The sequence below is a fragment of the Canis lupus genome, chromosome 24 (assembly GCF_011100685.1).
Source record: "Canis lupus familiaris isolate Mischka breed German Shepherd chromosome 24, alternate assembly UU_Cfam_GSD_1.0, whole genome shotgun sequence".
In the NCBI taxonomy this organism is placed as follows: domain Eukaryota; kingdom Metazoa; phylum Chordata; class Mammalia; order Carnivora; family Canidae; genus Canis; species Canis lupus.
The window spans coordinates 46,140,901-47,260,293 of NC_049245.1; the positions used below are offsets into that span (position 1 = coordinate 46,140,901).

General features: G+C 58.2%; 14 protein-coding genes and 12 long non-coding RNA genes across 44 annotated transcripts; 11 read left to right on the plus strand and 15 right to left on the minus strand.

Moving 5' to 3' along the window:
• Positions 1–41,903: 41,903 nt before the first annotated feature.
• LOC102154319 lies at positions 41,904–67,532 on the minus strand. The gene is made up of 3 exons (XR_005377434.1): positions 67,398–67,532; positions 43,383–43,518; positions 41,904–42,454 (listed from the first exon to the last, which is right to left on the minus strand). It is a non-coding gene; the product is annotated as an uncharacterized LOC102154319 (long non-coding RNA).
• Positions 67,533–119,084: 51,552 nt separating this feature from the next.
• Positions 119,085–123,188, minus strand: LOC111092174. The gene is made up of 2 exons (XR_005378098.1): positions 122,759–123,188; positions 119,085–119,582 (listed from the first exon to the last, which is right to left on the minus strand). It is a non-coding gene; the product is annotated as an uncharacterized LOC111092174 (long non-coding RNA).
• A 4,741-nt stretch (positions 123,189–127,929) lies between these two features.
• On the minus strand, positions 127,930–147,544 carry LOC119865712. 4 transcript variants are annotated; one of them, XR_005378095.1, is made up of 3 exons: positions 145,707–147,544; positions 130,507–130,594; positions 127,930–129,640 (listed from the first exon to the last, which is right to left on the minus strand). It is a non-coding gene; the product is annotated as an uncharacterized LOC119865712 (long non-coding RNA). The 4 variants fall into 4 exon arrangements; XR_005378097.1 differs by lacking the exon at positions 145,707–147,544 and adding an exon at positions 131,210–132,737; XR_005378094.1 differs by lacking the exon at positions 145,707–147,544 and adding an exon at positions 130,927–131,190.
• Positions 147,545–258,546: 111,002 nt separating this feature from the next.
• CDH4 (cadherin 4) lies at positions 258,547–758,945 on the plus strand. The gene is made up of 16 exons (XM_038572777.1): positions 258,547–258,678; positions 446,428–446,556; positions 626,632–626,858; positions 648,216–648,389; positions 705,940–706,095; positions 714,948–715,092; positions 724,720–724,892; positions 735,725–735,862; positions 744,626–744,811; positions 751,038–751,291; positions 751,637–751,779; positions 755,555–755,788; positions 756,635–756,868; positions 757,254–757,393; positions 757,853–758,017; positions 758,435–758,945. Exons 3-16 carry the CDS (start codon positions 626,808–626,810, stop codon positions 758,639–758,641), a joined length of 2,400 nt encoding a protein of 799 aa, XP_038428705.1. The 5' UTR covers positions 258,547–258,678; positions 446,428–446,556; positions 626,632–626,807; the 3' UTR covers positions 758,642–758,945.
• On the minus strand, positions 381,900–391,984 carry LOC111092053. Its single transcript, XR_005378099.1, has 4 exons — positions 391,844–391,984; positions 384,646–384,724; positions 384,167–384,267; positions 381,900–383,322 (listed from the first exon to the last, which is right to left on the minus strand). It is a non-coding gene; the product is annotated as an uncharacterized LOC111092053 (long non-coding RNA).
• Positions 463,522–465,901, minus strand: LOC106557721. Its single transcript, XR_005378100.1, has 3 exons — positions 465,647–465,901; positions 465,025–465,073; positions 463,522–464,162 (listed from the first exon to the last, which is right to left on the minus strand). It is a non-coding gene; the product is annotated as an uncharacterized LOC106557721 (long non-coding RNA).
• A 12,535-nt stretch (positions 758,946–771,480) lies between the features above and the next one.
• Positions 771,481–838,678, minus strand: TAF4 (TATA-box binding protein associated factor 4). The gene is given in 19 exon segments (XM_038572780.1): positions 771,481–772,637; positions 787,498–787,617; positions 788,033–788,089; positions 788,467–788,592; positions 789,339–789,469; positions 789,779–789,948; positions 791,792–791,906; positions 792,262–792,409; positions 794,420–794,665; positions 795,226–795,315; positions 797,145–797,267; positions 797,793–797,912; positions 800,577–800,696; positions 801,922–802,088; positions 837,215–837,697; positions 837,794–837,949; positions 837,981–838,223; positions 838,226–838,303; positions 838,306–838,678. Coding segments are annotated over 19 exon segments (3,234 nt in total). The 3' UTR covers positions 771,481–772,469.
• Positions 838,679–839,409: 731 nt separating this feature from the next.
• On the plus strand, positions 839,410–840,620 carry LOC119865575. Its single transcript, XR_005378105.1, has 2 exons — positions 839,410–839,564; positions 839,740–840,620. It is a non-coding gene; the product is annotated as an uncharacterized LOC119865575 (long non-coding RNA).
• Positions 840,621–854,022: 13,402 nt separating this feature from the next.
• Positions 854,023–856,387, minus strand: LOC111092152. The gene is made up of 3 exons (XR_005378107.1): positions 855,657–856,387; positions 855,212–855,413; positions 854,023–854,387 (listed from the first exon to the last, which is right to left on the minus strand). It is a non-coding gene; the product is annotated as an uncharacterized LOC111092152 (long non-coding RNA).
• A 2,962-nt stretch (positions 856,388–859,349) lies between these two features.
• LOC111092159 lies at positions 859,350–863,800 on the minus strand. 3 transcript variants are annotated; one of them, XR_005378104.1, is made up of 3 exons: positions 863,677–863,800; positions 861,267–861,458; positions 859,350–860,239 (listed from the first exon to the last, which is right to left on the minus strand). It is a non-coding gene; the product is annotated as an uncharacterized LOC111092159 (long non-coding RNA). The 3 variants fall into 3 exon arrangements; XR_005378103.1 differs by adding an exon at positions 861,689–861,927 and having other exon boundaries at positions 859,350–861,458; positions 863,677–863,772; XR_005378102.1 differs by having other exon boundaries at positions 859,350–861,458.
• On the plus strand, positions 863,615–875,033 carry LSM14B (LSM family member 14B). 7 transcript variants are annotated; one of them, XM_038572781.1, is made up of 11 exons: positions 863,616–863,776; positions 865,311–865,474; positions 866,776–866,911; positions 867,685–867,801; positions 870,022–870,189; positions 870,460–870,537; positions 870,741–870,902; positions 871,266–871,416; positions 872,007–872,161; positions 873,170–873,355; positions 873,829–875,033. In XM_038572781.1, exons 1-11 carry the CDS (start codon positions 863,650–863,652, stop codon positions 874,023–874,025), a joined length of 1,641 nt encoding a protein of 546 aa, XP_038428709.1. In that variant the 5' UTR covers positions 863,616–863,649; the 3' UTR covers positions 874,026–875,033. The 7 variants fall into 7 exon arrangements, with proteins under 7 accessions (XP_038428710.1, XP_038428709.1, XP_038428713.1 ...); XM_038572784.1 differs by lacking the exon at positions 863,616–863,776 and adding an exon at positions 864,785–864,936; XM_038572782.1 differs by lacking the exon at positions 870,460–870,537 and having other exon boundaries at positions 863,615–863,776.
• Positions 875,034–876,969: 1,936 nt separating this feature from the next.
• PSMA7 (proteasome 20S subunit alpha 7) lies at positions 876,970–882,295 on the minus strand. The gene is made up of 7 exons (XM_038572799.1): positions 882,106–882,295; positions 880,416–880,542; positions 879,739–879,863; positions 878,997–879,119; positions 878,214–878,333; positions 877,497–877,559; positions 876,970–877,189 (listed from the first exon to the last, which is right to left on the minus strand). Exons 1-7 carry the CDS (start codon positions 882,199–882,201, stop codon positions 877,097–877,099), a joined length of 747 nt encoding a protein of 248 aa, XP_038428727.1. The 5' UTR covers positions 882,202–882,295; the 3' UTR covers positions 876,970–877,096.
• A 330-nt stretch (positions 882,296–882,625) lies between these two features.
• On the plus strand, positions 882,626–909,236 carry SS18L1 (SS18L1 subunit of BAF chromatin remodeling complex). The gene is made up of 11 exons (XM_038572798.1): positions 882,626–882,771; positions 890,145–890,221; positions 890,896–890,980; positions 892,327–892,471; positions 893,032–893,226; positions 894,075–894,239; positions 894,614–894,718; positions 895,330–895,422; positions 903,259–903,378; positions 905,774–905,901; positions 906,404–909,236. Exons 1-11 carry the CDS (start codon positions 882,703–882,705, stop codon positions 906,428–906,430), a joined length of 1,209 nt encoding a protein of 402 aa, XP_038428726.1. The 5' UTR covers positions 882,626–882,702; the 3' UTR covers positions 906,431–909,236.
• On the plus strand, positions 883,341–885,351 carry LOC119865714. Its single transcript, XR_005378110.1, has 2 exons — positions 883,341–884,719; positions 885,050–885,351. It is a non-coding gene; the product is annotated as an uncharacterized LOC119865714 (long non-coding RNA).
• A 950-nt stretch (positions 909,237–910,186) lies between the features above and the next one.
• MTG2 (mitochondrial ribosome associated GTPase 2) lies at positions 910,187–923,524 on the plus strand. The gene is made up of 7 exons (XM_038572800.1): positions 910,187–910,331; positions 917,531–917,689; positions 919,207–919,354; positions 919,948–920,063; positions 920,777–920,995; positions 921,244–921,382; positions 922,092–923,524. Exons 2-7 carry the CDS (start codon positions 917,537–917,539, stop codon positions 922,466–922,468), a joined length of 1,152 nt encoding a protein of 383 aa, XP_038428728.1. The 5' UTR covers positions 910,187–910,331; positions 917,531–917,536; the 3' UTR covers positions 922,469–923,524.
• A 10,483-nt stretch (positions 923,525–934,007) lies between these two features.
• HRH3 (histamine receptor H3) lies at positions 934,008–938,448 on the minus strand. 2 transcript variants are annotated; one of them, XM_038572795.1, is made up of 4 exons: positions 938,199–938,448; positions 937,081–937,247; positions 935,619–936,016; positions 934,008–935,516 (listed from the first exon to the last, which is right to left on the minus strand). In XM_038572795.1, the coding sequence occupies exons 1-4, from the start codon at positions 938,446–938,448 to the stop codon at positions 935,096–935,098; spliced, it is 1,236 nt and encodes a 411-aa protein (XP_038428723.1). In that variant the 3' UTR covers positions 934,008–935,095. The 2 variants fall into 2 exon arrangements, with proteins under 2 accessions (XP_038428723.1, XP_038428722.1); XM_038572794.1 differs by having other exon boundaries at positions 934,008–936,016.
• Positions 938,449–939,422: 974 nt separating this feature from the next.
• LOC111092213 lies at positions 939,423–945,021 on the plus strand. Its single transcript, XR_005378108.1, has 3 exons — positions 939,423–942,843; positions 943,287–943,351; positions 944,826–945,021. It is a non-coding gene; the product is annotated as an uncharacterized LOC111092213 (long non-coding RNA).
• A 9,357-nt stretch (positions 945,022–954,378) lies between these two features.
• OSBPL2 (oxysterol binding protein like 2) lies at positions 954,379–996,429 on the plus strand. Of its 5 annotated transcripts, none has more exons than XM_038572789.1 (15): positions 954,379–954,500; positions 970,273–970,373; positions 972,416–972,499; positions 973,937–974,081; positions 975,449–975,524; positions 980,306–980,440; positions 980,980–981,077; positions 984,156–984,338; positions 986,000–986,107; positions 986,712–986,801; positions 988,831–988,954; positions 990,600–990,728; positions 991,744–991,867; positions 992,953–993,043; positions 995,143–996,429. In XM_038572789.1, exons 2-15 carry the CDS (start codon positions 970,337–970,339, stop codon positions 995,243–995,245), a joined length of 1,527 nt encoding a protein of 508 aa, XP_038428717.1. In that variant the 5' UTR covers positions 954,379–954,500; positions 970,273–970,336; the 3' UTR covers positions 995,246–996,429. The 5 variants fall into 5 exon arrangements, with proteins under 5 accessions (XP_038428717.1, XP_038428718.1, XP_038428719.1 ...); XM_038572790.1 differs by having other exon boundaries at positions 973,973–974,081; XM_038572791.1 differs by lacking the exon at positions 972,416–972,499.
• Positions 996,430–1,000,805: 4,376 nt separating this feature from the next.
• On the minus strand, positions 1,000,806–1,002,471 carry LOC119865576. Its single transcript, XR_005378106.1, has 3 exons — positions 1,002,172–1,002,471; positions 1,001,424–1,001,779; positions 1,000,806–1,001,259 (listed from the first exon to the last, which is right to left on the minus strand). It is a non-coding gene; the product is annotated as an uncharacterized LOC119865576 (long non-coding RNA).
• Positions 1,002,472–1,003,519: 1,048 nt separating this feature from the next.
• ADRM1 (adhesion regulating molecule 1) lies at positions 1,003,520–1,009,435 on the plus strand. 2 transcript variants are annotated; one of them, XM_038572796.1, is made up of 10 exons: positions 1,003,520–1,003,622; positions 1,004,055–1,004,268; positions 1,004,781–1,004,897; positions 1,006,603–1,006,726; positions 1,007,257–1,007,343; positions 1,007,821–1,007,902; positions 1,008,140–1,008,372; positions 1,008,617–1,008,774; positions 1,008,903–1,009,005; positions 1,009,208–1,009,435. In XM_038572796.1, the coding sequence occupies exons 2-10, from the start codon at positions 1,004,056–1,004,058 to the stop codon at positions 1,009,309–1,009,311; spliced, it is 1,221 nt and encodes a 406-aa protein (XP_038428724.1). In that variant the 5' UTR covers positions 1,003,520–1,003,622; position 1,004,055; the 3' UTR covers positions 1,009,312–1,009,435. The 2 variants fall into 2 exon arrangements, with proteins under 2 accessions (XP_038428724.1, XP_038428725.1); XM_038572797.1 differs by having other exon boundaries at positions 1,008,140–1,008,261.
• A 115-nt stretch (positions 1,009,436–1,009,550) lies between these two features.
• On the minus strand, positions 1,009,551–1,055,324 carry LAMA5 (laminin subunit alpha 5). Of its 2 annotated transcripts, XM_038572779.1 has the most exons (80): positions 1,054,993–1,055,324; positions 1,050,679–1,050,831; positions 1,042,192–1,042,309; positions 1,041,391–1,041,509; positions 1,041,122–1,041,292; positions 1,040,948–1,041,045; positions 1,039,300–1,039,415; positions 1,039,035–1,039,153; positions 1,038,856–1,038,946; positions 1,038,555–1,038,689; positions 1,038,409–1,038,471; positions 1,033,725–1,033,865; positions 1,033,506–1,033,643; positions 1,033,275–1,033,409; positions 1,033,056–1,033,190; positions 1,032,836–1,032,973; positions 1,032,367–1,032,419; positions 1,032,030–1,032,135; positions 1,031,866–1,031,918; positions 1,031,654–1,031,759; positions 1,031,277–1,031,376; positions 1,031,030–1,031,186; positions 1,030,774–1,030,912; positions 1,030,388–1,030,530; positions 1,030,204–1,030,310; positions 1,029,964–1,030,117; positions 1,029,287–1,029,447; positions 1,029,071–1,029,179; positions 1,027,685–1,027,782; positions 1,027,408–1,027,609; positions 1,027,192–1,027,318; positions 1,026,557–1,026,696; positions 1,025,896–1,026,011; positions 1,025,288–1,025,499; positions 1,024,812–1,025,016; positions 1,024,467–1,024,611; positions 1,024,139–1,024,279; positions 1,023,851–1,024,012; positions 1,023,533–1,023,634; positions 1,023,350–1,023,433; positions 1,022,600–1,022,830; positions 1,021,973–1,022,086; positions 1,021,599–1,021,726; positions 1,021,322–1,021,402; positions 1,020,974–1,021,188; positions 1,020,703–1,020,803; positions 1,019,973–1,020,153; positions 1,019,736–1,019,885; positions 1,019,085–1,019,236; positions 1,018,902–1,019,012; positions 1,018,611–1,018,722; positions 1,017,932–1,018,102; positions 1,017,627–1,017,823; positions 1,017,401–1,017,517; positions 1,017,080–1,017,234; positions 1,016,697–1,016,838; positions 1,016,490–1,016,592; positions 1,015,835–1,015,945; positions 1,014,891–1,015,070; positions 1,014,657–1,014,805; positions 1,014,417–1,014,587; positions 1,014,193–1,014,329; positions 1,013,965–1,014,118; positions 1,013,702–1,013,835; positions 1,013,466–1,013,628; positions 1,013,088–1,013,231; positions 1,012,840–1,012,997; positions 1,012,634–1,012,766; positions 1,012,420–1,012,563; positions 1,012,187–1,012,317; positions 1,011,937–1,012,101; positions 1,011,708–1,011,840; positions 1,011,474–1,011,619; positions 1,011,214–1,011,406; positions 1,010,976–1,011,140; positions 1,010,726–1,010,882; positions 1,010,520–1,010,647; positions 1,010,340–1,010,433; positions 1,010,102–1,010,221; positions 1,009,551–1,009,977 (listed from the first exon to the last, which is right to left on the minus strand). In XM_038572779.1, the coding sequence occupies exons 1-80, from the start codon at positions 1,055,302–1,055,304 to the stop codon at positions 1,009,739–1,009,741; spliced, it is 11,214 nt and encodes a 3,737-aa protein (XP_038428707.1). In that variant the 5' UTR covers positions 1,055,305–1,055,324; the 3' UTR covers positions 1,009,551–1,009,738. The 2 variants fall into 2 exon arrangements, with proteins under 2 accessions (XP_038428707.1, XP_038428706.1); XM_038572778.1 differs by having other exon boundaries at positions 1,012,840–1,013,231.
• Positions 1,055,325–1,070,199: 14,875 nt separating this feature from the next.
• RPS21 (ribosomal protein S21) lies at positions 1,070,200–1,071,231 on the plus strand. The gene is made up of 6 exons (XM_038572801.1): positions 1,070,200–1,070,289; positions 1,070,511–1,070,573; positions 1,070,659–1,070,722; positions 1,070,808–1,070,879; positions 1,071,036–1,071,091; positions 1,071,169–1,071,231. The coding sequence occupies exons 2-6, from the start codon at positions 1,070,524–1,070,526 to the stop codon at positions 1,071,176–1,071,178; spliced, it is 252 nt and encodes an 83-aa protein (XP_038428729.1). The 5' UTR covers positions 1,070,200–1,070,289; positions 1,070,511–1,070,523; the 3' UTR covers positions 1,071,179–1,071,231.
• Positions 1,071,232–1,071,291: 60 nt separating this feature from the next.
• Positions 1,071,292–1,084,830, minus strand: CABLES2 (Cdk5 and Abl enzyme substrate 2). Its single transcript, XM_038573005.1, has 11 exons — positions 1,084,696–1,084,830; positions 1,084,279–1,084,493; positions 1,077,690–1,077,761; positions 1,077,500–1,077,592; positions 1,076,457–1,076,534; positions 1,075,953–1,076,061; positions 1,075,353–1,075,518; positions 1,074,888–1,074,991; positions 1,074,464–1,074,570; positions 1,073,545–1,073,749; positions 1,071,292–1,073,302 (listed from the first exon to the last, which is right to left on the minus strand). Exons 1-11 carry the CDS (start codon positions 1,084,828–1,084,830, stop codon positions 1,073,162–1,073,164), a joined length of 1,425 nt encoding a protein of 474 aa, XP_038428933.1. The 3' UTR covers positions 1,071,292–1,073,161.
• On the minus strand, positions 1,079,530–1,083,882 carry LOC111092071. The gene is made up of 3 exons (XR_005378109.1): positions 1,080,895–1,083,882; positions 1,079,965–1,080,049; positions 1,079,530–1,079,652 (listed from the first exon to the last, which is right to left on the minus strand). It is a non-coding gene; the product is annotated as an uncharacterized LOC111092071 (long non-coding RNA).
• A 2,058-nt stretch (positions 1,084,831–1,086,888) lies between the features above and the next one.
• On the minus strand, positions 1,086,889–1,102,454 carry RBBP8NL (RBBP8 N-terminal like). The gene is made up of 14 exons (XM_038572803.1): positions 1,102,259–1,102,454; positions 1,096,181–1,096,326; positions 1,095,132–1,095,174; positions 1,094,457–1,094,552; positions 1,093,847–1,093,959; positions 1,093,279–1,093,351; positions 1,092,746–1,092,876; positions 1,092,517–1,092,599; positions 1,092,104–1,092,270; positions 1,090,978–1,091,692; positions 1,090,575–1,090,701; positions 1,090,037–1,090,107; positions 1,089,819–1,089,940; positions 1,086,889–1,088,282 (listed from the first exon to the last, which is right to left on the minus strand). The coding sequence occupies exons 2-14, from the start codon at positions 1,096,239–1,096,241 to the stop codon at positions 1,088,198–1,088,200; spliced, it is 1,887 nt and encodes a 628-aa protein (XP_038428731.1). The 5' UTR covers positions 1,096,242–1,096,326; positions 1,102,259–1,102,454; the 3' UTR covers positions 1,086,889–1,088,197.
• Positions 1,096,858–1,104,303, plus strand: LOC119877505 (collagen alpha-1(I) chain-like). The gene is made up of 7 exons (XM_038573006.1): positions 1,096,858–1,097,076; positions 1,099,655–1,099,712; positions 1,100,009–1,100,233; positions 1,101,032–1,101,133; positions 1,101,999–1,102,291; positions 1,102,688–1,103,707; positions 1,104,079–1,104,303. The coding sequence occupies exons 1-7, from the start codon at positions 1,096,858–1,096,860 to the stop codon at positions 1,104,085–1,104,087; spliced, it is 1,926 nt and encodes a 641-aa protein (XP_038428934.1). The 3' UTR covers positions 1,104,088–1,104,303.
• The last annotated feature ends 15,090 nt before the right edge of the window (positions 1,104,304–1,119,393 follow it).

Genomic DNA, 1,119,393 nt, shown 5'->3' on the forward strand with positions numbered 1-1,119,393 from the left:
ATTCCCGAGGTGTCACCGCATCTAGGACCCTCAGGTGACAGCGCAAGGACATTTTGTGCGAATACCACATTGACGACGTATATTCACGCCCCCTCAAGTACTTCTCCAGGCGTGCGTCTACATCGACAGGAACTCAACACGAGCTCACACGGCGTCTGTCCTGTAACTCACCACCACAAGGATTGTTCCAGCCTCCTCCCCTCGCTTACCTGTAATCTCCCACCCCAACAGGGAGCCACCCGGCGTCACCACCTGCCATGCACGTGGGTACAGACACAATTCCAGAGAACACGCACAGCGGTCTCAGAATTGCAAGACAGTGTATCTGGGGGCTTGGGATAGTTTCTAGGGCACCTCTCATTCCTAAAGATGACCTGGAGTCCTCGGTCTGGATCCTGGCTCTAACCTGTCCCTTCAGGCTTCTCTGCCCTCTCCGGGGGCTGGTTGGGGCAGAGCCTCTGGAGGGGAGCTGGGTTTCCTCGGTGCGGTTGGCTCTTTGGCTGTCACTTGGTTATGCTGCAGGTTCACAGCCACATTCCTCATTTCTTCCCCTGGACATAAGTCCTCCAGAGCACCATGCCATCAGCCCCTTAGTTGCCTGGAAGCAGCTCCTGACTTCCTCACCGTGTCTTGATTCTCCTGCTGAGCTCCCAGGTTTTCCCTCATCAGCTCCAACTGCACACACTACCCCCCTGAACTGCACAATCCGTGACACATCTGGACCTCTCTCTGCTCCCCAAGCCCTTTCTCCCACCCTCAGCGGCTGCTCACCCCTACGGAAAACCCTGCCCTCCCTGCCACCCAAGTGCACCTGCTGTCTCTCCAGGCTCAGCGGCAGCCTTCTCTAACCAACACTCTTCCCCACAGTAATTCTTGTCCTCCAAAGGTCTACAGAACCGATTGGGCACCAAAAGTCTTGGCGCTCGATGACCCTCTACTTCATGAATGTGATGCTGAACGAGTGCAGATAAGTATGTTGACAATTCTGAGGTTGCCCTGGGCTTCCCGGCATCAGTTAGAGGACCGCTAGAGGGTGAGCAGTAGGATCCGTGGCGGGCATTCCTGGCCTCTCTGGTCCACTTGTTCATGTGCCCCTCAGTCTTGACCTCTTGTGAGCCAGACAGTTTGGTCATTCTACCCTACACCTTGTCCTCCTCCTTTGTGTCTATGTGACTCATCAATCTAAACGTAGGCTCACTAATCTGAACCTAAAACTGAATGATGGGGTTCAAATTCATGCCTATTTCGGGAGCTCGTGGACCAACACTGCTATACACATTATACACATTTGATCAGCTGAAAATGGGCCTGTGTCGGGTGGAAGCGTGTGGATGGTGATGCATGTGACCCGATATGCAGGACGTTAAGCCATTTCCCATTCTGGTCTTCGCACACTCTGCTACATAAACCTTCCTCTTGTGCCATATCACATTTTATTATCCACCTTCTACCCAATTTTCTTTAAAATCACGAAATAAATCAAGAGGGAATGGGCATGTGCACTTGATTCTTTGGGGACAAGACCTGAGTTGTCCTGGTAATATATGAATGGAAGTTGTCCTTTGTACACTGGACTAAACCCAGCAGCAGCAGTGGTCAATGACATTTGATTTTATATATATATAAATATATATTCGAATAAAATGCAACTGATTGCATGCTTTACTTGAAGGAAGATTTCAGTGAAGGAAAAAAAAATCCAACATGTTCTTAAAGCCTTTACTAAACTTGTATTGTGGTTTGTGAAAATGTGATCTATGATGATGTATTAAGTATTAAAACCAATATATGATTTAATCCAAACTTATAGGATAGCTTTGCTTAATCTACTGCCTATCATACAATTTCTTTTCTTTTTTTTTTAAGATTTTATCTATTCATTCATGAGAGACACAGAGAGAAGCAGAGACACAGGGAGAGGGAGAAGCAGGCTCCCCTTGGGGAGCCCGATGTGAGACTCCATCCCGGGTCTCCAGGATCATGCCCTGGGCTGAAGGCGGCGCTAAACCGCTGAGCTACATGGGCTGCCCTACAATTTCCTTTCTAGATAGCTCTTAGCATGCTGCAGAAATAACACAGTGGTGCCCCCAGACTTCCACCGTCTTGCCCAGTCTGCTGTCAAAGATGAACTGGCCAACACTGTATTCCCCGTAGTTTGGGTCCCTCTCTCTTTCTTTCATCTTCCCTTCACCTGGGCTACCTTCAATTCCATCATGACTCCATGGGTTCAAGCATGGCAGCCGGAGGCATTTTTGAGAGTCAGGATCTGGGTTTGACGTGACCTTGAGCACTTTCTGGGTGGCGAAAGGGTAAGTTCTTGTCAAGGGCACGTTCCGAGGACCATTCAGGGCAACAGCATCAGGGAAAGGAGAAGCTAGCGCCCTTCCTCTTGCCTCTTCAAGACTCTCACCTTCAGTAGTCAACAGTGGGGCTACTAAATTCAGTTTCTTTTCAGATTCCCCTGAAGCAGATCCACCCATCATGTTCCTGGGTGTGTGGAGGACAGAGGCGCAACTCGAGGGTTCTGTCCATCGGGGAATTTACTGACGGTGTTGACTTGAAATTTTCCTCGTAGCAGAAAGGCACTAAAACATTGGAAGCCCAAAGTCTCCCTGGCCAAGGAGACATTCTTATCCACTTGGACAACTTGGTAGAAGCTGCTGGGAGGAGGAGACAGGCCCCTAGGCCAGTCCTGGAGGAGCAGGTCTTTGGTAACCTGCTGCATGAGAGGGGACATTTCTGGACAGCCAGGAAGGGGCTGCCTCCTTCTTCCTTGCCCACTCAGTGCTCAGAGGACCTGGCAATGTGAACCAGAGGGGAGAGAGAGGGGCAATCCCCATCCCTTTCACAGGTGCCGGAGGGAGTGGACACACGGCAGGGAGGAGAGGCGGAGGTGGCGAAATCAGCAGGTGTTCTCTGCCTGGGGACTTAAGGAGATACCTTCTGGGTCCACCGCAGACCAGCTAAGTCAGAATCCTTGGGAAGGTGAGAGAAACAAAGGTAGAAGGTAGAACCAGGCCCATCTCAAGGCCAAGGGATGTGGGGATGACGAGGAGGCAGGGAGAGCTTCATGCAGCATCTGGAAGAGGCCGCCCGCAGTAGAGTGAGCCTCCACCTTCCCAGGTCCTTTAACTGAGGCTCCGCAGGAGAATCTCCACCCCGAGCTCTCCAGAACGGGGAGAAGACGCGTGGTCCGGGCTGACCTCTGTCCCCGGGCCCTCTCCTTGCAAATTCATCCTCTCACACAGAGTCCACAGCATTTCCTGAGCACCCACTGCATGCGATGCCAGCACTGAGATGACCCTGCAGGTTTGGGCCAGCACCTGCCCTGCGCTCTTGCTGTTGACAAGCCTACAGGGAAACAGAGTCAAATGGGTAAGGGCCCCCTTGATGAGCGTTCCCAGAGAGGGTAGTAAGTATGATGGCACTGAGGCTCCAGGCACACTGAGCCTGACCCCCAAGGGAGAGAGGGCACAGGACCAGTAGGAGGGTCCTCAAGAGGTGGACAGGGCCCGGGGACTGCCCTGAGTGCGCTGTGGCCTGGAGGAACGAAAGGAGCCAGCGTGACTGGGGCCCTGCCCAGAGGGTGCCACGGCCTCCAGAGGGCACGTCCCCCCACCTGAGGACCATGGGAGAGGCCAGTCGAGGCGCCCCTGGTGCAGCAAGGAAATGAGCACAAGGAGAGTTGGGGAGGCTGCAGGGAGGAAGAGAGGAGCGGAGCCGGCTGGTGCAGGCCGAGCCCCTCCTGGAGCCTGAGGACCGGACCTCAGCCCGTCCCTGCAGCAGCCCCTCCTCAAGTCTGTCCGTGCAGCCGGCGGTCAGCTTCCTGATGCCCTCTTCACTCCGACCCCTCCTCCGTCCGCCGGTGCTACCCACCTACCCTGACTGCGTCTCCGTTGCTGTTTCCTCCAAAAGCAGAAGGGACTTGCCAGGCTCAGGACGCTAAATACAGGATCGGAGGCAGATGAGTAACTGGCTCCCTTCCAGGAGCCTGAAAATGCCACTTGTTTTTGTTTTGGTTTGGTCTGGTTCCTGTTTTCCTTCCCGTTCGGGAAGCAGTGCTGTTCTAGGAACCTTCTCTTGCTTTTTCCGGCTGAGTGTAGCTCCGCGATCGCAGGCACGGCCTGTGGGCCCGATGGTCCGGCCCTGGTTCGGCTCGCCACTCGCTGGCCGTGACGTCGGCTGAGGGATTCAAGCTTCGGTGTCTGCACCCATGCAGTTTGGGCGTCACGGTGACTCCTCCCTTCACAAAGACTATAGGGGAGTCAGGAGCCTGAACCCAAACACCGCTTACAGTACCGCCCGGCGCACAATCTGTGCCCGCAATCCCTGCTTTCACGCGCGCGAGGAACCCAGTGCTGAGGTCTCCGCATCCTCCACGCCAAGTAGGGCACGTGAGGCACCCGGGGTCCACCTGCCGCATGGGACGAAGCAGAGTTGAGCGGACCCCCGGCCCCGCCAGCCCCAGAGCACACTCTCGTCGAGGAGACGATGCCTGGGGCATCTGGGGTGAGGTCCAGGTCCTGCCACCCGGCGCCCCTTCCGACAGAGGACCCCGGAAACGGGTCAGGGGCACATGTTGTAAAGCAAATCATGGTTAGACTTCTTACTTTTCTCCTCCCCAGAGCTGGTTCTCCCCCAAACCCCCTTTTTCTTCCTCTTTGGACTCATTGATATCGTCGAAGACGTAAGACAGGCCAGGACGCAGGGAGCGCGCTGGGCGGGCTCTTCTCTGTGACCTGCACATGTTGGGGACCACCCGCAGGCCAGCTGTTGGGCCAAGGTGCTGCTTTGGCTTCTGTCTTTCCTCAGACTGTATTTCCCGCCCATATTCCCGAAAGGACTGTGAATCATGAGCTTCCTGATGGAACAGGACGCTCCTCCAGCGCTGATGTGAAGCAGGAAAACAGAGAATGAAGGCGTCAGAGAAGTCAAAGGAGGGAGGAAGTCGTAGGTGCCAGGAGGACGTCATCGCGGCCGGCGAGCGCTCCATGCACCCCGCACGAGGCTCAAGTGTCATTAACCTTCCACGGGCAACTCAGGAGTAACAGTTTAGTTCATCCTGGAACCCCGTCCTCACCACGGAAGGGCCTAGGACACGCTTTCCATGCACGGCTGACCCGCAGCGGTTCACAGTCCCGACCCCGGCCGCCCTCGGAGGCTTCCACCCACAGGTGTGCGGGGACCCGGCGAAGCACCGCCCACGCGGCTCTGCTGCTTGACTCTCCAGTGGAGTTTGGAGCGAGAAACGCGTGGGAAGGTGCTTTGCTGGCCCGGACTGCACCTCTTCCTGCCGCCCCAGGTGCGCGGCCTCGAAGGAGAGGAGTGCGCATTGCCCCGTGCCGAGGAGTGCGTAGGGTGAGAGGTCAGCGAGCCTCGGGCCTCACTACTTCCTTTCTGTTTTTTTAAGGCTCATTTATTCCTGAGAGACACAGAGAGAGGCAGAGACCCAGGCAGAGGGAGAAGCAGGCTCCCTGCAGGAGCCCAGTGCAGGACTCGATCCCAGGACCCCGGGGTCACGCCCTGAGCCAAAGGCCGACTCTCATCCACGGAGCCACCCGGGCACCCAGTCCTCACTATTTTTTTTTTTTTAATTTTTATTTATTTATGATAGTCACAGAGAGAGAGAGAGAGAGGCAGAGACACAGGCAGAGGGAGAAGCAGGCTCCATGCACCGGGAGCCCGACGTGGGATTCGATCCCGGGTCTCCAGGATCGCGCCCTGGGCCAAAGGCAGGCGCCAAACCGCTGCGCCACCCAGGGATCCCCCTCACTATTTTCTAGTTACCTTCTGTGGGTCCCCGAGACCTCAGGCACCGGCTGGACGGTTGGCATCTGGAGACGCAGAGGAAGAAAGCAGATCCCTGCCTCAGGATTGCTGTGGCCTCTGAAGAGGAGCCCCCACCCAGTGATGATGTCGTGGGGCTGAAGGGAAAGGATGTGGCTCCCATCCGGGGACGAGGAGCGAGACGAGGCCGAGTGACAGCCCCGAGCCTGGGGCAGGAATAAGACAGGCCGGGGATGGGGAGCGGGTTCACGGGCCGTAGGTGGCTTGTGCCAAGGCACAGTCAGGATGAGGATGAGAGACGTGTAGGGGTCTGGACTCCATGTGCGTGGCTGAGACACAGGGTGCAGTTGGGGGTGTTCAGAGGGGAAGAGGGCGGCATTTGGAGGACCAGGCAGGGAGCGGACGCTGAAGATGTTGCAGTGGGGCCGGTGGGATCAGACTTTATCCCCAGAGCTTCCCCGCATGAGGCATCTACACCGGATTGTCTTCTCCAATGATGTCCCCAAATGTCCTTTGTTGCAGCCCCAACCTCCCACGTGGCTGGAGGTCATTAGAGTCACATGAGGTCACAGGGGTGGGACCCTCATCGGAGCACTGGAGACCATGAAACAAGAGGAGACACAGGGATGTGTGTGCAGAGGGACAACCACGTGAGGACCAGCGAGAAGACGTCTGTCTGAGACCCGGAGAGAGGCCTCGGGAGCCACTGGCCCCGCCGGGACCCTGACCTTGGACTTCCAGCCTCCAGGACAATGAGAAGTATCTGCGCCGCCACCGCCCCCCCCAGACTGGCTCCTAAGAAGACCCTTGAAGACTTTATGTGCAGAAGTGATGTGAGATGCACACTAGAATCCATCTGGTGACCTTAAGGAGAGGGGGGTTATGGGGAAAAAGAGGCAGGGGGCTCTCCACGGAGCTTATTAATGGATTTCGATCAAGGAGGGGATGAGCACGCAGGGAAATGGCCTGGGGTCCGGACCCGTTTCCAGAGCTCGGGGTCCCCACACTGTCTGCAAGGATCCCGGCTCCCTGACGGTCACCCCAACCCTGCGGGGCAGGCAAGCGGGGACCCAGCCTGCAGATACGGAGGCCACGTGAGCGCCGGCCAGCCGTCTGCAGAGCCAGGGATCGACCCCCTGACTGCGGGGTGGCTGGGAGTGTCACCGAGGAGCTTGATACATGAAATCCCATGACCATCAGCGACGTTGGTCCTGTGTTTTGAATACATGCTAACAAGAGCAGAGGCAAAAATGCAAACCGTGACAACCATGCCTTCAAGAAACCTTCTGGGGTAAAGAGGACGGGAAGCCAGGCTGCATGCTCTGCATTCCCCTTCCCGGGGTGCCTGCCTCCCCGCCTGAGCAGTCCCCTCCACACGCTCTCGCAGGGGAGTGCTGAAAATCGTAAAGGATCAGCTTTGCAGTGACAGAAATGTCTATGGCACCTGCTTCTCTCCTGAGCTTCCTGGAAAAAAATACCTTACAGCAAAGAGATCCAAATTTGGGTAATTATCCAAGAAGCCAAAGGGTGTCCTCTGGCACATCCAGCTCTGACTTGTAAAAGAGGCCGTGGCGGAGACAGTCAGGACTCCTCCGTCCCTTGGTCCCTTGTAGTTTGAGTGAACGAAACCGGCCAGGAGGTGGCCCCTCCCTCCCCACATTCCCTCCGGCCCCGACAGCGACCCCGGCACCGCCATCCTGAGCCACTACCATGTTTTCACTAAAGGCCCTGCACGTCGTGCCGATCACCCGCGTCGTGGATTCAGCCACAGGTACGGGGAAGGTGCTCTTAGGTCACATGCCTACACGGCCGACCAGCCGAAATTCTAACCAGGTTCCCAAACCTACCCAGAGGCGTGATTTTGCGACTGCTGGAATCCACCCACCGTGACAGAGAGAGAGGGTGGCCCTGGCTTGGCCTGAGGGAGGGGACGCTCCGCACGACGCAGCTGGGCTGCAGAAAGGCTGGCGACCCTCACGGGCAGGCCAGCGAACGGTCGGCTCCCAGCACCTCGGCAAAGGCCTGGCCAAGGGCGCCGAGTGTCCCGTCCTGCCGTGAACATCCCAGCCTGGGCTTCGAGATCCAGAGACCCGGCTCGCGCCTTGTCCCGGGCCGTCCACGATGCTGATCCTCGCGAGGTCCTTGACCCAGCCTGCCCCTTGTGAGGACTTCATCCTGGATCCCGTCCACTGGGGAGGGGGGTCCCCGCAGCATCATCATGGCAGCAGGACATGAGAAACGAGAAACGGGGCCGATTGCAAGACGAGGGCTGGCGAGGGCATGGCGTGCGGGGTGGCCACGAAGCGAGGTGTTGACACGGGTGGCTCTCCGGGCAGGGTCTGACCTGTGGAAGTGGTTTAAAGAGAGGCAGAGACTACCATGCATTTCTAGAAGGAATTGCAAAAACAAAGGAAAGCTCCTGATGGGCTTTAAATAAAGGCCAAGAGGAAGAGGATAAAGGGAAGAGGATTTGGGCCTGGTGGGGCGGGGCGGGGCAGGGCGGGGCGGCCCCAGGGACTCGCTCTTTCTGCACACGTGTGCTTCTTGGAAGCGTCTGCCGTTGTGACTCGTGGGGCCGTGACCTGTTCATCGCGTGTCTTCCTCTGTCGTCATGAAACAACGGTGCAGTAGCCCAATGAGGCGACTCTCATCATTTTGACTTGTGCCCCACGTGCATCCTCACACGTGGGCAGCCCTCATCGGCCTGGGGGTGCGGGACCAGCGGGCTCCATCCCACACCCGCCGCTCTCGCTCCTGCTGCTCCCATGCTCCAATCTCTTCCTCGGATCCTGCCCTGGGATGCTCTTCCCCGCTGGCTTGTGTCAAGCCCTAGATACCTGGTCAGCAGCCATGTCCCCTGCCCGGGCGAGGACACCTGCTCAGAGCAGGAGGGGGAGCTCAGGAGGAAACATCGGATCACCTTCCCTCCACTTTGATGTTAAATTCTATGCCTGACCGTCTAGAAGGGTCACCTGACATTTCCAGTGCTCCCCATCCTGACCCACAGCACGCCCGCTATGGGGACATGAGAGCGAGCCCCTGGGCTTTAAAGCCAAGACGCTCCCCTTGTCACTTTGCAAAGCTCTCATCTCCAGACGATTTACTTTTCAACCATGTCCAGCAGTTCAATATGAACCCAGTTTTATACTTGCCTTGATGGTCAAGATCACTTTTTCAAACACTCTGTGCCAATTGCAGAATGGAGGCCTCTGCAAAAGTGAAAAAAAAAAAAAAAAAAAACAACTTTGATGGAAAAGCAGCATCCAGAGAAGAGCAAAGGAAGGCACGTCCCTGAGTTAGAGAAGGCTCCCTGACACCGCATCCACCACGCCCAGTGTGCCTTCCACGGGGCGTCCCTGCAGGACCCGCAGATCCGTACCTCCCGTGAGCCCCAGGGAGGCTCGGGTGACATATCAGCTCCACCTTTGCACAAGCCGTCCTGTCTGAGGGCCCTGTTCGTTCCTCTGACATGGCGGTGCTGCCAGCAGTCAGGAGAAGGGGGGCAGGCAAACGAGAGAAGCGCAGGAAGGATGTCAGCTGGTGTTACCCTCTGCTTGTGGACAAACTGGACGTTCCCCAAACCTGCCAAGGGTTCCCAGAAATGCAAAAGAAAAAAATGCACCCCTTCCCAACATGCGTCTCCTCCATTCACCTCGACGGGACAGCGGAAGGGAAGTGGTCAGAGGGAAGGAAAATGAGAACTGCTTTTGGAGTAGAAATGAGTTGCTCGAAACCTTCTCTTTATTTCCCAGGTAAGCGGCCGGATGTGGAAGCTGCCGGATCACCCGGCGCTGGAGGGAGCTGAGAGGGAGCAGAAGCCCGCTGCCCGGCCAATCGCTGCCTTCACCTCGCTGATCGTGTTCCCTCCAGCTCTAGCTGGCTTAACTGCAAAAATCATTAAATTCAAAACCGCCGTATATACATACTCGGTACCTGCCGATAGCCGCGGGCAGAGCTAATCAAATGCGCTGCACATTTCATGCAATTTCACACAATTATGAATCTCACAAGGATGCAAATAAAGAGAAAGCCAGGAGCCTAGGGGGTGAGTTGGGGGGAGGGCCTCAGAGGGCCGGGAGGTCTCTGGCTCTGCCTAAGCTCCTTGAAACCACAGGAAACGTGCCAACGGCCCCCCAGCGTCCCCTTCACGAGCGAGCGTGTGCAACGGGAGAAATCCCTGAGGTGCGTTCAGAAGCAAGTGACCCGGCGTCAAGAGGCATCTGGAGGTGACAGCGGGACCCTGCCTGATTCTTGGAGCCCCTGCAACGTGCCCCCTACCGCCCTTTCCCCGCCCCGTGGCATTTACTGAGCACCAAAGGTGGTCCTGAAGGCGGAGCTGCTGAACGCCTCTCGCTGTGACGTGCTCGCTGCCGTATTTCTGCAAAGGGCCAGACAGTCGGGACTTTAGGCGCTGCTGGCCAGGTGTCCCCACCGGGAGCACTCACTTCTGCTGTCGCCGCCATAGATAATGCGTGTCCAAGTGGGTGCGGCTCTTTCAATAAAACCCTGTTTACCAAAACGGGTCTAAGGAGCATCATTTGCCAAGCCCTGGCCTAGGGAGGCATTGGGAGAGTGTTTTAGAAACACTGGACCATTGTGCTTTTGAGTTGTGTTTCCCACAATGAGATCCCACCTCACACCAGTGAGAATGGTGAACATTAAGAAGACAGGAAACAACAAATGTTGGAGACGATGTGGAGAAAGGGGAACCCTCCTGCACTGTTGGTGGGAATGTGAGCTGGTGCAGCCACTCTGGAAAACTGGGTGGAGCTTCCTCAAAGAGTTCAAAATAGAGCTGCCGTGCGACCCAGCAATTCCACTGCTGGGGATTTACCCCAAAGATATGGATGCAGTGAAACGCCGGGACACCTGCACCCCGATGATTATAGCGGCAACGTCCACAATAGCCACACTGTGGAAGGAGCCTCGGTGTCCATCGAAAGATGAATGGATGAAGAAGATGTGGTCTACCTATGCAATGGAGTATTACTCAGCCAATAGAAACGACAAATACCCACTATTTGCTTCGACGTGGAGGGACCTAGAGGGTATTATGTTGAGTGAAATAAGTCAATGGGAGGAGGACAAACATTATATGGTCTCATTCATTTGGGGAATATAAAAATTAATGAAAAGGAATAAAGGGAAAGGAAAGAAAATGAGTGAAAATATCGGTGAGGGTGACAAAACATGAGAGACACCTAACTCTGGGAAATGAACAAGGGGTAGTGGAAGGGGAAGTGAGTGGGGGGTTTGGGTGACTGGGTGATTGGAACTGAGGGGAGCACTTGGTGGGATGAGCACTGGGTGTTATGCTATATGACAGCAAACTGAACTCCAATAAAAAATATCTTAAAAAAAAAAAAAGGAAGAAACACTTGACCACATTGACTGGGGGGAGGCGGAGTCAAATTGCAAAAAACACAACATCCCAATGGCGACATCAATGGACCAGTGGGGTAGTTAAGGGGTCTGGAACGAAAGGCCATCTTGTGAGGACTGCTCATGGGGTTGGCCAGCCAGCTCTGGCGCAACCGCCACCCACATCCAGGGGCCCGCGATGGGTAGGGGGGGACGCATCAGTTAGTGGGAGAGACTCATGGAAGCATGAATGTCAGGTGCTCCCCTGGACGGTGAGCTTCAGGGGATCCCTGGCAACGGCGCTGTGCGGTTCTGCTGTGCTCTGAGCCTCCCGTATGTCTGCGGGGTTTTTTTGTTTTTGTTTTTCTGGAACATAAAGTGATTATTCCACCGCAAGACCATCATTGTGAGCCAGCGTCACCAAAGCCACAAGGTCTGTGTCTTCCTTCCTTCAGCAAGCAGAGCTTTCATGAGCTCACAAGAGCAATTGAGTCAGAAGGCAAATATTGCTGTGAGCGCGGAGTGAGAGCCCCGAGGGACTGCACGACCTGCGGGGCCAGGAAATGAGGTTCAGCCATTACCAGGGGCGCTTAGAGCAAGACCCAGCACTCAGCTTCATTTGCCCTGGAGGGATAAACGCCCAGCCGCGGACGCGTCCACTCCATCCCACACAGGGGCATTCACTCCTGGGAGCCCTGGTCATCGTCTAGACCATGGACTTAGTCTTGGCAAATAGATTTTGCTTCCATGACCAGCTGAAAGAAGCACTGTTTCTGTTGCCGTCTAATCAATGCACATATGGATCGCTTGTTCGATAAAAGAAACCAAGTAGGAGATATTTAAGGAGCTAAGAAGTGGCCAGAACTATAAAGCAAAAATGATTTCACTGCAACCCACTGGCATATAGTTCTTGAGGCAGGCAGTTAAGGGAAAATTCTACAGTAATTATGTCGATGGATGGGAGTTCCATGTTGAGCCGCTTCACTGGCGAAGCCTAAGGATTTTTCCACTGTTCTTGCCCAACATCACACAATTCTTGGTTGGAGCTGATTTATATGATGAAGTGTCAGACATTTCTTGTTGGACTGATGTCTCCTTACTGGTAGAAATCCGACAGATTGTTTCGTTCAGCAGGTGTGTTTCCCAGCTGACTTCAGTGACCACAGCCAGTCTGTGGCTGAAATGGGGTGGGGGGGGAGGGCTTGGACAGTGCAGGTCCTGGTCAAACTCAGACCAGTTTCCTGCTTCACAAGGTGGGGATCACCATCGTTTGACCTGTAGCTTCAGTTTCCACACTCCTACTCCACAATCACAGGCTACTTTTGGTGTGAGCCTTCTGCTCTGACTGGCCTGGTTTCCCCATCCCAACACCCCAGTGCTTCAACACTCCCTTCCCCCACCCCCCATTGCCTCATCACCCCATTGCCCCATCACCCCATCTCTATCACTTGGCTCCTAGCCCAGAGCACCCCCATCACCCAACCCTAGCCCCCATCACCCCATCATCACATCACCGCAATGCCCCATCTCCATCCCCCATTGCCCCATCACCACATTGCCCAGATCCTAGCCCCCATCACCCCCATCACCCCCATCATTCATCCCCCATCACCCCAATGCCTCATCTCTATCCCCCATTGCCCCATCACCCCATTGCCCTATCACTCCATTGCCCGGCTCCTAGCCCCCATCACCCCCATCACACATCATGCCCTGCTCACACCTGCCCTTCTCAGGTGGACCCACTTTCACCATCTTCTCTCCCAGTCTCCCTTCCATACCCAGTGCAAGCCCCACCTCTCCCAAGTGGACCCTCCTAACCACATAAAACTCCATCTCCTTTTTATTGGTGCCCATTTTCAACAAATTATGTCTTTAATTCTCTCTCTGAATACATTGGTGTTGGCTTTTCAAAACAAACACAGGACCCCTGGGCAGGGACGGGATTCTATATGTCTTCCACAAGTACTTACTAAGTAACCAACAGGAGTTGTTCATTATCTGGTAGTGTAAATAGTATGAGATCTATTGGTGTAATTAAATCTCCATCATTGTGCCTGTGCACCAATAGCAATGATCAGACAGGAATTATTTACGCTAAACATAACGTGGAGGACAGAGTTGGAAGTGGCCACCACCAGGGTCTTCGTTTGGGGAGGTGCCTGCCACACCATTGCTATTATCCTAAACTAAACTGGATGTGGCTCTTCATCTGGAATTTTGGGAAAGTGTTAGCTGCAGCATCGGAAGTCCCCATTTCTACCAATACTCCCAACTGTGTTTATCAGGCTGTGCAATTCCTCCTGTACCCTCTCTTTCTCTCCACGTCAATACATAAGACAAATAAGAGCAGCAAAATAAAAATGTAAGTGGACACTTCACCCCAAAAGATGTGCAAATGGGAGGCAAGGGCATGAAAGGTGCCCGACATCCATAGTCTCTAGGGAAATGCAAAGGAAAACCGCACGGAGATGCGACTACCTCCCATGAGAATGGTCAAGCGAAACACTAGCCAGCAGACAGTACCAAGTGCTGACAAGAGCGTGGCACACGGGGACTCTCACTGGCCCAGGGAGATGGAGAGTGGCCCAGCCACTCTGGACAGCATTTGGGAGTTTCCAATAAAGTTAAACTTGCCTAACAACCCACAGTACCAGCCCTAGGAACTTAGCAGAGTAAAATGAAACTCTCTGTCGCAGAGCAACTGTATTCAAGTATCGGTGGCTGCTTTGATTTAAAAATCACCAAACCTCTCCTCCCACAAGAACCAGGTGCTTGGGTGGCTCAGCCCATGCAGCATCTGCCTTGGGCTTGGGTCATGATCTCAGGGTCCTGGGATCGAGTCTCTGTGTTGGGCTCCCTGCTCAGTGAGGTGACTGCTTCTCCCTCTCCCTCCACTCCAGCCCCTGGTCATGCTCTCCTTCTCTCCCTTTCTTTTAAATGAATAAACAAAATCTTAAAAAAAAAAAAAGAAATCCCACAAAACCCAAATGTCCCTTAGCTGGGGAATGGGTAGGCAAATTGATGGAAAACCAATCAGCAATAAAAGGAAGGAACTCTTGACACGCTCAACAATATGGATGAATCGCAAATGCTCCTTGAAAGAAGCCAGTTTCAAAACACTGGATACTATATGATTCAATCTATAGGACATTCCAAAAAGCAAAACTACAAGGACAGGGAATAGATCAGTGGTTGCCAACAGCTGGGGGTTGGGGAAGGAATGTTCTATCATTTGATGTTTGTTGTCGTTACGTGATGGTATGCATTTGCCCAAACTCACAGAACTGCGGGCTAAAAAGGTAGAATTTTACTGTATCTAAATTATATCTTTAAAAAAAAATTAAGCCAGCAGTTCTGATTTCAGTTGGGTTTGGAATCTATCCCTCCCTGGTGTCCCTGAGCGGCTCCAGGCAGGTTTTGAGTCGCCCTGGGGAAGCTCAGATCCCTCAGCACAGCTTGGAGTCTGCAAGCCGGACCCTCACTGGGCTCCTCCGTGCTCCCCCTTGTCGGTCATCCCTGGGACACTCACAGCGGGTGCATGGCGCAGACTCTCTGAAAACCTGCCTGCAAGTGCTGTGACTTTCAGCAGCAAAACCATTTTCTAACTACATCTATGTCCAACAGCCAACTCCCCATCCGGGACCAGGCGCTCGGCAGGATGAGTCCCAGCTCCACTGCCCTGCAGGACCAGTCTGAAGGGAAGGACATGCATGAGCTTGTCCTGCTTCTTGTCCAGGAGAGCACAGCTCCCTATTGGAGGTAGGGGCAGAATTTCCCAAAATGTCACCCCGATAGTGCACATTTGTGGAAGTCAGAGCTCAGACATCTTCCTCCACAATAGTACTGCCTTAAAATAAAAATGAATCCTGAGCACAAAACACAAAGCCAATGATTATGGTCCCTCAGAATTTGTTTTTTCCTTTTTTTTTTCCCCTTCTCTCTAGCACAGGGCAGCATTGTCTTTAAAGTCATCAGCTGGTATAGCTGAGTTTCTATTTTCCAGGCAACACACAGAAATATTCCTACCTGGAAGGAGGGCAGTATCTATGGCAACAGTGTGCAAAGGCCCCAGCACCTCATACTCTGCCCGCCAGATGAGGAGCTATGTCTGTGGCTTGTTCTTCAGGGCTGGCTAATTGGAGAGCTTGCAACAGACTCTGGGGGGTGGGGGTAGGGTCCCTGAAACACTGTGAGCTAGGACCGTATCCATTCCTGGAGGGAAGAGAATGGAGTGGAGGTGATCCAGCAACGCCAGGCCTCAGAGGCAGACTGCATTGATCTGACTCCAGACGCCCTCATTCACAGTTGTAGGACGCTGGGCAGACACTTAACTCCTTTAGGCTCATCTCAGTAAAGTGTGGATTGTAGCACTTGCCCTTAACTGTGTCAAAATGATTCCACATGATGTGAGTATAGCGCTCAATGCCCTGCCAGCCCCATGATGAGGACTCAGTCGAGGGTCGTTCTGTAATAACACATCGATGCCCACCGGGGTCATCTGAATGGCTGCCGCCACTGGCTGAGGTGGGCTGCACACTTCTCCTGCCTTCCCCACATACAGAGCACCTTGGATACCTGGATGAGTGGGGGAAGGGACCCTGGAAAAGGCACTTTAGGAAGGTGGCAAGGAGACAAAGTGAACGAAGGAAACCTGGTAGGTACGCATGTGTGGATGGATGGACAGATGGATGGATGGATGAGGATGGATGGATGATGGATAGGTGGATGGATAGATGAATGGATAATGGATGGATGGACAGATGCATGGATGGATGATGAATGGATAGACAATGAATAGGTAGATGGATGGACGGATGGGTGGATGGATGGATGGATGGATGGATAACGGATGGGTGGATGGTGGATCAGTGGGTGGATGGATGGGTGGATTGGATAGAAAGGTGGGCCTAGATGGAGTTGGAGGGTGAATGGATTAATAGATGAATGGGTGGGTAGGCTGACGGAGAGGCTATGGTTATGCTGATGGCTTAGTCAGAAGGAGGAGACGCTGCTCACCTAAAGCTTTCATCTTCCTGCTAAAATGCCTCAAAGTTGTTGTGCTGCCAGTCATCACAACAAATGCAAATTCATTTTATTGCCTGTACAGGACTTCATCTTTATGGGGAAAAGAGGCCATCCTTGGCTTCACTCACAAAGATCCTCAAGACAGGCTGCCCAGCAGCTGTTCCACACCTCCAGTTCAATCAGGCCCTTGGAGCCGAGCAGTGGGAGCAGCCCCTGAGCAATGTGGTTATTTCTAATGCCTGCTCTCCCTGCCTGTGCTCACTGAGCTTTTATCTTTGTAATTACACTGGGACACATTTCTCATTACAGGCACCGGGAGAAACCATGAGCGAGCAAGCGGCTGGTTAAGCAAGAAAGAGAAAAGCAAAGATTGACCTAGTTTGGATAAAATGGGATCTTACCTGAACCTTTCCCAGACGGAAATCTCACTAAACGTGAGTTCTCTGTGGCTCAGCATAGGCATATTGTTTTCCTTCACTCTTTTTTTTTATTATTATTATTACAATGATTTTATGAGTTTCGTTCTTTTTTTGAATTGAGTCGAACTACAAAGGATGAAAATAACTGTGAAAATCTTAATGTTCAGCATGAACAAAGCCTGAGGCATTCTTGGAGCCTCTACTCATAGGTGCGGGCAACACATGAACATCTCCGGAGCGGACGGAGCCCAGAGCTGGGCACGGGGAGGCTGAGCATGTCCACACAGCTCCTGTCGCCCTGTGACCGCCGCTGTGGTGTCGGCTGTGGGCAGGGTCCCCAGCTGGAAGTGAGCCGTTAGGGAAGGAGAAGCTCAAAACACAGGCAGGAGATATTGAAAGGATGAGTAAAAAGGCTCATTTGACAGGAACAGGTGTTTATCTACTTGAAGAGCAGTAAGGTGAGGGAGACTGGCTCTGCGTGACGTCAGAGCCCAGAACTCAGACTAATTGATAAAAATGTCATTGAGGGACAGGTGCAAGGTCCAAGCTAAAATCCGAAGTTATCACAGCCTGTGTAGACATGCCCTTTCCCTTACTATGTTGGATCCAGTATAAATATTGTTGACTTGGGGGAGACTTCCCTGACCAACCTGGCTGAGGACAACTCCCAGAATCACTCTTTGACGTAATAATCACCAGGTTTTATTTAGTTTGGGTTCTTGCCATTCTCTAAAAGTAACTTTTGCATTTGTCTGAGGACAGGGCTGTATCTCTCATACAGGCCACGGCAGAGCGCCTGGCTCACAGAAGGCGCTCAGCCAGCACATTTTAAGTGAACGCATGAACGTGCAAAGGGATGAGACCCTCTGTGGGGTCAGAGCAGTTCTCTCCCACAATCTAGAAATCGAAGGGCCTTCATGCACAAGGAGCGCATCTCTCCCACAAAGGAGACGGGGATTCTCCGGCACACTTCCAAGCTCGAGCCGGTTCTCCAGCCTGGAGGGCCACAGAAGCCCAATGCTGTTCATTTCAATCATTCCTTTGTTTTTGAAAATCCTGAGATTTCTGGCAATTTTGTTATTATTTGATGCATCAAACAATAGTCAATATCTCTCTTTAGGGCAGTTTTAGACATGACTGTATCTTAACCTATTTTCTCTAAACATGCATTTTCTCTGGACTGAAAATCCATAGTGTTTCTAAATTCAGACCTCTCGGGTTCCATGCTTACAAAACCCTACAAAGTCTAATTAACCATGAGTTGATAAAGTGATAAGCATCTGGCCATCTTGGGTGGGCCCAAGTAAGCACTTCTCCCACGGGGTCTGGGTTGTGCCCTGCTGCGCTCGAGGCCACCAAGTGGACAAGGCCTGTCCTCAATTTTACTCCAGTGTTGGAAGGAGAGGAAGAAAGAGCTTATTTAGTGGGTAAGTACTTAAAATATTATTTTTGTATTAAGACAAATACAAACCCGTAGAGTAAATTCACTAGATATTTGAAGCTAAAACTTCCATTTTCAAGGAATTCCACAACGAGGTGGGTCACTTTCATGCTCTATTTAACCTTCCACAAATCCATGGAGCTCAGCACAACCATATGACATAACTCTTGCCAGGGAGCTTTGCCCGGAGGTCCATAAAAAGGATGTCACTTCTTGAATGAAACATCAAAGCCGTATCGTCCCCGGAAGGCGGAATGTGCCCACAAGAACAACAGCCGTCTTTCCCCCAGGAAGATGGAAATCACATATGAGGAGAGAGAAGCAGGAAGACTGAAGGGCCCTGGGTCCCATATGTCATTGGCCTCACACCACCAGCCCAAGACCTTCCATCCTTGACCTTCTACAACATGAGAAAAGCAAACCGTTACTTGATTAAGGCATGAGAATAGAGTTTTCCATTACTGAGAATTGAATGCAATTCTAAATACAAGCTTCTGATTTGGCCTCCTGAACAGAAGATATGGCAACGAGCAGTCGGTCATCTTTATCCTGTAAACCAGCACCAGCCACCAACTCTTCCAGGAATCTTCCATGCTCGGGGCAGTTGGAGCATCACGCACATGACAGAGGCCAGGACAGATTTGGCTTTGAGGAGAAAATGTTCCATTTTACCTGAGCCTTGAGCTTTGGGAAAACAACAGCAGTAAAAGAAACTCCCAGCTTCTGTGTTCCAGGAAACAGCTCACGACTTAGTCAAGGCTCCTGGGTGCCCCCCGTATGCCTATGATGGATCAGACACGGACCTTCCAAAGTCCCATTCTTGGTCCTATAAAAGATTAGCCAGACTGGTCTAAGCAGGCCTCCTCCCCACATTACAGTGATCTTTTCAAATAAAAGCTCCTGAGTCCGAGATTTGTTTTTCTTTAGCAGAAGAAACAAACACACAGCGAGGAAGCCTGGCTCTTGACACCTCTGAGCTGGAAGCGTGATCAGAAGTTATCAGAAGTTAGAGGTCCAACCTCTTTCATCGGTTGCAAGTAAATGCAGTCCAGAGGAGACGAAGTGATTTTTCCCAAAGCTACATAGTCATAGAGGTGGGTTCCAGGCCAGATCTGACCCCCACTTCTCTGACCTTTGCAGAGCATCCCCACCTCTGAGGGCGGTCTCAGGTGAGTCCTGTGCTCACCTGCTGATGCAGACACACCCCACATACACACAGCACCGCACGTGTGCATACACATGAATGAGAAAGTGCACATACCCGTATCCCCCTCTCCCGGTCAATCTGAGAAAGAGTAAGTTTTGCTTTCTTGACACCCTCTTATAGCTAGGTTGACAGATCAAAATGAAAATTAATCAGGAGCCTGCAGCCACGAACGTGCCCAGCCATGCACAAAATCACCAGGCCCTGCAGAGCGTTCCTGGTCTTGTGCCCCTCGTTCCTGGAGAGTCCTGCTCCTTCCGCATGGCCACGGCCGCCCCTGGCCGCCCTGGTCCTGCTCTGTTCCGCCAGCAAGGACGGTAATGGCAGTGGCCACCGAGAGGGCGGTGGAAGCACCAGCTGTCCCTGTAGGAAGGGACAAAGGGACTTGTTCCAAGGACATTTTAGTGTTCCTAATGCAACTCTTCTCCTCCTGCAACTCAAGTTAACAAACAGTGACTGAAGACTCACTTTGGGCCAGACCCTGTGCCAGACATCGGAGACGTAGCTCCACCTCCCAGAACCTCGCAGAAATCACAACAGCAATGGCATAAATGAAAATGCGTAATTTGCGTACGTGCACACACAATAGACACACGGGTATGCACACATAAACACACAGATATAGGTAACAGTTGTGCAAGTGGTTGTATATGTCCATACACGTCACACACGTATATTTTCACATGTGTGATTGACATAGAGAGAAATGCGTGTGATATTTACAGGCCTGATGGCGCAGAAGCCGCGGGCAGCCCCGCCAGCCCCCTTTTACAAGCGAGGAGACTGAGGCATAAAGACGCCAAGCGGAGTGACTCGAGCGGCAAATGGAGCCCACAACCGAACGCCTCAGAATCGAGCTGTAGCTGTCTTATTCCAGACCCAGAAGTACCAATCAGCTCCCTGCACGGAAGACAGGTGCCTAAATTACCAATTCCGGGAGAAGGAAAATGGCTTTGAAGATGCATACAGACCCTAAGTCCATCCCGAAAGGTTTGCTTTGAAACCCAGTGGCTCCCGAATGTGGGCTCGTCTGAGGCATCGCAGTAGGAACAGTGCGAGTTTTGCAATCTCAGCTGTGAACTGGACGGGAGATGTCATGCGTGCTCAGTCCATTTTGCACTTGGGAAATCTGATGGTATCACTTGTAAACAATGAAGCCGGAGGTGACTTTGCACAAAGGATCACGTGCTGCAAAGCCTCCACTGCTGTTCCTGGATTTTATTTTTATTTTTTATTTTTTTTATTTTTTTTATAATAAATTTATTTTTTATTGGTGTTCAATAGCAGCAATGTCCACAATAGCCAAACTGTGGAAGGAGCCTCGGTGTCCATCGAAAGATGAATGGATAAAGAAGATGTTCCTGGATTTTAAAGAGCTCTTCCTAGAAGGAGGCAAGCCGGAGCCACGTCAGCCTGACTCGAAGGCCAGGGCGAGGGGATTAGAGCTTTATGAGGCAGGAAACCCGAGTTCTCCCTTTACGTCTGCATTCAGTGTGTTGTGAGATGTTACTTCCTGGGAAATGTATGAAAAAAATGTAGCTTCACGTAGACATTCGTTTGGAAAAGGGAGCTGTATTTTAATGGTCTTTTCAGAAAATCGCGGGCCTTCTTTTGATACTGAAAACAACAGGTAGTTTCATGCAGCGTAGACGCAGTTCTCAGCCGAAGGTCCATCCACGGGCCCCCCATACTCCGGGAAAAGCCACCCGTCTACCTCGACCTTTAGGTGAATCTCTCACCCGTGCGTGATTTGGTTACATCCCACTGGTGTGAATTGGGAAACAATGATTCCAAATGTCATGCATAATTTTCACGATAAAACATTTCGAAAAATCGCATTTGTGAATATCATCGGCTTTCATCAGAAGTTAAGCTTCTGGGAGGCTTCCAGGCTCAGGAGTGTCAAGACGAGTTTTCCAAAATTCTAATTTGAATCTGGAAGCTCAAATCTTGTCACTGGCAACAAATACCATCAGTTATTCTCCTTGAAGTGACAGGCTCACTGGTTCATACACTTAAATAAACTTTTCTATTTTATGAAAGTTTTAGATTTACAGAAAAAATTGTCAAGAGAGTGCCGAGGCCCCCTGTACTCCGCGCCCAGTCTCCCCAGTAACATTTGACGTTCTCCATGGTCCTTTTGGTACAACTGACGGGCGAGTATTGATACATTATTATTAACAGAAGTCCCCATACTTTTTTGAATGTTCTTAATTTTTACCAAATGCCCTTTTTCTGTACCAGGACAGCACACTGCATTTAGTTGTCCTGTCTCCTTAGGGTTATCAGAAACTTGCAAGAAGCTCCCAACTTGTCGTCCAGCATGGCCGGGCCACCCTCTGTCTCACTGGGAATGAGCGAGAGTCCCCGGGTGCCGCCTTCTTGTCCACATTGCATACTATCTGCGCGTTTCTCAGACTTTCCTCGTTTTGCGTGACCTTGACAGTTTGGATGACCTTGACAGTTTGGATGACCTTGACAGTTTCGACGAGGACGGGTCAGGTGTTCTGTAGAATGTCCTTCAACTGGGACTTGTCTGACACTTTTTTTTTCTCACGATTAGACTGGGATTATGGGTTTTTGGAACGAAGACCAGAGAGGTTAATTAGCGACTCCATCACATCGCACCCACGTACTAGACCTGTGGATGCTGACTTGGATCCCCTGATTGAAGGAGCTTCCTCACCGGATAGCTGCCGCCTTCTGTCCCCTGCCACACTGTGCCTTTGGGAAGGAGCGGCCTCCCCACAGCCCGCGCGTCGTGCGGGGTTCGCTCTGCCTCCCCGAGGCTGAGGCATCTGCCTTCAATGTTTCGAGTTCTTCTGCACAGGAGATCCGACTCAGTTCACTCGGGGGAAGATCTCTGCAAAACACCCAGGTCTGAGTAACCCTCGTTTACCCGGCCGACACCCCTCCTTTCACGTAAGCCTGCTGCTTGGAAACCGAGGATAAGTCATCCCAGCCATCCAAACCCCACTGAGCTTCTCCCTGAGACGACCCTCCTACTTTGGTAGGTAGGAGTGCTCCACGCCTCTTTCCCGTGTCATCACACAAGATATTTGCTAAAGAGCACTCAAAGGTCAGGATTTAATAAAAATTAACTCATTTGACCACCGCAGCAAGGAAACTCTTAAGTGCACTCTGTGCACTTCCACTTCGGCGAAGTACGTGGATGTGAAGACTACGGTAGCCGCCAGCGCCACGCAGCCCTTGAAGGAGCCAGGGGGTCCCCGAGAGAGCTGCGGGTGCAAGATGACCGGGTAGCTGCCCCCCGACAGCGGCCTGCTGTTCCCCACATCCCTACTGAGCCTCCCCGCCCGGCTCCGGCCCAGCTGCTCCCCCCGGGGGAGCCTTCCCGTCCCGGGCCGCGAGTCCACAGGGGCCGGGCCCAGTCCACCTCCGCGTTCCCAACTCAGGAAGTCCCACTGTCCTCCTCTCGATCCTTTTGTATAAATTGCTCCCATATTTCGAAAATGTGTCTGCCTCATTATTTATTAATCCCTGAAACATGTATTAAGCACCCGGATGAGCCAGGCCCTGGGCTACTTAGCTGCGGTGGGTGCCCTCTTCTTTAGCACGGAGACGATGCATCCAGCCATCCGGGGCAAGCAAAAAAAAAACCTTTTTTTTAAATTAACCCTTTGCCGTGAGTCTCAAAATTTTTATTTGAAGCCAGAGTTTATTTATTAGCCAACATAAGCCTAGTCATTAATCATGTTATTTCTAATTAAGGAAATAGTTTTCCAAGGTCAAGTTTCCAACTGAAGCTTCCAGGCAGTTGGCCCAAGTAAGTGCTTCATTAAGAACCAAGGCAAAAATCAAAAGAATGCAGGGAGCTCAATGGGGAGAAGGAGTTGCCTGGGGAGGGTGGAGTAGCCGAGCTCCCCTGAGCTCAGGCTCCCAGCCTTGACTCACTCTTTCGTGCTCCCAGACGCCGAACGCCATCACTGTGGATGCAGAGGGGCCCGCTCCGAAGGAATCTCCATCGTGCTTCTCTCCAGCTGTGAGCACAGAAGTGATTCTGGGAGAGAGGCTGCCTGGCTAGAGAAGAAAGGTTGGCTTGTGTGATTTTACACGCGATCATCCCCTGCAACGAGGAGTCTGGAAGGCGAGCCCCAGGAGCCATGCAGAGGTCCACCAAGGACCCAGCCTCTTCCTCTGCTGTCTCTGCATCTTTGGCAGGTTGGCAGCTGGTCCTGCCTGGGTTTGCTGCTCTGTGTTTTCACAGCTTCGAGTGACCCATCCCCCCACAACCATGTTTACACAGGGTCGGCATCCTTGTTGAGGGCACTGGGGTCTCGCTCCTCGTTGTACACTGTGGGCTGCAAGTCAGTTTGTAGCCTCCGCCAGGCCCAGCTGTAGCAAAGGGGAATGATGATGCCAGGATGGGAACGCTTGGCTCACCGAGGGCCCATCTTCCTGGATGCATCGTTGCTGGAACAAGAGTGGGGGTGTCTGAACTGGGAAGGGGCGTTACAGTGACCACGGGAAGGCAGGCGGCGGCGCACAGCTCCATTGCACCAGGTGGTGGCTTGTGTGGCAGCATCAGGCTCCCCGGGTGCTGCTGTCGGGAGCTGCGCCCTGGGGTCCACAGTCCTCGTGTCTCCTGCCCGTGACGGGCTGCTTGCCGCTCCCCCCAGCAGGTGAAGAGGTTCCAGAGCAGCAAAGAGACTTTCCTCCATCACAAGCCAAGGTTCAAAGCCTGGTCCTCCTGGAACCAACACCCACGCTCGTAGCCCTTCCTCTTCCTCTGACGATGTCATGGAGACGACAGAATGGGGGCCATAGGCTGCCCATCCCTTAAACGGGTTGGTCCCAGCCCTGAAATTTGGTGACTACCCAAGCTCCGTGACACAAAATTACAAAATACAAAAATTCACTGGTCTTGTTGGGTCGCTCAGCTGGGTCTGCGGACGCAGATGGCACCAGCCAGGCACGGGCTCACGGGCCTGAACGGCAAGAGTAGCGTTCAGGGGGAAGGCCCGGTGCCAGCTCCCCGGGAGGGGGTTCCTCAGGTCAGCTCATTAGGAAGGTTCTAGGTCACTTCCAACAGCTGCCAACGCGGTTTGAAAAGCCAAGAATACGGAGACGCATGTGAGTGAAGGTTGTGATGGGCAAAACCCCGCTGGAGGAGCCCCAGCTGCGGGAGCCCCACCAGCCTGAGGCCAGACACCCGCACGTTTGCAGACGGAGCTGCCCCCAGAGGGGCCGCCGCCAGGACATGGCCCTCTCGTCCAGGCTCTGCTGGCGCGGGAGGAACCGACTCCAAGCTCTTTAGCAAATCGCTGCTCGAGAAGGGCAGGAAAAAAGACAGTGAAATCAGAAGTGTTAGCTCCTGTGGCTTCAGAAGCCACTCAGGAGACAGCAAACGTTCCCGGCTGGTGGCACAATTAATGATTTCTGGGGTGTTGCTTGCGTAGAAATGGAAGGGTAGCGAGAGAGGCGGAGGACCCCACAGGAATCTTATATTCCCACCTCATGTATTTTTATTCTCCAGCATTCACACTTCGCCCCAAGTGAGAAATTCTTGGAAATATTGGCCTTTTGTTTTGCTTCCCTTGAAGCACGGTCCTCACCCCACTAGGAGCCCGGGCGCCCCGCCTCTGCCCCGACCCCCTGGCGGCGCCCCTGCTCTGCATCCGGGGACACCAGGCTCCTCGAAGGATGTTCGGTTAAACGTTATTCCCTTATTCCCAGGGGTGTCTGGGGGGAGCTTTAGAAAGAGATTAGCATTTGCGTTGGGGCCTCATCCAACCCACCAGAGGCCCCAGAAGAACCAAAGGCTGGAGGAAGGAGGTTTGCTTCTGCTGCCTGACGTGAGCAGGGGTGCCGCTCACCTCGTGCCCTCGGGCTGGGACCGATGCCACCCGCCCCTGCGGTGCTCAGGGCTCCAGGCTCAGACTGAGCTCCCCCTCCCCCCTGGGTCTCTGTCTTGTAGAACGGAGGGTGTGCAACTTCTTGGCTTCCCTAATTGCGTGAGCCGGGTCCTTATGACAAATCTCTTTATATATAAACCTCATATGTATATATCTTGTCCATAAATCCCATAGGTAGAAATATATTTGTGAATAACAGACACCTGCATGTGGTAGGGTTCTGTGTCTGGGGAACCTCCCTGCTGGGCTCCACCGCCGCACCTGCGAGAAGGTGGGGCCGCCCTGCAGGCTTTCTGGGATGGCCCCCCTTCCTGGACAGCAAAGCCTTAGAATGACCATATCACCAACCTCATCACTGCAAGTGGCACCTGTCACCCGCTGGTGTTGTCAGCGGACCCAGAGCACAGCAAGGGCATCGGCTCCCTGCAGCAGGATTCAAAGGTGACCTCAGGGCATCAGGCCCTTCCCTCCAGTGTGGTGGATAACCGACACCGCCACCGGGTCCCCCGCAGCCACATGGGATCGGCCGGGTGGATGCAGTGGTTCTCAGAGCGTGGTGCTCAGACCAGCAGCAGCCGCACCCGCCCCCGGGCCTGCTGAACCGGGGCCCCTGGGTGCGGGGCCTGCAATCTGTATTTAAGCAACCCCTCCAGGTGACCCTGAGGCAGGCTTACGTGTGAGAACCACTCTTCAAAGTCGCAGGCGGGGATCCCTGTGGGAGTCAGCGGTTTGGCACCTGCCTTTGGCCCAGGGCATGATCCTGGGGTCCTGGGATCGAGTCCTGCGTTGGGCTCCCTGCAGGGAGCCTGCTTCTCCCTCTGCCTGTGTCTCTGCCTCTGTCTCTCTCTGTGCCTCTCATGAATAAATAAATAAAACCTTAAAAAAAAAGAAAGAAAGAAAGAAGAAAGAAAGAAAGAAAGAAAGAAAGAAAGAAAGAAAGAAAGAAAGAAAAAGAAAGAAAGAAAGAAAGAAAGAAAGCCGCAGGCGATGAGAACCTGGGCCAGACCCACTTAGGCACCCAATAGGGAGTTGACCAGTTTGACTAATAGAAAAATGCAGAGAGATGCTGGCTTCAGGCTCAAGGAGATCCAGGTGCTCAGTGCCGTTCACTCACTGACGGACTGGCCAGGGTAAGGACAGATGCTCACCAGGACCTGTGAGCAGGTCATTTGTCATTCCTGCCCCGCAGCAGGTGCATGTAAGCAGGGGCTCGAGCCAGCTCAGTCAGTTCCTCTGGAATTACAGGTGAGTGTGGGGAGGAGGGGCTTCCACAGGCTGTGCTTGCCACCTGCACTGAGGGCCCCAGGTCAAGGCCAGCGGCCAGGCTCCCAATCCTCACCTAATGAGGAGACTTCGGGACAAGCATCCGTCCTCTTCAGCCAACCCTGTGCAGCTTTGGGGGCCCCACGACCTATTTCCTCGCTGGACGTCTATGCCTGCATGTGGCTGTTGGCTTCCCAAGGGGAGCAGAGGAGCTCCTTGCACCAGCACCCGGGACCTGGGAGTAGCCTCCCCACGGCGCTCCCTCAGGGCCAGGACCAGGGCTGGGGGGCCTTTTTCGGGAGCAGCCCCGAAATCAGCATTTCCAGGCGAATCCATCATATCCAAGCTTTCATCCATCTCAGGAGAGGAAGGGAGGATCCTTAATGAAGGTGGCGATTTTCATAATAAAGAGGTTCTCGGGAGCAGGTGTAGGGGGGCTCTCCAAAGGCAGGGCGGAGATGAGATTTGGGCAAAGTAACTCACTTGCAACGTGAGGACCGAAGCCAATTAATGCCACGGCAGCTCAGGGGCTACCACACGGCCCCAAACCGAAGCATCAGCAAATTCCGTGTAACTTGTTAAGATAAAGGATCTACATTTAAGGCTGGAGAAGACTTTTTCCTCTCCTGGTCTCAGATTCTCTACAGATACGATCATTTTCTAAAAGCCAGTAATAAGAAGAAAAAAAAGAAAGTTTTTCCTAGGCTCTCCTCCCCGCAATGCACCCAGTGACTCAGTATAAAAAAAAGACATATTCAAAGACAGATACAATAAGGAGCCTCAAATATTTTTAGACACTATGCCATGCCGGGAAGTGGGAGTGTTGAGAGAAGAAACTGTTTCACGATAAACCCCAAGAAACATCCCCCTTCAAACAAGAAGTCAAGCCGGAGTTCTGCTGAGGTCTGGAAATATCTGGAAAACACGCCGAATGAAACCAATCTGTGCGGGGCGCGCCCAAAATGTCCATTAGGAAGTGATGAAGCATCTGATTCAAAGCCTCATGTTTCAACTTTTCGGGGGGAAAACTGGGATCTGTTTTATCGGTTTGCTCTTCCCGGTGAATTTGGGGAGCAGGTGAAATGCAGCCCGGGTGGCTCAGTGCTTTAGCGCTGCCTTCGGCCCAGGGCGTGATCCTGGGGTCCCGGGATCGAGTCCCGCGTCGGGCTCCCTGCATGGAGCCTGCTTCTCCCTCTGCCTGTGTCCCTGACTCTCTTTCTCTCTCTCAGTCTCTCATGAATAAATAAATAAAATCTTAAAAAAAAAAAAAAAAAAGAAAATTCTCCACCTCGTTCTGCTGTTATGTTTGGATTCTGGCCCTCAGAAGAGAGAGACAATTACTCTTTATTGGGAAATCATCTCTTGCGAAGACGTTTATTACAGAAACAAGACAGACCCACTGTATTTCTATTGCTAAGCAGAGCACACAGATCCTTAAGTAGTGTTTACACGGCGGGAAGCAGGCCGGGTGCTCCCGGGCATGTTGCGGTCTGCCCGTGTCTGTAGGAGGTTTGCGGTTATGATTTTTCCAAATGTTAGAAAACTTCATAAGGAGCGGCCGCCCTTCTCCATCCAGGTGCGAGATGCACGTGTACACACACACTCGAGCCGTGCGGTTGTGTTCTCCTTTCACAATTTGATTTCATGTGCAAAGTGATGTGTAAACACTAACACCTCCGATTTCTTCTTTCTTTCTTTTTTCTTTTCTTTTTTTCTTTCTTTCCGATTTCTTGTGAGTCGTCTTGAACGCTGCACTTCACTTCAAAAACCAAAATTACAGAACACTCGCTCGGTTCCAGCTTTCTGCACTTTCTGCACTTCATTATCAGCAGGGGCCAACCTCCCCCTCTCCGCCCCTGGTTCTTGTGGAAGGATTAGAGAATGGAGTGAATGGAGCGTCCCCCCAAGCCCTGCAGCCTCCAGCAGCTCCCCGGCGCCACCCCCACCGCACCCTGTCTGCAAGGCCTTCTTCAGGGAGGCACGGGGGTGGCTTCTGCACACACATCACGCTGGCAGGTGAAGTCGATAATGCTGGTTTTCCTCCAACATGCACTTACTTTTCCCGATGCAGAGATGCACCTGGATGTTGGGGTGTAGAATGATCTTCCCAAGAAACAAACAGGTGCTGCAGACGGAGGCGGCGACACCAGCGCCCGGCAGACCTGCCTGGAGCGCCCACCGCCGCCTCTTCGGCCTGCGAACAGCTTCCACCCCAAGGCAGAGACCGCAGACCTCGTGCCTTCGCTCTGCACTTAAATATTAATGCACGTTCTCTGAAGGAATGGTCGATGAAGTATAGATGCTGGAATGAAATGGGAATTCCTCGCCGCTTCAAAAATGACGGGCCGATCCCAGATCGGACCGACCGCTTGATTTATTCGTTCAGCTTTTGAGAAAATAACCGTCAAGGCTGATTGATATCTGGGATGAAAATACGGCCCAAGGAGGGCATGACAACGAATCGCTAACTGAGATCAAAATGGGGGTGTTCAGTGTGGCCAGGTAGTTGTATTGGAAGTGTGTGTGTGTGTGTGTGTGTGTGTGAGAGAGAGAGAGAGAAGGAAGCTTTTGTGCAAAGGTGGAAATCTGTACATCTTAATATTCTTTATTTTTGGTAGAAGTCTCACGGTAACGATGCTCCTGGTTAACTCTGTGGTTGCAGGGACAGAAACAGAAGGAGTCATTGGCTCATAAACCTTGAAGATGGAGGGATGGACCCACCTTCAGGTATAGCTGGATCCAGGGGCTGCACCACTGGCATGCTCTCCCCTCTGCATATCTCAGCTCAAGTCTTGCTTCCTGCAGGCTCTCAGGCTTCTGACGTAGGGGACACAGTAAAAACAGCAGCCCAAGTCGGCAACCTCCCCGGATCGGCCCCGGCAGGAAATGCAGCCTCCACTCCCAGCTGAGGGAAGGTGCCCCGTCCGTGGTCTTCAGCAGGGTGGCAAGGCCCTCAGAGGCATCTTGCATCACAATAGTTGGAGGGGGCTTCCGGCATTGGCAGGGGCAGGGGGATGTGAGGATGCCCGATGTGTTCAGGGAGCACCCTTAACCACAGAGACCTGTGCCCGTCACCTCATTTAACCTCCCACCAGACAATCATGTAGAAAGAAGTTTGCTAATAGCCATCTGAGCCTAGAGTCCTAGTGTGTTTTCAGATAACACACAACATGTGTGATACATGCATAACCTTCCAGGGACATCCCCTCCATTTGAACGTCGGGGAAGATGCAACGGGGGCCAAGGCTGCACCAGGAGCCATCGCTAGCTTGCAGGGTCCCATCCTTGATAGCAGCACACGGCCTGTGGCTTTGAGTTGCCAGAAACGAGTCTGCACCTGTTTCTGCCTTTTTTTTAAAGATTTTATTTATTTATTCATGAGATACACAGAGAGAGAGAGAGAGAGAGAGAGAGAGGCAGAGACACAGGCAGAGGGAGAAGCAGGCTCCATGCAGGGAACCTGATGTGGGACTCGATCCCAGGTCTCCAGGATCAGGCCCGGGGCTAAAGGCAGTGCTAAGCCGCTGAGCCAACAGGGCTGCCCCGTATCTGCCTTTTTTTAGGGGCTGTCTTCCACCCTGGGAAGAACCTTAACTATTCGCTCCTCCCCAACATTTACATTTTAGCATACGTACTTTGTTATAAATAGCTTTCTCTTCCATTGACCTTTATAGTACAGCTAGGGCATCAAATTGATTGTTTATTAAATTATGTGTGTAGGTAGGTTCTATTATTTCATGTTGGGAGTAACATATCCTTGACTAATCGCCATGGCATGATGCTGATGGGACATGATGGAAGCCCCGCCCCCAAACCACAGTGAGTGGAAGGTGGTTCGGTCTCCCACAGAAGGAATCCTGCCTGGCAAAAACAACAATTAAAATAAAAAGGCCACCCTGTCTACTACACACGGTCAGATAAAATATGATAAAATACGGAAGCATATCCTGATATCAGTGTGGGTCTAAAAAATTAATACATGTGTATTAGCCAGAGTTCTCCAGAGAAACAGAACCTACAGGACGTGACCATATAGCGAAAGAGATTTATTATAAGGAGTTGGCTCTCACGGTTTTGGAGGCTGGAAGTCTCATGATTGCAGTTGATGAGCTCGGGACCCAGGGGGACAAACAGTGTGGTTCCAGCCTGAGAGCCGGCTGGCCAGACCCCCCCAAGAAGAACTGATCCGTCTGCTTGAGACCAAAGGCCAGAAGAATGATGTCCTAGTTTGAAAGCAGTCAGACAAGGGGAGCTCCCTCTGTTTAGATGCAAGTTCAGCTGTTCTGCTCCTCCCAACCTTCAACTGATTGGACGAGGCCCACCCACACGGGGAGGGCAACCTGCTTCACTCAGCTCTGCATCACTCTGCTTCCACCACTCCAAAGCTTGATCTTATCTGAAATCCCCTCACAGACACACCGGGGACGTGTTCGACGACTATCTGGGTGCCCTGTGACCTGGGCAAATGGACACGTAAGATCAACCCTCCCAACGTGTAAAAGTCATGGAGTGTGTCGATGGGGGAGAAAAACTTCCCTTTATGAAAGTCTGTGCAATTGAACAGCAAGACCCACTGCGGCGTCATCGGGGAATGTGGTTCTCCAACTCGGCTTTGCACAAGATCTTCTCGGGGGTTAGTGTTGAGGAATAAAATGTGCCAGGAGAACCTCTGCTCAGTAAAGTGGCTGGAGATCGATTTTGTCTAACGGGATGGGGACGTTCCCACAATCACGTCTGTCACGCTGTAAATCCGTGAGCTCCCAGCGGTCAGCACTCCTAGTGACACTTTGCAGCAGATGATGCCTGGCCGTGGGAGCTGTCCTGTGGTCCGGAGGGGCTTTAGCAGCATCCCTGGTCGCCCCTCTATGTGCCGGTCACCCCCGTTGTAACAAACAAAGTCTGCAGACACCGACACGTGTCCTCTGGGAGACAAACAGCTCCCTGACGGGCTGAGGCCAAGTGCCAATAAGGGAGCACAAGAACCCACACAGCGCTGCCTTCTGACTTTGCGTTTAATTGAACGGGGACGATGGGCGGTTGTGCGGCTAGAGACGGGAAGGCTTTCCAGCTCCTCCGTGCAGAGACCCATGTGCATGCTGTCACCCCATTCATCATCCTGCGGGGAGAGGGGGGCACGCCTCGGCTGGGGGGTAAGAGCAGCACCTGGTCCCACACTGCTTGGCACCAGCTGAAGGGTGAGGGTGGGAGGTGGTTGACGAGGTCGCTTCTCAGGGCAAAGAGACACGCACCCCTTTAAGCCCACCTGACGATGGTGCAGAGCAGGAATGACAGAGTGAGAGATTTAAGACTCATGAGCAAATTGGATCCCATTAAAGATTAATATAAAATTAGATTCAAAAATAGCTTTAAAGGACCTTTACATTCAAAAGAGTTAAGCAGGGATTCAAAAGCGGACTTTGCTCCAAGGCACAGAGAGAGCACTCCTTTTGTTCCTTCTGGGCCAGGAAGTGCCCAGCTCGGCCGCGAGAGCCTCTGATCAAGAATGAGCACTTCCAACTGCTGCAGCCACCCTGGAAAACAGTGCGGAGGGTCCTCTAGAAGTTAAAAATCCGTCCCAGCAACTGCACTGCTGGGAATCTACCCCAAAGATACCGACGTAGTGAAACGACAGGACACCTGCACCCCAATGTTCACAGCGGCAATGTCCACAACAGCCACACTGTGGGAGGAGCCTCGGTGTCCATCGACGGATGATGGACAGAGAAGATGTGGCCCATATATACAGCGGAATATCCCTCAGCCATCAGGAAGGACGAACACCCACCATTTACATCAACGTGGATGGAACTGGAGGGTAGGATGCTGAGTGAAGTAAGTCAATCGGAGAAGGACAATCATCACATGATCTCACTCATACGGGGAATATAAGAAATAGTGAAAGGGATTATAGGGGAAAGGAGGGGAACTGAATGGGGAAAATTAGAGAGGGAGACAAACCATGAGAGACTCCTGACTCTGAGAAACGAACAAAGGGTTGCAGAAGGAGAGGTGGGGGGGTTGGGGTGACTGGCTGACGGGCACTGAGGGAGACTCCTGATGGGATGAGCACTGGGTCTTATACTATATGTTGGCAAATGGAAGTTAAATTTAAAAATGTAATAAACAAAACAAAACAAAAATGGTGCTTCCTCTGAGCCGTGCGTGGAGAGTAAAGAGAAGATGCCAAAGGACAAAACAGGACAAAGCATCTTTCCCAAGGTGTGGCTGGGAGCTCCTCATGAAAGGCGTTTCTCTGTGAGGCCCGGGCACCGAGGGCTCGGGGGTCCAGCTCTTCCTCTGCTTCCCCCCACTCGTCATGCTCAAGCGCAGAGCCGTCTTACATGGGAAGCCCTTCGTGTTAGCGACGCTGCTCACGGGAACCCTGTTGGCCAGGGACTTGGCTCACCGCCTTCTTTAGGTGGTTGCATTTAAATCTCAGAAGACCCGCCCAAGGGTTGGGTCCTTTGCCCCTTCTGCAGGGGAGGACACAGCAAGGGGACATGCATTGCGCCCAGGTGACATGACCCAGGGAGGAGCAGAGATGCACGGAGACCAGAGCCACCGGACACCTGGCTCAGGAGAGCACACCTTCACCAGCTTACCTGGGGGGCCCTGTCCGTTGCTCACCCCCGACACTTGCTGTCCGGAGGTGTCCCCAAGACGAGGAGGCTCACTTTTCCTTCCCAAATCTATACTGGACAGGACTGCCCCCCAAAGCCTAGACTGAGGGTCTTACAGCAGGGAACTCTGACATCTTCACAAACACATCCTGAGCACCATGCCTTCTTTCCCTCCTCGTTTTCCAAAATATAAACCAGTTTGCACAGCGCCGCTGCTCAGAACCCTCCAGGGACTAAAAGTAAAACACCGACCTGGGATGGAACCCACGATCTTAGCTTCCACCCTGAGAAGCTAGAAAACAGAAAAAAAAAAAAAAAAAAGGAACCCAAAGCAATCAGAGAAAGGAAATAACAGAGATGAGAGCAAAACCCAGGAAGACAAAACAAGTTTTTAAAACTGTTCATGAAATGAATATAGTTCTGGCTATGAGGAAGACAATAAAGAAAATTAAAATTACCTGTAAGATCATCAGTAGGACTCTGCGGTCATGAAATGAGAAGGAGACGTTATGAACGAATGAAGGCCAATTGTAAGCAGAGACAAAACGACAAATTCTTGAAGCAAGTGACTCATCAGGACTTAATCCAAGAACACATGGAAACTGACTTCAGCAGAAATATATAAATCCCAAAGTCTTGTGTCTTTTGAAGAAGCTGAATCTGTTATTCAGAAAGGTTCCCACGAAGGAAAGTCCAGGCTGGGGTGTCACGTCCCGGTCCCCCGCCACCCGCTATGGTCTCCCCTCTGCTCAGCGGTGATGTGTGCCCATTAGCGTAACGCATCCCAGGGCCACCGAGGCTCCACCTGTCATCTGCGACGTCCCTCTCCTGACCACCAGCCAGCCCGTGACCGGGCTTACAATCCTTTAGTCTGTTTGCTGGGGGGGGGGGAGGTCATTCCTGGTATCAGTTGTCACAGGTAAGCGTCCCTCAATGGGAGACAGGCATCTCCCTAGATGGGAGGGAGAAATCGCTGCTGTGGGAGAGCCAGGAGGTGGGAGTGACGAGGGCAGAGGCGAGCTGGGGTGCAGCCACCCCCCGGGCAACAGCCAGGCTCTGCAAAGCCCTCCCACACTCAGGCCGAGATCCCAGCGCTGGGCCCCCGAGTGCCCGAGGGCGGAGGGGAAGGCCAGCTGCCCGGCTGAGAGCCGCCGCCACCAGGGCTCCCAGCACCCCGGGAGCCAGTGCTGCCTTCCCTCAGGGGAAGATCGGGAGGTGTGTCTCGCCGTCCGCGGCTGCCCATACGCACAAATCCACAGCGCGTTCATGCCTGAGCGGCAAACCGTGCGTGACAAAATACTTTTAAAATACCGTTTATATCATAGCTTCAGAAAACATAAAAAGCGAAGGCACAGATTTGATTAAGGTGCAAGAACTCTACCCCCCAAGTGGAAAACATCGCAGAGAGGCAACAGCAGACTTACATAAACGGGACGTTGAGCCAAGGGCACGGGGAGGACTCAGTACGTGCATCCCTCCGGGTTGACTGCAGCCCATGCGATTCTTGCGGAAACCCTCGCCTGCCGTTTTGGAGAAACTGAGGCTGATCGGGAAATGCATACGGAGGTGCAAGAACCCGGAAGAGCCAAGACGGCTAAGAAGGAACAACGCTGGAAGTCTCAGTGTGTCTGTCCCCTTCACGTTTAGTATCCTGGAGTAACCATGACGGCGTGGAATGTGCGAAAAGGGGAAAACCATATCTGGGGGCATCACAATGCCAGATTTCAGGTCGTGCTACGAAGCTGTGATCATCAAGACAGTGTGGTCCTGGCACAAAAACAGACACATAGATCAATGGAACAGAATAGAGAACCCAGAAGTGGACCCTGAACTTTATGGTCAACTAATATTCGACAAAGGAGGAAAGACTATCCACTGGAAGAAAGACAGTCTCTTCAATAAACGGTGCTGGGAAAATTGGACATCCACATGCAGAAGAATGAAACTAGACCATTCTCTTGCACCAGACACAAAGATAAACTCAAAATGGATGAAAGATCTAAATGTGAGACAAGATTCCATCAAAATCCTAGAGCAGAACACAGGCAACACCCTTTTTGAACTCGGCCATAGTAACTTCTTGCAAGATACATCCACGAAGGCAAAAGAAACAAAAGCAAAAATGAACTATTGGGACTTCATCAAGATAAGAAGCTTTTGCACAGCAAAGGATACAGTCAACAAAACTCAAAGACAACCTTCAGAATGGGAGAAGATATTTGCAAATGACGTATCAGATAAAGGGTTAGTTTCCAAGATCTATAAAGAACTTCTTAAACTCAACACCAAAGAAACAAACAATCCAATCATGAAATGGGCAAAAGACATGAACAGAAATCTCACAGAGGAAGACATAGACATGGCCAACACGCACATGAGAAGATGCTCCGCATCACTTGCCATCAGGGAAACACAAATCAAAACCACCATGAGATACCACCTCACACCAGTGAGAATGGGGAAAATTAACAAGGCAGGAAACCACAAATGTTCGCGAGGATGCGGAGAAAGGGGAACCCTCTTACACTGTTGGTGGGAATGTGAACTGGTGCAGCCACTCTGGAAAACTGTGTGGAGGTTCCTCAAACAGTTAAAAATAGACCTACCCTACGACCCAGCAATTGCACTGCAGGGGATTTACCCCAAAGATGCAGATGCAATGAAACGCCGGGACACCTGCACCCCGATGTTTCTAGCAGCAATGTCCACAATAGCCAAACTGTGGAAGGAGCCTCGGTGTCCATCGAAAGATGAATGGATAAAGAAGATGTGGTTTATGGATACAATGGGATGTTCCTCAGCCATTAGAAATAACAAATACCCACCATTTGCTTCGACGTGGACAGAACTGGAGGGTATTATGCTGAGTGAAGTGAGTCAATCGGAGAAGGACAAACATTATATGGTCTCATTCATTTGGGGAATATAAAAAATAGTGAAAGGGAATAAAGGGGAAAGGAGAGAAAAATGAGTGGGAAATATCAGAAAAGGAGACAGAACATGGAAAACTCCTAACTCTGGGAAACAAACTAGGGGTGGTGGAAGGGGAGGAGGGCAGGGAGTGGGGGTGACTGGGTGACAGGCACTGAGGAGGGCACTTGACGGGATGAGCACTGGGTGTTATGCTATATGTTGGCAAATTGAACTCCAATAAAAAAATAGAATAACAATTTTTTTACAAAGGGGGGTGGGGAGAATAGATTAATGGGAGAGAATAGAGACCGGAAATAGGCCCACCCGTGTGGACAGAATAGAATGGATTCTTTTTTTTTTTTTTTTTTTTTAACAAAAGTGTCAAGATAATTCCTTTGGGAAAAACTCCTTTCTGCTGCCGGTACCAGAATAACTGGATATAAAGGCTCATCCTCATCCTCATCATCACGCTACCCTCATCTCAACCCCTGCCTCACACCATACACAAAAATCCCCAGGAGACAGACCACACACTAATCACAGATGCTAAATCTATGAAATTTCTAGAGGAACACAGCAGAGATGAACTGTGTGAACCCGGGAAAAAGGGCCGATTTCCTCAACAACCAGGGAGCATCACGATAATGAATAAAGAAGCACTTCTGCTCTTTAAAAGAAATCATAGCAAAAGCGAAAAAGATGAGCTAAAGACCGGTTCAGAAATATTCATAGCACGCAGCTCTGAGAAAAAGCCTGTACAGATAAAAACAAAACAAAACGAAAAAAACCCTCTAAATCAATAATAAATAGACAAACAGCTCAAGTCTTATAAACAGGTAAAGACTTGAATAAGCATTTCTTTTTTTTAATCTTTTTTTTTAAGATGTTATTTATTCATGAGAGACACAGAGAGAGGGGGGCAGAGACACAGGCAGAGGGAGACGCAGGCTCCATGCAGGGAGCCCGACGCAGGATTCGATCCCGGGACTCCAGGGTCACGCCCTGCACCGAAGGCAGATGCTCAACCCCTGAGCCACCCCGGCGTCCCTTGAATAAGTGTTTCACGAAAAGAGACACACAACTGTCCTGCTGCACAGGAAAGGGGGCTCCGAGTAGTGAGTGGTCAGGGAGAAACACATTAGGTCCACACCGAAGGCCGGTTCCCACACCCAGGACCGGGGGCTCTTCGGTGTTGGGCACGTGTGGTGCGGCCCCAAGTGCCCCGCTGTGGGTGGAAACACACAACGGCAACAGCAGCCCTTGAAACACACTCTGGCAGCTTTTGCAAGTTCAGAAAGAGGATCCCGTCACCCAACTCTTCGATGTCACCGCAGAGAACTGCAGACATATGTCCACAGGACTTGCTCTCTCCATCGCTAGGCTCTGGAGGCGACCCAGGTGTCGGCAGGTGAAGGGACCACACAGGGAAGCCGCTGCGCCCACAGAACGGGCCGCCGTCTGGCACCCGCGGCGAACGGAAGCAACCAGGAACCAGCGTGTGCAAGCTGCCCGGCCCGGTGACACCTGCTGTCCCACGTGCGTGAGATCCCGAACCACGGAGCCCTCCGCCGTGACAATAGGAAGCAGGCCTGGGTCCTCACGCGGTGGGGGCCGCGGACGGTTGTGGAGGCGCGCGAGGCAAATTCTGCAGAGATGGAGACCTTCTGGGTCTCGCCGAGAGTGTCCGTGTTTTGCCGAAGCGCGTGCGACTGCTCCCTTGAAATCTGTGCCTTTTGCGGTGTGTAAACCATACCTCAACCACGGTGATGAAACTATGAGCATTCGATGGGGAGCATTAGTGGCAACCAAGACGCGGGATTGCCTAGTGGGTAAAGATGCTCCCTTGGGGCCCGGCTTCTTGCCCTGGCTTCCCATTCCTCAGCCTGGCCCTCCGCGGCTGCACGGTCTCTCTGCCGGTGGCTCCTCTGGGACGTGGGTGAGACGGCGGTGCTACCTGGTGGCGGGAGGCTTGTAGGAGTCGGGCGCTACACGTAAAGCACGTCCAGCAGCAACCACGCGCGTCCCTGTGTCCAGGGGCCACTCGATGTTGGCCTTGCCGAGGCTGTGGTCCTAACAGCACATCAGCAGGATTCGAGGTGATGACGGTGAAGTCGGGGCGAGGTGACTACGGCCCTTCGGGCAGCCTCAGGAACGCTTGCGTCCGTGCCCTGGCCCTTCTCCGCACCTGTCGAGTGAGGTCGAGCTGCAACCTTCACGCACCACTTTCTCCGCCCTTTGCCTTTGCCCGTGGAACACATTATTTTATTATTCGCGGAATATTTTCCTTTAAGCCAACTTGCTCTCTTAAACTTGAGTATATCTAGCCTCGTCCTAAGTTATAATATGAATCAAATTAAGGGTCTGATTTATTAATTGACTTTTTTTTCTAAGATGTTTTAAGAAGTCATTTTTTTTAAGAAGCCATTATTTGACCCCTGGGGGATGGGAACACACAAATATCTGTGTGTGGGCTCCTTAAAATCCTTCTGGGTGCCTCCAGCTGTATGCACATTGATACAGACAGGCTGAGTGGTGCATGGACCCTCCCCTGCTTGAGCTCCCGGACCCACAGCCTGGCTGTGCTGGGAAGGAACAGCCACCCACGCAGCCCCACGAGGCAGCTGTGGGTCAGGACGCCCAACCTCTGGGTGGTGATGAGGATGGGGTCTCCATGGGAGATGCTAGGGAGACGTAGAGGGAGCAAGAAAGATAGTCTGCGTGGATTTCCTGTTCAGGACACCGTGTCCTCTCCATCAAGGTGTTGCCTGCGATTGCTCAGTATTTCCACTGGGGAAAAACTATGGGAATCGCAACTCGGGGCCCGACTTTTCCCATGAGTGGTCATCACAATGCACGGCTATTAAGCTAAATCCAATTTGGCAGACAGACCACAAACGGAGGCTCCCTGAAATAGGTATGGCACAGCCGTGGCCTTGCCTCCTGAGCCAAAAGCGCGGCCCGATCACCTTTACCCCAGTAGGCAAAGTGCTCCTCCCAGGTGGAACACCCTCGCCCCAAAACTGCACACCTCGTTCCAAGACGTTGGCGTCTCTGTGCGGGTTACTGAGCTCTCAGCTAAGCTTGAGGGTAACGTGGTGTGAGGTCGGAGGGAGGGGTGAGCGCGGGCTCATCTAGAATGGAAGTCGGCAACCTTTTTTCTGTAAAGAGCCAGGAAGGGGATATTTCCATCTTTGGGTGCCACGGGGCCTCTGTCACGACCGCTCACTCCGAAAGCAGCCACAGACAACGTGGGAAGGGGGGCATATCTGGCTCCCAGTTAGCCTGGAGCGGGGCCGTGGGAGCCCATCCTGTGATCCCGCAGCACAGCATGCGAGGCCACTGCCTGCGGACAGACCCAGGCCTCGGGGGCTGGGGGACCTGGTCCTCGATGAATGGAATGGGCCCCAAAATGAGGGAGCAAAATGCTGCCTAAGCTGCCGTCGACTTTGCTTTTCTGGCCCTTGCACCCGGACCTGTTCCACACTCAAAACCTAGAGCTCCGGGGCACACGGGCCCCGTCCCGCTTCGTCCCTGTATCTCCCACCCGCCCCTGCTCCCCCATTTGTAGCCCGGTGCTCTGTGAAATTTCACGACTTCTCGGTGAGACGTGACATCGTTTTCAATCCTTGCGGATACACAGTCAAGGAACAATGTCTTCTTGCTCCTCTGTGACCCCGGATGTAACGCTGGTCGCGGCCTCCGTGAACACTGCTGCTCGCACACGGCAGTGCCGCCCGGCAAGGGACACCCCCCCCTCCAGCTTTAAGTCGGATTTGCTCAGCTAGCAACAGGGCCCGTGCCGCAGACGCAGCCCCAGACCCTGCTCGCTCTTAAAACACGACGGCGATGATGATGCGTAACGAGGGCGCAGATGCCAAGCGGGTGTAGGGCCCCAGGGCCCGTGGTGGCTCGTCTGAGCGAAAGCCCTTCAGCGCGTCATTGTGTGCATCTCCGATTTGCAGCTTTTCAAAAGGTAACTGAAGTCTAGACCAGCTGTTTGGGCTGCAAGTACAGGCGGAAACAGAAAGGCGTTGGGGTTTCCAAACGTTTCCGAATGTCCGCGGCCCCCTCTGGAATCACATCGCGGCGTCACCAGACCTTTTAAAGTAAAAACCAAAACCAAAAAAGTCGAAACACCCCCCTACACACACGTAAGGAGCTGGCTGTCGAAGACGCTTCTCCGCATCCGTTTCTTGTGGAAAGAGACGCCCCGAAATCCGTCCGTCCTCCAGGTCAGACTCGGGGCTCAGCCTCTGCCGTTCTTTGTGTCACCTCAGCCTGAGTTTCCATTTGCCTTCTGCGTCGTGATTGAAATGTGGGTCCGTCTGTTCGGGGCGGGGGGCGTCCTTCGTCTGGAGAGAGCATCAGCGGGACACCAGCCGAGAGCTGAGGCCGGGCACCGGGTCCCAGGACCGTGGGGAGTCCCCCCTCTGTGTGCCCGCGCCCAGGACTGGTTGGACTCCGGGTCACACTGAACACCTGCTGGGACTCAGAACAGCCTTGAATTGGGCATAAGCGTTGTGGCTCAGGTGGCGGGGCCCAGGGGGAAGGGTAGCGGCGGGGGTGGGGGGGGTCCGGCCCCTACGAGGGATGTAGAGCCAGGACTGGGCGCGACGGTGCAGGGCCAGGGCCAAGGATACAGCCACAGGCCTCTGTCGTGCAGTCGCATGCCTTCAGGGTCACGGGAGCCCACTGCTGGCTTGATGCCCTCGTCACGGGCAGGTCCACACGCGCCCGGCTCACCCCAGGTGCTTTGCTTTCAGAGGACAAACGCTTTCCCCCCCTGGAAGCTCCTCTCCCCGACCAACAGGTCCTGGCCCTCAGGCCACAGCGAATGCCCAGGACGGCCGGGGACCCGCGCTGGGCCGAAGGGAGCCCTGCCAAGACCTGTGCGCGGTGCCGGGGAGCCAAGGCCACCTTTCTCCATAGGGCGCTCCGTGCACACGCCCCACGTGAAGCTCCTGCCCATCCCGTCTGGGGACATTGGCCGCATGTGGCCTTAGTGGCATTTCACTGCCACCCGGTGTCCCTCCTACTTTCTCTCCAGAAGGTCCCAGCTGGAGCCGCACTTCTCGCTCCCATGGCCTCCGGTGATTCAGGCGGGGGCTGAGCAGTCCCCTCTGCTGGGCCTGGCCCTCGGGAGCACTGCAGCCCCCGGGTTCAGAGAGGGGCCCCCAGACTTCCACCAGACGTCGGCTCAGAGAGGGGACCACCCGACGTCACGGCTACGGAGGCCTGTGGCCCCGGGGAGAGTGTGACTGAGGATGGAGCCCACCCGTGGGACACAGCTGCGTGCGGTGGGGCATCCTGTGGCCCGAGCTGCTTTCCCCGTGTGGACATGCCAGTCGTAGGCGCCTACACATGCCTGCGGTTCCGACCCAAGCAGCACTGGAAGGGCCCTGTCTGGTCTCCGGCTGGGCTGTCCTGCAGCTTTGAGTCACATGGTGTCCCCGTAGGGACCTGCCAGCCGTCTGCCTCAGAGAAGAGGGGACGTGGCTGCCCACGGTCTGGACACTTGCGACGAGGGACAGGGCCAAGCCCACAGAGCATCAGCCTCCGCCCCCACCCTGCAGGCGAGGCCGAGGGGCCCCATCTCCCCCAGGCCAGGGGGGCAGGGGCAGGGGTCAGGGGCAGCTGCTGACTCACGCCGGCCAAGCGTGACTGGACGGTGCCCCCGGCCTTTCAGGTGGCCGCCTGCCCAGCCGGCGACAATCGGGTGGGCTTTAGCCACCTCTGCTAGAAAACCAGGGACCTGCCTCCGTCGCTTCTGAAACAGGCTGAGGTTCAACCTAGAAAACACGACCTCAGACGCCTGCGCGTCCCCTGTGGGGCCGACTCCCTGCAGCTGGAGACGCGGAGCCGGTCGGGGTGAGGACGGGCGGGCGCGGGGCGGGCGGGGGCGGCCTGTCAGCCTGCCTTGTCGCGTGGGGCCTGGCGCACTGCCTCCCAGGAAATGTCAAGAGACAACACCACACGAGAAGAACGCTATGTTTTATTCATTTTCTGGAACCTTCTCAGGAACGTCAGTGAACTGCCAGTAGCCGCCACACCTCAGCTTGGAATGAGGAGTGAGATCCTGCAGGGCCGCTAATAGGGCCTCACCCAGTGGGATGGAGCCCCATGTCACCTGTCATCACCCCCGGTTCAGGCCTATGTCTCCATGATCCCCAGTGACCCCACCGGGGGTGGGGGCATCACCATACATCAGTGTCAGGCGTCCCCAGGCCCCAGAAGATCCCCGGGCCCCCTCCAGGCCGCCGCCACTGTGCTTCGTGTCTCTGTAGACGGGCTGTCGCTGCACATCCCAAACGACGGACTCGTGCCACACGTGGTCCTGGCGTGGCCTCCCTCACCTTCCATAACTGGTTCGAGCTCATCCGGGCATCGGAACTTCATTCCTGTTTACGAAAGAATCATCTTCCCTTGCAGGGATGCGAGACATTTTGTCCGCACATTCAGCCCTGGGAGCTGTTTGGGTTGTTTCCCGTGGGGCTTGTTGTAAGTCTGTAAGCACGGCTACGTGTAGACAGGTTCCTGTTGCTCTGGAACAGAAACCAAAGACTGGGGTCGCCAAATGGGTCACAAAAACAAGGGGCCAGGTCTTCCTACTAAGAGTCCCTGTGGTGTGCACGGGGCCAGGGTCTCCCTGCTAGGAGTCCCCATGGTGTGCACGAGGCCGGGGTCTCCCTGCTAGCAGTCCCCGCAGTGTGCACGGGGCCGGGTCTCCCTGCTAGCAGTCCCCGTGGTGTGCACGGGGCTGGGTCTTCCTACTAGATGTCCCCGTGGTGTGCACAGGGCTGGGGTCTCCCTGCTAGATGTCCCCGTGGTGTGCACAGGGCTGGGGTCTCCCTGCTAGATGTCCCCTTAGCGTGCATGGGGCCAGGGTCTCCCTGCTAGATGTCCCTGTGGTGTGCACAGGGCCAGGGTCTCCCTGCTAGGAGTCCCCACGGTGTGCACAGTTCTGAGCCGACATTCTCGGTCTGAGGCCTGGCTCAGCCACTTTCAAGCAGGTCTCAGCTCAAGCAAGTCCTCTACACCCTCTGCACCCCAGCGGCCTTATCTGTCAGGTGGGGTGATAGCAGGGCCCTTAGTTGAGGTTCCTCGTGCACAGAACAGGGGATGAGCACACCTCAGCGCCCAGCACCTGTCCCCACGGCAAGCACCCAGAGCCAGAGCCCATCACGATGACCAGCCACTCCAGGGAGGGGAGGTATGGACGGCAGGGGACTGTGTCCACACCTCCATCTTCAGCCTTTGGAACCTTCCATGGAGTTCCACTAAACCCACAGCCGTAACGGAAGCGAGCTGCCCAGCGGGTCAGGGGAGGTGGGCGTCCACCCTGGGCTCGGCTTTACCCTCTGAGTGAGAGCTCACGGTCCTGGTGTGCTCATCATGGACGGGTTCCTGCCTCTCTCTGGGACGTGTGTCTCGGGGAACCCCGGCCGCACTCATCCCTCGCCACCCTCTCACCTGGCTCTGCCTGTGGTTCCTTGGGCTCCAGGTTCATCCTCGGTTTCTCCAGCAGGAGCCCCTTTGTCTGCTGTCACTTGTCTCTTTGCATGATTTCCTCCCTCTGCTAACACCCAGCTTGTGTTCCGAGCGACTCCTGGAAAAGAACCCTGTTTCTGTTTGCAGCCGTTTCCCCTGCTGTTTTGTCTTCTGCCGAAGAACGCCTGGCTTTCTTTTTTGTTTGTTTGTTTGTTTGTTTGTTTTAATTCTAAGTAACTGAATCTCAACCTCTATCTGGTGTCAAAATTAACACTTCTTAAAAAGCCAATATACTTAGATCTTAAAATTTAACATTCCAAATCCACTTGATGGAGCTGACCCCCGGACAGTAGAAGGGAAGAGCCGATAAATGGGAACATTGAGTCGAGAAGCTTTCCTTGAGTCTAAACTCTGAATTCTTAGACTCACAACAATGTGTTTTCAGTCCCAGGTAAACCAGAAGCCTCTTCTTATTTTTCAGCAACAACAGGAAAAAAAGCTGGCGTGCCACGCGCGGTTCTAAGCCCTGACTTCATCTGCACAGTCATCCTCCAGCACATTATCACGTCCGTGGTACAGATGGAGACCCCAAGGCCATGGAGGATGAAGAGTCTGCCCAAAGTCACACAGCTCACGGCCCAGCGTCCTGACCCGCGGCCCACAGGCCTCACCCCTCGGGCTCCTACCCCCGAGGTCTGCAAACACAGAAGCCTATGGACCTTTCTATCAACTGGAATCCTGCAAACACTCCAAACACCCACAGGCTGGTAGTCTCACTCCTGCCAAACAGGAAATGTTAGCTTTACCAGAGAGCCATTTATTCTATAAGTTTTTCACTTAGACTATTTTCTCGTCTTGATTGAAAGCACCCGTATAAAATAAGTACCACATTGGACAGACCAAACGTCACTGCACAATACATGCGTATTCAATCAGAAACTGTCATTTCACGCTGAGATTAATTGCAGAACACTCAAAGCGGAACCAGGAACTCGGCTCCGAGGGAACCACCACTTGTCCCGTCTGTCCTCCTGCTGACGGATGCTTCCGGGAACGTTCTTTGTGCCGGAGCTGTGTTATTCCTGGGTCAGCTCTGAAGTCAATGCCAATATCAGGATCCCTTTCAGAAAGAAGATGTCGAAACCCAGTGGGGAGCTTGGGTTTGCGTCGGACACTTGGGATCAGGGGCTATAGGCTCAAGGTCACCCCGTCACACAGCCGAGCCCCTGCACGGGGGCGGGCACCTCCTCTGCCAACATCTGCTCCCTCGGCACAGCTTTCCCCACTTCCCACAGGAGCTGGCGTGTTGCTGGGGGTGCATCGTGGACGGCCGACACCACCCGGGCCCCCGTGGGCTCTGCACGGTGCCGGGGGAGCGCGCGTGTCCCACTGGTGCCTGTGTGGGCCGAGGCTGGATGGATGACAGTGTTGGTGGCTGGCAGGCCTGAGGGAGGAAGGGAGGGTGAGCTGGGAAGCAGATGGGGGGAACTGGGGTTTGGGTGAGTAAGGAGGGTGGGGTGGGGTGAAACGGGCTGGAAAGATTTGGAGCCTTGCCAGAAACCACCACCAACGCCTCCACTCCACCTCCAGTTACCCTGATCTTGAATCCTGGATTCAAGGCTGTTCTTCCAAACCCTGCACACGTCGCAACCCCGGCCCAGAGTCCTGGGACGACGCCCCACTGACCCTTAGAGTCCTCACTGCTCACGCAATGCCCAGTCCCCCGCCCCCTTGCTCCCCACCCAGCTGTCCCCCATCCCCTAAATGTATACTCTGTATTTCCCACATTTTGCAAGTGCTGGGCATGGTGACCGGCGCAAGCAGACGGCCCCTTCCCGTCACCACACAAACTGACGCCCGATGTCACAGAGACAGGAGCTGAGAGAGAAGGTGCCAGCGCCCTGGCAGGGGCACAGCAGAGGCAGGACTGACCCGGCCAAACACCATCGCCTCCCACCTCACACCCTGCCCCAGAGAAGCGGGGCTGCATCCCCCACACGCCTTCTGCTTTTCTCCTCCATGTTCCGCCCGCGATCACAGGCCTGCTCAGGGCTGCCCGCAGCTCCCATTAGGTGGTAGTTCTTTACTCTCCTGAAAACCCATCATGATTGATAGTATCCATCTGGGAGCCCTAGGGATGTCACAATCACATGTCTGAGATGGGTGACCTTGGGCTAGGAGCAGCATCCCTCTGAAACTCCATTTCCTTATCTATAAAATGGAAAAAGCAGTAGAAACCATCCCTCTGAATTGCTGTGATAAAAATTAAAAGGGTAACACATATCAGTTGTTTGGCACAGAGCGGGCGCTCAAAGGACGTTCCCTCTTATTGTTTATTATCATCCCGTCCCTTGTGCAGAGCATACTCAGGGCTGACCCCTTCAGAGGTGTGTTTATTTTGTGAGGGGGGAGACTCGGGGGCAGGTGCCCTGATGGAATCCAGCCTGTAAGGGAAGCCGTTGGGCCCAGAGCCGGGGTCCTGGGCTGTGGAAGCTGTGGACGGGCCGCTTTCCCGTGGGAGGTGGGCCATCTGGACCTCAGGTGCCGGCCGACCCGGTGTGACCCAGTTCACCGAGTCTCGCCCTCACACAGGCTCCCACTGACGGAAGTAGAATTAGCTACCCCCGACTTACAGAGGGAAAGCGGCCCCGCATTAGTTAGGTCTTCTTCAGCAGATCGTGACGCTTCCTGCAGGGACAGAGAGCTTGGGGAAAAGCGCATTGCAGTTCCCTTCCGTATCTGTCCGCCAGCCAGAACAGGTGTTGCCTCCCTCCTTGGGGGGAACCCAACGAAGCTGGACTCCCTCATAAGCCCCCGAAGCTTGTAGTCAGAGGGGCGTCTGTGGCCTGATTAGAGGGCAAGGCACATGGGGGGCAAGGACTGAGCAGAAACGACAGAGTCCCATCCACCACCTCCTGGGGTACGTGTGCCCACAGTTAACACATGCTCCATGCTGGCAGTCAGCGCTCAGGTCAGCGTAAACACATCTGATATCATTCACGCTCAGGACCTCACGGACGGGCAGAGCACTTTGCAATCCATCACTTGGACAGTTGATCTCATTCGGTATCTGACTGGCTACGTGGTGCCCAGATTGAACATTGTACTGGGTGTCGGTGAGGATGGCTCCCAGAGAGATTAGAATTGGAACTGGGGGACTCAGGAGAGGAGATGGCCCTATCAGTGTGAGTGGGCCCCATCCCTTCCGCAGAGGGCCCGGGCGGGACAGGAGGTGGAGAGGGGAGCTCCCGCTTGCAGCCTACAGGACTCCCCAGCTTCCACAATCATGTGAACCAATTCCTTGCCATAAATCTCTTAGATGATAGATAGATAGATAGATAGATAGATAGATAGATAGATAGAAGGTCAATTGATCCTATTGGCTCTGTTTCTCTGGAGAACCATGACTAATATAGTCCTCACCTTACATTCAGCTTTTCCTCCATAATTCCATCCATCTATCCACCCATTCGTTCATCCATCCATCCATCCATCCATCCATCCATCCATCCATCCAACCATCCTTCCAACCAGCCAGCCAACTAGCCATCTATCCATCCATCCATCCATCCATCCATCCATCCATCCATCCAACCATCCAACCAACCATCCATCTATCCATCTGATCTTCCATCCAACCATCCATCCAACCATCAATCCACCATCTATCCATCCAACCTTCCCATCCATCCATCCATCCATCCATCCAACCATCCAACCATCCATCCAACCATCCACCCATCCACTCATCCATCCAAAAATAGTCAGAGTTGCCTGTTATGTGTTCAATTCTGCAAAAAGATGGAGATAAAATGTGAAGAAACATCAGACTCAAATTCTTCCCTCACACAGCAGACAACTTAGACGGGGAAGAAAAACATGAGTGCAACAAGCAAAAGACACAATGACTATGACTAGAGATACCAGGGAGAGGGACATGGAGCCTTAAGGACATGATATGGGGACTTGACCTAGTCAAGGAGGTTAGGGAAGGCTTTTTGGAGGAAATGGCATTTGATTTGAGATTTGAAGAATCAGAAGGCTTGAGCAGGTGAAAAGAAGAAGGAACAGTCCCTGAGGGAACACTTATTCAAAGACCCTGCAGCAGGAGTAAAGGAGGGGCTGACCAAATCCGTGGCTAGAGGGGGGGCCTCCTTCTGGAGACATGGTCTAGCGACCTAGGCACTACACATAGTTTTTGCTCCTTTAATTCTCTCCCTTTGGCCTAGATCATCCCTGCAAATTCCCCAAATCATTCTTGTCTGTGGTCTTGCAATGGCACGTGCAGAATAATTCCAAAAGCGAGAATCATTAGGTATCCCCCACCAATGTACATGGGGATGAGTGAGTGTGAAGCGGGGGTCACAGTGAGAGCCTTAAACGTGACCTTTGCAGCTTCATGTGGCTTCTGGAGCTTTAAGGGAGAAGTAATACCTTCTCTAAGGTACGGGAGTCCAGCTCCAGCTTCAGCCTTCCTGGATCACAGTGGTCAGGCTGCCCAGAGAACCAGGTCCAGGGCTGACCCATCCCGTCACACAGACACTCATGCCTTCAGCAAAACCTTTCCTGTGCCCCTACCATGTGTTAGGCCCTGTTCAAGGCACCAGAATTACAGAAGTCAACAAACCTAATAGGAAGTCCTGTCCTGTTGGGACTCATGGTTTCAGAGGAGGCGCCCACAAGAAACCCAGTGAGTAGGTTGAATACATGATGCACAGGACAGTAGGAAGCCCCAGGCAGGAGCTCGGGCAGGCGGGCTGGGGCAGGCACGGAGGGCCTCACTGCGAGGATGAGCGTGTGTCCAACGGGATTGTTTCCCCACATACCACAATTTCCAGCAAGAATCACATGTGGGCAATGGGAGAGGACAGTGTATGAAAAATGCTAACTTCGGGGGGGAGGAGCAAGATGGCGGAAGAGCAGGGTCTCCAAATCACCTGTCTCCACCAAACTACCTAGAAAACCTTCAAATTATCCTGAAAATCTATGAATTCGGCGTGAGATTTAAAGAGAGACCAGCTGGAATGCAACAGTGAGAAGAGTTCACGCATCTATCAAGGTAGGAAGACGGGGGAAAAAGAAATAAAGAAACAAAGGCCTCCAAGGGGAGGGGCCCGCGAGGAGCCGGGCTGAGGCCGGGGCGAGTGTCCCCAGGACAGGAGAGCCCCGTCCCGGAGGAGCAGGAGCTGCACCGACCTTCCCGGGGGGAAAGGGGCTCGCAGGGAGGTGGAGCAGGACCCAGGAGGGCGGGGATGCCCTCGGGCTCCCGGGGACACTAACAGGCACCTGCGCCCCGGGAGATGCGCCGAGCTCCCTAAGGGCTGCAGCGCACGGCGGGACCCGGCGGGACCCGGAGCAGCTGAAGGGGCTCGGGCGGCGGCTCCGCGGAGGGGGCTGCGCGGCCCCGGGAGCAGCTCGGAGGGGCTCGGGCAGAGGAGGAGGCTCCGTGCGGAGGGGGCTGCGCGGTTCCAGGAGCAGCTCGGAGGGGCTCGGGCGGCGGCTCCGCGGAGGGGGCTGCGCGGCCCGGGAGCGCGAATCCAACAGCGCAGGCCCCGGAGCACAGGGCGCCGGGACACAGCCCAGGATCCCGCCTCCCCCGGGACAGGCAGAGGCCGGGAGGGCCCAGGACAGCAAGGATGCTCCTGCCCCAGCTGAGCAGATCAGCGGCCCCGCCCCGGAGCCTCCAGGCCCTGCAGACGGAGTTCCTGCCGGAGCTGAATCCAGGGCTCCAGAGCTGCCCCGCCACTGGGGCTGTTCCTCCTGCGGCCTCACGGGGTAAACAGCCCCCACTGAGCCCTGCACCAGGCAGGGGCACAGCAGCTCCCCCAACTGCTAACACCTGAAAATCAGCACAACAGGCCCCTCCCCCAGAACACCAGCTAGACGGACAACTTCCAGGAGAAGCCAAGGGACTTAAAGTACACAGAATCAGAAGATACTCCCCGGTGGTTCTTTTTTTTTTTTTTTTTTGCTTTTGCTTTTTGATTTGTTTCCTTCCCCACCCCCTTTTTTTCTTTCTTTTTCTTTCTCTTTTTCTTCTTCTTTTTTTTTTCTTCCCTTTTTTTTCCTCTTTCTCTTTTCTTTCCTTCTTTCTCTCCTCTCTTTTTCTCTTTTTCCCAATACAACTTGCTTTTGGCCACTCTGCACTGAGCAAAATGACTAGAAGGAAAACCTCACCTCAAAAGAAAGAATCAGAAACAGTCCTCTCTCCCACAGAGTTACAAAATCTGGATTACAATTCAATGTCAGAAAGCCAATTCAGAAGCACTATTATACAGCTACTGGTGGCTCTAGAAAAAAGTATAAAGGACTCAAGAGACTTCATGACTGCAGAATTTAGAGCTAATCAGGCAGAAATTAAAAATCAATTGAATGAGATGCAATCCAAACTAGAAGTCCTAACGACGAGGGTTAACGAGGTGGAAGAACGAGTGAGTGACCTAGAAGACAAGTTGATAGCAAAGAGGGAAACTGAGGAAAAAAGAGACAAACAATTAAAAGACCATGAAGATAGATTAAGGGAAATAAACGACAGCCTGAGGAAGAAAAACCTACGTTTAATTGGGGTTCCCGAGGGCGCCGAAAGGGACAGAGGGCCAGAATATGTATTTGAACAAATTCTAGCTGAAAACTTTCCTAATCTGGAAAGGGAAACAGGCATTCAGATCCAGTAAATAGAGAGATCCCCCCCTAAAATCAATAAAAACCGTTCAACACCTCGACATTTAATTGTGAAGCTTGCAAATTCCAAAGATAAGGAGAAGATCCTTAAAGCAGCAAGAGACAAGAAATCCCTGACTTTTATGGGGAGGAGTATTAGGGTAACAGCAGACCTCTCCACAGAGACCTGGCAGGCCAGAAAGGGCTGGCAGGATATATTCAGGGTCCTAAATGAGAAGAACATGCAACCAAGAATACTTTATCCAGCAAGGCTCTCATTCAAAATGGAAGGAGAGATAAAGAGCTTCCAAGACAGGCAGCAACTAAAAGAATATGTGACCTCCAAACCAGCTCTGCAAGAAATTTTAAGGGGGCCTCTTAAAATTCCACTTTAAGAAGAAGTTCAGTGGAACAGTCCACAAAAACAAAGACTGAATAGATATCATGATGACACTAAACTCATATCTCTCAATAGTAACTCTGAATGTGAACGGGCTTAATGACCCCATCAAAAGGCGCAGGGTTTCAGACTGGATAAAAAAGCAGGACCCATCTATTTGCTGTCTACAAGAGACTCATTTTAGACAGAAGGACACCTACAGCCTGAAAATAAAAGGTTGGAGAACCATTTACCATTCGAATGGTCCTCAAAAGAAAGCAGGGGTAGCCATCCTTATATCAGATAAACTAAAATTTACCCCAAAGACTGTAGTGAGAGATGAAGAGGGACACTATATCATACTTAAAGGATCTATTCAACAAGAGGACTTAACAATCCTCAATATATATGCTCCGAATGTGGGAGCTGCCAAATATATAAATCAATTATTAACCAAAGTGAAGAAATACTTAGATAATAATACACTTATACTTGGTGACTTCAATCTAGCTCTTTCTATACTCGATAGGTCTTCTAAGCACAACATCTCCAAAGAAACGAGAGCTTTAAATGATACACTGGACCAGATGGATTTCACAGATATCTACAGAACTTTACATCCAAACTCAACTGAATACACATTCTTCTCAAGCGCACATGGAACTTTCTCCAGAATAGACCACATATTGGGTCACAAATCGGGTCTGAACCGATACCAAAAGATTGGGATTGTCCCCTGCATATTCTCGGACCATAATGCCTTGAAATTAGAACTAAATCACAACAAGAAGTTTGGAAGGACCTCAAACACATGGAGGTTAAGGACCATCCTGCTAAAAGATAAAAGGGTCAACCAGGAAATTAAGGAAGAATTAAAAAGATTCATGGAAACTAATGAGAATGAAGATACAACCGTTCAAAATCTTTGGGATGCAGCAAAAGCAGTCCTAAGGGGGAAATACATCGCAATACAAGCATCCATTCAAAAACTGGAAAGAACTCAAATACAAAAGCTAACCTTACACATAAAGGAGCTAGAGAAAAAACAGCAAATAGATCCTACACCCAAGAGAAGAAGGGAGTTAATAAAGATTCGAGCAGAACTCAACGAAATCGAGACCAGAAGAACTGTGGAACAGATCAACAGAACCAGGAGTTGGTTCTTTGAAAGAATTAATAAGATAGATAAACCATTAGCCAGCCTTATTAAAAAGAAGAGAGAGAAGACTCAAATTAATAAAATCATGAATGAGAAAGGAGAGATCGGGATCCCTGGGTGGCGCAGCGGTTTAGCGCCTGCCTTTGGCCCAGGGCGCGATCCTGGAGACCCCGGATCGAATCCCACATCGGGCTCCCGGTGCATGGAGCCTGCTTCTCCCTCTGCCTATGTCTCTGCCTCTCTCTCTTTCTCTCTCTGTGTGACTATCATAAATAAATAAAAATTTAAAAAAAAAAAAAAAAAGAGAAAGGAGAGATCACTACCAACACCAAGGAAATACAAACGATTTTAAAAACATATTATGAACAGCTATACACCAATAAATTAGGCAATCTAGAAGAAATGGACGCATTCCTGGAAAGCCACAAACTACCAAAATTGGAACAGGAAGAAATAGAAAACCTGAACAGGCCAATAACCAGGGAAGAAATTGAAGCAGTCATCAAAAACCTCCCAAGACACAAGAGTCCAGGGCCAGATGGCTTCCCAGGAGAATTTTATCAAACGTTTAAAGAAGAAATCATACCTATTCTCCTAAAGCTGTTTGGAAAGATAGAAAGAGATGGAGTACTTCCAAATTCGTTCTATGAAGCCAGCATCACCTTAATTCCAAAGCCAGACAAAGACCCCGCCAAAAAGGAGAATTACAGACCAATATCCCTGATGAACATGGATGCAAAAATTCTCAACAAGATACTGGCCAATAGGATCCAACAGTACATTAAGAAAATTATTCACCATGACCAAGTAGGATTTATCCCTGGGACACAAGGCTGGTTCAACACCCGTAAAACAATCAATGTGATTCATCATATCAGCAAGAGAAAAACCAAGAACCATATGATCCTCTCATTGGATGCAGAGAAAGCATTTGACAAAATACAGCATCCATTCCTGATCAAAACTCTTCAGAGTGTAGGGATAGAGGGAACATTCCTCGACATCTTAAAAGCCATCTATGAAAAGCCCACAGCAAATATCATTCTCAATGGGGAAGCACTGGGAGCCTTTCCCCTAAGATCAGGAACAAGACAGGGATGTCCACTCTCACCACTGCTGTTCAACATAGTACTGGAAGTCCTAGCCTCAGCAATCAGACAACAAAAAGACATTAAAGGCATTCAAATTGGCAAAGAAGAAGTCAAACTCTCCCTCTTCGCCGATGACATGATACTCTACATAGAAAACCCAAAAGTCTCCACCCCAAGATTGCTAGAACTCATACAGCAATTCGGTAGCGTGGCAGGATACAAAATCAATGCCCAGAAGTCAGTGGCATTTCTATACACTAACAATGAGACTGAAGAAAGAGAAATTAAGGAGTCAATCCCATTTACAATTGCACCCAAAAGCATAAGATACCTAGGAATAAGCCTCACCAAAGATGTAAAGGATCTATACCCTCAAAACTATAGAACACTTCTGAAAGAAATTGAGGAAGACACAAAGAGATGGAAAAATATTCCATGCTCATGGATTGGCAGAATTAATATTGTGAAAATATCAATGTTACCCAGGGCAATATACACGTTTAATGCAATCCCTATCAAAATACCATGGACTTTCTTCAGAGAGTTAGAACAAATTATTTTAAGATTTGTGTGGAATCAGAAAAGACCCCGAATAGCCAGGGGAATTTTAAAAAAGAAAACCATATCTGGGGGCATCACAATGCCAGATTTCAGGTTGTACTACAAAGCTGTGGTCATCAAGACAGTGTGGTACTGGCACAAAAACAGACACATAGATCAGTGGAACAGAATAGAGAATCCAGAAGTGGACCCTGAACTTTATGGGCAACTAATATTCGATAAAGGAGGAAAGACTATCCATTGGAAGAAAGACAGTCTCTTCAATAAATGGTGCTGGGAAAATTGGACATCCACATGCAGAAGAATGAAACTAGACCACTCTCTTTCACCATACACAAAGATAAACTCAAAATGGATGAAAGATCTAAATGTGAGACAAGATTCCATCAAAATCCTAGAGAAGAACACAGGCAACACCCTTTTTGAACTCGGCCATAGTAACTTCTTGCAAGATACATCCACAAAGGCAAAAGAAACAAAAGCAAAAATGAACTATTGGGACTTCATCAAGATAAGAAGCTTTTGCACAGCAAAGGATACAGTCAACAAAACTCAAAGACAACCTACAGAATGGGAGAAGATATTTGCAAATGACATATCAGATAAAGGGCTAGTTTCCAAGATCTATAAAGAACTTATTAAACTCAACACCAAAGAAACAAACAATCCAATCATGAAATGGGCAAAAGACATGAACAGAAATCTCACAGAGGAAGACATAGACATGGCCAACATGCATATGAGAAAATGCTCTGCATCACTTGCCATCAGGGAAATACAAATCAAAACTACAATGAGATACCACCTCACACCAGTGAGAATGGGGAAAATTAACAAGGCAGGAAACAACAAATGTTGGAGAGGATGCGGAGAAAAGGGAACCCTCCTACACTGTTGGTGGGAATGTGAACTGGTGCAGCCACTCTGGAAAACTGTGTGGAGGTTCCTCAAACAGTTAAAAATAGACCTGCCCTACGACCCAGCAATTGCACTGTTGGGGATTTACCCCAAAGATACAAATGCAATGAAACGCCGGGACACCTGCACCCCGATGTTTCTAGCAGCAATGGCCACTATAGCCAAACTGTGGAAGGAGCCTCGGTGTCCAACGAAAGATGAATGGATAAAGAAGATGTGGTTTATGTATACGATGGAATATTACTCAGCTATTAGAAATGACAAATACCCACCATTTGCTTTAACGTGGATGGAACTGGAGGGTATTATGCTGAGTGAAGTAAGTCAGTCGGAGAAGGACAAACATTATATGTTCTCATTCATTTGGGGAATATAAATAATAGTGAAAGGGAAAATAAGGGAAGGGAGAAGAAATGTGTGGGAAATATCAGAAAGGGAGACAGAACGTAAAGACTGCTAACTCTGGGAAACGAACTAGGGGTGGTAGAAGGGGAGGAGGGCGGGGGGTGGGAGTGAATGGGTGACGGGCACTGGGTGTTATTCTGTATGTTAGTAAATTGAACACCAATAAAAAAAAAATGCTAACTTCATCCGTTCTAACACTTCTGAAGCACCTCTTTGTTCTAGGTACTTAAGATCCATCAGTGGTCAAAGCAAAGACCTCTGAGTCTCACATCTTCTGTTCAGACAGACAGACAGGAAGCCATAGGCATAGTCAGCAACGTCCCCAGGAAGCAAGGTGATGCATGGCATAGATGAAGAGCAGGGACAGGTACACGGAGGGTCCAGGGTGGGCAGGGGCTGGGCGAGGAGGCCTCTTTCCAAGATGGTAGTTGAGCAAAATTCTGGAGGAGAGGGAGATAGGCACGTGGGCATCTGGGGAGGGAGGTTCTGGGCAGAGGACACAGCTGGTGGATGGGCTGCTGGTGTCCCGCGTGCTGTGGATTAACCACAGAGCCGGAGAGATGGGGCAAAGCGGGAAGGTCCTGGCGGCAGACAGGAGGTGTGGCCACCTGCAGTCCTCAGACGCCAAGCTCAGGGCGCTGAAACGGTGACCTCTGAGCTTCAGTGACCCCTTCCCATCAGGATCCCAGGCTGGAGTGGACTGTCTTTCAACCCTCTTTTTTTTTTTTTTTTTTCTTTCAACCCTCTTAAAAGTAGATTAATGCACCGGACAGTGACTGAAGTTTACAGGGCAGGCTTGTGTATTTGAAAGTTGCTTAGAGATTAGGTCCTAAAACTTCTCATCTCAAGAGGAAAAGATGTTACCTGTGGGGCGCCCGGGTAGTGCAGTCAGTTAAGCATCTTGGTTTCGGCTCAGGCTCAGGTCATGATCTCAGGGTCGTGAGATCGAGCCCGTCTGGCTCGGCACTCAGCAGGGAGTCTGCTTACAATTCTCTCTCTCTCTCTGTCTCTGTCTGTATGTCTCTCTCTAAAATAAATAAATCTTTAAAAATAAAAGATATAACTATGTATGAGGTGATAGATTTTTTTCTATTATTCTTTTATTAATATAGGATTTTTTTAAAAGATTTTATTTATTCACGAGAGACACAGAGAGAGGCAGAGACCCAGGCAGAGGGAGAAGGAGGCTCCATGCAGGGAGCCTGATGTGGGACTCGATCCCAGGACCCCGGGGGCCTGACCTGAGCCGAAGGCAGATGCTCGACCACTGAGCCACCCAGGTGTTCCTAGTGTCCTAAGATTAAGGTGTACATTCTTGAGCTATTATAGTCTAACCTTTTCTTTAGTTCAGTATTTTACAAAATGAAGGAGTCTCACATGTGTATACATCCTCCTGTAGCTACTCCCTTTCCACACCTTGTGGGGTCCCTGCCATATGGATACACGCCATCACGAAACGCATTACGGCACCATCCTGAAATCCATGCACGTCCCCACCACCACGCGTACACCTGAAACACTCACCCTGTTATATGTCAGTCACAGCACAAAAGTAGGGGGAAGGAAGATGAATCTTTGGACTCCCTTTACGGATGAGGAAACTGAGACTCGGGTTACGTGTCCCAGTTGGGTTTTCACAGACGGCGGGAGCGTAGCCGACTCTGGGCACGTGGGGAAGTCCCCGTCACAGCCTGGGTGCCAGTCCCCAGGCGGCCTGGCCTCCGTGGTTGCACGGCCTGTTCCTTGGGCCCCAGAGAGCTGGAGCGACACCAGTCTAAGCACATAACGCAGCCTGGCAGGGTGGCTTGGCTCCCGTCGGGAAGGTGATCCCATTGACCCCGGGCCCCCCTGGCAGGAGGCAGGCAGGGAGGGCAGGCGACGCCCGGGCCTCCGACGGGAGAGGCCTGTCTATCAGCCCACTGCCTGCTGGAGGATTTTATCTCTAAAATATAGTGTTCCTGTGAGAAGGTACACATTTTCACATCTATTAAATTGCTTTGCATGAAAGTGTACTTTCCCGGTACCATAGCAACCGTGCTTCCTAATCTGATTTAAATTTTTTACCTTGTGCTGCAGAAGCTAACGCCACGCTTTCTGAAGTCGGCGGCTCTGACACGCACATGATGTACAATTTTTAGAAAAGAAAAATAATCTTAGGCTCAAACCCCCCCCACCCCCCACACCCCGCTGGCGGGCGTCCCACACTAATGGTTACAGATGGGACACCGGCGCCCCCTCCCCGCCCCGGGCCGGGTGCCCTGAGCCGGTCACCGGAGCTTCCTCACCGCCGGCTTCTTCCTCTGGAAATCGGGACTGTAACGTGCTACCCCACAGGGTGTTGGGGGGATTAAATGACACAAAGTGTGTAGGACCCGAGCTCCGCGTCTGGCACTGACTAGCGCTCGCCTCACTCCAGGCTCTTCCCTCGTTGGTGGTGACGAGTGAGCCCCAGGGTGCTCCCCGTGGCTGCTGCCAGGTGCTCTTGCACCCACAGCCTGTCCCCTTCACTGTGAGCGTCCACGTGGGGGCTCGGCTGCTCCTGGGAGAGACGCCAGGGCAAGACCACCTCCCCCGGCCCCCCGGGACCCCCGGCCCCCCGGGGACCCCCAGCCCCCCGCGGCTCCTCCTGGAGTCAGCCCCGCGGCTTCAACGGCACCGCCCAGCTGCGGTCCTCCCTCCCGGGAGAGCAGCCCCAGGTCAGGGAAATGCTCGGGACACGGTCCCCCGGGACCTCATAACTCCATCCCTCAGGCTCACAAGCAGCTTAGAGCCACAGGCCTCTGCGGCTGTAGGGACGGGGCCTGGAGCTGTGGGCCCCTCCCACGGGGACCCAGAGCAAGGGCTCCCGGGTTCTTGACCCACAGGGTGCACCAGATTCCCGGGGAGGCGTGTTAAATGCAATCCCAGGACTCAGGCCGCAAATTCCCACGTGGTGGGGTCAGCGTGGGGCCTCGGGGGCAGCGCTTCTGTCCATCGCCCCGCCGTCCCCCACCGTCCCCCGCCGTCCCCCGGAGAGCCGCGCTGCCCTAGGGAATTACGCTTACTTTAGAAAGTGTCCTGGAGGGATCCCTGGGGGGTTCGGCGGTTCAGCGCCTGCCTTTGGCCCAGGGTGTGACCCCGGGGTCCTGGGATCCAGTCCCACGTCGGGCTCCCTGCAGGGAGCCTGCCTCTCCCACTGCTTGTGTCTCTGCCTCTCTCTGTGTGTCTCTCATGAATAAATAAATAAAATCTTAAAAAAAAAAAAAAAAGTGTCCTGGATTTGGAAGCCCTTAAGGAGGACGTGTGGTGGTGTCCGTGGCACACCTCCTCTACCGCAGGGGGAGGCGAAGCGAGCGTGGGACGGCAGAGGATCGTTTGGGGACCTCTGGGTGGTAGTTCGTGATACTATTTACTCTTCTGTGTGTTTGAAATTTTTCATCATAAAAATGCTATTATAAGCTCGAGATCTGAGAGACTTGGAAATCCCTCCGGCTCTTCCCGTCTTCAGCTCCAGCCAGAGACTCCAAGTGTTAAAATATCAGTGTTCACCTTCTTTTATACATAAAGAAAATTCTGTTTCTAGGAAGTCTCACTTCCTCAATCCTGAGCAGTCATGGGGGTCTTGCTCTTCCTTCTCCTTCCCGCGGACCCACTGGGGCGACGCCCCCCCCCCCCCCCGGGGTGAGGCCTGGTCAAGAGACGTGGCAGGTGCGGCCCAAGGTCACCTGCGATTTAGCAGCTGGGGATTCTGAGGGTCTCTCCCCGCTTCTCTCTCTAAGCTGTGGTTTCCGGCCCCTCAGGGAGGATCTGAAGGAGGAAACTGGCCTTTCCCAAGGGATATGTGCAATGAAACTGCAACTTCACACAGCACAGTCGGGGCCTTCGTCCCACCTACACCGGCGGCCGGGTGACCCCCTTGACCTGAGGCCTCCCCGTCGCGTGGGGCGCAGACGGCACCTCCCCCCAGAGTCGAGCAGCAGGTACAGGCGACAGATCTCCTCGTGTCCCTGCTGACCCGAGAGCTGCCCTCCACGTGACGACAAAGCCCCTCCGAAAAGTCCTCCAGGAGGGAAAAGAAGCACAGATCCGAGTCCAGCGGACTTAAATATTTTAATGCCTGAAGATTTAAGGCCCGAATCGGGAGTCACGGTAAGGAGATGGGGGGACTGCCACCAGCCTGGCCCCCCGCTCCACCACTCACTGTGCACAGCCTGGAAGGGGCTTCCTTCTGTGTGTGAATCTCAGTTTCCCCTTTTGTAAACTGGGGTGTGTGTGTGATAATTTTAGGGATACTTTTGGGGGTTCAAATGAGAAAAGCCACGTGAAGCATTGACCTGGCACGTAACTAGCATTCGGTAAACGTAATAATTAATTTCTGCATATTCATGCACATGCACATGCAGATGCATCAACAATGAGGCGCCTCCCGCGGACCCCGAGCCCAGGGACCAGACAAATGCACTCACAGAAACAGAAACCATAGAATTTTAAGCTGAGAGGGGCCCCAGGGGCACTAGGTGTCGACACACACACACTGGCACATGGGCACACTCTCGCACAAGCACACACATGTGTTCTCACACGTGCACACACGTATGCACATGCACACAAATGCAATACTCACACACGCACACGAATGCACATACTCACAAACATGCACACACACGCACACACTCACACACGCACACGAATGCACATACTCACACACATGCACACACTCTCGCACATGCACACACACATTCACACATGCACACATATGCACATGTACACAAATACATATATTCACACACATGCACACTCGCACATGAACACATATGCACACTCTCACACATGTGCACACCCACATTTCCTTCCTTACCAGTTTCCAGAGGCTTCCCGTGGCACCTTGCTGGGTCTGGCCCCACCCACCTCCTGCCCTCAGGTAGACTTCAATCCCACCTGCTCATGGCCTTCCAGCCACCCTGGGTCCCGGATCCCCCCGCACCCAGTGAGGGCCTGAGCCTCTGCCACAATGCCGCTGCCCCAGCCCGGCCCTGCCCTGCCCCCCAGCCGGGAGGACCACACACCGGAGGACCCCCCACACCTCATGTGACCTCCTCTGTAGGCTCTTCCAGCCCCACATTCTAGCCCCACCCCACTGCACCTGCCCCTCTACTGTCATGCCCGCACTGATTTCCTGCTCCCTTGCCCCAAGGCTCTGAGCTTCTCGGGAGCCACGAGAAAGGTGGCTCACCTGTCTGGGCCTGGGACTTGTCATCCTTTGGCAAATAAGGAGGGTTCCCAGAGGCCCTGCTTACCTGTAATAGTCTCATCTTTCTGATTCTGAGTTTCTTTATCTTTAGAACCTTAATCCATGTGTGTTATGAAGATGTTTGGGTTACTCATAGGAAGAAGCAGAGCTCACAGCCTCCGGGACCCACTACCTGGCGTTAATGCCCTGCCTAGAAACACAGACGTGAATCGGAGCTCGGTATCTGCTGGCAGTGGCTTGTTTCGGCCTGGACCACACGTCTCCATCTCCGCAGCCTGCCCAGCAGGTCCCTCACAGGGGGTCTCAGCAAACTCACCCCACCCTCCAGGTGCTTCCCGGCTTCAGTGGCTTTGGGCTCACCCTCTGGCCGGCAAGTCCCAGGATCTGAGACTGGGCTGGGACCTGCAAAGTGACCCGTCCAAGATGGGCAGTCAGGCCACAGCAGGGATTTGGGGGTCACTCTGTCCTCCATCCTGGCGTGCACTGAGCACTCAGTAAAACCTGGATTGACTTCGAATCTAAATCTTGGGTGATAAGACCCACGTACGCTTTGCTTTTTGGAAAACCGCAGGGAATTTAGTCCTGGGACATCGTTCCTCATTCCTTGTTGTGAACTACGACTCAAACACCTGCCTTCCACTCAAGAGCTAAGTCCTGGAGGATGCAAACAGTGCCTACCCTGTTCATGCTCCTTCCTGAGGAAAGGAGAAGAGAGAGAGAAAACAACTACCGACTGGCGGGAGAGTGGGTGGCCACCGTGCCCAGAGCACCTGCAGTGTTCCAGGCCCACACTAGGGGCTTTGGGACAGAACCCTGGTAAACATTCACGGTGAAAATTTTAGCAAACACCACAGAAGAGAGGATAGCATGATAAATCTCCGCAGACCACTTCGATTTAACGATTATTACTATTTAGCCATATTTGCTCAACTGCTTTCTGTTCAAGCATCTTAAAAATGAATTACAGGCAGCATGACATTTTGTCTGTACTTCAATCCTTCTGTGCACATCCCTTAAAGACACAGGCGTTTGCTTATCACAACGCCATTATTAGCCTTAACAAAATAAGCATCCTTCCTTCATCTCATCTAAATCACAACTGATCTTGTTCATATGTCCCCAAACCTCCCCCCGTCCACCAAAAAAAATCTTCCTACCGTTGGCCTGTTCAAATCGAACTCAGACAACATGCACCACAGATATACTTGGCTGCTATGTCGCTTGGGCATCTTCTACTCCAGAAAAGCCCGTCCCTTTCTATCTGTGTCACTGGCTGGGAGGACAGGTCTCATTGTCATCTGTAACCTACCGTAATTACAACCCTACCGTAATTACAGCCCTCTCCAATGAGAGAACCAACCAAGGAGAAAATCAAGTCTCCAGTTGCTCACAGGGCTCTCGAAGCACCTGCTGATGATACAGAGTCATTGGCTTTAAACACGAGATATGTTTTCATCCCAAAACCATGCTCTTTCTGCCACTGTGTCCGTGTGAAAGGAGGAGCAGATACTAAAAGTTTTCCTTTAAATGTTAAAAGCACCTTTAATATTGACTTTCAACACATTTTTGACAGAGCTTGGCTATTTCTGTGAAAGAAAGAAGACTGGCAAAGGGAACTGTGAGGATCCTACCCCAAGGGATAGGGAGTGATATTTTCTGCGGCTGGCAGAAACTATCTAGTAGATAAGTAAATAAAACTCCAAGGTTTTATCTCAAAAGTGTGGGGGTTTTCAGCCTCCTCGAACAACCAAAGACTGGACCAGCTTCACTATTTACAAACGGAACATCTAATAAGTGATTTGCAAAAATGACCTCGCTCCCTCGGGTTCCTTTAATATGCAAAGGCATGTTTCTGCTTCTCTACCTCTTTGCTCCTTCCAAAGGGCATGTGCTGGAGAACTCTTTAATAACACAGGGAAATCAGGGAAATTGCCACCAGGTGAATTAGGGTTTACAAGGGCTCTTCCTTCCTGCAATTTCTTTCAGGCAAGGCTGCTTTGCAGAGAGAGATTTGTAGAGCAGTTGCTCTAGAAGCCCGTACTGGCTGATAAAAGCTCAGTAGCTCTGAGGTTTACAGGCCCCCTTTGTAAGCATGTGCCAAGGGGGCAACTGAGCTTCCAAATTGTATTTCTTCCACATTGCCAGAACTCAGGAGTTCATGTCGGAAACCCTGATGCCTGATGAATGCATTTTTAAAATATATGTTCCCAGAATATCTCCTGGGTATTAAATAGCAGATAGGCAAACTCCAGATGTCTGAATGCTTCCTTTTAAGACCTAGCGGGCTCTGACAGTGCACTGGGGGAGATCACCCATAAAGGGGGTCTTCCAGGAGGACGTCTGGACAGAAGAAGCAGGACCCCAGACGTGGGTACCAACGAGGAGCACATACGTGCTCAGGAACCTCAGAAATCTGAAGCACATTGTGTGGATCCTGTGAACACGGAGTCGAAGGCTACCTCAGAAACGAGGCACAAAATTCCAAAATCTCCCTGCTCAAAGGATTGTGTAAAAAGCAATCCTTCAATCTTTAGTTCACATTTTCAAAGTTCTCCCAACGAACATTTGCTTTTATAAGTAGACACTAGGAAATGGCATGAGAATCTGTTTAATAAAAATATAGGAGACAGAAAAAAAATGTGTTGGAAGCAGGTGCAAGTCTAATAACCACCAATGACTGGGCGTGGAAGGGCTTGCAGACCAAAGCCCGCGAGAATCTGCAGGTTGGTTTTCCCCTGTAAAGGGAGAGATGCACTTTGCCTGGTGATGCTGCACCCATGCACCTGCTAGCGGGAGGGCGAGTCTCTGTTACAGCGGGCAGACCTGTTTCGTTCTCCTCCAATTTTACAACACAACCCATTTCCAAACAGGACCCAAAGACTAATATTCCCTGACAACAGTCTAAGAAGTCCAACCAGAGCAGTTCTCAGGGTCAGAATCCCAGAAAAGCTGAATCGACCCTTTCAACACCCTGAGGCTCTTCCAGTTTTTCCCAGCACTCAGTCCACGTGGTACGGAATGCTCACATGTTAGAATTTTTCACTCACGGGTCTTTGGTATGCAATGGGATAATTTTGAGCGAAATCAATGAACAATCATAATACAGAAAATGCTTTATGGATGCCGTCTTTCCAGAGAGCCCTAACGTCATGGTCAAGCATGACCTCGCCCTTGCCCACCCTGTCCCCGCCGTCCTTCCCTCCGCGGCAGTCAGTCGCACCAACAACGATTGGTCAGCCCTGATAGTGAGCCGCTGTCACAGAGAGTGACCCCGCGGGTCTCCAATATTGGCAAAGTGGTTCCTTTGCACCGCATCCCCAGCCTGAAGACCTATCGCTGAAAATGCAGCCTCAGATTCGTCCGTGGGGAAATCAATAACAAATCAAGCAGCCATTCACTCAGATTTATTGGCATAACCAGGTGAGGCAGCCCAAAATCTCCAAGAGTGGGTTGTTGATTACAAGTCAGGCGGTGGGAAACAAGCTAGTGCTGGGTTTCATGCTGGTGTGATAAATTCACCCACTGCCATGGATCGGACAAGTGGTAAGTCAAACGGATGGTTCCTGAAGATGCAAAGGCATATTTCATTTCACTTACAGCTTGATGCAGCTAATCAGTCTTAACCTCGGCATAACTCACGAGTCCAGGAGAGCCTTCTGGAAGGCACAGGTATGATGCTCCTTTTGAATGGGCTCATAATTTCTGTGCACTAACATCCTGTGGAGAGTTTGAAAAGTGGTTCATTTCCAGGATATTTTTATGGACTCTCGTAACGATACTCCAGCAATTAGCATCCAGGTTGCTGCCACTGGCACTTTGGGTGCTTATCGGAGCTGAATGAAGGCACAGAACGGCTCTGAGGTTTAGATGCTCAGAAATCCGGGAATTGGAGAAAGTGGTCTGATGAGAGCTAACAATATGCTGCCTTTACAGATGCTAACATTTATTTTCATCTCAAACATTCCGATTTCGAAAAAGAATACACAGAAATAATGACAATTAAATTCTTTTCTTTTCTTTCCTCAAGATTCTATATTCTCCTTCTACAGAATCACCAGGGCACTTTGGGTCACATCATCACTTTAGGACAAATGCCATCTGCTCGATGGACATTACTTTTGTTTTTGTTTTTTGTTTGTTACTTTTTTTTAAAGATTTTTTATTTATTTATTCATAGAAATGCAGAGAGAGAGAGAGGGCAGAGACACAGGCAGAGGGAGAAGCAGGCTCCATGCAGAGAGCCTGACGTGGGACTCGATCCAGGGTCTCCAGGATCACGCCCCGGGCTGCAGGCAGCGCTAAACCGCTGCGCCACCGGGGCTGCCCTGGACATCCTTTTGAACGGAGAAAAGAACCATCTCCTTCTCCCAGGTTTTACGTTTCCCTAACCACTTTTACAGGTGCACTCGTGTATTGACAATTATCTGAAAGTGGCGAAAGCCAGTCAAACTTGACGCCGCTGTGGCTCTGCGGGCCCTGCCGCCAACTGTGTGAATGGGGAACGTCCGAGAGCGCATCGCTGGGGAATGCTCAAATTCTCTCAACACAAAGCGCGTTTCAGAGAGCAATCCAAGGAACCTGAATTGTCCTTGATTCCGAGAAAAATAGGAAATAATTCCAAACAGCTGCTTCTTAACAAGTAGCACCACTTTAACGAGAAGTACAGAGTTCACGCTCTGAGGATGAAATCTGATGTTTGCCTCAAGCAAGTGCCCCGCACAGAAAACACCCACGGTGAGGGGGATCGCCGGACGGCGCCTCTTGGGAGGTCGGGGTTGAGGTCGGCGTGAACAGCAGAGGGGCCCGTGTGACAGTGGCTCGCAGTGAAGCCTAGTGGCGGACAGTTCGCAAAGATGGCCCCACTCGGTGCGGCAAGGATGCTCTTTGCCTGGTGACTTTGCAGCCCCGCCGTGCCAGGTGGGACCTACATCCTTGGCCAGCGACAGTGGACGGGACTGGTGGCTGGCGGGGGCCAACCGAAGGTCTGCTCCGAAGGCTTACAAGCCCTAGGGCCTCTGCTCTCCTGGAACCCTGCCCTGGCCCCGGGAGCAAGCTTGCTGGCCTGCTGGAGGAGGGAGCCCAGGTGTGTCCCCCTGGACCCCTGCGGGAGGACAGCCCAGCTGACACCACCCAAGCCGCCCAGCTGAGCAGCCCAACCACTAAGCCTCAGAATCCAGAACCGGCTAAATGGTTTTAAGCCTCTGAGCCAATCGGGGATTTTTCTTTAAGAAAAAAAAAAAATTTTCACCCAACCCTTTCCCTCCTCCCCCTCTGGCAACCACCAATTTGTTCTCTGTATAGAAGAGTCTGGGATTTTTGTTTTGTGTTGTTTGTCTTTTTTATTTGTTCATTTGTTTTGTTTCTTATAACTACACGTGTGTGAAATCATATGGTATTTGTCTTTGATTTATTTCACTTAGCATTATACCCTCTAGATCCATCCGTGTTGTAAATGGCAAGACTTCGTTCTTTTTATTGCTGAGTAATATTCCAATATAATATAATATTCAAATATATATGTGTATATATATAATATTCATATATTAAATTCTCATATATTTACCACATATATATACCAAATATATATGTGTATATGTATAATATTCATATATTAAATTCAAATAAATATATAATATTCATATATTAAATTCTCATATATATGAGAGCTAGAGATACAGGGATATATATATATATATATATATATATATACCACATCCTCTTTATCCATAAATCACTCGATGGATACCTGAGGTCTTTCTGTAATTTGGTTATTGTTGATAATTATGCCATAAATATCAAGGTGCATTTATCTTTTTGAATTAGTGCTTTCATTTTCTTTGAGTAAATACCTAGTAGTGGAACTACTGGATCACATGGTAATTCTATTTATTTTTATAGTCAGAGTATTTTTTATTTATTTTATTCATTTTACATTTTTTAACTTAAATTCAATTTGCCAACATATAGTATAACACCCAGGGTTCCTCCCATCAAGTGCCCTCCTCATTGCCCATCACCCAGTAATTCTATTTTTAATTTTTTGAGGCCCCTCCACACTGTTTTCCTGAGCAGCTGCTCCAGGGTGTATTCCCACGAGCAGTGCATGAGGGTTCCTTCTTCTCTGCCAGCACTTGTTTCTTATTTTGTTGATGTTAGCCATTCTTACAGGTGTGCAGTGGTATTGCTGTGGTTTTGATTTGTATCTCCCTGATGATGAGCAATGTTAACCATGTGTTCATGTGTCTCTTGGCATTTCTTTGGGGAAATGGCTATTCGGGATTTCAGCCCCACTTTTCAATCATCTGAGACAGTTGTTTTAAACCATTAAGTAAGTGTCAGAATGGTTTATTGCATGGGAAGGGTTAACTAGGGCAGACCCCGTAACAGCTCCCAGATCTCTCTGCCTCATCTCTGTCTCTCTCTCACTGCCTCTGTCTCCACGGTTCTCATCCTCATCTATATCTCTCTCTATCCCTGTATCTCTAGCTCTCCACACAGCATCCTAGAGCCAGCGAGCCCCTGGTCTGCTCCTGCACCTCTAGGGAGAGAGCACATGATATCTGGACACTTTAGGTCACATTTGCAAACCTTATAGTCCGAGTCTTTTTCACTCTTAAAATTGGCAAGAACTCCAAAGAGCTTCTGCTTGTGTCGATCAGTATTTACCATATTAGATGTTAAAACTGAGAAAAGTAAAACATGAGAAAATGCAAGCACACATGCCCTTAACCGTCAGGGTGACGATGTCATCTGAGCTGACGAGTCCCCCAGAAAACTTCACCATACACTCAAAAAAAAAAAAAAAATGCGAGACAGGCAGATGACCTTTGGTGTCGTCATGAAGGTAAGTTTGTCCTCACCGATCCTGAGCATCTGTGATCTAGACCGTTGACACAGATGTCCCCAAGATCCCACATTGCTCTACAACTCAGTCCGCATGATTTTGCTTATGAGCATAATAATCGGAATACAAACACTAGAAGCCTAGCTCACTGGAAGGCTTAGGGCTCTATCACACAATGGTGAGTGCATATGGTTACAAAGCGTTCATATAGAGTAAACAGTCTAAAATTATTATAATCATTGCATCTCCATGGTAATATTTATTTATAATGAATTATAGGCTTATAGGAGAGTTTATTGAGCTACATGGAGAACTAATTATGGGAAGCATATTCAGATCTCAAATAAAGTAGCTTCTGCTCTTTCTAAGTGATTCTTGTCTGAAGAGCTTCCATTCGTTCTTCCTTCTGGCCAAGCTACATGGCCAGTTATCTTTCCCAGGAGGTCCCACGGGGTGGGGAGGGTGTCTCTTTCATGTTCATCTAGCACTTTGAACCTCTTCCTCCACTGCCCCCCGTACCATCTCCTTCAGTTCAGACCACACCCAATGAATCCATGCTCTGTTCCACCTGCCTTTCCATAGGTCGTGGCACTGATGCTTCACCAAACCTGTGATTTGGACATTGTCATCGCCCTTGACAAATCAAAGCTGTTGAACAACCTGCTCGAAATCGGGCAATTAGAACAAAAGACCAAGAAGATGTCATTTTTTTTCATGTAGTCACTCCCTGATGAGGACTGTGTTGCTTACCTGTCTGTCCTGCCAGGCAGCAGCTTGCAGGTGGGGGCAGGAGCCGGCCAGGGGGGAGAAGCTGACCTATGAGGAGGATCTCGTCGGTGTGTGGTGGGTGTCCTACAGAGACGAGCGCCGGGTCTCCCGGGAGCCCCGAGAAGGCGCAGTCATCTGGCTGTGGAGGAGGGTGAGGCTTCGTGGAGGAGTGCGGCAGATGGTACTTTCCAAAACTGGCTGCGATGATATCTCCACATGCTCCTCTCATAAGGTGACTTGGAGGCTCTTACCAGCGAGTAGGAGGGTCTGTGTTTCCTCCCTCTGAATCTGGGTGGATTGGTGACAACCGGGGAAGGGATGCTTTGTGACTCTCGAGGCCAGGCCACAGAAAGCGAGGCCGTTTCCACCCCCTCTTGGAAGCTGGCCGCCATGCTGGGAGGGGGCCCAAGTCACCCTGCGGAGACCCAGGGGCAGGAGGCAGCACCCAGTGCAGCTCGCCCGTGACGAGATCAGCCGTCTTAGAAGTGAGTCCCCTTGCCTGGGTCACGCCACCTCCGCCGATGCCGTGTGCAGCAGGGATGAGCTGTCCTCTCTGGGTGCTTCCCAAATCGAAAGTTCATGAACGAAATAAACAAGTGGCATCATCCAGAGGCCCTCAGATCCAGGCTGGGGGTGGGGGGGTGCTGTACAGAAGTGGGTAACTGGCAGGAACTCAACCAGGCCTTGGAGGATGAGGAGTTAGCCGGGCGTGGGACGGGTCAGGAGGCCCCTGGGGCAGGGGGAGCCACGCGCACAAAGGCAGGCCGGCAGCCGGGGCAGCGCTGGCGGGACGTGTTGGGGCGCAGCCACAGGCCCGGGGTACCATGAGCGCCGCTGGGTAGCTTAGACGGTACCGTTCTGGGTCAGCAGTCCCCAAATATTGTTCTCAGGGTGTGAAACCTGGACCCCAAAGTCAGGGCTATTTGCAGTTACAACATTATTTATTTGCCTTTGCAGATAGCAGCGGTGTTTGCACTGGCGATGCGGAAGCTGCCGGTTTGCTCGCGCGTCTTTGTAAGCACACACCTGTGCCGCTTAGGAAGAAATGTCAATTGTACTTTTAAAAGTCCTGGATGAAGCAGGAAAAAATATTAGTTTTATTAAACCTGAGCCCCTGAGTACATGTCTTCATTTTTTTTTTTTTTGTCTTAGAAATTAGGCTTGTTTCTTCATGGAAACAACAACAAACATTATATTAAACTGTACTGAGCTTTTTACTTTATTTTTAAATAAATATTCTTAGGGTGTCTGAGTGGCTCAATCGGTGAAGCATCTGCCTCGGCTTAGATCATGATCTCAGGGTCCTGGGATCGAGTCCCGCATCTCGCTCCCTGCTCAGCGGGGAGTCTGCTTCTCCCTGTGCCTGAGGCTCCCCTCACTCATGTGCTCTCTCTTTCTCTCTCTCTCTCTCTCTCTCTCATAAATAAAATCTTTAAAAAAATATTTTTAAATGCCACTACTTTAACTTATAATATGATAAACATCAAAAAATATAATCCATATAAACTGAGAAAAACATAGAACCCACATAAACAAAGTCTCTCTGGGTCTTAAATAATTCCTGCGAGTGTACGTGGGTCCTGAGACGGAAGTGTCGAAACCAGTGCTCTGTGCTACCTGGAGAGTCAGAAGGTTGTAAACACAGAGCCCAGATGTTCTGGGATTTGGAGGAAATCATGTCAGTGTCCAGTGTCCATCCTGGGTGGTTTCCCGGGGGGATGGTTTTGTGCAGGATGTAACTGGAGACAGAACTGAGCTTTTTAAGAGACTCGAGCAATCCAGCAGGTGGGTTAAGAATTAGGGATGTCGGGCAGCCCCAGTGGCTCAGCGGCTTGGTGCCGCCTTTGGCTCAGGGCCTGCTCCTGGAGTCCCGGGATCGAGTCCCACATCGGGCTCCCTGCATGGAGCCTGCTTCTCCCTGTGCCTGTGTCTCTGCCTCTGTCTCTCTCTGTGTCTCTCATGAATAAATAATAAAATCTTAAAAAAAAAGAATTAGGGATATTGAGGGGCACCTGGGTGGCTCATTAGTTGGGCTCCTGACTCTTGATTTCAGCTCAGGTCATGGTCTCAGGGTCATGGGATCGAGCCCCACATCAGACTCCGTGCTGGGCATGAAGCCTACTTGGGATTCTCTCTCTCTCTGTCTCTCCCTCTGACCCTCCCCATACCCTGCTCTCTCTCTCTCTCTCCCCCTCTCTCTCTAAAAATAAGGAAAAAAGAATTAGTGATGTTGAACCAGCTTTAATGCCTAGCCACACACATGCACACACAAACACCTGAACATGCATGTACACACAGGAACATATGAACACTCACACCCAAGGGTGTACACACACATTCACACGCACACCCAAGCATGCACACACACACGTGAGCATGCACACACACATGCACACACACACACACCTGAGCATGCACACACACACCCGAGTATGCACACACACACACCCCTGAGCATGCACACACACAGGCACATACACACCTGACCATGCACACTCACACACATGAACATATGCACACACATACCTGGGCATGCACACACAGGAACATAGCTTCTGGCTGAGAGAGAGGGAGGGTGACCCTGGTCCTGGAGGGGGAGCTGACCCTGCCCAGGAAGACCCGTGTGAATCCTGTAGAGCAGAGCAAGAGGACAGGAGGGCGGGAGCAGATGACCATAGATTTGGGAGCTCGAGAGGTTGAATCAGGTTTCCTCGGAGGGCCTACAAGTTTTTCTGAATTTCACTGAAAAGTAACAGTGGGAGGAGCCCTCTGCCACGACCGTCCCACCTGAGTGCCCCATAAGCACCTGCTCCTGGACACTGGCAGGTAAAGTGGTGCTAACTTCCACCACCCTCTCTGGTTGGACTTTCTCCTCCTGAGTGACAAGGGCCTGACGATACTGATGACCTTGGTCAAACAACACCATCCACCTGCTTCACCTGCTTTTCTGAGCTGCTATCTGGGGTCTGTTTAAACCCCTTACACCCAGCAGGTGTGGGCATCCTCTCCACCATGGACAACTGAGCTTGCCTCGGGGAAACCAACTCTCGAAAGCCACCGGGCAGTGCCATCAGGTGGAAAGAAAGAGTGTCTGGACTCCTCTCCAGAATAAGCGGGAGCCAAGCTACACGCCTGAGTGGGAAGGTGGCGGCACCAGTGGGGCATCCTCCAGGGTCCTGGAGGTGACGTGGAGTAGAACCCAGAGCAGATGAGAGGGGGAGCCCCGAGGGAGGGCTGGGAAGGAGGAGTCCCAGAGAGGGAAGGGGAGAGTCCAGTGCCCTGGCGGGAGCATCGTGCTTGCATGAGGAACAGCCCGGAGGCCAGGGGTGCTGGTGGAGGAGGGAGGGGGAGCCGGGGACGTGCAGAGGGAGCAGGATCAGCCCCTCAGGGCCTTGTACTCTCTATCCTGGACTTGGAACAGGGTAGGCCCACCGGGGCCTGTGCAGAGCAGAGACGTGGCCAAAGCAGCCAGCTCTGTAGTCATCACAGTATATTTATGAGCTAAAAATCAGTGTGAGAGAAAGAACACCTCTAGGTCTCTATTTTTCCTGGGGAAGTTTTATTCAGGCAAATGAACTTACCCACCTTCAGATTTAGGATCTTATCTTAACACCAGTTAGCCATGTGGTCAATGATCAAACAGTCTCAGAATTAATTTGTATACTAATTACATTCACAGAATAGAGCCAAATGCCGTATTAATTAAAAACTAGGACCCAAGTGTTCAGGGGACTTGGGTTTAAAACATGACACGGCCTCTTCCCAACCTCATCGACCCGGGTTTCCTTCTTCGTAAGGTTGTTCTGATCTTATAGGAGGTTCCTTACGTGAGCACTCAAGGCACAGTGGGTGCCCCAAAGAGGGAAAGACAGACAATCATCCTCATCAACATCTCTGCTGAAATTTTACTCCTGAGAAAATATCGTCGATTTAGGATTATGTCCCCAGAGAAAAAATACTGTTCTTGAAATAATAGGAACTGAATGGCCCCTTTGCTCCCTCACCGCCGACCCCCGAGACATTGATGACATTAATGGCTTTGCTAAAACACCGAATCTGGGGCACTGATCCTCACTGGAGGGGGGTCCAATTTCCTGCTGGTTCTGTAAACAGGACAGAAAGTTCATAGTTCCAGAGTTCATTTAATTACAGCTGTAAATAATTTGAACGTTAGAAATCCATTTATACCATTGGCTTTTATGGTGGATTTTTATACTCCCCCCCCGTCCCCTTTTCAATTAAGAAATTTCAAGTTTTACAATAGATCGATGGGTGGGTAGCACACCATTAATTTAATGGGAGAGTTTATATGAGCTGGAAATCTCTTTGTCAAGCCCTCTCCTTTAATTTGTAAAACTATTAGGAAAAAGGTAAAATTCAAATAGAGATAGAACACTTAAAAATATGAAGAATAAAACCGTATAGATTGAATACACACACATACAAACAAGTGAGCGAGACAGGCAAGCGCGGGAAAGATGTGGAAAGATGGGTGGATCGTATCCACCGGGTATCTTGGCTGTGATCTCGTACTGTGGTCGTGCAAAGTGGTACCATGGGGGAGACGAGCGAGGGGAGTGTGGGATCTCTTGGTGTTACTTCTTAGCCTGCACATGAATGCATTTAAAAAAAATACAAAGCAGGGCACATTCTTTTTTGCAAAATATCAAATCTTTGATAAGATAGAACTAATAATAATTTTTAAAATTGGGGGGAAATGCAGACTTTCTTTTTTCTTTTTTTTTTTTTTTTTTTTCCCAAATTAAGTCAATTAGATGGCCACGCGTTCTAAACACTCCCCTTTACCCTCCCGCTATCCTGGACTGGATGGATTCAGTTCTCGTATGCCTCCCGAATCAGGACCCTGGGTTGGCTTCCTCTTTCAGGAAGCTCAGCATCCTCCTCTCTAGGAGCCAGAAGCCCAAGGCTGTCCGCCTGTCTCCCTCCCCCAGGCCCCGTGACAAATCCCGAGTCAGTCTTCCGCACCTTCGCCCGTGTGGGTGCCCTGCAGGTGCCCACTTCTGGCTCACACCCACCCACCCACCCACCAGGCTGAGACCACCTCCTCCCCAGAGGCGTCTCCTGCTTCCACTCGGTGCTCCCTTAGCTCTCAGGAGCCAGGACCATCGTTTTTTAAAAGTAAAAATCTGGCCACATCCCCTCCGCGCCAGAAGCATGCATTCCCGTGCTGTTTATTTATTATGATTTTTAATGTACATTCGGTTAGTTAACATACACAGTAGCTTTAGTTTCAGGGGCAGAGTTCCAGCGATGCATCGGGTGCAAGTACAGGCTCTTCACCAGAGCCCTGGAGGGTCAAAGTCGGCCCCGCTGGCTCCGTTCCCTCCAGCAGACATGCCAACCTTCCCTGTGCAGGCCGCTAGACGCTTCCCCTCCCCGGGCGCCTGGCCCTGTCACTGCCCAGCCCTTCCTCCCGCGCTCGGGGACGGCAGGCCGGATGCCCTGCTGCACACTCCAGGGGCACACTCCTTTCCCCCCGAAACGCCACCACTGTACGTTCGTCTATGTGCCTCTCCTTTTAATCGAGTACATCGCACGCATTAAAATGTGTCCCACTCGCTAAGTTTTGATCATTGTGTGCACCCATAAAGCCACCACCCCGAACAAGCCCTGGGAGGACTTTGTCACCCGGAAAGCTTCCTATTTCCAGACTAGGCCCCGCCCCCGACAGCAGCTGGCACCCTGACTCCTCTCCCCACCGATCCCTTTACCGATTCCCAAATTCCGTGTAAATGGGGCCACGCGGGGCGCAGCGTGATTTGCCCGCCTGCCCCGGTGCTGCTGGAGGTGCTGGTGGCTTCTGCTCGTGAGTGGCGGGGCCGCTCCGTGGGCGCACAGCGGGATCCATTCTCCAGCTGCCGCGTCAGGTTGTCCCTCGCTCCTGGCTGCCAGGAACGCTGCTCTGGAAATTGCTGCACAAGTTATTCTGGGGACGCATGTTTTCATTCCTCCTGGGTAAATATCTAAAAGTGAAATTGCTGGGTCACAGGGTTGACATACATTTTAACTCTACAAGAAACTGCCAAACTGTCCTCCGAGGGGCCATAGGAGTCTGCACTCCTACCAGCAGCGCGTGAGACTTCCCATTTGCTCCACGCCGTCACCGGATCAGGGTCTTCTGTTTCTTTCACTCGAAGCTTCGGACACATGTGCCATTGCAGCTCATTGTGGTTTTAATCTGCATTTTCCTGATGACTAACGATATTGAACACCTATTCTGTGCTTATTAGCTATTTATACAGCTCTTTCCATGAAGTTACTATTAAAATGTTTTGCCCATTTTTATTAGGTTGTTTTCCTTGTGATTGTTGATTTACAAAAGTTCTATATATAGTGTGGATATTAGTCCTTTGTCAAGTGGAGATACTGCAAATGTTTTTCTCTGTTAGTGACCTACCTAATTTTTACCTTAACAGTATCTTTTGATAGGCATCTTTTTTCACTTTGATGAAATCCTTAAAAATCAAGTCTTTCTTTCATGGTCGATGCTTTTTCAGTGTCCTGCTTAAAGAATCTTTGCCTACCCACTTTCTGAGGATTTTCTCCCGTGTTTTCTCTAAAACCGTGCTATCCAATGTGCTGGCCACTAGCCACATGTCACTGTTCAGCACTAGTGTCCCAAAGTTAGTTGCTTAACACAACCATTACATTTTTTTAAAAGATTTAATTTTATTTATTTATGATAGACTCACACAGAGAGAGAGAGAGAGAGAGAGAGAGGCAGAGACACGGGCAGAGGGAGGAGCAGGCTCCATGCAGGGAGCCCGATGCAGGACTCGATCCCGGGACTCCAGGATCGCACCCTGGGCCAAAGGCAAGCGCAAAACCACTGAGCCACCCAGGGATCCCCCAACCATTACATTTTACTCGTGGTTTTGTATACCACAAATTGAAGAAGGGTTTAACTGGATGATTTTATCTCTGATCTACATGGTAGCAGCTTGAGAGTCTCACACATTTGGCATTTGGGGACTCCTTCGCATCCCTTCTCTCTTTCTCTGGCTCCATAGCATGACGTCCTCTGGTGCCTTCTATATATGGTATGGTCTTCTCACAACATGGGTCTCAGAGTGCCCGGCCTTTTGATGGTGGTTGGACACCCCAGTCCCCCCAGAGAGAGCACTCTTCTTATGATCTAGCCCCAGGATATCATTTCCATTTTATTTTATTGGCCAAGCAAACCACTAAGGCCAAGCTAGATTCAAGGATGGGGAGCAATAGACTTTACCTCTTAGCAGGGTCAGTTAGGAGGAAAGACATTGGTAGTGGCCACATCTCAGAACAAGAACAAGGCCCCACATTGACCTTGTATCCTGGGCTGCATTAACCCACATACCAGCATTAGTAGTAACTCTTTTTTTTTATTTTTTATTTTTTTAGTTGTAACTCTTGCAGTCATATTGTTTTGGATGTACACAATCGTGTCAACTGCAAATAGCAACACCTTCTTCATTTTCATTCTGTGTACCTTGCATTTCTTTTTCTTGCCTTATTACACTGGCTAGGACTTCCAGTAGAATATTCAATAGAAGTGGCAAGGAGGACACACCTTGTTCCTGATCATAAAGGGAAAGTATTTGATGTTCATTTGTATGACTGTCTGATTAATAATTGACTCCACTAGGCTGAAAAGCCTTAGAACTATAAGAACCGTGCTAATTTTGGCTCCTCTTTGTATCTCCAGAGCCTAGATCAAAGTCTATCCACAGTAAACACTCAAAATACGTGTGCTGAATAAAAGAACTGAATGTTATCTTGGTCTAATACTAAAATGCTAGTCAAGTTATTTAACTCTCAGTTAATACCCTCAGAGGTTTTAGTGTTTTTTATCTATAGATTAGGACTTTGGATAGCTTGTGTTTCTATAGCACAAAAATGAAAAAGAAATATTGCATATACTCCAAATGGTTTATGTTTTTCCACTTGAGAGGAGACATCTACGACTTTTTCCCATGCTCTGACCTCCTGCTGAGGAGTATAAATGGTACGTCCCACTTCTACTATGTCTAAATACCAGCCACGGTGGAGTCCCTTCTACTGTGAAGATAGATGTCTTTCTGCCTGCCACCATGTGGAGACAGGCACTCATCTTCCTAGGTAGGCATTACAGGCAATGAGACTTCCCAATTCATCAGCTGGAAGTATAGCTCACACCAGGTTCACTCCAGCCCAGAAGCCAAACCAAATGAGCTTTGAAGGATGATTGAGGACTCTGCTTTTTCCTGATCGTTTTTTTTGTGTGCGTGTGATGAATTTATAGTTGACAATATGAGAATAAGTCAGACCATAGACTATGAGACTCCTGCAAAGTGGGCACAAGACACTCTTACCCTGGCAGCCTTGGGTCTCTGGGCCTGGGCGATCTCCTCATGAAGCACATCTGGAGAGTGGCAGTGAAGTATGTGGGTAGGAGTATGAGCTAGGACTTCCTGAAGTTCGGAGTTTGAAGCCCACGTTCAGCACTTGGTAACGTGAATTACCTGATTTACGTAACTAATTCACTTGCGTGAATTTAGGGACCTCTCTGAGCCTCCATTTCTTTAAATTAAAATGAGGACAATTACTGCGAATTGAGTGGATTTTTGAGGGATGAAATGCTGTTGCCTTTTTTTTTTTTAAGATTTTATTTATTTATTCACATAGAGAAAGGCAGAGACATAGCCTGATGCGAGACTCAATCCCAGGACCCCAGGATCATGCCCTGAGCCAAAGGCAGATGCTCAACTACTAAGCCATCCAAGCATCCCTTCTGTTGCCTTCTTTAAAAAAAAAATTATCATGTTCCACACATAGCAGGTACTTGAAAAAGGGCAGTTTGTGCTCTTACTGTCATTACTGTTGTGAATTACTACGAGGCAGATACTGATGTCCCTTACTAGGATTGTGTTTTGTTCCTTCTCCTTCCAAAATCTCTCTGATTAGGAGAGATGGGTGGTCTGCTCTGGACCCTGAATGCACTATTACCGCCCCCTCGTGTTTATGTACCTCCTTGAATTGTTCATGATGGTTCACGTCCCTTCTCTGATTTGCCCTGATCCGCAGCACAGGTGGCCCACGGGTTCACTGGGGGAGGAGTCGTTCAAGCCTGCTGAGCTAAGAGCCAGGGAGCTGCCCCCAAGTCCTGACCTTGGATTCGGCTTCTCCCCCATCAGCCCAACAGGAAAGCCAACTTCCCAAAGGGTGTTAGCAAACACTCTTCCCCTTTTCACCTGGGTTTCCTTTTTATTACTATTTGCAGGAAATTTCCTGTCCTCTCCAGAGAGCCTGCCTCTCAATTGTGAAAATATGGGCTCAACAAATGGAAAATAGACATCATAAACACAAACACATTCTAACTAACTGGCTGCCTGTGGTCAGGGCTACAGCTTTTGCTTAGAGGCTTTGCTGGGGCCAGTGGCAGGTCAGCAAAACCACAGAGTGTGTGGTCTCTGCCCTCTGAGCTCTGCAGGGGAGGCCTTGTGGGCATTTGGGGGGGTAATCCTCCCTTAGGCACAGAGCAGAATGCTGAGCACCCGTGCTGTCAAAGGTAGCACCTGCCCAAGCCACCACGAGGACATTTGCAAACACCCTCGAGTGAGTGAGGGCCACCCCCTGGGGGGTCCCTGCTGAGGGCAAATGTGTTTTCCTTTTTGACATATTCCTCACCTTTACTATGTCCTTTTTTCCCCTCAATCTTGTCTTTTGTCTTTTAAGGAGATAACTGACTAATTATTCTATGTATGCTCTGGAAGTATGATAAGCCAGCTTTCAAGTCACGCAGTGAATCCACTCGCTCGCCCCTGAAGTGCGCTTGAGCGCCAGCTGCGTTCTCCGGGAAGGACACTCAGCCTCACAGGCCTCCTGGCCAGCCTTGGAAAACAATGCAAACGCCAGTCCCGGTCACCCAGCAGCCAAGGTTAATCACCTTCTGTGCAAAATCAGGTAACAACGTAGGGCAGGCAACAAGGAGGAAGGTCCCGCAAATACTGCCGAGGAACGTGCTTCCCTTTCCAAGTGATGCACACCAACGCCTCCCGCGTGGGAACGTTTGCCAACCAGCTGGCACAGCCTCTGAAGCTGATCCCCAGAGTCCCCAGGAGCTCCCTGTCATGAGCACCTTCCTGAGTCTTCCAAAAAGGGATGCCCAGGAGAGCACTGTGCATGGCCCCAGGGGGACCCCGCCCTGCCCTGGGTTTCTCCCCACTTGGTAAGCAGCCCAGAGCTCCCTGTAGCCCCAGTGAGGACTTCCCAGCTCTCCACAGTCCGGCCCTGCTCGCCGGCGGTGCCTTCAGGATGCCAGGTGCCCCGTGCTCCCCGCCGGGTCAGCGAGGCAGGGATGCCAAGATGCCCCACCGGCTGAGGCATTTTTATGAGGGTTTAGCGATGTGTGTCTTCTGAGAGCTCTGCTCCTTATCAGAGAGATAACCTTGAATCGCATCTGCCTTTTAAATATTTTACAGTCCTGCCAGCCGCCCCGTCAGATCCCCAGAGACCTCTCTGCCGGCCCCCTGTGCCCACACTTCGCTGGCAGACGCTGCCCCTAAAAGATTTGTTGTACGATATAACTCAGTCAGAGGACATTGCTTATCGGCCACCGGACAGCTACAAAGTTGGCCCAAATCGTCACACGTCAGCCCGATTTTCTCTGAGGTTATAACCTGTTTATATCTAGATCTTTCACCTTGACGGCTGGCTGCTGCACTCGGTGGGACTGCAGGGTAGGGGGCACTCTGTGGGCTGGGGTACAGGGCACGTCCTTCTTTCGGAGAAGGCAGTGAAGGTGCCTCCGCACCCTGACAGCTGCTGGTTGGGAGCACCTCTAAACCACCCTGGAGCTAAGCCTGCCAGATGAGCACATTACATACAAGACACCTGGTTAAATCTCAAGTTCAAGTGGATGACACAGACTTTTTCAGGGATAATATGTTCCAGACGCAACCCTTCCAGAGCCAAGGCCCAAGGATCCCCGTGCAAATTTAGAGCATCCGTTAGAGCCATACCTGCCTTACCCCCTCCCCATGCTGCTGCCAGAGACAGGGAAAGCTTTCTTTCTTCGGAATGTTCCAGGCTGGTGCAATAACTAATAGTAATAACACCCATAAAACACCCATGGGCACCCGCCCATCTTAGCTCTGCTCACAGCGTCTCCTCTGAGAAGAAGCTAGCAGTCGAATCTTCGTGTTTTTCATTCTCTTCTTCCGCTTCTTAACTTTACTACCTCTACGTGGACCTGTCAGTGTTAACTTAGTCTGTGTGTCATTGAACTTGCTATTGAGAAGACATGTTGTCATTTCTTGGGCCACTTGCTGTCCCCAACAGCGTCTTTCCGGTGGTCAGCCGTGTGGCTGGGACAGCCGTGGGTCACCCGTCTGCACTGGAAGCCTCCCCATGGTGCTGGCGGACGTTGGGGCCATCCTCAGGTTTCTGCTATTACCAGGAACGTGGCTCTCCAGGGGATGGTACCTCTCCTGCTCCATGTAAGCAAGTGTTTCTCCAGGTGTTCGCATAGGAATGGAGATTCAGAGTCACAGGTAGGTGTTTGACTTTACCAGGTGGCACTAAACTGTTTCCAAAGGGGTCATTCCCGCTTACATTCCAGCCAGCTGTATGTGAGGACACCGGTTGTGACACAGCCTGGCCAAAATGATCTGTCACTGCCATGGGTAGTCGGGAAAGGGGATGTGAAATTAGATTTCATGGTCGTCTTACTCTGCATTTCTTTTTGATCTATTTTTTTTTAGGACTAGATCCTTTTCCAGGCGTTCTTCCAATTTTTAAAATTTCAAAAAGATTAAAAAATCTGCTCTATGAAAGACAGTAAGATCGATGAAGAAAAAAGGAGCACAATGAGATTGTTAACAATATTAACATTAAATTAATTAAACAGGAGACAGAGCTAGAAGTACAATATAAGTTGGAAAGATAATAAGAAAGTAGTGCAGTGGCCCCATCCTGATGCATCTGAGCCCCAAAATCACCTGGGATGGAGTATGGCCAGGATTCTCCGTGGTCCTCTCCTTGCATTCCCTCTATGCAGAGCCGAGCCCAGGACACGCATCTCCCTGGATGAAGCGAGTTCTTGTTTGGTCTCCTGTGTGAGGACGTTATTTTCCAGTGTCTGACGTTAGGCTGAGTCCCCCAGCTGACATGGCTATTCTGGGGGTGTGAAATGGGTGCATGTCCCCTTTGCCGGGGTCCTCCCCTCAGGACTCTGGGCTGCAGGGGCAGGTGTAGTCCGAGGGGAAAGCGGGCTCAGGATTCACTTACCTCTCAGGATTGCTCTGTTGTTGTGCTTTCTGGCATCCACAGGTTTCCCTAATTTCCCCACTAATACCAGGACACTGAAGAGGTTTTTTGGATATAAACTATTTCCTTTGATTTACTCTGTAACACCTTTTTCATGCTAGCAAAAGCTTTTCATCATTTAAAAAACATGAAATGCAGAATCCAGAAGAGCTAAAAACAATCTTGCAAAACCAGCATAAAGTGGGAGGATTCACTACTCACTATTAAGACTCACTACAAAGCTGTAGTAATCCAGACTCTATGGTTTTGGCAGCAGAACAGACACACCCAGATCAATGGAATGGAAAAGGGAGCCCCGTAGAAGACCCATTTAAATGTTCCCAAATGGGGTTTCGAAAAAGGTACAAATACAATTCAATGGAGGAAGGATGATCTTTCCAGCAAGTGATGCCACAGCAACTGGACACCTCAGGCAAACACAGAGGCTTGACCTGAGCCCACACCATGTGCACAGATCAACTCCGGTGAATCGCAGACGTCAGTGCAGAACATCAAAGTAGGAAGATTAGAAAAAACAACGTGTAGGGAGCCTTCAGGACCTAAGGTTAGGTGAAGTGTTTTTAGACTTGACACCAAAGCACATTCCACAAAAGCATAAATGGATAACTTGGATCTCAACAAAATTAAAATTTGCTCTAGGAAAGTCCTCATGAAGGTGACGGAGTGACAGGCTATGGAGTAGAAGAGGACTTCTATCCAGAAAGTACAAATAAGTCAAAATTCAAGAGTAAAACACACACACGCGTGCACGCACGCACACACATACACACAAACCGTGTTCGGCATCACTGACCATCAAGGAGATGCTGATTACAGCCACAGTGAGATATGACTACCTATCTATCAGAAGGGCTACTATAAAAAAATAATGATGCTAATATCAAAAGCTGGTGAGGACGTGGAGAAGCTGGATCTCCCATCCATTGCTGGTGGAAGTGTAAAATGGGTTAGCCTCTCTGGAAAACACTTTGGGTTTTGTTTTTTTACAGAACTAACCATGTTCTCTATCGTAGGACCCCACAATTGCATCCTTAGACATTTATCCCAGAAAAATGAAAATTTAAGCTCACACAAAAATGCATACATCAATTTTCAAAGGAGCTTTAGACACGATACCCCCGAATTGAAACAACCTCCAGGTCGTTCACGAGTGAATGGTTGAGCAGACTGAGAATACATAGATCCATGGAATACTACTCAGCAATTAAAAGGAGTGGAAGGTTGACGCAGTCAACAACTTGGATGAATCTCAAGGGAATTTGGTAAGTGAAAAAATGTCAGTCCCAAAAGTTTACCTATTGCCTGATTCTATCTATAAAGCTTTCTTGAAATGACAAAATTATAGGGATGGACAACAGAGTAGTGGTTGCTAGAGATTCTAGAAGAGGAGGGAGGGATTTTCGACTATAAAAAACTAGCACTGGGAATCCCCATGATGGACTGCTCTGTTCTTGACTGTGATAAAACTGCAAAAATATAAACATGCGCATGCACACTTATATCTGTGCATCAAAACTAGTGAAATCTGAATAAGGATCTATCAACACCAATATTCTGACATGACCTAGTTTTGCAAGATGGTCTCATTGGGAAAACTGGGTGAAGGGCACGTGGGATCCCTTACGACGACATCTGAATCTATAATTACTTCAAAATTAAGTTAAATGAAAACATGAGCTATCACCCAGAAGATTATCGTTGTTAGCATCTTGACTGTTTCCTTCCCCTCTTCCAGACAGAAGGATGAATTTTTTTTTTTAATGAAATGAAACATTTCACACACTATTTTGAAATCATGGAGTCAGAGCATCCTTCCTCTACCCTACCCACATCATTTCCTGTTTGTCTCCATTACAAAAGGTGCCTGTGATTCCAGCGCATCCATGATGCCTCCCTTCAGATGAAGCCACTGGTTTATTCCTGACACGTGCTTGTTGTCAATGGGTACCATGTCCTCAAGAAGTTTAAAATATTAAAAAAAAAAGGAAGTTTAAAATAAAAAGCTTGACAAATAGGTGGAAGTTTGAGGATGGACTGCTCTGTGGGATGTCTGGGCTGCTTCCTTTTAGATGGGAGACAAGCGTTCTGTGTGTGTCGCAAATACTCACAGAGACAGTCTTATTGATACGCTCTTTGGCAGGTGACTGCGCTGATGGATAGGCCTCAAGTGGGCGCCATCTTTGTTCAATTTCCAATATCTTCTTGGAGGCTCTGGAGAGGTGGATATGGGAAAAAACACAACATAGAATTAGCACAGAATTTATAGTTCATAAAGAATGAAATGTTGGAGCACTTGGCTGCACATCCAGACCAAGGGAACAGGGAAATGGTTAGATGCCTTTTCTCACTCTGGCGCAAGAGCACAGACAGACTAGCTAAAGAGAGACGGTCGCCAGAGGCCAACGCGTCCTTCCCTGTTCTCCTTGAGGGACCAAGTGACCAAGGGAGAGGATAGAAGGGAAAGACAGGCAAGAGAGTTGGAAGGACAAAAGGATACGACCCTTGTGTGGAATCCTGAAGTTGTCTAGCAATGGTTCCCGTACAAAATATGAAATGTTTAATAATTTAAAACATGCTTTGCTCATTCACACAATCTTTATTTCAGGCTTTATTATAGTGAACTGATTTTTTTAATGAAATTAAAATTAAAATAAGATGTTTTTGCAAGCAACTGACTGCCTAATTCTAGGATCTGTCTGGAGCATAATAAACAAGGAGGAATCTAGGTCCAGATGGTTGGGAATACATGCACGCTCGAATGCAGACTATCTCCTCTACCATCAAACTTGCTAGACCCGTACCTTACCCTTAACTTTGACTTCATTCCATTTAATTCTCAAACAGGGGCTCTCAGGTTCCATCACCACCCCCCATTTACAGACAGAAACAGAAAAATGATTCAGAGGAAAGATTAGTGACAGTTCACTTGGAGGAGAGTGGAGAGCCTGGGTCATTGACCTTCTTGGGAGCAGCTTTTCTGGATCTGACGTGCACCTGCAGGTGCTGTAGAATCAGCCCAACCAGGGGGAAATAAAGGAGAGGATGTGAGGCAACAAAATCAGGAGCTCTCCCAGCAGAGAGAGGAGGAGCCTGGGTTTTAACCGAGTAAGGGGTTGAATGAGAATTTCCTCCGTTCTCATGGCAGGCCCAATTTGCAGGAGCCAGTGTCCTAAGCCGACATGACACTCCCACTTGGTGTGATTCTCTGAGACCAGCCAAGATGCCATCTGGGACTCAGACACAGGCTCCGGGGTATGCAGCAAGCATACAACAGAACCAGCAAGCAAGGCCCATGGGAGCACAGGCTCAAACGCAGAGCTTGGAAACTCATCTTAGGGCTCTCTTGGTGGATGTTGAGCCACGTGGCTGGTAGGGGACAGATATCGAGGTGAAGTTGATCATCTACTAACAAGGAGCAAGATTCCATTTCCACTCAGCATCTCTCGCTGGGTACTCACGCACCAGTGCCGACATCCTCACCGGCAGGCACTCACTCCTGGGTATCACTCTGACGGTGCACACTCTCGAGGGGGGAGCTTTGGGAGGAATCCCATGGAATTTCATACCCTCGGCTGATGGAGAAATTGAATCCCCTATGCTGACCCTGAATGTTGTTCCTGGCTTTGTTTTAAAAACCAGGAAAATAGCACATCCCATGACAATGCCTATTCTCAGAGGCTGCAGTTTTATTTATTGGTGAATGCCACACCATCTATTTCTTTTTCTCTCTTTTTCCTTTTTTAAAAGGAATTTAACCTTGTGCTCTTAGTCTCTCTGTAAAATCCCGTAACAAAGAATTGCAGCTGTATTTCGTTCTTTTATCTGCACTTAAGTGCTTTTGATCTGTTACCTTGGAGGGGTTATTTATCCGCCACCGTAGGCTCCTCGAAGGGAGAACAGTCCAAGGAGGATGCCCTGGAACTTCCTGTACCTTCTGGAGGAGCCCGGCTCCCATCCCACCCCCCTGAACAATTTGCATTTTCTTTATCTTTCATGCTGTGGCTAAATGGTATTTCATAAAACTGTTAGCTTTTCACATTTTATCTCCAGAGAGATTACTCATCTTCTGGGCTTCTGGTACCTTCTGTCCTCCAACTTTGGAATGAACAGGATGTAATTTCTTTCCTAGCGGCAAGCAGGGCCAGCCCCTACCTCCAGAAGATGAAGAAGATGAGGCAGCGGTCTTAGTGTCCTGGGACCTTGGTAAATGGCAGTTCCTGGGTTCCGTCCCCAGTTGGGGCACGTTGCTCCAGCGAGTGCTTCTGGGGTGGGGCCAGAAGCAGCCTTATTAGCAGCTCCCGGGGCGTCTGGTGGAGCTGATGCAGGTGGTGAGTGCATCAGTGAATCCCTTCTAGTGGCTCTGGTCTACACCCCTCTGATGGGAACATGCCCGCTCTGTGTGTATCACCAAGAATTCTTTCTTCACCTGCTATTACTGAACTATCACCGGTAAATAACCCCTGAACGCCTGTCTGGAATCAAGCCCTGGAGCAAGTCACGTGGGTCTGACGTATATAAATCTCACACGCATTGACACTAACTTTGGGAGGCCTCTGCCTGTGGAGTTAGACCGTGGGCTCAGGGGTTGGCCAGTGTAAGTTTGTATCTTGAGGCCTGCACTTGCCAGCTGCAAAATTCTTCAAGAGGTGACTTCATCTCCCTGGGCCTCAGTTTTGGCATCTGTGAAGTGGGTGATAGGACAGCACCTGTCTCGTGGGGCTGCTGTAGTGCGACGAACAGGAGACAGGAATCACTGGGCACTTGACACGGCACAGCTGTTGGCATTGGCCCGGTGCTGCTTCCACGGCTTTGCAGCACAGGGAAGTTCAAAGTCGTGGAGTCCGGGCAACCCCCCTGAGTGCTTTGCAGTGTGCGGCCGTGTCCACCCACGGAAGGAGGCCCCTCGCCGGGCATAGAGAAGATTGGGGCGCCTCTGCAGGCTCCAGGCTGGAAGCCCGTGATGGCCCCAGGGCGCAGGCAGGCTTTGAGAAGGGACATGCTCTGAGCTTCCTCCGCCCCCTCCCGGGGCGCAGCAGCCTCGGCTGGGCCTGCCAGATAAGGCGTGGAGTTGGCAAGACGTCTCTTTTGTACTTTTCCCCATTTCCACCTATCTGATCTCCCAGATGATTCAAACCCAAGGGGCGTCACCTTTTAGCACGAAGACAGCAAGACCGCAGCAATCCTGCCAGGAGGGCAGAGACAACCGCCCCTCGCCGCTCCCCGCCCAGACACAGGTTCACCAGACACCCGGGGCCCGGGGTGACCAGGTGGGCCCCACCTACACGGGAAGGAAGGCGGGACCCAGGACATCATTTGCTAACCTGGCACCTCTGGGGGTATGTTCATCTCCAAGAGCTTCCAAACCAAAAATGCCACAAACCGGGTGGCTTAAAGGAATAGAAATGAGTTCTGGGGAGCAGCAGTCTGGGGAGCAGAAGTCTGAAGTCAGGGTGGCACAGAGCTGTTTCCCTCCAGTGGCTCCAGGGGAGGGTCCTTCCCATCTCTTCCAGCTTCCAGTGGCTGGCAGTGTTCATTGGCCTGGGGTTCATCCCTCCCACCGCTGCCTCTACCCCCACATGGCTTCCCTCCATGTGTCTCTCCTCTTCTGTCCTCCATAAGGACACTAGTTATTGGATTTAGGGTTCACCTGGTTAATCCAGAATGACCTTATCCTGAGATCTTTCATGTAATCACATCTGCTCGCATCTTTTTGGGCGACGGGCACCGTCCCCCCAACAGAGGGCTGCCTCACCTCTAGGAGCCTCAGTTTCTGTATTCCATGAGCGGAAGCAATCACGATGCTCTCCTCACCGAGTCTGCCAAAGTCTCTAAGAGATCTTGTTTGTAAAGCCCTAGAACATCATTCTCCAAAGTATGGAAGACAAGGAGGTTCTGCATCACCTGAGAGCTCGTTAGGAGGACAAACCTTCAACCAGCCCCAGACGTGCCCAATCACAACCTCCATCCTAATGAGGTGCCGGGAGGCTCTCGTGAACCCTGAGCAGTGTGCGGGCACCTGGTGAGCCCTCACATCGGTGGCTTCTGTGCTACGACAGTTCCATAAGGGATTCTAGTCATCGTGGAGATTCTCCACTTAATAGAAGCCAACTGACGTGTCCACCCTCCCAACACGAAGCTACCAGAATGGATTCTTCTACAGCTGTCCTGTATTTTTGTGGAAACAAACTCAACTACTTGTAAAAGTTCTCCAAAAGAAGAACTTCTTCTGAGTTACCTCATTTGTAAGGGCTAAAAAGATGTATTTATTTTCTTTTATTTCTTATCAAATACTTTCTGCCTTGAAAGTATCCCTTCAGCAGTGGATGAGTTGTCTGGCACGAGCATCCCTTCCCATAGGGGTGACCTTCTCCGTGAAGAAAATCACATTCTCCCTAGTGGGTGTGTTCTGGGCTTGGGCGACCTGTAGGCAGGTGAGACCCACCCTGTACCTGGGAGAGATGCATCTGAGGGCTTCTCCTAAAGGCCTGGAGCGAAATAGGCCAACGCATCTTTAGACTCAGAGCCAGCCATCTGGTCAACCTGATTAAGTAAGAAAGTTTTAAAAGAATTGGCATATTATCCCTAACCCCCCAATTACTTCCATCATTAAATGTGTTATACTCAGACCTGAAGTTATTTAAGTATTTTGGTTGCTGTTGGAACGCTTTATACTGTCAACAATAAAAAGCTGAGATTTTTTCACTACCTACATCATTTGTCTCTTGATAAAAATTTCCAGCCTTTATCTCCTTCTCAAAGGAACATAATTTAAATATGAATAATGAAAAATACTTCCAGACACATAAACCCAATAATGCTTTCTGAGGTGCAAAGTTGGATACAACACAAAAGAACTGAATGTTAGCAAATTGTGCTTTCTAACTTGGCAAGTGATAAAATCCTCAATGGGCCTGGCGTGCAGCCGCGGGAGGGACGGTGCAGATGAAGGGAAGCGTGCTTTTTAGGCTACCGGTGAGGGCGAGCACGGGCAAGATGTTCTGGCAAGGCTTTGGAATCAAAATGGCAATGCTAAATACCTTTTAATGGCATGTTTAATATTATACACATGCTTACTCTTTTTATGGAGATGAATTTTCAGAGAGAACCAAGAAGCCGAAGTGTAAATTTATTCCTTTGCTATAAAAAAAAAAAATTTAACTTGCATATAAGTTATTTATGGGGAAATAAGGAAATTCTAATCTAACTTAGGCATTTGGGTCTCAGATGACACTTTGTATGTCTCTCTCTCTCCCTCTCCCTCCCTTCTAAAATAATAAACATGCGTGTGCTTTCCAGGCATGGGATTTAATTCTGCATAAAACTGAATAGTGCAGTGATTTATAAAGTCTTTTGTTGGTTTGTTTTGCTGGGGTTACAAAGCAGCTGTGATAGAAACCTTCTGGGTCGGGGCGCCTGGGGGGCTCAGTGGTTGAGCGTCTGCCTTTGGCTTAGATCGTGATCCCGGGGTCCTGGGATCGGGTCCCGCATCGGGCTCCCTGCATGGAGCCTGCTTCTCCCTCTGCCTGTGTCTCTGCCTCTCTCTCTCTCTGTGTCTCTCATGAATAAATAAATAAGATCTTTAAAAACAAAAAAAAAGGAAGAAGGGTTCTGGGTCATTTGCCCCCGGGGTCTTGGACGGCTCGCCCTCGCCATGCTGGGGTTCTGCTGTCCTTCCTCCCACTCACACTGAAGGCAAATAAGCCTGGACTGGAGCCTTCGAAATCCACTCATCAAAATATGTTTGCCATCTCTGCTTTCTGAATTCAAGCAAAGAGGAGAAAATGCACACTCGACCTAAGAAGGTGATTGTCGTGGACACAAGTGGCGGAGCAGAAGCCCTAAGAGCTTTGCTGTTAACAAACCCGCGTTCCCCCCTGCACGGTCTCCGGGGGCCCGCGTTCCTCCCCACGCGGTTTCCCAGGGCTTCGTGTATCCCGCCTTAGAGTTAATCCCATTGTTTATGCAATGGGAGCGAGGATTCGCTTAGTGCTAAGTGTTTCACACCTTGGGTAAGGCGGTTCATGTTCAAATTCTATTTGGGGCTTTATTTATGAATTTGCAGCTTTCAAAGGGTTTGGGGGTATGAGAGACAGCTGTGTGCCTCTTTTTAACAAGGCAAGTCTCCGTCGCCGGGGATGCTCGTTGAGCAGCCCGTGATGGACTGTGTGCCTTCTGAAGAGGAGCGGTGCAGCTAACCGCGCCGCAGACGCCCGGTTCTTGCTCCCAGCAACACGCAGACATTTGCAGCTGGTACAGAACGTTGGCTCAGAAGATGGATTCAACGTGAGATGTAATGACGGAGTCGAAACTGCATCGACAAGTTAGGAAGAGTCCAACCCTCCTCGCGCCGCGGAAGGAAGCCAGGGTCTCTGCTCCGCAGGATGGCAGCCGCCTGGGTGATGGGGTGCATCCCCCTGCAGGAGCTGCTCTGCGAGCCCCCAGCTCCTGCAGACTCGGAGGTGCACGGGATCTAATCAAACGAAAGCTCAGCCATTTCCAGGCCTGTCTCCAATCCCCAGGATCCTGCAAAGAACACAGGGGTTTTAGGAGGAGCAAAGGGGTTGGAGAGACCCCTCCCTGGGCTTCAGACTCTGCTGGCCATGGCTGTCGAAGAGAGTGAATGAAAGCCTGGGCACCCCTGCCTCTGAGCCACATGGATGACAGGTACGATGACCCAAGATGGGAGCCACCAAACCAGGGACCTCCCTCCACCACCAAGCCTCAGCCGCCACTACCGTCCTCGAGCTATGGCCCAGGACGCCCAGGCCTGCGGCCCTTCCTCCCTCCCTCTGTGTCTCTCTACCATCTCCCTGCCCTTCCCTCTCCGACCTCCTCCCCCCACCCTCTGGTGACAGCTCTGTCCCCTCCTCTCTGGGCCACTCCTTGCAGAACCTTAGAAGCTGCTCAGGCTTTCATGCTGAGTCCGAAACAAAATGGTCTTCAGACTCTTTGTGCTTGCAGGCCTGCAGGTGCGGCTGGAGAAGGAGACACACGGGCCTGACCCCGTCCTCGGGCCTGTCAATGCGATGTCCACGTGAAGTCAATGTCCGACGAGCCGAGGACCACCAGGCACACCTGTCGGGAGCATCTTCCAAGGGACACCGGACCCTGGGGAGCCAGGACACTGCCGTGAGAAGGTGACCAGAAGACCCTGCCACGGGGCTGGGAGCCCGTGGGGGTCTAAGGAAGGGGTCTTGCTCGGGACTGGGTGCAGTCAGAAAGGGGGCGAGTCTCCGGCTGGCAACCCGGAGCAACAGCGTCCGCGGGTAGGAAGATCAGGATGAGGATGAAGCTCGGCCTGCAGGGTGGCTGCCGGGTGCGTGCGGGCACAGGGCACGTGGGCAGGGACCGCCGGGGCTGTTTGCGCTCCGTGGGGCAGGAGAGCACGGCGGTTCCATGTTCCCAGCGCGTCAACCTGCCGTGACACTGAGGTCAGGTCGGTCCCAGCACCTCGGCAGCTGCCGCTTCTGCAGATGCAAGAAGGGAAATTTTAAAGACCGGAAGCACCGCTTAACGTCCCCCTACAGTCTCCTGCGGCATCTACTCTGTTAGCCACTTTGTAGGTTGAGGAGAGTGACTGTCCCCCCAAGTCCCATCCTTGTTTTTACGCCACAGAACGTTCAAGAGCAGGAAGACCAAGTGGCTCCTTGGCTGTCAGGGGCAGAGCTCCAGGGAGCCTGGCAGCAGGCACACACAGGTCTGCCTGGGCCCCACGGCCTCGGACCGTCCCCCCATCCCATGGGTGATTGGGAGCCCGAGCTGACCCCCACACCCTCATCAGCACCTTCGGTCTGGGATGTCAGGGACCCATGCCGCAACCTCTGCCTGACTCTTTCCGGACTTTTCTGTTGAGAACACCAACAAGGGCTGAAAAGGACAGAGACAAGGACATATACTGACCTACAGGCGCATCATGGGGAGGAAGTGACATGGGAAAGGATCCGGAGGGGCAGGGGAAGGAAAGAAGGCAGACAGACACAGAGATCCCGTTGGCCAACAAGGGCATCTCCATTGCGTGGGGGGTTGGAAGCTCCCTGTGACTTGGGATCGGAGGCCAAGGAGATCTACCACCAGAATCAACGAGGCGCCCGCCGCCCCCCTGGCAGGTCCGACTGCAGAGACAGGTGCAACCAGGCGAGCGTGGGCTTCTACGGGGATCTTCCACGGCTCCCTTTCTAACCTGGGGGGAAACAGAGTCAAGGCTGTTCGGGGCACTTCCAAACCAGGCTGTGCGTGTCTATCTAATCAGGTCCGTGTCCCGTCTGCTTCCACCGCAGGGGACGGCCGGTCATAACTGCAGCAATCCATGGGGTCGTACAGAGTTACTACGGCAACACCGTAGCCCATCCAGGCCGGCACCCTCATCCTCGTCCCTGCTTACAGTGGACCCCGTGGGCGCCTCCGGCCTTCGAGGGACGTTCACGGAGGGGAAGGATCAGGACCACACTTGGTGGAAACGATTTCGGGTTTTAGGACAGTATATTCACCTCTGGGGTTACTCTGTTGCTTTGTCCACGTGACAGTTAAAATGCAAATGTGTCCCAGGGAGGCAGGGGGGACGGTGAGAAGCTGCTTTTAATTTTGATTTTCTGTCTCACATCGACAGACCTTTATTTCCCTGCCTCCTTGCGTCTTCATTCCCAACCAGAAGTGTTTCTGTTCCGGACTGAATTCCCTCCGTGTCCTTGTGCTTCCCAAGTGGACTGATCATGAGACGTGCCCGTGCCCGGAGCTAAATGCACTCACTCCCAGGGGCGCCCTAGACCCCCTTGTCGGGGCCCATGGGGAGGGGGTCCCGGAGTGCACATCCTGACGGCTCCCCTCCGCCCGCTGGAGGGGCAGCAAGCGCTGCGACGCAGGGAGAAGCCGTCTACTCATCACCCAGTGGAATTTTTAGCCAGAGGAAATATTAACTGGGTGGATTCTCCACGGAATTAAGGGTAGAGGGTCGTGTATTTGCCACTTGAAGCCACAGCCTTAAATGGTAATTGGGTGAGAACTCCGGGCCAGCTCTGGTCACAGGGGTGGCTGCGGGATTTTGTCAAGCACTTTTCCCGCATTTTTTGTTCTTCAGCCCTTTGATACGATGGGTTCCGTTAATTGGTTTTGAACTGCGTCCCTGAGCTCCATGTCCCTCCGTCATGTGCATAATTCTTTTTATACCTTGTTGGATTCAACTGGCTCACACTTGGTCGAGAATTGTCGCGTCTGTGATCATGACAGATGTCGACCGTCGGTTTTCCTGGGCCGTAACGCCTTTATTTGGTTTTGGAATTAGGGTAATGCTGGCCACACAGCGTGAGTTGGGATGCGTTCCCTCTGCTTCTACAAGAGATCGTGGAGAATTGGTACCATTTCTTCCTTAAGTATTTGGCAGCGTTCGTGCATGGACCCACGTCCGCCTGGGGCGCTTTTTTTTTTTTTTTTTTTTGAAAAGTCAAGTATGGATTCAGTTCCTTTTATACGTAGAAGCCTATTCACATCATCTCTTCCCCCTCGCGTGAGTTTTGGTTAGTTGTGGGTCTCGAGCAAGCGGCCAGTGTCCTCTGAACTATCAAATCTGTGGGCAGCGTCGTTCATAGCATCCTTTCAGTGTCCGCGGGACCAGTGACGGGGCCCCTCCCTTCTTCCTGACGTGCGTCCCTTGTGACTGCATCTGCAGCATGGCAGCCTGGCTACAGATTGATCTGTTCTGGTCACCTTTTCAAAGAAACAGCTTTGGGTTTTATGGATTTTCTCCATCAGTGTTCTGCTTTGAATTTTACTCAGATCTGCTCTAGAACTTATTATTCACCTTCTGCTGCTTGCTTGAAGCTGATGGTGCTCTTTTGATCTCCCTTCTTAGGATGGAAGCCTCGATGACCGATTTCCAAACTCCCTTCTTTCCCGGCACACGCTGGCACCTGCACGAACTGCCCCGAGGGAGGCACCTGCACTTCCCCGGGCACTGTGGGCCCGCCTCCCCTCGCAGCGGCGACAGCCCAGGTCCGCCCTTGGGGGTCGGTCCGCTGCCCAGGGGGGACCTGGGCTCTCCGGGACGGCATGAAGCCCTGTGAGCCAGTGTCCACCCCCTGCCCCAGCTTCTGTTTGGAGTCTCCTGTCAAAAACACTGGGGTTGAACTGCAAGGTTGTTTGTTTAAACCTGGTTGGGAAAAAGGCCAAATCAGAGTTGATTTATTCCTCAACAATAAGAGAACTGCATCGAGCCAGCGCATTGATATGTGCATATTCCTCCCGGCTGGGCGAGCTCCAGGTCAATAAAGCAAACCTGGAGTCTGAAAAGACAAAATGTCTACACACAGGCTCATATGAGGAGGGGACGCATCCGCTTCTGCTCGGTGCAGTCCAGCCCCCCCACCCCCATCCCGCGCCGGGCACAATGTCTCGGCATTCAGACGCCCTTTCAAGTCCAAGGCCCGCCGGGAGCCCAGACCCACAGTTTGGCAGCAGGCCCAGGGGGCTGGAGTCTGGGGAGAGGCGGCCACCCTCCCGAGGGGCACGGCCCACCCCTGGCTCAACACACCACCATCCTGAAGGTCAGGACGCAGGGACACAGAGGGAGGAGGGGGAGTGGTCCTGCTGCGGGCAAGCGGGCTGGTCCACTGGACACGCGTTCACTGCACATCTCAGGCCCACTGAACTCTGCACCTGTGAGTCTGAGCCTCGCTCTGACGCCGAGACATCCCCACCCCAGGTGCACAGCACACATTCGCTCCGTGAGCCATAGCAGGACCTGCTGCAGACGGTAGTGGTGGGAGCATCGGATGCGATGGTTCACATAGAGCACAGCTGTGAGCTCCTTAGTGCCCCCAAATCCCTGCACGGGAATCCCAGCTCCCAGCACCCCACGAATCGGCTGTATATGAGGTGGGGCCAGGTGATGAGGTCCGACAAGGTCACTAGCATGGGCCCTAATGCAGTAGGACTGGTGTCCTCACAAGCAGGGGAGACAGGACATAGACACACGCAGAGGGAAGACCATGCGGGGGAAGCACACGGTGGTCTATGCGCCCAGCAGAGAGGCGGCAGGAGAAGCACCCCGGCCGACACCCTGCTCGTGGCCCTCCAGCCTCCAGACCGTGAGACAGGGTCGGTTGCTGAGGCTGCCCGTCTGCGCTCTGTGTCTCCGCATCCCCCGCCGACCGGGCCCGGGCGCCCCCGAGCACCCAGCACGGTGCCTGGTGCAGAACAGCTCCAGGGCCGGCTGGGGACGCGGCCCCTACCCATCCCGAGCAGGATCCGTCCGTCCTCCCGGCCGCCCAGCCACGCCTGTTAGTGTCCTTCCGTACTTCCGCACGGTCCCCTGTGGACAAAGGCCCATGGCCCGTTCTCCGAGGCAGGGCTGGTGCTCTGCTGTGATGGATGCCTTCCATCCTTCATTCCAGAGATGTTTGCCGAGCACCCAGCAAGCACCACACCTGCTCCAGGCCCCGGGACACCTGCTGCAAACCGAGACTGCTCACAGGAGGGACAAGTGACATGAACAAGCCCTGCCGGCCGTGCTCGGAGCAGAAAGGGTTATTCCTGACACCTGCCAGGGCACTGGCTCTGCCCCTGGGCCCTAACCCCACATGAACAGAAGGGGCCCCTCTTGTTTGAATCTAGTCCTGGGAATACTTTGTGTCCTTGGATGCTTTCTCTCATCTAAAAACAAGAACTCGGTACCGTAGCTGCTGGAAACCCAGCGGCCTGGGTTCTCCCGTGGTCGTCTGCTTGCCTCAGGGCCCAGCCTGCAGCCCTACGGCCTCCCTGCCTCCATCCTGACCAGTCTCCTCTCTTCTGGCGCTGGGTGAAGCCATCATGCACCCAGGGCCTCCAGGGGCTGACGGATGTGTCAGCTGCATGGGAATCACACCCGCGGCCCTTGGGGCTACGTCTGGGCTGAGATGAGCATCCGTCCTGCAGAGTGACCACGACACGACGCCCTGCCTGGGAGGCCGAGCGTGTGGGGAGGAGGTGCCAGCCCCAGCTCTGTGGACACGTTGGTTGTGTTCACTACTCTTGTGTGGCTCACGTTCCTCCAATGGGCCAGACCTGAAGGAGGACACGCTGTGTCGTGGGGACAGACTCCGGGCACCCTCCTGGAGCTCAGAGCAGACAGAGGACGGAGGGAGTGACAACAGGGCAGGGCGAGGGCTATGCAGGGGGAGCCAGCAGCAGGGGCCCCCCCACACAGCTTTGGTGGATCAGGAAACACCAGGGCCCCACCAGGACCCCAGGGAGGGAGGACACGGGCAGGTTTGAACCCAGCTATAAAACTGGGATAAGAAGCTGATTGTGCACAAGAGGCTCTGCAGATGTTTGCTGGGGAGACAGCGGACTAGGTGCCCCCATCCTGGTGGGGTGCCCAGGAAGCTGCATTTCCCTCTATCTTGGGCTTCGCTGCAGGGTCGCAAGAGACCAACAGGGATTCAAAGTCCTTCTCCCTGGCTGAGGCTCATAGAGGTCACACCAAAGTGGGTTTCCTGCTCTATCCCTGGCACCAACGCCAAGGTCTGGGGGCCCAGCCAGGCTCCTGCTCGCTTCCACGTGAAGCTTGCACAAGATCCGATCACAAACTTGCTCCTGAAAGGCTTGTGAAGGGGGGTGGGGGGCAAGACGGGGGCCGGGAGGGTGGCAGGGAGCCCAGGGCCGTGGAGGCCTGGGGCGCCGGGAGGAAGGGCAGGCCGCCCACGGGCAAGGGCTGTCCCCCAGCCTCCCGCTGCTGCTGTGTGCCCCGAATAGCACTTCTCTGCTCCTTCACATCACAGGGCAAGATTGGAAAGACCCCTGCCTGCCTGAGGGGCCCCATTGCTCAGCCCTGGACGCGCGGGCATCTCGAAGGAAGTGGAAGGCTTCCCTGACTGCTGACAGGTGATCGCGGCAGGTGGCAGCGACCCACGGACGGCCCCTGTGCCCCCGGCAGTGCAGTCAGCGCCCCCGTCACACAAGGGGTTAAAGCCACTGTCTGAGCCCCCAGGCCCCCCGGCAGCCCAGCCTCCCTGGGGTGCCGCCTCCCGGTCCCCGCAGGCCCTCCCCACCACCCTGCCCCAGCTCCCTGCTGTCCAGCTGCCGAGCAACTCCTGGGCGTCCAGGGTATCGGGATGTCAGCCCCCCGCCCCCAGGGCCATGCAGCAGGCTCTCCTCCCCTCGACATTGCTGGCCTTTGGGGGAGGGCAGCTCCCCGTGTGGGGCTGTCCTGTGTGCTGCATAGACTGTGGCAGGATCCCCGGCCTCTGTGACACTCCGCAGCCGGGATGCTAAGAATGACCCCAGACATTTCCAGATGTCCCCTGGGGGCCCCGTTCCCCGAGTGAGATCCACTCCACTGTGTGATCGGGGTGCCTCTTCCAGAGCATGTGTAATTAGGTGCTGGGGACAGAGCCCTGCAGACACCCCTGGGAGCCATCCGCACGCGCATTTCCAAAAGGCTCCACAGGGGAGCACACGGGGGGGCTGCGATGCTTCAGGAGGTGGAGGTGGAGGGTGGAGGAAAGAGCCATGGCCCTGAAGCTGGGCTCTGTGGGGCGCAGGGGTGGGGCCAGCCTGGGTGGAGCAGAGGGGACCTGGCGGGGGCAGGGTCCCCTAACTCGCCTTGCCCCTCCTGCTGCATGTGCCCGTCGGCACTGAGCTGGCCCAGGGCTGTCCCTCCCCAGGCGGTGGCCCCCCACGCGGTCCCGTGAGCCCCAGCTGACCACTGAGGGTTACCGTAGGTGTACGTTAGGTGCCACACTAAGACCGCTCTGTGCAGGAATCTCAGAATAACCCGTTCCCACCCCTGCTTCAGTGACGGGTCTTGCCAAGGACGGCATTCCCTAACAAACTGGAACTATCCACATGGCGCTCTGAGGATGCGCGACACAGCAGACGGCATCCCGTGCCCCAGCTGCCCCCCGCCCCAGCTGCCCCCCGCCCCACCTGCCCCACCTCACGGGGCGGCAGGAAGCCGGCTGGTTCTGAGCATTGCTCAGCAATGGGCTCCTGTGCGCCTTCGACCCCACGGGGACAGCCCGAAGACCGGGCAGGACAATCCAGGAGGGGGGCATCCGGTGTGCCCCGTCTGCCCGCAGCTGTCCACGTACCCATCACAGGGAATGGCTGCTCGGCCCAGCCTAGAAAGCGGATGGGGCCCATACGTCCCGGGCAGCGGGACCCATCTGGGGGCAGGTGTGCCCGGGAGCCCTGAGGAGGATCAGGGCAGACCTGCCAGCTGGGCGGCTGGGAGCTGCGGCCTCCTGGGCCATTGCACCCAAACTGAGGGGAGAATCCAGCCATGCTGGGGAGGCCCAGACGGGAGAGCTGGAGCCGGGGCTGACTGGCAAGGACACCTGAATGCATGGGTCCTACTGCACCCAGGTACCTGAGCGACCAGGTACTGACCCCACGTACAGCTCCCAGGTACCTGAGCAACCAGGTACTGATCCCAGGTACCTAAATGACTAGGTACTGACCCCAGGTACAGATCCCAGGTACCTGAGCAACCAGGTACTGATCCCAGGTATCTGAGTGACCAGGTACTGACCCCAGGTACAGATCCCAGGTACCTGAGCAATCAGGTACTGATCTCAGGTACCTGAGTGACCAGGTACAGATACCAGGTACCTGAGCAACCAGGTGGAGATCCCAAGTACCTGAGCAACCAGGTACAGACCCCAGATACCTGAGTAACCAGGTAGAGATCCCAAGTACCTGAGCAACCAGGTACAGACCCCAGGTTCAGATCCCAGGTACCTAAGTGACCAGGTTCAGACCCCAGGTTCAGATCCCAGGTATCTGAGTGACGAGGTACAGATCCCAGGTACCTGAGTGGCCAGGTACAGACCCCAGGTTCAGATCCCAGGTATCTGAGCAAAGAAGTACAGACCCCAGGTACAGACCCCAGGTACCTGAGTGACCAGGTATAGACCACAGGTTCAGATCCCAGGTACAGACCCCAGGTACCTGAGCAACCAGGTACAGACCCCAGGTTCAGATCCCAGGTACCTGAGTGACGAGGTATAGACCCCAAGTACCTGAGCGACCAAGTACAGACCCCAGATACCTGAGTAACTAGTTACAGACCCCAGGTACCTGAGCGACCAGGTACAGACCCCAGGTATGTGATCAACACAATGCACTTCAGACACAGAGCTCATGATTTGGGTTTTTTCCTTCTACACATGAGCACCCATTTTTGTGGCAAAAGGCAGATCTCTTCTCAAAATCTCTCATCCTCTGTGCTACCAGCCAGGACAAGCCCCACGTCGTGTTTCCCACTAGTCAGTGCAGCAGGGAGGTCTACAGGGAGGGCCCTGGGACCAGCGAGCTGGGTGCTGGGAGGACGCCGAGCACCTGGCAGACGTGGAGTGAACAAAGGGAGGAACGAACGAGGCACCCTCCCCCGTTCATGGAGCGCCTCCCTCCGCGGCCCTGCCACTCCCCGCAGCCCCACATCCAAGAGCCTGTTCGGAGACACAGGTTTGCTCGGCAGAGTCCTTCCGCGTGTCCACGGCCACACGTGTCCTAGGCAACAGAGACCGCTAGAGACCCTGAGGCCCCCTTGGACCGTGCGCATCACCAAGCTCCCAGCACTGTGCTTGGCCCAGAGGAGCCCTCAGGAAATCTCTCTCCGTGTGGGACCCAGCTTCCCCCTGGGACTGTGGAGACGCCCCCGGCAGCCCCGTTGGAAGGTGAGGACCACAGATGGTGTCAGGCGCAGGTCCTGGGGCGGCGGCTTTCTGGCACGTTCTCCCAGAAGCCGTGTTTGGCAGGTCGGGATGGGGCCGGGGCCTACATGCACCCGAATATTCCCTGTGTGACAGCAGCTGCATCCGGGGTGGGGGGCAGAGCTAGAAAAATGGAGGTGCCCTAAGGGGCTTGGCGGCCGTCCTGCTTACTGAAGGCTGTCCCTAGAGCACACCTCGAGGCGCCACCCGCCCTGTCCCCGTCCCCTGCCGCTTGCCTGGGTGCGGACTCCGAAGGAGTGCTCGTCGCATTCGTGAGCAAAGCAAATGTGAGAGGGGTGGTGACTCAGCACCACACAAGCAAACACATCGTCCGACAGGCCGATGGCGAACAGAAACGGTGGGAGGGTCTGAGTGTAAGCCTGAAAACTCCCAGGCAGCCAGGAGCAAAAAAAAAGAATTTGTGGCCAAGGATCAATGTTGGAGAAGCATCTTCAGAGCCTCATTCAAGTCACCAATACGATGCGGCTGCCAGAAAATTAATTAATGGGTGCTGGGCTGCCATCAACAGACGCATGAGCTTGGGGAAGCTGGAGATCAGGGGGACGGAGCGCTCGCTGAAACCCCTGAGAACGCTCCACAAATATCCAAGCAAGACGATCCTCATGATGCCACCGACTGGCCAGTGGCCTACCTGGCATGCCCGGGGCAGCAAGGGGACTGGGGTCGTGTTATAAGGAGCAGTAGGAGGGAGTGGGGGTTGCCTGCAGGAAAGTCTCTATGGGAGAAGTAGGGGACTCTTCAGGAGGCAGGTAAGGGGGCTGGCGCATGTCGCTCGAGGGAACAGCGTTGAGGTCAACGTGGGGGAAAGAACGTCAGAACGTATTCGGCCCCGGGTGCTCCCGGCAGACGGTGCCCTCCCCTCGCTAGAGCTGTTCGTGTAGAGCTGGGGGCTGCCAGGCAGCGTCAGCGTCAGAAAAGGGGCATCTGGGACATCCCGCAGATTGACCGTCACAGAGCGTGTCTGCAAGCGGGCGTGAGAAATGGATTTCTTGGTGAATGACCTCCCTTGGGACACGCGGCCTCCTGTGCCCTCCCTGGAAGATTCGAGCTGCACCTGTCAGCTTGAGAGAGGCTCTGGGAAGTCCTGCCACCATCGCCTCTGCCTTCCTCCGCTTGCACTCCCAAATACATCTGACCAAAACACTTTTTATTTTTATTATTTTATTATTTCTATTATTTATTTTTTTATATTTATTTATTTATTTATTTATTTATTTATTGTGTGTGTGTGTGTGTGTGAGAGACAGAAAAAGAGAGAGAGAGGGAGGATGCAAACAGGGGGCGGAGCAGAGGGAGAGAGACAAAGACTCCACACTGGGTGTGGGTCCATCACGGGGCTCGATCCCACAACCCTGAGATCCTTGTCTCAGCCAAAATCAAGAGTCGGGCATTTAACCAACGGGGACCCACCAGGGACCCCTGAGCAAAACACTGTTTAAGAAAAGACGTATGCGTCCTATGCAACTCGAAACCCTGGTGACTGCAGCATCCTCTTGGACCGCGGCGTTTGCAGGGAGCGACCAGGCGTTGGGGCCATGAAGGGACGCAGGATGCCATCCTCAGGCCCAGCGCGACCCCATGCACAGGCCCACCTGCTGCAACCGGGGCACTTCAGCCCATCTCCAGACACGCACACCCAGGGAGGGCACACCTGCCCCCCAACCATAAACCGCACAAGGCTGGCCAGCACAGCTCACCCTCCAGCACCAAGCTGAGCGTAAAATTTAAAAATCTATATATTTGCTTAAAGAAGAACGGGGAGACCAGGGGGCAGGCGAGTCAGCGCTGCACCTGGTCCTTGAGAGCCTGCACAGCCTCGTTCCGGGGACGCTTCTTATCACCAGCGACATGGTGGGGGGGAGTTTCATGCCAGGTTTCCGGAGCCCCTTTTGCACAGCGCGGAATATCCTAGAGGAGCGCCTCCAGCCGCGGAGGGGGCTGGCTATCCGTGAATGTTTTTCAGCAGAGCCGTGGCTCGTGCCTTCGGTCCCAGGAGACCCTGGCAATTTAAAGAGGCAATTGCTTCTTGGGCTCACCCTGTGAAATTGGAACTAATAGAGCCACGGTCTCCATCGAGAGAGCTCCGGGGACCTGGATATGATCCAAGAAAGACTTATTCCGGACAACATCAATATTTGTCCCATTAAAAAGTGTAGTGTAAAAATCAGTTACGTTGTTGACAATGCTCTTCAGGTCCTCCCTGGGCTAATCCGGTTATGAGACCTGGTTCTTCTCTCTGGCCCAACGGCTCGGCAAAGGAGCCTCACAAAGGAGCCCCGGCCCCTGGCCCGGGATCCCCTTCTGGGGTTCCGCTTAGAGGCCCCAAAATGACAGCGTGTGCGTCCCACCCTGCTTCATCCTTTTCTCCCCCAGGACCCCGCCTTCCTGACACTCTCACCAAATGCAAATTACCCACTTAAGTTCTCACACAAAGTCCAATTGCCAATTTGTCTTTTTATTTCTTACACTTAAAAGTAATTTGCCCTCAAATAATCCACGATGAATTGTTCGTTTTACTACCACAGCGAGCCATCCACCCGTCCAGGGAGCCACTCGTTCCGCGACGCCTGGCCAAGAACCTGCTCTGGGCCGAGAGAGTCCTCAGGGGGCTGGTGGCCAGGGCCGTGCAGCAGTGACCCGGAGCCCCGTGCCTGGAGTCGTCAGCTGGCCTTAATAGGGTCGCTGGCACGCCGACCCAGGTGGGTTTGGGCTTTGGAATCCCTCGTGGCCGACGTGCATGAGTTTCGGGGGAAGGCGGTGGCCCGGTGGAGAAGCAGCGCCCCGTCCTGATCCACGTGACTCCCCACCCGTCCCTGTCCTGCCCGTCTGCATGTGGATCCTGCAGGAGGGTGGCAGGCCCAGCTCCCAGCGAGCCCTCTGCAGGCCGCAGGAACCTCGACCTCGCCCTTCACGAGGGGTCCACGCCTGGCTTTCCTGCACCGCAGCAATGGGAGAAATGCAAGGCCTCAGAATCCCAGCCTCTGCCTGGAGGTGGGGCTGCCCGGCTCGGCAGGCTGGAAAAGCAGCCCCCCTGGGCTCCAGGACACGGTGCCTCACGGGGACACCTGTCTGGCCCCTGCTTTGTCTCCGGGAAGCTCAGGGGGCATGACCTGCCCCACCAGCCACCGAAGCCCTCAGCTGGGAGGACGCTGGGGAGGGCAGACGCTGGGCGAGGGGGTCCTGGGCTGGAAAGCACCTGGAAACTTCTGGGCAAGGCGCTCCGCCCCGCCCCCGCCCACAGAGTCCAGCCGGCCATCTCGCCACCGTCTTCCAGGGACAGAAACCTGGCTGGAGTTCTGGAAGCAGGTGACGTGGGGCAGCGGGGCCGCCGGGAGCCACAAGGATGGAGCCGGCGGGGACCTCACATGAACACGGGGACGCTCAGAAGCACCATGCATTATTTATTGTCATAAAAGGCAAGACTGAAGTTTTATCATAAAATGTATGTCTGCATAAAAGAATCTGACAGGGCAAATCAATAAGCAGGGCGATGGCTTGTCTGGAATGGCCTTTTCGATTGTTTTTGTTTATCAGAATAAAGCTGAAGAAAGAATGATGAGCCCCGAGCTGGCAGGTCAGGGGAGGCTCGGACGTGGGTCTGGCTCGCTCAAACTACAATATACAGTAGGAGCCTGGCCACCCGGCCGGCCGGCAACGAGGAAGCAGGAGCGGGAGGGGGTGTCTGGTTCCGCGCGGGTGTCGGCAGCGCTGGGGGTAAGAAGGGGGGTGCATGTCAGCCTGTGGACCTGCTGCGGCCTGGGAGCCCGTATCCCCACACGTCCCCCCCAAACCAGAAAGGCACACGCTTCCCTGCGACCATCTGGGCCCTGTCCTTGGCTCAGTTTCCGGAGGCTTCACGTCAGCGTCGCTTCACCAAATCTTCATAGAGGTTCCTTGGGGTGAGAGCATGACACCCACCCCACTGAGACCACACGGCCCCTGGGGACACCTCCTCACCCTTGCTATGGGCACCAGAGGGGACACGGTCTCTTCGCCCGGGACATCGTGGGATGGGGCAGTTTCGATGGAGAAACTAGGCCGAGCCCTGCGGCCACCCCGACGTGACCAGCAGAACGAGACCGCCTTGCTCGGGTGTTCGCCTCCCCCAGCACCGGCCGCCTGCGTGCTGCAGCCTTAGCCCTGTTCCCTGATTTGCAGAAAGGCCAGGGGTGCTCCCTGGGATGCAGGAGGCGGGGGCAGAACCTCACGCTCAGCAGGGCCAGGCACGTGGTGGGCGCCCCGCGGGCTCTCGGCAGCCCGGCCTGGTCCACTGCCCACACAGGCCTCTGCTGGCCGCCCTGCTGAAGGAGCCAGGCCCCACCCCTCAGCATCACCCACACCGGGACCCCGTCCTTCCCTTTCCTGGGGCTTTCCACAAATACCTTTATTTCCCAGTGTTCCTTGACCTCCCCCCACGCGGTTTCACCGCCAACGAGTGAAGGAAGCTGCAGATGAGCAGCAGGTGTGTTACCAGCACTCATTGAATGAGTGAATGGATGAATGAATGAATGCATGCACGCAAGCCCTGTGTCAGACCATGCGCTGGGGACAGGGCCGGGAGGAGACGCCCGAGTCCCGTAAGGACCGCATGCATGACGAAGGGGACCGTCGGGGTCTGATGGAGAACGTGGGCGCAGGCGCAGGAGGAAGGCGGCCTGCGGGCACGGCGATGCCCGAGCGGGTGCGGACGAGCAGCGGGCGAGGCTGGGGTGGCGGGAGCTTCACGTCAGGCTGCAGAGCTAGGTCGCGGGGGCTCCGCCATCTGTGGCCAGGCCGGGTCGTGTCGCCGGGGCGGGGCCCCCTCTGCCAGCCCCCCACCCCGGCTCGCGGCCCGCGGGGGCGTCGGCGCTGCCGTGGGGATCCAGGCCCCGCGCCCCAGCCGGGAAGCGGCGCCAGGGATTTTGACAGTTGGGCGGCATCTTCAGCCTGAGGAGGCCGCAGCCGGAAAGCCTCAGCGGTCTGTCACTAATGATCATTTAATACTGTTTGGTACCCGTGTGTGTACACACTCGCGGGCAGAGTCAACGGCATGTGGGTGTTTACACTGAAGGAGCGTTTCTAGGTTCTAATTGATAGAACTTTAATTTCCATGTGGTCTCAACAGTAAACATGCAAATGGCTCTTCTCGGCGCTACCGAGCCTTCGTTATTTTTAGGGAAGCAAAATGTTTTACTTTGGCCCCCGGACTGAAATAGAATGAAAAGCAAATGCAGATCGGACGAGAACTGCAGACACGGGGCTCGCGTCTCCCTCTGCTCCTGCCCGGCCCCCCGGAAGCCTGACCCGCGGCCGCGGCCGATGCGGGGACACCTGTGCTGATCCTCCGTCACATCAGTTAGAGTGAACTCGGCTCCCTGTCGGGGAGAGAGGAGCTTTGTCTCCTGCAGGGGGATCCAGGACATGGGCCTGAGGGCCCACGAGGCGCCAGAGGTCTCTCCTAACCCCTCCGAGTTCACCCAGGAGGGAGGCAGGGGGTGGAGTGAGGCCACAGCTCCGCACCTGCGGCCTGAGCTCAGGGTCCCTGGCTGCTTTGCTTGCACCCAGTTAGTAGAGGGAGTGGGACCCCCCAGCCCTGCTGTTGGCTGTCACAAGAGTGAGAAAGGGTGATGCCTTCGAACCAGCCAGACCGGCGCTTCTCCTTGGGGTGGGGTTTGCCCCCCGAGGACACGTAGCACCATCCAGAGACCTCTTCGGGGTCACTGCAGGGCACAGGCCAGGGGTGCTGCTGCTTGTCCTACCATGCACGGGCAGGACAGCCCCCAGCAGCAAATGTATGTACCGTGGCAGGAAACTGCCCTGGAGAGCACAGCGGTGAGCCGGGCCCCCATCGGGTGCCCCGTGGAGACACACAGAGCTCCTGGCCCCCAGGCGGAGGCTGGAGCTCCCTGCAGACTCAGCCTCTCAATCTACTGAGCCAAACATGTTCTGCTGGTCTATCCACACCATGACATGGAAAAGTTGGGGCGCATGGCTCCCCAACACAGGAGGCAATCAAGAAATTAGTTAACTGTTCTCAAGACCTCACTGCCCCCAGGTGTCACGGGGGCATGACACTATCCGAGAGCTCGACCGTAAGGACAGCAGAGATGTCTGCACCCACTGAGGGCCTGGTGCGGACTCTTCTCCACATCCCTCGGGGAGAGGACAGTCGCCACCGCATCCCACGGTGGAAACTGAGGCCTAGAGAGACCCCACGGCTTGTCCAGGGTCAGGCAGGCCCGCACAGACCTGAAAATAACTGGTCCCTCCAAGGTCTCAACTGAAGAAACAAGGGCATGGCTAGCCCGGTGTCCCAACCAAAGGCCAGCGTCCCCTACCCCGGCTTCTCTTGCTCTCAGATGCACACTGGGAGCCGAATCCAAGGACGCCCCTGGTGTGGCTGGGGCTGAGTATTACTCACGGGCCAGCACGCTGAGCAGTCTTAGAGCTGGGGACGGGGCAGCGGGGACAGGCTCGCATCTGGGGCAGCCCGCCTGCAGGACAGGCCCGGGGCCCCACAGAGCCTGGGGGAAATGCTTCTCAGTCCCCCGTGCAAGCCTGCCTGCTGGCCACATTGCTGGGACGGGAAGGGGCCCGAGGCAGACCGTGTTCCTGGGGTTCTCAAGCAAGGACCACTCCTCAGGGGCCCCAGGGAACGGGCTGCCCCCGACGCAACAGCTTCAGCGCCAGGAGGATTAGTAACGACACATCCAGGCCTTGACTCTGCAGAGCGGGAACTAGGAACCCCACCAGAATGTGTTGGCACAAGGCCCCGGTGGCCGCACTGGGAAGGTCGCTGGATCAGCCAAGGGCCCCGTGGGACCTCGACCTGCCAGGAGGATTCGCCGCCACCTGGCCATGAGGACGGCCACCGAGGGAGCCGGCTATTGGGAAAGAGCCACAGAGGTTCTCTGCTTGGCGCCTTGGGCCAGCAGGTGCGAGGGGCTGCGGCAGGGACCCGGCCCCCCCTCTGACGGAGCACCGCGGCCCTGAGCCTGCTCTCTGAATAGGGCTGGAGAGGGAGACACGAACCCCTGAAGGACCGGGGCCGCTGACGCGGTGGCCCTCACTTGCCATCTTGGGAAAGGCAGAAAAGGAAAGAAGGGGTGGAGGCCGGGGCAGGACACCAGCGCGCAGCTGTCATCATTTACCCGCGGGGCACAGCGCTCGGAGGGGGCAGCCTGGCGTGGGCCCCATCTCAGGGGAGCTGGAATCCGCGGGGAATGCAAGGAAAACACACATAAACTGGGATCATCGATGAGGCGGCCTCCAATATCATCTTCCTAAAAATCGGGAGAGCAGACCGTGAGAGCTCGGCCCCCGGTCTCATCTGTGCGGTGGAGCTAATGATGGTGAACGTCGTGGGACAGCGCTGACCCTTCCCTTCTTGGGAGGACCTTCTCCTCCCCCCTCTCATGAGGCTAAGGGTGCCGTGATGGGGAGACAGAGTGGCCGGGGGACCTGGGTCTCCTTATCTCCCCAAGTCCCTGCGTAGGGGCAAAGGAATCCCAGGGAAGCATCCTCGAGGGGAGCAGACCTCCTGCCCGCTCCAACCAGGAGAGTCCTGGGCTGGAGGGGGCCAGGGGGCAGGGAACGTGCAAGAAGCTGAGAGCCCGCTCCCCCGCAGAACCGCAGTGCAACGTGAGATGGACTTTGCAGTGGCCGCGCTAAAATAGTAACAAAAACAGACAATATTAATTTTAATACTGGGTTGTATCTAACCCGGTGTATCCGAAATGCTATGGCTTCAACATAGAATCAATGCAAAAATAGTAATGAGATGCCTTACACGTTCTTTTCTGCACTGAGTCTTCAATGTCTGGCGTGTGCTTTACACTCAGAGCATCTCTCAATGCGGACGAGCCACGTCCCAAGTGTCGCCCAGTTGCCCGTGAGTGAGCATTGGCCACCGTAGAGGTGGCTCAGGCGTGTGCCGCACCCAGGATCCCACCTGCCGGCCAAGTACACAGCTGAGGCGCCAGGGGCCCCCGGGGGCCTGGGTCTCCCGTAGGAATCACCACCTCCTGGGAGTCCGTGGGATCCTGCCACCAGACTCTCTCCGCTCCAGGTTCCATTTGGAGTCACGGGAAGACGTTCCAACGTCCTTGTTCCACGGGCAAAAGTCACACAGAGTGGTTTAAAACTTTCTGTGGAACCGTTAACGTTTTTAACATATCTGCAGTGAACTTTAATGGGATTCCATAAAAACGGAACAGACCTCGGAACTAAGCTGGAAGAGTCCATGAGTGACCTTGGTGTTTTTAATTAAATCCAAAGTGAGATTCAAGATTGTGGGGGTTTTATGTGGCCAGCTAGTCAGAAGCAGTCAGGACCACGTCAGATGGGACAAGGTGAAGGACTGGGCCCTTCCTCCTGCCAGCTGACTCCGGGCTGATCTGGACCGGTTCGTTCCCAAGTGTGGGGTCAAGTAATATTTCAGTGTGTGATGCCCTAAGAGCTAAAGAATTTTCCAGAAAAGCTGAAAGTACTTCTTCTGGATGACACCCCCTTGACCTTCATGCTAGTCCTCAGAGATCTTTTCTTGTTCATGACAGCAGAGCCCACACATGCCGTCATCATCATCTGTTAGGACACCCGTAACCCCTGTGGAACTGCGGGCCCAGGTGAGCTAGGTGTGTTTGTGGGGGGCGGTGGGGGCAGAAGGCTCTCCGCGAGGAACCGCTGGTCCCCGGGTGGCAATCACGTACGTGAATGGCCTATTTCATGGTAGGACCCAGCCTGAGTTATAAAAAGTCACAAACGGTTCGCGGATTCCTTCTTTTTATTTTTTTATTTTATTTTATTTTATTTATTTATTTATTTTATTATTATTATTATTATTTTTTTTTTTTGCTGATTCCTTCTTGTTAGTAAATCAGACTCTGCAATCCCTCCACCCAGGAAACATCCAGAAACCCTCACCCATCAGCCACGGGGCATCAGTCGGAACAACTGTGTGCACCAGATGCAGCCCCCGTGTGGCCCCCCAGGGCTCCCGGCCCCAGCAGGGATGTGCGCTCGGCTCTTTGAACCTGCTGGTTGTGTTTTCCCAACCTTTTCAGCCACGTGTTACAAATATGGGGCGTGATGATGCCGCGTGTGCTTGTATCCTCCCTCCTGCCGGGTTAGACGTTGAACCCGTGTCTATCCAGTTCCTTGCCTTTCTATCTCCCAAAGTCCCCGGTGCACAGCCTTAAGCGAAGGAGAAATTCAAAACCACTTGTTGAAAGGATGAGCGGGTGCCCTTGAGCACCTGTCCCCACAGCGTGGCCCCGACCCCGTCACCTGTTCCGTTGGAGTCCCTTGGGCTGGGTGGTCCCCCTCCTTCCCATCCCCTCTTACATTTTCTTTACTGGTTTTGCAAGAACCACAACGGAAAGTCTCAAATAACTGCTTGGCTTGGGCAAGATGTTCCAGTTAAGTAAGTGAACAAATGATTAAAGTTAACTGGAGAGTAATCAGCAAACATTTTTCCGGTTGCTTCTGAAAATCCCCATTGTCGATCATATTTCTAAATATAGAAGGGCCCATCTGTCTACGGAACAGTCACGGAAGGAACATAGCTGAACTGCCGCGTGTTGGTTAAAGATCGTTCTCTGATCTTTATTTCCGGTGACAGGTGGTTCTCCGGGCTGTCCCACCTGCCCGCCCCGTGTCATCGGTGCCCACCTCCTTGCAAACGTCTTCTCCTAAAGACTGCATGGCTGTCGGGCACTTCTCATCCTAAATGTAAGTCAACAGGACCTTTCCCACTTTAATCCGAAGCTCTCTGACAATGTGCCAAATGAAGGACCAAAAAAAAAAAAAAAAGTCTATAAAATTTACTTTGTAAAAACCCCCAAAGAAATGGACAGGTCCTGGGGCACCGGGATGGCTCAGTGGGTGAGCATCTGCCTCCGGCTCAGGTCGTGATCCCGGGGTCCTGGGATCAGGTCCCACCTCGGGCTTCTCTGCATGGAGCCTGCTTCTCCCTCTGACTGTGTCTCTGCCTCTCTCTCTCTCTGTCTCTCATGAATAAATAAATAAAATCTTTTTTTTAAAAAAAAGAAAAAAAACAGGTACTACAGGACCCTGGATACACCCCCCATCTCTTCCAAACCTATTTTGTTCATGGATCAAGTGACCACACAGTTTAGACGAGCGGGGGGCCACTCGCCAGCCCCAGGGAGGCAATAAATCTTGATCGGTTAAACCAGTCCTCTTGGCCGTGATCAGTTTGGGTGATCCTAAAACGATTGCCATGCGACGACCACACAAATCAGGATTGAGGCATGAAGGGCAGTCGTCAGCTGAGGGGCTCCTGGAGAAGGTTTCCTACCTCTTAAGAGGAGGCACAAGACTATTCTTCCTTTCTGCCCTGGGGTGATGTCAAAGGATGAGAAGGTTGGTGCTGTAGCAACCAGGGTGCAACCGTCGGGGGCAGATCCGGGAACTGAAGCCAACAGCGCGGTGGAAGAGAAGGATGAGAGAGAGTCTTGTCCCTAAGTACACCACTGGTCGCTAGATCCGCCGTCCTGAAATCTCTAGAATGTTCCATTTTGATTTAGGTTACTAAGTCAGTCCTCCTATGACTTAGGACTCAAATCTTCGATGATTTGCAAGACCCTTCCCCCTTTCTGGTCTCCAAGTGAAGGGTAGCAGAAAATAAAGAGAAAAACACAGTCTGGTTAATTAGACACGCTACATGGCCTGGCTCTGGGTAATCACAATTTCATTTTATAGTTTTAACCTTTTTTTTTTTTTTTTAATCTTGTAGGGGAATTTTGCAACTCTGGTTTCTAACCTGCAGGAACCCACCCACACTGCCTTAAGGGGGCTTCTGTCTCAGCCTGTTTTCCTCACCCCAAGAGCCTCCACGCGGAAAGGTCGATCTTAGAACCTCACACCTACACCCTGCACAAGCACATGCGTCCGCCCCGACCTCTGCTTTCATCACGAGGGGTAATTCCGTGCCAAGTGTAAACATCTGAACAATCTCAGGGCCCGCTAGACAACCTAGCGGGTTGGCGATACCCGAGCAACCAGGAGGCTCCTACCCAAGCATGGAAGTCAGTACTGGTCACTCTGCTTAAGCAGAAGGGGTTGGAAATCTAACGAACCGTTAGAAACATTTTTTTTCCTCTATCTTCCTCTAGTTTAAAATTTTCATTTGAATTTATATACCGTAAAATTCACGTCTTTAGGTGTACAATTCAACGGGCCTCCCCACATGCACGGCTTCTGCAGCCGCCCTGACAGTCAGTACGGGCCGTCCACACCCGCGTGCCTGGATCTACATTTCGTTCCTATAGCTTTGCCTTTCTAAGAATGCCACACGAGGGGTACCCTATGCATGGAGCGTCTTGTGTCTGGCTTCTTCCACTCACCGCGACGCAGTGAGACTCCCCCTGGCTGCTGCTGCACCAGGAGTTCGAGCCTTCCTGCCGCCGAGCCGCGCTCCCCTGCGTGGCTGAGTCACGGTGGGTTCATCCAGTCGGTGCTCCCGGAAGAGTGTTCAGGCTGTTTCTAGTTTGGGGTGATCGTGAAGAACCCAGCTGTAAACCCCCATGTGCAGGTTTTACGCAAACATTAGCTTTTATTTGTGCTGGGCGGTGCCAAGAAATAGAGGAGTCCAGCAAACCAGCGTCTCTGGCCCGCCACGTCCTCGCCAACACTTGCTACTGTCAGTATTTTTTCATCCTGCCCGTTCGAATAGATTTTTTTTTTGAATAGATATTTTGAATGATGTTGTATGATGGCTTTGATTTGCTTTTCCCTCCCGGCTCTTGCCGTGTGCTTTTACCTTCCACAGATGTCCGTGACGCGTCTGTTCAAGCGGCCTGCAGGAACTTCTACCCTCTTGTCATCCTCCAAGGTCATCCTTCGTGACCTCGCCTGGACCAGAAGCGCCTGCCTGTGATCTGAGCTCTCCTTGATCCCGGAGCGGAGCCTCGGGGCTCCCCAAACGCCCCTGGAGGACTTCTGTAAGCGTCCTGTCCATCTGTTCGATGGCTGGGCGCCCCTGGGGGACACAGGGAGACCTTAACGGCAAACTCCGGTGCAGTGGGAAAGGCGCAGGAAATTCCTACACTGCCGTGTTAGGTGCTGTAAATGGGAAGGTAGCAGGAGAAGGTGAACACCCCCACCTTTGGGGGGAAGGTTCCAGGGCAGCCTCACCCTCCCGACGATGTGCCCACCCCTGGTCATGGCACATGGGACTGAGGTTGTCGTAGCAACAGGAAGACCTGCCCCGTGAGGCCACTGTGAAGAGGTTGCCATGGGAGAAGGTTTTTTTCAACCTTTTTTTCAACCTTCATAGGTTTTTGCCAAATCTCTTTGGCTTGAGGAAAGCTCATTCCCTGCACGATGGGGGAAAATGCAATTTCAAAAAAAAAATAATGATAATAAAACTGATTACATCTGCTTATTCATTTTAAAAGTGGATGAATTAATCTCCACTGTGGATGTTTTTAATTTAGGAAATGTTGTAAATGGACCTGTTCGCTGTGAAAGGAAAGGCCCAGGACTGTCTCAGTGGAGAGGCTGAGACAAACGGGCATCCCGTTGTTCCTAAAAGGCTGTCAAGGGTCAGGGCCTCTTGGCCACTGACAAGGAGTGTGTGTGTCCTGGAACCCAAGAGGAAGGGAAGGTGGGAGGAGGGTCCTGATGGGCAGAGGCCCAACAACGCGGGCCTGGAGGCTGGAGGGAGAGGCGGGCGGGAGGCCGGGTGGGAGTCAAGGCCCAGGCAGCCTGGTGGCAGGAACGAAGAGCACGGACTCCACTCGCCGGGCCTGGGCTGCAGCTCCCAAGCTACCATGATGACTTGGCTCTGGTTATGGTGTTTCAGGAATGGGTGTGCATGAGCTGGGGTAAGTGTGGCAGTGACGGAGGTGGAGGTGGGTGCAGGAGTGCAAGGGAGGAGACTGGCCTCGGCAGGGGTCTCGCAGAGGTGGGGAGCACTGCCGTACCCAGCCTAAGTTAGAATTTTCCACAATGCTGGACTCACTGATGAGGAAGGGGCAGGGAAGGGGCAGAGGAGGGGGCAGGGAGGGGGCAGGAGAGGGGAGGGAGGACACAGGCTGCTGGTGTGTGCCCCGGTCATCAACCAGAGGGCAGGGTCCGGGACACATCACCCTGGCTGTGAGCACCACCCCCAAGGAGTCCCCCCGACTCGAAGCCTGAACCAGCCTGTGGTCCCCACCCCCCGCTACCACCCCCACCCCCCACCAGGCCCCTCCAGGAGACACTGGCTTTTCTGGAACAGGACTCTGATGGGAACAAGTCACAACCCACCCCCAGGTCCACTCCAGAAAGCACATCCTTCCAGGGCTACGTGGCCGCCGGGGTGTCACTGCAGACGCTGGCCCCCGGCCCCACCTGAGGCCTCTGCAGGCCCCTGGGCTCCGCGTCACACGTGACAACCCAGGGCCGGGGGGTTAGGCCCTCGTCCACCTCACAGACCCGCGGGGCCACACCGGGATGCCAGGTCAGGGGCCCGGGCCATGTCCTCGGCCCTTTCCATTGAGCCAGGACACTGGCTGGGACACAGAGGGGACCAGGGGAAGGATACAGGGGCCGAGAGCTCTTGGATCTGTCCTGGAGCCCAGATGCACGTGCGCTGACCACACTGCCACCCAACACCCACAGGGCTCGCGGGCGCACACGGGGACAGGCACACACGTTGGCACACGTGCACACGCCTCCTGTCCCCCGGGCCCAAGCAGGGCAGACCTCTCAGAGCCCAGCAAGCCTGCCACGAGCAGAGAAGGGCAGCGTGTCACCCGAGTCTATCACTGGCCGCCCTGCCCTGTTCCGGGATGTGTGGCATCCAGGCTCCGGGGCCCCCGAGGTTGGCTGAGGCCAGGGCCTGGGGTCCTGGGTACAGCTCTCTTCACTGCTGGTGGTTGTCCCCCGGCTCCCCGACCCCGGGAGGTCACCAACCTGCAAGGACACGCATACTTCACCAAACAGAGAGCCTGTACCCCTGGCCTCAGAACATGCCCCTGCCTCTACCAGCCGCCACCGAAGAGCCAGGGGCACCTGCGGCAATGGTGAGGCCATGACAGGCACAGGAGACATCATGCCCTCACGGCACAAGGGGCTCAGAAAAGGCGCACACAGTGGTATTCCTGAGGAATGATGGTGCCAGGTTGCCAAAGCGTGTGCCCCACACTCCAAATCCCGCGGTCCAGGAAGCAGTGATGCCCGCTCACGGATCCGGCGAGGCCCTGAGTGTGGGCCGCAGACGCTCCCTGGAACCCGGGGCCCAGCTCCACTGGCCTCAGGAGGGCAAGTCTGGTCCCGACACCAGGCTCCACGGGCCTCCAACCCCACGGGCCTCGCCTGAAACATCGGGGCCGACTCTCGCTCGTGCACGTGACAATCCAGACCTCCGGGCCTGGGGCAGCCCCCCAGTCTCTCTGCGGCTCAGAGCCCGGCGACTCGGCCGCATCAGGAACGGGCCCACTGCCGGCCGAGAGGAAATAACGCCACGTGGCTTACGTGAAAGACAAGAGGGCAGGTGTGTGTGGGGGGGGGGGGCGCTGAGGGACCGCTTGCCAGCTGGGCTCCAGGCTGGGCTCAGAGACGCCAGCGGACCTGGCTGTCCCACCTGCTCACGTCCCTTCCTCCTCGGGCGCACCTGCGGGCCGGGCAGCTCCAGGCTCACCTGCCCCAGGTAAACCCCCCTGTGAAAACAAACACGAGAGCAAGAGCATCTCGTTCTGGGATCCAAGCAAAACCTCGTGTGGCTGGCTCCGGTGAGGTCACGTCATCACCCTGATGAGCCACCATGTCCGGGGACTGTTTCCTCAGAGGTGTGGCAGCCAGTGCCCGAGATCTAGTCCCAGAAGGGGAAGGCGGTAAAGGGAGGAGAGGCCCCAGGGGAGCCCCTGTCCCCCGTCTCTCCGGCAGCCCGAGCGGGTGTAAGCCCCAGCTCGGGGCAGGTGTCCCCCGGGCAGCCTCTCCACTCTGGGTCAGCTCAGCAGCGCACCACCCTCGCGGTGGGGACCACGACCAGGAGCTGCTGTCCCGCCCCCGGGCGCTCACTGCGGGCGGCCAGGCCCCTCTGCACCCCGAGATGCGCCCCGAGGTGAGCCCGGCCCTCCCGCCCACGTCCTACCTGGAGCCCCCGGCTGCCCTGGATCTCCGCGAGGGCCCGTTTCTCGTGCTCAGAGGAAGGCGGCGCCCTGGACCCCGCAGACCCCCGGGCGTCAAAAATAGAAGATGTGTGGTCCATGAGGAGCTGTTTGCAGCGGGAGAGCGCTGGCTCCGCCCCGCCGGCTCTCGCGGCTTCATTGCTGTCATCAGAGTGTGGTTCACAAGGGACGTGGCAGGCCTCGGGGCGCGTCGACCTGCCCTCGTGTCGCAGGCGTTCAGAGAGGACTGCCCGCCTCCCCCTCCCAGGCCGTATCGGGGACCGTCAGCCCATCGCTCGCAGCCCCCCAGCATGGATGCACCCGGGCCGCGTGGTTGATCATCACACGCTAACCAGGCGCCCAGAGGGGGAAAGTCGGGGCCCCGGGGGGGGGGGGAGCCTCCTGCAGCCTGCAGGGCAACCATCTGTCTTCACATCCACGTCCCTTGTGCTTCTGCTTTCTCAGGGCCCGTTTTTTGTCCTCAATTAATTACAGTCGATGAGACGATGCACAAAATGACTTTGCCGGGTACCGAGTGGACCTCCTCGCGGCGGGGCAGTTTCCGCAGGTCAGCGGCCCGCTTTCGCCTCCGCCGCGGAGACCCCGGGTGCAGGGGGGACGCGGGGGCCGCGACGCCTTCGCCCTCGGCCTCCGGTTTCTAGACGGGGCGTCCTGAGCCCAAGCAGGAAAGCTCTTGCAGCGGGCGGACGGTCCACAGACGGGGGTTCCCAGGCCCCGGCGGGAGGACCGGAGCCAAACTCCGAATGGCCGGGAAGACGGAGGAAGAGGGAGGATCCGAGTCTCAAGGAACCAGCTCTGCCCGCATCGTTTTTGCCTCAGTTACATGTCCTGTGTTATGTCTCTAGGAATACTCCCTTGAAACAAAACGGGGAAATCCACTGAAACCTCATTAGGATTCATCCTTCCAGTGAGCACTTAGTGAGCACCTGCTGTATGCACAGAGCTGCAGGAGGGGCCCCAGGGGCTGGGGATGGGGAAGGACTGGAGGACCCGTTCGGTTGACAGGACAGTGGGTACGGAACAGTCTGGAGTGGAACTCATGGTCCTTGCATCTGGGCAGGGCAGCCATGCCTCAGTTTCCTCATCTGTGCCTCACATGGTTGTGAGGACTCCATGGGATCATCTTGCACCTGAGAATCCAGGACGGTGGTGCGAAGAGAGGTTCCGATAACACGGTTCTCAAGGGCGACCGGCAGCTAGAAATGCAGATTCCCGGGCCCCGTTCCAGGCCGGCAGGTTGAGGAACCCCGCAGCAGGCCCAGAGCCAGTGTTTCCGCAGCCTTCAGGGGCTGGGCGGCCTGCTACACCCTCGCACTTGGCACCCCCGTGACCGCGGGCCGCCGGGGGTGGAAGCAGGGTGCCTGCGGAAGGCGGAGCCAGCAGGGGAGCCGCGGGAAAGGGGGCCTGGAGGCTCCGAGACAGAGATACGCCAGGTTTGTGTCCGAGTGTGTGACATTCCGGGCGGGAGCCCCGAGGGGAAGGTGGTGTGATGCTCCCGCGCTCCTGACGCTCCGCGGCGGGGTCCCGTCCGTCTGTCTTGCCTGCAGGGCGCGAGCCCGCTGGGGACAGCCTCAGAGACTGCGTCCGTTCCCGTGGTTGTCGTGACAGCTTAGCACGGGCAGCAGGCTCCAGCCACGCACATTCACTGTCCCCTGGGCGGAAGTCAGGGGTGGGCAGGGCTGTCCTGCTGGAGGCTCGGGGCTGGGCTCGGGGGTCCGTTCCCTTTTCAGTTTAGGGCTCTCTTCCTCATCAGAGCCCCAGCGTTGGTGGGTCTCGGGGGTCTTTATCTCCCTGACTTCCTCCTGCGGCCCCTCCTGCCCCCTCCTCCCTTTTCAGGGCGCTCAGGATTCCCCTAGGCCCACCCGGGAAATCCAGGACCACCTCTCCATCTCCAGCTCAGAGGACCAGCAGCCTTGCCCATTGCTGTGTGATGGAGCATGTTCGCGGGGTCTGGCCCTGGGACGTGGGCATCCTTGGGGAGCCATCATTGTGACAGCCGCAGGACAGCCTGTGTCTCTCCGTCTGTCCCCCTGAGACCCCACAGCATAGCCAGCAGTTAAGAGCAACAGGAAGACCTGGGTTCAGTTCCTGGCTCTCCTGCTCTCTCTGCCGTGTGACCAGGGACAAGTTCCTAAATCTCTGTGGGATTCCATATGGGCTCCTCTGGAACCAGCAATGGTAACAGCACCCCGAGCACAGAGACGTCGGTGCCGAAAGGGCTCTCACACCTATTCCTGCCCCTGAACCACGGTCACGTCTTCACCGATATGACCGCTGCGGTCACTGTACCGTTGGCAGGACAAGGAGAGCTCTGAGCCTGCTCACTGTGCCATCACGGCCTCGTCTCCGGTGGACACGGATGGGCTGTGGCCCTCTCGCTACACCACCCACGCTCCCCTGGGAAATGTGTGGCGGCTGAGCTCTGAGGTGAGCCGATCAGCAGACCCCAGACCTCTGTCCACAGGGACCGTCCCAGGTGGGATCACAAATATGCCCTGGGGCCCGGGGAGCAGAGGAGGTATTACGGAGGCCCTGCTGCAAGGGGACACCAACCTTGGGCTTCCAGCCTCCAGAGTGTGAGAAGGAAATACCTGTTGCTTACAAGGTCCCTGCCTGCAGTCCAGAAGGATGGACTACTCTGCTCTCCCACAGGTGTGGAGTCCTCCACAGGTGGTTCTGGGGTGTGAGCCCCCACATGGAGCCTCACAGAGCTGAACACAGCACATCCTGTGGCTTGAGCGGCAAGTCCGGCCGACACCCAGCTACGTCCAGGTGTGAAGCCACGGCCCTGAGGTCGATGGATGCTGGGCTGGTGGTGGGGGTGGGGACTCTAGTAAAGAGGGCTCTGTTCTTGCAACTATATGACACTATTCCCTACTGAAGACTCTGGGACCACAGGTGAGCCACAGATGAAGCACAGGTGAGCCACTGTGGGTGAAGCACAGGTGAGCCACAGGTGAAGCACAGGTGAGCTACAGGTGAAGCACAGGTGAAGCACAGGTGAAGCACAGGTGAGCCACAGGAGCCACTGTGGGTGAACCACAAGTGAGCCACAGATAAACCACAGGTGAAAGCACAAATAAACCATGGGTGAGCCACAAGTGAAGCACAACCGAGCCACTGATGAGACACTATGGGTGAATCATAGGTGAGCCACAGGTGAAGCACAGGTGAATCACAAGTGAGCCACAGGTGAGCCACAGGTGAAGCACAGGTGAGCCACAGATGACCCACCAGTGACGCACAAGTGAGCCACAGGTGAACCACTGTGGGTGAACCACAGATGAACCATAGGTGAGCCATAGGTGAAGCACAGGTGAGCTATAGATAAACCACAGGTGAACCACAGATGAACCACAGATGAGCCACAGGTGAACCACAGATGGACCACAGGTGAGCTACAGGTGAGCCACAGGTGAGCCACTGTGGGTGAACCACAGATGAACCACGGATGAACCATAGATGAAACACAGGTGAGCCACAGGTGAGCCACAGATGAGCCACTACCAGGGGCAGGCAGGCGCCATGTAATCACATTCTTTCTGGTCAGCACTCCTGGGTGACCTATGGCAGTGACCAGGCTGCTGAGTTGACAAAGTGCTTGGTCAGCGAGGTATCAGCTTGCATTTCTCAAAGTGAGGCCCCCTCACCACCTGCCCCTGGCCCTAGGGGCCCAGTGCCACCTGCTGAGTGTCTCTTGGGCCCACCTCACACCGTGCAGACCAGAGCTTACACCTGCCTGGAGAGGCCAGGGTGGTCTCCAAGCAATACCTTGTGTCCAGGTGCCGAGCCTCTTGGAGCCTCCATCCTGGCGCCAGAACACACAGGTGAGACGCGCCATCTCACGGCCCGCTGCGGTCAGAGCGAAGTGGGACTTCACCTGTCTATGTGTCACCTGGCCCAAGGTCAAGCAAGGTTACTCTCAACCTGGCCCCTTCTTTCTTGAAGTAGCGAGGGGAAACTTCTGGCAAAATGGGGCAGGGGGGTTCTTTTTGTTGTTTTTATCCGAACCAGTAATGCACACGTGTGGTGAAGCATGACAATTCCCGAGCCCATCTGGGTGGGTCCCCAGGCCGTGTTCCTGACCAACCACCTCGGCTGCTTCTGGACTGAGGTCTCGGCCTGCCCGGGGGCCCCGGGGCCGACACGAGGCGGACACAGAGCTTAAATTGCATGACTTCCCTTCCAGACTCTTCTGAGCGGCTGCCTCCTGAGGGGCCCAGAGCAGCTGGAGCAACCGTGGGGACCAGATGGCCCCGAACAGGTTGCAGGTCTGCAAACATTCCCCCTCCCCTCGGGGCCCGCAGGGTGCCCGGCCCCGCTACGGCGGGGCTTGTGCGCGCCACTTGTTTAGGCTGAAGGGGCGTAAGCAGAGACAGTGAGGCCCCCGGGCGAGCCGTGGAGGCGGCTGGCACGTCCTCGTGGTCTGTTGCCCGATGACCCCTCGTTCAAGGGGGACAGGAAAGCAGAACTCAAGCAAGCTGCAGCCTGCCTCCCCCGCCAGGGAGCCACACTACTCACCTGTTGACTCAGGTGAGAAGGGAACCCTTCCTGCTCCCAGCCTCTGGGGTGGGGGAGGTTGTTACTCAGCACTAGTACAGCAGCTGCTGACGGACACAGGCCGGTCTCAGCCTTTTTATCCCGTAGTGTTTTTCCAGGGTAACCCTTTACATTAAAAGCAATTTATATTATTTAAAAAAAAAAAAAGCAATTTAATATTTTCCTGCTACGTTTCAACTTTTGTAACTCTCTCCGCCCTCTGTCACGTTTCTCAACAGATTTCCCCTTTGTGTGCTTTTGTCGTAAGGGCTTACTTCCTCCCCCCCTCAGCACACGCTTTGAACTTAAAAACCCGAAAACCGTGTTATTCGGAACAAAAGAATCTGGAGTGTCACACATTTGTCGGCGCATGGGTTGCTCCTCGTGTTTTGCTTTCATTTCTCAGAACGACTGTTTATGAACGGGGCCCCCGTGTCTTCGAGCGCGGGCTGGTCTCTGGATCCACTCTCCGCGTGAGGTGGGAACCGCCTGACAGCACAGGCGGCACACGGCAGGCGGAGACGACGTCACGGACTGGAGCGTGACTGCCGCGACCCAGACTTTGGCATCCTTCATCCGCTCCTGGAGCCCGGGAGCCCCCGGGAGCCCCCGGGAGCCTTACTGCGGAGCACATGAGGGGCGCCGGAGGGCTGCGGGGTGGGCTCCCGGGCCGAGGCCGCGGGGTCAGACACAGCGTGTGAAATCCAAACCTGACGCCGCTCTGCAGCGCCACACACGTGCACGAAGCCGAACGGATTGCTTTTTGGTTTTATTCAGTGGTGTCTTGTGTTGTCCTGCCCCCTCTGTCACCGCACGGGAGGAACAGTATTTCAAAACACAGGTTGGGGGCCCCCGGGTGGCTCAGCGGTTGAGCATCTCCCTTCGGCTCAGAGCGTGACCCTGGGGTCCCGGGATCGAGTCCCGGGTCGGGCTCCCTGCGTGGAGCCTGCTTCTCTCTCTGCCTGTGTCTCTGCCTCTCTCTCTCTCTCTGTCTCTCGTGAATAAATAAAATATTTTAAAATAAAATAAAGTAAAGTAAAACAAAAGCACAGGTTAGCATTTCTCAGGGGACTGGCAGGCTGGGTTGGGGATCTGCGAAAAGCTGGGGAGCAGCTGGCAGACCAACCAGCGGGAATCAGCGCTGCCCAGCCAGCCTCAGCGGACCGCGGTGTGGGATCCAAGTCTGCTCGAGAGCCCCAGCTCTGGCCTTTGACCGACTGCCTCTCCACTTCTCCTTTTGACCTTTGATAAGTCACTTAACTGACTAGAGCCTCAACTTAAGCCAAGAAACAAAAGAGTGCATGTTATGGTTTTTTATTCCAATTGAACCACTCAGCTCATCCAGGAGGCCAGCAAAGGGGGCCCCAGGGAGGGGAGTGGGTGCAGGCTGACGCCCGGGCATGAGTGCTCATGAAGTCCACAGACACCCTCATATTCTCAGGGTCACTACATGGTCTTCCAGGCCTCCCCAGGGGGCGCAGGGGGGGCAACCGCCCATTTCACAGAAACCAAAACCAAGGCGTAAGGAGTTTCCAAGAAGCTCCAGGTCACCCAGCTGGAAGCACCAAGGTAATGGTTCAGACCCAGGTCTCCAGACTCAGGCCCTGGGCCCTGCACCCTGGGCCCTGACCAGAGCATCAGCTGACCCTGGAGGACGGTGCGGTGGGGCGAGGGCGGGATGTGACCCCTCCTGGGAGGCTCATTGGCCAAAGAGGGAGGGAACCAGGGAGGCAGTTGTCCTCTTCCCACCCCCCTGGTTGCACTGGGGATCCCCTTCTGCCCCTGGCATCCTTCTTTACCATTTCTAGGGCCCGCGGTGGCTGAGACTGTGGGCCGCCCGCACGGGAGGCCTTGCACTGCCACCCACTCACAGCCACCGTGAGGGAATAATCCTCCCGGCTGTACGCAGAATTCAAGGATGATAATTGGGTCTGCTTCAAAACAGTAATCCCCACAGCCTTAAAACATGCAAAATAAAAATAAATTAATCACCCCCATCAGCATTTCACGGTACGTTTATAATTTTTTATTTAAATGCTTAATATCATAAAACAAGCTTGGCACGCAAGGGAAACTGTTGATTGCATCAGAAGAAATTTCTCTCTTTTAAGTGAAAGTAAATACTAATTAGGGCATCCCCAGAGAGGAAATTAAGATGAAGGAAGCAGGTCCCAAGTTGGCCAAACTGGGCAATTATTCCCTCAAAGGTGGCAACGCGTCATGATAAAGCCTAACGATTCCCGAAGTGATCCGTGGGACTGATTTATGGGCCAAAGCAAACACGTCGTCCCCCAGGAGGCCTGCAGGTTAGAGACGCCTGGGAGTGCGGAGGAGAGAGCAGATGGAGGGAGGCTCCGGGGTCCTCAGGAGCCCAGGAGCCCTTCCTCGGATGCGCCTCCTCCTAACGATGGATTTTCACCTACAGCCCTTCCTCGGACCCCTCCTCGGCCACGCGCTCCACGGGAGGGACGGGCTGCCCACGAAGACCCATTGTTCCGACTCTGAAACGAGAGAAAGGGAAGCAATTAACATCTTGGCAGTGGGCAGACTCAACCACGCGTGACCACTTTTATTTAACTTCTCCCCCAAATGCAAGACTGAAAGACATTTATTAGTTCACACAAAGGGCATCTCTGAACAGCAAACATTCAATTATTTCAATGTTTACTGTTGCGAAAACTGCAAGAGAAAATGTACGTTCAGCAGACACACTCTGAAAGGTCTTCTGAAAATGAGGTTTTTCCACCATTTCGAAGGCACATCCTATAATTTTGTTTGTTAATCACTGCAACTCACTGGATGCAATATTAGATTTTTTTGTTTCTGTTCCTGCAGGCTCCCCCTCCACCCACGCGCCCCCCACCCCATAGGTCCTGGCCGTCTGGTCTGGGCTGGTGTCTCACAGTCTACGTTGCAATGCCTCACCACCACTGTCCCCAAATTAGATATCAAAGCACCTCTGGGCAGGATGATGCTCAATGACAAATGGAGTTTGTGGAATATCTTCCAATTCGGAGGCCCTTTTCTCCAAGAACACATGATAAAGCAGTTGCCTTAACAGCCGGCTTGGTGGCCTCCTTGTGCTCTCTGCGTCCTCTGCCCCACAACCCGGTGTTCCCACCAACTCACTCAGGGCTGGGCCAGGTGACTCGCTTTGGCCACTGAGATGCCAACAACTGTGATTCAAGCCAAAACTTGAGAAATTTCAAGCATTTCCCTTCACTCTTTGACCCTGGCCACCACCTTGAGCAAATATCCGAGGGTTTCCTACCAGGAAAAAACACGAAAGACTCCTAGGGAGACACTCCTGTCTAGCAGCACTGCCCCCCGCCCCCAAGCATCCCACAGGCTGACTACAGACAGGACCCCCCCCCCCCCGACAGCTGAGCCTGCCTTGGATCAGCATCACAGCCCAACAACTCACACACTCATAATGCACATTAGTTCCCTCCAGTTCTCAGGAGTTGGGACGGTTTGTTACACGGTGTCAAGGCTGCAGGTAGCTGAGACAAACATAACACACTGACCGATCATCAGGCACATGTGTCAGCTGTGGTGCCTGGTGCTTTACTGGCTTGGCCCTGGTCTGCCCAGTGACGCCAAGATGCAGTTGTCATGACTCATATTTTCATAGACAAGGTACCTTACATGGTAGAGCTCATGAACAGGAAAAACTGAGTTTGAACCCAGAGCAGCCTGTCCCCCAAGTCCCTCCCCACAAGCCACCAGCCTCCACACAGCCAGGCACTCCCCCTAAGCATAAACGGGTTGGCCAGTCTCCATCCATTCAGCTCCGCAGGCTCTGAACCATGCCTCTGAATCACTGCCACGTCATGCCCTGGAAATGTTCCCTGGAAATGCTCTAGGAACAAAACCACCTTGAGCGTCTAAAAGCAGACATGCGAGCTCGGCTATCGGTAGCGGCCCACCCGTGCTTCATCGTGTCGGCTCATCCTCCCATTATGTCGTGTAATAGGATCTCTCCAAACAGCCCCACGCACCAGATACCAAATCCCCCCACTCATCCTTTGGGATTACAGGATCCCCGACTGTGGGGGAGTGGCTGTCACCCTCCATTGCTAGTCTCCAAGCTGCAGTCACCCGCCTTGGGGCATACACAGAACGTGCCTGGGACGGATCGGATTCATCCAGTTGCTTTTGTTCTGAGTCGCTTCCCAGGCGGAGGCCGGCTACTTTGAGCTGAGCATGAACGTGGCTGCACTTGCTATGTTTCCCGACGGGGGCATGAGCTGGAAGCCATGCCAGGGCCGGCAGCTGGGCAGCCGCTCGGGGACCTTATCGGGCGTGGTAATAGATATGGTAAGTAAATACCTGTTGATGAACGAATAAAAACACGTATGTACGGGGAGATTCTAAGCACACATTTGCGTTTACCAGCGCTTCTCCACGTGGGCCGCCTATTAGAGTCATCCGGGGTGTCCAGAAAAATACAAATGACCAGACTCCATCCTGGACCGATTAAGCAGAGGAGCTTTAAGCCCAGCTCTTCCCTGACACCCGTGATGTGATGATGTCATCTCCCCCGGGGAGGTCTTGTATAGAGTCTCCACCGGAGGGTTCACCAAATGTCCTGTGAGTAGAAGTGAAGCCCCAGCCCCACCTGCCAACCACCAAGCTAAGTTCTGTTTTCCCTGCAGCTGTTCACACATATAAGGACGTTAGGGTGACAAATGAGCCGGGATCACTTAGACACGGCTTGAGGAGGAGCCTTCCCAACCCCTGTCGCAGCTGGAGACTGTTCCCCTGCAGGTCACACATTGACTCGGCTTCTCGCCAGCCCCGAAGCACACCTCAAGGGCCTGGCTTGTGCACTCCCAAGCACAGGGGCCACCGACCCCGCCCAGCCGGCCTCAGCAAGCTTGTAGGACCGTTAGTCTCTGAGCAGAGCCACAGCCGGCAGGACACACCCGCCCCTGACAGCACGTAGATTGTGAACGTTGTCCCTTTCAGCCCAGTTAATGAAGCTTCCGCGTGATGCCAGCTTTCATCTGTCAGATAAACACCAGCAAGCAGGGTAGAGAGGCCAAGCCAAACTCTTGCTTTGAAGCATGAACTTCATGTAAATCAGGAAACAAGAATTGGTAGCTTTCTCTAGTGCAGACTCAATATGAAATCAGCTGACACTTGGTCCAAGCATCAGGGCCACTTTCATCAAATCAGAGATAGATGCATGGCTGTGCCCCCGACCAAGAGGCCAGAGGCTTCTACAGACATTGGGTGGCCGACCCCACCTGTGCCCAGGCAATCCGGCTGCTTGTCTCCCACACCGTGTGAACCAGCCAACAAGCAGCCATGTTAAACCACTAAAACAGCAATTTCCTGTGTTTCTGCATAAATAGGAGAAAGGCTAGTCTGTTTTACTGGAAGTATCTTCCTTGGTTGGGTGTCCAGGGACCCAGCTTCTAGGCCCACCTTTGCCATTAACTTCCTCTAGGTCTGTTTGGTCACTGAAAATCCATGTCACGTTAGCTATCTGACCCATTTCCTCTCTGGGAAAAGAGGCATTGGGCTGCCAATCGCCCACATCTCTGAGTATTTACCATTTCGTGGATATAAGCAATTATCAGCGCTGCACAACCCTAGAAGGTACGGACTATCATTACTCCATTTATCAGTTAAGGAGACTGGGGGCAGAGGAACGAACCATGCAACGTACAAGTGGAGACTCCAGGTCTGGAAGGATTGCCCAGGACACCATCATTCCGCCTCCCTCCAAAAGCAGAAGACTCCTTCCAGCCGTAGGGCGCTATGACTCTGCCGTTGACAATCTGTCGTCTTACAACCTGCTCACTGTAGATGGCTCCTCTTCAGTGGCATTTGTACAAAGTAACATCTGAGCTGCCTCCCAGCCCACAAAGGCCTGCCTGTCACCAGACATACATAGAAGGACAGGCCACTTGCTTCATTACATCCAAGGTCTTCTTTTTTTTTTTTTTTTCCCAAGGTCTTCTTTATTCCCTGCAAGTTTTTTAATCTCCTCCTGCCAGCTGGATGAGGCCAACTTGGCACTTAGCATCTATGTGCTCCTCCTTCTTGAGCCTTCTTGTCCTGCCAAGGTTGACACGCTGAAAACTATGTTTCCCAGAATCCATACTATAGGGACCTGATGCTCAGGTGGCCTCCAAGGACCCCTTGAGGGTGCAACAGGCCAGAGGAATGAATTCCAGCAATTAAGTAAGCTTGGAAGCAGGTCCTTCCCCAGGTGAGCTTGCAGATGAGACCCAGGCCCTGGCTGGAAACCAAGCCAAGCCCACCAGGATGAACCCCAGATCTACAGGAACTGTGAGCTACTTTGATAAAAGCAGCAACAGGAATGAATTCACCTCGCATCCAGAGTGGCAGATGAGATCCAGTCCTGCCGATTGGACGCTCTCATGGAGATGTGGAAGAAAGAAGGGAGGTTGTCTTCTGGCTTCCCTCGGCTGGCTTCAGCCAGCACCTGTGTCAGGTCACCAGCTTGCCATTGCAGTGATGGTGGCAGTCAGGACATAGTCTGAGTATCCTCTTGGTTACAACAGTGTCAGCAGATTCCTGAGCACCGATGCCCCAACCAAGAGATCACAGTTCCCACGTGTTGTTGGGATCACTAGCCCTGTGGTGGCCTCCCAATTTCCCACCTTCTCGAGGGTAGAAGAAGCGGCAGCTGCCCAGCAGCTCACATCTGCAGAACATGCTATGCTGTCCGTGCAGGCTGGCAGCTCTGCGAATCTCTAGTGCCCACCTCTCCCACCATCCAGAGCTTTCACAAGACCCGCTTCCCCGTGTTAGGTCACTTTATGCTTTCACCACCTTGAGAAGTTTCTGTTTCTTTCCCTGAGCCCTAACAGATCCCCCTGGCATCTGGAGTGTTTCTTGGAAAGTGAAAAGAGCCCTTCAACTTTCTTGCCATGTACCTGAATGCTTCTTCTCCATGTAAATTCAAGATACTGTGACTCTTGGCCATATACGAATTAGACGACATAATCCTACCTCAAGTACATATGGAGCCTTGTAGTTTACCAAGCTGTCCTAGAGAAATAACTTCCTTCACACCTCACAACAGCTCCCTGAGGCGGGTGGACACCCCTCACCTTGCCACATGCTAGAGACGAGGAAACCGACACTCGGAGGCAGCGCACGTGCCAGCCAGAGTCAGAAGTAGCAGAGCCAGGACTCCAGACTCGGCACCAGCATAGCCCTTTCCTCCATATGATGGCATTTCCTATTATTTATTATTCTTGTGACTTGCTGAATTAGGCCACACTTAAAGCATCCAGTTTCTACAAACACGGACTGCAAGGTGAAAATGTCCATTAGATCATTCCCTTAAATCCATTCCCACGGGGCTTGCATGCCTGCCCAGTGAGTAAAACCCTAATGTGCTCATCCATTTGCTAATTTCTGGAACGTGAGTGCCCATTATTGGCAAGTTCAGGGACCATCCAAAGACCTTGACCAGTGGAGAGAATGGGAGTTGAAAGATACCCACACTCTCTTGCTTACCTCCTCTTTGCACAAAAATGTCCGTTAGCTCAGCCTTATGCTTGTGGATCTGTGAGCACCCAGAAGTGCCTGTCCCTGTTTATCCAGATGAATGTTCTTGTCTACTTTGTACCAAGGCTACTGTATCAGTCAGTGACAGCCCTGCCCAAGCTGGGGTACAGATATGAACAGGATCTTTTGGAGGCCATAGAGGTATATTGCCGTCTTGGCAACAAGAAGGCTTCCCAACGTCATGAAAGGTCAAGGTCAAATGAAAGTAACAAACTCAAACACTGACTCTGGAAGAGAGTTTATTCATAATCCAAGTGTTGTAGAGACCAGAGCTAGGAGCAATGACTGGAAATGTCTGGGAGACTGATATGGGGCACTATTCAGTCCTCTGCAAAGTCCTTACCCTAAAATTAATAAAGCCCCTGTCTCTAGAGGTGACCAGGTCACTCGGACCACCTGATGTCAGCTATGACCTCTATAGGAAGCAGAATCTTAGCATTGATGACATGGGATCCTTCTAAGCCCCCCTTCCTTGACCCTTAGTACCACTTGCAGTCCCAGTGACCACTGATAGAGCAGACTTTCTGGATTAATTGTCCTCGTTTCCACCCATTCCACTGTGGAGGCATACAGCATGATGTACTAAAGCCGAGCTCCTAGGCCACCGACGTCCCCTTACTGCCGATCTGTGCTGGGAGGCAGGTAGGCCCAGAGACATCTTTTCCTTACAACCAGGCAAACGTGAATAGCAAAGATGGGAAAGAGATTCATTTTTAAAGCAAAAGCTACATAGGAACATATCATGAACATTTTGGAAGCCAGTAGAACGTAATTGGGTTTTCTAACCACCTCGCCATCTCATCTGCCTCAGCCTTGGAGGGACAATGCAGATGGATGTGAAATAAAAACCAGCCATGCCCCGGAGCCCAAGCCTAGTGCAAGCAAACAAGCCTAATTACCTGCCGGAGCTAATTGTTCCCATTCGAGCTGGCTTCTGGACCTCTCCACGAAGGCCTTGGGAAGGAGACGCATCAGAGACTCACAGGCCAGAGCCCAGGGAAGCGAGATGCACTCACACAAGCAGTGCACGGGCAAGAAGGCTTTTTAAGTAACTTCTCTTTGAGCTGCTCCAAACGAGGCAGCCAGAGCGAGAGGGCTGCTTCCTCTGAAGGTGCCCGGAACAGCTCAGAATCTCATTCAAAGTGGCAAGAGGAAAACAGACCTGGATAACATGATGCACACACGCACTTTGATCTCAATCAAGGCGCTCTGCGAGGAGCGCCCTGGTGTCGATGCTCCGAGAAGCTGACACCTGGAAAGACAACCCCTGCCTCAGAAGAGAGTGCCCCCGCCTCTCCTCCTCCCTGCAGATGCTGCAGAGAACTGGTGTCTAAGGGGCCACATCTACACATCGGCAGCGTCCATGGGTCACAGTCTGTATCCCCAAGGGACACCTTGAATTGTGACAGCTCCTCTTAGCAACGTGAGCCGGCCTCCCTCCTCTCGCTCCCTGCCACTCTCCCCGGTTCCGGTCTCCAGGAGATCTCACTCTGTCTGGGGAGAGCTGCGCTCAGCAGGGTTTGGAATCTCTGAGGCATAGGATGCTGGATGAAAGGAAATGGGTCCCAGCTGCACAGCAAAGCTCCCCAAGTCAGCATTGGTGATTCTCTTTCCCCACACTCACCTCCAACTTAGCAGCCAATCTGGTCAGCACTGTCTGTGAAGTATATGGAGAATTCAAGCTTTTCACCTCACTTGCACCATTACTTCCTGGGCCCAGGCACCCAACACCCTTGGCCAAGCCAACTACAGTCAGGGATTACAGAAAGTCTTTCATGGGCTCTAATCAATCATGCATGCCTTTATGAGCATTCCATTATATCTATCTATCTATCTATTGATCGATCGATCGATCTATCGATCGATCTATCCATCCATCCATGTGTATCATCTGTCTATCCATCTAGCCATTTACCATTCATCCACCATCCATCCATCTATCCATCCACCATCCATCCATCTATCCATCCACCATCCATCCATCTATCCATCCACCGTCCATCCATCTATCCATCCACTCATCCATCCATCTGTATCATCTATCTAATCTACCTACCTACCTACCTCCCCATCCAACCACTCCCCTTCCTAAGATCAGTTGATCATCTACCTCCCTAAGTATCTATCTATAAAAACAGTTGTTAAAAATTTTACATATATAGATACATATCATAACCTATATCAAATATGTAACACTCATTAAAATATTTTATATATGACATATTTTATATATCACAAAAACTCAGTCATTAAAATTGTACATATGTGTGTGTGTGTGTGTGTGTATGTGTGTGTATGTCTTGTGTTGGTATAAAGACAAAACTGTTGGCATAAAGAAAGAATAATGGGGGCACCTGGGTGGCTCAATTGGTTCAGCATCCAACTCTTGATTTCAGCTCAGGTCATGATCTCAGGGTCATGAGATCGAATCCTGAGTCAGGCTGAGCTCAGCAGGGAGTCTGCTCCTCTCCCTCTCCCTCTGCTCCTCCCCCTGCTCACACTGTCTCTGTCTCTCTCTTAAAGGAAGGAAGGAAGGAAGGAAGGAAGGAAGGAAGGAAGGAAGGAAGGAAGGAAGGAAGGAGGGAGGGAAATAAAGAGAAGCAGTCCCTCAACTCCCTGAAACTGATGCCAGGGCTGAACAGGAGGCAGATCCCAGCTCCCAGGACGTAAGTGTGCAGAGATGTTCAGGACAGAACCACGGCGCTGAGACGGGACAAGCGGGTGTGAGGAAACCTAACCAATTGATTGACTCTGCAGGGAGATTTAGCTGGGTCAAGGTTCCCAGGGGTGGGTTCTCTGCCAGCCTTGGATCGGGGTTTTAGGTCCACTCTGCACGAGTGCCTCTGGGGAGTCCCAGGGCAGGACTTCTCCTTGGCTTCTGGTGACCAGGCTGGGCCCCGCACAGCTTTCCCAGCGCACAGGCACATTGCCCTCATTCTGCAGCAAAAACGTCAGCTCCCCACTGTGCTGTGGCCGCGGGCCAGGACACCTCGTTCCCTTCCTTATGTTTAACCCAGTGGCTTCCCCGCCCCGTGCATCACACCTGCTGCTGGCCGTGGAGCAGGTGACATCACGTGGCACTTTGGGGCAGGCACGGCCGCCGCCCTGCCGGGAGGGTCTTCCCGCCAGCCACTCCTGGATGCTCGGCGCTCTGGACCGCTTGGTTGCTTGGTAACAATTTTCACGGCTGCATTATAAGGAGATTTCTGAACAGAGGATTGCTTAAGACCTGACAGCAATTACAGAGAAGCCAGACCGCGGCTTTCATTCCAGAAACCAACACGCACACGGGCCTTCCATTCAGATAGTGGTTTTATTATCATTTAAGTGGGCTTCCCGTGCCCCTCGACGTGGCTGATTCCACACCCCGTGCTTGCGAGCATCTCACAGAAGCAACGGCAGTCACCGACGAGAGGGGGTCCCTCCCAACACTTTTCTGACTTACTCTTGGCTTCAGAGCTTGTGGTGAGTGGGAAGCAGCCACCCCACCAGCAGGTCATGGCCCCAACGCAGAAGCGCCACCCCCCGAGGCCTTGCCCCAGCCCCTGCCCCTCTACTCTCAGCCACCAGCGCACCCATAACCTGCTGCCGTGGTGGGCCCACCTGGGCTGATCGTGACGCTTTAAAGGAGGCAATATTGGGGCGATCACCTCTCCAGGAAGCCCTGTGATGTCCCGGGCCCAGAAACCACTCTCAGTTCATGTCCCTCTGTTCATGCCGATTGGTTCTCATGGGCAGAGGTGGCTCATAACTTTAATTTCTCCCTGTCGGATGGGACGTCTTGATGACGAGATCGAGCTTGCAGAGACATGTGGGCGTGCCAGGCTTGAAACCAAAAAATCCCCCACCCATTTCCATGCTCCTCTGTTTGCTCAAACTGCACACGGTAAGGCTATAGAATTATGCTGCAGGGACACCTGGGTGGCTCAGGGGTTGAGGATCTGCTTTCAGCTCACGGTGTGACCCCGGGGTCCGGTGATCAAATCCTGCATCGGACTTCTTGCATGGAGCCTGCTTCTCCCTCTGCCTGTGTTTCTGCCTCTCTCTGTGTCTCTCGTGAATAAATAAATAAAATCTTAAAAAAAAAAAAAAAGAATTCTGCTGCACCCATGCCTCTTAGGGCGCCCACGAGCACACGTGCGTGCGTGCGTGCGTGTGTGTGTGTGTGTGTGTGAGATGGGATCTACAGGAACCTGCCTGTATCCTGAGTTAGTCAGTAGACTACTGAGTTTGCAGATCTGCCCACACTGCTTTGCCCACATCAACCGTGGCTGCTAGTCCAGACTCCGTTCCCTCCCCTAGTGATGAATACTTTGTTTTCCCCAGGATTTCCCTCCGCGCTGACAAAGCTGCCGGGGACAGACCCTCAGCCACCCTGCAGGTGGATGGGCACAAACTCCTCCGCAGGGTAGGTGTCAGGTGTGGAAACGCCGGGTGCACGTTCGTGTTCCTTCAGTTTTCGTAGGTGTCCTCAAGCTGCCAACTCTTCCAAGGAGTGAGAGCCCCGCCCGGCGGGACGCCCCACATCCTCGCCTTCACGTGGCCCTCTCACACTTTTTCTTTTTTGCTGTTTGCAAGTCTGATTGGTATAAAATGCTGTTCTGTTTCTGTTTCCGTGGTATTTCCCAAGATTCTAATGTAGTCGAGTGTCCTTCTGTCTGTTCGCTGATTTCCGAATACTGATGGCATCGCCCGATTCCCCTCACCCCCTCCTTCAAGCCCCCCAAAACATGCATTGACGACAGGACCAGGAGAGTCCAGGGACCGCCTCAGTTGTCCCCCACCCCCAACACAATACTAGAAGAGGATAAAATCACCGTCACTGACGTACGTGGTACATATTAATCTCTGCATTTGGTGCCGGGGTGGTTTACAAAGATACGAGGCTGAAAATGGAAGAAATCCGTCGCTGCTGGATTGGTTCCACTGGTTCCACACTGACAGTTTGGTTCCCTGCTCTTTTATGAAGCAACGAGAAAAGTAACAAACCATCGGCGTTGTTTTCCTGTGTGTTTTTTTAAGGAATAAATAAAGAAAAAAATGAACAAAAGAAAGAAAAAAAAAGGCAAGAAGCAAGCCACTGTCTCCCACTGGCGCCCGCCGCCCTGCCAGCCCCGCTTCCCCGCGTCACCTCCCGTGATGCCTGGGCCACCTCCCGGCAAAGCAGCACGGCCCCATCATTGATTGGCGAGTCATCGAACACTGGGCAGGGGCCTTTCTTCCTCTGTTTTCATTCCCTCCGTCTCCCGTGGGGCCTAACTATTCCTTATAGAACTGAAGGTTGCCTCCGAGGTGAAGACTGTCTTCATCCTCTGGTCCTCCCTCCCTCCCTGGGTCATCACGTGCCCACGACCCCCCAGGCAGCCGTTTATCAGGGGTCCCCGGGCAGAGAGGGACACAGAGCACAGGGCCCCAGCCTCAGCCAGCACCCCAGGTGCCTGGAGGGCTTCTTCAACCACAGATGCTGGTGGGCTCACCCCAGACTTTCGGATTCAGGAGGTCTCGTGTGGGGTCTGATCATTTGCATCTTCTAAGAAACCCCCTGGCCATGCTAGCCCATGCTTGAGAACCCCGGATGACCTATTAACGGCTCCTCTGCCTCCTGAAGCTGAGGGCTTCGGATCCAGGGGAGGGCGAGAGCGGCGAGGCCTCCGCTGTGTCTTCTGCCCACACGCTCCCTGGGACCACCCTGCATCCCTGCAGCCCCGGCTCCTCACACCTCCCACAGCTCCTGTGGGTTTGAGATGCAGGAAACTAATAACTAATAAAAATGGTAACATCCAACGTTGACAGCTCACTACCTGTGAAGAACTAGAAGGTTCCAGTAGCTATCATAGTAATAGCCACATAAATAACAGTAATGATCCAAACCTTGTATCCCGCCTTTGGGCCAACACCAAGCTCAGCGAGTTGGACGTGTCTTCTGATTCATTCGCACAAAGCTCTTGGTGGCTGCGCCCTGTTTATTAGAAGAGAGGAAGTAACTGGCTACGCTGCAGCTGGTCCCGAAGGTGAAAGTCTAGTCCAGGGCCCTCCGAAGGCAGGACCAGGGCACCAAGGGGCCACCTGGCCAGTGCAAGGAGCAGACCCGAGGGAGGCTGGGGGTCCTGATGCACGCTCCAAGCAGCATCAAGGCCATCCTACTTCCCCTTCACCCCAGGGACCAGCAGGTGCATGAGATCCCGGGCAGAGAAACTTCTGCTGCTCCCAGGGAGAAACAGCTCCAGCCTCCCCGTGTCCCGCCTCATTTCCCTCTTACACCTAACGCCCCACAAAATCTCGCTTACCCACCCAGTACCCAGACTTTTGAGTCAGCAGAGAAGTGGAAGAGAAAACAGAGCCCGGCTGCCACATAGCAGCGGGCAGCTGTGGGGTGTGCTGCAAGACGTGCCCAGCCCGACCAACTCCTTCCTTCCCTCTCGGCACAGAGGAGCCCATTTGTGGGGCCCTAAGGGAAGCCTTCCGGTGCTGCCCCCTCCCTTGTCTCGGTGAGAGAAAAGGAGCCCCTGATCTAAGGCAATACTCCAGCAACAGGACAAACGGACTTCCTCTTGGTCTTGCCCAAGCTACTTACTGTCAACTCCTCAGCCGGTCAGAACCGACCTGGGCAGCTCAGCAGGGCTTGTCGGCTCGCGTGTCCACAGGAGAGTCCCCAAAACTCTCCCATTGGGGCTCTCTCCTCTTCTTTGCTTATTTTGAAAGGAATATGTTTCTCCCAGGAAGTTGGCAATACTCGTTAAAGTACGATTCCTCAGCTTGGGGTCTAGTTACAAGCAGTACCTTCTAGAACTTGAGGAACAGAGATGGGCACGTGGAGTTGTCCAGGGGCTGTATAAAGGGAGACCAAGGGCCCGTAGCGTAAGGAGGCACTCCCAAGATGGTCTAAGCGCAGGCGGCCTTCAGGAGGAGCGTCTCCTGGCCCGGAGCCGGAGAGGTGGCTGGGTGACAAAGCTGGGACAGTAAAGGTGCAGGCCTCAGCATCGGCTGTGAGTTTGCAGCTACCTGGGCTGATGGACAGGAGCAGAGCCAATTTATCCAACGTAGATGCAAACCCACCTGTCCCGGGCACTGGGGAGCCGTGTAGACCCTGGCTCTGCCCTGGGCGTCTGCTCAGCCAGGGAGGGCGGGTGCAGGAGACTGAGGCCGAAGAAAACCCTGGTGAGTCCTGCAAACCTGGAGAAACGCTGAGTGCGGCTGGGATGTTCAGCATCATTTTCTCTCCAACTGTTTTTTTCACCAGCTTTATTGGGGTGTAATTTACCACATGATTCACCTTCTGAAGTGTGTGGCTCCATGACTTTTATTAAACACGCCGGGTCGCCCAACCATCATCCCAACCTAACTTTACAGCATTTCCATCACCCCCAGGAAGAGCCACTCCCACCCCAGACCCAGGCACCTCCTCAAGTCCTTGAAATGGAAAAATCACAGTTCATAGTTACAGACTTGAGGAAGAGCAGATTGCACCTGTTTTTTTTTTTTTTTTTTTTTTTAATGCCCAACCAAGAATTGCTGCCATTTCTTAGACAAGGGACAGTACTGATGTTTTTTTTCAAATCCACCTACCTCCATTCAAGAAGGGGCAACATGCTTGGCTTGGTTGAAGGCCAAGCCCACCTCCCCTTTTTCTTTCTGGCGCCATTACCATCCCTGGAGACGTGGGGTGCCCAGGAGCCTGGGGGAACTGAAAGTCTGAGGACTCTCACTTGCACGGCCACTTCCAGGGCCCCACGAGGAACCCTGGCAATATGTTCATACACTCCATCATCTTTATAGAATTTGCAAAAATGAGGCAAACCACCTCTGACCAGTGGTGGTTTAAGCTGTTCCTTCCCTCCGGTTAAGTCACCACCAGCCATTCCAGTGTAGGCTGTCTTTTGGGAATATTTGTCCTCCCCCATATCAACCCATCCAACATTTTGACCCAATGTGGCAAACCCAGGAGGGATAGCGTGATAGAAACAACCGCTCTGGGCAACTCGAGTGGCTCAGAGTTTAGCGCCGCCTTCAGCCCAGGGCCTGATCCTGGAGACTGGGATCGAGTCCCACGTCGGGCTCCCCCATGGAGCCTGCTTCTCCCTCTGCCTGTGTCTCTGCCTCTCTCTGTGTCTTTCATGAATAAATAAATAAAATCTTTAAAAAAAAAAAAAAAAGAAGAAGAAGAAGAAACAACCGCTCTGGCTCTGGACACCAGGAGCCCAGGGCCCATGGAGGAGAATGTGGAGGAGTCAGAAGCTGGTCTGTGGAAAGTTCTTCCAAATCTTACAGTTCGTATAGGAAATAAACTCGATGAAATACCTCCCAAATTTGAAAATGATCCAAAAGCAGTATGTGACATTAATAAGAACATTTTGTGATGTGAGACGAGACTTCCTAGCTATTAATAATAGAATATCAAGTTTTGATTGATGAGCATAGATTAAAGGCTGAATTCCCTTCGGCCCATCAGTCCATCGGCTCCTGTAGGATGAGCTCCTCGCTGACTGCAGTTCTGCCAAAGGACGCCGGGGGCGTGGGGCTGCTCGCGGACTCGATGGCCCCGGGTCAGCAGGGGGTTGTCATCCCCCTCATCGTCGTTATTAACCACCTGAAATCGTACTCGCTAACTTCCAGCTTCTGGAACATGATGGTCACCCAGCTGACCGTGGGAATTACCTAATTCCGCGTGAGTGAGTTGCAGGTGTCGCCGTGGGTGGGGAGGTGTTCCTAAGTGCAGGTGTGGCGACGAAGACAGGCAGGGTCTGCCTTTTCCTTTCCTTTCTGCGGGAGGTACGTCTTCCCCATTATGTTCTGTCCACCTCATTACTCCCCGGAACTGTGCTCAGAGACCACCCTGGGGTTGCTGGAGCTTCCCGGGTCCCCCGTCCCCGGCCACATGCCCTTCCGGGCCCGGGTCCTCTCCCAGGACCAGCCGCGGGCCCCGGGCACCCGTCGGTTCCTCCACCGGCTTCCCCAGGAACACGAGGGAGGGAAGGTGCACCTGCCCCGGGGCCCTTCCCCCGTCCCGGGGGACGCTCTCCCGAAGCTGAGTTAGGCGGCAACCGTTGCGCCTCCGCGGCAGCTTCTCTGCGCACCCGGCCTTCCCAGGGCACCGCTCATTTCTGTCGCAGAGAATTCATTATCTGGACTTGCCAGAAAGAGCCTTAGACCTCTCGGCGGTTACTCCCACCCATTACTGAGAAAGTGGCTGCAGCCTTCCTCTCTGGAATTATTTGTGTGACGAGGTCAAGGATGGCAAGAGGAATGAAAAGCCATTTGCGTTGGCGCCATTAGTACACTTTGTAGATAATTATACAATGTTTCAAGTATTCCTGGGGATTCACTTCAACTGCCCAATCTTATGAGTGAACTTTGACAGCGGAAAATTGTGGGTAATCTCTGTTTGTTTGAGTACCGTTTCTATAGCAATAAAAGTAATTATTAATAAAGGAAGAAAGTTGTGCTATGGATTTCAGTCAATAAATAGCCCTATTTTTTTTTCTTTTTTCTAAAAAGTGCTCACAATAGAGATCTAAAGCAGAAAGAAACAAGTAAAGGGCATCTAATAGCCTCTCTCTCTCTTTCTCTCTCTCCCTCCCTTTTTTTTTTTTCTGACTTATCTTGCAGGTGAGATATTCTCAATTTAATTAAAGTCACAAAGAACAACTGCAAGGCTATATTTCTAGCCGCAATCCCAAATGCCGAGGAGCTTGCGGATTTCTCTAGCAAAAGAAGAGGAAAGATCACCCTTGTGTGTGTTTTAAAGACAAGTGTCTACCTTTGTCCCCGTCTGTTTCCGCCGGTCTGTAAGGCCCGTGAAGGGCTCGGCACATCGCACACCGTCGTGGGGGGAAGAGACAGTCTACTGCGTCTCTGACAGCCAAACAACCAGGGGCATGAGGCCCCCCCGAGCCAGTGGCCCCCAGAGGACAACCGACATGTTTGCGTTCGCGGGCTGACTGAGCAGCCTGCCTGCCTCCACTCACTGTGCATTTACTGAAGCCTGCTGCGTGCCAGGGAGCGGGCTGCAGACGGACGATGCCACCATTAACGTAGTAGGCGAGACCCTTGACGAAGCCCTGCAGAGCCCACACACCCAGTGGGGTAGGCGTGCGAACTACAACCCTATGACAAGGGACTCTGCCTTCATTTAGGTTCCCCAGAAGCAGAGCCTGAAGCAAGGATTCAAGGGTAAAGAAGCTTATGCAGGAGGGAAGCCCAAGAAAGCCCAGCAAGGGAGTGGAGAAGTGAAACAGGGAAGGCAGACAGTGAAGACGAGTCACGAAGCCAGCTGCTGCCACATGGGACGGTGGAGCTAATCCCACAGGGGACACCCCCGCCAAGAGCCAGCAGAGAGCTTGCACCTCGGAGACATACCGCCTGAAGGAATGTTTCTGACCGGTCTCCCCAGCTGGACCGATTGAGGGCTGCTCCTGCACAGCACTACTTCTCTGGCTCTTCGGGTCTCTGGGCTGTGCAGCTAGAGGAGGCTCTGGGCACAGAGATGCCGATGCTGGTGCAGGTGGATCAGGCTACTGGCAAAGAGGAAATGCGGACATAGTGCCACCAATGTCCATTTCAGTCTCCAAAGGGGGACCGGGAGTTGGGACGCCGTGGGGACAGAGCAGGGAAGGTTTCCTAGTAAAGGGAAGGGATGTCTGTGCTGAGCCTGGAAAGGTAGGTGGGCACGCTCCAGGGAGGTGGGCTGTGTTCACAGAGGCCCGGGAGGGTGACCCCAGGAGGGTGACGACAGGGAGTGTCATCTCACCAGGGGTAAGGTTGAGAGGGAGGGAAGCAGGGAGATGATGCAGAGAGCTGCACCTGGGTCCCAATACAGGAGGGGCCTGTAACCAACAGGGTGCTGGGGAGGAATTTTAAGAAAGGGAATGACAGGGTCCAATGCAATGCTTTGAAAGAACCTCTGACCAACAGACACAGGAAATAATGCTCCACATCACTCGGCATCAGGGAAATATAAATCAAAACCACCATGAGATCCCACCTCATACCAGTCACAATGAGTAAAATTAACGAGTCAGGAAAAAACAAATATTGGAGAGGATGGGGAGAAAGGGGAACCCTCTTACACTGTTAGTGGAAATGCAAGCTGGTGCAGCCACTCTGGAAAACGGTATGGAAGTTCCTGAGAAAGTTAAAAATGGAGCTACCTTGTGACCCAGCAATTGCACTACTGAGTATTTACCCCAAAGATAGAAAGGTAGTGATCAGAAGGGGTACCTACACCCAGTGTCCATAGCAGCAATGTTGACAAGGGCCAAACTATGGGAAGAGCCCAGATGTCCATCGACAGATGAAAGGATTAGGAAGATGTGGTCTAGGGACACCCGGGTGGCTCAGCGGTTTAGCACCTGCCTTCAGCCCAGGGTGTCATCCTGGGGTCCCGGGATCGAATCCTGCATCAGGCTCCCTGCATGGAGCCTGTTTCTCCCTCTACCTGTGTCTCTGTGTCTCTCATGAATAAATAAAGAAAATCTTTAAAAAAAAAAAAGAAGAAGAAGAAGCGGTCTATATATACAATGGAATATTACTCAGCCTTCAAAAAATGAAATCTTGCCATTTGCAACCATGTGGATGGAACTAGAGGGTATTATGCTGAGTGAAATAAAGACAATTATCATGTGATCTCACTCATGTGAAATTTAAGAATCAAAACAGAGGCTCATAGGGGAAGAGAGGGAAAAATAAAACAAGGCAAAATCAGAGAGGGAAACAAACGATGAGAGACTCTTAGGAAACACACTGAGGGTTGTTAGAGAGGAGGGGTTGGGGGAGGGGGTCACCAGGTGACGGGCATGAAGGAGGGCAGGTGATGGGATGAGCACTGGGCGTTCTATGCAGCTGATGAATCACCCAACTCCACCCCTGAAAGTACTAATACTCTATATGTTAATTAACTGATTTTAAATTAAAAAGGAAGAAAAGGAAAGAACTCTCTATGTCCAGTGAAGGGCAGCCTGCAGCCGAGGAGCCACACGGGTCGCTGTGGCTGCAGCTCCGGAGACAGTGGGGCGGTGGCCGTGAGGCCCAGGGAAGGTGCTGGGTCCGCAGAGAAGATGGGTCGTCGTCAGGGTCCTTTCTCGGGGCGGGGGCGGCAGCTGAGTCAGGTCAGATGGATTCCCAGCTGCACCTGGGAGGGAGGGTTGAGGCTAGCCAGCCCCGGGGACCCGGGACCGGGGACCGGGGACTGGGGACCTGTTCGGCCGAGGTGTCGGGCCGCCGCCCTCCCAGGCCCGGGCTCTCCTGTAAGACGCGGCGGAGCCGACGCCGCAGATGAGACCGAAAAGCTCCACTTTCACGCCTCCCTTCAAAAGCAGCCATCTGACGACGAGGCTTAGCTGCTAATCCGTCTTCCCTGCATGTTCGCCGACTCTCAAAGGCAGCTGCCAGCTTGGTCTCAGCCAAACTCACCTCCCAGACACCAATTTTATTTTTAAAATGACAGTTGGAATAGGATCCGGCCTAGCGGCTTTGTTCATGTAGCTTCTTTTCCCCTCCCCGTCGGCAGAAGTTCAACCACCAAGTCCTCCCGTGAAACAAGCCCAACGTCTTCTTTCCTGTCCGTGCAACCATCGGGGAACTAGCCCAGAGCGCTTCCCCGAAGCCCTCTGACCAGACACGAGCCCAGAGCTTACGGGTGCCCGAACCGATCCCCCGGACGGCCCGTGGGAAACATCAGGTGCTCGCCTGGCCACCGCCGGCCACCAGCCCGCCTACCGCAGCGGTCACCCCGGGAGACACAATAACAGCAACACGACGCACGACATTCAGGGAGCTACGCGTTGCTCGGTCACGTGTAGGATTTTCTCCTGCTCCTGATGATGCTTATTTAACACCCGTCACTGGGGGAGGATCGGGTGAGCAAGTCTCAGGTGCGTTGGTTCAGCTCGACTGAGGGATCTATGACCCGGTCCCTCGTCCCAGGCGGAGCTCTCCGGTTGTCACGCAAACCCCGGAAGGGAGGGCGGCCCGCCCAGCCGTCTTTTCCAAAATTACGGGAAGAGGGTTGGAGTTTCTCAAGAGGCTCTGTGCTGACTCAGAGCGCGAGCGGGAGAGAAAAGCCCGTGACTGGGTCCCAGAACAGAAACGCGGGCTGAGCTGGGACCTGGAGCTGGGGCCGGTGGGTGTCTCGGTGTTTCTGCACCTCGTTTGTGGGGGACCCTCGGCATTTCCACCTGCAGAGAGACTCACCCTACGCTGGCCTCTCCGGGGTCACCAGACGGCACCTCCACCCCATCCCGGCCCCTGCTCCCTGTCCTGCTCGCTCTCTTGTCCTCCGGGCCCAGCACAGAGCCCAGCGTGCACGGGCCCCACCCGAACCCATAGTCGCTGAATAAAAGATTGAAACATCCCAGTGGATTATGTACATTAGAGGAGACGTGACCTTCGGCATCACTGATCTTGGTGTTTGTTTGGTGAGACGAGGGGAAGACGATTCAAGAAAGAATTATTTACAAGTTTCTTGTTTTCATTCAAAATGAAAAAATATATATAGAAATTTTATTGAATTGCATGGATGCAACGTATACTTCACACCGGGGTTACCTACATTTTCGTCTAGAGAAGGATTTGGCAATCCGTGGCCCGCTGGCAACATTCGGCAGCCCCGTGGTTTTTGCAAATTATGAGTTTTTGTGGGCAGATGAGCACAGGGTTTGTTGATGGTCAGGCCTGCTTTCACCCCAGGGCGGGGTGGACCTGCTGGACACGGGCCTCCGGGCCTCCAGATGGAGCGTATTTGCTACCTGGCCCTTGAAGGGGCCAAGTCAGCCACAGAAAGGAACCGATGGTGGACACGCAACTGTGACTTAGCGTCAGGACAGTGTGAGATCCAAGCACAGCCTCGGGGAGGTGGGGAGGGAGGGAGGAGCCCGAGCACCGCTGGCAAGTGCCCTTAGCCTGGAGCAGACACACGCCCCCCCCCACCCCCATGAGGAGTAGTTTCATACGTCATCACATCCCCAAAGTCCATAACATGTTGGCAATTGTTTAACAAGGAGATTTCTGGGGGATGGTGGGGGGCTAAGCTCTGATTATTGCTGTGGCGCCAATGCCCCAGGCTTGGCCATGTCGACCACGGGACGTCCCGCAGCGCCCAGAGCGGAGGAGAAGCTGGCCCTCGGATCTTCGGATCTCCTGAGTGGTTTCGGCCACTGGCAACACTTCCCTTGTAGGCGAAAACGCCCCCATTTCCTGGGGTCCCTCTCGTTCGCTGTCACCCCGCGGCCTCCATACGACGCTGCCCCAGCAGCACAGATGGCAGCTTCCGTGCCTCTTTGTGCCCCATCGCGGCCGGGACCCCATCGCCTACATCTCCGGGCTGCACTGGGCTTATTTTCTGCAGATTTGGAAGGAGACAACCTAAGAAGTGACTTATTCCATGGATATTTTACATCAGTCCAGCTCCGTAGCCTCAGCTTCAGGTTTGGGGCATTCGGTCCCCGTCTCAGATGCAGCCTGCTGGGTGCCAGCACCCTCCCTCCTGGTCGCTCCCAGGGCACCGGGCGCCCATCCCAGGCTTGTGACCCCAGGTATTTCCCACTTATTTTTTTCTCTTTTCCCCTTTATTCCCTTTCACTATTATTTATATTCCCCAAATGAATGAGACCATATAATGCTTGTGACCCCAGGTATTTTCCAGGGAGGCCGCGTACGGCATCTCTGTGGCGCTCACTCCAAACGGCCATACGCTACCTCTGAGAACCCGGCTCGGCTAATGTACAGTTGATTTTAATTTTTTTAAGGAATAAGAATAATACCTGGTAGGGTACGAGTTACACCGTTCTTCCCCCCGCCCCCCACCCTCTACAATCTGCATGTACCGCATTTTTCATCCATTCAAAGAATTCAAATAAAAATCATGCAGCATACCTGGGATAATTATGTCCATCAAAGAACACTCGCGGGTGTCCAGAGCCCGGGAGCCCTGCGCGGACTCTTTGTTTAGAAGCGCAGGGAAGGGAGGGGGTCTGTGGGGGAGCGGCGTGCGGGAACTCAAACACTCCCGTATTTCCTGGTAATGGCCCATTAGAGAAATAGCAGTTTGATTTTCAATCACGCTTAATGATACCTTTTGTGCAACCGGCACCCTCCCTCTGTCCCTAATGCCCACCAGGCCGACGTGTTGGAACAGGACCCTCACAGGTGGAGGCACGGGGTGGGGAGGGGTGAGGCGGGTGGGGCCACCTCCCAGGCGGCTCGGAGGAGCACCTCGCGGTCACAGCCGTGACAGAAAGGGCCGCTGCTGCTTCAGATCGCTCCGTGGGTCTCGAAGCCACCGTCGGGCAGTGGGGGAAGGGGAAGCGCCAGACAATGGGCGACCAAGGCCAACAGGCCAGCTTCTCGGTCACTGTCGCGCGCCGTGTGCCGGTGAGACCTCTCCCAAGATGCGGGAGCGCACGAGGGGGCCCGTGTGCGGTCCTGGCAGGGGACGTGGAAGCACAGGCCATCCCGCCTCCCAGCAGAGCCCAGCGCCCTGTCCCCCCGCAGAACTTGTCGTTGAGACGGAGGAAGAAGTCCCGCTGCCAGCGGTTTGGTCCTCCGGGGACGCCGTGTTGGTCTGGTTCCCGGGAGAAGCAAAGCATCGGAGCCAGGGGATGGGATGGAGAAGCCCGGGTCCCCGTGAGCCCCCCTCCCTGGCTGCACCCCCACGAGACGTCGCACTTCCCCTTCTCGGCTTCTGTAGTATCTTCCTGGATCCGCATCGTGGATTCCCCTTCTTCCCTGAGCCACGGGCTGCAGGGGACCCCAACCTGAGCGACCCGTCCCCATCCTGGGGAAGCAAGTCTTCAAAATGTAAGTCCCAGGAAACACACCTTCTAACCAAGATCCTCTGCCCCGAGCTTTGGGGTCACGTCCTGCCCGACTGTCTCACCCTGAACAGCTGGTGTCCCTGGGGGGCCTGGGATCCCCCTCCCTGTGTCACACGCAGTGAACCAGGTGGCGACGCTGGGCTTGCACCTGCAGCGCTGGGGGTCTTCCTCTTCGTGACGGACTGTAAGTGACTTTGCTGAGACTGTCCCAGCCTCTGTCCTCAACTCTCTCCCAGTCTAGTCGGGGAAAGACACAGCATGAAGCCAGAGGAGAAAAACCAGCATTTTGAATGATACAGGTATCACTTTGGATCATTTTTTTTTTCCCTCCCAGTTAGAAATGGATAGTGGCATGGGACGTCCGGGTGGCTCAGTGGTGGAGCACCTGCCTTTGGCTCAGGGCGTGATCCTGGTCCTGGGATCGAGTCCCGCATTGGGCTTCCTATAAGGATCCTGCTTCTCCCTCTGCCTATGTCTCTTTCTCTGTGTGCCCCTCATGAATAAGTAAATAAAATCTTTAAAAAAATAAAAGCAAGAAATGGACAGTGCCATTCCCAGCCTGTCCTGTCTGGTTTGACATCTCTAAAAATGCTTCCTTTAATTTGGAAGCTAGCGTCGCCCTCATCCTGACGGGAGGGTCTGAGACCAAAGGCAGCCACGAACTGTCCAGAAATCCCGCCTCTCCGCCCCACCTCATTTGTGGGCTACGCCCCGATGCCCCCCCGCAGCCAGGAGCGAGACCTCACCCAGAGCGGGGTGGCACCTGCCCAAGCAGGGGGTTCAGGCAGCATCCCCCGGAGCCTGGTCCCTGAGCCCAGAGGCACAGCCAACGTCCCTCCATCTAGAGCGTTGGTAGATTTACCCCAGAGGACAAGGCTGGAGACGTGCGTACAGGATGTGCCTTACAGCGCGGTTGATCACAGTTAACTAGCGCCAAAATGTCCTACAGTAAGAGACCAGGTGTAAAAAAAATTCGTGCAACAGCCACATGATGGAATGTGCCACAGTTAACAAATTCCTTCCCAACAAATATTTTGGGAGGATGGGAAATGCTCTTGCTATGTGAATACGAGAGAAAGGGCGAGACAGAAATTCGTGAGTAAAGGATTATCTCACACACACGCAGACACACATGAGCGACCGTAATATTGGTGGGAGCCGCTGAAAGGAGGCCCGCGGGAGGGCGGGGATTGCCAGACACTTTAATTTTCATCTGAAGAATTCCCTGTATTTTCCAAAATGTATAGATAAACGTGTATTTCCTTTGTAATTAGAAAAGACATTGGATGGGGATCCCTGGGTGACTCAGCGGTTTGGCGCCTGCCTTCGGCCCAGGGAGTGATCCTGGAGTTCAGGGGTCGAGTCCCACCTTAGGCTCCCTGCAGGGAACCTGCTTCTCCCTCTGCCTGTGTCTCTGCCTCTCTCTCTCTCTCTGTGTCTCTCATGAATAAATAAATAATATATTTAAAAAAAAAAAAAGAAAAAGAAAAGACATTGAGGCCCCTGGGTGGCTCAGCGGTTTGGCGCCTGCCTTCGGCCCAGGGCGTGATCCTGGAGTCCTGGGATCGAGTGCCACATCGGCTCCCTGCATGGAGCCTGCTTCTCCCTCTACTTGTGTCTCTGCCTCTCTCTGTGTCTCTCATGAATAAATAAATAAAATCTTTAAAGAAAAAAAGAAAAGACATTGGGGCCCCTGGGTGGCTCAGGGGTTTGGCGCCTGCCTTCGGCCCAGGACGTGATCTTGGGGTCTGGGATCGAGTCCCGCATCAGGCTCCCTGCAGGGAGCCTGCTTCTCCCTCTGCTTGTGTCTCTGCCTCTCTCTCTCTCTCTGTCTTTTATGAATAAGTAAAATCTTAAAGAAAAAATTTTAAAAATCATATTTTTATAACTAAATAAAAAATAGGAAGTCCAGCATGGAAGGCCAGGCCGTCAGGAGATTCGGACATGCTTCAGGGTTGCCAGGAGGGGCACCTGCCACAGCACCAAAATCACATCTTGGAAATCCACGTGCAGAGCTCACACATTTCAAGCCCAAGGGAAACCTTAAATCAGTGGTCTTTCCCCAAACATGCTTCTCACTTCCTGGCGTGGACGTCTGCCTGTCCCCCAGGATGGGGCTCGTCCATCTGGAGGGTGAGCTCCAGGTGTCCACCCCAGGGCTCCCTGAGGACGAGCCTGGGGACCTCGGGGTCCCCACCTTAAGGGGAGGTCAGGGGTAAGAGTGCCTCAGGCGCAGTGCAGGGTCTACTCGCCAAGGCCATGACCCATCGCGTGGCTCCACCCTGGGGACGGGGGCCTCCGCTGGTGGACAGAAGGGGACAGAGGGTCCGAGATATTCTAAGCTTTGGACGACACACGAAGGCTGCCTCCATCACGGCATGCGGTGCTTCCTCGTTATGCCTAACCGATGTAATAAGGAAAACCAAGAAGGGAGCAGGTTTGGGGAAAACATTTTTAAAAATGTAATATCTCCACAATTTAAAATGTTTCTCTGACTCCGACTTAAGAGACACATATATATATTTTTTCCTTACGGGTTCTGGTACTCCTTAACGGAGCCACCGTCTCACACAGAATTGGGTTCTTCTTGGATTAATATCTTTGAAAATTAAGTTGATTTATAACCAATTTTCTCCTCATTTAAACAGCGACCCCCAAGGGTTCCTCTGGGGAACCCACAGGATCCGAGAAATGATGGGTTGCCAGGAAAGCTCAGTGAAGCTTTGCAAACGTGTACATATGGCGGTGGGTGCTTAGGGGAGCAAAATAATGTATTTCCGTGTTTTGCAGTCCTGCCTTGATTTTGGAGTCACAACATGCACTTTGCTGGGGACAGGGAAGCACTAACCGAACAATTACCCAACAACCCCATCGGAGGCCCCACTCTCAACAGAAACCATTCGAGTTTCTCCCCGTCCTCGGGGTACACGTGGGTCAGCGTCCTCAGAACGTTGGGGAGACTCCCCGTCCTTCTCCGCGCAGCCCGGGACGCACCACCTCCACCCGGAGTTTGGAAGGACGCAGGGGTCCCCGCTCCATGGTCAACGTTGAAAGGTGGGATGTGCGGAGGGTGGGCGGCCGGATGCTGCCGACGGATGCAGGAAACACAAACATTGGTGGAGCGGCACCCTCCTCCCCTCTGCTGGGAAAACACCGCACTGTGTTATTTTGCTATCGTTTGGGGTAAAACGCGCTCAGTGTGTGTGCCCCACAAACGCGGCAGGGACGAAAACGGGTGGATGATAACCGGGTGCGGCGGAGTATGAGCGTGGGCCGTGTGCCAGGCCCCGGCCAATGTGTGCCATCCCGCAGACCCCCACCCCGTGTCCGCAGGCGAGGGCGCAGAGACGCGGGGTGCAGGTGCCTGAAGGGTCAGCGGAGCAGCCCCACGGTTGTCTTTGTTTTTCCATTCACGCGGCCCCCGATGGAATCTGTATTATTTACACAACTCACCGTCCCCCCCGAGTCCTGCCAAGGCAACACGAATTTCTCTGGCTGTTCACGGGGTGTCCCGGTCCCCAGGCCGGAGCCGCGCTCCACGAATCCCTGCTCTGGGAAGGAATGCACGCGAGCTCCCTCAAGCATCGTAGGCCACCTGGAGTAGGTCATTCCCGCCCCGCGGACGCTTCCCAAACCGAGAAACGACTTTCCAGAAGTATTTTAACCCAGCCGCCAAGCGTCCCGGCTCGGTTTGCTGCAGTCAGCAGCGCTGTGCTCAGATTTCCTGCCTTAAAGACTCTGCTGGATTCTGGGGCGCCCCGGCCACCGTGGCCAGAGCCACCGCGGCCGGTTGTGGAGCTGCTCTGCAAACCATCGTGAGGGCTGCTACCTTCCCGGGGCCCCCGGAGAGCAGCACATCGAGGTCCAGGAGTAGCTCCAGCGGGTGGAGCCAGACGGCTCGGACCCACAGATATCCAGGACGCGTTACGGGGACGAGCCGCGACCGCGAACTCCTCCAGGGTCCCCTCCCCAGCTCCGGGTTGATAACCAGAAGGAAAGAGCAATTTGGAAATAATTTAGGCCCGCGATAATTGCGTTGTCCTGTGGGTAAGACGCAGAGGCCTCCTCCGCCCAGAGGACGCAGCCCCGCGATGAGAGCCGGAACCTGTGCTCTTGGCAGAGAGGAGACCCCGCTCAGTCCCCGGGGCTCGGGGTGAGCCTCGACCCCACTGCCATCTGGGCCCCAAACAGCCTGTGGCAGGAGGGGCCTGTGCGCCCCGGCCTGGGCAGAGCCTGGGTGGCCCCGACACCGTCCCGCTGGGCCGAGCTGCCCTGGAACAAGGCCCGGCCCCCCCGCTGCCCCAGGCCCGACCCGCACCCCGGCTTGGACCATGAGGACGCAGGCACTGGGCCGGCAGGCAGCGCACCCGCATGTCCTCCACAGAACCCAGCACCCACAGGAGCCGCTCTCCAGCCCAAATGAGGAGAAAATTGATTATAAATCAACTTAATTTTCAAAGATATTAATCCAAGAAGAACCCAATTCTGTGTGCACCTTCTTCACTCCCCGGAGCTCGCAGCTCGCCCTGGCGTAGGGACCATCGGTGACCCAGGATGCGGGACCCGCCTTGCTATGTGCCCACCAGCGACCCGGGCTCACCAGGGACATTTCCAGGGACCCAGGTCTGAGTGCAAAGCCCTTCCAGCCTCCCCTGCACCCTCTTGCAGGGGCCTCTGGGGGGCCCCTGCCTACCTGCCTGGTTCTGCAGGACCAAGGGGCCGGGGCCGCCCCAGGGCCTCACGAGCCCATCCATGCCCCCTTTACTGGGCGGTCACAGGACAGCACTCTCTGCCCCCAGGGGGCAGGAAGCCCTCTGTGCCCAGGGCCTCATGCTCAGCAGGGCCTGCGATCCCCGAATGTGAGTGGGGCCCCACCGGGAAGCCATCCTCTGGGGCTCTGCACCCCGACAGTGCTGGCTCCGTTCTGGTCCCCACGTCACCACCGAGCCACAGGGTCCTCCCCGGGCGCACAGAGAAAGCAGCGGCCTCCCACCTGCAACCCCACAGAGCCGCCGGGAGAGGCCAGGACAGGGTGAGAGCCTCGGGGGGTGGCGCAGTCTGAGGCGCCGTGCACAGGCAGGGGCAGGACCCTGAAGCAAGCTCGGTCGACACCAGAGTTTTTCCAGAAGACCCTCCCCTGCTACTCAAGATCATGGCATTGAGTCGGACAGCCCCAAACCAGAAACATCCACCCCAAGGTAAAGGGCGCCTGCTTCCTGGTAAAGACGTTTCTCTCTCCCCTACTTGAATGCCTCGACCGACCTGGGACTCACGACTCCACGGGGCACGCTGTCCCATCTGCAGCCAGCTCTTCTTCTTGTGAAGTTGACATCCACAAATTCTGTGGTGACACGCGGGAGGAAGAGGCGTAGTTGGGGTTGAAACCTTGAAGCCTCAGCTCTGGGGTCGAACTTGGTGGAATTCGGAGAACACGTGTGACCTCCCTCCGTTCCCGTCTCCTCGCTGTAAAGTGGAGAAGCTTCGATGCTCTAAGCGTCACATCTGTTTCGATACTTTGTATTAGAAGAAATAAAGGCTAAGTCTTGGCTTACGGGGGTGGGTCTGGTTTCAGGTCCAGTTTGATCCAGGACACGAACAACGCCCAGCTCCTGCGTCCCCCAGCTCCGTGGCCACCTGGGTGCTGGCCAGGTCCTCCAGCCGCTGCTCACTTCTGGCAGCAAAGTGACCATAGGCCCCTCAGATCTCGCATCTGCGGGCCTCACGTCCTGGCACGCACATTCTCCACCTGCCCTTGTGTCCGAGGTGGGGCCAGTCGGACCCACCACTGGCTGAGCATCAGAGAGAGGCGCTCCCCAGGAAGAGTCGGGATCTGCAGAAGGAACAAGTTGCTAAGCTTGAGCGCGAGGCACTAAATGGTCGTCAGGAATGAACATTAACACACCTTCTCCCATTTCCCTAATCGTCCTATGAGATCCACACGGTTGCCTGTGGGAGTTTAGAACAGCCACCGCCACAGCCCACGCTCCCCCGGGGGAGCCCGTAGCCGTCTCTCAGATCCCCCCCCGCCCATCCTGAGGGTCGGCCCCGGTGGACCCCAAAGGCCCAGGTCTCTCCAGGCGCCTGAAATGACGTGAATGGTGCGAGGCCACGGAGACCCAGCGAGCGATCCACGGCGATCACGCCGGAGAAGCCGGCACCGCTACTGGCGGGGATAACGTGCAGCTGAGCGGATGCGCTTGACGGAAACGTTTAGGTTGTTGGGCTCGGCCCCGGGCGCCCGTAGGATAGCACATCCCGCTGTGCTGGGCCGAGGAGGGAAAACTCGGGGAGAAGGGGCGCACTGGAGCCCGGCTTCCCGGCTCAGGGGTGGGGAGAGGGCACAGACGCGCTTTATTCCCTTGGTTTTATTTCTCCTTGATGTAGGTCAAGTGACATCACCGACCCGATGTGGCCAAGAGTCTGGCTCTCCCTGGGGACTCAGCCGGACGCTGTGTGTCCATCGACAAATAGTCACGGAGCGACGGCTACGGGCTCGGCACGTGGCACTGGGCAGGGTCGGGCGGGAAAGGGGGACACTCTGCAGCAAATAGACCGAGTCTCTGCTCTCCAGGGGTCCCGGGCTTCTGGAAAGCCCAGCACACACGCCCAGCCTCTCATGTGGCCAAATGGGCAGCTGGAACCAGTAAGGCCGGGCGGGGAGGCCTGGGGACACGTGTGCCGCCCCCTCTGCTGGCCGCACGTCTCCCGGGCCTGCTGCGCCGTCAGATGGACAGGCTTCTGCTGCCCCGGCTCGGGGGGCCAGGGGCACGAGGTCGGGGTGTCAGGGGGTGAGCTGCTGAGGCTCTGGAGAAGAGTCCGGCCGTGCATCGTCCCCGTGCTCCTCAGGGGCAGTCGCCTCACCTTCAAGGCCGCCTCCCAGTGATCCCGGTGACCCGACCCTCCTGCCAGCCCCTCGTGACCGTCTGTGCCGGTGTCCGGGCCTCCGGGGCTCCGGGGACGCCTCCCGCTCCAGGGCCCTTGCTCCATCCCATCTGCAAAATCCCTGCGGCAGGCGACGGAGGCTCAGGTTCCAGGGACTGGGACGGGCCCCGGACTCAGCCGACCACACACCGGAGAGAACCCTCTCTCTCTGCTCAACGGAGATTTCACATCTGGAAATACCATGATGTGCACACACTTCCGCTCCCCCTGTGGCAGGAAGAAGCACATTATTCAGGGAGTTTGTTGTTCGCCTTGCTAAAAAGTCAAAAAAAAAAAAAAAAAAAAAAAAGCAACGGCTTAAGATTTGCTTGTTTTCACAACAGGGAGAATGGATACCTTCAAGTGGCTGCACTTAGTCTGGGTCTTTCGAAGTTGGTGAATCCTTTTGGGTTTAGAACTTTCTAGGGCCTCCTCTCCAGGAAGGTTTTCCGACACAGATTGCTTTGACAAGGGTCACCTGCTGGGGTCTGGGGGGAGGACGGATGCGAGTTTACTTTGCATGTGTCATCACTGATCAAGAGTGATCACCAGGAAAGCCCACCTTGTTTACCCCGTCTCCATGGGAACGGCCTGCACCCCCTCGGCTTCGCCTCTGGGAACTGGAGACATTTTCACAAACTGCCGTTAACCTGTTCGCAGTTTGATGTGCTGCCGAGTGGGGAAAAGCAGCAGCTGCCGAGGTGCAGGGAGAGCCAAGAGGGAGGCCGGGAGGCGGGGAGGCGGGCAGGGGGACAATCTCTCTGACGGGAACTCGGGAGCTGGCCGGAGGGGAAGGAGCAGCGCCGATGCCCCCCCCCCACCCCGTGTCCCCACTGTGCCCACAGGTCCCTCCTACGACCCTCCAGCCCAGAGGTCAGAAGTGACAAGTTGTGAAAAGAAAACCCCATACAGGCCAGATGGGCCACGGTGCCACCGTCTCTGACCAGCGCCCTTGAGAGTGGCCGTCACCGGCTGTGGCAGCGGCCTGGCTTCAGGGGATGCGGAGTGGAGCCCGTCTGGACCGCGCCAGGTGACACAGAGACCTCAGGAGCTGAGGGTCAGGTCAGGGCAGTGGAGGACACCAGGCTGACCCTCCCTAGGCCCCTGGGGGTACAGGGGACACCGGGCTGACCCTCCCTAGCCCTCTGGGGGTGCAGAGGACACGGGGCTGCCCCTCCCTACCCTGGGGGTGCAGAGGACACCGGGCTGACTCTTCCTAGCCCTGAGGTGCAGGGGACACCGGGCTGACCCTCCCTAGCCCTCTGGGGGTGCAGAGGACACCGGGCTGCCCCTCCCTAGCCCTGGGGTGCAGGGGACACCAGGCTGACTCTCCCCAGCCCCCAGGGGCAGACCCAGCGTGCAGGAGGAGCAAAGCTGAGCCTCGTGTCTAGTGGTCACCCAGGAGACTCACCAAGGTGCATCTGGCCCCAGAGGCTATGCTGCTCCGAGCTTGGACTGGAGAGAGCGCCCCACATCCTGCCCCTGCGTCCCTCCCGGGGGTGGCTGCACCTCCTCCCTGCCCTTCTTTCCCGTGGACTCTCACAAGCCCATCTGAGCTGGGGGCCAAGGGTCTGTTTCCCTTCAGGGAGCTGCTCTCTCTCCTCTCGTCCCTTGTCCTGCGGCCTCCGGAGGCAACTTCTTACTCTTCTGGCCTCTGGCCCAGACTGTCCTCTGTCGGTCATTCCCTGTGCGCAGCACAAAGAGGGGCGCTGGGGCTCCAGGGGCTGCCTCTACGGAAGTGCGTGGAGCTGGGCGGGTGCCCCCGGCCCCGGGCCTGTGCCCTTCTGTGCTGCAGAAGTCCAAGCCTCAGGGGGCCCCACAGCTCACCTCCCCCGGGAAGGAAAGAGCAATTGCCGGCAGGAACCCAGGTTGGGGCCTGGACATCTGAGGTGGAGGCCACAGCGGGGCAGGAGCCTCCCGAGGACCCGGGTGGGGAATCCGCGCCAGCCTCTCGCGCTGGAGTCTGGTGGCGGCTTCGCTGTCACTCATACATGTGCATCCTGCTCCCTCCCCCACTTCACATGGGGCTCCCCCTGCATGCCCATCTGGGGCCAAATCCCCCTTTCAACAAGGACGTGCCGGATGAGGCCCACCTAGTGACCCCCGCCTAGCTGGACCCGTCTGTAAAGACCCGGCCTCCAAATAAGGTCCCGTTCTGGTGCTGGGGCCAGGAGTCCCGCGTACGAGATGGGCTGGGGCAGGGGGGACCCAGTTGGCCTCATAACCATAATAAGCAAAATCTTACTTAATCCTCAAAACCCGACAGTATCATTGTCTTCAACTGACAAATTTTAAAGGAAGGCTTCAAAAGATTAAATAATTTGCCCAGGGCCGTGTGCCTTGTGAACGGGGGAGGCGGGACCCAGCCCCGGCCCCCTGGGAGCCCCCGTGTGCCTAAACACCCACCTCGGTCCCCTTCGCGTCAGAACACGGACTCCCACCCAACCTGGGCTCCTGGAGAGCAGCCGTGTGTCCGGGCTGGGGGAGTGGGGGAGCGCCAGGAGCTGCACCCGCCAGCCGCCTGCCCGGGGTTCCCCAGAGCATCCCCTCCAGCCCCGCATCGAGGCTGCGTGTCCGGGATTTAAGACTCAGAACATGGTTGAAAGCAGAGACTCCACTTATCGACGTCCTCAGGGAGCTCGCGGGGGATGTCGACGTGTTTCTGCCTGTGCTCCAACGACAGAAGGGGAGTAATTAGGATTTTTGTGGTTGCACGAAACAGAGAGGAACCCGGTTGGGCCTAAGCCAGAAGAGGGAGGACTCGTCCTGAGAATCCCGGGTCTCCTGGGCCCCGGTCCGAGGCTGCGGCAGGGCTCTGGCTTCGATGTGCGGCGCCGTGCCCCCTGCACGCTTCCTGCGACCCACGCCTGGGCCCCAGCTGACACCTTCTTGCATTGGAGAGACACTCACACAAGAGTCTCTGGAGTCCAGGGCCCCAGCACGCGGATTCTGATTGCCCAGCTCGGGCGAGGGTCCGTCCACGGCAGGGCTCATGCAGCCGCGGCCGCGCGTGAGGTCACGAGGACGGGCCCTGGTGGCCAGGTCCAGGCGGGCTGCGGGGGGAGGGGTGGGGGAAGGGGCCGTGTGCGGTGAGCAAAGACCCCACCACCACCCGCCCAGAGAGCCTTCCTCCCCAAGGGCCAACGCAACAGCGTCCGGGTTTGGGTTTCACCCTTTTCCGGGGATTGGGTTTAGAAATAAGGCAACCGTGATAAGAAATTGTAGACATCTTCTTTGTTTAAACAAAAAACTGGGTGTGGGGAGAAGGAGCTACGCTCTCCACAAATCAAGCACTGCAAACTCCACGGCGTGCGGCATTTCCTCGGTCGGCTCTAAATGGGGCCGCCTGCTTCTGTACTGGTTTCTTAGCAACTAAATACCTGACTAATATTCAATTTTTCCAGGGCTTTAAGAGCTGCAAGATATTAATTCCAAACAAGACATCTAAATTGTTACTCTGGAAACTTGCGTACGCAACCCTTCATGGATTAGGTGATGAAATGCCATGTTAGAAATCTCCTCGATCATTTCTCGAGCTTCCCCACTAAGTGGGATCCTAAGCCCCCATCCACCCCCCTCCCCCGGCCGCCGTGTGGCCCCCACACCGCTCCACGTGGCCACTGCAGGAAGGGAGTCCATCAGGGGTCTTGCGCTCAGGCTGCAAACTCCTGCACAGCCTGGTTGGAGCTCCAGGTGACCTTGAAGCATCCAGAAGCTTCTCCAAGGCTCCATTTGCTCCTCTGGAAACTGGGATTACAGTAGCGCATTCCCACGGCGCTGAGTCGGGGATGCCACATGGTCAGAGACTGAGGATGGTTACCCACAAGGGACAGTGAGGGACAAAGGGAACGCGGCCCCGTCAGGATGTGGCCGTTTGTCCAAGGGGTGCCTGCGGCCAGGAGCACAGCTTCACATGCATTTATTGGGGGGAAAAAATTAAACCAAAGAGCCACTGTTTTCTGATTCCACATGTAAGGAGCTTGGAGGTTGCCACACCCACCCAACAAGTGAAAAGCTGAACAGAGAAAATCAGCAATTCTTCTTGGCTTCACAAGAGACGGGTGGGGACGTCTGGGGGGCCGAGTCGGTGAAGCGTCTGCCTCTGGCTCAGGTCATGACCCTGGGGATCCTGGGGTCGAGCCCTGTGTCGGGCTCCCTGCTCAGCAGGGCGTCTGCTTCTCCCTCTCCCTCTGCCGCTCCCCCTGCTTATGCCCTCAATCTCTCCCAAATAAATAAATAAAATCTTTAAAAAAAAAAAAAAAAAGAGAGGGTCACACAGGGCAAGCCACTGACCCGGAGACTGGAGACAGACAGGCAGGCAGACGAGGGACGAGAGGAGAGAACTAGGATCTTCTTGTTATTAGAAGCCACATACTATCTGTGCAGCAGGACGGTGTCATTTCAAAGCGGACCTAAATTAGTCGACTCGTCACCGTCAGGATGGCAGCCCTCCCAGCCTGAGCTGCGGATTCCCCGCAGGCCCAGCCACGCTCCCCGCCAGTTACCTCATGGATATTGACAGATGATAACGTGCGTGGAGAGGACGGAAAAGACCCAGGGCGGCCACCGCGGTACAGAGAAGAGTTGGAGGGTGCCTGCCCGCCCTGGGGCTTCCTGCAGAGTCACAGCGATCATGACAGCGCGTCCCGGATGAAGAGACGGACAGGCCGGTGCAGCAGAACAGAGCCCCGAGATAGGCCCCGCGAATACGGTCGACTGACGTTTTGTTTTTCCGCTTTATTTATTTATTTATTTGAGAGAGAAAGAGAGTCTTCAGCAGACTCCCTGCTGAGCGCAGAGCCCGACCAGGGGCTCGATCCCATGACCCTGAGATCATGACCCGAGCGAAAACCCAGAGTCTGATGCTCAACCAACTGAGCCACCCAAGCATCCCAAGAAACATCTGAGAAAGGGCCGTCGTCCAAAATACAGAAGAACTCCTAACACGCAGCAACAAAAACACAAACAACCCGATTAAAAAAAGGGCCAAAGCCCTGACCGGCCCCTCACCACAGAGGACCCGCAGGCGAGCCCCTGAACTCACGCCCCTCGGCCTGTGTCACCAGGAAATGCCGACGACAACGAGCGAGACGCCCGCACGCCCGTCAGAAGGGCCCAAGACCACCGCGCCCACGACGCCAAGCGCAGGCGGGGACGTGGGCCAGCAGGGCTCCCTGCGGGGCCGGCGGGAAGGCGGGACGGCGCGGCCACCTGGGAGACCCTCTGGAGGGCGACGCTGACAAGCCCGAGCCCCCTCCTACCCTGCGCCCCAGCGCCCGGGCGCCCTGGGATTTGCCCGCAGGAGCTGAGAGCCCACGTCCACGATCCCGCTCACGGATGTCCACGCGGCTCTGCCCGGAACCGCCCACACTGGGAAGCGGGCAAGGCGCCCCTGGGCAGGGGGGATGAGTCCGGGGCGGTCCGTCCAGACGACGGGCTGTCACTCGGGCTGACGTGAGAAGACGCGGAGGACGCGTGTCCCCAAGCGAAGGAAGCGCACGCGGCGTGACTCCGACCCCGTGACCTTCTGGAAGAGGCGCAAGTACGGAGACGTGGATGGACCGGTGGGCGCTGGGGCGGCGGGAGGCGGGGTGCGGGCAGGGGGAGACGAGCGCGTGGCGCGGGGGGACTCAGGGCAGGGAGACGGCCCTGCGTGATGCGCTACAGCCGATGCCCGTCACTGGACGTCTGTGCAAACCCGCGGCGCGCGGCGCCCAGAGGGACCCGAGGGCCAACCGCGGACTGTGGGTAATGACGATGTGAGTGTGTGGACTCATCCTGGCAAAACCAACACGACTGTGGTGAGTGATGAGGACAACGGGGAGGCCGTGGGGGTGGGTGCAGAGAACCTCCGAGCCTCCCTCCCCGTTCCCTTGTCGACCGACAACTGCTCTAAAACATAAAGTATTTTTTAAAGCAAAGAATTACGCTTTTAGCTCAAAAAATGAGGAACACCTCAGGCCTAAACTGCTTCGAGCCCTCGCTCCTGGCCAGATGTGTCCGGCGTGGTTTCCTGCAGCCCTCGGGATGGCTGCTTGAGCTCGGGGCTCGTCACCCCCATTTCCAGCCACGGGAAGCGGGGCTCCAGGTCACTGCTGACCTACTGGGGCCCCTCGGCAGAGCGAGGGAGCAGGGGGCCCACCGGGCAGCAGGCACAGGGCCCGTCTCCACGACCTTGCCCCGGGATCCTCCCCAGACGCAACCCCAAAGGATGTGGAAGCCACCACAGCTGTAAAAGAACAGAAATAACAAAATAAAGAAGCAGAAGTCAGAGTTGACCGGTACAATCCCAGCTTATGTTGGGGCGGCGTCCACGCTCCGAGCATCCTTTCTGGCGCCCCGTTGGCCCTCACTCCCCCCACATAGCTGGACCCTCACGGCCCTGTCGCCAATGGTGTCCTTGGACCGAAAGGGCCCGGCCCCAACCCAGCAAGAAATCATGGAAAGAAACAATGAGATAGGATGGCAAAGGTCAGGCTCGTTCTCTAAAAATCACAAATGTGGTGATCCCTGGGTGGCTCAGCGGTTTGGCGCCTGCCTTTGGCCCAGGGCGTGATCCTGGGGTCCCGGGATCGAGTCCCATGACGGGCTCCCGGCATGGAGCCTGCTTCTCCCTCTGTCTGTGTCTCTGCCTCTCTCTCCCTCACTCTCTATCATAAATTAATTAATTAATCAATCTTTAAAAAATAAAAATCACAAATGTGTATTTCTTAAAAACAGAGTAAGATGCAAGCATGAGGAACAGAAAGCCGGACATAAGAAACGAAGGTCCTCAGTTCCCAGCGCAGCCAGCGTGCTCCCTGTGGCCTCTGGGGCTTCCCCAGGGGTGGGCCCGGGCGATGTCCCAGGGGTGTCGGGGTTGAGAGGCTGCCCGTGAGGGGCTGGGTCCCCCGAGCATGGAGCCAGCAGGAGGAGACACACCACTGGGCCCCCTCGGGGGCTTTGGTCTGGGCAGGCCTGGGGCTGGGACGCCGGGGAGCCGCTGGCCTCCAGCTGGAGAAACCACACAGAGGCTGGGGACCCAGAGCCCCCCACGCCCACCCGGCTGCTCGTGCTGAGCCCCCACCTCCTGAGGCCTCACAGGGGGCGAACGCGCGAGACGGGGGCCGCAGCTGGCAGCCGCTCCGGGATGCTTGTCCAATGATCCTTCGGGTAGAAATAGGGAGTCACACGCCTTTCGGGGTGGCCGGGCCCTGGGTACAGTAAAGCTGCTTACTTTGGCGTTTTGTCAACTGGAAATCCTTATTAACTAAGGATCGTACCATACGGTGATAATTGATATTCACAAGGAACTTAATTGAAATTAGGTTTAAAATAGCTCTAGTGTTAAGTGTATTTTATTCTAATTTCTTGAAAATTGGCGATGAGTGCAGTAGACGAGGTATCGAGAACTCTTGCATACTCCGACCGCTCAGCTCTGACCCTCCCCGACGCCGAGCTCTCCCGGGAGAAGAAGAGAGGCTCCGCCGAGCAGGGTCAGCCCCACCGCCCGCCCCGCACGCCGGGGAAGCTGCCCCCCTCTAGACTCCCCCCTCCACGGCGGGTCCTGGTACTGTTCCCCCGATGCACCTCATCACCGCAGCCAGCGGTCCCCACCCAGCTTAGGGGCCGAGAGTGGGCCCGAAATACGTCCAAATCCTGACCCTCAGAACCTGGCAATGGGACTTTATTTGAAAATAGGGTCTTGGCAGGTGTGATCAAATCAAGGATCTTGAAGTGGATCCTCCTGGATTTAGGGCCATCCTACATAATGAATAAGAAGAGCGGACACTGAGAGACACGCAGGTCAGTCAGGAGACACCACGTGAAGACGGAGAACAGGGCGTGGAGGGACAAGGCCACAAGCCCACGAACACATGGAGCCCCCAGAAGCTGAGAGGCAGGAAGGACCCTCCTCTTGATGCTACTGGAGGGAGGAGAGAGTCGCCCGGCCACCTCTGGGCTTCAGATCTCTGGTTCTGGAGCTGAGAGAGTCCCTTTCTAGGAGGCCACGGTCTGCAGAGCTCTGTTGCGGCAGCCGGGAGAGACCGACCCAGGGTCTACAGTCCAATGGTCTTTAGGCCTCAGGATGAGTGACCGACGTCACTACAGGTGGCCCTCTGCACGCATGACTCCCTGCACCACCACTTTCACTCCTGAATTCTTTGTTCATTCAATCATTCACAACCCCGTGGGGCTACCCTCGGTGTCACACACTGGGCCAGGCTCTGGGCACCTGTTGTGAACTCGGCAGGGCTGATTCGGGCCCCTGAGGACCACTCCCCTGGATGGAGCTCCTGATGGGGACAGACCATAAGCTGCCCCAGGTGCTGGAAGACCAAGGAGGTACATGCACGTGTCTGCTCCAGCACACCTGGGCACCCCATCGGGTGACCTCCCACAGGTGTGTGAGTGGACGGCAGGGGCCTGGGAGCTTGAAGGCTGCCTTTGTGCACACGTGAGCAAAGCCCACGGCCCTGGGCAGAGCCAGCAGCCCCCACGATCGCAGGCCGCAGGCAGGAATCCACCTCTGCTCCGTCCTTCCCCTAGACCCTGACCACGTCAGGGGACCCGAGGAATTCAAACACGGCTGTGAGTGACCAGCCCTACAGTTTTAGAAATACACGTGAAATGTGCCCACGTTCTCAGCCGCCGCACAAGTGCCAACCGAGAACGTAGCCCAGGAGAACAGCCTTCCCATGACCTTCAAAGTTTAGCAGCAGAGGTCCCGAAATGTGTTCCCGGCCCCACCCCACTCCTGCCCCCAGCACCCCGAGGTCCAGCCCTGCGGGATCAACGCGGCCCCCCTGAGGACAGGTGCAAGCACACCCCAAACCAGCCAGTCTAATTATCTGGGAAGCCCATGTGGAAACTCAGCTTGCATATTGAAAATATGGCAGGGCAGGGAGGGGGCGCGCTGGCATTTCTCTACCTGCCGGTGTCATCTTCCGACGGCATCACAAGGCACTCTCCTAATGTAGTAATAAAAACAATGTGAAATTTAAAACCACCCAAGGACATGTTTAAATGGCATCATCTCCTCTCTCTCTCTCTCTCTCTCTGCAGTGAAATTACAGGAGTGGCTCAGAAAACGCAGACCACAGAGCGCCCCCGAGGGACCCACCACCACAATCCCACCCTGCGGCTACTGCCTGGCCGCCACCCCGCCAGAACCTGGGATGCTCCCCGTCATCGTAGCAACTTCCGTGTTCTAACCACTTGGTTACCTGGTAAACTCCTACAAACTTTTAGCTGCTCAAGTCAATGTGCAGATTACTGATATAAAATCTGCTGTGCTCGTTTTATCCTCAAAAAAAAAAAAATGTTTAACTAAAATATGTGCAACTGTGAAGACAGCCAGGTGCTAGAGGGAGACTTTCCTTAAACAAAGACACATCCTCCAGCTACTGCTCTATTTACTGCATGCGTGTGTTTATATGTGGACGCCACATGGCACTCTGCAGGCAACAACGCGGCTTCTAAGGAAAGTGCACAGTCGAGGAAACCGGCTCACAGGACTCTTCAAAGCCAATGCCGTGGCTCACAGCTGTCCCTTCCGGGGGAGGGAGGTGGGAAGAGGAGGGTCCCTGTGGTTGGGCCTGGAGGAGAGCTTTCCCTGGGCCTCCCCCCGCCACCATGGGCAGTGTTCCTCATCCCCCGACCCCCCTGGGTACTCTGAGCTGCTGCCCCTGCGTCATACTCATGTGCTCTCGGCCCCAGTCTCGGGGCGCTGCTAGGGACAGCCTGGCTGATGTGAAGTCACCCCTGAGAAGCAAATGCACGCTGGGGAGGGAGGGGCTTTGAGGCGGTTTCCAACCGTGTCTACACACAAATCTTGCTTTTAGGTACAATTTATCTATTTTTTTATGGGGTGGCACAGTTTATTCTCCTTCATGATACCATGTTGAATTCTCACGGTGGGAATGAGCATCCTTGTGTGGCTCCTGACTGTCCCTAGCAGCATCCCAAGACTGGGGCCGAGAGCAGGTGAGTATGACGCAGGTGCAGGAAGGCTTCAGTTTTTACTGTTCAATATGGTGTCGGTTGTAGGCTTTTCATAAATGGCAGCTATTTCGCGGCGGCAATCTCTTCTGCCTCCATTTTAAGATGTTTCAAAGATAAAAGCGTGTTGGATTCTGTCAAATGGTTTTAATCATCAAAGGAAAGGATGCTGTACACCCAATCCTTTACTCTGTCAAAACTCGGGGTCCCGTTTACGATCTGGGCATATTGAAGGTAGCATTTAAATGCTTGTCTCAAAGGCCCTGGGGAGGGGGTCCTCCTTGCCGGGCTTGAGGACCTCCTTGGCTCCTCTTCCTTCCCATCTCCAGTGGTTTTGCACGGCTGGGCTCCACCAGCTGGAGATGCATCGCTGCAAGGTCAGTGCCCGGAGATGTGTCCCGGAGCACCCAGCCACAGCAGCCACCCATCACCGGAGTCACCCGACTCTCAGAGCCTTGGGCACCTGACTCTGCTTTGTCCACAGAACTGCTCTGCAAGACTGTCCTTTGTTGCCTGAAGCACGTATCGTCCATCTAGGCCCCTCGCCAACACCGTGATGCTAAGTCCACACGGTGAGGACCATGCAGTCCCCCTCCTGGCCTCTCCTGCTAGCACACAAGCACGCGGAGAGCTCCCTGGATCTGCACTGAACAAGCCAATGACTGTGCTCACACCGTTGGGAACCCAAGATGGGGAAAAAGGCGCTCTTGGGAACTGTGCCCCTTCCAGGGAGAGAGCCCTGGTCCTGTCTCCTGGGGCCCAACATCAGCCGTGGTCGATTCATTGCTCCAGAGCAGGCTTCAGATCCCCAAGGCCCCCCTATAAGCGTGTGCTGACCCAGAGACCAAGGCTTAGGTGGTCAAGGCCTGCTCTGTTCTCTGGTCTATCCGCTAGCCCATCAAGCTTCCTGTGATCATCATGATTTTAAAGAGAGGGTGACAGGATTCCCCCAAGTGATGGACAGCAGGCTTGGAATGCCCCATGGAGGCCAAATGGGCAGCATGGAAAATTCATACATCTTGGTAGTGAAGCCAGAACTTGGATGGTGTTGCTGAGCATCGAACTGAAGGTAGGAATGCGCAAACATTGAGCTCTCATTGTGCGCTGGGCCCTCTGGCACAGGGTCCCGCTTCATTCCTAGGATAATCCAATGAAATATGCATGGGCCTCCCAACAGTACAGCATTTTCCCAGGCTCAATTTCCAGCCTGCAAGTCAATCCTTTCTCTCCCCTCCTAAGAATCAAATCCATGAATGAAGAGGAGCTGGAAAGTCCAGTGAAAAACGCACCGGGAGGGGAAATCCACCCAACCATTCACAATGTGTGCATTCACGATACGCGCACCACGCCTAACGCTCAAAACACCCAGGATGCTGTTATTTTTCCCCATCATTGAGAAATCCCCTCAAAGGCTGCTGAAACCAGCAGCAACTGGAATTGCTACACGTTCTATTAGCAGTTAAGAGAAACGCATTTTTAGCACATAGGTAATCCACCCCATTGATACGTGTGCAAACCGATTTCAGTGAATCGAATGATGTGAGATTTCAGGAATTTAATCCTGCAGCAAATTGTGCATTCGGTGGATTGACTGACCACGAGTTAGTTCCGCCAGCCGACACCTTAGGTGTGAAGCTTATCACCTCCTGCACCGCCCCACCCCCACCCCAGCTGCAGACCCTCTGGACCATGTGGTTCTTCCGCAAGGAGCCGGCCTTCTGCTGTCTGCGGACCCGGGAAGTTCTCCTCCGACCCTCATTTCATTGCTTTGACTTTTCCAACCGTGGGCTGCCCACGTGAACGACCGCTGAGCATTGTTTCCAACACTCCGGGGTTTAGGAAGATGTGGTCAAGGAGTCAGGGCTTCCTCGCTTCCTGATGAGACATGAAATGCGCTGGTCCAAAAAAAAAAAAAAAATGCGCTGGGTCGCCCTGTCCCTCTTCTCTCCACCATGAGGGTTCGCCATCAGACGTGGTTTTTCCTACCGCGCTGTAGAAACTTGGATCCGTGTTTGGCTGCTGACAGCTGTTTTTCCGCCAGAGTTCACAGCCCGTCCACCCTCTGTGCCCATACAGATGTGATTTAGGGCATCGCAAATCAATCACCACTTTTGGAATTCTAGCTAGCAGATGTCCTCTTTAGGGATTCTAATGCTGTTAACCCACAGATTTCTTTGGCTTTTTTAATTTTTTTTTTTTTAAGATGTATCAGTTGTCTGTGAAGACGCCAAACGGCATGAACACGATTTGGACATTGGACTTATGGACAGGTCTTCCTTGAGTGAAATAAATGCATCTTAGGGAAGGACGTGGGTGAGGGCGTGCAGCAGAACCCTGAATCCAGCTTGCTCCGGGCACGGCAGGCGGCTAACAGATGCACCACAGAGCATCAGAAATTAATCACTGCTGTTGGCATTTTAATAAACAGCTGTTTTTGAGAATGTTTTGGAACGAGCACGGTCGTGACCACCAAATCTTCCTGAAAGAGGATCGGGGGTTGTAAAGCTGCCTGCCGCGTAAGCCAGGCGAGAAGAACTGGAACATCATCGTCAACCAGCCTCCTCCAGGCGTGAGCCGCTGGGACGTGGCCCTGGATGGGGCCGCAGCGGACGCCGAGCAGCAGGATCCATCCTGCGGCCGCACAGGCTTGCCCCGTGACCTTGAGGGCGCCCTGCGTGGGCTGCTTCCTCTTCCACCAAGTGGGGGTGCAGCTTGCACACTCCCCCGGGCTTCTGCACTGCTGAGGAGTTGGGGGGCGAGGCCGTCCTCCAGGTGTTGGCTCGCGTCCGTGCCCACTCACTCGTGTCTTTCCAGAACAGGAGGGAAGCGGCTCCTGAGGCAGGGTGAAGGGGAATCTAGCAAAAATAAACCCGTCTTTCTGTGGCCACGTACCTGGGATACGCTCCCAGCACACCGTGCCACATCCCCATGGTGACAATTAGAAGGTTGGAAATGACTCAGTACGACAGGAAGATCCGCTGGCTGGCTGGCCTTCCTGGGTTCCCTCCTTGCTGGGAAAGCGCTCGAGGGGACGGCGAGGACAGAGCTCTGCGGGGCCAGCACCTGCGCCCACGTTCCCTCTCCGTGCCTGCCCCACCGCCCCTGCCACAGGTTCCCCCTTTCACTGCCATCTCTGTTGCTTGAGCCTGTTTCCCGCAGACAAGGACGACAAAGACCACGCTCACCCGGCAGTGCCCCCAGTCCCCGGGACGGTCCCCTCCCAGGTCCAAACAGGAAGACCCGAGAGGGAGAATGTGGCTTCGGGTGCGGGTTCCCTGCAGGCTCGGAGGGAGGGAGGCCGCCAGGCTGTCCCGTGCCCCAGGCCCACTGTCTCTGCTGGGGCGCAAGGCCGAGGTCACTCCAACAGGCTTGGCCGCAGCAGCCGGGAAGGGAGATGCTCTGATGCACCCGGCCACCGCGGGAAACCCGCCCACCTGAACACCCCGTGTGCTCCCCGGGGCCTCACCTCCCCTCGCAGGGGCCGGACCAGGCCCGCAGCCCCTTTCCCTCTGAAGGAGCAGCCCGGGCCTCCGTCGCTTTGGCTCATCCCACGGACGGAGAGGCCGCTGTGCCCACGGCACTGGCCACTGCCTCCGGGGCTGAAAGCATCGGGCGCCGTGCTAGAGACGCGAAGACCTCTGCTGGACCCCTGCCCCAGCGTGCCCGTGTCAGGGGATGCCTGTGGGTGGGGACAGACGCACTGCTGGTCGGGGAGCGGCCCCCTGCGAGGAGGGAACGGTTGGCCGACTTGGGGGGACGGGCACTCGGTCTGACCGCGCTAACGTCCCCGACAAAACCTGCTTCCCGTGCGTGAGCCTCTTCTATTCCTACAGAGCAACCAAACAAATTGCCCAAACAGGAGAAGCCAGAACCTATTAATTAGCTTAAATATAAGTTTTAAACTGTAATGTTAGCAACATTGAATTCGAAAGTTCACAGGCCAGAAAGAAAATAATATCTCAGAGGCTAAAATGCTGATATTTATCAAAGTCCAGACAAAATCCAGCATCTGACATTTGCTTTCAGGGATCCAGGGAGGGAGGGCTGGGGCGGGGGGGGCGGCAGGAGACGGCCAGGCATCCGCGATTACGGAATCCAGGGACGCCTGTGGGGCTCGCCTGTCACCATTCTCTCCATCTGTGTGTGGTAGAAATGTTCGATAGTCTAAGGGTTTTTCCTTTGTTTTTGTTTCAATCTCTGCAGGCACCCCGCTCCAGGCCTTTTGTGCTTCTAGAAGTCAGGTGTTAAAGAACGGTTTAGGAACAGGTGCGATCAGTCAGGGGACAGTAACAGGGAACCCGGCCATGCCTTCTGGAACCATCCGCCACTGTTGCGGACGTGAGCCTCCTGCTGACCAGCTCTCACCGCCAGGGCAGGGGTCGAGGTCGGCCTCACGGTGCCCTACATGGGCTCGCACAGCCTCGCTCTCCGTCTGTCTGGCCTCCAGGGGACTCTCAGGATGGGAAGGACTTGGTCACCAATGAACCCAGGACGACTCTGCCTTTCCAGCCGGGGCAGCCCGGGATCCAGCAGCGCCCTTCCAGCCCTTCCCCGCCGGGAGCAGGCCCAAGGCCGGTGCTGTGGCAGCCGTCTTGAGTCCAGGAGGGAGGAGGGCCCCCGTAGAGGAGAGATCAGCCCGTGGACGAGCCCTGAGATGCCCTGTCCAGTCCGCCGACCCCTGAGCCCTGCGCGAGTGGCACACACCCCTCTTTGGGTAATTCTCCTCTGGGCGAGTGTTTGCTCCTCAGGGACACAGTTGAACGATTGCCCTGAACCCTCCTGTGAGTCCCCAGGCATCTGTCCCACGAGCATCAGCTTTGTCCCTCAGGCACCTGGTGGGCTCCAAGGTCGTCCCCCGTCGCCAGGGCACCCGCGTGGCCGCCCACGCCAACCCCCACATGGAGCACCCGGGGGCCGGCGACAAGATCCAGTGTTTCTCACCATTGGGACTGGGCGCCTACGCTAAGGCTTTTGTTTCCACAGACAGGCTGTTCTAGGACAGAAGAGGCCCCTCGCGGGTCCACCCCCACCAGGGAAGGCGCCAGCGGCCGCCTCTGTCGCCGGCCGGCCGCTCCCCCCGGTGGCAGCGCCTTCCCCAGGACGCAGGGTGCTGGCGCCCCATGGAACCCGGGCATTTACCCAGCCGCGCCTGCCATCAAAGGTGTAATTCAGCGCCGCCTTGGATAAAAAGGAATTTCAAAGGCAGCTTTCTGTCGCTGACTCCTTTGAATCCGCGTATTAAAAAAAAAAAAAATCAGAACTTGATTCCAAGCTTGTTCTCGGGGACAGCAAATTAATGAACTGTCCTCGTGTCTCTAAAGACTCGGCTCAGAACTCAGGTTACCAGGCGGGTTGGTTTTTATTAGTCGCCGTATTCTGGGCTCTTTGCAATTCCAGTCTTTTATTGTTGCGCCGGAGGGTGTTGTATGAGGCTGATGAGTGTTTGCTGCGCAACGCGGAAGGAGAATCAGGGATGCGTGGCTGGTTCCTCCCCGCTCCTCTCCTCTTCTTCCACAGTCAAAGGCTCCGGGAAGCAGAATTCAAGGGAAAACCAAGCGGTGCATAATTCTTAAATGCGAGAGTTAAACGCCCGTAATAAGTACAGCAGCGATTAGACCAGTGCTTTCCACAAAAGGATCAGATGCTTGTCTGCCTTTGAAAGGATCTGCTCCTTGAAACCTGACTTCAGGGATATTCAATCAGCATGAATATCTCCCCCAGTGACGCTCCCCGTAAGCTAGCTGTCAACTCTTCGGAACAAAGCGCGCCGTTTACAATATATTTACGCGGGAGTCCACGTGGAGAGCCCCTGAATACGTGCATTGTGTCCCCTTCAAAGTGGAGTGATGAGGAATCAGAAGACGTTTCATAAAGCGGGAAGAAGGCAATCTCGCCTTCATGTGACACCTTTCAGGCTCAGAGGATCCCAACAGAGAGACACTTAGGAAGAGGAGGTGCTCACGGCCGCGGGTGATGCGGTGGGAGCGAGGCTGGGGTGGGAGGGAGGGACTCACGCAGGGCAGGGCGGAGGGCCGGCCTCCACGACCTCCACGACCTCCACGGCCTCCACGGGGCCTGTTCAGACATTCGGGGCGGCCCCAGGGAAGCCCCCCTCCGGAGCGGCTCTGCTTCGCGAGAGCCCTGCGGCCCTGTGGGCTTCCTCAGACTCCCGGCCTGCCGCCTGTTTGATGAACTTGAAGGTCTGTTTCCTTTTCCTTTACTCACATTTTAACTTCATCCGTCAAACACAATTAAGACGATATTAACTTGTCCTTTGCGGTCTCGGTGGCAGTCTCACTGCTACTGTCCTTCCGGGATTCCCTTTCGATCCTGATTCGTAAGGATCCAGAATTCTGCTCCACCACGTCGCTGGCTGGGGTAGGATTCAGGTAGGATGCCGTGTTCGGGCCCTCACGTGGCCCCCGCTCCTGCCTTGGCCTGGGGAGCAGCCCAGGCATCACAATGGGGTCTTGCGGCTGCCGTGTCGACGACAGACAATGAGGCGGCTCCGAATTTTTGTTGGTCAGGCAACTTTCTCCTTGGGGGAGATTCCTGGGAGCTGTGATTTATTGTGTCTGAGGTTGTTTGTATTTTTGTGGTTATTTTTCAGAGAATACAATTATTTTCTTAAGGAGCTACACCTGTTCATACTGCCCTCGGCAATTTGTGCATGGCATCCCCGTGAAATGATTATGGGTTTCTTAACGCGTTACTTTAACAGAAAATTTTTAAGTTCTATTAATTTATTGGAGAGAGAGCACGAACGAGGAGAAGGGCAGAAGGATAGAGAGACTCTCCAGTGGACTCCCCACTGAGCACGGAGCCCGACATGGGGCTCGATCCCACAACCCGTGAGATCACGACCTGAGCAAAACCAAGAGTTGATCTCCTAACTGACTGAGCCACCCAGGCAGCCTTTAAGGTAACAGGTTTTAATCCTCATTATTTTGCTCAACCTTAGGGAGGTCGTTCCATCCTTACCCACGTGATGGTGGTGTGTGTGTGGGACTCAGCCATTCGCAATTCTTGTCCATTTCCCCAAACAACCATGAGCTCATTTCTTTAAGAGAGGGTTGTCCGAAGTAGCAGGAACCTGGCTAAATTGGAATTTCACATAAATAGCGAATAAACTTTTAGATTCGTGTGTCTTGTGCAATATTTGGCACAGTTATCCTGAAAAGTTATTGGTTGTCTTTCGGCAATTCAAATTTCACTGGGCTTTCTATATTTCATTAAGATGCCCAACCTAAAAGAGTGTCTAGGACAGATTTTCCACGTACCAGGCGCTGTCCCAGGTTCCAGGGATGCAAAAAAGTGCCACCCCCTTGACGTTCACCCTTCACGTGGTCACATGCCACCCTTCACATGGGTCTCCTCTGTCTTCCAGGACGCTGTTCCTTTACCTTCTGTTGGAGTTATTTCTTATCATATGAGAGATTTTAACTTGTGATTGATTTTTTTCCACTTAGTTTCTCTTATCTTTTATTTCTAAGTTAGGAAGACATAACACCTCCCACAAGGTGACTCTCAAACATCCGTCCGTGGGTCTGGTGACACCTGTCAGTATGTTTCCTGGACCACACACACTCGACTGTCCCTATGATTCCCAGTTCTGAGAGGCACAGCTTGTCAGACAGACTGACGTCCTTCAGACTCAGTAGGAACGTTTCCTCCGAAAACCCACCCTCATCCCCACACGTCATCCAGTTTCCAGCACAGCAACTGAGAAGGGAAAGCTTGGGCGCCTTTGTTGAGCTCATACTGAGGACCAGGGCTGTGGGCGGCGTTTCCCGTGAACCAATGACCTTCCCCACCCTACGCCTCTCAGTGGCCCCACGAGGGAGAAGTGACAGATGTGTCACAGGAGGCTCAGAGAAGTCATAAAACTCAAAGAAAAGCAAAAGTGAAGCTCTGTCCATTGTAGACCAGGCTTGGCTGCGAGGGCTCCTGAGATTGGAACTGGACTTTGTAGCTGCCATGAGATGCACTGGACGTGATCACAGTGAATGCACCACACCTAAGCTGCGACCACATTCCTAACTAAGGCACCCAGCCTCATAGGGGTTATGGGAACGAAAACGTACATGAAACCTAGGGAGCTTCATCGGTGGTACACGTGGTCACCTTGTGCTTTATCAGTGGGTACATGTGGTCACTTTGTGCTTTCTTGGCAGGTACACAAGGTCAGTTTGTGCTTTATTGGTGGGTAGACATGGTCACCTTGTGCTTTATCAGTGGGTACACGTGGTCACCTTGTGCTTTATCAGTGGGGACTTGTGGTCACCTTGTGCTTTATCAGTGGGGACTTGTGGTCACCTTGTGCTTCATCAGTGGGTACACGTGGTCACCTTGTGCTTTATCAGTGGGTACACGTGGTCACTTTGTGCTTTATCAGTGGGTACACGTGGTCACCTTGTGCTTTATCAGTGGGTACACGTGGTCACTTTGTGCTTTATCAGTGGGGACATGTGGTCACCTTGTGCTTCATCAGTAGGTACACATGGTCACCTTGTGCTTTATCAGTGGGTACACGTGGTCACCTTGTGCTTTATCAGTTGGTACACGTGGTCACCTTGTGCTTTATCAGTGGGTACATGTGATCACTTTGTGCTTTATTGGCAGGTACACAAAGCCATTTTGTACTTAGTAAAGAAACGTGTGTGGATGTACAGAGGTTTGAAACCCCTTTTTGAAAGGCCTGTGCTACAGGACCAGGTGATCTGCAATGTGTGTGTTTCACGGACTCCCTTTAGAAAACACACCACAATCACCTAAAACTTTCCTTCCTGTTCTCTGTCATCCACTGACACTACTCTTATAGAAAATGTGACCACTGTGCCATTCTTTCTTTTAATTAAAGGATGTGTGTACAAATGAGAAAGTTGGGTCTGAGGTTAACTTTCATGACAGTGCAATGCATACTCACGTCGCTGATCTCAATGAGATATATGGACTTATAGACAGGAAGAGGTCCACACTCCGTGTATTTAGTGACACAAGGGTCTGAAGCCACTGGAAACTGGATCTGGTCATTTTACTTTCTGCTGCTGATTAAATGGCTGCTTATTTGTAATGAAAATAAATATTGTGTGCCTTCAACACATGGCACAGGTAAGACTGGGTGTCCACGTGCAAAAGAGTGAAGTTGAACCCCTACCTCACAACATATATAGCAATTAACCCAAAATGGATCAAAGATCTAAACACAAGAGCTAAAAATCATAAAACTCTTAGATTAAAACATAGGGATAGATCTTGAAATCCTGGGGTTTGGTATTGATATCTTTAATATGATGCCAAAAATAAGTAACAAAAGAAAAAATAGACAAATTGGATTTAATCAAAATTTAAAATCTTGTGCATCAAAGGAGAGTATCAAGAATGTGAAATGAGGAGCACCTGGGTGGCTCAATGGTTGAGCATCTGCCTTTGGCTCAAGTCTTGATCCCGGGGTCCTGGGATCGAGTCCCACATCGGGTTCCCTGCAGGGAGCCTGCTTCTCCCTCTGCCTGTGTCTCTGCCTCTGTGTGTGTGTGTCTCTCATGAAAAAATAAATAAAATCTTAAAAAAAAAAAAGGTGAAATGACAACCCATTGAATGGAAGAGAATATTTGCAAATCATGTATCTGACATGAGTCTGGTATCCAGGATAGATAAAGAGCTATGATCCAATGGATACTCGGAGTGAAATGTTGATAGGTCTTTGATGTCTCCAATAATCGATTTGATTTCAACAAGAAGGAGATCCTTTGTGTTGCCTTGCCTGTCACATTGGCAAATATCCAACAATTGATCATATCCGTTTAGGAAGAAACAGGAGAAATGGATATTTTCCGGCATCGGACTGAAGAATGTAAATCGGTAAAGACTTCTAGAAGGAACTCATTGGCGCGGATGTAAACACTTAAAAATATTTAAGACTTCTGAAGCTCTTCCGGGAATTTATTCACAAGAAACGATCAGAGAGAGTCAAACAAAAATTTGTTTCTAAGCAAATCCATCACAGCATCACGTATAATTGCAAAATACTTTAAATAATTTAAATATTAAAATTTGGTTAAGTAAAGTATGGAGCACTGATAGGATAGAATAACATCCAGCCACCTAAAAACACAGCTTCAGAGAGCATTTCATAATAGGACGAGACTTTGATGAATGAACAGTGGGCTACGAAGCCCGGTGCCGTATAACAGCGGGATGTATTATGTATAATACCAACGCTGTAAAAACAAGGTAAAGACATTAGGACTCAGTATCAATTCCCAAAAGCACGGTTACCATCAGTCAGCATAGCCCAGCCTCTCGCTGACGCGCTCGGTTGAACAGAAAGATTCAACGGTTCCTCAGAAAGGGAGCAGAAACCCACATAAAGAGACAGGGCTGAAAAAAAAAAAAAAAAAAGAGACAGGGCTGGGGGCACCCGGGGGGCTCAGCGGTTTAGCATCTGCCTTCAGCCCAGGGCGTGATCCTGGAGGCCCGGGATCGAGTCCCACGTCGGGCTCCCCACATGGAGCCTGCTTCTCCCTCTGCCTGTGTCTCTGCCTCTCTCTCCGGGTCTCTCATGAATAAATAAATAAAATATTAAAAAAAAATAGTTTGCTTAAAAGAGCAGGTGCATTCTGTTTTGGCTGCTCGAACAAAATACTGAGGCTGGGTGGTCCCAGGAGAGCCCCACGCGGAGCCAGGCAGTGCAGGGAACCACTCACCTGGCTGCACCCCGAGAACCTGGGGCAGCAGAGGCTTGGGGCGAAGGTAATCGGGTCGCCTACATCTCTGAATGGACGACTATGTGAGCCGATGGGGGAGGCTGGTGTGTGCAGATCCCGAGGAGCTGCTGCCATCGTCCAGATGAGCAGCGACGGGTGACAGGGGAGGACACGCTCCACAAAGCGAAGAAGTCTGTGCCTCCAGGGCCCAGTGGTCGGGGTGCCAGGCACGGCCCGAGGAGGACCCCTGGAGATGACCTTCCACACATTGCGTGGCTGGAGGCACGCAGGGCTCCGGTCCTGTGGCCCCACGTTCCCAGGTGAAAGCTCTTGGACTCTATTCCAAAGGTGGTGGGAATCCATCACCAGATTATAGGAGACAGTTGACACGATCAGATTTAACGCTTAGACACTTCACCCTCTAGGCTGGGGGGCGGGCAGGGGGGTGAGCTGGCAGGTTTCTCAAGGCTTCTATAAAAATGAATGTGTCAAATCAGTTTCTTCATCTTTAAAATGATGTTAAAAATAACTCATTTGGGGCTTGGGGAGCATATAAAATAACTATCGTAATATCTATCATTCACAGCTTGCTTAGGCATCATGCCAAAGGCTTCATCTACAAAATCTCATTTAATTTAATCTTCAAAACAACCTGCAAGATAGATGTGATTGCCTGCCTTTCACGGATGAGAACATTAAGTATCAGAGTTTGAACATTTGCCTAAGACCATCCAGCTATTAGGGCCGAGCGGGGTTCCGAACCCTCTTCAACTCCTCACGCCCTAAGACACGTGAGGACGGCGACTTCGGAGCCCGAGCAGGGTCCCCTCACATGTCACAGATGAGATGCTGGGACTCAGAAATTCGGCAACCTTACCAGCCCCGGGAGAGCTGCTCCTAGCCCCAAATTTGTAGACGTACATCCGAAGGCGAGACGCAGGTGATTCTTACGGCACCATCACCTATGATGTCCCAGGTCCTGCGAGTTTCTTCCGACCCGGGTGCTGCTGAGAGGCTTCCAGTCCTCGGCGACCGGCAACGATGCTGGAGCCAGCCAGACCCTGTGCCTCCTACAAGTGCACAGACGCACGTGCAAGGGGACCCACAGCTCTGAGACATGAGTCTTCCCGGTCAGCCTCCCTCGTGGCAGCCTCCTTGCTCCTGCCACGTGGTAATGTGTGTTTCCAGAAGAAACAAAGCAATTTATTTGGGAGATGAATCCAAACCCTTGAACGGGGACGCCTGGGTGGCTCAGCGGTGGAGCATCTGCCTTTGGCTCAGGGCGTGACCCCGGGGTCCTGGGATCGAGTCCTGCGTCAGGCTCCCTGCAGGAAGCCTGCTTCTCCCTCTGCCTGTGTCTCTGCCTCTCTCTGTGTCTCTCGTGAATAAGTAAAATCTTAAAAAAAAAAAAAAAAAAAAAAAAAAAAAAACTTTGAACGCACCACCCAGAAAGCAGAAACAAGACAGCTGATGGAAGTTCCTGGAAGTCCCTACATCTGGAGCTCTGGCCTGTCCCACAGGTAAGGGGAGAGAGCCCAAGCCTTTGCCTTTGCAACCAGACACCCCACCCCACCCTACAGCTGTTCACCCACCCCTCCCTTGCAGGGTGGGGTAAGAGGAGCTCGTGGCCTGGCCAGAAACAAGGAGACCCCAGCTGGTTTCCCCCTTCCCCTGTAAGCTCTCACCAGGGAACTGCAGGCCACACTGTGTGCCGCCCCCAGCTGACCCGGGTCGCAGTGAGGACGCTTTTTCCCACTATTGCGCTAAACCACCGAGGGGACATAACTGCTCCTCAGCCCTTTGCCACTAAGAACTGCAAACAAGACGTTGTAAACTCCAAACAACCTCCAGGGGAGGGGCGCTGTATTTATTATACAGTTTTACTTTTATGGCACAGCCCAGTTTCAGGAAAACATAAAAAAGAAAAATGTGGATCTTTGAATCAAGCCTAAGGGATTTGCCCAAAAGAGCATTGCATCAACATTTTTCAATAACGCCTTGGAGAGATCCTTAAATAATCCCAAGGCCTTTTTCTTGAGTTTTCACCTTAATTTGGCTGCCCAACACTTTTCGAGGGGTGGAGCAGAAGAGGAGGCGGGTCCCGGGCAGGGCTGGGGAAGGCCGGGGTCCTGCCTGCAGACTGCGGGACCCCAGCCGGAGGCCGAGCCCCGACCCTACAAAGCTGCTCTTCTCTCTGGGTTTTCCTCCGGGGTCTCTCTTCCAGATCGTCACACCCAAACCGGCAGCAAACCTACGTGGAAGGCAGTGGAGACCATCCCTTTGTTGTTGTGCACATTCTGTTATGTTTCCCTCTGCCTGGCTGCCCGACTTACTCTGACCTACTCGGCTTTTTTGAGGATCCCATGCCATGAGCTGGAGTGTTGGGTGCGTCAGTCCCACAGATGTTAGTCAGATGCTGTATTTCAAGGTGCTGGGGGTGGATCACAACCTCGTAACCCGGCCTTGGCCCCATAGGACGTCAGCCTGGTGGGAGGACCAGGCACTCAGGGGTTGGCTAGGACCCCAGGGGGGCAGATGGCATACGAGTGGGTCAGAGAACTGCCCTGGGGCAGGAACAGCCCGGGTGGACGCGAGAGGCCAGGGGGCCACGGTGGGGAGCAGTCCGGGCCCGTCACGAACGACACGGACAGAGGGAAAGTGCCTGCGAGCAGGCGAACATGACGGGAAGGACTCGGAGATGAGAATCGGGCAGGTGTCTTCTGGCGGAGAGCAGACGCTGCGGGATGTCGCATGATTACAGAGGGTGATCTGGGCCACGTCGGGCAGGGTTGGATTTGATGCTTCTGAATCCAGCAGTGGGTGTGAGGACTCCACCCCGTAACTGGGGAAACACTCAGGGGGGATTTCAGAGAGGGAGGTGGTATGATGGTTGTTAAGCTGGCCCGGGAGGGGCGGTGGGAGCGGGGCCTTCGCAGCCCACGTGGGAGGCCGGCCTGGGGAGCCAGGGGTGCTGAGTGGGCGGCAGGGGGATGGAGAGAAAGCGCAGGTGCCCGTGCGGGAGCCCCTCCAGGAGGTGTGCAGGGGGGCTCCTGAACGAGGTGGGCTGAGGACGTCGCACGAGGACAGACGGGCCTGAGGACAGCCTTGGCCGGAGACGGGAAGATTCTTGAATCCACCGGTCACCGGCTGAGCATCCTCAGCTTCCCGGCTGATAACACGGACACACTCGAAGCGGGTGAGCCCCTGGGTGCGGGTGGGAGCACTGCACATGAGACATCAGAGCCTTTTTTGTGCAGAGTCCAGTGAACGGGCCGCATCGCTGAGGGTGCGTACCCCAACACCCCCAGGGGGGCATCAAGGAAGAGGGCTTATCTTCTAGAACCTGCATCACGGCTAACAATCTTCGCGGTTGGTGGAGCCCCAGAAAGTTGTGGAGAGATCCCATAGCATCAGATTTAAGAGTCACACCTAAAAGACGAGACCGATGGATATAAGGGGTGAAGCATCATGTGAAGTTATGTCAAGCTGCCAAAACAAAACTGAAAGACACAACGATTCTTAGGAGAAAACACAGCATAGCAAGAAAGGAGAGCTTCTAGGATTGACCAGCCCCGTGGATGGGGGGGTGCGGGGGAGGGTCCGACTCTTGATTTCAGCTCAGGTCATGATAGAGTCGTGAGATCGAGCCCCGCGTTGGGCTCTACACCGGGTGTGGAGTCTGCTTAAGATTCTCTCTCCCTAAAAAAAAAAAAAAAAAAAAAAAAAAATTCTCTTTCTCTCTCCCTCTCCTTCTGCCCCTCACTTCTCTCCCTCTCTTTCCAAATAAATAAATAAATAAATAAATAAATAAATAAATAAATGCAAAGAACTTCCAGTTAAGGTGAGCAGGAAAGGGGTTACAGTTGCTAGAACCCTTGCTCCTCAAAGAAACCCCTGTTCTGATGCCCGTAACTTATGCATGGATCACCTCACACGGTAAACGGGTGGGGTTACGTGAGGGATTTCAGATGGGAGATCATCCCGGGGAATCACCCGGCCGGGCGTTCTCACAAAGTGAGAGGGAGGGAGGAGGGAGGCCAGAGTCTGAGCAGGTGATGTGAGGACAGAAGCAGAGGTTGGGGCCAATGGATGCAGGTGACCCTAAACGGTGGAGAGGCCAGGGGGCGGACTCCCGCTAGGAGCTCCAGAAGGACCCAGCCCTGACCATGCCTTGACTTCAGCACATAAAACCCAGTTTGGACTTCCGACCTCCGGAGCTGTCAGATGACAGGTTTTATGTTACTGTAAGGCCCTGCTTATGGACACATTGCGACATTGGGGATAGCAGGATAGGAATGCAGGGTCCTGCTGAGGACGTCAGCTGGACGCTGGAGAACCAGGCTCTGGGCGCAGAAGGAAAGCAAGTGCCCCTGTCCTCATCACCAGAACCGCCACCCCAGGACCCTCATTCCAGGGGCCTCTGTCCCCCCAGCTCCTGACAACAGTCCTTAGACCCCGGACTCCCACCCTCCCGGCAGCTGCCCCAAACACCCCCCGACGGACCCCGGGCCATTGTGGTCTCTGCCAGGAGTTCACACCCTGGGCAGAAGCCTCTCACCGGCCTGGGCTTGGGGCACCTGGGGCCAGGTCAGGGGGGAAGGGGCCTCTCCCCTCCCTGCAGGGCTGAGACCCCTACTGTCCACCTGCTCCCGATTCCAAGAGTGGGAAGGTCCTCCACATGCTTACAAGACAAAAGAGCAGTTTCAAGAGCTGGGTTTCACTTCACCGTCTCCCCACGCCAAGAAGTATTTTCCTACGACGTAATTTCCCTTAAGCTCCTCGATGCAGATGAAACATTGAGGTTGACACTACTTCCTCTGTCGTTGTGTTAGTCAACACTACAAGGAACATATGTCTAGTTAAATCTTGGGGCACATCCGTGATGGTTTCTTTCAGGTAAAATATTCACAATTAAATATCCAGACCCGCCCACAGTGTTGCAAAAACCTGAAGGCTTTTTTGTTGTTGTTGTACGCATGGCAAAGCCCGCGTGGTTGACCTGCAGACGGCGTCCAAGGTTCCCGCAGCCAGGATACCTCCGCGGGAAAGGTGGACACTTAACAATTTTATGTGCAGCAGCAAACGTTAAAATAAAAGGCTTGATTTATTAAACATAGTGTTTCTTCTGGCTACATGGTGGCATCTGTGGCTCTGCATTCCGTCTTCATTTTAGAGACACAGAGTACAGGAAATTGAAATAGCAATTTCACACTCCGGTATTGGTATCAAGAAAGGTTATTATCTCAGTGATAAATACTAAATGTTCGAGCATTTCTTTGGTGTAGCACATGCATTCGCCGGCACCTTAATGGGCCTCCGAGTCCATATTGGAAGCACGTGGTCAGGGTATGAGGGGTCCCATTTCTTGTTTGCTCTCCGTGGTCCCGTGGTGGGGCCGGAGAGTCCCAGCGCTCTCCTTGACACAATGCACACGTACATAGGAACAGGTTAGAGTTTCAAGCCTGTGCATTCCCGATTAAAATATTTTCCATCCGTCGTGCAATGCGGGGCAGGTGAAAGTCCTGGGCCCACCCACCAGATGTTGGCAGTGGTCCAGTGTTTCTTGCAATTTCTTCACCGCGGATATATTCCCTTCCTTGGTCCATTTACACCATCTATTTGCTCAAAGACAGCATCTCCTTCCTTTCTGCGTGACTTTTCAACTCTTACCCAGGCGACTTTCCTAATTAATAAGAGGGTAAGGAGCCATACAGCTAATACACGGGGACCTCAAAGGGGGAGGTTTTGTAATCGATTAAAAAACTCGACCTGAATTAGTATTAGATTTTTCCTTATGTTTAATTAAGTCTAATTAAACAACGCCGACATCTTCTTGGCACCTGTGGTGCGATTATGTTAAATATTTAATGCTTGTGAAGGATTAGGCTGCTCTTCTAATCTATAGCTAACAATCTGTTCCCTCTCTGGAGTATTTTTTATTTAGTTCTGCTTTTGTATAATGAGTTACATTTCAAAGGAAGTTGCGGAACCTTCCGGCATGGCCGAGCCAGGTTGGTGCCTGGCGAAGGGGAGAGCGAGGCGCCCGGCCAGACCACCTCGGTGGCATCCCCGGGCTCGGCTGGACCACAGCGGAGCCGCCCCAAGATGACGGGAGGAAGGGAAAGGCACCCCGAGGCTCCTGGAGGGTCTTTGGACCCCGCGCCACCCCGGATTGAGGACTCGGAGCATGAGGACGCCAAGTCCACCGTGAAACACCCCAGACCCTCTCGCATGGGTCACAGCGGCGTGTTCCCCTCTTTCTCTGCCCAAAGGGCTGTCACCTGTACAGTGACAAACGGATTTGGATGTTTTTACCCCTTTTTGCTCCCCCCCACACCCTCCAGAACACACACAGCCATCCTCCTGTGGAAATACAGCCCTCTGCAGAGCTGAGCACCATTTCAAAGAACTCATTTCAAAGAAAAGGCCATGGATATTTTTGGAAGCAAAACTGTAAATGCTGAGTAAGGGTGTTTATAGAATGTCATGCTTCTCCTCCAAAGGGAAACCGGTCCCTCATTATTCATCTTGGCCTGAAATGCTTCTCGTAGAAGAAATTCAGCGTTCTTTGCCCATGAAATAATTGGTACAGAGACTCTTGAAACTTGAAGCTCCATTTCATTCCCCTAATGATTCCTGATATTTTTAACATATTTAGGAACAAAAGACAGATTTATGTAATTAGTTTTCAATTGGCTGAATCTGTGTCATCAATTTCTCGGGGTTTTTAAAGCTTCTCCCTCCCCAGCAGAGCATGGCGGCAAGTGGATACTCCTCACTTGCAAGTTGGGAAGGAGATCGAGGAACTCCATTTGTTAAAGCAAGTGGACTCAAAAAGATTAAATTAGCACAGCTGATGCAAGCTCTGGTGGCGAGGGAATGACATGCAACACTTTGGGGCAGAGATGAAAATCAACCCCGTTCCTCGCAGCTCAAGCTCCAGGGCCTCTGCACGAGGCTGGAACACGACTCCCGCAAAGGACGGCCGCCCCTCGGGGCCTGCAACCATCACTCGGCATCCCTCCTCAGGCAGATGAGAGGGAGGGGGCAGCCGGGAGCCAGGTGGCACGTGGTCCACAAGCCAGCTTTGTCCAGCGACAAGAGATGCTCGTTCGGCCGCATGTCGTGGTTGAGGCGTGGCAGCTGCTGGGATCTGCAGGTCCATCCGTAGATTGTTGACCTACCAAAGCGGCGCCATGCTCTGGAGCGGGCGGGCACAGCGGGATTTTGAGAGTTAGCGGTGTGGGGAACCTCCACTCTCATAAAATTGCCACCCAGATGAGAACGGGGCGGTACCCTGGGCAGCAGCGACAGGAATCAGGAGACTGCCCTGTGCCACCTGTTGAGAAGGCCAGATCATGTATATTCAGGAGCACAACTGGATTTTCAAAAGTAACGCTACTCTTATGTAAAATTAATAGGGTGTTCATTATAAAATCCACGCGGCATCTTATTAACGCTTCTTGTCACTGGAAGCAGAAGGTGGAGGTTCCTTAAGCTGGGGTTCTGTTGCCCTCTAGTGAAAGAGGTCAGCATTATGCATGCAAAATTATTGTGATCACTGCATAATTAATGTTTACGAGGGTAGGAAAAGGACACTCGGGCCCCAGCCGGCCCGGGAGTGCCAAGTGTGTGTGTATATGTACTTGTGCATGCGTGCGTGCGTGCGTGCGTGCATGCATGTCTGTGTGTGTGCTTCCCCACACCCCCCCCCAGACAACCCCCACCCCCAACTTGACTCAGTGAGCATATGGAACCCATTTCTCCTTTCCTGCCACTTTTATTTTTTGGCATGGAAGTTTAGTTTTATATGGCTATCAACAGGCAAAGATCCAAGCATAAAGAATAAATCAACAGAGCTGATCTGAGACACAGAGCTTTAATGCATAAGTATATATTTAATGTGTCTGCTGAAAGAATGTCTAATTACCCTGTCATTGAACAAAGCACATGTTCAACTGTGATAAATTATGCCATCCTTTACTTCTGCACAACATATTGAGATTCGGGAAAGCTGCAGCAGAACCACTCACCACCTACCCGACAGAACGAGCCGGGCCCGGCCCATCACGGCAGCAGAGGACGGAGCAGCGAGGCGAGTGGCGGCGACCCCAACGCTCGGCCTTAAACCCGGGCTTCGGTCCGAGCGGCGTCCCTCGGATGTCCGCTGCCCCTCTGTCGGGCTCCCACGTCACCAACTCGTGGTGTCTGTGACCTGCCGTGCTGAATTCCGTCCTGCATCCAGCATCCGAAGAGAAGCCAGGGTACGCTTCAACGGAAGGAAACGGGTGGCCACCTGCCGGGCACCTCGGCCTCTTTCCATATGAGGCTGGATCTAAACCGCGTCCCTAAGAATTTCGGCCCCCAAAGGGCAATCAATATTGTCAATCAATAAGACAGTGATGTGCTCCTCGGAACTGCCCAGGCCTCGTCAATTTGGGGGAGGGATGAAGCGGGGAGTTAATCGTGGGTTATAAGAGACACGGGGAGCATCTCACTGGCGTATGTAGACCCTCATAGGCGGGGATGCGGCCAAGGGGGGGACACCTGGGGAGCGCTCTGGAGCAGGTGCCGGGCAGGTGCCTGCTGCTAGCGTTCCTCTACCCTGGGCTCATCCCACTGAGCAGGTGCCCGCTTTGCACGCCCGCCTCCGTCCCCCGCACCGCCCACCGGCTCTCACCCCGCCAGTCTCGGCGCCGACGCCTGTGCCCCTCTCCCCCACAGGCTGGTCATCACCGGCCCCGGATGCTCCGGCTCCGAAAGCCCGAGAGGAGTTGCGGCTGAGAGTCCCGCGAGTCAGCACTTTATGATGCAACGGCAGAGCGGAAAGCGATTTGTGCTGCGCCCGGGCCCACGGACACAGAAGCACCGGGTTTCTATTTATGTCAGCAAGAGACATAACAAACCAGGGAGAAGAAAATATAAATGAATCCCGCGCCGGTATCTGTTCTTTCCCGAGAGAATGCCCAGGGTAGCAGTCTGTTTCCTCAATGGCGATTATATTTATTTCTTTGATTACCTCCTGTAATAGTATTCTTTTATTTACTGACATATAAGAGGAGGCTTTACCGAGATGTCTTCATCGTGTGTAAAATATGGAGCCGGTAACATCAGCCCTTTTATTTGCTTTACTGAATTGTGATCTATAGACTGAGGGGCACATGAAAAATAGAGATAAAAAATCTATTTCTGATACCATATTGGCTCTAAAATGTCAAAGTTTTCTTTACTGCTTTAGGAGATTTGTATCCTTATTTATCTTTCTTGGTTTGTTTTCAAAGGCTGCTGTCTCCGCATTGTAGGGCTGGATGCTGCGCGCGCACAATCAGGGCCCTCACTTGCTGCCTCCCCGTATTTCCTCCCGGCCTCCTGAGGCAGCTGAGGAAGACGAGCCAAGGGACGCAGGCCAGCTGGAGATGACAGGCCGGATGGCGGGCTTGTCGCGCGGCCAGCCCTGGGCCACATGCACGCGGGGTGAGCTCGCTTTAGTAAGTCGGGGGAACCTGCTGGCCACTCAGAATCTGCACGCGGAGAAAGGGGCAGACACACCGACTGCGTCCTTGGGAGGGGACGTCTGGAGTCGGGCTGATTCGCCGGAGTGAGTGGCCCGAGCTGTGCCCCCCGCGGGGACGCCGCTGAAGGAGCCAACCTCCCGGGCTCGCGGTCAGAGTGGGCACCAGCCACCACGTCACCGCCGGCAAGTTGGCTGCCACCCGGGTCCTCAGATTCCACGTGAGAAAATGTGGCTGACGGTCCCCGGCAGTAGGTCTCAGGAGCGGGGTTCAGGGCCCAGGGTGTAGCAGGTGTTTACGCCTGCCCAGCCCGCCCGGGGCCTCACTCCCACGTGCCTGGTCCGCCGCTCCCCGTCTGTTCCAGGCCCCGATTTCAGAGCTGCGACATCAGACCAACGGTTCCAAGCCTCGAAATCGCCCTTCTGGCTCCTGCCGCCCGCCGATTCGGGGAGCAGCCGGGAACAGGGCTCCGGGTGCACCCTTGCTCGCAGTGATGTGTGGTGAGTCGGCGGTAACCTGCGGACGTGACGACCCTCTGCCCCACGGGCAGCCCGGGACTTCACGGCCCACACAGGGCACTGGAGCCCTGACCTCTTTCCTTTAAAATCTTTATTCTTGTGCAAAATGCACGAACTCCGGCTGGCTTATCCAGCCAATATCACGATCACTTGCTGACAGACTAGATGCTGCTGCTGCTGCTGCTGTTGCTGCAAGAACATGCTGGAGCCTGATCCTCAACATCAGACAAAGGGAACCCCAGCCCGCGGTGGGGGGGCCTACACGCATCCGGCAATATTAGCACGACGTACGTCTCTGCACAGGTGAACCACCTGGGTGATGACTGAGCTTCGGTGAGGCGCCCAACATTTTATAGTAATCAGTGTCCGGCCCAACCATCCAGCCAAGAGACCTCTTGGTTGTTGGCAATCGATCGAGTACACAGCTGCAGCCCCTCGCCTCACCCCTGCCGGGGACAAGGAATGAGGCGTCCAGCATCTTCCCGGGAAGGATGTCACACAGATTCAAGTCCCTAGCAACCGGGTCTATTGATAGAACAACTGGATGGGATTTCAGCGTCGAATGATCACAATAAACTACCCTTGGCATTTTTCTCTCATTGAGTAATATTCATGGGATCACATTTACATTTTCTGTGTAATAAATCAAAAGCAAGATACCACGGTTCCTAATTTATCTTGTAGACTGCTCCAGTGATATCTTGCCGCTGTGAATATTGCTAATATTTCTTTAAAAATCATAAGATAAACGGGTTCTGAATGTTGAATGTGGCAGTTACCTTCGCGCCCTAAAACTTTATTTCGAGAGGGCTGCATTCTTTACTTTTCCGTTCCTAAAGCAAGTAATATACAAATGATGTCAAGCGAGCATTAACTGTCGACATTAAAATATTGACTTTGCTCAAACCCTGTCTTACAAAGAGAGAACGTTAACAATTGAGGTCATAAGTAGACCCAGCATGCCGAGCATATGAATTATGAATCAAAAGACAAAAATGTGAGATTTTTTTTTTTTTTTTTTACTTTCTGCATAGACCTAGGACAGGATATTATAAGCCTAAGGGAAAATAAATGTTTGTGCTCTTGAAGCATTTTACCTGTTTATTCAGCAAAATGAATGTCCCCTCATTTGTTCTTCCTCTGAGTATGCAGCACACAGAACAGAGCCAGCAAAGAGTGACCGATTCGTTGACCGATAATAACTCTAATTGCAGGAAATTGTCATTAATTTGGACTCTGCTACTTTAGAATTTGTGATGCCGGCAGGCTTTGGGCTTAAAAATATATATCTTTATAATCTTTATGAAAAAAAAATTCGATTTAGTAGAGAAGCCTGAGTACAAATACGATTACGAGGGACATGTGGACCATGCTTTAGAGCACATGCTATTTCTAAGCAGGTTTGGGACATTCGTTTCCCTGTGAATTCTTATTATACGCTAATTATAAACCATATTAACCTGGGTTTAATTTCTATTATGAAATAATGTAGTTTCTTATAATAAGAAACTAGTTCCAAAGTATGTGAAATAAAACATGAAATGTTCTCTCATTGTCCTTCTGAGACGGTGAGCATGGCTTTCCGCTGTCCCCGCCTGTTTTAGTAACTGGATTCCGAGAGGCACTTTCCTCTTGGCCGAACTCAATCTGAGATCAACTTGGAAGTGATACAGCTGTTTTAAAATAAGTGTTCAGAAAAAATAAATAAATAAATAAATAAATAAATAAATAAATAAAATAAATAAATAAAATAAAATAAAATATAAAATAAAATAAAATAAAATAAAATAAAATAAAATAAGTGTTCAGTAATTCAGCACCTCGGATACAATGGGAGGCTGGTCGTCTGCCTGATTATGCTCTTCTGTGGAGCCCTCCTGCGCTTTAGCCATGTCACTGGAAGCCCACACCCTTGGGAAAGGACAGGATTTGGGAGACGGCACTCTGCGTTGTCTTCTTGCTTCCTGAGAGGGCCTGTGTGGCCCTTGCCCCAAAGCCAGGCCCAAGGGAGGAGCAGCATGGGGAGTACCAGAAGCCAGGAGTGAGGAGAGCCCGCGTCACCGAGGAACCCCAGAGGGGATGAGAAAGAAGTGATGCCTTTGAAGTGGAAAAATCCAGGCAGACAAGGAGAGGGGGAGGCCCACACCTGGAAGGACGGACGCCCGCAGATTCCTGGGCCATCAGGAGGGTCTGTGTCTTGCTCTAACATGAGTCGTGGCCACAGTGATGCTCCTGGGAGGCCGGAACCCAGACAGTGGAGATCCCAGTGCAGAGATGCACATCCGTGAGCTCGGGGTGGAAGTGCAGAGAGCCTCGCTTCTGGGGACCATGGCCCCCGGACGAAGGTGCCTGCACAGGGACGTGGAGGGGCCTCCCCGGCTGAGCCCTGCAAGGCCCCCCCACTACCCGTTGCCAGTGACTTGGCGTGTAGGTGGAGCCTCTGTAATGACACCGTTGAATTTCCCACCATGAGGGCTTGTGTTCCTCGTGGTTCTCCAGAGAAATAGAACCAATATTGGGGAGAGAGAAGGAGAGAGAGATTTATTACAGGGAATCGGCTCACATGACAAGAGAGGCCAGGCAGTCCCAAGATCTACAGCTGGCAAGCTGGAGACCTAGAAGAGCTGATGCTCCAGTTCAAGTCTAGAAGCAGGAAAACCAGGGTCCCTGCTGGGCAGTCAGGCAGGAGGCCTCCAACGCGGCCTTTCTGCTCTTTCAGGCCTTCGACTGCTTGGGCGAGGCCCACCCTCACTGAGGAGACAATCTGCTCTCCGAAGTCTGCCAATTTAGATGTTTATCTCACGAGGAAACAACCTCACAGACACACCCAGAATCCTGTTTTTACCAAGCGTCTGGGCACGCCACGGCCCATCAAGTGGACACATAAAATTAACCAGCACAGAGCTCACTCCTAGTTTCCCGTGTCTCGGTACAGGATATGCTGCATTTCACCTGCCCTCGTTCAGGTGGAGGAGAATGAGCCTTTCCCAGCAGCCGTAGGTGTGCAGGTGCGCGGCCCGCTTCCTCGCCCGTCACCTGTGCCACGCCTTCCCCCCGTGTGCACCCGTCCTTCGCGCAGTCCATCCCCTGGGATCCGCTCTACTGTAGAAGGCGACAGTAACCAAACAGCCTTGCGCTTTGTGAATCACCGAGCCCGGGATGCTGCGGCGTGTTTAGCCCAGAGCTTGCTCAAATTCTGACCATAAATCATCTGCTCTTTGTAAGAATCCTAAGCATAACACAGGTCTGCTCGTGAGATGATTGGAGCTGCTGGCCGGAGGGCTAGATCACTCTCTATTGGTGACCGTTATCAGCAGGGCGCTGAGCTGGCCTGATGGAAGGCCAGAGGCTTCCCTTTCATTTCCGGACACTCTCTGCAGGGCGCAAGAGCGGATCTAGGAAGGAGGGGCCCGAGGAGCCATGTGCCACCTTGTCCACCCGCCCACTAATGAAATCGTTCGCTTACTCAGTGATTGTTCGCTAACAGAGGTGCTCCAGACGTGCCTGGCACCGGGCAGCTTGAACAAAAGCAAACACGTCTTTGCCCCTGGGAGCTAATGACCATGTCCCGGCGATCCAGCCGGGAGCTGCTCCAAGCCCAGATGTTGGGGTCCGGGCCTTCTTCCCTGTAACCTTGGGGTCCCTCTTCCATGCATCTAGAAAGCCCCAGGGCCCGGTGTGTGCTCACAGGACTCGTGTGGAGTAGGAGCAACAGGCTCCCCACAACACCCCCTGGACTGGAACTTCTCCTGAGAGGGGGCCCGGTCCCCAGTTGGACTTGTAGACGATCAGAAGTTCCCGTGGGGTCCGTTCTTGCCGCCGCACCTACGGGGACTGTAGTTCCCCCCCACCTGTCCCAACTGGGGGCCAAGGGTCCCCTGCTGGCATCTGGGATGGGGTCTTCGGAACTTCTCTCTGTGTGTCCAGCCCAGGCCCCCAACACACAGGCAGTCCATGCTCCACACCTGCCACCAGAGTGGTCTGGTGGTGACAAATTCTGACCGTCGGCCACCCCTGCCCTGTGTCTGCGCAACACACTGAGGCAGAGTGGCCGCTGGTTCTCGTCTTTCCACCCCCGGCCCCTTCTGTCTCAGGGGGCCTCCCCGTCCTTGCAGCAGACTGACCGTGGGTCACTCCACACGATCCCTTTAGGGAATGGGAACCCCGGAGATGACTGTGGGGTGGTCCTTCCCAGCGTGTGCACAGGATCAGTTTTGCAAGATGAAGGCTCTACCGAAGAGACTACAGGTGTCCCAACGGCCACTCACTGCCACACCCTAGCCTGGAAGTCCCAAAGCACGGGGACCACCAGACCTGCTCTGAGCAGTAAGCGCCTGCTGTCACACCCTCAGGTGCCATGTGCCTGGGGATGCTCCAAATGCATCCATCAGTACAAGAAAATGCCTATGTTAACGGCTGTTCTGTTAAAAGCCACCTCAGGGACACCGGGTGGCTCAGCGGTGGAGCATCTGCCTTTGGCTCAGAGCATGATCCCAGGGTCCTGGGATCAAGTCCCGCTTTGGGCTCCCTGCATGGACCCTGCTTCTCCCTCTGCCTGTGTCTCTGCCTCTCTCTGTGTCTCTCATGAATAAATAAATAAAATCTTCAAAATAAAATAAAAGCCAGCTCAGCTCATGTACAAAACTGTGAGGGGTAAAGTTTTGGGGGCAGGATGCAGTCCAAGGGAATCAGGCCCCCCAATACACACTTCTTTGCAAGCCACTGCACCCCTCGGACAAGCCCGGGGTCGGGGCCCAGGCTGCAGGTGGCTGGGGGTATGCATCTTCCCAGCTGGCCACAAGCACAGGGCAAAGAGCAGAGTGTGGACAGATCTTGCCTTTAACTGGACACATCGAAAGCACTTCACTCTCCTACAGGGAGCACCTAATTCCTGGCTTCTGCGTGGGACGCTGTTGGTCTGAGCACAGAACCCCCGCATCTACTGGGAGTGAGGAAATGAAGCTGTCTCCTTCATAAACACTGTCTCCTCCGTAATTAAAATGAAGAAGTGGCCTGGCCGCCTGTCAGGCCCTGCTGTCGGGGAGCAGGTCTAAGCACCAGGCTGAGGCAAGGCCCTGAATGCCAATAAATCACCCCAGGGACGATGATTACCATGATTAACGAAAAGGGATCCTAATTAAAGTGTGCACTTTGGCGAGAGCAGCGTCCAAAGTGTCTGAAAGTACCCTGCCCACCAACGACACAGATGTGCCGGTGCTGCCGCCCGGCAGGTGGCGGGGGATGCGCAAGTGGTTGGCGGGGAGGCCCCCACCTCCGGGCTGGGCGAGGGCAGGGGCCGAAGACACTGGCTCTCGAGTCTCAGGTGCCTGGAGAGCAGGTGCCTTTGGGAGCGAAGGCAGGGTCCGTCCCGAAGGGAGGCTGCAGGGCTGAAACAGCCCCCAGGCCGTGAGGTCACTCTCCGTGGGCATTGGCTTTGCCACCTGCCTCCCCCGTGGGATGACGGCGCCGTCTTCCTTTGGAAAACCACATTCCCCTTTCTCCATCTCTTTGGCTTAAAACAACGGGAATTTTACTCTTTCACAGTCGAGGTGCTAGAAATCTGAATCTAGGTGTTGACAGGCCATCTCCCTCCAGAGCTCTGGAAGAATCTGCTCGCTCCTCCCCGGCCTTCCCACGTGGCCCCAGAGCTGCTGGTGCTCCCGTGCGCGTCCCCGAGGCCCCTCCTCCTCTGTCCATCTGACCTCCCTGCCTCCCTCCTGCAAGGCACCTGTTGTGGGATTTAGACTCCTGCCCCCTGGTAATCCAGGATGACCCCTCACCTGCCCAGACCCTCCTCCCAATCAGGTCACGGCCACGGCTGCCGGGGGCACCAAAATCTCAACCCATCAGAATGGCTTGGTACAAAGTCCCTCTTTATCTTTTTTTTTTTAAAAAAAAGATTTTATTTATTTATTTCATCTTCTTTTTTTTAATTTTTTTATTTATTTATGATGGTCACAGAGAGAGAGAGAGAGAGAGAGAGAGGCAGAGACACAGGCAGAGGGAGAAGCAGGCTCCATGCACCGGGAGCCCGATGTGGGATTTGATCTCAGGTCTCCAGGATCGCGCCCTGGGCCAAAGGCAGGCGCCAAACCGCTGCGCCACCCAGGGATCCCTTATTTATTTATTTCAGAGAGAGACTGGGATAGAGACAGAGAGCACGAGCGCCAGGAGGGTCAGAGAGAGGGAGAAGCAGATGCCCCGCTGAGCAGGGAGCCTGACGTGGGGGCTCGACCCCAGGACCCCGGGATCAGGACCTGAGCCCAAGGCAGATGTTTCACCCACTGAGCCACCCGGGTGCCACCCCGGTATCTTTGTCCCCATTGTTGTTCTGGCTTCGCTTTAGAAAACCCAAGGACGACGGGAAAGTGCTTCTCCCGCCGGTGGGCTGCCGAGGGCTCTCCTTCGTACGTACGGATGGTGTGCTATCGGCTGCGTGTAAGTTCTACACCGTGTGCACACCCGCAGGCCTCCACACGTCTACAGCACACGGCGATAGCATCACAGGTAAGTACGTAGAACATATTACGTATAAACCATCTGGATACACATAGTGGTAAAACAGAGACAACGTAAAACGTTCCCCCGGGACGGCGCGCGAGTCAGCGGCATCAGGTGCACTCGTGACACTGTCCGATGTCACCACCACTCGTTCCCGAGATGCCCCAGCTTGTCACTCATCCTCAGCATTGACATCTTGGTGGAAATGCCCCTTTGTGAAGCCCCCTCCCCCATCCTGGGCCCTGTGTCCGTGTGTCGCATGTCAAGGACTGAACGCTCAGAGCCACCCGGAGCGCATCGCTCACCTGGGTGTTTCTGCCGCGGGGGCCGAGGCAGCGTCCGCTCCGGGCCAGGCTCCCGGGGCCCAGCACGGCGTCCCACCTCCACTTGGTGCCCGAACTTGGACTCAGGACTGCGTCTTCAGTGAGTCGAGTCCCGCCAAGGTTTCAGCCTGGCGCTCAGCCACCTGCAAGGACACAGTGTCATCCCTTTGTCACTTCTAGGCTCTTAAATTGTTCTGCTTCGGTTGAGCCTTTGGGCGGTGAGCAATGGAGATTGCACTTGAGCCCACCTGGGTGCAGGTTCTGTGCAGGGAAATTGCAAAGAAGGCCACGCACGAGGAATCCCAAGGAGATGGAGGTGCCGAGGCTGAGGGGCCTGCTCTCGCGGGGGCTCTCGGGAGCTTGGCCTTGAGTCTGGACGGCTCGCCCCCACGTGCAGCCCCAGAAACTGCTCGGCTGCAGGCCGGGCCCCAGTTCCTCCCGCAGCACTTCCGCTGGCCGACCCGATCTGTGTTCCTGGTTGAACGTGCAAGCAGGAGGCTCGCTGGCTCTGTGTGCAAGCCGGGCACATGGGGTTTGTGTCTGACTCGGCCAAGGATTGGAGGCTCCTTGGCCAAGGACCCATCGGCGTGGCTGAGAGAGGCAGGCTCACGGGGCCCCAACGTCCCTGCTGCCCCCTCGGCTCTGGGTGGCAGGCCAGGCATTGCACACTCGCCTTTAAATAGGGAAGCAGGACTGCTGCTCACGGGCGGGCTGACCTCTTCCTAAGCCGCACGCCCAGTGCTGGGCTGGTGCAGAGATGATGGATTTCCAGGAGAGGAGAGCCAGCTGCTCCCCCTTCCAGGGGCCAAAGGTCCTGGGGGGAGCGTGTTCTCCCCAACTGAGGCGAGGCAGGTGCGGCCCTGGTGGAGGCCCCGATGGAGGAGCCAGGCGTCTGCACCCGAGCCCAGCCCTGCAGGCGGTCCCGGGAGCCAGAGGAGCAGATCTTGCAGCTGCAGACCTAGAGGACAAGACTGCTTTGCTTGCAAATGTGTTGACTCTGCAAAATGGAGAGAAACAGTCGGGAAGTGTCGGGGAGTGACAACATCTGGGCCTCAGTGGTGTGTGTCGGAAACAGTGCACTGACGGGCCGCCCTCCCCTGCTCCCCAGCTGCTGGGCCGGGGCGCCGAGGAGGGTCAGCAGGACTCCTGGGAGCACCACGGCAGGCTCTGGCTCCCTGTGGGCAGGACCCCTTCAAACTCACAGGAGGCCACGTAGGACAGACCCAGGGGCAGGGCTCACCCCCGGAGGGGATGTGCTCACCCATCAGCGCTTGTGGGGGCCTCCCTGGCGCTGCCTCCCTGGAGCTGCCTCCAGGTTTACAGCACCTTGGGAAAGGTCAAAGGACTTCCACACTCAGGACCATCCACTGATTTCAACCTTCAGTGTCCCCCACCCCAGCTCCCCCAGAGGATTCGAGAGCCGGCACCGTGACGTCCACCTGAAGCTTCAGGACCACATAGACACGTGCCCATGCTGTTAACACAGCTCACCAGAACCCAGGGGAGAGGGTTCCTGCTGCAGGACCGGAGCACCTGCAGGGTGAGCCACTCGTGCAGCCACCAGAGGTGTGCAAGTGTTTGCGGCACGGTGAGGCCAGGCACCCTGGAACAACTAAGGTGATGGTGCAGGTGAATCTTTACTTCACGGACTCTATTGAGAGAAGGAAATTGAAGCAATTATCCTTAAGGTAAATCAGAGCTGGGATCCCTGGGTGGCTCAGCAGGTGAGCATCTGCCTTCGGCTCAGGGCGTTACCCTGGGGTCCTGGGATCGAGTCCCGCATCGGGCTCCCTGCAAAGAGCCTGCTTCTCCCTCTGCCTGTGTCTCTGCCTCTCTGTATCATGAATAAATTTTAAAACTCTTAAAAAAAAAAAAGATAAATCAGTGCTGTGCAGAGGGCCAGAGGGTATGTACTTAGAAACAGAAGAGTGGCCGTGGCTGCCGCGGGAGCTGCAGGGAAACCAGATGCTGCGTGGACCTTGTTACCTCGGGGGCTTGTCTATGCGGAAGGTCCAGCACGTCTGCCACATGGACAACAAGGCGGCATCACCTCCACGCCCCCACCGAAGAGGAAGCAACCCCACTAGGAGCTGAAACGCGCCTCCCCTTCCACGTAGCCGTTCCACTCGCCCGTTTCCCATTTCCGGGAGACACACGTGAGCAGGTGCACGAGGCAGCCCTCGGAGGAGTGCTCAGAGCCGAGGGTACGGAATCAGCAGTGACGTTAAAGTCCAAGTCAGGGGCCACTCCTGCGTGCACACCCCAAGCAACTGACAACAGGAACCCAGACGGTTGCGCACAAATGTTCGTGCAGCATCATTCACATCAGGCAAACCCCGGGAACGACCCGGAGGTCCATCGGCAGGTGAGCAGAGAAACTAAATGGGGTCTATCCCGGACGCTGCAACGTGACGCGGCCACTGCAAGCCGTGGAATCCTGACCCCTGCTACCTCCTGGACGAGCCTCGAGGACGTGCTGAGTGACAGGAAGCAGGCACAAAACAACAAGCGCTGCATGGCTGCACTCACGGCAGGTACCTGGCATAAGGACACTCGGAGAGAGCAACAGGGGAGAGGCTGCCAGCGGCCGGGCCGGGGCGCGGGAGGGGCTTATTGGCATTATTGGTGAGCTGAGGTCTGTGATGAGCAGGTTCTGGAAGTAGTGTGCTGGTCCCCCCACGCCGGGGGGTGCGTCATACAGAGGCCTGCGCCCTGACAACGGTGAAAACGGCAAGTTTTGCATGATGTGTTTTACCACAATTAACAAAATGAGCTCGGAACAGCCCAGAAAGTTCCCCAGGAGGGAACGTGCTGTTACGTTCTGGGACGTCTAGACCAGGAGTCGGCACGCGCTTCCTGTAAAGGCCACGTTCAGTGTTGTGGGCCATTCGGTTTGGGGCTCATATTCTTGTTTGTATTTTTTTTTTTTTTACAACCATTTAAAATGTAAGCGCCGTTCTCGGCTCTCAGGCTGCGCGAGAGTGGGCGGTTCGCCAGGTTCAGCCTTTGGGCTGCCGTTTGCCAAACTCCTGGTCTACATGATGCAACACTACACGGATCACCAAGAATTCAGTGCTTTTGTTTAAGTACTTCTATTGACACCGAGAGACTTCAAAATGTATCACAATAAAAACAATTTGCAAGTGTGACATGAGTATATTTACAGAAAAAAAGAAAATCGTGTGTTTCTATGTGTGCGGATCTGCTTGTAAGAACACGGAAGCCTGGGGAGATGCAAAGCCATGGACGGTGGTGACCTTGGAAGGGGGCATGAGTGAAGGTCAAGGGAACTTTGCATTACCTTTAGTTTTGAAAACTTTTTTTTATTAAGATTTTATTTATGTATTCATGAGAGACACAGAGAGAGAGAGGCAGAGACACAGAGACCCAGGCAGAGGGAGAAGCAGGCTCCCTGCAGGCAGCCCGACGTGGGACTCGATCCCAGGACCCCGGGGTCACGCCCTGAGCCATAGGCAGACGCTCAACTGCTGAGCCACCTAGCTGGCCCTAAAAATTTTTTAATGAGCATATATTTACTGGTGAAATTCAAAATAATATTCACAAATAACACCAAAGAGGGGATCAAGGTGTTTCCCACACCCCAAACTCACACCGTAATCATTCTTTTCTGCTTAAGAAACTCTGAAATCTCTGGTCACCCCCTAAGACGCCAACACTCCCCCAGGACAAATCTTTCCCACCCCAGGACGTGCCCAGAGAGTCGGGAGGTGACAGCAGCGAGGGCTCTAAGACCTTAGGAAAGCCCCGCAGACCCCGCTTCCGCATCCTCCGCTCAGACTCGGAAGGACGATGTGCAGGGACAGTCCGGGGTACCGCTGCCGAGCGCTGGGACACCCGAGGGTGCGGGGGCTCCACCCAGCAAAGGCCCCAGCTGACCACGTGCCCTCGTGTGCTGAGGCCGGGGTGTCCGGTGAACAGTTTCACAGCCAGTTTGAGCCACGGGCGGAAGGGCAGGTGGAGGTCTCACCGGTCTCCCAGCGGGGGACACTCCCCCTGGGAGGCCCCCCCAGGCCGAGGTGCCTCTGACCGTGTGCCCTGCGCCGACGGGCCACCTTCACCAGCCATCGGTCCCTGGAGTGGGCAGGGGAGAGTCCCCTCGCCCGCCGCCCTGGTGGACAGCCCTGTGCCCACGCTCCCGGCCTCCAGGCCTCCCGCCCATCCCGGCCGCAGCGCACACCTGAGCCCCGGAAATTCTCCGCAGAGAGCTGTGGCACACGGGACAGGACGGTGAGGGCCCGATCCCTGCTCTGAGTCGCAGACCAGTGACTGTGAGCCTGCTGGGTCCTGGGCCGGTCACCAGGAGACTCCGGAGTGGTCACCGTAGGGGCCGTGGCCTTTCGGAGTCCAGCATCTTCACACTCGACTCTCCTTGGGACCGCCCAGGGCCCTGCGACGAGAGTCACTGTCTCCATTCAACAGAGCACAAAGCAAAGGCTGGGCATTTCTGCACCTGCACGAAGCCACGGAGGGGGCGGAGGGGGCCCCGCGGTCAGCTTTTCCTTGGGCCGAGCTCCGTCTACGGCGGGCAGAGGGCACCACGGCAGGAGGGCGCAGCTCCAGGATTACCTGCCAACAGGCCGATTTCCATGAACAAGTCTGCGCTGCTCTGTTTCCTGCCTTCACTCATAAATTCCTGATAATAATATCTCCTCAAACTGTTTTACTGAAGATTTGGTGAGCACTTCCCAAACACCCATGACCATTGCTAAGGAGATGATAGTTATTATTACAGTTATTATCACAGAGTCTAAATTCCTGTCACCTTTTTGCAAACTAAAGGACACTCAGGAGCCGTGCCCAGCCTGTTCTCTGCGTCGGCTTCTATGCCGGCAGATCTTCCCGCGTGTAGCAATGTCATTGTCCAAGGGAGTCTGGCAAAACACTGCCACCTCCTTCCAGAAAGAGCCCACAGCGGTGCTCGGCGGAGCTTGGCCAGGCACACCGCGCGGGGGAACCGACGGAACGGTCACTCGCTCTCCCTCACGGGGCGTGTCGCAGACTTTGCCTCCACTCCGGGACGCCCGTGCACTTTCTGTTTCCTGGTGTTGTCGGGTCCGGTTGTTTGCATTTATTACAAAGTAATCCGTGTCACCTGTGGTAAATGCAGACCACATGGAGCACGTACCGTGAACACCCCACCTGTGTGAAAACCACCTACAGAAGTAACATCAGAAAATTGACGCATGTGTGGTCTTCGGACATATTTTGATGTGTGCATACACACTTGCACACATGGGTGCACACGGCCATACGTGTACACACATACATGTACAGAGAGATACACACACATGCACACATGAGTGCACAGCCATACGTACACACAGAGAGACACACACACATGCACACATGCACACATGAGTGCATACCCATATGTGCACAGACATACACATGTGCACACAGGAGTGCACACGACCATACATGCACACACATACACACAGAGAGACATACACACATGCACACACGAGTGCATGGCCATACGTGCACACACATACACACAAACATGCACACATACACACATATTTGCTCACAGAGAGACACACACCCTCACACGTACATAGGAAATTAGGTTTTCTTTTTTTTGTTGTTTTTTCAAAATTAGGATTCTACAACCACATCATCCAAATTTGCCTTCCACACCTAATACACTCGGGCCCTTCCCACGTCCGCACGGAGTAACGACCACGTTCTTCCCACGGCTGCTTCCTACTCCATTCCTGACCGCACCACCCGGGATCTGCACTCCCGTACACGGAGCTGCGGACTCTCAATGGTTTCCTCGTGCCAGCGACGCTGCAGTGAGCCTGCTTTTTGGTCCAACGTCGCACACTCATGCTGCTTTTCTGCAGAATGGAGCTGATCCCTGAATGTAAGGAATGAGTGCCAGGATAAGAGCAAACATCGAAAACTCATAGCATGGGAGAAACAAAGTGTTCCCTTCGCTCTGCATTAAATTCTTCTGGAGAAATGGGCACAGGGAGCCAGAGCATGCACGGACCCGCGTGGACCTGCGATGTTCCCACAGGCCGTCACCAGTCGTCAGCCTCAACGGGTAATTGTTTGACAAGCCACATGTTGCCATCATCGCCTCCATACTTTGGGAGCAGGTGACATAATATTGTGACAATGTACTGTAGCACTTATGAAATCTTAATAACCGGTGCACGGCGAAGGTCGTGAATTCCCAGCCAAGCCCAAGCCCCGCACGGGGCCGCATCTCTGCCGGAGATAGATTGCCTCCCCTCAGGTGCAGCTGCAGTTTTAAGCAAGACACTAAATCACGTTGCTTCCCACCTTGCCGCATTTGTGAACAGGATGGCATGTCTTGCCTTTGAAATATCCAATTAGAAATAGAGGGGGGGGGATTAAAGCTGGATTTCCCAAAAGCTAGATGATTCCCCCTCCTCTCTTTAAGGAATAAAATATTCCAATTAAGACTTGGCAACTAAATAACATTGCCTAAGGAACCGTGCATGAGCTTACCCTTCACGATGACAAAATGTGCTCTGACCCTTAGCGGAGAGCATCGCTCGAACTCTCAAAGACAGGGTTACACTTATTTCCTTGCAACCCCCTCGGCACCGGATCCATGCATGGGAAGCTTGATATATTTTGCAAAGTGAGTGTCATCCACAGCCTGAAGTGTTTAAAAATCACTCATTCCGTTTAATTAGATCTTCAGTAGCTCTGAAAATTAATATCACGCCGATTGTGACACTAATGAGCTCTGTGATCTTGGGAGTGATGGAGACAAGGGTCTTTGCAGGCACTTTGGGATCCGGACATTCGTGTGGTTTCGTGATACGGCTTTGTCTCGGCCTCATTTCTGTGACTTAATCCGGGAACAAGTAGCCCATTTTAACAAGACCACATGGCGTCCGTGTGTATGGTTATTGAGCCTGCTGCATGGGAGAAGGAAAAGGAAAAAATATATAACCAGCCATGATTTAACGGAACTGACATGCCATTTTTTTTCGACTTTTTTCAAAACCCCATTTTTGCAGCATCGACCTCATTAAAAAGCCTCTAAGCAGGATGAGGATCTGGGTCCTGTATATATTAATAAAATCATCGATTTTCCCCGAGCCAACTTTTCACTGGCACCGAGACACCTCGCAACACTGCGAAAACATCGCTCACGTCAATTTCCAGTGTACCGCTGTTAATATCCAATTTCAAGAGCACATCTTTTATTTGTAAAAGCAAATTGCTAGAAAAAGCAATTGCCACTGGCATCCCATGTTTCTCGTTCCAGCACGTATCTTCATGGAAAATTTATAGGAAATAGTTTCTAAATTTCTCCAATCCTATATAGTACGGGTGTTTATCATACATTTAGATACCTATGTGACCTGATTATTTTTTTTAAATGACAACCCATATGAATTTAAAATGAGGTTACTTTAGGGTGCATAAATTAGAGTAAGTCGCACTGAAGGATTAAAAATAAAAGGCAAGAAAGAGGAGAAGCTACAGACCTACTGAAAAGCCCAAGCTTAGATCATCTCTCGCATTTCGAACGAGTCCCGCTCAACCACTGTCGGAAGCGGTGAGGTTGCAACCTTACTGGATCGGGGAGTTAATACACATGACTCTGGGAATTACAGCAAGGTAATTAAGGGCATTTGTGAGAGAGCTCAGGGAAACCAATTGTTCTCTGGCATTATTGATTGAGTGATAAGTCAAGTAATGTTAGCATCAGGTAGAGAGTGCAGACCAGACCAGTAAATAAAAGGGCCATACATTTTAAATGCAATTGTTGCAAAGGGCACTTTGCTTGGTGCCGAGTGCATTCAAAGCTCTAATATGTCTCTGTGTTTGCATAAAGTAGAGCAAGACAGGAAAAAAAAAAAAAAGCCCAAGTAGAATAATAACCTGCGCTATATAAACTGAGGTAAGCGGTCCAATCAGGCTGCTGATAGGAACGTGTGGGTGACGACAGACCACGAGGCAAAGCCATAAACCGGGTGACTAGACATAGACATAAAAACACAGAGAAAATGTGGGAACGTAACAGCTGTGATGCCCCTAATAGGTGCTCAGGGTACTTAGCCTGCCGAGGACACACTTCAAGGTGGTGCGTAGACCTGGCCTGCCCTCAGGGCCGAGGCCATCCTTCGCCGGTATGCATGGGCTGCCCTTTGGTTTCACTTGGCTTTTGCAGTGCCTTTCATTTTGCCTTTGGAAAATGACCTGCCAATATTTAAGACTTGGGAAGTTCCACCCAAAAAGTCGGATTCCTGGCATCTCGTGAAAAATTAAGACCTGACAGCCTTGCGGCCACCTTTGCACATAATTGAGAATTTGTCCTAGCTGCAGGGATGAAGAAGAGGGAGTTTCTCTCCCCACTCGGCACGCGCCCTGCCCAGCCCCAGCCACGTGTGGTCCCGTCACGCATGGGTATGAGCTGAGTCTTCTCCCCTAACAGACCAGGCTGACATCCAGTGCCACGGGGTTCCGGAGGTAGAGAATACAGGCTGCCCTGGTCCTCACGGGTTTATATGCAGCTGTGGCCTTCTCCATACATCACCGTAGAGATCATATAAAGATTATAAGAGTTCGTGTGCTCCATGCTGTACGGGGAGAAAATCAATTTCTCATTCTTCCAAAAGGCTCACAATGCAACTGGAATTTTACCTGAACCAAGTAAACAGAATTGTCATCTAACATGAACGGGGGGAGAAAGGTGTTAGAAAAAGACTTTATTGTTCTATTTTCAACTCTCCTGTTATTATCAAGGTTCAACCGATTTTTTTCCCAGGAATGGGATTGTTAGGGGTCAACTTTACGATGAACCCTACAGAAACCATGCCTTGGGCTTTATAATAGAAACATTTTAACATTTAAATCATTGGTGAGAGATTGAAGCCTTGCAGCTAGGAAGATGTGATTTTTTTTTTTGTGCCATTTATTTTCCTCGAAAAGTACAGCCTGACTCAGCGTCGGCTCCTAGCCTGTCTCATTGCAGGCCAATGAAGCAATTGAAAAACAAATGAGTGACCTTGGGCTTGCAAAGGTCATGGTAACGAGCCTTCTGTCCCCCTGGGTATAGACCTAGGACAGAATACAGAAGATGCTCCCGGGAGAGAGGAGCAAGCTCCTTATACTTGAAGCTGAGGACAGCATCGCAAGGTGGCCTGGAGCCTATCTCTGCTATAATGAGACCCCTCAGAGGACTCTTCTACATCTGGGAGAAAACAGGCTTCAGAAGCCACCTCCTCAGCCATGATCACTCTAGGTCCCTGATGTGCAATGGACATGACACACTCAAGTCATCCTGAGCATTCAGGGGTGGTGACACTCCACACAGCGCGCTTAACGCAGTGTCCGGCACAGAGCAAATGATGGATGCATGCTGGCTCTCGGTGCTGAGAGTCTGGAGGATCAGTTAACAGTCAAGGGGTGAGGAGTTCAAATCCTGGTGTCCCCTCTTGTTGCTGGGAAAGTTATTTGATTGCTAATCCTCATCTATAAAAATCAGAATAATAACTCCTACTTTGTAGGAATTCCATAAAGTAACATGAAAAATATAGCCCAAGGTGAGCAGATATATTATTAATTATCGCTATAGATGACCTACGTTGTTCCTAGGACCCGTATTTCAGGAGCAGATTGGACACGGCCAAATCAATCAGACAGCGATTGGAACTCGCACCAATACCTGACAACGACATTTCTCAAACAGTGATCTGGGAAATGAGCGGCATGCAAAGTAGTGTGTATTGTGTGTGCAATGCATCACCCGGTCCTAAGTGCCCTCTTGGGTGTGCTCACAATAGGAGCATAAAGCCCAGTACTTGTCCCCGCGTGTGCCCACCATGATCTTAGGAGACCGATGGCTTATTGCACATTCTTCGCTCATGTGCTCTTTACTCCGGGCGGACGAAGCATTTCCTGATTCATGCAGTCTCGTAGACCTTCGTTTCCTTCACACAGACCTGGCTGTTATGATCATCCGTACTCTTGAGGAAGGAAACATGAATTTAACTAAGTTAATGAAGACAGCAGCACAGTAATAAGCCCGCTGTCCCCCTGGGTATAGACTAGGGCGGAAGACAGAAGATGCTCCCAGGAGGGAGGCGCGGCTCAGGCGATGTCAGGAGGATATGATGATGGCCTGTGTTTTCTTGGTATTTGCCATCAAGATCCACAGGAGCCACAGTTCGGAGTCATCATGTCCGGTTGACAATATTGTCATGAACTCGCACACCATTTCGGGCAGGCCAGCAATTAAGTGCAAGCCCTGCTGGAGCTGTTGGGGTCTCCTTTGCGACCAACTATGGGTCATTAACAAGACCACCTGGTGCACTAAATAATCAGAATGTTGGGGGAGCTGCAGGGGCACCAAGCAGTGGAGGCATGTGCATGGGGGCTCCTGGCTAACTCCGGGTGCAGGAACAAGCTCTGGCTCTCTGTTTGGGACTCAAGGCACACAGCATCCAGAGGGAAGCTGAGATCCGGCTCTTGTTAAAGGACATCCACACGCTTCTGAGCGCCCCACATGTACGTCCTAAATCCACCAAACGCAGGGAGAAGCAAGCCTTCATTTTAGAGAAAAGCTCGCCCGTGGGACTCACCACTCACATCTCCAAGCAAACAGCCGCCCACCCAAGCTTGGCACGCTCGACAGCGTGCATTTTGCCCTCACACTTCTCCTTCTCATCAACAAGTGTTGAGGACTCCTCTGGTTGTCTGGCACAATGAGGTTTTGATCCGGTTTTCCATCTGATGACTTCATCCTTGCAGAGGGAACACTAACTGCTTTGAGCTTTTCTGGAAGTTGCTTCGAGTGGAAAGCGAGAACGTATATGTTAAAGCAACAAAAGTTCATGTCGTGAGTTATTGCTTTCTCAGTGTATTTGAGAAATACTCTTTCATCTGAAGTCTAGGATTTTTCTCTTGATCAGCAAGGAGTTGGCGACCAGCTTCTGGGCAAACGGTGTCCTGCTCAGCTGGATGCTACGAGGCCGCTCCCTCCCCCCCACCCCTGCAAGCTCTTTTGTGACTTTTTCTTGTTTTTACAAAGACTCACCACCTGCTTCCAGACAGTCCAAGGGGACAGCCCGTGTCTTCTGGGTGTTTATCACATGTGTGCCACTTCTGTGAGTGCAGAAGGACTTTGAAGGTTGCCAAGTCTACCTTCTTCGTTCTCAGTGTATGAAAAATTCACTGAAGTTGCTATTTCTCAAGAGACTGTAAGGATTGCCTCTGATTTGCCTCAATTCATGCTTGCATCCCAACACCCATCTCGGAAACCTACAGTCTCTGTTGCTTCAACCCTGTGTCCAACTTCTCTTTCTTCTCAAAACTACACTGTCTACCATTTATCGTCTAAGAATAGAAAAAATGTCACTGCATTTGGCTCTCCATCTATACAAGGATCGTGTAACTAACGGGAGGGGGCATAATTTTTGCCAGCGGAACTTTATTGTAGCACTTTTGGCTGTAATCTCAGAAGGATAAAAGGCAGTCTGCTACTCAAGATGCTGTTTACATCTTCACAAAATGCATTTGGGCGTGCGATGGTCGTGAGAGCCGTGCAGAATTTGCCTGGTTCAGCCTGTCCCCGTGCAGTATCTGAACACACACATCGCTCCACGGTCGTGCGGCCGAGAGTCACTTGGTCTGAGAGCCAAACCCAAAATCCACGGGTGGTTTTGGGTTTTTTCTTCTCTTTTTAGCATTTTGGGTTTTTTAAATCATTATTCATTTTCATTTTGCTTCTCCACTGCCTGGAAAATTCTGTCTTCGAGTCCATAATAATTGTCTTAAATCCTCCCTCGTTGGTAGAAGCAATCGAGACTCTCACTACAACCAGGCAGGCGTCAGAACAGCTTCTTGCCAGAGAGCTTGAAGTCTCCTTGTCATTGAAATCTCAAACTCCATCACCGTAAAAAGGCAAAATAAAAAGGAACTGGCATATCCATTTCCATCTGTTTTACCCTTTCATTATACCTTGTTATTTAAAGAGAACATGATCAAGTCACGTGACTGGAGCCTAACAGTAAAACTGCACAAGCGAAGCCCCTACCCAGACACCTTGAATAAAGAAGATGATTCCTGGTAAGGTGTTGCGTTGTCTGCACAGACCTGCACGGTTCTAATGTCACCCACAGAGTTAAGGGAGTGATTAAGGGGTTAAGCAGGACCCACCCTGTTAGTGACATCTGTCAGCCAACACTAGGGAACCCGGGCCATGGGAGGGGCCCCTTTCCTCCCAGGTCAGGCCACCCCTGTCTGTCAGACAAATACAATAGGAATTACTTAATTTAACACCGTTTCGGTTCTAATTGAATTCCATTTTCTAAATCCTGAATAAATACATTACAACTGCCGCTTCGGTCAAACGGAGAGAAAGAGCCATCTTTTAATGACTCCCCTGTGGGTTTAATGCCTATTCTATCCTGAGAATAATGACTCCGACAGCCCTGGAATACATTGAAGGGATAATGGTTATTTAAACATGTCAAGTCTTTACAGAGCAGATAAGTATTTTAATTTGCATTTATGAAAATCAAAAAGTAAGCAGGGGAAACAGGTGCCAGTTTATCGACTTCCTAAGCCACAGAAAACACGGAGCTGCAGAATCAGGAAGTGAGAGGGGAGGACCGTCCACCCTACTTCCATCCTTTCCTGAGGGGACCTGCCGCCAGCCAGCATCCCGAGCAGGGCGTTCTCGTGAGTGCTCGTTACAACAGCACATCTGATCACACACCTGCCTGGCTTTACACCTTCAGGGCTGCCTGTTGCTCTACCATCAAGACCAACAGAGCCAAGAGGAGGGTCAGGGCCCTGCTCAGCCTGTGAGGCTCTGCACGACCACATCCTTGGCACGCTTCAATTTCCAGGCCCACCTACTCACTGCTTCCCCCAGGACCTTTGCACATGCTATACTCTGTAAACCTCACACTCACATACACCATAATTTGTAATTATCTAATTATTTATGTCATCGCCGGATTAATGTGTGTCTCCAGATAGGCAGTAAACTAGCGGCCTTATCTAATTTGTTCAAGATCATAACCCCAGGCACATTTTGCTGAGCACACAATACACTCTCCACAAGTTTCTGATTGAATAAATGGGTAAATCAATCAATTGACATCTTACTTGTGGCGCCTAAAAATAAATAAGCAACTTAGTCGAGGTATTTCTTGATTACTCCCATAATCCAGCACTTCTTAGATTCCGAGTTATTTCATGTTCATTCATTTCCATATTCTTTCCTCTAATCTCCTTTTATTCCATCCCTTAAAATTGTCAAGTGGGCTACCCCATCACAGTGTACCCAGGAGACCCTGGACTTGGTCCACTACTTGGGCCGGCGCCCCTTCATTTTCTGGGTCTGTTTCTTTTCCTGGGGCTGCTCTGAAAGCAGCGTAGCTCTGTCTCCCTCCCAGGTCCTGCCCGTCCCAGGCAAGGACGAACCAGCCTAAGACATAGCACAGATAGGCCTCTCTCTGCAGGCGTGCCTCGCTCCCTCCCTGCCTACCCTTCCCAGGACTCTCTGAGGACATGGCCATGGATGGCCCTTGCCTGCCTGAGCAGGCAATAGACTACATGGAAACTCCCCCTCCAAAGGCCGGCCTCCTCCTTCAGCCAGCAGCTCACCTGCACCTGGTGGAGGCTTCAGGGGCAGAGAGAGCTGGTGATGGGCTGGTAACTGTTCAGCAACCAACTTTAGGAGAAAAGGGTGGGAAGGTCCTGACTTGTAGCCCCTGCCAATTTCCCTGGTGCAAATACTTTCAGTGCAGCTGATTGCAAGTCACCAGGATGATGTGCAAGAATGAAGGTACAGGGAGGTGTGCTTGAAGAAGCCTGGGCTAGCTACCCAACGTTGTGAGTTTGGTTAACAGCTTTTATTTCCTCCTTTAGTGGAAGGTGGTCCCATCTCCAGCTGCCAGCACCTGCAGGAGGGACAGGAATGAGCCTCTTTCCCAAGTGCTCATGAGCCTATGTTCTTCCCGGAGGTCTTTGCCAGTACATGGAAATACCTACCTAACTGTTACAATGCCTAATGAAATGGATTTTAAAAGCCCGCACAATTACTTCAGATATTTTATAGACGACATCCCTGCAGTTTTAAAAACTTGAATTTGAAACATAAGCAAAATTCTAGAATATCTGCCTGAAAATAATTTCCTAAAATAAGAATAACGGTAAAATGTACAAATGTAAGAAGAGGGGTATAAACATGTGTGAAGCCTCAAATTTCAAGTGTTTGCCACTGTTCACCTGGGGGCCTTGTGAACCTGACTCCTCTGCCTTCAAGGGCAGGGAGCCGGCTTTGCCATTTGCCTTGGGTTTTGCCTTGAAGAGCAGAACAAAAGGGCTTGGTTGCTGGTGGAAGGGAGAGGATCCTGCATTTTGTTATGGGGATGTGTGCAAGTCAGACAGGAGAGGGGAGAGAGAGAAGTGAGAGACAGAGAGAGAGCAGAGGCAGAGAGAGAGAGAGTCCCAGTTACGGGTGGGGAAGAACAGCGTCTTTGTCTGATGAGCTATAATCCAAATGTGGGCAGCAGCAGAGCTCAGAGCACAGCTGGTTCTACAAATCTACATCTCAGACATTTGAGTCAGAGGTCAAGTGCGGCCAGCAGAATCATGCACAACAAGGACAAAACAGCTCCCTTCCCGAGATCCCTCACAGCTGAGCATCTCCGCTCACCACCATCTCTGACACTCGGCACCCCGGCACCCTCGTGTGAGGTGCTGGAGCAGATGTGGGGCCCCTGCCCGACCATGTGTGCAATAGTCTGGAAATAGAACTCTCCTTGACAGTGGTAATTCCTACTTGTCACTTTACAAATTGAGCTACTTTTTAAATGCATGATTTAACCACCCTCCCCTTCTCTGCATGGATCTCTTAGGACCTGTCCACATGGCCACTGACCCCAAACGCTGTACTCTTAAGATGATAGGTCAGAAGCAGCGGGATTGTCAGCCCTGCTATCTTTGCTTTGTTGCTGAGGGTGTGGGTAATGAGCCCTCTCGCTGACTGTTGATAGTGTACCTATGGAACACCTTCATGTTGTTTTCTGTTTGTTTAGTCTTATTTTTTTTTAATTTTGGGGGGCAGTCGGACAACACCATTTAGAAATTAAATGTGCATAACCCTTGACCTAATTTCACTTCTAAATCTATCTATAAAAATAATAGCACGAAGATGTACATATATGGATAATCATCATGAATAACAGTGAGAAATTAGAAACAACATGAACACTTACCTAGAGTGTTCTGTTAATTTGGGGACATCCATATAATGGCATGCTCTGTGAGTACCTCTAGACCTCAGTGTTCCTGTAGGCTTGGTGTGTGTGAAATTGCTGTTAGAAACAGTGCCGAGCACATGGCAGTGTTGACTACTGTAATTTGTCTCTCAAGTCTGATCCCCTTTTCCACAATGTAAAACCCCATTCATTCATTGATATGGCCAATATTCACTATGTGCCTACTATGGGCTGATGGCAAGACATCAGCTAGTTGTAGTGAACAGAGCAAGCTCGGGTCAGGGATCAGAGAGAGGTGTGATGTGGAGGTGCAGGTGCCATGGGGCAAGCCATGACTCCATTCCAGGAACAGCATTTTGGCTAAGAGTGGAGAACAGCTAGAGGTAGCAGCTCCAGGTGGCGCACAGTTTGAACAAAAGGATGATGGTAGTTTTGGAAGGAAAGGTAGTAACTCTGGATTCACTGAGGAAGATAAGTTTTAGAGATGAACTGAATTTGAGGGTGGAGGAGAAAGAAGCACCAGGAATAGTTCCTAGATTTTGAGCTTCAACATCTGGGCAGATGGTGGGATTTCAGTATAGTATGTGGGACACTGGACCAGGAATGGCTGTGTCTTGTGGGAAGGGGTGATGGAGATGTGGCCTTTCTGGGATGACAGGGGATTTGGTATCTCATGGATGCCCAGTGAAGAATTTTTCCTAAAGAAACAAATGGCCTTGAGGCTTTCATTGAGTTATTCAATACTGATTATTTAATAGAAGTAACTATACAAGATAAAGCAAAATGATGGCTACATCGTTTGTCATGTATCTGAAAGGAGTGATGCATAATTATACATCGTGATCAACCCTCTTCAAGACCTAGAGAGATCGAGAAAGTTGACTTTTTGATCCAACCAGAAGTGGTGGCACGTGAATTTGAACCCAAGTCTGCCTGATTCCAGGTGTTTTTGCCATTCTAAGGGCACCTTGCAAGATTCCAGAGAATTCTTCTGTGGAGATTAAAAGAGAGAAATTTTGAAAGTAAGGAAAACGTGAGATAACACCTTGCAGATTTCCAGTGTGAGATACAACTGGCAGGTGTTCACAAGCCTTGGCAGGCACTCAGATAGTTTCTTAGAAGATGCACCAGCCAGATAGCCAGATAAGATCAAGTTTCTATAATGGAACTTTTGTACACGGAGAGAGAATGAAATACAATTTAAGCAAAGTGGAGTCAAAGACTTCAGATTTTTTACTTCAGTGATGGAGAGTCCTGGAGAGATTATTGCTTCCACCTTTACAACAAGTAAAGAACCAGACAAACTGCAAGCCACTGACTTTTCTTGAACCCACTGAAGATCTAAGGTTGCAGAGCAAACAACAACAACAAAAAAACAAACCTGGGGAGAAACAGATGTTTACAGGGAAAAAGAAGACCCAAGCATTTGCTTACACGGGGCAGCTGTTACCTGATTGCACATGCACCGGCAGGAACTTTCATCTGTAAACTGTTGACTAGTTGATAAAGGCCACGTGAGGGCCAGCAGGAGAGTCGAGCGCACGGGGACTACCACCCAGGTAGAAGTTTGCATCCTCTCCAAACACACCAGGTGTTGTGTGTGGAGAGCAGATGTGCCCATGGGATGTATGTCAACCATGGCATGAAGGATGGGGGGGGAATTAGGAAGTTCTTGTCAGCCCTTACCCAACATGTGAGGCAGTATGATATTAACTGAGGGTGAACTTGGGTTTTTTTCATGTGTATTTTGTAAATACTAAGGAAAACACTTAAAAATTAAGAGGTATAAATAATTAATAGAAGAAATAAAGTAGGATCATAAAATGGTCACTTGTGCCTAGGAAAGGCACAGCAGAAAGAGGGGGAATTTTTAGAAAAATAAAATAGAAAACAGCTAACAGAACGATGACGTTTAATCCAATTACATCACTTATCACCTTAAATGTGAATGGTCTCAACACAACAGTTAAAAGACAGAGATTGTCAGGTTGGATTCAGAAAGAGGAAGGCTCAGCTGTATGTGGTCTAGGGAAAATCAATTTTAAATATAAAAACATACAGGCATTACAAGTAAAAGGATGGTGAATGCTATGCCATGCAGACACAAATGATAGAAAGCTGGAAGAAGTCTACCCATTTCATACAAAGCAGAATTTGGAACAAGGAATATTATCAGAGAGAAAGAGGGATATTGCAGAATGATAAATGCATCAATTCTCCAAGAAGAGGTAGTGCTCTTAAATATTTATGCAACCAACACCACAGCTTCAAAATACTTGAAGCAAAAGAACTGATTCATCCAACGGAAGACGGAAAAATATATAATTAGAGCTGGAGACTTCAACACGTCTCTCTCAGTCACTGCTATCACAAGTAGGCAGAAATCAGTTAGGATCCAGGCAACCTAAACACCACTGGCACCATGTGACCTGATTGACATTTATAGAACACCCCACGCAACAAAGGCGAGATACGAACTTTCTTCTAAGTTGTCCGTGCAATATTCACCAGGGGAGACCAGGTTCTAGACCATGAGACAACCCTTAATAAATTTAAGAGAACAGAAATCACGTATTTCGCTGGACAAAGACTGAACTAAACTAGAAAATCGATAACAAATATATCCGGAAAATCTCTACATATTCGGAAATTAAATAATATATTTCTCAATAAGACGCGAGGGAAAAAGGAATTCTCTGAGGGAATTAAAATGATTCTGAGACAAACGACAATAAAAATACAACATAACAAAATGTGTGGGATGCAGGTAAGGCAGAGGTTAGAGGACAATTTGTAATGTGACATAATTAAAAGAAGAAGAGGAAGAAGGAGGAGAAGGGGAGGAGGAGAAGGAGAAGGGGGAGGAGGAGAAAGGGAGGAGGAGGAGAAGGAAGAGGAGGAAAAGGGGGAGGAGGAGAAGGAAAAGGAGAAGGAGGAGGAGAAGGAAGAGGAGGAGGAGACTGGGGAGGAGAAGGAGGAAGAGAAGGAGGAGGAGAAGGAGGAGGAGGAAGAGAAGGAGGAGAAGGAGGAGGAGAAGGAGGAGGAGAAGGAGGAGAAGGAGGAGGAGAAGGAGAAGGAGAAGGAGGAGGAGAAGGAGGAGAAGGAGGAGGAGAAGGAGGAGGAGGAGAAGAAGATTTAGAATCAATAACCGAAGCTTCCACTCTGAGGAATTAGAGCAGGAATGCTAGTTAAGCCCGAGGCAAACAGCAGGAAAGAAACAATAAAATTTAGAAAGGAAATCAATAAACGTGAAAGCAGAAAAACAATAGACAAAACCAGAAACCAAAAGCTGGTTCTTACAGAAGATCCGTAAAATTCATAAACCTATAGCCAGGCAGACCCGGAAAAAAGAATGAATCCCATTTTATCGGCATCAACAATGACAGCGTCATCACTCCTGGTCCCCCAGATACTGAGGACAGTAAGTAAAGTTTACGGCCCAACGTCGGCAGCGCAGTGGGATGCACCAACTGCTTGAAAGACACAAACTCCAGAAACGTACTCAGGACGTAGACAGCCTGCGTGGGCTCATGTGTATTAAAGAGATTAAATTAATTAAAAATCTTCTAGAAGAGAAACCTCCAGGTCCTGGTAACTTCACTGGAAACTTCATGAAACATGTAAGAAAGAAACAATAGAACATCTGTACAAGATCTTCTAGAAAATCTGGAAAAGCGAAGACTTCTCAATTTACGTAATGAGGCCAGGTTCGTTTTCCTACCGGTGCCAGCCGAAGACATTATGAAAGAAGAGAGAGAAAGAGAGAGAGAAGGAAGGGGAAAGGAAGAAAGAGCCAGACCAGGAGGAAGAAGCAGATGTTTATTCCTCATAAACATAAATGCAGAAATTCTCAACAAAATAAAGCGGCCTGAATCCAGCAACATGTGAGAAAGTTCGTCCGTCGTGGTTAAATTAGGGTCTATCCGAGGGATGCAAGTCTGGTTCAGTAAAGTAAAATAATAGAATTGGCCGTATTAATAATGTAAATAAGAAAAAAGTAAGGACGTAGGTACAGAAAAAAGAATCAGATAAAATGTAACACTAATTCGTGATGAGGGATGTTGGCAAACTGGGAACAGAAGGCACCGTCCTTGACCGAATAAAGGGGCATCGGCAGGAAACAGCACACGGGACAGCGCGAGGCCGGGGACGCCGGGCCGTGGGCCAGGACCGGGACCCTCGGCCACCTGGGGCCACCCCACGCAGGGGCCCTGCCACCGCCCGGCCGGGCAGGTAAGCAGCTGAGAGGCGCGGGGGTAAAAGGGAGCAAGTGAAGCTGTGCCCCTCGGGTGGCGGGATTGTCCACGTGGGAAATCTTAAGGATCCCCGAGAAGGCTCCAGAACCGGGGGCTGTGGTGGATCCTTCACCTCGGGGAGGCCAAGGAGCACCAGCAGCGTCCCCCCGACACATGAACGCACACCTGTCCCTGCACGTGTGTCCCTGCACTCACCCACACTCGGGCACACAGGGCACAGGCGCTCGCGTGCACGCGCGCTCCCACACCCACGCATCCTGCTCGGGCACACAGCCAACACGGGGGCGGCGAGGATGGGAGGGAGCAGGGGCGGGCGGGGGGGATCCTGTGGCACCAGCCAGCCCGGGCCCTTCGCCCCACTCCACGGAGCACACCTGACCTCCCGCAAGCTCCCGCCGGGACCGGCCACCGAGAGGCCAGAACGTGTCTCCATGGTGACCTTCTGGTGATCAAGGCCTTTGTTGGTCACCAAGGTCGCTGCCAGCACCTCGGCCTCCACACCCCAGGGGGCCACCACCCCCAGCCTCTCCTGGGGGAAAACGAGCTACGTGTTCAGGTTGCGGGAAGGGGCGTTTGCTGCTCGCTCTCCCGGACGGATGCCAGCACGGGGCGGGCACCCTGGTCCCCGGGCTCCCCCGAGAGCCTGTCACTGCACTCGGATGGGCCCCGAGGGCCTGCGAGGACCCCGGCGGGAAGGTGAGGCCGGGCACTGTCACACCCCCAGCCGCCTCCCTCCAACCGGGAGCCAGCCCGGGGCACACTGCCCGCCGACGGCCGTCCCCTCATAGGCTCTCACGTGGGTGTCTGTTGCCAACATTTTGAAATTCGTTGTTCAGCTTCTTTATGCTCGAGGCGAAACACTTGACGGGAGACGAGGACAGCGCGTTCTTGAAACCACGCTGATAAATTCTACAGAGACGTAATCCCCCCGTGGGCTGCAAGGAACCTGCGCACACCTAATACCGGAGCTTGGCAAGTGCACGATCTCAAGGACCGTATAGTTTACCGAGTGGGGAGCCCCCAGGGATGCCCCAGCACCTAGCGCCGCACACCACGTCTTCGGGGCGGACCGGCCCCGCTGCTGATCAAACCCCAGATGTGGGGGACGCGGGGCACCTCCTGTGCAGAGCTCGCTGGGCCCACCTTGCCCCCGTTGTGGGCACCGCCAAGTGGGGTTCCGCAGGTCCCCCTGGGATCCCGCTGGGGCAGGTGTGCTCCAGGAAACAGGCCCCGCTGCAGCCCCGGGGATAAGGAAGTGCGGGCGTCGGAGGCCCTGGCACAGATTGCTTTTATCTGGAGGCAAATCCAGCACGCTGAGCGAGTTAACCGCCTTCCAGGGAGCCCCGCAGAATTTGGAGACGTGGGCGGGTGTGAGCAGACACTCACCAGCTCCGCACACCCCGGGGCAGGGGTTCACACCACCAGGGAGCCTGCGCTCCGGTGAGGTCCTCTCACTCGGCCCCTGCTCTGCTCTTAGTGACCTCCCTGAGCTCTGCTCTCCTCACCCCTGCAACACAGGTCGCTCCCTCCCTGGGGTTGAAGATGAAATGAGGTCAGCAAAATGCCCGCACGCAGCTAGGCGCCCGATGAAAATCAGCTCTGTCTCTCCGCGGGGACATTTGACGCCTAGCAGCTCAGGTCCCGTGGAGCACGCAGGCCTTTCTGGAACGAAGCAGAAGCAAAATTAACAGTTCACCTCCCACCAAAATCGTCTACGTCCAGAGGGAGTCCGCCTTCCGTGGTCGCGTGAAGAAAGGCCCCAGCAGTTCGAAGTCCCGGGGTCCCGTTCTCAACGGGAGCAGCTGAGGGAAACTGCAGGCCACGCACTGGAAAGCTCTCGGGCTTACCCTCGGACCTAAAACCCTCGGGAAAATTAGTTCTCCTGAGCCATCAGGAGGATGAAGGGGGCTCTCAGCCTGGCAGCTCCGAGTCCTGCCCTGGAGCGTGGGCCGGGGTCTAGGTCCCCGCCTCGCAGAGCATCCCAGCTCCTGCTCCTCCCGCGTCCTCTCCCGCTGCACCAGCTTATTCCAGGAGGCAGCTACGCCCTCCTCCCCTCATTAAAAGCAGCTGTTTTATTTCTGATTGACTCTCTTTTGAGCAAATCTTCCAGAATCAAGTTGCTTGAAGGGTAATTGTTTCTGACAAACATCTTGTTTCTTCCTCTCCACAGCTGTGGCTCTTCAATGGCTGGAATACCATCTATTGACTGGCGTATTTATGGCTTGACTTTTTTCTCTCCTTTTATTGTGGTTCTGTGTTGTTTAGTCCTCTTAGTTTGGGGGGATTGTGCTCTTTAGGTTTCGGGGGGAGTTATTTTTTTTTTTTTTTTGCTTTAGATTGCTCCTAACAAATAGCATAAAAATTTTTGTTTTTTATTTATTTTTATTATTATCATGTTTTTAAGTAGGCTCCATGCCTCGCATGGAGTCCAACGCAGGGCTTGAACTCATGATCCTGAGATCGAGACCTGAGTTGAGATCAAGAGTTGGATGCTTAACTGACTGAGCCCCCGAGGCACCCCTGTTTTTAAATTATTTTACATAGAAATATCTCTGGGAGGCCTGGGTGGCTCAGTGGTTGAGGGTCTGCTTTTGGCTCAGGGTGTGACCCCGGAGGTCCTGGGATCGAGTCCTGCATCGGGCTCCCTGCACGGAGCCTGCTTCTCCCTCTGCCTGGGTCTCTGCCTCTCTCTCTCTCTGTCTCTCATGAATAAATAAATAAAATCTTTAAAAATAAATAATGAAATGTCTCAATAAAACATCCTAAAACGTGAGCATGAGTCCATTAACTGACAAAAATCTGTGTTTCAAAGAGAAGCTGATCAGTCTCAAATGTTCAAAGATCACCTTTACAAACCCCGGAACCGCATGTCAACCCGTTCCATGGAACTCAGGGGATACGTTTCATACTCACCTGCATATTTAATCCCTCATCAAAACCGTCTAGGAGGAAGCTATGGTCCCCTTGAACATGTCTAGGGATAGAATTTCTGTCTTCTGACATGAGTCATGAAGACTCCCGGGGCTTCCCTCTGGATCCCCTGACCTCTAAACATCCTTGTGGCGGGGGGACAACGCCCTCTGAAGGGAGGGGTCCCCCACACGGAGCCTAACAGAACCAGGAGGCCTCCATCAGGCTGAGGCACGGATGGGGTGGGGGTGGATGGAAGGCACTGGCCATCTGCCCAGGCGCCTGTGACTGCAGACCACCATGTCTCTGGCGGGGTCATCGGCTCCTCAACCACAGTCCTGTCCTAGAGAAGCTGCCCCCATTCTGCCCTGTAGGACCCCCCACGGGCATGAGGGTGACCTCATGCTCACCATAGGTGATGGAGTCAAGGGTTCAGAAAGCAGTACCTGGGTGGGTGAGAGTGAGTGTCAGGGACACGGCTTCCCAGCTATTTCTGCTCGGAGCCAGGGTCCAGCCACGTGTCACTCAGGAGCTCCCTACTCATTGTTCGCATTTGGGGGCGTCCCCTCTCTGGATTATAAACTCTGCGAGGTCTAGCCTGTGCCTGTCCTGTTCAGCATTGGTCCTCAGGACACAGCTCCATGCCTGGAACGAAGGGCTTCTGGTAGAAACAACGAGTGCGCTTTGGGTCAAGAAAGGAGTAGACCAGGTCAACAAGGTGACCACAGCACAGTGGTCGATGGCCCGTGTAGGAATTATAATTACAGGGAACAGGTAGGCAACCATATTAAAGGCAAAAAAAAAAAATAAATAAATAAACAAACAAAAAAAAGAAACCCTTTTTAATATTAGAATATAATGTGTTTAATAGATGTGATTATTAAAACTCGTGGTGTGATCATTAAATTGTGAACTCCTGTTTTAAACAATAAGTACTCTCCTCATGCTGTCACCAAGGAGCCATTGGGATTCACGCAGGGCACCCTGACACATCCAGGTTTTGATCTTGAAAACTAGTCTTCCATGAGAGGAATCCGAGCTCCTCAGAGAGGAATTGATTTGATGTCCAGGGAAGAGCAAAGTCAAGATGATCCTGGAATATCTGATTGCCAGAAAGTGAGAATCCTTTCTAAAAATGTTTGGGAACAGTATCAAAAGGACAAAAAAAAAAAAAAAAAAAGCTAACCAAAGTGGCTCCCAGTGGACACTGTGACAATGTAACCATCGCCAGGAAAGTGATAATTAACAGGTAGTAGGAACGACCCGATTCAATGAAAAACCACTGGCCGATAACGACACTCCAAATGGGGAAAGAGGACGGGAAGTCTTCAAAACCTTCTGTGCAAGATTGATGGGGTGTTGATGACGTGTGGGTCCAGATTACAACCCCGCAGGCTGCTTGCTGGTTAATGGGAGAAAATGTAATTACACATTGGGAGGATCTACGATGCCCCTTTGCAACCCAATGACAAAACCTGTCGTCGCCAACGTCACGTGAAGTACGCGGCGTCCCTACCTGTTCCCACCAGTCAGCCCCTCGTTCAGGCCTCTCAGTTTTGAACCCTTTATTGTTTAACCCAATTTGAGTTGATTTTTTCATGAGTCAGGTAAGAAGCAGCCGGTAACTAAAGAGCCAAGTACACAGCTGGGGACTCCAGAGGAGGCTCATCCTCCCATCTTCCTGGTAGTGAGGAAACTCTGCGAGCGTCCACCTCCTGGGACTCCGATCAAAACCCGCCTAAGAGAGCTGGGTTGTCTGAACCTTTAGCAAACATGGGGTTACTTCTCGGGTTGGCTTTACCCACAGGGATGGGAAACCAGTTGGGTGCCGCCATTTTGGTCCAGGGCAGGATGGCACAGGAAGGGATGCTGTTGGCCATTGGGCCTTCCTTTTGTCTTGGCTGATTTTCCAGGCAGGTTTCCCATTCTTTGAAATTCCTCAGGGATGTGTCTGGGATCTCAGCATCTAAATCCTCAGCTCATCCCTGTGCAACTCCCCTTGACTGATTCCCAGGGTGTCACCTCACTTCTCAAACCTTAAAATGTCTGGCACAACACCATGTGTCACTCGGAATGGAATGATTTGCCGGACCAGTGGAATTTGTCATTATCTTGGTACCTTGGATGATGGATTCCCCCGGGACTCGCATTGCAACTGTTGGTGGGAATCATGGCATCACCATCTCTCAACGATAGCAACATTTTATCTGCTAAGAGGGAGTGAGGAGGTTATTTCATTAATCTCTCAATCTGCGTCCTAGATGCCAGATTGGCTGTGACCAGTGGGGCAGTTCCCTGCACCGGTTACTTGGGGCACCTCTTCCTCCTGTGCTGGACCTCCTTGCTCGACGTTCCCCAAAAAGCTCAGTTTTATCAAAGATTTCTCTCCACCACCTCCACAGTATTCAAGGGACCGAGACACGCATGTCAAATATTTCAAGCCATTTGCAAAGGTGTGGAGATTGCCTAATGCTAAACTGGCAGAGTGAGGCTGTGGATGGCAAAATTACCCGTTGCACACAGTCATTCGACGCTTGTCTATCACCCGCGTGAGACACAGTGGAGGGAGGACCGGCTGATTGAGCTACTCAATGGATGCATCCAGAAATACGGCTCAGAATTAGTATTTATTTTCCGTAGCAAAGAACAACCGCGCTGTTTCCTGCTGGGAAATTTACTATGCCTTTATTTTGTTTAACCAATAATACCTTATGGGCTCTTGAAAATTATATTCACTTAAAGATCAAGCAGCCATTTTCATCTGTCCTGACGGGAAAGGGGTCTACGAAGCTCAGGTTCAGTCCATGATTTGCTGGAGTGACTTCCGCGCAACCACAGCCACGGCTGCTCACACTTGCCTTTGTCACATCTCCCGAGGACGCGCGCTCACAAGGGAAGACACTCCTGGGAAGACTCTGCTCCTTCCTCGATCATGTCCAGTCTTGCTCGTCTTCATGCGTGTCTTCCCAGACTCACGTCTGCACTGACCCCCCCTCCCCACAGCCCTCATGGCAGATGGAGCAATTGGCCTTCCTTCCCACCTCCCCCAAAGCCGAGCTCCTGTCGCGTGGCTTTTCAGCCGCTGTCCCTAACAAAGGGGCCACTGGCATGCCACCAGGCTGCACGTGTGGGCAGGGTGGGTGTCCATTCCGGACACTGGGAAGCGGGCAGGGGGGACAACTCACTAGTTTCCAGTCAAGGACAGGAGTTTAGAACTGCCAAGCGGAGCCGACGCAGAACGCGTACACCCGCCCCGTCCACACCCAGACACGGGAGAAATAAACGCTTATTCTACACACAGCTGAGATTTTGTGGTCTGACGTAGCAACACCTGACTGTACGACCTCCTACGGCATATTTTCATGGAGCCGAGTGAGTGTGGCAGGTAGGAAACTCAGCCAGCTGATACACAGTGTTAACACGAAATTTTCTTCATTTATTTAAAACTCAAAAAAAAATAAAAAATAAAAAAATAAAACTCAGCTCAGGGCAGCCTGGGTGGCTCAGCGTTTTAGCGCCGCCTTCAGCCCAGGGCGTGATCCTGGAGACCCGGGATCGAGTCCCACATCGGGCTCCCTGCATGGAGCCTGCTTCTCCCTCTGCCTGTGTCTCTGCCTCTCTCTTTCTCTGTCTCTCATGAATGAATGAATGAATGAATGAATGAATGAATAAATAAATAAATAAATAAATAAATAAATAACTCAGCTCTTCCCCCAGCTCCATCCTCCGGGGGTGGAGAGAAACCAACCCCAGCCCATCTAGTGGTGAACACCTCCTTTCCCCATGGACGTGGCTAAGTTCTACCCGTTGGCCCAGTCGGGGGACAGAGAGGAGGCAAGGGTCCGCATGCTTCTCAACGTGGGGCCGACAGCCTGCTACATAAGTGTCCCCGTCACGGTCCCTGAGGCCCCCTGCAGACACCTCCTCACACGGCCACTCATCACGTGGGCCACTGTTCGGTTCCCGCCACGGGCTAGGATCTGGGATGCCCTGCAGGGTACCCTTGGGCCTTTTCTCAGCCCCAGAGCTCCCACATTCTTTCTAAGGCATCCCCAGAAGGAGGACATGGTTTCTCCCTATTCTGAGACCCAACCAGCTTCTCCGGGCTCGGCTTCCTTTCCTGGTGCTCGGTTCAGGAAGCCACGGTGCCCGCTGGTGACTGTCCCGTCAGACTGTTCATCTCCCCACCCGGGGATGCCCATCTCCTCTGAGGACAGCAGAGTCTGTCCTTGGTTTCCTCCCAAATTTACCAACGATTCCCAAGTCTTTTGTTTATCTAGGGACCTATGCTTTTGAATGCAAAAGCTAGGAAGAGACGCCATGGTTCCGTACGTTCTGATGTCATTTTTCTCGTTTTGGTCCAGACCCCCAGACAACCTTAGTGAGTGTTGGAGAGGGACAGAAGAATCAGTCCGTGTCTGTGTGCTGGTTTACGGAGCTTATGATCCAGTCCAGCAGCAACAAAAGACAAATAAGAAGCAATTCATTAATTAGCACAAAAAGACATTATATAGTTATTCAACTATATTTCATGTGTTAAAAAAACATTCTGTAGAGATGTAGAAACTGTAGAGGTGACCTGGAAGCTCTTGAAAATGCCACCCTGAACGCCTAAATCGGAATCTCCAGGAATGGGTCCAGCTATAAGGAGATTTTCGAAAGCTGCTCTGGGGAGTTGAGTTGAGAAATGCCGTTCTAACAAAACCCTGGCATGCCCCAAAGTCTCTCAGCTTTGCAAAGACCCCTCATCCACCTCCAAGGAATTCCTTCCAGTTTAAGAATCGGTTAGCCAAGATCCCTCTAAAGGAGAAAGGGGGACCCGTGGCCTCTGTGAACCCTCCCCACACAGAGCCCTGGCGCATCATGAGGAGAAGGGCTAGCAAAATGACAGCCCCCAACGGCAGCAAAATAGAGCAAACAACACATCCCAGATCCTGGAGAAATGTGCGCCGTGACCGTGGTCTGTCTCCGTGGTGCATGAACACGGAGTGATTTCCGTGCAACCGGATAGAGTGTGCCGGGTTTCAAAACATCCCCAAGAGCCAGCTCTCTTCATTTCTGGCTGGAAGGCGCTCACTCTCACCCTGCTGAGCACCTGGTGGGACTCGGAGCTGTTTCCAACAGACACTTAAGAAACACTTGCTGGATGGGTGTAAGATGGGTGATACATGGCAAGTTGTCTCGTAAACAGACCTGGTTCCAATCACAGGCACAGACACACACAAAATCACAGGTGCTGGCGGGTACGTAGAGGGTCTCCTCACTGTGGAGCTCTGCAAACACCCTGGTGCTTGGATGCCACCCACACCATTGAAGTCGGAATGCCTGGCAACTGCCTCAGGGCACAGGTTTTTGTTTTTGTTTTGTTTTGTTTTTTTAGAAATATTCCAAGTGGTTTTGGCAAGCAGCTGAACCATCATAGGGGGCACGGGGCTAATGTTGGTGGTGCTGTGGGTGTGGGGGTTTATATAACCACAGATTTCTTTTTCTTTTCAAGATGTATTTATTTAAGGCAGGGGAGGGAAGGACAGAAGGAAAAGGAGAAACAGAGTGTCTCCAGCAGACGCCCCACTGAGCGTGAGCCTGTCGTGGGGCTCGATCTCACGACCCGAAGATCAAGACTGGAGACAAAACTAAGAGTCGGATGCTTAACCGACTGAGTCCCCCTGCCCCAGACCCCCCGGAGTAACAAGGGATTTCATTCCATCGTTGACTCGGGGAGAAAGCTGTGGTTCAGTGTTGGTAGGACTGGGGACGTGCACCTCCGCCACGTGGGCCTCCAGCTCGAGCCTGGGAGGCTCGTGGTGTCTTCTCCACACGTAATAATGTTTTCCTGGTTCACTCAGGCTCCCAGCGGCTCCCAGACTCACAGAGTTGGAAGAGGCAAGGCTAAGACTCAGGCCTTGGTCTGTCTGGCTCCAAAGACATTATCATACACACGTCTTGACAGGAGTAAAAAGGCGGCGTAACGGTGCGACTCACAGGGAACGGGATGCGCATCGTGTGGCTTCGAGGTGTAAGGAAGGTTCCACAGAGGAGGCATATGGGAGGTGAACCTCGAGGATGGAACCGTGGGCACAAGGGACATGTCTTTCAAGCAGAAGGATCGGAAAGTAAAATGTCAGTGTTTAGATGTGGCGGGGTTGGCACGCAGAGTAGAGGGTGGTCCCAGCAAGAGGTGGGATAGATGAGTCCACCTAGTACCCGTGGTACTGATCCAGAGATGAAGTGGTGCCAAGGGAAGATTTTATTAGAAGGGATTGTTTTAGGATTCCCCGGGGGAAACACAACCAATGGGATGTATACACCCATGAAAAGAGATGTATTATAAGTGCAGGCAGGCCCGACACCCAGGAGAGGCACTGGGGCAGATGAGGCCACTTGCTGGAGAATTTTTCTGTTACATGGGAGACGGTCCATCTTTTGGTTCTCTAATGGGCCTTCAACTGATTGGATGAGGCCCACCCTCATTGGGAAGAGCAATCTACCAACCGAAATGTTACCCTTTCCGGAAACAAAAATGTCACCCTCACAGAAAACACCCAGAAAAGCGTTTGACCAAATATCTGGGTACCTGTGACCCATCAAGTTGACTCGTAAAGTTAACCTTCACAGGGGTGTTCAGATCAGACCTTCATTTTGGCTTCAAGAAGCTTCTGGATGCCACTGGAGAAGGGATTCAGAAAAGAGAGTCTATAGGTATCCACGAAAGGATATCTGGGATGTGAATGTAAAGAATCACAAAACATCAAGTGCTCCAGGTCCCAGCAACAGCTTAAGAAAAGAACAAACAGACCTATTAACGTCGGAGCCGCTGGAGACCCCCCTCATTCTCCCAACTTCCCCCACCAGTACCCTCTCCCCCGGCTCTTTCCCCCCAGAAGTAACCCCTGACTTGTGCTCTTGTTTTCTTGCATAAATATTTATGCAATCTTATGCAAACTCCAAGCAATCTTCTCCCCTTTCTCACGTTTTAAGTTTTCCACATGTTAAACGTTCCAGGAGCCAAACGCACCATGTGCATCGGTCTCTAGCTTGTTGGTTGGCCACACAGCACACCCCCCGGCTTCGTCCGGCTCATGCCCGCAGCCGTGAGTTGTCCTCTCTCACGCTGCACGATGTCCCGCTCACGAGCACACCGCGCATAGCTTCTCCATTCCACTGTGGTGGCTTCGGGCCATTGTCTCCTTCTCCCTGCATCACACATAACGCCTCTGTGAACGTGCGCGTCCACACTTCTTGCTACTGTGGGTGCAGAGCTCCTCTGGGATGAACCCCTGGGGGACGTGCTATGCCAGAGGATGTGTGTGCCTCCCCCCAAAGCTGTTCCTAATGCAGAATACTTTCCCGGAGCCTTAGTGTCAGGAACGCTGCCTCCACTTGCTGCCCGTCGTCCCACATCCTCCCATCCCCGGCCGAGCCCAAGGCTCTGTCCTTGCTGGAGCTGTTGTCGGATGGGCTGTTGCCCACAATTCCCAGCACTCTCCTTGCACCAATTGGCATTCAAAACTCCTCTCCTGTAAGGTCTTTTCAAGCTGTGGCACCCACCCTTTATTGGGTTACCTTTACTTTATCGAAAAATATATTGTGAGACTTATTTATATATTGTAAATACTTAACCTTTTTGAATGATGTGTTGTGAATACCGTCTCCCATGTGGAAGCTGGCTTGGGGGGGGAGGGTTGTTATGATTGGGTTGCCCAACGCTTTCCACATCACAGTCCATGGGAGAAATTGTATCACCCAGATGTCCATGTACCTCCCTGGGCGCACTACGTCCGATAGTCATAGACACGTGGCCTTTTCAAGGACGCATAGAACATTTATGCAGAGTGACCTAAACACTGAGACGTAAGCTCCGCTGAGGATATTTCGTATTGAAATATGTTGAGGGCACATCCTTAATGCATTCCAAAGGACGAGTACCACACGGATCAAATTTATCTCTGATGAAAATGGGAATTGGTCATTTTTAAAAGATAACTAAAAATTTCATACGTTCACACATTTCTGAAAACATATGATTCACTGATGGGATGAAGGATAAATCAGGCTAAAATTCCAAAAGCGTTTCGAACTGAATGGTGACAAGGATCCTACGTGTCAAAACCCATAAGATGCAGCACAGCAACATTTGAGAGAAAAATCTGTAGCCTTAAACTGTCACGCTAGAAGAGAAGCCAGGTTGAAAATAAATGAACTATCATGCACATTATCAGAAGATTACAGATGCAAGCAAAACTCAGTAGAAGGAAGGAAGGAAGAACAGAAAGAGGAGCAGAAATTGATGAAATAAAATAGGAAACTACCCTCGAACAGAAAGAATCAACATGGGAAGAACTAATAAATATGAAAGGTTTGAAAACAAAACTATCAATAATTGTGAGTAGAATTTCCAGATAAATTACTTGAAGTAATAAGACAGTTTATTAAAAGATCCAGGAGGAAAAAAGAAAAAAACAGAAGTACTTCCACAAAATTAATTTCGTATCACTCCACCAGCAACAAACAGAAATGAAAATTGAAAGCACGTTCGTTACACAGGCACCCGAACACTGAAACCTGGGAATAATCTAACAAGAGATCTGCGACACCTGGGGGAGGTAAAATTATTCAGTTTTACTGGTGCACGTAGAAAGTTCCAGTAACTAAGAAAGTGTACGACGTTAATTATTTTTTTTTATTTTTTAAAGATTTTATTTATTGACGTTAATTAATCCGAAGATTCACTGTTTCAAGATACATTGATTCTCTCCAAACGGATAGATCGATTCAGTACGATGGCAGCAATTCCAACCGGTTCCCCGATGGAGCAAAAGTGCAGGTGTGACGTGACAAGGTCCTCGACCACTTAAACAGTTGTGCAAAAGCTCAAGAGGCAATACATGGGGAAGAAGTGAGGAGGGAGAGCTTTTCCTACAGTAATTAAGGGGCCCGAGAACCACCCAGGAAACCTACGACCTGGGAGAGAACCAGAACCAGAGCCAGAACTAGGGTCCATGGAAGCTTCATCGGTGACCAAGGTGGCATGGCAGCGGCGGTGGGGGGGGGGGGGGGGGCGGGCTCAATGGATGGGGATGAACAGTGGGGTTTCCTGCACAAAAAAATAAATCATGCAGGGCAGCCCCAGTGGTGCAGCGGCTTAGCGCCGCCTGCAGCCTAGGGCGTGATCCTGGAGACCCGGGATTGAGGCCCACGTCAGGCTCCCAGCACGGAGCCTGCTTCTCCCTCTGCCTGTGCCTCTGCCTCTCTCTCTCTCTCACTGTGTGTCTCTCATGAATAAATAAATAAAATTTCAAAAAATAAATCATGCAGCAACCCTTTCAACGCGGATTAAAGAAGTAAATGTCAGGGGCGCCTGGGTGGCCCAGTCAGCTGAGCGTCTGACTCTTGGTTTTGGGTCAGGTCACAATCTCAGGGTCGTGAGATCGCACCTGTGTCGGGCTCCACGCTCCACAGGGAGGCTGCTTGAGATTCCCTCTCTTTTCCTCTGCCCCTCCTGCCCCTGCTCTCTCTCTAAAGTAAATAAATCTTAAAAAAAAAAAAAGAAAGAAAGAAATGTGGGAGGCAGTTCCTTTTGTAGATTGTAGGAAACTGTGGAGACTATGTATAGTCCCCGTTGATAAGCCGGTTAATTGCGTATCTAATCGTCATAAACCCGGAGCGGCCCCTCTTTTCCTTCTGGTTGCTTGAAGACGCCGTCTTATTTTTAGCTTCCTGCAGTTTCACCAAAACGTGTCTAGATGTGTGAGTTTGTTTGGGGCGGGGAGGGTATTTATTTGCCTATTTATTTACATTCTGCTTATGATTACTCGAGCTTCCCGGATCTGTGAACTGGAGTCTTTCATCAGTTCTGGAAAGTTCTAGCCTTAGTACATATGTGTCCTTGTGGGTTTACAACCGTTGAGTGAACTTCGGTTTCCTTGTCGCTTCACCTGTGGGAAGTCCCTGGGATCTCTGTTGATGGCGAGGTTATCTCCTTCTGCAGATTTCTAAGAACATTATGGACAAGGATGGCTTTAAACTCTGCGTCAGGTTTTGTAGGCTGGGTTGTAATGTAAATTCGGGACACAACAGTGAATTCTCGGGTTATCAATTTCAGGGTAGATTTTCCATGTCCAATCTGCCTCGAGGACTGAAAGGACAGTGTCCGTGCAGCCCTTGAGGCTGGATTTGCTTCCACTTCCCCTTATATTGGGGGGAGCCCTTTGGGGGGCCCAGCTTCAAGGGGGAGGAACCGCCGGCAGACTTGGCACCTTGGACAGGCCTGAGCTTTGCTTTGTCTCCCTGCACCTGCAGACCGTGAAGCTGAAGCCCGACATACCTGGCTGTCGGATGCCCTCGTCCCTGCTCTTATCACCTCTCTGGGCTCCCAGTAATAGCCAATTGCTGGACGCCAAGGTTCATTTACTTTCTTGCCAGCCCATCACGCATTTTATAGGTGTGTTTTTTGTTTTCAATCCAGCATTTTTGGTTGGTGTCCGCGGGGGAGTTTGTTGTATCTATCCCACCACTCTGCCAGAAGGCATTCTTTTTAATAGTTGCATAAAATCCCACATCATAAACATCCCACTTTTTAATCATGAATGGAGAGTCGGTTTTCTGAATGTTTTGTTTGTTTCTGATGCACAGTGTTGAAAGCGTGCATCTCTACACTTGTGCTCTCATCTCTGCAGGACGGGATCAAAGTTTCGGAGTAGCTGCGTTCCCGTGTGTGCGTTTACAGATACACAGATTGATGGATTCACAAATGTACCTCCTTTGTCTCAGAGTGGGCACATTTGCCCCTTCTTCCCCCCCCCGACTTTTTATTTTGAAAAATAAATAGTTGCAAACCTTGTACAAAGGGCACATGCATGCACACACAGGCGGAGGGTGATCCATATGCTGAAATACGCCCGGTTTTATTGCACCATTTGACTCGAGCAGCCAGCAGGACGCTTCATTACTAAATGTATCAACAGGTGTTTCCAAAAACAGCAACATTCTGCTACAATATGGTTCTCAGACGCAGGAAGTGCAACACTGATATAATTTTATTATCTAAAATAACTGTTCAGGGACACCTGGGTGGCTCAATGGCTTAGCACCTGGCTCCGGCCCGAGGTCCTGGAATCGAGTCCCGCATCAGGCACCGTGCATGGAGCCTGCTTCGCTCTCTGCCTCTCTCTCTCTGTCTCTTATGAATAAATAAAAATTTTTAAAAATACTGTTCATAGTCATATTTCTCCAATTATCCCAATAACGCCTTTTAGCATTGTTTTACTTTTTAACCCAGAAAAAAAAAAACAGAATCTAATAAGGATCACAAATTGCCTTTAGCTGCAAAATTCCCTTAATCCCTGGAAAGGGGGACCTGGAAAGGTCCCCCCGACTTTATTTTTATTTTTGTCTTTCATGGCGTGGGTCTTTTTCATGAGTCCAGGGAAGTCATTTTGCAGAGCCTCCCTGGGAGGTGTGTATCTGACCACTCCTTCATGATTGGGTTCAGCATAATCACTTCTGGAGGGAACGCTCCGCGGGAAACGTCTCCCTCCTGGGACATCACATCAGGGGGCACGTGGAGTCACTTCTTCCCGTCATCGCCGTATCAAGTCTCAGCTCTGGGTTCAGTTTGGGTGAAGTGAAGTCTGCTGGGTTCCCTCTTGTCATCATTTGCCCCTAGAGATAAACGAGCACTTCGTGATCCTAGACGTTGAGGCAACGTGGGCACCCTCTTTGCCAAGAGCTTCCATCCGGCGATCTCGTAGCCGGTGCTGATTCTCGCCCGACTCGGTCATTATTACCGTGACCGTCAAGGGATGGCTCCCTGTTCTATTCCTCTACATTTAGTTATTGATATTTCTCTGGAAAGAAGAGCTTTCTCGTGGACCCTCACTTTTAAGACAACCGTTCAGTCCCTCCTGCATATGAGTGTGGATTCGTGGGGTCTTATTTTTTTTCTCTTATGCATGTGCTGACGCCCACTCCTGTCATTTCTGTTTTGATGCTGAGGTTTCCCTGGGCCAGGCCGGTGGGAGCCCTCAGGCCACAGGGCTCTTTCGCTCCGTCTCCGGCCACAATGCCTGATGTGGGCCCGAGAGGCTGCAGCCATCTCCCCCGGCTGGCCCAGCCCTCGGGCCCACAGGGTTCCGCACGATGGGATCTGGGATCTGGACGCCAGCGGCCTGCCCTTCCACTCTGAGCCTGTGCTCCCCTGACTTCCTGCCCTATCCCCCCACCCCCACCCCCAGCACTGCTCCCGCCTCTGAGCGCACCTTGAATGCATCTCTTTGACGCTGCTCCTTCCCTTGACACCAACACAATTCTCTTCCCGTCTCTCCAGGGATGACTCCCCCACTCCCAAGGCTCCAGTGATCGGTCATGCTGTCACTTCTGTGCCACCACTTCCCGGGGAGCCATCTCCCGAGCGCCAGCCCGCCAGTTACAACTGCACACCCTGCTGAGCGTCCGTGCCCCATGGGCACCTCAACCTCGCTGCACGTTCACTCACACACGGCGGCACGGCCCGTCCCCCGGACCCAAACAAGCCGCCGTCTTTCTCAGTCACCCAGTTTCTCCAGCCACCGGATTGCGCCAGTGGACCACCGAGGCGCCGTGCACACTGCCTTCTCCCTGCCACCCCAGCGCCGTGTAGACCGCAGCTCCTGCTGACCTACCGACTCGCACTCTGCAGCTCCTCCCTCTCGCCTGACTTTTTTTTTTTTTAAGATTTTTTTATTTATTCATGAGAGACAGAGAGAGAGAGAGAAAGAGAGACGGGGGCAGAGAGAGAAGCAGAGGAGAAGCAGGCTCCCCCAACGTGGGACTCGATCCTGGGTCTCCAGGATCAGGCCCTGGCCTAAAGGCGGCGCTCAGCAGCTGAGCCACCTGCCCTTTCACCTGACTTCTTTTTTTTTTAAGCCTTTTTTAATAATAAATTTATTTTTTATTGGTGTTCAATTTGCCAACATACAGAATAACACCCAGTGCTCATCCCGTCAAGTGCCCCCCTCAGTGCCCGTCACCCATTCACCCCCACCCCCGCCCTCCTCCCCTTCCATCACCCCTAGTTCGTTTCCCAGAGTTAGGCGTCTTCATGTTCTGTCTCCCTTTCTGATATTTCCCACACATTTCTTCTCCCTTCCCTTATATCCCCTTTCACTATTATTTATATTCCCCAAATGAATGAGAACATACACTGTTTGTCCTTCTCTGATTGACTTACTTCACTCAGCATAATACCCTCCAGCTGACTTCTTGCTCCTGACTTCTTGCTCCAGATTTCCTCCCCGAGCGGTGAGGCAGCCCGGGTGGCACGCCCCCTCCAGCAGGTCCCCCTCCCTTCCTCGGGAAGCCCCGACGTCTGTCGGCACAGAGAGCCCCCGGCCGCCCGCCTGGCTAGGTTCTCTAATGGGACTAGAGAAGGTGTGCAGTGGGACTTGGATGACAGCTGGTGCCCCGACGGCCTTCCTCCCCTGCCCACCTCCAGCTCAGTCTGTGGGCAGCTGCATCAGCACCATCCGGAGCAAGAGCTGGTCTGCAAGATGAAAACCCTGTGCTGGCTTGATGGGCAGAAGGACGGGAGTCAGAATCCCAGATGACCCTGTGGGACACTCTCCTACCCCACCCAGCTCATACCTGGAAGCTTTCAACTTTGATTTTCTCTGAACCACTGCTCTGGGCCGAGGAGGTGCTTCCTCTTATCAGCAGGTGTCCCTAATCCAGCTGACAACACACTACAGCTCATCGCCTTGGGGATTAGCCTCCCATTGGCCTTAGAATCAGCTGCGAAGCCTTCATCAAGTTACCTGGCTGCCTGCAGATTCTTCTCCTCCACCAGCCATGCCCCTTTCTATTCCCTTCAGTGGCCTTTTCCATCCCGCTCCAGTCTGGGTGCTCCTCGTGTTATGCATCTGGTACAGATATGGTTGCAAGCATGTGTTCATTGGAAAAAGTTGCATCTTTAGGGTCTATATTCTCTGTTATCTGTTTATGTGCATATAGATGATGGAGATGGAGGCACAGGTGCGGGATAGGTGTGGGTGTAGGTGTAAGTAGAGAAGTAGATGTAGCTGTGGTGTAGATACAGGTGGGTGTAGGTGTCAGTGTAGATTAAGTGCAGGCGCAGGAGTACCTGCAGGTGTACATGCAGGTGTGTGTGCGGGTGTGCATGCAGGTGCAGGTATGTGCATGTGTGTACAGGTGTGCATGTGCGTGCATGTGCAGGTACAGGCATAGGTGCAGGTGTGGGTATAAGTAGAAAAGTAGAAGTAGATGTAGTATAGGTATGGGTGGATGTAGGTGTCAGTGTAGATTAGGTGCAGGTGTGGGTGCAGGTGTGCATGCACTGCAGGTGTAAGTGTAGGTACAGGTGTGGGTGTACTGCAGGTGCAGGTATATGTGCGGGTGCAGGTGGAAGTGTAGGTGCAGGCGTAGGTGCAGATGGAGGGGTATGTGCAAGTGCAGTGTAGGTGTATATACGTGTGTGGAGGTAGACAGGTGAAGAAATAGATGTGGATGTAATCACGACCCCAACCACCTCAGGCAGAATCAGCACTCGGTTCACATCCCTGGTGTTTTACACCTTCCATACCTACCTGGGACTTCCCGGCAGCCCCGCAGGCCAGTAAGCACCTGCATCCCCAGGTCCAGCCACATGGGAATACACAAGAAGCACTCAATGAGTGTTCATAGACACGCTAGTGAACTGGAATTCTCTCTGCACACACGTGTATTTTGGGCCCTTAAGAAATGACTTCCGCATGCCTAATTCCAAATGCATATGATCATACTTCCTTTATTTAGTCTAAGACAATTTTCTGAGATTGTACAAAAATACCTCCTGAATTTGGGGATTGGGATTTGGAAAACAAACTCTTCTGTCTCCTTCCTCTTCATTCCCTTCATGACTGAATACATTTAATTCACGTCCCCTTGACCTTTCCATTTGGAAAATGACTCATCCTTTGGGCCTGGATTCTGTAGCTGTCCCTCCCTCTGCTCCATCTCAGAGTAACTGCTTCATACACTCCCTGAGCCCAGCGGGTCTGCACTGCAGACAGCTTCCGGGGGTAGAGACCACCACCTTCCCAGATACCAGGAGAAGAGAGGAGGCAAAGACCCAATGTGTTTTAGAGTAAAATGTGTTGGTCTTATGTAACAATTATGGGAATGTTTTCAGGTTTAGCAAAAAAAAAAAAAAAGACAGCTAGTGATTTTGAATGTCAGATAATCAAATGATTTTTTGGTATATGGATGTCTCGTGTAATAAATAATTTTTTGGTATTAGTAAGTCACAAATATTATAGGAAACATATTAGAAAATCTTTCATTGCTCATCTGAAATTCAAAGTTAATTGATTGCTTTGTGTTTATGGGGCAACCAGAGAACACAGTGCATTTTGCCTAAATTGTCGTCTGCGGTGGAAAATGCTGTCTTGGATAATAACATTCTACTTACTCCTCACAAAAGTCCACTGAGGTAGGCAGAGCAAATGTCATTAGCTGCACTGAAATTAAGATATTTAACAAAACTCACAATGTCAGGTGGTGAAACTTTAAGATCTTAACCATCTGGCTTTTATTTTACCCATCCTAGCTTTACTGATGGGACAGGTGGCCCTTCCCACAGAAGAAGGGGACTCGTGACTCGTGCCTGCTTCCCTCAGTTTATCATCAGGGCACCACTTGTCCTTAGGGGGGGGGCACCCTGCCCAATCTGGAGTCCATGTGTTTGGGTGAGATTGATCCCAGACCCCGGCAGGGAGGATCTGCAGAGCCCATCCCTTTGGCCATATCAGCTCCTTGCACACACCCAAGACAGACCCATGAGACACAATCACAGGACTTTGGCTGGAAATTAATTACTGGCAAAGAGCACTCTCTTTTGGGTAGGCTCCAACTTGGGAGGCCATCATAAAGGAAAGAAAAAAAGAGCACGAGAAAGCAAATCCTGAAAAGTAATTTGAGCACCTGGGTCATGGTGCCCAAAGTCTAATGGCCCTAGACTCTGCACCTGCATATGAGTCAATGCATTTTCTTTTTTGTTCAACCTGGGTTTAGTTGGATCTCTGCCACTTGCCAATAAAAGGGTCTTGAGCACCTACTTTCACATTTACATTTCGGTCTTTTGAAATCTGTCCTGGACTGGAATCTGACAGTTATTTATTGAGCACTTGCTATATCTTGGCACTATGTCAAGCACAGAGACCCAGCATGGACAAAGTAAGCATGACCCCTGCTCTCACACAGCTGACTTTGATGGTCAAATCCTCAACCTGCCACGGCCATCCAGTGCTGCTCAGTCCGAGGGGACGTTCCCAAAGCTGTATCAGATGCGCTTGTACCAAACGTCTGAAACCCAAAGAGCCAATTCCTCAGGTGGCCTCGGTAATTCTCTGGTCAGAGAGCAGGGCACACCGCCTTGTGCTCTGTTAGAATCCTGCCACGTTCCCCCCTGCTCCTGTTAGCGCTCACACCGTCCTCAGGCACCACCCGCGGATCTGCCCATTCTCCAGCCGCCTACTCAATGAATAAACCATCTTGTTAAAATGCATAAATGCCAGTACTAAGACCCCAGAAGGCAGTGACTCCTACCTATTCCCAAGATTTACATTCTGAGTGTGAAAGTCAATAAAAACTAATTAGATGTTTACCTCATTTCCTTGGTAATGACCCTTACATGGCACTGATTGTTGAACTGAATCCATCTGCGGGCACTACCTCTATTGGGGTCAGGACTAATTTCTGCATACACCAAGAAACATCACTGCAGTTATTTATACCTGGGGCCGGTATGTTCTGTGCAGATGCTCATCAGCTCATTTCCATAGGAGGAGGAGCTGAAGCCAAGATTTTAGCGCACCGAGCAGGGAATTAGGTATGCAACAACCATTAACAATAATGAGAGTTATGCACCTAATTCCCCAGCATCGTTTTAAAATTTGTTTTATTAAATAATGCTGTAATGTTATGGTAAGTAATGCAATGTTAAGTAACATTGACTTCAGCCTCATTAAATCATCTCCTTAACTATCATAGTGGAAAACGAGTATCATTAAACAAATGTGGTTTGTCATCGGCCATGATGTCATTGTTGCAGAAGGTTCTCTGCAAAGGAATTCATTAATAAACAAGGCACCGCATATATAGGGCCACTAAAGGGGTGCAAAGTCGAAAGCGAACGGGTCCGGAAGATACCTTCGGAGAGAGAATTCATAACCCAAGTAAAGAAGGAAGAAGAAGAACCCGTCCCCGCCGTCCTTGGGTGGCTCCCCTCTGTGCCTGGGGGAGGGACGTGAGCTGATGCGCTGTTGGGGAAAGAAGAGGAAGAGAGGAAACGAGCCTCTGGAGGTTTACCAGTCGACCTTCCAGAGCGCAAGGGAAAATCTCAACATCTCTGCCTCCCCTTGTCGGGACTCCATTTCACAATGAAAGCCGCAGGACTGTAAAGGGAAACATTGGGATTTGTGTGCGTCTTTTGCTATGTTATTCTCAGTTGTGGTCAGTAGAGTAACTGCCCCACGTCCTGATGCCCCAAGCCCATGAATCTGTGAGATTATGCAGCACCGGGATGGACTAGAGCTGGCTAATCAGCTGACCCTAAGATAAGGAGCTTGCCCTGGATTGTCTGGTGGCCCCAGTGTCATCACAATGATCTTGGAAGTAGAGGGGGAGACAGAAGGGAGAGGTCAAAGACAGAGGAAGGGAGTTAAGGAGCAGAGGCCAACCCTCTGGGTGCAGAGTGTGCTCCGGGGCCCTTCCATCGGCCAGCTCTCTGTGCGTGCCCGGGCTTGATGTTGAAGAAGGTTTTGTTTGACTTCAGGGCTGAGAAAATGACTAGTTAGCTGGTTAGATACAGGCTCAGAGCCTTTCTTGGTGAGAACCCTCAAGAGCAGGATGTGATCCCCAAGCCACATTCTACCCACTGTCCCACAGCACCTACAGCCCTGATGCCAGTAAGCAGCTGTCGCTTAGAGGTGATCAGAAGGTCGGTCTTCTGGATGGGAAACATCTGCCTCAACTTGTGGTTTGTTTCTTACATTATCCCTGTTAATGGGTCTTTCCCAAAGAGATCTTGAATTTATATCAAAAATTTATCTCTGGGACAGAAGAATAAGCACGAGGGCACTGTATCACTTTGCCAGGCTCATGGTTGTGAAGGGTTACTAATGATGTAAAGCTGAGAGGCACTCTGGGGTTTTATTTATTTATTATTTATTTATTTATTTAGATTTTTAAAATTTATTTATTCATGAGAGACACAGAGGCAGAGACACAGGCAGAGGGAGAAGCAGGCTCCATGCAGGGAGCCTGATGTGGGATTTGATCCCAGGACTCCAGGATCACGCCCTGGGCCAAAGGCAGGCACTAAACCGCTGAGCCACCCAGGGATCCCCTGCCCTGGGGTTTTAAATCAGGCTTTGCCACCCGACAGTGTGCAACCCACTCATTACCCAATGACCCACAGCTCTCACCCCTGGGAGCCCTCGGCCAGGTCTTGTGTGCACTCTGTAACAAAAGCCAACAGTGGTATTTACATATGAGACATTCTCCCCTGCGTTGGCAATTGCCCACTTTATTACACTTGTGTAAGATAGAAGTGCAAAGATTCCAAAAGAAGATAAAAGGGCACGGCCGGGGGGTTAGCTCTCAGTGTCCAATAGGGTTTTCTGTGCTGCTGGCCATGTTCTGGAGCTATTCTGTGCAATAAGGTAGACTCTAGTGACACGCGGCCACTGAGCACTGTTAAGGTGGCTCATGCAACCGGTGAACTGACTCTTGGAGTTTAGTTCATTTTAATAAACCTAAATGTAAGCATCCACAACTGGCTGGTGGCTCTTGTCTTGGATGGTACAGAGTTGAAGGAAAATTGTTGAATGTGTCCATGACACTCCGGTAGCCATTGGCCTTGGAATGGTCAGCCATGTGGACAGGTGCGTCCCAGCCTCCAGGACCTAGAAATATAATCCCTCCGTGGAAAGTCATGCTGGCTCATCCATCATCCTGCCGTTTTTTAAAAAGACCTTTAGTCTGCACGTCTTGTATCTATTTCTTTGGTTACCGTACCTATCAATTTATGTTTCACATCGTCCCTCGACCGAAATGCATGCCCTGGAGGGGCTCACTCTTGGTGCTTTTTTATTACACATGCAGAATTAATAAGGGACTAATTATTCCCATCAATTAAAAATGGAGCTCATAATAAAAAATACCCTTGAACTTTTTGGAGTTAACAAAACCACATGTAGATGGTTGTCATGCTGGGGAGATGGCCCTGGGTGTGCTGCCCAGACCCCACGCTGGGAGGACTGGCTCCTCCAGGTCACCCGCAGAACCCACTGAGGAAAGGGCCTCACGGCCTTGCCATTTGGGCCCGAAAAAGCCCAGTGGAGACTCAGATGTTCCCACTTCCCTTCAGCACTCCGGCATCTCCTGATGCCTCAGAACACCCAGACCATGATCCAGATTGAACGGCCTTGTTAAATGAGGAAAACAAGATTTATAGATTAACTTGCCAGTTTCAGCGTTTTGATCCTCACAGTAAAAACTGGGCATCTGACAAGTGTTATTGAGGACACTGTCTGAGTGGGCTTCGCGGGAAATGACAGCCGCGGTCCCCGGCCCCAGCGCGGGGTCACCGCCGTCAGCCAGGCCCCCGGCAGCGCCCAGGGGATCTCGCCGGTTCCGTGAAGTGGCTCCATTGCCCCCTGGGGACCGGGGGTCCTGTGGCATCGTGAGCGGCAGCGCGAAATATTAGTTCGGCTCAGGCAGCCTCTGCTCTGAAGGCCAGTTAAAGGGCCCAGGGTGAGCCCATGGCCGGTCCCACAGGCTCCCGGGGCCTCGGAAGGCAACCAGGGGCTGCTGCCCGAGGCCGGGAGGCCACTCCCTGCGAGTCAGGGGCGCCAGGACGTCAGCAGTTATCACTCCCGAGGGAAAACAGAGAAACAACACGAATTCTCACTTTCCACAGGCGCGTACATTTACCTACAAACGCCGGTTCCCAATGTGGGTTCCTGGGCACGTTGCTGTGGCCCCTAGGGTTCCGTATTCACAAGTTAGCAGATGCTGAGTCCAACTATAGCAATGAAAAAAATGAGGGGGCGTGTTTTGGTTTTGTTTTGTTTCTTGAGTAGTCTCAACCCTGGCTGTATGTTAGAATCACCTTGGAAATTTCGTAAAAAAATTCCAATGCCTGGATCACACGGTTCAGTTAAATAATATTTTCTGGGTGTGGGCTGGCAGGAATCAGGCTTTTATTAAAAAAAAACAAAAAAAAAGAAAACAAAAAAAACCTCCCTGGGGGATTTGAACATGCAGCAGTGTTGGACACCATGACTGGCGATCTAGGAAGTTCCAGGTCGGAGGTGGCTGGAGGAGCAGCTCAGGCAAGGGAGCCCCTGACAGCTGTGGGGGTGGCTCCCCTCCGCGGAGACAGCTCCCCACCTGCTCTCCACTGCCGCAAACCACAGGCTCCAAGGTCAGCATGTCTACACAGCACGTTGACTGCCCCCCCCACCCCAGCAGCCCTGCTCCAGTGGAGAAATGAGGCAGCCGTCGTCCTCCGCCCAGATCCCTGACGGGGCAGGTGCCGGTGCCACCTCCCGCTGCTGCTCCCCAGCAGGAAGCCAGACAAGGACCCAGGATGGCCCCACCACCGTCTCCTCTGGGTAGCAACAGGTGTGTGCTACGGGGTGGAAACAACAGCTGTTAGTCAGTCTGCAGGTAAGAAACAAATGCAACCTCCTCGAATGCAGAAGAAGATATGCTTCATTTTTTTCCATGAAGTACTTTAGGTCACCAAAGCCACTGTCCCCATCATGTTTTTTTTTTTTTTTTTTTCTCTACTGGTTTAATCGTTTTTAAAAATACAACTCAGTAGCATTCAGTGCATCAGGCTGTTTGGCAACAGCAGCTCCATCTAATCCCGGAACGGGCCGGTCACCCAGAGGGTGATCCTGCCCCCAGGAAGCGGTCACTGCCTGTCCCCAGCCCCCAGCCCCGGCAACGACTGGTCTGCCTGGGTCTCTGTGGACTCCCCAGTCCTGTGCGCTTCCTGTCCAGGGAAGCCACAAGGCCTGGCCTTTGCGTCTGGCTTTTCTCACTTGGTGTCGTGTTTGCATGCGCATCCACCGCAAAGCCAATGTCCATGCTCCCATCCCTTGTACGTGGATAAACAAGCGCAGTATGTCCGTACGGTGGGGGATAAAACTCACCCAGGTTTTCTTTAGAGCATCTTGCAGGAGTCGTGGGCATGACACTCAGGTTTCCAAAGCTGGAGACAGGGAAACAGACCAAGCACACTTTACACGACTAGCAGCAGAGGCAGGGGCCCGAGTTCCCCTCATCCCTAAAGCCCCGAGTGTCGCTAGCAGCTCCCTGGCGGTCAGCGGCCTGGCCTGGCGTGTGCTTTCCCTGCTTCAGGGGTCCTCAGCCCCGCACTCCCAGGAAGTGAGCAAGTTTCCCAAAGGAAACCCCCGTGTGGTGCCAGGGGGAAGGGCCAGAGATGTGGGGCAGGCACAGACGGAGACGCTTTGCAGACACGAAAGTGTCCCCGCTGGGGGCTCAGAGACCTTGGGCCCTCTGTCTAGGGCTGGCGGCCTGATATTTTGGGAACCGTGACAATAACAAAGCACCTGCTTACTATGCCCCGGGTGCCAGACGCTCTTCAAAGCGCTTCCTTGGCCTCATTCAAGCCACATGGGAACAGAGAGAGACGCATGTCGAGGGGGCCCGCTTCAACGCCTGTGCAGCTCAGGAAAACAGCTCTGCCCGTCTTGCCAGAGCCCCGGGCCACACGGAGCTGGGGAGCTCCTGAAAGGCGGCTGTCGGAGTCGAGCCGAGCTGGGCCGTGAGGGTACAACACACGTCAGCTCAATGGCTTTATGTGAGAAAAGGCACAGAATGTGCCTACTTGATAGTATTTGTATCGATTATATGTTGCAATGATAATATTTTGTATATATGTCGTTAGAGTCCATTTCACCTGGTGTCGGCTTGAAAATTTCAAATTTCACACCAGGCTCTGGGCACCTGGGTGGCTTAGTGAGTTGAGCAGCTGCCTTTGGCTCAGGTCATGGTCCCAGGATCCTGGGATCGAGTCCCGACCTAGCAGGGAGTCTGCTTCTCCCTCTCCTCCTGCCCTTCCTTTCTTCCCCCCACCCGCAGCTAGCTTGTGCTTGCTCTCTGTCTCTCTCTCTCTCTCTAATAAATAAATAAAATATTTTTAAAAATCTCACATGTTGCCCTTGTTAACATTTTAATTGGACAGCGATGGTCTAAAATGTGGGCTGTGCATACAAGGTAAGCACCACGGAGCTGAGAGGTGGAGCTCGCTCTCAGCCTTGCGTCCAGCCTGGCTTTACCACGTGCGAGCTGGGCTTCCTGAGACAGATCACTTAATACCTCTGGGCCTCACCTGCCTCCCCTTTCAATGGACGACAAATCTTAGCAGACCCATGGCGTGATGGGACAGTCCGTGTCTGCAGGGACCAAGCCCAGGAACCGGCACGCAGGCAGGTGCCGGGCATCACTGCTGCTGCTTCTGTGACACCATCCTTCCCTCCAGGCGCGGGAGAAGTGGGTGGGAAAGGCAGAGAGAAATAAAGCTGCAGAAGGTCCCTTCACAGAGTCCCAAGTTGAATCTCTCCATCACCAGGAAACTACAAATCTTGTCCTTTTGATCCTTATTTACAGAATGTGTATCACAGCCAAGCCCCACACAAGACTCCAGGAGCCCGGGAGCGCCGATCTCAGGAGGGCGGACGCATCACGGAGCATCCATCCATTTCCCCAGGACACCGGCCATTCCTTCCCGGGCTCCTTTGTCTCTTGAAGTTAGTGGGTGACTTGTTTACCTTTAGAAGTCGTGGCCTCATATTTGGGTTCCGCCAAAGTCAGGGTAGATCATGAGGGGCAATGCGTGTGTTCCCTGCTGGGTGATGAGCTTGTGGGGGAGAGGAGAAGGGAGTCCGGTTGCAGTGGGTCCCGTCCCCTTCACACACCTGCTGTCTGAGCACAGACAAATCTCACGTAGGAGACGGGGATGCTTCCCACGTCACGGGCTGGTTGGGAGGCTAATTAAGTTAATGAACTCACAGGGCGCAGGCGGTGAACATATGCGTCCATCTTGATTACCAACATGTCGCGCGTCCTACCGCAAGGTCTAGCCATGGAACAAGTGCTAAGTAAATTATGGGAGAACAGTAAGCTGAATCGCTTTCATTGTTGCAAGGAATACCTTTTACCCTTTTTTATTGTTGCAAAATGTCACGCGATTAAAGCTAAAACAATTCATTAGTGACAGTTTGGGTGGCTGCATGTGTGTCTGGGTGTACGTGCATGTCTGCACGTGTCTGCACGTGCGTGCATGTGTGCGTGTGCAGGGGAGAGGGGATTCAGCACTATGTGCACGTGTGTGTGTGTGTGTGTGTGTGTGCATGAAAGAGGCTCCTTCCCCGCCTCTCCTCTGCCGCTCCCGGCAGGCCCAGCCCTTCCCGCAGCCTTCTCGCCTCCACAGCCCTCGAGCCAGCGTGCTCTGGCGTGACGGAGTGTGGGACACGGCATCGTCGCCGGCTGGCTGACGGCGCTGAGCACGGAGCTGGCGTGGGGGGAAGGCCACCGGGCCTCGGCTCAGCAGAACCACCGGGCGCCCCCAGCCGGAAGCCACGCCCAGGCGACGGGGTTACCAAGTCTCAGCTGCAGTGGGTTCGCGTCCACCTCGCCCCTCCCCTGCCCTCCGCTCACCAGGCCGCGCTGTTTACTGCTCAGAACACGCTCAGGATCCACGCGGCAGTTTCTGTTTAAAATCTATCTCACACGCTCAGAGCAAATTAAATCGGATGGAGCAGAAATCGCCTTGAAGGAAGTGAATGCGGTGACTAACTCCCCGGTTAACGTGGCTGGGTTCCTGCCACACTTCACCTGTCATCCGGGGCAGGCCCGGGGGGCAAGCCACTGGCCCCTTGGGTGTCCTCCGGGATCCGGCCCTGGGAGGTCCCACTCACCCCGTAGCTCTGGATTTCGATTCACGGTAGAGGTTGGCTGCTCGTGGAAACAAGGCGGCGGCTTGTTTCGAGTGGGTGGATGGATGAGGTTAGGATATTGCCTGTTCAGGACGGGAAAAATGCACACAGTGTTTGGGGAACATGTGAAACAGAAGCAGCCACTTCTGGGCTAGAAATCGGAAGACGCTCAGAAGCCAGTGGGAAGGGATGAGGGGGCCATTTGGGCAACGTGGAGAGGAAGTGAAGTTGCCCTAGGAAATGATGATGGGCTTGTGCGGGGACCCAGGGCCGCTACAGGCTCTTGCGGTCAGTAGGGCAAGGCCCCCCCGGAGGTCGGCCTCCTCATGGCCCAAACCTGGGAACCCGGGACCTTCCATGCCAGAAGGGACTTTGCGGCTGTGATTATGGTTATGAACCTTCAGAGGGGGGATTTCCCTGGATTATCTGGGTGAGGCCAATTTAACCACACGGGTCCTTAAAAGCAGAGGGCCTTCCCCACCTATGGTCGGAGAGAGGCACACACGTGTGGGAGACGGATCTGAGACCTGACCTGCCATCACTGGCTCCGAGGATGGAGGAAGGGGCAAGAACCAAGCACCTGCAGATGCTGGGAAAGGCACCAAGGGGATTCTCACCTGGAGTCTCCGAAGGGAGCACAGCCCTGTGGGGCCCAGGGAGACCCAGTGCAGGCTTCTAACCTCCGGAACCGTGAGGCGATGCACGCGTACTGTGTAAGCCACGAAGTCTGCGCCACTCCGCTACCGCTGCCCCACGAAGCTCGGGCTTCCCGCTCACAATCACTCCCCGAGCCCCAGGCAACTTCTGCAAAGTGGGAGCATCAGCAGACCCACCCCACGCAAGGGCTTTAGGGGTCAAATACGGTTCTGCGGGGAGAAGTACTTGCCCCTTGCCCGTACTCCACGGTCGTGAGCCTAAGTTGGAGTAAAGAAAGGAAGGGGCCGTGTGCCACGAAATGCAAAATTTAGAATTCGTAATGATGGCAAGGGATACGAGGCATGATCCTGTAGCTAGGAGGCTTCTTGCAGCATGTTTTTAACAGTTGCAGAGAGTCACTCTGCTTGTAAGTGGGTGGGATGACTTGCAGGTGCCTCCCCTTCACGCACCCACAGCTCCAGCAGCCTCGTGGGCCCTGGGTGCTGCCCCCGGGATGGGGGCCTGGGGACACACATCTTGCCGAGCTGCATACGGTCCCCCGGCAGGGTCTCGGCGGATGGGGGAGACCCTAAGTACATGGAGGAACCAGACTCGGGCCTCGGGTCCAGCTTAGCCCTCCGCAGTCTCGACGACGCTGGGAACTGTGGCCGCTGCTCTGTGACTCCAACAGCAAGGAGGCCTCGTTCCCGCACGCCTGGGCTTCCTGAAATGGGAACTGGTCTATTTTCTTCTTACTTCCCAGGGAGAAAACCAAAGGCTTTTTATTCCCGCCACACAATCTCAGTACTTTATTCTCCCTGTAAGTAAATTCCTGCCTCTTTCTAGCTTCCCAGCAGCTCCCGCCCCCCCCAACCCCCACCCCCACCCCACCCCCCGGGCCCTGCCTTGGGCACCTCCCTGCGTCTTCTTTTCCCTCCTGAGCATGTCCCCGCCTGCCCTGCCGGCTGGGCCCAGGGAAGGATCAGATCACTCACTGATCAGATCTACCTGAATTACCCCCACGGGAAACTCTCCTCCCCCAACCGCGGGGGGCCTGCCCCCCACCCCAGGCCCCTCGCCCCACAGGAGGCCCAGCCGTGCACAGCGCCACTTAGTGGCTGCGAGCCACAGGCGCACCCTGCTGGGAGCTGGCGAGACTTGGGGTGATGGGGAAAATCAGGGTTTTACGAAAATCATCTTTTCACTCTGTCCCCAGAACTCTGTGTGGATCTGAGAGCCGGGTAGGGATTTGCAGACAGTGGCAAACTATGAATGAAAGGGAATGTAAGACCGCACGCGGGTGTGAGGGTGAATTCAGCAGAACCATATGACGCGGGGAACGATCCGGCGTTCAACCTCATGTTTGTGCGTGGGGACCTGGGGACAAAAGTGAGATCTGTCATCACCTATCTATCTTCCAACCACCTACGTATCATCTGTCATCTGTCTATCTACCTTCGTCTATTTTCATACATAGACACATTTCACAGAAATACGGATCATGTGTTTCAGGAAAAGTACTAGAACTACCCTCTCCTGAGCTTCAAGAGGGAGCGCTGGACCCGGGGGCCGGGCGAGGTATTGTGCTGAGAGCCTCGCTGCGTGGATTTTCCCACTTAGGACACGTCTGCAGAGTGAGTGCTGAGAGCCCGAGCGGATGAAGACAACGCGAGGTGCCACAGGGGTGGGGCGGGGACGTCCCTTCGCTGTGGGGACTCAGCAACAGCCAAGGACGTGGTGGCCGATGGACGTGGATGCGGTTAGTCGTGAGCGTGGGGCTGATGGCGGCCACCAGCCTTCTAACGAGGCGCTCCCGGCCCTAGATTTGACCATCGGCCCTGCTCTCCTCTCCCATCGATGCCAGGCTCCTGCTCTCTCTGCTTCCCTCCCAGTCACCCCTTGTCCACACAGGACAGATGGGCTGCCCCACGCCCACTGCATGTCCTACAGGGTCCCCAGCCACCGGCCACTGGCACTGGTCTCTTCCAGACCCTGTGGGAGATCACGACGACTGCTCCGGCCAACGGGAATGTCCCCGCAGGTCACATGGCCAGGAGAGTGGGCCCCGTCCCCCAACAGGCCAGCGCAGGCCTTGGCCCTGGGCACCCCTCGTGCCCGCGGTGCTCTGAGTGTCCTCCTCGGGGGCCTCCCCGCTACGTGCCAGACGCACTGTAGGCACAAGTGGCGTCTGTCCAACCGCGGCGAGGCTCTGGGGGAGTGGGGCCCTCGCTGCCGGGTGCCTGGAGGGACAGGCGGGGAGGACGGCTTCCCTCCGGGCTGTCGCAGGAGGTGCGGAAGCTATCCCAGCTCCAAGCACTTCCACCCACCGAGGCTGGCCGCACATGTGCTGTTCGCCAGCATTGCCCACACTCCCCACTCTGGCATTTGCAGCCCAGTGAGTCTCTCTAGTGGGGCTGTGCGGGGACTGGAGGCTGTCCAGCAGCACACGATGCCGCTAGCATCCCCAGCGTGCCTACTCTCGCCCCGTGGTGACAACAGATACACCCGAGATGTTGCCGAATGTCCCCGGGGGCAAACTCACCACTGCCTCACCTGTATCGAATTCTCCATCCTCGCCATCTGCCTGCCAGGGGGCCATGATCATTTCCTTACAGAACAGGAAGTTGAGCTCTGAGATGTTGACACACTTGCTCAAGGTCACACAGCCAGTAAGTCAAGGCGTAGAAAATTGAACTCATATGCTAGCCTTTCTGGAAGTCTCCAGAATGGCATCTATTGTCCTTTACCCCTGTGGAAAACACTATCACTGAGCACTCGGTGTCTCAACCATGGGAGCTGGGATGACCCACACCCAGTCAGCAAGTACCAAGTCCAGATAGGAAGTTACCTTGATGCTGAGAGTCGCTGCCGCGCTGCAGGCCCAGATCAGCAAGCAAGCAGGGGAGCACGGGTCTCTGGTGAGTGGGGTTGGAGCCTGGCTCCTGCCTCCCTGAGAACCTCCTTCTGCCCTCATCAGAGATTCACAGTGTGCAGGGGAGGGGAGCTGCATGACCAAATGGGCTCATCATTTCTCATTAATTTGGGGGCAGGTGTTAGCAGGCCCAGGACTAGGGTGAGGTGCACCAGGCACCTAAGGGCTGACCCCTACTTGCCCAGCCTTGAGAGTGATGCTGCTGCATACCTGCACCCTGGGGGCCTCTTGTGCACCCCCTGCACACATGCCCCAGCACCTCCTGTGCCCTGACTGGTCCCAGTTCTGGCTCTTCGTCTTGCCCTCATGGCCCTTAGATTCATATTTGTCCCAGTGACCATGGTGGACCCCTCAACGTCTCCCATACCCTCTCCAAAAGCTTTCCCAGTGTGTTCAGAGGAGGGTGTGTAGCCCCCTGGCAATCCTTCCAGCAAGAAAGACTCATCCTACAAGACACTTTGTCAAGGGAGCCTAGCCTGGGGTGAGCCATCAAATGTAGGCCAAAGCAGGCCAACCCCAGGCCAGCTCAGGTCAACCCAGGTCAGTCCAGGTCAGCAGAGATCTACTGGGGCAGCCCAGGCCCAGTCCAGACCCAACCCAGGCCCAACCCAGGTCAACCCAGGCCCAACCCAGGTCAACACAGACCCAACCCAGGCCCAGCCCGGGTTAACCCAGGTCAACCCAGGTCAACCTAGGCCCAACCTAGGCCCAACTCAGGCCCAACTCAGGTCAACCCAGGCCCAATCCAGGCCCAACCCAGGCCTGACCAAAGTCAACCCAGGCCCAACCAGGTTCGCTCACCTCAGGCCAACCCAGGCCAGTCCAGGTCAGCAGAGATCTACTGGGGCAACCCAGGCCCAATCCAGGCCCAACCCAGGCCCAACCCAGGTCAACCCAAGCCCAACTCAGACCCAATCCAGGCCCAACCCAGGCCCAACCCAGGTCAACCCAGGCCCAACCCAGGTCAACCCAGGTCAACCTAGGCCCAACCTAGACCCAACTCAGGCCCAACTCAGGTCAACCCAGGCCAGTCCAGGTCAGCAGAGATCTACTGGGGCAACCCAGACCCAATCCAGGACCAACCCAGGCCCAACCCAGGTCAACCCAAGCCCAACCCAGACCCAACCCAGGTCAACCCAGGCCCAATCCAGGCCCAACCCAGGTGAACCAAAGTCAACCCAGGCCCAACCCAGGCTCAACTCAGGCCAACCCAGGCCAGTCCAGGTCAGCAGAGATCTACTGGGGCAAACCAGGCCCAATCCAGGCCCAACCCAGGCCCAATCCAGGCCAGGCCACACCTAGCTCAGTGGACTCCACTCTCAGAGAAATAGGTTGCTGATGTCCAAATGCAGAAGAAGTGGAAGTTTTGGCCCAATTCTACCCCATCCCAGGGTCTCTGAAGGCTGATAAAAGGCACAGCTTTCCTGATGAAACACTGCCTACAAAACGGTCCGACAGACATTAGCATCCAGGAGCCGCCCAAACAAAAGCCCTGCCAGGTCCAGCACCCGGAGCTCAGCTGTTTGACAGCATGTGCTGCCGCCGAGGCACAGCGCTGCTAGCTCCTTGACATCACTTTCAAACCACTGCTTTATTTCAATAATTATAAAGCTTCCTGGCCTCTGACAAATAAACGGAAAGCCTTCCCACGTGCGGGAAGAGCCGGCAAAGGGAATGGTATCAGAGCTGGGCCTCGCCCTCCCCTGTGGGGTCTGTTCTTCCTAATTTGTGTTTGCCCAGAGCAATGGGGATTCCAGAGGCTGGCAGGCTTGTTACTCACTTTCCACCCCCGTCAATCTCAGTGAGGTTTTACATTATTGGATATGAGTTTGGGGTGAATTATTCAGGTTTCAAATTTTGATGAATGGAGGGGAAAATGCCTGTAGAGAACACAGAACTCTGTCAAACAGGCACAGGTGTGTGTGTGTATGTGTGTGTGTGTGTGTGTGTGTGTGTGTTGAGAAAACAAACATCACCTTTGCCAATCCCCACTTGTCCTTCCTGTAAAGCCTTCCCTGCGCATCCCGCAGGCCTGGGAGCAGAGCGCTGGGCGGTGGGGGCCCTGTCTGCGAGCCCACTGGGGGCCGCTCGCCCATCTCCCCGGGCATCCCCTGTGTGTGTGTCAGTAATAGTAACGATCTACGTGCCGTCGGGCACTGGGCCGACCACAGTGTGCCATGCACTCGCCCAGGGAGCCGGCACCAACCGCGCGTGGCCTGGGGGACCGTCTGCAGTAACGCACGGTACCCCGAGACGGACCGGGGCCCAGGGAGTGCGCCGTCACTGTGCCCCCCACAAGCACCTCTGGGACGCTCTTGCCAGCAGCTTGGCAGCGGGTGGTGTGGCTATTTCTGTGTGAGAGCCAAGGGTCACCAAGCTGCCCCACGGCCACCTCGAATAAATTGGGAAATTTGCCTGATGGTACCGTCCCTGCGTCACCTGTCAGTAAGGGGCGCCCCCGGTTTCGTGAGAGCCTCCTCGGAAGGAAGGCGGGACGTGGAGGAGCCGCAAAGCGCTGTGACGGAGCCATGTGCTTCTGCACGGTCATGACCGTGACCCGCGGCCTCCCGGAGGCACTTGCGGGCCGATCGCCTGGGCACGGCCGCCAGGTCAGCGGGCGGGGCGCCGCAGCTGGGTGCACACCTCCCTGCTTGAAAGCTGATCTCTGGTCTCCGAGCTTAGCTGGCTTCGGTGATGTGTTATTACGACACCTCCTCCACCTCGTATTATTAATTTCATTTATAGCAGAACCAATAACTCATACATTCAAGGCAGTTTGTCATGCATACCTGTAAATAGATTGAAAGTTTACTGAAGCATGCTGGGTAAACACGAATCTGGTGTCTGCTCGTCTCCTGGCCCCACGCCAAGTTCTTTAGATTCGGGCCATATTTTTTATAATGCATATGAATCTATGCCACAAAGACAGCCTCGCCACCCCCAGCCCCTGCCACCATCACCCCTGAAATTCCATTTAGTTTCAATTTTACTGCTCAAAGCGGCTCTGTTGGAGCTGCATCCTCTGAAGGTGATATGTCGCTGCGTCATCGTCGTATTGATTTAGAGGAGCCGCCTGCAAGCGCCCGGGCTCCTATCACTGGGCAGGACCCACCTCACCCCTCACGAGGTGAGTAAATAGAGGCAGGGGTCCCCCGGAAGAGGGGCCGCCGGCAGCAGGGGCGCAGGACCGGCCCGGCAGGCTGGACCCCAAGGCGGCCTGGAGTCCCTGACAGGGGTCCCGGTGCAGGCCGTCTGAATAATTAAAGAGGCAAGCTGCTTGCATAGAGCAAACCTTCTATTTCCCCTTAAGGCTGCAGCTAAAGAACGTAAAATGGGATGTGCGAATATTACCAGTCTATGGACCTTTTGACGATCATTTCCCGAAATTTGTCCTAGAGGGCCACCGGCATATGTGCTCACGGATGACACATGTTCAAGGTAAGGAGTGCCCTGGGCTCTGGGGGCAGGACCCCAGGCCCAGGCTGCAGAGCTGGGCTCAGTTTAACCCGTTTCATGGAGCTCTGTGTTTGCTGCCTTCCGAGCACCCACCCCTCAGAGTTCTCGGCAGGAGCGGGGGGCAGGACATTCCACTCCCTCATCAGGGAGGCAGGGTGACTGACTGCTCCCCCCCATGTGGGCAGGCATGTGACCCAGGCATGGCCAATCCGAGCACCGAGTCACCCTGGCACAGAGACTAGTTCAGAGGGCTACAAGGACCAGGCTGGCCCAACGAGGCTCCTTCCAGGACTTGTACTCAGATGACTGATGAGCCAGGTCTCCTGTTGCTTGCGTTCCTGACAAGGAAGGGCATAAAAGTGCTGCCAGTGGCCGTTTTCCTAGTAGAAGGAGAACCCTGATTCATCATGAAGCTAATATGTGCGATACAGAAGGGGACAAGGGCTGGGGTCAAAAGAAATCTATTCAGCACCTGGATCCAGCCGTGCCTGAAGACAAAGTATGTCTTGCCTTTTGAGTGACCCGAGCCGATATACATTATTCTATTTTCTTTAGCAGAAACCAGCGTGAGGTGGAATTTACTCTCTTCTAACTGGCAAACAATATCCTGGTGATGCAACTTAGACCCCGCGAAGAGTAGCGCGAAGAGCCAGTGTCTCCCCATCCCTTCCTGCAATTGTTTGGCTTTCCTTGCAACCGCAAGAGTCTGATTCCAAGCGAATGGTAGTCTTTGAATTCCTTCAAGTGCTATCCTTTGTAAAAGCAATCTCTCAGGCTGTCAGAGTGCGAAGTGATCCGATTGTGTGCAGGAAATGTATCATTTTAAAATGAAAACGGAAAGGCGGGTTTTCTCTAAGGTCTTTTCTTTGAAACCGTGTGTCACCTATTCCAGCATTTTCAGTCCCCTCCCCGCTGCTTTACTGCTTTAGAGGCAACCAGATATTCCTCCAGCGTCCAGCCAGCCTTGTCCCCAGCTACGTCGAACTCCAGTCCCCGGATTCGGACTCTGCGTGCGAGCTGCCCTGAAAGCCACTGACCGAGCCCTTGGCCCAGCTGCCTGCCACCGGGTCCCCTCTCCCAGGGGCCACGAATGATGCCCGTGAATATGCTGGACTTCAGTTGAACTATTAATTTTACTGTACAAAGCCGGGGTCAACGGCATTTGGAACACAGCAGGAAAATCTACGTAAATGAACACACACAAGTATGCAGAAGGCTCTGCAAACACATGTCCCCGGAGGTGGCCGGGCTGCCACCGAACCGTGTTACACAGGTGGCCCGAGTCCTGATTTCATTCCCGACCTCAGGGAAACAGCCAAAGCTCCGACAATCCTTGGGTTTCTGATTACAACGGAAACACTGTCTGCGCTGGAGACCCCGTGTCTCCCGTTGCGTGCGAGCTTCCCCGGACTCAGATGGTGCCGGAAGGGCGGGAAAGGCCCAATGTCAGCTGCAAGGTTCGAAGCCAGGGCTTGGTTTCTGATTTTATGTAAATGTGGGTAAAACTTTCTGCCCGCCTTCTGCCTAGATGCCATGTTTTCCGTGACTTTCAGGGAGGAAAACAGAGTTTTCCAGGTTCTGTGGTGTGGTTGTGCTAGACGTGGGGCCAGTCTCTCCGGGTGTGGGGATGCTTCCGGGAGGAGGTCCCGTCTGAAAATCCACTGGGTCCCTGGCCTGAAAGTCGGGCCTGACACAGCCGTGGCTGCACACAGTCCACCGAGGGATTCTCAACTGCTTTCTGCATGTGGACTTTTTATCCTGCAACTTTTACTTTGTGTGTGTGTGTGTGTGTGTGTGTGTGTGTGTGTGATCTCTAGACTTTTCTACATATAAGATCATGTCATCTGCCAACAGATAATTTTACTCTTTTCTTCCACTTTGGGTGACTTTATCTCTTTGTTTGGCCAGTTGCTCTGGCTCGGGCTCCCCGTGCCATGTTGGGTAGGAGCGGTGGCGGGAGCGGGCGTCCTTGCCTTCTCTGTTTTCTACCACTGAGTGTGATGTGAGTTGTGGGTTTGGCATGTGCGGCCTTTGTTGTGTTCAGGGACATTTCTTTCCATTTCTGGTCTGCTGAGAGTTTTCTCTGATGAAGGGACTTGAATTTTGTCAAAATTTTTTCCCCCAAGTTTATTAGGATGATCATATGACCTCAACTGTGAATGCGATGTGTCACATCACCCGCTGTCTGTATGCCAAACCATCCCTGCATCCCAGAGACAAACCCCACTTGGTCGTGGTGTCCTGTCCGACCCTCTCAATGTGTTGTTGTATTCGGTTTGCTAATCCGCATTTGTCAGGGATACTGCCTGATGAAAATAACTTCCCTGTGTTTTTCTCTGGTTTTGCTGTCAGGGTAACGCTGGCCTCATACAGCGAGTTTGGAAGTGTTCCGATCTCTTTGGAGAGGTTTAAGAAGGATTTGGAACTGATTTTCCTTTAAACATTTAGTGGAATTCACCAGTAAAGCCGTCTGGTCGGGCGCTTTTCTTTGTCGGGAGATCTTTGATTGATCAATCTCCTTAGTCACGATCGATGTCTTCAGATTTCTTCTTTCTCCCTGATTTGGTCTTGGTGGGATGTACGTTTCTAGGAATCTAGCCATTTCTTCTAGGTCGTCCTATCTGCCGGCATAAAATTGTGTGTAGTCTCTAATGATCCTTCGTTTTCTATGGAATCAGTTGCAATAGCTCCTCTTTCTAATCTTGAGTCTTTTTGTTGCTTAATCTAACTGAAGTTTTGTCGATTTTGTTTATATTTCAGAAAACAATTCTGTTTTGTACGGGTTTTTTTTTTCAATTTTTAAAAAATTCTCTTATCTCATGTATTTCTGCTCCAATCTTTACTATTTCCTTCCTTCTGCCAACTGTGGGTTCAGTTTGTTTTTCTTTTAGTTCCTGGAGGTGTAAAGTCAGGTTGTTTATTTGAGATCTTCCTTCCTTTCTATGGTAGGCGTTTATCACTACAAACTTCTCTCTTGGCACTGCTTTTGCTGCATCTTATCATTTTATGTTCTGTTTTTGCTTTCATTTGTCTCAAGACATTTTCTAAAATCCTCTTTCATTTCTGCTGATTGTCCAAGAATGTGTTAATTTCCACGTATTTGTGAATTTTCCCGTATTTCTTCCGCTATTTTATTTGCAGTTTCATTCAGTTGTGATGAGAAACGATACCTGATATGATCTCAGTCTTCTCAAATGTATTAAGACTAGTTTGATGACCTAATAGGTGATCTATCTTGAGGAATTCTCCACGTGTGCTTGAGAAGAACGTATACACACTCCTATCTTCATTGCAGTGTTATTCACAGCAGCCAAGAGGTGGAAAAAATCCTCAGTGCCCATTGATGGGTGGATGGATAAATAAAATGTGGTGTATGCAAACCATAGAACATTATTCGGTTTTGAGCAGAAGGAAAAACTGCCATTGGCAACAACGTGGATGAACCCGGAGGATATCGTGCTGAGTGAATATGCCAGACACAGAAGGACAAAACGTGGATAATTTCAGTTATGTGAAAGGAGCTAAAATAGACTCTAAGAAACAGAGCATAGACACTTGGTGGTTTCCAAGGGCTTGGGGAGGGGAAGTGGGGAGCTGTCCTTCGATGGGAATAAAGTTTGAGTAAGTTCTAGGGATGCTGTACGACTTGGGGACCATAGTCAACAATACCTTACTGCGCACCTACGATTTTGCAAAGAGGGTAGAACTCATGTTAACTGTTCTTATCACAGTAAAAGGATAAATGAATGAATGAATGTTCACTCATAAGAAAATACGATGCTCTCAGGAGTAGGGAGACGGGGAGGATGGAGGGTGCTTTACCAGCTGCTTACTGACCAGGCACCTGGAGCTCCATGCAGAAAGTCACTTTTCAATGTTATATTTCTGCCCTACGGTTGGGTCACTTTGCTCTCCGATTACCTGAGAGATTGGTTTTACCAACGATAGGAACGGGGGTCCTCATCTACTAACTCCCACCCACCACTGGTTGCAGGGAATGACCCTGTCCTCCCTGTGTGTGTGCACATGCACATATGTACACACCCCTTGGGTTTGGCTTGTGCAGGGGTGAGGCATGCTCGAGAGGCAGAAGGAGGTACTTCCAGGGCCTCAGGTAGGCAGCCACCTGGTTGCTCAGCACACCTTAGTGATGTGATCTACCTGGAGCAACAGCTTCATTGCAGAGCCTGCCCTGGGGCCCCCAGATTACCCTGGCCTGGGCTGTAGAGGGGTCTCAGCTACTCCAGGGTCTGGGGCTGCATTTGGCAAACTGCACATCCCGAATGTCACTTGCAAGATGAGCTTGTGGAGCAGGGCCTATGTGGGAAGAACCTCTCCTGCCTGCTGCTTGTGGGACAAGCTACCTCCACCAAGTATACTTGTTCTGGCCTCAGCTGTGCATTATCCCCAGCCCCCCCTTGCTCTGTGGGCTCTTCATGTGCAGCTGGATGATCAAAGAGTGAGCCTCACAGAGGCCCCGCTCCAATACAGTGTCACTCAGCAGAGGCCCCGGGCTGGAGTCATCATGCCTGGCCTCTGATGTCAGTGGGACCAGGGAGATGTAGAATGACAGAAGCACATCACACATTTACCATCTTAGAGGCAGTTTATATCCACTTCCCCTGCCTACCCTCCTGGGGAGCTCTGTTCACACAGGCGACAAATGTCCCCCAGTGCCCTTTGCATGATCACCGAGAACCCAACGCACACACAGCTGAGCCCACCTGAAAAGAACCCTCCAGCCGCAGCCCAAACTGCTCAGCCTGAGGAAGGACAGGTAACCTGTGTTCAGCTCTGGAAATGCATTGTTTTGCTCATTTTCTTTTGTTTTCTCTCTTTCCGCTTCCCCTGCCTCTTTCTGACATTGGAGAAAATAGGACTTGAGATGCACAGTGCCTGTCTTGCCTTCCCCCTGCAAACTGGAGTGTGAGCAGAATAACGCAGTCCATGTGTGAAGGGAGGGTGTGGAAGGGGCTTGCATGCTGAGCCAGGGCCTCGTGGGGCTGCTCCTTCCTTCCAGCTGCGTGAGAGAAGCAAACCTCTTAGGACAGGGTTGGGATTTTCAGCTCCAAGTTCTGTGTGTAAGGCTGGAGTCAACTAGACATTGGGCCAAATCAACTGGCTGGGATTGGCTGTTCCCCGTGAGCTGCTGGAAGAACACCCACCTCCCCCTGACCCTACAAGACCAAAGGGCTGCCGGGACAGCTCACCAGCATCAGGGACAGGCTTCCTCCCTGTGTCTTCACCATGACTTGCTAAGCGAGCAGGCTTCGGAAACAGTTATGTGGGTCTGAGTCCACACTACCTCTTAGGCTGGGCTATGCTACAGTTCGTTATCTATTGCCGTGTAACAAATTGTTCCGTAACTTAGTGTCATAAAACATCCACTTCCAGTTGTATCTCAGTTTTATGGGTCAGGAATTTGGACAGGACTCAGCTGGGTGAGTTCTCCACAGACGTCAGTGGAGGAGACTCGGTGGTCCTCAGTGGTGGGTGGGCTGGTCTGGAGAGTCCTGGAGAGCTTCGCTCACAAGGCAGCATGAGGCAATGACAGCGCAAGGCACCCTGCACCTGGCCACTCTGGCATGGTGGCCTCAGGGTGGTCAGATAGTGCACAGGGCAGCTCAGGGGCCCAGCGAGGATGCTTCAAGAGGTGCCCTGGGGGCTGCAAGGCTTCCTATGACCTAGTCTCAGAGAGCCAAACGTCCGTTCTATCACATTTGGCCACTAAGGCCAGCCCAGATTCCAGAGAGGGCAACGCGTGTCACCTCTTGGCGGGAACAGCAGCAAAGAACCTCCTGCTGCCACTCCGATTCTACCCCAGGCCAAGCTGCTGCTTCTGACACAGGTCTTGATTCTTCCTGAGTGAATGGCAGTAGTCATGGGCCTGACTTTGGAAAATGGGCGTGAGGATAAAGTGGGGTGATGCGCAGAAGTTCTCTGTCTTTGGCCCTTGAATAGGGTCTGTGGGGAAGGTGGCTCCTCTTTCCTCGGTTCATCCCAGACAGAAGCTTCCTGACCACGTGCGCCGGGGCTGCCCACCCACGACGCCAGCCCTCTGCCTCCCAGTTGCGCCATCTCCCCGGCTCTTGTACCACATTCCTCCCCACACTGCCTCTCAAGTGCGATAAACCGGCTCCTGCGTAGCGAAGGCTGTGGCGCTCGGCGAAGATCATTATCTCTTAAGAGCAATGAGTATTTGTTGAGAATATGCCTTCCCCAGCAATAATTTATAAATGAAAGAGAGAACAATCATAATAGTCATTGAAATCCCAAAAAGAAGGAGACTATTTATAAATGCAGAGTGCTTCATCCTTGCCAATTCCCGAATCTTAAGTACCTAAGTGGGAGAGAGTGAGGGCAACTTTGTTAATTGGCATCTAAAAATCTGTGTTGTGAAAGGTGCTCACCAGGACTCAGAAGAGATGAGAGTGCTGCCAGCAGGCTCCGGGGCAGCGTGGCTCAGCCGGGGCGCGGGCGTTGTGGGCACGGAGGCGGCGGCGGTGGGAGGGAGGTGCCGGGGAGCGACACCCCTGGGCCCACCCCCAGCTCACTGCCAAGAGGCCGGGGGCCTGGGCTGGAGGCCCCGAGGTTGGGACCCTGGGTGCCAAGAACCCTGGAAGGCAGGAGAGAGACTTACTCAGGATTCATCTAGGGGACGAGCCTATAGTCTTCACTGTCTGAAAACCCAGGGATATCGGGAAGCAAATGAGATGTCCTTAAATAGGGGGCTGGATAAACAAACTGGGGTACATCTGCACAATGGAACGTTAGTCGGTGCTAAAAACACGGGGAGGGGGGGATCAGGGCACATGGCGAAGTGAGAGAAGCACCCTGAACAGGCGACACACCGTGCGGTTCCAACTATATGACCTTCTGGCAGAGGCAGAGCTGTGGAGGTTAGAAAGCGCCGTGCCTGCCAGGGGTTGGGGAGCCCAGGATGGGCAGGGGAGCACCTGGGACTTTGGGGCAGCGCAAGCCGCGTTCCTACCACAGTGAGCTGGTGGGTGCATTTGTCAGAACAGCCCATGGTTGGCCTCACCCTGGAACAACAGCCCCCGGGGCCTGGGTGCAGGGGCTCTGGAGGAGAAGGTGCCCATCTTCAAACCCCACAGCCCAAAGTGGTGGCTTTTCTCACCTGTGCATTGTGGCAGCTGCTGCCTGTCCCTCCTCCGGAGCCGGGGTATGGTCGGGATGAGCCCAACACCAGGCAGACACACATGGGACACTGCTGCCCCCCACCTTGGGGGGCCTCCCCACCCTGGTCCTGCACTGTTGTCCTAGGTCTACTCTCCCCACTGACGGTGAGACCCATGGGGGGAACACAGCACAGCGCTTGCTCAGGGTGGGAGCCCCCGAGTGGATCCTGGATCTGGGCACATGAGACCCAGCCCGCTAGGCAGGGACGCAAGCTGCTGAATCAGACTTGCCCGCCTCACCTTTGGCTCAGGAGATGGCTCTCTGGGGACCCATACGGTCTCTGACCTAGATTAGACCCCCAGTTTCTTGCCGCTTCTTCCTCAGTTTGGGAATGCTCCAGAAGAAACGGCTTTCTGTGGAGCTTTCAACTGTGGAGCTGAAATGCCCCCCAGGGAGGAGCCGGGCTGACTGACCTGCGCTCATCTCCTGGCTCTGTTTGAGGAGCTGCACCCGTCAGAGCAAGCCACGTCCCTCTCAGAGCCTCGATGAAATGCGGTTGTGGCGAGTGGGCCCGGGTCCGCGCTCGTGAGTCTAGAGTCCACGCGATCCTCCCAGCAAGCAGCTCCCAAGTGCTCCAGGCTCGCGCCTTCAGCTGGAGACCTTCCCAGGGACCCGGGGCCTGCCTTCCGCAGCACGAGGCACGAGGCCTCTGGCACCCACTGGGCTCTTCTGAGCCCTCCCCCTGCCTCCTCCATGTCCCGGCACCTGCCTCCACTCTTGCATCCGGGACTCACCTCTCCTGCAGCTGGAGACCCAGGCCTAGGCCATTTGCTACGGCAGGAACCTTGTTCCTAGGAATCAATTCTACAGGTTTTAGCTTGACAGCCAGGTCGCCTGTGGAGTAGACTGGGCGGCCACGTAGCATGCCCACTTCTGTCTTCAGGGCTCTCCTTCCCACACGCAGCGCCCAGCAGCCTTGAGGCCCCTGGCAGCTGTCCCGAGAATCCCGCTCTCGTGCCCCACCTGGACATCACTGCCACTCTGACCGCCTGCCACATGTCCCTCCATCAAATCAGACGTGTGTTTGCCCAATGCACGTTGGGAAAGATACAAAAAATGAAGTCACAATAGGACACCCAAGATGGGAGTGTTTGGAAGTGGTTTAATGCCTTAACCGCTGGTGTGCATTCTAAGTCACCTGGGGAATGCTGAGAACACAATTGCTCAGGCCCTGATATTTGCTGAATCTGAATCTACGCGGCTGGGCTGGGGTCCAAGATTCCCTATTTTTAAGATGTTTGTCAGGTGGTCCTGTTGCACAGCTAAAGTTTGAGAATCCCGGCCTTATCCCAAAGAAGGCAATCGCTAACGGGGGCGGGAGGGGGGGTGTCATATTTTTAGGCAGGTGGCTTCATCCATCTGCCTCTGAGTCTTCTTTCCCATTACAGCGTCAGCCTCAGACCCAGAAAGCAGAAGGAGGCTGGGCTCGGAGGGCACCCCGAGGGCTTGCTTCTTGAAGACAGGCGGGCGTCTCTGGCCCCCGCGCTCAGCAGAGTGCCGAGCTTCGGCCTGCACCGCACATCTGCCCCCCGCACCCCAGCAGCCTTCACGGGGCTGGAGCTCCAGCCACTCCCAGTGCCCTGGGACCCCATCCTGGAGAAGGGGATCGGCGCTAATCCTCCACTGTTTGATAGCACCACAGGCTAAGGGTAACTTGAAAGGATCCAGGCAGCCCCTCAGCAGGTGCGTCTCCCCCAGGGGCCCCCAGGGGGGCTAAAGCCCAGCGCAGTGTCCCAGCCGCAGGTAAAGCCCGCGTTCACCTGCTTTCCATTTCCCTGGTCTCTGTTGCTCTGCTTACCTTCCAACGTCCCCCCTTTCCTGCTCTCCCTCCCTTAAATCTAATATTATCTATTTTACTCTATAAACTGTTTTCATCGCCCTCCTTGCAGACCCCTGCCCCACCTTTCGAGCATCCTTGGTCCCACTGGAGCAGCCTCCTCTGGCCCCAGTGCTCCTGTTCCTGCCCTTGGAGATTAAGAGCAAAGGGAAGAGAAGCCGCCGGCGGGTGTGGGCAAGGAAGGGTTCAGGTGGGCAGAGCGTTGCAGGGCGAGGTTGAGTTTCAGAGACCCGCCTCGTGTCCTGCCCGCTTTCCTGTTCATCTGCTCGGTGCTGAGCCTGGTGCCCCGAGGGAGAGCGAGCAGTGGGTTGGTAGAGCTGTCCCTGCCCCATGCAGATGTTAGATGAGCCGAGAAGCAGAGTGACAGGTGCGAAAGGTCCTGGCTGAGTGGGAGGTGTGTGAGCAGCCTCGTGGGGGGTCTGGTGGGGCCTCTCTCATCAGGAGCCTGCATGCTGAGCCGCAGTCAGCCATGCAAAGACCTGGGGATAGAATGTTTGGAACAGCAAGTGCGGAGACCCAGACGCAGGAAGCAGCTGAGGAGCGAGGCCAATGGGAGTGGGGGGGGTTGGCGTCTCTGTGGGGGCCAGATGGCGTAGATCCTTGTGGGACATCATCGAGGTCCAAGAGGGTCCAACCTGAGGGCTTGAAGCAGAGGCATGATGTCACATTCTCTGATTCACATTTCTAATGGGCCTGGTTTGCGGGTAGAACAGAGGGGGGGAGGTGGCTGTAGGGGTCCAGGTGGGAGATGAGGAGCTTCAGACCCCAGGGGGAGGGAAGTATTTGCATATGCAATACGCTTTGCCAGAAGAACCAACAGAAAAAGAAAAAAACAAAGTAAATGGATAAAAAGATCACTTCTCTGCTCCCATCCTGATGCTACGGGGACACAGGGCACCCATGATACAGATGGACACAGCTCCAGCCCAGGTGAGGAGGTCCCAGGGAGCAGGAGCACAGGGCACCGCCACGTTCCTGGGACCGGGGCCCGTGCGCCCCCCGGAGACGCGCTAACAGGGTGCCCTGGCGCTCTCTCACTGACATTTCCTCGTCCGCCCGCGCCAGCCGAGGTCACCCTGACCTCTTTCCTCCCTCTGTCAGCTGCTTCTAAGAACCAGCCAACGACAAGTCGGACATCATGCAAGGTCGTGAGTGAGCACTCTGTTATTGGCGTCCTTGTGACATGTGTCCCTGCTCCCAACACGGGGGCTCCCCCTCCTTGTAAAGCAGACAGGAAACAAATGAGCGAAGCAGCAACGCAGAACAAGAAACCCCTGGGATCCGAGGCGGCCCATCTCCTCCTTCTGTTGCCAAAATGCGTCTTCTTTCTCCAGCGGGTCCTAGGCCCTGGGTTGTCACCCAGCTGCCCCGTACTTTTCTCGATCCTTCTGAGCTGCACCTCCTGCTTTATACAACACCTCCCCTTTATACAAAGGGCCCACCTGAACCCTTGCCCACACCCGCCGGCGGCTTCTCTTCCCTTTGCTCTTAATCTCCAAGGCCAGGAGCGGGAGCACTGGGGCCAGAGGAGGCTGCTCCAGCGGGACCAAGCCGGGGACAGGATGCTCGGAAGGCGGGGCAGGGGTCTGCAAGGAGGTCGATGAAAACAGTTTATAGAGTAAAATAGATAATATTAGATTTAAGGGAGGGAGAGCAGGAAAGGGGGGACGTTGGAAGGTAAGCAGAGCAACAGAGACCAGGGAAATGGAAAGCGTCAAAGTCCCTGCCTCCCACCCCAGTCCCGGAGGAGCAGCACCCGAGAACATAGAACCATAGCAGAGCCTTGGCTTCCTCCAAACACGTGGGCGTGGCCAGGCTCTTTGGGGTGCTGGCCCAGGTAAGGGTGTGGGCCTGGACCCAGGCAGCCCTGGATCTGGGAGGAGCATTGGAGTGCAGCCCGGAGGGCTGTAAGCTGCCCTGAGAGCCATCACTGTGGCCACAGCTCTGCCCACCCATCCCCCGGACACAGGGCTCCCGGCTCTGCGAACGGGCGCATGTGCTGTGCCTCCGCCAACAGGGCTCTCAGAGTGTCCAGGGGCAGGTGCAAGGCAGCGGGATGGTGTGAAGACAGAGGTGGGCAGGACATCCTAGGGCCGCCAGACCAGGCCGCTGCCCCTGAAGAAAGGGAGGCATGAGCACCCCGACAGAGGAGCACCCCGTCCCATGCAAAGGCAGCGTGTATCCTGGCGGGGGGTGCGGACACACAGGAGCCGGGAGGGATACGTGTGCACCTGCTGGGATCAGAGGTCAGACTCCCCGGGGGCCGGGTGTGGGGGGTAGGCCTGCCCCCTGGGTCTCTGCACTGGAGCCTGGAGGTGCCCCCCCAGGCCCCCCACAGGCTGCCTTGTGCACCGGCACTGCGCTCCCCCCCCACCCCGGGCCCGTCTTCTGTCCCCCGGAAACACCCCCTTCTTCCTACACGGCCATGACGAGATAAGGATCAGAAGAGCTTTAAGGCAGGGCCTGCCCCATAGTAATATCAGCAAATGTTAAAAAGGGAACAATGATATTGTGGAAAACAAAAGCAGTCGTTCAGCTTCATGGCTGAGCATCACTGGAACTGAAGGCAGAGAAATACTTGTGCTGGCCTCTCTCTCTCTCTCTCTCTCTTGCTTTTTCCTTCAAGATTGTTCTCTGCTCCACACAAGAAGGGTTCCTTTGAGCCTGGTGTCAGGATGATTTTTTTCACTTCTGCTTTGCCTTGAATATCTTCGACTGCCCACAAAGATTCCGTTACGTTCTGGGAAGACACCTTTTACTAACATCTCCTTGCTTTCTTTACAAAACAGCTTTTATCTAACACTGAAGTGTCTAAAACGTAATGATGAGTGGGGAAAGCAAATTAACATCAGCTGAAAAGGCAGGGAAATGGAGCCCCGACACCAGCATGTGATTTGCTTCTAGACATGAGCCCCTTCCCAGACTCACCTCTGCGAGTGGGAGAAGCCGGAAGTCGACCGCGCTCGGCAAACATCTGCGGACCACTTACAGTCAACAGTTTACAGGTGTCGAGAGGAACAGCTACTCACATGCTACCCTCCCAAAAGAGTTTTCTTAATCTCTCTTAGAAACAAAAGCACACTCTCCTCTAGTGCTCTTTATCTAGCAGGCGGAGAGCACAACTCCTCCTCCAGGTGGGCTGGGGCCCAGGGGAGGCTGGGCAGAGCAGGGCTGGCTGGGGTCCTCCCTCCAGCCCGTGCCTGCGTCGGGGTCTGACCCACGTCTCATGCTGATTCCCAGGCCCTGCCCCCCAGAGGTCCAGATTCAGTAGATCCAAGGCAGGGGCCAGGAACTAGCATTTTTATGAAGCTCTCGGGAGCTGCTTATTAGCTACAGGATAGACCAATCGTTCTCAAACACTAGCATCTACCCAAGAGGTTGTTAAGAGGCCAGGTCCCAGGCCCTAGACCCCAAAGCCCCCCGTCATCAGGTCTCAGGTGGCGCCCAGGAATCTGAATTTCTTGGGAGCCTCTCTAGGATTCTGCAGCAGAGGATGTGAGGACAGAGGTAGAGTGGAAGGAGAGGCGGTTCACACGCAGATCCCCATACTGTAGGTCTGGGGTGTGGCCCAACGTTCTGCATTTTAAACAAACTCCCAAGGGGTGTTGATGCTGTGGGTTTGGGGTCGTATATCATGCGACCTAGCTGCAGACCATCTTTTGCACTCCGCTGCTATGTATTTCAGATCATATTTCTGCTTCCTCTCCAAATGCATCCTCACTGCTTCGTTCACAGCAAGCGTGATAAACCAATGCTCCCTACTGGACTTGCCTCAGTTACTGCAGTGCTTCTGAAACCACACTCCTGAAAATGTGCATTCCCATAAGACATCAGACACTGTGTCAAAAGGCTTCCTCCAGCAAACGAGTTTGGGAAGTGCTACCTGCCAGGGTGGCCGGGGGCCTGGGTGAAAGACAGGCCGGCCCTGCAGGCCCAGCCGGGGCCTGCTGTCTGCATAGCTCCCCTCGCTGAGCTGAGCAATGTGGATGTTAACGGAGCCCACTTATGGAGTGAGGACGCCTCTGTGAGTTCATTTACCCAAAGCTCCTGCATCTGTGCCTGGCTCAAGGCTGGACGTTCTCAGAACGCATGTAGCCTGTCTGGAAGTCACGCTGCGCTTCCATAGCATCCAGACTCTGAGGCACTCAACCGTCTGAGATGGGGAGATGTGTCATCCAGCGTTTGGGCCTCAGGACCCCCACCCAACGCCACCATTTTTGTTGTTCAACTTGCCATGCGTGTTTGCAGTCCAGCGGGTTATGGAGCACAGTAGAGCAAATGCTGAGTTCTGGAACACATCCCCTAGGAACAGTTTGCATTATGCTCTGGCCTTCTGAAGACAAAGGCAGGTCCCAGCAATGGACAGTTGAGGACCGCCTGTGTGAGCTCTCCAGACAGTGCTGGAATACACTGAGTAAGGGGGCGGGAAGCAGCGGGGGTCTTTCCGCGGTGTGAGCTCAGGGCTGAGGAATGCAGTCCCCCCCCCCCCCCCCCCCCCCCCCCCCCCCCGTGTGGATTTCCGGTGGATTCGTCCCTGAAACCTCACTGGCTACGCAGGACCTCTGTGCAAGTGTGAACATGATGAGCCCGGCACATTCGGCCATGTAAACCTGTAACCTGTTACTCTCCTACCAGGTCAGGAATGTTCCGAGATGCAGGGCGAGGTGTGGCAGGCTGCTGCAGATGTGCGCTTCTGTTTACTAGTCGCACACACTTGCTTTCCGGACGAGAGGCCGCAGGAAACCTCACGGGTTTGCATATAGATCTTACCGCGCTCTTCCTGGCTTATCAGATGACCTGAGGTCCAAGGCAGCTGGGGAGCTAACCTGCAGACCGGCCCTGCTCAGGTGGGAGGGCGCTGGGGGGGGAAGCAAAGCCCTTGGGCAGGTCTTCTGCCCTCTCGCCCAACTTGACTCTGACCTTGGAGCCCAACACTCGCACTGCATCCTCTTCCCCCTCCTTTGCAGAGCGTTTCTTAAACCAGAACTAATGTATTCTGGACACAGAGCTCCTCCAAACCGAGACAAAGAAATTTCAAATATCTGAGCAAACAACATCACTTTTTCCTAAATCTCCGAGCCGAAAGGAAACGTGCAAACACATTTACTCACTTTCCAGGCTGTACATATTTTTCAGTTGATGATCCCTTAACGAAGTGCTCCCCGCCCCCCCCCCCCCCAACCCCATCCACCCACCCACCCAGTTCAGAAATCCCCCAAGCAGAGCAAATGGAGCCGGGGCCTGGGCAGCCTGCGCGCTGCTGACATTCCTGACAGCTCTTCTGTGGGGGGTGGGGTGGGGGGTGGATAATTTCTTCCTTTTCTTTCCCGGGGCCTCTAATTTCTTTCTTGGCTTCTCTCGGGCCTGAGTGTGAGTGCATTCTGATGCACGAACGAACGGGGATCAGTCGGGTCCCCAGCCCCCGGGGTGCGCCGCGGCCGGGACTGCGCGGGTGGGGGTCTGCCCGGGGACCTCCCGCGGGGCCGGCCTCTGGGGCGCTGAGTCCGGGGCGGGCGCCCACCGTGCGCGCAAGGCCTCGCTCCCGGGGCGGAGGGGGGCGGTGCGAGGACACCCCGGCGCAGGGAGCAGGAGGGGGCGCCCCCGCCGAGGGCCGCGCAGGAAGTTGGCCCGAGCAGGGGGTCCCCATCCAGAGGGGGCGCACGGGGGCGGGGCCTTCCCCCACCCCGCGCCCCGGGGTCCGGGCCGGTCCGTGCTCCGGGGTGGGGGCGCGGGGCGCGGGGCGCGGGGCGCGGGGGGCGGCGCGGCGCCTTTAAGGCCCGCGTCAGGCCGAGCGAGCGAGCGCAGGGGCCGGGCTCGGGGCGGGGCCTCGGCGGGCGGCCGCGCGGCTTCACCTGCAGCTCGGAGCGCGCGGAGACAGGCGCGGGCGGCTGCGAGGCCCGCGGACGCACCGGCCCGAGGAGCGCGCCGCGGCCCCTTGGCCTGGCTCCGGAGCCGGGCGGCGACCTCGGGGCGCGGGGGGCTGCGGGCGCGGGGCCCGGCCGGGCGGCGGCGGCCTCGGGGCGGCGCGATCCGGCGGCGGCGGCGGGCGCGGGAGCGGGAGCGGGCGCGGGATCCCGGCTGCGGGCTGCGGGCTGCCGGGCTGCGGGCTGCGGGCTGCGGGCGGCGCGGCGGGAAGATGAACGGCGGGCTCCGGCGTGCTCCTCGTGCTGCTCTCGCTCTCGCTCTCCGGCGCGCTCCGGGTAAGTTGCCGCCCGGCGTCCCCGGCCGCTCGGAAGCCCGGGGGCCGGCGGGGCGCGCGCTCTCCCCGAGGGGCTCCCGGTGCTCCCGCCGCCTCTGGAGGGACCCGGGGCCGCCCGGGGGGGGCGGGGCGGGGCGGGGCGGGGGCCGGGACCGGGACCGGGACCGCCGAGCATCCCCTGCCGCGGCTTCGCAGCCCGCCCCCCCCCCCCCCCCCGCGCCCGGCCCGGCCCGGCTGCCCGCTGGTGGAGCCGGTGCGCCCTCCGCCGCCGGGAGCCGCGACCTCCGGAGTTGGCGAGCCCAGCGCGGGCCGGGGCTGCGGGCGGGGGTCCGGCCTGGGTGCCCCGGGGTGGCCGCCGAGCCCCCTGCGCGGCCGGAGCTGGGCTGGACCGCGGCGAGGGGCGAGGGGCGAGGGGCGAGGGGCGACCCCCCCCCGGTGAGCCGGGCCCCAGGCCGGGGGCGGGCGGGGGCGCCCGGGAGGCGGCGGGGCCGCGGGACTTGCAGGAACCCCCTCTCGTGGCCGCTCGGCCTCGCTGCTGCTCCGGGCAGCGCCGCTGGAACCGCGGAGGGAACCGAGCGCGGCGCCCCGGGCCGGCTGCAGGCTGCGGGGCGCTCGGCGGCGCTGGCCGCTCCCCCGGGGCCGAAACTTTGCGGGGCGAGTCCGGCTCCGGGGCCGCGGGCGCGTGTCCTGCCCGGATCCCGAGCAGCGGCGCCGCGGCGGGGACCGTCCCGGAACGCGCCCTGCCCCGGGCCCCCCCCGCGCCCTGCCCCGCGCCCCCCCGGGACCCCCCCAGGGACCCCCCTCCCCGCGCCCTGCCCCCGCCCCCCCCGGACCCCCCGGGACCCCCCCCCGGGACCCCCCCGGCGTCGGAGAGCGGAGTCCGGGCTGCGTCCCCGCCCCGCGCGCGCCGCCGGGGAGCCCTCCCGGGATGCGCGGCCGCCGGGCTCGGCGTCTCTCCCCGCGGGCCTGCGGCGGGCGGTCCCCTGGACGTTGCCCACCCCGAGGCCGAGCCGGGGGGCCCCTTGCGCCGGGCCGCACCCCAGGGCGCCCCAGGACAGGCGCGCACCCACCCGCTCCGGTCGCCCGCGGGGCTGCAGGCCGGGCTCCCAGGGCGGACCAGCTCAGCCCAGTGGCGGAGGGAGGACGGGAGGCTGGAGCCCCATCTTCAGGAAGCCTGTGTCCTTGCCAGGCGCTGAGCCGCTGCCGCCCCTGGGAGCACCTCCCTTCTTGCCCTGGCCCCTCCTCCCTCCCTGGGGACCCACAGAGAGGACGGAAGCCCGCCCGCCCTGTGCACCCTGTGCACCCAGAGCCCAGCTCGGGGCCCCCAGGGTGCCCTGGCTGCACCTCCCTCCTGTCTGTGGCTTCCCTGGCGGCCTGGCGGCGCTCCTCACTCCTCAGGTGTGGCCCCGCCAGAGAGGCGGTCCCCACCCACTGCCAGGCCCCAGGGGCCAGGGCAGCGGTGCCCTCTTATCCCCTGGGCTTCCGTCTCCCCGGAGCCACCAGCGAGGCTGGGTCAGAAGGTCAGGTGCGCCCTGGTGCTGCGTCACCTGCCCTTGTCGCTCCTGTCACTTCATCCCATCACCCGGGCATGTCCTCACGTCCCCTTGTCACAGGAGGGTGAGCGCAGGACAGGAGGTGTTTGCAGAGCGAGAGGCCACGTTCACACAAGTTGTACGGCTGCGCATTGTGACAGCTGTCCTGGGTCACGGGGAGTTCCTGACGCTCCCCGGCTGTGCCCGGTCCATCGGTTACACTTGACTGCGGGTGTGTGTGTGTGTGTGTGTGAGGGAGAGCACCCGGGGCGTGCAGGGTGTGGCACTGCCCCCGGCTTCGGGCATCCACGGGGCCTGGGGCGCTGCTGAACCAGGTGCGGCCATGAGAGCTCAGGAGCAGCAGAGCAGCGGGTTTGGGTGGCGGCTGTGGCTCCGGTGTTTGTGTCATAGCCAGAGGCAAGACCCGGCCTGCAGCAGCCCCTAGTAAACATGGGTTTTGGATTAAATTGTGTCAACTTCACATTTGTTCCAATCTCTTTTCTTTCTGTTCTCAGGCCCATAATGGGGATCTTACAGCCAGAGAGACCTGCAAGGCCGGATTCTCTGAAGAAGACTACACGGCATTAATCTCGGAGAATATTCTGGAAGGAGAGAGGCTACTCAAAGGTAGGGGGCCGCAGGCGGGTGGGGAGAAATGGCACACCGTACTCTGGACAGGGGAGACGTTTCCAGGAACAGGCGAGGCGGGGCTTGGGGCTTGTCTTGGAGGCAGGCTCTTTGCAAAATGATGGCCGTGAGGTCAATGAGATGCGGATCTGTGGACCTCGAAGGCATGTTTGCATCACAGGTGAATGATTCAGAATGCCTGTCATTTTTGAGTGAGGTGAATCATTTCCTGGGCAACAAATTGGAATTCGGATGTAACGTCACCCAAATAATGTGCAGGGAGAGACTTTCTTGCTAAGTATTTTTATGTATGAAATTCTGGATTCTTAAATTATCCCTGCTTTGAAATGCATGATAAAGCAGACGATGTTGTTGGAAATGCGGTAAATAAGCCCACAGACGTTCTGTTCACAAATGTGGCATTCATTTTCATTACTGCCCCACTGACAACACGAAAACACACATGCAGGAGGGAACTACCAATTAGCTTTATCGTAATTGTAGGATTATATCCACATTTGTGATGGGAACGTCAGAGGCAGCCTCAAAAGTCAAGTGACAGTAGATCATTCTGCATGTTGATCTGTTTCCCTTCTGAGACAAACTAATTAAACTTTCCATTTGCTTGGGAGGGGAAATAAATCAGCTCTTCCTTCTGAGGATTCCAAATCCTACCACGAGCACGGTGGCTGTGCGCCTTCCCAGAAGTAGCAGCTTTTAGCTGATTTCGGAGTGATGGAGGGAACAAAGTTTGGATAAAGCTTCAGAGCTAAATTTCAGCACTTGCGACTAAATAGTCCTCGTACCGCTGACTTTCTCCCCAGTTTTGTGTTTTAGGGAATCTAGGATTTTCCCCTAAGAGCTGACAACAGCTTCTTTGGCAGTATGTGTGTGTGTGTGTGTGTGTGTGTGTGTGTAACACACACATATCATGATGTGATTTTCAGATCCTCTTCCTTGGGGATGGAGCTTGTTGACTTCTCTTGTTTGTTCTTGGTTCTATAAATCAGGATTTTGACTTGGTATTTAGTCCAGCTTTTCTTATTTGTTTTCTGCATTGACTGCTTAAGGGTATGACACTAGTGAATCTTTCATTGATTACCAAAAAAAGTTAAAAATAAAAAAATCCCCAGCAGTTGACCAGAAGCAGGAGGGGTGTGTTGCATGAGTCGTCATATATGGCGAGAGTTTTCAGGAGATGCTCAGTGAATTGCACCGTGCATGTCATTTTAGAGGATCTCTCAGGATGTATTAGGCTGCCTCGCATACTTGTGTGCTCAGGGAAGGCCTGGAAGATTCTTCGATTCTCAGTGTGTTGTACTGTCGCACAGAGTAGGGGACGCAGTGCGGCACCCCTGCTTGCTTGTCTGGAAGCTGGCATCCTGCGCCTCTCTGGGTACGAGCTACACTTGTGAAGACCTTGGATTACCAATTTTACTCAGAAATGTAAGAAAAAGTGTCTCTATTCCAGGAATGACAAGTGCTACCGACTGTGGAAGAGAATAGCAGGTTCTCGTACCTTTTATGATGAGATGTGGGTTTTCTAAGGGACGTCTGGTCTCCCACCTGGTGGGGGTGTGGGTCCAGGCGGCACTGGCCACTCTGCTCTTGGCCAGGGTCGTGGGGAGGTCTGGATTGCTGGCTGAACGCTGGCCTGCCCCATGAGCCCAGGCGGCATTCACCCAGTGTGGGGTGAAAAAGGTAAACTCAGACTTGGGGTTGCATGACCCATTTTCTGGGCACTTATACCTGAGATGATGCCCAGCCCAGGTTGAGGGGAGCATCGCAGGAGTCTCCCAAGCATTGGGACCCTGCTCGTCCCCTCCTCTGGGGTGGGCTAGAGCAGCATTGCTTCTCCTGCACCTGCGTGCCCACCCACCTCCCCGCACACACAGAGCTTTTGGAAACAAAGATCTTTTACATCTTAGAAGTAATTTTACACATATGAAAGCAAAAGCCAATGCTGACACACGCTGAAACCAGGGCAGGTAAAAAAAAAATCCCCCTTTTTGTGTACAAACTCTGTGAACCACAAGACCACGGTGAAGATGTGCGCGTCCACAACAAAAGCCGCGATATTTCTGTTACTCTGGTAGGAATCGACTTAAATAGATAATGACTATTTATAATTGACTTTTTCCAACAGAGAGAGCTTAACCTTAATTTGACAAGTGCGGCTCCACAGAGTCGCCGTTTTATTATAAGTGCCCCGAAAGCCATTAACGACTGCTTGGTGGCTCCTTCGCCTGAGTCCGCTTACCAGCCGCCCCAAACATCCAGATTCCAGAAGGAGTGATTTGTTACCCAGTAATTAACTTATTTATGATAAATGGATGGAAGAAATGTCGTGGCATTTTGTTTTATGTCTAAACGAAAAGCATTTGCATTCTAAAAAATTTCATGCTAATTAGGCTTAAAATAGTTCTCCCCAACAGGGTGGCACATGCGAACCTTCCGCGCAGCGATGCGGGGCGCCCGGCCGGCCGAGCCCTGGCGTTCCCAGGTCCCCTCCGCGCCGTGCCTCCCCTGTGTGCTCTTCCTGGCCGCCAGGTGAATGCGCTCACGTCCTCTTCGTCTTGTTTTCAGGATAATTCGCTTATGGCCATGATCTCTGGTGCGTGGTAATATCCAAAGGAGGATGGCTAAGCCGTTTTCCTTAGGCCAAGATGGAACGTTCTGTGAGCCATAGTTTAGCGTGGGGCAGTTGCTGAGCTGGTGTCTTTTTCTCAGCTTTGTTAATAATTAACGGTCAGCCCGGCAGCTGATGCAGTGACCTGCATTGCTCTCTTGTGGCGGGCAGAGTTCTGGAAAACCCAGACCAGCTTCGCCGCAAACCCTCCCCCTGCCAAGGATGGGAGAGCGGTAGGCTGTGCAGTGGGCACCCAGGCCGCGTGGGTCCCAGCTCCCCCCGGGGGCCCGGAGAGGAGGCGGCGTGTGAGTAGAAATGTCTGCTGGGGGCAGGACAGAGTGGGGTCTGGGCGTCACCTGAGGGAGGTGACCTCGACTGATAAGAGAGGAGCCTTGTCTCTGATGATGACGGCTTCAGAAGAGCTCCCATGCTGCGTTCGCTGCGGGCCCTCGGGTGCACCCCCAGCCACGCTGCTCCCTCCTCGGGGAACTTTTGTTCTCTGGGCGATCATCCCTCTTACCTTAAACCCTAAGGCTCATGAGGGCAGCAGCTCCCGCACGCTGCTCTACTATTTTAGATCATTTCAGGATGCACTCAGCTGACAGGATAAAACCCGATCACCAGGATCTTAAATGAAGGGGGGTCAGTTTTTCTCACCTGACAGTGAAGCGCGAGATGGTGGTGGTGGCGGGGGCGTGGCTGAGACCGCCCCTGAGCGCCAGCATCACTTGCCTGGTCTTTATTCTATCCTCTGTCTCTAACTGGTCAGCCCCGTGAATTGCCTCATCGTTGTAAACTGGCTGCCGCGGCTCCCGCCCTTGCATTTGAGTTTGGAGCAGCATAAAGGAAGCGCCGTCTGCAGCCCTTCCCTGTATGGGGAAAGCCAGCACTTCCTCAGGATGCTGGCAGTTTTCCTGGGCTAGAACTAGGTCACAGGCACTCCCTGCCTCCGAGAGGGACGGGGAGGCTGAGAGGCGGGAGCTGCGTTGTCGTATTTGGGTTAGAGCTATTATGATCCGCCACCTGGTCGATGCATATCCTGGGAGCCAGTAGGATTCCGGTCTGGGAAGGAGGGAGGGAGGCATGGGTGCAGAGGGGACCCGCCTGGCATCTGGCCCCTCAGGCTGCTGCTCCCAGCTCCCTCCCGGAATGCACGGGGGGCATGAGTGCCTCATTTGCATATAAGGCTCCGTCCCCTGGGGAGGTAGGTGCAAGTCGGGGTAAGAATGGCCCGTGGTATAGTGGATGCAACCCTCTGCGCTCGCAGTGTGGCCTGACCCTGCGCTGCATGGACGGGTCACTGTTACCGGGGCCGAAGGCGCATCCCTGGCCGCAGGGCACGGGGCTAAACCAGGCCCGCCACCCACCCGGCGCCCGTCACTGCGTCTAACTCGCTAACTCGCGGTGTGGTCGCTGCACAGTGACAATCCCACGTGAAGCCCCGAGTGTGCCTGACAGCGCTGCACGGGCTGCAGGAGCTGCTGGGAATGCTTAGGTAGGTGGCACGCTGATGATCAGTGTGGACGAGGCAGGCGCGGTCGGCGGCCCCTCCCAGGTCATCCTCCGTCCTCCCCCTCTTCCTCGCCGTCAGGTCTTCTGGGCTGGCCCATCTGGCATAGGCTGAGTCCCGTTTCAGACGCTCACACATCACATCTGGGGCAACATGGCCCCGTTGTGGTTAGTGGGATCTAATCAGGTTATTTTGTTAGATGAGGCTCCTGGGAAAGATGTTTTTTTTTCTTTCTTCCTGGTAGAGAGGAATCTATTCTGCTGGTCATGCCTTGTGCCCTTTCCCCTTACCGCTTCCTCCCGCCTGGAAGACAGACGTGATGTCTGAGGCAGAGCAGCCGTCTTGTGACGATGAGAATGGTGCAGCCGGAACTGGATCCTGCTTGAATGACATCCACATAACCTCTGGGCTCCTTGTCCCCCTAAGCGATGAGAAAAACAAAGCTAAAATGCCACAGTTGAGTTTCTTGTCTGCAGGCCATTGTGACCCCTGACTTGGGAAGCAAGCTCTGTGCACGTCAGCAAGATGTGCCTGTCCTTCCCTCTGGAAGCTCGGAGCGCATTCCAGCCTCTCACGGGAGCCCAGTTTTTCTCCCCATCCTTTGTTCCGTGGGCCTTGGCCTTTCTCTTGCTTTAGTAGCCTCTGCTCCTCGTGGACTAGAGTCCATGTCCAGCACCCGGGATGGCAGAGTGCGCGCTGTGGGTGCTCCGTATTTGCCGAGTGGAGGAGATAAACAGTCACCGCATCCGAGTCCGGGCCAGAGTGTGGATGAATCATTAACTGTATGAATCCGGGCTGCGTGTCCGCCTCGCCCGTTGTGGAGGGTGCGTGCAGGGTCTGCTGGCTCCCTCAGCCGTCCTCCTCCAGGAAGCCAGGAGAGCAGGCCCGGTTGGGACTTTGTCCGCAGGACTGACTGGCCTGGGAAGCCGTGGTCTGTCTGCGCAAGAGGTGGAGGGAGGGGCAGCCATGCAGGACGGCGTGTTCCCTGCTCTGGAAGCCGGGGGAAGGCTCCCCTTGGGGCGCCACGACCTCCACGGGCTCTCCCGGCAGCCGCCTCTGGGGTCCCCCAGGAGAAGCACCCAGAGCCTGCCATGCAGGCCTCGCTGCAGGCCGTGATGCCCCTCTGGCTGTCTTTGGGGCCACCCTTGACTTTTCAGCCTTGCCCCACGCTCATTTTGCCTGGTGGCTGAGGTAGGAGGTTTAGAAGGGAGGTTTCTAGCTAGGGACGGCGGCTTCAGGCGGAAGCAGGGTCCGCCTGGGAAGGCGCCACTGCCCGTGTTGTCCCCAGAGCCCCAGCTCAGGCAGAGACAGGGTCCCGGTGGCCAGAAGGAGGCAGACGGCTACAGCCCTGCGGCCCACATGGCCCGAGGGCGTGCTGGTGGCCACGGGGCCCCTGTGGCCGTGTGTCGGGCCCCACCCCCTGCATCTTCCCGCTTCTGCCCCATGTGTCACCTGTCACCACCCCAAAATCCTCGCTGCAGAGAGCTCCCACGCCAGTCAGACAGGAGCACGACAGACTCATCGGTGCCCTGGCTTAAAGATGAAGATTTTTGCATTTCAGAGCCGCGCCTTTTCACGGCGCCTCAGGATGCAGAAACGCGAGGCCTCGTGTGATTGTCGCGGCCGCGCTGCCTGGCCGCCCTCTGCGGACACCGCCTGTGTGGTCTCACGAGGCTTGGCTGGCGAGGTAGGACCGGTCCGGACGCACGGCTCAGAGGCTGATGTCGGACAGGGAAGTGGAGCGATTGGCCGGAATGCGTCGACTCGCTCTACCTTCCCTGTTCGTCCAGACTCGCGCTTGTAGCTCATTTACGTCTCCCACGTGCTGCGAGCGAAGATGGTTTCCGAGCACCGAGATCACGTGCACGCAGGATACCCCAGATGCTCAGGGCACCGTCATAAGATTAGCAATTAGCAAGCATTTGGACGTGCTAATTGTCTCTCGTCTTGGACGTTTGCAACCAGCAGAGGCCCGGCGTGTCAAGAGGCGCCTGATGGCCGTCAGTGATGCGTGAGGGCTCATCTGAAGTGGGTCCAAACTCTGTGGACACCTTGGGTTTGCAAAACCGGCCCTGGGATCACAAGAGCCAGCATTCTGTGATGCCAACAGGAGTTTGCAATTCTGGGCATAGAAGCGGACGGTCCAGAGTGCGTTCCTGGCTCCCAGGCTCCACCAGCGCGGGGGAGGCCTGTGCTCCGGGAGTCGGCACGCCTGTGATGCAAGCACGTGAGGCCATGAGAAGGCCCGGGATCGGGGGCCCCGAGAGGAGCCGGCGACTCTGCCTGAGGGAGGCTCCTGGCACCCTCTCGCGGCTCCGTGTGCGTGACCCCCGTCTGTCCCGGGTCTGGGGGCCTGGGTGTCTCCAGGGGCCCCTGATAGGTTTGCAGGCCTGCTCCCTCGCTCCCTCCCTCTCTCTGCATCTTTGAAGCACACGTAAGTCGATGCCAGAACTAATCACCAACTGAGAACAAGTAAACGTGCGAGCGTTCCTCTTTCCGAAGGATGGACTGATTATCCTGAATCCCACTGTGAAAAAAATACCATAATGTGCTGCGTTCCTGCGCATCGAGGGGGGTGGAGTTCTCTCCCGTGTGTTCTCGCAGAACCTCGTGGCACGCTGCTCCTTGCTTTTCGTCCTGGGGAGGGATTGAGGCGTGTTGTAAGCTGGTCCGGTCAATCGTTCGCTTTTGTCAGAAGGCTCAGAATTTGGGTGGCTCTCGGCTGCCGTCTCCTGCTGTTTCAGGCTGGCTCCCTGACTCCTACGCGGAAGCAAAAGAACAAAACAAAGCAAATCTACTTAATTATCTGTGACCAGTGTGTCCTTTCTTCCAAAGCCTGCCCCCCTTCCCGCCTCCACCAGGGCACACACTGTGTTTTGGGACCTTCCGGGTGCTCGTACGGCCGCTCCCTCCAGGCCTCCCAGGCACCTGCGGGCTCGGGGCGCTCGTGGGTGGGACTGCAGCCTCGCTGGCTCTGCACAGAGCTCTCTGACTTTCCATGGCCCGCACGCCTTCTGCAGGGAGGAGCTCGCTTGGACCATGGACCGGGTTAGTGTTTCCCTATTGTCCAGTGGCCTGCATGGTTAGGGGCTTAGAAGACCCAAATTCATCTCCTCCTCACTGCTCTGCACACCGACATCCAGTGTGGGCCGGCCCTGCAGGCTGAGTCGTCCTGGAGGCCCCAGGGCAGAGTCCAGGCCCTTGCCGGCTCAGCGTCACGCGGCGCCCTGTTTCCCCGGGCTTGCAGCCCCGGGCTCGTCCTCACCGCCACTCCAGTGCTCCTGCCCACGCCTCACCGGTGCTCACACGGCCACCGCCAACTGGCCACCTTCCCTTTCCGGTTACGAGGACCCCTGAGATGGCACTGGGCCCACCTGGCTAATCCGGCCGGCTGTAACCTCGGGCTCCTTGCCTTGGTCACTTCTGCAGAGGCCTCTGTGCCCGCCAGGTGATGCTCACAGGCATCCCTGGGGTGTGGGGTAGGGGCTCCCTCAAGCCTGTGCTGTCGGCCCCCACGTGCTGAGGACGGGCAGCATCTTGGGCCCCTTGCCGTGTTCTTCATTCAGTTCCTAGGGGTGCTCAGCAGGTCACACAGACACGCCCCTTCCCTGTGGGAGGAACAGGGGCCCGGAGCCACTGAGAACCCCGTGGAGTCAGGGTCCGGAAGCGCCAGCACTCAGGCACCGAGCAGCTCGTCCAGGCCCAGCCTTGTTCCTGGAGCCCCCGCCTGCCGTGGCCTGTGTCTGTAGTGGGGGGGGGGGGGGGGGGGGACTCTGGCCGGCAGCTCCTTCATGGGTCCTGAGATGTGATTTGCCGCTTGAGAGTCTGAGGCTGAACGGAGGCCGTAAAGCCCACGGCAGCTTCCGATCCGGCTGCTTCGAACGTAGCCTTGTTTGGCTTCACTGTTTTCCTGCTGACAGCGTGTGGGGATTTAGGAGGGATTAAGGTAAGCCTCAGCGACAGATAAATATCCACAGGCACGAGAGTGCCACCCCTGCCTCGTCTGCCGGAGGATGGTCCTCGTGGAAGGACGGGCGCTTCCCTGCCCAGCGAGAGGCCCCCGGAGAAGCCACCCTGCGGGGGGAGGGAGGCGTCCTTGGCCCGGGTGCATCTTCCATTTGGAATACAATTGAATAAAGTTCCAGCCCCAGGGTGGGGGCCACAGACCCATGTCTGTCCTGGAAGGAGCTCTCTCTCTCTCTCTCTCTTTGAACAGGACGGAGGAGGGCGGCTCACCTCCTGGGTCCTCTCTCAGGACTGTGCGCCTCTGCTTGTCCACGCGACTTGGAAAACTGTTGGATTATTGTCTTGCATTGGGTTTTGCTGCCCGAATGGAAGTTTGAACATTGTTGACGTTGATCTGCCTGGAAAGCTGCGGGGAAGTGAGGCCTCGGTGTACGTGTTTGCTAAGCACGCGGTCCCCCGGCTTCCGCTTCCAGCAGGGCTGAGGGAGAAGTGCAGGCTCAGAGCCAGGGGATTCAGGGGCTGGGGGGGCCCGACTGGCCTGTCCTCCTTCCTGCGGGCCTCCGATTCCTTATGTGAAGAGCAGAGGCATAGCACATCCAACGGGGGTGGAGGGACTGCCTGCCTGGGGGACACTTGGGAACCCTGGCAGGCCCCCGGTCCCCTCCCAGACCTACTGTCCTGGGTCGAATGGTGAGCCCCAAAAGTTACATCTACCTGGACCCTGTGACTGTGACATGGTGTGGAAAAGGGGTCTTGTAGGCATAATTCAGTGAAAACATGGAGGTGAGATGATCCTGGATTATCCAGGCGGGCTCTGAGTCTAGTGACAGGTGTCCTTAAAAGAAACAGAAGAGCAGAGACAGACACAGGGGAGAAGCCATGGGAAGGGGGACAGACGGGGAGATGGAGCCATGAGGCCAGGGTGGAACCAAACAGGCAGGAAGGCCCAGCCCTGGAGCCCCCGGGGGCAGCACAGCCCTTCCCACACCTCGACTTCAGACTCTGCCTCCTAGAACTTCAAGAGAATACATTCTTGTCATTTTAAGCCACCAAGTTCGCGGTCGTCTGTTACAGGTGCCCCGGGACACCCAGACCCAGTGCATCAGATATCCTGGGGCTGTGGCCGGGGACACTGCCTGATGGACCCGCGTCCCCGGGAGGCTGGTGCTCGTAAAGCTGAGGACCCTGGGTCTGGAGGACTTTTAGCTTCAGAGTCCTGGGGTCAGCATCCGTCCTGAGGAACCGTGTTATTCCTGATGGTGACGGCATCTGCCGGGCGGTTGCCGGCGGCGGAAAGTGCGCCTCGGGGGCGGGGGATGGGGGGGATGGGTTGGGGGGCGGTGCTGTGAGCGTCCACCTCCCCGGAACGGCGGGCCAGGCCCTTTGCTGCAGAAACACGGTGTTCTCATGTGTAAAGCGTGACACGGAACAATGTCATCGGAACTAAAACGTGCGTGGAGCATTTGCTCTCCTCCCATTATCTTCCCTTGTCAAATGCCATCTTAACAAGGATTATAGCTCAGATGATACCACGTAGACACGTTGTAAATATTGTGTTAATCCGGAGGTCTGCATTTGGGCCTGGCTCGTGGAACTGCTGCCTCCAGAGGAGGAGAGGCTCGCTCCCCCTGCTGCCCAGATGTGGAGGCACGCGGGAAGGCGCGGGGCGCGCAGGCAGGGAGGCATTTATAGAACGTGCCTCTTCTCTCCCCAAAACTGCTTTGCCGTGCAAATGCAAAAAAGGCATTATTTCTGGCTCCAAGTGTCAAGTTTCTTGTGTTTTGAGCAGCCGCGTTTTTGCTGCCTGGCTGCTCAGCTCCTCCGAAAGCAGAGGTTAGCGTGCTTGCTGCGGGGAGCAGCTGCTCAGCTGTTTCCAGGGACCCGTCCCTGTCGCTGCCACTTCTTGACCGTTGGGGGCGGCCTCATGTATCCCTGGGGACAGCCACGGCCCTGTCCGTGGGTGCACAGTTGCCGGGGAGCCCTGGGCACCCCGTGGGAATCTGTTGCCCCGGGTCCCGCAGCCCGGGCATCCTGACTTCCTGGGCGGGATGGGCAGCCCTGGGCCGGCGCTGAGGTGAGAATTCCTGTCCCTGCCAGAGGCCTGTTGCCGCTGGGCTCAGGATGCCCCAGTCCCCAGGCACCGCTCCAGCTGGGCCGCCTGCCCACTCCCCACGAGTGCCTGTGACAGCCGGGCCGGGTGGGGAGGGGCCCCTCGCGGGAGCTGCCAGGTGAGCTCTCCCTTGCTTCGTCCCGATGCTCAGGCTGGTTTGCACTCCGTGGGGATTTCAAGGAGAAAGACACCCCTCTTTCCTTCCTTTCTTTTTTTTCTTCGATGATACAGTGACAGAGGGCCTTGGCAGGCTCGTCAGAGGGGCACCTCTGATTGATTAATGAGCGCCGTGGGGAGGACGAGCTGCATGTGCAGCCACCTTTGGCGAGCACCAGAACCCCACAGGAAGCCCCGTGCCGGTCCTGGCGCCCGGCCCTAATCCAGAAGCTGGTAGGACAGTCATTCTAGTCTGTTGAGATTCTTCTGTGCTGGGCACTGTGCTGGGTGCCTCACCGGTGCCAACTGGACTCATCTGCACAAGCACCCTGTGAGGTAGGTGCATTATTAATCCCCCTTACCAAGCGGGGGGTGCTGATGTGCGACGCTCTAGGGCCCCTTGTTCATGCTCCTGCACCAGTGCTGGTAGAGCCTGGGGGTGAGGGGCAGCCTGTCATCTGAGGCCATCCCGCTTGCCCTGTTCACCGAAGCTTCGGATTTTCCCGATAGACACTGGGCACCCTGAGGGCCAGGTCCAATCAGCTTCCAGGGGTCCAGACCCAATGCCCTGTCATCTGCTGCATGATAGCAGGCGCGTGTCGTGACCTGCATGACCTTCTGTAGCACCCTCCATAGGAGGTGATGAGCATTCTGATTGCAGGGGCAGGCCTGGAGGCCCGGCAGGATGATGCATGAAGCTGTACCTGGCCTGTTGAAGGCGTGGCCACTGCTCGCTCGCCCTGGGTCACCGTTGATGCTGCCGCTCGTGAATGCAGCAGGCCCCACTCAGCCAAGTGGAGCCCGGGCCTGCAGCATCTCTTTCCTGGAAGCTTTGGGGATGTGAAGCCCATGCTGCATTCCTGATTCATGACCGGGACACCCATGGCTGCGGGCACCTCTCTTTCCACGCAGCCCTGGTTGTCGGTGGATGACCTCAGACAGTCCTCTTGAGAGTCTGGCCCTGGGGCACGGGGAGCAGGCCTTTGAGGTAGTCATTTTTCTGTTAGACGGCAGCTCAATTTAATAGGTTTTTATGGTTTTGTTTGGGAACTTTTCCCTTCTTGGCTTTTCCATTCTTATGTGTGGCCAGAGACCTTTTAGCAAAAGGAGTGTTCTTAAAATTGAGCAAATAAATTATGGAATGGCTTCTTTAAAGCTCTGTAGGCTCATGGAGAGGCACACACAAATGTAAGTTATTCACTATGGTTATTTATGAACAGGGCTCTGGTGTGGTTGGATTATGTCGCCGCGTTTTAACGCCGGGGAGGGAAGCTTCAGTGAGGTCGGAAGCTGGCTGAGCGAGGTGGCCGGGCTGCATGCTCTCCCCTATGTAAAACGGGACATTTGTTTCCTAAACTACTCTCTTTCCCACCTTCCCTCAATATGAAGAAGAAATTACACCACTCGTCTTACCTAGTCCTTAATACTTTATAATAAAAACAGGAAGGGTTTGAAGGTGATAAAATTGTGATGAAAAGTCCGTAAAATTATAGAACCTATGTATTCCTGAGAACACGGAGGCTTCGCGATGACTTTTTTTTTTCCCCTTAAAGGAGCTGGACAGCTTCAGGATTGATCTGCAGAGAAGTATAAGATATACTTCCATGTGGGAAAAAAAAAATACTTACATGCTTGAAAGGTTAATGGCTGGTAAACGTCAATTTTCTACAATCCTGGCTAATAAAAATACCTTATAAGACATAAAATGTCATGCTGCCAAAATTACAGGGGCCTTTGAAATCCATTTGAAGTCTCGGATCCTTTCAAAATGATTGGGGGTAAGGGGGGGGTGTGTGGAGTGTGAGCTTCAAGTATTTTCCTTCATGGTTGAGTGATGGCACCTTTGCAGGAAGGTATAAGCATCTCCAAAGAGGTGGAGTCTTTTTCTCGGATATTTTTGGTGGAAACACTGAACAAGTGCTCTGGATTCCTAGTCCTAGAAACCGCAGGCGGCTCTTTCCTTAGTCCTGTCCACCTCGATAAACCTGCCCTGCATTTGTGGGTCTTTGAGAGGGCCCTGCTCTGGGGATTTGCATTTGAAACACTGTAAGCGTGATATTCCCTGAAAGTCTCTGGTTTTTTAAACATGATGACAGCGACAGCCTTTTGTGGCAGCCCCTAAAATTAGAATGGGCTTGTCTGCACTCTGTGGGTAGGAATTCCAGGGCACAGAGATTCTGGAACTTTCTAGAGTCTCACAGAGATAACTTGGAGGGGGGCTGCTGGGGAATAGCCTCTCCACCTTCCCTGTCTTGAATGTGCATGGCAGATGTGTGAGTACCTAGCGAAAACCCTAAGGGCCTCGTGGTGGGTTACTGTCCCGGTGCCCTTAGGATCCACGTCTTCTGTATTAAATCGAGCCCCTGGACCAGGGTGCCCCTTCTAATGAAGTGATGGAAGACAGCCCTCACGTCCAGCCTGGATGAATCAGCATGACGGAGGGGCCAGTGGGCTCCCTTCCTGACTTCTTTGTGAGCGGGATTACATTCCCTTCAGGCTGGCGCGGGGCGTGGACTTGGCTCCAGCATCTCATGAGGCTGCAGCAAAAAAGGCTCACGTGTCTGCGTTTAGATTCTGAAAAATCTCCCGTGCTCACCTGATGCTGCACCGGTGCTTCCCCCCCTGTTCTCCTCACACGGTACGTGAGGCTGTGTGAACCCAAAATAGGGATCTGATTTCCCAGCAGGATGAGCCCAGAGGTCACGCCTCCCACCAGGGATGTGAGAGAAGGTGCCACTGATGGGACGGGTCTATCACGACATAAGAGAATCTTACTTTTGCCATTTCCCAGTCGAAACATTAAAATAGGGGGCAGCTGGGGTCTCACAGCAACGTGCCACAGTTTGAGTGGGGGCAGGCTGGGTCTCTGGGACCGGCCCGATGGGTTGGCCGGGGCTGACTGGGTGCAGGCAGAGGGAGAGCGAGAGCGCGGGGACGCGGGAGCAGGACGCCAGGCTCCTACTCGCTTGCTTCCCTTCCCTTGGAATTCTGCCCTGAGTGGTGTCTCCTCCCCTTACAGAAGGGGCACCGAGAAGACAGTTCTTTCTAAGCCAGACCTCCGTCCTCCGGGAGCCCTGGCGCGGGTGCTGGGGACTGCTGGAGACGTGCCCCATTGTTGGGCTCTAAAAGGAGGATTCTGGAAGGATACAATTCTGTGACGTGCACATAAAAGTCCCCCAGTGGCTTCCTAAGGTCGCCGCCGCAAAAAGGCACTAATTAATCACTTCCTGCAACCGCAGTGGGGCAGGGGCTGCTCCCGAGACCAGGAGGCTGCCGTCTGTGCTCTGTTTCTCGATGCGGGCGGAAAAATCACATTGTTTCCTCACTTTGAAAGGTGGTTATTTCATCAGAAGCCATCCTCTCCCTGCAGTTATCTAGGAATTGTCTTATTGCATTTCTCCCTTATCACTTTCGAAATAATATTATTTCCTTCTTGTTTAAATGCCACGGGGGTTCAAACTTTCGTTGTTGGAAATGGCACCATGGATGATGGCCTTGTTTATTGCCAGAGTTCCCGGTCACTCTGGAGGAGGGCGGCTGTGACGGGAAGGCCGCATGCGGCTCCGGACGCTCGTCTGTGTCTTCCCGCAAGAGTCCCGAGTTCTGAGTGTCAAGCAGTAGCTGTGGAGGCAAACGCTTATCTATTTATTTCCGAACATATTGTGCCGTTAATCTCCACTCACCGTCTCCCAGTGGAACTGCTCTTCATGAGACTGTAGCCTCTCTCCAGAAAGTTATTTGATTTTTGATGTAAGGAAAGGATTAATGCAGTTGGATTTTGATAAGGCTGGCCGTCTAGTGTGGCACAGACACGCTCGTCCTGCGCGTATCGCTGACAGTTGGTTCGTTACGCAGGAGCACTGCAGAGCGGCGATACAGGGCGTGCAGAGATAATTGTAGTTTTGCTATTTAAAAAAAAAAATAAGTCTAGTGCTTTACAATGTTAAAATGATAACCCGTTTAGGGGAACTCACAGTGCCTGTCTTTTGGCACAGGAAAACCTCTTCTAGCAGCTTGACTTGGATCCTATTAATCTATTTTTATTTTCCTAAGCATAAATTAAAGCCTCATTTTTACTTGAACTTTGAAGCTAGAATGTGGGGCCAGAGGTGCGTGTCTGCAGTTTTGAACTGAACATATTTCCAGGACTCTACACCAAGACGAGCCTGTGCCTTTGCTTTTAAATGATCTCCACTGTTGAGGTGAGATGTACTTGGTTACACTCGACATTAAGTAGCTTGATCTGTGGGGGATGCTCCTGACCCAGGTGCTCATCTTGATGCTGCACGTAGGGAATTGGGGGAGAGAGGGCTAAGTGGCTGCACTTGTACATTGGGTCAGTGTGATCCCATATTCCTGCCATCCCCCTCTCCCCAGAGGATGATGACAGGGCTGGTGTTCACACCCGCTCGCTCACACTGCTGTTTCCCACGTGGCCGCGTTTGATGTTTCTATGGGATGGACGTTTGTGGAGGTCCCGATGGTGGTTCAGGGATGCTGTTGTTCTGTTACGGTGGCTCTGAGAAGGCCACAGGGTCAGAGGCTGCTGGACAGAGAAAGGCATGGGGGCCCCAAGACGCCGCACATCATTGATACATCAAATTGTTCATTTTGCCATCAGTGGTGATGTCTTGCTTCAGAAACGTGTGAATCTTTGGCTCCCCAGATACCAGAGCAGCTGCACTGCTCTTTGGCCCATGAGCCACTGGTCCTGAGGGTCAGGCCCTCCAGGCCATGGTCCCCGGGCTCCATTCCCTTTTTCCCCACGCCACGCCCACTCCTTCCAGGGGCCAGCCCTTCCTTCCCGCTCTGCTCCTTTGTTTTGGCTGCACCTGCCCCACCCCCCAGCTGCCCTTTGATCCATAGGAATCTTCTAGGGCCTCCTGCCTCAAATCCCATTTCTCTGTGGAGCTCCTTCTGCCGCCTTCTCCCATCGTCCTGCCTGCATTAAGTGAGATTAATTACTTCCACCTCCATTGTCTCAGCTTTATTAAAGTATGTGATGATGTGGGTGTTTATTATGTTGTTCCTCCTGTCTGCCCAAGTCGTGGTCATACCGTGTGAGTGCGTGTGACTGTATGTGTGACTGTGTGTGTCTCTATGTATGTGTGTGTGTATGACTATGGGTGTGTGTATGTGTGACTGTGTGTGTGACTGTGTGTATCTCTATGGTTGTGTATGTGTGTGTGAGGCTGTAGGTGTGTGTGTGTCACTTGTGAGTATGTGTGAGTTGTGTGAGTGTGTGTGTGACTGCATGGCTGTGTGACTATGTCTTTGTGTGTGTGTGACTGTGAGGGTGTCTGTGTCAGCGTGTGGGACTGTGTGTGAGTGAGCATGTATGAGCGACTATATGTGTGTGACTGTGTGTGTGAGTGCATGTGTGACTGTGAGGATGTCTGTGTGACTGTGTATATGTGTAACTGAATGTATGCATGAGTGTGAGTGTGTGGACTGTGTGTGTGAGTGTGGTTTTGTGAGTATGGCAGGGTGTGTGACTGTGAGGGTGTCTGTGTGACTGTGTGTATGTGTGTAACTGAGTGTATGTGTGAGTGTGGCTATGTGTGTGAGTGTGCGACTGTGAGTGTGTGTGGCATTACTGCTTGAGTGCTGCAGGAGGATGTGTGCAAGGGAGCTGGAGGGTGAGGCCGATGCCCGGGGTCACCCGCGCAGCCTCCATCCCAGGAAGGCATCTTTGCAGGGAAAGGAGATGAGCTCGCTCCCCGCTCTTGGAGGGGCAGAGGCTGGAACTGACAAGCAGGGAGACATGAAAGCGTGATAATTAGGGAAGGATGGGCACAAAGTGGAAAAGTCACAGTAGTTTTCATTTTGCACCTCTGCATTAGGGCTTACTCAGCTTATTTATTAAGCTGTTATCAAAGCAAAGGAAGACAAGTGGGTCTTACTGTAATGAAATTGTCTCTCCGTGGGCTGTGCTGGCTTCAGGTGTCCAGAGCGTAATTGGATGACATTGGTGATTATTGCATGAGCCCTAGGGCCGGCAGCCCCTCCGTTTGTGCGCTGTCCACACCGCACAGCTCACGGCTGTCCTGGGGGAGGAGGGGCGGGGCTGATGCTCCGGGTTCCGACCAGGACCTGCAGGGTGGGTGCCGGCCAAGCCTGATAGAGTCTTCACATTTCAGCCCCCAGCGCCATTCTGCAACTCGGGGCCTATATTACAACCCAGCTGAAAAGCACATGGGCTGCCATTTGGTAAACTTTCCCTCCTGGGGTATTTGGCCGGCCCAGGCATCGGCAAGCGGGCAGTTCCTTATCGGGTGTCAGGGAGCCGAGGAGGCCTACCTGTTCATTTCTGATTTATTTGTTTAACTGTCTGACTTTTTCTCTGTCCCTGCCACCACCGCCCTTCACCACATAGCACCGTCTGCCGGTGTCACTTCCCTGCTGATCGTTAGCTCTACAGCATCCTGTTGCTCTCAGGGAGTGGAGGCCTGGAGACGCCCATGTGCCTGAATGTGCACAAGTCAAGCTGGTTGGCTGATGGGTTTATTGATTATCCTCTCCTCTCCTGACCTTGCCAAGCTGGGGGCCTCCCTGGATGAGTTGGGGACGTTTAGGTGCTGTGGACATGCTCATGCTAGATACTGAAATGTGTTCCTCGTACACCAAGGATGTGCGTGTGGTCACTGCCTGCAGTTACCGCCGGGTCAGTGGGGCAGCGCCTATCCTGGTGCTCAGCCCTCAGGGAGACGCCCGGTGCTTACTCATTGTTCCCAGAGGATGAGTTCAGAATGTGCGAGAGCCAGGCAATTTGGAGGGGAGCAGGGGTGCCATGAAGTATGTTGTCTCCTTTGGAAGCACGGAATCGAGGCTTTACTGGGTGTCTGATGATGGGCCTGTGGGGTGCCACAGACCTCCGAGGATGGCAGCGCCTGGGCCCTCACGGTCAATGATCAACGCTGAGTTGATGAACTTCACTTCCCAAGTGAAGATCCCAGAGGCAGGGATGCGTCCTTACTGGCAGAGGTTGGATATCACTGGTAGAGCCTCTGCAGCTTTCCTGTGAGCAGCAGAAACACTGTGACTCACGAGAGCCAAGGGCCTGAGGCCAGGACGGGGACCTCCCTGCCCCCCTCCCAGGGCACCTGCATTCCTTTACTCCTAGGGTGAGAAGCCATGTGGCTGTGACTGCCGTTCCCAAGAGTTGTCCCTCTAAAATAGAGACTGCAGCCAGAGGCACTTTCAGGAACATTCTAGGAGGTGGGCAAGGGCTGGCACAGGTGAGCACATCCTCCCAGCGGATGGCGTGGTCCTCACAGCATCTTGCTGCCTGCCGGCTCTCACTCTCAAATGCATCCTTTGCTGAGACACCAGATCGAGTTTCAGAGGCAGACTGGTGTGGGGCTCAGCACATTGAGGCCACCACAGGGCCTTGCACACTCCTCACCCTGCTCTGTCAGACTGCAAAACCGAGTGCCTGGTGCTTTCCGGTTTCTTGCTTCATATTGTGCTGGGGCCTCTGCTGGGGCTGCTTCCTCAGATGAGCACCCTCTGCCTCTGCTCAGAGCTGTGCTCCCTCCGTGTCCCCTGCTTGTGCTGGGGGGCCGCTGTCCAGAGCCGCCAGCCACGTCCCCTTGCCCATTACCCTTCCTCCACTGCGACGTGGCTCCCAGAGTGCACAGACTGCTTCCTGCATTGCCCCCTGGCCTGGAGCAGTCCAGGCCTCCAGGGAGGGCCAGTCAGAGCCAACCGCTGAGCAGGTGATGGGGCATGTCCTCCCCAGGGGGTCTGTGTGACTGTCACAGCTTCCCTGACTCCCTCTGGCCTGCTCGGCTGGAATTGCTTGGGCCTTCATCCCATGTCTCTGCTCTTTCTTGGCTAGTTCCCACCTCTTATTTCCTCCTCATCTTGGGGGCAAGTCTCCTCCAGAGCCCCGCCCCCCACTAGCAGCCAGGATCCCTTCCAGGCTCCCGTGGAGAGGGTGCTCCTGCTGTCGTGGGGCTGCCGTGGGGCTCAGCATGGGGCGGTCAGCAGCCGGCTCCTCTTTCTCCCCATTGAGCGCCTGCAGGGGCCGGCCACCGAGGGTGGAGGGAGACAGTGGGAGGGTCTGAGAACCGGGGAGCCTCCCCTCCTCTGAGGCTGGCACCCTTGCCTAAGCCCCGTGGGAACACAAACTTGGCCTGTACTCCCAGTGCCCGAGAAACGTGGGCAGTCAGAACCCTGATGTGAAAACCTCTAGTTTTGTGAAGTTCTGTGAGTCAAGCACACAGCAGGTCACTGGGCTGATTTCCAGGCCTCCATGCATGATTGTGGGCTTGGCTCTGTTTCAAGTAGCAAGGCGGCCGTGTGGAGGCCAGCACTAATGGGAGGCTCTGACGCTCTTCTTGAAGACAGGTAACTGGAAGGAAGGGGACATCTTAGGCAGGGCCCATGGTTGCAAGGAAGAAACCCCCCTCCAGGAGGTAAACCCCCCTCCAGGCCTGGGGTTGTAGAATAGTCCTCCATGCCGGTCGGTAGCCCCAGCAGGGCCCTGGGCCAGGAGGCAGGTCTGGGGATGTCCCCGCCCTCTGCTATCCATGAGCCTTGGCCTTGACTGCTGGGGCTGGGTGGGGTGGGGGGGCTGTTCCGGGGGCTGAGTATGAGAAGGGGGTGAGTGTGAGACGCTAAGCACAAGAAGGGGCAGGGGCTGTGGTGCAGGTGACCAGTGTGAGATGGAGCCTCACCCGACGAAGGTGGGAGTGGGTTTTAACTGCACTTTGTTCAAACACAGGCTGTCAGCGCCAGAAGACCCCCAGAGCATCAGGCCCCGCGTTGCTTCCTGCAGTGCATGTGGAGGATGGTCGGGGTTCCCATGGCACACATGGTGCTAGGGATGGGGTCCTCCAGGGACAGAGACACCCTGTCTTTCTTCCCAGCATCAGGGCCTCAGGATGGCACCCCGATGTCTTGCTTCTTGCAAATCTGGATTTTTCAGAGAAAGCAAGCACCAGGTGTGAGGCAAAGATTTAATCGCATTATTTTGCTTTTCCTGTGCTTATTTATAAGCAGAGGTTTAGGCATTGATATAAAATCCCCTGTTAAGCACATGTATTCCCATAAGTTGAAGGCGTCCGTTAAGACAGAAGCAGAGGTCTGACCTGGGAGGGGGACGTGGAGAGACCGCAGCGCCTGGCGGCCGTGTGCGAAGGCCTGGTGACCTTCACAGGAGCCCACCTTGCTTCATCTCGCTGTTCCCCGAAGCGAGGGCTGGGCGGGCAGCAGCGTCCAGACAGGCTCGTGGCACTGTCCTGTCTCCATCGCTCGCAGGTGGTCAGTATCCCTGGCTGTCTTCTCCCCGGTGGTGAACCGCTTCCCCTGCAAGTCCCGAGTTTCATAGAGAATCGGAGGGATGATGGCACCGAGGGTCTGCAGGTGGGGCGGGGCCTCAGCTGGGATCAAGGGCGCACACTGTCCTCTCCTCTCAGACACGTGGCTCGGAGCCGTCCACGTGTTCTGACCTGGTTTATGGTGGGTGGGGCTCTCCCTTGCACCCCTGCTTCCAGGCAGCGGCGGCGGGCAGGCCTGTGTGTGCCCGTCACCCCCTCCAGGATGGCACCGTAAACCACGGTGGGGTGTCCACGCAGCCAACACCAACGGGGCCACCTGCTTGTAACCCGTGCCAGGGGACGGACCCCAGGCCTGTGCATTCTTCTTGGGGGCCCCAGGCAACTCCGCTGCCCTGACTGCCAGCGTGGTAAACACGGGAGGACACCTGCACCTGCAGATTGAGTAGGCTCTGTCCACACCTCCCATGTATCTGAGTGTGTCTTCGAAAACCCCAGCTGCTCGGGAGAGAGGCAGTGGAGCAGAAGAGGCAGTTGGTGTAGACGCTAATCAGGAGCATAATTAATGAGGAAACAAAGCAAGAATTAACCTTTGGGAACACACATTACATAAGGTAGTTTCTTTTCAAAACATATCATTCATCTGTCCCTTTTGTATTAATATAACATTTTGTATTTTTACGATGCCAAAAAAATTGTTTGAAGATTTGAAATTAGAAAAATACAAAAAAAAAATTCAGTATGATTTTATCTACCTCCCCTGAAGAAACCATGGTTAATCATTTGTCGTGTTATTTGTGTCTGTGTGTGTGTATGTGCGTGTGCATGTATGTAGCGTGTACACAAACTTGGCATAGGTTGGCTGTGTTATAATGTAGGTGCACATGCGTGCTGTGTGTGCAAGCGTGCACGTGACTCTGATGTGTGTTCTCGTTTCCACATGTAGCATGTGCACGAACACATGTACAATCTAATGCAGACGTGTTCATACCCACACATATGTGCTTCATGCATGGCTGTGCATGTGTGGGTACGTGGGTTTGAATGTTAGTGTATGTGCAAGGATGTGGGTGCTGTGTGTAGTTCACACAAGCATGTGTACCTGTGGTGTGGTTGAGTGTGTGCACACACGTGGCTGTGCTCCATGGACACATGTCATGCGTGTGCTGGGACAGGATATTTCCAGTGCTTGGCGACTGACTGGCAGTGACGGCGTGATGAAGATCCTTGTAAACCCAGCTTTTGGTACTTCTCATTATTTCTTCATGATGAATCATTAGGAGCAGAATTCAGAATTTCTGGTTCAGAGGTTGTGTTTGTTACGCAGTCCTGGATCCACTTGTCCAAAGGATGTTTCAGAGGGTGGTGCTGATTGATGTTCCAGGTGAGGACATTGGGGATGTGCATGTCCCCATGCCTCACAGCCCGGAGGTACTAACGAGGCCATGACGGGGAAGGTGGCGTCATCTGACCTGCGTTTATTCATTCGGTGGAGAGGCTGGGCATTTAAAAAAAACATCTATTTTTCCCTCTTCTTTTTTCTTTTGCAAAATTGCGTGTTCGAGTGTGCTCGTGTGTCTCCTCGGGGTGATGGGCGCGGCCGACACACATGTAGAGATGCATTTGGGGAAATCTCACATCTGTCCTTAGCTGTCAAACACGCTCGCGCGTCTGTGCCCGGTTGCTGTTGAAATCCCTCAGGGAAGTTTTGTGATTATCTTTCAGGTAGTTTTGTGCATTTTTAGTACTTACCATGTGCTAACGTGTGCAGAGCGTGTACTCAGCACGGAGGTGCTGAGATGTGTGGTTGATGGGATCTGTTTTCTCCAGGGACCATTTGTTTGTGTTGATAAGTAAGCAGAAGCCTTCCAAGAAGGTCTGAGATTTCCGAGGCCTGCAGCGGGGGTTTAAACAGCCGCCAGGACCCGGGCAGCCCGTGTGCTTCGCTAGAGGGCCTGGTCATCATTATTTCAGGCTCTGCAGGCCAGATGTTGGCGGGACCTACTCGACTGCCCTCATAGCAGAAGAGTGGCCGTGGACGGTTGCTAAGGAAGGGGTGGCTCTGTGCCAGTAGGACTTTATCCACAGCCCCAGGCCACGGGCCGGATTTGCCATGACGCGGCCCCCCGCTGCCCTGCGCCTTCTTTGCCGGATTCTCCCGTTGTTGCCTTCAGCCAACCCGTGCCCTGAGTGCATCCGTCTTTGGTCTTCACAGCAGCCATCCGCAGCTTGTTCACAGTCCCATTCAACAGATGAAGAAGCGGAGACCGGCAAGCTGGGAGGACACAGCCAAGGTCACGGGGAACCCATGGCTGCCCGTGGAAAGTGCAGCTCACGGTGGGGTCCGGCTTCGGGGCCAGAGGCCACAGCGTGTGTCCCCGAGGCCGAGCGGGCTGGAGGGGCCCAGAGGACATGAGGACACGAGCCGCCGCCGCGAGCCCGGCCCTCCAGCCCTGCCTCGGAGCACTTTGTGCCGGGCAGATGATAATGACGCCCATAACGGCGGCCGTAACGAGGAGAGAGAGAGGAAATGGAACATTATTAACCGCTGATGGATAGTGTATTCAGTTTTCAATTTAATGATCTGCAACTGCAAATCTAGGGTTAAGGATGAACCAATTTCTCACTTCCTTTTTGCTCTGTTCATCCCAGATAAGGAAATGAAAGGATTACTCTGCAGACGTGCAATCCAAATGTCAATGTTCTGCCTCATTAGAGAAACTGGCACGACTCCCCCGAAAGCCGGCGCGGTTGGGGTGACGGCGCGCCGCTCACCGGCTCAGAGGGCGCCGAGGGCCCCGCGGGCCTTTCCAGGCCGTTGTTCCTGGGCCCTGGGAGCCTCTCCAGTGCCCTTGCCCCTCTGTTCGGAGCCTCCCTCCGCGGCCGCGCACCTGCCTATCACTTCCACCCCGGCCAGCGGGGTGCAGGCGGCCGTCCGGAGCCCCTGGGGGTGGGTTCCCACCTGTTCCCGCCATCCTGGCAGGGTGCTGAGGCACCAGGAGGCAAGCATCCGAGTTGACGGCTTGTCGACCAAATTGCTGCAGTTCGGTTGCCTCCTTCCCAGCGCTCCTGCGCGGAGAGCAAACGGGAGGCCGCCTGAGCTCGGTTCCACCGGGCGCCCCCTTCCAGAGCCAGGACTCCAGCGGCACCGCGGGGGGGCAGGGGCTGGGGACGCCGCGGCCCCCGGCCCCGCAGCACCACGTGCCCGTCCCACGGCTGTACTTGACAACGCCGGTGTTTTCAGTTCTGCACAGAACTTGATAGAACCTTCCAGATCAAGTGTTCTTTTCACATGACTTGAGATGGGGTGGGCGGGGGCTGCTGGTTACAGTTCAGAAGCCAAGAGTGTTTGGTAGCTAATGCTTTGACTCAAGGAGAGAAATTATGAGCAAACACTTCTGCTCGGCAACTTTGTGAAAACAAACATATGACAGCGTAAACGCTTCTTAACAGCCCTGCATATTGGTCTGGTTCACAAGACACTGAAAACCGAAAATAAAACAATGAGAAAGGATGTGTGTGCCAGCTTGCAGAGAAGAATCCCCGAATAGCTGACGGGTTCGTTTTCACTGGTTTATGGGCAGATTTCAGAGCTGCATCTGTTATTTCTTTGTGAACACTCAGACGTCCTCTGGGCTTGTTTCCTCGGATGCTTTGTGAGCGACATCTGCCCAGGAGTCGCCGTCAAGTGGCCCCGTTGGAAGGAGGAAGAGTCACCGCCAGAAAGGCTGGCCCCCATCGTTTTGAATGCGTCTGATGTCACACTCCTTGACGGTGCTTCTTGAAACGTTGGGTTTGTTGTAGAGCCGTCATTCCACATGGGACACAGAACCCCCCCCCGTGTGCGACGGATGTGGGGCACCCGCTCCCTGCTCCCTGCTCCTCGGCCCTGACACCGAGACCCTCCATGGCATGCCTTCTCGGGAGTCCCGGCAGCCTCGGCGTCCAGAAGTGAACGGCGTGTGTGCGCGCCACTGACCTGGCCACGCACCCGGCAGGCATCAGGTGGTCATCACTCAGCCCATGGCAGCTCTTCTTGAAAATGAAGACCATAAAGGGCGCTGCTGGGGGCGGTGAGCCCTGAGCCCTGCTCGTTTTCCATAGCGGCATGTGGTCCCGGGGATGCCCAGCGCACTCCTGCTCCCTTTTGGGGCATCCGGCGAGTGTCAGAGCTTAGAGTCCAGTGGACAGTCACGGGCTTAATTCCCAGGCTGCTTAGGAACCTGCCCTGCCTGCACATTCTCCCCGTGCTCACTGGGCGGCTGCTGGAACTGTGCGTCGGGTACCCGGGCATGCCTCTGGGCCTGCATGTTAGTGTCCTCGTGTCCAGCCGCCTGGCTCCGCGGTGGATGAGGCTTGTTGGGTAAACCCACGCCACGGCGGCCCATGAGGGAAGCGTGACCGTGAAGCAGGCTCCTTTGGTTTCCGGGGTGGCTCAGAAGGATGGTTCAGAAGCTGAGATGCTGAGGCCCAGGCACCCGGTTGGACAGGTGACGTGGCCTTGAGCTGTGTCCGTCGGGAAACAAGTGCGTGTTTGCTCCTCCAGCTATGGTGAAGCTCCGTTTGGGCGCCACCTGTTTTCAGTGAAATTGAGTTTCCCAGGATGAAGAGAATCACAGCCAATAGGATTTGGGAGGACAGGGATCAGCCTTTTAAAAAAAAATCTTTTTATCCAAATGCGTTTGTTGAAAGAAGCCTCCGGCATATTTTCATTCTCATGATTTTGTTTTTCCCAAGTAGAATGCAGTCCTCAGTGGAGTTCTCTGGTTACGTGTTCCCAGGAAAGTCCCCTTGCATGGAATGACCATAGTTCCTGGCCGATCCATAAAAATGGGATTTTCCGATCTTTGGTTCAGGCCCCGAAAGTTGAACTGTGTAATGTGTTTTAGTGGAAAGAATCACATTTGTCCCTCTTGATTGACAGCCTCATTCTCTTGCCCACCAGTGTCTGAGGATGTGGCCATGCACTGTGGGGCGACCGGGGTGACCTGCAGGCACTGAGACAACTCTCCCCGGGGCCTGGGCCTGGGGCTGGGGAGGTGGGCAGGCGGGGGCTTGCTTGCCGATGGCATCCTGGGCACAGAGCTGCAGTGGCAAGCCCCTGTCCCGGGGTGGGTGGGTGGACGCAAGCCAGCATCTAATTAATGATCCTGCCTGTCCAGCAGGCCCAAGGCACGGCTGGCAGGTGGAGCTGTGGTTTCCATGGGCCCCGGTGGCAGGGAGAGGTGACACCGTCCTCGGAAGCGCCGTCAGAGGCGGTGGCAGCCACGGCCGGCCGCGCCACAGGTGAGGGCGTAGAGCCCCGAGCACGCCCGCCCGGCGCTCACGGTCTCGGGGCCGCCCCACGTGGGAAGCAGGGCACCCGGCACCACCGGGATAAGCAGCTTCAGCTTCGGTCTGTGTTGCAGGTTCAAGGGTGTCCGTTGTCTCCAGGCGGTAATAAAGTCATCGTGTTCTGAGGCGAGAGTCAGAGACTCGGGCTCCTTGCAAGTACGCTGCGGCTTTGAGGGAAATGGCTTATCCAGATCCTATTAGGAGAGGACCAGAAACATTTTAAAAAGCCAGGAACCCGTTTTTTCTCTCCAGCACAAGAAACGGGCGAGTGGTGTAGGGAACATGCTCCTTTTGAAGGGGTGGCAGTTATTTTTGCTCCCAGGCCAAATGGGGACTTCACGGGAGCTCCCGTGCACAGTGCTGGGGTGATGGGGGAGCGAGGAGGGGGGTGGCTCCCTGCGCGCTGTCCTGCGTGGCCGGCCCACTCCTGTCCTAGCAGCAGCTGGTCCTAGTGGTGGCCTGAGCATACCAAGCAGCGAGCGTGCCAGTGGCCGCCCTGTCCTTGCCTCCTCACAGCCAGGGCTTGGGGCTGGCAACTCCGCTCTGGGGGGATGACTCTGGCTGAGCTCTCCATCCTCTCCAGGGCAGGCTCATTCTGAGCCTCTTTGCCTGTTTTTCTGCCCGTGTACTCCCACAGCATGGGGCACAGGAGTCTTCCCAGCCAGCAGTGCTTTGGGGTTGTGGGGGGTCGGGGTGCATTCCCTGCCTTTGCCTTCATGGGACGGCTGAGGCTTGCGTGGTGATGTCCTGTGAAACAGGAAGTGACACCAGAATGTCCCCTAGCCAGCGGGGTCCCACGTGGCCCTGTATTTCCACGGACCGCTTGGCCCATCTTTCTAAGTGCTCTGTGGGGAATCACTGCCCTTACTCCCATTAGCTGCCTGCCGCACCCCTTTTGTGAGTGGGTGATGTGGTCTGGAGAGGCTGTGGAACCTTCCCAAGGGGGTAGACCACATACTCACACTCTAGATGCTCCCTACTCCTGGGACAACTGCACACAGAAGGACGTTTCAGGCTAAGTTGAAGGATGAGTGGATGAAATGAATGGATGGTGGGTGGGTGGGTGGGTGGATGGGTGGGTATATGAAATGGATAGTAGGTAGGTAGATGGAGGGGAGAAGGGTGGGTAGATGGGATGGATGGATGGGTAAGTAGGTGGGTGGATGGGATGGATGGATAGGTAGATGGGATGGGTGGAGAGGGGGATGGATGGATGGATGGATGGATGGATGGGTAAGTAAATGGGTGGGTGGGTGAATGGGATGGATGGACAGGTAGATGGGATAGGTGGATGGAGGATGGATGGATGGGTAAGTAAGTGGGTGGGTGGGTGGATGGGATGGGTAGATGGGTGAATAGGGGAATGGATGGATAGGTAGATGGGATACATGGATGGGGGAATGGGGGGATGGATGGACAGGTGGGTCAGTATGTGGTGGGGGGATGAAGGGACGGATGGACAGGTAAATGGGGGGATGGGTAGATGAATGGGGGTAGAGGGTGGGAGGGTGGATGGAGAAAGGATGGATGAGGAGGTGGTAGAGAGAAGGAGGCAGAGAGAAGCGGGGTGGGATGGGTTAATTGGAGTTTCTTCATAATGGCTATTACTCAGCAGATTCTTCTGGAGCTGTTGGGTGTGACAGGCTGGGGCACTGAATTAAGCGAGCAGGCCCGGGAAGCCCACCTGAACTTCGGCTGGATCCTCTTTGTTTTCCACGTAGGGTACTCGGGGTTTCTAATGAGAGTCTTTCTCTTGAAAAAATCACAGAAAAGCACGGGCCTCGCATTGTGAGGAATGTCCTGTGTTGTGCGTAAAACAGCGCCGTGGACGGAGGGCTCGCTCACTGTGAAGCATCACTTGTAAGGTGGTGCTCGGCGATCAGGCTGGGGCGTTGAGCAGATGCGTGTGATCCCACGGACGGGCCAGCCCTGGGGGTGGGGGTGGGGGTTTGTCTGCCTCGGTCACGGCGTTCCCGGCGCCAAGGGCAGTGCCTGGTGCGCAGCAGACACCTGAGCCTCCTGCTCCCGCCAAGGCCAGATCCTGGAAGCCCCGCGGCACGTTTTCCGTCGGGTCTTTCTCGCGTGTGATAGAGACATTAGTGCACGTCAGACCCTTCACCGGGGCTTTCCCATTGTTTTAAGCGTGTTCCTTTAATCTAGTGCGTTCGCGCCCTCGGCTGAACTTTCATGAGTCTGCGGGGAGACCGGGAGTGCTTCGTCGTGCTGTGGTTTGAATGACAATCAGGAGGTGCTTCTCCTGGCTGTGGAGGCTCTTTGCAGCGGCTCCATCTCCTTCTGGGTCTGGGGTGTCGGGCCAGCTCCGGGGGCCCATCGTCCCACCCACGGATGCCCACCCAGGAATCCCAAGAAGGCTTTGGCTCTCGCGAGGTGGCGTGTGTGCGGTGACTCCAGGAGCCCCGGGCCTCCCTGGAGCACCCTCCGCCTGTGCGTGGAGACGTGGCAGCGGGGTGGTCTGTCCCAGCGCCGTGCTCCTGGCCCATGTCGGGCAGCTGCCTGGCCTGGGACACCCGCGCAGAAGGGTCTCGACCCTGGGCCACCGCAGGCCTCCCCGCTGCCGGCTCCGAACGGGCAGGGAGATCGATGAAGCGAACTGTGCGTGAGTGGCAAGGATTAGAAGCGAGCCCGGGGCTTTATGGATCAGCTGCCCTCGAGAGTCAGCGCTCCCCTGGGGAACCGCGGAGCCACAGCCCAGCCCAGGCCCGGGCTCGCCTCTCTCCCTCGCCCCTTCCTCGCCGACCTCCCCATTCCCCTTACCCCTGGGCTTGTTTCTGGAGCCTTCTTGTGCACCGGCTCCTCTGCAGCCCCAGGAATCCTGCACAATGCCACGCCCTGTCTGCAGTTACTACAACCTGACCGAGGATCTGGGTCCGGTGCTTACCACGTCTCCTTTGAAAAGTCACTTTTATCTATGGCAAATGCTGTGAGCCTCTGGCAACTACATTGCCCTCGAATCCTGCAGTAATCATCATCCCTTTCTGTTGCCAAAAAAAAAAAAAAACCCAATTAATTAAAAATACATTTAAAAGTACGTGTATTAAAGGAAATCATTAACAAGCCAAGCTGCAGAGGAGTCAGAAAAGTGAGAGCTGGTGAGAGTCTCCTGTGTTCATGGTAACGAGAGAGCAAGTGTGGCTGCGTGTCTGTGTGTGTGCTAAACAGAACAGTCTGCCTAAATTCTGGGGTGAAAAATGCTTTAAAAGAACCAAGTTGGTTCTGACGACAGAAATTGGAATGAGAACCTCGCCGAGTGTAGAGGGTTGAGCAGAGCCTCCCGGGAAGATATGTTACAGGCCTCACCTCCCGTGAGCGCAGCTGTGTTGGGGCGGGGTACGGGGTCTTTGCAAATTTACGTAGGCAAGAGGAGGTCATGCTGGATGCGGACGGCGGTTCTGGGAAGCCTTCCCAGTACGTCCCTGAAGGGGCTTCGTGCAGCAGACCCTGTGCCCGGGGGGAAGTGGCCCGCTCACTCCACGCCGGAGCCGGGCAGCGCCGTCCCAGATGCAGGCTCACTGTCAGGGGCCTGCGTCTCGGCGAGCGGCGCAGTATTCCCCAGAGCCCCTCGGACCCTCGCAGCACCCCGTCCTGCAGGAAGCTCATAAATCCCCGGTCTGCGAGCGAGGACTGAAGCCCACGATGGCAGCTCGGGGAAAGTGCCCAAGCCCTTTGAAATCAGCCATAAGACCCGCCGCACCGTCCTATGGGGGCTTGACCTGCAGCGAGCATCCGGGGCGGGCTGTTTGACTGTGGGAATATTTGACATATTCAGCTCTTAGGAGGACCAGCTTTGGGGCTGGTTTGTACAAAGGGACATTAGTAAAAATGATTTTTTTCTTAATGTGTGTCCGTTCGCTAAACAAGCACAGCATGCTGTCGGTCCTGACAGCGGGTGCCCAGACGGGGGCGTCGGTTCCTGCCTGCTTGGAGCGTACCCCACCCCGGTGGGGAAGGGAGGGTCGAGAAGCCATGCATCGGTGAGATCCAGGTCATGCTTGCAAGTGCAGTAAGTTACAGAACATAACATGCACTTGCCGTAATAATATCTCAATATGGAAAAAAGAAAAAAATAAAAAACTCCCAGGGAAAGGATCTGTTGCTCCAAAGGTAGACAACAGGTGACGTTGGAGTTGGAAGGCGCCTGTTGGGTGAAGTGACATTAAGGGGACACCTGCGTGATGAGGAGGAGAGAGGCCAACCATATCTAAGGGGAGAGAATCGCACGTGCAAAGGCCCTGAGGCAGGAGGCCCCCGGGGTGGAGGTGGACAGAGCCCCTAACTGCGGACCCCTGCAGGTGGGGACAGCTGAACCCCAGGCCTGCTCTGCCCAGACCCGGCCGGCCGTCGGCCTGTAGCTGGGAGCTCTCAGCAAGCTCCTGAGAGCCGGGGCACCTTGGGGCTGAATGGGCCGCGGCTGGGCTCCGGCCCCCGTGGGTTCTCTCCACGGTGATGCCTGCCTGGGAGGGGAGAATGCTCAGCTCTCAGCCTGGTCTGAGGCCCCCGCCTTCCCCCACAACCCACAGATCCCCCGCAGGGGCGAGGCCGGCTGCCTTCCAGTGCCCAGATGTCATTTCTTTTAGGTGGAAATGCCCTGCTTTCCTGGGACCTTGTCCCAGGGCATCAATTTTCCTCTTCGTGTCCTTATTCTAGAACGTTCTCTGGCTGACCGATGGCCGGGCACTCCCACCTGTGCACGTAGCTGCAGGGAAGCCCCAGACCCTTCCAGCTCCTGACTGGTTGGACCCCCCGGAAGGTTTCCACAGCGAGGGGGGGGACCTCCGTGCGGCCTCATCGTGGCCGTGGGTTGTGCCAAGGGCTGCGTGTGCAATGTTTCACGGAAGGGTCCCAGGCCCGCCGCTGCCAGCCCGCCTTCCGGACGGGGGAGCCCCGACCCCGCTGTGCCCACGAGAACGTGAAGGCGCACCATGGAGCCCATCGAGGATCATGTGTCCACGATCCGGTAACTGCTGTGGGCTCACTGTGCGCTCTGGGGATTGAGGAGGAAGCAGCGGTGCCGTTATGGGTGTTCAAGGTCACCGGCGTCCCCGCACTTGGAGCACGTCGACTGTCCCACTTGGGAGCAGAGCCGCGGCATCCGGACACGCGTGTCCGTAGAATTCAGCTGGGGCTGCTGCTGCCCCTGCCCAGGTGCGCCAGCTGCCGACGCCAGGGGTCCGACCCCGTGGCCGCGTCCGTGCCGCCCCGGCCACCCCTCGCCGTGGGCGCCCGACCCCCAGGGAGTTCTGTTGCCTCTTTGGTTCTTTCCAGGGATTATTCTCAGACAATAAACCTCATCTCTAAAAATAGGTCACATAAAAGGCTCGAGTATTTTTCTAATTAGTGTGAGAATTTATTGAATATACATCACACGTATAGATCACAATATTATTAAAATTACTATTAAGACTTTACACATCAAAATATTTCAGGCGATGGGGACACGGGAAGCCTGATGCTCCCTGAGAATCATATCTGCATTAGCAAGATAAAGGACAATTTAGGACGATTACAAAAGCAATGATTTAGCGTACAACATAAAACTCTGCTGAGAACTAACTCCTAATGCCAGCTGCTGCTAAGCTGCTTAATCTTTATCTAGTTCAATTAAAATCTGAATGTTTGGGATTTCATTAACAACGAGGGGTTTGGAAATTACATGCACTTTTACGCTGGATTCCATTGCTGATGCCCGGTATTGGAAGTTTCCCAAGGCGTCTTCAGGTAGATTTAGGTAGAATTAAAACTCGCGTAAAGGATAACACAGAGGTAAGAGAAGACTCGTTGAGTTTTTCCGTCAGATCCAGCTGACAGGAGTAGGACCGCACCCAAACCGGCGCAGAGGGCCCGGGCCGGGCGGCCGCTGGCCACGGACGGGTTGACAGAGGGGGACGGCGTGGGCCACCCCGGCTGCGCGTGCGGCTCCGGCCTGATCTCCGCTGCAGGGTCTCTCGGTTCATTACGCGTTTCCCGGCTTTGCAAGCGGGTCTTTGTAAAATTCGACCAGCGAGGGCGATGTCTGCACGATACCCGGAGATCAGAACCTGCCGGGGCGGATGCTTCATGGGCACGTCCGCCCCCCACCCCCACTGGGCGGCAGGTCTGGTGTCGCCGGCCCTATGCTTACCCCGAGGACCCGAGGACCCTTGGAGGCTCTGACGGAGCGAGGGGTGGGACCCGGAATCTGTTCGTCATGCCCCCCCCCCCGCAGTCATGCCCCACGCACCCTGACCAAGAGCTCACGGTCTGGGGGGACACGCCTGCTGCCGCACTAGCTCGGCTGCCTGTGTCGGGGGAGGCTGGATGATGGGCGCAAAGACGTCCATGCCCTGCTCCCCAGAGCCCGGATTCAGTCACCTCATGGGGCAGATGGGACTAGGTCGTGGACCCGGCGGTGGGACAGAGGGAGGAGGGCCCGAGGTGGGCGGTGTGTGCCGGCGGCTGCAGAGGCTGGATTGTGCAGGAGGGGCCGCGTGGGGTGCAGGTGCCCCCGGAAGCTGGAAGAGGCGAGGAACAGCTTCTCCCCCGGAGCCCCCGGTGGGCGAGAGTGTGCGCCACGGCGGCCCCGGGGGCCCGACGGGCTGTGTGTCCTGAGCAAAGCCGCCGTGTCCTCACCCCGCTGCGTCTCCCTGTGTCCCCGGGAGGCGCCTGGTTCCCCGGGGCAGAAACAGAGCCCAGGCCAGTTGTCCCATGATCTGGGGGTCAGGTCCCTGCTTCCTGGCACCCTGGGCAGCTGCAGGCACTGGCTACCTAATGTCCTTCCCATCTGTCCATCTGAGGTCCCCTGTCCCCTGCCCTCCTCGTCCTGGTGCGGCTCCCTAAGGGGGTGCCCAGGAGCTGAGGGGGTGGGGGCTCCCTGCGCAGCGCTGTGCACACCTGGGCACGCCCAGGCCAGGGAGGCCCCCGGAGGGCCATGACGGGTGTTGTGTTCTACTTCTGGATGGGGCCAGAGGCTTCCTAGAAGTGGGCATTTTGGATGAAGAGTAACCAGCTCCATGTCTTGGGTGAGGACGCGCCTGTGATAACTCCCCTGGGTCATCGGGGAACTGTTCAGTATTCATCACTCTACATGATTCTGAAACTGGTTTTCTGTGACATTTCCTTATCTCAGATTTGCATCTTCCTGCTTCCTTGTCTTCTCTCGAAACTATGAGTTCCTGGAGGGCAGGAGGCGCGCGTGTGTGTTGCGTGTGCAGGTGTGTGTGTGATGTGGGCGTGTTTGTATGCATCTTCTAGGACCCCTGATGTGGAGCCTGACAACCCAGTAGAGTACGTGTCATGTGTTTTGTGTGTAAACTTGTCTTTTCATTTGTGATGTTCCCCCCGCCCCCTGGGGCGAGAGAGCAGCACTGTATCTGTTACCCCTGCTGCCGTGCTGGGGCAACTGGGACATCTGCAGCCACAATCTTACTTTCTTCGGCCTTTGGGAATTTAAAGTGTCCACAGATCATATCAGAATCGGGTTAAAATGCTGGTTCTGACTCGGAGGGTCTGGGCTGGGGCGTGAGGTCTGCACCGCCTGCCGCCGCCGTTGCACTGGGGACCACGCCGTATGGAGCAGGGATCTCGAAGGCTCCACCCTCACACGTGAACCCCCTGGCGTGTTCCGAATCCCTGCGCCAATTCCTGGGACCGTAAATGCAGCCCGATGCCTCCGATTCTCCTGCCTTCTCTTTTCGGCAGCTTTCCTCTTCCCCTTGGTCTGAGGGCATTCGCACGCACCTCGAATGGCCGTCTGATGGCTCGGGACCCACCATGTGGCAGGGGGCACGACAGGTTAGAATGAGCCACCGTGATTTGGTGTCGTCACATCCACTTGTCAAGAAGAAGGCAGAAATAAATAAATGACGGGTGTGCCCACGTCCCAAGTGGGTTTGGTGCACGTTTCAGCAGGGAGGTGCATGGGAGCTCGGAGCTGAAGGGTCTTCCCTTCATTGCTTAGGTTTCATGGCGCCTGTTGATTTGCAGAGTCTTTCAGAGGTTGTTGGCAAGGATGATGATTGTGCATCGGGACGCGACAAGCCACCTTAGCGTATCTTAGGCAAAGCATCCCAGGTTCCTTGGAAACTCGCATCTGCAAGAAGTGGTCGATTTGCTGTGTGGCCGTGATGTCATTAAGGGTTTGAAACATTTGACCCATGGATCACTACACACAAAATTTAAAAAAAAAAAAAAAAAGGCCATGAGTCCTGAGTGTCCAGGTGACAAAACCTCTCTGGCTGAGCACCAAGGTGTCAAGGGGCCAAGTGGGACCCCCTCCCCGCCCCTGCCTCCAGCCTTTCTCTAGGGTTTTCCCACCTGGCAACCTCCGTGTTGCCTGTTTTGAACTTCAGGTCACTGGAGCCCATGGCCTGTACTCTCCTGTGTCCAGCTCCTTTGGTCCCGCTCCGGATCATTCAGGCGGTGGCTCTTGCATGCTCCGGGTGCCCCCTCCTCACGTGGAGCCTGCCTTCCTGCAGAGGCACCGTGCTTTGCCGGCCCCGTCTACACGAATGGTGCCGTGGCAGGTGCATCACGTGGGGCCCACAGCCTCGTGCCATGCCTCTGCAGTGGCCTTTGGGAATCCCTTCCTTGTGTTCGAGGAATGACCAGAATCTTGAAAGCACAGTGCAAGTTGCACCAGTGGAGGGTGTCAGTGTTGAGCTCAGTGCCCAGGGGAAAATGCAGACATCATTGTATGTTTCCGTTGGTGCCACGTGAGCCTCTTGGTTTTAAATGTATGTAGCATAGGACGGCACTTGATGGGATGAGCACTGGGTGTTCTACTATATGTTGGCAAATTGAATTTAAATTTTAAAAAAATGAAAAAAAAATAAATGTATGTAGCATAGTCTCCCATAGGCTTGGACCACGCCGGGGGCGTGTGGTTTTCAAGGGTTCTGCAGATGGGTTCTTTAGTGTTAAATACTATATGTGTACACGCTCAACCAAAGCTGTCACAAAAATCCTCGAGCCGCAGGGCTGGGTGGGTGGTTCTGTGGAGACTGAATTAGTGGGACCCAGTGTCCTTTGTGGGGAGGGGAGGCGGGGGACGGTGACATCAGTGGCACCCTCCTTCCCACCCCATTATGCAGGAAAGCTGCGCAATTAATCTTTGTCCACCTGCAAATCCTGGCAAAAGTCAGACACGCCAGCAGTGTCTGGGATTTTTCTGCTGCTTTTGTTCATTGGAATAATTGCGAGCCGGGGGCTGGGTGGCGGTGGGGAGAGCCAGGGCTCACCATTTGGCACGAGCCAGACAAAATGTGCAGCCCATCCCGTTAGCCGGTGCCTGGGCTTGCATTGCCTAGCGGGAACCAGTTTGGGCAGCTCCCCAAGGTCTTGCCTTAAAAGTGCATTTGATGATTGCTGGTGGAGGAGAGGCTGGTGCTCTGACTTCTGGAGGTTAGACTTTGCTGCCAGGAACCTGTCCCTGTGCCTGAAATAGCCCCTCTGCACATCTGAGGCCTCTCAGAGCCTGATCAGAGGCTGGGCCGTGCAGCGGGCTTGCAGCCCGCAGTTGGCGGGAGAACTGATCCCTGCTGGATCTGGATTCCAGCAGGTGAGCGGGTACCTGGACTGCTCCCCTCTGGCAGCCCTTGGCTGGGGCAGGATGGGCTGCACGTTGGTGGGTCCGGGGATAAATTGGGGTCCCTACTTATAAAATTGTGAAGAGTTTCAAGGTGACGGAGCCTTGAACCAAGCACAGCGCCGAGGACTGTACACCCCAAGCCCGGCCATATGCAGGCCAGCTGGGGCCCAGGAGACCCTGTGCTTCCCTTGGATCTTCTGGCTGGGTGCTGGGGTGCAGGGGAGCTCAGGGGAGCATCGCCAGCACATCTCCTGATCCCTGAGATGTGGGTGTGGGGCTCCCAGCACTGGCCACACAGTGCAGGGCCCTTGTCGCCCCTTTCCCGGTGCCGTGGGGGTGGGCACCGCCTCGCTCTCCTCTGGACCTTTATTTGAGGTGCCTTCAGGAAGGGTGGGCAGGCTGTCATGGACAAGACAGCAATTTGGAGGCAAGATAAAGCAAAACAAAGAAATGTGACAGAGAGGAAAGGAAGTGAAACCATTGTGGACACTGCAGAACATCCGGACCATTTCCCCAAATGGTCCTACCTCTCGCTCCAGCACGTGACCCCAGTGATAGTATTTGGAAGATCCCAATAGAAAGATTAATTTGTAGATTGCCTTGTTCATTCATTCCACAAGTACGTCCCGAACACGTGCCAAGTGCCAGGCCCCGAGTGTGGCAGTGAACACGACAAAGTCCGAGAAAGATCTTTAGTCACGAAGCGCACGTTATGCGGGCATCTCAGGGCTGATCGTGGCTTTTCAGAGGCCTTTGGAAAGAAGAGAAGGGGGCTGACGCGTGGAAGGGAGGTCCCGCGAAGGGCCAGGTCAGCGTGGCTGGAGCCAGCCCCGGCTCTCCGCCTCCCCGCCACCCAGGCTGCACCTGCCCTTCCGGGAAGACTGTCTGCAGGGCTTCTTGGCCACAGGGAGGACTGAACTCCCTGTCCCAGGCCTGCCCTGCAAAGATCCCGAGGCCCATGCCAGTCGGATGGCTTAGGTCACTGCCCACGTCCAACTGTCCATGGAGTACAGCCTGCAGGACAGCTCCGGCCTCCAGCCAGCAGGCCCAGAGTGTTGGGGGGTAGCGGTAGCCCTGGGGCTGCAGCCACTCGGAGCTCTTCGCTAGGGAAGCAGGTTCACGTCCTACAAGCCAGATGAGGAGTCTGCTCAGGCTGCCGGAACAGGGGAGCACAGACGACGGGCTTACACAATAGGAACGTTTCCCCCGCAGTCTGGAGGCTGCATGTCTAAAACCAAGGTGCGGGGATCCCTGGGTGGCGCAGCGGTTTGGCGCCTGCCTTTGGCCCAGGGCGCGATCCTGGAGACCCGGGATCGAATCCCACGTCGGGCTCCCGGTGCATGGAGCCTGCTTCTCCCTCTGCCTGTGTCTCTGCCTCTTTCTCTCTCTCTGTGTGACTATCATAAATAAATAAAAAAATTAAAAAAAAATAAAAATAAAACCAAGCTGCGGGCAGGGCTGGTCTCTCCCGAGGCCTCTCTCCCTGGCGTGTAGATGGCCGTCTTCTCCATGCACGTCTGTGTCCTGAGCTCTTCTTATAAGAACACTTGTCACGTTGGATTAATATCCATTGCTATGACCATTTTATCTAAATTACTTATTTTTAAAGGTCCACTTTCTAAATAGAGTCCCAGGTGCTGAGGCTTAGGACTTGAATGAGGATTTTATCGGGGGTGGGGGAAGGAGGGAACAACTCAGCCCCTAATGGTTCTCCTGCCTCCCACCAGGGGATGGGAAAGAGCCTGCCCCCTTCACAGCTGGGGCTGGGCGTGTTCTTGTCCATCCTCTTGTGTCCCTCAGACTCACCCTGTGGTGGCTCAGGGCCAGATGCGTATTTAGTGGACTTGCACGTGGGTCATCAGACACTTAAAGGTGGCCCTCTAAGAAAACAGAACCTAGGAAGTTGGAGGGAGGGATGCGTGTTTGTCTACACTCTGAATGGGGATGGCAAATAGCAAATAGCTGAATAGCAAAGCCTGGGATGAAATCAGAAAGAAAAAATGGTTGGATATGGAAAAAAATACAGATGGGGGAAAAAAGAAAAACACCCTTCGATGAAAAAAATATTTTCACATCGAAAGGCAAACAGAAAAAAAAAAAAAAAAAAAAGAAAGGCAAACAGATCCGGGAAAAGAATCGTGATAAATATGACGGGGAATTTCTCACCTTTAAATACAAAGAGGTGACGTGGGTCGGTGGGAAGAGTGCCCGTGAGAGGCGCGGCCAAGCAGGAAGAGGAAATGGACAGAAAGCAGGTATTGACTAATGGGGCGGTCCTGCTGGTAACCAAGGGAATGAAAATGGTAAGTGTCCCCTTTTGCCGTAGCAGTTGAACAAACTTTCTCTTCCCGTCGTGAGTGACGCTACTTAGAGCCGACCAAGCACCTGGTGAGTCGGCACTTTTACCCGGTCTGCAGAGATTCAAGTGAGATACAGAGGAACCCACGGAATATGTCAAGCGCCAGAGAAACGGGTGTGCGCCTTGGCTCCCGGCTTCCAGATCCAGGCCCTCCTAAAAGGAGAAATCGGGAATGCGGGCCGGGCTGGTGCGGGCGGGCCGGGCGGCGGGCTCGGCGCTGCACTGGGCGACTGCGCCCACCGGCGGCCTCTCCTGCGCCCCAGCCCGGCCGGGCCGGCAGCTGGTGGTCTTTCCCACCCACCTGGTTCCCCCGTGTTCGTGTCTCCCCTCTGACCGCGTGGACACTGGGACTGAATGAAGGCAGGGCCTGTGCGCACCGGACGCGACTCTCGTCACGTGTGGGGGAAAGCCGTGTCACAGGCTGGCCTGCTCGGGATGGCTTTCGAGTGCCGGCTCTTCGAGGCGCGGTGGTGTTTAAGGTCGGTTTACTTCACCCTGGTTAATCCCGTGTACTGCACGGGGCCTGGTGCAGCCCGAGGGGCAGATGAGGGCCCTGCTGAGGCCTCATGGTGCCTGGGGCCCCCCGGAGCGGCAGCAGGGGCCCCAGGGCCGGGCCGGGCCGGGAGCGGGTGGATGCAGATGCCTCTGCCTCCATCACGGGCCCCTTCCCTCCGACTTGCTAGCTCGCCCCTGGACTGCCCTCGGCTCACTGGTTTCAGTGTAGACAGACCCCGTGGGGCAGCCACCAGCCCCTCCTCACGGTGCCTACACCTCCATGTGATTATGTTTTGAGAGCCAGAGACAGAGGGAGCTCTTAATTTCATGCACAAATTAAGGGAGCGCTGGTGGCAGCCGCGAGATGAGCCGGGACTGTCCACCCACCAGGGCCGTGAGATGTCCGGGAGGCGGTTTCCTCTTCTTTTCTCTTTTTAAGTAGAGGAGCCTTTTTCTTCCAGACAGAAGTGATGAGTCGGCAGCCGACCACTTGTGCCGGGAGCCCCAGCATGATTCCAGGCTCTGGCCAACCTACGTCTCTGGCTTTCTCTGGCTGATTAGAAAGACCACAGGGGGAGGGAGCCAAGAGATACGGATGCTCCCGTACTCGGGCCCCCCGAAAAGCAACAAGCTTACCTCTTGGACCTCAAGGAATCTGAGTGCTGTCTGGAAAAACAGGAGTTAGTTTGTCCCTTACCCATTTGCTGACCTTTTCCTCGACTTGTGTCAGAGGAAAGTACCCCCTGCCCACAGCCCGTGTGGTCTGTGGAGGGTCCCCCCCGGCTCAGGTGCTCGTGGGGCCAATGGGACACCACCTGGTGCAGCAGCACCTGTGTTTCTGGGACCATGGGGGTTGCACGAGGCCCATGACCGGCTCCAGCTGCCCCGATGCCTGGGCAGGAAGCTCCTGCTGGAGTCTGGGGTCCAGGAGCAGGGAGGCCCCTGCAAGTGGTCCTCTCGGGGAGCTCAGAGCCGTGAAAGTAAGCTGGTCCCGGGGACAGGTGGTCACAGCAGACAGGCCAGGCCTGACTTGGGTTCGCAGAAGCTTATCCGTGTCGCTGAAGCCAGCTGGAGTCTGGTTTCCCATCTCGTCTGCAGAAACAGCGAGCAAGGAAGTATTAGCAGCAGCTGCCCCGGGCCGGGCAGCGGGAGCCGGGCCTGGAATCTAGGGCGCCGGGGTCGGCCCTTGGGGAAGGCCGAGCGTGTCTGCGGAAAGGGGCTCTTCCAGAGGCAGGCAGGCGGCGAGGGGTCCTCGCAGGTGGCGGGCGGCACACTGCTCCTCGCGCCCCCTCCCTCCTGGGTGCCAGCCAGGGCCCTGTGGGTGGGGACGGGCGCGTTGCAGGGAAGCCGTGAAACGAGAAACAGAAGCTCGGCTTCCACACGGAAGGGTGTTTTCGGATAGGTTTTTTGATGCATCTGCATTTTTTCAAAATCCATTCCATCAGGAGAGGTTAAGAAGAGGAAAATCTAATTTTCTGGAACATCGGAGATGGAGAAGACCCTGCTCCTCGCAGATGGAGGCTGTGCTTCACTAGGTCTATAATTTGAAGGCACTAAGGAGTTTGAGGAAGTCCACTTGTCCCCCTAAATCAGGTTCAGGCAGCAAAACAAATGTGTTGCTCCAGAGGGGATGGAATAGACCTTTGGCTGGAAGGGGGAGTAAGCCGTCAGCTCAGGCTTTACCAGGTTTCCGCCTCCCCCCCCCCCGTGCGTGTCCACTGTGCGCCGCGTCTTCTCAGGGGGACCGCGTGGTCTGAGAAAGGAAAAGTGGACGCTTTTCGGTGCAGTTAATTCCGTGGGCCCCAAATGCCGCGGACTGCTGGGAGCGGGTCTGATCAAACAGATGGGTCTGTCGGTGCCTCGCCAGCGCTGACCGTGTTATGGGGGCGGAGAGGGGCTGTCCCGACGGCCTGAGCTGGGCTGAGAGGAGCTGCTGCCCAGCCTGGACCCACCGTCCACCTGCTTCTTTCACGGCCGCTGCCCCGCGGGCCAGGGGGTCACGGCGGCCCTGCCGGGCCTGGACGCCGGGCCTCGGGGCCCCTGGGTGGGCACGGGCCACCTGCACCCCACAGCTGGCCTCCGGGCACCTGCACCGTGCATCCTGTCAAGTCCTGCTTCAACTGGAGTGTTTGCAAGGCCTGCCCCCAGGCCTGATGGAGGGGGGCCCAGAACCGCCCACGTGCCCAGAACCCTCCATCTTTGCTTGAGACCAGGTTTCTCAAGCTGGGGGTGCTGGACGGCTCTGGCTGGGGGTGTGTCTCTGTAGGATGCTCCGCAGCAGCTCCGCTTGCTCCATGCCAGTGGCCACCCCTTCCCCAGCCATCACAACCAAAAGTGCCTGCAGATGTCACCCAGCGTCCCCTGGGGGCAGGAGGTCCCCTGGTCAAGAACCACGGCTCTACGCAGAGGGCCCGTGTTGGTTCGGAAGCCGACCCCGTCCATGGAAAGCAAGGAAAGCGCAGGTAGGTGGCGGGTTAATAAGCACGGGGACTTCCTTGCGAGGCCCGCGTGGGCTGCAGGGAGACGAGAACCTGAGGTTTACAGAGAGGCCTCAACGAGACCCGGTCTCAGGGCCGCACGCTCTGTCCAGGTGGAGGCCCTGCAAAGGCTTCCAGGGGTGGGCAGGGTGGGCCAAGCCCCCTCCCAGGGAGGGGACGGTGAGCAGCCTCCAATGCCCCGGGCCGGGGGGCAGCGGGCGGGTGACGACCCTGGGTGAGCTCCTTGAGACGGGGAGGGGAGGGGAGGGGACTTCCCGTGTCTGCTCGTGGCTCCGTCCAGCCAGGCAGGGGTGCATTTGCTTGTTTTCTGTGAGGGGCTGTGTCTGAAAGTGCCATCAAAGTGGAATGCCCCATGGCCTTTGGGAAAAGGAACAATCCAGCCGTCCTCGCAAGGGGTGGTGTTGCAAGCACTTGGCTGGCTGGCCGGCTCCCTGCGAGCCTAAAAGGACCGGGGCTGCCCCGCGGGAGTCGCACGCTCTTAGCTGCGGACAGGTTTTTACCTAGACCTTGCGTGTGGGATGAGGGCTCCCGCGCCCTGCTCCCTGGGTCTGCACGACCTCTGCTCTTGTGGACCTGGGTGGGAGGCCGTGGCCAACGGGCGAGGCCAAGCACCCCGAGAGAGGCTACATAGAACACAGGACCCCGCAACCTGCCTTCTGAAGCTGCCTGAGGTGGAGCCAGTGATGCTTGGCTCCTGTTGACATGGTCGCGTCTCCCGGGGCCCGAACACCCCGTGCCCGGCGGCGGCAGCGATTTGCCGAAGCAGCCAGTGTGCACGTGGGTTGAGCCGCCGACTCCATTAAGCAGCCTGAGCTCGTTCTGGGTTCCTGAGCCGATACTGTGGGGTCACGTGGACTGTGGGTGCCTTTGGGTCACGGTCCCCACAGGAGGCTCCGGCACTAGGAGTGGTTCGCCCGTCGCATAAGTAACAGGACGCCGTGACCTTTGGGACGTGCAGACCATTCACAGACCTTTGGAGTGCGTCAGACAGGCTTATTGCAATCAACTCCTCCCTTTGGGCAAATAATGAACTCAGGACGTTGAGGCAGAGAGAGGAGACGATCACGTGACCTACCCCCAGACAAGGCCTGCGTTTCTGAGATTATGGGACGACGGGCGCTCTGACGTCGGCGCATCGAGGGGAGATCGCAGGGGCCGTTTCCAGCAGGCTGGAGCCTCTTGCCTGCCTCTTACTCCACTCACCTTCGTGGGAAAGTCCATCTGTCTGTCCTCGTTGGCTGCCGGGTACCTGTGAGAGTGCGAGGCTCTGGGTAGGCGTCCAGGGGTCCCAGTGTGACCCTGGCCTGCAGGCGCCGGTCCCGGGGCGGTTGTGCACTGTGGCTTGTGGGGACTGTGATGGGGGCTCTCTCTGTGCCGTAGGCCCAGGAGGCCTTCCTGGAGGAGTGTGGCATGGAGACCGATTGCCTGAGTGTCCTCAGGCTGCCGTGACCAATTACCATGAATTGGGTGGCTCTGGGGGGCAGATGTTTTCTGTCTCCGAGCTCTGGGGGCCAGACGTCAGAAATCAAGGTGTGGGCAGGGCCGCTGTCCCTCTGCTGGTTGCGGGGAAAGATCTTCCCTGCCTCTTCAGCTCTGGGTCCGCCGGAGGCCCTGGCACCCCTCGGCCTGGTGACCAGCCCTCTGCTCCCTGCCCCCCTCGTCACCCGACCTGTGTCTGAGAGGATGCTGCGTGCAGACTTCCCTCCTCTCCCGGGGGCACCGGTCACTGGAATAGGGCCACCCTAAGCCCATTGTGGCCTCGTCTCTATTCAGTTCCGTCTGCAAAGACTATTTCCAGAGGGGGGACGTCCTGAGTTTGCAGGCGGGCGGACAGGAGTTTGGGGGGGGATGTTGACCCAGCGCCCTGACCCTCAGCGCTCGTGAAAGAGGAGCAGCGGGAGAGAGGTTAGCACCCAGAGAGGGTGCTCGGTTCGTCCTTGAGGCCAGCGGCCGTGAGGCACCTGGATGAAACAGTGGCCTTGCACCTGTGGGCAGAGCCCTGGGACATGGGACCCTCCGGGGCGCCCTCAAACGAGCAGGTGCAGGACCATCACTGAGCTTTTCTCTTAAACCTAGAGCAAGCACCGTGGTGAGTCCTGGCTCCGGCCACGGTGCTCCCGGGATGCAGGGCAGGGGCAGAGCCTGCCGGGGCCGCAGGAGCACCGTCCCCCCCACCCGCCCACCCCCGCCCAGGCTTCTGCGGAAGTTGAAGGAGAAGTGCACAGCAGGTGCTTCACCCAGTGCCTGGCGGACAGTCGGCTGTCAGAAAAGGCGATAGTGGGTCTTTGGCATTTTTTTGGCTTTTGTAACATCTTTCCTCACTGTCCTGGGTGGGTCGTCAATAAGCGATCGTTGAGAATAGAGGTCTCAGCTTTCATGCTCCTTCGTGGGGCAAGTCTCCGCCATGAAGCTCTTCGGGGGAACCTGACATTCCCAGATTTTGCCTCAAAGCCCCAATGAGGAAAATCCAGTGACATCCTTCCCCGTCAAGCGTGAAGGTGCTGTGTTAAATTCTGTGACGTTCCCTTGCCTGTAGGCAGCGGGGCCTCGAGGTTTCTCACTTGTCAGAGAAGAGGTGATAGAGGAGTAAGACCCGTATCAGGCTGCGGCGGTGTCAGAACGGGAGGCGTGCATTTGGGGACCGAGAGGACGGAGAGGACGTTCAGGGGGAACGTGGAGGGAGCGAGTGTGTGCTCCTCGGAGTAAGTGCGAAGGCCCAGGAGCGGTGCTCCGGGATGGGGTGCGGAGCGTGGGCCCGGGCAGGCGGGTCGCGTGTTCTCTTCTCCGCACGGTTCTTCCCGTAAAGATTCCGTGGCCGTGGACTCTGCCTCCAAGAGCATCAACGGTCCCGGTCGGGAAATTATCAGAAACCCTGGACAAGCTCTGTGCTGCTGTGACAGCTGCCTGATCGGGCGGGTTGGATCTCTGCCACCGGGTCATCCTCGTCAGCACGGTGTCCCGTCCCCGCGTGTCCCCGTGCCGGTGCTGGTGGCACCGTCGCCCACCCGTCAGGGTATGAGACGCAGCCGTCCTGGACGTACAGACAGATCCCGGAGAGAAGCTAAGTCGAGGGGAGCTCGCTGTGACTCCGCGGTCCCCTTCTGTTTCCAGACACTGACTTTAGGGGACAGATAGAGTGAAGGGATGAGGTCACCCCTTTGCGTTCCCCTCTTCTTAGAATCTCTATTTAGGCAGGTAATTAGTACTCCTTTCCAGACTCCTCACTTAAGTGACTTGTTTTAGGAAGGGCTTCGCCCAAAGTTGAGCGCGTGGAAGGTTTCCATGAATATATATCGAAGGAAGAAATGAATGAGTGACATGTTTTGAACTATATTGGCTCACTTGTACAAAACTGCATGCATAACAGGAAGCTGGCTGCGGGGGGAAAAAAAAAGGATTATTCTTGTGAAATACACAATTATCTCTCCAACGTGCCGTGTGGTTTGAGAACCCCGAGGAAATGCAAGCACATTTGTTGTCTGGCCCGGTTGGGACGGGTGGGGGCACGACGGGCGTGTCACAATATGTCAAGGAGATGACCGTCTTCCTGAGATTCCGTATGAGGGAATATAATTAGGGTTAGAATCGCACTGTCTATGAAACATGTCTGCTGGGTCCAGAAGGCTCATATTCCGGAAGGTGCCGGGACCGCCTGTGGGGGACGGGCTGCAGACCCGGTGCGGCTGCACACGGCGCGGGGCACACGTGCTTCCCGGGAGCATTTCGGGGTGAGATTCCACAGGACAGAGGCTTTTCTGTATTAGGTCACGTGAACCTGGCAGCAAAAAAAAAAAAAAAAAAAAAAAAAAGGCAGCTTTTCATGTCGTGGGAGGAAAACTATTTGGTTTTCAGTGGCGAGAAAGCCCCGCTCCACGCATGACATGTTGCTTCTTCGGACTTTTCGTCTCGGTCATCCGGGAGCATCTGGAGGCCTGGGCCGCGGCCAGCCGTGGAGGGCCTGGGAAACACGGCAGAGCCAGTCCTGGGTCGCCTCCCTGTGTGTCATTTCCCGACAACTGGTTTGTCGGGCACAGTTTTACTGGCTGGAAGGCTTAGGATTGGCCTCCCCTGGGCGAGAATGGGCTGTCCTGCTCCTCCTCTCCCCCTGAGGGGTCCTGCGGCAGAGAGAGGAAACGGGGAGCGGGGCGGGGAAGGGGGCTGGGGCCCTGTGGGTGCCGCCTGCCGTGGTCCACTGCAAACCTCATATTTTATCTGAAAAATTCATGTGCCCAGGAGCCATGTGAGAACAGACAGTTATGTTTGATTGTGTAACAATTAAAGTTCCTGACTGTCGAGAGCGTATCGTTTAAATTTTACAGAAAAGAATGGACACCCGGGGAAAACGAGTCTTTACCATATCTGACGCTTCTTTTATTTTTTTTTATTTTTTTAAAAGATTTATTTATTTATTTATTTATTTATTTATTTATTTATTTATTTATGAGAGAGAGAGAGAGAGGCAGAGACACAGGCAGAGGGAGAAGCAGGCTCCATGCAGGGAGCCTGACGTGGGACTCGATCCCGGGACTCCAGGATCGCGTCCTGGGCCAAAAGCAGGTGCAAACCGCTGAGCCACCCAGGGATACCCTGACGGTTCTTTTAATAAGTAAAGAGCTTTTAAAAATCAATGAGAGGTGACCGGGGGCTCATACTGGTGCCGATAGGTGGAGAGGTGAAGAAGCCATGGCCAGGTTATGTGAACGCCCAGTTCGCAGGAAAGGACTTTCAGAAGGTGCTCAGGTTCACGGCCGTGCGGCACGGAAACCGTGGCCACCTCCTCACTGATTAGGTTGGCAGGGATGGAACGGTGGCGCCCGGGGCTAGCAGGGGTGGCGGCTTCGGGCCTCGTGCAGGCCGCTGCTGGGGGATTGATAGTCAGCATTTGGAGGGTTTTTTGACAGCACCCGGTACGATGGAGTGGACGCGCCCCTTGACCCAGCCGTCCCACCTGCAGAAACGGAGTCCGTAGCGTGCTCCGGGGTCTGAAGAGTCGTCTCTACTGGGAACCGGTCTACACTGGCCGCCCTTGTCGGCCTCAGCCAACACCGAGCAGGAAACCAGGCAGCCGTCGTAAGGGCTGAGGTCCGATTCCGTGAGCGGCCATGGAATTCTAATAGTTGATCTTACGTGAAAAAGCAAATTCACCAGGTAGCGTGTGTGCTGGGGACTCTGCATTCGATAACATCTGCGCTTAGGTAAATAGTCACAGAACGTTTTTAGAGGCGGGTAAGGAGAAGCTGACATTCCCACGCGGCGTGGGCGTGGGGAGCAGGGCGGGATGGGGGTTTTTACCTCTTCTTGTGGGATATTGACGGTGGCCTTCAGATGCGTTTAAATAAAATCGCTAGGGGTGGTGGACGGGGAGGTGGGCGGGGGGTGGGGGTGACTGGGTGACGGGCACGGAGCGGGGCACTTGACGGGATGAGCACTGGGTGTTATTCTATATGTTGGCAAATTGAACACCAATAAAAAATAAATTCATAAAAAATTTATTAAACAACAGGAAAGAAAATATAAATAAATAAATAAATAAATAAATAAATAAATAAATAAATAAATAAATAAAATCGCTAATTTAAGCGACAGTTTGCTGGAGGAGGAAGGTGGCCTTTTCTCTTAGGTGCCAGCGATGATGAGAGTTCCCCTTACGCTTTGTAAGTGACAGTAACAGTCGCGTGCCTGGAGCGTTCGGATTCACGCTGTGTCCGTGCGTGTCACAGCGTGTCGGTGGGTGGCCCAGAGCTCGGGGGTGGGCGGACGCCTGGTCCCTGGTGCGTGCACGGCTCCTGGGCCCTAGGACTGGGCGTAGGTGGCAGTGAGGCGGCGATGAGACGGGAGGACCCCTCTCTCTCCCGCACCCACTCTCAGTGCTGGCTCCTCCGAAGGCATCGGAAGGTGGGGGTGCGCTCACCTGCTGGACGTCGTCCACTCACATCGCACACACCCTGGACGGTCAGAGCAGCCTGAGCTTCGGCTGAATGAGCTCCGGGCTGCAGGGGCAGGTCCCGTCAGAAAAAGCACCGATGGCGCAGCCCCGCCTGCCTGCCCCTGGGCAGTGGCACCTGCTGCCGGGGGTGGGGCCCGGGGGTTGGGCTGCGGGCCTGTGGCGCTGCTTGGACAACCGCGTGTGCGTGACACAAACACGCCCCACAATCGTGGTCACCACGTGCAACGCCTTGTGAATTTGCTTTTTTTCACTTAAGATTAGTTATTGATCAGGGGGCACCTGGGTGGCTCAGGGGTTGAGCATCTCCCCTTAGCTCAGGGCGTGACCCTGGGGTCCCTGGATCGAGTCCCGCATCGGGGTCCCCGCAGGGAGCTGCTTCTCCCTCTGCCTGTGTCTCTGCCTCTCTCTCTCTCTCTCTGTGTCTCTCATGAATAAATAAGTAAAATATTAAAAAAAGATCAGGGATCAGTTATTGATCAGCGTTCCACGGCCGTTCATAGGCTTGTGCCCTGCTCTCTTCAGTAGCTCCTGCTCCATCGAGCTCTGTATCTGGCCCCAGCAGCTCCCACTGGAGCGGGGCTTGTTGTTATTAGTTTCCTGGAGGAAATGACCCTGTCAAGTCGCAGAATCGGAATGGCTGGCTCCAAGGGTGTGCTCTCCGTCTTGGTGGATGTTGCCCGTGGGCATGGAAAGCGTCACGTGGTTCACCCTCCCGACCCTCGTGGTGGGAGAGTCTCTGCCAGAGGGGCCGTGGGGAGGGCTCGGGGCTTCGTCGGGGTGCACCTGCCGTGGCTGCTTCCACACCACCTCCAGGACTGACCTCCTCTTTGTCTCCCCCTCCCCTGGGGCGGCCACATGCCCCTCAGCACATCCCTCCTGCCCCCCCCACCAGTCCATTGCCTGCAGACGTCCAGGGGGCATCACCTGCTGCTCTGCTCGGCCAACGCGGGCGCACGTTCACCGTCTGGCCTGGCCCTGGCAGGCTGCCCCCGCATCCCTGTGTGCCGGCCACCTGGTCCTGTCAATTCCTCACACTTGTCCAGCTTGTCCCCAGGAACTGGAATGTTCTCCGCGACCCTGGCCGCGGCTGGCCCTGGGCGTTCGTGTCTTAGCCCACGCCTCACCCCACATGAGACCAGGGGTTCGTCCTCTGTCCACCTGTTTTTATTTTTTTCACAGTACACGCCCCTGCGTGGAACCGTCGGGCTTAATTAATCTCTCTTGTCCCCCTGGCCCGAGAGCCCGGGCTGTCGTCCTTGGCGCCGAGCCGTGCCCGGCTCTGGGACCACGGGTGAGCATTTGTCCAGGGCATGAAAAAACTCTTCCAAGAGAGGCGAGACTGTGAGCCCCGCGTGGGGCGGTGCTGTGGTCTGTCCGCGTTCCTGCCACGGATCGGTGGCGCCAACACCAGGGCCAGGCACAGGGTGGCCCCGAGTGCTCCTGACCGGTGGGCACGGGCGGGTCCCCGATGGGAACATAGACACCCACGTTACGCCATCTGTGTAATAACAGGGGCGAGAGCCTTCCGGCCACCCACCGTCCCGCGGGGCCGTCTCCGTGACCTTCCGATCGCGGCAGAGCCTGCGGGAACGTCGGCGCGTCTTGGGGCTTCCCTGCAGCCAGGTCTGGGGCGGGCAGGCCTGACGTAGGGCGGTGCTAGAGGAAGGCCCCACAGTTCCAGGGCGGCAGGAGGTTTCCATGTGCCTGTGGGATCAGAGGCGCAGGGTCCAGCTGTGGGTTCTTCTGTAAAGAATCCAAAACCCTCCTGCGATGCTGGCCCGCCCGGCAGGGTTCCCGACCCGGGTGCTTCCGCCCCTGCCTGGGCAGGGGGAGAGTGCAGAGCACCCAGACCACCCGCGTGGGGTCAGCCGGGCCACCGTCCCCTCCCCAAGCCATGGGGCAGCCTTGCTCTTGGCTCGCTGGCCACTCGTGCATCTTGCGGCGAGACGTGTGCCGCCTTGGGGGGGGGTCGCTGCCCCTCCGCCCGGCGGCCCCACCCTCCTGGGCCCCACCCTGTGGCTCAGACACCCAGCTGTTTGGAGACAGGCCTGTGATCTCCGCGCTCCTCGCCACAGATCTGAGGCCCCTGCCGTCCCGCGACCGCCGGCCCGGCCTCACCCTGAAACAAAGCCTCAGCCTCTCTCTCCGCGCCAGGGAGTCTTTATTTTTGGAACCGGCCAGACCTGTATGTGGAAAGGGCGGTGCCGTCCTCGGGAGCCCGCCGGGGGCGGGAGGGGGGGCCTGCCTGGTGGCCTCTTCAGAGCAGGGGTTAATTTTTAGGGGCATTTCAGCAGCTCTGATAAAGAGAAGAAACAAGAGCAGCTGTGACCGCCACACAGTGTGAGCTGTGGTCCCTCGGGGGGGACGCTGCAGGCGTGTGGCTGTCGGGACCGCGTGCTCCGGGACCCGCGTCATGAACCCCCGGCCGTGGCCTGTGCACCACTCGGGCGGTGGACCAAGCAGGCCGGGCCCCCTCGCCTGGCGACGGGAGAACGGACGGGGTGCGACGCCTGAGAAGCGGCTCGTGCAGGTGGCCGCGTGTGCAGCCCCGTGCCGGTGGCGGCAGGACGGGGACGCGGGGCCGCCTTCCGTGATTCCAGACGCCTGGCACGTCTGCCAAAGCCCCAGGTCGACACTCGAGGCGAAGTGTGTAATAATGTAGAGTTTATTGCCCCAGCACCAGAGTGGCTCAGAATTAAAGTCTGTGCCGTGTGCGCGGCCTGCTGTGACAATGCCCTCCGAGCGGCTCCGGTGCCACCATTGAGCTCACACTGCCCCAAGGCCTGTGGACCCTCGGCGACGGGGGCCGTGTGAGGTGACCGGGTGGCGGGGGCATCCAGCTCGGTGAGGACAGCGGGGGTGATGGGTGAGCCTGACCCCTGCTCAGCCCTCCTGCTGCCCAACCGAATGGGGCTTGGGTTCACTCAGCCCAGCTCGGGGCGGGGGTGCCCTGCTGGGAGCTTGGGCTGTTTGGCCAATTGTTTGGGTTTTGGGGAATTCAAGGAGGCAGGCCTCCCACCCATCCCTCGCCGATAGAATGTTCTTGCCTTTGTTGTCGTCAAACCTGCTCTGTTCCTCTGTTGCCTCCTCCTGGAATGCCGCCCACAGCCATCGGCCCTCCCGCTAGCCCCTCCTGATCCCCAGACCCTTGCACCTGCAGGCAGGGCACCTGTCCTTGGCCCCAGAGCAGTTGCTATGGTTACCCTTTCCTCCCCGGGGTCCTCTTCCCCCGGATGGCCCGAGCCGGGGGCGGGCACCTTGCCTGCTCTGTCCTGCAGGTGCTCCCAGAGCCCAGAAGCTGCGGATGGACGTGGTGTTGGGTATTGAGTGGGTGGAGGCGGGCCTGCTGCTGCGGCGGATGGCAGCCTGGTCGTCACTGCCCCGGGCCCAGGGCCCACAGAGCTTCCGCGACTGGAGGACACGGGCTGCCCAGCTTGGCCAGGGGGAGGAGCAGCCTGGCTCGGGCGTGGGGCTGCGGCTCAGGGCACAGGTGGGCACAGAGGGAGGGTGGGGCAGGGGAAGCAGAGGAGTTCCAGGGACACCCCCCCCCGGGCCCCCCAGCAGGCCTGACCCCAGGATGCCCTCCAGGCTGTGCCTTCTAGGGGCCCATCTGAGCCTTTCTCCAGCCAGCCCGGCCCAGCCTCCCTCCTGCTGCTACCACTTCTTGAAACCATGTCCTGTTCATGATAAAAACTCATCTGGCTCCATAGCGGGGCTTTTCAAGTCCTGGCTGTGTCACATGTCATCTTAGGCAAGACTTGCCAACCCGAATGACAGGCACAGTGGCCGTCCCTACTCTGCGGGTGACGTCCAGGCTCCCAGGGCCCCACGGGTGAGGGAGTGGCATGTGGGCCTGGTGCAGCTCGGCGGGCAGGTGCAGGGCACACTGCACGGTGGGTGGGGAAGGCACCTGGTGCCCAGGGCTCCGTGTGAGGAGAGAGAACAGCATCCGCTAACTGCATCTGTATAGAGTACACGTGTCAGTGACACTACGTTGGCTGCATTGGGCAAAATCAGAGTAGTGACATAATCCCACCTCTTCAGCTTTAGTACCTTTTAACTTGGTGCTGAAGCATTTAGGACCGTGCACGAGGTTGGTGCTGTCTCTGCTGCTGCACCTGATGGGCCAGGCTCAAGGGGGACCTGCCTCAGATGCCTGCAGGTGCGACCCTCCCTCTGAGAGCCTTGGGGCTGGTGAGTGCTCCGTTTCCCTCTGCCTCTCAGTTCCCCCTTCTCTGCTGGGGTGCCCCTACCGTGTCTTTATGCCCTCCCTGCCTGGCAGCACCCCTGAGCTCCCCAGCCTGGCTCTGCACCTGAGGTCCAGCCATCGTGTCCTATATGCCATGGGCTGTTTAGGGCAAGGCTTGGCTGACCCGACAGCTCATTCACCTGGCCCGTCATGGACAGAAGGGGGCCTGGGGGCATGCCCTAGCCCCAGACCATCTCCTGTCACCCGCAGGATGGCACATGGCTCCCATGCTGGGTTGCACTTGACAAGCCAACAACATGGACTCCAGGACCCTTACAGACCCTCTGGGTTAGAACTCATCAAGGATGGATCTGGGTGTGTGTGGGCACATGTGTATGTGTGTGCATATCTGTGTACATGTGTGTATGATAGGCACCCGTGTGTGCATCTGTGTATGTGTATATATCTGTATTCGTGTGTGCATGTGTGTGCATATGTGTCTATGTGCATGCATGTGCACATGTGAATTCTGTGTATGCATGTACTTGTGTGTGCACGTACACACACACACACACACAGACACACACACACACACCTAATCTCCCCTAGAGTTGCTGATCTGGGCTAGGGACCCAATGGGCCCACAGCCTCCGGCTCCCACTAGCCCACATGTAAGAACCTGGTTGCCCGGGTGCTGTCCCTTTGCCTCACCCCATGACAAACTTCCAAAATGTGTTTGAGGGTCACACCATTGGCCCTTTGTTTCCAGACTGAAAGGCAGGACTCTGAGCAGGGGTCTGGCCCCATATGCACCACCCGAAGCCAGTCTCCACCCAGCAGCCAGAGCTCCAGGGCTTCCTAAGGGTAAATCAAGAGGCACCTGCGACCCCTGTATGCACCCAAGACAAGGAAGCCCCGTGAACATGGAGACTTGCACACGGTGCTCATAACATCACGGGAGGAAACCACCCAGATGCTGTCAGCGGGTGCACAGGTAGACAAAATGCTATGAATCCACACAAGGGAACACCATTTGGTCATAAAAAGGGGTGAATCCTGACACGCACCATAGCATGGGTCAAGTGTGAAAACACGCTCAGTGAAGTCAGGCCATTCATAGGCATGATGTGGGGTTCCTATGTAGCCTATGATGTAGGGTCCCATTCCCATGAAAGGTCCAAAACAGGAGAGTCTGTAGAAAAAGAAGATAGGGAAAAAAAAGAGAGAGAGAGAGAGAAAGAATATAGATCAGTGCTGACCAGCAAGGGGGTGTGGGGAGATGGGGAGCTACTGTAATGGGACAGTGGAATGTTCCAGAATTAGGTAGTGATGATGGTGGCACAGCTCTGTAAATGACCTAAAAACTACTGTAGCGTACACTTCTTCCTTAAGATTTATTTATTTATCTTAGAGAAAGAGAGAATGTGTGGCAGGGAAGGGCAGAGGGAGGAGAGAGAGTGTTAAGTAGACTCTGCGCTAAGCTCAGAGCCTGATGAGGGGTTTGAACTCACGACCCTGAGATCATGGCCGGAGCCGAAATCAAGAATCAGACGCTTAAGTGACTGCAGCACCCGGGTGCCCTGGTGGTGTGTGCTTTCAAAGGGTGAGCTTTATGGTATATAAGTTCTGTTTCGGTTCAGCTATTAGGAAGAAGGCCTGGTGGCCAGGCCCCCGGCTCCCACCACACGGCAGCGGGGCCCGCAGGCCCCCTCAAGTGCACCGTCTCACCCCTGCTCCCCCGCCCCCTTGCCCGTGCAGTGAGTTGCCATGCCCAGGGATTCTGCATGGCCCCTGCGTGCCCTTCCACTGACCTCCCCGAGCTGATGGCCTCTTGGGTCTCAGCTGAGAAGCCGCCTCTCCGGTATCGGTTGTCTGAGCCCCTGCACCTGTTCTGCTCCTGCACAGATGTTCTTCCTGAGGCTGCGGAGCACTCACCAGCCTCTGAAACCGTCCTCTTGTTGGTATGTTTGTTTGTTGTCTGTTTTCCTCCCTGAGAAGGGGTGCTCTGTAGCAGGGAGGCATCCGTGGGCCTGTGGGCTTGCTTCTCCGTGCTCAGCGCCTGGCACGTAGCAGGCCCCCAGACCTTGCTGGATGAATAGGCCTTGAGTGGCAGCATGATTCCCTGGGCTTGCCCCACCTCGTCTTGTCCGGGACTCTGGAGCTTGAAATGATCATGAAGGGGACGCCACCCACAGGGCATTTACCTTGAGGTGTGGAAAGGAGACATGCCTTCCAGGTGCACGGCGAAGGGCTGTACAGTACCCAGGAAACACTCCCAGAAGGACAATGAGGATGGACCCCCAGACCACCCTTCCTGCTTGAAGCAGGTGCTGGAGCCGCCTGAGCCTTCAATCACCATTAAGCCTCAAAGACTTCTCAGTAGACGCAAGAGGCATTGCACGTCTTATTAATAAGCGTGGTGGCGGCGATAATGCTGCTACAGGAAGCTAATGAGATAAAACGTATCTGACAATTCCCTCTCCCGTTGGGTCTGTTGTTTATCACGAGCACCTTCGCAAAGACGGTGAGCAGAGGCTGCGTGGCTGTGGACAAATGCCAACGTATTTATATTGATTCTCTCCCTAACGGCCCAACCATTTTGGGAACGTGGGTGGGGCCGCGTCAACGATCTTGTCTGTGGTCCACATAATAGATACAGTTGCCACTATCTGGTCTGAGGGAGATCGAAGGTAATTATATTCACTTTGTTCAAAAACTTAGGACTAAGCCGCCTGAAAAGCTCTTTAAGATTCCAGACAGATCGATTTGATATTTAGGAATTTTAATTGCACCTTTTCTGCCATTCACAAGGTGTGATTTCTGGAGCACACGGGGGTCTCCCCTGAGCATCGTCCTGGTCCTGGCCCAGGAGCCAGAGGTTCGCGGTGTCCTCCTGGCGGCATTTGGGAACAAGGTGTAAGGGGTTCCTGCCTCCCTGTCTGGGCTGTTGCGGGCACTTACAGGGTGACTTTGGTAGAAGCTGGTCGCCGCTGCTGTCTGTACCTGCTGGTGACTCGTCTCTATTTCTCTAATTTGATTAGCGTCGCTGAGCCAGATGCGAGTGTCTGTTGTTGACAAGCGGCCCCTACCTCGTCAGTCTGCTGATGAAACCAGAAACGCCATCCCTCTGCGCCACGGTGGCCCCTTAGCTCCTGCCTGCCCATGAGGGTCTCAGGCTTTTCCTCCTTCTCTGGCCCAGTTCTGATGCTGTCCTAGAAGAAGTTGCTGCTCTGATGTCTCCCCGGCCGGGAGCGTCTCCTTTTTGGGGTGCCTTCCCCATCCTTGCCTATCTGAATCCCATGAGACCCAAATGGACCCCCTTCCTGGCTGTGAGGTCCAGAGGACCAGTTAGCTCACTGGGCCTCGCCTCTCTTATCTGCCCAGCAGGGATCACAGCAGATCCACCCCACCCGAGGGTTAGCTTGAGGATGCAGCGTGATGATGTCTGTGTAAAGCAGGGCACTGTGCCCAGCGCATAGTAGGTGTGCTTCCTCCTCCACCGTCAGCGGTGGTGTTCTTAAATCCAAGCGTGTCACCAGTTCTCCTCAGGGGCCTGTTATCTCCTGGCACCTGTTCTCCAGCACAGCACCTGGTCTTTCTTCTATGCCTTCGCCCCCTTCCACAAAGGCCTTTTCACGGGACTCTTCTAGTCTCCCTTGGTCAGTGGCAATCCTGTGTGCACAGTAGGTCCCAGTAAGTATTTGAGGGGAGGAGGCCAGTGCCTCCCAGGATTCTGCACATGCAGAGACCAGCTTCTTTTTAACCCAAACCAAGGGAGGTCATTGGGCTAGAATCTCCAGTCCTTCCTGCAGAGGGGCAGGGGGTCCACGTCACTGACACTCAGCTGACTCTGTGGTCCTGGGGCCTGTTTGCCCTGTGTTCACTGTGGGACCTTATAGGTGAGGGGTCTCTCTTTCCTCCCCATCTCTTCTGTGGCAACAACACCCCTTAGAAGCGAATCCACTCACATGTGGAGCAGTGAGGACAGGTAGTCTGGGCGGTACTGAGATTTTGGCCTCAGTCAGGCTGATAGGAAATAGCCAGGCTCCTTCTCTCTGTGAGGCTTGAGAAAATGGGTGAGGGGTAGAATCCCGGCTCAGCTCCTCTTGCTCCGGGTGAGCCACTGTTGCTCTCTGAGTGGCGGAGCCTTCACTGTGCAGTGGGGGTAGTCCAGGCAGATACTGCCCAGGGGTGCCAGGGCCTGATGAGTTGTTCTCCTGATATGGCTGGCAGAGTGCTTTGTTAGGTGTTGATGGTGATGGTCATGATGAAGATGGCGATAATGAAGATGGTGGTGATAATGATGATGGTGGTGATAATGATGATAGTGGTGATGGCGGTGATGAAGACGAAGATGGTGATGGTGGTGATGATGGTGGTGGTGCTGGTGATGGTGGTGATGAAGATGAAAATGGTGATGAAGATGGTGGTGTTGATGATAATGATGATGGTAATGATGGTGGTGCTAGTGATTGTGGTGATGGTGATGATGTTGATGGTGGTGATGAAGATGGTGATGATGATAGTGGTGATGGTGGTGATGGCAGTGATGAAAATGAAGATGGTGAGGATGAAGATGAATATGGTGATGATGATGACACTGGTGATAATGATGGTAGTGATGATGGTGGTGATGAAGATGAAGATGGTGATAGTAATGATGATAGTGATGATGATGATGATGGTGATGGTAGTGATGCTAGTGATGAAGATGAAGATGATGGTGATGATGACAATGTACAGATACCCCCTGGGTCTAACCTTGAATTTTCTCCCATGTTTCAAGAGTCCAGAGTCTGTCCCCTAAGGGTGCCCCCCACTCCTTCACACCACATTGCCCTTGCTCCCTGTTTGGGAGGTTTGACATCCCGTTCTGTGACCTCTGTCATCTTTAATATTTCTATTTCTTTGACCTGTGATTTTTCCCTTTCTGTATGTGCTTTTTCTTATTCTCTAAACCCATGCTGCACTGATGATTTGCACTGCTGTGAAGATAGAAATGGCGCTTCCTTCCTTCCTTCCTCTGGTAATTTTGAAATGTGTGAGTTTCTGCCCTGGAGTTTTTAGTTTTCTCAAACTGCAGGGGGCTAATTAGTTTGGTTATTTCACAATGGCCTTTACTGTTTTGTTATTAACCGGGCAGATATCCAAGGACTCCTACTCCTCTTTGGGGGCTTTTGCGAGGTTTCAGTCGTAGGGCTGGGTGGGAGAGTGATAGGGCTTGCAGAGAAGCCAGGACAAGGAGAGAGTTGATTGCTGGAATCAACTCTAGCTGTCCCCAAGAAAGCCACAGGGCTAGGTTTGCCTTTTTGGTTTGACCAAGTTGAGAAACACCAGCCATTTTGTAGAGCAGTGGTTCAACCCTTGATTTTCTACACACTTTGCTTCAAAACTCTCTAAAAAGATATTTTAAGAAAGGATATTGGGGTAAGGTTGAAGATAAGAAAATCAGAGGTTTAGAACCAGAAAAAAGGATGCTTTTCCTGCATCTAGGACCTCAAAGGAGGGCGTTTTGTCTTGGCAGAATGAATGGTTGTAAATAAGACTTGAGCAAAAAGAGAAGGAGGAGAATGAGGAAGGTGTGTTTTCTCTCTGCGAAGACATGCTCTCCAGAAGAATGAGAACCAGAGGATTGGCCAGGCTCTGCTGGGCTCCCAGGCTGGGCTCTAACTGTTTGATTTGCCTTCCCTCTTGGCCTGGGTTCATCTGCTCTTCTCTCGGGAGTCATCCATGACCCTCCGCACTCACTGACCATTGCCATTAATTTTTAATAATCCTCTCAAGATTTGTTCAGTGCAAAGGTTTTAGTTGTAATTGAAGGGAGAATTTTTTTTAATTATACTAATGGTTCTCCAGAAAGTGTTTATTTTTTCATCATTTCATCATCCTTAAGGCCAAGATAACATCATCAGGAGACTGAGAATCAAAGAGAAAGTCTCATCCTTCATTTTATGTACATGGAAGTCCTAAAGTGAATTTGGTGTTTCTATGTATATTCCCTGGAGACATTCTTGAACGTGTCCCCAAGGAGAACACACACAAGGATATTTACTGCCGTATTATTCAAAATGGGGGGAAAAAACCCGAAGCAAACGAAAGAAAACCAAAATGTCCAGTAATGGGAGAATAAATATGAAAATTGTGGTATATTCCAACAGTGTGATTCTGTGATAAACCATATATCCGTATCCCCGTGGATAAACATCTAACGTAATAGTATACAAGAATTGCAGAGTGATACTTACTAAATGGTACCATTTAGATGATGTTTCAAAATATTCTCAGATACGATATTTTGTTTATGTGTCCGTGTGGAATGAAAGCAGGAGAATGAAGAGAGAAGGCACACAAACCATTTCCAAGTAGTGGTTTCTGCTATGCAGGAAAAGGCCAGGATGGAGGAGGGTGAGCCAAGGGAGTTTCCATTGCGACACGTGATGGTTCCTGAAGATCCGAAGCGGATACGGTGTGTGCCCTCATTTGTGCAATTTTGGTAATGTGTGTGTGTGTGTGTGATTATTTTTTGTAGGTTTTTTAAAATTTTTGTTTATTTATGATAGTCACACAGGGAGAGAGAGAGAGAGGCAGAGACACAGGCAGAGGGAGAAGCAGGCTCCATGCACCGGGAGCCCGACGTGGGATTTGATTCCGGGTCTCCAGGATCGTGCCCTGGGCCAAAGGCAGGCGCCAAACCGCTGCGCCACTCAGGGATCCCTGTAGGTTTTGAAATATTTCTTAGTTATATGTTACAGACTTGATGAAAAGATTTTACATAATTATTCTTAAACGAGGTCCTCTCAGCAGAGGTGGAATTTGGGGTTCTAGCTAAAATCTGGGTCATGTTGAACTCTGTACGAGAGACTGTGGGATTTTAGAAAGGATTCCCAAGAGGATGTACCCCATCTAGAGCAGCCAATTTAGGATGTTTGAAGGGAAAAGCCCTCAGAATTAGTCACAACCTTTAAAGAGTTACTTGCTTGCAGATTTTAAATGCCATCTCATTGCTTCCGAGTTCATTTTATGAATATAAAGAGTATTACTGAGTTTAAGAAGATGAGTTAATTAAGAAATCATAATTCCCAGAAAGCCTCTTTGACATAATTTAGAATCCCAGGTAAGTGTAATCCCATCATTAAAACCTGAAATTGAATGGGAGACTGGAAAATACTATGTGACTGCACAATATGAGTAATCCCAACAAGAGGGTCCAGAGGTGGGGAAGAAGGGTGAGCAGGGGTGGGAGACCAGCTGTCTGGAGGATGCAGGTGGTTGGAGGAGGAGACTCGTTCTGGCCCGGCAGTCATGGAGACCAGTGGCTGACTAATGTCCAGGAGATGGTTTTCTGTGAACACAGAGACGAGTCACTCACCCCAGAGCCTCCCAGTGTGGACCAGCTGCCAATGCCCCTGTTTACCACATAAGGGAGTCAGTCGTGGGCAAGGAGACCAAGGCTAGGTCCCGTCTGTTGGGGATATTGCCAAAGGGGTCTGCCCACGGGACGGCATTTTGGATTTTCTAGATCTGATTCTATGATGACGTAATAAAGTCGCTCATCCTAAAATCATTGTTGGGCCAAGAATAGAGTATGCCATAAAAAGCCCCATGGTTTCTCATCCTTTTTGGTTATGTTTGCTGCCTCTTCGTTCTAAAGCCATGCACAATGGGTACAGATCGTCCTGTCTAGCCTAGCATTTGGCCCAGGGAGGGCTAACCTGGCCAAAGCTCCGCGATCAAGTTTAGACTGTGAACTCCAAGATGCTTCCTTGTGTCTTCCATGGAACGGTTTCCCATTGGGCAGCAGCAGCAGGTGGCAGCGGCTCGAGGAGGTCCTGTGAGGAGGCGTAGCATCAAACCCCAGGTCGGTCCATTCCCCTCCTCCGAAAGGCAGGGTCCCGTGCTTCCGCGCTCAGGGTGATGAAGGCGAAACACCGGGCGAGAGCCCTCCGTCGAGTGGTGGGCATCGCAGGCACCTCTGTGAATCTGCCCACGGTTCCCAGGAGGAGCCCGCGCTGGTGGGGTGCTGCCATTGGCGGTGATCACGGGCGGGGGCGGCGCTCCGCGTGGAACGGGGCACATCCCTCGGCCCCCAGAAACGTCAGTTGTTGTTGTTGTTGTTACTTTTATTGACCTTCCACTTCAGCTGAGTAAACTCGGGGCAGAAATGAATGACTCCAGTGACAAAGAAAACAATCTTGTGGCTTAATATTGACCAAATCGGGGAGCTGGGAAGTAGCCCAAACGTGGCATTACCGGTGTTTGCTGAACTGCCAGGAGAAGGTTGCATGCGCTTCTGTGTGTACATATTTATTTAACATAAACTTAGGTGGAGGAAGGAGCTCGGATCATGAATGCCAGCAGTCTTGGAAACCGGCAGATGAGTGCATTGGCAGATCCATCATCCGCAGCCGAAGCTCGCTCTTCTGCGATGGTGAACCCCGTGGCTGGCTAATCCCTGTGTGCTATTAATAGGGAGCTGAGTAATTGGAAGGGACTGGCCGAGGGCTTGTAAACCCATCTGTCGGCCACATTTTCATGACTGTTTTTGGTACACGGCATCTCGGAGGCGAGAGGTGGGGGCTTGCCTGGTGACAGACCAGAGAGCCAGTGTGCAGGGCTTGGATGGGCCCGCGTCCCTCGCCGGCCCCGGGAGAAGTAGTTCCTAAGATCCGCAGCCTTCTCCTGCCCGGGGCTCTGGTGGAAAGCGGGTTGCACACCGAAGCCTGGTTGTGTAAGCCGAGGGTCTAGGGCTCATGACATTCTGTACAACGCAGAGGCCGCAGTCTGTAAGGCCCGCTGGCCGCGGTGACACCAGGGCAGGATTACGGATGACGGCCCACTCTGGGCCTCGGGCCTGGAAGACAGGGAGCGTCAGCTTCTCGGGAGGCCACGGACTGTAACGACCGGGCGTTTCATAACCGCTCGCTTGGGAGTGGGGAGGGCCCCCCACGACCGCCCCTCTGGTCAGCTCCGGCCTTGAACGTGCTTCCCTCAGAACCACCGGGCCTGGGGGTGCCTGATGAGGCATGGCGGGTGAGTTCCTGGATGGACAGTCCGGGGTTTATAATTCTGTGAAAGTTACCCAAATGTACAGTAGCCTTTTTTTTTTTTTTTTTAAGAAATTAAAGAATCCGGGGATCCCTGGATGGATCCGCGGTTTAGCACCACCTTCAGCCCACGGCATGATCCTGGAGTCTCGGGATCGAGTCCCACATCAGGCTCCCTGCATGGAGCCTGCTTCTCTCTCTGCCTCTCTCTCTCTCTCTCTTGAATAAATAAATAAATAAAAATATTTTAAAAATTTATTTTGAAAAAAGAATTAAAGAATCCTAAATATTTGAAATCATGCAGCCGTGTCCTGATGCTATCAAATTTGCATCTCCTCTGAGCCTCATGGATGACCACACGGGTCACTAAGGAAGTGATCGCACTGCCTCTGGGGTCCTGTAGGTACTGGTTTGTGCTGTCACCCCCAGCTCCGCGGGAAAGGCAGGGCGCCCTCTCGTAGGCCTTTGCTGTGGAACGTGTTGTGTTCCTGAGAGTTTTCACTCTGCAAGTGCGATGTGGAAAAGTAGATGGTATCTGGTCTAGGCCGGAACACGAGACAGAAAAACAGTTATGAATTAAGGTGAAAGAAACTTCAGGTTAGTAGTCTTTGCCAAAAAATAATTTTCATTGAGATTTCAATCAAGAGATTGGGAGCCACGTCCATAAAAGAACAGTATTTAGCTAGAACTCTTAAACAGTTACGCGGGAAAGCACGTACGCGGGCACGTGTACATGTACGTCGTGTGTCTGTGTCAGAACCCAGAGGGATCTCAACCAACAGGTGGGATGTGTTCACGGAATGGGAGTGTGTGTGGAAGATCCTGCAGCCAGAACCTGCATCATTATTCCCCAGCGCCCCTGCTTCCTGCACCCCCGTTCCAGCGTAAAACCTGCCGGCTGTTCTGATACGAGTCGGCATCAGTATCAGTCACTTCTGGTTGCAGTAACAAATGACCCCAGGCTCTCAGTGCTTATGAAAAGGTGTCCGTCTTACAAACCAGTTGCCGTGGGCCGGGCTTGTGTCTTCTCTATTCTGTTGTCTTGGCTGAACACGTTTTTTTCTGGTAGCTGTGCCTTTCAAAGGATTGATTTCTTTTTAAGATTTATTTATTTTAGAGATTGAGAGAGAGAGTGTGTGTGCATGCACACACATGCGTGAGGGAGGGAATCACTAGCAGACTCCCTGCTGAGCACGGAGCCCAATGCAGGGCTCGATCTCACGGCCCCAAGATTATGACCTGAGCTGAAACCAAGAGTCAGACGCTCAACTGATTGAGCCGCCCAGGCGCCCTGTCAAAGGATTGATTTTTGATGCACGATTTCTAGGCTTTACGCCCCAAGAAGGCATGGGCCCTTGGGTCTGCATTATGCGGCAGAGTGCCCGTCACAGCAATGACGGTCGGTCACCTCAGTGGGAAGAATCCCTGAGGCTGGACTCTGTAGGGGCAGCGGTGAAAAATACGCCAACCCCGAGAGGCTCCCTGAAACACAGACTTGACGTAGATGTCGAGTATTATATCCGTGTGAGGAGTGAGGAGAGCATAGTCCAGGCAGAAGGAGGAGAAAGAACTCTGGACGAAGCCACGGAGATGTAATAACAGACCTTAGCAGGCGCCCAGGACTGCCCGGAAGTTGTACGAGAACAGCAGGAGGGCCTGATGGAGGGTGGGGAGGCGCGCTGGCCTCGTAGGTCGGGTAGGACGGTGGCGTGCCTTGCTCTTTGCTCCAAGGCAAGGACCACTCGGAGCGAGAATCCAATCGTGCCCTCAGTTTACGTGCTGGTCCTGGGATTGCTTGGCGAGTCTGTTGGGTTTTCCATATTTGTTTATCATTCTTCTGTCTACATTCTGAAAGGATTTGAGGTAATTTGCAACAAAACAGATATACGTTAAGGTTCTTAAAATGGAAAGCCAGAGAGCGGAACTCAGTGAAATTTTTTTTTAATTTTTTTTAATTTTTATTTATTTATGATAGTCACAGAGAGAGAGAGAGAGAGAGAGGCAGAGACATAGGCAGAGGGAGAAGCAGGCTCCATGCACCGGGAGCCTGATGTGGGATTCGATCCCGGGTCTCCAGGATCGCGCCCTGGGCCAAAGGCAGGCGCCAAACCGCTGCGCCACCCAGGGATCCCAACTCAGTGAAATTTTACGTCTGTTCTTTTCTTGTGAACGTCCTCCGGTATCCTTGGTTTTGGGTTTGCCGTTTTTCCCAGTGACAAGGTAGCCAGAGGGCCACATGGCCAGTTCACGAAGAAGGAAGGGGTTGCTTTTCCCTGTTGCCCGTTAATTTGTAAAGTTCCATACTTTCTGACATTTCTTATATTAAGTTTTCACTCTGTCATTTTTGGCTGAATCTTGTTTCCTAGGGTCTGGGATTTGACATTTGTATTCTGATTTTTTTGGTGATAACTGTAATGTTAACACAAATTCACAGACACATGCTCAGAGTAAGACCTTCCTGAGTCTAGAATTGGTTAAGTCAAGGTTAACATCGCCAGCACTGCGGAACTTCATCACTGGATGTCGAGATGCGGGGTAGAGAGGGCAGCAAGGAGTCCGGGTGCCGTTCTTGGAAGGTCTCAGGCAGCAGCATGCCATCGATCGGGATTTGGACAACCCCCTGCTGCCCATGGAGGGTGGGTTATAGGAGCGGGAGTGGAGCGGGAGCCAGGCTCGCCAGCTGAGTCTCACCCAGGCGGGAAGCCACGTGCGCTGTGTCGGGATAGGATGTGAGTCCTGTTCAGTCCGTAGCCAGGTGCCTGGCCCGTCCCCCTCATCTCCATCCACATCCCAGATGGTGTCATTCAGCAGCTTTCCTTGTTCCCCGAAAGCATGGCACCTGCATCCAATAAACCGCATATCACATGGTCTCATACTTTGCTGCCAACATCAGGAGCCATGATTTTCCTCACGTTTCATCCCCAGGACTCCCTTGAGGCCCTGACCTCACAGTCAGAACCCACAGCACCCCTGACTCACTCCTGTTCCAATAAGGGACCTGACACTCAGGGGGCCAACCCTAAAACTTCATCCCCTGGGTGGCCCCGACACCCTCTTGCGGGCAAACCCCTCCTGACCTGCCAGCACCTCGGTGGGCATGCCTCATCGGTGCCGATGGAGTTTGCGTGCGACGCTTACCTGTTTTTACCAGAATACATGCCATCAGGTGAGCAGCCTTCTCTTTTAGATTGTTCTAAATGTTCTCACTTGGATTTTGCTTAAAGGCAAAAAAAAAAAAATACCCAACTATCAACACATTTTTCCCTTTTCATACTTTACCAAATGTAACAGGATATTGACTCCCACGATTTTTCCTGGGGTGACTCAGTATAAATATCTATGACAAATCGCAGAAGGGATTCTTAATGGCAGCTGTCAGTGTTTATTTAAAATGAATTAGAGCTTTCCAGTTCTCTGCAATAATCAGGTCTGTGAGAGACGCTGGAGGCCGCTCCCGTTGCTCGTGCACCTGGAGGTCCACCACCCAAGGAGGTCCGCGAGGTCGGGAATCACAGGCGCTTGCAGAGCAAACCGAGCCCACCGTGGGGGTTCGTGAAACGTCAGCTCGCCTCGCGTCATCTTCGCACAATTGTGTGTGTTGTGCAAACCCAGGCTGCGTTTTCTTGGTTTGGAACAGGCCATCGGCCTCCTAGACTGCAGCTGATGTGGCCGATCGGGACTTTGGACTGGATGTCTGGGGTGTGCAAACACGGGCGCTCACGTTGTATGGTGGCCGGACTGTCCCGTAGCCCTCCCGTCGTTAGAGATGACCGTGATCAAGGGAAGTCTGGAAACCCACGCGTGTGCTTCTCATGGAAAAAGCTCCCGTGTGCACACCAGATCCTGGAGTTTGGTGACTTCCCATGGGCCCGTTTTGCAAGGGGTGATGCTAAATATTTCTGCATTCAGAGCAAGCGAGTCAGGAGAGAGCAGAAGCCTGCTGGTGTTCTCCGCAAAGGAGTTATTGCCAGTAGTTCTCTTTGGCAAAAATGTAGGAAGATTGAATTCCGCCCAGACTTTCTCTAACCTTAAAACCGAACTTCCAGTGAGAACATCGTTTTTTTGTTCTCTTTAGTTTCCTTCTATTTCCCGTGTTTAGATAATCCAGAACCCATTTATACTTCGTGGTGTCCTTTGGCTAAATCTCTCCAAATGGCTTGGAGCCTGGCTCCCCGGGCGGGGTGGACGAGTGTGGGAAGAGACGTCAGGGAGCACGGGAGGACGTGTCATTTCAGAGGTGACTCGCGCGGGCTTGGAATAAGCCATCAGATGACGGCGAGTGACTGCTTCTCGCCTCTGGAATGAAAGAGAGAGAAAACCGTTTGGTTCTTTTGATGTAATTGACGCAGCGCCTTAAAAACGCTTCTGTTTTGCTTTTTCTTTGTGTTTTCAAGCTGCATTTTTGGAAAAAGAGCACAGGGATGCCCTGCCTGCCTCTGGCTCCCCAGGAGGGACACAGCCGCAGTCCTTTCTTGGCCGCCCGGGCCTTCCGTGGACGGGGAGGCAGGCAGGAAGCAGGGCCACACTGTATCACCGTCTTTCTATTACGTGTTTGATGCTGTGTGGCCCTGGCATCCGGGATTTTGTGTACGGAAGTCGTACTCTGGGGTGGGACCGAGTGCCTCTCTATGCTGAACATGGACCAAATCTCGAGCCGGGTGGGTCTAGAGGGACAAACCGTTGTCATCAGGAGAAGGTAGCAGGGAGCCCAGTGCCCCGCCTGTCCCCCACCAGGGGCTGCCTGCTACGGGGGGAGCTGGTGGTTCTCAGGAGAAAGGACAGAAGCCACATGCACCCCACCTGTCCTCAGAGCAGGGCTTTGTCCGGCTCCCGCGTGGGTGGGGTGTACTGTGTCTACCGTGGTAGCTAGCGGTCGTCTTGAGTGCTGGCTAATGGTTGCTGTGAATCGAATCACAGGGAAGAAACACCCACTTGAGGTGTGAGCCAGTTAATTTACACGGTAGGTGAGGAAAAATCCCTCTGGGCCACGTGGAGGCTGAGCAGAGCGATGTCCTGCTGTGTCCCACCTCTCCGTTGGCCGTGCCAGGATCCGCGGCGCTGGCTGGGTGCTGGGCTGGGGGCGCGGGTGTAGACTTGGGGCGCAGACCCCTCCGTGGGGGCTTGTGGGGTAGAGGACTGTGGCTCTCCAGAGCTCTGTCCCATTTGAGCCTCTTGTCCCGCGGTGAATGGGGAGCCCTGCTCTGAGCAATAAGTTACCTCTGTAAACAGCATCGTGGGGGAAGGCCTTGCCGGTTCCCCTGAGCAGGGAGGGAGGCCCCCCAGAATGAAGCACCTGCTAAGGTGGGCGGGGACCTCATCAGGGCACTTGCAGAGGACGCAGGATGCACGGGCCAGCAGAACCCTCAGCAGGCCCCGGGGGACCCCAGTGCTCAGAGCCCACCCGACCACCTCCCTGCCCTGCGTGGGGGCCGTCGTCTAAGAGGCGAGGAGATGCCCCACTGGGAGGAGACCTCTGACCCGGGACAGCCAGGCCCCGTCCTCCCCCAGCCAAGGTCATGGAGCCTGTCCCTGGCCACCGGCCTTGGCCTCTGCTGAGCTGCCCCCTTCACGTGGCCTCAGGAGAGCCTGTGTCTTGAGCCAGGAAACCGGGGTCCTCATAAGGGACGTGAAACTGGGGACCAACTTGTAGCTTTTCTTTATTTTCTGGAGATACTTGTGGAAGGAAACTCCGTACAAACCAGGGAGTGAGTCAGGAGGACAGCGCTCACACTCCAGGCCCAGGTGGGCCCGACACAGGCCACGTTCCCACAGGAGACACCGTGCTTGGACAGGGTCACCTCTGCCGTCGGGGCGGCTCTGATGGTGGATGGGCCCCAGGGCCCATGCGGGGAAGCCTGTCCGCCCCCTCCATCCTGGTGGATGGGCCCCAGGGCCCACATGGGGAAGCCTGTCCTCTCCCTCCATCCCGGTGGACGGGCCCCAGGGCCCACGCGGGGAAGCCTGTCCACCCCCTCTGTCCTCGGAGCAGCCCCATAGCACAGCTGGGGTCACGTCTCTTTCAGACCTGGGGGCCGGGCCTGTCTGCCCACCACCCAGGTCACCGTGCCCTGCCCATCCACACGACGGGGCCCTGGCTCTGGCCGTCCTCCGCGGCGCGGGCTGCGTAGCCGCCTCTCGACGGCTTGCTATAAAACTATGCACAGTCACTTCAGGCCCCGCGGAAGACAGATGTAGAGCGGGGCTGTCAGGAGTTTCTGGACATTCTTAGAAATGACATCTCTTCCATCTCATCTAACGCGTGACTAAAATTTCTTTAAAAAGAAAAAGAAACAGCCCACAATTTAAATGAGACCCGAAATGGGTGCCGATCAGCCATTTGTGGCCTGAGTTCAGCAACACCTCCCTGGCCGGTGTCAGGGCACAACACGTGTCCTTTCAGGGAGGCTCCATCCGGAAGGATGACCCGCGACCCCTCAAAAGGGGATGGCACACAGGACATTTCATAATTCTGTTCTCTCTCTCTCCTACCCCGTAAGTCCTATGGGAATGCATTGCCATTGTCAAAGTCCAGTCCAGCAAACCCCGAGGGTCCCCATCAGCCCCCCACTCCCCTTGGCACCTTTCTGGGTGTTTCCATGGATATGCAAATGTAGGTAAATATTTTAGCACAAATGGAATTGATTTTATATATATATTTTTGTTCAACTTGCTTCTTAAATCTCATATGCCCTGGAGTACATGCGTTATAGGAACACGCGGGTTTACTCACTTTAAAAAATTACAGAGTATCCCATAGACTGGACGTCCCACTGATTGGTTTAATTAGTATTGATGACACATAGGTCGTGGCGTGTGTTGCCGCTCATTACAGCACGTGTTTTTCTACACTGTGGTGAAGTCATCCAAACGTGGGAAAGACATTAAGTTGCCTTTAAAAATGACTTTACTCATTTAAATCCCCACCAAGAGTGTGCGCATTCTGGGCAGCCTCTCTAGTACTTGGTATTTTCAGTACCAATTGGGGGTGAAATTTCTGACCATCTGGTAATTAAAACATTATATTCTTAAAAATTTTTTTAATTTCCCTGATAACTAGTAGAGTTGAACGTATCATGTTTTATAGGGACCATTTGTATATCTGCATAGAAGACTATATTCTTTAAGGTATTTGGCTTTTTCTTATTGATTCATAGGAGCTCTTTATATATGTGGCACATTAATTCTTTTATTTGCTGCATGCACATCTTTCGGGCAGCGTGCCGCCTGGTGCTTTTTTCTGCTCTTCTGAGTTCTTCTGAACAGCTCAGCAAGTAACCTGACACCCTATGAATGTGTGAAATACTGAGAGCAAGGAATGGGGTCTGTTTCCCACTCAGGGACACGGGTCCGAGGACTCTGGAAGCCTCCAAACTTCCAAGTACAATGTGCCGAGGAGATCGGTTCGGTCCACGTGTGTCCTGCTGGGCTGCCAGGGCCCCGGGTGGGAATCAGGCCCTGGGGACCCCAACAGTGTCTTCTTGCCCTCCCACCACCTCAGGGGCAGGGCGCTGCCTTTCCTTGCCCGACTCTGACACTCTTGGCTCCTCTGCTTCTTGAACCGCCTGAGACTCTCTGTTTTACTTGCCCCACGGAGCTCCACATCTGGACTCTGCTCCGATGCCTCATGGGCTTCTGGAGCCCGTTATGATGAATTGGCTTCTTCCACCCCCAGAGGCAAAGCTTGGTGGGCAGGGCTGGGGCCTCGGGGTTGGGGATGTGGCTCCTGGCGGTGTGGTCTCGACTGTGTGGCCGCCGGGTCCTCTGAAGCTAACGTGCTTCCTCCATTTGACGTAATTCCTGCCGCCCTGGCTATGTGCCGAGTCATCACAGATTGCGTGACACCGGCCACCTTGGCCCGTAAATTCATGTCTCCACCGTGAACTCACTCATCACCTTGTAAACGGCCTTAATATACTGAGGCCCCATGGATGGGTCTTCGTGGGAAGCCAGATTTTACTCGGCAGCGGTGGGCGCGGGCCCGTTCCCGACACCCGTCCTCCTGCGGCCGGCCTCGCATCCAGGCCCCCCTCCACTCCCTTCTTATTTTCTCTCTTCTTTACTCGCTTTCTTTTCTTTATGATTTGCCCGTAGAAGGGGCTGATTAGTTCACGTTCCTGCGGACAGGCGGCACTGCACACGGGACCCTGCGAGGGGCCGCTCTGCAAACAGCTGAGAAACAAAGTTGTGTTGTAGCTCGGCGGCTTCAGTGGCGCTGACCTCCGAGCACGAGAGAGAGCAGGGATCTCTCCACCCCCTCAGCCCCGCCTCGTGTGGAGAGGCTTATTTTCAGCTTTACTCTTGGAAGACTTTGTTTTTCTGCTTTCACGTGTGGAGAGCGAAGAATTTTCGGCCACGGCGGTAGCTCGCAAGATTGTGTGATGCTGGTTTTCACCTGCGGGTGATCGTGTCCCCGAGGGACATTCAGTGACGTCCGGGGATATTCTCGGTTGTCATGACCATGGAGGGGGCTGCTAGCCGCGGCGCACAGAAGCTGCAGTGCCACCAAGCATCTTCCAGGGCTCGAGACGGCCCCCCGGCCAAGGCCCCCGGACCAGCGGACCAGGGCTGAGCAAGGCTGCCCTGCGGAGCTGGGCTGTTCTCCAGGTGGTGGTGGGGCGTGAGAGCACAGACTCTGCAGGAGGGTGCTCCCCCAGACTCGGAGTGGAGAGGGTGCTCCCCCGGACTCAGGGCAGAGAAGTTGCTCCCCCAGACTTGGGGTGGAAGGTGTGCTCCCTAGGACTCAGGGTGGAGAGGATGCTCCCCAGGACTCAGGGCAGAGATGATGCTCCCATGGACTCGGGCAGAGTATGCTCCCCAGGACTCAGGGTGGAGAGGGTACTCCCCAGGACTCGGGGCAGAGACGGTGCTCCCATGGACTCGGGGCAAAGAGTGTGCTCCCCAGGACTCGGGGTGGGGGCCACATACTTGTGCTCGAGCTCCCAGCCTGCCCTCTTATGAGTATCTTCGTCCCCCTGAGACCACCCCCGAGTGCTGCCAGGAGGTGAGTACCCCTAGGATGGATCTTCATGGGTGGTGGTCCAGTCCGGCTGTGGAGCAGGTGCCTGCACGCGGCAGGTGCCCAGAGCATGGCTGCTGCTGCCGCTGTTGGTAGAAACCAGAGAGCAGAGTCCAGAGAAGAGATGAGGGAGCTTTCAGACCCACCCTGCCCCAGGCCCCAGATGTGACGCACCGTCTGCTGCATCCTAGTGCTCATCTGCCTCTGGCCAGCCTCCACCTTCCCTCCTGGCCTGGCCGCAAGTGGCCAGTGGCCCTGGGTGGGCTCCCCACGGTGGCCTCGTCCCATGCCCGTGCAGGCCTTCCTGGCCATGTCAGCCCCCACCCCATGTTTGCCCCCCACACTCCTGGTCTCAGGGGAGCTTGCCACAGGTGCGCAGGCTGGGGGTGAGGACGGCTGGGGGGCCTGGGCCACAGCCCCTCACTGGCCATCAGGCCTGGCTCCCACACCTACGCGGGCCCTGTTAATTAGGCGCTGTTGGCCACACTGGGAGTGACGCGTTAACATTTTATAGGCCATTTTCTCATAAAGAAAAGCAAAGCCGATGTAATTCTTGCTGGCTTTGAGGTTTTGGCTTCACAGTCAGCACATCTGATGCAGCCACTGTGGGAATAAAACCCCTCCAATCATCGTCCGCGTCGTTGAGGAGCGAGGAAAACACTCCATTTTAGTTCTTTGAGCAAAGACCCTGAAATCCTTTAATGTCCAGGCAATAAACAGTGAGCACATCTTCCCTGCAGCCTGCAGACCCTGAACTGAGGTCTGAGTCAGGAGATCACCAGCAAAACAGAAGTTTGGAAAGGCTGGAGCGGGGACTATGCTCGGTCTGCCTCTGCCAACCTAAGGAGCGTGTGTTTGGAGGGAAGCACGCTCCCGTCAGCCCTCGTGCAGGCTTTCCATACCCTCAGGGCTCAAAGGGACCTCTGTGGGACCAAGGGGGTTGGGGTGGGGTGCACATACATCTTCCTCTTGCAGAGATGTCTGGATCTGAGACAAACACCAAAAAATGCAGAACACATGCATCCAGAATGGAGATGACAGTCTGTCCTGAGCTCTTGCACGGGCCTCACCACCACCACACCATTGCACATACTCCAGCTCTCTGGTCTGATTTAAGAGAAGAAACATGGAGACTGATCAAGATGTGACTATGGAGAACACTGAGGAATAGTAGCTGATAGCTAAGACAGGGGGAAAGCATGTAGACGTGTACACGTGTGTGTGAGCACACCTATGTTCTGCACATGTGTCTTCTATCTACGCATCTACCTGTACGTTATATGTGTATGTATGTATCTGTCTTCCACCTCTGTCTACCTATCCAGCCAGCCAGCCAGCCATCCAGTCATCCATCCATCCATCCATCCATCCATCCATCCATCCATATCTGCATCTGTCGATCCACCCAATCATCCATCCATCCACCCATCTATGCATCTATTGATCCATCCAGTCATGCATACATCCAACTATCCATCTATGCATCTGTCGATCCACCCAATCATCCATCCAGCCATCCATCTACGCATCTATCAATCCATCCAGTCATCCATCCATCTAATCATCCATCCATCCATCCATCCATCCATACATCCATCCATCCATACATCCATCCATCTGTCAATCCATCCAATCATCCATCCATCCAGCCAGCCAGCCATCCATCTATGCATTTATCAATCCATCCAATCAGCCAGCCAGCCATCTATCTATGCATCTACCATTCCATCCAATCATCCATCCATCTGTCCATATGTGCATCCGTCCAACCATCCATCTATGCATCTGTCATTCCATCCATCCATCCATCCATCCATCCATCCATCCATCCATCCATCTATCCATCTATGCATCTGTCGATCAATCCAATCATCTGTCCATCCATCCGTCCATCCATCCATCCATCCATCCATGTATGTGTCAGTAAATACACATACATGCACATACATAGAGCAGTCATAAGAACTGAAAACCATCAGGAAGTTTGGAAAATCCCCTGCATTCCTCACAGCCCATAAGGACATTGACATCTATGGAATTAGACACCAATGGGTTATTCTGGAAATGACCAGGTGTCAGAAGAGCATCCTGGTGTTTTGGAAGGGATAAAGTTTATCATGCACTTGCTAAAAGTTCGTTTCCAGAATGGTCATACTTTTTTCCACAATGCTTTTCCTTCAAGAATTTGTCTTTGCCTAGGTGCGCTGCTGAGGGAGATTGATAAAATACAGCAATGACATTTATAGAGCATCCGTTGTGTGCCCAGTGGTGAGCTAAGACTTGTGCGTGCATTCTCACACTGGGATTTATCACTATTCCTACCAGACTGATGGGGAGCTCGTCTAGGTAGAGGGTTTAGCACTTTGCCTGAAGTCCTGCAGCTGGAAGGTGACACATCTGGGGCCTCACGTGTTGTTTTGTTAGGGCGCCTACCCGCTCCCACCTGCTGGCACAGCCATTCCCTGAGCTGAGAGCCACTGTTTCCCGGGAGACCTGGGGAAATGAGGTCTTTGGCATTAACCCCAGCCCCGCTCAGCCAAGAGCCCCAAGAGTCTTTACGCCCAATTGTTTATGAGTTCAGCCAAGCAGAGAAACACCATGCCCCCTACCTGCTTTAATCCCCTCACCATTAATTGTCTGGCTGCATTTTCTTCAAGAGGTAACAAAGAGTAAAATCCATGCAGTTGCTTTTCTGTTTAGTTGGTTGTAAATATTCAGCCAGAATTTGAGTGACAGTGCAATCTTATGTTTCCCCAAAGCTTGTGCCGTATGTGAATATTTTAATTAGGATTGTAACAAGCTATTGAGAAAGTTTGAGCTAAATTGGTTCAGCTGTTTTTGCATTAGTGAAGCATGAAAAGAAATTTTTTTCATCTATTAGAAAAATATCCCTTAAAAAAAAAAAAAAAAAAACAAGCCAAACCAACTGAAAATCAGCCAGTTCAGGATACTTCAAAGTCAGCAGATTGGATCTCGGTTGGGATTAACTGTACACTTTCAAAAAATGTGAAATTTAGTTCAAAAAGGTTGTCCGTGTTTCGCCTCTTCCCCTCGGCAGCTGCTTGGGAGGGAGAGATGGTTCTGATGAGGACCACGTGTTTCTAAGAAAGGAGGAAATTGCTGGCAGGTCCAGATTCCTCAAGCTGTCTCAGCTTAGGGTGCACCATGAGGGTGATGTGCTCCCCCCTCGGCGAGGTGCTGGGGTGCCCCTTCAGCACGTGACCCTACCTCCACCAAACAGCTGGCTGTGCACGTGGGGGAGCTGGAGGCACGGCCCAGGCTCCCCTCTTGGGCTGCTCTGTTAGAAACTCCGCCCGTGTTGAGCGGTGACCTGCCTGCTTGGCGCTTTCTCTCATGCCCTGCGTCTCCTTGGACGTGGAGCATCTCTCTCGGCTCCATCAGAGAGCTGGAGGGGGACGGGAAGGCGGGGGTGGCTGGCTAAGGTCTGGCGACATCTTGCCCGCTGCCACCCCTGCTGCGGGCCCCATGTGCGCGTAGGTGTCCACCCTGCTGGCGAGGGCCTCTCTGGGTCTTACCCATTCGCTGTGGTCCTGTGTTCCCGTTCCTACAGTTCAAATGTGTGCTGACACACAGCGCAGACCACACACGGCAGCTCCGTCCCCAGCAGGACTGTAAGCCCACCCGTCATTCCTGACCTTGAGTTCATGATCCCCAAGGGCGGGAACTGGGGCTTCCTGTTGGTTTGGGTTTTGTTTTGTTTTTTGTTTTTAACCCCCCGGGACCCCCTACAGCACCTACGTAACTGACCACTTGGTAGTTGTTTTTAAATAATTCTTTGTGAGAAAAAAAAAAGTCTGATTTTGTAGGTTCAAAATCCAGAACAGCTTTACCGGGTGCTTGGTTTCTCCCAAATGTATGTGCTTTAATTGCCAGTTGCAATAAGACGCGTTAATAAATGTGACTTGTCCTCACTGTCTTCCGCGTGGATGAGAGAAGTGTGAGCCCAGCTAGGAGGAGTGTTTCCCACGTGGAGGCCTCGAAACTACTGGAAGGGTCTCCTCGGCCGGCGCGCTGGGATGATGAGCCGTGTCTGCTGCCCTCCGCACAGCCCGCCGTGCACCGAGGCGAGCTCAGCAGGGTCCGAGCCCTTCGTCCCGGGGCAGCGGGCCTGCAGCTGGCTCCCAGGGACACCGGTCCGGCGGTCCCCACGGCCTGAGGCTGTTTCCGGTTCGCTGCGGGCTCCGGGCGCGCAGCCCCAGCCCCACGGTTTCCCTGCCCCGCTGCCTCCCGAGGGGCCGGAGCAAACAGTCCATAAATCCTGGCGAACAAAGGCGGAATGAGCGGTGGCTTTCTCGCCAGCTCCCTTCCAGTTTCCTTGCCACTAAGCAAAAGCATTTTTAATCAGCCTCATTATGCTGTTAATGAGGAGAACCTGAAGCCCAGCCCCTTGCGAACAGGCGCCCCTGTGTTCCTGCAGGAGACAGGGGGACCCACGGCCCTTCCCAGCTCTCTGCGCAGACCTGTCCCCCGGGGGTTTGCAGGCCGGGGTGCCAGAGGCTACGGCGACGGGGGGCCTGGCCTGGGACCGAGACAGTCCTTCTCACCGGAGGGAACCATCCCATTAACGCGGGAGCTGAAGGAGAGGAAGACACATAAAACCATACAAAACCGTTTGCCTGGCAGGGAGTCGTCCTGCCAAATGCTCTTGTAGATCTCTGCGCGGGGTGGCGGGAGGGAGACGGCTTCCTCCGCGGTGCACCGAGCCCCGGACGGCAGGGCGCCCCGCCTTCGGACGTGGGGCAGGGGGTGTTTCTAATCCGAACGTTCCACACGGATGTCCCTAAACCTGTCAAGGTCAGGAGGGGAAGCCAGGACGTGGAGGCAGCGAGGCAGAGGTGCCGGGCATCAGCCGGCAAGGAAGCACGCCCGTATTTTACTTGCTGGCAGCCCGAGTTCATTAATTCCAAGGGAAGTTTCTGGGTCAGTGAGTTCTCATCTTGGCTTTCTTTTCCTAAAGAAACAATGGACTCACACATCGCTACCAGGGGACGGGCCCTCCTGAGCCTGCCGAGTGACGGACTCTGAGTCTCGCAGGCACTTCCCAGGGGGGAGGGGGGTGCTCGTTGCCAGGGTCACTCCAGCACGTGGCCCCAAACTGCGTGCCCACGCGTGTGCACCCGAGGGTCCGCGTACATGTGCTTCTCCCCCCCTTTCCTGGGAAAACCAGCAGTAAGATGAGCACAGGCCCCAGTGCCAGGGTCATTCTAGAAACACTGGCCTGGAGAAGCCCTAGTTCCCAGCACGCAGATGGCCCGTCAGCTGAGGCTGCTGTGTTTTGGCCGCCCCGGCGCTAGGTTCCAAGGGCTCCGGGGCCTGGGCTGGGGTCTTGGTTCTGTCCCACAAAGCGGTAAATGAGGTGTGCAGCCCGTGTCCCCGGCGGAGCAGAGCCCCGGTGCCTTCCTGGGGGGGGGGGGGGGCGGGCGGCGGGGGATCCAGAGCCACCACGGCCTTTCCCCACATGCTTCATCTCTGGGCTTTGGAGAGAAAGGCGAAAGGGAAGGAGGAATCCAGAGGCTTCGATTTGCACTAACTGCTCCCGTCAGAGTCTGCGGCGCGTCCTGATGAAAGCTGGGCTCTGATGGAGCGGAATCAAAAGAGGCAGACAGCGACTTCGCCCCCACGAGATGACACTTTAAAGGGAAAGGCCCAGGAAGGAAGTTCTTTATTGAGTAATTAGCCATAATAAGCTCAGATAAGACAACAGATCAAACAAATCCTCGGAAGGAAAGTGAACAGAGACGATGCCTTTCTGGAAGGAATAACAAATAATATCCCCACCCCGAAATCTGGGACTCTTGGCAAGATGCTGGTTCCAAATGGAAGTAGCCGCCACACGCGGCTCTCTCTTCTCACTGAACCCAAGTCATAACCAGAGTCGTCAGAGCCCGAGCCAGGCCGCCCGTGGGGCCGGCTCTCTGCGCGCCGCTACCTTGCAGAGGCGATCTCAGCCAGACCTTCGTCAGGAAGGGTGGCGGAGGCTCACGTGCACCCCGAGTGTGCAGAGCCTGTGCCGGGCACCCCCGGGGCTGTGCCATGGGGAACAGAGGAGTTCCTTATTTCTGAGGGGCTTTCGGAGAGGAGAGCGCTGGGTGGGAATGAGGACGCAGAGTGGGGGGCCGGCGGGTGGCAGGGACGGGGCTGGCGAGAGCTGCGGCCAGCGTCTCGGGGCTGCTTCTCAGCTGGGACTCCGCTCCTTCCGTCAGCCGCTCGTTCCCAGGGGTTGCCGTTTGTTCGTGTCCCCCAGGAGCCAGGCAGAGGGCCCTGCCCAGGAGCTCACAGTCAAAGCCACCAGGATTCAGAGCAGCGTGTTGGTGAACACGGTGACAAAGGTCCAGGCGGGATGTTCCTGGGGTGGAGAGAGGCCACTGGGGAGGGTTTCCAGGAGGAGGGAAGTCAAGGCACAGAGATGCTCTTAGGGCCCAGTTGTGGACCAGGTACCGGAGCCTGCAAATCATGAAAGTTTCTGAACTTAACACAAAATAGAAAAAAAAAAAAAAAGCAACTTTATAGAATCTGTTGACAAATAGCCAGAATGATCAAAGGCGTAGAAACCCAACTTTGAGACAGTGATCCCGATGCGTACGGGCTGTGTACACGTGAGCTGATGCTCCAAGCCTCAGGAGTGTCGGCTGGCCGCTCCCATCTCCGCGGAGGTCCCAGCGGAGGGCGCGGCATCACAGTGCCCCAGGAGGAGTTTGGGGAAAGACTTGGGGGACCTCGGATCCCAGGAACGGGAGCCCCGCTCTAACGACTTAGGTCGGATACTTGGGGAACACGGGCTGGAGAAGCAGCGGGCGTCGGAGAGTTCGGGAGGCGCAGCGTTGAGACCGCAGCTCTGCCTGGGGGCCCGGGGGTGCTGGTCCCGCTGCTGAGTTAGAGCCAGGAGGCCGCGGAGCACTTACATCTCCGTCCGCGTGGAGCGTGGGGCTGCGCTCTGGAAGCCCTTCTAGAGCCTTCTAGGCTCCTCCGGCCACGAGTGTGGATGCGTCCGTTTGCCAGGACATGTGCGCTCCCGTGATCTTCTGGGCAGGGTGCGGCGGGGGAGAAAAATCATTCCTTAGCTCTTGTGATGACGTGTGTTGGAAAGAGAAAAGCAAACCTGGGGAAACGGGTACACGAGCGAGGCAGCTGCCTCCTCGGCGAGGACGTGTGCCCCGCGGCCAGGTGTGGTCTCCCGGGGCAGGTGCACGAGCCGTGGCGAGCCCGGCCCATGAGGCAGACGCGCGTCTCGGGCCTCGTCCTTCTAATCTGCTCAGTGCCTGTCGTTTCCAGAAGGAAGATGCTCCCACTAGGATTTGGCTTGTGACAATCGTGTGTGCAGGAGCCCAGCGCGGATTCCTTCCAGGGGTGCACATGTGCTGAAGAGCAGGCGACGGAGCCAACACTCCGAGGGTGGAGCAAGGAGTCGGAGCCAGCGGCCAGGACAGGGAGATGGTGCAGGTGTGAGGTCGGGATGGGGACGTCCCTGTGCCGAGGCAGCCGGCTCCCAGCGCCCCAGGCCAGTGCTCAGGGTGGGCAGAGGGGGCACCGTGATGTCAGGCCGGCCGGCCCGGCTCCTGACTACCCCTCACGGCCCCAGCCCTGGTCCCGGGGCGGGGAGGGGTTTGTTTTTCCCACGTGGCGGGGGAGCCGAGCTCCGACTTTCATGGAGGCCACAGTCTTCAGGGCACACAGGTGACCAGCAGTCCGTGTCTCACCAGCAGGAGTGGCTCGGGATGGGTCCGGACGGTGGAGCCCAGGGACTGAGGTTGGCAGGCGCCCCGTGGGATGCCCAGGGCCACGCGGCGGGGAGGATGGGTGGGATCACGAGGTCGTGTTGGCCCAAGGACACGACCCAGCAGCTGGCCGCAGGACGAAGTTCCAGAGAACGCGCACGGTAGCCCATGGAGCAGATTCCAGCTCGTTGAAGAGCCGCCAGGAAGGAAGACGTTTTACGTGCCTCCCGCGTGTCCCTTTGCCGGTCACGCAGCGGATGGACGGCCTCAGTGAGTGGAGGCGAGCCCGGGGGCGCTGCCGCTCTCACCTGTGAAGTGGGGCAGCGGCGGCCCCCCCTCCCCGCCCTCCAGCCCCAACGCTCGGGTCACGTGTACACTCCTGTGCCGCGAGTCCTGCCTGGGGCCGTGTGACCTGCGCGTGCGAGCTGACCGTCTCCTCCTCCCCCACCGCCCACCCGCACGTCCATTCATTAGCTCGCTCATTCATTGCTTCATCACACAGATCTAGCTGGGCGTCTGGTGTTTGCCGAGTGCTGGGCTGGGTGATGGGGATGCACCGGCCAAACAGACAGATGGGCCCCGCCTGCCGGGTTTCCATCGCTCGAGAAGCATCGGAGATCTCCCTCCCTCGCACACATGCACGCACGCAGACACGCACACGCGGGCGCAGATAACATTCTGACACACGTGATGAAGAGGTCCCGGGCCCGCCGGCGGTAAGCGGGGGTTTCGGGCCCAGCCTGGCCGGTCACGGGGGCCCCCGGGTGGGGAGAGCCGGGGATGGAGGCCAGGCCGGGCCCAGGGCCCAGGAGCTCCGTGCTGGTGCCCGAGGCGGCTCAGAGAGGGAGGCGGCGCGGAGGGAGGCGTGAGCAGACGCGCCGTGCCAGGGTGTGGGGAGAGGGAGCCACAGTGCCCAGATCTAGAAAATCTACCGTGGCTTCCGAGTTGCCCGTGGCAGGCATTTCCACCCGTCATCGTACCCTCACCGGGAACAATCCAGCAGGTCCCGCCTGGAGCAGGGCTGGGACAGGGGCCCTGACTCCGCCGCCGCCCCTCTGCCTGGTTCGCAGGGGTCTCCTGACCAGCTCCCCACCCCCACCCCCCAAGTGCCTTGTCCCAGGAAGGCCTGTGGCAGCAGGCGAGGTGGCAGGTCCCCGGAGCTGCTCCCGCCGGCCCTTCTGATGCCTCTGAGCCGCCTCCCTGAGCACCTGGCCACCTTCCGTGAGGCTCGGGACTGTTCACGGTGCCCCTGGCACTCCGGGCACCTTGCGGCCTGGCCTCCTGGGAGGCTGGCGTGGCCCCTTCTGCCTCGGGGTGCGCTCAGGGGCTCAGCTGGATGGGGTACAACCCTGTGTGCGGGCGGAAGGGCTCCCGGGGAGCTCGGGGCCCGCAGGCTTGTGTGGTCATCCCCGTGGCACATGTGCCAGCCGTGAACATGTGCACGGACAGGAGAAAAGGTGTTGCTTTTTAATTATTTATTTTTTTAAAGGATTTTATTATTTATTATGAGAGACACAGAGAGAATGAGAGGCAGAGACACAGGCAGAGGGAGAAGCAGGCTCCCTGCACGGAGCCTGACGTGGGACTCGATCCCGGGATCCCGGAGTCACGCCCTGGGCCGAGGGCAGATGCTCCACTGCTGGGATTTTCACCTGGCCTATGTCTTGCTTCTAGCTGAGTGGACTTGGAATGAGGGACTCTGGTTCAAGGCCAGGCCACGGTGAGGCTGATGATGAGATGGTGAGAGGCAGGGAGGGTCCTAGGGGCCCCGTGCTTCTGAGCGTGGCCCCAGACCACTGTCGCCAGCACCCCCTGTTGGGAGCTCAGATTCCTGGGGGGACTCCACTGAGGCAGGTACTCGTGGAGCGGGGACCAGGAGTGGGGTGTTAGCAAGCCGTCGGGGGATTCTGAGGCCCACTGATGGGTGGGGGGCCACCGCCCTTGCCCCTGCAGGGCTGCTGCCCATGTAGCTCAGGGGACAGGCTGGCAGCCTTCTCTCTTCGATGGGGTCGTGTTCTGTGTTTTTACTTTACGTATTTATATGTTTTACTTTTTTTTCCCCTGAGATAGTTTCTAAACCTATGAAATATCAACACAAGCACGTATGTTTTAAGAGATGGAACAGTAAGCTCCCAACGTTAAGACAGAACCTTCCGGTCGTGGAAGGGGCATGGATGCCCCTGTGCACCCCGCCCCGTCACACACCCACCCGCCCCTCACCGGTCATCGCTCCCCTGAATTTTTGTGCTTAGCGTTTCCTGTAACACATGGTTTTGTTTCGCTCGTTGATTGAGCTTTGTAGAAATGGGAGACCGTACCCTGTGCCCCCCGAAGTGGCTCCTTTCACTGAGTTGAGAACCAGCCTAGACAAAGGGTTAACGACGTCGACCCCGACCCAGCTCTGCCACCGCGGCCTGGAGCCAACCCGTCAAGATCTCTGTGCCCGAGCCTCTGAGCCTGGAAAACGTAGACTTTCTCGGTGTCTCTCCAAAGCGTCGAGCCCGGTAACGTGCATCTGGTTGTGCACACGGATTTTTAACGTTAAAAAATAAGATGTGCGTCTGCGACGCATTCACGTTGCTGCTCGCGGCTGCGGCGTCTCGCTGGTCCCCGACGCAGATGGTTCTGTTGTATGACTAGAGCGTCAGGTATGCACCTGCTGTGCACGGGCCTCGATTGGTTCCCAGGTTCCTCCTTCCGTGACTGGTACCCCTGTGAACTTGCTTATTTAACTGTTTCTGGTGTCGATGAGCATGAGCTTCCGGAGTGTTCAGGTCCACGTGAACTTGCTGGCGTGGGGAGGAGGACCCCTCGTGTCACCCTTCCTGGAAAATGTCACTAGTTGACATTCCCACCAGTGATGTCTAAGAATTCCTATGGCTTCAAATAGTTGCCAGGGGTTCAGGTCAGATTTTTTAAAAAAAAAGTCTTTTACCTTGCCGTTGTGATTTTTATGTCCGTTTCGAAATTTCTCGACGACGTTGAGCATCATTTCACGTGTTTGCTTGACGTTCTTTTATTTCTATGGTTAAGGGGTCATTTGGATCTTTTACCTGTTTTGCTGTGAAGTTGCTATCTTCTCACCGAGCTGTAAGGATCACCTATATGCTCTAGACACTTGTTCTTTCTTAGATTTGAATGTGGCAAATAGTTCCTCCCAATTAACGTCTTGTCCAACTTTCCTCGTGACGTCTTTTGGCAAACACAGGCTCCTAACTGCCTGCCGGGAGGTGATCAATTTTTTTCTATGTATATTGATTTTTCATGTGTCTCACAAAAAGAAACACTTCCTTAACCGAAGATCGTGCAAGGACTCTGCTACGTTTGCTGCTAAAATTCTTCTAAAGTCCCCGTTGAAGCCCTTCGACCTTTGGGGCCTGCTTGCGTAACTGATGTGAGATCGAAATACAATTTCACTTCATTTATTCTCCGCAGAAGTAAATGTGATTCTTCAGATGGTTCAGCGGGTAACTAACTGTTCGACTCCCTGCTGGTTTCCAACGCCGGTTCTTCGTATGGAAATTTCTCACGCGTGTGGTGGGTGTGTTTTGGGATTTTCCATTTCTCAAAACCCGCAGCACTGCCCTGCGTTGATGTGGGCTTGGTTCTGAGTCTGGGGCGTCCGTCGGGCAGTTTGCCACCGTGTTCTCATCAAGACACTCTTGCCTGTTCGTGATCCTTTCTTCTCCCGTATACACTTGGAAGGCGTTTGCCTTCCACAAAAATATTCTGAAATTTTGATCGGAATTCTTTTGAACCCAGTGCCCAACTAGGTGAGAACGGATATATTTGCCCTAAAGATGTATTTCTCCGTTATGCAAGTATTTAATGTCTTCCTATAATATAAAATTTTCTCCAGAAACTCTTTGCACATTTGTTAGAGTTACTTATAGGTACTTCATATTTTTTGTGTGATCAGAAATGTCATCTCCTGGGACACCTGGGGAGCTCAGCAGTTGAGCATCTGCCTTTGGCTCAGGTCGTGATCCCGGGGTCCCGGGATCGAGTCCTGCATCGGGCTCCCCGCAGGGAGCCTGCTTCTCCCTTTGCCTGTGTCTCTGCCTCTCTGTGTCTCTCATGAATAAATAAATAAAATATTTTTAAAAAGGAAATGTCATCTCTTAGTAAACTCCATGGTCTTTACAGTCTAGAGTATTGAAATGCAGTGGACATTTGTAAATTTATCTGGTATCTAGCAATCTGTTCAGTTTCTAATTTCTAATAAATTACAGATTCTTTGAGGCTCTTCCATGTGGATAATCATGTCATCTATGAATAATGTTATTTTATGTCATTTCTTTGTACCTTGGATTCTTCTTTCTTGTTAATCAGTCATTGTTAAATAGAGATGCTAATAGCAGATAACTCTGTTCCTCATTTACAAGGCAGTGGCTCTAATGATTCGCCACTAAGAACGAGGTTTGCTGTAGATTTAAAAGATACTCTTTATGAGGTCTAGAAAGTTCTCTTTCATTGCTAGTTTGCTGTGACTTCGCGTTGCAGTTTTTTCTTCTGCTGAGACAGTCTTATCATCTTCCTCTTTAATCTGTTCTCATAGGAAATTGTGTCAGTAAACAAACTTGCGTGGCGAATAAACTTTGCTGGGTCGTGAGAGACAACCTCATTACACCTTGCTGGATTTATTTGACCAATGTTTATCATCAGTAATTTTTAGCTCTTCAGAAGTGAGATCACCTGTAATTTTTCCTTGTGCTTTTCTGGCTCTTGATTTTGGAATTAAGGTCATGCTAGTTTCATAAACCAAATTGGGGAGCGGTGGTCCTTGTTTTTCTGTCCTCTGGGAGAAAATACACAAAATTAAAACCATCTCTTGACTGGTTGATAGAACTTACCTGTACGTGTCCCAGGCCGTGTGTGTGCACGCGGGCATGTGGGCACTCGCGTGTGTAAATGTGTGTGCGTGTGTGCACACACGTGTGTACAGGCATGTACGAACGTCGTAGGCGACTCTGCTGTTTACTTAGGGGATTAGAGAACCTGTAGGGTGTCCTACTTATTATCAAGTTGATTTTGATAGTTCATGTACTTTTTATTTTTTTAATTAATTAATTTTTTAATAAATTTATTTTTTATTGGTGTTCAATTTGTCAACATACAGAATGACACCCAGTGCTCATCCCGTCAAGTGCCCCCGCCCAGTGCCCGTCACCCATTCACCCCCACACCCCGCCCTCCTCCCCTTCCACCACCCCTAGTTCGTTTCCCAGAGTTAGGAGTCTTCATGTTCTGTCTCCCTTTCTGGTATGTACATTTTAAAGGAGAAATCTTTGCTTTTCACACGGTCAGCCAAACCACAGGCTGAGCTTCAGTTTCTTTCCCCAGACATCCCGCTTCCTGGGTGACGTGTGCGATCTCCGCACCACAGTAACGCCCCTCCGCCCCGTGACGGCAGGCCCCGGCCCCACGTGGACGCAGTCTGCATTCGTGAGGTGCTCACCGTGTCTGGACACGTGTGTGGCAAGGCAAGGAGCTGTGGCCCAGGAACTACCTGAAGCCACATCCTTCAGGAGGAATGAGAGTGCAGCTGCTGGTCCACTAGGACCTGTAACTCACTTACCGGTCATGAGCAATTGTGGGTTTCTTTCTTTTTCTTTTTCTTTTTTTTTTTCTTTTTCTTTTTTTTTTTTTTTTTTTTTTTTGGCCATTTTCATAACTGTTAAACCCTGTCATGATCCAGGATGATCTTCTCATGCACCATATTTGACCTAAAGTCTCCATAATTATTACTTTCTTCCAGCACCTTAGGTAAATCCACTATGCTGAGACCCAGATACCAAGCAATTAGACCTTGGCAATTGCAGTCACCCCATAACTGTCCCCAGGTTCTCCTTGCTCACTTGGCAGCCTGGGGGATGTGAGAAAATATGAACCGGGTCGTGACGGCTTGAAGTCTTTCCTCTGAACCCCAGGCTGGAGGAGGGCATGGCCTCTGCTGGGCACAGTGTCCACTAAGTCTCAGCTTCACAGTCTTTTAAACTTGTAAATCCACGGGCCACTTTCCTGCCCCAGGACCTTTGCACATACAGTTTTGGCCGCCCAGGACGTTCTCCTCTCTTTAAACGCCAGCACCATCTCATCCCTCAGCTGTGGTAAAAACGTCACTTCTTCGGACAGACCTGCACTGACCACTTGCTTGTGGTCGGTCCCCCCGCCCCTCCCACTAAGGTCTCCACTTCTTGTTTCCATCTGAGCACTGCCACGGTTGATAAGGATTTCGATCCTTTGTCTTCTCCACCGAGTGTAGCTGTGCAGTAATGGGACCCACTGGCCTTGCTCACCCTGGCATCCCTCCCCAGCTCAGCATAGAGTAGGTGCTTAGTGAATACCGAGGAATGCCGTGGAGCCACTTACTGTGCTGCACGTCCTCCTTCAGACCTGCCAGCAGCCTCAGAAGCTTGAGGTCCCCAGCCCGGCCCTGCCCTGGATGTGGCTTGTGAGGCGGTGCCCCTGGTCCTATTGTCCTCCCATTGGGCACCTTATCCGCCCCTCCTGCTGGCAAGTCCCTTCCCTTCCTCTGAGTTCCAGCAGCGTCCGGACAGGCAACCGTGTACTGGGGCTCCAGTCCTGGCCCGGCCGCGAGGGTCTCCCAAGCTTCCTATCTGCAGAGGGGGCTTAATGCCATCCTCCACCTCTGGGTGGGGGAGCTGCCAGGATAACGGGTCAGTGAGAGCCAGCGCATGCTCAATCCTGGGCATCCAGGCTCCCCGGGGACACTCTGTCCTCCTCCTCCTCCACACTCACTCCCTCTGCACTGCAGTGTCCTCCAGCCTGAGGATGGCTTCTTCGTCTCTGGGCCCTTTGGGCAGGATTCGCAATTTTTCTGTGGATGATCTCAATAATCCTCATCCCATCTGGGTCCTTGGCAGGGCTTGGCACCTGCTTGTGATTGTGTGCAACTGTTGGGAAGCGTTCAAGGGCAGGATGGTGGTGGGTCCGGCCGGGAAGTAGACAGTCCCTGCCCACAGGTCCCTCCCGAGGGTGATGAGGGAGGACTGGAGTTGGGGGAGCAAGAAGGAGCCATGGGGAGGGAAGCAGCCCTGGACCCCACGTGGCCCCATATGTCTGGGAAGATGAGCCCCACCCAATGCAGTGATGTCCAGAGTGTCTGCGAGGCCGAGGCTCCCAGACGCTGCTGCGCTCTGGGTGTGCCTGCACCACTTTGTAGAGGACGGTTGTCAGGCTCCTGCATGTGACTTTTGAGACCCATCAGATCAGAACTCAGCCCTCAGGATCTGCAGGCATCATATCCCTGCTTATTGGCTGCATCCTTGCATCCAGAGAGATGTGAGCCTTTCTCTCCCTGCTGCAACGCACCCCCATGGCGGTTCCCCTTGCATAAAGCCTTTCTTACCACCTTTAACGGGCATCAGAATACTTTTTTATTTAGCAGATCCAAGACAGACCCCAAATAAGTAAGCAGGACAGGAATGCTACTGAGCTGGAGGGATTAGGATGCTGTTTCCTGTGACTGTGCACGCATGAGCTGGAATAAGGCTGGAACCGGCAAGCTGCCCTAATGCAGAACTCGTGTAGGCACGTAGGCATGAGCCCGGGTGTCAGAGATCCAGATAAGAGGGTTTCTCATGGTTCCCAGCTTCCCTGACATTGCAGCATGGGGTGGGGGGTGGGGGGGACGGGAAGCATTGACTCCCTGTGGGGCAAGATCGTCTGAATTGGAGCACCAGCTTTGCTGGGGAAATGCTTGTCTCTGCACTTTGCAATCCTCCAGGTTTGAAAGCTGAACCTCCAAAGAGATGTTACTGAGCTCCTGCATTTAGTTGGCTTCTAGCTGGTCTCTGCAGCACTGGGAGGTTGTCTTAGCTTAGGATGCCCTGAAAGTAGATCCTGCCGGGGTGGGGTGCCAGCAGCTTATTTGGGGAATGATGCCGGGAGACCTGTGGAGAGAGAACAAGGTAAAGAGGAAAACCAAAAAGAGGGGCTTGTTAAGGGGGATACGGCCTCAGGCTACCACAGCTCAGCCCCTCAGGGGATCCCCCTGCGGGACCACGTAGGACCCACTGTGAGGAAGGAGGAGGCGTGTGTGCTCCAATCAGCGCCCCCCCACACACACTGGCTGGGGTCCACGGCACCGTGCACGTCGCCAGGGAGAGCTGCATACGCAGGAACTGCTCATCAAGGCCACCAGCCACCCCCGTGGCCCAGGAGCTGTGGGCAGGGCAGCAAAGTGTCGACCAGGGTCCTCGGAACACCTGCTCCCTTGGGCTCACCATATCCCAGTACATCTGATACTTGTCTCTGGCTAAGTGCTTGCTCTGTACCAGACGCTTGGAGCTGAGGACACAGCAGTATTGAAGCCGACAGTGAGACACGGTGTAGGAAGTAAGGAGAGACCCATGAGGAAGCCTCAGAATTCAAGTTCTCAGTGACAAGAACAGCAGCATAGACAGGGGGAGCCCTGCCATGATGGGGACATGGCAGAGAGACACAGGACCCAGCCTGACGGGCCCCTACCCGCCTAATCCAGGGAAATGCCAGAATTGGAAATAAAGACGATGGTAGTGATAGTAGCCTATGGAATAAAGTAAGAATTTTGAAGTCCACGCTGGCACAAACAATAGGACTGGGAAGGGCGGGGCCTCCTTCCAGCAGAACGGCCCCTGACATGTGAGGCATCTGCAGTGGAGCCAGAGAAGCACCGTTCCTCAGGCAGCGCTGATGAGGGTTGGTCCAGGCGAGAAGCACTGTAGGTACCGCAGCTAGTGGGGAAGAGTTAAGGCGCGATGCGATAGATAGCCTCGGAATATCCTCCTAAGGAGTCTTAATAATTGCCAAGGTGGAAGTAAAGCTGATTTTATGCACAGAGATTATGGCGGACACATCCTTGTGAAGCCTCCATAGCCACTCCACCTCCGGTCATGGGGCGCGTGGATGCCGCGTGCCTGCTGATGGACACTCGGCCCTGAGAGGACGCAGCATCGGCTCTGATTGCCCGAGTACCCGGGGTCTGTTGGCGGGGAAACATCAGAGAGACCCAGACTGCAGAGCTGCCTACAGTACCAGCCTGGCCTCCAAAAATGCCGCAAGTCACACAACACGGGAAGCAATTCAAGACAACTTGAGAGCGGATGACAGGTTCCTGCAGACGACCTGGGGACTACTTCTGCACAAGACATTCTAGGGACAGGTGGCGAAATCTGGGAAGTCCCTAGGTTAGGTCGGGGGCATCGTGCAGCGTTATCATCCTGATCTTGAATTCAAACTGGGATTCGTAGGAGGAGGTCTTTGGCTTTGGAAAATGCGTATTAGGGTATTTATCAGCAATCGAGAAAATGGGGTCAAGGGAACGTACACGAAGGGAACGCAGGCATGATGTGTCATGTTCTTGCAACTTTTCTGCGAGTCTGGGATCATATTAAAATAAGAGTAGCAAGACAAACAAGCAGCATAAGACCAAGAGAAGGGACGGTCCAGGGGGCACATGTGGAGGCGGAGCAGGTGGGAAGCTCAGAGGTGACCCTGCTCTTCCATGGGGAGCACCGGGGTCGCTGTGGGCAGGGGGAGGGCCATGCTGGACACCTCTCTGCGCCCTCAGGGAGCTCGTGGCTCCGAGATGAAATACAGATGGTGGCGCATGTGGCGTAACCCACCCCGCCTTGGCCAACACCCCGGCTGCTATCTCCTCCCTCTGACTGCCGGGCCCCTGGCCTCATGGGGTCATCGTGTCCCCCACAACGGGGGATCTTCCCCCTCAGAGGACAGACCGCCGCTCGGTTCTAAGTCCTGGAAAGGGCTGCGCGGCCGCTGCCAGCCAGGGCTTGGGGCTGTCTGCCAAAGACCGATCCTTCCAGTGGGAGTGTAAGTACTGATTACATCTCCTGCTTTGTAAATAACTCAATGGTAAATTTTTACAATTTTGTTTTTACAGAGGCCCGTAATGAGAAGGCTGTTTTTCCCCCTGTCACTTGGATATTAAGCTCTTTAATGGAAGTACACAAAATGACTCCATAAAACTTGGTACGGAGCAGGCTGCCGTGGGCTCGGCGCGGTGGAGAGTGGAGGGGCTCCGGCCCCCGACGGGTGAGCCCCCTGGCAGTGCGGGAAGCCGGCGGTGCCCACAGGACGGGTCCTCGCTCCCTCTCTGGGGTCCGGTCCCTCCCTGCTGCGTGGGCGGCGGTCACCCCGCGGCCTTCTCGGAGTGGGCGGGAAGGCGCAGCCTGGGGATTTTTGTGATCTGGGAGCCTGCCTACTTTTTAATTGGCCTCGGTGTTAATGAATGGCTCCGCTGTGTGTGGAGCGAGCAGGGCTGGGCGCTGGAGCGTGGAATCTGATTGCAGCCTGTGCTCTGAGCCCCGCGGAAGCCTCTGGAGCCGCCCGGATTGGTTTGGCTCCGGGCTGCACAGTGCTTGGCAGCAATGGGGCGGGAGAGGGTGGAGGGGGAGAGAAGGCGGGCGCCCCCGCGCTGGCGGGCCTCCGCGCTGGGTCTCAGGTCGTGGGAGCCAGTTGTCATCGTCGCCCAGGCAGGCCAGCTCCGGGGCCCTGCCCGCAGTCCCCAGGGGCAGACGGGGACGTGGGGACTCTCCCCGGGAGGCGGCCTCCCTCCCGCTCGGGACCCGGGAGAGGACGTGTGCTCATCCTGCCATCCTGCTAGCTCTCGCCCGGCGGGAAAGGCCGACAAGCTGGTGGTCCCGTAGCCGCCCACCTGCCTGTTCTCCAGCCGCGGTTGTCTTGCTGTGGCTCCCGGCGCGCCGGCTCCCGTGCCCCCCAGCACCGGAGGGCCGGCCAGGGCTTTGCCGTCCTTCGCCGCCACCGTGTCACTGGATGCAGGCCCGGAGAGGGACCGCCAGCTCCCCTGAGACCCCGGGGTCCGGCCCAGAGCCGCATGGAGCCGAGCCGGGCTGAAGACGCAGCAGAGCGGGAAGCGGGTTCACCTGAGGTGCTGGGCGCACCCTGGAGGCAGGTCTCGAATCCGGACGCGCTCCCACGGGGCCGAGGCCGTCCCTCCTGCTCGTACCCCTGCCCCTCGCCCCGGCCGGGCACGTGTTGCTGTGGCTCGGGGAGCTCGTCCCAAGCCCAGGCTCGTGAGGACGACGCGGAGGTGGTGTTTGGTGGAGCCGCAGGCAGTGGCCCGTGTCTGCAAACGCGGCGCCCGTTCCAGGTTCAGGAAATGCTGGTCTAAGTGAATCCGCGTTTTCAGGATTCGGCTTTCGTGGTTGAACTCGATACGTTTGTTCCGCGTCCGTGACCCCGTCTCTCCCTCTGCCCCTTCTTGCCGGGCGGGCAGCTGAGCACCAGAGTAAGCACGTGGGTGCCCAGCCAACCCGGAGGGCCAAGAGCCACATCCTTCCCTGGCCCGTCGCTCATGGGTGACTCAGCCACTGGTCCTGATGTCACGTGTTGGCCTGGGCCCCACACAGATGCAGACCCGGCGGCGGCAGCATAAGTACTGGGGGCCCCAGGCCTTCCCACCCCGCGTGACATCTAGAGGAAACCAGGGCACGCATCTCCAAGCGTGCACTCTGCCCATCATGCTCATGCAGCGCGTCCCCGTGGGGCTGCAGGGCTCCATCCTGTGGTCTCTAGTCCACGACGTCTGCTCGTGGGTGCACCATGCTGGCTTCCTGGGACCAAAGGTTAGGGGTTCCTCGTCCATAAAGGAGCAGCCCCCAAGCTGGCCGGGCCTCTGGCACCCCCGGGGGCACTCATGGGTCCCTCCACACGGGAGGTGGCAGTGAGAGGCTGCAGAGGGGACCTCGGGGGACCCACGCCAGCTGCCCCATCCCACCCACTGACCAGCCAGGGGCTGGTTTTGCCTCAGGTGAAGAGGAGTAGCTGTGTCTCCCCCGCTTACGCTCACCCAGGTAGAGGCGTGGCCACGTCAGTAGCAGTAGAACACGCTCACCTGGGGCACCTGGGGGCTCAGCGGTTCAGCGTCCACCTTACGCCCAGGGCGTGACCCCAGGGTCCCGGGATCGAGTCCCACATCGGGCTCCCTGCAGGAAGCCTGCTTCTCCCTCTGCCTGTGTCTCTGCCTCTCTCTGTGTCTCTCATGAATAAATAAATAAAATCTCTAAAAAAAAGGACACACTCCCCAGCTTAGAGGTTCAGTCCCCACTATAGGAGGCCAGAGCGTGCGTGGTCACGCTGGGGACTGAGGCTAACGGGGTTGAGCCTGCAGCACAGGGACGGTCATAAACGAGCCCAAGGCCTGATCCTACCACGCACGACGCTCCAGACCTCTGTTTTTACACTGAGCTGTCACTGCTTAATCTTATTTTTCATAAATAGCATGACTTCTGCCTTGTTTCCTAACAAACTGGAGGCTTTGGCTGCCCGGGGCCCATGCTGCAGGCACGTGCTCTGAGTCACCCGCGTTCCCGCCGGGGCCCCCCAGCCTGTCTTTCCCGCCGGCCCTGGAGCCCGAGGGTTCAGCAGAACCCACAGCCCCGTGTGGGGCCCAGGACGCTTCCCAGCTCCCAGCCCACGGCCGCACGGATCCGCCGCGGGGGCAGGTGCCATCCCGCACGGGACATGCGAGATGGGCTGTGCCTTCTCGCTGCTCACTTGGAGTTGCTGGCGACTCACTCAAGGCTCCCTTCATCGCTCTGGAAACAGCGACGGTGTTCTCCGGTCACCGCAGATACCGTGGGGGGGGATGGGGTTGGGGTTCTCCTGCTTCATCCCTTGTAATGAAGGCCGTCCTGGGCCTCTCAGGACCACTGGGCCCTAACGGAGGAAGAGCAGCAGACACAACTAGAGAAATCTCTCGCTGTCGCTGACCTCCCCGTAAAGCAGGAGCAGGAACCGGGGCCGTAAGCTCCACCACTCACACCTCAACTGTCGCGTGGCCCGGGCCGGTTGTGTGGGGTCGCTGGGGCTGTTTTGTCAGTTGTGCAATCATAGTGATGATTCCTCATTTCTGGGCACCGTTGGGTGTGCTGGTGGACACGCTGTACAGTGACCTGAAAACGCCGAGGGTCACATAAATGCCAAGCGACTTGAAGAAACAAAGGTGTGTATCCGCGTGAACTCTGGACTGGCTCACACCCAACGTCTGGGGCACTCTGTTCCCTTCGGAGACGATGGAGAGGGCACGGAAGCTGCTAGGCACAGAGCAGGAGGGGTCCCTGGGCGCGGGGGTGCCGGCGTGTGTGGGCCGGGTGCACGTGTGGCTGGGAGAGTTTGCACGGAGCTCCATGATGGTAGTGAGTCAACAAGCTTTGACAGATCAGCCACTCTGAGTTTTAAAATATTCGTCAAACACCCATCAGGGATCAGTCACGGAGCTCGGGTCTGGTGGGGAAACAGCAGTAAAATATGGTCGCTCCTGAGGGGCTCATGTCTCAACAGGGAGGAAGGTGTAGGAAGGTGAGCACAGCGCATGTGACGCGGAGGACACGGATCATCCCCTGTGCAGGGAATCTGGGAAGGCTGCACAGCGGAGGTGATGGCCAGGGTAGGGAGGGGATGAGACAGGAGATTGACCAAGGCATCCCTTCATGTCTGGCGTGTACGTGTGGCATACCTAGGGGGTTCCCAGGAGGCCTGCGAAGCATGTGGGGGCAGTCTGGGATGTGTTTAAGAGAGTTGACGCAAGTCAGACCGCCTGGGCTTAGGTCCTGGCTCCTCTATGTGGGTCCCTGTGGCCTTGGGCAAATTGCTTAAGTTTTCTGGGCCTTAGTTTTCTCAGCTATAAAATGGGATAACAACACTATCTACTTCAGAGGGGCTTTATAAGGCTGGGAAGAGTGCTTAGAAGAGTGTTAGGTACCTACTAAGTGCTCGGTAAAGTTAGATGATGATGGTGGTGGTGGTGATGGCAGTAGTGGTAGTGTTGGTGGTGACGGTACTGGTTGTGGGGTGATGGTCACCATCGTGTTGGTGGCGGTGGTGATCATGATAGTGGCGGTGATGGTGATGATGGTAGTTGTGATGATAATGCTGGTGGTGATGGCAGGGATTATAGTGATAAGGATGATGCAGGTGATAACAGTAATGATGATGGTTGAGATGTGATGGTGGTGGTGGTGGTTGTGGTGATGATGATGGTTGAGATGTGATGCTGGCGGTGGTGGTGGCGGTGGTGGCGGTAGTAGGGTGGTGGCGGTGGGAAATGTGGAAGCAATGGTAGTAGTGCCGGCGGCATCAGCAGTGACATCTATAGCGCGGACAGTACAGAGGGTGGTGATGCCTGCCGTCTGTTCCCCCTTAGTGTCGGTGAGATGAGCACGGATCGTGTGACGTGAGGAAGTGGCCGAGGAGTGGATCACCCGGGAATGCTGTGCTGAGGATTGCGGTTGCTACTGGAAGGGAGCACAGGGGAGGGAGCGCAGGGGCAGCTGGGCTTCTGTCGGCCGAAGCCAGGCTTGGAGCAGCTTCCCAGCTTAGAGAAATGGCAGCGGCACAGCCGTGGAAGCGGGAGAAGCCCGGGGCAGGTTCCTCCCAGAGTCGCTGGAGGGCCCTGGAAGGGGTGCTCCTGTTTCCATCTCACAGGTGAAGCACGTGAGCTCGGGGATGTGGCAGGACCACTCAGGGTCACCCGGGCGGAGGCAGCGAAGCCAGGTTCGCAGGTGGCACGTGGCCCCACTCACACCCGCTCTGCCCCGGCAGGTCACCGGGCAGGTAGCCTGTCCACAGTCTGCTGGTCATCCTGGCACAAGGGGCCTGTCTCTTGGGGCAAAAGCCTAATCGCGTGCCTTTAGGGCCACCTCTCTCGTCCCCACAGCGGGCCCTCGCAGGGCAAGCTTGGAACTACGGGGTGGTGGGATACCAATGCGCTCCCACCACTGATACGTGATGGGAGGCTGTCGTTCACGTCTGCGTTGCCAAGGTAACAGGGGATTTGGAAGGGACGGCCCAGCGACACATTTTGCAAGCAGTACTCTGGGTTATTGAAGACTTGGTGGCTCGGGCTAGCACTGCGGAGGTCGGGAGCGCGGAGGCCCCAGGAGCACGGCCATCTTCCGTGATGGGCGAGGAGCTCCAACCCCTTGGAAAAAGCTGCTCTGGGGGCTCCTGGCTGGTGGCAGATTGGGGTCCCCTGCCGTGTCGGGGCATCCGCTATGGCTGAGGTGCCTGTGGTTGCACGGCCGGGGGTTTGTGCCAGGTGTCCCTCCCGGTCTGCGCCCTCCATCCTCTCTCCCACTTCCGTCCCCGGTCCGAGTGCAAAACCCTCTATCACCAAGACAGCCCCGCATGGCCCGAGTGACAAGTGTCACCAGGACTCAGGAGTTTTGGGATCCGCTGACGGCACTCGGCCCAGGGACCCCTCCCACCTCCACCCCAGCCCGCCCGGCCACCCTGCAGGCAGGCGCTGCGTCACCTGCATGGGGACCTTGCTTCGCTCCTTTGTGCATGTGGAGAGTGACTGCAACCCCGTCTGCGTTCCCCGGCCCCGTGAGGGTTTGGGAAAACCTGACGTTGTGCAGAATCTGAACACGAGTGTCTGGAACGAAGAGAAGCTGGTCTGGCTTCTCGACTCAGACACGAGCCCAAACCCCCCGCCGGACGGTCCCTGCAGTCCCCCGATCGTGTTGGCTTGGAAGCAACCTCCGCGTCTTTCATACGGTCCAAAGGCGCGCCCGGGATGCCCAGGGAGGCCGTGGGCGTCGGGCTCAGGGCTGGTCCCTTTCAGAGCCAGGCGCAGCCCAGGCCGCTACCGCATCAGAATCGCGTTCAGAGCAACCCTTTGGCGTGACGTGAATGGGCTCCGCGGCCGCCCCCTGTTTTTTACTTCATAAGGTTTCTGGACCTTGCGAGGGCAGCTCCTGTGATTGACTGAGCAGTAGATGGATGGGCCCTCGTGACGCGTTCCAGGCAGTTCCAACATCCTTCGGCGTCCCCCAGAGAGAGGGAGTAACGTGACCTCCGGAGCCTTTTAGGTTTCTTAGCGTTGTGTTGGTGTTGCTTGACCTAAATAAACATATTCAGGAAGAGGCGTTTTAAAGGCTTCGTTGGGATATGGATTTGGTTCCTTTAAAAGTTGGAGAGTAGTGTTTTGGGGTCATGTGGCTACTTGAACAAACGGGTCTGAAATCGAAATGTCGGGCAGGGCTGTGTCCGCGCTGGAGGCGTCGGGGGCGGTGGGGGGAGCCTTCCTGCCTCCTCCAGCTCCTGGCAGCCGTGGCCGCCCCTTGGCCTGTGGCTGTGTCTCTCCAGCCTCCTCCCCCACCTTCACGTCCCTGCCTCTCCCCGCGCTCGCTCTCCCCTCTTCTTCTAAGGACACTGGTCACTGGATTTAGGGCCCAACCGGATAATCCGGGATGATCTCTTTATCTCAAGATTCCTAATTACTTCTGCAAATATTCTTTCTCCAAACAGGCTGACATACACAAGTTCTAGGGATTTGGCATGGACTTATCTTTTTTGGGGTCACCATTCCAGCTTCTTTGTATAGCTCTGTATGGTTTAGCATGATTTACAAACTTTTTGCTTTGAAACATAGGTTGATAAGGAGTTGGCGGAGATGGTACACACAGGTCCCTTGGCCCCGTCCCCTCCTGGTGTCACACCTAGCGAAGTGATGTTGATACAATCCACAGATTTTAGACATCATTTTCTTTTTTTTTAAGGTATTTATTTATTTATTTATTATTCATTCATTCATTCATTCATTCACTCATGAGAGATGCAGGCAGAGGGAGAAGCAGGCTCCATGCAGGGAACGCGACATGGGACTTGATCCCGGGTCTCCAGGATCACGCCCTGGGCCGAAGGCGGTGCTAAACCGCTGAGCCACCCGGGCTGCCCTAGGCATCATTTTCTTTTGAGGGTCTAATTTCAAGTCAGAGAGAGGTGTGTGTATACCGCAGACCCCCTTCCTTTTTTTTTTTAAATTTATTTTTTATTTATTTATCATAGTCACAGAGAGAGAGAGAGAGAGGGGCAGAGACACAGGCAGAGGGAGAAGCAGGCTCCATGCACCGGGAGCCCGATGTGGGACTTGATCCCGGGTCTCCAGGATCGCGCCCTGGGCCAAAGGCAGGCGCCAAACTGCTGTGCCACCCAGGGATCCCGCGTAGACCCCCTTCCTAGCTGGGGGACTTCGTGCAAGCTTCTCACCATCCCCAGCCCAGGGCTCTTCCTTCCACCAGGGAAAGGGGCGCTTGAGAGCCACAGACGTGGGGGTCCAGAAGGTGGGTGGCCTGCACCCGCATGGTGAGTGCTGCTCCCTTCAGTAGACTAAAGCTGCAGCTCGGACATGGGATGCGCTTCCAGGTCTGCTCCTTGGAAGGGTCTGGAGAGCAGACTTGGAACATGCACGGGTCTTAAAAAAAAAAGAAAAAAAAGGAACATGCACAGGGCTTGGAGTGAGCTCCCCGGCAGGGTCTGCGCGCCCGAGCACCGACAGCCGAGCCCGCGGCCCAGAGCAGCTGTCACTGACCGGCAGCCACGCAAGGTAACCCGGTACTTCTCGCCGTGAATGCCAAGCGGACGGGATAGTTAGCGCCGTGGTTTTTATCGTTCTGGGAGCTAACCCAGCGTTCGAATCCGAGTAGGAAAATCATGCACGAGTCGTTAAGAAATGCGGAGCCTCGTCTTCCTGACGGAGAAGGCGGTGGTCGTGGTGCGTCGAGTGTCGGCGCTGCAGTCTCCAGCCTGCTGCTCCCCTGTGACGGGACGGCCATCAGGTTCCGTGACCTAAAAGGGAGGGGAGGGCTGTCCCTCCTCACACACACACACACCCCACCGGTGAGGTTTCCAGAATGCATCATTTAAATGCACTGAGTCGATTAAGAATCCTTCGAGGAGCAGCAGAAAAATCACGGCAACACCCCGTCCTGTCCCCAGCGCTTGACCAACCCCACTCACCGCCCCTGTGCTTGATCATTAAGTTCCGACTGCAAGTTTGGGGAGTGAAATGTCAACTTCAGGAGTGTGGAGCAGAAAGGAGAGTCCGTGGGCATCGTTGTTTGAACCGGGGACAAATCATTCAACGAATATCAGATGGTAATTGGCCTTTGTTTAAAGTGGAGCGTCATGCAGGTAAGGACTGTAGATAATTTTGTTGCAGATCTCTTTTTTTTTTTAAATTATTATTACGCAGACTAATTTGATATTGTCCTGGGAAGCCGTCCCTTTGAATATTCAACAAAAGCAACAATGCGCCGGAGAGATGATAATTTATGCTCGGTGACAGCTATCACCTGCTACCCTTCATCACACGTTTACGGGGAGACGCTCGACGCTTCCAATCTCATTAAGCTATTTATTCATTGTAATGAATGATTTTAATGTACTGCATTAAGGTTATGCCACACTGAACTGTTAAGAAAATCCATCTTACTGTACACATGTTAATGTTTGCAGTTAAATTAATGCCTTTATCGCCGCCTCGCCGGTCGAACGGACACCACGTGCGGAGTGATCACACCCGTCTTCCCCCCGCCATCCCGTCCCGGGTCACTTCTCCATACAGCTGCGGCCACCTCGCCGGCGCGGTGTCCGTGGACAGACGCGCCACCTGTCTCGCATGAGCTCATGCATCGCGGGGGCTGCTCGCCGCAGCACCCCCTTCTGCACCAGCCACCACGGGGCTGCCGGCACAGCCTCCCGGGCTGCATGCCACCCGTCTGTGCCCCTCCCTGGATCCTTCAAGATGCTGTTGGCACGTTGCAAAGACAGGAAGATAATATCTTTCCTGACGATGGAAGGCAGCTCTAATAAAAAGCTGTCATTCACAAATCCAGATCCACTGTCACACGATATGCATTTTAAAGACCATATGAACTGTTAAGTGGCTCAATATGGACAGCCCGCATGGTTATTACAACTCGGAGATTTTTAGTGGTGAGAGAAGGGGGTGTGGGGCCCGCTACAGCTTTTGGCAAAGGAAAAGTTTGGGGTTCTGCAAAGAAACACGGCACCTGCGCTCTGTGACATCCCAGTTGTCTATCCTACACCTGCTTGAGGGGGCCTCGCTGAGGAGGGTGGGACGTGGGCAGGGGGTGCATGCAGCCACAGCCCCGGACGGTCGTCCTCAACCATCTAGCAAATACTTGAAAGCTGCAAGCTGCACCGGGTGACAAAGTCCCCATCTGAAGGCAGCAGATGGGAATTCAGAATGGCACTTTGCAAGGGGAAGGTTAGGTGGGGCTTGGCATGTAGCATCGTAGATTCGGAGAGGAGGAGGAGGAGGAGAGACCCGCTCACACCAGGGCCAGGGTGAGGTCTGGGACGCCAGCACCCTCCCCAGTCCGTCTGTCCGAGAAGCTGCCAGCGTTCTGCCCCGTAAGATCGCTGGGACGTTTGTGATTGACATTTGCTTCGAGCGCCTGCTTATTTTACAGATGATATCACCAGGGCCCAATCAGGGACGCGGGCTTTGAAATTTAAGGAAGAAAAATACGTTCTTTGGGAGAAAGCAAATGCAGAAAATTGTAGACAATTATTCTGGGCTTCTTTTAGACCGTGCGGAAATAATTAGCCCATCGCACTCAACCCAGCAGTTTACGATAAACGAAAACATCCACTTAGCGAGAATTTTTAGTTTTAGAAGAGAAGGAATAATGTGGGGAGAGAGTGTGCCACCCTGTCCCCACCCACCCCCCAGGCGTGTTTGGTTTCCCGAGAAAGAAAATAGCCAGAGATCATTCTCGAGGAGGGTGCAAGTGGACATGCCGTGACCCCCCGTGCATGCACGCATGGCGGGCGGCACACGAGGGTGGCGTCCGCCAGGAGGCTGGAGGCGGCGAGCCTCCCTTCCCTCTGCCTCGTCCTCGGGGCGCAGTGCTTGGCGTCTCCGGTCGGTCGGGGTCGTCTATCCCTCACACTCGTCCGCACGTGGCCCCATCTGTGTCCCGGTGAGCGCTTAGGGCTCTGCACAAGTTGTAAGCGGCTGTTTGTCCCCTTGAGGGAGCAGGCTCGTCTCTACCTTGCCTGAGTCCAGTGCCTGGCACGTAGCAGGCGGTTCACAAATGTTCATGGAATGAATATCTGACCTGGTTTGAGGAACACGTGGAGGGCACTTTGGCAGAGTCTCTGGCAGCGTGCGAGCGACTGTGGTTGCAAACATCGACCTGGGTGCGGGGGACACGGAGCCCACGGGTTGGGGGGTGCTGCTGAACATCCTGCAGCGCCAGGGCGGCCCCCACGGCAGAAGACAGTCCGGCCCAAGATGTGGGGCGTGCCACGTTTGAGAAACCCCAGTCGAGATCGTGAGATCTCAGGTCATCTCTCTTCCTTTCCATTGTAACGATTTCCCAAATTCTCTGAAGTCGTTTTGTAATTAAAAATTACTTATTAAAGAGGTATTTTTAATTAGGACCAACGGGGGAATTAAAGAAGCCGTGGCTGTCAGGACTGGCGTGGTCACAGCACGCTGTTGCCACCTGCTAGTTTTCATCCCTGAGGAAATTTCTGGGGCCAGTTTGCATACCTGCACATGCCCTCAGGCCTCAGAATCCCTGGAAGCTCAGAGAATATTCTAGAGAACACCCTTGAGATATGCCCACTCTGCGATCTGCCAGGTAAGTGAGCCCACGGAAGCAGCAATTTACCCAAATGGACGGAGTCAGCACCATTTAGGGGCAGAGGGGCCGAGCCGCTGTGCTGCTGCGTTGCAAGGCATGGACGGCGTCGGCTGCACCGGTCGGGGCCTGGTGTGCGGCCAGGACGCACTGAACATGATGCTGGCAGTGGACGGAGGTCTGGGCTGGCCGGTTCCCACTGGTGCCCCGTCACCCCAGGCATTCTTGTCGTGCACCATCGGCCTGGCTGACACGCTGCACGGGCTGAGGGATGTGCACGGAGCAGCATGTGCAGCCCCGTCTCCATAAATGCTGTTCCTACAGCCTTTTGGGGAACCCCCACTTGGCGTACAGGGCTCTGGGATTGCCTGAGCCAAGGCTCTGCGACGGTAAGAGGTGTGAGTACTGCCCATCGGGGTACGTCCTGGGACGCTCCCTGGCCCTGGCATGTTTGTGCGTGGGGAGCAAGACTAGCTGACCCAACTTCCTTCCTCTCTCCCTTAGGTAATAGAAGCAGAATGATCCTTAGGTTAAAAAAAAAATTGGGAAACCATATTTCTGCATTGGCACGTTGTCCTCTGAGGACACCGTCTGTCCCTAATTACCAGTCCTGCTTCCAATTTGCCCTGGCTGGGCAGCCTTCCCGAGGCGTGCCCTTGGGTGCACCGCGCTGGCAGCAGGGGAAGGCCGTCGGCTGCCGCCCTCGGGGAGTTCTTTCCTGCCGGGCTCCTCTCCCTCTCCGGGCGCTGAGCAGAAGGTGACGATGAGCCAGGGGAGGGAAACCGCTCTCGGTGACCAGTGCGGAGGCAGCGACGGTCAACGGGGACCTGGGGAGGGCTGGTGGGGTCGCCTTTCCCAGGCCTGGCAGGTGAGGAAGCCGCTGTGAGAACGTCTCATGTGCACTGGGGCCCAGCGCGAGGTCCCAGCTCAGCACGGCTTTCAGCGTCACCCTGGGCTTTTGTAAAATGTCCCATTTCCTCTGGGGGGTGAGCACCTCATGCTGCAGGAGGTGGACGGGGGGACTTTATGCCGCATAAAACCGGCCTTGTGTTCCCGAGGGCGCTCCCTTTGTCTGGTGTGGAGTCAGCGGCCTGGCGTGTTCCCCGTGGGCTGGGGGCTGAGGGCGCCGGAGCTGGTGCTCCCAGGTCCACCCTGCGTGCTGGTGCGCAGGTGCTCCCTGGCCCCCTGGCCTGCGAGGCACAGGGGCGGGGACGGTCCGTGCCCCCCTGACGTTCTTTCCAGGGAAGTGAGTTCCTTGGGAACGAAAATTAGCCTCCTTTAATGACAAAAATGATATAGTCCATTGAAGTAGGGCTGGATTTATCTCATGACGGCGCCTGCCACGGCCTGGAGTATTTATTGAGCAGTTTCAAAGTTCATTAAGTGCCAGAGATTAGAGGCTGCCCCGCGCGGTGCCCCGTACAGGGGACGTAAGGCCCTATTACTTGGTAAAATGTTTGCTCTGTTGTTAATTCAACTCCCCTGACTTCTCATCTTCGGACTCAAAAGACATTTTCCTGTGCTGTTAAATTTGACATTTTCAAAGGACCCGGGACTGTTGTTCACAGCACTCACCAGAAGCCCGCGACGGCACATTTATTTCATGGGGGAGGAATGCTCGCCCCCCACCGCTCTCTCAAATGTCAAACGCATTAGCCCTGCCTTTTCCCCACGCGCTCTCCTGGGTCCCCTGACTCAGCCCGAGCCGCTGACCGCCAGCACGGCTCCCCGGCAGGAGGGAAGTGCAGGTGGACCCTGCTCCCCGCAGCGGCTGGGCTGGGCCCCGCCCCTCTGACCCACCGTGCCCTCGGCACCCACCCGACGACGGCAGGGCAGGACGCGTGGGGACCGGGCCCCGTCCACGTTTCATGCTGTGTGTTTCACTTCCGACTTCCTTCCGAGCCTGTTCCCGCTGAATCTCCACAGGAAAAGACGTTTTAAGAGCTCATGTGACCGAGGGCCTCTGTTTGCTGGATTGTGCAGTGAGGTCCTGCTGGCACCGACCACACTGGGCAATGGGTCCTCCCGTGAGCTGGCCCGGGACGCGGACGTGAAGACGGCGGATGGTGGAGCCCGTCTGCGGTCCTGGAGAGAAGAGCAGGACAGGCCTTTGGTCTCCCCCCAAGAAGGAGGGGGCCGTGGGTGGGCCGTTTGATGCGCGGATAGACAGCCGCCGCCGTCTGATTTGGGGCCCCCGGCCCTGGCACGTCTAAACCTGGAAGCTTTCATTGGCAGCATGAAGGAACTTCCTTCATGTTCTCGAGACGAGATGAGATGTTCTCACGAAAGTAATTCTGAATTACCGCCCGGCCCGGGAGTGTCTACGGAGCACACCCGTCACGCAGAGGACACTTCGAGCGCAGCTACTGCAGCCGCGCAGCGCGGATCGCTGAGGGCCTCCCGGCGGCGTGGCCGGTCACTCCAGGCCTCAGACTCCCTCCGTCCGATCAGGGGAGTAAGAGTGTGTGGCTTGCTTGCCGCCTTCTCCTGAGGATTAAATAAGATCACGCCGGGGATAAGAGCTCAATGATTAATAATAATAATCAACACCACCCACGGAAAATGCCAATATTTATTAAATCCTTGCATGTCCCGGGCACGGATCCAAGCAGCACGTGTCTGGTACCCGCACATACAGTGTTCAGAGCAGTGGAACTACTCCCACCGGGTGCACAACAGGAGAACGGTGGGCCCAGAGAGGTGCTGTGACTTGCCCAAGGATACACAGCTGAGAGGCAGCCAAGCTCGGATTCAAAACTAGCCTGTCTAAACCTGGGGATTGCACGGATGACCGTCACAGCACGGTGTTAGTGGCTTCCCACGGGATGTGGGTGTGTAATGCACCTGGCGGACTCAGCCAGCCACCGTCACACGCGTGGTCGTCACCGCGGGAAGAGTGATTGCCTGTGTCTCACTGCATCGGTATCGTCTCTAGCGTTGGTCCTCGTGGGTGTATCACGTACAGAACAGAAAATACCGAAGTCACCGCATGGTCATCACGCTCAATAGCCTAGGACGGTGCTGGGCGTTGGACACCCGTGAGGCAGGAGGGGGCCGTCCCACCCGGAGGTACTCAGAGGTCATGTGGGTGTGTGTCTCGAGGGAGCCAGCGCCTCCTCGGACCCCCCACCCCACCCCGAGTGTTCCGCCTGATTCCCCTCCACCGTCGGAGGTGCCTGGCTCCCCTGACGGCCTCTTTGTCCGCGTCAAGGCCCAGCTCCAGCATTTACTCCCCGCCGCAGAGGGTGTCCCGCCCCCACCTGCCGTCTCCGGAGAGGGAGGGACGAGCCCAGGTCTGGGGGTGTAAGGGAGGACTTTGCCCCGAGCCCTGGAGTGACTTGCCCTGGTCCATGCTGGGACCTGGATGGAGACAGATGCAGAGGACAGGATGTTCCTGTGCTCTAAACGCTGCAGAAGGAGCCGGGTGCCTGGAAGCAGTCCTGGGGAGATAGGGGGTGGTGGCTGTGCACCCCATCTCAGCGGCCAGGCCCTGCCCCCCAGCGGGCCATTGAGCCAGACCTACCACGCCTGCCAGCTTCTCAGGAGCCCGATACAGATTTTCATGTGAGAGCTTCCCATTTTTAAATGTTGGAAGCTTCATATTAAAATACAGAGAAAGCTCCGAGCTGCCATGTAGGCCAAATCAGACGCTTACGTGGTTGGACATCTCTGTGGCCGCTGCACGATGAACACCCGCACCCCCACCTCGGGCCTTCCTGCGCGCTCACCATGTTCTAGAGCCTCTCCTGGGCCCGTCACGAGATCTGCCCGGTAGGCCCCAGCCACCTGCCTGGTTGTCAGCCACCGACCCCAAGCTCGGGGGGCAGGATCTCCCGAGAGCTCTAGATCGGATGCTGGCTCTCCTCTTTGGCGACTGGGCCTTTTGGGGGATCCCTGGGGGGGTCCTCCTCCTGCTTCTCAGGCCCTCGCCCCTTCCGAGGCCAGAAATCTCCAGGCTTTGTAATAGTTTCTGGGGAACTCATCACTGGATCAGTGGTTCCAAACCCCCGAGAAAAAGATTTGGCCACTTAATCCCAGAAGATCGACATTTGTCATCCAATGAATCATATATGAGAGCCACCGTGTTACTTAGTGTGTTTTACTGAGTGAAAACACACAATGAGTATGTTAAAAGGTGAGAAAAAAATAAACGTTGACTTATTAGCAGCACAGGAACGTCTGTGCTCGTGTATATGGCATTTTTGTACGTGTGTGGTGTTATTCGTGATGTTACTAATTCTAAACACTGAATTTTAAAAGCTAACTGTGCTGTCAAGGCACAGCAACCACTTAGACTGAGCTCCATCCCTCATGAGAGTGTGCGTAGATATTTCATAGTCTTACTAATTTCAGAAATTTTGGGTGATTTCATCAGATCTACCTACGTCCTCTGTGGCCTTTGACCTCATAGGGTGACTGACAGCTTGGATTAGGGCTAGAAGTACTGCCTCCACCTCTGGCCCTTTGCTTGTTTTTGTAAATAAAGTTTTATAAGAACACAGCTACACCTACGTGTCCTTCGCAGAGCTGACTGGTTGAGCCAGAAACCATACATGGCCCCCAAAGCCGGAGATATCTGCTAGCTGGGCCTTCCCAGAAACGGCAGTGATTCCCAAACACAAGAGGCGCCGTCCCTGAACCGCCAGGGGCCTTTGTCGGAGATCCAGATCCTCGAAGATCCACATCCTCAGCTCCTCCTCCGGAGATCCAGCAGGCAGGGATCCAGAGCCTGTATTTTCATGAGCCCCTCGGGTCATTGTCATGGGCAAGAGCAGGCTGAGGAAGAATCTAGAAAACAGCTCTGCTCTCTCGATGACATACGCCCAACGGTAATAATGGCCAGTGAGCTCTCAGACCTGTGAGGCCGCGGGCTGAGAGACCGTGTCTCAGGCCCACCGGGCCGGCGTTCCTCTGGGTTCCTCGTAGACCATCTGTGTGGGGCCGTCCACTCACCCGCGGCGCTCGCAGGAGGGGCACATTCCGCCCCTCACCCCACACCCATCCTGTTGTGGGATCTGAGCCATGGACAGGCCGTGGGCAAGTGTCCACACCACCCGCAGAGTTGGAACCACCTGCTTTCTTGCTGGCTCCCTCCGCAGCCTCAGTGCTTCCACGTTTCCCAGGCTCAGAGCCCTGAGGTCTCGGCAGAGGCACCTGTGCCCCCACGTCGGCCCTGGGACGGGACTGGATGCCCCCAACGGCTCAGAAACAGGTGTCAGATATTTGGCGGTTTTTGTCATACACTTTTTAGAACTACTTAAATCCTTATGGGAAAATTATTTCAATAAAAACATTTATATAAATATGAAATAAGTATAAAGTCTATAAAAATGAGGCCTCTTCTGGGGGTGTTTCCTCTGGGAGGAGGGGTGGTCCTAGGAGGCTGTCGGGATCCTTCTCTCTAGCCAAGTGGTGGTTTTGATGGTGGGCTCGCTTTGTGAGAATCCATCAAACTGTACGCTAGTGACTTCTGGGCTTTTCTGCGAGATGCTATGGATTGTATGCTTTCCTAAACACGTATATTTTTCTTTTTTTAATATGTTTTTCAAGATTTTATTTATTCATGAGAGACACACAGAGAGAGAGAGAGGCAGAGACACAGGCAGAGGGAGAAGCAGGCTCCCTCGTGGGAGACTGATGTGGGACTCGATCCCCAGACTGGGATCACGCCCTGAGCCGAAGGCAGATGCTCAACCGCTGAGCCACCCAGGGGGCCCAACACACTTATTTCTAAGTACGGGCCTTCGCGGACTGGCCCGAGGTGACCCACAGTCACCTGAAGGGCTGACGAGGTGGACCTCGAAGTGTGTGTGTCCCGTGCCTGGGGGAGGCCACTGGGCTGCAAACCACTGCTCCTCATAAATCCTGCCACTTTCTTCAGAATGATGTCGCCACGTGGCTTTGTATTGGTTACCTGTTTGCTGAAAGTGTCGGCATGAGATAGAACCAGTTAAGTTACATTAGAGTTTTCGTTAGAAAACTAAACAACATTCTGCCTGGGTAGGGACCCCATGGCTTTCCTGGCGTCTGTGTCGTCCTCGCCGGGCATGGCACCTGCACGCGCCCCGGGAACGGAAGGAGCCGTGAGCAGGGGCTCACCTGTGCACTGGAGAAGGCGGGGCCGAGTGTGGGGCACGGGAACCGTGTGGCAAGCTGTGCACACCGCGCACCCACGCCGAAGGCAGGTCATCGGGGGCGCGAGCTCCCGGCGTCTCTGCGGGACCCACTTGCTGCTCTCATTCACAGAGACTCCCGTGCTCACGGTGGCACCAGAGGAGCGCTGCGGTGTATCGGTCTTGGCTCCGTCTTGGAGCTGATGATGTACCTTGAAAGATGTGGAGCTTTAAGTATTTACGGGGGCCTGATGCTACAGGAGGGTGGATTTGCGCTCTGGGCGTTTCCGACCTCAGAAGAGAAGAGATGATGTTCTTACAGGGGGCCATTTGTACATACAGAAGAAGGAGAGGACCCAGAAGAGAATAACGTTGGGACTTACCACCTCCTAGGGGCTCGGGAGCGGGCTGGACCTTGCGTAGTCGTGGTTGGCGGGCGGCGAGCAGAACCGGTAGGTCGTGTGTGTTCTGGGGGAGACGTGCTTTCGGGAAACGGCTCACAGGCTCGCGGGGCTGGCAAGTCTGAAACCCTGAAACCTGCGGAGCGGGCGACAGGCTGGAGACCCAGGGCCAAGCTGGAAGGCAGTCTGCGGGCACAGGCCTCTCTTCTCCGGGGCCCCTCAGTCTTTCCCTTAGGATTTCAAGTGATGAGATGCGGCCCACCCAGATGATGGAGCGCGATCTCCTTTGCTCAGAGTCTGCAGGCTTCAATGTTAACAGCATCCCCAGAGGAAATACCTCCAGCCACCCGCAGGTTGGCCTTGGACCTTCTGGGCCGCAGGGGCTACGTGAGTTGACACATAACATTGACCTTCACACACCCGGCGACCTCTCAGGCCTCGCTGATGGGCCCCCTTCCCCAGCAGGCTTCTCTGGAGAGAGGCAGGCGGTGCTGCTGTCCAGGAGCCGCGGCGACTCGAGGTAGCGGAGCACGTGTTACCCGCTGGGTCGGGAGGCAGCTGAACTTGCCCCTCAGGACCGTCTGTTTCTCCGTGGAGAGTAAGCGACGGCAGCCAGAGGGGTGCAGAGGCCCTTCCTCCCCTGGCCCCGCGTCCTCTGGCGACTGATGCGCTTTGAGCCTCCCGCAGGAGGCCCGGCACCGAGGAGTGCCCGCATGCCCCCGGCGGCCTTGCACTGAGAAACATGCCCCCGCCGCGGCCGGAAGCCCCCCTGCCTCAGGCCAGCAGAAGCAGCCGAGGGGAGATTTATTCTGACATATTTCTGGGGCATCGTACATTCTGTCCCGATGTACTCAGACACAGGTTCCAGGAACACAGAGGATTTGGACGTGTTCCCGATTCGCGTTCCTGCCAGATGACGTCCCGCGCTTGGACAGGTTTGGAAGCTGTCCATCTTCTGGTTTGGTTTTCTCGTCATGAACTTGTTGCACATACTTTTCTCTGCAAGGGAGCCGCGGGGCTGTGGCCGCCGTTCCTGAGCGTGATGGCTCTGGGTTGGTGGAGCCAAGTGCTCTGAGTCTCACGGTGAGGCTGTTCTTGACGGTCTCTCGCTCCCTCTGGGCCCTAACTGGACCACCTCAGCGCAGCTGTCAGCCTCCCAAGAGAGCCGCAGGAGAACAGGGGTCCCCTGTGGGACTCTGACCCTGTCCCTTCCCCTTGCCTCCAACCACTGACTCCTTTCTGAACAGGGGACAGCGGCCACACGTGTGTCCAGTCATGGTAGCCTTGTGCACAAAGGGAGAAACCTCTCCCCTCTCCACAGCTCCCTTGTTTCTGGGAAGAATATTTTATGGGCATCAGCTGTGGGTGTCCCTCCAGGCTCTCCAACAGTTGTGAGCAGCGTGTCTGGGATGGAGCACAAACCCGTGGACCCATAGCCAAGTGCACACCCGCAGACACACAGCTGAGCGAGTTCCCCGCAGACCCAGAACTTAGGGTGCACCCGTGGACCCACAGTGGAGCGTGCACTTGGGGACCCACAGCGGAGAAGGCAGCGTGTATGTCCCTTCTGGCTTCCCTGGCCTACCCGGCCTCTGCTTCTGGGGGCGTCACACTGTGCTCTACTGCCTTGACTTTGTTGCCCACTGACCCCGAAATCCTCACTCACAGTAACTCCTTCGAAGACCAGACTCTTCAAACAGTATCTTCAATGATTTTTTTTTATAAATTTTTATTTATTTATGATAGTCTCACAGAGAGAGAGAGAGAGAGAGAGAGAGGCAGAGACACAGGCAGAGGGAGAAGCAGGCTCCATGCACCGGGAGCCCGACGTGGGACTCGATCCCGGGTCTCCAGGATCGCGCCCTGGGCCAAAGGCAGGCGCCAAACCGCTGTGCCACCCAGGGATCCCAGTATCTTCAATGATTTTAAAGAAAGAACCTGTCGTTTCATAAAAGATTACTCATGGAGAATTCCAAGCACAGGGAACAGCGTCCCCAAGCCCCGGGCCCCTCTTCTACTGTCTCTCCACCCACGTGGGTTCTTCTGCGTCCCAGGCAGCCTGTCATCCTTCACAAGAGGAAGGGGCGTCCCTGTGGGAATGGGGAGGGCCAGCGTGCCCGTCACCCACATCTGACATCCAGCACTAAGTGTCGCCAGCTTGTAAGCACGTTTTTTAATTGCCCTTTTGTGTAGGACGTGCTTACCCGTGTGCCGTTGTGTTGGGGAGACTGAACCTGCCCTCCGGGCGCCTGGACGGGGAGGGGGTGGCCTTCCAGGCAGGGGTGGAGGGCTGGGCTCACAGGTCACCTGTGCCGCTCAGGGTGTAGGAGCCACAAGCACGCGGGGCATCCCCCGAGCTCAGCGGGTGTCATGCAGCTCATTCTCTGGGGACCTCCCTGGATGGCTGCTTTTAGAGATGAAGGGTGGGGCGGGGGTTTGCAGGCCCATCTCACCTACGCGGCCAGAAGTCGCCCTGAATGTCTGCCCTGGTTACTTGGCTCTTGCCTGCAGGATGGATGTTTAGCGTGGTGAGCATTTGCAGAGAGCTTCAGTTGTCATACCTGGAGGGTTGGACCAGTTAACGCACGAAGACGGAAGGCCCAGCGAGGTTCCCAGTGCTCACCACGGTGGAATCTGTGGTAGAAAATCCTTTTTTTCCCCTTTCTCCCTTAATTACCGAGCTACCAATTTACTCAGGACAAAGTCTCCTGAACAAAAGCTCATTTGTCAGACTCCCTTGCAGCTAGGTGTCACCCCGCAACTAAGTTCTGACCCAGTGCATTTACGTGGGATTATTTGAGGGACTTCTAGATTTTTTTTTTTTTTTTTTGGTGCAAACTTTCCCTTCTGCCTCCCCGTCAACCTTCTTCCCTCCTCCTTTTTCCTGTGTGGAACATAGAAGTGATGACTGGAGGTCCAGCAGCTACCTTGGACCACGAGGTGACCTTGAAGGTAGAAGCCACAGATGCACAGACCAGAGAAGTAGAAACGGGCCGGGTCTGTGCCCCTCTGCCCACCACCGTGGCCCTTCTGGACTGCCACCCTGGGCTTCGTGACGTGAGCAAATATCTTTATGAGTTCGAGGGAGGCTCTGCATGAATGGTTGATCCTAAGCCTAATGCAGCTTTTCACGATGCATGACTTTTCTTCTCTTTGGATGTACTGGGAGTGTGTGTAGGGGCGTGGGTCCTGGCTCCCAGTCGTGGCCTCACGCATCAGGCTGCTGTCTTACTCTGAGGTGTGTGGCCACCTCCCCAGAAGTCAGGACACTCAGGAAGGTGACCACCTGCTGCCCCCACCTCCCTGTGGGTACAGAGCCTCCTAACTCATCATCTCATGGAAAACATGTAAGGTGCAGTCAGGAGGGCGGGAAGGGCCCCTTGCACCCCGCTTAGCTGGGCCCGTACCCCAGAGTGTGTCCTTCTCTGAGTTAGTCTCCTGGCAGCCGTGTGCCCACGTGGGCTGTGTTCACGACGCACGTTCCCGCGTCCACATCTTCGTGCCGTCAACCCACGCCCACGCTCCTGCTACCTCACGGGACGCTTCTCTACGTACACAGACCCTACTTTGTCTTTATTCCTAAAGCCAAAGGGCAAACGGGAAAGCACCATCTCTGGCTTTGGAAAGCTTCCCGCTTTGTCCAGATATAGCAACAGGGAGTCTGGCTGGACACGGATTATCAGGAAAAATCTAGAAACCGCAGTGTGTGATTTCCGGCTCATGTAAATATCTCCACATGTTATTCTTAATTAATTATGTTTTATTGAAGCAATTAGGTGACTGACAACCTCAGTTAAGTGGTAACAAGAAGACCATGTCTTTTCACAGCTGCTGATCAGACGCTGCGGCTGGGCAGCCCTGGGGCTGGCGGTGGGTGAGGCCACAGGCGGGGCTCTGGGCCGTGTCCCCCCCACCCCCGCCTCCGCCCCTCGCCGAGGAGAAGAGGCCCCTGCACCCCGTCCCTCCACTTCCCTTCTCTTTCTTTTAGTTTCCAGAAACCGTGAGGACAGCTGCTCCAATCCCAACCGTGGGGCTTCTCCGGGAAGTTGGGTTAATCTGTCTAATTTTACACCTTTCACGCCGCTCCGCGTGGTCAGAGCATCAGATAAATCTCATGCTTCTTGCCTTTTCGGAAACGGCCAGTGGCGTTCCAAGCAGCCAGCGCACCTGGCTCAGACCCAGGGCTTCGGGACGTACCGGGGATTGTGCCAGCAGGTGGGGTGGGTGTTCCCGCCGTGGCTCATGCAGAGAAGCAGAGACCACCCGGGCAGGGGCTCCGGTGGACACGGCACTGGCTTTATTTCAATCAGATTTCCCCTTAATTGGAGCCATGTCTTCGGGAAAATGCCAAACGTCCGGGGGCTTTAGAGATTAGGAGGCAGGTGGCCGTTTCGTGCTTCAGAGGAAGCACATTGTACGGGATGTGGTCAGTACACCCTCAGGGCCGGGTTTGTATGTGGGGCCTGGAGATGATGCTGAGAGCGGTCAGGTCAGCCACGCTGTCTCCTCGCCCCTGCCGTCCTAGGTCTCAGAGGCCAAGGCCAGCCTCCTGGTCCTTCTGCCCCCCGCCGCCAGGCCACCATGTCCCTTGCTGTGTCCCATGAGCTACGGCCCATGTGCTGGGACCCGCTCCAGAAACCACTTGACTCCCCTGCACTGATGCTTCACAGCTCCTCATCCATGAGCTGGACCCCAAGGCCGCTTACAGTCTTGGGGCCGGGCTCCCTCGTGTTCATCTTAAGAAGAAACCAGGGACGCCCAGGTGGCTCAGTGGTTGAGCATCTGCCTTCAGCTCAGGGCATGACCCCGGGGTCCTGGGATCGAGTCCCACATCCCCGCAGGGAGTCTGCTTCTCCCTCTGCCTGTGTCTCTCATGAATAAATAAATAAAATCTTTAAAGAAGAAGAAGGAGGAGGAGGAAGAGGGGGTGGGGGGAGGGGAAGGAGGAGGAGGAGGACCACCGCTCACGGAGTCAGTGTAGTAGAACCACGCACGGTCCAGCCTCAGCCCTGATCCCCCGCATTCACGTTCATGTAGTCGGTGTCCTCACATCGGCAACAAAGAGGAAAATAAAGCCACGGCTGCAAGAGGAGTTTAATCCAAGGGTCTCAGCAACAGATCCTTTCCCTGATACGTATTTAGACGAGACGCCGCAGCAAGTAAAGTTGCGCCCTTGACCACTTGTCAACTTGCTGCTTAAATCCCGCCCTGGGTTCACAGCAAATCTTGCCATTCTTCATCTGGAGAAGAGACCTTGCACTTTTGCCTCTAGGGCTTCAAGTTCTCAGGAAGGGTTTTAGGAGTTTCCAGACACTGGGATGTGGTTCCCTTGGCCGTGGGGAGCGCACAGAGGAAGTGGGTTGGTTCCTGGACTCGTGCAGGTGCTGCACTGGGGACCCTGCGGTGCCGTGGCCGAGGGGGGCCTGCCTCGGGCTGGAGCCGGCGACCTGGGGACACACACGCCAACAAACGTGCTGCATGGGACACAGCCCTGAGAACGTTGACACAGGGTGGTGGGGTCACTGTGCATTATGGGGGCCACAGCCAGCCTCCCTGCTCAGGAGAAATTTGGGCTGAGACTGGACGATGCGCAGGACCCAGGCTGCAGGAGACAGCGGAGGAACATTCCAGCAAAGGGATAGGAAGGAGTGCTGCAGGCACAGTGTCAGCCCCAGCTGCTCTAAGACAGACCAGGCTGGAAGCCGCGATCAGGGCGCCAGCCTGTGTGGTTCCTGGGGAGGACCTGCTCCCGGCCTGTGGCTGTGTCCTTGCATGGTGGTGGGGGGTGGCGTCTTCCTCTGCTTGGAAGGGCACTCATCCCATCACGGGATCCCATCCCCATGACCTCATGTCACCCTAATTATCTCCCCCAGACCCTACCCCTTTACCATCGCTGGACCCTCAGCAGGAGATGTGTTGGGGACACACACATTCAGTCCTCGGCCGCCAGGCTCAGACACCCGCCTGGTCTGCCGATAATATCCTGTTTGATCCCAGCCCCCGGCCCCTCTACCTGGACTCAGCACCCATGAGACAGACACAGCCCACTGCGCTCACTCCCAAAGGGGTGCCCCTCCCAGGCGTCCGTGAGGTCCCGTGCAGACGCCCAGGCCAAAAGGTAGTCACCATCACCAACTACTTCTCCCTCTTTCCAGAAGGTTCTACCCCCAGTGCCTCACAGGGCTGGCTCAGCCCCACTCTGTGAGGACGCCCCTGGAACTCCAGCTCCGTGAGAGGCCATCCCCGTGTGTCCGCCTGGTGTGAGGGCACCTGGCCTCCCCATGGGCTCCGCCTCGCGCCCAGCTCCCGCGCTCTCCACACCCTGCCCCTTCACGCGGCGGCCGGCGGCCCCTCAAGAGCGGACGCCCAGCTGCCCCGGCTCGGCACGGGGAGGGCGTGCGAGGATCGCTGTTGCTCACGGCTCGGGAACAGCGGTAGGACTGTGCACAACCGCTCCGGACAACGGTGTGCTCTCTTTTCATAAAGCTAGACATGAACTTGCTTATGAGGTCTCCAGAAGCTCGACCCCTGGAGATGTTCGCAAGAGAAATGAGTGCTTATGTCACAACAACAACAAAAATAATAAAAAACGTGCAGGAATGTTCATAGGAGCTCTGCGCTTTCTGGCTCCAAATCGGAAGCTGCCTGAGTGTGTAGACGTAGGAAAATGGGTGAAGAGGCCACACACGCTCCTGCGGGGTGACGGGCACGGTGATGGTGGGAAGGAGCCGGCGCCGTGTAGACGACTGTCACAGACGTTAGGTTGTGCACAAGGAGCCAGATGCACAAGGGTGCACGCCGTGCCCGTCCGCCTCTGGGAGGCTTGTGAATGGGCCAGGCTAACCGTCGGCTTCTTACAGCTGCTGTAACAAATTAACCCGCACCGAGGGGCTTAAACGACACACACGTACTCTGGCAGTCCTGGAGGTGCAGTGTCCGCACAGGCCAGCAGGGTCGTGTCCCTCTGGGCACCACGGGGAGCCTCCGTTTCCCGGCCGTTCGCAGCTTCCGGAGGCGCCCACACTCCCTGCCGTGGCCCCACATCACGCTGTCCTCTGCTGCCACCAGCCCGTGTCCTCCTCTGATGCTGACCCTCCGGCCTCCCTCTTACAAGGGCCCTGAGACAACCCGGGCCCCCCAGAACCCTGGATACCTTCCCCCCTCCACGCCCTAATGGCCTCTGCAAAGCCCCTTGGTCAGGAAGCCTTGTCTGTACAGAATCAGGGGATTGGGACGCAGTGGACGTCTTGGGGGATCGTTGCTCTGCCCACCGCACTGATGACGGGAGAATGTGGGCTCCCCTGGGGGTATCGGCTGTGAATGGACGTGGGGAGTATTGCGGGGTGCCGACGGTGCTGTCGACCTGCACGTCCGTGGCGTTCACACGGGCGTGCACCTACTGAAGAGCTCCTCGGGCTGCAGCCGGAGGGTCCACCTCGGCACCAATTCCGAAAAGAAGACAGAAGTTAAGTCAGCCCTGGGCCTGGGGGGCGAACAAGGAGCCAACACGTCTGGTGATCGTTCCCAGCACGGCCGCATCTTAGCACCTCGAGGGGGCCTGGGGACGGGGCACAGGGCGGGTGGCAAGACCATGCAGAATGGCCCCCGGGCTCCATGCGTGTGGTGCGCGTGGAAGGAGCCCGCGCCAGGAGACACGTGTAACTCAGTCAACAGGCCCCTGACAGTCTACACAGCGAGCAGGCCTCCTACGCGGGTCTGGAACCGAAGCTCTCGGCCTGCGATCCTCGGTGCCCCAGGCCCTTGCCGGTCTTCATGAAGCCCAGCCAGTGGTCGCCAGGGCGATGGGCCCGTGGGACCAGGGTTCCACACACAGGCCCGAGTTCTTCTGGAGACGTGGACTCTCATAGGCTTTTGCACTCGAAGGCTCTGGAAATTGAATAGTTTAGAAAACTGCCAATAATTTTGCCAAAAGGAAAGCACCGGCATTTTCAAGATGCTTTTTCCGTCCGTGGCCCAGCGTGGAGGACTGCCCAGCCCCATCCGTGGCTTGGACGGCGCCGCGGCCCCTGCCGCCATGGGGGGTGCGGTCGGGGGGCCTCGTCCCGGACCTTGGGCTGCTCCCTCATTTGGTCCCAGAATCAGAACTACCCAAGAAACGTCGAAACAGCTGGGACTCGCAGAGAGACGCGCTACGCCCCCGTAACGCTCTTTAAATAACTACAACGTTAAAAGGGGTTCCCTCCCTCTCCAGAAGGAACTAAAATGTGTTCTTCACAGATAAATACTTCAGACTAGACCAACTCATCTGGAGCAAATGTTACCTTTTTAAAGATGCAAATTGAAAATTAAACATCAAAACCCGCGGGTTCACTGGGGCCACCAGGAAGGGGCTGGGGTGCTCTCAGAGCTGGTACACGTTGGAAATCGGGCTCACAGCCCCTACCGACCTGCAGGATCTGACTTTGTACCGTTGTTTCACTTTGTGTGTTTTTGGATTATTTTAAAGAGGAAATAGGATAAGAACTATCAGGCATATCATCAGCAGGTGGAAGCTGCTGTGCATGAGAGAAGTGAGTCCCCAAGATCATTCTAGAAAGATTTTGGCACTGTTGTTCCCTGCAACTTCACTGTGGCCCTAAAATGTCATTTATTTTTTAATGTTCCCAATTTGGAAACTCTGAAAGGGGATCAGTCACAGCTGCCAAAGAGATAGCATTCGGTGGCTAAGAATACCCAGTGTTTCAGAAAACTGATAATCATCATTAATGTTCAGGGGCTCACAGCACCACACGCCGTCCCTTATCCCAACCGATGGACGCAGTGGGTGCAATTTCATCTCCTTTCTCGGATGAGAACTAGGGAGCTCAGGGGAGGGAAGTGACTTGCTCGAAGGTGCACAGCTCAGGGCTCAGCGGGGATCTGAACCAGTCTGGCCAAGTCCTGAGAACGGCCAGCTGTACCTCAGGAGTGTTGGCTTTTTACGTGGAGGCTGGAGTTGTGGGAAAGCCCAGTGGCGCTTTAGGGCCTTTCCTGTAAGTTATTAGGGAAAAGAAGAATATCTTGTGATCATCCATCCATCCATCCACTCATCCAAGCATCCACACATCCATCCATCATATATCCATCCATCCATCTGTCCATCCATCCACTCATCCACCCATCCTCCCATCCACCCACCCATCCATGCACCCATGCACCATCTGCTCACCCACTCCTCCATCTGTCCATCTATCCATCTACCTACCCGTGCATGCACCCATCCGTCCTTCCTAGGTTTGAGGATTCTGGGACCAGCAAAGCTGATGAGAGCCCTGCTGTCATGGATCCGATGTTCTTCTTCACCATCCTATACTGTCATCAAGATAAGGAGCCACATCATGCCCTCATCAGGCCCCCGGAGCTCCCACCTCTGGGCTCGTGTAGCGAGACTGATTTCAGAACTGCATCAGTCACGCCCATGCAAGGAAAGGCTGCATTTATAGATGTGAAGACCTCAACAGAGACTGTGCCCGGGTAATTGCCTGGCACAACCTCGAGTGAGACCCTCTTTATTTTAGTTTTCAAATGGGCAGCGTTCCCACGGGGCCAGACGGCCCAGCTTCCACAGGGAGGTTCAGCCGCCGCCGGGCTGCACGGTGTCACCCGCCTCAGAGATGCCTCCGCAGCCATGTCTTAGGCATGGCCCGCCATCTGCTCTGCAGCTACACTGAGCAGCTCATTTCATTGAGCTCTGCCTCATACGGAGCAAGTTTTGAGCTCAAAGAAATAAAAATACAAATGAGCAATGAGTGCCAGAAGGGAAGGCGTGTGTGCATGTTGGGGGACGTGTGGGGAAGGGATGTGTCAGCACCGTGGGCAGACCACAGCAGGCAGCCCGCCGGTGTGGACAGGCTGGACAGCAGCCTCAGTCCCGCAGGATATGTGGCCGTCGGCATGCTCGCTGTCGGCTCGCTGGGCCCCCTGCCCCATCCTGGCACACAGTAGGTCCTCGGCGCGGTCCTGCAGGGGGACCACGGTCTGCCACTTCACCCCCTGAGCCTCCCGCCTCATCCAGAAACAGGTGACTGCGGTGTCCCTGCCCTTCCGGCAGAGGAGCCTGGCTCTGGTGGACCTTGGCTGGCCTCTCCTTCCCTTTCACTCCACCCCACAGAGCAGATGAAGGGTGCCTTTCGGTCACTGATATAATTCACTGTCCCCTGCAGAAAGCAGCCCCTTTCTCTCCTGGGGCTGCCCCAGGTCTGGTCCTTCATCCCCGAAAGTAGATGAATGTCTCTGTCTTCAGCAGAGTCTACACCGACACAAACCAAGGGGAATCTCAGTGAGTGTCGATAAGAAATCCGGGCTCCCGGGCATGACCCAGGCCGGCTGGAGCTGGCTCCTAACCGCTCCCCAGCGCCAACTGTGCCGTCCTGCCCCCGACGGTGTGGGCACTAATGGGCGTCCTCCACGGATGCTCCCAATGGCCTGTGGGGGCTTGAGAGTGGCCGTAGAAACTGGGAAATGCTGCAGGTTGGCCTCCGTCCCGGAGAGCTGGTGTTTAACGTTCACCAGCACCCCACGGACTTGCACTCCTGAAGTCTAGATTCCTAGCACGGCGTTCAAGGCCCTCCTTTTCTCTAACTCAGCTCAGAGTGCCTTGAGAACAGGAAAGAGGGGGACGCCTGGGTGGCTCAGGGGTTGAGCACCTGCCTTGGGCCCAGCGCGTGATCCTGGAGACCCGGGGTCGAGTCCCACGTCGGGCTCCCTGCGTAGAGCCTGCTTCTCTCTATGCCTATGTCTCTGCCTCTCTCTCTCTCTCTCTCTCTGTCTCTTGTGAATAAATAAAATCTTTAAAAAAAAAAAAAAACAGGAAAGAGGGGCAGGGGAGGGGATTTGTTCACTGGCATGCCCGGCGTTCCCATGGCACATCGTGGCAGAGATACATCCAAGGACTCCGACTGTGCCCTCGGACTAGGCCGGCCCCTCCCCGCCTGCCTTCTCAACTCTGACCTTGCCCACGGCGTAGCCCACGGCAAACTTGGAGAAATGGCTTTTCCTGGCTCGGAACTTGAGCAAGAGCTTGGGGGCTGCATCTCGTTGGCTTGCTCTACCTCTTTGTTTCCCCTCGAACCAGCCCATCTAAATGGAATGTTCTGGTTGAAGGAAGGCAGGGAGGGAGGGATGCAGGCGGGGGGGAGGGGCAGAGGGATGGGGGACAGGGCAGGGGGCTCAGGTGCAGAGGACAGAGAGGGAAGGCGGGGTGCTGTGGTCCCCTTTGAGCTGGAGGGGCGACGCAGCCCCGTCAAACCTCAGGGGCAGAAGGAGACTGGGGCCTGACCCTGAGGACCCGGAGTGGGTGCTGGGCAGGCCAGGCGTGGGCTCTGTGACGTTTCTCCCCCACCCCCCAGCCCCGCGGCCCCCGCGGCCCCGCAGCTGCGTGGAACCCACCCCTTCTCATTCCTGTGCTCCTGGCTGCTGGTCTCTCCGGGACTTCTGTGCAGCATGCGCTCCGGTGTTGGCCGTGGTCTGAAAGCACCATTCCCAAGCGCCTTCCCCATCTGTCCTCTGCACCTGAGCCCCCTGCCCCGTCCCCCTGCCCTGCAGCACCCCCCCCCACCTGCATCCCTTCCTCCCTGCCTTCCTTCTGCCAGACTGTGAGCACCTGTGGAGTTGTTGGACTTGCCCCGTGCCCCCTGGCCCAGCTGCCCCCCAGCCCAGCTGCCAGCACAGGCCGTCGTCCCGGGTGGGAGCGGGAGCGGGAACCAGGCACCTGCTCTTCGTGCGCCGAGGCAGCCCCGTGCTGGCGGGAGGCGGCCTCTCCTCACTCTCCTGGCCGGCAGCCTGGGGCTGTGGGGCCCGCGTCCTCGCAGATACCAGCACCACAGCAGCGCTTGGAGGGATGCACGCCTGCGCAGTAGCAGGGCCCGGACCATGGCTGTCACCACCGAGAGGATGTGAGTCATGTGGGATCACGGCCTGGCACACAGTAGGTGCTCAGACCGTGTGCCTCCCCGCCCCAGGGACTGCCCCCCACAGGTTCTCCCCTAGGTCACTCGTTGGTGAAAGGTGACGGGGTGTCTCCCCGTTGGCACCCCAGGCAGTGCTCGCTCCCAAGCAGCTCTCGGCGGGTCATCCCGGTGCCCGTCCTGTGCTGTGCGGCTCCGGCCGGGGTGACATGGAGCATGGAGGGGGCAGCATCAGCGACACCCATGCATGCGTCTCTCACGGCCTGGACGCTGGAGGTCCGAGAGCACGGCGTGGGCAGGTTGGTTCTCCTGCAGGCCTCGCTCCTTGGCTCGCACATGGTCCCCTCCTCCCTGTGTCCACATGGTCGTCCCCGCATATGTCTGTCCTGGTCTCTTCTTATAAAGACACCTGTCAGACTGGATGGGGGCCCACACGGGTGGCCTCATTTTAGCTTGATCACCTCTTTAAAGACCCTGTCTCCAAATCCAGTCCCATTCCGAGGTCCTGGGGGTGAGAAGTCCAACCTAGGAAATGTGAGCAGACCCAGGTCAGCCTGTCACACTTCCCATCGGCCTGTGGGTGCAGACGTGTCCCCAGGCGTGAAGGCACCATGCTGCCGGAGTGCGCGGGCCTGACGCCAGCAGGTGGGGAGCACCCCCGAGTGCTCCCCCACCCCCCCGGCCTCGGTCAGCTCACGCTGCCGGCTGCTTCGGCTGCGCCGTCCCAGGAGGGGCGGGAAGCTGTGGCCACCGCGGAGGCCCGACCTGCCGCTGCTCAGCGCACTCTCGGCGAAGGAGCCTTGCACCATCCTTGAGCAATTTGATGGCACTGACGGTGCCCTTGCAAGCGCAAGAGTAAGGGGCAGAAGGTAGGGCCCGTTCCCAGAACTGGGATTCCCATTAGAGCCACAGTCGGGCATCGCCCTGGCGGGGAGGGGTGGCGACGCCCTTCAGACAGCCGGGGACCGTCCTCTTGCTGGAGGCAGCTCGTCTCCTGTGGACCCGCACCGCCCATGCGCCCTGGTGCTCAGGCGTCTTCCGGCGGCCCCGGGGCAGGTGGCGGTTCCCGTGTCCCTCACTGCGGCTCCGCAGGCTCAACCGGACACAGGCTGGGCCCTCTGCCGCGCCCCCTCGGCAGTGGCTCTCAAGGCGGGGTCTCCAGACCAGTGGCATCAGCATCTCCCCGGAAAATGGGGGAGGCACGTCATCAGCCCCACCCCAGACCTGGGGACACACACACGTGCGTTTAGAGCTGCAGAGCTGGCTGGCCAGCCGAAAATGCTGCCGGCAGCAGGGAGTGGGTTTTTTTGTTTTGTTTTTTAATTTTTTTTTATTTTTGCAGGGAGTGTTAAGTAGTCTCGTAGCCACGTTGAAAAGTACAAAGAGGGATCCCTGGGTGGCGCAGCGGTTTGGCGCCTGCCTTTGGTCCAGGGCGCGATTCTGGAGATCCGGGATCGAATCCCACGTCGGGCTCCCGGTGCATGGAGCCTGCTTCTCCCTCTGCCTGTGTCTCTGCCTCTCTCTCTCTCTGTGTGACTATCATAAATAAATTTAAAAAAAATTTAAAAAAAAAAAGTACAAAGAGGGACGCCCAGGGGGGCTCAGCCAGTTAAGCGCCCGACTCTTGGTTTTGGCTCCGGTCCTGATCTCAGGGTTGTGGGATCGAGCCCCACGTCGGGCTCCACACTGAGCGAGGAGTCTGCCTTGGGGACTCTCTCCCTCTGCCCCTGCTCGTGCACGCTCTTGCTCTCTCGTAAATAAATCTTTTTGTTGTTGTTGTTTAAGTGCAAAGGAAAAGCTAAGGTTGATTCTTTAACGTGGTAAATATACGTGACATAAAATAAAATAAATAAAATAAAATAAAATAAAATAAAATAAAATAAAATAAAATAAAATAATATATATATACGTGACATAAAATTTATCGGCCTAAACCGTTTTTATGTGTACGGTTCTGCGGCATCCAGAACACTCCCATCGTTGTGCACTGTCCACCTCCAGAATTGCCTCACTTTCCCGCAATGAGATGATGTCATGAATCCCTCCTTCCCTTCCCCAGCCGGATAGCCACCATTCAACTCTCTGTCCCTGGAAGGCGACGGCTCGGGGTCCCTCGTGTGAGTGGACTCGTGCACGATGTCTTCCAGTGCCTGGCTCGTTCCACTCAGCAAGGTGCCCTCCAGGTCCACCTGTGCGGTATCAGGTGTCACGTGTCCTTCCTTTTTAAGGCTGCGTCTCATTCTGTCGTGCGGCTGGACGATTTCCTTGACCCATTCATGTGGTGATGCACACCCAGGTTCTCTGCGCGTCTTGGCTGTTGAGAATAACGCCGCAGTGAACACGGAGTGCAGATGTCTCTTGGAGACCCTGTTTTTGTGCTTTTGGATATATACCAAGAAGTGGGATTGCTGGATCGTGTGGTAGTTCTGTTTTTAATTTTTTGAGGAAGCTCCTTCTGCCTTTCCACGGTGGCTGCACCGGTGTGCGTCCCCACCCACGGGGCACGGGATTCCCTTCTCTGCAAATCCTCACCAGCATTTGTTCTGTTCTGTCTTCTTGATGATGGTCATTCTGACGGGTGTGAGCCGACATCTTCTTGTGGTTTTGATTTGCGTTTCCCTGATGATGAGTGATGTTGAGCATCTTTGCATGCACCTGTCGGCCATCTGCATATCTTCCTTCCTTAGAAAAATGTCTATTCAGAGACACCTGTGTGGCTCAGCGGTTGAGTGCCTGCCTTCAGCTCAGGGCGTGATCCTGGGTACCCGGGATCGAGTCCCACATTGGGCTCCCTGCATGGAGCCTGCTTCTCCCTCTGCTTGTGTCTCTCTGCCTCTCTCTGTGTGTCTCTCATGAATAAATAAATAAAATCTTTAAAAAAAAAAAGTCTATTCAGATCCTCTGCCCGTTTTTTAATTGGATTGTTCAAGGGGATTTTTTTGCTTTTGAGTTGTATGAGTTCCTTATATATTTTGGACATCACCCCCTCAGCAGATCGATGGTGTGCACATATTTTCTCTTATCCTGTAGGATGTCTTTTCATTTTGTTGATGGTGTCCTTTGCTGTGCAGAAACTTTTTAGTTTGATGTGGTCTCGCTTGTTTACTTTTGCTTTTGGTGACAAAAAAAAAAAATCATTGCAAAGGCTGATGTCAGGATGCTTACCATCTGTGTTTCCTTCTAGGACTTTCATGTTTTCAGGTCTTATGTTCGAGTCTTTAATCTCTTCTGAGATGATTTTTGTGGATGGCGTAAGATAGAGAACCAATTTCATTCTTCTGCATGAGGCTGTCCAGATTTCTCAACGCCAAAGAGACTGTTCTTTCCTCATTGAATATTCTTGGCTCCTTTGTCATAAATAACTGGCCATATAAGTGTGGGTGTATTTCTGGGGTCTCTAATTCTGTCCTCCTCTAATGTCTGCCTATTTTTATGATGCCGGGACCACACCGCTTTGATAGCTGTAGCATTGTAATGTAGTTGGAAATCAGGACATCTGATCCCTTCAACTTTGTTCTTCTTTCTCAAGACTGCTTTGGCCATTTGGTGTACTTTTGGGTTTCATATAAATTTTAGGGTGTTTTTTTTTCTATTTCTGTGAAAAATGCCTTTGGGGTTTGATAGGGATTATTACACTGATCCATAGATTGCTTTGGGTAGTATGGATGTTTTAACAGTATGAATTCTCTGGAGATCCCCGGGTGGCTCAGCAGTTTGGCACCTGCCTTTGGCCCATGGCAAGATCCTGGAGACCCGGGATCGAGTCCCACGTCGGGCTTCCTTCATGGAGCCTGCTTCTCCCTCTGCCTGTGTCTCTGCCTCTCTCTCTCTCTCTCTCTCATGAATGAATTTTTATTTTTTTATTCTTTTCATGAATAAATTTTTTAAAAATCATATGAATTCTCCCAATCCATGAATGTGGAACGTCTTTCCATATGTTTGTGTCATCTTCAGTTTCTTTCACGGATGAATCGTGATTTTCAGTGTGCAGGTCTTCACCTCCTTGGTTAAATGTATTATAGACATTTTATTGACTTTGTTGCAGTTTTAAATGGGATCGTTGTCTTAATTTGTCTTTCTGATAGTTTAACAGTGTATAAAATCATAACAGATACTTTTTGTGTATTGATTTTGTGACCTACAACTTTACTTGAATTCATTTATCCTAAGTTTTTTCATGAAATCTTCAGGGTTCTCTATGTGTAATTTCGTGTCATCTGCTAATAGAGACAGTCTTACACACCTTCTTTTCCAATTTGGGCGCCTTTTAGTTCTTTTTCTTGCCTCCTTGCTTTGGCCAGAACTTCAGGTACTGTGTGGAGTAGGAGTAGGGAGAGTGGGCATCTTGCTCCTGATCTTAGGGGAAGCTCTCTGTCTTCCACCACCGAGCATGATGGCAGCTGTGGCCTATATTGTGCTCTGGTGTGTTCTCTCCATGCCCAGTTTGTTGAGAGTTTTTTTTTTTTTTTTAATTTTATTTTATTTTTTATTTATTTATGATAGTCACACAGAATGAGAGAGAGAGAGAGTCAGAGACACAGGCAGAGGCAGAAGCAGGCTCCATGCACCAGGAGCCTGACGTGGGATTCGATCCCGGGTCTCCAGGATCGCGCCCTGGGCCAAAGGCAGGCGCTAAACCGCTGCGCCACCCAGGGATCCCTGTTGAGAGTTTTTATCATGAATGGATGTTAGACACAAACTTCGCGGAGTGTGATTTTAGGGACTGTGGGCTTATCCATTTTAATAAAAGGCAGTTTTTCTGAGACGGGAATGTCTCTCGACAATTTTTTCCTGACTCACTGCCCTTGGGGAGCATTGGACGTCTGTACACAGACATGGGGTACGTGTCTTCGGGCCTGGCCCAGGTGTTGGTTGGATGGGTGTTTAGACCCCAGGAGGGGCTGAATAGGGGAGAATGAAGCAGGACTGGCCCGGCCTTAGTTCTTAATAGAATAACATCGCCGGCGGAGCTGACCAGGAGTGCTCCAGATGAGACCCAGACTCTGCGGCCTATGTCCTTCTCCGGAAAAGGCCTGTGTTGGGGGCCACGCAGTTCGGGTGCCCAGAGACTTTCTCTCTGTTTCTTAGTCTCATGTGTTCTCCTCCCTCTCCCCTTCCCCCATCTCTTCCCCTCCCCCTCCCTCATCCTTCCTCCCTCTCCCATCCCCTCCCTTCCCTCCCTCTCTACCTGCACACCTGCTGCGGTTGCCTCTTCTACCTTGAGCCAGCTGTGGGATGTGGGACACACACACACCAAAGTGCCAGCTGTTACCTCTAAAAATATCACCAGCATGCGCCAGCACCTTCAGGTGCCAGGAGTCAGGCCATCAGAACATTTCCCCCTCTGAGTTGATTATTATCAACACCTGTCAGCACACCCCAGGCCCGTTTCAGGCCAGAGTGCCTGTATATATTGATTGCTCACTGCGCTATAGATTAGCACCGGGGTTGGGGAGGAAGCTTCCAGCAGTGCGCGTCTCAGAATGTTCACTTTGCATTTAATGGATGCATCACCTGCATCCTCCAGGGCAGCAGGACAGAGGGTACCCACAGTGACCCGACTTGGTCCCGGAGTCCAGACTCGGGTCAGACGCAGAGAACCTCGGTTCTGAGGATGCAGCGGGGTGTTACCTTCCTGCGTGCCCGAGACAGCCAGGCCCTTTCTGTCCCAGCGCATGTGGGGAAGGAACACCGTGGACCCGTTAGGTTTCCTGCCTGGACACAACGGCCGCAGGTGGCACTGGGTCCCCAGGAGGCCTCAGAAGTGGGAGAGCCGCGTCTGCTCACAGCGCGTGGAGGACTCCTCTTACTGCGGTTTTGCTGTTAAATAATAAATGCTGATCGGGAAAATGAAGATGCCATTGGCTTCGGGCGGGCCCTTTGGTGACGCACATCTGAAGGTGTCGGATAAGAGTGACGTGGTTCAAGCTTAAACTCCTGCTTTTTTTCTTACTAAGTGAAGTTGTTAGATAACCCTATTCGGTTCCCTGATCCTCTGATTTCCAGTCTGTAAAGTGGGCCCAGAACAGCACGTGTGTTACCGCCACGTGAAGTCACGAGTGGACGGGGCCGTCTCCCCATGTTGCCATCGGCAAGTGCCACACGCTGGGGGTGTTAGCATCACTGGATATGGTTCCTCGCAGTCTGGGAGCCTGGACGCCCCGTCGGGGTATCCACAGGGCCGGCTCCTTCCGCAGGGGTGAGGGAAGCCGTGCCTGGGCTGCCGACGACCTTGGGGGACCTCTGCTCGAGGACATGTGATGCCCGTCCCTGCTCAGCCGTCACGTGGACCTGTGGGCGCCTCTCCCCTTCACTTCTCCTGTCACCGTGTTTAGGGCCCCACCTAATCAGGGGCCCACATCCTTAATCACATCTGCAAAGACCCCTTTTCCAAATAAGGTCACCTTCACAGCCCCGTGGACCTGCCTTTGGGGGGGACGCCATCCCGACCTCTCCAGCGGGCCCACACTCTGTCAGTGCAGAAGGGCCTCGTGTGCAGCCTGGGGGGCTGCTGGTCACCACGAGGGCTCAGTACCGGGTGCCTCGAGCTCGCACCCCCATCCCATGTGGCAGGATGTCTGATACCACCTTTTTCCCTGAGGGTAGCGCCTTGATGGGCTGGTTCTTTTTTCTTTAAGATTTATTTATTTATTTTAGAGAAAGGGGGGCAGGAGCACATGCATGCACGCAGGGCTGAGGGAGAGAGACTGTCTAGCAGACTCCATGCTGAGTGCGGAGCCCCATGCGAAGCCGTCTCACCACCCAGGATCACGACCTGATCTGACACCGAGAGGTGGACGCTCAGCCGACTGCACCTCCCAGGCGCCCACGGGCTGGTTCTTATCTTTACCTGCTCATTTCTGGTTTCTCCTGTGCCGAGTGAGCGCTCCCCTGTGTCTGGCTGATTGCCGCTGACGCGTCATCCTGTGGAGGTCTTCCCTTCACCTGGTGCCCGATAAATGCCCTACTGTGTGTTCTGCACATACTGTGCATGATCAGGCTCTGAACTACACAGCCATGGTGTCACCCACCCCGTGGTGAGGGTGTCATTGTCCGCAGCTTCATGACAAGCACCCAGCAGGCAGGAGGCTCATGCTGAGGATGCTGTATGCAAAGCCTGAGTTGCATATTCTCAGATTCTAACCATAACCCTCTGAGGGGGTGTCCATGAGCCCCATTTTACCAAAAGAATGTGGACAGGTGAAGGGTTGTCTGGACCCGCTGTTGGGGAGAAGGTGTCAGGCTCTCACCCAGGAGCGTCTGATGCTGAATCCAGGAGCACCAGCCTCGGCCTGCGTGGGTCACAGGAGTACAGGAGGCCACAGGAATCCTAGCTCCTCTTGCAGCACAGGGACCTGTGGGACCCAAGGCCTAGTGGTGGCTACAGGGGCTGGAGCTGAAAGTGATGGGAGCCAGAGGAGGGACAGTGACTGTTGGCAGGTGCCCCTCACCCGGGAGGCATGACGTCACCAAGCACCATGGAATGAGAAGTCTCAGCAGAGAGAGAGGTCATCTCTGTCCTGACAGAGATGTACCAGACTGTAGGGCACCAGACTGTAGGGTAGCCGACCCTGCATGGGATGCGAGAAGGCAGGAGGAGCTCAATGCTATTCCTATTTACAATTTCTTTTTGCCATGGAAAAGAAAATAAATGGCCCAAATCATTTCGGAAGATTCTGCAGCAGGTCTTTTAAAGCTGGACATAAAAAAATAAAAATAAAAAAAATAAAGCTGGACATAATGCATTCCCTGTGGCCCAGCTGCTCCGCTCATAAGATGATGCCCAATGTTAATGCACAATGTGTATCTAGAAGGTTCTAGAAGGTTCATGGCAGTCCAAAGTTGGGAACGACCCAGATGTCCATCCACAGCGGGATAGGTAAATGAATTGGGGTGTATTCACACAGTGAAGTGTACACAGGAGAGTGAAGAATGTGCTGCCCCAGCCTGGAGTCTGGATGAGCATCAACACGACGCTCCCGAGCGCCGCCAGCTGCAAGAGCAGGTCCTCGTCCTCCCATCATCGGGAGCTCAGAATGGGAGAATGGGACAAACCCCAAGTCCACTGTGAGGGGACTCGCTACACTCCTATTTTGGGAATGGCTGCCTGGAAGGGACGCGGGGGCTCCTCGCATACCAGAAATCCTCCCCCCTGGACTGGCTGGTGGTTACATGGGTTGTGGTTGAGAAAGGCCGTCAGCCTGTTCTTCACTCTGAATATGTTCCACTCAATTTTGGGAAATTACCATGGAAATCACCAGGAAGACTTTATTTGATGCAATAACAGGAAAGACTTCACAATCCTGGACAAAATAGGAGCCGAGAGGGACCCAAAAGGGATGTAGATGAAGCGTGGAGATGTTCTTTTGATGAACGCAGCCAGATACCTGAGGGAACATTCTGGATGCTTCCACTGATACGAAACACTGAGTGAGGTGGAACTCGTCTACACTGCCAGAAGCCAAGGCAGTGGTTCACTCTGGGGTGAATGGTGTTTCAGGATGAAAGGGAATCAAGCAGGGGTTTTGGGGTGCTGGTCACACGCAAGTCAGTGGTGCAAACCCAGGAGGCTTGTACACTCATGATGCACAAGCATCCTCTGGAGAAGGAGCCAGAAAGAAGACACTGGGTGTGACTGGTGTTTATGGCGGGGACTGGGGAGGACCGTCTCCCTGTGCCTGGGTCCGCAGGAGGTGAGAGGTGGTGGCAGGGAGAAGAGACGGGGCTCATTGGGGTGGCATGAGGTTAAGTGGGCTTATGCATTATTAACTAATTTTAACTCCACTCGCCTTCACAAGATAGACAGATGGCAGGGAGGCCCCGGGCTGGAGACGGTCCTCACCCCTCAAGCATTAAGCCAACAAGAAGACTGCCAACTGCCCCCTCCCGCCCGTGGGCCGGGCCTTTTGCCAACCCACATCAGAGGCTCGAAGGCCAAAACAAACAATCTGATGATCTAATGACATCCGGGAGAGGCCGAACAGTCCCGCGGGGTGACCAGAGGACGTTTTGGGTGTAAATCCGCACGCACTGTCGTGGGAGATGAGATGGCTCCCCGCGCCCGCCGTGCCTCGGGGCTCCCCCGACGGCGGGGGCACATTTACAGACGCGCGTATCTCTGCGGTGGGGCCGCGGGCCGCGCGGTCCCCCTGCTGTAGGGGCGCCCACTCCGAGGTCCGAGACCTCTCAGCTGCGAGGGCTTCCCCGGCTGCAAGTTCCAAATTCGGACGGCAGCTGCGGCGGGTGCCAGCGGGAGCTGCTGCCCGGGGCCCCTCACATCCTGCACGAGCCCCTCCTGCTGCCGCGGGCCCTGCATCCGCGCCGCGCTTCACGCCGCCTTGCTTCCCGAGTGCAGAGCGCACAGTGAAGGTGACAGGGACCCGGCCTCTCCTTCTCTGGTTTGGAAATGACTCCGTGGCCTTAGCATCTCTCTCCCTCTCTGCATTTGTGAAGCAGTAGCTTCTCTGCCCATAACGTGTGGTGTCCCTTCTGTTACTCGGCAGGTACATTTGTCATCTGCTTTTTTCCCCCCATTTTGAGATAAACACCCTCAGACCCTCTGATTTCAGCACCATTATGGTGCTTTCCTTGCTCCTAATGAGATGTGTCCTTACCTGTCTCTGCATCCCAGCCGTCGCTAAGGGATGGGCCTCTCGTAACTGGGTTCAGGCTTCCTGCATATCTTCTCACACCTCCACCTCCTGGCCTCTGCCTGCGTCCTCAGCTTCATCACTCCCTGCACACACGTACACACGCGTGCACAGATGAACATATGGGTGCATACACCACGCATCTCCATATGCACACATCACAGGTGCTCGTGTGCATACCTCTATGTGTGAGCACACAAACGCACGTACAAACCACGGTGTGTGTGCACAGGCACAAGGATGCACATGTCAGCCTCATACATACGTGCACGTGTGTGCCCAGATTACCCTGTGGCTCTCAGCTGCAGCCGCCCCCTGTGGCCCCCATGGGCTCCTCCTCCCCCAGCCTCCCACAGCTGCTCCTGGGCCAGGCAGGCCCTCGGTCCACAGCTCTCCCTTCTGCACTTGGGGCCTGATCGGCCCCCTGGGCCTCAGTGGCAGGCCACCTCTCAGACCCTTCCCTGACCCCTGTTCTCCAGGGCGCAGGCCTGGCCACGTCCTGACTCAGGCCCCAGGCATCTGTGTGCTATGGGTGCTCCCCCCCGCCCAGGGAGAGCCCCATGTCTGCCCTTGCTGGGTCCTGGCACAGGACCCCAGGCATCTTGCGAGTGTGCAGGGTTGGCAGGGCCACTGCAATCTGTCCACCTGAGGCCAAGCTGGAACCTGACCCACCACCTGAAGCCCAGGGAGCCCACTGCGGGAGAGGAGGCTGCAGCCTCGGAGTCTCACCTGGGCCGGCTCATCCGAGGCAGAGTTGCAGAGGGGTGGCCCTGTGCCAGGCCCTGGGCACCAGAATCAGACACCCCTGCGAGAGATGGATGCTCAAAGAGATCCCCACAATAGGATAAGGCCCCGCAGGGCTGGAGAACCAGGCTGGCTCCTGGGGGCCCAGCACAGCAGGCTGGAGACGGGGAGGGTCTGGAAGAGGGCCCTGCCCGCTGCGCCCCGAGTTGAGATCTGCCGGCGGGAGGTGCGGGATGGGAGACAGGGTCACAGGTGGGCGGACACAGCAGAGGTTGGGGGCAGGGAACGCCAAGGGTGGACCTGGGCTGCTCTCCCTCCTTGGGGCGCTCATTGCTGCGACTGCTCCCCCCGCCATGCAGGCGAGCGCCCTGGCGCACCCAGCACAGCCTGGCACAGCCCCCCGCTGTGGTCCTGCAGGCGTCCCTGCTTAGCCCTGAGGTCTGGGCAGCCAGCGTGCACAGCGCGGCACCCCCTGCAGGCGGGTAGAGGCCCGGGAGGGGCGTCTGGGAGCCGGGGTCAGGGGGCCTGGGCAGAGCACCCAGGGCGGGGCAGGGAGCAGCTCAGGGTGCCTGAGGGCAGGGGTGGGGGTCCCCTGTGAATGCGGGGCAGGTAGCAGAACCCGCCCTGCAGCTGGCACCTGAGTGTGATGCGGTCACTGAGGTCAGGCCAGGGGCGGGCCCGGCGACCTGGACGACACTGGACGACACTGCCGCGGTTGCCTGGGCGGTGACGGAGGCCTCGCTGCCAGAGGCGCCTTTGGGGAGAGCGGGAGAGCCGAGGAAGCAGGTGACACCGGGAAACCTCTCGGGCAGGGCCCTTAGCACAGGGGCCCACCCAGGGCGGGACTGAGACGTGGTGGCCTCGGGCCATCCCTAAGGAGGCAGGTGCACATCCTCCATCTGCTAATGCAGGGAAATGACCCCACGGATAATTAGCCGCGGGTCCCTCTGGAGAGAGAGCGCAGGGGGATTTCACTCTGCTGTTAAACAGGTGATGAAGAGGTATTCATTTTATGGGGGAAAAGCAATAAAATAAATAGGACAGAGGAATGCATAATATATTTAGTGGAGGTGGCTCACGTTGGGTCTTTTTTAATCTGACATTTGAAGCAATGATCCCATTTTTTTGACAGAGCAGGGTGTTGTAATCAAGCTGTGATCATGGTTTTGCTCGGAAAATACTCCAGCTCCAGGTACGAAGATGAGAAAGACAGGAAAACTATCACAAGCCGTGTCCTGTGACGTGTTATCTGTGACTCACGCGCACTGTCATCATGTGACCGAAGCTCGGTGTGTGTACATTTGCACGGCGCTGGCGGGATCGTGGGCGGCGTGGAATCTGCTGTTCTATGCAGAGGCCGGCGGACCCGGTGTCGTCCTCAGTTCTGGGCGCCGGAGGCTGCAGGGCGTGTTTGCCTGTTGGCCAGCCCTGTCCCTGTCCCTGTCCCTGTCCCTGTCCCTGTCCCCTGCGTCTGTGGTCTGTGTGTGAGGGACCGTAGCCCCTGCAGTGATTGCCATGGCGTGTGGGGCAGGTGGAGCCTCCCACGGCATCCGAGGCCACGCGGTGCCTCACTGTCCGGGTGACCTGGGTCTTTGGCCCCAGTGCACGTGATGGAGGGCGATTCCCCAGGAGGACTGAGGCCGGAGCCTGCCTCCCTCCGCGTTATCTTTCCGGATGGTCTCAGGGTACAGGATGTGTGTGCAGGGCTCTGTTTTGGGCGGTCAGGATTTCAAAATAAAGATTCTTCTGAACAAAGACCTTGCTTGTGACCTTTTATGTGAAGCCAGCACAGAGTCCGGGCTAATTGTTAGTAATTTTTCTCGGATCTGTTACTGTGTTCCTGACGGATGGTGTTTTCTTTCACAATGTTTGTGTCACTCACTTATAACTAAAGTGAGCAGCGTATGTACCACGGCAGCTTCCCGGTCTAATTAGGGAGGAGAAAAGTCAGAAAGTGATTCACGGGCTGGCGTCTTTGGAACAAGCAATTAAAAGCCACCTCGAAGCCTAGTGCGTGGCTTCCCACTGCATGTTTCATACTGAGGCTGCAACACACGTGTTTGCTGAGCTCTTCTTCATGGCTCTGTGTCCCCAGTGCCAAGCGTGTAAGGGGCGCTGGTTGTGCACGGTGGCGGCCGACCGTGCTCCGTGGGGCTCTGTCTGTCGCAGGCTGATGGGGCCTGGCAGCCACTTTCTCAGCAGGCCAGGATGGAGGATGGGTTTTCTTCCAGTACAAACAGATCCAAGGCCAAAGGCATGAACAGTTTTCCTGCGGGGATTTTAAGGTCTGTTGCATGGAACTGGAAGGCTGTCTTCTCTGATCCCGATTTCCGGGCCCTGGGTTCGTGAGAGCGGTCCCTCTCCACCACAACGGAGCAGCTCCTTCTGCTTTCCCAAGCAGGGTCCCGTATGTGGAGCCTCTGGGGTGTGCAGCCTGTGCTCTGCCTTCTGCCTGGAATGCCACCTGCAGATGCCAAATTTTCACGAGAGTCATTGTTCACGTCTCTGCTAGCAGCTCTCCCCACCCACCCCCACGCCAGGCTGTCATTCCACACACTCGGACCGGGACTCTGGTTCCCTTAAAGCAAATGGCTGGGATCAGACCAACTCTGGAATGGAAGCTGCCTTAGGTCGGAAGCAGGGAGGGAGGAGGGACAGGAAAAAACAGAGAAGGAAGGAAGGAAGGAAGGAAGGAAGGAAGGTAGGTTAGTCTTGAAACATCAGGAAACAACCAAAGCAGCTAGGCCTTGAGGGCCAAACCTCAGAGAAAAGAGACCTGCTGACAACGGAGGCCAGTGTCCCCTGCGGTGGGGTCGCTGGAGTGGGTGCTGACCTCTGGGCTGCAGGTTCTCAGGCAGGACAAGACAAGAGTCTGCTCAGGGGCTGAGAAGTGGGGCAGAGCGGGGATTCTCACCACTGGGGACTCTGGCTATTTAAGGCTTGTCTGAAGGGGAACCTCTGATGCTGCCCCATTGGCAGAGATGAGCAGCCCCTGGGACCCTGACTCGCTGCTGGTGGGGATGTAAACTGGCCTGGACGTTAGGAAAACTGTGAGCAGCTGCTGCCAAAGCTGAATGTGTGCACGTCCAAGTCCCAGGAATTCCGCCCTGAGATGGATCCCCGACGGAGACACAGACAGGTGGGCACCAGGAGACAACATCGCTGGTCACATACCCCGAACTAGAAGCCATCCAAATACCCAGCGATAGTAGCACGGACAAGTAAATCATGGGCTACCCATAAAGAACGCGCTGCTACCTTCACAACAAGCATGACCGCCATAGATAGGATGTCAGAAGATGGAGTACCTTTGGGGGTGGGCCCTGGGTTGGCGCATGAGGGAAGCTTCTCTGGTCCTGGTGATGGTCTCATCCCAGTCTGGATACTGGTCACGCGGTGGGGATGTTCACTGGAAATCCATCAAGCTGTACACTTAGGATTTGTACATTTTGTCATAGGTATACTTTGTTTTTAAAGATTTATTTATTTGAGAGAGAGTGTGTGCATGTGCATGAGCAGAGGCAGGGTCGGAGGGAAAGGGAGAGAGAGAATCTCAAGGAGACTCCCCACTGAGCGCAGAGCACAAAGCGGGGCTCAATCTCATGGAATCCAAGATCATAACCTAAGCTGAAACCAGGAGTCAGATGCTCAGCTAACTGAGCCACCGAGGCGCCTCGACCGTATGCATATTTTAACATAAATCTTAGCTAAGTAGATGGAGGATGGACGGGCAGGTAGGTAGGTGGGGACAGAGAGAGAATATGAATGAATAAAAATGGTGACTTACGATGTGTGTGTTCTGGGGACAGTCTTACACAGATCCGTTTCTCCCATGTTCTCAGCCTGTTTATATTCTTCTGTCCCTTCTAAAAAATTATTTTATATTGTACTTGTTTGCATTTTCCAGACTATGGGTTTCTTGTTCTCAGGGGTGACAATAAAATGATGATAATGATGGCCGCTTATATTTGACTGCTCACTGTTTTCAGATACTGGTCTCCATTTATTAACTCATTTAATCTTTACAAACAACCCTCGAGGTAGAGACCATTACTATCGCTGTCTCACAGATCCAACAAAATTGAGCCTCAGAGAGCCGATTCAGCTTCCCACAGTCGCATAGCTAGTCAGTGGCAGGAGCGGCATTCCCAGCCTCCAGCACCCACGCGTGCTCCAGCTGTCAGGCTCTCTTGCCTCTCCTAGTGATGAAGGTGTCCGTTTGTGTAACATGACTATGCGCTAGAGACATACGGAGCTCAGCACCCAGTACAGCCTCTCATCTTTGTGTGTCCAATATGAGGCAGTGTCTAGTATTTGTCTGTTGGGTGGATGGACGGATGGATGGATGGATGGATGGATGGATGAATGGATGGGTGGACAGATGGATAGATGAATGGACAGATGGATGGACAAATGGATGGATGGATGGATGGATGGATGGATGGATGGATGGATGGATGAATGGATGGGTGGGTGGACAGATGGATAGATGAATGGACAGATGGATGGACAAATGGATGGATGGATGGATGGATGGATGGATGGATGGATGGATAGATGGTTGGGTGGATGGGTGGACAGATGGATGGATGGGATAAATGGATATGTGGATGAATGGATGGATGGATGGATGGATGGATGAGTGGTTGGATGGATGAGTGGATAGATGGATGTAACAGATGTGTAGATGGATGGGTGATTAGATGAATGGACAGATGTGTCGATGGATGGGGTAGATGGATGAATGACAGATGTGTGGGTAGATGGGTGGGTGAGTGGGTGGATGGATGGGTGGGTAGATGAATGGGATTTTCAAAAAGTATGCCCTCAGAAAATTCCCTCTGAGTCTTTGTGGTGTCTGGTCTGTAGGTAAGCGATTCCCAAGATAAGCACGAGAGGCACAAGCAAGCTTGGAACTAGGCTTCTACCTGGAGGTGCCCCATTAATACAGATTCCTGGCCCCACCCGCATAGATTATGAGTCAGTAGGTCCCCCAGTCGGTCTCGGGACCCTGAATTTCCAGCAGACTCCCAGGACGTGCTGCTCTGCTGGGCTGCGGGCCCCACAGGCGAGGCCGGGCTGTGAAGTGTCTCCGGTGGCCTGGTGCCGTGTTTCTTGCAATGACGCTGAAGACTATTTCCCTAAGCCCTCTGTTAATTGGACTAAGCAGAGATAACGAGAGAATGATTTCTAGGGCATGTCTTCAGGGCTCTGCAGACTGGGTGTGTGCATGCGGGGAAGGGGGCAATAGGGTTTTCCGCAGCTTCCCCCGAACGTGAGTCTGCACTCAGCTTTGAAGCCCGCTCATCAGTGTGCCAGGCGGCCTTCTGCCTCGAGGCCATTTATAGTGCCGAAGCTTGTGAAGCTAAAACAGTTTGATGTGTAATTGCAGGAGGAAATGGGAAACCTGCTGAGCATGGCAGGATATAGTGCCTTATCACCCTTTATGTGCAGCGGCTGCTTGCCGGAATTGCCAGCAGATCCGCACCATCGACAGAACGGTGACATTTTTCATGGGCCGCCGTGTTCTGAATCAACACTGCAATGGTGTGATTAGAGCAGGACGGGAAGGGAACAATCGCCGTGGCCCTGGTGACAGATCAGTCGCAAGCCCTGCCTCCTCCTTATTACCTGCTGTCTGGTGTGATATGCAAAGCAGCTTCTCCAGACGCATTACACCTTCACATTACCTGAAAATTGAATTTTATTTGGTGGCCTGCATATAATTTATAGCACTCCTGCAATACACTTCAGTTCTCATTTAGCTGAAAGTGTATTCTTTATTTCCTACTGGCCGAGAGACCGAGAAAGGAGCCTGGGTGCCCGGGTGCCCGGGTACCTACAGCCCCCCGGCCGCCCGCGGAACGGGGGTTTCAAGCTGCGTTGGCAGCTCATGGACGAGGGTTGCCCACGCTCCGCGGTGCCTGAGACACCCTCCTCCTGAAGACGTGCTGCTGTCAGCGTGGCTCGAGGGGTGCTCTGCAGCCGTGGGTCCCTGCCTGGCCGGAGGCCGCCCCCGTGTCCTGAGGCCGTGCCGGACACGCGCCGGGAACCCCCGTGCCAGGGGAAGCGTGTCAGTAACGGATGGACTGGATTTTAGCTCCGAGGGGTCGCCGGAACTCCCCTTACCCCCCATTTCAAGTCATAAACATTCTGTGGGGAAGATCTATGTGACAAACCTTGGCTTCTGGGGTTCCCGTGCAGGACAACATCTCACATGGTCACAATTGCTTTTTTTTTTTTTTGATTGAGTTTATCAGGGCTCAGATTTACATACAGTAAAGCGTACCCCCTTTAACGTGTACATTCCCATGAGTTTTTTTTTTAATTTTTTTTTAATTTTTATTTATTTATGATAGTCACAGAGAGAGAAAGAGAGAGAGGCAGAGACATAGGCAGAGGGAGAAGCAGGCTCCATGCACCGGGAGCCTGATGTGGGATTCGATCCCGGGTCTCCAGGATCGCGCCCTGGGCCAAAGGCAGGCGCCAAACCACTGCGCCACCCAGGGATCCCCATTCCCATGAGTTTTGACAGATAACTACACTCACGAGACCACCATCATCGCAAGATTCAGAGCGTCTGCCTCCCCTAAAAAGCGTTCTCTGCCTCTGTGCAGTCAACCCTTGTCACCCCAACCTCTGGCAGTGGTCCCTGCATGTCAGCGTCCCATCCCTGGGGGCGACGTGGCATTCTCCACAGCTCTCCAGAAATGGGATCATGGGCCACATGGTCTCCTGGCTTCTTTGCCCACGTTACCGTGCACACGTGTGGCCCCTTGCTCTTGCTCTGTAGCATTCCACTGAACGGGACACACGTTTTGCATATCATTCACCTGTTGATGGGCATTTCGGATCATTTCTAGGTTGCTGGGACAAAGCTGCCATAACCACTTGTGCCTACGTCCTTGCACGTCTCACCTGCCCGGGGTGAGCGCCTAGGAGAGGAATGGCAGTGTGCGAGGCAGCTGTTGAACGTGCTAAGACATTGCCTGGTGGTTTTCCAAACCAGCCGCATGAGCATTCCACCCCGGCCCACAGGCGGGGTGTCCAGCCCTTGGGGTCGTGGCCACCGGGGTGAGTGCGCAGCGGGGCCTCGCTGTGGCTTACTCCCCCTTTCCCTACAGACCGATGGCGTTGGGCGGCTTTACACATTCTCATTGCTTGTTCACGTGTCTTCTGTGAAGTGTCTGTTGAAATCCTTTATCTGTTCTTAGATAGTATTGTTTATCCCATTACTGCATCTTCATATACCCTGCACGTAGGGTACCCTACACGTAGGTGACCTTCATATACCCTCCACGTAAGGCTTCCCCAGACAGATAGATTGAAAATCTCCTCTGCCAGCCAGTGACCTGCTGCTTTGCTTGGGTCTTTCAAAGAGCAAAAGTTGTAATTGTGATAGAATCCAGTTTGCCAACGTTTCCCCTTACGGGCCACACCTTCTATTTCTATCTAAGACCATCTTTCCTCATCCAGAGTCTCGGCCGTGTTTCCCCTGTGTCTTTGGCACGTTGTAGAGCTTTCGCCCCCGCGTTCAGATCTGGGATCTGTTCTGAGTTAACCTCTGTGAACGGAGCGAGTTAAGGGTCAGGGTCTGTTGGCCACGCGGATGCCCAGTTACGCCAGCACCACTTGTTGGAGAGACTTTTCTTTTCCTGTTAAATTATCCTGGCAGTTTTGTCAGATTCCAGTTGACCCTCTCTCTGTGTGTGGTTCTCGGTTTTCCATTCCATGCGTGGCTCTGGATGCTATTCGTCTACCAGCAGCAGCGATTCCTGTCCCTTCATAGTAAATCTTGAAATCCAGTCGCTACGTCACTGACTTACTCCTTTCAGAATTACGTCGCCTCTTCAGAGATGTTGCATTTTCATGTACGTTTTTTAAAAACCCTGCTGGATTTTTTTTTAAAGATGTTATTTGTTTATTCATGAGAGACACAGAGACATAGGCAGAGGGAGAGGGAGAAGCAGGGTCCATGCAGGGAGCCCGATGTGGGACTCGATCCAGGGACCCCAGGATCACGCCCTGGGCTGAAGGCAGATGCTCAACCGCTGAGCCACCTGGGCGTTCCCCAATCCTGCTGGAATTTTGATTGGGATTGCCAAAATCCCTCTGGAAGATCACTTAAATGGGCTCTCAAATGCAAGAGTTTGGGTGCGTGGCCCTGGGCATGTGTGGTTCTCATGCCTATAGAAGCACTTGGGCCGGGGAGGTGGGAAGGAGAAGGCTGTGGTGCCCTCGTGCAAACCCCTGTGCACCCCGAGGAGTGAGCAGCAGAGGGAGTGGGCTCTGGGGCGTCCTGCGGGGCACGCAGCACCACCTCCCTGGTGATCCTCGTCAACTTTGATATGTGCAGAAAGAGCTGTTTGCTGTTGAGAGGATTGAATGAAACCTGGCGGCTCGTGCATGAGCTGCGCGTGTGTGGACTTCAGTCTCCACCCAGCTCTGTCCACCCAGCCACCCAGCCACCTGTCCCAGTTGGTATTTCCAGCAGCGGCTTTCTTGTGTCCTGGCCGTCACTGCCGTGACCCGCGGGGCGGGGGTGGTTGTACCCTGTGCAACATGCCGCTCCGGCGACTTCCATGTAGAGGCCAACGCTACAGAGCTACTCTTTGGAGACTTCTGCCTCCAAAGATCAGGGGGCAGGGCGGCCAGGAGCTCACGGGACTGACACGCCAGTGACATTTGATCCCTGGGTAACTGCCCAATTAAGAGTTGGCTGGCGGTTCGTAGCTGCCCTGGTTCCATCGTTTTTGTGAATGATCCTCGTTAGGCTTTGCATGATCTGATTTAGCCCGGCTCTGTGAAAGCGCCGTGCAAGCCCAGCCCCTCTCTCTCCCTCTCTGCTATTTGAGAGAATAATAGATCCATAGGAGAATTCATTTGTAACTCTAAGCCCCCAGTTAAAGACGTCTCGGGGGATAAACGTGGGTGATTTGTAGAACATTGCGATGCATTTATGAGATAGATTGCACGTTCGCTGCACACAGCGGGGCCAGATGCATGGGAGGCGTCAGGCTCTTCCCTACCTCATGTGGCTCTCCTTTGGGGAGAGAACGCAAGCTTTACTGAGTGCTAAGTGTGAAAAGCCGCCGTGGAAGTGGCTTCTGTGGCAGTGGTCCTGGGAGCAAGTACCCGCTTGCTGCTCTTCCAAGCGCATCGGGGAACCCTGAGGAGTGAAGTGCTTCCCGCTGAGCTGAGTTCCGGGCCCTGCCCCACCGCCTCCGCTGTCACGGGGAGGTGGTGAGTGTGACACGGGCGGGAGGGCGGTGCTGCACCGAGGCAGCGTGTCGACAGCCCGTGCCCTGGGTGCTGGTGCCCCCCCGCCCCTGCTGCCCATCGCCCATCACACCCCGGGGTCCTGTTTTCCGCTCCTCCCACCCCTCTCTCCCTAACGCTTGATCCTTAGGGACTCTGCTACTTTATCCCCGCCGCCGCCGCCGCCACCGTGGCAGAAAGTAGACGACAGCCCTAGCTCTCTCTTCTCTTCTCTTGTTCTCTGTGCTCGCATCTCGGGCAGCCTCACCCCCGCGTACAAAACCCAATTAACTGGCTCTCTGCTCAAGCCAGGCTGTGTAGACAAACTTGGTTTTCCTTCTAAGACTGTAAGCCACGGGACTCATGTCGATCGGCTTTGCGGTTACTGGGACCTACTGTGTCTGCAGGAATCTGTGACTCTGCAGCACACCCAGGGGCTTGGATTCTATCTTGTGCCATTTACCGGGGGCAGAGGCCCTAAGGGGCAGTGTGACCTGCCCCCATGACAGGTGTCAGACGGGGAGGAGGGAGGAGAGCTATCTCCTGCCCGAGCTGTTGCAGGGAATTCATTTGCGAGGCTGCTGCAGGGTGGAGATGGCCAGTAGGCTGCGCTGGGCCCCCTGGCTCTCCCAGGATGGGCAGCCTCTTGGGTAGCCCTGCCCGCGGGCAGAGGGGTGCAGAGGTGCAGGCCAGAAAGTGGGTTTTCAAGCCAGAGTGGAGGGGACGTGAGAACAAGGAGCCCGGGAGGGAGCCGGTGCCGGGAGTTGCCTGCAGCTGACCGTGCGCCAAGTCCTCACCACACGTGCCCGCCGAGCCCTGCCACCTGGGCTGCCCTTCCCTCCGGTGGTCAGGTGTGAGGCCTGCTCCTTCACCCCCAGTCTCACCACAGGACCTTTGCACGAGCTGTTCCTTGGCCTCTTTAGCCTTGAGACCTGGAGGAAGCCACCCCCAGCCTCCTTGGCCACATCAGGCCCTCCGAGCCTCAGCTCTGTCCCACCCGTTCCTGTCTTAGAGTCACTCTGAGATTCACACAGGTCCGTGTGGATTCCACTTCAACTCAGCCCCGTCCCACGCCCGCCAGGGCTTCTGTAATTCAACCCTGACATTGGCTACACGGTGCAAGCTCAGACCTCACGAGCTAACGGCACATTCCTCACAACACTGCCCCCACTTCAGACCCCAGCCACAGGTCTCGGGGTCCCCAGACCCCCGTGCTTCTGACCAATAGGTTACAGATTCCAGGTTTCCTGTGATGCTCCTGCCCCTCCCCTTCCCATCCCCAATTCGGTATTTTGGGAGAAAGGCCACACTTGTGATTATAGTGTTACTATAGGCGTCAGGGCCCCGGGGTGGGACGCTCCGGGCACACCCGTGTGTCACCAACCAGGAAGCTCTGATATCTTTCTGCGTGCAGAGCTTTTCCTGGGGGTTGGTCACGAGGCACGGTGGGTTACGGCTTGGCTGTGTGACGGCCCTCCTGTCCCTGTCCCCAGCGGAGCAGGCTGGCTCGCTCCCCGCCGGCGTCTGCACCCGCTGCATCTTCACGCCCGGCACCCAGCCTAGGACACGGGGTAGGGGCTCCCCAAAGAGCAGAGATTGAGGGAGGGGTCGGCCTGATGCGGGTGTGCTTGGGAGGAGGCTGGAGCAGCCCGCCGCAGCCTCACCGGGCGCGAGGACAGAGCACAGGCCCGTGCCCCCGCGCCTTCCCCGCCTCCGGCTCCGCGTACCTGGTCCTGCAGGAGCCGCGGCTCTCGTGGCACATCCCAGACTCACGGGAGGACGCTGTTTATTGACCTTGGGTCCTCTCGGCTCTCGCAGGGTGGTGCGCGACACAGGCGCTCAGCTGCTGCAGGGCAGCTTGCTTCGGGCTGGGAGAGCCGAGACCCTGCTCCCTGGCTGCATGCGGGGGCGGGGGGCACTGGCTCAGCCTGCAGAGCCGCTGGCGTCAGAGCTTCCGCTGCGGGGACCACACCGGGTCGTCCGTGCGCTCGGGGAACAGGGAAGCGAGGGCTTTCCTTTTGCTCCCAGCATCACTGCCTGGGGGCTTCCGCCCTGCGACAGAAGACCAATTAAGTGACCAGGATCCCCGATGGCTGCTGTCCTATCACAGGTCATGGTGCTGACACCCCCCCCCAAGACTGGCAGGAGAGCCCACCAGGCCCACACTCGTCCCCCCAGACAGCGGACGCCATCGGCGAGCAAGGCTCCGGGTCCTGCAAGGGTCCTGCTACCTGGACTGAGAATGGAATTGACAGGAGCAGAGAAACAGCAGAGGAGCAAACTTAATTTCCTACAGAGGGGAATCACACAGACAGAAATTTCCAAGATGGTCGGTGAAAATGAGGCGACTGGGACATCCCGAACGACGGGGACGGCGTCGGGGACGAGGTCTGGGCCCGAGAGCGGAGGAACGCAGTTCACAGGGCGCCACGGAGAGCGGGGCTCCGTAACTAGACGTCTGTCCCCCACGGAGGGGCCGCTCGGATCAAGTCTGTCTCTGCGAGTAACCCCCGTCCTGGGAAAGGCTCCCAGTTTAGGTGCTTGTGTGGAGGTGCGGGAGGGGCCGGAGTTTCTCTGGAGCCTGCAGCTCCGAGTCACCTTCATGCCAAGTGGCCATCTCGGGGTGACCTGCCCTCGGCCCCTACGGAGCCACACAGACAATCCCAAAGGGACCGGCCATGGTCAGCCACTCGGATGTTACGTGTGTTGTCGAGGGCCAGGCACGGAGGGTCCTCGGCGTGGTGCTCCGCCCTTCACGGAACCCACTCCGCTCTGCCCTCAGAGCAGGAAAGCCTCCACGATGAGCGGTCTGGACCCCAGCAGCATTTCCTCTTCCCAGACAGGAGGGCCCCCCCTGGCCTGGGGCCGTAGGGCACCACCACCCAAGCCCAGCCAGACAGGATGTACCCCACATCTCTCTAATCGATGGATCAAATGTGACCAATTATGCCTCGAACGAACGAAAGGTCCAGCATGCGAGGAGTTTTACTGTTTTTAAACATTTATGTTATCTTAAAAATAACATACCCATCAGTAGGAAATGCAGCTTCCATGAAGAATTTACATTAGGAAATATGAAAATCCATACCCCGTACCATTTGAGTGTTTTTTTTTTTTTTTTAGAGAAACCAAGGAACCTTTCTGACTTCAGTTTTGTAGTGTGTGTTTTGTTCTCCTTGAGAGGACCTCATAAATCAATTGGACACATTTTGCTCTAAAAGAAATATTTTATGTGTGAAGTACTTTCTTCAAGATTTTCTCTTTTATCAGGGGTTTGTAAAAGTGCAAAATGACACGTGGGTATAATTGGTTGGCCGTAGTCCTTAACTGTGGGCATCGTATATCTCTGCTTATGCAAAATTTATTTGAGTGTCAGAACTTTATTTAAGTGTATAAAGTGGGGAAACGCTTCCCTGAAGACATTGCATATGAAAAAGAAGATTCCGTGCTTCAAAAAACTTCTGGCAAAACTCCGCAACCCCATACTGATAGGTCTCTACCCACAGCGTCCTAAAGCGTGTCCTTGGCAGAAACCAAATCTTAAACATTTTATTTAATCAGTACTATTCCCCAGGAATCCTTGGGAAGAAGCCCAGTTCATTTTCAGTGTCCTACACAGTAAAAATTAGTACAAAGATTTAACTCACTTTGAAAACATCCAAAAAACCTCCCAAAATTTCCATTGTTATGTTTGCCGTGAAAACACTGGGCGCCTTGTGTCAACGCTTCTTTTATTTTTCCTCTCAGTGACGCACATGTCTTCTGTGTTGACTGCTCTGACTGAATATATTTTTAACTTTTAAAAGACTTGTCTCTTCCCTGAAAAATAGTTTGACTTTTTGTCAAAATGGTCAAAACAATCTGGGTGTTTGAAGTCGTGTTATTTGAAGACGCGGGCCTGTCTTTGAGAAGCCAGCCCCCGAGGAGAGTGTTGACATGCATGCTTCAGTTGTCTGTCACTGCGTGACCACCCCCCACACTCAGAGGTGGAGGACACCAGTGCATTAGCATCTCCTCGGTTCTGCAGACATGTGGATGGGCTCAGCTGGGCGGTTCATTCAGGGGTCTCCCATGCACCTGTGCTCAGGTGGTAGTTGGGGTTGGAGTCATCCCAGGCCACGAGTCGCCTGGATATCCAAGATGGCGCACTCACGTGGTGGCTGGCAGTGGATGCTGGCCATCAGCTGGGAGGTTGGCATGGATGGCAGGTAGGACATGATTCAGGCTTGTCATAGGTTCTGAGGTTCACTAGGTTCACTAGGTTCTGAGGCCTATGTCCCAAAAGAGAGCATTCTCAGGACCCACGTGAAAGCCAGAGGGTTGGTGACCCACCAGTGGACGTCCCAGAATGTCTGTCCCGCTGCGATCTGTTAGTCAGTATGGTCAGTAGCTGGTCCACATTCGAGGAGAGGGGATTGGCATCTCCTGTAGTGGGAAGCAGAGCCTCTAAGGAATATTCCTCAGCCATTAGAAACGACAAATACCCACATTTGCTTCGACGTGGATGGAACTGGAGGGTGTTATGCTGAGTGAAATGAGTCAATTGGAGAAGGACAAACATTATATGGTCTCATTCACTTGGGGAATATAAATAATAGTGAAAGGGAATAGAAGGGAAGGGAGAAGAAATGTGTGGGGAAATATCAGAAAGGGAGACAGAACATGAAAGACTCCTAATTCTGGGAAACGAACTAGGGGTGGTGGAAAGGGAGGTGGGTGGGGGGTGGAGGTGACTGGGTGATGGGCACTGGGTGTTATTCTATATGTTGGCAAATTGAACACCAATAAAAAATAAATTTATAAAAAAAATAAGTACAGAGAAAGAAGGAATCAATGAGACCATCGTTGGAGACCACCCAGTGCAGCCGTCCTGCTGTAGCTCTCTGAGTCACCCCTACTGTGCGCCTGTGCACAGACCATGCATGCGGTGAGTTTCCAGTAAAACCTGCCTCTCTGCTCATCGCTCATCGCTCAGCCCTCTCATCTCTGCTGGACACACCACGGCTTTTTAGATCGCTCTTCGCTGATCGTCCAGTGTTGCAAATGGCCCATAGTAAACCCCAAATGCGGTGTAAAATGATCGCCGAGTGGGAGTGCAGATAATGCAAAAATACAGCATTTCATGAAGATGATGAGCATCTTTCTGGAAAACCGCAGAAGTTGCACTCACGGTTGTTGACGAGTGAGGAGGTGGCGCTCCTGCAGGTAACCATCAAAGAGGCAAAACTCAGCTTTTCGCCAGTGATAATATATGTTCACCTAAGAGAGTTATTAAAACATTAAGTAATTAAGAGAGCATCTCCTGGGAATTCATGGAACCCTAGACTTTTTTTTTTTTTTTTTTATAAAAATCACTCTCTGCGAAAGGGGCTCTGAAAGTGTGAGCTGCCACGGATTTTGTTAGCGAGCAGCGCTGCAGGTGCCAATTTCCGACATCAGTCTTCCACTGAAAAGCCAGGCGTATAGTTGCAATTAGAACTGATATTTTATTCAGTGTTAGATAAAATAGATGTATTTTCAATTGGTTTTAGTTTTGTTCTTCTATATAAAGTGTTAATCAAATAATTTGATGTGCGTTGTTCACTGTAAAATGTTGACCTCGGTGTTCAGTGGATTTACTTTGTCTCTTGGAGAGTTTGGACTGCCTGGTGTGACAGAGGTCTCCTGGGGTTTGGATCCAGGTGATCAGGGCTGGGATTCCAGGTTTCCGCTCACCAGTGTCGGCACCCTCCGACAGGTGTCCTAGTGTCCCCGTGGCCATGGTGCGTTGCTGACATGGGGTGAAGAGCGGAGAGGTCTGGTGTCCGTGTGGGGAGGCTAAGCACCGCTCTTAACAAGGGTGGAGTGACCAGGAAGGGCCTAGGTGCTCAGACCTGCTGGCAGGTCGTCCGCGTGCTGGCGTTGGAGCCATCCGCACCGAGACCTGGCTCTGAGACAGAAGTTTCCATTGAGTTCAAATAGAACTTCAAAGACATCTCATTTCTCTAGCTTCATTCTTAGGGCGACAGAGATACAGTTCTTCTTCCCACGTTTCTGAATCAGGAGCGACTTCTTTGAGCCTGCGAGCCTGTGCTCTGCGCGACTCAGACTTGCAATGCCGCATCAAAGCTGCCGCCCGCGGTGGTCCTGCCCGCCGCAGGGGCCATTCTCTGGGCAGAGTCAAAAGAGATAGGACTAAGTTTTAGAAAGGGGAGTTTTAGAAGGAAAGGAGGACCAAGGGACCGCCCCCCCCCCCCCGCCATGCACACACCTGCCGCACCAGCCTCCTACTCTAGGGTGGGCGTGGTGACCCAGTGGGCCGGGCCACGCCGCCAGCCAGGCCGAAGGCGGTGAGGCCCTGGGCCCGTGACCGCAGCCCCTGGCACCAGCCGTGCCCACTGGAGCTGTTTGCCCCCATTTGGTCCACGAGAAAGAAGAGTCATGCAGAACCGTTCACTTTGCAAGGTGTAGTCACTCAAACCTGGCGTCCTTCTTAACAAAGCTCAAGCTCCATGCGGTAGAAATTCCTGCAAGAATTTTCAAAACCCACGTTTGTGAATCTGCGCATCCTCCTGGATGACGCAGCGAGCGTGAATGTGACATGAAGACCGCCGAGACGCAAGGGCAGCAGCCCGGGCTTCCAGGACCAGTTACTCTCGCCTTCACTGCTGACGGCTAGCAGGAGGGGGGCCATCGGGCTCGCCAGACGCAGCAAGTACTCGAGGTTGCTCCCAGCTGTAACCTGTAGTTTCGCAGGAAAAGCCCGCGTGCGGGCCGCCAAAGCTCCGTCACTGCGAGCGAGCTGGGGCCAGGCCTCCCCGATGCAGAGACCCTCAGACATGCCATGTTTAGAGCATATTTTTAAACAAACATCATCATTGTCAGGTCGATGAAACAGCTCTGTCCTTTATGCTTATCACCCTGCTGTGAAAATGTTTATGGCAAAAAAAATAATAATAACAGATTTTGAGGGACGCCTGGGTGGCTCAGCAGTTGAGCATCTGCCTTCGGCTCAGGTGGTGATCCTGGAGACCCGGGATCGAGTCCCGCATCAGGCTCCCTGCCTGGAGCCTGCTTCTCCCTCTGCCTGTGTCTCTGCCTCTCTCTCGGTGTGTGTCTCTCATGAATAAATAAATAAATCTTTAAAAAAAATTTAAAAAAAATAACAGATTTTGAGAACTCCGATAAAATTACTGCCTAACTAGACACCATTTTAAGTAAAAGTGGTATTTCTAACCGGCCCACTGGGGTGTGTCAGGGCTTCATGTGGGAGCTAAACTCCACTCCAGGTACCCACAGCCTGCGGTCGAGAGCAGGTGTTTGCTTTCTGGGGAATGAGATATAAAATGTTAGACACTGACCCGCGTTCACAGGAGCCCCAGCGACCGTGGTGACTTCCAGACCGAAGTCAGGGTGTCCAGAGGCTCCCAAGAATCTGCAGATGGAGCTGCTTTGATTAAATAAGTAACAAAGATGATTTTTAACCCTCTTTTTGCTGACTGGGGAAAAAAATGTACATTCGTAAGTATACATTTCTTTGGCTTGAGCCCTGGTCCCCAGAAACAGTGCAGTTTCTAAACGTTGGCGCCGCTGACATCGGAGCCAGATGGTCTTCTGTGGTGAGGACATCCTGGGCACGAGGATGTCTGGCAGCAGCCCTGACCACACCCACGGGCACCCTCCTTCCCCCACCTGTCCAGTTAGCACAATCAAAAGTGTCTCCAGACTTTGCCAACTGTCTCCTGAAGACCCAACGGCCCCTGAGTAGGAACCACTGCCTTAGTAATACGCTTTAAAAAAAAAAAAAAAGTGCTAGATGCCGTGAGCCATGTCCAAAGCACCTGTGTGCAGAGCCTCACGGTTTGCCTGGAAAGCTCTTTGCATTTAAACATCGGTGCCCGGGACTCTTGCTTGCCCCAGGAGCTGTTAATGCTGCTTAATTGGTGCAGTAAATATTCCAGAGTCTTCCTTATTCCGCCAGAGTCATTTGGAAACCGGCTTTGGAACGCGGCTGCTATTTTAGGGATCGTCACACATCATCTGCTGTTTGGTGTCAAACCCGGAGTCGCTGTTATTTAACACTGATTAATAAATGGCAGGTTGTCAGTACCGGATGTGAAGAGACTTCAAGGCGCCATTGTTCTTTTAAATTAAAACATTTAAACATTTAAATCCAGGGCTGGTTCTGGTGGCTCATTTTAATTATTCCTTTTGTCTTAGCATACCTTTCTTCTGATCACGCAGCTGTCACGCCAGCAGTACCTGGCGTCGGAGCACATGACACCCTCTCCCTATTAACTGCCATTATTTTTATAAGGAAAGCTGGAAGCCACTGGAGCAGATATTAATTTCGAGAGAAGACCGCTGGCTAAGTTATTAAAATGGATGTATCTGAAAGCTACAACTCATTTCATTTATATCATGGGCGGGCCGCAGGGCTGGGCCGTGCGTGCACGTGTGTGGCGGGGGGGGGGGGGCATTTGGCACCGGGAGTGCTCCCCCCGCTGTGGTCCTGCCGTCCCTTCTCTGCTCCCGACTGCAACAATCACAGCCCAGCTCCGCCCATCCCTAGCAAGCAGGAGTGTGCGCAAAGACCGTCGATCCCCGCATTGACGGGCAGTCGGACAATCAGGTGGGGAGCAAGGGGGGGCCCTGTCTGGAGCCTTACGTTGTGCCCCCAACCCTCCCACACAGGCACCAGCATCCGTGGGCAAGACTCCGTCTCTGGAGGAAGGGTCCGGTTGGCCGACCCCAAGTTGAGCCCTGCCTTCCCAAGTCAGCGGGCTCAGGGACCATGGCGATGGTGCTCTTCACTCTATAGAGATGCGGTTTTCTCACCAACTTTCAATCCACCTGGTTGGTGTTATATTTAGCTGTAAAGGGTGGGGAGCCATTGCAGAAATCAAACTCCTGCAAAACACAGGACAGTTTCCCTCCCTCGCAGGATGGATATTCCCCGGGTCCTGGGTTAAAGCCACAGGTTCTCAATTTGGCGTGCGGGTGGGATGCCTGGCCCTGCCCCTCATCCCCCGCGGAGGGCATCTGGGCAATGCGGGCGTCTTTCTCCTCCAGAACCCTGACCCCACACATATGGTTCCCTCTGGTTCCCACTGGCTCCGGTGACTGTTCATGGTACCACGGACGGGCGGGCAGTAAAAACCCAGAGGGAACCTTCTGGCAGCTCATTTAGACGTGCTGGGTCCTGCCTCGGGGTCGACTCCCCGACAGACCGTTAACTCTTTACATATCTGCAAGTATATGTGTCAGTTATTCCCAGTTGCTTCTCAGATCTTTTTCTTTTTTTTTTTAATTTTTTAAATTTATTTATGATAGTCACAAAGAGAGAGAGAGAGAGAGAGAGGCAGAGACACAGGCAGAGGGAGAAGCAGGCTCCATGCACCGGGAGCCCGACGTGGGACTTCGATCCCGGGTCTCCAGGATCGCGCCCTGGGCCAAAGGCAGGTGCCAAACCGCTGTGCCACCCAGGGATCCCCTCAGATCTTTTTCAATAAAAGGTAACAAATACTAAAACCAGTAAAACCCACGTGTCTAAATAAAATATATTTAAAAAAGACAGTGGGACAGATACAGATACTGCAGTTCTCTGGGTTGCATTCTGGGTCCTAAGGAGGAAAGACCAGGAGCGAAATGAAAGCTGACAAACTCTCAGACTTTTTTAACGATGCAGTCCATCTTCCCCACGTAAAGATGATCACCGTGTAAAGTCTTTTTAGATCGGGAAAGTAATTTTCATAGGCAAAGCAATTAATCAGACGCTGACGTTCAGGACACACACGCTTTCCATAGTAAGTACACCCAAAAAGACCAGAAGGAGTGGGTGATCCTTGTGAAGGACGAGTTTTTACTGAGATTATCTTTTTTTTAAAAAAAAAAAGAGATTTATTTATTCATAAGAGATGCAGAGAGAGAGAGAGGGGGGGCAGAGACATAGGCAGAGAGAGAAGCAGGCTCCTCGCAGGGAGCCTGATGCGGGACTTGATCCCGGATCCCGGGGTCACGCCCTGAGCCGAAGGCAGGCGCCCAACCCTGAGCCACCCGGGCGGCCCTACAGAGAGCATCTTGAAGCCCAGACTCCTACAACCTGGTGGGAAGGAGAAGAGGGGTTGCCCCATGCCAGGCACCAGCGGCCAAAGATGGTCATTTAAAATCCACTTTCCAGACTGCAAGTGTTCTACAAACCTCGTTTCCATGAATCTACCCTGGAGTCAACTCCATGCTTGGAAGGAAGTAGGAGCCCAAACCTTAACGCTACGCAAGTGAACGTTTGATTAATTGTTCTGCCTCTGAAAGTTCCCTTCCAGTACAAATCGACGCCTCAGCTGTAGCCCTACCTGCAGGGACAACAGTTATGCACCGAATCGGCGGTCACGCTTCTAAGCACTTCCACGCCGCTCGCCTCACGCACACGCCTCCCCGCCGCCAGGCGTTCGTGGCTACGGAAATATCCATCGTTGGGATGATTATTGTTCAACCAGGACGCCTCATGTGGACACGTGCGCTCGATTGCCTTTTTCTCGTTCCCGACAGTGGCACGGACAGGGGCACCCGAGCGCGTGTGTCCCTCCTGCGCTTCTGATCATCACCTTCGGGGTGAGTCAGAATTAAAGATTTAGAACATTCTGGAAAAGGCTTTTGGACACACTGCTAAGGTGCCCTAGGAAGCTCCCCGCCCCCCCGCTGCCCCACATGCCGCGTTGCACATTCCATCGTAGCAGGAATCCACAGGCGAGGCGGCCGCCCCGTAGGCCAGCACCAGGTGAGGGCGGGCGGGTGGACGTTGACACGTGTGCACTGGCAGGTGTCATTTATTGAGCATTTGCTTTTCCTTTGTAAGTCCATTATCTGTGGGGGGTTACTTGCTGGTTTGCTTACTTTTATCCACCGAAATGCTTGCCTTTTCCTGTTTGCTGCGTAAGAAGGCCTCGCGTGCGTGGGGACCTCTGTGCGGCCACACTCTCTGCAGACACGTTCCCCCCGCCCCGTCTGTCTTTTGCCTTCGGCCTTATCCGTGGTGTTTCCCGACTTGAGGATTCGCGCTCAGTGTTGTGACAACGTCTGTCTCGCCCCCAGTGTGCATGTTTTCCCCTCGCGATCTGCTGCCTTCCTCTCTGACCCACTCACCTCACTTCCTCCCGCGTGTTTCCCCTATTAGGCCTCTTCCTTCCTGCGTCTTCCTCCCTCGTCATGGTGACACGGGCACGGTGAACTCACAGATGTCCCCAGCTGCCTGCGCGTCCGTGGCCCGCACTCCCCTCCCGCCTGGGACCCCCAGTCCCCTCCCGGAGCAGTTTAGGGACAGACATGAGGATCTAACGTGGGCTGGTGGCGGGGTGAGCTGGCTGGGCCTCCAGGAGCCGCCACCCCGGGAAGCTGGCGACCGATGCCTCTGTGTCCCCGGTGCCGTGGGTGCCCAGCGACTCGTCTTACCTTCTGCTGACTATAAAAAAGATGCTTTTATAGTTTCCATTAGAGATTTTTTTATTAAGCAAACTTGCACCCTGCCAGACCGGAAAGGTATTATGTGAACGTTTTATGAGCAGAATGTAGAAATTAATGGAGAAAAAAATATTAGAAATTGGGATTGTTTAGCGTTGCTTGCTGCCCGCACCTGATGGAATATGGTTAATCGTACATCACATTGCAGGTTCCTCTAATCTCCTCCGTAATGTGTTTTTTATTTCCATTTGTGTTGGGGGTTTTTGTAAAATAAACACATATTGTGTTCTCTGGAGAGATAATGGACGCCTTTAAACGGACAAAGACGGGCCCGATTCCGTGGGCTCTGAGCTGTGCGAGGCGGGGAGGGGGGCTTCGTGTCCTGTCTTATCACACTCTGCCGTAGGAAACGGCTTACACGGACCCGGCCTCGGAAGCTGCAATTGTGTCGAAAGGCGTTGCGGTGAACCTCGTGCGTGGACGCGCGGTTCCATATAATGAATCTACAAATAGGCACCCCCGCGCATCCGAGGGTTTCTTTCTGATACTCTGAAAAAGCTATTCTTTTTTTTTTTTTTTTTTTTTTAGGCCAATCTTCGAGTTCAGTGATGGAGAAATAGCAGTAATAACAGCACACACACAAAAACAAAATCAAAATGCCCTGAAAATATTTAAATTTGCATCAGGAGACAGCACGGTGATGTGATTCTATGCAGCAGGTCGTCGGGTGAAGGGGCCACTCGGTGGTCACTGTGCCGTGGTTTTCTCTGCCATCTTTAAAACCTGGATTCTCGTTAATGCTGTCACATCATGCACAGTCCCTGGGACATGCTTGGGGATGGGGATGGGGATTGGGGTGCAGCTGCCTCCTGTGGGCTGCGTGGTGGGGGGTGGCCAGGGGACCCCAGCTGTCCTGGGAGGCCCGCAGCATGGTGCCCGCATCTCCTCGGCAGCAGGGGTCAGTGTAGACGACTGGGCAGGGGGACATTCAAGCCAGTCTTCCCATATCTCCCAGTTTTCTCACCTGCTCTGCGCAGGACTGGTCCTCACTCTCTGTCATGAGATTGGGGACATCATTTCATTGACCCTATAGCCCATCTTGCTGAAACGATCCTTTTGCACAGCCCCCCGATAGGGGCAAAGGAAAGGATTTCAACAAGTTTTACTGCTTTCTAAAATGTATTTTAAGTGTTTGTTGATGGCGGAAGATTTTCATGGGAATGGGTAAAAATTAACATAAAATTACCCCTGTTACTATTTTGATCTATAAATATCCCTTCTAGTCTTTTTTTTTATTATTATTAAGCCTGCAAAAGTGAAATTATGCCGAATAATTTTGGTTTGCCCTCAACTTCCCCATCTCCGGTGGCTACTTCCCGTGTTCCGCGTGGCTTCCTGTACCGTTCCCAGAGTTGTGCTGGTTCTGTGGTGCTCCGGAGTAGTTCGCACAGCTTTTTCACAGGCAGTTCCGAGTGTGCTTGGTCTCCATTTTCCTGTCACTTAAGGGAAAGCAGTTCCAGCAGGAGATGCTTACGTTCTATTTGCGGGGACGGGCTGGTCTCTGCCCCCGTGACTGACCCCAACTCTGACCCAGAAGGGGAAATGAGTGTGTGTTAGTTTCTACAGTGTTGACAGTGATCGCGGGATGGTCAGAGCTGTCTTGGGGGATTCCTGGATGATCCTCCGAGTGCCCGGTTAGTGGACGTTAAACCCCATCTGTGGCTCAGGGCTGCGTCTGGATGAGCCCCTTCACAGGGACATCTTCTTCTAGGACGGGCCTGGGTGGGACCCTGAGCTGCAGGCTTCGGGACCAGCTGGGGACAGGGAATGATGCCTCCCAGGGGGCTGATGACCCGGAGGCAGGAGGCTCACACACGTGCAGTACCCATGGAACCTAGACACCCCGGGCGGAGGACCGAGGGCTGGGTCTTCTCCCAAACTGCCCTCGAAGCTCTTTCACAGCGGTCTCCCCTGCACCGAGGGCAGGATGCCACGTGGGTTACATGGGCTTCTGACCTCTGGAAGCTCGATTTGTGTCAGCCAAGCCAGCCAGCTTCCAATCAGGAAGCTGATTCTTCACTTGGCAGAGGATGGGCCGGGAGGGCTTCAGACACACAGTCTGCTTTTATACCAAAATATGGTTTCAAATGTGAAAGTGTGTCTAGGAGCCCGAACACGTCCATTACTGTTAACACCTCAGCACCTTCACTCTTGTCCCACACTGCCGTGGTGTCTCAGGCACCTGGCTGGAAGCACCCAGGCCCCGCTGTCCAGAGCAGCGGCCCTTGGCTACACCAACAACCCCCTCCATCTGAAGGACTGCGGGCATGCATGGCTCCTCCCCTAGACCCGGAGTGGGCGCCCTGCAGTGGGGTCCTCCCCGCATTGCCCCGGTGTCTTCACTGCCACCCAGCCCTGGGAAGGAATCGTGGCTCTGTGAGCCCAGCCCCCAAGGGGTGCTGGACAGCCCTGCACCTGTATTAAATCCCACATGGCCAACTCAGGAGAGATTCTACGTGTTAGGGCCACAAGCTCCCGTAGAGAGGGGACTACAGTGGTCAGGAGAGACTTGGCATGTCCTTGGCGGTGCTTCCCTCCCTCCTCCCCTCACCCCACCCTGCTTGTCTTTTGCTGTGTCCTTGCCCACTCCACGTGGAGGGAGCGTGTGCTCCGTGCTAGGTGGGTATCACACATGATCCTGCCTTTGAAGGCTGCAGATTCAGGACGACAGCCGTAGAGAGGGTGCCTCTGAGCCACATCAGAGCATCTCAACTGTCTGTGCCCCAGGACATGACTAAGATCCCAATATGACCACTTAGCTGAGGCCAAGCCACACAATCCTTACCAAGCCCTGGTTTTCTGATCTGCACAAAAGGTGTAATAACAGTTCCTGGGATGCAGGGGAGCTAACAGGTGCAGTGAGCACACGCACCTGCAGTCCAGCCTGAAGCCACGGCGCTTCTCTCGCCCATCTTCCCTGGTTTGTGGGGAGGGAGAAGCCAGGGCCCCGTGGCCCCAGCTGGATGTGGAGGCAGGAGGGTCACCCTGAGCATTGAGAGGCTGAGAGGACTTCTTCGAGGAAGGTATCTGGAAGGTGGGAGGGGCAGGGCAAAGGGAGAAGAGGGCCCTGGGAGGTGGTGTCTGGGCAGAAAGGCCTGCCTGAGCCTGAGCCTGGCTCCTGAAGCTTGATGGGATGCCATGCTGAGACCATGTCACCTGGAGGACAGCTAGGTGGGGACAGGGCCCGGGCAGACGCGTCAGCTGGCTCCTGGCCACAAGATTGTTGTCATCGCTGCTCTCTGTTGTTGGACGTAAACCAGCACCAGAACAGTGTTGCTTCCTCAGCAGACAGAGTCACAGAGTTCACTCAGGTCCCGTACCCGTGAGGTGTGAGGCCGGGATTGGCCCCTGACCCCGTCCCCATGCAAGGGGCCGTGGAAGGAGTCTCCTGAGGTTGGTCAGGGCCTGGACGTCTGTGGACATGGAGACAGATGGCCTGGACCTGGGGGACGGTTATACATTGTAGACCTGGACCCATCTACCTGGACAGGGAGGTGACAAGTATAGGTAGGCGAGGAACCCAGAGCTTCCATCAGGTTTGTTTTGTGTGGTTCCTGCAGCATCTGTAGAGACAAAGTGACTGCCCACCTTCAACCATCATGAGACTTCACGTCAAAATCGAGGTATTCCCCACTGTCCAGAAGTCAGGGGGGTCTGGGCTCTGGCATAGCAGAGAAGTGAGTCCACCCCTTGGAGGGAGGACAGCAGCACAGTGGCCACTGGGTTCTCACAGCTCCCCGATGCCCGCCAACCTGAGGCCCAGCATCCCGGCCATCTGTCCCGCCTGCAGCCCTGGGGTTCTGAGATGTGCACCCTTGTAGCTCCTCACCCTTCCCTCTGTCCCCTGCCAGGCTCCTGCTCCAGGCCTAGGGTGCAGAGGCCTGTGGGAGGTGGGCAGGGGGTCAGGACAGAATGACCCAGAGGGCATGCAGGGAGAAGGCAGGCTCCTGCAGGAGGGAAGGCCCCTCAGCCCCCGGGCCTACCTGAGGTGAGGCCTCCACACGAGGTTGCTCTGGTCCATCAATAAAACTAGCAAGGGCCCGGAATGAGTGTTTTCCATGTAAACACCACCCCTGTGTGGGCCTTGGAGGTGGTGGTGTTCCCACCTGCCATTTGCAGGCTGATAATGAGAGGGTCACAGAGACGGACGGGACCCTTGCCCAAGACCTCACAGCAAGGCTAGGACCCTCCACAAGCCAGATCTGGCCTGGGCCCACCCTTCCCCTCGAGAGCGCGTTCTCCCCATCGGCACTCAGCTGTGACATGAGTGTCCCCCACCCAGGCCCATCCGCCTAAGCCACCTGCGCTCATCTGCCCAAACAGAAGGCAGTTCACGCGTTGGCGTGTGCAGGGTTTCTCGGCCACGTGCGTCTGCGGATGGGGCTCACCCGTAGTAAATGATCGCACGCTACGGTGTGTTTCCGGACCAGCTCAGCCCAGATTCACAGGGAGGTCAGACTTCTCCCCCAGCTTCTCCCTCATTTGTGGGCATTTAGATGATTTAGGCAGAAACCATTTGAAAATTAACTATCCAGATAATTGCCAGCCACTTAGGTTCACTTTAGAAAATGCCAGCCTGACGGTAAGTCAGCCCCACTCATCTCGTGTCCTCCGTCGGGGACGCGGCTCTGGTCCTGGCCTCGGACCCGGGCGCTCCGGCCTCTCCTGCGGTCGGTTTGTGGATCGCGAGCTCTGTGGCTTCACGTGTCGTGCGGCTGCCATCAAATCCAGGTTGGGCCCTGCAGAAACAGGTGGCAGGTTTACAGGTGGAGCTCCAGGCCACTTCAGAGTTACTCTTAGGTGTCAAAACATTATTTGAGACGATGCCCGTCTCCACTGGCCCGTAATGGATCTTAGTCCTTCACTTAAAGATTTCCCTGCCCCGCCTGGTGGGGAAGAAAAGCCCACGTGAAGTAGCTCTATACACGTCGCTTGATTTCTGAAAAGATTGCTAATCCCGGTGGGAATTTATGTAAAAGCATTCAGACCCCGCAGAACAGCCAAGGCTTCCATATTTATCAAGCTTCGCTCTTCTCGTGTGAATAATGCATCCTGGGCCAGGCGCAGCCAATTGCCTTCGTTAATGAATTTCAAAGGTAGAGACGGTTGTTGAAGCGTCTTATCTGGTGGGCTTGCTGGTGGAGTTTTGCGATTTATTCAGTTTTTAAATTTCCGTTGATTGTTGAAGAGTTTTCCAACATTTTGTAAGAAGGAAGACAGGGAAAGCAAGAGATATGTTATTTGATTTTTTTTTTTTTCAGTTAATCCTCTGGATGCATTCGCTGGTACAAGCCAAGGCCTCATCATGCACAAGTCCTGGTGGGGGAGGGGGACACGGAAAGAGAAGACCCATGACAGTTACCCTGTTCCTCACCTTTCTTCCCCCCCCCCACCTGACCACCCCCCGGCCCCGGGTCCACCTGGCACACCTGCTGAGACGACACCCTTTGGGCAGCGTAGCTGGCATTTCGTTTAGCCTTACAGTTTCTTCCACGGCAGACTCATGGCGGGTCTCCTCCCAAGCTCACCGCGTAGTAAAAGGTTTTCATAAGAAGCAGATGAGGAGATGAAAATCAAACATCCAGGAACTAATTACACTAGTTTAGGATAAAGCCAGAAGAACTCTGAAAGGAAGGGCGAGAAAGCCAGTGAGGGCGCATATGGAGGGTATTAAATTGATTTTAATGTCGTCGTTTGATATCTGGGAACACGAACAATTTATGGTTCTCAGAGCTGTCAAATGGAAGCATTTGTCTTCCCGTGGTGGGGCGGCGGTGCTCATGAGGATCAGGACCCAGTGCCCCAGGAAAGAGCTCGAATTTCATTCTGGAAATGCAGGTGCCCGAGGTGTCCGGGCTCACACGTCCCCTCCTGGCTCTCCGCAAGGCCCTGGGCACACGGCTGGTCCTCTGCAGGTGGGTCCGCGTGCTGTCCCCACTCACAGGAGCATGCGAGCAGCACTGACTCCCGGCTCGTCGGGCACGTGTGGAGCATGCTCCGTGCACGTGGGCCAGATCTCGCGAGGTGCTCAGCAGCATGGAGAAAAGGAGGTGTGGGCGGCAGATTTGTTTGTTTTTGTTTAAAACCCAAACCTTTTGCGTGTCTTCCTTAATGGGATTACAGTACAGGTCTGGAACGCCTAGCGAGCCTCAATGCCGCACATGCGGTCCCATGACCTTCATGAAGACCCCTTGAGGTAGAGCAGGGCCTGTGGGGCCTCAGGTCTACCACGTGGGGCCCTTGAAGCCAAGGGCCTGCTTCCCTGCCCCACACAGGCCAGTGGCCTTTGCAGAAACACACTCGTCTTCAGGACCCCACATCCCCTTGGTTGGCCTGGCCCGGGGCGACCGTGCGCTCAAAGCCTCAGCTCCCCGGGGACCCCCATCCCCCTGGGGGTCAGGCACCCGTTCAGGATCTCCACCAAATGTGAATCAGCAGCCACCTCCTCCCAGCGACGCTGGGATTTTATCCAGACCTTGGGCTTCACCAGCACGTGAGCACATATGTGCTGTCCCGGAGCCGGGGCCACAGCGTCACCATGGTCCACAAATGGTCCTCAGGTGAGAGGGCGTGTCTGCTGTGGGGCCACCCGGCCGTGACACCCAGGCGGGGAGGGGGAGCAGAAGGTGGAGGGCACCTCGGAGGCCCGTGTTCAGCCCTGGAGGCAGCTGCTCTCTCAAGCCTGGTCATACTTAGAGACGTGTCTTTTCTGTAACTGGAGGTGGCAGATGTGCTCAATATGCATTGCAGGCCTTCCCGTCACTCCCCCAAGGAAACTCTGTGTCCAGCAGGGAGGCCTCTTCTAGGGAGCGGCGGCCTGCGTGCAGCCCCTGACCCTGCCCAGGCAGCCCACACCTCACTGCCTGCCAGGCCCTCTCCCGAGCTGGGCGCCTGCCTGATGGTCTTCCTTGCCCTCTTTGTCTGCAGATGTCATGTTGTCAGGCCCCGGGGTCGCAGGCCTTCTCTAAGCTTCGGTAACGCGTTGCCTGTGGCCATGGAGAGCGCTCATCCCTCCTTCAGATGTTTGCAAAAGAGCATCCACTGGCGGAAAACGTGGTGCCGGCTGCTTGGGAGGCGGAGGAGGCAGCGGCCTGTTCGCCCGGAGCTCACGGTCTTGGGGGGTAGTGTTCCCTTCTAGCGTGATGAGTGCTCGAAGGAACCAAGTGGGGTGGGGGGCTGCAGGGCAGAGGAGGGTGCCCGCCGCTCCCTCTGGGGGGATGGGCGCTCTGTTCTGGATGGCACCCCTCACTCTGCACAATCACAGTTATCACATCCCTTATCCTGTGTGATGCTTTGTACACGTCTAGACAGCGAGCACCATGCAGGCCGGGGCACACCCGTGGGACATCCTCACAAGGCTTTTGTCAAATGCAGAGAGAATGAGAGAAGCGGCTCACTGTGATCTGTTTTCTGCCCCGCACGGCACCTCTGACATGGTTTGGACTGGTGGGGGTGAGAGCCGACGGCCAAGGAAGAAATCTTGGGCTGTTTTTTGGTGCAATAAAGGTGTTTTTATTAAAGCATGCAGACAGGACCCTGGGCAGAAAGAGCTGCTCTGGGGTTGTGAGGAGCAAATGATGAGACACTTTGGTGTCAGGGAGTGAAAGACAAAGGGAAGTTTCCAAAAAGGACTTTCAGATTCTAAAGGAGGCTCACAGGATCCTGGAGGCCTGGCTCTTGTCAAGCTAAGGCTGTTTTCCCCTCTAGCAAAGCATTAACACAAAGACAGTTGGGAGTTTCTGGAGGAATGTCAAACTCTGCCTATCTCAAGTATTTGCCGGTGGGCTACGGGGTTATAAGGAAATTTTATTTTATCTACATTTCCTTCTTGCCTTTCTTCGGCACGTCACCTCCAGCCAATGAGAAAATGCCTCTCTTTGCAGGAAACATTGGTAACACCCCTGCTGCGTCCTGAAATGGAACCAGAGATAATAGAAGGACCTAGACAGACGCTCGTTTGACTCTATCTTGCAGGTGTCACGAGTCCCAGAGAGTTGCAGAAAGCCATGTACAGAGAGGTCCTGTCCACCCTCACCTACTTCCTCCGGTGGTGACATCGTAGGACAGTGTCACGGCCCACAATGTGGCCTTGGTACAGCGCACAAGCCCCACTCCCACGTCGGCAGTTGGCCCTGCCTGTGTGCGCACACGCGTGTGGCTCCATGCAGTTCTCTAAGTGTTTGAGCATTTACGTACCACAAGCTGTCGCAACCAATCTGTTCTTCACTTAATTCCTAATAGCTCCTCCTCATCAGCCTGTAGGGAGGTGCCGTGCCCTCTGCTGCTGATCAGAAATACCTTCCTCCAGCCACCCAACAGGGAGGCCACTGAGGTCTCAACAGGTGGTCACTGAGGACTCCCCTTTCTTCCAGCCTCTGGGCTGGCTGCTGTGGACATAAAGGTGACCAAGGTGGAGACAGTTCCTGTTCTCATGGAGTTTATGGCCCAGAGCGGGAGTGGGCAAGGGAAACAGGCTGTTCAAACCAATGGCGGAGGCTGTGATGGGAGCGTGCTGCCGGCCTGTGCACAGGGAGGGTGCAGGTCGGGGCAGAGCAGGGGCTCGCTGGGCATGGGTGGAGGGAGGGGCGTTCAGGCCACTCAGGGGTCCACGGCATGGTCAAGGCTGCTTGGGTGACCCCCCACCCCGTGACTGGGGGCAGTTGCTCAGGAGTGTGCAGGGGCAGGTTCCACTTCAGGAAGCCTATGTGCAAGGCAGGAAGCTTGGACTTCACTGGAATTGTAGCTGGGACCCATTTGCGCACTGAACAGCTTTATTGAGGTAAAATTCACACACCATACAGTTCAGTCTTCTAATGCAGTTCAGCGGTGTTTGGTTGACTCAGACTTACGCAACCGTCGCCACCGCCCAAAAAAGTTCTTTGTAATTTTATCTCATGTAGATTCGTTTTACCCCCACAATCCAAGTCGCAGACTGTTCAACCTTGATAAGCATATGCCTAAAAAATCCCTACATGGTGTCACCATAACATCAAGGAAGATGAGAAGGATGGCCCCCACAAAGCATAGGATTTTCGCACCCAGGCAGGACTCTGCTAGAAAACCCGGCCAGGGCTTGTGGCTTGTTGGTGGGGCCTCTGGGAGGGTGGCAGCTGCGGCGTTGGACACAGCTTAGATTACTGACTCGAGTGCCTCAGGCCAGTGTCGCAGCTGGGGATATAATTCCCCAAAATGGTGAAGAGCTCTTGGAAGGTGCTGAGCAACATGAAGGACAACACTCTTTCTCTTTATGTGATAATTTCACTCCTGGAAAAATTCATTGTGGATTAAAATCCTGCAATAAGGTGATATTTCTACATAAAGCAAAATTAAGATCTGGGCTAAAATAATTCTAAACCTATAGGATGAGCTGGTGGGCCGTGTCAGCTGGACGCACACGGAACTTCTAATGCTTTGCAGGATGACTTGGCATCCCTGGCCCTTGTCCACAAGATGCTAATGGCACTGGGGCATTGTGATAATAAAAATGTACTTTGCCTTATTTTCAAAACTGCCCCTTGGGGTAGTACCACCCCCACGAAAGCCACTATGCTTGACTATGAGTTTCTCATGGACCCAATAGCTAGTCCTTATATTTCGCCTGTTTTACGGGGCCTAGCAGATATGAAGTAGCCAAATAAACATGGATGCATGGAGAGAGAAATGGATGGGGTGGATGAAGAGATGAATGGATAGGTGGATGGATGAATAGATGGAGAGAGATGGATGGGTGGATGGATGGATGGATGGATGGAGAGGGATGGGTGGATGGATGGATGGATGGATGGATGGATGGAGAGGGATGGATGGATGGATGGATGGATGGATGGATGGATGGAGAGAAATGGATGGGTGGATGGATGGATGGATGGATGGAGACATGGGTGGATGGATGGCTCTGGAATATCACTATACTTGAAAAACCCTCAGGAGCCTGCTGTCCAGCATATGTGCTAAGTTCACCATCTCTGTCCTTGGACATGATTGGGCCTCTACTCTGAAGTAGCATATGGTGGTAACTCAGTGCGTGAGAATCATATTTGGCTGCTCTAAGAACACTCAGTTATGTAAGAATCTGAGATTTTACGGTAAGTCCATGATTCTCAACAGCTGAATTTGATTTTGCCCCAGGAATCATTTAGTAATACCTGGGAACGTCTTTGGTTGTCACAACTTCAGACAGTATGGTGGCATTTCGTGGGTAGAGGCCAGGGATGCTGCTCAGCCTCCTAATGCGCAGGACAGCCCCTGTGACAGAGAAGGACTCAGGCAGATTGTCAGAAGTGCTAGGGCTGAGAAACTCTGCCACAGGGGATCAGCTATACTATTTTTAAGGCACCGTAATGTGAGTCCATTGAATTTGGGAATACTAAAGATGGCCTTGAACAAAATGGATGCAGAAAGAGCTCATGCACGTATGGAAGACAGGAGGCAGGGGGGAGGCAGCTCCAGAGATGAGCTCTGCCAGGGCTTTCCTCCAGGTGTCTTTAGAGCAAGGAGTGTGCCCTGTATGTTGGACGTATCATTAGTGTGATTATATATACTTATGTGAAGACACAGTTGTTCTATAAACGCAGCGATGCTTCTGAGAATAATAGGAAAACTTCTCCTGGGGGTGAGCAAGTTAACAGACGGAGAACGAGAAGCCTGGATTCACAATGGGGTGATAAATGGAAACTTGCTGCACAAAGGAAACTCGGTGTTTTAATTTGTCAGAAAATTACTGACTGGCAAGAGGTGCTTTGTACCAGAGCTCTCCCTTCAGAGTGTGAATTTTCCTTAAAAGAGAGCAAACCTCTGTTTACTGTCTCTGTTGAACAGAGTCATTTGGAAACAATGAGGACCTACATGGGGTTCACGGACCAGCCGCCGTGTTGCGGTAACCACACGGGCCATTCTGGAGACAATTAGTTGTTGCCGACATCTGCTGCTGTGGCTGCTACAGCCGGTTTCTCTACGTACCTTGGAGGTTGGCAAAAGCTCCAATTAGTTTCCTTGTTCACTGGAGCTTCACATCTCCCTGGGCCATCTCTGGAGTGAAGGAGTGACTTGCTTTATCCTCCTTCAAGGAAGTCTGTTAAGGGTAACCCCAGTGTAAAGAGAGCCAGAGACATTAGGATACGGAGCTATCCTGGGAAAGTTGACCAGCAAAGCAGCCAAAATTTGGTGATGTAATGGTGTTGACGACTGTTATCTGATGATGAAAGTGGCTGTGATGGTAATGGTGGTGGTGACGGCGGTGATGGTGATGGTGGTGACAGGCGGTGATGGTGATGGTGATGGTGGTGACGGTGGTGATGGTGGTGACGGTGGTGCTGATGATGGTGGTGACAGCGGTGATGGTGATGGTGGTGACGGTGGTGATGGTGATGGTGGAGATGGTGGTGATGGAGATGGTGGAGACGGTGGTGATGGAGATGGTGGTGGCAGTGGTGATGGAGATGGTGGCGATGATGGTGATGATGGCAGTCATGACAGTGGCAGTGACATACGGTGGTAATAGTGATGGCCCAACCCTGGCAGGGTTAGCAGAACTGGCCTCTGGCCCTGCTTGCCCCATCCGTGATCTGCACACACCCCTTGGCCTCAGCTCCTGCCGCTCCTCCCCTATTCCTCCTGCCTCTGAGCTCTGGCCATTCCCATAGTTCATCCATCCTAGGGTCCAGCAAGCTTGGCCCAGCACCTGGGACTTTCCAGTTTCTGTTCCCTCTGGAAGTTTTCTCCTTTGAGTGTGCAGCTCAAACCATCCCCTGGAGCCCTGGAGGGGCCTTCCCTGATGTCCCGTTGCCATCTCAGTGTCCTCCTGGGCTTCTGTCGTCTGATGGACAGGTTTCACTTCTCTCTCTGGCCAGGTCAGCTGTCACCTTCTCTAGAAGGTCGGTCTCATGAGATCAGGTGCTGGCACTGGGCATCACTGTACCCCAGTTCCTGGCCTATGGGGGTCCAACAGGAAGTCACCATGGAGAATCCCTGATGCAGAGCTTTCTGTGCACCTGTGGGATGGGGTCAAGGTTTGGGGGGCTGTTAGGTCTCTAGCTGGGAACGGGCACCATAAAACAACAGTCCGAGGACACCACCCTGGAAGTCCATAACAGAGACCGTGTTGTGCACGTGCCAGAAATCACGTCTTTGAACTTCACACCACCAAGGTGGGGAAAGGGGCACAGAGGACCCCAGGGGCCTCCCAAAGATTTCAGCATCGTCACAGCCCATACTGACCCCAGGGCCCAGTGGGGGAGGGGTCTCCAGGCCAGCAACCACCTGCAATGGCTGGAAGCACCGGGCAAGTGGAGGCCAGGAAGTTACCCCTGTGTCAAGCCGGTGGCTGGCGCCAGAGTCTGGGACCACACTTTGCCAATCAGTCAATATTCTCTGTTAGTAGAAAGTCAATCAATGTTTGCTAAATGAATGTGCACAGGTGTAAAACTCAAGGAGAAAAGGTGTGAGGAGCGTGTCACCCAAGCTGGCACGTAATAAGCCCCGAGCAACCACGTGCCCTGCTACTAGCGCCGTCATTGCTTCCCGGCACCCAGCTCTGTTACCGACAAAGGGAAGCCTGTGATCAGTGTGACGCCTCCTCCTGCCGTCATTGTCGTTCTGTAGCAGAGAGCGGGTGACTCTTCCCCTTCAGGGAGCAGAGGTGTGCAGGTGATTGGATGTGAGACCTGCTGCCCTCACCTGGGCCTGAGAACCGGCTATTCCATTCTTTTGATGCCTGGCCTTAGAAGCGTGGCTAGGAGACTCGGGCCCCAGTTTCGCTCTGAAAGGGACTGTCGGAGGTCCCAGAACCCTGGACTCACCTGCTCTTGGGGGGACCTGGCTTCCCAGGGACCTGCACATACGGTTTGGGACTATAGTGGCAGCAGGGCACCTACCTGCATCCAGGTTTGAATGGAACAGGTGGTGAGGCAGCACCCGTAGGTGGGAAGGGTGTTGAGTGGGTGTCCCTAGGGGCCCTTGAGGGGCGGCACAGCTGGCTGGCTATCCTGAGGGGGTGGATCTTGCCGTGGGGAAGGGGCAGTGGGTGCTGGACTTGGCTTCCAGGGTCTGGGGGTACCGATGAGGCCCTTAGAGGCATTGCCCAGCCCCACGAATGGCACTGACCACTGTTTACTGTTACCATGAATAACAGCACCGTTATCCGTGCCGGCCTGCTTGGCAGCGGGGGGCATCGGCTCCAGCTCTCCCAAGGCCCCCAGGGGACCCCTGCACCTAGGTGGCCCCCTGGCAGCAGTGGCCTGCACCAATCTGTTTGCACCTTTTCCAAGAGGCATTACTAGTGCAAATTGCAGGGGACCGGGTTCCTAATGCAGAACTGGGCCGTGTTTATAGATCCTGAACTTTAAAAAGTTGTGGGTGCCTGGGTGGCTTGGTCGGTTGGTTGGGCTTCTGACTCTCGATTTCAGCTCAGGTCATGATCTCAGGGTCGTGGGATCGAGCCCCGCATCGGGCTCCACACTCAGCACCGAGTCTGCTTGAGTTTCCCTCTCCCTGTTCCTCTGCCCCTCTCCCCGCCCCCACGCGAGCTCTCTCTCTCTCTCTCTCTCTCTCTCGCTCTCTTTCTTTCAAATAAGTAAATCTTTTTTAAAAAGTGAATGTTGTATCACCCCCTCTTTCCTCCAATTTCATGCCAATTATTGTAAAGGGAGTATTGGCAATCTCAGAAACAAATTGGATTAAAAACTGCAAAATCCCTAAGCTGGAGCTTCCGCAGGGAGGCCAGCCGTGCCTCCAGCCCCTTCCACGTTTCCTGCAATTAAGAAGGGCATTAAGGAGGGCGGCACTTCTCGAGCACTCTCTTAATTGTCAGCTGTGCGGGGTTAATGAACTACATTAGTTCACCGAAAAGTAACGTACGGCTGGGCTGTCAGCACCTGACGCATCGGCAGTGGGAAGGAAGCCTTCGGAGACTATCTTTGGAGAAACTGCAAGTGACTTGCCTCCCTCGGAAGGATGAGGAGACCGGAGGCCGTGCGGCGAGGCAGGTCCACACCGGCTTCCTGGATGCAGCCGGCTCCGGGAGGGAAGGTGCTCACTCTTGCGGCCGCGGGCACCGGGAGGGGGCGGGGGGGGGGGGGGGGGGGTGCAGAGGTGTCTGGGCGGGGGTGGGGGAGGCACCTGCCGTGGGGGCGGGGGTTTGGTGACCTTTTTCCCAAACTGCCGCTCCCTGGAAGTGGTGTCTCGTCCTCCTGTGTCATTTCTGCATTTGCGAGGTGGTTCACTTAACCTGTGCGCCGACCTGGAATCGTCCCCGCCGGGGGCGCGTGCTGTTTGCAGAAGAATCTTATTGAACAAACACAGACTCTTTACACTTGACTAGCAGGTGCCTCAGGAGGGGTTAGGCGGCGCTCGGCTGACCAGGGCCCTGGAAGGCCCGTGGGTTCCCAGGGCCGAGGAGTCAGGCGTGAAACCCGGGGGCAAATCCATGAAAAATTAAGACGCCCATTAAAAATTGAGTTGACAAAAGATTGTCGCGCTCGGCACTCCCGGCTCGGGCCCAGCGTGGCCTTGCACGCACGAGAGATCCTTACGTGCCAGTTAGACTCTTTGACCAGGAAATTGTCGGGGGCACCGTGTGCACCGGATTCCTGATCAAATGCCAGGATTAACCCAGGACTTGGGGTGCTGTGGCCTCGCGAGGCTGCAGATGGGGTCCGTGGTGGGAAGGATGTGCGAGGCTCCTGCTGGCGGGAATGCTGCCGGGGCTCTGTGGGAGCTACTCATTAGCCGAGGCCAGGCTCGCCCCTGATGAGGGGACGGCGATGGAGCGCTGGAGGGGAGTCTTCAGAGGAGGAGAATCAGGGGGTGAGCACTTCCTGGGGGGCAGGGGGCACCAAAGTCAGAACCGAGGTCGGTGAGAATCCCTGTGCCCAGGCCCCCGCCCCTGGACTGTGCTCAGGATCCCGGGAAGCCGGGGGTGCTGACCGAGCTCCTCCAGAGCCCTGGGCTCACCGGTGGCTCCGGCCAATCAGTCAGGAGCAAAGACAGGCGTCCAGGGTGCACACCTGGGCTCCCAGGTGACAAGTCTGAGGGCCCAGCCAGGAGTCCTGTCTGAGTCACGGCCCCAGGATTGTAAAAGAAACACCACGGGTGGCAAGGGGGACTCCCGCACACTGTAGGGGGATGAGAGTGAACCTAATTCTGCTGAAGCCAAAGGTGGGGGGCTCTAGTCGGGTGAGCACGAGGAAGGGGGGGGCTCTAGTCCTGGTGAGCTCAAGGAGAGGGATGGGGGGGAGGGGGCTCTAGCTCAGCTGGGGTGAGCAGGAGGAGAGGGGCTGGAATTGAGCTGCCTGGCGGGAAGCCACGGCAGGTGGGCCTCTCCTCGGCCGTGGATTTCCACCCGTAAGGCCGCCGCTGCCCACAAGCTTTATGACGGCTGCTTCTCATAAAACTTGCTGGCTCAGGACACATCAGTTTTTGGGAAACTTGGTGTGTGGGGGCCTTGGTTGGAAAGAAAGTGCCAGAAGGGCAGGGTAAGCCCTGCTGCAGTCAGAGACCAGTAGGAAATTAATACTACGCCAGAATATCGAATTGTTCAACAGTCCCGCAGGTGTGTTACCAAGTGTCATTATCATAGATGTGATCGTCCGAACCCCCACTCGGAACCCAGAACGAATGCGAGGAGTGAGCGTTTGGCGTATGTTCGGGGCTGTTTTCGGGCTGTAGGAGGAGAGACGGTAAAGCCACCCCTGGAATCTAGTTGAGAAATGACAGTGCGGCGCTGGGCTGTTGACCAGAACATCCTCGTGTGTTATTACCTCTGAGGGCCCAGCCCGATGACGGGCCAAGACATCGTTTTGCTTTCGCACGCAGAATTGTCCCGAGTGGTGGATAATACCGGAGAAGGTTAATTGATTTGGGCAAATTTGGACACAAACGGCCTCCCTGGATCTTGGAGTGGAGGTTGGAGCCGCCAGCTGGACCAAGAGGACTCTCGGATGGGCTTTATTAACAGTCCAATAACGAACTTGGACATGTCTGTTGTCCTCGGGGTGAGAAGCAAATCAATCTTCACGCGCGCCGAGCCCGGGTCCCCTCCCGCGCACGCGGGCGCTCGTGCCAGCACCCACGGCTCGCTGTGGACTCAGAGCTGCTACCAAACTCATTTCCACTAGAACAAAGAAGCCGCTTCAAACCCAGGGGCTCCGCGCGAAGGACGGCTCTTTTATCCAGGTCACGCATCTTACGTTTTCCCTGTTCAACAAGCTAAAAGTCTGAAAATGTCGCATTTGGATCCTTTACGACGCGGGTCCTGCGAGCGCGCACAGGCCGTCACAGGCATGTGTGAGTGTTACGTGCCTACAAATTGGAAAGGTGTGTTTGAACATCCCAGGTGACCGTCGGCGGGGACTTGGAACAGGCGTGCCGAATGCTAAAAGGGGCAGCATATCGTGTGTTTTTCTCTGTCCCTCTGGGAACGGGAAAGGGGTTTGTCGGAGAATTTGCTGGAGATTCTGGGTTTTGATTATGTGAGAATAGCTAATCTGCTGCTTTCCTATTTTTATCAGAGCAGCCAGGAAGACTGGGACTTCTGTCGGAATTACGTACTAGAAAAAACTCGTCCAGGGAGATATGATAATGGGGAGGGACAGGTGGGGAGCAAACCGGGGATTTTTTTTTTTTTAAGATTTTATTTTTTTATTCATGAGAAACAGAGAGAGAGAGAGAGAGAGGCAGAGACACAGGCCGAGGGAGAAGCAGGCTCCATGCAGGGAGCCCGACGCGGGACTCGATCCCGGGACTCCAGGATCAGGCCCTGGGCTGAAGGCAGGTGCTAAACCACTGAGCCACCCGGGCTGCCCATTTTTTTAAAAAAACCTCTCCTATTCCCTCTCAATACAAACACAGTAAATATATCCTAGCAGCACGTACTCAAGATAACGAAGTTACGCTTTCATCATCTTAAAAATGACAATTCTTGGCATGGCGAGGCCCTGACGGTTGACCTCCGGCACCTCTCGCCAGAGGGTGTGCATGTGCCGATTGTGCAGAGACACCTGGATGCGTCTGAAGCGCGTTGCATCTTGGTGGATGTGTTTTTTTTTTTTTTCTTTCTTTTTTGAGCTGTTGCCGGTAATGAAGTAAAATGGCTAAACGTTAATTTTGAATATTTATCTCCTGGCTTTTGTTTTTGTCCATCCTTGCCGTTTTTAAATTTCATTTTCATGTGTGTTTGTAAAGATTGCATTCAATTCTGACCCTAGGGAATGATTAAAAACTATAAACCGGAGAAACAGATTCTCGAATCCGGTATATCTGTTTACAGGGCTATAAAATACAGCCTTCCTTTTTTTTTTTTTTGCTTTTTTTTGTTTTTGTTTTTGGACAAATTTTGACTTTGCCTTGTTCCCCAGAGATTACTTTCCAAATTACTTTGCCGGCGTGAGCTCACGGACGAGGGAAGCATTTCGGGGGCCGTCTGAGAAAGAAGATCCAATCTCCCCTGGTAACGGGCTTCAATTATGAGAGTGCATCCAATTGAGCTCGGTGTGCGGGTCGCGTGCCGCGCGTCCCATCCACCAAAGGAGACCTGAACTTGCGTGTCTCTCTCTGTCGCTCTCCTGGCTGCCCTCCCGAAAAGGAAAGAGGTAGACATTGGCTCAGGAGAGGCGGCCTCTATGCATGTAGGCCCCAACGTCAGGCGGCTTGAGTCAAGTGGGGTTTTTTGTATGCTTCTCTCCAGATGTTTGACAATATGTGAACACAGCTGTATTATCTTTACCAAAATAGTAGATTTTGCTGCAGTCCTGTTAGATGACGTTCCCTCTCCATCTTCTGTTTTGTTTCGTTCTAAAATACAGCTAAGACGGAGGACGCGGGGTTGTAGGGAGGGACCCCGGCGGGAGCGTGCCGCGGGGCTGGAAGACGCTTGCCCGAGGGAGGACTCGGGATGGCCCAGGATCACCGCGGGGACCGGGGACCCCGACCGGCACAGAGGACATGTTGCAGGGCCCGGCTGTGGGGTGAGGGCCTGAGGGTTAGCCCTAGTCCAGTTGGCGTGGCCCCGGGGGGCTCACGGGTCACCCTGTCCTTCCTTAGTAGTGGCTGCAAACATGCATGCGAGCCTGAGTCCCATCCCGCCCCCTTGTCTCCCCCTAAGCAGTGATGTTCGCGGTGATTTCAATAACCTGTGCCGCTCGGAAGGTGCACGACGCGCCAGGCTCATCTGTAAGTCGCTCGAGCTGCTTCCCGCAGCCGGCCTCCTGCCCAAGGGCACACTCACTCCATCAGGGATTCCCCAAGCCCCCGCCCCGCCCCCCGTTTTACCTCAGTTGGGCCCAACCCAGACCACAGAGTGCGTCTCCTCCGCTTTACCTCGCCGAGCTGACATCTGTGAAACCCTAGGACCGGCCTCCCGTCTCAGCGGATTCTTTTTGAGAGCTTGCGTTTGTGAGCTCTTGGTTCTCCACACTCGCCGACCTCGTGGGGACTCAGCGGCTGAGTCTCCGGGCCTCGGAGCAGCCCCGGCTCTGCCCTGACCACGTGCGGCCCCCGAGCGCCACGTGGCATCCCCGCCAGCCGGGCCGACCACACACATGACCACAAGGTGGACAGGCCTCTAGAGTACCCACCCTCCCCAGGCCCCCCCCCCCCGGGTTTGCTCACTTGCTAGGACGCACAGGACTGAAGCCCATCAGAGTGATGCTCAAGGCTCCTTATGGCGAAAGGACACAGGTTAGGATCAATGAAGGGAGGGGACGCATGGGGGTGTCCAGGTGAGACCGTGTGGGTGGTGTCTGCTGTCCTCTCCCTGTGGGGCTTGTGTGACACACGTGGAGTGCCACCAACCAGGGAGCCTCCCTCGAACCCTTCCCGAGTCTTGGTGAGGCCTCCGCCACCAAGGCACCGCCCCCGCCCCTCGGGTGGCCGACTGCCAGCAGGGCCCCAGCCCCCCCGCCCTCCCCCCACGGGGCTCCTGGTCCACCCCAGACCCCAGCAGAGAGGGACGCTCCCATCAGGCAGGACGTCCCATGGGCCTCAAGGTCACCCCTGGAGCCGAGGGCCAAGGCCACGCTCTGGACGAGGCAAACTTGTGACCACACAGCTCGGCTGCCGGAACTGACCGGGGGCTTCCCAGGCTGACGCTGGCCACTCCAGGGGCAGTGGTCAGTGCCGAGTCGTTCTGTGAAGCGTCCGGCATCGACTCTGGAGTCTGTTCTGCAGATGCATCCCCCCACCCCTGGGTGGTACTTTCCCAGGAAGCAGAACTGAACACGTGGGTGGGTGCGTGACGCTCCCCCGTGGATCCCCTTTGGCGTGTGCTGGAGAAGAGGCTTGGCTGGTTCCCGCCACGTTAGGTCACGTGGAAAAAGTTTTCACTTAACGTCCTTCCGGGGAGAGAGTACGATGCGCTGCCACACGGGCGAGCTGAGTGCACCTGACGCCGGGTCCTGACGTCGTGGGACGGGGGTGGGGGGCACAGAGTCCCCGCCCGGCGTTCGCCGGTTACTGGGGTGCATCCCGGGGTCTGTTTCAGGCTCTGGACATGGAGCTGGAAGGGATGCGTGTTTGTGCTCCTGGATCCGAGAGACCTCGTAACCCGCGGGTTCGTGTGAGCAGGATGCAGCGAGATCATCAGGAAGTGAGAAATTTTGAGGATTCGGTGCCCACGTGCTCATCATGACTTTATGCCTCCTGGTTTTTAACCGTGGCTGTGTTTACCAGCAGGCTGACACCGGTGTCCTGGATATTTAGCAGCGGGCTCCATCGGGTGGGTAGGCCCTGCGCCTCCCTGTCTCATCTCTGCCGGCACGTTTTTTCCATTCCAGGGTCTTTATTTCCAGAAATAACCTATTTTAGGAGCTCATGTTTGGACCAGTGGGCCCTGTAACTTGATTCATAAGCAGAAAGTTGAGCTGGTGACCAGCTCTGAGCACGTGGCCGCACCCCGTGTCCCGTTGTTGGCCCCTGGTCCCCTGTAGGCCGGTGGTGTTTTCACGCTGCACCCATGGATTCTGCTGCCAGAAGCGCCGCCGAGTATTGGACGCTGGGGATCCCGGTCGAGATCCAGGCTGCTCTGCAGAGGGTCCTGGGCAGGAGGGGGGGGCGTGTTTCCAGCTTCCTCCACCACCTGGATCTTCAGGAAACATCCTCCCGGCGAGGTGCTCCTGTGTCGCGGAGCAGTACGTTATCGTGGGTGTTCCTGGACACGGAAAAAGTGCAGCGCCTTAGGGCTGCGAGGTATCCTCGGGTCCCGCAGTGGGAGAGATGCCGCAAGATTTTCTAGATTATTCAGAAGCCTCCGGTACCTAAGATGCAGAGGGAGAGGAGTTTCATAACCACTGTGCCCCGGGTGATGTGGGTGAAGCAATCAAATCCTCTCTTTAAGACATAATTATGATTACTTCCAACGTTCTTTTTTCTGGAAATATCCTCTCTTTCTTCTTTTTTGCTTTTTTTTTTTCTTTTGATACTGCCTGGGGCATTTTTATATGTTCTATTAAGAAAATTCCTGCTGTGGCGGAAGCTTCCAGCAAATACTCTAGAGCCTCTGTTGTTTCTGCCTCAGACGAGGTTTTACGGCATCACTGAGCCCTGCAGAGCATCCCGCCAGGAGTGCAGGCCGCGGGGTCCGGGTGTCAGCGCAGGGGCCCTCGTTGCCAGCCTAGGACCCTGGTTCCAAGCGTGACTTGTTGCCTGAATCTCTGAAATATCAGACACCCAAGGCCCGTGCTGCACGAGCAGGTCTCTGGTCACCTTTCCTGGGCGATGCCTTCGGGTGAGGGGAAGCCCGCGTCATCACCGAGGGGCTTTAGTTGCGGAGCCTGCGGTGGACGAAGCAGCTGGAGGCTCGCAGAGCCGGGCACGTGCGTGCGTGATCGGGCCGTGCGAGTGAGAACGCGGGGCCTGCCGACTGGCGACCTGCAGAGAAGGCCAGCTGCACCCCAGGGTGGCATGAGACCTGCCCCGGCTCCCCCGACTCCCACGCCTCCCATGCCCTCAGGCATCCATGCACCTCCCCCGGCTCCCCCAACTCCCACACCCAGGCACCCATGTGCCTGCCCCGACTCCCCCGACTCCCACACCCAGGCACCCACACCCACCCCAGCTCCCCCAACTCCCACACCCAGGCACCCATGCACCTGCCCCGGCTCCCCTGACTCCCACGCCCTGGGGCACCCAGGGACCTACCCCAGCTCCCCTGACTCCCATGCACCTGCCCCAGCTGCCCCCCGACTCCCACACCCCCAGGCGCCCACGTCGGAAAGCTGAAATCCCGCTCCACCTAAATGACTGTGCAGAAACATGGCTTCCAATCTGTGCCCTCAGGGGTCTGCCCCCGGCCCTCCCTCCTCCTCCCTCTCCTCCCCACCGCTTCCTTTCTCTCCCCTGAAGCCCCCTGCCTCACCGTAAACCTCACTCACCCCTGCTTTCCTGACCGGCTAGACGTGTTTGCGCACTGGCTATCGTACGGCAGACGACCATCAAACACCACGAGATAGAATTGCAATGTGTTAGTTTGGTGACTTTGCAAGAAGCCTTCGTTCCCCGGCAGCACGGTTCGCCTTTGCCCCTGAGTGTCGTGGCCCAGGACAGGCTCGCAGGTATCAGGAGCATCGGCGCAGGCACAGCACGCGTCCTCCGGGCGGGAGCGGTCCTGGTGGTGTCGCCACGAGAACAAGGACTCCGGCGACGGCTAGGTTTTACCATTTTGTTGGGGTTTCCTTGAGTTCTCCTGTTCCACACATTTCACAGATTTCAGCCCCGTGTCGAGTCCTGGGCTATGAAAGTCCCGGGGGAGCGGGGAGCTGAGCACTGGCCCCCACCCTGGGGAGGACAGAGACGGAGACGGAGCGACCGTGTGTGCGTCCCAACAAGCATCCTAAGCATGCACATGCGTCCGGGTGTTCCTGGGCATAGACACACTACACATGTGTGTACACGTGTGCGTCTTACCCCCGCAGCAGGGCCGCAGGGCGGGTTCCGTGCCGTCCCCATGCACAGCGGGCAGAGCGGAGGCTCGGGTCATGTCCTCTGCCAGGGAGACACGGACACTGGTGGCCACTCTCACCCCACCCAGCGGCCACCAGCCCTGCCCAAACCCCACCCTGCGGGGCTCCGCGCGGTGAGGGCTCCAATGAGGCGCTGGGCTGGGGAGGCCGACCGGGGAATTTCAACTGCTGTGTGTATTTGGAAGCTTTTCCAAAGCAAAACAAGATTTCAGGACGTGGTTGAGGAGATGCAGCTGGGGACAGATCAGGTCTGTGCACTGGCACGGACGGGACCTGGCTCTGCCCCCTGGCACGGACGGGACCTCAGGCCACTGAGATGAGGTCATGGGCTCAGCTCAGCTGAGGTCATAGTACCGCGGGGCCCTCCTTGCAGGTGGTTAGTGAGGAACTTGGGCTCAGGTGTTGGGAGACCTGAGCGGCACCAAGGAAGCCGAGGTCCAGCCAGAGATGCATGAAGGTGGAAGACGCACCTGTTCTCAGCAGGAGGATAGGGCCCAGGGCCGGGCAGCCTGGGGACCCGAGGAAGGGGAGAGGTGTCCTGGCTGCTGCCCCCACGCCTCCTCCCACTGGCCGAGGCAGGTAGGCCAGCAGTCTGACCAGTGCTCGCAGGGGCAGGTCCTTGCACAACTGTCCAGGGCAAGGGGGTGGGTGAGGCCACAGGGCAGACGGGCAGATGCAGCACGGAGGAACAGTAAGAATCTGGCTTCACTTTGATGATGGGGACATGGGCCAGGCTCCACGGGGTTGAGTAGAGGGAGGGAGAGGAGACAAGAGGACGGTGGTCTGGGGGAGCAGTGCCAGGGACATGAGGGCTGTGCTTGGCGCTGGGAGGGGGTGAGTGTGGGTCAGAGGGCCAGAGGCCAGAGCAGGGGTTGGAGGGATGGAGGCCAAAGCAAGGGTTGGGGGGATGGAGGCCAGAGCATGGGTCAGGGGGATGGAGGATAGAGCGAAGGTCGGGGGACAGAGGCCAGAGCAGGGGTCGGGGGATGGAGGCCAGAGTGGAGGTCAGGGGGATGGAGGCCAGAGCACGGGTGAGAGACACAGGACACAGGGACAGAGGACAGAGGGGCGAGGAGCGTGTTCGGAGGGTGGAGGAACCCGCTCTGTCCTGAGGCCGATGGCAAGGAGGCCCCTGTGACAGCCAAAGTGCTCAGGAGCGGGAGTCTCCGGAGACAGATCCACACCTGATGCCAGGTGACCCCCAGCACTCCTGACCTCCCCTGTGTCCGAGACACAACCAGTAGCCACGTGGAGATGTGGGAATTTAAGTGAACTAAACTCAAACACAAGGAAACTGTCGGTGCCTTAGTCACGTTTCCGGTGCTCCGTGCGCATGCGTGGCTGGGGCTGCGGGACCGCTCGGGGCACGTGCATAACGCCCCTGTCCCCGCAGAAGGCTCTGGTGGACGGGACGCCACCGAGGTCCCTCGTTCTCCCTGCTGGCTCGGGAGGAGTGGCGCGGTGCAGACGTCTTTGGTCAATAGTTACGTTCGATGCTCTTCTGCTGGGAGGACGTTTCTACTATAGAAACAGGATTTCCGGCAATCTCGCTTCCTGGTATTTACCCAGAGGAGGTTGAAAACTTAGTGTCCGCCGCACAAAGCCTGCGCACAGATGTTTGCAGCAGCTTTATCCATAATCGTCAAAACTTGGAAGCAAGCAGGGTGTCCCCCCGGTAGGGGGTGGATAAACAAGCCGGCCCATCCAGTCCGTGCAGCACCGTTCAGCGGCAACAAGAAATGAGCTATCAAGCCATAAAAAGGCGTGGGGGAAACTTAAATTCAAATCACTAAGTGAAAGAAGCCAGTCTGGAAAGGCTACACACTGTGCGATTCCAACCATATGACTTTCTGGAAAAGGCAAAATGACAGAGCCCGGGAACAGATCAGTGGCTGCCCGGGGGGTGGCACGGAGGACTTCTAGGGCTGGGAATCTAGCGGGGTGGCGCTCTCTGGGTGGATCGCATCGCTGTCCGTTTGTCCAGCCCCGTAGGATGCACAGCACCGAGAGTGAACTGAAGGTAGACTGTGGATTTGGGGCGGTGAGGACGTGTCCACGTAGCTTCATGGATTGTGGCGAATGCTCGGCTCGGGCAGGGTGTTCGCAGCAGGGAGGTGTGTGTGCGTGTAGGGCGGCGGGTGTGCAGGAATCTCTGTACCTTCCCCTCAATTTTACTGTGAACCTACAGCTGCTTAAAAAAAAAAAAAAAAAGCCCTATTAGGACACCTGGGTGGCTCAGCAGTTGAGCACCTGCTCAGGGCGTGATCCTAGAGTCCCGGGATCGAGTCCCACATCGGGCTCCCCGCATGGAGCCTGCTTCTCCCTCTGCCTGTGTCTCTGCCTCTCTCTGTGTCTCTCATGAATAAATAAGTAAAATCTTTTTTTAAAAAATGCCCTATTAAAAAGAAAAAAAAAAGGATTTCAAGTTTAGCCCTTCTCCAGGTTGGCCCTCACCTAGTCTTCTGTAAGCAGTTTACCACTTTTGGGGGGAACGTGGAGAGAGACCTGCAGATACTGGTGCTCACGCTGCGACTCTGCCCTTGGACCCCGCGTGGTTTCCCGGTGGGTCCCGAGTGACCCTGCGGTTCACACACAACGAACCACGGACCTGAACAGGCCGGAGGGAGGCTCGGCTCTCCCCAGGCCCACCCTGCCAGGAGCAGCCCTACCCACCCTGTCCAGCCCACTGCTCCCCACGAAGACTATGTGTCCCCCGCACCCCGCAAGGAAGGGTGACCCCCTCCTGGAGCCTGCTGCTGGGCGGAGGCTTTAAAGGGTCGTCCTCTCCAACAGAACCCTTCCACCCTGTAGAAGGTTCCGTGGACTGGGAAATAATTCCTCTCTCCCACCTTACACACAGACACAGAGCTTTCGTTGTTTAAAATAAAACACCAACATCGTTTATGGGATGTAAATAGAACTTCTGTAAGATGAGGAGCCGAAGCTGTCTGTAATTGTGCGAGCAGTGACATTTCCTTCCGTCTATTGGCAGGGATCGTGGCTGTTCTGAGTACAAAAATATGCCTCTAAATCGGGAACTGTAACTGGCGCCCCAGACAACAGGGAGGCTCGCCCAGAGCTCCGGGGTCCCAGATGCTGCCCACCCTGCTGGACCGTGAGCACCCAGGTGCCCAGAGGTGCAGCCGGGAGGGGACGGGGCGCCAGCAGCTGCCGTCTATGCTGGGACGGGAAAGTCCAGGCGGCCAAGCCAGGCCAGGCCTGAGTGTCCCATCTGCAAAACCAGTGCCCGAGTGGCCCCTGGTTTGGGGACAGCTGCAGGCAGGCACACGGGAGCAGTGAGGACTCTGCTGTGTTTCAAGTGTGACCTAATTTGCATTCCCAAGAGCAGACCTCCCTTTCCGCGTGTCAGAGTGTGTTTGAGCTGCTAGCACAGCCTGGGGCTCCGATAACAGTCACGCCTCACAGTTCTGGGGGTGGGGAGCCCAAGACCACGGCTGGCGAGGGCTGTCCTCCCGGCTTGCAGGTGGCCACCTTCTGGCTGCGTCCTCACTCGGCGGACATGAGAAGCTCAAGTGTCTCTTCCTGTTCCGGCGTCTCTTCCCGTTCTGCTGAGGACACTAACCCCATCATGGGGCCTCCACCCTCGTGACTCCTCTACCCCTCATCACCTCCCAAAGGCCCAGATCACAGGGGTGGTTAGGGCTTCAGCATGCGTGGGGGACACACGCATTGGACCCATAGCAATATGATGAGTACCCAGGGCTGCATCTGGTTGCCATCCAGCAGATGACCCAGGTGTGACACAACTTACCGTGGTGCCGCAGGAGGCACACGTAGCCCTATAACAAGCGTACATTAATGCATCCAGCGTGTATTAAGTGCTTGTTGCATGCTAGGTATCCTGTGTGTCCTGAGGGGACAAAATGAATACACATTACTTTCCTCTGTCGGGGGGTCAAAGACCAGAACGTAGCAGGCAGGGAGGCAAACGACCTCTGAGATGCGATGCACGTGTGACGGAGATTACCTGCGATTCCTTTACCGCTTCACAGAGCTGAGCCGAGCAGAGCGTTCTCTGCTGGCAGCCGTCTCTGGAGCTTGCGATTCCCTTGCGTAGGACCCGACTTCCACCTGCTGGCATTCTCCTGCCTGGAAGATCTCTCACAGGCCTGATGCGGCAGCTCTGCTGGTGATGAATTCTCTCAGCTTTTGTATTTTTGAGAAAGATTTTATTTTGCTGGACATTTTTTTTTTTTTTCCTCTTAAGGGATAGTTTTGCTGGGTATAGAATTCTGGGTTTGAGGGCTTGGGGGTTTTAGTTTGTTTTGTCTTTCACTTATTTTAAATATACGTTGCAAGGGTTTTCTGGCTTGTATCATTTCTCAGACGAAATCCACTGCCCCCCTTATCTTTGTTCATCCGTAGGTCGTGGAAACCCCCACCCCTCCCAGCTCTGGCTGCTTTTAAGATTTTCTTTGTATCACTGGTTTTAACCAGTTTGATCATAAACTGTGTTGGCCTGGCTTTCTTGAAGTGTCTCTTGTTTGGGGTTCTTTTGTCGAGTCTTCGGATTTATAGTTTTCGTCAGACTTGGAAAATTCCAGTCATTATTTCTTCAAATACTTTTGCTCCCCTGCCCCCATCTCCTGTGGAAGTTCTAATGATGTATCTAACGAGCTGCTACAAGGCATCCAACAAGTCACTGATGCTTTGTTCTTTTAAATTATTTCTTCTGTGTATTTTCGTCTGGATGCTTCCTGTCAGTGTGTCTGCAAGTTTGATGGTTTCCTTCCCCCTGCGATGTCTGGTCTGCTACCAGGCCCCGTGCACTCCCCATCTCAGACTCTGTGGCTTTCACCTGTGGAAGTGTGATGCAGGACACGCTGCTGCTTCCCCACCCCTGTGAATGTGTGGAATAGAGCTGTAATACCTCCCTACTGTCCTTGCCAGCTAATTATCTCCTTCTGATCTTTTTTTTAATCAATCACTATTTTTCATTATGGGTCACATTTCTCTGCAACTTTGTGTGCCTGGTATTTTTTATGAGATGCCAGATGCTGCGGATTTTGTTTCCGTGTGTGTAGGCATGTTTGCATCAAGATATTCTTGATCTTTGTTCTAGGACCCAGGTAAGTGAGTTGGCAACAGTTTGATCCATTTGGATCTCACTCTTCAGTTTCAGTGAAGGAGGACCAGGGCAGTGTTCAGCCTGGGGGCTAAGTGTGTAAGTGTGTCCCACTACTGAGGCAGTTTTCATTTGATTGTTTTGAGCTATCTGGTCAGTGCACCATGAATGATGAAACCTGCCCCCCCCCCCGGTGCAGACACAAACATTTCCAGCCCTAGGTGAGTTCCCCTGAGGCCTTCAGGGGGTCCTGCTAGATGAGGGTGGTTTCTCACATGCATTCTCTGATCATGTTCAGCCCATGACTGAAGGAAGCCCCTCCACACACCTCTATGTCTCTCTCTTGTGTGTATATTGCACCTTATTACTTTAAGCTCCTTCCCTGCTGACACCCTCACCCCATCTCAGCCCAGGGCACCCTTGGGCTCAGCCTGGTTCCCACAATGGAGCCGCACCCATCCTCGGTCTAGAACCCCAGTCGCTTGATGGCAGCCTGAGTCCCTTATGCCCTGGCCTCCCTGCACGGAAATGTGCCCTGGTAGCACTGGGCATAGTCAGGAGGCATTCACCATCACCGCTCAGGCAGGAGGCAGCATGCTGCAGGATCCCCGGGGTGAGGGAAGCTGCTAACACCCTGCAGTACCCACGGCGGCCCCACATGTCAGGGCTTGTACATGAGTGCAAAGCCCTTACTCAGCATTCCACAGGTCTGGAAACACTAGAGGGTGCAACCCGGTGCTTGTCGTCACAACCCCCTTCCCCACCTTTGTCCCACATGTCTACGGAGAATGCATCTCTTCAACCCCCCTCTGTCATCTGCACACTCACAGAGGCGAATTCGAGCACAGACCTCTCCAGGGGTCCTGCAGGGCCTGGGGGAAAACAGGAACTTCCCTCCAGAGGCATGTCTCCCTCCCTGCAAGCCCAGACCCTGCATGGAGCACTAGTTTGGTGTTAAAATGCAGAAACAACGTAAAAGAGGGCTCTCTCTGTCTCCCATTCCAGCTCTTTGTCCTTCTCTGTGTATCAAAGCATCAGAATATGTGAAGTTTTTTTTCCCCAGGAACCAAACCACTTCAGCAAATGGTTTTCAAATACAGTAAAATTCTTCCAAATGTTTACTTATGAGACATCCCATATGATATTTTTTCTCAGTTCCATACATATCCATGGACTTTCTGTTTCTCCTCTATGAGGGCTTTGTTTCTCTCCCCTCTTCCTCTCGAGGTTCAGCTAAGCTGGGCCCGAACAAGAGGCCTGCAGCTTCACCTTCCTAGAAAATGTGCCTGCTGCTCCTGAGAGCCAGCACGTGGGGGTTCTGCTCTCCTTCGGCCCCAGCGCTGCTGCTCGTTCCGGTGGCGTGAGTTCTCTGCAAGGTGCAGATTAACCAAGCAGTGGTTCTGCAGGGCCCCGGACGTGCCAGGTGTCATCAGAGATCTGGCAACGGGATGATGCCGACGTGCATGCGAACCAACATTTTCCGAAATATGTGTATCTGTCTGTCCCCAGTTTGTGTTTCTTTTATTCATACGGAGCTGCTTATGAAAACAATCGCCCCATTTCATCAGCACAGATTGCAGTCAGAGCTGCTTCTGTGCGTTCTGGCGGCGGGAGGGGTGTCGTGGCTGATTTCTCCGCCAGGCCCAAGCTCTGCTCCCTGGGGGCCTCTCAGGTTCAACCCGCCCTTCTGCTGGCAGGGCCTAGACGTTGCTCAGCTGCCTCCCACCTTGGGGGGGGTGGTGCATGTCGTGTGACCTGGAGCCGGCCAATCAGTGTGTTCATTGCCCTGACACCTCTCCCTGTAGGGAAGGACCGTTGCCCACATGCTTGATGCAAGAATGCCAACGGCAGTAGCACCAATGCAGCACTTATCCCATGCCAGACACTGTCCCCATGTCCACCCATGAGACAAGTCATGCCATGTCTGGCATTCTACAGATAAAGAAACTGAGGCACAGAGCTTCAACCGCTAGGGAATGGTGGGGCTGGGATCTGAACCCGTGTCCATCAGCCCGGACATGGAGCTGGTCCAAAGCACTCCTTCCTGCTGCCATAAACTTGTAGGAGAGAGAGGCCTTCTTTCTTCTGGGTCTCTTCAGCCCACTGCTGGGGGTCAGCCAGGTAGCAAGGTAACAGGGCTCCAAGCTTAGGCCGAGGAAGGCAGAGCTGAGAGCCGAAGAGTGAGACCTTGATCTTGGATTAGTTCCGTGCCTGGACCCAGCTGTACCTGAAGGGGGACGCCCAGACATGACATTGTAGCTGAAGCCAGGCCCACTGCATTTGTGACTTTTCCACCAGACTCCTCTAATCTAATCTGATCTGCTCTAACCATACAACCTCAAGGCCATGGGCATTGTCCACGCCTGTCCTTACCTCTGCCCCCAGGAGTCCTCACACTCTGCACACGCTCCTGGGTGTGACAGTGATGGTGCTCCTTCCAGGGGCCGGCCTTGGCCAGGTGACCTGCTTTAGCTCACGAGATGTTGGTGCATGTGCCAGGAACAGAGGTGTGGGCCGCGCCTGGGAGCCGGGTCTCTTTGGCTGGGGTCAGGACCTAAGCTCAGGATGTGAGCCCGTGCTGGGTGGAGGCCTGGGGAAGGAGAACCTGGGCAGCCCACCAATGGGTATGTGCCGCCCAGCAGCCAGGTGCATGGTGGCTTCTCAGCTGACCCCAGGCGAAACTTGCCCAAGGCCCGTCCAGATTGCTGGCCCACAGGTATCCTGTGGAGCAAACCAAGCCGATCAAAACGTCTGCATCCTGGCCTTGTCCCACCACGTCCTGTTTCTACCCACTTGGCCTTTCCAGTCTTTCTGGTGCCCTGCTCACCCCATGGCTGACCACACTCAGGTACGTCCCTCCCCTGGCCTCCTCCTTGTTCCAGACCTGCTTCCGATGCTTCTCCTTCTGTGCTGCAGACACATTTTTCCTAAATCACGACCTTCACCTTGCCCTTCCCTGTGGGTCCTCCCGGCCTCTGGGACGCGGGGCCAGGTGCCTGACCACACTCGGGGTCCCAGAGCCCAGGCTTGCATGGCCTCTCCAGACTTGCCACCCACCGGGCCCCCATTTGCATCCTCCCCTAGAGGAAAAAGGTGCCATCGTGCCATGTTCATTCCCACAGTTTTCTCTTTTGCCCCAATACTCCTCAAAATTGTACACTTTTGTCTTTCCTGAGCCTACCAATTCTTGAAGATCCTGCTTCCACTCCCAGCTCCTCCACGAGGCCTTCGAAGAGCACAGGGCACCTCCCACGTTCTGAGTGTGCCCCGGCCGGGAGCGCGTCCTCATTTCTCCATCCTGCCCACCTCGGCATCCGTACCCCTGGTCTCCTCTCATTTGCCACCTCAGACACGTAGCAACGTCTGGCTCTTGTTCCTTTTATCACCACGACCGGGTGATAAGCGGCCCGAGAGCCAGAGCAGCTTTGCCCATAACAGGACCGAGCTTTGGAAGGCTGCGTGTGCAGAGCGAGCCGGCCCTGGCAGGCGTCCTGGGCCCGTGTGCGTCCCTTCTGGTCAGTTCCCTGAGGCTCCACGGTGCGGGAGGAGCTGGAATGGTCCCCTTCCCCTGAAGCACAGAGAGGGGCAAAGTGACTCGCCGAGTCACACGGTGGGGTTTGAACCCGTGGCCTAGGTGTGTGGAGCCCGCCCTGAGCACTCGCCCACCTGCCTCCCCATGAGTGTTTTTATCCTGTTTTCAGAGCAGGTGTGATAAGATGGGAGCGTGAAGCTGTCCGAGCCTCCCCCTGGGCTGAGAAGAAAGCCCTGCTGCGGAGCACGTGTGCTTTGGGGACGGGTGGCCGTGCAGCAGGTCCTGCTGAGAAGCAGGAAGGCCGACCCCTCCCGCCGGCGGACTCCGTTCTCCAAATGAACTGGCACACGGGCTTCGTTTTGATGATGTTGGCAGAGGAGCCGGGCTCTTCAGAACGGAAGTCAGCACCCCTGTTCCGCGGTGGGATGTGGTTGGCAGCCCCGGGCTTCCACGCATCTCCCTGGTAGACGATTGTATTCAATTTACTTTTTTTAATGTCACGATAGGGTGGCAGGGAGGCCTGCCCGACTGGTGCGCTACTCTCCACGCTCCGACACGTCCCTCCAGGCTGGATTCCGGGGGGTGCTCTGCTGGGTCCCAGCACCACATTGTCTCCCAGAATATTGCACGTCCTGCAAGGGGGTTGCAGGTGATGTAGATTTAGGGATCCGGGCGGCAAACGGGCACTGAGCCCGGCCACCTGGCCAGGGTGGTGTTAGATCCTGGGGACGTGCAGCTGCTGGAGACAGACCCCAGGCTTCGCAGAGCGGCCGCCCTGAGGGAGATCTCCACGGCGGGCTGCCAGACACGGGCCAGGTGAGCACCTGGGGACATCCAGGGTGCCGGTGGCAGGGCCGTGGGCCTCCCCGTGGCCTCCGTCAAGCGTCCTCGCGACGATAATCAGGGATGCTCCTGCCCCTGCGAAGGGCAGAGGGACTGGCATGAACTAGCACCAGCTGCGTACCCCTGCCCCGCTGGCGGCCAGACAGCTGTCCGGGCCTCGGTGCCCGGGACGCGTTTCAGCCGACACCCAGCCTCCTGCCAGCTGGGCCGCTGGGAGCGGACGCTGCATCACGTCACTCGAGTCCCGGTCCCCACGCTCCTCCCGGTTCTCCCCGACACAGGCAGCCAGCACGCGTTTCCCCTCCTACACCTCCCTCCCTCTGAGCCGAGACCAACAAACCAACGTGTGCACCACTCACACGCTTAAATAATGATCTTCACGGGTTTGGAGTGCCAGGGAGCCAGGATAGGCCATCCGACAAATAAGGACAGAGTGGGCAGCGTTCGCCTCCACGGGTGAGCAATACTTTTCTTTTTCCTTCATGTCTGAGATATGGTGGACTGGAGAAATCCATAAACACACAAAGAAACTCCACTAAAGGCAGAATGCCTGATTCTGCTGGGGTTTTAAAAATATTTTATTTATTTATTCCTGAGAGACACAGAGAGAGGCAGAGACACAGGCAGAGGGAGAAGCAGGCTCCATGCAGGGAGGACTCGATCCCAGGACCCCGGGGTCACGCCCTGAGCCAGAGGCAGATGCTCAACCGCTGAGCCCCCCAGGTCCCCCCTGCGGGGTTTTGCCCCATGGGGCCACCCGGATCCTGCCGTGAACCTCAGGCGCCCCGGAAGTGTGGGCCGTGACACGGGCAGGTGCTCGGGCCCCGCAGCGCGACGGCCGTGGTCGGGCTTGTGAGCGCCAAGGGGCTGAGGGGTCAGTGCCCACCGGGCGGGAGGACGTCACCGTCCCAGGGTCTCAGGCAAGAACACGCGCTGCCTGACGAGTGTGTGGCTCTGGCGTCACGTGCCGGCGTCGCGGCTCCGGCCGTCGCTGGAAGTCGGTACCGGACGGGGCTCCCTCTCTGTAGAGATCTGCTTTCTGAGATAAACGTTTATTCCCCGGAGCATCACAGTGCTTGGATCGGGCAGGATCAGACTAACGGGGAGCGGGGGGGGGGGGGGGGGGGTGCTTGAGGCGCATTTGGAGACAGTCACCCCCTCCTGTGGTGGATCCGGGGAGACGCCCCGACCGGTGCTGCTTGCTGGGCAGCAGTGTGTGCAAGGGCGGGGAATCGGGCAGGATGGACAGTGCGTCATGGGGCCGGGGACATCGAGGTCCCTGCGGGGTCCCCGGGGGGTCACATACATGCTGGAGCTGGGAGAGAGGCCGGGTGCAGAGGAGCGTGGGCTGCATCGCCCATGGGGCGCTGGGTGTCGGGGCACCGGCATCCGGCATCGGGAAGGGCTGGCTGCAGCGGAGGCATGGGGTCGGGCAGGACACCTCCGTACCCCGAGGGCCGCTGCCCATCCGTCCCCCTCCCGCCCCGACGCTCAGTAGCCCGGGGACAGGGAAGGGTACAGGAAGGGGCGCCGTCACCGGGCTGCGCAGGCTGTGGCCGCCCGTCCTCACCCCGCCTTTGCAAGAACGATCCGGCCCCTCCGAGCCGTGGACGGACTCAGTCCTTCCCTCCTCCCCGTAGTCGCCCCACTGCGCCCTGCACGGAGCCCGGCACACGCGCAACACCGGCCGCCGTCACGGGGGCTCATGCTTTTGTAATGGAGCAGAGCCACTTTCAATTTCATAAGAGAACATTCTAGATTAACTCGTTTGTTGAGAGCCTCCATAAACAAACGCCTGGAGTTCACGCGGAGCCCCGTGGAATGATCCTTCTAGTGGCTTCGGCTAAAAGACGTCCCGCGGTGCTGATTGCTCCACGATTGTTTCCGTTGGAGTGAATTATACTTGTGGTAGGGTTTGTACCGGGCTGATTTATTTTAAATTGTAGGATAAGTTCTAAAGCACAAGAAGTACCTACTCTATAAAAAAGTGTCGTGGGGCCCGACTGGCAGCCAGAGAACTGAGTGATAAGAGGCAAAAGCAGGAGTCGGGCTCGGGCGCCGTCGATATTTGGTGACCCTGACTCCTTGCTTTCCCGAGTCTGAAGGTGGAAAGGGTTTTTTATGACATCTTTAGAAATCAGCGGCCGTTCTCCTGCCGGCTGTCCTCTGTTCCTGGCGCATCCTCTAAAAGACCGTGCGGACTCGCAGGGGCACACAGAACCCTAAGCGTGGCCCTCGCCTTCCACGCACGCCGTGTCCTCGGAGCAGCTTGACCTAGAAGCGTCTCTCGTGTTCAAAGATGCAAAGACAGGGAATCGGGACGTCCAGCGGTTCTGTGTCAGGCAAGTGTGTGTTTTTTGTTCGTCAGTTTGGAAAGAGAGCCTCTGCTCACGTTGTGCTTTTGTGCGTTGCCTCGCGATCATCCCTCGGTGTCTGTACCATGCGGGATCGGGACTTCCCATTTCCTCGTCTGGAGGCTTCTTCTGGGTGTCCATGTCCTGTCCTCCCCTTCCAGCCTCACGAACGTGTCACCTCTCGTCAGGAGATGGAGAAGGGTGTCCTGCGTGCTCTAGACCTGCCCTTCTCTGCATCTCCGGCAGCTTGACAGCCACACTGTGCAGCGCCCGACATCTCCTGTGTACGTAGCGGGACCCGGGGCAAAACCCAGGCCCGGCCAACGGACCACTGGTCTCATAAACAAAGTCGTGACAGAGTGGCGTCAAACTAGAAGCGAATTGACTTGTCCCTCGCCGCTCCCCCAGGGCCGAGCTCTCCACCGGGGGTCCACGCAACAGGCCGGTTGGTCCTGATCCCAGTAGCCAAGCCGGGTCCGTGCTTCCTGCCCTCCACGCTACGTGCTGCACGCATACAAAGCTGTTTCATCTTCTCCGCAACCCCGGGCACAATCGCTGCCGTGACTTCCATTACGGGTTGACGCACTGTGCAGGGTGGTTGAGCAACTGGCTTTTGGGACCGGACCCGTCTGGTCTCGGAGTCAAAACCCAGTGATCTCCAAATGTAGCCCCCGAGCAGCACTATTGGGGGAAATTCCTGGAAAATGCAGCTCCCTCGGCCCCCTCATGGAGGTTCTGAGTCGGTAGTTGAAGGGTCCAGGAATGTGCATTTTAAAAGTTCTCCTCAGATTGTAATGATGGACCACATTTGGGGATCTGCTATTTTAGATCACGGATTTCTCAGTGGCGACAGTCACATTATTTGATTTCAAGAAAGAAAATCAGGGACCCCTGGGTGGCTCAGTTAAGCATCTGCCTTCGGCTCTGGTCATGATCCCAGGGTCCTGAGATCGAGTCCCCACATCAGGCTCCCCGCTCAGCGGGGAGTCTGCTTCTCCTCTCCTCCTGCCCCTCCTCCCTGCTCATGCACTCATACAGCTCATGCTCAGTCTCTCTCTCTCTCTCTCTCTCTCTCTGTCAACTAAATAAAATCTTTTAAAAATTTGTTTTTAAACTTAAAAAAAAAATAAAGTCAAACCCATGCTCACCCTACAGCTCAGTTCTCCCCTCCCAGATGTTATCTAAGGGAAATGAGAGACTTGTACTGAGTGTTCAAAGCAGCTTTGTTCACAACAGAAACCAAGGCAGCCCAGGCGACCGACAGCCGACAGGTGCATCGTGCAGTGGGATTCTGTTCAGCAACGGGAAGGAGCACCCCGCTAACACCTATGGCAATGGGTGAATCCAGAAAGCGTGTGCAGTGAGAAAAGACTCACGCAGCGGAATACTTACTGTACCATTCTGTTTATGTGACATTCTAGAACGAAGCTAATCGATGGTTTGAAAATATTGTCACGGCGTCTGCTTCTGGCAGTGGTGGAGGAGTCAGGGTGAGAGTGGGGGTGAGGGGACAACACCCACGATCTCGATAAGGGCCGTCCTGCAGAGTATGCCTGTGTCACAGCTGAGATCTTTGCATTTCATGCCACGTACATCTCACATGAAAGGAAAAAAAAGAAAACCTAAGTGAGTTTTGCCCTCTGCTAATGACATGCACGGTGACATGTTTGTGGGTGAGTTATTCTCACGTCTGTAGCTTGCTTTGGCGTGTTGCAGAATGACATGGCCTGGTGGAGGAACGAGGGACGGGTAGATATGTGGCACAACAGACACAGGCTGTGATTCAGGAGCTTTCAGGCTGTCCTGTGATGCGGGGATGAAGGGCCTTCCCTCCCGTGGAGCGGCCCTGAGATGCAAGATGGTCACTATGGTTACCTGCCTGCTGAAAGTCTGACAGATGCTCTCAGACCAGGAGCCATCTTCCGTAGCTTCTGGCATCGCTAAGATACAGGAGCTCGGTGGGGATCAGAGGGACCACTTCATCCCCCGTGAGGCTGGCCTGGAAAGTGGGGCCATCTGCCTTCCCCTTGTAGCCCGGACGTGGGTGCAGGCAGGATGCTGCAAGATGGTGGGGTGGCTCTAGAGTTTTCCCAGATCCACGTGGCAGGTGCCAGAGAGATAGGAGGCCCCGGGACACTTTGGCCTACAGCATGTGGTTGGTTCAGGACAGTGAACTGGCCCCAGCAACACGGCCCAGGGAGCAGCCCACTTTTCCTCCAGTCCCAGTCGAGTCCTCCCATTGAGGGAAGCACGTCAGCACCGTCCTTGCAACAGGAACACCTCCAAAATGGCTTATTCCCAGGGCGGGGGCGTGGAGGGAAGTCCTCACTGACCCTCCCACGAAGACTGGCTGTAACGTGGACTTACTTCACTTGAGGTCCATGTCCAAGGTGTGAATACAACCGTTTAGCAACAACAAAAGAAGATGGTGGGAGGCGGGAGTGGGGGTGGGCGGTGGGCACAGGACTCAAGCTCACCGGCTCCACGTGGCCACTCTCATGCGTGCTCACTGGGCCCATCCAGCTCCCGTGTGCTGCTGCCCCGGGGAGAGCTGCTGCCACTTTGTAATCATAGCAATTTCAACCAACAGGGATGACTGGTTTTATCTGAGTAGGTCGCTGTGGCGTGGAAATTACCTGCTAGCAGACTCCCCTGTGCTTATCCTAGAAGTGTTTCTTGGTGGCTCCTTAGTGCCCACACTTGCACAGCACACCTTGCAGCCACGTGGAGCAGGCGCCAATGCCCACTGTGTCCGGGCTCAGGAGACACTCGTGTGCCCACTTCTCACAAGGAGCGCCGGACTTGCCGTGCCCCCCTCAAAGAGTGAGGTGTATCTGATGTAGGTTCACTTACTGATGACACTCGAGGAGAGCCGCTGGGTGACATCAGGGGGATTATGGTTTGGGAGACGAGTCTTTGGGAGAACGTTCTTTACTTGTCAGATAAGAACTCAGGGCTGTCAGTGACTGAAGCCGTCTGGTCTAGAAGGAGCCCTTTGGGCTGGATGTTGTCATCACCCGGGGATAAGCACAATGAAAATCCTGGTACACTTTCTTCCAACGCTGTGGACTGTGTCTACACTCGTTACATGAATCATGAATCTATGCTTGTTCTTGTTTACATTGGCAATAGTGAGCTCACGCTCTCGGGCGTTTCTTGACCAAGGGGCCCTTTCCATGCCTACTGCACGTAATTGTCACGTAACATCCAACATGAGGATCTTAAAATACCCCCTGGATTGTTAAAGAAATATAAAATGATATTCAGGATATCGAAGTGCTAACAAGGATGGTTGACTGTACTTTAATGGTCCGACGATGGGCAATTCATGTAAGATCTGTATGGTTGCACTCGAGATATGTTTCAGTAGTCAGAAATCTTTCCCTGTGCTGCATGACTGTTTACCAAACTCCTACTGTCTCAAATCATGGGGAACGAAGTGCCTTGTAGAAGAATAACATAATTTTATTGGCGGCTCCTTTGAAGTACAACATATGGCGCATGAGATGACCAACTGCATGTTAACCTCACAGCATTTTTACGCAGGGTTTCCCAACCACGGTGTGTGCATCCTGTGAATAAGCCCAGAGCTAGCATGTCAGTTTTTAGGAGTTTGCTGTGTGACCAAGTAGACCATGGTGGCTCAGCCCCAGCACAGCCGGTCCTATATGGGGCACTGTAGTGCCCTAAACTTGGTCCTTAGGGTTCTCACTTGCACAGCAAGGGGAACCATCTAGATCTCCTGCCTCCAAACCTCTTGTAGGACAGGTGGCTCTGAGTAGCATGTGTGTGACTCTCGTGATGCTGGCAAACTTCACCACCAAACACTGATGAAAAGCAGAAGACACAAAAAAGAGGGACAACACAGAATGACTTAGGTGACTGTGTGTCATGTGGGGCTTAGGTAGTGGATAGAATCTTGAAGGTCCATAAAAACTGTGATTTGGTTGTAAAGAACAGAGAAAGAATTTCCTTTAGGGCAATTTTAAGACAAGTGCACATTTTTTTAATTTTGACCCCACGTGTATGTATTTTTTTCCGTTGTGTTGGCAGTGTTGATGTTGATGGTGGTGGCATTAGCGTGTTGGTGATGGTGGTATTGATACTGGTTGCTGTGGTGTTGCTGGCAGTAGTGGCTTTGGTGGTGTCATATTGGCAGTGTTGATATCAATGGTGGTGGTGGTGGTGGTGGTGGTGGTGGTGGTGGTGGTACTGTTGGTATTGGTAGTGGTTAGTGTTAACAGTAGTGTGGGTGTTGGTGGTAGTGATGGTGTTGATTGGGTTGATGCTAGTCTTGGTGGTGGTGTTGGTGGTGGTAATATTGGTATTGGTGGTTAGTGTTGCTGACAATGGTGTTGGTGTGGATGGTGGTGGTGGTGATGGTATTGATTGTGATGTTGGTGTTGGTGGTGATGGCATTGGTGGTGGGTGTCAATGTGGTGGCGGTGGTGGTATTAGTATTGGTGGTAGTGTTGCCAACAGTGGTGTTGGTAGTAGTGGTGTTGATGGTATTTGTGTCAATGGTAGTGTTAGTGGTGGGTAGTGGTGGTGGTGGTGGTGCTGATTGGGTTGATGGTAGTGGTGGTTGTGGTATCGGTGGTGGTGGTATTAATGGTGGTGATGGTATTGATTGCGATGTTGGTGTTGGTGGTAATGTTGGTGGTGGTGGTGATGGTGTTGATGGTAATTAGCGTTGCTGACAGTGGTGTTGATAGTGGTGGTATTGATGGTGTTGATGGTGTTGAGGATGGTGTTGGTATTGGTGGTTAGTGTTGGTGTTGATGGGCCTCTTTGTGAGTTCTTGCCTTCCCAGTGGAAGGCTCTGTAGAGAGATGGCTACCTACCGAAGCATCACTGGGACTGGAGATGCCGGGGCAAAGAGGTGAGACAAGATGCCTGTCCTCGTGCAGCTCACCCGCCATCTGAGCAGCGCAGGCGCATGATGACCAAGTCAACACCCAGTGATGATATCAGAAAGCAAGTAGTGCTGTGGACACAGTAAAAATAGTAAACATAGATCAGCGGAGAGCTGGGCTCCTTTAAACTGAGTGACAGGACAGGTGACTGAGGCACAGGGACAAGCGAAGCAGCTGGAGGCTGCATCGGGACCACGTCCGTGCTGAGTGCAGGGGCAGGAAGGCACGGGGCTCTGGTGGACGGGTGTGGAGCGTCATGTCTGGCGTGGAGCGGCCACAGTCACCCGCCAGGGGGTCATCCAGTGGCTTGGATTCAGCCCTGTGTGGGGGGCCCTGCAGGAGGAATGAAGTATGTGAATTCACCTCGGGACTCAAGCAAATCACTCAAACCCACGTGCTTTTAGCTCAGACGCTTTCCTGGAAATCCAGCAGAGCAGATCTTTCCCTCTCTGGACCTCTTTCTGGAAGAAGCTGAAGGTGAATCCGCTCCGGACCAGCCGCACACCTTCAGCGTGGACCTTCCAGCGCCCACGGTCCACAAGACGGGCCGCGCTCAGTTTAGGGTCTGTCTTCCCCACTCCCGCCTGATACTCAGAAGTAACCCCGTGGTTCTCCGCATTTTTCTGCCTCTCACAGAGCAATCTTCCCTTCTGTGGCTCGTTGCCTCTGTTGCCCATAAAAATATATTTTGGAAAAACAAGCTGCATATTGAGTGCTGCTGAGCTGCCGTAGGAAAGGCCTTGGTGGCCACAGCCCTGCGCGCCACGTCACCGGTTCTCCTTCATGACGGCAGAGGTGTGGCCGGAGCAGATGGCACGGAGCACCTTTGTGCCTCCCTGCGAGCGGTGCTCCCACAGGTGGCATCACCCCGTCCACGGAGAGGCTGGTGGTCTAGCAGGTTCTGCTGGTCCTCCCTTCCCCCATAAGCCCAGTCCTCACCCAGTCTCGTTGGGTGTCAACTCTCTGGCCAGAGTCATGGCCCCTCCCACCCCACCCCCTCCAGGGAGAGAGCGGATCCTGCATGTGTCCTGCAAGGAGGGAAAGCAGAGAAGCCCAGCGGGTGGGCTCTGGAGGCAGAGGCGGCCCCGCCAACCCTGCTCTGGGGCCTCTGTGGTGCCCGGGCTCTCCCCCGAAACAAGACCTAAAAACCAGCAAAGTGAGACCCCAGGTTCTTGTTGCTGAGAATGTGCACCCGCTAAATTCCCCGCGTGAAACACAGGGTGGGAGGGAAGCGTGCATCTGGCTGAGCTCATCGCCCACAGCCACGGAGGAGCCTGTCAGAGGTGTCAGTGCCCCGGGGGCCCGCCGTGGCGGGAAAGTCCCCACGGACTCTGCGCACCAGCCCCCGGGGGGCCCCAGAGCCGCCCTCCCAGCTCCCGATTGTTTAAAACATTATTACTTATGTTCATCCTGAAAGTTTAGAGATTTGCATAAAATGCTGCCTTCATCTTCCTTGTTTTTTTTTCTAAACTTGATAACGAAATCTCCGTCTCTGCCCTCACATGCTGTGTGCAAATCACTAAAATCTATAAACCTTGAATAGATTTAGAAAATCATACGCTGCTATGAAAGAAACCCATAAATGAGTCTTTGTATTTGAAGTTCTGTCATTTAACAAATGCATTGTTATCCATTATCCCTTCAATACTTAATAAACAGCTCGTAATGAAATACAGAGGGGCACGATGGGAAGGGCTTTCTTCCCTTCCTTTTTTTCAAAAACAGCTATTTCCTTGCAGGTAGTAATTTTGTTTTAAGAAGAGCGATGTTTAGCACCAGGCCTTTTAATAAAGTATGTGTGAGAGAATAATTCTCCTAAAACATTCTGTATCTACAGAAATCTATATGTGGGAGAACTTGAATTATTCTCTAATAGATTTTATTACATAGCAGTTAAGAATTTGTCTAAGAGACATCTAGTCAGAGGCATCTATCTTGGCTAACGAGGCGCGGGAGAGAAAGGAACTTACTGGAAACTGGTGTCATTCCCTACTCGGGAGAATTCTTTGCCTGCTCCGGGCTGCCCTTTCCTTCTGGAGGATCGAGCGCTCCAGGCCGCCGATTGCTGGAGCATGGGGCGCGTGCGCACACCGAACACGATAAGCCGCAAATAAGGGAATCAGCACGTGTTGGCTGAATCCACACTTTCTGGGGGTGTGCTGGCTGCCAGTGCGGAGTCTGCCCCGGGGAGACCGAGGCACCCAGAGGCCTGTCCTCAGGGAGCCCACCTGAACGGCAGGACCAGCAGGCAGAGCCTCGGTCTCAGGAGCCAAGGGTGGAGGCCCAGGTAGGGGCACACCTGCTATGTTAATAAATTAACACCCGCGTGGAGCGTCTGTTAGGAAACTGATGGAAGGTGAGAGGGGACGCGAGGGAGCCAGAGGCGGAGAGCGGGAGAGGGAGGGACACCCCCAGACCCCTGCGGCGTGGGCGAGAGCCACGGCAGGATTCTCGCCCAGTATTCATCGAGAAATCTTTCGGACTTACAAAAGAGCTGGGCGTGGAACACCTGGACACCCCCGTGTAAATCCTGCCCTTCATGTGCTGCCGCGCGTGCTCCGTCCCATGCCCACCCCTACATCACCGTCCTTGTCCCGGTTCCAGAACAGCAGTGGGGGTGCCAGCCGGCTGCACCCGGACACCCCAGCAGGATTTGCTGACATTTTTGAGGCAGACGGTCACAGAGAGAAAAACACACACGTTCTAAGTTCAACAAACACATACACGTGCGCAACCAAAACGCTTATCAAGGCACAGAACATTCCAGAAAGTCCTCTTGTGCCCTGGTCAGCGCTCCCCACACACCTGGCCCCAGAGGCAGGTGCTGCTCTGACGTCTCTGAGTTGCCCGCCTGTGTGCATCCGCCCGCAGCGCACCTGTCCGGGCTGTACCGCGGCTTCGGTTTGGGTTTGGGTTTGGGTTTTGCCGCCCACCAGACGGCGGCGCTGCCCGCATGCGGCTGTTACGAACGAAGCCATCGCGACCACCTGTAAACGCTCCGCCGGGGCAGGTGTTCCCGCTTCTCCTTGGTGACCGCTCTCGGCCGCGGTCCCTTCATCTGGCAGAGCGGCGGCCCCGGCGCCTACCGTCCTCGTGGTGCCCCCGCCCGTGTCAGGTGTCTCCGTGGACCGCGTGTTCGGGTCCCGCCTGATGTTCGTCTGTGTTTTCTGTTCCTGCCCTGGAAGGGGAACGTGTGTGGTCCCTCCAGGTTTATTATTGACGTGGTTGGAGTCGGATCTCCCCCTTGATGTTTGTGGTTTTGTCTCCCTTTGTGACCTCTCTCTCTCTCTCTCTCTCTCTCTCTCTCATCTTTCTTTTTATTTCAATTGATGCCTTTTTTTTCTTTTAGAATTTTGAGTTATTTATTGGAGTCTTACTTCTGCCCTTTAAGTTAGTTTAGGGTTGTTGTAGGGATTGCGGTGGACACCACAGCCCACTTGAGGCTTCATTCGGGGAGAAGCCGAGGCAGAGCCGTGGGAGGGCGGGCGGCGGGGGCCAGCCCGTCTGCAGTGCAGCGAAGGAGGATGTTCAGAGTGTCTGGTGCGGGCGACCACAAACGTACGCTCATGCTCTCCTTACCGTGTAAATATCGATGCTTTAATAATTGATTGTAAGCAAACTCAGGGGATGGCATGGCTCGTTTTTATTACCTCTTTGAAGATAATTCAATTTAATAACTGCTGGATTTCTAAATCCCCTTACTATTTATAGTAAGCATTGGGTGTTAAGATCAACTCCCGAGAACCAAACAGCCACGGCGGGTCTCGTCACCTGCCCCCCTCTGCAGGTGAGTCGAGGACGGTCACAGGAGGACCATCCCAAAAATGGACATGGTTTTTTGACCCAGGATCAGTGGAAACTCTGTCCTACTGGCTCTGTCTCCCCTGTGAGGAGGAATTAAGCTGAGTGAGGGCCCCAGGGCTGTCTGGTCCTCTGGAGGAGCCTCCTCCAGGGTGTGCATGGAATCCTGTGGGCCGGGAGCCTGGGGCAGAAGAGGTGGACGTATGGTTGAGCGAGGATCCGACTCGGAGCCAAGTGTCGGGCTGTGCAGGGAAGGTTTCTCAGCCCACCCTGTGTGGCTGGAGGGTGCCTGGCTGGAGGGCAGCCTGCCATCCCACAGGCCTGCATGTGCAGGGACCCCATGGGGGCAGTGGTTTGGAGTGAGGCCCCAGGGCCAGACGCCTCTGATTGATCCTGGTTCCCCCAACACCTCCAAGCCTCATGTGCTCATCCCCAGATTGGGCAGGGGGGACAGATCTGTGTCTGGGAGGGTCAGTGGGGTCATGCACCCAAAGCTCTTAGAAGAGCACCAGCCCATCCCAAGTGTCACGGAGTCATCACTGGGCCATTATAACTATTATTATTAATTTTATGATGGCTCTTGTTGCCGTGACAATGGCCCTCAGTGTGAGGACCACCGCTTTCCTGTTGGGAGCCACCGGGGTGTCCTCCTCGGATGTGGGGTCGCCCGGCTGTGCACGGCCTCCTCTGGCCTCAGCATGGGGGGAGCGGTCAGTCGTTCATCTATATTACCGCCGGGTTTGTCAGGTAATGAAGACAGCACGGGCTGCACTGGGAAATGGAAATGAAATTTTTAATAGCATCTCCAGCAGTGACGAAGAAAGGAGGGCACAGGAAGCCCCAGCTCAGCGGCCACAGATTACAGAGTTGTTACTCACACTTGCCTTTGGAGGCACGAAGTGCATTAAGATGCTGCCTTGGGAGTGAGCTCACACTCAGGACTCGCTTGTGAAAACCGCACATTGTCCGAGCCGAGGGCAGTGCACACACGCTGCCTGACAGGGTCAGGGCCCGCCCCGCCCGAGCATCAGGTGCCGCCTCAGACCACGACCCAGCTCACCCCCAAGGGATGTGCGGCCTGTGTGAGCTTGTGAAGGAGAGAAAGTTAGAATGAGAGGAGACCAGTGGCTGCAGCTGTATTTGTGTTCTTGCCCCTGGAGGTGTTCGGAGGCCCAGATGGCGGGAGCTCCTGCAGCCGCCTGCCGTGGGCAGGTGTTGTGATGAGATGTGACCCTGGTCGCCAGGGGTGACCGCTGGATGGGTCGCCATAGGGTGAGTGGGAGCAGTTCCTACAAATTTTCGTGGTTCGTCTCTGTGAGCTGTGTTGAGTCTGTTGGCCAGTCGAGCGCCTGTCCTTCGGCCCCGTGACCCGGGATCCCCAGAGAGCCTGGGTGCAGGAGGCTCACTGGGAGTTTCAGGCTCCTCGTGGGCACAGGCAGGTGTTCCTATGATCCCTCTTGCCACAGAGTCAGGAAATGCAAACTCATTATGTTTGAAGATCTGGAACGGTTACCGCTCTGCAGCAATCCACCGAGCGTGTCTCTCCAGGAAACTAATGAACTCAGGGAAGAAAGAACTTTCTTCTCCCGTAGATAGCAGATGATCTCCATTTTTTGTAGAGCCCTAGACTGGTCATACCTGGTCACGCTTGGAGCAAGAGGAAAGCCCGAGTGGGGAGGCGGCACCACGTTCCAGCATCCTCACTCGAGCTGCTTCTCCGTATTGGATGCTAAAGCTCCAAAGTTTCAGGGTCAATGACTCCTTCCCCCAAAAAATAAATAAATAAATAAATAAATAAATAAATAAATAAATAAATAACTCCATCCTTCCCGTGAGCAGCTGAGCGTAATTTGGATACTGTTTGGCCTCTCTGCAGAAGAGCTGATGCAGCTGGATGGAGGAGGAGGACCCAGGGAAACTGAGAGAAACAGAGTGTGGCCCCTAGGAAATGCCCCTGGTTATTGCTACTTACCTGGCTCCCTGTTCAGGGCGTTGAGACTCAAGAATGATTTTATTAGGCAAGCGGTGCAGTCGGGAAGAGCCGTGGTCCAGATGTCAGGAGCCTCCTTCAGCCTGCTGACCCCACTACTTCTGAGGGCACCTGTCTCCACGACCTGGAGACGCCACTCTGGTTGCCCGACTCGGGAGGGGCTCAGTAGTGGGTGGAGGAGCGTGTTCCAGAAAGCGTGCCGCGCCGTGTGGACTAACGGGGTTCCAGGGTACTTGTGGGGATAACCAGAGTCCACCTGTCGCTGTCACCACCATCGTTAGGGAGCCAGAGGGGAACGCAGCTAGACCCCACTAATGAAGCTTCTCTGTTCTCTTCTTCCTAGGTAAGTGATCCCGCCGCCGAGCTGGACGCGCATGCCCGTGACACACCCGCCTGCCTGCGAGAACGTGTCTCCGCTCCCCTGGTTTCCCCGGGGTGCTGAGCAGAGGGCCCGTGTGAGCTGGGAGGATTGGTGAGCGCATCCGCCGCTCCAGCTGCGTGCGAGCGACACTGGTCACACCTCGGGGTCTGTGATGCGCCGCTAACGTGCACGTGAGGAAGGGGCGGAGATGAGGTGGCCAAGCAGCGAACCAATTTCTCTCTAATTTGAGAAACCAGCATAGAAAACAGTTAACCTCGGGGGCGCCTGGGTGGCTCGGGCGGTTGAGCCTCTGGCTCTTGGTTTCCACTCAGGTCGTGATCTCAGGGTCGTGGGATCGAGCCCCACGTCGGGCTCGGCGCTCAGAGGAGAGTCTGCTTGGGATTCTCTCCCCCTCTCCCCCTGCACCCTGCACTCATGTGCTCTCTCTCTCTCTCAAATACATAAATCTTAAAAAGGAAGAAGGTGGTTAGACTCCACGGGGATGCGATCCGCAAGGCCCAGGTGATGCAGAGCGCAGGATTCCCGCGTGAGCTTCAGGCCTAGCAGCCTGGTGGTGGTCGGTCTGTCCATCTTGTTGCGGTGACCTGAGAGCACGGACACTTGCCGGGAGTCCGTTTCCTGCTTCTCCGGAGTGTCCGCAGGTTGGCTCTTTTGAGGCTAAGGTGGTTCTTTTGGTTTGTGGCAACTAGTTCAGAGGTGTTTTCAGGTTTTTTTAAAAAAATTAACAATAAGTCGCTAATGGTCTGTCCTGCTCACTGGGAGGCAGCGTTAGGTACACGTACATTGGCGTGGTCAGGAGATGCAGTGGCTGACCTGAGCTGTGCAGGGAAGTCCTGCCCCGGCCCTGAGTGGCGGACCTGTCCCTCCCCTGAGCTCATCTGGAACCGTACCCGTGCTGCTCTTCCACAAAGAGAACAGCAACGCCGAGCCGTGAGCTCTCCCAGGCCGGCCGTGCCGTGTGTTCGTACACTCCCACCTCGTGTCGCGTGGGGTCGGACGTGGGGGGAGCTCAGGAAACCAAGGGATGCCGGGAGCCAGGGTGATGGTCGTCCCTGCCTGAGCGCGCCCGGCCCGCCTGCTGGGGGGGCTCCCCGAGCGCTACAGGGAGCCCCTCCCCCTTGGCGTGAGCTTCCCGGTGTCCGGGGAGTGGAGGGAAGTGGGACATCAGGAGAGAGAAGCCGTCCTCCTCCTGTGTCGTCCCTGGTGGCAGCTACTGTGGTCAGGAGACCAGCAATACCCCCGTCCGTACCGGCGGGTCCTAGCGGACGACAGTCCCAATGTGCTGAGACAAAACACCCGGAAGGTTCTGTGTGGTTGTTTGGCCAATTTACTTACTAAGACAGTGGGGTGACGTTGAAGTTAAACTCACGGACTTCCTCTAGGCCGCAGATGATTTGGCCTCGGGAAAATTCTCAGTGGCCGGGCGGGACCCAGGGAGAAGGCAGCCGGGAACAGCGTGGGCGGTACGTGCCCCGGGGAGCGCGGGGGAGGACGGGGCAGTCGTGTTGCATGAGCCCGGGCAGCCAGACCCCCGGGGTGTTCGCTCTGCGTGGAGGAACCGGGTCAGGAAACGGGGCGCGCCGTGGGGCGGAGGCCCTCTGGGGAGAAGCAGCGGCTCGCCGCGGCCCGGGGGGAGGGCATCGCTCTGCGCGGTCTCGGAGCGTGTCGAGGCGGCCCCGGTGCACACACCCGATTGTGAACGTGAGGGACTGTCTTTTAAAACGACCAAGGAAATAGGGGAAAAGGTCACAAGATAAAGACTGGTTTCCCTAAAAGGGAACCCAAACCCTCCTTTGGAAACGCAGCCGGGTTGTCTTTGTGGGTTCGAGGGAGCGTGAAGGGGGGCGTGTTCTGCAGGTTCTGGGTCGGGCGGGGGGAGCCGGCCTCGCCCTGACTCCGGCGTCTGCAGGAGGACTTGGGTCACAGGCCATGTGAGGACGCAGGTCAGAGTCCCCTTGAGTCCCAGGCCCGCCTCTGGCCAGAGGATGCCGATCCAGGGGTGGAAGTAACCACGTTGTGAGCGAATTGGCCGACCTTCCGTGTCATCGGCCTCATGGTGCCCAGCCCGGCAGGTGAGTCTGTGGGTAAAATGCGCAGGCGCTCCCCGTTCGCTGTGAGGAGGGCCACTTAGTCCCACACGGAACTGTGTGTCTTTGGCGAGAGACTTTCCCTGGACGTGCCCCTTCCTTGCTCGCTGCTCCGCTCCGGGCCGGGTCCTCTGGCTCAGTGTGGCCGCAGCGAGGGCCGCTCCTTTTGTCCTCCTTCGGATCAGGGCACCGCCGCCTCTGGGACGGGGACCTCACTACTGACAGGTGTCCTCAGGGCTCTCGAGTCCCCGGGCTCGGCATTCGATGCCCCAGGCGGCGCCCCGCACGCGGCGCTGCAGAACGCCCACTGCTCCGTGGGGTCACTCCGTGGCTGGACACCGGTGGGGCCAGGACACGTGACCCTCCTGGGACACCCAGGCCTTCATTCGTCCCGAGCCCGGCTCGGTCTGGGGTTCAGGAGGCCAGGTCGGCCTTTCGGAATCCAGTTGTAGAGCCGTGTTTCCAGCTTCACCTCTAGAGACGTGTTTGCTGCTGAAATGAGGCTCAGCATCGGTGAGTCCGCGGGAGGACTTCCGCCCCCGGGCTGTTTGGCAGCACCCGTAGCTCAGGGGCTCCCGGCCGGGGTGGCCCGCGCCCAGGAGGTGTTGGGCAGTGTCTGGAGGCATTTTGGTTGTCGCCACGCCCCGGGGTGAGGCATCCACTGGCGTCTGCAGGGGACAGTCAGGGGCGCGGCTAGACGTCGCATGGGATGGCCCCCAACGCAGATGCGTCCTGCCCCAGGCGTCACCGGGGCCAAGGTTGAGAGACCCTGACGTCACCAGTGACCAGAACGTCAAAAGAATTAACGTTAACACCACAGGAACGTTAATTTAAGGCATATTAACGCGACAGTTGAAACAGATGGTGTGCAAAGGGGATGCGCCATGTCATTCTCGAGCCTGTGAGGTCCGCGGGGTGCTTACGCCCCCCTTGTAGATGGGGACAGAGCCCCGAGGAGCCGGGCAGCGGCCAGGCCTACAGCGCGTCGCCGACAAAGCCGCCTGGAGCCGCCCCTGCAGCAGCGCCGCGTCCTCGGCCATGCTGTCCACTCAGCAGGGGTCGGGCCGTGGGGCCTCCCCGCCGCGAACACTCATGGGGCCAAACCCCAGGCCCCAGGCCCCCGCCCGGTACCTGGCCTCCCTGCGTGCCTGCCGCATTCTTGCCACGTGCCAGTCTGACCGATGACCTAATTGGTGCCAGAAACACGGTCACAGCGATTCTTTCCCGGCAGCTCTGCGTGGCGACGTTCACCTCGATCTGGGCCCCGAGTCCGGGGGAAGGAGGCGCACGCCCCCCTCGTCCCCACACACCTGCTCATCGCTTTCCCGGCTCCACCCCGAGGGCTTGACTTAGAAGAAGTGTCTGGTTTGATGGGGGGAAGAAAAGACGAAACCACAAAGTGGGCGTACGAAGCACCGCGCGCGGGGAAGGTGTTCCTCTTCCAGGCACAGCTCAGCACCCCCGCCTTCACTGTTGAACATTTGGCTGAAGATACAGGGCTTGAGGCTATTTTTCTTGCAGAAATTGTTTTTGATTCCACTTCTGCTTTCATTCACGGCTTGGAAGGAAGGCCTGGGATGTGAGGTGTGCGGGGCGTGCCAGCGGCTGCCGCAGGTGGGGGTGAAATGCGAGGGGAAGGCAGCCAGGGCTGGGCAGGGCCAGGGGCAGGGGGAGGGCAGGGCCAGGGCCAGGGCCAGGGCTAGGGCCAGGGCAGGGGCAAGGCCAGGGGCAGGGCAGGGGCAGGAGCAGGGCAGGAGCAGGGCAGGGCCAGGGGCAGGGCAGGGGCAGGGCAGGGGCAAGGGCAAGATCAGGGGCAGGGCAGGGCCAGGGGCAGGGCAGGGGCAGGGCAGGGGCAAGGGCAAGATCAGGGGCAGGGCCAGGGCCAGGGGCACGGCAGGGGCAAGGGCAGGGGCAGGGCCAGGAGCAGGGGCAGGGCAGGGGCAGGAGCAGGGCAGGGGCAGGGGCAGGAGCAGGACAGGGGCAGGAGCAGGGCCAGGGGCAGTGGCAGGAGCAGGGGTAGGGCCAGGGGCAGGGCAGGGCCAGGGGCAGGGCAGAGGCAGGGGCAGGGCCAGGGGCAGGAGCAGGGCCAAGGGCAGGGCAGTGCCAGGGGCAGGGGCAGGGGCAGGAGCAGGGCAGGGGTAAGGGCAGGGGCGGGGCAGGGCCAGGGCCAAGGCCAGGGCCGCCGTCGGGACTGTTACCGGGCTGCCTGGGGCAGGGAGGCTCTAAGTCGGTCCCCCCGGCTCGCCGGGGGTGCGTTGTCCCCGCACACAGGGTAGCGGCTCTGGGATCCCGTCCGCCATCCGGGAGGCAAGTGTATTGAAGAAGTAATTCGGTATTTGTGTGCCTTGCGGCCCGAGCACGTGCGCTCGCCCACAGGTTTGGGGCAGGGAGGGCAGCCTCGCATGTGGCCAGGCCTGTGGTCTGCAGAAGGCCCCGGGGGGTCCAGGTGAGGATGCCCGTCCGCCAGCCCCTCAGCCCGCGGGGAGCTGCTCTTCTCAGTGGGGGGACCTGCTGCAGGGCAGCTGTGCGTCCCGGGGCCTTCGGGTCACCCAGAGAGCGACGAGGCCCAGCCACGCGGACGCAAGGCCACGGCCCGACTCGGTGGCCCGCCACCACCCGGTTCCCCCACACTGCGGCTTTAGTGACCCGCACCCCGCTTTCAGGGCGTTGGCTTTTCTCGTTTGGCCGGGTGAGTTCGCAACATGTTGTGTGAGTTTTTCAGTAGAATATAGTTTCTTAAGTCAGATGCAACAACTAAAAATAAATATATGTACACACACATACACAGACATTTATAAATACAGGCATTTTCTCCAAAGGTAATTTTTCTAAAAGCCAGAATAGCTTTTGGGACCACATCTAATTAGGAGATTGTAGAACAACGCAGAGCCATCTTGATTATAATAACCGTCTTCAGATAATGCGGTGTTAAATTAGCTCACTCAACATCTATTTTGTAAGTAGATTTGGTTTATTTTTAGTTCTTATTTGAAGCCAGGAATCCAAATGGAGGCGAAGGGTTTCAGCGAGCGAGCGTGTGAGACCAAGGGGAAGGCGCCCGCGGGGCCGGGCCTGGCGGCTCCTCCACCAAGCTCCGTGCTTCTCGGGAGGAAGTTTGAAGAAGAGGTGCCGTCGGTGCGGGCAGGGCTCGCTCGGCCTCAGAGACGAGCTTCCACGCGAAGGAAAGCAAGTGGCGGACGCTCAACACCGGCGGCGCGCCCTGCACGCGTGCGAGCGCGGCCCTCAAGTTGCCAAGGTCGACGACAACAAGGGGAAACCGGAGGCCCGCCCTCACCTGTTGGAAGCTGGTCCGACGGGCCTCGCGCTGGCGGGTGGCTGAGGACGGGTGGCACAGTAGTTACTGCTGATTAAGGAGCCACTGCGTCTTGAAGACGCGGCTCCGGCGTTCAGTTAATCTTCCAAAGCCGACACCGGAGCGTTCTCTAAAGTGATTGCTCCTAAAATGCTTTTCGGCCCCCCTCACCCTCTGCATCTCCTTCTGATGACCTACTAGGGGCCTCCGCTCCCCGCCCTTGCGGAACTGGGTCACGCGGGGAGGCGGGCGTCGTGATGTATGTTCCCGTAGCCTCAGCCACTTAACCTGCCGCTCCGCCGGGCCGGAGACGACAGGAAGCTGATTATTCACAGCGCAAGCAGGCGGCGGCTGGGGCAGAGGATGGTCAATTTAAACGATCGGGGCTCGTTTCTCCCTGTGTTTGAGAATCTCTGTGGCAGGCCTGGCGGAAAAAACCCACCCACCGGGTCTTCGGAGTTCACACACTCACTCATGCACGCACGCACAGCCCAGCTGCCACCGAGGGGACGTGCGACAGCAGAGATCTGACGATCGTAGATCGGCGACAGCCTCGGACACCCAGCTACCCGGGTGCGGCGCCGAGCCAGGCCCTGATTAGGACTGTGCCATCGCTCGGGGACCGCGGGGCCTGATGACAAACCCAGGGTCGGCGGAAACGAGACTTTTTTTTTTTTTTTTCCGATGCAAACACACGAGGGAACGAGTCTATTTCAATGCAGACGAAGGGTGCCTTGGTGAACGTGCAGCTTCCCAGCGCGCCCGCGTGGCAGCTCTCAAGGGCAGAAGAAGAGAACTCACTCTCCGTAGGCATCCTATCAGGAATGGGGAAATTTTGCAGGTACTTACCCTGCAGTATATCCGTGAGGGGGGGAAAAATAAAATTGAGTTGCACAGCTAGCGTGTTGGAGGGCTTCACAGTCAAGGCATGGAAGTAGAGGGTAGCGGAGGAACAGAAGGAAGGGTGAGGTGTCCTGTAGGCTGGGTCCCCGGATGTGGATTTGTAGGCTCTGCCTCGGAAAACGGCAGCGTGTGGTGTAGACCCGGGCTGGGTATGGGGTCTCTGCACCCCGAGGCGATTCCAGCACCTGCCCACCCGCCAGCCGCAGCCCAGCTCCACAATAACCCTGGAGGCGGAAACTTCCAGCTCAGTCGCTGACACCTGCCGGTGCCTCCCGCCTCGCCCTCCCGAGCACACACGTTGCGCACACTGTGGTTCGTAATCCCCCGGACGGTCCAGTGACCACGACAGATATCCAATCCCATGGCGGAGATGGGGCCGGCCACCCCCTGCGCCCCCGCACCAGGCAGCAGGACGCCCCCCGTCCCTGCGAGGGGAAGTCACCGGCCCACCTGGCAGTCCAGCGCATTCAGATAATAAACGTGCACCGTCGCCCGCCTTGGACGGCAGTGACGCCCCACGTCCGTGCCAACCCCCTGAACCAGGCCTCGTGCCTTCACTCACAGTCCCCCAGGGGCGATCGGGGCCCCGCGGAACGCACGGCCGCGGCCCATCCAGGAGCACACCCTGCACGCCAAGCACCCCGCGCCCGGAGATGTCCTTCTGCTAAACACCCCTCAAAAGAAGCACCCGAGAGTATAGACGCCGGCAGATTCCAAATCACTAAATTTCTGGGTTGAAGATCTTTCTGATCAGATTTTCAAACAACTTTAAATGAATAACACTCCACTGAAAAACACACACAAAGCTATACAGGCTTCAATAAGGAAATTTCAAACGCTGAATATAGATGCAGCTGATATTTACAATGATTTCCAAATGATGTTAACCCAGCCATTAGCGCAGTTTACAATTGATTTTAATGAGAACCTTCACCATATGGAAAAATCCCCCCGCCCCCTCTCTCTCTCTCTCCCTCCTTTCTTACCCCTAAAATATGACGCTCGCTCCGTTAACATCCTGAGATACCAGCTGCGTGTGAAAATCTCGCTATCAGCATCTGGGAAGGGTAACATGATGTCCTTACCTCTGAAGTGCGAGATGTGACGCTGCGGTGGGGGGCGGGGCCCGGCCCTTCCCCTTCCCCATCCCTTCCCCATCTCCTTCCCCATCTCCTTCCCCATCTCCTTCCCCATCTCCTTCCCCTTCCCCATCCTCTTCCCCTTCCCCCATCCCCTTCCCCTTCCCCATCTCCTTCCACATCCCCTTCCCCTTCCCCATCTCCTTCCACATCCCCTTCCCCTTCCCCATCTCCTTCCCCATCTCTTTCCCCTTCCTCATCCTCTTCCCCTTCCCCATCCCCATCTCCTTCCCCATCTCCTTCCCCTTCCCCTTCCCCATCCCCTTCCCCAACCCATTCCCCTTCCCCATCTCCTTCCCCTTCCCCATCCCCATCTCCTTCACCTTCCCCTTCCCCATCCCCATATCCTTCCCCTTCCTCATCTCCTTCCCCATCTCCTTCCCCATCTCCTTCCCCATCCCCATCCCCATCCGCATCCCCATCTCCTTCCCCATCCCCATCCCCTTCCCCATCTCCTTCGCCATCCGCATCCCCATCTCCTTCCCCATCCCCATCCCCATCCCCATCTCCTTCCCCATCCCCATCCCCATCTCCTTCCCCATCCCCATCCCCATCCCCTTCCCCTTCCCCTTCCCCATCCCCTTCCCCATCTCCTTCCCCATCTCCTTCCCCATCCCCTTCCCCTTCCCCTTCCCCATCCCCATCTCCTTCCCCATCTCCTTCCCCATCTCCTTCCCCATCTCCTTCCCCATCCCCATCTCCTTCCCCATCTCCTTCCCCATCCCCATCCCCTTCCCCATCTCCTTCACCATCCGCATCCCCATCTCCTTCCCCATCCCCATCCCCATCCCCATCTCCTTCCCCATCCCCATCCCCATCTCCTTCCCCATCCCCATCCCCTTCCCCTTCCCCTTCCCCATCCCCTTCCCCATCTCCTTCCCCATCTCCTTCCCCATCCCCTTCTCCTTCCCCATCTCCTTCCCCATCTCCTTCCCCATCTCCTTCCCCATCCCCATCTCCTTCCCCATCTCCTTCCCCTTCCCCATCTCCTTCCCCATCCCCATCTCCTTCCCCTTCCCCTTCCCCATCCCCTTCCCCATCCCCTTCCCCAACCCATTCCCCTTCCCCATCCTCTTCCCCTTCCCCATCCCCTTCCCCATCCCCATCTCCTTCCTCATCTCCTTCCCCATCTCCTTCCCCATCCCCATCCCCTTCCCCTTCCCCATCCCACAACCCCCTCCTTCCTGGCCCCGGTACCCCCTGCACCCTGCTGTCCCCCCTCCTGCCTTCCTGGCCCCTGGCGCCTGTCACTCACATCTCCCCTTAAAGCCAACCTCAATAGCCACCTCCTCCAGGAAGCCACAGGTGATTATAGTTCCCTTCCCCGCACATATAGCTGAATCTCAGGTCAGCCTCCGTGCCTCCCTCATGTGTCACTTGAATCACAGCAACTGCCGTGCGGCCCCCTGCACGAATCTTCCCTCCGTGCGGCTTCCTCCAGGCAGGAGGCAGAGCCTGGGAGCTGGTCTGCGGCCGGGGGGCAGCACTGGTGGGCGTCTGTGAGGACGGCTGCCCCACCCCGCTCACCCCTCTGCCCCCCGGCTCCACCCGCCTCCATCCGAGCAGGGGCAAGGGCATTAACTGAGTGACCAGATTTTTACTGAGGCCGCGTCTTCACGGGGCCTGGAGTTGGCTGGTGATGTATCGACACGGTCCTCAGCAGGGGAGCCGCGTTAGGAGCGGCAGGTTGATTTAGCCTCGGAAAACACAGATGGAAGCTTGGCTCAAATATTCATCATCTCAAGAGCAGCTCTGGAATCGTGGTCCAGAGGATTTAGGGGGTCGTAAAGAGGACATCAGGAAGGGCTGGCCTCACGGAGGCCTCCAGACAGCTGGCCTCGAGCCCGGGGCGAGGGGCTGGTTCACAGCCCGGGCGACCCTTCACCTGGAGACCAGGTGCCGTCGTCCCTGCGCCTCCCTCCACGGCGCAGCACAGGTTCAGAATCGTGTGTTGAGATGAGAGAGCTTTTGTTCAATGTGGAATTTTCTTACTTTTACATCCGGCAGCCCACAGGAAGGTTTAAAACCTCAGGTGGCCCAGCGCCCCATCCCCCTCGGCTTGTACCCCGCTATTAGACGGGAACGGGGTTTCCTGGCTCCCTGTCCGGAGTCCCTCTTGACGACGTGATTGAGCCATGGGCTCCGTCACAGGGACTGTCACCCTGCGTGGAAATTCGAGGAGCAAATGCGCGGCGAGTGCCCGGCTTCCGTGCCCCAGTGCAGTCCGCCCACCGTAGGGCACGATCCCTCTCTTAACTACAGCCAGGAGCGGAGAGCACTGTGCACGGTTACAGGCAAAGACAAAACAACTGCATCTGACTTTTTTTGTCTTCTCAGAAGGCTCATCTCAGTGCCTCCCCCCTCTCCTCCCTCTCCCTGGGGCTGGTCCAGTTTTCACACAGACTGCCTCCCCTGCACCTGCTCCCGGGCAAGCCCCAGAGCCCCTGTGCCTGTCAGCCAGGCCCTGACCCTCCATCTGCAAGCCGCCCCCTTGCTCGGATGCTCCCCATCATGGGACCATGCACTGGTGTCGGGAGGAATGGGGGCCCCCACTCTGGCAGCCAGCCTCTGGGCCACGGGCTGGAGAGTGGACACGGGCCCCCTCTTCCCACAGCCCTGGGGCCTCAGTCCGGCAGGGACAGACCCACAGACCTGCACATCCCGCCCTAATGGAGTGGCCTGTTCAGCCCCTCCCCTGCCCTGCCCTGCCCTGCAGTTGCTCCCCAGGACGACTGTCATTTATGGAACCTGCATCGGACACTATGTGACCGTCCCATCCCTCATCTCTTGGACCCCTCGAAACTATAACCTTGAGGTCGATACGATAACACCTTCTGATTTACAGAAGGGGAAACCAAGGCACGGTGCCTGAGCTGCATCACACGCGGGAGGCAGGATCTGTGCTCTCGCCACCCCGGATACGAGCCACAGCACCACGGAACATAGTTCACAAGCTCATCCAGCAGACGGCTCGGCAGCTGGGCTGTTTCAAAGCACAGTGTCAGCTGGTGGAGAGCCCGGCTGGTGGTAACAGCACAGAGCCCGTGCTGGCTTGGGAGGAAATGTCAGGCCACCGTCTTGCCAAGAGAGGTCACCACAAATAACCGCGCACTGTTCCCAGGTCAGGAAGAGTGAGGTCGGCGCTCACGCCCAGCTCCTTTGCAGAAACTTGCCTTCAGCGTGCCTGCCTCCCCGTCCAGAGCACCTCGTCCTGGTCAGGACACCAGGCAGGGCTCCTTTCAAAACCTACAACCACTCCTGTTTTTATAACTCAGGCCTTCCTCCCTTTATTGGGATATACCACCCCGAAGATGCACAGGTGACAGCACCCAGCCGGGTGACTGTTCACAGACAAGACCCCAGTGTAGCCAGCACCCAGGTCAGGTCACCCCGAGCTCTGATCCCACTATCCCGAAGGGTGGCCAAATTCCCAAACTCAACCTTTTTGACTAGTTTGCCGGACTCTGAATGTGAGGTACACACAGTCTCTTGTGGCTCGAACCTTGAGTGGGGCAAGAGGCTTGGAGTCCGTCCGCGGTGTCATGTGCAGCCCAGCGGGTCCATCGTGCATTTGCTTTTCCTCTGCAGACGGAGACCAGGATTGTTGACCCATCGCCGGCTGACAGCGCTGGGGAGATGTCCAGGATCAGGAGACAGGGCTGTGGGGACTCCCGGGCTCGGGCATTCCCGGGGCCTGGCCCAGGTGTGTGCCCCGCCTCAGTGGAGCCCTGCAAATGGCCTTCCAGGGGCGCCGGCCCACAGCCCTGGGGCCGCCTAGGAGCCCCCAGTGTGACTTGCTCCTCGGCCACTCCTGACCCCGGAGCTTGTTGAGTGGCTAAGCCCCTCGGGCTACAGGGGGAGGGTGACGCCCGTGCCACCCTCACAGGATTGTGGAAGGAATTGAACGAGCGGGTAATGACGCCAGAGTGCTGGGAACGGGACCGCCGGAATTGGGTTCCCTCTTACTCCCCTCACCCCGTGTTTCATCCCAAGCAGCCCGCTCGCTGCCAGCCCGGGATCCCCCCTCAGAGCCCGCAGGCCGCTCCCGTTTCACCCGCTGTCGCTTCAGGTATCTGCACATGGAGTCCAAATCCTGTGTGCCTTTCAAGGTCTCTTCTCCCTAAATGCACAGGTGTGGCTGCACAGCTTCAGGGGGACTTCCCGTGGTCGGGACCCCCGGTCACCAGGAGGGTGTGGCGTGCGTCACCTGTTCACTCTCAGGGACCATGTCCTTTTACTCATCAGATACAGCCCTTGGGTTCCAAAAGAACTTTTAAGAAGTAATGATTGTGGGGATCCCTGGGTAGCTCAGCGGTTTAATGCCGCCTTCAGCCCAAGGCGTGATCCTGGAGTCCCGGGATCGAGTCCCACATCGGGCTCCCTGCATGGAGCCTGCTTCTCCCTCTGCCCGTGTCTCTGCCCGCCCCCCGACCCCCGTCTCTCATGAATAAGTAAATAAAATCTTAAAAAACAAAGAAAGTAATGATTGTTACTGCAGGGGTCTAGCCCTCCCTCCCTCATGTGTCCCAGGCACTGGGCAGGTACTCATGCCACCATCATCCCTGTATTGACTATCCCTAGTTCCCAAACCCAGGAAGCCCGTGTGGCCTCCACAGCCAGCCTGGAGGGCTGCTGTTGTTCCCATTTTAAGAGCAACCCAAGGTGCAGGGGAGGGTCCCTAACCACAGCCTATGCTAACTCTGCCCCCCACCTCCCGAATAGGAAGAGTACTCTTGAAGGACAGACTGGAATCTGGACAGAACTAGATTCCCTAAAATGGTGGGGCTACATCCATCCGCTTCTCTACTTATCCACCCACCCATCCATCCATCCATCCATCCACCTGTCCATCTATCCATCCGTCCACCTGTCTACTTATGTATCCATCCATCCGTCCGTCCATCCACTCCTCTACCTATCCATCCATCCATCCATCCATCCATCCATCCATCATTCATTCACTCACTATCATGGGGCCATCCATTCATCCATCCATCCATCCGCTCATATGATGCAAGCTCCTGGGACTCCATCATTGGGATGATGCCACCTCTTGCTGGACTTTCTAGAAGCTGAGTGTGAGCATCACCCGTCATGTGACTTAACCGGTGAAGGTGTCCTGTTGCACTGGAGGCACCACCGCAAGATTCTGGGCTCTTGGACCTTCTTTCACTTTCCTTAGTGGAAAGGGCTTCGTGTTTAGTGACATTCGGCACTGTCATAGGTTGGCATGCTCCTCTGTCTTTGAAAGGTGACTTCAGCTCACTCTTATCAACACTTGGTGACTCTTTGGAAAACGCGATGCTTCCATTCTGGACACAGAGCCGATGTCTCTAAGCGATCGCCACTGTTTCTCGCCTCCGGGGCTTTGATTCCATTCCCCGGGATAATGGTCCAGTGGCTGGTGCTGGGAGATGGGCAACCGCAGGGAGGCCTGTTGGTCATTCTTGGCAAGAGCCTTTGTGACCAAGGGGCGGGTGCAGGGCGGTCGCAGCTGCTCTCACGCTCCCCGAGCAGGTCTTCACGAGGGCATCTCCGAAAGGCTTCTCGGCTCCCATTGAGAGGACACACCATCCTGCTGCGCTGCCCGCCGCCCCTCCCTGGGAGACCCAGGCCCATTTGTGAGATCCCTCGAGACCCTGACAACGTGAAGGCGCAGGGGCACAGTTTCTATACTGTGGAGCATCAAGACAAGCGTGCACACGGCCCACAGATGCATCCACACACTTCTGCCGAGCATCTTCTTCAGTTATTCCGCTGGAGGCTTGCGAGTGGAAATAGTGGAGACACTGACGTGACCCCTGCCCCCGCCCCCTCCTGCTGCAGAAAGGGGTGATGATGGGGCCTGACCCCCTGGGCGGTCCGGTGGGATCCGCCCCAGTGAGCGTTAGGAGCCTGACCCTGAGCCCGTGGCCAACCCCTGATGTCTGTGTGGCCTCAGGAAGTCGCTCTACCTCTCTGGGCTCCGTGTCCTCAGCTGCGCATGGCTTTGTCCACGTCCACGTAGACTTGTCTACGCAGAGCGCTCAGGACGACGCACAGCACAGAACGGGCACCGCGCACATGCCGCCCGTCACCGCGATTCCCTGCGGAGTTGGCGGGTCGGCCGGGCCCTTCTCACGGGTCAGGCCCCGAGATCAGCGTTCAGCCTTCGCTTTCTTCTTTAATCCTCCGCCCAGCCCTGTGAAGGGGTCGCCGACGTTTGCCACCTTCCCCGGTTCAGAGCTGAGCGGCGAAGCAGAGCGCACACCCAGGCCTCCCCGGCCCCGGAGGGGCTTCTGGACTCCTCCGTTGTGCGGGTTAGAAGTCATTAACTTGAAGGAGCTTTCAGCCTCGTTGGGAAAATAGGATTATAATCACCCAAACCGTGGCACGAAAATGAAGAGGATAATTAAGTGTTCAGATGGGCGGTGGACACGCTCACCTGTGCCGGAGGTCGACGAGACTCCGTGGACAGCTTCCACGGGGCCTTGCGGGGAGCGTGGAACAGACGCCGCGCTGGGGACGCAGGAGGATCCTTCAGGCCAGGAAGGGCGTGTGCCCTCGTCAGGAATTAGACGTGGCTCTTACACGTTTACAGGATGGTTCCTTTGCCGTCGTTGATGTGAGGAAGGACTTCCGATCCACCAAAGCCAGGCTCGGCCCTCCGCTCCCTGCGGTTCCCCTGGCCCCGGCACCATGGGCAGCCCGCGCACGTCTGCACATCCCGCCCGACTCTGGGCTCCTGCGGGACGAGGACAGCCGGGCCCATCTGTGTCCGTGGGTGCCACGTACAGTGTGATGCTAAACAGCCTCCGAAATGAGGGCACTCAGGGCAGCATGACCAGGTCAGACACCTCTCTTGGGAAATGTGCTGGGGGAGGAGGCGACAGGCGGAGGGGCAGGAACAAGGCAGGAGAGGCATCGGCCCCACTCCCGTGCCCTCGACACCGTCCGAGCTGAGTGTCAGGCAGGCGCATCCCCGAGACGGGTGTCGGCACACACGCCACACACACTCGCTCGCTGGTCTCAGGCGGACCTCTGGCTGCGAGCACCGTCCCCACATCGCAGAGAGAGAGACCCAGGCACAGAAGAGCAAACCCGCCAGGTCTTGGAGGGACCAGGGCTCAGACCAGGGGTACCTAGTTGCTCAGCTCAGCCCCTGACCCCCTCTCTACCCGGTTGAGCCAGGTTCCCCGGGTTGACCTGACTCAGTTCCCCGAGAGCAACTCCAGGCCCAGACCCTTGCCGTGCGGGAGCACAGCAGCACCCTGGCCCCTTGGAGCATCCTGGGAGTTCACCTTCCTAGGAATGGGGAGCGCAGATCTTGGTACGACCGGCTTAAGGCCAGTCCCTTAGCTTTTATCCTTTCCCCGAGACGGAGCAAAGCCACGTGTTCTGGGTGCGTGTTGGGCTTCTTGAGTCTGTGTGTGAATTTGACCCGAGTCCCAGGAGCGGGGGCGGGGGGTGCTGAGGAGTTCCGGGCCTTTCCTGCCCAGCCTAGGTCTCGTCCCGGCAGAGGCCATCCTGCTTCTCAGCATGTGTGCTCCCTGCCTGCCCGTTCACCTCCCTCCCTGCACCCCTGGACCAGGGGGGCCCACGCTGCCACCCCTGCCCCACCCGAGCCCCCATGCAGGGAGTGGGCGTCTTCCCACCCAGTGATGAGGGAGCAGGAGCTGGTCAGGCCTGGGGCGGTGCTCCCAGGCTGCAGGGGGAGGAGCCAGGCGAGCTGGGCTGCAGGACCAGGCTCCCCCCACCAACACCCCTCCCCGCCGCCTCCGGAAAGTTGATGCAGGTGGGACCACAGTCTGCGAACTCCGTGAAAACGTGAGAGAGGGGCCCCGCCGCTCCTGACACCAAATGTTGCGCACATTAAAGTTTAATTCGATCTTTTTTAATATCACATTAAAACGTTTCCATCCAGGAATGGAATGGTTATAGCGCGTATAAATCTGCCATACACACAGTGTTTCATTTATATTAGCTTTTATTTAACTTGGTAAAAGGTAATTTGCTTTTATTAATTGATTCCTTCTCCTCCTCCAGTCCGGCAGGCTGTGGGGACCCTGGGTGGGGATGCATGCGGGGCAGCTCCCCCCGGCCCCCAGGGCTGCCCCTCACCTGGTGCCAGTGCTCGTCTTGCAAGGACGCTGCGGGACGGCCAGGGCGCCTGCTTCCCCCACAAGGCCTCACCTCAGGGCGCCCTGGCCAGTACTGACCGCTCAGGGGTGTTGGAGCCCTTGTCAGCCTCCTGCCTTAGGGGGGCACGTAGAAAACGACCCCCATGCAACTGCTGACTCATGGGCACGCCTGGGCAGCGGTGCTGGCATCTGGGATGCGTGGCCTGCGTCAGGCTGGCCGCCTCCGTTGGCCGCTGGTGCCCCGAAGAGACTCGGTGTAACGAGCCCCTGCCTGAGCTGTGTCCTGATGGTCCCTCGGCCCACCTGCCTGTGTCCGTGACCCAGCTCCCCTGCGCTGGCTGGCACCGTGCATTCACCCACCTTCCTCCGCCCATCTCTCTACCCTCAGAAGTGTGGGTCCCGCTCTGTGCTGGGACCGTGCCTCAGTTTCCTCATTTGTGCTGGGACCTTTGAGCCGCTGTCGGGTCACAGTCTGGTGCATCCCCAGGTGAATTTCTGGGTAGGTCGACACGCGGGGCAGTACGGAGGCCGCCAGGTTCATCTAGAGCCCATCCTCTGCACCGCGTCCCCGTCCTGACGCAGAGCGCCCCGGCACGGATGGAAGGCTGCCTCCAGGCCGAGAGCTGTCATCGTCAGCAGACTCCGCTCTAGAAACGCCTCGGCATGTCGCAGGTGCCACGGGCGGCGGGCCGCAGACCGGGTGCCAGGCGGCTTCAGGACGGGCGGCTGGGGTGGGATCGGCAAGCGAGGGTCCGCCTTCCATCCCGGGAAGAGACAGCATCCGCGTGGCCCCTGGGTCACCGGCACCCGCGCTGCCCCCATCACCTGCAAGCAGTGGGCTGCTCGCAGGACTGGGAAGAGCCATAGTCCCTTCCCCCACGGAACCTTCGTGCCAACTTCACTTTGCTACAAAAGTAATATTGAAAATGGCTGGTGTTGGGGAAAAGGTATTTATGACAAGAGCCAAGAGCTACTGGCGGACGCGTGCCTGGTGTTTTCCCACAGGAAAGGCGACACTAGGCCTACCTGCCCAAGGAAGAGCAAGGAGCTCTCGGCTCACGGTTTGAGACACGCCGTCTCCGTGGGGCCGGGGGGCGCGGGTCGCTCTGCAGACAGACGCGGGCTTTGTAATGACTTAGCCGCGCAAAGACCGCATAATTGCAATTGGGACAAATTGTTTTCCGTGGTTTGGATGATGACGCTTCGTATGTGTGCAGTGCTTTAAACCCTTCTCCAAGCTGTTTCATACCCACTCTGCCATGTCCTCCGCCTAACTGAGCTTGAATCGGAACAAAGAAACACACTGATAAATTAACTAAATCCTGCCCTTTTATGGGGGGCAGGAGGGGCGAGAAACACAGCTGCGTCACAGTTGGTTTGTGGGTGCCCATGAAGAAACGTGGAAAAAAATAAGGGGGAAACGTTATGCTCTGCACCCCTCCCTGGCTCAGAAATAGGGGAAAAAAAAAAACCACCAGGAAATCAATCGGATTCATTTTTTTAATATGAAATATTTGCAATGAGATACTTGTTCCTTGTTCTCCTGTTCTTTTCTCTGACCCTCCCATCACCGCTGCTCAGAACACGTGTATTTCTGAAAGTTTCACAATTGGAATTTTTGGTAAGAAGCCGTGACGGGAAGAAACCGTTCAGTAGGAGGGTCAGAGACACAAAGCGTCGGGGGGTCTCCCCCTGGGAGAGACGGACGGCGGAGCCAGAGCGGCTCTGCCGCAGGCTGTGCCGCACATCGTGGGATGCAGCGTCCCTGGCTTCGCCCACTCGATGTCACATCCAGAAATGTCACCCGGCATGGACTGCCCAGGGCCCCTGGGGTGGGCGTGGGCTGAACAAACTGCCCCCGGGTTGAGAACGGCTCGTAAAGAAGCCCCATTGCTGTGAAGCAACAGACCTGTCTGCAGGAAAGCCTCGCGCGGAGGACTCATCCGGGAATCAGGCACCGTGTCCGCAGGGCCGGCTTGGGCCGGAGTGACGGGCCGTCCCCTGGATCTTCGTGTCCCCTCGTGACCACTGAGGGCCACCTCTGTTGTCAGCAGGGAAATGGAGCTGGTGCTCCCAAGGGCAGGGACGATGCTTCGCTTCAGGCAGGCCTTCATCTTCCCCAAGTTCTCAGCATCTGAAGAAGAAAACCAGGATATTGGAGGAATGACAACTAAGGAAACATCTAGAAATTGCTTCTCAGTTTGCACTGTGAGGTTTGTCTGCCAGACCTCCTCCCCGCCTGCCCCGCCTCCTCCACTGGAGACACTGTGTGGCCCCCAAACAAGGAGCTGTCGGGCGGTGAGCCAGCCTCCTCCTCTGCTGCGTGTCCCTGGGGGGCAGGAGGGGAAGGACTTTCAACCATTTTCAAGAGATGGCTCCGAGGGGCCAGAGGTCCGCTCCAGGGACACGGAGACCAGGGCTCTCCTTTCAGGGGAGGCCGGGGCAGAAAGAGCCCTCCCTCCCGGCTGTGGCCCAGAGCTGGGACACCTGGGGAGGTGTGTCCCATGCATGGTCTCAGGGAAGCTGCAGAGAAGCCAGCGCCGCAGCTGGGACGCAGACTGGGCGCATGAGGACAGCTGATGGGCGCTCTGCCTGCCGTCTGCGCGTGGAGCAACTGCAGAGGCACCGAGCATCCGCGCTTCGGGCCCTGGACCAGAGGGAGGGGTGCCCTCGGTCTGTCTGTACCTGCGGAGCCCCGTTACGAAGCGAGTCCACTGAGCATCCCCACGGCTCCAGGGAAGGGTTTAGGCATGCACGTGAACAGGAACACGCCCATGCCCACACACACGGTGCACTCATATGCTGGTGTGCATGCATGCATGCACACACCTGCACACACCTGCATGCAGGAGTGCATGCGGTGTACTCACGCAACTGCCCTCTAGTCTGCATAAATGCATTGTGCATGCACGCACACAGACATGTGCATACAGTGTGCACACATACGTGCACCACACATATGTGCCTTCACACACAGATGCACACTGTGTACTCACATGAGCTCACACACACGAGTTTTCTTTCACATGGACTCTTCGGCAGATCCTGCAAGGTATAGAATCATTTCGTTTCCGATGGTGGCAGGTGTTACAATGCCGAGGGACCAGGGGAGTTCGGGGATGGGCCTCTGCTTTATCAAGAGCCCAGGAAGCCCCCTGAGGACCCCCCGCAGCTGGTGGAGCTGCCGAGTCCTGGAGGCAGAGGGAAGCAGGCGAAGGCACAGGCCAGGGGACCCCGGTTACCGTGTGGATTGTGTGGTCCTACTTGTTTTCCGGAACTCGCACCAAAGTTTCTGGAGAGCTCTTCTCCCCAGCAAACGCAGCACTCCCAGAAGGCAGCCCCCTGCCTCCCAGGGCAAAGCTCTGAGAAGCTGGTGGGGAAGCAGGAAGGGCCGGGGACCCGTGCAGCTCAGTGGTGCTGGGGAGAAGGTGCCGTCCGCTTCCTCCCCCGAGGGGGGCCGGGCCCTGCCGGGGGACCCTCCCTGGAGGCTGGTGCTGGGGGCGTTCCCGGGCGGTGTGTCCCTCCTGGTGCCGGCATGGGGCACCGTGTGCTCTCGGGGTGAACGAGGGGCTTCCCCAAGCCCGGCAACTGTGCGTCAGTCCGAATCTCAGCACCCACCTCCACCGTTCTTAGCGCCGTCGATCACAGCTGTGGGAGGAAACAAGCCAAACTCCGATAGCTCGTTTCTCAATGCGCTACCCCCTGTTTACGCTGCTGGGGTTAGGATCTCGCTGGGCGAGAGCCGCGTTCCCTCCCGCCTGCCTGGGAAGGAACACGTTCACCCTGGAGTCTAAAACGAGGGTGTGGGGAATGGCGTTATCCAAATGCGGCCTGTGCCCGGGGCCCCAGCGTCGTGCCGACGTCACGTTCCCGCTCTTGATCGCGGACTTGGGTTATGTAAGCCATTGTCGTCGGGGAGCCTGGGGGAGGAATCCTCGGGAACTCTGCCTAATTTTGCAACTGCTGTGAGTCGCAAACTCTTTCAAACTTAAAATTAAAAAACCCCATCTCCATAGCATTCAGTTCTCAGCCATCAGCGGATACCTCCGTTATCAGATCTCTTGAGTTGAACAACAAACACATTCTCCAACCCATGCTTTAACAATAAAGAAGGCAGACTCTTGAGCACAAAGTGGCTCCTCTTCGCCTCTCCTCATCCTCTCCACCCCCAACACCCTTCGTTAAAAAAAAAAAAAAAAATCCTCCTTTCTAATGTGAACACTGAAATGTGCATTAAGATCACAAGGCTGGTCTCAGCGCTGGCTTCTTGTTCCCAGATCAGAACCGCCTTAGGGCGGTCACTCTCTGAAAGATAGTTCTGTCCTTGCAAAGCTCCAATGGCACCTTGCGCAGACCTCAAGGGGGTGAATCCCTGGTCTCAGCCTGTGCCCATTTGCTCGGCCGTCCCCCATGGACTGTAACGCGATCGGAAGCTGGAAGAGCAGACGTTTGGCTGGGGGTGTGGAGCAGCCACAGCTGTGTTTCAGCTGAGCTTTCCCCGGGAGATGGAGTGAGTTTTGTGGGAGTGAGAAGGCTGGAGGGCTCGCTTCCTTCACCCCAGTCTGGGGCTTGCATGGTGCACCCCGGATGCTTCCCATTGCTCGGGGCCCGCACACCTGCCCCGGATGCGAGGCTGTGGCCATCCCCGGGAGGCTCCTCGGGAGATACTGAGGATGCATCGTGAGGTGTCTGCAGGCTGCCCAGAAATGGCTGTGCCCCCCAGAGGAATGTCCTCTGCACCCAAGATCTGCTTCTGCAAAAACCCCTCCACATGCAGGAGCTAGCAACGTGCTTAGAAGGAAGAGGGAGGGAGGGAAGGAGGGAGGGAGGGAGACAAACACCTGTGGCATCTCTGCTCTGTGCCTGGCGCCACGTGATGGCCAGCCCTGCATCTCACCTTCTCCGCACGGTGGCTGCTGTGGCTCCCAAGGTCTCCACGTGTCCCTTCCTTGCTCAGGTCACGGACCACGGCAGGTGTCCCCCACCGACTCTCATTCAGAGACGAAGGCCGTCTGCCTTCAGCTTCCAGTTCCTCTGAGTCCTCAGGCCCTCTCCACCCAACCGTGGGCCTGTGAGAGACGAGGAAAGACTCATCCGTCTGCCTACACGCAGAGGGGAGGTTCCAAGGCCCGCCCAGGGGAAGCCGTCCCCGTGGGCGTCTGCTCCCCGGCAGCCACCTGTTCCCGTGGACAGGCGCGCGTGTTCGGTGTTAGCTTTCAGGTTTTGCCACGACGTTAGTGCTTTTATTACCCCCTTTACACAGATGAGGGACCAGAAGGTTCAAGGACTGAGCTGAATTGCTCACGAGCATGTGGCTCATCGACGGGAGCGGGGACTGGGCCCCGGCCACCACTCCCAAGGTCTCCTTGCGTCCCTCCACCCGCCCCCCCTTTCTGGCAGTCGCTGCCCGGGTGCTTCTGCTCTGGCTTTTCGGGCGTCCCCAATGAACACGACACGGGCAGAAGGAGGAAAATCTTCCTTTTCTAAGCTTCCGTGTCAGGGAGGGCCTAGCAGGGCTGTGTTGTGACGTAGGAAGCAAAGACCTTTCTAGAACCCGTGTCCTGTGGTCTGGATTCCCTGGCACTCCTCTCAGAGCAGGCTCCTCCTTGGCACCTTAAATGACTCCCCGGAGTTGGGAGCGCTCCTTGCATGATGGACGCATCTTTTAAAAGTCTAGATAAAGCCTGCAGCCCGGTGTTATGGGAAAAGATGGTTTGCTTTGTGATTCTCAGATGTGAACGATGGAGAGAGTGCTCTCAATCTCATTATTGCAGTTGTCATATTTCAGAACTCCCTAAATTTAGCTGTATTTAAAAAAAATGCCTACAGTCTTACATCAAGATAAAAAGGTTTCTGTCAAAATCAAATGACATGTCAATTTTAATGAGCAACTGAAAAATTAACAAATGTAATGTTCTAATCTAATTATGTTCTTCCGGAAAGCTCCTTGAAAGTTGACTCCAGTCTGATTGGCAAGTGCTCTGCCGCCGGGGCAGCAGCAACCATGTGTGGGAACCCCCTGGCGTGTGCAGAGGGGTTTGCCCCTCACGGCATTTCCAAAGCTTCGGGGTCGTTGGCTCACATGCTCACGCTTGTCGTGGACTACGACGTACACACAGAAAAGCAAACAAAGTGTACGCGTGTCTCTCTCAATTTTCCCAAGAGAGTCACAACCACATAGCCAGCACTGCAGATGCTCCCCTAGGGCCCCTCCCAAGTCACTGTCTCCCCACGATTTTTAATAAACAGCAGCTGTTTTTAGAAGGAGGGGATCTGGCCTCTCGGCTCCCGAAGCCTCACCGTATAATTGGTGCACAGAATGCTGCTCAGAGTTAACGTGCGCGGTTTGCTCAGTTTGGACCTATGTGTAGAGTCATGTGACCGTCATCATCATTCAGGTAGTAAACCTTCCATGGCCTCCAAAAGCTTCCCCTCCGTCCCTTTATTGTTTTGTGGGGTGGGGAGAAGGTAACAACACTAATATGAGCTCTACCCTTGCAAAGATTTTCAAAGTCCATGAGACCTTACTGTTAACTCTGGGCACCAGGCTGCAAGCGGAGCTCGAGAATACAGTAACCCTGTGCCCATTAAACATCCCCGTCCCCTCCGCCGGCCTCTCGTGACCGCCTTCTGCTTCTACATCCTCGATGTCCTTCGGTCCTCACGGAAGAATCCGAGCTTTTCAAGCAGGGATCTGTGCTTCCCTTCCCAGAGGACAGGTGGCTGTGTGCAGTGAGGGAGGAGAAACGGTGACATCTGTGCATCCCCTCTCCTGCCCAGCGTCCCTCGTGGTTTGAGAATCCCACATGCTGCTCTGTGTGTTTCTGGGGAAGGACGCGGAAAGACCTCTGCCCTGTTGTCTCCAGTGAGTGAGAGCTTTGACGAGATGTGGCTGTGCTTTCCAGCTCCCACCCTTACAGAAGGGATTTTATTTCACTGCCCAGAGCGTCGGGTGCTGCGTCAGTAGGACGTGACCTTTTAACACAGGCGTGGACCTGGGCGGAAGAGCATCATGGCTAGTAACTAGAACTGGCTCAGCAAATGCCTCCCTTCCCTTGTCTTGCTTTTGTTTGGTAGCACCTTGGGTGTGGGAGAGAGTGATGGCGTCTCTTCATGCCGTCCAGCTGGACACTCCCCAGAGCGTCATTCTGGGAGCTGGAGACAGTGGAGACCGGAGTCGGCCCTTTCTCAAGGACGTATTGATTAGCTGGGAACAGGGCACACCCAAAAACAAGCAGTGGGGAGGGCAGCAGGTGCTAAGTACCAATGTGGGAAGGAAGAGGAGGCCAGAGACGGGAGATCAAGAGATGGGAGGCAGGTTATCTGGACAATGTAGAAGTCACCTGACGCAAAGCCAGGATACAGGCAGGACAGGTGATGCGGGCAACACAAGGCTGGTCTACCTTCATCTCCTCTTTTTTAAAAAGGAAATTAAGGGGGATCCCCGGGTGGCTCAGCGGTTTAGCACCTGCCTTTGGCCCAGGGCACAATCCTGGAGTCCTGGGATCGAGTCCCGCGTTGGGCTCCCGGCGTGGAGCCTGCTTCTCCCTCCTCCTGTGTCTCTGCCTCTCTCTCTCTCTCTCTCTGTGTCTATCATAAATAAATAAATAAATAAATAAATAAATAAATAAATAAATAAATCTTTTTTTAAAAAAAAGGAAATTAGGTTGGCCTTGTTTTTTTATTTGTTTTCTTTGCATTTTTTTTTACAAATGCATGATCTCGATCCTTGGTTATTAACGATTGTGTATGTCCACATAGTGTACTTAGTAAAGCAGAAAATTAGACGTTTTAGAAAGATTTCCACCAGAGGCCAAAGTAAAAGTAGTTTTCTAGTTTTCAGTTTCAGTTAGATAGAGTATCCTATCCCTAATGAAGATTTAATCCTGTAGACTTTGGATTTCATATCCCAAGAATGGAATGGCCATTTCCATGGTGAGACATTCATATTTGATTCCTGAGACCCAAAGCCACATTTTTAACCTTTTATTGAGATCCTTTCTGACCGTATAATCTTAGGAGATCTGGAGATCTTAGATATCAGGAAGATAAATTTACATAGACCTATACCATAATTCTTGTTCTTCATATATTTTATATTGCATCATTTACATATGCTTTAAATATCCAATGAATTGTAATAAATGGGAACTCATAATAAAACTGGTAATAAAATGGATTATTCAGGTAATGCTGTTTTATTACAGTCTCATTATGATTATATAATCCTTATTAAAATCTGGATCAAAGATGAATTTCTCACTGGAGGCATTTCACAAGTACTTTAATAAATTCTATTTATTGCACAATCCCGGGGTGAATATTGGTTTTTATAATCTCATACAAATGTGTTGTAACATGACATGGAATCCATCTACAGGAAATCTGCAGCATGATTCCTTGATAATTTGTAGCTTAGTTTCAGAACTTCTTGTTCTTACTCTAGATTCTTTCATTAGAAGCAATGTTTGCTGGGTGGAATGTATTCATAGCATTATTTTTCATCTTTAGCTGCTATGGAAGTTGCCCCCAAGTGGCCCTTTTCTTAGAATCTTATTCTGACAGCATCTGGGGTCGTCTGGTGCTGATTAAAGCTGCACATGGCAGACGGAATCAGGCTGAGCGAGCGCCATCCGTGTGGTGAGCCCTATCCTTGTGGTGGGGGGTGCAGCCATTTACTAACAGGAGCCTACACATCTGGGAACTGGCAAAGCAGCCCCTTGCCCCGGCATCTCCAGAAAGATCTTTGAAGGCTGGACGAGAGCCAAAACAAGACAGCAAGAATGATCAAGGGAAAGGCATGGAGCCTCTCCGAAAAGACTGGCAGCGAGAATGCTTTGGCTGGGAAGAGACAACACTGGGAGTATTTAATGTCATGAAATAGTCAGATCTGGGGGATCCCTGGGTGGCGCAGCGGTTTAGCGCCTGCCTTTGGCCCAGGGCGCGATCCTGGAAACCCGGGATCGAATCCCACGTCGGGCTCCCGGTGCATGGAGCCTGCTTCTCCCTCTGCCTATGTCTCTGCCTCTCTCTCTCTCTCTCTCTCTCACTGTGTGCCTATCATAAATAAATAAAATAAAAATTAAAAAAAAAAAAAAAAAAAAAAAGAAATAGTCAGATCTGTTCCACCAGACTCGGAAGGCAGGGCCCAGGAGCATATGCGCCCGGTCTAAGAACCAGTGAAGGGAGTCCAGCTTTCAGCCTGATCTAACAGGTAGAGACAAATACTGGAAGCATCCTGTGACTTTGTCATCTTTGGTATCTACAGGTGGGGCCTGGTGCTGTCCACCTGGGGGTGCTGAACGTGTGCCTGAAGATGAAGCTGCTCTGACATCCTTCAGACGCAGATGCAGCACCCCCTTGGTGGACAGCACGGGGCGGACACATGCGCTTAAGGGTTCGTTTCCAGAACCCCACATGCGTGGGTCAAGGAAGAAATAGGACTGACCTATCTTAACATCACTGGAATTCACTACCCACAGCTGCTGCCTCGGAAGACCCTGGGCCAGACCTCTGTGTCCACTCTGGTCTCCTTCCTCTGGAGTCTGCTTCCCCATCTGTACAACGGGCAGCGCAAGGATCTACCATGATGTTGTTACAGGGATAAAAGAACCCATGTTAAAATCATAGCGTATCTGGTACATGAAGATGTGTATTGTAAAAATGTTTGCTAAATTAAATAGATTTTTTTTCTGAATGGGTCTCATAGGCCATCCTGGAGGGTGAGGTCATGGGTCATGGGTCATGGGTGGGGGGCGGGTAGGGAGTGAATCCTATGCATAAGAAACCGAGACACCTCCTCATTCTTCTAGGCGTGCCGGGTGTGGACAGTGGAGGCAGCACTCGCCGAGTCCCAGGTTGTGGGGACCAAGGATCTGTTTGAGATGAGGCAGTGCAACGGGCCTTCAGGCCTGGGTGCAGAGCCCAGGGGTTAACACCCTCTGAATGCAGACTGGAAATTGGATGTGGAAACTCGATTTTACCAGCATCAGTTGGGGAAGCACAATTTTAAAAGCAGGATTTAGATAAAACTGCTTATTAGTAAAGTGAGGATTATCCAGGATTTAAAAGTTTGGTCTTATCTTCCGCACCGCTCAAGTGTGGGAACTTGAGGGGATTTTGGCCCCTGGCCGGGGATCTTCAGCTGTAAAAGTGTCAGACAGTCTTGAAAAAGTGACACCTGCTGCTGGTCCTGAGGTTTCCTGCCATCCCGGGGGGTGGGGGGTGATGCTGATAAATACGTGTGTGAGCAAAACCCAAGCACGTGGCCGACCGACTCCGGGTCCTTGATGGCAGAAAGCCCTTGACACCATAAGCATCTGGGACCATCCACGGAGCACAGACCCCACGGAAGGTTCCACTTGAGAGACGATCCGGTGCCACCAGCACCACAGCGTGGTGGGCCTTTCTCTCCGCCTGCCACCTGCAGGCAGGACGGCACCCAGACAACCATGGGCCGGCTTCCCTGTTCTTTCCAGACCTTAACACGTTAAGGACGTTCCATAAGTTGTTCTGATGGGCCCTGGCAGCCTGACAAACAAGGGCTATCACCAAAAAAGACGCACGTAGTCTGGGCCAGGAATTACGATGGATCCCTAAACCTCAGAGCTCCCCCAGCCTCTGCCAAATGCAGCTCATCTTTCGAAGGACCTGCTTCACGTACAGATCAGTAAGGGAAAAACCACTCAAGAGAAACAAAATGGGAAAGTGGGCAAAGACATAAATGGGAAGAGACAGAGACGGTGGTAAACAGACATACAGAAATATTGCACCTGCTAGTGGTCAATTTAAGACAAACCAAAGGGCAAATCAAAGGGCCACCCTTGCTCGTCTGATTAGCAGAATCTGAAAGTTGGCGGTTGAGGCCCTGGGGACGTGGGGTCCTGCAACATGTGCATGTGGGAATGGCGCACGGTTGGCTCCTGTGTTAGTTTTCTGTTGGTTTAGCCAGGTGTCCGCTGGGGCTGCACCCTGTCCTCACCTAGGGCCTCGCCCGGGCTCCCCAGGTGCAGCAGAATGAGTTCCTTCTGCTTCCCACGCAGCTTCCTCCACAAGGAAGGCCGCCCGGCAGGTGGGGTGAAGGAGAGACAGTCCCCGGGGCGAGGACCCTGGAGATCGTGGAGGGTGGGCTGCCAGGAGGTGCGGTCTGGGGGCACTGTCACTGAGCTCAAGGGAAGAGAGTTTAAGGAGGTGGAGGCTCTGCAGCAGCAAACTCCGCAAAGCAGCCAAAGAACATGAGGGCAGGGGTGACATAGGGCAGGTTGGGGCCCACAGGGCAAGAGGCTGCTGTGGGAGGAGGAGGGAGCCACCCCGGGGCTGCCCGCTGCTTCCGGCAGTGGTGAGAACACGGTCACCAAGAGTGCCAGCACCCTGCGGCAGGGACAGTTCAGCAGGCTGTGCCCTGGTGAGGATGCTGTTGTCCCCCGGGTGTGGGAAGACCCAGGGACCTGCAGGGCCGGCTCCAGGTGGGGGGCCCTGGCCGCTCCCTCGTTTCCGCCGCCTTTCTCTGCAATTAGAGATGCCTCGTGTGCAGGGACCATTAACGCTGCGTCTCCTGCTGCATTATTGAGCAGGCGTCCCGAGGGGCCGGAGCCGGTTCCCACTCTTCAAAGGGAATAAATAGGGTGAGGACGTGACTGTGGGTGTTAACTGTGGGGAGCGTGGGCTCTGCAGACCTGGAATGTGCCAGGCCTAATTACCCTCTGCACTTGTGGAGAGGCAAGGAGCCTCACCAGGCCTTCGGACCTGCAGGGATGAAACCGAGGATGCTTCCGGAAAATTAACCCCAAGTCTCCTTGACGGGGGAGGACAAGCCACAGCCGGCCTCCCAACACCCAAATAAGCCTCTGGCTGGGCAGTATTTCTTCCAGAATGTACCCTGGGAGGTGTTTCTCACCATCCTTTTGCTTTTCAGACAGGAATCCCCACCTCTTTCTGTTTAGGGAGATAAATTGACTGAATGCTAACAAATTTGTTCCATTAACATATTCAGCGGTAGGCAGGCATGAGATAATATAACTCAATTTCTATCTTAAATCATTGTTTTAATCTTGCACTTGAATATCATCATTTAATTTGTACATCCAGCTGGAAATATTGATTTTCAGAGGCATTTATTCTGTGCATTATGTAAAATTCTATTTGCACTCTGCTATAGAAATATTACTTTGTGGCTTAAAATATTATTGAGATTGTTCCTTTTTTTTTTCTCATTTCCCACCTGCATCATATGCAGACAGGGCATTTGAGGGCCTAACCGGGGCGTCGGGAGGGGAAAGGAGCTCATTGAACCACGTGGGACTGACTGACTGTGGCCTAGGGGAGAGACGGGGGAAAATTGTGTGTGTTCCCTTGGTTTCTAGGACTGTGCGTGTGCCTCGGTGTATGTATCCTATGTTAGTACAATTGTTTAAAAGCTGGTGGATAGCAAACGGCAGGCTCCCAGACTTAACCCAAGGCCAGGCACCCAGCCAAGCTCCAGGCCAGCTGCCTGTGGGTCAGCGAGGGGAGCCCCCAAGGCTGTTGTTGGGTTGGGCTCCGGGGCTGGAGCTGCAGAAGCAGCCCCTCTGCTTGCACACTGATCAGGTTCTGCTGCTTTTGAGATCTCTCCCTAAACTTGTGCTTGCTCTCGTGTCCCAAGGCCTCTCTCACTGAGACACCCTAGAGAAAACATTGGTAGCCTCCAGCGTGGCTGTGGCAGGAAGGGAATGTTCATCCCAGATGCATCCAGAAGTCGGCCAGTCGAAGGCATGAATCCCATCCACCCTCGTGATGCAAACAGCCACAGCCTTATGCATTCAGAGCTTCTGACCTTTAGAACTGAGCATCCGCGGCTCACGTTGTGGAAACCCACACCATAGCTGATCTCCCGGATACCCGCTGACCCGGGCCGGGCGGTTATAATTATTCCCATTTCACAGATGAGGACGCCGAGGCTCAGAAGTGTGATCTCACAATTCACTGACTTCAGTGGCAAAATAGTGGCAGGTAGACAAGAAAGATCCCAGGCGGCTCACCGGGATCTCCGGCAGCCCGCAGAGGGGGGCGCGGGTCAGACCGGGACTCTGGCCATGGGGACGCCCCTGCCCGTAGGGCTCAACCGTGTGTGTTTAGGATCCATCCACGAGCCCGTGAAACAGGACCACAGGTGCATTTGCTGATCTCTGCTAACTCAGAGAAGACAGAAGTAGATTTAAACTAATGGTCGTTATATCAGGCTTAGGGAAAAAAATCAATACGTAGTTGTCCAAAAAAACCTTTTAAGGAAAATGTTTTAGGAATAGATTCTATGTAGGGGAAGTCTAGAACGGGCGACATAATTTGTGGGGCTCAGTGCAGAACAAGAACACAGGGCCCCTTGTTCAGAAAGTATGAAGAATTTCAGGACCATGACAGAGAGCAGTGCCCGCGGGATGGGGCCCCTCTGAGCGGCGAGCAAGGTTGCGGCTGAGCGGGCCCAGGCGGAGTGCGTGGGGCAGCTGGGGAAGAGCTCCTGGAAGTCCTGCCCTTGGCCTTGCACCTGCCACTGGTCAGACGACCCTGAGAGTTCAGTGCTGGGAGGCAGGCCGATCCCTGCCAGGAGGCTGAGTCACTCCTGAAGGACTGGAGTATCTCCACCTCGAAGGACCCCCATGAATGCTTCCACTTTCTCCTTATTCCCTGGAGAGACGGTGCAGCAGACCCGCCCTCCCACGGGAGCCTGGAAATCACAGCAGCTTCCCAGTGAGTGGCCTGGGCTCCCCATGGGTGCAGACCGCCAGACCGGCCAGAGCCAGAACTGGACCAGGAGGGGAGTCCTGCTTAGAGCATCCTTCATGCCAGTCTTCATTCATTCATTCATTCATTCATTCATTCATTCATGGGATGTAGGCTCCCCTGGGGGGACCCCCGCACAGAGCCCTCCTCCATCGTGGGGGCGCCTGGGCTGGCACAGGGCCTGCAGCCAGGGCACAGCTTCCCTGAGACGGTGGCTCCTGCAGGAGAGAGGAGGGCGAGCAGGCTGGCAGGGAGGAAGGGCTCTGCACGGGCGGCCCACAAAGATCACCCCTCAAATACCCTCTCCTCCTCCTCCCTGAGGTCTGTGCCTAAATTCAGTAGGGAAACAGCAAACCTCCTTGGTGAACTCCATTAAAAAAATAAATAAGGTAAATTGAAATATCTAACCGCTAACACCCGTAAGGATGCCCGTTGTCATAGGCATGCACACGGGCGCGGGTGTACACACACGTACATACACATACAGGGGACGCTTGGTGCACCCAGGAGGGTCCCGCCAGCACCAAGTGGGTGGGCGTCAGGGGCACTGCCAGGCGCAGCCCGCACGCCCGTGAAGGGGAGAATTTGCCAGAATTGCATAGGGCAGAGGCTGATGGGCTTTGCTGAGCTATGGGCCTCCCCCCAGCCCCCCCACCCTGCCCCCCCTCCCTGAAGGCTTCTCCTGTACCTGCACAGAGGTGAGCTCGAGCCCCTCCCCTGACAGGAACTCCAAGCCAGAGCCTCGTGGGGAGCAATGAGCCGGGCCCTTGACAGCACAGGATGAAAGACGGCCTCCCGGAGGGCGAGGCCAGGGCAGCTCTGGACTTGGATTCGGAGGGAGTGTCCCCCGTGAGTGACCGCGACGTCCCCGCGCCATGAAGGGGACAGTGCCCGCCAGGCCAGACCTGCCAGTTCGCCCCAGTCCTCCGGAGCCGCCGTCGGCCCCCAACTGGCCTGCCCCCGGCCCTTCCCGGGGCGCCCACCTCACCACGTGGCTCCGAAGGCCGAGCCCGCCCCCCAGCCGGGGTCACACACAGAGGGGCCCTGGCGCCCAGCTGACAGCTGAGGGTGAAGGGGCCGCGTGCAGGTGGCGTCGAGCGGTGTGGCCGGGTGTCGCGTAAACCCAGGAAGGCCAGCTCGTGCACATATCAGGCACCACGTGGGCTCCCCACTTTCCCGCGAGGAACCTCTCCTCGCTCCGGCAGCCTTCTCGAGGGCAGGTGGCTTTAGCCTAGTTCCCTTCACCCCTGCCCCCCTCAGCCCTACCTGTGCACCTGAGAGAAGGACACGCGCCACGTGCACCCCGCCCCCCCCCCAGGGAGGCCAGCGGGCAACGGGGCTCGGGCATTTGTCCACAGACACACCGGGCTTTGTTCTGCGCTGGTGTGAATTATTACGTCTGAGCCCCAGCCTAGAGGCCGCAGCCCATGAGAGGCCCTGAATTTGCCCAGTGGGCGTGGGGTGGGCGCCGTGACGCCGCGGCTTCCTGCCAGGGGTGGGGTGCCTGGCCCTCGCCGTCATGAAGTCCACACCTGTGCAAATGCTGTTGGGGCGGGAGGAAGACCCGAGAAGGTCCGGGGCTCAGGTGGGTTGCCGTCCGGGCTCCTGGTCCACATGGCCTGGGCCGTGCACCCCCGGCCCGGGGCGTACCCCCCCTCCCTGGGTCTTCAGTTCACCTTTCTCCCCAGACCCAGGCCTCACCTGCCAGCGCTCACTTCCCACATGGGCTGCGGCGGCTGCAAGAGCCAGGTATCTGCACCCTGGGGCGGCTTGAACAGCAGACCCTTACCCCTCGGGGTCGGGAGGCTGCGAGTCCAAGAGGAGGTGTTGGCAGGTTGGTTCCTCCTGGGGCCTCCCTCCTGGGCACATGGCTGCCGTCCTGTCCCGTGTCCTCACCTGGTCATCCCTCTGTGTGCGAGGACACAGTCCTATGGGATCGGGGCCACCCTACAACCCTTGTAAAGAGCCTGTTTCCAAATACAGTCAGATTCTGTGGAACTGGGGGTCAGGACTTCAACATACGAATTTGGGGGGACACAGTTCAGCCCATAACTGTGGGGCGTATCCCGGGTCTGGAGCTGCCTCCTGGTTCCTGGGGGTTTCCGTCCTGCTCCTCGTCCCACAGCGGGTACCTGTGGCTGTCCTGCTTTTAACCACCATCCCCTCTGCACACATCTCATGGGCTGCGGCCCCTCCAGGTCCCACCTGGTTCCAGGGGCTGGAGGTGGGAGGGGGACGGTCATATTCGCCTGGAGACCAAGGGAACAGCGCCCGGAGAGCAGCCCCAGGGCTCAGCACCAGGCCCGCCCTTTCATCTGCTGCCCCTCCTGCCCTCGCCCCGAAGTCCCCAGCAGCCCTGGCCGAGGAGGGAGGCTAGTGGGGTTGTGGTCAGATGTGAACGTGAGGATAGACACAGGGCAGGTAACAGGCCGGGCAGGACCTCAGAGGCCCGCTCACCACGCGCTGCGCAGGTCAGGTCGCCCCCAACGTGCGGGCACCTCCCAGGGGCCTCCCAGGGCAGGTGCGCAGGAAGTGGGTGGGACACGCGTGAACAGCAGCATATTGCTTCTCAGGTTTTAGAAACTGCGGTTAGAAAGATCTTGCATGTGGCAGCACATTTAAGAAATTGACTTTATTGAAAGGCAAAGAGTTCTATGAAAAGATGTAGGAAACCCAGCAAACACACACACACACACACATCCGTTAATAGGGTGCTTGTGCTCTGGAAATTGGGAAGCATCGAGAAATATTCATGAAGCCACCAAGGGCCGTGTTTGAAACAGCTTACAGGGGAGTGAATATCCCAGATTTTGACGTCTGACTCGCGGAAGATTCCCCCCACCCCCACCCCGCCACTGCGATCGGTGACACAAGCCAATGTGCCTCCCGGCACGTAACCTGCAGCATCTGGTCTTGGGGCTCCGGTCTTCCTAAACCCTTACTGGGGGGTGTTCAGCGCACCTGCTAAAATGCTGGGTGCCGTGGGTGCCAGCAGGGATGCTGGGCGGGAAGGTCTTACAAGCCACCAGTAGTGAGAGATGACGATGCAGAGGGACCGTGGCTCTCCATAGGCCTTTCCATTCATGAATCTGACTCTGGCATGAAGTTTGTTTTTTTTAATTTTTATTTATTTATGATAGTCACGCAGAGAGAGAGAGAGAGAGAGAGAGAGGCAGACATAGGCAGAGGGAGAAGCAGGCTCCATGCAGGGAGCCCGATGTGGGATTCGATCCCGGGTCTCCAGGATCGCGCCCTGGGCCAAAGGCAGGCGCCAAACCGCTGCGCCACCCAGGGATCCCCTGGCATGAAGTTTCCCAGGACTTTGATGGAATCCACGTGGTACAGATGGGTGCCGGCGTGTCCCAGGTACCTTCAGGGCCAGGGGCAGCGTTAGGAACCTTGGTTCCTTTGGCAGCATCTGATGAGCCAGAAGCTGGTGGTTTCCGACGATGCCGCGGCCCCGAGCCGTTCCACTAAGGCGGTCATCCCGCAAACGGGCACGCAGGTGGAAGCCCCCGCCGCACACTCTGCAGGCGCCCAAGCTCAGCACACCCTGGGATTTCTCTCTCAACGTGTTGGGCACAGACTGTCTAAGACGGGAGGACGGGTGGGAGGACGAGTTTGGCGATTCCCCGTCGCTGCCTAAAATATGCGTGTTCGCTGCCCTCTTACCCATGTGCCCAGAAGGTGTCTCAAGGGAAGCAGAATGTCTTTTCCGTCTTCCCCCAGAAAATAATTAAATACCGCGGTCATCGTTCATTCTGTATGTATTTGCTCAGGTTATTCATCAAAATGCGGAATTCTCGATCATCTGCCGTCGTCGTCATACCAGTGGAGTGGATACGTCACGCGGGTGAGCTAACGTGTCCCGAGTGTGTGTCAAGTGATGTACATGGGGAGGTCACCCCTGGAATCAGCGGCAAGGCTCTGGGGTTCGCGGGCGTCACAGGAGCCCGGCCACCGTCGCCCTCTGCTGCTGCTTTGTGCGTCGCCACGTGGGATGCGTCTCCCTGTTTTCAATACGCATATTCCTTAGTTTCGTATCTTTAAAAAAAAAAAAAAATCTACAAAGCACTGAGAAGTACAGACGACCTAGTGAACACTGAGGTGTCCGCCACGCAGGATTGACAGACGTTACTAGACTCTTACAGAAATGAGAGCGTTGGGATCCCTGGGTGGCCCAGCGGTTTGGCGCCTGCCTTTGGCCCAGGGCGTGATCCTGGAGACCCGGGATCGAGTCTCACGTCGGGCTCCCGGTGCATGGAGCCTGCTTCTCCCTCTGCCTGTGTCTCTGCCTCTCTCTCTCTCTCTCTGTGACTATCATAAATAAATAAAAATTAAAAAAAAATAAATGAGAGTGTTATATAAAAGGTGACCTCCCCTTCCGTACCCAGAAGCAATGCTATCGAGGGCGGCGTCTCTGCATCTGTGTGTTGTGCCTTTTCTGTACGGTGTGTAGAATGGTACAGAAATCATGCTAAATTTTGCACAGACTTATCTTTCTTTTTTTATTATTTTTTTATTTTTTTATAATAAATTTATTTTTTATTGGTGTTCAATTTGCCAACATACAGAATAACACCCAGTGCTCATCCCGTCAAGTGCCCCCCTCAGTGCCCATCACCCAGTCACCCCCACCCCCCGCCCTCCTCCCCTCCCACCACCCCTAGTTCGTGTCCCAGAGTTAGGAATCTTCATGTTCTGCACAGACTTATCTAAAACGTGTGCAAACGGGATCGTGCTGTGTTGTCCCGGAACTGGCCTTGTTTTACTTAATACCATTTTGCGGTCTCTCTTCACTGGCACGTATTAATCTAGTGCGTTTTAGCCGCTGCCCGCCCACGAATGCGCCACAAGATGTTCCCTGTGCTCGTAAGGAGGTCGGGTGTGGGGTCATTGCTACGTCCCCCCCGCCCCCCGCGTCTCACCCCTGCTCCCTGCAGGGCACCTGGGAGGGTTGCTCCTCAGATGAGGTATGGCCACGCTGCTTGCTTTGGGCAATGAGATGTGAGTGGGAGCGGCGTGAGCCACCAAAGGTCAAAACATGTGACCGCCCAGGGGAGGTGACTCAGGACCCTCTTTCTCATCTGGAAATCCATCCAATCAAAGCGGCTTGGGGCACTGAGCCAACACCGCAGGGCAGCGGGCAGCGGCCTGGAGGGTTACCTGGGCGGGGAATAGAGTGATACTGGGTTAAGCGACTGAGGTTTGGGGCCTGGCTGTTACTGCAGCAGAACAACATCCCATCCTGACTAAAGAGGCCGGATCTGGTGTTGTGCCATCATGAGCAGTGCAGCAACGTACAGCATCATGTGCATCTCCTCAACTGCCTGGATCCGCTGGGTCCGGGGGCAGCTGTGCTTTTAACTTGGTGTTGCCGACTTATTCTCCAAAAAGGCTGCTCCAGCTCACAGCCCCGCCCGTGGCGAGAGAGTCCTTCCCTCCACCCCCAGCGCTTTTGAGACGTTGCACATTTGCCAGGCTGAGGAGTGTGAAATTAATTATTTCACTGCTTTAATCTGCGGCAGGTGCTCTCTTTATAGATGTAGTGTTAGTTATGGGGCTCTAAAGTATTATATTCCATGATAATCAACGTAACAACCCTTTTAATGAAAAATTCATATTTTGCACAATATTGGGGCATTTTCCATGTGGGCATCAGTGAAAAAACAGTCGTCACCAACGGAGTGGACTCTTGGAACCACATAGGGAGTATTTTATGAGCAGAAAGGGTTTTTCTGTTCCTTTTAATAAACAGCTCTGGCACTAGGAAGGGTGTGTGCTGGTGGTGACGAACATCAGAAGGTGGCCCGGCCCCCCTGGAACTGTTTGCAGGAACCTGTGAACCATCTTTCAGGTTCCTGTGACGTGGAAAGGCGACAGTTTCTTTTGTTAGTGAAAGTTTGGCTGGCAGTGTTTGGTTGAGCAATAAAAACGTTGCTAAATCCGCGAATGTCACTTAGCTCTGCTAATTTCTCAACCATGATAGGTTTCGTTTGTCACTTACGACATTGCCAAGCGGAGCGATTTTTTTTTTTTTCTTTCTTTCTAACTTTGGTTACAAAAATTTGTGAAAAGCAGAAAGTCGACGGCACATCTGGGACGTGTGGGTGCTGAGACGTGAGACGTGTGCCCAGGTGACCGCACACCACGCGGCGGAAGCGCCCTCCTAAACCTTGCGTTGATTACAAGTGATTTTGCGAGTGTAAATGGGCCTTTGTGATGTTTGTTTGACAGAGTTGGTACCTTCCTTGCCCTAACACCACCACCGCCGCCACCCAGGGATGGCAAATAGAAATCCGTTTATCCGGGCCGGAGCTGCTAACAGAACAGCTCTCCAGTAACTTCCCCGGCCCTGGGGAGCGGAGCATCTCACTCCAAGCCCCACTGCTGGCCTGTGTCTCTGCAGACAGGGGGATCCCCCAGGGGACTCTGCTCATTGCCCCCCCCCCCAAGGGACATGGATGACATTTGGGGACTGCTTTTGTCCTGCTCGCCCAGACGGTGGGCACATGCCTTCTGCTGTTGGCTCCGTGAACATTCTGCCATGTTCTGGGAGACAGGACACCAGATCTTGGAAGGAAAGCATGTGGGATGCACGTCCATCCAGATGGATGGGTCACGGGGTCTCTGTGCTGACAGCGGGGTGACCCACATCAATGACGGGACTCCGCGGGGACAGGCCGCCCGCTGACCCCCGGCTCCCACTGCCAGCACCTGACCGAACTCTCACCTTCTCCCACCGGGGAGATGCCAGCTTGGGAGCGTGTTGGAGGAGGACGCTGGAGAACAACGTGCGTGACTGAGCCGTGGCCGTGGGCTGCCATCCCTGCTCCCGGGAGCGTGCTTGTGAGATGGGCCAGCCTCTCTGCTCCTGAGGAAGGAGGGCTTTATGAATTATGGAACTCGAGTCTTACATTTAGGGAAAGGACGTAACTGCTGGGATCTTGGGATTTGGCAAATACAGTCTCTGGGTAAAGTCAAGTCAATGTGAGGAAGAAATCAAACGTGCTGATGCGTCATTTGGGCCCGTTAGGGAAGGATTCGTGGGCAGGCCCGAGGTGGGTGCCGGCGGACACGCAGCCTGCGCCCCTGACCTCGGCTGTCCCAGAAGAGGGGGGTGCGGCCACACAGCCCGTCTCGGGGGGTCTGTCCCGGTGGGCGGCGCCTGGGGCCACCTCCGGAGCTGGCGGGGTGAGCCAGGTAGGAGACCCCGCTGCAGGGAGCAGCACACTTTGGGGACAGCGTGGCACCTACTGTTCCCACGGGAGCCGACGCAGCTCTTCTGAAAGGCCAAACAGCTCTGTGCCTTGAAAAATTACCTTTAAGAGGCTAACGTTGTGGCCGTGTCCAACGAGCATACGTTAGGGAAGTGGCAGTAAGTTATGGGACATTTCAAAACGCTGCCCGAAGCACCCAAAACCTGACGGCGAGGCACGACGATTAGGTGTCCTCTTGCTTTGGGGTCACGGTGTCAGGCTGTCACGAGCACATGCTCATGGACTTCCCACGTGGGCTCCACGCCCCGGCATCTAGTGTGAGAACATCCATGTGGCACCCCCGGCCCCCTCCCTGGCCTCCCACTGTCTCATAAAACCCAGCTGGTGACCAGGTTTGCTTTGCACAATCACGGCACAAATTCTCTTCTCATCATCCTCCACCGTCCAGCTGTGGGAGCCCCCGGCAGCGCCCTCGGAGACCATGGGCCTAAAGGCAGGCGTTCACATGTGTATGTGTGTAGTCTGGTGTGTATGTGTGTGGCCTGATGCATGTGCATGTGTGTGTGGTGTGTGGTATGCACGTGGCCTGGTTCGTGTGCACATGTATATGGTGTGGTGTGTGTGTGGCCTGGTGCATGTGCACATGTGTGATGCGTGTGTGTGTGATGCATGTGTGTGGCCTGGCATGTGTGTTACACACGGGATGTCTGTATTACGTATGAACCCAGGAGGCACGCACGCCGTGTTGTCCGCGTGCCAGGGACTCCCAGCGCCTGCACCCCCTATGACCTGCAGTGTCGGCCACGTTCTTAGGCGTCCCCCGTCCAGTGCTGGGTCAGCAGCTAACTAACGGGCTGCAGGTGTGTATTTCTCGGGGGGTTCACCCCAGAGTCTAGGTAGGCGGGGTGTGTCTCCGGCTCTGCTGCAACAGCAAAGGAACACACTGCACGTGTGATCGCCGAGCTGCTGGCCTGATTTGCCTGGAGGCCCGTCCTGAGCGGGCTAAGTCAGCCTGTCCAGGAGATGAGAGATGCGGAGTTGGGCAGCAGGCCCCCCGGCACCTGTCCTGCAGGAGGGGTGCAGCTGGAGCGTGTGGCCTGGCCCCGCCAGGGAGCGCACGGCCCGGAGACGCGCCCCAAAGCTTGGAGTCCGGGCAGCCGTCCGAAGGCTTAGAGCGGGAGGCACGGGGCTCGGAGGTGGCAGCCGGGCACCTGCTAGGACGCCGCTGCTCCCCGCGCCCCCCAAACACACAGCCGTCCTAGGTTAGCAGAGTTCTCATCTGCTCGTGGAATTATTGCCACAGGCGGCGTCTCCGAGGCTCCCAGCCAGGCCACAGCAGGGCGACACGCTCGCCACCCGGGAGCACCTGTTGTCCCTGCCAGGTCGGGTGAGGGACGTCCCAGCGCTCGAGCCCCCAGTGCTAATGGCCCGTCACTCGCACGCTGGATGCGCCCGGTGGACACAGTGTAGTGTGTGTCGCTTTGGGGTGGGCAGGGACAGCCCCTCTGTGTCTGCGTCCCAGGGCTGGCATCTCAGAGGCTGGGGACAGTTGCAGGCGCCCCCCCCCCCCCCCCCCCCGCCGACAGCCAGGCAGCCAGGCAGCCAGCCAGCCGCTCACCGAGTCTGCGGACGGGCCCCCGTGGCCCTCGGTTCTCACGTGAGCAGCTGGAACCTTCTCACGGGCTGGTGGCCTGGAGGGGAGCCTCTGCAGGGTGGCTGGGGGGGTGCTGTGTCAGCGCTCGCAGGGTGGTGGCTCTGGACGGCTCCAGGGAAAATGCCGGACGCAGGACGAAAGCCATGAACCTGTTACATCTGCAAACACGACCAGCAGGAGAGAAGCCCGACTGTGGGTAAACGGCCGGACCACAGGCGGGGTGAGGGGCGGACGGCGGCACCCAGTGCCCCCAGCCTGGCTCTGGCTTCTGAAGCCCACGGCCCCTCGAAGATCCCGCTCTGCCTTCTCGGGGTGAGCTGTTGCTGCAGAGACCCGGTGGCGGGATCCCAGCGCCAGGGAGGCCAGCACGAGGGGCAGGGGCCCCGCTCCCCACCCACCAGAGGGCTCCGCGGGACAGAAGGGCACCCAGTTGGCGCCTCTCCCGTCTCAGCCCCTCTCAGCCCGCAGGCACTTGCAGGCTGGTCTCCTGCTGTCGGGCCAGAGGATGTTCACTCTGAACCTGGGGTTCGAGCTCAGGGTCCTGCCACGGGGGCTCCGTCAGGGAGAAGGTGATCTTCCCCTGCGCCCCCTCCCACAGGCCCGCCGGTCGGGGACATCTGGCCCCACTCCTCATTGGGATCTTCTCCTTGACAGCCGGGGGTGCCCTGGGGGGAGCTCCCTCCTCCACCCGCTGTGGATCCCGAGCTGTTGGGGGGGGGGGGGAATGCACCTGCCAGGGAGTCTTGGTGACTCATGGGGACGAGGCAGCTGCAGCAGGCCTGGCCCCGTGAATCCGGCATCAGTCCTCAGGCTGTTCTCCTGTCGAATGAGAGAAGACCACGATTCCGCTTCTCCATGCCGGTCTGCGTGCAGAACCTAAGAAGAAGGCACCCCCTTCCTGTGTCCACTCTTCAATCCCCCTGCCAGCCCACCTCGCAGCGCTTGGGTCCCAGGAGGGCCCGGGCGCCAGTGCAGGACCACGACCAGGAGGCTGGCGGCGTCTGGGGCCCGGCGCAGGCACTCTGGGGGGGCGGCCCTGGGGCGTCCTCGTGGTCCTGGGGCTCGAGCCACCTCCCTCACACACGGGCCCGCACGCAGTTGTTCAAGGCCTATGTGCATGTCTGTGCGTGTGCACGTACCTAAGCTCCATGGGTTCACAGATGTGAATGTGTGCACATACGTGTGTGTGTATGTGCACCTGGACACGTGTGCACAGGTGAACGACTCGATCTGTGTGCGCATGTGTGCATTGCGTACGTGTTTCTACATACAGGTATTTACCAGACGTGTACCTGAACGCAAACACATGCATATACTTATGTGTGCACACGTCTGTGCACATGCACGTGTGTACATGGATGCACACACATAGGCATGGAGACGTGTTTGTGTTTTGTTACACATGCACTCGTGTGCACACAGTAACATATGTGTGTTTGTGCATGCACAGGGATGCATATGCGTGTGTGCACATGTGTGCACGCTTACACAGATGGACTTGTACCTTGTATTTGTGCAGAGAAGAGGAGCACAGGCGCCCGACAGGGAGGGAGGGCTTGGGAGGGATCCGCTGACGTCTGCTGTGCTGCCAAGCCGGGGCCCTGCACCAGGCAGAGGCGAGGCTCCGGGGATGCCAATTTAAAGCCGTCCCCTTAGCTTACGTGATACGCCCCGAGGTGGGTGCTCTGGGGTGGACCGTCCTGTCAGGTACACGGACAGAGGGGGTGGACCAGAAGCAGCAGTGATGAAGTGTGAGGGGCCCCAGGGCAGGGGTGCCCCCGGGCAGGGGTCCAGCGATAAGCTGGCCTTTCCAGCACAGACAACCTCAGAGTCTGCAGAGTGACCCTGGTGCTGACACACTTACTAAATAGGCTCCTATTTGAAAAGCTTTCCCAATAGTGCCCTGGCTCGCGGTAAGCTCTGTATACACACAATTGGTAAAGTAAATAAAAAATAAAATACGGTCTGCCATTCGTGTTCGGGGGGCGGGAGGGAGGCCTCGCTTCCTGGGTCGCCACCCGCGGGCGGGCTTCCTGGTCTGCGTGAGGCCCTCGGGCGGGAGCCGATCATGTGGGGGGTTATGACCCCACGAGCCCCGCGGGCTCCCAGAGCTGGGGTGGTCCGTCCACACCTGCCGGCCTCACGTCGGTCTGCTTCCCGGCATTTCCACGAGCGCGTGCAGCTGACCTCCGGGGAGCCGGTGGGCTGTGTCGGCGGTGGGCCGCCGGGGGCCAGCAGGTAGCCGGCCAGCTGCAGGCAGCCTGGGGTCGGGAGCCTGGGCTTGTGGGGCGTCCTAAGCTCGGATCCCTGTCCGGCAGCAGCGGGGCCCACGGGACGTGGTTCTCTCTTACTGGAAGGACCGGGTGATGCGCCTGCAAGCTCTGGAGGTGGCGAAGCAGAAGCATGAGCGTGCAGAGTGGGGTGGGACCCCCTCCAGCCCCAAAATGTGCCACCTTTTGCTCAGAAGGAGATTGAGCACCGCCGGTTAGGACTGCGGGCCCCAGATCCCTTTGGACCGGTTATTGCAGAGGACCGAGGGGCGGCTGGACGTCATAATCAGACCCCTTTCCTGGGAGGTAAGCGGAGAGTTTAGGCAGACGGCACCGCCTCCAGCGCTTGGTCTTTCCCGTGTGGCCCTGGCCGGGGCTGTGCCCAGGGCCGTGCTGCATCCCACGCTGCTCTCTGCTCACAGAGGGCACATGCTGTGGAGACATGTGGGAAAGTCGATTTTTAAAGTCGTCGTGATGGTTAACCGGGCATCGGGTAGGAGCACGGTACCTGCTGATTCCCACAGGGCTGCTCAGAGGCGTGCGACCTGCTTCCTCACTGGCTCCGGGTCGTCCGGCGAGAGCTGCAGGCGTCGGGAACTGGGCGTGGGCCTGGGAGTCCGGGACCCTGCCCAGCCTGGCTGAGCCATCAGCGGGGCCGTCTGAAGAGGCCGGGTGCCCTCGCTGAACGTTCCTTCTGGCCAGGCTCACGGCCAGCTCCAGGGCACCGCGGTCAGCACGGCCAGCTCGCGTGGCCAAGCACAGTTTGTGGGGAGGGCGGTCCCCAAACGGCACCGGCTAGAGGTCACTGGTTCTGCTCGGGGCCGCTGCAGGTGTGGGCTCGGGGGCCCTCACCCTGGCTTCCCTGGCCCCCGCCTGGGCCCCACACGGAGGGCCCGCCGGGAGCCTGCCTTGAGGAGGAGCGTTGCACACGGGAAGGAACCATGCAGCTTCCGTGCACACCCGTCTTGAGCCCTCGGTGGTGCTCTCCCCCCGCACCCCTGCACCTCGCAGCTTCGGGCCCTGCCTGACCCGGGGCCTGGGCCAGCGGCTCTCGGGGCTCGACCTGTGTCCGGGTCAGACCCTCTGCACTGTTTCCCTCCTGGCTCCCCCGCCATTCCGGGGACACGGCTGAGCCGGTGCAGGCACGCTGACCCAGCCTGTGGCCGTGTGCCCTGCCGTGGGTGCCGGGTCGGTCCCCTCGTGAGGTGGGAGGCCATGGGCTGGGAGTTGCGGGCGACTTCCCTGCTCCTCCCGACAGTGACCGCGCGTGACTTCGGGGCAGTGAGTCCAGAGGGGCAGACCTGAGGCCCCCCGCCAGTGCCTGGCCTGACCTCTACCCCCTTTTATCGTGGAAACTAGCAGCCACGTGCAGGAGGACGGAGGGGCGTGGGAGCAGGAGCTGTCGCCGCAAGGGCCAGCCCGGTTTCTCCCGCCGCCTCGGTCTGGATAACCAACCACACTGCCGTCCGCCTGGAGGACTCGCAGTTGTTCCCTGATGTCTGCAACTGGCAGGGAGCGTCCAGGTGCCCCGGGGTCTCAGATGACGGCATCTTTAAAATTGGTTGGTTTGAGAGGCACCCAGGTGGCTCAGCAGGTGAGCATCTGCCTTCAGCCCAGGTCATGACCCTGGGGTCCCGGGATCAAGTCCTGCACCAGGCTCCCTGCATGGAGCCTGCTTCTCCCTCTGCCTGTGTCTCTGCCTCTCTTTCTTTGTGTCTCTCATGAATAAAAAAATAAAATCTTTTAAGAAAAAAATGTTTGAGTTAGGATCCGGATGGAGCCACAGTTTGCAATCAGCTGATGTGCTGAGTGTCTTCTGACCTGTGGGTTCCCCTCGTCTTCCCCGTCTGCTGGTGAGGAAGCAGTGGTCAGGCCTCAAGGGCCTCTACCTGGATTTGCATCTGGTACCGGGTGGGGTGTAACAGGGCCGCAGAGATCGGACCCACACAGATTCATGGGCCACTTGGTTTTGGTTTTTTTGGGGGGGGGGGGAGGGGAGGGTTGTTTTGTAGAGAAGTCACACTTTCTGAGGAGGCCGGGTCTAGTCCCTCACGCACTCTGAAGGTGAGAAGATGGGCCGAGCGTGCTGGGCCGTGGGGGCGATTCAGGTGCACGGCCAGAGGCTGGGCTTCACTGCTTCCAGAGCTCAGGCCCAGGCGCGGCGGGTCCCGGGAGGCACAGGCAGAGGCTCTGGCCGGAGGTGGAGGAAGTGGGTACATCACCAGGAGGCCCAGCAGACGGGGGACGTGTTTGCCAAGATGTTGACATCAGTCTGGCCCCATTTTATTTATTTTTTTATTTTTATTTTTTTTTAATTTTTTTTATTTATTGATGATAGTCACACAGAGACAGAGAGAGAGAGAGAGAGAGAGAGAGAGGCAGAGACACAGGCAGAGGGAGAAGCAGGCTCCATGCACCGGGAGCCTGACGTGGGATTCGATTCCGGGTCTCCAGGATCGCGCCCTGGGCCAAAGGCAGGTGCCAAACCACTGCGCCACCCAGGGATCCCAGTCCGGCCCCATTTTAAAATTCAATTTTTTTGAGCGATTTGGCCATGTTCTTGGGGCAACAGTTTATTCAGATTGGTTGCATTTTAGTGACTTGAAACCTCTATTAAAAAATCAAAGCATGTTTATAGAAATTCAAGTTCTTAGGGTGCCGCAAATAAATTGCCTCTAGGAGTGCCCGTTTTTTGGCAATTCAAAGAGAAATGTTGGAAAGTAGCCCCTTCTGATGGCACAGCCCCACCCTGCAAGGTCTGCCCCACGACGCCCGTCCTGAAGAGGAGTATCCGAGGAAGGAGCGACCGGCAGGTGATTGGGTATCGTCCTCGACCCGCTGGGAAGAGGGGGCGCATCCGGAGGGCTGGGGAGCACGGCGGGTCTCGTTCCGGGACGTCCCACGCGGCCTCGGCTCCTGGGCGCGGGATGGAGATCCAGGGCTAGGTGGACACACGGGCAGGGGGACAGGGACGAGCAGTGAGCTCCTCACTGTCCCACTGCTCAGACCCCAAGGTAGAGCCGCCGGGAGCCGCGGGTGTGAGCAGCAGGCGTCCGTGGGCACGGGGTGGGTGACGCAGGGGGCCCCGTCGCCCCGCCACCCGCTCAACCGCAGACGCCCCCAGGGGTGGGGGACTTCAAGCCCTCGCCATCCCCAAACAGGAGCGTCAGGAAGGCTCTCGGGAACCACAGGCTTCTTCCAGCGTCTGTCGGGGACACCCTCCAAGCTCGAGGACCGCTCTCTGAAAACCTTTGGAAATGCACACGGGGGCAATCCCTTAAAAAAAAAAAAAACTGGGTGATGGACACTGAGGGGGCACTTGGAGGGATGAGCACTGGGTGTTATTCTATATGTTGGCAAATTGAACTCCCAATTAAAAAAAAAAAAAAAAAAACAACGCTCCAGTGCTCTGAAGGACGGCGGCGCGGGCTCTACGGGACGTGCCCGACTACAGTTTGCCGTCGTCCTGGACAACCTCGTAAATGCAGAACTCCGGTCACGTGTGTAAAGGATACGCGGCCCTCCGACCCCACCCCGCGTCGCCGCGAGGACGTCATCCGCATCCCGAGCCCCTGGACGATGCGGAGAGGATGTGGGGGGCGGGCGCCGGCCCCTCGTGACTCACCCAGGACGTGGGAAGGTGACGGCTGGGACCACAGCCTTTGGCAGCAGGCTGACGTGGGTTCAAATCACGGCCTTGGTGCTCCGGTGCTGTGTGGTCTGGGCTGGTGGCTCTGCCTCCCTGAGCCCAGCCCCTCGTCGGTCACGAGAGCCCCTGCCTCCTTCGTGAGCGCGCTCAGGTTCTGGAAAGATGTTCCGCGGTGCGTCAGCCTCCCGCTTGCCCCGCGGCGCTTTCTCCCTCACTGTGGTGCCCCTCCTGGGGGAGACTGTCCCGCTCCTCACCCTGGCTGCGATGCTGCACCGCTGCCGCCCCATCGCATCCAGTGGGGACAGCGGGGGCCCCCAGACATGGTCCCTCCAGGGTGAGTCCCGGAGCCGTGGTCTCTGAGCTGACGCTGGGCCACGGCGGCGATGCTCCGCACGGTAGGAGCCCCCGTCCACCCCTGTGGGAGCTGGGGGGCCCTGAGGGGTGCTCAGTTGTTTCAGGTCCCTGAAGGAGCCCCGTGCACGCCCCTCCCCGGCACAGGGGCCACCCCCCCCAACCTCATCCATTGCTCGGAACAGCCCGGCCCATCTCCGTCTCAGTCTCTGGAATCCTCTGTGTGCGTGGCTGCCCCTCGGGAGAGACGCCCCCTCCTTTCCAGTGCCCCAGTGGTTTGCTCGGGCCCCCATCTCCTTCGGATGCGCATCTTCGCTGGACGCCTGCCCCCAGGGTGATCGGCTCTGAGACCCGGGCGTGGCCGGCAGCCGGGAGCCACGCAGCAGCATGTCCACGCCGGCGGCACCCAGGGACCTGCGGTGTGTGCGTGTGTGCACGTGAGGACGTGTGCACGCGGCAGTGCATGTGGAGAGCTCTTCCTGTAGGAGCTGTGTGTGCAAACACGTGTAGGTGGGTTCGTGTGCAGGTGTGTGTTCCTGTGTGTGACCCACACATGTGCAGGTGCCCTTTCAGTACGAGCTGTGAGTATGGGTGTGTGCACCTCGCACCTGCGTGCGCTCAGGGCACCCTGATCTAAGCGGCTCCTTCGTTGGCTCCTTCCCGAGCCCCAGGCAGCCTCAGGGTGAGCGACCCCCGTGAGCGTGCACGGAGGTCAGTCCGCGAAGCTGTGTGGATCCTTCACGGGGTGAGGAATGCGGGCCCGTGAGTCCCCGTCCACGCGTGTGGGCGCCAGAGCCGTGGGGCACGTGGACGGGGTCCGGCCCTCCTCATGGCGGGTCCTGGGGCGGGTATCTGGGCGCGCCCCTGCCCGGGGACCTCGGGCGCTGGAGCCGCTGACCTGCTGCGCCCCGCGGCTGGGCTCGGCCTCCCGTCCCCTCCTGGTCCCCGCCCGGCCCACCCCGGACGGCCAGCAGCCCAGCGCTCTCCCTGATGACATTCACCCCTGCAGCCATTTGTGCAGAAACTAAAGCGGATTTGATGTGATGAATCACAAAATCGCACCCTTTATTCAGAAACCCCGCATAAATGGCCGTTCTGTTTGGGATGAATGGGGCCCGTGCGGTGAGTTATGGGCTCATTAGAGGAGCAGAGCACATTCCTTTATCATATTAGGTTTATTTAAATCACACAGAACGTTCGTTTTTAGAAACAATTCCCTCCCACCTCAAGGAGCCATCAGCATTGCTCCAGGAAATATGACACCATCCCCTTCCGCACGGGACGCACACGGCTCGCGATTGTGCGGAACTTGATTCCATTACGCCTTCCCCGTGGGGACAGCCCATGAAGATGGATTATACGTTACAAATGCTATTAGAGAGCGACACAGCCTGAGTCTCCTCCTGCCTGTGGCTCAGAGGTCCCCACCGCGGCGGGCTCGCCCTCAGCACCCCAGCCCCAGGGAGCCGCACGGTCCTCCCGTCTCGGGAAGAGCGCGTGTGACCCCAGCAGCCCAGCCGGGAAGGCTTGGGCTTTGGTGGCGAGAGTGTGTATTTGGGTTTCACGGAGTCTAAAAAGTTTGAGTAGGTCCAGAATGACCCGGGCAGAAGGCAGCGGTGCCCTCGTACAGGACCACCGGGATCCAGAAAGCGGAGAAGAGCCCCTCACACGTCCTTATGACGGACAAGAAGGGACTCGTGGAGAGAGGGTCTCCGGGGGACGGGCTGTGTCCAGTCCTCCATGCAGAGAGACGGTCGTTGTCACCACCAGGCCCCCGGGCGCCCCCCGTCCCCACCCCTACCCCCGCCCCCACCGTGGACTTTTTTTTTAATTAAACACGAGGAGAGCCCTGACGGTGACGCGGCCAGAGTCCAGCCTGAACCTGAATGTCTTCTTCACCGAGCCCCAGTGGTGAGCACAAGGACCCCAGCACACAGCACGGCGGCCGTCGTGGGGGGGGTAGCGCCCTGGCTACGAACGTGCAGTCTGCGGCTTGCCCACCGCGCCACGGTTCCCGGCCTCCGGGTGTCTGCGCTGGGGCGAGCGGGTGGCGGCTCGGCTCTGCTCCCGGGGCGGGGTGGAGGGGGGAGTCACAGACCCGCAGAGGCAGCGCGCGCCGGGGCCGCGGCCGGCCCGTCTGGGCGGCGACATCCTCCTCGTGCTCTTCTGCCTCAATCTGGGGCCTGATGAATAGAAATGTCACTGGAAATTGATTTTCCATTTAATCAAAAGAGGAATTTATTTCTGGGTCTCTCCCGATGTAAGGTCATCCTTTGAGGAGTCACTGAGCATTTTATTAAGTTTTAACCTTCCTGTTGCGCGTCTCTGGGTGCTGTGTCCACGGGTCAGCGGGCGCCCTGCGAGCCGTAAGCTAATACCTGCAAAGGTCACAGCTGCCCTGCGAGGGCACCGGGCCGGCGGGCTCGCTGGCAGAGGCGGCGCGTGCCCCTTCCGATTGCCGGGCAGCCGGCTCCGGGTGAGGGGGGGCCCTGCGGTCTGAGACGGGGCAGAGATGCTTTCCGTAAAAGGGCCAGACGGGTGGGGGGAGCACGTTGGGCTCTGTGGCCGCGGAGGCCCCAGGGCAGCATCACCTTGTGAGCAGTGAGTGACCGCCTCCCCCAGAACCACCGGCGGGACTGGGGACAGGTCTCCAGGGCCGCAGCTCCACGACCTCTGCCCTGACACACCCCTAGGCCGGCGGGACCTCATGGAGTCAGCCCCGGGGCATGCAAAGCGGGCTCCCCCTGCCGGGCTGAGTTCGGGTGCTGGGACCCCACGGCCCGCTGACCACAGACGTGCATTAGGTGCTGGAGCTTCCGGACGTCGCGGCTGCAGGTCCTGCGGCTCAGAAGGCGCGAGACCGGAGGGAACTCGTGGAAATCCATGGTCTTCCACGTCGGGCGTCTGCCTCCACGGGATGCCCACGCGTTGGGGTATTGGGGCGCACCCGGAGCCCCGGGTCGCGGGGGGCCCCGTGGGCTCCGCGGGGGCCGCACTTGCTGGATGGACGGCCCTGCTGGAATCCGCAAAGTCTTGTTAACGACATTAATGTGCAGCTACCTGCGTTTTAATCACGGAGACACAAACCCGGGCCGTTCCTTTCTGGTGGAGCATCACTAATTCCAGCCACACGGTAACTGTGCGGCGCCGGGTTCTAGAAATTAGGCCTCCGGGATCCATTAGCTGTGTGGTGCGCCGTGGCTAAGTGAAGGGCTGTATTATTATCAAGGTAATTCAAAACAAATTTCAAGCTGTGACAACAAAACGGTTCTTGTAGTAGGTTGGGGTTTGTACAGCAATTGCCGGCTAGACAAGGACGGTTATGTTGCCGAGTTGGGATTTTGGCGGGCCCATCTTACTTGCTCGTTTGCAAACAGAATTTTCCCGATGCGGTGCGGGCGGGCCCGTGGTGAACTGGCACCTCTCTCGCTCCGTGTAGCTGGCGAGGGGTGGGGGGTTTGGCGTGAGATTGCTCCGTGCCCACGAGAGACAGGAATTCGCAGCAGGAATCCTGGCCCCGGGAAGGGTTGCCCCGAAATTGGGACGGTCTTTTGGGGAGAGTCACGCGGGCTGAGCCTTGCTCCCAAAGCCCTCTTTCCGTTCCTCTGGCCCATTTTCAATGCAAACAGTGCCCTGGAGAAGTTAACTTCGGGGGCCGAGTGGGGGCACTTAGGTTCCCTCCTAGATCCTCTCTCTGCTCTAAGGCTAAAGGGGCAGGAGCAGGCGTGTTACAGGCCATGGCCCTAGGACCGTCCCCTGGCCCCCCCACGGGCTGTAACCCTGGGGTCTGCTGGCTGTTCCTCCCTCCGCGCTGTGCACCGTGTAGTAGATGCTCAGTAAATCTGTGCCGTGGGGATGAGGGTCCCACAGTGCTTGTGAGGGCGCGCCGTGGCGACAGAACGCCCCAACAACATGGGGAGAGCGGAGGCACCGTTGGCTGTAATGGTGCTCAGAGAAATCCACCCTGACCTGCGAGCCGTGCAGGTTCCCTGCCACGTGCACCGCTGTGTCCCTCCCACCCCAGGCTTGGCTGAGGGCGAGGGATCCCCAGGGAGAGAGTGGGGCCTCCGGAGAGAGGGGGGTCCCTAGGGAGATGGTGGGAGATCCCCAGGGAGAAGATGAGGTCCCCAGGGAGAGGGCAGGGGTCCTGGGGAGTGCGACAGTGCCATGGCAGGGTGACCGCAGCCTGGTGGCCCTTGGCTGCCAGCTGGCCCGGCCTCACGGTCCCCTCACTGGTGAGTCACCAGCTGTGCCAAGTGGCTTTAGAGATTCGCTCCTTCTCCCGTCGGGTGGCTGGGAGCTCAGGGGGACCAAGCGTGGCTGCTCCTGGGACACTGACCGTCTGACCTGTGCGGGGCGAGGACCCTGCGTGTCACCAGCAAGAACCAGATGCAGTGGGGGGTGGGGGGGCGTCACCGCCGTCGCTCTGGCAGCTGAGGGCCGCCCGTAGTCGCCCGTGCACACGGCGCGTAGCCGGCTGCCGGTCCTCCCCGGCCACGGCGCCGCTGGGAGAGCCGAGACCCCCACACACGCGCGTCTGAACCACGGCACCTTCGCCCGGTGGCGCCAGCTGATCCGCTTCCCGGAGAGCGGCTCGTGGACCGGCTGCCTTCGCTGTTCCCCCGGGGCCTCCGGGAGGAGCTGCCCAGGCCTCACGCCGCGGACACATCCCTTCTCCCGTGGCTTCTGGTTACCTTTACAGGTTTTTTTTTTTTTTAAATTTTTATTTATTTATGATAGTCACACAGAGAGAGAGAGAGAGAGAGGCAGAGACACAGGCAGAGGGAGAAGCAGGCTCCATGCAAGGAGCCCGATGCGGGACTCGATTCCGGGTCTCCAGGATGGTGCCCTGAGCTGAAGGCGGTGCTAAACCACTGCGCCACCCAGGGATCCCACCTTTACAGGTTTAAAGGGCAGGTGCCTTTTTAAAAAATACGTTTCGGGAGCAACTCTTAATGGATGCGGCACTTTTGAAAGTTGGTGAGCGCACCTGACGGCGGTAGCAGTCGCTCCGTAGGTGTTTCCAGATGTCCTATGTCCGAGCGGTCGAGAGCGGCGGCCCCACCGTCTGGGTCCGGGCTGCTGCCCACCGCTGTCCCTTCCGTGCGTCGGAGGAAGGCGGCAAGGTCGCCGCCCTGTGGGGCTGGAGGGCCCGCGGCCTTTGTCCTTCCCCGCCTCAGGTCCCCGTCCAGGGGAATCGCTCCAGCACCTGAGCATTTCAAGAACAAACAACACTTCCCTTCGCTTGAGGACTCGGCTGCGCCTCCGCCTGGGACCCTGGGTGCAGACAGACCCACAGACGAGGGAGACTATCTCTCTGGCGTGAAATAGGACAGTAAATGAGAGTCTCGTCCTCGGGACCTGGCGGCCGGCACAGACCACACCTGTGCCGCGGGGATGGAGACGAAACCTAAGTGCTCGGCCAGGCTTAGGCCCCCGCAGCCCCACGAGGAGCCGCGTGTCATCCCCACGTTACAGATGAGGCGCCAAAGCACAGGGCAGGTGTGCAGCGGCCCCAGGGCCACACAGCTGGCGGGATGCAAACCCGGGGGAGCCGTGGCCGCGTCCTCCCGGACTCTCCGGCCTGCCGACCCCGCTCCGACAACGTGGACAGAGCGCGGAGCAAACAGCGACGGGTGCCGTCTCCGGAGTCAGCCGGCCGCGCTCCCCCTGCCGAGCCTCCTCCCTCCGGGAAGCGGCCGTGCCACCTCCTCGGGGTGGGGCCTGCGGAGCCGAGAGCCGCCGCGCAGGCCTCGTGTGCAGGAACGCACCTCCCCGAGCTACTCCCACCTTGCCGTGGGAACGGTCCTGTGATTTATTATTTTAATTAAGGGCTTTTAAGCTTTAATTTAAAAAGTTAAATAAGCTGTCTTTTTATGTAAATTGCGGCTGAGCGAATGATCACCCAGGAGCCCTGTGGGCTCTCACCTGCAGAGATAACCGTCTCCTGGCAGGATCCCAGGCGCCCACGGAGTAAGTCTGCACACGGGGATCTCGGCTCCGGGCGGGGGTGCCTTCCCTGGGGGCAGCCGGGCCGTCTGCTTGGTGACAGCCGTGTCCCCCTGCCCCGGGCACAGCCTTTATTGCTGCCCTGTGACATCTGGCCGAGAACCCATGGGATCCCACGCCTGGCATCGCCTCGTGCCAGCTCTTTACTACCAACACCCTCTTGCTGCCCCAGGAAGGCGACATGCAAGCCGCTGTTTTCAAAAGGCAGACACATGTGGAGCCACAAGTTCGCTTCCCACCAGGAAGGAGGTCCCCGTGGGTGCAGCTGCCACAGCAGGGGCGAGGCTGCCCGGTGCAGCCTCCCGCTCTCCTGCCTCCCCCCTGATGTGCCCCAGAGCTGTCAGCATGGAGGAAACATTTGCTCCCGTGGTTCTCTGCCCTTTGGGTAGAGGGGTGCAGGCTTGGGGGAGGGGGCTGTGCCCTGGGGCTCAGCGGTGCCCCCACGCAATCCCCACAGCCAGGCCGCCCTGCCCTGTGTGCAAGCAGTGCTCCCCACATCCAGGGGGCAGTGGCAGTGCAGCCGCCCACACAGGGCCACGTTCCAGGCCCGTGATGACCTGCATCTAAAGCGCTTTGCATCCGCGGCCTGGGCAGGTGGGAAGCAGGCCGGGCAGGTTCAGCACCTGTGGACAGTCTGCTGGCAGCCCAGCCGGTTGTGCACTGAGCTCCAGCACCTTCAGCAGTGCCCCCACCTGCCCTCATCCCCTTCCCCCTCCGTGTGTGGCCACCTGTGCCCGCGGCCTCGGAGAGCCCCCGTGTCCATCTCCAGGTCTCCCCTTCCCGGACACTGGGTTTAGGGCTGCTCTGATCCAGGCAACCTCATCCTGGGACCCTTGACTCGAGCCCCTCTGTGAAGACCCTGACCCCAAACAGGGTCACGTTCTAAGGCTTCCAGATGTGCCTGCAGTCGGGGGACAGTTTTCACCCCTTACACCTACTTGTAACGATGCCTCAGAGAGCCTCGGAGCTGCACTCAGGAAGGCAGGTCCGGGGCAGACACAGCATCACTGGAAGTGCACCTGGGAGTGGGCACCTGGCTCACTGCTGGTATGCACCTGGGGGTGGACACCTGGGAGTGGGCACCTGGGAGGGGACACCTGGCTCACTGCTGGTATGTACCTGGGGGTGGACACCTGGGAGTGGGCACCTGGGAGCGGAAACCTGGGAGTGGGCACCTGGGAGGGGACACCTGGCTCACAGTTGAGGTGCACCTGGGAGTGGGCACTTGGGGGCAGGCACCTGAGTCACAGTGAGGCACACCTGATGGTGGACTCCTGGGAGTAGGCACCTGGGAATGGGCATCTGGCTCACTCCTGGTGCACACCTGGGAGTGGACACCTGGGGGCAGGCACCTAGCTCACAGCAAGGCACACCTGGGAGCGGGCATCTGGGGGCAGGCACCTGGCTCATGGTGAGGCACAACTGGGAGCGGGCGCCTGGGAGCAGGCACCTGGCCCACAGTGGGTCTTGCCACACCTCTGCTGGGCCCGCCGCCACTCCTGCTCTCATTCCCACGTTGTCCCACGTTGACATGCCGTTGCTCTTGCACCAAGCAGACCCGCGTAACAGCCTTGGGGAGGATGAAGCTCTTCGGCACGTGCTCAGTGCCCCCGAGGGCTGGCATCTCCTGAGACCGCTGGGCGCCCGTCTGACCGGCCCACAGCCCTGGCTGCCTGGGGGGGGACCTGCCCATGACCCCCGGCCAAGGTGAGGGAGGGCCACACGCAACAGACCCGCTGCCCTGTTGTTCCCACCGTATTTGACCTAGACTCTCCTCTCTAGGGAAGAATTTCACCTCTTAGTTATTTTTGGTTCTTCCAAAGATCTTGAAAGAAGTCGAAAAATAGCCTTATTTCCTTACGATTCATTCTGCGCCGATGCTGAAGAATAGGATTAAAAATTGACTATAAACCGACAGAGTCAATACCCACCTGTTTACCCAGCGGGCAAACCGTGGCAGTTGCCAGCGCGCGATGCTGTATCGCATTTAACCGCGTCGCCCTGCGTGGAGACGGGTGGGCGCCGGGCGTGCGTGTGCGCCGCGGGAGGGCTCTGTCCCTGCAGGGTGAGGTCTGCAGTGCCCACGCATGCTGTCCGGAGGGCCTGGCCCGTGGGGAGCCGTGCGCACCCCTGTACCCTGCGGGGTTGAGGTTGGGGCCCACCGGTTCCATGAGTCCGGCCTCATGTGGCGTATTTCCAACACCCAGAAAAAGCACGGAAGCCAACAGCAGGCGGTGTGTGGGCGCTGTCTTCAAGGACACCCCCGCGGCCCCCGGCGGTGGGGAGGGAGGAAGGCAGAGGGAAAGCAGGCTGCAGGCACGTGAGGCTGTGCACAAATCTGCATTTTTCATGGAAGTCACTGGAGAGATGAAGTAACACAATGAACGGTACCTTGTAAATAAATACTCGACGTAGGAATAGAAAAAGTCCACGAGCGGCCGTCAGAGTCTCCTCGGAAACGGAATGAGCCCTTCCTGCCGAGATACAGTGCTGTGGGTCCGAGCGGACACAAGGATCATCTTCCTTCTCACGTCTCCTGGAGGAGACCGTGACGGACTCTCGCTGGTTTACAGACATCCCCGCTGAGCTCCTGCCTCAGGGCCTTTGCACCTGCTGCTCCTGCTGCCAGGAGCGCTCTTCTCCACACGGCTTGCTCCCGCACTTCTTCAGGTCTTGGCCCAGACCTCACCCGCCTCATGGTGAGTGAGGCCTCCCTGCCCCCTTACTTGGACTTGAACCCCATCGTCTGCCAAGATAAGTTCACACTTAGGAGTTACAAGAGTAGTGCAGAGCCGGATTTTCCTATTTTCGACACCCAGTTTTGCCGCCGCGTGTGTAGGGGTGGAGGGGGGGTTGCTCTGCTTCAATCTACCTATAGATCTATTACTTATTACCAGTCTATCACCTATGCGTTATCTGTCGATCATCTGTCTACCTGTCTGTCACCTATCTTTTGTGTGTTTGATCTGTCATCTGTACATCGATCTGTCATCCATTTAGATACACACACGCCGAGTTTTTCCTGAACCCTTTGGGTTTTTTGTTGTTTGTTTGTTTGTCTTAAAGATTTTATTTATTCATGAGAGACACAGAGCGAGAGAGAAACAGAGACACAGGCAGAGGAAGAAGCAGGCTCCATGCAGGGAGCCCGACGTGGGACTCGATCCCAGGACTCCAGGATCGTGCCCTGGGCTGAAGGCAGATGCTCAACTGCTAAGCCACCCAAGTGCCCCTTTGCTGAACCCTTTGAAAACCAGTTGTTGACATCACACCCTCTTACCCCGAAATACTTGGGTGTGTGCGTCCCAGGAAGGAGGATGCTCTCTTAGCTAACGTGGTTATAAACGCAGACGCTTACCAGCAATCCTGCAGGTTCTACAGAGCATGTTCCAGGTCTGCCAACAGTCCCGACGGTGTTCTCTGGCCCCCGGCCTGGCCACAGCTGGCCGTCGTCCCTGCAGGGATCGTTCCCTGCGTGTGGTTTTCGTGTCCCCTGAGTCTGCCACAGCTCCGGGCCTGCTTCACCCCTCCCGACACAGGCTGCCTGGCTTATAGGATGCCCTGGATGTGGACTCATCCGATGTCCCTTGATGAAGCTGGTACCATTTGCTGCTGCTGCGAGAGCAGCATCACAAAGTCGGGGGTCTCCTTACAGCAGAAGGTGAAGATCAGTTTTTCGGGTAGAAGAGGAGCAGCTGAGCTGAGCATCTTAGCTCCATGCCCTTGTGCGTCCTATTGCTCTCAAGCAGCGGATGCAGGGCCTGTGTTGCTGAAATGCATGGGGCATTGCTGGAGGGATAGGCTGCTCGCCTGAGACGAGTGCAGCAAAACATGGAGAAATGTCTGGGGCCTGCCACGGGGGGGCCTCGTAAGGGCTCGGGGGAGGCATCGTGGGACCGCGACTCTTCTCTGACCAGCTGGGCTCCATGCAATCCGTGGGGCAGCACCAGAGGACGCTCACAGACACAGGTGTGTCTTACATAAAACTCAGGAAGAGAGTCTGCAGGTGCCAGGATCACCCGTGAGGGGCGAGCGATGCCCAGCCAGGCCCCATCCCAGGCCCGACGGGAGGGACCGCTCCCATCGCAGTCCGATCGCAGTCCGAACGCGTAGACGGCAAGAGGCCATGCATTTGGGGTCTGGGCGTCGAGTCTCGCCAGCACGGATGCCTCGCCCCCTCGGGGGGTGTGGTGTGCCCGGGAACGTGACGATTTTGCTTCTAACGACGGTGGCGGGCAGCTGCTCCGGACCTCACGTCGCCGAGGAAAGCAGTGCTGGCATAGAATGGGAATGCTTAATTGAAGTGGAAAACATGCGGGAGTAGAGTCTCTTGAACTGCGGTTTGTGGAGATGCTGCTGTAATAATGCTAATTACCTTCCCTGCCGCCCGTGGGGCCGCGGGCGCTCCCCTCCTCCTCCGAGTGCCTGGCGTTGGGATGTGTAGTGGCTGTTAAGAAGTTTAAAAAAAAAAAAAAAAGAAGTTTGACAAGCTTCTCCTAGGAAAACATCAGGCCTGGGTACTTAAGTGGGTCCGTGCGCTGGTGCGGGTGCAGGGAGACGTGCGCCGTGTGGCCGGAGGCTCGGCCGCTTTGTGTGCGAGGGTGCAGGGCGAGGGCGGCGTCCCCGGGGGGAACCCCCTGCCCGGTGCCGTCCCTCCGGGGTAAAGGCTCGAGGGGTGCGTTTGCCGGCAGGTTCCTACTGCGTAAGCTTCGCGTGTGGACCCCAGTCCCTCAGCGGGACCCCAGGCCGCAGGGGCTGCGACCGCTGTTGGCTCGGGGATATTTGTCGTGAGCCGAGGGATGGATGGTGCTGGCATTCCTTTGCCTTTTGCGCTCACCTCCCAGATGGTCAGGAAAGCTGTCGGGCTTGTCCGGGGCAGAAAGGCTGGCGGCCGGCGGGGGCTCCTGGGCTGGGGGGTGAGCGCAGGCCCGGGGGTTCGCTCATGTTCCTGCAGGAGCCGGGACATGCAGGCCGGGGGTCCGCCCTTGACAGGCCGGCACCCGCACCCTCTCCCAGGGGCTCCTAAGGGATGGCACGGTGGTCTTTACCCAGGCACGGGGCTCGGCTGACATGTAGGGTCCGGGCTGAGCCCCAGTGGGGTGTGGATGCCCCCTGTCCCTGCGGTAGCTGAGGACTAGGCTTTAGGAGCTGGAATGAGACCCAGAGACGCGGGCTCAGGGGAGATAGTGCCTAAAACACGTGCGAAGGGGGGGGGGTGTCTGGTGAAAAGATCCCTCGTAAAAAGTATACACGTGTTGCTCCATTTACAGCTGAACAGATAAAGCGCCGTGTGGTATGACTCCGCCTTAAGGAGGAAGGACATCCTGACACCTGCTGCCACACGCGTGAACCGTGAGGACGTGCTCAGTGAGCTGAGCCCGACGATGAAGGACGCATACTGTGACTGCCCTCACAGAGCAGCCAGGAGTCGACGGGGGCCAGGCCTGGCGGGGGAGGGCTCAGTGGGTACAGACGTCCAGTTTTGCAGGATGAGAAGGTTCTAGAGACCAGTCCCACCGCACTCAGGATGGTAAACCGTGTGTTACGTGTTCCGCGATGGTTTTTAAAGCCCCGTGGTAGACAGATGGTTGGCAGGCGGGGCAGCCGGCGTGGCGGGAACGCCCTTTGCAGGTCTGCGCCTTTGCACATAGTCAGGGGCAGCGAGCTGGTCCAGGGGAGGGTTTCCGGTTTCGGCTGAGCACCGGGCCCCAGGGAGCCAGAAGCCACCAGAGGGGAGCCCAGGGGGACGCCACCCGGCCACCAGCAAGGAGGAGGTGAAAGTCCCCATCGCTGCAAAATCCCGGACTCGTCAGTGCTCATGACTCATTTTGGCGTTTGCCTTGAGATTTGTTCATTCCAGAAGCAAACAAACAAAAAGTTGAGCATTTGGAGGTTCTTGTGGAAATGTCACCTGCTGTGGGGCCTCTTGGGAGGGAGAGAGCATCCCTGTTCTCAGACCCGACACCACGGATGAGAGCTGGGGCTTAGGTCTGGAGGTGCCTCGGCATGCTCGAGGGGCTCCCGGAGTGTGACCTCAACCCTGTGGGGTGGCGGGGGTGTGGTCCTGTCCTGCCACAGACGGGGAGCAGGTGGGTGCAGCCCCCGCGTGCTGGGGGCAGTGGTGAGCACCTCCAGGAGCAGGGAGGGAGCCCGAGCACGCACCGTTCAGGGCCGCGGGTGTTCCCCAAGCTGGGAGCTGGAGCGGGAGGCAGCCCACGGCACGCCCCACGTCCGTTCACTCGTTCACGCGATCCTTCCATTAGCAGCAGAGAGGCAGCGGCAGAGGCCGCGCGTCCCGGGGTGTCACATGGAGAAGCAGCCGAGGCCGGACACGCAAACTGCACAGAGACACGGCCTCGATAAACTCAGATCCCGCGCACGTGGGAGGGAAGGCGGTACGCGGGCAGCACCCCGAGCGCCGACGGCACCCCAAGGCCGCCAGCAGCCCCGCCTCCCCGCGGCGTCCTCGCTCTGGAAAAGCAGCAGGTGCAGGTTTAACGGCTGCAGCCGCGGGGGGCTCAGGGCACATGGGGAGCCGGCGGCGGCAGCTGGACGTCACAGCCCGTTACTACCACCGCCCGGGCCGTGCTCCAGGATCCGGTTCTCGGCAGCCCGCTCCGCAGGCCCCCATGGCCTGGCACCCCTCGCCAGCTGCCCGTGGGCTCCGAGCTCTCCTGGCGGCGGCCGCGGAGGTGGTGGGAGCCCAGCCCATGCGTTAGATTCCAGAGAGCATCTCGTGGCTTGTAACCGCGCCAAGGTCGATATTTTCACTGGGGATCTCGCGCGGGCGGCGAGCACGTGAGCCGGCAAGCGCCGCGTCTTCCCCACGCAAGGCCGTGCCGGGGAGGAGGCACGTGAGCCCCGAGTCGCGGATAGACCGAAGGTGGATGCAGGCGTTTCAGTGCGGTGGGGGGACCACGGGGCACGCGGGAGGGGCGGGAGGGGCGGCCGCTGGATCGCTGCCCGGAGCTTCGCGCACACGCGCTTCACGTGTCCGGGTTCAGCCCGGCCCGCCGCCCCCCCCTTCCCTTCCCCTGCCCTTCTTCCCCATTGTGAATACCACTGAAATCGTGCATCCTCTTCCATCGTAGAGAAAAAAATAATTTTCAGTTGATGTAAACATGCACATCTATTTCAGAGCTCCAGCCACTGAACCGCACCAGAGGAACAGTGAATTCCGCTCAGGTGAGGCACGGGGCGAGGTAGGCGTGAATGACGCCCGGCTCCTCGCTGAGGGGCGTGTTCAGAGCTAGATCGTGTGCTCCTCTCGGCGGGCTCTGGCCTCACCCAGACAGGGGGGCCGCGTCCAGGACGCTTAGACATGTGCCAACCGCCATGCGCTCTGGGCGGCCTTCCAGAGAGGGGTGCGCTCACGTGGCGGAGCCTCAGCTGGGGGAAGATCTTCCCGGGATCGGGGAGGGGGCAACCTTAGCAGCTCGTACACTTAGCGCTGAACTCCCGGGGAGTTCTGCACGTTACAAAATGGGGCCCTGGAAAAGCATTGCAATGGGGTCAGGGCTTTGGTTTTTTTATTAAGCAAGTTCTTCATTTAGGACTCTTTCGGTTGCAAGGGGCCACACGGACCCCCAAAGGCTATCACACACACACACACACACACACACACACACACACACACACACACACAAATGTTAAGTAACAGAGAAATCCAGGTGACAGCTTCAGGTATGGCTTGATCCAGGGGCTAAAGCTGTGATCGTATGATCCCCTCCACCTCCAGGAAGGCTCCCTTCATCAGGGCTCTCCCCTCACGGGAAGCAAGCTGGCAGCAGTCGGTACAGGCCTGCATGTTTGCAAGTTTGAGTACAGGGCGAAGGAGAGAGGATTTTCCTGGTGGTGTTAACCAGGATGCACACTTCCAGGCTGCCGGGCCCAGGGCCACATTACAGACGCGTTTATCAGGGGGGGGGGGGGGGGGGGGCTGTGACGGTGGTAGAAGGACGCAAATGTGTACCCCTGGAGTTTAAATCTGTTAGTGAGAGACAGACAGTCATAGAATCTTGGAATGAGGGAAGGCGAGCGAGGAGAGAGGAACGTGAGTTTGTAGGGCGGGGGTCTGCACACCGTGGTCCTCTGCCTGTTTTGTCAAGTCTCCTCGGAACTCAGCCAGGCCCGTCCATTTGCACACCGTCCGTGCTGCCCTCACGGGCCAGCAGCTGAGGGATGGCCGTCGCGACCGTGCGCCCTGCAGACCTCAAGGACTTACTCTCTGGCCCTTTACAGGGAGGGTTTGCTGATCCCCGTGGAGCCTGTGATAAAGGAAGTGCCCCTGGTGGGCAGGGGGTGGAGGATGCTGCGGGCTCCCCGGGGCTTTTGCCCTGGGACCTCAGGCATGAGGGGGATCTAACCCCGAGAAGGGCTGGGGCAGGGGCGAGGCGCAGAGGTGGGACAGGGCTCGGAGGGGAGTAGGGGTGAGGGGTTTGGGCTGTGAGACTCAGTGTCCCTCTCAGGACTGGGGGGTGGGGGGCAGAAGAGGAAAGAGGGAGGGAGAAGGGCCGGAGGAGGAGGTGGCCCACTCCGGGGAGCCCGGCCTCTCCCCGCGGCTTTTCTCTCTTTGTTGTTCATGCGTGTGGCCAGGAAGCAGCTTCTTCCTGCGGCAAGGCGGCACCTCAGGCTCGTCCTCACCGGTCCTGGGCCGGTGGTGTTCTCCGTGGCCGCTCGGGGTCCTGAGACAGCACAGAACACCTTGGTGCAGGGGTGCTGAGCCCAGGTCGCCCCGGCCAACTCCTGGCCAGCGCTGCGCGGGGATGGGGACCCAGCTGGGGCGTGTGCACGTCCAGGCCGCCGGCTGCACTCGAGGAGGCTCAGAGCCCCAGAGCCCGTCCGTCCCCGCGGGCGGCGTGTGGCCAGCGTCAGCACCGGGAGCGCCCGGGCCACCCCAGCCCGGAGCGCAGGGCTCATGGGCGCGCCCCGACGTGGCCCCGCAGCCGGCGCGCCCCTGAGCCTCCGCGGGAAGGCTGGAAACGCAAATGCACAATTAGCTTCATTGAGCCCCGGGGGCCCGGGGGTCTCGGGAGGTGCATTTATTTTTAATGCAGACGAGGATGTCGTTGCGAGGGCCGTACAGCGGGCTCGGGTATTAAAAATCACCACGGGAAAGGCTGCGTCCGCTGCGAGAAGCAGGTGAGCGCGGTCGCCTGCGCCGTCCACGCCGGTGTCTCGCGTGTGGACGGATCTGGGCCCTGAAGGTACTTTATCATCATCCGCAGGGGCTGAGCTGAGTCTCCTCACCTCCTTGGATGTGGCCCCGGGCCTGGGGTCGGGGTCTGGGTCTGGGTCCCGGGGAGTCGGTGGTCTTGGCCCTTTGAAAAGCAGCCTATTGTTCTAGCACATTCTGCCCACGAGGATGGTGGTTGGAGGCACCTGCGGTGTTGATGAAACCTTCCTGGTGGTGGCCCTGGGCGCCCCGCGGGGGCGGGGGGGGGGGGGCGGACAAGAAGATGCTCAGGAGAGGGTGTGTCTCGACATAATTAACATTTTTGATCACTGTCTTCCCTCCCAGCGAGCTAGCCTGAGGGGAAGCTGCAGGAAGGCAAAGCAGGGCCTCCTCCCTCTCCCCACTCCCCCCTCCTAACCTCCTCCCTCCCTCCAGCGCCTCTCCCCACCCACCGGGTGCTGCACGGCCTCCCCCTGCGCCGGGGCCCCTGGACGGGGGTCCTCCCTCCGCCTCCCGCCCCCGACTCTGCTCAGACCAAGACACTGCCCCCTCCACTGTGTCGCCCAGGTGGGGGGTGACACATGCCATGTGCCCGACACCCGCACAGGGGACCCGCCCGCAGCCAGACGCTGTCCCGGGGTGTGTGGGGCACCGGGCGGGCGGGGGAAGACCTTCACTGCTGTGCAGCGGCGCCGAGCAGACCCCGGTTCTCGGGAGGGATGTCATTCGTGGCTTTGTCAGGAGTTCCCTGTGCTCGGCTCGTGGGATTTCACGGGCGGCGGCCGGGCTGCTCCAAATTAACGCTAAATAACTGGGATGTTCTCCTTCCCATTGGTTGAACTAGGAGCGCGATGAACGGCACCCAGGGGCCCTTTGCAGCCATCAAGGGAGGAAATTCCTGCGGCTGAGAACCTGCCGCGGTGCCAGGACCTCGGGAGGCGGCGTGCGTGCTCAGGACGGCCTCCCGGGACCCTCCCGGGGCGCCCCCCCCGCCCCCCCAGGCAGGCCGCTCCCCTGCCCCAGCCTGTGCTCATCTTGTGGTGCAGCTGGAAGTCTGGGGTGGGAGGGACCCAAAGCCAAACTCCAAGTCGGTTCACGATCGAGGACGTCACCAAAAATAGACTTTCTCTCCTTCTCCCCGTTACAGCGTATTTCCAGCCATCCCTTTGGGGTTCCACATGCTTGTCCCTGGGGGAATCTGCAGGACGACGGTGGCCGTCCCTCCCAGCCAGGGGGAGACAGGACAGCGCCTCCCGCAGGCGCTTCTCTTTCCCCGGATCCCTTGACCAGGCCTAGTCCGGGCCCAGAACCACTGGGCGGCTGCAGGGCGGGCGGTGCCCCAGCCCCGACATTGGGGTGGGTGCGTCCCCGGCCGGGGGGGGTCAGCCCCACTCTAACCCCAGCCCCCACACAGTGGGGTGGGCACTTCCCAGGGGGGACACAAGTCCTCACAAATACGCACTCCCCCTGGGACTCTTCAGACTCGGGTTTATAGGACCCCCGTCCTGGGTCCCCGGGTCCCCTGGAGCCACCAGGAGGGTGCACGTTGGCTAGCAGCTCCGGGCGTCGTGTCCCGATCTCTCCAGACGACGCGGGCGGTAACGTCCATCCTTCCCGGGGCGCGAGGTCTCAGCCGGGTCCCAGCAGAGCAGAGCCTGCACGTGGCCCAGTCCCCACGAGCCTGACGCGGACACGGGGAGCCCCGGGGAGGCACCTCGCCAGTGCAGGCCGAGCCGAGCCGAGCCACAGACCTCCACGCCCACCAGGGACCTTTGCCGACCTGTGGCAACGTCGGGGAAATCAGAGAGCGGGCCCGGGGCGGCGCGTCACGAATGCAAATGGCCCTGCGTATTAGGAGTTATTCAGAAGCTCTTAGAGCCAAAATGTACCTTTTTTTTTTTTTTTTTTTTTTTGGTGAAATAAAATGGCTGATTAAATTGCATGCACTTTCTGAATATAAAGAAAACTATAAAATAAACATCTGTGCACTTGAGGTTCATGGAGCGCCTTCCGTGCGCGTGGCGTCTCCGTCAGCCAGCAAACAGCTAATTGGCGGCAGCACAGCCTTTCGGGTCGTAACGCAGCCCAGGGTAAAGGCCTTGATTTACAGACTCTTATGTTGGTATCAAAAGGAAAAAGGAATCCGTGTGAAGTCAAGGCAAGCTCTATTAAAAAAAAAAAAAAAGAAAGAAAGAAAGAAAACAAAATTTGCCTGCATTTTCTGGAGCACTCCACGAGCACGTGCCCCCCAGACCTGGTGCCCCCCAAACGGCGCGTGCGCGGCCCGCTGCAGCTGCTTCAGGGGCCCTGAAGGAGACGTGGACTGGGAGCTCGGCAGTTGGGAGCGGAGATCGGTCCCCGTGTCTTCGCCAAGATGCCTCGTGGGGAGGAGACTCCGCGCCTTCGTTTGCAGACCTTCGTCTGCGGAAGGTGGGGGGCATGCAAGAGCAGGGAAGACCCCTAGCAGGCAATCATGGGCTGAGCCCTGGCCCTCCCGACCCCCCACTTTTGTTCATGCCTCACTGAGCCCCGAACCTCCGTATGTGACCCGAGGGCCCAGGGCACGGGTCCCAGGCCTGGCGTCTCTCGGGAGCCATCCTCACGCCTGTGGCCAGTGAACGTGCCCAGAAGCAAGCTGAGCCCGGGTTCCTGCTGCCCTGGGCTGGAATTCGGGGGCAGAGGGGCAGGGGGGCCGTCTGGCCGTCCTACTGGCCTGGTTTGCAGAAGAGACAGGACAGTCAGAGCGCAGGGGGGCCGTGGAGGCTGTCGCGGGGCCCGGCCCCACACCCCCCGAGCAGATGCGTCGTGTGCATGTCCGTTTCCTGTTGCCGCTGTGACAAACGACACCTGGGAGGCTAACGTGGCAGACGTAAGCTCGGAGTCGGGAGGTCAGAATCGCACGTCGGCAGGGCCGGTTCCCGCTGGGGGCTCCAAGGAAGAGCCCCTTCCTTCCTCTTTCGGCTGCTGGAGGCCACACGCCCTCCTGAGCTTGTGGCCTGTCCCCATCTTCCAGCCGCAGCGTGTTCAGACCTCCTGCTGCCCCCGCTGGCACGTCTCCTCCAGCCTCCCGCCTCCCTCTTACGGGGACCTCCGTGGTGACGCAGCCTGCCTGGGTGACCCAGGGCCCTCGCCCATCGAGTGTCCGGTCCGTCACATAAGGTCACATATTCACACTCCAGGACTCGAACGTGGACAGCTTTGGGGCTGCTGTCAGCCTCGTGCATCGTGACCTCCCGTGATGCCGGAGTTGCTGGGAGGATCGTCAGGAAGGCGGGAGGTCGGGGGGTCAGGTAGCCCTTCATGGTGGATGGTTTGCCTGAGTTCCTACGGTGTCAGCAGTGTGGTGAGCCCAGGGCAGGGACCCTGGTGGCCTCCCTGGCCTCCACCCCTCATCTGTATGTGTGTAAATCAGCACACGCACACGCACACATTGCCAGGCCCCGTCTGCAGGCAGGCCTTCCCCAGCCATCGTTTGGGGAGAACCAGTGTCCCCACCTCCCGCCAGCCTGCCGCAGGGAAGCCCACTCCCCCGTTTGGTTTGCTCACGGCATTTATCTCTGGCTGCACGTCCTGTTCGCCGACCTGGTGCATTCGCCCAGTTGTCCCTACTCACCTGTTCCCCCTGGGCCGGGAGCCAAGCAGGCAGGACCTGTCACCTCTGGTGTCAGGCTCCTCGATCGGTGCTCCGTGAACTTGGCTGGAGGGGGGCCCGGAGGCTGGTCCCCTGTCGGAGGGACAACCTTCCAAGTCACTCCTTGGGACCCCAGAGAGCTGCTGTGTGAGCGGCGACCCATCGCGGACACGACCTTCACCCGGGACGTGAGAGTCTGGGCTGTTGGGTGACGCCAGGCTCCCCTGCTGTATGTTGGGAAGTCGTCCGAGAATCAGCTCCAACGTCAAAGCCCACACCGGCCCAGCCTGGCTAAGTTAAGCTTGGAATCCGAGAGGAAAGAGCACCCTCCACGTGACCCTTGGTACCCCTCCCCTGGATAGTTAGCACCAGGGACGTCAGCTTTCCCGGGGCGGTGGCCAGCAGGTGCCACATCCCGGCCACGTGTCCACCCTGCCCTGCAGAGCTTGTGCCCGGCGTCCAGTGGTAACGCAGACACCTTCCAGGAGGCTGGGCCTAGGAGCACCCTGGCAGGAGGGGGGACAAGCGAGGGGGCCGGGGACACGGGGCCTCCGTGACTCCTTACTCCTAGAGCCACGCTGGGCTCATCGCGATACCGCCGCTACCTTCCCGTGCACCTTCACTGTCTCACACAGAAAGCTGAGATCGGCACTTTGGGGACGATGTGTGCGTGGGGGAGCTCACCTGGGGGGCGGACCTTCCCCCGTGACGTGGGTGCTAATTGAACAGCGTCCACCCTGCTCACCTGAGGGCTCTGGTCTCTGAGGACGTCGGGCAGGCTGCTGGAAACATCTCACAGAGAACAAAACGTATGTCCCCGTTCCTGGCCACCCCACCTGGCCAGCGAGGTGTTCTAGAATCTTCCTGGAGCGTTGTCAGCATCGCCCTTGCTGCCTCTAAACCTCCGCGTGCCTCTAGGCTGTGCTGTGCGTGCTCTGCGGTTCGGTTCCTCAGAGATGCCCGAGGGGAGCGTGGGGGGCGCACACACCCCGGGTGCCCCCGGGGCCTGGCGTCTCAGTGTCCACATCAGGACGGTTCACCTGACGGAGAGCCGCGTCCCCTCCCGCCGGGCCTAACCCTACAGCCTCGTGCCCCTGTCACTTTCCCAAACCGGCGCCTGCACCCAGAGCCTCAGCCCAAACACAAGCAAGCGAGGTTCTGTTTTTCAGAAGTTCTGCCCCGGTCGTGGTCCGACCCCACTGTGGGTGCCCCTCTGCTCCCTCCTCCTTTCCCAGCCTCACATGTGACACAAAATGACCGTATAGCCGCACAGGCCTCGGAAATAATGGAGTGGCCTTTTAAATATGCATCAGGTCTCGATGCGCCTCTGCTTACACCCTTCCAGCAGCTTCCTTGGTGCTCCCGGAATAAAACCCTCACTCTTCGTCGGGACTCTACATGGGTGGCCCCGGCCAGGCCTTGAGCCAGCCTTCCTGGGCCTGGAACATTCTGTCCTGGGCTCTGGGCACCCACAGGTGCACCTGCCCCTGCAGGTCTCCGCTGAGCAGCTCTCAGAGCGGCCTCGCTGTCCACCCCCCGGGCTGCATTGCCCGCCCCATCACCCCGCGTGTTCATTTATTTGCTCCCGCGCTCTGCTCACGCTCCGTAATTGTCTACTCTATTAGCGGATTGATTTAGAGACTGTTTCTCCTGCTCGGGTGCCCACTCGGGGAGTGACAGCTCCTGTCTCACCCTGGGTTCTGTCTCCAGTGATAGCACGTGGCCTGCCCACTGCAGTGGGAAGGTGCTAGGCTAACACCTCTGGATAGATGCACTGATGGATTTTCACTAAAGACGATAGCGAAATGCGGGATAAGCCAGAGATGCCTGTGGGAATGTGTGTGGGTGTAGGGGTGGGGCCCTCAGACTTCGGGGGGCTGCGGGAATGCATTTGGGAACACAACCCCAAGACAGTGGAGGCCGTGACCCAGAGCCTGCACAGCCACCACCTCCAGACAGCCGCACCCCAGGAGCCAGTGCCCTGAGGCAGAGAGCACAGCGCAGCTCTGCCCCCACCTCCAGCTCTGGCACTTGCCTGCCACCGGGTCACCAGGTCACTGTGAGACTTGATGAGAAGAGCACGGAGGAGCAAGACTGGCACTTCCCCATAAGGAGTGACGGCGCTTCCCTGGGAGGTGGCCTCGGAGCTCCCCCTGTCCCCTCCACTCACCTGCGGGCGGGATCCCAGCACTGCGAGCTCCCACAGGCCGGCACTGGGCGCCCTCGCTCCTCCGCCTGCACAGCGCAGATAAGAAAAATGGCCTGGAGCTCAGGAATCTTGGCTTAGGGTGGCCAGCGTGGTAAGCGGCGGGGCTGGAGCCCAGCCACAGGTCTGCTCTGAAACATTCCAACAAAACGATTCTGCTGGAAAACACCATCTGCCTGAGCCAGTGCTGTGGGAGCAGCAAAGGCCCACGACCCGGGCCTGAGTCCCGAGTTCCCGTTAGCCAGCTCCCCTTTGACCTTGCAGAAGTGCCCCTGCCCTGGGTCTCCCCGCCCACCCACGCCGCACCCCCCCTCCACCTCCTTCTCTTTCCACCCTGGCCCTTGTGAACCACCATCAAAATCACTTCTGGATTTTAGGCTCTTGTTTTGGTGCAGGCTTCTTTTTTATTGCAAGGGCGTTTATGTTTTACAAGATCTATGTTACTTAGGTATCATTTCCCCCTTAATTTTCAAGCTTTATATTCGGGGCATCTTTTACCTTTCTGATTATTTGGTCAAATTCAATTCAATAGTAGTTTATCAAAGATCAAGTACAGGATCCTCCTGGAAATTGGTGGAACATTTGAGATGTTGGTAATGATGGTGATAATGATGTTGCTGATAGTGATGGTGACGGTGATGTAATGGTGGTGGTGATGGTGGTGGTGATGGTGATGTGGTGGTGGTGATGGTGGTGGTGATGGTGATGTGATGGTGGCAGTGGCAGTGATGATGGTGATGTGATGGTGACAATAATAGTAATGGTGACGATGGTGATGGTGGTGACGATGCTGATGGTGGTGACGATGCAGTAGATGATGAAGACTGCGGCTAACCCCCTTCAGCACTGATGGATTCCATGGCCCACTCCGAAGCCCTTCACACACATTAATTCATCTGATGCTCACGGGAGCCTTATGAAACGTCTTCCTTCTGAGACACGGAACCAGAGACATGGGAAGCTGGAGTGACTTTCCAGAGATGCCCAGCCAGTGCTTGGCAGCCCTGGAATCAGAACCCAGGCTGCCTGGGACCACAGGTCATGCTCTATACCGCCGTCATCCCCACTACTGCACAACTCACCAGGTGGTGAGAGATAAGACACACATAAAACAATGAATTAAGAGTTCTAAAATTATCTGCTCTGCTGCATTAATTCACTTATTTGTCGAGCAAACCTCAGAGTGCCTACTGTGTGGTAATGACCCTGGGGATGACAGTGGACAAAGCAGGCATCCCCCGTGGAACTTGATCGCAGGAGGGACCACCCAGTCTCTCTCTCTCTCTCTCTCTCTCTCTGTCCTGGGTGCCCCACGACCAAGGAGGGAGGTGTGGGGAGGGGGGAAGGTGGACATGGCTTCTGGGCATCAGGGTCTTCATCTGATTGCTGAAGGAAGACTGATAATCAAAGATGGTGGAGGGGGGACAGGGAGGGGAGGCACCCCTGGGGAGACCTGGATACTTGGCTCCTGGGAGGGCGGAATGAGACATCCCTGAGGAAGGTGAAGGAGGCCAGGCAGCCTGAAAGGGGCACCAGACACCTGGCGGCACTAGGCAGGTGCACCTCACGCTGCCCCTTTTATTGCTGCCCTCGTCTCCTCTGCAGAGCCCCACGGATGCCTGTCCCAGCGGGCGCAGTGCCTCCTCTGCTGGACTTTTACATTGATCTCCAAATCGGTTCAGTCAAGATGACATCGACCCCGAGGCCTGGGCCGAAGACTCCCATCGTGTGACCAGAGTGAGCGCTGGCAGGGAGTGAGGGAGCCGAGGGCCGCCCGCGGGCGCTTCTGCTTCCGTCCATCTCCTTTCCCTACCCCCAGACAGTGGCCCTGAGCCGGTGCCTGGTGTGGGAGACACAGCCCCGGGGGGCCCCGAAGGTGGACGGCCTCACAGCCCCCCACCCCCGGTTCTTACCACCTTTTCTGAAGGAAGATTAAGCAGCAGAAAGCAGCTGCTTTCATTGATATTTATTGTTTTAAATTCATTTTTAATTGCACAGGTAACACATGAGTGATCTCCCATTGCTGAGCAGTGGAACTGTGCCGTTCAGCCCGCAGCCCCCGCCACCCACCCAGGCGCGAGCGATGCTCCCCCGGAGCCCGCCAGCCTTTGCAGCTTTGTGTGCCCGCTTCCCTGTGCAGTTAAAAATACACGTAAGGGTGTACAGATTTGTTTTTCATTTTAGGACCCTAAGTGATGTAGCAGCGCTGTTAATGCAAAACTGGCTTTTCTCACTTGGCAGTACGCATTGGGCGTCCTCCCGGGATGCGGTGCGCGAGAAGCGCCGAGCCACGCGCCCGCCGAGCTGCGGCCATCCTGCAAGCGTGACGTTTTGTTCTATTAATTGCAGCCAAAATCGGGAGGGAGGCCGAACCAGGAAACGGGGGAAGGTCCAGGCTTTTAGATGGGTTTCCGAGATGGTCTAGCCTGGTTCACGGTGACTCGCTGGGAGGAGGACAGAGCTCTTCGTGCGGCCGCCGTGGTCTCAGGCCCACGGTCAGGAATTCCAGAAGCAGGGCCTGGGCAGAAAGCAGGGGGCAGTGGCCGGGCAGCAGGTGACTCTGGCCCTGGTGCTTGGCGTCCACGCAGAGGACCAGCCGGCGGTACTCAGGGCGGGGGACACAAACAGCAGACGGCATGAACTCCGGGAGGAGCGGCCCATTCCGGATGCGAGTGGCTCAGTGTATAAACCTGCGCGGCGCGCGTTCTCTGCAGGGGAAACTGAGTCATCTGGCCTGCACCCAGCGCCAGCGCCCTCTCTCCCTCCCGGCTCCGGGCACTGGCGTCTCTCATCCCGCTCTCCCCTTCATCACCCTGGTCCACGGCGGCTTCAGTCACTTGGCCCCCCCCTTGCCTTCGCCGGTTCTGCGTTTCCCCGGAAAAGCCAACAAAACCTTGCACCTCATAAATTTTAACAGGCCTTTCAGCTGATGTATTTCATGTCTGGATTGTTTTATCTGTCTCACTTTGATTGTGCGCCCCGAGGGCTGAGACCTCGTCCCGTTTCATCTTTTGTGCGGCTCCGAGCACACTCTTGGCATCCGGCTCTAAAATCACACGAGAAGATAAATATATGCAAACATCTATAATTGTTTTATTTAGCGCGTTTGACAATAGATCAGAGGTGAGCGCGCGCCCGCACGTCTGAGACTTGCACGTAATTTCATCGCTCGCCTTAATCTGTTCCTTGGGTATTAGTAATTTGTAAAACATGATTTATTCGCTTAGAATTTTTCTTCATAACTTTAAGTGTGTGCGTAACATAAAGGAAAACGTAATCTCCGATTTCTGATTAACTTTTGCCGCACAGGCTTCCTAGAGTTACCTGTGCTTACGAGGAGACATAAATAAGACTCAGAGCGTGTCGCAAAGACACACGTCTTCCTTCTGCCCAAGCGGTAAGTGATGTTAAAACAAAGAGGTTCAAATTGGATTTAAGACAGATTCAAGTCCATCGGGAATGATTTCTCCGTCTGAGTTTTCAAACGTTTGCGGAAGGGAGGTGCTCTCGCTGGCTTGTGTTATCCCATTCGTTTCACCCTGTTTCTAACGCGTAAGCTCTCAGGTTCTTTCTTCTGCCGGGAAAGTGCTCTTCGTGAAAATAATACACCTGTGGCGGATGTAACTCGGTACGTGACGTACAGAAACGAAGGGGAGCCCGCTGGAATAATCGGGAACTCACTTCGTTCTTTCAGAGCTATCCGTGGGATGCCAAGTAAGGTGCTGGAATACGAGAATTTGGGAAAGACAGGGTTTCCAGCCGCAGGGGCTCCCGGCCTTTAGCAGGGAGGTGGAGCACAGGCCAGGCAACTCCGTGCAGAGAAACCGCGGCCCCCCGAGCTGAGACGGCCGTGGGGGGCGCAGGAGGCGGGAGAGCTGGCCTGCGAGCTGGGACTGCGGGCCTCGGGCAGGGGGGAGGCAGGTGCAGAGGGGCGGGCTGGAGCTCGCCGGGCTCCTGGAGGACACCGGGGTGAGGCACAGGCCCGAGGGGCGATGAGCAGCGGAGGCTTCTGTGCCGGGAGCAGTTACCTCAGTGATTTGATGATTGTGAGGATTGTGGTCGCTCTGGCTGCTGCAGGAGACAGGTGTGGAGAGAGCGCAGGGAAGTGGGGAGGCCGCCCCGTTCCAGGAGAGCCGCAGATGTGAGGATGGGTTGGGAGTCCTGAGCGGGGTGCCCCGAAGGCTTGCGTGTGATCACAGGAGCAGTGTCGCCCGTGGGCAGGAGGGTGAGGGGCCTCCACTCACACCCTGAGGAGAGGCTCTTCAACCCCATCGTCCACGGTCGCTCGGGGATCCAGCTGCAGGGACTCAGGGCAGCCCCTCCACCCTCTGGACTCGGTTCACCTTATTCCTTGGGGGGCAGGGGAGAGTGCTCCACCTTCTGCTCAGGGCAGAAGCTCTGGTTAACATGCCACCCGCCACCCTGCCGAGGTCGGGTCAGGATGTTGGGATACTGTTCAAATACTTAATCTTTAAAAATGCAGCATTTTCAATAAATCGGTGTGTCCTGAGCCCTGTCTGAGGCCTGACAGCCAGGGGTCTCGGGGTCTCCAGGCCCCAGTCTGGGGACCAGGGCTGGTCATGGAGGACCATCGAGGTCTGCCCTGCCCGTGCTGAACACAGAAGTGCTCCAGGACAGCATCCTCCAGAGTCCCAAGGATGTGGCTCCTTTGTTCGGAGGGGGACATGGCACAGAGAAGGCCTGTCCCTCCTTTCCCGTCTATGCTCGCTTGCTCAGCAAACTGTGCCTGCTGCCCTTCCGGGACCCCTCCCTCTCTCCCTTCCCGCCCAGCCGTGTCTGTGACCTTGCTTGCACTGGACACCTGCTCACACTTGTCCCCTGCTTGCACTGGACGCTTGCTCACACTGTCCCCTGCTTGCACCTGATGCCTGCTCACATCTGTGCCCTGCTTGCTCCTGATGCCTGCTCACACCTGTCCCCTACTTGCACCTGATTCCTGCTCACATCTGTGCCCTGCTTGCACCTGATGCCTGCTCACACCTGTCCCCTGCTTGCACTGGATGCCTGCTCACACCTGTCCCCTGCTTGCATCTGATGCCTGCTCACATCTGTGCCCTGCTTACACCTCACACCTGCTCACACCTGTCCCCTGCTTGCACCTGACACCTACTCACACCTGTGTGCCTCCAAGCAGCCGGGGCAGGGTGGCCGCTAGTAAAGCTCAGCCCAGGCCTGGCCCCTGCTCTTATCAGGCTTCCACTGCTTCTCCCTCTGCTGAGGACAAAAGCTGGAGTCCTCCCAGAGGCCTCAAGCTGTGTCCCACAGGCACCCCCTCACCTGCCCACTGGCTGCCCTACTGCTCCAGCCTGGTGTCTCTCGTGTGGCTCATCAGCATCTGAAGGTCTAAATGGCCCCTGTTTGTTCACTTTCTGCCCTCCTCCTGCAAGAGCCTGTGCTGGGCCCTATGTACTCGTGTTCCCCGGGGGCGCCCGGCACAGCCCTTGCTCACCAAAGGATCATTCAGATCCAGTGGCTGCACAGGGGTCTTCCGTGCTCCTGTGCTGGTGCTGGGGTGGGGAGCTGGGTGTCAGCAGAGTCCCTCACTCCCTGCCTTCCCGGAGCCTGCAGTTTGAGAGGGATATTAAGCAAATGGCCCCACTCTGCAAACTGCAGGGAGAATGAGCACAAGGAGGCCGCCACAGGTGCCGGGAGGGCTCACTGTCCTGGGGAGACGCCCATGGGAAGCAGCATGAGATCTGAGGGAAGGGAAGGCTTTAGCAAAGCAAAGAGCTTCCATGTCAAGGAAAACAGCCTGTAGGGAAGACTGAGATGAGCAAGGGGGTGTGTTCCAGGAGCAGAAAGAACCAGAAAGGTTCTAGGAGAGCCCATGAGTGCCAGTAGGGAGCTGGCTGGAAACCCAAGTGAGAGCCCTCTCCAGGGCAGGCGGGAGTCAGAGAGCAGGGCTATAGGGGCAGGGGGAGAGGGAGGGGACAGGGGCAGGGAAGAGGGGGGATGAGGCAGGAGCAGGGAGCAACACACGTAGACTCACTGGAGCCCTGCGGGGAGCTGAGTCTGAGCTGCCCTTATAACTCAGGGGCCCTGAGTCCCAAGAGGCCGGGAGGGAGCAGCAAGGATCCCGAGCTGGCTGGGATCCAGGAGCAGGGTGGAGGAGGGGGGACAGCTTTGGCATCATTGTCGTGGCAGCAGGTGGCCCTCGTGTGCAGGAAAGTGACACAATCGAGGAATGTTCTGGAAAGATGGTTCTGGCAGCCCAGAGACAAGTGCCTGAGAGGAACACACTGAACTCGATCCCTCACCACCTTGTATGTGTCCAACAGCACAGAGCCACAGGGAACAGCTGGCTCCTGGAGGAAGGTGGTCCTGCAGGATGCTTTCTGACCACGCATAGGCCTGTCGCCCCACAGCCCTTCTCTGGGACGTGAGGGATTGGCTCACCTGTCAGAGCAATGGCTCCAGGAAGGTGCTAGAGTGGGACCTGCGGGCAGGCTCTCAGCACCATCTCGCTCCTGAGCATACTTTCTACTCACTAGATGTAGGTCCCTTCATGTCATTCTAAGGTCTGTTCATGATCCAGCTTCAGGAGGTTGGCTGTTTCCAGGAACATGCCCATTTCCTCCAGGTAATCCCCTTTGTCGGTCATCGTGTTCTCTTTCTCCCCTTTTTATTCCTGTGACACCAATGCTAACACCCCCTTCCCACGTCTAAGTCTAGGTATGGGTGTCTTTTCTCTTGTTATTCTTGGCCCAGCTCAGGAGAGGTCACTACAGAAAAAAAAACAAACAAAAAAACAAAAAAACAGGAAAACACAAAAGAAAGAAGCAAGAGAGGGGAGGAGAGCCCAAAAGCTCTACGACATCCAGAAAACAGTGAACAAAATGGCACCTGTAAGTCCTTCCCCATCAGTAGTTATCTCAGTGTAAACGGATCAAACTCCCCAGTTAGAAGCCATGGGTTGGCTGAGTGAGTAAAACCAAAGGAGACACCAGAATCCAGCTGCGTGACGTCTCTAGAGGACTCACGTAGATCTGAGACGCCTGGTTTTTGTACCAACCTGTTTAGATCCTAGTTTGCTCCAGAGACCTTTCCCTTGTAGTTACTATCTCAGTTGCATAAAACCTCACAAAGTCTTAACAACGTAATTTAAACTGATAAGAACTGAACCTCAGGCACATTAAAAACTCCTTTACATCTCCATCCCCCACTTTATGCGGCCATGGCACAAATTACCTCTTTGTATATTGCATGCCCGTTAGCATAGATGTGTAATCACCATGTAGGCTTTTATTGTTTTTTTTTTTTAATACTATGCTAGAATTGAAAGGGACCTGTGTGCCTGCATTACAGTATTACGGGTTTCTTCGTTTGTCTATATGTGTACCCCTCCCAGGTAGTTCTGTATCTCCATGTGGTTTTGTATTACCGTTGAGCCTCTTTTTGTTTCAACTTGAAGGACTCCCTCCAGTGCTTCTTGCCAGACAGGTCTAGTGGTGATGAACTCCCTCAGCTTTTGTTTATCTGATAAAGTCTTCATTTTTCCTTCATTTTTAAAGGGCGGTGTAGCCAGATAATAGTTTTCTTGGTTAAACAGGCAGGTTTTTTTCCTCTGTCACTTAGAATATGTCACACCCCTCCTTTCCCGTCTGCAGTGATAATCTTATGGGGCCTCCTTATGGGCAACAAATCACTTTTCTCTTCTTACCTTTAAGATTGTGGCATTTGAGTGTGATTACGACATGCTTCAGTATAGGGCTCTTCAGGACTCATCCTAGTTGGAGTTCGTGAAGCTTCTTGAATGTGCCTGTCCATCACCTCCTCAGATTTGGGAGGTTTTCAGCCCTCGTCTCTTCAGATCGACTCTCTGCCCATTTCCCTCTCATTTCTCATCCTGGGGCTCCCATAACACATCCATTGTTCCACTTAATGATGTCCTATAAGTCCCTTAGGCTCCTTCACTTTTCTGCATTCTATTTTATTTCCATTCTCCTGGTTGATAATTTTGAATATCCTGTCTTTAAGTTCACAGATTCTTTCTCCTGTCCTTCTGAAGATTAATGCTGAACTGCTCCACTGAAATTTTCAGTTCAGTTATTGTATTTGTCAGCTCCAGAATCTCTGTTTCTTCTTTGGTATTTCTGTCTCTGTTGATATTTCATTTTTCTCATGCATCATTTTCCTGCTTCCATTTAGTTGTCCTTTCATGCTGTCTTTAGTATTAAGTAATTAACATTAATTACTTAATATTACTGATTATTTAGTAATTAAGTATTATTAATGATACTTAATGATGGTGTTATTTTGCATTCTTTGTCTGGTAGTTTATATATTTCCAGTTCTTAAAGGGTAATTTTCAGAGATTTAATTTATTCCTTCTATTGAGCCATTTTTCTCTCTGTTTCTGTCTCTCTTTCTCTCTCTCTCTCTGTTTGTTTTGTTATCGTCTTTGAGACTTGAGCATTTGGGGGAGAAGCTACCTTTCCCAGTCTTTACAGTCTAGCTAAGTACACAAAGACCTTCACCAATGTAGGTTGGTAGAGAGATTCTGGAGACCTCTCAAACTTATTCTGAAACAGCATCTTCTCTGGACTTGCACATGCAATTTCCTAGTTGAATTTTGCTTGTTCCTACTTAGGATCTCCCCAAAATTTCTGTCTGTGGCACTTGAGCCTTTCTGGTACTAGACTGACATGGGATCTGTTTCCATCTCAGTGGCTTCCAGCCTGGTTCCCATACCTGTCAGGATTTAGAGTCAGGTGAGACAGAAACCAGTCTCTCAGTCCATGCACCCCAAAGTCAGAACATTGGACTATGTCCCATTCTTCTTTTTCCCTCCCAGGGAGAACCAAGAGTTGACAGTTTTCCTCCCATCACATTGCTCTGTGCCATGGGTAGTAAGTGTCATGAATTTTCCTACCACTTTTGATGTGGTTCTTCTTGAGTCATCTGGGATGCAGGAACTTATCTTTACTGGTTTCTGGATTTTCCTCAAAGGCAGTTTATCTATGTACTGTCTGCAAAGTCATTGTCACCAAGAGGAAAGTAGTATCTGGGGTATCCTATTATACCACCTTGCTACACTCACTCCCAAAAATAGGAGTTTTGAACACACTATGCATGAGGGATGAAATCACCTTCTGACAGATCTCCCAGCCTTCACACTCATCCCCATGCACAATACCAGGGATCCACAGACTTGTCTCATCAAAGGCTAGATAATAAATATATTCACCTTCGGTGCCCATACCATTCTGTTGTAGCTACTCAGAAGCATCATTGTAATGTGAAGCGCCCATAGACAATAATGTAAATGAATGAGTGTGGCTGTATTCCATTAAAACTTTATAAAATCAGATGGTGAGCAGGCCAGAGTTTGCAGTCCTTGCCCCATGTGGCAGACTGAAGGATCCTACCAAAGCCCAAGCCAGGTTACATTACTGGTCAGCCCCAGTACTGCAGAGTGTCCACATTTCACTCGAAGCAGAGTGTGGTCTTTGTAGCAGCCTCCACTCACTGCATATCCTGCCCCCTGTTCTTGCCATCACTCTGTCCTAGCCACCTTTCTGGATCTGTGGCTTAGTCACATGAGCTGTTCCCACGTTAGAGTCTTTGCCTTCAGTATTCCTACTGCCTGAAATACTTTTCCTCATATCTACCTGCTTAACTTCTTCACTCCCTTTGAACACTCTGTGACTCTCCCTGTATCACTCTGCTCAGGTCCCCTTAACAGACTAGGGGCCTAAATGACAGAGGTGAGTTCTCTTACCAGCAGGAGGCTGGAAGTCCAAGATCAAGGTGTGGGCAGGTTTGTTCCTCCAGGCATGTAGATGGCCATCTCCCTCCTATGTCCTCATGTGGTTGTCTCTCTGTGTATACCCATGTCCTAATCTCTACCTTTTTTTAAGATTTTATTTATTTATTCATGAGAAACACAGAGAAAAGGCAGAGGCAGAGGCAGAGAGAGAAGCAGACTCCTTGCAGGGACCCCGATGTGGGACTCGATTCCAGGACCCCGGGATCACACTCTGAGCCAAAGGCAGATATTTAGCTGCTAAGCCACCCAGGTGTCCCCTAATCTCCACTTCTTATAAGGATACCAGTCATTTGTATTAGGGCTGACCCATATGACTTCATTTAACCTTAATCACCTCTGTAGAAGCCCTGTTTCCAAACACAATCACATGTTATGATCCTGGAGGTCAGGGCTCTAACATATGGACTTAAAGGGACACGCTTCAGCCCACAGCACTCCCTCTGAGCCCGTGCTAACTGTCCTGTTTAAATGACAGCCCATCTCCTCACCCCAGTGCCCTGGATGCTCTCGTTCTGCTCTTTTCCCACTTAGCACCATCTCTACTAATATCCCACAAGACAAACCAACACTTGCACAACATTCTCTTCTCTGGGATCCTTTATATTCTTAAAAATCATGGAAGATCCAAAGAGCTTTTGTGTAGAAGGGTGAAATTTTTATATTTCCCATAGTAGACATTAAAACTAAGACATTTGAGAACTAGTTATTAATTCATTTAAAAATAATAATAAACCATTTACATGCTAACTAACATACATAGTGTATTTTATGAAAACTAACCACATTTTTCAAAAAACAAAACCATTTTAATGAGAAGAGTGGCAGTATTTTACATTTTTACAAATCTCTTTATTGTCAGGTTTCTGCATCTACTCTGTTGTGATATGTTGTTCAGGATGAAACATAAAAAAAAAAAAAAAATCAGCCTCACCCAGATGTGTAAGTGGAAAAGGAGAGGCATTCTAATACACTTTTCAAATAATGATGGATCCTTTTCTTTGATATTATACCAAAAGTTAACAGGTGTTAGTTTCCTAAAGGTCAGTTACAATGTGGAAGCTAAAACCATTTCATTATACTTTTCATACTTTGTTCAATTAAAATCCATTGATTTATCTTGTACTTTGAATGGATCTTTAAGGCATGCATAATTTTGTAACATCATGGATTAGTCTTCTGAAATTATTGATTTTATGTGTTATATATGTCTTCCATTTTATATTTTAAAAATCCTACTTGTTAAATATCACCACCAGTCTCATAAGAAAAACATGTAATTGTTGGGAAGCTGTCAAGCTCACAATGGCACACATGAGTTTCCAAAACTCTAATTTTTACTTGAAAGCTCTAATTTTATCATTGGCAATAAATATTGTCAGTTGTTTTCCTTGAAGTGACAGACTCACTTTGTTAATTTTCAAGCAAATGTCTGCCAAACATTCAAATGTGACTAACTATGGTATGTCTGTCAGTTGTTCTTTTAAGTAAAAATAATTTTCCATGAAAAAAAGTGGCTAGTTCAGCTTGCAACTCACAGTCTCACAAGTGCCTTGCATCTAGACCCACCTTACTCAGGTATGTGCTTTATCTCTGCTTCCCCTTTCCTCATACCAAATAATGAAAAGAAATGTGTTTGAGTCAAAATTTAATAAGATAATTTCTGCTGGTTGTTTCATTAAGGGCATTCTTTAGAGAAATGATTTTCCTCCATAATAAAGGCTTGGTGATAAAGAAGTACTGAGTGCTAATTACTGTTTGGGGCCCCTGCCTGGGTTATGCCACAGCACCCACCATTCTGCCACTAGTGCAAAGACATCATGGTGAAAACAGCAAATAACATCTTTTTATCAGCTTATTGCAGTAAAATTCACATACCAGAAAATTTGCCTTTTCAAAATGTAAAATTCATAGTTTTTAGTATATTCAGAGTTGTGCAACCATCATCAATACAACTTTAGAACCTTTCATCACTCCAAAATAAGACCAATTCCCATTGGCAGCTGCTCCCCATTCCCCTTCTAACCACCCCCTCACCACATGTGCACACACGTACACATATGCACCCTACACGACCACCAGCGTGTTTTCTGCCTCTGTATATTTGCCTATTCCAGAATCATAAAATAGTGGTCTTCTGTGCCTGGCGTCTTTCAGTTAGCATACTGCCTTCAAGGTTCATACATGTTGAAGCACGTGTCAGTGCTTCCTTCTGTTTTACTGATGACATGTAGCAGCAGAATAATGGCCTCCCAAGGAGGTCCACATTCTAACGCCCAGAACCTGTGTGTGTGTCACCTCACATGGTGAAAGGGATTTTGCAGATGTGATTAAGCTGAGGACCCGGAGATGGGGAGATGATCCTGGATTATCCTCATATAAGAAGGAGCCTGAAGGTCAGAGTCAGAGAGTCAGAGAGAGAGAGGACAGTGCAAGCAGCAGTCAGGAGGGTATGAGCACACAGACACAGGTGACCTCTACAAGCTGGAAAGGCAAGGACAGATTGTCCCCTGGAGCCTCCAGAAGGAACCAGCCCTGCTGACCTATTTCAGACTTCTGACCTACAGAACTAGACTCAGTTTGTGGTCACTTGTTACGGCAGCCATACAAAACTAACGCATGTGGCCATCTCCCGTCTTGCTTATCCACTCACCCCTGGATGGACATCCAGGTTGCTTCCAGTGTTTGGCTACTACGAGGAGTGCTGCTAGGAATGTACAATGGGTTTGTGTGGACATATGTTTCCAATTCTTTGGGGCAGACACCTAGGAGCAAAACTGCTGAGTCATATGGTAACTCCATGTTTAACATTTTGAAGAACTGCCAAATTATCTTCCAAAGCAGCTGCACCGTTTTACAGTCCACTAGAAATATATTAGGGTTCTAATTCATCTGCATAGTCACCAACACTTGTCATTTTCTGGGTCTTTTATTATTATTATTATTATTACTATATCCATTCCTCACAGGTGTGAAGTAGTATCTCGTGGTTTTGATTTGCTTTGGTTTTAATTAGTCCATAATGACTGAGGACAATGAGCATCTCTCCATGTGTTTATTGGCCATTCGGATATCTTCTTCGCAGAAATATCTATCCAAGTCCTTGGCCCTTTTTAAATTGGGTTATTTATCTTTTATTGCTGGAATGTAAGAACTCTTTATACATTCTAGACACAAGTCCCTTATCAGATATGTCATCTGCAGATATCTTCTGATATCTTCTCCCTGTGGCCTGCGTGGTGGTGAGGAGGGAGCCCAGCCCTCCAGCCACACTGGCCACGAACAGCACTTCTGCGGCACAGAGTATGGGGGTGGGGAGTGAGAAATGCTGGGGCCCCACCCGCCTGCCCCCCAAACCAGGAGCTGAAGCAAGGGAGCCCCACCTCCTTGGCCTTACCCAAAGCAGAATCTTCCTCACACTGACCTGGGGGTTGGGGAGGGTGGAGCGGGTCTTGGCTCAAATGCCCGGACTCATCTTGCTGATATTTAGTACGTTTCCCTGAACGAGCATTTCTCCACTTGTTTTGTGTTCTTGGGACAGTTTCCAGAGATGTTAAAGGGTTGTTTTTAAAATAATCCTTATCCACTGTGTTTGTCTCGCTGGGAAGGGATCCATGGCTCGTCTGGAGCCTCCATTCCAGAAGTCCCTCGGTGCAACGTCTTGGTATGATTGTATAAATCGTTGGCCGAGCAGAGCCCCTGAGCCATCTTGGGGGCCCCCAGGGCCTGTGGCCCCGCTGAGCCCCAGTGTTGAAGACATTGCAAATGGCATGCAGATGCTCATGGGTCTCCCGTCTGGATACATCCCCAGCACGCAGCAGACACTCGGGCTTTACTGAAGGAAGGCGCTAAATGTGCAGATGGCACTTGGAAATGCAAGGTCAGGGGTCAGAAGCATGGGCTGAGCTGTGCATGCCACGCAGGGCCTCGTGCTGGCTCCACGTGACCTCCCACCCCATCCTCTCCAGCTTCAGGGACCCAAAGCCATGGTCAGCCTGAACGCATTCCCGCCTTATCCCAGGTCCAGGTGTGCCCCCACCTAGCTGTGCCTGCCACACTGTGCACGTGGGGAGGGTGAGACTCTGGGCAGCATTCACAGACGGCCTCGGCCTGGACCCCAGTGTGGAGGCTCCCAAAAGCCACGGGAAGCTCCCTGAGCAGGGTTTGCTCACCCCGAGTGTGCACTGAGTGTGCACAGGGCTGTCTTTCTCAAGGCTTCCAGAGCTGCCTGCATGTGTCCTTCACCTTCGGTGCCCATACTGAGAACTACACGAGAGTTAGTCCTCCTTTATCAGGAAGATCTTTTTATCAATCTTCTGTAGTGTTTAAGAAACGCTGGATGAGGCACGCGTAGAAAGGGAGAAGCAGAGCCTCATTGGGATTCCAACGGCGTCCCGTCTGTCTGACCTGCGTGGTGTATTATACACAACAGAGCTGTACCATGTGGATTAATTCTGCGGACTGCATTTGAGGAGCGTGTTGGTGGGAAAGATTGAACATTCGAGGACCCGGCTCAGCCTCTGACTTGAGAAGTCGACCGTGGGCTGGTTTGTTATGAATGTCCCCATAACGGCTTCCCATAAAACCCTCCCCCGTATAACGTCTGCTCATAAAAATCCAATCTCCATTGGCCCAGGGCAAGGAGAGGCCAGGCGTTCCCGACCCGAATGCGTGAGCTGGCGGGGAATGGTCCCTGGGGAACACGCGCCTCTCCATCACAAAGGACAGCCGCCGAGCAGACACATCCCGCCGGTGGGGTTGGGCTGAGAAATCTGCGGGAACAGAATGGCTCTAAGCACCGGGACAAAGTAGTTTTGACCTCAGCCCCTAAATTGCTCTTTCCGTTCCCCCAGACTACTTACTTCCCACCACCACAAGCAGGGGAATAGAAGGAGTGTGCATGGACTCGGGAGTGTGTGCTTCGCAGGAGGGGGGCCGGAGCGTGCTCGGGGCCTGTCCAGGACGTGTGCTGTGCTCCTGGGGCCCCGGAGACCGATGCCCCCACTCCGGGCTTGCTGAGATGGGGGTGGGGGGCAGCTGGGTGTGCGAGAGGTTCAAGGCTCGTGTGCAGGTGGAAGGCGACCAGTCTCGGGAGCTGCACACAGGGTCTCACAAGGGAAGCTGGTCTGACCGATCGTCTCTGAGCCTGAGTGTCAGTAAGGAAGGGGTGGTTGGACGGGGGGTGGGGGGGACATAACAGTGCTGGCTGTAATAAAACCAGTGGCTAACGTTTAATTAAAGTCATTTAACATTTAACTTGAGAATTAAAGTCATAAACATTTCTTGGGTCTTGAGCACCACCAGCTCTGGTGTGGGTTGGGGGACACAGTCGTGAGCTCCATGGAACAGGTGCCAGGAACTCCCACGCTTAGTAATAATGATGCAGAACAACACTGGGTGGGGATGTGACTCCCCGCGGGGCCCGCCGGGCTCCCCGCACACTGCGTCCTCGGCACTCCACACCCCGGCTTCTGCGCCTCTGGTTCTGAGGCTGCCCTGTGCCCCTGACCCTGTGGGGCAGGCGATACAGCCTGAGCCGGTGACAGAGCAGGGCCTTCAAATGCATAAAATCAGATACATTGAGTCACAAGGGTCCCTAATCATATTGGAATGTAGTCACCAAAACGTTGCAAAATCCATGACGAAGTGTGTTTTTGTTAATGTGCTAAGTAACAAGGTCCGGGGTGGCCTAAGCAATGCTGAATTCCCAGGGGCGCTGACTCAGTGGTCTCTCAGGCTCTCCTCAACCACCCTGAGGGGTGAGGGGTCGCGGGCCGTGCCACGTGGCTCCCCCAGCACCCACCCCGTGACGGGTGCACCCCTGTCACCTCGGGCGCTCCTGCGGAGGTCATGCACCCCAAAACTCTCCTGCCACAAGACCTCATTTCTCCCATCCTGGGGCGGCCTCCTGCCTGAGGCCTCGACATCTCCCGCTTAGAGGGCAGGGGGTGGGCCGGGTGGCCACAAGGGCTGGACGGCTCCTGCAGCCGCTGGGCAGTGAGGCGGGAGGTCCCACGGAGACTCGGGTCAGCAGGTGTGCCTCCACCCGGCACCCACGTTGGGTGTCACAGAGCATGGGGTGGGGTCAGCCCCCGAGTGACTCAGGCGTGTGTGAGCTGTGCCGAGCATGCGGCGGGATAGCCCAGGCGTGTGAGCAAACTCCTGCACTCCTTCCCCGTTTGCCCAAGATCCGCTGTGCCGACAGGCTGGAGCTGAAAGACTTGGTTTTCTGAGAGTCCTGCATCGGGCGCTGACCTCTGGTGCCAGATGGCCTGTGCGGGTGACCCGTGGCCAGCGTCCTCCCGGGGAAGGGGGGGTTGCAGGGTGGCCCTGCCTATCCTGGCCCCTGGCACTGGCTGTTCTTGGGGACCTGCACCTCTGGTGTCACTGTGAAGGTTAGGACACACCGTGGGGCCCCCGCAGCACACATGTGGAGCCCGCTGGGGACGGGGAGAAGCTTAGGGACATGTGAGTGTGCCCGTGTGCACTGCAGCTGCTGTGACCGTGCTGTCCTCTTTCCTCTTGTTCCCATCTGCCCCTCCTCGTCAGCGTGACCCGCCCGCGGTGCCCTCAGAGCTGCTGCATAAGAACCAGCTCCCCTCCTGCCTCCTCCTTGGCTTTTCCAGGGAGGGGGGACCCTTAAGGACGATGCCATTCATCCCGGGGCCTCGCAGGAGAGTAGAACATGGTTGCATCCTGAGCTCAGTGGCAGTGGCTGGGGAACCCGATGCACCAGGTGAGGGGACAGCTGTGCTGGGTGTGCAGCTGTGGTTCCCCTTCTCTTGGGGGCATGGGGTGGCCCGTGGGCGGCAGGGGGGTAGTGGGCAGGTGCATCGCCGGGCGGGCAGGTGTCTGTGCAGGGATGCTGGGCCCTGGGCCCTCCCCTTCCCTCTGGTGCTGTGCAAATCACTGTTTGAATTAATCCATCAGTGCCCTGCGCTGTGCACCCAGCAGGTGCATGATTAGTGCTTTTTAAAGCCCCCCGTCCTGATTCTTCTGTGCCGAGCAGCAATGTGTTAAATAGAAACTCAACCGGAGCCTGCAGCCCCCTCTCATCCCCGCCCGGGCAGGGGAGAGGCACAGCTCTGCTGGGGGGCGGGGGGGCCGCTCTCAGAAACCGCGGAGCACAGCCTCACCAGGGCACCCACCCATGGGACACCTGCTGACCCCGTGTCCCTAAGACAAGAGACTCCTGTGAACACGACAGCCCCGTGACAAATACCAGGAGAAGCATCTAGAATCTTTTCCCTACCTCCCTTCCCCCTAAAGGCTCCCAGTCTCCCCCCTTGCCCCCACCGCCTCCTCCTTTTCTCCCGATGACACTCTGCCCCTGATCCTGGCTGAAGCGGAGACAGGCCTGTGTTCACCACGCATAACCCCGGAGCCGTCTCGCACCGCTGTGCTCGTTGCTTAAAAAATAAAGGCAGAGCCTTCGCCACGGGATCGAGGAGCAGCCTCTCCCAAGAGATGCTACTGGTTCCTGAGTCGAAGTGACAGGTACACCGTTTTAATGACGGGGAAAGTGTGAAGGGTTTATTATAAGTTGAGAAGGCTTGTCACGCGCACAGACTGGCGACGCGGCGGCGCTGCTCGGGAGCGGCCGGCACCCGGATGCCAGGGCCGGTGCGACGGGTCAGGCTGTGGAATGAGCCCGGGCCCGGGCGCCCACCCATCAGCGCGGCCGAGAGCAGGGCGCCGAGCGGCAGTGGCGTGAATCCACGGGGGCTACGTCATTGAATTTCTGGAAGGGACGTTCCGGTGAAAGAAGGTGACAGGCTCGGCCATGGGTCCTGGATTCCAGCTCTCGAACTGCAGAGGCTCCCGTGGCTCAGGGCGGGAGGACGGGACTTCGGGGTGCACACGTGTAGTGATGGGGGCGCAGGCCCCGGTGCCTCCACCTGGCTCGTGAGCCGAGCCTCAGTTTCCCTGTCGCCGGCATGGGAAGCCCAGAGCTCCATGCCCCCGGGCTGCTGTGAGAGTCCAGTGCAGGAATGCCCCGGAGCACCCAGCGTGGGCCCCGCACGGAGAGGCTCGCAGCCCCCACGTGTACCTTCCTGCACCTGCTCTTAACCCTGCTTGAGGCTCACCCGGCCACACCCGCCTCCCCGAGCGCCCGCTGCCCCCACACGCCCCTGATGTGACCCTGACATCTCTCCTGTCCCCCGAGGCACCTCCAGGGCCTGGGCCGAGCTCACGGCCGGTGCTTTTGGTGCAGACCACGGGAGGTGACCGGGTCGTGCTCTTGCCCGGCCTGTGCAGAGGCAGCCCCCCTGCCGCCCGCCCCCCTGCACTTCCCCAGGGACCCTCACCCCTGCCCCACCACAGACGCAGCCGCGGGGGGCGGGGTGAGGGCAGAGACCCACCTCTTAGGGGCATCTCCCTGGTGGGAGTGGATTTCCACCAGTTTGTGGGCTGTGTTCCACTTACCGCAGGGAACTTATCCGCGTTCACCTGCCTAGTCCCGGGGCCTGCTGTGCCCACGGCAGCCAGGAACCCGCTCCTCAGGCTCGGGGAGGGGACTGAGCCGGTGACTTGGAAACACTTTTGCAGAAAGCTCAGACTTCAATATTAGATACGAGAGCCGATCCTGCCCCCAGCCTCTCCCCCCAGGAGGTCCCTGTGCCCCCAAAACCCTCCCTCCAGGAGGTCCCACCCCAACCCCCCAGGAGGTCCCAGGCCCTCCCTCCAGGAGGTCCCACCCCCAACCCCCCAGGAGATCCTTGTCCCCCCCAAACCCCTCCCCAAAGAGTTCCCTGTCCCCTCCAGCCCCTCCCCACAAGAGGTGCTGTCACACAGCCCCTCCCCCCAGGAGGTCCCTGTCCCCCCCAAGCCCCTCCTCCAGGAAGGTCCCGCCCCCCAACACCCATCAGGGGGTCTGTACTCCCCCAAACCCTCCGTGTCCCCATGCCCCCAAGGCAGAGCTCTGAGTGTGTCAGGTACATAGGGCACCATGAGACCTCCCAGGAGAGAGGACAGTGGAGCGGGGCCAGGAAGCCCACCGAGGAACTCTCCAGCCGGAGGAGTGAAGAACTCAGGTCCCATAACCACCTGGAGACTTGAATCAGGCGACGACACAAGAAAAGCGCTGAGTCCATCGTAAGCCGCAGGGCATGTTTGCATATACGTGTGGTTATGCAGCACCTGCACGTTCGCACGTGGGCACAGGCATCCACACGTGTGTGCCGGAGCCTTCCCTGAACACCAGCCCCCCGTGCCCGCCCGAGGCCTCCGCTCCCCCACCTGCTAGTGGAGCCTGTTCCCCCTCCACGTGCTGTCGTTCCTTTCTTCCCAACGACCTCTGTGTCTGAAGCCAAGGGTACAGGACGTGTAAGCCGGGGCTGGATGGGGGGAGCACCCCGAGACGGCCGGCCCGTGTGGAGGATGAGATGTGGAGTTCACGCCTGCTGCCCTGGCGGCCTAGTGAGCCCTCCTGGACCTTCACGCTGATCTCCAGGAGTTACTGAACGGGACCCGCGAGGGGGAACATTTGGCCGCTGAAGATGTGCTTTTCTGGCCTCCCCCGCGGACGTGTTCCCGGGCAGAAGGCCACTGGACAGCGATAGGGGTTCTCATGGGGCGTTTCCAGCTTTGGGTCCAATAGCAAGTCTTCCCTGCCCGGGGCAGGGGGCAGAGGGAGGAGCCTAGGCCGTCCAGTTTGCACCCCCTCCCTGCATGTCCTTGAGAGCGCACGTGCGCGTGCACCCCCAGCACACATGTGTGTATTTTTATTACCGTTTTCTGGATGAGGCATTTCACAAATGTGCTGCTTCTCAATCCAGCAGCTTGCAGTAATGGCCTAATTACGAAGCTCCTGGTGAGCGTTGCTATGGGCATCACTTGGGGAGAAATGGAAGTAAACAAGGGGTCCTCGTGTGATCTGGGGGGATTGGGCAGTGGGAGAGAGAGGTCTGGCCCTGGAAGGGCAGACCCCACCGCCACCCCCACCTCCGCCAGCCGGGCCTGGGTGCAGGCTCGTGGGTTCTGGTGAGGTTCAGAGCGCTCTGTGCCGGAGAATTCTGGCGTGAACCATGTGGAAGGCTGCGGCGGGCCTGCTGCCTATTTTCACTTCTCCATGAAATGCAATTCCACACGGTTGGGAAGATGTCAGCCTTCGGGTCAGGTGATGAGCTTGAGTTACTGTTATTGGAAGTAATGAGTCCTGCCTGCCACTGGGCATGGGTAGGCAGCGAGGCGCCTGCCACTGAGCAAAGTCGGCTTTTGATGGAGGCCCCCGGGGCGCAGGCAACCAAGGCCCCTCCACGAAGGAGGCACGAGGCTCTGCTGCCACCTGGATGGCATGAGCTGGTGTTAGTCTCTGCCCCTGCCCTGCCTCCCGCCGTCCTCCTGCTGTGCCTCTCCCTCCCTCCACCCCACACACATGCACACAGGTGTGCGTGCATGCACACGGCCATACTTGCACACATGCACATGCCCATGTGTGCACTCATGCACACACCCATGTATGCACGTGTGCACACAAAAATACACACATGCACACACTCCTAGGTGCACTCATGCCATGCACACATACATACATACATGCACACGTGCATGCACACATGTGTACACCCATGCATGCACCCATGTGTGCATCCATACACACGTGCACACATACATGCACATACACATGCATGCACGTATGCATGCACACATAGTACACACATACACACATGCACACACCCATTGTGCACACATACGTGCACACATAATACACACATGCACACATCCACTGTACACATACATACACACAGGCATGCACACATCCACACACACGCACACACTCATGCACACGTTTCTCCCATCTGTCTTCTCCCTATTCCTAGTAGAACTATCACACAGGATACAGCTTTTGTGCACAAATAAAGCATCATTGCACCATCTTGACGATCCCTATTCAGAAGGAATCAGCATGTGAGGTGAAAACAAATGCCCGAGCAGGGGCAACACCATGGAGATAAAGCAGCAAGTGGGGCAGAGGGCAGGGGGGCTGGTGACGCCCAGGACTTGGGCCTGACCTGCCATCCAGAACGAAAAGGCCCTGGCACCCCGGGCCCTGGGACCAGACCTACCTCTTGTTAGGGGAGAGGAGTCTGGCTATGGCAGTGCCACTGGCGCCAGGACAGGAGGGCCGTTTGGAACCCACTGAGGCCAGTGCTGCCGGGTGCAAGGTAGAAACGGACGCACCCCCACCAGCCAGCGGCAGGACCCCAGTGGCTTGAGCCAGCCTCACACCCAGTGCAGTGCCGAAGCTGCGCGTGGCCCTCTGTGGCTCAGAGCCCATCTGCTCTGTGTGTCACCCGCCACCCCGATCCCTGGTGCGCCGGCAGGAGGGTCCCGCACAGGACACTTGTAAGATGCGGAAACCAGCCCGGGGGGATACGGCCACAGGGCAGCAGAGCACAGCGCCTTGGCCTGTGTGCTGCCTCCCAGCCTGTGAGGGGCACGAGCCAGCGAGTCCCCGGTTGCGGACGGGCGGCCTGTGGCACAGATCCCGGAGCAGCTCCGCCAGAGTCACACGGCGGCAAAGGTCTGGGGCAGGATCCGAGCCTGTGCCCCGAGCTCAGCTCCTCTTACAAAGCTGGCTGCTGCCCCCGTGGCTCGTGGGCTCCCACGCGTCCGGGCCTGGCTGCATTCGGAGGGCTCTCTGCCGCCGTGAGGCTCCCGTGTGTACTGAGGAAGAGACGTGATGCATCGGGGAGTGGGTGCACCCGCTGCGTCCCGGGCCCTCTCGGTGGGGACAGCCTGGCCGCGCTCCTCCTCGCCCGTCCCCCACGCACACGTCCAGTGTCCTATCTGTGCCCCCCGTGTCGGGAATGGAGAGAAATGAATTTCCAACCGAGTGCAGCTGGGTGACCCCGGTGACCTTCCCTGAGGAGCCGTGCGGGGAAGGGGATGCGCCCGGATGCCGGCCGGCCCCGCCTCAGCGGCCTGAGGGCCCCTGTGATTGTGGGGGGCCCGCTGCCAGGGTCTATCCTCTGCTGGCCGCCAGAACCGGGCCCAGAGCGGGCTGAGACCGGAGGCAGGACGGGGACGGGGACGGGGACGGCGCGGCGGTGATTCGCCCGTTTCCTGGTCCGTTAGCCTTTACGATCTCGTCCTACCACGGTTGCCTTCCACTCTGCCTTCGCCGCCGACCTGAAGCCCAGACGCGCAGCCAAGTGGGCAGGCGCCACGGAAGACAAACGCGCCCCTCGGCCGAGGCCCGAGTGGGCCTTTACACGTCCGTCCGTCCGTCCGTATCCGAAGGTGGGATTTTCGTCCGGGCCGACAACGCACTAACCGAGATCGTTTCCTTGTGAATGTTTGTTTGCTTTTTTCCCTTTCATCAAAGCGCTAAGTAATACCATGACCTTCTGGGACGCCGGAAGATTTTTTTAAAAATCCAAAAAGCTTTTTGATTCCATTTAAGAAGAAAAGGCACTACTTTGAAAACACGTTTGATGGCCTACACCCATTATTTATGATTTTCTCATAAATTATTTTTGTCATAGACTTTTTAAAAATGGACTGGGTGACGGGCACCGAGGGGGGCACTTGATGGGATGAGCACTGGGTGTTATGCTATATGTTGGCAAACTGAGCTCCAATAAAAAATAAAAATAAATAAAAAATAAAAATGGACATAAAACCTAACACAGCAGTGCAACAGGGGGAAGTAACACACACAAGATGGTTGGCAGCCCTGAGATCAGTGCGGATGTAATAAGATGGGCCAGAAACATGTGGCTTGTTTAAAGGGGTTTGGGGGCACGTGGACCCTGGTCAGCCCCTGCGAGGCCCGAGCTGCAGGGCATCAGCCTTTGGGCCGTGTCTGCGGCCGGAGCTCTCTCACCTGGGCCGGCAGCCGTCGAGCCGCGCCAGCTCCTGGCCAGCTCTGGCCTGCTTTTCACTCTGGCCACAAACAGGTCAGTTTGGGGGGATTTTTGTTAAGAGTCAGGAAGGGTTCTCTCTGGCAGGTAGCTGGTGTGGTGTGTTCCTCTCACGGCCAGCTTGGGGCCCCCAGACGGGCTGGTTCTGTCCCGGTCTGACGTGCTGGGTCTCTCCGCCTCTCCCAACCCCAGCCCCGGAGCTACCCCTGCTCCATCCTCCTTCCCTCCTACTGCTGTTCCTCATTCAAGGACCTCTTCTTCCCTTGCAAGGCTTCAGACTCCCCCTTGAAGATGAATTTCTTAAAAATGAGCCTTCCCCTCCTGGGTCCCTCCGTCCCCCTCCTCCCCAAGGATGCTGGGGGTGTGAAGGTCCCGGGCCACAGCACAGGGATCCAGCCCAGATGCGCGTGCAGCTTGCTAGAATGCCAGATGTTCAGTCCAACCAGCGTGCATAATTTGGGTGAGGACGGGTTTCTTTTTAAGCCACATGGGTGACAGGTCGTTGTCTTGATCACATCTGGGAAGTGCTAACAGGAAATTTGCCCAGTGGCTTTGGTCAAATGGGAAGTTGTTGCTGTCATCCTGAGAACAAGGAGAAGCCTGTCAGTGGACATGACCCCTGGAGACCCTCCCTGGCCAACACGCGGGCCCTGTGACCGTCCAGATGGGGCGCCCTGGCCCCCAGTCGGTGGTCGCCGGCACCTAATGCTGCAGCTTGGAGCCAGCAGCACCGTGAACAGAGTCCCTGGACCCCGCAGCCTGGAACTGCGGGCTGACTCTGGGGCACATTGTCCTTTGCTCCGTATTCTCACAGTTTTGATCTGTGGTCTAGGAACGTTGGACACAGCCCCAGACATGGCCTGTGGCAGCTTCCCTCACTTCCTCTTATTTTATTCAGAGAATTGATTCTGCAGACCTGGGTGCCAGATGGGCCACTCTCCCAGCCACAGATCCAACACCTGCACTTACTCGTTGTTCTGTGGCAGCTGGTTGTGGTTGGCAGGTCCCAGGATGACCACTGAGGGCATCTGGAAGGACCAGCCAGTGAAGCCATCACACACCCAGCCAAACTGGGGTACAGGCGTGACCCCTAGTTCGGAGAGCAGATGTCCATGTTCCGCACAGGCCAAGGCTGTAGCATTCGCTCTGCGGCACCTCTGGGACGGTGTGCCCGTGGGGGGCAGGCCATGCACACCGCACTTCTCAGGGCAGCGCCGATTTCCAGAGCCATGTCCAGCTCCTTTCATCAACATCCAAATCCCCAGCCAGCCCCCACTCTCAGGGCTTCAGGGCACGCGTCCAGGGCATGCAGCTATGGCTTACCATTAGTCCCGTCAGGCCTCTACAGGGAGGACGTGTCGTTCTGTCTTCCTTAATTATTACTATTAAAGCAGGGCGTGAAATAAGCAACCCAATGGCCAGATGTGGTTATGTCTTGGTCTCCTTTTGTTTTTGAGTATTTTCCTGAATTCACGTCGTTTCACATGCCTTAGTTACTGTTGGAATTACCTTAACTGGATTCTCTCCACTCATATCCTTTGCAATCTTTAAAAAAAAAAAAAAAATTATCTTCTTGCCTTTTTCTTGTGGTTTTGCAAAAAAAAAAAAAAAAAAGGTTTTTTTTGTTGTTGTTGCTTTGTTTTTCATTTTTTTGGCTATCATACACATTGCTGATTTTGCTAGATGGACTGTCTCCACCCCGGCACTTTTAGGGTGACTTTGCAAATTAGGGACTTGATGCAGTGGAAATCCTTTGCTCCAGGGCCATGGTTTAGAGTCTTGGGTCCTATTTAAAGAATCTGGCACTACCCCCTTTACTAACAGCCCCCTACGTCGTCCATCAGCGCTGTGGCTTTACACATGGCCCTGAGGGCTACAACCTGTGAGGACCCTGCTTTTGTGTGTGGTGTGAGGTAGGGATTGCACACTCATGGGTCTGTTTCCGGAGACTCACTTGCCCCCACGGGTCTCTGGCCCTTGGCCAGTCTCTTCTGCCTAATTTCTACTGCAGAGAACTCAGTGCTCAAGGACCTCCACCGCCACGTCTGTGCTGCGTGCAGAGCAGAAGATGACGTGGAAACAGCCCACACACCTCTAGGAGGGCGGGAGAAGGTGCAGCCCAGAGAGAGCAGGTGCTCGCCACTTCTCCTTCATCTCATCTCACCTCCCAGCGCTTCCTTGACAAAAACCAAATGGGTTTTTCTTCTCTCTCTCTCTCCCCACCATGCTCTGTCTCCCCGTCCCCGCCTCTGCTGCTTCAGAAAGCACACGCGCCTGTGGAGGGAGCCGGCGTAGACACAGGGCTGCCCTCCAGGCAGAGCGAGCCCGAGGCTCTATTCCGACTACCAGAGCAGCTCCCCTAGAAGCGGTGCGGACCTTCTCCCCTCGTGACGGATCCGACCAGACAGCGTTTGCGTGTGTCAGTCAGTGGGAGAACCTCCAGGGCAATGTAGCAGTGTTCTCACCCCTTAATATTTCCCTAGAAACGTGCTGCCTCCGTGCTGAACACACATTTCTTTTCATCACCTCCACACTGCTGTGAGTAATAGTCATTTATAAACTGTCCTTCTCTGAGCAGAATCCAGGATGTGATACTTAAAAAAAAGAAATCTGAAAGGAAGGGCTTCAAAAGAAAATAAATCTAGTGAACTGGATACCTAAACCACCAGGGAAATAATTAATTCCGAGAGATTAAACGAAGGAGAGGAAAGCTTGTACGGGGGTGTCTTTAGCCGGGGCTGCCTTCATCCCCCGCTCGCTGCACATCTTGGGCCTCATCCACAGGCTGGCGGTCAGCATGCTCCTGGGAGCAGCGGGCTCCGTGGCCTTGTGCCCTCTGCACGAAGATGTTTGTTCCCGGCATCCTTGAAGCTCAGATTAGTGGCTTCGGGAGCTTGTTTGTTTCCCCGAGGCGGTTGCTGGTGCTTTTCCAGATGTGCTGCGGCTTCGGCGAGGGCTTGTTTTCGGGTCCCCTTGATGGCTGAGGTGACCGAGCCTCCTGTGCATCTGCTCCTCCTGCAGGGCCGGGGTGCGCGGGGAGGTGGGCGGAGGCAGCTGAGAGGGGCGGCATTGCAAGAAGGACCGTATTCCTCTTTGTCTCCTACGGCTCCTGCAGTTTCCTGGGTGACAGGAGGTGTGCGTTGCTCAGCGCGAGCCTTTTCCACCACCACCCAGCTAGCGGGTGTGACTCGTAGGGTCCCTCGACAGCCTCCGGAGGGGGCTGGTCCCCAGGAAGAGGCAGGGACCCCAGGGTGGAACCTGCAGCCCCACCAGGCCAGCCTCCGGGAAGGGGACAGGATGAGGCTCGAGAGCAAACTCTGTGAAGACTCCCGGACAGTGAGACTTGGGGGCTGCCGGGCTGTGCGCGCAGGAGGTGCCGGGAGGAAGGGGTGCGCCCACCCCGTCACCCCGTGCGGCTCCCATATGACTGCTCCCGAGTCGTAGCCGTTATAATAAACCATCAACGTAAGGGAGCTAAGCGTTCTCCTGACTCCTGTGAGCCATTCTGGCAAAGTATTGAACCTGAGGAGGGGGCCGTGGGATCCCCTGATCTGCAGCCAGGAGATGAGGAGTACGGGGGACACCCTGGGGTTGGTGACTGGAGGCTGAAGGGGGCGCAGGCTCGCAGGGACGGAGCCCTTCCCCCGTGGGGCCTGCGTGAACGCCGGCTGCTTAGCGCCCCCCGACTGATTGGCTAGGGATCCGGATCCAGTGTCGGAGATTTGGAGAACCAGCCGGTGCCAGACAAAACGCCCAGAGGATGTCAGCAAAAAGCAGCAGAAAAACCAAGACCTCTTGTTTTTGTGGGTGACCAGAGCTAAACACTGGGTCCTGACATTTCAGTGAGGGAGCTCGTGGCACCTTCCTGCCCCCAGCCCCCCTCACCGCAAGAGCTGCTGCACCCCTGCTGCACCGCGCTATACCCTGCTGTATCCTGCTGCACCCACTGCACCTGCTGCACCCCCACTGCACCCCGCTGCACCTCCTGCACCTCGCTGTACCTCGCTACACCCACACTGCACCCCTGCTGCACCCCACTGTACCCTGCTGCATGCCCGCTGCACCCCGCTGCACCCACACTGCACCTGCTGCACCCCCTGTACCCTGCTGCACCTCCTGCACCCTGCTGTACCTTGCTATACCCACACTGCAACCCTGCTGCACACCACTGCACCCTGCTGCACCTTTTGCACTCGCACTGCACCCCTGCTGCACCCCACTGTACCCCACTGCACCTGCTGCACCCTGCTGCACCCACACTGTACCTGCTACACCCCCACTGCACCTCGCTCCACCTGCTCCACCCCCACTGCACCCCGCTCCACCTCGATGCACCCACTGCACCCCACTGTATCCTGCTGCACCTCCCTGTACCGCGCTGCAACCCCACTGCACCTACTGCACCCGCTGCACCCTGATGCACCCCACTGTGCCCTGCTGCATCTGCTGCACCCCCACTGCACCTTACTGCACCCCGCTACACCTTCTGCACCACCGCTGCACCCCTGCTGCCTATGCAGGGATGGGCCTGGGGGAACCCGGGCGAATCCTGCCCGCCCCGAGGGTGCCAGAAGCTGGAAGCACCTGGCCCCAAGGTTGCATTTCTGGCTCTGCTGGAACTTATACCCTTGAAATGTGGACACATCGTGCACATGGGTTTTTCTGAGTGAGCGGCTTCAATTTCCCATGATGAAAAACATTTATATTCACTTAAACCTCAAAGTGATTGTGTGTAGGTTATTTAGGAACTTTTAAGTCTGGCATTAATGACACTTAGAGAAAAATAAATCCACGGATAGCGGGTGGTTGGAAACTTTGTGTTAAGCACACTGCTGTTGACTCCGATGATTCACGATTTGGCATTTGCTCTCTGCCATTCATCTCTCTGTAGCGTCTTCAGGACAACGCATGTATCTGGACCCAGCTCGCTCCGTGTCGACCCACAGACCTCGTAATTATTAATGCAGGGATTTGAGAGTGAGCAGAATTAAGGATTTCTGTAAAAACCAGCATATACGAAGCGAGGGCACCCAAATCCTGCATTTCTAGGCCTAGGCCGACGGTGAGGCAGGCGCGGACAGTTCATCCGCGGGAGCCTGCTTCTCCCTCTCCTCCCCGCCCGTGCTGTCTCGTTGCCATCTCAGGCGCTCTCTCTCTCTCAAATAAATAAATACAAGTCTTTACAAAGGAGGGGCGGTTTCCATCCTGAGGTTCACACGCAGCAAGGCTACGGCTCCGGCTCCTTCCACTCAGCTCTTCCGCCGCAGGAAGTTTGCCCCCGAGCGGCGCTAACCCTGCGGCGCTAACCCTGCAGCGCTAACCCTGCGGCCGTAACCCTGCGGCCCTCGCCTGTATCCCAGAGCGCACTCCGCTGGCGGGGCTGCCCCGTCAGGGCCTCTGCACAAAGACCCAGGCCCCAGACGCATCTCTGTGGCGGCCTTAGCCAGGCGTCCAGGGGCAGCAGGGGCCCCGCTGCGTGTCCGTGGCCTCTTCCCATCTCCCTGGAGGACTGGGGCCCGGGCAGCTGCCGGAGGGCAGCGAAGAAACCCGGTCAAGTAGCTGAGTGGGGAGAAGGCACAAGGTGAAGGCATTTCGGTGGGAGGCGCAGGTGTGCCTCTGCCCTGGGTCCGTGGGCTGGATAAACACCACCTGTGACTCAGAAGAACTAGCACACTGATACGTCTCTTAAGAGCAGAAAAGGTGAACTTCAGGACGTAACACCTGTTTCTTCATTTTCTTCCAACCAAGCCCTCCAGCTGCGCTGAGATGAGGCTTCAGGACTTGGCTGATGTCACCGAGCCCCATCACTTCCCCGACGGAGACCGGGGTGTCCCAAGTCTGTGACCCGGGGTGGACATCTCTGTCCTCAGGCACAGAGTGACCCTTAGTCCTCAGGAAGGGGCAGCCTCTGCGCATGTTGGGTGACCCACCGTGGTCCTGGACTCCTGTGCATCACTTGCTGTGCAACAGAACGTCCACCTGGGAGGGATTGGACTTTGGGGTGGTGGGTGGGAGGGAGGCATGTCAAGGGCTTTGGCTGGAGCGGACGACCCAGGCACAGGACAGCTGAGAACATCATGGGTGTGCAGGGGCGGAGGGTGGTGTTTCCTCAGTTAAGTAGACCAGCCATGCTGGGCGTCTGGGGCACATGGTCCTTTGTCTCCTGAGGACTGAGCCTTCTGTGTGCACGGTGAACTGCAGGGAGGGAACAGACACCAGGGGACCAGCCGAGCCCCCCAGCCTTCCTCCATCCCCGGGAATCTGGGCCAGGAGCGTGTGCACTGGCTCCAGACGCACACTCCTCGGGTGGCAGGGGTGCAGGTAACTCTACGGAGAGAGTGTAGGTTGGGGTGGGGCCTGGGCTCACACGCCCTCTTCAGTATGAGCAGTAAATGCACACCGTGGCCCCTCATTAGCTCATCATGGGCTTAAACCAGCCGGCCTGGCCCGGTGTGTGTGAGGCGCTGCCACTGTCACCTTTTCCTGCACAGACAGGAAGGGAAGTGTGTGCTGGTTTACCCCCATCACCAGACACTCGCGGCAAGAACTGACACCCCGTAGTGCCCGTTCCTCTCCCACCCCCACGTCCCCCCCTCCCAGCACCTCCCAGGCTGCCATGTTTCCTGCTTTAGCTTTGGCCTCTCCAGAAGTCAGACGGTATCTGTCAAGTAAACGCTTTCTTGAAGTCGTGTCCAGCTCATAGAGTCTACTTTTGTAAAAACCCAAATGTTTATTTTTCATTACCAAAACTGTCTCTAAAAACAAAATGATGATTATAACTCTCTGGGTTCACCCCACAGTGGAAGCTTTACCAAATACTGACAACTCACTGTGGGTCCCAGGCCGTGCTTCACACGTACTCAGTGCTCTACCTTGGTTTTGAGAACATAGCAACATCCGTGTGGACCCAGGCCAGCCTGCGGAGACTCTTTGAATCTCAAGGGGCACAGGGTCCCACACCAGGTTCTAGTGCTTTATTGTGAATGTGTCCTATTTGTGATCTGTGCCACAACTATGGCCTTACTGCACAGGGTGGCATCTTGCATTTGAGGTTACAGGGGTGCACTGGACAGGAGGGCTTTCAGGGACTCAGGGGGGCATTCATCCCACACAGCCAAGGGAGGACTGTGCCCAGGGAGGACACTGCCATAGGTGCTGGATGACAGCATGCAGTGAGGTGCTGGAGTGTGGCTGCGGCAGAACATGCTGGCAGCACCCAAGTGGGGTGTATTGGCCCCTGGGCTCCTGGGAGACACCTGGTAGAAGGGGGACTGCAGCTGGTGGTGTCTCTAGCCCAGAATTCAGGAGGAGCTAGACAGGGGTTCACAACTGCCCTCAGTGCATGTCTTCCCAAGCTTCCTCGTGGCTGAGTCAACTCAGAAAGGCAGGGTCAAGAGGGCATCCTCATGGGCATGGGTGTATAGTGCTTTGTGCCATGATTACATTAGGATGGATGGATGGATGGATGGATGGATGGATGGATGACAGGTTGAAGGGTGGATGGTAAGTGGGTGGGTGAGTGGTTGGATGGATGGATGGATGGATGGATGGATGGTGGATGGATGGTGGATGGATGGGTAGATGGTAGATGGATAATGGTGAGTGGATGGATGGTGGGTAGGTGGTTGGTTGGATGCTGGGTGGATGGATGGTGGATGGATGGATGGATGGATGGTAGACGGATAGATTGAAGGGCGGATGGTAAGTGGGTGGGTGGGTGGATGGATAGATGAGTGGATAGTTGATGGATAGATGGTGGATGGATGGTGGATGGGGGATGAATGAATGGTAGCTAGATAGATGAATGGATGAGTGGATGGATGGATGGACAGATGTACAAATCTTCAACAATATACAGTATCTATCACAGATCTAGCCTGTTGAAGATTTGTACACATAGAAAGTATAGCTGGAAGACTACAGGTGAGATTGCTATTTAACAATGCGTTCCATAATTCACTAACAGAAATGTTTATTTTTAAGTTTAGTTCACTTAATTGATACAACTTCTTTCCTTTCCCATTAGGCCCCCTGGAGAGAGGTGTTTGTTTTATCTGTTTGCAGAGAGTGGCTTTCAGTGTCATAATAAGGATCAGATACAAAATTAGTGGGGATCCCTGGGTGGCGCAGCGGTTTGGCGCCTGCCTTTGGCCCAGGGCGGGATCCTGGAGACCCGGGATCGAGTCCTGCGTCGGGCTCCCTGCATGGAGCCTGCTTCTCCCTCCTCCTATATCTATGCCTCTCTGCCTCTCTCTCTCTCTCTCTCTCTTTCTGTCTATCATAAATAAATAAATATCTTTTAGAAAAAAGATACAAAATTAGAGCATCTTCCTGGACATGCGATCCCGGTTTATCAAACAGGAATGTCAAGCCTATTTCCCCAACTGTGTCCTCCTGGGGACAGAGCCCTTCCCCCACAGCGGAGGGTTCAGCTTCCCTGCGTCTCCGGGTTCATCCCGGCCCCGTGCGGTCACTGCATCACATCTGTGGGTTTGTGGAGATCGCTCGGTAAGTGTAATTGTTTGCAAGAGTTCAAGGGATCCTCAGCATCTGTTTCTGTTTCCAACCGCCCTGTTCATATTTGCTTTTGTGAGTTTCCTAAAATGGCACCACCCAGGTTCTTTAGTGAGAGGTCAGGGTTGGGAACTGGGGTTGGTGTAGAAAGCCCACCATCAAGTGGAGTTTGACCCCAAGAAGGGAACTCTGGAAAGGACCACATCCCGGGCTGGGGAGCTGGGTTCCGGGGTGGCCTCGGGTCCTCCTGCGCGGCCCCGCCTGCCCCACTGCGCGGAACAGGCCGCCGGGCCCTGCTGACATTCTGCAGCTCTTCCTCAGACAACAGCCTGTCTCCTCTGCTGACAGGGAACATGCCTCAAATGAAAGTTCATTAGTCTATTGAAACATTTCAGTTAATTGCAAAGCTGGTACCCAGAATTGTCAAGTTCATATTTCCATCTGTGCATGAGCACAGTAATAAAGAATTGTTTTGGACAGGTTAATTTGCCTAAAATACCGTGCAGTCAATCAGAGTAACAAAGTTGTTGATGCCCGCATCTGTCAAACGGGGCTTCATCACGGCCGTCCTCCGGCTTGCACGAGCCGGCGGGAGGACAGTGAGCCGGCGTGGCAGCTGGACGGGGGGAGCGTCATTCAGCGTGTGACACCCAACAGCTGGGCGCGGCACGGGGAAGGGTGGCTGATGGTTCAGGGTCTTTTTTGAAAGTAATTCATAGTCATCGGGGTACAAGATGGCTCTGATACTTAATTCGGATCCTTGATGGTATCTACATTCACTAATTGTGTATTTTACTTAATCTGCCACAGATGAAAACCCACTTTGAAATGGAACATGTGTGCTTCTGTCTAAGGACCCCTCACACACGAAGGTGTTTAATTTAAAAACAGGGCAAGTGTTTGAACTGTCATTCTTGAAATAGGCTTCCCATCAAAGCCCGCCTTGCTTCCGCGAAGGAAGGGTGCTGTCGGTTACCAGCCGGCTGTTAACTGGCGACCGTGGGCCTCACACGCGGGGCTCCCGCTCCCGTGCCTCAGTCGGTCCTCACGCACACAGCACCACGCGGTGAAAGCCAGGATTGCACCAGGTATCGAACAGGAAGAGGAAAAACTCAGTGGTGCTGCTCCAAAGCCGGAAAGCTGGGAAGCAGGTCCTGACGGCGTTTCTGGGTCAGCGTGGCCGCTCCCACAGATGCCACAGCTCCGGAGGCCGGACGTCCAAGAGGTGAGCTGCAGGCGTGCGGGGCCGGTCGGCCGGGGTTCATGAGCCGCCCGGCGCACGGGAGGAACCTGCCCGACGAAGCACATTACCTGGTCATCAGACCGGAGAGGCACACCCGTGACGGTCACGCAGGGTGACCGTGCGGGACACCTGGAGCGCCGAGGTCAGAGCTTGGACTCGGCTGCAGGAGCCGCGGGTTCCAACTCTGATGCTGCTGTGCACCTGCTGGGTGGCGGCGAGGAGGTTATCCAATGGCCTTCTGAGACTCGGTTTCTCCGTCTGCAAAATGGAGCTGAGGGCGGCTCCTCCTTGGTTGAGGTGAGGGTCGCGGGTCCTGCACACAGCGGAGCGTTCGGGATGTCCCGTCGGCGGCAGCCAGCAGCTGTGCTCTGCCCCCACCTCCAGGGAGAGGCCCGGCCACTTCCTGCCCCCGTCGCCTTTCTCTGTCCCACGTGGAGCCCCCTCCCCTGCAGGGCAGAGAGCGACCGTGCCTATTTCACTTACATCTGCTTCGTACAGACTATACCTTCGTGAACACTTTCAGAAGTACCTGACCAGAGGAGCAAGCAATTTCTAGAACAAACTGGACACCTAAAACAGCACAACGGCACAGCTAATTAAACCATTCGAGGGGAGCCCGGAGGACCGATCGGAGCACAGCCGGCGGCCACACTGTCTTTTGTGTACAGCAGGGTCATTTGTTGAAAGCACGTCATTCCCGGTCTTTAGGGAGATGCTGACGTGTCACCGTGCATCCCTGGGGACCAGCCATCAACGGTAAACGCCCTCGTAGCAAGTCACCGGGCACAGAGTATATTTGCAAACAGAAAGCAAGGTTCGCTCTGCATCTGAGCAGAGAGAGGCCTGAAGACCACCCCCTGGGAGAAATCCGAGCCTGGCGGGGCCAGCACTGAGGTGCCATCCCCGCCCCAGCTCAGATGGCCAGAGTTCACGCCTGGACTCCACACGCCTCACTCCGGGCCTGCGGACGAGCAGCTTATTCTTCCTGGGGCTGCATCCCGTCATCTGTAAAACGAGGGTGGCCGCAGTTCCCTCCCGGGGAGGGTTGTTGGAAGATCAGCCAGATGCCCCGCGCGTCCAGCAGGTGTTCCGCGAAGCCAACCTGCTAGGCAGGTGGACCGATAGCCGTGCTCGCGGCGGTGACCTCACCCCCGGAAGAGCCCTGCAGCGTGCAGGGCGCACACAGAGCACGGGGCGTATCGCACGGGCGCCTGGAGGAGCCTGCCCGCACCCCTCCAGCGCCAGCCTGCCTGTGAGCCTGCGGGGCCTGCAGCGGCTGAGGCCAGGAGGCCGGCCAGGTGCCCAGCGCCATGCAGCTAACGACTAGAGAGTCGAGTCTAACTACCTGTCGCTGCAGATCAGCTGTGAGGCTCAGAATCCGGGTGGAGGGAACCTTTGTGTCCGAGTCATGGAGACCTTCCTGGGACCCTCACAATGAGGTGACGTATCATGGCCGAGAAGCCTACAAATGCCCATAACGAGACCCACGGGAGCAGGGCCGGGGGAAGTGTCCCTGGGGGGTGGCGCCGGGAGCCTCCGCCAGGATTCTCCTGATGGCTCCAGGAGGCCGGGGGGCATCCAAACCCCGCGTGGAAACATTCTGTTCACCCGACGGGGAAGGGAGGGCCATTTTGAGCAAGTGTGTGTTGCTCTGAGTATTTAATTAATATATTTATTCCAAATTCAAATATTTAATGAGAACTCTTCCCTCCCCCCCATGACATCAGAAATCTCTGACATTTGCTGAACCAACTTGGCATCTTTATTAAGGATTTGCGTGTGAGGCATCCACGGTTTTGAGCAGCCTGTGTGGTGGTTTGTTACAAAACGACGGCGTGGGAGGACGAAGCATGAGAAACACGGGGCTATATTAGGGTCAGGAATAATGATCATCTACTCATTGTGAGAACCAAATATCAGCAGATCAAGGAAAACAAATCTGAAAGCAGTGAAAACAACATTTTTAAAGAGAAAAAAAAAACAAGGATTTTGTTTGTTTTTCGGGGATTTTTTTAGACTTGGCTGTATAGGCAGACACTGTTGAGACGCTCGGGACCTTTGTACCTCAAAACGGATGATGTAACAGGCTGCGGCGCGCATCCTGGCTGCTCCCCTCCTAGCCCCGGGCTCACCCTGGAGCAGGGAAGCTTTAGGATCATCACCCCCACCTTTCAGATAAGGAAATCAAGACTCCAGGAGATTGTGAGCTATGTGGTCCTGGGCAGAGCTGCGGCTCGGCCCGGGTCTTCCGATCACAAGTCCCGCGGCCCTGACGTCTGTTCCCACCTCGTAGGGAGGATCCAACAGCACCGTGTGCGTGGAAGCCACTCGGTGGGTCAGAAAGCATCATGCAAACGGCGCACCTGCGATGCACGGCCCCACCTTCAGTGCTCGGCGGCCCGCTCTCTGGGGGCAGGATGGTCCTGCAGCCCCCGCACCCCGAGGGCCATCCCTCCCTTCAGCAGGTGTTTGGGGCGCTTACAGGGTTCCAGGTGCAGGCGGTGGAGTGGGGGGCGGGAGGGGCGCTGATCCTTGCCCTTGGGAAGTGGCCGCGGGAGAGCTGGACACAGTGGGTCTCCTCAGGGTGGCAGGGAATCAGGGCTGAGGGAAATCGTAGGGTGGCCGGGGAGGGGTTCCCGGTAAGCAGAGTGGTCGGAGCAGAGGACACGGGTGCAGGGAACGTCCACTCCCTTGGGAGCCATCCGGATTGAAGATGCCAGCTCCCTTCGTTTGATGGACTCTTCATATATTTTTTGTTTTGCTTTGACGTGCGATGTGGGCTCATGAGCCGAGCATGCGTGCAGGTGTGTGCACATGCGTGTGCGTTACACGCTCTGGGGTGCTGGAAACGCGGGACGGATGGACACCCAGCTGGCTTGCAGGGGTCCAGCCACGCTGGTCCCTTCCGACTGGCCGAGAGCCCCACCATGCAGCTCTCCGCTGTTGGAACATCGCCTTCGTGGGCAGGAAGGACCCGCAGCCCCCCCCCCCGCCCCCGCCCCCGGGCTCTGTTGGCCGCAGACGCTGCCGTGGCTCCTATTAAGGGAACAGGAAAGAATATGTGACCCATTGCCCTTACCCTATGTATAAAACTATAGGAAGGCCAGCATTTTTAGAGTGTTCTGGATTTTTTTTTTTTAAATTGCACTTGAAGAAAAATTAAATTCCGGGCAGGAAATGAGTATGTATCCTAGAAAGACACGCTGTTTGCAAACCTCTCCGCCTAGACGGGTGAGACCCCTGAAGTCGGGGTTCTGAATCCTCCTCACGCCTCCAGGGGAGGAGAGGCTGCACCCCTACACTGGTCCACGGGGTGGGGGGTGCTCAGCACCGATTAGCAAAACTAGGCACGCCTTCGGGGGAACCGGTGGGAACAGGCAGGCGCCTGGCGGCTTTGGGAGGAGGGCGGGCGGGCCCGCAGCAGCACCGAACCAGGGGTGGCCTCCCACCCGGGCCGGGGGCTCCGCACCACCGCGCCGGGACAGGGCTGTGCCATCTCGGGGAGCGGCCCACCCGGGGTGGTGCGAACCTCAGGGGTGCTCTGGGCTGGGACACCCCGTGCCCCTCCCCCGGCTCCCCGCCCCGCCCCTCCTGCCAGTGCCCCTGTTCAAAGCTGCGTCATTTGCTGGAGAGAATTTCAAGGAGACAAACCAGTTTCTCTACACGATAAGGAAATTCAGTCCACCTTCGACGCTGGATACGGGAGGTGTCCAGGTGCCCCCCGCCCCCCGCAGGTGTCACTTCTCCTGTGGGAGCTGCCTTCACATCCGTCCCCGGGGCAGGGGTCACAGGCTTGTTACTTGACTCTGTTTTTCGAGATATGCCCGGGCCCTGGGCCCTGCTTGTTCATCAGCCCCTCCTGCCTTCCCCTGCCCGCTTCCCTCCTCCTCCTTCCCCCATACACGGGTCCAGGCGTGTCTGGGCCCTGCGAGCCCTGCGAGCCCAGCATTTGGCAGTGTCCTGGGGCAGCTGGGGGTTCCTGGGGGCAGCACCGCCGGCCATGGGGGGACATGCTGTCCCGGGGCACCTGGGGGAGGCCTGGGGGTGCAGTACCACCAGCCGTGGGGGGAGATGCTCTACTGGGGCAGCTGGGGGGGCCTGGGGGCAACACCGCCGACTATGGGGTGAGATGCTGTCCTGGGGCAGCTGGGGCAGCCTGGGGGCAACACCACCGGCCATGGGGGAGATGCTGTCCTGGGGTAGCTGGGGGAGGCCTGGGGGCGGCAGTACCACCAGCCGTCGGTGGAGATGCTCTACTGGGGCAGCTGGGGGGGCCTAGGGGCAGCACCACCAGCCATGGGAGAGATGCTGTCCTGGGGCAGCTGGGGCAGCCTGGGGGCAACACCACCGGCCATGGGGGAGATGCTGTCCTGGGGTAGCTAGGGGGAGGCCTGGGGGCGGCAGTACCACCAGCCATCGGTGGAGATGCTCTACTGGGGCAGCTGGGGGGGCCTGGGGGCAACACCGCCGACCATGGGGTGAGATGCTGTCCTGGGGCAGCTGGGGCAGCCTGGGGGCAACACCACCGGCCATGGGGGAGATGCTGTCCTGGGGCAGCTGGGGGAAGCCTGGGGGTCAGTACCGACAGCTATGGAGGGACCTGCTGTCCTGGAGCACCTGGGGGGCCTGGGGGCAGCACCGCCAGCCATGGGGGGAGATGCTGTCCTAGGGCAGCTGGGGGAGGTCATGGGGGCAGCACCGCTGGCCATGGGGGAGATGCTGTCCCGGGGCATCTGGGGGAGGCCTGGGGGGCAGCACCCTCGGCCGTGGCTGTTTGCAGGGTTCTCCCCAGTGCTCTCCCTCTCGTCAGTGCCCCCCAGAGACCTGCCTCTTCCCTCACGGCCCTTGAGGCCCATGGCCTCCGAGGCTCTCCTCACCCCCCACCCCAGGGTCTCTGTACCCCCTCCCTACCCCCTACCCCCTCCCCCTGCTGCACAAAGTGGGAATTCTCAGCCCACTTCTGTGGCCCTGGGGTGCCGAGCTTCCCCGAGGCCCTTCCCAGGGACCCCGACCCCTCACATGCCCCACGCGTCCCTGTCACACGCACTGCACCCTCTGCCGGGACCTCTGACCACCCTGGCAGATTGCCGGTGCCCACAGGCTCCGCGCCCCTGTCACCCTTCACACGCCCCCCCTACCCCCAGCACCCATGGAATTGGGCACCACCCCTGGGAACCCTGGGGGCTTGCTCAGCTGCGTCTGCCTCCGCCTCAGACTTCAGGCCCCATCGCATGCCCCCTTGCCCCCCGGCCCCGACTCAGGCTTCAGGATTCCGCGTCCCACCGCATTCACTACGGGCGGGGAGCTCCCCCGAGTGCTCCTGCCCGGGGCCGGGGGGTCCTCAGGGACAGAGTGCTTCCAGCCCCCTGCCCGCCAGGCTGGCCTGGCCCCGGGGGGCCCGCCGCCCCGCCAGCTGGTCTGCAGGGCTGGCACCGGGCGTTCACACCGAGCACACTCGTGCCCAAGAAGCAGAGCTGAGACAAGGGGGATCCCCTGGGGAGGCGTCCGTGAGCCTCGCCGTGCTGGGCCCATAGCGGGCCCCGTGGACAGGTGTGCGGTGCAGTCGGGAGCGGGAGGGATCGGGACTTCGCCCATCCCTCCAGCATTGTCTCGGGTGATGCACTGCATACAGTGGGGCTCCATAAATGCTTGATGAGCGTGCACCTGCGTGTGCCTCTCAGCCGCGGCACCTCACAGACAAGCCCGGGCTGTGTCTGGGGCGCCTCTGCTCCCGAGCCAGCGGGTGGAGTCCCTTCTCTGCAGATGCCGGGGCAGAGGGCGCCCCCCACAGTACCAGGCCGCGGGCGGGAGGGGCGCTGCTCAGTGCGGGAAGGGGGCCGGCGGCGGCCACGGGGACGGCAGGAGCGCCCTGGCTGCCGGCCACCCAGCCTGCCCGAGGCTCTGACCTCTGGCCGACGTCCCTCGGAGCCGCCCCGGCCAGGGGGAGCAGACGGGAGGCCCTGGGCACCCAGCGATGCCGGACATGAAATTAAAACAAATAATTCAGAGCTTGGCCTCCAGGGTCTGGGGATTGAGTCCCCCGAGGCGGGGGGGGGGGGGGGGCTTATCTGTCCTCCGCACCCGCTGCCACGGCACATGCGGTTCGATTAAAGCGTTCATCATTGATGTTTCTTTTTAAGTTAAGGATGAATTTGAGACAGCTCCGAACTTGGAAGGTTTATCTTCCAATTACAGGGAGTCCTGGTCATAACGACCACTGGCGATGGCCGCGGAAGCCGAGGGGGAGAAGCGGGGGTGCCGAGGCCCTGCCGCAGCCGGCCACACCGTCCACCCGGGTCCTGCCCTGCGAGGGTGCTGGTCCCCGAGTCCCCTTCCTCCTCACAGCCACGTGGGCCCTCCGGGCTTCTCCGTTACGAGGTCTCCGGTCTCTGGACGGGACGCTGCTCCTCTAGTTGGGCAGACGAGGGCAGGGGTTAGGGTCATGGGCACCGGTGGTTGCCCCAGCGTGGAATCAGGGACATGCAGACCCGTGGGGTAGGGGCTCCGAGGCGGGCAAGAGGCTCTGGTGAAGTTCCTGGCGCCCACGGAGGCCTAGGAGGGGCGGCCCGGCCCCGGGTTCTCCCCAGACCCTGGGGAAGCCTGGCCACCGTCCCCGACCCAGAACTTTCTGTGCCCCCACCAGGCGCCCGCTGTTGCACCTCGGCGTTTGCACGGCGAGCCCTGGCTTCTCCCAACGTGCCGGGGCCTCACGCCGTGCCCGGGACACGAGCCCGCCGGAACTGGGAGAGGTGGCCCAGGCGCCCCGCTGCCCCCGCCGCTTTGCTCCAGACTGCGGGCCGAGCCGCGGCGGAGGGAGCGCCTGGAGCAAAGACCAGGAAGCCCTTGGGGTCGGGGCCGGTGCTGCCTCGTGGTGGCCCTCCAGGGGGCCTGGCTCCCCAAGACGCCCCAGTGCACCTCATGGCCTGCCTGGGGGCTCCAGGGCCCTCCACTGGGTGGCACCCGCCCCGGGGCCTCAGGGCCCTGTCGTCTCCGCGTTTGGCTGAACCTAAGTGTATATCATGATTTAAAATTCCTCGAGACCCCATGACTTTCCAGGATCCAGGTCGGCACGGGCCAGACCCAGCTTAGGCATCCCAGTCCTGCGGCCGGCACCTGTACTCCGCAAAGCCCGCTCGAAACGCTACGGCTGCAAACCACGTCCAGTTCAGTTATCCTCTTAGACAAACGCTTGTGCTCCCAGCCTGCCGGCGTCGAGCCAGGCGTCGGGGGTAGAGCACGGAGCCGGTCCCTGTGCTTCGTGTCCGTGGGGAGGCTGGCGGATGAGGCCCCCACACACAATGAGGCCAGCGGGGCTAAGCAGGAAACGGGCAGGGGCTCAGGAAAGCCTGGAGGCCCTCCCTGAGGAGGTGGCAGCTGAGCCGCACCAGGTAATGAGGACGCGGCCGTCGTCCTATCTGTGGACACCTACTGTGCGCCCCACACTCCGCCAGGGCCTGGGGACAAACACACACGTAAGGTAGCCCCTCAGCGCCGGGAGCCTCTGGTTCTCCTTCGGCCCTCTATGCGGATGTGCGCAGAAGCCAAGTGTTTGGGCACATGGGACCCTCCCTGCTGAGCGGAGAAACCGAGGGCAGGAGCCTCGGTTCCAAGTTCCTGGCGCCCGATGCCTGCCCGGGGGGGGGGCGTGTGCGCCTGGGGGCACCCGGGGCTCTGATGCTCAGCAGCCCCCTGGGCCCTGGGCCGGCTCGTCGCTCTGCTGCCCGGCACCTGCTCCCGGCGCACAGCCCGGCGGCGCCCACACGCCCGCGAGTCTCCCCCGCTGCCCCGGCTGCTCAGCGCGGCCTGTCGCCCACGGCCCTGGGGTCCTGATCGCCGTCTCGTGTCATCCCCAGCCTGAGGACCTCGGCCTGCGCCCTCTCCTTGAAGCTCAGGCCTCGCCTCGCCGAGGCCCCGGGTCGCCCCGGACTGAGACGCGGCGAAATCCAAACCTTAGTGTGAAAAGGCAAGAAGCAGGTTTCTAGTTACTCTTGGAGGATGTGACGCGAACCATTAAAAATAAGAAAGTTTCTGTTTTAGGGAGAGACCTGCTAGGGCCTTTATCACACTGATAAGCCTCGTGCGGTGTTTTAAACGAGGATCTTTGCTTGAATAATTAATTTTCTCATCTGCCGCCTGACACGGAAGCTCAGTGGGGATGCCCCCGCTCCCCACACCGTCCACGGCGCATCCTGGGCCCTCAGACCAGGGACCCCTGGTCTCCCTGTGGCTCCGGGGCCTCGTGTGCTTGTCTTGACTTGTTTTGCTTGTGTTGCTTTTTTTTTTCTTCTTGTTCCAAGTTTGTATTTCAAAATAAATTCGTGGGAAGTGGCAAGGATGGCACGGAGGGGTCCCATGGGCCCTGGCCCCCCCCCACCCCCGTGGTTACGTCCTCCAGGACTGTGAGCAGAGTCACGGCCCGGACGTTGGCCCAGTTCCCTGCCACGTGGGGATCCCACCAGCCGCCCCCCCCCCGCCGTGGAGCCACAGAGCCCAGCAAGGCCACTACAACCTGACCCTTGGTGCCCCCGGTAGCCACCCGCCCTCTGTCCCGAGGCTGCCGTGGGCCATGCAGGGTGCACAGGGGCCACTGGTCCCGCTTGGATCCCCTGGGGCAGCGTCCACTGAGTGCTGTCCCCATGTCCCATGCTCTCCTGGGAGCTCCTGTCCCCCCACCTTGACCATGCCCCCACCCTGACCGTCCCCCTACCCTGACCATCTCCCCATCCTGACCGTCCCCCACCCTAACCCTCTCCCCCATCCTGACCATCCTCTGCCCTGACCATCCCCCTACCCTGACCGTCCCCCCCGACCATCCCCCCATCCTGACCGTCTCCCTCCCTGATCATCCCCCACCTTGCCGTCCCCCCCATCCTGACTGTGCCCCTTATCCTGACCATCCCCCCATTCTGACCATCCCCCTCCCTGACCATCTCCCCATCTTGACCAGCCCCCCGCCCTGACCATCCCCCCATCCTGACCGTCCCCCTGCCCCGACTGCCCCCACCCAACCAGCCCCCAGTCCTGACCATCCCCCTCCCTGACCATCCCCTGCACCCCGACCAGCCCCCCATCCTGCCCGTCCCCCCATCCTGACCGTCCCCCCGCCCCCGCCGACTGTTAGCGGGAATCAGAAGCTGCCCGGCTGTGCAGCTCGGTGCTGACTGGCCTGCTCCTCCTCCCACGTCTGTCCTCCCACTCACCTCCCTGTGTCCCAGCCCTCGAGGAACCTTGTCATCGGCCAGCTTTGTCCTCCCTCCCTCGGCTGAAGGCTTCCGTGGCACCGGAAGAAAGCGACACAATAAGAAGGAGCCCACTGGGTGGGTTTGCGCCCCGTGCAGGGAGGAGCTGGGCGGACCCTGCGGGGGGGCAGCCCCCCCACGGCACAGCCGTCAACCCGGCGGTGCCCCCACCACGTCCCCCGCCGCCCAGGCCCCTGAAGCACGTGTCTGGGGAGACACAGCATGAGGTCGCTGTCAGGGCAGACGCTAACTTAGGGTTGTTTTTTCCCAGTTTGGATTGTGGGCACGTGTGTTGCTTTTTTTCACTGAAAGCTGATTTCGGGGAGTCTGGACGGTGCTCCCTTCCCGTCCCCGAGCTTGGGGCCCTCCTGAGAACCGAGACTCCACCCGAGCCCTTCCCTGGTCTCTGCCCCCCCTCCCCCCCGCCCCAGACTCCAGGGCTCGCTCGGTCCTTGCTTTGCTGGCTTCCTGGGGCCTCCGTCGGGACGCAGCCCGGGTCGAGCTGCAGCTGCAAGAGCTCACACGATGCGTTCTCCGGTGTAGCCCCGCGGGGTCCTGGGGGCCACGGGCCATGTGAACACTCGGGGGCCCACCGAGTGGATCATCTCTCCCGGCGCCGTCAGCCCGCCCCCCCCAGGCCAGCCTGGCGCCCCTGCTCACGGGCCAGCTTGGCCACGAGGGGAGCGTCGTTGCTGCAGACGCGGCGCCCAAGGAACGGTGCCGTCCACGCGCTCGGCTCGCCGCACGCTGGGCTTGTGAAGAGAGGGTTCTGGAACGTGTCCATCCGCAGCTCTTGCTCCGTCCCGTGGGGCCAGCCTCCCCCCACCCCCCCGCCAGCGGCAGCCCTGCTGGCCTTTGTCGCTAACCTCCTCATCCCCTTGGGCTGCCTCACTAGCGAACCTCTGAGTAGGATCTTCAAGGCGCCTGTCAAGTGCGGCACACGGACCCCAAGGCGGCTTCACTCAGGAGGTTGGCAAGGGGAGGACAGCGCCAAGGTCCCAGAAGCTTCCAGAAGAGGGCTCCCTGCGTCCCGGCTGGGGGCGGGGTGTGTGTGACTCCTTGGGAGGTGGACTGGGAGTCCAGCGGCAGGCAGAGGTGCCTGGGGGCTGCGCCTGGTGGGCCCGGAGCCTTCCCAGGGACACAGTTACAGACGAGGCCACGGAGGTGGCCGGAGACCTAATCACTGAGGGCCTCCGAGACCGTGGAGGGTGGAGAAGGACCCTGCACCTAAGGATGGCGCAGGGATGGCTGGGTGGATGGGCAGGTGGGTGGGACAAGGTAAGGGGTCCCACTGGAGGCTGGAGGCTGGGGGACAGAAGGCTGCAGGACAGAAGCACGTCCCCCAGGGGTGAATGGAAGGGGCGAGCCCCCTCCGGGGAGGTGTTGACCGCAGGCCCCCGGCCCCCACCTGACCCTGCTCCTGGCCTCGTGCTGCCCAGCTCCGCGCCCACCAATCTCCGGAAGAGAACGAGCCACACAGGGGAAAGGAGGGCTGAGGCTCTCCTGGAGACCGTGTGCGCGTACGCAGGGAGCCTCGTGCTCTGCGGGGCCTCCGGGGCTCTGCAGGTGGCAAGCAGGCCTGGTGTGGACGCGGAGGAGATCCGCGGGGGAGGAGGTGATGGGGACGCAGGATCTAGGACGGGGGCGTCAAGGTGGGGGACATGGGCTGTCCGGAGACTACGTGCAGCCCGGGGGGGTATCGGCCGAGGGATCTGGGGAAGCCCAGAGGGGCCTCACGATCGTGAAACAGGAAGCGTCCCCTGGCAGCGTGGTGGACACGGACGGGACGTGCAGCCACCTGGCCCGAGACCCACCGCGCACGGTTCCTGCGGGCCGGACGGACGCCGCAAGTACCACCGCCGGTGAGAAGGGACAGGGGTAAATCAAGGCCGTGCTTGTCCACCAATGTCCCACCACCCTGCGAAGTTCTAGAGGGAAGGGTTGTTTTCTGGAAAGATCCATCTCTGTCTCCTCGGGCCATTTATATTCTGAACGCAGAAGCTGAAGGCGTGAGCGGCATCTCTATTTCTTGGTGGACCCCAGGTCAGCTGGCCAATTATTTTATTTTTTTTTTTTTCATATTAAGGATACCGTGGTGCCCAGAGAACAGTCTGGTTATCTGGCGATGAAAATGCCCATCTTTGTCATCTCAGAGCCTCTTTGTCAGATGCCGAATGAACCCGAACGCAGTTCTGTTTTGTCATAAATTGCCTTCTGTTGGGTTTTGGAGTAATTACTTTCTTGCAGGAGCTTTTGTTGTGTTATCTTAGCGGATAGTCCACTCGGGAGAGCTGATGGGAGAAAGAGGGCCATAGATCACGCTTCCCCCGTGAAACTTAGTCGCTTTGATGTTTAGCGGTAGATTTGGGTAGAAAATCCCAGAGAAAATAACAAGATCTCCCTGTAGTGGAAGGAAGGCACACGGTCAAAATCGTTCACTTTCCTGGGTCTCTGGGACATCCCAACGGGACAGCCGGGTCCGCCTCCCTGCACCGAGGAGCCTGCACCAGCTCCTCCGGGGCACGAATGATGAGCTCACGGGTGTCTCTGTGGCCGAGCTCACCGCGACCCAGATGGCCCCACTCCCGTCCAGGGGGTGCGGGGTCCTGCCCCGGGCGGTGCGTGGGAGCGCGCTGCAGACGGGTGCAGAGACAACTCAGAAGACACGCGTGCAGCAAGCCAGGTACTGCGGGTCGGCCAGCGCCCGGCCCCGGGCCGCCACCGTCCAGGGGACCACCAGTGAGTTTAGACGAGTGTGCCGGCCGCCATACGATGCAAACAAGCCTCTAGGTGTGAGCCCCGGTCACGCCCCGTGGGGAGGAGGCAAGAGAGGCATCAAGACTCGGGGGGATGGGAGATGGATCTTCAAGGGTCGGCAGGAATTCGCCAGCAGAGAATTATAGAAGAGCCTTGAACCTATACATGTTTTTCCTACTGATAGAAAATTCCGCTTTCATCACCCAGCAAGCTCAGCAAAGATTAATTAAACATGAGGCATTGATTAATGTTTGAAGAGAACTGGGAGTCCGGGCTACGCTGTTGGCCTGTCTCTGGACGACCCTCGGGCCCTTTCTGCCAACGGCTCCTCACGCCGCAAGTTCCAGCCCCGACTCAGCAGACGCACGTGGCCGCCCAGGTTGGGTGCTGGGCACGCTCAGGGCACGCCCAGGGCACGCCGGGTCTGTGTTTCTGTGTACACGGGAAGGCCGGGGGGTGGCCTTGGGTTTGCCAGCCGACCCGTGGCTTGCAGGCTGAACCATCAGGCCCCGGTCCGCGCCGTGGGATAACCAGTGCTCTGCTGTCCCTGCTGCTCTCTGGGCCCGCGCGGGCTGTCAGGACCAGAGATGGGCCCCTGGCAGTGGCCGTGGCAGGAGGCGTGGCTCTCCTCTGTGTCCGAGGCCCTGCGTGGGGTCCAGGAGTTCTGCAGGATCAGAGGGATGCCCTAGAAGGAGGGGCAGGGAAGACAATGACAAGAGGGTCTGGGGGAAGAGCAGGGCCTCCTGTGGTTTGGGGGAGAGTTCTGGCTTTTTCCCATTTCGTGCCTGGTGTTCCCTGGTTGTCACTGATGGCAGCAGAGGCTCTTTCTCCTTTTTCAGTGCTGCCATGTCTGGGTGGCTGTCCAGGCAAAGCTGGGGAAGCCCTAGCAGAGGGAGAAAGGAGCTCGGTTCAACCACAGGCCTTCCATGTGGTGGGACTCTTCCTGCAGCCATGTCATCACCATCACCCCCAGGAGGGCCGTCACCCCCAGGAGGACCGTCACCCCCAGGAGGGCCATCACCCCCAGGAGGACCGTCACCCCCAGGAGGGCCATCACTTCCAGGAGGACCATCACCCCCAGGAGGACCATCACCCCCAGTAGGGCCATCACCCCCAGGAAGACCGTCACCCCCAGGAGGGCCATTACCCCCAGGAGGACCATCACCCCTAATTGGGTTAGATTATACCTTCTTCCTTTTCAGAACCCCAGCAGGCTGAGCACACTTTGTGGTATTTGCCCTGAGAAGTTGGCTTGGTGTTACACTATATGTTGGCAAATTTAAATTTTTTTAAAAATGTAAAAGAAATAGAGAGAGAGAGAATTTGGCTCATTAGAGAAACAGTCACCTAAAGGAGAGCCATCCTCACCCTGCTGCACACCATCTGTCCCCAGACGGGACTTAACTCCCCAATAAACGGGTGTCCTGCCGCTGACACACAGGACCATTTGGGCACGTGTGTTCGTTCCACCGCAGGGGCTCAGCATGGAGTTGGGAGCCCGGGCGAGCATCTTCATGCCATGGCCCAGCCATCCTGTGAGGCCGCCACAAGGAGGACCAGGGTGTGGTGACAGCAGTGTGGGCGTCGGCATCGGACCCACCTGGGCTCACCTGTCCAAGTTTCAGAGACACGGGCTCGCCGTGGACGCGTGAGGAATGTAGTGACGCAGGTGTCTGAGCCGGGTGGCTCACTACCTGGCAGACGCGGCCCAGGGCTCAGCGTCCCGACTATGCAGAGCCCTCCCCCCCCCCCGCCCCCCCCGCCCCCCCGCCACCCAGCCAAGGTCAGGAAGCAGCCACCGCCTGTTCCTGGGCAGGTCATCATCGATTCATTAAGGCCGACAGCACTATAAAAATCTGCAAAAGCATTTCAGCCAAGGGCCATGAATTAAATTAGGGAAGAAAAGCATTTCTACAGATTTAGAGGCACATCCAGCCTTAAACACTATGCTGGAACATTCTCCGATTCTGAATTGCTGGAAGAGTTATTAACTCCCGTTGGCTCAGAACTGCAGATGGGGTTACAGAGGCGTCTGTTACTGGGAAGGTGAAGTCTCCGTGCGGTGAGATCTCCTTGGTGGCCCCAGCAGACGCTGTTGTTCTTGGCAATTATGCGACACTGAATACGGGGGGCTCTGGGGTGGGGGGTGGGTGACACCGCCTGCAGCTGCCACCCAGCCTGTCCTTGCTGTCCACGGGGATGTGGAGCAAGGGAGGGGCCTCATCAGTGCCAGCATAGCCCTGGGACATGTCCCTGAGCAGGCGTCTCCCCGGGTGTAGGGGCCCCCTGATAAACTCCCTGCAGGTCCAGCTCAGCTTTGGGGTGCCGGCCAGGGTCTGACTCCACCTGTCATTACAACCTGAGCCACCAGAGCGCCCTAGGTCATGCCCTTGGCTTCACGTGGCACCTTGATCATCCGCCCGGACACGTGTCCTCATGCTGAGCCCTAACACAGCCTCCTTTCTCTGGCACAAAATATTCATTCCAAATCTGCTGTGTCAGCAAAGCGGGAGTTCTGGAAACATGACTCCCACGAAACGGTAGAAAGTCAAGTCAAAGGGCTGATTTGCAAAGTAAAATGAAAACTGTCAAATGCCAGGAGTGCAGGCTCTGTGTTTTTTACCTCAAAGTGACAGAGTAAAGGCATTTAACAGGAAAAAAGCATGTGCGCCCATGCACATACACATGCCTGTGCACACACATGCACACACACGCACACGTCGGTGCATACCCATGCACATAACACATGCACATGTCTGCGTGCACACATGCCTATGCACACACACACCCATGCACACATCTGTGCATGCACACACGCATACACAGCACTGCGTTGCTTGGGGCATCACGGGGAATCAACCACTTCCCCCCACAGCTGTCGTTCCAGGACAGGCGTTGGCCCAGGACACCTCACCATCTGGCCAGAACCGTGGACCGCGCCCCAGTGCACAATTAAGCGGGAGACCAGGCATATCCCACCACTGTCGTGGCCACACCACTGACTGGGCTGCACTAGCACCCGCCCGCAGAGCATGTATGGGTGGGGCCACGCCACCAGTTAACTAGCGGCTCAGGTAACACAGAAGGGAAATGACCTGTCCCGTGCTCGTCCACCCTCCGGGTCCTTCTGACCATGTGGGAGCAGGAGTGGACTTTCAGAAGGGGGACGATGTCCCCCTCCACGGGCTCTGGGGGAAGGAGCAGGGTCAGCGGGCGTTGTCACAGCCTGCTCTGGGGGCACTGTGCTGGAAGCACCCTCCTCCGCCGCCCGATTTGGCGCCGACCTTAGGCCCAGTCTGGCAGGGGGACTGGCAGGGCTGCGTTCGAATCCTAGCACTCTCGCTCTGCATCCTGGTCTGTAAAGTAGGGGCGGGGCTGACGCCACCGGGCGGGTTGCTGTGGGGCAAGAATGCTAGAAACTCCTGTTTCTCGTTCCTTCTTAGTCTCCATTTAGGCGAGTATCTCGTTTTGCCTTTACAACTAGGGAGCGGGGGACGGGGATGAGGGCCGGGGGGGTAGCCCCCGTAGAAGGGTAGCTACAGACCCACTCCCAGGGTTCGGGTCCAACCACCTGCCGGTGTCTCAGCGCCTGCGGATGGGTCGTAAGAGTGACCTCTCCCAGGGTTGTGGCCAAGAGCAGGCGAGTTACCACGTGAAGTGCTTGGGATCGGTGTTTGCCGTTCTCGGTGTTTCCAGGGAAAGGCCCTTCGGGAAGGAGCTCGCCCTGAGCGTGGGGCCTCTCTCCCCTCTAGGGCCACCCGAGTATAACCTGAGCCATAGCGTGGCTGCCTCTGCGACCAGACCTTGGCCTCCTGCGTTCCACCTCCGTCCCCCCAGTAGGGCCCAGGGTCCAGGAGAGAGGAGGGCGGGGAGGCCGAGTCGCGCGGTCCAGCGGGCGAGGGGCGCCGCCTGGAGTCCATTCTATATCCTTTAGCTTCCTTTCGAGCTTCTTGTTTAAAAATCCTCCTCTGCGTGCTACTTCGTTGAACTGATGTTTGACAGTCTGGAAGCTGAACATCCAGGTCACAGTGCAGAAGCTGTCATAAAACTTCACTTCGGGAGTGCAGGGCTGACACTCCTGCCTGCAGTGGGGCGAGGAACCGAGGAGCTGTGCACCCATCACCCGCACTGCTTCCCGCTGGGAGAGGCGGGCGGCTTGCACCTGCCAGGAAGGGCTCAGGCCTCAGCTCCTGCAGGTGCAGCTGGACAGGGGACCCTGGGTGTTTGGGAACCGTGGGGTAACTTGGAGGGGGCGTCTGGGCTTGCGATTAGTTTACAAGGACGGCACAGGGGCCGTAAGCAGCCGCTGTGACCCCTTGTCCCCAGGACGCTCCGGTTAGTGACGCCCGGGAGAGGAATGGCCGAGGGCCTGGGCTGGCCGAGGACGGCCGGGCGGAGGGAGGGCACACGGCGTCACGGGCGTGTCCCGGCCGCGAAAGTCACGGCGGAGGGCGCCTCCTCCTGCCCGAGCTGCCCCAGCTGACCGTCCTCAGTTTATCTCCAGACTCAACGCTGATATGGATCCCAGGTCTCCAGGGCCGCAGCTCACACGCCCACAGCACCCTCTGGGTGCTTGCTCCGTCCTGCCACCCCCGCCTCACCTCACCGGCCCGCTCTCCTCTCTCCTTCCGGTCGGTCCTGCTCCTGCAGCTGCCAGACCGGGCAGTATCATTAGATGGTGGCACTGCCTCGCCCAGGGCCCATCGCGGGCTGTGCCGCGCGGAAGGTGCAGGTGGGAACTCCTCCGTGAGGACGCTGCTCCTGGGGCTGCCCTCCCCTGGGCCCTGCATTTGGGCCTCAGGAGACCTGGGCACGCCGCGTGCTCGCCCGCCCGAGTCCAGGGCTCGCTGCCACTCGAATGCGCCTGTCCCTGCGCTGCCCCCGGCGGGCAGCTCTCCCACCTTCTGGAAGGTCGCCGGTGTGAATGCGAGCCCCCCGCCCCCCCACCATCCGATCTTCTCTCGCTGCCTGGGCCTTTCCCCTACGTGTTCTGTTCAAGATGAATGTCCCCAGCAGACTATGGGCCGCATGAGGACAGGGACTGTGTTGGTTTGCAGCTGAATTCCTAATGCTTGCAGGGGACACCGAGGCACAGTCGGCGACCAAGAGCTACGATACATACCGGGGTGAATGCTGTGTCTCTGTGATTAAATGTCAGCCTTTTTCTCCCCCCGAAACACTTAAACTGAGCGTCTCCTGCATGTCAGGCACTGTACGAAGCCGCAGGCTATAGTCTCGAATAAGACCAGTTCTCATCTTTAGAAAAACTCTTTCAGCCTCAGCGTACGAGCACCTATATAGGCTTTACTTACGCTGCATCTTAAATGATTTATTTCCGTACTCAAAGGTAATAATAATTACAGGTTTTTGGGTGCTGCTAATTCAGAAATAAGCAGTACTTTGTTAGTTTTTCCAAGAGCTAACAATTAGCTCAGCCTCTCTGACTGGTGTGAAATGTATTTCAGTTAGGCCGTAGCAAGGGTTTTAATCAACACATCCACACACGGGCTGTCCATGTAATTATGTTCCTAAATGGTCCTCACATGGATTTCTGCCCACGGCTACCACGATACCCTCACTGGAGGAGGTTTTAAGACCAGTAACGCACAGCACAGGGGACGTTTGGTCCTCCCCTGCCGTGGCGGTCACTTCTGACTGTAGAGTCTTCGCCTCTAGGGGGGCAGCAGGCACCTCCCAAACTTACCGGTTTGCGTCTTGCATGGGCGTCCCAAGGGCAAGCGTCCCAGACCCGTGTGGAGAATGCTCGGCCTCCCAAGAACAGGTGGGTGTGTCCAGAGCCCGTTCGTTCCTTCATGGGGCTCCCCCGACACATCCCTAATGACCAGCAACTTATGGATCAGGAGCCCCGCGAGCAGCCAGCCCCTCACCTGGAGGGCAGGGGCACCCTGGTCGGCGCGTGGGCTTGGGTTCACACCTGCGCCAGAGCCCTGTGACCTGGGCCCAGGCTGCCCCACCCCTCAGGTGAGCTAAAGGCCATCCCGTCAACCCTCTGTAGGGAAATCCCACCAACCACTTTTTCTCCAAATTAAAGCACCCTCAAGGGACGCCTGGGTGCCTCAGCGGTTGAGCATCTGCCTTTGGCCCGGGGCATGATTCGGGGATCCGGGATCGAGTCCCGCATCTGGCTCCCTGCATGGAGCCTGCTTCTCCCTCTGCCTATGTCTCTGCCTCTCTCTGTATGTCTCTCATTTGTAAATAAATAAAATCTTTAAAAAAAAATATTAAGCTTAAAAAAATAAATAAAGCACCCTCAATTTTATTTTTAATCTATGCTCATTGATTTTCCAATGATTTTAGTGATTCGAGTACCTTCCTCAGGCTCCTCATGCTTCCTTGGTCTTAAACACTAAACACAATTGTAAAAAATAAACGGTGTTAGAGCTGAGCATATGGGTAGTCCGGTTGCTGTTTCTCACCTAAACAAGTCACTAAATTAAACTAATCCATTAAGAGTCTACTGAATGTAATTCCGGAATTCTTCTAATTATAAAAACATCTGAGTATTTTTATTTTGGTAAATGAAAAAAGAAATAAAATAAAAAAATAAATGGTGTTTTTCTTCTCAGATTCACTCGACTCTGAGGTTGCCGGTGGTAGGCGTCCAGAGCATTGGGTGCCCAGGGCAGAGACCTCGGCTCCGGGGTGAGAAACAGGCCCCTGTTACTGTCCTGCTACCAAGCCGATGCTCTGCGCAGAGAGGAGCCCCCCCAGGAGGAAGGAGCCGTGGGGGCCGGGGGGCAAACACGACAGTTGTCTTCCAGTGTGTACTTCGCGGGTGTCCCTGGTTAGGACCGCAGCTGTAGTCTGAGAGCGGGCTGGATAGCATGGGGCTCGAATCAGTGTCAGCATCCCTTCAGCCTTTCCAGAGTAGCTAATAGGGACGCCTGCGGGGCTCAGCGGTTGGGCACCCGCCTTCAGGCCAGGATGTGATCCTGGGGTCCCGGGATCGAGTCCCACATCGGGCTCCCTGCGTGGGGCCTGCTTCTCCCTCTGCCTGTGTCTCTGCCTCTCTCTCTGTGTCTCTCATGAATAAATAAATAAAAACTTAAAAAAAAAAACCCCACCAAAGTAGCTAATACACATTCATGGCAGAAAAAAGAAAGTGCAAAAAGGAAAGAAAGGGTTGCAGAGCCCATTATCCATGCAGAATTACTGTGCCGCTTCACCCACTTCCTTCCACGCGGCTTCCCGCTGGTAGATGCGGGTAAGCGGGACTGTGCTCGCCTCAAGGGCAGGGTGCGTGGCTACTTAGGAACCTGCACACGTGTCCGTGTTATAAATTACACCATGTAAAGTGACTGAAGTCACCATTACGGGGAACCTCTAACCTAACCAGTGCTCTGGGACTGATGTTTGTGTCCCTTCTAATTTCCAATATTATAAATAATATTGATGATGATGATTCTCTTAATTATTTTTGCATTTGCCTGTGACATCCTTAGGATAAATGCTATAAAAAAAAAATAGGTCGTGATGGGTGGTCACCTCTATGCCTTTACTAAATAGTGCCATGTTGTACTTCAGAAAAAAATTGATTATATGCATCCCCACCATTAGTGCTGGGGAAAAGTCTATTCAGATCCGTGGAATCTTGAAATTTAATTTTACCTGATTATTATCCCCAGGGTAATGCTTGGGACGTTAACTCATGAAGAGATTTTTTTTTTAATTGGGGGCAAAAAACACCCCACTTCCTATAATCATGCCAAATAAAGTTCAACAATTCTAAAGAAATTTTGTTAATTATTTGTGTATTTATGTTGTATGGGAAGCCACGTATATTTTCTTAAAAACGGTCATATGCAGAATCATTTGATACTCTTACTTTGGTTTTTATAATTTATTTGGTTTTATTCATTGGAGGCGTCTTAATCCATTTCTGAGATTCATTTGGCATCGATGACACTAAAAATATTTGCAAAAACAGTTCAATGACCTGAAGCGGTATAAAATGAGGTTTAAGCAATAAAAGCTGTATATGAAATTTGTGGGGGCGGAGGTGTGATCTCAGCATTCGGTAAACCTTGAGGAGGGTGCCCGGCAAACAGGAGGACGGAACTCTAGATGTTTGCACAGGGAGGTTGTGCAAAGAGGCGCTCACCCTGGGGGTGCAGACCATGCACGGTCCACGCAGAGACACGCACCCACCACCCGGGGGGGAGGGGAAGGCTACGTGTTGGCGGGGGCGGAGGGCTAGGTGGGGAACCAGGACACCAGGGTGGACTATCATGTTCATTCCATATATTTCTGTTGTGCTCGTTTCCTTAGCAAGAAAGAATATTACACTTGTGGTTATATTCAAAGTGTGTGTGTGTGTGCAGAGGTGCTGCCTATTTGCACAGAGGGTGTGTGTGTGCGGAGGTGTGTGCATATTTGTGCAATGTGTGTGTGCGCACGCGTGGGGGTACATGCATACTCGCGCAGAGAAAAGGCCAGCAGCAAACGTGAAAACACAGCGGAGTCTCCTTGGGGTTGGTGCGCCTCACGGTGGATGTGCCCTTTATCTCTTAGTAGCTACGTCGGTTCCTTAACAGAAGACACGTATACGTGGGACCAGTCCCATAAGTACGCGCACGCACCACTCTTTCATTTGGGCTTTTTGGAGAGGGAGCTGGCTGCTGGTCCAGGCACCGCCTGGCCTCCTTGACCCAGGGACGCGTCCCCTGACTCGGGAGGAGCGGCCACATCCCGCTGGCCCAGCTTCAGCAGGAGGGAAGCCCCTGGCCAAGCAGATCACGGCCCTTTGTCATCAGGTCCCCGGTCCGTTCCTTTAGCGTGTCCCCTCTGATGGCAGGTCCCATCTGCTGGCTCACGCCCTCCCTCCTTCGGGCGCCCAGCTCTGTCCTGGACACAGGAGCGCCTGGACCAACAGGCAGTAGGGCCCTGGGGCCTGGGCAGCCAGCTCGGTCCCTGGCGCATGCTGGGTGCATGCACGGCCCGGGAGAACGCAGTGTGGCTGACGGAGAGCCACCAGGACGGCAAGACGCAGCTGGCAATGACCGTGCCGTGGACGCCTGGAGGCACGAGGACGAAGCTTCGGGGTCGTGGACCAGCGCCGAAGACAGGGAAGCTGCCACCAAGCCAGGGCACCCGGAGGAGCTGCGCTCGGAGCTCAGCCCTGCCGTGGTGGAGGCCTCGCCCAGGGGTGAAGGACGGGCTCGCTGGCGTGGCCCCAAGCGCCCCCTGACCTGCTCCCAGGACGGGGCTCCCACAGCAGGCCTGGAACGGGGCCGGTCCGGGTAGACGGTGCCGGTGGGCGGGGGGCAGGTGCCCTGATGGTGGCTGGGTCCGGGTGCCGCCGGGTGTCTCCAGCCTCCACCTCCAAGGTCTTGGGGCGCCCGCAGCCCCGCTCCTGGGTGCACGCCGAGGTCACTGGAGAGACGGCCCCAGCCCTGGAACGTTCTCGGGCCAGAGCAGGGCCGGCCTCAGGTCGCGGCGTCCTGCAGGATCCTCCACGCGAGGCCGAGGGAGAGCGGCAGGTGCCTGGGTGTCCAGCCCTGCGGGGGTCTTGGCAGAGGTAAATCCCCGCCATTGGTGGCGAGAGTCGGCGCGGGCGGCTCTGAGCCGTGGAGGGGGAGGTGCTGCTGCCCACACAGGCCGCCCAGCGGCCTCGGCCCGGGCGCTTTTTGTGGGTCCGATCCTGAGTGATTTCCAGGGCCCAGGGTTGTAGGCTAGATCCACGGGACGCCTGAGCGCCTGTCTCACACTATCGGTTTCACGACCTTTTATTCTTGCTTATCCAGAAGCTTCCCCAGTGCTTCTGGTGAGGCAGATAGGATGATTTCCAGTTCCCCAGGTTAGGAGAACGCGGGGCCCGGGTTCCCCAGACGCGTGCAAGGTCTCCGACAAGGGAAAACAGAGCCGCTCTCGGGAAGGCCTGTACTGACCGAGTCCCAGGGTCAGCCAGCTGTCCACGGAACCCTGGTTCAGCTCTGCCGGGAGCCCGGCTCTTTGGCCGACACCACGCGGTGGACGCCCCTTATCCTCATTCCCAGTTACAGGGTCTGATTTGTTTGCGACTGACCTGCTGTGGCCTAAGCTCAACTATCGTAGGAAATTGGGCGAACGGTACCCGGAACGTCTCTTACTGTCCTTGGCAACTTCTCGTGAATCTATAAATAATCTCGAAGTCAAAACCTTTCAAAAATAAGATGGACGGCAGCCCGGGGGGGGCGGGGGGCTCAGCGGTTTAGCACCTGCTTTCGGCCCAGGGCGTGATCCTGGAGACCCGGGATCGAGTCCTGCTCGGGCTCCCTGCATGGAGCCTGCTTCTCCCTCTGCCTGTGTCTCTGCCTCTCTCTCTCTCTCTCTCTCTCTCTTTAAAAAATTAAAATAAAATAAAATCTTTAAAAAATTAAAAAAATAAAATAAAATCTTTAAAAAATTAAAAAAAAATAAGATGGAGCCGGTGCACCCCCAGGTGTGTTGGAACATCACATCCTGTGAGCCTTACCCAGCTGGGTGCCCCCGGGACTCACCTCCAAGAAATGCTCCTCCCCGAATGGCCCCCAACACACATGCACGGACACGTACGCGTGGGTACAAGCACACGTACACGTCCCCGCTCCCCAGAGCTCCCTGTCTTCCCCTGTGCAGAGCCGTGTCCGTCTGTCCTGTCCTGGGTCTCCTCTACCAGGAGCTCCCAGGAGGACACCGGCCACTTCCCGCCATTATCCTGGAGTCCCCTGTGGGCCTCTGCTCTGTGGTCCGTGCTGGCACACGGTGGGTGAGTGACTCTGCCGACATGCCGGCTGGGGACAGATGCCCGGGGGGGAGGAGGGCCGCCCCACGGATCCACGTGGAGATGTGTGAGTCCTCACCGCACGAAGCCCGGGGGGTGCACCCTGGAGGAGCTCCAGACCCTGAGCCACACCCAGCGGTGAACGGGGTCCTACCGGCCGGCCGACCACCTGCGCACCTCGGGTGCCGGAGCGCTCCCCAGAGGCGTGCAGGGCACATCCCCCTTGACTCACCCTGGGGCCACGTCCTGAAAAAGTTGAGAAGTTGAGAATGTGGTAAGTCGAAAATGCATCAAGGCGCCTAACCTACCACGCGTCAGAGCTCGGCCCGGCCTGCCATGAACGTGCGAGAACTTAGCCTCAGCTCCGCAGAAGCCTCGCGCACCGAGCCTGTGCTGTGATCGAGTGTGGACTGTGCCGGGTCGTGTACTGCGTCCTGGACACCGAAAGTGAGAGACAGAAGGGACGTCTGGGTACAGGGTGACCGTGCGTACCCTCGTGGTTTCACCAGCCTGGTCACCTGCTGGCTGGGAGCTGCCACCGCCCAGCATCATGAGAAAGGGTCAGACCGCGTAGCGCCAACCTGAGAAACCATCTAAACTCAAAATTCAAAGCAGTTTCTACTGAGCACGTATGGCTTTTGCACCGTCGTTAAGTCAAAAATCGTGTTGACTGTCTGTATTTAGCACTTTGGGGTACCTGGGTCCTTAGCAGACGTGCTTGGTTCTTAGTACTTAGGGTGCCTAACTACTGGCATAGGTGCTCCGTACTTAGTACTTAAGGGGTGCCTGCGTGGTTGGCTAGGGTGCTTGGTGCTCAATACCTAGGATGCTGAGTACTTGGTGCTTCAAGTACCCGGTGCTCAGTACTTCACCCTTCGGGTGCCTGAGAACCTAGCAGAGGTGCTCAGCATTCCCGTCACACCCCTTCCTCCCCGCTCTGCCCCTCCTGTGACTGCCGGTCCACGGGGGCTTTTGCAGGTCCGGGGAGGGGAGCCTGCACCGTCCCCACTGCCGGCGTGGGAACCGCAGAGGGCTCGGCGCAGGGCACGGCGGGTGCACAGGCAGAGGAGCCGCCCACGGCCTGCAGGAAGTCCTCAGAGCCTGTAAATGGGGCCTCGCCATAAATAAAACAGCACCCGCCTCCCAGCCGGGGCTGGTTTTGATGTTTCATTCAGGAGCCGGCCGCTCGGTTCGGGGCGTGGTAACGCGCTTCACTCTGCACACTCTTGCTGCGAGCTCCCTGCACACAGGCCTGAGAGGCAGCCGTAACAGAGCTGGAAAAACAGCCACAAAAAAAAAAAAAAAAAAACAACCTTAAGTCTTGAGCTCCGTGTTTCCTGGCCAGGCAGCCTTTGTCGCCAGGCTCAGGCAAGGCCGGGCCCTCGGGGTCAGGGGTGCGGAGCCGCCCACTCAGCACCCAGGCTCCCTGGGAACGACGCCCGGATCACTGCAGGTGGTGGAGTGTGTACCTGCCACAGCCACCCTGTTGGGCGTTTGATGTTCTGGGACGTGATGCGGGGGCTCCCGAATCTGGAGCCTCCAGCCCCTCAGAGAAGCGCCATCAGGAGACCAAATGCCTCTTCCCACTCCCAGATCTGCCCCTGGGCCACGGTGAGATTAGGGGCTGCAGGCAGCGGGGGTCCCAGCTTGCCCCCACCCCGCCCCCACCCCAGCACAGGTGTTTGCAGAGCGTCCCAGGAGGGTTAACTGCGAGCAGCTCAGGAACCCAGAAGTTCCAGAACCACCGTGACCCCCAGGGCACACACGGCCCTCCGGGTCCAGGCAGGTGGCCCTTGGACAAGGACATGGGCGGGGCGAGGGGCACGTACAGGGAGGGGGATGCAGGGGCACAGGGACTGCATTAAAAAGCCACATCACACGGGAGGAAGACGTTTTCTGTTTAAGGCTCTTGCATCTGTTCCGACAACATCGGGAGAAAATGCCAGTTCCCAGCCCGCGTCCGGGGCGCCCCCGTGGCTCTCGTGCAGCAAGAACAGACCTCAGGGCGGATCGGCAGCCAGGGGAGGTCTCGGTAGAGGGACTCTCTCTGCCAGACACTCCTCTAAGCCCTTTAGGGACAAACCCACATACCCACCTGACCCGATGACCCGGGTTTTTTATTACTTGCATTTCATAGACAGAGAGACGGAGGCACAGATGGGCGTCACTTGCCCAAGATCACACAGCAGAAAATCCCCAGAGTGGACTCCAGTGTGAACCCGTCGGGCCTGCCTCCGAGCACTCTGCCCAGCGCACTGGAACATGCCTTTACCGTGCGCACATGCCTGCAAACGTGCATACGTGTATGGACACATACGTGTGCGCACGCGTACATGGGGGGCGCACGTGTAAATGTGCATGGACGGTGATATACTGAGTCGGTTTAAAGAAAAATAATATGCAGGTGGTGTTGGCTGATTTAACATGGTGAAGTGCTGAGCCATCCGAGGGGTTAAGAAATCTTTCCAGAAATTTCCACGGCCGCCCCTGTTCCCGTGGGCCCCCGGGGAAAGTACAGAGACGGGGTTTCTGGTGGGTCAGGGGCACCACGTCGGAGTGCGTCCCTCTCGGGCCTGGGCGGGTGGAGAGCGGAGCGTGGGCCCAGCCCCTGAGCCAGCCCCGAGCAGCCCCAGGAGGCTGGCGGACATGCCCCGACCCCGACCCCGGCCCGTGCCCCCGCTGTCCGTGAGAGCAGGTCCGTCAGGCGGGCTTCAGGGTGTGCACCCACGGAGCCGACGGGGTGCCTTCCACCCTAGAATTCTCGGCACTTGTCTTCAGGGAAGTTGTGAAAACAAGGCTTCTTCCAAATCAGACCTGATGCAAATTGCCTGTTTCGCTGGCGTGGAAATGACTGGTGGTTAAGGCGTGCGCTGGGCACCTTCCAGAGCTCGCCGCCGGCGTCCCCCGCCACACAAGGTAACGCCTGTCAGCAGGTGATTGAAAATGTCCAGGCTGTGCTCCTCAATTAATTATGAAGCAATCTGTTGTCAGCATTCCCAGCACCGCGTGCAGCCCGCCACTCGGGGAGGAGGCGGCGGTGCGGCTGCAGGAGGACCGGGAGGGAGGAGCCCGCGCCGTGGCAGGTGCACACGCAGGGGCCTGGCGCGGGCTCAGCGGGGAGGGACCGCGGTCAGGCCTGGGGCTGGCCTTGCAGGGCACAAGGAGGGGACCGGGAACCTCTCCCCTCTCCCCTCGGAACGTCCCCTCAGCCACCACATTAACTCTGCAGAGGGAGGGGGACAGTGTCGCGATCCAGGGGCCATCCCGGAGCACACCTGCACCCCGAGGAGCCGACTTGGGGTCACGTGCTCGGGCAGCCCCTGGGGCCTCGTCTCCGTGGCCGTGTTCAGACGGGAACGCGCACCTGTCTAGGGATCCGCCGCCTCCTCCAGGAAGCCCGCCGCCAGCCAGCGTGCAGTAGAGCCCTGTCCCCGACTCACCCCCACGCGACGCAGACTGCCACACGCCCGCACAGGCAGCGTAGACACGCGGGGCTGCTCCCCCAAGATGTGAACTCATGAGAGACCTGAATGCCGCCCCCTGACGCGCGGGGCCGGTGTTGGGTGGCGGCCCCCAGACGATGGTGCGCCCGGCGAGTCCACGTGGAGGAAACGAGCTTCCCCGCCCAGGGCCGCCTGTGGGGTGGGAGGCGGCCTCCCAGGGTCGTGACCGTGCTCGGGAAGCTGACTGGGCCGCGTGGGAGTGAAAACCCCGAGAGGCGGGAGGCAGCGGCCGAGGCTCAGGCATGGGGACGCTGTTGCTGTGAGCGCGGGGAAGCCACTGGCGCCACCGGCCCCGGCCTCTGTCCGCAGCTGTCTGGCCACCCGGGAGGCCGGCGGGGAGACTGGCTGTCCTCCAGGTGGCACCGACGGGGGCCTGGACGCACCGCTGTTTCTGGAGATGGTGAGGCGGGGAGGGCCTAGCAGACCCGCCAGCCGTGCAGAGGAGGCCGCCCAGCCCCGGACCGCCCCGGACTCCCGGCTGAGCTGCTGGGCGCTGTGGGCACCGCTGGACACGGGCGCTGTCGGCACCGCTGGACACGGGCGGAACTAGCCACTGTCCCCCGGGTCCTCCCCCTCCCACCCTGGGCCCTCCCCGCTGCTCCCACCCTGGGTCCTCCCCCATCCCACCCTGGGTCTTCCCCCCCACCCTGGGTCCTCCCCGCCCACCCTGGGCCCTCCCCCCTGCTCCGACCCTGGGTCCTCCCCCCCGCCGTCCTCACCCCCGCCCTGGGTCCCCCACCCCCCTCCCACCTAGGGTCCTCCCCCACCCTGGGTCCTCACACCCGCCCTGGGCCCTCCCCCACCCCCCTCCCACCTAGGGTCCTCCCCAACCCTGGGTCCTCACCCCCGCCCTGGGTCCCCCACCCCCCTCCCACCCTGGGTCCTCCCACTGCACTGCTGACCACGCCCTGAGCCTGTCCCATGTTCACGGTCTAGGTCCAGAGGCGTCCAAGCCCCTCCCCCCAGGCTCCCCTGCAGGGCTCACCAGACCAGGGGGACACTGGTCAGGGAAATGGGGACTCTGATGCGGGGGAGGTCCCACACCCCAGCCACGGGCCCTGACCCGTCTGCCTCTCCCTTTACTGAGAGACCAGCCCTCGCTCACCCAGAGCCTCCTCAGCGATCTAGCACCCACGACGCCCACAGCTCCAGGGGGCTCCTCCTACCCAGTGGTCAGATCAGGGCCCTGCAGGGTGACTGCTGACCCAGGAAGCCCCGGCCCCCACAACCCTCAACCGGGAACTGGGCCCGTCAGAGCACAGACCTCACGGGTGCACCTGGCATGAGCCGGAGCAGGACGCGGGCGTGGAGCACTGGCGCGGGGGTGAGGGGTGCTGCCCAGGGGCCAGCAGGGTCCTGTCTGGAGCAGAGCGGCCGTCCTGAGCATGTGGTTCCTCCCGACCCAGCACCACGGGGCCTCTGCCCAGGGGACGGATGCTCGTTAACTGCCCCCCCACCCGCCACCGAGGACGGCCCCTGGTGGGAGAGCAGGGCCCAGGGGGGACCCACATCTGTCCACCCTTCCCTCCCGGAGCTGTGCCCCCTCTTCCTCTTGACGTCCAGCGGTATTTCAGCCAGAGGTCTCTCGGGGGCGGGGGGTCTCCTGCACGCCCCGGCCCCTGTTCCTTTATTCCAGAGGACGCTGCCTGCTGGGAAACCCAGCAGACACTCATAAATCCAGCATCTTTTTGTTGCAGCACCACCGAGGGCTGCATCCCACAATTAAGACTCCTTTTTTTGAAGCGCTTGGTCTGAAGACAAAAGCAGCGTGAACTAAATGAAGTTTCTTGAAATTAACAGTCGTCATCACATCTGAACAAAAATGCTACCCAGAAAATAAGCTCAATAATTGAAATTATTTCTGCCAGCCCGTCAGTCTGGGGTTGAGTAAATAAAAACCTCTGGTTGCTAAGAAATGGAGACGGCCGGGGAGAGACACCGCGGGCGCTGGGGGTGGCTGTTCGCCAGCGTGGCGGCGGCGGGGGCGACGTGTGTTCCGGGTAGTCCTGGCCGGGGCCAAGCGCATGAGGGCCTGAAGGCTCACGCTCAGGTGAGCCGATAGGGACGTCTCGGTGCCCCGTGAAGGGACGGGCAGGAGCTGCCCCCTGGCTTCCAAGCCGACCGCGGCCCACACAGCAGCACGTGCCCTAACCCGGGCAGGTGCTCCTGCCACTCGCCGGCCTGGCCGGGACGGGAATGCTCACCCCCAAACGGCACCACAACTGTTTGATCGGGGATCCGTTAAATGAGACTAAAAGAAAAAAAAACAAACCCAAAAAAACGGCCTGGATTTTCAGCTGTGGGAGAAAAACCTGATTGCAAGGAGACGGGGTGACTTCGCCTCGGGTGTTCACCTGTGTGCGTTCAGTGGGTCCCCGCCCCCGGGTTCTGTGTCCACCTCCTCCTAGACGCAGGATCCCCGCCAGACCCGCTTACTGAGTGACAAATGCCCCCACAGAGGGTGCATCCCCAGGGCTCGGGGGTCCGGAGAGATCCGAGGCCATCCCTCAGCATCACAGGGTGGTGACCCCAGGTGGGTCGTGCTCAGTCCCCTTTGATGGGGTGTGTGCTGAGCCAGGGGCGGCCGCGCTGTCTGATGGCCCCGCCGGGGCATGTGACACCCAAGTTACCTCCGAACCCTGCGTGTGATGTGCGGGCCGTGGCCCGGCTGCCCTGCCCGTCGGCACATCTGGGCATCTGGGCTGCCGATGGGGGACAGGCAACGGCGGCGGGAGCGAGGGGGTCCCCGGCGGCCGCACACGGAGGAAGCAGAGAGGCGGGGAGCCTTGTCGTGCGGGAGACAGGCCTGCCCAGCCCAGGGCCCCCCAGCGTGGGCAGCGAGAAGCCCCGTCCTAACCGTCCTACCGCGGCTGCCGGCTTCCAGGCAGGGTGGCCGTCTCCACCCTCCGGGGCACGCTGTTCTCGGTCCCCTCTCCAGAACGGGGGTGGTCCCCAGGACATGTTGTCCCCAGGGCTCGGTGTCCCAGCGAGGTCCGCGGCATGGGAGCCAGGGGCCGCCTCGTGCACCGACCCGAAACCCATCCTGAGGAGACCAGCCCCCTGCACGCGCCCCGCGGCCTCACCCCACGGGCCCCGAGAAACTCGGTTCTGTCCTCGGACGCAGGACCGACCGTGTCTGCAGGTGCACGAGCCCTGGTGCTGTGACATCCCCCCAAATGCCTGTCAGCTCTGGTGAGCGCACCACAGGGGACAGGGCACGGGCGGGCCGCCACGGCGCCTGCTGTGCACAGCTCGGGGTTACATGGTCGGGGTGACACATGGAACTTGGAGCTGGCTTGACGTCTCTGCACCCCTGCTCCCGGCCCTCCGGCCTCACCCCCAGGTCCTGAGCAGACACGTCAGAGCAGGAGCAGGAGTGTGTGAGGGGGCGCGGGAGGGGGTGCACGTCTCAGGAGGGAGCTGGGGACCGGGGAGCAGGGCGGGAGGACGCCACATCCCAGTGTGCCGTCAGGAGTCTGCACAGGCCTCTCCGTCACAGGGCTAGGCTCACAGCCAGGCACACGCGTGTACTGGGGCGTGCGGTCGTGTCAGGGCACCTGGGCCTCCGTGTTCAGGGGAGGCTGCCACAGTCTGCGGGGGAAGAAGAAGAGCCAGAGGTCGGAGAGGCCGGGTCCAGCAGGTCCCCCCAGGACGTGTAGTTGGAGACCGGGGAGTTGGCCGGTCCCGTGGATCACAGCTGGGCCGGCGGCTCATGAGGAAGGCACAGCGAGTGCAAAGACCCAGGTGCAGGACAAGTCTTGGCATGTGCCAGCGCCGAGAGGTCCGCTGGCCCCGCGACAGGAGGGGTTCTGCAAGAATCCCACTTGAGCCACGGACACAGCAGACCTTGGAGGCCGTGATGCGAACCGTGGGTTCCCTCTACGACCACCGGTGGCCACTGAGGGTTCCGGCAGAGGATGGAGTGTAGAGTCCACCGAGCTACCGTGTCCTATGCTCAGGCCCAGAGGAAGTGAGGAGCAGTGAGAGAGCCCGGAGCAGGTGGCCCAGATCCCCACCGCAAAGCTGCCCCACGCGTTCTGTTCCCAGAGGGAAGCTCTTTCCCAGAATCTGAATCTCCTGCTAGCCAAAGTGATCATTTTCCCATTAAATGCCCTTCCTTTTGCATTGCAACGAGTGCCCTCCCTCTTTCTCCTTCCCCCCTCAGCCACAAAAGGCTTTAATGAAAATAACTTCTGGCAGCTGTGTTTATAAGAGCCTGCTGTAGGATGGATGTGACATTTTAGTATAAATAAAATGTACAAATCCGTGCAGGACATGGCTCTAGCTACAGAATAGGGGTGCCCGGTCCCACTCCGGCAAGGCCACTGGTACACCTTGGCCGTGGGAGCGGAGTGGCCTGAGCTGGTCACCGGGAGAGGCCAGCGCCACTCAGCTTGGGACGGCTCGGGGAGACCCTGCGCACCCCACTGCAGCGTCAAAGCCCTTCCTAGGAGGAACTGACCTAATGATACTGAGGATCATCCCAACTTAAGCTGTGGTCCTTGCCCTTGGAGAATTACAGATACCTATCGAATCCTGACATACAGTCGTACTCAAATTGCATTCAGTATAGGAAAGGGTGGGTGGGTGGGTGGGTGGATGGATGGATGGACAGGTGGATGGATGGATGGATGGATGGATGGATGGATGGATGGATGGAGTGAATGGTTGACTGGGTGGGTCAGTGAATGAATGAGTGAATAATAGATGGATGGATGGGTGGACAGATAAGTGGATGGACGGATCAGTGAGTGGGTGGATGGGTAGGTGGATGGGTGAATAGGTGGATGGGTGAACAGGTGGATGGGTGAGTGAATGGTTGGGTGCATGATTGGGTGGGTGGGTGGATGGATGATGGATGGATGGATGGATGGATGGATGGATGGATGGAAGGAATATCCATCCTAGAGCTTCCTGATGGCTCTGTATGTGGGTGTGTACCCTGGTCAGTGTCTGCACTGGGATTCCAAGATGAATTAAACAGGGCCCACTCCTTTATGGCACCCTTCCCAAAGTCAGCCACATAGCCCCCAGGCAGGTGCCTATACTTCGCACGAGAGGACATCTGCCTCCATAATGTCTTCACAGGTGTCACTTCAGCATCCAGCACTGTGTCCACCACAGTAGGGGCTCCTTAAAAAAACGAGTCAGGCTCAGTGAATCAATGGGAAAACAGCCACAGGGAAGGCAACGCATGAGACCAGGGAGGGGTGAGAGCTCAGAGCCAGTGGTCCCTGCAGGTGCACAGCAAGGCCACCTGCCAAGGAGGAGGGTCAGAAGGTGGTAGGGCCTGCTGAGAATCCAGGCCGAGAGACTGTGCCCCGTGACCCTGTGAGCCGGCTGGCTTCTCCAGCCATGCACAGCAGCCTTGAGGGCGAGCCGAGAACGGAAGTAAGGTGGCTCAGGTGTGGCAGGTGAGGGGGCCCAAGGAAGTGAGCGTGCAGCCAGCCATCGGCCCTGGCAGAGGACGGAGGACCTGAGAAACACAGGGGACTCTGAAGGAACGGGAAGGTCACCCACTTTGCAGAGAGAATGGGCTTCCCTGTCGGGGCATCCGCCTGAAACTGGGCGTGACCCAAATGCCACCCCAGTGTGGCATCCAGACTCTTCAAGCCTAAGGAGGCACGTGTGGTGGACAGAACAGCGGCCCTCGCAGGCGTCCAGTCCTGCTCCCCAGCGCTCGTGAACATGTCGCCTTACGTGCAAAAAGGACTTTGCAGATGTGAGCCAGTCAAGGACCTGGGGGGCGGGGGGCGACGGTGATGATCTGGGCGGGCCCTAAACACAACCAGGGGCGTCCGGGTACAGGAGGAGGGGGGCAGGGGGCCTGGATGGGAGAAGAAGGCAGCAGAGGCCGGAGAGGCAGGTGTGAGCTGCCGGCCTCGAACGTGGAGGGCGGGGCCGGAGCAGAGGAAGGCCAGGCCGGCGGCCTCGGGGACGCAGCCCACCCACACCTTGCCTGGGGCCCAGGGAGGCCAGCGAGGCCTCCACCCTGCAGAACCGTGAGGTGATGCGTCTGCGTCCCTGTGGGCCGCCAGGGCGCAGTCCTGTGTCTGGGGCCCTCGGCACCTGTTGGTCCCCGGCCCAGCCCTCCGGGGGGGGGGGGGGTCTCTAACCTTGAAGAAACGACGACAAACAGCTCCAAACCAGCCTCCCCTTCTCCAGCCCTTTCCACTGTATCCTTTGCAACTTTCCAAGGGAAGGGTGGGCGGGGAGGCCCCGGTCGCCCCCGCCGTGCAGGCCGGAGCTTCTGCATTTGGGTCTCGACCCCGTGCGCCTGGAGAGAGGCGGCTTGAAGAAGCTTGACGAATCCACCCGGCGTGACGCGTCTGCTCCGATACTCCACGTGGACGGACACCTGCATCTTCCTTAAGGTCTCATTATCCCAAGAACACGCGGCCGGGCCCAGAAGAACCCTGCTTTGTAATATCTGCCCGTCTTCCCCGGCCTCTCGCGGGAGGGGGAGTCTGGGCCAGCGCGGAGCTCGTCCTCTGGATTCAGCGCGTCCCGGGTCCTCGGTGCTTTCAAGAGACATCGTGAAATAAAGTCAGGACGGGTTACAGAGATGCCCACAGAGCAAAGAACACGCGCACATTACGTTGCTGCTAAGGGGGAGCTAAGTCACGTGTCTGTTCCAGACAAGGTGACGGGTCGGCAGGAGTCCTTCAGAAGTCGGGGCGCTCGCCTTCGGCCTCACGTGAAGCCCCCTTCAGACGGGCCCGGTTCCAGGAGCCTGGTTCTCAGACCTCACGTCTTAGTAGAAGCGGGAGGAAGAGCTCCGAGGGCTGGACAAAGGCACAGACTCGTTTCTCATGCCCCTGGAAGGACCGTCGCGCGGCTGGGCCTGTGAGCATTGCCGACTCCATCGCCTCGCCTGCAGCCTCCGGATCGTTCCGCGAACACCCCCCGAGCTTTCCAGGCGCGGTGCAGGGAACGAAGAGGTCCCCACCCTCGGGGTGTGAGCGCGGGCACCCGGCCGAAGCAGGGAGGGTGCGGAAGGTTGAGGTTGCACCCCAGGAGGTTGGGGTGCAACCTCCTGCAAGGGCAGGAGCGGCGGGCGTCTGCCGGGTTAGGGGGGCAGGGGGGAGCCTGTGACAGCCATGGGGAGCGGGAGCTGCAGGCCACCGCCCGGGTCTCAGGGGCAGCATCCTCAGGGCAGAGCTGACCCCGGGGCTTGGGGGGCGGGGGGCCTAGGTCAGAGCCGTCCCGTGGAAACAGAAGGGCAGCCGACAGGCAGGTCGCCTCTGCCGTTTTAAACTTTCGAGTGACTACATTTGTTTTTTTTTAATAAATTTATTTTTTATTGGTGTTCAATTTGCCAACGTGACTACGTTTGAAAAGTAAAAATAAGCAGGTGAAATCAATTATGATCTACATCTCATTGAACCCGACACACCCGAAATAGCATCTCAAATGTGGGCAATACAAAAGTTTGTTAATGAGAAACCTCTCATTCTTTTTTGGTGCTAATTCCTCGAAGTCCAGCGTGGGTTTTACGTTGATTGCTCAGCTCAGTTCCCACCGGCCATGTTTCCAGTGCTCCGTGGCCACACGTGGCCAGTGGCTGTCGCACCGGGCAGCGCGGCCCCAGGCCCCGGGCCAGGTCAGCCCACGGGGGTCCTTGAGCCAAACCTGGCCCCCCTGCCCGTTTTTGTAAATAAAGTATTATTGGCACACACGCCCGTCATTTCCACCCGGCCTGTGTCTGTCCCCCACTCTGATGACCTGGGTGAGTAGTCGCGAAAGGGACCCCGCGACCCACCAAGCCCAAAATATTTACTCACCAACCCTTTATAGAAACACCGCTGAGCGGCTGCAGAGGGAGCCCGGTGTCGCCCATTTGCTGGCCACCAGGCAGCCCCCGTAAAGCTCCGGGAAGGAAACGAAGCGCCGTGGGATAGCGTGGCCCCCGAGGGGGGTGGAGCGCATTCGGAGCCGGGTCTTCTGAGGCATGTGCCTTTACCCAAGAAGGAACTGCTACAGAGGCTTGGAAGGTGGCGGGAGGGGACCACGGATGGTGGGGGCCCGCGGGTGCCTCCTCCCGGGACGGACCCCCTTCCAGACAGTGTGGGGGGCAGAGGAGCAACTGCTTGGGGGAGGCCTGAGCCGCGTCGTCTGCTCCAAGGCCCGGGGCTAGGCTGTCCCGCTGCCCCAGACTGGCTGTTGGTGTAACGGGGCCCAGGGGGTGTGCCCGGCACTGTTCTAGATCCTTCCACGTGCCCTGAAGCAGCAAGCAAACGTGTCCCTGTGCCCCCGGGGTCCTGCGTGTCCGGGAGCCGAGTGGAGCCGTGTGCCAAGCCCCACTGTCGGAGGAGGACAGCAGGAGGCCCCGGGACAGGAGCGGCGGAGGACAGAGTGAGCAGTCTGGGGGGCACCGGGGGACACATCACACTGGAGGCCCTGCCACCAGGGCAAGGACTGCGACGGTCTGGGTGTGGACGCGCCCGGAGGAGGCCCTGCTGGTGTAGAACCACTGGATCGGAGCCGGCTGCGGCGGAGGACAGACTCGGGGGGCCTCGGTTACGGGGAATGGACCTCAGCCCGCCTCAGCTGACAGCCGTTCCAGGCACGGCGGCCACGGTGCCGGCAGCGGAGGTGCCCGGTGCCCAGCACCAGCGCAGGGGGCGGCGCGGAGCCCGGGGCCTCCTCGTGGGGACGCTCCCGGCCGGACTCCTCCTTGACGTCCGGTCCACCTGGAGGCCCCGTCGATGCTCAGACTCGGACGTCACGAAACTGCCTGACTTTAAGGAGAAGCTCAACAGGGCTTCACACTCAGGCTTGCTCACTAGTTGAGACCCTCCTTTCCCAACGGACCCCGCCCCCGCCAGATCTGAGGTAAGCGGGGTGAGCACGATCAACCCTAGGACAAAGGGGACGGGACGATGGACGGACAGGCAGGCAGGCATAATTTTCTGAAGATGTTGATTGTGTAAAGATGCTGATGCCAGAGCCATAAGCAACACAGATGGGCATCCAAGGGCGCGGACCCGTGGCGGGCGCCTTGGCGTCCAGGAGCTAGAGGAGCCCGCCACTCCACCCGCCAGGTGCCCCTTGGGGTCTGCAGGAGTTTCTGGGCTGCCGTGCAAATTACTACAAATTCAATGACTTCCACACCAGAAGTTTCTTCTCTCTTTGCTCTGGAGGCCAAAAGAGTCTGGAATCGAGGTGTCTCTGGGCAGGTTCCTCCGGGGGCCCAGCCTCTCCCCCTGGCTCCCGATCACCCCCAGTCTTCGTGTCCCTGACTTGGGGGCACCACCCGACTCCTGCCTCCACCCCAGGTGGCCTGTTCTCTGTCTCATGCGAGGACATGTCCTGGGATGCAGGGCCCATCTACTCCCCAACCGGCTCATCTCCAGCCTCACCCTAGTTATTCTCCTCCAAGTCCCATTTCCAAATAAGGTCACATTCTGGGGCTCCGGATGGACGTGAATGTGGGGCACACCGTTCAACCCACTTTGCTGCCCAAGGGAGCAAGCAACTTCACTATTTGTCCTGTGGATTGGCCAGGCGTTCTCGAAGCTTCCCAAGGAGACGTCGCTGTGCGCCATGTTCCCGCCACACCCTGTCCCGGAACGGCGGCCCCGATGGGCTGGACTCGTGGGCATGACCTGGCCCGGGGCCTCAGTGGACGATCAGTGTTCTCCTCCTGCCTCTTCTCGGGGTCCCCTGTGCCCACGTCTCAGCTGATGCTCCGAGGCCACACACCGTTCTCCTCCAGGCTGAGGGACCTTGGCACCAAACGGGGTCTGGAGGCCTCCTTCTGCAGGTGACGCCGGGCCTAGTGCGGTCAAGGCCGGTGTCCGGTCCTGCATCGAGTCCAGGCCTCCCCTGGCACAGCAAGGGATGGGACAGAGACGCGTCCCAGACGCAGGAGCCGCGGGCCCATGGCTCCAGGCTGTCGTACAGAGCAGCCAGGGGGAAGCGCCTCCCTGCAGGCAGAAGCCGTAAAACCAGGAGGAAAGAGGCAGAGACAGTGGGGGACAGGCGGGTGGCTGGGGGGGGGCGTGGACAGGTGATCGTCCACACCGTGTCTGCTCACGCCGGCGGTCATCAGGGCGCCACAAGGGGTGTCAGACACGATCTGAAAGCCCCGTGATCTCAGTCTGGAGGTATCCCTGGTGCCGGCAGCAGAATGTGGATGCCCAGGTGATGCCGTCCTCCCGCGACACACAGCGTGTGGGACGGTGCCAGCGAGAGCCCTGGACCCCTGCCTTGTGGGTGAGTCCTCTCGTGGCCCCTTCCCGTCCCGTGTCCTCCGAGGGCCAGCTGCGGGGAGGCCACCTCTCTCCCGGAGGGACAGTCCCTGCCAGGGAGACTCAGCGGTTACTTCTGCAGGGCCAGGACCCTCTGTGTCCGACCCACTCCTTGGGGGAACACAAGTGGGTCATTTTCCAGAAAGAAAAACGGGTTCGAAGTGAAGTGGCTTCCCTGATGCCCGTTCAGTCTGCGCAGCTACTAGCACATGATGTGACCAAAGCGAGGGAATGCGGGTCCTCTGATATCATTCGGGACTTTGCAGCGAGGGGGAGACACCCACCCGCACACCCGCACTCCTTTCTTCCCTCTTTCAACCACACGCAGGTAAATTTGAGACATAATTTGATGTGAATTATCTACAAATTGTATACAGTACTTCACAACGAAGTGGCTTTTTGCAGGGCTCGGTATGAATTTTCTCTTTTGTCCAAATCATACAAAATACCGTCTGTGAATTGTTACGATTTTCTGTCGTGCATAAAAATAGGGCTTAAGTCACCCAAAAGGTAACAAAAAAAAAATGCGTCAGACAATTCTTGGGACTTTATAACTGCGTACACACTTGAAGGAGTCTGTTATTTCCCAGGGCCTTGTTCCCAGAGAGCAGTGAGAAAATGGGGCATTCGCCAGGGTCGGGAGGAAAATCCAAGTCCTCCTCGGGAGCCCAGGACCCTTTCGCAGGGCTCTGGTTTTGCAGACCCCCCCCAAAAAAAAAGAGCTTCCCAGGCATTAGGAAAGTCGGGGTGCTCTCTGCAGCTGCCGGTGGGGTGCATTTGGAGCTCCGGCCATAGGAAGCTCTGTGTCTGCATTTGCTCGTGATCTCGTAGTCACTGTACCTTTGGTTTCCTGGTTAGGGAGCGGGCTGCCGGCTGCGCCGTGTGTCTGGAGGGTGTGTGAGCTTGCGTCCGGGCAGGGAGACTGAGTAGAAAATAATGGGATGCCCCAGCCTGGGACTGCGGCCCTGTGTCCCCGCTGTAAGGGGCTGCACGTCCCAGGATCTGCTCGGCATGGGCGTGAGCCGTTGGCAGTGACCTGCACAGAGGGGCTGAGGACCGGGCCTGCAAATCCCCACCGGCACCCGCCCCCAAGGCCCCAAAACACAGGTAAACACGAGAGAAGGGCAGCGTTCCTGCCTAAAACCATCGGGCCAGCCACACCTCCGTGGGACTATGGGACACAGAAAGGGCACCAAGAACACCTTGTCTCAGAGGCATTAGGACTGGGGCCCCATACCGGGCATCAGGCTCCCCTGGGGCTTGGTTAGAACCCAGATTTGGGGGCACCATCCCTAGGTTCTGGGTTAGTGGGTCTGCAAGTTTCCCCCGTGAGTCCCGAGTGTGTCAGCCTGCTGTGGCTGCTGTGATTTAGGGCCCAAAGACTCGGCCACCTGGCGGTGCTGGAGGTCGGGAGTCCGCAGCGGGGCTCCGGGGGCTGAGATCGCCGTGTTCCTCCTGGAGGCTCTCGCAGCTCCCAGGGGCACCCATGGCCCTGGGCTCCTGGCCCTTCCTACACCCTGAAGCCGCCAGTGCGGCGTCTGCCCATCTCTCTCACTCTGACCTCCTACCCCTTCGAAGAACCCTGTGATGGCATCAGGCCCCTCCGATAGTCCAGGACCATCCTCAGTCTCAAGACCCTTAACCAATCACATCCCCAAAGTCCCTCTGGCCACGGGTAGGGACTTATTCACGGGTTTGGGGAATCAGAATATTGACATTTTCGTGGGGCTTTTTAGATTCTGCTGCTCACACCAACTGCTGCTGCTGCTGCTGGTGGTCAGGGACCCCACTGAGCCCAGAAGGACCCCAAGGGTGTGATGCTGTCCCATCCTCGTTTTGTTTCTGGCCATCTGCCCAGCTCACTGGTCAGGCCACCGTGCACGTGGAGCGTCCAGACCCATCCCTGCACCCCCCGCCCCCACCGTCTGCAGTAGCTTGACTCCACAGCTGCCGCTCCCCGCACACACGTGCTCTCCACGGGCTACCTTCATTCACTTTAGACACAGATCTGCGGCCTTAAGGTGTGGGGTGGCGCGGTCTGGTCTGGCACGTCACGGCTGCCTCTGGACACGGCTCTGCTGTGGTGAGTTTCCCTAACAGAAGCAGCGTGGGATCACCCGGATTACAAGGCCGGCCACCGCAAGTCCACCCCCAAGTCTGAGCCACAGCCCCCATGAGGCGGGAAAGCTAGATGCCTGAGCCCCCCGCAAGACAAAGGCGGGTCAAGGGGTGTGGGATGGAAAAGTGTCAGTCATCCAACCCCGTGCTCCGATGGCACCACTCAGTGCCCGTCCCAGTTTGAGCAAGTCCCCGAGCCAACCCGATCCTCCTGGTTTCTGTCACTTCAGGGTGCCCTCGGGGGCAGTTCACCTCCTCAGCAAACCCCACATCTGTCCGGCTTCCTTGCTGACTCCTGGAGGACTGAGGAAATGAGGAATCAGAGCAGTTTGGAAGCAGAGTGTGAAAGGCACGCAGGCACAGGGAGGCGGGAAATGGGCCAGTGGGTTCCAGCTGCTGGCGGAGCCCTGGTGGTTTTGGTTCTGCCGGCAACACGCAACTGCTGAGCACCTGCCTCCATTCTGACATCTGGGCGGGTCCCTATCTTCACAGCACTTACCTTCAGTGGGTGTAAGAAGGTGGATGAATGGACGGATAGATGGACAGACAGATGGGTGGGTGGGTAGATGGATGGACAGATGGATGGATGAATGGATGGATGGGTGGGTAGATGGATGGACGGATGAATAGAGGGAAGGGTGGATAGATGGTTGGTTTGATGAATAGATGGATGGATGGATGGATGGATGGATGGATGGATGGATGGATGGACAGAAGGAAAGGTGGATAGATGGATTGATGAATAGATGGATGGATGGATGGATGGATGGATGGATGGATGGATGGACAGATGGACAGAAGGAAGGGTGGATAGGTGGTTGGATGGATGGATGGATGGATGGATGGATGGATGGATGGATGCATGGATGGATGGATGGATGAATGGATGGACAGATGGATGGACAGATGGATGGGTGGATGAACAAATGAATAGATAGGTGGATGGATTGACAGACAAATGGATGAGTGAGTGGGTGGATGCATGGATGAATGAATAGATGGATAGGCAGGTAGATAGATGGACAGATGGAAGGAAAAGAAGGAGAGAATCAGACATTAAAGTTTCATTAAGAATAAAACCATGAGGGCAGCCCGGTGGCTCACGCTTTAGCGCCGCCTTCAGCCCAGGGCATGATCCTGGAGTCCCGGGATCGAGTCCCACGTCGGGCTCCCTGCATGGAGCCTGCTTCTCCCTCCTCCTGTGTCTCTGCCTCTCTCTCTCTCTCTCTCTCTCTCTCTCCTCTCTGTGTATTCCCATAAATAAATAAAATCTTTAAAAAGAAAAAGAATAAAACCATGGCTGGTTGAAGTGTGGATTTTAGCCCCCCAGCGAGTGCCTGATGTTTCTGGTGTTGTGAAGAGGAACCTCGCAAAATTTCCGATGATTCTAATCTGTGTAACACCGTATTCAAGTTTGTAGGTTTATGGCATTTGTCAAGAGAACTTATTTTACTCGTAGGTCAATATGCCCATAAGCAAATATCCTGAAAGTAGGTATTCGCTGCTCACGTGTCCAGGTCTACGCTTTCTTTAGGAAAATGCGTTGAGTGAAAGAAAAAAAAAATGCATTGAGAACGAATTGTGAATGGTGCTCTCCTGGCTGCTTTTCTAAAAATTTAGCGTCTTTTTATGAGGATGGAAATGACAGACCAGAGTCTATTAAAACAAACGTAAAGTCACCGCGCCATTCAGGGCTGGCAACTGGACTTCGCGCGCACGATTTTGTTAGACTGTTTTCTCCCTGGAATGTGTTTGTGTGAATTTATATTCTGAGTATAAACGTGCAGAATATGAACAAGTACACACAGCTGCATTTCCCACGTCTGTGTGGTATGAGGCATATGATAAATCTTGAGATCCATATGTTTGTCTTGTGCAGTCCTGATCCTTGAAAGTAGTGAGCAGGAGACATCAGGGCGGCAGAGGGGAACACGGTCGCGGGAGGCAGCTCTCCACCCCGGAGGCTGTTTCTGCTCCACAAAAGAAGTATCTGGCGAGATTTCTCTCCCGCCCGGCGCTGCGCAGCCTGTGCTGGCTTTCTTGGAGCTGTCCCCGCGCATCCTGGCGCCCCCAGCCCGGGGCCCCTGGGGGCCGGGGGGCAGCTGGACGAGCCAACACCTGCCCGCACGGAGAGCGTGGTCAGCTTCCTCCGCGGACGGGCGCCACTTCTGAACCCTGCTTGTGGCGTGTCGGGTGCCGGTGTCGTGAACCCACACTGTAGGTCAGGAAGTCTAATGTGCCGATCAAATATTTGAATGCGTTTGCTCGCGCACAGTGGGTCTGTCTATGGGAGACCGACCGCGGGGGACCAGCTCCCACTCTGGGCCTCTCGCTCTGGGCAGGGGCCCTGCGCCGATAAACCATCCGGATTTAAAGCCCTGTTGTCACGAGAGGCTTTTCCGGACGTGGGATTACCCCCTGCCCACAGTGGGAGTCACACGCACACACCTGGCTCCGTCGGCTGTGGAGCGAGTCAGGTGGGGCAGCTCTTCCTGGCGTGGGCACCTGGGAGGCGGGGCGCCTGGGGACGTTGGCCGCGGCGGGAAATGTTCACAGCTCACGCCCTGTCCGAGGATATAACAAGGGTGACTGACCCCCAGCGTGGGGCAGGGATGTAGCCCATCCAGAGCAGGCCCTGCTCTGAAGGCTCAGAACATTCCAGAAACCACCAAACAAATGAACCAATGTACTGACTTTTTTTTTTTTAATTTTTTTTTTCAATTTTTTTTTTTATTTATTTATGATAGTCACAGAGAGAGAGAGAGAGAGAGAGAGAGGCAGAGACACAGACCGAGGGAGAAGCAGGCTCCATGCACCGGGAGCCCTATGTGGGATTCGATCCCGGGTCTCCAGGATCGCGCCCTGACTTTAGAAAAAGGAATTGCATCAGGTGGGGACTGCCCAGGAGGGGACGGGGGCAGGGGCCAGCACCCCCTGGAGATGTCTCTGCCTGATGGAACTTTCCAGTTAGGGGAAGAGCAAGCCTGCACCCCGTGTGGCTCAGTCCAGCGGATCAGGTGGGTCAGATACGATGTGTGTGGGCTGCGGGGGGGGGGGGGGGGTCTCAGACCCTGTCGGACAAGATGTTTTATACAAGACACTTCATCACCCCAAAGGGGGCTCTGACAGGCGCTGGTGTGCCCCCTGCCCCTCCGTCCCGGCGGTCGGCCTCCTCTGGACCCTTCCCGTGGCTGGGTCACCACTGCCTTCCTCCACTTGGCCACTAAAACGCTGCATTTTAGCGTCTTCTTTAGCTTCTACCGTTTCGTTGAGAGCCGTTCGTGTATTGTCCCGGCGTCAAAACCTGCCTCCACTCGCTCATCTCTGCGGGCTCTGCCATCCGCCCCGTGTAGGAACCCGCACCGCGTGGGATGGAGCGAGTAGCCTGTGCGCCCTCCCCCCCCCCGCCCCGGGCTGCCTCGTGACGAACATGCCGCGCAGGACCCGTGGGTCCCAGAAGCCTCCTGGAGGCGGCCGAGGCCTGGCCCTCGCCCCTGGGCTGAGGCGGCCCTCCCCATCACCAGCGCGGGCACTGAGCAGCTGGCCCCGGCCCCGGCGCCCTTCCACCGTCCTGACGTGGGGCACCTCTTGGAGCACCAGGGTCCCAGCCCTTATCCCCCCTGCCCCCACCACCTTCAGAAGCCCGGAAAGTGCCGGCCGCCTGAACCTACCCATTACCGCGGGCGGCACAGAGCAGCCCCCCGATCCCCACGGATGGCGCCCACCTGCCTTTGACACTCGGGTCAAGAGGGAAAAGCGTTTCCTTCCCGACCCCTTCCCCCCTTTATCAGAGGACATTTTTGCAATTCTGGAAGATTCCAATAAATACAGAAGGCAAAAATAAGATCCATTCTAGCACTAGCCGACGTGGTGATATTTTTTTTTCCCCAGTGAAAATAGACCAGTGGCATCTGTACCGATCATTTTACATATTTTTCTGCCAAGAGAATGGGGTCTTGCCAGCTTTTCCTAAAAGAATCAGAATTTCCGTGAAAGTCCTGGAGCTGCACAAACTGTTCACGCATTTGGCGGCAGGTGGTGCACCGCAGAGCCGGGTCCCCAGCTACGTGCTCGCCTGTCCCACGCCTCCGGGGACCTGTGAGCTTGCTCTAGACAGAGGTCTCCGTCCCCAGGAATGCAGTGCTATGTCCTAACCACGGGGTGATGGTGTTAGGATGGGGGTCCCTAGGAGGCGATGGGGTCCTGAGAGCGGGGACCCCACGGAAGAGACCCCAGAGAGCTCGCCCCCACCCCCCGCCCTGTGAGGGCCCAGGGGGAAGACGCCGTGGATGAGCCAGGGGGCAGGTCTCACCGAATCCTTGGTGCTGGGCTTGCAGCCTCCTGAGCTGTGAGAAACAGGCCCGAGGTAGGGCCAAGGTAGGGTATGGCTGCCCGAGCGGACCAACAGCCCAGGTTCCCGCGGTCCCTGGAGACGCAGGAGCCCCGTGAGCATGAGGGTGTGCACGTGTGTGTGTGTGCGCGCACGTGCACCACAGGGGTGATTCACTTCTCCCCGAACCCCCCGCCTCGAGCCAGCCTGCAGCCTACCTCGGGGCCCCCGGACCCTCTTCCCCCCGACAAGGGGTCCCTTGGTCCTAGCACGCTATCACCCCAAGCGCACAGCGGGCAGCGCCCTCCCCAGGATCCCCTGTCAGGGGTCCCCCTGCCACCTGCCCCAGCCAGCCCTGTCCCCCTCAGCGGGCGAACCCGAAGGGAGGCTGCTCTTCTGCAGGCTCCTGTCCTCGGCTTCCCTGACCCCAGACCGGCCCCGCTGGACAGGACTGCTCAGTGTCTTGGCCCCTGTGCGGGGGATTCGTTACAAACAGGGTCCCCCGGTCGGTAATGTCTGCACGTGGAGCACCTGCAGACATGCAGAATGTGGGCGTGGCCGCCAGGTGCACAGGTGCAGGCGAGCATCCCCGGGGCGCCTCCATCCTTGCCCGGCACAGGGGACGTGGTACAGGGGACACGCTGGCTCCGGCCACCCTGCAGTCAGTGAGTTTGCTCCAATTCTGCACAACGGGCCAGGAGACAGTTCTAGAACTCTATTCAAAAATGGATTTGACTATGGAGCAGGCAGGGACTTCGGGGCAGCAAGCTCACTGGAGCCCTGGGAGTCCCCTCTCCCTCAACGCCCGGGCAGAGGGGGCAGCGCTAACCCGGGCACCTGCCCTTCAGCAAGCACCTGCTGAGGCCGCATTGATCTGGAAACATGGAAATGCTCCTGTGGTGCCGAGCGTCTGTGTCTGTCCGAGCATGAGTGTGTCCCCGAGAGAACGGGGCGGGGGGGCAGGGGGGCTCGTGTTTCCAGTAGCTACGACTTAGCTCTATATTGTCAAAGGATCACTGAGAGGATATGTAAGTTCAAGATCCCAGTTCCCTCCACCCGCCCTGCACCCGCCCTGCACCCTCCCTGCACCCACTCTGCACCTGCCCTACACCCACCCTGCACCCACCCTGCACCCACCCTTCACCCTCCTTGCACCCGCCTACACCCTCCCTGCACCCACCCTGCACCTGCCCTTCACCCTCCCTGCACCCACCCTGCACCCTCCCTGCACCCACACTGCACCTGCCCTTCACCCTCCCTGCACCCGCCCTGCACCCTCCCTGCACCCTGCCCTGCACCCTCCCTGCACCTGCCCTGCACCCGCCCTGCACCCACCCTCACCCTCCCTGCACCTGCCCTGCACCCTCCCTGCACCCACCCTGCACCCTCCCTGAACATTCCCTGCACTCTCCCTGCACCCTCCATGCACCCACCCTGCACCCACCCTCACCCTCCCTGCACCTGCCCTGCACCTGCCCTGCACCCACCCTACACCCTCCCTGCACCCACCTTGCACCCGCCCTGCACCCTCCCTGCATCCTCCCTGCACCCGCCCTGCATCCTCCCTGCACCTGCCCTGCACCCTCCCTAACATTCCCTGCACTCTCCCTGCACCTACCCTGCACCTGCCCTGCACCCCACCCTGCACCCTCCCTGAACATTCCTTGCACTCTCCCTGCACCCTCCCAGCACCCACCCTGCACCCACCCTGCACCCTCCCTGCACCTGCCCTGCATCCACCCTCACCCTCCCTGCACCTGTCCTGCACCTGCCCTGCACCCACCCTGTACCCTCCCTGAACATTCCCTGCACTCTCCCTGCACCCTCCATGCACATGCCCTCCACCCTCCTTGAGCCCACCCTGCACCTGCCCTCCACCCGCCCTCCACTGCCCTGTAGCCCCTGGGAGCTGTGTTGCGTCTCCAAGGCTGCACTATTGCCTTAGCCTGTTGACATGACCCAGCGCAGTCTTATTCCACCGGCCGTCGCCCCACCAGCGCCAGATGAAGCCTTGTTGTACTCGTAGTTGCCAAACCAGGTCAAAGGGACCTCTCTCGCCAGCCCTCCCTCCCCTCCACCAAGGGCCCCTGAGGAATCACTTAGTGCTTTTACTTATGTCTGCCTGTACCTGCATTTTCTGACACACAGGAGGTCAGACCTGGGTTTTGGTGGCATCGTGGGGAAGGGCCCCCGTGACCTTAGCCACTTAGGAGAGCCCCTGGGAGTTACCTGGTGCTCCTCCGAGACCTTATCTCTTGCATGGAGTAAAAACATACATGAATATGATGTGTTCATCTTTCAAGGTTAAAATCTGGGGCATCTGGGTGGCTCAGTGGTTGAGCATCTGCCTTGGGCTCAGGGCATGACCCCGGGGTCCTGGGATCGAGTCCCACATCGGGCTCCCCGCAGGGAGCCTGCTCCTCCCTCTGCCTGTGTCTCTGCCTCTCTCTGTGTGTCTCTCATGAATAAATAAAATCTTTAAAAAAAAAACTAAAATCCCACTGGATGTACCCTGCCACCCCAGAGGGACTGGGGCAGACTGACACTGTGTCTGCGGAGTCTCACGGGGGCTGTGACTGACTCACACAGCCTGGTCAAGGGCACCAGGGTATCACACGAACCCCGCTGGACGAGGATGGTGGCTGGTGGCTGGGTGAGCAGCGTGGGAGCAGATGGTCCGTGCGGGGCCCAGGCATCACCTGTGCCTGATTCCTGGAAGGCTTCCCAGAGGCGGTGCCGCTGTGTGTGACCAGCCTGGCCAGGGGTGGTGCGCTCCAGACCAGCGCCTGGCATGTGGCCTTAGCCCCAGGGGCAGAAGGGGGCACAGGCGAGGGTCAAGGAGGGACCATTATGTCCACTCAGGGGCTCGTGTCCACCTGCCCGGGCCGTTTCTCTGCGTGGATCGCTGTATTTCATTGTCAAGCGGGTCTGCTGCATCTCCGGGCACTTGTTCCAAGCCGTGGCGCTGAGCCTGGCCGGGGAGCACAGAGAGAAGAGCCCCGATACCGCCACCGACCACCCATCCCTCGGGGCCTGCTCCTGCAATGGACGGCGACGACCTGAGCGCTGGAGTTTGGTGTCAGCAGGTCTGGCCCTGCAGAAGAGTCAGGCAAGTGGCTGCAGGTGTCCCGGGGTCTGTGGGGGTTTAGGGAAAGCCCGGGCCCAGGGGTGGGGTTCACTCGGATTCTGGGAGTGGATGCCGTCCCGAGGCCTCGCGCACAGGCTCGCGGGGTGCCATGGGCCCAGCCTGTCGGGCTTTCCAGAACCCAGCCCTTCCTCCCAGAGATGGACCTCCTGAGCGACGTTTAGCCTTGGTGACCATCTCCCCCCGGCCCCTGACAACAGCTGCGGAGAGTGGAAGGACCTGTCCTGATGGACCCCGGGCTTTCCCTCCCCTACAGCCTCCCCGCTGCTGCCCTCTGCCCTCTGCTCTGTGACCTCACCTGCACCTGCCCGGACTCCAGTCTGGGTCGGAGAGGGGAAGGAAGACGTGCGTGCGCGCGGATGCAAATATATAAATTCTCGAACCATACAGCCTTCCTAGCGTTTCTATCTAAGTATTATGAGAATCGGCAAGGACCTAAACCCCTTTGTTTCTGCCAAGGAAAATGCTTCACCTTGTCTTGGTGCAAAGAAATCTCTGGGCACGTGGGGAAACGAGGTGCACAGGGGGGTGCAGATGTGTGTGTGTGACTTCTCTGGTTTTCACAGCCTGTATCCTCACATTTCATCAAGGAATTCATCAGAGGAATATTTATTTATTTCCAGAACCATCAAAGGCATTTTATTTTCCTTCTGGTCCACATATTCCTAAAAGGATCTGTTTTAAATAGATAGGATGACCTCACGCTAATCTCCCCTTCGGCTTAAAAGAGAAAGAATAAGGAGAGGAAAAGACTCAGCATCTATGTAACATCACACACATTGCTCTGCGTGGGTATGTTTTATGCCACGTTTCCTAATAAACATTTATTGATTGAACCAGGAAATTTTCTCAGATGTGCACCCGCGCCAACAAATCCCCGAGCGCTGGAGTGTGATGGGGCAGGGGGCAAATTTATAACAACTTTACACCATCGCAAAAACCCATCTGTGCTCCGTATGACTCAATTTGCTGCCACTTATACACATTTCTGCAGCAATTGATCAGAAAAATTGATTTAGATTCTATTTTAATGCTCTATTTTCTACCAGCAAGGTAGTCATTTGCTTTTTTTTTTTTATTCTTATTGGTTTTTTTTTTTTTTTTTTTTTTGCAAATGCTGGATAGGGCCTCAGAAATGCCCATGTGGATATTGGTCAAAAGCTATCACATATTCCTGAAAGCCTTTAAGCTAACACTGTCAGGAGGATATGAAAGAAGTTGTTTCTTTCTTTTTGTTGTTTTTTTTTTTTAGTTATCCAATTAAAATGATCCATGGAGACAGCCAGCCCAGGATGGAGACTAGGACAAATGGCATTTGGGGTTTTGAATGGCTAGTTTGGGATCTAGAAGAACTCTATTAACCCTTCACCAGATCGGCCTCAACTTGACCTGATAACTGCCCGGCGGACAGTCACATGCTGGCCCAGCGAGCACCGGGGGATGCTTCCCCGCAGGGCCTGTACCCCGGTCATTCTTTTGTTCCCATATTTTGTTGATTGCTTGCCATGCACCATGTTGGAAACTCGCTGGAGGCCCAGAGGGTGAGCAGGATGGGAAGCCAGAGAGGTGGCTCATCCCGTACCCAGGGGAAGCTCTTCAGGTGTCCTGATGGCACTGCTTGTTGGCCCTCGGAGTGGGGGCAGCTTCACTGGGGTGGCGGGCGGCCACGTGCACACTCGCCAGGTCCCCTGCGTGTGAAGGTGTCTGGCAATTTCCTTCTCGGCCACTCGGAGCACCTGCCCCGAGGCAGCCCTGGCCCAGCCACCTGCTGCGTCCGTCCACTCCTCTGCTTCCTTTTCCCACACGTCACTCTCTGGAGCTGCGTGCGTTCATTTATGTGGGATCTTCGGCCTCTCCATCTAGAATGTTCAAGAGTGATGGCTTTGCCCTGTGTGTGTCGGTGCCCCACACCTAGAACCGAACCGACGTGCGGGAGGCGACCCCGACCAAGTGACGGGTGTCCCCTAAGTGCACGTGGATGGCAGAAACTGATCCTGACCCTAGATGCCCCCTGCCCACCCCCCGGCCTGAAAACACCTCTCGGGCACTCACGAGGGCATTCTTTTGTCAACCTGCAAAGGGGTGGAAAGACACGCAGAGGGGAGGACGGACTGCCTCATTCCTGGTGCGGTTTTTAGGGGCGGTCATGAGGGCCGTGCTGTCTCCCCTTTTGTTTTTTTTAAGATTTTTTTTTTATTGGAGTTTAATTTGCCAACATATAGCATAACACCCAGTGATCCCTTGGCGAGGAGCTCGGCGTGCTCGTGTCAGTCCCGGGGGCCTGTCGCCTCCCAGCCTCCCTTCTCATTCAGGGCGACGTGAAAATATAGCCACACGCCTTCCAGGGAAATGAGGTTCGCGCGTGTCGACGGTCCTTCCTGGATGATTTGTGAATTGTGATTTCAAAGCGGAGAATGAGAATGTTCTCCGCGGGCTGTGCTCCCGGGGGGCGCCCAGGCACCCCCCCCCCCAAGATAAGGAGCGCACGGGGCCGGGGCTCAGCCGGGATGCAGGCCGGGGCTCTCTGAGGGGGCACCCCTGCGAGATCAGTGTGCAGGAGCCGCCGTCAGAAGTCCCCACCGTGCCGGGCACCGCGGAGACTGCTGACAGAAGCTAAAGTGAAATGTCATACTTTGAGATCCGCCGCAGGCAGAGGAGCGGGAATGCGGCCTGTTGTGCCTTCAGAGACTAGACAGCTAAATCTTTCATTCTTTCAGCTCCCAACATATGGCATGAAGTAGGGTGTGAAAGATAGATTTCTTTGGATAGGTGCAGAAAATATGTGCCGCGTTTTTCCTGCTTGGCTGCATAGAAAGATCAAAACAGCCGTGTTTTCGGAGAGCAGAATGTTAATGCTCCGAAGCCATGCGTCCAGGGTGGTAACGTTGGAACAGACCTAACACCTGCTCGCGGTCATCAGCAGTGCGTGCGGCAGGCCCGGGACAGCGGCCGTGGGGCTTGGCTCTAGACATGCACCCTGGCCCACGGGGCCGCCCTCCCCGGGGGCTTGGCCATCGGGGTTTTGTTCTGCGGTTCGTGGACCTGATGTACCGATGGTGCGGGCGGAGGGGGGACCCCGCAAGCATGCCCAAGCCCCGGCTGCTGCACTCGCCCCGGGCTCCAGTGGTGTGGGAGCCGTGGATGGTGGGGGGCCGCCCGGCCCTCCCGCCTGGCACTCCTGGTGGCCGGGAGGAGGGCACCCGAGACCGTGGTGGTCACGGAGCCACCGCGGGAGGCGCGGGAGCAGGCCTGGAGCCGCAGCCCCAGAGGGCAGAGCTTGGGAAACACTAACCCCCGCCGCTCAGCCCCGGGGAGCTACGTGCCTCACACCCCACGCCGACCTCATCCACGCTTCCACCAGGGGACGGAGGGTGCCTCCCCTCCCTGCCGGGCCCCAGGCTCAGGCTGGCCCCCAGACCCTCGACCCTGGGCTCCGGGCCAGCCCAGCTTTCAGCGGGAAGGAAGGCAGTTCAGCCTGAGACAAGGCTTCCCCGAGCTCTTCAGCCTGCTTGACGCACACAGAGGGAAAGCCGGGGCCCGAAGGTAAGGCAGGCGCAGGCACAGGAGGGTCGCTCGGAAGCATGCACGGTGTGCGGTGGTGGATGGACGTGCCCCGGAGACGCGGGGACCGAAAGGGGCCGTGCAGTGCGGGGTGGACGCCAGCGCATCCCGTGGCTGTCTCCTCCACGCTGCCCTGCAGGGAGGACTGTCACCGGCTCCCCTCCCGGTGGGAGCTCAGCCGAGAGGCGGGGATGCCAGGAGCCCAGTTACAGAGAGGTTGAGTGAGGTTTGAGCCTGGGCACAGCAGTCTGAGTCCGTCCCCTGACCCACTGCCCTCCCCGGGCCATAGACCTGGCCCCCAGGACCTCCTAGCAGGCACGGCCTCAGGGATGGGGTGGATTGCGGTGGCTGAATGCAGGCCCCAATGTATGTCCAAGGCCCTGACCCCCCTGCACCTTCCCTGGAAAAGGAGTCTTGACCTGAGGATCTGTAGGTGAGGTCATCCTGGAGTATCCGTGTGGGCCCTGAACGCCGAGACAAGTGTCCTGCACAGACGCGCAGAGGAGAGGGTGGCGTGGCCCTGGGGGCAGGGGTGGACGCAGCCATAAGCCCAGGAGCGCCGGGAGCCTCCTCCCCTGGAGCCTCCCAGGGAGCGCACCCCCTCCTGCCCCCCCGCCCCCCAGATTCTGGTCTCCAGAACAGCCAGAGAATGGATTTCTGTTGTAAACCACAGGCTGGAGTCCTTTATTCCGGGAACCGCAGCAAAGGAACACGGGGCGACACCTGATTCCAGAAACGCTGGCGTGTGGTGAAGGCTTCCAGGGTGCCGGAGGGCTCAGTCCTCTGAGTCGGGCCCCACGGGGGCTGGGACCCCCACACCAGGAGCGCCGTGGCCCCGACGCTGGGGGCAGTTTCCCATCACCGGAGCCGGATGCCCCAGAGCCCGTGCCCCCCGCACAGCTCCCTGCTGCCAGCCTCTGAGACCGAACACCCTTCCCTGCCCCGTCCTTGCTGGGCCTTGAGTCCGACGGTGCATCCCTGCCCCACACCTGCTGGCAGGCCCCTGCCCTCGCTCGCGCGTGTCTCCCCAAGGCCCAAGGCATGTGCTGCTGTTTGGCTGAATGAGCACCTTCCCTGGGGAGCCGGCGACGGGCAGTGCAGTGCCAGCCCCCCCAGGACACCCACGTGTGCACTGGCCTCGTTGCCTTGCGCGTGTCAGCGACCTTCCAGCCGTGTGAACTGACCCGGGTTGTGTGGGGCCACACCGCCCAAGACGTGGCCTCAGCCGCGTGTGGCTCCATGCCTCCCGTGGCCCTGGGCTGCCTGCTGGACGTGGGTCTGCGTGTCCCCACCCTCGCACATGGTTCCCCTGGGCAGGTTCCTCGGGCCTCACTCCTGCCCCTCGAGCCCAGCAGAAGGCCGCAGGGCGCCCGCCGATGCCCCGGCCAGGCCGGCTTCTGCCACCGGTCCCGGCGGGTACAGCTGGGGACACGGAGTTGAGACTCCCAGTATTTATTCTAAGGTGGTTCAATTTCTTTAAATGTTTTTTTTTTTCCTTTTGGTTTTCCTGGTGTTTTGGAGAACCCGCCCACAGAACGGTGCTGGGCACCCGGAGAACCGTAGCCCCGAAGCAGAGCCTGGCGCCGCCTCCTCAGGGCGTCCCGGGAGTGGGAGTGGACGGCGTCAGCGAGCCCAGAGCAGAGAGGACGGGGGTCCTGTGTCCTCAGAGCTGGTCCCCTGACCGCAGGGACCTTGGCGCTGGGACTGGACCGTGGGGTCCCGAGGCTGCGTTTCCAGAACACACAGGGCACGTTTCTCAGCCTGGGGCCGCGGACCCTGGGCATGGGGGCCGGGCGGGGGGTGCAGCACATCCAGCAGCACCATGGGGTCTGCACCCGTTAGGTGTGACCAGCTCTGCCCCCGATCGTGACAGAAACGCCTGTAGACCCCGAGCTGGGGCCTGAGCAGGGGAGGAGGGGGCGGGCCCTCCGCGCGCCAAGCCTCTGTGTCCGCGACGCTGGTCCGTGTTGGTGCCGAGCGCTCGGTCACCAGCTGTCCAGCCCGGGCTGTGCTCCACCAGAACACACCTCGGCGGCGTGGAGGCTTCCAGGGCCGCGGCCCGCCAGGCGGGAATGGCCACCGTGTCCCGCCGTGGAACGTGTTTACCGGGCTGGTCCTCACCTGGAGAAAGAGGACTTTCCATCCTCGCTGTGGCGGTGGCTCCGCCCTCCCCGTCTGGCTGGTCATGCAGCCCTTGCGTAAAGGTCAGGGTGGCTGAGGATGCCCGCTGGGCACGGGTTTGGGGCAGAGGCCTGCCACCGCGGCCAACACCCGCGTGCCCGAGCCACGGCAAACCCCGCGCAGGGCTTGTCCTCGGGCTTCTCTCCGGCTCCGGGATCAGGTCTTCCTTGACACAAGGACAGCAGGTGCCAGGAACCTGCTTTACTCCCACCTGCGAGCCGAGTTCCCCGCTGAAGGCGAGCTCCCGAGGGCCCAGGGCGGCCAGCCAGTGCACACCTGCCCCCGCCAGTCCTGCTGCACGCTTGCTGAATGAGAGAACACCGCAGCCCGGGCCAGCCCCTCTCGGCTGGGGTCTCGGCTGGGTCCCGTCTGTCGCCTTCCCGGCTGCATGGCCCGGACCCAGCGCAGCACCGCCCGCACGCCGCACGGGCCCGGGGCATGTGAGCTCGTCCTTAAAGCCGCGGCTCTTCATCTGGACAGAGAACCAGCGCCCTCCGCTCCCTCGTTTGTAAAACACTTCCAAAGGCCGAGTTCGTTTCCCAGCGCAGCTGCAACAAAGGACCACAAACGGGTGGTTTAAACACGGGAAGTGAGCCGTCGGGGTTCCGGAGGCTGGAAGTCCGAGGTCCCCGTGTGGCCGGGGTCGGTTCCCTCCGAGGGCGTGAGGAGCCTGCAGACCCCGTCTTCTCCCCGGGGCTCGCTCTGTGCACGTCTGTCTCTGTACCCACGTGTCCCCTGGTGATCAGGACACCAGTGGTGTGGTGAGCTCCCGCGTGCCATGCTCAGCTGAGCAAAAACAGAACAAGAGCAGGATGCGTCAACACACAGGCCAGGCCTCCCGCACACGGATCCTGGGTCCCGCCCAGCCCAAGGAGCGGCCTTCTCGGAGCTGGCCCTGTCCTGGCCCATGCAGACAAGCCAGCCGCTGGCAAGGCTTTTCCAGACGCGGAATATCCCAGAGACCCTGGAACAGGGTTGTCCTCAGCCAGAGGAACCCGCCTTCCCGGGGTGCAAGCTTGGTGTTATCACAAGGGAATGGGTGTCGCTCAAGCAAAATAGAAGCTCATCCAAGCCAAGAAGCCTTGTCCTCCTCGTCCAGGCCCGCTGGTCCGCGGGCAGCGGCAGGGGAGGCCCAGGCCACGGCGAGGCCCGGAGAAGTCCTGAGGCGAATTCTGCGAGACAGCAGTGGGACCGTGGGAAGGAAGGGTCCTTGTCATTGTCGTCTCCACCGTCCCGCCAGCTCCGTCAGCGTCGTTGGTCGGAGAGTGTGCCGAGGAGCAGGTGGTGATGCTCGGCTGCCCCCCATAAAACCCCACGGCCCTCTCGTGGGACCCTCTCGTGGGAACATAGGTGTTCTTGGGAACCATGCAACGATGGCCTGTTATCACCATTCTCTGCGGAATCGCCGCCCAGGGTGGGAGCTGTTTGCAAGGCGGGTGCGGGCGGGGTTCAGCAGGGCAGGAACGGTGCACGTGGGTCGCTCTGCCCACCGGGAATGTTCCAGACAAAACCCACAGGCACTTGTTTTGTGGAAGGAAAGCGAGGACCACCCTCCCCTGCGCAGCCAAAGTAGCTAATTCTGGTGAGAGTGCCTTGTTTGCATTTTGTGCGTTGTTGCAAATCCTTGCAGCACTTCAGTGTGCAGCTAATTGCTCCAGTGTCCACAGAATTGATCGTGACCTTGATTCAGGGCCGTCGGAGTCAAAGCAAAGCAGAATGGCTGTTAGGAATACACGCTTTTTGGCTTTTTGTTTCTCTGAATATGCATCTTCAAATCACAACGACCTTGTGTTTGAGCTTTGGGTTCCCTGGTGCCCTGGAAACCCCGTGGTGGGCGGTGCCGCCCACGGAAGAAGAGGCACAGCGTGTGTAGGGCTAGTTTACCAGGTTGGGTTCTGCAAAGCGATTTGCAGGACTTTGCAGCTAATCTCCTGTTTTCATTTGATAGAAATGCAGATCTCTTCATCTACACCTGTCACTTTACTACAAAGCACACAGGGCCTGGGTGCCCGACAGCCTGCGTGCCGCGTGAGGAGGGTCCCACGGGTGTGCGCTGGCCGGGAAAGTGGGTGCACGTGTCTCACGTGGAGGATGTTCAGCATTTTCCTCGGCCAACGTGTATTTGTCACGGTCCTGGTCCCGTGGGCCGAGCCGTGTTTGAGGGTGGAGCGTGAACACTCAGAGGTCATGCCCTCTGCTGGATTTGCAGTCAAGTGGTGCAAGGGCTCGCCGAACTCCCGGGCCCCTTGGGTGCCATAAATACCGCAGAGGCCGAGTCGATCATCAAAGCTGGGCCCCCTGAGCAGGCTTGGCACGTGAGCCCTTGGCCATCCGTCTTCACCTTCTCTGAGTGGGTGTGAGCCCCTCCTTCATGCAGGCGCTGCTCTCTGCATGGGGCGGGGGGACCCTGACACCTGGTTCCTTCCTGGTTTGAGGAGTCAGTCAACAGAAGAGCGTCGGCCGCGTGGGAGGTGACTGCAGTGTTGCAGAGCAGTGGGCACGACGACGTGCACGGATGGGGTTGCTATCTGAGGGGTCCGTGGTGGGGAATTCCAGAGGGAGGAGCTGAGGGCCCAGGGGGCCGGCTATGACCTTGCAGACGTCCAGCCTAGTCCTGAAACGGTGTCATCTGTCCACACCCACGAGTTGGTGGGGTAGGAGCGAGGTGAGGGCGTGGGAATCAAAGCCCCTGCGCCCTCTCTGTGGGTCCCTTCCCCGGGCCACCTCCTCCCTGTGTCTCCATGAACCTGCGAAGGGCCCAGCAGGCATCTGCATGCAGCCACCTGGTCTACCTCGAGAGTGTGCATGTGTCCCCTGTGGGCCCTACATGGCGCTCCTCTAGGCCCCGGGGTGGGGGGACCGTCTTCGCTCGTGCCAGGCTGTGTCCCAGTTGGCCTCCCTTCCCCTGATCTTGTCCTCTTTGTTTTCATTTTAAGCACACTGGGTCGGCTCTGGGCTTAAACAGTATTTACTCAGAGCTCTTTACCTTGTATTTTTCATTTGGAAATATTAATTGTGACCTTTCAGAACTCCCAATTAAACTTTTCCAATAAAGTGAAAAGGTTGAAGAGCAGGAGCGGGGCGGGGCGGGGCGGGAGTGGGGACAGGAGGACGGACTCACTGCTTCTGCGAGTGGCCAGGCAAGCAGCCAAGCCCGTGAGCTGGGGAGGCCCGGTCTCCGGCACAAGTGGGGAGACAGGCTGTGTCCGGGCCCGACCTCCAGGCTCCTGCAAAACCAAGCGGTGAGGCCTCTTAGCTCCCCCCTCGGAAGCCGCTGGGATCAGGAGTCAGTGGGTGGAAATAATTTCTGTGGCGTCAGAAGTGTGTCCCGGAGCCCCTGGTTCTCCCTGTGTGGGCACCTTGCTGCCCGGGTCTCCACAGGCACCGGGAAGGATATTAACTCGACGGGGTCCCCGTCTCCTTTCCAACAGGAACCTCTGCGGGGCACGGTCCTCACTCCGGGAGGGGTTTGGAATAAAGGGACCCCGAGTCCACCAGCAATGTGGGGACGCCTGCCTGCCTTCCTTCCAGGGCAGGGCCAGCTTTCCCGGATGCCTCGCCCGTGCACCCTCCGAGAGGACAGCAGCTTGCTCTCAGGCACAGCCACCTGGATGCCGGCCAGCGGCACGTGGCGCCCAGCAGCCTCCGTGTCAGGGCACGTGAGGTCAAGCCAAGAGGCAGGCAGGAGGGGCAGCCCCACGGCCATGAGTGGAGGGAACGCGACCCTCCGAGTGGAGGTGATCACATCTCACGGCTGACGGCGCCGTACAGAGGGCTGCATGTCACCGGGTCTTCTGAATTTTCCTGATAAGCTGAAAATCTGCATTTTTGTAAATGTGAAATTTCCCAGTAGCTAATATCTGCAGCCTAGACTGGGGTCTCTCTGCGTCTCGGCACGTTGCCAGGGCGGGCCAGTCGGCTGTTGGTGGTGAGGGCCGGGCCTGGGCATTGACGGACGGTCAGCACCCTGGCCTCTGCCCGCCAGATGCCGGTGAGGAGCTCTTCTCCCCCGTTGTGGCACCTGAAGACGTCTCTCGACGGTGCCACCTTTCCCCGGGGGGCCAACGTCACCCCCGGGGGAGAACTCGGATCCAGACTGAGCCTCTGTAGCAAATTCTGCAAAAGACTGACCCGGAAGACCGTCGAGCAAACAGCTGAGCCCACACGTGCCCGGAGTCTCACAGCCTCCCTTACGCACCTGCGGCTCCTGCGCTCAGGTCGCCGCCCCAGCATCCCCTTCGCCTTGCCTGCAGCCGGGCCACCTGGAGTGCATGGGCCCCTGCAGCAGCCGACCAGCTCCCCCAAACTGCACTTGCTGGTGAGCTTTGGGAAGGGCCTCAGGGAAATGTGTGCTCCCATCCTCGGGAAGGCGCCCGCGCCCCTCGCAGATCCTCGAGTTGTGCTGTTGTTACGAATTACCTGGGAGGAGCAGAATGTCACTCAGGGCCCCGGGAGGCCAGCGGGGACACGGTGGGTCACGGCCAGCAGGGACACGGTGGGTCACGGCCAGTGTGGGGGGACCCGCGGTGTGAACGCTCAGCCCTTGAGCTCCGGCTTTTGCGGGTTGGTTCCCGGGTGCCCCTGGGCTGCCCCCGCGGCATGGCAGGGAGCATGGCACTCAGGACATCCCGGCACCATCTCTCCCGGTCGCGGTGCCCATGGCCGGTGGCCACTCACGGAAGCCACGGCCGTGACCTCTTCCTGCCGCTTCAGAGAGACCCTCCATCGGGACATACCTCCTGGGCTTGCTCCGAGCCCGCGGGTCAGGAGGATGAAGAGTGTCGCCTGGCCGTCCGCCCCGACCAGGCTCGCCCTGGCATCTGCTCCTCTCTGGTGGCAGACGCTTCGCTGGAGTTCTAAATTAGGCAGAAGCCTGCAGAATGGCCCCAAGGCTCCGTTTGCGAGGGGTTTGCTGGGCTCTTCTGCACACATATGTGTCAACAATGAAAAATCGCATCACTGACGGCCAAATCAAATACCCCCATTGTGTCAAGTGTCCCCAGACGTGATGTGCAGAGCTCAGAGCTCCCTGTAAACCTGTCACTTCCTCCCCTTAAAGGCGCCGCCACCCCCACCGACATCTGAGAGTCAGTCCCTCTCCACTCAGGCAGAGAGCGAGTGCCCCACACCGGCTCGCACGGGGGCGATGGGGACGGAAGGAGGCCCACCCCCTGCCCCCCAGCTCCTCGTGGGGGCCCCGGGCCCCGTCTCAGGGAGCTGGACAGGCCGCTCTTGAAGGAGGCAGGCAGGCAGGCCAACGCCACGGGGGCCCACGGGGGGATCGCGGCCCAGGGGGATCACGAGGGGCCCAGACACCCTACCCAGCCGCCCGGGCACTGCGCTGGGAGCCCTGACAGTTGGCAGAGAGTGGAGAGATCCACTTCCCTTAACGCATGTGGAGAGTTTTTATAGATACGACAAAGGGGAAGGTTTCAGGAGCCACGTGCGGCCGCAAACAGAGTCCAGGGGAGGAGGGACGGACAGAAAGACAGGCCCGGCCGGAAGTGTCACTCACAGCAGCCTGTGCGGAAAGGTAGCCCGTGAAAGGGCGAACATGAAGCAAGGGCCAGTGGCATCTTCTGGGTTCCCGGAGCTGGGCGCTGGGAGGGGCTGCGACCCCCGAAGCAGACAGGACGGGGTGGGTCCAGCTGCGGGGCTGCTGCGCTGGGGCTTTGCAGAAGGCAGCCCCGTCTCTGAGCGGCCGCCTGGAGGGACTGCGGGGACCCGCGGGGCCAGGCGGAGCGTCCGTGCTCCCTGGGACGCGCCTGCCCGTGGAGGCAGCCAGGCTGTGAGCTCCCGCCCCCACCCCAGGAGGCAGAGGGATCCAGAAATAAGGGCCCACATTCCGGTCGCGTCTACGGAGCCTTCTTCGCACCCACTGCCGCCCACAGCCTCCCCTTGCTCCACAGCAACCTCAGCTCAGGCGGCTCCCGCCAGGCACAAAAGTGCCCCCAGAAGGTGCCGAAGCCCAGGCCGAGCCCGCACCCTCCGTGTCCAGCTCTGCGGCCGTGTTTCTCCTGCCCCCACGGGTGCACATCCCGGCGCCGAGGGGCCTCTGCCGCAGGAAAGGACCACAAGCGTCACCTGCCTCTACTTTGAAGGCCGTGGGCTCGGACTGCAGATAAGGCTCGGAGGAGGCAGCCCGAGCTGCTCAGAGCCCCCGACGCCCAGAGACCCCGCTGCCCTCAGGGACCCTTGTGGCCTCCCAGCTCCCAGACCGCCGGGACCCCCAGCCCGCTCCCGCCCCCTTGACTCCCTCCCAGAACACGAGGACCTTCTCCCTCTCCGGCAGCTCCCTTGGAAAAGCCGAGGTCTTCCCTGACGGCACCTGCTCCCGCTGCTCCATCTGCGGGCACCCTGGAGGGTCTGGGGCTCAGCCCCTCAGTTCCTGAGAGCTGGAGGAGTTGCAGGGCGCGGGGTGCCGCAGGGGCTGGATCCCTCTGTGGTGACGGGTGTGGCTCCCGGGACACGGGTCTGGGCTGTCCTCAGCGGCACCCAGCCCCAGCCCCAGCCCCGAGGCCCCAGCCTCTGCCCTATGCACACCCTCCCCTCCACTGCTCTGAGCCCCCTGTGCACTGCTCTCCTCCGCCAACTCCTCTTTCCCAGAATGTCCTCACCGCCTTCAGGTCCGCCAGCCGCCCCGAGGAAACCACAGGGACACACCAGCCGTGCCCAGTGCACTCCTCCGTGGCTCCATGCTTCCGTCCACGTCTGCAGAGACGCCCCTGACGGCCAGGCCCACACCAGGAACGGAGGAGCCCGTGTGCTCCCTGCCCTAGTCCTTTAGCACGGGAGAGCCAGGAGTTATTCATGGAATTCTAAGTCCACAGAAAGCTGGAGAAAAAAAGGCAGATCTTTATTTCAGTTAAAATGAGATGTGTGTGTAATAGAAGGTCCTAACCTTGTCTGGAACGCCGTGCTTGTACCCAGGAGGGACACATCGCGATGACGATTTCATTTATCAGCAGAACTGATTCTCACTAGGACGCTAGTGGTTGATAGGGGGATTGTGTTATCCCCCCGGGAGAAGGTGTTTTCAGAGGATTACACCTGAAATCATGTCATTACTTTAAATCACAGGGTCTGGTCCCCACCGTAAGCTTCCAGACAGTTCAGTAGGACAGTGGCTACGCTGGTGTTCAGAGATGGGAACACGGGGCCCTCGGTGAGTGAGACGGGGCACTGCGTTATGGAATGCCCAGAGGCCTGCCTGCAGGAGGCGGTCCATGAAGGAGCCCCGTGGGCGTCCAGAACGGAGCCAGGCTGCAGGAGACCCTAACGTCAGGCCAGGCGTTGGCCTCGGTCGTAGGGGTCCTGGGACAGGGGGAGGCCAGGGAAAGGGATGAGCCTGCCTGGCGTGCATGGATGGACTTGTCTTTGGCTGGTCCTTGGGGACACCCTCCGTTTTCCCCTGAGGGTCAGAGTAGCTAGGTCTGTCACCGGGGCCCCAGCCAGCTCTCACAGTGGCACCCACAACACCCCCTGCACCCCGCCGACCCAGCTCTGGCAACTTTCCCAAAACATGGATGGAAAACTATTTAAACAGAAGTGCTTTCAAGGGAGAAGCCCGGAAGGTACCGCGTGGCCATGGCTCTGGGACGGCCGGGAACCATGTGGGAGGCTGGTTGCCCCCCGGCCTCGACTGGCAGGTGCTGCCTTTCTTGGACGAGACCCCCCGGCGCTCTCAGGCCATCTCATCGTGCGGTTCTGTGGACGCGTCTCAGCCTGCTGCGTGCCGTGGGGATGGTGACCAGAGGCAAGAGGCGTGCTGTCTGGGAGAGGGGGAGGGGAGGTCCCCGCACCGAGTGTTTCCATCATCTCAGAGGAGAGCGGAAGCTTCGTTCTCAGGCACGTGGAGGGGCCGGCTCTTACCCTTTCCTACTCAGAGCCCGACACAGCCCCTTCTCAGCCAGCCGGCCTTCCTTCTCATGAGAAGTGCCCACGACGTAGTGCGGTGCCGCCCTAACCAAAGTAACAAATCCCCCCCAAACGTGGTGGCTCCCCGAACAGGGAACGGATCCCTGCACGACTCCACGGCTCTTGAGAGCAGCTTAGTGAGGTGGTTCTGGCTCAGGGCCCCTCGTGTGGCTGCAGCCAGGCCGGTCCCCAGGGGCTTGGGGGAGCTCAGGGATCTGCTTCGGCATGGCTGGCTGGCACGCCGCTGGCACGAGCCCTCAGCATCCTACCAGGTAGACTCTCTACAGGGCTGCTAAGGTGACCCCACAGCATGGTAGCCGTTCCCCAGACCGAGCCACCAGAGAGAAAGCAAGGTGGAAGCCCCACGTGCTTATGGCCCAGCCTTGGAGATCACATGTGTTCGTTTCTGCTATATCTCTCGTGGCTAAGAGGTCAGCCCTATTCCATGTGGGAGGAGTGTCCACAAGGACTGCCGTCGTCTCAGGGTTGGCTGCCCCGGTGGGTCGGTGGGATTGGACGAGCACCACCAGAGATGTGTCTGCCATCATGGTCCTGGGGACCAGCAGGTAGGAGATTCTCTTTCACTCTCGTGCCTCCTCTGAGGGTCCCATCCGTGCCCTCACCCTAACGCCTCAGCCCCAACGCCGGAAGGCCCTGTGCACACCCTGATCTGAGCTCAGGGACACGCTTGCTGTGTTTACCCCCACTGTGGTGATCCCGGACATTAGGCAAGAGGACACCCAGGCAGGATTTGTGAAGGGCCCAGGTTCTGGATGAAGGGACCTGGCCTGGGGGGCGGACAGTGGGGTTTGCACTCTGTGCTGCCAGGGGAGCCAGTCTGCTCCATCTAGATCACGGTAGCTGTCTAGCAAGTCTAAAATCAGGTAGTGCCAGTCCGCTGACGGTTCTTCATCACCCTGGTGGCTACGCCGGCTCTTTTGCCTCCTCTCCACGTAAACATTAGAATCAGGTTGTGTGTCCCCACAGAATAGCTTCCTGGGATTTTTACAGGGACTGTGGTGAATCTGTAGATCAAGTTGGGAAGAGCTGATATCTTGACAAGATCGAGTCTTCCTATCCATGAACATGGACTATCCCTCCCTTTATTCCGTTCTTCTGTGACTTAGTTCATCAGAGTTTGGGGGTTTTCCTCATACAGATCTCATGTACATTTTGCTGGATTTATACTTAAGTGTTTCGTTTTGGGGAGGTGCTAAAGGGAATGGTACCGTTTCTCATTTAAATTCCGCTCATCCCCTGCTGGCGTACAGGAAAGCAATAAGCTCTTTGTGTATTAACCTTGTTTCCTGCAACGTTGCTGTAATCACTTGTCCCAGTTTTGCGAAGACAATCTTACTTCTTCCGTCCCGAGCAGCACATCTTTGGCTTCATTTTCTTGCCTTATCACATCAGCGAGGACTTTGCCTGTGTTGTTGAAAAGCAGCGCGGAGAGGGGACATCCCTGCCTTGCTCCTGATCTTAGTGAGAATGTTCAAGTTTCTCACCAGGAAGTGTGATGTGGACTGTGGGGTTTCCGTGGGTCGCCTTGATCGGGTTGAGGCTATAACCCCTATTCCCAGCTTACTGAGAGTTTTCTTATCGTGAATGGGCGTCGGATTTTGCCAACTGCTCCTTCTGCGTCAGTCGATGGGACCCTGTGACTTCCCTTTCCAGCCCGTTGATGGAATTACTGTAATTGATTTTCAGATGTGGAACCAGCCACTGCAGCTGGATGAAACCCACTTAGTCATCATGGCCTACGTTTTTTTGTACGTTGTCCGATTTTATTGCTGATATGTTGTTGAAGATTTTTGTATCACTGTTCAAGGGTGTCAATCTTCATCCCAAACCAGACATGCCAAACACTCCGCTGACCCAGGCATCCCTTTCCCGCTCCCAGGCTGCTGTAAGCTCAGCCCTCTCGGCCTCCTCAGCACGTTGGAATGCCACTGCCCTGTCCCCTGTGCCCCGGCCTGGGCTGAAGCCACCATCATCCCCCACCAGGGTGACAGCAGTGCCCAGAGCCCTGCAACAGTCAGGGGGCCAGTCTCCCTACCTGGCACCCTGGGCACTCACAGCCTCACAGCTCCTCACCTGGGTACCCCTGCCTTGCACAACATTTGCAGACTCTCGTCTGCCTGGAGCTACTGCCTTGGGTGTTTGCAGCCCACCCTTTCCCATCCTTTGGGTCTCGTTGAAATGTTGCCTCCTTCAGGAAGCCACCCCCTAGGATCCCCTGGCCGAGGGCACCCTGTTCTTGCCCCCGGCGGCGTGACTCTGTCCTCCCGGCCCTCACATGGGGCATGCTGCCTTTGCTGTGGGCTCTTCTCAGAGCGGGATCACGGTCGGACCCTGACTGGACCGTTTGTTACAGACCAGGGCCAGGTACACGCAGACATCGAGCATGAGCGTTTGGAAACTTGCACCAACGTCTTGCCTGCAATCTTTTCCTGGTAACTCTTTATATTTTATGAAAGCATCAGTGTGTGATGGAGAGTTGATTAAAAAGCAGAATGCTGGTCTTCCAGCAGATGGACTGGATGCTCAGGTGGGTCCCTCGCCCAGGGCCTGCCCTCTGGCTGAACGCAGGCTCCGTGGGACAGGCCACCCGGGCTGACCCCACTACCAGGACTGCACCTGCCTGGCGGTCAGGGAGCGCGTGGAGCTAACAGAGAACCCCAGGGCCCCGGTCCCCACCTCCCCCCACCTGCACCAGATCACGCGGCCGGCCGGCGGCCCGAGTCATGCGGCCAGAGAGCACCTGCCCCTGTGTCCAGGAGGGCGTGAGCAAATGTGTGACGCTGGCCAGGCCAGCAGGGCCTCTTCCGGAAGGTGGCAGGGTGGCCGTGCATCTCTTGGGTAAACGAGAGCACAGGGCGCCGCAGACTGAGACGACACGGGCGGTGCTCCTCCCGGGACCCACGAGACAGCGCTCCCTCTCCCCGGAGCCAGAAATAGCGGGCGCAGCGGGCGGGGAGGGCGCTTCTGCTTTTTCCTCCCTTCACAGATGGCGCAAGCTAATCATTCTCATTTGTGTAGCACCTTACACCTCTGTAGATTTTTTCCAAAATGTTGGAAAACAGATGATCACGTCTGTTTTTGTAGCCGTGTGAGAGATTTTCATGAACGGGATCGGGGAGGACCATCTGGGTATTTAGTGGAAAGTTTGCCACCAGCAGCGAGTTCAGAACCCGAGACGGTGGCGGAGGGGGCAGGTCTCACCCGTCTGCAGGCTGCCTGGGGGGCCTGGGGGACGCGGCGTCCGGGAGGCCGGGCTGCAGCCCCCAGAGCCGCTCGGCCAGCTCCCCCGCCTCCCCGATTTCCCCCAGCCCCGACTGACGGTAACCGAGCAGAGAACTTTCCAGAGAAACTGGGAGCCAGAACTGTCTCTCTGCTGCCAGCTGGCTGTGCATCTCAGACGCGTCAGCTCACCTCTCGGAGCCCCGGCATGCTGCAGGCGTCGGGGCTGCTGGGCTGTCAGGGCGCCCGGTCCTACGAGGGCACTCGGCTCCCACGGAAGGTCCCGGGGGATGCGCCGCAGCACAGTCTGCAGCGGGACAGACCCTCTGGCTTCACACTGCTTGTGAGTCATCTCTCCTGCGGCGGAGCCCCCTCCTGGCAAGCCTCTGGTGTGTATTTATGCAATTTGTAATTAAAGCAATGCAAATCGATGAGCGGGAGGGACGTTGCCAACTGCGCTGCACCACCCCCGCCTCTGGGGCTCTCGGGCTGCTAAGGTGGCAGCCAGAGGAGGGGCTGGCGGGCCCGGCGAGGACGGGCAGGGCTCCGTGCGGAGCCAGCGCGGGTGCAGAGCCTCGTTCATGGACGGACGCGGACGCAGCGCCGTCGGCGAGGTCAGCTCCTGTGGGTCACGCTCATTCGCTCACTCAGCAAACACTCACTGCGTGCCACCTCCACACCCGGCTCTGTTCTAGGGTCTGGGACGCAGGGGACTGGGGTGGCAGGCCCGCCTGCCAGGGAGGGGGCGTCCCAGGGCCGCTGTAACAAAGAACCACAAACTCAGTGGCTTAAAAAATGGAAATGTGTCACCTTACAGTCCACCTGCCCACCTGCGTCTGACCTGCCCCCACCCCCCCGCCCTGGCCAAGCTCCAGCTCTGACCTCCTGCCTCTGTCTTGTAGGACCCTTTGATTGCAGCTGCGGCCACCCAGCCAGTCCAGAACCCCATCTCCAGACCCCTCTCTGAATCGCGTCTGCAAAGCCCCTTTTGCCAGGGAAGGTGGGGGTGGGCCTGGGCCTCTGTGAGGGGCTGTCACCCTGCCCACGCAGAGGGAGACAAGCCACCCTCCTGCACGCTTGTGTAGGCCAGTGCGTGCTGGACCCGGACATTCAGGGAGGTGCGGCAGGGAGGGTGGGGACAGGGTGTCAGGAGAGGAGTCTCTGCAGAAGCAACACCCAGGGAGGCAGGCAGAGGGGCAGCCAGCCATGGCACCTGGGGCCCAGTCTGTGCCAACGTCCTGGACGCCCAGGAAGGATAGTTACACCCCAAGATGAGCAACGGGGAGGCTGGGGCCACACAGACTTACCCATCTGTGAGGGGCTGCACAGGAGGATGGGGGGCCAATGGCCAGATGCAGGCTGACGCTGCAGAGCTGTGGAAGGGGTGCAGGGGGCAGGGACGGGGGGCTTCAAGTGTATGGCGGCCGGGGAGGCTGGGAGAGGCTGATGAGGCTGCTGATGAGGCCAGGTGGGGTGCAAAGCCTCGGTCCTAGTGAGGGAGCCCTCCAGGGCAGTGGGCAGCGGGGTCCAGCCTTGGGGTTGGAGAAGGACCCTGGGCCCTGGGGAGTGAGGGTCAGCCTGGAGCCCGGGAGGCAGCAGGAGGGGGAAGGGTGCCTGCCTGGCCACGGAGGGAGGGCAGCGAGCGGCTCAGAGGTGCAGCGGGTGCCGGGAGAGGGTGCTGGGAGCCCATGCAGGCCGGGCAGGGCGGCAGCGTCCAGAGCGGGCCTGGCGGCGGGCAGGCTGGCGGCCCAGGTAGTAGGTGGGGTGTCTGTTCTCGTCCGCTTTAGGAAGCTACCCCACCCCTACTCCTCATCCCTTCTCCCCGCGCCCCTCCTCACCTGCAGCCTGCGTCAGCACCCGCGTGTGCAGAGAACAGTCCCGTGGCCTCTCGCGGGGACAGCCCATGAGCACGGCGCGGGTCTGGGCAGCCAGAGGGGCAGCAGCGGGGGGAAGTGAGACGGGACGTGAAGGAGGAGGTGGCCCCATGACCGAAGGGCTCCTCGCGTCCAGGCTGTGCTGGGCCCAGGCCGCCGGCCACGGGAGCCTCTGCAGTGGCCGGAGCTCCTCCTTGAGTGGGCAGGAATCACATTTTTTCATGTTCCTGAACTAATGGAAACAAATCACAGAACCGTTCCTGACCCACCAGGGATGCCCTGCGGCGTGAGACTGGGCGATTAAGGCCAAGGGAGGCTCCAGAAGCTTCCGTGCCGCCAGGGGCAGTGGAACAGGGTTGTTTTCCTCCAAGCCAGCCCTGGACCCCTTTACTCACCCCGACGTTTCGGAGGAACCCAGTCTTTACGCTCTCTGGGCAAATGCACAAAATATGCACACGCACAGGAAAGATGCTTTGAATGAGCTCAGCGCAGGCCTGTGTCTCTGCCTCCAGACGTTTGCGGGTTTGATGAGCTGGGGCCACCCTGCTGCCAAGGAGCAGGAGGGTGTTCCTGCCCTGAGCCAAGTGTTGGTGAAGAATCACCAAGTCCTGCTGGGGGCTCAGGGGAGAAGGACTGTGCGCCAGGCTCTGTGGAGGCGCCGGCCTGCACCTTCCCCAAACCCTATGTATGTCCCCTTCTCTGGGGCCACGCTCCTGTCCTGGTCTTTCCTACAAGGCAGAGCCACAGAAACAGCCCCTGCCCTCTGGGTGCCAGAGGTCACGACTGGGGTCACCCCAGGGGTAACCAGAGGAGCATCTCCACCCCACCCAGACCCCACATTGAGGGCGGCACCCCGGCTGCCTCACCCCGGATCCTGGTCTGTGTGCTGGGACTCCCCACCCCAGCCGCCACACCTCGAGGGGCACAGCCAGCGCCCCGGGGACCCTTGCAGAACGTTCACATTCATGTGAAGAGTGGCGGTGCCAAGCAGTCCGTCCACGTGCCACCCCTGCTGCCCCTCCCTGCACGCTGACATGCACCCTGGCCCTGGCGGACGTCGCCCCGTGAATGCTGGGGCTCCTGGCAGCCACTCGCTCTCAGACTCGGTGATCCACAGTGCAAGGTCGAAGACAGACTCCGTCTCTATCCCCAAGGCGGTGGTTAGTGGGTGCAGCCACAGCCGCCCCGGGGATGGGGGCCCCCGGCTGCCCTGAAGCACATAAACCGTGCACGCAGCGGCCATGCGGAACGCCCAGCATGGAGGGGGCCCTCCTGCCTCGGTGGGCCGGGCAGAGCACAGGCAGAGGCAGGGGATCAAAACTGCATCCAACTTCTTCACGTTACCTGCAGCCAAAGGGCTTTGCCTCTGAGAGCAGCGCATTGCCGTGAGCTTCCGCAGCTCTATTCAGAGACTTCTGCGTGGGCAGTTTTTGTTCGTGGCCAACACGGGGCAAGACCCAGCGCACCGAGCCATGCCTACACGTACGGGAGCACGTCCGAGCCGGGTAGCCGGGTAGCCCAGCCTCGGGGTCGGACAAGGTAGCAGCAGCCACGGAGGCCCGGGAGGTTTTCATTCCCTGCTTTCAAAAACACAAGCTGTTCCCCCCCCCCCCCCGCCCCCGGAAGAGCACGTAATGTGCGAAAACATTAGGGATATTGCAAAATGGTTGCGTGACATAACTGTGGAAATATTTCACCAAAGCATTAACCTTCCCTCGCTTCCTTCCCTCCCGACCCCAAAGAGATAATTTCTCCCAGTCTTTATCTTGTTCCTCCGTGTAATTGCTGCTTTAAATCACAAAGCCTTGAGAGTTACGAGTGCAGGATGCAGAGCTGTGTCGAGGGCGCGCGCACCCTCAGAGCCGCCCCCTCCATCCCGCCCAGAAGAGGGGCGGCGGGCAGGTGCCGGGGAGTCAGGACTCGCGTCCCCCAAGTGTGCGCGAACACGGAGCTGATGCTGTGAGACGAGAAGGGCCTGTGGCTTTCCGTGGACGCCTTTGTTCTTTCCTTCTGAAGAACGGGTGATTCCTGGGAGCGCGTGTTTCACTCGTAATTGTTTTTTAAATTAAGTTACACTTTGCAGCCCTGACTGCTGAGATAAAGTCGCGGCTGGCCGGCTGGCGGGGAAGCACCTTGCTTTCGTTAAAGGAACGAGGGTGATAAGACGTTGCCCTGTGCTCACTTGCAGAGCTTAAACCTCCCCACGGCCACTCTGCATCTTCTTATTGGGAGAGTCGTGTGTTCTGTGGGCTCCGGCCAGGGCAGTCCGAGGGGGCGGGAAGGTGCGCCCCTCTGCTCCCCGCTGCCTGCAGGCCGGGCAGGGGGTTCGCCTCTCGGCCTCTGAATGCCAGGCCTCGTGCAGGGCTTGTGCTCCTGCGGTGTCTCATTTAATTGTGGCAAACACCCTTGCAGGCAGAGCTTGATCTCCGAGAGCGGCCGTTAGCTTGGCAACTCCCTCACTGCGGCGGGCCCGGGAATCTGACTGTGGGCCGCGGGCTCGGGCCGCGTGGGTCGGATAAGGTGCTCAGAGACGTTTGCAGGCTCTCCAAGGCCACACAGCTCACCCCGCCGGCTCCCAGACTTTAGCTCTTGGCAAGGCGGCACACGGCGTGCTTTGGCACCTTGGTGCACATTGTAGGTGCTCGTCACCATTGTAGGGACTCAGCGAGACGGACGGACTCGGCACGGATCTCCCAGCAGCCAAAGGAGTCTGGTCCGAAGGCTGCCTTCTCTGGCGGATGTCTCTTCTCTCCAGGGAACATGCGGGAACCCTCTTTCACCATCTTGGAATGTGCACCCAGCAGGAGCGAGGCCCCCTGGGCACGGACCAGGTGAGGTTGGCCAGGTGGGCAGGCCAGGCCTCTGCAGGGCAAAAGCTGGAGCGGGCGTGGGTGATCCTGGGGCTCACCCCCTGCCTCCAGCATCCTCAGTTCTCATGTCTAAATTATCTGAAAAAAAAAAAAAAATCATTCCTGCTTCATTGACCTTTCTGCAAATTTTAATTTACACCCAGGAGTAAAATGTCACATGACTTTTATGCATCTGCCGGAGCTTCTTCACCGGTATATTAAAAAAGAAAAAAAAAAGATTCTTTATCAAGATTTTGTGTCGAACTTGTAATTGCCTTGGGATAAACAGCTCACGTGCACGGGGCTCCGCGCGGGGCTCCCTTCAGGGGCGAGGTCTTGGACTGCTGCGTTTCTCCGTGAGGGGACGCGGATGAGGCCGGGGCATCGGGTCGAGGACCGAGGGAGGCCAGGATCCGCTGCCTCCACGTTGGCTTCGTCCGCTGGCTGTCTCTCCTGCCGGGGCAGAGTCACCAAAGCGTGGCCGAGACGGGCAGGAGCCTGCAGCACGCTCTCCCCCGGCGAGGGGCGGTCACGGCGGGGAAGCGGGGCGTGTGGCGGCGTGGGTGACCCTGCAAGAGCATCGCTCCGCCGCTCGGGGTAGGAAGTGGGAACCCACGCAGCCCGTGCCTTCGGGAGCCTGGAGAGCCTTCGCAGGGCCCCCCGCGGCCCCGTGTGCCCCCCACCCAGGATGCACCAGCAGCGGGTCTTGGAGGCAATTGTTTCCACAGACGCAGGACTTGCTTTGGGTGTTAAGGTCTCCAAGCGCCGTCGTACTTACGCTAGCGAGGAAAGTAAGTGCCCTAGTTCCGGGGGCGCAGCGATGCTTCTCCGGGTCGTGGCGGGAACAACAAGCAGAGCCGACGGTCACACGAGCAGCCCTCGTGCACCTTGCTGGGCCCACAGTACATACTGGTGGCACGGGGTCACCCTCCGTCCTCGGGACACATGGCAGGGGCTCGCTTCCTCACGACTTTGCGGTGAGGGCTGACGGCGGGACGTGCCGTGGCAGCGTGGCGGGGGCAGAGGAAGTCTGTCCGTCCCTCCCAAGAGGGGCCAAACGGCCAGTGAGGGCTCCCTCGGCCCCGTGTCGTGGGATTCGGGAACCATCTGTCACTTCAGCGAACCCGAGCCTCGTGCTGAGGACCTGCCCCGAATCACCAACATGCATGAGGTACACGGGTCCCCGGGCCTTCCAGGACTCCCCGGGCCCGGCCCTGCTCTCACCGCCCTGGGAATGCCCCAGACGGACACAGAGTGACCACGGTCGCGACCTGAAACCACATCCCCCCGCCGCCCCCCGCTCGGCTTGGGCCCACGTTCCTCAGACGTTCCTCGGACAGTGACGCGACGCATGACGACTGCGTGGCCAGGACGCCCGCCCGGCTCGGTCGGTAGAACACGACACTCTCGATCCCGAGGTTGTGGGTTCCAGCCCCACAGTGGGGGCGGTGGATCGCATTAAGGAAAAATTTTTTTTAAATAAAAGGAGCCCACGTCCTTCAGGCTCTTGGGGAACAGGGTGTAGACGGGGACCCGCCCAGCAGATGTGCGAGGCCTTGGCGTCCCTGGGGGTGGGGGGAAGGGGGGAGGATGCTGCCAAAGGACCGCTTCTGTCTGTGCTGGAAGAGAAGGCACTGCTCAGCACGGAGCCTTCCCCGTCGTGAGTCTGGGAAGTGTGTCCCCAAGTCCCCGTCACTCCCGAAGCCCGAAGTGCGGTCAGAGGCCCTTCCTGGAAGGAGCTCAGAGACACGCAGTGACACCCCGGGGCAGAGCTCCATGTGGGCCGGGGCAAGGGGACACGGTCTCTAGGGGACTGTCCCAGCGCGGTTGGACTGGCTGCGGCTCCCCGGCCAGGCTCCTGCTCCATCGGGCCCTTCCCGCCCCCCCAAGCTCTGCTAGCACCTTGCGCCACGAAGCCCCCAACAGGCCGCACGCGACCTGCACATACCTGCCCGGCTGCTGAGCGTGTCGGCCCCTTCCCTGCCCTGCCCGCGGGCTCCTGCGAGCACCTCCGCACCTGGCCGGCGCCCGGCCCAGCCCCGGGGAGCAGGGGCGTTGAGGGCAGACCCCAGACACCAGCAGCTTCTACCCTTGGTGCACACAAGGGCCTGCTCACCTCGGGGCGGGGAGGGGGATCCCCAGACACCCACGGGCCCGGTGACGTGAGACCCAGAGACCGGGTCCGGGCTGTCGGTGTGATGGAGAGAGGGGGCGTGCTTGCCTTTCCCAGGTCCTTCTTGTTTACTGTAGAGGCACGGCTGGCAGGCGGCCCGGGTGTATTTACGGCTCAGGTTCGGGGCCAGGTGTAGGTTCAGCCCCAGCAGACCAAAGCTGAGGAGGTGCCAGGTGAGGGGGCCGCCGGCGCCAGGCGGGTGGGCCCATCCCAGCGCCACCAGGTGTGCACCTCATGCGTCCGAGCCACACAGCCCCACAGACGCCCAGACACCCTCGTCCTGCCCAGGCCCCGCCAAGGCTCCCTCCGAACCCGGGAGACAGGACTTGTGAGCTCACAGGCCCTGGCAGCCGTCCTCAGGCTCCTGGCCCCGGGGTGCCCACCGGAGGCACTCGTCCACCTGCAGCCCCGCACCGTCTTCCTGAGCCGCAGCGGTGGCCCTGACGCAGTCCTGGGCGTCCCTCCCGTCACGGAGCAGGTGGGCTCGACCCACGCCGCGGGGCCTGGTAGCCAGTGCATGCTGGAACCCCCCTGAGGGTTCTGGGTCGAGGCTCCCCCCTCGTGTGTCCGTCTGCAGTCAAGGGCGGAGGGTAAAGCTTGTTTTTGTTTATTTGTGTGTCTTTAACTTAAACGGTTGCTGGTTCAGTGTTAGGAGGCCCCGAAGGAAACATTTGTTAGCACCTCTGGGGCGCCGACGACCCAGGGAGGGGTGCTGCTCCCGTCTGTGCCATCCGCCCCTGCAGACGCCCGGCTCAGGAGGGGCCCCGTCTGTGCAGGCCGTGGGGGCTGGCGGGGAGCTCGTGCGTGCACATGTGAACACGCCGCTCCCTAGGGGTGTGCCCGCGCGAGCGACCCCTGCCACCGCCCCGTGCTCACAGCCAGGAGCCCGCTCCTGATCACGGAGTCCCAGAGCCCCCCTGACCGTCCCTGCCCCACCAAGCCCCATCGGCCTTGCTCTTCTCCGTAGCTCCGAGAGGCCCCCACGCCGTCCCGCAACGTCCCCGTCTCCTGTCCCCTCCACTGGGACGCGGCACCGTGACTGCCGGCCCTTGGCGTTGCCCACTCTGGGGAACAGAGGCTCCCCAAGGAGGTAGCAGGGGAGGGCAAGCCAGGCCAGTCAGTAGGTGGAGGGACATGGTGGATGGACGGGCGGACGCGTCCATGGCTTTGCTCCTTCCCCCGCGGGATGCTGAGCCCATGAGGGGCCTTGGTGGTCACAGGCCTCCGCAGGCTCCAGGACGACGGGGTCGCAGCAGGCCGCGGATCCCACCGTCAGAGCAGGGCTCCCTCTGGGCCGGTCGGCGGGGACCGCCTTCCCAGACCTCCCCGGGGCCCCAAAACCCATGTGGTCCTCAGTGTCTGCAACAGCTCACTGGGAACTGGGAAGGAACTAGAGCGGGTGAGTGTCCCCAGCAGGGACGCTGCCAAACAGCCCCACCCTGTCCTTGGGGCGACATGGAGTAAAGTCATGAGCAGGTGTGGAGGCCAGGTCCTCTGTGGGGGCGAGAACTGCCCCCTCTGGTGGCTCCCCCCACAAAGGACCTGGTGGGGGGGACGGGGGCGCAGGGTGGAGAGGTGACCCTGGGGACAGGCAAGAGCCATGTCTCTCCTGGGCCTTAATCACGAGCGACCTCATTAGCTTGGTCCTGACAAGAAGACGCTGATGAGAGGGAGGCAGGCGGCTCTAAAAATAGCCAGTCCTGCTTCCTGGGCTGCGGGGGGCACCCCCGGGCCTGGCTCCCCTGAGCCCTCGCTGCAGCTGCTGCACCCACCACAGGCTCTGCCCAAGGGACGCCATGACACAGACACCCACCGAGGCCCCCAGCCGCAGGCCGTGTGGGCCCGGCCACCCGCTCCCTGTGTCCCAGGCGAGCCGTCCATGGGTGGGGAGGAGATGAGCCGTCTGTCCTGGGGGGTGAGCCATTCATTGTCGGGGAGCAAGCCGTCCATCCTGGGGGGAGAGTCGTCTGTTGTAGGAGGATGAGCTGTCCATTGTGGGGGCAGTGGGTCGTCCATCGTGGGGGCTGAGTGGTCCATTATCCGGAGAGAGTTGTCCATCGTGGAGGGACAAGCTGTCCACCATCAGGGGGCAAGCTGTCCACCGTGGGGGCGAGCCATCCGTCATCAGGGAGAGCCTTCCATCGTCCGGGGGGAGCCGTCCATCATCAGGGGACGAGCTGTCCGTCATCGGGGGGAGCCGTCCATCATCAGGAGATGAGCTGTCCATTGTCAGGGGGGAGCCTTCCAGCATCAGGGCAAGCCGCCCATCGTCAGGGGATGAGGTGTCCATTGTCGGGGGGAGCCGTCCATCATCAGGGCGAGCCGTCTGGCAAGCCCTGCCTGGGCTGTGTCACCTGCACCGCAAAGCCCTGGGAACGGGTGTCGGAGACGCTGCTCAGCTGACCGTCCTGAAGGCAGATACCGACCGGAGTCCGTCTCCCCGTGGGCCCCTCTGTGTGCGGGGTGACAGCCGTGGCTGCGTAGCCACTGGGCGAGGGGGATGGTCTGGGCGCTGAGCCTGGCACGTTTCCTGGCAGGTGTACGAACTCTGTATGCAGAAGCTGCCGCTATGGTCACAATGACGTCCTCTGGTCCGTCACAGGCTGGCCAGGGACGTGTGAGCTCGCACGGCCCCAAATACAAACGGTCACTCTTCCCGACGGCCTCCGTGCTGGGCCTGCACCATGGGGCATGCAGGGGGCCTCTGGATGCTGCTTCCAGGAGAAGGGGGTGTGCTCTGAGCTCACGCCCCCCTCCTCCCCTTGGCCTGCCGGGAAGGACCCCGAGCTGGTCCTTTGTCTCTTCCTCAGCAGCATCACGGGAGAGCCGGGGAGCTTTGCGCCCACAAGTGTGCTGCGTGGTGGCCGTGACCGTCTGCTGTGGATGGACGCCCGGGGTGGTTTTCACGCGGGAGCTCGTCACAGCAAGACACAGGAAGAGGGCAGGATAGAATGAGCTACAGCCTGGAACCCCGGCAGCCCCCCCCCCCCCCCGGCCCGCTCTGTCCCCAGGGACAACCACACTTGTGTAGGGAGTGGCAGGGAAGGGGGTGCTCCTGGTGGCACAGGCCTGGGGGTCCGGGAGGCAGCAAGGCCGGGAGCCCCGTCAGCACCCGCCCTGCCCCTCGCGGGCCGTGGACCTCGGGGCTCAGTGAACCTCTCCGTTTCTTCAGCTTCCCGGGGAAGCACGTCCCTCCGCGGCCGCCTTTCCAGCGTGGGGACAGCCGCAGTCAAGGCCGCGGAGGACAGCGTCCTCGGGGAGCTGCCTGGGGCGTCCCCAGCAGGCGGGACGTGCCCGTCGGGTCCTCCTCGCGCCCCTGCCAGCGTGCGAGGGCGGGTTTCACCCGGTTTGTCACCCGGTTCCGAGTCTGCGCGCTCCGTGCCGAGGGGCATCCACGCGGTTCGCTACCGAGGCGGGTAGGACTGCCGCTCGGGAAAGAACGTGCCCTCAGCAGCCCTCCTTGGACCCCGAGTCCTTCCCCGCCGCCCCATCGCTGCGTCTCCAACACACCTGCACGTTTGTCTTCTCGAGCGAAGCACCGTTAATTAGCACCAGAGCCCAGAGACTTCGCGGTCCGTGCGTGAGCCCGGGGCCGTTCCCAGACTGGTCTCACGCTCGGGGCCCCAGGTGGGGGCCACACACGCGCCTCCCGGCAGGTGCCTCCACCTGCCACGCGGCCCCGTAAATACTGAGTAAGGTCAGCAAGAGTCTCCGGGGGCCGTGGGGGGGAGGGGAGGGCACGTGCCGGAAGGAAGACACAGGCCACTCAGACGAGGGCACACGTGAGTCGCCACTTTGGCTGATTGTTCTTGGACGCGAAGGATGTCCTGGGAGAGACGAAGCCGGTGACGGCTGGAGCGTGGCGTCGGTTCATTAGGAAGACACCCAGAGGGAGAAGCGGGTTTTACGCTCCCTGCCATAAATGAAATGGCACAAGAGAGGTTTCAATGTTTTGCTTTCAAATGGGATTTTTAACATTTCTGAAACTGCGTGTTTTTCTCTGGAGAAGGAATGTCTGACGGATAACGAATATCCGTTTTTTAATAGATTTTTTTTTTAAGCAATTTTAGGTTTATGGGGAAAGAGAGCAGAAAGTGCAGGGAGTTCCCACCCCCGCCCCACGACTCCCCCACTGTTGGCACCGACGAGCTGGTGTTGAGAGACGATTATTAACGGAAGCCCCTAGTGTGTGTTGGAGTCGCTCCTGATGCTGTTAATTTCTGTGGGTTTGGACAAATGCATCATGACGTGAACCCTCTGTGGTAGCGTCACCGGAGCATCTTCGCCTCCCAGGCACCGGCCCCGCTGCCCCCGCTGCCCCCGCTCCCCAGCCCCCGGCAACCGCCGGTCGTCTGCGTCTCCACGGCCGCACCTTTTCCAGAACACCGCAGGGTGGGAGTCCCCCGGGGAGCGGCCTGTTCAGGTGTGCTTCCTCCACCTAGCCACCTGCATCTCGGTTCCCCCCGCATCTTCTCGGGGCTCCTCAGTTCACCCACTACTCACATTTTTTTTTAAGATTTTTATTTATTTATTCCTGAGAGACACAGAGAGAGAGAGAGAGGCAGAGACACAGGCAGAGGGAGAAGCAGGCTCCATGCAGGGAGCCCGACACGAGACTCGATCCCAGGACCCTGGGGTCACACCCTGAGCCCAAGGCAGACGCTCACCCGCTGAGCCCCCCAGGCGCCCCCAACACTAAGGGAAATGGAACGTGTGCATCTCCCCCCACCCGCGGCCCTCAAGCACCTGCTGGTAGGAGCCAGAGTCCCAGTGAGGCGTGGAGGCCCAGACTGGAGGCCGTGGTCAGAGCCACGATGAAGCAGGCAGGGCGCCAGCCTCGGGGAGCACTAACGACCGCCCCCAACAAGCTGCAGGGGCCGGGCAGGAGCGAACAGCCCCGTGCACAACGTGGAGCCAAGCACGTGGTATATACACGTCGTGGGGAGAAACGGGTGTGGGCGGCTGAGCCGAGGGCCGCGGGGAAGGGGGGACAAGTGGGGCAGCCTGTGTGGAGCCCTGAGAGTGCGCCCCCACCTTCCCCCGCGAGGTGCTGGGAGGCAGGTGCACGTGCACACCCTGCACGGGAGAGACTGGGCGGTGGTGGCCAGGCTCAGACACGAAGAAGCACTGAGCCGATGTAGAATGAATTAGGGCAGCTCCGTGTCACGGCCACCGCTGGTTTGGAGACAAGGGACGGGGAGGGGCCCGTGCGTGTGGTCTGAGGTTTGCAGAGGAGGCGGCACCGAAGGGGTGGGGCGGTGCAGGCAGCAGACGAGGGGTGGAAGGGTCGCCAGTGCCCAAGCGGGGGCTCGGAACCCCTGAGCGCGGGGCCGGGGCACCTCGAGGCCGCGCTGGAAGGGTCACCTTTGGATTGGAGGCACATGCGGTCACAGTGTTGGTGTGTGACATACCGTCCAGGCGCGGGCTCTCCTGGTCCCTGCGAGCACAGCCGCGGACCCTGCCCGGCCCCCGACCCCGGCGGCACGAGGAGCGTGCCCTGGTCCGTGCTTCGGGAACCTGTGCCGAGCACAAGGATGGCAGAGGACACTGGAGGCGGCACCGGGTCCCCAGGTCTCGTCCTGGCCCCAGAGGCACCGTCGCGCGGCCCCGCTCGGGCTAACCGCTCCCGGGCACCAGCCCCACGGGGCAGCCCCTCCCCAGTGTGTGAGCAGGGGACGTGCGCAGTCTCCACGGCCCGGCCTCCTGCGCCCCGCAAGCAGGACTGCTGGTTCTGGTGTGGCTGTGGCCGTGGGCAGACGTCCGGCCGTAGGACCACGTGGAGGAGACACACGCAGGGCAGCGTGTTTGTGTTCAAATCACAGGCCGGGAAACAGCGCTGGGGGACGTGCAAGGGTCCGGGCGGCCTGAGGTTCCAGGCAGGGGGGCAGCGGGCGTGAGGCCTGTGACCCAGCCCCCCGAGGGGCCGCACGAGCACCGCCAGCACGCCTGGCCACGTAATGAAACCCGCCGGACAGCCGTCCGCTTTTCATGATCACCGCCTCCTGGCATCTCTGAAGATGCCCGAGACGAGGGGGCCGCTGCTGCCCAGCACTGTGCCCCCGGCCCCCGGGAAGCCACTGGACGAATGAGCTGGGGGGTGGGGGTTCTCAGCTGAGATGAATGCTGGAAGGCTCCTCGGAGGAGGTGCACGTGCTCCTGAAGGGTGAAGGGTGTTACAGGCAACGGGAGCCACGTGTGTGGACGCCGAGCGCTCGACCAACAGGGAAGGGATAGGCCGTCGGGGGTGAGAGCAGCCCTGGGCACCCAGCTGCTGACCTTCTGGCTGCCCCGGGGGCAGGGCCCTAAGCGGGAAGACGTGGTGAAAGCCGTCCCAGCAGGACCAGTGGTGGCCACCTGGCCGGCCTCACTGACCCTTCAGCTCCAGCCTCGGGCTCTCGTCCCTGAGACTTGGGCCCTTGCGGGGGGTCTCACTGTGGAGAATCAGGGAGAAGAGGCATCGCTGAGGTCACTCAGCACAGGGTGTGCCCCCAGGGCCCCTGCTCATCACCTCCCTCCAACCTGATCTTCACTCCAAGTTCCTGCTGCCCGGGGCTGCCCCGACCCCCTCCGGCTCCCCAGCACCTGGACGGTGCCTGGGAGATGCAGGGAGTGTAGGATGGATGGGTAAGGGGCTGTGGAGGGAGGGAGGGAGTGGGGGGAGGAGGGTGTGGAGGGAGGGAGGGAGGGAGGGAGGGAGGGAGGGAGGGAGGGAGGACGGATGCAAGGAGGGAGGGAGGCTGGACGGAGGGATGGACAGTGGACAGGGGGAAGGATGGACGGGTGGAGGGATGGATGGGTGGACAGAGGGATGGACCGATGGAGGGATGGACAGGTAGATGGAGGGAGGGAGGGACAGTGGATGGAGGGAGGAATGGATGGGTGGATGGAGGGACGGATGAAGGAAGGATGGAGATGAACAGGAAGAAGGATGGACGGATGAAAGGAAGGAGGAGGGATGGCTGGAAGGAGGAGGAAGGAGGAAGTCCGGCCGACTCCTTGCCGAACTCACCCTGGGCACGGCCCCAGCTACGAGCTCACCTCGGGCTCGTTTGTCCTTCTCAGTTCACCCAAAAAGAAAAATAACAAAAAGGCATGTTTCATAACCACGGCGCAACTCCCAGGAGGAGACACAGCCGGCGCCCCGTCACTGTCAGGCAGGTGCTGCCGTGAGGACGCGGATCCGCGCCCCTGGCCCTCCGCTCCCCGCGCCGGCGCCCACCTCGCTCCTCCCACTGGGGAGCACGGCCGGCGAGGGGGCTGCCGTGTGTCCCCTCCCGGGACGTGGATGTGGCCCCGCACGCCGCGGACGGGCATGGCTGCACAGGCCTGTCGCCAGCCCGCAGCGAGCCAGCAAGGCCCGGGCCAAGGCGGGGACAAGGTTTTAAGCGAGTTTTTTGTTCGTTTTCCATCCTGGAGAAATGAAAGAAGCCGCACACGGCGAGTATCAAATCGTTACGATCTCCGGATTTCAGAACTGACCGGAGGCCGGAGCCCGACCCCCACATTCCAGCGCTTGGAACAGGACAGTTTCCACACGTGAAATTGGCACCAGCTACAAACGTTGTGCGTGCGCGAAATTCTAAGAAAAATGTGATAGTCTGGCTCGCTGCGCGCTTTGCATTTGGGGCATCAATTAACTAAATATTAAAAGTGCCCGGGGCCCGTATGGAGAAGGTTGGCTTCCGTCACGACGCTGGGCCCCGCGGGTTTCGGAGGCTCAGGGAGGGCTTGTGGAATCACCCGAATAAATGAACGTGCTCCCGAACGTGATTAATGGTCTCCCTGCGAGTTCAGTTCGCTTCTCTGTACGGCGAGGGGCTGAAGTAGCTCGTTTCTGTGGTGCCTCCGGGCCCGACATTCTGGGGTTTTGTGACCTTCCTGGGAAATTCTGGAGACTCCTGGAGCCATGAGGCCGTCTGGGTGCCGGGCAGGTGTCCCGCCCACGGACCACGGATGTTTGCGGAATGATGACCTGCGGGACCTTGGCCGAGAGCCGTGGCTCCCCGGGGCCTGTCCCCGTATGCGCCAGGCCGGGCAAGGCTGGTCCTGGCCACAGCGGGGACGCGCAGGACGCTCAGAGAGGCAGCAGCTTGTCAAGCACAGACCTGGGTGCAAGCCGTACCCCAGAGGGCCCTGGGCCACGTGGCATGGCCGCAGTGCCCCCCCCATGCACACACACGCAGGCAGGGACGGACGGTGCAGTGGCGTCGGCCGTCACTGGCGATGCGGTCGGGGTCCCGGGGCCCCGGGGCCGGTGCTCGGGCGCGCAGACGGCATGAGGCCTGCCCACGGAGCGGCTCCCCGGCCCCCACGCTGGCTGCGCCGCCGCGCCCAGGGAACAGAGGCAGCGGGGCCGCTGCTGTGTGTACTTAAATGATTGGATTTCGTATCTCTCAGGACTCCTGTCTCTTGTCAAGTTTGTTTAAAACTAATGGAAGTAATTAGCAAGCCCCGGAGCCGCGTGCAGCAGGAGCGCCGCCACCCCGCGTCGCGGCCCCGGACCCGGAGGCAGCTCGGCCGGCCTCCTTCGGGGGAGCCCAGCTGGGGGGCGCCCCCCGCCGGCACCTACCCCACCGAGCGACTTCCACTCCCGGGGCTGCTGACGGCCTGCCGCCTCACCGGGGCCTGGGGCGCCGAGCCTCAGACCGGGCGCGGGTTCCACCGGGGCTGCTTTCTCCAAACAGCAGCACAAGGTTCCCTCTCGAGACGGAGATGCACACAGAGCTGACGTAGGAGAGTCTCCCTGGGGCGCCGGGGCGCAGTCGGTTAAGCATCCAAACTTGGTTTGGGCTCAGGTCATGATCTCAGGGTCGTGGGATCGAGCCCCACGTGGGGCTCCGTGCTGGGTGTGGCGTCAGCTTAGGGTTCTCTCCCTCTCCCTCTGCCCCTTCCGCTCACACTCTCTCTTTCTAAAATAAATAAATTGGGGCCCCTGAGGGGCTCAGGGGTGGAGTGTCTGCCCTCTACTCAGGCAGTGACCCCAGGGGTCCTGGGATCAAGTCCCGCATCGGGCTCCCTGCACGGAGCCTGCTTCTCCCTCTGCCTGTGTCTCTGCCTCTCTCTCTGTGTCTCTCAGGAATAAATAAGTAAAATCTTTAAAAATAAAATAAATTCATAAAATCTTTTTTAAAAAAAGGAGAGTCCCCCTGGCAGCTCGGCGTGGCATCAGGGGCCTGCAGCACCCCACCTCCAGCACCCCACCTCCAGCTCTCACCAGCTTCATGAAGGTGCTAAGAGTTTCTGGGACTCAATTTCCTCACCTGCAGACCAAAGAGGCCGCTGCCCACCAGCTGCGCCTAGTGGGGCGCCCGGGGCCTGGGAGGGGGGTCGCTTCCCCGGGAGCCAGGCTTGGAGGCAGGAGAGATGCACAACCTGAATTTAATCAGGGCAGGAGCTTCTCCGCATTTGCTGGTTTCATGTGAAACATTGAGGGAAGCGTTTCTTCTAGAATCTCATGGGACTTTAATTTTTTCTGAAAACTAAGGGAGAAACGAGATCAAAAACGAGCACATCAAGGGAAGTATTGACTGAACATGTTAATACTGGGCTGCTGGCCTTCGCAGCCTGGGATGCTCTGTCCCGCCCTGCCCGGCTCCTGCAGACCCCGCGGCCCCCCCAGGGCTGGGGGAGATGGTGCGCCCGGGGTGGGCCACATCCCGCCTTCCCCTCATGGCCCGGAGCTCCAGGTGGGGGCATCGTGGGGAGGCCTCGCCTCCTTCCGTAGTGACTGTTTGCCGGCGCCATCCTCGGCCCTGGGGGCCACGGTGGGACGCAGGACAGCGGCCGTGCACTCACGCGCGGCGGTGCAGGCGGACACAGGCAGGGAGCAGAGGATGCCAGACAGGTGCAGGGATGCAGTGCGAGAGGCGGCGCACAGGGCCGGCGGGGCCTTGGGGTCCCACTGCTTCCCAGGAAGCTGACCACAGCTGCCATCGCGCGGCCCCGGGTCCTGTCCCACGCGGGGTGGAGGCCGTTCTCAGGCCCCGGGCCAGCCTGGCCTGCGCAGGAGCTCGTGGGTGCTCGGTGCCCACAGCACCCTGGCCTAGGCCGGGCAGGAGAAGCAGGTGCTCTGGGCCGCTCGGAGCCGGCTTCCCAGAACCCTGAGACCTGCATGGCCCCACGCGCCCTGTTGGTTGGCCGACCCCTTCCTCAGAACACACCAGGTGACAAATGGCCATGGGGCTTCTCATGTGTCTGAACGGGTCCCCAGGGGGAGAGGCGGCCTCCCCAGGGCCTACCCCGTTGGGTCTGGCCAGGTCCCTGCCTTTCAGAATGGAAAGACGCCGACTTTTTTTTTTTTTTTTAAGATTTTCTTTATTTATTCATGAGAGACACAGAGAGAGAGAGAAAGAGAGAGAGAGAGGCAGAGACACAGGCAGAGAGAGAAGCAGGTTCCGTGCAGGGAGCCCGATGCAGGACTCGATCCCGGGTCTCCAGGATCAGGCCCCGGGCTGAAGGCGGCGCTAAACCGCGGAGCCACCCGGGCTGCCCGGACGCCGACTTTTAAAGCCCGCGAAGGTCTTGTGGACACCCGTGTGGGGAAGCGCTCGCTTTACCCCAAGGGCGTGATTGGTGACAGGTTGGGCGTCATCGCACGTTCGATGGCACCATCCCCGCTGTCCTGGCAGGTGTCCCCCGCCCCCCTGGGACGTGCGTCATCTGAGGGTCCCTGTGGACGGCGCCGCACCTTCCCTGCCGGGGCCACACCACCGCCTCCTCAGACGTCACCAAACCCTGTGACTACGGCGGCGTCTACGTTTAATCTTCATGGGACGCAAGCCCTCCCGCCGCTGTCCAAGGCCGTTAGTGTTACTAGAAATTTGCGGTTAGACAACAAAGGAGCTTATTTATGTATTTTGTGCTCATCTCCCAACATCCCCCAAACCGTCGTGTTTATCTTTCTCCGTGACAGTTAGGTGTCAGGAATGATTGATCTGCTCAGTTTGTTGCTGATTTTAATTCGCTTGCCGTCGGGGCGAGTCGTACAGTGAGAGCAGCGTGGGATTTTCTTGTCACTTGAAAGGAAATGCAATTATTCCCTCGTCGGCGGGGGGTGTATTTCCAGGGAACCTCGACCCGCCCGAGCCCCGGGTGCCCTCAGTGTCCGAGGACCGGGTCTGTGCACGCGGTGGGGGCGGGGGGCAGGGAGTGGCGCTCCCTCCTCTCAGGCCGGACAGGGCGGAAACGCCGGGCGTCCTCACGTTTGAAAACATTTCTACACCAAACCCTCGAGTGGGAGGCGCTGGTAACCGGGAGACGCCTGCAGTGAAGTATGTGAGATGCGGGACGTACGCGTCGTTTATTATTTCAAGGCAAGCAACAATAAAAGGTGAACACAGGGGAAAAAAACACTTCATCAAATGTAACAGTGAAGCACTTTTTTTAGTTTCTGGAATAAATAGTAATTAAATCATGTAAGCTGTGACAGTGAAATTGCTTAAAAAAGCAATCCTCCCACCGTAATTGCTGAGATACCCACACTTTTATAAATACTAGGTAACTTTATCTATCGTTTCTATCAGCGGAATGTGACACCGGCTGCTGGCGCCTTCTCATTTTACCGTGGCGTTGGCGACAGCTGCAAAAGCACTTGTGTCAAAAACACACTGATGTGGTCCCGGTGAGCTCGCGGCTCCTGAGGTGTCTTTCCCAGCCCAGGGGTTGCAAGTGGCCGGACGGTAGAGTCATTAGGAGGGGCTGGCGATGCGGTGCCTAATTCATGCACGGGGGGCAAAGCTCTGCACGCACCAGAGGGTCGGGAACCCCGCTGCCTGACCCACCCCGTGTCCGGTCCCCGGGAAGGCCCTCGATGACCCCGGGTCCCGCCCAGCCTGCCCCGACAGAGCCTGCGGGCATCAGGTTGGGTCCTTGAGTAATAAAATGCACCAGAGAGCACAGCAGATTCCCACTCGGAACACCGAACGCTGCCTTCCCGGCTCCTTCCACGCACTTAACCTTCTTGGGGTGGAAACAGATCCGTGGGGGCGTTGGGGCATGAGGCCTGCAGGGGCTCGGGGGCTCGGGGGCTCGGGCCAGGGTCGTTTGCAGGCAGAGCAGAGTGCACCCGCCGTGCAACCCACAGACTCGGGTTGGATTCGGGGATATGGGGACAGGGAGGAGGGCGTGCGGAGACGCCGAGCAGCCAGCCGCGGGGTTTTTTATGTCCTTCTGCGAAGGCCAATAACTAATTCCCTGAACGTGGGAGATAAAACACAATACCTGAAGGTCAAAAAATCAGTTAAATCGTTATTTTCCCCATGTTGCTCCTTCGGAGATCAAGAACCCGCAGCTAAAATCAACCACGCGAGCACCTGCGCCACCCTTCGCCCACAGGCCGGTCCTGACCCTGTCTCCTTTTCCACTTGCAGTCACGTTCAGCAGCTGTCTGGGGACCAAGGGGACACAGTATGAGACCAACAGCGTGGACTTCAAAGTAGAGGCAGATGGGACGGTCTTTGCCACTCGTGAGTTGCGGATCCCCTCGAAGCAGGTGGCGTTCACCGTGACCGCGTGGGACCGCCAGACAGCCAGGCGATGGGATGCCATGGTGCGGCTGCTGGTGGCCCAGCCCTCGTCAGCCCGCTCCGCACACAAGGTAAGATGTGACCACATGCAGGGGTTTGGGGAGGATCCTTCCTCCCTTAGGTCCATGACCCTCAACGGGCTGTGCTGGCCCCAGAGGACCTCTGACCTGCCAGCTTCCTGAGGCCCCATCCCCGGTTTAATGCACAATCTTGACTGTCTTAATTGTTCTTACCCGTTTCTCCCTGGGCACCCCAAATTCTGTAACCTCTCCTGCCTGAGGCTTTGGCCTCGGGTGTGGGGCTGGCAGGTTAGCAGGAAATTGCAGCCCTGTTTGTCCTCATGACCAGTCCCAGCTGCTCACTGCCCCCTGCCTGGGGGTCAGCCCGTGGGGAAGCAGAAAACCTTGCAGCGAACAGGGGGCCTCGGGACCCTCAGAATTACTGTGATGTGAGGTGCATCAGGTCAGCAAAGAGAATGCACCGCGAGAAGCAATGCCTTCTACAGCATTCCCGGGCATTCCTCCGAAAAGACCCTGGGAAGCAAAGGGTTAGACCAGGTTGGTCAGATTCCTTCCTGCACATTTACCCAGCGCCTCACACAATTACGGTGCCTCATGAACCGCAGGGGCAGACAGTCTGCAAGTTTCCCAAGCCGGCGGATCAGGGAACCCTCTTCGGGGCTTCCAAGGAATCCCCTTTGGGAGAACAGGGACCTGTATTTTGTGTTATCTTGTTTTTAAACAAAACAGAGGTGGTTTAGGTTAGAGAAGAGAAAGTGGTGACTCTGGTGGGTAGCTTTCCCCTCTGGCAATGAGTTGATCCACCCAGGAAGGACGTCAAGTGCCCTCATGGCTATGTTGACCCAGGCCTCAAAGCCCATTTCCCTTAGCAGAGCCGCAGTATGTTGCGAGTCTCTCCATGTGGGTGCTGAGACCCTAGGACAGATGGAGGGTCCCATGGTGGTTTCCATTCTTTCCTGGGTGATGATGACGGGCCACGAGCTGGTGAGAAGGCAATGAGCAAGGTGGGCCCTGGGGTGGCTGGGACATGGGCCATGGGGGGACCCCTTCCCTCAGGTGCAGGGCCAGGGGCTGACAGGCTGGCCCCCAGTGTTAAGGCTTATATCCCTGATTGCAGTGGAGAAAATACGTGTCTCAGAGCAGAGGGTAGAGGTCCTTAAAGCCTGTGGAAGTCCTCAGATAAAAGGTACTAATTGAAAACATAATGACACCTTTTGTTAGGCATGTTAATGAAGCGATTTCTGATGCAGTTAATCCCCTGATCCTCTTGGAAGGTGATTGCAATTAGTCCTCAGTACAAGTGCCTCTCCAGCCCCACGTCAGGCTGGCCCAACAAGCACCCAAGGGGCAAAAGGAGAGGCGAGGAATCTGCATCCCAGACTCAGGCCATCCTGGCAAGTCTAGATGCGGGGTACTGTGGGGCCACATGCCTGCGTGCATGAAAGGTGGCGGGCAGAGTCTCTGCAGCCCGCCCAACCCAGCCCTTCTCTATTCATTTCAGGTCACCTGATGACTCCCTGTGTCTTCTTACTTTCAAACTCAGAATTCCTTGTCCTGACTTTTTAGGACCCTGCCTAGGCCTTGTCCTAGGAGGTATCCACCCCTCTGGCTCTCAAAACATCTGTAAGTGGCTCCTCTCATTGTCCCCACTTTACAGTTAGGGACACTGAGTCACGGGACCACAGCCCCTATGCTGAATGGAAGAATCAGTGTTCTAGAGAGGAGTGAAAACTGGCTTTCTAGGTATGACTGAGCCCAGCACCATAAAGCAGCCTGGCTGCCCTGGGTTACAGTTTAAATTAAATCTTCTTTAATTTACTGTCTGATGCTTTGGGACATGTCACTTGACCACACCAAGATTTACTGATATGGAAAATAGGATAACAGTGGGGTTGTCACAGGTATTATATGAGGTTATGTGTCATACAGATTGTAGACTCACAAGAGCCCTGCTGCAAGGATGCAGCTCTTACTACTGCCATCAGCATGGTCCCTACCCTCAGTCTTGTGCCCATCACAGCCACTGGACCCTCCCCAGGGTTGTTCCTGGGGACAGGAAGGAGGGTCTGTGTGAGACAGAGTCACTTAGTTGGTCTGTCCTTACAAAGACCAATGCCAACCTTTGAATAATGTCGCTCTCTATAAAAGGTTTAATGTAATACCATACTGTTGACATCCCCGACCACCTGCCAGAATCAAATGTCAATCTTCTCCAGTGGAAAGTACCTCACTAGGCCTTGAATTATACCCGTCTTCTCTTATAAACAATGCCTAGCACTCAGCAGAAAATAACTGGGCACACAGTAGCTACAGGTAGTGGAGTTATCAGACATAGGAAATTATAATATCTATGCTTACAGTGTTTAAGCTTACTGAATACAAGATTTTTAAAGAAGAGTAGAAAGGAATTGCACAATTTTAAGATGGAAAAATGCAACGAACAAAAGAGCTCAATGGGTAGATATATGTGCAGATTAGATGCAGTTGAAGAGAGATTTAGTGAAGCAGAAAATGTCAGAAGAAATATTCAGGCTAAATGACAAGGAGAAGGAAAATACAGAAGGAAGAGTAAGCTGGAGAAGTAGCAAGAGGTCCCCAAAAATGTATGTTTGGAATATGAGGGGGGGATAAAATGGAGCCAAAGTAATAATTGAAAAGATAATGACAGAAGACTCCAGGCATCATTTCAACGTGCCCCGTGGATTCTACGTGGGATAATATGAAGAAAGTTGCACTTAGGCTCAGTCTTCACACATTCAGGCTGCTGGAAGGAAACACTGTAGGCTGGGCAGCTTGTAAACAACAGGCATGGATTCCTTGAATTCTGGAGGCGGGAAGTCTGTGACCAGAGTGGCAATGTGGTCAGGTCCCCGAGAGGGCCTCCTGCCGACTGCTGCCTTTGATGTCTTAAATCCTCACCTGGCAGCAAGCAGACACTCGAGTGTCACTCATGGGCACCAATCCCATCTGGCATGACCTCCTCTGATCCTAATCACCCTGCAAGGCTGCACCTCCTGACACCATCACCCTGAGGCACAAGTTCCAGCATACGAATTTGAGGCCACATGCATTCAGTCCACAACAGGCATTTTATGGTAAAATGTCTGAACACCAAAGTCACACAGAAGATCTGAAATCCAACAGAAGCCAGCTCCAGGGAAGGTACAACGATGATAGGGGAGCTGGCTTCTCGAAGGGGCGAAGGGACGATGGGCACCAGAAGGTGGTGGGTGGTGACAGACACAGGATTTTGTTACCCAGTGAAAGTCTCCTTCAGGAACCACCACAAGAGACTCTGCTATAGGTTATGTTCTTCAGGCAGAAATAGGATGCTTTGAGATGAAAGCTTAGAGTGAAAAGCCATGAAAAGAATAAGTAGATACAAATAATTGTGAGCAAGGCGGGTGAGATGCTACGTGAGGTGTAAGCTACAGGACAGACGAGAAAGCATGCATGGAGCCAGAGGATCATGGAGCCAGAGAATCCAGGATGCTCACATGCCCTGGAAGATGATGGAAATGGAATTAATACACTACTCAGATAAGACAAAGACCCCTGTACAAGGTCTTGGAAAATCACCATCAGGTCACAGTGGTAGACACGATCAATTTGAGATGCACAAGGAGCCCTGGCCAAGGTAGATGGCATTTCAAGTCATAAGTAAATCTGAACTTGAGGAGTGACCTAAAGGCCTTGTACTAACGTGATAAAAAGATATCTATCATAATACCGTCTTTATTTTCCCATGGGATTCTCACAGGACTCTAACGTGATTGCAAAGGAAGCATTATGCTCTCACCGGGTAACTTAATAATGACCCAGCACCGTGCAAAGGAGAGCTAAGCCCTCCTGCCTCCTGGGTGCACGTCCTGTTCAAATGTTTTCACCTCTTCTAGTCTGCAGATTTAGGCAATATTTTTTTAAAGTGCCTTTAAAAATATGCTTTGTGTAAAGATGGAGAAAAGTTGAGAGTAAAAAGACGCGGGGAAAACACCATGCAATTCTCATCAGAGGGGAGCTGGGCATTCTGTTAATGTACGAGTCCTAAATTTGTGTGCACCTGATAATCCAGCTTCAAAATACTTAGGCAAAAACTGGTAGGACTAAAAGGAGAAATAAACAAATATTCCATGAAAGGTTAAAATTAGCACACACACCTCTGAGTCCCCGATAGAGCCGGCAGACGGACAGCCAGCAAGGAAATCGAAGTCTCGGCCCACAGATTTAATGAGTCTGGCCTCCCCTCCGAAACCCAGAACCAAGCACGGCTGCGAACACGTGACCTTCAGGGATGCCCAGCACCTTTGCGACACGTGGCTGCAGGCTCAATCTCCAGCCTCAGGCTTAGAATCAGAGCAAGGAAGGAGGAAGGTAACCGAAAAGCCCCCGTAGATTTGGAAGTCGAGTGAAGAGCCTCCTGCCCGGGCCTCGCAGGAAGGAAACCGCATGCAGGGTGCACAGTGTTCTGAGCAGAGCGCGCGGGAGGAGCCAAGGTCACGCCCAGGGGAGCGGCCCACCTTACCTTCGTGAGAACAGAAGGGGGGTGGGAGCCCTCGGTCTAAACATTTAAAAAATTAGGGAAAGAAACGAAGCAGAACAAAGTGGAAAGAAAGAAATGGTCAACGCAAGAGGAGAAGGTAATGGAATCAAAATCATAGGATTCCCAAGGACAGCAGCTGAGCCTCTGAACTCCCGAGCCGATCAGAGGGAGCAAGGAACCGCCGTGATCCGAATCGGAAGGGACAACAGGGCGTGATGAGCAGCCTCGCGGTCGGTTGCCGTGCGTGGCGGACGGTCAATGCCGACGCACTTGGGAACATACCCGAAGTGACAAGGTTCTGGGAATATGCCGCTCACCAAGACCAACAGGAGCAGAAAACCTCAACTGTTCCGTTATCACGAACACCTTTCAATTCAGACCCGCGCCCCACGGCCACGGCCACGCGTGAAGCGCTACCCCAACTGTAGGGAGGACTTAAAGCTCATCCCGAGAAACTTGTCCAGAGAGGCGAACAGGTGCCCAGCCAGAACCGGCGAGAACTCCGAAGGGGCAGGAGGGGAGCGGGTTGCCGTGCACCAGGCTGCTCTTAAATCGATGAAAACAACACCCGAGCAAAATACTAACAAGCTCAAGTGCACCCGTGTCTGCAAAGGACAAACCGTGGCTGCACGGGTCCGTTCCGAGAGCAGAAGACTGCTCTAACTCCTGGAATCGGATACCTGTGATTCAACACAAAATAAGGGGCAGACACCACGTGACCACCTGAATATCGGTTGTTAAATGTAACTTCATTCAGGATGAAATATTCAGCAAATTAGGAAAAGAAGGGACCACCCCTACCCTCGTCAAGGGCGTGCAGCACACCGCCAGGGTGCGATGGGGATACTCGGAGCCTCCCTTGACATCCGAAATAGCACGAGACTGCTCTTCCGTCACATGCCAGAGCTTCAAGCCGCTGAGGTCAGGCGAGAAAAGGAGTCAGAATAAACAGACCCGGCGGTGTGCGTAGTTTATAGGATTGTGAATGTCAAGAACCCGAAATAATCTGCCGAGAACCTGTTGGGCTGGGTGAGTGAGGTTAGTTAGCAAGAGTGCTCGGTGCAAAAGCAATTGCACCTCCACGCACCAGGAATAAATAGCTAGAAAATGAAATTTGAGCCGGATGCCAATGACAATCGCATTTAAAATGATCATACAGCCAGGAATAAATCTGGCGAAACCTTTATAAGACCCTTACGTGTTGTTGAGAACAATTAAAGACCCTGAAAACCAGAACTTCTGCTCATAGCTCAGAAAGCTTGGTGCCGTGGTGACGTCAGTTCCACCCAGAGGTCCCTGGAGACTCAACGGTCCAACACGAATGACAATCACAGCATGTTTTGCTTGTCTACTAGTTTATAGAAGGGCAGAGAGATGACTTTAACCTTTTTTAAAGATTTATTTATTTATTTGAGAGAGAGAGAGAAGGGGGGGAGGTCAGAGAGAGAGAGTGAGAGAGAGAATCTCCAGCAGATCCCCCGCTGAGCATGACGCAGAGCTCGATCCTACAACCCCAAGATCATGACCTGAGCCAAAATCAAGAGTTGGATGCTTAACCAGCTGGGCCACCCAGCTGCCCCTAGATGACTTTAAATGTTTAAATGAAAATGCAAAGGCCCAAGAATAGCCCATAACAGCACGAAGATTGGTATTTGGGACGTGGTGAGGTCTATGTGCAAACCAGAGCAGTTTCTTGACCTCAGCACTGCTGGCATTCAGGCCAGACCATCCTCCATGGTGGGGTGGTCCTGCACGCTGTAGGACGTCCACCCAGCAGCATCCCCGGCCCCTACCCCTAGACCCCCATTGCCACCAGAGCTCTCTCCAGTCTTTGCAAAATGTTTCCAGGGACTAAAGTCTCCCCCATTTGAGAACCATTAACTGCAGTAATTAAAATGGGTGGTTTAGGGGCGCCTGGGTGACTCAGTGGTTGAGCATCTGCTTTCCGCCCAGGGCATGATCCTGGGGTCCTGGGATCAAGTCCTACATCGGGCTTCCTGCATGGAGCCTGCTTCTCCCTCTGCCTATGTCTCTGCCTCTCTCTCCATGTCACTCATGAAAAAATAAAATAAAATAAAATAAAATAAAATAAAATAAAATAAATAAAATAAAATAGGGTGGCTAAGGAGCAAAGGTGATCAGATAGACAAATGGAGCAGAATGGCAAGCAAAGAAAAAAACATTTCATGTTTTTTAAAAATCATCCTCAGGGAGGAGTAGCTTTTACACAGTAGAATTCACTCGCTTCACGTATACGGCCTGATAAACCCCGTCAGTGCACATGGTGCAGGCGCTTGATTTTTATAAGAGCAGCGCTCTGTGGCCAAGGTCAGTACACTAGAGCCCGCGGCCAGATCTGACCTGCCACCTGCCACCCGCCTTTTGATGGCCTGCAAGCTAAGCATGGTTTCTATATTTTTAAACGGTTGTATAAGTATCTATATTAATACCTTTGATTTCACTTCTTGGCCTGCGATGCCTAAAATATTGAACTATCTGACCCCCTTAACAAAAAGTTTGCCGGGCCCTACCTAGGATAACGGAGGAAGGACGATCTTTTCAGTAGATGATGCTTAAGGAATAAAGGTGGAATGACCCCTAGCCCACCCCACCGCCCAAAATCAATTCTGGGCAGAATTTTTTTCTATAATGCATGCTGAGGGCTTCCCGGCTGAGTTTGGGGACGGTGGGGAGTTCAGATGGGGACACAGTGAGCAGAGGTGCAGCTGGCAAAAGGTTCTGGACACAGAAAGCACCCTTTCCAAGGGAGCAGTGTGCAGGATGGAAAGTCCCGGGAAGCTCTTGCCAAAAGGAGCTTTGAAGTACATCCCCCAAGGACCAGCGTGCGGGGTCCCCCTAATTTCCCGGTTCCGTGAATCCTCTTTCTCCAAGTGCAGCCTCCCTGCCCGGTGTTTTGGGCGACTCGGTGGAGCTGGACAAAACTGACAGCTCCCTGGTGAGACGAGCCATAAAAATCTGGCAAGTTTTCCCCTTCCCGTTTCCTCTCTTAGCAACTATTCAAAGGCAGCCTTTCTGTGGGTAATACCAGCCATGCTGGAATCTGGAATAACATTTTTTTGTGCAGTCTTGCAGGAAAGCTGATAGCAATTCAATTAGAAAATGCAAATGAGGTCACATATTTCCCACAGGAGTGCTGGATCGCCCCCGAGGAATCGGAGCAATATTCTGGCCTAACAGTAAATACTGAAGATAAAGGTTCGCGCATGGTTGTCAGCTGACGGGCTGCGCTCGCACTCGAACGTGGCAATGGGACCTGTGGGTATAGTTTGCAAAAAAGAAACTGTTGTTTATGAAACTAATCCTGGCTCTTAACGCACACGTCAGCATTTATGAAAGATACACTCAGGCGAGCGGCACCCACGCCCGGCCGGCCCCGGGGCGGACATGGTCTCCCCACGCGTTCCTGCGTCCCCGCCTTGGACGGGCCGAAAGCGTCCCCCGGGGAGCATCTGCGGGGTGCTAACCTGCGCTCACTCGGAATGGGGGAGTTTGTCGGAAGGCCTCGCAGACACGCAGGTCAGGCTGGTGTGCTGACGCCGCGGGGAAATCTGGACACAGACACGCATGCAGGGGGGACTCCGCAGGTGAAGTCGGGGAGCAGGGCGACGCTTCCACAGCCAAGGACGGTGGAGACGGCCAGCCGGCCGCCGGAGTGGAGGACAGAGGCCCCGAGTGGATTCTCCCCACGGCCCCAGAGGGAACTGCCCCCGCCCCCCCCCGCCCCGACACCTTGACCTCAGACTTCCGCTGTCACCACGCCCCGGGCTCTGGTGCTTTGGCTCGGCGGCCCCAGGACGCTGTCTCACCAGGCATGTGGCCTCCCCGCCTGTGGCTGAGCGGACTGCAGACAGACCTCGTGTAGGCCCCCAAACGTGGGCTGTGGGTCCCAAGCCGGGGTCCCGCCCAGGCCTCCAGACGCCCCCAGGTCTCCGCATGCTGCCGCGCAGTCCCCAGGACAGCAAGAACAGGTCTGGCCAAGACCCCTATGGCGAGGCCCTGCCGTCCGTCTGCACCCGCCCACAGTTCGTCACCCCTCCATCCCGAGAGCAGGCAGGAGCCCGTCGCCTCCATCACCAAGGACCCCCAGGGGGGTCACGACACGGTGCGCTGGAGACGGCCCGCTAAGGACCCGTTCCTGCCGTCCACCTGCCCACCCGAGAGGTGAGACCCCTCAGGCAAGGCCGGCCGAGGCAGGAAGGCCCCCAAGTGAGCACCGGAGGGCCGGCGCGCCTGGGCCTGCACCCAGACACCGCAGATTCAGAGGTTTTGACTGAAAGGGGCCCCGTGGGGCTTTCCGCGCAAGGTGGTGCCTTGGGAAGGCACCCAGGTCAGAGGTGCTGCCCGAGGGATGGAGTGTGTGACTTCAGACAGTGGCAAGACGGCTCTTTCATCTCTTCCCAGAAGACGGATGGCCTCGTGCGAGCGATCAGCCATCGTGGGCGAGGTGTAGACGTGTCCGCGCCCATGCCCCGTGGGGGCGGCCTCCTGCAGCCCTAATGCGTGTTCGCCCCCCCCCCCACCACAGGGCTGCTCCAGGCACACGCCGGACTGCCCACACCCCACAAGCCCTATATCCCTGCACGTCAGGGCCCCGCAGCCCCGCACCCCCACACCGCTGGGTCCCCAGGGATGAGCGGAACTCCTCAAACTCACGGCGGCTGTTAACTGTTGGCGCGCAGGGTGTGAGTGGTGGTTGTACCTGGTCGGAGGGGCCTCTTGGCTTCCTTGTCTGCGGTTTCGGAGAACGGCCCTCGGGCGACGCGTCCACCCGACTGTCCTCTCCTGGCCCCGGGTGAGCAGGACGTGCCCGGCGGGAAAGCTAAACGCTGACACTATTTCAGGCTGCAAAGGGCCCCGCACACCCGGGTGCCGGGGTTGACCCGCCCGCCCTCTTGCGGGGCGGAGGTGACGGGTCACCGGCACAGCCCGGGGGGCCTCACGACTCTGGCCGGCACTGTCCCAGTGAGACCGGCCGGGCGGGAGCCGAGTCAGGCAGGAGCGGCAGCTCGCTGATGCTTGGCAGCCGGGCGGAGACCAAAGGGACGAGGACGAGCGTCGCTGCCAGGCAAGGAAGCTTCCGGCATGTCAGCCGGGGCAGACAGGCCACACGGGTCCCTGCAGTCTCCAGGAGCACAATCTCGAGGTGGACATGACGGGCAGGGCACCCTCAGAGGATTCTGGGGTCCCCTGGGTCAGAAAGCTCCCAAGTCCCTCTCTTGGTTCCCTGGGGGAGTGACGACCGAGCACGGCTGTGTCCCTGCCCGACGCGCCCTGCGGCAGCCTCTGTGTCCCCATACCCCGGGAACTGGGAGCCGGCCCTGAGCAGGGGGCAGAGGCTGCCGCCGTGTCCAGGGTCAGAAAGGCGACATTAGGAGCCAAGGCCTAAAGCATAAGAGAAGACAGAGGCCGCCTCCAGCCCCGGCCTCTCCCGTCCTTGGGCGAGATCCCGTCTCAGCCCATCCGAGTCTAGGCCTGGGGGGCCGGGCGGCCAGCGCCAGGGGACACTTCTCTGCACGCAGCCTCCTGGGCGTGTAGTGAGCGGAGACGGCACGGGTGCGTGTGTGCACAAGAGCTGTGAGCACTGCAGACGTGCTTGTGCCCTTGGGCTGTTGCTCACCCACCCCCGGGGCCTGTAGCCTCTGATAGGGGCTGGCGTGTGCGTGTGCATGCACGCGAGTGAGGCAGCGTGGGTGCAGGCTGCCCTCCGGTAGGTGTTTCTGGTGAAAATCAAGCAGGTGTGTCCAGACGCACGCAGGTTGGTGGTTCTCTCCAGGCCGTGGCTCCCACCGGATGTTTGGTGAAGTATAAAATCCTTCTTGTTCCTGAAGATGTTTCTGGAAACAACAGAGAGGCGGTCGTGGGCGCTTCTGCTTTGAGAAGAAGCCCCAGCGAGGTCACCTGTGAGCCTGAGCCCCGCCACCTGGCGTACACGCGGCCTGGAGCCCATCCTGCGGGCCCCACGTCCTCGGTGGACAGCAGAACCGACTACGGGGCTGAACATCCCCGGGGCGCCTTCCGGAAGGAAATGAGACTGGAAGTCTGGTTGAGTTAAGGCTCTCAGGCCGACCCTGATCACGTCCTCTTTGAAGCCTTCCAGAGCCATCAACGCTGACAAAACTGACGATATTTCTCACTAATTGACACCAATGTGAAAGATTCATTTGGTTCCACCGCTAACAACTCCGGGAAAAAAGTAACACAGTGTGGCTTAACTTGCTAATTTAATTTAATTTAAATTTTTTTTTTTTTTTTTGCTGCGATTGTCCCCCCCCCCCCCCCCGTAAAATGAAGAGTAGTTTCGTTTAAAATGTTTCTAGACAAGTATGATTTTCTTGATTCTCTCAAGGCGTGCAGAGGAGCCTAGAGACACTTTGGGTTGTCACAACTGGGGGTGGGGGCGGCAGGTAGGGGAGTTTCTGGCATCAAGTAGGTGGGGTCCACGGACCCCCGGCAAATGCCCAGGAGGCCACACCCCGGAGAGCAGTCTAGTTCCTAATGTTGGCAGTGCCGAGGCGCAGAGGCCCTGGGCTGGAGACAGGTGTTCAACCGCCGGGGCACTGGGGGTCCTGGGTGAGCTGGGGAGGCCTGGACGGCTGAGCAACCCGGCTGGACGCGTGGTGTGAGCCTCGTGCACGCACACCCACACGGGGGGGCTCGTCGGGATGGGGTGGGGTCTCCCGTCCTGCCCTCTGTGCTTGGATCCTAGGCCTCACCGCGGCCCCTGAGCCTGCCGTCTGCACACGCATGCTGCCCTGCAGGGTGCACCCTGTCCTGCCTGCACTGGGTGCTGTGCCGACCGCATCCTCATTTTTGGGGAGAGAGAAGGCGAAGGAGGACAGGGGGTGACCTTTGAGGTATTCAAGAGAAAGGTGGTTCTGACGCCAATAGGAACAGCATGACACCTTCCCAACCAGGAGCCCCCGGCTGGTAAAAGTGCCTGAGCAGCCCCGACTGAAGTCTTTCCACGGGGGCGGCTCAGTTTCCGGACCTGGGTCCCCCTGCTTGGCCCGGGTGGGACAGGGTGTCAGGAGAGCTCACGCTAACCAGCCGCAGGGCAGAGAGGAGCCGTGCGCCAGCTCGGGGGACGTGACCGGTCACTGCACCTGCCAGGGCCTCACCTGCCCAGGTGTGTGCGGGGACGACAGCAGCCCCTCCCTCCCCGATGCCCTGGGTGTGAGTGAGCAACGAAGACGCTCTCCCACGGGGATACAGGAGGGAATAACCAAGCCAGGAATGATTTCCATGGGAATTTGCAAACCCGCCTGCCCTTCCTAGAAGAGATCAGGAGTCAGAAATAGCGTAGTGCTGTGGGGGGAAGATCACACCTGCGTCCATCTGCTCAGGGGCCATGCGCACGTCGGAAAATCCGCTCGGCGCCTCTCAGAACCAAACTCATGCAAATGTTTATTTAGAACGGCTCGCATGTTCTATTTGCTGAGGAACAGAGATGTTTCCCCGTTGTTTTATTTTGTGTTTGTTAAATACCATTTTACTCTGTCCGTCCTTAGCTGCCATGGAAACCAGCCAGAAGGCTGCAGATAGCAGCCTAGTTAAATATTTTAAATATACATGCTTGCAGGCAAACAAAATGTACCATTTTTCAAATGCATATTGAAAGGGGAGTAGGAGGCAGAGAAATGAACTATCAGGACAGACTTTAGTGCTTCTTTTGTTTTTAAGATTCTGATTATCTTCAGTGAAAATCAGCACCAGGTTTGACATGGGGGGTGGGGGAGGCGGTATTTCCTTTATGGAAGCACGTGTCACCCAAAGCCGTAAGGAAGCAGTGGAAACAGGAGGAGACAGAGGAGAGGCATAAGTGACACCCGTGTTCGGGGAATAAAGCACGACCGACCACCTCGGTCAGGTCACAGTGCACGAGGGCCGTGGCCTCCCGCACATCCCCCTGACCACAGACCCCTATGCCATCAGTGATCTTGGAGCACCAGGCCCTTCGTCGTGTTTTTGCGTCTGAGATGGGCCACTTACTTCCCCAGCTGTTAGGGCCGTTCAGGAACGGGCAGGTGGGACGATGGACACAGGTCAGTGGTCACTGTGCGCGTGTGAATCACAGGTGCCTCCGAGCCCGGGCGGGACCCGGCAGGGAGGCTAAAGGAACGAGGTACCGGCTGCATTCACTGGCACCTGCTCGGTGTCACGAAGGACGGGGAGCGGGGGAGAAGGGCTGCTTTATTCGTGGGAGTGGAGAAAACGAAGCTTGTGGCCTCCCAGGGCCCCCAGAACCTTCCGTCCTCCAAGCGCAGATCCCCCCGTGCGGGGAGGCCGGCGCTCAGCCGCGCACTGACCGCACAGAGAAGGGTGTGCACCGCCCGGCCCGGAAGGCGGGAGAACAGGTCCCAGGGAGGTTAGAGCCCAGCGTCGCCCTCTCCCGCCCCCAGCCCTTCCTCATCGTCTGCCCGGCGCCCGCCCGAGGAAGCCGTGTCCGGGCATCGGGGTCCGCAGGCCTGCAGTGCCGGTCGCGGGAGTCGGCCCCCCAGGGACGCCGAGGGGAGGGGCCTGGGTGCACATGAGAAGCCCACCCGGAGCCCCGTGGTGAAGGAGAAGCCTTGAGCATCAGCAGACACGGTGCCCGCGTGGCATGTCCCACCGGGAACAAAGTGGAGATTTTTCCATAGATTCTTTTATCAAATCAGATGGATTCGGGTCCAGGCCACTTTCTCAAAAGTGGAAGGAATTTGAGAGGCTAAGGAAGGAAGCGTCCAGCAGGTCAACCCCGGACCTGAGGATGGCGGGGAGGGCCTGTCGGGGCGTCAGGCTGTCATCTGTGACATCTTTGGGGGGTCAGGGCTGCTGGGCACACCTTAGAAATGCACCCCTTGGGGTCTGGCACGTGGGCATCTTGAGGCAGTTTCCATATTAGTTGCGTCTGCTGAGAGGGCGACTCTGAGCATCCCACCCCATCCCCACTCCCCGGAGGATAGCCGACTCCTTTTACCCACCACGCTTTGCAGAAGCGCCAAGTGTCCCTGGTCTAATGACTGTGCTGGGAGCCCGGTGCCGCTCCCGCCCCCCTTCTTGCTCCCGCCCCCTCTGCACCCCCCTCCCTCTGCCCCCCTCTGCCCCCCTTCTGCCCTCCCTCTGCTCCCCCTCTGCTCCCACCCCTGGGTTTCCACGGGGCTGCCCCTACCTTGGCCCGTGACACTCTTCACTTGGCCTTGCCCAGGCTCTGCCCTTCCTCTCGTGTCCCTTTGCACCTGGGAGGCATTTCTAGAGCAGGTGCTTGGCTCCAAACCCCGGGAGCCTGTCCACCATGCGGGTGGACTGGGGCTGGGCCTCCCCCCTCCCTGCTCCACAGCACCTGATACGTTGGGTCAGGAAGGGGTGCAGTGGGACCTGTCGCCTGCATCCCTATCACGAGGAAATAGGGACATAGTCACCCAGGAAGCAGCAGATGCCCACCCCCGACCAAGATGGCAGGAAGGGCCCGAGGGAAGCCACCTGAGCTCCGTGGCCTCTGATTATTTATGCTTCCTATTTACCTTCACCTCTGATGCTTGACAAGTCAGCCCATTTAACAGCCAGTGCTCACACTTGGCTCTTAATAACTCTGTGTCCCTTACAGGTGAACAGTTAGATAATAGAAAATATGATGAATTAGAACTTTTTGCATGTAGATGGGAGGAGGTGCGTATGATCGTAGCCTTCCCCTGACACTATTTTTCTTCCACCACCACCCCCCCCCCCGCTTTTTTCCAAAAAAAAAAAAAAGGCGATAATTTAAATCCTGCCTCGGGTCAGTTTTGCATTATTCATCTTTCCCTGGTGAATTGATGATGGAGGGAAATGACCCGGCTTCTTCCTCATCTGTGGCGTCCCTGAAGACCTCACCTGGAAGTCACACTCAATTACACTCATAATCAGACACACAGAACAATCCTCTGGTACAGGGAGAGCAAGACCGGGCGGCACAGAGCTGCCGGGAGCCGACGAAAATAATGTGCCGAGCGGGGGCCGCGGGGGCAGCGCCCGCAGATGGCTGTGGGGTGCAGGTTCGGACCGGCAGGGGCCGGCGGTGGACTCGCGGCTTCTTCCACAGCTTGCCCGTGAACCGCGGCCTCGGTCTCGGTGAGCCGGAGGGCTGTCGTCATTGCTGCGCCGTCGTCCTGTCCTCGGGCCCCTCACCTCCCAACTCTTTCCCTAAAATAACAACCTGCGAGCCGAGTGCGGGGGCTTCACCACGTTATCCCTGGAAGAGGGGACGCTTGCCCTTGAGCCCGGCCCAGAGAGCCTGCCGGGGGACAGCTGCCAGGGCCAGACGAGAAGTCCGGAAGGACCTTAAGGCCACCTGTCCTGGGCCCCGCAGGCGCCCAGGTGCCACAGACGGTCTGTCTGCAGAGGGACCAGCCGTCAGCCCGGGGAGGCCCCAGATGCCGTTTTGTCTTTGCGAAGTCGACGTCCTTCGATGCGGTGACTCCAGACTCCCACCCGGCAGTGAGATTACCCTCCCCAATTGTGGGGGGAAGCTGACCCTTGGGCTGGTGCCCCAGCCCACTGCTCACACCCCAGCTGTCCAGGTCGCCCAATGCCCAGAGCTCACGCAGCCCCTTGAGCGGGGAGACCGAGGCCCAGAGACAGTTAGAGGCACACCTGAGGTCCTGCTCCTGGCTCTGGGACCCTGGCTCTGGGACCCCTACTCTGGGATCCCCTCTCTGGAACCCCCGCTCTGGGACCCCCACTCTGGGACCACCCTCTGGGACCCCGGCTCTGGGACCTCTGCTCTGGGACCCACTCTGGGGACCCCCACTCTGGGGACCCCCACTCTGGGATCCCCTCTCTGGGGACCCCAGCTCTGTGAACCCGGCTCTGGGACCTCCCACTCTGGGACCCTCACTCTGGGATCCCCTCTCTGGAACCCCCACTCTGGGACCCCAGCTCTGTGAACCCGGCTCTGGGATCCCCTGCTCTGGGACCCCCACTCTGGGATCCCCTCTCTAGGACCCCCGGCTCTGGGGACCCCCGCTCCGGGCCCCTGGCCTCACGAGGTCCCCTGGCTATTCGCTGTCCCAGAGCACCGTCGGCAGAGTGACTCCGGCCCGGAGAGCCGCGGAGGGAGAGGCAGCTGAAACGAGAAACGCTTTGCAAATAAAAGCTGCTGAAGAAGCAGATCTAGGACTTTGCAAGTGAGAGTGGCCCGTGTGGTCTGCACCGGGGGCCGCTCCACACCCTCATCTGCCCCTTTGGGGAAGTGCCCCCCGTCAGTGCACTGGGCAGTGCGGGCTGCGTCTGGGGCACCTGGGCACCCAGGTGTGTCCAGGTAGGACCGGCTCACCGGCAGCCCTGACCCAGGGCACGACTGGGGTGTGTGGAGGGGACGAGAGGGGTGGGGTGGGGTGGGGTGGGGGCAGGTGTCCCTTGTGGCCCAAGACACCTGAGCCCGAGGTTGTGGGGGGACTGGTGGGGACCCCTCCCACCCCATTGCTCCCTAGTCCAGGGCAGCGAGCCCATCCTTCCTGCAGCCCCAGGTAGTGCCCTGCCCTCCTTGCGGGGAGGCCACCACGGCCGGGGGGGATGCCCGGTGCAGCCGCCAGGGTGGAATCCCTGCCGCCTGCCCATGGCCGGAGGGGGGCCCATCCCAGGGGACAGCTAACCCTGCCTCGAGCATCCAGGAGGGAACCCATGTCTCCTCCCAGGGGGCACCTCCCCCTGCACCACCCCTGGCTCAGCCCCTCCCCCACCAGCCAGGCAAATTCCTTCCTCCTTGTGCCTCAGTTCCCTCACCTGAGCTATGAGGCTGTAGGACACCCCGAAGCCCCTCGTCCCTCTGAACACCTGGGGCTCATTCTAGGCCAGGCCACCACCCCCTGGTGTCCCGGCAAAAGGCCCCGACCCCTCCCCTCTGCGCCCCTGGTTGTTCAGCCTGCAGGACCCCCTCCAGCGTGACTCTTCTCGAGTTTCTCCCCACTGTGAACCGGAAATGGGGCTGAAACCCCCGACCGTCTGCCCAGTGCCCCAACATCACCCCCGCTACCTCCCCATAAGTGTCTCCTCGCTCCACACAGAGGAGCCACGGCTTGGGGGTGCAGGGGGCAAAACAAGCCTCACCAGGCCAGTAAAGAGCAGCCTGTGTCAGACCAGCTCTGCCCACCGGGGAGCCTGGGATGCTCCCCCCCTACTTCTAAGCCCCAAACATCCCTTTAGTTTAATACGGTTCTGGAGGCACCCATGCTGTCCTGCTTCCACGTCGCCCCTTCCTGGCCACTCCTTCCCAGCCTCGTCCCCCAACCCACCCCCGACAAGCTCCTCTTCACCCCTCAGTACCCTGCCCAGGTGTAAATACCCCATGAAGCGTGTCGCCCGCCCCAGACGGATTGAATGGCATGTAACTGGCTGCTGGTTTGAACCCTGCCTGGTCCTGGCTCGGTGCTGGTCACTGCCCCACAGAACAGCAGCCGTCCTGAGGAGTAAAGCAGAGGATACCCCGGGCCGCTGGCTGCCCTGTGCCCCCGTCTTCTCTGCCCTCGGGCTCCTGGCCGGCCACTCCACACGAGCACTTTTGAGGGCAGAGCCTGAGGGTCCCTTGATTTCTGGTGCTCAGGAAATGTGTGCAACCCCGCATTTAAGTCTGCCCACTGTGCGTGCCCTGTGCCGAGTGGGCGGCCAGAAGGAGGCCTCGGCCCCCAGGGCAGGGCGGGAGGTGCCCTCCCTGGGCAGGGACAGGGGGACGTGAAGGTCCTCAGGCCTGGTGCCCGAGCCGACCCATCCCAGGACCTGAGGGCACAGGCCACGCTCTGGGAGGCTTGTTCCAGCTGCCGTGTGCCCAGGGCTTCCCAGGGGACGTGCGTGGGCCAGGGAGTCCAGTGGGGAGGCTGGTGGAAGATGGGAAACGGGACCTGAGCCCCGGCAGGCCATAAGGGCACCGACGAGGAGTGCATCCAGCAGCAAGCAGGCGGGGGTCAGGAGCAGGGCACAGCCCGGGTGGCAGCCCGGCCTCCGTGTGGACGGCATGGCCAGTCCTTGACCCCGAAGCACAGGACGAGGGGTGGTTATGGGCGCAGAGCCCAGATCTGGCCGTGCTCAGGCTGGGGGCTCCATGCAGCATCCTCGTGTCCACAGCTCCAGGAGGGTGACCTCTTAACCACATCTTCCCGGATGTCCAGGAAGAGGATGGCGGGACCAGGTGCCCGCCTCAGGGCTCCCTGCCCTGTAGTTCTGCAGCTGTGAGCTCGCTTGGCCCCAAAGGCCAGTCCAGCAGCCAGGAGCCCCCCGACTCCCACCAAGAATGAGGCCTCTAGCCTGGATGAAGCCATCTAGGGTGAGCCAGTGATGGGCTTTGGCTAGCCCGTCACGGTGCCGGGCTTTCGGTTTTGAGAAAAGTGTGGCATGTTATGAACATGCACAGAGATGTGCAGACACTACACTCCTGCACACATGCATGCGTGTGTGCCCACCTGTACATCCCTGTGTGCACACACGTACGTGTTAGCAACGGGGCACAGAGGTCAGGTTCGTATCATTAGCCAACACTCAGCCACCCTCAACTCTGCAACATTCAGGGACGCCTGGGGAATTCAGCAGGTGTCGTCCCTCAGGAAGTCCGGAGCACCTGCAAGTAACGCACGCAGGGCTGAGAACTCGTGTCATCGCGCATCCGTGTCGGGCGCCGCGCGCAGAGTGGGCCTGGCGCTGCTGCGTGTCCAGAGCGACGTGCTCGCTCCATCGCCGTAACCGATGACCCGCACGGACATTTCTCCACCAGAGAAGCGGGTGCCTCTTGCAGGCCGAGGCTGCACGGCTCTGGCACTGATTTTCACCAGATTTTGTTATTACATGTGTCTCACAGCTTTAAAATAGTGGCAAATATGTGCAATTTATTTAAGCAACACTAGGGAAATTAACGCCGCGCAGGCTCATCCGAAGCAAATGAAGATAAAGCAAAAAACAAAAATGGCTTAATGAGAACGCTTTAGGGTCCTGAGCCTGGAATGCTGGGAGCGCAGGTGAGCGTCTGCTGGCGCCGGAGCATTACCGGGTCAGGGTCAGGGTTGGGGGCAGACCTGTGTGTCCGCACCCCCTCTGGGGGGGCATCGGGGAAGCCACAGGTGACCAGTACCCCCTCCCTGAGGCTGTGCTTGTGGCGGGGGCTCCTGGCGTCTCGTGCAAGGTCCCCAAGTCCGGCTGGCTGCCCTCAGGCACACACTACCCCAGCCCTTCTCCTGGGCCGGGTACCTGGGGACAGGTGAACTACCTACCTGTGGGTGGGGAGCCCCGGGCCGGGATAGCAGCCCACATCCGTCTCCTGGAGGCTCCCTCACCCAGCCTGCAGGCCGCACTCTCACCTCCCAACGGTAATGCTCGTTGTGCCCAGCCCTCCCCACGCCTAACTTGAGGACAGGTAAAGGGGGGTGTGATGTCACAGGCAAAGACCCAGCAGTGAGGGGTGGTGCTCAGCCAGGTGCTCCGGCCCTGAGGTCTGACTCCCGGCGTTCAGATCCCTGCCTCTGCCCCCGGAGCTGCGTGACCTTCGGAAGCCTCCTGAGGCATCAGCGAGAGGGGTGTAGGCGGAGGCCGTGTGGAGCGCCCAGTGCCCCGGGGCGGGGAAGGCGGTCATCCCCTCGCTGGCAGTGGGGGGACAGCGTGCGGCCAGGACTGTCCTAAATGTAGTTCCATGAAGCCCATCGAGGAACCTAGAGATGTGACCCCATTGCTGTGTCACCATTAGACCCTGAAGAGGAGTCCCGGTACCTGCAGCCTGACTTGAACAGGAGTGGGTGTCATGTCCCCTTCCGTAGACGTCGGGGCGACGGGCTGGCTCCCCTCGCGTGGCTGCTTTCTCACGCAGGCTGGGGCTGCCTGTGAGAGGCGTTGGGGTTTAGATGCCACAGATGCTTTTTACTGCAGAGACTCGAGGCCGCGCCAGCTGGGACCCTGGTGCAGAAAGTCCCCGTGGGGGTCCCTCCTTCCAGGAGCTTGTCTGGGTGGGTTTTCCCATTGATTCGAGCACTGGGGAGCAGATAGGAGGTCTTATTTTTTTTCATCAACTAGGCGGTTTTCTCTGTATTTAACGTGCTTCTATTCAGCTTTTTTGCCAGAAGGAGTGGGCAAGGTTCTGTGCCCACGGAGGGCAATAGTAAGCCCACCTGGGGCCACCTTGCTGGAGGGACCCTGAGCTCAGGCCAAGGAGGGAGCCGCTGTGGTTGGCGTGGAGTAGACTGTGGCCAAGTGCCATGGGCTGTCCCCATCCAGGCCTCTTGTTGTCGTGTGAGCCCTGATGGGCCGCATGTCCGTGAGGTCAGTGCAGGTGCCGTAGTGTCCCTGGGATCCATGCAGGTGCCGTACGTGGCCGTGGGGTCAGTGCACGGTGCCTTGCGTGTCTATGGGGTCCATGCAGGTGCCTTGCATGGCCATGGAAGTCTGCTGGTTCCCTTAATTATAGAAAGTCATGTATGTTGTAACATTCAGAAACACAGGATGGTAAAAGAAGTAAAGTAAAATAAAACAGCATAAAGCTCACTGGTGATCATTGACATTTTCATGTATTTCCTTTCAATCTTTTTTCTGTCCTTACAAAGGGGGGGGTGGATATGGCTATGTGTACACTTTGGTGCCATTCTCCACTTACCATTATTTTCGAGGCATTTCTCCAGATCCTGGTCTTCAAACAGGAGTTTTCCGTGACTGTACTATCCCAAAATATGAACACACATAATGCATTTAGCTCATATTTACTGCTGTCAGCTCTCCGGAGGTTTTTTTCCTGGTGTTTTTATTATTTTATATGTGCATCATATTATTATAGGAACACCTGTAATGACCATGTGTATAGGAAGAGCTTCCCTTACATAAAGTTTCTGTGGGACAGCTGTGGAGCTATTGGGTCCAAAGCCAGGACCTTTTAAAAAAAAATTTTTTTTTCAGTTGACAGCAAGGATGATTTTTGAGGCTCTGGATGGTCACTGTCACACGCAGCTGGCCAAGGGCTGTGGTCAGCACCCAGAAGTGGTGAGTGCCATCGCCGTCCAGTCCCAGCAGCTGCCCGATAGGCAGGGGCTCTCATCAGTTTAATTGCCATCGCAACCCTGTGAATTCAGGGCTATTATTACCAGCCCCGTTTTATAACAGAAGCAGCTGGAGTTCAGAGAGATGAAGCCACTTGCCCGGAGTCAGTGAACCTTCGGATGCACATAAATACAAGACACCAGGTCTGCTCAACCCCAGGCCCCCACATCCTCTACCATCACTTCTGCTGGCTACCCCGACACACTCCACCATCCCGAGGATCCATTTGTTTAGTCCTGTCGGTTTGACAGCTGAAGAGGATTTATTACTTCAATTTGCATTATTTGATTACAGGAAGATGTGTACATTTTTAATAAGCCTACTGAGTTTTATTTTTCTGTTGATTTCTATTCATGGCCTTTTCCTGTTATCAAAAAGATCTCGTGTTTCTATTGATTTGTAAGAACTCTTTGTATAGTGAGGCTGTTAACCCTTTGGCAGATTGGTTGTAAATCATGTTTGCCAAAGTCGTCAACGGTCTTTAGCCTATGTTTTCATGCACAAGAGCCTTAAATTAAAATGTGTTTTCCTTTATGATCTTTTTACCCCATCCTTCAGGGATTTAAAAGCTGTAGTTCACTCTGCGACGTATTCTTCTGTTTTTACGGTTTCTTTCCCTCACCGTGTAATTACGTAATCCATTTTGTTACATGGGTATCTTGCTTGATTCTTTTTTTTCTCCAAGCACTTAGCCACTTCCCCAGGCATCATCCAGTCTTTCTCTGTTGGTGGAGGACAGAACAGATTCTCTGAACAGATGCCTTTTCCTCTGTGCAGAACTTAACCAGACTTCTTTGGCTCTTCTCTCCCCCTTCCGGCTAATACCACAGAAAGGAAAGCAGAATGGCGCTCTGGACGCCTCGCAGCCTCCCAACGACATGCTATTGCCGTGGCCCCAGCACCAGAACACCAACGGGCTGAGGAGACAGAAACGGGACTGGGTCATCCCACCCATCAACGTGCCAGAGAACTCCCGTGGGCCCTTCCCACAGCAGCTCGTGCGGGTAAGTGGAGCCCCTCCTGCCGGCTGGGAAGGGTCTGGGCCCAGCGCCCCTCTCCTCCCTCTCCTCGGGGATCTGGCAAGTCAGTGGCGGGCTTGTCGGGAAGCGGGAGCGAGGGACACTCTGCACTTGGCGCCTGGACCTATTCAGTCACGAGGTGGCACAAGACAGAGAAAGATCAGGAGGGCCGTCGCGTCCTCGGGAAGGCGGTCCTGCTGGACGTGGGTCATCTGGCCCCTGCCGATGGAGGGGGGCAGGGCGGCGACTTGGGGCCTTTGAGCTCTGACACCTTTCTGTGCTCGCGCTCTTTTCCAACAACGACTGAGACGGCGGGTCTGTGATGGTGGCCGTGATACTGGCGAGAAGCCAGAAGCCTTGGGATGAGGCTGTGACCCCAAATCCGGCACGTTGGTGTCTGGCCTGTGGGCTCCTCCCGTGCACCTGCTCCCAGCCCCCGCCACGAGGGTGCTATCCCAGGGAGAAGGGGAGGATTGGTTTTACAGATCTGTATTTCAAAAATCCAGACCATCAACTAGCATTTCCTTCTTCCCTTTGAAGAAAATTGCAACCCAATCTGGGCAATAATTTGATAAAATGATGGTAAAGATCCCATCCGGTAATCTCCCGTGCATCGTGGACGCCTCGCCCCACTCGGTGAAAGTGAGGGTCGCTGGGGCAGCGCGAAGGGCTTGCTTTCCTTCCTCGGGCTGATTAGCCTGTTTTGTTCCCCACTCGGCTCCACGGGAAGCTGGGGTGTGATTCAAAATGCAGAGATGGGGCGGCAGCTGGGGGGCTCCGGGGGGCTCAGTGGGTTGAGCTTCTGCCTTCAGCTCAGGTCCTGATCTCGGGGTCCTGGGTCGAGCCCCGCGTCAGGCTCCCTGCTCAGCAGGGAACCTGCTTCTCCTCCCTGGGCCGGCAGCTCCCCGTGCTCCAGCGGTCCTGCGCACTCGCTCATTCTCAAATAAATAAATAAAATCTTTAAAAAATAAAATGCAAAGACGGAGCAGAACAAAGCAGTGGGGTCCGTGTCAGACGCCCCACCGCACCCACCACACCCACGGTGACCGGCCACAAACCTGCAACTGCGGGCACTGCCTGTGACAAGGTGAAGGGCCACAGGAAGCCCCAGTGGGTGGCCCTCCCCAAGCCCCAGGGAGCCCTGAAAACCTTTGGAATTTCCCCAGAGTGGAAAGCTCTGGAGCTGTCTTGTGTTATGTTAATGAAGTGGCTTTTGGAAAGTCCCCTGAGGAGGGGGGCTGGCTGCCTGTTGCCGGGGGAACCAACCCGAGGATTAGGGGCTTGCAGCCCCGCCCCCCAACACTGGGTGGAGATTGAGTCCGACCCCAGTGGCCGATGGCCAGCAATCTGATCAATGGAGCCTCCTGTCTCCACGGGGAAGCTTCCAGGAGACCAAGGTTTGGGGAGCTTCAGGCTGGGGCGCTGGAGGGGGCGCGGGAGCTCGGCGCCCTTCCCGCTCCTCGTCCTGCTGTTGCGTCGTGTGTTCTTTGTAACAAACTGAGAATCTGTGGAGTAAACGTGTCCTGTGTCCTGTGGCTGCTCCAGCGGATGAGCGGAGTTCTAAGGAGGGTCATGGGAACCTCAGACTTGCAGCCCGACGGTGGGAGGCACAGGCGACAGCTGGACTTTGGGTGGGCGCCTGAGTGGTGGCTGCCTTGTGGGTCTGAGCCCTTCCCTGGAGGGACGGGGTCTCCCGCAGCTGGTGTCCGAATATAGTGCGACCGTAGGCTCCCGGCAGGTGTCCCAGAATTGCTTGCTAGGGGAACCCCTCTACTCTGGTGTCAGAAACCATCGGCTGCCGTAGTCCCATGGGAGCATAAGAGAGTCTCAGACTCGCCAGAGGGAGGCCGGCCTCTGACCTCATTCCCCCTGAGAGGGGCAGCTCCCCAGGGTACCCCCTGCCTGGCCTGACTGCTTAGAGGTTCGCTGTGACGTGGACACAGACTGGAGCAAAGCACTCAAGGCGTGAACCCCGACCTCGGAGTAGATCCCCAGGAATCCCGTGTTGGGGGCCCGCCTGCCAGCCCCACGCCACCGACAGGATGAGTGTTCTGCGGCCCCCACTGCGCGCACCCACCGCCCTGGGGGCGCTCCCCTATCTGAACGGCATTTGTCATTTGCCTGATGTGTCTCACTAGTGATTCACTGTTAATATAGATAAATGTGTCTTAAGAGGAGGCTTGTACTAGCTCACAGTGGCTGCCTAGGCAGAGGAGCTAAGGCCGAGAAAGCAGTGCTGCTGCCTGGCTGTGTGATTGTCCACACCCAGAGCCTGAGGGCTGCCGGGGACCTGTTACAGGGGGAGCGAGGACCAAGTGTCAGAGTGTCCCAAAGACGCCCTGGGACCAGAGGCTCCCTCTTGAATGTCATTAGGATCAAAAGCAAATTGGAAAGGGAGCGAGTTTTTCATTGTGTGAGTCGGTCTTATTCAAAGGCTCGTGCTCGTACTAGTCAAAAATCAGCTTTGGTAGAAAATTGTTGCTCTAGCTCGGGAAGCGGCTGGGCGGCTGGCTTTTTCTGTAAAGGGCCAGACAGTATTTTAGACTCTGCAGCCGACCGGCCTCCGTGGCAAATCCTCAACTCCTTATAGTGCGAACGCTGCTGCTAGCAATCCATAAACTACTGCTGTGTCCGTGTTCCAATAAAACTTTATTTGCAAAAACGGGCAGTGGGCCACATGTAGCCCGTGGGCCCTAGCGTGACACGTGCAGATCCAGCGCATTTCCCAACCTCGGGAGGGTCTGCCCCAGTCAGCCTTGCCGGCACTTGGCAGGAGCGTTGAATTGAGTGCGTGAGCTTGAAAGGAATACCCGAGGGTTCTCGCGTGCGCACACACCGCCGGGGACACATGGGACCTCGGGCGGGCACCCTCGCATCACTAGAATATTCTGCTGTCCTGGCTTTCGGACTTTCTTAGCTTAGCGATCCTAGTACAGACACAGGAAACTTTCCCCATCCGTGTCCATCCGCACACGGGCCCGTAAAGTGCCAGGAGGGGACGCCGTGGTGGCGCAGCCCCCGACCCTCGAGGACTCTGAGTCCGTCTCCTTCCTGCCGATGATGGAGCATAGGAGGCTTCTGTACCTTCTGCCCGAGGGACCTGCCGAGGTCTCAGGGCTGATAGGTGGAAGCTGGAGGCGAATCCGACCGAGCACAGAGCCTCCCCGACCAGCCCCAGGGACACGTTGATGGGGGTGTCACGGGGGCATCTGCGTGCTCTCGTGGGGACTGTGCTGCGTTTCCAGCTGAATGGCTGCGAAGCGGGAAAATCTGTCCCCTCCCTTGGCGACCCTGGCTGCGGAGAGCAGCAGAAGGCATGTCTGGAGGCCCTGCCAATACGGGTCCCGAAGACCCCCCCTTGCCGCTGACGTGGGTAGCCGGGACCCCGGGGATCGGGAACCTCGGCCGTCGGGTGAGAAAGTGGCAGCACCAGCAGCAGCCCAGCCTGGCAGCGGCGCGGCCCTCGGGTTTTCCGCTCTGCCCCGAGGCTGCGTCGGGAGCACATCCGACCTCCCTCCGCTCCTCAGCCCACTGGCGTGTCCAGCCCGCCCTGCGGGGACGCCCCTCCTCGCCGCGGGCAGGGCGCGTGGGCCCAGTTGGCCGGCTGCTGTGAACGACGGCCGGGAACCTCACACCCGGCCACAACAGAGGCTGCCGCCGGCTCCCGTGAAGGTCGTTTGTGGGAGGGAGGGCTCCGTACGTGGCGGTCACTCGGGGTCCTGGCACGAGGGCTGCAGGACTGGCTAGGCTGAACGGGGCGGCCGTGGCCGTGCCTGGTGCAGAGGGACGCCGGGCAGCGCGGTCCAGCTCCGCCAGGAGGGGGGAGGGTGTGTGTGCGGACAGGGGCTGGTCTCTGCCCCAGCAGGTTCCCCGAGATGAGAACAGGCGTGTCCCTTCGTCTCTGATGGCCCAGAAGCGCCAGGGCCTGGGGTGGCCGTGCGGGGTGGCAGGTAGCCCTGATGGCCAGCCGCCCCCAAGCCTGGCCTTCCTCCGCCCGCTGCCCGGCTTCGCTTCCCGCGCAGCACTTAGTACCTCTGACTCGGTGCTTATGACTCGCGCATCTGAGAACAGGCCTCCTGTCTCTAGTGCCGTAAACAGTAGGCACTACGTTTGTTGAATGAGAGATTGAGGCGAGCCCCAGGCGGGTGCTACCTGGGTGCCCGACGGCCCGCACGCCCGAGTGACCCGGGCCGCTGAGCCCCGCTTGCTTGGCTCTCAGAGTTTCTCCAATGGGAGATGGAGCGCGTTCCGGGAGCCTCCCCGTCCGCTTCCCCCCCACGCGGGGCTTCCGAGCCGAGCCGGATGCTTAGGGGGAGATGTATCTTCAGATTTATCTTTTCCAAACAGACTCCCACTGATCGCGTAAGGACTCAGCACAGAAACACGGATGCACACGCATGTGCACACGGGCACACGCCATCCCACTTCATAGGCACGCACATGTACCCACGTTCTCCCGGGTTTCGGGGGGCTTTTCTGCCAAGCATCTGTCTGCAGGATGTTCCTGCCAGTTGGGGTGGGGGGGTTCTCCTGGAAGGAGCCCGACCCTCAGCGAATGTGAATATAACTTGATGGGGATGGGGAGCTGAGTGGGGAGCACTTAGAGGTTCAGCTGGGATCAGCTGCAATTCTGTGCTCATTAAAGCATTTCATTCTGATAAAATATGTTAAATGAAAAAAATGGGCGGGAGAGAACATTCTTCCCAAAAAGCCTCCGTTAATTACAGGCTTTTTCCTTGGAAGGAATATCACGTCCCTCCGTAGGCATCAGGTGAGTTCCACGGTGCGGGGAGAACGGGCCACCGCCTCAGGTGGACCACCGCAAACAAAGGCTGACCGTGTGGCTGGGCTGCGGGAGCCCCGTGTGTCCGTGACGCGGCAGGGAAGCTCTCCCACGGGTGTGCCCAGCGGAGTCAGGCCACGGCCTAAGTAACGTGGGGAGCATGGAGATGCAGCCCCTCGCAGAGGCAGCCCTCAGAAGCTCCAGGTGGTGCCTCCTTCCAAACAGAGGGGCCGATCCCCCGGGAAGCTGGAAGGAGGCCCTTTGTCATGGGAGGTGGCAGGGCAGGACCCCCCCTGCTCCTGAATCAGCTCTGGGCTCTGGTGTGGGGGCATCCAAGGGTGCCAAGCACTGTGCTGGCGCCAGAGGTTCGGAGTGGGGAGGACTGGCATCCTTCTACAGCCTCGAGGCCTCCAGGCAGCCGGCCTGCTGCTTGTCATTCAGAATTTGGTCCCTCCGCTACCGAGGTCAGGATTCCTTCACGTGTACATTAGTGGAAGGTTTTGAAAAAGCCACTTGCTTTTTCTAGCACGTGTGTTAGGTTTGACTTCCGGCAAGATTCAGAGTGAGGATAAAATCAAACTTTTAAAAAGGTCTAATAAAAATTCAGAATTTGTTAACTCGAGAGGTTGTCCAGGGCAACTGTAGGAATCGGCTCAAGATGATGAGGAAGAGTGTCGTGCCACTGGGAGACAAGCCCTTTAATTTTGGAAGTTGGTATTTTAACAGACAGGAACTCATGCAAACCTGTCCTCAGAGCGAGGCCTGGAAAAGGAGCTCTGAATGTCAGGCTCTGGAAGGAGATGGTTACATAATCGCTTAGCATCAAGGGTGGCCACGTGGCCCAGATGAGCAGGAGGCCCTTTCTAGAGGAGGGAGCTCACGAGAGCACAGCTGCAGGGGGCTCGGGAGGACTGCGAAAATCAGCTTCTCACCTCACAAGGCCAAGTGAGCTCAAAATGACTGAAATCAGAGCCTTTTTTCACATTTCCTTGATAAGTTTGGCTCCCATTTTGTGCACATGTGCTACGTCGCATCCTATCCAGCCACAAATATTTGCCGACCTTCTGTGTGGACACGGAGCGGTGGGGTCTTTGGGGCACGGGCTCCGGAGCTCGGCGAGCAATGAGATGTGTCCCGGGTCAGGGTCTGCACAGTGACATGTGTGACGGTGAGTCATCCTGCATCTGGCCCAGGGTAGACTCTCCACAGATATCAATCAGGTGTTTGAATACATTTGATGGACCCAGCTGAGTTGGAGCTCACTGTTATCCTATGGAATGTTTTCTGGGTGACCTCGTGGTACGAGCATCCTAGCGTCCACCTAGGAACCTGGTCTCTGGCTCTCTGAAGGCATCCACTCATGTGTGAATGACCAAGCAGTCCTCATTCACCATCTCGGGGAAGCCAGGTGACCTTTTGAAGTGTAATATTCGTGTTTTTCCCCTTCTTTGTTTCCTCGCCATCTCCAGGGCAGGGTCTCACTCCTTAGCACATCACAGAGGCCCTCGGGATCTGACACTGCCCCTTGGCACAACAAACTCCAGCCATGCCGGGCTACTGCAGCTGCTGGCTGATCACACCCTCAAGTGCCTGGAGTCCTGCGTACTAGTTCTTCCCTCAGCCTGGACTGTTATCTCACAGCCCCAGCCTGGCCACTCCCCACCTCCTCTGAAAAGGCCCCTGCCTCTCCGAAGAGGTGGAGGCCCTCCCGCCCTCCCGTGGGGAGCGTGGCACCCCATTGCCTGCCACTGTGACAGTTTTTGGTACTGTTTTGTCAGTGATTATTGATCTGTCTTCCCCAGTAAATATAAAGGTCCTTGAGAGACAGTCCACCTGTCAAGCAAAACAACACCAGGGATAAAGTGGAGCCATTAAGTACTTACCAAATGAACGAATGGCACGGCACTTGTGACATATCTGCTGGGTCAGCCTTTCATGATTATTTCGAAGATTGTTAAGTCAATTACATAATACTTGAAAGTAATTACATTGTAAGTTCTATTTCTGATAAATAGAGTCATTTCTATCAGACTACCATTTCTGAAATAACAATTATAAACAATGCAAGAAAATTTCTTTAACTATTTGAAGCTGCTGGAGAGTGGCCAGTAGTAGACAGGAACTGCTGTGGACTCAACCCTTGAGAGAAGGAAACAGCACTGGATGCAGTGTGTTTATATGGCTTTCCCTGTGAGAACACTCATCCTGCCATCAGCAGGTAGCCAGATCTCATGCAGAAAACCACAGTCTCACTCGTTAAAGGACTTGGAAGACAGATTTTAGAACCGACAAAGCGGCAGAATGTGAGGGAATAAATCCAATAAAATACGGAGCCCCAGGTGGAGACTTCCACATCTGCTTCCAGCCTCTGCCCAGTCAGGGAGCTATGCATATACAAGGGAGACTCCAGAGAACCCAGTGAAAAGCAACTGTAAGAAGATTGAAAGAACTGAGCAGACATTTCAGCTGCTGCCTACTGCAAGGGAAACAGATTTAGATTTGGGTGTAGCCAACTTAACTCCCTGCCTTAACAAAAATCCACACCCTTCAGGGAAAGATAACAGAACCCGTGCCTGCAATATAGCATTCACAATGATCGATACACAACAAAAATTACTAGACATGCCCCCAGGATAAAAGGAAAAAAAAACAAAATGTGAGCCACAACTAAGAGGGACAAACCACCCACAGAACCTAACTCTGAGATTAGCTTAGATGGCAAAATTACCAGCAAGACCTTTGAAATATCCCTTTTAAATATGTTCAGGGACTCAAAGGAAAACATGGTCAGAAAGAATGAATACACGTGGAATCACAGCCGACAAGGGAAGCTAGTAATATGACCAATTGGAAGAGGTAAAACTGAAACGTACAGCATCTCTAATAAAGAACTCCCTAGGCGGGCTTCCAAGTCGATTGCAGAAGGTGGAAGAGTCACTGCACTTAGAGATAGGCTGGTATAAATCGTCTAACTGAAGAATGGCAGAGGAGAACTGAAACACGAAATTTCAGCTGGATGAGAGAAACAAGCTTACAGACCCAAGAAATTTATTGAGCCACAAGTGGGATAAATACAAAGAAAACCAAACCTTGATTATCATCAAAATGATGAAATTCAAAAAAAAAAGAGAAATCTTGAATGCAGAAGAAAAGATACAGTACATCACGGGACAACATTGACGAGGGCCAGCTTCTCTTTAGGAGGCCCCGGGCAGGGGATCCCTGGGTGGCACAGTGGTTTGGCACCTGCCTTTGGCCCAGGGCGTGATCCTGGAGACCCGGGATCAAATCCCACATCGGGCTCCTGGTGCATGGAGCCTGCTTCTCCCTCTGCCTGTGTCTCTGCCTCTCTCTCTCTGTGTGACTATCATAAATAAATAAAGAAAAAAATATTTTAAAAAGGAGGCCCTGGGCAATGGAATGTCATTTTCAAATTGCTGAATGGGAAAAAAAAAACTATCAATTCAGAATTCTATATCCAGAAAAAATGTCCTTCAAAATTGAAGGTGAAATAAAGACCTTTCTAAGCAAACTGAGGGAAACCATAGCCAGCAGACCCACAAGAAGTGATAAAGGATGTTCTTTAGACTGAAAAGGAAGGATTCCGGTTGGAAGTTTAGATCTACAGAAAGGGATGAAGAGCACAAGAAAAGATGAATTTGAGGATTAATGTAAAAGATTATATTTTCTCGGGATCCCTGGGTGGTGCAGCAGTTTGGCGCCTGCCTTTGGCCCAGGGCGCGATCCTGGAGACCCAGGATCGAATCCCACGTCGGGCTCCAGGTGCATGGAGCCTGCTTCTCCCTCTGCCTGTGTCTCTGCCTCTCTCTCTCTCTCTCTGTGACTATCATAAATAAATAAAAATTTAAAAAAAAAGATTATATTTTCTCAACTTACTGAAAAGATAGCTTACTATTTAAAGAAAGATAAAATGTTGTATTGCAGGGTTTATCATTCATAAGGTCTAAAGAGATCATGGAGATGCCACCTCCATGTGGCCCGCTGCTTTAATGGTCACCGGAATGGAAGGAACCACTCCAGGACCGATTGAAGACGTTCTGAGTGTCCTCAGCTCATCCCCAATGGAAACACACCTCCTTAGGGAAAAAGTTCTTAATTATAGAGTAACATTTTCATAGAAACTACAGGACTTCCTCCCCAGTGAGTCCGGGTGGCACGGCTACTTGCCCACCACCTGCAAGGTGGACTCTGCCTCTTTCTGTGGGGATGGGGTCAGGTACTACCCACCCCAGCGTGGGTCCCGAAAGTGCGGCCCCAACATAAATGCACCATTCAAGATCTTCCGCAGCATCTGCCAGGCCTCCCTGTAATTAGACGTTGTGTGGAGACCTGGAGGGAATTTATATCGTCCTTGCTAAAGCCAGAGGGACATGAAGAGAGCAGTCATTCGCCGATTCAGCTGCCTTGGCTTCTGCGATTTCATCAATCATGTGAAAGAAATGTGCAGATCCTTTGTGTTTACCGTTCCCTCATCGGAGCAGAAAATGTTCCCTTTCTTGAATTGCTTTAATGGCTATATTTATGCAGCTGAAAGTTCCTTAAGAAATGAAAGTTGAATCAAATTGCTGCAAATGCTCAGATAATTTATCGGAGAATATTCAATTAGAATATATTAATATTTTAGATTTCCATCATTAATTTAATATTCAGAGATTTAATGTAGCCATTGAATCGGTGTAGTGCCGTGTGGGTGGGTGTTCAGGACGGGTGCTCCGTGCACCTGCCACGAATGGCCAGCTCACAGCGGTGCTCCCACCCACAACTCCCCCCCCCCCCCCGCCGTATAATTTCTGCAGTGGCCACCAGGCCTCGGGTCTGCAGATCAGATGGGCATGGGCTGGGAGTTCCGCTGGGCCTCACTGTGGAGGCCAGGGGGGACAGAGGTCAGGCTGGTCAGGGCTGGAATATTCTGGAGCTTGAAGAGCACTGGCCAGCAATCATGAGAGGAGATGGCAGTGAGGAGATGGCTGGCAGTCCTAGTTCATCGTTCTTCTCATCCTAACTCACCTCTGGGATAATGTGGGTGTTACCAGGGAAACCGACCTCCTGCCCCTGTGGTTCCCCTGGGTCTACTGTAGGGTTAGGCTGGCCTGTGGACAAGTTGCAAGAAGATGGAGAGTCCTCAGGGTCGGTTGGGGTGAGGTTGCCAGTGGCCCCCTCCTGGAAAGGGGTGTCCTCCTTTCTGTAATGTGGCCTCCTTTCTTGTAGGAAGTGATGGTAACAGGAGGTCGAGGTGAAGGTTATGTGTTCAGTCATCACTCACTCCTCAAGCCTTTACGAACAGTCAGAGCGCCCACCCTGTGCTGTTCCAGGTACAGAAGATACACAGAGAGCAGATGACCCAGAGTCCAGCTCTCCCAGAGTTTGGGTTTGGGGGAGGGAGATAAGTAAACCACTAAATACCTGTTAGGGGTCAGAGCGTGTGGGGTGCCGTGAAGGTCCCTGCCACATGAGGTGGCTCCGGAGGTCACCTCTGGGGCGAGAGCACATGCAGTAGCAGAAAAACTATAGTGATGTAGACGAGAAGAGCATTTGGGCAAAGGGAATGGCACGGTTTTGGAGGAAGAACCTAGAGGCCACAGTGGCTGCCTGGAGACAGAGAGAGAGACAGAGAGAGGGGAGGGTGGTGAGCCGGTTGGGAGACCACAAGGCCAGGTCATGCGTGAGGGGACGTGTGGCCATGGAGAGGACTGGCTTCACTCTGAGATCCAGGGGGTGATGACACGAGGCTTAGACCCACCTAGTGCAGAGGCTTCTGCTGTGACGAGCGTCGGGGGCGTTGTGTTAATGCCCTTGCTCGGCACAGTAACAACGTTGAAAACCTCGACAAATCCCTGCTTCCTTTGTTAGGTTTCCTTCTCAGCAAAATCCATGATTTGGGTTCTGCTGCTGCTTCGGGACTTGCAAGGCCCTTGGGTTCTCCCCTCTCTGAACCTGGGGAGGGTCCTTGGGCTCTGAAGCCACCCCGTGCCACCCTGCACCCTGCACCCATCCCTCCCTGACCGCCAAGAGCAGCAAAGGGCACCCCGGGCCCAGCCTGCAGCATGTAGACCAGCGGTTGAAACCTGGTCGGCCTGCAGATGCGTTTGCCGTGACCGACGCAGAGTTCCACAGGTGTGGACACATTCCTGACACTTAAATCAAGAAATGTCCACCTCCCTAGGGAAAAGCCACGTGCACAAGTATGTCCTAGAGTGGTGCAGGCCGCTGATGTCAAGGGGCCAGTCCCGGGTGCGGGCTGCAGACGGGCGTGAGCTGTGCGGGGCCACGGTTGCCACCAGCCGCCGGCATCACTTGGAGCCCGGGGAGCACGTGGTCGTATCCCTGGGAGTGTCAGGAGGGGGCTGCTGAGGCCAACCGGCAGGGGTGAGGCACCAGGCTTTAGGTTTGGAATGGGGGGGCTGTGGGGAAACTGCTCTGGAGGGCCCCACGCGGGCCTCTGCTTCCGGGCGGGGTGTGCAATGTAGGCCAGTGGCCGCGCTGCCGGACTCTTCGTGGCGTGCGGCCAACCCTGCAGGGCAGCTCGGCGGGGGCAGCTCCGGGCCAACCCCCAGCTCCTTGCAAGTCAAGTTGGGGTCGGCACCCGGCGGTGGGGAGATGGACAAGAGGCAAGTCTGCTCCTTGTGTGGCTCAATTTCGGGGGCGTGACAGGGAAGGGAGAGGGCTCGACCGGGATGCTTGTGACCCTCAGGGTTGTGAGAGGCTCCCGTGGCCTCGGGGTCATGGAGCTTCGGACTCCTGCATGTGTGCGTGTGACGTGAGAAGCTGCAGAGCACCCACCAGAGAGGCAGGGCCCTCCGGGGTGGCCCCTGCTGGCCTGAGGCAGGGAGGCCGTGCCCGCAGCTTGCTCCCTCCAGGATGTCCCTGTGCTTGGAAGGGAGTGGACAGCAGACGCACCGGCTGCAGGTAAAAACCCGTTTTCCCGGGCCCACCTCTCTGGTCCCAGCTGGCACCCAGACACGGGGTCGGGAGGTGCCTGGGTGCCTGGAGCAGGTGCTGCCTGGAGCCAGGGAGGAGACGGGCTGCAGGCCATGTGCCTTCCTGGGCGGCGACGGCAAGTCCCGGCCGGCGGTTCCCCCCGACAGCTACAGTCCTGCGGGAGACCCGATGATATTGGGTGTTTCTGGTAATTTCTTCCAAACCACTGTCTTCCATGTTGAAGCCTCCTTCTTCCGAACTGTAGAGAGCCGGGGTGGGGAGTGAGGGACACCCGCCTTCTCAAAGCTCTCAGCTTAGAAACGAGCGTCCCCCTCCCTGACACCGGAGCACAGAGACACGGGCTCAGATGCAAAGCCAAGGAGGGCGGACGGCGTCCAAGGAGGGGTCGTGTTCAGGGAACCAGACTGTCTCCAGGCCTCAGAAGACAGAGGTAACAGTGCGCTGCTTCCCGCCCCCCTAGTGGTGCTGGGACAGCCTGACTTCTGTCCTCGAGTGACTCTGGGGGAAGGGGCCGTGCGGGACCAAACTGTTCTGTGCTTGCGGTGCCTCTGGCTGCCGGCCCCTCGTGACAGTGCCGGCTCTCAGGCCACACGGCCCAGGGCTCAGGGACATCGCTGTCCGGGCCGTCGGGGAGCGGCCTCATGTCCTGAAGGCCCAGAGACGCACCTGCACCAAGGGGTTCGGCCTTCCAGCTGCCGTTCGATTGAGCTACGTGTGAGGTTTGGGCCTTGAGGCCTCATGAGCTGTCATGCTTTGGTTGAGAAGCTCATTTCATTTTCCCAAAATGTGGAGTAATGAAAACAAGAAAAGCCCTGGGTCCTTTGCGTCTGTTAAAAGCAAAACTAAGCAGACAACTAAGCATCCTGTCTGAAGAGGCCAGAGCCCTGCAGGCCCTCCAGGCCGGGGAGGCGGGGTCCTGCGGCCGCACCCCACGCGCTGCTCGTCTCCCCCACAGCCCATCACCAGGACGAAGGTGATGGCACCAGGACCATCACCGGGGTGTTTACAGGCATCAAGTCCAGTCGGAACTGAGGTACAGCGGCGGCTTCGTGGTCACAGGTCGTGGCCTGTCCTTCCGCACGGACGCACTGGTGGTGCAGACCGACAAGAGGAAAGTGTCACAATAAGGAAGGAACGATGGAAAAAATCCAAGGCCGAGATGAGATGGGCAGGGCCGGCAGGTCAGGGAGGCAGCAGGTGCTCCAGGTGGGGCTTGCTGGTGAAAGCCTCTCCGCGAAGCCACCGTTGAACTCCCGCAGGATTAGGAGCCGTGTGTGCCAAGACCAGGCAGAGAAAAACTGCAAGTGCCCCGATCCTGGGGTGGGAACAAGCCCAACACATCCAAGGAATGGAGAAGTCTTTGCAGCAAGAATATGGGGAACAAAGAGAGATGGGAGGGCAGGCCAGGGGGAGGCAGGCCAGGGGGGAGCGCAGGGACTGAGCCCCTCAGGGCCTCTGGACCGAGCAGGAGATCCAGCTCTCGCCCCCCACCCACGTTGAGAAGCCTTGAAAAACACCTTGTGTCATGGTCTGCGAGGTGCCTTGGGCTGCGTGGGGCGGGTTGGAGGGTGGACGGTGAGGGGCCAGAGCTGCCCCAGAGTCCCAGGCTGCAGGAGGCGGCCCAGGGCAGCAGCGGCGTGGGCAGGACGGCACGGGAGGGGCGCCTGGTGGGGGCTGCAGTGCCCGGAGCCCAGAGAGGCTGCTGTGGATGCGGCCCAGGCTCTGCTCCTAACTGTGCGAGGCAGAGCGGGAGGTGCTGAGGCCTCTGCATCCCCAGCCGTGTCGTGCAGGCTTCGTGCCTCCGAGGAGCAGCACAGTGCACAGCTGCGGCGCCCGGGAGGCCCAGATGGGTGACGGATTCCCTGTCACGTCATAAGTCGTCCGAGCTCTGGCCCTGGAGCGCTGGGCCGCTGGCCGCTGCCTGGTTCTAGTAGCTTGCTGTCTCCCGCTCCTGGGGAGTCACGAAGCAGTGCCCGGGGCCATCAGCCTGACGGGACTGGACATCGGGGCCCCCCCGTCCCCTCCCTCCCTAGGTGGACCCGGCCAGCTGCTCCCCAGGTGGGAGGCCAGCAGCTCACCACCAGCTCTGCTGAGCCTGGCTCCCGCCGGACCCCAAGCACAGCCTCCCCAAGACCAGCAAAGCCCCGCTGCACACGCGCGTGCACACAGCCTGGATTTCCTCCTTGTCCCCAACACGCTGCTATGCCAGCCCGTGACAAGGAGCATACCATTTGGCCACCACGGGAGGCTCAGAGAGGATGAGTGACTCACCCACGGCCACACGGCCGGGAAACAACAGAGCACCCCGTGCACGTGACCCGACAGCCCCGGGCTGCCCCTCCTGGCCTGTGGAGGAGGCCCCGTTGTGGCCCGGCCCACTGTCACCTGATGCTCGCAGCCTGGGGCTGCCCGGGGGGTGGGGGGCCAGCTTGGGGGTCAGCACTCCGCTCCCCATGAGCCCACCCCAGGCTCTTGCCTCCTGTTTCCCGGGAGGGAGATCCTGCAGGAACCGACGAGGTCCCGCTGCCGTCTTCCTGGGCCCTGCTTGCGAGGGAGGACCGGGGGCGCTGGGACACCTCAGGGCTCCTTGGTGGCCAGACGGGCCGGGGTCAGCCTGAGCACCTGAGCGGTGGGCTGGGTCTCGGGCTGCGGGGGTGCGGGAGCCTGTGCGCCGCTGAACGCGGAGACAAGTGCTCGAGACCCAGAGGAGGACGGGAAAAAATAGCACCGCCAAGCACAAGCCGCTCGCAGGGGCCGTGCTAAAGTGGAAAATGTTCCTCTTCACCGAGAAATTGAGTTTCACACACTCTCCCAACGGTGACAAGCCGCACGCCTGTTCCGACTTGCCGCGCGAGCACCATATGGTACCAGCTTTAGCAACTCGACGTGACGTCCCCGACGGGAGGGCCGCCTCCCCCGGCTGCAGGGAGAACGGGGCCCAGCCAAGGGCTCGAGGGGCCGCCAGTGCGTCCTCTGCAGGACTGACCCCAGGCCCGCGGCCAGAAGGCCAGTCGGACAAGAGCCACACGAGTCCCTCCGCTGGGAGCTGCAAGGACGCCGAGTGCACGTCAGCCCAGTTCCTCCTGGACGGTGGCAGCGCCCGGGCAGGAGCGGCGAGAAGGAGGCCTGCCCTCCACCACCTTCGACCTTCGCGGCAGGCAGGTGCACGCAGCAGGGCTGGGGTGGCTCCTGGGGGCTGGACACAAGTGATGTGGCCTCACAGAGCCCAGGTTGTGCAGCGGGAAGGTCGGGTGGGGCCCCAGAAGCCACTGTGTCCACAGGCCCCCTGGTGGGTGAGCCACGATGCAGGCCCCTCACGCTTGGACCAGGCCGCTTATCTTAGGCCCAGTGACTGTGGACGACCCTCTGGCTCGCTGTCTGCCAGGGCAGCCCCGGGACGCACCCCTTAATCACTGTCCCCCCCCCAGGCCAGGGTCCTCAGGGCAGCCCCGGATGCGCCCCCTTATCACTGCCCCCCCAGGTCAGGATCCTCAGGGCAGCCCCAGGATGCACCCCTTTATCACTGTCCCCCCCAGGCCAGGATCCTCAGGGCAGCCCCAGGATGCACCCCTTTATCACTGCCCCCCCAGGTCAGGATCCTCAGGGCAGCCCCAGGATGCACCCCTTTATCACTACCCCCTCCAGGCCAGGATCCTCAGGGCAGCCCCAGGATGCACCCCTTTATCACTGCCCCCCCAGGTCAGGGTCCTCAGGGCAGCCCTGGGATGCACCCCTTTATCACTGCCCCCCCAGGTCAGGATCCTCAGGGCAGCCCCGGGATGCACCCCTTTATCACTGCCCCCCCCAGGTCAGGATCCTCAGGGCAGCCCCGGGATGCACCCCTTTATCACTGCCCCCCCCAGGCCAGGATCCTCAGGGCAGCCCCGGGATGCACCCCTTTATCACTGCCCCCCCAGGTCAGGGTCCTCAGGGCAGTCCTGGGATGCACCCCTTTATCACTGCCCCCCCAGGTCAGGGTCCTCAGGGCAGCCCCGGGATGCACCCCTTTATCACTCTGCACACCCCGAGGCACATGGTTCATAAGTGTCCTGTGGGATCTCAGCCCGAACGGTGCCACGCCCAAGCCTGCAGCTGGGCCCATCTGGGCCGTGGGTACCTGCGGCCGAGGGTGTGGGCCCTGCAGAGACACCTGTGCATGGTCCCCCCCCGCCCGGGACCTCCCCCTGGGGGATCAGGGAGCGGGTGAGGACAGTGCGCCGTGGGTCCTGCCTCGCCCTCACCCTCTGCTCCCCGCTGTGGGGTGAGTTCCTCGCTGGCCTCCATCCCCACTGAACACGCAGGTCCCCACACCTGTCACCACAGACAACCAGGAATGGGGACGGGCCAAGGTCCTCATCCTGTCCAGGCCCCACTGCTCCTTCTCCCTGTGATTCCGCAGCAACAGGCCACAGAGCTCCAGGCGCCCCGTACCCACTGCACTGAGTCCCTCCAGCGGCCGTGGGTTCCCCAGGAAAAAAAATGGCTCGTCGGAAGGCGGTGGTGCTGGGGGGAACCTTCTGGAATCAGGCTGGATGGCACCACACACACCAAAGCCCTTCATTCACTCAGGCTCCTTGCTCCGGAGCGTGGGGATTCATGGACACAGGCAGGCTGGACTGCGGGCCGGGAGGCTGCCGGGGCCCCAGGGGCCCTGGACCACCTGCTTCCTCCCCCTTGCAGAGGACAGGCCTGGCCGGACGGGGACGGCGCGGGCTCCTGAGGCCAGGGGTGCGGGCGGCAGTCTCCCAGGGTCGTGGCCGTGATTCCGGGTCTGTCACCACACGGGGCCGGGACCCGCCGCCTCCGCTTGCCGTTGACGACTGCGCGTGCTTCCTCTCGAAGCCTCTCAAGGGCAGTTAGCCCTGTGACCCTGGCTGAGGCCAAGGCTGATAACCGCTCCGTCCCAGGCAAGGGTCCCCGAGACGGCTCCAGGTTCCGGGCCGTCCCCAGAGACCGCGCCCCCCTCTAGGACCTCCTGATGCAAATTCGTAAAGCTTTTCACGCGTGTGCGATGTTTACCAGCTTCCGGCCAGAGCTGTGCTGTTGAGGATGAATTTTATAGTTGCTACATTTCTGATCAACTGTTACTTATAATTAGCTCCTATAAATATTTCTAAATGATCAGATACTGTTTAAATAGCTTCAATAAACTACGTAACTGCCTTCTTGCTCCTACCCAGGAATTACATGTAAATTGCTCTAAACCCGGAGCTTCACAGGAGCAGGGCCGCGTCTGGCTGGTTTAAGTGTGGTTTGGTTGACACCCGGCTGGTGCCTGGGGGCGGGGGGGCAGGGGGGCTAAATGTGCTTCGGAATCCAAAAGGATTATTGTACCTACTCCCATGAACCTCAGGAGGATTCGAGTGGGCTACGGCGTTCTGGGTGGGAATTCCCGGGAGGATCCTGCGCCCCGCACCCCGTCCTGCGTCTCCTGTTGCTGCGCGGCCCCGTGTGGTTTCTGGAGGGCGGGCGGCCAGCTCGCGTCCTCGGGAGGCCTCCGGGCTGCGGAGTAAGCGGAGGCTGGGGCGCAGGGCTCAGAAGGTTCTGGCCCAGCCCTGGGCTTGGCGGCTGAGGGTACGCGTGGTCTCACGACGCCGAGGGACAGGTCTGCTGGAATCTCCTGCCTCGTCTTGCCCGATCGCTGAGCCGGTGGAGGACCCTAGGCCTCAGAACCTTCTGGTGCATGGAGGCCTCACTGCTCACAGGTGTCCCCTCTGTGGCATCTGTGCCCCAGGCCCTGCTCTGGCCCGCACACATCCCTCCCGGGGCAGCCAGGTACTGATTGCCTCGTGTCACTCGGGCGCTCTAGGTGCTGGGGTGTTGGGCTTCATCATCACCCGGGGCTGGAAACCCCAAGTTGTGATGTGAGGTCGGGCCTTGGGGCCGCTGCACCAGCGGACGTGGTGGACGCTGAAGCCTTGCTTCCCGGGGCTCAGATGCTGCAGCCTCAAAGCTCAGCAGACAGCCGAGAGAACCCCAATACCTGGAGATGGGGGGCGGGAGGCGGGCAGCCCTGGGCCAGGGTTGGGAATGTCTGCTCCAAGCCACAGCAGGTGCAGTCTGAGCCCTCGGAGCCCTCGGAGGCCTGACAACTGAACCCCGCTGTACATCCCTGAAACCCAGAGCAGGGCTCCCCTGGGGCTGCTTTAGTTTGCTGAGGCTGCGGCAAGAGACCACCGCAAACCCAGTGGCTTTAAACAGCCCCCGTCGCTGGTGTGCAGAGGCACCTCTGGCTCCCGGCACTGACTTCACATCCTGCCGCTTTGCTGAATTCCTCTATCAGTTCCAGCAATTTCTGGTGGAGCCTTTTGGGTTTTCTACCCAGAGAATCCTGTCGTGTGCAGAGTGAGAGGCCGACTTCTTTGCCGATCCAGAAGCTTTTATTCCCTTTTGTCGTCTGATGGCGAGGACTTGCAGGGCCGTGGTGAACGGCAGCGGTGAGAGTGGACGCCCCTGTCGGGTCCATGACCTGAGGGGGGACGCTCTCAGGTTTCTCCTCCGTCGAGAATGATATTCCCTGTGGGTCTTTCATAAATGGCTTTGATGGTATTGGGGTGTGTTTCCTGTGTCCCGATGAGCTCACTCCTATGTGAAGTTAAGGAACGAAACAGAAGGTCATGGGGGAAGGGAGGTCAGAATAAAGGAAGAGGGAGACAAAGCATGAGAGACGCTGAGCTCCAGGGAACAAGCTGAGGGTCGCTGCAGGTGGGGGTGACGTGACGGGGTGAGCCCTGGGTGTCACGTGCAACTGATGAGTCGCCGACCTCTACCTCTGAAACTAATTTTAAAAAAATTAAGAACAGATTTAAAAAAAAAAAAAAACCCGCATTTCCTCTCTGACAGCTCTGGAGGCCAGAAGCCTGAACTCTTGTTTCTATGGGTCAAAATCCGGGTGTCGGCAGGGCGGTGGTGTCCCCACGGGTTTGCCCGGCTCCTCTGGCTTCTGAAGGCACCTGAGGCCTCGACTCGCGGCGTCGGACGCCAGGTAGAGGCGTCTCCCGGTCACTGCAGGGTGTCCACGGCCCCCGCCACTGGAGCCAGAGCCCCTCCTGCCGTGTCGCAGGGTGTGATGGCATCCAGGGCCGCGGTCAGCCGGGCGTCCTCTCCCGTCTCATCTTGCTCAGCCTTCGCTGGTCTCCGCCTCGTAAGGCGACGTGCACGGGTTGTAGAGGCTGCTGGAGGCGGAGCGAGATGGAGGTTCAGGTCTGTCCCCGCCCCGTCCCCACCGATGCCGTCCTTCACCTTCTCTCCTGAAGGAGGGATGCTAACGACCCCAACATTTATCAGCCCTTGAAGGAGCCAGAGCCCTACAGGTACACCCCCGGCCCCGCGCAGTCCCCCGCAGCCCTGCAGGAGGGGAGCGTACTCCTGCCTGCCTCTGGCCGATGAGGGGACCAGGCTTAGAGAGTCTGGGGAGTGCTGGGCTTTGAACCCTAAAGAGCCCGCCCTACAGGCCCCTGCCGCATGTGACCGAGGAGCTCCCTGAGTCGACATGCCCAGCAAACTGTGCAGGGGAACCAGCCCCCTGAGGTCACAGGTGCGGCCCCCTCATCCCTGCTTCCATGGCTCCGAGTTACTTGTAAAGAATTGGATTTCCTGTGCGGGAAACTGCTTTGAAGGAGAACTTACTTGGCGGAAGAAGACCAGCCTCTCTGCAGAGGGGACTGGAGCCTGGGGATCCGCGCTGGCGTTTGCCACTGGCTGTCCCCGGTCATCAGCTCCAGGACGGCTGCAAACTGCCAGCGATGAAGGAGAAGCAGTGAGTCTGCGGAGGCGTCTGCGCCCGAGGGCGGCACAGGAGGTGAGAACCCCCGCAGGACCCGGACGCCACATGGGCGTGGAGGGGGTGCAAGGGGCCGGCCCTCGGAGCACCAGCATGGCTCTGGGGGCGGCGGGGGCCACCGCGCGCCCTGCTCACCCCGGGGGGTTTGGGCCTTGCAGCGCGGGGCTCCTGCTGATGCACTCCTGCTATTTCTTCCCCACCCCGTGTCCATCCGGGTCTGGCGCCCTCGCGTGTGGCAACTGGGGCAGGGGGGTCACTACCAGGGTCCGCCTCTCTGGACGGCACGGACCCTCCTCCCGTCTCCACTGCCTGCATCCCACAGGCACCTCCGGCGCCCATCCACTGAGCCGCCACCCATAGGGGAGCCGTCGGTCTCTCCGGTGAGGCGTCTACCGGCGCCAGCCTCACCTGGTGCCCACGGAGGGCTTCGGGGTCCCCGCGAGGTGGCTCCACACAGGCCCCGCCTCCATCCCGATGCTCCAGGGCCAGTGAGTGAGGCGCTGGCTGGTCCTTGGCACGCTCACGGCGACCCATCCAAGCGAGCGATTAGCGGTGCCACACGGAGACGCAGGCAGCCAGTCTGTCCAAACCAATTTCCCTGGGCTGGTTATTGCAAAGTCTAAAAATCCCTAATTCCTGGAGGCAGGCGGGATTTAAATTTAAGTTTGGATCCCAAATGAGATCTTTCCATCCGACTGTTCATCTGTCCTTGGAAACGCGAGGCGGTACCTCGATTACCCGTCAGGGCTCTGGCTGGGCTGGTAGCTGCGCCTGTGGCTCGGAGCTTGTCCGCTGCTGATGGAATCCACCCAGATCGGGAATTGGGCTCCGCTGCTGCCTGGCCCGGGCGTCCTGGGCGCTGGCTCCGCGGGTTCCCCGAGGGGTGACACCCTCAGGCCACGACGTGGCTCCGCAGCTGCGTCCGCCAAGGTCCTGACGGGGCCACCTGCCGGCTCCTTGCTTTGCCCCCAAAGAGGATCCATCCCGAATCTCGCAGCTTCCATCCAATCCTTTGCTTATTAAACCATCAGAACAGATATCCATCCTGAGAAAAGCCTCCGTTTCCAGCGGCTCTGCAGCTCAGGGAGGGACTGCTCAAAACCCCGAGGAGGGGCCTCGTCCACGAGGGAGGGTCCGCTCTGCCCGCGTCTCCAGGAGGCATCACGGAGGCGGACAGATCCAAGGAATTGCAAACGACGGAAACCTTTTGTTTTTAACACAAATCCCTTAGCAGAGAAGTGGCCAAAGTGGTGAATTGTCGTGTGAAGCAGAAGCACACACTCTCCAAACAGGTTTGTTACTCGTGGGGTCGGCGGGGGCGAGAGCGGATATGGGGGGGCTTGTTCGTGCCACAGCCAGCAAACCCCGCAGCCCGCCCCAGGGGCTCCGCTCAGGCCCCGGTGAGCCCTGGACCCACCGAAGGCCAGGCCCCGCGAAGATGCCTCCTCGCGTTGCCCCGTCTTGTCCCCGCCGGCCGCCCAGCGCAGGTGAGAGGACAGCACCCAGGATGGCACCCAGGACGGCACCCAGGACGGCCGCGTGGGCGAGAGGCAGGTGCTGCCCCTGCAGGGTCACGGCTCGCACTCTGGACCGCCCAGCCCCGCCTCCCGTGTTCTGGCCTCTGCCCTGGCCTCCAGCCTCACGCCTGCCTACCGACTCCGTGGAGGGACCGGAGACCCAGGGGCTAGTTGCACCGGTGGCCGGCTCTGCCCTTCCCTCCCAGACGCCCCCGGCGCCCCTTCCTTTTTGAAGTCCCCAGACCCCATCTCTCCTGACGCGCGTTCCTAGCTCAACACCCCTCGCGTCTCCTTCTCCGACCTGCCCGCCTCTCACTGGAGGCAGGTTCAGCTTCAGGTGTGTTGGGTTTGAGTCACAGGGGGCCCAGAGCGGGGACCCAGTGGGTGAGCCACAGCCTCAGAAGTGCAGGGAAAGTCCTGAGGGGAGCGTGCCCCCTGTGAAACATGCCGCCATCTAAGAAACCACAAGGACAGCCCACGGGGGATGTCGCCGTAGAAGAGTCAGGGCTCTGCCGCTGCCCGGGGAGGCGTCAGCTCTCAAAGGCAGGTTTACAGTGCGTGTGACACAGACACAGGTGTGTCGGTTTCAGGCACAGCAGGATCCAGGAGCTCAGATAGCATCTGTGTTATCAGACGGCTTTGTCCCCGTCCTGGAGACCGCGGTCTTGCATGTCAGCCCTTCCCGGCCGAGCCCCCAGCATCAGGCCCTGCGCAGCACGGAGCTTACACCCCAGCCCAGCTCTGGAGAGAGCGGTCCTCTCCTCTGAGGAGTTCCAGCAGAGCTCATACGGCTGCCTGGAGGCCGCGCCGGGCGAAGATGTACCGCACGGGCCCGGGGCACGTGACCGCTGTGAGCTCCATCCCTCCCTGCAGACAGGAACAGCGGAGGGGCAGCTCCCCGCGGGCACTGGGGGTCCTCCCTACGGCAGCACAGTCAGAAATAGGTCTTCGCCGCAGTTCCTGACTCAGGGCTCCTAAGACCTTTGTGTTCCCCGAGGGGTAGGGACCCAGAGGGGCTCCTCGACAGCCTGGGGGATGGGGCACCAGAGGCACCTTCAGGGTTAGGACTTTGACGTCAAGGTCTCCAAGGGCCGATGAGGTGATGACCGTGGCCACGAAGGCCCCTACATGACGGGGGCTCACGGACCTTTCAGGGTGATGCGTGTGTCCACCTGCTGAGAGGGTCGCACCCCAGCTCCGTGAGGACAGAAGCTCCCGCAGTCGGGACCTTGCCCGACCTCGCCCTGTGCACCTGTTCCCCTGGCTGTGCCCCCATGGGTGTCGCTTATCATAAACTGGTCGTCGTGGGTACAGCGTTTCTCCAAGTCCTGTGCGCCCTTACGGCGAGGGATTCAACGTGAGGAGGGGTCGTGGAAGCCCCGGAGCTCATGTGACACCCGAAGTGGGGGCAGACTGGGGGACGGGGCCCTCGCCCGTGGGCCTGTGCTGACGCCGGGAACTCACTGTCAGAATTGCACCCACTTGGTGTCCAGAGAGCTGGGGAACTGGTTGGTGTGGAAAGAGATGAGACGCTTCCCCGACGGAAGGACACAGTCAGCAGACAGACAGACGTCCATTCAGGCTGAGAGGATGAGCAGTGTGGGCACAGGGTGGCTGGACACAGGCCACGTCCCCTCGGCGAGGCAGGCTCAGGGTGGGGGAAGGGGGTCAGCCAGGACCGGACCACCCGTGGAGGCGTCCCCGAAAGTGCGGTCATCGTGGGTCCAGGCCAGCGCACCCTCTGCCTGGCCCAAACGCCGTCCTGTGAGGAACAGGAGAACCCGCCCCGTGGGTGCAGACCCAGCTCCCCCCCACCCGAACCACTGGGGATGTTTCCGCGCCCGGTGCCACTGCCCTACCAGGTCGCAGTGTGTTTAAACTCCTCCAGGGACGGCTGGGCGCGTGAACGGATGTCCTGAGAGAGGCTCGAGCTCGGGGGTCATCTGGGAACACGCGCAGGGGGCCGGTGCCGCCCGGGCCAGGAGGGGGACCGTCCAGCCCGCCAGCGCGCAGACTCATTGGCACCTGGAGGCAACTTGGTGGCACCTGGGAAAGTGCGCGTGTACTCCTACTGCTCAGCAGAGGCTGGTCGGGGGACCTGCGCCCACCGACACCCGGGGCTCTGCTGCAGGTCGCGGGGAGCTTCCAGGTGCAGGCGGTGGTCCTGGGCTGCGCTGCAGGGGCCGCTGGGGCACCTGTCGTGCGGCTGGGACGCCATGGCCTAGGGGAAGGCCCCCACACGCGGGTCTGCGTTCTGCGCAACAAGCTGGTGGGTGGGACAGGGGAGCCCTGACCTCCGGAGCTCGAGAGCCCTTGCGCCTTCCAGACCTCGGAGCCTAGACCTGGCGCCAGCCCGTGACCAGCAGTGTCACCACGGCCCACCCCGGGGTCTGGCCAGGCAGCCGCGCCCCCCACACCGTGCGCACAGGACAGAGGGAACCAGGGCGGCCGGGGAGCCTGTTGGCACAGCTGCCTTTGGCGCTTTGCATCTGAAGTTGAAGGTACCGCGGGCACGGCCAGGCGTAGACGGGATTCCTTCCAGGACACGGGATGTGGGGGCTTGTTCGGCTCATCTTGTGCTCCTTTGTGTCTTTAAAATCTTTCCCCCAAAAGAATTGTCATGGAAAACAAGCAGGCAGGCAGAGCGGAGCGGGAGCAGCTGGTGGGGCTTGACGAGGAGGGGCAGGTGGCAGGTGAGGAGGCGGGAGCGCAGGAGGAAGCCTCCAGGCCCAGGGAGCAGCGCTGGGCCCGAGGGGGTGGGCAGAGGGCGCTGGGCCTGGGGTCAGGAGCCCGCAGGTCAGGGAGCTGCCAGCTGACCCCGGGAGCAGCAGGAGGACACTAGCCTCTCAGGGGGACCGTGGGGACCCCCCTGCCCTGACCCCCCGAGGCCGTGCTGTAGTAGGGGTTCGGCCTCGCTGCCCAGAGGGCTGAGTTTGGGAGGATAAAGCCTGCAGCTGGGCCCGTCTGAGACCACCTGCCGGGACCCACCCCACGGACAAGGGACGAGAAGTCGTTCCTGCAGGAGACCAGCAGGCGCCCACGCGTGGAACCGGAGCCCTGTGCGTGGTTATTCATACCGGAGAAGAAAGCCTGGATATCTTTGACAGTATTTTTCTAGGAAGCGGCCAGATGAGCTGCAGCTCCTTGAGGTTCAATAAATAAAGGGGAGCTCCTGCCGGCCGCTGCTCATGCACCTGCCTCCGCCGCTCTCGGCACGTGGTTCATTGAGGGGACGGGCGGGCTTGGTGTCCCGAGGGGGCCCCTCTGCAGGAGTGACCCCCTTTGTTCTTTCAGAGACCCCATGCGTGCCTGTTCCCTTTGCAGAGACGAGGACGGTGGCTTGAGCCGCCAAAGAAACGTGCCCCAGATCTCACGCCCAGGACCCACAGGCCAGGCTCCTGCAGAGTTAGCAAAGTGGGGGGAGGATGCTGCCGTGAAGTAGGGCAGCACGGGGCTGGGGGGTGCAGGGGGAGATGAGAGCCGGGGGGAGTCGCAGACCCCCGCCCCGGAGAAGCCCACCCCCCCCCCCAGCACCGTGAGAGCCGCGGGGCGCTCCTGTGGCAGGTTCGAGGCCACTGCAGCGTCTCGATGCAAATCAGACTTGAGAGCTGCGGGAGGAACCGTCGGGGGCGGGAGTGTGGGAATGCGGGTGGAAACCTCTAGGCCAGTGGAGGCCGCTGGGAGGCGACACTGCGTCCCCCGCCTCTGAGTCCTTGCTCCTCGGGCCGGGCTGGGCGGGCAGGGCCGCAGCCCTCGGCGCCTGCTCCTGTCCCTGGGAGGCATGTGGCCGCTGCGCCGGCCCCGGGGACGTGGGCAAGCGCCGCATGTTCGCCCAGGTGACACCCGACGCCCGGCTGACACATTTGGTCTCCTCTAAACCACAACCCCACTTTGAAGAGAAGATCTTTTTTTAACTACCAAGAGGCCCTCTAATAATGGGTTGCTAAGAAACCGCCACAGTAGATGATTTTGAAAACGTCTCGCTCGTCCCTGGTGTAAGAGTTCCCGGGGCCATGCAAACAACCCACCTCCCACCCCCGAACCCCCGCCCCCAGCTGGAGTGCAGCCTGGGAGGGCTCAGGGGGGGCGCAGGGGAGGGGGGCTGGTGGGACCGGCCGGATCGTGGGGCGAGCCGCCCTGGGGACGTGCCAGTCATGTTGGACGAGGGAGCAGCTGCTGCCAAAGCCACGGTCACTGTGGCAGGAGGCCCGGCAGGTGCCTTCAGGGGGCCTGGGGCCGTCTGGGCCGTGGACCGCGCTGTAGCATCTGATAACAGGGTGTCTGGATACCTAGGGTGACACCTACGGCGTCTGCGTTTGAGGCAGTTGGAGCTAGATCCCCCCAGGCCCTGTCTGTCCCCTTCCTCCCCTCGGGGAATCGGCGGTCCCGCCCCCTGTGCCGGTTGAGGTTCAGCCGTTGAGGGAAGGCAGCCACAGGCAGGTCTCGCAGGCTGTGATAATTTGCGTGAAGCAGCTACCTAGTAACGCCCAAGAAGCATTCGGGAAAACAAATGGATGCAAGAGGACAAGTGAGAAGGTCCTGGGGCCTTCAGGCTCCAAGGACACCATGGGACAAAGCCCCCGGGGGAGGGCCCTGTGTCGGGAGGATGGCCAGATATCCCCTGGGGATCGGGAGCCCCAGAGAGGGGGGCGGTGGGGAGTTTGGTCTGCATGTAGTGTTGATCAGCCCTCGGGACGTCTCGAGCGGCGCAGCCACAGAGCTCTCAGCCACTAATGTCATCTGTCATCCTGGTAAATAACATCCACCCCGCGGTGGGCTCACAAGCATGACCAGGGCGCAGGCACCGCGGCTCCAGACCTCGCTGGGCAGGCTGGGCTGGGCACCCGCCCCAGGAGCAGCGAGCCTGGCCTGGACAGGTGTCCAGTGTGAAAATGGCCAGCACACCCCAGCCCCGAACTGCAGTGAGGTCGAGCCTGGCACATGCCATGGGGTGTGCTCCTGCCGAGCTCGCATGGAATCCGTCTCACTGGACATTGGGTCCACACGTGGGTTGTGAGCTGCAGTGGTTAGAAACCAGGCCTGAGGGGATCCCTGGGTGGCTCAGCGGTTTAGAGCCTGCCTTCAGCCCAGGGTGTGATCCTGGAGACCCGGGATCGAGTCCCACGTCGGGCTCCCTGCATGGAGCCTGCTTCTCCCTCTGCCTGTGTCTCTGCCTCTCTCTCTATGTCTCTCATAAATAAATAAAATCTTTAATAAAAAAAAGAAAAGAAAAGAAACCAGGCCCGAGCAAGGAGACAGGTGCCAACGTGGGGGGACACACAGATGCAAGGGCTCCCATCCCCGCAAAGCTCTGGGTTCGAGAACACAGTCTCCACCGGGACCCCAGGAATCTGTATTTTCAGGATCTGGACTTTGATTTGGAACCTAATAGACACATCGCCTGTTGTTCTGGTCTTGTTTCAAATGTAGCAACGCCAGCTGCAAAAAAAAATATATAGCTAAGGCTCGGTGCAAAGACACATTTATAACCACTATACCCTATAGTTAGGAAAAAAAAAAAAAGCCTCCATTTAGACCTCATTTCGAAGCTATGGACACATTAAGGACCAACCCTAGATCTTAATGATGTGTAGGGTTTTCTGCAGTCCCGGCTCGGCCCCTCCTAGCTCTCACTGCGTCTCAGAACATTAAGGAGAATATATGCAAAATTCATTCCTAATGTGATTTGCAACAGAAGAGCAATCCCGCACTGCACCTCCAAGCAGCTCCGGCGTTATCACGTCCCCCTCCTGTCTGCCTCTCAAACGTGGAAGGCGTTGCCGACACACTTCCCTGCTTATGGCCAGCGCCCTGACGGGGTCAAGCTGGCCCCGGGCGAGTCCTTTGTGACCCCCACCTTTGCACTCCCTGCATTTGGTTGGACACTGTTCATGCTGTTGTTTAAATCAATTCCCTTTTTTTAATTTTTTTTTATTTATTTATGATAGTCACATAGAGAGAGAGAGAGAGAGGCAGAGACACAGGCAGAGGGAGAAGCAGGCTCCATGCACCAGGAGCCCGACGTGGGATTCGATCCCGGGTCTCCAGGGTCATGCCCTGGGCCAAAGGCAGGCGCCAAACTGCTGCGCCACCCAGGGGTCCCTCAATTCCCATTTTAAATTAAATATGTTTACTGTAGGAACATTTCACGTGGCCATTGTTTAATGGGAAAGCCCCCATCGCTAAGCCTAAAGAGAATGGGGCTCCCCAAAGGGGCAGCAAAATGACGTGCTTGTGTAAAGTAAACCTGTGTCCATCCCCCATCAAAAACCATCTCGGGCCCCAGCGAGGAGGCACCCGTCACAGATTGGAAAAAGCCGGGGAGACCGACTTACCTGCCATCTTTCCAGTTCACGTAATGAAAACCAATCCCCCATTTGGAGAAACCAGAAAACAAGTGACACCTCGTTAGAAATTGAAGCCCCAGCAACCTACGATTAGGTGTCATCATATCCGTACAGGCGTGACACCAGGACTAATTAGCGTTCGCACTCGGGGGAGGGCGTGTGCGGAGGTGTCACGGCTCCCATTGGGGATGATGGATGAGGAAACCAAAGCCGGGACTCGCGTTCGCTAACCTGGGGGCGCTGCTCGTCGCTGGCTGGCTGGTCCACTCGGGCAGAGCCGGGAACGCTCGCCAGCATCACAACCAACACACACCCAACTCGGGACAGGCGTCTGGGGGCGAGGGCAGCAGGGTGGCGGTGGGGAGCTCCCGGGCAGGGCCACGGAGGAGGCTGTGGATGCTGTTCTGAGTCTGACGGGGCTGCTGGAGGTTCCATCAGGGGCGCGACTGACCCGGGTCTCCTTTGGAAAGGTCACCGGGTCCCCCCTACACCAGACCTGGAGCACGGGCACCAGTGTGATGCAGGATGTCATTGCTCCTGCGCGGGGGCATCGATCACACCGATGTCCCCCGCTCCCCGGCCAAGCAAGGCAGTGGCCGGCCCCGAGGAAGTGGGGAGAGCAGTGGACACGTGGATACGGGGACACACTCAGGGGGTCCTTGGGATCTCGCAGTTGTCAGGGGCGGAAGGGAGCATCATGGCCAATACTACGGATGCCGGCCTGCTGCAGGGGCTGGAGTGGTTTCCCCGCACGCAGGCCACCGCTCCCTTTCCGGCCCATCCTGACCCCGCACCCTTTCTGGCCCATCCTGAACCCAGCCAAGGAGGGGGGACAGAGGGGCTCATTAGTGCTCAGGGGACGCCACATTTCAGTTTTGCAAGATGGAAAAGTTCTAGAGCTCTGTTGCACAAAATGTAAATCCACTCGCCACTGAACTGTATTCGTAAAAATGGTAAAGATGGTAAATTTAACACTATGTGTTTTTTAGCACCATCAAAAAGAATTACTATGCAAAGCTGGCTGGGCTCAAAATAAAATCTAAAACCCTTTATTTAAAAAAAAAAAAAAAAGAGAGAATTTTGTCTTTTAAATAGGAAATACTGAGCCAGACATGAAGCTTTCTCTATAACTTGCATGTTTATCTAGAACATAATTCACCATAATTCTGAATTATAGCGACTTAGACTTTAGACCTAAACCTCTTCCTTACGTGAAAGTAATGAAGGGGCACACCACAGTCCTAATTGAGGTTGTAATTAAATATAAATTTCGGGGCTCCTGGGTGGCTCAGTGGTTGAGCATCTGCCTTTGGCTCAGGGTATGACCCCGGGATCCTGGGATCGAGTCCTGCATCGGGGTCCCCACAGGGAGCCTGCTTCTCCCTCTGCCTGTGTCTCTGCCTCTCTCTGTGTGTCTCATGAATAAATAAAATGTATAAAAATAAAAGAAAAAATACAAATTTAATACGTAATTTTTTATCATGTTCCCCCAAAAACACCTGACCTGGGGCATGTTCCTGGCTGTTTCTCAAGACCCTCTGTTCACTGCATGTGGGATTTATCAGAGATCATGAAAAGTGGGCCACAGCCGCTCGAGGTCAGAGTCTGGGTGCCCCACCCCGGTTCCCCCCACCCCATTCTCCTTCGTCTCCGCCAAGCCCCCCACGAGCCCCCGACAAGCTCGGAGCAACACCGAAAACTATAAGCGTATCCGAAGTAATGGGTTCTCTGCCGTCAGGGCAGAACCAAGTGGGGCCTCCTGGAGACCGCCCCGACCCCAGGGGGCCTGCATCACCCCCGGGGTCTCGGAGCTTCTGGGCCGGAACCCGGGCGCCTGTGCGGCCCTTGCAGTGTCTGGGCCGAGCAGCCGGGGCTGGAGAGCCTGACGTTATCCTGCAAACCAGGCCGCGTTTGTCGCGGGAGCGGGACGGAGTCCATCACGTGAGCTCAGCGCCTCACCCCTGCGCAAGTAGCGGGACGTGCTGACAGCTGCTTCATCAGCAGCCTCGTCGCCGCCTGTCAGACGTGCTGTTCTAGAAGAACACAACAGAAATCGCATAAACACACACACAAACATCCCCAAACTCTTAGGGAAAAAAACAACCAACCCACCACAGTGTCTGCTACGGACGTGATGCAGGTGGACCAGGGTGAGATCCCGCGGACTCAGGCTGAAGGGCGGGGTGGTCGTGAGCCTCGTGAGCCACGAGACCCGGCCGGCGTCCCAGGACGGCCTCGGGTGACGCGCCCGGAAGGGACAGCGCTGACCCTTATCCACCCGCGATAGAGATCGAGCTTCTGACCATCTGGAGCGAGGACAAACCAAGGAACAGCTTTCGTGCCTTCGCCATGAGAACGGGACGCTCGCTCACAGCCACGAGCAAAGCGAGTGAAAGCAACTAGTTGGAATGGGAGAAGCCGCTGAGGCATGGGCGCTGCTGGCCCGGCCATGGGGTCCTGGGGTCCCCGGTGCCCCAGCTCCCCCGCGTGGCTGGCGCCCATGCCACGCAGCTGCCCACACAGGCCGTTCCCCGCAGCCTGCGGCCCGGCCACCCCTCCTGAGGGCCTGTCCCTGAAGCCCCGGGGGGTTTGCATCCACCCCACCTTCGCATTTTCAGGGGACCCCCCTCCCGACTAGGGAAGTTAGGTGCTCCCCACAGCCGGCGACCACAGCCTGCGGCCCAGCTCCCCCACCGCGGCTCCAGGGGCCGGCCGAGAGCCCGTCCTGGCTCGTTCCCTTCGCTGCCCGGCTGGCGGGGCTCCTGTTGGCCGAGGGCAGCTCCGAAGCAGGGGGCAGCTGCGAGCCCCGCGGACTGTCCTCCCGGTGTGGTACGTGGTGGCCGCCACTGACCCCCGCCGCAGCCCGTGCCGCACCCTGCACAGGGATGGCCGCGGGGCGTCTCCCCAGCCCCAGGACCCAAGCCCACGTGGAGCCGGGGCCCGGGGCGTGTTTGGTGAAGGACGGCTCCGCATCTGTCCCCACTCCCGGGGCTGCAGACCACAGCCCAGGCTCAAACAGGAACCCGTGGGACCCAGCACCGCCCACCCCCCCGCCTGACCCCACAAGCGCGATCCAGGGGCTCTTTGCTCTTCAGTACACAAGGCTTTCGAGTGCCCGGGCGTGCAAGCACCAGCGTGGACACGGAGGCAGCTTCTGCGATGGCGTTTCTTCCCGTCTGTGAACTGAGGACGCCCTGCCTGGTTTTGCAGCAGCCTGGGGCCTCCGAACGTGCTGAAGACGGCCCGCAAAATCAGAAAACTGCACCCTGAGTGCACTCCAGTTCCCTCCGATTATTATTACGGCGCAAGGTGTGCCGGGGGCACGGGTGCACAGGGTGAATCAGCCCTGCCCCACCTGCCACCCCGGACAGGCTGCAGTGACTCCAGGTCACGGCCCCCGAGGTAACGGGGCTGGGGTCATGCACATGTGGCCGTGAAGTGTTTGTCCAGGCCCAGTAATGGCCCCTGGGTAACTCCAGCAAGTTCTGTACTCGTGAGCCGTGAGCCGTGAGAGAGGGTGGCCCTCGGCTGTTCGCCCAACAATAGGAGCTCCCGGCCTGGCCTTAACCCCTGGCCACCTGTGTCCAGGGAGTCTCCAAGGTACAGCAGGAAGTCCAACCTCACACTCAGACCTCGATCGGGGGGAGTTAAGCCCCTTGGCCCTCAGGAGCCCAGGAGACCCCCGGTGGGCCCCCCAAAGTGGGAGCCTGCTTCGCTGCAATCCATCCTTCGGCAGAGGCGGCGGGGGTGCGGGGGAGCCTCGTAAAGGCTTTGGGATTCCGCGCTCAGGGCTCCAGAGGCCACAGCCGGGAAATTCTGAGCTCGAATGGAAATAAACCCAAGGAACACTGCTCTTCTGATTTTAAATCTTTGAAATTTAATCCTAGATTATCAAATGCAAAGTACACCCGAGCCAGAAGTGCAAAGCTCAGGACAGCTGAGGTTTGGGGCAGGGAACCGGGTTCTCTGTCCTCAGCTGTCCACGCTGCTTCTGATGCCCGTTCTGTATTAGCCCCTGCACTTCCCTCCACTCACAAAAGAGGGTTTAAGGAGACGCAATCTCACGTGGCCTTGGCACAGAGGGGCTTAAAGTCCCCCTAAAACCCAGGGGGACTCGGGCACTTGCATCCCGGGAGCAAACTGGGGGCTTTGCAAGGCGACTCCCTTGTGTGGGGACCCCTCCGCCAAAGATGCTCACGCAGCTGGATGGGCTCCAGAGCAAACGTCCCACGAAAGAAAGGGCTGCCGGGATCCCCGAGCTGTGAGCGGGAAGCTTGTCCCCGCAGCCGCCTTGGAAGGAAGGAAAACGGGGGAGAGGGGAGGTGACGCGGGAGGGCACGTCTCTCCCAACCTAAAACCCCACTGAACACCGTTGTTTGTTTTCCCCATCATCTACCCCATAACGTATTTCCCTAATGTTCACGGGGATAAAATGCACGCAACATTGAGCAGCTTTCTCAATTGCTCCCTGATATTCTAAATACAGAGGTAACAATTCCGATGGCAGAGTTCAGCCCAGATTCTTATGGAAAATTCCATTTTCCACTTCTTTAAACACCAAATTTATTTCCTCTTATCTTACGAGATGTTAATTTTTGTAATAACAGAGGCCATGGTTTTGCCAACCGGAGACATAAACCGGCCGTGAAAAGTAGGGATTCTAGATTCAAATGGCTGCTTGAGCCCGAACACCACCTCTTGGCTTTCTGCAGTCGGGGAGCCACTGGTGAAAGCCAGAAATCTGTCCCCAGCGGGTAGGGATCAGGATGGGGTGGGGGAGTCTGGAAGGATCGCAGGCATGACCGGGGCTGCCTCCACTTTGCCAACAGGACAGAAGTTGCCCTAACAGACCACACGGGGTCACCTGGCGGAGCAGCAGGTGCACTGCGATCCCCCGGGATGCCCCCGCTCCCCTGCCCCCCTGTTCCCACGCGGAGTCCGGGCTCTCAGGGGTCACATGCTCCTTCCTGGCCCCGCGTCTGCCGCCCACACTCATTCCCACACTGACCGGAGCCTTGGAGCCGCGGCTTGTCCCCAAGAGGTGCCAGCGAAGGCCACACGGCAGGCTGGGCTCGGGCGAAAGGCTGGCCTGCACCAGAAGAGCGTCTGTTCCAGTTCCAACGCGAGGACGGCTGCCTGGGTGACTCACACCGATGCTTCTGCACTTGGTCTGACCTTTGTCCGACCAGCCCCCCCGCGGGCTTTTGCAGAATTCCCCCAGGGGCCCCCTCCCCTGCTGGGCGCCCAGGAGACCCTTAAAATGGAGAGGCTTACCTGTGCCCTGGGAGCTGGTGGTTCCGTGGGGGCGAGGAGGAGAGACTGTGCAGGGGCCCTAGTTGTTAGGAAGCGGAGAGCTTTGTCAAGCAGAGGGGGCTTCTTGGAGGAGGACGGCTCCAGAGGCAGTTTGAAAACAAAAACCAGAGAAGTGGACGGTCCTTGCTCTCGCCCTGCACTGAGTGTGTTTCCTAAGTCGTGTCCTGCGCTCCGCACGAGGAGCCCCAGCGGTTAGGACCGTCCTCCTCCTAATCTTGCGGGGAGAGAGGAGGTTGGCCCAAAAAGGTCATAAAGCAGATGGCGGGGGACCAGGCAGCCTGATTCTTGAGTCTGAGCCCCAAATTCCTCATTTGTATGAGCTCCTGGGGGAGCAAGATTGGGGCCCCAGAGCAGGGGAGCATCCCCGACACGTCAGCAGGAAGGTCGCTGTGTCGGGAATTCGAGGAACGTGTGGGTGAAGCAGATACCAGGGCCTTTAATGAGTCCCCTGGAGACGGCCTGTCCTCCGCGGAGGCTGCGTAAGGGGCAGGACAGTCCCAGCCCACCCCGCCCAGAATCAGGCCTAACGCGTCGGCTGACATGACCTGCTCTCCCGCGCCCAGGCCCGCAGCTGCACCCGCATCGTGGTCGGCGGCTTCTCCCTCTGCCCGGGATGCCCCGTCCACTGTGCTCACCAGACGGCCTTGCTTGAGCGGCCAGCAGGGCTGGGCAGCGTCCAGGGAGTCTCCCAGGCCCCTGCCTGTGCCCACGGGACCTCTGGGGCTGTCTGCCTGTCCCCGGCCTGCCTGTAGCCAGCAGGTATGGCCACCTGCTAACCCCGTCTCTCTCTCCGTCTCCTGCGCTGGCCGGTGAGCTCTCAAGGTCACAGATGAGCCCCCGAGGTCATCAGGCCCCAGCGCACGGCCACAGGCAGAGGCTGCCCGGCTGGACAGTCCGTTCTCAGCCGCAGAGAACAGGCCGGGCCACCTAGAGCTAGGGCTTGACCTGCAAGTCAGATCGGAGAGTGGGTGAGGGACGCCCGTGGATGTCTGGACGATCCCCCCGGAGGCGCAGAGAGCCAGCGAGGGCTCTTGAGCTGCGGAAGAGCTCCTGTGAGCTCCCTGTCGGGACTCGTGACCTTCAGGGACCCACAGGTTTCAGCCACAGCCTTAAACCATCAGAGGCCCCCTCCCCCCGACATATACACACACGGATGGCGGGAAGGCCTGCCTGAGCCCAGGCTCCAGCCTCAGGCCTCCCCGAGGGCCAGGGTCCTGTCTTCCCCAGCCGGCCCCATCTCCAGGCGTTAGTCTGTGAGGACCACCCTCAGGGCCCAGGGCCCAGTGACCAGCTCTGGGAAGTCGCCTTCGGGTCCTGTGTGGGGACCAGGAACCTGCAGGTGCGCGGCCCCACCCCTGGCTCTCCGGGCAGCCTCCCTGCACGTCTGCATCCCCCGAAAACCCAAGCAGAAGCCTTCTGTGCCATCCTAATCAATGACAGCCAATTAGCAGTGGGCTCTCGGAAACTTCTACTGGTCACTCTTTGTGACCCTGGCCCGTGGGGCTGCCCACAAGCAGCAGAGAGCTGCTGGAGGGGGTCTGCTGGATCTTTCTGAGGTTGGCATCGTTGCAGGAACCCCATGGCTGTGCCCTTGGACATCCTTCTCAGAAAGGGCCCTCTCCAGCTGGCCTCTGGGTCCCCTCCTCCATTCTCAGCCCCACCCCCACGGTCCGGGGACTTTGGCCCCTGACGGCCTGGTCCCCCCACTCCAGGGAGGCCGGCCCGGGGTGGGGAGGGGGGCCGCGGAGCAAGATAAGCAGGCATGAGGGAGCGTCAGAGGCGTCCGCTGGGCAACAGGGTTGGCCTTGACACTGTCCCTGGCCAGAAGAGGGGACCCAGGGACGGAACAGGAGCCTATCGATATTTGCATCCGCGGATTGTTTTCAGATTCACTTACAGCACATCGTTCATTTCTCCGGAGGAAACTTCCAGATGCGTTTGTGTTCTGCAGCCCCCTTAACCCTGTGACTTATGGCGTCTCCTCCACATACATCATCAGGACGATCATAGGTGCTTATGAAGGCGGCTGAGCTGGGACCCGCCCTCACCTTACGATGACGCCCACACACACCGTTTGGCCGGGATCGGCCGCGTGTGTACGTCCGTCAGGAGAAAGCATCGCTTCTGATATCCTCGTGGGTTCTTTCCCCTGTGCCGCTGATTGGGATAATTTATAGGAAGGCTCTAGGGCCGGGCCGAGCTGGGACCACTTGCGGAGCCCGTATAGTTACCAACCCTCCTTCCCAGCTCTGTGCGCTGTGTGGAGGAAAGACGCCTCTGAAGGATCTAGTCTAGTCGTAGGGATGAAATGCATGTTCATTTGGGGAGGGGGGCTCAGTTATTTACAGGTGAGCGCAAGGCCCGCCGGGCTCTGGGGGACTCAACGAGCGGGGGCAGACTCGACGAGCAGGGGCAGACAGCAGGGGCAGGGGTGGAGGGTCCTCGTGACCCGCTTCACCCTGTGACCTCGAGCTGGTTGCTTTCAGAGGCCTTGGGCCGAACTCTGCGGGCACAGACTCCCGGGATCTGGGGTTGCGTCTCCTTCCTCCCACGGGACTGTTTCTCTCTGGGGACGGTCTCTGGCCTCCCTCCTCCTGCCACCGTCTCCCGGGCCGCCCCCTGGATGGTAGCACCAGGTGCTGCTGGGCATTCACCACCGCGGCCACGGTGCCTTGGTCCCAAGCCCAGTGTCCTCGGGCCAGGCTGACGACGTGGCCCGGGCAGGTCTGGGCTCCCGTCCCACCCACGAGTGTTCCCGTCAGAATCCGGCCAGACCGACGTGGCCCCGGGGGCCTTGGCAGCCGCGTGTCCGCAGCCACTTATGTGCGTTAATGCTCACTCACGCCTCCCACGGTGGGGACGCTGCCTGGAGCGCGGCTGCCCTGCTCACCACCAAGCGTGGGGCGGGTGGCCCTGGCCACAGTCACCCCGGGGGCCCAACAGGGACAGCGGGAGTCGAGGCGTAAAGGTGGCTGCGCTCCGGCTCCTGGTCCAGGGCGAGCGGTCGGCAAAGGCCGGGCTGGGGTCCGTCCCGGCGGCAGCTCAGTGGGAAGGGAAGCCCCGCGCCTGAACCCACTGCGAGCCGCGCTCAGTCCAGCCCCGCGAAGGAGCCCGAACCCGACTCGAGGGGCCCGGGTCAGCGATCACACTGGAGCCTCCGAGCGCCTCCGGGTGCCTGACCTGCCCACGGACGGGGAGAAGCGCCTGGAGCGCTCGAGGCCCCCGATGCCCCTCGGTGAGGGACGGCGACCCGCTGGCAAGGTTCCGGCGAGGCGGTGCTTTTGCTAAACACACACATTCCGTGGGCTTTTTTAAATACAGAAAAACAAGGTAAGAAAAGAAACACGGTTGTTGCCCTCAGTCTCGTCGCCGTCACCCACCTTTGTCTCGGGTAGAGCGCGTGAACTCGCTTAGAGCCCCCCTTGCTTTCCTGTGGCCTAGAGCCTCCCCCTCCACGTGCCCGTAGCCTGCTCTGACGTTTCTCGCAGCAGAATTAGCTGTCGGGGCTGCGCACGCCCGGCTGCCACGAGGGAGAGCCGGGGTCTGTGGGCACCGCCCTGTGCAGCCCCCCCTCCCTCCAGCCTCCACCACCCTGAGTGCGTCGCTCCCCGGGGGCCTGGGGAGAGGCCCGGCGGAAGCCCTACGTGGTAGCCAGAGCTGCAGGCTGGCACAGCTGCGCCCCCCAGGTGACAGGGCTCCCCGCAGCGCCCCCAGGTCCCAGCGCCCAGGACCCCCTGCCCCAAGGCGTCGCCCCCAGACCTGCACCCAGGACAGAAGCAGGTGTTCCCTTCCCTCCTCCTGTTCAGCCATTCCCCTTCTCCCATTCCAAGGGGACCCACAGGGGGCTCGGCACACTGTGTCCACCGTGGACGCGGGCCCTGTGGCTGGTCTCCCTCAGGGAGCCCCCTGCCTCGTGGCAAGAAGACCCTGCACCTCTGCATCCCTGAGGCCACTCCCCGTGCAAGGAACAGAGCACCAGCCTGTAGCGGCCTGAGCACTGGGGTCTTTTTTTTTTCTTTTTTTTTTTATGATAGTCACACAGAGAGAGAGAGAGAGAGGCAGAGACACAGGCAGAGGGAGAAGCAGGCTCCATGCACCGGGAGCCCGACGTGGGATTCGATCCCGGGTTTCCAGGATCGCGCCCTGGGCCAAAGGCAGGGGCTAAACCGCTGCGCCACCAGGGATCCCGCACTGGGGTCTTTATTTCATGTTCTGAGAAGGAGAGAAAGTGGGTGATGGGTCACGGGCTGGGCAATGCTCGAGGACCCAAACCCTCTATTGCTGACTCCACCCCCCTTAGCTGTTGGCTCTGTGTCCTCCTGGTTGCAAGAAGGCTGCCAAGTGCCCCTGCCATCTCGTCCGCCTCGAGTAGTGACAGCGATGACTCTTTCCCTGCTTGTCATCAGGAAAGCGAAAATACGCCGGGATCCCTTCCCGGCCGCAGACCTTGGCTTCCGCCTCGCCCCTCGGGGATTGTTCGCAGACCGCCCCGAGCTGCAAGGGAGGCGTGACTCTAGCCTCCTTGGTGGGCGACGGGAGCAGGAGGGAGCTCGGCTCACCGCGGCATCCATCACGCCAGGCAGGGAAGCTCCCCGGTGGGTCCCTTCCCAGCTCCTTGGGCTTCCGTAGTCACTAGATATTTTTCCTTCTTTAGGGAGGAAGGTGGGGCTCTGTGATTATATTTTTAGATATCATCTCATTAATAATTCACTTATTTACCGTGACTGTGCCTTTAGACTCCGAGGTCGGCGCTCTAATACGTTGGTGAATTATGTGTTCATTACTTGAGTACCGCATAAAAAGCATCTTGATGCCTAGAAAAATCACTCGTGTGATAAAACCCTTTGTCATTTATTCATTTTAATACAATAACTATCCCGTCTGGTGTTGTGAGTGTTGTGGAGTCTCCGATGACAGCAATAACCCGAGGAGGCAGTCGTTTTTATAGAGCAGAGTTATTGCCGTGTTTAGATTTCAGCACTTTTATTAGGGCGCTAAAATGAGGACTGATAAGAGGGGGATGCCGGCCGACGCACCTGTAACCCACGGGGCCCGTGAGACCCGGGGCTGGTCCCGCCGTCCCTCGCCGCGGCGTTGGGTGGCGCCTCCTTCACGGCCAACGGAAGGAGCCGGTGGCCGAAGGGTCGCCGCAGAAGCACTAGAGGGTATGTCCCCTCCCCCCCCGCCCCCGGCCGAGGTCCCCACGGAGGGTGTTGCCCGTCGCCAGTGGGAAGAGAACAGGTGCTTTCCTTGGGCTTCTCCGGAGAAACAGGACCGGGAGGCTTGGGAGGAGCTGCGGGCTGGGGACTCGGGAAGGCTGATGTGCAGACCCCCCACACTGGTTTGGAGGGGCCCATCTCTCTGTTGTACGTGGGGCTCGGCTGCTGTGAGGAGGCTTCCCACTTTAGGGAGGACCATCGGCTTTGCCCAGAGTCCCCTGATTCAAGTGCCCTTTTTCTCCCAGAAACACCCAGAAGGATGTTGGACCAAACACCTGGGCGCCTCGGGGCTCAGACGAGCTGACAAAGAAAATTGACCATTAAACGTGGGGGTCACAATCCCAGGCTTCTGGCAAGCGGGTCCAGTGGCCTGCCCTGGGCCCCTCATCCCTGCCGCGTCCCAGAAGCCTGCATCATGCCGACTGTCTCACAGGGTGGCAGCACCCAAGTAAAACACACTCGGGGTTTTGACACGGCTCTGCCGTGTGCCAGGGAAACTGGACATCACCAGAGACTGCGTTAACAAAGGCATGAGGTCCAGAATGAAGGAGGTGAGAGTCCCGACAGCTCACACCTGGCACATCCTGCTGAGGTCTGCACAAACGTGGTGCACGTCAGAGAATTCCAGTAAGCTGAGGGGGTTTGGAAGGGCTTGCACAGGATGGAGGGGGAATGAAAACAAAGCCATAAAAGGTCAGTGGTGGAAGTGGAAGGGAGACGGGGTCACCAGACACCATCTGCACCATCTGACGGGCCGTTGGCAGGGAGGGAGTGGAGGACGACGCTCTGACAGTTGGGCCGTCTGTGGAAGCAAAAGGCTGACCTTAGGGACCGGGTGGGGTACACAGGCCCCCCGTAGCAGAGACGCCGTCCAGGGTGTGCGCGCAGGGCAGGAGTCGAGTGCACCCACCAAGGCCCCGCAGCCCGGCCGTCCCCGGTGCTCTGCACACACGCTCTCCGCCTCCCTGTCTGAGGCTCGAACCATCACAGCTGACGGCCCTGGAGGGGACAACCTCCCGTGGATCCTCCAAACTTGAGCCACAGCAGAGCTAGAGCATCGGTGGTTCTGTTCGCACGCGACCTGTGATGGCTCGAAGCTGCCCCCGGGGGTCCCGGTCCCGGCCGGCGAGCTCCCACAAGGCCAGCCTCCCTCACACAAACAGCCACCCATCTGGGGTTCCACCGGGGGCACCGAGACACGGAGTGGGGGTCCTGGGGGAGCCGGGGCGGCCGCGGGCTTCCTGCCGCAGGGTCAGGTGCCTGGAGCCGGTCCAGGTGTGAGACAACTGGGTGTCGTGGGGACCACAGCGGACAAGGCAGCAAGCGCCCCCCTGAAAGAGGAGACGGTCTCAGGCTCCCCGAAGGCCGCCACGTGCCCAGTGTGAACAGATGTCCCAGGTTTTCAAAGAGCAGCCAAAAACCCGCCAGTGGGGCAGACGAGCCGCGGAACTGCCCGTGGCCCGGGGCCGCCGGGCCTCTGCCTCCGCAGCAGGGAAACGGGTGCTTCCCACCGGAGCGCGGGCTTCGCTGGAACCAAGTGCCGTGCGTCAGCATCGTCTTGCTCGGCGCCGACCTTCCCGAGCCCACGGCTGTGTCTCCCTCGTCCCCTGTCCCCGCATCTCACGCTCCCGGCACGGTACCCGCCACGTACCACAGAGTCTCTGTGCCCACCTGGCTCCTGGCGCAGACCCCGGGGACAAAGGCAGCTGTGCCCTGAGGCCGAGTTCAGGCCTTCGCAGCGCTGCCCTCCTCGAGGTGGGGGACAGACGGGCCGCCGCCATCCCCCTCAGACACGCCTTGACTCACAGGCCAGTGTCTGCCCAACTTGCCGTTGGGTGTCAGGAGTCCAGCACGGTCACACGGCCGTTCTCTGTCCTTGTTTCCTCACTGCCCCCCCAGAGGGGGAGTGGAGCCCTTTCTCCGTGACATGGGTGGAATTACGGCCGGCCGTCTGAGTTAAAGCCAGTGAAGGTCACTCCCGATTACACTGTCACTTGGATAGCGGGAGAAATAAAGCAGGTCTTAAAACTTTCTGCGTCGGAAACATGCACTTGCCACTGAGACGCATCAATTTCTGTTTTCCCCAAATTTGCATTTTGTGTCATCATAAAGGCAGACTTCAGAGGCAGGAGAGGCGTTTCAGAAATTGTTTGGTCCAAACCCTCACTTTACACGCAAGGAAATGAAGGGCCCCCAAGGTGAGCAGACTTGCCTTGGACACATGTTAGCGGGTGAGCATCGTGCCCTTGGACCCTGGCCCATAGGGCCTCCTGCGGGGTCCCAGGCACATTCTGAGCCCCTTGCCACTTGTATGAGGTCCTGTTGACATGAGCAAGAGCTGCCGGGCACCCAGACCGGGGCTGAGCTCAGCACTGAGCCCCTGGGGAATCCCTCCGCTGGACCACCCGGCACCCTCCTAGAGGCAAACATGCTGGCCTCCAGGTACTAAGTAAAGAAAATTCTAATTCATCGCAGGAGGGCTACACACCCACCACTTGTGATAGCAGACGCTGTCTGGAATCTTTGAGAACTGCAAAATCTGAAGCTCTGAAAATATTCAGATGCTCTGAGCTGCCCCACACGACCTCTTGGATTCGTCTATTTCTGAGTTTCATTTGTTTTATTCGGCGTGGTTAGGTGACGCATTTATTGTGTCTGTTACTGTCCCTCCTTTCAGGCAAGTGAGCTCCTCGTACTATGATGCTGGTAGTGGTGATGGTGACGATGGTGGTGGTAGTGAGAGTGGTGCTGGTGGTGATGATGATGATGGTAGTAGTGATGGTGATGGTGATGGTGGCGATGATGGTGGCCGTGATAATAGCGATGGTGAGGATGGTGAGGATGGTGGTGAAGTCGATGATGGTGGTGACAGTGATGACGGTCACAGAAGAGGAAGAAGTTGCAACTGCCATATCTTGAGCACTTTCTGAGTCTTCTAAGTTATAAGCATCTTTGTTTTGATCCTCTTGACAATTTTTATGCAGTAGGTCTCACCATCCCTGTATAGATGAGGAGGCTAAGTTACGAAGGTCAGACTTATCCACGGGGGCACCAGCAAGTGGCAGGGTGAGGGTTTGAACCCAAAACTATTTGCTTCCCGAACTCATGCTTATCATCGTTGATACAATGTCCTCAACATGAGTTTGTGGATTCTGTACTCAGTTGAATTGCTAAATCCCTTGACGTCTGCTGAAATATTTGGCAGCAAAGAGTAAATGCCCATAACACATTTATGTCGCCAGTTCATGTAAACTCTTCAAAAAATAAGGCATGCTTTTCTCCACTGAGTAAATTCTACACCGAAACATGCTCAGTCAATAAATACTCCGCAGTAAAGCCATGTTGTGGGCCAGCTTTCATAGGTGTAGAAACTGTGTTTTATTGAGAAGTTTGCAAGAGATGATGTCTGTAGGGCAGGGAAGAAATTGCTGGAGGAAAGCAAGTCTCTAAGGACCATTATTCCATTTGCCATAGTTAAACACATCAGCTTCTTTTCTTTTTTCATTATAATTTTCCTCCAGATATCTGGAGCAATAGCTCCCCCAGGGAGAGAATCCCATTGTCCTCCAGAGCTCCGAGATTAGGGCTCTACTCCATGCCAGCTTTCCTTTGCACCTCGGGGTGGCCCCATCAAGCATAGCTCTGCAAAGGCGTCTCCACTGCTGCCTTGCTAAATACGGGCTGCTGGGGGGTAGCTGGATTCATGGGTAACGGATATGACTTGAAATGAGTAGTGGCCATTGAATCTTACAGAGATGGATAAGAATACAGAAAAGATGGTCTCCCTCTCCGTGTCCCCACAGCAGGCACTAAGTGAGTTGATGATGGTAGAGAGGCAGGACAGAACCAAAACAGAGAGACCCCTGGAGACGATCATTATAGGTCTCACCTAAGGAGGCAAAAGTCCTATCATTTTCTTCCCTACGCGGAGCTCTCTGCCTGTTATGAGAACCCGTGTGGGCACGTGTTCATCTTTCTAATAGTGACCTCATTATTTTAGTTGGAATTAACCAGCATGAAAACTTGGGAGAAAAGAGGTCTTGATAAGAAATAGTAAGCCAGTGCCAAACAAGAGATCCAGGTCAGATTTAACTCAATTGTAGGGATATTTAGAAGGGGAAAAGAGTCCTTTTTCCTTTTATTTGAAGGCTCTTTGATCTACGGTCTTCTTCCCACTTATGCTTATAAAGGAACCATTACGTTGTGGGATGACACTGGGGCCATGTACATTATAAGAAAAGGCCGAACCCTCCTTAGATCACAAGTGGAGTTAGGCAGCTTAACTTCTGAGCGTAGGCAGCTTAACCACAACGCTTCTTCATGCAGGATGTTTAAAGGTTGGGTCTCTCCAAGCCCTACCTTCTGCTAGAACACTGTGGCCATTTTCATATCCAACAGCCACAGTCACAGTGTTTGAATTTATGGCATAACAGCTGGTTTTTCTCACTTGACTTGCAGATCCTATAGTCGGTGAATCCTTTTTCCTTTCCTCCCTCATCTATTCCTTTACCCCATGACTTGCCCCAAAACTCTATAAAATGACACTAACATTAGAAGTTATAGATCCGCACTTGATGGGATGAGCACTGGGTGTTATGCTATATGTTGGCAAATTGAACTCCAATAAAAAGAAATTTAAAAAAAAAGAAGTTATAGATCCATGCTCTGAGTCTCACCTCAACACCAGGCTCACGCATAAGAATTTTATTGAGCAAAAAAATAAAAATAAAATAAAATAAATAATAATAATAATAAAAAGAATTTTATTGAGCACTTACTGTGGACAAGGCGCCATTTAAGCGCTTCACATACAAGACCTATTTGAAATTCACCCAAACTTTGGAGGTCGGTACTATATGTATCTCTGTTTTACCAATGGGGAAACGGAGGCTGAGAAGTTAAGTAACCTGCCCAAGATCAGAAGGTAGAAAATAGCATTTAAATCCAATTGATTTGAGCTTAGAGTTGACTCTTATGCAACTTGCTCTGTGGCATCTCCTTTATATTGTCAGCTGCTCACTTGGTTCTCTAACATATTTCTACTATTATCATGATTATCAGTATCACCATCACCATCACCACCATCGTCACCATCACCATCACCACCATCACCATCACCACCATCAGCAACAGCACCATCACCATCATCACTACCATCACCACCATCACCATCATCACCACCATCACCATCATCATCACCATCACCACCACCACCACCATCATAAGTAATAAACAGGGTAAGTAAAGCACCATTTCTATGGCTCTTCTTCTGTCTGGAGGAAAAGGAATTGGTCTACCTTCCCATTGTTATGCACAGCTGCCAGCACAAAGATTTGATTTTTTAAAATAGCTTATGAAAAGCAGCACTACAAGCAATTCTCAGCTATTTGAAAGAATCAGATAACCTGAAAACATGAATAAGGAAAAACACATATACATTTGATTTAGGATTCCACTGTGCTGATTTTTAATAGACCATTTTTTATGAAAGCTTATTTCACAAGTGCTTATCCCAAAGACTGCCCCATGAAGCAACCATGGTATGATAATGGCTGTTTTGGTGGGGCCAGCGGGATGTTGACAGGTCAGATTGCTTTGGCAGATGCTGGGTTGACCGAAGTGAAGCAGGTGCCCCTCCTGTGGGACTTCTCAGGGCTGTAGCACGCTAACACGCTCCCACCTAGTGTGCAGCTCTGAGATGTCTGGGAGGAGTGAAGGAAGGGGAGCGTGGTAAAAGCCTGGGGGAGAAGGCCTGGTAGGGCATCCACAGAGGCTGGGGAACAGAGCTCCTCGCTGTAGGCTGGGCAGCAAGTCCGGGAAGCAGACCTGGCGTCGGGTCCAGGGCAAGAAGGCCTTCGCTGAGAGTCTCAGGTCTGCCTACCTCCTCCCAGCCAGCACGGACTCTCACAGCCAACAAGGCCCAAGAGCCCTGGAGCAGGGAGCAAGTTCCCATGGGCCAGGGCCAAGGGCCAGCCCCAGAACCAGAGCTGGCCTGAGGCAGCCAGCGGGAGACAGCCCCTCTCTGCCTGACTGCAGAGGCTGGGGCGCCTTGGGGCCGCCCGGAAATGCAGCCTGGCTGATTCCTGGCAGAGGCCCGGGTTCTTCCTCTCTCATGTCCATGACCTAGCAAACCATGTGAAACCATCCAGAAATAGGACCGTTATTTCTAGAAGTCAGTCTCCTTCTCCCAATTCAGGTCAAGGCCATCATTGCTAATGATCCTCTGTTAATCACTCACCGTATGTTGTTTCTGAGCTTAGAATAAACTCGGATTAAAGGGGAAACACCCAAGAGGGCTCCACAGTGCCAGTCCTTGCAGGCACTTCTGATGTCACCCCTCTGACCCCGACTCCAAGCTGCAGTGGCCCCTTCCCCACCAGGACCTCTCCTTGTAGCAAACAACCCGTCAAGTACTCCAGGAATCCCTCCTTCTCATCTGGTGGAACTTTTTTTAAAAGACATGAAAGAAGAGCGTACTTAAAAGTTCTCTCTGCCTGGCTACATAAATTATAGTGTAATCAAGCAATGAAATGCTGTGTGCTTCTTGAAAGAATAAGGCCCTAGGAATTTATGCAGAAAGAGCCTCAATAAGCTGCAGAATGACACAAAGAGTGTGGCCTCGTCTGTTTAAAATAACTACAAAGGCTCTGTACCTACCTTTGTACTGGTATCTATGCCTCTACCTACCTGACCTGAATCTACACCTACACCTGGACCTATAACCACCTGTACCTACACCTGTGCCTCTGTCTGTACCTGTACCTACACCTGTACCTGTGTCTATACCTATACCTACACCTATACCTCTATCTCAACCTGTATCTACACCTGTACTTCTGTCTGCACCTGTATCTACACTTGTACCTGTGCCTATACCTACACCTGTACCTACACCTATACCTGTGCCTGCACCTATACCTACACCTATACCTCTATCTCAACCTGTATCTACACCTGTACTTCTGTCTGCACCTGTATCTACACTTGTATCTGCACCTATACCTACACCTGTACCTACACCTGTACCTGTGTCTGAACCTATACCTACACCTGTAACTCTGTCTGCACCTGTATCTATACCTATACCTATGTCTACACCTGTACCTACACCTATACCTCTATCTCAACCTGTATCTACACCTATACTTCTATCTGCACCAGTATCTACACTTGTATCTACACCTATACCTACAGTTGTACCTATACCTGTGTCTGCACCTATACCTACACCTGTACCTCTGTCTGCACCTGTACCTACACCTGTACCTCTGTCTGCACCTGTACCTACAGCTCTACCCATAATTCCACCTGTACTTACACTGTACCTATAACCACCTGTACCTATACCTATACTTACCCTGTACCTGTTCTTACACCTGTGCCTGTCCCTATCTAGGCCTGGCTTGGGCTGAGGTCCGCAGTAGAGACTTCACTGCCCAGAGCCCCCTGCAGCCCTTGAGGAAGCAGCCCACAGGAGGTTCTGCACAGGAGGGTCCTCCGGGTGGGGTGCTGAGCAGTGGGCCCCACCAGCTCCGCCCAGAACGAATCTTCGAGTGCCAAGGCCAGCCCCCACTCCCCAGGGAGGCTTGGAGCCTGGCATCAGCCAGACGCGTGTGTTTTCTTGATCTGAGCAAATTAAATCCTCCCTGAACTGCAAAATTGCCTCCCCTGGAATAAAGACCATGGACGGGTAAGTAGGGAGAAGCATAAAAGGATGCGTTCTGTTTGCAGGAAGATGGGCTGCTGGCATCCCCGCATGCCGGCGGTGAGTTGGGGCAGGAAGGGAGGGGGAGCTGTTAGAATGGTGGGGGCCCCCTTTAATTGGCTGGGGCCAAGGTGAGGAACCTGCTCACTTGTGGTTTTCTAAGGAGCAGGAGCTGGTCTGCACGTGTGGGCTGTACCTGCTGCTTCCTCTGTCTTTGGGGGGACCAAGAAAGACAGTTCAGCAACCCCTGGCCGTTGAGCCCATGGGCTTCCAGAAGCAGCTTTGGGATAGCCCCCTTCCTCCCCTCCAGCTCCTCGGGGGCCCCGAGTAAGACAAGAAAGGAGGTGCTTCTGGGCCCTTCCTTCCTCCCCTCCAGGTAGAGCCAGGTGAGCTTGTACAAAATGAGCTAAACCGGGAGTTCTCAACAAGGCATAATATCTGCCCCAGGGACACGCGGCCTTGTCCAGAGCCACATTTAGTTGTCACTCCTCGGGGTGGGGGTGCCACCAGCACCTAGTGGGCAGAAGCCAGGGATGCTGCTCAGCACCCTAAATGCCCAGGACGGTACCCCATCACGGAGAACGATCCAGTGCCAAGGTTGGTAAGTTCTGGTCTAAAAGGGAGGTCGTACAAGCTCCCTGGGGGCATTCGTGGTCTCGGTCACGCAGCCCCTTGTTGCCTTGAATCAAGAGACATTGAACCAGAATCTGGGTCCTTGTCACCATCCCATCAGGTCCCCACGGCCTGTGGCGTGGCAGGTGACACGGGGCCAGGCTGCCCCCTGGTCCTTAGTAAGCAAACAATGGGGATGCCCAGGTTCGCAGCAGCCGGTCGGCCTGTGCCAGGACCTCAGGCCGCCTCCCCCGTCCTGCTCACGGGCCTCCTGTGTCCAGCGGTTTGGAGACTTGTACATGGATCAGGATGCTGTGCTGGAACTTTCACTGGCTTCTGTGGCCAAACCCCCCTCTTCTATTGGGGTAAAACACACAGCGTAAAATCTACCCTTTGTGGCATTTAGTACGTGCACAATGCCATGCACCATCACGTCCACCTGGTTCCAGAACGTTCCATCATCCTGTAAGCACCCAGCCTCCACTCCCCTCCCCCAGCCCCTGGCATCCACAAACACTCTTTCTTCTCTACGGATTTGCCCATTCGGGTCATTTTGTACAAGTGGCAGGACAGGATATGTGGGCTCCTGTGTCCAGCACCACGGTTGGGAGATCCGTCCACGTTACAGCACGAATCAAAGCTTCATTCCTCTGACAGGCAAAGAATATTCCGTCGTGTGGAGGGGCCGCATCTTGTTCATCCTTTCGTCCGGGTCTGGACAACGGGGCTGTGACCGCCTTCGGCCCTGGGCACAGTGCTGCTGCGAGCACTGTCTTCGGGTCTCTGGGCCGTACGCCCAGTGGAACTGCGGGGTCGCGTGGTGACCCTTTCACTTTTGAGGAGATGCCAGGCTGGCTTCCAGGTAGCCTGTGGGCCTCCCGCTGAGGTGGCCAGCGGGCGAGGGCTTCCCCGCCAAGCATGTCCCGTGAACGAGCCACTGGGGTGGGCCTGGGCTCCAGGAGCCCCAAGGAAGCACCCCCGGTGCCGACAGCCATTGGCAGGACACACTGCTGGGGGAGAGGGGCGCCTTGCTCCTGCTGCGAGGGTGGCCAGGCGCTCGGGTTTGGGGGTTGACGGCCCTGCGTCCCAGTGGCCCCGCACGACCCTCCCCCTGCATCCAGTCCTGTGGGACCAGGGGCAGAGCCCACTTTCTCTGCAGGCCTCAGCTGGGGTGGGGGAGACACGGTCCCCGGGCTGCATGGCGGGTGCAGGGGCCCTGGGGCAGTTCAGTGTGTTCAGCAAAAACCAAAGGCCCCGTGAGATGCTTGCGGGAACCTTGAGTCCTTAAGCTCATGCAGAGCAGGAGCTGCCGGCACCCTGAGCCACTCCCGTGTGTTGGCGGGATCGGCGGGCTTAGGGCACCCGCTACAGGGAGGGGGTATAAGGGTGCCTAAGGCATGAGCCCTCTCGGAATATGAATATGAATCAGGGACTCAGGCACAGGGACCCCCACTCCTAAGCGACCAGCATGTTGACCACCTGCTCCCCGAGAACATGCTTGGACGCTGGGCACCTTTGCTCTTGGATGGAGATGTCAGGGCTCCTGGGGGCCCTTCGAGCAGGAAGGACGGGGCCGCGGGGAAGTCTTGGCTACATGTTCCTCCGGGCACAGGAGGGTTTGCGTCACTCACTCTGGCCATCCCGCCCCGGGGGCCCTCAGGCTCCTCGCCGACGCTCCTGCCGAGCGCAGGTCCAGGGAACCCGTGTCTGCCAACAGGCGTGTCACCAGGGACCCTCAGTGTCTTCATCTAGGGCGGGGCTGGCACCGTCTCTCCTGGGGCTGCCGCAGGGGTCAGTGAGGTGGGGCGCGCTGAAGCGCCCAGGGCGGTCACCCGAGTGCCGCAGAGACAAGAGAAGCAGCAGCAGGTGTGGACGGCAGCGGCGCCGGGGGACGGCACCTGCTTCTCTGTCGCAGGGACTGGGGCTCTGGGGGCCAGTGGAGGGGGAAGGGGGCCTCCGCGGCTCTCTTCACCACCCACTCCTGTGCCCTTCGGAGCACTTACGGCCTCGGGAGCTCTCCCAGGCTGGGGACACACATTAGGCACCCGCGGGGCGGGCGGGCGGGCGCACGCTCCAGGTGGTAATGAGCGTTCAGAGAGGATCCTAAAGGAGGCACCTGAGTCCAGCGACTCTCCTCCGGGCGGGGCAGTCAGGGAGGGCTGCCTGGGGCGGTGGTGGTGGTGCCGCTGGGGACCAGAAGGCTTTGAGGGGTAGGAAGGGGAGGAGCGCTTGGAAGAAGGTGGAGTCCTCAGCTTTCTGGAGCCGCTGCTGTCCCCATCACGGGGACCCTCCCTCCCCGGCCCCTGCCAGGCCTCCGGGTGCAGCGCCCTTGAGTCACCCCACAGACGTGGCCACGGCCGCTGCTTTCCTCACCGTGCTGCCCAGCACCGCCCCCCGAGGACTGTGCAGCCCTCCTGCAATTGAGGATAAAGAGAAAGTGGGGTTTCAATGAAAAGGCTGAATCTTGGTGATGGATTTCTCCTAGTGACGGTAGGAGACACGGCCTCAGTTTCAGGCCCACTCCCGAGTCACAGCCGTGTCTTTTAAAGGCTGGCAGTTCTCGGGGGCAGTAAAAACTCAGGGGGAGAGTCCCAGGGAAGCTGCTTCCAGCACCTCTGCTCAAATCCCTGGGTGTAGGAGGCTCCCCCTTTCTGGAAATGCCTGCCCCGTCCCAGAGCAGAGTAAGGCGCTGTGCCTGCAGCCAGGCCTGCCGCCCGCGCGTGGGCTGTGACGGCCGAGCACCGCGGGGCTGCCAGCGTGGCACAGGGGCTCTGAGTCCCCGTGCTCGTCACACGGGGGCACCCGCCAGCAGTGCGCTGCCCTCCCCGGGGCCCCGGCCCACCTGGTAACCCCCGCCACTGCCCAGCGTGGCCCCTCTCTGGGTCCCTGGAGCAAAGCAAGAGCTCAGTACTGTGTGACCATGGAAGTGGGAGGGACCAGGAACAGAGAGGGCCTGGGAGTCCCAGTACGTGCTGGGAGCATCGCTTGAGCTGCGACAAAGCACAATACTTAGCCCTCGTTAGTGGCTCAGCACAGTACTGAGGAATCGTAGTACCCACTCAGTACTGACCAAACATGGTACTTAGTACTGGACAAGCACAGTACTCTACTTGGTACTGACTAAGCACCATGTAAGAAGCTGAATAATCATAGCACTCAGCCCTCAGTACTGAGGAAGCACAGTACTTAATCGTCATCAGAGTCCCGTTTCCAGGTGAGGACAAGAAAACAGAGGACTCGCGACTTGACTTGACCGAGGTGGGGAGCTGGGGGGCCTCTCCGGTGTCCCGGGGAGCCGGGCCGGAGGAACAGGGTACGCAGAATAGGGAGGACATGTTGGTGCCAGCAGGGTCACTCCCGTGAGTGTGTGGGCAGGGCCCCCCAGCCGCAGGCAGGGAACACGCGCTAACCCGGACCCGGGCTCCTCGCCTGGAACACCAGACTGACCACCAGCGAGGTGTGATGACAAGTGTGGGGAAGCGCTCAGCCCGCAGGTTCTCGTGTCCTGTCATCCGTCCCGCTGACCCCCGACTTGATGGGACTGAGGCGGTGGCCCCGAGAAGAGCTTGGCTCCTCCGTGGCCGTGGGCTCCAGACAGACCAGGGTATTCCTTGCGGGAGTCATGGGAAGGGGCGGCCTCCCGGCTCTGGCTCCGTGCACACGACGGTGCTCGTAGTGAGGTGGGAGCAGCCCCCAAAGCCCCGGATCTGCCCCCACCTGCTCTGCTTGGAGCCGCTTCCTCTTCCAGGAGGCCCTCCAGGCACCTGCGCTTGCCCCAACGCCCCTCCCCTCCGGCCAGCTGCTGGGAGTCCCCGAGTGACCCTCTCTCCTGCGCGGATGGCCGAGCGGCGCACAGAAGGCCGTCAACCACAAGAAAAGAAAAAGCTGGTGACGGCGAGGGCGGTGTAGACAGCTGAGCAGGTGTGGCCAGCAGCGCTGGTGATGCTCAGACCCCCGCGGGCCCCCGCCCTCGCCTCCTGCGCTGGGTCTCGCCAACGGTGCACAGACGCCCCCACGGAGGTCAGACCAGGCCACAGGGGAGACACCCACCCCCCGCCCTGGACCGGCCCACTAAAAGCAGCCCCCTTGTCCCGAGGCTGGGCTCCCTCCGCTGCAGGTCACACGCCACGACCACGCCCCCCCGCCCCCCTGTGGGATGAGGTGAGCCAGACCCCGCTGACACCAGGTCTCTCTTTGCTCTTGCCCCTTCTCCTTTTCCCAGTCATCGCTACATAAGCATCCTTGTCTCGGTCTCCGCCATAGGGAACCCCGCGCGGACACCAGGATCAAGAGGTCAGGCTCAAGGAGGAGGTACCGTAGGCTAAGGCCCGAGCCCCCCGGGGACCTCACCTCTGCTTAGCACTTACCTGCCCGGGGCTAAGGGGTCAGATGGAGTCTTGACCCTAAGGCCTCGGGGAACCATCCAGCTTCTAAAGCAGGAAGAGCAGGCCGGGAGGCTCCCGGGCGGCCAAGGGCTGGAGGGAAGGCAGGCCAACCGGTGGCCCTCAGCGGCCTGACAGGGAGATGGCACAGTAGTGGAGGGGCCCCCATCACATCTCCCACCCCGACTCATTCTTGATTCCGATCCACGTTGGAGGGGGCGCCTGGGTGGCTCACTGGGTTGGCGTCCGACTCTCCGACTCTTGGTTTCGGCTCGAGTCATGATCTCAGGGCTGTGGGATGGAGCCCCAGGTCGGGTCGGGCCCTGTGCTCGGTGGGGAGTCTGCAGGAGACCCTCTGCCTCTGCCTCTGCCCTCCCCCTGACTCGTGCTCATGCTCTCTCCACCTCTCTCTTTCTCTCTAAAATAAGTAAGTTTTTAAAAATTCTTAAAAAAAAAAAAAAAAAGATCCACGTTTAGGAAAGAGAAGCTGATTGTCCCACCTGGCCGGTGGGCCTGCCTGTTGGCTGGGGGGAGGGCAGGGCGTGTTGACCGTCCCCCTGAGACCGCACACGCACGATGGGGAACGATGACCCCCCAGAGGACGCCAGGCCTCTGTTACCAGAAGAGGCAGGAGGGGACCCCGCGTCGCCCCATTGCTAGCAGTACTATCTTCTCTAACGCGAATTAAGTAGCTACCTGTCTTTATTAATTTGGTGCAACCTGGAGGGCATTTTTGAGAAGCATCTAATTCACTCTTCCCCACCAGGCGAATTTTGTAAGAACATATTCATGGCTTTCATTAGCATTCGTATGGCTTTGAGGATTCTTTTCGTGATTTGTAAAACTCAAAGTAATTGTGAATGGTAACGTGTAATAGTGTCGATGCCACACAACAAATGCCTTTTCCTATCACAGTCTGGGTTTTTCTGTTCATTACAAGAACCTAATTGAAAATAATTGAAGGCTGGATTTTATCACACATGAAAATACTCGATAAAATGCAAGAAAGGCAAACAGCTTCGAGCCTCGTGATGTTGGGGAGTCAAGGAAGAGTCGAGGGAAGGGAGGAACCCTTACTTGCCCGCGCCCCAAGTTGGTCCTGTTAATCTGATGAGAAGAGTTTGATCATGGCCAGGCCCCGCGTCCTCCCCAGCGCGGCGGCCGAGGGCTCTGGTTAGACGCGGCGGGAGCTGCTTGCAAGAGCAGCCCAAGGGAAGCTCTCCGCCCAGATTCCCCCGCCCAGACTCCCCCGCGGCCTTCCAGAGTCCCCGCACCCCGAGGCGGCAGCCAGGAGCGTGGCACCGGTGTCCCGGAGATGTCCGGGCGGGCCCCGCGTCCTCGGCGTCCCCAGCTGCGTTCAGAGGCTCCTCAGGAAGGCCCGTGACTCCATCTCCGTCCCCAGTTCCTCGTGGAGCTTTGTCCAACCCCTTGGCCCCTCGGGTCCTCGGTGCCCGGTAGGGAGAACGGACGGACAAGGTGGTCTGGTGGGCCCGACATTGTGGGATCCCCCTTTGGTGACTCCCGGGAAGCTCTGGGATGGGGAGGAAGTTCCTTCAGAGCTGACGGGGAGGCTTCGGGGGCAGAAGGAGGGTAGGAGGAAGCCCTCGTCTGGGCAGAGGCCCAAGAGGAACACAGTCGGGATGGGGTTGAGGACGGGCCATCCCACTGCCAGCCCCATCCTGCCACCCCAATGGGGCACGGGGGGAGCATGCCCTGCCGTGTGCCAGCCCCTGCAAGGGCAGGACAGGGGCCAGCAGGGCTTCCTGGGGAAAGGGGCACCCCCCTTCTCTCTGGGCTCCACTCTGGGGGAGGTGGGGGGTGACCAGACCTCGCTGCTCTGCCTGGCTCCCCTCCCTCTCTCATTTCTCTGCTCTTTTTCCTTCCTCTCTCATCCAGCTGTGAAGCCTCCAGGTGGACCTCTCTCTCTCCCTCTCCCTCTCTCCCTCCCTCCCCCTCTCTCCCTCCCTCCTCCTCTCCCCCCCCCCCAGCAACCTTGCACTGCCCCCGCACCCCTCCCTGATGCCCCCTCAGGCCTCACTCCCCACACCTCTCTGCACGCTTCCTTCCTCATCCTCTGGGCTCAGAAAAGCCGGTTCCTCTAGGAAGCCCTTCCTGCCACCGCCCACCTGCCACGGCCTTGGTCTTCCTTACGGCCCCTGGCGGTGACCCTGGCCACCTGTGTGCCCATCCCTCTGCCCCCTGCCTCCAGGCAGTATGCCCTGGTGTCCTGTGCTCATGCAGGGTTCAGTGAGCATCACTGTGTGCGTGGTGCCAGGTGCGCACGCTGTCCCGGGAGACAGAGCCTGTCCTGCTTGTGTTCCTCAGGCCAGGCCGGGGAAGAGTGCTGACCGCCCTTAGTGCTCACCTGGGCAGGGGGGCAGGGAGGGGAGGAGGAGGGGGGAGGAGGGAGAGAGAGGAGGGAGGGGGAGCATTCACAGGAAGCAGACAGGACAGTAGACACATAAAGCCTGAGGTGACCCTGATTCTCTGTCGCCTGAAAATCAAGAAGCCCCAGCAGTCAGAGCTGGGGCCCCGCTGCGGCCACATGGGGGCTACAGATGCATCTAGTGAAACAGTTCTCCTACCCCTGGACTCTACTCTGGTGGGAGTCAAGTTTTTAAAAGACAGTGGCCTCTCCTGGCTGCCTGCAGCCGAGGCCGAGTGCAGATCCGCCTGCGTCCCGCGTGGTCCGGGGCCGGGGGGCGGGTGCGCAGCTGCTGTCATGACTCAAGCATCTGAGGCGGGGAGGAGTGAGGACCACTGCAGTCAGAAGTCCCAACAGGTAACGAAAACGAGGGTGTGCAATCTGTTTCCCTGGGAAAGTCTCCAGGTTTAATCCCAATTGAGGAGAAAGAGCTGGAACACTTCACTGAAGATTTACATCCTCACGGAAGAGCTTCATCCTAAGGACTTGGAAGCAGCTTCGAAATGTTAGGGCAGGAGCGCCGGGGAGGCCACGTAACGGCCCAGCGAAGCCCGGCCCGAGGGCATGGAACCGGCACCTTCCAGGACGCCGGGTGCCAGAGGGGAGAGGAGATCCAGCCGTGTGTGTGTGTGTGTGTGTGTGTGTGTGTGAGTGTGTGTGTGTGCAGGTGTGTCCATGTGTGCATGCATGTCTGTGTGTGCATGCTTGCAAGTGTGCGTGCGTGTGTCCAAGGTGTGTGTCTTCGTGTGTAGGTGGTGGGTGCATGCATGTGTGCAAGGTGTGCAAGGTGTGCGTGCCCCTAACCGTACGAGGCAGCGGACGAGACCAAACATTCCATGTGAAACTTGCCCCACGTCATCCCCCTGGAGCCTCTTTTCCCTACTCCTGCTCCAACAATCTTTATCACAATTTTTCTCTGTGGACTTAAGAGGGCATCGCTTCTCTCGGTGCCCGGGGTCCCGCAGGCACGCGCCGAGGGAGGGCAGGGCAGCGTCCCTGGCGCAGTGAGGGTGATGTTGGGGGGCCTCGGGCCAGCCGGGGGGCAGGGGCCAGGGCCGCAGCCGGGAAGCCCCGAGTCCTCCCCGCAGCGGGCGCCCTCATCTCCTGGCGTGGGGCCTTCCCTGCTGGGGTCTGGCCGTGATTCTCTCCCCTTCGATGCTCTGGGAATAAACCTCCAAGGTGTTTGCGATTCACAACCACACGCAGCGACTTTTCTCGGTTTCAAGTTCATTTGCGATTAGGCAAATACCTCGTCCTTGGGGAAGCCTCTGCCAGAAGCCTTGTCTCGTCCGGCCTTTCCTAAGGACACGGGCCGGCCTTCCGGGCACGAGCCCCCGGGTGAACACCAGCGCCCGGCGCCGTAAGTTACTTTAATGCAGACGTCACTTTAAACTAACCTTTTACCATCTGTTCTGTCCTTTAATAACAAATGCAAAAGAGCATAACTCTCTGTGGTGTCGTAAAAGTGAGGTGGGTGATGGAGATGCCTGTCTGTGTTCTTTATTCATGGCCCTATCATATGCTGCTGTGATGTTTTTCTCATTTTCCAGACACAAATCACGGGGAAACTGCTCTCCCCCGATCTGGTGAATTCATTTGTACAGTATTTCTTCTTAATGTGGGAACCCGTGGGGGAGCTCAGAGCATCCCGAGCCGGCGCGAGCTCCGGACGCGCCCGCAGAGTGGCACGTGGGGGATTCGGCAGAGGCACCCAGTGGTCAAAATGTAATGAGATTTCTTTGCAAAAAAAATAAAACCTCTTTAAATATGAGGCGGGTTCTTTTCAGTGGTTTTATAATTAAATTTCCCCGTGAAGGGTGGGCTGTGCCCCCGGCTGCTGCAGCCCCCGCCTCGACTGCTGCCCCCCACCGGGGACCTGCTCAGTCCAGCGCAGCCCAGCCCCTCTGCCGGGGCCTGGTGCGTCCTCGAGTGCCGAGCTCACCGCCCTCTCTAGAACCTTCCTCGCTCCCAGAGGCAGCCGGTGCTTCAAGGGCAGCTAGCCTCGAGTTTTTGACAGTAATCGGGCAGCTCCCGTCTCCGCCACCGGGTCTTACCTGCTGCACTGGGTTCCCCACACCCCGAGCAGGAGCGCAGGCGCAGGCGGCAGGAGGGGGCTCCCTCTCGGGGACCCAGATTGGTCGCCGCTGCCCCACCTACCCAGCGGCCACAAACTCCCGTGGGGAAAAGAGGCGGTGCTCAGCCACGGGCCATGAAGGGCTGCCCTCCTGTGAACCGCAGGGATGGAGCCAGGTGGCCGGAAGGAACACCTGCCCTCAGATGCTCAGATGGGGCTATTGTGCCTGAAGGATGCCACCTGATGGGCAGGCGAGGGACAGCTGATGAGGACCGGGTGGACTCCGGCCCTGGGGTGCCCGACCTGGGGCCCAGCGTGTCATCGCCTGCAGGAGGCCGGGGTGGCCAGCTTGGCGGGACGTGTGCCCTCAGCCCCAGCCCCTGCCATTCTTTCAGTGGCCTTGCGGGCGACCCTGCTGGGGGTGTGCTGCTCAGGGCAGAGCCAGGGAGAGCCGGGAGGTGGGAGATGGGAGCAGAGGTGGTCCTCGCCACCTGGGGGAGGAGCAGGTGGGGAGGGGGAGGGGGATGGCATGCGGTGGGGGTGGGGGAGGGGGTGCATCTCCAAAGCATCACCCAAGACGTCCACTCAACATGTGTCACCTACGTGGGTACAAAAAAACACTTGTTGTGATGAGAACTTCGGGGACGTGCGGTCAGCAGGTTGCAGAGAGCAGTGGGGGGGGGGAGCTGCCGTCACTGTGCTGTCCGGCTCGTCCCGTGACCCACTTAATGCAGACTGGGATGTGTGCCCCGTGGGCCGCCCCCACTCGGGGTGCCCGCCCCGCACCTCCAGTCCTCCATGCCATGAGCTCGGGGTGGGGGGCGGCAGGGGGAGGGGGTCTTCATTCAGTTTTCACTGCGGTCTCGTAATAAAACGTCCCGGCCAGCCCTGCTCTGTAGAACTGGAGCCTTTCACCGCCGTCCTCTGCCTTATAAAACGTGGTCATGGCTCCGGGGCTTGATTGACAAAAAAAAGCTGTTGACCCCTGAAGGATGCAGGGTCGTCCGAGCCCGACCCGGGCACAGCCAGAAATCCGCATACTGACTTCTGACTCCCCAAAAACCTAAGTGCCAGCCGCCCAGTCGAGCAGAAGCCTTACCGGCAAGGTAAACAGGCGGCGAGCACTTAGCGCGTGTGCTACGTGTTTCACGTACCGTTTGTACGCTCGCCGCAAGGTCAGCTGGAGAAGGGACGGTGGCGTCACGGACGCCACAAGGCAGCGGAAACGCGCTGCGGGCCCGGGCCGTCCTCATCGAGCCATCCTCGTAGAAGTGGACCAGCGCGGCCCAGAGCCGCGACCGAGAGTCAGCCGTGTTCAACGCCGAGTTCCAGTCTGTTCGCTTGGCCTTCCCAACCGCCCTCTGCAGTTCATTATCCCACGGCCCAGAGAAGCCGGTTACCTTCCGCTCCCGTCGGGCGCCCCTCATCGCTAGAGCTCTCGCTTCCTCCAGGCGGAAGGGGCGCATCCTATTTTTATTTTCTGCATTTTCCGTTGAAGTCGAGTTCACGTGCAGAATTACACTAACCGCAGGCGTGCGCCGCACACCTGGACGCCGGGTGACTCGGCAACTATCTGCCTTACAGAGTGATGCCCACAAGGAGTGCCGTCGCCAACTGTCGCCACGCCGTACGCCTTAGTTTTAGTTCTGCCAGTGTCCCTTCTGGCCCCCGGCCCCCTGGGCCCTGCAGCGCGCGGGGCTGTGCGCCACCCCTGCCCTCCCACAGTCCGACCTCGCTCACGGACTCGACGCGGGAGCCACGGAAACGTTATGTCTTTTCAGCGACGCCCAGCTTCTCTGTGAAAACACCTCTGCCATCCCGACGACAGGCTTCAGGGTGAAACCCGGGCCTCTCTGCCCCAGCCCCGCCTGGACGTCCTCCCCTCAGGGACCGGATCCTGTCCTCTGGTGCCTCCATCGAAGGAGCGAGAAGACAGGGACACAGATGAAGACTCGGGGTGTCAGCGTGCTGCGTCCCCACCTTTCTTCCCTCTGGACTCCGCAGCGGCCGCTCCGCGTCCCTCCTTCCTCGTTCCCCACGCGATGGTGGACGCGAGGAGCGTCTGCGTCAGGGCCCGGGCCACCTCGCACCGCGTTCCCTGCCTTCCTCTGCGGTGCTGTCGGTCTCCGCCCCGTGTCCCTCGCTCCTGGCACAGATTTGAACTTGGAATACCGTGTCTCGTCTTTCCCCGTGACCTCGCGGGCCCCGGGACGTGTGGTTGGTGGCATCCGTAACTCCTGCCCACCGACTGCCCTGCCGGTTCCCAAAGCAGACAAGGCATTAGCTGTGCTCCCAGAGCGCCTCGGGCGGGCCCGGGGCCAGGACATCAGGGGCTGGATGAGGGTACGTTTAAGACGCGTGGCCCCTGCTCCCCGCTGCAGGCTGACGCTCCTCTCCTTTCGCTCCTCCTTCCAGATCCGCTCCGACAAAGACAACGACATCCCCATCCGCTACAGCATCACGGGCGTGGGCGCCGACCAGCCCCCCATGGAGGTCTTCAGCATCGACTCCATGTCCGGCCGGATGTACGTCACTCGGCCCATGGACCGGGAGGAGCGAGCCTCCTACCACGTGAGTACCTCGGGCCCTGGGCTCCTACCTTGGGGGGAACGCGGGCGCCAGCCTGTACCGGAATTACCCACGCGGCTGGCACCTCCTGGGGCTTCTCACTCGGTGCACTCAGGGCGGGCGCAAGAGTTCGCACCTCTCACACGGTCCCGGGCCAGCACGGTCTGGGGCCACGCTGGAAGGACGCCTGGTCTAGAAGAAGCCCTGGTCCACGTGTGCTCCGAGAGCTGGTTAGTCCTGTGGGGGAGATTCCCGTGGCCGCCGGGCACACTCGGGCCCTATCAGCACCCCCATCCTCCCCAGCCCTGGGGTAACGCTCCTACAGCAGCTCCATCTCAGAGCTGGGCCTGCAGAGAGAAACTCAGGTAAAAATCTAGGGGCACCTCGACGGCTCAGTGGCTGAGCATCTGCCTTCAGCCCAGGGCATGACCCCAGGGTCCCGGGATCAAGTCCCGCATCAGGCTCCCTGCATGGAGCCTACATCTCCCTCTGCCTGTGTCTCTGTCTCTCTCTCTCTGTCTCTCATGAATAAATACAATCTTTAAAAAAAAAAAAAAAAAACAAAGTAAAAATCCAGGTTGCAGATCGGCACCTGGAGGCTCCTGGCTGCTCCCCTGCCGGGGCTCCCTGATGTGGCGGCTCAGGGGGAGAGGGATCCCGGAGCTCAGGTGGAGGCGGCAGGTGTCTTCCACCCTCACGGCCAGTCCCTCGTCCAGACCCTGCCTCCTCGTCTGCTGGATGCAGGTTTGCACCAGCTGGAGGCAGCACGAGCCCAAGGCAGAGGTGAGGACCACAGCCTCCTCACCAGGCGGGGGGACTCGGGGATTAACCTGCGTGAAGCGTGGAGAACAGGGCCCAGCGCACAGTGGGGCCAGAGTGCATGTTTGTAGTTGTCATCGTGATACCCGAACACCCAGGCATCAGCTGTAGTCTGGAAGTGAACCATCATCTGAGAGGATCAGATTCTCAGCTTCTTGCCCCGATGCGACTGCCATCAGCCAAATCTCACTTGGCTTCAGCCCACCGCGCTGACTGGCCCAACACGGCTGCTGCTGTCTGGTCATCTGCGCGGGGCCCATTATGTACAGGTCCTGGCAGGAGGGCTCCGCGTGGTATCCGCGTGGCCATACCACCTCCCAGGGCCAAGAACAGAGCCTGGGCCTCAGGGTGTGTGCACCAACCAACTACAGAGGGAGGGAGCTGGTGGGAGAGGATGACTCAGTCGTTGACAACTGGTGACCTCCCCTGAGGGACCCCTGACACCCCACCAGAGGCTGGGTGCTAGGCTGACTGGACCTGGGGAACTCTGGGTTAGGAGGCTGGTCCACCCTCTCTTAGTCACAAGGGTTTCCTGTCTCAGACTGGTTGCCCGAGTCCCGAGTGGGTTCAGCTGCACAGAGGCTAATTGACATGGATGAGGAGCTCCAGCCCTATGGTTTTCTCCAAGGAGTAGCGACACGGGTGTGGAATCAAAGTCAGGCTCACAGCTCCAGAAATCCCCAGTTCACTAGTCCCAGACATCCCTCTACACAGCAGCTTCTAGGAGAAACTATGACTCATTCACCCAGACTCTTACCTCTTGTGTATCCCACTTCATCCCTCATCCATCCATCCATCCATCCATCCATTCTTCCATCCATGCCTTCCTTCATCCTTGCATTCTTCCATCTATCTATGCCTCCATCCATCTACTTATCCATATGTTCATCCATCATCCATCCATCCATCCATCCATCCCATCCATACATCTGCCCATCCATCCATTGATCCATCCATCCATCCATCTATGCATCCATCCATCTACTCATCCCTCCGTCCATCCCTCCCTCCATCCATCCCTCATCCATCTGCTCATCATCCATCCATCCCTCCATCCCTCCATCCATCCCTCTATCCCTCCATTCATCCATTCTGTCTACACATCTACCCATCCATCCATCTACCCACCCACTCATTCATCCATCCATCCATTCTTCCACCCATGCCTTCCTTCATCCATCCACTCCTCCATCCATCCATCCATCCATTCTTCCGTCTATCTACTCATCCATCCATCCACCCATCCATTTCTCCATCCATCCATCCCTTCCTTCATCCATGCGTTCCTCCATCTATGCCTCCATCCATCTACTCATCCATTTGTCCATCCATCATCCATCCATCCATCCATCCATCCATCCATCCATCCATCCATTACATCCACACATCTGCCCATCCATCCATTGATCCATCCATTCAACCCTTCCTTCATCTATCCATTCCTCCATCCATCTATGCATCCATCCATCTACTCATCTCTCTGCCCATCCCTCCCTCCATCCATTCCTCATCCATCTGCTCATCATCCATCCATCCCTCCATCCATCCCTCCATCCATCCATTGCGTCCACACATCTGCCCATCCATCCATCTACCCATCCACTCATCCATCCATCCACTGATCCAGGGAACATTTCCCAAGCACCCAGTATGTGTCAGGCCCTGTGCTCGGCAGGAGGCCTGCAATGACAACATGAGTAAACACAGCCCCACTCAGGGAGAGCTTACCCTGTGGTGGGATTAAGAGGCATCAAAGCCTTTTGTCCTGAAGCCCCTAAGAAAGGCTGTGTCCCCAGATTCTTCAGACCACAGGCCTTGAGAACAGTGGATGTGGGCACTGACGTGCGTCTGCATCCTGCCCCAGAGACGCCGCTGGAAATGGGCATGTGGGTGCTGTCCTGGCTGCCCCTCAAACGGTGGGGGCCAGGGTCAGAGAGAAGGGATATAAGGGAAGTGGATGGTCTTGTTAGCTGGTTGGAAAAAGAGCTTCCTCCCTTGGATGCCTGAGTATCTGAAAGAAAATCATCGTATCTTTTCTGAGCCAGACTGATGATTTTGTTCACGGCCCAGGGAATGTGGAGGAAAACACGCAGACATAGGCCCCAGAAGCGGGCGGCACTGACACTCAGGCACACTTGGCCGCTGGCTTCTGGGCAGGCAATTTCAGGGGTGCCTTCCCCCCTTGGAAGGGGCTCCCAGGCCTCCTCTGAGGCACTGGGGAAATGAGGTGTGGTTGTTCCCAGAGCAAACCCTTGCTCGGGGCCAGACACTGGGGATGCACCGTCCCTCCCCCTGCCCCTCCTCCCCTGTCCTGCCTCCTTGCCCCTCTGCCTCCTCCCTGCCCCTCCTCCCCTGTCCTGCCTCCTTGCCCCTCTGCCTCCTCCCTGCCCCTCCTCCTCCTCCCTCCCTCTCCTCCTCCCCCCTCCTCCTCCCATCCTCCTCCCCCTTTTCCCCTACCCCTACTCCCTGTTCCTCCCCCTCCTCCTCCCCTCCCCCTCCCCCTCCTCCCCTCCCCCCCTCCCCCTCTCTGCCTCTCCCCCTCCTCCCTGCCTCTCCTCCTCTTCCTCCTCCCTTTCCTCCTCCTCCCTGCTGTCTGTCTACCCTGCATTTGTGTCCTGGAGTCTAAAGGGAGCAAATGTTTCCAGAAGAGAAGGAAGGGGTGCTGCTCCCTGGCCGCGCAGCCCACCTGCTCGGGTGCCCCTGTGCCGTTTGTCCCTGGTTAGCCCGTGACCTGCAGAGCCTCCTCCACCGTGGAGAGCTTTGTGTCCAGACGGCCCCACAGGGAGGCCACTTGCTGATGATCATGTTCACCTCGTTTGAGATTAGACAGATTTGTCGTTAATTACCGCGGCCGCTTAGAGCCGTCCTCCTGGGCCGAGGAGCGCAGCCTCTGCCTCTCCGGGGCCCTGACAGCGGGGCTGGCCCGGCTCCTGTCGGGCGTGCGCTGGAGTGCCAGGCCGGGCTTGGCGGCTTGGGACGGGGCGCTCTCGGGCCGGCACCGCTCCCGCCTTCCCTGGGGCTCCAGCGACCCCTGCCGTCCCTGCAGGTGTCTTCTCTGGCTTCCAGACTGGGAGGCTGCCCCGCGGGCCGGTGAGCCTGGCGGGGAGAGGCCGCCCCGGGGAGGCCCCGCTCAGCCGGACGTCCAGGCCGCCTACGGCTTCCGGCTGTGGGTGCAAGGTGAAGTGGGGGCCCCCATCTGGGCCAAGGATTGCGGGGCCGTCCAGGCCCCGGTGCACACAGCCCCAGAGCCACTGCACGCCAACGGCCACTCCTGGAGGCCCCCGGCTCCTGGGCCCCCCGAGACGGCGGCTCGGTGTTGGCGGCACCTCACCCCCCGCCCACCTTCGTGCTGACACCCCAGGCCCAGCGCTGGGACGGCAGGATCCCGGCTTTGGGGAGTGGAGGTGGAGCGCCTCCCACATGAGCCACACAGCAGGTCGCTGAACCAACAAGCCAGCGGCACGGTGCTCCGGCAGCCAGAGACGCGCCCTCCCCCCCGGCGGCGGGCTCCCACCCGGCGGCACAGGCCGTCCACTCACGTCTGCGGCGCCGCTGGGGACGGAGAGGCAGCTCCCGGGTCGGCCCCCACTGCGGCAAGACTCTGAGACGGACAAAGGGACAGAGACAGCGCCAGAGAGAGAATCACAGGGAGATGAGACGGAGCAGAGACACGGCAGAGAGCGCGGCGGCCGTGGGGGCGGGGAGGCACGGCCCCGGGGGGGCAGACGGGGGTGCGTGTCCCTCGGGTTCTCACGGTGGCCAAGCTGGCGGGGAAGCGGCCCCTCCTGGGCACCGCAGTGTGCGGCCTGGGCAGCCGTGCCCGCGGGTGCGTGAGGCGGGGCGTCGGGCCTGCGCGCTGGGCTCTCGGCCAAGCCGGCCTCGGAGGACACGGCCCCTGCACCTGCGGACCGCAGCCCACCCGACGGCGCCCACGCAGGGGGGGGGGGCGGGCAGGCTCTCCTTGCATCCGCTTTCGTTGCTTTGGAAACCCTGAGCTCACAGGCAGACCTGCCTTTGGTGTTTCCGGCTAACAGTCCCTCCTCGGCATTTCTCACCGGACTCGGCGCTGGAGGTGCCAGCTCCCCGGGAACCCTGTGGCCCGGCCTCCTGCCGCACCCCAGCCGCTGGTGCCACCGCCCGGCAGAGACTCAGGGCCCCGGGGTGACCTGCCGCCCACTCACGGCTCGGCCCAGGAGGACACGAAGGAGCGTCTGACAGCCGAGGCCACGCCAGGGAGCGAGTGTCGCCTGCCGCCTTGCTCAAGGCGGGATGTCGACCCACCAAGTGCCAAGGCGGCGGCTGACGTCGTGCAGAGGAGCCCAGGCCGTGCACCGCGCACACGCACCCCCCCCCCTCCGTCCATTCCGTGTGTCTGACGTGGTTCCGAAGCCTCGCCCCGCCCGGCTCTGCCCAGGAGACGCGCGGCATCTGCAGCCGGATGGCTCTGCAACAGGCCCCCTCGGAAAAGCCAGGGCTCGGGCCGCAGTCCCCGGGGATCCGGGGTCACATGCTGCCCCAGAGGGGAGGCCCCGGTCCTCCCCAACCACCTCTGTCCCCTGCAGGCGCCGGCCCCTCCTCACCCAAGCCGGCCAGGGAGGAAGCAGAGAACATCAAGGGGACACTGTCCACCTGTCCCTGCACACTCGGCTCACGTCTGGGCCTCGGGGTGATGTGCTCATCTTGACACTTGGCCCACGTTCTCTTGTTCTCCCACCACGTCCTGAGGTTCCCTCCTGGGAGATGGGAAATCCAGCCACGTATTGCATGTCTCCTGCTCGTCATGAACCAGCAAATGAGCTCTGCAGGGCTGCCCCCTCCACCTCCTCGGGCACACCTCAGAGTGAGGCATGTCTCCCGGAGCCACCGCCGGCTGCGGCCTGCAGAGCATCACCCCTAGCCCCTCCCCACCCCCCTGGAGTGACAAGTCAGCAGGAAACCATGGGACCCAGATCAGAGGAGCCACCAGTGCCATTTGCCGAATTCTGGATTGAAAGCTCATGTTCGGTTCTCCAGCTCGGGACCCCCAGGGCTGGGAAGCCCCTCCAGGCGGGCCTCACCCTCCTCGTAAGACTCCAGCGCGACCCCGTCTCAGGATGTGCACCTCACAGGACGCCCACCAGAGCCTTTGGGGTGGCAGTGCCAGCCCCCAGGCATGCAAGCTGTCTACACTGCAGAACAAGCCAGCACAAACCTACTGGCTTAAAATAACACCCATTTCCTGGCTCGCGTTCTGGAGGTCAGAAGCCAGTGGGCTCTGCCTCAGGGTCTCACAAGGTGGAAGTCGAGGTGATGCCTACCTGGGGTCGTCGGTCCTGCTCGTCGAGGTTGTGGCAGGTCAGATCCCCACCTCCTCACTGTGTGGACCGGGGCCCCGCTCACCCCTAAGGACGCCTGCAGGCCTCGGCACGTGGCCCCCTCCGCTTTCAAGCCAGCAGCCGAGCACTGAACTTGCCTTCGCTTCGAGGCTCTGACGCCCGCCGGCCGCCGGCTCCTACCCAGACGTTCCCCCGTCTACAGGTCAGCCCTGCCACGGGACGCGGCCTGCTCTCAGAGCGACCCCCCATTGCACCCACATCTGGGGATCCACCCCCCGCAGCCTCAGGCGCCTCAGACCCATCTCCCTGCTGAGAGCAAACTGATGAGCTGTGGACACCGTCACCCTGGGACAAATGCACAAAATGAAGACTGGCCCTGTTTGCTTTGCAGGATGATTCTCTAGAAGGTTCTTTTGAGGGTTCCATAAACAAGACCTGCTACTGAGTCCTGCCACTACTCTCATCTCGGGCAAACCTCCTCATCTCCCTGAGTCTCGCTCCCCATCCGTCAAACAGAGGTCAGGACAGGACTGGTCTCTCGGGTCCTAGTGAAAGCTGAGGCGGGTCACACAGGCGGGCTTGGGGCCCTTGCCCAGCCCTGAGCAGCCGCTTGCTCAGTGCCGGCGACGACAGGAAGGCTCTGGCGCCCGCAGGTGCGTCCAGGGCCCTCGTGGAGTGTTCCACGGCCCGTGCTCCAGGAGGAGGCCAGCGGCCTGCAGTTAAAACACGGAGCACAGCGAGCCCCCGCGAGGCGGCAGGTGCACCCCGGTTCCTCCCCCTCCGGCTCCCACAGGGACCCGACCCCCGGCCCCCAGCCCATGCGTTCGTGCTCCACCGTCTCCGTCCCGTGGTGAGAAGGGACAACTGTCCTGCTCACGGCATCACAGGGCAGGAACTTCCCTTCGCATGAGCTGCTCAGGTTGGCAGGTAGCAGAAGGCGCCATCGGATGACGGGACCCCCCAGGCCCACAGCGCAGGCCCAGCCCAAGGCAGATGGCAGGGGCGGGCCTTACAGACTCCCCACAGAAGCCACAAATGTCACAAAAAGTGTGGGGGTGCAGTGGGGTGAGGCAGGAGGACCCCCGGCCCTCACCCCCTCACCGCCAGGCTGCCGCTGCTGCTACGGACCACGCCAAAGCCAGTTGTGCCTTAGAAGACTCTACCTGTCATCGCAGCTCAAGGACCTGGATTCAGCGGCTCCTCGACCTCGACTCGGCACGCGGCCACCTGGCTGCATTTGACACAGTGAGGGGTCACCTGGCTGCCGCCGGAGGAGCGTCCCTGCAGGACGGGGCACAGGGCTCGGCCTAAACCACAAGCGGCGCCTCACGACCCTTCCATGCAGTGCTCGGAGCCGAGGCACCAAGTGCGCCGTCACGTGTGGCCCCACGGGCTGCGGCCCCAGGACTCGGGCCTGACCTGCGTCTGTGCAACAATACAGGCCACCTCCCGGCAGACACCAGCCTCCAGCTGCTCCTTACACCCCCCATGTTAAGGGTACGATTCCGCTGTCAGGACCAAACCCAAGCCGCGGGGCTGGAGAGGACCGCGTGGCTGCCCAGCCTGGAGACACGTCGCACCCACAGGCCTCAAGCGCTTGGCATGGCGCCGTCCTGTCGCAGAGACATGGAGCTGCCGTGTGAACGGCTCACAGGGACGGGTGTCGGCAGACAGCGGCGCAGCAGTCCCAGCCCTGGTGGGGGACCTCGCAGAGCGCCTCACCCCGTTCTCCCCGCACGGCCTCCCCACCCCCACCTCAGCCGCTCCATGTCCCCTGTGGAGCCCTCCATGCCTGCTCTTCTCCCCGTTCCCTTCATCCAGCCCCAGCTCAAACGTCACCTCCTCCAAGAGGCCTGCCTGGCCTCCCCCCAGCCCCAGCCGGTCGCTGCCAGTTCCTGGGGTACCTGTGTCTGTCCCCTCCTGGTGTCCGTCTCCCTCCTCGGTGAGCAGCCCCAGGGCTGGGCCACGGCTGGGCCACTGAGCAACGGCTAGGGCCCGACCGGTGCCTGCTACACGGAAGCCCTTGACAGGTATTGGTTCAGTGAATGAATGAATGAATGGTGAATGAATGAATGAATGAATGAATGAATGAATGAAAAATTTAAAAAATGAGGTGCCCGGTGGTTCATTCAATTGAGCATCTGACTCCGGGTTTCAGTTCAGGTCATGACCTCAGGGTCCTGGGTTTGAGCCCCGAGTCAGGGTCCACGCTCAACGAGGAGTCTGTTTCTCCCTCTCCCTCTGCTTCACCCCTGCTCACATTCTCCATTCTCTCTCTCTCTTTCTCAGATAGATAAATAAAATCTTTTTTAAAAAATTCTAAAAATTGTGCATCCCTGGGGTGCTCAGCAGTTTGGCACCTGCCTTCAGCTCAGGGCGTGATCCTGGAATCCCAGGATCGAGTTCTACATCGGGCTCCCTGCATGGAGCCTGCTTCTCCCTCTGCCTGTGTCTCTGCCTCTCTTTCTGCGTCTTTCATGAATAAATAGATAAAATCTTTAAAAAAAAAAAATCCAAAACCTGAGGTTCCTCTAAGAGGCCTTCCCCATTTCTGCAGCAGAGAGCACCGAGGCTCAGAGGAGTTTGTGACGTGCCCCGGGCTGACCCCCGCCCAGACCGTCCCCGAGGGGCCCAGGCCCTCTGTCACCCCCAGCCCAGAGCAGTGGGCCAGCCATGCCGGCGGCCGTCCCCAAGGCTGACGGTGTCTGTGCTGCTTTCCAGCTCAGAGCCCACGCAGTGGACATGAACGGCAACAAGGTGGAGAACCCCATCGACCTGTACATCTATGTCATCGACATGAACGACAACCGTCCCGAGTTCATCAACCAGGTCTACAACGGCTCCGTGGACGAGGGCTCCAAGCCAGGTGAGCCAGTGGACGAGGAGGCCCCAGGATCTGGGAGCCCCGATGGCCCTCAGGCCTCCCCCACTGATGCATTTTTTAGCAGGCGTGTGACCTGGGAGCAGGGCCCCTCCTTCACGGGCTCCATGGTGCAGAGGGGGCGTTGCAGATAAGAGACGGGCTAAGACCAGCGTGTAATGCCACTGTGCTGAGGGTCAGGCTCAGAAGGAACCCAAGGGACACAGAGCACTGTGAAGGAGCCTGTCAATCAGGGAGGGCCCCTCTGTGGAGGTGACCTGTAGGCAGAGGGCTGAGGTGTGCCACGAAGCCACTCGGAGATAAGGGCTGTTGGGGTGTGTTGGAAGGGAGCCTGAGGAAGGAAAAGGCATAGGCAAAGGTCCTGGGGCAGGAGATGAGGTCAGAGAGAAGACCCGCCCTCCCAGGTCTCCGCACCACACTCTCCCTTTATTCCGAGCCCCCGGGGAAGCCCATGAAGAGGCCAGACTCCCGCAGCCCCAAGACACGAGCCGTGTGCCCGCCGTCCCCTGGAGGGCTGACCCAAGGGCCGATCTGCCCAGACTTCCATTTGGCATTCGTGGTGTTGACCACGGGGGATCATGTGCCACGGCCTTGCCAAGCACGTGTCAGAACCCCTGAGTCCCAAGACGTGGGCACCCTCCCTCTCCCCGCAGCAAAGACAAGGCGCAAGGTCGGAGGAGGTGAAGCAAGCGGCCCAGCCCCCTGGGTGCGGATGGGCCAGGATCCCCGCCGACGCTAGCCCTTGCCCAGGGACCAGCAGGGCACCTGGCGTGGGTTGGAAGTGCCCACCGCACCCCCCAGTCAGTCTCCGTGGGGGGGCCCGGGCTGTGGGCAGACAAGCCCCCGGGGTGGGTTCCGTGCACTGCAGCCTGCGCTGGGGTCTCCTGCGGGGCCGGGCAGGGGCTCATCCTGGGGACAACCGTGTGGCCGGGGTTGGGCCGGCGGAGCTGAGCCAGGCACCCCGGGGCCGCCGGGAGTAGCCACGGAGAAGCACGACGCCAGCTGCACTGGAAGGCAGGGGACAGCTATTCCTACGCGCACCCGTGCGGCCGGCAGCACCCGGCGTGGCTGGGGGACAGCGCGCCTGCGGATGCGAACCCCGTGTACCGGGCGTCGGTGCTCAAGCGGGCGATCTGCCCCGGCGGGCGGGCGGGTCCCTGGGCCCGGGAGGGGGGCCTCTGGGCTCCCGGGGAGGCCGGTGGCTCTGGGCAAACGAGAGCCCCAGCACCAGGAGCTGGGAGCGGCGCCCAGGGGTCAGCGCACGGCCCGCACAGCGCGAGGCCAAGCATTTATCATCGCGTCTCCGCCCGGAGGAGGTTGTCAGAGCCCCATCTCCAGGGGCTGCTTCTTCAACAAGGTGAATTGTGTTTCCGATTGATTGTCTCAGAATCACAGACGCAGGCCAGCCCGGTGCCGGTGAGGGGCCGGGATGTGACATTATTTCTGGCGGGCCTCCCTGCCCGCGACCCACACCACCCTGCAGAGGCGCCTGGATGTCAGGAATCAAACCTCCCGCGTCTCATTTTAAAACAAATCGATGGAGAAAGTCTTCCCAAACGTGCTTTGCTCATTAGCATGACAAAAGCAGCAAATTGCTGTGTCTCCTCCTCAAAATCCTGATGAGCCTTTAAGCCTGGAGATTGGAGCCCCCACCCCCACCCCATGGCCCCAGCTCCACCGTTGCTTGGGATGCGTGGCCTGGAAGCCCCGACGGCTGCGCCCCAGGACTGAGCCCCTCTCCCCCTCACTCCTGTGCCTTTCATGGACAGTTTGCACTACGTGTGGACTGACTTTCAGGGTCCCTGGGGGACCCCACGTCTGACTGTGATCCCGGAACAGCCCTCAGAGGGGAACGGGGACCCCACGGCTTTGTGCCAAGCCCAGGACGAGCCGTACCAGGCTGCCATTGGACGCCCTGACCCCGCATGGGGCTGGTCGAGGCCGAGTAGACGCCAAAGCATCGCCCTGCATCCCGGGGGCCGGCGGGCAGCTCCAGGCCCCGAAATAGTCTCCGTGGGGTCCTCCCGTGCGCCGGCGAGTCCCCACAACAAAGGGCATCACATGGCACCCTTGCGGGGTGAGGAGACCCCGCCCCAGAAGTTAGTGGTTATTCTCTGGCGTGAGGGGCGAGGGAAGGGTCACACGTGCACGTTCTAAGGGGGAAACACGGAAAGATGTATCAAATACTGACTCACACAGACAAGTCTCTTAAGGTTTGGGTAGTTCGTTTTGGGGCCACCAGCAGAGTGACTCTTGACTGGGGTCCCAGGCGGAGCCCACGTGCACCCCACGATCTGGCCCCGGTGCCCCTCCACGGCGTGAAATCCCCGGTGGCGCTGGACCGGACAGGCTCGGAGGGTGTGGTAGTCCCGGGGTGGCCTGTCCTGCTTGGTGTGGCAGCGGTCATTGTGGTTTGGGGCCAAGAGTGTCCTCCACTCCCACCTCAGCTGTGAGACGTCCGGGTCTTCGACAGCCCCCCTGGAAAAGGGAGCGCACTGGCCCACGTAACTGCGGGGTGCAGAGGCGGGCGGCAGCCTCAGGGGCCGTGGCCAGAGTGGGACCAGCCAGGGCCTTGCCAGCCGCAGCCACCCTCCCGTCCCGGTGCTGGCTCCTTCTCAGGGAGGCCTCTCTGCCTGCGGACAAGACGCTCCAGCAGCCGCAGACTCAGCTGCGCCCCGAGAGGGACCACCTCCTGCTGGCGGCCGCGGATCTCTGGGATCTGGCTTGGGTGCGGGGGGAGACGTGCCCAGCCTGAGGGCGTCCCCTCGGCCGGGCGAGGACTGTGAGCACCCTTCAGGCACCCACAGAGTCCGGGTCTAGCCCCTCCCAGTCCTACAGCCTGAGCATGCGGCCCGCGTGGATTCACCAAAGGAAACCGGATCGTTGCTCCAGAAGAGGGAGCCGGATGCCAGCTAGGCGCCAACACACGCAGGTGTAAGACATGAGACGCCCCGCAAACCTTCACCGCTTCCCCCAGTGGCAACGGTATGCAGAACCGTCATGTGTGATCATGCCGGGACGCTGACCCCAGGGCCGTCCCCGGGCCTCAGGACACCGACCCCAGGGCCATCTGTCCCTGGGCCTCAGGGCCATGACCCTGGGGCAATCCTCGGACCTCGCTCAGGTGTCGGCAGGTTCACCTGCGTGTGCACAGGCACGTGTGTGCGTACGTGCACACACTTCCATGCAGCTTCACCACGTGTGTCGATTCCTGTGACCACAGCCAGGTGGCTGAACAGCTGCATCGTGAGGTCACCCGTCCTGGATTTTGGAATGGCCACTGCCCGCCGTCCCTTCCCACTGCTTGGCTCTGCTCGGAGCCCTCATTCCACCCCGCGGTGGCCCTACGGGGTAGGCACGTCCATTTTCCCCACTCTGGAGATGAGGGAACGAAGGCGTGGAAAGGTAAGCAGGGACGTGCAGCTGGTAGCAGGTGGAGGCAGGACGGGAGCCCCGGCGTCCAACTCCCGAGTCACGGTGCCAACCAACCGTTGTACAAACTGCTTCCCCGCCCCCGTCTGTGTGGAGTGCTCATGACCTCAAGCCACTGAAAACCCGGCTCGTACCCATAAGGGCTTGGGGGACGGCTTGACACGGTCCATGCGTCCCCTGCTCGTTGCTCAGCTCGTGGTCGCAGAGGCCGCTGCTCCTCCAAGCATCGCATCCACTATCGGGCAGAAGGAAGAAAGGGGAGAAGGAGCACACCCGTGGTGGAATCCAAACAGATCCCGGCCTTACAAGTGGAACATTTCCAGAACTTAATCCATGAGCATTGGATATTGAAAAGAAAACCGAAACAAAACGAGACCCAACCCTACACTTTGGTTTGTCATGGTGTCAGCGCAGCAGCCTACAACTAAGTTCCTAAAATCCCACTTTGGACTAATTTTAAAAAGAATCCCAGTTTTTACTTTTACTCGATGGTGAAATTGGTTGCTCTTGTATTTTATGAAAAAAAAATGATTTTTTTAATCTTCATACATAGAATCAAAAATACTTTAACTGCTGTAAACCTTCAAAAGTTAATAGAAATGAGATCATACTGGTTTGTTTCTTATTTTGATTGGAGAAAAATTAAATTGCTGCATTTCGCAGTGACCCATTTAAAAAAAAAAAAAAAAAAACAAAACTCTCCCGCCCTGGGAGAGCACATGTGATGTGAGAGCGCCTTCTCCAGGATAGGGAAATATCAACCCCACCCTCAAGGAGCCCATCGTTCAGCTGAGGAAGCCAGAAATCCGTGTGCTGCACACCTGCTAACGCCTGGTACAGACGCACACCTGGGCAAAGGCAGAGGAGAAAACATCCACGGCCTTCGGGAGAGGAAAGCCTTTTCCTGCCTCAGGACCTTTGCACATGCGGTGCCCTTGGCCTGGATGTCCCCCCCGCCCCACTGGCCCCTGGGACGCCGGCCCCTCTTCCTCCCTCGGCTCTCCTATGGCTCCTCCTCGGCGCTGCATTAACACTGCGCTACTCGCTGACTTAGTTTCCCAGCTTGTAGCCGCTTGCACCAAGGCTGTTCTCTGCACCCGGACGAGGGCGAGACTCAGCGAACCCAGTCCTAGCCTGACCCCCTGGAGGCCACTTGGTGCTGCGTCCTGGAGCTCGGGGCTGCTCGGCCCTCGGTCCTACGCGGCAGGCTCCTCCAGCCTCGCAAGGAAAGAGTAATAATCCACAGTGATTATCTTTTAACTAACAAAAAAAAAAAAAAAAAGACTTTAATTGGAACTCCTGATCTCCCCAACCCCCTTGTAACCGTGTGAGGGCCTGTATTATAAATTTTGAAATTAATGTCGCCTTAAAATATTAAATAGCAAAGAAATCTATATGCTGAAAATGAAGTCAAAGAAACCTTCATCTAGATAACGCCGAGTTTTTTTGCTTAAATAGATTATTCTATTAGTGGCCCGTTTATTTATTTATTTTATTTCTGTGCCGGCGGAGGTCTCCCCGAGATGAGTGCCACGGACTGATGCACAGATGGTGCCAGATACTTGAAAGTCATCTGAATATTAAGAATTTAAATCTTTAGCCTCAGTGATTTGAGCAGAAAGCCAATTATGGGGCTGAATTAGTTTTCAAATTAAACTGCAGTTTAAGGCTTGTGAAATTAATCCTTTAAGGCGGAGGCAGAGCTGGTACACGGATTCCGCGCGAGAGCCGACCCCCCGGCTTCCTCCCGTTTCCTGCGGGTGCGATGATGATCGGCAGACACGGCCGCGCCCTGGGGCGGCAGGCAGCGTCCCCCCTGAGATGAAAACACGAGCCGGATGTTCTGTTTCGTTTGCCAAGGAGAACGGAAGCCTGGCTCCTGGCGAGAGCGGCCGGAGGAGGCGCGCAGAGAAAGCCCTGGAAGGATGAAAGCTCTGCTCCCCGTCACCCGGACGCGCCCTCATGCCCTGTCGCTGCAGATGTGGGCGGCCGGCGGGAGCGCTGCCTCCCCGGGGCCCGGGACCGCGGCCACGTGGCTTCCACGGACACGCCGGGTGGCACCTGTGGACGCTTCCGTGTGACTGGGGCCGCTGGGGCGCGGAGGGGGCAGGAGGGCCAGGGACACAGCCCGCAGGCCGGGCCACATCGCCCAGACACCGGCCCCAGGCACCAGCTCGCGGGCAGCTCCTGGGCACCCCCCACCCTGGGGACCCCCAGGGTACCCCCCAGGGCACATCCGGCTTCCAGAAGAGGACCCACAGTTTCCAGGAGCTCAGGGACGCTGCAGGACCAGGCCCGGGAGCGGCAGCGGGGTCTGATCCGGGCTGCACACACACTGCCAGTCCCACCCTGAGCCCGGCGGGGCCGCAGACGTGACCCCAGGCCCCAGGAAGGCGTCCGGTTGGAGGGATCTCTCTTCCCGTGCCTCGTTAGCGGGGGTCAGCCGGGACCGCAGTGAGCCGCCCAGCTCAGCCCCAGCTTAGCCCTGTACCGGGTGGAGCGGTGCCCGCCGCCCCGACGGGGCTCCACCCAGACCCTCGGGATGCGGCCTTGCCGGGAAACGGGACCGTCAACGTGATTGGTCTAGACGAGCTCCCGGCCACTAGGACTGGTGTCCCTTCTAGGAAGAGGCGATCGGGAGCGGGGCACGGGGGAGGCCGGTGACAGCGGCCGCAGAGGCGGGAAGGGCCCCTCCGCTCCCGGCGCCGCCAGAGAGCGCGTGGCCCGCTGACGCCGTGGTGCTGGGCTTCTAGCCTCCAGACCCCGGAGCTCATGACGCTGCCCCGCTTCAAGCCGTCCCCGTCGCCTGGCGCAGCTTCCCTGCACCTGCCCCTTCCCTGTGCCCCAGGGAGACCGTCCACCGGCCCCGCCCGAGCCCTGTGGGAGGGCGTGAGGTCAAGGCCGTCTGCCGCCGCCTGTGGGGGGCCACCTCTAGGGCCAGGCCTGGGGTCTGTCCACCCAGACCCCGGGACAGAAGGACACGGAGGAGGCCACAGTGTCCACTGCAGGCCGTGAGGACCGCCAGGCCTCAGAGGGAGGAGCCATGACCAGGGTCAGAGCAGGGGTCAGAACAGGAAGCAGACGGCGGCACAGGGGCCCGCGGCTCAGGGCCCAGGTTAGAGCCCGGCCCCGGGTCAGCGGGTCAGCACACGTGGGGTCTCGGCCATGCGCAGGCAGGACAGAGGCCGCCTCCCCTGGGGGGCCCTCCGGGCTCTCAGGAGCTCCTCCTGCCTCTTCCCACCTCCCTGGCCCCGGCTCATGTCCGCTGTCCCGCGGCGCCCCCGTCACGCTGGGGCCGAGCGCTCAGGCCGCCTGACCGTGGAGGGGCGACCCCGCTGGGCTTGCCGAGTCTGCTTCCTGGGAGACACCGAGGCTCTAGGCTCTAAACACGAAGTCACAGCTTCTGTTGCTCAGTTGCCTTATTTCTTTTTCTATTTTCTTTTTTTTTTTAATTAACATTTTACTTTCTGACAATCGAGTGATAGACTTTGAAGGAACCGTGGACGATCCAGAGAAACCACAAAGGAGAAACCAAAATCGCAGGGGGCGCCACGCTCCGAGACGGCTGTCGAGGTGTCCGCCCCACGCCCCCTGGCCTCCCCTCCTTTGCACAAACACGTGGTCATTTCAGAGGCTGGGGTCACACTGAGCAGTCCGGGAACCTCATTCCTTCCCAGCGAGGCGCTCGGATGTCATGGAAATCTCAAATGTCATTAAGTGTCCTTCTGCGACGTTCTAGTGGCCTCACGCTGCTCCATCATCGCGAAGTTCGAGTAACATCACCATTTGTTCGAGTAACCAGCGCCCTGCCGTCCTGCGGTTAATAGCATTTATTATGGGTGATGCTTGTGGCTTGTCTGCACCCCCAGACGGGAGCCTCACGGGTCAGGGGTCTCTCCCACTTGGACTTTGTGTCCAGGATCCACACGCAGTGTGCCGCCGAGACGGGGTCCCCACGTCCTCCACCCGGTTCCCCCGACGGCAACGTGGAAATACGCGAAGCCCACCCCACGGGAGCAGCACAGGCTGTTTGTCCAGAGCCGGCCGGCACCGGGGCGTCGGGCAGAGACCCCGAGGGGGCGGCAGCACGGAGAGCTTCGCAGTGGGAAGGGGCCGCTCAGGGCGGGGGTCCCTGATGGGGCCGTGGGCCCGGGGAATGGGAGGTGGGCATCGCGTGTCGTTGGCTGGGGGCTGGCCTCTCCGGCTGGCCCTGGGCCAGAAGCCAGGACAAAAGCTGGGGGAGCCGTCATCCTAGATCAAGTGCCCCCCGTTCTGGGCCCATTGGTACCAGGGTGGCTGTTGGGCTCCCTGGACGGTTACAAGACAGGGTCTTGTTCCGCCCAAGTCTGAGCTGCAGCGAGTGCTGCCTCCTGCGCTGGTTCCCAAGGACAGCGGGTCACCTCCCCTGCTAGTTCCCTCGGGCTCTGGGTGCCCCCCCAGGGCTGGTTCCCTCGGGCTCTGGGTGCCCCCCCAGGGCTGATTCCCTCAGGCTCTGGGTGCCCCCACAGGGCTGGTTCCCTCGGGCTCTGGGTGCCCCCCCGGGGGGGCTGGTTCCCTCAGGCTCTGGGTGCCCCCCCGGGGGGGCTGGTTCCCTCGGGCTCTGGGTGCCCCCCCAGGGCTGGTTCCCTCAGGCTCTGGGTGCCCCCCCCGGGGGGGCTGGTTCCCTCGGGCTCTGGGTACCCCCCTGGGGCTGGTTCCCAAGGATGGTGGGTGCCCCCCAAGGCTGGTTCCCGGAGGCGGTGAAGGGCCCCCCCACTGTGTCACCGTGTCGGGGTGGCTGTCCTTCCCCATGTGTTCCGTCTGTCAGTCGTGTCTTGGCAGAACCACAGCACGATACCACAGCCAGGGTATTGGGGCTGACACAGAAGTTACAGAACATTCCATCCCTAGGAGGATCCTCGTGTTGGGGATTTAACAGCCGCAGCCCCTCCTGTGCACCAGGGATTTTGTGGATCTGTTTTCTCACGGACCCGCAAGGCCGAACGTGGTGCTTGGCACCCAGTGGGTGTTTAGTCATATTCGTTGAGGGTTTCGTGCTTCCTATCGGGAGCGGCGTGAGCACGGGCCGCGGGGCACGGATCAATCAGCTGTGATGTTTTTTCCTGAAGACAAATTCCTAGAAGTGGATTTGTGAACTGGACACATTTTAAAGGCATTTTGGGTACAGATGGCCAAACTGCCTCCAGAAGCTGAGGCCGTCAGCGCCCGGACCCCGGGGAGGGGGGGGGCGGAGTGCCCGTCCCTGTATCTTTGTAAAGACTGTTTGCCTTTTGGGCACGAGAAACATGCCTCCCTTTCATTTCTTTGATCAGTAATAAAGGTGATTTTTTTTTTCCAAAAAGGAGGAGCCGAAAGCATCTCAGCGATAAAGATTTGAAATTCAGGCTCCTTGACTGGAGACGAAGCCAAGGGGCCACGGCGGGTGTGTCGGGCGGCGGGGTCACGGGCCGGCTTATCCCACGTTGTACCTTCTGGTATTTTCCCGTGAAAAGGCTCTGGTTTCCGTGGGCGGGTTTTATCTTTGCCCACGGCAGGGACACCGAGGGAGCTGCGGGTGCCGCCCTCAGAAGGCGGCTCAGCCCTGCACGCGGTCGGGGAGGCGGGCACCGAGAAGGGGCAGCGGGGGCAGCTCCCCAGCCCCTCGGGCCTGGGAGGCCCGCACCCCAGCACGTCCACCGCCCGCGCGGGCTCCTCTCAGCCCATTTCCCGTGTGACCCCCAGCGCTGGCTCCTTGCCTCCTGCAGAACCGGGCCTGGCCCTTCTCCGTGCGCCTCCAAGTGCCCCCGCGGCACCTGCCACACTCGGCGTGAGACACGGGGAGCCGAGGCCTGGACCGTCTGGCCCGGGGGGGTGGGGGGAGCGCTGGGTGGGAGCTGGGTCTGCAGCCCCCCTGCTGCTCCTCCTCTCTGGGCCCCAGTCCCCCCACTGCCCGCCACCACGAGGGGAGGTCAGAGCCCATGGGTCGCAGGACACTTGCGGTCCCAAAGGAATCCTTCAGAGGTTCCTGGCAGGGACGTGGGGCAGCAGTTTGCTTTCTGGCACCGCCTCTGACGACGGGCAGGCCTCTGGCACGCGGCATGGGGGAGGATGTGCGGCTGCCCCCGTGTCCACAGGGATCCGCCTGGTGTGGCCGCAGACGCCGCGCATCATTTCCACCGAGATGCTTTCTCTGTCTCCCAGGCACCTACGTGATGACAGTCACGGCCAATGACGCGGACGACGGCACCACGGCCAACGGGATGGTGCGGTACCGGATCGTGACGCAGACGCCGCAGAGCCCGTCCCAGAACATGTTCACCATCAACAGCGAGACGGGGGACATCGTGACCGTGGCCGCCGGCCTGGACCGGGAGGTGAGGCGGGCATCGTGGGGCGGGGGGAGCGTGGCCCCCAGGGGGCCCGTGTCCTGTCGCGCCCGGCTGGGAGCAAAGGTCCCAACGAGGCGGTGCCTCGGAGTTGGCCGCCGCCCTTGGAGCGCATCCGGGAGCCCGTCCCGCATGAGGTTTCCGGGCAGGCCCGAGGGGAGAGCTGCTCTGGCTGCAGCCACGGCCGGGCTGCGGGGGCGGGGGCGCCTGACCACCGTCTCGAGCGTCTGCACCCACACCCGCCTGGAGCACCCGTCCTGTGCCCGACCCTGGCGTCCCCTCCCTGACGCAGAGGGGCACACAGGAGGGGCGGCACCCCCCGCTCAGCCCAGGAAGGATCGGAGCCAAACTGGCTTATTCTCACCTTCCCGACCCTGTGTGACCCCAGGAAGCCCGCACCCCTGCTGGACCCCATAGTCCACCCGCCGCCCAGGGCCAGACCCCAGAAGGAGGCTGCGTCCAGAGAGGGTGGGACAAGGCGGCTTTGCTGCAGCCGCCACTGGAGAGGCTTTTTCCCAGTGAGTACAGGGCGTCTCCAGGCACTGGGCCACGTGTCCCCATCTGGGTAGATGACACTGTCCCGGTCACCTACCTCCGGGTTCCCTGGAGGAGTCATTAGCCGCTCCCAGCTGAAAGCCCCGGCTGGCGGCACCGAGTACTCTCAGCTCCCTGCCTGAGCGTCATCGTCTCCTGCCTCGGGGCCTCCACCACTGCCTCCTGCTTGCTCTGTGACCAGAGGCCAGCATTTCCTCTAGAGGATACGTGACTCGGTTTACCCTCGAAAGCATGTGGCTCCCGGGACAGGGAGGAGACCCTGACTGAGCTCAGAGTAAACAGGATGAGCTTCTCACTCCTTGCTGGGGGCTTGTTTGCAGAGCCTGGACCAGCTGCGTCCTCGCTGGGGGCTTGTTTGCAGAGCCTGGACCAGCTGCGTCCTCGCTGGGGGCTTGTTTGCAGAGCCTGTAGCCACACTTGTCCTGATGGCCTCTGGCTCCCCCTCCCAGAAAGCCTGTGGGCTCACCGTCCGGGTCCAGGGCTCACCTTGGTCTGGGGGCACTGAGCCAGGGGCCGTGCTGGGTGTGGATTTTCGGGGCTACGTTGCAGCAGGTTCTATCCCCCCCAGGCTGATTCCCGTGCCTGGTGGTCCCGGCAGGTTTGAGGGGGGCGCCAAACTCCCCGAGTGTAGCCCTCACCCCTGGCAATGCTGCCGGAACACGTCCAGCCACTCTGCCCGACCTGCGCCTTCCAAATCAATAAATGCCCGGTGGCAGCTTGGGAAGTGTCCCCCACCCACCCCGAGAAGGGCACGTGGAGCTCCCCTTGGCATTCCTCCATGGTACCCGGGTGGTGGGCTGGGGCGGAGGGGCATGCGAGAAGTAGCCTACGTGACCTCGTGGTGGCGCAGCCATGAGCACGTTAGGGGACACGTCTGAGCCCCACGGCGATGCCAGCCTGGCAGGCCAGCAGGGAGGCTGGGCCCGGGTGGGGGGCGAGGACTGGTGGGGAGGCTTCAGATGCAGGGGTTCAGACGTCCTCTGGGCCCCATGTTGGGGGGCACGTGTGGCAGGAGAGGTGGACAGGCCCTCAGGACTCCGTGGGCGCACTGCGGGGGGATCTGTTGGGGCCCCACCGCCCTCGCAGGGACCAGGGAAGGCGCCCCATCCATGCGGACCAGGCCCTGGAGTCAGGGATCAGGACAAGGGGCTGCTCCTCCTGGCTCCGGAGAGCTGCTGCCGTTCTCTGGGGAGGTGGACAGCAGGCCGTGACAGTGACCCCTGGGGAAGGCCACCAGACAGGTCCACACAGGGACAAACATTTGTTTTTTCCTTCCTTGTTTAGAAAATTCAGACAAAGGTGCTGTGGGTGAGGCACAGGGCATGGAGCGCTTGTTAGATGGATGGCTGCCCCCCCGAGGTCCCAGGGGGGCTGTAGGGGGTGGGGAGCAGAACCTGAATGAATGTGCTGCAGGGGGTGCAGGGGGGCACACAAAGGGTCATGTACCGACGAGATGCGCTCACGATGGAGAAATCAGGGGAGGCTTCTCTGAGGAGGTGGCCTTGCTCTGAACCTTGGGGGCTGGTAGGCTCCGTCGTACACTCTGCTCTTTGGGACGGACGACCAGCACCCACTTTTCCAACCGCTGCGCATCACACATCTGACGTGTCGCGAGCACCCACAGAGCCACTCCGCGGGGTCCTTCGTTCACTCAGAGGCGTGAGCTAAGCAGCGGGGCGCCCGCGGCCTGAGCTGCACCCTGGACCCACCCTCGATCGCCCGGCGTCCGCGGGCAGGTGGTGGGGGCCCCAGAGACGCAGGTGCCCGTCGGTTGCCCCAACCCGGGGTGCAGAGTTAGGCGCAGGGGTGCAGGGAGGGCACCAGAGGCCGCACCCCAGATCTCACTGGAACCGAGAGCAGGCAAGGCGGACAGAGCACATCCAGGGGCCACGTCCAGCCCCGGGCCGCGCTGGGCACCCCCAAAGCCTGCCGGGGCGGCCAGCACTGTCGGCCTTGAGCAAGCGGGCTTTCCTCCCCGGGGGTGGGGACCCGAGGGCTCCCCGGGGGAGGCGTGCGCTGCCCTGACACGGGCTCCCCAGCCGCTTTCCAGGGGGAGACGCTCCTGAGCCGAGTGGAGGGGCCGCGCTCCACCCTGCAGACACCACACAGGTCGGGGGGGATTTGAGCTCCAGGCAAGCCACGGCTAGCGTAAGTACGTCCCCAGTGTCGCGTGGGGCATACTTACACTAAAAATTATTTGGCGTTTGTCTGAAGTTCAAAACTAAGTGGGTGGCACGTCCCTGTTTATATTTGCTCCATCTGGCACGCCTCCCCGGAGGTCCCCGGCCACCCACCCAGAACCCCGGTCCGGGCCCAGGGCCGGGGGCAGAGCCGGCTGGTGTTGAGATCCGTTGGGCAGGTCTCTGAGGAGCCCGTGCCTGCACCCGCTCCCCGACGGCGTCACGGGACACCCGGCAGATGGAACTGGGGTGGCCGTGGCGGGCGGCAGGGTGCTCGAGAGGGGGGCTTTGCCGATAGGAGGGCGGGACAGGTAGGGGACGAGACACCCAAGGGCACGACCCCAACCCGAGGCCATGGGGTCTGAGCAGCAGACCACCCCCGACACGTCCCGCGCCCTCGCGTGGGGGCCTTCCCTGGGCCGCAGGGGGGTCCTGGCACCTGCCTCTGAGGACCCCCACCTCCTGGAAGACGTGAAGGACCCCGTCCATGGGCTGATGGTGGTCTATGCACCCACACCTAAGGGGACAGCAGCCAAACCAACCGGTGTCGGGTGCTGAAAAGTCTGTCCTCAGAGACGCCTCCTCCAGGCCGTCCACCAGCACTGCACGCCCCATCAGCCAGCCCCCACCCGCTGCCCCACTGCGCGCCCCCGTGCACCTAGTGCTTGCTTTTCCTGTTACAGGACGTAGTGGCCACTGGAGGCTTTGGGAGGATTTGGGCTCATCGTGGGGGGCTCAAGTCATTAACTGCCACAGAAGCATCTGACCAGGACACCCCGGGGGTGACCCCTTGTACCCAGGGGGCCGAGGCCCAGGGGGCTTCATGGGGGTGGGCGCCCTTCCCCGGACACAGGCGGGGGGCTGCAGGGCAGGGGCCGGCAAGAGAGGCCCCCAGGGGTACCTCCGCTGGGCAGCACAATGAGCCCTGATGCCCCGAGTCTCTGGTCCCTCCTCGCCCACACCGAGGCCCTCCTGGCCTCTTTCTCACTTGGGACAAAATGCAGAGCCGTCCCCACGGCCCCAGAGCCCGCTCCGTCCCCGTTCGCTCAGCCGGGCTCTGCCCACGTGTGTCCCTGACCACTGGCCGCCTCGCCTGGGCCGCGCCAGCCTGTGAGCCACGTCCTCACGTCCCCTGGCCCATCCTCAGCCCCGGAGCCCACTCCGTCGGGGTTGATGGCAACAGAATCCCCTCCGGGGGCGAATCCACGCACCTGAGTGGAGACCGCCCGCCCAGGGACCCTCCCGGCCCGGCCCGGCCCCTGCGTCACCACGTGCCCCGCACCCCGCGCCCCTGGCGTAGGAGGGGCCGCCACGGGCCCCGCAGTCCGGCCTCTGCCCCCGTTCTCAGAACCCCGGGATGCACCAGGCGGCAGCTCGCGCAGCCTGGAGGGCGCCGGCCTCCGCCCCCCGGCTCTGTCCCCGCTGGGGGCCCTGGCCTCTGCGTCGGGGCCGCGGCCTCGGGGGCTGCTCGGCGGCCAAGGCCCCTCCTCCCCTCCGCCCAGAGCGGGCGGTCTCGGGCTCTTGAGCGCGCCGAGTGGAATCATCACACACGGGCCGTCAGGCACGTCCGGACCACGCGCCGCGAGGGCCCTGAGCAGCTGGCGGACACTCCTGCCACCCCCCGCGTCTCGTGCCGGGCCTGCGGGGAGCCCCGCGGGGTGGCCAGGTCCCGGGACAGAAGGGGTGTCGGGGAGTCTGCAGGCGGGAGCCGGTGCCTGAGATGCACCACGTGCCCCGGCGCTTCGGGGCCCACGCCGCCCACGGTCCCGCGGGCTCCCCGCTCCTCCGGGGCTGAGGCCGGCCCTCACCCTCCACGCCTCTCCGGGCCCGGGTCTTCCCGGCTCAGCAGGAATGTGGGGAAAGGCCGGAGGGGTGGACGGACGCGCGAGGGCCCCAGAGCTGTGACCTCTGCCCCCGAGGCCGGGCAGCGTGTCCCACAGCCCTCAGAGCCCCGCCCCGCCCATCCTGCTCTGGGACTGACCAGGCTTTGGGTGTGTGTGACCCCGCCTGGTTCTTACCAAGGAGAACTACTGTGCCCTCCCGCTGCAACTCCAGGGGATCAGCGTCTGCTGCGATTACTTGTTTTGTTGTGTTTCTCAGCCTCCGAGCGCCCCCCCCAGGTGTCCTGGCTCTTGGGGCCTTTCTTACTAGATTGCTGCAGTCCCTGCCAGGTGATGCCCTAAATCTTATACTACAGTGTGAGTAGTTGATAGAGGCGGGACAAGGTGGCATTTGCACCGTATCAGAGAGTAGAGCCTGGAGCTGCAAGACGGACGCTCCAAGGATCTCAGGATTTGGGGGGGGGGGGCGGCGGGTCTCTTCCCCTGGGAGCTGATTCGGCACAAGCAGAGAGTGCTCACCCCTGACGGGAGATTGCTACTGTCCCTCACGGCGTTCAGGGGGCCCTGCACAGAGCGAGGCAGCGCCCTGCCAGGTGCCCGGGGAAGGGGGGCTGAGGGCCCGCCATGGACCCCGCACCGGGTCCCCTTCCCACGTTGCTCACAGGCACCCCCACCGTGTCCGCCTTTGAACTTCGGGGAGAGGAAACGAGAGAGCGGTGGGGGCGGATGTGAGCGAGGGAGCACCCCCGCTGGCTCACTCCGAGTTACCCAGACACCCCTGGGTGAGGCCACTCAGCGCAAACATGACAGCAAGGGCGCCCCCACCCCGTAAAACCTGCGGGGCGGCCACTGGCAGGGGGTGGAGGCCCCAGGAGACATGCCAGTCCTGCCCAGCCGGGTGCCCATCACTGCCCAGCCAGGTGCCCAGTCGCAGCCCAGCTGGGTGCCCACTCGCTGCCCAGCTGGATGCCCACTCAATGCCCCAGCCAGGTGCCCACTGACTGCCCAGCCGGGTGCCCCGTTGCTGCCCATCCAGGTGCCTACTCGATGCTGCAGCCGGATGCCCAGTCACTGCCCAGCCGGATGCCCAGTCACTGCCCAGCCGGGTGCCCAGTCACTGCCCATCTGGGTGCCCAGTCACTGCCCATCTGGGTGCCCAGTTGCTGCCCAGCTGGGTGCCCAGTTGCTGCCCAGCTGGATGCCCACCCACTGCCCAGCTGGGTGCCCACATGCTGCCCAGCCGGGTGGCCACTCACTGCCTATCCAGGTGCCCACTTGCTGCCCAGCCAGGTGCCCACTCGATGCCCAGTAGGGTGTCCACACTGCCCAGCTGGGTGCCCACTCCCTGACACCACCCCAGAGACAGGCGGGCACTCAGGCCCACCCGACCCAGGTGCCAGAGCTTCGCCCCCGCAGGAAGGTCACGTGAGCTGGTTTCTCCACGAGGCTCCTCCCCAAATCTGCCTTCCCCCTCCTCTCCCTGTGGGAATATTGATCCTCGCCCCGGGAAGCGCAGCATCTTTGGGGGAGAAACACCGCAGACCCTCCTCGAGCCAGCTTCCCGTTCGGCAGAGCAAGAGCCGTCTTTATGAGGGGAAAATCCACGGACGTCACTGCCACCGTGTCTAATTAGGCAGAGCTGTGTAAATTGAGCGTTTTTACATGATTAAAATGTCAGGAGGGGCCTCATAAGATGTGAGAGGCTCGCGTGTCTCCTGCGTGCCCGGCCGGGGCGCCCCTGCTGCTGACGTGGGTGGCCGGCCGCTCGGGGCCCAGGTAAACGTGCCCCTGGCCCAGGTGAACGTGCCCCCGGCCTGTTCTGCAGGTGCGGGTGGCAGCTGCCCCAGGGCTGTGCTGGGCCACCGACGTCCTCAGACCCACTCTGCCCACGCCGGGGCGAGGTGGCTGCGTCAAGGGCCCCACCCAGGCTCCCCGTCCCTGGGGACGCCGACCATCACCTGTCACCCTCATCAGGCTGCAGTGTCCCCCACACGTGGCTGGGCCACGGCCCCTCGCAGTCTTACGGGATCTTTAGGGACCCAAAACCCGCACCTTCCTATAGTTCCAAGCCCGCAGCCCCGTCCCCTGGCGGCTCAGGTACTGACCCAGAGAGCGGGAGCACCCCAGCCTCGGCCAGGGAGGAGGGGCGCTGGGAGGGCCTGAGTTGCAGTGTGGACTCCGGGCTCTCAGCTTCAATCTCCACCGCATCCTGGCCGCCGGCCCACGACAGACGGCTCGTATGGGAGGGGAGACTCGAGCCCCGGAGCTTCGGACACCATTCTCAGGCTGGGGGGTGCGGCTCTAGCAGCCTGTGGGGGGCCACGCCGCGGGCCCGACGCAGGCCGGGATGCAGGCCTGGCGGCCGGTGTGGGGACGGGGACGCGGGGCCTGCAGGAGGCTTTGATGCTCTTCTAGGGCGGGTCAGCGACTGCATTATTGATGGATGTTCTGCAAAATTTAAACGCTGAGCTTTGGGGAGGTAGGCAAAGACCCCGGGGACCACCCCCTTGTGGCTTTCTTCCTTCTCTTCAACTTGGAAATGGCCAGATCACATTTTAATGAGTTCATCCCCGCACCGCTGCTGATGCGGCCGAGTGGGAGGAGACGCTGGGCAGCAGGGGGCGGGGGGCGCGGGGGCACCTGCGTCCGGGTGGGAGCAGCCGTGGCCAGCTGGCCTCCAGCGGACGAGCCCCCAGAGGCACCTGCAGGCCCACTCCCCACCCAGCCACCTCCCTCCAGCTGCACTGGAGACCCCGTGGGTCCAGAGCTGGGTCCGGGGTCATCTCTGTGTCCCCGTAGAGCCGGGCCCCAGGCACACGGCCCATCACAAAGTAGGAGGGTGGCACCCCTGCACCCCAGGGCCGCGGGGAGGTAGGAGTGCCACAGCGGGTCTGCTCCGTGGGGTCGCCAGCGGGAGGTGCTACAACGGCCAACAGCTCATCAGGCCAGAGCCCCCCCAGGTGACGGCGGGACAGTCGCACCAGGGGATCTGTGTCCAGGGACGCCAGGTAACGGCCACCCCCTCAGCCTCCAGTGCCGTTCCAGAAGGGGATTTGGCAGAAGAGCAAAGGGTGACAGCTCCTGGGTCTGAAGAGCCTACTTTGTAAAGCAGAAGCGACAGCCCAGGAGCCCGGGGGCTCCACCAGGATGCAAATCCCTGATCAGGGCCGCGAAGCCGGATCTCAGAGGCCCCCCCTACGGGAGGCACAGCCTCTGGGACCCCACCCACCCTTCCTGTGGCTGGGAGATCGCCCCCCACAGGGGCCCGGGAAGCCCCCACCCGGCCTCCAAAAGCAAGACAGGCACACCTTCCAGTGGTGGTGGGCTGTGCACACGTGTGTACATGCAGGCGTGGGCGTGCACACAGGTACAGACACGCACACACGGGTGTCCACATGCGTACACTCACGGATGTACACAAGGACCCGTACACATGCACGCGTGTACACATTACACACACGAACACACCTGCACGCACGTACACACTCACACACCCACACACACGCATGAGCCTGCACGCAGGGCACCTGCACATACACCCGTGTGTCCCTGTGTCTCCAAGGGCAGTAGCCACGGGGTCCCGGGGAGAGGCTGTGCGTCGGTGATAAGGGGGAAGGAAGGTTTGTGACTCCACCTTCCAGCCACACGTTCCTTCTCTGGCTAAATCCGTCTCCCCGGGTCGGCCTGTGCCCTCTCCTGCCTTCTGCTCCGGCCCTGGGCGTGGGGGCTGGTCCTGGGAGGCCAGGTGGGGCGTGAGGTTGGGTGGCTCCCTCCGCCCCGGTCCCCGTCCTTCCCACCCAGTGATCAGACAGGCTGAGCCCCAACGGCAGGGCCCCCCGGGTCCCGGTGAAGCCTCCCCGAATGGGGCCCTGCCATGGGCCTGGAGCAAGGTGGGCACAGGGGCAGGGGCGTCGCGACACCCGGGTTCCCTCCAGCCGCACCAGGAAGGGGCCCCACCAAGGCCCTTAGGAGGCTCCTGGGGCAGCCCCCACCACTGTCATCACAGCACGGAAATGCAGTCTCACGGTCTGGGGCCTCCACCTCGGGGCTGCAGCCATGGAGGCTGAGCCGTGTGGGCGCCCGGCCGTGGGCCCCTCAGGCCTGCAGAGCCAACGCCGACCCATCCCAGACACCCGCTCCCCCTTGTGCCTGCTGTGCTGTCCTCTGGCGGCTCCAGAGACGCCTCCGTGGCTGGGCCTGTGGGTGGGTCAGCCTGAGGGGCGTCCCCAGTGTCCACCCCCGTCCTGTGCCCAGCTCCTGCAGGATGGAGCCGTCCACACCGCGCCCCATCCCCGCCACTGTCCTCAACCCGGGCCAATGCTCGGCACATCTGGAAAGAGAGTGCAAGTGCCTGTGGCTCAGAGCTGTGCCCATGGACAGTCACCCCCTGTGCCCGAGGAGGGTGACGCTGCCCCTGAGTCACGTTCTGGACGGCAGAGAGAGGGGCGAGCGTGACTCCCTGGGCTCTGGGGGCCCTGCCTGTGGGGCATCAGCAGGCAGCGAGCAGGCAGGCCACGCGGACGCTGAGAAGAAAAGCAGAGTCCAGGGAATAGCAGGTGTGGGAGGGAGAGCCAGGGGCGGGGGGGGGGCGGGGGGACTGGCATTCCACTGTGGAAGGGGTCGGCCTGCCCGTGAGGGGACAGACAGAATGGCCCTCAGCTGCCCTGCGTGGGAATGTGCTTGAGGAGCAGCCACGTAGGGGAGGGGAGGAGAGAGGGAGGCCAGATAGGTGGGTGGGTGGAGGAATGGGTGGGGGGATGCAGGGATGGATAGGGGGACAGAGGGACAGAGGGATAGGCAGGGGGACGGAAGGATGGATGAGGGGACAGAGGGACAGAGGGATAGGCAGGGGGACGGAAGGATGGATGAGGGGACAGAGGGATGGGAAGGGAACGGAGGGATGGAGGGATGGGCGGGGGACAGAGAGATGGGTGGGGGGATGGAGGGATGGATGGGGGGACAGAGGGATGGGCGGGGTGTTAGAGGGGCGGATGGAGGGATGGAGGGGGGCGGGGGAGGCGGAGGATGGGGCGGGGAGGGACAGAGGGCCGGATGAGGGGAGGGGTGAGGAGAGGGATGGGTGGGTGCGTGGGCAGAGGGATGACAGAGGAAGAAGGGAAGAAGGTAAAGGCTAATCTTCTGAGAGAAAACCTGAAACCCGACGCTGCACCCAAGCAGACAGACGCAAGCTCTTTCCATTATTTTTTCCATGTCTCCTGGGTCCTCCCCACTTTCACAGCTGTTTTACTCAGTTCCCTTAAGCTGCGGGAGCAACCGGCGCACAAGCCCTCGGCTGGAGCCCAGCACACGGCCTGTCACAGCGGGGACCGGGTGACCCCCGCCCACCCTCGACCACCGCCCCGCACGGGTGGGACAGAACGAGTGGAGGCGGGAGGCCCCCGAGCCCTAGTCCCCCCCACCCCCCGGCCGGGCCCAGGCAGGCTGCCCGCGCTCTGGTCCCACCCCCGGCCGCCGGGCCGCACCCCCACTCCCGCAGAAGGCTCCCCGGCTCCCCCCGCCCCGGCTCCCCGAGGAGCTTGCAGCATCCCCCCTCCCCCCCCAGCCTGCCTGGAGCCACCTGCCCAGCGTCGGGCCCAGGGCCGGTGACGGGCCACACGGAACAGGTTTCGGGCTTTAGGGCCGCGGGAGCTCTGCCGCAGGCGGACACGGCTCCAGACGTCAGCTTGGCCCGCGGCCCGGGGTTGACCGGCCGACCGCCGTCCGCACGCGCGGGATCCGGGGACTCCACAGCCCCTCAGAGACCCTGAGCCGCCTGCAGGTGTCCGGGCGCCGCACGGGGCACCGGGGGCCTCGGTGGACAAGCTCGCCGTGCGTCGGCCTGTCTGAGTCAGCGACGTCACTCCACGGGAGCGGAGAACGTCTGGGGCAGCGCAGGGGGCTGGCCCGTCCGTGGGGTCGTCCCTGTCTCAAGGGGTTCATCCTGGTTTGCCAAACCCCCGCAGCACGGTGCCCTCCCTTCAGGCTCGGCCCCACACAGCCCTGCAGCCCCGAGGCCGGGCCCTGACGTGGACGCAGCCAGGCGTGTGCGGGAAGCACGGGAAGGGACCGTCCTTCCAGCCCGGGGGACGGGGATGCCGAGAGCTCCTGGGGGCCCCGCAGCCCCTCCCACCCGCGGGGACCGGACCACAGCCGCTAACGCCGCCTCGGGGAGCGCATGTGGGTGAAGAAGCCCGTAATCCCAGCCCCAGACTGACGTGTGTCCTTCCCACCCCGTCCCTCCCAGAAAGTCCAGCAGTACACGGTCATCGTTCAGGCCACAGACATGGAGGGGAATCTCAACTACGGCCTGTCCAACACGGCCACGGCCATCATCACGGTGACCGACGTGAACGACAACCCGCCGGAGTTCACCGCCAGCACCGTGAGTGTCGCGCCCCGGCAGCGGGCTGCCCTCGGAGGGAGCTGGGCAGAGGGCGGTGCCGCCGCGGTCCAGGCAGCAGGAGGCTGGGGGGCCCCCAGGTGTCTGCAGCAGGGGGAGGCCGGAGGGGGTGGCCTCGGGGTGGGGGCGGCGGCAGCAGGTGCCCCTATCCGGCTCGAGGAGGCGCCACACAGAGGGACGGGGACGCCTCAGAGGCGCCCAGGACAGGGTGGGCTGCACACTCCCTGAATGCGGTGCTACTGGGGCTCAGTCACTGTTGGAGGGATGCATGGTCGTGTGCGCGGGGGGGGGGGGGGGGGCCTGCTTGGGGATGCCCAGGTGGGGCCCCGCCCGGGGCAGGCCGTCCCTGCAGGCGCAGCTGAGCTCCCCTCCACAGCAGAGCGCAGCCTGGAGGCCGGGAACACGCTGCGAGCCCTTCCCCCAGGCTTGGCTGCTGGCTGCCAGCCCCCCAGGCTGCTCCCCACCGAGGGCCCGAGTCCCTTTGGGGACGAGTCTAGAACCCGAGGCATGGGTGCCCCCCCCACAGGGAACGTCCTAGCGGCAGAGCCCTGGGGCCACAGATTGCAGCAGAGCGTCACCGCCACGAGGTCCCTCCGCATTCAGCGTCCACATGCTCGATGGCCCCTCGGGGCCGCCCCACGGTCTGCAGGGCCGGCCTCTGCTCTCTCCGCTCTCAGCACCGGGCACCCTCCCGTGATGCCTCCCCCAGGCCTCGGGGGTGCCGACAGCTGGGGGCACGGCCCTCCCTGCAGGTGCCCACCCTCTAGTGCAGCGGGTGAAAGGGCTAGGGCAGGAGAAGGGGGGGGTCAGCGAGGGCTCCCAGGGCGCCGCTGGCAGGTTGCAGCTGCCCCGTGGATCTCCCGACGGCCTCTCGGAGCCGCCCCCCGAGGTCCAGGCCACTGCGGGGCCAAGGGGACGAGGATGTGACAGCAATAGGCACATCACAGGGCACGCTGGGGAGCGCCCCTGCCAGGCCGTAAGCCCCCCGCCCCCTGTGAGGGTCAGGGCCCGCGATGTGGCAAAGGCTGAGGCTCAGAGAGGCCAAGTCCCAGCCCAAACCCACTGGGCCAGCCCCTAAGTGGGAGCAGCTGGATTGAACCCCAGAAGCCTGGCTGATTCTGCAGCAAGCAGGGGTCGGGGAGGAGGGAGGTGGGGAGAGGGAGAGGAGCCCCCCTCCTCCTCCCCAGAGCCGTCAGCCCAGGCAGGCACCTCACAGGCCAGAGTCCTGGGGTCGCCCCACCCCGGCGTCCGAGCATGCCCCCGTCCTGCACCCCCGTGCCTCCACGCCCCGAGTGCTCCTGTCCCAGAATCAGAGACCCCAGATCCCACCCCCTGCACCCCTGCGCCCTGCAGCCCGCCCCCCCACGGCCCCCAGCCCGACCTCGCCCGTGAGGACAGGGCGCCATCTAGCGGGCAGACGGCGGATGGCGTGCAGGGGCCCCACCTGGTGAGGGGCGCGGGGCGGCCGCTCCCACTTGCACTCCTGGGCCAAGGAGCCCAGGTGGTTGGACGCGGTGAGGCAGCCCCCTAGGGAGCTGGGAGGAGAGTGGTGCCCAGGCCCCGGGCCCCAGCAGGGCCTCACCCACACTGGCCCAGCAGCCCCGGCCGCCCTTCCTGCTTCCCCCTGCGCCTCTCCCTATGATGACAGATGTCCCTAGGACACGCCGGCCTGTGCTGGTGCAGGAGGGCCGCGCTCCCGGGTGAGCACCAGCGCAGGACACGTCCCGTGGGCAACGTGAGGACTGGAGCCGGGACCAGGCCAGCACCTGGCGGTTGTGGGGCAGGGCGGGGGGCACCTGAGGATCCTCAGAACCCACCGGCTGAGTGAGGGTCTCGGATGGCCCACGGCAGGTGCCCGGGCGAGAGGTCACCCAGGCTCACGTTCTGGTCCTGGTTCCAGCCTGTAAATGCTAGTTGTCTGGGGAGGTGTGGCAGCGGCCGCGGCCCTCCGGACCCCAGGACCCCCAGGACCCCCGGGAAACAGCCTCGGGACCCCCGCTGTCACCATGGAGACCAAGCCGATCGTCCCTGGTGGGACTAAAGGATGTGCTTCCTGGTGCGAGGCACCGTGGTGACCTGACAAGGTGGAGGACTGAGCCCGGCCCTGCCGGTCACCTCTGCCCCACCGGGCGCTGACGCTCTATACCCTGAGTGTCAGGGAGACTTGCCACATCCGCACATCCTGAGCGGCCCTGGGATCGTCTTCAGCGCCTGTTGGAGTAACGTCAAGCCCACGGGGACGTTGCCAGAGCGAGAATGAGACCAGTCCCCGTTCTGTGGGCCGCGGCGCCTGCGGAACGCCGCTCACCGTGGCAGGGAGCTGTGTGCGGCGTGGCCCTCGCGTCTAGAGGCTTCTGTGCATTTCCTAAGAGGTCTTCCCTGACGTGGCCACTGCCCCTTTGTCCACCAGAGACAATGGAGGCCCAGGAGGCGAGTTCCGGGGGCCCCAGGCCACATAGAGTCTAACCCAGACGGCCTGCTCGGACCCCACCATTGTGCCTCACGGCTGACCTTGCAGACCCTGAGGGTGTCTTCTCTCCCCTTCTGGGGGGGGGCACCTTCCCTTCTGCAGCCCCAGCAAGGGGCCCGGGCTGCCCGACCCCTGCTCCCACAGGGGGGGCCTGCAGGGGGCCTCTCCCGCCCCCCGTCCCAGCCCCCGTCCAGCGGTGACACTTGCGCTCTGAGTCTGAACGCCGTCTTCCCTTCTGCATGGCAGCCACCCCAAAAACACCCGTGGGTCCCCCAGAAACGCCCATCCTGGGAGGGCCCACGACGGAGCGAGGACCGGAGGGCTGTGTGAAGCATGAGGGGGTGGGCAACCCCGATGCACACACACCCCTGAGACGTGGGCGCCGCGGGAGCCACACGGGGATCCTGGGGAGGAGCATCGGACCCCGAAGGTGGCTGGGAGGGCGCCCTGGGGCGGATTCCTGCCCCGCAGCCGGTGGCGGGCACAGCCTGGCCCCCGGGACGTGCCGCTGCCCCTCTGCCTGGGGCGGCCTCCCGGCCTGGAGCGGCCCAGGTCAGAAGAGCCCGCGGGCGAAGGCTGGGGGCGGCTGTGGCCCCGCGGATGGATCCTGACGTCGGACCCATGGCCGCTGGGGTGGGACCGGTCTCCGTCTCGCCCCCGGGTGACTGGGCCACGGTCATGGGTTCCCCCCGGGGGGCAGGGGGCACGCTGGCCACATCCCTGCTCACAGCCCGGCTATTTTTACCAAAGCCTAATCAGGAACAATCAGCAGAAGCTGAGGAGATGAGGGGATTTGCATGATCCGGTTCCTATTCTTACACGTTAATTAAAAGTTGTTTTCCCCTTGCCTGGGCCGCTCGCGGGGTCCTCCGCAGCCACCGAGGGGCCGCCCACTTGCACTCTCGGGCTGGGGGCGCGGGCCCGGGACGCGACGTGCACTCTGCCCCCGGGGCCTCCGGTGGGCCTTGTCCTGGGACCCCGGGCCCTCACACGCCCACGCGAGCGTCTCCTGGAGTCAGGAAGCCCCTCACGGACCCCGCCTTGGTCCCTCCTCGCTGTGTGCCCGTGGGCCGATGGCTGGACCCCCCTCAAGTGTCATTCGGTCCCAGGGTGACGTCAGGAGCATCCTCTGCTCTCCGTGAGCATCGGTGCCCGTACGATGCCGTGCTGTGTTCCGCGGGCCTCGACGGTAGCCAGCCCTCCACCCCGGGCGCGCAGGGGCCTGTGCTCAGGCCTCCGCACCCCTGGGGTCCTGCCCCCGCTCGGACTTCGGGCGAGGGGCGCACAGCCAAATTGCCAAATGGTCCGATCTGAGCGCAGCCTCCTCATCTGGGGGGGAGGGCAGGAGCCATCAGGTCCAGCGTCTTCGCTGAGGCTGTAGCGATGCGACGCGCTCCCCTCCACCGCCCACTTTGACGGCTCGGCCCGCGCCCCATCCCGAGGAGGCATGGATAAAATTACCTGTTAAGAAATTTGTTTTAGTTAAATTAACATTCAAGTAAATGTCCCAAACCGAAGGAGAACGACCGTGGGCTCCCTGGGGTGGACGGGAGGACCACGAGTGGGCGCGGAGGCTGCGCTGACCCACGGCAAGCTCAGCCCCCGCGGCGAACCCGTCACCCTCGGAGGCGCTGAACCGATTTGCCGGAGGCGGGGCTGTGACCCGGGAGCCCTGGGCCTGTGGGGCTGGCACCCCCACGGTTTTATGGTTTTTCTTGGGGTAACACTTGAAGTTGCGTCCTTGGGGCTGCCTGTCTGGCCGGGTGGAGAGGCGGCCGCGGCTCTGGGCCTGGCTGGTGGCGGCCCCGGGCGGCTCCTACCCTGGCTGCTGGCGCCTCTGGCCCAGGCCCGGGCAGTCCCACTTGCTCGGCTCTTCCACTGACACCCACGGACCCGGGGGGAGATTTTGACTCAGCCTGAGTTCCGGAGACGAAGTAACCGGCATCTCAAAACTGGAACGAACGCCTCGCCCTTAACTGTGCTCGGGCCCCCGGCGCCACCCTCTGCAGTAACGCATCGAAACAGCTCTGAGCAGCGAGGAGGTGCAGGCCAGAGCGCCTGGCCCGCCTCACGTCACATCCCGTCACGTGGACCCTGAGCCCTTCCTGCCAGCCCGGTGTCCACGTCCCACAGATGACCGTCCCCCGACCCTCTGGCCCCCCGCCGGCCAAGCTGCACGCAGAGGCGGGCCCCGGCTCCTCCCCGGCCAGGTGCCGACCTCAGGCGAGTCCCTGTGCCTCGGCCTCGTCCCCTGGAGCTGGGGGCACCTGCCGACGGGTGCACACCTGCAGGCAGGCTGGGAGCCGGGGGCCGGAGCACAGGAGGCTTGGCAAGGAGACAAGGAGCGTGGCTGTCGCTGTGCCGCTGGGAGCGGTTAGGTCCGCAGCATGTTCGTCCTCGGGCGGAGGCCGGCTGCTTGAACCCGCGGCCCGACCGTGCTAGGACCGGCCAGCAAACCCCGTCTGCAAACCGAAACGCTGAGGGGTGGGGGGAGTCCGAGATCTATCTTCAGCTGATTGCTGGGTCCTTCCCCCGGGCTGTCCCTGGAAGGAGCCCTTCCCCGTGTGTCCTCTCCCCTCTCTGGTGACAGCTCCGCGGGCTGGCTGGCTCCAGAGGGGCCCCCAGACCTCAGTCCCTCCCCCGTGACATGCAGGGTCAAGGAAGACCCCTCCTAGACATGGCTCCTGGTTCGACGCGGACCCTCCAATCCGATTCTGACCCTGAACTCAGAACCCAGAAGAAATCGTCATTGGTTCACTGGACAGGAAAGTTCAATTTCAAGAAGCAAAACCCCTCAATGTGCAGAGGCGCATCCACGCACTTTCCCACAGCAGCCACGGACGCTCGAAGGCACGGCGCTGGCGTGTCCCCAGTGAGGTTCTGTGGGGACCCCTCCCCAGGCGCCCCTGCAGCCCCCGGAAGCCCCTCTGGCTCCGGGCCCCACGGAGGCACAGCCAACACCCCGGCCAGACGGACCCCGGGCCGACTCCCCCTCTGCTAAGGACAGCGATGAGCCCTGGGCTCCCGGTCAGGGAGGGCGCCCCCTCCCAGTGAGATGCCCCCACCCGCGCAGGGGCCACGGGCCAAGGGGAGGGGCTGCCCACCCGGAGGGCGGCTAGGGAGGCTCAGGTCCTCCGGCCCAAGCATGGGTAGGCTCGCTCAGAACAGAAACAGAAGCACAGCCTCGGAGGTGACGGCGTCGCTCGAGGTGCATGGCGAGGGCGCCCGGAGGACCCGCGGTCCCACGCGTGGACAGGCTGTCATTCTTGTCCTCCTGGATCCTGCTTGGGCTTCGCTGTTCTCACCCTAATCCTCCTCTATGCTAATGTGACCTTCCCCCGGGAGCCCTGGATTTGGGCCTCGGAGCTGGGTTTGTGCTGGATGAAATCCCTGTCCCTCGGGACGGGGCGACATTTGAATTCGGGACCTCCATCTAGGCGAGGCACTCCGTTCCAATGACCTTAAAATTCCATCTTCTGCCAATATCTGCCTTTGCCTCCCGGGAGGCATGAGCGAGGCTCACCCTGTGCCTGAAGGTCTGAAAAAATTAAATTAAAAACTCATTATGGCCAAGGGAAAGTTAATAAGAAAATCCTAAGCCAGATTTATCAGCTTAAGACCCTTCTTTGTGAACCTTTATTAAACTCGCATGAATTAAAACAGACGCTTGGAATAACTTCACCCGGAGCCTGCAAAGGTTGGGCTCCGGGACCCACAGGTCTCCCCTGCGCCGTGAAGCTCCGGGGCGGCCAGACTGGGTGGAGGCACCCAGCAGCCCGGGCCGGAGCCCCTCGGAGGCCCACCCGAGGCTCAGCGCTCACGCAGCAACCCTGGGACCCACCCCGTCGTCTAATCCAAGGGTGACGCTGCCAGAGGATGTGAGTGGTCACGAAGCCTGAGGCCACGTGTGTCGGCACGGAGGCTCATGGGGCACCCCTCCTGTTGCCGGGACCCGGTGTAAGGACCAGAGCCCCTTGTCCCGCGCCGGGCAGGGCGCGGCCACCTGCAGGCGCCAATGCACAAGGCCTCTGCCTCACTGCTGACCAGCAGGCCCGAGGTCACCTGACCAGCTTGTGGCTATACAGGAGGCTGAGAAAGCAAGTTCTGGAAAATAAAGGGAATTCAGGCAGGCAGCCTAACAGATATGCACAAACTGACCATGGCAACTTAGAAAGAAAACTCTTCATGTCTCAGGAGCTGGAAACTAAACACGGACTTCAGGCACAGCTGGATCCAGGCACCAGTGGCCACCAGGAGCCTCCCTAAGCCGTGCTTCCCCTGGGCTGGCTGCAGTCCTGAGCTCAGGCACAGCTGGATCCAGGCGCCAGCAGCCACCAGGAGCCTCCCTGAGCCGTGCTTCCCCTGGGCTGGCTGCAGTCCTGAGCTCAGGCACAGCTGGATCCAGGCGCCAGCAGCCACCAGGAGCCTCCCTGAGCTGTGCTTCCTCTGGGCTGGCTGCAGTCTCAGGTGTGCACGGCACCCCCACCCCACCCAACACCTTCAAGCAGGTGTGGGCACACCTAGGCCGGGACAGCGGGCACCAGGACTAAGCCACAGGTCCGTTTCTGAATTCCTGCAGGGGGCGAGTACAGGGGTCTGGAGCAGGGATCCAGGCTTGCCTGTAAAGGGCGTGTAGGAATTATTTTCACGTCTGGCACCATCCGCTCCCTGTCACACTCACTCAACCCCGCCACAGATAAGATGTAAATGAGGACATGGCTGTGTGCCAATCAGTTTATTAACAAAACAGGCGACGCCCTGAACTTGGCCCTGGAGGGGGCCAGCGCCTGTGCTGGCCTGCGTTCCCCCCAAGCCGCTGAGAGTCGGGGGTGCTGCAGCCCCAGGACCAAGGATAGTGATCCTGGTCACACACACCCCGAATTCCCAAGGAGTCTGGAGCGAAGCTCACGCACTGCTGGCCGCCTCCTCCTGCCGTCCGGGGAGGTGGACGCAGGCGCCCCTGGCCCGGGCCTTCAGCTGAGGAAACAGGCCCAGAGAGGCTTAGGAACCCCCAAAGGTCGCACAGCTGCTTGAGGCCAGGCCAGACCTGAGGCCGCCTGGACAGGATCACCTGCCGGGGGACGTGGCTTTGTCACTCATGGCGAGCTGGGCCCTGGCCGGGCTTGTCCCTCCCTCTGCGGCCAGGAAGCTGTGCTCTGGGGCCGGGAGCCTGGCCAGGCCCTGTGTGTCCCTCACAGAAGCCCTGACACGTGCCGGGAGCTTTGTGTGCATTGTGCTCCATCCCCAGGCCCTTGGGGACATGCTGTGCCCATTTTGTGGATGACAAAACCAATTCTCATTCAGCACAGGTCGCACAGCCCCTGAGTGGCACCGGCCTCCTGCTATGGGGATATGTGATGCCCCAGCAGAGGGAATGGCCCTGGTGCGGCAGGCGGGGAGGGCCCGGGCAGGTGGGCCCCAGCAGGAGGCGGGTCTCCAGGAGGGCTCAAGGGACAGCAGGGCAGCGGGGAGCCTGCCTCTCCCGTCCCTCTGCCTGCCGCTCCCCCTGCTTGTGCGCTCTCTCTCCTTCACTGTCTGTCAAATAAATTAAATCCTAAAAAAAAAAAAAAAAACAAGTTTCAAGACAGTGAGAGCAGAGCATTGACCAAGTCCGGGCCTTCTGTGCAGGCCACACACGGGGGGGGGGGGGGGGGGGGGGGGGGGGGGGGGGGGGCGGCGGCCCTGGGCGGGATTCTCACCCGGAGGGGTGCTCGGGTTTCTGGCAGCGCCGCACACGGACACGCACACGGCGTCTCAGCCACGAGGACCACACTCTGACGGGAGGGGCTCGCAGTAGCAAAGGCTCGGTGTTGGGTCACCCCCTGTCTGCAGCCGCTGACCCCAGCGCGTGGCGGGACCTCAGGGTGGCGGGACCGCAGACAGGACTCTCCATGCACCACCGCCTAGCTCCCGCCCTGCGAGTGTAGCCTACGGTCTCTCGTGCGTCCCGGCTGTTGCTCTGGCCTCCAGGGCCAGGGAGGGAGAGGCGTGAGGGGGTTTAGGAGGGGGGCCGGGTGCATGCACGTGTGTGTGTGTCCACACGTGCAGGGGAGGTCGGTCTGGAGGCGGTGGGTGGGTGCAGCGTGCAGCCGCAGGGCCTGCTGGGGGAGCACAGCCCTCTGCAGGTGCCCGCATGCCCAGGGAATGGGCCCCGTGGGAACCCGGGGTGCAGGGGCGGCGGGAGGCGGGGCCCCCCGGGGGCAGGTAGAGAGCCCCTCCCGACCTCCCCGGGCTTCCTCGCACGTTCTGAGCACTGTCTGTCCTTATGTCCGCAGTACTCGGGGGAGGTGCCCGAAAACCAGGTGGAGGTGGTGGTCGCGAACCTCACGGTGATGGACCGGGACCAGCCCCACTCGCCCAACTGGAATGCCTTCTACAGGATCATCAGCGGGGACCCCTCAGGACACTTCAGCATCCGCACGGACCCCGTCACCAACGAGGGCATGGTCACCGTGGTGAAGGTGGGTACGCCCCCGCTCCCCGCCGGCCGCCGTGACTTCGCCCCCATCACAGAGCAGAAGCGATGCCCGGGTAAGCGCGAGCCACCCCGACGCTCAGGGCCAAAGGGCGGCTCCCACCCGCTCGTGCCAGGGGCAGGCGCCGCAGGGACCTGGTCGCGGGGCCCCCAGGGACTCGGCGGCCTGAGCTGCGCCCTCCCGCCACCCGGAGGGCCGATGCCGTGCTCGAGCAGGGGTAGACCACCTGCATTCCCGGGTAAGGCCACCCAGCCGGGAAGGGCCACGGCCCCTAACGCCGCGCACCTTGCCTCTAACACCTGAGGAGTCGGCCTGTTTCCCGGAGCAGCAGGAAGGCCTGTGCCTCCGCCTCCCCGTGCGGTCCTGCCCTGGACGCGGTGTCGCGATTACGGATGCGGCTCAAGATGCGTGCGGGGGATGCAGGGCGCGATGACAAGGGGCTGCTGAGGGGCTTGGGGGACCCCGACCTCCCCGGCGTGGCGGTGGAGACAGGGCTCTGTGAACCTGTCATGAATCACAGGTGAATCCCACTCTCTGTGAATTTAAAACTGGGTTTTACAACCTCCGGGCTGAGAGCAGAGGCAGCGGCGCCGTCCCCCCGAGCCTGGACCGCGTGCCCTGGCACGATCCTCAGCTGGCGCCACACGTTCCCCATTTTTCCTTTTTTTTTCTTATTATTTGCACACGGCGACTTTCTCCAAACTCTCCACTTAAAGTCTGTTTAAGGCAGAGGCCTCATCTTAGCATTTCCAGGTTAATTTTGCATCGTCCGGTGGAGACGCGGTGCTTTCCGGCATTCTCTGCAGGGGGGCGGCCGGGACGGGCGTGGGAGGCGCGATCCGCCGCGCGGGGTTCGGGGGGCCGTTCTGGATTCCCGCTGGCTCCTGGCTCACTCACGGCCGGCGCGGGCCAGCCCCCTCTCCAGGCCGCGCCCGGGGCCCGACGCCCAGGTCTGTGGCTCCCGGGGCAGCGGGCCCTGCAGGTGGAGGGTCCGGACCGCGCCCGGCAATGCGAGGACCATTCCGGCCCCGTGGAGGAGAGGCGCGTGGTCAGCCGGCGTCCGGCCATCGCGCAGGCCCCCACTGTGGCGTGTGGCCCAGGCAGGGCCCAGTGGCCTGGGGGGCCTTCCCGCCCCTGCGCTGCCCCCCGCAGCCCCCGCCCCCCTGGCTCATCCTGCCTCCTCCCGGGCTGCAGCCGAGCTGGGCCACAGCACCTCTGCCCACAGACCCCCAGCCCCACTGGGCACCTGTCACCGTCGCCAGCGTCCTCGGGAGCCCCCTCTGCCTCTTCCCACAATCTCCTCCAATGAGGAAACCGCAGGCTCAGACCAATCAGCCCTGTTCTCCTGCCTACACCCAGACCTCCCCTTTTGAAGCGGAAAAGCCAAGAACTGGCCCCTTCTGCTCTCCCCTCCCCAACCCGCCCAGCTGTAAGGCTTGCAGAGGCAGTGGGCGAGCTCTGCCCAGACGCTGAAGCAGGGCCGGGGGGGCAGGAGGGCCGGGGGGCAGGGGCCCAGGGTGCAGCCCCCACGGGCCCTCCCTCCACCAGCCCCCGGGCCTGCAGGCAACAGCTCCCCGAGCAGCAGGGCACGGAAGCGCCTGCCCCCCGCCCCTCCCCCTGTGCCCCCCGCGCGCCCCACGCCGGGCAGCTTCCCCTCAGGCCACAGGCCCAGCTCCCGGCCTCTCAGGAGAGGGTCCTTGCCGGTCTGGGGAGGCAGCCAGGCCGAGCCCCAGCAGTACATCCAGCCAGTCTAATTGAAACTGGTGGGCCAAATTACCTATCGATTTCTCCATTACAAATATGTTTTATTTCACCCTCCTATGGACGTTTATCGGCCATAATAGTCTTTCTGGAAGGCATTCGCACTCAGGCTGGTGACACGATCTTAATGCATGACACGCGATGCTCTTCATGTCCCCCAGGGACGTGAACCAGTAAACAGGGAGAGAGATTTCTTCCTTTGGGTGGTTTGTTCAGAGACAAAACCACCACAGTTTTATGAAACCACTGAAATGGCGCAGCCCCTCCCAGACTGTCCGAGGGTCCTGGCGGAGGGGCTGGAGCCATTGGCAGCTGCTGGACTCCGCGTGGGTGCGGGGGGTGCACCCTGTGGGTCTGGAACCGTCCAGAGCCTGGGACGGAGGAAGCAGTCCGCACCGGGGGGCAGAAGCCCTGGGCCGTATCTCTCAGGTGAGGGCTTCCAGGTTATTCTGCACTGGGAGCCTCATCCGACCCCTGCCCGCAAGGCCATTGAGGGTCCTGCCGGGGCGGAATCTGGGCGCGTGGCCCCCCACAGATGCTCCTGAGCTGCACCCGGCATCAGGCTAGGTGACGGGCCTCGGGGGTGGACAAGGGAGGTGTCGCGTCCCCCTGCCTGCCCCAGGCTGACCCACAATGGCACCAACGCCTCCTCAAGGGGCCGGCGGGGCAGCGGAAGGCATCAGAGCGACAGGGCGTGTGCCACCGAAGGACATGGTATCTCATGGCAGGGCTCCAAGGGCCTGCGGGGACCACCCTGCCCCCCGGCAGACAAGGACATCCCGCCTGGAGAGGACGATGGGGCTCAGCCCAGAGCCGCCCTCTCTGGAGGGTATTGGCCTCCAGACCCTCTCGAAGGGCCAGCTTCGGGCTTCCAGAACCCCCGGGCCCCGCCTCTGCTCTGATTTAGCTTTCAAAGCCCTTTTCGGATCTACTGCTCACCTGCAGCGGGAGCTGAGAAGGCAAGGGTTTGATGCACCAGGCGTAAGATACTTTTTTTTTTTTTAAGATTTTTCTTTATTTGAGAGAGAATATGAGAGCATGCACAAGCAGGGGGAGCAGCAGACGGAGAGGGAGAAGCAGGCTTCCCGCCGAGCAGGGGCCCCGATGTGGGACTCGATCCCAGGACCCCAGGATTGTCACCGGAACCCTGGGGGGCCCCCCGGGCACCCCCAGGTGTAGGATTTCTAATGCTCCCTGAGTCAAAGGCTGAGCCGCTGGGGGACCCGGGGGGGCTGGCTTGGGTCGGGTCAGCAGAGGCGCCGCCAGCCGCGAGCACAGGCTCCTGACCCTGGCGCTCTTCTGTTCACGGCGAAGATCTCCGGGCGCCCCGACATGCCGGGACTGGTCTCTCCTGGCCCCGCAGTCGGGCCCTCGCTTGCCCCCCACCGCCTCATCGCCGATCTCGCTCAGAGAGGTTTGTAACTCCCGAGGTCGGGATGCGTCACCCTCAGAAGTAGGCTTTGCGTCCACGCCCACGCCCGTCACACCTGCACACGCCTGACAAGGCAGCCGGCTTCCCTTCGCGTTCTCCAGTTCGAGTCTGTCTTCACTTTCCCTTAATTTTCCCAAAAGTGACTCTGCTGTGGCTTTTCAGATCTGGATCTGAACAGGGTCCCCCCACCCCCACCCCCCGCCATGCATTTGGTTATAACATGTCTTGAATCTCTCATGGCCTAGAACATTCCACCCACCATTGGCCTGCATGGACGCCGGGCCAGCTGGCCGATGCAAGGCCCCACGTGCCGCGCCGTCCGACCACTTCCTCGCGGGTTCTTGTTCCTCGTTCTCCCTCCCGCGCTGCCGGCAACCTGGGATTTAGATCTGCGGGGGCCCGTCCGTGGGGAGGAGCTCGCGGCTGAGGCTGGGTCACGTCGCAAAGCCCATGGTGCCCGGTGGTCCCGCTCCGGTCACCTGCACCCGACGGGTGGGCTCCGGGGTGCAGCCTGTTCCCGTCGTCCCCCCGCAGTCGGCCTTTCCCGGCCGCAGCGTGATGCTTGTAGCTGCACCTGCGCGGCCCCCCAGCCTCCACCTGCTGGTTCCTCGTCTAACCGTGATCCTTGGCCACGCAACGTCCTTTGTGAGTGAGCACGAGGTGGTGCTCCTCAGATTGTCATTCCTGGGCTAGACTTAGCACAAAAGGGCGTCCCCTCGTCGACAGGAGCCCCCCGGCGTGCCTGTGAGCGGGGCGTGGAGGTCATAGAGGGACCGCAGGGCGCTGCGCTGCTGCTCCGGGGGGGGCGGGGGGGCCGAGAGTGCAGGTTGCCTCGAGGAGCTGCGAGAGGCCAGCCCTGCCCTGGGGACCTCAGCCTAGGGACGCTGACTTATGACCTCCAACCTCCGGAGCCGTAAGACAGCGAGGTTGTGTGGCTCCAAGCCACCTCGTCGGAACAGGGACCTCGCACAGAGTCCAGCAGCAAAGGCGGACGGAGGCTTCGGGACGGCCACGCTGCCTGCTGCCACCCCGAAGGTCCCCCCGTGATATTTTGGGCCACCTGGGTCATCCCGGGCCATCTCCCGCTGCAAGACCCCGACCATCAGGCTCACAAAGCCCCCGTGCCCCGGAGGGCGACACGGTCACAAATGCCAGATGTTTGGACCCGATGTCTTTGGAGGCCATCGATCGTTCCCACCAGAGCAATAAGCAAACTCATGAGCGTGTGTGGGTGTGTGGGTGTGTTTCCACGTCCTCGGTACCGTTAAGACTGCACGGATTTGTACGTATCCGTATCGGGTGTGCTTAGTCAGCCGCTGTCGTTGCCGACCTTGCCCCCGGCGAGTGGGAGCCCACCCACCCCCCCGACCCCGCCCCGGCCGGTCCCGGGGTCCTTCCTGGGTCCTTCCGCCACCAGCCTGTTCCCGAGCGCTTCCGTGCACTGTGGCCCAACCGGGGGAGGCGCCTGCCTCACATCGGAGCCCCCATGGGCACCGCCGCCCTCCATGTGGCCGGCCCCTCGGCCCCCTAGGGAAGCAGGGAGGCTTCCCCCCCCCAGCACTGCCCATCCTCACTGTCTCCCCGTGTCTTCCACTGATTCAAACGGCCGTTTCATTCTAACCTAACAGCGGAGGATTTTTACTTAAATTCAGTGACTCCATACTTCTGTCTCCTTCCTCTTACACTGAAAAATCTGACTTCGGAACCACGTTGTCACAAGCGCTGATTCACTTTTCCCTGCAACATGCATAAAAGGGCGCTCAGAATAACGAGCCCAAGTCATGACCAACCGTGCGAAGACCAAGGGAGCTTAAGGCTTCTGTGCAACGACCGTTGTCCTTAAAATCGATCCCATCAGGAACTGCCATCTAGACGCTGCGCTGGGCACCTGAAATCGCTCTGCTCCGGGGAGTCATGCTGCCAGCTGGTACATAGTCTCCCTTTACTCCAGTTTGCCTGCGGTTTTCAGAGGTCACGTTGCATATATATAATTTTATTTGTGACGTGAGTCACAGCTCCGTGCCGCAGCCCTGCCCCCCACCCCGTGCCGCCCCTCTGCAGGCAGGGGACCATCCTCACGCGTTTTCTGGTTCGCTCGTGTGGTCTTGGTCTTCCTCTCTGCAAATAGGAACAAATACAAATTCCGGTTCCTGTCCCTCTACACTGAAGGCCGCACGCTGTGTATCTACCGCTCATCGGCAGATCCTGGAGGTCTGTGCACCTCGCTCAGTGGGTCTTCCCCGCCCTTTCTGTCCTCACAGCTGCAAACTTCCAGCCGCCCTGGGCTTCGGGGCTGCCTCCTGTGCGCGTCCTCCAGGAGGACACAGCGATCCCGCCGGGAACCTTCCTGCGCAGAAGTTCCCTTGCGTGTGTGGCAGCCTGGTCTTTGAGTCGCTACGTGTGGCTCCGCATCTCAGGGCCCCAAGTGCCTCCGTGCAACTTCCCTCCCTCCCCAGAGTGTGGGGAGCACCGCAGACCATAGAACTGTTGTAGCGTTTGTCATTCGGGGTCCTGGCACCCCAAGAGGGTGTAGCAGGGGATCACGTTAGTGCAGGAGCCACGTGCAGGGGAAGAGCGCCCACAGGCCGGTGTCTGAGTGTCCTGGGGCCGCCGTGACAAATTACCAGAAACAGGGGCTGGGGGTTAACACAACAGGAGAGAAGGCCCGCTGCACCCAGGAGGGCACCCTCGACAAACAGCCCTGGAGGCCTCGACCTGCTGAGAGCTCGGGCCGTGAACGGCTGCCCCCCGGGAGCTGGGGCCCCCAGGAGCCCGGCTACGGCCAGGCCCTGGCATGATGGGAAGGCACGTTGGGGGGGGCCTTTACCCCACAGGAAGCCAGAGACGAAGCAGTCTGCACACGGCTTCCCTTGGGACCGGTGTCCTGGGCACGGAGCCGGGTGGCAGGAGCAGGAGGGGACCGGGGAGGCAGGTGCACACCAGGCAGCCACGGCCACCGCCCCCGAGCCAGCCCCCAGGCACCTGCGCCAGCTCACCCCCTTGGGCCTCTCGTTGCAGGCGGTCGACTACGAGCTGAACCGAGCGTTCATGCTGACTGTGATGGTGTCCAACCAGGCGCCCCTGGCCAGTGGGATCCAGATGTCCTTCCAGTCCACGGCAGGGGTGACCATCTCAGTCGTGGACGTCAACGAGGCGCCCTACTTCCCCTCGAACCACAAGCTGATCCGCCTGGAGGAGGGCGTGCCCAGCGGCACCGTGCTGACCACGTTCTCGGCCGTGGACCCTGACCGCTTCATGCAGCAGGCCGTGAGGTGGGTCCGCAGAGCACGACCTCCCCCCACGCCCCGCCCTCGGGCCTCGGAAGGGGCCTCCCCCCACCGGGCTCCCTCGCTGCCCATACGGAGGAGCCGCCTAGCGCCCAGTGAACCCTGCAACCCGGAGGGTCTCTGGTGAGCTCTCAGCGGTGTCCCCGACCCATGTCGTCTCTCCAGCGTTGCCAGGGGCTCCACCCCAGAAGGTGGAGAAAGCTTTCGGGACCCAGGACCCCATACTGGGCTGGGGGGAAGCTCCCCGGCGTCCATGCAGGCTGGGGGACCAGGGGCGGGGCTGGGGCTCGGGCCACCCTCCCTTCACCTCCTCACCTCCTCCCTCCTCAGATACTCGAAGCTGTCGGACCCAGCCAACTGGCTGCACATTAACGCCACCAACGGTCAGATCACCACGGCAGCCGTCCTGGACCGCGAGTCCCTCTACATCAAGAACAACGTCTATGAGGCCACCTTCCTGGCAGCTGACAACGGTGCGCCCCGCTCCAGGGGGTGACTGTGGGTGGGGGGCCCGCCCAGCACTGGAGAAGGTGGAGGGGCGAGGCTGGAAGGCCCCTGCGGTGCCAGGTGCCCTGTGCAGTGCCGCGAGCTGCCCCTCGTCCCCCAGTGCCCCCAGGCCGCCCCCTCTCTGCATCCGGGGCTCAGCTCATCGCCGCCTCCAGGCAGATACACGCCCCTCAGCTCTCCCGCGGGGCGCCCTCGTGGGCACCGGGGGAGCCGGGCCAGCAGCAGGGGGCCAAGCTGCGTCCAGCCTGGTCTCAGTGGAACATGACCTGAGCAGTTTCTGAGTTCCCATGGGGTAGACTGAGGGCAGCTGAATGACACTCACGCTTTGGCAGAACGGCCCGGTCGTGCCGACTACAGGCCAGGATAGGTGGGGGCGGGCCTCCCCCAAGCAGCCCCTGGGGTGCCGGCCCCGGGGCTCCGAGCACCCACTGTCCAGGCCCTCGCAGCCCTCAGGGAGCAGGGGCCCCGTGGGGCTCAGAGTCGGGCAGGCACCGTGCGAAGCCACACACGGCAGCCGGAGCCCTGGGGCTGGCAGACGGTGATGGTGAGACCCCCCGCCCGAGCCAGGATGAGGAGCCCCAGGAGCTGGGGTCGCAGGGTGAAGGTGACCCCGGCAGGGGTGAGGCGGGCTGGGCAGAGGCACTGGGGCCTTCAAGGGAGGCAGACAGTGCCTCACGGCCGGGCACTGGACTCCCAGCCCCGAGGCCACCGCTCCCTGGACCCAGGGACCCAGGAGGCGGCGAGGCCCCCAGCCCCGTACCCAGCCCACTCTGCACAGGAGGGGAGAGGCAGTGAGGGAGAAGGAGGATTCTAGAGCCAGGGATCAGTGCCAGCACCACTGAGGGGTGGGAAGAGACCTGACCGCTCCGTGCCTCGGTTTCCTCCTCTGTAGAATGGGGATGAGCCCCCCTCTCTCCTGCAGCTGCGAGGATTAGGTGCGCCGGTGTCCTCAGAGCCCTGGGAGCCGTCGGCCAGGAGCCACATTTCACTGCAAGGGAGGTTGGGAAATGCGGCCCAACAGCTGGGCAGGGTGACCTCAGATAAAATCTCGGGGCTCCGGTTCTTCTATCAACGTCAAAAGGGGGGAATGGATATTGGGGGACAGCTCAGCAATCTCTTGCCCCAGTGAGATGAATGAGAAACAAGTCCACCAGACACTTTCAGGGAGTAGGTTCTGGAAGAAAACAAAGCAGGGCGAGGGAGGGAGGGGCCGGCATTTGCAGCTGTGCTCCTGGGGAGCTGACTGCGGACCAGAGGGAACAAGCCAGGGGGAAACAGCGCAGAGGGGAGACCCAGAGTTTGGAAGCAGCCCGCGCAAAGGCCCTGAGGCCGACCTGTGGAGGTCCGCTCGGGCAGGTTCTAGGTCAGGGGTGCAGCCCAGGCCCCGGAGCAAGCAGAGCCCTTGCACAAAGGCTCGTTCCGCGGCAATGAAAGCCGGGGCCCGGTAACCACCCGCCAGCCTCCTCCCTGCCTTCCCTGACCTACGGGACCCAGAAAAGCCGAGGCCTGGCTGTGGCCGTGAGGTGCACCGGCCCTGGTTGCGGGGAGCAGCGTCTCCTCCAGAGGCTCAAGAGGCTGCATTAGGAGGTGGTTTTGAACAAACCCGGGGCCGACGCAGCAGAAAGCCGAGAGGACGGCGAGACTGTGAGCAGGGTGCATGCAGGCTGTGGGGTCCCTGGTCCCCCCCACCGTGCTGGCCGGCACCCACGCCATAGCGGCCTCCATGGCCAGGCCCAGCTGCGCCCTGGCCCGGTGCTCTCATGGGTTCCTGAGACCGTGAAGACACGTGCTGGGCCATATGTCATAGGTGCCTGCCTCGGCTTTGCCACCAAGGGGTACTGCAGCCGGAAGATCTCTGACCCCAAGCCTGGGGCATCTGTGTCGCACGCACCCACGTGCACGCGGCCCTGGGCCAGACCTGGGGGCTCAGGGAACCGACGGGGCCCTGGGGTGCTCTGGGTGTGCAGAGCAGGTCCGCACCGAGGCCTGCAGGCCGGGAGCCCCGGAGGCCCGCTCGCTGGGCTGGGGAGGCACCCAGGGTCCGCATGTGGCTCAGGGCTCCTGGCCTCAGGCGCCTGCAGGGTGGGGCCAGGGAGACACGGGGGCGTGGACAGGGTCGCGGGCTATGGAGAGACGGGGAAGTGGGTGCCGGCCCCACAGGGCAGGGGTGTGGGTGCCTAGTGCTGGGCATGGTGGGCACCATCTTCTGTAGCTGTGCACCAGTACAGCTCCATGTGAGTGCTCTATGTGGGGGCGGCTGTGTGTGTATGTGCATGTGTGCATTGTGGGGGTGTATGCACATGGGTGCTGTATATGTACATGTGTGTGCGTCTGTGCATGCCTGTGTAGGGGTGTGTATGTGCACATGGGTGCTATGTGGGTGTGCATGGGTGTGCATGTCTGTGTATATGTGTGTGCCTGTGTATGCGGGCATGTGTGTGCACGTGTGTGTACGTGTCTGCGCCTATGTACATGGGTGTGTGCACATGCATGCATGTGTGTATGTGTGTGTACACCTGTGTGCCTGTGTGTGCATGTGTGTGCCCATGTGTATTGTGTGTGCATGTGTGTACATGTATGCATGCCCATGTGTGCATGTGTCTGTGTGTCTGCATGTGTGTGTGCACCTATGTGCATGTGCATGGTTATGTTGCATGTGCGTGTGTGTCTATGCCTGTGTGTATGCCTCTTTATGTGCATGTGCGTGCATGTCCACCTCTGTGCATGTGCATATGTGTCTATGCCTGTGTGTACATGCATGTGTGTGTCTGTGTGCATGTCCCCATGTGTGTGCATGTATGTGTGTGTCTGCACCTGTGTGTGTGCCTGTGCGTGCATGTGCATGTGTCTATGCCTGTGTGTGCATGCATATGTGTGCGTGTGCATGTGTGTATGCCCCCCATGTGTGTGCATATCTCTGTCTGTGTGCATGTGCATCCATCCATGTGCACCTGTGTGTGCATGCCTGTGCATTCATGTTCGTGTGTCTATGCCTCTGTGTGTGTGTGCGTGTGCGCCTTGGTGCATGTTTGTGTGTCTATGCCTGTGTGCGCATATATGTGCATGTGCATGTGTGCATGCCTCCATGTGTGCATGTGTCTTGTACACATGCATGTGTGTGCACCTGTGTGTGCATGCCTGTGCGTGCGTGTGCATCTGCCTGTGTGCCTGTGTGCATGCATGTGTGCGTGTGTCTATGCCTGTGCGTGTGTGTCTGTGTGTGTGTGTGTGCATGTGCATGCATGTGTATGTGTGTCTATTCCTGTGTGTATGCCCCCGTGTGCATGCGTGTCTGTGTATGTGTATGTGCGTGTGTATGCCTATTCCTGTGTGTACGTGCATGTGTGTGCAAGTGTCTATGCCTGTGCATGTGTGTGCATGTGTCTATGCCTGTGTGTGTGCGTGCATGTGTGTGCATGTGTGTCTATGCCTGTGCGTGCATGTGCATGTACCTATGCCTGTGTATATGTGCATGCGTGTGCCCACTCACAGCTGTGGGTCTGGTGGCGGCTGCACATCTGAGGCCGTGTCCTGTGTGCAGCTGAGTGGCCATGTGTCTGACGGTGGGTGTTGGTGCAGGTCCGGGACTCTTGGGGGCCATGGCCGTGGTGTGTCCCGTGCAGACCTGTCATCTGTCCCCGGGGCCCTGGGGCTGGCGTTGGCCTGCTGCGTGTCATCGTGTGCCCGTGGCCGTGGGGCACACAGAGCAGCCCTGTAGGGTCACCTGCATCTGTCCCACAGGGATCCCCCCGGCCAGTGGCACCGGGACGCTGCAGATCTACCTAATCGACATCAACGACAACGCCCCTGAGCTGCTGCCCAAGGAGGCGCAGATCTGCGAGAGGCCCGGCCTGAATGCCATCAACATCACCGCGGCCGACGCCGACGTCGACCCCAACATCGGCCCCTACGTCTTCGAGCTGCCCTTCGTGCCCGCCGCCGTGCGGAAGAACTGGACCATCACCCGCTTAAACGGTGAGCCCGCCCCGGGCACCGGGACAACTGGACACGTCTGGGGTGTGGACACATCTGGGGCGCAGCCCACAAGCCGGGACCCGTGGGAGAGCGAGCAGTGGAGACGGGCCGTCCCCCCACCGGAGCCCCTGGGGACTGTCCCCTGAGGGGCCTTGAGGACAGTCCCGGTCCCGCCGCTGTAACGAGCTCACCTGTAGTCCCCGCGCCCTGCGCCCGGCCCCATGGGTGGGGCCCCGGCCCATCTCTCTCCTCTAGGTGCGGGCCTGTTGTATGAAAGGGCCTCCAGGTCCTACAGTTTCCTAGCACTGTGAGGATGCACCTAGAAAGGTCACGCCAGTGCCTCACGTGTCTGGGGGTACAGGAGCACACCTGTGACCCAAGCCCTCACCAACACTGAATGTCATTTTTAAAAAAAGCATTTTTCCAGTGTTTTAGCCAAAATCATGGTTTCCATTCACATCTCTCAACCATGCGCGTTTTTTTCCCCATTTATTTATTGGCCGTTTGCGGTTCTTCTGTGAATTGCCTGTGCCATGCCCTTGCCTGTTTATCTTTGAGAAGGTCTTTTTCTAATTGATTTGGTAGAACTCTTTATATATTAAGGAAACAATTTCTTCAACATGTTGCAATTGCTCCTTCTGGAATCACCAGTGTCTCCTCACTTTATGGAGTGGTCTGGCGTGCATGTGCGCGTGCGTGTGCCTGAGCGCGTGTGCACGTGTATATGAACCAAACAGGTACTTTAGATTGTCATGCTGTCAGACTCCGTCGTCCCCTTCGGACGTCCCGCTCTAACGGGGTGCTGGCTGCAGACTGAAGGCAGCCTGTCCTGTCACCCCGCACCAGGTGACTACGCCCAGCTGAGCTTGCGCATCCTGTACTTGGAGGCTGGGATGTACGATGTCCCCATCACCGTCACCGACTCTGGGAATCCCCCGCTGTCCAACACGTCCATCATCAAGGTCAAGGTGTGCCCGTGCGATGAGAACGGGGACTGCACCACCATCGGTGCCGTGGCGGCGGCCGGCCTGGGCACCAGCGCCATCGTGGCGATCCTCATCTGCATCGTCATCCTGCTCAGTGAGTACAGCTGAGCCACGCGTGCAGACCCGTGCCCCCACGCAAAGACCCGTGCCCATGCGCATACACCCATGCCCACATGCGCACACCCGTGCCCACGCACACAGACCCATGCCGGCACATGCAGACCCATGCCCATGCACACAGACCCATGCCGGCACACGCAGACCCGTGCCCACGCACACACACCCGTGCCCTTCCATGCAGAACTGTGCCCACATATGCACAGACCCATGCCCATGCGTACACACCCGTGCCCATGCACACAGACCTGTGCCGACATACACAGACCCGTGCCCATGCACATAGAACCATGCCCACACACTCGCAGACCCGTGCCCACGCGCACCCACACCCCGCTCACGGTGCGGCCCCGCCCCCGCAGCCATGGTCCTGCTGTTCGTCGTGTGGATGAAGCGCAGGGAGAAGGAGCGCCACACCAAGCAGCTGCTCATCGACCCCGAGGACGACGTTCGTGACAACATCCTCAAGTACGACGAGGAGGGCGGCGGTGAGGAGGACCAGGTGAGGCTCTGCTCCAGCGTCCGCCAGCGTCAGGGCCGCTCTCTGCCCTCAGCCCAGGACCCAGCCCGCAGCCTCGCACCCCCCGGGGGCCGCTAGGTGACCAGACGGCCGTGCACGGGGCGCCCTGGGGGAGCTCCAGGGAGCTGCCTGGCTGCACCTGGGTCGCGTCGCCATCAGGGGCCTCGGGCAGCTCCTTCCACCACGTGCTCGTGCCCCCCCGGAGCACGGCGACAGTGACCCCAGCCCCAGGCTCTCCCAGGGAAACCAAGGCATGTGCACAGGAGCTGCCGGGGTCCCAGGTGCGGAGCCCCAGACCATGAGGGCAGCCCGGGGGGCAGGACTGGGAGGACCTGGGGAGCGGGGGGCAGAGTGGGGGGGGCAGAGCAGTGCGGCAACAGCTGGGACCTCAGGCGTCTGGGCCCCCGGTGACGGCCCCCACGGCCCGCCTCTCGCGCCCAGGACTACGACCTGAGCCAGCTGCAGCAGCCCGAGGCCATGGAGCACGTGCTGAGCAAAGCCCCGGGAGTGCGGCGGGTGGATGAGCGGCCCGTGGGCGCCGAGCCCCAGTACCCGGTCAGGCCCGTGGTGCCCCACCCGGGGGACATCGGGGACTTCATCAGCGAGGTGCGTGCTCCAGGGGCGCAAGGCCGGGTGGGGGCAGGAGGGTCAGCGCCGGTGCGAGCAGAAGCAGGGGGCCAGGGCGCGGGGGCCTCCGGGCACACAGCAGGTGTCGTGGGGTCAGTGGACACGATGACGTCAGACGTCCAGGTCCTGGTCCTCGGGCTCACCCCCCATTGCAGGGACACGGGCTGTGGACCGTCCTGTGCACCTGCTGCGGCCCCGCTCTGCTGTTGGGCCACATGGGCACCTCAGCCCCTGGTCATAGACCCCGACCCCCCCTCCCCCGGTTCCCTGACGGCCCCTCAGTCAACCGCAGGGAGCGCTTGCGGAGCACCTACTGTGTGCAGGGCCCAGCGACGTCCCCTCCCGGCCGCTTCCCCAGCTCCCCTCCTGGGCCTAACCCTGCGCCTCTGACCCCAGGGCCTGCGCGCTGCGGACAACGACCCCACGGCGCCCCCCTACGACTCCCTGCTGGTCTTCGACTACGAGGGCAGCGGCTCCACCGCAGGCTCCGTCAGCTCCCTGAACTCGTCCAGCTCCGGGGACCAGGACTACGACTACCTGAACGACTGGGGGCCCAGGTTCAAGAAGCTGGCGGATATGTACGGCGGCGGCGAGGAGGACTGAGCGGCCTGGCCCCGGGCGCCGGCGGAGCGGGACTGCGGGAGGCGCCGGGCTCCCCGACTCCCCGCGGCCGTGTCACTTAGTGGTGTGTTAGGGGGTCCCTCCCCGCCCCAGCCCCCCCAACAGTGAGCTGTCTGGCATGAGCCCTTCTCGCCCCGCGGCGCGCCACCCGCCGCAGTAGCTGGCTAGCACGGAGAGCAGCGAGAGGCACTCTGTCTTAACTTGAATTTCTTAGAACAGAAGCACTGTTTTTAAAAAAAAAAAAAAAAAAAAATGAAAGTGCCTTTTGGTACATGTATCAGATTCCCTCAAACTCAGGAGTGACGAAAAGCAAGCAGACAGACCACGTACGTCCCCCCAACCCCAGTCCTGAGCGCCCCCGACCCCAGCTAGCCCCAGCTCTGAAGGCGCCAATTAAGGAATCGGGGAGAACCTGTCTCTCTCTCTCTCTCTCTCTCTCTCTCTCTCTCTCTCCCTCTCTCTTTCTTTTTTGGGTCTTTTATTAAGAAAAACAGTGGGTGATTTGCTTAACAAAATTGACAAAGAAATCGTTGGGGTTCAAACCCCAAAAGCCCATCTGAGTCCTCAAGCTTTGCTGGACACGGTCAGGGTTTCCTGGGCCTTTGGCGCCCCCCCCCCCCCGATCCCCCCCCCCCCCCCGAGGTAGGGGGCAGGCCGGGGGCCGGCAGGGGGCAGGCCTGGGGCAGGTCGGGGGCAGGTCGGGGGCAGGTCGGGGGCAGGCAGGGGGCAGGCAGGGGGCAGGCCGGGGGCAGGTCGGGGGCAGGCAGGGGGCAGGTCGGGCGCAGGTCAGGGGCAGGCAGGGGGCAGGCAGGGGGCAGGCAGGGGGCAGTGGGGGGACAGGCCAGGAGAGCCCCCGGGGCGGGCCCAGCCCATCTACCAAAGGCACGTGTGCACCCTCGGCTCGCACCGAGTTTCTGGCTGCCCCGGCTCCCGACACCGTGCACAGGTGGCAGTGGGGCTCCAGGGGGCTTCCCCGACACTCACCATCTCTGCCCTTTGGCCCCCCAACCACGAGGCCTGCCCGAGAGACAGCTGTCCCCCCCGGAAATGCCACGCAGGCCCCCGATGCCTTCGGTCCAGAAGGCTGCACCTCCCAAGAAGCCGCAGCCCAATCGAGCGAGCATCCCTGAACACCTGACACGAGCCCCCCGCCCCCGCCAGCGGGTTCCTGGAGGCCCCCGTGCAAGGCTCCGCTGGCGACACCCGGACGCCCTCAGCCCCTCGGAGGCCCGTGCGGACGGCAGAGAGCGCGGACACCTGCACGTGCCTCAGGCAGCCTCTCCCCCAGGACTCGCAACCTGACGTGGACAGTGAGGCTCTGCTCCGAGTGGCCGGGACAGCCCGCCGTTGCCCTGCCGTCGGCCTCAGATGCATCTGGACGGCACCCACCTGACGCAGTGACCCAAGTCCTCTCCTGGGGACCCAGGGCAGCACCGAGCAGCCGCTCAGACTCCCGGGGATGCCGCTGCCCTTTGCACGGGGACTGTCTGATGCGCCAGCCTGCCAAAGGACAGCAAGAGACGCTCTGTGCGTCCCAGGGACCCGCCAGGGAGACCCGCTGCGTTGGTTTCCCTGGGTGATAAAAGGCCACGCAGGCCCTGGTGGGACACGACCCCTCCTGGGAGCACCCTGGAAAGGGGGTGAGGGGTGCCCTGGCCCTGGGCGGGCCTTGGCGTTGGGGGGGCCCGTGGCGAGCAGGCAGGCCTCGCGCCCATCCTGGAGCCCTGGGTCGGGGGAGAGCTCAGCCTGGTCCCCATGCTCCCGGCCTGAGGCCTTGGATGCTCCCCCCGTGGCGACGGTCACCCTCTTTTCCAAACAGCTTTGGCCTCAGAGGCGTGTGTGTAGCAGGCAGGGTGGTGTCCCCGCGGGGTGTCAGGGCTCCTCCCCAGGCCACACTCACCACCTCCGCCACTGTCCCCGGGCCGGGCTGGGGCCCTGGCCTGCGGCCTGATGGCTGTAGGGCTCCGTCCCCGACCCCGTCCCCGCTGCCTGGCGGGGGGACGAAGGAGGTGCCCGTGCCCCCCGCTGGATGCGCCTCCGCAGACGCCTCTCTCTCTGCGTCAGGGGTGGGTGGCCCGCCTGGGGGGAGGGACCGGGATCGCTCAGGGCCAGACGAAGACTGTCCGGCGTCTGGGGGCGCGGCCATCTGGGGACTGCTGGTGGGGTCAGGGCTGGCAGGACGTGAGCTGGCATCTTCTGTGTTTTGTTTGTTTTTGGAACGTTTATCCTCCTGTCGAACTTCTCGGCACGAACATGTTCTGGGAGCCGAGGCAGCTGTGGACGCTTCTCTGAAATCTCGAGCCCCCCGGGTGGCCAGGGCCCTGGGCTGTGCTCGGGGACGGCTGTGCGGGGCTCAGCCCGGGACGCACCCACCCCGTGGCGCCCGGCGCCCCACCGCCCCGCCCCACCGCCCCACCCCACCGCCAGGGCCCCGACGCACCTCGCCTGGATCACGCAGGCTGAGGCTGGGCCACGCCGGGGGCCACGCGTGCCCTCCACACAGTCCCCGGGGGCTGGGGGGGCTCGCCGTGCCCCCACACCCACTTCACTGCGCACTCGGTTCTGAGGTCGAGCTGGGCGTGCCAGCAGCGTCACGCCTCCCGCAGCCTGTAGACCCACCGTGCCCGAGACCCGGGGCCCGGCCGCGGGGGCCCAGACTCCGCGCTGGCAAAGCCCTAGGGCGCACCTTCATTTCTGTAGGGGATTTTGTTCTGTGAACAGGAGAAACCCGCGGGGGTGGCGCGGCGAGGACGCGGCCGTGGTCGGGGGCGCCCAGCCGAGGACCCCCGTGTCCGTCTGTCCTCACACCCCGCGCCTTTGCTTTCCCGTGTCTCTCAGCACAAGTGCTGGGCCTCCGGCCACCACAGGCGTCAGAGGTAACGGCCACACGTCAGTTCCCCGAGATGCCTCAGTTTCCCTAGCGTGAGCACCGGCCGACACACACACACACACACACACACACACACACACACACACACGGTCCTTTGAGAGGTAAAAGGTTAGGGGAGGGGAGTCTCAATTTTTGTCAATGCTGAAAAGAGCACCAAAAACCCCGCACAAACTCTCCCATGCACAGAGCGTGCCGTGAAGCAGCTCGCGCAGCGCGGTGCACGTGACAGGTCCTGCTCGGCGCGGCCCGCGGGGAGCCGCCTCTGTGTATAATTGGAACGCGTTTCTTCTTTTCCTTTCCTCTCCTTTTTCCATTCTGATCTTTTTTTTTTTTTTCCTTTTCTGCATGTTTCTTTTTTGAAAATGGACAAAATGTGTAGCAGCCCGCATGACTGTGGTTGTTTTGGGGAAAGACACTGGAGTATGATGTGTTCACACTGCAACTCCGAGCATTGTGCAGTTAGGCAAAAGTCCCAACTTTTTTTGTAATCGTCAACAGCACAACTATTTTGTATTGTTGTTTGTATCATTTTGTACCAAAAAAGAAAAAAAAAAAGGAAAAAAAAAACGGGAAGAGCGTCGATGTTTTCTCAATGTGTTTTTAGTGCCAGGAGGTCTTGGTTCCAAACTGAGTAGCAGCTTTGCCGAGTTGTCGTGTACCGGGGCGGCGTCGGGGCACCGGCGCGCTGCTCCAGAGGAGTTAATAAAGCCCCCCTTTTAAATAGTCAGGCCTCCACCTGCTTGTGTTTCTCCGGACCTTCGAGAAGCCGACGGGGCTCACGGACGGCACCGGACAGACGCGGGGTTCGGTGTTGAGATGGGAGCGGCGCCCCCGATGGGCATTTCCCGAGCCCCCGCCTTGTCCCAGACGCAGCCCTGGGCCCCCGCAGCACGGACGGCGCACAAAAGCAGGCCCGCCCCTGCCCCCCGACGGGGGCCCGCGTGCCAGAGGCCTGACCGGGCCCAGGTGCTCACACGTCGCACGTCAGGCCGGCAGGTTCCCCTCCTGCCCTCACGCTGCCATGGAAGGATTCTCACTCGCCACCCCCCCCACTTATCTCAGGGGCCCAGCAGCTCTTCGTGTGGTGGGAGGGCAGCACCAGCAGGCCGCGGCCCCAGAGACACGGGGTCCACCCAGCCAGGCCCCGCAGCCCCAGAAGCTCCCTCAGGCCCGGCCTGGTCACCTGACCCAGCGCCCCCTGGCCCCGGGCCTGAGCCTGAGCAGGACGGGCCTCTGCGCGGTGCTGGCGGGGAGACCACAGGCCCAGGCCCACCCCGCTGGACCGCAGAGGCCCTGCCCCCGCCCCGAGTGGACCACGTTCACTGAGGCTGAGGGGCTGCCCTCTGGCCCGGCGACTAAGGACCTGAGCCCCAAGCAGGCGGTCCCTGCACCCCAGCCAGAGCCGGGTCCTTCAACCTCTGCCCCCCACCGACCGACCCCCCAGCCAAGCCTTTGCTAGCGCAGATCTGCATCCACAATACCACGCATAACAAAAAGTCACTCACTCGGTTAATTACGGGTGCAGCTGATAATTACAGGCACAATTAGCCGCTCGCTAATTTTGAGGGTGCCGAGCAGCTAATTACGTGCATAATTAGGCGACTGCTCGGGCCTGAGACAGGCAGTGGGGGGCGGGGGGAGCAGGAAGTCCTGTAATCAGCCCCCCGGGGTGAGGCTCTGCTTCAGGACACCCTCCCACACCCAGACCCGCAGCGGCTTGTCCCACCGGGAGGGAAACCACGAAGTCCAGCTGGGGCCTCGGAGCAGCCAGGACGCCCCCTCGAGGGTGATCCACCCGGCGGGGCCTGCGCTCTGTGCGTTCCACGAGGGACCGCAGGCCCAGGAGGGGCATTCAGCCCGTCAGGCCACGGGGCCTCGGCTCCTCCTCCTTGAGGTGACGACCCACCCTAAGGGCCCAGGAGGCCTGGTCCTGCCCCCGGACCCCTCCCGTGTCACAACCACAGGGTCAGATCCCCCAGGAATCCAAAGCCCACCCTCCTGGCCACCTGGTCAAGGCCAGGCTCACCGGGGCCACATGGGGGGGCGGGCAGCCGCCCTGAGAAAGACCCTTTGGTCGTCAAGGTAGAAAGAGCCAGGGCTTGCAAAGGGACAGAGGCAGGACGGGGGGCAGGTAGCACTGAGCAGGGAGGGCAGACCCGGGGCAGGGCGGGGGGCAGACTGCAGGGGGCAGGGCTGGGAGGACCTGACCCTGCCACTGGCCGTGCTGTGACGCAGCCACACGTGGGTGACCAGGGGACACCAGCCACGGCCTGGAGCCCTAGATGAGGCCCGGAGGGGCGGGTCTGGCCGGGAGTGGGCGCTGCGGGAGGGCGTTTTAAGGGAGGACGGAGAGCACGTGAGATGCAGGATCCAGCGAGAAACTGCCGCGTCCCGGGTCAAGCTGCTACGAGCCATCGCCCTTCAGGGACCGTCCTGCTGCTGGACAGGCGCGTGGCGGGGGGCACCGTGACCTCAGTCCTGGAACGTCCCCCTTGGAGAGAAGGAACCTCCACTCTGAACCTGGCTTATCAGGTGGACGCAGACGGCGGTGCCTCGTGGGAGCCAGGCGGGGTCCTCGCCTCCTCCCCCCTCTGGGCCCAGGTCCCTGAGCGTCCTGAGAGGGGCCCCCACCCCCCACCCCACCCGGCCGCTGATCAGGCTGCGGGGACACAGGACTCCCGCCTCCCTGGAGGACAAGGACGACTTCCCGAGACCTAAGGACATGCCAAGCTCCGCCTCCCCCCACCTGTGCCCCCCGGTGTCCAGGGGCGTGAGGGGAGCCCGGCCCTCACAGGCAGCCCTTTCCTGGGAGCGGGGGCGCCAGCCAGCCAGTGTCTGCGCCTCGAGCCCGGGCAGGTGCGTGGACACCGACGGCCGTCCCTCGAGACCCTCTGGGCTGGGGGGGGCCGGGGCCACGGCGGGCGGCAGGGTGAGCCCACCCCCTGCACACGTGGGACCCGGGCCAGAGGCCACACGGAGGGAGGCCCGTGCCCACACCGCACGCCTGCTGCCCTGTCCCCGGGGACGCCTGAGGCCTGGGTGGCCGTGACCGTGTCCCAACACAGGCCCTCGGGGGGCGTCTCTGGGCACTGATGGCCGCATAAGCATGACGTTCAGGTCCCCCCGACTGACAGGGTGACAGGGAGCTCGGCCCCGGATGCCCAGCCGAGGGCAGAGGGACTGGAACTGGCCGGGTCTGCGTCACTGGCTCCCCCCAACACACATGCCCCGTCGTCCACCCTGAAACGCCCACCCGCTCCCCACTGCACCCCGGGCCCCCCGACGACGCCGACCCCCAGCAGCCGTGCTGCCCCCTGTGGCTGCAGGAAATGCCCGCGGGAACGGTTTACCGCAGAGAGCACCGTGGGGCGGCAGGAGGTCCCTGCGGAGCCGGGCAGCGGCTCGGGAAGGCCCGCGTGGTCCTGAATCTCGGGGCCCTCTGTCCAGGAGCCTCCTGAGGCCTCGCGGTCTCTCCTCTGGGTCTGCACCTGGCAGCGCGCTGGGAGCGGCCACCAGCCAGGTCCCCGGCCTCCGGGCAGCAGCGGGTGTGGCCCCAGCTGGCTCCTCAAGACCGGGCTCCGGTCCAGCTCAGTCGCTCTCGAGGCTCGTGACCTTGGGCGACCCGAAGGTCTCGGGGCAGCACCTGCTGCGCTGAGGGCGCTGGGAAGGCGAAGTGAGCTGAGCCGGAGGCCGCGTGCCCCAGAGCTGTGGGCGGCCCAGGGGCGGGTGGGCCTCGGGGGCCCCGGGTGCAGGCCAGGCCTCCGGGCCGTGTGCTGCGGTTCCCAAACACGCAGCGCGCCAAGCAGGGTGAGGTGTGTGCACGGAGCGTGCCCCGTGCCCCGTCCCCCTCCACCCAGGGACCAGGGGCAGGCGGCTCCGGGCAGGGAGGCTGCTGCCAGGGGGGCGCCCTCGTTGGCTGAGGCCTCCGCCCACCGCCCACCGCCAGGAAGGAGGCCCCGGCACCGCTCTCCAGATGCAGAAGCCGTCCCAGCATTTTCAGGGAAGTCACAGCAACGGGCTCGGGTGGTGACGGCACCTGTTAGCTCAGCGGGTGCAGGCTGGCGCTGACTTCTCACCAGCACCCACCCAAACTGTCCCCCCCTTCATATGGCCACCGAGGCACCCACAGTGGCCCCCAGACCTGCACCCCACAGTGACCTCGTCTCCCCACCTGCGGCACGAGGCCACAGACACCTCACGGGGCTGCCAGGGTCCCGGGTCCACCTGGAGGCAGGGGTGGGGAAGGGCTCTGGTGGGGGGCACCGGGCAGGGAGGGGCCAAGGCCTGTGCCTGCGCCGGCGCCGACTTGCCTTTTCCTCCCTTTTAAATTTCTGGAACGGTTGTCATGGAGACTACGAGGCCGGTGGCCAGGGCACAGGTCAGCGGGGCCTGCGGGAGGGCCAGGCAGGGACTGTCACTGACCGCTGGACATCCTTTCTGCCCCCGCCATCCGGCCTGCGCCCTGACCAGCCACACAAAGCCCTGATCCTCGGGGGCCTACGACGCCCGCGTGGCCGAGGTCACAGTGAGAAAGGGGTCATGTCAGAGACGGAGCCGATGACGGAAGCGCCAGCTGGGGCGGAGGGGCCCCGGCAGCGCTCAGGACCCCGAGCCACCCTTGGGAGGGTCAGCGCCCGGCAGCCGGGTCGACCTGCCGTAACACGCGGAGCCAACTTGGCGCTGGGGTCCCGTGGCTGCCGTAACAAAGGACATCGGATTTTTGCTCTCGGACCTGGGGCCAGCACGCAGGATGGTATCCGCCGGCTGAAATCCCGCTGCGGGCAGGGCCCGGCCCCCTCCGAGGCCCCGGGGAGCGTCCTTCTTGCCCTTCCCGCTCCCTCCGGCCCAGGCGTCCTGGGCTTGAGGCCACGTCGCTCCACCTGGGCCTCGCCCTCACGTGGCTTCTCTAACTCCCTCTAACAAGGACGCCCTCTTGTAAGGATGCGTCACTAGACTGAGGGCCACCCGGGTAAGCCAGGATGGCCTCATCTCTGTAGAGGTCCTTGGTGACCTCTACAAACACCCTTCCTCCAAATAAGGTCACATTTACAGGCTCTGCGGATTGGGACCTGGTTTTGTTTTTTTGATATTTTATTTATTTCAGAGAGAGCAAAGAGGGAGAGGGAGAAGCAGACGCCCCGCTGGGCAGGGAGCCCGACGTGGGGCTCGATCCCAGGACCCCCAGGTCGTGGCCTAAGCAGAAGGCAGATGCCTCACCACTGAGCGTCCCCAGCGACCCCTGCCAGCCTCCAGGCTGCGAGGGACGCTGTGCTTCCGGACACTCCCGTGGCAGCTCACACTCGCACTCACGCGGAGACTCCGCAGGGAGGACTGAGCGTGCCCACGGCCCACTCCTCGCTGCTGCGGGCGGCGCTGGGCAAACCCACCAGGTCAGCCGCTCACCTGTACACGGACAACAGGGGGGGCTTTCCCAGGTCCTCGCTGTTTCCCACAAAGCTGCCGTGAGCACCTGTGTACACACCCCTGCGTGGCCGAATCTTGCACTTGTGGGACCATGTCCGGGAACATGTGGACGGGGTGGACAGGGTGACGCGCGCCCCACGTCTGTAGGGACCGCCGCGGGCTGCACAGCCTCCACCCCGCGGCCTCTGCTGGTGCGGCCTGCTGGCATCCCACCGTGCACCTGACTCCCACGCAAGCGCACGACGGCTGCTCCCGCCTTCCTCCCCTGACGCACCCGAGTGCACTCTGCCCCGGGCTTGCCCGCCACCGCTGCCCAGGCCACTCCTCCCGGCAGAGCCCTGCCTGGTGTCCTTGGGGGACTGTGCCTTCCTGCACCCTCCGGGCCCGGGAAAGGCATCCTGTGAGGGAAAGGTGCTCGCTGACACTCGCTAAATACGTGTATTTTAGGAAAAAAGATGATTGCGTGCCCATTCTCCTAAAAAATACAGGAATCCTGGCAAGTAGGACAAAGCCTGAAGCAGCGGCCTGAAAGAGCAATTAGACTCTTGGAAAACGGTGTGATTTGTGTCTTAAGGAGAAGACGTAAGTGCCTTGGCCGGTCTTCCCCGGGAAGCACGGCCCCGAGTGGCCCAGAGGAGGGGAGCGGCTGCCAGCCGGCGCTGGAAAGGCCACCCCGGACCGTGGCCTACCCGCAGGGACAGCACGCACGGGGCTGAGGATGCGGAGGCTGCAGACGGGTCCCCAGAGCTCTGAGATGGAGCATGAGGCCAGAACAGGCGCCCTGCAGCCTCCGCTGTCCAGGCTGGGGGCAGGCCAGGCCCGAGGGTGGTGATGAAGGACGGCCAGGGAGAACTTTTTTTTTTTAAGACAAAAAAGACATTTGGAGACCACCGTCTGATAGGAGGAAAAACTAGTTAACACTCAACTAGTTAACCAGTGACGCTGGTCAATCCCGTGAAGATCACTTATCCCAAGACACCCGCCTCCTCTCAATTGTCCCCAGGTCTCGTGGGGCCGGGTACCTGCCCAGGCAGAGGTGATATCACGCCGGGGGTTCCGAGGCTGAGCTCTGGGCCTTCCCCAGGTTTTACCGAGGTACGTCTCCTAGATGCTGAAACGCACGGACCTCACCTGCCGGCCTGTTCACAGGTGCACACACCCAGGGGACCACCACCCAGATGGAGACAGAACATTCCCATCAGCCACCCTGGGAGGTAACCAACCGCGTGGGCTCCCGCTGCCACCACCAGGGGGGCGTGGGGGCCTCTGGGCCTGGCTTCTCCGTGATTCTGTAGAGATTCGTCTACATCACCGAGTGAATCGGCAGCATATCCCTTTCCATCCCTGGGCGGTGGCATCGAGGTGTCCGCCCACCACCCGAGGGATGGGTGGGCCGATCCCGTTTGGGGCCATCGGTGCCCAGCACCGCTGTGAACATTTCCGGACGGCCTCTTTGGCGGACAAAGGCCATCGCTGTCTCACGTAGGCACAGGGGAGACACACGCGCTTTGCTTTCTTAAAAGTGCAACAGTTTCCCAGAGTGGCCGGACGGCTCCCCAAGGGCCACCGCCACGCGCTCTCCGTCGGCCTCGGTCTCTCCGGCGGGCGTGCGGCAGGCTCTCATCACAGGTTTTCTCTGATGACCAATCATGACGGGCAACCCTTCCATTTGCTTCCGGGCCCCCGGTAGGTCTTGCATACGCATCTAGCAGTGGAGTCTCTCCCTATGTGGCCTGCGGGTCCCGTCGGGGCTCTATGCGCACGTGGTCCCTCCCGGCCCGTGGCTTCCCTTCCGCTCTCCCCGGGCACCTCTGGATCTGCACAAATTTCAAGTGCACTTGGCCGTTTTTTCTTTACGGCTTGTGCCCGCCCTCCCCAAGGTCGTGAACACCTTCTCTGATGTTTTCGTCTAGAGGCTTTGGACTCTTGGCTTCCACTTCCAGGCCTGTGATCCATCTCTAGTTAACCTGTGTGTGTGTGTGAACGTGGGGAAAGACTCGCTCTCCACCCACAGGCCGCCCAGCTCCACCAGCAGCTTCGCCGCGTCGGCGTCTCTGTCCAAAGTCTAGTGGCCATGACATTCGGTTCCGCTGCCGGACGCTCCGTGGCGTTCACTTGCTGTGCCTGCCCTCACGCCAGGCCACGCCATCTGGGCCGCGGCTTCGGCTTCCGCAAGTCCTGAAATCTGGGAGTGTGAATGCTCCACGTGCGGTCCAGGCCGTGTGAGCCGCCCGCGACATCCCGGCTTCCTACGAGTCCCTGGGATCCGACCGTCAGTTTCAGCGCCAGCCCCGCGGGGACGGCGAGGGCGCACGGGGTCCACGCGGACAGCACCGCCGCCGTCCAGCACCCGGCCCAGCCTGAGCGCAGCGTGTGCTCCACTCAGGCCTCCTCGTTTCTCCCGCTTCAGCGGGGGGCTCGTCCGTGCCGCTCCTCGGGCGTACGCCCGGTACCCCGACGTCCGGGTCCTACTGTCAATGACCCCCGCGTTCCCTTTCTGGCTGCTGGCGGCTGGAACACAGAATCACATGTCATTTTGGATCCTGACCCTGTTCCCTACAATTTCACAACATTCAGGCCTCTGTCAGTCACGGGTTTGTGGAGTCTTTCGGACTTTCTGTGCACGGTGGCATCATCTGTGATTTCTTTCTTCGCCTTCGTCCTTTCCGAACTTCACGCAACTTTCGGCCTCGTGTCTTGTTCTTATTTGCCTGGAAACACGGCCATCTGGGGAACGCAGGTGGAGAGAGCAGACGTGCCGGGCAACACCATCCCACCCTCTACCTCCAAGCCCACCCAAGTTCCCAAACCTGACATCAGACAAGTAATACCGTGTCGTGCGGGGACACTGAACAGCGGTTAACGGTCTCATGAGAGAAGAACAACGGACAAACCTGTGCCTCGGGTCTGCAGGCAATGCTTCGGCCGGGTGTGGTCTCCCGTTGGCGTCGGGGCTGTGCCTTGGCCGCGACTGTCCTCAGTGGATCAACGGGACCCAGTAGGACATAGAGAAGCTGAAATTAAATCAGTCAGACCTGCCAAAATCCAAGTACGCGTGTCCTCTACCGACTGACCTGATTTATCTCAGGCCAAGAACTTCGTGAAAACCAAGTAGTCACGGTTAGAAAGTCCACGGGTGACGTAATCACGGAATTACCTGGGGCCTTTCACACGGACGGGAACCTGGAAACCACACCTCAAGTGCCTCCTGCTGAGGCTCCGTCCTCCGCCGTCACAGATGCTACAGTGAGGGTGATCCCTGCCCCCAAAGATCACCTTAGAACGTGACCTGACTTGGAGACGGGGCCTTGCTGGCACCCTAATCCATGGTATGACCACTGTCCTGGGGCCGTCCAAGGTGCCAGCCAGCACCGGAGCCGGGGGACAGGCCTGGAACAGACCCCCCGTGGCCTCGAGGGCACAGACCCCGCTGAGCCCAGACCTCAGACTTCCGGCCTCCAGATCAGGAAAACGGGCCTCCACTGCCGAGGGCCCCGGTCTGTGGTGCGGACGGCAGCCCCAGAGGCGATGCAGCAGGCTCCCTGACGAGAGTGGTGTTTCCCGGTGTAACTTGTAAGGAAGCCCACACATTCCTGGGCATGGTCCACCTGAAATCAATGTGAAAACTAGACACCACCTCCGAGCACGCCGACCCACCTACGATACCGACCACGGACAGCGTGCCAGAGGCAGGGTGCAGACGTGCCCGCAACACTAGGGGGTAGCGCGGGGGCAGGGCCTCCTGGAGACCCCATCTGTCTCCAGCACTGGGAAGTTCTCATTGGGGCTGGGGTCATCGCCAGGGCACGTGTCCATGCACGGACCCCCGGGGCCACCGGGGCCTTACCTTGCCTGTCCCCAGGGTGCCCCAGCTGCAAGCACAGGTGCCCCGGCACACCTGTGTCCAGGGTGGGGCGGCCCCTGCAAAGGGACACAGGCAAGGTGGCCCAGACGGCCCAAGCATGCGAGGAGCAAGCTCCACCTCGGGGCCTCACCCTGCAGCACACAGCTCCTGTTCTTGGAGGCAAGGTTATTTCTACTAGAGTCGCTGGGGTTTAGATACTGATGCTAACAAGTAGTAGTTCATAAATAAACACTGTTCCACTCAGTGGAACCAGAGCTCAGTCTCTGGCAGCAGAATATAAAACTGAAAAAAAATGGGAAAAATAGGCAAAACAGATACAGATAAATTTGTTTTTAATAAAGGAGTTAATTTTCTTTCAATCCTATATAAAACAATAGCAATTAAAAACTTCATTTTTGAAAGTAAAATATTTACATATGAACAAGTAACTGTGCAAAATTTACATGAAAAAATGGAAAGACAGGGATTTCCTAAAAGACAAAATAAAAGGTGTAACAGTTTTCAGGTGTTGATAAAAATACTGATCAGCATTCGGTTCACACTCGCGCGAAGTAAAGTCTGACGTGAGGATCCACACAGAGAAAGCCAAAGTATTTACAGTCATAAAAGTACTATCAATAGACAATTTAATACAATAACCTCTGAAAATATAAAGAACCAATTAGTATATTTGTAATAAAAAAATAGGTACAAAGAAGGGGCTTTGCTCTGGACATCTGTAAAGTTGGCCCACAGCTTGCTTACAGTCTCTTAGCAAAATAATTATAGTTTACATAGCCATTTTCATGTTATGTGCCAAAAATTATGTACAATTACTGACAAAATACACCAACCATTTTTCAACACTTGATTCACACTGAGAAACAGTCTTTTGATGATTCTTCTCAACTTTGATTTTATTTCATCTAAGTTTCCACTTTTAGCTAAAAAACACAGTGCAAGTAAAATATATTTATGCTGAAAAGGTTTTCATTTCTTTTAACTTTACAGCTTTACAAACTATAGCAAATAAAATGCGTCTGTACAGATGCCGACCACACACTCGGAAGGAGCCGCCGCGCGGCCTCTCCCGAGCAGAAAGGTGACCACGCTCCGGGCGAGCGCGCGATGAGCTCCGTGCTCCTCGGGGACTCTGGCGAGGGAGAGGACAGGGACATAAATAGTCTAAAACATCAGTTTGCTTTGCCAACTGACTAATACAAAAATAAAATAAATGAAATGAGGTCATTGCTGTAGACACACACCTACGCAGTAAGTTGGGTTGAATAAACCAAAATGCACAAATAATGTAGAAACCGCTACGAGGTGACAGAGGGCAGCTAATTATTTGCTAAACGATTCCATCAGTTTTTATATATGGCTTGTTTGGCAAGAAGGCCACTCAATCAAAGATGAGTTAAGAGTTAATTGTCCGTTCAGAGTGCCCACGGGCCTCTGTGTTCTCTGTTACAGAAACGTGTTTTCTTCCATACTGAAGAGTTGACTTAGAAACAGGAATATAAAACTGTTCCATTGTAAAGAGGTGGCTGTTTTTTAAACAATATCCCATTTGCTTGTTACAAAAGGCGTAATCTGCAAATATATAAAAACGTCCCAGGCGTCTCCATCCGCGATGCCACGCCCGCCCTGTGCTACTTAAGGAATGCTTTGTAGAGCAACAGTGAATGGCTTGTCTCACGCTCATTCTCTAAACAAAATATGAGGTCCCTGAGGTTGACCCGCGTGATCCTTTGTCGCGTGAACTGTCTGGGGGTTCCAACGCCGGAGCTGCCTGGGACCGCCGAGCCTGGGCCCGACCCCTGGTGACGAGAAAGGAGAAGACAGCCGGGTTAGTGGTGTACACGGGTGGGCAGGACCCACGGCGCTGGAAGGAAGGGGCAGAACCAGGTGCGGGCCCCTGGTCCACATGCCTGCGGCCACTCATGCCCCCCTACAGGTGTCCCAAGGAACCCGGATGCTAGAGGCAGCCAGGCTCCTTCCCACAGGCCTGCCCCGTGAGCTGAAGTGCTTTGTGAGTCCCTAACGGGAAGGGAGTGCGAGAAGGCACAGCCCCCATACCGACTTCCAGGACCGGTGCTCAAGCACAGGTGAGTGTTACCCCCCCGCGATTCCCAAAGAGCCCGGACTCCAGCCCCTACAGAAGGAACGGGTGGTGGCTCCCATCCCAAGGGGGTAGGATTCCTCTGGGGCTCAAAGCCGGCGTCCCCGATCTCACGTGTCCAGGAGGTCCAGTGGGACGAATGCCACACCTGGGCCAACTGTGTCGTCCCCACTTCGCTGACAAAGGCACAGTCCCCACACCACAAAGTCTAAACTCCTGGACTTCGTGGGCTGGCAGTCACCCGGTCAGCAGGTCAGGCCGTAGCACTCCGGCCACCGCGGTTATCCGCGGCCAAGGGGACGCCCTGGTCCCCACTGCTGTCTCCGGCTGACAGCAGCGCCAGGGAACAGCCAAGTTCCTCTGAGTCTCTGGCGCCTGCTCATGACACGGAGTTGCTGTGGTGGTTTTCCTGGAAGCATCGTGGCCACCCAGCCGCAGCGTCCTGTGGTCCCAGCACCGTGTCTCCATCCGACGCTCCGAGGGCACATTCGGAATGAAAACTAAGTGTCTGTATTCTGATGGTTAAAGTTGCTCAAGTGGGTTTCAGGGGCAAACAATACAACGGTATTTTTACAGCTTGTTCTCAAGTTTAAAGAAAGTGGGAAGAATCCGGCCGGCGCCAGAGCGCTGCCCAGACAGCCGCAGTTCCAGGAGCCGGGCAGCAGGTGGCAGGCGAGGACCACGGCTCCGCTCGGCGCACCCGGCCCCTCGCCAGGCCCCCTACGCCAGGCCGGCAGGCTGCTCCTGTCCCTGCACACACGCGCCTCCGACCTCAGTCACACTACTTTACACCTCCTCAGGACCCTCTCCTGCTGAGCCCTCCTCCGAGCTAGTTCCTGCAGTGGCTACTTTTCCTTGTTTGAAAGAATGATTCAGGTTTTCTCAGCATTTCCTGAGGCTCCGTAAGAACCCTAAAGTCTTCCAGGCAAGAGACAAACAGCCACCTCTGCAAAGGTGTGTGATGAAAACAGTCTGCAGGAACAGAAGGAACAGCAGGAGCACGGTGGCCATCCTGGGACCCACAACTCTGGACCCCGTCACCACAGGGAGGCCCCAACAGGCCCAAGCAGAGTCCAGTTTCTGGAAAGAAAGCTGCTCAACAGTAGCCTTCCTTCCCTACCTGCCCTGCAGACGCCACCCCTGACCTCAAGGCTCTTGGGGACAGATGCAGCCACGGAGAGAGAACGCAAAGGCACTAGCTTACGCACAGATCCAAGTACCTCTGTGACACTCGTGACCGATTCTGGACCACATCTGATGTTTCTACTTTCCAAATAGCTCAACAGCCAAAACAGCTGGGACAAGGGTAGGTACACACTTCAGGAGCAAACTAACAGCTGCTAAAAGTCGTAAATCAAGATAATTAACACTTTATTGCAATATATTTTAGAAATCAAAGCTAGTGTCAAAGAATTCTGATGGGCAAGTGTCAGCATGGCCCAGGACGGCCGGCTGAGCGCCTCCCACAGGCCCAGGCAACGTGCTCTGAAGGACAGCGAAAAACTGCCATTTCTCGTGGTTCTATGGACTTTTACAAAAAGCCTATGTTCAAAGATATCCTACTTGATACTCAAATTACTTCTACTTATGTGGGATGAGCACTGCCTCTTCCATTTCACACCAAAATGGAAGGACATGCATTCAGGGTCTCGCCTCCAGGGTCATGGTCATCTGCTCTGCGGGCTGCAGAAGGGGGTCACAGGAGCCCAGAGCCCAGCCGGCAGGGCGGGGAGAGCCTGTGGGAGGTCCTGAGCCGCCCCGCCACTGCAGCCTGCCGGCACCGCGCCCCGACCCGGAGTAACAGAGCACTCTGCCGGGTAAGGGCCAACGTCGGGCCCGGGAGGCGGCGGTCGGCAGGACCAACTTCAGCAGCTTGCACACCCATCAAAGGGCTGTTTAGTTCGCTCTGTCTTTGCAGGCACTGGGGCTAAAAACACAGTGACCTTGGACACAGCACTTACGCTCTCGTGCAAGGTGCTTCCACTTCTGAAAACAGAGTGAGAATACCATCACCCTGTCACAGGACCACTGGAAACACTGACAAAAGGAAGCCATTTCTTCCAAAGGCAGCCTTTTCCATCGTCAAACTGCCACAATCAGGCAGCTCAGCAGTTTAGCGCCGCCTTCAGCCCAGGGCATGATCCTGAAGTCCTGGGATCGAGTCCCGCATCGGGCTCCCTGCATGGAGCCTGCTTCTCCCTCTGCCTGTGTCTCTGCCTGTGTCTCTGTCTCTCTCTGTCTCTCTCTCTATGTCTCTCATGCATAAATAAATTTTTAAAAATCTTAAAAAAAGAACTGCCACAATCAATCTGACAGCCAATAAACACTTGATGTAACACCAAATGGAAAGAAAAAACACCTTCCGTCCAAATCCCACCTGGCTCGTGGGCCACCTCATGCAGGAGAGCCCACTGTGGAGAGGGGAGGCGCCACATCACTCACTGGGGGAGAAGCTCCTGGCCCAGCTCTGAGCTTCCCACAAGGGCCAAGAACATGAGGCCCTGCCCATGGGCCCCTCGGGAACTGCCTCAGGGAATATCCACATGGGGGGGCCGAGAGGTGGCCAGAAGCACAGCAGGCAGCTCTCGGGCGAGGCTCTCAAGGCTGCTCCCACACCCCAGGCCTCAGCTGGACAACCAGCAATTTGGGGTGAAACGCCAAGAGAACCGAACGGCACAGGCTCCGCCTGCCCCACTCGGCTGGCCCTGGAGATGGCACACTCCCCAAAGGGGGGGTAAGCTCTCACTGCCCAAAACAGAGCACACCTGCGCAGACAGGTACCTCGAAGACCCCCAGCCACGGTAAAGACACCCAGGTACTCATCCCGGGGGGATGCACGGCACTCACAGGAGGATGAAGACAGCGCATGGCTGGCGAGTCACCTGGCAGCTCCCGGCTCACCCCAGAAAACAACTTAGAACCAGAAGGGAAACACCAGTCTATACAGAGATCACTCCATCAGTGAAGCAGGGAGCACTGTGCTCCAAAAGGGCCCCAAATGAGCAGAACCGGCCCCTCCTCAGTGCGGTGCCCCAGCACCCACAAGGCTACATGGCAAAGACAGACGGGAGACGGCGGGGGCCCACGTCCGGCCAAAGTCAGCCCAGAGTGGCCACTGGTCCACCCGTCTGAGCGCCCAGAGCACCAACAGGAGGGGGGGGGGGGCTGGGGGGGCAGAGTCCTCGGAGCACAGGGCCTCGGAGAAAGGCCGTAAAACCAGGCGGTGGACAGGAGAGGAGAGGGAAGTTCCCGACGCTGGCAGAAGAGGGCGCCATCGGACCGCGAGTCCTGCGAGCGCCCCCCCCCCCCCCCCCAATAACCATAAAAGTGAACTCGAATATCAGCAGGTCCACGAGGACCCGCTGCCAAAGGTCAGAAAGTGGAATTCCACGCACATCAGAGACAAATGCCGTCTGGAAAACAAGAACGCTGCAGGGCAGCCCCTTCAGCCACAAACAACGTACCTAAGTGTTCGAGGACATGAAAACTGCTCCAGATCAGAACCTGAAATATTGGGCAGCCTCGGCGGCTCAGCAGTTTAGTGCCGCCTTCAGCCCAGGGCGCGACCCTGGGGTCCCAGGATCGAGTCCCACGTCGGGCTCCCTGCATGGAGCCTGTGCTTCTCCCTCTGCCTGTGTCTCTGCCTCTCTCTCTCTCTCTCTCTGTGTCTCTCATGAATAAATAAATAATTTTCAAAAAAAAAACCTGAAATATTAACAAAGAACTGGATTAAGAAACAGAAAGAGGGGCGCCCGGGTGGCACAGTCAGTTGAGCATCCAACTCTTGGTTTCCGCTCAGGTCGTGATCTCAAGGTCGTGAGATAGAGCCCCGTGCTGTGCCCCACACTCAGTGTGGAGTCTGCTTGGTATTCTCTCCCTCTGCCTCTGCCTCCCCCACCCCATCGCTCACTCCCTCTAAAATAAATAAGTAAAATCTTAACAACAAAGGAGTAAGAATTGACTGGATGCAGGAAAAAAATGAAAAAAAAAATCCAATCAGAAATGAGTCAGTTAGCAGTTAGCTATGAGGTGCCGAGGCGGGGAGCAGCGAAGTAGGGGGGCCCAGCAAGGGGCACACGCGAGGACGGGCGCTGCGGCATTAGAGCCTCCAAAGAAGCGAAACAGACAACGTAGCACAAGAGGCACCGAGGCCAAAATCCAAGAGAAAGTTCTGGGAAACAGAGACCAAAATCTGCACTCTATCAACCCTGACGTCTCCTCATAAAACTATTACTTTCAAAGAGACAGATGAGGCCTCTAGGGAAAAAGGGAAAAATAAATTACAAAGCTAAGACAATCCGCCTGACATCAGCTTTTCAAAACCAACTCACAAAAATGAGGCGACCACGGACGAGCATTCACAAAATTACTGAAAGAACATGTGAACCAAGGGTTCTCCGTCCCGCCACACTGTCCTCCCTGCCCATGCCACAGAGGAACTGCTTTCCACACACAAACGTCAGGGGACCCTGCACTGAGGCCCTCGTGGGGGCTCTGCCCCAGGAGAGGTGGGGTCAGGCCGCGGCCATGAGACGGGTCAGCACCCATGGAAACACGCACCTGATACCACAGCGGACGCAGGGCGGGCAGAAGGTCGCGTGTGGTGACAGGACGCAGACAGCCGGGGGGCGGGGGGGACGGACCAGGCTGGCGGCAAGAGCCTGGCACCAACGGGGACCAGTTCCATAAAAACCAAGGACTGGAGGCCTTTCGTGAGGTTTATGTGCAAACATGACCACCAGAAAGTAATCATAAACCTTCCTGAGTACAAACAGAACGTTTTCCTTAAAGAGCAAAGAATATACACTTTAGAGAATCCCAGCAAACACAAAATATGTGTAATTGTAAAATATCACGAGAGAGAAAAGACCAGGCATGCTGGTCGCATCAATAACGGGGAACGGACTTTTTTCATTCACACATTAAAATAAAGCTTTTTGGGGGGATCCCTGGGTGGCTCAGTGGTTTAGCATCTGCCTTTGGCCCAGGGTGCGATCCTGGGGTCCTGGGATCGAGTCCCGCGTCGGGCTCCCTGCATGGAGCCTGCTTCTCCTTCCTCCTGTGTCTCTGCCTCTCTATCTCTCTCTCTCTCATAAATAAAATAAATCTTTAAAAAATTAAAAAATAAAAAATAAATAAAATAAAGCTTTTTGGTGTGCCAGGGGGGCTCAGCCGGGGAAGCGTCATGCCTTCAGCTCCAGTCATGATCTCAGGATCCTGGGATCGAGCCCCGGGTCGGGCTCCCCGCTCAGTGGGGAGTCTGCTTCCCCCTCTCCAACCTGCTCGTGCTCTCTATTGCTATCTCTCTAATGAAGAAGTAAAATCCTGAAAACAAAGAAAGAAAAGAAAAGCTTTTTGACTTGACTCTGAAAAAAAAGACCAAGCCATTGTGCTACTGACTGGAGACATGCCCAACATCAGGAAGGCTAAAACAGGTGGGGGAACAGAGGTGTTCTACACGGAGGGAAGCAAGGAGAATGGGTGACGGTCCCAACTCAGGACACAGAACTCAAGCCCACTGGACAAAACGGGTGTTTTTTTAACACCGAAAGTGACAACTCACAGAAGCTGTAACGCTTATCAATACTTATGTGTCAGGGATCCCTGGGTGGCGCAGCGGTTTGGCGCCTGCCTTTGGCCCAGGGCGCGATCCTGGAGACCCAGGATCGAGTCCCGCGTCGGGCTCCCGGTGCACGGAGCCTGCTTCTCCCTCTGCCTATGTCTCTGCCTCTCTCTCTCTCTCTCTCTGTGACTATCATAAATAAATTAAAAAAAATTAAAAAAAAAAAAACTTATGTGTCAAATAACAGGGCACACACACAGCCCCTCGCTACAAAGCAAAAACTGCAGGAAACATAGGAGGTAAAAATAGAAGCGCGCTAGTAACAGTCACCACACTCAGGACAAAACACATCAAATGGACAAAAATAAGCAAGGACTCAGAAAATTGGTCAGCATAATCAGCAAGGTAGGCATCATGGACATCTATTAAGCTCTCCACCCTCTCGGGAGAATATGCCTATCCTCAAGCACCCACTGCACATCATGGAAACCGATGACCTGTATCACCTGTCAGACTGGCAAAATCTAAGACGAGGACAACACCTGGCGCTGGTGAGCGTGGGGAGCCCTCTCCCACGCCACAGGGGGACACAACGTGGCATGATCTTCCAGAGGGGAGCCCAGCCACTGCGAACAAAACTACCTGTGCCCTTAACCACCCTCAACGATACCCCCGCAAGGCGAAGATGCTCGTGCACACGGTATCTAAGGCCGCATCACCTGTGCACGAGGAGAGACGGCGACGGTTCCGAAGGCACCGCATTGCTATAAAACAGAATGAGGAGGATCTTTCTGAAATGAAATCAAGTTCCAGGATGTATTAGTGAGAATGGCACGCTGCCAAAGGGTGCCTTGCCTGCACCTCAAGGAAGGTGAAAGAGGGAAAGAAAACACGCACAGGTGCACTGAGTGGACATGGACTGCGGGGGTGGGGGGCGGGACTCATGACGGGCACCCTCTGTCTGCAGGGCTCTCCGCACTTCTGATCCCTGGAGCCCTGGCCACGCTCCGCCCACCAAACTAAACAATTAAAATCAACCGAAAAGTAGGGGAATCCAACATGGAATACAGGCAGCAGCAGGAGAGCCTAAAGCTGCGCTGCACTGCGCTACGTTGTAAGGACTAGAGCCGCGGTGAAAGCAGTGGCAGGAAGGAAGAAGCCCACCCGAGCAGCTTCGAAATGCAACATTCTGACCGGATGTTGTGATGCTAAGTACAACAAGAACGGTGCAGAAATATTCCACACAGCTTAGCAACTCTGAAACGTCTTTATACTTCAGGATCAAACAAAAATAAGTACACGTGGAACAACAAACCAGGTCTCCCACATGAGACACCAGGCACGGCCAGGAGGAGCCCTGTGGCAGCAGAAGAGAAGCTGAGGTCCACGTACAAGCGCCTGTTTCCAGCAGAGACAGAGGGACAGAAACAAAGCAAGTGTGGCGGAGCGCGTGTGGCCCTCGAGGAGGGCTGGACACAGGACACCCAGGAGCACGGCCAACAGAAGGAGCCTGCGCTGATTCCATGGTTATGGCAGGAATACCATAAGCTAAGTCTGGAACATTCTGCAATGTGAGAAAGGAAGAAGTCTTCAAAAAGTGAGGGGTCATGAGAGGTCATAGGAGCTGGCCGAGGCCGAGGCCACGTGGGCGTCCAAACATGGACAGCGGTGACGGAGGGTCACCCACGGTACAAGCCAAGTGTACACACTAACATGGGTAAGTCACTGAACGAGCAAGCAGGAGGGGGAACAGGGCAGAGGCGACAGCTCCCTTTACAGCAGAACCACAGTTAACACACGCGTGGGGCCAGAAAGAGAAAACCAGTCCCAGGCAGAGAGCACAGCCGCCACTGCAGAGACAACTGCTTGGGGACGCAGGAGCCCGCGGCACAGTCAGCCGGCAGATGCCACCTGAACCCAGTGGTCGAGGTGATCACGTGATGCACGGACAAGGGCACCCTACCAGCTTTTTGACATTCTAGCCAAAATTACGGAGCCTGGATCTAGTCATGAAGAAACCTAAGAGGAACCCAAATTAAGGGACTTTGTACAAAATACGTGACATACACACTTCACAAGTGTCAATATTAGGAAAGACAAGGACTGGGAAAGACACCAAGTCAGGAACCACAAGGTCCTGGGTGAGGTCCTGCAACACAAAGACATCACCAGTGGGAAAATAGGGCACTCACACGTGGAAAAAATATTCGCAAAAGAAACATCTGCTCGTGGACTATCACCCACTCTGCAAAGAACTCACAAAACAAGAGTAAACAACCTGAATAAAACTGGGCCGGGGGCAGCCCTGGTGGCGCAGCGGTTTAGTGCCGCCTGCAACCCAGGGTGTGATCCTGGAGACCCTGGATCAAGTCCCACGTCAGGCTCTCTGTATGACGCCTGCTTCTCCCTCTGCCTCTCTCTCTCTCTCTCTCTCTCCCTGAATAAATAAATCAAATCTTTAAAAAAAAAAAAAAAAAGCTGTGCCGGGCAGCCCGGGTGGCTCAGCCATTTAGCACCTGCCTTCGGTCCAGGGCATGATCCTGAAGACCCGGGATCGGGTCCTGCATCGGGCTCCCTGCATGGAGCCTGCTTCTCCCTCTGCCTGTGTCTCTGCCTCTGTCTCTCTTTCTTTCTCTGTGTCTCACGTGAATAAATAAATAATAAATAAATAAATAAATCTTTAAAAAAAAAAAAGGGGCCAAAGCCCTGACCGGCCCCTCACCACAGAGGACCCGCAGGCGAGCCCCTGAACTCACGCCCCTCGGCCTGTGTCACCAGGAAATGCCGACGACGAGGACCAGCGAGACGCCCGCACGCCCGTCAGAAGGGCCCAAGCCCACCGCGCCCACGACGCCAAGCGCAGGCGGGGACGTGGGCCAGCAGGGCTCCCTGGGGGGCCGGCGGGAAGGCGGGACGGCGCGGCCACCTGGGAGACCCTCTGGAGGGCGACGCTGACAAGCCCGAGCCCCCTCCTACCCTGCGCCCCAGCGCCCGGGCGCCCTGGGATTTGCCCGCAGGAGCTGAGAGCCCACGTCCACGATCCCGCTCACGGATGTCCACGCGGCTCTGCCCGGAACCGCCCACACTGGGAAGCGGGCAAGGCGCCCCTGGGCAGGGGGGATGAGTCCGGGGCGGTCCGTCCAGACGACGGGCTGTCACTCGGGCTGACGTGAGAAGACGCGGAGGACGCGTGTCCCCAAGCGAAGGAAGTGCACGCGGCGTGACTCCGACCCCGTGACCTTCTGGAAGAGGCGCAAGTACGGAGACGTGGACCGACCGGTGGGCGCTGGGGCGGCGGGAGGCGGGGTGCGGGCAGGGGGAGACGAGCGCGTGGCGCGGGGGGACTCAGGGCAGGGAGACGGCCCTGCGTGATGCGCTACAGCCGATGCCCGTCACTGGACGTCTGTGCAAACCCGCGGCGCGCGGCGCCCAGAGGGACCCGAGGGCCAACCGCGGACTGTGGGTAATGACGATGTGAGTGTGTGGACTCATCCTGGCAAAACCAACACGACTGTGGTGAGTGATGAGGACAACGGGGAGGCCGTGGGGGAGGGTGCAGAGAACCTCCGAGCCTCCCTCCCCGTTCCCTTGTCGACCGACAACTGCTCTAAAAGTTTATTATACTTCTAAAAAATTAAATTCTGAAAAACAAAATCAGATAAAGTCTTGTAACAGCCTATGGCACCAATGACTCATACTGGGGGGAAGCTGAGTGAGGGGTACACAGAAACACTCATGTTTCCCTACTTTTCCATGCATCTAAAATCAGTTCAAAATGAATGGTTTTTTAAAAGATGTATCCCAAGGAATTGCTCCTAAACTCAAAAAAAGAAAAGGATCAGAGTACTACTACTACCTCTGATGAAGGAAGGCACAAAGCAGAGACTCGGTGGTAACCGCTCTGTTTGTAACACACAAGCATCCCCCCAAAGCCCCAAAACAGGCAAAAGCAACAACATACGAAAGAACTCCCCAGAACAGCCTCTGGTGACCTGCTTCCTTCCGTGTCGCTCGGGGTCCCCGTGCTTTCACTGCCAGCTGCTGCCTCGCGGCCGGCTCCCCCCGTGGGTTTGGAAGCACACACTTTTCCTAGTCCCCAGCACAGACTCTGGACGTACCTTAACACCTGAGTCAAAGTTAATCAATATGCTTTACCCCTCTGCCTCCTGCCCCTCCCGGCACGGGGACCCCAGCAGCCAGCGTGGCTGGGACCAAACACAGGGAATAACGGGAACTCGATCTCTCACGGAGAAGGACTCATAGGCAAGGAGAGGGCGAAGGCTGGGCAGCAGCCCTGCGTGCAGACTACGATCCGGGTGTTCGCAGGAACGAGATGGGTGTTTCAGACACAGAAAGCGCCACACACGCATCTGCACTTGCATGAACGCCCCTGGGCCTGGAAGGAGCCGTGCAGCGAACAGCACACACAGAGCTCTGACCCTGGCCTCCACGCACCATCCCCGCCGCCACCCCCTACCCCTGGAGGGCACCAGGGCTCCTGGCGAAGCACCGGAGGGGCGGGGAAGCACCAGAGGCCCCGGGATGCCTCTCGCCAGTAAAACCGTGATGCTTCAAGAACGAGGGAGATACTTCAAAAGGATATAGAAACCAGCTTGAAGGAGCTTCCACTGCCCAAATCTAGAAATAATGAGAGTATTGATTACAACCCACGGAATACACAGGCGTCCATGGTCCCTGCCACGGTGATGAGCGAACAAACAAATGGAGCATGAACGGAGGAGGGAAAGCTCTCCTTACAGCAGAAGGCAACTAGCAAACGTGGAAGGTGCAACGGACAAAGGTCCTCACAACCGGCACCTGTGACGGCCGCCGAGAGGCAGGCGGGTGTGAGCAGTGGATGCCGAGGCTGGTGGCGGTCTGAGGAAGGACGGCCTCCGCATCGCCCTGAACAGCTCCTTACTAAATGCCAACACACACGGAGTCACGGGGATCACACTGCGGAAACACGGCTGAGCCGATGAACCGGGGAGCAACGTGCAGGTCAGCAGGAAGGTCTCCACACGGGCCTCCGGATGCCACAGACCCAACAGCCTGCCCATCGAGATGGGGGCGCCCCTGCCAGTCACCCCACACACAAGCCCCGGCCTCTTCAGTACCATCCAGAACGGGGAGATTCAGAGCAGGCTCATGTGGCCTGCCAGCTGGATGCCACACGTCCCTGCACAGAGCAACAGAGACGCTGCCGGGCCGCTAGCGAGGTGGGGGCAGGTGGGAGCAGGTGGGAGGGCGGGCGGACTTCCTGCCTGGGACTGGGAGGCTGTGGGGCACTGGGGGGCGCGGGACATCCCATCACAGGAAGACTATGCAGGTCCATACAGGCAGTGCACACGCACACACTGAGACACACAGACACCAGGATGAGGTGCGTGTGATGCAATGTTCAGAACTGAGAACTCAGACTAACGGAGTTCTATGTGCTGCTACTACAACTTTTCAGTAGGTTGAAACTATTTTCAATTTTTTAAAAAGTTGTATTTAAAAAAAAATAAATCACTATACCCTGGGAAGACAGCCACAGGGGCAGCTGTTTCTTGGTCTTCCCAAAGGCCCACGTAGACTTATGGCAACTAGATGACAAAACCTAAAACCAGCAGACGACACAGCAAAGCCAGGGGAGGTGAGCCGCGGGCAGCCACAGGCCGGATGGTACCACAAAACCGTGCGGCACAAACTAGAGCAACACCAGTGGGCACTAGCAGGCCTGGAAACCCCAGGAGCCCGTGGGTCCTCAGAAATGGAGACAGCCGCTGAGCCTGGGGCTGGGCCTGCCCTGGGCCCAACAGCACAGGGCCTCACACAGATGAGACCAGGGGATGGGAAACTGAAGACGAGGAAGACAGGGGCAGTGGAGACCAGGGCAGCCCGAGAGCACGGCGGGTGGACACCGGGGGCCCGGGGAGAGCAAGCAGCCGCACCTCCATCACCGCACGAAGACCACATCAGAGGGGCTCGAGAGGTTCGCAGACTACCTCAGACACCATCTCCTCTTAGAAGTTTAAGAAAACTAAATTCATAGGAAAGGAGAACCGGAAAACACAGAGGCCAAATCCCACATGAGTCGGGACAAGGGAAAAAGGAGAGAAAGAGGATGAATGACATCTCTACCACGAGAAACACCATGAACACATAATAATAAACAGACCGGAACTGTCACGTTCTACCTTCAAACAAGCTAGAAGACACGAAGAACATGGTCGCAGTCGGGAGAGAACAGAAGCTGGATCTGCAAACTGTAGAAACGAGGTGCCAGAGGCAAGAAAAATTAGAAAGGGAAGTTGTGAACGAAAGCCAAACCACAAGAACGGAGCCGTGAGCCCGAAAGAGGCCGCCAGAGGGAGGAGCGGGCAGGCAAGGGGCAGGCGAGGGCGGCGTGAAGGCCGAGGCAAGGGCGACATGACCCCACCACCGGGACGTCTGCAGAGGAAGCTGGGCAAACCCACCGAGAGAGAAGGTGTTCCCGAATAAAACAGATCTGAAACTGCCTGTGAAGGACTCAACCCAGGAATGCCAACACAAGATAACTAATTCCAAGTACAATTAAAGGCTCTTTAAAAAAAAAAAAAATCCTTTGGGCAAAAAGAACACATGACATACAAGAGAAATAAAATTAGACCATCATCAGGCTTGAAGAGCAACACTGTACGCCGGGAATAAACGTCCAGGGTAACACGTGTAAGGTTCTCAAGGAAAGAAAACAGGAGCCAAGGATTTCGGCTACGGAAATGGACCTTTAGGAACACAGGACACGGACTGTCATCCGTGTGGATGACCTCGGGGATGTCGTCCCCACGAACAATCCCAGACTGTGGCACAGAATGAGACTCTGCATAGACACCACCAGTACTGCAGGATGGTGAGCCGGGGGAGGGTGAAAGGGACAGAGGTGAAGACATGACACCCAGACAACGCACTACGTCAGTGGAGTCAAGAGTGTGTGCACGCATGACAGGCCTCGCTGGAACCCAGCCCACGTGCGCGAAGACCTCCCTCCCACCGCGGCCCCCAGCCGAGACATCGCAGGGCCTTTCCCCGGGAGGACAACTTACTCCCTAGGGTAAGAGCCACCCCGACAAAGCCTAGAACCAAACGTGGACAGGGAAGGCGGAGTGTGCAGGGGCGTCCCACAGGCCCGTACTGACCCCAAAGTGAAACCCAAAGCACACGAGTCAGGGTGAACCGCCTGCTAAAGCAAGAGTCAGCAGTCTCCAAAGGAAGACAAAACCCAGTCTCTCAACCTGTCACCCACCATATCCAGCATCGAGCAACAATCACGAGACGTGCAAAGAAACAGGAATGCATGACCCACCGTTGAGGAGAAAAGCAGTGAACGGAGTGAAGCTGAGGAGCCCAGATGCTGGCCCTGCAAACACATCAAAGCAGCTTTGACAAAGAGGCCAGAGGCATGATGTCCCGGGAGCTGTGCTCTCTCTCAGGACGTGAGCAGACAGGGAATCTCAGCAGAGTCAGAAACCCTAAGAAAGACCGGCGGGAAACCCCACAGGCACAAATACATCAGCACGTGAGAGCTGCCCTGGGTGGGCTTCACGGCCGCCTGCCGATGACACAATCGACGCAGTCAGGGAACCTGGAGACTGCGATCAGAAGAAATCGTGCTGAGGACAAGAGAAGATGAAAGACAACTGAACAGTGCCTGAGACCCAAGGGCAACATCATCAGGTCTGACATATGTGTAACTGGAAACCCCACGAGAAAAAAAGACCAGCAGAAAAAAATTTTGAAGAAATAAAGGTCACAATGTCACAATGTCTCAAATTGGAGGAAAAACACTGACCTACAGATCTAAGAGCCCCGACCAGGCTGAATGTCAAGAGAACCAAGTCTAAAGACAACCCAGACAAACATCTAAAAATTAAGACAATAACCTCAAAGCGCCAAGGAGGGAGACAGCAGGCGGAGACCTCGGTGGGCCCAAGAAGGCAACCGAGCCGCCCCTTCTACAGGACCGCGCCGGGCATGGACCTATCACAGCCAGGCATCAGGTTTATGAATGAGAGTTTTGCAATTTGGGGACACACACTAGGAAAACTCCCACCTTTTTTGTGACCTGGAACAAGACAGCACAGCACTGACGCGGGAATGTCCTTGCAGGCGTGCAAGACGCCAGCTCAGGTAGAGGGGCCCAGGGAACAGGGCAGGGGGCACGGCGCAAAGGGTGCCTGGTCCTGGGGCACAAGTATCCCTCTTGGTGGGTCCTTTCTGAAAGTTAGATGACATCCATCCGGATATGCTCCGCATATCCAAGAATGTAGAAGAAAATAAATCTTAAATGAAAAAAACACTGTCAATCCAGAATTTTATATTCAGGTAAAATATCATTCGAAATTGAGGGAGAAACATCGCCTCTTTCACGTACACAGAAGCCGAGAGAACCCGTCGTCAGCACACCACACAAGAAACGCTGGTGCTGCCCTGCAGGCCCAGGGAACTGCTGCCAGCGCAAGCCCGGCCGCCACCACCACCAGAAGCCGTAGGGAAAGGCCAGGCTTGCTTTCTTCCTGTAATTTACTCAAAAAACAAGTCACAGTGTAAACAAAAGTAGCAATACCCTAAAGTTAGGTTTATAACTACATGAAGGTATCACCACAAACAAAACAAAAAACTAACAAAATCTGAACAGAAACCAGCACGGGCTGCTTTCCCTCACGCCAGGCCCCATGGCCCCGTCCGTCCTCCTCCAGGCCTGCGTCACGCACGCTGCTCAGGAGCGGGCGCCCCTGGAAGGCGCTCCAGCAGTTAGCGTCACCCTGCGCTCCCTGCACAGGCCATCTAACCTCACGGCATCCAATCACAGCCCTCACTTCCTCACAGAAAGAACTTCCATCCACAAGTCGACGGGAAAAAGAAATTCCAAGGGAGATGGCCACATACATGTGGCCAATTCTCACATGTGTCTGCCGACCGAGAGGTGCCCCCGAGGCCCCCACCAGCCCTCGATCGCTGTCGTGCTACGTACTTCTGTCCCCGACCCCGGTCCTGGAGAATCCACTTTCCTCTTTTTCCTGGGCCCGATGGCGGCGAGTGCTGTGAGGTTGGCATCGCGCTGCCTCATCTGTGCCAGCTCTTGTTGCTGCATCTTTGTTTTGAAGAGGAAACGAGGACTGTCATTTCATGCACATGACTTTTGCTTATCACAAAAGTAACAGAGACATCAAAGATCTTCAGAAACTGTCTAAATTAAAATTTCTTTACTGTTTTGACTGTAATGGTAGGTTTATCCTGCGATCAGAAAAATCATAAAGCAAAAATACGTTCATCTTTAGAAGCTCAGAGAATATAACAAACTGTGTAAATATAAAGACTGAAGAGACCCCATGAGAAATTACTGTTCCATCTAAAAGCAGAACACACAGTTGCCCTCTGCAAACATCTTACATAGCCTCATCACAGAGATGCCACCACTTTCTTCCCCTTTCTTTGGTTGGACGATTAGGTTACATAAGAATCTATTTTCAAATGTATAGTAAAGATTTTTTATTAAAAGAGCTTACCTCTTTTGCCTTCTGTTTCAACCTTAATTGTTCTGGATCTTCTTGTCTGGATCGAGACTATTTTTTTTAAAAAGTAAAAAAAAAAAAAAAAAATAATGAGCGAACTATCATCTAACAAAAGACAAAAATATAGCCTGCACATCATGGAAAAAAAACAAACTCTTAATCCGAAGAAAATCAGGCCCACTGGAGAAGCGCTCAGAGGCGGTCATCATCCCGCCCACCGGTCACAGGAGCCTGACAGATGGCATGCCAGGACGGCCCGCAGGGCTCTGGACGCAGGTCCACGTCCCACCTGCAGCCCTCTCCTAAATCACACGCATCACGTCTTCTGCAGGGCCAGCCCCCAACACAGGGCCAGCCTCCCACAGCCCTGAGCGCGTGCGCGGGTGCTCAGGACCCAGGCCAGGAGCAGCCCCAAGTGCGGTACTTGCCTTGGCTGCTCGCATAAGGATTTCTCTCTCCTGCTCATCCTTCCTCTGCTTTTCAATTTGATCGAGCTGCTCAAAAAATTTAAGCTGAGCCCGGACGTCACTTGCCTGCTCATATCTATCATCATCCTACAAAAAGGTAAAAACACGGTCATAAATTTGGGGCCTAGGCTGGACAGGCTGCACATCATCCCACCTCCCAAAGCAAGTCCTACATAACTTCCACACCTGACCCCTCATCCCCAGATGGCCTGTGTGTGACATGCTCTGCGGGTTAACACACACACAAGTGAGTCTCAGGCAAGCTGTGCTGGGGCTCGCGGGGGTTTCCACTCTGCACACTTTGTTACTGTTCCTTTATTCTAACTGCCGCTCTGACGGCACCGGCCTCACACCGTCGGCCCCTCTGGGTACTGCTCATGTGAGGGAGGGAGGAGGAAGGCGGATCCCACCCTGCAGCCTGCCCCCGGAGGCTGGGCTTTAGCACAGGTGACCCTCCACGAATCCAAACAGAGCAGTGGTCCAAGTCACGGGAGCAGGCGTGGGCCAGAGCCCTGAAGGTCTGCAGGAGCGAGGGTAAAACCAGAGGAGGCTCCCCGAGCTCCAAAGTGGGGGAGGTCACCTCCATCCCAGACCCAGCCCAGGCTAGACCCCTGACGTGCACCCTCATGCAGACCCATCCTACTTCCCAGCCAGGGCACACAGAGCCTGAGGCCACCATGGGCTAATGAGGTGGCCTCGTCCCCAAAACGTAGCTCCATGAAACACTCAAAACCAGTGTGCCACCCCCACGTCTGGTGCAGGAAGAGGCTTCCTAGCACCACTGACCAGGAGTCCACAGCAAGTGCAGCCTCTTTGGGAAGCCAGTGAGTTACCTTATAAGAGAAGTTCTTCTGCTGAGCAGTTTCTGATATCTTTTCTACAAGGTTCTGTAGCCTCTGCTGCGTAGCGTGGGATACGTAACTCACTACGTCTGGATGCAACTCCGTGATGCCGTGTTTTTTACCTGGGGGTAGGCAACACTTTACAAATGTCGCTGTTCTGTCGTCCACGACTCACCGCTTGGAGCAACGTGAGGACGGCCCCCGCAGGCCTTCGGGGCGGGAGGGGTTGGTCTACACCCGCTGCAACTACCTGAGGACCACTGGCATCAGCCATGTAGGACACGGGCAAAAGGCGGGACAAGGCACCAGGCGTGTTCGCGGAGGCCCACGTGCCCCGCCAGGAGCTGCCGGCAGACGGCAGCTCCACTCGGAAGACTAAGCCACACGGGCACACCAGCAGTCCTGGGGATGGCTGCGGGGCTCCAACGTACCTATTTCTAAGATTCTTCTTTGTAAAGGCGCTGGTAAGAGGAAGGTTTCATCCTTACAGGACCGTGTCAGGGTGCCCACTAATTCAGAGTTCGTGGCTAATATTCGTGCACTTTCTTCTGACAGGTTCACTCCCGCCATCGAGGCCACATCATTGATGTCATCATCATCCCTTCGGAGAAGAAGATAATGCTGACTGAGCGAGGGGCGCGTCAGGAGGTGCACTTGGGGGGCCTGACCCAGTGGGACCCCGTGTAGAAAGCACGCCGATGCCCTCTAGGTGTGCATCCGCCAGCTCCCTCCTGTACCGCGCTGTCACCTGAACGAGGAAGGCTAGTGGTTCTTTGAAAATGAATCTGTTCTTTTAAACGAAGGCCCGATGGAGCTTAAAGCCACACAAGCGTCCTGGCGTGAGGACGTGTGCAGAGGGCCCCCCCAGTGAGGGGTAAGTTGAGGGAGCAAAACCCAGCAACACTGTCCTCACTGCTTCGAGGAGTTTGTTCCAAGTGAAACCTTTCTTTAAAAAGTCAAAGAGCATTAATTTATTCTTAAAACAGTAGCAGTTACAGAAAAGCCGGAGTCCAGGGTGTGGGACTCTTTCTTTCCCTTCACCCGCAGGAAAGCTGCCAACCCGAACCCCCCTCCTCCACCCTGTGCTCCCTGCACCCAAGGGCGTCCCTGCATGGCTCTCCAGCCTCCTTAGCCTGGAATGTTCCTCAGCCTTGCTCTGGTTCTTGTGCCTGTGACACCTGCAAGGCCACAGGCCAGGAGTCTTGCTGCACGTCTGTGTCCATCTGATGTGTCGTCCCCACCCCACCCTCAGCTCGAGACAAGAATGTCACACAAGCTCCGCAGAGGGCTGGGTCTCCTTGGTCCCTTCCTGACGTGCTGCGAGCTCCAGCCCTCGGGGGTCCCGGCCCACATCCCCCTTCCCCATAAGTTTCCCATTCATTCATTCTCACAGGCTCGTGCTTTCCCGTCTCATCCAGTGGGCACAGTCCATTCCTACAAACATGGGCAGTGAGGAGGCCCTAACTAGGCAACTCCTGTTGATTCTGATGGTGTCCGTCCACCCCAACACTGCTTTCTGACCTATCAAGATGCACCAGCTCCCCCTGTGAAGACCCCAGAACCAGCCTTTCTAAGGTGTCTGGGTCACAAGAGCAGAACAGCTTTTAGAAGACATAGTCTGAGCACTGGGTGTGCTGGCCGCCACGCCGGGGCGCCCCCGGTGCACAGAGCAAGGGGCTTCGTCCAGTTCCCCCTACGTGTGTAGACACTGAACCCCGAGCTAACTCAGCCCCACGGGGGCCGTTCTAGCTCACTCTTCTGCACTTCTAACTCCCTCCCCTGGCAGGAAGACACCAGGGTTCCCAGTGACCCTTGCTCTCTTACTACTCTGACCTGCCAGCAGACCCCCTTTCCTCATGGATGTCCTCCCCGCCCCACCAGGCGCTGGCCCTCCATGCCAAGGCCCCCAGGCTCAACACCCTCCTCACCCCACTTGGGTGCAGATGAGGCTAGGGCCACCAAGGCTCAGCACTGCTGATGCTAACTCCGTTCCACCAGCCAACAGCTTCAGGGATGACTTCTGGGAGGGAGCAGCCCCGTGAACACCCCTGAGATGCAGGACCTCTCCTGCTGCTTCACCATCACCCACGTCAGCACTACAGCCTCTATCCCATGATTCCCTGACACGTAGTCCCTCGCCCGGCTGCTCATCAAGAGCCCATGGTACAGCGTTTCCACAAGTTTTAAAGTTAAAAGAAGGGCAGGTGAAGCGTCCTGCACTACAGCCATGATGCACTCACAACACTGAGACGGAACATCATAGCGACGGGTTTTCTATTCATTCATATACCAAAAAGCGCTGCTTAGTTCCTGCTACGAGTCTGAGGCACACCTCCCTGCACAAACTTTGCGGAAAAGGTGCACACAAAGGTCAAAATGAAGCGGGGGAAGAACGCAGCGTCAAAGCTGTAGTCGTGGGTGCCACGGGGCGGCCCTCTCCTTACCGAAACGAGCCTCCCCCAGGCTCCTTGAGTTTGTTTTTCTGCGCAGCAGCTGCTTGAGCCGAGACAGCAGAGAGAGCTTTGGTTCCAGGTAGCACGGCGGGCTTCACCACGGGGACTGCAACACAAGACACCAACGGTATACCCACCAACAGGCCGTGGGCACACTCCGTGGAAGCCCCCGCCACTGCTCTGGAGCCTGGTGGCCCAAGGGGCAGGCATCGCCGCGGACCTGCCACGATGAAGCTGGTAGAAACTCCGGGATCCCAACCCGAAAGTACAGGCAAAAGCGTAGCGCGCCCCCCAAGCACTTACTCCTCTGAAACCCATCGCCCTCTGGCAAGTGCGAGAGAGGCTGGGAGTGGAGCAATCAGCTGCGCTGACTGGATCTGACTCCCACACCCACCCCCCACGGAGGTGACGGCCACACGGTGCTGCCCAGGCAGCTCACGGCACCGAACGGGGGCCCTCACCTGGCTGCAGCTGGTTCAGCTGGATCTGCTGGGGTGCGGTGAGCACGATGCGGCTGTGAGGCTGCCGGAGCGCGACCATGGGCGTCTGCGTCAGCGTCACCTGTGGCGGGCGGATCAGCGCTCCGGGCTTAGGCGGCTGCTGGATCACCTGAGGCAAAGCCGCGGGCCCATCAGCACACCCCCCGGAGCTGCCAGCACCCGTCCCCGGCCAGGGCCCTGCCAGGACCGGGACACCTGTGTCAGGTGCCACAACAGAGACAAGCCCTTGGGGCAGATCTGCACAGGGGGCCTGAGGTCCTGAGGTCGGAGCCGGAAGGAGGCAGGCTGACTTGGCGGGCTGGCGTGGAACACAGGCCTTCCCCCGTAATTTCAAATTACGGTTGCTGAGGGCTGCAAGCCCACTTTCCCTCCTCCACGGGGTCTCTAAGAGGTGCGCTGCCTTTTTTACACTGGGGGGAGGGGGAGGTCAGATTTCCCAAGTCCTGCCCTGAACTTGGCCCTTAAGGAAGAGCCTCTCCGACGGCCTCCCCATCGGGGCCTGCCTACACTCACCACCCCAGGCTGAGCCCAACCCTGGGCATGTCCCTGCTGCCCCCTTATCACAGGCCCACAGGGCACGGTGCTGCCCTGCCTAGAGCTGTCAGCTGGAGCCCGCTCCCACCTCGGCCTTCACCTGGCTCAGCCCCTGTGCCCGGCCTGGCGCCGTGCCCCGCACACAGCGGCGCCCCCCAGGCCTGCAGGGCCGAGCCCTCTCTGGGGCCAAATGCTTCAGGACTTTATCTCAATGTTACAAAGGTGACCAGCTGCATATGCCCTGGACTACAGGGCAGCCGCTGAGGGACAGGGCAGTGCCCTGCGACCAAACGGTCTCCATGACAAACCTATGAAAAATCACACATAAAGAAGAATAAAGATAACTATTGCCTCAAACTGGTTCACGTCAGGTTTTGCCATAAACTCAGGGAAAAGCCTCAGGTGTGCGTCTCTACAGGCTTCAAGGCAGGCAGGGAATGGGCCAGGCTTGGGCCTGAGCGCACTGCTGTCGCCCCGCCAACAGGCACACCACATCCAGCAGGACCAGGGAAGTAAAACGCAGAACTGACCCTGCCAGTCAAGACTGCCTCTGACTGCAAACCACAGACAGCATCAGGTTGTTCACCTTTCAAGGACGGACGACTACCCACCCATTTCTCTTCAAGAGAATTCTCCTTTGGCGTAAATTAGGCCCAGTGGTTTGGGGAGTCCCGTACATACAAATCTCTGCCCCTCAGCGTGACTCATGCACACCTTTGGCCCCCTGTCCCGAAGCTCCCAGTCCCGTAGGCCAGATGCTCTGACCCACTGTGAGCATGAGTCCCTCACCACCCGTCCACACAAAGACAGAAGCTGTCCCCTGAGCAGGTGGGAAAACAGCCTGATGGACTCTGGTTGCTCACTCGGTTATGAAGTGGCTGCTACAATAAAACACGTTCTACAACCTGCTACCAAGTCACAAGGCAGCCTGCACTGCGGAGGTTTTTTAACTGTGTGTAAGGAACAAAATCCCCTTCAAAGTTGAAAAAAATCAACTGCCTTTCTACGTCTGGGGAGCCCAGCTGTCTATGGGAGCACATTTAAAGTACAATTCTTCCCAGCAGAGATCTCCCTTCTCCAGCTGCAGAACTCAGAAAACTGGACCCACATTGTAAATCAGCGATCAGTAGCCTGGAACTTTATCTCACCAGGGCCCAAACCACGGCTGCAGAGCCGGGTTCAAGGCCGTGAGACAAGAGACCCACCGCCATCTGCCTGACGTATCGTCACCAGGCACACACAGTTTCCGGTCTTGGGGTCATTATGTCCAATCGAAGGTCACGTCCCACTAAAATTCACGGCAAACACACCGTGATCCTTTAAACCATGAATACCTCCCCCAAACAATATGGGTAACAGACCAGTGGGGTTAAGAGCCAACATGCTTATTTCATGTTCCTGCGCAAGAAATCACAAACTTGCAGGGCTGAGGCCTCTAGCTCCTGCTCGAACTACTCAGGCAGCAGCACCCAAGCTTGTCCCTGGCAGCAGCCTTCCCGCCTGCTGGAGGGAGGCTTCCTGAGCCGGGGCCGACTGTGGGGGGCAGCGGGCAGCGAGGGGATGGGCAAGGCTCTCGCCTTCATACCAGTGGCGTGGGCTGCCCCTGCTTGCCAACGCCAACCTGTGTGGGCTGCGTGAGGCTGATGACAGGGGGCTGCAGAGCGCCGGTCACGGTGGCTGCCGTCTTCCCGGCCGTGCGCTGGGCTGAGCTGCTCAGCACCACGGCCGTGAGCGCGGTGGTGGCCTGCGAGGCGGGCGGCGGCTGCTGCTGGCTCTGCTGGATGAAGGCCGCGGAGTCGGGGGTCAGCTGTCTCAAGGCGGGCAAGCTCCTCTGGGCGGAAAGACAGACACGGGGTCGGCGGCAGCACAGGCACCAGGTTCCTTCCTCACAAACCCGGAAACCTCCAGCTCTGAGAAACAGGCCTCCAGCTCCACCATGTAGGATTTAGAGCCTTAGGGCCTCTGCCTCTGGATGTTGGGATCAGCATCCAGCACTCACGAGCCCTGAAACCGCCCCCGCCCCTCCCCCCGTCACCCAGCAGGATTATTCTCCGTGAGAACCAGCTAAAATGTTTAGAGGAGAGACAAGAACGGTATTTTTACATCACAGTGTCAAGGGTTACTTAGGAGGGCCGCCCTGATGCCCTGAGCCCTGGCTCCTCACTGTGAGCCCCGCCTGTCAGCTTCTCTGCTGGGGCTCAGTCCTCGGCCCGGGTGCTGCACATCAGCAGCTGCAGCGTCGGGGGCTTCACAACATACAGGAGAGCCGCCGGACGGGAAACTTAACAGGTCCTTGAACCTAGCGGGGGCACCTGCACACCCCTCCTCCCCTCCTGCAGGCCTGCTGCAACCTGCCAGCATGCAGGGCTGCACGGGGGTCCTCATGATTACCTTCAGGAAAGGCACAAGGTAAGGTTGAGGTGAAGAATTAAGTTCCCGGTATAATCTACTAGTGAAATCTTCTGCTTCAATTTTTCCATCCTTAAAAACAAAAAGCACAACAAAATTCTCCTGTGAATAGAAGTCAAAACACATCTCTACTCAACATGCACTGGCATCCTGTTTGGGAATCAGTGTTCTTTCTGCCAGGTCTTGCATGGGACAGAGGAGACAGCATAGAAGTCAGGCACGCCGTCACAAAGAGATAGTGACCGACACCAAAGACTCACAGAAGACCCTAGGAGGACGCCCTGGGAAGGCAGGGACGCGAGTGCCCAGACAAGAAGGGGCACAACTCCGTCCTGGAAACCAAAGCAAGTATGGTCTGAGGGTAGGGAGGCTAAGAGAGGTGGGTAAGAACGGGACATCACGGGCCATCCCCCAGAGGAGATCCTGAGAGAGGAGACCCTCAGCCAGGCCTGCTGACACCTGGGGTCCCCACAGGAGAACATAAGCTTCTGCTCAACCTGTGCCCTCTTGTTTGGGGTATTAGCAACAGACCAACCCAGAGCTAACTCATGCTAAGTTCAAAGAGGGAACAGCCAGCAGTGTCCACAGTGCCAAGAGGTCTGGTGGGAAGGGTGGAACAGGGGTCCTGGCGCGCTGACGAGAGCACAGCGGGAAGATGAGGGTGCAGTGTCGGATCATCTACGGAGCAAGGGATGGCGAGACCCAGCCAGCTCCTTGGTGTGGGGAGGACCACAGACAAGGGACCGTGGGGATGAAAGAGAAAGGCATTTATTTCAACAGAAATTTTCATTAGAAGGTAAGGATTGTTAAAATAAAAAGCCAGGAGTCCTTGCTTCTCGTGGGAGGCGAGATCACTTTTCAATCTCTAAGTTCCCTGAAAATATTTAAGTACGTGGTCTGAAACAATCGCCCGTTTGCACTTCCTTCCTTTCTAGACCAAAACCAGCATGGCCTGCGAGCAGGGCACAGAGCCAGCCCCCGGAGGAGGATGCGGCATCTCTGAGAGAGGCTGTCCCGCAGCCCATCACCCCAGCGTAAGGGACTCCTCTCTGCTGCCCACTCTCAGCTGCCTGCACTGGGAAGGCACGCCCAGAGATCCAAGAACCTGAGCCGAAAACCCCAGGAGCAGAAAGACAGAAGCCCAGACACCAAACTACCAGATTTCCTCAGCAAAGGAAATCCAAAGGCAAGAGAAGAGCAAAGAGGGACATGAGGCCAAAGGAGACAGAGCGTCCGCTGCAGTGCCTGCTGAGAGCTTAGCCCCGGCTTGAACAAGCCGTAAGCAGCCCAGGAGGGGGCCGGGACCATGCGTTGCGTGGCATGGCTACATTTGCAGGCTGACCAGGCGTAGTCGCGGTCTTTAACAAGTGTCCTTCTGTGCCGAAATATGTACGGGACTGGGGAGGAGAGGGGGAGGCAGTGGTGGGGCGCAGCAGCCACAAGATTGGGTGTGACTCGGACCCTGGAGAAGCTCGGAGATGGGGCGCAGGGCTTCACCAGACTCCGTTTTTCACTTCTGACAGGTTTAAAATTCTCCATTACAGAAGGTAAAGCAAAGACATGAGAGCAAGCCTGTCAAATGTGCTCTGTTGGGTGTGTCTAAAATGCTTCTGGAGCCAACAGGACACTTCCAAGTGGCAATCAACAGGGCCGGCTCTCTTCATGTGGATGCCCTGGGATGTGGCCAGGCTGGCACACGGCGAGGCCGCAAAGGGCGCCGGCCTCCACGTGGTACAGGGCAGGGCGTCCATGGCAGCCTCTCTACGAAGTCCCCAGAAGGCTGCCCCAGGCCCGGCGCCCGTCTGGGCCATGCACACCTGTGGCAGGACGTCCCCTCCCCGACGGACTCCGCGCATCCCACAGATGCTCTCAGGCCAAGGGGCTCTGGGTCACGCTCTTACCAGTAGGCTCTGTACAAGTTCTTTCACGTTAGCAGCTGTCTCTGTGGACTGTTTACCGGATGAAGCCAGCTTTATTAACGTAGACAGAAAATTTTTACATTTCTTCACGTTTTCCATTGTTTCCTGGAATTAAGTTAAAAAGATTCAAGTGAAAACATGTTACGGCCGATTTCCATCACAGGGTCTGGGTCAATGGAAATGCGCATTTGTATATAAGAAGCCTGCACTTCTCCTCTAAGTGTACAATAAAATGAATTAAATTATGACATAGCTACTGAAGATGAGGGAAAGCCCTGAGCAAGGAAACGAGAAGAGGAGTCCAAATAAAGTCTGATCCGGGGGCTGAGAGATGCACACGTGCACAGGAAGCTACTGCGCATCCAACAGGGACGTGGTCCTGGTCCACGGACAGCAGCTTCTGTACGACCCACGGGCCATGTCCTCAAAGGCCACTGTCTGGGCTCCTGTCGTGGTGGACTTCTGTGCAGCCTCAAAGCCCCAAGCAGGGGCCAGGGCCGCTGCCCTCACACCCCACCTCAGAGAGGCCAAGGTCCCCGGCCCTGGAGGAAGGGAGGCTGCGGGCAGGTGGGCGGAGGGCAACAGGGCACCTCGAGGCGCCTCTCATCCACCCCCACGGGGGGCACTCACCGTGGCAGCTGTGGAGGTGGTGGTGGCCCCTGGGACCGTTCGCTGAGGTGTCCCCGTCTGAACAGCTGTCGCCGTCCCGAGGGAAGTTGTCTGGGCAGCGCCACCCAGAACCAGCTGAGGCTATGAGAGCCCAAAATGAAAGGTGACCACAGGCTCCGCAGAGATGACCCTCATGTCCCCCAGAAGGAAACAAGACTCCACAGCAGGTGGAGCTGCAGACTAAGGCACCAGGGCCATGGTCCTGAGTGCCAAGGGACACAGGATGGCCCACCTGGCCAGAGACCACAAGCCCGGAAGCGCCATGCAGGGCCCAGCCTGGCATCAGAGTCCCAGGGTGGCCACCGTAAATCAGCTCTCCTCCAGAAACCAGATGCAAAACAGAAACACCACAGCTGAAACACGTCACCCGGCTTGTGCAGAGGCTGGAGACAGGGAAGGCTGGGGCATGAGGTCGTCACTAGTCACCCGGGGGGCGGGGGGCGGGCTGCGCCTCCGCCACCACGCGGACCCTTCTCTGCTCTCCACAGGCAGGTCACAGAGAGACCTCATGGCACAGGGGTTTCAGAGCAGATTCATGAGTGAGTGTGAGTGGGGAGGGGCCGCTTCACTGAACACGGGTGCCGGGCCCGCGGGTTGGGACCCCGGTGACATACCCAGGGACATCTCCAGGCCTCGGGGAGGCCCGAGGTTTCATTCCACGTGAACCATCACGACAGACTGGCCAGTTTCTCGCACCAGATGCTTCCAATTTATAAATCTAGCCTTCGATGTCTCTCCAACCTTCCAAACGTTACTTTCCAGCGGCTCGGGCGCAGGGACAGCAGCCCAGAGCAGGGCGTCCGTTCAGCCTCGGCTGCCCAAGCCAGCACCAGGCGAGTCGTCTCCAGCACCAGCAACCCCCAGCTGCGGACCCCGGGCCCCTGCCGGCCCGCGTCCTCTCCCAGGACGTCCTCACGCACCATGCCGCAACCAGAGCCGGCAAGTGTCTCGGGCAGCCGGGGGACAGTGGGGCTGCTGCAGCCGCCAGCAGGAGCCAGGGCACCTCAAGACGCCCCGTGCCCGCTCCCGAGGCCCAACGGACGCACGCTTCCCCACGTGACCCAAGACCGGGAGCCGATGCGGGTAAATTCGCCACCATACGTGATGCGGGAAAAGTGGCCTTTCCCTGTAACTGGGACTCAGGCGCGCCCACCGGACTGAGCTCGGTACACAGAGAGCGTCCCAGGAAAGCCACCCTGTCCTGGGTGCACCCCAGTCGCGCCAAGCCCACCGCGGGGCTCCGGGTGCCCCTCCCGCTGCTTCAGAGAGCAGCGTCACCCACACGTGGCGCCACGTGAAGGCCAGGTGCCGCCAGGGGGGGTGGGAGCCCCCCCGGGGGGGGTGGGGGCGGCTCCGGGATGCCCCCCGCTGTCCTGCCCCTCTCTTCTGCCTCCGTTTCCCCCTTCGGGAAATGGGAACAGCGCCTACCCCGCAGCCCCGCAGTGGGGCTTACACACAATCAGCAACGATGTAAGCACAGTCGCAGCACCCCCCAGAGGCCCAACACAAAGCGGCCAACGCCGTAAAACCCGCACTGGTGACCCACACTGGTGATGGACACACGTAAACACGTTAAGAACAGAACAGCTCTGAAACCACTTTGCTTCCGGCTGCCTCGAGCCAGCTGCTGCCCTGACCACGGGTCTCCTCCCCATTAGAGAAGGAGCCAGCCCAGCCTGGGCGCTGCCCCCTCCCCTCCTCGGCTTTCCCGACCAGAGGCTGACCCGCTGGCACCGTCCACGCAACCCAAGAGGGCTCAGCGCCTGCTCCAGAGCACTCGCCTACCCACAGCTTAAAAGCGTTTTAACAACAAACACACACCAACCCCACAGGCCGACGGGGAACGTCTCTAGAACTGGATTTCACTCCTGGCAAAGGGCACAGGCCACGAGGGAGGCAGGCCAGCCAGGTGGCCAACACACAGGCCCTGCGGCCACTTCCGGAAGCCCCGACCCTCACTCGTCTGTGCCTCACCAGGAAGAGGGGCCGAGAATCACACCCACTGGCACACACAAGCATTGAGAGCGCCATTCTCAGATGGGACCCCCATCCTCGCCCCAACAGGTGCCACACCCGCACGTCCACCCCATAGATTCCTCTGCCTTTCGATCAAGTATCAACAGAGTGACATTTCGGGACACCTGGGTGGCCCAGCGGTTAAGCACCTGCCTTTGGCTCAAGGCATGATCCCGGGGTCCTGGGATTGGGCTCCCCACAGGGAGCTTGCTTCTCCCTCTGCCTGTGTCTCTGCCTCTCTCTCCCTCATGAGTAAATAAATAAAATATTTAAAAAAAAAAAACAGGGATCCCTGGGTGGCGCAGTGGTTTGGCGCCTGCCTTTGGCCCAGGGCGCGATCCTGGAGACCCGGGATCGAATCCCACGTTGGGCTCCTGGTGCATGGAGCCTGCTTCTCCCTCTGCCTGTGTCTCTGCCTCTCTCTCTCTCTCTCTCTCTCTGTGACTATCATAAAATAAATAAATAAAAATTTAAAAAAAAAAATAAAAAAAATAAAAAAATAAAAATAAAAAAAAAAAAAAAAAACAAGTGATGTTTCTAATTCTACTTCCAGCATAGCAGGAAGCTTTTAAACATGTTGCTGGTATGAAAATCCATGTGGCTTTAAAGGAAAGGAAGCCTGACCTGTCCCGGGTCAGCAGTCAGAGAAAAACACAGTCTTCAGGACACCTTCCTCCCGAAGCTCAGCTTAGCACCCAGCACCCCAGCCCGCACCCACAGCCACCTCACCTGCACTCCGGGTGAGCGCTGCAGCGCCGTGTTGGGCTGTACCGTCGTCTGGGCCTGAGACACTTGCTTGATTATGGTCGTTGGGGTCACCTGCCGTGCAATAATAGGGGTCCCAGGTGCCTGAAAAACAAGCAAGCATCATCTAAAAGGAGCAACAAGTGACAGTATTTCCCCGCCACCCGATGCAGCACAATCAACCCTTGAGGACAGAACCGGGGCACCCCGGTGCGTCCAGCCTCAAGCTACAGTCATCAACAAAGCCACCCAAATTCTAACCTTTTCTTACCAGAGGGAAAGTGTATGATCAAAATATGTATGTGCTGTAATCAAGCTACCGCTAGGCTCCTTCGCCCGAGTCTACCAAACACGGTCTTTAAAGAACGCGAATATCTGGGAAACCGCTCTGTGCTCCCGTTCACAAGCACTAACACAGGAAGGGTGCGTCCCTGGGTCTAAGGATGGGTCACAGTGCTGCAGAAGAGGAAGTAAAGGAGTGACCAGGTGGCCCCGACACCTCAACCCGATGGAAAGACGGCACGAGTCCCAAGCACGTTTGCGCTGACGTGGGCTGAAAGCAATGGCGCTGGCAGTCAGACGGCAACTTGCACAAGTGACAGTGACACCACAGGTGTCCTCCGCCTGCATCTTACTTCACACAGCCCCACGGGCCTTGAGCTCGCTGCTCTGAGCTGTCCCTCGATCACGGGGCACCCTGTGGGTCTCCCAGCACTGCCAAGGCCTCCGTCCACAGCGCGGGCCTCCACCTCCACAGGGGACACGGCTGACTCCACAGGAACGTCAAGCCCCTGCCAGTCTCCACCTCAGTTACTAACAGGCCACCCAGCAGGCAGGGCCCCGAGCAGAGTTACGACCCCGAGCAAAAAGGCACCAGGAGACAGAGGAGACGCGGGTAGCATGCTGGCACGCACTCGATCGGAGTCAGGATGTGGACAAGACACGCCAGCACTGGGGAACCCGGTCCCCCACCGATCTCCAGGCTCAGGGCACTTACCCCCAAAGGCCTAACCACACATGTGGAGGGCACAGGTGCCGTTTCACGCCACCTCCTAACGCTCCCACACGCCTCCCTGACACCTACAGGTAACGCACGCAGGGTTCACTTTGTACAAGAGGAGACTGAGGCACGGGAGGTGGAGTCAGGGATAGCAGGGAAGAGACAGGACAGAGTCCAGGCCACCATGCCAGAGTTTCGCAGAGCGTGGACGCAGAGCCAGCTCCTCAGAGCCTCCCGATGGTGGACGGCGCATGGCTGCCCCTCTCCGCCCTCGCAGGACACCTGCAAGACGCCCCACGGGCTGCCACCACCCGGCGCGCATGCACTCACCTGTACGGTAGAGATCTGGACGGGAGGGGCACTTGTGGGGGTTGCAGGGCGGGGCGCCATGGTGGTCTGAGGCTGGGTCTGCACGTGGGCCTGGGCCTGCATCTGGGCCAAGGCCTGCTGAGGAATCATTAACAACTGCCCGTTCTCGCTCCGCACGAGGACCATACCTGGGGATAAAGGAGACCTGGCGTCAGGTGACGTACCCCGCATACACACGGCTGGTGAAGGTGCTGACCCTATCAGAGGGGAGCCTGACGGCCCTGAGAAGGAAGGAAAGGTGTGAGAGACACCCAGAGTCCCTGAACTCGAAACACACCTGCCAATAAAGGTGACATGCAAGATGGGAACGTGCACAAGGTTTTCTCCACCAGATTCATGCCGCAGGTGAGTCTTCCTTTCAGAAGTCAGGCCACCGGCACGGGCCTGCAGGGAGGGCCTGGCGCCCCTCTGGGGAGGACGCCGGGCACAGGGCCCCACGGCCCCAAGGCCACACACTGTGCCCACAAGGCTGTCAAGCACTCACACCACTGCTCCTGGCCGTGGCCAGGCTCCTAGGGCAGCGGGAACGTGTAGAGGCAGCAGCCAGGCGTTCAGCCGCCGAGCCCACTCCTTGTCTGGGGCAGTGGGCAGCCCGGCCTCTCCACCGCGGGGCTGGGACCTCGGAGATACAGCCCAGCCACGGCCTGGGGTCCTGTGGAGCCGAAGCAAGCACTGCTCCTGGGAACCTGACTCCCGTGAAGCCCTGTCACCTCACCCCTCTCAGATGTGGGGGGAACGCTGGGCCTGTGGCTAACCTGGGCGCCCCCACACAGCCACAAAGACAGGGACGGCCACTCACGTCATGACGCTGGAGCTAAATCACTGGAAAGGCAGTCCCATCAGTCAGATTTGGCATTAATTTTAGATTCAAGAACCAGCAACCAATTATGTCAGTGATTCTACTAGAAATAATCTATTTTACTGCTTAACTCTCACATTTCCCAGGACAAAGTGAGTAACAAACAGCACACTCCTGCTCACACCAGACCCCAGCAGAAGCCCAGTGCCGCGATGCTCCAGCGGGAAAGGAGGCACCTCCACCGCACACGTACCAGCCTCCCACAGTGTGGACTGAGGATGATACTCTCCAGGAAGAAAAGGCTGCCCTGGAGCCTCCTGTTAGCCCCACAAGAAGCAACGTCAAGGCTTTCCTTCCTGAACCAAACAAGAGCTTCAGTGACTCCCTAGTCTGCGAGGAGCCCCTGAACCTCTGGGTCCTGCCTCCTTCGACAGCCAGCGTGACATCAAGAAACAACAGCCCCTCCCTGGGCTCACAGCTACAACCCCTGATTCAAAAGAACCACATTCATGCCCAGTAAGTAAGCTTCCCTCCAAACATCCCTTTTACAATAAACCATGCTGAAATTTAAAAACAAAACAAAACAAATACCAGCTGCTGCAAATAACTCACTCTGCTAAAATCTGCCAGACCCAGGAGCCCATGAGCACACCGGGGACCCCACGAGAGGAAACAGGGCCAACTCCTCCTGATGCCAATCCCTCGAGCCCACTACCCCCTCGTCACCAGTCCCCCTTCCATCAGGAAACCCCGCTCCTTCCTCATTAGGAGGAGTGAGGAGGGACGGCAAGGCATCAGTGCCTTAGTGCCCCAACTTCAAGCTTGTTAATACGACAGTGGATGAACGTGCCTGAACTATCAGGTGCTTTTCTGCATAAAGCATTCCTTCAACAGAAACCTAAAGGAAGATTTAAATAATAAACACTCATGAAATAGTGAATGAAGCAGCAGCGCACTGTGCACACTGGGCGCCACAGAAGTGTGAAATGGTGCCGCCCGCTGTGCCGCGTGCCCGTGGCTACAAGTCAGAGAAGGAACTGCAAACGTTGCCAAGAAGTGACCCTGGGACTCTAAGCAGGTAACTTTACCTCACAGAGACACTCGGAATACGTCCAAGTCGGTACATAAGGGGACAAGTGAGAATGACAGATGGAACTGGGAAGAAGGGAAGTGGGCCCCCAGTGACCGTGACCCCAAGAACAGCCTCGTGGCTCCGAAGGCCGAGGGAGGGCGGTGTGCACACGGGAGTGGGCGCCGTCCTGGGGACACACTTCCCCCCAGTGTCCCCGGCCACGATGCGTTACAGTCACTGATCACGCAGAAAGCACAGAGCCCCAGGATGATCACGACGCTGACAGCTGCATCAAGTGCCACATTTTAATGACATTATCACAGTCTTGGATCTCGGAAACTCTCACTGTAACCACTCACTTCAAACAGATAACCTGTACAGTGCCTGTTCTTGCACAGACCAAGAAACACAACTCTGTCTCCAAGTCAGCTCCCCTCTGCAGGTGCAACATGGGCTCAGGGAAGGGGCCCTGCGGGTGCGGTCCACTGCCCCTTACACACGGGGCCACCTGGCACACCACAGTGCCCTCCTTCCCAAACGCATCCAAAGCCCACTCCGCACACACGCGCCCTGGCAAGCGAGAGGAGGACTGCACACGCTGGCCTTAACCGTCTGACCCCTGACACAGAAAATACGTCTTCTGTTTCCAAAGACCCTTCGGCTCCTGCCCAGCCGAGGTGGCCAGTCCTCGAAGGCAGTTCACAGGCAAGGTCAGGAGCCATGGACGGGCCTCCCTCCGCCTCCCCCAGGAGCCGCTGCCTCTGCTCAGGATGCACAGAAGCCAAAACCAGCCTGTCTGCCCAAGAAGCAACCCTGCCCAAGCAGACAGTACTTCAGATGTTCTTTTTTTAATAATTGTAACACTTTGCTGAAAATAGTGAGTCTGTGCAGCAAACAAGCAATGCAGAGACATACAAGGCAAACAGAAATCTGAAATCCCACGTCCTCTGGTCACCATGCACATGGAGGACATGCGTTTCGACGGCGGTGATGAGAAGCAGTCCGTGGCATTTCCTTCCTCTCACCGCTTCTATCGCAAGTCATTTCCGTGTCACTGAACATTCTTCAAAAACACAGTTTTCAGGAACTACATAATACTTCATCCAAAATGTACGTATAACTTCTTTATTGCTTAGGATATTGGGCTATTTTCTGGTTTTCGTGGCTGTGAAAGCTCAGATTTAAAATTACAATGCACAGCACCAATGCCCTGCCAGCAGTTCCATAGGCCGCACCGTCTGGCAGAGCCTGGGCTCCCGCGCTCACCCACGCAAGCCCCGGCGCACCTGCGTGGGAGGCCAGGCCACCGCCCGCGGGCCGTCCCTGCTGCTCAGCATCGCGTGGACCGCCAGCTCTTTAGAGAGAATCCTATCCTTCCTCCAGCACCAGAGCTCAAGATAAACTCAAGGTTTTTACCCAATGTTACAGTTTCCATGATCCTTTTCATACCAACTTTTACTGTATTTTTAACCAAAATGTAGGTCAGCCAAAGCTACGCTACAGATTAAACAGGCATTTTTGGACTCGCCTGGGAACCTCCACCTGGGCGGCATCCCTTCTGGGGAGGCTCCTCCGCACAACCTCCTGTGGGCTCCGTACCACCTCCGCCTGGCCCATCACAGCCCTTCAAGCGGGGCTCCCTCGGGGCCATGGCTGGGGCTGTAAGGCTGTAATGACAGGAGCAGGGCACAGGGAAGGGTTGCTGGGCCAGGGGGACCAGACCTCCAGCCTCACCCTCCCCACCATGAGGGTCTCCAGTGCTGTCACCTGCCAGAGTACGAGTCCATAAAGACTCAAAAGGCAAAGCCCTCTACCATTAAACACGTGCAAAAAGAAACTGCACCCCGAACCCCGATGCCAATGCCAAAGAAGCCAGAATTGGGACCAGAGCCGAGAAAAGGGGCAGAGCTCAGTGTGAAACACAGCCGAGACTTGGTTCCTGAGTGGCTGCCCACCACGCTGCGAGCCGGAACCATGAGCTGGAACCACGAGCAAGAGCCTGGGGAAGGAGAAGAGGACCTGGGACCTGCTGGCCCCAGGCTGTGGCCTGAGAAAGAGCAGGGCTGTCCCCGGGGCCCAGGACCCAGAGTAAGAGGTCCCAGGTCCTCCTGCCACACAGCCGCTGATGCGGACACGGGCAAAGCTCACATCAACTACGGCCCAGGTGTTCCTTTCACTCTTGTGGCTTGCTGCTGGGGTACCATGACTCCGGAAAGTGGGGGCGCGGGGCTCCAACACGCGTGTGGGCGGGGCCCCCGGGGCCTGGCACCACACCCACCTCACAGGTCTAAGTGTAGAGGGGACGGCACGCACCAACTGTACCCAACCGTGCCGCTGCTGCGGTGCTGGCTCCGAAGGGCCCGATGCACACGAGGCCTGACCCAGGCCCTGGTCCCAGGGTTTTGGTCCTCTGAGAGCCGCTGCTCCATGCCGCAGTCTCCCCGCATTTTGGCAGCTCTGCTCCCCACACTTGTCCACAAACTGCACAAAGCTGACCATCATTTCTGGGAAAACTGCCCCTAGGCTCCTGAAGGGCCAACCAGACAGTGGTGTAGGACCCACTAGTGGGCTGGGACACGAGCTCGGGCAGGAAGTCCTCCCCAGAATCCGGTGCTCTGTTCTCCTGGACAGCTCATCCTGTTCCCTTAAGGAGGCATCTGTGCTGTTACAGTATGCACAGTGGGCATCGTTCTTTCAAAACCTGTTTACTGGGATCCCTGGGTGGCGCAGTGGTTTGGCGCCAGCCTTTGGCCCAGGGCGCGATCCTGGAGACCCGGGATCGAATCCCACATCGGGCTCCCAGTGCATGGAGCCTGCTTCTCCCTCTGCCTATGTCTCTGCCTCTCTCTCTCTCTCTCTATCATTATAAAAAAAAAAAAAAAAAAAAAAAAAAAAAAAAACCTGTTTACTATTTACTGTTGTAAAGCTAAATGTTTTCGTTCTCATGTGTACAGGGGGCAATTCAATGCTCAAAGCAAGAATGGGGGGAAATGCTGTTGCTCAAGGGTGAAGAGCAATGACATTATTCCATTTCTGAATAGTTAAAGATGAAGCTTCTGACCCAATTCATGTTCCAGCACGTGCAGCTGCCTGCACAACATAAATGCTGTTACCACAAACTTTAACTCATCCTAGCATAACACTAAAAACTACAAACATGGCTGAGAACCGTGAAGAGAGATGTAAAGCGAAGAGCTTCACCAGGCCTCGCTCACGGGTCGGGGAAGCCAGTGGCTAAGATGCCAACTCTCCTCAAATGCACCTGCAGATGTAGTGTAATCCACCCAAAATCCCAGCAGCCCTTTGTGTGCAAATGGACAAGATGATTCTAAAATTTGTATACAGAGGCTCTCTGGGTGGCTCAGTGGTTTTAGCATCTACCTTTGGCCCAGGGTGTGATCCTGGAGTCCCGGGATCGAGTCCCACATCGGGCTCCCTCTAGGGAGCCTGTTTTTCCCTCTGCCTGTGTCTCTGCCTGTGTGTGTGTGTGCGTGTGTCTCATGAATAAATAAATAAAATCTTTAAAAAAATAAAGACTTTATTCATGAGAGACAGAGAGAGAGAGAGAGAGAGGCAGAGACACAGGCAGAGGGAGAAGCAGGCTCCAGAAGCAGCCTGATGTGGGACTCGATCCCGGGACTCCAGGATCACGCCCTGGGCTGAAGGAGGCACCAAACCACTGAGCCACCCGGGCTGCCCTAAATAAAATCTTTAGGGGATCCTGGGGTGGCTCAGCAGTTTGGCGCCTGCCTTTGGCCCAGGGCATGATCCTGGAGACCCAAGATCAAGTCCCACGTCAGGCTCCCAGCATGGAGCCTGCTTCTCCCTCTGCCTGTGTGTGTGTCTGTGTGTGTGTCTCTCCCTCTCTCTCTCTCTTTTATAAATGAATAAATTTTTTAAAATCTTAATAAAATATTTTTTAAAATAGAATAAAATAAAATTTGTATACAAACACAAGGTCGTAGAGCAACCAAACAACCATGAGAAAGAATGAAGTTGAGGCTAACGCTACCCATTTCCCAGTGCGCTCAAAGCTGCAGGACAGCGCTGGTGCAAAGTTGGAATAGATCGATGGAGTAGAACGGAGTCCAGAAATGGGCATGGACAACTAATAATTCTTGGCAAAGGCACAAAGGCAATTCAATGGGAAAAGCTAGTCTTTCAACAAATGGGGAATAAGTGAACATCCACAGGCAAAAAGCATTGACTTGGATCCCTGCCTCACACCGTATATCAAAACCGACTCAAAATGGATCCCAGACCCAAATGTATTAAGCCCTAGAACTCTAAATTTCTCGAAGAAGGGACCCCTGGGTGGCTCAGCAGTTGAGTGTCTGCCTTTGGCTCAGGTTGTGATCCGGGGTCCTGGGATCAAGTCCTGCACTGGGCTTCCCGCGGGGAGCCTATTCTCCCTCTGCCTGTGTCTCTGCCTCTCTCTGTGTCTCTCATGAGTACATAAATAACATCTTTAAAAAATAATAATAATAAATTTCTGGAAGAAAATATGGGGGAAAATCTTTGTGACCTTGGATTAGGCAAAGATATTCTATTTTCTTTTAATATTTTATTTATTTATTCATGAGAATATACAGAGAGGAGAGAGAGAGGCAGAGACACAGGCAGAGAGAGAAGCAGGCTCCATGCAGGGAGCCCAATGCGGGACTTGATCCCCGGTCTCCAGGATCATGCCCTGGGCTGAAGGCGGCCCTAAACCGCTGAGCCACCTGGGCTGCCCAAGCAAAGATATTCTAGATACGACACCAGAAATACAACCCTAGAAAGAACAAGTTGGTAACATGGACTTTATTAAAATTAAACACTTCTGCTCTTCAAAAAGCACTACTAAAGGAAACAAAGATAGGCCAGAAGAGGAAAGGAAGTCCTCGCGAGGCACATCTCCAAGAAAAGGCTAGCATCTATAACATGGAATTCTCAAAACTCACTGAAAAGAAACAACCCAATACAAAAAATGGGCAGCAGACTCAAAGAGACGCTTCCCCAAAGACAGACAGACGGCAAAGCAGCACATGTGAAGATGTTCCACACTGGGCATTAGAGAACACATATCAGATCCCCCGTGTGACACCTCGCCACGGTCGCCGCACGAGCAAAAGCAGGACACTGACCATCCCAAGTGCTCACATGGGTGTGGAGCGACCAGGGTTCCCAGACACCGCTGGCGTGAACGCATCCTGCAGCTCCCTGCAAAGTCCCACATGCCCTGTCACAGGACCCATCCCTTCCACCTCGAGGCACTCACCCGAGAAAAGGAAGAGCAGACCCTTACAAAGACTTACACCCAAGTGATTCGTAGCAGCTTTATGTGTAAGAGCCAAAAACAGGGAACAACCCATAGGTTTACCAGCAGATAAAAGGACAAGCCATGCTGGCATTACCTGCAAAACAGAGAAGTAGAGATGACAAGTGATAAGCTGCCGATACACCACAGCATGACCAATGACCAACCTCCCTTCACCTGGAGTGATGGTTCGGCGGAAACCCTCCTGCCCAACAGCTTTCCATAGTTCCCCACAGCTCTAGGGACACAGGTGGGCTCCATAGCAGGCTCCCTCAGCAGCCTCATCTCAAAGACACTAGCCACAGAGCCCCTGCCTACCCCAGGGCCTCCTGGCCTCATTCTAGAACATTCCTTCTTCCCTGCTGCCTCTGGAGCAGCTCAAGGCCTGCATCCTCAGAACCCGCCCACACCTCCTCAGGCTGTGCCCCAGTGTCTGTGGCCCCAGGAGGCTGTGTCCCCTCAGTGTAAGCTCCCTGGGGACAGGACCCGGCCTGCGCAGGCCGCCCTCACATGTCTGCACGAGGAGGCAGGGAGGAGAACAATGGCTTCAAGCCGCACTCCACAGGCCAGCCGCAAACAAGTCCAGCCAGCGTAAGGGCCACCAGCCAAGAAAAATAAAATCAGTGGCTAGTGTCCTCTCTGGCCGACGCGCACAGAAAAAACTGTTTTTCTACGCTGTCAATGCTTTCAAATGCTAAAGATTAGAAAAAATATCTGAAACATCTGAATAAAACAAACACTACACCTGGGGTGAGCACAGCGTGACAGAGCTGCCAATCACTCTGCTGAGCACCTGAAACGAACAGAACACTGTGCGCCAACTACATGTCCGTGAAAAGAGAAACAGAACAGCCCCAGGGCAGGCGGGTCACCCCACGCCTGGAAACACCCGTTCAGGGGTACAAGCCGACCATGACCCGCGGCTCAGTCAGGAGCCCACACATCACATTCACCTCCCCCTGCATCGTCCCGACGAAGCTCAGGACAGCAACGGTTTTAAGGCAGTTTGTCCCCTAGAACTCTTCAGATGCTGTGTTTACAAACTTCACCCATATGTGCACACACACGTGTGCATACGCACAGGCACAAAGGCCACCAGAACTGTTTGCTGCTGGATGGGCCGGTGGAGGAGACGCGGATGGGGGACGGAGTGGGGTCCTCCCTTACAGCAAACATGTCCATACAGGTTGAACTTTTGTAATGAACAGAATTTTGTCCAAAAAAGATGACTAACTTGCCTATAACCACAATAGTTTTATCTACTTTAAAAAGTGGCCAAGGGCACCCAGCTGGAACATGCAACTCTTGATCTTTGGGTCATGAGTTTGAGCCTATGTTGGGTGTGGAGATTACTTAAAGACAAAAATCTCAAAGTTTTTGTTTTTTTTTTTTAAATAAAAAGTGGCCAAAAAAATACATCAAGTGATTCCATAGTTTCCCACAGCTCTAGGGACACAGGTGGGCTCCATGGCAGGCTCCCACAACACAAGGGCCAAAGAGCAAAGATGCTCAGCCTCACCAATAAGCAAAGACAGGCAAATTACAAGATGACCCTGTTCACCTCATCATGGCACGGGGTGGGCACAGGGCATACAATTCTGGGCCAGGATCTCTTCAGACAGTACCAATACTGTAACGCACGTCCCCTGACCCAGAGACTGCAGTCATGGGCCTGTGCACAGTGAGACACTCGCCCAGCAGGGGACAGGTGCAGCCGGCTGGCCATGTCCACCCTGAGACAACACGCACCATCTAGAGGAATGCATTCCAACTGTGCACTGGCGGGGATGCGTGTCCTTGATGTGCAACATGAAAAGACAACTGCAGGGCAACACATGGGACCAGCTCCTGCGACAGGCCCCGGGCGTGTTTAGCTCGTACTTAAGAGATAAACAACTACAGTCACCATGCACCTCGGGGTGTTTATGTCTCAGAAGACGCGCAGGGCTCCACTGTCCGCCGTTCTCCACATCAGCACTAGAAACACTGTCACGTAAAACCATCAAAAGAAAAACAGTGACAACAAGTGATGGGTGGCCAGCTGCCAGGAGAGCTGTGGTCCCCTCAGCCCTCTGGGGCCACCTGTACCGCTCTATCACCCTGGGCTCCCAGTGCCGCCTGAGGGCCCACGCACTGTCCCTATCCCTATGGCCCCGTCGCAGACCCCCAGAGCCGAGGCGTCCTCTCCCATGGACATCTGCCCACGCCAAGTCTCGGACGCTCCATAGTGCTTCATCTGTCCTGGGGTGGCAGGGCCTTACACCGAACAGACACTTACTAAACACCAAAGAGTAACTCGGTGGCCCCACTCTGTGGCTCTAGCAGCATCCCACACAGATGTCACCACTCTTCTGGAAGGTGTAGAGGAAACATGGGCCCCAGAAAAGACACAGCCGGCTCCCCTGACAACGGGGCAGGATGGTGACGCAGCCTCCTCACGGAGGGCCGGGCTCTCCTCCAGCGTCACAGCCTCGGCCCTCCTCACTCCTGCGGAGCCAGCAGCCTCATCCTTCCTGGGAGGCTCGCATCTGCCCAGCTCTCTGCCCTACGCCCTCGGCCCTGCCCGCTAGTGTGCACGGTGAGGGAACGGCGTCGTGAGCTCCAGCGGGCTGGTCAGCCAGTACCACTTTCTCATCTCCCTACTTCTTCAAAACCCCTGAAATCCAGGGGCCTCAGGGGCATCCCTGCATTCCTGCTCCGGGAGCCCCAGGTAAACCCCCCTCAACTTTCCTAAACTCTTAGGATCAAGACTGAGTGCATTTAGCCCCAATTTTTCAGTCTGAAATCCTAAAGGCCCCGCACTGACCAAGAAGCTCTCCCCACACGCACATCACTGTGCTCTCCTTCATCTGCAGATTCAGGCACTAGGGTAGTGCCCCCTCGGCCTTGACCCAAGGAGGCTCTGATCTCCATCTGTGCCCCCCCAACCTCCACCCCACCCAAAGCAAGGTCGCCCAGGGTCACTTCTGCCCTAGCCCCAGGTACACTCGGCCTTCCTTCATTTCCCCGCCCCTGATATTCTCTTCTTCTATTAGGGGTACTTCTGTTATACACCATAAGTTCTTTCTAGTGTGAAACGTGTATAAATAAACAAAGAATAAACAAATAAATGCTCCCAGCAAAACCTGAATGCAGCCACAAAGCAGGAGTGCAGAGCCACCGGCAGGCAGGTGCCTGAAGGACCCACTTCCCCCTCCAGAGCTGGGCTTATGTCCAGGGGCCCACGAGCAGCTCTACAAAGAGAGGACAGGAGGCTCTGCAGGATCACTAAGGCAGAGAATACACAAGATGCTTTGGAAGAACACTCTGGATCTTTGTCAAAATCAATACGCAAAGCGAAACGATGGTCTGCTTCCTGGGATCATCAGGATCATCTTCTGTAATCTCAAATCCCCAAGCCCGTCCACCCCGAGACTAGCGTCTGTGCTCTCTGTGTTTAGCTGGCTACTGAGCCAGTGGGAGCCAGAGAGGCCAGAGAAGAGTGGCTAATCTGGAAGCGTCAAAGGCGTGGTAAGACGAGCAGCTCGCTGCGCCAGACAGAGCTGTCCACAACACAGGATGAGGCCCAGAGGGCCCGGCTGGAGGTCCATCCAGGGCCTGGGTCTGCAGCAGCTAAACCACTGAGGGCATCCTGCTTGTCGTGAAAAACCTGTAGACAGAGCTAACACAGCACAAGTTCGAGGAAACTGAGCTCAGGAGGCAGATGCTGTGCACTTTACATGATTTATAGCAAACTCCAGCTCTCCAGAACTCAGCCCCCGGGCAAGCTCCCTTCTCGGACCACTGAAGAGGCCAAACACGGGCTCTGAGCAGCCGAGCTATACCCACTCGCTTGGCCAGCCAGCAAATACCCACCGAGGCCCTACTAAGTGCCAGGATGTGCCAGGCACCGACAAAAACAAGAAACACAGCCACGGCACACACTCCTGGAACTCCCTTCACAGTGGAGAAGGCAGGGACTGGCCAACAACCTCACCCTATCTGATCGATGCTACGGTCAATCGGTGCTATGGAGAGGAGCTGCTCAGCACTGGAAGAGCATGCAACCTGGGGACCTTCTAGGCCTTGTCTGAGGGGCCTAAGCAGATTCAAGGACGAAGTGGCACCATAGCAACACAGAAAGGAGTGGGGCCCAGCTGCAAGGAAGGTGAAGGAGAATGCACCTCATCTCAGCAACACGGGCAAGGACACGGCAAGGGTCAGTGGGGAAGAGCAGAGAATGGGGACCCAGGAGGCTGAGATCCAAGCACAGGTCAGCGAGGCCCCCAGGTCCTAGGCAGGTACTGGGGTTGCCAGCGTGGATACTCCCTACAAAGTGTGGGGTACGGCTGGAAAAGCGAGAGGACAAGGAAAGAGACCGCAGGTGGGAGGGAGAGGGTGCTGACAAGCAACACTGTTCAGTTTTAAGTAACATGAAGGCAAATCCCACAGTTGGCAGAAAAAGCATCTGATAAACTCAACATCCACTCATGACTACAGAATAAATATCCCCGCCAAAAAAAGCAAACAACTTCGGGAAATTAGCAATGGGAAGGAGCTTCCTTGACTTGATGAAGGGAATCTACAAACCATAGTCTCCAATGGCTGATCTTTACAGCATTTCCTTTGAAATGAGGAGTAATTCACAGATGCCAGTCATCACCCGTTCTACCCAAGACCCCAGCAAGCCCACAGCCCAGAAGACAGGCCAAGGAGCTGGGAGCATAAGAAACTGTCATTAATTGTCAGAACAGGACTCTCCGTGTAGAACATCCAAAAATATTGCACACACATTTTTTAATGAAAGTATGTAAGCATGTAATAAGATTGCTAGACACGATCAACACCCAGAATTCAGCTACAGGGCCCCTGGCAATCAAGCATCTGCCTTTGGCTCAGGTCATGAACCCAGAGGGTCCTGGGATCAAGTCTCACATCGGGCTCCCTGATCTGCTTCTCTCTCACACACTCTCCCTCTGTGCCTTCCCTCCATCTCCTTCCCACAAATAAATAAAACCTAACAAAACAAAACAAAATTCAACTACAATTCAACATACCATCAACAAAAATTAGAAAATGTTAACTCCTTTTTTTTTAAGTAGGCCCCACCCCACCCGCAGTGTGCCAGCGTGGAGCCCGACACGGGGCTTGAACTCATGACCTTGAGATCAAGACCTGAGCTGATGGGACGCCTGGTCGGCTCAGTGGTTGAGCATCTGTCTGCCTTTGGCTCAGGCCATGATCTGGGGTCCTAGGGTTGAAACCCATATCAGACTCCCTGCATGGACTTTGCTTCTCCCTCTGCCTGCATCTCTGCCTCTCTCTCTGTGTGTGTCTCTCATGAATAAATAAAATCTTAAAAAAAAAAAAAAAAGACCTGAGCTGAGATCAAAAGTCAGATGCTTAACCAACTGAGCCACCCAGGCACTCAGAAAATGTAATTTTTAAAAACTACTATTTACAGGTCTGGAATGACTAACAAAGCACATGCAAGACCTAGATGGGAAAAAAATACATACGCTTGATTGAGAGATGTGATAAAAGATCCACACCGAGTGATTAACCATACTCGCAAATACGCAGACACTATACCACAGATGTCGCTCCTCCCCAAGCTGACCCACAGATCAGTACAATCCCAATCAAAGCAACTACAGGAACCCTCACGGGCCTCAAACAATTGACTGACAAATGCATAAGCAAGACAAAAATGCCAAGATGAACACAGACAATTCTCAGGAAGAAGCAAGTAGGGTCTTGCCCTAGAGTTAACACAACGCCACACTATGGACACGGTGGCACCAGCGGAAAAGCACAAAGACAAGCCACTGAGAGCCCAGAAACAGACCCCTATGTCATATAAAACTTGAAATGTTGCAGAGGGGATGCACAGGTCAGTGAGATGAGGACGGCCCATTCAAAGAAAGAGTGCTGGGTGACCATCTGCCGGAGAAGGGGCAGCAAGTGGCCCGAGCTCCCCTGCACCTGACACAGCCTGATTCCAGGGGACGGAAGACACCAGAGTGGAAGCACACTAAGATGTCAGAAGAAAATACAGGATACTATCCCTATGAGCTTGGGGTTAGAAAGAGCATATTAATCATGACCCAAAAAGGCGTTTGCCATAAAGACAGATCAGTGCACCTACATGAGAAAGGAGAACCCCGCTCCGCAGACGAAGCCAGAGACAGGCTGGCCATGGCCACACACACACACACACACACACACACACACAGCCTCTAAGGAATCGTAACCACAATAGAGATTAACTCTCAGACTGGTAAGAGAACACTCAGAGCACGGCCAGCATAGAGCCAGCCGACGGCACGCACGGCACGCCACCACGACGACTCAGCGGCATGTTGCTGTGTGAAGGACGCCAGGCTCACAAGAGCACCGCTGTGCACGTTCACGTCTACACAGCTCTAGAGGCAAGATCCCGGTCACTGGGTGATGGGGCGGATGGGTGGCTGCCAAGGAGCTCGGGGAGGGGTCTACACCCCGAGTGCAGTGACAGTCACACAACGTACGTGTTCGTTAAAACTCACGAACTATACACTCACCAGCGTCAATGTTGCGGCACGCAGACTACACCCCCGAAAGGGGACGGTGAAGGTAAAGCCGTGGGGTGCCACTGCACACCCACCAGCAGTCAGGCTGCACGAAGCTGACCCTGTGCCCCACAGACGACGAGGACATTCCCAACGACCACTTAGGAAAAGTGTGGTGGCTTCTGAGGAGCCTGAGCACCACTTGCCCCGTGACTCAGCAGTTCCATCCTAACACCCATGAGAAAAGAACATGCACACGGACGTCCACACGCAGCCTGGCCCACTAATGCTCAGGACAAGGCTTCGCTCCTACCGCCCCCACTGGGAAACCCAACTGTGGGCGCCCTGGGCGCGGACTTACTGACACGGGGGTGCGACAACGGGGGTGAACTCCACACCGTGTGGAGAAGCCAGCCATGATCGCCACGTGCAATACCATTTCTGTGAAGCTTTAGGAGGGCAACCAAACGGCAGACCCAGAGCGCACTGTCTGCCTGGCCCAGGTGTCCTGTCAACAAGGGGGCACGGGAGGCTCTCGGGGTGAATGGAACATCTGCAGCTGGGGCGTGATGCTGGGCAGACAGGTGCACACACTTCTCACAGCTTACTCTGCACGCTCCAAACGGGTGCCTCTTGTGGTCTGTGCTTTATGCACACCCCCCCCCCCGAAAACTTTCACGTGTGCTGAGCTCTATTTAAAGGCGAGCCTCCTCAACCCTCAGATCCCATGGACTCGGCTGGCAGAGCGCCAGGAGGCTGAGTCACCCCGCTGACAGCACAGCAGGCCGGGGCAGCCAGGCCGGGATCCCTCTCACCTCCGCAGGGAAGGAGCGCCCCGCCGCCCCCTCCTGCAGCCCGAGCTCCCTGGCTCGGCTGGCTGGGCCCGAACATGCGCTCCTCCTGCGTAACTGTCGTGTCTTTGCTGGACTCTATTATCTCCGTCAAATCTTCTAGGGGATCCCTGGGTGGCGCAGCGGTTTAGCGCCTGCCTTTGGCCCAGGGCGCGATCCTGGAGACCTGGGATCAAATCCCACGTCGGGCTCCCAGTGCATGGAGCCTGCTTCTCCCTCTGCCTATGTCTCTGCCTTTCTCTCTCTCTCTCTCTCTGTGTGTGACTATCATAAGTAAAAAAAAATCTTCTATGATGAGCACGTATCACAGCCGTGCCCTCTCCCCCGAGGTCCCAGGGACGGGGTCCCCCATGCGAGAAGCCGAGGAGCCTCCCCCGGCGCACGGTCAGAAGGTCAGGTCACCCTCGCACTGCATCACCCACCCGCGTCCTCACATCACTACATCCCATCGTCCCCTCATCACAGGAGGGTGAGCACAGGACAGGAGGTGTTTTCAGAGTGAGAGGCCACGTTCACACAACTTGTATGGCTGCGCGTTGTGACAGCCATCCTGGGTCATCGGGAGTTCCTGATGCTCCCTGGCTGTGCCCGGTGCAGGTGTGTGTGTGTGTGTGTGTGTGTGTGTGTGTGTGTGTGTGAGAGAGCACCCGGGACGTGCAGGGTGTGGCACTGCCCCCGGCTTCGGGCGTCCACGACGCCTGGGATGATGCCCCCAGATGGGGGAGACTGTACCCCCTAAGGGCTACTATGAAGCAGGCAGGCCTGAAGGAAGCTGAGACACATCCACGGGGTCAAGCGCACGGCCAGCCCAAAGGACACTCCACGCTCTCCACTGAAGACGAGACGGATGCCTCCATCGGAACAGAACCCAGAAGGGCGGGCCTCGGGTGGTCCCTGGGTGGGGCAGTGGCCCTTCTCCAGGCACAGCCAACAACCTCTCCTCGCCTCACACGGACGCCTCCAAGTGCTCTACTGTCGTAAGAAAAGTGAGACTCCAGTAGCAGACCTAACCAGCCATCAGTGAAGCCGTTTCAAATACACCCCCGAACGCCTATCCCAGCTTTTGCTCCCCTGCACCCCGCTCTCAGAGACATGAATGACAACTCCCACCACAGCTCACAACCCTTCATCTCCTGAAACGGTGGGCAGCACCATGGCAGGCAGGAAAAGAGGCACCGAACTTTTTCCTGAAATCTAGTTTACAAGGAATGAAGTCCACCCATTTTAAGCACACAATCAGAGTCTGAGCAAATAGGCACAGTTGTGTGTTAGTCTCTACCGCAACTAAGACTCGAAACATTTCCATCAATTTACAAAGCCCACTGGCACCTCGCCTGGGGCAGGCGACCACGTGGTTACCCTGAGCTCCTCCTGGGGTCACAGGAAGGGAGTCGTGCACCAGGCGCTCCCGTGCCTGGCTTCTTGCACCTGACAGACACGGCTGTAGGTGCCAGGCCTCTGGTCCTTGCATCACCGAGCCCGGACAGACCACATGCCACACACGTGACAGATATTATGGTGATTTCCAATTTGGACTCTGTAAACTAGGCTGCTACAAGTGCCCGCAACGAGTTCCGTGGGGATGGACGTCGCATTTCTCTTGGAGCAGGACTGCGGGACACCGCCATGCTCCCTCCTCCTGCCGGGCGCTCGCCCCCTCCGGCCAGCGGGCTCCATGACCCCCATATCCACCAGCAGGAGGTGCGGCCAGTCCTCCTGGCTCTGGCCACGACCGTGGGCATGGAAGCGATGGAGTATCCCACCGGGGCTGTCATTTGCACTTCTCTGATAACCAAGGATGTCAGCATCTTTTCACTAAGGGCCATGTGACCCCTCTTCTGTGTCTATTCCAACCTTCCGCCCATCTTAACAGACAGAGCTGTGTCCTCTGCTGTCCTCTGCTCTCGACACAAGTTCTCAGATACATCGCCCCACCCCAAACCTGCCTTCTAGTTTCTTAACATCTGTCAACTAGCAAAAGTTTTCTTCGCATTCTTAAGTTCAGTGTCCTGATCTTTTCCGCTGCGGTTCAGGTGCTCTGCATCCTAGGGAATCTTGTACTAACCTGCGACGTCGTGCAGGTGGGACACGCTGCCACTTCTAGGGACTCTGCGGCCAGTGTCTGGCGTCCCACAGCAGATGACCCCAGAGCCCATGCTCTACTTCTGCTGACATCCTTCTTCTCCAGGGCGCCAAGCCACGGTCTGATGGAGCAGGCATGGAGAGCCGGGGACGATGTGCTCCCACCTGCAGGTCTAGGACACACGCAGCAGAGACGCACTGTGCTTGCCTTAGTCTCCTCCCCCTGACACAGAAACCCTACCCAGAAGAGGGCAACTGCAAACTAACCAAAGCAATGCAGGACAATGTCTCTGTTGGACTCTGTTTGAAAACCAGACCCAGAGAGAACGCGAGGGGCACAGTCTCATTCTGACAAAACTGACTTAGAAGCAGGGGTGGTAAATCTTATGGAAGGGACACCTGCCCAGGACGCTTTAACACTTAGCAGAGCACTCGTGCTGCCCAACCCTAAGTCAGGCTTTGCCATGAGAAAAGCGAGCCCTGATTCCCATGGTAAGAGCACAACAGACGACGAACCTATGCTATTACCTTTCAATCATATGGAAAGTGACACAGTCAGGGGAGCCAGAGGTCTCTGGTCAGTCCTCACCTGGACACGCAAACATGGGAGCTGCCGGATTCACAAGCATCACCCTGACCCTGTTCCCTCAGATCCCCTACATCTAGGACTGCCCCCAGGCCCTTTCTCTTCCTACCTCTATCCTTCTGCCAAGACTCATCCCTCACCAACCCAGCCACCCCGACGTGCACGTCCCTTGTCACCACAACCGTGTTTTGCCACCATGCCCACTCTATCCCACACTGAGATGTCCCCTTGTTGGAGAGGGTCACTTTCCAACACAAGTACCAAAAATCACCCCTGAAAGTCCCCTAAAGCCCCTGGAGGTACTGGCTGAGCCAGTCCCCTCTGGGAGGACCGTGGCCAACTCCTCCCAGGTACTGGAGCACACTGGTGCCTGTGCATCTGAACCCCAGACCAAAGACGGCACTTGCCTTTGGGGAGCCTGGTGTATCAAAAATGCTTTTCTAAAAACACTGACTGCATGCTCAGGGGCTGAGAAGAGTGCACTTCGCTCCTCTGGAGCACACCTCCCCATCCTCCCGAGGGGCACTGCCAACTGACCATGTTATGACTCCGAGAGCTAACACTCAAGGGTTGAGGGGACCTGAACAGCTAGTCAGCAGCGGACCCCGGCTCTCACAGGAGTCCCGCTGGCGGCTGTCACCACCGGGGGCCCTGACCAACCTTGGCTCAGGAGGACAGCTACACGCAGAAGCCCCTGTAGAGTCAGAGTGGACCTCCCCTCCCTCCCAGGGCTCATCCCCCTCCGGCCCTCCCCTTCCCAGGCAGCCAGCTTTTTGGCCCTCACAGAAGCCCCACCCACTCCCCTGGGCCTCTGACCCCCCACCTGCCTCACCTGTGCCACCCCCCAGGCCCCATCTCCAGGCACAGCAGTGCTGACACATGCCCCCACTGGGCCATCATCCTGACTGGTCTCCAGGCCAGGGAGGGGCAAGTGGGCCCAGGGTCTCCGAGTGGCCCTAGGTAACGTGCCTCACCAACCTGAACCTCGGCTACCTGTCTGCAAGAGGGCAGCCAGGAGAGCAGGAGACTTGGCTCACTGTCCCACCCCCAGGCACCCTTTCAGGTTCCATCTTATCCTCTACCTCCTCCTACCATCTGTCCCCTGGTCCGTCACCTGCCCTCATACAGGTGATATTTCTTACTCCCCCCTCATTTCCGCCTGACTGGACCAAGTCACATTTCCTGAGACCTGGATATGGCAGGAGTCTCCTGAGGCTTTCCCTGCATGGCTCGCTCCTTTGACCTCCCTGCTCACTGATGGCACTTTCAAAATACCCCCATTCATGATAAAAACTCTCAGTAAGCCAAGAAAAAAGGGCAACTCCCTCATCCTATGGATAAAGATGATCCACAAAAAACCTACAGCTCATATCCTACTTACCGGTAAGAAACTCAAAGCTTTCCTACTAAGATGAAAAACACGGCAAGGAGGTTTCTTTAGCTGCCAATCCTCCACATGGCACTGGGAGTTCTAGCTGATGCCACACAGAGGACAAAGTAAAAGATGTATAGACCGGAAAGGAAAAAGCAAAACACTGCATTTGTTCATAAATCACAAGACTGTCCAGGTAGAAAACCCGAAAAAAATGACAAAAGAAATCCCTGCAACTAAACAACGGTTATAATGAAGTTGCAGGATACAAAGTTAGTTTACAAAGGCCAATCATTCTCCTACGCCAACAACGAATAGAATAGAATCTGAAATTAAAACACGTTGTCGGGCAGCCCGGGTGGCTCAGCGGTTTAGCGCCGCCTGCAGCACGGGGTCTGATCCTGGAGACCCGGGATCGAGTCCCGCATCAGGCTCCCTGCATGGAGCCTGCTTCTCCCTCTGCCTGTGTCTCTACCTCTCTCTCTGTGTCTCTCATGAATAAATTAAAAAAATCTTTAAAAACAAACAAAAAAACACGTTGTCAAACTAACACCCAAAAAACACAAAATACTTAGATATAAACCTAACAAAATACGTATTAAGATCTCCGTAAAGTCAACTAAAATCTCTGATGAATTGAATCACAGAACTAAATAAATAGGGATCTCTGGGTGGCTCGGCGGTTTGGCGCCTGCCTTAGGCCCAGGGCACGATCCTGGGGTCCCGGGATCGAGTCCCACATTGGGCTCCCTGCATGAAGCCTGCTTCTCTCTCCGCCTATGTCTCTGCCTCTCTCTTTCTCTCTCTCTGTGTCTCTCATGAATAAATAAATAAATCTTAAAAAAAAAAAACTAAATAAATGGTCATGAATAGGACTCGATACTGTCAGGATGACAGTTCTTCCCAACTTGATCTATGGATTCATTTTCATCCCAGCCAAACTCCCAGCAAGTTACTTTAGGGATACTGACAAAGAAATTCTAAAGCTCACATGGAGGGGGCGCCTGCGCGGCTCAGTCCCTGAGCGTCTGCCTTCAGCTCAGGTCAGGATCTCAGGGTCCTGGGATCGAGTCCCACGTCGGGCTCCCTGCCCAGCAGTGAGTCTGCTTCTCCCTCTCCCTCTGCCCCTCCCCTTGCTCGTGCTCTATCAAATACATAAAATCTTAAAAAAAAAAAAAAAAAAAAAAGAAAAAAGAGCAGAGCCCTGAAACAGGCCCCACGAATACAGTCAACTGATGTTTGACAAAGGAATGAAGGCAACACGACGGAGCAGAGACCGGCTCTTCCACAGTCGGTGCTGAGCCCCCACGGACGTCCACCTGCGGAAAAACAAATCTACACACAGACCTACACCCTTCAGGGAAAATCACTCCAAGTGGGTCACAGACTTAAATGTACCGTGTAAACTATCAACTCCTCGGGGATAACCCAGGAAGCAACCCAGGTGACCTCAGGGATGGCAATGACCTTTTAGACACAACACCAAGTCAGGGTCCGTGAAAGAGAGAGCCGACAGGCTGGTGCGCGTGAGAATTAAAAACGTCTGCTCCCCGAAAGACAACACCACGAGAGTGAGAACACAAGCCACAGACCGGGAGGAAACACTGGCCAGAGAAACAGCTGAGAAAGGGCCGTCGTCCAAAATACAGAAGAACTCCTAACACGCAGCAACAAAAACACAAACAACCCGATTAAAAAAAGGGCCAAAGCCCTGACCGGCCCCTCACCACAGAGGACCCGCAGGCGAGCCCCTGAACTCACGCCCCTCGGCCTGTGTCACCAGGAAATGCCGACGACAACGAGCGAGACGCCCGCACGCCCATCAGAAGGGCCCAAGCCCACCACGCCCACGACGCCAAGCGCTGGCTGAGATGTGGGCCAGCAGGCACTTTCATGGGGTGCTGGTGGGAATGCAAGATGGCACAGCCTCTTTGGAAGGTAGTTTGGTGTTTTGTTGCAAAACTAAACATATTCTTATCCTATGATCCAGAAATTGTTTCTTGGTATTTACCCAATCTATTTCTCGTGAAAACTTATGTCCACACAAAGAGTTGCACACAGATGCTTACAGCAGCTTTATTCATAATTGCCAAAACTTGTAAGCAACCAAGATGCTCTTCAGTAAATGATGGATGATGCACTGAGGAAGGGGATCCCTGGGTGGCTCGGTGGTTGAGCATTTGCCTTCGGCTCAGGGTGTGATCCTGGGGTCCCGGGATCAAGTCCCACATCAGGCTCCCTTCGAGGAGCCTGCTTCTCCCTCTGCCTGTGTCTCTGCCCCTCTCTCTCTCTCTCTCTATCTCTGTGTGTGTGTGTCTCTCATGAATAAATAAATAAAATCTTAAAAAAAAAATAACACACTGTGGCAGACCCAGAAAACGGAACGTTAATCAGTGATAAAAAGGAATAACCTCTCAACAGTGAAATGGCAGGGCAGAGCCACAAATGTACATCACCAGGTGAAAGAAGCCAACGTGAAAGGCCACACACTGTGTATGCCAACTATATGACACTCTGGAGAAGGAACAACGGCAGCAGGGGTCGGGGTCAGGAGGTGGGGGGTGAACAAGAGGACCACAAAAGGTTTTAAGGGCAATGAGAATACTCGGTACAATACCGGTAACAGATAGATGTCTTTATGTATTTGTCCAAACCCATAGAACCTACACGCAGAGATGAACCTAATGCAAGGACCCTGGGTGATGATCAGATGTCAAGTGCTGGTTCACGGATCCTAACACATGTACCCTCTGCTGGGAGATGGACAGTGGGGAGGTTGCACATGTGTGGGGGCCGGTCACATATTGAGAAATCTCTATTTTCCTCTTAATTTTGCTGCGACCTTTACTCTAAAAAATTAAGTTCTTTACAACACAAAAACACATGATCCCTTTTAGTGGTACCTGGAGACTCCAGGGAAGTACCCCAAACCCCCTCAAAAAGTAGCCTGTGGGGGCACCTGGGTGGCTCAGTTGGTTCAGCTCAGGTCATGATCCTGGGGTCTTGGGATTGAGCCCATTGCGGGGGGGGGGGGGGGGGGGGGGGGTGTCCGTGCTCAGCGGGGAGCCTGCTTCTACCTCTCTCTGCCAGCCACTCCCCCTGCTCGGGCACTGTCCAATAAATAAATCAAATCCCCCCAAAAAGTAGCAGCCCACGGATAGCTGGCTAGCCAGCAGAATTATCTATTGCCCACACCTCTTCCCCCACCAAGAGCCCACTAAGCCAAGAGTGAAGGAAGGGACCCCCAAAGGTCAGGGCAGGATATCCAAGCTCTAGGCAGAACTAATAGCCACAAGATCCTTTCCTAAAAAAGAGAGGACATTCTGGCATCAAGAAGTCCCCGTCTAGTCCCACCTGACCACCACGAGACGAGGGGTGCCAAGGGGGCACGACGGCTCTCCCTCCCTCCTCTGTGCCACGCTCCCACCGGCCAGGACCAGCAGACACTCCATAAAAGGCTCAACAAGACAGAGACCTCTGCACCTACTGCATGCCCAGCACCGTCCTGGGCGCGAGGCGTCAGTGGAGCTCCCCTCTCAAGAAGCCACCCGGGAAGAGCACAAACGGTAGGGCGCCCGAGACAGGGGAGGACACATGCCAACAAGCCACCCAGACACAAGAAAATGTTCCCGACAAATCAAAAGGAATTTCAGAAAGAGAACAGGCAGGTAATTATTTTAGAAGGGAGCACACTGCCCTCCACCTGGAGGCACCGCAACATTGCGGCGGGCAGCGCCTCCGCAGGGCCTGCTCTCCGGCCACTCCCGGCCAGGCCACGCGCGCATCGGGCTCCGGGCCGGGGGCCACGAGTTCGCCACCCGCGGTCCTCCAGGCGTGACTCGAGGGCACTCGGGCAGACAGCAGCACCAAGGACGAAGCTGGGGCTGGCCCAGGGGCTGGGAGAGCTGTGCCCCCAGCCCCCACATTGCCAGAACCAGCCGCTTACAGGGCCGTACGGCTCCGCTATCCCAGCCCGCCCCCACCCCCACGCGGAGCAGTGACCTTCATCCCAGATAACAGTCTACACCTAACCCTCCAGCCTCGCAGGCCGACTGCACCCTGCAAACCACCTCTGCACAGCGACCAGCTCTCCGGACAGGGTGCACCTCTTCCAAGGGAACCCTACTTCTGGTTTGATGGAGGACACTGATTTCTCGTGATGACATAGTGCTTCGTGGCAGTCAGGCCACAGTGCCCGCCGCCCCACATAAAGCCTGGGGACAGCCGCCTGCCTCCCTGCTGGTCCCAAGGAAGGACCACCGCCTCTCATGTCCCCTCCCTGCCCCCAGCAGGGTAAGCTCTTTCTCTCACCCCCCGGGGAGGTGGGGCTGGCCACTTCAGCCCCTTACCCTCCCTCACCCAAGAGGCTGGTCGCAGGAACTCGGTGACACAGCCCTCTCAGGACTCAGGGTCCCTCCACCCCAGCTCCTGCCCTCTCTGCCACCTTCTCCGAGGCCTAACCAGACACCCTGCAACTCACAGCAGCTGGGACCAGCCTCCCTGTCTGCAGCCTGCCGGCTGCCCTGTCCTGTGGCCCTGGGCCCTGGCCCCCCACTTTCTCCCTCTCTCAGCCTCTGGAGCAATTGCTGACTCGTCTGTAAATACATCTGGAGTAACCACGAGCCACGGGCAGCCACCAAGCACCTGAGTGAGCTGTTTGCAGGTGCAGCCATAGGAAACAGGGTGCTCATGGCTCAGGACGACATGCATAAGGAACGGCACGTCAACCTGGCAACACCTAGACACAAGGGGTTAAATAAGATACATTCTCATCACCGACTTCATCTTGTTGAACTTTCACATTTCTTGTCCTTTTATTTTCTTTTTAATGTTTTTCTGGTTTCTGGTCCTTTTAAACATGCTACCAGAAACTTTAAAATCTATACATGGCCTGTGTCACATTCCTCCTGGAGAACATGGGTCTAAAATCTCCAATCTTCAGAAAAAAAAGTCCAGAAACAACAAAAGAAACGGTCCTTACATTCCATTCACATGGCCCCATACCCCCTCTGAAACGAGTGTCTCTAAACGGTATCTGAACACCCCAAGATCACTTCCCCACCTTCCACTGAGGACTGGCCTGTTCCAGCCTCTGGGAGCCACTGGGGGCCATACCCAAAGCAGCTCCTTCCTCATCTCCCTAACTGGCCACCAACACATAACAGGTGAAGACACCTTCTTGATACACGCCTGGCCCCATGACCTGACAACCCTGGGGGCCCCCCAGGGGCTCTCCTGTGGGCTCTCCTGGGGGTTCCCCTGGAGGCTCCCCCTTGCCTCACCTGTTCTCCTCCCCAGCATCCTTTGCTAGCTCCTCCTCTGTTCCACCTCTAGGTGTCAGAATGTCCCAGAACAGGTCTCTGGCCTGTGTTCTTCTCTCCCTGGCTATACTGCACCTCCTCCAAACTTGGTGAGCACACTGCCCTCATGGTTTAAAATAACATCAGTCTCTTTTTCTTTTTTTTTTTTTTTTAAGATTTATTTATTTACTTATTTGTCTTGAAAAGAGGGAAAACACATGCAAGGGAGTGCACACGCACGCGGCCAGGGTGTGGGGAGGACAGAGGGAGAGAGAATGTGAAGCCGACTTTGTGCAGAATGGGGAGCCTGATGCAGAGCTCAATCTCACAACCCTGAGATCATGACCTGAGCCGAAACCAAGAATCGGATGCTCAACTGACTGTGTCGCCCAGGCCCACGGCCATCCCCTTCCCCCACAACTTTTTAAAGTAAGCTCTACACCCAGTGTGGGGCATTAACCCACTACCTGGAGATCAAGGGTCCCATGCTCCTTACAGTTGAGCCAGCCGGGTGCTCCTAAAATATCATGTCTTTTAGGGACCATCCCCCCCAACTCCCAACCCTGAACCCACTTCTGAATTTCAGACTCACATCTCAATTCCCCCCAGCCGCCCCCCTTGAATGGTTGGACAGCCCACACTACACATCTAGAACCAAGAACCTGAGTCTTCATAAACAGACCCAGACCGTTCTCAGAACCTCTCCCGCGTGTGGCCCTGTCGACAACAGCCTGCCAGCATCTCGTGAGCTGACCACTCCTCCCAAGGCAGGAGCCCTGGGCACAGCGTGAGGGCCCTACTGGCAAACAACACAAGAGGGGATGAAGAAGCCCTGGTGTCTCCGTGGAGCAAAATACCACACAGCACAGGATGGAAGAATCGCTTAAAGCAAAGACCCCACAGCCCGGCACCCTTCCTACAAACTTAAAACTCAGATAAAACACCTATTGAACGACGCTTAAGAAGAGGCCATGAGCAAGTTGGAAACAAAAAAACCATGGGGTCAGGACGACAGTGGCCACAGGCTAGGGGAGGTGGGGGCTGGACGGTCGTGTGGGATGCTGGCAGGGCCCAGCCCTTCTGCAGGTGGTGCCTGCAGGTGCTCGTAAGCTATTTAAATGACCACATGAAACAGCCCCTGCAGGGACCAAAGACTGTGACCAACCCAGTTCTACGCAACTAAGATCCAAAAACATACCCTGTTCCCCACTAGTCTTCCATCTCAATTAATGGCCTTTCAAACTCATGGCGTGTCTACCAGGCGGACAGACCACAAACACCTCCAGACGACGCCCTGACTCACGCCACGGGCATCCCTGCCACGCGAGTGCCACACTGACGCACAAGTTCAGAGAACGCGGCACAAGCTGTGGCTCTCTGCCCGCAGGGGCTCCTGCCTCGCCAGCTGGGTGAGGCGGCCGAGAGCCCCCACCCCGGACTGGCTCTGCACCGCCTGCCCCACTGCCAGGGCCTCCTGGGACAGGCCTCAGCGGGCCACGCACCTGTCCCGAAGAAGCACCTTGCTCTGCTGAGGAGCCACAAAGACCAGCGTCCCGAAGCAATGTGGGAGCCTGGGCCTGAATGATGAGCAGAAGCACCCAGAAAATAACATCCTTTGCAATGGGAAGAGCAGCTGTGACCCAGTGGGTGCCCCGGGAGCAGGTGGCGAGGCTGTGAACCCCCCGCGGTCAGGCCACCATCAGCCCAACGAAGGGCCTTATGCAGCTAACAGGTAGCACAACACTGTGGGGAGGTGGGGCATCCAAGGGACCGAGACCCTTGACACTGCACTGGGCATCTACTGCTTGACAAGTTCTAACTAAAGCACACACAATTACAAGAGAGAACACTCCAGGCGTCTACCCCTCAAAACAAGTGGTTGTTAAGTATTATCATAACAGTTTCGGGTCTCTCTAGGAAAAATAAAATATGCAGAGAAAGTCAAGGTCCCAACCCCAGGCTCATCCCACCATCCCAGGGAGTCAGAGTGCACCCTCTGGCGCCCTCCCACACCAGGACACACGCATGCTCACCACTCATGGACCCGAACGGTGTGCACCCTTTCACAGCCACGGCCATGGCTCATAGCACGCCTCGTCCCCAAGCCACCTTCCACACACGGGGCACCTCTGCCGTCCAGCATGCCAACGCCAAGCAGAGAGAGGGCTCCCGCACGCTGTCACACACCGCACAGCCACTCATATGACCGTGTCTCCACGGGCCTAAGGCTGGCGGCCTCACAAAGCCAGGCCAGCGGCCTCCCACTTGGGGTACAACAATCTCCTAGAGGCCGGCAGCCCCACCCACTCCAGGACACTCTGCCAGGACCCTCACGGTCACCCCGCCAGCCTCGTCCACAAGCATGGTCAGAGACCCACACGGAAGTACGTCTGGACCGTGAAACCCCCAACGCTGGGGGGGCGGGGGGGATGAGGCAGGCTCCACCATCCGGGATCACGATCCTAGAGAGCACCCAGTAAGGAGTGTCCAAACCTCCCAGCATGAAATGAAAGCCAGGGTTGGCCCCCTGAGCATCAGGCCCAGAGCGGCCAGGACCCTTGCCTGGACACACAGGCTCCCAGTGGGCTCCAGTTGTGGGCTCCTGCGGCCCATCTGCGGGCTGTGTTGACCGAGTCACTCTAGAGCTCTGGGAGACATTCTGAACAAAGTTTCTCAACTGTTCGACACGTAACGAGGTGGCACCAACCCTGATTATCTAATCAGTCCAAAGCAGCAGAGAAAACTCTCGAGTGTCCAACACGGACTACAACAGACAGAGGCCTATCTTGAGCTGGGCTCTCGTGTGAAACAGCCTGGCCCCTGTGCGTGCGCTGCCTCGAGCGGGCGGCAGTGCAGGAGACGCAGCGGGAAGGAGCAAAGGCGCCTCAGGGCCCCCGCCCTCTCAGTGAAACGGCTGAGGGTCTTGGAAAAGCCACTCACCTCTGCGGGTCTCGCTGTCATCGGGACCACCTGGCTGTGGAGCCCTCCGACGCCCGAATCTGTCCATCAGCACACAGCAGGGAGCCCAGGGCGACACACGCCTCGGCGAAGCCACCGGGGTGTCAGCTCAAGCCCCGCGTCAGAGGACAGGATGCCCATCCCAAGCCGTTGCCACACATAAAAAGGCCAAGAAGCCAGGAGATGTTTGCTGCCTTAATGACACATGCTCTGCTTTATAAAAAGCTCTTAAAACAAGAGCTGCCCTGTGTCCGCCTCCCTGGAGGGCTGGTAGCGCTCAGCGTCGCCCCTTCCCCGCAGCGGGCTCCCTGCTCTCAGCCACCTCCCTCCTCCCCGCCCCCTCCCCTGGACAGAGTGGCCCAGGCGGTAGCCTTGCTGTTCTTCTAGGCAGAGACTCCCTTGGGGGCCTCACTCTCATGGCCAAAAGCTCCATCATACGCCATGTGACTCCCAAATTCAGACCTCCAGTGGCCTTCCCCCGCCCCCCCGCCAGGCCCCCGCCTCATACTCAGCTACCTCTGGGACACTTGCTCAGAGGTGGCATCACAAACTTCACGTTCCAGACAGGCACGCGGTCACCCGGCCCACTCCTCCTTCACTGCAGTACCCGGACTGGGTCACCCCAGAACTCTCAGTTCCCTACCGCCACACCCTGCTGCCCGCCCTGCCCCTCACCACCCACCCCTGCCATCCACGGGCCACAGACACGAAAGAGATCTCAAAACACAATTCAGGTTCTACTGGCGCCCTGCCTAAAACCCTCCAGCGGCTTCCCACCAAACCTGGGATAAAGTCAACCCCGTGGCACACCTGGATACAACGGCTCTGTGACCGAGCCCCACGCATGTCCCAGGGCCCACGCTCGGGCCTGTGCACCTGACCTGCCGTCTCCTCTGCCTGGAACCTGGGCCCCGGCTGCGCACACAAACCCTCTTCTCATCGTCTTCGTGTCCAGGTGACAGCTCCATGCCAGCTGCTCAGAAAGGCGTCCCGGCCCAACCAGCAGTACCCTCGGTCACTCATTCTCTGTGCGCTGTTTATTCCTGCATCACATTCGCCACGATGACAAAATGTGCTCACAGTGACATTGCCAACCGCCCACCCCCAACCCAACTCAAGCACCCCAAGAGCAGGGGCTCTGTTGGCCTCGGGACTCCTGGGCTGGACCCCAGCACCCACATCCGCCTTGCTCACTGGGTCAATGCACACCCTAAAACTAATGGGCCACAGTCTTGATCAACATCTGTGGAGAAAGGTTTAACCTCATTTAGTCAAAGAAATACACCTTAAAAGCAGATAAAACCTTCCAAGGAATCCTTCAGAATGGTATCGATTTCTAAAAAGTCCTATTTTGGCCATGGTTCTAAAAACCATGACGTGAAAGTGGAAATGGTTGAGCCTTCAAGAAGGCAATTTGTATCAAAGGCCTGAAACGCTCAACCCACCAGATGCACGCAGAGCTTTGCACAAAGACGCTCACCTGAGGGTCACTTACAACAGACGAGGGGCCGCGAGTCCCGGCAGCCCAGCACGGGGGCCTGCGGGGAAGCCTCGGCCTGCGGTGGTGGGGGGCGGCCCAACAGGGGCGCTTCAAAGACCACCAGGGGCGGGGCACTCGCCACACAGGCCGGGGCGGGTCGCACGCGGGACCACGGGGATGGGACTGCGGACCAGTCGGAAGTCCCTCTGCACCAAACACAGGCTGGGAGGACGGGCGCCAGACCGAGCCCGGAGCCCGACTGCCCGGCTGCACAGGCAGGGGCCAGGAGTGACTTTCTTTCCTTCTTCGTGGTTCTCTTTCCTTCCCCAACTTCCCACAGTGAATAAAACTAATTTTAAATCAGAAGAAAAAAGGTGGGAAAAGAAGTCCCTTTCAAGTGACTAATAGTTCTCCAACACTTTGTAGCGCCACTGAAACATCAATCAACAGCGCCCTCCCCTTCTCCTCCCCGATGTGGGGGCGCGGGCGACGCTGCTGCTCAGGCTCCCACACCACCAAACTCCACGCCAAGAAGGCCCGGCCCGTTACCCGCTGTTGCACTAACCCGCGGCGTCTGTCTACGTAAATCCGATACGGATTATATTAAAAACCACCCCGACAAAGCTCCTGTGTGAAAGGCGTGACAATTCCTTGGAAAGCTCTCCTCACACACCGGCCCCGTGCACTTTAGCACAAAGGTTAAGAGTGGAAAGGCCGCCTTCCCTCCTCTTCCAGCCCTGATGGTAACACAAGACCGTCCACACGGTATGGCCACCCCACGTCCCCAGCACCTCCCTCCCTTCCTGAAGCCCTGGGTCTCACCGGCTGACCCCACCAGGCCTTTCGGTGCCCTCTGCGGAGCATCCAGGCCAACACCTGCCGCTCTGACCACAGGGCACAGGCCTGGCAGGCGGCGCACAGCACCGAGGAGGAGGGCTCGGCTGTCCTGGCTCCTAGTGTCCCGCTCTGTCCGCTCGCCGTCCGCTCAGGCCGCCAGCCGCCCTGAACACGTCACTGCAGAGCTACAGAACCTCCTAGCTGCTTTGCTCCTCGGTTCTAAAATCTAACGTCCAATTCAATGCGGTCATAAAGAACTGTTTTAGGATTTCCCCAACCTCTGGAGCTGGAAAACGATTCAAAATATGCCCCTTGGGATGGGAGCTTCCCAATATTGCTGAGGATGTCCCACATTACCTGGTCACACCCTCCTCATGAGATTAATGGTCAAAGAAGCACTCTCGACCTCCCCCACCCCGGGCCACAGAGAAGAGGCAGAGAGGTCCCATTAGACTCCGGCTTCAGGCTGAAAGAAGGCCTGCAGAGCGGCCGAGGGGCTCTGAGCCTCCGGCCCCTCCACGCCAGGCTCGCCCACCTGCACCCAGAAGGCCTCCATCCACCAGGCAGGCGGCCACAGAAGAAATCAAGACACGAAGGAGAGAGAACCCGCACGCTTGTCAAATTGGAGGGGGGGCAAATGTGGTCAATGTCGGCATCTCTGTGTTTTGAAGGTTTTTAATCTCTTAGCCTAGATGTTTAAGGACATGTAAAAACAAAAAGTTGTCATCGAAAGTGTTCATGGCCCTCCCGTAGAAAACATAAAGCTCTCAATTTTGAAACAGAACTTCACCTACCGCACAGGGTTTAGTTAAGCAGCGTTTATCGTGACCTTACAGCACGGGGGTCACGTGTTCATGATTCACAGTGCCCCCACCCACAGCCACCTCGGGCCCAGCTGGCAACAACTGTCCCTCGCCCACGGTGCCCGGCACCCGGGACAGAGGCTCCCGCTGCAAAACTCACCTCTCTCCTCTGGTTTTCCTATCACAGGCCCGATGAAATAAAAGGCTGCCAAGCTCCAGCCTAAGAAGTCTAAGAGGAGAGCCCTAAACAGTAACTGTTTCCCAGGACAACCAAGAAAACCTGAGACTCCTGCTTATCGGCACACGAGGAAGAGTAAAAGTGCTTCTGATTCTGAGAACTTTGCAAATTCCCCAAACCTAAGGCGAGTTTCTCCAGAGTCCTCTTAAATCTCTGCTTCAAGATTTTCAAAAACAGTTGTTAATTATGTCTTAATCAACTCACACATGACGAGCTATTTATAAAAAAGCTGTCTTCAAATGTATCATTTCAGATGAGGAAAGCTCACATCTATGTACTGAAACGGGCCGAAGCATACCCGGAACGGCCTCTATTTTGATTTCGCGGGAACAGACGCGGGTGCCCCTGCTGCTCTGCCCCGCTGGGCTGAGCCACTTCATTCCCAGGGCAGGGTCCGAACTGGGCCGGTCCCGTTCTGATCCAACGCCGCTGCCGGACGGGACCCGGTGCCCACTAGTCAGCAACTCTGAGCAGGGGTAAGGGCAACTTCCGCAGCACAAGTGGGAGCCTGGGCACTTGCCCACCACGGCCCAGGGGCAACAGAACAATCCTGGGGGCCGCGCCCCTCGGCCCCTCGGTTCACACTGTTCCTCCACGGCCCAGGTAGCAAAGATGCCCCTTTCCTAACCAATTCCTGACAAATGTGCGTCCACCCCACACCCCTCACGTGGCAAACATAAAGGACCTGGAAAGTCCTCGACTTTTCAAACTCCAGCGATTCTGCCGTAAGCACACAGCACACGCTGCCCTCAAGTACGGAAAGCAGCAAGAGAGAACAGATACCCCAGGCGGGTCGGAGGGACCCCTTCCCCCGTTACTGCCCAAAGATAAGAACCACCAGCCCCAAAAGACACCCACGTATGCCTAAAACACCATCCCCACCCCACCCCCCAGTCACCAAGACGGCTTTGTCCACCCTTAAGATGATGGGGACAGTCACGGGCAAAGCCCAGACAGGGTGTGAGGAGGAACGGCCTCCCCTCCGGGCCAGCAACGCGCAGAAGTGAGCGCTCAGGGAAGCTAGCTCTGTCCTGCGCTACGCAGGGCGCAGGGCTGTCCGGTGCTGGTCGTGTACCGCTCCCAGAGAGTTCTTTTTCTTTTCCTTACAAACGTCACTTACCGAAGCACATCAAAAGGCAAACTCTAAGGCCTGTGGCCCAAAGCGAGCCCACACCCAGGCACACTCCCTCTGCAGGCAGCTGCGCCCGCTGCCCCCATGGCTGTGGGACACGTCCCCCACATCTACGATGTTCCTGTGACAGCGCTGGCAACGTTCTCACTCACGGAACCAGAGTCAGCCACCGCACCAGACTCCCCAGTGGCCCAGGACATGTCCAAGTTTGGTGCAGTTTTGATGGAGAATCGAGCAGTATTTAGACTTCACTGCATCTACAGCAACATGACGCTTGAAAACCAGCGAAAAATGGAATGTGACTGGGATAGTACGTGCACAATAAACGCTCCGTGATAGCACTGTGTCCCGTTCATCCCCGTCAGTTCTACAGTGCTCCATGAAATGGTCAACCCTGCTTCCTAGCAGGCCAACTGAGGCTCAAAGAAAAAAGCCCAGAGCATCCTCGAGTAACAAAATCTAAACTTCTAAACACGTCCCTCCTGCCACAGCACCAGCTGCCAAAGCCGGCCCGTAACTTCAATGCCGGGTTCCCCACGTCCTACTGCCCGGCTTGGGGCCAGCCCTCCTGGAACCAGACCGGACCCAAACAGTATAGGGTCACCACCACTGGGCTGTTCCTTTCCCCACCGACAGATACCCGCACTCATCACGTGTGGGAATCAGCGCCCCGGGCACCCGTCCTTACAAGCAAGGATACTAGCTAGCATCGAGAGTATTCACCTTAAAGAAGGAGCAAGCCCATGTTCCCAGGCCGAAGCGTCGACGGTAGGAACGGTGCTCTGTCCTGGAATGAGAACCTACACCGTGGCCAGACCTCAGAGTGATAGGAGGACAAACTCATGTACGCTGCAGAAGATTGCTCATCTGCCAGGGCAAAAGATCACCTTCAGAAACGAGCATCTGTAATGAAGCATCTCTCTGAAAAGATCTCTTAAAACCATTTATGCACATGCTAATTTGGGTGTCATATCACTTTTTTCTTCTTTCAACTATAATCATAATATTACTTCGATGTTACGACTTCCAAGCTGTATGACACTGGTGCTTTCCAGAGTTCTTGGGACAGCTGCCTTTGCAGGAAAAATCCCTTATCCATTTTTGTCATTCCCACGACAGATAAAATTTAGACTCTGGTACCTTCAAACAAGCAAATTAACTATAGTAACATAAACACTTCTTTACAAAACCGTCCCGACAGAGCACATTAAGACAGATTTTGGTAAAACCAAAGTCCACAGAGGCTCACAGCGCGCAGTGAGAGTGGAGCATGAAGGCCCAGGGCTGGCTTCAGGCCCTGGGGAGACCACGGTCCCTCCTCTGCCCAACCTGGAGCCCCGGCCTGCAGGAAGGCCAGGTCCTGAGGGGCAAGACTCTTTCACACACTCCAGCTGCCAGCAGTCCGTGAGCTCACTTGACACCTGTGTGCAGCCTGGAAAACCCTGCCCGCCCCTAATCCCCTCCTCCCAAGTGTTTGCATCTCTGAGTTGTAACAAGAATGAGCTGTTAGCCAAGCATAGTTATTTTTACAAGTCACTTCCACCTCCTCTTTATACGTCGTATGATGAAAGACTGCAATGAAGAGAGGACATCGACTAGTAGAATTCAGTATTTCCTGACCAATTATATAACTAGAATATTCACAATCTGTCGTCTCAGTTTACAGAATCATACTATTTAAAAGAAAGAACTTTGTTCCCGGGTAATAATTTTAACCATGGGTTTTTTGTTTTTTTTTTTGCTTTTGCTGTTACAGAAATGAGATGATGTGAGAGAAATCAAGAGTTCCCAATTGGCGGGGGTCAGAGGGTGGGGGGCAATGGAGACATGGATATAATCTTTCCTATTCTAGAGGACATCTGTTGCCCAAATGTCAACACGGGCGGCTCTGTGCTCTTAAATACGGGGGGCTTAACGCAAACACTCGTGACAACTCTTGCAAAGAGTCAGCAGTTTACAGCTTTTTTCAAGCGGCCGTCTACTAGTCACACAAAGACATCTCTAATGGTGACATTAGAACAGAAGATAAAAGGGAGTCCAGGGTCAACATGACAAAGATGGCAGAGATGCCCCTTCCCAACCACGGCTTCCACCCCGTGCCCCCCCCCCCCCAGCAGAAATAAGGAGGGGGCTTCACTGGAGCCAAGGCTCAGACCCGGGATCCGGCCAGCCCCAAACTGCCACACCTACAGGCCCAGCGAGCCAGGCCAAGCGCCTGCCCTGCCGCACCGACTGCTGAGGAGCTCACACCAGGTTTAAATAACAAAAGTACAGCACAGGGGAAGGCCTTTGCTCGGAGTCAGGCAAGTGCTGAACCGTGTGGGACCACCTGAAAGGCGCTTCCGTAGACAGGTAAGGAGTGTCCTGACGTCACGACCTGACGTACCACAACCACGAATTCCCTCCTCTAAAGGTCACTAGAGATCAGCCCTATTGGCGGCCGAACAGTCAAAATACACATAAGGAGCAAAACAGACACTTCAATCAACAGCACCACGACTTCAAAAAGGAAACCAAGTGTGTCGTAGGGGGCATCTCAGCCCCTCTCCAGCATCACCTTTCTCCCTAAGAGCGAGGCAAACCCCCCCAGCCCCAAAATGCGGGTGGGGGCTGCAAGCTTTCCCTACTCCTGCCCATATAAAAACACCCCCGTCAGCTTTGGCCCCAGTCGGGTGCTCACAGGCTCTGACAAGGAAACCTCTCCTTAAGATGCTGAAATTCTGTCAAGGTGACCAACGGCTCTTTCCAGAGCGCACGCGGGGACAGGGGAGGTGCTGTTTCTACTACTCCTGCCACGGCGGCGGCCGCTCCACCAGCACATGTTACTACACGGCAAGGGAGGAGCTCTCCAGAAGCTCAGCACTGGCAGTCCACGCAGGCGAGGTGCAGAGGATGCAAGGGAAACAGGGGCGCCTCCACCGCTAAACTTTCTCTCTGCCTGGGAATCCCCAAACAAAGCAGCATGACCTGGGATGCTGGGGAGGCCCTTCCGCGGTCAGGCCTGAGGGACCCTCACCAACGGCCCAAGCGACGCGGGAGACGAAGGACACGCACGGGTGGGGACCCCACAGCTCCGTGTCAGCAGGCGTTGTCTGTACCTCTGAGAGACCCGCTGCTGTCACCGGATGGTACCAACGGAGGCAACCGGGCACCCTTTAACCAGCACACTACGCTGCGGGCCACTGTGGCCACAGGAAGTGCACAGCACAGCGCAGAGGCAAGGACGTGGACCAGGAAGGGTGTGTGCCCGAGGATCCCTCCAGGGCTCACCTGGGATCCCTGCCATCCTAGGGTTAGCAGGGAAGCGGAAGCTTTCCATGCAGGCTTGCCCAGCCACAAGGAAGGAGTGTCACTACTGTGCCTGACCTCACGGATTGGGGGGGGGGGGGGGGGGGGGGGGGGGGGGGGGGCAACTCTCCATCCCAGCCCAGGATAACAGAGCAGCAGCAGCAGAGTTCAGTGAGGACACAGGCCAGACACAAGTGCTCCCCAGAAGCAGGAGGGGAAGCACCAAGTGCAGGGGCCGCATGGACCGGCTCCTCCATCACCCCTCGCCCTGCCGCCCCCTCGGCCTCCGCCGCGGGGGGGGGGGGGGGAGGGGCGGGGGAAGGGGGCGGGGCGGGCAGGGGCACACGCGGCCGCGGTGGGAGCCCAGAAACTTTGCAATGCAAGGAGCCAGCACACAAGCACACGTGAAGCGCGGCCCCAGGGCAGGGACCCCCGCTGCCCCGGCACCCCGGGCGCGCGCACACGCGGACACACGCGCGCACACACACGCACACGCACACGCACACGCACTCTCTGTCCCCGAGGGCAGCAGCCCGGCTGGTCGGCCGCAGGCCCGCGCACCCCCGTGACCCCAGCGCCCTGCCAGCCCCACAGCTCCCCGGCCTCCCGCCCGGCGCGGCCACTCACCTGGGGGCAGCTGGAAGTTCTGGATGTTGGTCGGGTTCTGGGGCGGCTGCGGCAGGCGGGGGGCGAGGACCGTGGGCGTCAGCGTGGCCCGGATCCCGCCGCTGGTGGCCGAGGGCGTCCTGGGCAGGCTCTGGGGCGCCGCGCCGGCCGAGCCCTTGGGCAGCCCGCCGGGGGTGCCGGGGGTGCCGGGGGTGCCGGGGGTGCCGGGGGCCGGCGGCGGCGGCGGCGGCGGCGGCAGTCCGGCGGCGGCGGGCAGCGCCCCTTGCATAGTTGGCCCGAGGATCATGCCGGCCCCCGCGCCGGCCGGGCAGCTGGTCGCCAGGGCCTGCGGCGGCGCGGGCGCCGGCTGCACCGCCGTCTTGGGCGAGTCGGCCTTGGCCACCTGCGCGGGCGCGGCGGCGGCGGCGGCGGCGGCGGGCCCGGGCTGACTGTTGGCGGCGGGCGGCGGGGCGGGCGCGGGCGCGGGGGCCGGGGCGGGCGCGGGGGCCGGGGCCGGGGCCGGGGCGGGGGCGGGCGCGGGCGCGGGGGCGGGGCCGGGGCCGGGGCGGGCGCGAGGGCGAGGGCGGGGCGCGGGCGCGGCGCTGCCCCCGTTCTGCGCGGCCGCCGGGGCCGGGGCCGGGGCCGGGGCCGGGCCGGGGCCGGGGCTGCGGCCGGGGGGCCGGGCGGCCGGGCCAGGCTGGCGGCGGCGGGGCGGCGGCGGCGGCGGGGGCGGCGGGGCGGCGGCGGCGGCGGCGGCGCTGGCGGGGGCCGCGGGGGGCCGCGGCGGGGGCGCGGGGCGCGGGCGGCGAGGGGGCGCGGGGCGCGGGCGCGGCGGGGGCGCCGAGGAAGGGCGGCGTCTGGATGACAGTGGCGGCGGCGGCGGCGGCGTTGGGCTTGGGCGGCGGCGCGGGCGCGGGCCCGTTGTGGAGCAGGCTGACAGCAGGTGCGGCGGCGGCGGCGCGGAGCGAGGTCCCCAGCGCGGCGCTCCCATTCAAAGTTTGCGCGGCTCCGGGGCCGCCGGGCGGGCCGTTGCGGGCGGCGGGCTGGGCGGCGGGCTGGGCGGCGGGCGCGGCCCCGGGCGCGCAGGCCCCGGCCCCGGCCCCGGCCCCCGGCCCCCGCGCCGGCCTCGAGCGCGCTCAGCTTGGCGGCGGGCCCTGCGGGGACAAGCGGGGCGGCGCGGTGAGGACGCGGGCCCGGCCGGCGCCCGCCCGCGCTCAGGCCGCGCCGCGCTCTACCTGCGGGGGGCGGCTCCGGCGCCGCTGCGGGCGCGCCCTCGGCCGGCACGGCCGCTCCGGCTCCGACATGGTTCCCGAGCGCGCCGGCGGCCGCGGTCCGCGCCTCGGGCGCGCGGGGCGCCAGGTGGTGGTGGTGGGCCGCGCTGGCCGCCAGCTGCGACTCGAGCGAGCCCACCAGGTCGCTCACCACTTTCTCGTCCACCTCGCTGTTGAAGAAGACCTCGTCCAGCAGATCCGAGCCCGCCGCCATCTTTCCTCCTCGGCCCGCCGCCGCCGCCGCTCGCCGGCGCTGGGCGGGGAGGAGGCTCCGCGCGGGCGGGCGGGCGGGCGGGCGGGCGGGCGGGCGCGGGCGGGGGGCGGCGCGCGCCTGCGGGGCGGGGGCGGCGGCCGGGCGGGCGGGGGGCGGCCGGCTGGGGGGGGAGGGCGGCGGCGGCGCAGTGCGCAGGCGCGGCGGCACGCCCGCCCCCGCCCGCCGCCCGGCGCGCTCCCATTGGCCGCGGCGCCCCCCGCCCGGCCGCCCGGCGCCCCGCGATTGGCCGCGGCGCGCGCTTAAAAGGCGCGGCCAATGGCTGCGAGCGGCAGAGGCCGGGGCGCGGGCGGGCGGCCTGGGCGCGGGGGGCGAGCGGGGGGCCCCGGGCGGGCGGGCGCGGCGGGCGCGGCGGCCGGGCGGGCCGGGGTCGCGGCCGGGGCCGGGCAGGGCGCGGGGGGCGCGGCGGGGGCCCGCTGGGGGACGGCCCCGGGGCTCGGTCTTTGTCTGCGGTCGCTCCAAAATGGCTGCGGCCGGAGCTGACGGGAGCGCCGGGCGGGCGGGCGGGCGAGGGAGGGACGCCGTGCTCCGAGGCCCCTCCGCGCCGCCGCCGCCATGGCGGGGCCGGGGAGGGCGAGCCGGCGGCGGAGGCCGGCGCGCCCCGGGTCCCCGTGCGTGCGGCGGCGGCGGCGGCTGCGGCCCGAGCGTCCCCGGCGGCGCCTGCCTCGGGCGGCCCGGCCCCGCGCGGGGCCCATAAATCACGGGGGGGCGGACAGGCCCGCGGCGCGGCAGCCGGGTCGGAGCGGCCCGCGGGGACGGCCTCTGCTCTTCCTGTTTCCTCTCCTCCCGCCGACCGGCAGCGTGACCCAGAGGCCGCAGGACGGGTCAGGTACGGTCCCCTGCGGGCGCGGTGCGCGGACGGGCGGGGCGGGGCGGGGAGGGGGCAGGGAGGGGGAGGGGGAGGGGCGGGGGGCTGGGCGGAGGGGGGCCGGGACCCACCGAGCTCTCCGCGGGCGGGGCTGCTGCTCAGCCGAGCAGAAACGGGGAATTACGTGTAAAATCAGAGTCTGTAAACCTTGACGACTAATTGGACAATTTGAAGTAAACCACGTACAAGCATCGGCAGGCTGCCTCCCGGCCCCCCCCCCGCGTGACGACGTCGGTCGTGGCCCCGCGACGTCTGCACCCTCGGAGCGCCCGGACTGGAGTGCGGGTGGCAAGTGGGCCCAGGGTCGGTCCCCACTGTCGGGTCGCCCCCTGCACGGGGAAGCCTCCCCAAAGGGAGCTCGGCGGTGCCACCTCGGGGCGCCCCCCCCTCACCGCACCCGTGGGTGCATGCCGCCTCCACTCCTGCCTGCACCAGGCCTGCTCCCACCTGGGTGCTGACCTCACCCCAGGGTGCTGCGGGGCAGCGTCCAGTCCAGCAGGAGGTCTGCACCCCCTCCCACCTCACCCCGGGGAAGAGGGGAGCTGCCCACCTTGAGAGGGAACAGGGCAGCCCTGGGGCTCCTGCTCTCCTCCTAAGGGGGGACCCCCCCCCCTCCCTGCTGCCGACCTGCCCACCTTGCTCACTCACCCTGAGGACTTGGGGAATTTTCTTGAATATCTGTGTGGCTTTACCTGTGGCCACAAAGAGTTATGACTTCTGCAGCTGGAAAGAGACCTCCCACCTCACATAAAGGAAAAAGGGACAATGAAAATGAGTCTAACTATAAAGACCAGGTTTAAACATGGGAACACATTTGCTGTGACAACGGCAGAACCCAAAATGCAGTCCTGCTGCCTGCCAAGCCGAAAATGTGCAAAACCATGGGTGGAAGGAAAGGCAGCTCCCCAGGCCAGCAGCCATGCAGGCCTTAGTTTATTAAACAGTATATGGTCTTTTCAATAAAAAAGAGAAAGCATCACTCACTTAAATATAAAAATAAACATAACCAAAACCACACTTTCCGTGTTGCTCCAGTTTATGTGCGAGATAGGCAGTGTCCAATGTATTATCTAAGCTTTCGTTGTCCACCTCAACTACTACATAATAAAACAAGACCTGCAGCTAGCTGGCAGCTGGTGGCCTGGGCCTGGCTGCCAGAGTCCCATCTGACAGGTGACTTCCCCACCCAAGCTGACAGTGCTCCTCAGCACGTCGGACCTAGCAGAGGATGCCCGCCAACAAGAATGGCTGCACATCCCACAGTCAAGCTCATGAACACATAACTGATCTGTAGATGCAGGCCCATTCGTGTCTTAGGGTCATCAACATTATAAACAGCAACTTATAGAGAAACAATAGAAATTTATTCACTCACAGCTCTAGAAGCCGCTTCTGTTGGCCCCTGGGGTCCTGGGCTTGCCCCACATCCCTCCAGTCTGTGCCTCTATGGTCACATGGCTTCTCTATGGCCTTTCATCTTTTGATGACACCAGTCACTGGATGTAGGGCCCACCTACTTCAAAATGGTTTCGTCTCAAAAAAGGATTTCATTTCAACACAATTCAATTAACTGTGCAAAGACACCATTTCCTAACTGTCACACACTGAGGTTCTGGGTCGATGTGAATTTTGGGGAGACACCAACCCAATACAACATATGACCAGTCTGTCCACTTATGGAGACAAGACGCACAGATAAATCAGAAGGCAGCCATCTGCCTCATCAGCCCCTTTGCCCCAGAACAGTAGCCTGAGGCCTGAGTCTGGAGTGGAACCCACCAGTCAAGGCTGCCCCTCCCGCTGCTGCCTGGGAAAGAAGGTGCAGTGGCCGAACTCTGTGGCCACCAGTGAGAGGCAAACTGGTGCACTGAGCTCTCTACGCGGGCCAAGCCCGTGTGGCAGGTGAGGTCCAAGCTTGGGAAGGTTGTCAGCAGCCCAGGGTCTCTCACGTTGGAGACAGAAACCTGGAACTCGGACCCTAACGCTGACGGACGCAGGCAGGCCTCCTGTCAGGCTGCCAGCACTGACCAAGCCCTCGGTACGCCAATCAGATGTCCGCTCCTAAGTTAGAGTCGGAGGCAGGCCTGCCTCCTCCGAGACTGACCCAGATCTGCTGGATGCGGGCTGTCTGCAAACTCTCGAATGACTCATTTACAACAGTTTCTTGGCTGACTCCCACAAATAGCTAACTACGGCTATCACGGATGGCTTCTACTGGTTTAGCTCAGAGAGGAGCTTACTGCAAAGTTCAGGTGGGAACTCTGAGGTCAGCCTTCCTGTGACATCTCCCTCGACACCCGAAAGTGCAAGCAAGAAACAGCCTTCCTCTCAGAGGGGCCTGATGGCCTCCTGAGTCCCCCTTACTCCGAGGGGTGCGAGGCTGCCAAGCTCCATTCTCTAGGCATCACGCCCATCAGACGGTTCTCTTCAGGTAGAATCGCTTATTGCTTTGGTTGATTCCTAACAGAATTTGCCCCTCGCTCAGCTTTTTTTTTTCTAATTTTTATTTATGATAGTCACACAGAGAGAGAGAGAGAGGCAGAGACATAGGCAGAGGGAGAAGCAGGCTCCATGCACCGGGAGCCCGACGTGGGATTCGATCCCGGGTCTCCAGGATCGCGCCCTGGGCCAAAGGCAGGCGCCAAACTGCTGCGCCACCCAGGGATCCCCTCGCTCAGCTTAAATGTCCAGTTTAAAAAGCCCAAGCCTCAATCCCTGAAATCCTACCTTCTCGAAAACCTTAGCTTCGTTGCAGGTGCTGTGGGAGGTGCACCAAACCATACATCTTGTCATTAGAAACGCTTATTTCATTAGCATTAATTGTTTGGACAAGATCCATAAAGCTAAGATTTTAGGCACTGACCATTAATGCTAGGTAGGATGTAAAAAAAATAATATTTACAAAAGCATCAAACAACCAAATACCTCCAAATAAAACAGAGCACAAGACCAATGGACAGAAAGTTGTAAAACCCGATTGAGAGAAATTTTAGGAAAAATAAGTAAGTAGAAGGATACATGGAGTTTAAGAATTGGAAGGCTCATTATCATAAAACTGTCATTTCTTCCCAAAATGATCTACAGATTTTATACAAAGCAGGTTTTAAGATCCCAGTAGGGTTTTTCCACAGAAATTGAAGGCTGGGCTTCCATTTCCAGTACAGTAGAGTAGCCTCCTGGTGAACTAGCCTCCCCCCAGCACTGTGAACTGTGCACGAAATACAAAAGACCACTTACTGGAGTCATCAGCGTGAGCACGGGCAGGCAGACGCTGCAGAAGTGAGCTGCCCGTTTCACTGCTTCCAGCCTAAGGGCAGGCTGCAGTCTGTACCACCCGGGGTAGATACGACATGGGAGTCCTTCTGTCCTGAGGAGCTGGGAGACCGAGCTGGGCAGCGACAGCCTCTGGGAAGTACCGGGGCATCCCAGAGGTGAGGGAGCGAGAGAAGGGGAGGCCCAAATTCTGCTTATAAACTGCGCCTAAATTTCCAGGTGACACTGGAGCACAGGCATGTGGCAGACTGCAAGCAACTAGGCTAGAAATAAAAGAACCAAGATGAGGGACACCTGGGGGGCTCAGCAGTTGAGCACCTGCATTCAGACTAGGGCGTGATCCCCGGGGTCCCAGGATCGAGTTCTGCATCGGGCTCCCTGCATGGAGCCTGCTTCTCCCTCTGCCTATGTCTGTGGCGCTCTCTCTCTCTGTGTCTCTCATGAATAAATAAATAAAATCTTCAAAAAAAGAAATGAAGTCTAGCACGAGATCAGAGCTGCTATCCATGGGACAGGGTTTGTAGCCTGAGCCTGGCCAAGTCTTAGCCTGACACCAACACAAACACGAAATAACGAGACCAGCTCTGGAGATATGTGTGTATGAGTCCAAAGTCCACAGAAAATAGCACTCAACCCGTCCAGGAGACAATTCAAAATTAATATTGATATAAAAAGAAAAGGAGAGTGTTAGCCATTCTCAAACAAAAACAGGTAAGTAATAGAGATTGATCTCTGATGTGACCCAGGTAATAGTATTAGCAAACAAGGATTTAAAAGTAACTATTTTAACTATAATCACTGATGGAAAGGAAAATATGTTTTCAATGAGTGAAAAGATTTTTTGAAAACCACAACAGAGGGATCCCTCGGTGGCGCAGCGGTTTGGCGCCTGCCTTTGGCCCAGGGCGCGATCCTGGAGACCCGGGATCAAATCCCACATCAGGCTCCCGGTGCATGGAGCCTGCTTCTCCCTCTGCCTGTGTCTCTGCCTCTCTCTCTCTCTCTTGTGACTATCATAAATAAATAAAAAAAATTTAAAATAAAATAAAATAAAATAAAAAAAAAGAAAACCACAACAGAGGGAATCCCTGGGTGGCTCAGCAGTTTGGCGCCTGCTTTCCGCCTGGGGGTTGATCATGGAGTCCCGGGATCGAGTCCCACATCGGGATCCCTGCATGGAGCCTGCTTCTCCCTCTGCCTGTGTCTCTGCCTCTCTGTGTGTCTCTCATGAATAAACAAATAAAACCTTAAAAAAGAAAAGAAAACAACAATAACTAGAACTAGAAACAATATTTAAAAAGTGGAAATTCTACGACTGAAAATTAAAATATCATACAGTTAACTGAGGGACGCCTGGGTGGCTGGCTCAGTGGTTGAGCATCTGCCTTTGGCTCAGGTCATGAACCCTGGGGTCCTGGGATCAAGTCCTTCATCGGGCTCCTCACAGGGAGCCTGCTTCTCCCTCTGCCTGTGTCTTGGCCTGTCTTTCTGTGCTCTCATGAATGAATGAATAAATAAATAAATAAATAAATAGAATCTTTTTAAAAATAGAATTTATTCAATTTAAAAAAGAGTGGGAATAAATAAAAGCCCAAGGATCTGTGGAACAATTTTAAAAGATCTACATATGTGTAATTGAAATTAAAATGAGAAGTGAAAGAATGCAAGAAAAAGTATTTGAAAAAATAATTCCTAGCATTTTCTGTATTTGGTAAAAGATATGAATCTACATACTTGAAGAAGTTCCACGATCCAATACTCACGTAAGATAAATTCAAAGAAAACCATGCATAGGCACATCATAGTCAAACTGCTAGAAGCGAAATATAAAAAGAACAATCTTAAGGTAGTCTAGAAAGATGACACTTGTCATCCAAGGAACAATACATTGATTTTAATGACTTCTCATCAGAAACTATGGAGGCCAGAAGAGAATGGAACAACATCATTAAAAAACTGAAATTGGGACTCCTGGGTGGCTCAATGGTTGAGCATCTGCCTTTCGCTCAGGTCATATTCCCAGGTCTGGGGATCGAGTGCTGCATTGGGCTCCCTGCAAGGAGCTTGCTTCTCTCTCTGCCTACGTCCCTGCCTCTCACTCTGTGCTTTTCATGAATAGATAAATAATATATTAAAAAAAAAAAAGAACTGAAATAAAGTCTGTCATCACGTTTGTAGAATGTCAAACCAGCTTTCAAGAATGAAAGTAAGTAAATATATTTTAACATGAAAGAAAATTTTTAAAAATTCTTACCATCAGACCCATATTACAGGAAACGCAAAATAGGGCATTCTTCAGGCTGAAGGAAAATAATACCAGATAGAAACTCAATCCTTAAAAAAAAACAAAACAAAACAAAAAAAACCCTCAATCATCAGCAAAGAAGGAAGAATATCAGAAATGATCCATACCTGAATAAATATAAAAGGGTACTTTCCTCTGAATTCCTCTCAAATCCACACATCTGTGCAACAGTTCTAACATTGAACATTGTGGGGTTCTTCCTATACATAGATGTAATACACACAACTCTAGCAGGTAACACACCTATGACATTGAAAGGCTCTACAATTGGTGGGCTTCAAGACTATATTAACTCACACAAGACCATGTGCTGTGATCCCTAAAGCAATCGCTAAAAACACACTAAGGAGTAGACCTAGAGGGGCAGCCCCGGTAGCTTAGTGGTTTAGCGCCGCCTTCAGCCCAGGGTGTGATCGTGGAGACCCTGGATCAAGTCCCAGGTCAGGCTCCTTGCATGGAGCCTGCTTCTCCCTCTGCCTGTGTCTCTGCCTCTCTCTCTCTGTGTCTCTTATGAATAAATAAATAAAAATTTAAAAAAAGGAAAAGGAGTAGACCTAGAAATACAATAAATAAAACGGAATAATAAAAAAAAATAATGACCCAAACGAAAGCAAGAGGACATTTTTTAAAGGAGCAAATGTAAAATTATAGCCCTAAATCCCACTAAATCAATCATCATATCAAGTATTAAGCATTGAGTACCTCAATTAAAAGGACATAATGCCATAATGGCCTCATAGTACGAGAAACAAAAATTGATAGAATTAAAGAAATAGATAATTCAGAATCATTTTTGGAGATTTTAACACTGATCTCTCAGCACTGCGTAGAACAGATGAACAAAAAAACTCAGGACACAAATGACCTGAACACCATGAGCTGTCTTGACGTCATCTTAATCCAACACACCCAACACATTCTTTTCTATTGTATACAGTAGGTTGTATACAGCAAGATAAACCAAATGCTGACCTATAAAACAAGTCTCAATAAATTTAAAAGGACTGAAATCACATAGAAAATGTTCTCTAATTACACTAGAATTAAATTAAAACCAATAACAACAAGATAGCTATGAAAACCCCTAATATTTGGAAACACCTCACTAACCCCTGGGTCAAAAAAAAAAAAAATCACAGGGGAAATTTGAAGATATTTTTGGACTAAAAGCTACTGGAAATACAACATATCAAAATGTGTGGGCTGCAAACCAAAGCAACGCTTAGAGGGAGTTTTCATTTATAATGCTCATATTAGAAATTGACACATTAATTCCAAAATTCATACAGAAATGTAAAAGGTCAAACATAGCCAAGGTAATCTCAAAGAAGAGCAAAGGTGGAGGATTTACACTAGCGCACACCCAACCACTGTGGTAATTAAGACAGTAGAGCATTGGTACGATGGATAAATAGACCATTTGAATAGAATAGATGGTGCAAGAAAAAAAAACACATATAGTCAGCCGACTTATGACAAAGTGGACAATGGCATGGTGAGGAAAAGACTGTGTTGTTGTTTTCAGTGATTGGTGGTTAGTCAATCAGCTGCCCATAAGGATGAAAAATGAATTTTGACCCAAACCTCACACCAGATGGAAAAATCAATTCCAGCTGAATTGAAGATCTAAATGTAAAAGGTAAAATATTAAACCTCTGGAAGGAAACATGTCTATAATCTTGGAGTAAGGTTTTTCTTTTTCTTTTTTTTTTTTTTTTTAATGAATTAACACAAAAGACCCTAAATCCTATAGAGTAAAGATTGATTGATCAGACTGCATTAAGAACTTGTTATCAAGAGGCGCCCGGGTGGCTCAGTGGTTGAGCATCTGTCTTTGGCTCAGGGCATCACCGTGGGGTCCCAGGATCAAGTCCCACATCAGGCTCCCTGTGAGGAGCTTGCATCTCCCTCTGCCTGTGTCTCTGCCTCTCTCTGTGTCTCTCATGAATAAGTAAATAAAATGTTAAAAAAAAAAAAAAAGAACGTCTCATTAAAAGACACCATTAGAAGATCAGAAAGTGGCTCACCCAGTGGGAGAGGTTGTGAACAGTAAGGGCAAGTGGTTGGAAGACTGGAGAGGCACATCACCCCTGATAGTGAGAGGATGACTGGGGTGGGCGAGGTGCGTGGCCTCCTCGGTCACCAGGGAAATGCAAAATAAGCCCACTACAGACCCCATCCCACCAACAAAGACCAAACTCAAAAGGGCTGACACCCTCACCTACATAGCTGGTGAGGAGGAGGAGCAACTGCTGATGCAAAGCTGCTGGCAATTTCCACAGAGCTCTGTGGCGGCCCACCCGGCCCAGCGGGCCCAGCGGGTCTCCTCCGCACGTGCCCCACAGGACAGGTCCTGTGTGCGACAGCGGACGCGCTGCAATGGCCATAGCGGCACTGCTCATAGTCACCCCAGGCTGGAAACAACCCAAACTTCCAACAACAGTAAAATGGATAAAGAAATGGTGGCCTATTCACACAACCGCATTATATGGGTGTGTTTGGTTTGAGAGAATGTGTTGATGTGTGTGGTTTTTTTGTAAATGTCACACTTGAGTGAAAGTCAATGGGCGAATGTATCAGACTCATCTGTGCACACTCAGCTTTCTGAGCCGGAAGGCCTGAAACAAACCCCTCACCCCATAAGAGAAGGACCCCTGAGCTCAGAGATCACAAGTGATGGGGCTAAGGCCACCAGAACGGGAGAGCAGGGACCAAAACCCAGGTTTCCTGAGTTCCCAGCCAGGGCTCCCCCTGGTACAGCAAGCTGCTCCATCAACATCCTCTTTTTTTTTTTTTTTTTTGTCTTTTCTGGTTTTGCTTAAAACAATAACAACAAACACCATAAAATTTATCATCTTCACACTTTAAAGTATACGACTCAGTACTGTTAAGAATGATTTGCATTGTGCGACAGATCTTCAGAATGTTTCCACTTTTTCAAACTGAAATCCTATACCCATTAAACGGCTCCCCGTTTCCCTCCCCGCCGTCCCTGGGAACCACCGCTCTCCCTCCCGTCTGCCTGACGGACTCCTCTAGGTCTCTGATAGAGGGGACTCCCGCAGTATGTGTCTTTTCTGTGACCGGCTTATTCCACTGGCACAACGTCTTCAAGGTCCACCCCTGTTACGGCAGGTGTAACAAAGCCCTTCCTTTCGAAGGCTGAATATGCTCCAGCGTACGATGGCCCACGCGCTGTTTATCCACTCATCCATCAGCGGGTGCCTGGGGTTCTTCCACACAGACCCCTGGGCTGCTGTGAACTTGGGCACGCTCCCCTTGAGACCCTGTTCTGGTTCTTTGGGGTGTATTCCCAGAAGTGGTCTTGTCAACATTCTTATGTTATTCACTTATATGAGAGAGAGAGCGGGGGAGGGGAGAAGCAGACTCCTCAGCAGAGAAGGGAGCCAGAGGCGGGGCTCGATCTCAGAACCCCGGGATCACGACCTGAGCCAAAAGCAGAGACTTAACCATCTGAGCCACCCAGGTGTCCCCTTACGTTATTTTATACTTGTAGGTTTTACCCCTTCAACTAAACTGTGAAGTCCTAGAAGCCAGGGGTCAACTATCCAGGTGTGGGTGAATGTTTCATAACCGTCTTCCTAAGTGGATGGGGGAGCCTTGATTTGTGATATTTGCCAAATTCCTTGGTGTACAGACCAAGAAGACACCCGGTGCTGGAAACTGGGCACCGTTTGAAAGTGTCCGGGGCAGGCTGACCCTGGGTTGCCACCCCATCCCACGCAGCCAGGCAACCCCACCCCCTCCCCTGGGAAACCAAAACCAAAGACACCCAGACTCAGGGGCAGGAGCCGAGCAAGGCAGGGGTGGAAGTGGACTGAGCAAACGTCTCTCCATAGAAGGACACCATTAGCGGTGTCTGGTAACCGGCACTCGGGGGCGCTGGTCAAACTCTACTTCTGAAAGGGCACCTGGCTGGCTCAGTGGTTGAGCCCAGAGCGTGATCCCGGGGTCCCGAGATCGAGTCCCGCATCGTGCTCTCTGCAGGGACCCTGCTTCTCTCTCTGCCTGTGTCTCTGCCTCTCTGTGTGTGTCTCATGAATAAATAAATAAACTTTTTTTAATTTTTTTTTTTTTACTTATGATAGTCACAGAGAGAGAGAGAGGCAGAGACACAGGCAGAGAGAGAAGCAGGCTCCATGCACCGGGAGCCCAATGTGGGATTCGATCCCGGGTCTCCAGGATCACGCCCTGGGCCAAAGGCAGGCGCTAAACCGCTGCGCCACCCAGGGATCCAATAAATAAACCTTTTTAAAAATAAAAATACATGAACTCTACTTCTTAGGTTGGATGGTGAGCACATGAGACATTTAGCATTTAAAATGTAAGACAGAAACACACCAGACCCATGTGGTGCATACACCTGCGCAGGTGTGCCCTCAGGTGCTCCCCGCCTCGCTCTGGGAGTTCTGTCCGCGGGATTTGGAGAGACCCAGCTGCCTGCCTTCTGAGAAGCCGGTGGCGATGATCCCTCCATCCACTGGGGTTGTTAAGACTCACTGCTCCAACACAAAAGATGCCCCCACTTGTAATCTTTTCCCCCTGGATTCCTACAATTAGGGAGTGATTGGAATGAGCCAGTTGCTCTTCTCTTGGGAAGCCCAAGTGAGCAGCACGTGTCCGCAGTGTGAGGTGGGAAGTAAGTCACAGGCCGGCGAGTCTCCTCTTTAGGGGAGGAAGGCTTGTGTCACACATTAGTGGCTTTCCCCAAATCCATGCCAATGTGCATTTTGACATTCCCGTTCTATCCAAGCGGGCCATGCGACTCAGACACCGCAAAGTTAACAGCCTGCCCCGGACACGCACATGCTCTCTCCAGATCTCAGCAGATGGAGGCCCAGCTCGGCAGCGGATGGGGTGCGCGGCCTCATTATGAACCCTACAGCCCCCCCCCCGACCCTCCGTGGTGAGCCTGGTTTGTGCGAGAAGGAACCAAAGCACATTTGAGACGTCAGAGGACCTGGAGACCTTGCGGGAATGCCCACCTCAAGCTCTGACCTCGGGGTCGCCAGGACCAAGGGCACTTTATCCTCCAGAAAGCGAGCAGAGCGGGCGTTGTCAGGTGCCGGCCGCCACCCACCGCCCGGGCCCAGGCTCCCAGGACACGGCTGGGGAGGCAGAGGCCGGGAAGGCGCGGGCCGACCGCAAACGCCGCGCCAACGGGGTTGCCTCTCTCTTAATGCTTTTTCTGCAATTTTCAATTTTTTTTCAATGAACGCATTACCTTTTATAATTAAAAAAAAGAAGCGTGGTGTGGTTTTGCATCTTTCAACTTCCTCCTGTAAAACACACGCGTTGAGAAGCGCACAACCCCGTGAGGTTCCTCAAACTGAACACACTCGTGCCACCAACAGCGGAGGAGACACAGAACGTGCCCTGCATCCCCGGGACCCTGGGAGCCCCTCCTGCTCACTGCCCCGAGGGGGCCCACCCCTGGCTTCCAACACCGCCAATGCCCGTCGCCGGGCGTGGGACTTCGCGTCAGAGCAACTGCTCTCTTTTTTCCCAATGTTTTATTTTCCTAGAGGGTTAGTTTTTGTTTTGTGATAAAATGCGCCATCGCGGCTGTATTAAAGCGTGCAACTTAGTGGTGTTGGGTACATTCATGCTGCTCTGCAGCTGCCTGCTCTGTCGAGTTCCAGAACATTCCATGACCCCAAAAGGAGACTTGGAACAGTCGGTCCTTTCCCCTCTGGCTCCCTGGTGTCTGGCAACCATGAGGCCACTTTCTGTGTCTCTGTCTCTGGATTTTCCCATAATGGGATCAAACGACGTGAGTCCTTATGTATAGGCCCCTCTGTTCCGCGTCTTCAGGGCTCCCACCCACGCCGGGGAGGGAGCACCTGAGCCCACCCCGCGTGCAGGGACCCAGTGATACTCGGCGGGGTGGACGGGCCGCACCCGGGGAGCCCACTCAGCCGCCCACAGACGTTGGCTCCTTTTCCTTTGGGGAACAGTGTTGCCCGTTCATGCGCGGGGCCTGGCGTGGACACAGGTCGTCCTCTCCCCTGGGCACACACCCCTCGGAGGGGAACCTTGGGCTCCAATGGCGATGCCGGGTCTAGTTTTGTCGGGCCCCCTTCCCTGGGCAGGAGGTGAGGCCTGTGTGCCCCCCAAGCCTGCAGGTGGTTCTGGCCACGGTTCCCGGGCCGAATGTGCACCGCCTGTGTAGCCGCTCCTCAGGTGGTGGGGCCACGGCCAAGGAGGCCGCTCCCAACATTCCGCGCTGGACCGTAGTGGCGGAAACACGCTCCTCCTGGGAATACCAACTGTTCACACACAGGCACGCACGCCCCTCCCGGGGCTTTCCCGCTCCGTGCCCGAGCTCCCCCCACCGTTGACCCTCCCCCCAAGGCCTGGGGCAGGGACCACCAGGGGCTTCCGAGGCCGATGGGGGGAAGAGGGAAATGGGTCCAAGGACAGACTCCGGGCAGGGGCTCCACCCACACATGGGCATCTCCTTCGACAACGTGGGGAGGGGATTGAGGTCCTTGATTGCTTGGCAGATGCCTCTTGGCCATCACTGTGGGCCTGACCTGTGCTAGGCTCTGGGGACACGTGCTGGCAGGAGAGGGTGACTGGAAATACGGGAGGCCATGAATCAGGAAGCAGTGCCTGAGTGGCACAAGAACAGTCAGCAGGGTGATACAGAAGTGCTGCTTTGGAAAGGGGGCCAGGGAGGCTTCCTGGAGGCAGTGTCCTGGGAGCAGGCCTAGTTAGGCAGGGCGAGGTGACTGCCCAGCAGGGAGCTCTGATCCTGCAAAGGCAGGGCAGCTGGGCACTGGGTATTACCCGTGCTGGGCCGGTTTCCTCCACGTCTCACTGGCTAGTGGTGCAGACACAGGGTCGGGCAGGTGATGGTTACCCAGAATGGCTTTGGTCCTTCCTTGGTCCCCTCCTGCTGTATGGCCTCAGGCTGGCCCTGGGGTTCAGGTTTCTCAGCTCTGTGTCCTTCAAAGGGCGTGCAAGGGCCAGGGCGTGGGGAAGGCGGGCCAGCCGGGCCTGATCCACAGGGGAGGAGGCACACGAGCAAAGAGAAGAGGAGGCTGTGTGGGACGGCTGTGCAAATGTCATCAGTGGCACGGCCAAGGACAAGGCGCCTGAGGACACACAACCCTGCAGTGTGTGGGGCTGGGGCTCCCCCAGGCCGACTGGGAGCTCCTCCGTCCTCCTGTCAGGAGAGTGAGAACGTCCCATCAGCAAGGACAGAGCTAGGCCTGTGCCTGCCGCAGCTGGTGACCCGGCGTGGGTCCTGTTTCCATGCCGGCTGCACCCCAGCCCCCAGCAAGGGTCTCGCCTGGGAAGTGGAAGGCGCTCAGGGGATGCCTGGGGCATAAGCGCATGGGTGACCGGGGTTCCTCGGGCCAGCACTCAGGGAGTGGCTCCGTGGTTGGTGGTCTGAGGGCCCGGGGCCGCCGGCTGTGACGGCGTCGTGCGGGCCGTCCTCACCTCCTGTCCTGTCTGGACGGCATAGCCTGCCCGCCCCCGGACGCCCTGTCAGCACTGCCCTCGTTCAGACACACGGGGTGCTGTCCTGCACCGGGGCACAGTGCAGGCAGGCCGGGGCACATCCTCCCAATTCTTCCAGAATCTGGAACAAAGTGGGGTTTAAGGAAGCACAGCTCCCCCCTGCAGCGTCTTCCTGCCCCAGCAGGACCCCGTCTCCAGCCTGCCTTTAGCAACCTCCCAGTGTTTACTTACTGAGCTTGCACACGAATGTGGGGGCCTGCCCCTTCCCAGGGCCCTCTGCCCCCTGTTTCCTCCACTGGCCAGCCGAGGGTATGTGTCCCTGTGCTCCAAGGCCTGGGGACCCCATCCCCCAGCGCTCCTGGTGGCAGTGAAGTTTCCACATGCTTGGCTTCCCTGCATCCCTGCACCTCTCAGGTGTATCCCTCCCCCGGGGTCCCCTGCCCACTCTCTGAGCATCCTCCAGCAGGTGCTCAGGGCCCTAGTCACCTGAGGTGGCTTTATGTGGCCCTCTTGGGAGATGCACCACACAGAGCTTCTGGGACAAAGAGCAGCATCCCTAGAACATCGAAGGCCATGCTGCTGTCACCTGCATCCTTGTGTGGCTGCCAGTCAGATCCCTGGCTCTTCACACAGGACCCGGCCCGCTCTCTGGACGCTTTAAGAGTCAGCTTTATACCCCCTGGTTCTGGAAATTTCATGACACTGTGCCTGGGGTGGGTTTTCACTCCCTCAGCCTGGAGCCTCACATCCTCCTGTTTAGGAACATTTTCTGGCAGATGATTTGCTTGGTGGCGCTCTCCCTTCTGTATTTTCCTAACTCACTAACTGCACGTCAGACTGTGTCTAAACCAGTGGTCTAATTTTATGCTTTCTCTTGTATTTTTCATTTCATTTCTTTCTAATTTATGGGACTTTAAAAAAAATATTTATTTATTCATTGGAGAGAGAGAGAGAGCACGAGCAGGAGGGGCAGAGGAGAGGAAGAGAGAATCTCGAGCAGACAGACTCCTTGCTGAGCATGGGGCCTGACGTGGGGCTCCATCCTGCGACCCAGGGATCACAAGCAAGAGCTAGACAGCTAACTGACTAGGCCACCCAGGAGCCCCGTGGCACCTTTATCTTTGCATTTTTGCCCTTGCTGTTTTTTTTTTCTTTCTTAATTTTAAAAAAAGAGCTCTTCCTTAGTCTCTGCCTGTTTCTTTTTTTACAGTATCTTGTTCTTAGGTCCTGGGTGTGATATTTTCACTTATCGCTCTGAGAGATTTTGTTCTCCTTTTTTCCTAAAGATTTTATTCATTTATTCATGAGAGACACAGAGAGAGAGAAGCAGAGACACAGGCAGAGGGAGAAGCAGGCTCCCTGTGGGTAGCCTGACGTGGGACTAAATCCTGTGACCCCCGGACCATGACCTGAGCCGAAGGCAGATGCAAAATCGCTGAGCCACTCAGGCTGCCCGAGATTTTGTTCTCTTTTCTACTATCTTTTGCTCTTCCCAACTGTCTCCTTTGGGCTTCTTTATTTTGGTAGGTACCCTGCAGGACCTTCCTGAGAGGCATGCAGTGCTGATGGGAGCAGCGTGCCTGGATGGGGTGAGGCTGGAGCACTGAGGTGAAGCAGCAGGGTCCAGGCACGTGGCAGGATGTGTTGGGAAGCTAGGCCAATTCTGCAGAACCCCCAGGTTTCCCACGAGGCAGACGAGCCCGGCTGATAGCATTCTGGGAATTAGCAGAGTCACAGTCAAGGTCGTCTCTCCAGAGGTGCCCGGGTGCCGTCTCCCTGATCCTCCCGGGCTGGCGTGCATGGGGCTGGGCTGGGGCCCCTGAGGCCAGAGCCTCCTGGCCTGCACCCCTAAGAGTGAGCCTGAGGCCTCCAGCCTCCGCCAGCCTGTGTGTCTGGAGCCTAACCGCTCCTTTAAAAGTCTCGTAACTGCTGTTCCCGTCCTCACCCCCACTCCGTGCCCCACCCTCAGAGCACCTGGCCTCCTGGATTTGGAGCCTCTCTGGTTTTCCCTGGTCTGAACGTCAGGGCCACCCCAGCACCTGTCTTCCAGCTGAGGGAGAGGAGATGGCACAGAGTCCCACTGTGGTCCTTCCCTGGGACCTTAGCTCCCTAAGCTGGGTTGGATTGGAAGTCACCCCCTTACGTTTGGGTTTGTCTGAAAGGCATTTTTGGGAGGAGATCGTACTATCGCTATTTCTCATCTCCTACTGCCACCATCAGTACCTCCGATCACTCAGCAGAAGCACTGGCCAGAGGGGACAAAGTCTGGAAACATCAAGAAATGTCACCTGGGGGCACCTGGGGGGCTCAGTCGGGTAAGCCTGTGACTCTTGACCTTGGCTCAGGTCATGATCTCAGGGTCAGGAGTGCAAGCCCCATGTTGGGCTCCATGCTGGGCGTGGAGCCTACTTAAAAAAAAAAGTCACCCAAATGCCTGCCTGCAAAAGAGGAAGAAGAAAAGCCATGCATGTCTGAGCCAAGAGCTGAAACCTGGGGGTTGTGGTGAAGGGGCCCAGAGCACCCACCATCCCCTCCTCACCTCAGGAAGGATCCTGGCACAGCGTCATAGGACGATTGAATGAGGTGCCAACAGATAAACTCAGATTTCTCATAAAATCCAGATTTCTAGCTCCCCTTAAACACGTTGGGTCTGATAGTACAGGTCACAGCAATGCCCAGGGCACTTAAAGCCATGTGTTCTTGACAAGCTGCTGAATCTTCCTGACTTTCTATGTATTTATCTGTAAAAGAAAAACTTACTTATAATAATTTCTGAAAAACAGTCTGGAGCAACAGCTGTCCCTCTCACCCAGGAAACACGCTGTCCAAACCCTGCCGTCCCCACACCCTCCCCACCCGGGAGCCTGGGAGCCCTGGGCCTGGACAATTAGGACGGTGGTGGGCAGGACCAGGGACCTTGCCGTCCCTTCCACCAGCCAAGGTGACCTTGAGCAGGGGCCCTGGCGGTAGATTGCCCAGCACACCTGGACCAGGAGTTCACACCGACTGTAGGTGCTGGGGGCCAAGGCTGTCCTCCAGAGCTGGAGCTGGCATCCTGGGGGTGCTGGGGGGCAGAGCCGAAGCACACAGGTTAGGGGGTGCGGGGTATGCCGGGGCTGCTTTGCCCCTTCCACAGGGTGGCTGGTGGCGGCAGACGGCCTGTCGGATTGGATGACATCAGAACAGAGAAGACAGGAGGGCTGGGCCGTAAGATGCCCGGAGGAAGAACATCCAGGCAGTGGGACAGCAAATCAAAGTCCTCCCTGACATTTGGAGCCCCTAGAGCCCAGTCAGGAGGAGGAGTCATGGCCCAGTTGGCAAGAGGACGTGGGGCTGCTGGCTGGGGGGACACGTGTGGAATTCAGGGCCCTCTGGCGCTGTGGTGCCCCCCCAGGCCTGTGATATGCCCGCACGGTGCCACCACCCGGCCTGAGAAGACGGTGACCAGGGCTCAGCTCCTCCGGAATGAGGATGGGGTCACACCCCCAGGACCACCCCCCAGGCCTGCAGAGGTGACAGCAGAGGGTAAGAGCAGAGGGGAGGAGGGGAGGGATGAGCCCCTGCTGAGCCCCAACAGTGGCTGTGATACTTGGGGTCCCCCCGGGAAGAGTGGCTGGGGAGCCCGGGACGAGGCCCCTGATGCAGGGGAGATGACCTGTGACCACAGAGCCCAACTGTGAGGGAGGCTGAGGCTGTGACTCAGACTTTGCTGAGAGCCGTGAGGTGGCGGAGGCAGTGGCACCAGCGCCTGGCCCTCTCTGCCCCGCGGGGGGCTCCCCCACAGCTCCCTACCCCCCCCCCCCGCAGCTCCCGCCGGGGGGCAGACTTGGCCACGCACAGTGGCTGCCGGCCCACGCGAGCTGCCCCCGGTGATCACACTATCCCGGGCACCTGCTTCAGCGGGGCCCGCAGGCCGGGGCGGTGCGGCCACACGGGGCAGAGGGAGGGCTCGGCCACTCACCCCGCAGCGTGGGCTGGCGCTCCGGCTCCGCGGCTGCTGGGCACGTCCTCACGGGCCTGGGCCGCAGCGTCCTGTCTGTAAATCCCACGCTGGAGCGTCGCTGCCCACTTGACACCGACACTGCGAACCTCAACTGCCACGACTTTCCCGTCGAGGGCCCATCTCCAGGAACGTGCCGTCCGGGCCTGACCTCTGCCCAGAACCTAGAACGCGTGGCCGGCAAGTATCAGGGCAGCGGAGGGAACATGGGCCTGTGGACTCGCAGCAGCAGCTCGGGGTCCGTGGGCTGCGCGCCGCGTCCCCTGAGCCGCACGACGGGCCGGGCAGTTCCCCCTTGGGCAACTGCTGGACACTTGGTGCCAAGGCACTCCCGAGCAGGGAAAGGACCATCCTCGCTGAGACACAACACCCCATCCCCAGATAGGTCCAGGGCGGCCGGTCCACCTCACACGTTGCTGTGGGAACGTAAGGTGGTGCCGCCACTTTGGAAGACAGTCTGGCAGTTTCTCACCATGTTAAATACAAAATTACCCTATGACCAAGCAATTCTACTCCCAGGTGTATGCCCGGGGGAAATAAAAACGGACGTCCACACAAGAACCTGTACAGGAACGTTCACGGCAGCCGTGGTCCTAGTAACTGAAAAGGAGAAACCGCCCAAACGCCCATCAGCTGAGTACGCACACTCGGTGGAACGTTATCCAGCCATAAGGAAGGAAGGATTGACCAACTCTGCAATGTGGACAAGCCTTGAGAACATCCTAATGTGTGCAAGGGAAAGAAGCCAGTCACCTGAGACCATATAGCACAGGGTTTCATTGGGGTGAGATTTCTAGGACCAGTAAACCCACAGCAGTTGCCTGGAGCTCAGGGGAGAGGGGAGTGTGGAGTGACTACTAGAGTGTAGGGGTTTTGGGGTGGGGATGAAATGATGCCGAATTATATGGTGATGGCGGCACAGCTCCAGTGCTATGCTAAACGCCACTGGACTGTAACACTTTAAATGGGCGAATGTCATGGTACTTTCTAGCTCGATAAAATCTTTAACCAAAGAGTAAGGCATGAATTCCAGTCCAGCCCATGGTGGAGAGATCAGACCCCGGAGCGCTGGCCCTGAGGTCAGCTGTGGGTGCGGAGTGCTGTTTGTGACACTCTGCCCCCAAACCCAGCAAGAGTCCCAAGGCAAACGTTGGCTCTCCTGTCCCGGTGCTTGAGAAAGACAAATAGGTATCCGCGTATGTCTACGATTGGCCGATTGGCCGTAGGAACAAGGAGAGCCACGGTACGTGTCTCGGGCATGCACTCCCCGTCCAGCTGCTGGGCCTGCTGGCGAAGCTGGAAGCAGCTCTGTACCGAGAAGCTGACCTGCGGGAGCGCAGCGCTCTCCCCCGCCCGGCCCACGTGCTGCCCCGTGGCCGCCTGGGTACCTCGGGGCTCCCGATGCACACTAGTTCTTGCCACCCAGCGCATGACCCCAGCCTCTGCATTCAGGGTGGCTAAGGCAGCAGCAGAAGGGAAGGTTTATGGTGTTACTGCCTCAGACCTCAACGTGAGTAAAAATGCCCACATGCCCAGCAGAATGCCAGCCTTTTATTGGGCCGTGAGCATGTCTTAGTAAGCGTTCCAGGGGCCCTCAGGTGGCTCACGGAGCACTGTTAGGTGAGTTCAGGCTTTGGGAGCCCAGACCGTCTCTCCCAGCCTCTGCCACGGCTTCTCTATTTGCAGGACTGCATTCTCGGGGCTGCAGGTCTGCCCCCCCAGCACAAAGACAAGTGCCCAGCCTTGGAGTGGACTTGGAGCTGGCATCCTAGGACTCTTCTGGGGAAGCCTGTGGGTTACCGTGGCAACTCCCTCGGCTGTGTCCCGCATCCTTTGCATGGGGTCAGGAGAGGACAGGGCCCTGAAGGAGTAACCGATTTCCCCAATGCCCAGCTCCAGCCTCCAGGGCAGTGTGTGTCTGGGGACCTTCGGAGGGTGAGCTCCTCGAGCACAGACATCACTTCTGGCGCCTCTCCCCCAAGGCTGAACGCTGCAGGGCAGGGGTGCCCAGGTCAGCAGCCCGAGCCGCCTGTCTGAACCCCAGCCCTGCTGCTTGCTGTGCGGCCCTGGGCCCTGGCTGAGCACCTCCCCCAGGCTGCTTGCCTCACCTCTGAAGGTGGAGGAGCACAGCTCGGAGGACCCGGCCTGGGTCAGGGGAGGAGAGTGCGCGGCCGGGCCGGCGCTCATAGGAGCACGGGGCAGGCAGCTCGGTAAACACTGGCTGTTGTGGGCACTTAGTAGAAGCGTGACGGATCGCCCTGGAACAAGGCTCTCCGTATTTACTTCCTCTCCAAGTATAACAGACACGTGCACAAAAGTGCTCAGGTGTTCAGATCTACGCATGTCTACGAATGGAATGCACCTGTGTAACCAGCACCCACAGCGGGCCGGCTCCCAAAAGCCACCCAGGGCCCTTCCAGCCTTGATGCCTCATGCCACCCCGACAGCACGTGAGCGCTTGCCCACCGTATGTGCAGGGCATTGGGCCACTGTTCTCTGGGTCTCTTTCTCTTGCCGCCCTGTCTGTGCTCACACTTGGTGCCCCAGAAGCTTCCAGCAGAACAGGCTGCCATCAGAGATCCAATCTCCTGCTGGCGGGCCTGGCGGTTTCTGGTTTCACTGTGAAAACGTTCCGGTGCACGTTCACTGGTGAACAGACACACGCACCACCACTGGGTCCTTCGAATTATCTTTTATTCAGAAATAAAGAGAACTGCCAAGTGCATGGGCCCTTACATCCCCCTTTTCCGTTTCCACATCCTCAGCTGTGGCTTCGGTGACTCGGTCTCACTCTCGTTCTCCCCTTGGGAAGTGCACAGAGGCCAGGTCCTGGGGGCCGGCAGGCGGCAGCCTGGGCACAGTCCCTGCCCCGGGCTGTCTCCCAGCCCCCAGCCGCCGGCCTGATGGAGCCTCCCGGGAAAACAGCCATCCAGGGCCCAGGGCAGAGGAAGTGGATTCCAGCAGGACTCACAGAGAGCAGGTCAGACCTCAGGGAGTATTCCTGGCTATGCAAGAACTAGGAGCCACCTTCCTCCGGCCTTTACTCCCCAGACACGTGGGTAGGCCCTGAACACACCCTCCCTGTGCCCCTTTTCTCGTCTAGAAGGTCTTAGTAATCAACGCCTTCAAAGCCAGCCCGGACTTCCCCACCCAGCCCACCTGTAACCCCTGGGCTCCCTCCCAGCTCCACTATCTGCAGGTGGGCAAGGGCTCTCCCAAACAGGTGAGCATCTGCCCTCCCTTATGCAGGACAGGAGAGGGTGGAAGAGGTCCTGCCTCGCTGGCATGCTCCCACACTTCAGGCTGCTGACTTTTGCTCTGTGGACCGCCTATTATTGACCTTTGAATCAACTCACCTGCTGTGTTTTGCTCCTGGTAAGCAATGATACCCACGCCTCCAATGGCCACGAGGCTCATTCTTGCTCAGGTGGACATCAGAGGCACAATGATGTTCTGCGGTGAAGGGTCCTTCCTACAGCAGGATCTGCCGGACTGTGATGGAACCCAGGACAGCGTCCCGTGTCCACATATTCACACCTGTCTGTATCAGGGACCACTTCACTCCCCCTAGACACACAGTAGGTACTTAGTAAGTGGCTTTTTTTTTTTTTTTTTTTTTAAGTGGCTCTTTTTTGCAGGGGAAAACTCGCTAGCTCCCTCTGTGGTCCTCGGCACATGCAGCCTCCTACTGGGTAGGCCTGGGCTCCTGGCCCGTTAGGTCCTTGCAACCACCAATGAGATGGGCAGGAGAGCTATCGTCTCCATTGGAGCAAATGAGAAACTGAGGGAGTCTGAACTGCTCAGAATATCCCAGCTTCTCAGCTGTCTCTCTGTCCTTGGGCTCAGCGATGTAAGGCTTGGTGGGTAGGCACTGTGAAAAGCTGTTTCGGGTGGAGGTGCTGAATGAGTGCACCCCAGCCCGGGGTACAAACCACACTGATGGCCTCCTGAGTCAAGTCTAGGTCCCACCACAACTGCTCCCCTTCTTGAACCTTTTGCAAGTGCCCTCCACTTCGGGCAAGACACCAAGGAATGTGCGGTAGGGCTGGCATTCTTGGACCTGTGCACCCCGTATATATTTAGCCTCCGCCCTGCCTGGGCATTTGCCCCATGGCTAATGTCCTCAGGGAACCACCTAGCTGCACACCAAGGGTCTGGCAGGCTCTCAGAAGTCTCTGGAAACTGCGCCCCACCCTGGTCCTAAGGCTTGGAACCTCTCTTTTCCAAGGCAGGACCATCTCTCAGTTGACGAGTACATTCCCACCCAGCTGGGGATGGAGACACACAGAAGCTTGTGGCTCAGAAACCAGAATCTGGGAAGCAGAGAATCTGTGACATTGGGCAAGTCCTATGCTAGACCCAGAACATGGGGGGGGGGAGGGGGACGATCAGGAAGTTGGGGTGGAGGGGGGCAGCAACTCAGGACAGGTATGCCCCTGGGAAAGGCTGCGCTAAGGGGCAAGTCCCACCCCACTTCTAGGAGCAGGACACCCCAGCCCCAGAGAGCTCTCCTAGTGGGGCTAGACCAATTCCATGGCTGTGCTGTCCCCGTTCTCAGCTTTCCCATGTGCCAAGAATCAATTCTAGAACATACAGGTAAGCCTCGGCAGGTACATTCTCAAGACTTTCCACCTCCTCTTCTGCTTCCTTCCTGTTCCCTTTCCTCAAAGCCGGCTCCCTGGTCCTAGATGTCGCTGGGTGCTGGTGGGAGCAGGATGTCTCATGTGCAGCAGGAGCTGCCTCTCCGGCCTGCAGCCCCGGTCCCGTGCTGGGTCTCAGTCCTCCTCTGCAAGACGAGGGCCGTCAGATGCCTAATCTGCGCTGTGGGTTAAGCTCTTGTCCCCAGTGGTTTCCGTTCTTTAGTTTGGCACTCGGGGTAAGAAACGGGTTTGACATCTTGACCCAGTACCCACGGGAACACTCACGTACTAAGTGGCCTGAACACAAAGCCATACTCTATGGGAGATGCTCGGGGACTTTCTATTTTACTGTTTTATTTTTATAAAATGCTGTCACCATCCACGTAGCGCCTTCCAGGACCCTGTTGGGGCGGCCAGGACCCAGACAATAAAGCTGCGCACACGTGCAGGCCCCGGGGCGGCGGGCGGGCGGGCGCTGCGGGGACGAGGGAGCCCCGAGGTCGAGGTCGAGGTCGAGGTCGAGGCCACCCGGCCGGAGGGCTGAGCTGGAGCCGGCGGGCCGGGCGGGGCTGGGAGGCGCTGGTGGCCGCGGGGTTTATTTTAAGGGACGCGAAGCTACCGCAGGTTTGGGGGAGGGGAGGGGAGGGATTAAAGGAGAACATGCGCTCAGCACTTTATATTTAGCGGCTGACGCGCCGGAAGCGCTCGTCACCCGCAGCTGCCGCTGCGCCCAGAGGGCAGCCCCCACCCCGCGCGGCTGGGGATCCCCGGCCCCGCACCCCGCCCTCGCTCGGCAGGACCGGCACTCACGGCCCTCTGCCCACGGGGACCCTCGAGCCCGCCCCCTCCCGGGACCGGGAACCCCGAACCCCGCCTCCTCCTCCGGGAAAGGGATCCCCCAACCCCGCCTCCACCTCCCGGGCGGGACAGGGATCCCCGAACCCCGCCTCCACCTCCGGGGACAGGGATCCACCCGAACCCCGCCTCCCCCTCCTCGGACAGGGATCCCCCCAACCCCGCCTCCACCTCCGGGGACAGGGATCCCCGAACCCCGCCTCCCCCTCCCCGGACAAGGATCCCCCAACCCCACCTCCCCCTCCCGGGACAGGGATCCCCGAACCCCGCCCCCTCTCCCGGGACTGGGATCCCCCAACCCCGCCTCCCCCTCCGGGGACAGGGATCCCCCCAACCCCGCCTCCCCCTCCGGGGACAGGGATCCCCCCAACCCCGCCTTCCCCTCCCGGGACAGGGATCCCCGAACCCCGCCCCCTCTCCCGGGACAGGGATCCCCCAACCCCGCCTCCCCCTCCGGGGACAGGGATCCCCCCAACCCCGCCTCCCCCTCCCGGGACAGGGATCCCCCAACCCCGCCTCCCCCTCCGGAGACAGGGATCCCCGAACCCCGCCTCCCCCTCCCCGGACAGGGATCCCCGAACCCCGCCCCCTCTCCCGGGACAGGGATCCCCCAACCCCGCCTCCCCCTCCCCGGACAGGGATCCCCCAACCCCGCCTCCCCCTCCCGGGACAGGGATCCCCGAACCCCGCCCCCTCTCCCGGGACAGGGATCCCCCAACCCCGCCTCCCCCTCCCCGGACAGGGATCCCCGAACCCCGCCCCCTCTCCCGGGACAGGGATCCTCCAACCCCGCCTCCACCTCCGGGGACAGGGACCCTCGCCCTTGCCTCCGCCCCCCGGGGCAGGGACTCCGCCCCACCCGGCCTGGAGAAAGGGAGGGCCCGGGCGCCCGCGGACCGCGTGGCCTCGCAGCCTGGAGCTGGGGAAGCCGCCCGGCCGCTCCTGGAGAGCGGATGCTCGCACGCTCGCGGCCCCGGCGCCCGGGCCCAGGCAGCCGAGCCCCGCCCCGGCCCCGGCCCCGCCCCCGGCCCCGCCCCCGCATTCCCACCCCTCCCCCTCCGCCCCGGGCGGCCCGCGGGGTCTCGTGCTCTCGCCCCGCGCGGGGCCCGCCGGGACTTGGCTGAGGAGGGGGCGGAGCGCGGGGAAAGCCCGCCCGGGCCCGCGGCGCCGTCTGCGCAGGCGCGGAGCGCGGGCCCGCCCCCCGGCCGGCGGCGCGGCCATATTTAAAGGGAGGCCGGCGCGCGGGCCAATGGGCGGCGGGCGTGCGGGGGCGGGGCGTGGCGGCGCGAGGCCCCGGATGTGGCTGCGGCGGCCCCTCCTCCCCCGCGCTCCCCTCAGACCCCCGGCCGCGCGCCGCCGCTCGCTCGCTGGTCCCCGCGCAGGCCGGTCGGGCGGCGGTGAGGAGGCGCCGAGGCGGCGGGGCGGGCGGCGGCGGCGGCGGCGGCGAGGCGACCGCGCGGAGGCGGGCGGGCGGGCGGCGCCATGAGCGGCTCGTCGGGCACCCCGTACCTGGGCAGCAAGATCAGCCTCATCTCCAAGGCGCAGATCCGCTACGAGGGCATCCTCTACACCATCGACACCGACAACTCCACCGTGGCGCTCGCCAAAGGTAGCGCCCGCCGCCCCCGCCGCCCCCGCCGCCCCCGCCGGCCCCGCCGCCCCAACCGCCCGGCCCCGCCCGCCAACAGCCCGCGCCCCGCCCGCCCCGCGCCCGCCCGCACAATGGGCTCCGGGCCCGCGGCGGCTCATTGTGCGCGGCCCGCGGGGGGGGGCGGGGGCGCGGGCGCGGGCGCGGGGGCGGGGGGCGAGCCGGCCCCCTCCCCTCCCCCCTCCCCCCTCCCCCCGCCCCGCGCACCTCTGCAGGTGGGGCCGCCGCGGCCGGGGGCGGGGCCAGGGGCCTCCCGAACTCGGCCCCTGCGAGCCCTTCTGGAACCCATTAAGCAGCTGGGGCCCGGAGCCTGAACAAACACCGCCGGAATGGAACCGCCCGCCCCGGGGGCAGCGCCGCCCGCCCCGGGGGCCCCGCCTGAAGCGCCGTCCTGCCCCGCTGCACCCGCGGCCGCCCGCCTCCCCCCGGCGCGGGAGCCACCCGCCACCCCGCACCCCGCCCCCCGCCCCCGGCCCCGGAGCAGCCCAGAACCTTCGCCCGCCCAGTCGAGGCAGGAGGTGGCCGCAAAGTTTCTTTGTCCTCATGCTCCAGGGAAGATGGCGAGTGTCCTTCCCTTGAGCGCAGCCCGGTCCGCAGGGTGTCGGCGGGCCTCGAAGGGTCCAGCTCAGCCTGCGCCGTCAGAGGGAGCTCGGCCTCCAGGCCTGGACGACGCAGCCATTCCAGACTGGGGGGGGGGGGGGGGGGTCCGTCCCAAAGCCCGGCGCCCGGGTTCCAGGGCAGCCCGGGAGGATTCGGGACCGCGTACAGGGCCGCGTGCTGACGTGGACTCCTGGCACCGAGCGTGTCGGGCTTGAGGTCCCCGTTGGGGAAACTGAGGCCCAGAGCCTGTGGTCTTCAGCAGGGCTGGTAGTTAGATCAGATGGAGGCTGTGTCAAGAGATGCAGGAGGATGGACTTGGAGAGCCCTCCAGACCCGCACCCCCCCCCCCCCCCCCCCCCCAGAAGGCACCCGGTGCTTGCAGGCTGGGACTGTGGATCCAGGTCCTGGGCCTGCTCCTCCGGCTGCTCTTAGTAGCTCTTCCCCAGGCAGGTTGCAGGAGGGCGAGGGGAGCAGCCTCCCGGCTTCTCTCCTGACAAACTCCCCAGGATGACGGACGTGGGGTGAGGTTTCAGGCTGTTTAATCTAGAAGTGGGGTGTAAACAGCGCTCGCTGCTCTGCCAAGCTGACCTGGTTTGCTGGGGGGGGAGGGGCGCTGGGCCTCCTGTGTTCACACTTGAGAACGTTCAACTTCACGGGACGTCAGGCCGACGAGCCATTAACGTGTCTTTGTGACCTAGAACCTTTTGGAGCAGTGCCAGCCGGGGTTTTGTGGGTAATATCCCCTGGAAGCTGGGGCCGGGGGTACCGTGCCGCGGATGGTGTGCAGGGCAGGCCAGTCGCGGAGCACTTGAGAGCTGCAGTGCAAGAGGATGGGTGGATGGAGCGCCCTTGGCCGAGGACGGCAACCTAATGCTGCTTTCTCTCAACTCCAAAGTGAGGTCTTTTGGTACCGAAGACCGTCCCACAGATAGGCCGGCCCCCCCGAGAGAGGAAATCTATGAGTACATCATTTTCCGGGGAAGCGATATCAAGGATATTACCGTGTGTGAACCCCCAAAAGCTCAGCACACCCTCCCTCAGGATCCTGCTATTGTTCAAGTAAGTGTGTTGCTCTGCTTCACTGTGGGCACGGTTTCCAGAGGCGCTGGTTTCCAAATGGAACTTGGTGTCATCTGTTTGGCGGGAGCGCTCAACTCGAGGAATAGCCTTTTAGTGAGAAGTGGTTTAATTTGTGTCCAGGCTGTTGGTGTTCCTGCGAAAGGTCTTAACCTCAGCAGGCGCTAGCATGTACTGTAAAGTGAGACTCTCTGTCTTGTGAGAAGGGGGTGGTGTTCTAGTCTTGTCTGGGGTGCTTGGGGAATCCACGTTTGTCCTTAGTGTTTGGGTTGGGACAGCAGGACTTGCTCTCTTGACACGGTCCAGATTTTACATGCCAGTGTTGTGGGACATTGAGTTTGCAATTCTTACACCATACACTTGCTCGGTCTATTAAGGCATGACTTTAAAAAAGTCTTTATTGTTTTCTAAGATTTGAGAGAGGGAGTGTGTGCGTGCACCAGAGAGTGCATGAGAGGGGAGGAGTGTAGAAGCAGACTCCCCACTGAGCAGGGAGTCCTGATGAGATGGTGGGGCTCCTGGTGGGGCTCCGGGCTGGATGGGGCTGGATGGGGCTGGATGAGATGTGGAGCTTGATCCCAGGACCCGGGTGACCATGACCTGAGCCTAAGGCAGACACTTAACTGAGCCACCCAGGTGCTCCCATTTAGGCATAATTTGCCCTGGATGACCAGGGAGTCTAGGTTAATGGTCTCTTGATTTGCAAATTTAAATAGTCAGGGGGTTTCTCTGTGGGAGATAGGAGTGTGCCCTGGGGGTGCTCTGGGGACAGGTGGAGGAACTCTGGGCCAGACTTAGGAAAGGTTTGAAGGGAAAGTTCCTGGGGACTTAAGAAGAGCCAGGCCTTGAGAGACAAAGGGGCCTGCCTTTTGGGAGCAACAGAGGCAGCAGTGTCCCTGAAGACGGGACCAGAGAAACGATGCTTATGCTCATCTGGGAACCCCACAGCTATGCTCTTGCCTGTTACGGGCAGGGCCTAATTGAGGATGGTGTGACCATCCTCTTAGAGAGGCTAAACTACTTGATGACAGTGGAGTGCCATTAGAGGGGTTGAGTTCTGGGAAATTCAGGTTTGAGTTACCTGAACAGGTGGCACTGGGTATAGAATGTGGGAAAGGCATCTTTGAACTCCCTTAGATTATCTTGGAAGCGTCCCCTGTGCCCCCCAGTCTCCAAGAACTTAGGCTGACAAACCATGCTGCCTTTCCCTGTCTGAGCAGCACTTTCCAGGTGGGTGAGGGGAGGGCCTTGCGCTGCACTCATCTGTGTGTCTCCTTGCTCAGTCTTCCCTGGGCTCGGGCTCGGCCTCCTCCTTCCAGCCACACGTGCCTTACAGCCCCTTCAGAGGGATGCCACCCTACAGCCAGCTGGCTGCCAGCTCTCTGCTCAGCCAGCAGTACGCTGCTTCCTTGGGTCTAGGTGAGTAACCTGTTTCTCTCTGGTAAAGTACTTTTGCTGTGACCTCCAGGAGGCGGGGCCACGGACCCTGCTAGTGGGGACACTCTGTTCTTGGGATACTCAGTTTGTATCGCACGCTTTGTACATTACTCAGTGCAACCTGAGCTAGTTAGAACGCTTAGTATCTACTCAGTGGAGAGAGGAGGAAGCAGGCTGAATCTTGGAACAGAGAATCCAATCAAAATTATTTGAAACGTTGGTTTGGGCGGAAGTCATGGTACATTTGCTTCAATAAGAAGCAAGTGTTAGGTCTGATTACAGTTGAGTTCTAAGTATTGGCACATTTGTAAGCCTACAAATAAAAAAAGCTAATACGTATTATATTCATTCATTTTGTTGTCCATGCTTTGCTCAAAAGTTTTCCTGAAGATGGACTAACTCTGGAATGAGGTTCTCTTCTGCACCTGTAGAGTGAGAGTCTACCTGGCCTTGGATGCAGCTTTGTGAAGTGTTCAGACCACGGAGTTGGCAGGCTCACACTCCAGCGCAGGGCTGTGAGCAGGCCCTGTGACAGTTCTTGGTCACTTTTTTAAATCAAGTCCTCTTGATTGCTGTTCTTAGCGTGGGTGCCCTTCTCAGCCTGGCTCACTGCGTTTCTAGAATAGGTTTGTGTGAGCCACGTGTCCTACGAGAGATTGCTTGACTCTTTCCAAGCTTGCTGGACACAGGGTGAGTGGCTCATTACTTATTTGTGTGCTTTCTCTTTTGCTCTTCTCTCCTCTGTCTTCTTTTAGAGAAGCTGGTGAGCCCTCCAGCCTCGGCCGCAGCTTCCAGCCCTAGTTCTTCTCCATCTCCACAGCCCGCCTCAGAGCTTGACATGTCCTCAGAGCCACATCAGCTCACTTCCAAGGGTAACCGCAGTTTGGGAGAGCTGCATGCTGTCTTGCCATCCTGAGAGCAAGGGGGTAAACCAGTAGCCCAGAGTGACAGTAGCTGTAGCAGATAATTTGCCCAGCCCACGGGTCAATTAAGCTGCTTCCGTTTGGTTCAATATGTAGTCATGATTTATTAATTAACTTGCCCAGTTTTAAAGAAGTGATTGGAAAGAACTGACCAAACACTTGTTCACTCTTCCTGGGTCCAGGGTCTGTGTTGACCTGTACCGAGACTACCAAATATGTGAATTTTGCCTCTGCATGGAAAGCCTTTCCCTGGGGGTTTCTGCTGTTCCCAGGTGTGTTCTAGATTGCTGGGTGTGAGACTGCAGGAGAGAGTCACTAAGAAACTCACGTTGTTTTGGGATCTGTGCGCCACATTTGTTGCCCGTCCAAGGGGCCGCAGGTGTCTTCTTAACATGAAGCCCCTTTAAAATCGAGAGACTCGATCGAGCCGTTGACCAGGTGAAGGGTGTGGGCCTAATGGCCAGCTTGTTAATGCTGGTGTGTACCACCTGCCTCAGCTGGGCTGTGGCATCTCTTGGGGTTTCTTGACCTTTCCTGGTGTTCTTATTTCATTGGAGAGCTGAGACTCCTATGCCCGACTGTTCAAGGTAGAGCACAGGTGCTGTGCCCTCCCCACCTCAGAGGCTCGGTCCAAGATCGCACCTGGAGCTTCCATCCACTGTGACACACAACTACCGTCTGTTATGTGCTCCTGCGTGGATGCCAATGTGTCCAAGCTATATAGAAGCAGTCCTGTTTTTTTGTTTTTAAGATTTTATTTATTTATTCATGAGAAACACAAAGGCAGAGACCCAGGCAGAGGGAGAAGCAGGCTCCATGCAGGGAGCCCGACATGGGACTTGATCCTGGGTTTCCAGGACCAGGCTCTGGGCCGAAGGCGGCGCCAAACCGCTGAGCCACCCGGGCTGCCCAGAAGCAGTCCTGTTTTTGTTTTTTTCTGGTTAAAGTTTACATTAGATAATTGGTTGTTCTTTGGGTTGTTTGCATAAAACTGCTCGTAAGGCAAGATAGTTTAGCTGGTTTGGTTTTATCATAAGCACATGAGCCTGGGAGTCATGCCCCATGGAGTTAGAGTGTAGCAGGAGCAGTCCGGCTGCGTCTCTGGGAACACCCTGCTGGGCAAGGTGGCAGGCCGGGGAGGGGGCTGTTCTAATGTGGTGCCTGTCGTGGAGCTAACCGCCAGATGCCAGTATGCAAGGCCATGAGCACTTTCCGTGCTGGTCATAAGGGATTTTTCACAGTAAATCCCTTAGTGTGGTGTGCCACGAGGAAAACAAGAAAGGTGAAAGAGCCAAATTTCACACATAATGAGCTGAATCTCATCATAGCTACCTCTGTGGTTAGAGTCAGTTTTTGTGTCTCGAAGCTCTGGACCTCCACCCAGCACCGCACCGCCCCCCCCCACCTTTAGACTATAGGGAGGGGAGGAGAGGACGTGGGCCAGTGTGGGTGGCATGCCCTCTCCCTGCTTCTTCAGAGGACACCTCAGGAGCTGGGGCCTCTGCTGAGGCTCGGCCTCTGGGCTTGGAGCTGCTGTGCTCCGGGATGGGGCTGCAGTGTTGTGGGAACAGACTTCACATGGCCGCCTCCAGAGGCAGCTTGGGAGCCTTGGCTTCTTCCAGCTGTATTACTTTTCTATAGTCGGGTCTTACTACGGCATCCTTTCTGTTGTGCATCAAGCAGAAACAACAGTGTTCTAGAATTTAAGGAGTGACCACTGCATATGCTGGAAGATCGGACTGAGATGGTTCTTGTCCAGCATGGACTGGAACAAAATTCCGTGAATTTGCCAGCATCTTGGAATCCACAGAGCCCCCTTGGGGTTAGAATTTATGTGGTTTTGGAAAGCTTTGTTCGTTTGTTTTTTGCATCCCATTCCCCATCCTGGAAAGCTGTTTCTAAACTACCTGGGAGGTATTGGTTTTTGGCAGGGTGTTTTTTCTCCTCCAGGCTTGGGGATCCTGGGGCTCGGGGCTCCTGGATGAACTGGCCTTGTTGCTGCCTATTAGACTTGGGGTGGGGTGGGGGTCCATCTGGGAGGCTTTGCCAGGATTGGGAGAGTCTCCAGGTGGTTACCTACAGCTGCCTGACAGGCCACCCAGGAGTGGCTGGAGGGGCGTGAGGTTTTCTCCTCCCTGGTTTTCAGCCCTCCTTCCCTTCTTGTCTCAGGAGCTGGTTTTCCATCCGTCCCCGTCGGCAAGAGCCCCATGGTGGAGCAGGCTGTCCAGACTGGTTCTGTTGATAACCTGAGCACCAAAAAGCTGTTACCTGGCAAGGGCCCTGTGGGGATGCAGCTCAACGGGCGCCCCGCCCAGCCAAGCAGCAAGACCACCAGCGGTACTTGACCCCTTCACTCTGGAGTTTGCTTCATGTTCTCAAAGCGGCATGCTGCTTCCTGGGGTTCTTTTTTCCTTTCTCCTTTTTTTTTTTTTTTTTTTTTTTTTTTTTTGATTAAAAAACACTGCCCTCTGCCCCCTCATCCTAAATACTATGTGCTTTTGCAGGGTCTCCCCTTGCTGCATGTCCCCCGTGGTGGTGCCACCCTCCTTCCATCGCTGGGCTCTGCTATTGTAGGCGCTTGCCTTACTCTTACCTTTTGCGCCTTAGATGTAGTTCAGCCGGCAGCTGTGCAAAGTCAAGGGCAGGTGAATGACGAGAACAGAAGACCTCAGAGGAGGAGATCAGGTAACAGCTGTTGCCACTTGAGTTCTGGGGAGCTGTGAACCATCCAGGTGTGCTCTGCTTAACCCCCCATCTCTGGGTGACAGTTTCAGGGGGTGCTGGGGCTCAGTGTCTGCTTCAGTGTGCTCTGTTCCCTCTCTGTCGTCTGTCTCACGCTGAGTGACATCATATTGGTGGCTCACCAGCCGTGGCTTCCTTTCTTACAGGGAACAGACGAACGAGGAACCGTTCCAGGGGGCAGAACCGCCCACCTAACGTCAAGGAAAACACAATCAAGTTTGAAGGCGACTTTGATTTTGAGAGTGCCAATGCCCAGTTCAACAGAGAGGAGCTGGACAAAGAGTTTAAGAAGAAACTGAATTTTAAAGGTGTTTGTCGTTATTCAGAAATTGCCCTCTTGGCCCAGGGGCTCAGGAGTATCTGCAGAAGCAGGTCACAGGAAGATGGGTGGAGAGGCAGGGCAGTTGGGTCTGGGGGGTCCCAGCGTGGAAGGTGGTGCCCTCTAAGTAGTTGCTGAATGAGGGAGGAGAAGCCCTGGGGCACTGCGGAGACACTGGGGAGGAGGCTGTAGACCATGTGGCCCCGGGGCGGCCAGGACTGTGGTTAGGATTTAGAGGAGGGGTTTCCTCGAACCCCAGAGACCCCCTGAAGCACTTCCAGGTGTGAGGACAGCTGCCAGGTAGAACGGGTACTCTGTTTGCTTCCCGGCATCCCATGTGTTCTCCGTGCAGATGACAAAGCTGAGAAAGGGGACGAGAAGGACCCAGCAGTGGTGACTCAGAGTGATGAGGCTCCTGCTGACGAAGACCACCTGGGGCCTAACTGCTACTATGACAAGTCCAAGTCCTTCTTTGACAACATCTCCTCGGAGCTCAAGACCAGGTCAGAGGTCCCGGGTGAGGGCACCGGGCTCGGGGCTGGCGAGGGCTGGATGAGCTGGCAGGAAGACGCTCGTTCTGCCTCAGGTCTCTGGAGATATGCTCTCCTGAAGACCAGACTCAGATCTAAGTTCCTACTCACATCTTTGCCTTGTGGATATATCTGTCCCGGTGGCACCAGCAGATGACAGTGTGGGAACCCCCGGCGGTCACAGGCCCCTAAGGGGTCTGACCAGGGTCCAGCCCAGACTTCCGTCTTGGCTTTGCTACCTCTTATTCTCTTAAGGCTGGGCTTGGCGCTGCCCTCCCCAGCTGAGTGGCTGCATCATTCAAGTCTACACCACTTGGTCCTGGCCTGTTCTGGGTTCCCCATTGACCCCGGGGGCCTGAGGGCCTCGGTCTTTGCAGCAGCTGGCCCGCGTGTTCTGTTGGGGTGTTCTTTCACCTGATTGCTGGAGACTGGGGACCCTATCGTGCATTCTTAGAGCCTCGCAGCTGGTACTCCGATGCCACCATGTGAAAAAGCTGGACGATAAATGGAATCTCTACAGAGGGCAGAGCGTAGATCTCCAGATCCATTTGTTTTGTACACAGAGGGCCAGACACACTGCTGGGCATCGAGGGCGCAGCACAGAACAGGCTACTTCCCCACGTTCGTATCCCGGCAGGGGAAAACATACACACACGCCCACATGAGAGAGATGCCCCAGCGAACAAGAGGGAGGAGGCCGGGCAGCGGGAGGGTGAAGGTAAATGGAGTGTGGAGGTCTCCCGCCGTGCGCTGTGGGGGAATGAAGACAGGCTGCCGGGGCGAGCCGGCCGGTGTGCGTCTCCCACCCGCCAGAGCAGAGTCCGAGGGAGTTGGTCTGGGCTGAAGGGGACACGTGCATGGGGCTTATTAGGTCACGGTGACGACCAGCTCGTGTGCCGAGAGTCCTGGGCAGCTGTCCGGGTCGGAGCCAGGGAGCCAGGCCGTCTGACGCCTCCGCGGTGTCTGTCGAGTGTACTGAAGGGGGACAAGGGTTGAGGCCGGGTGCCCGTCTGGCTTCTGCGGTAATCTGGGTGTTTGGGGAGAGGGTGGGGCTGGGGCTAGAGGAGAGAGTGGGGCTTCTGAACCGGCTTTGAAAGGGGAGCAGACGAGGTTTGCGGACAGGGCGTGGGGAGAACCAGAGCGACTCTCTGGGTGGTTGGCCTGGGCAGTCGAAGGGTGCAGCTGCTCATTCTTTAAGTGAGGCCTGCGGGGGGCTCGGCGCTGGGTTGTGGTGCCCGCGAGCTGCCTGTAAACGGACACGGGGGTCCTTGCCTGAGCTACACGGGCGGGTGCTGGGGCAGCGTGCAGTGTTGCGGCCCTGTCCCCGCTGCCCCTGGAGCACAAGCATCCTATTCCTAGAGACCCTGCTCCACCTACACCAACTCCCTCCTCATGCACTAAACTTAGCTGACGGGGTCCGTGTCTCAGAACCCAGGTGGGCACTGCCCAGTGTCATGTGTTTGCCGTAGTTGCTAAAGGCGTGACAGTCCATGCTCAGCAGCCAAGTCCAGTGACAGACTCCCCTGGTCGGTGGGGTATCTGGGAGCTCCCGCAGTGTCGGTTCTGTGGCTGCCGGGTCCCGACGGGGTCACCTGCTCTGCTGGCTCCAGCAGCACTAACCACCTGCCTGCCTTCCCTTCCTCCTGGGCTGGGAGGCCGGGCTCTGGCTCGGAGCCGTGAGCTGGCACTGCTGCACTTGGTCTCACTGTACCTGTCTGTGCTTCAGTTCCAGGCGGACTACGTGGGCTGAGGAGCGGAAGCTCAACACAGAGACCTTTGGGGTGTCGGGAAGGTTTCTTCGTGGCCGTAGCTTCAGGGGTGGATTTCGAGGGGGCAGGGGCAATGGGACAACCCGCCGCAACCCAACTTCCCACCGAGCGGGGACTGGCAGGGTGTAAGGACGCAGCCCCAGGTGAGTGAGGGAAGGAGGCTGCTGGGCCCTTGGGGGGGCGGGCATTGGGGTGGGAGTTCCCCGATGGGCAGCCTCTGCGGGGGGAGCGGGGAGCAGCTGGCTGGGCTTCCAGTAAGAAGGGATGCCTCCAGAATCCAGGCCACGAGGAGGGCCCTGACCCTCCGAACCGCCCAGAGGGCTCCCAGGGACTCAGGCCCAGTGTTGTCGGAGAGTTGCGAGCCTGTCGCCCCACAGGGACCCCGAGACAGGTGTGTCCTGGGGCTGACCCGCCCCAGCTGGGTGGGACCTGGAGCTTGTACTCCCTGTCCCCAGTACGTACAAAGATGATTTTCATTGTTGGTTGTGATTGGAAAGTCCGGGGAGCCCTGGCCTGATCGGGATGTCCTCCCTGGGAGTCTGCGTGCCTGGCTCATGCCGGGTGGCGCCTAGTGGAATGGAACGTGCTCACTGGGTGTCCTGTCCCCGTCTTGCAGGCACCTGCGGAGGCAGCACAGAAGTGGAGCTGGGTCTGAGGCTGTTGGAAATCGCTGCACTTACTGGGGAGACGTGGGTCACTTTGTTTACTGAGTTCGGAAAATTTGCGCACTACTACTTAGGTTTCGGACTTAATTGGACTTGGACATGGTCTGAGTTAGAACCACTTGTTTTGGGGGGAAGTATTCATGGGTAACCTCTTTGAGGTATCTTGGCCTGTCTTTCCTCTTTAGTTGCGCACAGCCTGATTCTAAGGTCTTGGTATTTTGGGAAAAGGTTTCTAGAGCAAAAGCTTGATCCTCACTTTGTGACTTTTTTGTGACAGCTTTGACTTTTTTAAAGTGGAACCAAATCTCATTTGGCAAATGTGACAGCCAAGCGTATCTCTGTAACCCAGCTGGCCTCTGGTGCTGCTGGCCTGGCACTCCCATTGCCACAGGTGGGGTCTCAGGAGCCAGGCAGGGCCAGCATGGGAGCGTGTGGGGGTGGGGGGCCCAGGGCAGGGAAAGTGGGGTGTCCCACGGATCATGTTGTATAAGCAAACCAGACAACCCTTACATCCCGAGTGGCGATGTCAAGGTTGAGGGCTGGTGGGGTTGGGGGGGAGGGGCGGGGAGACGGGGGAATCTTGGTGGCTTAGGAAGGGGGTCCTGAACGTGAGCTAGGCACTGTTGCTCAGAGCCTGGCTTCCACAGGAACCGGGTGGGGGCCAACGTCCAGGGCCAGCCCCCCCACGGGCTCCCCAGCCTTCCCGCCCTGCCATCCCCTGACCCAGGCCAGTCAGTGTTGGACTCTGGCCACTGTTCAGTGTCTCATCCACTTGGAAATGAGCCAGTCTTTTTTGCAAAGTCGGTTGACCGAGAACCTTTTTCTTCTCAACTGTAAATAGTTGTGTTTTTGTTTTACATTGGGTGGAGGGAGGGTGGGGAATATAAATTTGTTGCATGAGTAAATGGGTCAGACCTTTAGTGTAAGCATGCGCCCTTCTGCCAGAGAGGGCATCGTGTTGAACATAAGCACCTTGGTAACTAAACCCCTTTACATAGCTATAAAGGTTTTAGTTCTGTATTGATTCAGTTACTGTAAAAGCTTGGGTTTATTTTTGTAGGACTTAATGGCTAAGAATTAGAACATAGCAGTGGGCTGCTCTGTTGGAGTAATGTAAATTGTAATTATAAATAAACATGCAAACCTTTAAAACTTTTTTCTTCTCTGCTCTGAAAGTAAATAGCTGTGTTGATTGTGCTGCTTCACATGCCCTTTGTGAGGCAGGGGCGGCTGAGGCCTCACGCTGGTAGGGTCTTGGGAGACCGACCGGGCTGGCCTGGAGAAAGGGTGTGGGCCAGTCTCCGGGTCGAGGGCTCTGCTTTCCAGACACTTGGGACACAAGCTAGTCTTAGAAATTCAGTTCACAGATAAACCTGCTTTAGAAGTGGTCCTTCCGTTGCTTCACCGCAGCCTCCAGAAGCTCCCCAGAGCTGGCCTGGCACAGGCTGCACCCCAGCACCGTGCGTAGAAGCAGCCCGTTCCAACTGTAGGGGTTTCTGGCGGACTTTGAAAAAGCAGAGTCCGAGACCTAAGGCTCGTCTCCCTCCGTGTCTGCCCAGGACTCCGTCGGGCCCGGAGCAGGACCAGGCAGCAGGGACTCGGGCCCGGAGCAGGACCAGGCAGCAGGGACTCGGCCCACAGTGTCAGGGCCCCTTCAGTTTCAAAATGTCAACACGTTTTTGGGGACCTTCCTTTTGGGGGGCAGGGGAGGGCACAGACCAACATCCTTGGCCAGTGAGAAGTTAAAATCTTCCGTAGTGTACGTGCTATATGCAGGTAGCCAGGGCGCTAATTCTAACCTGAGTTAGGTGACTCAGCAGCTGCGCTAGACAGGTATTTCTGTCAGCCAGCCTAAATATAGTCAAGTCCCTTTACCACTATGATGACTAATTGTGCTATTAAGATTGTAAACTGGCATTTTGACAGTACACATTTTATGAAACAGCTTAAAACCTACCTGGGCCTTTTTCATCCTTTTTAGAAGACGGTATGTATGTGCCATTCAAGGAGAGCCAAGCAAGAGACGCTGTAGGCTGAGGTGGGAAGCAGAGCCCTGGAATCCTTTTTTTTTTTTTTTTTATTTTTTAAAGATTTTTATTCATGAGAGACCGAGAGAGAAAGGCAGAGACACAGGCAGAAGCAGGCTCTGCACAGGGAGCCCGACGTGGGACTTGATCCCAGGTCTCTAGGATCACGCCCTGGGCTGAAGGTGGCACTAAACCGCTGAGCCACCCCAGCTGCCCGAGCCCTGGAATCCTAACAGCATGGCTGGAAGGGGCAACTGGCCTGAGGGTGGTCCAAGGGTCCCCCAAAGACCCATCTGTGCTATGCCCCTGGGGGACTGTCAGCAGGCAGGCCTGGTAGCAGAGCCTCCCGTGAAGCAGCTTTTAGACGAATGGTTCGAGTCTCCTCTAGAGACCCAGGGCCGTCTCTGGCCAGAGCAAGAGCAAGCCGGGAGCAGTGGGCACCAGGATCTTGGGGAGAGGACAAACTGATCTACGGGGACGCCTGGGGGTCTCAGTGGTTGAGCGTCTGCCTTTGGCTCAGGTCGTGACCCTGGGGTCCTGGGATCCAGGCCTGCATCCGGCTTCCCGCAGGGAGCCTGCATCTCCCTGTCATGTATCTGCTTCTGTCTTTGATGAATAAAATAAAATCTTAAAAAAAAAAAAGGGGGGGGGGGAGACTTGATCCTGCTACAAATACAGGGCTTGTTCTCAACACAGCTGCTGCTCTGCAGAATTCTGAATTTAAACACTGAAATGAGTGCTCTCTGTGCTGTGTCCGTGATGTTCTGTGATTAGGAACTTGAGTGAAGATCGAGGAAGGAACAAGGTCAGGCTGCTTAGAACCCCTACAGGAAACACACTTGGGAGTTTCCTGTGTCCGTGTGAAGTGCCACACACCTGTACACCCGTCACAGTGCGTGCTCTCCTAGAGCTGCTTGGACTCCCCTGCCCGCCACCACGGCCTGGGGCCTTGGAGCCTGGAGACAACACAGGCTCCTGCTGAGGACAGCACTCCGAGATGCAGAGATGCAGAGCGAGGGGAAGACTCCACGGAGCTGTCACGATTGCACCGACACACAGACGCTCTTAGGAAAAGGTCAACAAACAAATTTATTGCAGGACACACGGACAGTAAATGGAATGGAAATGCCTACATATCATTTTTGAGAATCTTCCATGATCTGAATTTAAAAATCACTACAAGATTCCATCATCATGATGCTTTCTTTTGTTTCTTTTTTTCATTTTCTTCTTTTTCTTTTTCAATTTCAGCAACATATTTTTCAATTTCTTCAGGATTTAAAATCTACCAAAGAAAGTTTACGGTTAGCTCCCCTCCAAGCCACACAAGTGCCCCAGAGCACCAGCGCCACCCTCGGGAGGGAGCTCCTGGGCTGCAGCCAGCCTGCACCTCCCAGCTGCTGCTACAGGGAAACCAGGACGGCAGCCTGTAGGCAGCCCCTGTAGGCAGCTGAAGGGCAGGAGCCAGTGTGCAGGGCTGCAGTGCCGGGAGAGCCTCTCCCCTAGCACTCGGGCCACAGGACCAGGGTCCCTGCACCCCCACCCCCAGGAATGCTCCAGAGCCAAAGATAGCAAATAAACTCCGTGGTTACCTTGAGGGGTTGATCTCGCCTCATAACAGCCAGTTCAATGTTTTTGCCACCAGACTGAACCACCTTGGAAGGAAGAAGACATCAGACACCTCCCTCAAGGCCATGCAGCTCTGGCAAATGCCTCAAACACTGCCCCTTGAGGGGAGGGAGCAGGTCACCCTGAGGGCCCAGCCCCTGAAGCTTCCTGTGTGGCAATCCCTGCCTGCCAACCGCAGACCCTTCTTCCACAGAGCAGCTGTGCTCACAGCCCGCCCCACACTGAGCCCCGACAGCTGGACCCCAGCCTGGCCTTCTGGCTCCCCGTCTGCCTCTCTGGCTTTACCCACCAGCACCTCTGCAGTGCTGACAAAGCCCAAGGCACCTCACGACTCCCGGCCCCAGGACTCCCTAATTCCCCAACCTTGGCAGCAGCAGGAGCCTCAGCAAGGCCGAGTGAGGGGAGTGAGGGCTGTGAGCGGCAGAGTGCACCCAGTGGTTCCCGTCCTGCCTCTGCTGCTGCTCATTCTGCGCTCTCAGACGAGCTCTGAGACCCGGTCCTGGATTGCTCTGGCTGCACGGAGGAGCTGATACAGCACTGCAGCAGCGCCCAGCCAGAGCAAGCCCGCAATGCCCAGTACCCCGCGCATGCCCTCAGCGCCTCCCTTCCGGTGGCCTGTACACCAGCTGCCCACTCCTGTTCTCCCCAGCCCAAGGACCGGATTTCAAATGCAAACGCACTTCCAGGAGGGCCTTGATAACCAGCTTAATGGTCAGGTCATCAGTCTCAATGGCTTCATCAGTGTAATTCTTCTCCAGAAATTCACGCACTGACTTGGCACCCCGACCTATGGCATTGGCCTGAAACAGAAATTTGTGACATGGTACAAGGCACGACAATCCAGAGACAGCCCAAGAACATGGCCATCAGAGCGCCTGGGTGGCTCAGGGGTTGAGCATCTGCCTTTGGCTCAGGGCGTGATCCCAGAGTTCTGATCGGGCTCTCCCCACGGGAGCCTGCTTCTCCCTCTGCCCACACCCCCCCTTATGAATAAATAAAATCTAAAAAAACAAAAACAAAACACTCATCACTTGGGTGACATAGCTTAAAAAAAAAAAAAAAAAAAAAAAGCCACAGCCATGGCTGCAGGGGCCTAGTCCTGTGTCACAGTGTGAGGCAGCCTGGCAGCAGGTGGTGCGAGATCCCAGGCCCCACCTCATGGCTTCCTTTCCCAAAGGGCTTTTTGGAAGTGGTGCTGATCCTTACCAGGAGTGGCATCCTTTTTCATCACTGAAAAAATATGGGTAATCTTACTTTGCACCATGTATCCCCATACCTCACTATCCTCAGATTTTGTCTCAAACAGCAACTTTAATGACTTCTCTGCTCCCACATCAGCAGAAATATCGTGGAACATACTGTGTACCTGTGAGCCACCAAAGGCCCAGTACCTTCCAATAGCCTCCACAACCTCTTTTACTGGCAAAACCACCCAAAGACCCTCTGTTTTATCAGGGACTCACCTTCCAGGCATGGTATGTCCCCGAGGGGTCAGTCTGATAGAGTCTGGGCGTGCCATCAAAGTCGAAACCCACAATAAGGGCAGAGATGCCAAATGGCCTACGCCCATTGCTCTGCGTGTAGCGCTGGTGGGAAAAAGAACAGGTCAGTGCTGTCGTCTTAGCACAAAAGGCCCCCGGAACCCACCCTAACACACACGATGTTCAGAACAGCTGTGCTTTCACCGAGGGGATGGAGATGCTCTCCGGTATCTGCAATGCAAGTGATGAGTGAGCCCAGTCCAGAGCCTGTGCGTCTTTCTCTTGAAAAGATCTGAAAGGTAGACCTGTGACCACAAGTCATCACAGAGTGCAACTGAGGCCGCTGGAACTACTCTGACAACAGACAACAGACGCGCCTCTGGCTACATGGTTGCTTTTAAAACGACTAGTGTTTCACAACAGGGCTGGGGTGGCTTTCAGCTCCTCCCAAGTGCTAGATAACCAGTCACACAGCACATCAAGACAAAAACTACCATTTCCCTCCAGAAACACGAATTTGGACTGTCCCGTGCCACCAAAGCGGATAAGCTATATGAAGTTATGCTCGTACGAATAAAGATCGGGACTGTGCGTGAAATCAGTGCAGTTTTGACTCCATTAAAGTGGCACATGCAGACATCTACACGCGGTAACAGGACACTTTGTGTGACACAGCAGTGACTGCTCTGTAACCAGAGCCCAGCCACAGGCAGGGGACCGCCACCTGCTTCAGACTGGCGATGTAGCGGGTGATGTACTCCACGGTGACTGGGTCCTCCACGGTCAGCCGGTGGCTCTGGCACTCCACTCGGGCCCTGTTGATGACTATCCTCGCGTCAGCAGTGAGCCCTGCAACAGCAGACAGAAAGCTGCCTGACCCACGACTCATCTGCTCCAATCGAGCATGACCCAGGTCAGATGACCAGATAGGAGCTGTCCTCAAACCATTCCTCTGACCCCCAGCTCTGAGCTCGTCTGGGTGGGTGACACGGGAATGATCCTCTGTGAGCTTCTCAGACAAAGCAAGTCATTCTCTAGGGTAGCTCAGGTGAACTGAGACCTTCCTAAAGTGGACGTGCAGGGAGGGGTATAGGAAGCCATGTGACTAGTGAGAGCACACCGCACACCCCCACAACAGGGTGCCACAGCCGTGGAAAGCAGATCAGACCCAAGACTGTAACTACGATCCAGTCATGTGCTGGCAACAGCATGGCCCTTTGGCCCAGAAGGCACCCCACCAAGAAAGCATGGTGAAGCTTTTCCTTAGAGATCTAAACACTGCTTTTAAATGATTTTAGTTTACCCAGTTTGCATATCTTTCAAGAGCAAACCCACCAAGACAGCCTCCAAGGAACTGATCTTTACTGACTTTGAGAAGTACGGCACTAGCCCCAGACGCACCTGCAAATGCCATGCAGACATTGTCATCCAACGCACAGATCTTGCGCACGGTTCTCTCATCCTGCAGTTTGGCCACTGACTTCTTCTCCACGCCCAGAACAACAATGTCCTTTCCTCGCACGCCAACCTTCGGTAAAAATTGACACGGTACGAGGTTTTGCCAGCAGGCACAGAGCACTAAGCAGATGGTAATGGGATCCTGCAAACACCCTTAGGGTGGACACCTCACCCTGTAGATCACAGATACTGGTCCACTGCTGGCAGAGCTAGCCCAGGTGTCATGAATGACCAGGGTGCCCAGTCCTGTGCCCTGGACATACTAATACACAATTTTCTTTAATATGCAATTCCATAACTAACTATAGTATCAAAGAATCACTATACAAGGATTTTAAGCCGGAAACCCTGATATTCAAGTCAGGTACTCTGAAAGCAATGTCTCTGTAGTTGTGAAATTATTTTAAAGCCCACCCCGCTCCCTCCCGCACTGTGACACACAGATGTGCACAGCTGTGAAGACGACCTGATTGGCTATCAGGTAAGGACAACTGTATCCACTATTCCTCGGAAGCCAACTGCTGTGTATAGCTGATACTGTAGAGGAGGAGGATGTACTGAAAACATGGAAAAATCCCCAGTGGCCAGTTAACCACCACCCCACCCACCCCTGGGTAAGGGCAGGAGCAAATACAAACGAGGACAACACTTGGAGACCAACAAGATTTCTCAGCCGCATACTATGGGCACTGGGACCCACGGGTCCCTCCACGTGGGGCTGCCCTGCCCGCCTCTACCCCTAGAGGTCAGCCAGTAGCACCTCACAGTCTCCCGCAGAGACAACTGTCTCCACCCTCTGCCAAATGCCCCTTGGGGTGCAAAATCTGCACCCCCTGCACGGTTGAGAAATACCGGTCTGCGGGGCTTCAGACTTTGAGGCTTGTTCTCCCGTCTTAAATGATGCTGGAATCTCCCCCCGACCCGGGGTGGGGGTGGGGGGTAGAGATGCGGGGGGACCAGGCCCTGAAACCCTGGGAGGATCAAGCCAAGCCAACCGCCCCTGGCCGGCCTGAGGGAGGGCCGGGGGCTGGCGGGGGTCCAGGCAGCTCCTCCTCCAGAGCTCTTTAACCTAAGTGAGCTCACGAGATGCATTTTGGACTTTAATTCCAGGAGAGACTCAGGAAACGAAAACGCTTCGCAATTCAGAGTTGTGCACCTTCTCTGCTCTGCCTCAAATCTCCGAAACTACAGGCGATAAAAAAGAAATACGGCAAAAAAAAAAAAAAAAAAAAAGGAAAGAAAGAAAGAAAAAAAACCGCACACCGCCACACGCTTTGACCAATAAGCAAATCGGCAGGTGTCGCAAAGGCAGCTCCAATTTAAATTTCGAACCGTGGCCCAAAGGCCATCGGGGAGATGCGGCGGGGCGGAGGGTCGGGGGGGGCGCGGGGCGCACGGCGGGACCTGACCCCGGGGCCGGGGAGGGAGGGGGAGGGGGGGCAAAATGGCCGTCCTCGGAGCCGCTCGCCCGGAACCGCCGCCCCGCCGCCCCGCCCCGGCCTCCCCCGCGCCGCTGTGCCCCCTCCCCCCGCCCCCCGCCCCCGCTGTGCCCCCGCTGTGCCCCCGCTGTGCCCCCCGCGCCCCGCCCCGGCCCCCCGCCCCCCCCACGACGGGCCCCGCCGGGCGCGCTCACCGCGGTCGAGCCCTTCTTCACGGCCTCCTGCGCGTACTCCACCTGGAAGAGGTGGCCGTCGGGCGAGAAGACGGTGATGGCGCGGTCGTAGCTCATGCCGGCGGCGGCGGCGGGCGGGGGCCCGAGGAAAGCGCACACTCACGGCCGCTCGGCCCGCGCACCTAGACGCCGCCGCGCCCCGCCCCGCGCCCTCCCCCGCCGCGCACGGCGCCCCCGGCGTACGTGCCCACGCACGGCGTCAGCGTCGGGGCGCCGGCGGACGTGCGCGCGCGGGGGGGCGGGGCCGGGCCGAACCACCGGCGGCGGGCGCGGGGGGGGCCGGCGCGGGGCGGGCGCGGGGCGGGGCGGGGCGGGGCGGCCGTCCGGGGCGCGGCCCCCGGGACCCGGCCGCGGGGGCGGGGGCGCGCGGGGGCGGCGGCGCGGCGGGCCCGCGGGCGGCGCGGGGGGCGGCGGGGCGGGCGAGCCCACGAGGCGGCCCCCCCCGCGCCCCGGCCCCGCCCCCCCGCCCCCTGCGACTGCGGAGAATGAGCGCCCGGGGCCGCCGAGCGCCGCCGGAGCCCCAGCCCCGAGGACCCCGGGCTCTCCCCGCGCGCGACCATGTCAGTGGCCTTCGCGTCCGCCCGGCCGCGGGGCAAAGGGGAGGTCACGCAGCAGACCATCCAGAAGGTGGGCCGGGCCGGGCGCGGGGCCGGGGCGCGGGGCCGGGGCGCGGGGCGCGAACAAAGCCGGGGCGCCCCCGCCGCCGCGCCCGCTCGGGGGGGCGCCTGCCCGGAGTCGGGGGCCCCGCGGGGGCGCAGGGGGGCGCGTCGGCCCCGGACACCGCCCCGCCCGCCGCCGCCGCCCGCCGCCCTGGCGCGTCCGGGGGTCTCGGGGGTCTCGGGGGTCTCGGCGCCGCCGCAGCGTCCGCCCAACACGAACTTTGCCGCTGCGCCCTCCGGCCGGGAAGCCTGGCGGCCCCGGACACCGCGCCCCGGACACCGCGCCCCGGACACCGCGCTCCGGCCGGGGCCCCTGCCCGCCTTGCGAGCTCCCTGCTTCCCTTTAGGAGGCGAGTCCGCGGGGAGGTCGGTGTCCGCCGACCCGCCGGGTCCTCGCCGCGCCCTGGGGCTGCCCCCTCGGCCCTCGGCCGTCGGCCGTCGGCCCCACTAGCTGCCTGTCTCCCGGGGGCTCGGCCTGATGACCGCGGCCCCCTCCCTAGCGGCCCGCCGGGACCGGACCTGGCGCTCAGGGGCTCCTGTGCCCCGAGACCTCCGCTGCGCCGCAGGCTGTGAACCGGGGAGAGGGCCCGAGCGCAGGCGGAGACGGCGGAGAAGTGCGCGGAGCCTTCGCCCAGTGAGCGCTCGCGGCCGCTGCAGGCCAGGCACCGCTCCAGGGGCTCTGCAGGCCTTAGGTCAGTTAGTTCTGTGCGGCAGCTGCAGTCGCGCCTGTTTCGCAGGCCGGGAAACCGAGGCACGTGGAAGTTCAGTGCTTTGCAGGGAGACAGGCCCAGACGGTGGCTCCAGGGTCTTCCGTAGCCAAGACTTGACCTGGGAAAGCTTGGCAAGGCGGAGGATCCGGCGACCGGCCCAGAGGCACGCTTTGGCACCCCCAGGGGGTCCCCTGGCACCTTGACTTTCTGGAGCTCCCGTGCGGTGAACACAGTGATGTTCCGAAGCCGCCTTTGGCCCAGTGGCATCTAGCTCCTTGTACTTCGTGCTCACCCCCCGCTAAAGCGTCCCGAAGTCTCCGAGCAGGAGCGTGCGTGTTAGAGCTCTGCTCCCAGACGGCGGAGCAGAAAGGGAAGCCTGCCGACCGCTGACAACGGGTCTCCGTTTGGGCCCGGACGGGTCCGCGGTGCGTGTACTTGCCTCGCTGCGTCGGCAGCAAGGAGATGTAGCCAGGCCTCCTGCGGGTCCACGAGGGGCTGACAGGTGCGTATCTCACGCTCATGCTCAGAGGGTCGAGAGAAGCCAGGGCTTCCTCAGGAGCTGGCTTGGTGGTGACGGAGCAGGAGGTATGCGGCTTGTCCTTGGGGCCTACCTGAGCAGGAGGTGGACTTAACTTCCACGCGGCCTCCAAGGTCCGCTCGGGTGTCCCCTCCCTCATTCTCTCTTAGCTGGAATGTGGCGAACGCCGCGCTTTGACACACTGTTTGGGTTCCTAAGTGTGCGAGTCACAGCGCCAGGCCGTGAGTGCTCCGTACGTACTAGAGCATCGATGCCGCTCGTCCTGGCAGCAGAAATGTCTGGGAGAGGCAGATGTACGCGTTTCCTGTGGCTGCCAGAACATTTTCATAAACTTGGTGGTTTAAGTCACCAGAAGTGGTTTAAAACAGCAGAAATTATTTTCTCGGGATCTGGAGGCCAGATGTCCAAAGTTAAGGTGTGGGCAGAATTGGTGATTCTCTGGGGCTCTGGGGAGGGGGGTTCTGCTCTATGTGTCTGAGCTCCTCTTGCTGCCGGCTTGTTGACCCATTACCCCCGCCTCTGCCTTGCTCTTCCCGCGGTGTTCCCTGCGCGCCTCTCCTCTCGGGGATGCTGGTCCTGGTGCTTATAGCTCGCCCTTCAGCCTGACCTCACCTTAACTTGATCGTGTCTGCAAAGACCATTATCTTCTAATAAGGCCACATGCGCAGGTACTGGGGATTCGGATTGGAGCGGGACGGCTTGAGGAGCACACCCTGACCCATAACGGGGCAGGTGCGGGGCGGATACTCCAGACAAGGAAAACCAAGGAGCAAGGACAGGGGTCTAGAAGATTGAGGGGGTTGCAGGTGGTCCCCCACGTGGCCAGCGCAGAAGGGTGTGGAAGGCTGGAGGGGAGTCGAGGGTGGTCCCGCCGGTGGTCTGCATGGAGCAGAACACGGGATCCAGACTGGAGGGGAGGGAGAGCCAGCCTGATCTGGGGGGCCTGGGGTGCAGTGACGTGGTTTCCCTCCGAGTGACCAAACCGGGTTTCGGCGCAGTGGGCGGCATAGGCAGGGCTGCATTTCCGTGAGGACCGCGGGGAAGGAGACCTTGCCGGACCCTGAGGTGGCAGTGGGCAGCAGTCTGGCAAATTCCTGTGGCCCCCGTACCCGGCTGGGCAGCCTGCGGGCTGGGGCTCCCAGAGGCTCCCCGCCGGCCCCACGCTGTCCCCCCTGCCATGGGAGGCGTGGGACTGCAGTCTGCCCGGCCGTGTGGCACACCAGGACCTGGCCGGCAGGCAGGCACCTCCTTGCTGCTTGGCACACACGTGGTTGCTTAATAAATGTCACTTTTATTGTTATTGTTCCGTGTTGGTTTTCTTAATTTGTTTTCTTGGCTGGAGGCGGGTGACGGTGTCATCTCTGTAGCCCCAGCTCGCTGTGCTGGGGGAGACAGGCTGTGCGGGGCTGGACGGAGCTGGTGGATGTTCGGGCACCGGGTGCCTGCCCGGGGTCTGAGTCGAGGGGTGGTCAGGATCAAAGCAGCCCTGCGCCGCTGCCGCCCGGGGGCACGGAGGTGAGGGATGGCCGTCCAGCTGGGGGTGGGGGCCGAGTGCTCCCTCTGACCTGGAATTTGTCCTGAAGAGCGTGGGCTAACTTGGTCAGGAAGGTAAATTGGCTACAGCTGCCGACGGCTTGCGGGTGCCGAGCCCTTGACTTGGTCACGGACGTTGGAGGCAGGCGTTACGACGGCCTTTCCCTCCCTGGGGACAGGAGGGGCTGGGGCCGTGGGAGCACAGCCCTGAGCCACGTGGACCCTGCAGGAGCGACCGGGGAGGCAAGGCCTGGGGCGCTGTTGCTGGGCCATGGGTGACGGTGATGCTCCGTGAGGCCCCGAGTGCCATCCCCGTGGGGGAGCGTGAGGAAGCACGTGCTCAGGAAGGGAACAGCGCGGCCGGGCCTGTGCCCTCCTGCCCTGCGCTGCTGCCCGGCCCCGCAGAGCCCTCAGGCCTGGAGGAGGAGGGAGCGCCCGGGTGCAGTGCAGCGGTCACGGCGTGCATTGGTTCTCTCACAGTAGCTGTGTCGGCAGCCCGCAGACGGAGGGAGGAGCAGCAGCCGGGGTGTCCCACGTGACACGAGCGGGTGGTCCCCACTGGCATTCTTGGGGCTCTGGCCCTCTGTCCCTAACCTGTTCCCCGGCCAGCAGGTCAGGGCCCTAGCACCGGCCACGGGTGCCCTGGGATCCCCGGGCTGGGAGTGAGGAGCTGGCCCAGCCCAGCCCCCAGGTGCAGGAGTTGGGGGGTGGCACTGACGTCCCCAAGTCCTGCGGGACTGTGAAGCGGTGGCGCCGGTGTGTCCTGCCGCATCTGCAGTGGCACCTCTGATGGCATCTGCTGATAAGGTGACTGCTCACCCTGCCGCAAGAACCTGACAGAAGTTGAAAGGTTCCGGGGAGAAGGTGCTAGATGTTGGTGCAAAGAAGGCTCCTGTAACTGGGCCCCACACCACTTGGCCAACACGGCTCCTGTGCAGAACGCACAACCTTGGGGAGTGGTTCTGTTCCTTTTCAGCCGGAGGTTGCTGGGAGGTGGGGGAGCCGTCGGCCCTCGGGTTGGGGGCGGTGGGAGCCGGGGGCCTGTGGGGTGCATGGGAGCATCCTGGGCTCAGATCCTTCTTCAGCTGATCGGTACCCAGGCTCAACCGTCGTGTACCTCAGTTTCTTGGTGGAAACATGGGCGAAGGGAGCTCCTCGCAGGCTACGTTTTTGGCGAAGCAAGGTGACCTGGTCCCGGAAGGCGCTTGGCGTCCCAACTGCGGGTCTTCAGCCTCTGGAGCAGACACTGGACCGGATGTATCAGTGGCGACAAGGGTGTGAGAGGTTCACCCCAAATGGCGGTGACCGCGGGGAGTGCAGGGTCCTATGTGGAGGAACACGCGGCGGCTGCGTGGGCTCTCGAGACACGAGTCAGCGCCCCACCTTGGAGGGAGCACGCGCCTCTTCCCTCCACACGAGAGCCCAGTGGCCTCAGTGCCCGTGACTGGCCTCTGTGAGCGCTTCCAGCACGGAACCCAGGGAGCGACTCCCGCAGGCCCCGGGGAAGACAGGCGCGTGTTTGCTGGAGCGCCAACGTTAAGCATGTGTTCCTGTGTCCTTAGTTTCTGGAAATTGGGCACGTGCGTCAAACACGGAGGTGGTAGCACCACGAGGCAGGGACCAGCTCCTCCCAAGGACGCTTTGTGTTTGGGGTTTGTGGTCTTGAAACCCACACCTCACTCACGTGCTCGGCAGCTAGCTCCCCTGGGCGCTCCTCGGGGGAGCCTGATGCCACGGGCCGACCTCCCGCGCCTCCCCGGCGGCTGCCTGCGTGCCCCGGGCGCAGTGGGCAGAGGCCGAGGCCCAAGTGCAGGTGCAGCCCCCGTGACGCGCAGCCAGCTCTCTGGCCAGCCCGCGCTCTTCCCCGCACCTCAGGCTGCTCCTAGGAACCTCCCCGCGCCCGCCCTCCTTGTGTGGGAGGCGAGCTTCGTGGTCCCGTTTGTGTCCGCGAAAGGCACGAGGCCGCGTGACGCCCACGTGGAATTCGGAAACAGGAGCTTCGGGAAGAGCGAGGTGGGGTCTCCTGGGCCGACGTAGAAGGATCTCCAAGACTCCAGAACAGAAGGGACCCCCGTAGGCCAGAGGGAGGAAGCTGTTCCACCTGTGTGCACGGACGGGGGCTCACCCCCGCGGCTGCGAGTGGGAAGAGCCGAGGGGCAGATTCGGGAGAGCCCCCAAGACGAGGCTCTCCCCGCCACTCGCCGGCCACAGCTCGATGTTGACCTTTGGCCCCTCCAGGTGGTATTGCCAACCTTTTAGGTCATCTCTCCTCAGGAAGGCCCCCTCTGGAGTGGGTCGTCCCTCCTCGAAGTCTCGCTTGGGTTCGGTCACGTCTCCTCAGGAAGCCTCCCCCGGGCTCGGGCTGTTGCTCTCCACCGTCCGCCAACCTGTGCCCCGTGGAGCAGCTCCGTGCCGGGCTTTTTCAGTCTGTTCGTTGTTCGGATCTCGCCTTGTCCTGGCGTCTTGGCGAGCTGGCCCCTTGGAGAACGTTCTGATCTGGAAATTCATGCCCTTCGGTTTTGAGAAAACACGTTGAACAATTTTTCGGATGATTTTTCTCCCTGTGTTTTCTTTCTGGAAGTCCGGGAAGCATTGTTTCTTGCCACTTGGATCATTTTTCTAATTTTACTGTTTTCTGTTTTCTACCTTAGTGTTTTCAGTCTGTTCTCTGGGAGTTTCCTCAACCGCATGTTCCAACTCTCCGTTGACTGGTTGGCGCCGGTCAGCACGCGGCGCCTCGGGCTTTGCTCTCCGCAGTGTCCGGCGGCCTTTCCTGACCCGCTTTCCTGGCTCTTGGGGGTGGTCGGGGCTCTCGTGCGTCGCTTTGTAAGTTCCTTTCGGGGGAGATCACGTCTCCCCCGGGGCAGGGCTCCCTGGCTCGGCGCTTGGGGTCGGCCTGCGGCGCCACGGGTGCCTGCGGCTCTTCCTCACCCCGTCCGCCCCCCTGAGCGGCGCGCGCCCGGCTTCTGGGGGCCCCGCGGGGCCGTCTCCGCGCCTGCGCGCTGGGCTCTCACGTGTTGGCCGCCCTCGGGTTCTAGAACCCTGCCCACGGCCCCGACGCGCCCTTACTCGCCGAGGTCGCCGGGGTTAGAGGCCAGGGCGCCCGGCCGCGTCCCTGCCCGCCGTGGCTGGCCCCGTCCTGGGTGTTTTCCGCCCACTGGGCCAGTGCCCGGCCTCGCCGCGTCCTCTCCTCACCCCGACGGCGGACGATCGTGCCGTCTCGCGCTCAGAAAAGCCCCGGGCTGGTGACGGCCGGTGCTGCTGCGCTTCCGGTGAGCGTCTGGCTCCTCCACGTGCTTGAGCGGCACCTGCGGGGCTGAGGCGACCTGAGCCAGACCTGAGTCCCAGACCTGAGTGTGCTGTGCCTCCCGCCGCGGCGGCCCAAGGTCCCAGTTCTTCCCTCTCTGGGCGCCGCGGCCTCAGCCAGCCCCCAGCATCAGCCAGCCCCCGGCCCCTGCAGCCCCCGGCCCCTCCAGCCCCCGGCCCCTGCAGCCCCCGGCCCCTGCAGCCCCCGGCCCCTGCAGCCCCCAGCATCAGCCAGCCCCCGGCCCCTCCAGCCCCCGGCCCCTGCAGCCCCCGGTCCCTGCAGCTCCCGGCCCCTCCAGCCCCCGGCCCCTGCAGCCCCCGGCCCCTGCAGCCCCCGGTCCCTGCAGCCCCCGGCCCCTGCAGCCCCCAACCCCTCCAGCCCCGTGCCAGGGCAGCATCTCTGCCCAGCGGATGCGGCTGTGGCTGGCGGGGTCAGGCCGGGCCACCGGCTCTGCGGGAGTGGAACCCTGAGGTCAGGATGCAGCGAGGGGTACCCTCGGCCGGTGGCCCGTGACCCTTGGAGCCGAGCCCCCCACAAGGACGTGCGCCCTGGCGGCCGGCGCCGTTCGTCGCTGGCCAAGGCGCGGCTGTTCCTTTGGCGCGAGGCTCTGAACGAAGGCCCCCGCGGAAAGCGGCGCTCACCTTGGGCTCCCCTCCGCCCCTCCTTCCAGAGCAGGAAGCTGGGCACATGCGCGGCTGCAGGAAGAGCCAGAACCTTCTCTTCGCAGCCAGGGGGAGGACGCTGGCTCTGTGCCCGCCTAGCCGCCCCGGATGCCTGCGGACCCCGGGCCTGTCTCCCCCGCCCCCCCGCTGCTCCCACTCCCCCGACCTCCCTCCCTCGCCCCCCTCGGGTCTCCCCAGGCCATCCCGGGCGCTGTCCCCCTTCGAGGTCGTGGTGTTGCTCCACAGGGCCCGTCTCCCGGGAGGCACCGCCATGTGGCCCTGAGGCGGGGGGCTCCAGTCCAGCGTCCCGCACGTGGACTCCGCAGCCCCCTAGCTGGGCACACACGCTGGGGTCAAGGGCCCTAGACGGCGGGGAGGCCTGTGGGCCGTGGGTTTGCCTCCACCACGTGACAGACCTCGGAACCTGCCCCTGGGTTCGTGGGGGACTGACCGTGGCGCACGGAGGGTCGCGCTCAGCACAGCCCCGGGAGGCCGGTCCTGCTGGGGGGGTTGAGGTACGCCTGCACGCCGGCGACGGCGCTGTGCACCTGCTGGAGGGACGCCAGCCGTGCTCACTGTGCTTCTCTGCAGATGCTGGATGAGAACCACCACCTGATACAGTGTATCCTGGACTACCAGAGCAAGGGCAAGACGGCCGAGTGCACCCAGTAAGTGGCCGAGCGGCAGCGGCGGTCCCGCCCAGAGGATGGCCTCGCCCACTGGTCGCTGCCCAAGGAGCGGGAGGTTTGCGGGGAGATGGAAGCATGGGAGGCGGGCCGGCTGCTGGACACACAGGGGACAGTGCGCTCCTCCAGCTAGGACCTCGTGTGGCCCCCGGGCCTGGCTGCAGCAGGCCTGTCAGAGCCCCCGGGGGCCGGTGGCGGCAGCAGCCCCGTGTGCCTGAGGGTTTTCTCTGCTTCGGGGAGCCGGCCTCTCCAGGGGTGCAGACGTATCGAGTCAGCCTGGTGTCGGGGTCAGATGGAGGAGGCCTTGTGCGGAGTCTGCTCGGGCGTCTGCCTCAGCCTCTGTCCTCTGCCCCCCTGTGACCTCTCCTCCACCCCCTCCTGTTCTCTGAACAGACCTGGTGACCCCTCCCCTTGGCCCCCGTTTTGGGGTCTTTCCGCATGCTGTCATCAGATGGGATCCTGCTCAGGACTCAGGCTGGGGCCCGTTCCCTGCCTTGCCCTGTCTGACCACAGAGCATCTGGTGCCTGGCCTGTCCCTGGGCATCGCCTGCGCTCAGCATCCCCTTGGGGCTTGGCTGCAAGGCAAGGCTGTCCCCGGTAGACATCTTCGGATTGGCCTCCGGCTCCTCTGCCTCACCGTGCGCCCTCACCCGCAGGTACCAGCAGATCCTGCACCGGAACCTGGTCTACCTGGCCACGATCGCGGACTCCAACCAGAACATGCAGTCCCTGCTCCCCGCTGTGAGTGCTTGCAGAGGGGGGGACGGTGGGGCCCCGTCCTAGCCCAGCGCTATCAGGCGCTGCTTCGAACTGCTGGTTCGGAGAGCAGATGTCTGAGCGCGTTACCTGGAGTAACCAGGTAACAGGAGCATGGAAAGAGGGTGGGAAGCCAGTCAGAGTCTGAAGTGGACTGGTCAGAATTGTGACACCCGTTTCTTAAGCAAAGGGAGGTGACCCAAAGGAACCAAACCTCTAATGGCAGGAGGCGGGTCTTGGGAGAGCAGGGAGTGCCAGTGGCACACAGGATTCTTGCTCTTTATCGTGAGCCCTTCTGAGCGATTGGAAAAACGGTAGCCTGGGAACATATGCTGCTCTGATTCAGCAAAACTGCAGAAGCGCCCGGTGCAGTGAAGGCTGTAAACACCAGTGTTAATTTTCTTTAAATTTTTTGCTTAACTTTTTAAAAGTCTTTTTCCCAAAATCAAATTATTGCCGCAAAAGCAAGACCTAGTGGCGGCTGCCTCCTCCACAATAAACAGGAAGGCACGGCCTCAGGAGGGCCTGGCCCTTGCGGGACCAATGGGCAAGGAGGTTCCAGGACAAACCTGCCACCGGGAAGGGCTTCCTGCTGCCCCTAGTCCCTTGGAAGTGACTTTCTAAGTGCCGGCATGTGTTTTGCTGACAAAATCATTGCACCAGCCTTGATTGGCCTATGAGATTGGGACTCCTCAGCCTGGAGGTACCAGTGGATCCTGCTGGGAACTTTGTTTTCTCGGCCAGGTTAGGCAGCATATGGGTCCAAACCTTTGGAGGTGCTCTTTGATTTGGATTGAGGACATGAGATGCAGGGGTCACTCCATCCCGTTGCCCTCTATATCCTGATCAGAGGTGGGCTGGCAGCAGGGCAGGGCACACACAGAAGAGGAGCGACAGGAATGCCAGTGCTAAGGCACGGGGCAGTCTCTGCGAAGGCCCTGGGGCATGGAGTGGTGTGGATGAGGACATAGAACCCTGGCGAGCTGAGGGGCAAGGGTGTGGAGTAAGTTGAGGTAGATGCAGTCTGGGGTGCTGTATCCCCGGTAAAGAGGACCCATCTTTGAACTTCTAAGGATGTGTTGATAAGCTTGGAAATTCATTTAAGTTCTGAATGTTCACACAAGAATGCTTGGTGTATTATCTTGGCCTAAAAGGCTTGGGCCTAGTGATCCACCATCGTCTGATCAAGTATGAGAGCAGCAGTTGGTTCTAGACATTTGCCAGGTGGCCATGAGACAGGTGGATCTCACGGGCCACCAAATCTCTGGAGGGCTTCAGGTGGTTATTCTCTGGGTTAACCATCCTCCCTGTTACCTCCCTGTTGCCTGCAGCCGCCAACGCAGAACATGAACCTGGGCCCCGGAGCACTGTCCCAGAGTGGCTCCAGCCAGGGCCTGCACTCCCAGGGCAGCCTCAGTGATGCTATTGGCACGGGCCTGCCCCCGTCCTCCCTCATGCAGGGCCAGATCGGCAACGGTGAGTAGCTTTGAGCACCTCGGGGTTGGGGCTGGCTACTGGCAACCATGTCACCAACTCGGGCTCCCGGGTGACCACTGTCTCAGCAGGGTACCCCATGCCCCACAGAGCTGAGTGTGGGACCGCCCTCCTCCCAGAGGTCCTGGCTCCAGGTCGGCTGCTGTGCGCGGGCACACGTGTACCGGGAGTAACAGGCAAAGGGAATCCAGTACTTCCGATCCCGTGCTCTGCTTTGACGCTCTAATTGTGGCCATTTCACATTGTCGTGTGGGGTTCTGTGTGGATTTTTAAAATGAGAACAGAAAGGTTATCTTTGGAGCAAGAACTGTCCATAGCCATTGGGAGCTCTGACGATGATAACGGGCGAGTCCTCTACTTGGTCAGCACGTGTGTTTGTTTCTAATGACTTAACTGTTTACTTCATCTGTGGCGCTGTTGACCACAGGTTAGCCTCCCTCCCCACAGTCGCTGAAGGAACTCGGGTGTCTAGAGCAAGGCCAGGCCTGCCATCAGAGGTCGTCTTCGATGGGTTTCAGGCCCCCTCCCTGTGCTCCTGGCAGGTCCAAACCATGTGATGCAGCAGACAGCACAGAGCACGCTGCCCACCACCTCCATGAGTATGTCGGGCAGTGGCCACGGCACGGGGCCTGGCTACAGCCACTCGGGACCCGCCTCGCAGAGTGTGCCCCTGCAGGGCCAGGGCGCCATCGGCAACTACGTGTCACGGGCCAACATCAACATGCAGTCCAATCCAGGTACTGCTCTGCTCAGCCCTGGGGCGCCCCCTGCCCCCCTTCTACCCAACCCCAGGACAGTCCCCGAGCCCTACGAAATGTGTGCAGGCTGCACATTGTAGTCCTGTAGGGCTTCTGAGATGGCGGGAGACCCTGGGACCAGACCATCTGGGGTCTGGCTTTGTGGAAGGGTTTCCACTGTTCCCTGTGGTAGCTTGGGGGAAGGTTCTGCTAGGGGGTGGGAGGGAACTAAATCAGACTAACACAGGATGGGGGGACAGTGTAGCCAGACTGCAGAAGTAGGCAGGGTGCAGGGCTACAGACCCCCGCGGGCCAGGCATGGGGCTCTGAGCACTGGGTAGCATCAGGTCCAAATCACTGTGGGACAGTGTCAGGCACTGGATTTCAGAGATATGATAGAGAAAGGGAGAACATGTAGTGTCTACTTAGTTTATTTTTACTATTAATTATATACTGAAAATGAGGGTATTTTGAATATATCAAGTCAAACAAGGCGTATTACTAAAATAGATCTCACCTGTTTGCTTCTATTTTTGGCACGGCTCCCATCCCATCCCTTCCCATCCCATCCCATCAGATAGGGCTGCTCTAATGGGTTTTGAAGGCCAGGGGGCAGCGGCCATCCACCAGGAACCTTAGAAGCCCAAGTCTCAGGGCTGGGCACAGGCATGGCTCCTCTGGGACCTGTCTTAGGAATTCGGGAAGACAGGACATGTGTTTCTCTCATGCATGGAGGTGGCCCAGGAAATTCTTAAATCTTAAATTGGGAGAAAGGTGCCTGGGGTGAGGGGTGAGGACACCCGCCCGGGGAGCTTCTCGGGGTTATTTGGGTCTGTCGTGTCGCCCAGTGTCCATGATGCACCAGCAGGCAGCCTCGTCCCACTACAACTCGGCACAGGGCGGGAGCCAGCATTACCAGGGCCAGTCGTCCATCGCCATGATGGGCCAGAGCGGGCAGGGGAGCAGCATGATGGGGCAGCGGCCCATGGCGCCCTACCGGCCCTCCCAGCAAGGTAAGGCCCGTGCCGGGTCTTTGTCCTGAGAAGCTGGAGGGCGTGAGGCTTTGCACGTTCCTTAGGGTTGAACCAGGATGTCGGGGGTGTGGAGCCTTGTGGGGCTAAGGAAACATGGAAGGTTGTAAGCCAGTGCTGCTTCTGGAAGCAGACGAGGCTTGAGCCGGCATAGGGGTTGGAGTCGGGCGCAGGGCCCGAAGCAGGGACAGGACTGTTGTGTTTGTAAGTACCAAGTCCGGGGTACCCGGGCTGGATGTGGGGAGAATGCTTGGGTGGCCTGGGGGGTGTCCTCTGATCCGAGGCCCACGGGGGGGTTGCTCCCATAACGGAAGAATGTCCTGAGTTAATGACCCATGTGCACTGTCCGCCTCCAGGGTCCTCCCAGCAGTACCTGGGCCAGGAAGAGTACTACGGCGGCGAGCAGTATGGCCACAGCCAGGCCGCCTCGGAGCCCATGAGCCAGCAGTACTACCCTGATGGTGAGGCCCGCAGCCACACTGTCGGGCAGCCGCGGGGGACCGTGTGGCTGCTGACTGCCGCTCTCTGTCCTAGCCCTGACCTCCGCCAGCAGAGCACCCAGAGGCCCCTTGCTGGAGTGTGTTTGGGGATGAGAGTGAGGGCTTGTCTGCCAGTGGGCCGAGTCTGGTCTCCATGGAGAAGCTTCCGGCACAGGCCACAGCTACCCACGTACTGGAGGCTCTCCGTCTCCCTTCCCAAAAGGCAGTAGGGGCTACAGCTGGGATGAATAGGTGCATGTAGCTGTTCTAGAAGAAGGACACAGGTGTCATTGTGAAGTGCCTTCAGGAAGGTGACAAACCTGACCTGGCCGTTTGATCTGCTGCTCAGTTACAGTCTCTGCAGATTATTTTTCCTTCAGTGCTCAAGTAGGGTGATCCTTTGCATCTTAAAGGAGGGAATGGAGGCCAGGAGGCAGTAGGAAGCTCCTTCCTGGGTTTAGTGCAGGGAAAACAGATCCAGGTCCATGTCTGGCCGCTCCTGATCTGACGGCTTTGCCCAGTTCACAGTGTCTGCGCCCTGCGATCCGGGGGTCTCGGCCTCCGCTGACTGCATGTCATCTGTTTGCCTGCAGGACATGGTGACTACGCCTACCAGCAGTCATCCTACACGGAGCAGAGTTATGACCGGTCCTTCGAGGAATCCACGCAGCACTACTACGAGGGCGGTAAGGAGCGCAGGGGCCGCACAGCCAGCTCCGCAGCGTAAGCTGCTCGCACAGCTTGGAGTCTGACCCACACCTGCAGCAGGTGGTGCAGGGCTCTGTGAGGCACTGCATCCCCGTTCACGATGCAGGTGGGTGGAGGGGGCTTGGCTGGCCGTGTAGGGGTTGCAGGGGCACAGACTCCACCATGCGGCTCAGCTGACCAGCTTGGGGCCTGAGAGCTCAGTGGAACACGCTCCGGAGTTACGGACTCAGCCGGGGAGGTTCTAACACCCATGCCCCTCCTGAGTCAGTGGGCAACGTGTGTGGCTTCGGCCTGGGCATTTCTTCAAATACCAGCTGACCAGATAAAGCATGGCTTGGGCTAGGGGCCTGTGCAGCCCCCACCCCGGCATTCCCCCATGGTGCTGCCCTGGGGGCTGTTCATCGGAGGTGGGGTGAGGCAGTGATGAATGAAGCTGGCTTTATTGACAAAAACCCAATGACCAGCACACACCCGTTTCCCTGCTGCAAATACTCCCACCCGTGCTGATGTCCAGCCACCAGCATGACGTCACCACACACAGAACTGGGAAGAAATCTGCACAATTGCTTCTCGGCGGGGCCCCCATAGAGTGAAGGTACTTCCTGCCCTTGGGAGACCCCAAGAGAAGAGAAAACCATAAAGTCACCGGGCAACGGGACATCAGCCGGCTTAGCCCAGGCTTCCTGGCCCGGGTGTCAGAAGTGGAGACAATGTGAGGGTTGGTAGCAGGGCCCCTGGGGAAGGAAACCCCAGCAATAAACGTGAAATGGGCAGCTTGTGAATCCAGATGTTTTTGGTGGCTTTTTAAAAGAAATATACTAAAAATACAACAGAACTTACTATTTGAACCATTTCTGAGTATGTGGTTGAGTGGCACGAAGTGCATTCACATCGTTGTGCAGCTGTCCCCGCCGTCCGTCTCCAGATCTCGCTCCTCTTCCCAGACTGACTTCCCGCCCCTGTCAGCACTAGCTCCCCAGTTCCCGCCCCCGCACGGCCGCCGTGCCACCCTGTATCTCTGCGCGTGACGACTCTAGGTCCTTCATGGAAGTAGGATCCTTCAGTGTTGGTCTTTCTGACTGGCCGGTCTCCCCAAGCATGACAGCCTCAAGGTTCAGGTGTGTGGTGGCTGGTGGCAGGTGGCAGGAGTCCCTTCTTAAGGCCACATTGTGTTCTGCTGCATGGATGCTGCACGGTTTACTCATCCCTTCAACTGTCGATGGACACTTTCAGTTGCTTCTGTCTCTTGGCTGTTGTGAATCCTGCTGCTGTGAATGTGGGTGTGCAAATAGCTCTTTGAATCCTTTGCGTTTATACCCAGAAGTAGAATAATGGATCATAGAGTGATTCTGTGTTTAACTTTTTGAAGAACTGCCACATTGTTTTCCACACAGTTTTGTCTTTTAGTTTTAGTTACAATGTTAGGAGATTATCAGACATATGGAGACTACGGGAGAGTCGCCGGAAAGTCTGTGCTGTGGTCAGTTACAAGTGTTTCCCCGTAGTGGCTTCCTGTGTCTATACGTTTGGGTACCACTTACCAACGTGGCTCAGACCCAGCCTTCTTGGCCCGAGGAGTCTGGCTCCTGAGACCCCGAGATGGGTGGTGCCTGGTGTAGTCACCCAGTCAGGCAGGTCTTCACCCCAACCCCAGTGGCTGCCCGCGTGGGCCCCTCCTGCTCCCAAAGCAGGTGCAATGACCTGGTTATCACCCCTGGCTGGATTTGAAACTTGATGATGGATATAGAAGGAGAGAACCAAAGCATCCCGACCATCTCAAAGGAAACTATTTATGAGTAACTCGATGTTGCCTATTATTTTTAGGAACCGGTTAAGTGTTGCTGAGCAGGTAACACTTTTATCCTGCTTTCTCTGTCACCACGACTGCCCCTGGCCTTGCCTTCTGTTATGACCACAGTAAACTCATCTGTGATCCACTGTGACCACCTTGGCCGTCCCCTCATCCACGCACTTGCCCTAGGTACTGTTCTCCAGTCAAACCTAGGCTGCTTTTTGTCTTAGCTTCCGCTGTCGAAGACAGGCGTCGGTGAGCATTCTCTGTGTGCATCATACCTCCTCACCTTGGGCCATTCGTGAGAATAAATCCCTGAGACAGGGACCTGGCCTAGGAGCAGCTTTGCAGGCTCTTGACTGTGGTGGCCAGTCAGTGTCACTGGCACGAGTATGGCCGGTTCAGGGATCGCAGGCTGACCGGGCAGCAGCACGCAGGCAGCCTCACTGGGTGGTGCTTGGACAGGGTCCGTGAGGGGGTGCCCCTTGCAGTGGGAGACCTGCAGAGAGGCTGGGACCAGGCCACACTCCAGGGGGAGGTCCCGGGGGAAGTGCTCCTGTGTCCAGGTGGCAGCACTCAGCTCGGCTCCAGCCCAGAAGCCCATCATTACAGGGCATTGACCTGCCTGTAGGTAGCAGGTACACCAAGCAGGTGGGCCCCGCGTGGCTAAAAACCTGCATGTTTGGGCCATTTAAAAAACAATTCAATGTGTATAAGGTAGAGGTTCGTGCCTGCACTACTGGGTCTCAGCCTGCCAGGAAGAGGTGCACCCCCCGGGACCTCTGGAACTTATCCCTCCCTGCAGGTGCGCCTCCGTCAGCCCTGCCCTCCTTCACCTCCTGGGATGCCAGTGCTCAGTCTTCACCGCTGGAGGGGCCTCTGCTTCCTGCCAGCACTGCTTTGTCCAAGTGAGGGTCCTAGGAGGAAGGAGCCTCCTGGCGGAGACAGTTACCCCAAAGACACACCAGGATGTGCTGCTCAACCTTTTGAACTTCAAAGTGCACACTTTTATGCCTTCGTGTTTGGGTTACATGTTCTCACTTTCCATAATTGATGGAAACTGTGCTAAAACGCTTAGTAGCTTCGTTTAAGGCGAATGTGGCAGATGGCATGGTTTCCTCCTGAACCTGGAAGCGTTTTGTTCCATCTTGTTAATTGGAGCCCTACCTGGGACTCCACGTTCTTGTGCTAAAGAGGACAATGTCACCCCATAGTGGGCGGCATTGCCAGGTCTTGTGTGAGAGGCAGATGGTGTTTTGCTTTGAGAAGGCAGGGATGTACACAAGTGGCATGTGGCTCCACGAAGGTGGAGGGTATCAAGTGGATGCAATGAGGGGGGTAGACTGAAGCCAAAATAAAGAAGTTTCTGGTAATTACATTTATCCCACAGCAGGATGAGGAGCCTTGTAGAGCACAGGTGGCCGGTCTTGGGGTTTTCATGGGAAGTGGCATCTGACAGGAGCCCTGTGTGGTCCCACTGATGTGCAGAGGACCAGCGCTGGGGAGGGCCCAGCGCTCACTAGGCCAAGCCAGGCAGGATAAGGGGATAAGGGGCCGACAGAGCCAGGCAGACAGGCCGCCACTGGGGCACCCACCGCAGCTTTGAAGTCCTATTGCACTTCATCACTGTGAAGACATTTGAAGTAGCAAGGACCGGATGGAGCTCGTGCCTGGCGTGACATGTCCACTGGGAACTGTGTCAGTTAAAAGAAGCGAAGCTCCCTGTAGGCTCCTGTGGCAGGTTCTCCTGGGCTGTGCCAGGTGCTGAGGACCAGGGTGTCAGGGGTGCCATCCTCTGTGTAAGACCGCACGTTTGCACATCCCCCCACTAAACAAACCCTGAAAAGATAGCCAGGACAGCAATCCAGGTGAGTGGAGGACAGGGCCGGGGACCTGGCAGGGCTGGAGGTGACCTTCTTCCCTGAACCTCTTGAAGGGGGTGTGTGTTCACTTTTACATTTCTGAATCACACGAACGTATCTTCTTGTGCAGAAGTTAAAATTTAAAATATGAAACATTACTGGCTGTCACTGAAAATCAAAACAGCCTGACCTTGCAGCCCTCTGGACCCGTCCCTACCCCCGAGACCCGTGGTCACAGCGCCGTCGTCTTGGGTGTCCCTACAGAGACCAGTGCTCCACCTGTGGGTGGACATTCAGAACAGCAGGGATGGTGGCTCCTTTGGGCTTGTCCCGCAGGTGTCCCCAAGGCACATCCTTGTTTCCATAGGTAGTTTTGTGTAGTTTTTGTTGAACGTATCAGTGAGCTGATGGGCTTCTGGTTCCCAGTGGCTATCTTGTGTCCGGATTCATCAGGCGGGCCCCTTTTCTACCGGGTTGGACTCCGGCCAAGGGAAGGTTTTCCGTGGTACAAGGGAGCAGAGCTGTGGTTGTCAGAGGCATCCCCGCTGACGTTTATTGCACACCTGCTGTGTGCCAGGCCGCAGCTGGCCAGGTGCATGTGAATGCACCCCTTTATCGATTACCATAAAAAGAGCAAAGGGGCTATAAGGCTGAGAATGCTCAGACTGGACGTCTGAAGCCCAGGAGAACCCCACTGCATCTCCACCGTGCTTGTCAGGGTGTGATTGGCACAGTGCGCTGGAGTCTGCGCGGTCCTTCCCCGGTTAGCTCCAGCTGGCAGGAAGGAGCCCACAGAGCTTAGGGCCTCTCTGAGGGGCTAGGAGCAACTGTGGACACCCCATGGGCGTGTAGGGTCCTCAGGGAGGACTCGCCCTGGAGTCAAAGCAGGTGCACCTGCCGTTCCTTGTGGCTACGGTTCAGGTTCCCGCCGAGGGCTGCAGCCCTTCTTTACAGCGGCCGGCAGCTCTCCATAAGGCTGCTACTTAAAACATCAGTTTCCAGGATCTGGTTTTTATTTGTTTTTATTTTTCTAAAGGCTTCTTTTTTCTATTCATTTGAGAGAAGAAAAAGCATGAGTGGGGAGAGGAGCAGAGGGAGAAGCAGGGAGCCCAACGGGGTCTCCATCTCAGGACCCTGGGACCGTGACTGAGCTGAAGGCAGATGCTTCACTGACTGAGCCCCCCCAGGTGCCCTGGACATGTTTTGATTTAAAATAAAAAGCCATTATGTAAAGTCCCGCTCCCCATCCAGTCGGGTATCATAAATAAATAAAAAATAAATAAATAAATAAAATAAAATAAAATAAAAAGCCAATTATAGTAGTCCCCTCCCCATCCACAGTCTTGCTTCCCACGGTCCCAGTGATGAGGTTCCCCGCGCGGGAAGCCGAGGAGCCTCCCCCGGCGCACGGTCAGAAGGTCAGGTCACTCTCACGCTGCATCACCCGCCCGCATCCTCACGTCACTTCATCCCATCGTCCCCTCGTCACAGGAGGGTGAGCACAGGACAGGAGGGGTTTCCAGAGCAAGAGGCCATGTTCACACAAGTTGTATGGCCACGCGTTGTGACAGCTGTCCTGGGTCACCGGGAGTTCCTGACGCTCCCTGGCTGTGCCCGGTCCATCAGTTACACTTGACTGCGGGTGTGTGTGTGTGTGTGTGTGTGTGAGGGAGAGCACCCGGGGCGTGCAGGGTGTGGCACTGCCCCCGGCTTCGGGCGTCCACGGGGCCTGGGATGATGCCCCCAGAGAAGGAGGCTGTTGTGCCCTGCTGGGCCAGCTGTTCATCTGCTGGCGGGTGCTGCGGGCGAGTGAAGCCCCCAGTTCCCTCTGCGCCCCTCCTGCTGAAGAGCTGGGTCTTGCACAGATTCGGGACTGAACTTACTACAAATTAAAGGCTGTGCACTCAGCACTTTTTTTTTTTTTAAGGTTTTTTTTTTTTTTTAATTTATTCATGATAGACGTAGAGAGAGAGAGAAGCAGAGACACAGGCAGAGGGAGAAGCAGGCTCCATGCAAGGAGCCCGATGCGGGACTCGATTCGGGGACTCCAGGATCGTGCCCTGAGCCAAAGGCAGGCACCAAACTGCTGAGCCACCGAGGGATCCCCCTCAGCACGGTTTTGAAGAACAAAGTCCTATTCAAAAGAAATGAAACTAGACTTAACTTGGTATTTTTGTAAAGGTATTTTGAAAACCACAGGTGGAACTTAATGTCCACACGGCATCTAAAACAGGAGCACTTAGGGATCCCTGGGTGGGGCAGCGGTTTGGCGCCTGCCTTTGGCCCAGGGCGCGATCCTGGAGACCCAGGATCGAATCCCACATCAGGCTCCCGGTGCATGGAGCCTGCTTCTCCCTCTGCCTGTGTCTCTGCCTCTCTCTCTCTCTCTCTGTGACTATCATAAATAAATAAAAATTAAAAAAAAAAAATTAAAAAAAAAAAATAAAACAGGAGCACTTAGACCTTGTGGGAGGAGTTTGCAGTGGTTGTTAGAACTGCCCCAACTCTCAGGAATTGTGCGGCGATGCCCTCGCTGCTCCTCAACCATGTTTCTTACCTTAAGCTTTCTTCCAAAATGAAGCTTTGGGCATGGAGTGTGGCTGGCTAGATTTTTGAAAATAGGAATTAAGGCATTTTGGGGGACATCTTACCGGCTCAGTCAGTTGGGCATGTGGCTATTGATCTCAGGGCCATGACTTCGAGCCCCTTGTTGGGTGTAGAGATGACCTAAATAAACTTTTAAAACATATGTAGATAAATATCTGCCTTTTAAAAAAAAAGTTCTCTGTGGCACTGGTTTCCTAATATCCAGGCGAGGGGTCTGAGCTGGAACTGCATACCCTGCCTTGCATGTTTGCCACTAAAACGAGGGTGTCATTAAACTTCCAGAGTCCTTCCGAGCTGTGTGGACGCACAAACTTAGATTAAGTGGTCTGGGAAGCATCCTGGTAGCTGCGGCTCAGCTCAGCATGTCCGGCAGCCACGGACGGGGAGGTCCCTGAGCTTCCCTTCTTTGCTCTCTGGAGGCCCGGGGGCCATCCGTGGCTGCTGGCTCCTGCGCTGCTGGGCGGTGCGCCTCCGTCCCCATCTGCACAATGGGCGCACAGTAGTGCTTCTCTCACAACGGTAAGGGAAGTACGTGGGGTACTTGTCACCCGCTGGGGATGCACGGTGGCCTGTGGTCACGTTCCAAACACCGCAGCTATGGTTTTCCTTAGCAGTGAGAGTATTTCTCACCAACTGACCTACTAGCCTAGCGTTGGGATAAATTGTAGGAGTAAACACCAACAGGAGCACACGCATGGAATGTACCGTGGGTCACTGACCCGTACGGACTCCGTCCGGGCCTAAGGATGTCTCTGTTTCCTCTAGCACACTGAACCTCGTAGCTCCGTTTCACTGGTGTGTTTTCAGGTTCTCCTACTGTGTTCTTTTCACAAGCAAAACCACAGTTGACCAGGGCTGAACCGTGCTTGCTTCACAGTCGCTGGTTCTGCCGTGCTTCCGGCTCTCCTGGCACCTAGGGCTGCTGTGGGGAAGTGCCACCGGCCAGGGGCGCTGAGCACAGCCAAGGTCACCCTCTCAGTTCTGGAGGCCAGAGGTAGGAGATCCAAGAGTCGGCAGGGGTGGTCCTTCGGGGGCTCCCCTCTCCCAGCTTCTGGCAGCTCCAGCAGTCCTGGTGTCCTTGGCTTGTAGTCCCATCACTCCACTCTCCGCTTCTGTTGTCACGTGGCTTTTTCCCTGTCTGTGTCCAAATGTCCCTCTTATAAGGACACCAGTCCTTGGATCAGGGCTCATTCTAGTCCAGCACATATGCCCTTAGCTATTTACATCTGCACACACCCTATTCCAGATAAGACCACGTGCACAGGTACGTGAGGTGGAGACGTCAGCGTACCTTTCTGGGGCACACAGTTCGATCCCAAACACTAGCATCAGCCTTTGCCTTGAATTGTATTAGCTGTTTCTTTTTGGCCATATATCCATATTCTTATAAAATAACAAAAAAAATGTAATAAAAATATTCAAACTTGTGGAAAAGAGAAGATACTGAAGCAATCGAGTTGGTCCAGGGGTTTTCCAAGGTGCCCACATCGTGAGTGGTGGGAGGAGCTGCCTCTGTCTGCAGAAATGCACCGTGTGTCTCCTTCCCTCCACAGGAAACTCGCAGTACAGCCAGCAGCAGGCGGGGTACCAGCAGGGCGCAGCCCAGCAGCAGGCGGGGTACCAGCAGCAGTACCCCAACCAGCAGAGCTACCCCGGGCAGCAGCAAGGCTACGGTAAGGGGGAGGCGGCGCCTTCCCGCACAGGCCCCACACACGGTCACGCTGCCGTTCATTCAGGGGATGCTTAGTACACTTCACTTTGGAAGAGTTTTAGATTTCCAGCAAAGCTGTGTGGACAGTATGGAGAGTTCCTCTCTGTTCACCTCGTGCCACCACTGCGACCGTCACAACTCAGAAGCTAACACGGGTACACTGCCATGGCCTGAACCCACGGTTTACTCAGATCTCACTTGTGTTCCCCGAGTGTCCCTTCCTGTCCCACAACCCATCCGGAATCCCCCATGACACTTAGTCTCATGTCTCCCTCTGCTCCCCTGGGCTGGGACCCCATCTGGGAAATCCTTGTCCTTCTGGACTTTGGCTGTCATGAGCATGAGCCGACTGGGCAGGTGCTCTGTGGGGCATCCTCAGGTTGGGCTTGTCTGAAGGTTTTCCTCAGGATGAGACTGGGCCGTGGGCTTTGGGAAGACAGCATGGGGGGAGTGTCCTTCTCATCTCACATCAACAGGATTTGCCTCTGATGCTGACCCTGGCCACTGGCCCCCCTACCACCAAGTTATCCCTCCTTTCACCCTTCCCTAATCTTTAGATGGAAGGAAGCCACTGAGTCCAGCCCACACACAAGCAGGAACTGTTCCATAGACTGAAATTCCTCTGTAAGGCAGAGTTAGTTAGTTGTCCTAGAATAGAGGCAGAGTAATTAATTGATTAGTTATTAGTCATTTAATATATATTTATGAATATTAATTCCAGGACATCTCTGTGTGGTTCACGTTGTCTGGCTCTGCCTTTTGGGAGCTCTTCCAATCCCTTTGACATGCTCTCATCCTTTGGTTTTGGTTTTGTTTTTTTTTAAAAAAGATTTTATTTATTCATGAGAGACGCAGAGAGAGAGGCAGAGACACAGGCAGAGGGAGAAACAGCCTCCATGCAAGGAGCCCAATGAGGGACTCGATCCTGGGAGTCTGGAATTGCGCCGAGCCAAAGGCAGACGTTCAACTGCTGAGCCACGCAGGTGGCCCCCATCCTTTGGTTTTCGAGCATTTCCTTACTCTCTGGGACCACGGTACTCTCCCTGCTGTAGCCCTAGAAGCAGCCATGTCTCACGGGAGCTCTGGGTCCTCCAACAGGAAAACGGTGTTAGGAGCCAGGAACCAGGAGCAGGTGGGCATTTTCTGAGCCACTCCCCCAGTCACCTGAGATGGTCCACATGTGGGTTAGTCTGGCAACAGCTTTCAGAAGCGCCCACTCACCGGCTTTTGTTCACCCCACAAAGGTGGGGTGATTCCCTAAAGTAGAAGGGGCCAGCGGGTCTTCCCAGAGCCTGCCAACAAGCATCGTTCTCCAGGCCCGCTGGATGGAAAAGGGGACGGAGGGAGCTTTTTTGAGCTACAGCAACAAAGGGAGACACCCCAACCACTGGGGGTCAGCTTAGCGCAGGCTCAGTCTCCCTGGGGTCGGGCTGCCTGACACAGCAGAGGGCCGTCCTGCCTGGTAGCAATCTGCACACCTGCCCAGTCCTCTGCCGGCCCCGTCCCCTCGGGCAGGTCCCCCCGACACAGTGCAGCCCTGGCCCCCAGGCCTGCAGGTCATGTCTGCCAAGAGCCTAGACCGCACAAGGCTCTCCCTGAGTCCTAACCCGCTCCTGAGAGGCGCGTGGGCTGTGCTCCCCAGAACCCAGGGTGCGGGGGACCTTTGTGCTTCCAGGGGCTGCTGTCCTAGGAGGACAGCTCCCTAACGATGCCACCACTTGCTGGCCCAGCAAACTGTCAGCTTTCAAAATACACGGTGGAAGCCGCCCTCATGACCTGAACGAGTAGGTGATTAGTGCACCAAAGAGTGAGTCCCGTGAGTGTTCACAGAAGATCCACATGTCTGTACCTGACACATCTTAGTTTAATGTGAACACACACAGCTCCATTCGCTCGCCCAGGCATGGCCCTGTGCCTTCCATACGCCAGGCAGCCCTCTGCGGGGGCTGCACCTTGGGACCACGAGGAGGCTTATAAACAAGGTGGCAGGCTGGGCCCCCTCGAGACCTGCCTTCCTGAGCTCACCGGTGACAGTGGTACACGGGGAGGAAAGAAAGCCACAGTCGAAGATTCTTGTTCGGCCTGTGGCAGCCATGACTCATTAAATAGCATTTTTTGAAAAATTACTTGGCCTTTATCAGTTCTTTCCAAAGGCTTCACCGTAGTTTCCCCGGGAATGCCCACCGCCCCTCTCGCGCAGGCGAGCCGCCTATGCTGTGATACTTGACTCGCGGGTTTGCGACCCCGCGGTGGCCGTGCTCCCCGCGTGGACCACGGGTGGAGGAGGGCGGGGAAGGTGCTTCAGGCACTCCTGGAAGGCGGGGGGCGGCTGTTCTCACGGCGCTGTGTGTCCTCAGGGCCCGCCCAGGGAGCCGCGTCGCAGTACTCCGGCTACCAGCAAGGACAAGGCCAGCAGTACGGAAGCTACAGAGCGTCTCAGACGGGCCCGTCCGCCCAGCAGCAGCGGCCTTACGGCTATGAGCAGGCAAGAGCCCTGGCGTGTGCGGAGGCCTGGCCGAGGCTTCTGTCGTGGTCATGCGGAACCGTGCGGCTGCCGGGGTCCCTTCCAGAATGTTGATTCTCTGAGCCCGGGAGGTGTTTAGAAGTTACCTCTACACGTGTGCTCACCCGGGTCAGACACAGCTGAGTGTGTCTGGGCTGAGTGGCGCTGCATCGGGGTCCCAGCCCGCGTTTGCGTCCAGCCCTGCTGCTGACCCCTTGGGGGGCCTTCCCGGGGAGAGCTGGTGGGGCTCCTCGCTGAGCTGATGTCAGTCACCAGCCATAGGCTTGGACAGATGGCTTCAGAAAGCCAGCAGCTGCCCCGCGCGTAGAGGCAGAGAGAGGCTCTCTCTAGGCGGAGAGCTGTGTGCTTGCGCGCTTTGAAGACCTCCCCCCATCCCTAGTCCTGGCTGTGGGCCGTGGGCAGGTGTGTCTTACGCTTTTACTCGGGACTGTGGAAGTATAACGTGTGTTTTGGTCTCTTGCAGGGCCAGTATGGAAATTACCAGCAGTAAGGGGCAAGCGTTCTTGTTAGAGCCTCGCAGTGGCACGTCCCTCCCGGGATGGTCGGGCTGGTGGCAGTTCTGATGAACTATGACCTCTTGGTTGCCCTTCCGCCCCACGCAGCGTCTGCATGTGAAGCGTGCACATTTCATCCTGGGTATGACGCCAAGCATGCACCGCTGGCGGGAGACAGCGCTTGGATGGTGTGACATATTTGGTGCTGTGTATAGTATTGTACGTCCATACAACGGGGAGGTTGTCTCTTTTTTGTCCCCCCGCCCTTGATGTTTCTAGCTAGCTTTAGGGGTCCTCTTGTCATCAGAGTATTCTGTGCCCAGGAATGGGCCACAGCTACAAGATGCCATAGTCCATGTGTTCACATAAACGGGCCTCAGGTCTGGCTCTCCTCATGCACTTGTCGTAATGTGGGTTGTAAACTTGTCTTTCACTGACTACGCCGCAGCTGGACACACGCCACAGCCCCTGGATGGCAGCCTCTTCCTGTGCCTCGATGGGGGGGGGGGGGCATCTTCTATGTTTTGGGTCAGTTTCTGTTACACAATGAGAAGGATAAAATGCTTCATTCAGAGAGGCTGCGAATGGTCTTTCCCAGAGCTCACGCATTACCTGTGTCTCTCACCAATTGTGTTTATCCAAGACGTCTTATGTTTTTGTTTTAAAAAGTAAAGAGGGATCAATGCGTATATTCCAAATAAATGTACAGCTAGCCTAGCCCAGGTTAGGAAGGAGGGTAGTTCCTGAAGGACAGAGGGCAGTTCTCTAAAATGCCTGGCATTGGCCCTTTGTTCATTGGCTGGTCATTTCTGGGATTTGGATATTTGATATGCCCAGTTCTAAATTGATAACTTAAAAATATTTATACCAAATTTTCCAAACAGTTGGCAAGTTGTTTGTTTCATTTATATTATTTCTTCCAGGACCTACTTGTTCAGTTCTCCAAGCAAGCGTTCCTTTTCTTGTAGAGACATCTGAAAGTTACATCTTATTTTTAAAAAGAACCTTACAAATTTTACTGTGTTCTTCCTAATGAAAAGGAAAGGTTTTCTATGGGAAAATTTGAGTAGATTTTACATTCCTAGGACATTAAATCCCATTTAAATTCTACGCAGACATTAAAGACAGCTCACTTGACAAAGTAGAGTCAAAGGAAAAACCCTCTATTTCATTAATTAGTAATACCGATATTGTATTATCTTTTACCTGGACTGTAATACCCACATGAATACTTTAAAAACATCTTTGGATAAATACTGATGTACTTGTAAGAACAACCAAAAGAATAGAAAAAATATCCAATTCTCGCTATATCGGGTCTACTGAAGGTGATGTTTTTAAATTGGTAAGTTTCAGAAATGTCTTAAAACTCTAAAGTAGTTCTTTATCCAGAGCTGTTGAACGGTTTACAGTTTACAAGGCGTTTTATGTTGTTTTCGTTTTGTCTTGTTTTGTTGCTTGAATGAATCCTGACAGTCCACACTGGGAAATACGGGGGCAATTACTGTTCCCATTAGACGTATGAAGAACAGAGGTGCAGGTTAAAGATTGCCCCAGACGAGTACCAGTCCTATTCTGGGATATTTTCCCCTCTTCTGTGGGGACAGACTCACACATGCACTGGGATAGGAGTGTTTATCTTAGAGGCATATGGGTTTTAAAAACTCTTGACACTGGTAAGGGCTTAAAAATACATATCTATATTAAATGACTGGAATGAGAGTTCTTAATTGCTAAATGACACAGACATTAGCAATTTCGTTTAGGGAGGTGTCTCCCTCGCTTTTGTTCTGTTCGTTCTTGGCAGTTTTCACAGAACTAATTTGCAGACTCAATCGGGGATTGAAATTTCCCACTGAAAATGTTAAACATCTTAGGCAACTGTGAACGTAGTTTTATTTTTATTCCTTGCCAATCTGCGAATATGCCTTTTATGTGTGTGTGTGTGTGTGTGTGTGTGTGTGTGTGTGTGTGGTTTTTTTAAGTGGTGTATTAATACTTTTTGAAAGAAAAGGACACTTAAACTTATCCCAAAACTTCAATCTGAAATGTCTTACATTAAGAATTTCTTGAATGTTGTGTATATATTTTAAAAAGCACTTTGTGAAATAGTTTGTACATTTATTTCCTAATTTATACATGATTTTTGGTATTAATATATTTAACGATTAATAACAGAATGTTTATTTAACGTGTTGTCCATTTTTATGTAATATTGTGGGGGGAAGGTGATGCCAGCAGTTGTTTTTCATTAAATGTATTATATCTTCTCTTCCGTGATGTGTTCGCAAAGCTTAGGCTAACGTGAGTTGTTTGTGCAGTGTGGTCGATGGTGCTTTGTTTCTTACGACGGCTTCCACGCAAGGCCAGTGGACAGGCAGGGACGGACCACCTGGACCTCGGCGCTCATTCTCCCGCAGTGTCCCTGCCCCCGGCAGGTGCTGGATTCCAGACGTGCCCACGGTGTCCAGAAGTCTGACCAAGTCGCGGGGCCGCAGAGCCTCGGCCGGGGCGCGGTGGACTGGGCCTGGGCTGCGGGAGGCCGCCCGTGCTCCGGCCCCCAGCTGTGCCCGTGTTGGTGCGAGCAGGTGCGCCGCGTGTGGCACCGCTGGGCCGTTCCCCCGGGATTTGTGGGTCTCTTCCTTCATTTCTAGTCATTGAACAGGTCGGATTCGTCTCACTCGTGAGCACAGTCCATTTTCTGGAGAACATCCTATCCCTTCACTTTTTTCCAGAGTCCGGCGCCCATTAAATTGCTTATGATTTGGTGTAATGTGTGAATAAACTGGTTCTTCAAAAGCAGCCTACCCGGGAGCTTCCGTGCTCTGTTCGGACCGGCAGACGGGCACCTGGACCGGAGGGGCGGCGGCCTCGGTCCGACGGGGGAGGCGGCCGTCTGTGGGAGGAGGCGGGTGTCTGTCACACAGGACAGCCAGCGTCTGAGGGGGGGGCGGGGGGGCAGGTGTCTGTCACACAGGGACAACCGGTGTCTGACGGGGGGGGGGGGGGGGGGGCTGGGGGAGGCAGGTGTCTGTCACATGGAGACAACCAGTGTCTGACGGGGGAGGCGGGTGTCTGACGGGGGAGGCAGGTGTCTGTCACGGAGACAGCCAGCGTCTGACGCGGGAGGCGGCTGTCTGACGGCGGAGGCTGGTGGCTGTCTGACGGGGGAGGCGGGTGTCTGTCACATGGAGACAGCCAGCGTCTGACGGGGGGGGGGGGTGTCAGGTGTCTGTCTGACGGGGGAGGCAGGTGTCTGTCACGGAGACAGCCAGCGTCTGACGCGGGAGGCGGCTGTCTGACGGCGGAGGCTGGTGGCTGTCTGACGGGGGAGGCAGGTGTCCGTCACACGGAGACAGCCAGTGTCTGACGGGGGAGGCGGGTGTCTGGCGGGGGGCTGGGGGAGGCAGGTGTCTGTCTGACGGGGGAGGCAGGTGTCTGTCACACGGAGACAGCCAGTGTCTGATGGGGGAGGCGGCTGTCTGACGGCGGAGGCTGGTGTCTGTCTGACGGGGGAGGCAGGTGTCTGTCACACGGAGACAGCCAGTGTCTGACGGGGGAGGCGGCTGTCTGGCGGGGGGCTGGGGGAGGCAGGTGTCTGTCACACGGAGACAGCCAGTGTCTGATGGGGGAGGCGGCTGTCTGACGGCGGAGGCTGGTGTCTGTCTGACCGGGGAGGCGGCGGGCGTCTGACCCGCCCCCTCGCGACGGCAGCGGAGTCCCCCCGCCCCCCCCGCCTGAAAGGCGTGGGCGGGGCTTGGCCGCCTCTTCCGCTCACGCGCGCTGGCTGGGAAGGCCCTGCGCAGGCGCGGCCGTGCCGGGAGGGGCGGGGGCTGCCCCGGAAGTGGTCTCGCGGCCCAGGACCAGGCGCCGGATGTGACGTACCCTTCCGAAGCGGTGAGTGCGGCCGCGGGAGGTCTGATGGCGGCGGTCGGGGCGCGGTCGGGGCGCGGGGGGAGCCGGGGCCGCGGCCGTGGGAGCGCAGGGGCGCCGGGGGCCCCGGGGCGGCGGCGTGGAGCGCGGGCCGCGGGCGCCGCCGTGTCCTCCGCGCGGGGGCGCACGTTCGGAGGAGCGTGTCCGTGGGCGCCGCGCGGGCGAGGCGGGCTGGCTCCCGGCGGCGCGGGGGCGGGCGCGGGGGCGCGGGGTCCTGCCTCCGCCGCGGTCTGGGCGGCGCGCCCCGCCCCGAGGCCCCCACGCTGGCGCCCGCCCTTAGCCCGTCGTGGCAGGTGTGCGGGGCCCCGCGCCCCCCCCCCCCCCCCCCCGCGGACCCGCAGGACCGGGCTCGGCATCTTCCGCGCGCCGAGCGCCTTCCAGCGTTTTCACCTGTTAGCGCCGTTTATCATAAGTCGGCTGCGCCCCGGCGTGGAGCCCGCCCCGCGGCCTGAACTCACGACCCTGACCTCAGGAGCGGGTGCTCAAGCGGCCGGGCCACCGGGGCCCCCTCCAGCGCCTCTGCAGGCCCCGCTGCCGTGGCGACGTCCCCCGGGCCCCAGCCCTGCGCCCCGGCCCGCCGTCACCCCTCCCGCCTGCACCTGCTGCGCGCGCCCAGGACGCGGACGCTCCCAGGAGGGACTTGAGCTCACTTTCCTGAGTTCCCGCGGTGTAGACCAGCGCTGTCCAGTAGGACCTTGTGCGGCGGCTGCTGTCACTGTGGGACGGGGTATTGGCATCGTCACATCCTTACGTAATGTAAGCTCAGGAGCCACACGGGGCTAGTGGCCGCCTCGGGGGACAGTGCACGGATGGCCTTCGAAGGAACACAGCCCCGGGATCCCGGGGGCTCAGCGGTTTGGCGCCGCCTTCGGCCCAGGGCGTGATCCTGGGGTCCCGGGATCGAGTCCTGCATCGGGCTCCCTGCATGGAGCCTGCTTCTCTCTCCGCCTGTGTCTCTGCCTCTCTCTCTCTCTGTCTCTCATGAATAAATAAACAAAATCTTAAAAAAAAAAATAGAACACAGACCAGACAGCGGCGTGAATCAAAGTCGGACGTGTTTGCTGTGCCAGGGAGGGCCCAGTCACCTTTGCAGGGTGTTCAGCCCGCTTTTCCACGCACGGTTGGAAGGGCAGGAAGAAGCAGCACTCCCAGTTAGGCAGGAGTCAGACCTCAGGTCTCTGGCCGGCTCTGCAGCAGATGACCTTCTGTGCAAGGGGCCTCCGGGTCTCGCCGCCAGTGCCCTGTGCCTGGTGTCCACGCCGCTGGGTGCAGGTGCGGCTCTGCAGCGGGCTTGGCCCTGGGTGTGCTGGTGGCCGCGATGGCGGAGTGGTCTTCTCCCTTCACCTGTTTCATACTCTGCTCTTGTCTCATTCTCTGCTCCTGCCGCCTCCCGCCTGATAGCTCAGACCACGGGGGAGTCCCTTCACCTCTTCATCTGCAGAACGGGAGAAATAAAACTACTTCCTTTACACGGTTGTTAGGAGGACCAGACGAGGTGATCCCTGGAAATACTCAGATCGTTATTCTGCGGGTAACTAGGTAAAGGTCTTGAGTGTTTACTGTTCAACTTATTTCTAGGTAGGTTTTGTATGTGCTGCTCCTTACTGCAAGTGAGATCGCTTTCTTTTTTGTAAGATTTTATTTATTTATTCATGATAGACATAGAGAGGCAGAGACACAGGCAGAGGGAGAAGCAGGCTCCATGCAGGGAGCCCGACATGGGACTCGATCCCGGGTCTCCAGGATCGCGCCCTGGGCCAAAGGCAGGCGCTAAACCACTGAGCCACCCAGGGATCCCCGTGAGATCGCTTTCTCAATTTCACTTTGTAGTTGTTTGCTGTGAGTATATGAGAACTTAAGTGGGTTTTGTGTATTAACCTTGTGATCTGCAACCTTGGTTAATCCATTTAATAATTTTAATCATCACTTTATAGATTTTCCTGGGATTTTTGTGGAAATAATCATATCACCTGTCTACCCCCACTTTAAAAAAATATTGCAGTGTGTACAAGACAGGGTTGCATAGAAAGAAGTGGGGAGTATGGCAGTTCTTTCTCCATCTGGGGGTAACAGCCCTGTGTCCGGGCCGTGTGACGGCAGTGTCGGCCTTGTGTAGATGCCCCGTGTCAGTGTGGAGATGTCCCCGCCTGCTCTTCACTGCTGCAGCATGTCATTTCCCTGATCGTGAGTGGCTGTTGGCTCCCGTCAGCCGTATGCGGTTGCCAGCAGGGAGTGGTTCGCACCTGAGAACGCCTGCGGTCCAGGAGTCTTCTGCTTGGCCCTAGCGTGACGCAGGCTCACCCAGGCGCTATGTTGTGAAGGACTCTGCATCTGTGGTTGCAGCACGAGGGATGTTGGACTGATTTTCTTTGGCGGCAATATCAGGTTTCAGTGTGGGTTCTCAGGCCTTATCCAGGGAGTTGGGTAGTGACCTTACTTCCATTTTCTGAATAAGTTTCTGTAATATTACTGCTATTTTTTCCTTAAATGCTCTTCAGAATCTATGGGGGAAATGGTGTGAGTCCAGAGTCTTGTTTTAGGGAATGTTCTAAGAAGTCTCACTTTTCTGGTAGATACACAGCTATTTAGGTTTTCTATTTCTTCTTGCGTTTTTTTATTGGGTAAGTTTTGTTTTTCAAGAAATCTGTCCATTCCACGTAGGTTGTTGAATTCGTTGGCAAAAAGTTACTCACGGCGTCCTCTTATGCTTTTCACATCTGCGCAGTTTGTTCTGACGTCGGTGATGTGTGCTCACTGTTGCCTTGGTCAGCCTGACTCGGGCATCAGCTCCGTGTATCTTTTCAGTGAGACTTTTCCGTGTTGTTAGTGTTCGGGCCTGTTTCTTTCTGCTCTTTATTATTTCCCTCCTTCTGCTCACTTTGCTCTTTGCTTTCTAGTGTCCTGATCTCAGTTCCCTGAGTTAGGTCTTCCTTCTTGGCCGATGTGCCCGCAGCCCTGAGGGTCCCGGAGACTGGCACATGGTGCTCTCCTTATCGTGCTGTCCAGGATGTTCTCTGGTTTCTTTCTTGATGTCTATTACGCACTAGATTATTTTAGAACCGTATTGTTTAATTTCCAGGTAGTTGGGGTTTCCTTAGGGTCTTGATCCTTACGACTGCAGTCCTGCTGTCATTAGAGGACATGCTCTGTGATCTCCGTCCTCGCACCTGGCAGTGATGTGTGTCCTACACTTGCTGGGTGGACTGTTTGTGAATGTCACATCGATACTGTGGGTAAGATGGTTCAGACTTTCTGGTTCAGACTTTCTGCATCTTTGCTGCTGTAGGTTGTTTGGTTGTTCAGTTTTCAACTACTTTTTTCATCAATTCCTGAGAGAGCGGTACTAAAGTCCCCTCCTGCTGTCCTTGTGAAATGATCTGTTTCTCCCTTTTTTTTTTTTTTTAAAGATCTTATTTATCTATTCATGAGAGGCACAGAGAGAGAGGCACAGACACAGGCAGAGGGAGAAGAAGGTTCCATGCAGGGAGCCCGATGCGGGACTCGATCCCGGGTCTCCAGGATCATGCCCTGGGCTGAAAGCGACGCTAAACCGCTGAGCCCCCCGGGCTGCCCTGTTTCTCCCTTTAATTCTGTCAGATTTTGCTTGATGTATTTTGAAGCGCATCTGCAGCTGCTCGGTCCTCCTCATGAGCTGCTGTTGTATCAGATGTCTTCCCTCACCCGGTTAGGCTAGAGTCCACTCCTGTGCTATTTGTTTTCTGTTCTGTTCCCCTGTCCTTCTGAATGGAGTGGTTTCTGAGCATCCTCCGTCCTCTGTTCATTGGCTCTCTGGCTGTCTCAGTATCGCGTGTCAGCGACAGCTCTAGAACTTACAGAGCACATGCCCGGCCTGTCCTCGGCTGCTGAGTGCTGAGACCGCACCACCGCACGGAGATGCAGGCCACTCTCACTCACAGGGTCCCCTCAATCTCCTCCTGATCTTAGGTTTCCAGGTGTAGGACCTCTGCCTGCATTGACCCACTGGCCAATATGATAAATCAGTCTTTCTTGCTACATTTTCCATATTTAAAAATTCTTGGGGTGCCCAAGTGGCTCAGTTAGTTACACATCCAACCCTTGATTTCAGCTCAGGTTGTGATCTCAGGGTCATGGGATTGGGCCTCACATCAAACTCGTCTCTCAGCAGGGAGTCTGCTGGAGATTCTCTCTCTCTCTCTCTCTCTGCCCCTCCCGCTGCAGAGGTATGTGCACGCACTCTCCCTGTCTCTCAAATCTTTTAAAAAACAAATTCTTGTAAGAAAACAGGTGGTGGTGTATGTTTGACGTTTCTGTTGCCGCCATCCATTGCTGAAGATGTGGGTTCCCTCTGGTGCCATTTTCCTTCCCCGAGACCTTTCTCAAGCATTTCTCATAGAGCAGATAGATTGGTGGTAAAGTCTGCTTTTTTGTCCTCTGAGCTGGGCTTGTTTGGCCTCCCGTCCTGAAGGGTATTCTCACTGGGGTGTAATGTTGGGCAGAGGGCTTCTGACGGCCAGGACTAAAGTTGGCGTTGCAGGACAGCCTCATGCAGTGTGGGATCTGGGATCTGGCTCTGGAAGAGAAGACGTTAGTGTGGAAACTGGTGAAATCCAAACGCCCACTGGAGTTTAATGAATGATTAGGTACCAAAGTTGGTTTTTTTAGTTTCGACAAAAGTACCCAGGTCCTGTAAGATGCTCATATTAGGGGAAACTGGCTAAGAGGTATATGGGAGTACCTTTCACCTTTTTTGTAAGTAGGGGCACCTGCGTGGCTCAGTCAGGCAAGCGTCTGACACCTGGTTTCATCTCAGGTCCTTGTCTCTGGGTCTTGAGATCAAGTCCTGTGTCAGGCTCCAGGCTGGTCATGGAGCCTGCTTGGGATTCTCTCCTTCTGCTCCTGCCCCTGCACACATATACACTCTCTCTCTCTCAAAAATAAATTAATTCCCAAATAAAAGCATATCTTAAAAACAACACGTTTACAGAAAGATAACGGGAGTATCCCCCCAAGAGGGGCACCCAGCATAGGTGTGGTAGGGGGAGAACACTGTGGGGGAAGGTTTGGCTGTTGTGGGGATTGAGCCAATAAACATGTCAAAGATGTTGGGAGCCAGAGTTCTAGCAGTCAGAACGGGGTTGTCAAGATAGAAAATGAACGTGAGTCCTATGGTGTGGAATTGGGTACATAGGTGTGAACTCATGGTTTTCAGCAGATGCTGCTATCTAGCTGTGGGTGGATGGGCCGAGCAGTGATATGGGGGTGAATGTTGGGCGGTGCACCTCTGCCTGCCCTCGGGTGCCTCCTGAGCCTGCCAGCAGCGACGCCCCAGGAGCCCGGGGCATGACCAGCGTGCAGAGGGGCTTCTGCATCCCATTCTCCCAAAGCTACCAAGGCTTCTTGAGTAAAGGCTGATCTCAGGGTCGCCTGAGGACAGTATGAAGTGAGCCCGGAACATTTTGTGTCATGAAGTGGGGAAGTCCTCTTAAGATTGATGGGCTGCCAGTGACCAAACTGGAAACCATTTGAACATCAAAAATAAATAACAGAGTGGGACTCAGTAAAAATAGGAAAGCATGAGCCCATGACAGTGAATGAACAGGAAGCTTATGGGGAAGTGGGTTGGGACACCCGAGGGCTGGAGCTCGGAGCATGTCAGGAAGGAAACCCAGCCATCTGTGGGGCTTGTGTGACATTTTTGTCCCAAGGAGAGGGGATGTCAGACACAGACGTGCTGCAAGACGCCTGGCCTGTGGCCTTGCAGGCGTCCCGGGCACGAGAGCCAGGGCTACGGAGGCCGGAGAGCCATGCAGGAGGGCTGTGAGGGTGACGGGGGGCCTGCTTGCAAAGGTTGCCCAGCTCCAGAGGGGTCACCCATGGGGGGGGTCAGGTTGGCAGCTTCCCTGCAGGTGATTCTGGAAGGAAAAAGAGTCCTTCACCCTGGACTCTGGCTTTTGGCTTTTCGTTAACTGTTTCCAAGTGAGACGCAGAACTTGCCGAGAGAAGACTTCCCACAAAGGACATTTCCCTTCCAGGCAGAGCCCAGGATGTGGAGCGGGAGACACGTGAGAGGCTTCTAAGGAAAAAGCAAATTCTGCTTTCTCTCCCACTGTCTTATACACATGGTGGCTTCATAATTATTTTTTAAATGTTAATGTGCATTTCACACCTAGAGATGGGAGGAAAGCCTCTTTCTCTTTTTTTTTTTTTTTTTAAGATTTTATTTATTTATGAGAGACAAAGAGAGGCAGAGACACAGAGGGGGAGCAGGCTCCCTGTGGGGACCCCCAAGCAGGACTCAATCCCGGGACTCCAGGATCACACCCTGGGCTGAAGGCAGAGAGGCTCGACTGCTGAGCCCCCCAGGGATCCCCCATACCTCATTTCCTTTTATGTGGCACATGTGCGTCCACACAGCAGGGACATCGGAGAGTGGGTGGTATCAGGCACTCACGGCAAAGGGAGAGGGGGCTGTCACCACCTGGAGGGCCAGGTCCCACACCGCCTCATGTTTACCTTGGCATCTGGCATCTGCAGGATGTGTAGCTGTTATTGAATGAACAGGTAACCGTGTGAGCAGCTGCTAGTTAGGGAGAAGTGACCCACGTTCACCGATCACGCACGTGGGCGGCCTGTTGATGGGGGTTAAGTCACCCGTCCTCCCAGCCCAGTCCCTTTGACGGACGCGCAGAGTAGAGCTGCACGGGGAAGGGCGCCCTGGCTCAGACCTCCAACAAGGGGCAAGGGGACGTACCCACCACACTCCGTACTCTGCATTCTCACTGTGTTCCATTTGGACTAGTTTTAAATGGCACGAATTCACTAACATTTGTGTACTTGAGTGTTTTATTTTTAAGAAGTTATTTGATCCTTAGATTCTGTTAACGTTTTCATTGATCAGATATTTGAAAACCTGCAGAGGAGGACGTCCAGTGTTGGAGATTTAATGGTTCCAATTCTCTGTACACACAAATCTTGCTCTAAGTGACGCAGCTCGATGCGGGCAAGTGAGCCTTCCTGGCTCAGAGCAGAAAGTGGTGAGTGACGGAAGTCCCGGTCATTGGTCCGAGCGCGTGGTTTCAAAGCCAGACCTGGAGACAGCGCTGTGCGTGGACCCTGTTTTGGGGCTTCCGTTTGCAGGTTTAAACCAGGTGTCTGATTTTGCCAATTTGATTTTTTGTTAGGGAGCCATGGTGCCTTCGAGGCTTCTTTCAGTAGGACCGCGGCCCTTGCTTGGGAGCGTGTGGCGCTGGACTCAGGTCGGGCTGCTCTCGGCCAGCTGTGCAGACTGCGCCAAGCACCAGGAGCCCCCTAGGAAGAAACTGCTCTCCGAGAAAAAACTGGTGAGGTTTCTGACCTTGAAGGGCACTGCCCCGGTTCCTCTTCCGAAGGTGCAGACACTGTGTTGAGTTCTCAGTATCTTGTTCATTCATTCTGTGTGTTCTAGAAAGGACACATGTAGCTCTGTGAAAGTGATGGGCTGGGGTGAAGGCCTGTGTGCACTGGGCCCTGAGCTCTCGTAAAAACTGCAAAGACCAGGGAGGGTGCCCGGGGCTCCAGAAGCACCAGCCTCGTTCCTTCCCTTTAGCTGGGCCGGGTGTGTGGGTGCTTCTTCATCACTCGCCCGCGTGTCTGACGTGGGTGCTACACTCTTATGTATGACTACTTCTTAATTTAAAACATCCGGGTGGAGGGGAGGGGCTAGACCTTTAGTTTCATAGTTCTTTAAGCCTTAGTGGGTTTTCATTCTGTTTACCAAAACCTTGAATTGAAAACATGAATGATCTTTGATTAAAGTCAAGAAAATAAGTGTTTATGATCCACTTCATTTCCCCCAAATGGGAGGGAGGGTGTCTGGATAAGCATCCTTGGGACAAACAGTATCTCATATGGACACCTCAGGTGGCAGCGTTTGCCCAGCCCCACGGCTCAGCATTCCATAGGGTGTGGTTTCCCCCAGAAGGTAAAAATCCAATCCAAGTTTTACCTCCCCTAGAATGCTCATCAGCTGTGCTTTTTTCCCATCAGATTGATGTCGATGATGTTGACTTATAGCAAAATTGGACATGAGTTTTTGAAATAGTAATTCATGGTGTTTCCATGTGGTGGTGCCAGAGAATCCTAAAATTCTTGTGTATTTAAAAAAAAAAAAACAAGATCTGCTTATGGAGTGACAGAAATGCAGACGTGCTGGGTCCCAGCAGAGAGGCTGTGCGTGCACACGCATGCAGCAGGCAGGTGGTGACACCCTGGCCCCTGTACCCTGGTGCCTCAGGGAGCTGATCTTCTAGGATAAGCTAATGTTTATTAAACGTCAACCTCATTAGTCCTCATTCTGTAGCGAGATTGCGCCTCCCTGAGAGGCCCAGAGAAAAACTTCCTCCCAGACCAGGAGTTGTGTCTGCTGCTTTGGTCAGGCTGCAGAAAACACTCCTGAGTCGGAAGCCTGGTAGCCCACCCAGGACTCACATTCGTTATTTCATCTTTCCTGTGATGAAGACCTGGTATTTCAGCAATGTCTTCCTATTTGAAAAAAAGATGGAAAGATGCATTTTTTAAGGAATATTTCCAGAACAACTCTTGTTTTCTTTAGGTTGGAAATGTTGCCTTTCTTACCCAAGTGGGTATTCCATACTGACCACCCTTTACACCCACTTGCTGCCTGGCCTTTGCCTACAAATAGTAGTGCCTTGTGGGAACTCTTTCTTACATTTGCATCGTAGGCGAGATGAGAATTTAATACCATCGACTTCTTGTTTTAAAACCTGTCGTAGATACAAAAGGTACATTTTGTGTGGCTGCTTGGTCCCTGAGAGGACTGGCACATGAGTAATGACCGGGCTCGCTGTGCTCTCTGCAGAAAAAACATTTTGTGGACCATCGCCGAGTGCTCGTCCGAGGGGGCCGTGGCGGCGACGGGGCGAGCTGCTTCCACAGTGAGCCCCGGAAGGAGTTCGGAGGCCCCGACGGTGGTGACGGAGGCAGCGGTGGCCACGTGGTCCTGAGAGGCACGTGGCTCTAGGGGCTGATGGAGGGGCAGAGTGCTGGGTCTGCTGGTCTTTGGGGCAGGGACTTCCAGCTTCTCTTGCTTGTGGGAATTTGAATCCAAAAATCGATGTACAGACATCATTTTTATTAATTTGGATGTTCCCATTTAAATAATGCCCCTAAACCAACTTCAAGGGTGAGGTTTTTTTTAATTTGAGGAACACGAAGCTCACATGTGCTCAGGGGCAATAGCCTTACAGTCAGGTGTGCAAAGGACCAGCGGGCCCGAGCCCCGGAAGGCCACTGGGCACATCGAACACTTGAGGCACAAGTGCCGCCGAACCCGCACATGTAGGCAGCATTCACAGCAAGAGCAAGTGGAGCTGTTGTTAAATTGATGATAGGCATTATGGGTGATGTGGGCTTTTTCAGAAATTGTATTTTCTTAAAGAAAATGAGAATTTAGCTTTCTAAAAAAATCACGTTGCCAGTTGGGTCACTTGTGCTATGACCCCACGCCGGGTTTCCCTGCGCATCCATGATGTCCTTAAAGTGTATGCAGACGCTTCTGCTTTTAGCCCAAGGAAGGTGAAGGTCCTTGCTCTAACTCTAGCTGACCAGCAAGTCAAGTCGCTGTCCTCAGTGCTGTCGAGGTACCAGGGTTCCCACGGAGAGGCTGGCGGCAGGAAGAACTGCTCTGGACGGAGCGGCACTCTCCTCTACGTCCCGGTGAGCCCAGGGCTGCAGAGCCCACCCCTGCGTGCTTCCTGGGCACCCCCCCAACCTTGACCACACAGCCCCCCTCTGTGAAGCAAACCCCCCAGGCCCTGAGTCGGTACTCATTTTATCCCACCTGCCTATGTGAGCTGTTCAAAACTTACAAAATTATTGTATTTAAAAAGTGGGACCCCAGGGGCCTCCTGCCCCTCTGTCCAACCCTCCTGGGCCATTTCCTCTGAGAGCAGAGACTTCTCCCAGGTTATCCGAGTGTTTTCCAGATGCTTCCATCCACCGTGTTTTATTTATTTGTATTTAAGATTTTATTTATTCATGAGAGACACAGAGAGAGAGGCAGAGACACAGGCAGAGGGAGAAGCAGGCTCTGTGCAGGGAGCCCGATGTAGGACTCGATCCGGGATCCCGGGATCACAACCTGAGCCAAAGGCAGTCGCTCAACCACTGAGCTCCCAGGCGTCCCATCCACCCTGTTTTAGAAACACGATTTGAAAAAGCCATGGTTGCAGTTTGCAGGGAGCGTCACAGCCGCATAGAGTCCCTTCGAAGGCCAGGACCTTTCTCCTGATGCTTCATAGCCCTGTGAACAGGGAGCCTCGTGATGCCCCCCACCCCACCCCACCCCACCCCACCCCTGAGCAGGGATATGAGTGCTGGGCCCGGTCTGCTCCACGTGTCTGTTCTTCTAAGCACTGTATTATTTCCAGGTCCCTGTGGGCACATTAGTGAAGGAGGGAAACAAAGTCGTGGCCGACCTGTCATGCCCGGGCGATGAGTACGTCGCTGCTCTGGGCGGGGCAGGAGGAAAGGGGAACCGCTTTTTCCTGGCCAATGACAACCGCGCACCTGTGACATGCACCCCCGGACAGCCCGGGCAGGAGCGTGTTCTCTTCCTGGAACTCAAGATGGTGGCCCACGCTGGGATGGTGGGTGTCACCTGGAGGCAGGAGGAGGTGGAAGGGGCAGGGAGGAGGTGGCATTTCTACAGCCGAGTTATAGAAAAATCCGTCCCTGGTGCTGGAGTATGTCTCAGGCTGGACGGGAACAGCAGCGTGGGTCTCCTCCAGGGAGGCCCCTGTGCACATGCTGGAGCCCGGACTCCCGTGTCCCCACCTCCCAGCCTCGGCCAGGCACAGAGCCCCGAGGTGACGCGGCGTGTTAACGTTTCCTCCAGGTTGGGTTTCCCAATGCAGGGAAGTCCTCGCTTCTCCGGGCCATTTCGAATGCGAGACCCACCGTGGCTTCCTACCCGTTCACCACCTTAAAGCCCCACGTCGGGATTGTTCACTGTGAGGACCACCAACAAATAGCAGGTAGAAATGGCGTGATTCCCTCGGGAGGTTGGCCTGAGATGGTTTCGAGTGCTTCAGAACAGGGATTATGTAACTTGCAGAGCTTCCCACCCAAAATGTAGCGTTGTCTTTCCTAATTTAAACAGTTGTAGTTCTCCATCAAAATTAGGTTCTAGAGTCGCTTCCCACCCCGTCCCCAGGCCTCTGTTGGCTGGGTTCAGGAACCGATGTGTCGGCTTCAAACCTGAGGAAGTCCTGCCTCCTCTGGTTTTCTCCCTCTCCCAGCATCAGTCGTGGAGACGACATGTGACTTGAAAAGCTTCCCTGTACCATTTTGAGAGAAGAAAACTTTTTCCCAGAAGATAATGTACCCATTAAAAATAGTAAGCCTGCTGCTGATGTTATTCGTATAGCACTTTATGTTTGCAGAGTACTCTGTAATAATTTCCATCAGTAATCCAATTCTTAAGTTTACAGGAAGCCATGTTCCCCTTTTCTGAATCATTTTTAAAAGCCAGAGGCCAGCCTGTGTTAAATGTTCCTTATCGGGCCGGCCCACCAGCAAGCCTGTCCCCATATCCTTCAGAGCCTCTGCGGAGGTGCCCGGGGCGTCACTGAGGCGTGGTGCGGAACGAGTCCCCGTCCAGGCGCTCGTCCAGCGCTCGGCGCCCGGGGCCCCCGGAGGGAGCTGGCCTGCCCTCCCAGCCCCAGCGCCCTGTCTCCCCTGCAGTGGCCGACATCCCGGGCATCATCCGGGGCGCGCACCAGAACAGGGGCCTGGGAAGCACCTTCCTCAGGCACATCGAGCGCTGCCGCTTCCTCTTGTTCATCGTGGATCTTTCGGAGCCAGAGCCGTGGACCCAGGTGGAGGACCTGAAGTTCGAGCTGGAGAAGTATGAAGCGGGCCTGTCCAAGCGACCCCATGTGGTCGTGGCGAATAAGATCGACCTCCCTCAGGCCAGAGCTGCTCTGCCCCAGCTGCGGGCCCGCCTGGGACCAAGCACCGTCATTGCCCTGTCGGCGGCCACCGGGGAGAACCTGGAGGAGCTGCTGCTGTGCCTGCAGGAGCTCCATGGCCGGCACGTGGCCGCCGAGCTCAGGTGGTAGCAGCCAGGCTGCCACCAAGGGCGACCGACCCAGCGTCACGGGCTCTGAGCAGAAAGTAGCCTTAAAGGATCAGCAGCGTCACTGCTTTGCCTCCCACCGTCCCTGGGGCTCGCCCGCCAGCAAACGTCCCAGGACCTCGGATGACGCACCACCGACAGCCTGCTCCCTGGTGCCTCCCACCCTCAGTCAGCCCCCCGATGGGCGAGGGCCCCGCAGCCACCACGTTGCGGCTGAGTGGGCCCGACCTGGGTGAGCCGAATAGGAGTCCGCACCCGGGACCCCGAGGGGAGGCGCAGGCTCCCTGACGCCAGAACCTCCAGTGCTGGCCACTGCAGAGGTCAGCCCGCCCTCCGGAGGGTCGTGAGGGTCGTGAGTGTGCGGGGACAGGGAGCGAGAAAAGCAGGGGCGACGCCTCCTCCTGTTCCCAGACTGCCGTCCTCGGGAGCCGCTGGCTTCACGACTGAATGCACCCAATATCCGACCCGGGCCGCGTGCGGTTATTAACTGAGGGCGCAGACTTGTGCTTCCCCCACATGAAGTCTGAGGCTTTGGGCACATCCCTGGGGGCCCTTAAGGGACGAGGTGGCTGGGGACCTGGGGCAAGCCGGGGAAGGGACTCTGGGCCCCTTGGGGCTTAGTCCCGGGGCCTGGCCACGGGAGGCGCCGGGGGCCGGGCCTGCCTCCGACGAGCTTGCGCCTGAGCTTTCGGGAGCAATTCTGTTTTGATCTACCGTCAAATCTGCAACTACAACAAGAGTCCTTTGCCTGAAGCTTTATTTTAATGCCTTATAATTTCCGAGGTCCTTGTGTTCTGGAAACCAGAGATGGGTTTTGCAATCTCTTTGCTCTCTCCGGGGCCGCCACAAAGGATTTCGGAGAGCCGGTTAATTATCCTGGCCTTTCATCTCCCGCCGCCCCGCACCGCTGCGCGCAGGGACGACACTGGGTGTCTCCCTGCGTCTGCCCTGCGCTCGGCTGTGCCCCGGCGGCCTCAGGACCTGACCCAGAAGAGGTTCTGGGAAATATTGCTGGAATGAAGAAAGGAATGGTGTCCGAGGCTGTGTACGTGTTGTTTCTTTTAGTTTGAAAATACCTTTAAAAGGCACAATGGCAGAAAGTTGCTGAGCGGCTGAGCCCCCGTGCCACCTCCCCTCCCCGCCCCGCCGGGCCGCAGACGTGTCCCCAGGCACTGCCCTGACCACCAGGCTGTTCAGCCGTGACTTCACCTACTGGCTTGGCCCCCACCTGTTGACACCGCCCCGCGGACGGGGACTCCACTCGCTCGCGCCGCCACGCCGGCCATCTGGGACCCACGTGTCGGGCTGACAGCGGGCGCTGTAGCGCGTGGCGCACGACCCTCTGTCCAGCCCCTCACCTTCTTGCTGCTGACGTTCCTCCTGGATCTCCCTGCCTCGTTCTCTCCTCCCCTGGATGTTTGTGTCTGTCCCAACGTCTGTCCCTCCCCGTTGGTTCCAGTTCACAGCTGTTCCAGTGGCCAGCTTCCCTCTGCCCTGAGGATTTCCTCCCCCGTGCCCTCTGGCGTCCTGTTCTCACATGGCCCATGCAGGCTCCCCACCCCTGCCATGTCTCCCCTTGCTTGACTCCCTCCCTCCGAGGTGGCTGTCACCTGCTTCCTCGGGGCCTTTCCGGGAGTGGATCTGAAGATGGGGGCCTGAACTTCAGGATGCAGATGTCCCACGTTCCCTCATTTTTAGTCCTAAGGCCTGGCACCCCCGTTTCTAGAACTCCTGCATCTGCTTGCTCCAGAGAACAACACTCCAGGGTTGCCCCCGAGGAGAGGGGGACCCTGGGGTGCATTCACCAGCCCTGTCCTCGGCCCCACCGTGCCGGCCTCCCTTGATCTTTTCAGGGGCTCATCCCCTCGTGCCTTGCCTAGTATGGCAGTGGGGCTCCTGGCAGGAGCACGTGGGCACCACTCTGTGCAGGTGCAGTCAAGGCCTGGGAAAACGGGCGCACTGCCCACTCTGAACCAGAAACCGAATGCAAACAGCAGGTGTAGATCCTGCAACAAGCAGAAGCCGGGACGGCTGGTTGTGTGACCGCAGACGACCCCAGCTCTGTGCTGCCGGCCTGCGTGTCCCGTTAGAGGTCGAGTCCATCCCTGCCTCCAGCCTGGCCCGCCGGGTGCTTTCCCCCGGCCCCGTCGACCCCGCCAGCGCCCGGCACGGGACCAAGCCCCAGCTGCACGCTAGCGGGCAACAGGTCCTGCCGAGGCAGAAACCAGCCACCCACACCACCCACCCCAGGGTCCGAGCTGCACACTGGTTGCTTCACCTCAGAAAGGTGGGACGGGTCCGCGCTGGTGTGTAGTTGAGGTGCGGAGCGAGCCCTCCGTGGGGCTTGAGACACTGATCTCGGGGGGCTGCTCGGGTCAGGACCCCCCCCCCCCCGCCGTGTGCCTGGCCCCACCACCGTGGGGCGACAGCCTTGGGCTCCGCGACAAGCAGCCCAGATGCGGGGGCTCCACTGGGCCACGCAGTGCCACCTCGGGAACCGGCTGGGGCACTGTGGGAAGGGTTAGTGTGTCTGCTTTGAAGATAGGTTTTATCACATGTGTGTTAGTCAACTCAGGTTGCCGTGACCGAGTCCACACGCTGGGAGCTGAAAACAAAGGACGTGATTCTATCCCAGCTCTGGAGGCCGGAAGTCGGACCCGACGTCGCCGTGTGGGCTGGGTCATGCCCCCTCTGGAGGCCTAGGGTCACATCCCGTCTGCCCCTCCCAATGGCCCCAGGCACCCTGGGCTTGCAGCACATCTCTCCGGTCAGCCTCCGTGGTCACAGCTCCTGCTCTGTGTCTCTCTGTCCCCTCTTACAAGGACCCCAGTCATGGACTTAGGACCCACACTAAGCCAGGCGACCTCATTATGAGATCTGGAATTCCATCTGCAAAGACCCTATTTCCAAGTAGGATCCTGTCCTGAGGTCCTGGTGTATGTGAATCAGGGAAGGGGGGCAGTTACACCGGTAGAGCACCTTTTTTAATTCTGACCTTATGTATGTTTTATAATGTGCCCCGTTCCCCTCATCTTCCCTGTCCATCAGGGATCCCCCTCTGCCCCCCTCAACCACCCTCTCCCTCGAGCAAAGCCCCCGTCCTCACCTGGCCTGGCCACTCGCACCACCCGTCCCTCTGCTCCAGCTGGGTGTCCGCCACACTCAGGACACTCCAGATGCTGGGCTTTTGTGGTGCAGCTCTCTCTGATCCTAGTGCCCTTCCCCAGGTACCCCATTAACGTGCGTCCCCATCACGAAACTGGAGAGGCCGTCCCGCCCCCCTGATCAAAGCCCGCACCCCACACGGGGCCCACCGTGGGCCTTGCCAGCTGGTCTCCGGTCACGTGGCCACTGGCGTTGTGCAGCCGCCCCGCCTCACTTCCTTGACAACAGACGCCTCGTTGGTCTGGGCCGGGTCGTGGCCAGGTGGGACCAGCACCCCGAGGCCTGAGGGCACACACGCTGGGGCGTGCTGGCTCAAGCAAACACCAGTGCTGGGGCCCGCGTGGAAGCCTGTCACGGACAGCCCTGCTCAGCGACATGGGCTGCCCCCTCCTCGGGGCCGTGGGCGGGCTTGCACTTCCACGCGCCCCTGCAGACCCCCGGAGGCGGGCGGGCCGGCGTCGCTCAGGGCTCCGAGGCCGGCACGGGGGCCCCTGTGGCAGCTGTCCTGCGTCTCGGCCATGACCCCACAAATCTATACAGGCCGTAAAATCTCAAAAACCCGAATGCTTGATGGGCGACAACCTTCAGTTTGGGAAAATGAGAGAGTGGCGGAGCTGGATGGTGGCGGCGGGTGTGCCACGTGAGTGTGCGTAGTGCCGCCAAGCCACACACTGAAAAATGGGTAAAAGGGTAAATTTTATGTGTATTTGACCACAGAATTAACTAGGCCCAACCGTACCTGCGCACACACATGCAGTTGCACGCCAGCGCACACGCGGGCATCGGCAAGCCGGGCTGCAGCCGCCGTGTGGCCCCCCCACCCCAGCAGCCCTGCGCAGCCCCGCCATCTCTCCACGTTGTTAACACAACTGCACGTGCGAACCCGCGGCAACCCCAAAGGGGGTCGAAAGCAGAAAAGACACTGGAGAAGGGATCATTGGGTGGCTCAGCAGTTTGGTGCCCGCCTTCAGCCCAGGGCATGATCCTGGAGTCCCAGGATTGAGTCCCACATCGGGCTCCCTGCATGGAGCCTGCTTCTCCCTCTGCCCGTGACTCTGCCCCTCTCTCTGTGTGTCTCTCATGAATAAATACATAAAATCTTTAAAAAAAAAAAAAAAAAAAAGACACTGGAGAAGCCGCAGCTCTCAAGGGATCCCTGTGGAGACGGGCCTGCGTCGCCCGTGTGCTCCCAGGACGGTCCCCAGCCCGGCACTCCTGATGAATGTCTGTTGGCAGCAGACACATGTAAGGTGGCAAGAGCCGGGAGGAGTGGGTCCAGCCCGCCCCCCGCAGCGGCAGGCTCCCGCAGGGACTGTCCTTCCCAAATCCAAGGCGCCACAGGCCGCAGCGGGTCATGCAGGGCGTCCTCGGCCCAACCCGGCTGCTGCCACCTGGGCCCTGCCGGCCGGCCCCACCCACGGCTCCTCCTGAAAGGGCTGTAGGGGGCGGGGGACCCGCAGGCCACCTGGCCCAGTGCTCACGGTGCCACACGGGCTGCGGGGAGTCACAGTGGCCTCGCCCACACGTACCTGCTGATCCCACAATCCGCAGGCCTCCCTGGGGCTCACTGGGCACAGCCAGGCCTGCCTGGGGGCCACGGGGCCAGATGGGCTACCGGGGTGGTCTCCGTTTTGCAATCATTTGGTTCCTTAGAGAAAAAATCGGTCAAAAAGTGATGGGTACCAGGCAGCCCCGGTGGCGCAGCAGTTTAGCCCGCCTTCGGCCCGGGGCGTGATCCTGGAGATCCGGGATCAAGTCCCACGTCGGGCTCCCCGCATGGAGCCTGCTTCTCCCTCTGCCTGTGTCTCTGACTCTCTCTCTGTGTCTCTCATGAATAAATAAATAAAATCTTAAAAAAAAAAAAAATCGACAGGTACCGACAGTCCCCACAGCCGGGACTGTTACTGTACCCAACACTCAGCCCTGGGGGGTGACGCCCCATGGGGGGAGTTACCCCAGCCCAAGTTCCCTCATCTGTGCCGGGGGGGGGCGGGGGGTACAGAACGCCCCGGGGAGCAGGATCGCCGCTGGCCTGGCCTGGGCTCTGAAGCTGGTTCACTTCAGCCCCAGCCGGGGGACCCAGGGCGCACCCCTCCAGCCCGCACCCAGCCGCGCAGCGCTTTCCAGAGCTGGGGGGCTCCTTAGAGCCGAGGCCTCCCTCTGTGCCCACCCACGTCCCACCCACCGTGCGGGGAGAAGGGCAGAGAGGGTTGCCAGATGTGATTTGAATTTCAGATCCGCAGCAAAGAACTCTGTGGGCTTCTGTGAGAGCATTGTTTGTTGGGAATCAGATAACAGGACTCCTGCCTTTTATCTGTGCCCCAAGAGAAGGGGTGTGGCGAGGGGGCTGGGGAGGCCTGGGGGAAGGGCAGGAGGGTGGGCCAGGCTGGGGGGGACCCCTGCAGCCTCCCCAAGCCCCTGGCCAAGGATGCTGCCTTCTTCCAGCACCTAGGGGGACGCCCCTGGCAGGCGGAGGTGACAGCAGGCCTGTGGATGGGGCCAGAGGGAGGTGCAGACCCTCCCGGCCCCCCACGCCGTGCCCCCTACCCCACACTGCCCACCCTGGCTGAGACCCACCAAGCTCACGCTCTGCTGTCCCACCGTGGGGTCAGGAAGGCTCCCTCCTGCACCGGCTGCCCGGCACGTCCATCAGGGAGTCCCCTTGCAGCCCTGGGGACAGGCCCTCCACTGTCAGAGGCCGGGGCAGCCCCCCAGGGAGGGTGGCCAAGAGCTCCTCCCAGAAGCACACGTTCTTACTTACTTCCCCACCACACCCACGTCAGGACAACCCCAGCTGGCCACTTCCAACCCAGTGTCCTTGGGGTGGCCTCAGCAGCAGCGACCCCTCCCAGAGAGAGTGGACGCCTTCCCAGCTGACTGGGGAGCCACCCTGGGCCTGCCCAGTGCCCGCTGAGCTGACCCGGGGGCCCAGGTCTGATCCCAGGAAACATCCCTGTGACCCCTATATGTCCCCGTAGCCTGGTGGCCCCTGCAGAACCACTACCCTGCCCAGGGGGGCTTTGTCCGAGGGCTCTGACCTCCCAGTGCATAGATCTGGAGCCCTCAGTGAAGTCAGTGTCGGGTTCAAGGCCCAGCAGGTGCTCAAGAAAGTTCGCTGACTCTATGTCCTGTCTGCGATGCGTGCGTTAGGATCAACTCCCCTGGATTTAGAGGTTGCCCTCTGCTGAAATGCCCCCCGAACTAAGTCCATCCTTCAGTATGACTTCATGGTGGGCGGGACGGAGCGGACGGAGCAGGACTGAGCGGAGCCTCAGCGACGAGGAAGCTTATGGGCCCTGGGGGCACCGGGAAGGGCCCGGGAGGAGGCGGCTGGCCCACCTGCCCACCCTCTGGCTTCCCAGGAGCACGTGCTGGCGCCAAGCCGGGAGCCAGCAGGAGACGGGTGCCCGCCGTCCACCGAGCGGGTCCAGCTCCTACACTGCAGCGAGGAGTGTGTTTGCTGAACTCTTCAAAGATCATCAGCATTTAAAGTAGAAGCATTTAAAGATCACGAAATTTGTCATGTTTGAATTTGGAACCTGGTGTGACTTTGGAGTGTCACGGATGCGTGTTCAGCCCAGTGCCGTTCGCCACCTCCTCTCCTCACGCCCAAAAGCGTCTTCTCCTTTCTCCTTTCTCTTTTTCTTTTGAAGGGTAGAGCCGTGTCCCCTCCCCCGAGGTCCCGGGGACAGGGTCCCCCGCGCGGGAAGCCGAGGAGCCTCCCCCGGCTCACGGTCAGAAGGTCAGGTCACCCTCGCACTGCGTCACCCGCCCGTGTCCTCACGTCACTTCATCCCATCGTCCCCTCGTCACAGGAGGGTGAGCACAGGACAGGAAGGTGTTCTCAGAGCGAGAGGCCACGTTCACACAACTTGTATGGCCGCGCGTTGTGACAGCCGTCCTGGGTCACTGGGAGGTCCTGACACTCCCTGGCTGTGCCCGGTCCATCGGTTACACTTGACCTCGTGCGTACACGCGTGTGTGTGTGCGCGTGTGTGTGTGAGAGAGAGCACCCGGGGCGTGCAGGGTGTGGCACTGCCCCCGGCTTCGGGCGTCCACGGGGCCTGGGATGATGCCCCCAGAGAAGGGGACGCTCCTGTATTTTTGTGCCCCTCCGAGAAACTCCCATCAGATCTTACAGGGAGCTGCCTGCCTCCCTGGGGGCTGAGTGCCGTCCAGGAGGCCCTGGGCAATAGGCCCAAGGCCGGGTGCCGGGTCGGGTCCCCGTGTGGCACCTGTGGACACGAAGGGCGTCACAGGCACGTGGCCGAGGCTTCTGACTTTCCTACCCAAGTGTTAAAAGACTGCTTTCCTACCCATAACCATTACAGACAACTAGTTATTATTTTACTAAGTAATTAATTCACTTCCCCCATTTTTTATTAGTCGGAGACACAGGCCTCCCACGGGCAGGAACGACCGGTTGCCCCCGAGCTGGGGGGATGCCGGCCTGGGCCGGGTATTGCTGGACAAGACCTCTTCCATGCGCTGCACAACCTCTTCTTGTGCCAGCTGTAGGAAGGAAAGGGCGTTCGGTGACTCATGAACAGAAAGGTCCAGGCGCTAGCTTTAGGCAGGGCTGGATCCAGGCGCTCAGACGACGGCACCAGGAAGCTGCCTCCTCTCAGCCTTGGATTAGCCCTTCCTCCGCCTTGGCCGTGCTCCTCCTGAGGGGGGCTCAGCGAGGACCGCCTCGGAGGCCACCAGCCAGCACCCCAGCTGCAGGGGACACCTGCTTCCCAGATCCCAGCCCGAGCCCCAGGCCGGCACAGCCCTCCGGCTGGGCTGGGCACGCACACCGCCCCCACCTACCGCGGCGGTTCTGAGCGAACCCGCTGGACTGAGGGGTAGTGGTTCCCCAAAGAAGAAGGGGCAGCGCGGTCAGACTCCCTGGACATCGTCAGGAGCGTGCGTGCGCCTTCCGAGGGGGCAGGAGCCCGGGCGGTGGGCTGGGGCCGCACCGGGAAGGTGGCCCCGCGGGCTGAGGCTTGGGAAGGTGGTCACGGGAGGAAACCAGCACCCACTCAGCCACTCACAGTTGTGTGACCTCGGGCCGCTCACTCGGCCTCTCTGTGTCCCAGTGTCCTCACCTGTAAAAGGGCAGGAGTGCCACACGCGCGTGAGGCCCCGTGAGCGCAGATGAGAAGCGGGTTCACAGGCGCCTGGGGTGCAGCGAGTGCAAAACGCGGGGAGCCGGTCCAGTTCAGCCTGAGCACGCCCCTGGGCCGGGCACCGTGGCCACCCTCCTTCGTGGCCTCTCCAGCCTCCGGCCTGCCCCTTCCCCGGTCCTGCCGGGCTGGAGTCAGAGTTCCTGCCTCCGTCCACCCCGCCACTCGCCCTCACATGTCCTCCAGACGAAACTCTGGCCCCTCTGGGGCTTGCCTGACCCTCCACCCCAAGCCCTGCTCTGGGATGGTCCCATGCAGCTCTGGTCACCAGACGGGCCAGAGGCCTGGAGGGCCAGTCCCCCGGGTGTCAGGCGCCAAGTGTCCTCCATCCTCTGTGGCCCTGGGCAGGGGCGGGGGGCCAGTCCTAGCCAGCCTCGGATCCTGGGCTGCTTTCCCCTCTGAGGAAGGAAGGGAGGGAGGGAGGGAGGGAGGGCAGGGAACAGGGTGAGCCCTCCAGGTCCCAGGGCGGCGGCGCCTGCAGCTAGCACCTTGCTGTGGGGGGCGGGAGGCCCAGGCCAGCACAGCGCTGCCCACCGGGGGCACCGGGCGTTCCTGTAACAACGGGCGGGCAGAGCCAGTGCCCCGGCAGGGCCTCAGCGATGTCTGCTCCCGCATCGCCCCCTGTCCCCCGCGCCGGGACTGACCCCATTCTGCAGAGGGAGAAACTGAGGCCCAGGAGCCGCTGCCTGGCCCCTCAGACCGACTGGACAGGAAGGAGGGTGGGCGAGGTGCCCCGATGGGTCCCTGGCTTCAGTCCCAGCCTCCACACAGACCTGCTGGGCAAGCCATGGCGGTCCCTGCCCCCGGCCTCAGTTTCTCCTCCAAACCCACTTCCTGCCTTCCTGCCTGCCCCGGGCAATTGGGCATGGGGCCCCCCACCTCCACAGCCCAGCTCGTCTCCCCCCCTTCTCTCCTCTGCTTGCTGGCTCCGCAGGGGTGACTTCTCCCGGCTGCTTGCACACCACACAGCAGAGAGCCACCGACTGAGGCCCGGGCCCCAGGCTCCCGGAACCCCTTCCCGACAGCACGGTCCCCGCGGTGCCCGGGGGGATCCCAGAGGAAGGGGGAGATGGACTCCTGGCCCCCCAGCCCACTGGGTTCGGGGCCTGGGGTGTCGCCCGGCCCCTGGAGCCCTGGCCCCTGCACCTGCAGAGCTGGATGCGCCCCCCCCCGTGGGCCAGCTGCGAGGACTGAGCGTGCTCCAGCACATGGTGGAAAGGCTCTTGGCAGCCACGGGTGTAAGCACGGGGCGGGGGCGGCGGAGGACAGACGGCCACGCGGCTCCCCCACACGTCAGGGCTCCAGAGCCCGGCCTCAGCGCCCCAGCTGTCGTGGCCCTGGCTGCCCCAAGGAAACATGGGGCGACCTGCCTTCTGTAGAAAGGTGGGGGTTGCCGGCACAGCACCCTAAAAATGCAAGGTCTTCACCGCAGCCTGGGAGGGACCCCCACCCAGCACATGCCCAGAGCCGGTTCCCGGGCCACCCCTTATCCTGCACGCTCTGCCTTCGACCCGCGGCCTCTTGGGGAGCGCCCCTTGGGGTCAGAGTGTTCAGGAGACCAATGAGTGACACAGGGTCCCCGCCCACCGCCCGCAGGTCCTCCCCCCGCCCATCCCCATCGGTGTCCTGCAGTCCTCGTTCCGCGGGAGTGGCCCCGCTTGTCCGCAGGCTGTTGATGGGCGGCCCAGCGGCCCAGCACCCCCTCGGCCCGGCACACAGTAGGTGCTCAACAAACAGCAGCGGCTGGCGTGGGCGACCTCGCGGAGCCCCCCCCCCCTCCCGCCGGCGCCGGCTCCCCACCCCCCTCCACCCGCGCGGCCCTCGGAGGAGAAAGGCCCCTTGGCGTGTTTGTTTGCTGCAGGACTCAGGCCCAATAGACTCGGTGGCTTTCTTCTCTCCTCCTCCGTCCTCACGCAGGAGCTCGGGAGCAGCGGTTTCCAGAGATTGAAGACAAAATTGCTTGAAAGCCTGCGCTTTTATCTCCAATTTGTAGCCATTTAGCAGGGCCGGGCGGAGGGGCGGCCAGGGCTCCGGCTGTGCTGCTGGCGCGGAGGACGGGGTCCTCGGCCTTCCCCAGGGGGCTCCGAGCGGTGGCGACGGTCGCCCGCGGGGTGGGGGCGGGGGCCAGCCCGCGCTCTGGGCCCCGCAGACGGCGGCACCCACGGTCCCTGCCACCCCGTCCCCTGCTGCGCCCGCCCCAACCTGTGCCCCCGAGGGCGGCCCCCGGGCTCGGCCCTCCCGCTGGCCACTGAGGGGGACCACGGGGCACCCTGCCTCGGCCACGGGGGCCCCTGGCGGCGGAGGGAGATAGTGCAGGGAAGGGGGCCCGACGAGGATCCGAGGGAGTTTTCTGGGGCGTTTGGAAAATGAAGGTGCAGACACAGCTGTGGGGTGAGAGGGGTCGGGAGGAGGAAGGCTTTGAAATGTTGCTGCGAACAGCTTCGCTCTGCAGCGGCGAGAATGAGAGTTTGCTGACCTGCATCTGGGGGCTGGAGAGGGCCCCGCGGCATCTGCTGTCAGAGCGTCACGAGACAGGCTCTGTCTGCCGTGGGACCCGAGGCTGTGGTCAGAATCCTGCGGAAGCAGTTCCAACGTGGGGGGAGAGAACCTGCCGCCAGGGGAGGGAGGGCTCTAGTGCTGGAAAGGAAGGAAGGCTTCCCGGAGGAGGTGGCTTCTGGCCCACCCAAGTTAGTGTCTCCCCTAAGCTGTGCTGCTCTTGTCCCCTTCCTGCACGGACTCTGAGCACCTGGGCTGGGAGCAGTGTCTGCCCCCTCCGTGGAGCCTGCAGGGACTGACCGTTGGACTGTGCTCACGCCCTCCCACCCAAGGGGCCTCCCCTCCTTGGGCCCATCCCTTCCTCTCCCCCCCGTTGAACTCTGCTCCAGTCCTCACGCCTCCTGGCGGCTCCCCAGGTGGAAGATCATGGCCAAGACAGATGAGAACCCCGGTCCTGGGGGGTGGGCAGGCTGCACGGGGTGGGGGGGCCCTCCTAGCACCAGGTCACCTGCCTGAACAGGGGTGTGTGGGGGGGCACTGCTGGGAGGGGCGCCGGCCCCGGATCCGAATCAAACCTTGTATGACAGGCCAGGTGGTCCTTCTTCCCCACCTGCTCCTCATGCCCTGCTGGGTGGTCCCGTGTCTCCCTGAAGTACAGGAGCGCAGCCCGCCCCCCCAGGGAATCCTCAGGAATCAGCACCAATAAAAAAATACACTTTACTGTGACCTCGAAGTCTGCAGGGCAGCGCAGCGGGCACGCGGGGAGCGGAGCATGCAGAGCGCCGACGGGGTGCACAGGACGTGGCGAACGAACGGCCCCTCCACTGGGCACGCCCCGGGGACCCCGGTCTCCTCGGGCTGCCCTGCAGAAGCCTCGGGACCCTCGGGACATGGCCAGTCCCCCTCCCACCCCTCAGCCCAAGGAAGCTGGTCGAGCAGGTGGGGCGGGAGGGGCAGCCTCTGGACAAGCAGGCGTCCGGGACTCCGGCCGCTCTCGGAGCCGCCAGTCAGGGCTCAGCACCCCGAGCCCGGGGGCGGGGTGGGCAGAAGCAGCTGGCGCAGCTCAGCCGGAAGCAGCAGCGCGAGGAAGGAGGGCGTGGGAGCCCACACCTGCCAATCCAGCCCTGAGCTCCTCAGCAATTTTGTCTCTCTTGATTAAACAGCCAAGGAACATGGAGTTCACGGACGTGTTTTCTTCTTCATCTTCCTGAAACACCCAGAATGGAAGAGCAGAGAACGGCCGCGAGGTTCCCGGGGGGCACTCGACACTTTGGGGGCAGAGGGGGTCAGAGGCGGAGGGATGAAGTTGCTGGTGCCTGGGCTTGAGCAGGGAACACACAGCAGCGGAGCCAACGGCCCAGGCTCGTTTGGGGGGGGACAGTGTGCAGGTGTGCGCACGTGCGGGGGCAGACGCTGCGTCACTTGCTTCGGGAAGGACACCAAGCGGTAACTGTGCAAACGGTGGACACTGGCCGCCAGACCGTCTGTGGAGGGTGGGCAGCAGGGCGGGGATTGCTCCCCCTGGGGGGCAGCTAGCGTCTGGGGGCAGGGGAGGCGTCCACATTCCCATTCAGGCACAAGGGCCACCCTGGCCAGCCCGCCAAGCTGCCTCCACCGCAGGCAGATGGTCTAAGAGATGCTGCGCGGCATTTAGGGTGCGCTGCAGACAAGGCGTGGCCCCCTGGGGTGGCCGATGGCCAGGGGCCCGACCAGGAGACCAGAGCTGGGGGCGTGGCAGTGGGAGGGCCTCCCCGGCGGCCCCCCTGGCCGTGAAGGGCCGCTCACTTCCAGCAGCGCTCCAGGGAGCCGTGGGGCTGGATCTTGAGCTTCTGGGGGCAGAGCAGCTTGGTGAAGGCTCGTCGGAAACTGTAGTGGCAGAGGGGGTAGAGGACCGGGTTGACGGCCGAGTTGGCCCACAGCAGCCAGAAGGACGTCTCGTACCAGTAGTCAGGGACGCAGTGGCCGTGGCAGGCGGCCCGAATGATCATCAGGAGCGTGTACGGGGCCCAGCAGAGCCCGAAGATGCTCACGATGACGGCCAGCGACTTGGCCACCTTCTTGTCCCGCGACAGCCGGAAGCGCTGGGTGATGCTCTGGGACACCATCTTCATGCGCTTCTCCAGCGACGCGGAGGACGCCGACGGCTTGGAGCCCCGCTTGAGCGAGCGCGGCCGCTCTGCGCCCCGGGAGGAGCTGCCAGAGCTGGAGGTGGGTGAGGCCGCGGCGCCCCCGCCGCTGCCGCCCCCCAGGGCCGCCTCCCCGGCCTCGGCGCCAGGGGCTGCCTCGCCCACCCCGACCCCGTACCTGTGCAGCGGCACGGCCTCCCCTCGCCCCTTGTGCCAACAGCCCCAGCAGCCGGGCGCGGCCGGCGGCGGAGAGGGCTGGGCCTCGGGCGCGGGCTCGGGGTCACGCGCCCCGTCCAGCCGGACGCGGGTGCGCCTCTGGATGTTCAGGTAGATGCTCAGGTTGAAGAACGTGACGCTGAGGAAGGGCGTGAAGAACTCCAGCGTGGAGGCCGTGATGAGGAAGTACCAGTTGTAGAAGAACTCGGCGTAGCAGTGGCCCTCGGGGATGGAGCTGCCGCCGGACAGGTGCTCCCAGCTCAGGATGGCCGGGCCGTACAGCAGGAAGGCCAGCACCCACACCAGCACCATCTTCTGCACCGCCCGCCGGGTGTCGCCCTGCTGGGCCCGGTAGGACACCTGCCGTGGGACAGGCTGGGTCAGGAGGGAAGGGCACCAGGCCCTGCCGCAGCCACGGGGGCTGGGAGCGCCCCCCCTCCCCACGTCCCCCCCCCCCCAGCAGCCTCTGGGCCTCTGTGCAGGGCCTGCCTCTCCTGCCCGCACGGATCCTGGGCTGGCCGATGCCCAGCACGCTCTCCTGCAGCCGGAGAGCCTCCCTCAGATCAACCCCAAACGCGACCCTTGGGCCAGTCTGCCTGGGTACGCCCCCAGCAGCTGTGAGCTCCCGAGAGTGTCTTGCCATTGTCCCCTGTGCCCTGAGTGCCCACCGGGGGCCAGGCTCTGTGCTGACCCCCTTTTGGATGTCTCAGCATCTCTGTTACTGTCCTCACTTTCCTGGTGGCTCAGGGAGGGAGGCGGAGACTGCAGGTGGATTGGCTCAAGGGGACAGAGCTGGGACGTGACCCCCACCCCACGCTCTGCCCTCTGTCCCATGGCCTCTCTAGACTAGGACACATGTGGCCCCCAGCAGAGGGCGCTCAGAGTGACCGTTAGAGCCACCAAGGAGGAGATGAGAGGGCAAAGGGGAGACCAGTGCTCCCATGGCTGCTGCCCTCGTGCCCCTATGGCTCTGACGTGGGAGGGCCGGGCAGTCCAGCGTCCCTAACTCAGGGTCACCACTCACACCAAGGGAAGCTTATGGGGCCAGAAGCTGATGCCTGACTTCCTGGTGTACCCTCGTGCACACACGCACATGCACACGTGTGTGTGTGGGGGTGCCACCAAAGGGCTCTGGCCCAGATCCTCCCTCAGCTCTCAGAGCTTTGGACCTGCTCCAGAGTAGAGGCTGAATCGTCCCCCTTCCTTCGGGAACAGCCGATGCCAGGTCCAGACAGCCCTCCTGCCTGTCCCCGGCTACTGAGTGGGCAGCTGGCCATAGAGGACCCAGTACATCAGGTGTGAGGCCAGCAAGCTCACCTGGCACCGCCCACAGCTAGGATATGGCCATCCTCTGTTGTGGCCACTCCCTGACCCCCCTCCCGTCCCCCCAGGACTGAGCAAGGGCAGCGGCATCCCAGACTCACAGCACGGGTGACCGACAGGAAGCGGTCGTAGCTGATGAGCACAATGTTGAAGACAGAGGAGGTGCACAGCAGATAGTCCACCACCAGCCACAGCTTGCAGAGACCCCGGCTAAAGGGCCAGCGGCCGGTCAGCACATAGGGCACATAGAGTGGGATGCAGAAGGCCCCTGCGGGAGAGGAGGGCCAGGGTGAGCCTGGGCTGGACGGGCGCCGGGGGTGAGCCGCACAGCGGCGGAGAGATGGGCAGGACCTGGGGGTCGCACAGTGGCCGCGTTCCTGGGACTCGCGACCCTTCCCTTGCCCTGCCCTCTGCCCTGTGCCTTAGGCGCAGCCTCTGCCCTGATACCGGCCCCCAAGCCCTGCCTAGCCTCGGGTCCCACTGGCATCCCTTGGACTCGGGGGCAGGAGGGAAGGCCCCGGGGTGGGGACCTCTGGGCACCGGACCTCCAGACTTCCGCCCGGTCCTCCCAGGCCCCAAAGGGGGGAAGGAGGATTTCCTCGCTCTCCTGCCCGCGGGACCCCAGCCCCATCCCCGCCTTTGGAGAGCCCTTGGGCGGCAGATCAGAAGCCGCACGAGCCTTCCTCCCGGCTCAGGGGGCACGTGGCTGCCGCGCCAGCCGCTCCCACCGCCCAGCGTCTGGCAGACGCACCTAGCAGCCCCAACAGGTGTCTGGCGCTCGGCCCCTCCGCGCCCCGCCCCCAGGCCGGCAGCCGCGCGCGGACACGTGAGAGCGCGCTCCTGTGAGCATCCCCCCGCCCCCCCCCCTCCGAGGACTCCCCACCCCGTCCCCGTCCCCTCCCCCACGCCTCCCCCGGCGCCCTCCGCACGTCCCGAGTCCGCCAGCAGCCTTTGTTTGGCTCCGGCGCAGGAGCCGGCGGCACCGGGGCCGCTGCGCCCCGCGCCCCCCGCGCCCCCCGCGCCCCCGCCCGCCGCCCGCCCCTCCCGAGGGCCGTCCCCGCCCGCCCGTCCCGCCGCGAGGCCGCGAACTCGGCCCGCGCCCCCGCCCCGCGCCCCGGCGCCCCCTCCCCAGCGGGGCCCCCCGGCGGGGCGTGCGCCCGAGCGGACGCGCCCCGGTCCACGCCCGGTGCCTGCCGGCCGCGCCGCGGGGGGGCTTTACCCACGAGGAAGTCGGAGATGGCGAGGTTGAGCAGGAAGAAGTTGTTCTGGGTGCGGAGGCTCGAGTCGGCCACGAAGGCGAGCATGACCAGCGCGTTGCCGAGCACCGTGGCCACGATGAGCAGCGCCATGAGCGCGGCCAGCACCGCGGTCCAGGCGGCCGAGAAGCCGCGCGCCCCGCCCGCAGCCGCCGCCTCGCCCGCCAGCGCCCCCGACGCGTTCAGCGGCCCGTCGGGCGGCGCGCGCTCCATGGCTCAGGCGGCGCCGGGGCGCGGGGCAGGGCGGCCGGGAGGGGCCCCGGCCCGGGAGCCTGGCGTCCGCGGGCCCTCGGCCCGGCCGGCTGCCCCGGGGGGTGCCCGGCGCATGGTCCGCGGACGCGGCCGGGGCGGGGCCGGGCACGGGGCGGGCGGCCCGGCGGCCCTGGAGCGGGGCGGGAGCGCGAGCGGCCGCCAGAGCGCCGGTGCGCCCCGAGTGCCGCGCGCAGCCGAGTGCGCCCCGCGCCCAGCCCGCCGCCCCCCGCCCCGCGCAGCGCCCCCGCCATTGGCTGCCGCCCGCGCCCCGCCCCCGGCCCGCCCCCGCCCCCGCCCCGCCCGGCGCCGGCAGCACCACGGACAGCGCCGCGTGCCCGCCCGGCCGCCGAGCCCAGCCCGGAGCGCACGGGGCTGGCGGGGGGCCCGGCCGGGCGGGCGCGGGGCGCGGGGCGCGGGGCGGGGGCGGGGGCGCGGGGGGCGGGGCGCGCCTGCTGCCCCGGGGCCGCTCGGCCCGCCCCGGCCTCGGCCCCGGCGACGCCTGCGGGCGGGCTGGGGCGCGGGGCGGCGGCGGGACCCGGCGGGGGGGCGCCTGCACCGCGCGGGGGAGCGCGCCCCGCGAGCCCCCTCCTCCTGTCGAGCTCAGCCCGCGGCTCGCGGCTCCGGCTCTGGGGGAGGAGAAAGGATGGGAGGGGTCTCCGAGGGCGGCAGCCCCGCGCCCGCTGCGGCCCCAGGCGCGCGGGGCTCTGGGTGTCAGCCTCCCCGCCGGCAGGGCCCGCGCGGGGTCTCGGGTGACCTGCAAGGCGCAGACAGTTGTGGAGTTACATAAGGGAAGATGGGGCGCCAGTGGACCCGGCCGGGGAAGCCAGCGCGCCCCCCTCGGCTCCCGCGGCCCCAGGTCGGCGGCCAGAGGCCAGGGGTCCAGAGCTGGGCCCCGGGTCCCCTCCCCCCGGCCGCCAGCGCAGCGGGGCGGTCACTGCTGCAGGGACAGACGAGGTCACTGCGCTGAGGGCGCAGCCAAGGCAGCAGCTGCGGCGGCTGCGTTAGCGCCTGCAGGAGGGGGTGGGGGAGGAGAGGCGGCGGGAGGGAGCACCCCCTCCCCCCCAGACACACGCGGAGAGAGACAGGGTCAAGGACGGATTCGGCAGGAGACATTCACAGCGAGAGAGACAGATGCGCCCACACTCAGACACACAGACACCCACAGCCCGGGGAAACAGCCACCCAGCGTCAGGCTGGGGACCCACCGGCAGTTAGACACACAGGCAGACAGCAGACAGCCAGGGAACAGCGCCCGGGGGAGAGGAAAGCAGCGACTGCTCTGTCTCCAGCGGCGCACATCTGCGGAAGCCTCCAGGAGGACGGCGATGGGCGAGTGTGCATGGGGGTCGGGCAGCGAGGCCGGGGGAAGGGGCTGCCGTCCAGGACGCCAGGCGCTGGCACAGGCGGGCGCCCCCGTGGCGTCCTGATGGTGCGAGGACCCAGCCCTTTCCCGGGCCCCAGGAGGTACTTAGGAAACTTTGGGAAGTGGGGGAGGCAGGTGCCCTCTAACCCTTCCCCGGAGCTGGTTGCTGCAGGAGACCCCAGGCCTTGGCCCCCCGGGACCCACTGTTCACGGCTTCTCGCAGCTCATCCTCCCCGAAGCCCTCCCTGCGCACCTGGCTGTACCCCTCCCCTCCAGAAGTGAGCCCGCTCCCCCTCACAGGCTCCCAGCCGACCCCGACCACACCCCAGTGAGCCTGGTGGGCAGCGCAGTGCAGGACCGGGCAGCTAGCTGGTGGGGACACAAGCCGTGTGGAGAGTTTCTGGAGCAGCCGGGCACCGCTGGACCCCATGGCTCCCATCAGCCAGGTTCTCCTGCACCTTCGGTCCTGGGTCAGGACTCAGTGTCCCCCACACTCAGCCGGCAGCTCCCTGCTGAGTGGACCCCCCCAGCCCTGTTCTTCCCCAACCACTCAAGGCAGGCTCTGGCCCGAGCGCTGTGTGGATGCCCTCACCCCTGGCCTTGGGAGATGGCATTTGGTGGGGGTGCTGACGGGGGGCTCTGGCCCTCTCTCACTAGCTGGGACCTCCTTTCCAGCCTCGGTGTCCCCATCTTGGAATGGGGACTGTGTGTTGCTTATCGTACAAGATGGAGGGCCAGGCCAAGGGCAAGTGTGCATAGAGAGCAGCCCCTCTGAAGTCTCTGTGAACCTGGCCACGGTTGTCCTTGTGGCCGGCAGTATTCTAGAGCCTTCCCTGGAGGTCTTTGGTCCCACAGCAGCTGGAGGGCGCATGGACTCAGTTCAGACCCTGGCACCGGGGGGCCAGCTGTATCACCCAAAAGAGTTATGTTTTTCTGAGTGTGGAGATCTTCCTTGGTAAGTTGAGGCCATCAGGAGACAGAAGGCCAGGGGGACCAAGTTTGAGGGTGACCATGGCCAAGGCTGGTGAGCGCCTCCTACTGGCATTTACATGCATGACCTCACTAACTCCCATCTGCCCTCAAAGGTGGGTAGGCTCGGAGGTCCCTTTGTAGAGCAGAGAAGCCACCTACCCAAGGTCACATGAGGCCACAGGCCCCTCACTCAATGGCCACACTCTTGGTCCAGCTCTAAGGTCAAGGCCCCTGAGGTCAGCCTTGACGTTGGCTGGACACATGCCTGATGTCCCCTGAGCTGGGCCCAACTTGGCCAAGGCAGTTTGGGGTGAATGAGGCAGGTCACCGTATGGCTATCACAGGATATCTTGCCGTGGGGGCTCTATCCCAAGAAGTGAGTACCCGGGTGCCTGGATGGCGGAGAACTTCCAAGACGCTGGGAAAGGCTGGCAAGGGCTGGGGACAAGCGTGCCCCTACTCCGGGCTCACCAAGGCCCTCGCAGAGTGGCTCGGGGCCCCAGTATCCATATTTGTTGAAACAGCTGGCGTTTGACGTGCCCGATGTCCACTCCAATGAAGAGACCATTGAGCAAACGCCGCATCCACGCAAACTCCAGGCAGATTAGCAAAACCAGATCCCCTGCAAACCCCTCACATAGGAGGTAGTTCACCCACTGATGGGCTGACTTGTTCATTCATCCACTCGACAAGGTTTGGCTGAGCACCTAGGAGATATCAGGCACTATACCAAGCTGTCCTAATGGAGGGAGGCCGGCCCCACACAGGATGCTCATGCGTGCGTCCGACAGTTGTCAGAAATGAAGCAGGGCGGGGATGGAGAGTGTTGCACCACCAGCCCTGGGGGTGCCACCCAGCTCTCCTTTCGAGAGAGTGTGGTGCAGGGGCAATACTGTTTGGATCCGCTGCTGACTCGGAGCTGAGGTGAGGCCCACGCCTTCCTGATGGGTGGGGCTTCCCGGCAGCGGGTGGGACGTGTTGTGTGAGCCAGAACATGGCCCAGATGAGAACATCTAGATTCGGTGGCCGTGCCCAAATCGGAGGCTGGCTGGGGACCTGACCCATAAGGGCCAGAGGTGGAGACAAGGGCTCTGGGCTGCAGCCATGGGGATGGTCGAGTGACTGTGGGCCCCGATGTGAAGGGTCTTGTATCCCCAGAAGTGGCGTGACAGCACCGAGTGGTCACATCAGAGGCCATGTGTGGGCCAGGAGCATGGACTCCCGTCAGTCCAGGACCACCCGGCTCCTGCCACCTCCCAATGTGTGACCTGCCAGCAACAGAGACCGAGGCTGAGCCCCCAAATAGCACGTTCTTTGTGGATTACAAATTGGCACCTGGCGGCGGGCGGGCTACATTGGGCCCCCTCTGCACTGAAGGGTCTTCACAAACCTGCCCAGGTGTGGGCTTGTCCCCATGATCCAGGGCCTCACACAAGCCCGGTCCAGGCAAGGGAAGCCCGCCCAGCATGGCACCAGCCCAGGACCACCTCCCAGCCCGGGCCCCACTGGCTGCATTGCGCGCTGCACCATCGCTTCACAGGGCACGGGGACAGCAGGGCAATGCCCGCGAGGATGGGCGCCGCCCCCAGGACACAGCCTAGTGCATTGGAGGGTTTTACACGGCGCTGGGTTCCCAACGGGAGAAGAATGAGTGCGTGGACCCAGGGGCCCCCTGAGGAATTCGTGCCCCCCAGGCTCTGCGGGGTTCCAGGTCCCTCCCCCAAGGGCCCACTCTCAGCGGCAGACACGTGGAGAGCCCACTGGACTCAGCGTCCACTGCCCGGGGAGCAGCAGACGGTCGGCAGGAGGACCTGGGGCTGCTGGTACTCCGAGCTGCAGGGGGGACACGTGTGGAATTCAGGGCCCTCTGGTGCCGTGGTGCCCCCCGCGGGCCTGCAATGTGCCCGCACGGAGCCGCCACCCGGCCTAAGAAGGCAGTGACCAGGGCTCAGCCCCTCCGGAATGAGGATCGGGTCACACCCCCAGGCGGCCCCCAAGACCTGCAGAGGTGACAGCAGAGGGTAAGAGCAGAGGGGAGGAGGGGAGGGATGAGCCCCTGCTGAGCCCCGACAGTGGCTGTGATGCCGGGGCTGGTGTGCCTCCCCCCTTGGGGGTCCCCCTGGGAAGGGTGGCTGGAGAGCCCCGGACGAGGTCCTTGGTGCAGGGGAGACGACCAGCAGCACTCGGAGGGGTGCCACTCAGCTGTCCCTGCCCCAGAAAACCGAGGAGGGCAGGGCGGTGTCACAGCCCCGGCTGCTGCAACAGCGGGGACTCTAGGACAGCCTGACGCTGGGCATCCGTGGGCGGCTGGGCTGCTGGGGCAGCCGGGTCTGCACCCTGTCCTGTGGCCCACACCGCAGTCTGGGAGCCCCTCACCTGCTCCCGTTCCCCATCTTTCACGGGTGTCCCCACTCATCTCACGACCCTGAGTCCCATCTCTGTGTCTGCTCCCTGGACAACACAGGTCAACACAGGCCAGGTTCCAACTGGGAGAGGGCGGCCAGTGAGTCTCCACCGAGAAGGGCACACGTGAGTGAAGACCCATGGGAGGGGGCAGGGAGGTCGCCGCTGGGTGGGCTTCTGGACGGAACAGTGTCCTGGGCAGAGGGGCTGCAGGAGTATGGGACAGGGAGTGGGAGCTGGGGACAGGGAGTGGGAGCTGGGGACAGGGAGTGGGAGCGCGTGTCTGCGGCTGGAGCCCAGAGAGGGGAGGGTGTGGGGAGAGGCACATGTGCCACCCAGGATGGTGCTGGGGGACACCGTGGTGGCACCCACCCCTGCTTCGGTGCAGAGGGCGTCCGGCGGGTTGAGGGCAGAGGCCAAGGGGCAGGGGTGGGGAGGCTGCAGTCCTCCAGGCGAGGCGGTGGAGGCCAGGCCGGGTGGCAGGGGAGCGGGGAGACCTGGCGGGATTCTGGGTGCCTCAGGCAGCTGCCCCACGAGGTGTGCGACAGAAAGGCCGAGGTCAAGGCTGACGTCAGGTCTTGGGTTCTGGTGGCTTGGAGGAGGGCGCGCAGCAGGGTGTGGGGGTGTGCAGGAAGAGCAGGCTGGGTGTGGTGGGGTGCTCTGACACCCGGCTGTGCCCCCGCTCCGGGCATCTGGAGGAGAGGTCCTCAGCCCCCTCGCCCGCCCGGCCCCAGCCCCGACCCTGCAGCCTGGCCCCGCGGCAGCCCGCCCGCCCCTCCTGAGTCTCGGGGTCAGAGGAGCTCCGTGCTGGGGAAACAAAGTTGGGTGCTGTCGGCGTCACACCAGCAGGACGCTGTCCCTTGTGTCCTGTGCTGTCACGGGGCAGCCTGGCTCTGCCATTAGCCACCCTCGCTGTGCTAGAAAACCCTTTCTCCTTCAACCAACTGCGTGCCCGGCGCTGTTCCTGCAGAGCTCGGCCCCGCGCGGGACGCGGCCCACTAATGAGGAATAATGAGCGAGCAGAGCCGCCGAGGTCCAGCTGCAGGGCAGTTGTCCTGCTAGTTCCGGCCCAGGCACATTTGCCAGCGCGCTTGTCAGGGCTCTGGGTCCGGTGCTGTGACACGTCTTCAGAGGAGCCACTGCTGTTTGCTTTCTCCTCCCGCAGGAGCTCATTTGAATATGGGAATGCAGATTTTTCTTTTTTTGTTCCTTGTCTTTTTTTTTTTTTTTCCTGGTGACATTCTGAGCCAGCTCCTAGTGCGTCCTGATGAGTTCAGGGCCCGGGTGTGATCAGAGGGTGGCTCTGGAGGCCACCAATTTGGAATAAATGCTGAGTCTGATTTCCCTCCCTTTAGGGACAGAGCTGAATTGGGCCCAGGTGGCAGGAAGGAGAGAGAGGACAGGAGAACCAGGGATTGTAGCTGCTGTAGTTTGGCTGCAGATGACAAAACCAGCTCAAAAAGGACGAAGGGAAAGGGGTGTTTATTGTTGCCTGTGATTGAAAAGTCCAGAGAGTAGGATTCAGACACAGCTGTATCCAGGAGCTCAGCAAACACCTGCTTCTGTCCATCCGTCCCTTCCGTGTATTCACTATTCCCAGCAGGCGGTGTCTCCCTGAGATCTCGCCCCGCTCAGGCTGCCGTCCTGTGCGCTCATTCACTCCGCGGGACCGAGGAGGGGCTGCCCACAGAAGCCCAGAAGGAGCCCCACTGGCCTGGCCCCGGGCAGCGTCGGCGGTAGCGCCTGACCTCGCAGCAGCTTGGGTCGGCACAGTTGGAACCCCGCCCCTGTGGACGGTAGAGGAAGAATGGCGGGGGGGGGGGGGGGGGGGGGAGCGTGGTGGGCAGGGAAGTGAAGTCGCCCCCTGCAGCTGCCCCGGGGTCGGGGGCCGGGGACCGGGGGGTGCCTCGGGCCCTTCCCCCGGTAGGGCCCCTGTCGCCAGTGCCCAAGGAGCCCAGGCGCGGTCCTGGGGGCAGGTGGGCCCCAAGAGCTCAGTGGGAGGCCCCCGGAGACCAAGCCCCTGGCGGGTTGGGGTCCTCGGCGGCAGCTGGGACCGCAGACAGAGCCTTCTCCCCGGGCACCGGGCATCGGCTGTGCGCACAGGGTGCAGACGGAGAAGAGGGAGCAGGGCCGTGAGGTGAGGGTGGCTCCGCTCCAGCAGCCCCAGCAGCCCCAGCAGCCCCAGCAGCCCCAGCAGCCCCAGCAGACCGCGCAGAGCCGGGCAGGTCTGCTCTGGGGACGCCTCCGGCTCGGCCTGCGGCCCTTCCTGGCCTACTTCTTGCTCGTCTGCAGCCTGCGCTGCCCGCTGAGGGGCTGGGTCACCCCAGCCCGCAGCCTGGTCAGCCGCCCCCAGGCACGCTCACGCCTCCGAGCCCCTCCTGCCTCAGCCTTCCTGGGGAGCCCCCTGCAGGGCCTTGGTCTCCCCTGGGGGAGCAGAGAAGCCGAGGGCGCGAGGACGCACACATGCAGATGTTCAGAGGCTGCAGAGAAGCCGCGGGTGTGCAGGGCTGGAGGGAGCGGGCCCTGACCCGGGCTCTGAAATGTCCTCACCGTGTGCTCTTTCCTCCGAGGAAGCAGCCTGGGTGGATATCAGACACGACCGGAGGGTAACGTCAGGAGGGCTCCCTGGAGGGGGTGCAGCCCGGAAGAGGTGGTCCCGGGGGCGTGTGGACGGCTGAGGGCAGAGGGGTAACAAACGCTCTCCTCTGAGGAGAGGGGCGCCCCACCTCCCAGGGAGGTGCCTGGATGTGCCCACCTCCCCGGGCTGGCTCGTAAGTAGCTGCCGAACCTGTGCAGGTTCCCTCTGGGGGCAAAAAAGGAATACGTGGTGGAGAAAATAGAAAACACAACTCAGACCGCGTCCACTGTGCCTCCTCTGGGGCCCTGGGTCGGGCTCCCCGTGGGCTGGCGTGGGGCCTTGGGACAGTCTGGAGGGCTCTGAATATGAATCTGGCCCCAAGAGTATTGGGCGGGGCCTCCGTGGTCGTGACCCAGCACAGGTCACACAGGCCACAGGTCATCTGGGCCTGGGGACCTGGACTAAGCACGCGCCATGACTCCCCAGCCAGTGCCGCCCCAGGGCCTTTGGACCGGAGCTCACTCCATCAGGCCCCAGTGGCAAACGTCAACCCCTGGGGTCGTCAGCCCGACAGAGGTGGGATCACAAGTCCGACCCAGGGCCCGGCTCTAGGCCTGTGCAGTGGGCCAGTCGGGGGGAGGGGAGCGTGCTGGGATGGTGCCCTGGGTTCTCTCCCACGGCGGCAGCGGCACCCCGACCCCGGAGCTCCCTGCCCAGGACCTGCCCCCCCCCTGCCCTGAGCCATGCCCTTGCCTGGCCTGCTGGCTGGCAGCTGGTCACTTGCTGGCTGCCGCCTGCCTGTTCTGGCAGGAGCATGGCTCTGCTCCACTCTCTCTGCCCAGCAGCGCCACCCTCGCAGCGCATCAGGTCCTGCCGAGGCATCTGGGGCTGACCGTCCCCCCCAGCCCCACACTGGTCCTGTCCTGTGACGATCAGCTGGGGGGGGCTGGTGACCGCGGCCCATCTGCAGACCCTGGGCCTGGGGTTCACGGCTGGGCGGGCAGGGCTGGCACCTGCGCTGCACATGTTTTCCCGGAGGGCACAGCTGAGGTCAGCAGGTGTGGGGGGCAGACAGGGTGACCCCTGGGCTGGGCCCTGGGGCTCTGGGGCCACTTCCCCTGACTGGCTGCTGCCCTGCTCCCCTCGAGGGGTGAGGCTGAGACGCCCAGGGTCCCCTGAGCACAGGCCTGGCCCTGGAACCTAAAGCCTGGCCAAGCTGCTGTTCCCACCCCCCGGCCCCATCACCTCCCTGTATGGGTCCCCAGGCTGCCCTCCGAGCCTGAAGCCTTCAGGGTCAGTCCGGCCCCTCGTCTTTTTTTTTTTTTTTTTTTAAGATTTTATGTATTTATTCATGATAGAGAGAGAGAGAAGCAGAGACACAGGCAGAGGGAGAAGCAGGCTCCACGCAGGGAGCCCGGGATCAGGCCCTGGGCCAAAGGCAGGTGCTAAACTGCTGGGCCCCCCGGGTGCCCCTGCCCCTCGTCTTGCCTCTGCTATTCCCAGACCACTGACGGGGCCCCGAGGACGTGTGTCCACACGTGCACGTGCAGGGGTGGTGTGAGCACAGTCTCCCCCTGCAGCAAACCTGACCCTGTGCAGAGCCCTGCACCCCACTTCCCTCCTGAGCTAGCGTTCAGGGAGCCCCGTTGGGCCTGAGGGGGCGCCCACAATGCCTGGAGCCTGCCTGGCGAGGCCCCCAGGAAGACACCGAGTGCGCCAGCCCCACACCGGCTGGGGGAGCCAGGTCCAGGTAATAAGGTCCCTGCGGGACACTGGTTTCAACACACGTGCCACCAAGGCTACCAGCAGAAAGCACCCGAGCTGGCTGTGAGCCACGATGACGGCCCCGTCCCCAGACCCAGGCCAGGGACTTGCCTTCTGTGGGGGTGCAGTGGGGCCACCTGCCCTCTTCCCCCACCCCTGCCCTCTCCACACCCTCCTGCCCCTGCCCTCTTCACCCCCCTGCCCCTGCCCTCTCCCCCTCCCCACCCCTGCCCTCTCCGCCCCCCCTGCCCCTGCCCCTGCCCTCTCATAACCTCTGCATAATCGTCTCACATTTTCTAAATTTGCTCTGCTGATGTAGGCAGAGCCGGACACAGGCATGTGGTGAGTAACAGCCCTTCCCTGGCTCTAGTTTCCCATCTGTACAATGGTGCAATACTGGATAAACCGGTGGCTAAGACCTCCTGAAACTGGGGGCTCCCAGGAGCCTGTCCCTGGGGCCTCGTCTGTGCACCACCCGAGAGGCTGGCCCAGCCTGGGTGCCCCGATGGGCAGAGCAGGGCTCCAGGGGCCCGGGTCCCTGTGCAGAGCGGCCGTGGGGGCTTCCCGTCAGAGCCTGGGTGCCCAGCGCCGGGCTCGGCCCCGCTCCCCGCTCCCCGCACAACGCATAGCCCGTGACCCAGCCTGGGGCTGCCTGATGGTCTCCAAGTGATGCCGTGAGGTCCAGGTCCCATCAGGTGCCCTGCCTGCCTCGGGAGGCTACGGGCTGCTCCTAGGCGCGGGGCGGACGCTGGGGACAGCGCCAGCTGCTCAGCTCGGGGGTGACGCCCACACCCTCTGCCTCCACGGGTGCTTTCGCGCACCCTGGTCTCCTCTGGGTGCCGCTAAGGCCCGAAGAACAGGCGCAGAGGGACCCCCTATTCACAAGCGGCACGGGCTCCATCCGAAGCCCCAGCTATCCGCCCGGACCACCTGCACCCCCCTCCTGCCAGCATCGGGGCATTTATTGAGCACCTACTGTGTGTGGCGGGGCTAGGAGCCCGGCAAGCAGTGCAACCCCTGAGGCCGGGGAGCGGGTGCGGGCGCGGCTTGGGCTCTGGTGGTGCCGGGGCTGTGGGACCCCTGGGCGGACCGCCTTCCCGACCTGGGGCAGCTCTGCCAAAGCACCTGGCAAGTCGCTGCTCATCGGGGCCTTCGCCTCTTCCCCAGAACAAACCGGGCCTGCTCGCCCAGACTGCCACCCCACCGGGGCTGGGGGTGGGGGACAGAGCTACCCAGCCGGCTGCCTGCAACTCCGCAGCCCCGGAACCGGAGGGCAGCACCCTGTGCGCTCTGGTTCCTCTACTGAGCCCCCAGTTAGGGCAGCTGCCGGGTCTGTGGGCCCTGGTGCGAAATACAAATACATTCCGCACGCCCAGCCCCCGAAATGAAGAATGTCAAGGTGGCAACTGCAGAGCGGTGAGTCGGGCACGGAGCCTCACGTGACTGCAGGATTGTACACCTGTGAACGATGACGCCCCCCCCCGGGCACCCGCCGGCCTGCTGGGGCCACCGCCTGGCCCTCCAGAGTGAGATGCCTGGCACATGGGTGCTGGCTGTGGCCTCCTCTCCTCCTGGGGACAGCATGGGGGGAGCATGCTGACCCCCGAGAGAGCCCCAGATGCCCCAGCGTTTCCTACCCAACCCCCAACCCCACCTGCTGGAGCAAGAGGATGGTGGGGGGAACGTTGGCGGCACCCCAGCCCCCAGGCTGCTCAAGCGCTGGCCCTCTCACCCCCCAGCCGGCGGCTCCCCTGACAAGGCCTCAGCAGCCCAAGCTGCCCTCCCCCTGCTTCTGCGCACCCTACTGCTTCCCGCACAGCAGGCGCTCCTCGGTCCTGCCCAAGGTCAGGGCGCAGCAGGAAGGGGCAGCACTTGGGCGTCCAGGGACAATGCTGAGCGACCGCCAGGCGCAGGGCACAACGCGCGTGCAGGGCGTCGGGGGCTGGTGCCCAGAGCTCTCCCTTGGGTCCGGTGCTGCCCCTTCATCCCAGAGCCCATCCCAGGAGGGATGCCCATGCCTCTGCCCCTGCGCTGGCCGGAGCTGGATGAGACCCGGGTGGACTCAGGGGTCTCCCTTCAGAGAGGCCAGCAGGCAGGTCCTCTGACAAGTGCCTGCCCATAATCCTCTCCCCCGGGTCCTCTATTTTGTTCAGGCTGGCAATGCACTCAGCTTGAAATGCTGTCCCACCAAGAATGCCATGGGATGCGGTTCTGGGCGGTGGGACGTGAGCGCACGTGCCTGGTGCTGTCAGGGACAGATCCTAAAAGGGAGCTGACTCACCTGGCAGGCAGGGCCACACTTCTCTGCTTCCTCTCTCTCTGCCTCCTTCCTCCTGGCCAAGCATGCATGAGATGGCTGGAGTGCCAGCAGTCATCTTGGGCCATGAGGTGAATGTGAGGATGGAGCTTGTTCTGGAAAAGTGGCACAACAGGGTAGAAAGTAGGTCCTTGATGATGCAAGGCCCCCTGCCAGCCCTGGACAGCCTGCGCTTGTGTCATGTGAGACAAAAGTACATTTCTATCTTGTGGAAGGCTCTATTATTCTGAGTTGCTATATATGCAGCTGCAACTAATCCTGAAGGGCAGGCAGCCAAGTTGGTCCGAATGTCCCCCCAGCAAGGTAGGAGGTCACTCCAGGATTGGGCGAGACACTATATGGGAACAAGTTTCCCAGTTCCAATGAATCCCGGGGCTCGGCTGGGCCTTCTGTCTCTGGGAGGCTCACACCGACACCGGAACGAGAAGGGCCCGGGATGCCCTGCGTTTGTTGGCTTCATTTAAATGGTTGTCCCAAACCTACTGGACCCTGGAACCCTTTGCTCCAGGAACACCTGCTAGCAGTCAGAAAGGCCTCAGGATCCCGTGGCACCCGGTTGGGGAAGGTGCATTCGCAGATGCTCAACCCACCGCTGGGTACACAAGAAGTGCTCAATAAATGTACAGGCTGCCACTAAAGCTGGAAATGGGGCCCGTGTCAACTCTATGAGCACGGAAGTCAGGGCCCCACCTGCCCCCTCAGGCCCGCCTGTTCTGGGGCTCTCGCCTCAGCCCCGGCGGCGGCCCACGCCTGCCCACTCCGTCCTGGGGCCCACGGAGCTCAGGGCCGCCCTCCTGCCCGGGAGCCAGAGCCGGGCCAGGCCGCTGCTCACTCAGGCGGGCCGCGGGGCCAGCGGAGGCGGAGCCGCAGCCGTGAGGAAGCCGCGGGGTAAAAAGTTGATAAAGAGAAATGCATTTCTTTTTCTTTTGGGAGAATTCAACGGGTGCAGATTGCTCAGGTCCCAAAGCCATGGGGAAAAAAAAGAAAAAGCCCTTTGCCGCTGCTATTGATAACTTGTCTCTCTTCACGTGGTGGGTTCAAAACTAAAAATACTCTCCTCCGACGATGGGGAAGCCGAGTGCTGTCACGTTGCAGAGGAGATGAGAAAGTTGCATGGGGAAGGCTCTGCTTGGGCCACGTGAGGGCCGGGCTGGGCCTTGGTGGCCAGTGCTCTCAGGCCGCGGAGGCTGCATCCCTGCGTCCCGAGAGGAGGTCCCCTGCATTCCGCAGTCGAGAGTGGAGAATGGCCTCTCCAAAGGCCTGGGGAGTGGGGGTGCAGGGAAAGGACTCAGCTCGGGCCGCGCCCCTGCAGGGCAAAGGCCAGGCCGGCCACGCGGGGTGCCCAGCACCTCTGGGCACCCAGCACCCTTGGGCACCCAGCCGTGTCGGGCTCCCGGGGCAGCTCTGGCTGCGGCCCTGTCCTGCACGGGACAGGTTGCTCCACTCCCTGAGCCTCAGAGTCCCTCACCTCTGCTCTGCCTCCGCCAGGTGAGAGATGGAAGGAGGACGAGGCTCGTGCTTCCTGAGGGCAAAGCAAGGGCATGTGTTCCCACACAGTTGGGGCTCTGGCCCCAGCACACAAGGCTTCGTGCCCACGGGGCTCTTGGGTCATGGTATCAGTTATTCCCCATGTGAGTTGCGACAGGGAGGATCCAATTCTGGGGCGGTGAGTGACAGGCAGACGCGACCGTAGGGTCTGCCCTTGGGCCTGGCCGGGTCCGAGAGCAGTTCCCGTGGGAGCAGACACCCCGAAAGTTATCTCCTAGCCCAGCACTCCTCAAAGTGCTGAAAGCACACTCGTGGATGGACCCCCTCCAGAGAGGACTCCCCAGGCCTTCGTGCTCCGGACGCAGGAGACTCCGACCAGCCCCCTCCACCCGGCAGGGAATGAGTCAGTTGATGTCATGACCCACGAACCCCCCAGAGGTCCCAGCACCCAGGAACACCTGAGCGTCTTATTCAGGTGCAGACTCCAGGTGGAGAGGTCTGGGCAGGCCCCTGGCTTTCCGACAAGCTCCTGGACCTCTGCTGCCTGACCACGCGGTGCCTGGGCCACTTCCTCACCGCAGGCCTGAGGGGAGTCACTTTCCCTGCCCGAGGCTCAGTCTGCTCATCTGCACCGTGGAGATGACACCCGGTATCTACTTGATTGGCTGGTGCACACGTGCAGCTGGAGGAGACCCGGAAGCCACTGCGCCCTGGAGAAGGCCAGCTGTCGTCACCACCACCATCGCTGCATGGCCCCAAAGGCCCTGTCTCTTCTCCTGCTGCTGTCTTCCATTTCATTCTTAGAGAATTTTCCCTCTGGAATCAGCCTCTTGACCTAGTGAAGATCATGAAAACTGCTCCTGATTGCGTCCGATGCACTGCCCTTCAGCCATCAACCGAGAGGGGATCCCCCCTCAATCCTGGCCACGATGACCAGGAAGGACCGGTGGCTGGTCCTTGGAGTTCCATTTATTGCATCTGCTAAAAGGGGGTGAACTGATATTTCAGCTACAGGACCCACTTGGGGTCAGACCCTACCCAACCCCAAGGCCAGCAGAGAGGTGGTCGAGCTCCACCCCGGGGTGGTCCGTGGGCAGACAGGAGACTGTCCGCTCCACTCTCTCCTCTCATGCTGCACTCGCCCCAGAGGTCATGGCTGAGGGGTGGGCCAGTAGGTTGAACCCCTCGGGGCATGTCCTTTGCATTAGGTCAGAGTCTTGGAGACTCAGCAGGGTGACCCATGGTGGTTTCGGGACCCTGTGCTGGACTTGGGCCAGGCCCACAAGGGAAGCTTTGGAGCATCTCCATGGCAACAGGCCTTGTCCTTGTCCTGGCTTGGGGGCCTGCACACACCTCCCTCGCCTGCTGGGGTCGGTTTCTTCAGGGGTAACCATGGCAACGCCTTTGTTTCTGAGGCCTGGCCCCACCCCCTCCGGGTTTCTCTCTACAGCAGAGGTTGGGAGAGCTCCTTTTCAGTCCCAGCACGCCAGCCGCACTGCTGACAAGGCCCACCAGTGAGCCCGGCCAGCCTCTAGGACGGGGGAGGACAGGCTTTCTGTGCCCAGAAATGCAGCCTGCCTCCCTCCAGGGACCCCATCCACTTCCTCATGACCTCATCTTTAGGGGGCAGCCAAGACCTGCTGCCCCGGCCCTCAGGGCACCCTTGGTCCCGCCGGGGGCAACCTGTCAGTCCCTCCACCTTGCCAGAAATGAGGAATCACCTTCTGATGAGGGAGTGCAGAGGCTCCAAAGGGCCCGGCTTTGTGGAAGAGACACAATGAGCAGGACCATTTCAATGTGCCACATGGGCACGAGGGCTCTATCAGTACTCTTGGGGTTGCAGGGCCCCAGGACTCCTTCAGGCTCACACAGGCTTAAGCAGAAAATACAGTAGCTCAGATAACTAAAAAGTCTAGGACAGAGCTTGCTTCAGGTGTAGCTGCTCCAGGTGACCCAGGATATCTGCTCTTGCTTCACTCCCTCCCCTCCCCGTGGCAAGATGCACAGTAGGAGTTGCAGATGGGCATCCCTGTCTTAGCCAGCCCAGTTCTGGAGAGGTCTGTGGGGAGAGGGGAGACTCATGGGACTCACCCTTCCCTGTGGCCTGAGCTCTCTGACCCCCAGGGCTGACCCGCATTGGCCAGGACACCGTCTCTTGCTCACCCCTGAGTCAGACCAGACGCTTGGTTCAAATGGGATGAGCTTAGGAAAAAATCCGGTTTGCAAATCTGGGTGCTCAGAGATGTTACTAAGTTGCCCCAAGCCACAAAGCTGATAAGGATGCAAGTCTGACTCCAGAGCTTCTGGGCTCAATCACGGAGCCCAGATCAGTGGGTTTTATTTAGTTATTTAAGATTTTATTTATTTATTCACGAGAGACACACAGAGAGAGGCAGAGACACAGGCAGAGGGAGAAGCGGGCTCCCTGCGGGGAGCTCGATCCCAGGACCCCGGGGTCACGACGCTCAACCCCTGAGCCCCCCAGGGCGCCCCATCAGTTTTAACCCGGGGAGTGAAGTGTCAGGGATGCAGCCAGAGGGTAAACCGGTGCCGGGTTTCGGCGAGCGATGAACGGCATGCCAAGGAGGGCGGACGCTGGGGAGCCCCGTAAGATGCCTGAGCTGAAGGAGCGCTTTGAGAGGCTGCCTCCCGCCTCCGCCCGGCCCGGAACCCGCCTGGGAACCGCGGCCCCCCGCACCTGCCGGCCGAGCGCCCCCGCCACCTGACTCGCTGTTTGTAAACTCAACTCGCCCGGCCACGCCCCTTCCTCCCTCTCTCCCGCCCCTTTGGGGTCAATATCTGCATAACCCCGCCTCCCCCTGCTGTGACTGGCTGCTCGTGGCGTCACTCCTCCGTGTGGGCGGGACTCCCGAGGGGCGAAGGGGGTTGCCGCTCCGGGGACATGATTAGCATAGTCCCGCCTCCCGGCGCGGCCCTCGGGCCGGGCGCTGATTGGGCAGGCGGCGTCTGACGCTCTGGCGCCGGGCGCTGCGAGTGGCGGGCGCGGGCTGTCAGTCTGCCTGGCGGCCGGCCGCACTTCCGCCTCGGTGTCAGCGGGTCGCGGGCCTGCGGGGCGGGGGCGGGGTGGGCGGCGAGGCTCGGCCGGCACCGGAGGGACCGCGGTCCAGGTGAGCGGCCCGGGACCCGGCCCCGCGTCGGCGGGGGGCGGCGGGCGGGGGGCGGCGGGGCCGGGCGGGGCCGGGCGTGGGGGAGGGGAGCCGGGCCCCGGGCGCAGCGCCCGCCCGCCGGCCCGGCCCCCGAGCCCCTCCGCTCCCTCGGCCCGACCCCCGCCCGCCCGCCCGCGGCCCGCGGCCCCCGGGAAACTCGGGAGGAAAGTTGGCGGCGGCGGCGGCGGCGGGGGCGGGGGGCGGCGGCGGGGGTGGGGGCGCGCGTCGCCGGGCAACTGCGGCGCCGGAAGCCGGGCGGGCGGGAGGCCGGGGCGCTGCGGGGCGGGGGCGGGGGGCGGGGGCGGGCCGCGCGGACGACCACCTGTGCGAGGGCCCGCGCCGCGTCCCTCCGTCCCTCCGTCCGTGTGTCCGCCGCGCCGCCGCAGCTCGGCAGCCGCGCGCGCTCCTGGCCCGCTGCGCTGTCCCCGACCTAGACGCGAGGGGCGGGGGGCGGGGGGGGGAGCGCCGGCCCGGTGCCCCGGGGCCCTGCTCACGGCCGCGATCCGGGACCCCGAATGTCCGTCCGGGACCTGCTGGCGGCCGAGCCAGCAGCTGCAGCTTAGCCCCTTTCCGGGACCGCTGGGCGCATCTGGAGACCTGGCCTCGTTCAGTTCAGGGGGTCCCGGGGCGGCTGGGCCATGTGCCCTGTCTGCCCGCCGCCTGCGGCCTGAGCCCTGGGCCTGACCCCTGCAGCCTGACCCCTGGAACTGACCCCCGTGACCCGAGCCCCGCGGCCTGACCCCCGCGGCCTGAGCCCTGGGCCTGACCCCTGCAGCCTGACCCCTGCTGCCTGAGCCTTGTGGCCTGAGCCCTGGGCCTGACCCCTGGGCCTGAGCCCTGCAGCCTGACCCCTGGAACTGACCCCCGTGACCTGAGCCCCACGGCCTGACCCCTGTGGCCTGAGCCCTGGGCCTGACCCCTGCAGCCTGGCCCCTGCTGCCTGAGCCCTGTGGCCTGAGCCCTGGGCCTGACCCCCACGGCCTGAGCCCTGGGCCTGACCCCTGTGGCCTGACCCCTGCGGCCTGACCCTTGCTGCCTGAGCCCTGGGCCTGACCCCTGCGGCCTGAGTCCTGCAGCCTGACCCCCGCGGCCTGAGCCCTGGGCCTGACCCCTGCGGCCTGACCCCTGGGCCTGACCCCTGCGGCCTGACCCTTGCTGCCTGAGCCCTGCGGCCTGAGCCCTGGGCCTGACCCCTGCGGCTTGAGTCCTGCAGCCTGACCCCTGTGGCCTGAGCCCTGGGCCTGACCCCTGCAGCCTGAGTCCTGCAGCCTGACCCCTGGGCTTGACCCCTGCGGCCTGACCCCTGTGGCCTGAGCCCCGCGGCCTGAGCCCTGGGCCCGACCCCTGCAGCCTGACCCCTGCGGCCTGAGCCCTGCAGCCTGACCCCTGCTGCCTGAGCCCTGTGACCTGAGCCCTGGGCCTGACCCCTGCTGCCTGAGCCCTGTGACCTGAGCCCTAGGCCTGACCCCTGCAACCTGAGCCCCGCAGCCTGACCCCTGTGGCCTGGCCTCTGTGGCTGCGTGGGGATGGTGGGAGGACATAGCCCTGGGCGGCAGGGGGGACCCAGGTCCTCGTGGCTAATGTTGGGCAGCAGGGTGGGAGGCCCTTCCTGACTTTTGTCCCCTGGCCAGAGTTCCATGCGGCTGTGACTTGTGTCATTTACCTGCAGGGCTGATGAGCAGATAACCCCGTGTCGGGCGGCCCCACCCCCGCCCCTGCACACAGTAGGCGCTCCAGATGGTTCCTTCCGTTCCTCTTGTTGCAGACAGGAACCTTCTGGGCTGTACTTCCTCCTTGTCCAGCACGGAGCCTGGCACGCTGTTGTCACTGAGAACATGACAGTGCACGGATGACTGAGTCTCCTTGGTAGAATTTGCTTTTCTTGTTTGCATCACGTATGCTCCTGTTAATAACAGCTCTTAACTCAGGTGGTGATAATATGTAACACTTGTTTTCCCAGGACTGCTGTGAGCACACTGCATTGACTTCACTCATGTGGCGCCGACATCCTCAGGGTTCATGAGGAAGCAGAGATTAGGTGACTTACCCTCTGTCACACAGTAGTAGGTGAGGGAGCAGGGATTTGAACCCAAGCAGGCTGGGCTTCAGAGTTTACACTCTTAAATACCCTCCATATTGCCTCTTTAAACCAAAATTATTATTGACCGTCTCCTCTTCACGTCTTCTTTTGGAATATTCTAATTGCGTTGTGTTACTCTGTGTCGGAATTGTATTTCTTGCAGCATATCTATCTGATGTTCATTTTTTGTGAGCCCAAGCGTTTATAAAAACAATTTTATTTTTTCTAAAATGAAGGAATTCTCCATCTGGCTTATCCCAGATTTTGCAGAAATAGTCTCCGTGCCGCCCTGCTCCTTGGTCAGCAGCGAGCCGGCTGAGGCTCACTGTGCGGAAGGCCGAGGTGGAGGAACAGGGTGATGACAGACACACACAAGTACGAGGCCGTGGCCGCGAGCTCAGCTCCGAGCAGACTTCTGCGGTTGGGGGGTCACACTGCTGTGCCGTGTGACACTGATGAGCTGTACTATTGTCATGTCTTGCAGGTACCCCTTGTCTTTCACCCTTGTGCCCCTTAGCCGTGCCCTCTGCCCTCCAGGAAATGCTGGCCACCGAGTCTTGGACATGTACTTAAAGCTTGCTCAACTCTTAGGATTTTATTACACCCAGCCGATCACAAATGTGACATTTGGTTTCTCGGTGAGAAAGTTTTTGAAACCACGACAGCCCCACGTGCTCCTGGTCAGCGCTGTGCTTTGCGCTGCGGGCGGGCACTGGGCTGAGTGTCTGGCACACATTGTCGAGCGTGTAGCTTAATTCTGAGCTTGGAGCACTGGTTTGTAGCTTATTGAGACTGAGAAGGAGTTAGCGTTCGAACACGGCTGATGAATAAAAACTACTTACGTCCTCAGAGTTAGTATCTTAAGTGCTAGTTTGACGCTGTAAGTGCAGGTTCCACGTACAGTGGTTGATCCGTGTCTGCTGTAAGTCTTGCTCTTTCCAAGTGTTTGGTGTTGCAGCGCATGGCACTCGGGTTGGGGTCAAGCCCTGACGCAGAAACACGGTGTGGGGTGCGGCCCATCCCCGCAGCTCTGCAACGGGAGCGTGTGACGGGAGCCACCTAGACATGCCTGAGAACTCTATGGCGTTTCTTCCTTTTCTTTCCAAACCCAGAAAACTACTTGAGTTCCTCTGGCAGAATTTCAAATCCCCGTTCGTTGAACTGGATCTTCAGGTTATACAAATACTGTAATCTTTGTGTTGAGCTAAATGGTGGAAGTAAGCCCGTACGGAGCACTGTCTTGGGGCACCTGGCCGGCTCAGTCGCTAGAGCGTGTGATTCGTGGGGTGATGAGTTCCAAGCCCCACGTTAGGTGGAGATTACTCTAACAAAAAAAATCTCAACAAAAAATAGAAAGGATTGTCTTGAAGAAGCAGGTGTTGGGAGACCCTGGCCTGCCGTGTGTCTTTGTGTCAAGGCAGTGCCTGCAAGGATTGTTTTGAGACAGACTCTGGGGTCAGTCCTGGCGGAGCTGGCCTGACCGAGTGGTAGGGGAGCAGGGGCCGTGTGCCTGGTGCTCTTCTGGGCAGCATCCCACCAAGCCTGATGCTCTGTTCCAGGAACCCCAGGTCCCTGGGTGCCCGGGGTTTCGGGTTGTCCCCAGGGCTGAGGGCTGTCAGCAGTGGGAACCATCTGGGTGGACAGGCCTGTCTGACTGCCCATTTCATACCTTTACGAGGGGTTCAGAGGTGCTGAGTAAGGCTTGTTCCAGGCTTGTGCCGGGGTTCTTGGGAGAGAGCATTGTGTACACGAGAATGGTCTGTAGGGAAGTGGTACTGAATCCAGATTCTAGAAAAAAACTATGGCAGCCACAGGGCAGGGACGGCTGTGTGCTTTACTGAACAAATGAAGACTGATCAGAGGCTGCTCATGAGAAAAGATGAGCCATGATCTGACACCTTGAGCCACCCGTGTGGCTGGAAAGTGCTACTGATGAAAACCAGAGGGACTATGTGAGTTCACGTCCAAACTGGACAGCTGTGGAGTGGAAAGAAGCACCAGGCAGATTGATGGTGGAGGCAGATGTAGTGAGGGCCCGCGGTCACTCTGCGGATGCTGGGGAGGGAGAGGATTGGGGCCATCTCGTCCCTGACCCTGTATGAGTTAGGTACCGAGCACTTGTAGTCCAGGAGTCGTTGGCCGGAGGTGGAGCAGGGCAGGTCACAGGAGGGACAGAGGCAGGTGGGGTCCCTGTGGTGCCAGCTCCCTGAGCGGTGCCGTGGGCTCTGTCTCTGCGGTGCCTGTGCTATGGGGTGAATGCTGATGCCTGTTGGGTTAGAAGGCTCCTGGGTTAACATCGAAGGGTTTTGAAACCTAGCTTCTCATCAGAAAAACCTAGGTAATTTTGTAAGAAATGTAGGTTCAAGGCCCAGCCCCAGATCTAGTGGATCTGGGCTTCCGGGATGTGTGCAGCTTGCTCCTGTTATTCTGGTGCTCCTGGGGTGCTCACTGGTACTTGGGGCCCACGGTGGGGTCCTAGCTCAGTTTCGGATCAAGGGCCTTTTTGAAAACTTAGTGGAGAGTCCAAGTCACCTTCCTGAAGGGGAAAAAAAAAAAAAAAGAACACAAATGGAATTTTGCCATTTGTTTCTTTTTATTTATTTCTTATATTTGGGGTACTGGTTAGAAATTCATCCCTGAGACTCCTGTCCCCGGCACTGGTGCTCAGGAAGTACAACTGGGAGTGCCTGGGATGGCTCTGATATTAGGAGGATAGACTCAGCACAGTGAAACCAGCCAGCGGCTGATTGAGTTGTACCTGGAGGTGACAGGGAAGGACACCGGATGGGAAAGGGCAGCAGGCATGGCAAACTGGACTGTGAGCATGGTTCCGGGCTCCCGTCACTGCTTCTGCGCTGCACCCAGCATGTCCTGGCCATCCCACTGCCACCCGCTGGTCCAGGGTGTTTGGCTCTGTTGGTCGGAGACGGCCTGCCGTCGGGGTGCTGCCCAGGGATGCTCAGGGCCCCGCACCGCACACCCGCTGGCGTGGTGGCTGCTCGCCGGTTTCCGTGAGCAGGGCCGTAGGCCGTGGCCAGAGCTCCCTGTCCAGATCATCGTCACGCCTTTGCTCGGCTGCGAGTTGGGCCTCTTTTTTCTGTGTCACAGGATGATGAGGTGATTAAAACAAACGTGTGTGTGAAAGGGCTTGCCGTCCTCCTGTGCACGCTGGGAGGCCCTCCGTGCTGGATTCGGAGCCCCCAGTCCTCGACGTGCAGGATGGGTCCTGGCGCTCGCCATTGAACCCTAGGCTGGTGGAGCCGGAGGCAGTTTGTCGGCGGGGGGGGGGGGGGGGGGGGGGGGGTGCCCCGCTCCCTCGGGCTGAGCCGGCCGCCCAGGCCCCAGCAGGAGGTGCGGCTCCCGCGCTGCTGGCCGCCCAGCCCGCTCCTGGGTCTGCCCTCTGCCTGCCCCCAAGGCCCCCCGGTTGGCATGGGGAGCAGTAAGTAAGCCGCGACTAACACGAACATTCGTTTACATAGTGCGATAGGTTCGTTTACCTTCCTGAAGCCTAGAAGCGCTGTGCGTGGACGCCTCACCCCGGAAACCGGCTCGGCTGGCCTGGGGTGCGGCCGTGCCGTCCTGCGGGGCTGCTCCCTGGCGTGCTGGAAGGCAGAGCTCAAATCTGCCCAAATCCGCCCGCCGTGCGGGGCTGGGAGTTCGCGCAGGGTCAGGCAGCTGATGTCTGTGATGATTGCACACCCGGGGAGGCACACAGGGCCGCGCAGCTCCCTGTACCCCGAGACGGCACCTGGATGCACCTGGATGGAGCCCCGTCTCACCCAGGTCTCCGGGAGCCGGGGCCAGAGGGTCAGCGCCCGCTCCTGCCCGTCTTCGCTGAGCCCCGGGCGTGAGAGGCGCCCCGTGGGTGCGAGGCAGACAGCCACGCGGAGCCCACCGTGTGGAGGAGGCCGTGTGCGCACGGCAGGTTGTGCACCTGGCTCCACCGCAGGCTCGGAGGGCTGCGGGAGTGGGCAGGCCTGGTCTTTCCCCAGCGGGTGGCAGCAGCACGTTTCAGTGAGGGCGAGGGGAGCAGTCCAAGGTGCTTGGGAATCAGAATAAGCAGCAGGCTGGCCCGGTGTCCTTACTGTGGCACATCTGACAGGTGGGCCTTGGGAAGGCTGCTGCGCTGGGGCCAGCCCGTGGCTCCCGCCCCTCCCTGCTCTGCTGGCCGCCTCCCTTCCACAGGACTCCCTCCCTGTGGCAGGACCACTGGAGAGCTTTCTAGGGCTGCGGCGCTCAGCGTGAAAAGTGACCTATGGTCCCATGAGACCCTGGAGCGCTGGGTCCAGGATGGATGCTTAAGTGGAAGGAATTCAGTTCATTTAGCATTGCATAAAAGTAAGCACTCCCTTGGGTACCTCAGCTACATTTCAGGTGCTCAGAGTCACCTGCAGCCAGTGGCTCCTGCGCCAGACCGAGCAGACGCGTCATCCCCAGCCCGGCTGGAGCTTCTGCTGCCGGGCTCTGGAGCCAGTGCAGGTTGAGTCCTTGTTTCCGTTAACTTGTGTTTTACGAAAGAAAGACACTGGGAACTGTGGCGTGGTGGGTGTCAGTAGGGCGACAGTGTCTAAGCATCTAGGTGACAGGTGGGTCTAGAATACTAACACATGAGTGACCACCAGGGCCGTGGGGCCAGGGAGCACTGTCTGCCCACAGTAGTGGTGTTGGGGGGGGCGAGGTCTCGGGAGACACGGGGACAGGTGGCCCCTGGCCCTTCTCTGCTGCCTGGTGGAGAGAGGCGGCGGGCTGGGGCCACCGCAGGGCCGGCCTTCCCCTTGGGATGTTAGCATCCTCCAGCGGCCTTGGCTTCACTCGTCCTGAACTTCTCCATCTCTGTCCTTCTGTTCTTTAGTTCCCACCCATGGCTAACTGTGGCCCATCGTGTTTTGAGCTCTGGCTCACACTCGGAAGTGGCTGTGTTTCCTGTTCTGGGTGGGCCACGGTGGTAACGTTTCCGCGTGGCTGGAGCACCTTTCCAGGGCTCTGACGGCCACGCTGCTCCCGGGAGGGAGGAGAGGCCCCGTGGGGATGCCGTGGGGACTCTGATCTGCTCCATCACTAGCCACCTGAGGTTAGCGTGTTCCCCGCACGGACGACGCGCAGGGGTGTCCAGAAATGTTTGGCCGTGACCTTAAGGGGCGCGGGGCACCAAGAGCCTCCGATGCGCTGTGCTCCGGATGGCGCGGCCCGTTTCCGCGGGGCGCCAGCCCGGCGTCCCTGGGCTGCTTTCCTTGGGCCTCTGGGGTCTCCCTGGCGCCCCCTTTGGGAAGGCCTCTCCTGTGACCGCCCTGTGGGGGGGCTCTGGGGCGGCCGCTGGCGTCCTCTCCCCGCCCGGGGTTCCGCGCCCCGCTCCCCGCACCCCGGCCCAGCTCACTGCCCGATGTCGTGGCCTCACGGCGTTTCCGTGGCGTTTCCGTGCCAGTGAGCCAGGGACTTTCTGCTCCGTGACTTTGAACAGTTGGGAGGAGACACAGCCTCCGAAACTGGAGTGTGAGATGAGGTTTTGGGGTCCCTTCTTAGAATCCCATCGTTGGTAATAACGGGACCTTTTCCCTTTCAGCGTAACGCCGTCTGAGCGCAGCGCCTGGTGTGTTTGAGCTCCTTGCGTTGTCCCGTATTTCTCGTCTGTACCGCCTGATTCTGTATTTTTTCCAATTGTTAAAGTTCTGGGGGGATCTCTGGTGGCCCAGGGCGTGATCCTGGAGACCCGGGATCGAGTCCCGCATCAGGCTCCCTCCTGGTGCCTGCCTCTTCCTCTGCCTGTGTGTCTGCCTCTCTCTCTCTCTCTTTCTCTCTCATGAATGAACACAATCTTAAAAAAAAAAGTTGTGGTAAAATATACCTGACTTAAAATTACCATCTTAACCATTTTTTTTTAAGATTGTATTTATTCATTCATGAGAGACACAGAGAGAGGCAGAGACACAGGCAGAGGCAGAAGCAGGCTCCATGCAGGGAGCCCGATGCGGGACTCGATCCCAGGACCCCGGGGTCACGCCTTGAGCCGAAGGCAGACGCTCAGCTGCTGAGCCACCCAGGGATCCCATCTTAACCATTTTTTAAAAAATTTTTTATTTATTTATGATAGTCACACACACAGAGAGAGAGAGAGAGGGGCAGAGACACAGGCAGAGGGAGAAGCAGGCTCCATGCACCGGAAGCCTGACGTAGGATTCGATCCCGGGTCTCCAGGATCGCGCCCTGGGCCAAAGGCAGGCGCTAAACCGCTGCGCCACCCAGGGATCCCATCTTAACCATTTTTTAAAAGCACTATTTTATTTTATTTTATTTTATTTTTTTTTTTTTAAGATTTTTTTTATTTATTTATTCATGATAGTCACAGAGAGAGAGAGAGGCAAAGACACAGGCAGAGGGAGAAGCAGGCTCCATGCACCGGGAGCCCGACGTGGGATTCGATCCGGAGTCTCCAGGATCGCGCCCTGGGCCAAAGGCAGGCGCCAAACCGCTGCGCCACCCAGGGATCCCGCACTATTTTATTTTTAAGTAGGTTCTATCCACATCGTGGGGCTCAAACTCACAACTCTGAGCGCCAGAGTCACACGCTCTACCGACTGAGCTGGCCGGGCACTCCCCACCTTAGCCACGTCTAAGTGTGGGTTTCATTCGTATGAAATCATTTATAACATGTGCACCCGTCATCACCATCCATCTCTGGCACTGTTTTCATCTTGTAAAATTGAAACTCTGTCCCCAGTAAACAGTAACCCCTCCCCCAGCCCCTGGCAGCCACCCTCGTGCTGTCTATGAATTTGAACTCACGTAAGTGGAATCAGATTGTTTTTGTCCTTTCGTGGCTGGCATATTCCACTGAGCACAGTGCCCTCGAGGTTCGTTCTTGTGGTAGCAGGTGTCAGGTTTTCCCTCCTTTCCAAGGCTGAATAATAGTCCATTGTTCGTGTAGATCACATTTTGTTTGTCCGTTGGTCCCCCAGCAGTTGCTGGGTTGCTTCCGTGTTTCAGCTATTGTGACTCATTCTGCTGTGAACATGGGTGTGCAAATAGGACCTTGAGGACCTTGCTCTCCATTCTTTTGGGCATATACCCAAGGGGGAATTGCTGGGTCATATGGTAATTCTGTTTTTATTTCTTGAGGAACTGCCGTCCTTTCCTTACTCCTGATCTTAGAGGAAGAGCTTTCAGTTTTTCACCGTTGACTATATTTGCTGTGTTGTGGTAAGGTCCTTCTGTTGCTCGTTTGTTAGTGTTTTTATCATGAAAGAGGATTGAATTTTGTCAAGTGAATTTTGTGTAGCAGTTGAGATGATCGTGTGTTTTCCCGTCATTCTGTTGATGTGCATTTTATACCCATTTTCATATGTTGGCCCATCCTTGCATTCCAGGAAGAAATCCCACTTGGTGATGGTGTCTGGTCCTTTCAGTGTGTTCCTCTCATCAGTGTTTCGTTGAGGACCTTGGCCTCTATCCTTAGGGGATGTTGGAGAGCAGCTTTCTCTTCCTGTGGGGTCTTTATGTGGCCTTGCCTCAGGATCATGCTGAAGCTTGTAGAATGAGTTTGGAAATGTTCCCTCCTCTTCAGTTTTTTGGGAAAGTTTGAGAATTGGTGTTAGTTTTTCCTCAAGTGTTCAGTAGAATTCACCAGTGAAGCCATCAGGCCCAGGGCTTTTCTTCGCTGAGAGATATTTGATCACTGATTCAATCTCCTTGCTAGTCAGAAGTTTTCTGTTTCTCTGTGAGTTGGTCTTGGTGGGTCTTGTGTTTCTGGAAGGCTGCCTGTTTAATCGACGGTATCCGGTTCGTTGGCGTGCCATCGCTCACGGCATCTCATACATTCCTGTGTGTTTACGTAGCGTCGGTAGTAACGTCCAATTGTAGCTGAGTATTCTCTCCTTTCTTCTTAGTCTACGTGGCTGTGGGTGACCAACTTTGTTGATCTTATCAGAGAACCAAGTTTTGGTTTCATTGATTTTCTCTGTTTTTCTATTCTTATTCCCTTCTTTCTGCTAATCTTGGTATTTGTTCTTTTTGTTAGGTTGTAGAGTCAGGTTGTTGAATTGAGATTTTTCTCATTTTTTGATATTGATGTTGGTTCATCAAATTCTCCTCAGCACTGCTTTCGTGGCATCTCCTAAATTTGCGTAAGTTATCTTTTCATTTTCATTTGCTCTTGAGTATTTTCAAATTTCCCTTGTGATTTCTTCTTTGATCCCTTGCTTAAGGGCCCACCATTTAATTTCCACAGTTTTGTGAATATTCCAGTTTTCCTTCTGATTCCTAACTCATCGCTTTGTGGGCAAAGGAGATGCCTTGTGCGAGGTCCATTTTGTAAAATCTATTGAGATGTAATTTGTGGCCTAACATCCGCTCTCTGCTGGACACTGCGCGTGTGTGCTTGAGAACGTGTGTCTGCTGATGCTGTTGGGTGGTACGTTCTATGTGTCATAGATCTGCTTGCTCTGTGGTGTAAAGTTCTCTGTTTCCTCATTTACCTTCTGTCTGGTTGATGCTTGCCAATGCACTTTTGAATTATTAAATAGAATTTATATTATTTTGAACAATTTAAATTCAGAATTGATATTTAACTGCAAAAGTAGTGTTAGAGTTTTCATATTACCAGTGTCCTTTTCTTTCTTGTGAAGATCACACCTAGGTTGCCTTGTCTGTTTTTTATAGAGAAGTTCTCCTCTTTCGTAAATTGACTGTGAAGACTAACCTCTGGGTCCCTTAGGCAGCCACTTATTCCTATGTGAGTAGATCTGTTTTTCTAATAAAATCATGCAGATGGATTTGAAAGACTTGAATGGTATTTGTACAAGTGGTGGTGGGACATTTTGCATTTGGAGCCAGGGTTCTGGATGTACGCACGGCAGTCAGAGTGTACATCTTAACGAGAGCTGGATGGGGCTCTTCTCAAGGGAGCGGGAAACTGGAAGGAATGGTGGGGTGTCCTGGGCTGGTGGCCACCTGAAGAGGCTGGGAGTGAGGATTCAGGGCAGCCCGTGGCGGGAGGTCCCTACGTGAAGGGATCAAGACCTCTGCCTCCGCCTGTTCCCTCTGGGAGGCCAGGTCGGCCCCGTGGTATCGCGTTCAGGCCCAAAGTCAGTGCAGAAGGAGGCCAGCTAAGATGTACAGGACAGGCTTAGTTTCCTGGGTTTTCTCTGCAGTTAAAAGAGGGGATAGTTGATCGGAAAGAGCTAATTAAAAAAAAAAAAAAAGTCCTTTCCTGAAACACTGTCTTCGTGGATGTCTTCTGAATGCACAATAAAATCTGCGTGAAGGAGGGCATACGCAGGAAGTACTAAGTGCTGCCTTCTCGTTGATGCTGTTTCTTGAACAGTTGACTTTCCGTACGTCCCTGTACCTTGGTAGGGGGCTGAGTTACCAAGCCTGAGTGTCCCTCAGTTCCGTAGCCTTCTTGCTGGGTAGGGGCGCTTTATGCACACGGCCCTTCACTCCCCTCTGCAGGGTGTTTTGGCAGGATTTGGGGGTAGGAGACCCGTGTCCAGGGCCCCAGGCTGCTCAGACGACCAAATGCTGCAGGGCCCGGGATGGTGGGGGTTCGGAGGGGTCGGGGAGCTCTAATGTGAGGAGGTCAGGTGGGCAGGCAGGTCTGTGAAGGACCCCGGGCTGGAACGCTTGCAGAAGCCTGCCCCGCAGAGGCCTCCCAGAGCCCCACAGGCCTGACCCAGTGGCAGGCAGCGGATGCTAGTGGAGGGCATGAGGGAGATCTCTGTGTGGTGCTGATGGCCTGTGGCAGTGGGGAGTTCCACGGCCCAGGCAAAATGAAGAGAACAGCTCTTCCAGGAATTCCCTCGAGACTGTTGGAATTAATTACTGAACTTGTGAAATGGGAGCCAGCCTGCGGGGTGCTGTGCAAATTTATCGTTGAGCTTGTGGATGTTCCTGTGGGGTTGGTGGGCGAGGCCTTCCCGGCAGGGCCCGCTCCTTGGGGTGGCCCGGCGCTCAGCCCGGCCTTCAGCGTTGTCCAGCCTGACGTCTTAGACCCTCATTTTAAAGATTTCCATCCATTTTGATTGATTTACTTTTAACCTTAGGACTTCTGTTATGGGTGAGGAAGCATGTAAAAAGGGAAACATCATGGCTCTTAACGTCCCTCTTATCACGGGAGATTTTCCATGTGGGGGAAGGCAGGCGGCAGAGCATGAGGCCCCCGTGCGCCCGCCCTGGCTCGGGCCAGCTCCCCCACCCGCTCCTTCCGTGTCACTTGGAGGAAGAGCCCCGATGTACCGTGTCCCGTCCACACGGACCACAGCTGCAGCTCTGCAGTTAAGGCCTCTTGGGGAGAGCGCAGTCAGAACACCTGTGCCTTTTTTAAGACACATTTGACTTGAGGTTTAATTGACATGCAGTGGAGTCCCCGGATTTGAACTGTACAGTGCATTTTGACCTATGCATCCACCCGCGACACGGTCCCCTCCGTGAGGATCGCGGGCCGCGCCTGGGTCCTGTGCCCGTCTGCCCCTCCTGTGGCTGGACGTGTGGCTGGCGGGCCGCGCACCCGGGGGGCCCCCTCCTGGCGCCCTCTCCAGCCTTTGTGATTTGCTGCCGAAGAAGCTGGAAGTCCTGCAGCCTTCCCCAGGGGAAGGATCCTGCCGTCCCTGTCATTGGAGCGGAGTGCGGCGTGTTTCTGTGTTGTCTGCGCGGCTCGAGTTTGGGGCATGACGGCGGAGGGGGGCACGCGGCGCCGCTGGCAGTGGGCAGCCACACGACGCGGTCCCTTGTCCGTGTCACGCGGCAGCGCCACGCACACACCTTCCCGCCTCGTCCCGCGGCTCCCCTGTCATTAGGCCAGACGGCGGCAGCACCGAGAGCCCGAGAGCCCGTGCAGGAAAGACGGGATGGAGGCCTGGCGGCCCCCGCTTGGCAGCTGGCTTCAGAAGTGCGTGCTGGTGTCCCCCGGGTGACCCGTCACCTCCCTCCCAGTCTGTGTGAGCTCGGGGCCTTGCTGTGTCCCGTGCATCAAGGTCTCTTGCTGCACGTTGGTGCTCCGACGACATCCCTGGTTGCAGCGGGAGCCTCTGTGGGCTCATCCTGAGCCCTGTGACGCGGCCCCCTGGCTTCCTGCGGCCCTCCAGGGATCCCCGTTCTGGATTCAGCCGCTTCTAAGTCTCCAGGGACCCTGGTTCCTTTAAGTGGCTTCCAGAGGGACAGAGCAAGTCGCTACATGTCATAGGTAGGACAGGTCATGTCGGAGAGGAGCTAGAGTAGGTAGCAACGTCTCTAGTGTGCGCAGGCAACGAGTCCTGGACTGGTGAGTGAGGCTCGGTACGGGTGTTTCCAGAAGCTGCCTGGTGCCTGGTTCTGCATGATGGGAAAGAAAGGGATCTCAGAGAGCCTTTCAGGGCAGAAGAATGGAGTAGCTTCATGCCAGTTTGTTTTACAGCATAGGGCCAGAGATGAGCCGCCTTGGAGGTGTCCCCCAGCTCTGTGTCGCCACTACAAGGGCAGAGGGCACGTCCCTCCCTCGGGACCGTCTCTGCCTTTGCTGCCATCAGAACTGCGAGGAAGGCTCTGGGCCCCACGTCTGTGCTACTCACACAGACGTAAACTCAGCTTATTTTTATTAAAGTCGAACCTTTTGGGACAAAGGAAACTGCGATGGAAACTTGGTTTAAAGTTGTTGTGACACAAGTACTCGAACAACATTGTGCACTTGCTTGTGACTGTCTGTCGGAGCTTCCATGAGGTTGGCAGCCACCGTCAGCAGGAGGCTCTTGGGTGTGTTTGAGCCCCGGACCCGTGAGCACCTCACCACAACTGACCTGCTTTTCCACCTGTCCCCCAACTTCCCCCACATCAATAATTTCCTTGTTTTCTTTTTTTTTTTTTTTTAAAGAGAGCGAGTGAGCGTGTGTAGAGGTGGGAGGGGCAGAGAGATAGATAATCTTTTTTTTTTTTTTAAGATTTCATTTATTTGTTCATGAGAGACAGACACAGAGAGAGAGGCAGAGACACAGGCAGAGGGAGAAGCAGGCTCCATGGGGGAGCTCGACGTGGGACTCGATCCCGGGACCCCAGGATCAGGCCCTGGGCTGAAGGTGGTGCTAAACCGCTGAGCCACCCTGGCTGCCCGAGAGAGAGGGAATCTTAAATGGCTTCCACACCCAGCACAGAGCCCAGCTTGGGACTTGATCTCACGACCCTGAGATCATGACCTGAGCTGAAATCAAGAGTCTGATGCTTAATGGGGACCTGCATTGTTTTCTTTTTAAAAATCTGTTACTATTTTTAAAAATGGGAGTATAGTTGACATAATGTTCCATTAATCTCAGGTATACAGCAGGTGATGCTGAGCTCACCAGTGTAGCTGCCACCTGTCACCACACCCCGCTCTCACGGCGCCATCGATGACGTCCCCATGCTGTGCCTCTGATTGTGACCATTCATTCTACAGCTGGGCGCTTGGGCCTCCCCTCCCCCTCCCCACTGGCAACAGTCTGTTCTCTGTATTTGCAAGTCTGTCTCTGCCTTTTGTTTCTTTGTTTATTCATTTGTTTTTATATTCCACAAGTAAGTGAAATCATATGGTATTTATCTTTCCCTGACTTATTTCACTTAGCTTAATACCCTCTAGGTTTATTCATGTTGCAAATGGCAAGATTTCATCCTTTTTATGGCTGAGTAATATTCCATCACAGACCCCACAACATCTTGGTCCTTGGACAGTTGCTTCCATATCTTGGCTACTGTAAATGTTGCTGCAGTGAACATAGGGTGCATTTATCTCTGAGAATTAGTGTTTTTGTTTTCTTTGGGTAAATACCCAGCTGTGGGATTACTGGATCAAGTGCTAATTCTACGCTTAGTTTTTGAGAAACCTCTGTACTATTTTCCACAGTGACTGCACTGGTTTGCATTCCCACCAACAGTGCACGAGGCTTCCTTTTTCTCCACATCCTCACCAACACCTGTTTCTTGTGTTCTTGATTCTAGTGTTTATCATTTTCTTATACAACTGTAGATAATGATTCTTTCAAAGATTTTACTTGTCAGGGAGAGAGAGAGAGAGAGCATGAGCAGGAGGAGCGGCAGGCAGAGGGAGAAACAGACTCCCCACTGAGTAAGGAGCCCAATGTGTGGGGCTTGATCCTAGGACCCCGCGGGGTCATGACCTGCGTCAAGAGCAGATGCCTAACTGGCTGAACCACCCAGGCGCCCTTAGATAGTGATTTTTAAAAATAACTTCAATTATTGATTACTTGTTAATCTATTTTTCTTTGATGGATATTTGTATTATGAATGTTTCTCATATATTTTGAAATCATGCATTTGTCAGATCATTTTATTTCTTTGCTTAAAATTGTGATTGAGATTGATGTCAAGAATGGTGAATGCGTATTTTTAAAGTGTTTCTAAACCATGAAACTGGGCAGCCCGGGTGGCTCAGCGGTTTAGTACCACCTTCAGCCCAGGGCGTGACCCTGGAGACCCGGGATCGAGTCCCACGTCGGGCTCCCTGCATGGAGCCTGCTTCTCTCTCTGCCTCTCTCCCTGTGTCTCTCATGAATAAATAAATAAAATTAAAAAAAATAAACCATAAAACTTTTGAAAGCTAAGTATGTGGAAATGCTTTTCCCCTTAGAGCTCCAGTGCCTGTTGGATTTTTGCCAAAATGTAAGTTGACAGCATACAATTCCTTACACATCGATGTAGGTCCAGTACGATGACGCCATAGAAGAGCCGAGACTGGGTGGCGAGGGAGCCCGGCTACCGAAGGATGAACGGCGAGGAGGAATTCTTTGATGCCGTCACAGGTGAGCAGGGCAGGAACTGACTCAGAGGCCGTGGTGCGGGCGCGAGACCTCAGGCCGGGTCCCAGACTTGGCCTGGGGGGTGTGAGAAGGCCTGGGAAGGCGAGCAGGTGGAGGTGGGACCCAGTCCCATCACTGACACTCAGCAGAAGCCTGCGGGGGAGGCTGTGGGCCACGGGCGGTAACGAGAAAGGACAAGAGTTGCCCTGGAGCGTAGACACTTTTATTTGGATCCCCAAGTGAGGTGGTCAGTTTTCTTATGTTATTTGTACTTCCTGATCCAAGCCTTGCTGTCTTAACGTTGGGACTAGATCTGGTTTGGCACCACGTGGAGTACAAACCCGAAGTAGAGGGGGTCTGTGCCGACAAAGCTGCTCCCGCTGGTACGGAGTGCAGCGGGCCTCCCTTCTCCCGGGACCGTTTGCAGGACCGGCACGCAGCCTGTGGTCCGGCCTCCTGCAGATGACAGGGGAGCCCAATGGGAAATAGTGCGTGGAGGGCCTGTGTGCGTGGGGGCGGGCAGGCCGGGGCGGGCAGGCTGGGCGGCCTTGCCATGGCCTCTTCCCCCGGCGCTAGAAGAAGCCACTGGCACCTGAGCGAGCAAGTGAGTGGTGACCGTGTTGTCCTGAAGGCTCCTCGAGTTCAAGACGCCCCTCACAGTCAACACTTGTGATGTCGTCGTCGTCTGCCAAGGATTGTTGGTGGAAAGGGACTTCAGGAGCCCCTCGAGTCCAGCTCCCCCGTCCTTAGGTAGAGGAATACAGTAGCAACTTTGAACTATTTCTCTGGGCCACGGGTTTAGTGGCAGATTTTCAGGTCAGAGGGGCTCCTTCTGCCAGCAATTGCTGTGGCTGTCCCCTCTGGGCCAGAGTGTCTGTCCCCCGGAGCCCTGGCAGAGCTTGGGGCCTCGGTCACTCACGGGCCATGCTCCTCCTTCCAGACCAGGGGTCGCGGGCCCGGTGACTGGCAGCCCGAGACTGTTGATGTCTCTGAAGCTCAAGAAGCAGGAGGCGCTGAGCTCCCTATGGTTTTCAGAGGCTAAACTACTAAGTCCTCTTCCATGATCTCATAGCTGCAGTGCTCCTCGTAGATGTGCTCCTAGGACACTGTCCGCCCAACCTGCTCGCTCCTCAGCAACCACTCGGTTATTCCTGTTGAGTGCAGTGGTCTTCAGGGGCTCGTGCCCTCGGATCACCTGGCCCTTGTGGGACCACTGGGCCTGTAACCAGAGGTGCGCCCCTCCCTTTGGGGCCTCATGGGACGTTTCCTCTTGCCAGGGACCCTGCACCCAGATTCCTGAACATCTGTGAACTTTGCCTGGAGATTTTTCTCTGGGGAGGACTTGAGCTTTGTGCAGCGTGCCGTCTAGAGAACCTCTGTCTCTGCCTCTGCGCATGGCGACACTCTTCTGCGTGTCCCTGAGAGAGAGGTGGAGGGGACAGCTGTCCGGGGACAGCACTTTCTCACCTCAGTCCTTCCATTCCAAACCAAATAACAGCAGAAAAGCACCAAGTCTCCCAGTGCGATGATGCACGTGAGACGGGCGGAGTGCTGACCGCTTCACCGTGTAGAAGTCTGACTTTGTAACTGCGGAAAAAGTAGGAAAGAGAATCGAAGCCTGGCGCTTACTAGATGAATGGTCTGGTAGGCGGTACGTCGTCCAAGAACCGGCACTATTAAAGGGAAAGGTTTAAGGTACATGGAAAACACATACGGGAACAGACTGATCTGGTAAACGTGTGTGACTCGGGCACCTGTGGGCCTCGGTCAGTGAGGCGTCTGCCTTCGGCTCAGGTCAGGATCCTGGGGTCCTGGGATAGAGTCCTGCATTGGGCCCCCTGCTCAGCGGGGAGTCTGCTTCTCGCTCTCCCTCTGCCTGCTGCTCCCCCTGCTTGTGTGCGTGTGCAAGTTCTCTCTCAGTCAAATAAATAAAATCTTTAAAAAAAGTGTGTGTGCCTCCGAGTGATCAGATTACAGGTGATTTCAAGTTTCTCCTGTGCTTATCAGTCTTTTCTGTTTCTTACAACATATGTCGCATATGAAAGCATGTAACCCGTTCACACAGCGCTGTGTTAGTCCGAGAAGAGATGTCAGCATGATCGTCAGCGATGTGTTGCCTTGTTTCCTGGGTGCGTGTTCAGGCAGGACCTCCTAGTGTCGGGGGACCCGAGGGGACAGGGGTATTTGGGGGAAGGTGGTTGGGCGGGTCCAGCAGGAAAGGAGCGAGGGGCACCTGGGGGGGCTCAGTCAGTGAAGCATCTGCCTTCAGCTCAGGTCATGACCCCTGGGTCCTGGGATTGAGCCCCACGCGGGGAGCCTGCTTCTCCCTCTGCCTGCCGCTCCCCCCCTCCCCTGCTTGTGCTCTCGGGCGCGTGTGCTCTCTTCTCTCTCTCTCTCAAATAAGAAGTAAATAAATACATTTAAAAAAAAAGCAAAGTTTAGACTGAGGATTAAGTAGATGTTGCAGTTGGGTGGGTAAGAAGATGAGAGGTGGCAGGCTGTTTTAGGAAATATTGATCCTTTAAGAGGCTCATTCTGGACGTACCTTTCAAAGCCAGCGTGTGGTGAACATCGGTGCTGCATCTTGTGAACCTGTCAGCACGCAGGAGTAGCAGAGAGGGTTCTTTTCGCGTCTTCTCAGGAAAGTGTAGCAGCAGATTTGTTGATGTTTCGGGTCTGACAGCACTTCCCCACCTGGCCTTATGCCCTCGCCTTCGTCTGCGCACTGAGGGGCGGCAGGAACTCGGCTGCCGGTGGGTCTTGTGTCCCCCCTGCAGTGGTCACGGTCATACTGAGTACCGCAGGCCCGGAGCACCTCCCCCCCCCCCCCCCCCCCGGGTGGGCCTGCTGCCTGGCAGCCGCGGCTCGGTGCCCAGCGTGCCTGGGAGCAGGAGGCGTGTGCCGCAGTGAGCTGTGCCAGCCGATGCGAGAGGAGCGGGCCTCCTTTTCCCTGTAGGGGCTGTTCCTTTGGGAGAGGGCTCTCCAGGTGGGACAGGGCCGCGGCCCGGGGCGGGCCAGCCACATCCCACACCGGCCCTCAGGAACCCACTGCCCATGCTTTTGGTCGACGTGGGATGCTTGCTGAGCTCCAGCTGCTCGTTCCACACTCAGGTTCTTGCTCACGAGCATGAGAGTCTGGCAGAGCGTTTGGCACACGTTCCTCTTCCGTAGAAGCTACTGCCGTGGCTTGTGTTCTAGAACTGGAGGCAGAACTTGACTGCGGAGCGTGTGCAGAGACTGAGTTTGCTGCAGCCTCGGCTGGCCTGGCTGCCGTCGGGGCGTCCGCCCCACAGGGAGTGAGGCCTGACCGAAGCAGGGACAGACTGCTCCCTGCCTGCCCCCGGGCCTCGGGTGGGGGCCGGGTCTCAGCGGCTCCTGGGAAGGCCCGGGAGAGCAAGCCTGCCCGTGTCCCTGCCTCCACCTGGGGCTCTTGGGGAGCAGAGCTCGCTGCTGCCAACCGTGTCTGTTAGAAACAATGTGGAGCTCAGGCATGGTCAGAACTCTTGGAGGTGGGCTGTTACAGCTTCCCAGTCCCCGAGGATGACCATTCTGCTTGTTGCGTGCAGGCTTTGATTCTGAGAACTCTTCCGGGGAATTTTCAGAGGCAGATCCGAGAGTTGCTGGAGTGATGCGCGTGGACACCGGTAGAAGTAACGGGATTGGAAAGGTCGGGGAGAGGCCCCCCCGAGAGAATGGGATTCAGAAACACAGGTATGTCGTCCTACATGTGTGTTTTAGAATCTTCCGCTGTATCTGTGGCTGCCCCCCACCGTGCTGCAGGGCGCCCCTTCAGCGCTCCGGAGGCCTGAGTGGGAGGAGCGACCCCACCCGTGGCACCTGATAGGGGACTATAAGGTCACCCTCCTCTTGAGATGAGGACTGGCCCTGCTCCTCTGGCTTCGGCCCCTGTCCCGTTGTCCCTGGTCCCAGCCGACTGAGGCCTCTTTGCAGTCCTTAGGTGGCCTGGGCCTTTCTCACGGCAGAGCTCTGCTGTGGCCACGGCTCTCTCCTCCGTGTCTCTTTAGTTCTGGCTTTTCCCTCCTGACTCACACAAGGCTCACCTCAGTGCCCCGCCCCTCCCCGTGGCACCCCTCAGTTTGCACTTGCCCTGCTGTGGCCGCTCCCAGTGTTCCCAGAACCCAGAGGAGAGGGGGCGGCCAGAGCCAGTGTGGGGTACTGGCAGCCTGCCGTGCGATGCTCGTAAATGTTTTCTTTCCCGTTTCATCCCCAGCGGCCTGCTTCTCCTCCCCTCTCACCCCTGACATAAGCAGTGTGCCCTAAGCCGGCTGCCCCCTAATGGGATATCCCCAGGGACAGGCATGCCCTCCTGCCTGGGCCAGCGCACCTGCTGTCATTGTTCTGCAGCTCAGAGCCATCAGGTGGGGGTGGGGGTGTCTGAGCCAGGAGCCCCTGCTGTGGGTGTAGTTGGACCTTACCCAGAGCCAGAAGCCAGTGGGAAGTGCAGGGCAGGACCCCGGGACCCCGGTGGTACCTTCGAGGGCCCCCCACGCTGTGGCTGCCTGCCGACGGGCTCTGTCTTCAGTGCATGGGCCCAGCGTGCTTCCCCCCCAATCTGGATTCACAGCCCACTTGGACACCCCGTTTCCAGGCAGAGAGAGCATCTCCTCCAGCCCCAGTTTCCCAGGAGGGAGACTGCCGGGTTTCCCCTGGCAGCTGGCAGGAAGAGGGCCTGAAAAGAAACTATACCTCAGGAGAACAAACTCATATTTGAAAAGGGCTTATGGCCCGCTTCTGGAAAGGTGTTAATTCGCTTCCCACTTGTGTCCTCCTGCCCGTGGGTCTGCGGCTGCTCCAGGGGAAGGGGCGCCCCATCCCCCACTCTGTGGAGGGAGAGGAAAGTTGTCTGTGTGGTCACGACCATTTCCTGGGAGACCCTCCAAAGCACCTGTGCAGAAACCTGTCTTCGGGATTTAACAACCCTAGCTGCTGCCAGAGCCCACAAATGCGGTGTTTGCATCTAAAAACTAAAAAAACTGGTCACTGAGCAAAATCATCGACTGAACTCGAATCTTCTGCTGGAGGAATAAATATGTGTTTCTCTGGTCGATTCTTTACAGGACGTCATTGCCCGCCCCGATGTTTACCAGAAGTGATTTCAGTGTGTGGAGTATATTAAAGAAATGCATCGGCTTGGTAAGTTCACATGGACTCACCTTGGGGCTTCAAGCTGAAACTTTTTTTTAAGATTTTATTTATTTATTCATGAGAGATACAGAGAGAAAGGCAGAGGGAGAAGCAGGCTCCCTCTGGGGAGCCCAATGCAGGACTCGATTCACTGACCTGGAATCACGACCTGAGCCAAAGGCAGATGCTTAGCCACTGAGCCACCCGGGCATCCCTGAAACATTTTTATTTCCCATGAATTTGTTGCTCGGCTGGTAGTTGAAGAAGATGTGCTCTGCATATTTATAGCGACATGAAATGAGGGTAATAAAATAGGAAAGGGACAGAGACAGAGGAGAAGAGGAGAGAAAGGCCCAAGTGTTTGCAGACAGCAGGAAAACAATCCCGCAGGCAGACTCTGGATGTAGGGAGCATCACAAGGGTTTAGGTTCGACCTTGGTGTTCTGTGACGGGCTCCTCGCTGGCTGGTTGTGGACAGTCTGCAGGACTGGGGAGCTTCGGTGGGTTCCCTGATGCACGCTGAGGCCAAGCCGTGGGTGCCATGGTGTGCAGGATGTGGTCACCGTCCCCCAGCCCCGTGCCGGGCTGCAGGCAGAGCTGAGGTGCTCTGGGTTTGCAACAGAACAGTTAGTTGGATGATTGGTGTCCTGGAGCCACAGACTTTTATTCTCATGGTATCTTTGCCTGTCTCAACCGGCCGCGGGAATGTGAGCTGTGTCCCCTTGGGAGGGACGAGCGCCCCCATGGGCCGTGGGGCGACTCAGACTCCAGTGAGTGTTGTACCAACAGACATGTGGCCCTGTCCCCGGTGCTCCTCGCATGCGTGCTGCTGCATTTGTTTCTGCCCTCAGCTGTTTATCAGCCTTTTTCCAAGAGGAAACTGCATCTTTTCTCCCGCTTTTTTTTTTTTTTAAAGATTTTTTATTTATTCATAGAGACAGAGAGACAGAGGGAGAGAGGGGCAGAGACACAGGCAGAGGGAGAATCAGGCTCCATACAGGAAGCCCGATGTGGGACTCAATCCCAGGTCTCCAGGATCACACCCCGGGCTGCAGGCGGTGCTAAACTGCTGCGCCACCGGGGCTGCCCACCGCTTTTTATTTTGAAATAATTTTGGACTTCTACAAGATTGCAGAGGCACATTGAGCTGCGTTTGCCCTTCATGCAGCTGCCTGTGGTGGTGACCTCTCACATAGTAGCCAGAGCCCAGTGAGTGACACAAGGGGATTCCTGTTGGAGCGTCACTGGTCACCTCACGGGGGACTTGCTTTCATACTTTCTCCCCTGCTGCCCTGCTGGAGGGCGGTGTTTAGACATCACGACCCTATGCTGGATGTGCTCGCCACTCCTGGGGTGTCACTGCCCCAGGCCTCTCGCAGACACAGCTGGGAAACCTGAGTATGTGTTATGACCCTGCTTGCACACCTACATATTTTTGTACCTACTTATCTTTTATTTCTTTCTTATGATTTGGTTTTTTGAAAAGATTTTTAAGTAATCTCTACAGCCAATGTGGGACTCGAACTCACAACCTTGAGATCAAAAGTTGCAGGCTCCTTTGACTAAGCCAGCCAGGTGCCCTGCATGTCTCTTCTGTTTTAAAATGGCAAAAAAAAAAAAAAAAAAAAAAAAACAACTCAAAACAAAACATAAAAGATAAAATAAAATGGCACATTTGGGATTCTTTTCTCTTAGCAGTGTTCTCGCCTACGTTTTTCACTGTGTGAGTGGGTCAGGTCTGGACAGCTGTGTCTGTCCGAGGTTGGGTGATAAACTTGACTAGCTCCTTGATCTCGAAGCTTGTTCAAGATCCCTTGTCATAAAGGGACACCGTTACCTTGCATTCTTCAAGGAATCAACCTTGGATGGATTCAAATAGAAGCTGAACAAAACGTGGGTCGTGGGCGGCATGTTCCCAGGGCTGCACCTGCTCAGCATCTATGGGCTTTGCCTCTGAAGTGGTGATACTGCCCTCTTTGTACTGCTTTGGCCACTGAGCAGTGGCGACACAGTGGCCCATGTGGGCTATCTGAAGCACGCCCAGCAGCAAGCAGAGCTGCGTAATCCCCTGGCTCACCGCAGCAGCCAGGGCTCATCACACCCCAGCCACACCTCATTGCTTCCCACACCCCTAGTATTTTTTTTTTAAGATTTTATTTATTTATTCATAGGCACAGAGAGACACAGGCAGAGACACAGGCAGAGGGAGAAGCAGGCTCCATGCAGGGAGCCCGATGTGGGACTTGATCCCGGGTCTCCAGGATCACACCCCAGGCTGCAGGCAGCGCCAAACCGCTGCGCCACTGGGGCTGCCCCACTCCCCTAGTATTTTTTTTTTAATAAATTTTTATTTATTTATGATAGTCACACACAGAGAGAGAGGCAGAGACACAGGCAGAGGGAGAAGCAGGCTCCATGCACCGGGAGCCCGACGTGGGACTCGATCCCGGGTCTCCAGGATCGCCCCCTGGGCCAAAGGCAGGCACCAAACCGCTGCGCCACCCAGGGATCCCTCCCCTAGTATTTTGAAGCGAATTCCACTTGTGAATATTTCTTGTATCGCTAAAGGATACAGATTACTGTTTTTTTTTTTTAAGGTTTTATTTATTTATTCATTAGAGACAGGGAGAGAGGCAGAGACACAGGCAGAAAAGCAGGGAGCCCGATGCAGGACTCGATCCTGGGACCCCAGGATCACGCCCTGAGCCAAAGGCCGACGCTCAACTTCCTGAGCCACCCAGGCGTCCCCAGATTACTTTTTAAAAAATTTTTTATTTATTTGAGAGAGAGAGTAGGAGGGAGAGGGAGAGAGAATCTGAAACAGACTCACTGCTGAGCTCAGAGCCTGACATGGAGCTCGATCCCAGGACCCTGAGATCATGAACTGAGCTGAAACCGAGGGTTGGACACTTACCTGACTGAGCCACCCAGGTGCCCCAGATTGTTTTAACACAACCACAGTCCTGATACCGTAATATGTTTATGCCGTCAAATTCAGGGGCACCTGGGTGGCTCAGCGGTTGAGCATCTGCCTTCGGCTCAGGGCGTGATGCCAGGGTCCTGGGACTCGGCTCCCTGTATGGAGCCTGCTTTTCCCTCTGTGTCTCTGCCTCTCTCTTTCTGTCTCTCATAAATGAATGAATAAAATTAAAAAAAAAAAAGAGGAAATATCAAATTCTCCATTGTCTCGAATGCCATTCCCGAGTCTGTGCTGCTCAGGCTGTGTGGACACCTCTCTGTTACTCCTCTCCTGACTTTGAGCCCCGATGCCTAGTGTGTGAGCTGCGCCAGCGGCATCGCTCTTCCTTTATTTCCTGGGACACTTGTGTGCCAAGCACGTGCCCTTCCACTGCTGTGAGTGCGGCTTGCATAAGAAAGTCAGGGTCAGTGGGTGATTCTTTATCACAGTTGTCAAGTGACGGATTTGGTTCAGTAGCCTTACCCAGCATGACCAGTATAACCAGCTAGTTTGTCTTCTATTGTTTTCTAAACTCACAGAGTTGAAGCTCCATGCTGTGTTCTGGTCCCCGAGCTGCTCTGTCTGTGGCTGGTACTGGGGTCTTCAGGTTGGCTGTAACCTTTTACAGAAGATGCTCTGGCTCATTCTGTACCTTTCTTGTTCAGGATCTGGAATCAGCTCCTTGTCCAGGGAGAGAGGACTCAGGACCACAGCTGGGCCCCGGGGAGGCTACAGGTTGCTTTTTTTAGGTCTTTCCCAAAGGAGCTGTTTTGATTTGTGTCAAAGGTGCTTTAGATTTGGGATGGCAGGACTAATGCAATCTCTGTCTCACTGTGTCTGTGCCTCTTTTCTTCCACACCGATAATCCCAGTGTTTAACAACGCTGGAGATGACCGGTTTAGGTGAACACGTAATGAGTGACTCACCTGCTCTGTCCCACACGCAGAACAGTTCTGGAGAACAGGACCAGCTCTGCGGCCAACAGCACGTTTACTGAAATGTGCGAGTGCACTGGCTTTTGTGGTTCATTTCGTCCTTAGGGTGTATCTCAAGTCACTGTGGTCCTTCTATGGGTGGCTACGCCCGAGGGGCTTGTGTGTGTTCATTTGTTTCATCATATTCTTGGTGTTTGGAGGTTGCTTTTCTAAATTAATTTTGTTTCAAAATTGTAAACCCAAAGTCACATCTTTCAGACAAGATTCCAGGGTATATTCCAAGAATTTAGCTTCCTGTCCCTGGCCTCCGTGTGTCCATCCCCTTCCCCTGGAGGGGACCACTTCACAGCTTTCGGGTCCATCTTCCCATGCCTCAGAAAGCTGATTGCGTGTTTAGACAAACTAGAGGCTGTTCTGCCTTTTCCCTGGTGCGATACAGCCATAGCCACGTGGGGCTACTGCTTATGCCATTGGTCACTGCGTTGTGCTGTGTCCTCTGGCTGCCCACACCAGCTGGGGCCCCGTGGGGACGTTTGAGTGACATCTGGTCTCTGGCTGTTTGCCAGAGGATCTGTGGGATGGGCTCCTGGAAATGGGACCACCAGGCCGAAGGGTAGGTGTGCATGTAGTTGTGCTCCTGCGGCCAGGCCCGCTCTGCATGGCTGTACCACTTTGCACCCCTACCAGCAAAGGGGGGCGTCTTCCCCCCAGCCTTGCCCACAAGTGGGTTTGGAGTGTTGCCACGTGAGCAGGTGAGTAGTAGAGCCTCCACATGGTTTACCTTCTTTCTCTGGATGAGTAAGGCCAACATCTTCCCTGCCCTCAGAGCAGAGTGGGCGTGGGGCTTGGGTTCCAGGGGAGAGCCCCTGCGTGACAAGTCTTCTTGCTCCTTCTAGGAGCTTTCCAAGATCACCATGCCCATCGCCTTCAACGAACCTCTGAGTTTCCTCCAGCGGATCACAGAGTACATGGAGCACGTGTACCTCATTCACAGAGCCTCGTGCCAGCCCCAGGCCCTGGAGAGGATGCAGGTGGGTGCTGGGCTCCCCTCAGGGGGCAGCAGACATTGAGCTTGGGTGGGTGTCGGATCGTAGTTCTTGGGAACATGACAGCGTCTGATGAGCACGTCGTGGTAGGGCCCAGGCACCTCGTCAGGGGACGCTTGGGGGAAGGGCCCACACGTCTGGGTGCTGTCCTGCTCAGCCACTCTGAGGTGTTGTGCAGCCTGAGCTCCACGGTGGTGGTGGCGGGTGTGGCGCCCCAGCTCCTCCTGGCTCCTTTGGGGACCAGCACCCTGTGTGCATGCGGGTGCGCCCGCCAGGCCAACCAGCCCTGCCCGGGACCTCAAGGCTGGGCTGGGCTGGGCTGGGTGGTGAAGCCGCACACAGTTCTGCGTGTGTGGCTTTGAGGAAGTGCTTGTGATGAAGGGTATTTCTCCGGAAGTTCTGTAATCTCAAAACATGTGACAAGCGGGAGACTGAGGTTGCCAGGCACGCGTCCCGGCACCGAGAAGCTGCGTGCCTGCGGTGCCCCGGGGGCCCTCGCTCACCGTCGTGTGCGTTCCTCCCAGTGCGTGGCAGCCTTCGCGGTGTCTGCAGTGGCTTCCCAGTGGGAGAGGACTGGCAAGCCCTTCAACCCCCTCCTGGGGGAGACCTACGAGCTGATCAGGTAAGGGCCCCGGGCTGTCGGGCCGCTTGGGCTGGCTGGAGGGCTGGGGACAGGGAGGCCGGGGTTACGGCCGGGGTGCAGCGCGCATCACAGCGCCAGCGGGGGAGGGGGGGTGGCAGTGAGGAAAAGGCAGCCTGTGTCACCGGGGCGTCTTGGTAAATGTCACGGAGGGGCAGCTGGAGCTGCAGGGGCAGTAGGCACAGGGGGCGTGCTGCAGCCTCCCGAGGCCTGGGGGGGGGGGGGGGCGGGCGACTGACATCCCTGCGGGTGGAGTTTGTCTCAGCAGCTCCCCAGCCCGCCCCCCAGCTCTGACCCGGCCCCGCTCACCCCGCCCCCCAGGATCAGTGGTGGTGGTCCTGGCGGGGCCCCGGGGGGAAGGGCTGGGCCAGTTTGGGCGGCTCTTCCCTGGCCCCGCTGCCCGTGCCAGGTGCCCACCCAGACCAACACGAGCACAAGCTAACGGCAGCGTTGTCTTTTTCCGTCGTGGGCTCAGCGGGTGAGGAGCAGCCCTCCGGCCTGGGCCGTGGCTCCTCTGCAGGCTGCTGGGGGACGGCCAGCGTAGTTTGTCACCTAGCCCTGGGTCCTGTGGACAGTTTCTCGGGATGTTTTACTAGTTAAGAGTTTGTTTTCCATTATAAAATCATGTCTTTTGTAGAAAATATATAAACTGAGCAATGTGAAAGACGAGTCAGACGTAACCCCATAGAAGACAGAGTTCATGTTTTGGGCTGTGTGTGTGTGTGTTCACACGATGCGGTCGTGTTCATGTGTATCGCTTGTCACATAGCATCGTACCATCCTCAGTCCCCACGGCACACCAAGCTTGTGCTGAGTCACGCTGCTCTGTTGTGTCTGATGTGTGCGCGTCGTGCTGTGGCGCGTGGCGCTGCTTCTGTCACGAAGTCAGTAGTGGTGCATTGTGTGGTCACCGGCAGGTTGGGGTCAGCCCTCGGGCCGTGCTTCTTGGGCTCTTTGTTGCCCTTAATGATGTGGTTCTTAATGATCACGAGTTCTTCAAAGGTGAGTAAATGGCTGTGGGAACGGGGTGTCCGTCTGCTTGAGTCAGCGCCCGGGCGTGTGCCGGGTGTGTGTCAGCTCAGGTTTCAGTGCTCTGCGGAGGGGTGTCACCTGGAGCCCGCGCCTCTCCAGGTGGGCCCGCACCTCTCCACGTGGCTCTCTCAGCGGCTGGGGAAGCGACACAGACGTCCGGGGCCCGGCTCTCCCTGTCTGTGGGGGCCCGGGGGCAGTGGCCCCCGCTTCCAATGGACCGACAGGCCTGCGGCCCCGCGTGCTGACACCTCTCCGATTGCGTTACCTCGAGGAGGCTGCCGTGGGGTGTGCTCGTGGCGACAGGAGGCAGCGGGGCTCTGTGTGACGATGGCACGTCCCTGCTCCTTCGGTTCAGACACAGGGAAACTGAGGCCCACATGAAGGGAAGTCCTGTCCTGAGAGTCAATCTTCAGGGAAACTTTTATTCTGAATTCATGTGGAGCGTTCTTTTTTTCTCTAGAATTACCGTCTTGAGCAGGAATGACCTCCCTGCAGTCAGAGTGCCAGGTGCCGGGGTTCGAGCCTCTGACCTTGTCTAGTTCTGAGGAGATTGGTAGCATTTTTGTTTATTCAAAAGCACTGGGCAGCCCGGGTGGCTCAGCGGTTTAGCGCCACCTTCAGCCCAGGGTGTGATCCTGGAGACCCGGAATCGAGTCCCACGTCGGGCTCCGTGCATGGAGCCTGCTTCTCCCTCCGCCTGTGTCTCTGCCTCTCTCTCTGTCTCTGTGTCTCTCATGAATAAATAAATAAAATCTTTAAAAAAAAACCCCAAAAGCACCATTAACGGATCTTGAAAAGAGAAAGGAAAGCATAATACAAAGGAAGTTCTAAAAAAAAAAAAAAATACAAAGGAAGTTCTAGACAATGGGAGATAATACAGATTAAAAGCCCATGAACAACCCCAAGGTGCTGGAGACAGTGTGACAGGCCCGCGTGTTTGTCTTTTCTAGGAAATTAACTTGGGGGTTGAGCCAAAGTTTCAGATGGGCAGAGAAACGAACATTCTTCTAAACTTGCAGACACTATGCATGTCGTGTCCTGGTGTCCAGGTCGTGCGTGTGGCCGTCGTGTCTGCTGCAGGCCGGGCCCTGAGGGGTCTTCCTGTTTCAGGAGCTACGTATCTGAACCAAGTCATGCTCCATGTCTTTTTCCCTGCAGATTGCTCCTGGATAGCCCAAAATAGCACTTGCTTTTCTTAGACAAGTATTCATTTTGTAAATTACATACCTGGGTAGGCAACCTTTTAAAATCTAATTTTTCAACTTTCCTTCCTCTGTAATGATTGGAAATTCTGATTCCAGTTAAGTTAGTAATTATGTGGTTTAGCTTTTATAATTTTTAATGACTACAACTGTAGGTGTATTCACAGTTCCGGAACAATTAAAAACTGACATTTTTATTGAAAAGGAGTGTGTACTAAAAATCCGGTTTCCTGGCCAAGAGTATCTTGGGGCATCAGACATTCCATCATAAAACTTCCAGGAGCCTTAGAAAAAGGCTAGAGAAGAACTCCCTTCAGAAAGGCTGCGAACTAAAAAAAAAACAAAAACAAAACAAAAGGCTGCGCACTCACCCCTGTTTTGGCTCATTAGGTGCTGGGTGTCCCTCTGGACGAAGGGGCAGTTTGGTATCGGGGCGTCTCGGTCACTGTTTCTAGGAGGTGCAGCAAGACCCGCTTGTGCTGGGGAGCCTCAGGGTAGAGGCTCTGCACTAATAGGCCCCTCTGCACTATTTCTCGTTCCATGTAGCGTTCAGCTTTGCCCCAGGGGCACGGTGTTCGTGTGCAGGCAAGTGTGTGTACAGGGTGTCAGCGTCAGGCCATGTGCGAAGTCAGAGCACAAGTGTGGGATATTCCTGCCACTCAGAGTGGCATGGCACCCGTTCCCCAGGGCCCCTCCCGGCCACAAGGGTGCGGTGAGCCGGCCGTGCGGGGGGCCAAGGGGCTCCGCCAAGAGGGCCGCTGAGCCCACCTTTGTCAGATTTTGCTGTGTCTAATGTGGCTGTCCCCACTCTTGTTTCTGTGCCTAGGGAAGATCTAGGATTCAGATTTATATCGGAGCAGGTCAGCCACCACCCCCCCATCAGTGCATTTTATTCAGAAGGCCTCAATCAGGACTTCCTGTTTCACGGCTCCATCTACCCGAAGCTGAAGTTCTGGGGCAAGAGCGTGGAGGCCGAGCCCCGGGGGACCATCACGCTGGAGCTGCTCAAGTGAGTGCGGGCGGCGCGGGCCCAGCCTTCCGGTGGAAGGGCCGCAGCCTTCTTTGTTCAGGCGCTTCCAACCGCAGAAACTCTTTCAAAGAGGAACTCCGCGTCAGACCTCACCTGGACGGGTGGGATTCCCACGCCTGCTGGCGGGACAGCTCTCCCTCCGCGTGACCCGGGGAGCTTTAGTCACTGCCACTCGCAACTCTTCTGCTCGCTGATGGCCCCAAGCGCAGCAGCCTGAAACGGCCACCGTTTGCTCCCCCACATGGTTTCTGGGACCGGGGAGCAACATAGCAGGCTGCCCTGGCTCGGGGTCCCTGGAGGTGGCAGGCAGGACGTGAGCCACCTGCATCCCGAAGGTGGCCGGTGGAGCATCTGCTCCTGGGCTCACTTCCATGGCAGTTGGCAGGAAACCTCTGTCGCTCGCTGTGGCCTCTCCATGGGGATATCTGTGCACAGCGTGGTGCCGGCATCCCTGGGAGCTGAGGACCCAAGGGGGGAGGAGCCACCAAGACAGAAGGCGTGGTGTCTTTTACGACCTCATGTTAGAAGTGACCCTTACCTTAAACCCCTGTTGGTCACACAGAGGGCGGGAGGGAGATGAGGGATAACCCCAGGACATAGGGAACGTGGACGTCCTAGAGGCTGCTCACACGCCCGTTAAATCTCAGTCCAGATGCTCCCCAGTGCGGCGTTGACCAGACACCTCATGAAGCAAAACCTGCATCTCTGGCGACCACCTGGATGCTAGAGGACCGGCGTAGGCAGTCCCGGCCGTGGCATGCCTCTGTTCTCGGGGGCGCGAGTCCTGCCAGGGGTAGCCTGCTGGAACCAGGCGTTTGGTACCATTTTTGCTTTGTGCCGGCCCAGCCTGGCTGGTTGCCAGAGAATACCAGCCCCTGAGCCCCGTGCGTCCCAGGGCCGACGAGGTCACCGGGCCCAGTGAGGGCACCCCTTTGCCAGGAAGCGTGCCTGTCTGGTGGTGGTCTTTGCTTTCTTGGGGTGAGGCGTGCAGAATTGAAAAGTGGCAGACGTTACTGATTAATGCGTGTGGGTTCCCCCTGGAAATTTGAGGGGTTCCAGATATTTGTCCTGAAATACTTCTGCTTCGAGCTTATCTCTGCCCTTTATGCCTCATTATGGCTTTTGACACGGCCTCTCTCGAGACGCGGGTCAGGTGATCTTGCTTCACATTCGCGGGGGTTTCTCCTTGGTCAGGCCGTTTGGGAAGGGTGAGGGATAAATGCAGAGGCATTTGGAACATTGTTCCAACAGTCGGTGCACCCCAGCATACCTGCCACGGAGCGACTCCCCGGCCCCCTGGGCCGGTGCGGGATGAGCAAGTCCTGCTGGCAAAGGGGCTGTTGTGTGACAGCTTCCCAGGACAGCCGTGTCCCTGTCTCGGTGGTCTCCTCTTGCTTATTAACTTGTCTTGACATTTAAGTAGAAAGCTTTGTTGATGCTACAAAGGAAAGCAGAAATAAATTTCAAACAAATGCTAAATAAATCACCACCGTTGGAGCCAGTTCAAAGCAGTGTTCTGCTCTTGTACAGATTTTAAGGCAATTATGGTTTAATTCTGTCTGGTATTTTGCTTTTTAGGTCACGCAGTGTCTCTCTCCTTGCTGGCCTCTGACTTGCTTGTTTTCTGGCATGTTTCACAGACACAATGAAGCCTACACCTGGACCAACCCCACCTGCTGTGTACATAATGTAATCATCGGGAAGCTCTGGATAGAGCAGTATGGAACCGTGGAGATTTTAAACCACAGGTAATAGCGCCCGTGGTTGAGTGGTGGTCAGACCGGGCGGATGTGCAGACGCGCCGTGTCCTCGAGGGGCGCCCCCGCCCTGCCCACGGCCGCGGCATCCTGGGGCTGCCTCGCCTGCAGGGAGGGCCGCGCCGGGTGCGGGGGGGCTGGCCGGCGTGGACGCTGCTCGGCGCTCCCACTGTCTTTGGTGCCCCTTGTTGCTTCATGTTTTGGTTTTAGTCACAATAGTGAATTTGTTTTGAGCTTCTAAACTCTGAGGAAGAATGGCGTGATCCCGGATGAAAGTCCCAGCCCTCCTCGGATGCTACCTGCTGTCCGTACCTTCTTCCTGGGAATTCATGGCCTGTCAGCTTTGTTCTCCAGCAGCTTTCTCGAGATACTCGCATATCCTAAGATTCACCCGTTGAAAGTGGAAACTTCAGTGATCTTTAGCGTGTTTACTGAAGCATGCAGCCATCAGCACTGGGCAGTGTGGGACGTTTCTGTCACAGCAGCAGGGTCCCCCTTCCCCCCCCCCCCGGCCCCCGCCGCCTCTGTGTCCCCACGCGTCTCCCCCAGACATTGCACGTCACACAACAGAAGCCTGTGTGTGTTTTCCCCACAGGACTGGAGACAAGTGTGTGCTTCATTTCAAACCTTGTGGATTGTTTGGAAAAGAACTTCACAAAGTGGAGGGGCACATTCAAGACAAAAAGTAGGTCTACACGGACGCCTCAGCGGGGCTCCTCCGGCACGTGGGCCTTGCTAGTGGTGCAGTGATGCCAGTGACATCTGTTCGCGGTAGAAAAAATGATGGTCCTGTGTTGTTTAGAAAAGACATTTCCTTGTTGAGTCTACAAGGAGACGAAGGCTTAGTTTTAAGTGTCGTTTCCGGGTGGTGACTGGTGAGGGTCTGTCTCTCCCTCTCTTGAGGATGAAAGATCTGAGTCTGTTTTCTTTGGGTAAAGCGGATGTGAGGAAATGAGGTGTCCCCACAGAGAGCTAATACTCTGGTTTTGCAGCCGGAACTGAGGTTGGAAACGTGAGCGCGTCGCCTCCTCTTAGCACCTGCATGGGTCGTTGAGCACAACTCAGACCATAGCCCGTGTGAGCCTCCCTCTCAGCGGCTGGTTCTTTCTAGCCTCTAAGCAAGGGACTTTTAAAGTATTTGTGAGCAGAGAGACAAGTTCACAACAGACCTTCCGGGGTTTTCTGTCCTTTGGGCTAGTTACCTTATGTTTTTTATCTCAGATTTCTCATTTTTTTTCCCCTGGTAAGGAATTTGGGTCTTATATAACGTCAGGAAGCTCCTTCCAGCTCCAAAAGCTATACATTTTCTTTTTTTCTTTTCGCCTCTTTTTTTAAAAAGTAGTCTCTGTGCCCAACGTGGGGCTTGAACTCACCACCCCGAGATCAAGGGTCACATGCTCCACTCACTGAGCCAGCCCGGTGCCCCCTACACATTTTTAATTAGAAACAAGTTTTCAGTATAAAGCAGTGGATGCTTCCTCTCCTTCCTACTCTTTGGGTACCAGAAAGTCACCCATTCACACAGCCTGCAAGGTGCTTTCAGGCGTTAGACTCTGAGCATCTTGCCGGTTGAAGTAGGTCAGGACTCAGCCCGCAGACGTGCAGGGACAGCAGCCCTCTTCACAACAAGAGCACTGGCCAGCGCCTGCGCAGCCTCTCCCTGGTGGTGGAAACAACCCAGGCGGAGACCGTGGTCAGCTCACCTGCAGACACGGGGCCATAGGAGCCGAGTCCCTGCCACGCCTCGAGGCCACGCTCACCAGCCCTTGGGGGCTGCAAACCCTTTTCTGATTTCCTGGTTTTCTGTCCTAAATTGGAGTGAGCTCTTCCTAATGCTGTGACTCTCGGATGCAGACTGTGCCAGCCAAGGTGTCTGCCAAGTGATGACTGGTCAAGTGTCCCCTCACCAGTGCCTGCATGCCAGCTTTCCAGGCTGAGCCTTGGAGACAGGGGCCGGGGAGCAGCAAGGATGCCACGTGCCCGGCAGAGTAGCATTTCCAGAGCGCACATGGCCGCTGTGCTTTCCCCGCAGGAGGATGTAAAAAAGAAAAGCAAAAACGGCCCAGTGCTCTTGGCATTCCTTTTGGAATCAGGCGGAGTGCTCTGGTGGTTGATCTGGAAAGTCTCCAGAGATTGTTACTAAACGAAAATCGCAGGCAAGCGATGACGTGGGCATCCAATGTGTGGTTAGAAAGAGCAAACCATGTCACTGGAATTGGAAGGGCTGTTGATGTGATTTATAGGGAAGAGGGGAGGACACAGTGCGTGGAAGTCGTGCGTTTCAGGGACAGTGACCAGACCAGCACGCAGGCGCAAATGACACCAGACGCCCTCGTTTCTCACCTCCTCTTGTTGGCAGGGCCCTGCCAGCGACCCTTTGGGGCTTCGTGTCCTTATCTTCTTCACTTTGCTTTGGCAAATCAGGCCCAAGGAGGGATCCTAAAAGGCAGGTTTTCCTCTTTGCACCTATGTCCAGAGAAGTCCTAACATTGATAAGGAGACAAGTGAGAACAGAGGTTGATCCCATGGTCAAAAGTAACATACTGCATGTTTAGATGAATGATTTATGATTAAAATTCCCTTTGATGGGGCGCCTGGCTGGCTCAGTTGGAAGAACATGTGACTCTTGATCTCGAGGTGGTGAGTTGGGTGTAGAGATTATGGAGAAAGATAAAGTTTAAAAAAACAAAAATAAAAATTTCCTTTGACTACAGCAAAAAGAAGCTCTTTATGATCTATGGAAAATGGACAGAGTGTTTGTGGGGCATAGACCCTGCTGCGTATGAGTCCTACAAGAAACGGGAGAGGAGGGGTGACCCCCTGAGCAAGGCACAGCCGGTAAGTGCTGCCCCCTGCACTGCCCCTCCCCGGGGGGGAGCAGACCCGATGGGTGGGCCCCGGCTTCCGGCTGCTGGAGACGAGTGCTGGGAATCAGCCGTCCCTCTGCTCCCTGTCTGTGGAGCCCCAGCTGGGGAGGAGGAAGGCCTGCAATCTGCCTGTCAGAGCGAGACTGCTTGTCTGTCTGGGTGCTACACGGGGCGGAGCGTGTGTTTGCATTTCGAGTGTGCGGAGGCTGCTGTTGTCAGCTGGGCTGGGGTCTCGGTGCCCCCGTGTTCCCCCAAGCAGAATCCAGTGCACCTGTGTTTCTTCCTGGGAACCCTAGGCTCTGGGTGCTTCTTCATAAACCTCCTGTCTTCCTGCACCTTGCTAGCTTAGACCCTATTAAAAAATCAAGAGAACGTCATGTCTGTGTTTTTAGTTCTGAGAACCAGATAATATATTCCACAGTCAAAAAGTTTTGGCAACAATACTTTTTCCCTGGAGCTTTGGAATACTGATTATCTTAGGGCTAATTATTCTTGAGCTTAAAACTAGAAATGAGGATGGCTCAGGTCACGATCCCAATGTCCTGGGATTGAGCCCCACGTTGGGCTTTCTGCTCAGGGAGGAGCCTGCTTCTCCCTCTGCCCCCTCCCTGGTTGTGCTCTCTTGCACACGCGTGCTCTCTGTCTCTCTCAAATAAATAAAATCTTAAAAAAAAAAACAACAATAAGCAACCCAGAACTAGAAGTGGTAGTTCAAAAGAAGTGTCCAGTTTTTTGAGGTAAGAAGTCATGGGCCAAACCCAAGTGTTCAACGGTTATTTCACAAAGGTGTTCGGCCTCCCCTGGGGTTTCAGTGTCTGGCACTGTGGCGTCCCGTGGGTGCCGTCAGACGGTTCTTCTAATGGTGCTCTTTTACTTGAAAAAAAGGAAAGTTGCATTTGAAGACCACACAGACTCAGAATATGGAACCCATTGAGGATTGGCTTTTAATGCCTTAGCTTGGCTTTGTTGTCCTTTGGGTAACCTAGATGTGAGAGAGAGTTTTATGTGAACACACATTGCCAAGCGGCCTTTATTTAGCCTCTGGCACCAAACCCCATCGAAGTCGGCTCAGGTGGGGGGTCCTGAGGCCACCCGGTCCCACTCAGGCATTCTCCTGTGACCACTGCAGGGCTGCCCACTTCTTTCTCCAGGCCCCACTGATTTTGAAAAGTCAGGTCGTAGTTGTATCTTTTGCTTTCAATGTGGTCTCCAGTTGGGGTTCAGGCTAGAAGCGCTAGGTAACCGTGAAATCGCCACACAGGAGCCAGTTCTTGACTGTGGGCAGGGCTGCAGCGTGAGGACTGTCTCCAGCCCAGGAGCCGCCCTTAGCAAGAACCGTACGAGCTTTTCTAGAAGGTGTCGCCCCCCTTTAATGGTGAGCAGACTCGCTCGAGTGTCGTTTTGTGCTGCAGGTGCCTCTCCCTGCAGGAAAGCCCTGCCTTGCTGCTGACATCCTGCCCTCCCTCTGGGGAGCCCCCCAGCAAAGAGAACATGACGATGTCCTCTCCTCACTAGAGAGCCCATCTTGCTGTGTGCCCAGCGCTGACACTGGCCTGACAGTAGCTCAGGGGTACTGTCCGTCCAGGCTGGCCGTCCCAAGGTGTTCTGTGTTTCAGGACGACAGCTCCCAGAAAGCTGATGGCGACGTGCTAGACGCTGTGCCCGAGGCTCAGGAGACTGTGCATGTCATTCCCGGCAGCAAGCTACTCTGGAGGGTCAACACTCGGCCCCCCAACTCTGCCCAGGTTCGTCTGCCCCCTGCCATGCCTGCCACCCACCCCCCTCAAGTCTAGGCCTCTCCGTGGCCCCCAGTGCCCCCGACCCCTGGCCAGGCCCCACAGCTGTGCCTTGGTCCCGTGTCCACGCTGTGGCCCAGAGCCGAGGGCCCTCTGTCACTGGGTTGCACCCTGCGTGGGCCCCCTGGCCTCCCCGCAGCAAATGCAGTGCTCTCCCCACCTGGCGTGTGAGGTGGTGACCCGGGCCGCACGCAGTATGACAGGTGCCTGGTCTAGCAACCTGCACCAGCTGAGCCTTACGAAGGGGCTTCCGCGGCGGTTGTGAGAGATTATTTTTCTGACTTGTCAGTTTAGAGGCTTAGTGCGTTTTGGTATATATTTTTGAAAGTTGCACTTATAATTTATGTTGCATATAATCTTGTATTATGTACAATAACGTACAACATATAACTAATAGATACAATAACGTGTGATAAACTTATTTTAACAATTATTTTGTTTATACATAAATTATATATACAACATATTATGTAACCTATCGTGTCATTACGTCCTGTTAACATAGCAGAACATGTAAAATAACTAGAAGGAAATAAAACATCCACCTATGCACATATTACGTGGCACAGCCACTGCCCCTCTCGGCTGAATGTAAAATAGTACAATGACGGAACAAGAGGCAGATTTCTCTTGAGGGAACACCTTTTACAAATAGGGTTCCTCCCTCCATCCTTTGGGGTGTGTGGGGAGCTGCCCTGCCCGCCAACATGGGGGGCGTCAGGCCCCAGGAGCAGAGCTGGAGCACAGGGTGGGCACCGCCCCCCTGCCCCCACCCCTGTGCCTGTGGAGGTGCTGGTGACACAGGCAGCCTTGTCCCACTGGTGGGGCCGCATCCGGGCGGGTGGATCTGCAGGGCAGGCCCCCAGGGCAGGTGACACTCAGCTGATCCCAGTGGCTGCTGGCCGTGAGTGGTGACAGAAAGCAGTGCCATTTGGACTAACAGCTTCCGTCCTTCCTCTCCCAGATGTACAATTTCACCAGTTTCACCGTCAGCCTCAACGAGCTGCAGAGCGGCATGGAGAAGACCCTGGCCCCCACGGACTGCCGCCTGCGCCCCGACATCCGCGGCATGGAGAACGGCGACATGGGTGCGCTTGCAGGCTGGTGGGGGAGGGGCGCGGGCTGCAGGTGGACGGACGGGGACACCTGGGACAGTGCTTCTCGTGCTCTCCATGCTAGAAGAGTTTTTAGAATTGTAGCCAGTTGTAGACACAATTAGGCTACATGAAAAATGAAATGAAACAGGATACACGCAAAATACAAGTCCCCCAGATTTTATTATTAGTGTCAACAGACATTAGGGTGACATTCCAAAGATGATATGTGTTGTTCTTTAAAGGTCAGCATAGGGCAGCCCAGGTGGCTCAGCGGTTTAGCGCTGCCTTCGGCCCAGGGTGTGATCCTGGAGACCTGGGATCGAGTCCCACGTCAGGCTCCCTGCATGGAGCCTGCTTCTCCCTCTGCCTGTGTCTCTGCCTCTCTCTCTCTCTCTCTCTCTCTCTCATGAATAAATAAATCAAAATAAAAAAAAATTTAAAAAAAAAGCAAAGGCCCCATGTCCCAGGCTCAGCCGCTCACATGCTGAGGATGTGTCCATGTGAGGAGGGAACTGGCCGCCTGCTGGCTGCCTGGGTCAGGGCAGTGGCCCGTGACTCCCCGGAAGTCCGTCCGAAGTGGCCCTGGGTGTTGTTTACACCGTTGGCGTTGAGTGGAGAGACTGCACAGGGCGGAGTGGGTGGGCAGCCCCTGCTCCCTCGACAACCAGCCTCTGGGTTCGCACTCACAACCGGGCAGCAGCCCTTGGGTGCCTCGTGCCGACTGAGCCTGAGGTTCAGGTCCCTGGGACCGTCTTCTGCAGAAGAGGCTCCTGCTGCCCCTGCCCCCCTGGGGGCTGCCCGTGAGCCTCACGGCGCCCTTGCCTGTGCCGGCCCGCAAGCTCGGCCGCCCTTCCCTGCGTGGTGGGAGCACGCGGCCTCTCCCCACGGCCCTGCTGGTGTCGGGGCGCCGCCGTGCACTCGAGGCCAAGTTTGGTTTGCAGAGATGGCATTTTAGCCAGTGTGACTTCTCGTCTGGGCCTGGAGGTGGGGGCGTCCCGGCATCTGCTTCCTTGAGCGCTCACCTCTGCTTCACCGTCCACCCTGACTCCTGACCCCCACCGTGTGCTTGTCCCCAGATCTGGCGAGCCAGGAGAAGGAGCGGCTCGAGGAGAAGCAGAGGGAGGCCCGGAGGGAGCGAGCCACTCAGGAGGCCGAGTGGCAGACGAGGTGAGGCCCGGTGGCGGGAGGGGCGGTGGCGAGGGCCCCCGTGTGCCCATGATGGAGCAGAAGCAGTGCCGGGTCCCGTCAACACGGGCTCAGGAGCACCGACGGGCCGCGCCCCCAGAAGGCGAGCACTTACCCCTGCCCGCAGCGTCTGACGCTGAGGGCTCCTCTCGTGAGGGCCTATTTTAAAGGGACGCTGGGTGGCTCGGCGGTTTAGTGCCTGCCTTCAGCTCGGGGCGTGACCCCGGGGTCCTGGGATCGAGTCCTGCGCTGGGCTCCTGCAGGGAGCCTGCTTCTCCCTCTGCCTGGGTCTCTGCCTCTCTCTGTGTCTGTCATGAATAAACACATAAAATCTTTAAAAAAATAATAATAAAGGGAACATAGTTGGAACCAAGCTGTGGAGGGAAGGAAAACAGCTTTCAGACAGGTGACACTGCGGAAGAAATAGTGTGTTTAGCCATCACCCTGTGGCACTGCCGCCTGCAGGCTGCCTCTCGCATCACCTGCCATGAGGCACAGGTGGCCTGAGGGGCCACGGCTGGTGACGGGAGCGCGGATGGGGAGGGTGGGAGCCCTGTGTGCCTGGGGGTGCCTGCAGGTCAGCCACACCTGTGTTCAGACCAGGTGAGAGGGAGATTCAGAGAGACAGTTATGCAGAGAGACAGAGATGCAGAGACACAGACACAGAGGCAGAGAGACAGTCACAGACAGAGACATAAAGACACAGGCAGACACAGAGATGCAGAGAGACAGACGGGGAGCAGACACCACTGGCCCTGGGCTGCCTCCTGCTTTCTCACGGGAATTGTGGCGAGTGTGGTTTGTCTGTAATCATAATGGAGAATAACCCATTGGATGAGGATTCAATCAGGTAAGTGCTGTAATGTTTCAGCATAATTGAAAATACGTATCTGTTAAAATGTTAGTCCTGCAGAAATCTTCGGGTGGTCTTGAGCCGTTTTGTTAGTGTTTCTTCCAGTCATCCTTCATACTTCGTAGTAATTGTCCTCAAGGCTCCATACAGTCGCCTCCAGTGGCGGTCATATGACCAACATATTTAAATCTATTCTTCAGGCTTGGGCTCCCAATTTGATTTGATATTATGCTTTCAGTAGTTTGATACTTAGAATTGGCTTCATTCCAAAAAAAGCTTGAAAAGAGTTAAACTTCCTTCATTGTTTTTAAGTAGTCGATTTAAAAAATACATTGTGGAAATAATGATATTTTTGTCCTAAGATGATTACTTCCACTTTGTGAGTCCCCCACATCCACTCTATGATAACTTGCAGGCATCCTTTGTTGCCTTCACTTTGTGCAACAGAAGTAGGGGGATGGGGGTCCATGAGGGGAAGGGGGAGGGGTTTAGGGGGGAGGGGAAGGGTAGGGGCTGCAGGGACACGGGGTGGAGGGGTGCAGAGGGAGAGGGTAGGGAGGAGTGCAAGGGGAGAGGATGGAGGGCTGTAGGAGCGAGGTCATGGGGAAGGGGGATGAGGTACGTGGTGGGGAGGTAGGGGCCACAGGGAGTGGGGCGTGAAGGGGCTGGGGGTTGGCTACAGGAGTAGGGCCACGGGGGCAATGTGAGGGGACGGGTGCAAGGGGAGGGGGGCTGTAGGAGTGAGGACATGGGGGCGGTACGGGGCTACGGGGGCATGAGGTGCAGGGTGGGGGCCTCAGCGGGGCATGGGGGGGGCACGGGTGCAGGGGCGCAGGTGCCCCAGGGGAGCCAGTGGGGGCTTCCTCAGGCGCACGCCAGAACCGCAGCCGGTGGCAGCCCGCGGTGTCCCTCTGGCCCCAGCCCCCCCGCCCAGGTAGATGCCGGCCCTGGGGAGCGCCGCGCTGTAGAGGCGCAGGTGCTGTTGAGCCGACTGCCACCGGGCTCGCTGATGGCCCGGCGTGTTTCCTGTTGAATCCGTGAGGTTTGGCCGGGAAGTGGACAGCGGCCTGGTGGGTACGGGAGAGCCCCCGAGGGAGAAGGTGATTGAGCCCTGGCTGCGGGCAGGGCCGCAGGGCCGCGGGGCCGCGTGTTGCCGTGGGAACCCGTCACCCTCGGAGGGAGTGGGCCCTGACCGCGCCGCCTCCTGAGCGCCGCCTCTGTGTTGCAGGTGGTTCCACCAGGGCAGCAACCCGCACACGGGAACTCCCGACTGGTTGTACACAGGGGGTTACTTTGAGCGGAATTTCTCACGCTGCCCGGATATCTACTGAGGGGCTGGAGGGCCCCGGGCCCGGGACCAGAGGCTGGACTCCATCACGTGGCTGCTCCGAGCCCCGCTCACAGCAGAGACCAGCTTTTCCAGCGACTGTGTTCGTGGCGACAGCACCGTCCCCGGTGGAGGATTTTATTCTAATTAACTTTTGATTGCCAAACATTTTACTACTGTTGCAGCCTCTTCATAAAGCTTCACTTGGGATCATCATGTGCTCGTTAAGGGTGGAAAGGAAAATCCTTTGCGGTCCCCTCACGTGATGGGCCTGGGCTGGGCGTGTGTGGCTTACCGCACCCTCCTCCTCCTCCGTTCATGATGCAGTGACCAGAGGGGCTCCTGTAGTCCTAGACCCCTCCATGTCCTCCTTGTAACGCGGGCACAGGCTTTCTGAGACTGATGTGAATTTGAACAGTAACAGGGGAAGACGGATCTTGAGAAAAGTCCTTCGAAGAGTTTTGTACAGGCCAGGAGTTGCCTCCTGAATTATGGTTAATACGGGAGTGAAGATTTTCAAAGCATCAGATTGAATGAAATGAAAAGTTGTCAGATTCTGTATTTTTTACCAATCTTCAATAATGTAAAGATTACTTTTAAAATATTTAAGTTAAAAGTACTTGAATAGTATTTTGCCGAAAAGCAAGATATGCATTAATCACCAATTGTATACTGTCCCAAATGAAGCATTACCGTGACCCCTAGGGCGGCCAGGAGCCTTGAGGGCTGTTGACAGAACTCCCCAGGCTCTGGCCCCGTCTGCTCCTCTCGCACCGGGGCTTCGTAGTCCCTGCGGGCCACGCCCGGTCGCAGAGTGGGAGCCACTGCTTGCAGCCTTCCACCTGGGCCCGCGGCGCTGTCCCGTCCCCGTCTCCCCAGCATGCACGTCACGGCGGGTGTGCGCCGCGGGAGGGTCCGAAGCAGAGTCTGCTCACAGCCCGGAATTAAAGCTATTTAACAAAAAATAGGCGTATGTCCATTTTAGCAAACACCTTGTCAAGTGACTGTGGTCTTTCTGTAGAAACGTCGCCGCCACAGACGGCAGAGCTGAGCGCGCGGGCACACTTGCACACTCAGGCACACGCGCGAGGTCGGACGTATGGAGGGGTGGGTTCTCCGTGAGAGGGTGTCTCAGTGCGTGCCCGGGCTTCAGCATCACATTTGTAATTAAACCACTTTTAAAAGCGAGTACCTGTTCCGAAGGCTTGACTTTGTAGCTTTGGAAACCCGAAGCCAAGGTGTTCAGTGGAACCGAGAGCATCTGCTCGGCGGGGACAGAGCGGAGCCAGACGAGATCTTGGCGCATCCGGGGGTCTGGAGGGGGAATCCCGTGGCCGTGCCCGTGGCTGTGGCCGGCTCGTTGTCCACGAGGGAGGGCAAGCTGAAAATGCTGGAGGCCACAGCCTGGGGCACATTTTAAATGACAGTATTTAGGGCATTTTAACAACTTCTGTTGAAACGAGTCTGTTTCTCGGTGGCACCAGTGGCTGGCCAGCGAGGTTTGTGCTCGTGGGTCCGCCAGTGAGGTCGGGGTTCCGGGGCTGCTCCACAGGCGCCCGACCGCCACCGCCACACGGGCACGTTTGCCAGGCCCTTGTCACTCGGCTTAGCAGGTTTTAAACTGCTGTTTTTGCAGATGCTAACACGTAAAGTTACTGCCTCCACTTGGTCTCCCTTCTCATCTCAGATGTCAGATGCTGGCCTGTAAGAGTCTTTCAGTAGAAAATGCATTTTAAAAACACACACCTGCTACCTACGGGTTTGACCCTTGCAGAATGCTATGGCCTTCTCGGCCACGTGATGTCATCATGGCTTTGCCACAAGGGCCCAGGAGCCTTTTAGAGTAATATTGTGGCTTAGAACGCCCACAGAGAATGAAAAGTCGAGCACACTCTCCCCCCAAAACTTGATATTTTGGTTTTGGTCCCCTTTAAAGTTAGGATTCATTGACACGTCCCTTGACTCGGTGCACATTTGTGAAGAGCCACTGGAGGTTTAGCCATGGACAGACAGATGCTGTCTTGAAGTCTGTCTCATGTACAGTGTAAACTAATGTCACGGGGCCCCGTGGCGCTGACCACACTTCACAGGCCGCCTCATGTTGGGGACCGACGGTCGTATCTGGGTCCCAGGGCTGGCACAGTCTGTCCTGGAGTGGCCAGGCTCAGGGCATCACCAGCACCGGCTTGGCCATGGCTCGGCCATGGCTCGTGCTCAGGAGAAGGCCGTGGAGAAGCGGGCCCCGGTCCTTCAGGGACGCCACCACATTTTGTCACACGACGCTGCCACCGAATCCATAACCAGCCAAAGCACTTGCGTCTCCGCAGGGTCCAGAGGGCCCCTCCTCGCAGACACGGTGCCTTGGGAAGGTGGCGGCCACGTGGGAGTGTTGGCACAGCCCTCCCAACGAGGTGGCAGCCCGAGTGGCCGCAGGCAGGGCGCCCCTGAGGAGCAGCTCCCAGGGCTCCCGTGTTCTCGGCCGCCACATCCCCTTCAGACCCCACCCGCGAGGCTCACGATGCCCGTGCTTGTGGGAGGGCCGGCCCAGGAGCTGCCAGATGCACATCTGGTGTGGGGCCCGGTGTGGGGCCCGATGTCAGACCCAGCAGGCGCGGCAGCCGAGGGGTCAGGGGCGGCCCTGGCGGCCTCGTGTCTGAGCGTGGAGCCCCCCTCCGTGGAAGGCGTTCGCGGTGGCTGTGGAGGACATGCCATCTGCTTGCTGCGTCCTGGTGGGTCCCTGGGGGTCAGGCAGTCAGACCAGAATGAGAGACACTGGGAGATGGTGACTTCCTGGCTGTACCAGTCGCCAGCGTCCACGGAGCACGGAGGGGCCAGGGAGGTGGTGGGCCCGGGGCAGAGTCAGCACCGACCTCCCGCCTGGCCTGGTTTCTCCGGGCGCAACGTCCAGACCTTCCGACGTCTTCCAGAGGACTTTCCGGGTCCGCTGTGGGTGCGAAGCGCGGCGTCCCCGATCAGAGGGCGCTACTCAGGGACTCGCTGGCCTCTGCATTCTCGGCGTGAGGGTTTTGCAAAGTGAAAAGAGCATTTTTGATGTCTTGCTGAGTTTCCTGGACGGTCCGTCCTTGCGTGGTTGTACCGTTCCTTTGCCGCTTTGGGAACCAGACGGTCCTGGGTCACACCGCTGGTAGAGGGCCACGGCGTCCCCGCAGCGGGCAGCGGCTCAGACACCGGCCCCCCTTCCTGCCGAGCGTGTGTGCGGCCGGTCCTCAGCACTGTTTATCCTGTCGGTGCCGCGTGGAAATGTCAGGCAAGAACATGCGCTAGTGAGATGCATTTATTTTTATAATATGTAATAACTGGCAGCGCCCATCTGTATAAACAGAATCAACCACTCTTAGATTGTTTGGGGGGGACTGGTGCGGCTCTCTGAAGGTAAATGTTAAACCCTAGCTCCAAATACACATCTCTTTGAAAATGAGTTGTAGCTGACATTTGCTTTGCACTGAACAATTTTTCACTGTCTCAGCTGTTCTGGCCTCTCTGAAAAGGGTTGCAGATCGGCTACAGATGAGTCCCCGGGCTCTGTAGGATTGGCCCAGTTAATGGATTGTCCCAGAAAACTGCTGGTCATGGTGGACAGGGGGCTCAGGGAACACTTGTGACACCATTGGGCAGGCACACGGGATGGGTGAAGGGGCCCGTGTTCTCCGAGCAGTGGGGAGCCCTGAGCGACCATCTCTCTCCTCTCCCGGGGATCAGAGCCAATTGCTGAAAGCATTGAAATGCCCGGAACACCATGTGTGTTTGCCTCGAAGTCCTTGCTGCCTGGCTGCCGTCCTGGGTGCCCAGCAGCTACATACTTCCCGGGAGGATGAGCTGAGCGGAGACAGTCCTCCATCCGACAGCTGCTGCGGTGGCTCTGGTCCACGAGACGGCAAAGCCCCCAGGGTGCACAGGCTCCTCCACAGCTGCCGTGTCTGATGCCGGGACCGCGGGGCCCTCGGCGCTGCCGGAGCCAGACCTCCTGTCTGGGGAGCTTACCACCCAGTCCAACCAGCAGAGGAGGAAAAGGGGGTGCAGGAAGGTGAGCTTGCCCCCGGTTTCACGCAGGTAAATGGAGGAAGTGGGATTGGCCCTTGTTTGTGGTGAAGCTTACCCTGTGTGCACTTGACAGGAGTTCCTATACTGTGAGATGACGGGGATGTCAACAACATTGGAGGGGGAAAGGACAGTGTCTTCAACAGATAGTGCTGGGGGACCCAGACCCCGACCTCACACCTCCTACGACATTAACTCCACGTGGGTCAAAGGCCTAAAACCGTAAAACTCTTAGAAGAAAGTGCAGGGCACAAGCTTAGCAACGTTGGACTTGGCAGTGATTTCTGGGGTAGGACACCGAAGGCACAGGCGGAAACTTAATGTTGGTGCATCAGACGCTATCATCGGGTAAAAAAATGCAACCCATAGAATGGGAGAAAATACACCTTTGACGTCTGGTAGGGGACTGACCTCGAGGATAGGCAGAGAAACTCTAAAACTAAACAGAAACGAACCTGATCCAAGAAGAGGCCGAAGGCTCCAGCAGGCATTTCTGCACAGAAGATGCACACAGGGCCCACAAGCCCCTGAAAAGATGCTTGGCATCGCTAACCACGTGGGAAATGCAAATCAAAGCTACAGTGAGATCCCACCTGACACCCACGAGGATGGCAAGTGTGGAAAACAAGCAAACCCAGGAGCTGGCGGGAGTGTGGATGCATTGGAACCCTGTGCAGCGCTGCTGGAACCTCAAAGGGCGCAGCTGCTGTGGGAAACGGGGTGGCAGTTCCGCACAACATTACAAATAGAATTACCCGATGAGCCAGTAATTCCACTGTGGGCTTTTTTTTTTTTAAGATTTTATTTATTTATTCATGAGCAACACAGAGAGACAGAGACACAGGCAGAGGAAGAAGCAGGCTCCCTGTGGGGAGCCCAATGCAGGACTCGATCCCGGGACCCCAGGACCTCGCCCTGGGCCGAAGGCAGACGCTCAACCGCTGGGCCCCCCAGGGGTTCCCTCCACTGTGGTTCTGTGCCCGAGAGAGTGGAAAGCAAAGTCCTGAAGACGCACTTCCAGGTTGACGGCCACGTCCTCCACCGTGGCTGAATCACAGGAGCCACCCAGGGGTCCGCCGGGGGGGTGAGTGTGATCTCGGCCTACGAGGGGCTACTGCTCAGCCTGGAGGACGGGCATCGGGGACCCGCGGCCGCACGGGCACATCCCGAGGACGTCGTGCTGGGTGACACGGCAGCCCAGGGGCCGGCGCTGCGGGCTTCCACTTACAGCACGTGGGCGGGGGGACGGGGCTGGGGGCAGACGGGGCTGGGGGCGGCTCTGTGCCAGGTGACGGGGCTCTGCAGGCGGACGGTGGCGCCGCTGCACGTCGCGGCGTCTTTGCCACCAGCACATGGCACGCTCCACGAGGGTTAAGGTGGTCACGCTCATGTCGTGTATATTTTACCACAATAAAAAAAAAATGGAAAGAAGTTCTCTGCCGTTGCGGGGGGGGGGGGGGGGGCAGGGCAGGGCACTCCTGCGACGCTGGAGCGGTGGGGGCAGGGGTGGGGCGGGGGCGGGCCCCCCAGGCAGCAGGTCCTCGGGCTGTGAGCGTGCGCCCGCCCGCTGGGTGCTGACGGCCGGAGGGGTGCGTGTGCCCAGCCACGGGGCAGTTCTCGCCCTTGCTGTGCCTCCGATTCCCCCCAAGAAGAAAGGATCGCTGACAGGAAAGAAACAAGGAAAGACAGACAGACGGCAGCAAAACCCGCCTGCCGGGGCACGTGGAGGCTCCGCCGGCGAAGCGTCTGCCTCCGGCCCAGCTCGTGATCCGGGGGTCCTGGGATCGCGTCCGCGTGGGCTCCCGGCTCAGGCTCTCGGTCTCCGTCAAATAAAATCTTTAAAGAAGCAAAACCTGCCTCCAAACCGTGTCGTCAGGTGGCTGTGCCGCTGTGTCCCCAGCACCCAGCACTGTCACGTTCTGTCCCCAGCCTTCTCGTCACGTTTCAATTTGCCTTCTCCTAGGAATAGTGGCGTGGGCTCTTCTCCCGTGCCTCCCGCGGCTGTACCCCTTTGGTGCCGCGTCTGGGCACGTGTCCTGCGCCCGTCCAGTTGCGCCCGTGGTCCCCGTGCCCTGCCCGCCGCCCCGCAGCCGGAGGTGGGCGCACCCGGGGGCCACGGCCACCTGTCTGCCTGTGGCCACTGTCCTGGCCGGACATCTGTGGGGGGCCGGCCTCAGACACGGGCCCCCGGCTGGAGGAGAGGGGTGCTTGGGGGGCCTGCAGGCCGCGGGCTGGGCCGGGAGCTCACTCCCAGGGTCTGCAGAGCTGGTTTCCCGCGGCCTCCTGGGGCAGCGTTCTAACTTCCCCTGACGTTGAAGTGCCACCCGCCTGCTGGCCCGTGTTCAGGCGGCCACTGGACTTCCCGGAGCGTGGGGCACCGGGGGCTCGCTGTCACGGGCTCTGGGACCCGGGGTCTCAGGAATGAGCCGGGCCCCGCGGAGCTCGTGTGTCTGGGTCTGCCCTGCGGGTGTTTACCTTCCTGGGAAATGAAGAAGAGTCAGCGCACCTCATGCCACCTCATTACTTATTAACATAAACAACAGTTTTAATGAAAAACAGCAATGTTTTCTAGCACAAAGCGACACTGGTGATTCTTTAGATCACAAGGCAATGGCTACAGAACCTGGGCGCTGAGCGGGGGCAGCTGGCTCTGGTTTCAGGCTCAGGTCCGGCCCAGCAGGGCCCGCTTGGGGCTCCCTCTCCCTCAGGCCCTCCCCTGCCCCGCGGTCTCTCGCGCCCTAAAATAAATAATAAATCTTAAAAAAAAAAAAAGTGGTTGCGCTTCAAACTAGGTACAGAACATTATGTAGAAATTAAATGCATCAGCCCCACGTGTTACCAGCCCCAGTAAGTCTTCCAAATAGAAACTACCTTCCACTTGGATGCTTTCTACGGGAAGGGTCCCGCCAAGGGGTCACGCCAAGGTTTACGCCTGCGGAAGGGCGCAGATGGTACTGGCAGGCGGCGGGGGCGGGCGCCTGGTGGCCTTGCCTCTGGAGGGGCTGGCTGTGCCCACCTGGTGCCTGCGAGAACTGGCAGCAGGGGCAGGACGGACCCGGGGGCTCAGCAGCCAGGGCTCCAGGCCTCCTGGCCAACACCTGGCGGGGCTTCACCCACCGCTCCGCTTCCTCCCACGCGGAGCACACATGAGCCTTGGGGGCCTCACACCAGCACTGTCCCCCTGGGAGGAGATGGGGGGAGAGAGGGAGGGGGACCCTGGGGGAGATGGGGGGAGAGAGGGAGGGGGACCCCGGGGGAGATGGGGGGTGGGAGGGAGGGGGACCCCGGGGGAGATGGGGGGAGAGAGGGAGGGGGACCCCGGGGGAGATGGGGGGAGAGAGGGAGGGGGACCCCGGGGGAGATGGGGGGAGAGAGGGAGGGGGACCCCGGGGGAGATGGGGGGAGGGGACCCCGGGAGGAGAGGAGGAGGGGACCCCGGGGTAGATGGAGGGGGGAGGGGACCCCGGGGGAGATGGAGGGGGGAGGGGACCCCGGGGGAGAGCGGGCAGGGCTCCCACACTGGGGGGGAGGGGAATGGGGGAGGGGGACCCCGGGGAAGATGGAGGAGGGGGCCCCTGGGAGGAGATGGGGAGAAGGGACCCCGGGAGGAGGTGGGGGAGGGGACCCCCGGGAGAGCGGGGAGGGGACCCTGGGAGGAGAGGGGGAGGGGACCCCGGGGGAGATGGGGGAGGGGGACCCCGGGGGGAGTGGGGGGAGGGGCCCCCGGGGGAGAGCGCGGGGCCGCCCCGCAGCGCTGCCGTCTCGGGGTCGGGGTCGGGGTCGGGGTCGGGGTCGGGGGGCAGGGGCAGCACTTCTGTCCCCGAGTCCAGGGCCCCGGGGACCTCAGATCCCGGCCCCGCCCCGGGCGCCGTCCCCGGAAGTCTCGGGACCTGCCGCGCCCGCTGTTCGTGGGCCTGGGACGCCCCTCGCGGCCCGCGGCGCCCCCGCGGCGCTGGGGGAGCGACTCCGACGCCCACCGCTCGGTCGGCGGCCGCCCCGCTGTTCCAGGCGCCGCCGCCAGGGGCCGCCGCCGCGCCCCTATGACACAGCAACAATAGGAGCCGCTCTGGGCCGCGCGCCGCCCGCCCGCGCTTCCGCCGGAAGGGAGCGCGGGCGCGGGGCGGGCCGAGGCGGGCCGATGGACGGCTGCCCCGTCCAATCGCCGGCGGCCCCGCGGCGGCCCCGCCCCCGAGCCTGCCCAGTCGGCGGCGAGAGCGGCGGGAGGGGCGGGGCGAGGGCGCACTTCCGGCGGGGCCCGGCAGGCGCTGAGGAGGAAGAGCGAGCCCGGACGGCGCCTCTCGGCCGAGTCGCGGCGCGGGCAGGTGCGGGGGCGGCGGGGCGGCGGGGCGGCGGGGCGGGGCTGCGCGGTCGGGGTCCGGAGCGGGGTCTGGCCCGCGGGGGGGGCGGCTCCAGGCGGCCCTCGGGCGGTGGGGTCCGCCGCGGCCGTGCCGGCCCGTCCGCCCAGCGCGACGCCTGGGGCCGCGGGCGGGGGCGCGTCGGCGGGGGCGGCCTCGGTGCCTCGGTGCCTCGGTGCCTCGGTGCCCCCCGCGCCCCTGCCCTGCCCGGCGAGCGAGGCCCCGTCCCGCGCCGCCCGACTTGGTGAAGTTGTCGGGCCCGGGCCGGGCAGCCGGCGTGCGGGGGGGCGGGGGGACCGGGGGGTGGTCCTGGGCCGGGGCGGGCGGGGGCGGGGGCGGGGGCGCGGGCCCTGACCCTGACCCTGACCCTGACCGCCTTGCTCGCCGCCGCTCCTGCAGGATGACGACCTCAGGCGCGCTCTTTCCAAGCCTGGTGCCCGGCTCCCGCGGGTCCTCAAACAAGTACTTGGTGGAGTTTCGTGCGGGAAAAATGTCACTCAAAGGAACTACCGTCACCCCAGATAAGCGGAAAGGGCTGGTGTACATTCAGCAGACGGATGACTCCCTCATCCACTTCTGCTGGAAAGACAGGACGTCGGGGAACGTGGAGGACGTGAGTGTCGCGGCGGCGGCGCGGCAGGTGGTGGCGGAGCCGAGCCGGGGCCGCACGTGGAGCGCGTCCGTGGGATGCCTGGTGCCCGCGTCTGCGCTTTGCCGAGCTAAGGGTGTTGGGAGGCTCTGTGCACCCGAGACTGAGGAGCGGGCGCCGGGGGTGCTGCCTGGGCCGGTCCCCGAGCGGCTGTTTCGTTCCACGGTCTTTGTTCTGCAGACTCACCTGTTAGTCAAGAGCAGGGCAGAGTCAACTTCTAACTCGTTTTTGAGCATCGTTCCCAAGACGTTTCTTAAAAACGCTTGGAAAGCTGCACGCCCGCCTTCCCTGCTGGGCCCTGTGAGCCCCTCGCCCGGCCTGCAGGGCTGTGGTGGGCGCATCAGCCCCGGCTTCCCCGGCCCTGCGCCCGGTGCACCCCCCGGACCTGGGAGCCAGCGTGTTTCCTGGGGGGCTCGGGGCTCAGCGGCGTGCGCGTCTGTGACTCTAACTGCGTCTTCACGTGTGGCTCTTGGCAGGACCTGATCATCTTCCCTGACGACTGTGAGTTCAAGCGCGTGCCACAGTGCCCCAGCGGGAGGGTGTACGTGCTCAAGTTCAAGGCAGGGTCCAAACGGCTGTTCTTCTGGATGCAGGTACATAAGACGTCTTATTTGCATTCTGCATTTTCTCGTCGTAAAGTCAGATGAGAAGGGGAGCCTGGGGGGCTCAGTCCCTCGAGCATCTGCTTCAGCTCAGGTCATGATCCCGGGGTCCTGGGACGGAGCCCTGCGTCGGGCTCCCTGCTTAGCAGGAGTCTGCTTCTCTCTCTGCCTCTGCCGCATCCCATGCTTGTGTTCTGACTCTCTCTCAAATAAAATATTAAAAAATAAAATCAGGTGAGAAAGAAGCTCCCTGGTTGGTGGAATTCGTTTTCACGAGACGTGGATGCCGTCGGAGCGTGATTGTCCCAGACCCTGAGAATTCCGGTGTCTCCTGGTGGGGGGGGCTTGGGGGCCCCTCCCAGAGTCCACACACTTGTGGCTGCGCTCCTGGTGCCCGTGTAGGATCCAGAATTCCTGGCAGACCAATGAGAGTGATTTGTGGGGGGGGGACCCAGTGTGGCTGAGTCGGTGGGTGCAGAGCATCTGCTGTGCTGGTCTCTCAGCCCCCCTCCCCCACCCTGGGCCACGAGCACCTGCGAGCAAAAGCAGGGGTGACTGTGTGTGGTGTTCTTGGTGTGTTTTTTTTTACAGAAATGGAGTGTTCTCTCCCAAATGTTTCTGAGCTTTGCCTTTCCTCCACCCCAGTTGTGTGCTTTGGGGGGTCTCCAGGGGTCAGTGCACCAGGGCTCCCTGGTGCCCACAGCTGCAGTCAAGTGTGCCTTCTCCGGGGTTGGACTTGTTTCCATCCCCATTTGTCATTTTGTTGCAGGCAGCGTGTTGAAGAGTAACTTTATGCCAAGGCTGCAGGGGAATCTCTGTGTTAAAACCCAGAAGTGACTTGTTAGAAGTGGGCATACGTGGGCATGTCGTGGGCATGTTGCAGTTCTGACGGTGGTTCTGGAGCGAGGCAGAAAAGTTTTCTCTCCGGGGGCAGGGCAGGACGCTTGCCTCTGCCCACGCTGCCCAGTAGCGTGCGAGCCGCCTAGACGGGAGTAAGGATCTTGCAGCTGCCGTCCAATAAAACTTCATTTGCAAACAGACCGGGGGCGGGGCGGGGGGGAGGGGGGGCATGAGTTTTTTCTCCAAGGTTTTGCCGGGCAATGTTCCACTGGCCCTTCATTTTTTCTTCCTGATTTTGCTCATCATTAGCCTTGCCCTGGGGTGGGGGACTCTGTTCGGTCCCCCTGCTGTGTCTGTGGCCCCCAGCAGACCCACGGGGTGTGCTCGGTCACGGGCGCTTTGTCTCGTGGTTCTGGGGCCACCTACAGCACACTGCCTGACGAGCCCACACCCCGAGGTGCTAGAGTTGCGTGCCTGCCAGGGGCTTTCTTGAGTTTCCAACTAACGCTGAAGGGCCGGGTGGGGGCTGGTTCGTGGGCAGTGCTGTGATAAAAGGGTCCCAGGAAGGCTTCCTGGCTTTTAGACTGTTGTGTGAAGAAGCAGATTCTGGAGGCCCAGGAGGCGTTGCTGTGTGCAGACTGGGTGCTCGGTGCCTTCATCTCCCCATCCTCACACCGAGCGTTGCCCCAGCATCGGTGACATGGTCGGGCTGCTGTTCCCGTCAGCCCTGCGGGGCCCGCTGGGTGCTGTGTGGCTGTGGACAGGGAAGCACCTGTCAGCCTCGCCGGTCTGTTAGCTACTTCAGTGGTGGTGGGCTGCTCTCGGCTGCAGCTGTGGTCCTGTCCTCCCCCCGCAGGAGCCCAAGACGGATCAGGACGAGGAGCATTGCCGGAAGGTCAACGAGTATCTGAACAACCCTCCCATGCCTGGAGCCTTGGGGACCAGCGGGAGTGGCGGCCATGAGCTTTCTGCACTGGGCGGTAATGATCACCTTCCAGAATGTGCTGGCATGTCCGTAGATGTCAATGACGTGGACCCCTGAATGTGCAGTCTGGTTGTTTGGTTTTTCATTTCTTTATTAAGATTCTGTTTATTTATGAAGAGCACATGTAATGGGGGAGGGGCAGAGGGTAGAGGAGGAAGCAAATCCCCTCCTGAGCCTGGAGCTGGATGTGGGGCTCCATCCTGGGACCTTGACCTGAGCCACCCAGGTGTCCCCAGCGTGGTTGTTTTTAAGTGGAAATGGAGGCTTCTAAGGTAGAAGTTTCTTATCACTTCCAAGTCAGGCCCCCCACCCCCACCCGCCCATCTCTTGGTGATAGAGCAGTGTCTGAGCTCTACCCTGTTGGCTCCTTTCAGGCGCTACGTACCAGGGGTGTGTGTGTGTGTGCGCGTGTGCGCGCGCGTACACGCGCGCACTGTCTCATCAGAAGCCCCCAGAATCCCTGTGCTCCCTGCAGGTGTTGACCCGAGCACCAAGCCCCAAGTCTGAGCACCTTCTGTCTTACAGGTGAGGGCGGTTTGCAGAGCCTGCTGGGAAACATGAGCCACAGCCAGCTCATGCAGCTGATTGGACCTGCTGGCCTTGGAGGACTGGGTAAGTGCACGCGCCCTTGCGGGCCTGTTAGAGTGGATGGCCTTCAGTTAGATTGCCTGGGGATTTGAATTTTTCCTCTTAAGCTTCTCGTTGGCTCTGAGTGACCCCTGTCCTCAGGCCGGTGGGTAGGGGGAGCACAGCTGGCCTGGGAGTGAGGCTCCTGCCTGGGGCCCTCCGGTTCACTCTGGGGGTCCTGCCCGCCACCACCTGCTGTTGGGCCGGGAGGGGTGTGTTTCTTGGGCGGAAGGAAAACACTCGGCACTCTCCCAGGTTTGGACCACGTGTCACCTTGGACCTCAGTGTGTCATTAGTGATCTTACTTACAAAATAAGCTTCCAGAATGCTGAGGTGTGAGCAGTCACTACTCCAGCACCGCAGCCCACTGTGGTCACCACTCGTCCCTGTTCGTCCCTTGGTTTTAGCACAGGGTGTTCAGCAGGGAGAGGGTGTGGCATCTGAACTCCTGTCTCCTTGCAGGTGGGCTGGGGGCCCTGACCGGGCCAGGCCTGGCCAGCTTACTGGGGAGTGGAGGGCCTCCAGCAAGCAGCTCTTCATCCAGGTGAGCCTCGTATTCTGCCCCCCACCACGCCTGGGTGCCCCCAGGCCTCCCCTCCTCCAGGGAGACTGGACATAGGAGGTATGGAAGGACAAAAAAGACCTCTGGGGAGGGTCCTTTTCGGGGTCTAGACCGTTCCTGGATTCCTGGCAACACAAGGACCTTGGCAGCGGGACCGACGTGCTCTGTGGGCGCCTTTAGGGTGCGTGGCCGCTCCATGGCTGCCCTCCCTCTTCCCAGCTCCCGGAGCCAGTCGGCAGCAGTCACCCCATCCTCCACCACCTCTTCTACCCGAGCCACCCCAGCCCCCTCTGCTCCAGCAGCTGCCTCGGTGACCAGCCCGAGCCCCGCACCCAGTTCAGGTAATGGAACCAGCACGGCGGCCAGCCCAACCCAGCCCATCCAGCTGAGCGACCTTCAGAGCATTCTAGCTACTATGAACGTGCCGGCCGGGCCTGGAGGCGGCCAGCAAGGTAACACGTGCTGCTCGGCTCCAGGCTGGGGGGTGAAGGTGCCTGCTGCCCCCTTCCTGCTCGCTCGCTGGCTTTCCAAGGCATGGGGCCAAGCATGTCCCTGGCTGAGCCGCTGCCCTGCACGTATGTCACCTCTGCTCCCCTCACCTTGCCACACCTCAGGGCTTGGGTGTCCGTGGCTGGCCTCCTGCGTGGGTGTCTGTGTGGGCCTCGAGCCGCTGATGGCTGTGTGCTTGTGCCTTAGTTGACCTGGCCAGTGTTCTGACGCCCGAGATCATGGCACCTATCCTTGCCAACGCGGACGTCCAGGAGCGCCTGCTGCCCTACCTGCCCTCTGGGGAGTCCCTGCCGCAGACAGCAGAGGAGATCCAGAACACTCTGACCTCGCCCCAGTTCCAGCAGGTAGAGGCTATGGCCTGGGTGCCCTGCCTTCAGCGTGGTTCCTTGTCACTGAGCGTCCCTCCCCCTGCGACTGGCCCCCGCACCTCCTTCTCCCCTGGGGCTCAGGCCTGTCTGGCTTTCCTTTGCAGGCCCTGGGCATGTTCAGCGCAGCGTTGGCCTCGGGGCAGCTGGGCCCCCTCATGTGCCAGTTTGGGCTGCCTGCAGAGGCCGTGGAGGCGGCCAACAAGGGCGGTGAGTGCGCCCCCTCCCCCCACACACACACACACCAAGGCCGAGTTTGTCTTAATCCTTATAGTTCAAAGGCCTCCCCTGTTTGCACAGCCTGGGGCTGGCCACCCGGGCGTGGGGTCTCGGTGGTCCTGGGCCTTAATTTGGTCAGCAGTTCCAGGCCAGGGTCTAGAAAGGTCACCTCTTGTTTTTAAACGCGTTTTAGATGTGGAAGCATTTGCCAAAGCTATGCAGAACAGTGCCAGATCCGAGCAGGAGGGTGACGGGAAGGACAAAAAGGACGAAGAGGAAGACATGAGCTTAGATTAATTGTCTGCTGTCCCCAAGGGGTTGGGATTCGCGGCTGGCGACCTCAGTGATGGGGCTGGTGGCGCACGCCCTCACCTCCATTTCAGCTTGCTGAGAAATAAAGGTCTTGTCTTTTACCTGCCAATTCTGGTTTTGCTGTGTGCCCAGGAGGGGAGCTGCTGAGGGGAGCGCCCTGGGCACGTCCGGGGTCGCGCTCTGCCTGTGAACGCTCTACTTTCACATCTAACGTCAACACCCAGTTAAACAGAAGTTACTTTTTAATTTTTTAGAAGCGGGGCAGATTCTCATATTATTAAAAATTGGAGGGGGAATCTCATAATGAAATTGAAAGATAAAAAATATTAAAAACCCCGGTTGAAAAAAACCATTTCCAGAAAGAAGACTCATCACCTGTAGAATCTAGAGTCCAGATAAATAGACACAGACTTCAGCTGAAGGGGGCAGGAGGCCCCGAGAGGTGGGAGCCGGCCTGCCTGGGGCGGCCCTCCAGTGGATGCCCAGCCAGGGCCCCTGGGCGCTCTGCTGCGTGGTTGGAGGGGCAGCCGCTGGCCCCCACTGCACCCTGGACGCCCACAGAGCGAGGCCAGGTGACGGGGGACCGGTTCAGCACCAGGTTCCTCATGCAGCCGCGGTAGGCTAGAGGCCCCACCTGAGCGTTCAGGGGCCCTGGGGGAGCAAGGGACGAGGGGGAGACGGGTTGGAGCAGCGGCCAGTGCCCCCCTGGCCGCGCCCTCAGGAGGGTGGGGTGAAAGTGGGGCGGCCCCCACCCCCAGGCTGAGACCGCGCTCACCAGGCAGGCCCCCGAGGTGCAGGGGTGGTCTGGCATCTGCTGAGGCTGCCAGCGCGGGGCCCACGGTGTGGTTGCTCTGCGTGTCCACCTTCAGCTGGAGCACGTTCCCGCTTCTGGTCACTGTGGGCACAGGTTCCATGTGATGGGGAGGGCTGGGGGCCCCACAGCTGCACCCCCAAGGCCCCCCAGGCACTCCACTCCGCAGAAAAGCAGGGGTGAGAGAGGGGGGCCAACTCACCTGCCAGGCGGTGCCACTGCCCATCACACAAGGCTGCAGGGCACGTCACCCACGTGGAGAATTCCCCTGCGCCATCGTCGGCCCGCAGCAGGACCTGGGGGCGGGGGGAGGTCAGGAGGGGAGCCCCTGTCCCGCACCCCCCCCTCCCGTTTCCCCTTCCCCCACGGGCCCACCACTTACCTGCTTCTCCAGTACCTGCAGCTGCAGGTAGGGCGGTGCCTGCACCCGGCCCAGGTGGAAGACCAGGCCACTGGCTGTCTGAGGCCGGACCTCCAGCTCCAGGGTCTCGAGAGCGGCCCCCAGGGTGTCTGTGGGGAGGGGTGGTGAGGAAGGCCCGGGCGCCCCCCCTCCCTGCCTGGCCCAGGGCACAGCCACGCCCTACAGACCTAGGGTGACGACACCCCCGCTGTCCGCGAAGAACAGGCCCTCCTCCAGGGGCCTTGAGAAGCACGGCGTGACCCCTGTCACCCGTGTGGGGGCCCCCAGGGGCTGTCCGTCCAGCCGCAGTCTCCTCACACAGCCGCTGAAGCTGCCGACGGCCACCTGTGGGGACAGAGGGGCTGCTGTGGCGGCAGGTCCCAGGGGCCGGGGAGGGCGGGTCAGTGAGGAGGGGGTGCGGCCCGAGGTGCTTCTCACTGGCAGCCGGGGGCTGAAGCCACTGGCAGGGAGGCCCCCCACGAACAGAGTGTGGGGCCGGGGGCTCCCTGCCGCCTGGTGCTGCTGGCCGGGTCCCTCCTGGTCCCGGGCCCGGAACCCATTGATCGTCAGCTGGACCCGCGTCTTCTCCCACCGCACAGACACCTGCGGGCCGGAAGGGACGTCAGAATGGGAGCGCCCAGGACCCGGCCCTTGTCCCCCACCCCCAGCTCCTCACCGTGTGCCACCGGTTGGTCCGTGAACGCTGGCGGCTCCGCACTCGGAGCTGGGGCCCGGGGCCTTCTGTCTGCGCGACAAAGTATCCGTGGCTCAGGAAGAGGACCAGGGAGGGGCTGCCATCTGCGAGGGGGGCCGCGAGGAGCAGGAGTCCTCGCGGGAGGTGGGGGCGCACCAGCATCGACATGTGGAACCTGGAAGCCGAGCAAGGCCGTCAGCCAGGGCGGCCACCCCGCGCCCCCCCACCTGACCCCGCCTTACCCGTTCCTGGGGGTGGCCGGCACGCGGGTGAACTCCAGGTGACCAGACAGGGGGCCCCCAAACTGGTAGGCGTCTTGGATGGCGCTGAGGGGCCAGGGTGAGGAGCACGCAGGGTCCTGGGGGGGCTGGCGGCTGTGTCGGCCGGCCTGGGGGGCGGAAGGAAGCAGGAAGGTGGGGGGCTGCCTTCCGACCCCCACCCACCGCTCCGCCCACCCCAGCCTCCAGGTGCCCCACCTTCTGGGCGGCCCACAGTCCTCGAGGCCCCTGCCCCTGGGGCTGGGTGCGTGGGGCAGGGGCGCAGCCTGAGGTCACGTTCACGTTGTCCCAGCCCTGCTGCAGGTCAAACACGCGCTGCGGCCCCAGCGGCCTGAGGAGGGTGGCGGGGTCAGCCCGGGGGCGAGGGTGGGGGCACCCCGGCACCTGCCCGCCCGCCCCCCCCGTGCCGCCCACGGCTCAGGCTCACCGCAGCAGGAATACGTTGCTGATGCAGCCAGTGAAGCTGACCGCGTCGCCGGTTGTGGAACCGCCCCCCAGATAGAGCCGAGGGGGGTGCTGAGGCTGCAGCCCGGGGGGCGGGCCCTGGTGGGGCTTCATCTGCTGCAGCTGGTCGTCCACGTAGAGCCAGACCCTGCGGGGAGAGCAGTGTTTCTCCCGCCCAGTGCCCCCCACCCTCCCTGGACGTCGCTGCCGGAGCCCCAGCGGCGCAGGCTCACCCCGTGTTGTTGCCGTAGAAGGCCACGTAGTGGGGGGCGCCGTCGGCAAAGCTCCTTTGAGTTTTCACCTCCATCCTCACCAGCCGGAGCGTCACACGGCCCTGCTGCAGGGACACCTGGCATGGCCCCTCCTGGGGACCGCGGCTGGGTCAGCAGAGCAGGCGGGGGCCCGGGCGCCAGCCCTCCGCCCCCACACCCCGCGCGGCCGCTGCTCGGGGTCGGGGTGCACGCACCAGGAGCGCTTGGTGGTAGAGCAGACCGTCGTCCCGGGTGCTGCGGAAGCCTAAGCCGGAGTAGATGTGGGTCACGACGGGCGGGACGTCGGGGAGCTCGTGGGACAGGTAGCCGTCGCCGTGGAAAGTCATGGCCCGTCCCACCTACGGGAGGGTGCCGGTGAGGGGCCTGCCGCACGGCCCGCGGGGGCGCCGGCCGGGCGGGGGTGCTCACCAGCAGGTCGGCAGTGCAGCCCGAGCTGACGCCGGTGGTGTTCAGCCTCTTGAGATCCACGTACTTGCCCTGCGCCTTGATGCCCTTGACGCAGCCGCGGATCGAGCCTCCGGAGGGGAAGAGCTGCCGCAGGCTGCGGGGGGCGAGCGTCAGGGCGGCCGCCCAGAGCCCCCCGCCCCCCGCCAACCCTGGCACCGCCCGCGCACCTCGGGGGCAGCTGGTCGGGCGGCACGCCCCCCAGGTAGTAGGAGTCGGCCAGCTCCAGGGTGCTGTTGTGCTCCACGCTGAACACGTTGATCCTCTCCACGCGCACCAGCACCCGGCTGACGCGGTTTTGAGTGCCCCGCAGCAGGAACACCTGGATCTGTGAGGCGCCGGGTGCAGGCCTTGAGGGTGAGGCGTGCGCCTGCGGGCCCTCCCGCTGCCCGCCAGCCCTCCCCGAGCCCAGCCTCACCGCCTTGCTGGCCGTGCCCAGGGCTAGCAGTCTCTGCACCTCCTCGTGCTGCGTGTGCTGCGGGGAGGCCTTCTGCAGGCCGGTGCCCAAGTCATAGAGGAGCAGGAGGCTGCCGTTCTGCACAGCCAGGCACAGGAACTGGTCCTGGGGTGGGGGGCAGGGTCAGCATGGGGTGGGGGCAGGGTCGGGGTGGGGGGGGCAGAGTCGGCATGGGGTGGGGTTGGGAGGCAGGGTTGGCATGGGGAAGGTGTGGGGACAGGGTCAGCATTGGGGGGCAGAGTCGGGATGGGGTAGGGGGGCAAGGTCGGCATGGGGTGGGGAGCAGGGTCAGCATGGGGTGGGGGCCAGGGGTGTGTGCACCCAGCTGGGCCTGCGTGCCTGGTGCTGCATGAAGAAAATGATGCCGCTGGAGGACACGAGGCGCAGCTCCTGCTCAAAGCGTTTGTAAGAGCCCATCTGAGCCTCCACGCCGATGCGAGCGAAGCCGGAGCCGTCCAGGTAGGAGCCGTCAGTGAGCCAGGGGTCCCCGGTCGACTTGGAGCTACAGGCCAGAGGTCAGAGGTCAGCCAAGAGCAGCCGAGGGGGGATGCGGGCCTGGCCCTGGCGGCACGTACCGGGCACAAGGTCTGTCCACGGCCGTGTCCAGCCCGAAGATGTCCTCGAAGTTATAGAGGCTGAGCACCTCCTCGTTGAGCGTGTCCATCTCAATGCAACCCAGGTAGCCAGGAAGGCGGAGGGGCTCGGGGGGCTGCGGGCACAGGGCACAGTCAGGGCTCCTTGCCCCCAGCCCCGGCGCAGGCGCCGAGAGCGCAGGTGGACGCGGAGTGGGGTGTGTAGGACGGGCGTGCAGGGCCGCCCCCGCCCCAGCCAGGCGCACCGTGAAGTTGCTGGGGTAGCTCCCCACGTAGAAGACAAAGTCGTCGGGCTGCAAGCTGAGCAGCCCCTCGGGCCCTGGGGCCACCGTGTCACCCTTGGTCTCATGGAGCATCTGCTTCTCCACCGTGATGGACATGTGGCCATACTGGAGGGTCCTGTGGGCAGAGGCGGGGTGAGGGGCGGGCCGGGGGGGGGCGGCAGGGGGAGCGCAGGGGGCCGGGCCACCCACCGGTCAATGCTAACTGCTGCGAACTGCTCCCCGATATCTTCGTCGACACTGAGGACAGCGTGGCCCGCCTCCCCCAGGCGGTACACCCACTGCACCTTCTGGTTCCGCAGAGCCACACCCATGTAGTCCCCGACGGCCTGTAGCGACAGGAGTCAGCGGGGTGGGGACGCGGCGCAGCCCGCCCGCTCCCAGCCGGCGCCCGCACGGCCCAGCCCGGCCCGAACCTGGCGGCTGCCCATGTAGAGCACAAAGCGGTCCCTGGTGACCCGGCCCGGCTCCTGCTCCGGGCTCTGGAGGTAGAACTTGAGAGCGGTGTAGGCGGCGAGGTCGGAGAGGTCCCGAGGGGCCCGCAGCTGCACCCCTGAGCGCCCGTTGAACTTCATGGACACCTTCACCTGTGGGGGGGGGCTCCTCAGTGTCCGCCCCAGATCCTCGGGCGCCTGTCCCCGGGCCCCCGCACCCACCTTGCTGGCGGCTCCTCGGGCTTGCGCGATGAGCTCCCGCACTCGGCCGATGCTGGCCGACAGGGCCAGGCTGGCGTTGTGCACCCCACGGTTTTCCAGGAGGCTCAGCTTGGCCAGCAGCTGAGGCAGCGTCTTCTCCAGGGTGGACACTGCGGGGGGCAGACAGGGTGACGTGACAGCCTGGCCACCCCGCCCCCACGCCCCGCCGTCGGGGGCACTGCGCCCGGGGCCCACCTGAGCGGCCTGCGTCCAGCACCGCCTGGCCCAGGTCCTGGTTCCGCAGGCCTCCGTACTGGCCCTGCCACTGCTCCAGGTTCCTCTGCATGTCCTGAATCCGAGACTGCACGCGGGCGGCCGTGGCCTGGGCTTCGGTGGCCACAGCTTTGGCGTGAGCAATCTTCTGGCTCGCCTCATCTGTGGCGGGCACGGCACAGGCTAGGACGCTCCAGCTTCACGTCCCCTTGGGGGGGACCACCCACTCCTCCCTGACGAGGTCCCACAACAGGGGCGCCCACCCCCCACGGATCCCACGAAAGCCCCAAGAACCACCCTCTGTGTCCTCCCTCCACCATGGAGCTCCCGGTGTCAGCTTCTCAGGCCACACCCGCGTCAGCTCAGCCCTGTGCCCCCACGGCCCCCATCATCCATCCCACGGCCCTGCCTCAGCCCCTGCAGCCCCACACCCAAGCCTGCTGGGACATCCTACCCTCGAGTTGGTGGCTGCACGGGTTGGACCTGGGTCAGGCGCATCACCCGTTGCCCAGAGGCCTCCCCTGGGTCCTTGGCTCCAGCCACATGGCCTCCGGGCTCCCATCTCTACCTCATGCCCTCCGACCAACTGTACCCTCCCTTGGACATCCTACCTGGGAGCCAGGTCATGCCCAATGCCCCCAACCTCTAAGGATGAAACGTCCCTGCTGCACGCTCTCCGTGCCCCCCCAAACCCATTTTATTTCTCTCCTGTTCCCTTCCCGTCTTCACCGGCTCCTTGGAGCTACCTTGGTGTTTCCTGAGCAGAGGCAGGTCCCCAGGGCGGGGGCCGCTCACTGCTCTGGACGGCGCGGGTGCAAACACGTCCCCCCTCAGAGCCCGCTGGAGAGCCCTGGCGGGCACGATGGCCGTGGAGCAGAGCTGTCCGCCCCGGGACGGGCCAAGGGCAGGGGCGAGGACCGACCTACCGGTGTCCATGGCCAGCATGGCCTGCACCGCCTGCACTCGGGCCGCCAGCTGCTCCTTCTTGGCCTGGGCGTCTCGGAGCTGGGTCCCAGTGCCCTGGAGGGTAGCCCACGCTGCGGGGGGAGGCAGCCTCAGCCCCAGGAACCCCAGTGCGGCCCACGCCAACAGCCCGCCTCCGCCCACCTCACCAGGAAGGAAGGCCAAAGCCAACAGCACATAGACGGGGGCCCCCAGACGCGAGGGCCCTGGGCTTGGGGAGGCCCCCAGAGCGACAGGCTCCTGCAGCCGCCCGGTCCCACGGCAGATGGTCACCCCCCCACCCCACAGGTAACACAAGGGAGCCTCAGAGGAGCCAGGCCACTGCCCAGGGGCCGCCCGCACCGACGCTCTAGCAGCAGAGCATGTGCCCTTTGACCCCGGCCCGCACTTTCTCATCCATCGGGCTCCAGTCAGGACAGCAGGAGAGACCCCTCTCGGCCTCTCTGGAGCCCCGGGGTCCCCCACAAGGCCAGGGTGGGCGGCAGGTCTTTGCCGAGCTCCCTGGGCCACACGCTGAGCAGGTGGTGAGCAGGACTCCCACGCGGGGCAGCCGTCACCCTCAGTCGCCGACCACCGCGCCCCCAAATGCGACCGGAGCCGGGGCTCCCCGGCACTCACCACGGCCCAGCCTCTGCTGCTCCCTGAGCGCGGCCTCCGCCAGGGCACTGCTGTTGGCCAGCAGCTCTCGGGCTCGGGGCGCCAGGCCCCGCTGCACCACCACCTGCAGACATGGGGGCAGGATGCGGCTCAGACCCGCCTGGCGGGCACCAGGGGCCGGGGCGTGAGGGGGCTCGCGCTGGGCTGCGGGCAGGGTCAGGGCCTCACCGCCCACGCGTGGCTCGCCTGCTGCAGGGCCTGGCCGGCGGCCCCCTCGGCGGCCTGCACAGCTTGTAGAATGCTGCCGTAGGCGTGCGCCGCCTCGAGGGCGCGCTGGATGAAGCGGTCCTGGTTGACGCCACGGATGATGCTGCGTGCGGGCGGGTGGGGGACACGGGGCAGGTCAGTGGCCTGCAGGCCAGACCCTCAGGCTCTCCTGCCTCACCGCTGCCGGGCCAACCTGCCCGCCCGCTCCAGCCCCTGCCCCGCTGCCCGCCAGGCGGGCCTCTCTGATCCTGTGAAGCCAATGCGGGCCGGGACTTCTGCTGGGACCTTCCTCCGAGAGCCCTCCCAGACCGCCTGCGCCCCCGGGCACTCTGCAGGCCTCGCACCTGGACAGGTTGAGGGCCAGCTGGTGCAGCTGCTGCGCATGGGCCTCCGCGGCCTCCACCAACTCCACCTTGCTGCTTGCTGGGGAGAAGGCCCGCATCTTCTCGAGCAGTGGCGTCCGGGCCCCGTCCAGGTTGGCAGCAAGGTGCTCATACTCCTGGGTGGGGGCGGGTGGGGCCTTAAGCGGGACCCTCAACCCCCTTACTAGTCTCCCTGCATCCGGGAACCCAGAGTCTGTGTTCTGGCCAGCGGCCCACATAGCCTGGAGAACGCGAGCCCCCGTGGGAACCTGCCTCGGTGCCCCCGGGAGGGGCAGCACTCACCTCCCTGGCCTGGTCCATACCCCGCAGGAGCTCAGACAGCCGGGCCAGGATGTCGCTGGCGGCCTGCAGAGTGGCCCTCACAGTGGTGTTGTCCCGGGACAGCTCCTGCCTCCGCCGCTGGAGTCCGTGGGGGAAGCACAGGGGGACAGGAACGGAAGCATGACGGGGCGGTGACAAGAAGCCACAGGATAGGAGCGGGAGTGGGCAGGGGGAGAGGGCCCCTCACCAGGGCGTCCTCCAGGCGCTCCTGGTTCCGGCTGTTGAGCTCCTCAGCCTCCCGAGTGGTGCCCACCGCCCGGTTCAGGGCCCCTCGAAGGTCCATGAGGCCAGCCTCGTGCTGGGCCAGCTGGTCTCGGGCACGTGCGGCCAGCGCCTGGTTCTGCTCCCAGCGGCCGGTCAGCTGCTCCTGCACACGGGCCAGCACTGCGCCCAGGTGGGGACGGTGGTTTGGGTGAGGATCCGGGTTCCCCCCCCTCCCTGGGCCTGCCCAGCCCCCGTCTGGCCCAGCTCAAGCCACTTGCAGCCACTCACATCTCTGGGCCTCCTCCAGCTCGGCCTCAGCCGCGGCCCTCGGGGCTCCCAGGTCTCGGGCCCGCATCGCCCCCAGCAGCCGCTCCACCTCGGCCAGGGTCCGGCGCACGTGCTCGCCCGACGGGGCGGAGGCATTGGCCGGGAACAGCAGGTCCGTCTGGGACTCGAGCTCTGTTGGGGGCGGGGGAGGGCTGTCGGGCCGGCCTGCTGCCCAGGAGGACCTCTGCACACTCACTCGCACGCCCGAGACCGCAGCCGAGCACTCTCGGGGCCCCAGCACGCTGCCCGGCCCCCTGGCCTTCCCCAGCCCCACCCCAGCACCCCGCGGCCTCCTCTCCGCCAGCCCCTGCCCCAGGTCAGCTGCCATCCCACCTCCTCCCTGCCCCCCCGTCTTTTCTCTTCACAACAGACCTGTTTGTAACTAAGCAGATTTTCCCACAGAGCAGAGTACCCCCAAGGGGGACAGGGGATCCCCAAGGAGGGCACTGGCATGCCCACGGCGCCCACCTGCCCCTGGTCTGGCCGTACCCGCACCCTCTCCTGCCTCCCACGCTGCCCTGCTGTTCCCTCGGCCACATAGCAACAGCCAAACCCTGCCAGTCCCTCAAAGCCTGCGGACCCGGAGCACCACGCGGCTTGCCCTCATCCCCTGCCCGGCCGGGCTGGCCCTGGCCCCTACCACTCAGGACGCGGTCCACAGCCCGGATGGCCACCAGCAGCGTCTGTGCCCGGCCCAGCGAGGCCTCAGTGCTGTCCAGCAGCCGGCTGGCCTGGGCCAGGGCTCTCGTGGCCTGTGGACACAGCATCCCATCAGGCCACAGCCTGAACCAAGGATCTGTGGCCCTGGGAGAGGGACGATCTGTGGCCCTGAGAGAGGAGCCTCTGGGGGTGCAGTCTCTGATGGGGAGGGTTCCAGGGGAAGGGGCTTTCGATGGGAGGGGCCTCCCGGGCGGGGGTCCCCGGGGCCTGCCTGGCTGTCCAGCCTCTGCACATCCTGCCCGAGGCTCGAGCTCTGTTGGTCCAGGGCCTCTAGCTGCTGCGCTGTCTCGTGGCGGACGCCCAGGGGACTCTGGAGCTGCCTCTGGGGAGGAGAGCAGGTGAGAGCCTGCAACCTGAGAGGACAATCAGGAAGGCCAGACCGACAGGTACCTACCTGCAAGGTGGCAATGGAGGCGTTCAGCTTGTGCAGCCGGGCCCAGGCGACAGAGCTGGCGTTGATGCCGCGCAACTGCTCCCGGATGGCAGGGAGGAGGGCGCCCGCCTGCTCCAGGTCGTCGAGGAGCAGGACCACACAGTGGTCACACACTGCGGGCAGCACAGGTGGGTCAGTGCGGGGCAGGGGTTGGCGCGAGGGCAGGGAAGGACCCCTGTGGGGTCAGCGTGGTGGGGATGGGTCAGCCCAGGGTCGTGGAGCTGGCCCGGGAATATGGAGCCGGGCCGAAGGGGATGAGATTGGTGAGGGTCAGAGGGAAGCATGGGGCTTTTAGGACCGGTTGAAAAGTCAGCACAGGGATCAAGAGGTCTCTAAACATGGGGCAGGTGCCAGGAAGTCAGTACAAGCTCAAGGGATTCCAGGCTGGCCAGGGGCCAGGGCTGGTAGGGATCAAAAGGCGGGAGTGTGGCCAGCACGGAGTCCAGGGGTCCCCTGGAAAACTGAGAGGGGGGCGGGGGTCACAAGGCTTCTCTGGAAATGGAGAGAGACATAAGGGCCACCAGGTGGTGAGGGGCAGGGGCCCCTCGTGGACCTGGAGGAGCTGGGGAGACAGGAGTGGCCGTCGAGCAGGCCTGCAGTGCAGGAACACACCTTCACAGTGGACGCCATGGCCCCCGGGCCCGTCTGGCACCAGCACCTGGTGTTGCTGGCTGCAGGTGTCACAGCGCTCCCCGCTGAGCCCAGGGGGGCATGTGCAGCGGCCTGTGTGCACGTCACAGTGGCCCCCCTGGCACTGGCAGCCTAGGTGGGGAGGGGCAGGGTGAGTGGCGGGCAAAGGATCCTGGGGCGCCAGCTACCCCCCAGCACCCACCCACCCACTGTACTCACGCCTGCAGCCCTGCTCGGGCACCCCCCAGTGGCCGGGGGCGCACTCACGGCACTGAGGCCCTCCAGCCCCCGGCCGGCAGTGGCACTGCCCACTCTGGGGGTGGCACTCAGAGCCCTCCGCGGCGGGTCCGCAGGCGCACGGGCGGCAGCCCCCACAGTCCTGGAAGCCGAAGTATCCTTCCTGCGGTACAGGCTGCGGTCAGGCTGGGGGGGGGGGCTCATACCTGCCCCCTGCAGGCTCCGCCCCCCCAGCCAAGGCCCGCCCCACCTGCAGGCCCCGCCCCCACGGGCCCTGCCCTCACCACAGGCCCCGCCCCCAGCCGAGTCACCACATGCAAGCCCCGCCCCTGCCCTTAGGCCCCGCCCCCAACAAGAACCACACCGGCAGGCCCCGCCCCCAACCAAGAACTGCCCCACCAGCAGGCCCCGCCCCTACCCAGGCCCCGCCCCCAACAAGAACCACACCACAGGCCCCGCCCCTAGCCAAGCCCCCTGCAGGCCCCGCCCCCAGGCCCCGCCCACAGCCAAGAACCACACCAGCAGGCCCCGCCCCCGCCAAGCCCCCTGCAGGCCCCGCCCCCAGCCAAGGCCCGCCCCACCTGCAGGCCCCGCCCCCACAGGCCCTGCCCTCACCACAGGCCCCGCCCCTGCCCTTAGGCCCCGCCCCAAGCGAGAACCGCCCCACCAGCAGGCCCCGCCCCGCCCCAGGCCCCGCCCCCGGCAGCCCCACCTGACAGCGGTCACAGCGCGGCCCGGTCACTCCCGTCTTGCACACGCAGCGCCCGGTGTGGGGGTCGCAGGCCTCTGTCCCGCACGCCGCGCAGTCACACCCTGCAGAGGCCGTGCTGTAGCCGCCGCCTGGCCCCGGCCTCCCTGCGCCCCAGCCCGCCCGGGCCTCTCCGGCCTGGGCCCCTCACTCCCGCCGCCGGCTCGCCCCGCTCCGGGTGGGCTGCCCCGCGCCCCGCCGCCCCCACGAGCCCCTCCGGGTTGGGCCCGCCTACGGGTGCAGTTGCCCGGCACCAGGGCGTCGCCGTAGAAGCCGGGGGCGCAGCTCTCGCAGCGGGGCCCCGCGGTGTGGCGCAGGCAGCCGCGGCAGGCACCGGTCAGGGGGTCGCAGTCGCTGAAGAGCAGGTTGGGGTCACCGTTGCCGCTGCAGTCGCACGGCTGGCAGGAGCTGCCCAGCACCAGCGGGTTCCCGAAGAAGCCGGGTGCGCACCTGCGACGCGGGTGGGGTCAGCGGCCTGTGTCCCTCCCTGGCCCCCCGCCCGCAGGTCCACCCGCCCACCCTGCGGCCCCCAGGTCTGTCCATCCGCCCGCCTGCCCCCCTGCCCGCACACCCCACCGCTCACCGCTCGCAGGAGGCACCCGCATAGCCGGGTTTGCAGAGACACTGTGTGCGGCCCCCTCGCAGGACACAGCCCACGGCAAAGCTGCAGGCACAGAGGGGGTTCTCTCGCCGCTGCACACCACCAGGGGCCCCATCTGGCCAGCGCACCCCAGCTGCCCCCGCCTCCAGAGGGCGGTGCTGACCCAACCAGGTAGGGGATGGCGACCTTCCCTACCGGGCCGTGAAGGCGTAGGCCCCCACGCGACGGTCGGGCCCCTGGATGGGCTGACCCCACTTACTTGTTGGAAGGCACCGAGAGGGGGCAGGGGCAGCTGACACAGGGGGCCGTGGGGTCCTCCGACCCACTGCGCACGAAGCCGGCCACGCAATGCTCACAGTGGTCACCTTCGGTGTTGTGCTGGCAGCCCTGGGGCGGGAGGGACAGGTGAGCGCCGGGGGCGGAGGCTCTGCTTCCCAGCAGCAGGGTCTAATCAGCTCTCACCCCAACCCAGCTCGCACCCCAGGGGCTCTATGCCCAAGGCCAGCCAGGGCCGGTCCGCAGCACCTCCCTTCCCCCAGGCTTCCCCCAGTGCACCCCAAGCACCGACCCAAGGCCCCCACCTTCCCCGGTCTGTCTCAGGTGGCTGCCCTGCCTTTGCTGGACCCTGCTCACCATGCAGACTCCCGAGCCAGGGAGGCAGCGGTCTGAGTGGCCGTGGCACTGACAGGGGACACAGCGACCCAAGAAGAGACCTTTGGTGTCTCGGTAATAGCCGGGGGCACACTCCTGGGGGAGGGGCACCAGCGGTCAGGAAAGGAAGCGCGGCCACCCCCAGGGCCAGAGGACGGACCGCGCTCGCAGACCCCGCGGGGTCCTCCCCTGACTCGCTCCATACGTGAAGTCACAGCCCCCAAAGCCACGTGGACACCCTGGCTCAGCTGAGCAGCCCTGCCACATGGGCTGGGGCCACCTCCTTGTAACCCACACACCTCTTCTGACGGGGTCCCAAAGGCCCTCAGATGAACAAGCAAGTGGGCAGGTGGGAATGCGTGACAGAGAGGGACGGCGGGGTGTGGGCAGGGGGCCCCTGCCGCGGTGGACCGGACGACGGGTGGACGGGGCAGTGAAGGGACCAGGGAAGCCGTGTGCACAGAGGGCCGGGCAGGGACAGAGGTGACAGTGGGGTGGCAGATGGGTCAGCCCGGCCCGTGGCAGGAAGGCAGGGCAGCGGGGACGGCAGTGCCCAGCGGGTGGGGGCGAAGTGGGCAGAGCCGGGGGTGCCCATGCCCGCCGCCTCACCTGGCACGAATCTCCACGGTAGTTGGCCGGGCACATGCACAGCTCCACGTTGCTGGCCGGAGGCCCCCCGCCCACCTCGCCGGCCACCTCGAGCGCCACGCGGCGCAGGGAGACGGCCGAGGAGGTCTGGGAGAAGAGGGCGCGGATGTGCAGCTGCTCCAGGCCCGCCAGCACCATCATGAGCTCCTCGCGGGACACGGCGTTGTGGGTCTCCGTGTGTCGGAAGTTCCCCTGCGGGCACAGCAGCTCGGTGGGACCCCGACCACACACCCAGACCACGGGCACGGCGGCTCGGCAGGCAGCCAAACCAGCCCGCCCCGCGGGGGGAGCCGCCCGGCCGCCCACCCTGCGCAAACGCCAGCTCCGGACGCGGGTACTTCTGATCTCAGAGAGACGAGCCCTTCCTTAAATAAGACGCAAAAACCCCAACCACGCAGGAAAATTGATAAATCGGAGCACAGTAAACACCTCAACTTCCAGTCACCGAGACACCTAAGACCCGGTGCGGGAGGAGCCGCTGCTCCCAAGGCGGGCGCGGGAGGCAGCAGGAACAACGACGCACAACCTCCCCAAGCGGGGGAGAAGCCCAGGAGCCGAAAGAACCCGAGCGGGAGGGAGCGCCGGGCCCCGGGCAGCGGGCGGCGGGACGGGAGGAGCCTGCACCCGCGCCCAGGCCCGTCTCCCGTCCTGGGGGCCCCTGGGCCTCCCCCGGGGTCAAGGGACCTGGGCGCCCGGGCCGGCTGCGCTCACCTCCACCAGCTGCAGCTGTCCCTGGTGAACGTGGCCGGGTGCCGGGTACACCGGTTCCAGGAACGTGATGCTCATCTGGTTGCCCTGGGAGGTGCGGGGGCAGGTGAGGGCTGCACCTGGGCCGACCCGCTCCTGCCCACTGTGCCCGCCCGCCCAGCCAGCCACGTCCACCCCGTCGGTCACCTGCAGCACCACGTCCGGCCTGCTTTCCCTGGGGATGAACACATCTCCGCGCTGGGTCTCCGAGTGCAGCTCATAGCGGAGGGTTCCGCCATAGGATGACACCTGGAGGTGGGGCAGAGGGATGGGACCCGGCCGGATCCCGACCACACGCCCAGAGTTGACAGCAAGGTCCTGGGCACCCCTGGGGCTAGGCCCCGGCACCCTCACGGAAGGCCCATCCCTCCCTGGACACGGGCGGCCCCACTGCCGTCCTCCCCACTCCAGGGCGGCCCAGACACCCTCACGGCGCCTTCCCCAGGGCCCGCCTGGCCCGCTCACCCTGTCCCCCAGGTAGGAGGGTGGGGCCTGCCAGTACAGCTCAGGGAAGGCCTCGAACCCGCGCCGCAAGTCAGCGTAGAGCAGCTCTGCCTCCGCGCGCAGCTCGTGGGGAACCACCTGCCGGTCACTGCTGAGCAGCGTCCAGCCCTCCATGTCCACCAGCTGCGGGCGCACGGGAGGGACCCGGAGCTGAGCACCGTCCCGCGGCCCGGGGCCTCGTCCCACACCGGGGCACGCCGTGGGGCAGGGTGGTACGCATCCCCTCCCCAAGTCCCGCGGGCCGCACACCTCCCGACGGGCGAGGGCCGAGCTCCGGCAGCGCTCCGTGGCCCCGAAGCAGAAGCAGCGGGTACAGCCTTTTGGGTTGGTGGCATCGAGGGAGAAGGTCCCAAGGCGGCACTGGTCACACCGTGGGCCCTGCACGTTCTCCTGGGGGCGGGGGGGAGGGTCAGTCGGCCTCATGCAGCAGTGCCCGACCCGCCCTGGCTCGTTGTCACCCCCTTGCCCGTGGGCTGACTCTCCCCAAAGCACCCAGGAAGCCCCGGAGGGGTTCAGCTGGCAGCGCGGGAGGCGGGGGTGGCTGACACCCCCACCCGGGCCCCGCTTGTCCCCACACCTTGCAGTGGCACTGGCCCGTGAGGGGGTCGCACACGCTAGGCATGGAGCCCGCTTCGTGGCAGTCGCAGGGACGGCAGCTGGGGTAGCCGTGGAAGCCGGGGGCACAGGTGTCACAGCGGCGTCCGGCCACGTTGGGTCTGCACCTGCCGAGGGGTTCAGAGGCTGGCTGAGCCTCCCCCCACCCCACCTCTCCTGCTGAACTGAGACCGCAGCAGCCCCAGGGGGCGGCGACCCCCCAAGGCGAACCCCTCCCCGCCCGGAGCCGGAGGGAGTGTGCTCCGTGGCAACGCCACCCGGACCCGAGACCAGCCGGGGCGCGGGACAGCCCTCCCGCCCTGCTCACTTGCACTGGCCACTGTCCACGTCACAGGTGGGGTCCGTGAGCTCCTGGACACCGGGCCCCGAGCAGTTACACTCCTCACAGCCCACCAGGGGGTGGCAGCCGAAGGTCTGGGGCTGGCACACGACGCAGTCGGGCGGGACGGTGCGTGGCGGGCACACACAGTGGCCCGTGAGCTCGTCGCACAGACGGCCTCGGCACTCACAGGCTGTGGGGAGCGCACGTGTGGTGAGCCCCCGCCCCGCCGGCCCGTGTCACCCAGCTCCAGGCCCCACGCCTCAGGCAGATCCCGACGTGGGGGGCCAGTTGCCCGGAACTGCCGCCCGGTCCCCGGAACCCGACAGAGGGCAGGGCCCAGGCCACAAGCTGCCCGAGGCTCCAGAACGTCCTCCTGCCCCTGTAGCCACGTGTCCCTCCGCCGGGAAGCCCCTTCGGGTTAGAGCCCACCCCTGGCCGGCGCTCCGGGCTGCAGTACTCACGCCTGCAGCTGGGGAAGCCCCAGTAGCCGGTGGCACAGCGGGAGCAGTCCCGGCCGATGACGTGGGCTCGGCAGGGACACTGGCCCCCAAAGGGCTCGCACGTGGGGCCCGTGGCGCCCATCTCGTGGCAGCCGCAAGGCCGAGCCCCGTTGTTATAGTAGAGAGACAGGGAAGAGGCAGCCTCGCGACAGAACTGGGACGAGCTGGAGGGGCTGTGGCGAGAAGCTGGTGGTGAGGCCCAGAGCCCTCGCCCGCCCCTCCCTACCCGACGCCTCCCCCCTGCCCTGGCTCCCAGCCCCACCCAGCCCTGCCCCCGAGCCTGGCCCTGCCCCCACACCGAGCCCCTCCCCCAAGCTCCTGGTCCCCCCAGCCCCTCCCCTGTCCCCCAAGCCCCCACCCTCCCCCTGAGCCTCCCACCCTGCCCCCAGAGCCCCAGCACTGCCCCCGAGCCCCCAGCCCTAACCCCAGGCCCCGCCTTGCTCCCCCAGCCCCCAGCCCTGTCTTCCGAGGCCCCGGCCCTGCTCCCCGAGCAGCCCCGCTCTGCCCCCCAACCCCAGTCCCCCACCCTGACCCTCCCAAGCCCAGCCCTGGCCCCCAGCCCGGCCCACCTGATGTGGTACCCATGGGTGGCACACTGGCTGATGAAGTCATAGGATTTGTCCAGGGGCTCCTCTCGGAGATAGCTGGAGCTGTAGGCCTCCTCGGGGACCACCAGCACATACTCCTGGGGATCGGGGCTCCGTCACCTTCCCGCGGACCCGGAGAGCACCCGGGCTGGGGAAGGGTACCAGTGCCTGCCAGCGGGTCACCGGGGGTCTCTGTGACTGGCCAGCGGCCCGCAGGGCAACTGAGGTGGTAGCGGCAGCGTCACAGGCCAGCCCTGGGCCCCAGCAAGGGGCGGGAGGAGGTCGGCTTCCGTGGCCTGATGGAGCCCTGGGGGCCGTGGGAGGCCCGCCAAGGGGAAGCGCCCGGCCCCCCATGCCCCTCCCGTCCAGGCCTCCATCTCCAGGAAGGCCGCCCCGACCAGCAGGGCTCCAGGGGCTGGCGGACGCATCTCGGCTCTGAAGATCCTCGCCCTGCACCGTAGCCTCACACTATGGCCTGGAGGCCGGGGGGCTGCTGCTCCCTGGCACCTGGCGTGGGGCTGGGCCAAGGCAGACGGAGGACGCACCCCGGCTGAGAGGCCAGTGGCCCCCGAACAGGTTCAGGACGTCTGCACCCAGAGATGCTAGCCCCACCCGGCCTGCGACACGGCAGCCTTGGACTCACCAACCAGAGCCACCGGCCCTCGGGCACACGCAGGGTCACGGTGAGCTCGCTGTCGGTCACGTCCAGCACCGTCTGGCCTTCGCAGACCACCAGGGTGCGGCAGCCGTAGCCGTGTGGGCAGAAGCTGGCGTTGGCATGGCCTGGAGGGGAAGGAAAGGCAGGTCCGTGTGCCCCCCGCACCCCACGGACCAGCTCTGGCCCACGGCCTCATCCCAGGGGCGCTCCTGGAGTCACCAGGGAGGAAGAGACGCCCACGGGACGGGGCCATGCCCGCCGAGGACGGTGCATCTGTGTCACGACGCGCACACGTGACTCGCCTGAGGCCACTCAGAGGCCCGCTAGGTGCAGGTCCCTGAGCTCGGCCCAGCGAAAACAACACACGTACGTGAGAACACAAGGACCATCAACGTCACATGACAGGGTGAGCCGCGGCTCACATAAGGGAATCGAGTGGGAGCTGGGACGGGGCCGGGAGGCTGGGGCTGCCGTCCGCACTGGGCCCCGGGCACCCCACTTGGGAACTGGCCTCTAGGACGGATCCGTCCACGTCTCGTGACGACCACACCGTGGGGCTGAGGACACCCCGGCAGGCCCTCAGCTGGGGCCCGCCCGCACCGCGCCCCACGGCCACTCACCCTGCCAGACTCGGCCGCCGCTGACGAGGACCTCCACGGGGAAGGTGGGGTGGTCTGGCTGGTAGCCGTGCAGCAGGAAGGCGTAGCGGCCCAGGGCCGGCACGTGCGTGGTGAGGACCACAGTGCCCTGCGGGGGACGCTCCGGTCAGCAGGCGCAGGGCTGGGCCCACGGCCAGGGTGGAGCGCACGCGGCGGCCCTCCCGGCCGGGCCCTCACCTGGGGGTGGCGCAGCAGAGTGGGTTCTGCCTCGGGGTCCGCGGCCGTGGGGGGCCGAGGCTGGGGCCCCTCCGGGGGCGCGCCGGGCGTCAGGTCCTGCGAGTGGGTCAGCGGGAGGCCGGGTGGCAGCGGCAGCACCTGGCAGTCCCTGAGGATGATGGGCCGGGGCGGCTTCGGGAAGCGAGACAGCAGGCAGGAGGCCCTGGGGACGAGCGAAGAGGTGAGTCCTGCGAGCCGCACCCCCGCCGCACCCCCCCCAGCCCCCCCAGCCCCCCACCTGCTGGGGCTGAAGGTGCCGTGAGCGCTGACACAGTGGACCCGGGGCTGCACGAACTCCACGCTGAACGTCTCCACGGGCACCAGGGTGACGCTGTGCTGCGGACGGAGGACGGGGCGTGACGAGGACACGCACACGGGGCCGCCCAGCCTCTACGTCCCACGGCGGCCCGTCTGTACCCCAAGTCCCTGCCCCCTGCCCCCCGGCCCCGCCGGCTGCACGAGCCCCAGCCCTGCTCCGCGGTCTCCAGGCCAGGAGCACCACTCGGCTCTCCTCGCGGGCTCCAGCCTGTCGCCCCCTGCGGTGATTCGGCTGCACGTGGGCCACCGGCCTCCCCCTCAGCTTCAGTGACAGGGACCCTGCGCAGACGAGCACTCAGCTGAGCGGCCCTCGGGCCCGTGCTGCCCAGCACCACGCAGGTCTGGGTGCGGCAAACAGCCAAACGTGAGGCCTGGAAGCCGTCTGCACGTGCCCCACAGCAGAGGCCTGGACGCCGTGTGGCCGCGGTGACACCGGGGACCCATCTCTGACCCGTGTCCACTGTGGTTTGGGTTACGCACCCCGGAACAGGCGGATGAGGTGGCTGTCAGAGCCGGGGGGTGGCCACCAGGGCTGCGGGGTGTCTGGGGCGGGGCCTGCGGCTTCCCGGCCTGGGTGCTGGGTGCTGGGTGCTGGGGCACATGCCGGGCATGCCCGGGACGCGGCTCTGTGGACACCTTGCAATGACCTGGCTCCCCGCCATGGGGCCGAAGGGAGCGTGGACTGCACGTGCCCCGCCGCCAGCAGGCTGGGCCGAAGGGACGTGGTCCGTGCCCTGGAGCACCGCGGGCCGAGCCAGCGCGGCGGGCGGCCACGGGGTCCTCCCCTCTGCAAGTCTCTCGTCAACACTTGACGCACTTACTAGAACATGTGCACGACTGATACATTTTCTAAAGACCAGGACCAAGGAAACACGGTAAGAGTGCAACGCTCCGACGGCTCCTGTGTCCAGCTGACACCCACTCGGTTCTGGGCGTGAGAGCGACGGTTAACACCGCGCGGGTCTTCGTGGTCGCAGACGGGTGTGCAGAGGCCCGCGTCACCGTGACTCAGTCCTCAGAGCACCGAGGAGGTGTCTCCCTTCCAGCTCCAACCCATCACAGGCCCCCCGCCCCGTGTGGCCGCAGGAATGCTCTCTAAACAAGTATATATTTGTGGCCACGGGAAAAAAATACCCAAATCCTGAAGATTCCAGAAGAAACGTGACTGGGTGCCCACGGTCGGTGGTGCTGGTGATGGCCCCTGGGCTCAGCACTCCCCTACTTTGATGCTGCTTAGTGTCTTCTGAAAGGCCTGAAGCCACAGGGGGGGCCTGGGGCCCGTGCAGGGGAAGGGTCAGGGCCTTACCAGGAAGAAGCGGGCCTGCTCGGCCGTGAGCCGGACGCTGGCCTCCGTGTCCAGGTGGAAGACCGCCAGGTGGTGCTGGGTGTCCAGGGCTGTGGCCCGGCACAGGGCGCTGCGGGAGGGGCAGCGGCAGTCAGCAGGGGGTCGGGGGGGGGGCCTGGGGCCCAAGCCTTCCCACACGGCTCCCCCAGACCTGAATCCTCTCCCCTCCCTGCGCACCTGTAAGGGCAGGGGTGGAAAGTGAGTGCTCCCTGCTGGGGGGCCCGCTGGGGCGTGTGCACGGCTGCGCCCACCTCCTGGGGGGCGTCCTCATTGGCATACTCCACCACCAGGGCGTAGCGGCCTGGCTGTGGCACTGCCAGCTGGAGCTGGACGTCCACCTGGGGGGACAAAGTGATCAGAGGCCCCACCCCAGGCCCCACATGGAGAACGAGCCTCCGCGTCCTCCCTGGACACTGCTGCACACGGGCCTTCCCACCCTCTGCTCCCACAGCCTCCGCTCTCTGACCCCAGAGTCTGTGCACCTGTTGTCCTCGCTGCCTGGGGCAGCCCGCCAGGACACCCCATGGCCACCTGGCCTTCCAGCCTCTGCTCTCTCCCACCCTCCCCTGCCTCCCCAAGGCCCGCTGGCCTCAGCACTGGTGAGGGCCTGCTGCCCAGAGCCCAGCCTGGGTCTCAGAGGTAACAAATACCTGCTGCCTCCTCATGATAAGCCAGAGGTGGGGGTCACTGATACCCCGTCTACAGTTGGCCCCAAAGGTGTCCTGATGCCCCAGGTCAAACTTGTGTCCTGTCACTGCACCACAGACCAGACCGCCCCCTCCCCCAGACAAGGGCACGCCCTCCCCAGGTCCTGACCACCCCCCACCCCTCCATGGGGTCCCAGGGACACGCACGTCACTGCCCAGGCAGGCGGCCAGTGGTGGATGTGAGGGGCTGAGTTGCTCCGTGGGGCAAGGCCGGGGTAGGCTGTTGTCGTGACGACACAAGGCCTCGGGTCCCGCCGCTGAGGGGAAGCCATCCAGGGGCAGGTGGGTGTAGAGGAGGCAGCTGGGGGGACACGACGGCAGTCAGCAGGTGTGGGCGGCCTGAGCACAGGGAGGCCCGGCCCCCCACCCCGCCAGGCGAGCCCTCACTTGTTCCCGGAGCGCTGGGCGGCAGGCCGGAACGTGCAGGCGTCGGCCACACGCAGCTGCAGGAGGGCTGCCTCGTAGTACGTGCTGGGCAGCAGCACCACGTAGTCCTGGCAGGCAGGGCGAGAGGTGGGTACTCCGGCCCCCTCCCTGGGCCCCGTTCCAGCCCGCTCAGCCCCTGCCTCACCAGGAGAACCCCTTCAGCCTCCACGACCAGAGCCCAGGTGCCAGGGTTCAGCACGAAGGGCTCCCCGAAGCCCCTCTGGGGCACGGTGACAAAGGCAGGCTCCGTGCTGGGCGGGAAGGTGACGAGCTGGCTCTGCTCTGTGCCTGGGGATGTGGACGGGGAGACCCCTAGACTCAGCCCATGGGCCACGCCAGGCTGCAGCGCCCCCAGGGCCAGGGCACAGGCTGGCTCCCACCCCCGCTGGGGCCCCAGGTGGGGCGGAGGGAGGGGGGCAAAGGGGAAGGGGGCAAAGGGGAAGGAGTGGGCCAGGAGCAGCTGGGGCAGGGCTGGGGCAGGGCTGGGGCAGGCCGGGCAGTGGGGGAGCTGGGAGCCCCCCAGGTACTCACAGTTGGTACACGTGGCAAACTTGCCCTCCTCTTGCACCGACACTCGCCCACTCACACTCACGGGCCCCCGGTTGACGTAGCGGAAGACCAGCCGGAAGAGGTCAGGGGAGGTCACGTTCAGCTTTGCCACGATCCTGGGCTGGGGGGGGCATGGAGAATCGGGGTGGCCGGTGCCCTGGCCCCAAGGGCCCCTCTCCTCCCCACCAACCAGGGGGAACCCGCAGCCCCCGTCGGGGAGGCGCGGCCCCTCGCCCACCTGGATGGGCGTCATCTGGGCGTAGCCCCTCCAGCTGAAGCTCTCGAACTCCAGGGGGTTGAAGCCGAAGCGCACGGTGTGGCCCTGGGGCGTGGTCGCCTCCTCCAGCTCCAGACGCATGTCGTGCAGGTCAGGCAGGTAGTGGTCTCGCGCCGGCCTGGCCATGGCAGGGAGGTCAGAGGCAGGCCTCGGGGTCCGCTGCCTCACCAGCCCCCTGCCCCCCGGGGCCGCGCAGGGGGTCACCCACTCGCTGCAGGTGAGGCCCTGGGTGTTGGGGCGGCACCGGCAGGCGCCGGTCCTCGGGTCGCAGCCCTGGCCCAGCGCACCACCAACGTCGCACCGGCAGCCTGCAGCGGGAGGGAGCAAGGTCAGGGCTGCCTGGGCCCCGCCCGGCCGCCAGCTGTGGAGGCCACGGGCGCCGAGAACCCAGCTCACACTGACCCCCGGGGGTGGCCCGCAGCTTGGACAGTAACGGGGCACCGGGACCGGCTAGGGAGGTGTGTCAGGGGTGCAGCACTGCAGACCCCTGTCCCTCCCTGCCTCCCGGCCAGAGCACCCAGGAGCAGCCCCACGTGTCCCTCCCTTGCCCCCCCAATGTGGGCTGAGGGCCGAGGGGGCGCTCACTGCGGCAGCCGAAGTAGTCAGCCCGGTCCAGCCGGAAGAAGCCATCCTGGCAGGCCGCGCAGGTCTGGCCGCACACGTGAGGCTTGCAAGAGCACTGGCCGTCGCCCTGTGGCCGAGGGGCAAGGTGAGACCCAGCCGTGGGGGGGTCTGGACGTGCCTGCCCCACAGCCCCTGGGCCCCTGGGCCCTGGGCAGCTCGGCCCTCAGACTCACCGGCTGGCACTCGGTAAGTCCGCCCAGCGTGCCCCGAGGATCACAGTCGCAGCCTGGCGGAGAAGAGAGCGGGCCTGGACTCCAAGGGGCCAGCCCTCACCGCCCTGCGCGGCCCTCCCCCAGCGTCTGCCCAGCCCCCGCACACCCTGAACCCACAGACTCACGGGTGCAGCCCTCGGGGTTCTCGGGACTCAGCCCCCAGAACCCGGGTTTACAACGATCGCAGCTCGGCCCCTCCACGTGGGCCCGGCACGTACAGGGCACCTGCGCCTGGGAGGAGGTGAGACGGAGGGTCCGGGCGGGCCCTGCCTTCTTACCCACAACCCGCAGCCCCCCAGCCCCAACCCGGCCCCATCTCTGGCCTGTCCCCGCATCAGGGACAGAGGACCAGCCAGGGGACAAACGGGCCCCGAGGATGCCGAAGCGACGGAGCACGTGATCACAGTGACGGTCTCCCCGGCAGCGATGGGCTGGCCCCACCAAAGGCGGCCTGGGACCTACCTCGGGAAGGCGGTGGCCAGCCGGGGCCAGGCCAGCAGGGTGGCAGGAGCCAGCTGTGGAGAGACCCGGCCCATCGTCACCTGTCGGTCACTGACTCCGAGGGTGCCTGGGACCCGAGGCTGCGTGGGAGCCGCACCCATGCCTCCCACCCGGGTGAGCAGGCGTGAAAACATGTGCGTGCCTGCTGGCTCTGGTCCCACAAGGGCCCACACCCCCCACGGCCACAGACAGCGGTTAGAACACGCCCCAGGGCCGCCGGCACGGACACGCGTGTGAATGCGTGCTGTGCACGGGCGGCTCTGTGAGGGCACGCTTGCACAAAGCACGGACCACAGGCAGCCCAACCCGCCCGCCCCGGATCACGTGAGAGCACGCATGCGCACACGGTACGTGGGCAGTCGTGGGCACGAGGGCGACAGCGCAGGGAGGCCACACGCGGCACGTGCCACACACACTGCACTAGGCTCACCTTCGCAGTAGGGGAAGTTGTAGGCGCCAGGCACACACATGTCACATCGCAGCCCCGTCACACTGGGCCGGCAGCTGCACTGCCCGCTGCGGGGGTCACAGGATGCGTGCAGGGACCCCTCGGCGGAGCAGTTGCAGGCTAGGTGAGGAAGGCAGGATGTGGGCATGCGGGAGGGACGTGCCCGCCCTCCGCACCCTGCATCCCCTGCAGCCACACTCACGGGTGCAGTCGGGGAAGCTGTGGAAGCCGGGGCTGCACTCCTGGCAGGCGGCGCCCGTGTAGCCAGCACGGCAGTGGCACATCCCGCCTGCCCCGCACAGCTGGTCCAGGGCACCCCGTGGGTCGCAGGTGCAGGCTGCAGGCGACACGGGGTCAGGCCCTGGGCATTCGTGGGTGGCCCTCCGGCTCCACCCGGGCCCCACCCCAGACCTCCGCTCACCGCGACAGTCGGGGTAGCCGTGGTGGCCCGGGCGGCAGCGGTCACAGTGAGGGCCGTCGAACTCCGGCCGGCAGGGGCAGCGGCCAGCCTCGTCACAGCCCTCGGGCAGGGTCCCCGCAGGGCTGCAGCCACACACTGGGGAGCGAAGCAGCACGCGGAGGCCCCCTGAGCCAGGCAGGCCGTCCCCCAAGCCCCCCGCCCACCCACGCCCGCGGGGGAGGCCCCACTCACGCTGGCAGAGAGGGAAGTGGAAGTAGCCCGGCGCACAGCGGTCGCACGCGGCGCCCTCGAAGCCCTCCCGGCAGGTGCACCGGCCCGAGTCCCGGTCACAGTCCCCGTCCGCCACTCCGGGGCTGGAACACTGGCACGCTGCAGGGAGGGAACGTGGTGTCAGTCGGGGAGGGGACGGGCCCCCAGGGTCCACGCAAGGGCAGTCGGGGCCACACTCACGCTGGCAGCCGGGGCCGTAGAAGCCCGGGGCGCAGAGCTCGCAGTGGACGCCCTGGAAGCCGGGTTTGCACACGCAGCGTCCCAGCCGCGGGTCCTGGCGGCAGGCGTTGCCCTGGGTCCCGGCGGCGCTGCAGTCACAGTCTGGGGGGAAAGGGAGGGGAGGGGGCCTCAGGGGCCTGCAGACCCCAGGCCCCCACAGGACACTGCCCGCCTCAAACTCGTCTCCTCACACTGCTGTGCTGCACTCACACAACTAAACGACCAAAATGGCCAGAAGGCAGAGCCGAAGCCTCTGGAAAAGCGCCTGCAATGAATCAGGGCGCTCAGAGGACATGCAATTAGTTGTTTATAATGTAGCTACGAAGTCAACTGCAGGCGTCGATACAACCAGACAAGATGTAAAAACAAAACCATAACGAGGCAAAAAAGCTGTCATCTTTATAAATAATTGTGCAGTTAGAAAAGAGGAGAAAAATACGTGCTGAACGCCTTAACTGATGCACAAAAAGAGCTCATGGATGCTGTTATTTATAGAAAATGATGGTTTGATGTTTGTCACAAACGTAAGGGCGACCCCAGGCCCGACCAGCAGAGAGAAACAGAACTCGCAAACCCTCCGGGAAGGAAGCACAAATCACCAAACCCCGGAACACGTCCTGTTGCCCAGCAGAACGCGGGTGGCAAACACCTGCGCAGGAGGATCAATGACACAGAAAGAGCAGGAGCAAGCCCTGCCTGACGGCCACGGCCCTGCCCGCGCCCCGGCTACTCTCACGAGGCAGAACCAGAGGCCTCCGTTTGGCTCTTGAAGGAAAATCAACTCACGTCCTCTTGAAAAGATGCTCCCTGAACCACGGACCCAGACGGGCCACGGAGAGCTTCGTGAAGGGACAGCACGGCGCAGAGACGGTGAGCAGAGCGTGGAGACCCCAGAACATTCCGGAGAACCCAAAGCCACAAGCATCGGTGGGACGACAGGGAGCCGCTGCAGGGAAGGGGGCCTGGCCCGCCGGAGCTGCAGGAAGCCCCATGCACTCAGAGCAGGACCACGGGGTCACCAGGTGCATAGGGCCAAACTGCTCAGCTGGAAGGTTCTGGCAAAACCATTGCCCTGGACAGAAAGGCTGAAGATACTGGCCTCAGAGGCTGATGAGGACAGAGAAGAGACGGTGTGGGTTTAAAGGGCATATTGAAAGAAAATTAAAAAATAAAAAAAAAAAATAAAGGGCATATTGAACACGTGTGGATGTATACGGGGACCTGCGCCCCGCACAGCACATGTGGCCCCTTTGTATGGCCATGGAACATTCTCGAAGGGGTCACGTTCTAAGTGAGAAGCGAAGAAAATCTCCAATTCCAAAGACAAAGAGCAGAAACTGCAGGCTAGCGGATCTGACCGCGATGCAGAGCCATCAGACAGGGCGGGAAAGGACGAGGGACCGTCCTCTGGGCAGGGCAGGCTGAAAGGAAAGGGGAGACCGAAGTGCTCCACAGCCTGGGTCGCAGCCGTCGGGGGGGCCCAGCCACACAGCAACCCGGGCCCGGCCTGGACGCCGCTGCTCGCGCCCTGGGCCAGGTGACGGCCAGCACCCCCCCACCGCGTGCGAGGCCACCCCCTCCGTCACGACAGCCACGCCGTCTGCAGACACCTTCCTGGTTGACAAGCCACACTTTGCACCATTTTGTCAACAACGAAGACAGAGTGGAGCTACTGGGCCCGGGAAGCCGCGAAAGCGGTGAGGAAACGGCGGGAAGCAGAAAGAGACAAGCGCGCGTGACCTCACTGACGTGGGGAACCCAGCGCTGACACAAAACACCGAGCTCACGGAAACAGAGAACCCGCTGGTGGCCGCGGGGCCGGCGGTGGAGACCCGGGGGCACAGACGTGCAGGCGTGAGACGCGTAGTTCGCGTGGCCGTGACCGGGCGAGGCGCCTGGACGCAACCACAGCCCAGGGCGGGTCTGGAAGTTGCTAAGAGGCCTTCAAAGTTCTCATCACAGGGAAAAGTGAGTCTGTAACTGTGTGGTGACAAGGGTTAACCGGCTGCCGTGGTGACCGCTCTGCAGCGTGCCCGATCCTCAAGTCACGACGCCGCGCACCCGGAGCTAGCACGATGCCGAGTACCTAGCACCCCTCGACTCCTTAAGAAAGAAGCAGATGGATCTAAAGGTTTTAGTTCAACATTTTCTTTTCTTTCTTTTTTTTTTTTTTTAAGTTCAACATTTTCTATGTTAAGAAGTAAAATCTCTCCCCCAAAGGAAAAAGAGAAAAACCCCAGTAGCTCTCATAGATGGGATACTCTTAAGCCGTATTTTGAAAACCCCGATAAACCCGTCAACCTTCCGACAGGTCTGATAAAGGGAGGAAACGAAAGAAAGAAACGAAAACAGATGATAAGAGAAACGTACAGCTCACGATGGAATGCTGCGCGTGACGTTACACCCATACGTTTCGAATCCAAAGGACACAATCTGCTAGGAAATAAAAATGACTGAAACGGACTGAGCCGAGCTAGGGAACGAACAGACACAACAAGCATGGAAGGGACGAGAACCGTAACCCAAGATCTCCACTGAACACGTGTCAGGGCCAGACGCCCTTCTAAGCTCTATCAAACTTTTAAGAAACGGGTGATTCAGAGACACCCGGGGGGCTCGGGGGTTGAGCGCCTGCCTTGGGCTCAGGGCGTGACCCCGGGGTCCCAGGATCGAATCCCACGTCAGGCTCCCCGCATGGAGCCTGCGTCTCCCTCTGCCTGTGTCTCTGCCTCCCTCTCTGTATCTCTCATGAATAAATAAAATCTTTAAAAAAGAAAAGAAAAAAGAAACGGGTGATTCCTGTGATTTTTAAACCACTGTGGAGCGTGACCAAGTACGGGTCATTTTCCAAGTATTTTCAAGGTGAATCACAAAACCAAAACAAGACGGCACGCACCCAAGAACCCCACCGAGAGGGCTTTCAACCGGGCTCCGTCACCAACGCAGACACACGGGTGCAGTTAGCGTAGAAGTCCCGGTACGATCAGCGCAGCCGTGGGCCGTTCTGGGCGCCGACCCTGGGCCGCGGGGGGGACGGGGCCCCTCAGCACTGAGGCCCGGCATCAGCACACCACAGTCCCGGGCTCCTCTGGCTGCTTTGTTATTTTTTTTTAGATTTATTTTATTTATTTATTTATGATAGACATAGAGAGAGAGAGAGAGAGAGAGGCAGAGACACAGGAGGAGGGAGAAGCAGGCTCCATGCAGGGAGCCCGACGTGGGACTCATCCCGGGTCTCCAGGATCGCGCCCTGGGCCAAAGGCAGGCGTGAAACCGCTGAGCCACCCAGGGATCCCCTCCTCTGGCTGCTTTGTAAATAAAGTTTTATCGGAACACGGCCAGGCCCGTGCACGTCCACGCGGTCGATGCCACTCGGCAGCTACAGCGCGACGGCAGAGCTCGAGAGCCAAGGCAGGACGCCTGGTCCTCAGCGTGGGAAGCAAGCAAGCGCCATCTGGCCCTTTCTGGAACAAGCCTGCCCACCCCCATCGATGCCGCCGATGAAAAGCCGACGATTACAGGCAGAGAAGAGACCGTCGAAGGCCGGCAGGCGGGAGACTGAGTTCGGGGCACGCCACCTCCGTACGACTGAGTCAGGGGCAAGCACGCCCTCAACAGAACCACACAAGAGGGTTAAAACACCGGCACGGAAGAGAAGAGCCCTGAAGACATGGGGCCGGGAGAGGCGGGCGCGGACAGACGCGTGGGCGAACACCCCGACAACCGGGTCCCCGGGAAAACAGCCGAAAGGTCAAGAGACACTTGAAAGAAGATCCAACCTTACAGATGCGTCAAAGAAACGCTCAAGATGCCAAACGTCAAATGCCGTCTAACCAGGACACCGCCAGCTGTCGAACGCACGGTTACGCCCTTAGGAAGGGACACCGCCTGCCCCTCGGACTGACACAACGTCCCCTGAAACACGAGCCCGGTTCCAGAAACACGGGGCGGGGGTGAGGGGGTGAGCATCCTGCCAGCTCAGCCAACAGTCCGTGGGAGGTGCCCACGGCGAGGACATCTGCGCCTGCCGATGCCGCGGATGTCACTACGCTGCACGCTATTTCTCTCTTTTGAGAGATTTGGCAACTTACGGCCACAAATGTCCCCAAACACGCACATCTTGTGACTCAGAACCTTCTAGGAAATTGTTCTACAGAAATTATCGAGAATTTATGGAAAGTTTGAGCTGCAAGGATGTTTACTGTAGCGGTTTTTTTTTTAAGTTGGAAAGAACTTAAATTTCCAACAACTGGGGGTGACTGATGAGATACTGCATCTGTGCGATGACACGGACCATGAGGTGACGTGTTTACAGGACCGGGGCGGGCGGAAGCACAAAGCAGTGACCACGGCACCCACCCACCACGTTGGCCCAAAACCGTGTGCAGCACACGGAAGGTCCCAGCTGTGGGGAGAGCCATCGCTTGAAAGCGGCGCAACTCCGGGCACCTTTCTGTTCCGCTCTATGCTCACCCGTCCTCTCGGAGGGTTCCTAGCACCGATACGCGGGATTTGCAGAAAAACACTAGAACCGAAACTAGAGTAACCGCGACAAATCCTCCCTCTCTGCGGGGCCTTCGTGGGGCCCCCCCGGCCACTGCTCTCGTGGAGTCCAGGGCAGGACGGGGGCCTCGGGGACACTTACTCACGATCTGTCCGGCCGGCAGCACCTGCTCCCCGGTGTCGTTGGGGGAGAAGGAGGGCACCGCTGAGGGAGGAGACAGCACGCGTCAGCAGGCCCGAAGGCCCCCCCGGACTCACCCCCAGGTCCCCCCAGGCCGACGCCCTCACGGTAGCAGTGCGGGAAGCCAGTGAAGCCCTCGGCGCACGCATCACAACGCTCCCCCGTGAAGTTGGGGCGGCAGTAGCAGCGGCCGGTCAGGTCCTCGCACGTCCCGTCCGTGAAGTCCGACTCGCAGTTGCAGCCTGGGCAGGGGCCGGGGAGTCGTGAGACCCCGAGCCCAGGGCCCCAGGACAGGGCAGGGGCATGAGAGCCAGGCGGGGCCTCCCAGAGCCGCGCGAGGGCCCCCGGGGCACGGGAAGCTGGAGCCTCGGGACACCCCGTGGCCCCACCCGGGCCGACCCCACTCACGGCGGCAAGCGTGGGGAGAGTCGAGGGGGTGGTCCGGGGCCCGGTAGAAGCCGGGCAGGCAGCGTTCACAGTTGATGCCGGTGGTGTGATGCTGGGGGGCACAGGACGGGTGAGCGCGGGACGGCGGCCTGCACCTGGGGCCCTGCCCCGGCCCCCCAGCCCCCCAGCCCCCTCCCCACCTGGCAGTCGATGCACACGCCACCGCCCTGGTACACGTTGTCCTGGTTCTGGCTGGCGTTGCGCCGGTCCACCTCGGGGTCATAGAAGCAGTCGTGGGCGTGGCCGTGGCAGTTGCAGGCTGGAGAGAAGGGGGCAGATGTTCAGGGGCCCCCGGGACCCCGCCTCGCCAGGACCCGGGGCACGACTCACGAACCACAGGGACCCCGGGCGTGGCAACACCAGATGGCCAGAACGGGCCCGGGCGAGCCGCGTGCGGGCACTCACACTGGCACTCGTTGGCACTGTCGGTGGTGGCCGGCTTCCACGGCCGCTGGTTGAAGCCGGGGCAGCAGCGGTCACAGGAGCCCCCACACGTGTTGTGCTGACAGGCACACTGAAGCCTGTGGGGACAACGGGACGGGAGGGGCTCCGCTGTGGACCCAGAGGGGCACCATGGGCCACGCACGGCCTCCCCAGGGCTGGGGGATGGGACGGGACACATGCCGGCGGGCAGGGCAGGGCTGGGGCAGGGGCCCTGGGTGGTCAGCCTGCAGCCCCGGGTCCCCGAGCTGGAGCGGATCCCTCCTCGCCCCGGCTCCCTGGGCCAGCTCCAAGGGCCGGCTCACGTAGCAGCACGAGCTCAGCCAGACGCCCCCGGGCGTCCAGGGCGCCTCCTTAGGGGCCAGGGGCCAGGGGCCAGGAACTGCTTCCCCTTGCAGTGGGGCGGACGCCAGTCGGAGGGCCCGGATCCTGCCTGCCGTCCTGGAGAGCGGCTGCGGCCGGCTTGGGGTCGGGGGCCAGCGGGCCGCAGCTGAGGACCGAGGCTGCAGCCACCTACCGCTGGGAGCCCCCACCCGCCACACGCCTCCACAAGCACCCGGGGCCAGCACCCAGCTATGGCGCTGGGCGTGCCCTGAGCCGGGCCCCGAAGCCAGCCCATGGAGACCCAGGCCCCAGAGCACACGGCTCGAGCCCTGTCCCCCCCCCAGGGTCTGCGGGGCCTTGGGAGTCCACGCTGCTGCCCTGCAAGCGGTGCCTTGAAGGCCCCCAGGGCAGAGGAGGCAGGGGCGGCGGCCCCGGGAGCAGGCCCATCTTCACCCCAGCTCAGCCTGTGCCACTGGGTCGCCGCGTCTGGCTCTGCCGTCCACGTAGTCAGGGCACAAGAAATACCCCGAGCGGGGCCAGGCTGCGGGACCCTACAGTGGGCAGCAGAGGCCCCCGCGAGTGACCGTCCCCAGCCAGGCCACAGACGAGGGGCGGCTAAGGCGGTGGGGCCACGGGCGGCCAGGCCCGCCAACACGATGGTCAGCAGGACCCAACCCCAGGAGCTTGGGAGCAAGTAGTAGAAACTGTAAAATAAGAATGTTTAAGGCGTCTAAAACCTCAAAAATGTGTTGCTCTAAAATACAGGGAGGTGTGGCCAAGGAACCAATGGGAACTTGGATAAACGAAGATAAAATCACTGGAATTAAAGGCAGCAGTCGGGCTACACTGAGCTGGAGGATCTGTGACCGGAGTGCTGGTCCCGAGGCAGCTCAGGAGATGGGGAGGGGGATGCAGGAGCAGCTCGGGGGGCACAGGAAACCGCAGGAAGGTCCCGTCCATGGAACGGGATTCCGGAAGAAAAGAGGTACAAGGGGGAGCCGACAGGCAGAGCTGATGGCCTGGAAAGGGCCTGAGTTCACGACACACACTCTCAAAGTCCTGAGCAACAGAAAACGCGTCCGCTCCCCGACGCCGCAGAGTAAACGTGCGGAGCACCAAGGGAAGCTCCTAGAACCCTCCAGAAGGGGCAGGCAAGCCAGTTAGGTCCTTGACTCCCCCGCCCAGGGTCCTGGCTTCGCCGGGACAGGAGAGGCAGCTGGCTGGGGCCCGGCCCAGGGCGGCCCTGAGCTGGGAAGGGGATGAGGACAGGCAGGGGGCGGGGCCTCACCGGAAGGGGTCTGCGGGGTCCTGGGCATCGCACACGTCCGCGTGGCCGTGGCACACACAGCGGCCGCCGATGCTGATGTCCTTGATGCTGTAATAGTACTGCACCCGCGGCCGGTGAGCGCCGCGCCCCCCCCAGCCCAGCCTGCCTCCCCGTGCCCACCAGCCGGTGGCTCACCCGGCGGGTGACGGTGGGGTCCCGCAGGGCCTTGCCCATGAGGTGGCCCAGCAGCGTGTTGGTGCGCAGGAAGCGCAGGCGGATGTTGGTGGCTTTGGTGAAGTCTCGCAGCAGCGGCGAGTAGGAGAAGTTCATGGCCCCAGGGCGCCCGTTCACCAGGGACACCACGATCTGCGTGGGCCAGAGGGTCGGGCGGAGGGTCAGGCCAGGGAGCGGCCGGCGCCGCACTAGCAGGCCCCGCCCCGCCCCCGTGCCGCCCCGGGGCCCACCTCGCCATTCTCCAGGGGCACGATCCGGGAGTACTCGGTGGAGCAGATGACGTGGTCGTCCCGCGTGATGCGCTCCAGCGTCTGTGGCCCGAACCGCTCCAAGCAGTCCCTCTTGGAGGCTGCGGGAACCGGGCGGAGGGTGAGGGTGCAGGGCCCCGGGAAGGCTCTCGAACATCGCCGCACCCCCATGGGCCGCCCCACCGACCCCACAGGGTTTTGTTGCAAAAAGAGTGAGGCTCCTGGCCGAAGGAGAGGCCACCCCCGGAGGGCATGGCGGGGTGCAGGCAGGAGCCCCAGAGCCCGGCAGGTCTGAACGTGGCCGCCCCACACGGACGGACCCTCCCGGCTTCGCCACACCCGCCCTCTCTGCCGAGAACGGGCGCCCCCACCCCCCGATGGCCCTCCTCATCCCCGACCTTGGGGGACCGTTTCCGACTCCCCTTTAGAGGGCTGCCCCACCCTCACCCTTGCCCATGCAGTTTTCGGGGACGTGTGACCCAGGCTCCCCATCACCGTGATAGGTCACGGAGGTCCCGCCGCCCACCCGGCTCCCTCTGCTGCCGCAGAAGCAGCCGGACCACAAAGCTGGCCTGGAGGGAGCCACGGGGCGGCCCCGGAGCCTCCTGCGCCACCAGCCCCTGGGCCCAGCTGTGCCCCATGTCACGACAGGCACCTGCCTCTAGGAACGCATGCGGGAGGCGGGCGTGCGGGGGGACCGGCCGGGCCGGCGGGGACCCTGAGAGCCTGGTGACGGCCGCCCACCCCAGGGACGCCCCTGGCCGGCCCCTGCCGCAGACTCACAGGCGAAGAACTGCCACGGCTGGTAGGTGCGGCCGAAGTCCGTGGACCGCTCCAGCACCCAGAGGTCCGGCCGAGGCGAGTTGGCGAACTTGATGAGCACGTAGGCCACGTGGAAGACCTGCGGGGCGGAGAGGTGTCGGCCGCGCTGGGCAGAGGGGCCGCCCGCCCCGTGGCTGGGCTCTCCTCGCCCTCTCGGCCATCCGTGGGCTTGGCCTCCTGGGGCCCGGCCGGCTCAGGGAGCAGCCCCCGCTCACTCAGACCCGGGGCTGCTGAGGCCCGCACCAGGGACCCCACCCCCCCGGGCCTGGGGGTGCCTCCCTCCACCCCTGCCCCAGAGGCGCAGGGGTCCCTCAGGCCGGCAGGCCTGGGATGGAAGGGGCAGCTGGGGGTAGCCTGTCCGGTGTCCACCGCAGGTGCCCCACTGCCCCTGAAGCTCTGGTGGCCGGTCCGGGCAGCGGCCAGACGCTGGCCCCAGCTCCCACGGGAGCCTGGCCTCCGCACACAGCCGGCAGCTCCCAGGATGGGGTCCCCGCCCCAGCCGTACCCCGGTCACCCCCCTCATCGTCCTCGGGGCTGACTCAGGACCTGCCCCCTCTCCCCCTGACCGGCCCCCGGCCACCGAGGCCCCCTGCGGTAGACACACTGGGGAATGAGCCCCCTCAGAGCTGGGCCGGGGGGAGCCTGCCAGCCCAGGAGCTGGAGGCTGGAGCATCGCAGGCGGAGGGCACGTCGGGGCAGCCCCGGGCAGGGGAGGGCGAAGCTGCGTCCTGTCCCTGGCCCCAGGGGGTGCTCATGGCTGCCTCTCACCTCCTCCTGCCCAGAGGTCAGCATCCCCGACGCCCCTCTGACTTGTGCCCAGGGGGCTTGGTGAGGTCCCTCCTCTGTCGACCGTCCCCCGGCCCTGCAACCTAGCAGGCCTTAGCCTCGGCCCCCCAGCCCTATCGGGCAGTCTCCTCACGGAAGCCCCGACTATAGCCCATCCACACTGCATGCACGGAGGGGTAATTAAGGGGCCCTTCCAAGAGGCGGCTGCCCCCCAGAGGCTGGAGCACCCTCCCAGGCGCCAGAACTGGGCTCTCGCTGCCAAAGGTACCCCTCATCCAGCTCCCTGGGGATGTGGCACACGGCCAGGGGTTCTCCCATCAGCGCCCAGAGCCCCCAGCCCTGGGCCACAGATCCCAGGAGGGGCCCCAGGTCACTGGGAACAGTCCACCGTCTGGACGACGAAGCCGGCCGGCTGGGAGGCCCACCCTCACACGGCCAGTCGTGCGTGTCTGCTGTGCCCTGCACGCACACTTCCGGGGGTGGCATCCCAGCACCCACCCCAGCCTCAGCCTCCGGACACGATGACCTCAGGGGAGGGACGGTGGTTTCCAGGCCCTGCAGCCCTGAGGGCCTGTGAGTGCTGCCCCCGCCCCCAGCCCTCTGCCCCGAAGCCAAGAGAACAAAGCAGGCAGGCCACCGTCCAGGCTGGGCCCGTTTGGGCTCCAAGGAAACCAGACAGGGAAGACAGCGGGGTTCGGGACACCCCCGGTCTGCACTGGGAGGGCTCTCAGAAGGAGTGGGAGGTCCCGGACATGGGCACACACAGCGGGCCGATGTGCCACCTCGGGGCCAGGGAGGGGCGCCCACACCCCCGCCCCGCTCCCAGGGGCACCCCCAGGTGGGCAGTGAAGTGTGCACCAGCCTCAAGGGTGACATCAGGCTCCAAGCCCCCACTGCACCCTCCGTGGGGCCCCACCGGCCCCAGGTACAGGTCCTCTCTGGCACCTGCTGCCCCAGACCAGCTGGGCCGATCCCAGAGCATTGGGGCCTCTTCAGGGCTGCCCGAGGCCCACAGTCAACCCCCAGCCCCCCTCAACCTGAGGCCTCTGTGGTCATCCCAGGAGAGAAGGCGAGAATGGGGTGCGGGGGAGGGAAGGTCCCGGGCCCCTGACACGCCCGTTCTGAGTCCTGCCCTTCCCAGAAGGCCTGGCGTCTGCAGAGACAGGCCCAATTCAAGCCAAGAGCCGCCTCTGGGGGAGCCTGGGGGGGCACAAGCTTATTCACCCACAGCCAGGCTCTGAGGTCATCATCTATGTAGCCCTGCCCATCGGGGGAGGGGCTTCAGGGCCTGGGGTTATGGACCCTACACCCAGCCTGGCACCCTGGCCACCCCTCAGGCACTACCGGGAGCCCCGGGGACCGCAAGGGACCCCATATGCCAGGACGGGTGTTTAGGGGCGCACAGCAGGGCAGGGCCTGGGCGTGTGCGAGACGCCCACAGGCTGCTGGGGGGGGGGCGCAGCGGTTAGGCCCCCGCCAAAGCCCCGAGGAAATGAAAGGTTCCCGCCAAGCCCCCGGGGACCCGCCCCCGCCTTTCCCCGAGCGAGGCCACCGGGCTGCCCCTCCGCTGGCCAGCGCTGTCCCTCCCCCGGGTCGGCGGCTGGTCGCATTTTTCCCAGCTGAGAGCACTTGCACAAATATTGATTTGAACGCACTGATAGGGCAGCACCAGGGCGGCAGGGAAACGTCCGCCCCCGTGCACAGCACCCTGGGACGCTTGGAGGGAAGGCCCTGCGTCCACCTGTCTGCCACCCAGGCACCGGTCTGTCACAGAGGGGCCCGACACGGCCACCCCCACGCACCCGGCGGTCCCCCCCTGTCCCGCGGTCCCGGCTGCCAGGACCGCACGGCCGCCCTGGACGTGACCTGGGGCGCGGAGCGGCCCCGGCCTCCTGGACTCGGCCCTCCCCCACCGGCCCGCCTGCTCAGCTCCGCTGCCAACTGGGGCTGACCTTTCCCGCTGCTACAAAGTTCTGTGCAGCAGGAAAAAAATGTCTTTTAAAGCAAAAGCCAAACAAAAGCCTCTCGAGTTATTTTTAAAAATCTGGCTATTTTGGGGGCCGGCACGTCTCCAGCACAGCAGCCGGACCTGCCTCTCGGCCACCGCACCCCCGGCCCCCACACCCAGCCTGGCCACGGAGGGTCAGGCCTCCCCGGGAGGGGGACAGGCCCCGGAGACCGCTGCCTGATGGGGGCTGGGGCCAGGGCAGGAGGCCCAGAGGGCGGGGGGCTGGTTCCCAGGCATCAAGGGGGCTGTGTGGTCCTGGGCAGTCACTTCCCCTCCTGGGACAGAGGCAGAAGGAAGACAAACAGCAGAGGTGTGTGGCTCAGGGACAGTGCCTCTCAAGGTGGTGGGATGGCTCCAAGGGCCCCCAGCAGGCGGACACCACCTACCCCGGGGGGGAGGGCAGCCACCCAGCAGGGGTGCCGCAGAGGCCCCGAAGCCACCCCGCACAGTGTGCAGGGCCAGGGCCGGGTTCTGGACAAGGGGAGAGCCCACGAAGAAGACTGGTGCCACGGGCCCCGTGGGGGTCTCTGACGCCCCCAGGGATGGGAAGGGGGCAGGGGGGGCAGCTGGTCAGCAACCTCGTGGCCTCAGGCGCCCATATCACCAAGGGCGGGGCCGTGATGGGCACACCCCGCCCTGGCCCACCTTGGGGCTGGGGAGACCCGGGCCGGCCCTCGTGCCCCGGTCCCGGGGGAGGAGGGAGCCCGCCCCCTCCGCCGGGCTGGGCGGTGTGAATCACCGGGCAGTCTGTGACTCAGCCCTGGCCCCACAGGAAGCAGGGCCCGTGCCGATTCCCGGGCCGGGCCAGGGTCCCAGGCTGCGGCCGGGCGGAGGCAGGAAGCCCCTCCTAGACAGGCGTCCGGGCTTCCCCTTGGAGTGAGCCCCGGGGGCACCCAGACCTCCTGGGTTCCCCCCAGACTGTGGGACCACCCTCAGGGCCCCCGGCCCCATGTCTGCCCACCTCCCAGCACAGACCCCATCTGGAAACCCGGGCAGCGACGAAGACAAATCGGCCGGCGGGGCCGGGGCAGGCGCGTGTCCTCCAGCCCCCCGCTGCCTAAACAAGCACAGCCGGCCGCACGCCGCGACGGGATGACGGGATCCGCACGACGGGATCGGGGCCCTGAGCACAGGCTCCTCGTGGACCGGCGCCAGGAGGGGCAGGGGGTGGGAAGCCACCACGGGCAGGAAGGCACAACTGGGACATGCGGAGGATGCTCGGTGGCTTCAGGGCTCGCTCTGCTGGTCGGGGTGCCCGGCGCACGGGTGTGCACAGCAGGGTGGAGAGGTGGAGGGGACCATGGGGGGCCTCCGACAGGTGTGTAGGAGCCCACTGGGCAGAGTGGAAGACAAGTGTCCTGCACGGCTTAGCACCTCGCCAGCGCTGGGCCGGGGGCCATTCAGGGACACACACCCCCACCCCCCCACCCTCCAAGGGCTGTCTCGGGCCTCCAGCATTGAAGGTTTCAGGCCCGGCCCCAGCCCCGAGCTCCCTGCCCTGTCCCCTCCTCCCTGCAGCCTGGCCCAGGTCAGACCAGATGGTCAATCCTGGGCCACAGGAAGTAGAGTTTATCCCAGGGGGAGCCCCCAAACCTAAACAATTTAGTCTCAGTGAGTGACCCTACGGGAGACCAACGCGTGGGGTTTGAAACCCAGAAAACAGGAGGCTCTGGGGGCTGCTAGGGCCTGGCGGGGACACAGGAGGTGGCAGGGAGGTGTGCGTGCCCAGGGTGAGGAGAGACGCTGGGACGGCCGCGTGCAAGCGTCGCACAGAGGAGCCACGCAGGGCAGGGGACAAACGGCCCCCAGGCCTGGACACGGGTGGCCCCTCTGGCCCCTTGTCTTCTGAGCAAAGGGTCTTGCTCATTTTCATGAGAAGTGGGCCTGACCTGGGGACGTCTACCCCAGGGACGCCACCAGGACCCCCAGCGTCCTCCCCCAGGGAGCCCAGCTCAAGGGCCCACGTCCGGTCCAGCCCCCGCACCTGTCCTGGCTCCAGAGGCTGCGTAACCAGAGCCTGGCCAGCCTGGGCCAGACTTCCTGCCACTTCCCTTGAACAACCCCGCTGACGCTGCCAGGGTGGTGGCCACATGGCCGCGTGCCCAGCTGGGCCAGGACGCCAGGCCAGCGGCCGCAGCCTCCTAAGCCGGCAGGCCCGCAGGCACACCGGGACCCGGAGGCCTGCCCAGGGAGCCCCGAGCCGGCCGGCGTCCGAGGGCGAGCCGCCTAGACCCGGGGCGGGCAGGGCAGGGCTGCACGGGGATCCTAAGAGCCCGGCAGCCAGTGCGCTCTGGGGCCCTGGCCAAGGCATGTCGCCCACACGCAGGGGCTCTCGTCCCCGCGTCCACAGGAGGCACAGCTCACACGTCCGGGCCGTGGCCAAGCCCAACCCCGGGGTCTTGGTCCTCCACACCGGCTCAGTTTCCCCAAGTGCCGGGGGGGGCTCACCCACTGCCCACGGTCAGCAGCTGTGCCCAAGCTTTGCTCCCCGGCACCCCCATCTGGTGTCCTGTCTCCCTGCTGCCCCCCCAAGCAGGGCACAGACTCCTGAGCCTGGCACTTCTAGTCCTCAACCACCCCGGCCTACCCCCCGATGCCGGGGCCCGGTCCCCCTCCGCCCTGCTCCCCCGCCATACCTGGCCTCTCAGGGCTAAGACTTAGGGCCGCCCTGCCCTATCGCAGGGGAAGAACAGCTGGGGGGGTCAGCACTCCCCACCTGAAGCCAGATGTGGGCAGTGTGCCTACGGCGGGCAGGTAAGGGAGGGGACCGCCGGGGAGAGTCCCTCCTCCATGGCCAGGCCCCAGGGGACGTCTGCCAAGGGACAGAGCCCCCACCCCACAGCAAGCCCAAGCTAGCTCTGCCCAGCTCCTTAAGACCCCTGGGCAGGGGGCAGCCCCGGTGGCGCAGCGGTTTAGCCCCGCCTGCAGCCCAGGGTGTGATCCTGGAGACCTGGGATCGAGTCCCATGTCAGGCTCCTTGCATGGAGCCTGCTTCTCCCTCTGCCTGTGTCTCTGCCTCTCTCTCTCTCTCTCTCTCTCTCTGTGATATCATAAATAAATAAAAATTAAAAAAAAAAAAAAAGACCCCTGGGCAGGGGAGGCGGGGGAGGAGGGGGCTGGGACCCCATGGTGGAGCCCCTGGTCGGGGCAGCTCTCATGAGCCAGGATCTACCCCGGGCGGTTAGAGACGACACCCGCCTTGCCCCGGGTACAGGGAAGGGGAGGCTCAGGCTGGCAGGAGGACCCAGGAGGACCCCCCGGCAGGTCCCTGGGACTCCGTGTGGGGCCCCCTCCTGCACCCCTGAAGGAGACCCACTTCTGGGGCTGGCACCCAGCAGTGTCCGGCCAACAGCCTGGTTCTCTCAGGTCTGAGGGTTCCCGGCCAAGGTCCACAGACAAGCAGGGCAGGGAGCCAAGGCCCGGGGCTCCCCATTGCCCGTCCCAGCCAGGACTTTGTCCCGGAGCCTCAGTTTCTCCATCTGCAAAATGGGAAGGAAGGCGGTTCCACCGTCCCCCGCCTACCATAAGACGGAAAAGACCACAGGGGACAAGAGGTGACTCAGGGCAAGAGGGAGCAGGCTCCTTGGGGCCCCCACACCCCAGGCAGACGGACACCTCGGGGACCAAGCCCTACCCTCCCGGTGCCCACTCATCAGGCATGAGCTGGGAGCTGTCACGCAGCCCACCTGCCCCCTTTCTGTTCTCCTGGGGGCAGGAAGGCCCCCTGATGCCCAGTGCCAGCTGCCTCCTCCCCCTTCCCGGGGAATCCGCTCCAGATCCCAGAACAAAGGCTGCTGGCTGCCCGCCACAGGGGGTGTGCCCAGACCCACTGCCCGCTCAGCCTCGCTTCCTGACTGAAGCCCAGCCCCACCCCAGGACCATGCCTCAGAGGACTGCCTGGCCCCAAAGTAGGAAAACCCCGTACGCGGCCAGGATCCCAGGCTCTGGCCCTTGGGCCGTGCTGGCCTGGCCAGGCCCCCCTGGCTCAGCCTGTCACCCTGTCTGCACCAGGAAGTGGGCTCACGGGTCCTGCCCTGGGGCCATCCTCAGGACACCACCAGACAAAGGGGTCCTGAGGGCTCAGACCCGGTCGCTACAAGGGCCACATTCTAGACCCCCAAACACATCCTCTGGTGCTCCAGCCCCAGTGGTCTCTACTGCCCAGAACCTTCCCTGGTCCTCTTCCTACCCTATGTGGGGCTTCTCTACTCCCCAACAGGGCACCAATGGACCCGGTTTCCATCCCCAACCCCAGCAAGCAGGTGCACCCTGAAGGGACCTGTCGTTCCTCGGTGGCTCAGCTCAGAGGCTACGAGCTCCCTTTCCACGGGGGTGAGGAGCATGTGGAAAATCCTCTGGGAGCCCGTCTCGGCAGGAAACATGCCCAGGAAGATTTCTGTCACCCACAGAGCTCGAAACTGGGTCCATCTGCCCTGCCCGACCCCACAGCACATCGGCGGGCAGGGGCTGTCCTCCCTCGTCCCCCAGCCCCATCCAAGCGGCCCCTGGAGAGGAGGCAGGGAGGGATGGGGGTGGAAAGAGACTCCAGTGGGCAGAAAAAAGGAAGGAGGGGTGGGGGAGGGAGAGGAGGGGGGGGAGGGAGAGGTGTGTGGGTAAGTCGCTCTCCCTCCAACACGGCTGGAAAGGACCCGTCTCCCCTCCAAGTCCTTTCACAGTTGGGGTTGCCTCCATCCAGGTGAACCACCCGGTGGGCGTCTGCCGTTGCTGAACCTCCATCCCGCTGTCGCCCTGATGGCGTTAGGAGAGGTGGGGACGTTGCTGGAAGGACGGGCCCGTGGGCAGATTTGGGGACTCCCTGCCCCTCCAGCCTGGGGCCACAGGCCTGGTGGGGAGAAGGTGGGTGGTGAGGGGAGTGGGCTCAGATCCCGGCAGGTGGCCTGGGCCCAGGATTGGCTGTTGTGCCCTAGGGAGAGGCAGCCAAAGTGCAGGGGGAAGGAGCTGGGGGGCGGGGGGCTCCCTGCCCATGGGTCCCCAGCTGGTGGCAGTAGCAGGCCAGTGAGGGGGTTCACGGCACCCGGTCCTGACTCAAACTCAGTGAGGCACCGCAGGTCACCGGGACGGGAGGGTCCTGCAGGCCTGGTGGTGGCCACTCCCCGGCTCGGCCTCCTCGACCTGCCCCCACCGCAGCCCGGCGGCAGCGTGACTGCTGGCCCGTCCCTGGAGGGGCCCGGAGGCCACTGGGAGCAGGACGGAGGCCACTGGGAGCAGGACGTAGCCTGAGGGAGTCCGACCTCGGCCACATCCAACACGCCGGCTCCTCGGTCACTGAGAACCGCCTGCCCCCTCCCCCTGCCCAGGGCGTCAAGGGCCAAGGGGCACACAGAGCCCAGGCCTCCCCAGGCGCACCTAACCCCAAGGTGCCCCCCCAGCGCAGGTATTCCAGGAATGTCCACTTCCAAGGCCGCCTCGTTCCTGGGGCCCCTCCCACGGCCGCCAGGCAGCGCCAGGCTCTGCGCGAAGGAATTCCTCCAAGTAAACACCCGGCCTCCCGCCGCAGCCGCCGCCCCTCTCCCTAACCCCCTCCGCAACCCACCAGCCACCCCTCTCCCTAACCCCCACCCGGTGCGCCGCTCCGCCCTCCTCTCCCCTGCACGCAGCAGGGGGAGCTCCGGCCGCAGGGGCGAGGACCCTACCTGGCCCAGGTCCAGCGTGACGTTGACCTCGTTGTACTCCAGTCCCCGGGACAGTGGCGGGCTCTGCCACCAGCGCTCCGTGCCGTCGATGGCATTGCTCACGGGGTGCGCCCTGTTGCTGTTCGCGGCTGTGCAGATGTCGCAGTACTGGCCCTGGGGGGGTCGGATGGTCCAGGGTCACCCTCCCACCACCACACGGGCCTCCACCGCCCCCCCTCGCCCACCGCTCCCCCGTTTGCTCAGCAAGCACGCGTCGAGGGCCCACTACATTTTGGACTCAGGGGATACCGCTCGTGGGAAAGACGGCCACAGGCCTCGTGGGGGAAATGGGGAGTAGGGAAGGAGGGGAGCACCCTCTTTCAGTGGGAAAATCCCTGCGGGCCTCTCGGAGGAGGTGGCATCTGAGACCTACACTGCAAGTGGAGGGTGTGCTCCAGGCAGATGGGTTACCCCTGCGGGCCCGGGGCCGGGAAGAAGCGAGGAGCACACCCCACACAGGCCAGTGGCACCGCGAGGGACAGGGCCGCTCCAGGGGGACGTCACACTCCTGCACGGAAGGCCCAGGAGCACCAGGGTGGGAGCACCAGGCAGGGAGCACCAGGCAGGGAGGGGCGCAGGTGGCTAGGACGGCAGGCCCCCTCCCCCACAACCCTGGTGGCAGGCTCCCACCCAGAGCCTGGATTAGGGCCTCCAGAGAGTCGGAATTAAGCCGTTCCGGCAGCCTGTGGGGAGAGGCCCCGGAGTGGAGGCTGCCCAGGCGAGGCCTGGACCTCCCGGCTCTGGCGCTTCCGAGCCCTGGGACCAGGCCAAGTCACGGCTCGATGAGCCTCAGTGTCCCCATCCGAAGAGTGGGGGTAACGCTGGCACCTGCCTTGGCCACAGCAAGATGAACGGATCCCACACGGGGCCTGGCAGCTGCTTCTGTCACGGACCAGCCACCTGCTGGAGGCCTGTCCCTAGCAGGGAGGAGCAGGTGCTGGGAGCCCGGGGGCGTGGGGGGCAGCGGGGGGTGGGTGGGCAGAGCTGGGCCCTGGCCGCCCGCCGAGCAGAGGCCCAACCCCCACCCCGGAGGAAACCAGACCTGCCATCCCTCTGCACACAAAGGCAGCCCTCTGGGACTTGGCATTGACGGAGGCCCCAGAGGCCGCGTCTGGGAAATGTGGCTGCCCCACCCCTCCCGACTTCCCAGGGGGCCAGACCTCGTCCTAGGAATTGGAGGTGGGAGCGTGGGAGATCCCTTGCTCCCCCACTCCCAGGCCTGGTGGCCACGGACACCCCACAACTGCACGAAGGCGGGTCTGCCCGGTGAGACCACATGCGCCGGCCCCGGGCACCCAGCCGCCCACGCAGCAGGCTCCCAGGACCCCTTGTGCTAGGTGCTCTGGGTCGCCCTGTCTCAGACCTTGTTCCTGCCAGCGGGCTTTGGGCTCTCGTCTGCTGTCCTGTCTCAGCTCAGATGTCACCTCCTGCGCGGGGGCCCAGAGCTCTAGACCACCCAGGCAGCTAACCCGCCGACCCCCACGCATCACCCTCCTTTCTTCATCCTATCACAGACCTGAAATTCTCCAGTTCTTAGTGATTCTCAATTTACTGCCCCCCCCCAGGGGCCTAGAGCTCGGGGGGGGCTGCCCCCCCTTTACCTTGCCCCCCCCCGAAGCTGCCACACCTGGGGAGTGGAGCCGGGAAAGGAGCATACTCCGCGCAGGCTCCACTGCCTAGCTCAAACGTGACCCCCAGACCGGAAGCCGGGCTCTGGCTCCCAGGATAAACAGAGGAGGAGCCCAAGGGATTGCTGGAAGCACCACAAACATGGGTGTGAGCCATCAGGGGCCTGGGGGGCCGAGGGTGGTAGCAGACCTTACAGGACTTACAGGACGTGGGCCTTCCAGAAAACGCCGCCTGTGGTCAGACCCCTGACCCCCCAAGCAAGCCCAGGCGGAAGCTGGGTGCACGGGCCCAGGAAACTTTCTGCTCGGGCCCACCCAGAGACTCAAGGAGAAGTGACTCTAGTCCCCATGAAAGGTGACAGTGGGCATCTCTTGGTGACATGGGCCTCCCGGCCGGCTGTCACCCTGACCTAGATCACAGTGGACAGTGCTGGGGGAACCAAGCTCCCTCCACCCTCCGCCGCAGAGGGTCCTGCCAGGAACAGAGTAAGGAAATAGGGAGCAACGGTAAGGACGTCCCCTCCCCGTGAGTCACCAGGCCGGTAGCTGAGCCCCCGACTTCCCCTGCGGGGCGCAGGGCCAGCCCGGAATTCCTGCAGTGCCCACCTGAGGTCACGGCGCTGCAATGTCCCCGGGGCCCTCTGTCTGCTCCGGGGCCCACAGGACCACTTCGCCCAAACAGCAGGCCCCACATGGGACACCCCGCTAGCCTCTGCCCCCTTCTTCCGGGGGCCCGGGGAGCTGCTAGCCCCTCTGCTCAGGCCCCACATCCTCTGAGACCCCAGGCCCGTGCTAGCCCAAGACTGAGCTCCTGGGACACAGAGGACGTGGGCGTCACCTCCCCGGCCCCTCCTGCCCCAGCCCCTCGGCTCCAGCTGGGGCCTGGCGGCAGCGCCTTAAAGGCCAAGACAGTGAGCAGGTCCTCTGTCCCCCGGGGCCACGCGGCTGTCCAGCTAGTGTCCAGCAGCTAGTGCCCATCCTTGCACACCTGGCGGCCTCCGGATGAGGGCCACAGTGGAAGCTTCCGGCTCTCCCCTCTCCTGCCCAACCCTGAGCTGTGGGGGCAGGGGTGCTGGTGCTCCAGGGCTCACTCAGGAGCACCCTCCCCCGTGCTCCCTCCCCTGTGACACCATGTTTGTCAGCGTCAGTCACTGGGTCAGTCGCTGCATAGCCCGTGGCTTCCCGGGCTCCTCAGCCCAAGCTCACGGCCTCAGGTGATGCGGGCTCTCGCACTGTGCCCATTTTGCAGGTGAGGAGCCGCACCCGTAGGGCGAAGCACAGGAAAGGGGCTCTGGCCCCGGGGCCCCAGGCTGCTCCTCTAAACACAGTAAGGAAGCCCGCAGGGATCCAGGCGGCGGCGCTGGTGCGAGCTCAGAGAGGGCCCAGAGAGCTGGGAAGACGGGCATCCAGGGCCCGGCCGGCCCCCCGTGCGGCAGCTCTGGACACCCCCACCCACACAAGCTCCTTCCCACCACCCAGACCCTCTGGTGGCAGCTGGGTCAGGCTGTCACCACTTGCCCCAGCCGGCTCCTGGCCTGGCTGTGGGGGTTGCAGCAGGTGTCCACAGTGCAGCTTTCTGAGCCTCAGTTTCCCTATCTGAAATGTGGGCTTGAACGTCCAGCTACGCTGGGCTCAGATGGAGCACACAGGTGAGCCCATGGGCGGCACGGCTCTGTGGCGCCAGCTCCCTGCTGGGCTCCGCTCCTCCCCACGTGGCGGGGCCCAGGGCAGCGGCGGGCAGGCAGTGCAGGGGGTCCAGCTGAGGCTCCTCCAGCTGAGGCTCCTCCGGTAGTCACCCACCCTGGCTAATCCGCCTCCAAGTGCCCTCCTCCCCTTCCCCTGCCTCTTCAATAGGAGGGTGATGACTCAGGTTACAATTGCCTTGGGGCCCCCATTCTTCCTAAGGCTCGGCAGGGGTGGGGCGACGGGCCTAGTATGGGTGTGAAGGAGCCCCTGGCGCCGACCCTGCCCCCCTCCAAGGGTAACCTAGGAGGCCTCACCAGCCAAGGGGCCTCACGGGATCCCACACTCAACCGAAGTCCAGAGGGTCTTCACAGCCCTGCTGTTGGTCAGGTGTCCCTGCCAGGTGATGCCACCTAACCCACTCGCACCTACAGACTCATGGCCGGGTGGGCCCGCCTTCCGGGGGGTCTGCAGGGGTTGCAACCCCATCTCCCCAGGGAGACTGAGGCCCACAGAACCCCCCCCCCCCCCCCCCCCCGCCCTCGCACCTGTGGGGCAGAGCTGCTGCCTGGGTTTGCATCTGCTCCCACCCCGGTTAAAAACACCCCTGCTGGCCGCCACCCCGCACACCTGGAGGGTGCGTCACCCCAGACGCGGAGGAGCCACTTCACCCTCTGCTGGGGCGGGAGAGCCTGCAGGTCTGGCCCCAGACTCGAGGAACGCCCGCCCCGCGCCCTCCGCCCGGCAGGTCCCGGCCCGTCCCGGGCAAGGCGGAGCGGGCGCCCCCTCCCCCGCCGGGGTCCTTCACCGGGGGGCGCGCGCCTCCCTCGCGGAGCCGCCAGGCCGAGCCGAGCCGGGTCCCCTCCGCGTCCCGAAGCGCGGGCCCGGGCCGGTCCGCACCTGGGCGCCCGGCCAGGCCCCCGCCCCGCGCCCCCGCCCCCGCCCCCGCCCGGGCCGCGCTCACCTGGATGGTCTGGTTGGGGTCCCCGCCGGCCACCGGGCCGCCCACCAGCTTGCAGTAGAGGTCCTCGGTGGGGCGCGGGGCGCCGCGCGCCGAGGCCTCCTCCCCGCAGGTGGCCGACGCGGAGATGCGGGCGCCCTCCGCCAGGTTGAAGTAGGGCGGGTGCAGGCTGAGGTCGCCGCCCGCCGCCGCCCGCGCCCGCGCCGCGCCCAGCAGCGCCAGGCCCGCCAGCAGCAGCGCGCCCCCGCCCCGTGCGCCCCCGGCCCGCGCGCCCCCCGCGCCCCCCGCGCCCCGCCGCGCGCCCGGCCTCGCCATCTTCGCTCCCGGGACCTCGGCGCCGCGGGAGCCCGGCGGGAGTGCGGCGGCCGCTCGGCTCGCCCCGCCCGCGGACGCCAGGCCCCGCCCCGGCCCGCCCGGGCGCCCGAGCCCCGCGCCCCGGGGAGGGGCGGCCGCGGGCCTTAACCCTTCGGACCCCGGCGCGCCGGCCCGGGAAGGGGCACCTGCTGGCCCGGGGCCAGGCTGTGGGGTCGCGCCCTCCCCGCGCCCCGGTGCCCCGGCGGCTCTTCCCAGCCCGCGGCTCCGCTCTTTGTTTCCCTAACTTCGGGCACCTCTTGGCGGCCGAGCGCCCCCGGCGGCCCCGGGGCGGGCGCTGCGGCGGCAAGTCAGGCCCCTCCAAGGGCCCGGCCGGCTCAGCCCAGGGCGCCTGCCCCGCGGGAGCCGGACCGCTCCGGGGACCTCCGCCGACCCTGTGCAGCCTCCCGCGGGCCCCGGGCTCGCTCTGCCCCTGCCCGGCGCCCCGGGTCGGCCCCACTGTGCAGGTGACGGTGCGCTCCCACCAGCCTTAAGTGGCCTTGCCTGGGGGCCGAGGGAGTCGGAACTACAGCCGGATAGAAAGGCCCGGCTTGGGGACCCCATGCGTCCCTGGCTCCAATTCCTTTTTTTTTTTTTTTTACCTTATTTTTTTATTTATTTATGATAGACGCAGAGACACAGGCAGAGGGAGAAGCAGGCTCCATGCAGGGAGCCCGACGCGGACCCGATCCCAGGACTCCAGGATCTTGCCCTGGGCCAAAGGCAGGCGCGAAACCCCTGAGCCACCCAGGGATCCCCTCTGGCTCCAATTCCACCCTGCCAGCTCCCCCCTGCACAGACTCGGCTTTTAATTATTCTAAAATAGGGAAACGGATCCCAGGGCCTCAGATACAGGTGCCCACTGCGGGCCCCGGGGCCAAGGGAGGATGCTCAGAGCCTGCGGGCGGGCGCTGGGCAGACGGGCTGCAAAGGACCCGCGAGCCCCTGAGCGCGGTGGCCGGCTGGGAGCCCGCCCCGGTGCCCCAGGTGCCTGTGCTTGGAGCCATGGACTCCACCATCTTCGGTGCCCGCCAGCCTGCGAGCCCTCCCGCCCTCCCGCTCGGGGCCACTCCCCCTGCTGGGCAGGCCCCCGCTTGCCGGAGGATGCTTGGGAAATGACACAGGACCCAGAGGCCGGAGCTCAGGGTTGTGTCCCAGCTGTTTCTGTGTTCAGGGGGGCTGTGGCCACTGGGTCTCCTCCCCTCCGGCTCCTAGCCCACAGCGGCCTCATGGGGAGCCTGGGGGGTGAGGGGGGCATGTGCAGCTGCTGGGCTGGCAGCTCCCCGCAATTCTCCGAGCTAGGCCAGCTGGGTGTATGTCCCACGTGGGACCCCCGGGACAGGCCTGGTGGCGGGTGAAATGAGTGCATGGGGTGGCGGCCAGCTGGTCCCAGTGGGGTCCTGCGGCTGCGGCCCTTCCGGAGGGTTGCACCACCACCTACACCCCCCTGGCCATCCCTGGCCTCTGGCAGGTCCTGTTTCTCAAGGAGCTGGCGGCCCTTTCTGCTCTGAGTTAGGAAATACGCGGTGGGGATGACCCTCCAGCCCGCCGGGAGGATTTCGTAACTTTTCTTTTAGTTCTACCTGGGGGAGCGGAAGGAGGCGGTTACCTTTGTAGGGGAAGGTTTGAGTGGGGGAGGAGCTGGCCCGGAGGGTGGGCGGGAGTCGGTGGGGGGCGGTAATCTGGAGTCCCGGAGCCCACAGGCCAGCACAAGAGCTAATTTATGATCCCTGGCGAGGGACAGATGGAAGCCACCTCTGGGCAGTAGCAGAGTTCCCAGATGGGGAATTTGACCTGTCCCCACCCCGTCCCCCCTCCTGCCCAGAGGTCCTCCCCTGCGCATCACTGCACTGCGCTCTGGACCCTGGCCCCCCTTTGATAGCTCGGGGTCCTGATAGCTAGGGAGCCTCCCAGCCCACACCCTCACCCCAGGTCAGCTCCCCCACGTCCCTGGGGGCGGCAGAGGGGGAGGGTGGGTGCCCTTTGAGCCCCCTAGCGGCCAGGCCTCCGCCATCCGAGGCCCCAGCAGGCGGGAGAGAGGAGAGGCTGCCAGAGAATGTGCCGCGTCAGCCGGGGCGCCCGGTGCGGGGAGGGTTAATTAATCCGGGTAGACGCTTCCCGGCAGACAGCTGCCCCCGGAGCAACTGGTGGCTGGGAGTGGGGGGGTGAGATGGGCAGAGGAGAATGTGCCCACCCTGTGCCCCCACCCCGTGCCAGCTGGTGTGCCCGGGGAGGGGGCGGCGTGGAGGGTGGATTTGCTGCCCCCGCCAGGCTGCACAGGCCTCACGGAGGGGCCTCTGGGGGCAGGTGGGCAGGGCCGGCGGGGAGGCATCTCTTCCACCTTAGCCCCTGCCCACGTGTCCAGCCAGTCACCCCCAAGTGGCCCATCTCCCTGCTTCCTGACTCCCAGGCCGGCCGGCCACATTTCCTTCTTATAAGTGGGGAAACTGAGGCCAAAACTGGGGGTCAGTCAGGAGGGCAAGTTAGCAAGGAAGAAGGACTTGGTCAGTCATTTCCTCCCCCCACATTTATGGGGCACTGCTGACGCTGGCCCATGAGGAAGTGTCCCCCTGCAAGGGGGCGGGCAGCCAGGGGCCGGCATTCCATCCCTCTGTCCAGGGTGGGGGTGGGGGAGGGGCGGGGTGGGGGAGGGGCAGATTATCCGAGGAGTGAGCTCCAGGGGCGGGCTCGGAAGAGCCTGGCTTCCTCCTCCCGCCCAACTCTGACCAGCACCGGCCAGGCCCCTCTGCACCCAGCCGCAGGGGAACTGGGACTTGAGGAGGTCGGAGATGGAGATGCGTGTGGGGGTCCTCCTGGCCTGGACCTCTGGCCCCCAGGGCAGGCCCCTCCCCCGGCTCAGAGGCATCCCCAGGAGCCCCCTGCTCAGCCCATCCTCTGGGCAGATGAGTGTGTGTGTGTGTGTGTGTGTGTGTGTGTGTGTGCAGGGCACACCTGCGTCAGCCTGAGCCTGAACTCTGGAGCCGGCCTCTCTGGGAAGCAGGGGCCTGGGGTGCCGACTCTGTCCACACGCGTGCCCCAGGTCACACGGGTGCCAGGCAGCTGTGCTGGACCTCCCGGCCCGGCCCACACCCCTGCGAGAGGCTGCAGGCAGCGTGGAATCCGGTGTGAGGGGAGGAGGCCCCGCAGCTCGGCCGAGGGAGGCCTACAGGCCCCGCTGCCCACTAGGGAAGTGTGTCTCTGTGGGAAGAGGGCCTGCCAAGTGGCCCGCGCCCTGGTCGGGAGTGGGGGTGCTCCCTTTCTGAGGGCTGCTCTGATGCCCCTCCAGGGAACCCAGCTGGCGGGAACGTGGGCAGCGGAGTCTGGTGGCCGCCCTTGGCTGTGGCTGAAGCCAGTCGTGTGGGAGGAGGACGGGGACCAGCTGGGCACCCTGCAGTCTCACAGCTGGGAGGAGGCCGCGTCGGGAGGTCATAATCCCAGCCCAACAGAGGGAGTTCCCGGTCCCCTTGGGCCACTGCTCAGCCCACAGCCTTCCTGGGGCCTTTAGTGGGTACAGCCCAGAGCTTAGGAGCTCGGGCGAAGGTCAGCGGGCAGGGGACGGGCCTCGGGAGCGGGGGCCTGGGCCCGAGGGCGGGAAGAGGCCCAGAGCATCGCTGGGCCCCTCCCCTAGGCCAGGAGCACCCCTTTCCGTCCTGGGCTACCGCCTGCGTCCACCCCGCACGAGGGCCGCTGCTCAGAAGGATGGGGCCAGGTGAGAGCCCGGCATTCCCGGCATGAGGAGGGCCCAGGACGGCCCCTGCTGCTCTGGCCGGAGCACCTGCCCTCGGCCCCCGCCGGCCCCCACTGGGCTCTCCCTGGCTGTGAGGCCCGCGGTCCCCCAGGCTCTGAGCGGACCCCGAGCAGGAGCAGGAGCCAGCGGCCCGGCCACTGCCCCTGCTCTGGAAGCCTTCCGACCCCAGAGCTCAGGAGGGTCCCGGCTCCCAGGCCGTGCTCCTCAGGGTACCTACTGCAGGCCCGGCCTGTGGGCGTCCTGATGGTGGGAGGTGGATCTGCACACCAGAGAGGCCATAGACAGGCTCAGGGGTGTTCAGGGGCCAGGAGACTAGGGCTGGCCAGGCCCGCAATCCCAGGCTCTCCCAGGACGGTTCCCAAAGCTCCTTCCCCTAGTTAGGCTTGCCTTCTTCCCAACTGATGCCCTGGACAGGGAGGCTGCCCTATAAAAGCACATGACCCCAGGATGCTCAGAAATACGGGACTTCATGACCCTCCGCGGCATGAGGCAAGTGACATCAATGTGCACGGAGTCCTGGACCAGAGGATTCATTGTCCAGGGTCCAGCCTGGGTGTCCCCTTCCCACAGCCTTGGCGACTCCGGATGAGTGTAGGAGAGCCCTTCTCCGAATGACACGGAGCTGCCTGGTTCTGGGAGATGCACCATTAGCTGGAAGGAACCAGAAAGCTCAGCACTGCGAGAGGCTGCTTCTGTGGGTTGGAACTCTTACGGCTCCACGTCGCTGCACCCCGTCCCCCCAGGCCACTGGGGGCTTCCACTTGGCTCAGAATAGGAGCCAGACCCTCGCCGCCCAGCAGGCCCCTCCGTCCAGTCCTTGCTGAGGAGCATCCTGCTTCCCTCCCCCTCACGGGGGACTTTGGCCTTGTCACCCCCACCTGGGACATCATGGAGCCCCCACCCCCTTGTCTGGCCGCCTCCCTCCCTCCCTCCCCGCCCCAGGTCTGGACCCTCCAGGAACCACCCACGGAGCCAGTGGGTGTTGGGCTGCTCTGATTTCCCGGATTTCTTCATTCTATTAAATGAAATCTCAGCTGTGTCCTGCCCTGTTGGCCCCGCCGTACCTCCAGGCCTGGTGAAGGGCAGGTGCCAGAGAGCGGCCACGGTGTGCATGCGACAGCCCCACCGCTCTGGCCCCTGCCGGGGGGGATGTCGGGGAGGGGGCATCTGCGATGGGCCAGGCGTCTGCATCCCTGCAAGCACCCCCCACCCCCGTGGCCTCAGGGGTCAGCTTCAGCAACAAACCTCAGGCCCCACCTGATGGAACGGGGAGGGAGGGACAGGGCCGAGGGCCGGCTACGTCCAGCATCCTTGTGTCTGGGAGAGAAAGGAGGCCCGGTCCAGTGATGAGGGTGCTCCCAGGACCCCAGCCCCATGCACCTTTCTTAAGGGTGGCCCGCGTCAGGGCACCTCCTGGCGCTTGCTGGGCTGTGTGGTGGGGGTCCAGGCGGTGGGGAGCCCCCAGGGTCACGGCGGCCACGGCGGCCACAGCAGTTCCTTGGTGCCGTTTTTATCCTACTTGCCCTTTGGCCCCAGTTTTCTCGCCACCCCATCTGCACCACGTCCCTTTTGCACACCCCAGCCCGGGCGGCCCTGGGGAAGCCAGGTGAGGGGAGCCCGGGACGGTGCCCAGGGCAAGGCCTGCCCCCCTGCCATGGCAGGACCAGGCTCCAGCAGGCCCCTCCCCAGCCTCCATCCTCGGGGCCTGGCCAAGCTCTGGCTCCCACGGGGGGCGGGCGGGGTGAGGGCTCTGCAGCTTCTCCAGGAGGTGCCCGCAGACGGCCTTATATGGCCAGGAGTCCTCGGCCCAGGAGGAATCTGATCCCCCGGGAAGGGCAGGGCCAGGGCTGCCATGAGCCAGCCTCTGGGAGCACCTCCAACAGCCCCCAGACCCCCACCACTTCGGAGGGCGCAGGGTAGCCCCGAACCCTCGCCAGCTTTGGGAGCTCTGCTTGGGGCCCACCTGCTGCTCCCCATGGCCGCGCGTCACGAGCAGACTGCCCTGAGCCCTCCCGGGTCTGCCGTCGCGGCGAGAACGCGGCTCAGCCCACCCCTCCTGGCATCGCACAGGCCACACGGGTGCCCAAGGCTGCGGCCCTGCTCCGGCCCAGCCAGCAGGCAGGCGGTCCCCACCAGGGTCCTCCTCTACGTTGGTGGCGGGGCCTGAGCCCAGTGCCTCCCCCAGCGCAGCGGCGGGGTCCCCGGGCCACCTGTCATCTCCTAGGGCCCCGCCTTCCGCTTCCCCTTCCCCTTTCTGTCTTTTCGGACTCTTGCTCTCCGGGTTTCTCGTTCTCAGGCTGCCCTCTCTCTGGTCTCCCTCCACGATGCCCTAGATCTGCCAAGCTCGCCACTCGGGCAGCCCCGAGGCCCCCCACCCCCATGTCTGGCCTCAGTGCCGGTGTCCTCGGAGAACAGATTCATTTCTCATGAGGGTCAGCAGCAGTGGTGGCAGGGCCACTCCTGTGTGCTGTAGTCACGGGGTCCCGGCAGCCCTGGGATCGGGCTGGGGACTGGGGTGGCCGGGGGCACACGGGGCTGACGGCCCCCCTCCCCGAGCTTTGCAGCAGCCGCACAGCCCCAGGACACAGCAGGTGGAGGGGGTGTCCACCTCATCCAGGAGGTACCACCTCCCAGCCCATGCGCTTGCCCACCCGTGTTCCCCCAGCACACGGGCGCTGCCACCCGGGGGGCTCTGGGCCAAGGGCAGAGGGAGGCGAGTGGTAACGGCCTGCTCCGAGTTCGGGTGCAGCGCCCCTGGGCCAGCTGCACGGCAGGGACGCCTGCCACCCCCGCTGTCCAGGGGACAGAGCGAGGCGGGACCACAGGACTGGACCTCGGGCCGGGCCGGACCACCCTCCGCGCCTCCGCTGAGCCACTTCCTCGGCCAGGGTTCCTGAGGACGATGTGGGGGCCCCGGGGTGGCCGCTGGGAGTCACTGTTCCATTTCCCAGAAGGGACACTGAGGCTGGCCTAGGAGGCGCACCCACGGTGTCGGCGGCCGCCGTCTGGGATGTGCTCCGAAGGCCACAGGCTGGGGGGGCCCAGTGGGGGGGGGCCTGGGCAGCGCCTGTGCCGTGTGTCCCGCTGCAGTTCAGGCTGTGAGGAAGGTGTCCCGTGCCCCCCCCTTGGCCTACCCCAGGCCCCGTCTGTGGCACCGGCTTCCTTCATTCACTCCGCTATTTCATATTTTATTTATTTTGCTTTATCATTTTGTGATTTATCTTGAGCCAGGAGCCCCGCGCTGCGTGGGTCCTGGTCGTGCGCCCGCCGCCTCTCACTGGCCGGAGGCCCGGGGCGGGCAGGCCGACGGGGTCCCAGCTCAGCGCCCCCCCGGCACACCTCTCGGCCCTGAGGTCCACGGCGCAGTGCTGCTTGGTGGCCACGGCCAGGGACAAAGACGCCAGCCAGTAAACGGAGCCGCCGTCGGGGCAGCGGGGGTGACCCCTTGCAGACTCGGCCCCGCGTCACCACGTGGGAACGCGCCCGGAGGGACGCGGCGTGTGTCCGCGGGGGTTTGTGGCGGCGCCAGGCACGGTGTCCAGGCGCAGACGGTGGGGGCCTCCCGGGCCGGTGTGCCGGGAAACGGGGGGCAGCCCGGAAAGCACCCAGTCCGATGCCCGCAGCCACCCAATGTGTCCTGGGACCCGGGCTCCCCGAGGACGCCGCCCAGGGACCAGGAGACGGCTCGGGGCACAGCTCGGCCGCTGGCCTTTCCGGGTCCAGAGGGTCGCGGAGGCCGCGAGGGGGCCCTGGAGGCGCAGCTGGGGCAGGAAGGGGTGTGCGTCGGGCCTCAGGTAGAGATGGTGCCGGCGGGACAGGTCAGGGCGCCCGGGGACCGACCCCCCACGGCCTGCCCCCACACACCAGCTGGGCCCGTGCTTCTGCGGGAACCCCCAGCCCTAAACAGCGTGCTGACTCAGCCTGGGTCCTGTGTGCGAGGACGCTGAGTCATAGCCCCCCCTCGCACTGTCCCACAGCCGGTCACCGTGCAGGTGACCTGCAGCTGGCGCCCCAGAGGCCGACTGTGAAGTGAGCCCTGGGCCCTGGCCTCAGCCCGCCACATCCCCCGGGGGGCCAGAGGGGGGTCGGGGGCTCCCGCACTGTGTCACCCTGATTTCAAACACGGGGGGCTCACGGACACCCGAGAGGCGGGGGAGGCACGAGGGTGGGGTGGCTGGGCAGGAGGGGAGCCCTGGGGAGCCCTGGGGCCGCGCCCACCCGGGGGGTGGGGGTGGCTGGGCGGCTGCAGGCCTCTATCCGCCTCGGCTCCCACGTTTACAAACATGTGGCCCGCGGCTCCGCCGGGGAGTGTAAACACATGGCGCTGTGCAGGCTCCCGCCAGGCCGCCCTCTCCTTCTGGAAAACCGTCTGGGCCCCACGCCTGGCGTCACCTGCGAGGAGCCGTGGGGAAGGCAAAGACCTACTGCCGGGCGCCCTGAGGTCAGAGGCCTGGCCTCCCCGGACCCCCGTGTTCGTGGGGCACCCATGCTCCGGGGGGGAACCGGCCATCCGAGGGGCTATGTGTGACCCCGCCCTGGTCGGCTCCAGCCCTGCTGACCGCGCCACGCTGCTCGGTCCTGCCTACCCCCCCGAAGCTCCCTTGGTGGCAGCCCGTGTGCCCACCTGAGCCCCAGGGGGCCGGGAATGTCCTGCCCCCCAGGGGAGGCAGTGGCGGAGGCCGCAGGGAGCTGAGAACCTCTGCCTTTTGCTGAGCCCGCACCTCTCCCTGCCCACGCCCCTCGCTGCAGGGACGCTGGGGACACTGGTGGGCGTAAGGGCCTCTTAGGGCGTGTCCCCCCCGGTGACAACGTCCCCCCCTCAGAGAGGGTTTCCCTGGCCACCCGGCCTAGACCAGGCATTTGGGGAACAACACCCTCCTGAGGGGGCGTCCCGGGCACTAGTGGCCAGTGGCACCTCTCCCCCCAGTTGTGACGACCCTGGCACGGGTCCTGGGGAGAGCCACCCCGGGTGAGACCCGCTGTCCTGGGCCTCTTCCTCGGGTCACGCGCTCCCTGGGGTCGGGGAGCATGTGCCAGGCACACTGCAGCGCCCACTGCCCACCCTGGGCCCAGACAGCTTCTGGCACCACAGCCACCTGCCCGTCACCATGTGCACCAGGTCATGGCAGGTCATGCCATGGCAGGGCAGAGCTGGACACCCCAGGGCCTCTGGGGCCCAGAGCGCCTGCAGAGCTGGGCTGGGGAGGGGGTGGAGCTGCTGTAGCCAGGAGGAGCTGGGGGGCCTAGGGGGGCCTGGGAGGAGCTGTGGGTCAGGAGGAGTTGAGGGGCCTGGGGGGCCCGGGAGGAGCTGGGGGGGCCTGGGAGGAGGTAGGGGTCTAGGGGGTCAGGAGGAGCTGGGGGTCCGGGAGGAGCTGGGGCTTGGGGTTTGGGAGGAGTTGGGGGGGCCAGGAGGGGCTGGGGGGTCTAGGGGGTCAGGAGGAGCTGGGGCTTGGGAGGAGCTGGGGGGCCTGGGGTTTGGGAGGAGTTGGGGGGGCCAGGAGGGGCTGGGGGTTGGGAGGAGCTGGGGGATCTAGGGGGTCAGGAGGAGCTGGGGGGTCGGGAGGAGCTAGGGCGGGAGGAGCTAGGGCGGGAGGAGCAGGCCGGGAGGAGCAGGGAGCCAGTGGAGCAGACAAGCCTGAGCGGGGCCCGCACACCTGGGGCAGGAATGTGGATTCCGTGGCTGGGCGGTCCCGGGTGACCTGGGAGCGTGGGGCGAGCTGGGGCAGCTGCTGATGTGCGGGGTGCAGGTGGCGGGTGGCTGGCGCCCCCCAGGGCAGACCCGACAGCGCCCTCCCATCAGCGCCCGGGGCTGGGACCTGGGCCACTCACCCACCTGTCTAGTCACTGGGGCTACAGCGGGCGTCCCCGGGGTGCTCACCACCGCCGTCTGCAGCCACCAAGCCCCAGGACCCCCCGCCCCCCTCCACACAGAGGCCTCCTGGCCCGATCACCTCACCCCTCCGCCTGCCACCGGTGTCCGGCTACGGGAAGAGGGGCGACTTCCTCACCCTGGGCCTCTGCCTCTCGCTCTATAAAATGGGCTCACCGCTGTACCTCCCCTCGGGTTGCGCGGGTGGCCGTGGGCCCCGCCGGGTGCCATGGGTGGGACTGTCCCCAGGAGGCGGCAGCTCTGGCCGCGGGGCCCGCAGGAGGCGGTGGTAGGCAAGGCCCGGCTGGGAGCTGCGGCCCGAGGCCCGCTGCCCACGCTGCTTGCCCACCCGCACGCTCAGCCCGGCCCTCCGAGGGGCCCGACGGCTGCTGGCTCACCTCGCCGACGGCGAAAGGGTGGTGCCGGGTGCTCCCTGTGTCGAGTGGCAGCACCCCCGGTGCCACGGTGCCACCGCTGCACTGCTCGCCACCCTTGGCAGTTCCCCGCTCCCCTTTCCTGCGGAACCCCGACCCGGAACCCGGGAGAAGGACGGGACCAGGGGTGCTTGGGAAGGTGAAGGGCCAGGGGAGGGGGACGGCGCTGGAACACAGGCCACTCCCGGGCCCCCCAGGCCCTCGAGATGGGGGCGCCTGCGTCAAGGCTCGTCCGTGCCAGGGCTCGGGGCGCTTGGGCACAGACCCTGGCCTCCGCCCCATGGGCTTTCCTGCCTGCGCCGAATCGAAACCCCACCCGGTCGGGCTGGAGCGCGTTGGCCTCCCGCCAGCCTGGCAAACCCTCTCGTGTCCCCAGGACGAGCCAGCTGGACGCCCTGCGGGTGCTCGTGACGGAAGGGCCTCCTTTCCTGTCACCGGCAGCCCCCAAGGGAGGGGTGGGGACCCAATGGGATGGGCTTGGGTGTCCCCCACCTCGCCGTCCCCCCGCTGCCCCCAGGTCCACCCGGTGCACAGGCCCGGCCCCCTGCCCGGGCTCCCGAGCGCCCTCACCCACAGCCTGGGTCGGCGGGAAGGGGACTGGCCCAGCGCGACGGCGACCCGGCACTGCAGGGCCCTCGGGCAGCTCCGCCTGGCTCAGTGGGCACGGGGCAAGCGTCCAGGGTGGAACCCTCGGCATCTGCACTCGTGCTTTTCGTCACATGTGGGTTACAACTCAATGAAAAAAATCTTCATAGAGTAAAATAAACAGTAAAATGACAAAGTAAAAAACTTGAAATGCAGTAAAATAAACTGACATATAAATAAAAGAAAGTGAAACGGTAAAATAAAATGAAAAATGAGATCACAAAATAAGGTGAAGTCGAGGGGGGCGGGGTGCCGGCCCGGCCCTCCCCGGCTCCCCGGGCGCTCGGCCTGCGTAGTGGTGCGGACCTGGAGGGTGGGCCTCATGCCCACCACGACCTCCTACGACCCTCTTCGAGATTGGGGAGGGCCAGCGGCCGCCTGTGCCTCTGAGATCAGAGACGGTCCGAGACAGCCCGGAGGCTGCGGTGCCAGGACCCCGCTGGAGGCCGCAGCTTGCTTGCTCCCTGCCCTTCGGCCCCAGGGAAGGGAGCCGGGTGCTCCCGCAGAGACTGGAGGGCGGGCTGGAGGGGCCGGTGGCTGCAACTCCTGGCCAGGTCTGGTCGGCCCTGACCTGCCGCTCACCCTGGCCCCCGCCCCGGGCCCGGAAGGAGGGTTTCCTGGTTTGGGGCTGGTTCCCTTCCACACACAATGCATTTCAGAGCGGCCTGGCTCCGCCTGGCCCAGAAACAGCTGCTGTGGGAGAGGGGAGGGGAGCCTGGAAGGCTGCGCTGCCCCACAGCCCAGGGCCTGCTTCACCTGTGTCTGAGGGGCTGCAGGATGTGCCGGGGCGTGGGCGGGGCTGCTGCGCGGACACCGACCTCGTGCTGCCGGCCACCATCACCTGCCCCGGCTGCCTGCGCGGGGACCTGTATGCGATCGGGTGGTTCCAGTGCAACTTCCTGTCACCGGCTCAGGATTCAAATCCAGCCGTATGACCTGGGGCCACAATATGAGAACAACGATGATGATGGTGGTGATGACAGTGATGGTGGTGGTGGTGATGGTGGTGGTGGTGATGCTGGTGTGCTGAGGGCTCCGAGTGCCACACTCGTACTGAGCACTGCACTATTCGTCAGTTGCGTGAGGACGCCCCGGCCTGTGGGGGGGGGGCGGCTCTACTACCATCTCCCTCACTTTACGGCTGGGAGAAGGCGGCTGAGTAATGTATCCAGTCACCAGTCAGGAGGCAGAGGAAGAGCACAAGCTTGGCTTGTGATCCGCATGTGCTGTGGACGGTTAAGGTTATCCGGAGCACCTGGGAGGGGAGAGTGAGGGCGGGAACCTCTGTACCTTCTGGAGTAGGCACAGGTGCACTCAGGGACCGTGACGGCCTCCCCTGCAGCTGCTGCCGAGCTCTTGGGGGCTGCCCTGGGCTCTGCAGAAGGGCTCAGCCGGGCAGTGTCTTCAGGTGCCAGGTCTTCCTGCCCCCCACGCCCTCTGTCCCTCCTGGCCTCTGGCCTTTCCCCAACCCGGAGTCCCCACAGGAGGCTCAGGAGACGATATACCCTGTGGCAAGGGCCCAGGGGTCTGAGGGGATGGCTCAGCTCGGGCAGCGGGGGAGCGCGGTGGGAACAGACCTGTGAACCTCCGTCCTAGGGCCTCTCCGGAGCTGCAGGCGGCGCCATGCACAGCTCTTGGACGCCCCACAGTGGCTGCTGGGGACGGTGCAGGTGCCATGAGGCTGTCACTACCTGGGCTCTAGAGGCCTGACCCCACCCCTCCCCTACAGGTGGCAGGGGCCCTACTGAGAGACCCACCTGGCTCCCATCAGGGACCTTGCTCCCCCGGGGGACCTGTTCGGAGAGCAGGGTTTCTTAAGAGGGGCTCAGCCAGATGTTATGGGCCGGACGGTGCAGGGCACAGAATTTCCCCTTCAAGAACTTGGCCTTGGGACTCTGTCCCAGAGGAGTGTATACACCCATTAGTGTCCTATAGTCTAATTTTTTTTTTTAAAAGATTTTATTCATCCATTCATGAGAGACACAGAGAGAGGCAGAGACACAGGCAGAGGGAGATGCAGGCTCCTGCGGGGAGCCCGACGTGGGACCTGATCCCAGGACCCCGGGGTCACGCCCTAAGCCAAAGCCAGACACTCAACCCCTGAGCCACCCAGGCATCCCACCTTTTTTTGTGTGTGTGTGTGTGTGTTAAAATACACGTAACATGGGGCACCTGCTGGCCCAGTTGGTGAAGCATGCAACTGTTGACCTCGGGGTTGTGGGTTTGAGTCCCATGTTGGGTGCAGAGATTACTTAAAAATACAATCTTTTTTTTTTTTTTTAAGATTTATTTATTTATTCATTCAAAGAGAGAGAGAGAGACGCAGAGACACAAGCAGAGCGAGAAGCAGGCTCCATGCTGGGAGCCTGACGTGGGACTTGATCCTGGGTCCCCAGGATCGCACCCCGGGCTGCAGGCGGCGCCAAACCGCTGCGCCGTGGGGGCTGCCCCAAAAATACAATCTTTAAAGAAACAAAACACACGTAATGAAAAACCTACTACGTTAACCATTTGTAATCGCACAGCTCAATGGTATTAAACACATCAGTAAGCGCTACCATCGCCAGCCTCCATCGCCGGCGCTCTTCTTCATTTTGCAGGACTGAAACTCCGTCTCCATTAAACGCGAACTCCTGCTCCCCTTCCCCAGGCACCGGCTACCAGCACCCTACTGTCCCCCTGATATTGAGGAGTCTCAGTACCTCACAGACGTGCAACTGAGGGCTCAGCTGGCAAAGCGCCTGCCTTCATCTCAGGTCACGATGCGAGGACTCTGGGCTCCCCGCTCAGCCGGGGGCCTCTGCTTCTCCCTGTGCCCCTCCCCCTGCTTGTGCGCTCTGTCCCATAAATAAGATCTTTAAAAGTGTAATTGAGCAGTATTTGTCATGTTTTGTGTACTTCACTCAGCATATACTTGAACCTTGAGGTTCAGATTCTTTTTGTTTGTTTTTTAATTTTTTTTTATTTATTTATAATAGTCACGCAGAGAGAGAGAGAGAGAGGCAGACACACAGGCAGAGGGAGAAGCAGGCTCCATGCAGGGAGCCCGATGTGGGATTCGATCCCGGGTCTCCAGGATCGCGCCCTGGGCCAAAGGCAGGCGCCAAGCCACTGCGCCACCCAGGGATCCCTTTTTTTTCCTTTTTGAGGCTGAATAACACTCCTCTGTGTGCGAAGACCATGTTCTCATCCATCCACCCCCCGACGGGGCATGCGGGTTGCTTCTGCCTCTTGGCTGCCCGAGCGCCGCGGCTACAAACATCCCTTTGAGACCTTCTTCCAATTGTCCTGTGTGCTCGCTCCCGAGAGGACTTGCCGCACCGCCTGATGATTCTGCTTCTGATTGAGGAACCGCTATACTCCCCGCCGCAGCGGCCGCCCACGTGGCGGTCTGGCCCGATGTCTCCGGCCGGCTCTGGCCGTCCTTCTTGCCGTCCTGATGCGGGTCGTGCTGCCTCCTGGTCCTCCCGGGCGCCCCCTCCCGCGGACGCCCCGCATCCCTTAACGTGCTCAGGGGTCGTTCGCACATGTCCGGGCAAAGGCCTCCCGGAGTCCTCCGTCCTCCGCCCTCCGCCCACCGCCCACCGCCGCGCTGGTGACGTCTGCCTCCGCCCAGCCCCGGCTCTGCTCCGGGCATCGACCCCTTACCAGACGTGCAATCTGCAGGATTTCCTCCAGGTCCGGCCCTCCAGGGCCGACGGTCTGTCTTTGTTTTTAGCGAGGTCTGAGCCCCAGGCGGAGGGAGAAGCGGGCTCCTGCGGGGCTCGACCGGGGCCGGGGTCGCGCCTGGGCTGGGCCGAGCCGGGCCGGGCCGGGCCGGGCCGACCTCACCCGCCGGCCGCCGTCGCGTCCACCGTTCCCGCAAGCTCGGTCGGCCCCGAAGCCTCGGGTCTCCCATCGACGTCACCAGGTCCAACGTCCTCAAGCTCGTGCCCTGTTCTCTCCCCAGAGTCTGTGGTTCCAGCGCCTGGACCCGACTCCAGGCCAGCTGGGAGGAGTCCCCCGGCCCCCGGCCCCCGCCCCCGCCCGCCGCACCCCGGGGTCCCGCCCCCGCCAGTCCGCGCCCCACCGCCCGCCCGCCCGCCCGCCGCGCTGGGGCCCCGCCCCACCGCCGGAAGCGGAAGTGCGTCAGGACGGACGGCGGCGCGCCGCGACCCGGAAGCACTCGCCGTGGCCCCGCCCCGCCCGCCCATACCGCTGCCGGGGGACGCGGCGCTTCCTTTCTGCGCTGGAGCTCGTGGTGGCGGCAGCAGGTGGGCCGCGCGCCCGGCCGGGGGCTCGGGGGCTCGGGGGCTCGGGGGCTCCGGGGCGGGGGCCGGGGGACCGGGGGGCCGGGGCCGCGGCGGGCGGGGCTGGGGGCTCCGGGGCGGGGGTCGGGGCCGGGGTTCGGGGCGCTCCGGGGCGGCGGGGGGCGGGGGGCGGGGGGCGGGGCTGGGGCCGCGGCGCAGAGCTCACGGCGCCGCGGGGCTCGCAGGTGCGCCCTCGACATGCAGAACGACGCCGGCGAGTTCGTGGACCTGTACGTGCCGCGGAAATGGTGAGCGACCCCCGCCCGCCCCCGCGGCCCCCCCGCCGCTCCCCCCGCGCCCCCGCCCGCTCACCGCGCTCCCCGCCCCCCGCAGCTCCGCCAGCAACCGCATCATCGGCGCCAAGGACCACGCGTCCATCCAGATGAACGTGGCCGAGGTGAGCGGGGCGGCTCCGGGGGCGGCCGCGGGGTTGGAGCCACCGGCGCGCGGAGGCCTCCGTGACCCTCGCGGGCCGTTTGCAGGTTGACAAGGTGACCGGCAGGTTCAACGGGCAGTTCAAGACCTACGCTATCTGCGGGGCCATTCGCAGGATGGTGAGTCCTGGAGGCTGGCTCACGGCCGCCCCTTCCTGGCGGGGGCATCGGCTGCTGCGGGGCGGCGAGGACCCTCCCCACAGAAGGGACGGGAGCGGCTGAGGCCTGCAGGGGGCCGGCCTGCGCCCCCAGACCTCCTCCTGTGCCTTCTTCCAGGGCGAGTCTGATGACTCCATCCTCCGGCTGGCCAAGGCCGACGGCATCGTTTCAAAGTAAGAGGGCTGGCGTGGGTCCCGCGGGCCCGGACCTCTCTAGGATTGACGCTTTAACGTTTTTACTTTTATCCTAGGAACTTCTGACGGGAGAAGACCACGGATGGGGGACATTTGTCGTAAATAAACAGTAAAACCCATTTGTGTTGGTTTGTTCTGTGACTGTGGGCGTCGCTCCGCTGAAAGGAGGCAACAGAGTATGTTGCAAAACCACATTTATTTGAAACCACAAATACAGGACTATTTGCACACAAATCATGACACGTGACTTGACAATGAGGTCAGATAGCCGCTTAGCACGCTTTTCAATGCACAGGTGCCGAGGGCCACGGCCGGCCCTCCAGTCACGCACCCAGGCTTGTAGAGAACGGGGGCTTGAGGCTGGCTTCAATACTGGCTTTGTCGAAGGACTGCTGAACACACGGGCAGCTCTGCGTTGACCACAGGATGCGCAGGGTCGCATGGGGTGGGGAGCTACAGGCGGGCAGGGGCCAGGTCCACGTGGGAGTTCCCAACGCGGACATGGGCTGGGTCCCTCTCCACGCTCATAACCCAAGAACCTCCTTGAGACGCCAGTGGTCCAGGCTCCTACCCGGGAGGGGGCTGCCCGACCTCGCAGCTCCATCCTCCTCCCTAGGGTACATGTGGGCTCAGCCGCCCTGCGGGGGACAGGGAGGTACTCTACAATAAATACAGTGGGAATACGGACTTGGGCTTCGGCCTCCATACTGTAGGCTCCCAGCTGGCCTGCGGGCAGACACTGGGCCGGGCTGCACGGAGTTGCTGGTGCCTGAGGGCCGTGGTGAGCAGCACTGGGGTCTCCTTTGTGCAGAAGCACATGTGCACACAAGTACAGGGGTGGGAGGCTGTAGCCCCCATGACAGGTTTGCAGGACAGTGGTAGGGAAGCAGCTAACTGGCCCAGCCAACGTCATTTTTGACAGCAGCTCACCCAAGGGGGAGACCCCCTTGGTCCTTCACTGTGCTCTGGAGAAGCGGGGCCGGGACGTGCAGGACGCCAAGACCACGGGCCTTGTGGGCATGTGGGGCACAGGCCTGTATACAGGTGACGGCCACTACCCCTTCCTGCCTGGAAGAAGTGAGCACGAACCCCCTTAGGGAGATGCTGCCGTGGGGGGCAGAGCTGTGGAAGAGCCTGTCTCCCGTCTGCTTGAGGATCGACTGTGGCTTCAGGTCACAGCTTCAACAGATCTCACGTAACCAATTCTGTTCCCTTAAAAAGACCCATAGGACCAAATCCCAAGTAACAATAAATACACTGTTTTTCTCCGTGACAATATTGCTTAGGAAGATCAAGAGCCAAGAGCAAGCAATCCAGTCATCCTGAACGTCCAGAGTGTCACAGGGTTTCCTGGTGACAGGTGAGGGGCGGGTCCCCCGAGGGGCAGGCCAGTGTCTGCGCCGAGGCCCGCTGGGGTGTGCGACACTCGGGCACCAGGATTTCACAGTGACACGATGCTTGGAAGAGTAAAGAAGGACACAAACTGGAGTCTGCTCTGGTTGCCTTAACGTAATGCCAGAGCTCCGCCTGTGGGTGCAGGGGAGGCGGTGGGCAGCCCCGGGGCGCTGTGGGCTGCGAGGGAGCCAGGCCGTGGGGGTGCAGTGCCGCGTCTCCACATTCAAAAACCCAATACAGCCAAGACCAATACTCAGTGTTAACTTCAGCAATTTCGGTGTTCGGTGGGTCTGGAAACCCCATCTCCACCGCGATGCCTGCAGAAGACGTGAAGGAGGAGGGTGCCGCAGAGCCGGGATGACCCTACACGGTGAGCGGCCGGTGTAGCCCGCCTGCAGGCACGTGGGGAGGAACACAAAACCTCCCATCCTGCTCCTGTGATGACACAAGCAGGCCCTCGGGAATACGTGGTGGCACAGTGCGCTTTGGAAGGACACTAGGGTGTGAAGACGATGGCATCAGTCGCAAAGGGCAGGCGAGCCCCCGCTGGGTGGGCGTGCACGGCAGCGCCCAGAACACCTCCTGGGCCCCAGTGTGTGTGTGCCCGCGCCGGGGCTGTCCCGGTGGCTCCTGGCACGGGGAGGCCAGCCGCGGCTAGCACTGCTGCGTGAGGCGTCTGTAATGAGGTAACACCTGGCTCTCGGGAAGGTAGAGCGCGAGTTCCAAGGCCACCAGCACCGTGAACTCGAACCCAATGAGATCCCGTCTGTTGAATCGAAACCTTTCTTCTAGCTTCTGTGTTGAAAAAGGGAGAAGGTTACGTGGGGCCCGGGCTCTGCCTCCCACCCAGGGCAGTGGGTCTGGGTGTGGGCGCAGGCCGGGTTCCAGGTGCCTGGTGGGGGGACAGCGGGGTGCAGGCCTGGGAATGGGGGCAGGGGTACAGGCCTGGGCGTTGGGGGGATGGGATCATGGGGGGGTGCAGGCTGGGCTGAGGCCGGGCTGGGCGGTGGCAGTGGCGGCAGGACAGGCGTACTCACGTCGATGAGCTGCTTCACTTCGCTCCTGCGGAGGTCGCTGCTGATCTTGGCGGCCAGCAGCACGCAGGCCCCAGCGCACAGCTTGCGGTTCTGCTTGTTGAGTTTGCCCTGCAGGACGAGCTTCTCGAAGTACACGTAGGCCATGGACACCGTCACGGGCTCCAGGCTGCACTCCTCAGAAAGGTTCCGCATCTCCCGTTTTAAACTGCAGGTTTGCACGAGGTCAGGTGCTCACGGGCACGGGCCGAGGAAGCGGCCACCCTCTCCCTGCCCACAAATGGCCCTCTGGGCTGCGCAAAGAGCCCCATCCCCTGCGGGTGAGGATGGCCCAGCACTCGGCCCGCAGCATCCACCCCGCACTGAGCTGTACCCCTGGACCTACATCGTCCTCCAGGGGACACCACAGAGGACACAGTCCCTGCTGTCCTGTAGCAGCGAGGGGGACAACATGGGGAGAAAACTGCCCATAGAAAGGCCCTGAGGCGCAGACAGGCTGACGTGCATCTGGACCTCAGTGGAGCCACCCCTCCCCCCCGGTGTGACGCGGGGACCAGAAGCACCCAGGGCAGGCACCGGGAGGCCCCGCTCCGGACGGTCCACTGCTTACTCGCCGCGAGCTCTCGGGCAAGCCTCCTCGGCCCTCGATCCCATGTGTCATGGGGGCAGCACAGTGCCCACCTCCCACGCTGTCGCAGGCGTCAGGGAGGAGGACCAGCAGGTGCGGGTACGAGAGGCAGCGATGCAGCCTGGCCCGCAGAGGTGGAAGGCAGGGGGCCGGGGGGCTGCCGCTACGGGCCTGGGCACACGGCAGGAGAGGGCCCTGGGTCTGCGTATGTCAAGCTCAAGGACTCCCTGGAAATGGGGGAGGGACGGCCCATCACGGTGGCGGGGCCCCGAGACCTCGCCTCAGCCCCCTCACCTCCTGATCTTGCTCAGCGTCAGTTTGATGTGGGGGAACTTCTCTCGGAAAGTCTCGTTCATGTCCTTCTTGAGGTCAGAGGGCTTCACGTACTCTATCACCGTGGTCTGCGTGCAGAAGGCAGCAGGGTGGGGGCCGGCCCTGCACAGCTCTGGGGCCCCCCGCCCGGGCCCTGGGGGCGACTTCATGCTGGCCCGGTCTGCAAGCGTGAACGTGCTGTGGCTTCAGGCACCAGATGTAACAATGATGCCCCAGGCAGGAGGGGCCGAGGGCATGGTGGCCCCAGGCGGAGAGCTCAGCGGCCCTCTGGCCTGCCCACCCGCTCCTGTCCCAAGGTGCTGCCAGTGTCCTGGGCATGGGGGGCCCGGGCTGCCCCCAAACCACAGGGGTGTGCGGTGTGGGCATGAGTTGGCGCTCAGCGTACCATGTAAGATGCGAAGATGAGGACCCGCTTGTGCTTGCCGCAGGGCCACTGAGGGTCGTCCAGGAGGTTGGGGTTGTACTCCAGTGCGTCGCCCACGTCAGTCCCTGCACGCAGACAGCAGCCCTGACGCACCGCGAGCCCCGAGCTCTGGCCCACCGGGTTCTGCTAACCAAGCCTCAGAGGGAAGCATGCTCCTGGGGCCAGGAGAGGCTGCAGGCCGTGGTTCCCCGTCCCTGAGGGCTGGGTGGAGGCGGCTGTCCTGACGGGGAGGGACCCCAGCCCCCAAGCCACCTGTGGACCCGGGCTCTCCGCGGCGCATGGTCAGGTGACGCCGAGGCTGCTCTCACGGGAGCCCCTACTCTCCTGACCCTGCTCCCAAGCCTGGCGCCCTGCCAGCCACGTGCTGTCCCGTGCCCAGCCCGTGCGGCTGCCAGCCCTGCGCCTGGTCAGGGCACACCAGGCTACCTAGTTCCGCGCCGGTTGGTGCTGACTTGGCTGGGGCAGCTTTGTATCTGGACGCCGGCAGAGTCCGGGGGACGCTGGGCCGGGGCTGGGGTGGCAGGCCGTGGCTGTCCGTCTTGTGTGTGACCAGAGCATTGGTAGGGTACAAGAACTTGGCATAAGACACCACCTGGAGGAGCAAGGGTGCCTGGGCTCAGTCTCTGTCGTCCCTGGGCCCACGGCCCCGTGCCAAGAGCAGAGGTCCAAGCAAGCCCTGCCTGACCCCTTCCTGCTGCAGGAAGGGCCCCCACAAATGCCACCCTTGCCATCCTGTGTGGGATCCGCAGCACGGGAACCTCCTCCCTGCCCCTGAAGCCCCTGGCCTCTGACACCGGTGCAGACGTGGCACCGGGACACCATCCACACTCAGGTCATTTCTCGTCACTTGGCTGCTGAGCGAGGCGACAGGCCCATTTCTACAGGGCTGTGTGCCTTCCTTCCACCGACACTGCGCGTTTTAGAAGATTCAAGGAGATGCCCCTCCATGTGTTCGTTGCCTCAGTGAGCACAAGCTCCGTGCCCGCCCGCCCGCCTGCCCCAGCCGTGCACGGCACCCACGCTTGCCTTCCCATCTGCTCCCAGCTCGACGCCTTCCAACTCAAAGACCATCTCAGAGGACACAGAGACGCCGCCGGACGGGTGCCTCTGCTTCTGGCTGTCCACCCTCAGGTCACTGCAATGTACGGTGGGAGATAGCTGCTGCCTTCCTCTGCCCCCGGAGGCCGCCTGGTGCCCCCCCTTCCCAGGCCCACGCGCTTCCCGTTAGAACACCCTGGAGCAGCTCCAACCCCTACCAGACTGCCCGGGCCTGTCCCAGGGGAAGGTTCCCTACTGCCAGGTCCCCTGGTGCTGTCCCCCCAATGGCTGTGTCCTTCCGGAGTCATGGAGTTGCGCACGGACGCACAGCAGCATCCCCATGAGGAGCGTCCCAGGCAGCTACACTTAAGCAGCTCAAGCGAAGTAACGGTGCGGACACGCCCCTGCTAGAGCCAGGGCCCCGTGGCCTTCGGAGCTCCCGAGCAGCTTCGGCAGCCTCGGGATCACTCCCGGGCTCCCCGGGCCACTCACCTGACCCGCAGGCCTTCTCCATAGGGCAGGACCGAGAAGGCTGCACACAGGGACCGCTTGGCGCAGATGAGCACGATCCTGCGGGGAGGTGTCGGTCAGAGCAGGTGGCGGGCGCTTCTGGGAGAGAATCCCTTCCCGCCCAGACTTGGGTGGCGCAAGCTGCCTGGGGTGTCCAGGGGACAGGAGAGCCAGTCCATGTGCTTGTCCTTGGTCCCGCCGGTTCCCTCCAGGTGCTGAGGGCGGTCCGTCCCGGGGCAAGCGCATCCCCTCCACACGACGTACAGCACAGGAAGGTCTCGCCTGGCTCAGGCAGGCAGGGGCAGGTCTTGGGTCGGGACTCACTGGGAGGGGCCGGGCTTTGGAGGGTACTAGAGGCAGAGGGGGTGCCCAGGGGACACGGGAGGGCCCGCGCTCAGCCAGCCTGGATGACCCGCTGGTGGAGTCATCGTCCCGAACCAAACTGGCTGTGAGGTGCCCAGTGCGGGAACGTGTTTCTCCCCTCTGGGTCCAGCTCTGCCCTGCGCTGCTCCAGCAGGGGAGACTCCCCTCTTCTCTGGCTGGGACCTGGCACCTGCGCTCCCTGAAGCCAGCCCAGAGCTCGGGCCTGCCCCTCAGCCCCAGCATGAGCCTGTCACGCGAGGGGTCGTGCTGGGGGGGCGTCTAGGACCCTGCTAGAGCACAGAGCTCCCTGAGCAGGGCTGGGGCGAGGGGGGCAACGGGAGCCCCGAAGGGCCCCCGTGCCAGTCCTGGACCCCGGTTTGGGACACCTGGATCCCGCCTTGAAGGTCAACCACCCTGTGCTGCCCAAATAACACTGAGCCCTGCTCTCATGGCCACACTGCTTCACCACGGCCGCCCTGCGTCCCTTCACCCCACACTTTACTCAAGCTGGCGTCCCCTGTGTGGCTCTTCACCCAGGTCCCGGCCCCCCCGAGGTTCGAGGCTAGGCGTGGCGGGCAGCTCCAGGGCTGCAGGCAGGGGCCCAGGACCGATGCCAGCCCCGCCTCTGGGCGGCCACAGGCTTCCCCCCAGACACCTGGTACCTGCTGTTCCTCGTGTCATACTGCCTCATGTTCTTGATGAAGTGAGTCTTCTTCAGGCCTTTGTGTCTTGGGGATCCGGATATGTGTTTGGTTCTGCCGGGTAAAAACCAGGTCACTCTCCGCCCCCTGGAGACACCCTCTGGCCCCACAGCAGGCGGTGGCTGGGTGTGCAGGGTCTCCGAGACCTTACCTCTGAACGGAGGCACATCCCACAGCGTCTTCCAGGAACTCGAGCGAGCAGCGCTGGGAGGCCACTCGCCTTCTGTAGAAAGACAGAGCAGGGCATCAGCTAACAGGCCTGGGGCGCGGGTCAGGAGCCTGTCTGTGCCGAGGTCTCAGCCTTGGGCAGGGCCGCCGAGGATCAATTGGCCAGAAGAATCCAAGGGGGACCAGCACCCTGGCCCGCTGCTCTGTCACCTCCCAGAGCTCAGCCCGGCCATCCCGAGTCCTCTCTGGCCCAGGACTGGCAGGGCAGGTCACGCTCCCCCACAGGCTGAAGGCAGGCGGGGCTTCAGGAGGGCCTCCAGAGTTGGAGGAGCACCCCTGGGCTCCCAGCCCGTGTCGGGGGCCTCTCGAGCCCGAGGGCTCAGAGACCCCGTGCAGCCGCACCCTCAGGTCAAGATCACGGAGCCAGGCTCCTGGCAACGAGGCCAGCGCCGCTGTCACTTGTCGACCCCTAGTCCTCATGGGGCCGACACGCACATCCCCCAGGAAGGGCCACGTACAAGGCCACATACAAGGGCCCCAGGTCCCCACACTTTCCCAGCAAGAGGGAGGCTCCCAGAGGCCAAGGCTGGGTAGTCTAGGCAATGGAGCAACACGGTGCTGTGCCCGGCTGGGCCATGTGCCAGGTGCCCCGTGTGTCTAGAGTGTGAGTGGGTCCGGGCTCCTGGGGAGGGCGTGGGGGAGGCGACACACGGCCGAGGAAGCCACTTCTGGGAGCTGCAGCCTGTGCAGAAGCAGCAGGGCCCCTGGCTTGCAGACGAGGCCCAGAGCGGTCAGGCCACCTCGCTGGGTGGAGCCAGCCTGGAGTCCAGTCACCCAGATCAGCGAGTCCCCAAGGAGCCAGGGTGACAGGCAGTCCCCGCCATGTGCTAGGGGCCCAGCCGCCACCTCTCCCTACAGGGGGACAGACTGTGGTGGCACAGAAGCTGGGAACCAGCCCCAGATCACACAACAGGACGCTGCTAGGGGGTGATGTGAGCGCAGGGGTCAGTCAGCCAGGGGAACCTGGGCTGCAGTGGCCGCCTGAGCACCGGCCGGGTGACACAGGGGTGGGGGCACCAGGGGCCTCTGCAGGCAGGGGTGCTCACAGGGCAGCAGGAGGGGCGAGGTGGGCAGACGCCCAGGGTCCTATGAAACAGGGTGCGTGTGGGGGTGTGTGCTGCAAGTGAGTAGGTGTGTGTGCAGGACCCGTGCCGAGAACAGCAGCCGCCTTAGGAGGAACCCGAGCGCCCTGGAGGTTCTGTGCCAGCCTGGCGGCAGGCTCGGGCCCCCGGAGCAGCGTGGGGCGTCCTCAGGGCACCTCCCAGGTGCTTCCCAGCGGGCTCCCCACACCTGGGGCATCATGTGCGGGGCCCAGGCTCAGGGCCCGACAGAGCGGCAGGTGACACACGGGCCTCTGCTGCTTCACTCACGCTGCCCGGGGGCTCAGGGCTGACGCCACTCGGCTCATGGAGCTTTTAAACCTGTTCCCAGTTGCTTTTGCAGGTATGTGCTTTTCTTCCACTTTTCTCTCCTCCTAATAAGCATTTTACACACTCAGTCCTCACGACAGCTGCATGCAATGGGCACTGTTACCACTCTCACTTGGCGCGTGGGGAGACGAGCCAGTTGCCCGAGGTCCCCCGGTGGGCCAGGTGGTGCTGGGACGCGCGTGATAGCAGGTGGTCCGGATGCTCGCCGACGGCAGTGACACTGCGACTCCACGCCCATGGGCCCTGCTGGGCTGGAACCAAGGCCACCCCTCAAGTGCTCCTTTCCTGAACTCGCCTCTGCTCCACATGCGCTGTCTGGGCTGTGATGGAGAGCCTGTGACGGCGCCGGTCACGGAGCCCCGAGCTCTGAGGCGCAGCGCTGCGGGGGCACTTGGCACCTGGGAGGCCTAGGTGTGTGGCCCACCGTGCTCTCAGAGGCAGGCTGACGTGCAGATCCTGGGGAAGGGGGCAGCGTCCCAGTCTGCAGAGGTCTGAGTGAGGCACGGTGACAAGCTGGTGGCTGCAGAACATTCTGGAAGGGGAGCCTTTGTGGGCAGGAGGGAAGCAGCCTGCACACTCCAGGGATCCCAAAATCCTTGGGTGTGGAGGTGACCGCGTGTCGGGTGGCGCCCGTGGCAGCCAGTCTGCGGGCTCCCAGGAGGGGAAGGCGGCGGGGAAGCCGGCAGCCAAGCCACAGGCGAGGCATCGGAGGCCTGGTCATGGATGCACCACCTGCAGGGGCCGCCCGGGTGCTGGGGCAGGGCTTACCCTTCCCGGGCCGTGGAGGTCGCTCAAGTGCCCCTTTCAAAGTCCTCATGACAGTGAGGCCAGTCAAGCTTTGGCAGTGGTTCCCCTGCAGGAAAGTCCAGCCCCTCCGTGAGTCCCCCGCACAGCCCCCCAGCACGGATGGCCCCGGCCAAGGGTGCCCTGCTCAGCCTCTCTGGGATCCGTCCCGGGGGGGGCTCTGCACGGCCAGCAGGAGGCCGGGCCCGCTGCACTCCCGGCGTGCCCAGACACAGAGCGCCCCGACTCCGTCGTGAAGCTCTATGACGTGGGTGACGCACGTTGGGGCGCTGGCGTGCTAGGGGTGCTGGCTGCGGAGAGCTGCTGGGGGACAGTGTGTGCTGCCCCTGAGTGCAATATACATTCACACCCCCATAAAAACACCACCAACAAACAAGCTACAATAAACAGAACTTGGGCTTTCTGCTAGCGGCGCTGCCACCCTCCTCTGTCCCCGGATGTCTGGGCAAACCCAAGCCCCCTGGGCCAGGAAGCCCCTCTGCTGAGCCGGTCAGGGTCAGGGTCAGCGGGACGGCGTCTACGCGCCATGACTGGCCCGAGGCTGCCTGCATCGGACCCTGTGGGGCAGAAGGGGTCAGGGTCATGGGTGTGGGCGAGGCTGTCGGGAGGCACAGGTGGCACCACACGGACCACAGGCCTGGCTGTGGCTCACTCTTAGCGTTGCCAACCCCCCACCTCGAACGCGAAGCGCGCTTGCAAACAGGAAGACAGGTGGGTACCAGACAGCTCTACACCTGATGAACATCCTTCACTTTGTACCTGCAGAAATGCCCAGCCGAGGAAGGGCTCCCACCTCAGGTCTGTTTGGGGGCCGAGGACCCCCAAGCTAAGTGAGGGGCCGAGTGAAGGGGTCAGACCAGCTGGCGTGGGGCTGACGGGTACCCGTGCAATGACCTGGGAGCTGCTCCTGCTCCGTGCCCTTCTGAGGACGCCACCCGTCCTTGCAGACCCTTGTGCACACTCGGCCAAGGAGTGGTGGTCCTGGGTACCCCACTTCACCAAGTTCCTGCCAGGAAAAGCACAAACTCCAAATTCTAGCCATCTGCTCATAGAGGCCTGAAGTTCCCCTGGTGATGGGACCCAAGGTGGTCTCTGGGAGCCAGGTCTCGGCAAGGCCTCTGGGCCACCACGGGGTAATGTGCCTCTAGGCTCTAGCCTCATCGGCAACCATCTCCCACTTGTCTTCCAACAAGAGCCCCCCCAAATCAGAATTGTAAGCAAAATGTCAGATGCTACACCAAAATTGGCTTAATTTGGACAGGAGTTTGACAGCTTCGGGAACACAAGGTGGCTCCTGGCCAGCAGAGCAGCTAAAACCCAGGCCCTTTCCAGGGTGAGCCCTCCAGAATCACAGGGGTTTTTGCTCTCCGCTAACAGCAATGTACCCGGCCTCATGGCAGCGCCCCTGGCTCACCTTCCCTGTCCTTAGTACCTTGGGCACTCGTGGGCGCCCTAGAGGGCTGAGCTGTGCCCTCCAAGAAGTTGTGTTGAAGTCCTAACCCCTGACATCTGTGACTGTGACCTTATTTGGAGACAAGGCCTTTGCAGATGTGACCAAGTGAAGATGAGGCCATTAGGGTGGGCCCCGATCCAGTGACTGGGGTCCTTATGAGGAGAGGAAGAGGCCAGGTGCAGACACAGACACGCAGGAGAAGCCACGTAAGACGGAGCCATCCGGAGCTGGGGGAGGCAGGACAGCTCCTTCCCTGGAGCTTCCCAAGGGAGCGAGGCCCTGCCTCGATCTCAGACCTGCGACCCCTGAGACAGTGTGAGAAGTGGCGGCTGCTGTCCAGGGCTGCCCTGAGGCCAGCAGGGGCCTGAGGACCTGTTCCTGCTGGAGGAGCCCAGAAGCCCGCCTGCTGGCCTTGAGTGACCGCAGTGTTGAAATGAAACAGCCCGTTAGAGGTTTGAGGAGGGAAGGATGGACTCCAATGACTCGCTCCGTGGCTCAGCACGAGGCCACACCGGGCTGAACCCTGGGTATGAAATGCAACTTCCCGGTGTGGCCTGAGCGAGAGCACTCACTGAGCGAGAGCACTCACCTGCTCCTGAAGAGTGTCTGCTCACCTGGCTCCCGCCACGCCCCTCCCCCACGCCCCCCAGCCCTTGACCTCACCCGACCTCACACAGCCCCTCAGGTGGGTGGTAGGTAAGGCTAAAGCACTTCACAGAGGAGTAAACTGAGGCTCAGTGAGGTTCCTGCCCAAGGTCACAGAGCCCCTGACAGTGGACCTAGGATGACAGCCATCTGTCCGCAGAGCCTGGGTCAAACAACCACACATGGTACAGACCTCAGGAGGCCCTCAGTCTCCTCCACGCCTGAAACACAACTGACCCTCAGACCGGGCCTGCAGTTAGGGGCCCCCTTGGCTCGGCCAGACGTGCCCCACGCGCTCTGCGGCGACTTCCCTGTGGGCAGAGCTGGTGTGGCCCAGAGGCAGGAAGGAGAGGCGGGAGAGGGATCAGAGCAGGGGCTCAGGCCACGGCTGGAGGGACATGGGGACGGGCGTGGGTGCAGCAGGAAGACCAACGGGCACCCCGGCACTCATGCCACATCCCATCCCGTGCCAGCTTCCTCCTGGGAACGGGCAGTGCAGGGCACCACCAGCCACTGCGGCCTCGTAGCACTCCTGGTTACAGGCGCTGCATCCAACATCCGCGCCCCGAGCCCTTCCCTGGAGCGTGGTCTGGGGGGGGGGGGGGGGCTGCTGCCTAGCCCACTTTGCAGGGTTTGGCCCGCAGCAGGGCCGCCATCTGCTGACCAGAGAACCTAAGATGACGCACAATCTGTCCAGAGTGCACACGCACCCCGAAAGGCGGCGGCCCGGCGTCCGACGGTGGGTGGAGAGCAGACCCACACTGCTGGCACACAGGCCTGGCAGCAGGTGCACCACCTCTCCCCTGAAGCTCCGCAACTCATCACACAACAGAGGGGCTTTGCCACTCGGCTCTGGCACCACAGAGGGACTCCAGAGACCCGGGGTGACCTGGGACCATCCTCAGGGCTGACTCTCTAGCTTCAAGGAGGAAGACGAGTATGCTTCAGGGCTCTGGTGTAAAATGGACCGATTTCCACCAGTGAAACAGCTCTTCCTTACACTCGGCCTCTGCGCAATGAGCAGCCCCACCTCCCCAGGATGGCAGGAGCGTGGTGCCGAGCTGCCATGTCCGGGGCCGAATGACCCCTTGGCACCACTCAGCCCCGTGCCGTCTCTGGGGCCTTGGTCAGACCTGTTGGTGGCGAGGGTCAGGTCCTCCCGGGCCGCCCAGGAGGCAGCCGCGTCTCTGTACAGCTGAAGTCCTCCCGTCTACGGTGTGACGGCCACCTCGGTAAGCTCTTCTCCGGGGGCCACACACCAGAACTTGGACAACCAAGCCTGAATTCTGGCTCAACCCATCGAGGGCCAGGGCGAGCGGCAGCTGCGGCTACTACAGCCGTGATGGCCTCAGGTGGGAAGGGCCAACCCTGAGCCCAGGGCCTGGCGGTGGTCTCCGGGTCTCTGGGCCTCCCACCTGCGCAGGGCACGGAGCCGGAGGGCACTGCTCTGGGCGCCTCCCTGCACACCCGCGGGGCCAGCCTCCGGAGGGCCTGCCCTGCAGACAGTCGCTAAGCAGTGGCCTTCCCGAAGGACGGAGGCCCGGGCCCCAAATCACCCCTCAGGGTGAAGGTGGGAGGGCTCGGGGTCACCCCAGCCTCAGGGGCTGAGGCAGGGGCACCCAGAGGTGCAGCTCCAGGGGAACACAGTGGGGTGTCAGGCAGACGGGAGGAGCAGGGCTTGGGGGGGTGGCTGTCCTGGGGCTCCCTGGAAATGGAGTCAGGGCAGGGAGGGCAAGTGCGAGCGGGGATGGGGCCCTGAGCTCAGAGGGGACGGTGGGGGCACGGAGGTGGGGGGCTGTGGCCTGGCGCAGGAGCCTCTGTGACAGCGCGGGGAGGCCCGGGCACCCCGGGGGCCTGAGAGCAGAGCCCAGGGGGAGGGGCGTGTCCGGGGCAGCCGGGAGCGTCCGGGGGCGCTGATAAGGGCTGAGCGAACCCCAACGGCCAGGCTCGGGGTTGCCAAGGTTGAGAGGGGCTGGCGCGGTCAGAGGGGCCTGAGCCGGCGGACGCATCCCGGACTCCCGCGGCGCAGGGTCACCTTCCCACCCCGAGGCCTGTGCGGGCCTGTCGGGGTCACGGGGTCACGGGGGCCCCGCGCCCCAGGTCCCGCGCAGAGGCCCCGCCCCGCGCCTCCGGGGCGCTGACCCCGGTCCCCCCCCCCGCCCCGCCCCCGCCCCGCTCACCTCTGGCGCTGCCCGTCCAGCGGGAGGCCCAGGCCGGGGCCGGGCGCGGGGCTGAGCAGGCCCTGGGGCGCCGACGCCCGGGTGGCGGGGAGGCCGGCGGGGGTCGCGGGCGGCGGCGGCGGCGGCGGGGGGGCCCCGCGGGCGGGCGGCTCGGGTCCCGGGGGTCCCGGGGGTCCCGGCGGCGGCGGCGGCGGCGGCCCGGGCGGCTCGCGGGCCTCGGCGGGCGGCGGCGGCGGCGGCGGCGGCGGCGGCGGCGGCGGCGGCGGCGGCTTCTCCCCGCCCGGGCCCAGGCTCGGGGGCCGTCCGTCCAGGGAGATGTTGTTGAGGAAGAAGAGCGCGGCCTGGCGGCGCCGAGAGTCCCCGCGCCTCCGGAGCGCCTGCGGCGGGGCCCGGGCGGCGGGGCCGGGGCCGGCGGGCGGCGGGGCCCTGGCGGGGCCGGGGGTCGGGCCCGGGGCTCCACCCGCCGCGGCCGCGGCCATCCTCCGACTGAGCCCGCCGGCCGCCCGCCGCCGCCGCCCCGCCTGCGCGCATGCGCCCGCGCCCGCCGCCCATTGGCCGAGGCGCGCCCGCATGCAAATGTCCCGCCGTCCCGCCCACCCATTGGTCGGCGCGGGGGCGGGGGCGGGGCGCGGGGGGGGGCTCCCGGGCGGCTCCCCCGGGTCCTAGAGGCGGCGCCGCGGCGGCCCGAGGGAGCGGGAGAACCTGCAGACGGCCCCGCGGGGCCTGGCCCGGGCCGAGCGGCGGCGGCGCCCCGGGTTCGAGTCCCCGCCTCGGAAACGGCGGCCGTGGGGCGGCGGCGTTCAAGTTCAGCCTCCGTCTAGCCGGAGCCTTTAGGCTCCAGCGCACGTCTCCCGTGGGGTGCGGGGTGGGGGGGTGCGGGGAGCTGAAGCCTTGCCCCCTTCCCGCGGGGGGGGGGGATTCAGCTTGCGAAGGGCCTTCCCCCCAGGAGCCCCAAAGCTCCCCGGAAGGGCGGGCGGTGCCACTCGGCTTCCCTTCCCAATCGAAGAAGACACCTGCCAGGAATGGCAGACGGGGGTGGGGGTGGGGGGTGGGGGCAGCGCCGGGCCTTCAACCCCGGGCGGTCTTGCACTCCCACGGCAGCAGGGTGACCCTGAGCCCTCCAGGTGCCTAGGCCTCATTTTCCTCTTCTGTATGCAGGTGGCCCTGACTTCAGAGCAGGTGCCTCCATACTCAGGTGCTGCCTCCTGGAGCCCCCAGGAGCCCACCCGTGTCTGCGGGGACAGGGTCCTGCCCCACCTCTACGCCACCCTTCTGCTCTGTCCAGCTTTCTGCCTGGGACAGTGACTTCAGGGTGTTGTGAGGATCAAGGGCCCCCCCAGCACTGGGTCAGCTGTGCGGCTGCAGGGCTGGGCACTTGCCGGTGGGTTGGTCGCCACAGCTGAGCGTGCCTCTGTGGGCAGCTTACCCAGCGCGCAGTGCTCAGTGGTCAGTGGAGAGGGTGGGGGCGGGACAGACCCCCTGAGATAGTTTCTTTCTTTTATTTTTATTTATTTATTTATTTATTTATTTTTTTAAAGATTTTATTTATTTATTCATGATAGTCACAGAGAGAGAGAGAGGCAGAGACACAGGCAGAGGGAGAAGCAGGCTCCATGCACCGGGAGCCCGATGTGGGATTCGATCCCGGGTCTCCAGGATCGCGCCCTGGGCCAAAGGCAGGCGCCAAACCGCTGCGCCACCCAGGGATCCCTCCTGAGATAGTTTCCTGTCCGTCCTGCACGACCCACTGCCTTTTCGCCGCCCCCCCCCTCCCCGCCAGTGGCCGTGTCCCCTCCTACTGATCTTCATTTGCCACCACGGGTAGGCTCACCCAGTGTCCAGCCTGTCCTCATTCCTCTTCCCTCTGCTCTTCCAAGTTGGTCTTCAAAGCCTCTCCCATGCCTGGTGGAGGGGCTTGACCAAGTGCTGATGGGGACTGAACACGTGCCGCCAGGTGCTCAGGGGCAGGAGAACTGCTCTCTGAAGGCCCGCGGTGGGGAGTCCCTTTGCCCACAGGTGGTGCCCTGTGCCGCTGCTGCCTGCCGCCCGGAAATGGGGTGGCTAAGAGCCTCCTCTGCCACCTGACAGCTGGGGTGAGTCACTTACGCTCCCAGAGCTTCAGCTTCTCTGTCTGTCAAGTGGGGGTGCTAACTGTGTGCCTCATGGGGCTCCTGTAAGGGAGGAGCGGGACCAGGGCTGTAAAGGTCTGCGCCCAGCCTGGCACAGAGTGGGCCCTCAGTGCTGGCCAGCTGGTGCTAGTGGGGGACCCTGGCAGGTGGGCAGCTGACAAACTGGTAGCTCACAGTTAAGCTGACATCAATGAAGAAGAGAGGAAGGGGACAGTGGAGGGACAGAGTGATGGGCGTGTGTTATCTGTGGCTTCTCAGCTCCACACCTGTGCGTGTCTGCAGCAGGTAGCAGAGCTGAGCCCTGGGCCATGTCTCCTTTGCCAGATGGCACTGAGTGAAGTTTTGAGGGTGTCGGAGGGACCCCGGGAGGAACGTGGTCTTCTTGCCGGGTCTGTTGTGCCCTCTCCCTGGGCTCCCACCCCATGTGGCTTCTCTACCACCTGGGGTACACCTGAGCCAACCCGAGCCTGCAAGTCACATGTGAATGGAGCACACAGCTTTTTATTCAATTTCAGAAAAAACAAAACAACTTTTTTCAACAGGAGGTTTCACACACTCACACACAAACGTGCACATACACACCTGCACATTCCCTCTTGGAAACTTAGTCCCTCTGGCCTTTGCGCCAGCAGGCAGGCTGGCCGCAGCGAGCATGGGGACGTGGGGCTCTCGTTGTCAGGTCTGCACCCCCAGTTTGCCCCAGGCCTCGCCCAGTGCAGTCATTGCCCACCATCCTGCCTTTGCCTTGCAACGGGCAGTTCTCGATTTCCCAAACTTCATGCACAGGCCTGCCGCCAAGGCCCTGATTCAGGGGGTCTGGGATGGGGCTCGGGAACCTGGGTAAGGTTCTCTACAGAAGTGCTCCGAGACATACCCTCCTAAAGTGACAATGGTCAAGGGAGCAGGGTATCCCTGAGCGCGAAGGGTGCAATCCTGGCCGAGCCGCCCCGAGGCCCTGCAGGTGGCTGAGCAGTCAGTGGCAGATGTGGGGCCTGGACCTCAGGAGTAGCCAGTGAGGAGGAGGCTCTGTGCCTGTTCTGTTCCCTGCAGCCCTCCCCACAGGCTGCCCTGGTGGCTGTACCCCTCGGCAAACGGGGCTGGTTTTGTTCAGGCCTGGGTGCATTCCACAGCCTCTCGAACCACCTGTGGAGGCAGGTGGAGACCCAGGTGCCCCTGACTCTGCCAGCCGCACAGGCCGTCTTTGACACCTTTGTTCCCGGGTACGCTCTCTGCTGGGGTGCCCGGCACCCTCACGGCCCAGCGTGTTTGCAGGACTCCACGAGGGGGCGCCTGAGACCACCACTCACGCTCTGCGCTCCAGCAGGGAAGGGGTGGCCCGGCAGCAGGGGCCTGGGAGTCGGGGGCCTGGGAGTCGGGGTGCCAGCGGAGTCTGGGATGGTGAGAGGTGGGGGCGCTGCCCAGGAAGGGTTGCCTATGAGCGGTAGGGGTGGGGGCTGGGCTGGAGCCTGCGGGCCCCCTGCCTCCCCGAACTCTGCTTCCCCCAAGGCAACAGATGTTAGGGTGAGGGTGGAGCAGCAGGACCAGCTGGTCATTTCTGAGACGGGCGGAGATGGAGGGTTCAATGACCAGCCAGAGACCCGCCTCGGCCTTCCCAGCCCCTGTGGACACGGGCCAGCACCCTGTCGCCTCCTGCCCTGTGCTGGGCTGTCTGCTGGGCTGCTGGGCTGGGGGTCAGGCGGGGAGCCGTGGCTGGGTAGGCTGTGGTGCCCCTGGAAGCAGCCTGCTAAGTCTCCTCCCAGCTGCTGTCGCTGGCTGAGGGGCTGCTGTCCTCAGGGTCCCTTGGGCTCCCGGAGCCCTCGTGTGCTGTCAGGGGCTCCGCTGGGCTCCTTCTTCCTGGTGGCGGCTTCTTGGAGGCTGTGGAGAGTGGGCCAAGGTTAGCCGGGGCACGGCAGCGGCCGGCATGGCTGTCTCACAGCGATGCTGGCTCCTTGCCGGGGCCTCAGGGCAGTATTTGGGGCAGGGGAGCTGAGCCCACCGTCGCAGAGCCGACTTGTTCCTGGAAGCGACAGACACCCGGGCAGAGCTGGTCTGATTGGAGGGTGAGTGTGGGCGTCTGGTGGAAGGGTGGGCTCTCTGCAGGTGTGCGACCCCGAAGACCATCTGGCCCCAGTGTCCGGGTGCCTCGCTGAAGGTCCAGGACCTTCTGGGGAAATGCTCTTAGGATGCCCAAGGCGCTGCTGGGGTGCCTCCATGGGCCTGGGTACAGGGGAGGGCTGTCTGTCCTCGGGACCCTTGCAGGCAGGTCCTGCCGGGAGGCTGGGCCTAGGCCCGTGTCTGATGCAGAACGGGCTCCAGTTCTGGGTTGGACGAGTCAGGTTGGAATCCTGACCCCACGTGCCAACTCTGTGACCTTGGGCAGGTCATCTTACTTCTCTGAGGGCTGGTTTTCCCACCTCGGAAACCGTGACGACCCATCACTGGGCAGGGTGGTGAGGCCTAAAGGCAGTGGTTTCCGTGGGTCACCCTGAACCTCTGCCTGGACGCTGCCCTTGGTGCGGGGTGCCAGCCACAAGCTGGGGCAGCGCCCTGGTCTCACCGCCCAGCAGTGTGTGTTTGCGGGGTTGGGGCCTGCTTGGCGGCCCCTGTCTTCGCCCGGCGGGGAGGACCGGGGACGGGGACAGCTTGGGTCCGAGCGGAGGGTGGGGTGGATACCCAAGCACCCCTATGGGTTGTGGCCACCAGGGCAGTTTCCCAACGTGCCCTGCAGGAAGTGCCTCGGAACGGGGCAGGTGCGCCGGCCTCCTCCACCGCCGGCCCTGGCAGACACAGGCCGCTGTCACCTTCGCGGCAACGATGGCATACTGTGGTGGCCACAGCCCAGCCTGCCGTTGCGGGCCTGCTTGCACACACCCCGGGCGGCGTGCCCCGCGAGCTGGGTGTTCACGGGCGCCTGGCGGCCACAGCAGGAAACAAGAGGGTGTCTGGGCGCCGACGCAAACACTGGAGCAGCCCCGTCCTCAGCACACTCTGCACACCCAGAGGCCTGCGCCCTCCCTGCGGCTCCTCTTTGAGGACAGAGGGTCCCAGAGGCCCCCCCACGAGCCACCCGCCTGGGGGCTGCTTGTGGCCGGGAGACCCCTGCCCTGATGCCCTGATGCCAGACGCTGCGAACAACTGTCCTCAGCCTCTTCCCGCTGAAATCTCGCCACAGCCCGGTGCCACCCACCTCAGGGGGGGGATTGGGAACAGGCCCCCACTGACGGGCTGGGCTGCGCAGTGGCCCGAAGAGAGCCCGGGTTCCCGCTGTCCTGACTCGGGTCCCTCCCCCAGGGGGCCTGTGCCAGGAGCCGTTCCAGGGTGGTCTCCGGTTCCAAGCAGCCAGCAAGGCGGGGTGGGGACCCTGCGCTTCGGCTGCCCCCCGCCCCCGCCCCCCGCAGCCCGGCCTCCTACCTTTGCACCGAGGGCCGCTTCCTCTTCCGTGCCAGGCTGGGCCTGTGCTCCGTGGTGCAGGAGCACCTGAGCCCCTCCCCTGCAGGGCTCGGCTGGGCCCCCACCTCAGAGCTCAGGCCCACCTGCGGGGTCGGGGATGTGGTCAGGACGAGGACCTTCCCCCGAGCCTGGGGCAGCCCTGGCTCAGTGGCTCCACTGCGGTGTGGCCGGGGACCCACCTCATCGTCCGAGGGGTCCGAGGTGTCCAGCTCGTCTGGCTCTAGCCCTTGCACTTGGGCCTTGCTGAGCTCTGCAGGGTGCAGGGTGCAGGATGTGGGTCAGGCCGGGTGGGGGGCCCTGGAGTCTAGCAGAAGCATAGACCTTTCCAACAGGCCAGACTAGGAGTGGCGACTAAAGGAAACTGAGGCACAGAGGGACTGGGTGACCCATCAACGTCTCCTGTATGCTCAGCAGTGACCCCATCAGCCGGGCTGTCCCCAGCTTGGTCGCCCTGTGACAGGGAGCTCACTACTTGCCTTGAAGCCCTAATTGGGAGGATGCTCTTCCCTTCACTACCTGTGGTCAGAGAAGTGCCCGCCCTGAGCACCCCCATCTCTTTTCTGGGTCCACAGCTGGGGTCCAAGCCCTAGACCCAGGGTTTGGCTGGACGGGCCCAGGGGACTGAGCTGGGCCCTAGGACAGGCCCCCCTGAGCTGATGCTGACCCCTGCCCCTCCCTTCCCACTACGGTCTCGAGCCCCCAGGTACTCAGCCTTACCTGGGTGGCCATCAGCTTCGGGCCTGTGTGGGTGGGGGTCAGGTTTTGGCCTCCCTCTCGCCTCAGCTCCCGTCCCGCTTGGAGAGGCCGTGGTGTGCTGGGGCCCCGGAAGAGGTTGGGAGGGGTCCTGGGGGAGAAGCGAGTAAGTGGCTTGAATTCACTTGAGGCGACTGCCCTGCCCCCAGCCCCGACTGGGAAGGGCCTGCGGCCTGTGGCCTGTGAGACTCGCTGCGCCCGGGGCTGCAGCCGGAGGGTTAGCCCTCTCCCCTCTAGTGTGAATCAGGCCAGGCTTCCCCACGGGGGACCAGCCCGATGGAACAGAGGGAAGAACACAGCTTGGGCCCGGCGGGATGCTGGCCTGGGCTGGGGGCATGTGGGGGCCGAGAGGAGGGTGGGCCCTTACCTCGGGAGTGGTGGGCTCCTCTGGCTCTGGAGCTCTCGCTCCCTTGGTGCCATTGCTGAGTCCCCAGGGTCCAGACTGGGCAGGTGGCTCCACTCCCTGAGGTGGCTCCGGGCCGGGAGTGTGGGCAGTTGGGGGGCTGAGTGACCCTGGCCGGTCGGGAGGCTTGGGGGCATCCCGGCCCCGGCCCCGCTCTGAGAGGTCCAGGGGCTTGTCTGGGACATAGTCTCGTGTGGCCGTGGCTTCCTTTCCCCTGGGGCTGCCTGGGCCCGCGGGCTGCACGTGCCCCCCTCCGGACGGGGCTGCCCCGGCTGCCTCGCCCTGGGGGCCTTCCGAGTCAGAGCTGACTGGTGGGGAGGGCGGGGTCCCCCCTGGCGTGGGCGGGCCCCTCAGCCTGGCACTGCCCACCCGCCCCTGTGCCCGCAGCTGCTGGGCCAGGAGCAGGTGCAGGGCCCCTTCCAGCCGAGGGTCTCGCATGTCCACCAGGGCGCCCGGCAGCCCCAGCAGGCCCACGGGCTCCTCCCAGGCCTCTTCCTCCCCAGCCTTCAGGCCCTGGGGCCGGGGGCCACCGGGGGCCGTGGCGGGGACTTGGGGGCTGCGGTGAGGGCTCTGAAGGTGCAGAGACAGGTGGCGGTTCAGGAGGCAGAGGCGGTCAGCCTGGAGGGAGCGCTTCAGGGACTCATAGGCCGTGACGGGGGGCCGGGAGGCCCGCAGGAAGCTGCAGGATGAGAAGCCCAACTGCTGCGGCCCCGGGGTTAGTCCCCATCTCACGGGTGAGGGCCTGAGGCCCACAGGCCAGTTGCCCCAGTCACAAGGCAGGTCGTGGAGAGGGGTAGGCCCACGTGGACGGTCATGGAGAGGCCAGAGGTGACCCGGGGCCTGGGGCTCTGAGCAGGGACCCGCCCACGGAGATCTTTCTGCCGGGCCCGGCCCACCTGCGTACGATGCTCTCAGATCCTGAGAACGGTCTCAGATCACTTCCGAGGGGGCTCCTGGGACCCAGTGCCCATCCACTGCTCCCACACCCCCCTACCCCTGAGCTGGCCACCTCCCAAAAGGTGGGACTGGATTTGGAGACCAGGTGCTCGGCGGGGGCTGCTCTGGGCGGTGGCAGTGGGCAGGGCCTCACCTGTCCAGGGGGAGGCTGTGCTCGTAGAGTGGGCTGGGGGGGCTGCTCCTGGCGAGTGGCAGGGGGGGTGTCCCATTGGTTGAGGCCCGGTCGGCAGGGCAGGCCTGGGAGCCCGGCCGCACCACTGCGATGGTCCCGTGCAGCTGGTTGGAGATTCGCTGGGGGCTCTGCGCCGGGTGGAGGGGTCAGCCTGGGCGGGGCCGGCTGCAGCCCTGTGCCCTCGTCCCCGTGCGACTCCGGCCAGGTGACCCACCCTCTCTGAGCCGCGCCTCCACCCAGCGGTCCCTGCCCGGCACAGGGCACAGGCACCTGCTGTGTGGAGCTGGCCTGCAGTGCCTGGCACAGACCAGGGTGCCAGCTGCCAGCCTCCTGCCTGGGGCAGAAAGGAGTGGGCCTGGGGGGTCTGTCCTCACCATGTCTGGGGCCCGTGTCTCAGGCAGGTTGGCACTCGGGGAGATTTTGGCCACTGGAGATGTCCTGTAGCCCGCAGACTTTTCTGTGGGAGGAAATGCAGTGGGCAGGGCAGAATGGGAGGCCCGCAGAAGGTGGGCGGCTCGCCCCCAGCCAGGGGGCTCCACAGTCCTGCAGGCCCAGCTTTCTGGTCTCTCGTCCTCAGAGCACCTTCTCTCCGGGGACTCGCACCTGCATGGTCGTCCTCGGCCTCCTCGTGGCCTCCCAGCGTCTTCTCCGTGACGGCCTTCCGAGGGCCCGGGGAGGGGAGCAGTCGGGGTGAGGGGGGGTCTGAGGCGCCCTCCCTGTACTGGGGCTTGAGCCTGACCCAGAGGGGAAGCAAAGACAGGGAGAGTGAGCAAGGGCGGCGCCCCCAGAGACAATCAGTCCCCTGGGGCCAAGCCACCCTGCAGGGACACTCAGGTGGCCAGGAAGGAGCCCTCTCTGGACGTTGCCCGGGACTCCACCATCAGTGGCTCATGCCACAGGGCTGGCTTCTCTCAAATACGTGATCCCAGGGGAGTGGCAGGTGTCAGCTGCTGCGGGGCTGGGGGCCCCAGCTTGGTTCCTAGGGTGTCCCCTGGATCTCCCATCTGTTAGACTGCAAGAGGGTGGCAGCGTGTGCTGCGGTGATGGTGCTGGGCTGACGGCCACGGTTCTGCACCTCGTGCCGGGGCCTGCGGGGCTTGGGCCTTGGGGACCGAGAGGTTCCCTTCCCTGCTCACCGTGGGCCCCGGAGCCGCTTCATCTCCTCCTTCAGTGTCTCATTTTCCCCCTGCAGCCGGTTCAACTCGTTGGCTGCAAAAGGCACTGATTAGTGAAAGGCTGGGGGTGGGGGCGGCTGGGCTGCGCAGGAAGTCCCCTCTGTGACCCACGACCCGTGACCTGCCCCGCTGTTACCCAGCGCTCGGCCTGGGGCTTGCTGGGGGTTGCTGCACGACCCGATGGGTGATGCTATGGAGCGGGGTGCGCCAGCCTTGGGAACCCTCCCACCCTCCAGTACTGAGCTGGTCTCTGGGGTGGCCCCCTAGGGCTCGGGGGCTCAGGCTCCTCATTGGCCGGTGGGACCTCCGGACTCTGTGGGACTGTCCTCCTTACAGGGAGGCGGGGTGGAGGTCCTGAGGGCAGGGGCCCCCCAGCCCAGGTGGCTGACCGCTGAGGGACATGCGCGGCCCAGCGGGGACCTTGTACTATTGTCCGTTTCCCTGAGACCCCATGTCAGGCTGAGCCGGTCCTCATTGGACTCCCACTGAGGGGACACGGAGGTGCAAGGTGACAGGGGGCAGGGCTCACTGAGGATGAAGACGTGCTGCAGGTTCTGGAGGAGATTGTTCTCGAACTCCTGCTGCTTCTTCCTGGCCAGCTCCTGGGTGACCATGCAGCGGTCACAGAGGCCAGCCCGCAGCCTGCCGTGGGGAGGAGGGAGGAGGGAGGAGGAGAGGAGGGAGGAGGGAGACTGAGGCCCGCTGCCAAGATGTGCCCCTGGCATGCCCGAGCTGGGGCAGCCCCCCCACCCCTACCCTGCCGGCTAAGCCCTCCTGAGTTGTGGGTTCTGCAGAGTTTGAGAAGGAACCTCCCAAGTGCAGCTCTGAGGATCCCCATGTGGGGGGGGGGGCGGGGAGGGGGATGGAGAGTGGAGATGCCCACCCCACCCAGCAGCCCCTCTCCCTCCTCTCCCTTCTCTCCCTGCAGCCCCTCCCCACCCTCCCCACCCTCCCCTGCAACCCCCCTCCCCAGCAACCCCCCTCCCCCGCAGCCCCTCCCTTCCCCATAGCTCCTCCCCTCCCTCGCAGCCCCTCCTCTCCCCTGCAGCCCCCTCCCCTCCCCTGCAGCCCCTCTCCCCTCCCGGCAGCCCCTCCCCACAGCCCCTCCCCGCAGCCCCTCCCAGTCCGCCCCAGCGCACCTGTTCTCCAGCACCCGCACGTTCTCCTTCAGCGCCTTCTGCTGCTCCCGGAGCTGGTGGTTCTTGGCGCACAGCTCCTCCACCCTCTGGGCGTCGCTGCAGGGGGAGCCCAGGTGGGGGTTCTGCTCTGCCCAGAGCCCCACGCTGTCCCCCCACGCTGGCCTCCCCTGCCCGGGGAGGTGCCCGCCAGGGTCCTGCTGGGCGCCCCCCCCTCCCCCCCTCCGTGGGGACGTCCTTGCGAGGGCCGCGCTTAAGCCCTCGGCCCAGATGCCCAGATGCGAGCGTTCGAGGCTGCCTCGGTGACCGGCCAGGTCCGCACGCCACTCATTGCAGCAGGACTGCAGCCCCATAGATGACATGGGGATGTGAGGAGCCTGCCCCCCAGGCCTTAGGGGCCCCCAAGGAGTGCTCCTACTGGTACCCCAGCTGCCCCAAGTGGATGCGGCTTGCCCACCCCCTGGAGGGTCCCCGTTCACTCAGGGGCCTGGAGGTTCCAGTCCTGGCTCACCAGCTCCTGGAGGCAAGGAAGGCCTTGGACCAGACTCACCCCCACCCCCACGCTGAGCCTCAGTTTCCCCTTTTGCATCCCTGGATGATGGCAGGCTTAGTGCCCTGCACTGTGGCCACTGTCTTTCTCATTGGTTTTGCTCTGGGCCAGGGTCTGTCCCGACTCACCGACATCTCTCTGAGTTCAGCTCCAGAAGCTTGTTCTGCAGACCTGGAGGAGCAAGAAAAGGGGTGGGGGTCAGGCCGGGTCACGCAGCAGAGCCTGGGGCACCGCCTGTCCCTGACTGTCAGGCAGGGCCCTCCGTGGACCCCCTCACTGACTCCCCGAGGCCGCCCACCTGGTGGGCTCCCAGTCCGCACCGGCCGGCAGCTTCCACCCCCTCGGGGTCTCTGGCTCTGGTGCCTGCCTGGAGGTTGGGAGGGCCCCTGATGCTGGGAGTGACCGGCCACCTGGCCAAGTCCTGGCGTGTTTTTAGCGGGGGGCACAGCCAGTGTGGAAATAAAACAGGTCCTTTGAGGAAACCCCAGCAGGAGGTTGCCTCTGCCACCTACTTGTAGTCTGACCGCGGTCGGCCAGCCCACACAGCCCCCCTGCGTGTCCGGGTCGCTGGGGAAGAGATCAGGCCTTTAGGCCCTCAGGCGGGGTGTCCGTGCTGTAGAAAGGTCCTGGGAGGGTCTGGCTGGCCCTAGAGTGGGGGTGTGGGGTGGCTCCAGCCCTGTGCTCAGGGGGGTGGAATGGACAGGTGTGTGGGCTGGGTTCTGGAGGGAAGCAGAGGGATTCAGCTCCAAACCCTGGTATGTTCTGGACGGGCCTGGGGAGCCATGAGCTCCCACTCCTAGAGGTGGGCGAGCTTCTGCAGGCTGCCGAGCACCCCCTGCCCCGCCCTGGGCCAGGGGCCCATCTCCACCAAAGCTTCGGGCCCTCTGCTGCAGGCTTGGCTCTTCATTTCTGCTCTGCCATCAGCTGACCCTGGGGGAGAAGACCTCCAGGGCGCGCTCAGGGATGCGTCCCGAGGCTGGGCGCCTGCCTACATGGCCACTCTGGGCTCCGGGTTAGGACTCCCTGTCGGGGCCAAAAGGCAGGGTCCCAAGGCCTGGCAAGAATGGGAGGTGACCTGTAGGAGCACGTTGACCTGGCCCAGGTGAGGGCTGCAGACACCTGCCCCCACTCACCCCACTCACCCCCAGGCTGCCCCACCCACTCGCATGGCACTCACCCCGGACCTCGTTCTCGTGGACGTCCTTCAGTCTGTTCAGTGACTCCGTGAAGCTCTCCATGGCTCCCAACGGCTCGGGGCCAGACCCCTCTGTGCTCAGGGTAGAGCGATGGCTCCTCGGCCTCTACCGCCCCTGTGTTCCCAGCCTGCAGAGGACGAAGTGGGGAGACGTCCTGTTGGCTTGGGAAGAGTCTGTGGGCTCTAGGGCCCCATGTGGGCACATATGTAGACACAGATCCACAGACACACACACACCAGCCTCATCTGCCCAAGGAAGTGGGTCCCGTTTGAGAGGCTGCAGGGTTCCACGGAGGGGACAGAAGTCCCTCTGCAGAGGAGCCACAGACCGCTGACCCCATCCCCCTCCTCCCCACACGTCCTCAGGAGCACCTAGCTGGGTCGCTGCCCAAGACCAGAATTTGGGGGCCTGCAAGCCAAGGGCCTGGGCACCCTTGCCCTCACCGCCTTCCAGGTCTTTCTGAGACTCTGCCAGCCTGGAGAGGTCTCTGGCAGGCAGGCCATTGGGAGGAGTGAGCTCACAGGGCTGTGGGTCCCCCCTGCCCTGCCCCCCTCCCCTGCCACTGCCCCTGTGGCCACAGAATGGCCCCAGGCCTGGGAGGCTGGGCCCCGGGTCTGGGCACCCATGACATGCTCTGTTAACCTGAGCTGGTTGCAACATGCAGAGCCCTTCTGGGAAAGTCTTCCAGCTCCCGCGAGAGGAGGGGGCATTGCCAGTCGCTGGGGCGGGTGCAGGCCACCACGCCCAGGCCTCTGCGCCGAGCTGCCGTTCACTCAGGCTGCGCGCCGTGCGGGCCGGGCTGTGCGCCGGGGGCCCGTGTCCTGCCGTGTGTGATCTGAGTGTGGACATGTGCGTGCGGACCTGCGTGCTCTGTGTGGTGCGTGTATTAGGGGGGCTGAGGCCCCAGCGCCCCTTCTCCCGCGTTCCCCTCGGGTCTGCATAACTGTGGCTGTTCAGGTGGACACTGGGCTGCGTTCAGCACCATCCCCACTGCAGGGCTGGGGCTCTGCTGGCCTCGCCGGCGCGCCGTGGGGAGGAGGGGCCCAGGTTCCCAGGATCCCAGGGGACAGAGTGGGGCCGTCCTGGCCCCCCTGGGGCCAGAGCCTCCCCTCTTCCTGTCTGCATGTCACCACCGGGGGGGGGGGGGGGGGAGGTGGCCCTTCTGGTCCTCCGCCCAAGGAGCCCTGGGGTCTGCTGGGCCCTGCCACCAGGCAGCTGAGCGCCTGGCCCTCCTGGCCCCTCTGCTGGCATCCCGCACTGACCTGTCAGCAGCACCCGTTGGCTGGCCTCCCACATCCACCCAGGCCTCACCTTCCGCTCCCTGGCCACGCCCGCCGGAGCCCAGGCCACCCCTTCGCGAGGACACACTCTCCACCCAGCAGACTGCAGGCCCCTGACGGCCTCTGCTCAGAGCAGCCCGTGGCCCCATCACTCCAGGCTGGCCCGGCTCCTCCCTGGGGCTGCTCAAGGGAACCCCGTCTCATTTGAATTTCAGTTTGCACAGAAGACACGTGCACGACCGAGTGTTTGCAGCAGCACCCTGAGGAACGGCCCTGAACGGGGAACCCTGCGCACCCCTGCTGATGGCCTCCGCCGGGAGGAGGGACTGCCCCCCACTCCTGGGTGCCAGCACGCTGCGATACCGCGCCACGGGAGCCACACCTGGAAGCCGGCCGGACCTGGGGCTCAGGCACACGTGGCACAGAAGAGGCCTGATGCTCTGGGTTCTCGGGAGGTGGGGTGGTGGCCTGGGGGAGTGGGCCTCGGGCTGGGGGCGCCCCCGACTGCAGAGAGTAGACCCTGAGGCCCCGGGAGAAGCGACGGGTCGGGGCCAGCCCGGGGAAAGTGGACTGTGGGGTCTGGCTCTCAGCGGGCTCTGTGGACCTGAAGTTAAGCGTCAGAGCACCGGAAGCCTCGGCCAGAGGACGGAGTGAGGTCCGTGTCCTGCGGGGGCTGTGGGAGCCAGCTGAGCGGGGCCGGCTGGGGTGTGGTGGGAAGGTGGGGCTCCTTAACTCGTTCTGAGGACCTGCCTGGGCTCCGGGCCACTCCCAAGTGATGGCCAGGGGCATGGGGGTGGCTGCTGGGTGGCTGTGTGCCGAGTGGTGAGGACTCAGGAGGGTCCCTTGCCCCGAGGCTGGGAGCCGCCACTCACCCGACGAGGGGCATCCTTGCAGGTTGGGAGACGAGACCCTAAATCTTGGGGTTGGGAGACCGGGGTTCGAGCTGGTGTAAGTGATAGTCCCCGCCGCATTCCCAAGCTTCCTTTACGGCCTGTCTGATCCCCGCCAGGCTGTGAGGAGCCCCCTCTCCAAATGGGGGAACCAAGGCCCAAAGAGGCAGTGTCATGTTCCCCAGCCACCCAGTGGGAAGTGGGAGCTGGGGCTTGACATCACCAAGGACTAGCTCCCCAGGGCCCCGCAGCGCTGGCCACAGAGATTTTTATCTCGCAGCGGCCCCTGGAGCTCAGGCGGTGAGCAGCGGCCTCTGTAGGTTCAGGCTGGGGCAGGCGGGGCGAGGAGGGCCGCGCAGGGGCTGAGCTGCAGCGCTGGAAATTCCACCCAGACCCGCCAGACAGGCAGCTCTCCCCCTGCCCGGACAGGAGCCGCCCTAGGGAGCCGACGGTGCCTGTAGGTCTGGGAGAGGCCCATGCGGGCTCTGGTGCTAGGCCGGCCTGCCCCCAGGCTCCTTCTGGCCCCCAACCCCTGCAGGCCGCACCTGGCTGCCACTCTCAGGGTTTCTGAAGGACACGAGGAGACACTCTCCTGCACGCCGGGCAGGGGGCAGCAGGGACACAGGGCAGGGTGTGCTGGTGGCTGGAAGCAGAGCCAGAAGGGGTGCATCATGCTGACAGCCTCTCCTCTCATCTCCTGGGAGGCCCAGGGCCAACCAGCCCACGGGTCATGGTGCCATGGGGATGTGTGACCTCCTCAGGTGGGCAGGTGACATGAACACTTTGGCCAAGGCCAAGTAGACAGAGTTAGTCTTCCAGGGCAGCACCCCATCCGGGCCTCCACTCTCCGGGAATGTGAGGAGGGTCCAAGGAAGGGGCAGGAGGTGGAGGGAGGTGGCAGTCGGGGGGTGGGGGAGGGGGTGAAGTCCGCAGCCTCCCGTGGTTTTGGGAAGAAGGTGTGGGTAGAAGGAGGTTGTGGTGCCAGGGCTCTGCGGGCCGGGCCTCCCCAGCAGGCTGCTCCGCATCTGCTAGGAGTGCTGACAGCAGCTGTGGGGCCCCAGGGGCTCCAGAAGCCAAGGTCTGCTGGGTCTGGGGGTGTCGCTATGGGGCTTGGGTCAGGGAGAAGCCCACAGGGGTGAGGAGCTGGGTTGCTATCGCTGGGCCTGTGCAGCCTGTGCACAGGAGGGGGTGTCTGGGCGGCCGCTGGGGTGAGATGCCTGAGCTCTGCTCCTTAGGGCCTCAGACGGGCTCAGGGGTACCCACCTCCTCCCCTCTGGATGCCCAGATTGGAAGGTCTCTGCTGGGGCTGAACCCCCGGAAGGAGCAGGTGGGAGGAAGGGCGGGTGGGTCAGCCACTCGATGGCCCTGCGCACCTGCCACCTACACTGGGCAGAGGGCTAAAGCTGGGGGTGTCCAAGCAGGCAGCCCTGGCGTCGGTCCCCGTCCTGCCTGTAACCCCCGTGTGACCTGGGCACATCGCTTCACCTCTCGGGGCCTCAGTTTCTCACTGGGGGGTAATGGGACCCCGCCCCATGGCAGGTTGTTTTAAGGCTCCTTTCTATCAAGTGATGCGTGTCCAGGTGACACCTGTGCAGGTGACACGTTCCAGGTGATGGGTGTCCGGGCAATGCGTGCCCAGGTGACAGATACTCAGCCAAGAACCTGGCAGGCCGGGTGCTCAGCCAAGTGCAGACGGAGGCCCCCGTGTCCCCTGGCCGCGGTCCCTCCACGCGCACCCCCTTCCCCGCAGCCCGGGGGCTAACAGTGCTGCTCACAGGGGCGCCTCCTGTCCTGGCCAAGTACAGGGACCGGGGCTGCAAAGATCCTTTGCACAAGGAAGGACCCTCCGCCCCCAAGTTTGAGGGCAAGGACTCAGGCTCCAACAGGCACACACTTGCATTGCAGGGACACTCTGGGTCCACTGAGTCTTGGTGACTGTCCAGGGGCGGGGCCACTGGCCTCATGCACAGAAGGCCTGCGCCGGGCACTACAGGGGGATGCCCACAGCGGTGCGGGTTCCTGCCCTGCTCCTGGGCCAGCCCGGCCCCGGGCTCCTCCAGGGTCTGAGGCTGTGGTGGGGGAGCGGGGCTCCTCACCTCCTGGCCTCCCCTGTACCCCTCGGGTGTGCAGGTCCCGACCCGGCTCCTTCCCTGCGGTCACTCCTGTCTCTCTCCACCCACCCGTGGAACAACAACGACAGAGCAGTAAAGATAGCAGTGGCGGCTGCTCCTGAGGGTCCCCTCTGTGCCGGGCGCTGTGCCAGGCTCCAAGCGCTGCAGGGGCGCTGCCGTGGCCCCCAGGTTTCTCCGAGGGAGCTGAGTGCAGAGAGGTTGCCCACGGGCTGTCTGTACCTCAACCCACCCTTTCCCAAGTGACCGTCACTGCGCCCTCCCTGCCTCCTGTCCGGCCCGCAGGGGGTCAGGCACACAGTCGGACACGCTCCAGGGTCCTCGGTGCGAGCCTTACGGAGCACCTGCTGCAGCCAGGCTTGGCGCCCCGGCCTCCTGCGGGAGCCGACTGGCCCATTCTACAGATTCGGGACTGAGCGAGCCTCGAAGCGGACAAGGCGCTCGAGTCTCTCTCCACTCTCGAGGGGCCTCTGTGGTGACGGCAACGCGTCCACGGCAGCTGTGGCCACATCGCTTGTCTGGCTGTGCCTCAGTGTCCCTGTCCCTGAAGCAGACGGTGGGGGTGGACCCTGAGCCGGGCTCCTGCAGGCGCAAGAGTCCGTGCCCCCTGGTGCTGTCAGGACTCTTTGCCCTTGGTGGGTGCTCCGGTGACAACCGGCCGGCTGGTGGTCAGGGGCCAGCCTGGGAGCCCCGGTGCCGGGCACCCACTCACTGGTCTCCCATTCGGCATGAAGTAACTATGATAAGCCCATTGCACAGATGAGGAAGCTGAGGCTCGGGGCGACATCACCTTTCCACGGTGGCCAGCTTGCCAGGGGCAGAGCCCAGGCCTAGCGACTCCCAGGTCAGTTCACGTCCAGGGACACGTCGCCGCTGGGGTGGTTTCTAACATCGCCAGACACGCAGACCAGGGATAGGCGTGCATAAGTGAACGATGCCCACACACACGCAGGGAGGCACCAGTATCCTAACCGTGTGCTAGCACCCCGACACATGCACGCCGTGCCCTCGGTGCCACCCTTGGCCACCCCCTGTGCAGGCACACAGCCCTGCATTGGCTCACCGACAGCTGAACACACATGTACACGCCGGCGCACGCGCACACCTGGTTGTGGCTCCCACGTGCACACATGCACGGAGGACAAGGCAGGTGCGCGCTTGCTTGGCGGGCTCAGGTAACAGCGGGCCCTGCAACCTGACTCCTTGAGGACGGGCTGGCCCTCTGGGGCTGCACCCTTGCTGGCTTCCACCTTGAGGCCTGGTCAGGGGAGGCTGAGCAGGACCCATGTCCCTGTTTGTCACCGTGTTTCAAGGGACACGGAGCGGGGGGCAGCTGAGTACCCCCCGGTGCCCAGCACTGAGCCGGGGGCGACCGGGCCGTGGATGCCCCTCACCTCCACGGCTGCACCCCTCTGCTCTGTGGGGGTCTGGGCAGTGGGCAGGCCCAGGATGGAGGGTCTGGCTACCAGCCCATTCCCGGTGCCCCCGGATCCTCACCAGATGACGACTTCCTGGTGTGGTGGTGTCAGGCCGCCTGGCCTCTGCCCCGACCCTCCGCCCGGGAGTTTCCTTTGCCCGCTCAGCCCCCTGGACGGGGTGCCCTGGGGCAGGTGGCTGCGCCTCTCGTGCCGACCCCCGCCTCCTGCTCGGCGAGCGGAGACTGGGGCTCAGCCTTCGTGGCCAGCACCCCCGGGGGCCCCAGGCCCTCCCCCCCACCCCGGTTGTTGGAGCCGCCAGCCGCGGGGTCCCCAGCTACTCACACGGCCCCTCGGTGTGGCGACCTCTGCGACCTCGTGAGCCCAGCGCTCCCCACCTGAGGGAGACAGGAGTGAGCAGTGCGGGAACTTGCACGGGCAACAAGGCACAATTTTGGCCAAACCCGCTTGACAGGTTCTTGGTTCTCTCAGCCAGGAGCAGAAGGGAGGCAGAGACTGCCCGAAGCTGCCCAACGGGTTCTGTCTCCGCGCAGAAAGTGGCAGGACGGGTCGGGGCTGAACCCACACAGACCCGGGATTGTTTCCCCATAGTTACCGTGTGGCCTGTGCCTCTGGCCTCCGCCGGACACCAGGGCCCGCGGGGAGGGGGCAGCAGGCCTTGTCGCCGTAGGGCAGGGCCTGTGGGGGCCCCTCTTGCCTACGTCCCCGCTCAGCATGGGCTGACCTCCCTGACCTCAGTTTCCCCGTCTGTAGGGGGTGGCCGATGAGCGCAGGTGTGTTCCCAGGAGAGCTCAGGAGGCGGAACGCCAGAGCCGAGGGGTCAGGGAAACCCGCACCCAGCCCTGTCTCCTGCCCTCCCAGACGGCGGGTGGGCCAGGTCGGGGGTCTCTCTGGGGGTCAGGGCAGGCTGGGGGCCCCCGTGCGCCGAGGCGCAGGGGGACAGCGTCTGTTCTCTGTGCTGGGACGCGTGGCCACTGCAGAAACCGGGGGGCCTGGGGGGCTGCGCTGGCCCGTGATGCTGCCCTGCGTGCCCCCTGCCCTCATGCTCGCTCGTCCCCCACCCAGCACAGGCCTGTCGCCCCGACCCCAGCTCCCTGCCCTGCACCCTCAGAGCCGCGCGGGAGCCAGAGCCTCCCCCAAGGGCACCCGCGTGACTCCAGGGAGAGTTCAGAGCTCAGAGCAGCCCCGGGGCTCCAGGCCAGTGTCCCTGCTGAGGTCCCAGGAGACACTTCCTGTCGCAGGGGAGGTCCCCAGGGGCTGCCGCGGCTGGGCCTGGAGCCTCGAGGACGCCGCCTGCACAAGGCCGGCCCGCTGCCCGCGCCTGTCGGAGCCCCGTGTACGGGGTGTCTGCGTGCAGCCCGCTGTGAAGCATCGGGGGGGGGGTGTGGCCCCGCCTCAGGTGACCGTGTCTGTGCTCGTGATCGCGGCTCCAAGGGTTGCCCCCCGCGTGGGGGTTTGGAGGCGTTCTTGCGTGCGGCTGGGTGCACCGGGCCTGCGTCTGCTCCTTGTGACTTTGCACGTGTGTGCTGGGGCAGGGTGACCCCTGGGGAGGGCAGACACTGGACAGGGGCAAACCCTCTCCCCCAGCGCCGCCGAGCCTCGCACAGGCCAGCGTGTGTCCTGCTCCCCCTGCCCCCGCCCCAGCCAGGTTTGAACCCCGACTCTCCCCTGGAGAGTGCAGCCACCTCGGCCCACGACCCAGCCTCTCTGAGCCAGGGCCTCGTCTGCAGAGTGGAAGCCGAGCTGCTGCCCCGGGAGCCGCGCACAGCGCAGGTCAGCGGACGGGCGGGGGCTCTGGCTGCCCCGTGTCGGTGCCCCAACAATAGGTGTAAGAAGGGTCTGGAAGGTAGACACAGGTGCCCCACGACCTCGCGGCCCCGTGGAGCTCACGGCTGCTGCAATCACGTCGGGGATGAATCTGCGCAGGTGCATCCCGGTCAGGGGTGGGCGGTGCCTGTTCTGTGCAGCCCCCACTGCGGCATCACGTCATGCGGAGTGTTGTCACCCGGCTGAATCCTCCCCGCTCCCCCCTGCCCCGGGCCACCGCCGGTGTCTCCACTGCCTCCACAGCACATCACGCAGTGGCCTCAGAGTGGCCTCCGTCACCAGCGGCCTCCGCTTAGGGTTCTGCTGTGTCTCTGCAGGTCCCGTAGCCCCTTTCCTGCTGCGGTGATTACCATCCCGCTGCGTGGATGGGGGCTCGTCCCCACCCACCGAGGGGCATCGGGGTGCTTCTGAGTTTTGGCCATTGCAACTACGGCTGCCGGAAACGTCGTGGGCAGGATTTTGTGTGGATGGATGTCGTCTACGCCTTTGGGTAAAAGCTGAGGAACGTGATTGCTGGACTGAACGGCAACGGGACGTTTGGTTTTGCAAGAATAAAGTTTATTTTGATTTTAATTTATTTATTTTAAAAGATTTTATTTATTTACTCATGAGAGACACAGAGAACGAGAGGCAGAGACACAGGCAGAGGGAGAAGCAGGCTCCACGCAGGGAGCCCGACGCGGGACTCGATTCCGGGTCTCCAGGATCACACTCTGGGCCAAAGGCAAGCACTAAACCGCTGAGCCAACCAGGGGTCCCCATAAAGTTGATTTTTACAAAAGCCAAACTGCTCTTTAGGACCAGGAAGTGTGAGTGCCTGTCACCCACAGGACCGGCCAGCAGCCCCAGCCCTGTCCCCTCCCCCAGCTGCTGGGCAGGCACAGCTAGGGCTGGCCTTGGGGCAGGACAACCTGCTGGGCACCGGCCTCACCGTCCCTGTTTGCCCCACCTGCCTCCTTCAGGCCTCGTCTGGACTCTGGTGTGGCCCCGGGGTTGTGGGGGGCCACGGCCACTGCTCTGCTCCTGGGACACCACCCAGGGTCCCTGACACCTCCCCCTGGACAGTGTGTGCACAGTGGTGGGTCCTAGAGGATGAGTGCGTGTCTCCTGCTTGCACTCAGGCCCCCGTTGCTGCCATCTTACGGGGATGATGACGGGACGCCGTCCTGAATGCTGCTCGGAGCCCCTTGGCACCCCCTCCCCATCTGACAGGCAGGGAAAGCGAGGCTGGGGAGTGGGTGCATCACCTCACAAGGGATTGGAGCCAGATCTGTCCGAGAGCAGCACCTGTGCTCCCTGACAAGGTGTGGCCCCTCCAAACAGGTGGGGAGTCGGGTCCAGGGGCTGGGTCCTCCCCGAGGGGGCGCGGAGGGAAGGCCGTGGGCTCCACCCATCCTGCTGCTCCGTCTTTCACAAACTCTCCTTCCCCACGCTGCGTGTCCAAGTGTGGTCCTGGGGGTTCCCGGCCCGGGGTCTGTGATGAGCTTCCTCTGAGCCTCAGTTTACTCGTCTGTAACCTGAAGATGAGGTGTGAGGATTGGCTTCCTTGCTGCGATGTTTCCTGAAGCCCTAGGATGCTGGGTGCCAGGGAACGTGAAGAACTAGCCGGGCAGCAGGACCCCCCCGGGCCCTCGGCACGCACGACGCCACGGAGCCTTACTCGCCCCCCGGCTGACAGGCCCGGTGTCAGTGCTCCGAGGCTGCTCCTCAGCACCCACTCTCAGCTGGAAATGCCAGGGCCGTGGGGAGTCAGGGGCGGCCCCAGAACCCGGCCCAGGGCTGCTCTGGGCCAGGCGGCCCTCCTCCCCACTCGAGGGAGAGGGGTTGCGGAGCCGGGACTCCCTGGGCCCCCAGCCCACTTCCTGGGACAGCTGGAGGCACAGCGCCGGCCCAGGGGTGCGGCGCTCCCAGGCTTTCATCCCCGGCTCGGGAGGGGTGGGAGATAAGGCTTCAAAGCCATCTGCAAGCGCACCTTGAGAAGCCCAGCCTGTCCTGCCTGCTGTTTGTGTTACTGGATTGATAGATGTCCCTGCCGCATTGGCCCCCCAGATAAATGGGTCACCTATTAATGTGGCCCCGTGGGGGTGCCCTAAAGGGGCCAGGCTGTTTTCTGGGGCCCCTGTCCCCACCCTCTGTGCACACAGGCTTCTGTTGACCCTGCTGGGGTTGGAGGGTGCTTCCTGACAGCAGCGGGCCGAGGGGGGCGCACCAGTGGACCTGGTCTGGGCAGCTGGGAGGGGCACGCACCCCTCAACCCTCCCTTCACGTGGCCTCACACCAGGCACCCAATTTTACAATTACTTTCTGATAGCGCAGGAGCCGTAAGGTGGCCACTCACACATAAGGCCAAATTCCCCTCTGTTGTGTCCTCTGCTTGGGCACGTCCTTGTCTGTGCAACCATCTCTCTGCCTCTGAACATCGAACAGTGTCGAGTTCGGTGGCGTTTGTACCTCCACAGATTTGTGCAACCACAACTACTATTTGATTCCAGAACATCCTCATCACCCCAAAACCAAACCCCGTACTTAGTGGCTGTGGCTCCCCACATTCCCCCCAACAACTGAGCTACTTTTATTCTCCATGGATTTGCCTGTTCTGGACGTTTCCTGTAAGTGGAGGCTTAGAGTATGTGATCTTCTGTGTCTGGCTTTGTTCACTGAACATCACATCTCTGAGGCCAGCCCTTCACTCCTGTTAGGGCCGGATGCCATTCCACTCTACGCTGGACCACGGTGTGTTTCTCACTCATCTGTTCACTGACACTTGGGTCGTTTCCACCTTTGGGAGATTGCGAGTAGAGCTGCCGTGAACGTTTGGGTACGAGGTGTTTCTGGTTCTCTTGGATGTGTAGAGCCAGGAGTGGACGCGCTGTTGAACTTTCTGAGGATCTGCCAAAGGCTTTAGGACTTTATTATTTTTTTTTTAATTTTTATTTATTTATGATAGAGAGAGAGAGAGAGAGAGAGAGGCAGAGACACAGGCAGAGGGAGAAGCAGGCTCCATGCACCGGGAGCCCGACGTGGGATTCGATCCCGGGTCTCCAGGATCGCGCCCTGGGCCAAAGGCAGGCGCTAAACCGCTGCGCCACCCAGGGATCCCAGCTTTAGGACTTTAAAAAAACTTTTCAGGTATTTAATTGTGCAGCTATGAGAATGAGTCGACTGGGTTCTTGATAAAAACATTTGGGTACCTACGATAGTGCTCGGAGGGCAGGTCAAGGAATGGTAGATGACGTCATCTATCAAGGAATGATAGAGGATGGATAGGTAGACAGAATGATGGATAGAAGGACAGATGGATACACAGATTGATCTATGGATGGATGGATGGATGGATGGATGGATGGATGGATGGATAGGTGGGTGGATGGATAGTAGATAGATAGGTAGGTAAATAGACAGATGGATACATAGTTTGGCCTATGGATGGATGGATAAATCTATGGACAGATAGACAGATGCTAGAAGCCCAGGCCCTGCCCTGGACACCGGGGGTCAACAGGTCAGAGGTGGAGCTCTCAGGCAGTGTGTATAATCGGTTAGTCCTAGAAACCTAATGTCCCCATTCCTCTCCGACAGCTCCGGGGCATCCCTGGAGATGAACGTCTTCACTGTATGTCGCTGTTGCCCCCCCCCCCCCCGCCCCAGACATTGGAGCTGCTTCCATTTCTGGACTTTGTTTGGGTTTCCCCCTGTGACAATACGCTGTATGGCTTCTTGCTTGAGCACAGGTGCGATTGATGCCTGCAGAGACGAGGCCTGGAATTGTGAGGAGGATGCCCGGCATGTTCCCAGGGGCAGCAGGGTTGCAAGCTGGGCTCCAAGCTGGGCCACGGAGGAGATGCAGGGCAGGGGTGCAACAGCAAGGGGCCGGGCCAGGGCGGGAGGATGGCTCAGGGTCAGTGCACTGCGGGGTCTCTGCCAGGGATAGGATCAGGATGAGGAGAATGTGTGCAAAATCGAAGGTGGCACCGAAATCACAGTAATCAAGAGAAATAGCCTACATCGTTGGGTTTACTTATGTATTTATTTATTTATTTATTTATTTATTTATTTATTTATTTATTTATAAGATTTATTTATTTATTCATTCAGAGAGAGCGAAGAAAGAGGCAGAGACACAGGCAGAGGGAGAAGCAGGCTCCATGCAGGGAGCCCCATGTGGGACTCGATCCTGGGTCTCCAGGATCACACCCTGGGCTGCAGGCAGTGCTAAACCGCTGCGCCACTGGGGCTGCCCCATTGGGTTTACTTTAATTAAAATTTTTATTAAGACAATTGTGGGGTTGTCCACAGCTGTAGGAAATAATCAAGAGATCGAACAGGGTGGCCTTGACCCAAAAAGCATCGTCCTACTCTGTGCTTGCCTGTGTACGTGGGCCTGAAATTCTACAGCTTTGTCTTTTCTGTAGGTTTCTGCACCCACCACCCACGTCGAGACAGAATGTTCCCAACACCCTTTTGAGACGTTCCTCTGGTCCCTTTATTGCCACATCACCTCCCCCTGGGCCTTCCTCCCTGAACCTCGGCAGCCACTAACGTGTTCTCCATTTCTAAAATTTGTCATTCCAAAATATTATATAAATGGGATCATACTGTAGGTGACCTTTCAGGACTGGCAATGTTGCCAAACACGTGGAATCAGGACGCAACCCTGGAAGCTTCCAGAAAGGAAGGAAGAGGTCCTAGGTGGGCGATCAGGATCCGGCATGTTTTCAGACGTCTCTCCATTGGTTCTGGAGCAAAGTCTTGCTTCTTGAGACTGTGGTTTCCAGCCTGGAGGTCTACTCAGCCACTCGTCCAGGCGTTAGGACTGGAAGGGACTTCTGGGGCGGGAGGCGGCCCTCCTGGGCAAGCAGTCGTGTCTGTGCTCGGCACATGGGGCATCAGCCAGCAGCACAGGGCTGGGCTCCAGGACAGGGGACCCCCAGGACGGAGGTTAGGGTGGAGGGACGTGATGCCAGGGGTGGGCGGTCCGGGGTGGGGGGGTCTCTGAGGTGCACGCAAGTGGGTTGAGAAGAGGTGTAGACAATTGCAGGCAGGTTTGGGCAGTATTCGCTGACAGGAGGAGGGTGAAAAGAAGGCAATCATTTGCTTCTAGGTGTTCAGAAAGTTGTGCAAAAAGGGGGAAAACATGTTGGCACGTTCCAAAGCTTACCTCCGAGGAGTGTTGTTGGTTTTCTTGTTGTTTTATAGAGTATGTTTATGAAGATGTTATTTTTTTATTTATGAGGCAGAGAAGAGAGAGAAAAAGGGAGGGAGAGAGAGCAGGAGTGAGATGAGCACAAGCAGGGGGAGTGGCAGAGGGAGAGGGAGAAGCAGACCCCACTGAGCAGGGAGCCTGATGACGCGAGGGCTCGACCCCAGGACCCCGGGGTCATGACCTGAGCCGAGGGCCCCCTTCACCGACTGAGCCCCCGACGACCCCTAAAGAGTATGTTTAGAGCAGTTGTCGGTCGACAAGGGAACGGGGAGGGAGGCTCGGAGGTTCTCTGCACCCACCCCCACGGCCTCCCCGTTGTCCTCATCACTCACCACAGTCGTGTTGGTTTTGCCAGGATGAGTCCACACACTCACGTCGTCATTACCCACAGTCCGCGGTTGGCCCTCGGGTCCCTCTGGGCGCCGTGCGCCGCGGGTTTGCACAGACGTCCAGTGACGGGCATCGGCTGTAGCGCATCACGCAGGGCCGTCTCCCTGCCCTGAGTCCCCCCGCGCCACGCGCTCGTCTCCCCCTGCCCGCACCCCGCCTCCCGCCGCCCCAGCGCCCACCGGTCCGTCCACGTCTCCGTACTTGCGCCTCTTCCAGAAGGTCACGGGGTCGGAGTCACGCCGTGTGCGCTTCCTTCGCTTGGGGACACGCGTCCTCCGCGTCTTCTCACGTCAGCCCGAGTGACAGCCCGTCGTCTGGACGGACCGCCCCGGACTCATCCCCCCTGCCCAGGGGCGCCTTGCCCGCTTCCCAGTGTGGGCGGTTCCGGGCAGAGCCGCGTGGACATCCGTGAGCGGGATCGTGGACGTGGGCTCTCAGCTCCTGCGGGCAAATCCCAGGGCGCCCGGGCGCTGGGGCGCAGGGTAGGAGGGGGCTCGGGCTTGTCAGCGTCGCCCTCCAGAGGGTCTCCCAGGTGGCCGCGCCGTCCCGCCTTCCCGCCGGCCCCCCAGGGAGCCCTGCTGGCCCACGTCCCCGCCTGCGCTTGGCATCGTGGGCGTGGTGGGCTTGGGCCCTTCTGACGGGCGTGCGGGCGTCTCGCTGGTCCTCGTCGTCGGCATTTCCTGGTGACACAGGCCGAGGGGCGTGAGTTCAGGGGCTCGCCTGCGGGTCCTCTGTGGTGAGGGGCCGGTCAAGGCTTTGGCCCTTTTTTTAATCGGGTTGTTTGTGTTTTTGTTGCTGCGTGTTAGGAGTTCTTCTGTATTTTGGACGACGGCCCTTTCTCAGCTGTTTCTCTGGCCAGTGTTTCCTCCCGGTCTGTGGCTTGTGTTCTCACTCTCATGGTGTTGTCTTTCGGGGAGCAGACGTTTTTAATTCTCACGCGCACCAGCCTGTCGGCTCTCTCTTTCACGGACCCTGACTTGGTGTTGTGTCTAAAAGGTCATTGCCATCCCCGAGGTCACCTGGGTTGCTTCCTGGGTTATCCCCGAGGAGTTGATAGTTTACACGGTACATTTAAGTCTGTGACCCACTTGGAGTGATTTTCCCTGAAGGGTGTAGGTCTGTGTGTAGATTTGTTTTTCCGCAGGTGGACGTCCGTGGGGGCTCAGCACCGACTGTGGAAGAGCCGGTCTCTGCTCCGTCGTGTTGCCTTCATTCCTTTGTCAAACATCAGTTGACTGTATTCGTGGGGCCTGTTTCAGGGCTCTGCTCTTTTTTCTTTTTTTTTTTAAGATTTTATGTATTTGATAGAGCACGAGCAAGGGGAGGGGCAGAGGGAGAGGGAGAAGCAGACTCACTGCTGGGCAGGGAGCCCGACGTGGGACTCGATCCCAGGACCCTGAGATCCTGACCTGAGCCGAAGGCAGACGCTCACGGACTGAGCCGTGCAGGCGCCCTCGGGGCTCTGTTCTGCTGCACTGGTCTGTCCATCCGTCTTCATCCGGGACGTGCTTCGTGATGTCTGACTTTGCAGGAAGCCCCGAAGGCGGGCAGGCACCCTCCAACTCTGTTCTCTGGGTCTTTTGTCTCCTCTCCACGCGCGTTAGAATGTGCTCATATCCACAAATAACTCTGAGGTTTTGAGTGGGGCTGCACGGAATCTCCCTCTGCCCCCGGACGGACTTCGCTGGTGGAGGACAGGGCCTGGGGAGGGGGCAGTGGGGCCTGGGGCTACCTCCCCGCTGCACGGCCTCAGCTTCCTTCTGGGACGGTGGGGGCTCCCGGCCCCTCACGTGCACTCCCGGGACTGTTTTATTTGTTGTATTTTTGTGGCTAAAAAGGGTTGAGAGACCTTAGCCCGCGGGCCAGGCAGGACGTGGGCTTAGGGAGTGGGTCTGTCTGCCAAGGTCGTCTTGCCCCTGAACGCAGTGTCCTGGTCACTGGGGCTGCTCAGAGCGGGGCCAGCAGTTCTGCGCCTCCTCGCCCGACTCCGGGAAGCTGAAAACTTGTTTTTCTGCTTGCCTGTCCCCGGATCCAAACAGCCCCGACGGCCAATGGCAGCGCTCCCGGCCCCGCCTGCCTGCGCGGAGCCGCCTCTGGCTTCCCTGAGCTGGAGCTGCGGGATTTATCCACGTGCGCAGTGGGGACTGTAAATCACGGCAGGTCGGGGCCCCGCGATCCCTGACGTTAGGAGAGGGGGCGGGGGTGAGGAGGCGTCCGTGCCGGGAACGATCCCGGCCTGGAGCTGGGCTGCGTGTCGGCACATCACAGATAATAAAACTGCATCTTCCTGCGGCGCACGGGGCCGGCGTGTCAAACCAAGATGCTGTAGCGGATGCCTGGTGGCCAGGAGCGTCCCGTCAGAAAGCCACGGTCCATGCACCACACATCCCACACACATCGTAAAGATACAGTAATGGTACGTGTGTCTTTAGAGAAATACTAATATTGTCGTTTTATGGGAAACGAGCCTTGAAAATACTAAAAGTCAGAATTTTATGGCCAAGAAGAAAGTTACATGATGAGGATGTGGGAAGGGAGATCCAAATACCTCTTGCTCTGGTCCCAGCGTCCTGGAGGGCGGCGGGAGGCCACCTGGGTGGACCTGCGGGCCGGCGCGGGCCCTCCTCCTCCTCCTCCTCAGGGAGGTTGTCCAGAGCGTTGCAGGCCCAGGATGGAGGCCTGAGCACGGCCTGGGCCAGGGGCGTGGCGACCTGGCCCCCAGTGAGTGCATGGTCCTCCTGGCTCGGGCAGGGCTGGGGTGTCCCGAGGGCTTGCTCTCACCCCAGATCTGCCCAGGAGGAAATTCTGGCTCCCACGTGCTCCTTGTCAGGTGGCGACTTGCCGTGGTGCAGGATTAAAGTATTTTAGGAATCAGCTTGAACGGCCCAGGGAAAGGAGCAATCCAGGGGCCAGGGGAGGTACTGACGATGTGCAGGGGACCAGGTGGGCCCCTGGCAGCGCTCAGCCCCCCGGCCCGGGAGCTGTCTGTGGGCGCTGATGGGCGGGGAGGACCGGGATGGGTGTGTCTGGCTGTGCTGACCAGCCCACCCCCTGGGGTTTGTCCCCCTGCCCAAGCCGGGCCTGCCGGGGATGGAGTCCTGAGCTCCCGTCACAGCTCTCCCCGCCCCGGTGGGAGGGCCGTGCCCATGTCCGCCCGGGGGACCCCGCACACCCAGGGGTAGGATCTTCCGAAATGTTGCTCGGTTGTTTTTTTTTTTTAATTTATTTTAATTAATTAATTTATTTTTAAAGATTTATTTATTTACTCATGAGAGACACAGGAAGAGGCAGAGCCAGAGGCAGAGGGAGAAGCAGGCTCCATGCAGGGGGCCCGATGCGGGACTCCATCCCAGGACCCCGGGGTCATGCCCTGAGCCGAAGGCAGACGCCCAACCGCTGAGCCACCCAGGGATCCCTTAATTTATTTTTAAAAATTTATTAGAGAGAGTGAGTGAGAGCATGAGCAGGGGGAGGGGCTGAAGGAGAGGGAGAAGCAGGCTCCCTGCTGAGCAGGGCGCCCGACATGGGGCTCGGCCCCAGGACCCCGGGATCATGACCTGAGCTCAAGGCAGACGCTTCACCACTGAGCCCCCAGGTAGTTTTTTTTTTTTTTTTTAAGGTGAAATTCCTATGACTTAAAAATGCACCGCTGTAGGGTGAACATTACTCAGTGACTCTCAGTGGCTTCATAGTGGTTGTCACCACCGCCGGGTGTCGTGCCTGGAAGGAGGCCCCGTGCCCCTGGAGCAGCCACTGCCTGCCCTCCGCCCCCGCCCCGCACCCCCGCCCCGCAGCCGCCTCTCCCTTCCGTCTCCCGACCGGTCTCTGTGGACGCTGCCCGCAAACCGAGTCCCACGAGTGGCCTTTGTGTCTGGCTTCCCGCCCTGGACATCGTGTTCTCAAGGCTTGTCGCGGGGTAGCATGTGCCCCTGCCGTGTCCCCTCTCAGGCCCAGGCGCCCCCTGCCGCTGTGCCTCCCCCGGGGGCTGAGCCCACGTCCCGCTCTCAGCTCTTCGGGGATCTGGCTCCGATGCAGACGCGCTCTATCCCGAGCCTGGAGCGGCGCCGGCGGCAGGAGGCCCACGGAGCATCGCGACCTGTGGTGTCGGGTGTGAAGAGCTTGACGGGCCCGCGCAGCCGTGGCACCTCCGATCGTGGGGGGCTCCCCCTCTCCTCGCGGGCCTGGGGCTCTCTTGGCCTCCCTCCCGGGACCTGCGCCGCCTCCCGCCCACCACGCCTCCCACTCCGCGTCCCGTCACCAGGGATGAACTGCTCTCCCGCGGCGTCCTCGAGCCCCGAGCCCGCTGTGGGCAGCTTCCGTGGCCAGAGCCATGTGCTCGAGATCCGGCCACGTCCGCTGCTTTCCCGGGGTCGCTCCTCCCGCTTGCTGAGCAGATCCCTCGCCTGGCCGCTCGCTCGGCGGTGCCCTAACGTCCTTTGGGAGCAGCAGGTGACACACAGTGGATAATGCATTTGAAGTGACAGCAAGTAGCCGTTCACACCCTCCCGTCCTGCAGTAGAGGATGAGCCGGGGGCGGAGACCAGGGCTTCCAGCTGCCCTGAGCCGGGGAGCCGAGGAGCTGAGGCGCCTCGCTGGCGCTGCCCGCTGGATTCTCTGACCCCGGATGTGAGCCCACCCCCTCGGGGACCCCCAGCGGCCTCGGCATCATCCACCTAGAGCACCGGGCAGGAAGCCAGTGCCTTCCTCCTAAGGGAGCCCCTCCAGGGGGAGGTGTGCGCACACTTCAGGGCCCGAGGGGCCAGCAGGGCAGCACCCACCCCACGTCGGGGGCCGGGGCCAGTCTGGTGGGAGAGGCCCCTCTGGAGTAACGCCCCACAGGGAGAAAGGCCGTCCTCGTGGCCTTCTGCTCTGGGCGGTGGGTGGACAGACACCTTCCTCCCCACCTGACATGCCTGGGTGGCCAGGTGGCCCGGGGGACGGTGCCCTGGCCTGAGAGGCGGTGGGAGCCCCCCAGTCGGGGCGGCCTGTGGAGCCGGGGGCGGGCTCGGGGACCCCCCCCGGGCTGGGGGGGTGTGGCCCTGGGGCCGAGGCCTGTGTGGTCCGGCCCGCCCCGCGTTGCTTTCCCAAACACGCACAGTTACATAAACGGTGATAACACTTCATAAACATTTTTGTAACATGCGGAATGTTTGACATGAATTTCAGCTATTTTAGAACTAATAAACAATTGTCAATGTCATGGCCGACACGGAGCAGGAGCCACGGCGCTTTATGGAAGATCAAAGGGACGCACAAAGGTCTCGTCTTTAAAGAAAAAGAGAGGATGGGATGGAAGCGCCCCCCTGTCCCCCTGCCCCCCCCATCCCCCCACCCCCATCCCCCCATCACCCCCTGTCCTGGAGGCAGGGCCTCTGCGGCTCTGGGCAGCTGGCGGCGTCCCCGGGGGGCCGGGCGGGCAGGGGTCCTCGGGCCCCGTGGACCAGGCTCTCTGGTGGAGATGCTGCTACGTCTGCGCCCGTCCCGCGAGGGCTCCCCAGAGGGGTCTGCGCTGCTCGGCGTGGCCAGCGAGCCTCCAGGCACACGGCCAGCTGCCCAGCCTCAAGCCCAGGGCTGGCGCCAGAGCTCCCGCCCGCGCAGGCCGCGCCACGAGCCTCAGAGACGTGCTCCGTCCGCGTGCGGCCCGGGCAGCCTGGACGCGGGGACACCTGAGCGCACGCCCCGGGCGGCCACCGGCCCAGGGGGCCTCAGGGCTCCGGCTCGGGTCTTCCTCTGCGGCGTGTGGCTGTCATCCGTCACCACACCGGGGCCGGGGCCGTCAGGAGACGTCAGCGATGCCCAGAGGACACTGGGCTGGAGCGAGGCCCCCTCAAGCTCCGACCTCAGGGACTGGAGGGGACCGCGTGGGCCAGGCAGGAACAGGTACACAGGGGTTGCCCGGAGACGCCGAGACCCCAGGCCACAGGCCCCTGCCGCCCCTGGAGGGAGGCCTTGCCTGGCTGCTGGCCCTCGGACTTCCCTGAGCCCCGGGGACGCTGCCCCAGCTGCCGTGACCTGGGGTCTGGGTCCCCCTCACCCCTGCACTGGCCCCCGAGCTGGCATCTGCCCAGCACGCGTGCTTTCTGTCCTGCTTCTGAGGGGTCTGTGAGGGGGCTCACGGGCCGCCCCGCCCCTCTGTCCCCTGAATTCTCCACAGCCCCCCTTTACTCAGAGTAGCACAGTCTTCCCGGAGGCCGTGAGCCCTCTGTGCCCTCCTCTAACCTCCTTGCTCCCCTCCTTCCCTGAGAGCTCCTGCCCCAGGGCCTTTGCACTACTCCTCTGCTTTTCTCATTTCCTCTTTCACACATTTTTGGTCCAGCCCCCACTCAAATATCCGCTCCAGGCCGGGGTTGGGAGGCAGGGCGGGGGCCCTGGCTGCCTCTGAAGTACCTCAGCGGGACTGGCAGCTGTTGGGGGTGAACTGGGTCCCATAAAAGATATGTTGGAGTTCCAACCCCGAGGACATGTGAGTGTGACCTCATTTGGAAATAAGGTCTTTGCAGGCGTGGTCAAGGTGGGGCCTGTAGGGTGGGCCCTGACCCGACGGCTGGCGTCTTCCTGGGATCGTGGGAGGACGGACGCAGGGATGGGGGGATGTGGCCACAAGCTCCAGGAGCTGGGGGCGGGCAGGAAGGGCCCTCCCCACCCCCAGACTCCCCCTGGAGGCAGCTCTGACCCGAGAGCCTGGCTGAGAGGGGCTCCGAGCTGGGTCCCCGGGGTCACCACTCCGTGGCACTGCGGGGTCTGCGGGGACCCGGGGCCATGGCGCAGGAGACTCGTGCACTCACACCCGGCTGTGCGCACACTCAGGAGCCGAGGAGGGAGTGTGCAGGGCCTTGGGAGGGTCACCCCCAGCCCCCGCCACCCAGCCCTGCTGCCGCCCTGCTCCCCACCCCTGCAGGACCTGCCTGTGTGTGGGCCCCAGAACAGCCCCGGGGAGCTCACTGGGGGCTCGGCGTCCCCCCTGCGCCCGCAGCCTGGGGGGCTGCCAGTCTTTGCAGTAACAGGCAGGGTGGCGCCAGCCTGAGGCACAGAGAAATAGGTGCCTTGCCCAAGGCCACACAGCTGGTTTGGGTCCCTGCTCCTCCCCGGCCTGCACCCTTCCCTCCCTGACGACACCTTACGTCCATCGAGGCCCACCCTGCCCGTGTGGAGGGCCCGTGGGGCCCGGGCTGGCTGTCTGTGCTCACCACCCCGCAGGCCTGCAGAGCCTGGTGACCAGCCACGGGGATGGGGCAGGTGCGTTCTGGGGGCACCTTGCGTCTGCACTTGTCCACCCTCCATGGGCGCTGCCCAGTGCGCTGTGGGAGCAGGGTGCCTGGAGTTGGCCGTGGCCCTGGGAGGCCCGTACCCCCAGCCCCAGGGCGACCGGGTCGTGCCCTCACAGCCAGGCACCCTGCAGCCCGTCTCTGTGCCCTCGTTGGAGAATGCGGGCCTCCCCCGTCCTGGCTGTCTCCCCACCAGGCCCCTTCCTCGCCCGGCGGCATCAGCAGACACCTCCGCCTGGCAGCAGAGCCTGGTACGACCCCCGCCCTGCCTGGGTGGCCCGACTGCTCTGGGGTGTCGGCCAGGAGGCTGCATGGAGGCCCACCCCATCCATTACTGCCAGGGGCTGTGCCCGTGGACCCTCGTCTCCGAGCGCCGGCTTGGCCTTCCTCTTTGGGGTGGAAACTAACCCCAGGAGTCCAGCTGGCCGGGTGTCACGGGGGTGCCCAGGGGGCCGAGGCTGTCCCCTGCTCTCCAGACCTCGAGCTGGCTCCTGCCTGCTGTGCCCGGCCCAGCTGCCCAGTGGGTGTGGCATACGCACGGGACTGCAAAGACCCAGGTCACACGCACAAGAACCCCGAGGGTCACACCAGCACCTTCTGTGGTGATAACGTGCTGAAATGGTAACCTTCTGGGGCTGCACACGTGGCTTGAGGGACGTTGTGCTGGACGGCGCCAGGCTGGACGGCAGGCAGGCGCGTGCGTGATGAGGATGTCGCAGATCCCGGTGACGGCCCAGAGGACCTAAACGGGACGGCTCGCTGAGAGCAGGGTCAGGTCGCCTCCTTCTCTCGGACCCCGGGTGCCCTACTGTCTCCACGCCTGCCCCCCAGACTGGAGTGAGCAGCGTCCTGGGGCAGGGGCTGACCCTCCGTGGCCCAGCAGGACCCCTGCCTTCCCGTCCCTGGGACTCAGTTTCTTTACTCTGGGGATGATGCCGGGCAGCTCAGGGGAGCCATGGCTGCGAGGTTCACACACTTTGATTTACAGGGATCAGGGCTAAGGAGCACCTGGGGGCTCCGTCGGTGAAGCGTCTGCCTTCGGCTCAGGCCATGATCCCGGGGTCCTGGGATGGAGCCCGCGTCGGGCTCCCTGCTCAGCGGGGCGTCTGCTTCTCCCTCTCCCTCTGCCTCTCACCCCTGCTCTCTCTCACACTCTCTCTCAAATAAATAAATAAAATATCTCAAAAAAAAAAAAAAAAGTAAAAGGACCCAGGCCCATATGGGCGTATGGGTGGTGGGTTTGCTGCTGCTGGCAGGAGGGTGAGGTCTTTCCGGGGGGGAGCAGAAGGCTGGTGAGCAGGCCTGGGAGGCGAGTGTCCTGGGGCCGCGGCGACAAAGCCCCACAGACTCGGGCTTCAACAACAGAACTTGATTTTCTTCCAGTTCTGGAGGCTGGAGTCCGAGATCCCGGGGGTGGAACCTGTCCCAGGCTGCTCTCCGGCTCCTGGTGATCGCCGTCGCCAAACGCTGGGTTCCTGGGCTCGTGGAAGTGTCCCGGGATCTCCGCCTTCACGGTCACACGGGCTTCTCCCTGCGCACCTCATCCCGAGGTAGGGGGTTCGGCTCTCAGGCTCTCGGCGTGGACCGGGCGGGCACCAGTCCATCCAGACGCTTGCTGCGGGGGCAGCGATGAGCGGTGCCTGGCTCTGGACTCGTGCCTGAGACTGCTGAGGAGTGAGGCCAGCAGGCCCCAGGGGCAGGAGGGGTCTGTGCTGCGGGCACGTAGTCCCGGGCTGGCCCTGAGCCCCTGGTGCCCACGGGGGTCCCAATCCCTGGGGACACTGGGTTGGGGTCCCTGGAAGCCGTGTCTGTTCAAGCGACCGGCTGGGAGGGTTCTTGGGGGGAGCGTGGCCGCGAAGCGATGGCCCCAGCCTGCCCAGCCCGGCTCCTGACCTTCCGCCCCAGGCTCTCAGCGGCTCCAGGGAAGACCCCGCTGTTTTCATTTTTCCTTTTTTTTTTTTTTTGACCTAAAGCTAGATTTAACTGTAAAGAGCAATAAATTATGAATCAGGAAAAACATCTCTTGTCCCCACAAAGGACGTGGCTGTCCCCAGATGAGTAATGACTCTGAATTCACATTACTTAGTATTTATAACTTCCGCCGGACAGGACTTACAGATGTTCCTGGGAAATCCTGCCGGCCCCGGTGTATTTTTAGAGCCCATTGTCCTGGCCAGGTTCTCCCAGCGTGTCTCCGCCGAGGAGGGAGCGTGAGAGTCCCCTGGGTCTCAACCTCTCTCTGCAGGACCCAAGTGGGCCCTGGGCCCCTGGGCAGGTGGCGCCTCATCCATCTGAAGCCCGTCGGCAGTCGCACCCAGGACTGGTGTTTACTGACCACCTGCTGGGTGCCCGCCCGGGGGGGAAGGGCCCATCGAGGTAGTGAGCTCCTGTGTGACGGCTCGGGGGAGGCCGTGGAGGCGCGGAGTCTCAGGAGGGGCTGAGCAGGGCTGAGGCTGAGGGGGGCCCTTCCTGGCACTGGCAGTTGGGTGGGTGGGAGCGGAGGAGACGGTCGTCCAGGAGGCTGGGGAGGGGGCCGAGGTGCCCCAAGGATCTCGTAGCACCTCCTCTTCTCCTGGGTCTCCAGGGGCTGCATCTCCTTTTGGGGGGTCACAGGGAGGACCCAGCGTGGGCTCCTTGTCTGCTCCAGGGCTGGACCGGGGTGCAGCTGTGCCTGGGGACGGCGACAAGCCCCTCCATGTCCTGTCGTTCCTGCTGGGGGCAGAGGCCCGTGTGGTCCAGGCTGCGGTCACCGGACTGACCTCAGTCCCCATTGT

What these genes read in the sequence shown, in the direction of transcription:
- CDH4 (XM_038572777.1), top strand. Translation starts at nt 626,808, where the DNA reads ATGGTGCGGCTGCTGGTGGCCCAGCCCTCGTCAGCCCGCTCCGCACAC. An exon ending in TCCCACAGCAGCTCGTGCGG is followed by an intron (nt 648,390 to 705,939) that starts GTAAGTGGAGCC and finishes TCCTCCTTCCAG; the next exon opens with ATCCGCTCCGACAAAGACAA. An exon ending in GCATGGTCACCGTGGTGAAG is followed by an intron (nt 744,812 to 751,037) that starts GTGGGTACGCCC and finishes CTCTCGTTGCAG; the next exon opens with GCGGTCGACTACGAGCTGAA.
- LSM14B (XM_038572781.1), top strand. Translation starts at nt 863,650, where the DNA reads ATGAGCGGCTCGTCGGGCACCCCGTACCTGGGCAGCAAGATCAGCCTC. An exon ending in AAGCAGCAAGACCACCAGCG is followed by an intron (nt 870,190 to 870,459) that starts GTACTTGACCCC and finishes TTTGCGCCTTAG; the next exon opens with ATGTAGTTCAGCCGGCAGCT. An exon ending in GTGTAAGGACGCAGCCCCAG is followed by an intron (nt 873,356 to 873,828) that starts GTGAGTGAGGGA and finishes CCCGTCTTGCAG; the next exon opens with GCACCTGCGGAGGCAGCACA.
- PSMA7 (XM_038572799.1), bottom strand. Translation starts at nt 882,201, where the DNA reads ATGAGCTACGACCGCGCCATCACCGTCTTCTCGCCCGACGGCCACCTC. An exon ending in ACATCGCCAGTCTGAAGCAG is followed by an intron (nt 879,120 to 879,738) that starts GTGGCGGTCCCC and finishes TTTTCCCACCAG; the next exon opens with CGCTACACGCAGAGCAATGG. An exon ending in GGCGAGATCAACCCCTCAAG is followed by an intron (nt 877,190 to 877,496) that starts GTAACCACGGAG and finishes TTTCTTTGGTAG; the next exon opens with ATTTTAAATCCTGAAGAAAT.
- SS18L1 (XM_038572798.1), top strand. Translation starts at nt 882,703, where the DNA reads ATGTCAGTGGCCTTCGCGTCCGCCCGGCCGCGGGGCAAAGGGGAGGTC. An exon ending in GCAGGGCCAGATCGGCAACG is followed by an intron (nt 892,472 to 893,031) that starts GTGAGTAGCTTT and finishes TGCTCCTGGCAG; the next exon opens with GTCCAAACCATGTGATGCAG. An exon ending in CCAGCAGTACTACCCTGATG is followed by an intron (nt 894,719 to 895,329) that starts GTGAGGCCCGCA and finishes GTTTGCCTGCAG; the next exon opens with GACATGGTGACTACGCCTAC.
- MTG2 (XM_038572800.1), top strand. Translation starts at nt 917,537, where the DNA reads ATGGTGCCTTCGAGGCTTCTTTCAGTAGGACCGCGGCCCTTGCTTGGG. An exon ending in TGCTCTCCGAGAAAAAACTG is followed by an intron (nt 917,690 to 919,206) that starts GTGAGGTTTCTG and finishes TGCTCTCTGCAG; the next exon opens with AAAAAACATTTTGTGGACCA. An exon ending in GCACTCTCCTCTACGTCCCG is followed by an intron (nt 920,064 to 920,776) that starts GTGAGCCCAGGG and finishes TATTATTTCCAG; the next exon opens with GTCCCTGTGGGCACATTAGT.
- HRH3 (XM_038572794.1), bottom strand. Translation starts at nt 938,448, where the DNA reads ATGGAGCGCGCGCCGCCCGACGGGCCGCTGAACGCGTCGGGGGCGCTG. An exon ending in CATCTCCGACTTCCTCGTGG is followed by an intron (nt 937,248 to 938,198) that starts GTAAAGCCCCCC and finishes CCTCTCCCGCAG; the next exon opens with GGGCCTTCTGCATCCCACTC. An exon ending in TCCTGTCGGTCACCCGTGCT is followed by an intron (nt 936,017 to 937,080) that starts GTGAGTCTGGGA and finishes GTCCCACGGCAG; the next exon opens with GTGTCCTACCGGGCCCAGCA.
- OSBPL2 (XM_038572789.1), top strand. Translation starts at nt 970,337, where the DNA reads ATGAACGGCGAGGAGGAATTCTTTGATGCCGTCACAG. An exon ending in TAAAGAAATGCATCGGCTTG is followed by an intron (nt 975,525 to 980,305) that starts GTAAGTTCACAT and finishes TGCTCCTTCTAG; the next exon opens with GAGCTTTCCAAGATCACCAT. An exon ending in GAGACCTACGAGCTGATCAG is followed by an intron (nt 981,078 to 984,155) that starts GTAAGGGCCCCG and finishes TTCTGTGCCTAG; the next exon opens with GGAAGATCTAGGATTCAGAT.
- ADRM1 (XM_038572796.1), top strand. Translation starts at nt 1,004,056, where the DNA reads ATGACGACCTCAGGCGCGCTCTTTCCAAGCCTGGTGCCCGGCTCCCGC. An exon ending in CGTCGGGGAACGTGGAGGAC is followed by an intron (nt 1,004,269 to 1,004,780) that starts GTGAGTGTCGCG and finishes GGCTCTTGGCAG; the next exon opens with GACCTGATCATCTTCCCTGA. An exon ending in GGAGGCGGCCAACAAGGGCG is followed by an intron (nt 1,009,006 to 1,009,207) that starts GTGAGTGCGCCC and finishes AACGCGTTTTAG; the next exon opens with ATGTGGAAGCATTTGCCAAA.
- LAMA5 (XM_038572778.1), bottom strand. Translation starts at nt 1,055,304, where the DNA reads ATGGCGAGGCCGGGCGCGCGGCGGGGCGCGGGGGGCGCGGGGGGCGCG. An exon ending in GCTGGACGCAGGCCGCTCAG is followed by an intron (nt 1,014,806 to 1,014,890) that starts GTGGGCCCCGGG and finishes TGCCCCCCGCAG; the next exon opens with TGTCCACCCTGGAGAAGACG. An exon ending in GCTTCAGCCCCCGGCTGCCA is followed by an intron (nt 1,010,883 to 1,010,975) that starts GTGAGAAGCACC and finishes CTGTCCCCACAG; the next exon opens with GTGGCCGTCGGCAGCTTCAG.
- RPS21 (XM_038572801.1), top strand. Translation starts at nt 1,070,524, where the DNA reads ATGCAGAACGACGCCGGCGAGTTCGTGGACCTGTACGTGCCGCGGAAA. An exon ending in CTGTACGTGCCGCGGAAATG is followed by an intron (nt 1,070,574 to 1,070,658) that starts GTGAGCGACCCC and finishes CGCCCCCCGCAG; the next exon opens with CTCCGCCAGCAACCGCATCA. An exon ending in TCCAGATGAACGTGGCCGAG is followed by an intron (nt 1,070,723 to 1,070,807) that starts GTGAGCGGGGCG and finishes GGCCGTTTGCAG; the next exon opens with GTTGACAAGGTGACCGGCAG.
- CABLES2 (XM_038573005.1), bottom strand. Translation starts at nt 1,084,830, where the DNA reads ATGGGCGGCGGGCGCGGGCGCATGCGCGCAGGCGGGGCGGCGGCGGCG. An exon ending in TATGACACGAGGAACAGCAG is followed by an intron (nt 1,076,535 to 1,077,499) that starts GTACCAGGTGTC and finishes ACCTCCCCGCAG; the next exon opens with GATCGTGCTCATCTGCGCCA. An exon ending in TCATCTTCGCATCTTACATG is followed by an intron (nt 1,074,571 to 1,074,887) that starts GTACGCTGAGCG and finishes TTCTGCACGCAG; the next exon opens with ACCACGGTGATAGAGTACGT.
- RBBP8NL (XM_038572803.1), bottom strand. Translation starts at nt 1,096,241, where the DNA reads ATGGAGAGCTTCACGGAGTCACTGAACAGACTGAAGGACGTCCACGAG. An exon ending in AGACACGGGCCCCAGACATG is followed by an intron (nt 1,092,271 to 1,092,516) that starts GTGAGGACAGAC and finishes CACCCGGCGCAG; the next exon opens with AGCCCCCAGCGAATCTCCAA. An exon ending in CGGACCCCTCGGACGATGAG is followed by an intron (nt 1,089,941 to 1,090,036) that starts GTGGGTCCCCGG and finishes CCGACCCCGCAG; the next exon opens with GTGGGCCTGAGCTCTGAGGT.
- LOC119877505 (XM_038573006.1), top strand. Translation starts at nt 1,096,858, where the DNA reads ATGCAGAGCCCTTCTGGGAAAGTCTTCCAGCTCCCGCGAGAGGAGGGG. An exon ending in GGACCTGCGTGCTCTGTGTG is followed by an intron (nt 1,097,077 to 1,099,654) that starts GTGCGTGTATTA and finishes CTGGATGCCCAG; the next exon opens with ATTGGAAGGTCTCTGCTGGG. An exon ending in CTCCGCCCCCAAGTTTGAGG is followed by an intron (nt 1,100,234 to 1,101,031) that starts GCAAGGACTCAG and finishes GCTGTGCCTCAG; the next exon opens with TGTCCCTGTCCCTGAAGCAG.